This window comes from Anser anser (assembly GCF_964211835.1).
Source record: "Anser anser genome assembly, chromosome: 11".
NCBI classification, from domain to species: domain Eukaryota; kingdom Metazoa; phylum Chordata; class Aves; order Anseriformes; family Anatidae; genus Anser; species Anser anser.
This window is the reverse complement of record NC_139732.1, coordinates 13660751-14782212: the sequence shown is the minus strand read 5'-3', so window position 1 is coordinate 14782212 and position 1121462 is coordinate 13660751. Positions and strand designations below refer to the sequence as shown.

Here is a 1121462-nt window from a genome sequence, read left to right as displayed (position 1 = left end):
GCTGATATTCCCAAACAAGATGAAGAGTTAGCAAACACGCTTAAGAAAAGAAAAACATTGCCCTTTAGTGAAGGACAAATAGCAGGAAAAGAAAACATGAGCAAGGCCTGGAAAAGGATGAAAACCTCCGTTCCTTGGGTCACCCAAAACTAGCCTAACCATACAAAGTTATAAAGGGAAAATCCTGTCAGCGATGGACTAATAGGTTTTTACAGCCTCTTTTCTCAGTTCTTGTATAATTCTGGGGAAACAAAAGGTCTCACAAGGCTCCTTTTCTTGCAGGAAATATCATGACAAGGTGGTTGTCAGTTAGAAGAGCTTTCATAGATTCTTTTTAACCTTACGACAGCACAGCTGTTTCACAAACACAGCCTTTCCACATTTACCTACAGAGACACATAGCATTTGTTTTGAGGAGCTCCCGTGGTGGTTCTAAAAAGCCATTTGTGAGCAAAGGAATTAAAACATTTTTGAAACATCCAGCAAACATTATTTTGATTAATCTTTTTGGGTTCCAACCAGAAGAGCAGTATGTTGAAGGAGAATCAAGAGGTGGTATTGCAGAATGCAACTGAAGGTCAAGGGGAGAGATGCTTGAGTGATTTAGGGAAAAAAGCTAGGTGATAAGAGATCTCAATTCCGTGTTTTAGCTTAGCCACTGCATCCTGTGCAGCCTTCAGCAGACTGAGTTTCCTATAAAATGGAAGACACAACGCCTAAATATATTTAAGATCATGAGAATGCTGCAGAGCATGGGAACACTGAAAACACTCTTTTCTTTGGGGAGTTAATTGCTTACACAGCGAAAGCACATTAAGTGTTCTCTCTGCTCCAAGTATCTCAAGTGCTATTTGAACAATTGTGAGGCATGTTTTCAGAACCATGTTGACAGTGTCACCGACCGCAGTTTCACAGGCATTCCAGGCTGCGTCTTGGGGCAGCAGGAAGCAGGCACTGCCAGCCACAGCCACGGTGCCCCTTTCGGCACCACGAGCCATACAGCGAGCTTCCCCCTTGCTCTAATGGCATGGAGCCAATACCAAGCCATACTGGGGGATTTTCTGGCATCCTCCTGGACGGGTGGGTGGGCTGGACAGACTTGGCAAGGGCTTGTGAGGTTTCTGCCAACATTTAACAAAGGAATCCTTTACACACATTCTTGCCTGATACGGCACCTTTTCAGTCTGCTCTGTAGCACTTTAAAGAAAAAAAAAAAGTCTACATTTGATATGTAAATAAAAGTATTGATCCAGTAAAAAGGTCATTGCATTCATCCAAGGCAAATCGCACTGCTTTCAGATAACTCTCTGAAAGTTTTTCCAAGTTCATGAGCTTTTCAAGAAAACCTTGCTATTTCACTGCATGGATGCATACCAAGAGTAGGAAAACGGGGAACCACATCAGTGATCAGCACTCAAGACACTACCATAATACCAAGCTAATAATCAGATCATTGTATTTATCAGAGAAGACTTCACATCCTGCTAAAACCAGACTAAATAGTGGAAACAATCAAGAAACAAGACAGGAGTAAACCTAACTATGCTATTCACAGCTGCTGTAATTAACACAGATCTGTGTTTTTACAGAATACTTAAGCCAGCTTGAACAGAATCAGGAATTCCTCATCAGAAACAATCTCTAGGGCTGTGGTGATATACTATATCCAACTGGTAATTTACATGTAAAAAACTGTCAAAAGATCATCTTAAATATTATCACTGATCAGACTGAACAAAGTGCCTTATCTCAACTTCCATCTCAGCTATTCAAACAACTTTTAATAAACTTCAGCCTTCAATAAACAGCCTTTAATAAACTTCTTGTGTGTTCATTTCATTAAATGCATTTAAATTCCGTTTTCAAGATTAAAGTGTGCAACTCTGTTGCAACTGAATACATCAGCTTAAAACCAGATTTTTAACAGTTGCATTTGTGTAGTTTTAACAAACAAGGTATTTTAACGCTGATACATAAAATTTGTAGATTTGAATGGTGTGTATTGTGAGGAAAATTTAGTTAAAAGCGTGAAAGGAATTCAAATCCTAACAGGGAAGTTACATCTGTGCAAGTACCTGAAAAGAGCAGAGAGGTTCTTTAAGAAAATGCTCCAGTATTTCCACATGACCTACCAAGGGGAAGGAGCACTGGTACGCTGCCAAATTCCAAGAGAGCTGAGCGGTGATTAAGAGTTTAACTCTGGCATCAAGAGAAGAGCATTCTTCCTTGAATTTCTCAATGTAAAAATTCTGAAGCTCTCTCAACTGTTCAGTTAAAAAAAAAAAAAGCTTAAAAAAATCTAATAAAGAACTTTCTTTAGAAAAATGTCGGTTAGGTTTAAGTGCCTTAGTTTGGCACATTCTCTGTTTTCACGGACAATGTGGCGTGAACACATTGATTCTGTAGCCATTGGCAGCATGGGAAGCAGGCAAATAATTTTGCTGAGTCAAAGTTAGGAATTAATGCAACACACAACAAGAATAAGGTGCAAGTTCTGAGATGGCCTTTTAAAAGAAGGACAACTGGATGCAACAGTGGGGAGTCATGTAGTCAGTCATCTCTAACTGTAGGGGATGACTACTGCTGAACAGCACGAGGATTCCTACTATAGCACATCCAAGCAGCACTGCGCAAGCTCCCAGGCTAAGACCACTCAGCAGAAAGTGACCCCAGGAGCAATAACGAGAACCAAATTCCTTAGCTAGCCTTACAGCCCCTGCATGTTTGTTCGTGTTTCGTGGCTCTAAGTCACCACAGGACCTGTCCCAGGGAGCTGCATGGGGTTGGCTTCACCTCTCTTAAGGGGAAAGGTGAAAATGTTGCTCCTGGAATTTCACCACCATCAGTAAACAGAATTTCTCCTTCAAAAACGAATAACACAATTAAGGCACTACTGGCAATAAAAATGAGAGACTTACTTTGCAGACTGATGAATATCATCTCATATGCCATGAACAATGAGCCATTCACAGAGTACCCCTCTTTTTCTCCAGGATTAGAGATTGACATGTCCTTCTACAGTGTCTGTCTACTGGTCCTGTTTTTCTCCCCTGTCTTTATCACTGATGAAGCTGTCACTGACTCTTTTCAATTCCAAAAGCTTTTGTGGAGTTGAGCAACCTGCAAGTGCCAGAGAGGGGTTACCTTGCAGCCACATCTGGGATGAAGGGCAGCAGACATTCTACATGAGAGGTGAAATTAATTTATGTAAAAAAACAGAAGCAAAGCCTCATATTCTTAAGAAAAGTGCCAGTGGACTTTTAATGGTGCTGGGAACCAGCCAAGGCTGTGGGTTACATTTCTTTTGAAAAAATCCAGTATAATGAAGCACACTGAAAAATATGCAGAGAGACTAACAGTAATGTTTATTTTATTCATGGCACTACATTTATTCAGAGAAGGGAAAAAAAAAAAAAAAGCCCTGAACTGAGAAAAAAAAAGGGTAGTCTTCTTCCAATAATACTATAAAAACACACAAGCCTAGAACAGAAGGTCAGAAAACAGTAGTTCCTTCTGACTGCGTGGGCATGGTTGTGCTGCCCCCGTGATATCTAGTATTTTTACAGCAAGAGATGAAGCATGTAGGATACAGCAGGCCTTTGGATGGAAAGAGCTCATTTTTATTTTTTGAGGAGGTGGGAAGCTGAAGGGGAGGAAGAAAAATTGTATAAACCATGTTTTATAAGCAAAGTTTTAAAGGTCCCTTAGCAGATTTAAAAAAAAAAGATGAAGTACACTCACTACATTCTTTCTTTCCATGGATGAAATGGGCCAGCGAAAACAACTGACCTCAACTGTTTTAATACTGTTTGCTGTTACGTAACCCAACCACGCCGCCTCCTCCGCCTCTGGTGGAGAATTGCAAATGTTTAAAAAGTTCATTTTTGGTTTTCCTTCCAAATTGTTTTACCTGCAGTTACTGCTTACACCAGCTAACATGACAACAGTTCAAAGTATGTGTGTATATATATTTGTTGTTGTAGGTGTTTGTTTTTTTTTAAACAGTACTCAATTCCTACTCACAACAAAATTTTATATTCAGCAACTTTGACTCTTTCCTTGCAGGGAAAAGAGCTTCTTTCTTTCTTTAGTTATATGGGTCTTCTACATACAAGGGAAAAGTTTAATAAAAAAAACAGGAAAAATAATTTTAAGTCTTCCATCACTGGCTATAAACTCAAGACAGGCATATGGCCCCAAATCTCCCAAGCTGTATGAAGCGGAACTAATAAATCCTGATTCCCTGCAGACTTAAGTCTTCTCTTCCTACCTTCCCCACCTCACCCCTCCCACTGAGCCCAATGACCCACCACCCTCCCGAGGGTCCCCTTTCACACACAGTAGGCTTAGCTCCTATTTATGTCCCCAAACTACTGCTTAAATAATAAAAAAAAAAAAAACAAGTGCTGTGTCAGGTTCCATGTGTGCAGCGACAGATTTTTTTTTTGGCCTGTCTGCCTATCAACTAGTCAAACTTACAATCCTAAGCAGAGGAAATCTTTGGATCTATCGTCTCCACCAAGCCACACAATTTTCACACAATTGGCATTATCTCAGTTTTCTCTGAGTTCTTTCTTGAGTGTTACTGAAGTTGGATTTAAGTTGTTTTTAAGGAGGGGGTAGAAAAGGCCAGAGCATGAAGGCAAAAGCAGAGGAAACTGTGGTAAAAATACTTTAAATATGACAGCATTCCCCTAATAGTTGTGCTCTACTTCTGTTCAGCTAAAAGGCAACTTGGGGAGATTTTGACAGGCTAAATTTGAAATATTTCAGATCCTGCCACTTTCACTGGCAACTTCCCAGCCCAACAAAATAGTATTGCAAGGTATTGCTTAATTTAAAAATCAAAATATCCCAATACAGCTAGTTAAACAGTTGCTAATTATAGCTGCCTTCTGGCAATCCAGTATTTTTCTGGGTCATGTGTGCTTCTCCCAGGAAAATACACCCATGTGTAACAACTCAGGCTTATAACATACACAAGTTCCAGTATTAATTCAGTAACTAATTCTCTTACATGTATCAAAGACTAATTATCACTTGTTTCTTTCCAAATCAGCCCATTACAAAAGGACCTAAAATTATTATCAAAAGGTATTGTCAGCTGACAGCTGTCAAATATTTGGTATTCGAGTCACACAGTGAGATTACAGCACCAACAAGAAACGCCCGTATCACTCCTCACTGACCTCCACACCCTAAGCTAGGTAAATCCAGTTCTGGGTTTGGCCAGCAGTACCAAGGGCTCACCCTGGCTTCTTACCTTTGTTTTAGATTTTAGAGATTTTCTGTGCAGTGACAGCTCCTTAATAAAATGGAAGTTTTTCCTACTTATCCCTCTCTGCACACAGGCATGTGTGCTGTCATCTGCATGACAGGCTCAGTCTTTCAGAGCAACTGAAGATTTGTAACACCTTCACTTTCTAATACTCTCCAAAGCACAGTCAGTCATGAAGCAATCCTTCATGGGTAATCACTTGATTCCTCTGGAAAAGAGAGGTTTTAAATCACTGAGTACTATCAAGTCACTATCCAGGTAAAACAGCTTTCATTAACCAGCCACAGCAAGCAATATTTATCTCCACCTCTATCCTACCCCTGAAGACATGACCAATAGGTTATTTTAAACTTGAGTGCAACATCCCAGCCTGCTTTACGACCAAAATCTGTGGTCAGTCCTGTGTTTAGATACAGACTTTAATTACAGGGACTCAGCCTAGGCATACATTACCCTCCCATAACACATGCCCACCATTCCTATTTGCTGTTGGACAATGTTGTGACTTCACCCCCTTGCAGGACAGTCAAACGGCTGGTGTCGGACCAAAAACTTGGCTGGGCAGAAAATGGCAGCATAAGGCAAGACAAAAATTGCAGCCAGTCCCCTGGGGCAACCCATGTCAGAGATTTAGAATTGCATGTTTCCTTGTCTTGAGAGCTACAACACTTTACTGACCATTCTTGCAAAGGTTCATGCAAGACTATTCCCAGCACCTTTTAGTTGCAATCACCTCTCTGGCATAGTTTGAAGGATTTATATTTATTTTTTAAGAGTTTGGCAAGTCTGAGACAAGGATACCATTTTTACATGATCATAAAGCTACACTGAGTGCTACCTACAAACAAGTACCAACAGTTTAAGTGAAAATTCACAGTGAAAAAAAAATTCCTCTTTTTGAAGGTAGCTTGTGCTTATTCAGTCAGCTTGTGCAACCTAATTCAGCTCTCTTGTGCATGACCAGATGCACACTGTTTTCTTTTAGGGCTGGACATCGCTATTACAGCTTTTGTTCTGAAAGAAAGGAACCAGAGTGTCTTAATTAAGACAACTCAAAAATAGAAAGAAAAAAGTTTAATCCATAAGAAAATTCTTAGAACTGCATGAAACTGCTTTTGTTTGGGAAAATTTCACCAATTTGTTCTTTGCAAGATACCTGGCCTACACAATTTGCCACAGAAGAATTAAGGGAACAGGGCAAGCAAAGGACAGAGCATCTTAAAATGGCACATGAAGCAGCATTACCTACAGGCACTGATCTCAAGTCTGCCACCGTTTGGATTTGGAACATTTCATCTACAGAAAACCTTAGTGAAGTATAATTATAATCAATTCTTAAGGAGAGGGGAGTCAAAGATCTTTTTCTTCAAATAAAAAGTTACAACTAACAATGTTGATTCTGCCACATAGAAAGTCTGCAAACAAAGGCAATACAGAAAATTGCTTCCCTCATTTAGAACATTCTCTTCAGACCTCTTTCAGGTACATAATTGTTAGTGTGGTTTAAATATAACCCCACCACTAACCCCAAGTCTGTAACTATGAATACCAGAACACAAACCAAAGCATCAACATAACCATTTCAGAGGGCAACAGTACCACTTATCAGCCTATACTGACAACTCAAATTTTTTACATCAGTCATTTCTAAACAATGTTCTATGCTCAGCACTATGCTCTTCGATGCACTGCTGTATTTGGCAAAAGAAACACCTAATGTGCTAATAAAACTACCTACTGCTTCTTTTAAGACAGATTAAAGCAGAATTAGATGTCCTATACTTAAGGACCCACATGATTCTGAAGCATTGTAGCACCACATTACCTCTTGAAAAGCATTTAATTTGAGAAAATTAAACTTTTTTGGGTGGTGAGGAGTGGTTAAGTATTTTAATTCCAAGTGTTATAAAGGCATTGATGTACCTATGCAAGTCAGTGCTTGCTTCAGCCCACTTTTCCAGAGAAAAGAAAGCATACTAGACCAGATTCTGCCCTCACCTACACTACTGCAACTCCCATTACATGGAATGGCTGTTTGTAAACCACAATAACATTTGACTGCAGAAATCTCAGATATTTCTGAAATCAGAGCCATGTGGTGTCCCAAAGCATTTGTTCAGACTGTTGACTTTCTTAATTATTTGTGTTTACGTTATCTTCTCCATAAAATCTGAGTGGATCAGAGAAGAAATAATTCATTATTATCAAGGCTGTACCAGAACTGGCTGGAAGTTTTACATCAATGCTTCTTTGAAGGGGAAACCGAATTCCACGCAAAGTGTGTTTTTGTAATTAAACTGCCTCTATCTTCTGAATATACTATTTGTTTTAATTAAAAATACTGAGTAACAAGCAAGTTCTGCTTTTGGTACTAAATAGTAAGTTAAGACGTTTCATGTAGTTCTACAGCACTGATCCAGGCAACTAGAATTTTTTAGGTTGTAACATTCTCATCATCTATAGTCCTTCCCTTGTATGTATTTGAACTACAAAGACTAAAGAAATGTTGATTTTATTCTAACAAAAGGTTCTTACTTCAGAACAATATACCCTGACAAAATCCTGCCACGGCTGAAAAGCCAGAAGGGTTAACACCACCATCTGGAAGAGCAGAGTCAGTGAAAGATTCATCTTGTAAAAGCAGCTTATACCCTCCAGCAAAACGTTTTTCACACCAAAATAAAAACCATGTTATCCCATTTTTCTGTTTTAAATTTGGAGGGATTTTCTTAAAAAAAAAAAAAAAAAGGTACAGATGAACAACAGCAAATTACACATAACAGTTACAAGGGTGTTCTTTCATTTCTAGAAAATATTCATTTAGTTCCCCCACCAAATACATTTCTCATCATACATTCAAAGAATAATTTCTAAATCTTACCTTGAATGCTGTACATTTTAAAAGGACTTAATTATTTACTGTACACATTGATGAACTCATTTAAACATGAAGCATTATGGTAATTCTACAGTTAAAATCATTTCATGGCCCTATAAGGAAGGATTCACTTGTACAGAAACTATGTATTTTAAAAACTTAGTTGATTTCTATTTCAGAAGCAAGATGACTCAGGAAACATTAATGAACTAGAAACTCACTCTGTGCCAGGGAATATATAGGCATCCAGTTAAAGTAACAAAGAAGTAAACAAGAAGAATCCCAGTTAAATCAATCTTCTCTTTCTTTAATTAGTAGGACAAACTCATTACACCAACCGAAGAGAGAAAACTTAGTTTTGCTATTAGCAGTGAAGACGTTTGCACTATTCAATCAACTTACTCGTTAAGTTTCTGATAGCCTGAATTTTAATCCTTCAAATTTAGGGCCGATGCTCTGCTTGGGTATGGTATTGCAACAAATATATTAGACAGTATACATCTTAACCTGGGAAAACATACAACTATTTCTCTAGTCTCACAAAATAGATTACTTGTACCAAAACCAGTTCTGCAGACGTAACCGTTTATGTGTAAGCTATTAGCTAGTCTGCCTCTCTCTACAAACCTAGCTAGACTAACTTGGCTTTACTTGCACAAGGTGAGCAAACCTCTAAACTCTAGAAAGGAGTCGCATTAGCAAAGGCTGCTACAAGACCTCCCAAGGAGGAAGCTGTAACTACAGTTACTTTCCATCCTGAACACAACCATACAAGCCAACTTATTTCTCCTCTTCACAGAAACAGCTCTAGAGAGGTGATCTTAAAAACAAAAAAATCACAGCATAAAGCAGTCTGGATTCGTGTTTATTGAAGCCAGTAATTAAAGACGTCCTTATTTTGCCAGCACTAGAAAGCAAGATTCCACATGACTGCATACTGCACCTGGTTAAAGCCATACAACTGGACTAAGGTTTGTTTCATACATTTGCAGTCCTAATTGTAAGGTGGAAAAAAAAATCCAACAAAAAAAACCACAAAACCCTTAGTATACAGGACAGTGAACTTTCATTTACAGCATGTATATTGTTAAGTTCATGATGTACAGAGCAGTCACTTTCAACGTAGTTAAATTAAATAAAATACGAAATTCTGTTCAGTTTAAACAGTTTTTTTTTTTAAAAGCCAATAAAAAAAAGTGCAAACTTAAAATCAAGCAGCATAACCACAGCATTTTTATGGAGGGCCAATCTTTAAACTTTTATATTTGCTTCAAGTTGAATGATTTCATCTTTTGTTTTCTTAGTTTAAACATGAACAGTAGATGCAGTCACTATAATGCATATAAATATAGTCATATAATAGTTTAAACAGTCTACCATACAAGTGTATCCGCAAATAAAATGAAGTTCCACTTGAAAATGTAAAGGCTGTTTGCAATTTGGCCTTTGGTTCCAATGCTTGAAGACACCAGAAGAACAACTGTGCAGCTCACCAAAGTTGACAGACTTTGGCAACCACAGGATGCTACATAACTCTTTCAGTAAACTAGGAGCATTCACTTGCAATCAGAAACTGGAAATCTGTTTCTGTTTTGTCAGAAGCATCTTTCTGCAAGGCTGATAGGTTAACATACATTATCAGTTTTGATTAATTTAAATATATTTAACATTTTTTATAAAACCAGAAAGTACTTCAATTGTAAGTTTTAGCCATATTGCTAGAGAAAGTGCTTACCAGGTTAGATGACAAAAATACAGTTTCGGACTGAGGTTTTCAAACTCTATCCCATTACAATCACACACTTTTCCAATTTTCCTGCCATGCCTTTGATGTTTTAGTTTCTAATCTCAGTTCTCAGTGTCAGAAGGACAGTGTAATTACTTCTGGTGTGGTAACTTGCAACTGGCACCCATTACACCAGGAAGTATATCCACATAGCCCACCAGCCATCCACATTCTTAGTCTGTTACCTAGACAATTGTATAACTTCAGGTCATACCTTTTATTTAAAAAAAAAAAAGTAAAAAAAAAGTAAAAAAATATTTTCAACAAAAAACTGGCACAAATAACATGCTTATGTTAATGGTTGTCAAAGAGGCAAGTAAATACTCTTAGCTTCCTAGATAATGCTTAGACAGAGTTACAAGAACAGCCTCTTGATATAACAGGATTTGAAGTTAACATCCAGTACTGTGTTAGTGGTCAAACTAATTCTGTATATTTAAGTAACAGTATATATTAGGGAAGTTATATCCAGACATCAGATTTAGTACAACAAGTTCATATCAATAAAAAGTAAACTCTGCATAATTCAAATTGTGGTTTTTCCCTTCAACATTAAGAGCACAGAATATGCTTGGTATTTTTAATTTATGGTAGTGTGTACATGTAAAACAAGCATACCGTATATAAAATCAAAGTGCCATTTCAGTAACCATAGCAGTTTTGTTTGTTTTTATAGAATGATGGTTTTTTGTGACCATGGACAGAGCTCCGTTACAGCAACGGGGACAACCACAACCCATCTTTCCAAATGAAATGCTACATTAAAAAAAATACAAAACAAGTTATCAACTATGTTCATCATCTACACATTCACGCTTTTTAGGTTACCTTCAGATTTGGAGTTGGCTGCACCTGCAGCAGATGTGGTTGGAACAAGGGCCTTGAAAGCTTTTTTAACAACTTCCATAGGTCTAAGGCAGGAATCAATTTCAGCTTCGTAGCTAATATTTAGTTACAAAAAGTAAGAAAAAAAATACTGAGTGTTCTGTAGCACATTTCATTTTGGGAAAATGGTAAGTCACCCACCATTCTTCATAGGCTAGCCTCTTGGCATAAAAAAAGGCAGAAGCTATCAGAAAACAGGACTTAAAATTAAATACAAATTGCCAAACTACCGATTTTAAAATAAAACCAAACAGTGACTGTTTGTACTACAGTGCACAATAAGTTCAAGCACCTTCTAAAGACACGCTGTGCCAGGCACTTGGATCTAAACAAGTTATAGTTTCTCCCTTTGTCAGCTACACCAGCAAGGGCATCCACACTTAGACTTTTTTTTTTTTAAACTAAAACAAGACTTATAACAAGAATAAATTCCCATGATGCTTAGTGTTTGGCCTGGAATTCTCCAATGTAAAGTAGTCTTTTTAAAGCAGTGATTATTTACCCTATGTGAAACACAGGATTTAACAACATTGCTCCTCTCCAGTCAATCCAACATTCTAGTTTCTTACTGACCCAAATCTGTTTCCCCTTTTAGGGCTCCATTCCCTGCCTAGGCTTCTTTCACCTAATTAATTTTCTGTTACACCACCACCACCTTTCCAAGTATTTAATGCATTTGCAAACATATGAGTAGCCAATTCCAGTAACTCTGAAAGATTTCATTTCTCTTTCTTGCCTTGTGTGCAGTCAGTAGTATTATTTTAGTAAGAATTCTGCATTTTACTTCTCTGTGCTCTTCACAACAGGAAATGCAGCTGCACCTGCTTACCTCAAAAACCAAAAGAATTGCCCTATATAAACTCTAAATGGTTATCTTATACTGAGGGATTTTATATGCAAACTTCCTGAATGTGCACTTTTTACTGGGACAAGGCAATGACATAGTAAGCTCATTTCCCCTGCCCCAAGAAAACTGATAGCATCTGCCATAGCAGAAAATTCCTGGTCTTATCAGATCAATATACATAGTTATTTGGTCATTTACATATGCATCTTTAAGCGCTATCAAGCTTCATTCTCTGTTGGAGGAGAGTTTGTTGTTACCATAGAGTCTGGCTTGCGAGTCATCCTATCCAATTCCTCTTGAACATTTGTCAAAACTGTTTTTTGTCCTAAAAAGAAAAAAAGGCAAGGTTAAAGCAATCTCATTTCAATGAAATATTCTTACTGATGAGTACAACTATTGATAAACTCATTTTTCAATGTCAATATATTATTTAATTGCTTGTTATTTCCCTACCTACCCAAGAACAGAGCCTGACTAAATGCCATGCAGTAGCTAGATAAAAACTGATATACTAAGATTTGATTCACTTTAAGGAGACAACATGCTGAATTATACAAAAACATGAAGCATCAAAATATTTGTGACATACTTTAGAGCAACTGACATTTTAAAAACAACCACATATAGACTTTTCTATAAAAATCAACTGTATACAATTCTATTATTAGTACACACTGCAAGGAGTTTATTTCAACCCAGATTTTAACCACAAGCTCTCTGAGGTATGTAGGACACCTGCTACAAAAATCACATTTGTTTGGTCATACTTGCTGTGTTTCAGTATTAAACAACTCTTTTATGTCTGCAGACAATGTTTGCCTTAAAAAGGGGAACATGAATTGCATATTCATTTAATATCTCAGAGCCATCATTTCAAAGGACTTCTTCAATTGAAACCAGACACACTGAAGTATTTCATGGAACAACGTTTCTTACATTTTTATATTAGACTCAAAGCTTTTTAACAATTCTCCAACTGAACTACAGTTTAAATTCCCTCATTCTGAAAATTATAAACCCACAGACAAATTAATCACTAAAATTGGAACATTATATTCTAATGCTCAAAGCATACAAGCATTTAAGATTAAAAATCTATATTTTTAGACAAAAAGTAGATTATATAACTATGTACAGCTTCCTTACATAGCCAAAGAATTTAACAAGCATCTGTTTTCTAGTTCAAATGTGTGTGAAATATTAGGTGGATTTTTTCCAGGGTACATGCTGAAAACATTAGGAAGGCAAGATTTGACTGTTAAGAGATTTAAGCGTTTTTTCCAAAGTACAAAGACATAACTAAGTTAAAAGGCTACCTTTAATCACTGTAAAGGTTTTAGATTTAAATACTAATCCTAAGCCACGGTATTCTTAATAGCATCTATTCAAAGCATTAGTAAATAAACAAAATTAATAAATTAGTAAATTAACTATAACATATTTATAATTTATAATACAAAAAACTTTCTTTGTAGACTAAGAGCACCTTGAATCAGGAAAAAAAACAAAACCCTCTCAGACAAAAGTAGGTTTAAACATAAACTGTGGCATTTTTATGCCAAATGAACCGAATTCTTAATTTTCCAAAATAATACCAAGCAGCTGTGTCCTGCAACTACCTCATATTAGACATGTAAACCATAGCTAAGCTATTCAGTGACATGTAGGTTCACATACTCCCCTTTACCGCCACCAGAAGTGGTCACTTTTCAAAGGAGAAGAAATATACAGTTGTGATTAAGAAAATGAAAATTTACTCTCCATTATAAATTAAATTGATATTTGCTCTCGCTTTCCCTACAAGAGTATTGTCCAAGATGGTAGTGGCCTTAGTCAATTAGATCTGTGCTATACAATTGTATGCATTTTCCTTTCCAGAGTGGAGTGAGATCTAAGAACCCTAGTTCTTCATCTTTTGCACAGAAGGGTAAATGCAACCTTAGAATGTGGAAGTACCTCCTTGTATATACAAATAAAGTAACTTTTTATACCAACAAGTCCATGAGGAAAAAAAAATCCAGCACAGTACCTATCATGTGAAGCTTTTTGAGTTATCAAGGTTTACACATGGAAACAGACACTCCAGCAACATAAAAGCATACTGGACACGTGAAGTTGCACAGCATGGAAACAGACATGACACAGCATTTGAGAGTTCTCTCATGTAAGAGTTGAGATTTCATAAACCAATCAGTTAGGCTGACCAGTACGTTGAAATCCATAACGTCTCCCTCAACCTACAGTAATCTCAAAATTCCAACCACAAGATACTCATAGCTGTGGGAGAAACGAATGGTTTCCTTCAAGCAAAATATTTTCAGCAGCAACCTTCTGAAATTTTAGAGCTCTTTAAAGAGTTTAGGTTAGGCACTTAAAATCTCCACAAAGATCATTTCAGTACATTTATTCACATAGAAGAGGCTGCCGTAAATAAGACTTCCTAATCCCACAATTCATATCCTCCTCAACTCCTCCACAAAAGAGCAAGTAATCTTATCACCAGCACCGGGTGCCTTATAAACTCAATGAGAGCTTTTCAGATACAAAGGAGTGCTTACCTTCTCAGTACTGCTTAATTATATCATAGTTGAATATAAGATGTGAGAACATCAGCTGACAAGGACCAGGCATATTCTCTTGTGAGTTAAAGTCGATTGTTCTGTTCAGAAAGTCAGGGGACGAGTGCAAGCTGCCAGCTTGATACAGCCAAGAAAAGCCAACCGCAATCTTGAGATCATTCAGATGTACTTTCAGCAAAGAAAGAGAGGTGCTGCAGCAGGCACTACAATGAAATTTATCTGCAGTGCTGCATAAAATTCTAACCACTCATGTTGGAGAAAAATAAGCCAATGATGGCAATTAATGAAGAAGAAACCAGCAGAGAAAAGAGATCAACTTTTAACAGAAGGCTAGAGGATAAGTTGTCTAATTTAGTCTAACAAAACAAAAAAGTTAAGAACTGATATGACTGCTCTCTCTAGATGTCTCAGGAGAGGAATAATCTATTTAAATTAGAAGTTAATGCTGGCAAGAGAAAACTACACATAGCCATTAGTCATCTTTGAAAACTCTTGAAACACACAGGGTGTTCTAGAAGACTGCAAGATGAGAGCCCATTACAGACTAGTTAGTTTTTACTCTAGTATTTTTCCAGAAACTGCAATGACGTTTTAGATGCTTACAAACAGCCTAGCAGCACAACAATAACATGGATCTGTTACCAACAAGCTGTGTCAAGCCAATCAAGATTTCTTTCTATCATAGGATAACAGCTCCTGTGGAAAAGGGAGAATAGTTGATACCATCTCACACAATCTTCATGTAAATGAACTAGAAAAAAGAAGTCTTGATATTTCATAAAAAATGAACTACAAATCCATAAAATAACCCACTAATTACCCATATTACTACTCACTATTTTTAAACAGCAATCTACCCTGTCCAACTGTTGAATTTATCAGATATGCTGGCAAGCGTGCTCAAAGACTCTACAAAAAACTCCGAATGACAGGACTGGAGGTAAAAACTTATTTAGATAAATTGTCAAAGCTGTGTATAATAACAGAACGCAAAATAATGATGAAGCAAAAAATAGTGCCTTTGGAAATACTAAGGTCATTTGATACAGACTATCAAACATCTGATTAGGAGGCAGAAATCATATTAAACTTGCTGTATTGTTGTAACAAATCCTGATTATTATCATACAGACAAAAAATCCTAGCATCACACTGAGATGTCTAAACAGGAGCACAACATCTAAGACCGATTAAGTTACCCCTACTTAGGGCTGACAAAGCCTTGTCTGAAGCACTGTATTCATCTCTGAGCACCGAAAGAAACAGATCTTCTGAGTAGGCAGTCCACAGAACAGTAAGACTTATCAGTGCCATAGATATGCCCTATGAGGAAAGGCTGACAGAAGTCTATTTTTGTGGTCCAGACAGAGTCACAGGACAAATATTAACAGTTTTTAAATATTCAGAAGACTGCTGCAAAGAAAGATGGGATACACTGATCTCTGTCTCCCTTGAACAAGACAAACAGTGCTGAGATAAAGAGATACTGACTATAAGACAAAAAAAAATAAGAACTGGAATAGACTTTCTGGATAGATGACATTACATCTATTATTTCTAAGTTTGTTTCTTTTCTTTTTAATCACCAGTCAGGAACTTCGTAACTGATTCTGCTTTAAGAAAAGAACATGGATGAAATAACCCCTAACCATTATGTCTAACTGTTTTTATAGAAGTAGGATTAATTTGACAGTGCAGTAATTAAGAACATGATGCTGCTCTGGATGAAGCGGGAGGTACCTTTCAGTGTTTAAATGAGAGGGCTCTCTAGCTTCAGGCAGAATGTAATTAATGTATTTGTAACGTAGATAAAATTATATTAAGTAAATAAAGTGAGAATATAACACAAAAATATTTTATCATTACTTTTTTAGTAAACAAATTTAATAAGATTTATTTAGGAGATTTAGAAAATTCATTATAAATGGAGGGAAAAAAAAACACAATAGACTTACCGTAAGTCAAATTCTAGCCATTTTTTGAGCTTTCAGTGTATGAAATGTCATGTAAAGCTCTTCCCAATTAAAAAAAAAATCCTTTTCTTCTCCATGGATAGTTTCAGGACCTCTTAATAGTTACATCCTCACTGTCTGGCATAAATTTTCTTTTTAAATTTCACATAATTTCACAAGTCTGGGATCTGAAGTAGAATATCTACCAATAACTTAGTACTGAAATAATTCTGGAAATAAGCTCCTGAATATAAGTGGTGATGGGAATGCCAATACTGAAAAGAAACAGCTAAGTAATCAACAAAGAAGTGAATTTCTAACATTGGGTGGAACAACCATACACTTTAGAGCACTTAATTTTCTACATAGTGTTCTGATGGTTTCTCTTATTTCCACCTAAAATAGTGTAATTGCTCTTCAGTAAATATGTCATAGAGTACAATCACACGCACAACAAATCCACTAAATCAGTTATCAGTTGTGTTGGATCACAATAAAATACTAGATAATTAACAACAGAATAACCTCAAGCTGCCACAACAAACAATTTGTTTAAACTTGAACTCTGGAGAGATTTCAGTAATTTGACTGGAAACTACAAGCTGAACCCAATATAACACATTTCTTTCAAGTAGCAGTTAAGTGTCAGGAAGGCAAGGAATTCTTATGTAAAATATTAGCATCTTTTGAATACAATCAAGAATCAGATGTCATTTCTATCCCAGCAGTACAATTTCACTCAGAGTACTGAATTATAGCAAGTTTAACAGAAGCCATGAGTCATGGAGTTGCAGTAATCTAATCCTTTAAGAGACTGCACATTTTGGCATCGTATCATCTGTCAAGCTCTGCCACTTAACTGAACAGCTTAAAAGATAGACACATTTAGACCAATGAGGACCAAATAAAGTACTAAAAATACAGAAACAGCCTGCAGTAAGAGATCCGATACCTGATTTCTTTGCTGTACTTTGCACTCCTCCAGCACCAGGACTTCCAGGAGAGCCAGTCTTTTTGCTCAAGAGACTGTTAAAGAAACTTGCCAAAACACCTTCACTTGCAGCATTATCTAAACAAAAAAAAAACAAACATAAACATGACAGAATAGTTAATGCTGGTTAATGATAGAACTTACTTTTCCATATACATGTAACACCCTTACCAATCAAGGAAATAAACCTCAGATACAGGAAAGTCTCTCCCTTGCTCAGTTTTAGGACACTAGTCCTTCTGCTTTCTTTGGCCAAGTCAGAGATGACTGAAAACACATTACTGCTCTTCTGGGATGGAGGGACACAAAATGTTAAGTTAAACATTTGTATGCATTTGCTTCTTCTAAATGTAGAAAGCCAAGAAACAAAGTATAAAACATCTAGGTGCAACTTAAAGATTTGCAAGTCCATTTAAAAATAAACTGCACAGAAATTTTAGAGCAGTCTTTCATGCTGCACTGATTTTCATAAACCAGAACTTAGTTACAGAGCAATGCCATGATCTGGAAATGGATGAGTAAGTTATCCATTGTAAGTGAACTGTGGTACTAAAGTGCATTCAAAACAAATTTTTGTCCTACCTACTTCCTTAATGCAGAGAAAAAAACATTCAATAATGCAGAACTCTATCTTATGAGGAAAGGAACCAGTCAACAATGGGGAATTCCCATCTTAGTGCTGAAGGAGGGGAAGGGGTTCAATTTCCAAGTTATTTCAGGTACTAGAGAAAATAACATTCTGGAGAGGATTTAGTAGAAGAACGGGTCTCATTGTGCATTCCAGAATAAAGTATGTGACGTATAAACCTCTGTGGAGTTTAAAGCAGTCTCCACTAATAGTCCAACTGATTCATACAATAAATGTATTTAGGCAATGTAAACAATTAATGTATTTCAACTCTGTCCCACTGCTTGATAATAACAAAACTCTACTTCAAGTTACATGAACGACAAAGAATAAAACCAAAAAAAACTGAATCTATGCTGTAAATTCATTCTTGTTATTAAATTGACACTATACCATTAGTAAATAAATTCCAAAGTCCTTCTGCAAAAGAGGAGTGTTTCTTCTAAGGGAAACAACACATGAAAAAAAAGTAAAATGCTTATTCATACTTTTAATATTTGGATCTGGCTTCTTAACTGACGTTATTGGTGAGGCACTGGGTACATTGGCGGGTCCAGCTCTGCCTTGAGTTCTTGGGGATCCTGCAGGCCCTCTTGCAGGAGATTCCTTAAAAAATTCCAAATCACTTAATTAAACAGACTAGTTATATCAAGTAAATGCAACATTGTGTACAAATTACTTTTTTAACCTTTGTATTGGCACTTAGTGTGCCAATGGAGAAAAAAATGTATAAATATCAACACAGGCTATTTTGGTCATGTGCCTCCACTAAGAGAAAGAATCAGCGTAGGAAATTTTCAGTTCAAAAATCATCAGATATTTTTACGTTTCCACAGTGAGTTAGAATGAAGTAATTTTTAAGCAACATCATAAAATATCGACATATATTTTTGATTTTTCCACTGTTTGGAAAGATTATGTATCTGTAATTACGTGTTACATTTATAAAATGAGCTTCTGCATGTTAGAATCATTCCCTTTTCCCTAGAAAGGAACAAAACACCTCCTACTCTTCTCTTGGATCTACTTACTGATGCTCTTGTAGGCGTTGCTGGCTGTTTGGCAAGGAATGACTGCAAAAACAACATATTAAGAATTTTAATTATTTTCCAGAAACTACAGAGGAATAAAATACTGTGAAGCTGACTAACCCTTGATTTATTTCATCATTCACTTTTCTGATACTTACAGACTTCCTCTTTGATATTTATATACTTCCAAACTTTACTACTAGAGGAAATACCACTAGTTATAAAGAAAAAACATGCCTCAGTCCTTTTTCTTACACAGCCATTTCAGAACTACAAGCCAGAACCATAGACACTCAAGTCTGCAAACTCTATGATATTTATAATCAACTATATAGAAAACTGTTGTTAGGGTGTGGTTTTCTTGTTGTTGTTTTTTTTTTGTTTGTTTGTTTGTTTTTGAAAAATAGAGCAGTTGTTATAAACATAAGAAAATAAGATACAGCATGGACAAATTTGACTCCTTAAAGTCTTTCAAGCCCCCAACTCTAAGAAAACTGCAATGCTAAGATGTTTTTCAAGTATTTGTATTTTACAGATCAACCTATATATGTTGTGAAATTTCAAATCATTTTCTTACTCTTCTCCTTTGGATTATAAATGATTTCTGCTCTGATCATCCTTAAAGTTTGCCAAGACGAGTGTTTATATTTTCTAATTGTATGCATAAAATGATTATTTCACAATCACATTCAAATGTGAGAAACTGAGAAGCTGTTGTCTCGTAAAGTAAACAAGGAATGGAAAACTGAAGGCATCAATGGAGAACTTCAAGTAAAATCTTATTAGTAAGGATTTTTTTTCCTTTTTATTTTTTTTAAATCTTCCATTTTTACCTGTTGCTTCATAAGAAATACTTGTTCGTCTTCTGCTGCCAGCTCTTTATCATGGACTAACTGTTGAGAAAAATATTTCTCTTATTAGAAACAGAAACTGGAATTACTGTAACATTTTCTGGCTTGACGATCAATAGCAAAGAAAGATAAGCAAATGTTTAACACTATTCCTTAAAATATTTGTAACTCCCTTCACACATAAGAGTAGTAGCACTGAAGAGGCTGCAATTGAAAAAGTATTTTAAGTGAATGCAGTAGACTAGCATGGAAGTCAGCCTGTGGGAATTCTCCTCAGAAGGTGAGCACTTGGTAAGTACCCATATTTATCTTTACAAATTTATTTTTTAATCTCATTAGCATTTCTTCAAATACTTGGTATTATGTTATCCATAAGGCCCCAGATTCAATCCCTCAGCTCCCAAAAGCATTACACAGACCTTATCAATTTTAATGATTGATGCAATCACAAGTTCCTACAGGTGTCATGAGTTACAATCAGCTTTCATATAAAGCTTCAATTATCTTCTCCCTTTTCCAAACACTGCCACTTGAGCTAGAAACTTTAGGTAGGAACGCTGTAAAATAAACTTTACAATGCAGACCAGAATACAATTTAATTTACAATTTTCCTTATTATCCATTTTACACAAACTGCTCCTATGTGACCATTCTAACAAAATTAACAATACAGGGAATTTACATGGATTACTTTCTGCTCTTGCCCTACATGAAGAATTGTCATTAATAATGTAATGCTAGTGATATGCTTTCTTCTTTTACAAGGTTTGCCTCTACATGATAGCCTCAATTACATGTCTGTATGTGTAAACTGCTGAAGCCTTAAAACAGTATTCTGTTTTCAAAAAGCATTTTTGCACAGCACATCCAGAAAGGTTCATGTGAAATGGATATTTTTGGACTGCCTTTGATTCACTAGAGTGAATGACTTCAGTGTTTGCTTGCAGTATCTTAAGCTAGTGGAAAATGAAAGCCTGATGTTTTACACATTTGGATAAAGAAAAAAATTAGATTTAGAGTTTTTCAACATTGTACTGTTTGCCTGAATGGCTGTTAATAACTTATTTGTCAGGGGACAGTGGAGGGAAAAGTTCAACCTTTCCTACCTTTCTTACAGGAGGTTTTACAATGAAGTCTTCATATGCATCTTCTGGTTTCACTGTTGTGAAGTTTTCATGTAGAATTGCAATTTTCTTTTCATTGTCCCAACCAGCAGGTCTATAAAAAGAATTGAAGGAAAACTTTGCCTTTTGAGCCACAGAAAGTATGTCTACAGAGACCAATCGTTTACTGCCTGCTACCTGAACAAGGCAGTCTTAGCCAAGGTCAACCCTAATTCTCAGCTGAATTCTCAAGTAATATGCACTACACTTACTTAATCCAGGGCTTCAGAATACTCACATAAAATGATTTTGAACATTACAAACCATTCAGGTTTGTTTATTTTTCTTTTCAGAACCAGCCTGTATACTCCACATATTTTTTATCCAAAGTAACAAAATCAAAAGCTGGTGCATGTAAAAGATACTTCTGATTTGCTGGAAGTACAATAGGTATGTGCTGAAGTCCCTCAAAAGACTTAGTCAGTCACTTCAGTTTAAAACAAGACTAAGAATAAATAATGAAAAGAGGTATTTAGAAGTATATCACATACATGAAAAATGGCTAAAACCAGCAACCCCTAAAAACTCATTTATTTCTTTGAATATTATTTTCAAAGGCTAGTTTTGCAAGGTGGACCTGCTGCTCATCAGAAAAATAAGAAAACAAAGATACTCGTTTAAAGTACCTAAGTTAAATTTAGCATAGCATTTCACATTCAATTTCCAGCCTAAAAACATAACACACCAAAGTAATTGATGCAGATCCTTCATCTATGTGTAGAGTTCAATATGACCAATATGCTTTCAGATTGTTTTTTTACAATGGACTTACATAAAAACTGCATCCTTTTCTACCACTAAGGCAGGTGTGGTAAACTGAAAACCGTATGTTTTATGTACAATGTACTTATACAACAGATCAAGGTTCTTTTCCTCCTTAACCGATGTATAAATCAAGGCAGCTCCATCTGATTACTTATTTAAGGAAAAACATGTAAGATACAGGTTTCAAATGACATTAGTACTTTTAAAACAGAGGCCTAATGGTCACGTATCTACTAGAGCTATATTTGAGAAGTAATTAAATGCAAAAGCTATAGCCATTTAGCATTTGGGGAAACGAAGGGGGGACATACACAGAAGTTACCTACTCTCCCAGGCTCTTAAAAACTACAAGTTCTGAAGGAAAACCAACAAGCAACAACAGAAGGAAAAAACACACACACAAAAAAAAAGAAAACCCCAACCCCACCCAAAAAAAGAAAAAAAACCTTACAAAACGTAAGACAAATCTTACATAAAAGAAGAAAAGCTCAAAATCCCATCCATGATTTCAAAACTGTAATTTTATACACCTTCAAGCATTTCTAAGACAACAAATGCTACTTAACAAATAACTAAATACCAAGCTATTCTGAAGTGCAATTTCTCAGATTGATTTTATGCGCAATTAAACACTAGAACATTATTTTTTTGCTCCCAGATTTCAGTAAATCTCTTTACAGTAAAGGATACACTGTAAGCAGAATCGACGAATGTGTGACTGAATGAAGTCAAAGTGTTCTTCTCTGTAATCATGTTCCTTCTCTAGTACACTCACTGCATCACACTGGAAGAAAGGGATAAAAAAAATCCATTTAATTCCAGCACATCTCTACATTTTCCTTAATATTTCATAAACATTTACACTAATCCTTTTGTTCTAAAATGCCAACAATAAAACAAATTATAAAGTAATTATCATACAACTAAATAAGGTTATTACCCTTCTGCAAAATTAAAAATAGACACTGACATCAGAAACTTACTTTTAAAAGAAATCTAGAATTAATTCAGCATGTCTGTATAAAGCAGACGCTCTAAAGGTCGAGTAATTAAACTTCTCCACAGTGGCAAACAGAACTAGAAACTTACTTTTGTACAAACTACCAGCACAGGAATACCGAGGTTGTGAGTCAGCACATTTTCTCCAAGCGGTAAAGAAACATTTTCATCCTCTTGGCCAGAAGGGCCTCTTCTCTGCGGTGATCCTTGGTAGCCTTCTTCAGGTTCTACATACTCTTGAAACTCCTTTATAACTATAAAGATAGAGATACTTGTGAGACAAAACAAAGGAACTAGTTCTTTAAAAAAAAAAAAAAAACAGAATTAATATGACCTAAAATAATTTTATCTATTCCTAACTAGAAATCTCTACAAAATGCAAGCTCAAGCCTGGTTGCCCCTTCGAACACAGCTCTCTTCCCCCAGAACTTACAACAAGGTAAATCAAACGCAATTTGGGGCCATTACAAATCAGCAAAACTAGCTGCAAGAGCTATGGTATACACAAATGCACATTCCTCAGTTCGATGCATTTCATCATAGTTGAGTTCCCAAAGAAAATGTAAATTTAGCTTAGCAACCTAACCTATACTCACTGCAATTTGCATCTGGTCTTGCAAGAAGAAAGCATGATGAAAATGTAAACGGGCACAGAAAACACCAAGCTGAAACAGCCACTTGTACTGTACTAACCTTAGAAACTACTACTCGGTTTACGTTTCTGTTACAGGAGTCAAATGCTAGAAATATAAAATATACGCTGCATAAATACATACTCAGTGACTTGTAAATGCTATCTGAAAAGACATTCTGCAAAACTACCACGGAGTCCAGAGAAAATCAGATGTGTTCTCTGTTTCCATTTCGTGGATGAATGTTCCAGTAATAGCAAATACTATTAAACACTGAAGTGACTAAGAAATAGTATTATCACCATTTTGGAGGCACACTGGGACCCGCACATTCCTTTATCAAAGCTGGGCTACAACTTACTCCCCAAATGTCCGTTTTGAGGATAAAAGCCAGAGCCCAAGCAAACCTGCCCCGGCACAGTGCATCCTGAAGGTGCTGCCTCGCACCCCAGCCGCACCTGAAGCTGCCTCCTGCCTCAGCCGTGGGGAGCATGCAGCACAGGGGCACACAAAGCTCCATGACTTGCTCCTGTGAAGGCACCTTTATTGCACAGAGTGTCACCAGAGCTATGGTGAGAGCAGACTGCATGTAAAGTGAGGAAAACTCTTGGTAAGAGCTCCGAATCTCCGGCACATTCACAAAGAGACTGTTGTTCGGTACATGCAGCCACGTGACAGGGCCATCCGATACATCTGAGGTTTGGGAACCGGTACAGCCTCAGAAGTTTGTAATGCAGAGCCTGCAGTATGAGGTCATCGCACCTTTTCAAAATAAGGAACATTTCTGCAACAGAACGGGATGTGGAAGGAAACACAAAGCAGAAAAAACAATTCTGTTCAAAGCTGTACAACCTACAGTTTTCATCAGAAACATCAAATTGTGTCATCATTGTGGGAAGCAAAAGAACTCAAGTCCAGAGCAAAGCTTAAAAAAAAACTTTGAATATGGACCTCTACTTCAACCATCAATTCAGTACCTCCCAGGAACCAACTAAAAAAAAAAAACACAACAAAACCAAACACTGAATGCAATTACTTTTAAAGCTGGGGAGGCAGTGCCTTCTGGTGGAGAAGAAACCACAATGCTTTTAAAGAGATGTTTTCCTCTAGCATTGGCTCACACTCAGCAACTGGAAATGTAAACTCCCATGTATATGCTGCACATTAAATGTGCTCATTGACCATCACAGAAAGCTGGTTAATTCCAAAGCACTTCAGGAGAAAAGGATAAAAAAGTTTTCATTTCATTACTCAACCAAGCAGATTGCTCCTAGCTAAGGTAAGAAAACAAACAAACAAAAACTACTGAAAACAAGTCTATTTCAGCAGTTCACAGAGTACCATTTATGTTCCCTGCAATCATTCAGACAAACCTCATTGCCTTCATCAGATGTGAGAGAATATTTGGCAATACTGGTCTCAATTTACTACTGCTTTATAATCAGACAATATTAGCTTGCTTAACTTTGGTCACAACAAAGGAGAAAAACAAATGTTTACAAAGCTATTTAGTCATATAAAACCCCTCAAGTTTGGGAAGGAAAAGCCTCCCCTGAAAACTACGGCTGATCCCGTGATACAGGCAATCACTCAGGACACCAGCAGCACCCCTGACGCTGAGGCTCTCGGCTCTTCCCTCGCAGCCCAACACCACCATCACCATCGCAGAGCTGCAACCAGCAAGGCTGTGCCTCTCTCTCCCTGCAGAACCACGCACGAGGGAACAAAACCGCTCCGTGGAGGCGACTGCTGCTGTGCTGGCAGCAAGGCAGCGGGCTGGCATTCATCCCTCACCGGCAGCTGGAATGGCTACGGAATACACGCCCAGCTCCACTTAGCGAGGGCATCTGCTGAGCAAGGAAGTACAGCTGAGAGCAGGAAAAAGCAGTACTGGAAAGCTCGAACTGCTGGATCTTGCTTCTGTGCTCAACTACTTCAAGTGGCTCACATGCCAGCTAGCGACAGGCTCTTGAACAACTTTTCAAGACTCTGATTCAATCCCAAGTCCCATTCAACATTTAGCCTGGTTAAAGCCAAGTAAACCTGCATCACAAGTGCTACCAGACTACCTCTCAGCAACGATTTCTAGGAGAAATACAAGATAATTTCTCCTACAGCGTATCTGCCTCACAGACATTTAATACTTTTTCTCCTTACCTCCCATTACCGTTACTTCCTCACTTGATCTCCACTCCAAGACTTTTAACGGACCTGAAGTTCATCATGCACCCAAACAGATCAAATAAACCCTTTGTTCCTCCCTTCTTTAAAGTAAGCTATAAATATTTTCTCCTTCACATACTCCACGTTAGCTTTAGCTTAACAACTCCTTCAGCTGTATTTAAGACACAAAAAAGGCACAAAAGACTAATTCAGCCTGAGCAGGGGACACTATTTAACTCTCAGATAAACATTATTGTGTTTCAAGCCTTTGGCTTTGAATACAAGTATCTTGAATAATGTAACAGCCTTTTTACAAGCATATTTCATTTCTGCACTTCCTAATTTTTGTCAGTTGTTTTTCTGCTGGGCTGACGTAAGTACGGAAGCAAAACACAGACCTTCCCTTAAATAATGTAATGTATTGTTTAAGCAGTGATTTATCAGAATTAGAATATGACTTAAGTTAGAACATTGGAATTGACATAGTTTAAATCCACACTAGCAAAGCTTTTAGCAAGGCATTTCCGCAGAGCAGCTCAGTGATAGGAGCGCATGCAGACAAGTTCTTTGTACACTTAAAATAATTCAGAAAGAAACAATTTCTTTCAAGGCAGCCTGTTACTTCCGTATAGGTGTGGTGTCTCCCATTCTGGATGCTCTTTAACACAAGGAAGGGCTTCCCATGAACCAGATGGAGGCCAGCGTCATCCACCCAGCAAAGCCAGGAGTCAGTATCACGAGATACTGAACACTTATCACAAGATACTGACTCGTGCAAACACAAGACAAAAGGCTGGGTGGAGAAAGGCCACAAAAACCTTGAAAGTAAAGACAAGCAGTCCAAAGTTCAACTCCATCAGGAATGGTGAGCTAACAGAAGGTTTTCTGGAAGCCGGTAATAACATCCTAGTGATGGAGAAAGAACCTAGCAACACTTCACATGGATACTTGAAAATGTTTCCCTGCAGTCAACAAGAACTACTGATCACTTCAGCTGAGGAGTGCAGCAACTAGTGGGAGTGCTGAAAACATGCAGCTTGGGCTACATGCCCAGTTTAAGTCTAGAATCGAGCATAAGAACATACGGTCATATAAGCTGAAATCAAGAAACACATACGTGCCTTCATGTAATGTTATGCTGCACTGGGGCTTCACTGGCACGAATTTAACACATCTCTTCACTCTGCACCCTGTCCCAGTGTTTTGATTGCCTGCTTTACAGCTGTGCTTCATCATCCCTTTTTTTTCCATATTGGGCTATTGCTACACAGCGAATTCTCCACTTTGTAAGTGTCAGCATATCTCAGAAAGCACAGGCAGGAGAATTTTAGTAAGGAAAACTTTGCTGACATAGACTTTTTTGAGGACTATAGTCACAAAGCGTTCTTCAGGCACGTGTGCATTATATTCTCAAGGCAGCTATGCTAATATGGCCACAACTAAAACACGGATTTCTTGGGCACAATTTGCTGTTAAAAGAATTACAAGTTATGGTGGCCAAAGTTCTGAGCACACATCTGGCCTTTAAGTTCTGCAAGAAGTTAAAAGACATGCACTAGAGATAATACAACTGTCCTGCACAGTGACTACGAAAAGAAGCATGAGGGAATTTTGGGAGAGAAGACATTTAGGCGGCCCCTGTTCTACCTGCACGATATTGGACTGAAGTTCACCGCTCAGCCATACGATGGCAGCAGAGCCCTACAAGTGTGTAAAACCAATCCCAAAATTTCCTTTTCCCTCAACTCTATTAAAGAGCATGAGAAACTAGTAATTTCTAAGGTCCTTCCAGTTAGAAATCTCCAAGACAGCACTACTGGAATGCCTTCGGAGATCTCCAAACACGGTACCAAAGCTTTGCCACAACTCTAACTGGCTCCTCCACATGGGGCATTCGTAGCAAAGGCTGAAAACATTTTTTCTCTTCAAAATTCAATTTGAAATGCACAAAGAACTCCAGACTTCCAGACTTATTTTGATTTCCATACAGTTTCATGTGATTCTTAAAAATGCAAATCAGGTTAGCTGCTGTATTTGAGACCAGAATTGCCTTTCTCCCATTCCCCCCAAAATAATGCTTTTTCCCTTCAAAAAAAAAATTTTGTTTTGTTTTTAAATATAGCCTGATGATCAAACCCCAGATGGTTTCAATCGTTAAGTATATACTTTAAGTAGTATGCTGCAGGCAGAACCCTTTTGGGAAAGCAGTATTTAACATTCGGAAAGGAGATGAGCTATACAAATACATCTGAATGCCCACATGCCAAACAGATTACACCGCTCCCTAAAGTGAATCTAAGGAAGCCACTAGACAGTATTTGCAAGGTTTAAACACTGCAGTGCAGCCAGGAACCAACCCTGAAGGAAAAAAAAAAAAAGTAACAAGCACCCGTAACCAGTCTGAATGTATAATTGAGTTGAAAAAGGCACATGTTGCTAAGGACTTTCCACTGAAGGAATTTACTTTGGAGTAATTCAGTATGGATACAGAAAAAAGAACTCCCTAAAAACTCTCAACACTATTTTAGAAAAGAAAAGAAGCTGCAAAAAATAATACTGCAGCAGCAACTGCTTGCTAGTGCCAAATTCTTTCCTGCCACAGATATGCCAGGAAAGAAGCCTAATTTATACAACATTCCTAGTGTCACAGGGTAGGAAAGGCAAGAGTGAGATGTACCAGGATCATGGTCTGAGGCCCATGAAAAGCAAGGGCAACAAGACCTACCGGAAGACAAGTACAGTAGGGAATGAGACCTGGCTGGGATACCATAGTAAAGCAAACCATCCACTTTGCTATTGAACTCTGTCACTACTTTTAAGATTGTGATTCTATATAGCTAGCTTAAGAAATGGCCTTTTAAAAATTGAATCATCAAAATCTCATTTTTGCAAGGAATATAGAAAATTAATCCACCTGAATTTTTGTTAGCACAGCAAAATCATTAGAGTTCTTTTAATGCCTAACAGTCTATTCAAATTTGAGTTGTCATTGCAATTCTTACCCAGCTCACTCTCGAAACGATAATTTGAAGAAATTTATCATTACAAAAGAAAGCGGCAGAAGCTAGTTTAAAAAAAAATGAAAGAGGGGCAAGAATGTAGGGATGCACAAACACTTACACTTCTGTTCCATGTCTCTCATCTCCTCAGGAGGAATTTTCAGCTTATCAATATGTTCTTGCAAGACACTGGCCCACTTCTGTAAAGACTCCATAACAGTCCACGGTCTAGACATATCTGCGACAAAGACCACTATGGTGTCTTGCAGGGATTCTGCAGAAACAGCAAACTTCAATAGCCCTTTATGGTATAAGTCTCCATCCAGAATCCAAACGTTACAGCGGGTATGATCTGAAAAGAAAAGGCACAGTTGAAGCTCAATTGATGCCAACTTGTTGCTTTGCTAGTCTGTAAGCAAACAGGAGTGTGCATCAGTGTTAACTCAAAGACCAGAGCCCAGCTAGCAGCAGATCTTGATGGTTTACCTTTTAACACAGGTGCATATATAAATGCCCAAATTAGTTGGCAGATGCTTCCATTTAAGAGGACTTTTCTTGGATCAGAATCTTTTTAACTTTTGTAACTTCTGTTCTTTGGCTTTTCTTATTGACAGATGACACAACAGTTTCTAGATACTGCACAGCACTCCTCAATTTAAACAGGGATATTACAAGTAAATCAAGGATACACATATCACAAATGTAACTCCAAGTTCCAAAGGGAGTTACAGTATAGCTGAGCTCAGCTGGAAAGCCCTAAGGGTCCCTCAGACACTGTTTTAACATACTGAAGACATCTTACAACAGAAATAAGCTGCAAACAAGATACAAGCAATAAGCAGCTTTGGTTTCTAGCACAGGCGTAGGAGGAGCCGAACACGGGATAAACATAAAGCCTACCAAACTTTAAAGCTGTGCTATATGCTCCTAATTCACAATGACTTAACATTGCCCTCTACTTACAGCCTCTTTGTAGAATTAGTACTAGACCAAAGATTTGTTTTTTAGTTTTTGTGTTTCTCCCCACAGCATTTTGATAGTGACTGAAGAGTTTTTGTTGAAATGCAAGGGGAAATAATCAGCTGGAACAGACAGCTGGCATGAGAATTTTTGACCCAAACATGAACTTTGGCAATAAAAGAAAAAAATGAAAATGGAGCATCATCTAGGAACGATGTTTCAGGCACTCTGGATAAACAATTCTACTCAAATTAAAAAAAAACATGGATTATATTATCCTCAGAAGCCTTCTCCTCCAAAAAAAAAAAAAAACCCTCCCTTTGTTTCTATCCACTAGGCTCATCCTATTATCTCTTCCAAAATACTCTCCATTCTCTTACAGTTGTCCAGAGAGAACCACAGGTCTCCACAAGTATTACAGATGAGAGGTGAATTATGAAATATTATGCACTAGATCAGCAAACCCATCACTGAAGACTACAGATTTTCAAAATTGCTGCAGGGCCTGCAGGGTTGTTTTTTTCCTCCAATTTGCTGCCCCCTGTATTTCCCTGTCATGTGCTCCAAACCTCTCAACCTCACACAATACATCCAGTCTCTGTGGCTGTCCTAACTTAAGAATCATGTCACAACATAAGAACCCATCAGGATCAAAAACACTGTCTCTAGAAAAAGGCAAAAACTTGGCTAAAGAGATTGGAAGGAGAAACAAGCACAGAAATACACATACAACCCTTGCTAACAAGGTCTTCAACAACATTACTGAGCAGCCCAGATTACATCAAGATGCTGTACGTGGGCAATCTTCCTTTAGCATCTCTGTTATGCTCCTACTTAAGTACTGCTAGAGTATCCTAAGTTATTCAAACATCAGTCATCACCAAATAGGCCAAAAATATGTTTTTAACTTAAATATCTAACTTCCAATTGTGCACTTCAATGCTACTGTTTGCAGTAAACAGTTAAAATCATTACTGTGTACTTAAGAAATACACCATGCAGCAATTATTTTCCCCTTCCTCCTCCTCCCCCCCAATGCAGCAGACCACCTCACTGATACCAGCAAGGATTCTCACATCACTGGATGCACGAACTGAAAGCTGTTGGAAGGCTTCTAAAGACTGAAGGAAAGTCTGGCAAAAGTTTGGAAAAGAAGGAGGGAAGCTAGAACACAATGTGAGCACAAACACAACAGTACATTAACCATCTCTGCAGGACTCTTATCCCTGCACCTTTTTGTGCATTCCCAGAAGCAAAAATCTACCAGTGGACAACAAGTCCTTGGGCTTTCCATGAGCTACAGGTTATTAATAGACATTTGATAGCACAGTGCCTTCTTGGAGCAAATATGCTAAGTTTTAAAGAACTAACTTAAGTCTATCTACAACCTATGAAAATTTACAACTCTCGATATCACTGTCATAGCTTCTCCTGTTGTGTGAGTCACAGGGAAGACTTTCACATCTTAGTAAGCAACAAAAATTAACAAACCCCTTAATTCACTGATTTTAAGTCACTTTTTTAAGCCAGATTCTAAAGGTTACAAAGGTTTTGTTTACTAAACACCTCTGTCCAATTTAAGGGTTTAATTTCTACTTAACATCTGGAATAGAATGGAACTAGAACACACAGCAGAATTACCGCTCAGATGAAATCCATCTGCCAGGGTGACTGCAAGCCTAAAGCCTAACACTCACAGTACACAATGGTTCTTTTTTGATTGTCTGTTAAAGATAGCTTCATAGGAAAATGAAAGGTTTCCTCCTTTCTTACAAGGAAAGGCAACCATCAGGCATGGATTGGCATTTACATTTGCTATGAATATTAAACACTTAAAAATACAGTACTGCTTGTTCACAATTTGGCAAGGACTTCACGGCAAATTCAACTTTGTCAGCACCGCGTCAAGCTCCCAATTAGTCATCCGATGCAAATGTTAACTGGACCTTTCGTAACGCTTGTGACATGAGATACCGAAACAGAGTAAACAATTATCAGATCCTGTTGGAATAACAGGTGTTGCTAACTAAAGACTATTAAAATAGCTGCCAAGATTACATTTTAAATCCTGTCAATACCTTATCCCTTGAGCCCTGAGAAGCGTTTTTCATCTCTGATGAATTTTGCTGTAGATGGTTGATTCTGTGAACTGCAACTACATCTTCTGTATTTATTCAAAACGTAACGGTGGTAATTAAGTATCATATCCCTTATCCAAGCCATAAAGAGAAGCAAAATGGTGAAAAAATCATTTTCAAGAGAATGACTTTAAAGATGATGACAAAAAAAAAAGTCTCCCATTAGAAACCAGTGTACCATCAGCACTTGGCTCACTCCGGAACAACCAGTTCAACTGGAACGTGTGCATGGTGTGACTGAGGCCAGTCCAAACCTGAGGCAAAGAAACAAGACTACTTGATTTTCTTACAAGGAGGAGCGCCACAACAGAATGGCTGTACCTCACCTGCACGTTTGGTACAGCCAGAGCCAACTGTATTACATTTGTAATCTGAGGCAGTCCAACTCAAAAACCTCCACGGTGTTTATAATCGCCTGCTAGCTGATACCTCACTGCTACCAAACAAGCCACCTCAACGGTTCGTATAGTTTGCCGCACTCTCCTGCTGCACATCCTCACTTTAACTCTGACTCTAAGACACTCTGAAAGCTACTCTAGAAAAACATATCCTGTAAGAAAAGTGCTCTAAGTGCTTTCATCCAGATGAACTAAGGTGTCATGTATGTAGAAGCCATACTCTCCAAAGATATTGTACCTGAGGCTAATGATCTAGGAGAATCCTCTCTCTCTCAGGATTGCTTGTCAGGCGTCCCCGAGCCTCGTCTTGAACAAATGCCTTAGCCTAGGCACAACTGGGGATAGTACCCTAAGGAGAAGATTTTTCAGGCAGAGATTCAGTAGTGGACTTATTCTAAGTTATCCTGAGACCTAGGGACCAAAGTAGTGCACGTTACATTGAACGACTAACATCTGGCAGAAACAGAACTGAACCAGCTAATTACCGAGGTAGTGGTGACATGCATCTTGGCATCCAAGCTAGCTGTGAGGCACTGCCAAGAAACAGGCAGTGACGGTGAAAACAAGAAGTCAGTGGACACCTGTATCAGGCACAGACGTCCTTAAAAAAAAAAGCATTTTTTATAAATTTAACTTTCATTAAATTTGTTTAACTTTTCTTAGTGGAAAAGACAAAAAGGAAACTCAGTTATGCACCCTGTGTGACCCAGCATGAAGTAGTAACTCTGCGACTCTACTTTAAGTGTAGGACGAAGGAGGAGCCAGATTCAAATATCCCTTAATGAGGGAGACAGGAAAGGGAGGGGGAGAGGTAAAAATACGAAGCAACACAGAAGATTTCCCTTAAGACTTCCAAAGGGAGGTAGATAACTTGGCACTATGTCCAAACTATTTTCCCTGGAAAGAATAAACTCTTCTGAAATGAAGAGAAAAAAGGTAAAAAGCAAAGAAGTCTTCCCGCATCTGGGAAAGAAGCTGACAAGATCTTGACTCCACTATTCCACTAGTTTCATCTGCCAGGGTTGGCTTGACACCCATGGAAATCCTCATGGTTTGCTGGTCTCAAAGAGAATGGGGTATAATAAAAAGCAGATACCCTCAAAAATGGGTATATGATAGTAAGCTCCTGAATACCTATCTTCAATTTTTTATGACTTCCAAGAACTGTGGAACAGTTATATAGGCTTTGTTCCCACATCTGTGTCTGACTACACACACCTAAAGCATGTAACAAGTTTAAAGAACAAAACCAAGTGTGTCCTAGAGAAGTCAGCGTTAACTCTGCCTGCCAGGAGGTCCTGACCTACTTTGCTATTTATTTTGCTTGCTGATGACACCAATGAGACAAAAAGGAAAGAGGCAGATATTATTAGATCCTAACACAACCATTAAAGGGATGCGCAAAGACCTGAATTCTGCAGCTGAGTCTGATAAACTAAAAGGTCTCATTTTTTCCTGCTACTGGTGCCAGAGTTCTTATGACAAGCTTCACGTAATCACATCAAATACTTATCACTTACAGATACTCACAGACAGACCCAAAAGAGTTCCAGAGTGGAGACATACTTGAGGTTAAATAGCACCAGTAAGAATAGCACACCTGGCAATCGCCTGCTTGCAATACCATCTCCTTTGAAGCTGCAAGAAGCTTGATGCCACAAGCTATCGTAACACCCCTAACGGTAGGCTTTTCACCCTGAACTATTTACGCAGTACTAAAGAAAATTATACACAGGGAGAAAGCACTTAAAATAAGAACCTCAAAAAGTGAAGAACAGCCTCAACACTGAAAATTACACCACAAAAGATTTTTAGGAACTGCAAGATCAGGTGGCCACTGAAGATACAGGCAATGTGCTCATGTACTAATGGTGCCTAACTTAGTATCTGAAGACAGTTTATTACCACAGGAGCACAGGACCAATCTCCATAACAACCAGACACATATGGTACTTAATCACTTATGCAGTACATTTCCATTTCCAAAATACCATTCTAGGATCTACCCAGTTCATCTTTCTTCAGGAAAGATGGATGAAACACCATCATTGCTTTCCTCTTCAGCACTGGAAAATCAGAAGGTCACAAGTTGGAAGACCATCATTCCCAGTTTTGGGGGAAGGAAACTATCATGAAGAGATCCAGCATTTTGCCCAAAATGAGATAGGCAGAGGAAGATTCAGGAGTGAGGATAATTAGCCCACTCTTCATTTCTTCCTGTCTCTAACCTAATATCCTAACAGTATTCTCATTGTTAGACCTGCTTGTATCTTGCCTCCCACCTACTAGAAAAGACCTATCATTAACAGTAACAAAAAGAAATACAAGGGACAAAGAAACAAGCTCCATTCTGAGAAAATAAAATCCTAATTCTATTCTTCATTCAATTCTAACAAAATGACGCAGTTACAATTAACCGAAATGCCACTCATTGTCCCTTCAAGAAAACAACAAAAAAAAAACCACCAAAATTCTGACGATGTATCACTTTTTTCCTATAACTATAAAGCAGTTGTATGAAATGACAATGTATCTCCTAGTAAGCCAACATCAGGAAATGCATCCACCCTAAAAGTAGATGGATCCTGAGCTATATCAATAGCTCAAGTGTACTTTCGCCTCTTGCATAGGGGAAGTGTGAAACAGACAAAAAGGAGAAACTAGTCCAAACATAAAATGCATTTCACTTAAGAAAGTGATATAGTTTATAAAACATAGTCAATAATGCTGGAACTAGGTACTTGGGCGTAACCCAAAATACACTGATGAAACCAGAACTATAAAAAAGCAAGTCAGCTATTATTGTAAAAAAGATTACATACAAAATAAACTTACCATCCCTGTCTTCATCGTGAATATTTAGATATAAGTATTCCAGTCCTCTTCCTTTTTTGCCGTGCTCCGCTCCCTGTATTTTAGCCATAAGCGTGGTTTTACCAGAACCATCATCACCTGCCAGTAAGTTTGTACAGAAAAAGAAAAAAAAAGTTTCAGAATTAACTTTGTAGAAAAGACTTTCAAAACACACTTAAGAAATCACAAGTGTTCTTGTGCATTTTTGGACCACACTTACTATACTCTTTTAAGCGTTCTAGCAGAATCCAACAGCTTATACCACAACAATAAGAAAGAAGCACTTCATTGTTCATTATTACATTTCATTTATTTAAATATATCTTATAAAACTAACAGGATAAACCAGAAAGAAAATAAATCCACCAGCCTGAAGACAAGAATGCCATAGATCACATTACATAAGCTAATTTTAACAAAATGATACGTCAATTTGTTCGCATCATTGTTTTCGACGTGCTTTGCTTCTACCAAAAAAAGAAAATCCTCATGCTTGCATGTGCTACTTACCAAAAACAAGAATATTTTTGCCTGAGGGCAATTTAGATCTCGACCGGGTAGAAACTTCACTCAATATCGAAGACCTAGAAAAAGAGCATCGTCCTCGTTAAGCTGACAGGCACACACTGCACACAGGCACCAGCACGCACCGCTCGTCTGACAGCGCTGATGAGCTCAGCAGATCTACGCGGACCAATCCAGTCACATTCATTCTATTTACAAACTAGGCTTGTTACAGGTAAAGATTTGAGTTCATTTTAATAAAAAGCCTCCCCAGAAGCGTGCCACCTTTTTGAGGAAAGCTTTTATAGCACCTAGAGCACGGGCACTGAAGCCTCCTGAAGCTGCTCTCCCGCAGAAGAGCTCACGTTACTGCTCAGCATTACTTCCCAGCTGATGACTAACTCTTCCCACAATCCATTACTGCATTTCACACGCATTTCTTTTTCTTTTTAAACAGATAACTGACTGAAAAGCAACACATCGAATCCCCCAGGCCCCATCCCGCAACCCGCCGTGCGCCACGACCCAACCCCCGGCTCTGCCCCCATCCCCGCCGGCCCTGTTCCCCCACCGGGCCGGGAAGCTCCTGTCAGCGGGCTGCGGGCTTCGCTCCGCCACGGCCGGGGCTCGGGGCTCCGCCACAGCCGAGGCTCGGGGCTCCCGCCCGCCGCAGGAGGGCCGGGGCGGCGCCGCGGGGCAGGGGACCCCGCCGTGACAGGCACGGGACGCCCGGCTGGCGGGGCACGAAGGACGCGCGCGTGCCCCCCTCCCTCGGCCGGGGGCTTACCACAGGTTCTGCCCTTCCTCCTCCTCGCTGGGCAGCTCGGCGCCGCCGGGCCCGTCCGGCCCCAGCAGCTTCTTCTCCACCAGCACGGGCGCCATCTTGCGAGCCGCAGCCACAAAGAGTGACCTCAGCCGGGCGCGCCGAGGACCCCGCTCCTCCCTCTCGCCGGCCCGCCCGCCGCTGCTGCCGCCACCGCCCGGTGCCGCCGCCGCCGCCGCCGCCCCCCGCTCCCGGCTGCGCCCTGCCCGGCCCGGCGCTGCCCCACGCGGCCGCGCAACCGCCCGCAGCCGCGGCCGCGACGCGATCAGGCGGCGCCCGGGCAGCCCCGGCAGCGCCTCCGCCCTGGGCGGTGCCTCCCGCGGCGGGGGGCGGCCTTCGGCAGCGCCCTCTGGTGCCGGAGGGTGAGGGGAGACGGGGCCGGGATTAGGGAAGGGGACGGGGCCGGGATGAAAGGGGACGGGGCCAGAGCCCTGCCCGGGCTCTCGGTGACTTCCCGGGGTGCGGGGTTAGTGTGTGCAGTGTGAATAGTCAAGCGATAGATGTAGTCAGAGGGCTGGAATAAAGCTCGAAGATTTCCACCCACCTTCGTGCATCCCTCCGATAAATTTTGTTCTTCTACTCGTGTTACAAAACAATTCCCACTTTTTTTTTTTTTTGCAAACATGCTTTCCCTCACGATTGGGCGGTGACCATCAGGCACTTGCACTTTTCAAAGCACGAGGTAGCATAAGAAGTCTAAAAGTGACATGAATGGTTCTTATGCAACTATATTACTAATAACCATTTCGCGTGCATTTCAAAGCAGTTTATACAAGAAAATACAGTTACCAAGAGTGTTCGGTCAATCACTGTCAGACAGAGATGAATCGACTTGCACAAATTCACACAACACGTCTCTACTCGCTTCCAGTCATGACTCTTCCTTTCTGGATTTTACAAGAACGATTTAATGATGCCTATTTCAGCAATTTTCATTACGAGAGAATTAACGCGGCAGAGGAGATTGTGGGGATTTCAGCCTTGGAGATTTTCAGCACTTGACAAGGCACAGAGCACCCAGACTAACTTTGAAATTAGGCCTGCTCTAAGGAAGTTGGATTACTGACTCCAGAGGTCATTCACAGTCTAAATTATTACCTATAATTAGGTATATTGTCAATATTGTGATACTCTGATTACATCTGTTACTAAAGATGTATGTCTTACATATTTTCTCCACTTCAAATATATTTAGGCCAGAATAATATGGATTACTAATATACATTCAGATACTACACAAAATAGAAGCTTGCCTGGACTAGCTTTTGAGTCCTTGGAAAAATACTTTGTGGAGCGCGTAACAGACCAAAATCTCCCTGACGTACACACCACTCCTTGGTATTACTTTTGGCTCAGGTTCTGCAAATATGTAGGCCAATATTTAATTACACCACTTGGAATAGCTCCATTCATAAACATTTATAGGATTGGGCCTTTACAAAGATATGCCTTAAGGCATCTTTTATAGGTTCTTTAATATTTTAATAATATATATTTTAAAAAGTGCAACAGCTGAAAAACATTAAAAAACTATTTATTATATCATCAGCATCAGCATCGGTGCAAGTCCTTCAGTTTCAGGTTATCTTGCATGCTTTTAAGCATTTAAGCTACATCATAGTAAAAGCCTACTGCAAATAAGATGAAATAAGATAACCAAAGTTTTTCCATAATAAATTAACTAATTAGAACAGAAATACTAAGGTTATCACTGAAAAATCAAGTTATTAAGGCTTTCACTAAAGCTTTTTATAACCATTGTATATTTAGCAGAAACAGTGGTTTCACAGATTCACAGATTCACAGATTTTTCTAGGTTGGAAGAGACCTCAAGATCATCGAGTCCAACCTCCGACCTAACACTAAGTACTCCACTAAACCATATCCCCAAGCTCTACATCTAAACGTCTTTTAAAGACCTCCAGGGATGGTGACTCCACCACCTCCCTGGGCAGCCCGTTCCAATGCTTAATAACCCTTTCGGTAAAGAAGTACTTCCTAACATCCAACCTAAAACTCCCCTGTCGCAACTTTAGCCCATTCCCCCTCGTCCTGTCACCAGGCATGTGGGAGAATAGACCAACCCCCACCTCTCTACAGCCTCCTTTCAGGTAACTGTAGAGAGCGATGAGGTCGCCCCTGAGCCTCCTCTTCTCCAGGCTGAACAAGCCCAGCTCCCTCAGCCGCTCCTCGTAAGACTTGTTCTCCAGACCCCTCACCAGCTTGGTCGCCCTTCTCTGGACTCGCTCGAGCACGTCCATGTCCTTCCTGTAGCGAGGGGCCCAAAACTGAACACAGTACTCGAGGTGCGGCCTCACCAGAGCCGAGTACAGGGGCACAATCACTTCCCTCGACCTGCTGGCCACACTGCTTCTTATACAGGCCAGGATGCCGTTGGTTCTGCTCATGCACTTATATAATATACAAAAAAATGTTCCACCGTGAATAGAAATCAAATTAATCAGTAGCTACACTCTATTTAGTTCACCACTTAAGTATTTTACATAGGTCCATGAATGTCATCCAAGAAATACTGCAGTTGAACCACACACTATCTTCTGTCTAGAAGTTCTGACAAGCTCTACATTTCAATTTATGTGAACCTATGTAAGATTTGCCTAGCGTATTCAGCAGTGCTCAAACATATATTTGGTGCTTTCTCTCATAGACATATCCTGCTTTACTCAAAATTATTTGCAAGTAAGAATTTAACAAAATTATAAAGCTTGTTCTACCAGTCCTCTCTCTCTGAAAGCATACAACCTTCTGTTCAGAAATACCTCTAGTATGTTGATTTTCTTGAACGTTTCCTATGACTTGTATGTTCAAAATTAATAGTTATTAGCATTTATATTGTGAATGTTTTGATATCATTAGAAAGATCTTTATGATCTTTGCAATCACTTAAACATTTCTGCTAACTATAAGATTCTCCTAATTGTTGACCTGACTGCATAACTTAGAATAATAAACACCTCTTCTAGATGTCTGACAATCTATTCTATTTTTCTACACATACTGCACACCAAGTGCATAACAAAGTATCTTAGTTGCTGATTTCACCGATTAAAAAGGGAAAAAATAGTCAGAACATTAACACTTAGCAATTTCTGGCATAAAATATTCATGAAAATATTCAATAAATCAATTCAAAATATTCAATAAACCTTTTCTTGCAAATGGGATAAAATACATCGTAAAAAGATTCAAAGCAAATTAATTGTTACAAAATCAAAAGTTTAAGAATGTTAAGTTCTTTTTAAAAAAAGTAACTTATTGGTAAAGACTATTTTAGTAGCTGTTTTAGCATATATTTTTTTTAATAATTACATTTAAGTGCAATTTGCAAAGCATAACAATTTCTGTAAATGAATGTTAGCAGTGAAAAACATGAGTTCAAACCAATCTAAATTCTCAAAAGGCTTGTATCATTGTGGTAATACCTCCCTGTTAATAAAGCTGTTCTTCAACTTTCCGCATCAAAATCGAAAATATTCTTGAAAGATGTTATTGATGACTTTTGCTTTTTTCCTGCCTCTATAAGATAGTATATACAAAAAACGTCATGACTGATGTTGACACAGAACACTACACAATTTTAGAAAAAATTTCAGTAGAAAAATGGTTGCCACTAAACAGTCCCACATTTACCCAGAATACAGCAAAAAATGCTATCTGATCCATCCATTAACAGCATCTCTAAATTACATTGCAGACCATTAGAATCCTTAGCAGGCAAAACATTGAAATGATGCAAAGACCAACCCCACAGGTTGCAAATTCTAACATCCTATATGTTTGGGTTTTTTTGAGAGTCAAATCAGGGTGAAAAGATTAAAAATGACCTGGTAGTATATATGATTAGTAGAAAACTAAACTTTAGTTACTTGCACCTGCAACTTGTAGTATTTGCTGGAAAGATCAACATTTGTCCGTCCTTTCTGAAATGGATAGGACCACAAAATCAAATTCCAGTGATGACCCATTTCTTTTACTCCAGTTAAAAGATAACTAATTTCTTCATCTGTGAAATCTTTTCGGATTCTTCTTTTCTTGTTTAAAGTTCTCATGTTTATATCCAGGGAGCCTCTCTCATTGTTCTGCAAGTATTTATTTTGATGTAATTAAAAAATATGTAAATTTACACAGTATTTCACATTCAGAAGCAATGCATTATTACTAGTGATGCAACCTTAACTAGTTCTGAAGAAACAATCACTTTGTCATGATAATGATGGTTCTTCAATATATTATGTTCAGCCATTTCTTCAGTCACCCACTTAATGAAATACAGTATTTTTCTATGACATTGACACATTTATTTCTGTTGTGTCTACCTAACTTCCACCCTCGGTATCTGTTTTCTAGTCGAAACAGCTATGCCTTTAGTTTTCTACTATTTCTATACTGTAGAAATTTTCATAAGTACAAGAAAAAAGTATACCTCCATATCCACTAACTTGAAAGGGCTAACAGTAGAAAAATGCTTAACTTCTTTCAGGGACAAATCACTATGAAGTAGAATCAGCAGAGGAGGATATGTTTTTATTATGGTTCACTTTGTTACTGGTTCAAAAGAAAATATGCAATTCACACTAATGTCACATTTATAAATATGTGAGCGTATGAGTAGGCTTCGCATAACTAACCTCATCTTTGTCAAGTGAATATATACAATTTTCTTTTAACTGTTGACATTCCTGGCTGTGCTTTTCTTTCACATATTGTCTCTTCAAGTTAGCATCCTGTTTTTTTTGGAAAGCTATAAAATTGTGAACAAGGCCACCTCTTAGTTACTCTGAACTAACTGAGCTCTACTGTAAAACTGAATGTAGTGTTGTAAAAGAACATTTATTGTAATGAACATGAATACATAAATGTTGCTGTATTAGTAATATCTAATTTTCATTAGATCTTTTTCCAGTCGTTGTCATTAACGTGTCAGGATTATTTAGGTACTGGAAGCAACTCGCAAATAATAGGATTTAACCCAAAATAAACCTCAATAATACTATGACTGAAGGTACAAGAATGACTATTTAAATTCTCAGCTATTTGTCTCTAGTAGCAAGCATGGATGCCTTTTTCAATGCCCTGAGCTAAGGGTAAAAATTGATCTTTAAGTTACTCTTGTTACAGTATTAATTTTCTGGTAACACTCACACTTTTCATATGTTGGTAGCAAGTTATATTCTTCAGGTAACTGAGTATTTTTATCATGTTCATCTCTATGGGAAGTATCAGATTTGTTTTTTCTAATCGGAGTCAAAAGAATACCTAAAAAAAAATAAAAAATAAAAAAATAAAAGATTTTGTCTTTTTCTTGAAAGAAAAAAAAAACACACAAAACACAGGTAACATTTTAGGAACTAAAATTTGTGACAAGACCATCTTTTGAGCCATACTACCATCTGAAAGACTGAAAAATCCAGTTAAGTTCAGAAAATATTTACTTGCTAAAGGTAATATATTAGTGTAATGAGTTATTGAGATGAAATAATCAGCTTTTCTTTTTAATAAAAGTTTTTAAACTTCCATGGCTATCATAGCCAAATTAGTTTCTGAATATGATTTTTATATATATATATATATACACACACATACACACACGCATCTACTAGCCGTTACCAGAAATTAATTATATAATGATGTAAACAAGGTTTTTGGAAATAGCACACTAAAAATAAATTCCTGACTGGTGGGCTGATTTTTCAGAATAGAATTTTTTTTTTTAAAGTAGTATTAATGTTCAAGAATTTAAGTACTGATTTTGAGAGCTTCTTCAGCCTGCTTTAAAATTCTTTGTCAGTCCTAAGTAACGGTATGGGTCACTAGTTGATGAATGTATTATTTTGACTGCAGTCGGAGCTCTGCAGGATGTACCCAAAATCACCACATTGTGAAGAAAATTCCTTGTGAATTATGCAAAAAATAGATATATTTGCGGAGTGAAGAAAAGAGTTCAAATTATAACCAACTTTTTCAATATACCATAGAATAAAATATTTTAAAAGATGCATATTCCACTATTTACAAATGGACAGTTGTGCATTATAGACATTACCATTTTTTTTAGGGGCAACTGATGCTTTTGTAAGCACAGGGTTCTGAAATTGTACTGCGGAGGCTGATAGAGCTAATATTCACTTTCCCATCTCAATTTGTCAGTAATGTCTTACTCAACAACTCAGTATACAGGGCAGGTAAACCTGTAATTTAATTTTCTGATAGGTTACTTCCAGACACTTGCTCTAGTATCGTTGTGTATTTCAAGTTTACTTTTAGCTATTTAGCGCTCAGAAACCCAAAAGTCCTTAGCAGAACTCCAAGAATGAACAGAAACAGAAATAGGATAACACAGCTATAGTGCTGAATCTAGGTGCAGCTGAATGATGCTGAATCTAGGGACAAGCAGCTGCACTGTGATCTGATCCTGACTACGCCTCTACATTTTTAAAATTAAGGCCACAAAACTGAAAAATAGCAGATGGCATGGAAGTAACCCTAGCAGGCCTCAATGCAAGTGCCGGATAACTTAATTGTAAAGTAGTATGTGTAACAATTTTATGACTATAAATTATGCGTTCTCTGACAGATTGTTGACAGAATCCACATACAATTTCATAATTCTTTATCCACAGGCTCTCATGGTGAAACCCTACAATAAGATTACTCAGACAATAAGCGCTTTTTGCATTAATTTCCAAACTAAGGCCTTACTTTGGAAATTATCCATTGTGCTCTTAAAAGTTGATGTTTCTGTATGCGATTTTCCTTTCTTTATCGGGGTCAGCAGTATTTCTAAAAAGTATAAGATAGAGACCATTAAAAGTGCCAGCAGACAATAACTGTTTAATTACTTTTAAAAATTGCCTCTGTTAAACCAGAAATATAAAAGATGCTTTTAAATAAGATGAATGCTCTTCTTATTGATCAATAATTGTAAGCCTCTTTTCATCCATGAGCATGTAATATAGGAATGAAACAAGCTTGTTGTAAAGTTCATCCATTCACACTTATTGCAACTTTATATATTCCCTTCTATTAATATTTGACTAACTGTGGCAAACAGGAGAGTTTTTGTCAAAGATTCAACACCACTGACAAGAAGCACACCAGATCCTCCAAAAAAGTGGCTGGTTTCAATCTCACTTAGTACAAATCATTGATAAATCATATAAAGTGAGTAGGATATCAGAATAAAAATTTGTTAAAACAAGTTACTAAACAGTTACTAAAAAAATAAAAATAAAATAAATTACTCTCGTAAGCTGCATATCTACTGTTATTAGAAACAGGCAACTTCTTAAGTTCCTTTTTATATCTTTCTTCAGCTTCCAGAATGACTTTGTGATGATAGCATAGGTATGGACAACTTCGCAGCATCTTGCTAAAAGTTTTACTATTGAATGACAGACCTGCTGTTGTACAACCTGGAAAAAAAACAGGGCATTATAGAAACAGTAAGCATAACTGCTATAGCAACCATCATAAAACCCATCATGTTGCTGTGATCTACAATTTAACCTCCATTTTTCATATACATATGTTAAAAGAGGTTATTTATTTCTGTATCTTCATGAAAATACTTATTTCTTGTTTTGTGCTTGCTCTCTAAATTTGTTTTCAATGTGACCTATGGAACCAAATTATAATGCACTTCAACTCTAGAATTACTAAATTAGGCGCAGATCCTCTACAGAAGTAAAAATATTGCTGGGATGGGAAGAAAGGGCCCCTGTTCCCTTTGCACTGAAAGAACGATTTCTGCAGGAGCTAAAACATAAAACATGTCTTTGCTTTACTTTGAAACTTTGTGTTGTGACAGCTATCTGCATTAACCTGAATAACTGATAAGCCTAACTTATGTATGAATTCACTCACAGGAAGCCTTCTGATTTGTTTCTGAGGTCATAACCTATGCTAATATATGGTTTAGTAACTCTTAAGTGTTCTCACTGTTAGTTACGGCAGCTGAAACTGAACTTCTGTGAAAAATTTGAAGGGCACAGGTACATCTCTGCAATATTCTAGCCTAAGATAAAGCACTGCTGAAACTCAGGTTGAAACTACTTGAACAACTTGATTTCATATGCCCACATGATATTTGATGGTGGACTATGGATCCATTTTAAAAAGAGCATACAGATTCCACTTATAAATGCTGAGTAGCAGAGGCATTTTCATAACCTACTGATGGACTGTGTTCAGGAAGGAAAATATGGAGGAACTGTGGGATGCAGTCATGGATTGCTGTGAAAGCCTCTCTGTATTTAAGAGCAGTAAGGCAGAGAAAACAGAAGGGCTTCATAAGAGTTAGGAAGCTTAACAAGGTGAATACATAAGGGATTTGAGCAGGGCTTCATTTTTTTTCCCTCTGAGTAGGCAAAGACCAGCTCTTAAGTATTTCTGTAACTACTGAGCATTCTTTTAAGCTGTTGTACATTGTTTCTTAGTAAAACCACCTTTAGTAAAGATCCACAGATCAAGATCAGAATATGTAAGGTTTATGTCAAAATTTCTTTTATTTTAGGAGCAGAGAAAGGAAGGGAAGCAGTTAAGGATTAGAGAACAGGTAATCCAACATAAGTGTTAAGATTTCTGTAATGTCAGATTCACTTACTGATTTGGTGGCTCTTCAATGCTTCTTTTATGAATTTAGGAAAAAAAGACCTAAGATATTTACCTAAACACCTTAAATCTGTCATTTTAAGGGATGCAGTTGTAGTCAAGGTACTTTTTTCTTCCTTGGTTATCTCTGAGGAGAATGAATGGTGGTCTAAATAAGGAAGAAAAAAAATGCTAGGAAGAAAACGCAAGCTATCATTTGCTAGGGGAATCGTGCATCAGCATACCTATATTCAATTCTATTTTCAATTTATAGATTAGGAAAGTTGAATTCACGTAACAGCAGAAAATCCAAATGAAATTTCCTGAAGTTAAACGGAGAGTATTTGTTTATGTAAATCCAGAATTATGTATAATTCAATGCTTAGTTTTTATTTACTTTCCTAATGAAGCGTATCACTTCAACTTGAACACAGCAAAATAACCCTTTAAACTTACATGGCTTAAATAAGTTCTGTGAACATGATCTTTATTTAGAATCAGATACTCAAAGTGCGATGTACTGGAATACTACTTGTTTTACATTTAAATAATTATTTGTGAAAAACAGCTTTGTCCCTTGTAAAGCTACCATACTGGCAAACACTAAACTAATGAGTGATTTTGTAAATTAATTGGAGACTAAATTATGAGCAAAAATTTGATTGACCATATTCCAATTCTGAAATAAATACACATATAAAGAAAATCAAGGCAAACCTGAAGAACTCTTATTCTACCACCAGCCACACACACTCAAAATGTAGGAACATCTTCAGGCAAAAGTCAGTCTCACAGGTAGGTTCTATCCCCACACTTAAAAGTACAGTACAAAACCAGCAGCCTTGCACATGTTCTATTTAAGGGCTTCAATTGTTCAATATGGATTGCATTCAGACTTAATTTAAAACATTTATCTGTAAGACATTCAGTTGAATAGTTTAAAAAAAGCTAAAAAAAATCTTAAAAAAGAACATTCTAGATAAGGTTGTATATAATATAAAATTCCAGAATTATTCAGTTAAAGAATATTACAAATAATGTATTTTGTCATCTAACTTAAACATGATAAAAAAGTAGTGATAAAAGTGAATAAAACTAATTAAAATAATTAAGAACAAAATTATCTAAAACAGGAATATGATTAGCTATTTGTACCTGATGTGCACGCCTGTTTCATATTTCTAACAGTCTTTGCTGGTTGTTTAAATAAGCCTTTCCTGGAAAGATTAACAATGTGAACAAATTTTATATCAAGTTTCAAAACATACATTTAACTGTAAATTAATACACACATTCCAAAATACAGAACAAAAAACACATTAAATATATAAAAGATAAAATTCTAAAAAAAAATATGGTATTTATCCCAAGTTCCTGAGCTAGTAGTATCCAGCATGACACTATCATCTTAGAAATTTGTTTACCAAATATGTGTGATTAGCATTCCTTGCAGTGCTATGCAGCATGTTTGTTCCAGCATTTGGAACACAGTACTTTCCTGGCATTCGCTGCTTTCCAGAATCATTTCCAATTCCAGTTTATATCACAGCTACTCAGTACACATTAAACTTCCAAAGAAGTGTTCAGAATACTGTAACTTTTACCAGGTGTGGCAATTGCTCTAAAAGGTAATTTGTCATCTTCTCTTCTTACACTGAGTATCTTTTATGCAACCAACACATTCCTATGATACCATGATCGTGCATTTTTCAGCATCATTAACTACCTTTGAGTGCTGCAGAAGCAAGGAGCCTAATCCATGGTCGTGCTCAGGTAACTCCTGTTTTTACACATACACACATGCAAGGAGAGTGCTTTTTTCACAAAATGTATTTATCGATAATTTTGTGCTTCAAATGTCAGAACAACAAACAAAAAAAAGCTAGAATTTAGAAGTAGAATTTAACTGAAAATACCATGGAAAATATGCTAGGCCCTTGATAATTTCTGTGCTAGCTGCAAAGTCACAATATAATACATACTAGCAAGCTGTATAGGACCACGGTCCAGCCAGCCACATAAAGGAAGCACAACAAAAATGTGGAACAAAAAAAAAAATCATAGTTTTGTTCATATTCCCACTGCCTGCCTCAGAGGATATTTCTATGTAAATGCAAGACAATGGAATCTACACTTATTCTTGCAGGTTGCCTATAATTCACTTTTTGTTTATCAGTAAGAAAGATAACCATAGGAAGCAAAAGAGGAAAATAAGCATTTGTGTGAGACAGGTGCATAAAGCAAGAGAAGAGTAAATGACTGTATTTTTCTTCCCATGTAGTGAAGGAACTGAATATAAGAGAAGAGAAACACGGCCAAAAGCTTTTTTCTTTCCTTCTTCATAGGAACTACAATTTGAATTCTTGCAGAGCAGTTCTATAACTGCTGTTTTTCTTTTAAGTGCACATTACATAAATATTTAGGGTTCAGTTTCATCCAAGCCAATGGGTCAAATCCTAATCTTCTAAATCAGTGTGAATTTGAAGGCAGAAGACTATGAATGCTTTCTCATCACTATGTTCAAGACCGAGAACATGGCTTGTCACAGGCTCTCTGTACGAATCACCAGAAGCCTACCATTAAGAGAGAAAAATATATAAACAGTGACACTGTAGTGTCTATAACATTTGGTACAAATACATAGCTAGTAACCAATAACTGAAAAGGCTGACATTCAATTCAGAAGTTACTAATGAAAAACAACTTACTATCTCTGCTTAGATGCAAGATACTTACTGTACTTGAAGAACAGACTGCCTTTTTTCACAACCTTTCTTTTCACTTGACTTACGATGACTTTGAAGTACACTGTCTGTCTGCACTTCATAAACTGGCCGTGGAATATCATTCTGTTCACTTTTTCTAGTAGAAGTGTTTACTGGAATCATAGCATTCACTGTTTCATTTTTCAGGGGAGAATTCACAGCTAGAGCAAGAACCGGACCATCCAAATTAGACGTTAATCGTGGATAACGTATTTCTTTATGTGTTCTTTCTACATATGTTTCTGGATCACTAGAATTCACTTTGGGGTATTTTGATGCTTCAACACTGTTTTCTGAAAGTCTGTCAACAAATACTCCTCCTTGCATTCTTTCCTGTATTGAAAAATATTAGTTATTAACTATATGAGCTCTTAAAAAACACAAAAACAACTAAGTAAATCTAATAAGAAGATGAACTAGGATAGATCAATCTAATCCCTGAACGAATTGAAAACTGACAAAACAGCAAGGCTATCAAAGGTGTCAAAGGGGTAGTTATTAAGTGATAGTTCAGACTGAAGCAATGGCTGTGCTACTAATACAGAACACTTGGTAAATTTTAATTAACTGAAGATCCAGACAAATAACACAACATTTGCTATTCCACATCCAGAGATACCCTCCAGTTATATAGCACAAGCAAAATAATGTAATAACAAAACTGTATTTCAGTTTACGTTCACATGTGTGCATTAGCTATCCTGTCATAGCTGTACAGTCATGGATATTCTGTGCTTGTGAACATTAAACTATAAATTTAAGCAATTGGCAATTAAAATAAAATCCAACTCTTGTTTTTCCAACCTAAATGATCTCAACTTTGTAGAAAATCTATTCTTCTAATAAACTAAAACGCTTCATTAAGTTCAGATGCCCTCTTTTTCTGACTGCACTCAATACTTCTAACTTTGTTTGATATATAATAATGGCAAAAAATGCAGGTTGTAGTTTCTCATACATCCCATATCCTCCCTACTTTTCTAGCTCACACTGAAATTATCTTAAGGGTTTACACCCTATTGCTCCCTAGACTCTGAGAAGATATGCTTAGTTTTACCCTACTTTGGTAAACATGCCAACCTCATCATGTTCTTTTTCAATCAATTTTATTCTGTGTAAAATTTCTTTTGCTTTCTTCCAGTAGTCTTGTAGACTTCTTTCTCTGATTTGCATGTCTGCTTCCAACTCATCTGCATTCTTCTCATTTAATGAACTCTCATTGATTTTCAGGGACAATTGTTCAGCTTTATAAAACATAAAGTTAATATTCCAAATTTTAATCACTGAATACTTTAATATTTATTATATTTTAGTATTCTGAGGGAGTGACCCCCCGTAATTAATAATGCAAAATATAACATCCTGCTAATCTAAATTTATACATACACGTTCATACACTTCAAAGATAAACTGCAATTACAAGAAGCAAGTTCAGCATTTCCATTAAGTAATCACTGAGCTTACAACTACAGCTGTTACAACCTGTTTATAAAATTATGTTTTGTTCTAAGAAATCACTTTATTCAGGACAGCTCCTTCACCAGTATGGCTTTTAAAAATAAAACACCTCTGTATCAGTGGAGGCTGAAAAGTACCATATTCCCTCAGTTGTACACTTAAACAAAACTCTCAGATACACTTTTAGTGCAAAAATCTAGATACATGCTTTTTACTGATAAGCATTGCATAATACCTTCAGTGCTATAGGACCTGAAGGACAAGGTGTCTTTCTGCTTCATGGGTAGTACTACGCAATTAAAAAACATTAAACAGGATGCTTCAAAATATACCCTACTTTAAAATTAAAGTTCACAATTTTTAATATGGTAAAATAGTAGCCATGGTGATTACAGGCCTGATTATCCATTGGTTTAGTCTCTAAATGTACAGTGGTACATACCCATGAACAGAGTACTAACAGGGTATGGGATTATAATATTTTGTATATTGTTTATAGACTGAAAGGGTTTTATGAACTGGACCTAGATATATAGGTTACACAAATGCTTTATTGCAACACCATTGAAGTTTTTACTTTTTTTCTGCCTTCACTGCAGAAAATAATCATCTTTGAGTACACAGAATTACAAAGCTGCTACAGTTAAAAATCAGTTAGAAAGTCAAGAAAACTTAAATATGGAACTCATCTCTCATTTTAAAAGCAGGAACAGTAAGCTTACTCATTTGTTTGCAGTTTTGCAGCACAAAAGTAGCAGCTTTGTTTAGTTCCTCATCTTGAGACTCAGTTAGTACCTGAATCATAAGTGGAAGACCATTGTTCTTAAGCAGTTCATATTGATTTTCTTCTAAAATAGAAAGTTGTAAAAGAAAATAAGTTATTTGTAACCTCATACACACTTAATCTGAAGTAATTTTAGAAGCTTTAATACCAGTAACTTCTAGGGAAATTCTGGAAAAAAAAAAAAACACAAAAAAACACCATTATTATGGATTCAAGTATGCTGTAATGACCCTACTAACCAGGCTGCAGCAGAAGTGCTCTAGATCACACAGGATGATTTGACCATAGTTCAAATCTATTGCAAGAAACCTGAGGAAGGACCAAGCCAAACTACACGAGTCAAAAATGTAAGCACTGCTCAGCATCAACTAAAACAGCAGCCTAAAATTTTATTGTGATCTCATTTGCAGTCTATATTCATAAAATTGACAACTTGATAAAAATAGTTTTGTCATCTAAATTTAACAAAAGCAAAGGAACCCACAAAAAAAGAAATTATTCTGTCAGTGTTGATGTTTTAAGATAAACTTTTTTTTTCTGTAGGTTTAATCATGTTTCTTTTCAAAAGATATTTTCCATTATGTTTGTTTCAATTATTTATGAAAAAGAGGCTTTTCAAACATCAAATTTATGACCTGCTGAGCTAACTACTGAACTTTATATTGATGGATAACCCATCATAATTTTTGAACATAATCCCTTTTTCACTTGTTGCTGAACACATGAAAAGCGTGCCCGTCTACCATAAAGTGTCTACTAAAAGGTATGCCTTTCTTTTGTTTTCCTGTGCTACCATAAAATACCATAGTAAGTACTATACTTTCAACAGATACTCTTGTGCACGCCCTGAGGAGCCTGGCAAAAACATTTCAGGGTTACTTACCTCTTAAGTTACTCTAAAAACATTACCATTGTACAGCTTTTTAAAATACTAATAGATATGTAAACAGTGTACAGCAGCTGTATCTATTCAAGGGCCATTAAAACAGAGCTCAAAAAAATTTATTTGGTATGTATGTATTTTAGTAGTTTTCAGGACTGGATGAATTTTACCCTGTGATACCTAAAAATAAGCTCTGAATTCTTGCCTAATGGTCTACTTTTCTAAAGATCTGAAAGATACTACGTGTTAACAGGTCTTACAGTTTAGAGATCGAGTATATAGCAAACTTCTTTTTCCTGCATATTAAGTTACACTACTTAAAAGAACATTCCCTCGCGTTTCAAAATCTTGATCAAATGTCAATATTGAAGTAATGTATGAGAATTTAGCTAAAAAAACAAGGTAGAAAGAAAAAAAAATTCTTACCACAAACCTCAGTACAATGTCCAATTGTTAGAATAATACTAATTTTTTCTCCTGTATCCAAAGTGTCATTAGACAGCAGGTTCAGTAGCTCTGACACAGTGTGATACTTCGCCAAAGCACCACCCATGGCAGCTATTATGTTAAAAACAAGTTGAAGAAAAATGAACTAGACAATAAGTATACAGACACCATTCAAGTCTGAAATTATTATTTATTTATTTTTTAAGAGAACTCTCTATAGAAACTGGGGACTCTAAAAAAAGCCTTGGGACTGCGCAAACTCTCGTTTCTCATTTTTCATTTCAACACTTCAAATGGCCACACCTCTACTGGTGTAGTAATTCTACCCATGCCATTCCCCATATCCAACATGGCCTTTTCCCCCAAATTGTACTCTAGAGTTGTGGTAGACCTGACAAAAAAGGACTTTGCAATGTGCAAGTTGTGCAGACCTCTGCTGAGTTTTCTCACATCTTTCATCAGTTCCAGAACAGATTAAAAGAGTAGAGTAAGCTTTGAATCAGGGTATCTGCCATAACAAGAGCTAGGAATGTTCCTGGTAAAGAGGGCAAACTCTTCCTGAAACTGGGAACAGCACTGCTAGTGCACGCATACTCCTAAAGCTTACAAAGCTTATTAGCCTGCAGGACAAGCCTACAGAAGCACAACTCCAACTCCAGAATCCAGACTTACTGCCATGCCTAGTTCTCAGCTTTACTTACAGAAAAATAGCACCGGTAACTTACTTTTAAATTTTAGTATGGTTTAAATTTCACTAAGTTTATTTTAGTAACAATAGCAAAGTAATCCACCTCAGATTAACTGAATCATTCAAAATACAAGTTTGAATCTTAAAGATTTTGCAATACAAACTGGATCTGTGTGTGTATATATATGTATACGTACATACATACATATATATATATATATATATACACATATGTAAACTAATGGCCTTTTAGCATCCATTCCTAACACTTTTCCACCAAAACCAGACTTTAAAAAAATGCATTTTAGAATTATCAGAAATAAGTGGCAGTGGTCTTTTCACTCACAGTCATTAGCAATGCAGGCATCCAGAGTCTTTGTTACTACTACTGCAAGTTTTGTGCTGGAGTGACTCATACAGGAATCATGCATCAACTTGATGAGAACTTTAGCTAAGGTATCCAGTCCTCCAACAGAAACAAAGTATTTCTGCACAGTGGCTTAGTAAGAGAAAAAAAAAGTTTTAAAATTGTTTTAGCATTTTTTACACTCACCACAATTTATCTATGCACATATTAATCACTTCACTTCCATCCATACAAAGAAACTGAATTTGGATATATACCAATCTTGAGAAATTGTTGTAATTGTTTTTTTAAGATAGTTACAGGAAAAATATGGATCTAACACATGCATATAAATGTTTTCAGAAATGTAGTAATGAAATATTTTCAAACTATTTCTAATCAAAAAAGCTCCCAAACAGTTTTTACCAACCTCAGTAATTACAGCCAATGAGGCTGTTTGTGTTCATAAGCACAAACCAGGGGAATGGAGATAGTCAAATCTAATTTTCAGTGTAAAAGTTGCAAAAACAGTAAATGTAGTGATTGACAAAAAGAAGAAATCAAACATTTAAGTATAAAATGAAACTTACAAAAGAAAACTGTTTAAAGCTTCAGCTGTACTTACAGTTATTTGCAACTGTGAGGCCAACAAATGAACAAATAGGACGAACTATCTCAGGCTCTGTGCAACTTTCTAGCCATTCTTTTGCATATGGAAAAACTGCACAGCAGATGCTTTGATTATCTTCTGGGAACATAAAAACAAATAACCCCAAGTCCAAACATAATTTGGCAAAGCATCACACTGAAATTTCAGTTGAACAATAAACATGAACAGAACTTATCACTTTGGAGAAACACTTTAAACATTTTTCACAGCAACACTTACCGTTCTGAGGATTGTTAACACAGGCACAGAGAGTACTGCAGACTGAAGACCATAGTTGATAGCACTGATAAGTATTTTCATCTGACAGATTCATCTCAGATGTGGAAAGAGTTGTTCTGTTCAGGAAAAACAAAGGAAACAGGTCCTAAATACTATCATTTTTCTGTTTGAACTGCAATTGTTTGTTACCTGAATAACTGTAGCAGAAGACCAATGCAGCCTGTTTCTCTGACGTAAGTTTGCCCATATTCTAAAAGAGAAGACATACCAGACTCAGAAGACACATGCAACTTGAAACAAAATCCTGATGCCAAGTTTAATTTATATATTTCCATTGTATTTCCATTTCCTAAGCAGATATGCACCCCCCCCTCCCCCCCCCCCCCCAGAAAATCACAGAAAAACATTGGCAAAAGTGTTTTATTTTTCTCTATGTCTAACTTTTTCAGAAGACTTGTCAGAAACTTCTGGTTTGCATATTATGTTGTTAGAATGAAAATACTTTCTGCTACTTAAGAAAATCCCAGTAAGCAATTACTTACTCATATTTACTTCACTTGCAGTGAAGACCTTAGAGGTCTTTTTCCACCCTAAGTGATTCTATACTTCAGTTTCACTGACATGCTATGATTCATCTTTTTAAGTTAACCTCACAAAAGCATTACTTATTGAGTGTTCCAAATTTCCGTAACGTAGATTGGCAAACAGAAAAAAGGAAACCGTAAGTAAAAAATTGGTGTTATAACACAGAAGAAAGCACTTACTGTTATTTGAAACCAGGACTAAGATGACATAAACAGACATTCTTTTCAAGTTCACACCAGAATCCTTATTAATTAAAAATAAAATGAGGTCCTCAAACAATGCAGAAGTACATAAAGATTGTTGACAGTAAACTGAAACCAGAAAATAAAAACCATTAAGTCCTAAAGCAAGCCTTTTAAAAAAAAAAAAAAAAACTTAAATTAGTTTGATAACATAGTAAACAAAGGCTTAGTTTTATCTAAGAAATTGTGAGGGCCTATAAAGGGACTTAGGGCTGATTTTTGATGGGAAAAATAATGGAGAAAAAAATGGAGAAAAAGAAAAGCAAAGGTATAATATGACCATGAGTAACTCAGAAATATACATAATAGTATTTATTACCATTACTCTCTATTATAATTCCTAACGTAAATAAAGCTGCTTCCTTTACTATGCAATGGACACTTGACTTTGCAAGATCATTTATAAACCTCAAACCACCAATTTCTCGAAAATATTCACTTGCTTCACCTACAACAAACAGAAAGCAAAGAATAAAAATTAAAATTTTGCTCTTGTTTCTGTGTAAAATGAAAATCTTAAGATTTTATACCCTGTCAAATCTTATGTCTTTTAGCTAACTCATTTTCTCCCCGCATTGACAGCTTCTTAACACACATTGTGAACACAAATGGTTATGTTTTTTTGAAGGGAAAATGATTCTTACTGTTTTGTTGACAAATTGAATAAATAGTGATCAAAGCCTCTTTCTGAGATAAAGGGCAGTCCATCTGGTATTTAAGGCATTCAAGCAGTAAGTTCAGATCTGTTTTCATATCTAAGAGTAAACAAAAAAAAGCTTCACATGAAGTGTTATCTTTTCTTTATATAAATTCATTTAGCATTACATTAAATCAGCTCTAAAATGTACCATGGATATGTATTTTAAAGAAAAAAAGCAAGTAGAGCTACACCACTTTCATCCATCTATAAATAACAAAAGTACTTAACCCAAAGTTAACTATTTGAGCATGATTTGCTTCACTAAAGTAACAGTCCCATGTTACTATTTCTGGCTTTTAATTATTGTTAGTATATGTTATAAATGTCAATAATATTTAGCAATTTATATCACACTTACTAAGTTCTCCAATTGCAAATTATATTACATCTATTTAACAAATAATATAGAACTATGAACGTCTGAGTGAATTAGGAACAGAATCCAGTGGAGGATTAGGCTAAATGCCAAAGCTTGCAATATGGCATTTATTTAAACAAGACTGAATCACTTACCTCAACCGTTAGCATCTTGAACCAGGTCATTATGTCAGGAAGTTAATACAAAGCATTTGGGGGTGCACCTACGTACAATCTTAAGTAGATAAATGACTATAGAAATCTGTTTTTTGTATTTTGATGTAATAAAAAGACTTACTAGATAATTATTTCCTAACTTGGCAAGAATAAATATCGTATTTTTCAAATACTTTAGGTTTTGTGTTTCTTAAAGAAATTAAATAGAAAAAATGTAAATATTAGCAGAAAAAGGTGAATATGTGGTGGCATTGTTTACTGTTTGAATAAGGCAAGAATCCAAAAATTTGTCAAAAAGGAAAAAGAACATTTCCCTAATAGTTCACCCTCCTACAACTGACTTATCGCAATCTACTAAAACTTTGTAAAATAGATTCAAATAAATGACAAATATTTTCAGGTATCTTACCACACAGTGTTTTCTGCAAGTTTTGATTTTCCATTTTAGGTTGTACCCCTGTTCTTGTTCTACAATGGCAAGGAAAAAGCATTTGCTTTTTGTTTAGATCAGCAGTTTCCATAACATATGGAATACAAGTTAAATATTTTTTCTGAAATTACACCCTTTAACAGCTTTCAAGTTTTACATTGTTACCTGACACACAAACAATTTAATATAGCCTTGCATGGTGAAGGTTTCCTTTGGAAGTACCCTGTTTTATAGTGATGCTACTTATAGTTACGTTATGTCAGCAACTTTGAAAGTTAACATTTTACAAAAATAAAGTGATTCCATGCTGCCATTGTGGGTCACCACAAAAAGTACCTGGCATTAAAATATATCTAGCTCTGTCATGGATCACAATAAATGTCCTCAAATTTCACTTACAAGAGGCTACCAACTTCATCATCAGCCAACAAGGGGCAGCACAATAACCAGATAATGATAAATAAGCAAGTTTCTGACATCCAGTATAAAACAATCCACCTCCTACCACTGCTTTGTGAGCCAACCACTAAGCCATAATTATATTGCTTTATCAGTAATGATCAAAACCAAAGACAAGAATGCACAGGAACCAAGACACTGATTATTTATTAAACCAAGACTTTATTTTAATTAACTAAAGAAATTTTAAATAGAACATGTAAATCAGAAAAAGCCACAGCATTGATTCTACATAAACCTAGCATACTAGCATTTCCAATTTATGTGAACAGCAGAGTGAAATTCAGGCTTGGAAGCAAAAAGATGGTTAAGGCGTGTTGGCAGTCCTTGGCTGTTTATGCCAGGCCACAACCCTATGGTGTATTAGGATGAACTGAAATCTACCCTCAAATCCACTGTCTGCCCAAGTGCTCAAATACACCATATCCCATTTCACTTCCCTTATCCATGCTCCAAGTCCCAAATGTGATGAAAGGTCAATGCAAGTGTCACAGTAACCTATTTAAATATCTCAAGAATGACTTAGCTCCAGGTAGAAACTTTAAATCAGTAATAAAATCAGCTTAATAATGGATTAGTTATCCTTCCCAAAGTAGAGCAAAGGCTCTAAGAAATATCAGTGTCATCTTAGTGAAAACAGCCAGCCCCGCTTTCCAATTACAGTTACCAACCGTCCCCACTCCTGCCCCACTTCCATCAGTTTAAAATGCTCCATATATATCCTTACAGTAGCGGGTTTTGAGAGGGATAGGGTAAAAAGGCTTCAGTTTCCCTTACCATTTTCAGAAATGATAATACATATGCATTTCTCTGTCTTGCAAATCTAGTCTTGCCACAACAGCAGAAAGTTCACAAGTCTTCCTCACCTCTTTTTTCCCCTACTGACACCACCCTGCTAGCCCAGAGCAGCCATATGCACTCCCTGCAAATTCTTTAACAAAAGAAAAGCTACAAACATGAGCTTGCTTTGGAGCAAATTTCATTTCAGTAAAGTTGGATTAAATACACATTTATACAATTAGTCTTTCACATAAGTAGCATAGATTTTAAAACCCTATAGAAAGGCATTTTTAACCTTAATTGGATCTTTGAGACATACTGAAGGTAGAGAAAACAGCATTTATAAACCAGCCTACATTAACATGCAAATAGTTCGATTCTGCTGTTGCATCATGGAGCAAAACTGCAAAGATAAATAACAGTTTGCTGCAGCAGATTTTTGGTAAACATTGCAAATAAAGGAAAACAGAATAACCCAGTAACGATCCTTTCAAACCTAAAAAAAAAAAAAAAAAATCTAAAAAAAGCCCTGATGTACTCATCTGCTTGCTCAGCAGCATCAGAGCACCTGATGCATGGCAGGACCATGATAGGAGTTTAGCGGAGTGCTGGGCCTTGGCTGCTGGATGTGGGCCCTGCAGGCACACCGGGGTGACACCAGCCAGCCTCAGGCCTGCTCTGCCTTTTAAAAACCCCATGGTCAAATCCTGTCTGGGTCATTGGTGTCCTGTGACAATCAGAACTCAAGCCAGCAAAGGACGCACCCACAAACTTCTGAGAAACACGCTGTCCAGCGTGCCATAACAGGCCTCTGATGTCTTCCAGAGCTGTTTGGGAATTCACCCCATTCCTCTTCCCTCTCAAATAAGTCATGTATGATTCATTAGGTTCATTACCAGAGTTCGACTCTGAAGCAGCAGTCATAACAAGTGCTCCAGATGATCCCGAACATAAAAAGTGGAGACTACAAAAAGGATACGGGATTAAAACAAACGAGATTAAACCGCAGAAGCATTCTTCTGCCGGCTGGAGGGCGGGAGGGCTGTCAGGAGGTGGGGAAGAAGGGCAGGGGTTCTTTCGCTACCTGCTGACCGGCGGCACCAAGCCCTGTCAGCCACGAAGGCGGCCCCGCCGCCCCGCCCGGCCGCCACGCCGCGGCCTGAGGAGAGCGAGGAGCGGCCGCCCTCAGGCTCAGCGCGGGCCCTTCCCGCCCAAGGGCGCGTGCAGCTCGCCACAGGCCCCGGGGCAGCACCGGCAGATGGCGTTCACAGCCGCCGCGAGCCGGACAGCCCCTCTTAACCCTCTCCGAGCACCACCCGAACCTTAGCGTGGTTCTAGGCTAAGGAGAGGGGAAGAGGAGTTTGCACTGCGACTCCCTTTCCATACTCAGCATTTGGGAAATTACAACTACACCATGAAATGCATGCGGTTAATTGTTACCTGACATTTGCCAGACACAAAGTGGCGGGGAGAAACCATCTTATGCTAGATAAATAAAGCTGAAAGAAACCAAGTCTTTCCTGAGCGTAATCTTTTCCCGTGACATCCTCAGACTGGCTCAGTGAAGTGCACTACAGCTTTGCCTAGGTCTCCCCTCAGTTACATCCACCTTCAACCTTTTGCAACTCATCCCCCTCAACCTTATTAGCAGCTTTAATGAAAAAAAATTATCTCTGGTGCAAACCAGGTAAGCCAATTTGTAAATACCACTTAATATGCAAAGAGCTTTTTTTCTTACGAAGGAAGCAGAAAGTTCTAGATTTTAAAAAAAGGTGAATTGGGAATGATTTTATTCATCCTTAGTGGGGGAAACAAACAAACATACAAAAAAAACAGATAAAATCATTACAAACAAAAGAACTTTAATTTTGCAGGTAATACAGAACAGTCCAGTCAGTGGCAAACCACCACAGTATTTACAGAACACAGCAGCACAGCCTGGTGGCAACAAATGCGAGATGGTTATTCTACAGCTGGAAAGTTGCTGAAGTCTGTGACATTCCACTGTAAATGTAGGTGTTATTAAAAATTACGAATTGTCCTGTAATGACTTTAATGACCTCCTGAGCAGCAGCTCCTATAAAATAAGGTAATATAGTTAGCAAGTGATACTTTAAATCCAGTAAAAAGCATGTTCTTTATCTAGAACTGTACACACTGGGATTGCTAGGGAAGTGCTCGCTGCAACTCCTAGTAAAAAAAAAAAACAAAGTCTTTCAATACTTCCAAATATAGAAGAGGCTCTGAAAGCTGTTACTTCAAAAGCCTCAAATCTAGCTTTAGATACACTTTACTATATATAATTTCTCTGTGCACATATCTACACACAATTAAAATGTAAAAGGTCAAGATGAATTATATTTAACCATTAGTTAACCTAAAATTAACATGGTACACATTTTCTTTTAAAATAATGTAATACATTCAATATTATTGTAAATATTCCCTTTTAAAATTACTATAGGTGTTCTTCTATATAAGCCTCTTTCAAACTTTTTTTTTTTTAAACACAATCTACTGGGATTATTTAAGTTTACTTGGTTTCTTTTACTGACTTTAAACCCTTGCTAGGAGCCACAACTGGAGAATTTTGTTACGTCTTAGACAACAGTCTACAATTACAGTCTTTGCTCTGACAATACCAAGTCATTAAAACAGCAAGATTCTGACTCAAGCAGGTACAACTGCAAGTTGCTTTGTTAGTTATGGAAATACAATAGCATTCTTACCTCCCATGAAGGCAGCAATAGCATGTGGCTCAGCAGCTCCATAGCGACAACTAGACAGCAAAGTAACAGTTAGTATTTCCAGGTCAGTTTTACAAAGTGACTCTTATGATATTTTACTTACAATTCATGAACATAGTCATCTTTCACCACTACAGACAATCCATGTTCTTGTAAGAAACTTGTAAGGCATGATTTCAGTTTTCCAATATCATCTTCTACCTGATAATTGTAGACACCTGGAAAATAAATCAAACTGTTTCATCATGTAGCTTTAACACCACATTCAAAATTAACTATTTTTCTTCTGAAAAAAAAAATTCTAAGCAGATTAATATATTAGACTAATAGCAATAGATAATATTTAATAATTCTGTTGATCCTACTCATGATAATGACGAATTGCAGCATAGTTGAATTAACTCATAATCCATGCAACGCGTTTCAGTGGTATCAATCTAAATCTCCCCCCAAATAATCTTTTTAATTTTTGCATTGTTGAAGTTGCATTAATAAGTAAACAAAAACACAACAAATGTTATATATGGAGTTTGTAACTAGTATTGTAATAACTATTGAATTTTCATACCTCTTATGATGACAACTGATATTAACATACCTGGATATCTACCATGCTGCTTATAAAATCTATCAACAGCCCGTAGCATCAAGTACAGCACTACTTCACTGTCTGGGTTATCCATATTGGAAACTGAAAATAGAGAAGAAGTGGTTAGCAGGTACAGATTAAAGGGAAAAATAAAGTGTTTGTATTACTTGAAATCAAGTATTTCCCCGTGTACTTAAACTGTAAAATCCTTAGATTTTTTTCTGTTGTTAAGAAAGTTTGCCACCGAGAATGTAAATGACTGACCTACCAGATAGTTGATTTTGATTCCAGAGTGCATGACAAAACTGTTTTATATGTTTGATATAATTTCTGTTCAGTGAAGATACTCACGTTTCAACTCTGACAGCTGCTATGTTAAATGGGATATTCGTTAGCTGTAATTTTGGGCTTTGAAATGCATGCTTCATACATTTAATTATGACTAATTATAAAACAGGTCTTAAATCCCTTAAGACAGTTTAGTAGTCTTCCTAAAAATTAACTACCTAAGTCTCAAAAGGTACTATCAGCTAATTCAAGGAGCTTTTACCGAAGTTATCAATATTCCCAAATGTATACATATACAAACTATATATATTTCATTTATAAATGCGTATACATTTTGTCCAAAACATGTAGAGAACTTGTATGAGCTTCATTTAAACAAATTGTGATGATAAAAAGTAATTCCAGCTTTTTTTTTTTTTTTTTTAATTTATGCAGGTTCAAAAAAAAAAGTGTTAAGTAACTAGTTTTCCCTTTATTCACATACAGAAAACCTAAACTGAGAGAGGCCAAGATAATTATTATCAAATCTTTGGTCAGGTGAAAACACCTTTCCAGTTCTGTCAGAAATAACAGGGGTACAAAAAAGAGAAGTTTAAAGAAAGACAATATTTTATGTATGTGCTACCAAAAAAAATGGAAAAAATTAAATATGCATTACTCTGTAACTTCATTTTTGAACTTTCAAAAATCAAAATGAAATCAACATCCTACAGTTAACAAAAACATAATTCTAACTGATGCCAAATTATAAAACTGCACGTGTGTATATTTAACATGCAATTCTTTCTGATCACAAAACCATTCAAGTTGAAAACACAGTTAAAGTACACGCCATAAAGGAGTACTTACTTATTTCATCCTTGTTAAAAGTGTTTAAACCATACTCTTCAGACAGAGATCTACATCTCACTACTCGAAGAAAAGCTGCGTTGCTGCCTAAGCAGAAAATGCAGAAAGACGAGCATTACTGACTTGAACGCATCATCAATTACTAAATCTATAAATCTTATCTCTGATCTGTAAAACATTGTTAAACAATACAATGATGAGTTTGTCTTGAATCTGTTTCTTCTTGTAGCTCAGTGATAACATCTATTAGACTACATTTAGGTCTATATATTTGCAGAAATACTTTGTGCTTATTTGCTTCCACATTCTAAGCATAACTGTTGTGTTATCTAACAGCTACGTGTAACAGCTCACAGCGCGTGCATCTCTTTTACAGCAATTCATCAATTACAGCCATCAGCTTCTGCTGTAAATGAACACAGATTCTCTATCTTCCACCATATCTACCGCTATCTCACGTATTCTCATTTAATATTTTAACTACAGCCATGAGCAAATAAAGGTTCTCCTCCACTATCACGGCAATGAACCAACCCAATGTGCACCTACAACCTGGCACTCAAAACAAATTAGTAACTTGTAAGAGATGCTTAAAAATTCCAGCAAGTGATATGTAAATACAGCATATTCTTGGCCATGTGCTTACAGGAAAGCTTTCCAGTTGTGAGAATTACTCAGGCTGCTCCATAGACACATGAATATATCCATAACACATAACCTAACTGCCATAAGCAGTACTATTCCCTGAATCATTGTTTTACCTTTTCAGACTACAAGAAGTGTACAGAACCTACACTCTGAAGTCTGCATCGCAGAATGTACAACAGTGATTAGGTAATAATTACAGGAAGTAGAGGCTAGGCAATAATTACAGAGAGTAGAGGCTATCTACTACCTGTTGTTTGGACCTGAAAAAAATATTCCATCTTTTTCTAAAGCCAACCTTTACAGACTCACTTTTGAAAAATGCTGAGCGTGTTCTCTACGCTTAGGATGATGAATGCAACGGCTAAGCGCATGGCTGAAAAGTTCAACTACTGAGCTAACAATTAATAGCTACATTATCATTCGTAAGTTTTTTGTTTGTTTGTTTAATATTTCATCATCTGCAAAACACTGCAATAGAATCCAAGCATACTCACAAAGTAATTTCAATTCTCTCTCTGAAATTGACTCAGGTGCCTAAAACAGAAAATACACTGGTTCCAGTACAATACAATGGGCAGACAATTCATGTTTTCAGGTGTACTAATACATTCATTGTGATATTAACTACTCGTTCTTGTAAAAAGGGCTATCTTAAAATTGTAAATAATATAGCTCTTTACATATTTTGCTTTTATTTTATATGACCAAATCAAAAGTGATAAATAAAACAGACCACAAATATTAAATCTCATTAGAACTTAAGGGAATGAGATAATTAAGCTCTCTTTTCATATCCATCTCTTGACTTACTTCTTTACAGAATGTCAGGAAAAAGTATTTCTGCCCTGTCAGAAGCGGCCTACATTTGTAATTACCTTGCCTAGGGACTGTAACAATTTAGCAGCATGGTTACCCACAGCAGCAATATCCTTCTTTGCCTTTTCACGGTACCTGTCAATAATAAAATATTCTTAATTACAGCATAGAATTATCATCTTAGACTTCTCTGTGAAGACCATTTCCTCCTGTTTTATATTATAAGATACATGCACCATGAATGAAAGCAAGCTATCTGAAGATCATGAACGCACTTATATTCCTGTATGACTACTCAGCAGGACTGAGCTGTTCACTAAATAAATGGCTTACAAGCTACATGCATAAATATTCTAGAAACCAGTTCGTATAAAAAAAACACTATTACAAACAGTTGGAAGAAAATTAAGTAAAGTATGAGAACAGCAGCTATGCATCCTTTATTGGGCATGAAGTATTTTAAGAGTTTCTGAAGATACAGTACAATGTAATAAAGTCTTCTTGGCCCAATAATTTACGTAATATCCATGATGCACAGGAATCTTAAGTTTATGGTGAGGATACATGCCTTCAAAGATGGCCTTCCTAAAATCTTGATCCATGCTGATGCTGCTTAGTATTTATAGTTAATATTCAATCACCAAGTCATTGCCCTTGCTTATCTACTGAGTGATGCCTTCAAGTGAGATTTATCAGAATTACATATTTAGAATTAATTATCTAGGAAACAGTTATCTAGGAAATTAGAATTTCTGTAACCAGGCTGACAATCATATTGAGGAAAAAAAGAGGCTGTGTTTAATCAGTGATCTACTTTAAGCAAATGTTCCGAACTGCAGTAGCTAGACTATGGGATCCACTGTCTGTAGGAACATCTTTATTAGATTTGAAATGAAGAAAAGTGATCTGTTACTACCTAGCATCAGGAAACTGGCACATATGAAAGAGTCGGGCCCTGGTTCCATACAGCAGATAACATTTGCTACAGACAGGAGCAGGTAGGCCCAGTCTGCAGGGCTTCCCCTGCAGCTCTTCATCCCCCCTTTTTTTTTTTTGAACACAGGTCTGAAATCATCAACCTTTAGTATCATTAGTTGCTTTTATAGAAACAATGGATACTTACACATTTTGCAACCTGATAAATTTATTGGAGTCTGCTATCATATCAGGAATAGTACCCCGGACAGGTAAGCTTCCTTGCCCCTCATTTGCCACAAATTCCTTCAGAGCTCGAACCAAAACCCAGAAGGAGGGTGACTGCAAATGAACAACAAAGTTATGTACACCATGGTATTTGTAATGCTTTTCCTACAAATTAACTCTTACCTTTAATTACTCATTACCTGCTCTGTGAGATCTGTGCAGCAATCATCATTAAAAATTGCTTCAATACATCTTGGAATCTATGAAAAAAATAAATTGGGTTTATACCCCATTTACTTGACTTAACTTCTTGAATTACATCAGTACACTGTAGATCCAACCCAAGTGATCTCAGAGTTTTGTACTAACATATTGCTTGAACCTCTGGCAGTCAGTGCTCCTCAGACGCATTCAAAAAAATCACTGCATGAGAACAAGACACCTACTTCTTCTGATCAAGATCATTACAAACAATTTTTCTATATTTATATCTTCTACGTGGAAGAGTTTAAAAACAAAGAGTGGTCGCACTGTCAGCACAAGGTATTAACAGTTGCAGCTGCCCATCCTACCTAGGAGAGGCAGAGCAGCCAAAAAGAATTAGAAAGTGAAGAGGAGGCTGCAAAAGTGAGAGTGACTCCGTAACTGCTGCAGTTCGGAGTCTGGCACAAATCGAAATAAATCAGTAATATCCTGGAAAGTGGACTACAGTAGCTCAGATGCCAGCACAAAATTTTACCTGCTGCCTTCTTGGTAGGCTTGAATGTCCAAACAAGTATCAGCAGAGTTGAAATAAAAATGGAATGTAACCTATGAAGATTGACAGAATGTGATTTGACTCCACGTAGCTTTTGCAGCTTATCATGGATGACAGATTAAGGTAAATTTTAAACCATGAGTTACTACTGCAGGATTAGATACAGTCAACAATGAAAACCTCACTTCTAATATTTTTAGGCTTGATAAGTTTACAAAAGGAATATCATATAACTTCTCCAAGAGGAAAGTACTGGATTTCCTGAGTCAGAAGTCTTTTGCAGCCCAATTTCTATACACAATAAATGCTGTAGTGAGCAGCTTCAATATAGCATAACTTCAAGCACTCTCTTCCTCCTAGCAATGTATTTAAATCGGACATCATCCACACTCATGACTACTAATTTTGTGTAATTATACCAGGCCACCTACTGGATTTTCCTCCACAAATTAAAGTGTAAAAGTTTAAGACAGCAATACACTGCTAATGAACTCTAGTTGCTGACTCATTCTATCCTTAAATTAAAGTCATCATGAAGGAAGCGGAGCTTCCTTGCATGAACAAGCAAAATTAGGAGTTTTCATAAGCTACAGTGCCACCTAGTCTAGGTCTATTTTATTGCACTTAATTTCAATTTTCAGGTTGTACCAATGCCATTTTACCTAAATATTGATGTTGCAACAGAATTCATCCTAAAAAATTCTAACAAAATAAGGTGTTTGAAATTTCTTTAAGCATATCATATAAATGTTTACCTTTGTAGTACTTAATGCTGAGTTCACATTTTTTATAGCTTCTTCAAAGTTTTCCTCATCTTCTGGGATCCCATTTTCATTCTTCAAGATACCTTATTGAAGGAAAAAAAAAACAAAAACACACACACCACAATTCCCTGAATTACGTCTCATCATTTAGGTCTTACCAACAGAACAGATTGGTTTTGGATCTATCTGTGGCATAATGACACATCAACAAAAAATGGATTATCACCCAAATATACTGATAAAACTAAAAAGCAATTTAACTCTCCTTCCCACACCCAATCTTTCTATGTGTGTGTGTGCGTGTGAGCCACTTATGCTAAGGTGCCCCATTATGCTTTTGAACTCATACAGCAATTCCAATCAGGAAAAGGACTCCACTAAAAACTTCACCAAAGCTAATCACTACTTTTCAAGCAGATCAGTTCCCTAACATAAACTAGGGATGAAAATGACAGAACCACTCTTAGAAGCAGCTTGCACACAGGTCATCTTTAAATGATAATATTCCAAAACTATAATGTTTTAATTATACAACCATTTAAGACAATATATTTCTAGATCTCAAAAAAGTCTCAATTTTAGCAGCCGCAAGAGGTATTAAATTTAAAAATCTGAATAAATGAAGTCTGTTCACAGACTACACTATATTCAGTAGCCTACATGATCTCTCTCTTGACTAGTCATTTAGGACTGCAACAACTACCAACAATTTGGTGGGCCAACTGACCAACTAAATACTTCCAGTTAGTAAGTCAACATCAAAAGCCACTCACTTCCCTCTTTATCACATTTTCAATGTTGATAATTAGCATTTTCAACAGAATTTTCTCAATGCCTCTCCTCCCATTCAAATGAAAACATACTGTATCTTAAACAGTGAACAGTACAGAACACCGTCAAGATGCATTTACAAGCAAATTAGGGTTCTTAAGATCCATCTGTATGAAGTTATCATGTAGCAGAAGAATCACACTGTATATGTCAGCAGATTTTTTTTAACTTAACCCTGAGAGAAATTCTGATTATTTTTCAAATATTGCCTTATATATTTCTGCCAGTATAAAAAAAAAAAAAAAGACTCATAGGAGGTATTACCTTGCCGAATCAGTTGTCTGAAGGCTTCTTTTTCTTTGTAACTCTTAGGCAACTGATCACTTTTCTAAATTTAAAAACACAAAAAGAGCTTGTCTTAAAAATATCTACTAAACTCATGGTGTTCATACTGCTAAACTTTAGGAGTCTGTTAAGGTTCACATACATTCATTTGTATTTCACTTAGTAATATTTTTATGCTTCCATCTTGTTTTGTTTTGTACATATTGCCAAACTAATAATCTGGTTTAGAAAAGACAACTCTGTAATAGTAGTAATAACAACAAACTGATTACTTATCGTGTTTTGCAACATACCTCGTTGAACCATTTTGTTAGATACTTGGCTACAATCACAATCCATGGAGTGTGGCTATGGTCCTGTAATTGAAAAGGAGAGAAATTGTTGTCAAGTTTAGAAGAGATAAAAACAGGAAACGAATTAAGAACTTATTTTCATTATAAACTTGTAACATCCTTTCTACTACTTTGCAACACTGGACATGTTCTGGATTTTGATTCTGAAATAACATCCTCTAAATTCTAAAAAACAAATTGTTATTCCTCTACTTTAAGACAAGTGTAGATGAGCCAAGTTCTCCCATATTTTTCTGAAGCAGAACTTAACATCATGTACAAATATCCACAACGCAAAGCTCTGCAGCAGTAAAGCAGTAATTGATCATAAGAAGGGGAGGAGGGGGGCAGAGGAGAAATCAATCTAAAGACAAATTGTCTTTCAGTATTCTTAAGACCTTCCCCTTGCTTAAGATTGAAATACAGACTGTAATATCTGGGCCAAAAGCAGTACCTCGTGACTGATTCTCCTGTTGCCTCTGCTCAGATGAGATGAATCGCCAAAAAAGTCATCTGCAAAGAGGCGTTTTCATAGAATCCGTTTTGTGTCTGCACCTGTCTTAGAGACCATACTGTAAACCACATACCAACCTTTTTGTCCATATGATCCAAGTCATAAGACTGAATGTGTTCGCTCAGTTCTGGAAATGGCTTGTCCAGTCTCAGATCTTCCAATGCATTGTCAGGATGAGACTCAACAACTGCAAAAGAAGTTACACGATGCATTTCAGTTTTATGCCCAGCCCTCAAAACACAGCTATATACAAAACATAGTGCATCACCTGCTTGTTTCACTGTTAGATTCTCAAAGTGTTTCATGTAGGCTAAGTTTAATGTCAGAAGAAAACCTCCAATACTATCTGTTGCAGTCCATAGTTTCTATGCATTTTTCAAAGAATGCTGGTGAGGAACTGCAAACCGTAGAAGACTTAGAAGATACTAAATACCTCACAAAATAAAGTTGAAATAAGTGACATTACATTTAGAAGCTTTACACTTTTTAGAAAAATCTTGATCTCAAAAAAAAACATAAATCTAACCTGGATGTTCTTTGATGATGACTCTCATGTAACCAACCAGTCCATACGTCCTACAGACCAGCAGAGGAACATTAGAATTCCAGAGAAGTTCAGCTAAACGTAGCAACGTACTGTAAGGAAAAACGTGGGTTTTTTTTTTTTTCAGATATATAAGAGAACAATAGCCGCAAAGTTAACTCTTGTACAAGTTATTTGTATAAGAAGTTTTCTACGAAAGTATTCCACTATCATTATTATGATTTTAAGCACATATGATCAAACTTCTGACGGAGAGTAATTTTACACATTAATTTAACATAGACTGGTCATATGTTTATCCATTGTCTTTCTTGTATTTAACTCTGTTGTCCCAATACTCTGAATGTTAATTAAGTAGAAAATTTTTCAGTGAGATGTGAAAGAAGAAAACAAGTTAGATATGTTTATTGCACAGAGACAAACGTAACTTCTGGTAGAGGCAATTCAAATCAGAGGTTTTTAAATAGCACTTAAGAAATGCTCTTAATTCCCAAATGCGTGCATGCAAAGATCGCTTTACTAAGAAACAAGTTGGTTCTTAATTCCTATTGCTTTTATGTAAGCAGGCAGGGGGTGGGAAGGGAATGAGTTAAGTATGAACAGCTACTTCCTTGCAAAAGCAAGATAAAACAATTCATCTATCCAGCAACCTCTTTCCCCTGTGGAGGAAGCTTGTCTACAGTAACAGAAGCATGCTCTTCTCCCCCAAGCATTTTGATGCTATGAGAACTGTCATTTTTCAGTTGTACTTTTTATTGGAAGGCAGCATGAGAGACCACAGGTTTTTTTAACACAGATGTTTTTTTTAATTCAAGAACATCAGGTCTTATTGAAGTTTACCTATGCATTATTATTACGTAGGTAAAACAGAGCGAATGATATGATAAACAACAAAATGTAAATGATAAAATACATTTGCAAAAATCCAAAGGTATCACAGACCCTGCTATCTGTTAGGTTTTACATAATAGGAATAACTGTTATAGCAACTTTGGAGCAGAAACAATTTCCACTACGTAAGAGTACTTGACACAAACAGGAGAAAGCACCTAAAAGTCAGTCATGGATCTGAACGAGATTTGCAACTACACATCAACATATAGAAAGGTCAATTGAAAAATACAGTCATTTATTATAACTCTCCTTCACAATGGAAGAGTTTTGTTTTGCCTGTTTTTTCCTGCAGGAACATACCTGCAGTTGACACCTGCTTTTACCACTGAATGAAGACAAAAGAAACAATTTGAAGTGACTCTTTACCTTTCTGGTAGTTGTGTTGCAACCACTAAGTTAAACCGATTGAAAAAGGAAGGGTCATTGTCTAGAAGTTTTTCTGGACTCTGAACAGTAGAGAAAAGTATTTCAGGAAACATGACAAAAATTTCTGATAACAAAGTCTTTTCAACACTGAATGTAAAATGTTCAGTGAAAGCTACAGTATTATAATGAAATTACAAAATAATGCTTAAAATTGACTTTTATCAAATAAATTAAGATCTTCTTCTTCAAAAGTCATTTTATCATGAAGCTATTTACACTGCATTGCTACAAACACAACACGTGGTTATCATTTCACAGTCTTCACAATGTAAAGTAAAGGAAAAAAAAAATCTATAAAATACTTTAAGACAGACCTCTTCCACAAAGTTTCCAGAAACATCGTTATTCAATTCCTGCAAAAGCTCAGTGGCGCTCTGGGCGCGACTCTGTTTTGGAACAATAAAGCTGTTATTTAACTTCTTGAAACTCAGTTTATATTGTATATCAGTACTACATATGCTAAATGGTAAACAGACTTCTTCATAAGCTAAGATATTCCATGCCCTGTTTGCAAAAGAAAAAATAAATCCCATAACAGCAGACAATTGTTTAAGACTATTTTTAGTAATGCTTTCAAAACAAAAGTTATGTGATGGCTATTTATTAATTTCCAGGTTCATTCGAGAACTTTTAGGAGTTACTCGTGCTTTTTGTATTCTTCTGTCCCTGTGATTCCTCCTTGCCCCCTGCTCCTTCACCCCTCTGTTCTGAGCCTTACTCCAACAACTGCTATTCTCTTCCACTTTACACTTCCGACGATATTCTTAACCAGATCCTGTCATTTTTTTCATTCAGTCTTTACAGAACTGAGCTTTTCTTCTCACTTACGATGAATGGAACATTAATCTCTTAATTAAAGAATATAGGGATTTTAACCTATACATATGTTTTGGGCATTAATTACAACACTACGTTTGAGTACTTACTCAATACATTCATTCTTTCAATATACCTAAAATGACATTTATTATATCCTTACCTGACCAATATGGCTTTTTTGTAGAAAAAAACTGAAAAGAAAAAAAAACATTTTATTTTGAAAAAAACAACATGAAGCTACCTTCCGTAGTGCAGACTATGTTGTTGACTCTCATATTTAAAAAAAACAAACTTCCCCTTTAAATCTGCTTTCCTCCTCCCTGCTTTGTTATATTCTCCTCATGATCAGTTTGTTAAGGAAAAATTTCACTGCCTAAGCCACCAATCTGAAAAATAAGACAAGCCAAACTCCTCTAGAAGCCAGGATCATACTACAGATTCATTTTCACTGGGCTCATTAAAGAGCCATTAGTACTCATTTCTTCGTGTAACAGAATATCCTTACCCCACATTTAACCCGGCAAGTAGACAGATATTTTGGGGTATGTACCCAAACTGTAAGAGAAAGTTATCTAAGATTATTACAGATCAAAAGTAATTTGTTAATCTGTAATAAGTTTCTTATCCTATCCCAAGCTGCACACCGTTCAAAGCTATGGAAGCTAAGGAAATATCAGTCATAGTTTCACAACGGTAAACTAATAAAAAATAACATTTTGTCACCACAACTGTTATGCCACTAAGGAAAATAACTTTAACCATGCTGAAATGCAAGCAAATCTTACTCATGTCTCAAGGACAGCAAACAAGTTATACTGAGCAGACCACTGCCTTTATAAACTGGACATATGAAGCAAATAGATCTGTAAGGTACAATAACAGCAGCTAAAGAAAAAAAAGTAAAACTCAGCTAACATCAAACTGCTGATCACATATGCTGTATACATCACAAACATCAAAGAAAAAGAAGACTTGGAGCAAAATATAGAGGTTTAGCATTATGAAGAATTTTATGTAACTTTAAAAGCATGGAGACGAAACTACTTATGGAATTCTGCTAGTTCTCAATTTGTTTAAGAAGCCAGTAACAAACCTACTTATTTCCAACATCTTCTCCAGAGACCCGATTTCCATCCACAATCGTAAATGAACCAATACCTTGGAGGAAAAAAAAAATACTGTGAATAACTAGGCATTATGAACTTATTATCAGCTATACTACAACACAAATATAGAACTGACATTTACTTACCTGGTAGCACCAAGTTTTTGAGTATTTCAGTTCCTGTGGCCGTTGCATTTATCACACAAACATGGGCAGACTCTAAAGCTTCTTGTCCATGATCACCCCACAATCTATATTGGGATAAAAAACAGAAGCACTCTGTGTTTAATTTTCCATAGTAAAGTGTTTATATAAAAAAGAAAAAAGAATTGAACGATCACAAGCAGAGGCTAGCATACTATTTTCCATTTGCCGTTGAGAAGGGCCAACTAGCATTAAGTAAAATAAACTTTCTTTCAGAAAACTTACTGTGACAGACCTCAAAGTGTCTAAAGAACAAATGTAATTTATTGCTGATTCATTTTCTCTGTCCTTACACTCTGCACCAGACAAATGTGCACACCTTTTCCTATTGCAACATACTTAGCTTTTAAAAAACAGGATGGGTCAAAACACTCCTTAAGCAAAGTTTGTCCTTGGGAGAAAAAAACTAAAACTGAACGCTTTTTCCTAAGTTTCACAATAAATGATGTATTTAATGAATGCTTTTTTTGTAAGTTTCACTATAAATGAGGTAATGCTATGATCTGAGAAGGTGCAAGGCACAGAAATGTACAGGCAGCTTGGCGAACAGCCTGGAGGAGTTGCTTGGTTAGGCAATGCACTTAAAACATCAATAATCCTCAGGCTGAAACCGAGGCTCCTGTGTCCTGACTCGCAACCCCCCCGACCTCACAGGGGCTGGGATTTTACTCTCTTCACATGCAGAAGACTTCCTGAAGACAGAGATGAAGGCATTAAAACCTCTATGAGATTTCCAGACGCGTGCAAGGCAAAGGGAATTACACCCACCCAGGCTCGCCACGCCCCAGGACGGGGCTGGTTCCAGCCCCAGCCGCCCTTTCCCCAGCCCACTCGCTTCCTCTCTGCCTGCTCCCCGGGGCCGGGACGAAGGCTCCCTCGGCAGCACGGCGGCGGGACAGCCACCCGTCTCGAACCCCGAGCCCCGCCTCAGCCCGCTGCCCTCCGCGGGCACATCCCCGACGGCCGCCCCTCGCCTGCCGAGGGGCCGCGGCCGCTCTAACGGGGCCGCCGGAGCGGCTGCAGGCCGCTGCGAGAAGCGGGGCGAGGCAGGGCCGAGGCCGAGCCCCGCGGAGGCCGTGCGGGCGCGGCGCTACCTGAGCTGCCGGTCGTATCGCTGCTCCTTCAGGCTGGCCCGGCCCGGCTGCGCCATGGCGGCCCGCTACCGCGATGCGCAGGCGCGGCCGGGCGGCGGGAGGCGGCCCGTGGAGGCGGTGGCGGGGCGGGGGTGAGGGGAGGCCTCGGCGGGCCCGGGTGTGGGCTGGAGTCGTCCCTGCACGTCCCGGCGTGCTGGCGCCGAAGCCCGCAGGCGAAAGCGCTCCGATGGGCACGGGGGGTCTGCCTCGTCCGGCCGGAGGCTGAGGAGAGGCGCCCTCCGCTCCTCAACTGAAAAGAAAATGTATTCTGACAGGAAAAGCCGGAGTCAGCTGTGTCCGTGTACTTCTGTCACGGAAGTCTTTCCATATAGGATCAGTACAGATCATACCAAAAAGACAAAATTTATCATCTTTAAGCGTTTCAAACCAACACTTGTCAGTAAATTCCAACAAGAGAGGCCCCCGAATGTGTGCACTTTTCCAGTATCGGTTACTTCACAGAAGCTGTTACATTACACTTACCCTGCTGCTCTTTAGTACCTTTAGTACTATTTATCCACGGGAACAAAATATACAACAGTGCAATTACAACCTAGGGTTATATACTTTGCCGATGACATTGTGATGCACTCCAGTGCTTCCTCTTTTATTTTTTTTTTCCCATGTACAGCATGTCCTATAAAGTACACTTTTTCTCAGGCTTTGTGTTTGTTCTGTCACAGTAAATCCTTCTTTCTGTTGAAGTCTCAGTGACTTGGAATATTTAGTAGGGCTCGTTCTGTTCTTGCTAACTGCTACAATCATATGGTTTCAAAAGTTCAAGCCATAAATTACAAGAATTACTCTTTCAGACTCAGTTCAAAAATGTAGTCCCTTGTTCTGGAGTTCTGCGATAAAGCAGCCTTAAAAGTTAGGGACCAGTCCCAGCAAAAAATGACAGGTGAAGGCTGGGAAACTCCTAGGGACCAGGTACCCAGTTCCTCTTTTTCTGCGCCACTTTGCCTGTCATTCCAAAGGAAAACCTTCTTTGCTCTTGGCCCTCTTTTAACTGTTCTTTTCCATGTTTTAGTCAAGCTCTTGTGTTTGCAAGTAAACATTTGAGAATATAAAATTTGAAATTTATATTGTCAATCAAAAACTGTAGGCAGTCACTTTTTTTTTTTTTTAAATAAAGTACTAAAAAGTGAAAAAAATCTGGAATGAGTCTGTTTTTTGATGTTTGATGTTGCACTACCCGCTCGTGTTTATATTTACATTTAAAGTATTTTTGTGCAGTTTTTGGATTCATTATAAATGACTTTAATTCTTACATAAAGAACAGATATCACCTTATTATAACTCCGATTTGGAAACTGGCAGCATTAGTAATGGCAATGTAAGAAGAGAGATGAGCTGTCTGGATAAACTAGATACCCTCAAGAACCTGAGGTGTAGACAAGCCTGGGGGTGATGAATGTTTTAACACTTCATCTGCTCCTGTCTTCTGTACTCCAAAGGCTCTAGGGTGAGCAGCTTGTATCCAAACTGATTGTATTTCTGTCTTATTTTGTTAATAGGCAACGGCACATCTGACGCATTCGTATGTATTAAATAAAGAAGGCACACAGCAAGTTGTCCAAATGTGTGTTGCTGTCATTGGAGGTAGCCAATATCAACAGTCATCAGGATTACAGAATGATCTGGTATACGTATATGCAACAGTGTTGCTCTGGCTTTAAGGAAAACTTAATTTTTGCCTCAAAAAGAAAAAAAAAAAACAATGGGGGAGGACATCAAATACTGTGTATATACTTAACTATATATTTGATATAGCTATAATTCATAGGTAAATTTTTATTCAGGCTGATTTTATCTTTCAGGCACTGTCACTCCTCTTTTTCACCATTCTTTAACTATTAAAACCTCCATTATGTGGAGTCCACTTCCTGTCATGCTGCCAGCATGTTTCCTCTATTCTTGTCATTCCCCCTTTGAAATACACATATTTAGCCATCTATGTGGTTTTGAATGGAAAGAGATGAAGGGGAAGTGTTGAACGGTATCAAACACACGTAGCCATTTGGCCACTTCATTGGCACTGTGCCCTGAGAGCAAGGTCTGAGCTGCAGTTTTTAAGCTTCTCTTGAAAACAGTCACTGGGCATTTTCTGTCTTGAATGCAGTTTTCCCCAAACTTCTTCTATGCTTTGTTAAGATGAGATATTCATCTTCCCTTTCCTTTCATTGGAAAGTTGATTTTTTGTTTGTTTCTTCATTTTTTCCCATCATCTAGGACAGCTTTCCGGACTATTTGCATCTGACTGACCCTGCCCACATCTGGTCACTGTGTTTGCCTACAGACACACCACAGAGCCACACCAGAATAAGAAGGGGAAGCACCACACCTCCTCACAGCCAACCTGTTCTACAGAGCAGCAGTGTTTTAAGCCAGTGCCACTGCAGCAGGACCTGCATGTCTGGATTTAGGCACACGGACACACAGGCAGGGTCAGGGCCTGGTGTGAGTGTCAGGTCTGCTCAGCAACCTCAGCAGATCACACTAGACAGAAGTATATTGAGAAATGGATCTGAGTAAGCCATTGTAAAACTGCTCTGTGGACACCTTTACAGCAGGTTACATCCCTTGTTGAGTGATTTAGCTTGCATCAATAAATCTTAAAGGTTTTAAAACTGACTCTCGTGGAAAGGTCCTGAAAAAGGAAATGAATTCTTACAAGGCTGTACAACAATAGAAAAGTTACTTAAAATGCTTTCATTGATTTTTTTCTTCCATTTTCTTGATTGCATAATAGAAGGATCTTTATCTCCGTATGCTACTGCCTTTAAGAAAATCAATATGTTTTACAAAATGTAGCATTTACAGATGGTGTTCCCTTAGATCTAATAAAATTACTACCAAGGAGACATGTTTCTTGCCACAAAGATGTCCTAAGAGCTTTTAAAATGCAGATTTGATATCTCATTGTAGCTTCTCCATGGGTTTAGCTGGACGCAGGCAACAACTGGTGTATAGGACATCACTGAGGCTTCTCAGATAGGCTCCTATATCTAGAGTCTGCCATGTTCTGTTCCCTAATGTAAATCTGCTTTTATTTTCGCCTTTTAAAAAGTTTCTTTACAGTTAACAAGAAAACAAAATCATATTGATTATTGATCATAGTAATTGGTGTGATCCTACCTTGTTTAAAGGTAGCACAAGTCACTTTTTCTGAGATGAGAATGCTCTCCATCTCATCTAAGCACTGCATCTGAAGTTTCAGTTACAAATCAGCTGGTAATATCAGTCTTTCTTGCAGCTAGAGAGAGTGAGAAAAGAGAGGCAGTAACCAGGTGTTTCTCCCTGCAGAACACGCAAGAGAGACGGGCAGTTCCCATTACAGTCTGCACATTACTGTGCCCTTGTGCTCAGAGCAGGTTGTGGCTATTGCTTCCCTGTGCAGAATGAGAAAGCATTACTACTTTTCCCTAAATTTGATTTTCATGTGCAAAAATTTAGCTAGTTGTCACCTGGACGATCTTGTTTCCTCTCTAGGTCCTGAGACTCCAGTTACTTAAATTTTAAGCTTTCCTTTTCCTATGCTGTGTTAGCAAATAGAGTGAGCAGGGCAGGGCAGAGCCCAGCAGCAGCAGCAGCAAACTTCAGAGCAGCAGGAACTCGGATGCTTTCCCCGTCCTGCAGGAGCTGCTTTGGTTGCTCTGTATCTTTAAGGGGCTGACCCTATCCCACGGTGAGCCATTATAAAGGCAGGTAAGCAGCAATACTCCGATCAAAGAGCTGAGAGCAAAGCAGGGTACAGCTGCCCTATAATGACTGGCCACCACAGTTGGGGATATGGGCAGGATGACGGTAGGTTATAGCGTTTCCATGCTGCATCTCTCTGTCTTCCCCCATTCATTTTCTTTCTAGAACTGTTGCCTGAGCCTTGCAGAGCTGCCTGCATTTCTATGCCTGTAAGAATCAAGTAGATACAGCAGCTAAATAATTACTTTATTGATAAAGAGCACACAGAAAGTGGTGCCAAAAGATGCATCAACTTATACCTGCTGCCTTTTGTTGTTGTAATCATTGCTCCTAAATTGAGAGAAGCAGTGTTGAGTGTTTGTTCGCTCAGGCTGCATATATTACAGATGGGTCCCTTTCCAAAAAGCTGCTATAAAAATGAACTATTTGTCTCTCCAAAAGCAATTCTTTTAAGTAAAGCAGATTTATTAGAGCAGTAGGAGTTCTTCTGATACTGTGCAGCTGCTGAAATGTGATATCTAGACTTCCAAATAAATGAATAAAAGGAGGTATATATATCATATATTTCTGGAACATCAGTAAATTGTACAGATCAGTATCAGAGACCTCTTACTGAACAAATCGTGCTTTCTGATTTGACAGTCTTTAATTTAGCCATCTTCCTTCACTTCCCACCTCCAAGACTGTGTCAGTGAGAGGATGTGTGAAACTACTGAAAGATCCCTACAACAATGTTTTATACCACCTGTACCCTTTGCAGAGAATGATGGATGAATGACTGATGTTGTCCAATAAGACAGCCTTTTGCATAACCTTCAGGAGCCTGTCTCTTCGTCTCTTTTGACAACAGTTATTTCACAGGTGCTGTCAACACAAAAGCAGCTTCACTTGAATGCTAAGTGAAGCTGGTTACTGCTCCTAGATGGTATTGTTTGCACATCTAGGTAATATTAATAAAACTATGTACGTTAACACAAAGCTTGTAAGAAACAAATGATACTGCCTAATCTTGTGTAACAGCATTTAAACCCCAAATCTGATTTACAGCCAGACCGAGAAAATACACTATTTTGTAAGATTAAATCTTCAGAAAATGCCACAGATAAGAGGATAATGTGCTTTAAAAATAATAGTAATAACATGTGAAACTGTGTGAGAATGCTACCATTAAAAATGTGCTATTTGGCAATCTCAAAGTGAAATTGTTACTGTTTAGATGTCTGACCATGAGCAGTAGAAGAATTGAATTGCTTCTTGCACTACCAAAGTAGAAAAAGAAATGATAAGAATAAGAAATTCTGATACATATAAGGCTTTGTTATCTCAAATGGCATGAGTGTTCCAGATCTGGCAGTAGAGAGCAATGTTATTAAATAGATCTTTAACCCTACTCTATTGGCTTCAGGAAGTCTAGAAATGTTAATTATCACACTGTACTTTTCTTTCAGGACAGAAAGATAACATAATGGGCATGAGTGAGGAATGAAGCTGCTTCAAAGGTTTACTGCAGTCCTAAAATGGTTTTAAAAATAACTGCACAGTCAGTAGCTAAGAGATTGAGTCATCTGCATCTCATTTGAATCAGCATAGCTTTTACATTATATTTCCTAGGAAGAATTAAATGCTGTTTCTTTGAGGGAGTGTGTGTGCATGCAAGTGTGCTTACACCTGCACATACCTTGGAAGGACTTCAGGTACCCTTAAGATGTAACTACCAGCTCCCGAGAAAACTAGGGGCACAAGTAAATGGAGATACAGCAGTCTGTTGATGTGCTGTGGCTTCCCCAATATGTTTTGTACATGATACTTCAGTCCCCCATCTAGTTGCACTGTGCTAATAAAAACACAAAGCTTGGAATATAAAATGAACTTGTCAGATGCCAAACTTTCAAGTCACTCCTGCTAAGTGAGTCTTACATCAAGCCTCATGAAATCCTGTAACAATTTTGTGCATTGCAGAAAGAAAATAATGGTGCTTTCCTTTCTTTGATTTTGAAGGGCCTTCCGAGTGGCACAGATCTTATCCTATTGCCCGAGGGAACCGTCAGTCACCTATTGATATAGTTTCTGCAAAAGCAGTCTATGACCCTAATCTGATGCCGCTTACTATCTCCTATGAATCCTGCACGTCTCTCAACATCTCCAACAATGGCCACTCAGTTATGGTTGAGTTTGAAGATTCTGATAACAAGACAGGTGAGGCTACAACATGGCCAACTACCTTGGAATAACATTTTGTGTCTTAGGGAAACAATTAAGTGTATCCTGAATAGCATATTTTATACAACGTGTAACTTCAGTTCAGAACAAGGTATGCAACCAAAGCCCTTTGAATTTTGTGTATGAATGAACGTGAGCCTTACATTTCTTGTCTTCACTTGAGTCTCTCAAGCAATGTTTCATATCACAGAGCTGAATAGTTTCTGCATTAGGAAAAGCACTTGTATCAGGAAACTCAGAAGCCTGTTTGTAGTGGTTCCTTTTAAATGGGGATTGTCAGTTTTCTGGAGAGCTAGCATGCAGAGTAGGCACAAACACTTCTCAATGCCCTGCTTCTCTGATCATCCAAATCAGAAATACTAGCTTTGGCTGACTCACCCCCCAGTTTTACATCCACAGGGGCAGGGAAGGGAAGAGGATTATCAGAGATCAGGTCTTACAGAATAGTCATCATAATTGTAGCACACGAGACCTATTTTTATATTGACCAGTCACTCTTATCTTGCATTTTATTCTGTCCTCATGGCAGTACAGCTTCTTCAGAAATGATCAAGTCTTTAGCTCATTCTGAATTAGTGCAACATCCACAAATCGCTACCATCTGCAATTACTTGGCGGAAAACTTAAATGCTCTATATGATTACTTCTATTAATTCTACTTCTATGGTAGACCTTGCTTTTACATCGGGGGGGGAGAGGTGAGGAAGGACGGATGGTGGTAAATACAGCATCAAAATGCAGATGAAGTAGCTGATAAGTGGAGAGGAGTGCATTTAAAAATACTCCAAACGATTTTAAGCATGACAATTTATTTCATCTTCCATTTGGTTGTATTCATTGATCCCAGTTAAAGAGGATATCCTAGGTACTCAAAACCAGTTACTTTCTCTGAAGTGGTTTGTCTGACCTGGTAACCCTTTGAAATAGGGCCTGGGGGTTAAAATTCCTGCCACTTGATTATTAATTTCCTCATCTTGAAAGAAACTAAAGAGCTGCCCAAATTATTGGTCAGGTTTTCAGGTAAAACTTCTAAATTTTGAAGTTCATTTTCTGAAACTTTTTGCATAGAAATCCATTAAGTATGTAATCCTGAAACTAACTTATATCTGGAAATATTATCTTAGCTCGCTAACTAGTTTCATGCAATTCTAAGCTCAACTCTATCAGTGCAACAGTGAACTTCATCCAGCTCTAGAAGTTTAGGACCATTATGCATCACTCTGCAGACAGAGAAACTCAGAGCTCATGCACGAATGAAGGCACCTGCACTTTCTATGCTATGCATGTGTGATGTTTCAATAACACTTACAAGGAAGAAGATTGCTAGGAGCATAAACACGGTTTTGAGGGTTTGAGCTGTGTTGAAATAGATCTAGTGACTCACAGCTTTGCATAAAGGGTACAACAGAATTCTGACTAATCCATCATAGCTAGATTTCTTAAAATATTGGGACAGGTGATGCATTCTCTTAAGTTCAGCAAAGCATACTAGAAAATACTTAATATTAACTAATACTAACAACACTTTGGCAAGGGCAGTGTCCTGCATAAAGGTCAGCTAGAGCTATGTACATGTGAGGGCATGCACGATGCTACAACTTTAAATTTTTGAATAAAAATGTTACAGATTACACTGAGAACAAGTGCCTTACGGATTCTAGATGCACTTCAATTGCACTTATTCTAAGACTTTGATCAGGCTTTTATGTCTGCTGAGCACAACTTAATTGGTTTAGTGCCATATAAACATACAAGAGAGCTACAGATACTGTTGTTAGAGTATTTTCTATAGTTGGTCTTAAACATTCATCTGTTCTTAAGTGTTATTTCTAAATGATGTATGAAGTTTCTCTGTATCACTTTCCCATCTTTATGAGGTGATTTGAGATTCTGAATGGTGTTGTGTAAAGTACAAGCTATTATATTACCTCTTTTATGGGATCAGGTATTTAAAGGAAGCAGAACATAGAGATCTTCCACTGGAAAGAATTCTTATAGAGGAAATACTTAGCTAAATTGTCTACCTGATGCTCAAGGTATTTACCTTTTGCACAGAATCCCAAGTAGTGTTGTCAAAAATATTTTAGGTATTCAACTTCGGTTTTGTGTTCAACAGGAAAGGCCTAACCATAACAAACCTATTAAACCTTTATGTGTTAAATATTTTCTTTCAAAAGTTAAGTTAGAGAATTCTGCATAAGTAGCTGCTTGATATTTTTCAAATTTACTTTTACATGAGTTTGGGTGTTTTCCATTAACAAATCTAACCCTTATAACTATCTGGATGCGGTGTCTTTTTTATACTGGAAACTGAGATGCACAGGATTAGAAAATAACAGCCAACAGTTCTTAAGTTTTACTATCAGGGAGCTAAAAAGCAAGAATGCTTTACTTTTATTTCTTTCTACCTAGTGATCAGCGGTGGTCCCTTTGAAAATCCCTTTCGGCTAAAGCAGTTCCACTTCCACTGGGGGGCAAAGCACAGCCAGGGATCAGAGCATACGATTGATGGCAAACCTTTTCCCTGTGAGGTAAATGTTTTTATGGATGAGATGAATTCATGCAAATGACTTTGTAGTGGTGTCTGGATGTTCCTTAGGATTCTAATGGTTCTATGTGACTAAATCGGGTGGGCTTTAATGAGAATTTTATTTTTCACATGAGTTTATCTGATCTATTGTTCATCTGTTGATTGCCCTGTATTTGGAGAGCACACCTCCCCCCGCTGCAGCCCTTTCTCCAAGATTCTCTGCCCAGGGTCAACAGCACACGGTTGGCTCCACAGCTCAGCTGTTTTGCTCACGCAGCACTACTTGCGCCTCTAAAAGCCCTCTGTGTGGTTTAGCGTGCTGCACGCAATCGATCCCATCCTTTCACTTGTGCAGATGGGAAGGATGTACTGGCCAACATGATGTTGAGAAGGAACATATAGCTCTACTACCTGCAGGGAGAACCTAGACTACAGCTGAGGATCACAACCTGTGAAATGACCATGCTGTTGCCACCTATGAAGTTTAGAAATGAATTAATTTGGAGGCTCCTGAGAATTTTCTGCAAAGCTGGGACAAGGCTCAGGCCTTTCTCACAACAATCTCTTGCAAATCTTGCAGCAGGGTAACATCCTGGAGTCTCCCAGTGAGCAGTGGGGCACAGCCTTTTCATGGGCTAAAGGCCCATATCAGGGAAGTTAAGCCACAGAATCATCTGTTAATGCCTGAGTTGCTTCAAATTGAGGATAATAAAGATTTAATTTAGTGTCTGTCTATGCTTATGTCCAGATCCAGAAGATTGGACTTGCTCATATTCCCAAAGATGCCTTTGGAGTCTATACTCCATTATGAACAAGCATTACTGTCCATTAAGTATGACTCAACCTATGTTCAACCTATGTTGACAGCTTCTATAACTGATTTGTTTAATTCTTATTTGTTGTTGCCTTTAAAGCTCCACTTAGTTCACTGGAATGCCAGAAAATATGCAACATTTGGAGAAGCAGCAGCAGCTCCAGATGGCTTGGCAGTAGTTGGTGTTTTCTTGGAGGTAAGAATCACAAAAATAGCATGTTTACATGATGAAAAGCATTATGCTGTCAAATGTTTGAGAATCATGCTATGTATTTAAGAGGTGCTCAGGGAAAACAGATGACTTACTGGAAGCAGTAACTCATAGCACATTGCTGTTAAACCTTCCTTAGTAGGAATGTTGAGATTGAGATAAGAAAGCTATGCTACCTATTCAAAGCATAATTATAGTCATTCTTATTTAACCTGTCTATTCCATTACTATTTTAGATTGGAAAAGAACATGCCAATATGAACAGACTCACTGATGCTTTGTACATGGTAAAATTTAAAGTAAGTTGAAGATATTTAAATTCTCTTATTTCTGGGACATCCCCCAGGGAAAAAAAGTTATATACATCTTTGAGAAAAAGAAAAATGCAAAATCAACCACTACAAATCCTCTCATCAGAATATCATTGCAGTTTTATTCTTCCTGTCCAACCCCTCTGTTCTCTTACCCTCCAAACTTTGGTATATTTGCCTATTGTTAGCAGGTGCCTCCCTAGGCTATGCTGACCTCAGTGGTCATTCAGAGGTTTTGCTTTTCCTGAGGTACTTGAAATCAAAAGCTCTGTGACCCTTCAGGCTCATCAAAATAAATCATGAATCCTAGCCTGAACAAGTTGAAGCTGTTTGTCCAAATTATTTCTGCTGCAAAGCTCTGAGGGGACAACTTTCATGGGGTCCTAAGCTAGTCTATAGTCAGTGTTACGTGAAGGTGGTCTTTTTAGCAGATGTGTCCAAGATCTTAGAAGTTTGCTGAAGGACGACTAATTACACCATCACAAATATATATATTTTTTTTAGATTTATATGGGCTTAATGCACTCTGTAAGATGCATAAGTTCTAATATGCAAAAAAAAAAAACACTATCTAATACTTGAGTTGGCATTTTTCTTTTTCCTTTGTATATGCTTGTGAAAGATAGGAAACAAAGGCAGTTACACAGCAATATGTAGGTTGTAGATACATTAAGTGATATTTAGATATTCAATAAGTGATTCCCTCAACTTACAGGAAGGTGTTATTCCTCAGTTGCAGCGATAGGTCTGTGGGTTTGTCACCAGGGATAAGCTGCTCAGTCTGTTCCTTATGAGCAGCTTTACAGACTGTTGGACAGTGCTTTGTGGGTGACTCCATACCTCTCAGATACTTCTGAATACAACTGCAGGCTGAAAAAATCTTTCCCTGGACTGTGGCAGTCAAGGCAATTGCTACCTTAGGCACAGCACCTCTTTCTACTGATCTTTCAGTTGATCCAGCTTGCTCTACTTTTAGATTTGGACGCTTGTTTCTTAAAGCTGTTACTTGTCGCAGCAGGCAATGATTGTTTTAGGAGTTTTCCCCAGGTTGATATTTTTTACTGAAACAGATGGATAGCATAGAAAATAGCCAGTAAAAAGACAGGGAAATTCTTCATGATATTTTCTGTAGCTCACTGAACATTAACATAGGAAGTATATTTTGTGTATATTTTTGGATATTTTATCAGAAGATCTGAACTTTGGTAGAGGCCATGCGGCAAGAATATACTTCCTGCACTATTTTTAGACGTTTGTCACAAAGAGCTGAACTTTGGTAAAGGCCATGGGGCAAAAATGCCAAGTCCAATCAGCCAACACCAGAGGTCACACTTGATATGCAACAGTATGTAATATTTTTCCTGGTTCTTTCTTCATGCTACTTTTAGATAACAGTAGTTATGAGGCAGCCAAACCATTACAGACTCTTCTTTTCCTGTTCTCCATTCTTTAGTGTTGCTCTACTGTTTTGTTTGCTTCAAAAAGACGTCTTTAATTTGCAGTTAAAAGTTAAAAAAAAATATATATATATCAAATATCAATTGTCTTTCAGGGGACAAAAGCACAATTTAGAAGCTTCAACCCCAAATGTCTCCTGCCTTTGAGTCTAGATTATTGGACGTACCTTGGATCTTTGACAACACCACCCCTTAATGAAAGTGTAACGTGGATAGTGCTGAAAGAACCCATCAGTATTTCTGAGAAACAGGTAAACTTCTAATACTCTCCCAAATCTTTTAATAATTCAACACTGGATAACCAGGCAATGGCTGTTTTGCTTTGCAGTGGGGCCAATTTAAAATAGCATTAGCCTGTGAATAATAATCCTGTTCAATAATCAGGGTTCCTAGTTTTTCTATTAATACTACCTAGGATCTTTGCTTGAACCTATTCTATCAATAGACCTCAATGAATTCTTTCCTTTGGTCCTTTTTCAAGAACATTAATATCAATTGCCTTTTTACGCTGTAAATTATCTCACATGAATTTACAGCTGGAGAAATTCCGCATGCTCCTCTTCACCAGTGAGGAAGACCAGAGGATTCAAATGGTGAATAACTTTCGCCCCCCACAGCCACTTAAGGGGAGAGTAGTTCGAGCTTCCTTCAATGCCTGAAGAAAACTGACAATGGCCCTGAAATATCCAAGAGCTTCCACATGAGAGACAATCTGGTTTTTGACCACTCATGAAGCGTGCAAGATAGCCATTTCCCTGAACATGCTGTACTTGGAGGGGGACAACAATTTTCTGATTTTATAATTTATTTAAATCTCACTCTTTTTAACTTAGTCTTTCATCTTTTTAACTAGAACTGTTTTTGGTATAAGGGATAGTGAAGTAATTGGGAATGCTGTCCAGGACTTGAAACTAAAAATCAATATGAGAAATTGTGTTGCACTATTAGTGCTGATGCACACATCTTCTGATTGTTTGATTTGATACAAGATGAAACAACAGTCAAGAAATTTGTATAAACTGGACTTAAATTTTTTTTAGACCTTTCTTGTTAGTATTTGAGCTCCCTTTAAAAGATTGTCACTATATTTTAGCTGCCTGACACAAAGTGCACAAGTAGTACAGAAGTTGGTCTTCATTCACCTCAAGTAGGCACTGATGGGAACACTACTATTTGAAAATATATACATTTTCAAGTTACTGTTCTAAGATGCTATCTTATTTAAAACACAATACGTCATGCAAATGCTCTGTTTAAAAACAGGCTACGTTATTGCACCGTATTGTTAGACATTAATTCTTTTAGCCCATACAGAACACGTAATTATAGTGGCCTCATTAGTTCTGTTGAAAACATCCATAGAAATTCAGGTATGTATCTCCTGGCTATCTCAATTGTTCAAATTCTACCTCAGGTGATTTGCTTTGCAATATGACCTCCTTCGGTGTCTGCCCTACAGAATGTAGATGGTTTATTTTACTCAAGAACTAATGTGGGTAGACCTTGACTGCACTGAATGTACATTGCTGCACAAATCATCCCCTAGTTATGGCCCTCTTCAGGGATATTCCCTGCAAATGTGAGGATTCATCAGTCACGGATACTTTTACCTCCTCAAAATAGTGACTTTGGACAAGTCGTGCTTTAATATTGCTGCTACTGCAGCATAGTGACAAAATCCTTCAGACCTCTGTGTCTAGTGGTAAATACAGTGAGGTTACCTATAACTATCCTCATGCTATTTTCAGTTATTTAATTATGGGCTTCAGATGTTTTATTTAATCTGTATACTTCAGACACAAGTTGTTGATTATCAGTTTTCATCTTAAATGAAGAATTTGCTCAAAGCTGTATACCTTAAAGGAAAGCAAGGGGAGGAAAGGTGAGGAGAACACCACCTACCATGGGCTATTTTCTCCTTTTCTGAAAAGGGAGAAAGATACTGTGTGTGAAGCACAGTACAAGGAATGGAAGGCCAGAATTCTAGATGTAACTCTTCTACAGCTTTTCTGGTACGCCAACCTAAAATGTTCTGTTCCTTTGTTTCGTCATATGTAAAATGAGAGTTACACTGTATGACTGGCCTACCTCACAGGGATGTTGTGAGGGCTAACTCAGCACTGTTTTGAATTTGAGACTCTTACACAGACTATACTAGAGGAAATAATAAAATAAAAAAGAAACATAAAAATGCAATGTTTTTAACTTTATAAATGTAGCTTTGCTAGTAATGCAAACTGGTATTGCAAAAAAAAATAAATCTATTTATGTATCTTAATTCATTTGTTAAATTAAATAAATGACACTTAAATACGCATCTCTTCCTCTATTTTGAACAGGTCTGTTTTCCTACATATTGCAGTGTTTTTTCTCAGACCTTGTTTAACAGAGAAACATTGATACCTTCAACTGATGTATCTGTTTCAGATTGAGGAATGATCTGATTGCTCACCTTCAGGTTTCATAGGAATCCTGACCATGCAGTAGTAGAATAATGTGAACACACATAAGTCATCCCTTGAGTTTCAGGGTGTTTTTTTTTGCAAGTTCTAAGAAGTCTATCTATTTTGAAAAACTATTTTTGGTCTGTGCCACAATTCTTCCCTTCCTCTGGAACTAATGGTTTCTATTGCTGTTTATTCTATTGGCTAAGAATTGTTGATGTTTACTGCATCTTTAATGACTGTCAGAGTTGCGTTTTTGTTACTATGAATCTTATTTCCCTCTTACGGTTATAAATAATATGAAACACCTTTCAAAATATAAAAGGTCTTCCAGTAGAGCCTTACAAATTTGATAGCCCCATTGTTTTATGGGGGCTAAATTAAAAGCCTAATTGAAATTTAACCAGTATCACTTATCACATAAAGATTAAACTATCTAAGTACTGCTGCATTTGTACATGCTTTGACAGAGTAGGTTGCAGATAAATATTTTCAGCTTTTTTTTTTTAGTTTTAAGCATATAAGACTTCTCAAAAAGTGTTAACGGGGCTTATATACCAAAACTTTATTCATCTTCTCCCAATTACAACCACTTGGGTCCAATAAAAGAAGCTTACTTATCTACAGAATGTGTCCGTGCTGTGACCTTGAACACAGTATACTTAAGCTTCTTTAAGGGTGGTTTACTTGGGAACAGCAGAAGGGTAATATTTAGCTCACAAGGTTATTGTGAAAGCTTAGCTATTGTAAAGAGCTTTAAATGGTGAATCCCACAAGGTGTTCAGTTTCTGGGAGATGCTTATTACACCCTGCTTTAGAAATTTTATTTATAGCTTTTCTCAGTCGTTAGATTGTAAACCATATACTTTTTTTTACTACAGTGAGACAAAACACATTGATAATACAAAAGCTTTTGTAATAACTTCTTCCTTACAGCATAAAGGAAGCAAAAATAATAAAATTATTCCCCACCAAAGACTAAAAATTACTAGTCCAGGATGTTTTTAAGAGGTACGACCAAATGTTTGACTGATAATTCATTTTAATTTAGCAAAGTTTTCCTAGTAACTATGTTCTGCAGTACAAGGGACCATTTTAATTGGTATTTTATATACAAATTCTTAACTTGTTAATATATTGATTGAAATATAGTTAATGAGAACTTTACAGCAAGAATTCTTTTATTCCTTTTACTGATGTTATGTTTCTATCTATGAGATGAGGAAAATGAAATCCAGAGACTGTGTACTAATATTTATAATGTGCTATGAGACCCTCAGAGGATAGTAACTATGACAGTACAAACTGCTATTATTTAATAATTCCAGTTTTGTTCTGAGCTAAGTTTTGGTGCCTGTATCTCCAGATGGGACCATTAATTTACAGATGCGGTGCATTTTGTATGACCATAGGAATCAAGCCACTACTACCAGTTTGCTTGTCTGACTGAACTCCTAACTGTATTCTAGTTAGTGTCTCTAGCACGCATGTACCCCTTAAAGGCTATTCATAGGGCTGAATCACTTTGCTATGCACCAGTACTTTTTGAGGATTATCAGGAACATCATTTTCTCTGCTTTCGTTTTACTTTCTGACACACCTTCTTCTAAACTTTACTCAGCAAAGTTCCTCCATCACAGACATTCAAATTCTAGAACGTGTGCTACCTTTGTCTATTGCCAGCTTCATTGAAAGAAAACTACCACCTGAATTTAACTACTCCAGAAAGACTTGATTGGCTTAACTTGTAATATGATCATAGTTGTCATGACTGAAAGAATACAAGGCCTTTCTTTTAGGACAGTGACAGAAATTGAACAGCTGTAAAAGTTAGACTAAAAATGCCATCTAGTGGCTGCCTGTTCCCATTCCTTACCATTTCTTACACTTAAAATGCTTAAAACAATTTTTAAGGCTACTTGGTCGAAATACAACACATGAGAGAAAATGTAACTTTGATAACAAATAATTATTTTTTAAAGGTATAGGTGATTATAACTGAAATCCCTGTGCTGGCTTGAAGGATATGCAGTCCTTGAAACCTCGTTATCAGATTAAAAAAATCAATCTTACAAAAGAATCATAGTAGATCAGTTACGTCAGTCACAATTTTTGTTTCACTTGTAGACTAGAGATATTGTCTGCTTGGTAAACTACACACTCCATTACATTTAACTCTTTGACTTTAATAGTTCCAGTTAAGGTTCAGCTTAGCTTTTTACTACCCTTTGCAAACAGGAGGATATTTAGGCAGCTTCAGTGATATAGTTGATGTGATCTAGCAGTGATTTATTATGATGTTTCATGATGAGTGTAAATGAACCTAAATATAAGCATCAGTGGAAAAGCATTGCAAGGTACATTGTCATAAGACAGTGTTTTTGATGGTGTTCAGAGGCCAGAAAAATAGAAAAGTGACCATTTCAGGAAAAATCAACAAACAGATATGCCAAAAAAAAAAAAAAAAGATGTTACCTTGTATCTCAGATCAGCTGTTTTCTTCTCTAAATTCCTTCTGCAAGCAAAGATGATCATTTAGTACAGACACTAAATATCAGCAGCACATTGCTCTATGCTGTCTGTAATGCTGAGAGTCTCAATTTTTTTCTTGCTACCCCAAGGAAAGTATGGTATATTGATGAAACCTGACTGATTTTACCAGAACTATTCCTAATTTGCATGGCTGTAAGGCAGAGAATATTTATGTCTCTGATGTTCTCTCAATAATACTACTTGCATTACCTTCAAATTTTAGCAAAAAAATCTTACTGCAGGTTGTGAACAGTGTCATAGTAATGGAAACCATCATTTCACTTCACATTAATATAGTGAGTTTTCTAAATGTTGGCACTTCAAACTAAGCCTGGAGACTTTCCTGCACTTGTAACTTATCCTCAGGAAATGTAAACTCACATTTAGAGTGGTACAGAAACTTAACTGAACGTTTATTTCAGTATAAGAGTGATTTTCAGTTTAACTTCAACCAGTTTGTAAGTAACATCGTGTAAAATGATGTATGTGGAGTTAAGATCCAGTCACAGTAAATACATATGCCTTTGTACTGATTGAATCACTTTAACTTAAATTGGATCATCAGTTTAAACTCTGCAAGTTCGTGTATAGGCGCACTGCTTAGTCTCTGTTGTAACAGCAGGGGTTAAGTGAAGTTGGAGAGTTGAAATGACATTTTTCCTACAGTTCTTCATTGTGTTTACCTCTGTTCATTGACATTTCTTGCAGCTTGTTTGCTTTCCTAGCATTTAAGTATTTGTTTTAGATTACATAAGAAGATCAAAGACCGGATTTTATTTGTAACCAAACTAGGAGGAAAATGCAATTGCTTTAAAAGACCTTGAGGAAACTTATTTTTCCCAGTCTCATTCATGATTTTTTGCTTGTAAGAGACCTCTCCATCTAAGGTGCTAATTTACCTCTTGTGAAAGTTCAAAGTAGCATATACAGCAAATGAAATGTTTGTCACTATTCACAGGGCAAAACACACGTAGCAAGTAGCTGGCATCTTTAAAGGCTGTGAGCAGTAACAAATCCAACTGTTTGGTACTCGTTTCCTTTCAAAAAGCCAGTTAGGTATACTGGTGTGCTTTTTATGAAAAGGCAAGTTCTGACTATCTGTATTCTCCCAGCCGGACCAGAGAGTCAAGCCATTCACAGGACCTATCTTCCTTTGCATGATGGGCATTCCCAGGTTCCCAAAGGGCTTCTATCTACGGCTATTTTCTAATTCAAGCACTAGACTAAGCCTTTCCCCTCATTTCAAGAAAACCTCAAGTAGACTTCTTCCTCTTTGGATTCAAATTGTGTTTGTTACTAGTCTGCTTTCCAGAAAAGTATTAGTTATTTGTTAGAAATATTAATCTGATGTTTAACTTGTTTTCCGAGGAAAATCACACTTACTTGATTGATACGATTGATTGATTGATATGATTCCATTCTTCATGTGTCCCCATAACAAGCTATCTTTACAAAACACCAGGAGTCCCACACTTTTCATGAATTTCAATTGGTTAGTGGAAATTCATACATATTAGCACCTGCTGTGAAGGGAGTGGTAATTAATGGTCATCTGTTTGTAGCTCCCGGAATTGGAAAATATATATATTGTACCAAACTAGCCAGAGCCAGTTAGTTGCCCAAACAAACACGCAGAATAAGGAAAAGGAATTTTCCATGGGAATAAAGGAAAACCCAAGTAGTACAGTATCAGTGTAAGGCAAGTCAGATAGAAAGTTTAAGTTTCACTAGCCAGTTACAGAATTAGACTCCTTTGATAAAAGGGCATGAAAAATTAGGAACAAATGTGCTTCCACCTCCTAAATACATTCTGGGCTTGTTTCTTGACTTCAGCTAAAAACCTTATGCGAAACTATCAGAGCTATACCAAGTATACTTTCATATGTCATTTCTGAGTGATGCATATGAACAGCCTCTTTTTCCTCCTAAGATTTCTGGTTCTTCTACACAGTGTTGGATTTTCAGAGAGAAAGGGTGATACAGTATGTTGTGGAAACATTACCTGAACTCTAGCCAACTCGAGTTCTCTCAGCAACTTAGATATTCTGAGAGTTGAGATGGTTGCTGCTCTTTTCAAAGCAGAACAATGAGTGCCAAAACCCCTGAGCAAGGTTTAAGATTGGTTGAAAACTACCTCCCACCCCCTCCCAAGATGTCAGTTCTTCACATCAGTTTTGAAGACATCTGCCTCTAGTTCTGTGTGTGAAAATCCTCATTGTGCAAATAGTCTCTGTTACCACTGAATAATTCAGGTAGCTTTACTTGAGTTACTCCAGGTATATAAGACTGTGCATCTTTCATTATACTTCATCAATTTTTTGGTGCAAATATTTACAAGTTAAGACTGCTGAAATATGTCTGCTTTGCAAAGGCGGCACCAAACCAATTACTTTTGTCACTTTAAAAGATTTTGGGAAACGATGAAGTAGAACAAATATAACTGCTTCTGTGATGGTGTCAGCATCTTCATTCAGTATATTATAATTATATTATGCTTGGCTTAGAAACTTGATATAGCTAGGATTATGAATAGTAATAGTAATTTTTGCCTTAACATTAATTTCATTTTAAGTATATGGTGATCTTAAGGAATAAAAGATCACAAAACAGTAAACCAAACCCTATTTGAAGTCCTTAGATACAATAGAAGGCATGCAATATAAGTAGAAATAAGATAATTTATTAATATTTTGATATCTCCTGAAGAGCTTACCAAAATACATCACCCCTTCCATCAGTCTTAGAACACTAATTCTCCAGTACGCATCCAGAAAGTGATAACATAACTCCAAAAAATTGCTAAGATGCACCATGAGAGAAGAGGGAAGCTGTGGCTTTCCCATCTTTTGTACCCCATATCCAGAAACATACAGCCTAAGAATACACTTTCAGGAGTCACTCATCCAAATTAAGTGAGGGCCAATGCCAGAAGCAGCAGTACCCCTCTTCAGCCCGCATTTTTCCCCTTTTCCAATGTTTGATTTAATGATCCTATTACCACAGAGGAACCTGTATCACAACATCCCTCCCAACAAATTATGATGTTGTCAGATCTGATGACAGCCTCACTTCCCGTAATCTCACATGGTAGCTAAAGCTGACCCAACAGGTGGGTTCTGGGAGAGACTGGGAGTAGAGCTCTAAGCAGCATCCAGTAATTATATCAAATTCAGTGTCTCTCATAGTCTTGCACTTCGTTCATACAAACATACACGTTGGCTGAACTAACTTAGGCAATGTACTCCTGTCTCAAATACCTGGCACGATTTATCTGCTTAGAAATTCCTGTGTGTAACTTTAGGTCAGGAGTAAAAATGTCACGTGCCTCAGTAGCCTGACTGCAACCTGTTTCACGCAATGGGATTTCTGAGACTGACCTTTTAGGCTCAAATAACCATTTCACATTATCTGAAACCTGCTGAAACTGGGATTGACTTTAATGGGAGTTGGATCAAGGCCTAAACACGCAGCATGGAAATGAGCACAAAAATGTATTTGCAAAGAGAAAACAGAGTTGCTGCCCACACAAGTAAAAAGATAAAATTATACCTTGAAAAAAACTAAATATAGCATTTGTTACAATTTAACCTACCATTGCACCTTAATACAATGTTTCTGGAATTGCATTCATTCGCTTATAAGAACTCTGTCCTGGCACAGGACATTTGATACTGAACTTTTGCTCACCTATAAACAATGAAGTCAAAATGAAAGCTTAATTTTATCTAAAGAAACTTGAGTTATAATTTTTTTCAATGTGAATTAGCAAGGTAGAGCACCATGGCAACCATCCACTGTTGCCACAGGAATTCACCATAGTAATTAGATATTCCTGAGGGCAAAAATACTGCAAGCCTGAGCAATACCATTTCTTTCCCCAAATCATATCAGAGAGTAGCATTTCTACTTTTTAACTTTAATTATGTATCGCTCTGTTTCATCAGCATAACTAAACACACCAAAGCAGAATCTGAATCTCAGTTGAACTTAATATCTAGTCCTGTCAAGTAATGACACTGAAAACTTTTAAATTTCTTATATGCTTTCATACAGTATTCCTTCTTGTACTTGGCTTATGTGGAACAAAAGCAATACCTGCAGGATTGTTAATAGTCTCACCTTAATTTACATGTTTTCTAAACCACTTCAGCTTATGCATATGAGTTTATGAAATGACTGCATGAATATGTGAGCAGTAATAGCTTTCAGCTGAAGAGAAGCATTTAAACATGCCTTGAGCAGAAGAAAGAGCAGTCAAGTTGGTTTTCAGGCTGACAAATGAGGTTTTATCACTGTTGTAAATGGTACAAAAACTGAAAAAACTGGTAGATCAGAAGACTGCCAAGGAGCTTCTGCTGGTGCACCCATTTAGGATAACTGTTTCCACATATGCTAGAATAATGCTCCTTTTTTTTTTTCTCTAAGGTGACCTTCCTTTTTTTTTTCTTGGCTTGGTCTTCCAGTTGACATGAAACTATGTTTCACTTTTTACATTTAGAACAACAACAACAACAACAAACGGAAACAAATAAACATTCAGACTCACAAAGATGATCACACATCTGTCCACTACAGATAATCTGGGAACACACTTATCTCATGTAGGATACCTGCAACACATTATGTAAATGAAAAATGCCTCAGTACAAGAAGCCAGTAAAATCAAAAGTGAACTATCATCCTATCAAAGCCTCACGTGAGCCTCTGTTTCTGCAGAATCACTACTCCAGGTTGAGGCAAGGTCTACTCGCTATCCAGTATGTAATAACCAATAACTACTTATTAACCACCATGCACTTTGGGCCCATTCCTTGTCTCATTACTAAATGACTCAACAGAAATTTTAACTAAGACAGACACTGGAAACTAGAAAGCAGGCGGCGAAAAGGAGGATCCAGCTGTCTGAACCTCTAATAGTTGTTGCTCTTAGCTTACAGGGCCTACCATTTTCAAAGGGGCTTTGTCATTTGAAGCCTTATCATGTGGCAGCCCCAGCACCAAAAGATGTATAATTTTATTTATGTTTAAAAAGAACAAAGGAGAGTTCCTGCAAAGAGTAACCTTTGTTGAAGTTTACTACTGGATTCTTTATAAATGGATAATGGATTCTTTTTAAATGGAGAATTTATTTTACTAATCTAAAGCAGGAAGAGGGCGGGGACTGCTGCCGACCGCGCGGGCGGCTCAGGGGACGGGACACGGAGACGGGAGGTGACGGGAGGTGAGGGGACACGGCACGGCCCCCACGGGTCAGGTCAGGCCAGGCTGCGCCGGGCACGGGGGGAGCCTTCTCCTCCCCGCCAGCAACACCAGAGCTGGCACCGCTCGGCGGAGGCGGCGCTGATGGAACATGGCGGGGGGGCGGGAGCCCCACACCGCCACCGCCCGGCCCGCCCCGCCATGTCCTGACAGGAACCCGCGGCCCCGCCCCGCTGCGGCCGTTCCTCGGGGCGGCTCCGGCGGGGGCGGCGCGGGTTGGGCGGCGGGGCCGTCGCTCAGCGCCCGGCACTTGAGCGGCGCCGGAGAGCCCGGAACCTGCCGGGCGCGTGGCGGCGGCTGTGGCCGGGACCGGGCCGGACGGGACCGCACCGGTAAGGGATGGGGTCGGAGGCACCGCTTCGGCCGCCTCCGGGTGAGCCGCGGGGGCTCCGGTGGGCCTGGAGGAAGTGCTGCTTCTGGCACTGCGCCGCTCGAGGCGGGTGGGAGCGGCTCCTACTTCATGGGCTGCAGCCCGGCGCCTTAATTAGCACCGCCCGGCATCCTAATTAGCACCGCCATCGCTTTCTAACGCGGGCGGTGGCTGGGGCGGGCGCTGGGGCTGTGGGTGCTGGTCCAGGGGTCCAGCAGTGTGCTCAGGACCCCGTCGGTGTTACCCGGCCCCAGGCAGAGAGATATCTGTATGGCACTGGGGGGATCTGCTGCTGGGGAAGGGACGGAAAAATCCAGCGGTGTGCAGCCAGCCGCTGTGAGCAGGGTCAGTCAGTTTAACATGCTATTCCTGTAAGGTTTTTCGATCAAGAACAGGAAAGTTGTCAGGTTTCGGACTGTACCTGGCTCAGAAGGGTGGGACGGGAGAGAAGCAGCAGAGTGGGGAATGGCCTGGACAAGGCTGACAAATAAGGTTTGTCTGGTGCTGCTGCTGTTCTTTGGTTCCTCATGGCTTTTTTCTGGTGGTGTTCTCTGTGCAGCACAACAATAGGTGGTGATGGGAGAGGTCCTTGTCCCAGGAGACCACAGGCAAGCGCCAAGCCATGAACTGGCACTGGCTTTGCCATCTGCTCTCCTGATAGCAGCAGTGAAATTAGGCGGTGTCCTTGCCTGTCCTCGCAGGTTTCCCGGCGTCAAAGTGGTGGGTTCCTTGGTGGAACGGCCTGTCTGCTCTCTTCTCTTGTGGGGCAGGGGTGGTATGCTTTGCTTTTGTTTCCCAGATAGAATTTTAGTCGAGTCCTTGGGTTGGAGCAGTAGGCCTTCTGATTACAGTAGCTCAAGTTTGTTTTTAGCTTCTGCTGATTTCTTGGAACATTTTTATTTATGCAACTGGCTGGATGGCCTTCTTGCTGTTTCACAAAGTGCACTGCTTAAAACAAACAAAAAACAGTATTGCAGTAGTACATAGATAGCATCGTTGGACTGGGACCTGGAGTACCTTGTGTTGAAGGCAATGTGCAAGTGGTTCAGAGCTCTGAGAAAACTATATTGTTCAAACAGGCTGCCAGTGTAATCTTCTGGGAGTAATTGTACTTGTGGTGCTACAATACAGTTAGCTTTTAAGTCCTTGGGGCAAAGCTCTGTTGTGAATTAAGCACCTAGTTGTACTTAGTAGACTGCCTCTCACAGCTTGAATACCTTATTTAAAGGAGGAAGCAATAAGATGGACCTTCCCCATGGCAGCTGAAGAACCTCATCTGTTCAAGTGCCCAAGGTTTCAGTGCTCTTCACAGCTGCTTATTTTAACTGCACTCCAAATGAACATGCCTAACTGTAAACCTGTAAAAGTCATCAATGCAGCTGTGGTATAACTTTCCCTTTGTCCAAGTGCACATTGCCTTGATAAATCCATTAATTGACCAGTAGTCCAGTCTGACTTCAGCTGTGTAGAAATCCTACCGGTGTTAAGACCTGGCAGGTACAAAAAAAGAATCAAGCTTATAAGCTGGAACAGAATTGGAAAGGTAAGCTAGCTTGCTCTAGATGTGAAGCTCCTGGCAATTTATATAAAATGTTAATCTGTCTGCTACATCTTTCAGTTCTGTGGGATTTGAGTACTTACACTCTTGGCTCTGATATTTAGAAGAAACATTTTGCTATTTAGAATGAATTTGGAGTAAAGCTGTACTCTAGCAGACATCTTAAAAGTTGTCCATTAATTGCCATGTAGATCCAACAAGTCTGAGATACTTGCCTTCTGTGTCTTGTTAGACAAGGCTTTCCACTGAACAGTGTAAGTTTCTTGTAACGTTGGAATTACGTCTTAACCATGCCATAATAACAAAAAAGCATGCTTCGTAAATAAAAATTAGCTTTTCTGATGGGTTAGTTGGTAAGAGGAGTCATATCCTAAGTTAAACTCACCAAGGTTGTCATTAAGTAATGGAAATTGTATCATTTCTAAGATGGCTCTGTCCGTAGCAGTCTTTTCTGCAAAAAAGTTCTGAATGTTTCTGTGACCTCTAGACTTTCTTTGTATTGCCGTATGGAAAGGTTCTTGTGAACCTTGTCTTACACCTTTCCAATTTTTATATTCCAGACTATAAGGACTTTCTGCTGGACTGAAGGAAGTTGTTCAATTTGTGGAGTGACATATGATGTCAAGAACTGTATCATCCTGGATCTTAAGCTCGGCAAGAAACAGCATTGTTTTACAACGAAAAGGACGTTTGTACTCCATATGCATCCCAAATAGACAGAAAATAAAATGGAAGCTTATTTTCTCCAAAACACTTCTCTACCCTGCTGCAAGCTGCAGCTTAGACAATATCTTCTCCTTAAAAAAAGCATTCAGACACACCTCCACCGAAGAAGAACAATTCTCTTTCCAGTTGTCTCCATCACAAATCAATGATATTCTCAGAGCAGGTGAGTTATCCCATAAAATATTGGATTTGAATTGTAAAAACACGAATTCTGTGTTGAGATTTGAAAGTAACCAGCTGGCATCCAATACCCCTATTGAAGACCGCAGAAGTGCAGCCACTTGCTTGCAGACCAGAGGCATGATGTTTGGTGTCTTTGATGGTCATGCAGGTTCTGCGTGCGCTCAGGCAGTAAGTGAGAGACTCCTTCATTATATAGCAGTTTCTCTCATGTCTCGGCAAGCACTGGAAGAGATCGAGCTTGCTGTGGAGTGCATGAAACCAGTTATGCCTATTCTGCAGTTGCACAAGCATCCAAATGATGTGGAGTACCGAGAGATAACTTCACAGTACTTTGAGAATCTCCGGGTTTACTGGCAACACTTACTGGACCTAGACATTGAGCCAGGATTTAGTTTAGAAGAAGCCATGATAAGTGCATTCAAAAGGTTAGACTCGGACATATCACTGGAAGTTCAGGCTCCCCAGGAAAATGAGTTGATGAGAAATATTGCCCTTCAAGTAGCTTTTTCTGGTGCAACAGCATGTGTAGCTCACGTTGATGGTGTTCATTTACATGTTGCGAATGCCGGTGATTGCAGAGCAATTTTAGGGGTTTGTGAAGAAGATGGAACATGGTCTCCTCTTCCTCTAACACGAGACCACAATGCCTTTGATGAATTTGAAATTAGAAGACTAAAGAGAGAACATCCAAGATCTGAGGAGAAAACTCTATTTGTGAATGACAGACTACTGGGGATTCTCATGCCCTCCAGAGCTTTTGGAGATGTGCAATTAAAATGGAGTAAAGAACTGCAACACAGTGTTCTTGAGAATAGCTGTGATGCTGAGGCTTTAAATATTTATCAGTATGTTCCTCCAAACTACCATACACCCCCTTACCTAACTGCGGAGCCTGAAGTCACATACCACAAATTAAGAGGCAAGGATAAGTTTCTCATTATTGCTTCAGATGGATTATGGGAGATGCTCAGTAATGAACAAGTTGTAAAACTAGTTGCTGGACACCTTACAGAGCTTAATGAGCAGAAACCACAACTGGCTTTTGAGAAACCAGTTAATTTGGGTTATATGCACAACTTGTTACTTCAGAGGAAAAACCGAGGCATTGCCTCGCTTGACAAGAACATAGCTACTCATTTAATAAGGCATGCAATTGGAGATAATGAATATGGCGAGGTGGACCAAGAGAAACTTGCTGCAATGTTGACACTGCCTGAAGACCTTGCAAGAATGTACAGAGATGATATCACAGTTACTGTGGTGTATTTTAATTCAGAAACAATTGAAAATTATTACAGAAACAATGAATAGATACTTGCACTGCTGCTGTTCTATACTGCTAGTTGACTTTGATACTGAGACCATCACTGTCTTTCTTTGATAGCCAAGCTGTTACCAGTGTTATGGTCTGGAAGTTCCTAATCCTTTTTTGTTACTGACTAGTCTTGAAAATAACCTCTCTAGAAGTGAATTTGGTGAAAGTTCCCTGGCTTTTCAGTGTGTACACACTGAAGAAAAACGTTTTGATGAAAGTTCATTGCAATGCAACTGAACTAAAGATTGCTGACTAAGTTCTGATTCCATGGGAACCACTGGTAAAACTTTCCCAATGAACAAATGAGACACATTTCAATGAGACTGGTAAAACTTCATAGGGAGATGGATAATACCTGTAGCTGCATGGAGTGTAGGAAAGCTCTGCTGTTGTGGAAAATGAGTAGCATCCTATTGAAGCACTGTAATTGAATTAAATAAACAAATCTTTATTTGATGTAGCAGTGTCCGATATTTGCCTTGTGTACATTAAGCTTAATTTTAAAGACTGCACTAAAGAAAATGGTTCAGACAGCCCTGGAACTATTGGACATTGTTTTCTGTATAGATTTTTAAGATAAGAAACAAAGCCACCTTTTCTTTGGCAATTATTGAAGTGTGAATGCATATCCTGTTAATTGTGTGTGGATTTGTATGACAACTTCAAACTTGAGCACATCAGGGACTTCATGGTCCCCTGCCTGGGAATTAATAGTGCTAGATATGAGCATTTATGCATCTACTTGCTTAAAGAATAAATCATTTTCTTAAGTATTGATGTATGAAGTGTTGTATATCAAATCCACCAACTGTAATTCAAATGAAGTTTGACAGATCCACAAGTTCAGAAGTACATCTAAAGGTAAATACAGCAAAACACGCAGCACCTTTCTCTTCAGATTTGACTTAGAAATAAAAGTACTGGTGTTTTGCTAAAATACATTTAATCTTCTTGTCTTTGGACAGGAGCTTGTTGTTATAGCTGCAGTTATTTTCTCTAATGAATGTATGTTCTAAGCTCTGAATGTATTCTTTTGTGTATTTTATAACTATTTTCTTTTATACTGTTTTCAAGGGTGATTATCTAAAGCTTGCAAATTAGCTGTATTTTCTTAAATTTCACATATGGTGTTCTCTGGTGGCTCTTTTCCTTGTTTATGCTCAGCTGTAATTGTTGCCAGCAAAAATGCTTTCTGGGAATACAGGAGTGTTTACTGCTGTTGCTACTAAGAAAGAACCTGTGTGGGTGTGTCACAGCAGATATAAATAAAATCCCTTTTTTTCCCTCTGTTTCACTTAAAATAAAAGTATTATCCTTCTGCACTTCAGCAGATGAAAAACGACTTCAATTTTCATCTTAAACTTTTAAGCAAATGAGGTCTTGGCCATAAACTGGCAGCAGTTGTGGATTTGGGACTTTTATATACTTTTCCTCCGCATAAAAATTCTCTATGCTTTTCCAGGCATCTAATTAATTTGTTTTAAAGACTCTTTAAGTAGTTTTTTGTTTCCTATTAAATATTTGTGCTTTTCACTATACAGGATTTATCTGCAATTCAGTATTACAACGTCAATCACTAAATGCGTTCTTATATAAAACCTTTACTCCAGAATAACAACTTAGTTTTTTTTTCTTTGAGTACATATTGGAATATATGCAGCAATTCACCTTGGAGGCAGGTAGTTCTATTTTTTGGATGAAATGAGTATCGTTTGATATCAGCAAACCAGGGTTGGTTTGAGAAATCTGAGACTTAGATCTCGGTGCAGAAAGGCTTTAGGTATGTGCGAGGTGTTAAAGAGGATGCTGAAATTCTCGTCACTTGGTCCAGCAATTTAAAGTATACCCACCTCCCCGAGGCAGGTACTGTGGAGAAAAATTTCACATGCCAGAATAAAAGAAAAAAAAGAAAATTTCATATGCCAGAAAAAGGCAAACAATGAAGGCAACTGGTTGAAGAGAAAAGTGCTGTTATGTAGCATTCCTGAACCCCTTTGTCTTTAAGTGGGTTATTTCCATTCGCTCTTACAATACCTTACATGCTTCACTGTTTCAGTTTTAGAATAAGGCAGTAAAAGAATGCATTTTTAAACTACCTCTTAATAGAGAAGTTATTTCACAGTGTGACTAGAGGAACAAGGGGGCTAGACCACGCTAGAGCTGATATCAAATGATGCAATTTTAATTAAGATGACTTAGAAAGCTTGTGCTGTAGAGCAAACCTGTGAATGCAGAAGTACAGCAAACCATCTAGTATATAGTCATTAAAAAAATAGTTTTCTAATTCAAGTAGAGCCCAGTGGTAAAATCTTTGTTGTCTTTGGAAAGAGTCATTGTACCACTGTTATCTAAGTCTTACTCCTAGATATGTGCTTACATGTAGGTTGTTGTAATTGCAACTGCAAATTGATAATGATTGTTTTAGGGAACCCATTTGACAGTAAGAAGGGTACTACTTCTAATTTCATGCTAGTTTTGCTCACTTTAACATGCAACACTATAATTATCCTGCAGTGGAGAAGGATAACATTAAACTAGTTAGTTTAAAATGGTCCCTGGAATTTGTTGCAGGCCAAAGACAAAAACCTGTCACCACTTATGGTGAAGAAAATAATGATTCTGTCAGTTTGAGTTAGATCACGCACCTAACCAACAATGTTTAAATGAGTGAACTTAATGTGTTAATCTGCTTATGCAAGCACACTGATGGGAAGGCTCGATACCACATCTAGATGCAAGTCCTACAATACCAAGATGTATGTTCTGATAAACATCTCCGTAGGCAATTTATTTGCGTTAGGTCATATCAGTTCTGTTTGGAGTTTTTTTTCTCTAACAGTCTGAAGAAACAATAGTCAAAAACACACTCACCCAAATCACTGTTTTCTTTTTTAAATAAAAATATTTATATCATGTTTCAAGTTTAGAAAGTGATTTTTATTAAAAGGATGGAAGACAATGTTTCAGTTACTTTATCAGAATCTAGCATATCAGAAAATACGCTAGATTCTAGTTCAGATAGAGTAAATATTCAAGCTCAGATAAAAATAGTTTGAGTAGGCTTTGCTAGTTTGCTTAGAAGCTTGTACCTCAGCAGTTTTCCCCCAGTGGAAATAATTATTAATACATAAAAATAAGGACACCTTGATACTACTGAGGTGCACTAAACTGCGGTCAGCAGAGGGAGCAGGTGTTCACTGGCCAAAATATCCAATTTGTGCTTTAGTAAAATTGGAAATACACATAAAAATGTTAAATTTGGTGAGCTCACATGCACAGTATTTGCCTGCAGTTTAAAAATCATTTGAACATTTGCCTGCAGTGTATGATGTAAATTGTCTTAAACATATGCAAAAAGGACTACAAACACTGATAAAATCCTTGAATTACAATGGACCAGTAGCACGGCAAGTGTTCAAGTATTCAGTCTTTGAGGTTTAACTTTGTTTCCATTAATTCCAATTGGTTTTCCTTTCTTGAGGGTGAAGAGAAATTAAGGGACAATTTTTTCCTCCCTCGCCCTTCTGTCCCCTCCCCACCTCCAAAAAAAAAGATGTGTAAACTTTGCAGAATATTTTTTGAGTATTTTAGTCAAACAGAGTCTCTGTTTAGAGCTTTAATTGTACTAAGAAGAACTGAAAATAGAACTGGGCACATCTTGTGGTTTTCTCAGCTATCAGTTGGTCACACTGCTGTCATAAACCATTTTCTATGTTCCCTTCATTACTGTGGTCTAATGCTGCAGCAGAGAAAGCAGAAAAGTAAGACTCCAAGGCATGTGTTTCTCTAAAGGTTACAAATCATGGTTTGACATGAATAGGAAATAGGTTTTTCCTCTATCTGCTGCTGAGAAGTCAACCTCCAAAGAAGTATAATTGTCACATAAAACACTTGAAATTTTACTAAATCGTTGTCTCTATCCTGGAGAACCAATTCAAACTGCTACTGTCAGATCTCTCTAGGTATGTCAGGTGAGAGAGTTTTATTTCTTACTGCATTAGTTAATTGCTCTTCAGTGATGTTATGGCCCGTTGGCCCATGCTACAGTTTCATGCTAACAAGCGTCTGGGCATCTGCTCAGGTCTGTTGATGGTGCAGACTCAGAATGCTTTGGCTGAGGCTCTTCAAGGACTTGAAGGGAAAAGATGTATGGGACCAAAGCAATTGTAGAAAGGATGCAGAATTATGCCTTCTATTCAGATTAAAGAAACAAACTTAACTGGGCACTTCTAATTTCTTAGGAGTAAAAAAAAAAAACACAGCATTTTTTGTCTTCTGGTGAGCTTTTCTTAATTAGAAACAATACAGGGAGAGAAATGTAAATGAGCAATGCTTAAAAAGGTACTGGAACCACAGGCAGCAGATAAGTGGGTCATAAAGCATGCTCTGATAATCCCATTTATGTTTATGTAGCTTCGGTGTGAGACTTTTACAACTTGCCTGGGTTAATTCAGTGCTTCTGAAAAAGATTACACAGTCTTGGAGTTAGAAGTCTTTATATGACAAGATGAACAGTGATCAGGTAGGATTTTCCATGCCCCCCCTGCTGAAAGTGGAGCCAATTGTATAGGGGCTTGCTCTAGAGTGAGTTGTTTAGTTCAGACTCTGACTTCATACTTCTCTCGCACCAGCCAAAAGATGCTAGCTGTTGAAATAGTTCTTTCTGGTTGTAGGCTATTGAATGCACATTAGGAACCAGTGGCTTACTGTCAGCTGAGGAGGAGGTGGAAGCTCCAACAACGGAGCCTTTGATAGGGTTTATTTTTTTTCAGTGTGCTTTGCTTTACGCACTCTGAAATGGCCTTTATTGCTGTGGGGTGGTTCTCACATCAAGACTTCATGCTCTGCAGTTCTGAGGTGTTTTTTGTTCACTAAAAGGATTTCAATTTCAGTGCTTTACTGAATAAATCTTCGATTTCATACCTGTAGAACCGAGGTTGGCCAGAAGATGTCAGCTGAGTTTTGTAGAAGGAGAGCTATGTTGTTATAACCACTTTAATCTCTGTTCAATATTAGATATGCATTCGTTATGCATGAATTTCAGGTGCTGTTGAAAAACAAAAAGAAAAAAAAAACACCGCCCAAACTGGAGAATCTAAGCAAGAGTTTGATTAACTTCAATTCTTTGCCAAAACTACGTTTTAATGGCCTGCCTAACCTAGGTGATTAAGCTTGGTAGAAGACAATTCCCTTGTCCTGACATTGGTAAATAGAAGAACATGAAAACAAAGTCCCTTTCCTAAAGTCTTCAATTGCACAAGAAAGAAAAGATGCTTCCTAAGATGAGGAAATCTTTGCTCAACAATTATCCATCTGTCTGGCTCCCACTGTCATGCAGCTCAGAAGCTGCAGATGGCCACAGCTGCCCCATGGCTACACTATGCTTTAGGTGAAGTTGTTAGGTTTCAGACGGATGTCTAGTCTGGAAATTATAGTGAAATTAGGAACTTGCTGCTGTGACGAGATGGAGATCTACTGTTCACTCTTGGTGTTCACAGAGATGTTTTGAGCTCTTGGTTCAAACTCAGTGTCAGCTGGTATTCTGGAATAAAATGAAGGCTTGAGAAATAAATGTGTTTGTTTTGTTCAGTATTATCTGCAAGTCTTTCCTCTGGAAAGAATTCTTTCTGTGCTGGATGCTGCTGTAACTATCAAAGCTTGCATCTCTTACGTAGTCTTGCTGTTGCTCTTTCCATTCCCCAACCCTTGTTTTCTTCTCTTCCCATTACTCCATGGTGGCTTGTTTTCTGTTTCTTGTTCTGAGCAAATACTTCAAGAAAAAAGGGGCAACACCGCTTTGTCTTAGACCAATATAATACGGGTGATGTGGCTTTGTTCAACAGATAGCAGGTGAGGGAATTCTAAGACATGCTTTCAGCCTGGTGCATGCTGAAGTGATCCTGCAAGCAGTTAAAAAAATGGCTTTTGGCTGCTGTTACAGTAACGCAGAATAGTCCAGCAAATATCAAAGATCTGAAATGCTATGTGATACAGATAATTGCTTTGTCCTCTGTGTCATCAAAGATGAAAGGAGATACTGTCCTTGTAGGCCAGCTTTGCCTTCTGTTTAATCCCAAAGGTCATCCTGAGATACGTTTGAGCCTCTAACTGCTTACCATGGAAGCAGAATAATTCAGACAATACTGGCAACTCAGCTGGAAGATTAAACTGATGGGCGGAATTGGGGCAGAATAAGGCTGTTATATTTGGGTTAGAGTTGATACTCCACGGACTGGCTCTACACCTGGACTTGGGTCAGGTTCTGATCTCTAAGCCATTTGATGTATTTGCTAATCAGACCTTTGATATGCTCTATTAAAAGTGAAATTAGTCATTTGACTAGATATCCAGAGAAACTAGGTCATGATTAATACCTGCCAGGGTCGGGGCTCATGTTGCACCTTCTTAATTTAAAAAAAATAAAATGGAGTTAACTCTGCTGTTTGGCAAGCATATGTTAAGCTCATAAAAGCTATGCATCCATTCCTAATTCTGACGTTGCCATGCATTAAGGAAACGTGCTGTTCAACAGTGGGGGTTTTTTTGGTGTTATATCACACGTGAGTTCCTAAGGCACGTATATAGGACCTTTCATTTGCACAGTTGTTTTTATGAATAAGTGACAATTGCTATTTTTGTATAACTGTGATACTAGTAGAGAGTAAATTCCCTAAAGACCCTGATCTGTTTTTTAAAAAAAAGTACTGCTGAAAAAGTTATTTATTTTTATTGTGACTGTTTAAAGTAAGCCCTGTGTCTTTGTAATCTTTGCCTACAGTAGAATAGATTGTACTAGTCAACTCTGGAAGTTTCTTTGGTGACATTACACTAAAGAGAGTGGAAGACCCTCTGTAAAAACTGCACAAACAATGCCACATCACTGTCCTTTTCCAACTGTGTTACAAAAAGAAAAAGGGGGTTCAATTACATTTTAACTTCAACTCCTGTGTGCTTTTTCCAATCACCTGACACAAAAGTAGGTGTCTTCAATTATCTGCATTTCCTTTACTGGAGTGCTAGACTGCTAGTTAATTTTTTAAATGGTGGTGGTTGCCTTTTTTTTTTTTTTCATTCAGGCTTTTAGAGCCATTCTAGCATTGTTTTCAGTGAATGCTAGTAATAAATATTTCTACATTATTCACCTGCCAACTCATCTTTTATTCATCCTGCTGATGAAAACAATCTTCCGTGAAACTTCTGTTGCTGAAGAGTTCCAGAACTTCCACACTACAGATGTAGTAGATCCTTTTCAGCTTAGTGGAAGAATTTTCTATTATTTTGTTACATATTTTTAAAGAAGTTAAGAATTGTAAAGTTCTGATGTTTAATTAAAGCAACAGAAAGCAACCCCCTACATGTATCAGCAAGTGAACCTGCTTTTTATTTGCTTTATTTCAAGATGCCAAATGTTGTACTGAAAGTCACATGGCTGCCCTTACATTTTGTTAAAACCTCAGTGGTGTGGATTGACACAGCTGTACCTGAAGTCCTTAGTCCTCAAACACTGGTACATTTACAATCTGGCAGTGGTACCACACACCTGGGAGAATGGTTGCTTGTAGGGTTTTTTGATTTGGGATCTTGAAAACTGTGAGCTGAAAATAAAGTAATTGGCAATGTGTGTTGGTGGGGAAAAAGGAAACATCCACAACCCTAACTCTATTCTTTCCGTGGGGGGGGGGTAAGAGTGTGCTTATGTATGAACTGGGAGAGATATCATTGAATGACATCCAGCTAAATGATACTTCTTTTTTCCTAGTTGAGTGGAAATCGCTATTTTATGCAAACTATTGATAGCATGATCTCAGCTTAATTGCTGCTACCTCTTTATTAAAAACTAGCAAATGACTTAGCTGCAACTAAACACTTCCCTGAAGTTGTATGTTGTAACTAAGTCTAGGAAAAACTGTAAACTGTCGCAGGAATTTACCTATCTAGATGAAAATGTAACAGAATGACTAAATACACTAGAAAGAGGTTGTATTATTTGCTAGACCAACTGATTTATGCAGTTTCATTTATTATATATGTGGACCATCATTTGGTCTACATATCAAAAGCAAAAACTGCCTGTGACCCAGTATCACAGACAATGAGTACAAGGATCTTGCTTCTTTAAATATATTTTTGTAATATGAAATTGTGATTTTTATATTCCGTGAAGAGAAAGAAGTGAGGTATGAATGTGTGTTAATTTAAACTTCTATGTTTATCCTAAGAGGTTTTCTCTGCTTCGTGACTAGATAAAACCTTAACTCCTTCAAGAGCTTTCCCATGAACTCAGAGGCATCACTGCCTGTTTTTAACACATTTTTCTTATACACATGTCAAAGTCTGATTCTGATTTTGAAGATGGCGTTGAATTAAAACATGGCAGTGGTGTGGGAATTGCCTCTGAAGTTGGGTATCTTGGAGGCACTGGTCGACAGGATCTTTATCCTCTAACCTGTGCCAGTGGATTAAACTGGTAGAGTAGAAAATGAGCTAATGGCCACCTCTTAAATATATATATATACATATATATATATATTTGATTCCCTGGTGTGGAGTAAAAAATACAATGTTGTGCTCTTCCTTGATCACATGGAAATTCACTGCCATAACATTCTGGGATATAGCCCAGAGCCAATTGACCTCTCCTTGAAAAACCTGGAAGGGGCAAGAATGTGAACTCCTGAATGCATACATCCTATTTGCAAAGGAGATGCAGTTTTAGATGTGCAATACCCATGACTCTGGGGATTATAGATTTATATTCTTATGGCCATGTAGGAGTATTTTAGCTATTAGCCGATAGGGTATATTTTTGTTTATCACTAGGCAGTTTTTGAACTTTTTTTTAGCAGTAATGGTTTAGATCAATAATCTATTAATAGCCTATTCAAGCCGAAAGTTTCTATTCATCCTCACTCTCCAAACAAGCTATTTCTATTGTTCATTATTATGCACCACTTCCATTTCAATTCTGAACTCATAAATCATAAATGAACTTGAAGTATTCATTTCCCTCTTTCAGCACCACCTTTATCTAATATTTGCTGACATTGTTCATTATAACTTATTTTTGAGCACAGTCAGACCTTGTTTTCTGAACAGATGAATTCATTGTTGGAAAGGATTCTATAAATAGAATTTAGGGGCCACCAAAATGAGAAATTCTAGCTCATTTGTATCTCAGCTGGAACAATCTCATCTGATGCACAGAAGTTTCGAGCTGATGAAATGAAAGCGAATGACAAAATTGGTTCTAAACTGTTATATTATGAATGCACTATTTTTACATTATTGTTAAAGATAATAGAAACTATCTGGCAAAAAAATTCAAGGCAGCATATGTTAGAAGAAGAGAAAGGAGGAAAAACTAGGTTAACATTATAGAAAAAATATGTATATCGTGGGATAAACTAATGATTTCTGGTACCTTCTGGTATTCTGAGCTATCTTCTTCAGGTGAGGCTTGCATAAAATCAAAATCCTGTTACAAAATAGGTCTGCCCTATCTTCCCCATATAAAAGAGGCAAAGATGTCTCCTCTATCAACACTTGGTGCTGAAATAGTGAAGCAAATTCATGAAGATGTGATTCTATTTCAGTATCTCAAGTATGATCAGTAATGGAAAACACATGAATCCTCTGAACTATCTAGTCTCATGGAAGTCTAAAGGCTTACTGCATCAGACCAGAAATATTTCTTCTGGGAATAATGTGGAAAACTATGTGAAAAACTATGCACAAGTTCTGGTTTGAATATGTCTGGCACACAATGCCTTCCAGAAGGTGAAACTCTGGTGCTGGGGCATGCATGAAGACTTTGTCCTAACTCTTCCCAGTACTGGATGGCTTCAAACATGGCTGGATACCAAACTAAGTCAGTTAGGATATTATTTCATAATAATAAAACTAACTAATGTCTTTACTTCCTCCTTCCTTACTGATGAACAAAGTATACTGTTCAGGGGGAAGACGGTATAATCGAGACACTGTAAGTAACTGAAGAGGAACTTCTGACTATTTTTCTAGGATATGTGTATTTGCTATTTGACATTATCTCAATGACATTATCTGACTGTTTTCTACTGTTCACTTAGGACATATTCACTTCAGCTGTTTTACTGCATACTGAAACCAGATGAGTCCATCCATTGACTCTGGAATTAAGGATTTACATGTGAAACTCATTTCATTATTTTCTTTACAACATACATTTTAAATGATTGTGCTTAAATAAGGGGCCTGTGAATATGAAAGAAGTAAGACATGCAGGTATGGGATGGGGGCTTTGAGTGGCAGTGGAACTTTCGTATAGCTTTGGTAAATAAAGTCAGAGAAAACCAGCTACTAGGAAACATTTGTGTCTGTCATAGAAGTGTGCAGCTTGGAGTCCCTTGTCATGGCTGTTCTCCTGTACACACAATGCAGAAAAAAAAGTATATATACTGTCAATACCTAAAAAGGAATAAAGGGTAGAAAGGGAAACTGGTGAGGAAGTGAGAAAATTTGCTGAGATCAGGTAACCTTCAGAGCAGATAAAACCTAGGAATCCTGAGAGCGTGCAAGCCACTGGGTTACGTGTGCCATCAACTGCTGCTAGTTCACAGCTATTAACTTAAACTCTGTTGCATGGAACAGACAGGCCTTATTAAAGTCCTCTTTCCTCTGAGTGCGGAATAATGAAATGCCTTCGATATAAGTTATTTTCTTGTTCATAACCAGAAATGCAAAATTAATCTAGTTATACCAAGAATGTGATCTTTTGAGAAGACCATTTAAAGAGATATTTTTAACTTAGAAACGTTCTATTAACTACAAATCTACTCTTGCAATAAAGTGACACCTAACATTTGTATTTGAAAGATTAATGAGACTTTGCTATGTTTATAGTACTGCATTTAAAAAAGAAGCAATGATAATGGCAAGAGATGGTGGTAAATTTTCAGAAACAGGTTTTTCATGTCATTCAGGTGATCACTGGACTTACAGAAAGAACTGTAAATGTTTTTATAGCCTCCTTTGCAGAAATATAAGAAGGACATAAGAAGTATCCAAAATTACAGTTAGGTTTTGTGTTTGTGACAGAAAAACTGCCTTTTCTTATGCAGTGCAAATTTTATTTTTAGAGAATTGTGCAGTATTGTCAGTCTTGGTACTCACAGCCTGCATGTCTGATAGGATTTAATGGCATATGGGGCTCTCTCTCATCAGCAATTTAAATACATGACCAATCTCAGCTTAGAGCATGCAGTACAATGTAGAGATACCTGAGCTAAGTCCAGAGCTAGACAGTAGTAAGTCAGCACTTTGCAGTACTAATTAGCCCTACTGAGAGAGGAACATCTGCTTGACTAGTCAACTCCAGCTGGACCATGTCTAGAATCTGTAAGTAAGTACATCCCATTCTCTGCCAAGTTGTAGATAGGTGTTATTTCTTTGGAGCAACTACCTATAGGGTAGTATTGCTGTCATGGATAGGACTATAAGATGAAGTAGTGGTCTGGATGGAAGCCAGTTCTTAGACACGAAGGCAAGGCTAACACTTAACTCATGTTGTTTAAAGTCTCTGCGAGTCATTCCACATAACTGATGTATCATTGTAAGAAGCCTTTTTATTTTCCAGCATGCAAGAACAGGTAATATAAAGAAAAAAGAAAAAAACACCTGGGAAGTCATGTTCTTACTCTGTTTAACTTAATCCAAATGAAAAGAATGACCGCGTTAATCCTGTCTTTTTTTCTTGTGTTTGTCATTTCAATTGGTAATACATGTAACTTCTAAGTGATGTCCATCTTTTCTCTGGATTTTTTGACACATATTTTAACAATCATTCAAGTAAGCATTTTTTAATTGTTTGTGAAGCTCAGAGGACTCAGATTGTTGCAAAAACCTGCATGCACTCATGCTTACAATCAGCTTACTTGCTGTCTATACAGTATTCAAACTGAAAACACAAACTGAATTTTTGAAATCCATTTCTATTTTAGATTAAATTATTGATCTTAACTACACTAGGAGTAGTGTAAGCTAGGACTAAGGAAAAGAAAGCAACAGAAAACCACGTGCTGACCTGAAAAATAAATTTGCCATACTGATTTAAAAATTACTGAATTATTTCTCGCAGGCTAGTCTTTTTCCTTTGGTCTCCGCTGATTTGTAAACCTTATATTCCTTCTTGCAAAGGATGAGGTAATTTACATCTTATAAAATGTTTATGAAAGCATGAAGTTAAAAATAATTTATTATCTACTTTATTTTTAGGCATACACACCAAATATTTTGCTGAGACTCCTCTGTATGTGAGGGTAAGAACGTATTTGATACAGTAGGAACAAAACAATCAAAACCTACAAAATATTAGCAAGCCATACTAAATCAGTCTTATTCAATAGAAAAGTTCTAATAGTATATATTGGCTTCTTATGTTACCAGACTAAATATAATAACACATATCCTTAAAACACATATACTTTGCTCACGGTCTCTGTCTCTAATTGAAGTTGCCAATGACTGTATCATCATTGAATAGTTCTATGTATAGATGTTGACCTGCCATATTAGTCAGCAGCAGCCAATATTACAATCTGACTCATACCACATTTAATTGGATACTGATGGATGAGTGAATTGTTTCGGATAAAATAAGAAAATGCTTACAAGTGTCATTGTGTTAAATAGGCTCCTTTGCTTTGTGAAAATATCTTTTTAAAATGTATGACTTTGTATATTCAAAGTCAGAGCACAGTAGTTTCCCAATGTACCATAAAAAGGACTGTGTCCGTAGGAGTTAGCTGATACCGTGCTGTACTGGATTTCAAATCCATACCAAAACAATTTTGGTGCACAGCAGACATACCCAAGCTAGGTCAGTGAATCCAAACTCCACTTCTTTATTAACCATCTCTGGTCATGACATTGTTAATATATACAAGCTAGGGAGCGGATTTTAAGAAGCTGTGGCATTTCATAGTCTTAAATCTTTCAAAGACGATGATTCACAACCTTTATTCATTAATGGGCATCTGATTCATTGCTGGTTATAGTGGAAATAGATTTTTATATTGCAGTATAATTGTTCATACTGCTTTATAAAGACTAGGTAATTATTTCTATTATTGATGCCTATTTGGAGGATTTATAGCTTGTCTGTAAAACCTATAACCTGCCAAGCTACAGCATAGAACAATCTCTATCCGAAAGTAACTTAAAGTGGTCATTTTTAATTTATGAAAAGGTTGTTCTTTTTTTTTTTTTTAAAGTTTCAAAGCATTTACGACCTTTTCAGTAGAGTATAAAACTCTAATTTTCATAAAAATGAAAAATGAAAGAATTCTATGTTGGTTTGGCTAAACTGAAATGTTTCATAGTCACACATTTCATAGTCTTACAGTCACATTTCAGTTTTCTAGGGTAAAATTTGGAACATTTGGAGGTAATCATCAAAATACTACATGGAAATAAACCCTGCAATTCATTTTCTTTCTCTGGGATGGGATGAAAAACCTTAATTTTCTATGTAATTTTCTATGTAAGGCAATTCTGAACTTCCATCAGCTCTTTTTAAAGTTAAATGGCTTATCCAAGAACAGTTTAAATGAAATAGAGTATGATTTAAGAATGAAGGGCTACATATTTTGATATATTAAATGATTTTCATGCATTTCTACCAGCAAAACTATAGGAAAATTTTCTATCATTCGAATATGGTTTTCTGCCTCTCTACAAGTTAAAGCCAGGTGTTTACAGACTCCTTCATTTTGTCATTGTTGACTGTGAATGGCAAGGAATCTATTTTCCCAGTGTTTAAAGTTTTAATCCCAGTAAGCTTTATTCTTCTTTATTCTTCTTGCTGTACCCTGCCTTTTCTCAAAGCCAAGGACTGTGGTACCTGTGGCCTCAGAGATGTGGGTCTCTCGGTGTATGAGACAGATCATCAGCAATTACCTGACATGTTTGGATTAATTTTTTTCTCCAAATATAGGTGGGAAATAGAATAGTTAGAATAAATATAAAAAGGAGCCATTTCAATTGTGCATAGAATTTCTAGGCTCTTTGGTTAATCAAAGACTGAAAAGACAATAGTGAAAACAGTTTCACTGCCTAGGAATATAGGCATCTTTCCAGACTTCTGTTTTAGGAAACTAACAGGTTGTGTTGCTGATGCCTCACAACTCAGACCATTTGGGCAAGAGAACCTGTTTGAAATATGATGCTGAGCATTGTCTGCTTTATGGTAAAAATATCACAGCTCTTCCCAAAAAGAGGCAATGAATTTACTGTTGAAAGCTGGAGGTGAGAGGAGCAGAGGTACTGTATTCAGAGATGCTTGTTTTTAAGAAAAGGTAGAAATGTTCTGGTTTTGCATCCTTTGTCATGAGTAGTTAGGGCTTCACCTGCAGGACCTCTCTTGATTTTTAACAAGTGAAAACAAGCAAGGAGCCTTAATGAGGACTTCTACCAAAACTGTTTCTGGTGCATCTATTTTTTCAGTACAGATTCTTAAGACTTTTATAGTTCTGATTATGGAAATACTTTAAACCAGGTAAGCTTACTGTGATTCTAACCTTTAGCCTGTGCATTTAGAAATTTGCTAATCTGTATTGTGTTCACATCTGCTGAGAAGTCTGTTTATGTCGGTTTCTGGAGAGTTCTTCCTCTGTGAGCTAAGAAAAGGTGAATACACGTGACTCTGTCAGTCTGGAGAAATCCCCCAGCTCTGACTGGCAGCTGGTGCACGTATTACAGAGATGACTAGAACTATTCAGTTCTCAGTAAACCTCCTACTGAATACTTATCTGCCTCTTGGTTGCCAAATGTTAATTACACAAATGTCTGTCTCTCTGTCAAGTGTATACGTTGGGACTGTGGAGCATTTGACTCAATGTTAGATGTGTACTTTATCAGTCATCTGGCCTGCTGTCAGCAGAGTTCTCATTTCCACCTAGCACATCAAACTGGGGATAGGAAAAGCCTCCCTAAAGATAATGTGCTTGACAGTTTGCATGGGATGTACTCAAACAATGATGCTCACCTTTTACACCAAGTATTTTAAAAAACCTTGGAAATAAACCGACAACAGCTAACTGGTAAATCTGTAAAAAAACAGTCTAACATTGCCCTGTGGACTCTACAATTGATAGTTATTTTCATTCTTTCCCTTTAAAGTCTAAACTATAAGGGGATTTCAGACATTAATTATGAGTTGTCTGTAGCTTGTATAAATGTATTCACATTTTTTGGAGTTTCCTGGGGTCTATTCCAAATGAAGAGAATTCTGAATCACCCACCTCTACCCAGCAACCTGCTGTACATTGTTCCAAGCATTCTCATTTTCTTTGTCTCAGTCTGCATAGCATAATCATAAACCTTCTGTATTTAAATAGCGTTCTGTATAAATAGCGTTCCCAGTTAAAAACAGACAACCAAGCCAGTAGAAAAAGAAAAGAATCAAGGTTTTGACCTCTTGTTGAGGATTAATCTGGAGGAATTCTTATTTCATTGGGGTCACTGAATTCACACTAGCGTAATGTAGTCAGAAACTTAGCTTGGGTATTTATAATGTATCAGAAAGTTCTCCACAGTAGGTTATAACTATCATTCTTTAAAGTGAGTATGTAAACTGATAGGTCAATAGTAAGATGAGCAGCAGTCTGAACCAGAGTTTGTTTACAAAGTAATTACTGCACATTAATGGTATGAATTTAAGTCTGCTAGCTATTTTGCAGTAGCTCTGTGTTCTCTTAGAACAGATCTTTAATGAGAAATGGTGCACTATGGAACACAATGTCATTTGCTAAACAATACATACAGCCAGCTACAGCATGGCACAGAATCAGGGTGAACCAAAGACAGCAGACAGTTACTGGGGTGCAATGCTGTTCCTTAGCTGAAAAACTGGTGGTGGGTCCTTTTTTATAGTGTTGTGCTGTGACTGACTGCTTCATTTTGATTCTGATCACAGCTCCCTAAAGGAGATCTGCACCATCTCTCTCTTTAAGGGGAAGGCACGTCCTCATCTTGGAGTGTCTTTGTGCACGTAGACTAATATTTTTGAAGTGTTTGCACACAGGAGGTAGTGGAAAACAGATAATATATATTTCCTTACCCAGGGAGACAAACCTGTTAGTCACTCCTCAGAAAAGATTTGTTCTGTCCGCAAGAGTATAGCAAATGAAGTTTCTTCCATTGTAATTTTCTAACTTTCATATTTTATAGAATTAATAAAAATTAGAGGAATCTGGCATATGACAATGCAGCTCCCCTCTGATCATGATGGTATTTCTCTTAAGCTTTAATACTTAGCAGTATTTCAATATTTTTGCTGACTAGCATCACCACTGAACATCACTGCTGAGTTTCTAAGGTAAAAGAAGGGAACTTTCTCCCAAACTCTCTTTTGCTACAAAAGAGCTCATTGTTTTACTACATATTTTTCTGTTGCCCATATTCAGGTTGACAATGTATGTTATGACTCTTTATTTATTTTAGTTGAGTCTGTTTTCTGTTTTTTACCCAAATAAAGCACCTCCCAACAGACACAGTGAAAGATGATACATACTTTTCCATGGGTTGTTTCCTGTCATCAGACATGATTGTAGAAGCCTGAAAAAGGTAAAGAAGAAATCTCCTAAAGCCTAAGGCTATACACACACACACATATATATCGTATATCAGCTTTAGAAATAAAACATTTTTTCACCTAAGTTACCCCATAGTGGTAGTAAGTTTTTGATACTTTTGTTTTCTTTTATTTTACTGTTGTTTTTTTTTTGTTTTGTTTTGTTTTTACTGTTGAGAGGAACAGCTTTCTGTAGGAGCTTATTGTCTTTCTTTGAGTGTTTGAAATGATAAAATGCTAAAAGGAGAGGAAGATTATACACAGAGGGAGAGGAACAAATTACTAGTTGGATTAACATGCATGAATAAATTCATAAGACATTATGCCTTAAGGGGAAAGTCTAAAGGACTGAATTTTAACTTTAACCAGTGGATATTAACATTAATGAACAGCTAAAATAAATAAGTATACGAAACTCTGTGTTCAGCTGTAGTGATTGTTGCCCAGGCTTTGAATCTAATATGGTCAGGTATTCAATTTCTTTCAAATTACTTTCAATTACTTTCAAAGTAATTGTGAAATTAATTGCATTCAATAATCTTAAAACATATACCTTAAGTATACCCTACTAAAACAGGACAACATGGAATCTTCCTACTTCCAGCCTTAAGTAGCCTTAATGCACTGGTATTTAGGGCCATATTTATTTACAGAATAAATAGGGTCCTGTCACAGACTACATGTGAAATTCCCTTTTAAAATTATTTCATATATTGGTAGAAGTGTCCATAATACTATTTTTCCCCCTTGTAGTTTTATTACATTGATTGATTGTTAATTCATGTTGATCAGAAGGGAACATGAGCAAGAAACTTCTATGAAAAAAAAATACTAAACTGAGAGCTGAGGATCTGTTCCAGTTTTTCTAATGATCAGTCATGGATTTCTTTTTCCTGTACTTTCTTACTTTCCCACCATTTGCCTGTCATGATGAATGTGTAAGGACTGGTGTCTTTGTTCTATGTCTGTATAGTGGCAAGTTCAAGAACTACAGACTTTCTGAAATGCAGGCATTAATGAAAAATAAACCATACCAGTAACTAGCATTACAGATACCAAGTTTGAAGGCAAGCTGAAAAAAAAATTGCAATCCCATAGAACTGAAGTAGCATTGAAATTAGACCATATAAAACCAACTATTTCTGCCACAATTTCAATAAGTATTTGTTGAAATCATCAAGTTAGGCAATCATCAGCTTTAGCTCAGAAAGGAGCTACTGTAACTCTATTTGCTGATGTGGGTCTTTGCCAGCTGGGTTTATGGCCTCTGACCTTGGAGATTTTCAAGCCTCTCTGGGTAATCTGTCACTGTGCTTAACCACTTATTATGAAGAATATTTTCCTATGCCTCTCTCTTGTTGCAACTCGTGACTATGACTCTTTGTGCTTTTGTGGCGTCCCTTTGAGAACAGTCCATTGCTGTCCTTTCTATTAGCACCTAAAGGTTGCAGAAGACAACACATACATTCTGTGTTGGCCTTCCTTTCTCCAGGCAAAGCAAACCCTAAACCCTCAGCCTCTTCTCACATATTGTATGTTCACACTCCCTACCATCTCTGTAGTTCTCCACTGGATTCTTTAGACTGGAGAGAGCTGGGAGAACCCCAAACTGGACACTGTTCCAGATGTGGTCTCCCACATGGCCTGTTCTCTCTTCTAAAGCTGTGCTTCCTGAATGCCTACTTGTTCCACCTCCTGGTAGTATGTTTTCTTAGGTAAAAGAGGATTTGATAGTCAGGGATACTATTTAGCTGGCTACAGATGACACTATCATCATGAAAATGGCCAACCTTGTTGAAAAAAATCTTACCAATGATATTAAGCTATACAAGGATTAGAACATTAAATTACCTCCCAGATTCTGTACTGACTGTGGTAAACTAGCTCCAATCTGGTAAACATTTTTTAAGCTACAGAACATTAAGTAGTAATACATATTTCCTTGAGATTTGGCTCTGACTACAAGAGTAAACATCAGAAACATAATTCACTACAACATTGATAACAATGACTGAATCAGGTGCTGCTGCCACAATTTTACTGGTGTGTTATCCAGCTGTATTGAACTGACATGGGGCAAAAAAACAAGAGCTCTGCCTATGCAGTAGCTTTTACTGTTGTTCATAGCTGGTAGAGTTGTATTAGAAGGAAAATATGCTTTAAAAAAAGGGGGGTTGGATATGGACATCTTCCATCTGCACTACTGAATAAACAGTGATTTTCTATCAGACAGTGGGTGAATTTGGCATCTGCCATTAGTACCACATTCTCTTATTAAAATAAATAAATAAATAACACATCTCCAGGTCATTAAATGAAGAAATACATCCAAGTCATCCCATGGTTATCTTTCACTTCTAGTTAATTCAATTCAAAATTATTCTCTTCAGTTACATTAAACATCAAACCATCAGACTTTTAGAACCGCTTGAAGTGACAAATCCTTAATATCCCAGCAACAATGTGGAAAACCTCATGCAATAGCAGTCTCCATTTTCTAGGGCAGCCGTTTCTCTAGTGAGTACAAATATCCAGTAGAATAAACATATTTCCCTATCTTTAACAAAAGCCATGAGCACGCTGACAGAACCTGAGCTGTGTGCAAAACTGGTCATGTAGGCTAAAGATCATGAAAGTTTCTCTGAGCCCCTGTGCCAAAAATAGCAGACGTTTGTATCTGAAATCAAAGAGTTGCTATAAAAAGATAACTCTAAGCCTGTGGAATATCCATGTCATTAGTCAGGAGGGTTTATTTTTGGCATGAGCGTTGACAATGCCACTTACAATCAAGGCAGACAGAAAGTTACTGAACCGTGAGCTCCAGGAGCAATGTTGCACAAAGAGCACTGTGACTCTCACGTGAGGAAAGCCAGGGTACGTTACCATCTGGGAGATTTGTGTCTTGGAGGAGAAATGATAATTATATAACACAGAACTGTATCGTTCTTGCTGAAGTCTTCCAAGCTCTGCATTTCCCAGAACAACTCAAAGGCAACTCATGTGGTGACCCTTTCTGTAGGCCAGAAGGGCAAGACGTTGTGTTGCTTATCAGCCAGCAGTGGTTGTTTAAGTGTCAGAAGACATGTTCATTATCCAAAAGCAGAGTCTGAAGACTCTCTGCTATCACAGCCTTTTCTGACCCCCATACTCGAACTCTGGTACAGTTGGGGAGTTTTGATAATTGAAGTAGAAATCCGTGCTTCAAAATAAAGTTAGTATCTGTCCACTTTTCTAGTGCTCTAGTCCTCAAATATAGTACCACTATATCTGAGGGGTTTGCAATCTTACCTTTAAGAACCCCTGCAAGTATTTTCAGGCAGCAAAGCAAGGCATAAACAAGCTAATTACTTGTTCAAGGTCACAGAAAAAAATCTCTGTTGGAACAGAATGCAGGTTTCCTGAGTGCAGCTGGCCTCTGCAGTACTGTCATCTTCTGACAAAGGGTATCCTTTGGTAGAAGATGTTTATTCTGACAAATAGGCTGAGTCAATTTATTTTGCTGGACTTCTGGAGTGGGGCTGTATCCAAATGCCATCTTCTGGCCAGGACTCGCTGCAAATGGCAAGATGCCATACCGGAGTGTTGGGGGAGAAGACAAAACACTGAGAGCAGAGTACAAGCTGGCAGCTTAGCCAGCTGTTCTTCCTGAGCACTGCTGCACGCTGTAAAGTGCATGCTGCCTAACGGTACATGTCTGGGCAGAAAAAGACTGCTGGTGACTCTTAGTCACTAATTTGGACAGGTGTAGTACAAGGTGGAAGCTAAGCATTACTCCTTTTTCCTATTAATTCAAACTAAAGAATTATCCAGCTTCAAATTCCAACTTTTTGCTGAGGCTGAGTTGGGTAGGTCTCCATGTGCAGGAAATAGGCAAAGAAAGGACTGATGATATTATGGCAAGTATTCTGTATTGTGTATTACCTGTATAAATTTTGCTTTCAGGATATGTAATTCAATATATTTGCTAAGTTTCATAACTTAGTTTTACGTACATTCTCATATTCTCAGAGGGACTGGAGTTCCCTCATTCATTTAAGATCATACCCTGAGGCTATATTCAGCTTTTGCAGATGGTAATAACTAACTCTGTTCCTGCTTTTCTGTTTTTTTTCCTCTTAGTAAGTTATTTAAAAAAAGATTCTTCCCTAAAATAAGACTTTCCTTGCTCACCCTTCTTTTCTGATCCTCAAGAGTACAGCAGACCACGTCTTTTTCCACTGCGGCATGTCTTATTTAATACATCTGTTCAGGATATATAGTTCAGTCCACCTTGGCAGCAGAATTTGGAGTCTGCTACCATATAGACTGTCTGGGAGATCTGCAACAACAGCCAATGGTTGCAAGAGTTCTATCTCACTGTTTCTGGCAACATTCTCACTGTGCACAAACACTTTCTACAGGACAGAGACTTTGAAAAAATAGTCAGAAAAATTAAAAGAAACAAAGTAGGGAGGGGCTTCCCTCTTTCCCACAGATTATTAGAGGTAGGCACAGCACTCTGACTAAGTCCTCCTTTCTTTCTGTAGGATTCTATTTCCATTTAGAGTTGCAATTCTATGGCTTATGCGTCTTTTGGTTACAGAAAATTCTTTTCCAAAATGGAAATTATTTGCATCTAATCCTTGCGTATATTACTCTGTGTTTGTCTCTAGCCTTGAAGTTATCATCTTTAAAATTACACAAAAACTTCAATTTTCTTCTTAAAGGAATGATTAATCAGACTAAAATAAATCTCAGTGGTATGAATACAGCCTGCTTCTTTTTCGTTTGTAGTAGTGTAAACATGAAGCAACTCCACTGAAGTTAGTGAATTAAATACATTCAAAATCAGATTATTTAAAGCAAAACCAGAGTTTTAATGCAGCTGACAACAAATCATCTTTTACAGGTTGATACTATGAATTTCTTTCTGCACAAACACTGAAAAACTGAAATAAATCTAGAGACAATACCAATGATTTGCCCCTGAATTCTTGTAAAATGAAATCCCTGCCAAGTTTCCAGGGAATGTGTTTGATAAGGACTGGGCATCCTTGTGACCTTACTAAATACTCTCCTAGTGTGGGAATATATCTTACACACTGTGCCCAGTAAGAATAGTAACATTGCTAACTTTGTAACAGATAGCTAAAAACAGACTACTTCACACCTTGCGTAAATTATTCCAGTATCTCATGGATGATGTGAGAAAACCAACATGTGAGACTGGAGGTTTGATTCTAAAATGAAAGGGTATGAGAAGAGAGAGCTCAAATGATGACTCTTGGGTAATTAAAACTGTCTAATCTGGCTCCTTTCTGACTCTAAAGTTACGCATGCAGGTTTACATTGCAACTCAGCCCATTAATGATGAATAATTGGATAGGTAACAGAGAAGCTCACGTCACCTTCTTTCCATGGTTCGTTGATGGAGAAATAGTGCTCCAGAGATTAAAATTTGAGTGACAAGAAAAGTATAGGTGATACTACTACACAAAAATTCCATTAAAATGCCCTTTACAAAAAAATTGCCCTTTACAAAAAAGTCACATTACAATGGAGCCTGGAAATACCTCCCTTTCTTCCCTCCACTCTCTCTGCTTATTTTATATTTTTAATAGCCTGAAACACCGCATAATCTTATAGACAGGTGGGGAGGTGTCAGTGCTTTGTTAACAATGGCAAGTGTTATTTTGTTAAGAAACATGTTAATCCCCCAGTTTCTAATTCAAGCACAAAAGGTGGCTCTGAGGGTAAAATCTGTAATTTTAGTTGTATAAACTCTACTTTGTAGCAAATCTAAGACACCTCATAAAAGCTTAGAGTTAAGCCCAGGTATTTTGGTAAGTTAACGTACTATTGAAGATAACTTTGTAGACTATCTCTTTAGGTGTTTTTTACTGTTAGACTACAGGGTTTACTTCATAACAAGGCCTGGCAATTGTGTGGTAAACTAAAAAAATATTGAAAGAGTAAAATTTGTTCTTGGCTTGATTAGATAGCCGACAAATCTAATCTGGCTAGCAGAGTTCAGAATGAATCTGCCCTCTGAGGTAGACTAGGACATCCAAACAATACATCCATTTTTAAAAATTAGTCAAGATTGTGAAGGCTGACAGATTGCAATGGCAAGAAAATGGTTGTTGTAGTTTATCTTTGAATAGTCTTGACTGAAAGCTGTGTCTGTACTGATTTTTCAGTGAAAACCTGTTATGACTCACATAATAGACTTTGTAATACAAGTAGGAATCTTCTTTGTTTTCGACAAAACTCAGCCAAATTTTCATAATGTCTGTTACTGAGTCTGATTCTCAGGAATTTCTGCCTCACATTTTAGGAGAGGTACATCATTTGAAAATTCAGAATAAGCTTTGTCATTTGGCCTACTTGAATACACGTAAACAAGTACAAGTTTACATGACAAAAGAGTTGGGGAAAAGAAATGGCAGGAAACACTTTCTAGATGTAGGTGTTTGCAGTGTATTTGCCCAGAAAAACAAGAGGTATGTTCAGTGATATGCTTGTTTTTGTTTTTGTATTTGCACAATTCTCCTGTTGTATTGCTTTTCTTAAGGGTTTGGAAATTCTTATGTGTCACTGCAATTGTTTAAGTCCCAGCTGAAAGAGCTCTATTATTTAGTATTCTCAACACAAACATTTAAAAAACTCCTTATGTTTGTATCACAAAACAAGTAAACTTACACTGAAAGTTCCTATCCCATGGCTGAATGGATAGCAAGATACTGTACTTTGTCACAACTGTATTTTGAAAGGAAATTGACATGAATGAAAATGCTAGGATTGCAATATACTTGTCCTAAGTCATTCACATTCTATAATGTACCTTCTAGAATACATACTCTCTCAAACAACAGAAAAATCCTACTTTTAATATAGTAAACTATTTATCTTGTCTTTTTTATACAATTAGTATTTTTATATATATGCAATTTATTAAAATGATTTAGCAAATAAATTAAAATGAACTGTAACTACTCTTCATTACCTTACGGCATATCTTTGTATTAATTTAATCTGTTCTGTAGATATAAGTGCATGATGCTTTTTCTGCTACCAATGGGATTTTTTAATATTGTTTGATATGCTCCATGCTATGCAGATGTAATTTTGAACTAGAGTCTGCAGTGTTCTGGGAATCCTTGCATAATCTGGAATGTGCCATAAATAGAACATGCACTAGATGGAAGGAAAGCGTGACTTATTTTGTAACTATATGCTTGCCACAGATCCAACATCCACCCAAAGTCAAATTGTTCTTGTCAGGGTTGCCAAGAAGTCAGTTAGGCAGAAAAAGCTCTTGTAATGTGCAAGGTGACTTTTCACACTAAAGGAAGTGAAGGAGGAATGGGGTTTCCCTTCTGCTGAGTAACTGGTTTCAGTCCTTTTACTGGGTTGTTTATATTTTCAGTTTGAGGTACTCTCCCATAGTGAGATCAGACTGATTGTTCAAGAAGACCTGTGAGACAGTGTTCTGAGTTATGGTTGCTGTTGAATTCCTACTGGTATCAGCAGCTCTAGCACTGAAAAGAGCTGAACCTTTGCCATCAGGTAACGAGGACATAATCAATGAGCAACTGTACCTTCGTCCTATTTCTGTGTGCCATTCAGTCATTGATTTGACAGAAGAGGTCTGCCACAGGATGGAGCCGCATGGAGAACACTATATACCTCTTAGCCACCAGTTCCCAACAGAAGCAAGTGCAACTCCCACCAAAGAGAGCTCTTTTCCTCTCTCGTCTCCTCATACCAGTCTTGCCAGATGTGCTCGCAAGAGTAGGGAGAGGAAGCAACAGCAATACAAAACCTGTATCTGGGTCTAGATTTCTGTCTGACTGGTTGCCTGTTTATACAAGCTTTTTATTTTTACATGCTATTGTCTGAAGGGCATCTTGGAGGAGAAAGGTGGCTCTTTTTTACTTTCTCAGATCTGTGATCTCATCTTCACGTCTTTACATCTTCCATAGGTCTGTTCTTCTGAATCTTCTAGATTCCCTATGAAAAACCTGCTTTTATTGTCACTAGGGAAAACTCTGAAATACAAGTTTGTTTTATGTCTTTTTACTCACGCTGTCTGTGAAAGCTGGCTCCTTCTTCTCAGCCTCTTCTGTGAATGCTCCTTAGCCAGGTCATCAAATAATTGCAACATCTTCATTCCCAATAAGCTGAAATGAAAATAAATAAATCAATCTTTCTTATCTAGCATCCCCAAACGTCCAATGTATCAAAAGAACTAATCTTAAACATTGCTATAGCATAAATAAGATTGGAGGACTACAGTAAGATGGACAAACACAAACTCATTAGCATATCCTGGCTTTCTGAAGGTGTCACTGAAATGACTCAGTTTTGAAACTGAGGAAAAAGTAGGTCTTTTGGAGTTTCTGTCATCTTTGCTCAATGAGGTACAGTGTTACTTTGCAACTAAAACATTACTGCAGAGCAGCCCCCCTTGATGGCTTAAGAAGTTATGGTGTGATTACCACAGCAGAGGGAATCTTTTTTAGTTTGAAATTTATGTAGCAGTCCTGTGTACCCCTTTTCTTTTCTGCCAGGAAAATTTTGAGCGGCTGCACTGCTTAACTGTTTCTATTTTGAATCGGCCTCTTGAGTTTACTGGCAGTTGGTATTACTGAAAGCAGACCTCATCCTACTGCACCCTACCCTTGGGTGCATCTGGGCACAAGTCCAACTCAAACGGGAATATAAACCTCTGCAAAACTGTACAGGTGTGAGCTAGACTACAATGACATTCTGGAACAAGGTCACAAGATATGTGTAAACTCCAAAAATATACTTGGTTTATTTGGAAACAGTTTCCAGACACATGGCTGCAATTGGGAGGAAATTTGTTATTTTTTTAACAGCTCACTGTTGTTTTGATCACATGCAAAGAGGATCAGCTGCCAATTACCAATGAGTCCTGTAAAAATCTGGCCTCTGGAAAGGAGAGCTTGTACGTAAATCACAGTTCTAAGCAACTAGGAAAGAATCATTCAGCTAAAGGAGATGTAAAAATTTGTGTCCTAAGTGATTATAATTTACAATGTTTATAAATAAATCACAGAAATACTTCACTAACGTGAAGGTTTGGAAGCCCCAGGAAACATTTTTAGAGCCATTATTAGCTCTGACCAAATGTACTGAGACCTTCAGACTGAACTGGCAGCCTTCTTCTTCACACCCAGTCTATTCAAATCAGAAAATCCTACTTATGTTGTGTTATCTCAATTTGTGTAGACATGAAGTTACCATAGAACATACCGTCCTACAAAATATGTTATTGGAACCTTTTATTATTCCTTTCTTAATAATTCTAGTTAATTTCTGGCATTTGCATGAAATAAAATCAGATGGCTACTCTTTAGTCTCAGAAACTTTTCTTATTTTTGCTTTTAGTAGGTGACTAGAAGGATTACTTTGGTTACTACTCATTGGTAAAATGCTTTGAATCTGAACCAAAGTAACAAGGAAGAAAATGTGAGGTGTATTAAAATAGAATTTGGGGATCCAGCTGAGCTTAGAACAGAAAAAGTATCCAAACTGCTGAAGGTCTAACATTTTCAGTTCCCTTGCCTTTTGTGAAACCTTATCTATGGGGCACAGCACTTCACACAGCTGGACCTCTCCAGTGTATTTTCTTGGATGAGCTCATGCTCCTTGAGGAGTCCCACAGCCTTTTTGTGAGGTAGGAAAATATTCTTCATGGTACGAAACCAGCAGGCTGAAGAACTAAGGAAGGAAATTCACTGGTTGTTTGCTGAATATATCTAACAGTAAACCTCAGCTGCTTTGACTTCCATTCTACCCACAAGATAAACTTGAAATGATTGAGAAGGCTCGTGAAAGCCCTTGGCATAATGCATTGAAGCACATAAGGAAAAAATGATTTCCTGTGAGGCTGAAGAGGAAGATATGTGACATTAATGTGTGGTTTGGGTCATCCAGGGATTAGTAAAAACATGCCATAAGGCTGTTAAGCACTAACAATTAAATCTGTTGTAGTTTATGAAAATAAGTTACTGGGTAGTACACTTGCTAAATGTAAGAATCATTTTTGAGGAGTTCAGTAAAAATAGTAAACAACAGGCACTTGCTTTTTGAGACCTTCAACAAGACTCACTAGTGTCAGGCACTCCCTCAAAGAAATTCAGTTTTTGTATCTAAACACACATTTTTAGGGACTTTTTCATCTATTTCCCACCAATGTCCAGGAAAGGAAAGAAGGTGAAAAACAGAACCTAAGCTGGATCCAGAAGCTATTCACCAGTCCTTTCCACAGTGCACACTTAATTTTTACCTTCCATCTGTCTTATGTCAGTGCCTCTGGAAAACCTACAGACAGCAGAAACATCTTACACTCTGGAGGTCACTGTCTCTGGAATTTGTTAGACAAGATGGTAAAAATGCTCTCTTTGAGGACAGTGGCTTCAATCTGGATATTCTCAGCCAAGGAAAGAAATGAGCCTATCGATCCTGTTCCTGATTTGATTTATGAGAGAAGGAGGAATCAGTGGTATTCCTAGAAGAACTCTACTGAACTCAGAGGAATTATTATCGCAGTAGGTCTGGTCCATTGAGAATATATTCTCCATAATCAAATACACAATAAATAAATAAATATAATGGTGAGTAGTACTCACCTTGCCTGCTTCCTGTGCTCTCTGCCCACACCCATCCTTTTTTCTTCACCAAAACCTTACTTGTTACTTGTTTTTTGTTACTTGTTTTCAGTTTACTCAGAGCTCCAGGCTAAAGCAGAATCTTTCTTTCTTACATGCACAGGCAACTTATGCTTACAGGCTACTGGCAGAAATATTGCTAGCTTCTAAAATGCAGTCCCAGACTTATTCTGCGAAAGGACTTTCTCTCTCTTGAAAATGCATTTCTTTAAGGCTGACAGTCATTTTCTTTATAGCTTAGTTTCTTAAGAAAATGAAACTTACAGTATCATATTGTTAGTAATAACAGAGTCCTATCTCCCTGAAGATGTTTTATACCCACGGACAATTTTAGCCAAATTTTACAGAAATGTGGAAGTCTCATTCATAATTAAGTTTCAATAAAACTGAAGGCTGTTCAGAGGAGAAAATCTGCATTAGTGCCATCACTGAGAGAAGCAGATGTACAATTAGACTGCCACACACTGTTTAGCAGAGGCCAACTTGCCAATCTATACACAAGGGCTGTCTGAGGATGTTTCAGAACACATGAAGAGAAAAACTGTGCTAATTTGATGGTGTAGGTGAGCATTTGTGGAGATAAAGAATACAAATTGACAAAGGCAGGCCTCTCATTTTTTCAAGCGCTCACGGAAGAACTTGTCTTCCAGCAGAACAGTCTTCAGCAGCTTAGAGATATGCAAAGATGCTGGAATTCTTCCAAAGTGTTATGCTTTGACCCTGAGCAATAAGCAAATTTGGTTAAGGAATAAAATGAAAAGCTGCTTTTGGCAATCTGACCCAGAAGTTTATTCTTAGTAATTTAGGTTTTACTTCAGCAAGGTATGTAGGCATTTCCTGAAGTATATACTAGCAATAAACAAATGTTTTAGTACCTTGCTGAATTATATATCCAAATATCATATAAAGGCACATGGAATATTCTTCACTACAGAATAAGCAATCTCCTTAATTACTATAATCTTGATTTGAGTAGTTTTACAATAACAAATTGTAATATTTTAAGATATGTTATAAATTGTAAATGTTTTTAAATATTTTTAGATATTTTTAAGTTCTTGGTGGAAAACCTGAAGTCTTTATAAAGCTATATAAGGCTCTATTCCCAGCAGAAGCCAATACCTTGGCTTGACTTACAGTATTGGAAGCATGATTCCCAAAATAACATATGACTGACAACAGGCTGGTATCTAACTAGAACATATTCTTTTCCATTTTATCAAGGATATTATTTCTCAAAGAAGGTCAGTCAATTGTGACCGTAAGAGAGATTTCCTGCATGAAGCAGCAATGGGCACTAAAGAGTCATTAGTGCTAAAAGGTATCAGGATTACTGAAGCTAAGTCTCTCTTTTTAATGTTCTTATACTCAGCTTTGTAATTTTTCACCACATTTATTGTACATTGAGTTTTTAGCAATGGTGACAGCAGATTGTCTGTGTCCTCCTCCACAGCTCTGGCTGTGTTCAGACTGCAGTTCACTCAGGTTGTATATTCTTAACCTAGCAATATATGTATTTATATATTGGCAAAATATGTACTTGTAATATACTTATACAGCTTGGTCTTTGTGTCTGTTTTAACTCTACAATATATTTATTCCATATATCTTCCATAACTGCTCTACTGAGTTTATGTTTACTTTCTTGCATTAAAAGTAATTTATGTTTTGGAAAATCAATATATTGGATAAATCTTATCCATTATCCTAAAAATTAGATAAAGATCATTACTGAAATATAATACATTTTAAATGAAGCCATTAGGAAAATAATTTGTCTTTGATAGAACACTAAGTGTTAAGGAGTAGGTGAAACTTAGCTTGTAACAGCACTCAAAACAGAGGCAAAAACTGTCGGGAGGTTGGAAATGGGTTTCAATGTTTTGTGTGAAAGCTTGGAGACAATGCTCATTCACCACGGTAGATCTATGCTACACTTTCCAGGGTGGCTGAACACCGCCATCAAGCCCAAACGCACTGCTCACACCACCAATCGGCCTCCAGCATGACTGTTAGGCACCCGCTGAATCACACAGGGATGCTGTTTATTCGAGTGTGCCCAACAGCCTCACAAGGCCAGCAGGCTGCCTGTGTGCCCGGGCTGGCTATCCCTGGGCTGGCTGCCAGCCTGGCCCCGCAGCGGCGCACAGCAATGGGCACTGCAGGCAGCTGCTGCTCGGGAACTGCACCAGACTCAGCGCTGCCCTGCAGCAGCTGTCTCGGAGCTGCGAAGTCAGAACCTCTAAGAGTGAGCACTCAGGGATACATATACACATGTAGGAGTATCTTAACGAAAAAAATGATGCAGGTACAAATGGGATTATTGTTACTCCAAAACTGAAAGTTATTAGCAGCTTGAGACAAATGATTCTAAAAAATCGTAGAAAACTGTTCTAAAAAACCTCAGCTGATTATCAGGTTCATCCCTCAGTCACACAGCTAAATAACTACTATGCTTTTTCTCAAAAGTGTCCTTAAAGACTTCCAGTGCTGGAGACTAAAGTTTTCTTAGGTCAACAATTCTGGAGCTTCGTTATTCCTATCACTGGGAAGCTTTTCTAATGTCCAACCTGAACCTTCTTTGCTACTATTCAGGCCTTTACTTCTTTTCCTGTCCATCCTGGGCAGGATTTCACTGCTTTGCCAGTTTTCAATGCTTTAAGCAATACAATCCCGCTCTGTTCATTCTGCACAGAAATTAAAAGGTCCCTTACACAGTCCTCCTCTGGATTGTCTTACTCTCAGCTACAGCTTTCTTGAGGAGCATCCCCCAAAACTGGGGTCTAAAATGTATTCCAGCCAAAGTTGTACCATTGCAAAGTAGAATGAAACTTGCCTCCCATTTACCTTCTAGACTATACTTTCATGTAAACCTCAGCATGCCATCTTCCACTTTTCGTGACTACGTGACGGTGTTGACTCAGGTCCAGCTTCTGAGCCACCAAGACTGCCAGATTCAGCATTAGTGCTGCCTTATCGCACATCCACATCTTATTCCACATCTAGTATTTTTCTAGCCCTAGTTTTGCTTGGAAGAGTATAGCACTTGACCTACTGAACTGCATTTTTTTTCAGACTGTTATTCCTATTTATCCTATGCACTTGCAGTCTCTCCCCAGCTTACTAGCAGCTGCAGATTTAGTAAGAACAGCCTAAGTCACTGCTGAGAACAGTGAGCAGCACTTGTCTGGGACACACTGCTGCAGAATCTAGTTTGACAGGCATTCTTCCACTAAGAATCACTGAAGATCACAACCTCAATACTGTTTCCAAACAGTCCTGCACCCACCCTACAGCAGTTTCCACTAGAAGAACACTTCCTTCCGTGTACGTTGTTTAAGACAACGGCCAGAGCTTTATTGGAACTGAGACAGGTGACTCTTAGTGCTTCTTCTCCGCTCAGTGGGCCTGTCACCTTTCACAGAAGAAAATTGCATTGTCTTGACAGAATTTGTTCTCAATTCATCTACAATGCTTGTGATATCTTTGGGTTCTCCTATGTGCTTATATAACATTTACTTGAAAGTACCTCAGTATTTTTCCAGGAATTTAAGAGGTGTGACTTACAATTCTTCAAGCTGCTATTTCGCTTTTTCTTCATATAGGAGCTATGTTTCTTTTCTTTTTCTTTTTTTCACTTGGTATTCGTGTTTGCCAATTTGCAAACCACTATGAACAATGGGATTTCTTCAGCTGCTTCTGTAATATCCTAGGATGACAAAGCTCATCAGGTCCGGCTGATGTGAAAACTATAATCTCTGTATTTCCTCTTCTAGGTTAAGATCTTATCCCTCCATCACTGGTAATAATTATGCTAGGCAGATGCTATTGCAACTGATCTTTTCAAGAAGGGTCATGAAAAAAGCTAGTAAACACTTCTGTCTTTTCCAGAACTACCATTTGTTGATCTCTTCCAAGCAAAGGACATAGATTTTCCTTAGATTTTCTTTTACAAGCCGTGTGTGGGTGTACTGCCGCATACCAGGCCTGATATAAAGAACAGATCTTATTCCAGGAGATTCTGCTCTGGAAAATGTTGTGGTTTTTTTTCAGTCAGTTTGGCTGCTATTGTTCAGATTACTTACAATTCAGATATACAAAGCGTTTCCTTTTCTCCCCTTTTTCCTACAGAGCCTGAAGCAATAACATTTTGAAAATCTCTTTGGTCCATCCTAACAAAAAACTTGGTCTTGAATTGGGAACATCTGTAAATAGGTACAATTTATAACATTTCTAAAAGTGGCTTTACTTCAAAAGCTAAATATACTCAATTGTATGGTTATCAGGTTACAGAAAAACATAATTTTTCTGAGAAACTAAGAAAGCAGAAATTAGGAGATTATCTTTAGATATATTGTGAACTTAATCACAGAATCACTCACAAGAACACAGATGCTCAAGAGTCACGTGGAGGATGGAAACATGCTCATCACTAGGCTAACAGCATCTTTAATTGCTGCCCTTACTTACAAACAAAATTGCATCGGCGGAGAGGATTACAGTGTAGTTCAGTTTATAGTGTGAACAAATACTGATCATATTTTCGCTATTTTAACAAGATGAGCTCCTATCTATACCACAAACTACAATTATGTTCTAGCTGGGACAGGGGATGACTGACGTGGAACTTCAGCCCTTGACTTTTATATATATGTAGCACTGTGGGCTTAGTACATGAGAAATCCATGAAACACAGGCTAGCTTGGATAGGAGATAGGATCTGGGGTTTTCATTTTCCTTTAGAGACTCCAAGTTGAGCAGTGCGAGTAGAGACCGGGGCGAAAGCATAGCCAGTGCTGAGCCAGATGCCCTGTCATACAGAGCAAATTGCAGCCCCCTTCTACCTGACATTTGCCAGCCAGTGGAGAAGAAATGGTGGGGTTCTACCACAACCTGCGGCACTGCTTATGTCTGCTGTCTTACCCAGCTCCTTATGAAGCCTCATGCAAATATGGTAGCAAGTTATCAAATGATATCATCTTAACAGATATTCCACAAAAGCTTGAACCAGTGTGGAATTATGACCAGCCTTCAAGGACAGGTTCAGTAGGAGATCTATGCCTAAAGTTTAGACATTTGATCTCAGGAGTAGACTTCACAATCTAGTGCTATAGAAGAATTTGGAAGAGAATAAGGAGTCTAAAGAGCCTAAAAAGTCATACACTGAGCAGGAAGCTGTGTGCTGTTTTTTAAGGAAGTGGCTGAGACCAGCTGGATCTCACAGTCTGCTTTGCAAGTAATTTCTGATTCCTCTTCCAAATAATACCACTTCTGTCCATTCACTCACTAAACAGAGCAGAGCTCCCTTTTTTATCTTCAGAGGTGTCTTGAGGAAATATATTGGTGGCACCCCCTTTTATGGTATGAAAATGTGTGTTACTCATCTCTCTTGCTTAAAATATGCGTGAATGAAAGAGCTTAAGACTGATTTCCATATTCTCTGTGCTACAGAGTTGTTCTATCTTTATGCCACTATCAGAGAAACAGGGAAAATCACAACTGAAAATGTCAGGCATCTCCAGAGTTACAGGTTAAAAAAATCACTTCAAAATCTCTGTTTTGGTGCTGGCTTTCGAATTACGCCCAGGTTTTATTTTAGGTACCAAAGGACCAGATTCTCAGAGATTTATCTTCTTACAACCCATATGACTTCAGTAAGTTCCAAGATATTCTGATTTAGGCGAGCAAAGTCTGATTCGCTTTGGCCCTTAGTCTCTAGCAAAGCTCTCTCCTTCACTGGCAAGGTAGGGACAGAAATACGTGTTTTGCCTTTCCCGTTTTATTGCCTTCTACAATTTTGTTCAGTTACAGGAGTTACATGTTCCTCAGTTATATGAGAACACCCTGCGCCGGGAACTTGACTGTTTCAATGTACCCTGGCTTAGCCTAGGTTACTTGTTCCTTTCCGAGTTGTTTATGTGCTGTTCCCTTGTCTTTGCTGTTGGGCAAATGCTAAAAATAAGAATTTGCTTATCTAATTTGTATGGATCTTCACAGTGTATGCGATTTCACTGTCTCCCTTCCCCTCGAGCAGTGGACAGATTTTCCAGACCTTATGACTATGGACTATGTTTTCATTGCAGTTATAAGTCAGAGGATTTTTCCTTTCAATACTGACTTGTCAAATGAAGACATCCAAAAATTTTCCATAGGGAATTGTTAGAGATTACAGTTTCTGTTTGCTCTGATTGGGCTCTGGACCTGCTAACTCTGATCTGATTATATTTATTTCCAGTCCTGGAAATGGAATTAGCACCTTGTATATTTGTCTTCCAGAAAACAAACAAACAAAACAACAACAACAACACTAATATCTGTGAACTGATTTTTTGTTTTTCTTTAGAATAGATGAGGAAGTTGTATTTGGTGTTAGATTAATAGATTATTCGCTTATATGACAGGAGAAGAATCAGGGTAAGCTTCCCTTTGTTGCCAGTCCCTGTGCAAAAAAGCTTTGCTAGGGATGCCATCTCAACTAAAGATCAGGTTATTCTGCCTCCAGTCCTGTCCTGTCACTGCCTGTTCTACCAAAACAGTTCAAGATAAGTTCCTGTTTGTCAACCACAACATTTTTTGTGGCAAATTTTGTTTCTGGAAAAAGGATCTGCAGTACAGAGGTCACCAAATGGGCTTTTTCTGATGTGGTTTGAATTTAATCAGAATAGGCACATATTTCAATTAGCTCTATCATGAATCAATAGAAAGTTTTAAAATGTAACCTCCGGATGGCAGTTTGAGACACCAGCTGGTTGTTCAAAGTTATGCAGACACAGTTCTTTCTGTACCCTTGCACATACCCCAAATATGCAGACAGTTTAATTCCTGTTTTAAAAGGTCTAACACAAAATATTTTCACAGCAGGAAGCATGATAGTCAATGCTAGTGTTTATCACACTGAGGATAGGTCTTAGAACATTTCAGCTGCATATCTTCTCTTACTAACTGAGATCAGTAAAAAAAAAAAAAGAGTTAGATACCCTTTAAAATCTTACTTTAGCTACAGTAAGGAAGATTAAAAATGCACTCTCTCTTCTTTCTGCATGCAACGTCCTTTTTTGAGTTGTACAGAGCAAATGATACTGAAAAGCAACAGAGCAGTAACTAAGCTGTGACAGTTTGAAACCTCTGTGTATCCCCGCTCCGGCTGTAGAATTGTTTTATTGCTGAGCTGATCAGCATGTGTGGAGTCAGCCCATATCCTATGAAACTGTATAAGTGAGGACCAGTTAATTTTGGTGGCTCTAATGCATGTAGAAGCATCCTAGGATACTGATGTCCAGGAAAATTAGTCCAGTAAGCAGAGCAATTGACAAAGGATTTGTGAGTAACCAAAGGTCCCTAGAAACACAGCAAAGCAGAAGGAAGAAAGTGATTGTTGGCACTGCTGGCATTCAAGGGCCACAGGCCTGCAATGGTCAGGGATGACTGAAACAGGAAGCTTTGCGAGGGCCAAAGAAGAGAAAGGAACTGCTTGTGAATGTAGTAAAAACAGCTTGAGGACCAGTCAAAGAAAAAAGATATGGCCTACAATAGAGAAAGAAGTAAACTCTGATGTGGTGCAACACCATGTGTGTGTAAACTGTAATCAGTGCAGAGGGAAGATAAGATAGGATCCTGGAAGACCCTAACCTAAGTGTAAAGAGCATGCAAAAAGCAGTGCTGATGTGGGTAACCTGGGCTTTTTTTAGAACTATATTGTTAAGTAACTTAACAAGCACTGTGTGGACCTGTTTACTTTCATGATAATGTCCCCTTATGGTTGGAATTTTGCTTCTAAAGGAGCAGAACAGGCACTGCATTTGAATAATAAAGGTTTTTTCAGCAAATGCACTAGAGGTGTCATCTCCCCTCCCCCGACACACATCTGGAACCTAACCTAGACCAAAACCAGTTTAAGAGCATAGGAGCTTAACATACAGGGACTCAGTTTAGCACCCAGGTTAGTGATCAGCTGGCAAAACCTTTGGTCTATCCGTGAGTATATCTTTAGCCAGATTCTGACCCCAGTTGCATCAGAATGAATACAAATCAATTTCCAAATCAATTTCCAAGACTCTGACTGGATCTGTCCAGTAAAGTCATTGTCTCTGAAATCAGAATTCGGTCCTTGCTCTGCAATCTCAGTTTTATTCTAGGATAGGTCAAATTCCTTGAGGGAATAATGAATCATCTAAGACATCTGGCAAATCTCTCTGATTGTGTGATACAGTGGTAAAATAGGTCAGCATAGTTTAGGGTTGCTTTAGAATCTACAAGATAGGAGACAGGAGTCTTTAATACCGGGGACTGACTTCGAGGGACAATGAGATCAGTTATACAGGGAAGAAGATGTAAAGAGATATGAGAGCTCTAAAAAAGAAACTGAAAAAGATTTTTAGTCTGCAAAACTAGACAAGAATAAATGTATTAAATAATTTTAAGTAATTCAATAAAGTATTGGCTGCTACTTACAAGGCAGTACAATTTCAGCAAAATAAACACTTAGCATAGTACACAACACATTGACCACTACCGTACACACTTCTGGACACATTAATATGTTAAAATGTAGGAATAACCAAAAAAAAAAAAAAAAGAAGCAAAGGAAAGATTTTTTTAAGATGAAAACTAAGAATCATGTCCTGATAGTAAGCAAGCAGTTACAGCTTGTAGTATTTAAAGTAATATAAATGAAACACCGTTCTTAACAAGAGACTTTTTCTGAAGATAGATAATGAAATTCTGGTCCCAGCAAAATTAGTGGGAACTTTTGAGGCCATCTGAAGTTATCCACACCTTGCAAGAATAATTTCTGAAAGTACATATGTCTAAAGGATGTGTACAGCCTATTCACATGGCTCACCCAGCAATTCTTAAAAATCTGTTTAATGAAGAAGTACAAGAAAAATCACAAGTAGCTGGAATTAGGTCAAGGCCTACAACAGGATATTTAATTTGGCATCCAGGAAGGGGCCTGGATTTATCATTTGTTGTTAATCTAGGCACTCTGCTTGTCCTCATTTATCTTCCCTTTGGAGCTACTGAGAAGAGCTTCAGAAATACATTTCAGCACATTGTGAAAACAGTCTATGCTCACAGCTAGTAATGAAGAAATAATGTAATTAATTGCTGTTATGTAATGGCACTTGGCAAATGAACGTGGACCGCTACAGAGTAAATAAAAGCTAGTTCTATTTCTGGAATACCGGTTAGAAACATCTTGACCAAAGACCTGGAGCGTGTAAACATTTGATTTTTTAATTCTTTTTTTTTTTTTTTTTTTTTTTACACAGAAAACATTGACATCAATGGCTGTTGGTTAAAGGTGTTGTAAGGAGAACTCTAGAGATTGAGAGCTTCTGTATCGCTGCTGAGTACAGACAGCGCAGCCTGTACACTGTACTCAGCTGCCTCTGTCATAGTCCTGCAGCTCCTTAGATCCTGTCATCTCTGCTAAGCTGACAAGGGCATTCTGTTAATTCCACCAGCTCCTGGGGACGAAGTGATGTGGTCTGAAATGAGGCCACCCGAAGAGCTGCATAGGAAATCACAAAGTACAAAAGGACTTCAAGCTACTTTCCACTGAGACGCATTCCCAGCCAGAGCCATGAAGTTTGTGTGGGGATGTTAAAAATCATCTTTTTAAGTTAATAACCTGGGATATTTTATTGCAGGAATTTTAACCACACCTACCATCTCTAGGTCTTTAAGGACCTTGCAAGGAAAACTTCATGAACAACCGCATACAGATCCATGCTAGAGCATTTCCTGTGAGAACCCTCATGCCTGTGAAGGCATGGTGTGTTGGCAGAAAAGCTTTACTATCTTTGTTTGGTAAAGAAGCCTGCTCAGGCAGTGCTCATTTTGAGTGGAGATGTGGGTGGGATGAAATCAGGACGGCTGCCAGGCTACCCTGTGACTCAGACGAGGAACTCCCATCGATGTGTGGGGAATTCAGTACCAACAGCTAGAAAAGCTGAGACACAAACGGTGGGCGACTTAACTGGCTTCTGTCACACACTCTGAGGATCCGATCCTGTATGAATCAGACTCTGTATCAGTAAAGCCCCTGCTTGTTATCATCCCTATCTTTGTCCTAAAATCTAAAGCAAAATTAATCTTTTTATTTTTGTAAATGGGTCAACAAAACAGTATCTCTCCATCCTAATGACTAAGAGATTCGAGTAACCTCTTTGCCTCAATTGGAGAAATTTTAGAGTAGATTAAATTATTTGTTGCTATTACAACACAGCTGCATCAAAAAGTAAATATACAGGGGTATTTTGAGGGGATGGCTGTTTTAATTACAGCTCATAAAACATTTTCAACATACTAACTCAAAATTTTTTCTTCTGCCCACTTACATTGATTTTTAAATTTCCTTCCCATTTCAGCTTAAACTGCTGTTCATAAAATACAGTGGGTGAGTTGGGGCTTTTGCTGATTACATTTTGAAGTTTACTCAGTTCTGAACCTTCATGTTTTAACCAGTAATTGTTTCTCTCCTGTTAATACTACTGTGAACAGAAGAACTGCTGAATTGATAAGAAAAGCAACTGGATACATCCTATTTTACTCTGTAGGTCTACTACCTAGTGATTTGATGTTTGACTGTTTGCTTTTGACCACTTAAAATTTAATTGCTGGTATTTCCTTCTGTTCAGAACTATTATATTGGAGCTGCTCATCAGAAATCTCACAGAATAGCTTATAGAATTTTAATACCTGAGTATTAAGTGGCATCGCAGTTCAGCTGCAGTGCTACTGGAAGTCCTCCCAGGCCTGGCACCACTGAGGGGACGGCCACAGGTTTCATCACCTGTGTCCAGAACGAGGGGCTGAAGGACTCACCGGGACACTGGGCCACATCCACATAGCCCCTGGGGATGGGGGGAATGGATTGCTGAATCCTCTTCGTGCTTGTGGTGAAGCGGAGATCGCCACAGCAGCAACCGATACTTGCCCGCTGCCCTCCCGTGAGGCGCAACCGCCATTTTCCCCTGCACATCCCGCTCTGGGGCTCTTGGCGCCAAAACTTGCGGCCGCCCTCAGTCACACCAGGTGGCCATTTTGTCCCCAACAGCCGGCCCTGGGGCAGCCGGCACTGGGGCAGCCGGTGCCTGTGGCCACCGCTGGAGAGGTGGCTGTCAGTGACTTAACGGCCCCGAGTGGCCTCATCTGGGAGCTATACCCGCCCTCTACCATTGGTATTCATTTAAGCGCTAGCCGTGGACCACCAGCTCCCCCCTGAGCTGTGAGGTGGCAGCGGGGGTCTCTAGTTCAGCTGTGTACTGCCCCCTGTACCGTTCCTTTAAGCCCTCACCTGCGGGCTGATTTTTTTCCTTGCCCTCGGGTCTCTCTACTAGCTGTGGATCCATCTAGTGAGGAGACTTCTCCCCCGGCCCGAAGCTGTGGGGAAGCTGTGGGGCTGCTCTGCCCCCTCAGGCCGGGCGCACCGTCAGCCCGGCCGGGCCAGGCACCCATCGCACCGTGCCCCTCCAGAGCATCAGGTATGCCGAGGCAGTAGTTTGATGTGTAACTTTGATACCCAGATATGAAAATCCCATTTTGCTCAAGGCTGGTTCCTGCTATTCTCGCAATTTTTCCTTTTCAAGGAGGCTATTTACTGTAGTGATCTTGTGGTGCACTAATGCTGCCTTCATGAAACAGTTTCTGCAAATGGAGAGAATGAAAGGGCAAGATTTGAACTTATCTGACCCGTGGTAGTCACCTTGCCTTCATTTTTCTGCAGTTCTCTGCCCTTTTTGTCGATGCCAGGGAGCCTTAGCCAGCAGGGGAGAGTATCTCACAGTTACCTTTTCAAAAACTTCCTGATTTAGCTTTTTAAAAAATGTATGCTCTACTTGTACTTGGCTGAAGGACAAGGTGAAGAAAAGGAATAAGGGAAGTTTTTCATCCTTGGGTTTTCTAGCACATATTTCTGTGAGGTTGCTCCCTTTATTACAAAGAGCAAGCCTACTTATGCTGTTTGACCAGCTAGTTTTAAACATAGACACAAGTTGATAACTTTAAACTCATATAGGCTCTCTCTTGGTCTTTGAGAGCTTGTTCAAAATCAGAATGCATTAGTGAATAAAGTTTTCAGTTCTTGTATTAGTGGTGTTGAAAGTTGTATATAAATATTTGACAGCACAAAATGTTGAGGCCTTTTTTTTTTCATTCAGTTGTAATGCAGGTGACATGCACAAGTATAAGTGATTTATCTTATGGACTGCTTCCACGGGCAGTTCTTGTGTCTGCATGTGTCAGTACTTTACTTTCACAGTGTAATTGCTTAGCTAGCAGACAGGAGAAGGAAGCCTCTGTCTGTGTTTGAGGTACAGAAGTCACTAGCTGCAGACACAACTACTAGAAGCATGTGATTTACTGAGCTTGGTGTTAATCTTTATTCAAGCTGACCTACAAGAGATACAATTTAAAAGAAAATGACAGACTTTGAACGAGTCAAATCTTTGGTGCATAAGAATCAATTGCAGAACATTTAATTTGTTGAAGTCCTGAAGTCCTGGGGTGGTTGCAAATGGCTTAATGTTACTGATTTTCCTGGGAAAGACTGTTTCAGTGACCATACTAATTCTGCCCTTCCTTTGGTGTTTTACATACGGTGCTTATGGAATTACTCTTGTTTCAAGGCTTTTTGAGCATTCACCGTAGTAGTGTGTGCTTCTCAGGGCTTCTTCAGATGGATTTCAAACCATAAAGCTCAGCAGCTGGAACAAAGGAAAGGACGCTTTTAGTTGCTAAATGTGAAATTAATCCTTTGCCTGCAGATGTGTTTCAAAATGTTTAAGAAAACTCATGGTGATTTCCTTTATTCTGCTGAGGATGTGCTATTTTTGAAAATGTGTTGGGAGGGGTCAGTCTTTCTTACTATGCTATTTCCATTTGTCCAAGGTATTTTATTGACTTTGCTGTTATAATTAACTGTATTCTTGATGCTATTTCTGAACATTTCTGTTACTCTTTTTACCTCTACTTTGGTTACTAAGTATGGGATTTTTACTATTCTTTTTATCTCAGAATTCCTGAGCTCTAATCCTATGTGCTATATTGGCTCAGTGCAGACAGAGCTACTGACTTGCTCTTCATCCTTGCTCTCGAGAAGTGTTTCACCTTCGAACACCTGCTAGTTGTCACCACCTGTGGATAGCAGTGAAGAGTCCTTTGGAACAAACTATGGCTATCTAACATCACTCAAGCATTTATTTGTAGCATTATTTCAAGATGGATCAGTTCCCCGATCTCTTTCATCATGCGTTTGGCACATCAGCTTTGCTGGCAGAGTAGAAGGATCAATAGGGAGACAGCTGAGAATAGGAACAGTTTAAGTTGGCAGTATTTCTAAGACAATAGCATGAAAAACCCAATTAGGGTGTATGGATGCCCTATATAGATGCTGGAAACAGTTGGCTTGATTGGTAAGGCAAATAGGAATAGATGGTAAGCTGTCAAAAGGCAGGATGTTTTATTAACAGAGTTAAAAGGCCTCAGGAAAAATTGCAAGTTGATGTTGGAGAATATTCTTTAGTGATCTCTTTACATGCAGCCCTGTTACATTCTTTCCAGGCTGTTGGGCTCACTGGACCTTTGATCTGACCCAATACAGCTGTTATTTTTTTCCCACTTACAGCTTTTGTAGGTGGGTTGTTAGGGTAGCAAGAGGGGATGTTAAAACCATAAAAATCACTATGAAATTTGGACACAAAATGCATTTACTTGAGATGTATGAAATCTGTAGCTTACAGGGAAATAATGACATTTAACTAAGTGTTAGAGTGCATTTGTATATGTAGAGGAGGTAAGTGGATTGGATAGCAATGTGATCTAATTGCTATATTTCTTCAATTAAAAGTCAATATGGATATACATCTCTTCAGGGTGATCATGCATTTTAGTGACTGGAATATGCAGTTGCAGTGATGCTTCCGGAGGTGGAAGGAACGGTATTTTGAAAATGTGGAACAAGTTTTGAAGAGGCTTTCCAGGGGAACATTTTGCCTTTTGAAACTTAACTTCAAAAGATTTTTCTGGTTTCCCCTAATGGCTAACAAGAATCAGAATATTTAAATTTATAGCACTTAAAATTGCTGCCTTTAACTTGCACTATATACCAAGGTGTGAATGTTATCTCTGCTCTATGCAAACAGGAAGACTGTTGCCCAGGACTAAACATCTTTTCAGCAACTTTTTTACAAAGTTGCTAAGTAGCTATATTTTTGCTAAGTAGCAATATTTTTATATTAGTTTCATATCCAAAAGCCTCAAATGAAATTGTAGACTTGTTGGGTTCCCAACCACATACACACACAAAAAAGGAGTCTTTGATCTAAATATGTGACAATCTAAAAGATTTGAATGACCTAGCTCTTCCTTTAGCCTCAGTAGTGAAATATCTGTCAATGGAGTTGAGAATGCATTTTTCAATTGCTGCGTTATACTTGGGTGCAATTCTGAGGTTAATTAGTCACGTCTTCATGAGGTGGGAGCTTGAGTATTTTTTCCATACGAAATGGAAGTGTGTATCCATGTGTATACCTAGCAGTATATTGTAACTCCCAAAATCAGGTACTAATTGGTAATTAGTGGTTTACTGAGCAGATTACACTAACATAAAAATTTGTCAAAGTGCATACATTTGTATATCAATTGAAGAGGGAAAAAATCAAACCAAGATGGTGATTACAAACATCTGTCTTTCTGTTCCAGAGCAAACATTTGTCTTATTTAAGGTGTTGCACCATTTTGGGGATGGAAAAAAGTTTAAAAATACATTCATGTTTACATTCCTTGTACACTAGTGACTCTATTCTCATTTTTGGTTCGTTTATTTAATCATTCATTGCTCATTTCAAAGCTGCTTTTGGACTGGAAACTTGTCTCATTTGGCCCCTTTTTAGCTGGTGTTATTTCTGGATCTATGTATTACACATTTCCACTCTGAAAGCAAAAATTGTATGAGAGATTGAGAGGACTTGTCAAAATCATCAGCTTGTCACTATAACCAACTGACATTTGAACTGTCAGGTTTTATGTTTTAACAAATGCAGTTTCAGCTCCTTTAACTGCTTGCTGCTTGAACGTTAAGGTAATTCTGGCAGAATATACTTTCTGAACAGCTAAAAATAGCAAGTTCGTCTTAATGGCTTCAAAAGAATGCTGATATCCTGGAGACATAGTGGGTAAAGTAGTTCAGGCAACTCTTACATTTGAAGAAACAACACCTGACTGCCCAAAGCAAGTTTCATAGGACTAATCAGTGTCCTTTACTTAAATCTAGAGCTGTGAAAACAATTATCATTAGATAACTTTTAATTCATCGTTGAAGACCTGTGGTACAATCTTTTGTACCTTGTGTAGAAACAATCTTGTTTTAGAGAGGATAAAGACACAGCTTCTCTTACCTATCATTCAGTCTTAGTTTGGATCTTCCATGATCAGTTAGAAGTTGTTCATTGCTTGTTTAATACAGGCTATACAATTTCATAATCAATGGAATTTTTACTGTGAATGGAATAATAAATACACTATCCTTGCAGAAGTCCTTGCAAGACTGCAAGGAACAGTGGACCTGGATAACTCCTGAGGATACTTCTGAAACCAACATTCCATATTCTTAGTTTCTATATAAATAAATTATATTCTCCAAAGGGCTCCATCTAAAATGTGCTGAACTAAGGAGATAAGAAACTTGGTTTATTCATAAGCATTACCAGTGTAACGAGACGAATACTTGTTAGAGAAAGGGCATCAGTAAAGATCTGTTGGAGAAAATTTTCTTCAACTGCATCAAAACTGGTAAGTGTATTAGTGATAATTTTGCTGGAAAATACTGAGTTTTTCTGGCACAATGAAGCTAGTCAGACTGCTTTCCTGACATCTAGCATGTTCTGAATCCTGTGCCAGGTATAAGTTGCTGATGTGTTCTGCATTCTCATGAATAATATTTGAAAACTTTAGCATCTCTAAGTGTTCATTAGTTGTAATCATTATTTTCTTGGCTCATGTAATCATTACTTTCTTGGCTTAAAATTCCTGAATTATAGAGAACTAACTTTGAGTTTGTCTTTGGAAATGTGTGTGTTCCAATAACACCTTTATGCACTGAAGTGAATATAACAGTTCTGCTGGTCCATCCATTCACAAGCACTTGGTAAAATAAGCTATCTCATCATTTTGCTCTGGACTGTAACAGTATCAATCATTCATTAATCTTCACAAGATTTATTTGCTTCCAAGAAGGCCAATTGAACAAAAGTAATTAGCATAAGGAAATATTCTGGGGGGATAAGATGGGGGAAAGATTTTAAGATTAAAAGATCTCTTAAAAAATTTTAACTAGAATAACTTGTACCTGTTCTTACTCTTTCCATCTTTGTTTTAAAATTATGGAAGTAAAGAGGAAGCTGAACTTGAAACAGATTATCAGCAGTGAAATGTTGTTAGTGGTAAAATAGAGGACGAATGTTTTCTAATAGAAAAATAAGCCCACATTTGGGTTACAGTTACATACCTGTAGTCCCAATGCTACCAAAAATGATGCAGAAATCACTGAACTTTTTTTCAGTTCTCCCAGCTTTGTGTATGCATTGTCCTTCCTTAGTGCACAGGGAAATAGTCACTGTCACCAAGAAGAAACTGAAGCAGTACATCCTTCAAAGGTAGGGGAGCCTCTCATGGACAAAAACACTAAATCGAAGAGCACAAGATCAAACTGCCTCATCTGGAAGCGCCTTGTTTGAAAAACTGGAGATTCAGTTCAGTTCTGCAATGAGACCCAGGCCAACAGTCAGCTACACAGAGCTGTAGCTCTTTACAGAAGCCGGTCCCACTTGAGGAAGTCGTAATAATAGTGTTGATTAATATTGACCAGAACTTCCTTGTTCTTTTGTTGGCATCACTTAATGTGCAGCAAGGTAGCTATTTACATCACCTTCGTCAGTTCTTGGAATAGAACAGAAGAAAATGAGTGGAAGTGTTTCCAAATATTTGCAGAGTATGAAATCCTGATCTGGCAGCAAAACTTAGCTTTGCTTCCTTTGCATCTTAAATCCATGAGAGGTATAACCGGTGTGACTGAAGAGCTGAGTATTTATGACTGGAGATGAGTCGTGCTGTAAAGGACTGGTGAGGCCAGATCAAGTTGCATCCTAGTGGAGGAGAAGGGAAGCAGCAGCCATAGGACTGCTGCACCAGGTGATGTGGGTGTGTGTCCCCTTTCTAGGGGGACATGATCTCTTCAGTGTTACAGCAGACCTTTACTAACAAGCTAGGAGTTGGTTTTATCTTCAACTTAAACTTCATGGATTATTTTTGCCCATGTTTCTTCACTCAACCTTGTTCCTAGATAAATGTGTGGATGGATATAAAGAATGTCAGCTGTGAAAACACCTAAGTATTTCGCTGTTCTCCCCTACCTCTTTGGAGATAAAGCAAAAATAAGAAAAAAAACTTGTATTTTTAGCTATGACCAGCCATGTGACAAAGAAATAGCTGGTAAGGTTGCTTTAAAATAGTAAGGAACTTCTTCAGCAATAACAACTTTCCATCCCCACTTAGCACAGTCAGCTGTATAAACTAACATTTTTGAAGAAAGAGCTTGGATTAGGCTCAAGCCTATACTTAGCAGCCAAGTCTCAGGTCTGAGAATGAAGGTTTAACCCTTATATGGGATACTACTAGATACTGGTAGAAGTAGGTAAACAGTTGGAAACAATGAGATGGTGAATTGTTTGTTCTTACATTGTCTGCAACTGTCAGCACTTATAAAAAATTACTGTCATTCAAAATAGTTTGGCAAATGTTTCATAGGAGGGAAAAATAGGTCTGTTAAACTCATCAGAACCCACAGAGAAAAGATTAATCTATCCAGTAACTTACGCTTAAAAATAGTTGTTCAGACCCAGTTGATAAGACAAACTTAATAAAAATAAAAATAAAAAAATTTAAAATATAGTTGAAGCCTTCAAGCCTCTACACAGCTGATAATGGCTTCTAACATGAAGCTGTGATTATTACTCAGGCTTACTGTTATAAGGTCCTTAAGTCACCATGCATGGGCCCCATGAACAGCAGTAGCAATTCCTGAGTTGGTCTGGTGTGCATATTGATATAATGCATAGTTTTATTGCTCATGAGGATGAGATCAGTGTCTTGCCTGAAGTCTTGCAAGGCTATATTTTGACAGCAGTTGGATTTCTGTTGTGAAACTGTGGCCTGAGTGTGGAAGAGTCTTTCCTTTTGTATTCTTCTTCCCACATAGTTTTAGTGGACTTCCAGCACTGTAAGTATGCTAGAATTGTTCTTTCAAGTATATTCTCCTTAAAACGTCACCTGTGTTAGCTAGTCAATTACTGCTGCATTTCATTACTTAGTTTCAGTGCTGTCTTTTAGAAAAAAGTTGGAGGATATTGATCTGATTTTATGCAACTGAGACACAGTAAAATAGCAGAGTACAATTATTAAATGCTTCCATTTATCATTCAAGTGTTCACACTTAAGATGTTCCACTTAATGACCCTTAAAATAGCCACTTTAAATGATTCCCTTTCAAACAAATGAGAAATACATGCAAGTGAATCATTAACAATTTTTATAACAAACATCAAACATTACAAGGGACATTGAACTGAAGCATACACTGAATCATGTGCTCTTAAAAATAAGTGCTTACTGACCTTAGAAGATATAATTGGGCTTTTGAAACATCTTAGGGATTCAGCCAAAACAAACTGCTGTGCATTAGCTATTGGAAAAAAAAAATCATTCAACTGGCAGATCATGTATTAGGCTATCACGCAACTTTATCTGTTTCCAGTTCACACAGAATCTAGGAACAGGATCAGGACCTTAATGCAGATGAAATCAGAAGAAATGAAAATTCATGAGAAATACTGTCACTAAATGTAGTCGATCCTTATTGCAAGTCAGGCCCTCAGTAAGTACAGAGCTTTCTGGCAATGTTTTGCATTTGCTGTCTTTTTTTCCCGCTGATCTCTTCAACCTATACTGCCAGATCATGCCATAACTCTGCTGTGGGAGATCGGTACCTGACTAACTTCATGTTCAGGTTTGTCAGTAACAGTTGACATCATCTGATGTACAGGCCCGCTTAATTCAGAGACATACCCCCTGAAGGCACATCTCACGGGGATGTAACTTGTATTTAGGAGCTGCAAACTGAAGAAGGAAGCTTAAATTGTGCAAGTAAAACCTACATGTGCTGCCTTGGGTAGACTAATTGCTTGGCCATGCTTACTTACTTCCTGTTATAACAGCTGTTTAGTACACTGGCCTAATTTTCAAGGAGGCACTAAAATCTGATATTTTACAGAAAGCGCTGTTCATCATACACACAGTTTGGCTTGTTGCAAGCACAGGGGTAGGATTTCAAGGGAAGCTTCATTCTGGCTTTTTATGTACTCAGAGTAAAGGCACCAGACTCTGCATAGTACAAGGTAGGGGCTTAATGTGAACTAAAGGGTACTGGTTTTGTTGTTTTGCAGCTAATAAGTGGAAGTAACACTTATTTGAAGAGGAAAGCTACACCCTTCTCCAATGGGAATTCTGCACCCATGAGTATGAAAATGGAATTGGCTTCGTGGATGTCACAGTGGAGCCTTTTGATTTGAGCCCCTCATGATGTTGAGGATCATCAAGGAGAGCTGACTCCATGGCTGGACCCTTTTTTGTGAACAGCTTCAGATGTGGAGAATCCAGACACGATAAAGCAATATTCTGGAGATGGGAAAGCAGAATGTGGAAATAACATTTTAGATGGGCAATACTCAAAATCTGCACCATGTACTTATAGCAAAATAGTATCCTGTTCTTTGGCCTCAAATTAATTTGAACTTATCCGTCAGCCCTTCCTAATTTTGTAGTTTGATCTTAACTTCAGTAGAAGTAGATATAAGGTCTTAACCAAGGACAATCAAAAAGGAAGCTCTGCTCAGATGCCAGCTGGCTAACAGCAAAGCAGGTCACTTTCCTCTCAGCTCTGGGTGGAAATAATTCTCTTCAGATGTGCTGCAGCAGTAACAGTCCTTGGCCTTTCTGTGCTGATGAGTAAAGGCCTGAAGAAACTTGACTGCAATATTTAAGTGGCTCTTCTAGGGCACTGACAATAGCAGAGAAACATGCTGGCAATCTGTTCTTGATCCTAGTTTAAGATGCATGTCTTCCTCAATAGCAGGTACAACAACTTAACCCTTCAAGGCCACAGAGATTAATATACAGTATAAATTTGATGGCTGTTTTCTTCAGAGTCATGATATGAAAGCTCAGGACTGTTGTGGTACAGATCAGATGAGCCTCTCCATGCTCTTCTTACAACTCCTCTTTCGCTTTTTAATGTTATTTGCTCAGTATTGTTACTGTTACTTCCTTCACTTACAAGTCTACTAGGCTCCAAGACAGCAGGTGCCTCTTCACCAATGTGGATTATGTTATTTCCTGCTTTTCCTTCCTGTGTTCTCTGCATTAGCCCTTAAATAAATTTCACTAAGTCTGTCAAACAAGATTTAGTATTTATGTAGACTCATTTCTTAACAGTTCATATTTCTTCCTAGTTTTGTGATCTCATCTCTTGTTTGGTTTTCTAGCATCCAGCCATCAACTGAAAGCAGGCTCACTTCATTTCTCCTTCTCTGCCTCTTTACTTTTCTTCTACAGCCCCTCTCTGAAAATGAATACCACTGTTACTAAGCCTTGTCTTTATGCTAGCAATTTCTTCCAAATGTGCAGTGGGACATCTTCCTACCCAGTAATCACCGTGTTTCAGTCTATAGTATAGAAAAAAGTTTTAGGAAACTGCTTACAGGACTCTTAAGCACATAAATGACACAAGCAGCTTTAATGTTTAAAATGTGGTATTTAGTTAAAATATAGTACCTGAAAAGGTAATTAAAATGATGTACAGTGGTTGGAACTGTTGGGAAATCGAGTGTACTTTATTCAAATTAGAGGCACAGGAACAAAAATATTGTCTGGACACCCTTTCTCTTTACAGCTATTTCCTGCATTACAGATAAGACAAACAAGGACAAGAAAATAATTTACTGTCTATATCCTGCTGAAGCTGCAGGTAATTTAACAAATGCAAAGGTGACTGCTCAGCAGCAAAACGGACATGCTTTTTGCCTGTGGCACAAGGCAAAAGATAGTTTTCATGTATATGCTGTCAGGTTAACAAAACTGGTTTTCTTAAATGTATTTTGGCATGGGGAATGGTTTGGAGTAAGGTAGTAAAAATAGCATCAGTGAGAATGCATGGACCAACCTCTTTGGGTGTTCCTCTTGTAATCCTGTTTCTTCACAGAATTCTTTCCCCAAGATGCTATCTACTTGAGGTAGCAGGAAAACAGAGTTGCCTAAAATTCTTGTAGTGATTTGACCTTCAAGAAGCAAAATCTCTCCATGTGTTCCTGCTGAGCTTCCAAAAATGCTGGAAAGCAAGCTTTGCTTATAAGTGTTTGTATTTGAAGGTGTCCTTAAAAAAACAATATGAAGCATGTGGGGTGTTCTACAGTGATAAAAACAAAAATGAGCTTAAAGCATAAGCATATTAGTGTGTATTAAAAGCATTATCTGTGTAATGGAGATAACGAAAAGCGATTGCTTTCTTATTGCCTGCTGTGTGTATGCAGTGGATCTGAGAGGGGGTTTCACTATCTGAGGATAACAGGAAAAGTATATGCTCTGGGTTCCAGCTGGGGGCTTCCGTGGCTAGATCAGCAGGCAGACTTCTAAGAGAACATACAGAAAAGACTGGTATCGACAGGATGAAGTATATGTTTGTGCAAGAATTTTCAATGGTCTGACAGCTTGAAAGCATATCCTCTCTTCCAGCTTTAGGAGAAAATAATGTGCTTTTGAGAGGTGGGTCATCCACACCACGTTAATCTGCTGTGTAACTGAACATGTCAGAATGAAAAGCACTGCTCTAAGTTCCAGCAAGGTGCTGTATAGTCTAAGACAGTAACTCCCAAATGCACTTGTTTTACTTGTAATTATCTAAGGAAAAATCCTTATACCCCATTTGGTCTGCAACCAATTATAAGAAGCAGGAAGCTTCTTCATGTAGAACTGATCCATCTTGAAGCCAAGACAAAAGCTCCCACTAGCATGGCATTATCAAGGGCAGGAACCAGGTTAGCTCCCATTAAAATCAATCAAACTTTAAAAAATAAAAATAAAAAAAATCTCATGCTAACTTTGTTTGTGAAACTCTATCTTGGTCAAGTGGCATAGTTTATGGTCATAAACAGATGTACAGAAAAATGGGCAGGAAAACAAACTGGGTCTATAGAACATGTCTAGAAAAAGTTTCAGGTCTGAAACCAGTGGGTGTTATGTGAAGTCTTCCAACAAAAAACAGTTGGATGCTGGAAGACCCTTCACTGCTGGAAGACAAGTCATGTCATTCTGTCTTAGAAGACCTCAGTAATGATAGGAAGCAGTGTTGCGTATTTTTTTTATGTGAACTGTGTAGCATCTTCGTTCCTGAAGGCCCTGAGAAACAAGATCCAACTTTGTAAGCTGTGCCTTGAGGAGAGGCCTAGATGTGACCGGGAGATGACCATGTGTGAACCGTTCCAGCTTATGTTAAACAGTTTTATACGATTTTGGAGTTTCATATTGAAAAAACATTAGTCCTTTTCCTTGTAAGGGGGTCAGTGTAGACTTCCTAGAGACAGATTTTCAACTATTCTCTAATGATTTAAAACTGTGGATTGTGCTTGCACGGAAAATACTGTAGTAGTCTTTTACAGAATATCCAGTTTGCAAGAATGCATGCTTATTTGCATACACAAATGTCTCACTTATAAGCATAGATTTAGAAGCAGCAGCTGAAAATGAAGTCTCCGCTGTCTTACTACAACATTGTTTTAAAAACCTTACAATATCTATATGACTCATGTCTTAGATGATATCATGTGATGTCTGGAAAATAGATTTTGAGGCAGAAGCAATATAATGGCGCTTTGCATTGATTCACATTTATTTAAAGAAGTATGCATAATATTAGCCTCCCACAAAAAAAACTTCATGAAATCAGAGTAGAAATAAAGGCAAAGGAAGCATGATAAAAGGGCTACAATCAGCATGTATCAGTTTAACCGGATGAACTCATGTTAATATTTCTCAAATGACAAATAAAAATTATATGGTTATGAAATCCCTTCCAAAGCTAATGGACAAAAACATATGGCAACCAAAGCCACAAACTCATCTTATTGACAATGTGAAGAAATGGAGGGAATAGTGTTGGTTACCTTCAAATCTTTCAAGTAATCTTTCAAGCAAACAGTTATATGATAAAAGTAATAGAAGCTGGTATGTATTAGGCCCTTGCATACAACTTGGTCTCCAGCCCCAAAACTGCAAGCACTGCTGCAGACAGGCTGGGAATGCCTCCCTCTGGCACCAGTGAACCTGGAGCTAAGATATTAGAACCCAATTGTAGAAGCTATTGAGTTTCTTTTCTGAGAGGCTAGGCAACTTCCGGTCCTGAGTTTGAAGTTGTTCAGAATTGGGCTTTGGGAATGCTTGCTACTATTTATGTTGAAGAATGAGTCATCCTATTTGCTTATTACTGTAATTGTCTATAAAGAAAAGTGATTACGGTCCTCTAGTTGACCTTACCTGCCTAAATACGTTCCATAATTTAGTGGTGTTGCTGGCTGAAGGCAATTTGGGTGCCGGTTTATCTGCTGCAGCCAGCTCACTACAGCCTTGTGTGACACAAATGAATGTTTAAGTTGCAGCACTTGCTTTCACATATAGTTCTTTCATCGATGATGACAAGAGTAAATTCCCCATCTACTGTCCCAGCTACATGTGATTCACACAGGCTGAAAAAGAACCATTCCTGTCCAAGTTCCTTGGAGGGTTTTTTAGGTAAATTGGTTGGTGGCGTCACTAAGTATGACTCACTGGGGGAAGCAGCTTCTGGCACAAAAAGTGCTTGGTGTCTGTGCTGCAGTGCTTGAATTAACAGCTCTGGTCATTAGCAATAGCCTGCTATCTTTTACAATTAAATTGCTTCCTAATGTCTGCTCATTTCAAAATAGTTTTTGAGGAAGAAAAGTCATAATGAAGGTTTAATGCTTGTGACAGTCAGTCTAAACTGGGTTATCTGTTTGCCAGCCACCTTGACACATACAAAATTGTGACGTTTTTTGAGTCTAGCTGTTTCAGCAAGGCTGCCATGTATGCATTTTGAAAGAGGGATGATATTAAGGCAATGAGACTAGCAACAGCTAATCACCTTTTAAGGTGCATTAATATTCTAATTTATTCTGACATCTAGGAATGCTTTCTCTTTAATTTACTTATGGAACTGCTAACTTTGTTTTTAAAACAAAGACTGCAGAAGACTTCAGTATCAAAGAAAAGGATTAATTCTATTACCCTGCTGTAAAGTGCAGGTTATGATCAGTTCTTGGGGGTGTGATCAGCAATAGGATTTTGCTGGAGTAAACCATCACATCATGGGTTTCCAATAATCCTTGCAGCTCTCAACCAGTCACTCCCACAGGTCTGAGTGTGCAGGTGATCTGCCTTGCAATAGTGAATGACTTACAAAGAAATAACTATTGAAAGCATATTTTGTGTTAGGCAAGAGGGAACTACCAGTTTTGACCAGTCTAAATACAAGAATTTCAAGCTAGAAATCTCTATCTTCATGTTGTCTTAAAAGCTACCAGGACAGTATGATTCACACATGTGCTCTTTTAAATAGCTTACAAGGACAAGCGTGGAGCCAGAGATTACCTAGTACAGACAGAGCAAGTATGTTTTCTGCCTGTCTGTCCATCATTTAATCTTGCACATACTCATTTGCCAGTGTGCAATTTATATCCATGTGTTACCTCGGAATTTGGTGTGCTGTCTGCTCTGCTGGCTCTAAGAAGGGAGGATGGGAAGATGCTATGATCTATTACAAACCCACATTCTGTTCTTATCTTGAGCAGTGACTTGCACAGTGTGACTGCCTTGTCCCAGCTCTCCGAGACTCCAGGTGTCCATAGTGCTTGTCAATGGCAAATCGTGCCATCAGCTGGCTTCTGAAATGCATTTAATATTTTCATTGAAAAATAAAGGATATAGCACTCAGCTTTTCATCTCTACTGTCATTTACAAGTGCACAGTGGGCAAAGCCAACTTTAATTCCTCTTTAAGAAAATGAGCAGGTGAAGAAAAGGCTGTGAGTCATACTGGGCTGCTTTAAAGACAGCACTAATAGTGGAGTGAAAGCATACATTGAGTATAGTTGAAAAATGACTCAAGCTGGCTTTCTCCTCAGTGAAATGCAATGGTTTTATTGGCAGGAATGAAGGCCTATGAATCAGCTGAGGCTGACGTGCTAAGAAAGTAGTGAAAAAGCCATAGAAAGGGATCTGGCTGTTAGGGCTTTCTGATGTTTTCCATTTGTAAGATGTGTTTTTCAGCTGCTTACAATATTTGCCTTAGTCTTAAGAAAATATTCTATCTGTGTAGCTAATTTCTTGTTTTTGTTTTAATTTTTTCAGGTACAAACATAGACAATGATTGGTTTGTTTAAGCAAAAGGTAACTGTGATGTCTTTGAAGTACTCCGATACCTCTGTACTTTGGAGCACAAACATAATGGAACAGGTGCTAGGGAGCATTGGAAGAGGACTCTGTGTACTGTGGGGGCAGAATAATGTTTTTGGCCACTATTTGTTTGATATTTTCAAATATCCTAGCTTTTGAATTAGTTAATTTGCACTGTGTGTATTATGATGCTGAAAGCTGGATGCATGCTTTAAATCTTTTATCTGCCAACGATTGAATTGCAGTAACACTTCAGGTTTTGGATTTGTTTTTTGTTCCTCTGGGGAATGACTAAAGGGTTACAACAGCGTCATCGTAGCAGATAGCTGTGCTGTGGGGGAGGAATGCCACCTCTTATCTGAAACTTAGGTGTCCAGGATATCTGAAATGGTAGAAAAGAGTAAATCAGTGCCTTAGGCAGTAGGAAGTCAAATTAGAAGCTGAAGTAGAGCTGTAGTAACCAGTATGGGAAAAGATGCGTCAGTGCTAACAAACCTTATTATGAGACAGAGAGGCACTTGTGGATCTTCCAGAAGTTACCATAGTAGGTTGCAGACCTGCTAAAACATACAGGAAAAGATGTACTATCAGCACTGGCAGAAAATAAAAATCTAGGTTTTCTTGGAGGCTCCTTTATATGGTATTCCCCTGTATTCCGTCCTATTAACCAGTGGCTATTTCCTTTTAATAGGATTACATTTAATCTATGCTCTTGTGTTAATGTTTGGTTACACATGACCAAGGCAAATAGAAAATAATTGGAATTGTAGACTGTTTTGAAAGAAATTATGCATTAGCTCATTAATGCATGCATGCTTTCTGGCAAGGTGCCAAAGCATATATAATTTATTTATTGCCTCCATTTCAAACAAAATTCCAGACTCATGCATTTACAGCCTGGGCAATATTTTCCTTCTTCCCCTGGATGTTCCTTAAATGCAATGTCCATTTTAGGCCCTGAGTAAAAAGAAATGCCAATCTGCTATGCTGTCACAATGGAGGTTTTTAAGGCTGACCACGGATGACTTGAGCATTGTCAAAGCATCTGCATCTTTTCTCATAATCTCCCCTGAGGTGGTAGCGTTAAGATACTGCTATATACAGGCCTTTCTCATGTGTTAATTCGACAACCTCTTCAGCATCACTAAGGAAACACTCTACATCTCCTTTTGAACAAAATTCTCTTGATTAGCGCTTTTTATAGATCTTGGCTATATTATATTTATTTGGACAGTGAAACATGTAAATGTGGATATAATTAAGAGTAAGTAATGCATGAATGATACCAGCTACAAAAAGTTGCCCAAAGGGTGTATATTTGTACCAAATACAGGAGAAGATGGAATGAGGGCCAGAAAAATCTGTTTCAGCTCAGGGTTTCTTAAACAGTAGCTGAGCAGGGTGCACTTATTCTAGTTACAGTAACAAAATAACATAAATGATGATCCTTGAATTTTTTCACATCAGAATAGATCCCACAGAAGCAGTGGCTAGCCTAGGGGAAATTCTGTGCTGCTCCCCCTCCCTGCCCCATTTCTTTTCCCATTTCTTGCCTTGGAACCTGCTGTATCAGATTGTATTTTTAATCTATTGTTACAGTGCTTTAACTTTCATAGAGTTTATGGAATACATGTATAGTTTTGACTCGGAATGTTTATGAACAACTAATGTAAAGCTAACAAATTTCAGTCAGCACCCACTTCAGTTTTAAGATGTGGTTGCCAATAAACTTGCGTCAAAAGTGATGTCAGTTGTCAGCTTTCTCATTTGATTTTCTAAGAGAAGAATTTGAGGATCCACATAAATTTTTGACTTAGGCTATACCCAGAACTAAATATTTTCCTTTGATTGAATTTGATGTTCTATCATTAAATTTCTCAGAAATAGATCTAACTAAGATCTATTGAGATTTCTGGTTTCTCGGCCAAATCCTGCCTTAAATCCATCTGGATACCAGCCTATTTCTTAGTGCCTTTTCTTTTGCCTCCTGATGTTTGTTTTTCTTATAAGTAAGTCTTTCTGTGTCCTGTACTGTTACTTGTAACAAGAATCAGTATTGTATCTTGTACATTAGCTGTCAGATACACTAGACTGTTTTGTAAGGCTCTCCTGTTACATTTTTAGCAGTGCTGTTCAAGATGTCCATTGTGGGCCAGCAAGCATAGCACAGCGATATATGTGCAAGACTTCACCATGGGTAGAGATCTCCTTTTTCCCCTATTTGGCCAGGGCGCAGTTCTCAGTGCATTCTGCGTAGTGTGAGCATAGTTTTCTCCTGCTAAGAATGTAATTTATTCTGTAAATAGTAATTTGAGGCTGGAAAGGTTTTGGTACGTGTCCTCTATATAATGAAGATATGACAAAATCTTTAAAAGGAAGATACATTTTCACCACAGAATATCTCCAAGAAGTCAAAACATTGGGATTTGTATGTTTCACTGTTTCCAGAGAAAAAGAATCTGAGTTACTAGGTGAGTTTAGTAAATAGGTGTCCTCAATTTTCAGGAGGGGAAAACTGAAGCAGAGTGCAGTTGCAGAGAAGAACTAAGACTGCAGTCTGCTTTTTTTTTTTTTTGCTCGGGCTACTTGTTCTTTGTTCCTGGATGTAGTTTATGCTTCCAGTAATTCATTTATTTTTTCATTTTTTTGATAATTAATTGTATTTAAATACTAAAATTTTCAAATTAAACACCTTCCCTCCCTCCATCGTGTCTGCATCCACCCTAGATATGTAATCCTTCAGAGGAGAAAAATAGGAAATCAAATGAATGTGTATTTTCACCCTTAAGCAAAACCTGGACCACAAGTGGGGGATTTGGACCAGAAATAGCAAGGACAATGTCTCTGAATACATCACTTTGGTGGACACTTAAATGTCCAACTGTATTGGAGGCAGTAATTTACTTTCAGACATGCCTGGTTTGTGTCAAGACAACACACAAGCCACAGCAAATTTGTAGAGCCAGAGTAGAATTATTAGTAACTTTGGCTTATCAAACACTAAAACAAAGTCAGCATTTATCTTGGGTTTAAAGTGAGGTTACAATAAGGTAATCATCAGTCTTTAAGGGCTAATCTATAAATGCAGATCAAATAAACACATCCATGTACTAAATCAGTACCCTGTGCTGATTTAGTATCTGCTTAGTATCTGCAGGCTCTCCAGAGTGGTTATATTTGTGATTACCTATCATCGTTTCTGGCTTTGTCTCTGTGGAAAATAAATTTATGAAGGAGTATAGAACAAGTAATTGTTTCCTTTCCTATCTGGTCTAGCTGTAGCTCTAATAGCTGTTATTTAAGCACTTGTGTTTTCTGTGTGCATCTGACTTGTAAACTGATTTATCTCTCTGGTCTTGTGAGATAATGGTGATGGGTATGGAGACACCAGAAGAACAGGCAGTGTGCTGCTGGGGGTCCTTTGACAGGCAGTGGGAGGACTCGGGCCATCCTGCTTTGCCTGGACCAACTTGTTGCCTTTGGTCCAGAGAGACAGGATTTTTTGGAACTTCTGGAGGCAGGATGAGCTGAATGCATCTCCCCTACTGAAAATTTTTGCAGAGGTGTGACTGATTGATCATGAAGTCAACTGTCTCTTTATTTTAGTAAGTTAAGTATTTGCCTCTCAAACTCTGCACTTCAGAAATATGAGCCAAGCTCATTGAAACCAGAGTAGCTAAGCACAGTGTGAGACCAAAGCAGAGAGCAGGGTCAAATTAGTTTATTTTGGGAGAGGGATATGGGTTTGTTCTTTGGAGTCTGGGATCTAACTAGCCAAACTGTATTCAAGAATCTGCCTAATTCAAAGCCAGCATTTTCTAGGTCACAGTTACAGTTGCATTACTTCTTTTTGAGCTTAGCCTTGTCCTTTTGTTTCCAAGTTTTCAGAGCCTGGCAACACATCTCCCACTGACAGTGTTAAGCCCCTTCAGATTCAATGTGTGTAAACTTACAAAGTGTGAAAATACAGTCTGCTAGTGTGCTCTCAACCATTGTGTTCTCTTGGTGCTTTTGTAGCCAGTGAGCTGAGCGCTGCTGCTTCCTGCTATCCAGATATGTTCATCATGTGAAAGGGAGAGAGCCCCTAAGTGAAGATGGCAGCCAGGAATGGCATCTGTATTCCATCTGAATGGAGTGACTAAAGCCTGGAAAGCCTCACGAAATACAGGTAACCCCCCCATTATTAGTCTTCTCAGAGTACAGACTCCTGAGAAAGCAAAACCATCAAAGTTGGGACTATTTTTTCTACAAGGTTTTTGGAGTTCAACTTGTGTCCCTCAAATATAATTTTACTATGTTCCTCTTGTTTCAGTATGGAGTATCTCTAGGGATCTTTGCGACGTAATAAGTTGTATTTGAGGACAAAGTCTTTCAGAAGGTTATATCAAACTCCTTATTTTTGTAATCTGAAAAATTGGATAAAAAATCTATTTGAACTTTTCACATTAAAAACAAATAATTTCAAGGCCTGATTCTGGATTAAAGTCTTCCGTTTTTGGATAGTTTGTATTAAAATTGGTATTTCTGGATAATGGCCAGCCTTATCTAAATCTGTATGAACTGACATATTGACTGAGAACTCAGGAGTACCTAGTTTGGAATATTGTGTTTTACCTTATGCCATTTTTGTCAAGAGCTAAAACGGCCTTGTAAGTGGCATGCAATGACTAAGAGCCTAATGTTTTGCTGACCTTATGAAAAGGATATTGTCACTTACATGGGTGTCTGCTTAAGAGTATTAGCACTTCCATTGATAACACTGAAAACCCCAAGTTTTACACTTTTATTGACGTCAGGAGAAAGGTAAGACTGGTTTACAAAGAAGTAAACCAATAAGGATGTACTGCATTATGCAATTACTAAAATATAATCTTTTTTCTTCATTGCCTTTATTTATTAGTGACTCATAGTCCTAGGACAAAATTCAATGCTTTAACAACTTCTATTGTTGTCTCTTAAACCTGAAGAAAAATGGATCCTGTATAGTTCATTTTACAGCCTGACTAAGCAGGTTTACTGCCAGGACAGGGAAGAGGTTAACCAAAGGGGGGTGCAAGACCAGATCTTGACAGCCCCATCCTTCTCCTAAGGGAGATAACTAGAAATAATTAGTGTTATTTTTACAAGGGCAATAACTTACTTGTTTACTTTTCCTGTAATGTCACTTGCCACCTAAATTACAGCCAAATTGCTTGATTAAAGTCAAGAGAAACTGAACACTCATTTCCAGGAGCATAAGGCTATATGTCAGGAAGGAAAAAAATTAATTCCAACTTTTAAAAAATGTTTGTCTCTCTTTCTCCTCTGTAGCTTTATATTGCATAGTGGTAAGCTTTTCCAAACAAAAAGAAGGAAATGCCTGTTTTTATGAAGTTAGCTGGAAACTAGGTTACAGTGAAATGAGTTTTCTTTAATTTTAATACTGTTTTGGCTCCATGGAAGAAATGGTAATGGTTGGCCACTAGACAACAGTAGATAAGGAATAGTAGATAGGAATATTGTTAATGCTGTTAATAAATAGCCTGCACTGGAGCTTTATCAATTTCTTATGCATCAGTATAGTAATAATCTATTCTATTAGTGTCTGATTTACCATTCCAGTAACTCTGCTTTAGTAGGGTAAGTTGTATGGAGCAGGGGTCTCTTGTCCTGTTGTACCTTTGCAGAGTACTAATATAATGTCCAGTCTGAGGAATAGAATCCTATGTGTTATGTTGCAAATAACTATTACTGTACTGGCACTGTGATAGAGGAGGGAAATACACGAGTAAATGAATTGCAGAAGAATTGATAAGGAAGGATTTGAGCAGAGTTTTCAGTTGCTTTTAGTCTGTGGTAATCTGCTATCCATTCACCCTCTTTATTGTTTTTTATAGGTCTTAATCTTAGAAAACTACAGGGAAAAGAATATAAAAAGTACTTTTTAGAATTTGCTTCTTGGATGTTCTTCATGAGATGTTAGATATAGTATATGTTTTCTAAATGCAGGACAGGTAGAAAAAATTCTTGGGCTTTAACTTCATAGCTGAAAATGAATGGGTCTTTATTGTAAAGTAATTTTGAGCTAAATAAGAGGTAAAAAAAAAATAGGTGAGTTCAACAGAGATATACCTAATACAGTGCCTTCCAGGTGAGGGCATAATGGTGACTTTTCACTAAGTCTAAAGTACCTTTTCATCACTGTTTTTGTCTCAGACTGGCTTGCGTATGTTGCCCTACAGTCAGGAAAAATAAAGTAATGAAAGCAAGGTTCAGAACTGTCATTAAGACATTTTCACAAACCCTGGTTACATTAGACATTCAGGAGAAAAGACTCAGATTTATGGGTCAGACTCAGAACTGGATTGCTTCTAAATAATTCGTATTAGATCTTACATTATAAAAAGATAAGAGTGCTCAATAAGATTAGTCCATAGACTGGTAAATATCTGGGAATATAATTTTGAGTTTGCCAGATTCCATTATATTAAGGCAATTCATACTAATGCCATTTACATTGTCATATGGTACCACAACAGAGGAAACCATAGCAAGAGCAAACTCTGAACAGAGATGAATGAATAAAAATGTAATTAAAAATAATGCTGAAGTTCCTATTCATCTTCCTTACATTTGTTGTTAGAAATAGTATTTTTATTTCTACAATATGTATTTGGAGCTTCCTGTGTTCTAGTATATATTAGTAGAATTAGCCTCATGTCTGAAGTCAAACCAGAAATAGTAATGTTTTTAGAGAAATACAGAATTACATTACAAAAATTAATAGTTACTCTATAGTTTCTTATGGAAATTACTATCTAGCCCAGTGGTTTTAATTTAGGTTAAATTTAGAATTTTAAATTTGAAGGTTTAAAATTGAACGTTAAAGTGATCAGTTTCTTCTAAAACTCTTGACCCACTGTGAATGATACTAACTAAAAATGGATGGCTTTGCAACCCCTAGTATAACTTAGAAGTTTTTATGTATCAACTGTTTCTGGGGGGATTCCACCTTCATTTGTAAATAGCTACTGGCTAAATGAAAGTCGTGACTTCAGTTTGTCATAGCCTCTTAATCAAAAACATTTTTAACTGATTGGTTCACAAGCTTCCAATGATTTCTTCCCTGGCTAAAATCATGTAGTACCTTGGCAGACAGATACTTACAGTACTGGTTTGTGGTTCATTTAGACTTCAGAAGATTTCATCTTCAGAAAAGTGAATCAACTTGAATATTACAGCTTATCTGTGGTAGTCGTAGTTGTTAGGTACCTACTTGTTTACATTCAGGACAAGTGGTCTATTCCACTTTGAAAAAGATTAGAAAAATCAGTAGCTCTTACTGTGCTTCTGGTTTCTATCTTGGAATGTTACTTTCAGCTATAGTAGCAGTGAAGAGATCGGTACAATCTACTGTAATTGTTATATTGTTTATATACAGTACCTAATACATTTTTCTCCAGTTTTTAGTTTAGAATTAGTGAATTTAATATTATTTTAGGAGCATTATTGTAACATCTAGAAAGCTTAAGTAGCCAAAGCCCTGTACTGCTGTGAACTTCATAAATATATACAGTATCCATGTCTTAGTAATCCTAGAAAAACAAGTTAGGATAAATTAACCATGTGAATTCAAGAAAAAAAAGCAGAGTAGGGAGAGGAGGAAGAGAACACGTGTTTTTGCATAGGACTCATGTTCTGTACCTGAAATTAACAAATCCGCTGTGCAATACATCCACCTCTCCTCACAGTATTTATGGAAGTGTGATTAGATTTCAAAACAGTGAGCTAATCTTTATGACAAAGTATCAGACTAGAATTAGCCTGATTCTGCTCCTAGTGAAGTTAGTGAAAATTTTATCACTGAGTGTAGTGGGAACAAAGTTATGTCTACCCTTAACCTTTGTCATAGCTGTCTACATATGGAAGTGATTATGCTACAGAGTAACTAAACATTATTTGATACTCCAGGGTGCAATTCTCTAAGATGTCAGCACTCCTTTGACAGCTAGCTATTAGAGTAAAGTTTCCAAGTCTGGTGTGTTAATCTGTCCCCTCTGAGATCAAGCATTCCACCTTCTATAATAATGACAACATCTTAACGGGCCAGATAGTTATCAAGGATTCTTGGAATCACTTCTGTTTTGTGCTGTTTATCTCACTCTTAAGCCCTCACATGGTATTTTAAAAAACAAATATCGAGCTTGCAAGAAAAAGGTGTCCATCTTATTGAAGCTGGGCTCAGTTCATCAAAGCATTTTGCTATCCTAAGCAAGTCACATCCTCAAAAATAATTTTGTGGTAAGGAAAGAAGACCTTGTCAAATGTGGAAAAATGGAAAATGGGGAAGATAGCTCTGACATGCTATAAAAGCTTATGGAGCCACTTGGTATTTTGAAGAGTTCCTACAGGTGTGTAGACACACCAAGTTAGTATGTCCAATGCTTGTGTTATTACAAATCCTTTGATATCTGGTACTTTGATTATGACTTCACCCATTGCTTTATAACTATATTTTATCCTGGAGGTAGGGTAGAAATTTGACTTGATTAAAACAGATGTTTTAAAAAGAAAGCAGTGCTTTCTCTCTGGCACAATTTGTGTGTGAATGTGTCTGTGTGCATGTGGTATTTAGAATAACGTTATTAGCTGTGAGCTTTCATTCTGTTTTTTACCATCTTGGGTTGGTTAGCCATTCTGTGACTGAGTGACAGTGAACAAACTATACAAATAGGTTCCTGACTGTTGTTCAAATGTAGCTTCATGCAGGAGCAGGTAAGTGTTCATGCATACCTACATAGATGGCTCTCACACATCAAAGCAGCAAAAATGTGTTGCTAGCCAATATATATTTATTCCAATAAAAGCTTGAAGGCACAAAACTATGCGTATGAGTATCTGCATTCAATCACACATGCACAGATCAGGCCTATGTACAATCATTAACAGGTAAGACACCTACCCATGCATTGGCCAAAAGAGGTGTTATCTCAACTCATGAAAATATTGACTTGTTATTTATAACTGATAAGTACCTTTATTTGTGATGCCATGTTTTTCCTTGTTTGAGTATTAAACTACGTGGGTCTAGGCTTTCTTCACGTGTAAAACGATGGAAGAAAAGAGTATGGTTGTAATGGTAACCACTTAGTGTGTAATACTACTGACGGTCTCTGCAACTATAGAATGCTGTAGAGCCACTGATCTATTATCATAAGCAAAGTGCTGTTGTCAGGGGCAGGAATTTAGTAACAATAGAGTCAAGGTCGCCTTTGTGAGAAGGTTAGAGAGTTGTTTATATCAACAACATTTATGAAAACATAACAAGAGCTGCTGAGACCTGGCAACAAAACACAAGTGAGCTTCCAAGGCTTCTTGGCAAAGTAAATATTTGATGTAGAAGTAGAAATTCTTTAACAGGACACTGTTCTGCCTGCCATGGGGTCTGTGATCTTATTTGACAAGAGATAATCTCCTTTAAGCATTCAAGATCTGATGACAAGGGAAGTCAGGATAATCATTTAAGTGATCTGTCTGATAAGTGGGGTTCTACAGCAGTCTTTAAAATGATCTGTATTGTGAAGCAATGCTTCACAGCACTGGCCTACAATCCAGAATCCTGCAATGTTATCAGTCCAGTTTTTTTGCCAATATGAAATGAAAACTATTTGATACCTGAGGCTTCTGCTTCAGAATCCCAAAAATAGCTTTAGAAGCAATTCAAGTAATCCAGTATTTAATACCTTTTAGTGTCTTTTTCACAGCTGAACCCAAAGCTTTTTCTTAAAGGTTTTGTTACTTCAAGAATGATCATGCCTCTCCAAGATAAGAATCTATGAATCTTTCAAATGCGCCTGCAAGTACTATGCAAAAAACTTTAATTCTCACTGAAGTAAGGATTGCACAGCTGAGTTCTAAGTAAATTATTGCCCTTGCTCACAGCTAGGGTTGACTCATAATTTTACAGCCCAGGTTATTGCGTAAGAACAGTTTTCATGTTCAGCTGTATTTTCCGTGAGTGCTACCTGATAAAACTCCTGGGTGAATACTGGCAAGTTGTAATTCTCATCTGTCACTGTTATCAGGCATGTAAGTGGGTCACTGTACAGTGGTCCATCACTGTTCCTGGCAAAAAAATGAATCTCATGCTGCTACAATTCAAATTAATGAAAAGAAATAATGTGGTAAGGGTTCATTTATACACACATTAAAATTTGGCGTTAATATTCTTCATATAAAAACTACCATCATCTGCAGTGCAGGTGTAGCAATCAACTCCTTTTTAAGACTAAAAAAAGAAATTAATGTTGTGTAGGACTCAACAGGACTAGGATTGTCAAAGTTCTGTGGGCTGCACAGTCTATTTGTAGCTTGTTACTTAATTGTTTTCAATACCTTCTTATTGATTATACACTGCTTAGTATTTTATCAGAACTAATAAACACAAGGAGGGGGAAATCTGTCAGTGGACTGCTACTGAGTCAAACTTCCTCCTTTTCTCCTTCTGACTGCCCTCAGCTAGAGTGACTGATAAAAAAATGAACTCATCTACTACTCTATGCTGCATGTGGACTGTGCTGGTAGATTCTCCAAACTTTTGAACTGCCAGCAACTTTTGAACTGCCAGCCTGTCTAGTTTGGAAATGCAACATCTCCAAAATGCACTAAGTCTTCAGTTTTATCCAAAATCTGAGAATTTCTTCCATGAGCTGGACTACAAAGACAGCTAAAATTACTTTATAAACTTCTCTGACAAGTATTGATCATCTTTCAAAGGACTGATTTTAAATAGGATCTTATTTCTATAGAGATCTTCAAACTAGACTTTACTGTGTGCACTATTCTTAGCTTTATATATTCCAGACAGAAACCTAAAGCCTCAATGTAAAATGTGTATCACTGACAAAGTAGACTTCAGAATCCCAGATGGCAGCTTGCAGGCTTTCCTGATATATGGAAGTCCCAGGGCTCTTACTATAAATATCTAAGACCATATGTTCCTACATCACTGAAACATCAGCAAACTGTTCCATCTGCTTCAAAAACTGGGACAGTCACATCATAGTAAGGACATCTTAAAAAATCCAAGGCAAGTAGTGCAGACAATAAAAACCTGTACTGTAAGTCTACCCAGCTTAGTATTGCTTAGTATTCTTTATTAATAATGCCTGTTATGGGCGGGTGGATTGTGGGCTCAATTTCATGAGGGCGTGAAAGGGTATTTAAAGCACAGTTTTACTTAGTATCAGTGCTGCTGCTAGGCCTTCCTTGCTGTAGGTGTGTCCAAACTGCTTCTGTACTCACTGTTATTACTGAGGGCCCTGGGCAGCATCTTCGACCCATAATCTTTCTGTTCTGGGCCAGAGGCTTGGGTTTTCATTCAGACTGTTTTCAGGTAAATTACTATTCTTTGGTATTTGGGGGGAACTTAGGACTAATCACATAGTTTTACTATCATGAGATCATGAGATTTGGTCCCACGGGAACAACTCAGGAAGAGGTATATAGAGGAATGTAGTACTGATATAAAAATCTAAACAGTAAATGCTTCAGGTCGTATGAGAATTGAAGTCTGGTTTAGTCTTAACAGAGAATTTACTTTTTGTTGAGGGTCATATTTTCTTAATCCAGTACAGTCTTTCTGACTTGTGTAGGACTGCGTTTATGCTACTGATATCAGGAGCTTATTCCTCAAGGGATGATTTAACAGATGAGGCACTGAACAGAGTATGATTCCTAATGTTAGTCACAGGCTGCTTGTATGAATTTGAGCACATCCCTTTATCTAGTGTATGTCTTCCACTTAAGAGGCAATAGTATTTTTCCAGTGCCTGGAAATGCTGAAGACACTATCCATTAAGAGTGGCAAGGCGTCATGCAAGGGCATAAATCTTAGTGTTGTGAAACAAAGTGATTAGCAGGCAAAAGATTCTGTTTCTCTAGCATTATCTTTAAGAATCCTATTTTCCACAAATGTAAAACTTTATTAACATGTTAACAAAATCTGTGTACTCAAATACACTAGCTGAAAAATACAGTAGCTAAAATACAATACTAGCTCAAATACACTAGCTGAAAAAGCCATACTGTAAGTTCAGACTGATTGTTTGCTATATTTACACTTACCTCTGCCTGACTTTTTCTATCTTCACTTCTGCATAAATGTTTCTGGTTGGATCAGCTGAAGAAAGGCCCTTGGGGGAGCGCCCCTTCACAGAGTAATGGACCCCTCTGCTTTGCCGCTCAACCTGGAATCATGGGTGAAACATTAATGTGAATAAAAAGATTCCCAGTTTCAAAGAAAATATGAAAAGTAATAAAATGGTTCAGTCTTAAGGACAAAGGGTCACTGAAATACTATTAAATTTCTGCTGGCAGCCACAGAAGATTAACACTGAGAATGAGTAGGCATAAAAATGGAACTGCCCTGTAGAAATCATCTACTTGGAGAACTATCCAAGCACTTAGAGTGGAGAGCATGAAGTTTTTGTGCTATCATACATCTCCTTACTGGAGCGTGAATGGAAGTTTTTCCGCTGGTGGGCAGAGCCAAGACTTTTTCTTACCAAAAGAATTTAATCCTATTTAACAATTATTTTTAGAAAGACAACAGGCCTCAGGATGCAATGGGAGAAGACAACGTCGCTTTTGGATCTAGTTGCAATATGTGTCTGCTTTTAAAGCAGCTGTGGTTGAAGACCATGCTTTGCCTTAAGAGGCTTTTTAATTTATATTATCAAAAAAGTTGAGATATGGTCTGCTAGTTGATTCCCAGACACCTTCTACAAGAAATGCTGGGTTGGAGTTTCAGTTCTGCGAGTCTCATTCTGTGTCAGTAGGCAGACTATTGATGACTCTAGAGAAAAGCAGTTTCTATCAAGTTTGACTGAATTTATGGAAGAACATGTAAATACGCAGCGATCACCAACCTCTGCCTCATTTATTGTAAATTATGCTTGCCTCCTGCAATGTTGCAGCCCTTGCATAAGTAATTTTCTCCATCTGTTTTGAGATCCTTTGAATATATAGTTATATTATTCAGACTACTGATGAGGTATTGCAAGCCTCCACAATTCCATAAACAGCAGCGTTTTATATCAAATTCAAAAGGGTAAAAATGGAATTGAAATAATGAATTTCTAGGATTTTAGGACATTTTCTTGTTGAACTGTTTAACTTCTCTATCACAAGCTAAAGCAAAATCAAATCAGTGAAAGCTTTGCCTGACATCCTTTGGCAGACTGAAAGTTAACTCATTTTGAGTTTGATTTAAATAAGAAATTGGATTGCCAGAGCTAAAAATATTTCTGCAATACTGTACTGTCAAAAAGCAATAAACACTTATGCCAGATAGTCTAAGGAAGAATGGACAGCAAGCTCTGAGAATATTATAACTGATTTTTGCTGTAACCATGGAAATGTAGCTACAAACACTTGTGTTTAGACTGTACAGTCCTCATGATATACAGCTTGTCAGTTGTTTTTACAAGACAAACCCTTTCGACTCCGTGGGTGCAGAACAGTTCCTAACAAGGAGAAAGTGGAAGGTGACTGTTACAAATGGGATGTGTGCGGTGCTTCATCACTTCTCAAAATAACAAGGCAAAGCCATTATGGAGACCTCATTCTAATTTAAACATCCGTGTGTTTATTCTAGCATTAATGTGTTTCTTGGGTGACTTTGTTTAGATTTTGTGCCTCTTAACCCATATGACTGTATTCACAAAGTATGTGGATAGTCATGTGATTTGGTTCCCTCACTCTCTCTGCTATGAGGAAAGGACTGTGCAATCTGTAATCCATGTTTAAAATAAGATTGTTATTTTAAGCAACCTTTTCCTACCCCATCTTCAGATGCCTGAGGGATTCCCTTTAGCGTTCCAATAAACAGGACAACAGCAGACTTTACTGTGCATTAAGCCGCCCTGTGTTTCTCTTACTCCTCAAACAATACAAGCTGAGCAATTAGAATTGGAGTAAGAAGCTGGGAAACTGCAGCACTGATTTCAGGTACTCCTGAAAATGTAGGGGTAAAAACTTAAAAGCATGCTGTGGAGATTCTCCTTTCAGGGAGAAAAAAACAAGACCATTAGTCCAAAATACAAGCATGTAAATGATCTCAAATACCTTCATGGAAATGGAATATTTTCATCAGTTGTCACTTGAAGGTCATATAGCCATCACAGTATCACAGATTTCTAGGTTGGAAGAGACCTCAAGATCATCGAGTCCAACCTTCGACCTAACACTAAGTACTCCACTAAACCATATCGCTAAGCTCTACATCTAAACGTCTTTTAAAGACCTCCAGGGATGGTGACTCCACCACCTCCCTGGGCAGCCCGTTCCAATGCTTAATAACCCTTTCGGTAAAGAAGTACTTGCTAACATCCAACCCAAAACTCCCCTGTCGCAACTTTCGCCCATTCCCCCTCGTCCTGTCACCAGGCACGTAGGAGAACAGACCAACCCCCACCTCTTTACAGCCTCCTTTAAGGTAACTGTAGAGAGCGATAAGGTCGCCCCTGAGCCTCCTCTTCTCCAGGCTGAACAAGCCCAGCTCCCTCAGCCGCTCCTCGTAAGACTTGTTCTCCAGACCCCTCACCAGCTTGGTCGCCCTTCTCTGGACTCGCTCGAGCACGTCCATGTCCTTCCTGTAGCGAGGGGCCCAAAACTGAACACAGTACTCGAGGTGCGGCCTCACCAGAGCCGAGTACAGGGGCACAATCACTTCCCTAGACCTGCTGGCCACACTGCTTCTTATACAGGCCAGGATGCTGTTGGCCTTCTTGGCCACCTGGGCACACTGCTGGCTCATATTCAGCCAACTATCAACCAATATTCCCAGGTCCTTCTCGGCCAGGCAGCTTTCCAGCCACTCATCTCCCAGCCTGTAGCTCTGCTTGGGGTTGTTGCGCCCCAGGTGCAGGACCCGGCACTTGGCCTTGTTGAACTTCATACAGTTGACCTCAGCCCATCGCTCCAGCCTATCCAGATCCTCCTGCAGAGCCTTCCTGCCCTCGAGCAGATCGACACACGCACTTAGCTTGGTGTCATCTGCAAACTTACTGAGGGTGCCATGATCCATTACCTGGTCTAAAACAGAAAACAAAGCCTGGCCTATGGCCATATGCATTTCCATTTTATTTTCCAACATGCAGCACGCAGCAAATCTGCTTCTTCATAATGAACCTATGCAGACTGCAGCATTTCTGCAAATGGACAATAGGAGGCCAGATTTAATGGGATTATTCATATACCTATTAATCACAGGTTTGTAGGATCAAAGCCTGTGTTCCTAATCCAAATTAATTATCCAGAGTAGATTTAAGATTACAGGAGAATCTCATCTCTGCTGAGTTGAATGATCTGAGTTGAATGATTTTCAAAATCAAGATTTCTTGACTTACCTTGGAAATAATTTGAGGCTAACTTGCATTCAGTAGTTCTGGAAGGAAAATGGCACCTGGAGCTACCTGGCTGTTTTCCACCATTGCAATTTCCACTGTTGCTAAGGCACAATATCCTAGAGACAGATTCCCCGGTCTTTGACTTGCACAATTAGATGATAATTGCTGACCTGGGATGTGTCTGGCACGGAGCTGCCTACAAATAAGAGAAACTTATTGAAGATATAATTCTTTTGCAAAAGCATGACAGCTGGTCTAGGGATGTGAAATTAAGCTCCCCTCTTTGTTAATTGCTGCTAAATAATTAGAGCAGCTACCTTGCTACAGGGAGATCTGTGTTCTTGATTTTGTGTATTTTCTATTTATACTAATGGTTCAATTCAGTTTCATTACTGCCAGTGATAGCAAGGTGGCTAACACAATAGCTCTGCTGATCCTGCTAGAAGGAAAGAGTACTAAGAAGCTGAAGTACTGCTGGGACAGTCCTGTACCGTACTTCCATGATACTTGTCTTTTAGAGTCTTGTAATGACTGTACTAAATGCTTGCTGCTGATAGTCCTGAGCTCCTGGCTGACAAATATTCACTTTAAGGTGAGTGCAGCAGCTGCTGCTGGAAGGGAACCATTGCCCGGAAAAGATCTTCAAGCAGCCCTGAATAAGTAGTGCCAAGAGAGGAGAGCTGCTTTGCTGGGGGACAGATGACAGTAGGCAAATAAGAACCACTTAAATATTATACTGGTTTTGTTCCTGATAATGCTGTGACCTGTGTTCAGGATCACTCACCTGAGGTGACGTTTCTTCTTATGACAATATGACTGTGCAGCATATGAAGTGAGATGCTCTTTTGTGCCATTGCAGGTCGTTGTGGGGAAGAGCTTTCAAAAGTTGGATTTAGGAAAGCCAGTCTTTGCATTTCCAATGGGGTGCTATTCAGAAAAGCTAACATACCTACATCAGCTCCTATATCCTCAAGCACCAAGCATCCTTAGCTGACTGGCATGCTAATGTGTTGTGTTGCTAACTTTAAGGCTGCGTAGAGATGATGTCAAGCTGACTCACGATGACAGTGTTTCCTTGGTGAGGACAGTCTCAAACCCCCAAGAACTCCAGCAGTTTGTCACTGAATTGCAGGCCTAACTCAGCCATGTAGCAGACCTCAGCCTGCACATCACTCTACCTGGCTTCTCTGTGATCAGATGGCAGCTGTTCCCAAACCACTGCATATAGACCTATCCTCTAATTCCAAGGCTTAGCTGGGTTACTTCCCTGCTTCCTCCGTACAACTAATCTCATTGACTGGAATTGCAGCAGTGTCAGGAGTGGGAAGGATTGTAGAGCTTAAGCTTGCATTAAGGGAGTCTGGTTGGGAGGATGCAGATTTATCTTTGAGTGTTCTTCCCTCCTACAGTTCTATTGAGGTGGTGATGCAGCTTTCTGTACCCATCCTGCAGTGACTAATACCTGAAAGTCATAGAAATTGCTTTGAATTCTTGAATGAAGGAAGATGTGTTCTTTTGATACGAAAAGGGAGGCAGAGGATGTTTTTGCTTTTATATCCGAGGCTGAGATTTATATCAGGTTGCCGTGTCAGTACAAAAATAATAGCAACCAGGAGGGGGAAGGTGGGAAAGCCTGATATTTTTCAATCTGTTTACCAAAAACAGTTATATGGGTAATGCTTCACCATTGATCTGTTCATGGAACAAAGGAAATCGGATGAATGACAACTGTACTTCAGATATTTAGGGAGCGATATTAGCCTAGAAGGCTTGAAAAAAATCTGATTGCACCCGAACCTTCATTTTGGGGGTTTATTGCTTAATTTGACATGCATAGTTAGTGATAGCTTAGTTAAAATAGTTTCCATATAACCTAAGAAATGAGCTGTGCAGATTGAGCACTGTTACTGTTGCTCTGACCTCAGCCTTTTTTTAAACATAGACAAGGACTTTAACTAATGGCCACTGACTATTTTTCCAGGGGAAAAACGCTTACTACTATCTCAGCCTGGGGTGTGCTTTTAAGTACAATTTCCATTATGGTGGCCAGATTTACATGGCATTTGGAAATGTTGGAATAAAAGTAAAAAATACATTGAGGAGCAGTTTACAGACTTAAGGTTTTCATTTTGTAATTAAGTGTTTTCTGTTACTGCACAAACAATACGGAGAAGTGATCAGGAATGCACTTTGGTGTGCATTTGTAACATAATGCAATGGCATACATTGAAGCAAAGCAGCGTCGCCTGCTTTGGCTTCTTAAAATGGGACAGTTCTTACCCTTCCCATTTCATTCCTTTATTGCTTTTGAGTTGCCATGCTCTATCATTGTATATCCAGGAAACTCTTCTCTGTATAGAATATTATTTGCAAAATATCTAATGCAAGAGAATCTACTGCAGAGCCAGGCCATTGAAGATTTAGTCAAGACATTGTTCAGTTGATACAGTGTGTGATTAAAAACTTAGGCTAGATTATGTTTTGGGGGAGCAGCTATTTAGCCTTTGTAGTTTGTCTTTTGCAACGTTATTCTTTCTTTCTTTCTTTTTTTTTTTTTTTGTATTTTTAATGAAGGTATTTTTTTCAGAGTCTTTTGCTTCCTTTCCTTTCCCCCATTTTCCTGCTGATTCAAAATAATAAGCACAGCTTGTGCCATAATTCAAGTTATGGGTTTTAAAAAAAATTAAGATGACTTATTTAATTCCCTGTCCATTTTTGATTTCTTTCAGTGGCAGTTTCCTAAGTTTTCTGTGTTGTGTTAGCATAGACTTGGTCTTTCGAGAATCTGTCATACAGTACACAGTGACTCCAGGCACACAAAATGAACTTCAAGAAGACCTTTCACTACACTACAAAAAACTTAATCCATCCTGTCGTTATTGGTGATGCGTCACGTGGGTGTACACAAAGCATCAGGCAATGTTTTTTGAGGATAACAGTTTGCAAGTTCTCAGCTCTGTAATCTGCAGATTCTGAAAACAAGTGTTATAAAATGAAACTTTGCATATTGAATTTTATTGAAAGAAGTGAAGATAGAAGTCATCAGGAGTGAAGACTCAATATCATCTGGTGGTAGGTGCATTGGGATACAATCTGGTAGAAAGCTTTCTGCCTAAAGTTGCAGAAAATCTCAACATTGCTGAAATCTTTGAGATGCCGCTCAGAGTGAGTAATGGCAAGGTATTACACTTAATCAGCAAATTAATTTGGGTAACTTAATCAGAACTCAAAGCCTGATGGGAAAACCTTCCATCAGATATTGTTAGAGGGCCATTTGTCTTATAAAAACAAGGAGTTCTGTGTTGATATAGCTCTTGTTTCTCTATTATGCAAGATTTTGGTTATTCGGAGTTTTATCACGGGAGTGGTGTAGGGTGTTCAGGACTTTCTTGTGGTAGCAGCACCTAGGCAACTAATCCATAGCTTTAACAGAGATGGTACATCCTTCAGCATTTCAAAAAATTAGTTCACATGCCCGCTTGAGAACGTGCACTCAAAATAGGTAACTGGTGTGTTTCCTAAGCCTTAAGGTCTTAATTATTCAAATACTCCAAGATAAAACCCAACAGAAAACAAGGCAGAACTACACAGCAGTATTTTACCTTCTGCAGATAAAGAAGCACACTGTCACTGAATATATCTAGAACATGCTCTGAAGGTTGGCTTGTACTCTGTATGATGTGAGGATTTTATACTGGAACATGGTATTTAGTTCAGAAGGGTCATCTAGCCAGTGGGTAGGAGGAAGAAGGATAATCTGGGTTTAAAGAGAGGAAACGGTATTTGGTACTGAAATTTATCTAAAAGACCGTGGAGTTCAACATGACAAATGCTTTTTATAGACAGATTTATCTTCCTAGTGAACACGTGTCTATCTTGAAAACATTTAATGTCCTATTTACAGACACTTCATGAGAGTTTTTTCAGGTAAAGAAGAAACGGTAGTGTATACTGTCTCATCGTTACTTTGTTCAGTCTGGTTCTATATTCACTGCCTGTCCAGTAACTTCTTTTCTTGAAGTTATGGCCCGTAAGTTTTTAAGTCTCAGGGCTGCCTTAGGTACCTACTGTAAATGAGACAAAGTAGTAATTGCAGTTTTATAGTACCTTTTCTCTGAGGCAATCAAAAGTCTTGCTGAGTTTATCAGCCCTGTTTCATAGGCTTGAAGTTGCCAGCTCTTATAACATTTATTGTTTTTCTTACTAACCCGTTTGCTGGCAGTTTTGAATAGGCTAGCAGTGGAATAACATATTTTGGTTGCACAGAAAAGCTTGCAAGTGACCTGAGGCTTTAGTCAGAGTGTTTTCCACTTTTTACAGCTTAAACCATTCAGTTCAGCAGCTGCAGTTGTTTCTTCCAGACTGCAAGCATCATGCTGTAGGTCTCTGATCTGGAAACATAGAGGCAAGGCACAGACAGCTCCTTGCTGGTTTTGTTCTTAAGTGTCAGAAAAAAGACCTACCTGGGGCTGAAGATATTCCTAGGGTGTACGCTATGCTTGTATGTGCAATGTGCAGGGGGGGTGGATGTCAGCAGGAAGAACACGTGCTGAGTGAGTCTTCTGGTACCTCCTGCACATGGCTCAGTATGTTAGCTGAACCTACTGGTGACAGGCTTGCCAAATTACACAACTGAAAAAAAATACATCTTGTACAAATGAAGAAAATGTAGGGCTTGGATGTTGATGCATCTCATCTTAATTCATTTGTACCACTACAGATGGGGTGTGATACTACCTGTTGGTTTAACAGTGTTTCCTTTAGCTTTGCATTGAGACCAGTTATGGCCCACAAAGCGCAGCAACAGATCAAACATGAGTTGAGGCCTAGGCCTTTCACTAGATGTTTACTTAGGGGCTGGCAATATTTCTAAAATATTCTTCTTGTAACAGCTGGTGTGAATGAAACCCTATTTTCTTGTTTTTCAAACAGAAGTGTGAGGTAGACAGTGAACGGATATAGTGCTTAAAGGGACAATGGCCTTGATGATTTAACTCAGTGAATTTCCCTGATGTGAACAATGTTCGTTCTTTTTCAATATTTTAATAGTTTTGCTTAATCTTTCAAAATAAAACATACTTTGAAGTAAGTGGTCCCTCCAGGTTTTATTTTAGCAAGTGCGTTAAACAGCTAACAAACAGCTTCTGTATTCTACACTGCAGGTAGATGGCTTTATGGTCCAAACAGCCTAACTCTGCTCTGGTTTGTATGCCAGTTCGGGGATTTTCTAAATGTAGTGGATAATTTGTTTGGTAGTATATGTAATCCAGTAGCATTCGCTAAATGCTAATTGAATAGTGTTATCAGGATCATCTGATTTGACATGCAGGGGGAGTCCTGAAGGACCTGCTAATTACCTGGTCTAAAACATTGCCTCTTCTGAGCAAGATAAAGTAGAGGTCCAGCAATGTCTGCTGGGATCATTCTGAGGAGTCTGTCTAACTCAATACAAGGCAATTTCATTAATATAAAAGTAGAAACAGGGCATTCAAGCGTTAATGTTTGGAGCAGTAATAGTATTGAGAAAATAGCACTGAGAAAGCACCATTATGTTAAATGTCAGTAATCTAGCACTATGGTCTGTAGCACTACATTTCTCCACTTATTTTCCTTTGCTCTCAAGAGTTTTTGTTATAAATTGGAGCAAATGACAAGTACCCATTAAAACTCATTTAGCTCTCACACTATGAATTCTGCTGCTGCTATGGTGTGAAGTAACTTTTGCCTCTTACAAACATGGAAATGCACAGAAAACCCTCTGTAACACCTACAATGCAAAGAGTATTGCTGTTAAAAGCCACCTTCTGAGAGTGACGCAAAGCGGCATGACCTGTGCAAGCCAAATGAATCTATTGAGGAAATGATGACGTTGAAAGTAACTAAGTATTTCAGATGGAGCAAAACTTCTCCAGATTAATCAAGGATCTTATTCTCTGGCTTATCTCATTTTCTTCAGTATAAGAAGCCAGAGTTCAATGGAGTTACTCATGATTTATAGCAATGTGAGAAGAAAAGAGTACCCAATAGGTCATATTCTTTGCTGACTTTTGCCTTGCATCATGACTGGCTGACATCTGTGCTAGCATTAAAATATTTCCTGTTTCATTTAGGAGCTTTTTATACTGTTTGTACTCCCCATGTAGGGGAGAGGAAAATTAATTGTGGTCTAAATTAAATCACTTTGGGGTGCATTTAGATATGACTAAGACGACTTCTAAAAATATGTTAAAGTGTTATAAAAGTATATTATGAAAGAACATTTCAATATGTTTGCAGGTAATGGTCAACTGTAGATTGAATGTGCCTTTACATGATCACCTCAAGAAAATTGCATGTTATATTGTCTGTCACCAGTCTGGTCTTTTGTGTCCATACTGTGCTATATAAAGTGGTCTAAAGCCACTTCTCCTTTCTGATCCACACACATTCTCCTGCATTGTAGAACCAGTTGAAGAGTAAAATATGGTGGGGGTTGCACCTAATTTAGCACCTCTTCGATGTTAATACTCATGAGCAGCTGTAGAACTAATTTAGTAGACTTTTTGCTGTGAAGCTGGGCAAATATTTTTAACTTTATTCATAATGTTCCCCAAAGCTAAGTGGCATGCCCTTTGCATACCATTTAAAGCATTAGAGCTTGTATGCTGAAACAGTGATCAGAAAGCATTTCTTCAGATACCTTAAGAAGTCCTAGTTAAGAAATTTCAGAACAATTCCTTCTGTTGCAAAACTGAGAATTGTCAAGAGTTTGGCCCTTATTTTCTGTTCCATGACATCTTAATGCTTACCTGAAGATAAGTCACTTTCTATTCTTGACCTTTAAGATTAAATCTTCAGCAAATATTCATCCAATTTTTCTGACAGCACAGTAATTTTACCATAGACTTAAAAATATACAAGCAGCTTAAAACAATGGTTTGACAAGGTTAAAGGAAGGTCCTGAAATCACCCCTACTTTTGTATTAAAATACTGTCTCCTTCTGACTTTGGTTAGGCAATAACATTTGCTGTTCAAAAATATGTCCAGAAGTTTATCTATAGAACTAATGATAGAACAGTCCATGTTTCTAAAATAGTCTCCTTTTAGCCTGCTTATCTCTTTCCTGACATTTCTTACTGAGCATCAGTGAGCAGGCAGCTTTGTACTGACATCTGAAAGCTACTCTACAGCAGCAGCGTGCAAAAGGCTATGGAACAAGCAGTCACATGGTTTCTATATTTTCTCTCTTTGTTTACTGTGCTCATAATGCCAAATGGCAAATTAAAAGAATGCCTGAATCCCAAAGAGTAAGGCATGTTATTTCTCCTTTCCACATGTATGGTTGTGATTATCTTTGTGGAGGGAAGGCATTTTATGCTTGTTCTTTAGATAGTCGGTTCTTGTCTTCTGGGGGAGCTAATTTCTGAAATGTTTAGTATAAACACTCTAACTTGCATAAATTGGATTATTTTTAGGAAATGTTTGGTTAAGTTTACAAAGATTAACACGTGATTTGTAAAGCCTTTGACTGTAGGAGACAAAGGAATATAGAATTTTTGGGGAGGTTGATCATAGCTTCTTCTGTTTGGTAAGAATTTCAGAGAAGACAATCTTAGCCAACACTGGCATGTGGTCATTTTCATCTTCCATTGCTGCTATGGTTATGGCTTTTAATTCTGGATACTCACCTTTAACTTTTGCAATTACCTATTTTTAAAATGTTTTATAGCACACTTGATGTCACTGGAGCTGTAGGAAAATCTCTATTAATTGTTACTAATAAAGAGTATATGATGTTTAGATTTTCAATTTAAAATGCAGGAGAAAGAAATAAACTGAGGTGTAGAGGTTAACTCCCTCTGACCCTCCTATTCTTATATGTTATGTAAAGGGGTTCAGGAAATAAAGGTACCTGTGAATTCCTCACGATGACACAGGCAAACCCCTGTGTTTTCCTTTCAAATTTGGTAGCTGTGATTAGCCAGCATGTGGGAGCATGGAAGGACAGAAGACAAGGTATAGGTCATATGTGGCTTAAAACTTACAGAAATGTCCTACTTGCCCACAAAATGAGAGTAATTTATATTTTAATTTTCAATTTTTGGTAGGATGATACCAATTGATAATATAAGCTTAGCCTTCAGTGAATAGTTAATTTATCTTTGCTTCTCGAAGTAGCAAATAATGCTAATTATTTTTCCCAGACATTCACTTGTCAACACCTGCTCAAGTAGTCCCTGTAAGATCAAGGCTGCTTAGTCTTTCCAGTCACTGATCTCTGAGTACTTAAGCTCTGAGATGACAAGCAAGCACATTACAAACAGAGAAGAAAAGGGGTGCGTAGATTTCTATTTTGAAAGACTTGGACGAGGTGAACATTAGTTGTAAGAACTTTACAGCTGTTTTTTAAGCAATATAGACTTAATGATTTAACCTATATTCGATAGCTAGAATATATGCAGAAATAAATGCATCTGGAAGTTCTTTTACAAAGATTAATTGGCATCAAAATGCCATTTAATTTGTTGCTTAATGGACACTTTGAAAAGTTACTCAGAAAATATTACTGGAACTCTTTTAAGCAACTTTTCCACATGCGTTTCATGCCCATTTCAGTGCACAGAACTTGACTCTGCACATGCTCTTGGGCAACTGTATACTCTAAACAGATTTTTAGCACACCAAAAACATTTTTAAATTCCTTTGCAAATATTTGAAATATTACTCTGAAAAGTTGTACAGTTGTACTTGGACCATGTTACATGCTCAAGAATTCAGAAAGCATCAGGTGAGGAATAGGATTCTGAGATTGAAATTAAAGTTCCAGTGCTGGTTGCACAAGCCTGGGAACTGTTTTCAAAGATATTAACATTATCAGTATTGACTCTAAGGGTCTAGCTGGTGATGCGAAGCACGGCAGCAATAAAATGGCAGTGTTCTGTTCAAAGTCAATTTAAGTACAGACTAATGAGTTGCTGAAGCACCTATTAAATGGCAGATGGTGCTTATGACTGAGAAGGAGAATAACTGACTGTATTTGTTCCTGTAACAGAAGACAGTTACTGAAGTCAAACAGGTTGTTAGGAATTGTAGCTGTAGCGTTGCCATTTCCTAGTATGGATGGAAACGGGATACGAAGAGACCTACATAACCTGCACAAATAGCACCAGAGGTTTCATTAGTGTGATGTACAATACAGGCCTCCTTTGCATTGTGCCTTTATCTGTGTGCACCAGACACCTCAGTGGAGTTGTCTGATTGAAGTGTTTGATACTCAGTCTGCATAAAAATTTAAAAAGGTGAGAGAAGTAAAGAGTTGGGCTCCGTATATTTCAGTCTGATCTCACAGCAATGTAAGTTTGATTAAATATGGTAACTCTCAATTTAGGCCATGAGTCACCCACTTTCTTAAGTAGGTATCCAGTTTTAAGCACGTGAATAAGAAAACTACTTAGGAGGATGATGGCTCATAGTCAAGCATGCCTTTAGAAACTTAGCTTAACTGGGTGTTTCAACATTGTGAACTGAGATCATATCCAAAAAATTATCTTAAGTATCTCAATGCCAAGTAACAGAATAACCTATTTTTTATTGAAAGGGACATTCCATATTTAGAATGGAAGGTAGCTCGGATCACAATCTTGTGCTTAAAACTAAAAGCTTATTTTGTTTTAAAACTAAAAATTTGTTTCCTTATGTTAATACTAATTCTATAAATATTTTGAAACTTAATGTTTTTTAGCCTGTCAGTGAACAGGGACCATATCTAGTATTTTTCTTGTCAGGGGCTTTTATTGTCTGACTCTACTTGGTACATGGGGTCCTACAGCATACAATTTATGGATTCCTAACATAGGTGCCACGAGTTATTAGAACCAATTAGAAGTTATTAGAAGCACTTCACCTATTTTCAGGCATGGCAAAGGAAAAGATCAGTAGCCGGAGTAAGTGTTTTAGACATTCTGAAATGCAATGGAAGAAATAACATAGCTTAGGAAACTTACTCAATTTTAATCTTCTGATTTGCCTAGAAATAACTTTCTTCAAAATTATCAGAGTAAGATACAATTAATATGATAAAAGGTGATTTAAATGTGTAATTGCTTATGTGAAATAATAAATGACCGAGGGATATGCAACACCTAGGCAAGAAAGACTCTATCTGTATTCCCCTAGTACCAGAAAAGACTTTCAGCCTTATGAGAAGTTCTGCAGCAGAATTTAAAGGAAATATGGTCACCATTGATACTCCTGGAGGGGGAGGAGGGGAGGACACAACACTTTTTAAAACAAACAATCAAAAAAAAAAAACACAACTACATTATAAAATGGTTTAGAAAGGGACAACCCTTACGGATGACCTGTTTTTTAGGTTAGAGGTATAGCTATAGATTGTATTACTGAATACCACTTAGAGTATATAAAACTGCTTGTCACCTCACATAATACTATCATATACTGTTTTACTCAGCTGGTAATAGGCATCCTACTGTACCAGGCTAATTTAGTTCAGGAAAGTATTGCTTCACACAGCCTTGACATGTTTCAGTAGTAAGTATGCTCACAATTTTATTTTCCAGCCCTTAAGTCAAGAGAAGGGGTAAAGGAGAGACTTCTTTTGAAAAGGCTTAACTCTAACCTGCCGTGGTGTCTAAATTCTTTTATTTACAGTTTAAAAAATCCTTGTTGCTTTTTAAGACTTGGAGTTTTAATTACAGAACCCATGTTAACGTTTTAAAGCAGTCAAACCTTCAGTAGTCTTAAACACTGGTATCTGGGGTACTTAGAAGGAATTTCAGCTAACACGTTCTTTAAATAGGAGAATGAGCTTGCTAATGCTCTTGGTGCTATTGCAAATAGTTATTGTAACATTTCAGACATATAATGATGATAGTTATCATCCATAAACTGATCATAGTTCTGTAGGCACAAGGAAGATAACTGAAGTCTGATATTTAAGTATTCCCATGAAAGATAAAGATTTCCAGGTGAAATAGTTAATTTATACTAGAAAAGTGGAAGTAATACTTTTTCTTTATTTTTGATAATTGCTACAAATACTATTTTTGAAGAGATCAAGATGATGATTAGAGGTGGAAATGCTTATTTTTACTGAAAGGTGAATGATAAAATAATGATATATGGAAAAATAATTTCTGAAGCCAGCTATGCCTGCTGTCTAGCTCAGTGTCAGAGAATTGGCTTAATTGCATCCCTGTTATGAACTAAATTAAAACAATTGACTAAACTTAATTGACGGTTCACATGACATAAGACAATGAAATCCAACAGCAGGTGAATAAACATGATTTCTCCTGTCTGTATGCAGGAACTAGACACTATTTTAATCTATCAGTCTTATCCTGAAGTATTTAAAATATACTATTCTGAGGAAAAATATTGGATTATCCAAAAAGAAGAGTAATACAGGAATGGACCACCAACACCAAAATGAGACATCAGAGCAGTGGCTCTGCTAATACATACTTGCATGTTTCTGTGAATTTTATCCCAGGAGCATCAAACACGTCTCAATGTCAGTCTATCAGGATAGGAACACAATTAAAGTTGCCTTTATTAAGGTGATCCATCTGTTTCAGTTCGGAGTTATTCTTTATACACATCAGCTTGTACAGAAAGGCTCTAATCATAAAACATTTAGAATTGTGCTAGATAGAAATGTTGGGAAATTCTGTCGCGGATCTTCGAAATGTTCTCAGATCCGATGGTCCCTCTCCCGTGAGGGTTATCGTGGTCTGGTCTGAACTGCACCTCCCCCAGTGGCTTGAGCTGTGTGAGCTGCGTCCACTCACTGGCAGAGGTGGGGTGGAGAGTGACTTGGAGAAGGTCAGCTCTCCAAAACCCCGCCATTTGTTTATTTCTTAAATTTGAGCTGTTCCTTTGAACTTCATAATGCTCTTCAGCAACAAAACCACATAATTAGGCCCTTCAGTGCATAAATGCTCCTGTGGCAGGAGCATTTTGCATCGTTTACAGGACTGGCCTCTGCTCTATTTTTAATCAAATAAAATGAAAGAATTTTCCTCAGTTTTGTTGTTGTTAATTGCCTTCCAGACATAGAAGCATAGTTTTGTATTTAGTCATTCAAATATTCAAGATGTTGGAAACAAAAATAATCAGGAAATCTTTACTGGGTTCACTTAATTTCTGTCTGAATGCATCCATCTGTCAAAACATTCTTGTGTAAAATGTAACAAGTTTTTTCATTTCTTTCTGTGCATAAATTGCTTTTTATTTACAAAAATCCACTTTAAAAGTTTTGAAATATTTCCTTCTATGTGCTTCTTCAAGTTATAATATCTTTAATGACAAAGGAGATACAAATCTTGGCTATGGTCAGATCTACAGGAAAACTCCTAATGGATTCACCAGGGTTACCATTTAACCCATTGTATTTGCTACCAGGGCTGGACAAGAAACCATTTTTCACCACATCATTATTGGAGGTATTCTTTTTTCTTATTCCCAGCCTTAGGACAAACCCCCAAAACGCTGTTTCCACTAGGAAACATGGGGAGATGCAGAGGGATTAAAAAGGAATCTCATAAAGTGATTATGGAAGCTATCCATGTTGGAAGATATACTTGTTTATCTAAATTGAAATGTCTCTGAATTAAGAAGGACAAATGGAAAACATAAAACATCCATGTTTCATCTGTGTTCCACCCATCCAAGTAGTGGGCATTTAAAAATGTTTTGCTTCTGGGGCCTAAAAATTCCTGAGACAAAATTTGGTCTCTTCTCCTGTATTGCAAGCATGTAGGAATGGTACCTGATGTTTCAGGGAAAAAAGAAATAAGAAAAAGCATATATGAGCACTGAGAAGACCTCTGATAAGGTGGAGTTACGTTGTATCAAATCTATCTGTTCAGCTTTTTTAATAACATCTAAGACACCAAGAAAAAGCTTTTTTTTTTGTTTTTTGTTTTTAGAAAAAGGGGGACAGCTTATCACTGTAGCCCAAGCTTGATGTAGGGAAAGTACATAGTGCTGTGCTGCAAATTTATAGAGTCTCATATGGATCTAATAGGGATACTTTACACAGCTACTGCAGTCTTAAACTTTATCACAATTTCATGAGCCAAGATTCAAGGTTATATGATTTTTAAGAAATATATTTTATTTGAGCTTTTGGATTTTATATACTTTACATTTTTAGCTTCTTCCCCTACCTCCAAAGCTTGACTTGTTCTTTTTTAGTGGAAGTGAGGTTCCAACATAACCATTCCCATTCCAAAGGGAGAACGTTAAGCAAAAGTCCTTTGATAAAATTGCATGATTGAGAATTAGAGTAGTGTGGTAGAATTGTATTCTCTTCTTTGGAAAGCTGATTTTTAGTTCCAGGCTGTTCTGTAAAGACTTCTCTGTCCATGTGACAATTTAGTTTATTATTTTAGTGATTTCTTGTCATCTTTAACTGATGAACTGTGAGTGCTAGGAACATTCCAAAACAACAGGGTTTAATTTATTAGTGATTAATGTAATCCCTCTTTCTTGTTCCAGTAGTGTACACCTGATCTATCTTATTTTTTTTTTCTTTTGATCTTTAAGTAAAATAAATCATGCTGGAAGAATTGTTTGGCTTTGCTTTTGATCTGTCCAGAGAACTATCCTATGCTTGTTCGTCTTTTTTGCCATGATGTGACTGTGTTGCATGGAAATTGCCCTTCAATTATTTCATTTTCAGAATGTCTGATTCTGCAAACATAATATACATTTCCATGAGATGACAGACACTCATACAATGCCAAATTCTATTTTTGTTTTCCCAGTAGTATAGCTAGAATACAATTCCAAACAAATAGTCTTTTAAATATTTATTCTATCTTATTTATCCAGTGTGCTCTGCTGACATAAAGCATGCGTTAGTGTTTCCAAAAACAGGGCCTAAATCCGCTGACTCTCCAGAAAAGAGCAGGATTTATCCTGTGATCTCAATAACATTATTTGCACAAGTAGTACTCAGTTGAATCCAGCATTATAGGGGTGTGTATGTTTAGCAATGGAGGTGCTCTGCCTTCTCTGCCATACTGATAGGGATGTGAGTAAGTAGTATGAGGAGTTCCAGCTGTTTTTTTCTGTTTATCCTTGTGTAAATTTCTAAGGGTAAGAGAAACACAAGTATTAAAATACATTTATTGTTTTTCATCCATTATTTACCAAGTGACCTTAATAAGCCATTTTCAATGTCATATAAAATGTTTTACAGATTTGAATGGTTTTGGCAGCTTTTCTCACACAGATACAGTTGAATTCAAGGATTTGTACAGATAACTGCCTAAACTGCATCACTTTTGGTTAACCAACTTCAGCAGGGGTTTATTCCCTGAAACGGGTGGGATTTCTCTGGATTATGTTAGTGCCAGTTGGAGTTTTAATTAAACCTCTGTCCTGCTGTTGGGAAAGAAAGCTTTACAATCAGTGAATTAAAAATAGCCTTTTCTTGGAGGGGGAGGAGAGGAAGGGAGGAGGTGATGTCTTGCGATGTAGGAAGTTTCCCACTGAGCATTGCATGGAAGAGCAAACTTGTGCTTGGGCAGCTTAGAGACCTTTTACTTGGCGGTCTTCAAGCACAATTCCTTGCTGAAGTCAGCAATCCCCATGCTGCAATTTATTCTTGAAGCTGCTCAGAGACAAGCCTTGTTTTACTTCTGTTTCCCTGCCCTTTCTTTGCTTCATCCCTCAAGCCTCTGCATTTACGTATGTTGTTGTGGCTTATAGGGTTTGTGAAGCGCAGGTGATCCGGAAGTCCATGCTGCATCTGGACCTGCAGTTCTTTTCTGGCATGTTTATCCCATCCATCCCCCAGCTGCGGTTTCAGCAGGGACTGAAGGGAGGTCAGAGGCGATTTGCTCCGTAAACACTGCAGCCCACCCCCCGGAACAGAAAAAACAAGTTGCATATAGATGTCATTTGAACCCTTCCCCTTTTGCTTAGTCCTTTGTGTGATTTATGTAAATGCCAATGTAGAATCAGTCTCTGTATAATATACAAAGTAAAAAATCTTTTAAAAAAATAATAAAAAAAGATTAAAACAAGATTGGTTTTATAGATATAATTATATCTTTGATACTTGCCACTAAATATACCCTTTCCAGCTTAAAATAAGCGTAGTATGCCTGAGTGCTTCAAAAACTCTTAAAAATGAGCCTACAAAATACTGACATTTAGTATTGAGGAGAATATTAAAAATCTTTGTCCAGTCAAGAAAGACCTGAGGTCAACACCCAGAATGCTAATTTGCCTTTACAATATTCCAAGCATACAAACTGCAGTCAAAATTTGTCTGTGGTTTGTTCTTTTAGGCTTGACATCTGCTCTGCATCATATTCCCAAAATCAAAACTGTGTTAGCACATGTTTAAGCACAGTCTTTCAACAAGAAATTAAAAAGCCGAGGACCGTGTGAAATTCTTATCGCTACAGGGCTCGCTTCAAAGGCTGGAGACCTCCTTGCCCATAGTAATGGGAGGGACAGGTGAGAGAGAGCAGCGTGAGCTTAAGGGGGTCACAGTCCAAGCCAGCAGGAGAGAAGGAGAAATTCAAGCAACTCCCAATTTCTGTGATTAAAACTAAATTGCTCCTTACCTCCATCTTGCTCTTGAAGAGCAGAACATTACTTTGGGGATGAAATAATAAAGCCATGCTGGCTAATTACCTTATAATTAAAAGTGAACCAATTACTAAGTCAGGACCTCTAGTAGTTAACTAAGAATTTAATTTACAACTCATCTAATGAAGGCTGAGTGTAAAATTCATTACAAAGCTCTTAACACTTTTTATTTCTGAGGATGATTTTAGAATATAAGATGTGCTGTTTTCTAGAACTCTTGAAACCTATCTAAAAAGATTTGCACATCCAGCTAATGAAATCTATAGGCTGATAGAAAGTACATGGCACATTTGCACCCTGCATCTCTGTTTTTGAGGACTTGGCTGTTCAACGTTTTGCTCTGATATTTGACTAGCTCTGCTTTTGAATAAAAGTTGTGCAGACATGCACAGATATGTTAGCTCTCTGGTATCTTGTCAAAATAGAAGGTGAATAAGAGAGAGATGTGCAGGAGGCATTATTCACTTGTGCAGTGCTGTCTATTGCTTTATTTTCATGCTTATTTCACTTCTATGCTGTAACTGAAATTTTTAGTACTATCTTTTGAATTACTGTGTAAGAGAAAGAAATAAAACTAGTTCTGTAGGTAATGGTTGCATATAGGTGCACTAGTTGGATATTTATCATATGAACTCAGTGTCTGTACTTGTGTTTCAAGTAAAAGCTTATACTGGTAACAGTTTAAAAAAAAAAAAAAAAGAATAGAATGAAAACAGCCTGATCTTGTAGTTTCTGTTTTATCTACTTGTTTGCAGTGTGTTACAGACTGTGACTTAAGATCTGCTGCAGAGTATCAAGATAAACACAGAAAATACTATTGAAAAAGGCTAATGAGTTCTTTGTGTTTATAACCAATTTTTCATTTTTTTAACTTGACCTACCCACAATGCTGTGGACTGTGTGTTGTAAACCCTGCATAGAAATGTTAATTTGTTGAATAAAATGTTTTTCATTGTGTTTTTCATGGTGTTTTTTAAGTCCTTGGGAACTTTTCCATTGCTCATAATTTTCACCTACCTTGCTTTCTTTGAAATCTCATGTGTCAGACTTTTAAAAATATTTTCCATATGGGACCATGTAGGAAGAATACAAATCCAAGAGCTCTAGGGATAGTCAAAGGGCAGAAGACCATACATGACTATGCTCTATAGCCTCAGAGATTTCCATAAAAAAAAATTACTATAGGGTAAAAATGAGAGGCGGCTGTCATACTGAGTAAGTTTTTTTTTTTTTTTTTTTTTTCCCATGAATAGATTAGCTAAAAATCTTCCATTCCCCTTTGCCTTGCAAATGCAACAGTACCCCTGACATTCAAGGAGAGAGTAATTTAATTTGCTATGCTGTCTTAATCAGGGACTTATGTGCAGCAAAATCTGACATTTTTATCTAGACTGTATTATGTAAAGCAGTGAGCTGGGGGACCAGGTTCATGTTACGACTGTTGACAGCTGATGTTTTTCAGTAAGTCATGCAGCAGCAGAAGTTCCCAGTGTACTGCTGAGCCACTGCTGCAAGGGTGACAATGTGTAACAGTGGAGGTCAGAAAGATAAAATTCAAGTTGACATGAAATGTGTGTGACAAAGGAGCTCTACAAACAAGGTACCTGTAACTGAAAAATCTGTGAGAAAGTTTTTCAGCACCTGGCCCATGTCCAAAAGGAGTTATGGTCTTTTAGTTGAAGAAGGTTGGTGGGTGAACACTCCTCCAGAAATTCCAAGGGAAGGCCTGGAATGAATGGGGGCAGATGCAAGTTGGCATGGCTTTAAAATGTACTGTATATTGTAGTTCAGTTAAGATGTATTTCTGTGGTATTAGGCTTTTTGAGTCCTTGATCTGCAAGAGAATAGGGCATGATCCCCTGCAGGTACTTTCACAGTGTCAAATGCATTAAATTGTTGCTGCCCAAATAGTTGACATAACAAGATAGCTGCAATTAGAAATACAAAGATTGTTTTTGTCGAGCAGCCCAAAATCAGGAAATGTTGTTGACTTTATAGTGAGTTCAGCAAGCTTTGTAGCCAGCCAAGAAACGTGCAGAAAGTGAAGCTGTGTCAGCATTAGTTATGTCCAACACTATTTACAGCTTTTCTAGACCATCAGTTCACCTAGAAAAGTACAGGAACCCGGGCCAGAGCCCAGAAGTTATGTGCTCGTTGTGACCTAGCCAACATCATTAACATGGCTATATTTCCTACTACGTGGAGCTCCTGAAAGCTCTTTGTTAAGCATAATGCATTACAACAATCCATTTTAGGGGTGAAAAGATTATGATTCTTCTGCCAAGGCATCTAGCGAACTGAGAACTGTCATTCCCAAAGCAAGGGTCACAACCTTCAGTGGCACTGCAAGCCTAACAAGTGTAATTATTTATGCTACCGCAAAGAGGCTGATGAAAGTGGAACTCACTGCCAGAAAGCTTTTTACAGGTTCTCTATTCTGGTCTGAGTAGGAGCAACTTTTAATTCTATGCTGGCTCTCCAAATCCTGTCCTTTCTCTAGACCTTGTTTTGGGCCTTGGAAAAACTTATTTTAGGAGGATGAGAAAACTGGTGTTATCAGATGTATTCTATTGATCTCAGTCTCTGAACTTGCTAAATTTTTGTTCAGATTAATATCATCTTCAGCTCCTGTGACAAATGTGGTAGGTAATTAAAAAAAAAAAAAAACTCGGTAGACTCCTAATTGGTTTCCAGTGATTCATTCAGATAGCACCTTTTTAAATAGAAAAAGAAAAGGAAAAAAAAAAAGAGAGAACAAGAGAAAGGGGGGTCTTTAGAACATACACTGCCCATTTTACCCCTTTGCCAGAACATTTTCATGATACATAATTATTATTAATATCAAGATAATTGCTGATGAAGGACTTGGTGTTGAAGTAAATTCTTTGGCCTGCTTCCTACCTTCTAGTACTGGAATCCTGAGTACAATTTTAAGTTAAACAATGCTGTTCCCCATTGGATTTTGAACAGTGCATTACAGAAGTCTTATGTGAAGGTAAATGATGGGTACTTCATTTATTTGTTTAAATCTTTTGCTTCTCTATTCAATATCCATGTCATAGAGCACAAAGGCAGTTGACATAATTTACAAATTCAAATTTTAGACATGAATAACTTAAGCAGTATTGGTCTAATTAAGTATTCATTAGACATGAATAACTTAAGCAGGAATAACTTAAGCAGGTGTTTCTTCATTTAAAGAGGGAGTCAAATTGTCCATTGGAATGCTAGAGTTCATATGTATAAATTAAATGGCAGTCCTGGAGTGCACGAACATCACCTTGCACTGCATATGCAGATTTTGAGAGGTCTCTGTGATGTACATGCAATTAATCTGTACATTGTCCCCAAACAAAATTAAGAGAACGAAAGCAAAATTCAGCATAAGTACTATCGCACTTTTTTTAAACTACCTCTTAGCAATCTTTTATCAAACACTGAATTCTTAATCACTGTCAGCTCATTATGCTTTCCTCTTCAGTAAAGAACAGTCATGTTATGCAATGTTACTATGTAGATCCTGGCCTGTTTTTGCAGCCCTATTTTGAGAAAATACATCTGAGTAAAACTACATTTTTGGTGATGCTAACTCTTCCCCCGGCAGTTAACATTTCATCTATATTTATAGGACTTGACTTTACGCTTTGCATTTTTGGCAGATGGAGGAATGATTTTCTTCACATTTTTCATACCATGAAGAATTTACAGGATCTAGTTTAGCAATAGCAAGCAGAGGAGTCTTTGATTTGTTTACCTAACATATGTGTTGCGCATAAATGGCGATGTCCTTCCACTGTAGAGGATGATAATTAGAGCTGTTCCAAATGGACTCATGCCAACACAAAATCCACCACCACAATTAGCAGTAACAGGAACTTCAACTGGCAGTGGCAGTGAAGGCAATAAAGATTAAATGACGGTGTGAACTGTCCTTATGAATTAAAACTGATGTATATTGGCAAAAAAAATAAGAAAACTGACACCACTGTAACCCATAGCACTCTGCTCCGGTAATAATGAGAGAAAATAATGTTGCCTGGGGCTACTGGTATATTTCATATGACATAGATTCACCACCATCAGTGGCAAGAATCTGAGTATCCTTTCCAATAAAACTTGTCAAATTACAAAAACCTATAGGTGACCTTCAAATGCTTGAAGGTACAAATAACCTTTTGAAGAATGTTGATTTTTGGAGGCACTTGACAGATAGATGTCTGTTACTGTTGCATATGTACTTTCAAAATATATGCTTGGAAATTCTACTAAATAACATCCAAGAAATTAATATTTTTCTGGATAGAAAGTCTTCCAGGAGCTACAAAATCTCTGCAAAATAGCATTCATGGTAATACTTCTGTGGCATAGAATATGATACTGGTCTAGAGAAGGTTACTATCAAAGCTTCAGTAACAATGAACCCTGTCCCTGTTGATAAATGATGGCTGAATTATGTTAATTATTGTGAAAACGAATGAAAAAATAAGTATGAATACTTGAATACGTGTTTTATTATACAATATTAACCAGCAGAACACAGTATAGATGAGTCTAAGCTTCTTTTGAGGGATTCACAGTTTATTGTCTCACAGTGACCCATATGACATACTTGTAAAACAAATTATTTTCCACAGTTTATGTTAACGACTATCAATGAAGTAGAACACCTCAGGAATATTTTTTTATTCTTTAGAGTTGTCCTAACCTAATCTTCTGAATTCACAAACACAGTAGAATGTCTGATTTGTAGGTCAGAGTATGCGAAAAAGTACAGCTGTTAACCATGACCTTGAAGAGGTCATGCAGCCACGTTGCGGCATTGAGAAAAACACATCCTTGTAACACTTCGCACTTTGTGAAAAGCCTTATCTTAAACTCTGGGTTTGCATCACATTCCTTGTATTTATCATGGGCAGAATTAAATCTTGCTGGTCAATCAAATGTCAGTCCTCTCCCAGTCATTCTGAAAGCACAGGACAACCAAAAGCAAAAGCTTTGCAAGCACACAGGGAGCCACGTCTAGTTTTGTTGGTAACTTTAATATAAGCATAAATAGGTATGTGCCAGATTTATGCACATGAATTTAGACACTTTTGCTTTATGGTTTTCAGGACTATGGTAATTTCTTAGCTGTTGACACTTAAAAACTTCGATGTAAATAGACATCTACTGTCATGCTCTTGACATGGTTAGACATTCCAGGAATGGTTTGCCATAATAGTTTGCCAGGAAGCAAAGCTGGTGACAAAAGGCAAATCCAATGGAAATGTATTATCAGGTAAGTGTAAGTTTTGGCAGCAGGACAGAGTTACTCACTTTAGACCTCACTCAGGACAAAAAATAAACACCTTTCTTCATAAGAAAACCTATGTGACCTGTTAGCAGCAACATATGCTAAACTTAACAGCTGCACCAGCAACAGAGTAGGAGACAGTAATTCTGCAGATCCAAAGCAGAGATATACAAACCAGATATTGTTTCCCACGGTACGAACTGTTCCCTGATGAGTGCCCAAAGACCGGGCTAACCTCATGGAGAGTTGTTTGTTCAAGCTCAGGGAAGCACTGTAAGGTGTAACCACTGATGCACTTTTTCTGCTGTATGGGAAAGGTCAGCTATAAAATCACATACAGATCTCCAAAGCAGTGAGAACAATCTCTCTAAATAACTGGACTCAGCCCTGGGCAGAAAAAGCCAGAATGTATAGTTCAGATAATTTATGGAAGAATTTAAAAATAACGTATCCTATGTAGAGGAACTACTAAAGCATATGCAGCCAGCCCAAATTATTTACTGAGGCATGACTGCTTTTTAAATTAATGAGTAGCAAAAAGGTAAAAAAAATCATGGAAACACATTAATTATAACATGATAAAATGAACACAAAAACAGTAATAACACTGAAGGCCACAACACACCATAGCTGGAGCCTGTAACTCTTTCAAACAGCCTTGCCATGCTGGTTTGAACGTCTTCAAGCCATTGAAAGTTATTTACAGGCTTGTGAGTAGACAAGAAAATTATACTTCTCCCAGAAAGGAAAAACAAAACAAAACCTACAAACAGTCACTACCACCACCACCAACAGAAAAAACACATTTGTTCAGTGGCTGTCACACAGAGAAAATATAAGAAGTTGAACACTACGGGTTTCAATTAATCAGTGTGGAAACACATCTATCTAACTATAGGCATTATTTAGAGGTCTGTTTCTGCTGGAGCTGACAAGAGAAGCAGGTTGAAGATGAACAGTAACATTAAGGTACTCCTTCCTGATATGAGCTGCTGTGGTAAGGTATTAATGAAAGCAGGATTTACTTAAAGAAACAGTCTACTGAAGAACTGGACACAAAGTATGCCCGATTCATCTCATTCCAGAACTGTCGTGTATAACTCAGTTGAAGTCCGTACATAATGTTCTGTACAGTTGAAAGAAGGTCAATATAAAAATATTGCTCTCAGTCTTTATCCAAACTATCAGAAAAGCACAGTTTATTATAACAGTAAATAATACTTTATTATAAAATCTGCATGTAAACAAGTAACAAATTAATTGAATAACATTTAATGGAAGTGCAAATTAACTTCATAAAATGACATCTGTTCTGTATTTAACTATATATATAAATTTTACTCCCATTCTAATGTGGTTCTACTCCCCCCACCCCATATTTAAGTTTAAAAAGATTTATCTTTGCTTGCTTTATACTAAAAAGAGTGTACGAGCCTGCGTACAAATTTAAGTTTTGCTCTGCAAACAAGACAAGTCTATGGTGATACTTATCATCATCTTTTCTTATATTTGCATCTCTGTTATCCACAGGACAAGAGGATATATAATATATGTACATAATGAAAGTGTGGGCATGTCAAGCCACTTATTTAAAGTTAGTTCATTTACTTTTACGCATTGAAACTTTAGCCATTTATCAATGAAGTAGACATTGTAACGTAAGTTCTGGACTTGCTTGTGCACCTTAAGGCATTAACGAGAGTCTCAATGATAACTCATTCTTGTTATCACCATGAGGATCATCCATACACTTCAACAGTCAAATGCTTGTTCACCTCCCGTGTGCAACATCCGTCCTCGCTGATAGCTTCTAAAGCACAGATAAGTCATGGCAAGACTTTGATTTTGCTTTGAAAGCCATCTTCTTATTGTTCTTTGCCACAATTCTCCCAAGGAATCGCTTGGCCTTTTTGCCTATGCTTTCTCTTCTTTTTGTGTTGGCCATTCTTCTAGCATTGTCTTCTTTACTGTCTTTGCGAAGTCTAATTTGCCGAACAATACCTTCAAACAGATCCTTGACGTTATGATGAAGAGCAGCTGAGGTCTCAATGAACTTGCAGTCAAACACAACAGCACAGGCCCGTCCCTCTGGATGGAAAGAGAAAAAGAGAGATGAGTGGAGACTGACATTTTCTCTTTAATACATAGTGGCAAGAAAAAAGAAAAGGTTTGACTTAATTAAAGTGCCTTCAACATCACAAAAGAACTTTGTTACATAGTAGGAAGAGTGTATATTTGCACTCATTGTTTTGCTGTAGTGTGGTCAAAAGTCTCACATGACCAGTGGTACTGAATATAAGACAATAGTAATCCTATAGGCAGACCAGCCCAGTATCATTTAAGGTCTAAAGCTGATATAAGAGAGGTACTTGGATGCATGCTTGCTGTCTAATAGGAAAGATAGTGAGGTACAGAAACTAGTTCCTATTTCTTCTGGAAGTTGTTGAGCAATTGTGCACCTCAGCCTTGCTATAGGAAGTGAGTTTTCCATACCAGCTACAGTTGAAGCTGGCAGTCCAAAAGGTCATTAAACAGATTACATTGGAGGTCATGAAGCTGTAGACCACTGGATTTGATTAGGACTGCCTTCAGAATAGGTGATGCTCTGTTTCCAGTGTTCCAGAGGTAAGCATGCAGCTCTGGAACATTGCTGCAGTGCAAGTTTCCATGTACACCTTGTGGTGAATAATGGGAAAGGTTTAAACCTGAGCAAAATAATGACACCTCTAGGATGGGTGAACCATGCACTGCCACAAGCCTGAAAAGAATTATAATCTCCTGATCGACTCCAGTCAGTTCCCTGTACAAGCATCTAACACAGGAATCATGCCATAACCAGGCAGCAATAATACATTCATCATCATCTGTACTCTAGTTATGGAAATGCACCCTGGAACTAACTGAGAAAGTTCTCACTGGCCTCAGCTGTGGAACACATACAAGAAGACTTTGTGTGAGCCTGGTCCTTCCATCCTTCTAGCTCACCACAAATGTGATGGAATCTCTTCCAGGAAAAAAAAAAAAAGGAAGAAAAAAAAGATTGTACAGTTGCTGTGGGATCACCATTTTCATAGACTGCCTGGGTTCTGATGTGACACTCCTGTCCCTTAAAAAACCATAGCTCAGGGTATCAAACCTCGAGACTAGCAAGTGGTGCTGCATGCTTAACATCCAGCTAAACCCTACACACAGCAATGTGCTAAAGCTGAAGCATTGTCTCTTGCGGTGCAGTTCAGCACATAGCTCTATGCACAGCCACAGATCTTCCCCCACTGCCATCTCCACTGCTGTTCGTGGTACAGAGCCCCCCCTCAGTGTGAACCAGCTGGCTAGATTTCTCTGGGGTGCCTCCAATCACATTTTTCTCCATCAAACCTGAACCAATTCTATTGATCATGATCCTCTGCTACTAATTTAGACAGTACTGTATAAATGAACAGTAACTCTTACCATCAACTGAGACTTCCCGGGACCTGACCAGGTCACTCTTATTGCCCACGAGAATAATAGGAATGTCTTCCGTTTGCCTTGCTCTTCTTAGCTGGATCCTTAGTTCAGAGGCCTTTTCAAAACTAACTTTGTCAGTCACTGAGTATACGATAATATAGGCATCTCCCATTTTCATACAGTGGTTCTGAAGCCATTGGCTGTCATCCTAAAACAAAGGATAAGAAACAGATTTATTCCATTGAAAAAGCTATTCAACACTGTCTAACTAATTATTTAAGTACTGTAAACATCTTAAAGATATTCTTCTTAGCTTTGTAATAAAGAGGCAGCAAAAGTAAGCAACCTCCCAGAAGGTTTCTTAAGATTTTCTCATTTAAAATATATTACAGAACAAAATCATCGTGTTTCCAGAAATTGTATCGGGTCTGCACTGCTCAGATTGTTAATCTCTCGTTTTGCACGAATTTCCTGGGCTGCTAATGTAAGCTGCTGCTTACTGCAAGCATTAAGGGATTCGCTGTCTGAGCCTATGCAGGTTTTTTAATTGCCTGTCTAGCTACAACAAATTGATTGCAAGAGAGAATAAAGCAGCATGCACTCTGATTTTGTAACGCCGCTTTGTAGGAACGTTACGGTGTGATCACAAACAGCCAGACACCTGGACACGGCCGTTTTGGACAGAAGCCCCGCGCAGCCCGCAAGGAAAAGGCACGTTCAGTCGCTCCGTACCTGCTCCCAGATATCGAACACGACCAGAGACGCTTCTTCCCCGTCGACCACAATCGATCTGTCGTACGTGTTGCCTGGGGAGGGAAAAACAGCGTTAGGGAAAAACAGCGTTGGGGAAACGGGCGGCGAGCGGCCGCTCCCCGGGCACCCCGCGCCCCCAGCCCCGGCCCCGGGGGGGCCCCGCGCCCTCACCGGCCTCCTCCGCCTCCGCGCAGTCCTCGACGCCGCCGAAGATGCGGGCCAGGCTGGTCTTGCCGACGCCGTGCTCGCCCAGCAGGATCACCTTATAGAGCCGCCCGTCCGAGTCGCTGCCCGAGGAGATGACGGAGTCGGAGGAGTCGGACGCCCAGCTCTCCCGGTGCGCCTCGCCGGGGCTGTACGAGGTGCAGCGCACCAGGCCGGAGAGCTCGTCGTGCGGCAGGGCGGCCCGCAGGTCCCGCTCGTCCACCGGCATGCTGCGCCGGTGCAGGTGCTGGTGCGCCGCGAAGGGCATGCTGCCGCGCCGCTTCTCCAGCGAGCGGAGCTTGGCGCCGCGGTTCAGGGTCATGGGGGCGCCGGGTTGCTGAGAGGAGCCGCCCCGCTCGTCCCTCGACGTGCTCCCGAGGGAGAGAGAGGAGAGCCGGGCTTCCCCGCCGCCACAGCCCGCTGCCGGCGCTGCCGCCGCCTCGCCGCTATTTATGGCCCGGCCCGGCCCGGCCCCGCCGTGACGCGCGGCTCCCTCACAGCACGCCCGGGGGCTGCCTCACCCGCCCACGGCGGCTCCGCGCCGCTCGGCTCGGCACGGCTCGGCACGGCTCGGCACGGAGCCCCAGCGGAGCTGGAGCGGTGCGGAGGCGGCTGGGGGTGGGAGATGCCGGCCCTGGAGGGCCGCGCTGTGAGGGGGGGGCAGGTGTGCCCCGGGTGTCGTGTCCCCCCCGCCCCCCTCGACTCCCCATTTCTGAGGCTGCACCGCGTGGGATGGGTTCAGTGGGTGATGTTGGGGGGGGCAGATGATCTTGGAGGTCTTTTCCAACCGTAATCAGGCTGCGAGCCTATGAAATTGCAAACGGGGCTGGCCGTGAGCCCTGCCAGGCGGCTTTCCTCAGCTCCTCACGCTCCGTGGCATCGCCCGGGAGCGGTTCTGCTGCCTACAGCAGCCTTGGGAAACATATCTGCAAATTGGCAGTGTTTGCACGGCATCCTGCTGGCGTTACTTAACGCTCAGGAGCGGGGATGGGAAGAGCGCCCCTTCTAGATGCAGTACAAACCTCGCTGCACGCTGCTAACGGTTGCAGAGGGCAACACAAAACACAAAGGTCAAATTCTTCCCTTCATTTCACCTGAGCAGCGAAGTGAGACAGTGAAAGTTTTATCTCTTAAGTGGCACAGTCATTACCGTGTGATCAAGTGAAGAAACGACTAACCAGATAACTATACTTGTGTCCCGAATGGCTCACCCCAGCATCACGCATACCGGTTATTATTTACCTAGCAACCCAAACATGTTAGACATTTCACAGCCAAAATAACCCTGGCTCCTGCTCCCAAAAGATTACAGCCTGGTCACTGTGGGGAAATCCCCGTGACCTTGTGCAGGGACTACTGTCATCAAATTGGTGAGTTTAAGGGTTTGTAAATCAGCTGCTGCAATAAGGCTAAAGAAGGCAAGAAATAAGGAGTTGGTGGAGATTAAGATGTAGACACAGGGAATAAGGTAAAGGAAAGAAAGGAACCTGTGGGGTTGGGCTGTGCAGTTGCGCAGCCAACAAAATACAGCGCAATGGCTCAGAAGCATCTTTTTCTTATAACATGTTAAATTTCTGAGGCTAATTAACTGCGACAAAGATAAATATGGAAAATACTGTAAAGAGGCTGACCACAGGGAATGGATTTTTTTTTTCCTATGAATTCAAGTGAATATTTAATTTTCAGAAGCTAATGCTGCAGTCCATGTTCTGGGGTGGGTTTGGCCCCTCTGCCCTGATAACTGCAGTTTGAAGTGTCCGTGTGGCAGTTAAAGATCACCAAGTGCTCGCAGCGAGTTCTCTCTGCCTGTCTCACAAAGCAGGAACCAAAATAGCTGTGTCAGTTTAGATAGCCAGAGCTTGGTGGTTAAGAGAACTGAGTGCTGCAGTTAAATGAATAGAATTATAGAGCTTTGGTTAACATTTTAAATCATATTTGAACAAGTTATGAATTTGAAACACACCGTGGTTACTTAATTTGGATAAACTGGAATCTACCAAACCATCTCGATTAGTCTATATTTATGTACAGTCAAGTGGGTAAACATACTTTCAGATTTTTTTTTTCTTCAGTTAACTTTATAAATTTGAATGTTTCTGCCTAAAATCCTCACCCAAAAATACTCTGTTTGATTTTATGATTTATTTGGACCTGTCTTTCCTGGTGACTTTACTGTGTGTCACAGTCAAATTTTAGAAGATGAAATATAAAGTGGGGGTATTTTTCATTCTTTACTGTGTGGAAGAAGGGAAATCTGGGAGGCATCAGAACTGAAGATACTGTGCTGCTTTTATGCCACATGTAGCATTACTGATTGAAACCAAACTAAAAATGGGATTTTCAGTGACAGGACTTTAAAAATGCCATTTTTTTTATTCCAGGTCTTTTGCTGATGAACATTGTGAATATTTTAATGATGTAAATGCAAGATAGAGCCTTCATGAGCCAAAAAATAACAAGAAAGGCATATATAAAAATGCTAAACACAGACTTCAAGAGAACAGCTTTTCAGTAGGAAAAGAGGCTGAAAATAATAATAATAATAAAAAAAATAGAAATCATACAGGACTGTGTGGCAAACACTTGTTTTGTGCCAGCACCCAGGTACAACTTATGAATCATTGCTTACAGAATACCAGCAGGGTTACAGGATACTACTCAGGATCTGGCACTGGGTTCTCTGTGAGTTGTCCTTTAGCAGAAAGTGAGATGGCCTTGGATTAGGTCCCTGGGGCTTCACTTGTTCCTAGAGGGAGGGCCACGAGTTGTTCGGAGAAGTGCTGTGCCAAGGCAGTGAGGTCTGTTCTCATCTGCCGCAGGATCTGTGCCTGGAACCAGAGAGGGGGGAGATCACAGGGGTCACGTAGCTGGTTTATCGCCCTTGATCTTCATAGATCCAGCTATTTTGTGAAGTTGGGAAGAATTAACAGATAGTTCAGGTTAATCACTTAAGCATATAATGTGCTTCTTCATATACCACGTAATTCTGTTTGTTATTATTACCATATATTCATGTATACATTACTGTGGCACATAATGGTTTCAGTGGGATGCATGAGACCACACAGGCCTGAAATGCTGCTCTTAGTTTCTCTGAAGGGTTTTCAGACCCTGTTCTATCTCAGCTGCCCTCTATTTCCACTTCTACTTGATTGTGCTTCTAATATATATTAACTGTAATTTATTTCTATGTAAAAGAAATTTTAATGTCTTGTTTTTCTACTGTTATTTTGCATCATTCTAGCTGCTACTGGTCTAAGATTTGTTTTAATTAAATGAGTGCTTCTGTCACATATAGTACTTGGTATTTTTAGTAAGCCTAATTTACTGTTCTTTATGTATTGAAATGGAAACAGGAAATTTTATAATTTCTTTCCATTTTACGTACAGCCAGACCTGGAGTCTATCAATGCTGAAGGTAAAAGTCCACTTCAGCCAGCATGGTAGATTGGAAATGCACTGAATCGGGGTTATCAGTGTAGCAGTAGTACCACCTGTGGTTCTTGAGTTCCAGGTGGCTCCTGAGCAGTTCAGGCGACTGTTCCCTGCAGCAGCTATGTCATATAACCAGCAGCAGAGCTGCAGTCATGGGCCTCTGTCTATCCAGATCCTCATGAGGGGAGGGAATAAGGCTTAATGAAAGTAACAAGCAAATCCTGCTGAGGCCAGAAACACTTGGTCCCAGGTACCCAGGTCAACTACATCCTAATAGTCAGGGTGTTCTGGGATCCTGGAGGAACCACTGGAACCTCCCATTTATGAATCAATCCTAAAGCTTCACTTTTGCTTGGCTACCCAGCATCTGTGGTGTGTGTCCTGCAGTTCTCATGGAAGAATTTAATCTGGCACTCACAAGGAAAGGAACATTGATGTCCTATATTATAGGGAACTGAGCACAAAGCTCTCTAAAAATGGATATCATTTTGTTTCTTTTGGTTTCATTTCATCCTCGTATGATTTTCATTTTCCTTATTTCAATTGCCTTTCACTTAAAGTACCTTTTTTTTGTATTTTACTGTTGTAGCATGTCCTGTTTCTTTTTTTCTTTTGTTATCTCCTTCTTCTTCTTTTTCTCCTTTTTATCCCATTCAGTTTTTCTCTAGCTTTTGAGAAGTGGCAATGTTCACTTTTAATGCACTCTATTGGCCTCAGTACTTTTCATCGTATGGAAAATGTAAAACATGCAGTCTGATCCCGTTGTTCCAGTTATTTATTACTGGGGTAATAAAGCTTGTGCTTGGAGTTTCTTTTTGCTATATTAGATGCAGAGTGCATTTCACGGTCTAAATGACTAAGCACGTATAACCTAACACCCAGCTCCCCTCGCCTTTGAGTGTTCAGATGGAAAAGCAGAATTTGGGGTTAGAATTAACTGTATGTGATTCTGTCTCATCAGTGTTTGTTCAAGGTCGGATGTCATATTTTAAATAGCATTTATACTTTTTACATCAAATGAATGTTACCACTGAATTCCAGTTTTTGTTGTAGTTACTGTCTTACATTGGAATTTTTTCACTTTTGGTTAGGAATAATAGAAATATTACGAACAGCCCAAAGACTGGATTAGCGGTGTGAGGTTTGGAAGAAAACATTGTTCTCAGCTTGGCTCTACATTGGAAGTCATGCATTCCTCCTCTTCTTACTTTTCAGCTCATCTGCACTGCCTCAAGTCTAATTAATCAGCCATTATGTGGGTGAAGTTATTTCTACAAAAACTGTGCAGAATCCACAAAGGTCTGTTCTTGCCAAGTTACATGAAGCATTACTCCTGCAGAAGCCTGAGTCTGGCTACCTCCCAAATACCTGGACTAAAAAAGAAATAGCAGTGTTATTTATTATTATTTTAATTACAGAACTGACAGACTAAGGCCAGTGGGAGAAGAGACAGAAGCAGCAGTAGGAAATGTGTTTTGGTTTGTTTGTTTGTCTGTTTGTTTGTTTTTAATTCAAGCAAGATAGAAACAGTTGCAGGAAAAATGAACAAAACACTTTTTCCTTACCCTACATTTTTTAGTATAGTGAAAATATGGTCTCAAGCCCTCCTCTCCACAGTCCGGTGATTTTACATATACTAGTGTGCACTGAACATGTACAGACTAACCAGTTCAGCTTTAGGACTGTATGCACATATGCATTAGACCTTTTCATGTGTAGCATATGGTGTATCACATTATCTTACAACTATTATATAGTGGTATAAAAGTAGTCCACAGTTTGAACTGTACAAATGACTAGCAGTGGTGAAGCATTAGTTCCTCTGTCTGAAATTCCAATGAATGTCACATCCATGCTGAACACGCATTTGGATGTTCCCAAGGCAGGGCAGCACACCTCTTTGGCCAAGGAGCCATGCTTGTTCTCATAATTACTCTTGCATTTAACACAGCTGATATTTTTGACAGAGTAGCGATAGCCATGAATTGGGGCTGCAACAATGAGATGTGAGAAATATGAGCTTTGGAGTCAATAGAAATTGACATAGTGTAGAAAGCTCGCTTACTTTGTCAAGGGGGAATTGCAAACTGAAACCTAGTTAAACAGTTATATCTACAAAATTAATCATAAGTTGGTTCCTTTCACAGTAACTGTTTCCTCTCAGCTCTAGACCAGAAATTCTGAAGCTCACTGATAGGCACTGCAAAATAATATGGTACCATTTGCATTTTTCAGGTATAGCATAGAATAGGTAAATTTTAAATCTGTTGCTTGCAACATAAAGCAAATGCCTCTTTCTGAAACTCTTGTAAAAGAGTGCAAAAAATAACTTGGGATAAGAATAATTGGAAATGTGCTTCATCTTCCTGCTACTCTGAATTTCTCACTGCTTTGAGTAATCTCAAAAGCTTCCAGTACTTGATAAACCTCATGGCCAGCTGGGCCAAGTGAATCACTCCTCTGAAAAAAAAGAAGTTGCACAAGTGGCATATCTAGTTTCATTTTTGCCTGTGCGGTTCCATAGCTTCTTTTTGACAGAGTGCACCACACTATTAGTTAACTATCGTGTTACTATGTACTGGGGAGGATCATTCTGTCTGAATCTTAACTTCAAATTTGCACTGATTTTTAGTTTCTTGTATTCGGTTTTATTTCTTACCAATACCATAACCACTTGTGCTATACCATGCTACAGCTACAAGAGTCAGAATTTGGATACCACCTTAGTTTCCCCAGTCACTAGTGAACGCACTCAATAGCACGTAGTATATCTGATCAGCTGTTTGCTCCTATTGAATTTCAAGTTTGGAGTAAAATCAGAACATGACCTAAGATATTTCCATAATTATTTTATTTTATCACCCCCAATTCCTCTTTTTCAGTATTAAATTTGTCATGGCCAATGTGTGTGTGTGACACACATCGTCCATCCATGAGTGGAATGCTAAATATCCTGTTACAATTCCTGTGGGATGTGTACTCCTTCGTGTGGATTTCAGAGGCCCCTTACAAGACATGTCTAGAAGTCTGATACCATGAAAAAGCTTCTGAATTTACACATTGCAATAGACAGTTGGTTTAAAGAGTGGGCAAAGTAAATGGCTGGCTGGCTGTCCTGCTGAGAAGTACATAGTGGTAAGGAAGCAAATTGCAATGTAAGATTTATTGTTTACCAGCAGTAGCTCTTGGCAAGAGGAATGAATCTATTTACAATAACAAATTAAGGGAGTTGTACTGGGTCAGACTCAATTTACATTCAGTTTCCAGCAGCTGTCAGTAGCGGATATCTAAAGAAGAACAGACAATAAGAACATGATAAACACAGCTAAAACTCCCCCTGTACTCCTGCCAGGCTAAAACTATTCCTTTTGTTCAGAGGCCCTTGATGTATTTTTTCTACATACTTTTCTAATTGCCTTTTAATTCATGTAGGTTTTTGATACCCTGTAACACCCTCAGTTACTGTATAGTGAGGCAGAAAAAATGTTTTCCCTCATCTTCATACATGTGGTGATTTTATAGCTTCCTTCAGAAATTTTATCTCAGCGGAAGAACCTTGTGTATTCAGTCACTCATTGCATGAAAACAATCCCTACTTGCTCTTCTCTGTATATTTTCTATTTCTAATACATTTTTTAGAAGTTATGGGACAAGAAACATGGGTTATTCAAATTGCAGGTGAACGAGGACTTTTGAAGTGTTGAGAGATGCTTTCTGCTTTGTTTTTTAGTCCTGAGAACTCTGTCAACCACTTACTCTTTGTCAACTGAGCAGTGAGTAACATTTTCACGGGCCTACTGCAATTCTCTTTTATTGAGGAACTAATATTTAATAGTCAGGAAACTGGATAGAAAACAGACTAAAGCTACTCTTGGCAACCTGCAGAGCCCATTTCTTCCATATGTCTGCAGAGCATGGTCTTCCGGAGTTGCCTGTTAGCAGGCATCTTCCACTTAGTAATGCAGAAACGTTGCAAAAAGTTGCAGAAGGAAAAACATAGCTGTAAGGGAAAACTTCTCTGCAGCAAGAGATTACAGTGAGGGTGCCAGGAGCACAGCAGATTGCAGCAGTGATGAGGCAGTGGTTATGTTTCAACACATTACAGAGATATCAAAGGAAAGAAGATTTGGAAAGAAGGGGACTGAAAATCTGGATTATATCTAAGTAATAAATAATCACAGTTAAATAGTTGTGTTACAGATGCTTCCATGAATATGGCAGGTGAACAAGGAAAAGTCTCCTTGCAATGGAAACCCAAAACTAGGAGAAGACCTGTGGTTCTCTGAGGAAATAAACAACATGCTTGCAGTGCTAAGAGGCACATAGATCTGTCACTGAGGAAAGGCAGGGGTAAGGCAGAAGCACAATTTATAATGTTAGTGACAGTATAAAGAATAAAACTTTAACTGTGCCGCCCTCTTCTGTGTTTTAGATACGGGAAAAGGACGGGGATTTTTAAATCTATCTTTTCTTACACAGAGAACTTTAGTTTTGTGTCCAAATGTGCATTTACAATGCTTAGAATAGCTGCATCTTTTATAAGGCTCCTGGTAGTGACTGATGGTGACGGAATTGAAACATTGCTGTCCTTTTTCTTTAGGTGATGAAGTCTGATCTTGTTTCCCATGTAGGGAAAACTCTATTCCCCTTTCATTTCAAGAAATAAAAAAGCTTGAAGCCAAGACAAAAACTGACACTCACGGGGGAGACTTACAGATTTGAATTAGAAAGGCTGTACACTTCTTTATAACCCAGTGCAGAATTTATGGTTGTCTTCTTCCGTGGTGAGTGATGTCATGGAATCATTCATGTAAGATATGTAGGCATTTGGGCGTGAGAGATGTTAGCAACTGTTCCAGGAGAAACCCAGAATTTGTCTGGTTGGAATGTGCTGAGTTTGGCAAATTCCACATTTGCGTAACAACAGTAATAGGCATCTCTGCTTCTTGAAAATGTCTCATGTCCTGCTTTGCCTCTGCTGCTATTTATGATATTATGATGAAGACCTCCAAAATTCTTATTGTAGAGATATAATGGAATTGTATAGATTTCATTATTTTCACTTTAACTTATCAAAATTCTTTCTGATTTTGTTCTTGAAAAAGAATGTAATAATAATGATATGATTCATTATCTACCAGTTTCTCTCCAAAAAGTATAAGATGATCAAGATCCAGGCTCATGATAAACTACAAACAAGCACAAATGTAGACTGAGATAACAGAATGATACAAAATGTGTACTCTATATAAAGAGGATTATAGGACACTACAGACATGAAAAACATTATTTTATAAAGGAAATGACACATCCCAAATGTAGACCTTAATTTTAAAGCTAGCACAAACCAGAGTAAAATGAATCAAAACTTCAGTGATAGAACTCTGTCCTAAATCTAAAACTGCAGAATCTTGTCTTTCATCAAGAATATTCTACACCCAAACCAGTTGAAGTGAAGCAGATAAGATTTTTTTTTCCCATTCATCTTATTACTCACAGAATCAATACTTCGGTACCACATCTAGTGAATACCATGTCATCAAATCTTTGGAGAGGCAGCGGTATGCTGAGCTGCTGATCACATGGGGGAAGTGCCAGGGAGTTATTGCTCATGCTCTCAATCTCTGCATGTCTCATGCTTGGGGGCAGAGCTCCCTGTCAGAGATTTCTTTGACAGGCATATTACAATGTAAATCTTGGGGCCTTAGGCATTTAAAATTGTCTTTCTTAATTTTCCAAATCATCAAAGCTACCTATATTCGAAGAAGGACTCAGTAATCAACACATTCTCTGGTGGTAATGAAATTCAGCAAATTCTTTGCCTTTCATGGCATTTTTCCTGGTTTACAGTTTTGGAAATGAGATCAGAATCAGGCCTTGACAGTCTTTCCCTTTCTCTACACTTACTCACAGCAATAATTAACATTAACCAGGCAAACACTTCCTTGTCATCAGAGTCTTACGTCAAAAGCATTGGGTCTGTGATTTCACTGCCTGCTCATGCACCCAGGGCTGTGAGGGAGAAATGCTCTTTATTCAGCAGTTAATGTCAAAAAGAATATGATGAATACAGTAAATTGCATTTCTTCAAAGGCTCTTTCTTTTCACACTCACTCTGCCCTCTGCATAATCCTTTCATAATCTCTACCAAAGAAAGGGCTATATATTTGCATTACTCCTCTGCTCGAGCACATCAGCACCACCAGAATCATTCAGATGAATCTACAGCCTTCTAAGGTAACAGCAGCACGTAGCTAGGCAACAAAAAAAGAATATAGTATTTTTTCAGGAAGGAGGGCTTTTCTAGATGATCTCATACAGATGCAGTGCTTTTTGCCTTATAAGAAGAAAACTGTTCATTGGAGAAATGAGTCTGTTATCCTGTCATCGTCAAGTCATATCGATATATAGGCTTCCCTTGATGAGCGCTGAAAGAAAATAACAAGGCATCATATAATGTACTTATTTATTTCTCTGTATTTATTACATATTTGTAATTTGATTTACAAAAGCTGAAAGCCACAAATGATTTTATGGCAGATTTCATTAACCATCATCCTAATTAAAACGGAATGCTTCAATAATTACCAAGTCAGCTGAAATAAATTGTATCTCAGTTCAGCGCAAATTGTGTCAGCGTTGAAGAAGAGATTTTGTAAGTGGAAAAGGCATTCTGTTATATGTACAGTCCATCACTGTATGTAGTGATGGAGTGCTTGTGAGTGGTGCACACTGATTTTATGAATCTGAACAGATTCAGCTGAGTCAAAACCAAAAAATTGATCTGGGCTAACGGGTACAGCACAGGCACCGGATGCCTTTGTACCCCAGGCAGAGAAGCAGGCTGAGTAGCTCCCCATCTGACAGGTACAGTCTGGCTCACAGAGGACTTAGGAGGTGCCAAGACAGTTTCTGCTGTGTTGTGGCAGCAGGAACTCAGGTTCTGGATAAAGACATTTGCCCCTGTTTCGCAGTGGGGTTTGTGCTGGTAGGGTCTCAGGACAGCCACTGACCCATGTGAAATCGTAGCACCATCTACTGGGGTAAGGCTAACCTGAGCATCATCGCAATCCACGATCACATCTGATGTGGCAAGTGGACATCACTTTCAGCTATCCCGTTTCCAATTTCTACATCACACTAATTTCACAATTTGTCTGTACTGTAATTTTATTTACTTGCAGAGCTGTCAAATCTTGTTTTACAGTCTGAGTGCAGCAGTGCAGCCTGCATGGCTGGGACAGGTCATACAAAGCAGTGTCACGAGACCCAACAAGTGCCAGGAAAACATTCTCCATGGAGCAGGGAGGTCCCTCTCAAATTGTCCATGTTTGTGAAAGAACATGATCTGTACATTGCAGTTTTTGTGGCACATATTTTTTCTGGTACAGGCCTCAATGTAGCTGATCAGAGAGACATTACATCACAGTCTTGGCAGCTTTCATGTATGCATTTCCTCTCTTTGGCATGTTATTTTATTTGTATATTCCAGAGCCTGTTCTGTGGGATCATTTCCATTCTCCCCAGCTGGACTGAGCCACAATTCATACTATGTTGTCTCTTTCATCTTGTCATTCTTTGTGGTGTAACAGGGATTGCCCAGTTAGGCATGCAAGCCAAAAAAGACACAACTTACTTGCAGCCAGTGAAAGACTCAAACAACTTTTAAGAGGATAAAGACTGGATGTCAGGAGAAGGCATGCCATCTTCATAATGTTCATAACAAAGTTTCTGCAGTTTTAAAGATTAGTAAAGTATGTTGCAAGTATTAAACTAGTGTGATATATTAGCAGGTGTGTATACAATCTGCATCTAAACCGTAGTGTTTATTTATTGAGGAAAAAAAAAAGGAAAATTATTAATTGTATGACCTGTTAACTGCTTGAGTACATCTGTGGAGCTAAATGTTTAGACTGTAGATGAACTGAAATGTGTACATGCAAATGGCAATGGCATATGCATTTGAAATAAAGCTTTTGAGACTGAGGTTAAAGCTAATAAAACGTTTACTTCTTGTTTGCAAAATAAAATGAACTCTCCATTTTTTTGCTAGGGATGGTCCAATATTCTTCTTGCCAACAAAAATAAATATATGACAAGACTTCATCAGTTATACGCTAAAAATATAATCCAGAGTATAACCTCAATTAAAGCTGTCAGTTTGCAGGATCAGACCCAGAATGGTGAGTTTGAAGGGAAAGGGAAGACGTTTTTTAAATAACAGGTCCTATTTTAAGCTCCTAGTCAATTTTTGTCAATAGTAATAATCATTAATAAACTAGAATTTGACAGGCTTTTTTCATTATTGACTTATGTCTTCCAAAAAAACAAAAATGTCCAAAATGTATTGCTATGAAAACAAGTCAGTACAAATTTGTACAGAAACAATTTGTGTGACTCATTCCTAATCATTACCTTCTGTCCACCTCAAAAATAATTGTGTACTTAAAAAAGTTGGCTGCAATGTTAGTAAAACTGTTTATTTTCAGATTTTTGGTAGTAAAACTAGTTTTGTTCTATTAAAACAGGGGAAAATTGAATATGTTGGCATTTACTGGTTTTCCCTGCAAGCGTTTCAGATGATGTGGATGATTTATTTGTCAGAGTGACAAAAACAAATATTGCTACTTAGGTACCTTCACAATCCTTAGACAGGGCATGTGCCAACTCTTCCATTAGCAAAAGTTAGAGAAATAAAGCTGCCAGGCATCCTGGGGTTAAGCAAATTGCTGACAATGTACTGAGGTTATTTTGGTCAGAGACATGTGTGACACATCAGATGGGAACCCAGATGAAACTAATTTGGGTAGATCAGGAAAAAAATTGCTATGATAAACCATCATCCCAAAGCTACATGAAAATAATGGAGAGAACCATATCCAGATGAGAGAGTTTGGCAGTCTTGGAAGACTTGTTGCTTGGGTCTTCCTGCTTGGCCCAGTGTGGGCACAGCTGCCGTCCACGCTCTCTTTGGCCGCAGTAGTTATGGTTTTGGCAAAGTGTGCATCTCCCTTTGTCAAAGTAAAGCATTAGTTTTACAAAGATACTTGTCCTCTTGCTCCTCTTTTCTCTGGCTGCTGTTTGTGAGGAAGGGGCTTGGATTTATCTACAGTGGGACAGCAAAGGCTTTCCTGTTACCTGCTGCAGTATGAGGGCACTTGGGATGGGCTGTGTAACAGCCCTGCAAGAGAGGATAGAGGGAACAGAAATCCAGGGTGAAGCTCATAGCTTGTTTCACATTGCTGTATCACCCTTCCTGACATTACCACCACACAGGGCACAGAAGGGTGGGAGATGCCTAGCATGAAGTCATGGAAGCTAACTCAGTTCCCCTCCAAGTGGGAGGTCACAGCCCCTAGCAAGCAGCTCTAGAAACTCATGGATCTATCTCCATGTTGCCGCAGCCTGAGGCTGGGGACATTCCCAGATATGGGTAGCACAGTGAGGTGTTGTACGGCCCTGCCATTTTCTTATCTTTCTCTTTTCCTCCCAAAGCTACAGGGCAGCAGCTGCTCCCGATTCCCATGTTACATTTATTCCACAGACATGATGGAAATTATCTTCTGCCCTGTTCTCTCCCTCCAACCCTGTGCATGGAGCTGAGCTTAAGGCAGGAGCCAGGGACTATTAACTTGTAAAGAGCATATCTTTGGCATCTGAATCTTGTGTGTGCCGCAGTAAGATGCTGAAAAGCACCAAAACGGATGAGACAACTGGCAAATTACTCAGTGATCCTGATGAGTGTGTGGAATGAAGCTGGGACAGCAGGGCTTCCAACCATCCAAACAACCAGGATGTTTTTACCACTGCAGATAGGGCTGTTCCTTTCAACCACAAAGTAAAGTTAAATAATGGAGATAACCTGCCACAGGATGCAAAAGTTCTTTATAGGTAAGACATGAAGTAAGAAGTACATGAACAGATAATAAAAAGTACACAAGAAAGTTATAGAACTTGGCAGCATATATATTCTGCAACTACTGAAGTGCACTGAACAAAATGAGGGCTCTTTGCTACTTGTATGTTTGGTAAAAATGTTTCGTATTTTCAGTATCTCATGCAAGGAAAAAAGGTTTTATATGCTTTCTGTTAAATGTTGCTGGCAAATGGTTGTGAGGCACACCAGCAGACTTAGATACACAGGTAATAGCCTCAATTTCCTGTTTTTTTCTCTTTGTTGATACTTTCCATAGTAACATTTGAAAGATTTTGCTATAAACATTACTTTTGTTTAAGGAAAAAAGTTGAGTCTGCCACTAGTTCAGTCTGTATTTATGCCAAACTGCATTTCATAAGGGAGAGAAAAGTGGTATAGTTATCTGCTTGACAGGCTACAGGGAAATGTTTTTAACAGCTATTAAAAAGAAAAAATTGTAAAACATGTAGTTTAAAATTCAGTGCTCCAGGGGAGATTCTTATCAAAGCACTTTATTGATGTAAACACATCAATCTTGAGCATGACTGGAAGACCAAAATAACATTTTATTTTTTTAACTAACTGTTCCCAGTGTGTAGTACACATTGCTCCATGCAAGGAACAGGGGAAATATTGTCCACTTAAGTGCAAAGTTCTTCCTGTCACTTCTATGGACAGTTCAGTTGCATCTCTGGATACAAAGCTGCTGAAATGCTTTCTAGCTGCTCATAATGAAACTGGGGGATGAAGAGTCTTCAGATGTTTCAGATCACTGGTACCAGACAGCAGTGACAGTATGAGAGCAGCTAGAAAGTCTTGTTTCCTCTCAGGGAGCAGGATTGTGCATGCAGGCCCGAGTACGTGCAGACTGGCAGAGCCCAAGATGCACGAACTGTGTCGGTCTGCTGGCTCAAACACATGGCAGGTTACTCTAGTGCACAACAGAGCCAGCGGCCCTAGGGAGCTCTTGTCACAGTGTTTGCAGATTGAGAGTAACATGTGCCATTCAGCCACTCCTGGAGGACTCTGCCTACAGCCTAGGAATGTGAAACATGTCTGCTTCTGGCATTTTTCCTGGATTTGAATGAGGCTGTTTGTATTCAACACAGCTGCTCTAAAGGGTCATATTTTCTGATGGAATGTGTCTCATTACAAAGCATTCCAGAGACTAAATTTAGGGATAGGGTTTTTTTTGGGGGGTGGGAGGAAAAGAAGTCTGAAAATAAATACTTGTAACAGATTAATGCTTTGTCTCCCACTTACTCTCCATACAGCAGGAGCCAGCTAATGATCATTAAAACCAGGGAATGGAAGATTTTTGCTGAAACTGGCAGTGTATTATCATTCAGCAAGAATTCAAGCTGAGGGAGCCCCCTACAGGAAGAGCTGTGATCTCAAGCAAAGGAACTGGTTTGTCCTTTCTGTTGTTGCTATCATCTCATAAATGTAACATCCACATCATTTAAAGAAACATGCCAGATCCAAAGTTATGGACCTCTCCATTCTTAAGTAGCAGATATCAGACTTTTTCTTTGATACTACACGGTAGAGTCCCTTTACTGAAAAGTCACCCCCCAACTATGCACTATAAACAACCACATACCATTGCTTCTCTGAAAAGGTAAGCGGTGAAAAGTACACCCCTAGGGTTAGTTACTGTGTATAACGTGACTTGTGAGGCAAGTGCTAACATCCCAGTAAATTATTTAATATTATTATTATGTAGTGGTGAAGGCTAAGCAACAGAGATTCAATAAAACATAATTTACTGATTCCTTCTGTTTGATGTGCAGGTTGAAGCAATCTGTATGCAGCTTACTCGTCCTTCTATTCCCCTCTCCCCCCATAATGTTCCATTTCTGTCCTCCCCAAAATCTGGGAGGGCAACATTCATTTTCTGTTAAAAACAAACAAAACAAACAAAAATAAACAAAACCACAAACAATCAAAAAACACAAACAGATCAAACAAGCATATTGCCTGTGTGTTGCCTGCATGCATTGCCATGGTTGAAGTTTTCATTTGTGGTGCAAAGGCTGGCAGCATCAGGACTAATCATTTCAGTGATTTGGCAAGAGAGGTGGACAGGAAAGAATATTAACAGCTGGGTCATTCTGCTACTTTCCCATTATTAATACCACATAAATATTGTCTTTATTTACAGTTTCATTCAAATGTCCAAGGAAGTGCTGATCATTCAAAGGATGCTAAGCCAAATGATCAGATTAAAGCTGCTGCAGAGCTGGCCTTCTGTAGAAGCCCTGTGCAAACTGGGTGAGTCACTTCTAAAACTGGAAGATATGGATTTATTTCTATTATATTTTGCTGTCTGACTTTCTCCCTTGTACTTGAATCACCACTGCTTCAGTTTTGTCAGCTGCTCAACACAGACTAGCCTGGTCTACCAGGCTTTGGTTTACATAATGTTCATAAGGTTTACCCTTTTTAAAATAGCATCCGAGATCCTCCAAGAGAAAATACTGAAATGTAAAGCATTACCACCACACATCTACTTTTTAAAAAAGAAGTATACTAGTTGCTCTTTAGATAATTGATGATGATGAAGATACTGAATAATTGATATGTAGTATTGCATGTTTGCACCAAAATACAGGATTGTTAAAGGCTGTTATATTTCCCCATGGACCAGGTTGGAAACAACTCTTGCAAAAGTTTTAATTAATAATGGAATTCTATCTTAATGAATTTCTATATTGTCAGTTTCTACCAAAAGACAACAGTTTAGTAAGCACCATGTCTCCTAGAACAGAAAGGGAAGCATAGGCTAGGTATTAATGCTAAACCTGAATATGTTTAAAGCAAAGCTTCTGATTTAGCTGGAACGTTACCAGGAAAGACTTTCAGCATTGAATAGCTGGACTGTCTGTACTGAAAAATATGAATGACTCCCTCCTGTCAGGTGTAAGGGAGTGACAGGTGAAGAAAACCAAATCAAACCAAACCCAAAACAAAAATTCAAAGATACTTGGTACTCATAGATAACGGTATTTGCCATAAGTAATGAATAAGAAAAAGTAAATTACATTTTAAACCGATCTAGAGCCCTTCCTGGTTGGCTAGTCCAGGATGAGATAATAAAAACACAAGCAGATGATTTAGAATCCTTTACATTTATTGCTACAGATGTTTTACAACTTTGCATAAATGAACTTGTTAAAATCCTGACGTATGAAGCAAAAATTATATTATCAGTCCAAAACAACCATATGAGTATAAAAATTTTTAACTGCTATTTAGCTTGGTGGACTTGTGAAATCCAGTATGCAAAATCTGTTCCTAAAATGAAGTTTAATTATCTTCGGATAGTGAGAAACCTGTTAAAAACAGGTTTAAACCTTTTTAAAGTAAGTCCAGAAAAAAAAATCCTACCAGTGCAATAACTAATAAACTTGAAAACCCAATTTTCATTATGTTTTTGTAGCTGCCTACAAGCTAATTTCCCCCATACTATTTTTTGTAGAAATAATGAAACATTTATTTGAGAAAATCCAAGTGATTTTATTTTGCTCATAGATACATGTATGGTGAAATACTAGCATCACCACTTATATACAAAATCCGTTTAACACAGCAGAATATACCGGTGATTTCCTGATCAGGCAATTATGATCGGGCAGACAGACACTGATTCACCACTTCCAGTAAATGAGAGTTTTCCAAAGCAGCTGCTACACGTTCTTTATCAGCAAGCTGTTTATTAACTGTGCAGAAAAAAATACCCCCAAAAAACTGGTCAAAACATTGGTATAGAATGTCTTTTTAGAAGCATTTTACATTGCAACATAATCGCACCGTTGCTATGGTAACTCAGACTACTAATTCTGTAGATGCTAAGTGCACCACACAGTTGTGGTCTCAAGTCAAAGCTACCATATTACCACAAGTTAAACTAGCAAGTTATTTATGATTCATCAGCAGAGAGCTGTACATGTATAGGTTCAACAGGAGAAGAAATTTACCCCTGCCTTGCCCCTTTCTGAGCCCTCCAAGCAAATCAATAATAACGTGTGAGCACAAGTTGTCCAATGAGATGTTTAAAGTAAAGTAAAAAACATTTCTAAATTTCATTATTACACATGCCTGTTCTGTAACATCCCCCAGAAGGGGCTTGGTGCATGTAAAGTCCCAGATACCGAACAATTGCTCTGCAGGTGGAAAAATGTATTTTCTCTCTAATTTTCAAGATTAGTAAAAAAAAAAACAACCACACAAGAGAACACTAAAAAGCTTACCAGCATGCTCAGAGGCATGTGTTCCTGGTGTTATATGAACATCCATCTTAAAAAGCATGAAGAAAGAAAAAGGTGTCCAGTTAACAAAACATTGGAAGTTCAAAGTAAAACTATTTAATGAAGAAAATACAGCAATAACAAGACAAAACAAAAAAGACATTCTTGCCAATGCCAGATACTCTACACTGCAGCATAAAACCAGGCCTAAAATCAAGAAGCCTCAAGATCTCCCGTGCCATGCTGTAGAGGCCAGCAGGTACCTTCCCATCATAACCCCACTCACCTGTGACATGGCCATCACAGAACTGGAACTCTGCACCCATTTTTCAGTTTAGTTCCTTCCCCAATTCCTAGAGTGTTTCCCTCCCCCACCATATACAAAAGAAAAAAGCTCCGGTTATTTTATGCTGTAAGTTAGCTAGCTGGTTTTTAAACACCATTCCTCCCTTGTGCTTTCAGAGTGATTTCATTACTCACCTTAAATCTCTCAGGCAGAGATCTGATCAATTTTACTTTGATGGACAGGCCGATTAACGTCGCCATGCTGCAGTGGGGAATCGTGGGGGTGAACTCCACTGCCACGGTGCTCTCGGCATCGTTCACCTGTTGGAAAGCAAGCAAATAATTCCTGTGTGCAAAGCTCACTGCCTTCACCCCAGCTAGCTGGAGGCACGTTGTGTGCAACACAGCTTGAAGCTGTGCTTTGCTGCTTGGGGGTTCTTCACTGCTTTAAAGACTGCTAATGCAGTAGTTAGCTAATAATAAACCTCTTCTCATGGCACAAAACCAAACAACCAAACATCCTCACACAAACAAACAACCAGAAACAAAGCAAAAGAGAACAAGAAACCTCACTTTAACTCGAACTTGCTCAACAACATTCAGCTCCTCCAGGGTGAGGGGGTGCTCGGGATCATTGATGGAGCGGATGAGATGTGTCAGGTTAAGGAAAGGGCACTGTCCTGTGTCCTGTCCTTGATCCTGATCCTGATCCTGATCCTGCCCTGCCCTGTCCCCCTGTCCTGTACCCTGCCCTGCCCCGGCCCGGCCTGGCCTGGCCCAGCCCTCCCGTCAGGATATCGAAGATCTCCCGGTCGTCGATAGAGTCGGGCAGCTCGTCGTCCTCCTCCCTCGCCGTCACGGGCCGCTCCCCGGAGCGGCGGTAGATGAGGGGGTTGGCGTTCTCCAGCGGCGCCCCGCCGGCCGGGCCCACCATGGCTGGAGGCGGCGGAAGGAGCCCGGCCGCCCTTCGCCGCCGCACCGGGCGGGCGGAGCCGCGCTGAAGGAGCGGGGCGGCCCCGCTGCCTGTGCGGCAGCGTCCTCGTGTGGGCAAGCGGCGTGCTGCCGTGCACAGCCCTCGTAACGGGGTTACCGCGCTGTGATCCCGCGGTAGTACATCGTCTGCTTCAGACTTTCTGCTGTATGTCTGATTTCTCCTCACAAAAAAAAAGGTGATGTGTAGGTTTTTGTTGTTGTTGCTCAGGTGACACCTTGCTGCCTGCATCAAGTCGTAGTTATCGGTAGTAAAACACCTCAGGCTGCTGGAGGTGGCTTCCCCGATGACTAGCAGAAATAAAAGCTTGGATCCCGTGTTACTGATAAAAATATTTGTGCAATAGATGCTGGCATAGGTGTCGTAACTTCTTTGGCAGCCATTTGACACCTGTCACTAACAGGCTGTGAGGCTGAATACCAGGAACTTTTCAGTTACCACCAGTGTCTGTACAGCACATTTTATTCTGACAGCTCAACTAGCTGATTAGCTAGAGTGTCAGGTTTAGAAAGCACGCACTTTTCTCTCTGTGTCGGTATTGTTGCTGTTGTAGACAGTTCTTTCAATTCAGAATACTATAATAAAAGTGAATATTGACTTTTTTTTTCTCTTTTCCTTTGTGCTCATTTGTTCTTTAGCAGATTTAATCAATGTAAATCACTATAAATTAAATAGCAATGTATTTAATTGCTAATACATCTGATACTACATTTGTTGACTGAAAAAGGAGAGGAAAATGGTAAGAAAATGCTGGTCCAGATGGCTGATGTGAGTAAGAGTTGTTAATTTGGGACGCACTCAGAGTTCATTTAAGCTGATTGAATCCCACTGCCTGCTTTTGTCTTTTGAGTCGGTCATTTTTACAGTGAAAGGTCATACAAGGAAGTTTTCTAGCCCATTCTTTGGAGGTTTTCGTGATCCAATACAGTATGTGGACTTCTCATTTTGGGCATCTGCATTAGACCAGGTAAGTGTTAACTTTGTATTCCATATAAAAATTGAGTGACTGAATTTGAACCAAAAGGTGATAAGAGGATAACTCATTTATATCAGATAATAGTGCTAACTCTGATTTACACTGTGAATTCATTTTCTGAGAGTTATTTCAGTATTTAGTCATTGAGATGAAGACAAGGGATGGAAATCTGGGTTTTAAATTAAAAGATATGTTGTGTTAGCAGAAGCTTGGGAAAATGGGATTTTATGTGTCAGAAAGCCGTTCACCTGGAAGGAGTCTCATTTTCCCTTCTTCAATATAGACCTCACCTCCTACTTATATCTTTTCATTTTCAGATTGATCTGGAACAAAAATAACTGCAACAGAAAGAATTTTCCAGAAAGACTTGAGGGAAGTATTAAAAATAAGAGGCAAGGTATGTTCTATGATGCATGTTTGCACAGTTCCGAGTGAAATCTGTGAGAAATTTTCACACATCTCCACCACTAGCACAACACAGAGACTTAGGAACTATATAAGAAATGGCATGTAGCTCTGAATTCTCTTGCACTGTAATTTTCGGATCATTTATGATCAGGATCGGGTAACAATTAGGTAAGTTACACTAAGGGATTGTATTTACATTTCGTATCAATTACAGCTCTGAAAGTGCTTAATGCAGTGTATGTTTGGAAGGGAATTTAGCTGCACTCCCTACCAAGAGGGCAGTCCTTGGGGACCTTTGTACTAATACCTTCCGTGTAAAAACAGGAAAAATATCTGGAATGCAAGTAGAGGAAAAAATGTCTCCTCAAAGCCAGATTTCTTTGTTTTATACCTTGGTTTGTAGTATAACATTTATCACTTGTGGAATAGAAGGTGAGATACAAAATCTTTTGTAACTGCTGTTGGGGAAGCAACTGCATTAACAAGTTACAGGGTAGTAGTTTTCAAAGGCAGTACATCTCTCATACTTGTGTTAGCAATCTGCAAAAGTATCCTAATAATCTCAATGCAAAAGTGACTGTTTTTGCAGGAGGAAACCATTTCTGAGATAGTTTTATGAAAACAATAAAAGGCCTTGTTTCTTAAATGGTAGAAATCAGAACATTTCTGAATTACCTGAACTATTTTGAAAATCTTTTGTTGGATGGTGAATAGAAGACGTTAATGATTTTGACAGTTACTGCTTCCTCTGAAATTGTTTTTAAGATTTATAATGTTGTACAGTGAATAAACTGTCCTACCTAGCTCCAGTTGTCATAAGCGGAGCCAGTTACGGAAATGTTTGGCAAGGGGTGTCTGTCATTGCACAAAACTTGAACAAAATTGAATAAGCTGAAATATTCTAAATAAAGGAGCTGGTAAAAAAACGCTTCACTGAAAAATCTGATAGTTATGAAGGTGCAACTTAATTATTTTTCTTATGTGTAATCTAGGACAGAATGGTGCTGAACCAGAAGTGACTATTGCGCATGGACGGCTCAGAGGAAAACAAGCAAACGTGAAGGGGACAGATAGACTTGTAAACGTTTTCCTTGGGATTCCTTTTGCAAAAGCACCAGTTGGATCCTTGAGGTTTTCCCCACCTGAACCACCTGAACCCTGGAATGATCTTAGAGATGCAACTTCCTACCCACCACTGTGAGAGCCATTCAGTTTGTTTATATATAAGACTTGCTCATGTTTGTCAGCGTTGTGTTTATTAGCGTACAAATATCTGATTTTAAGTAAGGCACTTGGATTGACTGGTAGTGAAATACTTTGTAAGACCTGTGGGACTAGGAAGTATAAAGAATACCTGGTAAATTCCTTTATTTGGAAATCCAGTTTTCTTATTATACTATTCTGAATTAATTAATCTTTTAAAGTAAAAGTACAGAGCTATGTTTTTTACAGTTGACACCTCTAACTGTATATAAATAACACAAAGTTGAAGCACCATGTGGAAATTCAGTCTGATAAAGAAAATGTGTTTTGTTTATCATTGTTACATCATTGGTATTGCAGTTTTATTACTAATAGTCACACTTTCTTTCTTTTGTAAAGATGTCCTCAAGATCTGGCCATGTTGAAAAAAGCTGAAAAAAATTATCAAGAAAAACACATTCCATTCCAAACTTCTGAGGACTGTTTGTATCTAAATGTTTACAGCCCTGCTGGTTCAGACAAGAAGGACAAATTACCTGTACGTAAACCTATTGTGCAAACTTGTGTTGTACAAAGTTTGCATCTAATCATGGCTCCTAAATTGCTTAATTGCTTTTGAAAATATTATTCTCCATTAGTAAGAATAATATTATACAAAATTCACAGTCCACCAACTTAAAATTCGGTTCCCATTGACCTTCAGAGGTTAGAAGTTCCTAATTCTTTGATGTTGTCTCCCCCTTTCAAATGAAATCTGCCAAGCAATTTATAAAAGTATGTCTTACCCTTTTCTCTCGAAGGTAATGGTATGGATCCATGGAGGCAATTTTGTATTTGGTGGTGCTTCTAGGTATGATGGTTCTGCACTATCAGCCTATGAGAATGTCGTGGTAGTAATAATTCAGTACAGACTTGGACTGCTTGGATTCTTCTGGTAAGATGACCTGATCCACTTTTTACTAAACACTTTCTATCTTGTGTAAAGCATGGATAATTTTGTTTTCTAAATTGACTGAACTTGTACACCAGCTTCCCAGTGGTACAGTGGTTTAAGTGTATGCAGTTAACTGAAATCCGGACATGAGGTCATTAAGAATGTAGTTCTTAAATTCCATTTGCATTGCCATTTGAATACAGCCTACTACCAAATCATAGTTGGGCTTATTTGTTTCTCCATAGGGTTTTCCATTTTGCCATTAACTCTGTCCATCGGTGCATAAAACGAAAAATCATATAATGTAAAGGCCAGGTATCCATCTGTGCATGGATGAACAATAGAGGTCAGTAAATAAGTGGTCTTACATCTGACTATGAAGGGCTTTAGATCAGTAAATACAGATCTCTCCTTGGCCAAATAGGGCACTTCGCACAAACTGTAAATTGTTAGGGTTAATATGGTCTGGTATTAGAAGAACTATTACTTTTCCTGAGAAGTTAGCTTATACTGCTTTTCTTTCAGTACTGGTGATGAACATGCTCGTGGGAACTGGGCTCTTTTGGATCAAGTAGCAGCTCTTCATTGGATCCAAGAAAATATTGAACAATTTGGTGGAGATCCAGGATCTGTCACACTCTTTGGTGTATCTGCAGGATCTTGCTCTGTTTATGCACATGTAAGCATGCAATAGATATACTAAAAAGTAAAGTCTTAAAAAAAATTTTCAGTAGTAAACTCAACTGGTGTAACATTTAATGCTTATTCCAGTTTTTGAAAATAAAATTAGTAGCACATTGCTCTAAGTCTTGACACTTTTTCTGTAAGCATATAAAAGTGTTTATTTCCCCACTGAACGCAGCAATCTAGTTGGGCAAGAAGTCATGGGATAAGGACCATTATGTAGTATAAATACTTTCTGTTCTTCCCTTTTTTGGCAGATTATGTCTCCTTTGTCTAAGGGTCTCTTTCATAAAGCAATATCAGAGAGTGGAATTCTAATCCCCCCTAATAAAAATATACTTCTTTCAGCAGATCTTAAGGTAAGCTCATTTTTGCATTTTAAAGTCGTTGTAACATAAAATATTTCTTATATCCGATTCTTTCCTTAAAAGAAAAAGAGGAAAATCTGATTGCATATTGTGCAAAAAAGTTGATTTAAATTTATTTTCAAGGCATATCTATAGATACATAGTTTAGCACTAAGTAAGTTTTTAATTCAAACAGTCCATTTATTTTCAATCTTACCATGGTCATTTGGTGTTAGAAATAGATTGTATGGTTATGTGATTATAATGTCTGTGGGTAGATTTAAGTATTTTCAATTACACACATGCCCAGCTAGGCATTTACCCATTTTCATGCATACTGTCACTTATACAGTGACTGTGGAATTTATTATGGGAAGTTTAGTTAGAATCTAGAAGAGGTACTCGATTTTTATTCAGCTATGGTCTTTTATGGAGGGCTTTTACTTCAAATAAAGACCATCAAAACAACAATAAAAAAGCCTTGAAATTAAATTCCTCTGTAAAAGTATCTTTGTATTTCTCTTCCTGAACCAGTAGTCAGTAATAATGTCAAAATCACAAGCTGATTCTCTGAATTTTCTTATTTGATTTATGTCACAACTTAGTATTATCTCAACAGCAAGGTTTGTTATAGAACAATGAATGGAAATATAGCAAGAAAGAGTACACAGGAATGGTTTGACTTCATGATCTAATTGTAGTATTTCTAGGAAAATAAAGTGCTTCAAGATCTATCAATCTCACCTAAACTAGGCTTTATTTAAAGCTGCTAATAGTACTGAGTATAATAATTTTCTGCATATAAATTCCTCAAAGACTACCTCATAGCTAACAGTTCTTGTCTTTGTTAATAACTTTCAGAAAATTGCAAGTATATTTAAGTGTGAGACTAGTAGTTCACTTTCACTCATAAACTGCTTGAGGAATCAAGAAGCAATGGATATTATCTCTAACAGTACGGTAGGTAAAATTTTACTTACAGATTTTTTTAATGGCACACTTGTGGTTCATCTTCTGAATGGAGTTAATAATTGGCCTGTTCCAAAGTTTATTTTTCTGAATTTTTGTTAAAGTACACCCTATATATTCAAATAATTTCACAGAGTATTTTTTCAGAATTTTTAATGAAGCACCTGTAAAGTTGTGAGCAAGACTTGAGCACACATTTCAATGCTAGTTGGAAACAGAACAGGATCAGGAAATGGTTAAATTGCTCCTTAACATGCCAAAACCAGGCTAGCATTTCATACTCTTCTGCAAAACTCTAAATGTATGTTACAGTGGCTGTATATACCTAGATTTCTGAAAGTTCTTTTTTGCATTTGGAACATTAAATGTGGATGTTTTATTATGTGTTTTGAAGGAAACAGGAAAATACTATTGACAAGTAATTTGATATTTTTTTTCTGCTCATTCAGGAAATCAAGCTTCTACCCTTAGTTTTGGATGGAGTATTCCTTCATAAGTCGCCTGAAGAGATATTGACTGGAAAGGAGTTTCATACGGTCCCACTGATGATAGGAGTCACCAACAATGAATTTGGCTGGAACATTAGATCTGTAATTTAATGTCTATTCTTCATTTTTTGGAATGTTTGTATTAACAGATGCAGGCAAGTCTGAGAAGAGTAGGTGAGGTGTTCGCTGGTAGGATACCTTTTATGTATGCATTGTTGAAAATATATACAAGGTCAATTTTGCTTGAGTTATGATTCTGTGGTGACCCAGAACCAGCTGGTCACAAAACAGTGAGATGGGCTCCATCCTGCTAGCTGAACTATATGAACATCCTTGGATCTTCAATATTATACACTATTTTCTCTTCCTAAAATCATCCAGGCAGAGGAAGGAAAAATAATGCAGCAGTCAAGAGTTTATTCTTCATAGAAAAATAAAAAGAATTATTTCCCCCACAACAAACACACAATATAAAAGATTGATACACAGGACATTTAAAATGCTACAGTGATCACTGTAAGCAGCTTACCCTTTATGTCCTGAACTCTGATGACTGCTGGTTATTTCATTGCCCCTGTGTTCCTTGTTATCATGTAGAAAGACCAATTGGCTGAAAATCTCAGATGGGAACAGAGGATGGGGTTAACGTGGGTGTCCATCCTACTCTCAGTGCATAAATTCTTTTGCACACAAATTCCATGGGTGACTCCAAGAGAGCAGTTGCTATACAGTGCAGCAAATCGCAGGGGGTGGATTTGTGAATTTTCTTTATAATATGATGCTTCAAAAATCAACACCAGCAGTTAGAATAAAGTGGAGTAAAGTTGTTTCAATATTGAAAACTTTGGAGAAGTTGAATGGCTGCCATAACATTATTTTTTTCTGTGCAGACGTCACCAATACCAGGTTTGAAGGAAGTGAAAGATAAAAAATCAATCACTTCAACATTAGAGCTTCTACTACCAATGATGGTAAGAATTGTTGTACTAATCCAAATTAAGATGTAAAACCTCTTTTTAATGCATATACCAGATTTGTGAAATTTAGTATTCTCTAATTTCCTGGTTGAGCCGTATTTTACTAGGGCTCGAGGTAACATTATGCTTTGAGGAGAGTCCCAGCAAAGCTGACAGGACTGCAGTGTATGGAGCTAATCAGAAATAGGATTGAGTCAGACCTAGTTTTTGGGAAATACGCTTTTTCTTCTAGACCTCAGAACCAACGTTTTTACGTTATGTATTTGTTTGTAGGATTATGGTAATAGTACCCCTAATCCCACAGTAGTTGATGTCTAATTGCCTAGCAGATGGGTTTCAGGTCAGGATTTTTCAATAAATTAAATGTAGCTTTTAAAATAGTTTTCAAAAATACTTTGCACTCCTTGCTTTGAAATGTATCATTCAAGCAGTTAAATTGTAACACTAACAACTTAAGCTATGTTTAGAGATCCTGTTGGTCTTGCTCTGCAGTCTAATAGAATCATAGGATCATTTATTCAGTTTTGGGCCCCTCTCTACAAGAAGGTCACACGTCAAGGTGCTGGAGCATGTCCAGAGAAGGGCAACAAAGCTGGTTAAGGGTCTAGAGAACAAGTATTATGAGGAGTAGCTGTGGGAGCTGGGTTTGATTAGCTTAGAGAAAAGGAAGCTCAGGGGAGACCTTATCGCACTCCATAATTACCTGTGGAGTAAAGGTAAAGGAGGCTATGGTGAGGTGGGGATCATTCTCTTCTCCCAAGCACTAAATGATAAGGACCTTAAGTTGTGCCAGGGGAGTTTTAGTTTGGATATTTGAAAAAAATTCTTAACTGAAAGGGTTGTGAAGTATTGGAACAGGCCGCCCAGGGAACTAGTTGAGTCACCATCCCTAGAGGTCTTCAAAATTGTGTAGATGCAGTGCTTAGTGACATGGTTTAACAGTGGACTTGGCAGTGCTAGGTTAAAGGTTGGACCAGAATAGTCAACACAGCTTTCAAGGACACAACTTGCTTTTGTAATTCCTCTCTCTTATCTTCTGAAGAAAAGAGATGCCAAAGGCATTATCAATATGGAGGAAATTCCAAGCTTCTGGAGCTTCATGGTTTCCTACAGAGTTTTAACCCATATAAATCTGTTGTAAACTTGACCTGAGGTTTGTTGTGTTGTTTTGTTTTGTTTCACAGGAAGTCTAAACAGGTTTTATTTGCCATCATACTTTCCCATCAATGTGGGTACTACCCTGCATTTTTGTGCCTTTGCAGAATCTCTGAAGTTTAAAAGATGACATTTTTAGATTGATATTTTTTCTGGTTGCTTCTTGTTCCACCTTTTTCTCTTAGGATTTACCAGCAGAGTTATTGCCTATGATAATGGATGAGTATCTGGGAAACACAGATGATCCTGCTGAGCTACGGGACCAATTTCTCGACTTGCTGGGGGATGTAGGATTTGTCGTGCCATCCATTAAAGCACTGAATTATCACAAGGGTGAGCTAGTGAATTCTAGCTAGTGGGCAGTCTCAAAATAGTACATTCAAACCTCTTTCTGCATGCTAGATGAAGCAATATCAAGAAAATCCTGTCGTGTAGGCAGCCCTTCTTGAAATTCCCACAGGGAACTTTGAGAGTGAAGAGTGATTTAGGTGTGCAGGACCATGGCAAGCAAGTGACACCTTTACCTTTGTACTAGTGTCTTGGACTTGTGTTCATACTCACAATATATTGAGAGCAGAGCATGATAACACAGGTACATGGTTTCTAAGTGAAGTACACAAGCTTAAAAAATAATTTAAAATAATAAAAAATAAAGGAACCAGGACTGTCTTTTGGCCCAATGCTACATGGGAAATCAGCAGCTCTGTAGTCGAGATTTTAGGGTATTTAAGTGTAGACAAGCCATTCCAAAATATCCAGAACTGGAAAATAATTGGATTTTACTTTGTTTTCTATAGGTATTCCTGGGATGATTTTTCATTTTCTTAATGCTGTACATTCTTCATTTTGAATTAAAAGTAAAAATACATGTTTGAGTGTAATGTTACATTTAGAAATGTGCCGGGTCACCTATAAAGCTTTGGGCGTACTGAAAGGAATATTTTAAGCAGCCGATGTGAGATATAATTTATGCACCTCTCCTCTAATACTCTAAGTGTTACATATTCTAGAGTCTGGAGCTCCTACATACTTCTTTGAATATCAGCATCGGCCCACTGCATACTGGGATATTAAACCAGAGTATGTGAAAGCTGATCATGGAGATGAAGTTGGCTTTGTCTTTGGAGGACCGTATCTGGCAGGTGATATAGGCCTACGCGGTAAGGAATGGAACATCATTGTTCATTTCTAAATTACCCACATAATACTGACATTATTTGGCATTGCTACTTCCATTTCAATCAGACTAAAGTGCACATATTAGTAGTGAGACCAAAGTATAACCCTTTTTCCTGTTTGATTTTGCTTAATGTTAGTTTACTGTCTTCACCATTCTTTATCACATACAGACTGTTTTTTCTGGACCACAAGAAGTTATGTATGCTGTAAACAATTTAGCAAATAATGATGTTTTCTAGCAAATTTTCTGTCATTATACTGGCACTGTTTGTGAATTTGCCAAATAGTTTTGGTTGAAAAACAAATCAAGGGTAAAATCAGTTAAGATGGCAGGGAATTAGCAAGGTACTCACGAAATTTCCCATGAAATCCGACTGCCTGTCAGGGCCCAGAGAATGGGGTATGATCTATTTGCAGAGTGTTCCAGCTTGTGTTGATCAGAGCGAGGCTGAGACTCCAGTGTTTCACTTCCACATGAAAATATAATAGTTAGGTTAAAGACTATTTTCTACCATGACTCATTAACATTTAATCATTTTATCCAACATGGAACTGGTCTGTTGAGGAAGGATTAAGGGTGTACTCCCAAAATTACATGTGCTTGAGCAATCTGGGCATTCTTATAGGAAATGTGGACTCTGGTTCCTTCAGGAAGAATCCCATGTTGCCACAGGCCAAATGAATGTGCTAATCACTAAACAGTTGAATAAAAAATGCCATCTCCTCAGGAATGTTACAAATCCAGCACTTTCCTTTAATTTCATATGTCTAAAGCAATAATATTCAGAATGGAGTCTTTTCTTTCTCATGATACAGATTTTCTTATTCTGAAAAAGAAACACAAAAATATTTTATGTGAATTCACCATTTATTTTTCTGCTTTTATTTTTTTCCATTTTCACGGTAGTTCATAGTCTTTTTCAAAGTCCACATAAATGAAAGCATTTCCTTTTACTCCACTGAACTTTGGAGCAACCCAGCTATGTTGTAAAAAGTATTCATTAATCTGTTACTAGAGCTTTTTGATTTTGCTTGTATTTTGTGTCTGTTTATTACTTATGAGTTCTTATACTAGAGAAAACTATACACTTCTTTTTCTATTTGCCCAACTTTACTGAAAGCATTAAAATATCAAATATTTTTCATGATATGTTGAGTTGTATTTAACATTAAACACAGTAACTAAACTTGCTTTCACAGAATTGATAGGAGAGGACATATGAGTAAGTACTTTTAGATTAATATTCTTAAAATATCGAGATGTGGAATGACATCCTTTTGGATTAGAATGAAGAAACCTTGCCTAGTCACAGTCTAAATAACAGATGAAATTTCAGTCCCACTACACTAGGATGAGATCTATGAAACTAAACCACGTGGCCCATTTCTTGAGTTGTAATGGGACTTGGAAGAGATGGATTTATTCTTTTTTTCCAGTTATGCTTCTGGTTTCCTGGAAGGGTACAGACAAATTGCTCTGTTTCCTTGTATCTAAACTCCCCTATTTGTAGAATAAGGGTAATAATGCTGACCTCATTCATAAAAAGTGCTGAAATCTCCTAATGATTGCTGGATTACTAATACATTTCAGGTGTGGTGCTTTTGATGTAACCAGGAAATTTTGTCAAGACCAACATATTCACAGACTGAAATGCTGCTTGTGTAGCAACACGGTTTTGATTTTTGCCTCCTATAATAATTGTTTTACATTTTGTTTCTCAGATGAAGCTACAGAGGAAGAAAAAAACCTTAGCAAAACGCTAATGAAGTACTGGGCTAACTTTGCTCGAAACGGGTGAGAATGAGATTCATGACAGATAATATTACAAAAGTAATTTAGCTACTTTGTACTGACTCCCTAGTGAATCAGTTGTGTTGTTCTTTCATTCTTAATTGCTGTGATTGAATTCCCCAGTGGACTGGAGAGGTTATTCACTCTTTCTTTCTTATCATTTACAGAGATCCTAATGGGGAAGGTTTGGTTGAATGGCCATCTTATAACCTAAACGAAGAATACTTGCAGATAAACCTAAAACAAAAGAAAGCCAGAAAGTTGAAGGAAAAGAAGGTAGACTTCTGGAAAAAGATGATGTTTGAACAGACAAATAACAAAAGAATGGAAAACAGGAAGGTTAATTCAGAGTTATAATTTATAGTTTAAACATACATAATAGGCATACTATTAGGATAGCAAAAGAAATTACTTCAAATATTTTTGAGGATAAGATAATGTGTCCATTCCTTTCACGTTATCTTCACAGTTGTCATATTTATGATTATTCACTGTAATAATTCCAATGGGCCTATTTCCACTTTGTGATCCTTTAATTTTTCCTGGGTTCATGTCCACAACAGAAGCCTCACTTATTAAATGTAGTTACCAGATTTCCCTGCTGCTTAGGTTTTCCTATCGCTTTGCCATGATTGAAGAGGGAATGTAGCAGCAACTTGTTTTAATAAAGTTAAATCAGTAAAGACCAGATTTGGAAGTAAAACTGTCTTTGTTACATCAAGTGTATCAGTGGTGTTACAAAAGTTTTGGTCTGATTCACATACACAAACATCCTCTGTGAAGAAAAAATGAAACTAAATAAGTACTCCTCTATAAATCGGTTTTACAACTGAGATAGTTTGTTTCTGACTGTTGTGATACATAGTCTGTTACAGTAGTGCAGTGCTGGAATTAAGACTCCTCTCAAATGTTAGAAAAGAGAAAAATAATCTCTACTACCTCCATTATTTTCCTTCTAAATTTAGCAATAACTACTTTAGAAGGATCAGCTGTGGTAATATAAAGTGTAAGCTTTCTGTCTTTTCCTTGGTTCTTTACATTGTGCACCAGGCTGTTCTCTGTGCCTCCAGTCAGTTCCAGGTTCTCTGCACAGGTCACAGGCCTTCATTACTAGCACTGGAGAGAGATTCATTTACCATAATTATTCCAGTGCTCTTACCAGCTGATATGCTCATGGACTGCCAAGAACAAGTCTTAACACATCATTTCAGTGCAAAGATCTTCTATGCCATGTCATGTTGCTTCCTATGTCTGACCCCTAGGCTGCTCCAGATATCCCAGCCATATTCCTGACCATACTGCTACCTCCCAGCAGCATTATGCAGCACAGTAGATCCTACAGGGATGTCCACATATTTGCCCACCCCACCCCACCCTTTCTTTAATCTGTATCTCTGGAATAATTTAAGATCATTCCCAGCTAGTCTAGTCATGTCTTACAGTAACTACCTGGACATCCCTTCTTTCTGAATGACTTTATTGGAATAAATAGGGTGGGGTTTCCTATGTCGTTCTGCCCACGTTCTGTTGCCAGTCAGAATTCAGGAGATCAGGTTAGACTGTTAGCATAACTGCTGTTTTGGTAAGTGAGAATTCCTGGTAAGAATCTGTCCATTGTCCTTTGTTTTAGCTAAAGTGTTTTGTGAAGGGAATATAATCTCAAAGTAGTCTTGAAAGATTTTAATTGTACACGTAGTTCCCCTGAGGGACTGTACCTTTCCCTTTAAAAGGAGACAAACAGGCAGCATTGTATGTATATGTACAGAATATATGCTTGTGTTGTACGTTGCATGCAGACATGTGCAGTGGAACTGACTTTTTACATACAGGCACAGCACTAAAATAACTTGCACTGGAAAATGTGAAGAGATTTTATTCCAATCTGCTTAGGGGTGAGTGCTCTGAAAATCTGTCCCACCCCAGAAATATTCTGGTGAGAGATTACCATGTGCTAAAGAGAAAGTGTTACAGCTGTAAAAGCTCTAGCTTCATAGACTGTAGCTCTAAGTTTTACATGCTCCAGCTTCATTTAGTCTTCATCGGGGATGAGTTTTAAAAAAATAAAAATAAACTGACCATTTTAAATGCATGTTTAAACATTTGTACCCTACATACTTGAAGCAAAATGTATTTCTGAGCTCTTTTTTTTTTTTTTTTTTTTTTTTTAATTGTGGGCCTATAAATGTGGTATTTGTCTCTATTTTTCTGTTATTGAAATCAAGACAGGTAGCAATGCATTAATGTATAAAGAGGCAAATGTCATCATATGGCAGGATTTTTCTGGCTTGGTCCCTGACTTGTGCGTTGCTCACTGATTGAGGGTAAGCTGCAAAATGTTCTTTCTTAAAATTAAATGCAAAGCAGTCTTCAAAAATTCCACTTGCCAGGTACATAGCACTGTCTCCAGATTCCCAAATTTAGTAGTCTATATCACTAGAGTAAGGATTTCCGCATTTGCAGAGGTATGTCCTGTTTGTAGATCCATACAAAGGTCTGTAGCCAAGGTGGTAAAGATCTAAAATTCCATTTGTTTATTTTGTCATGTAAATCAGGTCATCACAGTTCACAGATAGCATTTTGCACTGGTAGTAATTTCCGGATGGCTGCTACCTTTGGCCTTCAAGTTGTGTATCTCTGGGACCATGGATGGGATATGAGCTGAGACAGTTTGCAGAATGGGTACTTGAGCAAGGAAGAGTAGAACAATGAAAGATTGAAGAGTAAATCTTGGAAAATAGAATCGTAAATGAAGGGTGAAAATAAAGGGAAAGCAAATTGTAAAGGGCAGACTTTTAGAAAACCAGAAAGAGCAGGAGATAGAAAATAAATTATTTATGGAAATTCATAAGGTTTGTTTCAGCAAAAGGAGAGAGCAATGAGCAGATTGCACTGTGTTTGGCTTTGTAGCAATGGACTCCTCCTGTAGTTTGTGGGTTACAAGTAGTTGAGGCATGCATGCTCTTCAGGATGGAAGGCAAGTGTTGCAAGCAGGGATTCTTGTAGCTTCACCTTGCACTGAAACAGTTTACCCATGCTAGGAACCAAAGCAGTCCAAGGACATTCTGAGAGAACTTACAACAGTATTCAACCAGGCAAACAGGAGAGCAGAGTTTACTACTACAAAGTACTCCTGCTCTTTGCTTCCAGGAAACCTTTATCACACAAATAAGGTAGGAGGTAGTTTATGCTAAAGTCCATTACTTGCAGTCCAGGTGTCTGTTTCCATTCATTGCCTTTAACAGTGCATATGTGGATCAATACAGTACGGACTTTACATTCATAACAGTACAGACTAATGCCAGCCCAGTTTTCATGGCATGAACTTTACTCTTGAGAAACAATACAGGAAAAAAAGGCTCTCAAAGGACATTTATAAAACTGTAAAAATTCTACAATGAAGTTACAGTCCACATTATTTACTTAGAAGCTCAAATGTGTTATCCCATTTGCCAGTGTATACTTGCACTAACCCTACATTCCGAAACAGCTGATAAGCCATCTGGCATTGGCATTAACAGTGTAGCGGCTGCATCACAGAGCTGCTGTAGTACAGAGGGCAAAAGTCTTCTGATAACGGAGTAAATGCTTAGGATAATTAGTATGCATTGAATATACACATCTGAAACAAGCTGCCAATAGTTTGCACCCTGAGCAGTCCAGTTTAAAGTTGCCTGGATTTACCTACATGAGCTGTGAATCACACCTGTCCAGACCAACTTAGATACTAGAGTAAAGCATCTCTTCAGAGTGCCTGAACACAGCCTGAGCACACAGGACCACTACACGCTTAACATACGTGCTCAACTAATGTAATGACTGTGGGTCTTAGGACACACGTAGCTGAAACAAAGGTACGGGCACTAAGATAATGTTTAGAAATGCTGTCTCAGACAACTGAGAATTATGATGCCATAGAATTACAAAATAGGCTTTCTGGAACAAGAGCTACTGACTCTTGCCAAAAAAAAAAAAAAAAAGCAAAGCAAGGAAACATAGAACAAACACAACCACCTAGTTACATAGTAGATAATCTCTTTTACTGATAGTTTCTTTTATTTCTATTCATCTATGTCTTGCCTTTTTTTCATATCACGCCTGGGTGACAGGCATGAGTTCACATGGAAGTCTCCAAACGCTCCTGATTTCTTCATAGGGATTAAATGTGTGGTTACTACCCAAATCCTTTAGTATTGCTCCCATGGTACAATAGTTGAGAAAGCCTCTCTTTAGTATTACAAAACTCTTTTATTTTGAGATAAAAGACAAACATTCCTGAATGCACAGGACTGAGTGGTAGGTGGAGAATCCACCTTGCAGGAAAAGCTGAGATTTTTCCAGTATTGGTTTTGTCAAAAAATATCCCTTTGTGAGATGAAAAATCTTCCAATTTTTACTTCAGCAAAGGCACTTTTTTCAGGATTATTGTTTTGGATTTTGGTCTTTGTGGATATGCTGTGTGTTACATATATTGAAATGAAGCAATTACATACTAAAATGAAGTAAATGTAATAAGATTATAGGGTAGTTTTCCTGGTTTCTTCAGCGTGTAGTGGGAGATTAAGTCCTAATTTTTCAAAGATGGTAGTGTTATTGTAGCAGGAAGAATCTCCTGATGTTATGAGGACTATTTACAATGTTTTTTAAAGCAAATAGTTGAGGCCTGATATTCCATGAATAAGATTTATAAGAAGCCGTGGGCAGCTAGTATGAAACTTGTGGAGACATTCTTCATATAGGTCTCGCTGTTCCCATATACAGACAAGCTGCTGTGCACTCCCCTTGAAGGGAGTGGCTTACAGTCAGGGCAGTTGCTCAGGCTGGCCACAGTTGGTTTGGTTTCACAGCTTGAGAAATGCTTTAACTAATCAGTGTTTGTCTTGCGTAACAGTTATACTTCACAGAGTATTAAAGGCAATACACTGAGGAGGTAAATGTGTGACTAGCATGCAAAATGGCAACTGAAAAGAACATGCTGCTGTCCTTAATTCTCACTGCTGGGATTACAGCACTTGTAGCTACTGGTAAGCTTCAGAAATGTTTTTCACTGTTCCCTTCTGGGAGGAGACTACCTATGGGAATCTCAGCCTTATCTGAGGACCTGGGCGCTCAAACTTGCTGCACAGAAATTAGGTCTGAATAGCAAATAGTTCTTCATTTCTTCTTTGTAATCTATTTTCAGGCATTTGTCTTTGTTGTTGTTGTTTTTACAACTAGTAAAATTAAGTTCCTCTTGCAAAATTTTGTCTGCTGAGTCAGAAAAGACCAAAATGTGCCATGTTTTTAATTAGATACTGAGAATTTTCACAGTGATATTAAAATAAATCTTACCTAAATATTTACACCATTTGTATATGCCAGACTGTTTTTAGGTATATTAGAAGTTTTTTTCTTTTGTCTGTATCTACTATCGAGAGTCCCAAATATATATTGTGCATTCACAGATCCATATATTAAAAAGGAAATGCCTTTTCTTAATGAGAGTAGTCTATTGAACTTTTAACAACTTGGATCAAATGGATTATGATCTATACACAATTACTAATGTGTGTGCATAGTAAGAAAATATATATGATATACCTGAGGGAGATTATACATACAAACACAGTCAGAATGAAGGCTGAAATGATGTCATCCATACTGATAGAGTTTGTTGAAGCCTTATGTTTGAAAATAAGTTGTTTAGGCAAAAAAAAAAAAAGTATATATTTAGGTAGCTAAATTTCTTAGAAATTTTTCAATTACTAACCAACAGGCCACTCAATTATCTGAATTTTGTGTACACATCCCCCAGGACAAAAAGCAGAACAACCAGAAGTGGTGACCAACTATGGGAGTGTCCGAGGGTACCAAGTCAAAGTAAATGCAGCTGAGAGGAGTGTAAATGTCTTTCTGGGACTTCCTTTTGCTAAGCCTCCTGTTGGACCATTAAGGTTTTCTGAACCCCAGCCACCTGAGCCATGGAAGGGTGTCAGAGATGCTGCTTCCTACCCACCGATGTAAGACGATGAGAAAAACATTTGTCTTTGTCATGATTTTATATTACACGCAGTTCAAGGACACTGATAAGCAAGATGGTCAAAATCCACAAAGATAAATTTCTTGGTGTCATCTCACTACCACCTGCAATTGTTACAATGAATGCATTTCTAAAGATATCTTTATAAGCTGCTCTTTTTATTAAAAAGTGCTGTCTAATGGGCATCAGCAATGAACTAATATGGATCATCACTCGATCAATTATGTTTTATTTTGGGAGCATTTGGCCATTACATAACAATGTTTATAAACTGTGTAACTTTGGAGCAGAACCAGAAAGAAGCTGAAGAAATGCTGGAATAAAATACTGGAAGAAAAGAATGTCCAATGAATCACACGCTTAATAGAACATCTAAGAAACAGACCAGTTCTAGACTATATTATAAATATCTTATTCCACTTGTACTAGCGCCCTTCTTGGAGTGACTCAAGCCTGATATCTATAATTGCAATACAAAAAAACTATTGCAGATGTAAAATAATTACTTTGCATTTTCATTTAAGTAATTTATAGCCATATCCATTTGCAGGTATATTTCTGTAATATTTCGAAACATGCAAAATTATATCTGCCTGTCACTATGTACTGCTGTAGACCGTGACTCCTTTTTACAGAGCTTACTAACACCAAGTCAATGGAAGAAAATATATTAACGGTGAAAAAACATTTTATGTTTTCTGTTTCCAGCAATCTAGAAATGTACTAGAGATAGGTTTCTGATTCGTACTTGAAGTACATAAAAGCTACGCTTTGTACCACTGAGGTTTTAGTTATTTCTGTTGGTTTTTTTTATTTTATTCAGGTGTCTACAGGACAAAGTAAGAGGACAGTATTTTTCAGATGCTATTACTAATAGAAAAGAAAAAGTTCGTCTCCAAATGTCTGAAGATTGCTTATATCTGAATGTATACACACCTGTTTCTACAGAAGAACATGAGAAGTTGCCTGTAAGCAAAATCATTGTAAAACCTCTAGCAAACTTTATTGCTTCTGTGACTTGATGGAACAAACTGAGCCTGAACTTGAAACTTCTAAAAGCTTCCTAAGGATTATAATAATTTTACAGCAGATCTACAACCTGTACTATATGGAGACTTACAGGTGCAGTTCTCTAATGATGATCCAGTTACACACTTTCCACCACTAAATATTTAATTGAGCTTTAGTAGATACAAAAAAAAAATAATCCTATTTTACAAGTAAAATCTTAGTGACACTTTACATCAGTAATGTTTGATTTCCTCAAAAAAAAAAAAAAAAAAAAAACTGTGAAAAGTCACGGGGCACTGGTTTAATTTAAGTATTTAATGAAATCAATGTCTGTTATAAGGCTGCTACCCTCCATTTCGAAAGACTTCTACTGTCTGTGAAATTTAATCTGAAAGACTCGGGAGTGAAAGCACAAAATACTATATTTAGTTTATATCACTGGAGCTCTTACCTGTGCTGAATTGTTTCTGCTTTTTCCTTTCCAGGTCTTTGTATGGATCCATGGAGGTGGATTAGTTTTTGGAGCAGCTTCGTCATACGATGGTTCAGCATTAGCAGCCTTTGACAATGTGGTAGTTGTAACAATTCAGTACAGATTAGGTATTGCTGGATATTTTAGGTAAGATATTCTATCCCAGTTTTTGCTAAGTGATTTCCAAAATTATATGTGCAAATCCTTTGTGACAAGACATGTAGAATACTTGCTTATGCAAATAAATTATATGTATCTTAATTACACATGCAAGTTGGGAACAATTTACAAGTCCCAAATCTGCTTCAAAATCTGGTCTTGCCTGATACTCTAATCTCAGCCATTTCTTTTTTAGTTATGTAGAGAGGCTATTTTGCAGCTGATTTCTTATACTTCGGATTGTATTTATCTCTACCTTTTTTCTTACATCGAGCATTTAAACATATTCTTTCTTTCTAGCACTGGTGATAAGCATGCTCGTGGTAACTGGGGGTATTTGGATCAAGTAGCAGCTCTCCAGTGGATTCAGGAAAATATCATACATTTTAGAGGAGATCCAGGATCTGTCACCATTGTTGGAGAATCTGCAGGAGGAGTCAGTGTTTCTGCTCTTGTAAGTTCACAACAGTCATGAATTTTAATTAATTAAGGAGAAAAAAAAACTGTCCACATTCTTTCTTAGTACCTTAATGAAAAATCAGTGAGAGAAAAAGGTAGGGCTTTATAGTAAACCACGCATCACCTTGGTCTATAATACAATGTGATATCAGTGCAGCTTCTGATTGTTGAAAAGGTTCTTTTCATACACTAATCTTGTAGTTTAGACCCAAGATGTTATTCATCATCTCCTAATTTGAATTCTGGGGTTTTTGGCTTTTGCAAAATTTACCCTTTTGAGAAAAGTTCTCTGAGAGGAAGCCCTGTTGCCCATTTCCTGTATGCTACAACAGGCACTTGTGCAAAGTAACCCAGGTGAATAGTCATGATATGTGTACTAGACTGGCATTTTATGACTCAGTGATGATGCAAAATTTTTACATCAACACTGAGCATATTGATTAAGAGATTCTTCTGTTCCAGTCTCTCACAATTTGCTACAGATCACACAGACAGCCTGGGGTTCAGTGATGAATGCACTTCAGCAGTAATTCGTTTGCTAACCTCGCACGTTCTGTCTAATAGTTGTTTATTCCCTTTCTGCAGCACAGCCAGACTATCCTTGACATAGTTATCTGTTCCATATCTGGCTTGCAGTGTAGTTCCATGAAGTCTTGGAAGCAAGGTGCCATGGAAGTTGAAGAGGCAGGCATGAACTCCTTATCCCTGATATTACTGCCAAAGACTTTTGCATAGCTGAATTATGGTCAGAGTCTACAGAATAACAATCCTATGACATTTGTTTTCAAAATATTTTAAAAGGCATTTCCTGATAATGAAATTCTAAGTCAGTGGTCAGAATGTAATTCTTGTAATTCTTGTAATGCTTGTTCTTGCTTTTTTTCAGGTCTTATCTCCTCTGGCAAAGGGCTTGTTCCATAAGGCCATTTCAGAGAGTGGTACTGCAGTCAGGATTTTGTTCACTGACCAGCCTGAGGAGCAAGCACAGGTGGGTATCTTGTGGTTTTTTTTTGCATGTGTGTGTGTGTGTGTTTTTGTGTTTTTTTTTTTTTTTTCTGATATTTTTGCATACCTTAAATGGTTTATTCTAAAAAGCGGCACTAGACCTTTTTCTTGTGAAACTGCAATCACAGTCACTAGAGATAGTATTTCTGTGTGCAGATAATACATACTTAATGAATATCTGCTTTCAAAATATGCAAATATCCACAGATATCTGAGTGAAAGCAGAAGACTGAGGAAGCAGAGAGAGAAGGCAGGGAACAAGTACGAAATGTAAAGAAATACTGTAACATGTTATGTCTTTAGAAAAAGTTGAGCTGTAATTTTTGACTGGAAAATGGCACCAGATTCTGACTACTGTTGTCTTTCCGTCCTGTTTGATGCCTGTTGTGCTCAAAGAAACAAGACTTTATTCAATTTGGTTATAATTAAAAAGAAGAGCTCACTTCAACCCATTTTTTTCACCTGCAAGAAAAAGATCTCCGGAAACCTCTTTTTGATAATCTGGGTTGTATTAGAGGCAATATTGTGATGAACTCTGTCTCTCTAATGACAGCTGAGAAATAATGTTACCCCAAAAAACTATACATCATTAAGAAAGGTGTAGCATGCTCTTTGTTATCATCTACATGTCTGTATTCTGAATATGGATCACTTGAGCTCCTTTATGCTCATGCCTTCTCAGCCCAGCATGATATTTACCAGAACAATTACCTTGGTCTGGTACTGTATGAAAATGTTTTGAAGAGTATGTTTTGTCTTTCTGCTCAGCCCACAACATGAAGGGTTATGAGAGCTCCCTATTCTCTGCATCTGCAGCTGAAACGTACCTGGCTTTGCTTGTCCTTTCTGAGAAATGTAGACTGCCACACACTGGACTCTCAGATTCAGTAACACAGAAGAGCCTTCTGTGGGAAGCATACGGATAATTAGTAAATTAAAACATGATTGTTCTTTTTATTAATTGCAGGGAATTGCTGCTGCAGCTGGCTGTGAAAAATCCAGTTCAGCTGCATTGGTTGAGTGCTTAAGAGAAAAAACTGAGGCAGAGTTAGAACAGATAACTCTAAAAATGGTAGGTGAAATTATACTACTTGCATTCAAATGACATTTCAAATTTTGTCATAACAGAGTATGCTGTATGTGTATTGTAATATTAGGAGAACTTCAGTTTAATGTAACATCTGACTCTTTCTTCACCTTTTCAGGATATGACAACATTGCAGCTATGCTATACCTCATCAGAAAAATGTGAACAGGTTACTTCCCTTTAATTCTACATGGGCTTTGAGCTACATGTGTTTGCTGTCATGCTCTACCAAGGGAAGGAAAAGAGCGTATTGAAACGTAAAATTTTCCTGGAGAATTTGAACATTAATTGATATCATATATTATGTCCTACTCAACATTTCTTGTCACTATACTGGCTTCCCTGTTCATTTGCAGTTTCAACATAGAAGTTAGTTCTTCCCTCACTGCTCCACACGTTCATACTGGGATTGAACTACCTAAGAAGAAGTGTAAATTGGATATCACCTATACTTCATGGATATTCAAAATATAATGCTAATCTTCACAATTTTTCTGTCTGGTGCAGAAAATCTGATGAGGAAAATTAAGAGAGAGCTTGAATACTATTACTTCGTATATTTTCACTTGGCACTTAATTTCTTTTGCTTTGCATGTATAGTAAAAATATGAAGATGTTTTCTAGAAGAAAAAAAAATAATGTACTCTTGAAGCTTTCTTTTGTTTGTTTGTTTGTTTTTCTCCAGCCTCCCATGTTCATCAGTGCATCTCTGGACGGCGTATTTTTTCCTAAGAGTCCCAGGCAATTACTATCTGAAAAAGTGATCAGTGCAGTCCCATATATAATAGGAGTAAATAACTGTGAATTTGGATGGGTGCTTCCTACAGTAAGAGACACATAATGGTTTTATTCATATATAATTTTGCTAATATAAGATTTCCTAATAAATACATAGCTTCTTTGTCATGCAGATGATGAAATTTCCTGAATTTACAGAAGGTCTGGAGAAAGATGTTGCACGTCAAGTGTTACAGAGCACATTAGCATTATCATTTAAGGTAAGAGACCATTTCCAGAATAACTCAGTGCTCCTTCTTCACTGGGCTGGTTCTATATTCATACTGCTGGAGGGATATATTTAAAAGTAGACTGTTCTTTTTGACAGCTTCCTAACTTGGGACAATAATTCCCAAACAGACAGCCCAGATGGTGTATTCCTGTTGCTGCTAGTGATTGATAAACACAGAAAATGTTCTAAATTTCCATTCTAAATGCCCTGTCTTTTTTAAAAGGAGTTCTGTGGAAATCCAAGAGTAATGCAGTTAGCTAAGCATAGGTCTCTTGTGACGTTCTGGATACCCTGGGTTATCTAAGCTACGTATAGTACTGGCAGGTATGACTCAAGACCTGTAGAACATACGGGCCTTTCTGAAGCAGCAGATGGAGACTAGAAAGGAGACCCTGAGATGTTTAAAATGGCACTGAGACCTACATTTAGGCACTTGAGGTTTTCCTTCCCTGTAATTTGCAAAGTACTCAGTTTTCTGCTTTGTTTGAGCTCTCCTGAAGCTACTAAACATAGAAAATTGCAGATTAGTATGTAAGAATTAAGAACTTGATAAACATAGCCAGTACTTGTAATAGGTCATTCAGAGCCACGGATATGTATCATGAACTTGGAAAGGCAGAGCACAGGCTTGTTCTGAAAGGGAGTAAATGATGGCCATCTGCAGCAATAAATGAATTTTATGAAATCCTGCCGGATTTCTTTTCTCTTAAGAGAGTTATTTCCACAGAAGGGAGAACAGACTACCATTATCTATCAGCATCACTGACTAATATTTATCCAAAGATGTTTGAGGGCATCCTTTGTGATCTTGCAAGCCTCTTTCCCCTAAGAACATCTATACCTGGTAATGGTGTAACTCCCAACTCTGAACTTGGAGATGCACTCTGGCATAGTTGGGAATTTTCTCTGAAAGAAGGTAATGTTTGGGGTTTAGCCATAGACATGCAGGTAGCGTGCTCAGTTAATGCTGTTACTCCTTTTAATATTCATTGTCATTATAAAAAGTATCTTTATTATTTATTTCAGGGTGCTACTTCTGACGTTGTTGATCTAGTATACAATGAATACATAGAGGCTGCAGAGAACCGTGCTCAGGTGCGAGATGGCCTTCTTGATTCAATAGCAGATCCTTTGTTCGTTTTTTCAGCCATTGAAGTGGCTAGACACCACAGAGGTGAGTCTCTAATTCAGCATCGATTAGAAGAAATATAGAATTATGTCCTTGGGTGTGTATGTGGACAGTGTGTATCACACTTCATTATCAAAAGAACTGATAGTGTTTTCATTTTATCAAAATAGCTTGTGATGAAAATTTATCATCTTTGATGACAGGCATTTTCAACACTAGCTCTCTTCTCTTTAATTTTATTTTCTACTAGATGCTGGCAACCCAGTCTACTTTTATGAATTCCAGCATCGACCAAGCTCAGCTGCAGGTGTTGTACCGGAGTTTGTAAAAGCAGATCATGCAGCTGAGATTGCCTTTGTCTTTGGAAAGCCATTCTTAGCTGGTGATGTATCCATGCTTGCTAAATCTTTTTAAAACATCATTGTTATTAATTGTACTTACCTGAGGGCTTTCAGAATAGAATATCTTTTAGAAATATTGGAATCAAAATAAGCATTTTCTGTCTTCAGTAGTAGTTACTTATCATGAAATCATTCATCTGCTGTTCTGTCCTAGATCTCTGCTCATGTAAAACTCCCACAGCCCAGAGTAACGAGTAAAATCATAGAATGGTTTGAGTTGGAAGGGACCCTTAAAGATCCTCTAGTCCAACCTCCTCACCCCCTGCTACAGAACTGATTACACTCTATTGGAATAGATTTAACTGATTTTTTTTATTTTTTTTTAATGTTGCTATTTCATCTCTCACTTGCAGGGAATGCTACAGAAGAAGAAGAAAAACTTAGCAGAACTGTTATGAAATATTGGACTAACTTTGCTAGAAATGGGTGAGAATCATAATGCTAATTACAGCTCAAGTTTTGTCTGTGCTGCCTGAAACATAATGGCAATACTTGTATGGTAGTTCCTATACATTTGGCAGAATTTAAGATAAGTATTGAAGCAAATAATTTCTGTTCTTAACAACTGCAAGAAAAAAAAACTTCTAAATTAGCCTGCAAACCAAACAAAATAAAATTAAATAAAAATCCAAGAGCGGTGGAGGTTTAGGTCCCAAAGTAATGGGAATTATTAATGTTGGCTATTCCAATGATGAGCATGTTGATAAAAACATCCAACTATTCTGGTACTAGAATTACATAATCCGAGCTCCTGTTAGTTTACTGAAATGATCTCAGCCTGAGAAGTCAGAGCACAAATGAGAGGCAACTGGAAAGCTAACTTCTCATTATGTTGTTTCCAGAAATCCCAATGGAGAAGGCTTGGTACATTGGCCTCAATATGATCTGGATGAAAGATACCTGGAAATAGACCTAACACAAAAGGCAGCGAAGAAATTGAAAGAACGTAAAATCAAGTTTTGGATGCAGCTTACAGAACAAATAATGAGTGACAGAAGAAGAAAACACACAGATTTATAAGAGTTGCAGAGGATACAGCTTCCTTTTAAAACCTGAAGTAAAGTCAAACATTAGTTTGTCAGAATGCAGAGTTTAATAATCACTTTCTAACTCACTAGTATGTAATCTGTTGTCATGATCACAGTGAAACGAGAGATTCAAGGGAAATGTAGAATGGTTGTGGGACTAAAAATCACTATTTAATAAATCACTATTTAATGAAGCAAGCAGGGAAAAAAAACCTGCAATCTTGCAGACTGAGCCAATGCTATCTACTCGGTGGATATCAAAACTGAATAATACTCCTGTGAGAAGGGGGAATGTAGGGGGAAAATTGGCAAATATATCGAAATCCATAATAAATTATGTATTCAGAATATGTCTTAAGGGTCAGAATATGTTGTATGTTCATTCCACTCTTCTTTCAGAAGAGTCTTTAGCTGTCATTCATACAGCCTCTTTCCACTTTCTTTATATGGAAATAGCTCGTAAGGAGCAGAGCATCCATCAGAAAACAGCTGTATGAAAAAAAACAGCTGAGTGTATGGGCTTGGCATCTCACAAAGGAAGACAAAATCTCTACCTGCTTTCCTGTTTTGTAAATTGTTATTAATAAATGTTATTTTTGATTTTTTGGAACTTCGATTTCTTTCACCTAACTTATATAGGCTAGTTCAAAAATGGTATTGTGAAAGCCACTAGGAAGTCTAAACAAAGAATTTTTCTGAAAGTGCAGACTGGGAACTGTGAGGGCTCTTTCTTCCCAGGTGCAGTCAGGACAGGGTGGGACTGATGGGTTTGGCCTTGGGATACCTCCCTCTCCAGTCTGCACCGCCTGAGGCCTGCCTAGCTGCATGGCTGGCTGTCTTGTGCACAAAGTGCTGTATGCAATAGAGGGACAGGCTGGGAACACGACAGAGACTTCTCTAATTTTTGCAATTTTGTCATTTCTCAGCTGTCCAGGGAGTGAGATGGCAGCCTAAGCTACTCCGTGCAGCAAGGTGGCCTTTGGTTTCAGGCTGCCCAAATCTGAATTTGGTACTTTGCTTAGGAGGCAAAGCTGCAGAGCGTGGATGGTCTGCACACAGACACCAACCGCTGAGTTCAGGGTACAAATGTACATGTCATATGGTAAAGCAGCAGCTTGCATAATTATAAGGGTTTTCCTATCCATTTGCATGAGGTCTGTTGGCAGCAGTGCTGCCCATAGCTACGCAGCTTCTGTGTGAGAACAGGCTGGTTACCTGGATCCTACTGCCCCAAAGCAAGGGAAGAATAAAGGGCAGGTGAAGCCCTTTAAAAGTGAGCATGTGAAGTAGCAGAGCAGAGCTAACTGGTCTGGCACTGAAGTGGATGAAGATCACTCACCCAAAAGGTTGCGCTGCACAGCATTGATTTCAGGAAAGGGTTGGTTAGGGGTGGTTACAAGGTTTCTTAGGATTAACTTGTAATAACACAAACCATTTCTGTAGAGATTACCTAGTTGTGACAGTTGTGGCCTTTGCTGATACATAAAATATATAAAGGATTAGTTACACCAGCCTAAACCTGGCACTTGAGTACCAGTACCAGTACCTTTTCTTTGAATTACTTTTTTATTCAGCTGAAACAAGGCCTTATCTGATTTTAAAAAATTGTTTTCTTTTGCCACGATCATTACAGCATCTTGGTTACCAGGGCAGTAAGCTTCACAGCAGTCTTGCACACATGCCTATGTCCTTATCTGGACTAAGATTAACATAAATCTTCCTGTTTCTTTCCCCACAGATTTAACTCCACATTATAAATAAATCAGTGCTTGGGATATGGAAGCAGTACCAGAACCCAGAAACAGGTAGGGAATACATAATAGGTGTGTTTTAAAAAATTCTGATTTAAAGTAGTCAAGGTATTTAAAAACTTTAAAAACCTGAAGTAAATTATGTTGCTAATGTCTGCTTATAATTGAGTAAAAAAAAATTATATTGCAGATTTGTTTATGATTGAGTAAAAGTGTCTGTGTAACTTCAAAATGTTGTAATTGCTTGATATTACCTCAGGTAATTTTAGCTCATGTAATGTCTTTACCTGAAGAAGGATTTCCTTTATACTGAAACAAATGGCCTGTTTGGATGTGGGTGTAAAGAAGTGCATGTAATCTAGACAGATAGTACACGACTGGCTGTTCTTCAACACTACTGTGTATATGCTGTGGTTATGTGCCACTCAAAAAGCCACAAACGAGCCCTGTTTTTTACTTAAAGTCCCCCAGCCTGGATTTTCCAGCTTTCGTTGCCGGACCCGATCCTGGGGGCTGCAGGGGCGGTGTGACTTTCTGCCCTTCACCCCTCCTGCCGAGGGCTCACCGCGCTCTGAGCGGAGCTGGGCGCCCGCCGACAGGACCCCCTACCAAGACCCCACCTCAGCGGCGGGGCCGCGTCGTGAGATGGCGGCCGCAGGCAGCGCGCGCCCCCTCCCGTCCCGTCCCGCCGGGCCCGCGCATGCGTGTGGGAGCTCCCCTCGGCGCGGGGCTGCGTTGCGGTGCCATGGCGGAGGGGAGGCGTCCGGTGCTGCTGGGGCTCCGCGACGCCCCCATGGCCGGGCCGTGCCGGGAGGCCCCGGCCTGGGCCACCAACAAGCTGGGCGGCTCCGCGGTACGGCCGGGGAGGGAGGGGAGCGGGGAGGGAGGGCTCTGCCCCGAGCCGGGGCTGTGGGGCGGCACGGCCGCGGCTCGGTGGAGCCCCCGCGGGCGTCCTCCAGCGGTGCGCGTGGTGTTGGCTTGCAGGACGCGCTGCCCGCCCTGCGCCCGGCCGAGCCCCGCTGCGGGGCGTGCGGCGCGGCCCTGGCGCACCTGGTGCAGGTGTACTGCCCGCTGCGGGGCCTGCCCTGCCACCGCCTCGCCAACGTCTTCGCCTGCCCCGGCACGGGCTGCTGGGGGCAGCCCCGCAGGTGAGGAGGGAGCGGGATGCGCTGTGCTGGCGGCTCGGATACCCCCCCGGTCAGCAGCTCTGCTGCTTCAACGCCCTTGTCTTGTTTTCTTTCCATGTGGCACGCTGAAGCTGGAAGGTGCTGCGCTCCCAGTGCTTGCAGACTCGGGAAAAGGAGGCACGAGGTTGCAGTCTAAAGCAGGTACAGCCAGCAAGCCGCTTTCTTGGTGTCTGCCCGCGTGAAGTACAGCGTTAAGGAGGATTTCAAATAAAAAAGTGGTTAAGCCGGGTGAGCTTCACATCTATGTGTACTAGTTTAAGCAGCCATAGCTGCCCTGTAGAAATTGTGCCACGTGTTGGTTTTGAGTCACATGGAGAAGTCATCACAGTCACAGGTACAGCGAGCGCTACATGCTGCGTACTACAAGATCAATTTCTTACTTGTGATTTATGTTAGAGTAGCTTTAAAGTGGAGGTTGCAATCCAATTATATGGTTAAAATTGATATTTAATATCATAATGACTGAATCTACCTACACACAGTTTTTCAACTGTACTTTAAAGGACTGTGCTGCTTTAGGTTTAGCTCTTTAAGATGCTGTCTTTATTTTCTAATTTAAATTGATATTTTTTTTTTTTAAATAACAACTTTAGTTTATCTGACTCAAGTGTTGTTAAAGTATTTCCGGGATGTTTTTCCTGTGAATCTAAACTTTGCATATTGGCTTAGGGAGATTGAAAGGGGAGGCTGGCTTTCAAACTAATGCTGATAGGAAGCATGCTTATTCAGCTGGTGTGTTTGCAATATAATATTTTGGTATGTGGTAAATGAGTTTATATTCTGATAAAAATAGTGCAGATATTTATTGTTATTATATTCATCTGTATCTGCTCTTTGAGCTTGCTGTGGTGCAGTAGCTGGTTCAGTTAAATATCTCCAAACCAGCTACTGTCAGTCGTGCCAACAGCCTAGATATGGCAATGCAAGCCCATGTGAAACACGAACTAATTCTTGCCCCATTTCTCCAGTTTGAGATTATTTTTTTTGCCATAAGTGTGCTGCTGTGAGAAGCACATATGGTGGTACCTGGTATTCTGAGGGTAACGGGCAAAAAAATACTAAGCATTAGGTTAAGGTTTTACTTCTCTTATCCATTACAGTAGTAAAACTGTATTTAAAGTGTATTAGGTAGCTCTTGAAAATGTTTTTCTTCTTTTTTTTCTTCCCCCTACCCAGAAACAAGAACCTAACTTTTCTGCGAAGGACTGGTGTGACGAGGCAGATGACTGGGGAGTCTGTGATGGAGCAGAATCTCCTGTGTGTGCCCTTCAGCTGCTTGGCTTAAATGAAGTGGCAAGCAGCTCCTTGTCCAGAGAAGCAGAGTGTGCATCCCAGTTCCAACAGCTTTGCCTGTCTGAAGCTACAGATGTGTCAGGTTCCCTGGATATGGATCTTCCGGTCAGGGAGGATATGGTAACAGCCACTTCAGCTCCTGTGTTCCGTCCCTATTACATTAGTGTTGTGGATGAGGAAGACTATGCTGGTTTCCTTGATACAGATCATGCAGATGAGCTATGGAAGGAGTATCAGCAGAGAGAGGGTGTTGATTTGGAACATTTGATGTCAGAAAGGTGCGCGCAGGTTTGAATTTCATGCTGAAAGCAAAAGCTAAAGCTTTTCTTATTCCAGTTGCATTTTTAAGAGCTTAGCTACTCGAGAATTTTCACTAGAGACTGGGATGATGGTATCAGATGGACTCCTGGAGTTTTTGATAAAGAAGTTGTTTGAAAAACAATTTTTGGATGTAGCTGCTGAAAATATTTTCAATTTTAACTTAATATCCAGACCATTTCTTTTTCAATTGTATTAATGTCTACAGTGACTTTCCCTGAATTGTGAACCATGCTGAATTTTTTGATAACTACAGCTACTGTCAATTGCAGAATATGCATAGAATGGTTTTTAGTTGTCGTGTTCTGTTGATTTTTTTTTTAATGTTGATGGAATCATAGAACTTGGATTATGCTTAAATTACACTTCTTTTAAATTTATAATTAAGAAAACAAGACAACTGCTGAGCAGTTACTAAAGGAATTATTTTTTTAGGTTTAAATGGGTATCTAGTAGAATTGAATTAGATGTAGTGGTCTGAAACATTTAGTAAGAGATGCCAAAGAACTAGAAGTAGGATGTTCAGCTGCAAGCTGAAACAGTAACCACCTCTTAATTTAATATGTATATTTTTTAGTCTATTTATTTTAATGTGAATGTATAGTAACCACTGCTTATTTGAAGCATGCATATTGTACTGCATTGAAATTTTTGTTTCATTTCTTGTTCTCATAGTTTTGCAGCTGAAGGTGATAAAGAAAAATATGAGAAGAGTGAAGTCAAAAGTGGGGACCACACATTCCATAAATTTATGAAAAAAATAGCTGTCTGTCATGAACAGATTTTAAGGTACGTTGATCACCTGGTTGTAACAGGAAGATACAGAGCATAGATATGGACTGTTAGTAAATCAACATAAATTATTTGACTGGAAATATTTATTTTTCTTAATTGAAAAATTTGCTGAGAGTGCTGTTACCGTGCCTGAGTGATAAGACTTCAGTCCCTGGTTGGACTTTCAGGACAAAGTATTAAGTGGATGAGAGGCAAAGCAGAATCAGAGCCCCAGATCCGTCTATAGGAGACCTTCTTCAACGTAAGACCTGATGAGAGCAGACCCACGCTGTCTTTAAAGACTTACTGAAATCCAGGTGTAGAGGTTTTCAAGAGATAGTTTTGAGGTGGAAGTGTAATGCGCAGTGGTGTGCTGTGATACACTTCCAAGGCGCTCTCCTCTTCTAAAGTTTTCTAATCTTACTGTTACTGCTTATGTCTCAGTCTTTGAGATGTTACTGAAGTAAGAAATTATTCATTTTAAAGCCTGAGTTCATTTGCAGCTTATGATTACCCCTCGTGACTGCGTAGACTTCACTTCCTGTAAATATGTTACTTTCATAGAAAAAAGCAGATTAAGCCTCAGAAAAACTTCTTTCCAAAAAGAGGAATTAATTGTGAATGAGAGTATATCAGAGTTCAAATAAACTTATTTGTAGTACGAGATAATACCAATAACTTTCATGGATCATACAAAGTATTAGTCTTTAACAACTTTATTCTAGAGAGTCTGCTGCAACCCATCTGGTCGAGCTGTCTCAGTTTAGTGACACGACCTTTGTTTATCAGGTTTCCAGAACCAGGTGGAACTAACTGGTACCTTTTTGATGAGGAGGTAAAGTCTGAAGGGCTGGTTATGCACATGAGAAATAGTAGAAACTTCCATTAATTAACTGTCAAAGACTATACAGAAAAATTACTGATAGAGAGTGCAAGGAACGTTTTCAGACAACTTTTTTCCACTGGATCTATCATTTTGCAGTATTATGCTCTTTGAATTTTCCATTTTTCCAAAACATTGCATCCAGTGACCCCTGTGAGTATCACTAGTTACAGTCTTTATGCAGCCCTCCCTTGTCCCTTCAAGAGCATTGTGAATATACGCAATAGGTGCCTGACACAAATGTTCAAACCCCATTTTTCCTGGGCTGCCGGATCCCTGTTGAGCTCTAGTTTGTTTAATTGAGTCAGGTACGGTATATTTTGGAGGTGTCAATTTAAAGCATTTGTCTCCTTTAAATCCAGCTCTTTTGTGAAGACTTTCCAGGTGTTGACGTTCGAAAGTCCAACTTTGCCATCTTTAATTTTTGTTGAATGACTCATCTGAAACTTAAGCAATGATTCTGGCTCCTAACAATGTTTGTGTGTTTTCCTATGAAATCTAGATTAAAAAAATAAATGTTTTTTCCTTTCTTCTCTTAAGATACTCCTGGGGTGGTCAGCCTTTATTCATAACTTGTCCTCCAGCCAACTTTAATGAAGATATTCCAGCCTGCAGTAATTGCGGAAGCAAAAGAATATTTGAATTTCAACTTATGCCAGCACTGGTCAGCATGCTGCAGAGCGATTCAGGTTATTGGCTTTTGACTTAGCTAAATGAATATCTCGGAAACAGTCACCTTGTTGGTAAAGTTCAGTGAACTGTAATTTGGATTGTTTCTTGCTAGCTATAGGCACTGACAAGCCTAACTACAGTGGTCATAGAATTATAAAGGTTACATACGGGTAGGTATATGCATATGGATTATACAGGTAATGTTTCCATTATAGGTTCCGTTAAGCAAATGATGTAACTGGTTTATAGGGATTCACGGATTTCAGCTTCATTTGCTCCCTAGTGAATTGTCATAACAACAATATAGATAATTCCATGACTTTGGGAGTAATTATTACCTTTTAAATGAGGCCTTGGAAAATAATAAATATTGTCAAATTGCAGACATGTAAGAAGCTCTTTGAAAATTCTCAGTCAGCTTGCTTTAAAATCTTTTAAATTAAAAAATGACGTCTGTAGGAGACTGAATATGAAAAAATACTTTTTGAATTGGAAGATTGAACTGCAGTAATAAGCAATAGCCGCTGTCTAATTTTTCTAATACATGACATCCCTTTATTGTTTTGTTTTTAGATCTGTCAGTGGAATTTGGGACTGTTATAGTTTATACATGTGAGGAAAGCTGTTGGCCAGCCAATCATCAAACCCCTCTTGAAGAATTTCTTTTTGTACAAGAAGACCCTGATCAGAAACTATTTAAATAAATTGTTTATTTGCAGAGATGGGAAGTCTGTTTTATTCTTTTTTTTTTCTGCAGTTGAAAGTACGTAATTATACAACAGAGTTTTCCTCAAATGTGGTGAAAAATGAAATTGATTTGATGTCATGGTGCTTATTTCGTGGAATAACCTACAAGTTAAGGTGCCTCTAAAATGCAGCCACAGAAAACTTGCTTACTTTGTTTACATGTGCAAACAGGAATGTAGAAGTTGTTTCAGGATTCTAGTTACACTTTTAAACATGGAAACTTTTAAACACAGGAAGAATGTAAAGGAGAAAGGTCGCCTAACTGCACTCTGTTGTTATACTTTGCATTGATCAGTCTAATGGGATCCAGTTCTTAGAAACTACCAGCAATGAGAAGCTTAATCTAAGTATTTAAAAAAACAAATCTGCTTTATTTGTATTGATGACAGATTAGAAACTCAGTGAGTGGGCAGTGGCTGAGAGGGCCTTCCTGTAGCTACAGTTGTCGTGTGAGGAAGCTTTCCTGTGTGTTTTTCTATTGAAGGATGTTACATTTGCAGAGCTAGATGAGCTCTGACAGTTACTTGGGATGGAGAAAGTGAAAGCTTTTGTTAGCACTTCTGTTCTTGTGGGTACAGAATGGTACAGCACCTGCTGTGTTACTGCAGCATAGTGCTTGCAAGCTGATCACACTGCTTTAGTTAACAGTCTAAATTCTTCTGTGAACTCCCTGTTGGTTTAAGCTAAATTGCAGTATTTTAATTGACTTAATGGAGGAGTAATTTAAGTAAGTGTCCTTAAAGCTTTTTGTACAGGCTGAATGCCACAGCATAAATTAATCTACTGAAGTTTTAAGAAAAACTTAAGTAAGAGGGGGAGGGAGTTACAATAATGAAATGTTTTTGCAAAACTGCATTTCTAGAGATGACTTGTGGCTTACCATGTCAGCGTTCAGAGGCGAGTCGGTTAGCTTAGGTTAAAAACTGCTACACTATAGTTCTAGAGAGTGCCTGAGCTCCGCGGGGGTGCCAGGCATGCCCTTGTCCCTCCGTGGCAGGTGGCCGAGAGCGCTGGGGGAGCTGCCCCGACACGAGCTTTGCCCCCCTCCCGGGGCTGCCCCGAGCGGCGGGAGCGGGTCTCGAACCCGCGGCTCCCCGCCCGGCCCCGCCCGAGCTGCGGCGCCCGCTGCCGCCCGTGGGGGCGGGCCGGGGCCCTCCCGCCGCCGGGGGGCGCTGCGGGGCCGGGCGGGCGGCGCTCTGGTGCGCGCCGGGCTCGCTGTGCGGAGTGCGGCCCGGCTGAGGAGAGCCGCGCCGAGCCCCGCCGCGCCGAGCCCCGCCGAGCCCGCCCGCCGCCGCCGTTCCCCCGCCGCCATGTCCGCGCCGGTGTCCGGCCCGCTGGGCCGCGAGCTGGCCGAGGCCGTGGCCCAGGCGCGGCTCTTGGTGGTGGGAGCCGGGGGCATCGGCTGCGAGCTGCTCAAGGACCTGGTGCTCACCGGCTTCGGCAACATCGACGTGGTGCGGGCCGGGGGGGTGGTGAGGGGCGGGGGGCGCGGGGCCGCCGTGTGGCGCGAGGGGCGTGAGGGGGGGCCGGGCCCCGCCGCATTCTCGGCGTGCGTTCGAACTGCCGCGGCCCGCCAACGCCGCCGGGGGCCGGGCCCGGCACAAAGGGCCGCGGCCTGCGGGCGCCCCCTTGCCCCCCGCGGGCAGCCCCCGGGCTGGGGCTCGGCTCTCCGCTCGGCTCTCCTCAGCGCGGCCCCTGCTGGTGCCGGGGGTAACGGCCTGGCGGCGGCGAGCGGCGCGGGGGGGGGCTGCGTTTTGGGGAGCCGGCCGTAAAGCTGTCAGCCCCGCGAACCCGCCGGGAGAGCCGCCCGCGGGCTGCTGCTGCTTTCGCTTTTGCTTCCCGATGGTAATCTGTGGGGGCAGGAAGGGCAGAACCGAGGGGATGGCAATGAAATGACCTGCTTTCCAGCCCCTTACTGCGTTCTTACGGTAACCCTGAAAAGCGTTTTCATACTTCGTGTTAAGAAGTCAAGGGAGGACAAACTGAGCACAAGCCTGTTTGGTCGAATACGTTTTTACTTTTCAGTGCTTTGCCATGAGCCGCTTCAGTGGCAGGTTGTAAGAAGTTTGTTTCTGCGTTAAGACTTGTTGAGCAGAGCTCATTAGAAACAGCTTTTCTCTAAAACTGTATCAGCAGGAGTCCGGTTACAGGTTTGCACTGCTATTCATATAACTCAGGTCTCGCCACCAAAATATTTTTTTAAAGATTTGTATGATGTGCTAAAGTGTAATTCCTCACTGTCCCTTTGATTTGAATCTGCCAGCGAGAGCCTATCAAATTTTAACGTTATATGAGTGAACTAAACTTACGAAGGAAAGCAGAAGCCTGCAATTCCTGCAGTTGTTTTTTTCCTCCTTACTTACCCACCTTACTGTGTCATTTGTGTGCTCCTGCAGTCCATTGAAATAGAGTTTAGTATCTCCTGATTTTCCAGTTAGTCATTAAGCATAAATCTCATTGGGGCATGCTTATTGTTTCCCTTATTTTAGTTTGATTTTTTTGGATTGTCTTTCAAGTCTGACTTGGTTGGATTCCATTAACTTAAGTATATGTTGGATCAGGGCCATCTTAATTTAAAAATATTACTGGCAGTGTTTTATGCAAGAGAGTAACGTTTTGATAACATGGAGTGGATGGGCAAAAGACAAGGTGAGAGCAAAAATAGAATCGTTGTGCAAAGAGGAATATTGATATCAGTAGAAGAAATTGTTTTTGTCAGCATTCGTGATATTGCTGGGAGTTTTGCTTGATTATTACAGACCAATAAACTCTAAAACTGTGAAAATGTTTTATTTTTTGTAGGTAAACTGAAAGTTTTTTTTAACAAAACATTAATACTAAAACAAATACAATTTTGAACACCAGAAACATGTAACTTTATTAAGTACGCTTTGTTGAAACGCAATATCCTTCTTCTCGTGAATCAAGAACATTAAGAATTAAATTAGTCAAAAGCCAAGTCTAAATTAAGAACACAATTATGTATTCCTCTGAACTTCTGAGGTATATTCCTTCTAACTTACAGAAATGGGAATTACAAAAGTGTAAAGTTGTTTTAATGCAAGAACTGTCAAATTCTGATCATTCTTAGCTAAATCATAGTTTTGGTTGTTGTCTGGTGGTCTCAAGTATTGTCTTGGAGAAGAACTTCCTTTGCTTTTTTGGTCTTGGCAGTACTGTTCAAGGTCAGTTTTCAGCTGTAGCTTAAGTCATTTGTTATCATCTCCAGTTAAAGCGCTAAATAAAGGCTTTCTGGGGAGTGGATGTTTTAACAGAATTATGCACTTAATCAGTTTCACTTCAAGTTCTCAGACTTCATGGCTTTGGACTGTGCAAGCATTCTGACTGTGCCTTACAAGAAAGGAAAGGTGGTAGAAGTGTGTTTTCAGGCAAATATTGTTTTAGTTAGGAGATGCAAGACCATAGCAGTTGGTGATGAGGATACTATAGGTAATAAACACCCTGTACCTCATAATGCATTTTTGAAAGAGTTTGTATTTTTGATGAGTTTATATGAATGAGTTTGCTCATTACCCGCAGGTTCTTTTGTGTATTTTTTAAAATAAAACTATTTGGCTATTGCAGCTTAGTACATTAATTTTTAATTCTTAAATTAAAAATACTTCCTTCAGACGACAGTAAGTTTAATCTTGGTACCTGGATCTTGCATGCAATGAGAAGTGTGTGCATACCTTTTCTCATTACTCGAGTTTGGTTCCTAAAATGAAAAGCTGATGAGAAGCCCCTCAGCAGGTCGTGCTTACACCTCCCGCTGCATGCTCTGGCTCTCTGTACGCCACAGAGCTGAAGGTGCCGCGGTGCTGAGGGTGTCGGCATTGCCAAGGGAGCTGGGGGAAACGCTGCTGAGGCTCAGGAGTTGTCTCCCTCCCCCCTGCTATTTAAAAATGTTAGGGGCATGAGAAGACTAGCGTGAGTATAAAGGAAAAATAGTGGCAACAAAGAAATGAATAAATCTTAATTCTTGTGGTGGGGAGCAAAGACATTTGCAATTAGGATGTTCACGTGAGTATATTAATGAATAGAAACATGGCTCTTAGGGGAATTAAGGTCATGGCATACTTTCAGGTTGTACTTCATGAATTGTGTATGTTTTTTAAACATCTTGATTGCATGACTGGATTTTTTTTTTTTTAAGTGAACTTCATAATTTTTTAATATGCACTTAAGCAGTGGGTTCTGGTGTCCAATCGTAAAAGCTTGCCCCGCGGTGTATGAATTAGATGACAGTGCAGCTCTCAGTTTACTCTTTCAGTTGCTCAAAGCCATGTTCAAACATAAAGGAGAAGTGCTAATTAGTGTGCTGGGTAGCCTTTCCTGGACCTTGGGGAAGCACGGTGCAGAGCTCTGTTCAGGGTGACTAGTCCCGTGTGGGGCCTGACCAAATCCCTCAGTATTTCCTGAGTGTGTACGCTGTGCTCCTGATGAATTCTCACTGCAGTCTTCATCCAACAGTAAACAGGAGAGTCAGTTATTGACTTTCTATTAAATATTCTGCCTACGTATCTCAAAATTTTATGTGCAGTATACTAAGGACTCTTTCTGAAGAAAGTTTGTTGTCATTAAGCTCTTAATTTTTGAGATGATTCCATTGTTAATAATTATTTAAAATGAATGGATTCCTGAAAATGAATAAGGGACCATTGTGCCTTTACAGTTGCTGTAGTGCAGATGTAATAACTGTATGCAGGTCTGAAAAAGACCCAATGCATAAACTTTACAGATCCTATCACATTTGCTTCAAAATCTATTATTAATTTTGTTCCTTTTATTTCTGTAAAAGTGAAATGGTTGCCTTTTCTGTGTTTATAGATTGATTTGGATACTATTGATGTCAGCAATCTCAACAGGCAGTTTTTGTTTCAAAAGAAACATGTTGGAAGATCGAAATCACAGGTGAGGAAAAAGTCAAGGCTCAAGTCTTACTTATTCAGTATTATTTTTATTGACATTGTTAGAAACGTCACAATTTTGTTTATGCTGTTAAGAGTAAGTGTTAGTTGGTTGCTCGTGGCTGTCTATAACATTGCATTTAAAAGTATTAAAATCTGTTAGGTAGTCAATTTACTCGATACTCAACAGGTATTGAGTCTCTTTAGAAAGATGTAAGAAATAATAAGTGTTGTTTTTGTTTTGTTTTGTTTTTATTTCTAGGTTGCCAAGGAAAGCGTGTTACAGTTTTCTCCAGAAGCTAATATTATAGCTTACCATGATAGCATCATGAAGTATGTTTGTTTTTTAAGCTCTAATTACGTCTTGATTTTCAAGTACTGTTATTTAAATGCTTTAGGATACTTTACAAAGCTTCTGCAATGAGAAGAAATAGCTGTAAATAAGAGGCTACCATGCACCTGAGTAGGAGGAGTGTGAATTTTGCATGAGTTTTCTTAAGCTCTGATATTTGTAGTTGTTTGCTTATATGTAATTTGCACATTATTAGCAACATTTACTACATAAATTTCTACACTGTAAGGATGCCCTAATGAGCAATAATTAGATGAAAACAAATGTGAATGTTGAGTCCATGATTTAAAAAAACAAGGTTCTTTGTATGTATATAGATAACCAAGTAATATTTATATCGCTCATATGATATTATTATGCCCTGAACTGTTAGAATCTAGTCTTTGTGTTCCATAACAGATTAGTAAAGTACAAGATCATGTAGGTTTTCAGTAGCCATATTTCCCACATTTAAATGCATATTTGTCCTTTTTTAAGGAAAAAAAAAGTCATGTTCTGTAATATTAAGGTTTCAGCTCTGATACTGCTGTTAGCCACTGAAGCGTTGGCTCATTGCATCCTTCTCCTGAAACTGTAAAACAATTAATCCTATTTCCTTGCTACTCTGTCATCTTTGCCACTGCCTTCTTTAAGTCAGAAAAATGCAGTGTCGGGGTACTAAAGTGTCAAGATTTTAAACTCTCTCATCTTGGCTCCTAAGGGTATGGAGGCACAATCAAAACCAATTGAATTATGATATAATTCAATTATATATAAAATATAACTATAATGAATTATTAACAGTCTGATGAGCTGTGGAAATTACAGTATGTTCATTTTACCCTCAGCTGATGGTGTTTAAGGTCAGTGATCAGAGCTCAGCCAATTTACTCATTAGGTCAGAGCAGCATAAACACTTTTTCCATTGTCTTCCTGTTCCATTGGTCATAGTAATAATAATTGGAAAAGTTTCCTTCCAGTGGCATGAAATTCATGCATTTACGCAGCTTTAAAATGGGCAGAAGACAAAGGGGGTAGTTAAAGGCTAGCAGTAAATTTATAGTACGTATAATTTATAGTGCTTTTTCCATATATGTAGTTTCTGTTGTGGTGTAATAACCAACAACTTTGATATGCCGTATTGTTTTTCTTTTCTGTAGCCCTGACTATAACGTAGAGTTCTTCCGCCAGTTTACGTTGGTTATGAATGCTCTGGATAACAGAGGTGAAGTTTTCACTATGATTTTATATTGGAGATAAGAATACTGTTGCTTGTTCCCAGGAACAGAACTTTAACGTGTTAAAGTGTACTTAACGTGTAACGTGTACTATAAGTACTTAAGCAATGTCAGTTAAATAACAAGCATCCTCTTAAGCCAGCTGTAGTTTGACTAATATTTTTGTTCTTCACTAGAAACTTGAAAGTATAGTAAGTGCTTTTACAGGTGCTTTGTAAGTAAACATTGGCTGCTGTGTCACTGCTTTATGGGAACTGATGTGCGTTGTGTATACATATATAACTTTGTTCAGTTGTTTGCTGTGTTTAATAGTGTCAATATATTTTGTTTTAATTGGAAAATTGGCTTTGTGAAAAAGGCGTAGTGCTCTTTATAGCAAAATAAGGCAGATTCAGGGTCAGTGTGTGCATAGGAGGCTAGTCTGTGTTTGGTGAAGTCAAACTTTTTTCTAATTATTCAAATTTTTCTTTACAACCTCTTGCTTTGCAGCTGCCCGCAACCATGTGAACAGGATGTGTCTGGCTGCTGATGTTCCTCTGATAGAGAGTGGCACTGCAGGCTACCTTGGACAAGTAACAGTTATTAAGAAGGTTAGGTTCTGTGTTACTCTTGTCACTAAGTTTAAATCATTGGCTATTTTAGACAACAGGGTGTTGGGCGTTCTGAGATAAAGTTACAGTTCATCTGATAATAGCATATACTATCAGTAGCCTTTGCAGCGTGACAAGTAAATATTTCACTTTTCACCAGGGAGTGACAGAATGTTATGAATGTCATCCTAAACCAACTCAGAAGACTTTTCCAGGCTGCACAATCCGAAATACGCCATCGGAACCTATCCATTGCATTGTGTGGGCCAAGTATTTGTTTAAGTAAGTTGTCTTTTTGTTATTTTTTTTAAATAGTTGCTGTGACTCACTCTCTTTCTGTAGGTTTCTAAACCTACAGATTAAGAAATAAAAAAGACACACTTCATTTGAAAATTAACGTGGATTATAGTGAAAATCTCCAGTTCTTTGGCTTTTTTTTTTTTTTATATATACAAATATAGCACATCAGTTAGTACTGAGCTGTTCTGATCTCACATAAAATCTGGCAGAAAAGTTTGTCAGAGCAGTGTAGCCTGAGGATGCTTTATCCTTGGCTTTTGTATGGAAGTTACATTTTTCAGCATAACAGTTGTATTAACAGAGAGAAAGGTTGCAGGGATCATGGAAATAGATGAACTATTGAATGAGTCAAATAGATGTTTTACTGTATTAATTTTTATATTGGACTTCTTGTATTGTCAGTGTTCAGTCTGCATGTGACAAATTACAACAATTGAAAAAGCAATGTATGAAGTGGCAGTGTGATAGCAAGAATTCTAAAGTGGATATATGTCAGATAACAAATATTTGAGTCGTTAAACAGACATGATGAAAATCTAGTGTCTTATTGTTGTTTTATATTATAATATAGCCAGTTGTTTGGAGAAGAGGATGCTGATCAAGAAGTCTCTCCTGACAGAGCTGATCCTGAAGCTGCCTGTAAGTGTGATATAAACTGGTAACTTACCCTGTTACTAAAATGTTTTATGTCACAGATTGACTTGCTGCTGTCCATTTCGTAAAGTTACATTTCAACCCCACATTCTTCTAGGAGGATTCCACTTACAGTGCCCATGGACAATATGAATTTTGGTTGTGTTTACGGCACAGATATTTGTGTACACCATGCATACTTTAGTTTCCTCATACTACCATTTATTAAAAGTTTGAAGCAGGCTCAAGGTGTTTTTTTTTTTTAGTTAACTCAATGCACTGTGTATACCAGAGGTCTTTGTGTGGCCAGTGTGCAAAAAAAAGCCTTCTCTGAATGCCAGTGTTTTAGTAGTCAGCAGTCAGAACTGTAGCCCTTGTGGGCAGCCTAAAACATTAATGAAGTGATTACTTCAGCTGTCGTCAAAACCTTTTAATACAATCTAAGATAGGTCACTGTCGTGCACTAGCTCTCTTCAGAGACAGTGTGGGTAGAGCAGCTGTGAGGAGCACAGTCATTACGCTTGGTAATCATGAAATGCCAGTTAATACATCCAGGTGTGTGATAAATGATTTAGATGAATACGCTTATATATATTCAGAGATTCCTGTTCCCGCTGGAGCAAGCTGTCTTCTCCATGTGCACACAGAAGTGAAAAGTGAATTTGATGTGAAAATTAGGTATTACTGATCTTCACAGAGCAGCATTTTTTTCGGTATATTTGGATTTGATGGAGTAATTCCTTCCCTGCAGCTGGGAGGCTTGCCTTCTGAACCAAGGACTGAAAACTGAGTGATATTTGTAGTCACTCTGCATTCTCCACTCCTAGCTGAGGGATTGCCAAATTGGGAAACAGAGAGATCATGTTTGAACTCCTCTAGCTTGAAACACTTCCACATTTATCTGCATAGGAATTATGCCCATTGTGAGTGATGTTTTTGTAGCTATTCTTTATTTTTGCATGGACAGTAACTGTAGTTACTGTAAAGTTGAATAAACATCTTTGCGGCTTCTCCTTTTGGATCCTTTTGAGTGGTGGACTTGGGAGAGGGAGCTCAGATCTGCCTGGGATTCTTCAGATTTTCTGTTTATCGGATAGCATTCACCTAACAGGTTGTTCCTACATGAAGTCCTGAATGAATAGCTAACTCTTAAGATAGTGACATATAAACTCACTTTAATCAACAACTGCTGGAATACTTGAAGGTAGCAGACGTAATGCTGCTTACTTGAAGAAGGATATCAGGGCAATTAGAGGAAGGGTTAAGCTGTAGTGAGCATATTAGCGAGAGGCTTCGTATCTGTAGCGAGCAAATTGTCAGTTGCTATAATGCTGATTACAAACATAGAATCATTTAGGTTGGAAGAGACCTCTAAGATCATCAAGTACAACCGTTAACCTAGCCTGGAAAGCTGCATCAGTTGTGGTGGGTACAAAGCTGAGAGAGGCTGGGGCCTTCTGCCAGGAGGATACCATCACTCCCTGGTCAAACTGGCAAAGCTTGGGAGGCATTGGCAAACCTGTGGACAAGTGTATCTGGTTTACTCTATTTTGAATCTGCAGGGGGCACTCTTTTATGAGGAACCTAAAGGAGCGTAGATGTTATGGGCAAAAAAGGATGAGATCCTGAAGTGGATAAACTACGTAAATGGTACAGATAAGTCTTGATTAGAGGAATCTCTCAGACTGGGGATAGAACCAGTGCTGTTCAGCGTACACGATAAAGTAAACTCACTCAGAATAATAAAGATGATGGCTAAACATTAAAAGTAGCAGACAGCTTCACAATACAGAACGACTAGGCAATGAAATACTAAGTAGTTTTTGGTGCAGATTAATATGAAGTGATGTACTGGAGAAGGGCAGAACATTCACAAATTTACATATAAAATTATGGTCTCTGAGTTGATTTCCTCATTCAGTCAAGATTTTAATAGTTGTCTGAAAACATCAGCCTGCTGCTTAATAGTAATCAAAATAGCAATTGCTGGATGTGACTGGGAAAGAAACAGACTGAATAGCATCTGCATGGATGGAATTTTTCTGTATAGGGCTGGCCAGAGGTAGGAACTGATGCTGTCTTCAAGCTCTAACCAGATTAAGACTTCTCAGCCAGTAACAGAGACTGCTAAAAGAGGATGGTTAGAGATTTATGAAATCACAAAATAATGTGGAGAAAATTAAGAGGAAACAATATTCATTTTTTCCACCAATGAAGAATTAAGTGGCAATAAGTGAGGCTAGTGGACTGTAGTTGTAGAAACAAACAGGAGCAGTTGCACTATGTCTAATCTAGCTCTTATTGGGAACAGTAAAGCCATTTTATAGACCCTGAATAATTTTGGTTATTGACTAAGGGAAATGTTTGGATGTGGTTTTCTTTTTTCTTTCTTCCTTTTTTTTTTTTTAAAATAATTTATTTTGATAATACTTCATTAATAGGGGAGCCAGCAGAAGCAGAAGCCAGAGCACGAGCATCCAATGAAGATGGTGAGATTAAACGTGTTTCAACTAAGGAGTGGGCTAAATCAACTGGATACGATCCAGTTAAGCTTTTTACTAAGGTATTTTTTTTACCCCCAATAAATGTCTTTATTTGAAGTGTATGAGGTGCTTTAAAGTCAAGTCAAAACCCAGTTTGAACACATAATACTAGCCATCGGTCATACAACTATGCTATGACTTCCACCAATTTTGCTGTTGTGTTGGTCTTGTTGTTTTATGGCATTCCATCTGTGTCTGTATGGACAACTTCAACAGCTTGTCCATATTGTATGGGGGAAAAAATCATTCAAATTACTTTTAATGTGAGAAGGTAAACTGTTGAATTCTGTAGGCGTTTTAGTAGGCATAAACAGAACCAGTTTGAGGACCAGAAAGCAATCATTCATGCTATGTATATAATCAGAGGCTGGTATAACAAAATACAAACTGTTCTAGGAGTTTTCTTTCTAAATAGTTTCTAAAAGGGATAATTAGCGGAAACTAGTATAGAATGTCATGTTGATAGGTAGTAATAATTTTCCTTGGAAAATAAGTTGGCATGTAGGTAAGAGTATCTTGGGGAGAGTATGTGAATTGCTGTAGAGATGGCTTCAGTAGGCACATGGAGCCACTGTTTGGACTGCTGTTTCTTTATTTTACGCCCCCCCTCCCTGAATTAATGAGAACTGTCTGTTTTCTGCAGTAAATGTTAGGAGACAGGGAATAATAAGTTTTTCAAATCTGTGTTGTTTCTTTTTCCTGTGGGGTTGAAAATATAAAATATATGATTTTATATATTCGGTTAAATATTTTCAAGGAGAAAAGCAAAAACTGAAATCTAATGCTGATTTTTCAGTGTCAAAGGAGGTATAAAAATAAAATACCTTTTTTTACCTCTTACATTTTATTTTTTTAACGTTTTCTAGCTTTTCAAAGATGACATTAGATATTTGCTGACCATGGATAAGCTGTGGAGGAAAAGAAAGCCTCCAGTGCCTCTGGACTGGGCTGAAGTACAAAATCAAGGTAATTGTTCCTCCTCATGGTGTCTATTTGTAAGTCACACCTCCTGTTTCTTAATGCATCACGGTGACATACATTTTCTCCCTGTCACAGTTGAGTACTGATACTTAACATATTGCTTCTGTATGACTCCTGGAGATTTTTAGTTTTTCACAATATAGAATATATTTTTTTTCTAAAAACTGTTTTGGAATTATTTCAGATACTTGGTATCAGTCATAGAAAATTTGCATTTCACAAAATTAAATACCAGAGACCTTATCTCTCATGCACTGATGAATTTATCTCTAAAAGTTGATTTCTGGTGAAAATTTACATTTGCTATAACTTGTGCACATCTATTGATATGGTATAATATAGCTATTAGTTACAGTAGAAAATGTGGATTTTTTTTAAAATCTTGGCGCAACTGTAGTTTAAGAACACTGTTCTTCACTTAGAAAATAATTATTTTTTCTGAATTAGCAAATCATTAGCTCTTTGGGAGAACTTCAGTGGAATTTCTAAATATTCCTCATCTTACTATTTTTTTTTCCTTTTCTTGAAGAGAAAAACATATCTGACCAACAAAATGAGTCCTCCTCGGTTTTGAAAGATCAGCAGGTTCTCGATGTCAAGAGTTATGCACACTTATTTTCAAAGAGTGTTGAAACCCTGAGACTTCACCTGGCTGAGAAAGGCGATGGAGCAGAGCTTATATGGGATAAGGTTAGTTTACCAAATTTGTAAGAAACAGTTATATTCTACATACATACAACAAATATTGGACTACCTAAGTTTTACTCAAGAATAGTTCTACTAAGAACAAAAATGGCTGACACATCACTGAAAGTACTTTCCATAAATAAACTCCATAAGTAAGCGTATACATACTTTATATGTTTTATATTCCATTGAGTGTCAGGATTAAGTATTGTGATGTAAAATAACAATTCACGAACTTTAAAAAGCACACAAACTCAGTTGTAGTTGCAATATTTTCATTTTGACAATATTTTAATAATGCCAGTTCGTTTTTCCTTTGCTCTAGCTACCTCTAAAACTTGCTCTGACATAGTCGTTTGTTGCTAGAGTTCTGCTGAGTTGGAAGTCATTAGTGCTGAGTAAGTGTGCAGTGTATTACAAGTTTTGCTGGAGAAAAACGAAGCAAATCAAGTCTCCCTTAGTACCAGAGACCGTGATCTTCCTGTAGTCAGTTGTCACTGGCATAAGGAAAAAGCAGTGTGTAAATACAGGGTGTTGACAAAATAGTAAAATGATATTACAACAGTTATTAAAAACAAAACAAAACAAAAAAACACTTTCTTAAAAAAGTTTTTGAAACTAAGCATAAAGCCTTGTAAGGTTTTGTATCTAGACATTATTTTGAACATACAAGGCATTTTATCAATAATAATACACTAAATTAATAATAATATACTAAACTACAATACTAAATACAATTTTTAAATGCGTGTTTAAAGTATTACTGCTCTGTCTAAACATACCATTTGAAAGAGGAAGTACATAAACTTTGAACTGGAATATTGTATGGACCTTTTAAAAAAAATATCTGTTTTTAAGGTAGTAATTTTTTGTACCATGTGTTGCAAACTTTTCCCAGTGTGTAATTTGATTTTTAAATACTTTTTATGTTAACTTCTTGTCAGGATGACCCTTCTGCAATGGATTTTGTCACTTCTGCTGCCAACCTCAGGATGCATGTTTTCAGTATGAATATGAAGAGCAAATTTGATATTAAGTGTAAGAATAAAATATAACATTGTTTTTCTTTAAATAATAATCTCAATTTGTAGTTTTCATTTGCTGTTAAAAATCTGCATACTCTTGCTTATTTTGCAGCAATGGCAGGAAATATTATCCCAGCTATAGCTACTACTAATGCAGTAATAGCTGGTCTGATAGTGCTGGAGGGTTTGAAGATTTTATCAGGAAAAATAGATCAGTGTAGAACGGTAAGTGGGAATATGATACTTTTACTTTCTTATTACTCATTATTTATTCAAGTTATGTTTAACCTGCTTTTACTAGTGTGTAGTTTGACTGTCACTCGTTGCTACTTAAGTACATTCTGAATGTGCTAGGAACCTTCAGCTATGATAGAAAGAAAAGTAGAAGTCTCAAGGATCATTAAGTTCCTTCTGATTTCATGAAAATTGGCTGCTTGATAGGAGAGACAACCAGACTGACATCACTTGAAACATGTCTGTCTGATGTTACAGATCTGTTTGGCAGTAGGTGGTCAGTCAGCACAAGTGTAATTGTGGACTAGCTGTAATACTCACTTTCTCCTGTTCACCGGGCGTGTCAAAGAGGATTAGAGAACAGGACAACCTATGAGACTAAGAGAACAAATCCATAAGAAAACAGGTTTTATGAGTGCTGTTACTTACAGAATAACTTGTTTCATTCTTGTCTGTCTTCAAGATTTTCCTGAACAAGCAGCCAAATCCCAAAAAGAAGCTATTGGTTCCTTGTGCTTTGGATCCACCAAATCCTAACTGTTATGTATGTGCAAGTAAGCCAGAAGTGACTGTGAAACTTAATGTACACAAAGTTACTGTGTTAACACTCCAGGACAAGGTAAAACTTTAAATCTTAGCTACAGCTTTTGTTTTGATACTTATGTTGTACAGTATTGAAATTAGGTTTTTGTTCCATATATGTTGACTGAATGTTACCTGTTAACATTTGCTCTGCTCTGCATTTCTCTCAGCTACAAGAAAAGCTAGATTAGCCAGTATGCTTCTTGTTTATATGTGTTCGTATATGTGAAAGAATGTTTGTATTTTGTATTTTTTTGGTCTTTTAAAGCCTACTCATAACTAACAGCGAAAAAAATATATTTAAGGTGAATAGTTCAGTAGCTACGTTACAGTAACAACTGATTTGTAATTGTCATTTTATGAGATAAGTATTTAAAAAAAAGTTTCAGCCTATCATCTGACCCTGCAAAGGTGAGACCGCAGATGTCATAGACATTCTTTTTGTGACTAGATCTTAAGGTTTCAGACAGCAAAAATATGATAATTTTTTTTAATGGGAATGAAAAAATAAAGTATCAGCTTTAGCAGATGCCTGAACATGGGTCAAGATAGGAAAATCAGCATAATTCAAGGTTATTTATTTAATAAGTATTATAAAGTCAGATATAGATTAAATAATTGTATTCATCCTTTCAGATAGTGAAAGAAAAATTTGCTATGGTAGCACCAGATGTACAAATAGATGATGGAAAAGGAACTATCCTTATCTCTTCGGAAGAAGGAGAAACAGAAGGTATGCGTATTGACGCTTTTTAGATATGAGTAGTGCTCATTTCTTAACGTGAAAGAAAATCTTTATATAAATAGCTCTATACACCACAGTATTTCACTGTTTTTCTAGCAAATAACCACAGAAAATTATCAGACTTTGGAATTCGAAATGGCACTCGACTACAAGCAGATGATTTCCTCCAGGATTATACACTGTTAATCAACGTGCTTCACAGGTAAGGAGTCTGAAAAAAATATTTTTGTGTATATATGTAGAAAGGTTCCATAGGGAATTTCCAATTAAGAATTTTAAATTAGCAAATACAGTTAAAAGATCAGGTTGCTAAAATGTAGTGGTTAAAGAGGAATTTTTTAATGAATCGATAGTTATTTTATTACAATAGTAATTGCTAAGAGTTTATCCGAATAATGCGGTCATTAGGCAACATCAAAATACAGTGCAAAGCTAGATTTACTTGTGGGGTAGCTAACAAGTGAGATACTGCTGTTGAAAAACAAACAACCTGCTGGAGTGGTAGATCATCTGCCAGACTACCTGTGTTCAGGTATGGCAATGCAAAGAGAAGTCAATAATTGGTGTATTTATTTAACTTTATAAGTAATATCAATGTTATATACAGGAAATTAACACCTTGCAATTTCAGTGAGCATAGAAATGTGAAATTGGGGAAGAAAAGTAAGCTTAGGTAATATTTTTTTTTCCTAAGCATTTGAAGGCATGACACTGGGTGGAATAGTGTTTGTGAATAGACAAAGCACAAATTATAAAGGGCTGAACACCTTTTCCTTTTTTAAAAAACGCATTTTTCTTTTTCCTAATTGCAGGGTGCTCTAGTAATTTGAATGACATATTTTGTTTGTGAAAAAAGACATGTTTTTATTTTCACCTGGTTGTTTATAAAGCATATGGATTTTTCTGCAGCGAAGACCTAGAAAAAGACGTAGAATTTGAAGTTGTTGGTGACACCCCTGAAAATGTTGGCCCTAAACCATCAGAACCAACATCTAAGAACATTACCAATGGTAGTGATGATGGAGCGCAACCCTCAACATCAACAGGTAAGTCACAATAAACAATCTTAAATAAAATAATATTTCAGTAGAACGGTTTAATTAAAATACTTCACTTTTATGACTAACTTGACTAACATGAAAAGAAAGACATAAGTTGCCTCTGTGTATACGTATAATAGTAAATGGTAAAAAAAAAAAAAAAAAGATTGCAAAGATTGTTACAAAGATTTTTGGTACATACACCTTGAAATGATACTATTTAACTTGCAGGTACCTGGGGGGTGGTCAGCTTAATTACACTATTTGCATAGTGATTTAAATAGTCACTTTAAAAAGTTAGACCCATTCTATGTGATGGTCACCCTATTGCTTGACAGAAAAGAATCAACCAAATTCGTTGCTTTCTCCGTACAGAGTAAAAGTTACTTTGTGGATGTCTTTGATCATGTTTTATTTTGTTATTTTAAGAAGACACCTTTATTAATCTGCTTACAAAACAAATGTTTTTTGCCTCTTGAGCAAGAGATGGCAAAAAGACAAATAAACATACAAAAACAGTAGGCTATTTGCTACCCAGGAGGAAGTACCATCATTTTCTTAATATAGGCTGTTCTTTTGAATATACCCAAAATAGCTTAACTCAAATACAGGATATTTAAGCGGTGAAAGCTAATGTACTGGAAACATGGTACTGTTTTATTGTTGTGACAGATAAAGTTAAATATCTGTAATTCTGTCTTGAGTTTTTGGATGATGTTCATTTGCTTGTCATATGGTCCTATTTAAGATACATATAGAAGTATGTAGTCATTTCCACTTGCCTCTTACTTGTTTCAGGAGAGATTAAATGTGCTTACTGTGTTTTTAAGGGTTCTTTTCTCAAGGACTCCTGCAGGTAGCATGCAACTCTTCTATTCTGTACATGCAAAAAAAAGATGTGCTAATGCATTAGCGTTAGCTGATGTAAGAATTCCCCAAAAATATGGGAATACTTCAGAGTTACTGCAATGTTTTCCATACCTCTAATGAAAAGGAAATGACCATGTGAAAAGCGTGTTTTAGACTGTTTTCAGAGAAATTGAAAATATTATTGCAATTAAATAAGAAAGTATGGATAAAGAATGCTTGAAGATATATTTGTTGTCTTAGAGGTATCTTGTATGCAGTTTGGTTTGAGGGTAGATGATCCTTACAGTACCCATTGGAATTAAAAACATGTATTTTGCAGCTCCAGATCAAGATGATTTGTTGATTATCGATTCTGAAGATGAAGGCCATTCAAGCAATGTTGATGATATGGAAGATAAAAGCCGCAAGAGAAAACTAGAAGACAAAGAGTGCATCAGTACAAAGAGAGTGCGTATGGAGCAGACAGAGGAGCAAGATGAAATTATAGCGTTAGACTGAACATGCAAATGCCCCTTGACAAAATGATTGAGATAATGTAATGCAGTAACAGCATATTATTTTGGGATGTGAAAAATGTCCAGAACTAGACTAATTCTAAGGCTTTCGTTCCAAGGGAATACCAAACCACTGGCTTGAATAATTTGTCGTCTGTTTCTCTTGATGATAAAGCTGTCATCTCAATAGACTCTTTTAGAAGTTTTTCCATATTGAATTCCATATATTAAATGTAGTAGAAACATAGTTTATAAATACTTGCAGATAAGTATTTGCTTAAACAGTCATGAAAAAACCATGTTATTTTTGTGTAAATACCTTTTAGGTATAATTCAATAGGACAAAAATTGTACTCCGTTTTAGTAGAGGGTCATCATTCGATGCCCAGATTTAAGTAACTAAATTTTTTATTTTTGCTTGAAGAAAGGTATTTTTAGTCCAGTCCTAAACATCTTTCACATCCTGAACAAGGAGAAAATTCACTAAAACAAATTAGTGCCATGTTTTAACAGTGTTCTTAAACTTCAACTGGCACTATGTACATTACTGTAAAACTGTTAATTTACTCCAATTTTTCAGCTCGTACTGCCTGGTATGTCAATGTAAGAAGCAAATTTTTTGTGTATTGTTACAGTTTCAGGTTATTTATATTTGATGTTTTGTAAACTCAGATACTACTACTATACTGTACATCTGATGGACCAAATAAATGACATCTGAAATACTTGCTATATTTGCTTGCACAGTCCGAGTTTATGCTGATTTATGGGATTTTACAATGTATAGCCTTCAAAATTACTGTACTATTTTCATTTTTCTAAACATAACCTAGTAGTACAGAACTTAAGCTTCACTTGTTTGAGGTGAAAGGGGAATTTTTTTAATAAAACTTTTGTGAATGTTTTTTTTCTTGGACAATCAATTATTGGCCTCTTCAGTTGGAACATTTGCACCACCACACACATGCTTTCAGCACCTCATGCCTTCAAAAAGAGAAAAGCACTGGTCTTTTGAATGTTACATTTTGTGCTTAGGGCAAAAGTGTAATGTTTAGGAACAGTATCTCAAAGCCTACTGCATTTATTTAATTACTTTGGTAGCTCTCAATACTATCAGTGTTGATTCTTAGAATGCATTAATCTGTCATTTCTGTCACTGCACTGAAATTACGTTTCAACTTTGTGTTAATGAACAGGAACTGCTTCCATTCATAATTAAGTAGTCAGTGATAGCCTCACAGAGTCGAGAAATTAAGCAGACAAGATTTATTCTGGTGCAGTTTGCAAACTGGACAAATTTTAAACAATGTTAATCATATAGAAAGAGAATGTAAAAAACAAAACCAGCACCTTTTCTAAGTTTTGGTTCCTGCATCTGATTCCATCTAGTAAAAGGCCAGGTTTTCATCAGTGTTAGATTGTCAATGTGATACAAAACTATGACTCTATAATACAATTAATGTTTTATCTCTTTTTTTAGGTAGTAATAGTCGTATGCAATGGCTTGTTTGGAGACACAATACTCTACTATGAAACTAAATCTTTTTGAGTTAGTTGCTTCTTGGCCAGCATCAGTGAAGACTGAGAGGTAAAGATGTAAATAAGAGGAGTTAGAGAAACAATTTTCAACATTGTAATGGGAAGATTTTATAGTTCTCACTGTAAACAAAGCATTAGAATTTAATGTCTGATGACATTTTACAATAATTAAGGCTGACATTTTCACTTTAAGCTCTACTAAAAATAAAAAAAATGGTTTATTAAATAAGTTGTCAGATGACTTGTTATGTGTGTAGTAGGATGAGATTCTCATTATGACACGGCAAAGCTCTATCTAAGCTACTGGCACGTATAATATGTCTAAGAATGTGATCTCATCTCACTACCCGAGAAATTTCCTTGCTTCCACAGATCTGTATACAGTACTTTAGCTTTCAAACTCTTTTTGATTAATTTAACAGCAAAAGCTGTAATACTGGTAACTATCACATTAGTTTGACTCGAGTTTGACTCGACTTAGAAGTTGAGTGTTATATGATCTGAAATGAAGCAGATTTCTACAATAACGTATGAGACCAACAGATGTGGGGTTGAAAAAGAGAAAGGTGTGAGGAGTTTTATTCAGTCTCACTGGCTTGTATTCCTTAAGTTACTAGTGTTACAGCATAATTTGACAATATTCAGATAATTAAAGTATTTGGGATGCTTGTATATTGGATGGGGGGTACCATTGCAGGACAGTGGTTAGGTTAAATTTTGGAGAACCACAGAGAATTTTAAAATAGGCATCATCATTTGGCTTGCAGCATGAAAGGTAGTATAGAATTTAGCTATATAAGCAATTACATGTTGATATGTTTAAGATATGTGATTGTACTGCTTTTGTCTGGGTAGTATGTAGTTATGTGGAAAAAAAATAGAGATGTTCATGCTTTCCTGGCCTATAGACCCTGGTAGCTGGCAAGCAGATTGATGTGCCATTTCAGGTTGTGACCTTTACAACAAAGACCTCTTGCTAGCCATTTATTAGATCCCAGAAGATAAGATAGGCCTGCATTGAGTTAGTATATACGACTAATATTGTATGCTTCAAGCTTTATCTCCACTGTCCCAAAGCTCTAAGTTTGAATTAGAAAACTAAACACACACTGAATTAAGGAAAATAAATCCCCCACCCTGTTCTGTTTCTTTCCCTTTAAATAGAGATGTTTTATTTATTCTCTTTGCAGCTGTAAGGACAAGTCCTCCATTGTGTGCATCTAAAATATTGAACTTAGAAGAAAGCAGAAATTAGGATGAAAGTAATACAACAAATCTTAAACAAGTCAGTCATCTATTTGCTGCTTGCCTGAGATTATTTCTGAGTTAGCATCTTAAAAAGATTACAGAGAGTACATACCTACAGGTAAAGAGATTGGGAGGAGGCAACTTAACGATGTGATCTGGAGGCCCTGATTCTTCTATAAGGGAGGTATGGGATCAAGTAAATAAATGTTCTCCTAGATATAGCCTGATAATTGTTTATATTAGCAGTAGGAAATTACTGTTTTAGATACCTGTCATTATCTCTCTCATCAGCATACAGCTTCATTCACATGAGAAAGATGAGAAATTTTCAGTATGATTTCCTAAAGAAAAGAAACTTAAGGAATTCCCCCACCAGTCCTCTCCAACAAAATATGAAGCTACTTGCAAACGGTAAGCAACTACATCAGTGATCTCAAAGCTACCGCAATTGTACAAGTAAGTGGCTCTTGACATAGAGACCCACAAAAGTGCTTCTGTGGTAACACTTAGCCTTTAGGTGCAGCACTTACACCTGCTGTATTTTGTCCATCTAAGTAGTGATTGGAGTTAGCAGGAGTGTGCTGGGAAGAAAGAGGGCAGCTGAGATACCTAACTAGAAGCCTGGGAAGCTGCCAGGAGTATTATCAAGGGGACAGGGAGAAGGCTGTATGTAGGTGGACCTGGAAGAGAATTAAAGGTGTTGTAGAGGAGTGCCAGAGATAGAAGAACACTTACAAGTCTGTTGAGGAATGTAGGCAAATATGATGGGAAGAACCTGAAGGTAGTGCGTGTAATGGCTTAGGGCTCGGGTAAGTTCTGGAGACTGTTGCAGAGGTTGAGCTCTACAGGCCAAAGGGGGGTGACAGTACTGCAATATTATTGGGGATTTGGAGAAAAGGTTACAAGCTGGAGAATGCAAAGAATGCAGAATACAGACCTGTATGAGACCAGCCATCATTAGTTCCATTGGTTATGGAACAGCCCCTTACTTCTTGCAAATATGTTTATTATTTTCAGTTAACAAGTGTTACAGCTATCATTCTGTACTGTCTTATACAGAAAATACCATGCACAGTAAATGTAATTGGTATTCTCAACAAACATACATCCCCTTTCTTCTCACCATAGCTGGAGTGCCTTGTATTGTCAGGTCAGGAGGTCAATGCTCATAGCCTTCTGTGTTTCTTGGCGTGGTATAAAAAGGCACATACAGTTAGTCTGGTATTTTTCGCCAGCACAGAACAGAGGGACACGTATAGCAGTCTGCCCTTCGTGCAGTGTTTCTGTTTCTTTACTAAATGCGTTAATGCAGTCTGGTTTTGTTTTGTGGGTTTTTTTTTTTTCCCCTGGATAATGGTTTGCAATATTGTCGTCAGGACTTTGTTTTTAGCACAAAATAAATTTTAGGTCTGTGAAGTCTCTGTTTTTCATATTTTCAAGTCTGAAACAAGAATCTACATAACTAAGAACTCCTTAAACATATTAAGTGCGTGCACTGTTAACTGTACTGGCCAACTAAATTATGTATTTATGCATATGTAATAGCTGCTATTAAGCTAATAGATTGTGTTTGAATATACAGTGATTGTGTCTTCTGATTGCAAGGGAAGTATGACTAAGGCTGTGTGCAGTCTCCCAGCTATGAGCGAATAAGCTGCTGTGGCCAGGAATGCCAAAAGCAGAAATAAGTAAGAGAAGTGGAAGATGAAGCTATAAAAGAAATAAGATACATAAATGGTGTATTAGTCTTAAGTGCTTAGACATATGTTGTCTGTCTAACATAGCATGTTCACAAAGTGGCTGTTGTGACTGGAATTTTACAGGGTCTGTCCCAAGTCATATTTGTGCAGCATGGTGAATAGCTGCATTTGCAATGAATACGAAGAATGTAAAAAATGTTAAATAGTGTTTTATTGCAGATTTAGAATGAGAAATGACCCGTAAGCCTGCAGAGTAGTGTTAGTGAAAAATATTTTAAATAGTTGTGTCTAGCAGTCAAAGGTAGCCATTCAAATACACTGTGTTCTGCCTACCAGAAGATGGTGCCCTAAAACACATTCAGTAATTCCAGTTTTCAAAAACTGTGATCTGCGAATGAGTATTTAAAAAAAAAAGAAAAAGTTAAGGTACAGTGACAGTCCTAAAAATAAAACAATGGAGTCTTTTTGATGTTCTCATTCATATCCTGACATAGCGTATTAATAGTTGCCTGGGCTACTGCTTCTAGTCAGGTGGCTAGTCTAGCTTTAAATTATTTTGGAGAGCCTGAATAACCTTAATTAACATTATTTGCAATCAATTCACCCAAATATTAATGTACATTAACATCCAAACTTCATATTCCAACAAGCTTGCTTATACTTAAAGATATCACAATACAAATTAACATATAAGACCCAAACAAAACAAAGAAATATAAAACACAACGACAACTTCAAAGAAAACAAAATCTTCAGTCCCTTCTCTCAAAATAAATACATTACTCAATGTAATTTTTGTATGAGCTTCACAAGTATTTCTTTTTAATCAGGCTCAGAACAGAAAAAAGGAAAAGAATAATCATTACGTACTTCACCAAGAAACCAATACAATTTCAAAACTTGAGACAGAACAGTAACCTCTGTAAGTCTTCCTCACATTGTGGATTTCAGAGTATGATTTCATTGTTTTCTCGCTATGGGAGAGAAGGAGGGAATTTGCAAAAAGTCAGGTAGCACCCAAATCAACATGCAAATCTGCATAGCAGCTTCAAATTGTTAAATTGATGAGTCAGACAACAAACTCCTTCCTACATTGTCACAGTAAAGACATGTTATAAGATATGCTGCAACAGTGGGATTTTTTCTGTTGTCTTCAATAGGCCCAAGGTTTTACCAGTGAATTCTTGTATCTACAGATTCTCTGCTTTGTTGGTAATAAACTGTTTGCAACTCAGGGAGACATAATCCCCAGCAGACCATTAATTTTCCCTGCCTGTTGGTTTGGCCAGCATTTCTTGAAGGCACTGGCAATTAGAAGAAACAGAAGTGTACTGCCTGTGAGGCCCAGCCGGATGATATTCACAGATCAATAACTCCGCCTGGCTTTTTTGCTCCCTTTAAGTCTTAAACAAAGGAGTTTATTTAACAGAAGCAGCTGGCTTTCCTTAATACCTGTTTTGCTGATATAACTTAAAATCAGACACAAGGATTACCACAACAAATTAAGAAATGGAGTTCGTCTTTTATAATACTCTGTGATAGCTCATGTTGTTAGTTGCACAAGTCTTTTTGCAATATACATACTTACATCTGGTTGTAAATAGTAAGCAAATTTATTTTAAACAAATTGGGGAGAAAAACATGTCAGGACTGTCAAGCTGTAATTGCCTAGTACTTTGGTTTTTCTTTTATATAATAGTAAGGAGAATGATGGGGGTACTTATTATAGCGACAGCAGTTTAAACTCTACACTTCTTGTTTGCACAACTCAGCACATATGGTCCTCTATGAGAAATGCAGCAGTGCTATAGTGTGTTATGTACCACTGCAAACATATTTATTTCACCCATGTGGGCTACATCTGTGGCTATAGTGTGGATAAATGTTATGTTCATTATGTGTATGACAGGAGTACGATTTACTGGAGAAGAGCGGGTCTGTCGTATAGCCCCTGCTGTAGGGCTGAGACAGGAACACTGTGCAGGAATACTCTGGCCCAGGGCTGCAACAGACTTGACTGGGCCTTGCTTTGAGGATTTACTTTTTGAGCATAAGCTTTCAACAGTAAACATAAGTGATTTTCATCGTTTGATCCAAATTGCTTACTAAAAAGGGCTATTTCCGTAGATTCCCCAGACTCTCTCAGTCCCCAGTATGTTTTTCCCATGAGTTCATACTAAAGAAACCACGTGCTTTAACTACTTACATACCGAGAGGCTTACTGTAAGAACTTGCAACCTGCTGGCAGCAGCAGCATCAGACTGTGCTGAAGGCAGAATGAGGGCTGATTTGTGGCTCAGAAGACAGAGCTATGGGAGGACAACAAGCTCCTCCACTTGAGCTTATGCTTCTGACTTCACACAGCATCAGCTCTGCAGTTCCCACTGTTTGGCTCCTAAAAACAGCTGCTCAGAATCCTTCCTTGTGCAAGCACACAGGCAGAGCCCCTCAGGATATGCTCTCCACACCCTGTTTGATTAATAATAGAGTTACCTACCGTTAAGAAGTTAAAAAAAAAAAAAAAAGAAATACAATAAATTAGCTTTTCTGTAGGTGCTCTGATGGCCTAGGTTCCCAGGTTGTCCATGAGCCTCTCCTAGATTCACAAGAAGACAACCTAATAAAAACTGTCAGTGAGTAATCCACAGCCAGTCAGAGGAGAGATCATCCTAGCGAAGGCCCCAGGAACCAGAAACGGAGGAGCTCAGCACCCGCATGCTTGAAGGCAGCAGCCTGTGAGATGCCCACTGCCCGTAGTGCACTTTGTGCAGGAGTCCCTGGCTCAGCACTCAAGTTAACTGGGATTTCTGTGCGTGCTGCAGAAGGAGCCTCAGCTTCACCAGAAAGCACAAGGCTTGAGTGGAGCAGGGAATTGAAATGCTGCTGTGATCCAGGTCAGCGCCATGGCACCTTCGCAGGGAGGCTTCTGCTGCCATCGCCCAGGGCCTGCGCTGCGTGTTGTTTGGAACCGCGGCGGTACGCGCCAGGATGTGCTACAGCAAGAGGTGCTTTCAGCGGTCGCGCACCTGCAGACCAGAGGTGAGATACTACTTCTGGGAAGTAACCTCTGGAAGCATGTGGTGATACCAGCAGAAAGTGTAATGAGACCGCTGGAGATGTGAAAACGTAGCAGAAAAGTGGTTGACTCCCAAGATGGGTTGCTGATGTACACATACGTTCACATCAACAGTGAACAGCCTCTTCCATGTCTAACAGGTTTGCTTTTCAGGGCTGGTTTTGCACATTTAGATGGTTTGCTAGATTTCTTTTTTTTTTTTTTTTTAATGTTTTTTGCACACACAAACACATTGCCAATCAATTGCCCTCCACAGCTGGGGACATTTTCAAGTACACAGTTGCTTTTAATGTTTAATTAGGTATGATAACAGGATAAAATGTTCTTGGCAGGTACAGAGCACCTGCAGCACAAACTTGCAACATATTTCTCTCATTGCATTGACACTGCTCAGGTACCTATTGCTCGGGCTTCGTCAGTGTTTCTGAGATCAACACTGATGCTCATCAGGGAGTTGTACTTATAAAAAAATTAACTGTAGGCTACAGTTTCACATCGGAGGTCTCAGCTCAGTAGACTGGTGGTGTTTTCTGACAGACTGCTGTGTGTATACAAACGTAAATACCAAGCAGCACCGTGTTTGTTACGGGATCAACAGATAAAGCTTTCGCAAAATTACACAAACAGCAGCAAGCTTTTTTCAAGCTTATGTCAATTCGCAGATTGCTTTGGGCCACGGCGCGTTCATCGCGTCCCGGTATTGCTTTTATTTATTTATTTATTTAAAAACGAAGCCAATAAGTACAAGTAGCCCTCAGGTGCCGGGGCTCCGGCACAGGTGGGAGCCGCTCGCAGCGGCCGCGCCTCAGCCCCTGCCCGCGGGGGGCGCGCCCCGGCCGAAAGTTCCAGTCAGGGCCGAGAGCGGGAAACGGGGCCGCGGCCGCCCCCGCCCGGCACCGGGACCCCCCCTCAGGGCCGGGGACTCCCCTGAGCCCCCGGCCGAGCCCCGTGGCGGTGACAGCCCCGGGCAGCGGCGCTCGGGAGTGGGCCGCGCTGAGGGGAAGCCGCCGGCCCCGCCGCCGCGGCCGCCCTCTCCCCGCCTGATTCGGTGCAAATCATTGTTTGGCTCCGGCATTAACTACATTCCAGCGGGACGCAGCGCCCAGTCTCCTTCCTCGCATTCCTGCCCCACACAAAGGAGTCCCTGCCTCGCCGCGCCCCGCGCCCCGCCGGCCGCCCCGCGAAGCCCCTCACGGACCGGCCGCCGCCTTCGCCCCCGCCCGGGGGTGCGGGCAGGAGCCGCGGCCCCGCCGCGGGGCGGCCGGCCGGGGGCGGCGGGGGCAGGGAGCCGCCGAGCGCAAATTCCTCCGCGCAGCGCGCCATTGACTGGACCCAGCAACTTATTTAAGGCTGGAAAGTGACACAGGGGCTCCTCGCCTCTGCTCGCCGCCCGCCGCTGGGCAGCCCGGCCGCGCCGAGCCGTGCAGAGCCGGGATGCCGCCGAGGTGATCGCCGCCCAGCCTGCTCGCAGCCCGGGCCGCCCGCCGGGGAAGGAGCTGCGTCCCGCCGGCTGTGTCCTGTCGAGGGGCTTTCTTTTGGGGGCGGGTTTTTATTTTTTTACTTTATTTATTTTTTAATCTTTTCCTCCTCTGGACTGCGCCTTCGCGGAGACTTTCGCCGGGCTCCGGCCGAGCATGGAGAAGTACGAGGAGGACATGGCACTGAAGGCCACCAAGCTCCTGGAAGATCTGTCCCTCTACGAGCCTTGCCCGGAGGCACCGTACGGCCGGGGCGGCCGCCGGGACCCGCCGCTCCCCCCGGACCTGGAGGAGACCAAGCGGGTGCTGGCCGCCCACATGCCGGCGGAGCAGCGGGGCCGCAAGATGAACGGCACCGCCGCGCCGCCGCCGCCCGCCGAAGCCTTCCCCTTCCCCGCCGCCCCCTGCGGCAAAGCCTACCCGCCCGCCGCCCCGCTCCGCGCCGCCAACGGCCGCGCCGAGCCGCCGCCGCCGGCCGCCGGGCCGCCGTGCTGCGAGGAGGGGCTGTGCACCCGCTCCGAGGTGGCGCTGCCCTGCTACAGCGGCTTCCCCGACAAGGGCAAGCGCTACTCGGCCGAGGGCTACCGCTACGCCGCCGGCAGCGCCTACGACGGCGGCTACGTGGCCAAGGGCGGCGGGAGGGCGGCCGGGGGCCCCGACGGCAAGTACGGAGCCGCCAGCCCCCGGGCCAGCCTGGCTCCCGCCGCAGCCGCCGCCTCGCCGGGCCCCGGCGCCGAGCACGGCAAGTTCTCCAGCCCCCGCTCCAGCCTGGGCGGCGCGGGGTGCTCGCTGCCCTACGAGAAGTTCTCAAGCCCCCGCTCCAGCCTGGTGGTGCCCGGGCAGGACAAGTACGGCAGCCCCCGCGGCAGCCTGGTGCAGTACGACGGCGCGGCGCTGAGCCCCCGCTCCAGCTACGCCAGCACGGCCAGCGACACCAGCAAGCACTCCAGCCCCCGCGCCAGCCTCACCAGCTACGACGGCGGCGGTGGCGGCGGCAGCAAGCCCAGCAGCAACCGCACCAGCGGCATCAGCATGGGCTACGACCAGCGCCACGCCAGCCCCCGCTCCAGCACTGCCAGCCAGTACTCGTGCCCCACCAGCCCCCGCTCCAGCTACTCGGACTCCAGGTACGGCCCGCCGGGCGGCGCCGAGCTGGACGGGGCCGCTGCCGCCGGCCTGGCCGTGGCCAGCCCCCGCTCCAGCCTCTGCGGGCCCCCCGAGGGCCGCGGCGTGCAGGGCGCTGCCGTGGTCAGCCCCCGCTCCAGCATCTCCAGCCAGAGCTCGCGGAGCTCCCGCGGCTCCATGAGCGCCTACCCCGAGCTGCAGCTGCCCTCGCCCCGCTCCTCGCTGCTGGGGCCCGGCCTGCAGGAGGACTGCGTGGTGCCCGAGCTGCCCGATGGCTACCACAAGATCCATGCCCAGTCCCCGCCGCGCCACGACCAGCAGCACCCGGCTGGCGGTGGCGGCCCCGACGCCGCGTCCCCCTACGCCTACAGCCCCACCAAAGGCTCGGCCTCGGCTCCCAAATTCAAGCTCCCCTACCAGGTGACGCCGAGCCGGGAGAGCGGCCCCAGCCAGGCGGAGAGGAGGCTGGAGGCGCTGACGCTGGAGCTGGAGAAGGAGCTGGAGATGCACATGAAGAAGGAGTACTTCGGTGAGTGACCCGCTCGGGGAGGCAGGGTGTGGGGCCTGGAGGGGGCGAGCGGCTAGAAGGTGATGGTGTGCGGGGCCTGCCTGGAGCTGGGTGATTTTAGCTCTGGGGAAGGTGAGGGTGTGATGCCCAGAACTGCTCTGGGCCAGTTACCCACTGAAGCCTCCGGTCATTGCAAGAGAAAGCTGGCTCACCACAGATACTGTCTTTCTAACTGGTGTCAGAAGCGTTTGCAGTTTGCCTCGTACCTGGTGTTTTATCTTCTATTTCTTGTACAGTTTGCTAGGCTTTGTGACTCTTCCCCTTCCAGGTGCAGATAGGAGACTTGTCTGAAGTGTTACAGAAGCTGTTGGGGTTCACACTGATTTGCTCGTTTGCCTTCATCGATAAAGTTCAGCCTCCTGAGGCTGTGGTATTTGTGATCATACTTTCAGGCCATCTACAACGTTTAAGTTGTTAAAGACAATGAGCCTGGCTGGTGAAGCAGTTTTAGTGCCTCATTCAGTTATGTTGTCCTAGTTCAGAGTGCTTGTGGCATCCCAGCATTGTTTCCACCCTGTGAGGCCTTGCAGGTCCGTGCTGCGCACGAGTCTGGTAGGGGTTGGTGTCATCCCTGGCACGTGAGGGGAGGTCAGGGGAGAGCAGACTTGTCTGTCCTTGGTGAGGTGGTGTCAGCTTTTTGGTAGTCATCCGGGTATCTTCAGTGCTTCTTTATAGAACAAAAGCAACTTCTTGAAACACGTGAACATGCTTTGTAATCGTGTCAAAGTTCCTGTGTCTTTTATTTTGTACTGGGTGATAAAGGCCAAAATGCCTTTGAAAGATAATCCTGGAGCGTACAAATACTGCCCCGTTCCTCTGGGGACGGGATGAGCCAGGCGATGGCTGGGTAGGGCAGCTGGACCTGGGCAGCCCTTGGGAGCAGCTTGAACTGGGGCTGTGGGCTCTGTGGGGGGGAACTCCTGTCAGAGAAGGGAGAACAAGGCCTGGGGAGATGGGGGGCTCGGGGTCATGAGGAGCTCAGTCAGCACCCAGCAGTGGCCCTGTGTGGGAACTGCTGAGTCCACGGCCTCTGAGGGGATGGGTACCTCAGCCTTTGTGTGCTGGCTGGGCACTGGTAGTGTGATCCCCGACTGACACAAGTGTTGTTCGAGATGGAGACGCATGTTACCTCAGCCTGTGATTTAAACGCTAAAGTTTGAGGCTGCTTTTGGTGTAGCATGGGTGTGCTCTGTGCGCGAGGGAGGAGTTATACGGCTTTGTGTGCTTGTAGTGAGACAGACCTGGACGGATCGCTTGAGGTAGCTGAGCGAGTGGTGCCCTGTCCTACTAGGAAAGCCTTTCTGTGAAGTGCGGCGGTATTGTTTTTACAAGCTCTTGTGCCTGGACAAAGGAGGCTGAATACAGTGCCAGCTTACTGCGGCAGCCTCGCTGTGCTTCCATCCATCCTGTGCAGGGCTGAAGAAGAAAGCTGATGGTGGGCCACTGCACCTGGTGTGGGGCTTCAGGTGCTGGCGGGCCCATCACCGGCTGGGGTCAATAACGGGTCACTCATGAGTACGTGCAGAAGCCGCATAGGGGCAGAGGGGGATTAATTAACGTGCTAACACCAAGAAATGTTACCTTCAAAATATCAGTGGTGTGCAGTGAGAGACAGAACTAAAAGGCATTTTGAGTAAGAAACATACCCTACAGCTGTCCTGACCCTCTGAGAGGCTTTTCCAGTGGCTAGGGAAGCTGGGTGTGATCAGGGGCTCCAGGAGCAGCCTCAGGAATCTGTGGTGTGGGTGGGTTTTTCTTATTTATAAGGACTTACCTGTTGTGAGTGTCACTACTTGCATGTATATTCTCTAGCAACATGTTGCAGCATGCCCTAAGCCTCGGCAGATGTGTCCTGTGTCGGATCGGCAGTAAGCTTGTGCCTTTATGTCTGGTAACATACGTACCAGCTGCCCCGTAGGTATTTGTTATAGCAGCAGTCACTGCCACAACTTGCACCTTAGAAGTAGATGAAATCCAGAAAACTGGGGTGCTGTAAGAGAAGAGGGCTGACTTGTCTAAGTCGTCAAGGTTTTAGTAAATCCTGGTGGGCTCGATCCTGCATTTCTGGTTCAGATCACCCATAGAAGTGAATGCTGAGCTTTGGCTGAGTGAGCATGTAGGGGTTTGGTCTGGTACAACTGCAGGCAGATGGGACAGAGACAAGGAGAAAGCCCAGCATGAGGAGAAGTCTGCTTATTGACAGGTACAGGAGCAGGTTATTTAGGTTGACTTTTCTGGGAAGTTCGTAATGTTAGTAAAAAGAAGTGAGCAGAAATGCATTCATTTCTAGCATCACACATACTCGTGTCTGACACACTCTGAAAGCAATTGCAGTGCCCCGTGATGCCCATGGAGAACAGAAATGTTAAGCCCATAGTCAACAGAGCAGATGGTTTAATACTCCTTAATTAGATGAGCTCAATTGCCTGGTGAATAAATGTTCAAGTGGTGACGCTGATGTAATTTTACTGTGTTCTCTGCATCCCCCTGCCCCCAAGGAAAGAATACAGCGGTTCTTACTTTGTCCATTCAAAGTGAGGGCTATTCCACACGGTGCTGTCTGCAGACCACTGTGTTCTGTCTTCCATCCAAATACAACTTCCAAAATTTGGACAGTGAGTTATTTTGTATCTGAGGTCAAGTGACTAACCAGTCCTGCTTGGAGGAGGAATAACTGTACCCTGCATTCGTTCTGTTTGTGGGTCAGCCTGGGTGTTCCCCTAACCATGCTTGTGCTGGCAGTCCTGGCTGCTCTCCCAAACATCACTGCTCCATTTCAGAAGGAGCCCGTAGTCTGGGGAAGATAAATACAAGATGAAGCTGCTGTTGCTGTCATTGCTTTTGCCCTTTCCTCTTCCGGAATGAGATGGGCAGGGTGGCACTTCTGGATCAGGTGTCTGCCCCAAGTCAGAACACAGAAGCTTTAGTAGAAGGACGCAGAGAGAAGGGTCAAGAACCAGTGTCCTTTAGTAACACTGCCCAGACACAGCACCCCTGTTGGGCTGGCTTTGCCCTTGGGGACCTGCTGAAGTGTCCTGTGATCAGGGCATGTACAGCATCTGAGCATTGGAGAGGCTCTGGGGGAACTGGATGGTGTGTCCTGGCAGATCTCGGGGCTTGCAGCTGGCTCTGAGCAGTGCTGTGCTGGGAGCTTTGCTGCCTCACCTTCTCCATCCTACTCTTTCTTCCAGCAGGCTTCAGTGCATTTGTAGAGAGAAGGAAAGCTTCATTACACGATTGGTTTAGTCTGACCAAAAGCAGCAATGCTGCAAAAAGTGCCTTGCGCCTGCCCTGCTCCCAGTTGCACAGCTGAGAAGTAGCACCCTGCCACTTCCAACTGCTCCCACCAGCATGTTGCAGCCACATGTGCTCACTGAGCTTGGAGAAAAGAACGCCTGCAAAAAAGGAAGGAGATAGGAAGGGTTGTTTTGGGCTGGATCCGTGAGCTGCTCCGGATTCACCGCGTGAAGGGATGAATGAGATGGCTGGGGCTGACCCAAGGGTGCAGACAAAGGGCACAGGGAGGCTGAGGCTGTTCCTTTGGCAGCAGTCTGCCCTTGGTAGAACTGTGAGCTTTCGTGCTCGTGTTGCAGGGGAAGCAGGTACAGCTGCCTCTCCCCAAACTGCTTCATCCTAAACCCTCGGAGACCTCTGTCCGTCCCCTCTCAAGGTACTGACGGTTCAGTAAGCGTGCTCAGTTTACCGGCAGATGCTGAGAACAGAAGCAATAAAAAAGTAATTTCACTCAATTCCATAACTGTTCTCAGATGGGCTTTGTATGCAATGAGGTAAACTGCCAAAGCTGTGTTTTGGGGATGTTTAAAATTGAATGTGCATTCTGAGGTGTCAACAGGACGTTCGTGGGTGTTGGGACGTCAGCAGCTCAGGCGCTGGCTTAAATTCTATTTACTTTGCAGAAACCTTCAGGCTGATGGCTAGGTGTTGAAAAAGAAAGTTTAAGGCAAAAACTGAATTTTGGCATACCCATCCAAGTCAGAGCAATCCTTTTGGGACTGACTGTAAACCTGTGACTTGTCATCTGCTGGGCAGGGAAATGTCACCCTGTCACGCTGATTGGGATGTTGTTTTCAGACAAGGTCTCTGTCCTGTGGCTCTGCTGGTGTTGTCAGAAATGGAAGGAGGGCCAACAGAGGGGCACAGGCAGCAGACGTGTGTTCCTGGCAGCCCCTGCTGTGCTGCAGCCATCGCCTAATGAGGGCTGTCTGCTTATCTTGGTCAGGGTGGTGGGATCCCATGCAAGAATTGATTTAGTAATTGTCTCACCATCTTGGACTAAAAACAAGATGAAAAAGTACAGTGAAACTATGTAGGTGCGGGGAGAGTGAGTTGTCTTCTGTCTGTGCAGTCTAGAGAGAAGAGCGGTGTTGGCACCTCTGTGCAGTGCCCTTTGTGAAGGTGCCCTTCCCAATCTCTGCTACACATCAGGTGCTTCCCACCCCCTCGCTGCCACCTCACCCCTTGTATTTCCTATCTGATAGGCAGAATGCAGCAAGTTCATGCCCTGCTGGAGGGGAGAGATGTTTCACTGGGGAAGGTGAAAGAAGAGCTGCAGTGAGAGATGCTGAGGTACCTATAAATTAGTAGCATCCTGGAGACTCAAAGCTGCCAGGAGTCCCCTTCCTGTCACTAGTCCTGCACCAAGACATCAGGCAGTACAGTTTTATGTACTGAATGTCTGTATCATGGGTAGCAATAACCCTGTGTGGCAGGTTGAGTGTCTATAACTTGCACAGAAGCATGCATAATGAGCTGGGACAATGCTTCTTTACCTTCAGTAGCAGAAAACTTGACTCTGAATGGGGGGGTTGTTTGACTGTTTTTTGCTTGTTTTTGTTGGTTGTGCTTTTAATCTTTGGTTTAGTCGGTGTTAGCGATGCACTGGGTGCAGGGGATGATGGTGACTTGCAAGAATTGCCATGTCTTCCATTAGGGCTGCCACAGGTAAGTTCTCTGTTAGAGAGGTTTGGATGTACCATGCAGAATTGGTGCAGGTGTATACGCTGCCATGGTGTGGTAGGTCCTGGTTTAATGGTCACCCTTCCCTGTCACTGTATGCTTTAGGAAATGTGTGTGTTGGTGTACCTCTCTGGACATCGCAGCTGGTTGGTTTTGAGCCACAGGGCGATACACACAGTTTTCTGGATCTGAAGTAAAGGAGGTTGTTTAGATTTGAAATGTATGCAAAGAAACTTCTCACATGTTGCAAAGAGTCGATAGCCTTGCAGAAAGGAGATAGGATATAGAAAGGTAAGAGCTGAGTGGAGCCCATGTTGCAGTTTGCTTTGGTTTGGAGCCTGCTGCCTTGCTGGTGACTGTAGAGCCTTGGGGCTGCTGTGCAAAGCAGTCAGCAAGTTGTTAGATCTGCCTGGTTTCAGGGCTCTGTCACAAGCTCTGATGTTCCTGTTGCATTCCTCAGTGAAGAGGCACTCAAATTTCCAGAAGTAACAACAGGCTTTTAACACCCTTGTCATCCCGTGTTCTGTTCTGCCCCCCAAAATGGTCAGGTGTGCCTTCTTAGAGGGGTTAAGGAAACATCCTAAGCAGGATTCCAAGTCAAAATAATCCTGTCTGGTACAGGCAGTTGTTTACTTAGCCTCTGTACCTGACCCTCTACAAAGAATTGTATGTGTGGGCGTCCTGGTTTGGTGTCAAATCATGCACTGGAGATTTGTACACCGTGATGGGTGAATTAGGAGTGGCCACAGAATCCATTAAATTGTATTTTGGAGAATAGGAAAATGACCCTAATTTGGAGTAATGGGTAGCTGTCAAAGTAGCTGTAGTAAGGTGAAGCTGATGCTTTTAAATGTAAAAGTGATACAACCAGAGAGAAATCTTCCACTGAAGAGGTAATTCTGAAGTGGGTGTTGAGGATGTGCGTTGTGTTTGCGTCCTCCTGTTGCTGGCTTGGTGGCAGCAGCAGAGATACCAGTCTGTTATCTTTGGCATCCTTTCTGCATCGTTAATATCCACGGTTAATGAACTAGGACATAAATGTCTCTGTTGTAGCCATGTTGGATGTTTAGAAGGCCTTCAAAGCAAGTGAATTTTCCAAATACTCAAATGATTAAAACCAAAAAGCCTGGCAAAGTCATTTTCAGATGTTTAAAAGGGTGGTTCAGCAATGGAAAGAAAATAAATCAGCAGCACTAATCCAGAAAGTTTTGTTTTACTAAAACCAAAAAATATCTGTAAAAATGAAGGGGACTTTGCCTCCTGCCTATCACAGCTGCCACGGGGCAGTGCTTTGTGGTGTCCTGGCAGAGTTGTGGTCTGGGGTTTACCTTGGCAGGGCGCAGAGCCCTGCAGCACTGGGGGCATCTCCTTTGTTTTGGACCAAGCTGAGGCACTCGCAGAGGGTGCGATCCGCGGTGTCCTTCGGTGCTGTCAGGGGAGGGCTGGCTGCCAGCCAGGCACTGGGGCGGTTGGTCTTACCGGGGTGAAGGTGCTGGCATCCTGTGGGACCCTGTTCCACACGTCCCCCCGTGCTGCTGGTTGGAGAGGGGGTGCAGCCGCTCCTGCAGTGCCTCAAAGTACGCGTTTTGTCTTGCAGCGTGCCAAGGTGGAGCACTTCTGCTGTCAGCATCAGCTGTGTCCAAAATCGCTTCTTAATTTGTGGCTGGAGAAACTGGGCGTCGCTCAGAGCACAATGTGGTGCTTGATTTATGCCCACCCCGGACAAAGTGCCTCTTCTCTGGCAGGGGTGGGAATGTATGATGTAAAGCAAAACTGAAGCAGCAAAAAAGAAGGACATACAGGAATGCGCATGGTGTCAGCAAGCTTTATTATGAGCTTAAAGAGGCTCATATTGGAGGGCTGTGTTCAACAGCCTGCAAGGTTTGAGTCTTGACACGACAGTGGTACGTGGGGCTGGGATGTGGCACAGCTCAGAGATTCTTCCAGGGTGTGATGGCTCCCAAGGCTGGCAGTAGGATTCCTGTTGGCTTATTTGGGAGCAGGACCAGCCTTTAGTTCTTAAAATTAGCAGCAGTGCTGCTAATCATTCAATAAACATCTGGTTTGGGTTGGATTTTTATGTGATTTTTCACTTTGCTTGTGTGGATCTCATCTCTCGATGTGGATTTTGTCCCACTTGCTACATCAGAGTGGATATTTCTGGTCTGGTGTGTGTTATCTCTTTCTATTAACCTCACCGTGTTTGTTTTAACTTCCTATCAGTGTGGCCTTGTTGCTGCGCAGTGAGACAGAGGAGCACAGCAGAACGGCCAAGCGTGTCGTGTATCTCTTCCAGCTGGAGAGTTTCACATCATCTGAAACTTCATTCCTCGCTTCTTGGAGCGGTTTTACTAAATCTCTAATGTCATGTTTATGTATTCCAGCAAACTTTTAAGAAAAGGCCTATGACTCATTAAGGGGAAAAAAAAAGCACAACAGCACAGCAGAGCCCAAACACTCATTTAATGCTCAGCTGAGAACTACTGTGCATATAAAACATGTAGGGGCTTTCAATGCGAGGCTCAAATGGGGCAAGGATTTGTTGCTAGTGACACCTATTTCCAAATTTGAGACCCTGGAAGAGTTCCCCTGAGCAGGTTTTGCACAAAAGCTTTAGATGGTTGTGTTTAAAGCGTTGTGTAGGTTGGGTTGCAGTGGTGCACGTGCTCTGACAAGTGCAGGTTAGCTGTTGTCTTGCTTGGTGTGGTTGTGAGCCCTGGCCCTCTCTACCCTGAGAAGGGGGCAAACAGTGGCAGCTATTGCGTGGCTTGGAAGAAGGGGTCTGGTTGCACAGGAGCCCGAGCCTCTTCTACAACAACCACATCAGCTCCAAGTCCTGGGGGAGGAGGGGGGCGAGGCACTGTGTGACCGTTCTGCTTGGTTATTTACGTGCACGGCTTAGGGCATTTCTGTGCACACGATGTGCACGCTGTACCCAGCAGTGACAGAGCTCCTCGGGCTCCTCTGAGGAGAAAGTTGTTGCTTCGCGCACAGCAAAAGCAGAGGTAATTCCCCAGTCCCAGACCTGGAGAGGTCACCCAGAGCTATAACTTTATAAGAAAAGCAAATTTGGGGTGAACGTGGCTTCCAGCACTGACTTGAGAAATTGGTACTGAAGATAAGCAAACTCCAGGGATGGGGAGTCAAATGATTTTGAAGAGGGATATGACCTGGTAGGGATAACAACACAAATACCCATGGTTGTGTCTGGGGGAGATGATTAGTTCTAATGCCTTTAACTGCAGACAGCAACACTCAGAAGCATCTGTTTGTTGTGAGGGTTAGTACGCACATTTGCAGATACTGGGAGAAGTGCAGGGAAGGTAGTGTTCAACTGTGAAGAATATTAATACCACGTATTGTCACAAAATAGCTAGGGAATGGATGCAGTGAGCAATGACAAGGCATTTAACAGGTGACTGAAGGTCAGGCCTGGGTTTACACCATTGCTTTTCTAAGAATTTGGCCAAACAAGATGTGTTTCGGTTCAGAACGTATTTATAGTTTTAGTGAAAAGCAGACAGCTATTGTGGAAGAACTGCTGGGGATTCTCAGATGGTTTCCTGGCCATCCAAACATTTGTTTAATTGGTGAACAGTTTCACTTACAACACCGCAGAACTTCTGGAAAGTGAAAACAAGATGTTTTCTCCCTTTTAATGTGGCCACTTGAAAAAATTAAAAAAATTCAAAGTTAAAATGAAGAGAAAAGAGAAGCCATTCCTAAATTCGGTTTGACAGTTGTGCAGATTTAGATGCTTTAGCATTGCTCCGGCTCGCTTGGATCATATTTCTTGTGGTCCACGGAGACCCTGTGGCCTCTCCCAGGCATGGGAAATACCATTGCATTCTGGCGGTCATTGCATAAACCTTTCTCCTGTGCGGCGGCCTTGTCCCAAAGCACATGCTTTGCACAGAGCTGGGTTCCCACGAGTAAAGCTCCAGGACTAGCAGATCACTGGTTCTGCTGCAGTGTCCCCTCAAATGTTACCTCTGTGCCGGAGGTCCCAGTCTGGAGGGCTTCAAAGAGCCCTCGGGTAAGGCCAGTTCTGAGTGCAGGTCCCTGGTGGGGTCAGCATGGCCTGGTGTTGGACTTGAAACACGGAGCCAGGCGACTGTTTGTGGATGTCCCAAATTAAACTCTAATTTGAGGTTAATTTTTGAGTGCAGAATCTGTGCGTGGCCTTTGCAAAACTTAGTACATGTACAGGGTGTGATTGGTGGGAAACCTTTATTAAAAAGGGGTTTTGTTGGGGAGAAGTGTGATTTTTTTTTTTTTAATTTTAACTGTAATCTAGTGCTGACCTGACTGAATTGAGGCAGCGGACAGGTCTCTGCTCCTGTGGCCTGATCCCGTTTCCCTGGCATCGTGCATGTGCCGTTACCTTCAGTATTGTTAGAGCAGGATCTTTGTTTTCTGGTGTGTTTGTTCCTGGTGTGAAATTCCTGCTCAAATTCATTTGTTTTGGCCAGATGTTGAATGATTGGAAAATAATCTGGGGGGGAATGGTTCTGAGCAGGGGGATAGTGAATAGACTTTGTCACTCACCCGTGGTTTCCTCAGCTCAAAGGAGGCGTGCTAAGCCAGCCGTGTGCTGCTGCCCTGCCCGTTCTGTCATGGACATGAAACGCAGCAGCGTTAGATCCACAGTCCCCGTGGACTGTCTCACCTGTCACTCTTTCCACCTCTCCAGGGTTAAATTAATTCAAAGAGAGTGTTATTTGTTATGTTTAAAAATAATGAAAAAGGCAGCAAAAAGTATTGGAGCCCAACATCAGCTGAGACTTACAAAACTGCTGATTATACTGGGAAGCAGAAAGAGCTGGAAGTGGTAGAATCCTGGGTCTCAGCGTTTCTCTCCGTGCTGTGGCAGTTGCTATGTTATTAACCTTCAGCATCCCAATATTCAGGGACAGTTGGGGGGAAACACCTAAGTCCTCAGAGGCAAAGGAGAAGTTTTAATGAATGGCTAATGCTGCTGCAGCTCTTCTTTTGCCAAGCAGTTATGTGAAAATTCTCTGTAATTGGTGGATTGCCCATTTTTAATCAAAGCCATGTTTCCCAGATCTAAACACTCAATAGAAAACAGAGCTGTGCAACAATCAAGTGTATTGGAGTCCAGATTTTGAGCTGGTTTGAGAAATAAGCATGTAATTTTCTGAAGTGTAGGTCAGTAGCTGGTATTCTTAGAAAGTGTGTTGGCTTGGTTTACCTGTTCCTGGCCAGAGCAGGGCCGAGCCTCTGTGGTGCAGCTCTGTAAGTCGGCACTGGTTCACATCGTGATGCATTTGCTCCAATGAAAAAACACTGGGTCAGTGCAGACCTTAGTGACTTAACTTTGAAAAAAACGTGAGACGCGATTTTTCCCTAGTGCTGTTGCACAACAAGGGCAAACCCCCACGGACAGGGTAAGATGGTGCTGCTGAGCTGCACGTGGGGGCTAGGATGTGGAGAGCGAGTCCTGCTAGCTGGTAAGAGTGGGGGCTCTGAGCATCCTCTTGCTCTGCTGTCCCTGTTTGCCCTCTGTCAGCTGCTGCGGTGGTTTTGTGTGGCCTTTTGTCGCACGGTTTCTCAGAGGTGCTTATTTAGAGTATTGTTGAGCAAATACTTGGAGCTGGGTAACTTTGTCCTAATGGGGCAAGGACAACATCATAGTGCTAGCAGAATGTCACACCTAGTGTTTTTGGGTGTTTTTATTATGCCCAGCCATCCCCTTTTTTTTTTTAATCCTTTACCAGCATCTTTTTTTTGGCAGTCAATCTACGAAACATTTGGAGGTTTTGCAGTTGTACTTGAGGGGAGTTGTAGTTTGGCTGTGGACAGGTTAGTGTTAGATAGGAATTTCTTGTAAGCAGTGCTAAATGTGAAGTCTGAAATAACACCGGAACGCTATGAAAAGGTGAAAAATTAAACATTAAATGGAAAAATAGATTTCTCATTTCACTGGAGAGGTTGCACAGAGCAGCCATGGGCATGGCTGATGGTGTATGGACATGTGAGACGCACTGGTCTCTGGTTTGCAGATGGTCATGTAGAGCCACCTGATGCTGCTTGAGCTGCAAATGAACTGCTAGGGCTCCAGGTACTAGTGCCCTTTTTTCCTTTGGTTGCATTTTTTGCAGCAAAATAGTGGTCCTGCTCACTGATGCTTAGTTTTTCCTGATGTTTTGGAGGCTATCAGGTGTGGATTCAAATACTGTTTCACAAACAATTTGAGAGAAGCTTCTTGCTTTGTGTGGCCTGGAAGGAGACTCTCCAAGTGTTATTTTTGTACGTGAGCTTAGGGGGAGAGCATTCCTGTGCTAGGCCTGCAAGAGTGGCAGAAGGCTTCCTGGCACCAGCACAAGCGATGTCTTCAACACGGGTCACTGCTCTGTTGAGAGGAGAAAAATCAAATCCATGGCAAGTTTGGTGCTCGTTGGGGCTTGGAGTTGCGTGTGACTGCTGCACAGGGCAGGTACAAAGCAAGGTTTGCCCCTTGCTGCGGTTTCTGGCAGGGTGGTGACACGATAATTCACTGACCAAGTCCTACATAGCCCTGCAGCTTCAGAGAGCCACTGTGCTGGGGGCTGGAAGGACTCAGGAGTGCCAGATGGTGCTGTGGTGGTAGTGTTTTGAAACAAAAAGCAACAACCAAAACATACATAAAACACCCACTACCTCCCTGACCTCTTAGGTATAGGAGAAAAGAGAAGAGGTAGTTTGGGTTTGGCTGGAACAGCCTTACACGGGGTATAAGAGCGAACAGACATTACTTTTTTGGGAAAACATTTCCTCAGCCTGTGCTCCACACCTGGGAGGGATTCAGGCTGGTGAAGAACCAGCCCAGAAAGAGGTGATCCCCAGAGGCTAATTTGCATTTGCTCACAAAGAAAATACTTTGAAGATACTCCAAGTGCAGACTTGCAAGGCTGCTTCCTGGGGTGCCAAGCGCGTGAGGCTCTGCCTTTCCCTGCTGCTGCTGCTCTCGCCTCGCAGGGGCTCTGCCCGCCTGCCTGCTGGGGCTGACACCGGTGGGGAAGGAGCACCTTGGGCCCATCTGGCTGCTGTGGTGGCCTCACCCTGCCTGGCCACTCTGCCTCGCTTGGGTCCGATTTATTTCCATAGCTTGTGAAAGAGAAGGGGGGAAAAAAAACCTAGCTCCTGAGCTTAGGCCAAGTCTTGGAGTCCTTCACGAGCAGAGCTTCCTTTGAAATTGCTGGGTGTTTGGCTTGGTAAAGGACTGGCAGAATTGGGAAGCCTAGAGGTACATTATTGTGGGGTCAGAGAAAGGGTGCATCACGAGGTCTGGGGGGAAGCAGGGTTTCTTTCAGTTTTTGGACAAAGTACGCCATGAATAATGAGTGTTTTGGCTTAGAGGCTTTTCATTTCCAACTAGGTCAGTCCGCACAGTGCCCGTGCAGGGAATTTTGAGCCCTGCTCTGCAGGTGGGGAGATGAGCTGAGAAGCTGCTGAAGGCCATTGCCGTGGGTCAGGGCAGAGCAGGGAAGTCGCGGGCCCGGCTGCCCTGCTCCCCTGCAGTGCTGTGTGTCACCCCGGGGGCTTCCAGCCTGTGCAGCTGGGTGAGAACGTGCACCAGCTGATCCTGATGGTCATGGTACTTCCCTACTCTCTTCTGATCCTTTCTGTGGAAGCTGACCCTACCTTGACTTCTGTCCTTTCTGAACCTGCAAAAAGGCTTGTACGGGCCAAAGGCTGTGGCTTCTGCAAGGAGGTAGCTGCTCTGGTCCTTCAAGGTTGCTGTGAATTTTGCTGTGGTATTTGGAAACCAGAGGAAAAAGCGTGCAGAATTGGGGCTGGGGGAAAGCTTTTCAGAGGGGGAGTCACTCTGGGAGTACCCACTGTGACTGAGCAGCTCACAGGCGTGTGCATTTGGGGAACTTTTAAATTGGTGTTCTTAGCCAATAGTTATTACAAACTGTCACAAGCATGACTGTTTCATACCGAATAGTCCCATGTTTGGTTTCTATCCTGCAGCTCAGCACCAGGCACTGAATTCTATGCCTGTGGGGGGAGGGAGACGAGGCTTTTCTGTGATGGCTGGAGTGTAGATCTGAACAGAGAACAGTCCACATACTTAATTCTAAACAGGAATGATGTTTCAAGTTTTTTTTCTTCTTGAAGGGTTCCTGGATCAGGTCACTTAGAAATAATAGCAAATAGTGCTCTGGGCAATATTGTACTGGGAAAGAAGTTGCTAGAGAAATCATTGGTTGAGAGACACCCAGTATTTCAGGTCTTTCTGTTAGTAGATGCTTGGGTATTAATTATGTTTCAGCAAGTAAAGGATTGAGTTTTAAAACTAGCGCTGTAGAGGAACATAGTTTTTTTTTTTTTTTAAACTTTTGGGGGGGAGTAAGGTGTAAGTTGCTCAGCTAACTCCTGTGTCACACTGTATATCTTTGTAATGTGTCAGTTGGTGTAAGGAAACATAGGGATCGAAGCTATCAGATGAAAATCAATTGGGAACAACAGCCAGTTGTACTGATTGCTTAGTTTTTCTTGCTTGGTTTGAGGAGACATCTCTCGTCTTGGCTATTGTGGACAATAACTACAGGAGATATTTTGTGTATGATACTAGACTGAAACAGAATCTGTTTAATGGAGGTTGAACAATGATTTCTTCTATACATTGGACAAAAACTCATCTCCCAAAATAATAAAATCTTTCTCTCAAAAGCACCAGTAGGAGAAGCAGGGAACATGTAGGCACCAGCTTAGTAATGACTGTACTTTGCTCTTAACCTTACAAAGACAGCCCAGTAGAGAGACTCTTCATTGATTTAGAAAAAGCTACCCTTATTTCCAGGGATATAATCACAGAAGAGGCTGGATTCATCTGGAAACAAAGGCTCTAGTAATCAATAAGAAAACAAAACCAAATACACTAATTCTTTTAGCTAGTATTCAAACGAAGTTTTGTGCATTTTTTTTTAAGGGGACATTTACAAATTTATTTCTTAGTGGATACAGTGAAAGGAAAGGTTCCGAAAGGACTTAGCTGAAGTTAAGGGAATGGTTGCATTAGTTTGTGCTGCAGTGTTTAGCAAGTGACAACGAGCATCGCAACTGAGAGATTTGCACGCTGGTCCTGAATGACTGGCTTGGTCTCAGCCAGTCTCGGCAGCAGTGGTTATAGTGCCCACTTCTTAGGCGGACCCTTCTGAAACTTAAAAGACTGCCAGCAATTACTATGTTGATCATAATCAGCTGTGAATTATCTTTTATTCTTCTTGTCACGATTCGAATGTGAACCACTGCTCTAATAGCAGGGAAGTGCTTGGCACTGGTGGGGTTTCCACCTGCTCTGTAACGATGAACAGACAGCTCAGCTGTGGTTACCACTCTCTATTGCTCCTCTGTGCTTTGCTGAGTATGTTAATTAAAACCAGATAGGAAACTTTTTCACAGGTTCCAATTTTTAGTGATTTCACCTGCTGTTGAAAATTTTATCAAGACATAACACTGAAGGGATGATGTAAAGAGGAATGAATGTTCCTTTTAGCTGCTATGAATAGAGCCTTCTCATATCAGTTAAGCGGTGACTTTTATTATTTTAATTATGAGAGGATTACACATTTGTTACTTTTTAGCTCATCCTCTAAGACATAATTAACTAACATTTCACCACTTTGTATAACCTTTCAAAACAGAGGGGAGGTTTGACTGATAAATTATGTAAGTTCACATTTATTTGGAGATTTTTTACTGAAACTAACAAAGTGGAAAATTGCCTTTCTAGCCCTTCAGTCTTTTCTGTCTGCTCATTCTTTCCCTGGTTTTGCATTTTTTGCTTCCTCTAAATAGTTTTAATGAATAATTATCTGAGAGGTGTTTACTCCACTCTGTTTTAGTAGTGTTTCTGTAAGTGTTGCTACAAATGAAGCCACAGCTCCTTTCCTATCTGGTGGCCATGGGTGGAGCTGATGTACTGCTCACTAAATGGGAGCTGTCTGGGCAGTGGGGTGCTGTGCTGAGTGTCGGGACTGGGAGAGAAGGCTCACACCTTGCTCGCTACTTTGACTTGATTCTGCCTGACATCCCGCTTCATGAGAAACGGAGTCCTCATTCTAAAATTTGGCTTAAGAAAGAGGATGTAGGGTAAGTGTGGAGGGAGCACCTGGTGCTAGTTTTGGAGCAGGCCTGCTGTGATGTGCGGTTGGGTCCCCAGCACTGAGGGCTGGCTGGCAGCTGCCCACACCTGCTTTGTGAAGACAGTGCTCACTAGGCACCAGCTTACCAGTGCTCTGCACAGGGATCCTTTCTAAAGGTAATTCCTCTCATCCCTCAAGCAAATAGACTTCGACATCAGCCATCTCTGTGCCAAGCTGCTGTTGCAGGACACGTGTTCTTTAACAGAAGCAGCTTAGCACTTCGGTAAGTAGTTGCAGGTTTCTCTGTAGACATGGTGGGCCGGGCTGTGGCTGCAGGTGCAGTGGGCAGGTGGTGAAAAGAGCAGGTTATGCCAAAACCACATTGTAGTTAGAGTTTCACGTCCTTTCTAAGACAACACGGTCAGCGGTTTTTACTTCTTTTCCTCTGTGCCCAGTTTTTGCAGAGGAGCCCAGGCATTTCTGCCACCAGTCTGTCCATGCGAACATAAAAGTTGGGTGGTGGCAAAACCAAGCGAGGCTCTAGGCCTGCAGTCTTCTAAGTCTGGATGATGGTTTGTCACTTGTTGGGAGATGGTACAGAACAGATGGTGAACACAGACCAAAGTGTGCACAGAATTTACTTGAATGCTATAACCATGTCCATTTCCCTGCTCTTTTCATCTGGGAAAACTGTCTCTGTTCGTCTTCCCCCATTTTCTGTCCTTTTATATCCACTTTGCTCCTATTTTGCATCAAGATGAGTGAGACAGTGAAGCAGGCGAAGAGCGATGTTACTGAGTGTGATATTTGTGCATTCCTGGATCATTTAGCAGCACTAAACTGGACATAGATTGTGTGTGTTCACATTTCTGTTGAATTAGCCAGACAGACCACGTACCCTGGAGTTCATGCCAGCTGCTGGAGAGCAGACTGTTACCTGATCCAGAACAGGCAATACCTGATCCAGCAAAAAGTCAAAGCAGTCCAGACAGTTGATACCTGACCTAGCAGAAATCATGCCAATACAAAGTTAACCATCAGTACTTTACATTGTGTAGCTTCTTTTTTATGTGGTACTGAGCTGTAAAGCTGATTTTATTCCATCACTGGAGAATGGCCTCATCTACTGCACCGACACTGCCTGTTTCAGGGGAAAGGCTGCTATTGAGTGAAGTGAGATTTTCTCACTCCTAAGGGTCTAAACAGTGCTGTCTGGCTTTGGAGAGCAAGTCACAGAAGATGGAAATGAGCTCAGGTCTAGCATGGTTATGCAAAGCTCAGAATTGTCCTCTGGTAAGAATCATTGAAACCAGGAGACGGACACAAAAAGTTAAACAATGCTGTTTGTATGCCTTTGGTCTGTGCTGGAGAGCAGCCGAATGTGTGGGACTGGCCAGGTTTGCAGAAGACTCACTCATCTTGCAGTGGATGTTGGCGGTATGTTCATTTTCTGATATTTTTTTCTTTTCCAGTTGGATCCATAGGAAGGAAATGAGCCTGTATATATAGCATTTAGTGTTACTGTTTCCCAGGGGATAGGGAGGTGAAGAAAGCAAAATTAGAATATCCTGTTTACATGTTGCCAGTGCTGTATTTGACCAGCTGTCTTCAGGGTTTTTGTCTTGCTAGATCAGGGCAGGCTTTTTTCTTATGGTCTGCGAGTCTTCCTGTCCTGCTGGAAGAGGAGCTCCACTGTTTGCACTAGCGTTGAGCTCCTCCCTGGGCCTTACTGCCCGGTGAAGGACTAGGCTTTCACTGTAGCCAGGGCAGGGAAAATGGGGCTTGCCAGAATAGTTATTTTAGAATTAAAACATTTCATGAGCTGGAGGTGTGAGAAGCCTACAGCAAATGACTTTCTGAAATTGCTATCCTTGGATGCCCTTACAGGAAGGTATGTTCCACCCTCCCCACCATGTTTCGAAAGCATCCTTGAGTCACTTCACTTGCAATGACTTAAACCTCCAACCAGTTTGTGTTTAAGGTCACTGAGGTTTTTAGGTGATTTCCAGCTTACCTTGAGTGAATAGTTCTGTCTCTTTAAACACTGTTGTATAATATTTACCTATGTGCATGCTTTTTATTTAAGAAAACCTGTTTATAGTGTTTATAGAAATGATAACCTCCATGTTGGAAGGGGACACCAATGACTGTGGCACCTTAGCGGGGTAGGTGGTACAGGTACGGGGCTGATGTCAGTGCATAATGCTGGGGTAGTGCTCATGGAAGGAGCTGTTGAATTTATAACCCAATGTGGTTATATAATGTCATGCCTTTTCCAGAATGTCATGCTCATTCTGGAAATAGACCATTATCTAAGAAAATAGAAAAGTGCACCTGGAAACTTTTTGACTAGTCTCCCTATTTAATCATGAACCCATTTTAAATGTGTCAAGGAAGGCAGCTGTAATATATGACCTTTTTCTGCCATATATTAGTGATGACTCATACAGGCGATGTCAGGAGAATGCAATGAAATGTCTCTCCAGCTTGACCTGCGTGCAGCTGATGTTTCTAGGTCTGACATGCTGGGTAATTCAGCGGTTTTGGGCTGCACTGCTGGTGCTTTCCGTGTCACTGTTACTTGGCTGTATGGATTCTTTGGAGCTCAAGTATTTAATTGATTATCTCTCCAGCGTTGTCTCAGAAGGCTTAACTGTCTTTTCTTTGAAAACTGCATAGGTGTCAGTGGCTCCCCTTTCCTGTATAAAGGAGCCAAGACTGGGAAGCTAAATGACTTGCTGAACACCCTCAGCACTCTCGTGAATCACCTTCCCAACAAGAAATGTGCTCAGGAGCACCAGGGAGCTTTGGGTGTTGCTTTGGATCTTTTGGATTAGATCTTTCTGGGCTGAAACCAAGGTCTTCAGGAGCAAAAGTCATTTCTGCTGTATGGGTGACTTCTATGCCTCTCTGTCAGGTTTACCTGGCAGCCACTGGATGCGGTGGTGTGTCCTTCCCTGCCAGCAGTCATACAAGCTCAGGTTTTTGCTGGCCTCAGCCTGTTTTCATCTGATCGCTGCTACCACTGTGCTGGAAATTGCCACTCCTCAAGCGGTCTGAATTGTATGTTCACGCTTCACTATGTGTCAGGTGAAAAAAGCCAAGGTAAGCATTTTAAGCTGAAAGGCCTTGTTGACCTGGGCCCTTTGGGGTGAAATTGGATGGCTGGGAGCAGACCCAGCCAGCTCTGCTGGTGGATCTGAAGGGACGGTAATGCCTTGTCACGGGGTGTTGGCGAACAGCTGGAGGTAGGTGTGGCACGGCACCCACATAAACCCTGTAAATGTAGCTGTGATAGGATGCGTGTCCAGTGAGGTGTTCGGCAGTGGAGGGTGAGTAGGATGTGGAAGGGGGTTTTATAGACATACTTTGCCTGAAAGAGTTGGTCATTCCCAGTGGTGCTCTGCTTTGCTCGCAGCTGTATGTCTCCTTGCTTTGATAATCCCAGTAATAACAAGGTGCTTTTAGAAGCAGGTTTGTTTTTTTTTTCTCCCAGTAATGCAGTTGAAATTATTTGCAAGTCCCCTTGTGCTTCTAGCTGTGGTTGTCAACTTGGGCATGAAGCTTGAGCAGTCAGCTGAGTTCTGAATCAGACATCGCAACCCAAAGCGGCACAGATCATAATGCAGCCCACAAGCACTATTTGGTCTTCCAGTTCGTTGCCTCAGTAGCAAAAGATCCTTCTATAAATGCCAAGTGAGAAGTATAAATTATCCTGGAACTGCCATGCACTAAATCAAGAAGCAGAGAAATGAATGAATATTTGTAAACCAAGTGTCAGTGTAAGTAAAACACTGTGGAGAACAATAGCCCTGTGATATGCCTTGTGCCGTCACGAGGCTCCATGGCAGAGTTAGATATTCGCACAAAAGAAAGTTATGCAGAGGCACGCCGGCTGTGGCCAAGGCAGGATGAACTCTGTGCAGATAGTGTCAGTAATTTCATGGTTCAGAGCAGTAATTTCACATACTGTATGAAGCAATAAGCATTTGCTGTACTAGCTTCAGGCTTTCACTGCGTGATTGGGTGGATCTACTTTAACAGTAACAAAAGCCTTCCAGTTTCCAGCAGCTGCTAATCAGAGCTGATACTGGCTCCCATGACATTACCCGCTCTGCGATGCTGACCTGGAGCTGCCGGGGTTTAATTCACCAGCACAGAGATTTGCTGAGTTTATAGCTGCTAAAATACAGAGTCGGGGGAGGGTGGTGCCAGAGTCATTTCTACAGCCTTCTGTCTTTTCAAACTCGCACCCGTCACCTCACCCTACGTCTGAAACCTTGGAAAGTTTCCAGCCAAACAGAACAGCCGATGTATTTAAGCAGGCTGGAATAGGCAGATGCCAAGCCCTGCTGACCTGCTGGCAGCACAGATTCCTTCAGGCAGGTAAAGCTTGGCTCCAGTGTCCTGATCAGCAGTGCTGTGCCTGGAACTGGTCCCAGCAACTCCTTTCCTGACTTTGACCTCTCCCACCAGCTTTGTTCTGTGCAAGCCACGGCCTTGTTAAGTAACAGGCAGAGTGAAGGTATTTTTTCCAGGAGCTGAAACTTGAACATAGTTTGCTTCTACAAAACTTTTCAGTGAATGTGAGCTTCGTCGCATTTTAACTGGACAGAAATTCATGTCTAATTTCCATTTTCTGAGTAAGTTCTCTGCACCAAACCTGTAAATTGAGTAAGGCCTCCTGCAGTATGAGGGCACGGAAGTGATAGAGACCTTGTCAAGTTGGTGTGTAGGTATCTTGAGCCTGAGTAGTTTACTGATGACATTTTTATGATCTTTCTGTGAGGAGGAAAACTAGGTTGGGGGCGATGTCAAAAAAAAGTTTAATAATGACAGCAAGGAGCTTTCTGCTCTTGTCTTGATTAAGCTGGGACTTGTATTAGGTGGTGTTGTGGCCCGTTTCCCCCCCTAGTTTAACTTGCTCCAGCCCCGTGTGTGGGTATCTGCAAACCAAGGCTGTGCTGCTGGCCAGGGCTGGGTCCCTCCCGGCCACGAGGTGTTGGGGCTCCAGCTGTGGACAGGCTGTGCCTGGGGAGGGAGTTCAAAAAGTTTACCTGAGCGTTTCCCACTTGTCTCAGTCTGTCACTTTCAACTTTAAATCAAGTTGTGATCTCTTTTGATCTTCCCTGGGGGGAAAGCTTCCCCGGGTAAGGTAGCTTACCCAGATGGTGCCTCCCTCATACCTATCCCAAAAAGGCTAAGCCCAATTCTTCATGCAATTATGTTGCTGCTGAGTGTGTCCAGAGTATATTTTTGAACTTGCATGTGTCAGATTTCATGTTGGGTAATCAAACCTTGAAAAATTTGCCGGGCTAGGTGACAAATTCAAGCCCTTCAGTGAGAGCTCCTGGTGGTGGCAAGGGCTGGGGTGCAGAGGGTTCCCAGCTCCTCCCTGCCTGCTGCGAAGAGCCTCTGCCCATGTCCTGTATAGGTGCCTTGTTTTTTCTATCAGACTCTGACTGGGGGATGACGTGTGCATTGGAACATCCCTCCTCCTGTGTTTGTTGGAAGGAAGGGAGCATTTTTCTCTGCTGAAGTCACCTCACGGCATCCGGAGCTGCTGCAACCCAGGATGTCTGCACAGTAGCCACCGTCAGCTCAGGCAGGTAGTGCTGCAGCACAGCATGGCTGGCCAGCTTAAGGCACCTTTGATGCTTCCATATTTACCCAGCTTCTTAGCAGAATATTTATTAAAGGTAGTAACAACATCCTGTGTAAAACCTGCCCAGGTGTGAGAGGCTGCAGGAACGCCTCCAGTGGTCTGTGGCTCACGGACGGCTAGCACAGCCCCTCCGCAGTCCTGCTTTCACAGTTGGCTGCAGTTCAGTTTCTTTGTTCTTCCTGATTGATGGCTGTAGGTTTTCATTCCCCACATCTTGAGTAAGCCAAAATTATAGAAAATTTGTTGTGGATGTTTGTAGAGATAGTCTTTCCCTGTGAGAATAGAGAAAATGGGACTTTGCAGCAGCCCGAGGGTAAATTTCACCCACCGTCTTCCCAGCCCTGCAGCATGAACGGAACTGCAGAGGCAGGGAGGGATTCATCTGTGCCATGTGTTAGTTGTTAATTTTAGCTTTACCATAACTCTTGACGACAGGGCATGGTTGTTTCCTACTGTAGGCAGCATGTAGCACTTATCCTGGAGATACGGTATGGCTGTAAGGCAGTAAAGCTGCAGCTCATCCCTGAGCTGTGGCGTGCTGTCAGGGAATGCGATAGCCAGATTCTCCCTCTGGCTCATGCAACTGCTGCTTGCTGAAGTCGAGAGGGGCCATATGGTACCATTTTTCTTGTAGTTGTGCTAAACCATTGACTCAGGTTAAGTGAGGATGGAATTAGGTGCGGGTTGAGTTCCACATGTGCATGAGGACAAAGCCTGGCCAAAAGGTTATTATACATCTCCCATTACATGTAGGACATCTCACCTCTTGGCTACTGCCTTTTTCCTAAAACTAGGTGAAATCTTTATGAGGTACCAGTCTGCAACCTGTACTGAATGCTCAAAAGGACACTGCAAAGGCTTGTCAGGAGAAAGATCATCCCTGAACTTGATGTCTAGGTCTCAAACTGAGCTTAGAACATGTAGGCTACTGCAAGGAACTCTTACACCTATGTTACAGCAGGCTTACTGCATAGCTCTAATGTTTTCTCTAGGTTGCTGCTGGACCCTTTGCCCATTATACTGTGTCATGTTATGGTCTCTCAGGTCTTGGAGCAAAATCATTGACTGCAACAGAAAATACATGTCTAGGCTAGTTAAAATTTTTGTCTTACTTTCTTGTGGTGCTTTTATCAGGATTTGCTAATGTGTGCGCTAGCCAGAGAGCATTGCTGTTCTGGTGGCTCTGTTGCTGTATGGTACAGTCAAGGTCAATGGAGTGGGCTGGTTACAGGTGTGGGGAGTGCAGGCAACATGCTGCAGCTAACTCTAGTAGGGACTGTCAGGGAGCTCCTTCTCTTTCTAGCGTTGCTTTTTTTTTTTATTGATGAACTTTTGCTGAGGTCCACAGTGCTTGTATGTTTAGTATTTTTTTTTCTCTCCAATTTTAGTTAAATACTGTGTAAGGATAGAAACGTCAGCTAAAGAAGGCTGCAATGTTTTGTTCCAGCTGAGCAAACCTTTGTGCAGAATTCATGTATATGAAAGATCTTGTAACGTCTTTTCCCAGCTGAAGAGAGAGACCAGCTCTGTAGGAGAGTAGACCTGGGTGAAAATGCAGCAGTTGGTGTGCTAAGGATCTGGAGGTGCCGTTGGCTGCTTAGAGTCGAGGCGGTGCGAGGGGTAAGGAGTTGCACGAAGGCTGAAACACTTGATGTGAAGTCACGTAAAGTGAGGTGTCAGAAATAAGACGTGCTTGCTCTGTAACAGAACATTCTTCACAGGCAGTTTAACAAGCTTTGGAAATAAATCTGGAAAAAAAAGTGATGTAGCTGTTATGTCAAGGCTTTCACAAGCTTGCAATGTGCGGTCTGGGCTGTGACTGGTGGAAAACCAGACCTGAACAGCCGTGCAATCAGTGCTTTTCCTAGGCAGTTATGAGCTCACTGTATGCTCACAGCACAGCTGCGTATATATTTTCCAAAATACACTTTTGGAATTATACATGTGCCTTCTTAGTATGCTAATGGTCTCTGTGGTCATTTATTCCTGGAGCTAATGACTGGTCTTTTAGAGAAAATGAGTTAACAAACTGACAGCTGCTCTTAACGAACCACTTGCTGCAAAGGCCAATGTAAGTTTAACATTCACAATAAATCCTTTTGCTTCTGACGGTTCAGTGGAGCAATGGCAAAGAAATTAGGTAATAACTTCATTTATCAGAGGCTTATGGCTGCAGTAGATTAGTGCGCGAGAACTCATAGAGATGTAAGAATTACAGACTGGATTTCTGCTATCCTCGGAGTAAAATTAAGTGTAAATAGGAAAAGGTAGGTTTCTGTGTAACCTCCCAGCCAGGCAAGCAATAGCCATCTGTCTTAGGTAAACATTTGGTGTGAAGAGATGGGCAAGAAAGGTGCAGACAGCTGGGGAGCTCTGAAAGAGCTCCCTTCTGGCTCCATTACCAAGAGTAGACAAATATTGTATCATGACCTTATGCTGAAATTGCTCATTTCAGAAGTGAAGGCCGTCTTCTCTGCTCTCTCTCTCCTCTCTCTGAGGCCAGGAGGGACCACAGTTGTGTCAGGGCTTGTAGCACGTGAGGAGACACAGTAGGTTTGTGGGTTGCTCTGGCTGTTTGGTTTGGTTGTAGTGCTGGTGCTGGGATGTGTTTTCTGATCGGTGTCCCCAGTAATCAATAGCCATCTTTCATCAGCAGTTAACCATTAACTCATTGCAAATAGCAGACCTTTTTCATAACCTTTGGCTACAAATAAGTAGACATAACAGCCTTGGATAAGGCAACAAATATGCTGAAATTTCCATGTCCTGTGTCAGAGCTGAGCTTGTCTAAGGACCAGAATATTTTCCCAACACTTTGTTTGCAGTGAACTGATGGATATAGCTGACAGCTGGTTCAGGGTTACAGGCTTAGCTTGGGACATTGATACCTGACAATATTAACTTTAATTAACTTCGGGCTTTTTTTTTTTGCTATTTAAGTTTCTACCAGCTCATAATATATTAATGTTATATAAATATTTATATCTTCTGTGCGTGTATGTGAATGCATGTGCATGTAAAATGTTCACAGCACAGCAGGGGAAAATTCTGGGTGATTAAAGCCTGATTTTTTTTTTAGTTCTTGATTGGCTAGACTTTCAAGTGTATTAGTGCATGCGTCTGTAGAAAGAGGGCCTCAAACAGCACATGAGCACAACAGTTTCATTCAAAAGTTGTGAGAGGCAGAAAACACTTTTTTTCTACTGTATTTCCAAAATCACACCTTTGTTTTGAGATGTACTGTACAGCAACAGTAGAGACCAATGGGCATCTCTGATAAACTTAGTGCTCCTGAGTATGTGGAAGGATGCAGATTCTCCAGCATTTCATTTCCTCTTTGTAGTGAATGCCCTGTGTGGGACTAAGAGCTGAATTTGCCAGCACTGTGTTGGCTCTTTGTACTTTGATCTCCTGCAGACTGAGAGGCATCCCCAGCTTCACCAAGAGCAAGCTCAAGCAGTGAAGGTGAATTCTGACCCCACTGCAAAACTGCCACATGGACTTCTTGCCCTTAGGAAGGCAGATGCCTTGCTCTTCTGTTTTGTAAGCTCCCAGGTTATGTTTGAGGTTGCTTATTACTACTCATGGAAAATTAATTATTAAATCCAATGGACAAAGACCCATCTCCCTGCGCTGCATGGCTTCCACCGTGGGCCAGCACTGCTGATGTATCGTGTTTCTGGAGAGGGTCAAAGAGAAGAAATGTTTTCATTTTGGGCCTAATTTTTGTTTCATTAGTGATTACTGAACGTAATATGGTGGAGCACTTAGTTATGAAGGTCTCACTAGATTAGTTCTTCAGCAAATTTAGTTATTTACAGAGGCCATGCAGATCTTCTGTTCTGTTTGTGATTTCACCTGTCTTTCTGGGATTTCTGTGTTTAGCCAGCCTCAGTCTCTATGTGTTGAATCACTAGCAGAGGCTCTGCCCCCCCCTCTACTTCCCCCTTTTATTTTGGGTTAATTTCAATGCATCTATTTCACACAAGCTGCCTGCTGCTGACTTGAGTGAGTACTTGAATCTATTGATGTAGAGGAGCTCATTGATTTGAGGGTATTGTGAGTGCCATGAATCAATGGCCCAGAGCTGGTTTTAGGAGCTGCAGAGAATTCTAACGTTCATTCTGTTTCTTCTTTGTAGGTATCTGTATAAAATGTGGAAAAGGTGTGTATGGAGCGAGCCAGGCTTGCCAAGCGATGGGTAACCTCTATCATACCAACTGCTTCACGTGCTGCTCTTGTGGTAAGTCAGACTTACTGTAGCCTTATTAAGTGGCTTCCTTTTGTAATACATATTCCTGTAGCAACCAGTGTGCAAGGTGAGACCTCATCTTGCTTGTTTCCTGAGGCAAAATTCCCATGCAAGAGTCCAGCTTCAAGAGTTATTTTTTATTTACCATCTGTAAGTGTTCAATGTTTTTTTTCTTAAGTGACAGGCCAAAAAAGTAGTATTTGGTTGTTTTAAGGGCTGCATTTACAAAACGGCTTCAACCTGGCTTTTATAAGCACTACATACTTTAAATCACTTGTTTATGAAACTGTAATGCATATTTATTACTTTTACAGAAAAACAGTAAAATTTGTGCAGCCAAACCCATTTTCCCTCACTTTCTATTTGGAAATTCAGCTCCAGTCAAACACATATTTGTAACTTCTGTGTGTATGTGTGTATGTAGCTCAAAAATTGTTTTCTTATGTTTGAATGTGATAAAAACAAATAGTAATTGTGAGTTGAAACCCCTTGAGCTATTACAGTGTTTTGATTTTTCAGAGGAAAGCTGTGTGGGTAAATCACTGTCTCCATGCTACTCAGAACCTTTTCAGGTTCCTTTTTTTTCATTTGAATGTAAGAGTGATGCACTCTGTGATTTGAGGAAGTCATGGCTTTGCCAGGGAAAACAGGGCTTGGAAAATACAGGACAGCACTTTCAGAAGTGCTTCCTTTTAGTTGGGCATTAAAGTGAAGTTGGAAATTTTCTCAGTGTCTTTGAAAGTGCCGAGCACTCTCAGACTCCCCACCAAGTTCAAGGGAAGTATGAGAACACATTTTCAGGAGTCAGGTAACTTTCCTTGATATAGCCACACATTTGCTTAGGTTGTTAATATCTGCCTGGATATTGAAGATCTTGTTGTGATAAATATACGTAGCAAAAGATTTACCATGAGCAGAATGTGCTGAGTGTGAATTGTTTATAAAAAGGATTAATTAAGGATTAGAAAAAGAGTAAAAGATTATTGGCATAGAACTAAGTAAGTTTATAATGAAAAGAAGCATTGTGAAGTTCACTTCTGAAAGGAGAAGTCTTGTCTTTTCTCCTGAGATTTGTACAGATAAGTAAATATTTGTTTAAAGAAACCTACAACCTGAACGTAGAGTTCAGTGACCTTTATAAATCGCTCTGGACCATTACCAGGTTCTAGAATAAACTTGTCTCAGAGCTTCAGGGATCACTCATGACTTTGTTCAAGCCTGACACTGAATGAGTAGCTATTTTGTTGGCTCCCAGAGTAAACGAAGTGCTTCAGCATCCTGCTTAGCAAAGGATTACAAAATACGATATCGGATAATATCTATCCGCTCATCGCCAACATTAACCTAGCCTAATTGCATGGGTGAGTTCCAGCTTCCTCTGTGGGGCAGACTCTTTTTAAAAGTAGCCAGGATGTGTGTTTGTTGCCACAGGGGCCTGTACACAAGTGTCACATTCTTCCCCAGAAGAATATATAAGGGCTGGGGAATGTATTTTAACAGCAAAACACAATCCCAACTTAACTATCTGAAAGTACATCGAGCTTTTGTGACCATCCGGGCGAGCTGTGTGTGGCCAGTATACATCTAACAGAGGGCGACTTGAGACGTGCCCTTTCAGAGCGTAACTCTGCCTCACCCCACCGTGCTGGTGGAATTCTGTGATTCACACCACTTTCTGTGAGTCAGTCACACACATGCATGAGGAAACAGTGCTCCAGGTTGTCTCTGGGCTTCTCGCTGTGCTGTTCATGGGCTGGAGAGCACAGCTATTATCTGCCAGGAGGTTTTGCAAGCAAGAAGTGCTTGGATTTCCTTCTGTCTGCAACCTCCGATACAAACCTGATGAAAGGGGAGCGTGTGGGGCCTTTCTTATGTTAAGCACTGGAAGGTATCTAAGCTGTTAATATAGCAGCAGCAGGTGAAATACTTGATCAAAACTTATGGTCGACTGTGAGTCAAAAGCAGAGTTTTTCCTTTCAGCTCCGCTCCTGAATAGTATCAAAGTGAGCACAGCCAGAGCGGGGATGTTGCATTAACTTCTGGGACAGTGCAGCTGGTAGATCCAGACCTTGGGAATGAGGCATGCAGGTCACATTTGTGGGAGCTGCATCCTGGAATGTGCTGCTGAGAAGGCTTTACTGGACATCTCATATGAGCAACTGAACATGAGCTTCTCACAGTACTGGAGTTTATGAACGAGGGGTTCATTTTACCTTGAATGTGAGACCCAGCTGAGGGTTCTCTGCTCGAGTTTTGATGCTGGCTTTCAAAAAGATGAGGAAGAACTGGAGAGGATCTGATAGGAGGAGTTACGCAGGTGATAAAAGCCTGGAGAAAAGATAATCATGAGAGCCCAGTGTATTTTGAGTATTAGAAATAATAAAGGGGGAGGAACTTGGCTCGAACTGGTAATCAGCTTTTACCAGGAAACAGCATTAGAAAGTGGTTTCATGCATACTAGAGGCAAATGCAAGACAGACTTCTTCTGGAAGCTGAAACTACACAATTCAAATAGGGAATCAAAGAGACATTTTGTATAAGGAGGATGATTAATTGCTGGAACAAAACAGCAAGATAAGTGACGGATTGTGTGTTCTTCGGTGCTTTCAAATTAAGACCAAATGTCCTTTGGAAAGTGTCTTAAGTTGAGCCAAGCTTTTGGATTCAATACACAGGTAACTGAGTGATAATTGATAATTAATGACCTTTGTTAGGCAGGAAGTCACATCCCACAGGCTAATGTTCCTCCTGGCCATTACGGTCTATGCCTTTGACGGGAGAGTAGAGGAGTACATTAGTGGTTGCCTAAGACAGTTTCTGTGCAGATTCTTATTTATACTTGGAAATCTGAGATAAAGATTACACACTTGCCTTTTTTCCATTTCTTTCTAAATAAGAAGTGATCCAAACTACCCTATAGCAGGTACCTTGGAATATAGCAGACCTAGAAACCAGTAACCAAAGAAGAAAAATTCTGTACCTGAAGACATTTGATTTAGATAAAAGCCCAATATTTAACCAACAACAATGAAGTATATTTTGCACTCCTGGGAAAAGCTGTGGTTTGGAGACCACTCAGACTGAAATGTGATGATGAGTAGGAGAGCCTCCAAAGGCCTCAGTTCAGTGCTCAGCAGTGAGTGTTTTCAGCTCAGCAAGACAAGTGCTGTTAGGCAGATAAATGGGAAGAGACCATGAGAACAAAACTCTGGCAGAGTCAGATTCCTTTATTAGGTATCTCTTTAAGTTTAACTTTGGTTTCAGTGCTAAAGATGATCTACCAAGGTACTGTGGTTGAAAAGGGCAGCGTGTGGCAGAATGGGCCATCCTGTGCCTTCCAAGGGGAGCACAGGGCTTTCCCCAGTGCTGCCCTTTTTGATGCCTGTCAATGTGTCACACAATTCCTGGAGAGAATGGGATCATTTGCTGGGACCAAATAGTTAAATGTAGATCACTATCCTCAGATAGTTTTCCTACAGAAAACAACTGAAGTTTGTTAGGATGCTTTTTAAATGTAGATTCAAATCTTCTTTTAGCTCTAACACTAGTGAAACCTCTTTTTGGGCCTTGATTCAGCAAAATGCTTAAATGTGCTTGAATAAGTTACATTACTCATATGTAAGCATGCTTTGCTGAATCTTAAATAAGAGATGAATTTAGGCAACACTATACGTTGTCCCTTCCGTTAAGTGTAAAACTTTAGTTTTGGCAGGAGTTCAGTTGCAAATTCTACTTAGGGTAGACAAGAGCTGAAAAATGTCTGAAAAGCTCATCATCTAATTCCTCTTGGTAGTATTTCAGAGCATGACAGGATTTCTTGAAGGATAATTAAAATAATGCCAGGTCACGTGCATGCCCTCAGTGAGGGTGGTTGGTTGGAGGAATTAATAGGATCTGTTTGCTGCTTGTTACAGAAAATAACTTACCGGGCACCTCTAGGTTTCAGGGGGCACAGCAATGCTCAAATCGTAGTGCCACCCACAGCACATCTTTTCAGGCTGAATATTTTAATCCAGTGGCAATGATTGTAGATACTGCAGTAAAGATAAATTTCTGTGCTGAGGAGGTACCAGTTTGATATTTGTTACTTTCATGTGGTACTTGCAGAGCTAAGGGTTGGAAGTCTCAGGCTCAAAAAGCTGAGATGTATTTTACCGTGAAAAACAGGGACACATTCTGTTCTTGAAGTCAAATGTTTGAGCATGCCATTCGTCTTTAATTTGCACTTTTGCCACTGGTTTTAAGGCACAGGAAATCACTGCAAGATCAATCAGAAGCCTAAAGCAAACTGTATAATCCCGAAGGTATGCGGCTTATTTCTTACCTAGTAGGTATTGATTAGACTGGAAAACTCATGGGGGTTTTTTGCAGCAGTTTCATTTTAAGGGACAGCTCGTGGAGGTATCACAGTTCAGCTGATTACCGACAGTGCTGCTGCTGCATCAGCATTAGCCTTTGTCCAGACTTCCCCAACCTCATTGCTACAAGCTCTAAGAGAAGGGTTACGGTGAAGGATGACAGCACACTCATTTTAAAAGGTCCAAGTGGGACGACTGTAGCAGTAGGTATTGTTGCCCTGAAGGTACGAAGCACAGTTGTGAACTAGCCCATGCTCTCCAGCTGGTGTGAAAGAGGAGTCAGTTCGTGGCTGTAGATGCAACCTTTCTTTACACTTGTATTACATCTTGGAGACGACAGCTGCCTTCTTGCTGAAGCCACTGATTGCTTCTGTATGTAAATGTGTATTAATAGAAGGTTGATTATGTCCCTGCTTGTACTGAGAAGTTCCTTGTGACACTGGAAATGTTCTTTTGCGTATTTGCTGCCCCTGGTTGACCCTTTGTTTGCTTTTGGCAGTGGTAAGGCACAAAACATCTTAAGGTAGCTGAGTTTAAAAAAAAACAAACACAAACCAAACAAAAATAAAACAGCAAACTTCCCAGTGGAAGGTTTGTCTTGGTTTTCAATCCATATTTGTTCTGTCCCTCACAGCCTATTTATAAGTCTAGTGTGAGTCACTGCATGCAGATTGCACTATTGCCAATACTTGATTCAGAATTTTAAATTAAATTATCTGTGAATGCAATGTTCATGTAGAATAAAACAAAATTCAGCGTCAAATCTGTTACCTGTATTGTTCATCTACTGATGGGTTGGTAGTCACAGTGGTACAAATGTGTGTGTTGTTGGCTTTTAACTCTTCAGTGCCTCGTGGCCAAATCTTAGGTGACTGAGTCGTAGCGTCAGTATCTGTTCATCTGCCTACCGCTGTTTCATGCAGCTCTTCTGGGCAGTGAGAAAACACTGAGGACGTGTAAGGCGGAGGAGCTAATGAGTATTGCTTCAAGGGGTACATTGCTGTGCAGTGAAAGTCTACTGGGTAGCTAATGTCCTCGCACACTTCTCTCTGCAGTTTTCTAACCACATACTGTCAGACCAGAGCAGACTGGAATTTTGGGATTTTTGGTCTGTAATCCTGCCAGAGCCATTGGCTAATACCTGGTGCTTAGGGGAAGACAAGCTGGCGGGTGATTCAGTGCTGTGCATGTGGGAACATTCCTCCCCGACCCCCGTGGCCTGGAGCGTGAGAGCTGGATGCCCTGAACTTGCATAACTGCAATTGTTACTCATCCCCGACTCAGACCCCGTGTTCAGATTGAATTTACGGCCACCTGAATGTTTGGTGATTTCCAAGCCATAACTGGAGCTGGCAGGAGCTCCTGATGCTCTGTGTGTGAGGCGGTTATTTTGAGGAATGATTCACTGAGAAAGCTAAACACTTGGGAGAGGTGTGAGTTCAGTTAAGAAAAAGGACCGAAGGGTTTGTGAAGCACTAGTCTTTCAGGGGCTGTATATGCAGCTACGACTGCAGTTTGTGTAGCTGTGTAACTGAGACAACTCGCAGCGTTGCTCCAGGAGTGCAGAATTCTGCCTGAGTCATTCTGCGTCTTTGGGATAAGTTACAGCCTGCACTTAGCCCCGTGCTTTCAGTTCTAACACCTATCAAGATGGATAGTGAAAAGTTATTTCAGGTATGTCTGTAGCTGCGGTCCCAGACGTTCCCATTAATGCAAAACTCACCAAAAGGGAGGTGCTCACTTTTTTTAAAAAAAAAAAAAAAAAAAAAAGGGCAGTCAGGTCATAGAGATGACAGCCAGCTTCAGACATTTGGGTTTACTTTGCGCAAGACTCTGAACCATGAATGAGTCTTAGCAAAGGAATGTAATCTTGTCTCCTGGTAGTTAACAGTCAGGCTTGGATACCAGCCCCTGTAGGAGCCCAAGTACCTTTGGGTACCGACTGGTAGGAAAATATTTCCTTTATCTTAACCCTTGTTAATCTGGTAGTACTCCAAGCTTTAGAGACGTGAGAAAGGATGGGGAATGGGTTATCAGAAATGTGTGAGATGGAACTGGTGGAGGAAACTCTCCTCTGTGTAGAATGTAGTTAGCTGTGGGTACAGTTTTTTTGTTTGTTTTTGTAGTTTGCACTGTTCCCTATTGCTTTCTGCCTCAGCTAAGCCTTGGTCTGACACAGCACTGATGTAAGTGCTTGCCTTTCAGATAAATGGACCGGTCCCTTGACTGCGTCCCTTCTACAGATGATAGATGCTCTGTCATGAAGGGTTTTCCTTTTTGTGACAACTTTACATCAAGTTAGTTCAAATGCAAGGTGGGACCTGTTTTTTAAGGGCAGCTCATCTGACCAGCCTAGTCCTGTGCCCTTGCTTTCAGGGGGACGCCTCAGATGCTCAAAGATAAACACATGCGCTTACAGTTATCTTAACCCAGAGTATCGCTTGCCTGAGTAGCTAGCCAACAGAGAAATGGAAAACATTTCAGTCCTTCATTTCTGATTACAAGAGGGCATTGCGATGAATAGTTGGCCACTGGTTTGTCTGTCTCCTTGTTTCCTTGAAAGGTATTAATTGCATTCTGCTATTAATTATTCTAGCATTAAATCCATGGCATTTGATGGTTATTTTAATTGGTGGGGGTTGCCTGGCAACTGATGATGGAAACTTTTCTCTGCATTGCTTGACTGACCATAGATGTATTCCTCCTGAAATATTTTTGTATTAATAATGTGGAACCAATCACAGACAGTGCCTGTGATCCTTTCGGGGTTTGGAAAATATGTAAAACACAAAAACTATACACTAAGAAGGCTTCTGCCTCTGTTTTTTATTTGTAAGAGCTATGGTAAATACTAGAGGGAACCTAATCACTTATGTAATTTTGTTTGGAATGCCACCTATTGTTTCACATAACAGGATTTGCAAAAATTACCGTTTCCTTATCAACATCTATTATCTGCAGCTCTTGATTGTCTTAGAAGCCCACATCTCTGCTGTTTTTGCCATCTTTCCATTCTGCTCTTCTCTTTCTTGCCTTTCCCTCTGCCCATTTAAAATGTTTTCTTGGAAAACATCTCAATTTCTCCAAGAGAACAGATTCCCTTGTGCTGCTGGGTTCATCTCTCAAAGGAGAAGAAATCCAGATAATCCAGAACAGAGCACAGGGAAATCACTGACATTATCAACAGATGTTTCTGCTTCCTATTTCCAGGTTCTGAAACTTCTGAGTATTACTTAAAACCAAAGGGAAAAACAGAGAGGAAAAAAAGTGGAAAAAAGAAAACAAATGAAAGGAGATGAGGAGTTTGCTTCATTTAACTTTGATCTAGGTTTTTGCTAGATGTTGTTCTTACGTGTTTTGCAAAAGGCTAGTGAATACTTTAGTATTCAGAGCAGTCACTTATCTGAAAGCCAGACCCTAGAAGGCTATAGCCTGCTGAAAGAACTTCTAATTTAGTGTCATCATCACTCCTTAAACAATAAACGAACTCTACGTCCACATGTACCAGTTAATCAGTTTTGTCCTTCATCACCTCAGCACTCAGTAAATCAGTTCTTCCTCCCACAACTGATAGTTTTTTCCAGTGCCTATCCCAGTAAATGTGTGCCTCATGTGCAAACCTGTCTGTGTACACAAACATGTCCACGTTCATGTGGTTGACCTCCCCTCTAAATGTGTGTCCCTTGCATATTCTCTTCTTATTTGGCTCAATCTCTCGTTCCTCTGTCCCTGTCCTTTGGATGCTTGGAGCTCACTATTCCTGCTCTGGGCTGACTTGAGGTGTGCTTTTTGGGTCAGCATTAACCTTTTCCTGGTGTCTTGGAAGAATTAGACTTCAGTTTTTCTCGCGTGCACTTTCTGTGAGGGGGAAGCCACCTTTCTGTCTCCCTTGGTTAGTTCTTCCTTCGCTCTGTCTATGTTTGCTCTAGCATGCACCTACCCTACAACTGAAGAATTCAGACTATTATTTCCGGGCATCTTTTGTTCTTCATTTCAAATGAGCATAATAAATTTCTTTAGTAAAGACCTTAATTTAACTGCTTGTCAGTACATCTTTATCCAGAAATTTGTCAGCTTTCCCCCTTGTTCTTTGCACTGTTTGAAATTTCACTGTACCCCGATGACTTTCCACTTTGCCTAGTGTTATGTGTATTTTACGCTTTTCCTGGATTCCTGTGTTCCCAGGGTCTAAAGACTCCAGACTGCTGGCAGCCCATCATATCCCTTAACAAGGAAGCAAGATTATGATCACTTTGCAGCCATGGAAGCTTCACTACGTCCTCTCTCACCAACAGAGCTGCTCTTCCAAGCTGCCCCTGTACTTTTTCAACTAAATCATATTCTATTCTTAGTCATGTTGCCTGTTTTCTGTCTCTAGTCTTGGACTTCTTGCTGTCCCTTTTTCTGGTGATACTCCACACTGTGGTGGCAGGATGTCGGGCCACATGCACGCCTCTCACCTTTGCCTTGCGAGTCCTGCCAAAGTAGGACAGGATCTGTCAGTAAAATGTTTCATGAAGCTCTTGCTGATGGAGGCATCATGAAGTGGAAGCATGTTTTTGCTACTGCTGTTGTCCTTGTCCCCATGTGCTCTCTAACAAAGTGTGTGTGTGTACCTCATCCGTGTCTCCTATCCAGGCTAGGTTACCAACTAATCCTTAGGAGTTCTTGTTTACCACTTCATTCAAGGGAGACACATCTATGTGGCCTGAAAAGTCATTGGCGTTTAACAGCAGAAAGCAGCTGGGGCTTTATCTTACGAAATAATTTTACAGATCGAAGGTTTTCACTGCTGCTTTCCACCTTTAAAAATGCTTTTACTACTTATGAGTCCAGGAACTATGCTTCCCAGAATCTCCATACGTACAAAACAAAATAAAAGGTTTTGTTGGTATAGTTTGTCTTCACATTTATGAAATAAACAGCAGCAGACCTGGTGTTTCTGTCCCTGGACATGCGAGGACAGGGAAGACTTCAGCATTCTGTCTTTCAAGCTTCCTTCTCTGGCTGAGGATGTGAGCAAAAGACAGAGGCATTTTAGCTGAAAGCATTAACATGTTCGTCACAAAGGAGTAAATCCACCCTGTGAGTTGGAGGATGGGATTTTGCTCCACTCTACCACAGCCTTGTTGTCATCTTGGGCAGATCACTTAACCTGTCTCACTTTTCCTATGTGGCTAATTCTTTCTGCCTATCTCACAGGAGTGATACTGGGCTGATTTCCTTAATATTTTGAAGAGAATTTGAGATCCTGAGTTAGAAGCATCAGTTCAGTGACAAGTTATGTAAATTCTGAAATAATTATATCACAAATAGATGCATTTGTGGGAGGAACCACTTATAGTATCTGGCATCCAAGCCATACAGCTGTTGCAGTGTGCTACTGAAAATAATTACTTTCTCAAATAATGCGTATTTAAAGTTTGTGAAAGAATATTTTGAGGATTATATGTCATTAAATACATGGACTAATGCAAGATTTAAAAAAGACTATTTTCCGAGCACTGTTCCCCAGAGCCCTTAGTGCATGGGTTCCCATTCCCCTGTCCAAGCCCGACATTGTGTTTTTAATTTAAGTATCCAAGGAATGCTGTTTCCAGTATTCGGAAGACTCTCTGAATCGGATGTGAGACACAAATGCACCAGAGAAGCTTATCAGAGAAACGGGCTTGGCGCAAAGCCTACATAAACAACCATAAATTTTTTCTCATTTAACTGACGGGACTCGGGAGGATTGGCTGATTATAGCTCCAGTGGGCTGTCCTTGGGCACCAAGGAAAGTGCTTCGGTGACCCCTGGTATTTGACATGAGCCAAATGTTTTGCTTGCTTATAAACTTACGGTTATAAAACAACCAGCTTGGTTCTGGTAAATTGACTTCTATAGGTCACTTTCCAGAGTTATTTATCAGTGGTGGATGCCATCTCCCATCCTTAGACTTCTCAGGAAACTTTAGCTCGGTTATAACCCAGGTAGGGTTTCCTCTCTGCTTCTCTCACTCCAAACACAGAGCAGGAGAAAAACGTGGTATGTTTGATCTTACCCAGAAAGCATTTTTTCCCATTCCAATAAATATCTCATTTCCTGAAAATCCTGCCTTTGAGCAGAACTTCTACTGGGACTTTTTAGATTTATCATCATTCGTGGCCATATCCAGTTCTGGTTACTGCCGAAGTACCTTTGCCTTTGTGGGGAGTAGCATTAGCTCTTAGCAGAGCATCAGGAGTCTTCTCCACTCACACTGACAGTGCTCCCTAGGTGAGCCTGTTCCTGTGTAAAAAGCAAGTAATTTTAATTATGAATGCAATGCCAGAAATAGCAAGGAATTAATTTATGGTTTTCATGAGAAACTCCTGTTTTACTAGAGTGAAGCTTCTCCGTGGGTGCCTTGTGTTGAACTCGCACAAAAATAAGAAATCTCCATGCTTGCAAACTCAATCGCCCAGTGCTGAATTAGGTGCAACAACTCCTTTCCAAAAACAAACCTGAAGCAGAACCCCACCACGGCCCTCCCTCATGGCCAATGTCCAGTCTGCACTCAGTGCTCCTCCATTTATAGGATTATTGACTGTATTTGGCAGTTCGCAGGACCAGTATCTGATTGAGCACAGTCAGTGTGCTTTGGCAGCCAGCAGACAATGTGATACGCTGCGCTATCAGCGCGCCTCTGCGAGCTGGTGCTGGGCTGCTGAGGGTGAAGCAGTCTGGCTGGGGCCAGCACCCCCTAATAAATGCTCTGTGCAAGTACCTGGTACTTGGCTCTCCTCTTCTTCCCGCGGCTGTTTAGTGCTCAGGGAACAGGTCTGTGGCCCTGGGCCAGAGTAATTGCTACTGTCGTTTGGGGCCGTGGAGGCTCAGGTGCTTCAGCATTTCGCCCGTGACATTGCTGTTTTTGGGTGACAGAACGACAGCCCTCCGAGCTGAAACGGCAAAGTCTGCTGCCACGTCCCGCAGAGCAGAGTAACAGGTGAAGGTGTAGCTCAGCACGTTTGCATTTAACTTTTAATTTGTGTGATGGAACTAAAGAGATGTGGAAGCTTACCAGAAGTAGTAAGCATTGTTTATGCTTGCAAAGGAATTTCTGCTGAGCCGTTTTGCAAGTACTCCTGTTGCCTCATGCAATCTGGGAGGAGGGCGTAGGAGAGGCTGCTGATGGAGTCATGGCCTCTGAGATGCATTCAAACCGTATGGTAAGCTTGGTTGGTTGTGAGGTTACTGGGGCCTTGTGAAATCATTTCCAGAGTCCCCTGAGAGCGCTCACTGCCTCGTGGCATTAGCAGCAGGCTCATGAGAACAGGTTTCATGTCTCACAAATGTTCTCTTCCCTCTTCCTGTTCATTGCATGGAGTGATGGTGGCGTGGAGGCATCTGAGCTGGGCACTCTGCAAGGGCTCGCCCTGCTGCCTTGTGCACCATCCTGCTACATCTGCACGAGCTCCCTTTATTGATGCACCAAAAAAAATACTTATTCCTTCCCCTTCTGTTCCGGGCCCCAACCAACCACATCCTTACCTCCCTATCTCTTCTGATTGCTGCTTCCCCCATGACTCAGCTGGCTGGTACCTAGCCCTGCCCTCCTCTGCTTCTTCCTCCATCCCTCGCCTGCAGCCCGGCCGTGTTCGGGAAGAGGCTCCCGGCTGCCCCGGCACCCTGCCTGCCTCCTGCAGTGCTCCCTGCTCTGGTTCCCTCCTGAGGCTTGCTTCTCTCTCCCTTTCCCCCCACACAAGCCCCCAGGCTGATTTTTCTTGCCTAAAACTATCAAGCCTCGACTCTGTTTGCCGCAGTCCTGTGAATTTGCACTGTTTGGAATAATAACGATAGAAGCGAATGATGAGCTAGGCAAGAAATAGGCAAAGAAACTGAGGAAAGATACTTTTAGAGTTTTTCCTGTAAGAAGAAATAAAATCACCAGTTACCGCTGGTGTCTGCCAGCGCAGCTGGCTGGCTTGGTGTAGGTGACTCAGTGCTTGCCTGCGTGCAGAATACAGCTGCTGACAGGAGGTCTGCCAGCTCTTTAATTGTACCTGAGCAAAGGCATTTGATTAATACCGATTTAAAACCATGGATGGATTTAGCAATCGGTTTTGATTACTGTCTGCTGTGTGTAAATGGTTGTCTATCGGTGCATTTGAAATCGCAAGTATGGCATGTTCCTAACATTGGGTGGGATGCAGCCATAGGACCTCAGTTACCTTGCTGGCTGCCTGGATACACTGCCCTGTCGTTTTTCCAACTGCGGTCCCTGCAAAACTCTTCCTGGAAATAATGCAAATAGCTTAGAGTGAGTCAGTGGATTCCTGACGTTAGGAACCACAGCAGTGTAAATTCAGGCCTATGGAAACAATTTGCTGGATCAGTATTAACAACCCAGTGTTTTCCAGAGCAGTAGGGTGCATGCATCCCGGGGGATGTGCTAAATGATCTACTGGGTTGCAAGAAGAAAACCTTAGAATTTCATAGCCTTTTTATATAATTTATGAACAAGTATATGTACGTTAGGGGTGCATGCTCAAAAAATTCTTAATGATAGGGCAGCACGATCTAAGAAGTTTGGAGACTGCTGCTCTAGATGAATACACAGCCAGTAGGACTTCTTTTGCCGTTTCTGCAAGTTATTCAACAAAGGAGAGTTTATACACTTGGAGAAATGAGGTTGGAAGCTGTCTACTTAAACCTTTAAGAAGGCACGTAGATGAGAGCCAGACATTGTGTTTTCTAAGCCTTGATTTTGAAAAAAGAAAAGATGTCTTTTACCTTTTTAAAATTCTAGTAGCAAATCATCCCTGTTGTTTTTCAGGCAGTGGTGTATGGGGCTGGCTCAAATAAAGTGGCCAGTGGCTAATATCTCAGAAGTACTGTGGCGTTTACATGATGATGGTGAAGATAATTCAGTGTTGGACAGGGAGAGAGTACAGCTTAGATGCAGGCATACAGAACTGGCACATTAACACCTTGGGGTAAATGATGTGCAGAGGGGAAAGTTGCCATTTATCAGTGAAATTCAACAGCTGGTTCTGTACGGGAATAAGGAATAACTTGGTGCTTATAGCAACCAGCGCATTTGTGGTTTGCTCCATAGCTGCCTTTCCACCCAAAGTCTTCCAGCCCAAGGTTTGGGCTAGTGAATGGGACATGAGAAAACAAAACCAGGGAAAATCAAAAGAGGGAATAACTAAGTTTGATATAAACATGGATGAAGGCAGAGGTTTTCATCGTCTTAGTCACCACTGGCTGTAGTGGCAAGCTGATGTCTCATGCTGGGTAGGGAAGCGGGGAAGGAAGTGGATTTAGTGGAAAATTGATTGCATCTACTTGGGCTCTTTCCAGCTGAATCCTGAGTTAAGTACATTCATCCTGAACTAATCGTTGGGGAGAATTGGCTGAAACCTCACATACTTCTTAAAAGGAAATCTAAGCATTAAAGGAACAATATCTTTATTGTACCTGAGTTCCAGAAGAAGCAAGTGTGTTATCAGGAGTCCTGCCTATTCAGCGCTCTGTCTTGAAATCTGCTTGTGCTTTTAGTTTTAATGTGACCTTGTGCAGGAAACTGGGGTCAGGCTGCCACAAAATATCAAGGACAGGCCGTTTGGGAGGGCAGTTTTCTGATTATATTTTGAATTGGCTGGGCAAGCCCCTCTTCATGTCAGTAATTCAGTACAATTATAGTTTTCAATTGTATGTTATCAACAGCAAAGTATACTAGAGTGTCACCAAAACACATCTAAGATGCTGCAAGGTTTGCCTGAAGTTATGCAGAATAAATCTGGAGTGACATTATTAACATCAGTGTAATCATTCGCTAGTGTGAACAAGGGAAGAGTTGTCTCTCTGTCCAGTTCTTTCAAACTTCCTGCTAAGTAATCTAAACCCAAAGACTGTGCTTCAGGGCTGGCAGAACATTTTAATGCTTTGTCATCCTGAGAGTATTTAGATTTTTCCCCACTGTCCAGTACTAACCTGTCTAAGACTTCTTAGCAGTTTTGGTGCTCACACAGAATGTATGTAGTTCCCCTTTTACAGATGATGAACTTTCATTATCACATGAAGAAAAGAATTTAAGCTGTTGCTCAAGATTCCATCTCTAGGTACTGCCAATCTCAACAATCTCATGTTATTGCAGAGATTTATCTTGGAATGAGAATGTGAGCGTTCTGAGCTTCATTTCACAAACGCATGGGTGCCATTGGTGTTGGATGTGACTCAAGCACTACCAGCGTGTTTAGGTCCAGCAGCAGCACCCTTTGATGCTACTCACAGCGTGGTGCTGACGCATACGATGCTACTGGGAGGAAGAAAGTAAACTGTTCCTGTGCAAATCCATTCTTGTTTCTCTGAGACAACTCAGAAGATAGTTTAGGGAAATTGCTCATCTCCCTTGAGGCACTGTTGCACGTTGCAACAGGATTGGGCTGTGTCCATTCCTTGTGTTCAGCATACTTTTATGCATAAACTGGTAGGAGAGAAGGTGATGCTGCATCTCGCTTGGTGCAGGGGTGATATTTGTCCATCTGACTCGTTTCATTGTACCAGCTCTTGATCACGTTTCCAAACATCATCTTCAGAGCCAGGCTAAGCTATGATTTTTAGTTGAGGCTGAACTGGAAAGAAAAAGAGAATAAGGACTTGCAAGAAGGAATTGGTGGCAATGGTGAGGGGTCTGCAGTGCCCTCATTCACCTAACTTTTGGTAGTTGTCAGGTCTCTGGTAGATTCCTGCTCTGAATGTCCAGATAGCAGAAGGGATTAAATGACTTTTTTTTTTTTCTCCTTTCCCTCCGTTTAGTTTTACTGGAATACAGTGGCTTCTTCTTTTGGCTGTATTCCCGTAGAAATTAATTCTGGTGTGGAGTACAGCAGTTCACTCTTCATGAAGACAGTTCCTGAACTTGAGGCCATGCAGAACTTGGTGGCTTAGTCACACCTCCCGCAGGGAGCTCGTGCGCAGCGAGAAGTTTCTGAGTCAGGGACCATCAGTTCCACGTATGTGTCCACTTCTGTGTTGTACAATGAGGGCCTTAGTGTGGAGTTTCAAAAGGCTACTAGATAAAAATACCAGCTGTGTCTGTGGGCCTGCACCTTGTCCATTGCTGGGTGCAGGTCAAGACTGAAGTTTCAGGGTTTGATTTACAATGCTGCTCTCTGGTCTGGTGGCTGTAGAGGCTGCCCCATTCTGCAGGAAGCACCAGAAGCTGAGATCAGCGGAGGTTTAAAACAAACAAAAGGGAACACTTCATACAATGCATAATGAAATTGTGGAACTCACTGCCATAGGGACAGTGGAGGCCAGGAGTATAAATGAGCTCATAGAGGAATTAGACAAATTAAAGAAGGATTGGTCCAGCGAGGCTATTAAACATAATAGTTCTGATGCAACCCACGGTGCAGGAAGGCCTTAAGTGCTGGTAGCTGGAAGCTGAGAGGTTATTCTTGGGAACGCATCAGCCGGTGCGAGCCCTCCTTCTAAGGCTCTTTCCCATTTAGCTTCCACTCTTGGCCAGAGTTGGAGACAGGATGCTGTGCTGGAGAGATCCTTGCTGCTGCCATTGCGGTGGTTCTTAGTGGAGCTTAAATAAAACCACCCACCACGTTCCGTGGGTAACGGCTAGCTGGGCTGCTTCGGAAGGTTGCATCCTGCAAAGCTGGGAAGACTTGGCCTGGAACAGACTGGGGTTTGGTGATGGATGTATTTTGCCTTAGAATGGGCTGACACTGGGACCCCTGGGATAGCGTGATAAGACAAGTACTCTTTTAAGTCCCGGCTCACAGGCAGCAGCTGGAAAAGTTGAATTCATTGTTGATAACAAGCTGGGTCTGTGATGGAGCCACGAAAGCTTCCCACAGTGGAAGCTACCTTGGGGGCAGAGCTATGCCCCTTTCCCTTCCAGCTTGTTGGGTGGTGGGAAGGCCTCCAGTGGCTTTTACCCAGTGATCTGTGTCATTTTTCAATTGTTTATGATGTTACTTGCATTTGTGAACCCAGCCCTAAAAAATAATCCTAATTCATGTACATTTGGAGCTTTATTTTACATTTCTCTGTTACTGTGTCTGCTTGCTAGCTTATAAAGAAATATATTTTAATGTATCAGTTAATACATATAGGCCAAAAATAGCTATTAGATCACTGCAGGCTGTTGCACTTCTGTTTTTAAATACATGCTTGGCTTACATTTTTACCAGCTCCTTTTTAAAAGTAAGTTCATCTGTCAGAGCTCCATGGAAATAATTTATGCCTTAACCCTGGAATTGATGGGTGGTATGGGATAGAATAAATACATAAGTGGGGAAAGAAAGGAAACATCTGCCAAATTTTAACTTCTGCAAATTATATGGAAGCTTGAAAGTATCTATGAAGTTTATAATATGGTCTGCACAGGAACGCTTTGCCCAAATACCAGAGGTCAGAGATCCTCTAGTCCCTGCAGCATTAAGTAACCTTTTGGTTAAATAACCTGACAGGAGAGGAGGAGGACAGAGAAAGGAAGAGAGAATTCCACAGTAGAGTAAACATGGCACAGAGATTGTGGATACCCTGCCAAGAAAGGTGGAGTTTTCCAGCAAGGTAACAAAAGATGTTAGCTATCTATCTACATAGTCAGGCTGGAGACTGACAGTTGGTGTCACACAGCTAGGTTGGGCAGAAACATACCTCCACATCCTCTCCACCCAGTCCTGGGCCTGCTGACTTTGGTGTTGATGAATGCTGCACAGTGGTCAGAGCAAGACACGTTACCAACCTATGAGCACAAATGCAAGGCTTCTTGGCAGCAACAGGGTGCTTTCTGGATAGAAGGATGTTCTCTTCAGCATGCTAGCTGACATGAGGCAAAATCCGAGAGAAGGTAATAAAGTTTTTCATTTTGACATCATGGCAGGTTAAGGTAAACTGCAGAAGAGAGTCTAGAGTTTACCTTGAGCTACAAACATGTCAAAATGATAAAGTGCCTTGTTTTCATCTGGGTTTTACCACATGTGAGCTAGCACATAGCAAAGACAGGAGTTCTTTCTGCTGAAGATAGTACCTTGGGACAGGTCTGCAGCTTGTATAAATTGTGATGAACTCAGTGATGCTGTGACGGTTTACACCACCTGCAAAGACAGCTTAGCATAGCTGTCTGCGGCAGGCAGCGCAGAGCCTGGTTAGCAGCGCAAAAAAGAATTGGTCCTTGTTTTGTTCAAGGGGGTACTTCTGTGAGTGCCCAGACAAGAGCTGGGCAAGAGGAGCCAGGAGGAAAAACTGCTAACTGCCATCTGCCTTTTCAGGACAGACCAACCTGAGACAGATGGAAAAGGATGCTACTTTGCAGTCACAGCTAATTTGCACCAAGAGGTAATTTTTTAGCATACAAATAAGAGTTGGTATAGGAATTTAGGCTATGGAGGGATTTTCAGTTAAGATTTTTAAAGATGTTTTAAATACATTATTTTAAATTATCACACAAATTTTTATACTTGCCCTGGACCCATACTTTTAAAAAGTAAGTCTCCTAATCTCTTAAAACTGTTAATTCATATATTACTATTTCTGCCTACCTGATGATAATATTTGATTAGAATTTGTTCACAGACTCTGAATACTCTTTCCTGAAAGAATCTATGTAAAGGGAGAAAACAATACACATCCTGTACTCCACCTTCATAGGCCTCTAGCATACGATGCCACCTTTTGTTTGCAAGAGTTTAAATTTCAAATAAAATCCCAGCATTCTTTTGAAAAAAAGGAAAGGGCCTCTCCCCTGCTTAGATTGTCAAATCCCAGACTAGCCCGGAATTGAATAGGCCAAGTCAGTGACCTCAGTCAGAAAGAATGTTGGTTATTTACGTAGGGCTTCTGCTATTTTAGCAGCAAACCTTTTCTTCTGAAAGGACAATGTATACTGTTTTGTGTTTATGGCCAAGTAAAAAGCTTGTACATTTGAGATTTGCATCGTAATAGCCTCGTAACTCAATCTACAGCATCCTCAAAAATAACAGTGCAAGACTCTGTTTTGTCTTAGCCAGTGCAGGTCTTTAAAGGCTTTACAAATGTTCTCTGAAAAACCGTCCTAAAGATTCAGCTGCTTATATGTTTGCTTTAGTGTTTTCTTTTTCCCTGGAGTTTTGGTGTTTTTTTTTTTGAAAACTGAATTTACACGTGGTTTCTTTATTAGCTATCAGGCCAGCTCAAAATATTTTGATGCATCTCAAGCTAAGCTGTGCCTGCAGCTTGAAACCAGAAAAATGCGTGAATGTATGTGTGTGTATAATTCACACACCAAGCATTTTTCCTGAAATAATGGAAGATCTTTACAAGTATTCTGGCCTGGTGGATGAGCCTGCAATTCCAAATGGTTTTTAAAGTGTGCCTTTCTCAATAGATCGTAACCATGAGGAGCTATTGTGTGAGTAAAGCACACATTTAGGATCCAATCCTGCATTCCTTAAAGTCAATGGGAGTCTGAGCGTGAAAGGAATGCAGGATTGGGTCCTGAAACGGGGGACCAAAATTGTGTGCCAGATTGCTTTGAAAAGAAGAATACAGCACATCCACAGTAGCCACTTTTTAGTGTTTCAGATTTCAAACGGCTGCAGTCTGTGAAAAGTGGCTTCTGCCAACACGCAGTATCTTCTATTCAAAGGAATTTGGCATTGATTTTTTTTTTCTGTCTTAAAAACCCTGAAAGCCCTAGAAATTCACCCCTCCTTTCACAAAGCCCGAGCAACTGAGCATTGTGAGGAGGGGACCGGGCGGGGGGGGATGGAAATTTCACCCACCCCAGTTGCAGGGCGTGGAGTTGGAGCGCAGCTCTGCGCCGTGGCTCCTTCTCCAGTACAAAGAGGTTCTGCCCCGCGGCTGCACCCCGCTACTGGGGCCGCGGGTCCAGCTCGGGGCTCTGCAGACCCAGCTCTTCTTACTTGTGGAGAGGTTGTGCTCACGTTGCTCGGTGGCTTTGTGCGAGTCCCCTGTAGGAGATGGAGAAGAAAAATGTAATTAACAGTTATTCAGGAGCTAAAGCAGCCTTGGTACTCCCCATTTTCTAGTGGGTGGAGTAGCAGAAACCCCAAGGAAAGAAAATCCCTGTGCAGATCTCCCTCATAAACCAGAGGGAGGGGTGGAGAACTGCAGGCCCAAACTCAAATGTGAGTCAAGGAGAAACAGTAACAAATAAATAAAAAGTATTGGAAGCTTTTGTTTTCTTCTGGCACATCTTTAATTCCTGGACAGATGAGTCTCCTCTACTTAGTGAAAGAAAATACTTCTCCTGGATGAAATCCAGCATCGGTTTTATCCTGTGATAACTGGTAGAGGATGTAACAGAAATGGGTTGTTGGTTTTTAATATTTTCAAGGTTTTATTCCATGTTTGTAAAACTTGGTATTTCTCTTGAAGTGTCAGCTTCTGATTTTATTTTTAGCTTCTGCTTTTCAGACATACAAGTGTTCTGGCCTCAGGGTTTACAGAGAACAGATCAGATGCTGGATATTGCATTCGCCTTTCACCGTTTGGGTTCTCTTGGTCCTTGCTTCTCAGTCGCTAAAATGCATACCTAAATTTTTAACCTGGCATTTTTGAAATCCGAATCTGTCTGAAGCTATCAGAAGGCAAACTCAGTGGCTGTGTATTTTCAGAGAGTGCACACATGCTCTTCAGAGAGCGGCTGGCACCTTGCATGGCAAGAAAAGCTGCAGCATCTGCACCCGAAAGTTCAGTGTAATGCTAGGGACGGGGGTCCCCATTGTGGCACCCTGTGCTATCGTGATGGTGTCTGCAGCACCTAGCACAGATCTCTTGGCACCGATTGCCCTGGCACAGGGTTCGTGATAGGACCCACAGGTGACGAATCTCTTGTAGTGGCAGCTCTGGCTGCAGGACAGCAGGCAAGCAAACACAACTGCTGCTCAGCCTCAGCTACCTGTGACTAGTCTGGTTTCACTCAAATGGGGCCCTGGCGTAATATGTGGGAACTTCCCTTGTCTCTTAAGGAGTTGTGAAATATTTGAGCAAATGTTGTGTATTAATCCTTCCTCTATATTTACATTTCGCTTCGTCTGAATGCTTTGAGAGGCTTGCTTAGGATGCTAACATAAGACAATAATGATGGTGATGTCCCATCAGTTGCTGCAGAGATGGCATCTGAAGCTGTTAACAAGCAATTAGGTCCATGTTTAACATCGCTAAATAAAACAGATACGCACAATCCGTTGGTCGGTCAGGCATGAAGAGCCAGGGGCTGACGTGCTCAGAAAGCCGCATGAGTTGTGGACCAGAACTTTGAGAGTGTGGAAATCCTCACCAAGGTTCCTGGGAGCAGCGCTGGGCTGTGCCAGGGTCTTGAGCACGTCCTCAGTGCCGCTGCTGTGCCTGCAGCTGGTGGAGAGGTGCCGCAGCAGTGCAGCACCCGCCTGGTCTTGCACCTTGCTGCCTGCGCGGGGCCAGGGGGGGGCCGTGCCCCCATGGGAGAAGCAGCGGCAGAGGCGAGGTCTGTGCTCGTGTGTGGTCAGACCTACCCAGGCATGTCTGCAGCAAACAGGAATAGCAGGTACTCAAATAATATTCTGTGGCGATAGCTTTGGCTGTTCAGGCTTTTAATTAGCTCTGCTTTAACGAAGGAAGTTTTCTTATCTCTAGCAGCAATACAGCCGACCTCTTCGATTGCGCTCTGTACCGGGAGGTTTTAATTACATTTTCTGAGTAAAATACAGGCCTCTTGTTCCATACAGCTGTAACATGAGAAATAAAAAGGATATTATTAGTCATCTTGCGCTTTGTTCCCCCCGCCTAATGCTGAAACCTTCCAGCATGAAGTTACAAGAGGCACATGTATCTAAAATACCCCAGCGGAGCTCCCGATGGCAAGGAAGCATGCCGGTGTGTTTTTTCAGCACGCTGGTAGTCTCAGGGACGCGCCGGGCGTTATCTGGAAGGCGAGGCTGAGACTGCTGCAGCATTCCCATTATGTCAGAGGGGAGCTGTTTGTTTTTAAGTAGCGTCAGCCACTGAGACAATGCAGACTTCTCACATGAACTTGCTTACACTACAATACTAGCAAATCATGATTATTACCCAACAGTTGCATGTTTTTAATCATCAAAGTACTTAAAATATTATAATAATGCTTGGCACTTTTCAACTTCAAAGCATGCTGCAAACAGTAATTAGGTCTAATAACCATGCTGTGACAGTGAGACGTGGCTATCTCCTGTTCTACAAAGGAGAGGGGGGGTCGGCCCCTGATTTGGTTGCATCATCCCGTGTGAGGCTGGAGATCTACCACTGAAGGCTGAGACTTGATATACTCACCTCCCCGTAGGCAAATCCCCCACTGCTAGCAGCGGCCAGAAGGGCTTTGAAGATGCTTTCAGCGCTGCTGGGGAAGGAGCAGGACATTTTCAGCACTTGGAGCTTCTCCTTGAGACTGTAAAACCCGGTCTGATTCACATTTTGTTCCGTGAGGGCCTGGAGCAGCTTTTGAAACTGTTGGAAAAAGTTTTACCCCATCTTGGCTTCCTGGCTGGTGTGTTTTCACCACCCAGCAAAGTGTTGTGGAGACTGGAGAGAATAGTTGTGGACAACATGTGTCAACTGTGGGTCGTTTTTCCTTTTGCAAGCCCCATCTTTCAGTTGAGTCCCTTGCTAAAGCAACAGTTCTCCTGATCCTTCCTTTTAGATGCAGCACACAGGACATAAAAATTGTGCAGGAAGTAATTATTAGGCACACTTAAATGCCAGAAACTTACAAACTGGTTAAATGTGAAAATATATGTTAAAGATCTAGAGCTTTTTCTGATTTTATATTTTAAAAGAAAATTCCAAAAAGAGTGCTTTCTTTTGCATGTTTGTTGTCCTGGTTGCAAACACTGATTGTGATCATTCCTTGGAACAGAGTAATTTCCGGCTTACTTTTTACTGAGTACTAGAGTGTCTACCTGAAATGTCTCCTCCTTCACTGGGAAGGTCTCTGCCTGATATGATGGACCCTTGTTATCCTGGAGCACTCTACCTCATCAACAAGTTAGTCGGTGGGCAGGTGTTGTCACTTTGAGTGCATAAGGTTTGTTTTCTACAGTAAGCGAGGCTAAAGAGCACTCAGGGAAAAAAGGGCTTCCCTGTAACAGCTGATGTTTGATGTCTGTGCCTGGGCTGCAGGCTGGGCGGTGTTCTGCCCCTGTCTTTGGACCTGTGTGGTCCCCCTGCACGGTCCTGGCCGAACTGCTGCTGCTCCGGTCGGGTCTGAAACTGAGCCTCTTCCCTGCTGCTGCCAAAAACTGGTCTGACAGGGCGGATGTGCCAAGGTGGGTATCCAGCTAAAAGAGGAAAGAAGCACAGTGCTTGTGAAACCCCATACTTGTGAACCCTCTGCTAGGCTGCTTATTAAAAGTGCTCATTATTATTATAATGAGCTATCTGCAAGTTGCTTCAAGTTTTGTTAGAAACTCTGACTTTTGTTTCACTATTATGAAAGCAAATAGTAACCCGGACTTGGCTGTGCTCAGTCATTCCAAGGAAAACCAAGCAGCAGGTTCTCTGTACCAGTGGGCAGGATGTCTTTGCCTTGTCTAGCTGGCCAGGCACTTGACTCAGTTGGCTAAAGCAATGCGAGTTTTTTGAAAAAACTTGAAATCTTTGCTTGATTGACAATAATAGGCTACAGCTCCATGGAACAGACTAGTGCTGCACAGGCCCGGAGTAACTCCAGTGCCTCAAGAAGTGAAGCTGTGTTGCCTGGCTGATGGAGCTCAGGCAGCTGCCCCAGCCTACCAGGCCCTGCACCCACTGGTACACAGCTTCATGTCTGACTGTGTGCAACGCTGTCATTCAGCAGATGCTTCTGGAGGGCAAAAGGAACGTGTGTTTTTGCCTTTATTTGTAAGACGCAGTATGTAGAAGCCAAAATAGTGAAGACCATGCTGTTTGTGTGATAACTTGCTGCTTCTTGTTTGAGATAATTATTGCGCTATCCCTGAATGAAATTCCTCTAAGGTAACAGGCCTGTCAATCATATTAATTATTGCTAATAATAGTAATTATCATGTGAGTAAGCGACTCGCTTTCTTTATGAGTTTAGGCAAGTCAGTTCCCTAATAGGCAGCTTGTTTTTTTCAGCTGGAAAATGGTATTTTTTCTCACTTCAGAAAGGTGCTGCTCTGTGAGCGTATAAAACAGACTTTTTTACCACATCAGCTGTATGGAAAGGGAGGTTGGGTGTCTGTGTTTGGCAGGTTGGAGGATTTGCTGCGCCGTGTGTAATCAGTGAGCAGTGGCCCACAAGTTGTGCAGTGGCTGACAAAGGGACTCGCAGCTTTGCTGTGCTTGGGTGAGGTGAGGTTGTTTCATGTCACCCAGCAATCAGCTGCCAAACACGTTTGATAGCACAGGCATTGCTGAGAGCCAGTCCAAAACATCCTTTTTGGTGTGTTTGCATTGGGTCCTAGGCTTCCTACTCCTTCCTGGTCAGGGAAGCCTCGGACCATTGACTTCTGCCAGAGTGCTGTGCTAACAAAATAGAAGGACCTGGTCCTTCTGCAACCTGAATGCTGCCGGGGTCTGCACACTGAGACCTAAAGCAGGACACACGGGTTCTCGTTAACTTTCTGCCGTGCCTCAGGAGATGCTGATGCCTGCCCTTACTGAGGGCATTCCTTTCCTGCAGAGATCCTTCCAGCAACAGAGTTCACAATTTGTCCCTAATTATCTCTGCTGCCTCTAACCATAATGGGTGTGTGGTGAGGATGATGGCCAGAGCTTCACCACCTGAAGCAAATGCCCTGGCCCTGCACCTGTGCAGGCAGTGTGTGTGGGCACGGCAAGGTGCTGCCTCAGCACATCAAAGCCCAGGCTGCGGCCTGGGAGCGGCCGCTTCACTTCCACCATCTGACGGCAGGCCCTGTGTCCGGGCCAGGACTGGCAGAGCCAAGATGGCCTTTAAAAAGCTGTTCTGACCTCTTGCCTTTTCTTCCTTCCCTTACTTTTACGTTAGTTTATTGTTAGCACCTTCATTTCTATTTGGGTAAAGGCATCAGGGCAGCAGTTCTTGTTTTCTTTTCTGGCAGCAGATTCCTTCCCTGGCCAGGTGTGCCCTTGCCTGGTTCCGGGCCTGCTGGGCCTCCACACCCCCACAGGGATGTGACTGCCCAGCAGCTGGCACGAGCACTGCTCAGAGGCATGGTGAGAGACAACGACACCACCACACAAACCGGTGGCATTGAGGAGACCTGAGAGACTCTTGGTGGGCCTTGGGCATTTGTACTGCCCTGCTGGTGCTGGCACCTGAGGTAAAGGCTGGTGGTGGTGCTGGTGGTGCACCTGGGTTTAACTTCGAGCAGGTCCTCACAGGGACTGACTAGCGCTTGAAGGTCACCTGAAGCATATTTATAGTTTTGTACAGGGCCCTTCTCAGCGCCGTGAGCTGGGAGATGTGGCAGTCAAGTGGGAAATGGCTTCTCCAGCATCTGCATAGGGAGGGTGTAAAGATACTATGTCCTTGACAACTGCAGTTAGATATTAAGAAAAGAAGCCTGTGCTTTCAGTGAGAAAGACCAAGAGCAAGCTAGGAAGGGCAGTGACAAAGCTTTCAAGGGACAGGTTTAAGAACAGCTGGATAAGCAGCAGGGGAGATCTAGAGGTGGTTGCTCCTGTGCCAGCCTAGGGAGGCCCCACGGTCCCCTGAGGGCTGTCCTGGCCCAGTGTTGTGTTTCTGTGACATATGGCATGGACCAGTTTTACCTCAGCGCCTCAGAGCAGATTGACAGTCTGAGTGCATTGCCTACGCCACTGGGCTCCTGGTCCCCACCAGAGCTACCAGGCAGCTGGAAAGACAAATAAGAGTTGACTCCACCTACCAGCAGTATGGAGACAGCAGCCTGTGAGATCGACAGCCCAAGAATGTGCACACAAAAGAAGCATTTCCCTCTGCCACGACAGTAAAACCGCCAGACGACCACATGCAGCATGTGATTTCCCAAAAGCATCAGCCCAGATCCCAACTTTTTTGTGCCACACACTGTTTCCCAGGATCGGATCGCAGTGGCAACGTGTAAAAGGCACTTTTAAACACTGAAAATTAATCATATTTTCCTCAACATTGTTTATGGAAACCGTGGAGAGCACTTCTGCCCCTCTGTGCTTGGCCAATTGGCTCAGCTTGCTGGCCCTGAGAGTTGAACCCTCCACAAATAGGCGGTGTTTACGGTGCAGCTACTCTGTTTTGGAGAAGTCCAAGCTTGTTCTGTGAAATAAAAGCTTCAGCAGTGACCTGGGACAGGTTGTCTGTTGACCTATAAGTACAGTCTTTTGCCCTTTTCATTGCTCTGTATCCCTGGCAGTGTTGTTGGTGTGCACTGCCATCAGCAGCTGGTATGCAGCCCACAGTATGCACCATGCCATCTGCTTGCCAAGGCTGCAAATGGCTCACAAGAGCACCCAAATATTTGGGAGCTTTGGTCACTGGCACCCTGACACAGAGTAGAAATAAGGTGAGTCAGTGGTTTCCATCCTCGCTCACTGGTTTTACATTGATAAAATCTCATTGCCTTCAACGTAGCAGCTTTGGCGTAAGGCAGGGATCTGATCTGTCATATCTGAAATCTGGTTGGGTTCAGTGATTTCTGGGTTCCTTTTTTAAATCCTTTTTTGTTGGGACTCTCTGGAGTCTGTTGTGTATTTCTTAACTCTAAAGGGAGCCATCAGTTTGTGATGATCACAAGCATTGTCAGTAGAGTTCAGCCAGCTTTAACGCAATAGCAAATGTTCAAACTCAAAAATGAAAACTCTTGTTTTCAGTGTGATTTTCTGTCCTCTCCATCATATATGCCTCGTATTGCTTTAATATCACAGGAAGCTCTGGGTGTGGCTGTTGTGACGGTGATTAATGTATTAATATTTTTAAAGGTGACAGGCACATCCATATGCTGTATTCCATGTTTGTGGTCCTTTAGAGACAAGTACGTCACTGATGTTGATTCCAATGGATCTATGCTAGGTGTGATTTCACTTGCTAAGAAGATTGTTGCAATTTACAAATGAGCCTTTCATCCAGAATAATCTTCATTGGTTTTAGATTTCAAAATTTCCAGGAATTGAAATGATCTGGGTTCCATCATTTTTGCTTACAAGTAATGTTTAGTTGATTAGGAATTTGCGAATGCAGGATGGAGACTGGAGCCTAATCCTCATCCATTTATTTGGATGGACGTTGCAGGGAGGAGAGAAGCCAAGGAACTGGCCATGCTAACACGTGCAGCAGGGTGTACTTTTTGTTTGGCATCCTGAACAACTGGGTTTCAGAGCAGAGTACAGAAAACTGACGGCACACTGTTTTAACAGGGAGAAGACTACGAGGAAAAGCATTCTACAATGTCAATGGCAAGGTGTACTGTGAAGAAGACTTCCTAGTAAGTAAGACTTTTGGCATTTTTTTCATTATTTTTTTTAGACCAAATTGTTCTTTTATATTGGGTTGTTTGCTTTGAGACATGGTTTACTCTTCTGGGGCATCCTTCTGCCAGTGCTGAAATTAGGGTAGCATTTACCACTAACTCCATGAAGACAGAATCAGACCCATAGTTTGAAGTGGTGGCTATGAAACCAAGTACATAAGTATATAACTGTCCGTAAGCCATCACAAAGTGTAAATTATGAGAATACACAGCGGAGCTGCTCAAGCTTGGGACTTGAATTGCAGCCACAAAGGCTCTCCTGCCAAGCTCAAAGTCAAACATCTGGGGAATACCAGTCACAACAAGAGGGGAGACGTTTTTGACTGGAGCACGTCATCGCTGTGTACAATGTTGCTTTGTTGCAGGCGCAGTTTTAATCACTGCTCTGCTAGGAGTGATGTGGAGCTGCATTGTGATTAGCTAAAAACTGTTAGCCACGGAGGAGCAACTAATTTTCTCTCCATGCGCCCAGAGCTTTTATAAATGGTGTACTTTAATAGAGACTGAGTCATGAAAAGAAAAATGGAGCTTGTTGCTGAGCTGTGTTGTTCCAAAAATAAAATATTTGTGCAATTACGGGTGAGGATTGTGCAGTATACAGAGAATGATTTGATAAGTGGCAGACCATTTATAATTAAGAATAAGGGGACAGCATGGCTGGGAATTGAACTGATATATTTTAGCTTATAGGATGATGAATTGGAGAAGCAGTATGTTGAATTTACAGCACCTTTATTTATTGAAATACCATTCATTTAGAAGCATTGGTCTTCCAGAACAACTTTCCATTTCTAATGAAAATATGGCCATCCTTTTTGCAAAGGAATTACTCAAAGTATATCCCACAACAAAAATGTTACTGGCAGTTTAGCGTACGCAAATGCATTTCTCATCAATGCAATCCATAAAAATAATGGAAATTCCTAAAATATAAGCCGTATTTGCCTTCATATGTTATACCTTTACTCTCAGCCTACCACGGCTGGAGGCTGCTGAGAAGAGCAAATTGTATTTTGTGCAGAAACGTTTTGTGTTATAATTGAAACGTGTTGCTGTTTTGTTTGCTTTTAGGAGAGAAAATTATTTTTTCTTCCATGCTATTTTCAGCTTTCTTTCCCCCATTTCTGCAGAAGTGTAGGGAGAGGGAGAAAAAGTGGAGTGTATGATAGAGGGGCTCAAAGCTTTGAGATTTTTGTTTTTTACTGTGTTGGAATGTACTTTGACCATGCCCAAAACCTTTCATCCAGGTTGAATGACGTGATTGTTGTTATTGTTACTTCAGCCTAAACATGACAAAAATCTAAAAATCTACATCTTTTTGGAGAACATTCAGCTGGGGGGGGGGGGGGGGGGACACAAAGGGGATGGGTGGAACTGTTTAATTCTTAGACATGCTGCAGTAGGCTTCTGAAGGGAGACGCAGTGATTTTCTCAAGAAAACTGAGGTTAAGGATCTGGTAAGAATATATTTTCTGCAAGTAAAGGAACAGTTGAGACATTCCAGGCATCGATTTTTAAGCCCAAGCCTCCTATGGGTGCATCTTAGCAGGTTCCTGCTGGCACAGGGAGATGAGAGAGAAGCAGACCAAGGGAGTGCAGCAAAAGGCAGTAAAAGAAATTAAATTCTCATGTTATCCCTGCCAGTGTTAAACTCGCTGCTTCTCAAAAAGTGATTTCATTCTCTTTTAGCTTCCTTTGAGCAGACCTCATAGCAAGAATACCAAGAATTGCCTCGTTTCTCTAATAATATCAAACAACTTTGCCTACTTTAGAGTCCTGAGGACTGAAAAAGCTCAAAGTGTAGCAGTCAAAGGAAAAGTCCGCAGAGTAGCATTTAAAAGGAAATAATATTAACTGCTTCTTGCCCCCAGGTTTTGTTCCTAGCCACTACAAGATCGCAGTTCTGTCTAAAAAAGAGGTGTTTTCCATCCAAAGCAGGTAGCCAAATGCTTCTTCCTGTGTAACTGAGAATTTAAATCTTCATTGTAACTCCAAATCTTACTGCAGCTTTATATACTGTGCAGTTCTTTTTTTTTTTTTGATAGTACACTAGTAGGATGTTAGAGAAGTCAAAGATGGGGGTAGGAGTTTGTGTAAAATTTTTTTCCTTTTGGATGTATTAGGCTAATCTTGCACTGTGGCCTCTGACCGCTGCCACGCGCGCTTTGCAGGCCAAAAAGAGCACACAGAAGCAAGCAGAACTATGGGCGCTGCCATGCATTACAACAGTCTCTGGAGCCCTGGCTCCACAGGTCCCTCACAAAGACCTGTCTCGTCTTTCCTGCAAGCCTCCGTCCTGTCCTATAGCAGCTGCATGTATATAGAGCCTATATACATGCTCCTGTGTGCCCGGAGCAGGCAGCATGGGGCAGTGCTGTCCGTCCCCCTGCTACTGCTGTGTCTCATCGGTTTGCTCCAGGTGCTTCCTCACCACCCCCCCGGCAGCACTGGGGATGTCCCGCAGGCCAGGCCGGGCACAGGGAAGAAGCAGCACCCCGCTTTGGCCCTGCAGTAAGTTGGGCAGGAACAGTGACAAGGCAAGAAAGCTGAACTGGTTCTTGCTGTGAAACAGTCAATGGAGATACTTTTTAGGGAAGAATGGATATTATTTATGGGTTTCTACTTATTGGAACTTTTAGAAAAGTTTAAATTTTTGCCATATGTATCAGTATTTTACTTCTAGAGTGCTGCTGTTCTCTGTGTCAGAACAACTCCTGTAGAAGGAGTCTCCAGAACTGCACCTTGTAGCTCACAGAAGATACCTGGTACTTTAACTCTCAGATCAGCTCTTTCTATCAAAGGTGACACATTGAATTCATTGCAGTATTATTCATGGTCCTTGAAGGCAAGACCTCCAGAAATGCTGTTATCCGATCCTTGTTAAATGTTCGGCACCTGTTGTAAGAGCAGAGGTCACCCTCCTTGGCTAAACTGTCTGTTTCAAGGTTTAGCACAGTGCTGGTGCCACCCACTCAAGGTGTGTCCCTTCCACCCTAGAAGCAGTTGCATTTCAGTGGTGAAATGGCTCGCATTTTTTAGGAGAGCTCAGTTGTCACTTAAAGCACAGTGAGCGCCAGAGAGCTTTGTCTACCAAGTTGTTTCAAAAAAAATCATCTGTGAAAGTGCGACATGAGGAGCTGCTAGTGTTAAGCATTCCAAATCTGACCCTTTCTTTGAAAAGTGCTTTTAATTTCTGGAAAAGGTGTTATAGAAATGTAGATGTTATCATTCATTATGAGCAATTTCCACTGTGGAGCCATAAAGCAATCCAAAGCACAGATACACCCATCAAAACCTCTGGCAATAGCCGCAAGGTACATTCTTCTAACAAATAGTTTTCCCACATGTTTGCTCTTACTGAGGGCACAGATTATCTTTCTCTGAATCAGGCAGTTTATTTTGCTCATTCTTTCCAGGGAAGAAATGCTAGAGGTTTTTAGGCACACTCGTGGAGTTGCAGATGGAGAAGAGATGCCACATGGAATTGCTGTGGTCGTCCTTCTGAGAACGGTGCCAGCCTTCCTGTGTGCAGGGCTCCGAATCGATGCGCTAGGGATGGAAAACCCCCACTAGAGCGGAGGGCGTGGCATCACTCTGCCACCTTCACTTGTTGTCAGCCTCCTGGTTCCCCCCGATTAGCTGCAAATTCTGTCACTGCTTAAATCCAAACCATATTGGCTAAATGTGATCAACGAATCAGACTTAAAAAAAATAAAAAATAATAAAAAATAAATAAATCACAGATATTCCACTTCCGCCTAAGCGTGGTGTAGATATTGCCTAACCTGTGCAATTTCCAGTAGAAGCACTTGGGTAGTGATACTGTGTTACTGGACAGTAAAAAGAGCAGTAAAAAGAAGAAAACAAAATAAAAAACTTTTCCCTGGTTTGCTTTAGCTCCAGGGAAGATGCAGTCACTCTTCTTCATGCCACCTTAAGGTAGCAAATCCAGCAATACCCAGCTCTTTTCTCAGCCCTGTTAGGACAGTGATTTCATGAAAGGAAATAAAACAAATGACAGTTTAATCCTTCCCTGAAAGCTTTTAGGACACAGATGGCTAACTAGCCATAACAAGGACACTGTTCCTGGTGAAGTGAACAAAAAATAAATGCCTTACTGTATAATAAATAATCCCAGTCAGATGTTCTTGTTCCATTTCGTTGATAAATTGCTACCTAATCAAGGGTGAAGGAAAAATAGCTCAATAATTTTAATTTGTCTTTCCTGTTCAATGCTCAAATATCATGTAAAGAAATTTAAAAGAAATTACTGTTTTTCTTGGCAAAAAAGACTTTAAAAATGTCACTAAAGCAGCCTGAATCTTAGATCTATTATTGCCTTTCTTTTTCTTTTTTCTTTTTTTTTTTTTAACTTTTTGATAGGCTTTTCCTTTTTCTCTTGAGGTAATGAACATTATTGAGTGGGGGTCCAGCAGAGGTTAAGAAATTAGAGAATTTCTCTCCAGGGAGGAGATGAGAGGGAAAATGAACCTTGTGACAGATGTTAGTTACGTTGCTTAATGCACTACTGGAAGACACTCCGATGCTATGGAAATAGCCTATTACAGACACCACAAGCTGCAGTGCATAGCATTAAGGTCATCTAAAACTTCTCCTTTCAAGATTATCTCTTTCTCTAACAACTTTGCCAAATTTAATCTTTTAGGCTGAATATCTCCATGCCAGGATTGTGCCTCTGGCCAGCTTTGCTGTCATTTATTGTCGAAAGTTTCATCTAAACCTGTTCATCCATTTCAGTAAGACTAGGGGAAGATTCGTCACTTTGCCCATAAATCCTCAAAGCGAAAGGCTCTAAAAATGTAATTTCGCACACGCCAACCATAAAGAGAGACTTAGGATGTTGCAAGCCTCCAGGAGGCCTTGGGGTGTCAGCTTTCTGCCCTTCCTACCCGCTAGTGCGGCCAGCCCTCACTATGGTTGTTGTGTGCCTCCTGCCCTGGCTCCCTTCCAGAAGAGGCAAGGGCTGAGGCTGTGGCAGAAGGGAGGGCAGGGCAAGCAGCCCGCGGGCAGCGGGGGAAATGGAGCGGGATGCTAATGGAGGACTAGCTGGGCAGTGGGTGTTTGGGAGCAGGATTTGCACCTTCACCTCCTGAAGCACCAAATACAATGAGACCCTGACCCTAATTTGGGCTGCTGGCATACAGGGCTACAATGTAAATATTAATAACGAGACTATTCTTCTCAGTTTGTGCACATGCTGTTTTCCAAGCTTGGCAGTGTGGGAAATGGCCGCCCCACTCGCTGGGGCCCTAGGAAGATAGTTTTTATTTAGAGTGATGGAAGCTGGTGTCAGCTGGAGTCAGGGGTTTGATTTTCCATCTCAGCGAGTATAAATGTTTGGAGATCCCCTTGGGAGGTGAGCACTGGGACTAGTACATTAGCCAGAGAGCCCATCACTGCTAAGTGAGACTCTCTCAGAAAAAATTGACTCCAGTTGAAAAGGTAAATGATTAAAGTTGCAGCTTATGTCCATTTCATATCTAAGGGGAATCATAAAGCAAACATAGTTCTAGATAATTGTGAGGATGTTGCATTTCAGAGACTCGCTATTAAAATGCATTCTCCAGTCAAAGAACAGACAGACACATTTGTTTATTGATGTGTTTAACAGAATAATGGAATGAAAGCTTGGACAAGGATTTGCTGCAATAGTCCTGGTAGACAGAAGCGTGTGGAAGTCTGTGAGCAGTTTCAAGGCACTGACCCTCTGGGTTAGGACAGGAGGTGCCTTCAAGTTCCAGAACGCTGATAGCATTAATCAGACATGGACAGATCCACAGCACATGCAGTGAAAGGCATCATGAATGCTGGGCTTTGCTGTGCTCCCAAACACTATCCCTGAAAACAAAGGCAAACAGATTATAGCATGTTCTGTAATCCGTGCAAGAGGGAGTGAGGTTCAAGTTGTTACTTGTGTGTGTCTTGCTTCATCCCCTCCCTGCCAAAAAAAATAATGAATACTGCTTTTCCTTATTTTTTCTTGACAGTTCATAGTATACCAGTGGTCCAGGTTTTGTTTTATAAACAGATTTGGCAGCAGTGATGATTAATTGGTGTATTCTGAATTGAAGTGTTGCATCAAACCTACAGATGGGCTTTAAGTACAAATTTCACAATATTTAGGGGATAGCCAGATACTTATTGGCTTGTGCAGTTTAGACTTAATTATCTCAATCACCCAGAGGAGCGTGTAGAGCTGGCAGTCTGGATTCACCTCTCATTGTACCATACCGTACTGCTGTATATCCCACATCAAGAGGTTACGAGGCCACTGAAGCTGGTGGCAGAACTCCCGTAGACTTCAGGAGGAGCTGGATTTTCCCCCAAGAATTCATCCCAGAGGACAAGTTTTTAAAGCTAAAGCCATGTTAAAATGTTGGCACCAAGGCTGAGAAACATAAGGCTGAATTCTGCAAACATTGCATTGCATGGCATGGCAGACTGTAGGCTGCTAATATAGGAAAATTGGTGTTTTGAAACAGGACACCAACTGGAGTCTGGAAAAATCTCAGGTTTGTAAAAGAGCAATACACAGGCAGGACCTAGACCCACATGGTAATATAGATAAACATAATGTAATGAATGTCAATGTGTAGGATCTGTATTTGCTAAGAGGATGCTCAGTGTTTCCTGAATTGGGTTATGGATTGTTGAGTGGGTCACGGGAATCACTCTCTGAGCCATGACAAAATAGACAAGGAAGACAAAGATTATTTATTTATTTATTTTCTGAGACTTACCACTATGGACTAGGTCTTGCAGGTATCCCGTACTTCACATTTGCTAGTGGCATGTTGTGAAAAGTGCGTTACGAAGTCCAGTCAATTTCATGTCAGAGAGTCACTCCACTACTTCCTCTTGAGATGCTGATCCAAAAAGTCAGATTATCCCTTTTTTTCTTAATATTCCATTGAAAAATAAATTACAGTAACTGAAGCACACTTAAAAAGGAACTAGAGCTCTTTTTAATTATGTGGAACTCCTGCCAAACACTTGTAAGCAGGCAGCATTAATTTTTTTCTATGGGAGCATTAGAAAAAAAAAAAACGTGAGAAAGTGGTGTGTTTCCACTTCTGTAGTAAATGCTGGTATTAGTTGCTGTATGTTTTGAATTGAAATCTTTCAACAACTGTTTAGAATAAAATGCAGACTTTTTTCAGGAGGATGTGTTCTAGACAGTTTCTTTCACAGTGTGCATAATAGATGGTAGCATTGACAATAAATAAGCCATAGCAAGAGAGTATAAGTGCTACGCAATTGAAGGCACTGTACAATGTGAATTGAGTTCATAGATTTTTGCGCTGTATGATACAGTGCTGAGTTAAATTTGTTGCTTCAGGTTTCTCTCTTGTTCATTGTCACTGCAAAGCTTCCACAGGATATTGTCTAAGGAAGATCTAGCTAAGAAAATCATTATTTTACTCATAATTAATCAAGTATCCTTGGCAAGTGCTCACCTAGGGATCTCTGTAGGCTCCCCATGAAGTAGATGGCTGTTCCCTTCTCAGAGGCGATGAAATGCCTGACTGCTAAGGCAAAGTTAGTTACCAGCTAAATTCCTGAGTTTTGGCAGTGTTTTGTGCATGGCCCAACAAACTCTGAGAGAACACAAAGTCCCTCTCTGCTCTGTCCATGTCCTTCAAACTTAACTAAGTGGAAACACAGAAGCATGAAGATATGCTGCTGTGTTAGTGTTTCCTTACTGGCACCAAGACAGAACAAAGCAACAGGAAGATATACGAAAGGGTTTCAGGCGAGATGAAGGGTAAAGTTCTGGACCATTCTGCTTTAGTTTAATCTCTGCCACCTGCTCTGAAGCTCCTGTATCTCTGAGCCTGTGAAGGCCCCATTTTGTTCAGTTTAGTTTAATGGTTGCATTTAGATGTGTGGGTAAAACAACAACAAAAACCCATCTGCATGAAACCAAATTTGATATTCTCTCCCTCTTTTAATGTGACCCTATGAATTTCTTGCATTGTTTTGTCCCATGTACTAAGGGTCCCATGCAGAGAGCAAACAATAAAGCAGCGAGAAGACAGATGCTCTGCTAATGGGAAACCAAGGAGAAGAGAGTCTGTGAGGGATTACAGGCAGCCTGGGGTTGGAATACATTATTAGCATAGCACCCAATTCAGAAATTAGTTTTCAGAATTAAATGCCTGCAGCATTTTGGCAAAAACTCCTGATCATCCCTCTCAAAAGCCCTTAAAGCATGAAAGGGTAAGAATCTCAATTCTAGGCTGAGCAGTCACATTCAGCAACTTTGCAGCGCTGTAACAGTTTTTACAGCTTCATACCATTGGCAGCAATTGCCACACCTACTGAAATGTAACCCACTTGATCTGTTTGCACAAACCTTTAGCAGGTTTTGAACATCCCCATCAAAGAAGAAACTGGGCCTGAATGAGATTCCAGGGTCTGTTTCCAGGAGGAAGGTTTTGTTTTGCTGAGTGCCTAACAGCAGGGAAGTGCATCAGCCTTTCCTTGGGCATGGTTAGGCATGTGAAGGAGGAGCAGCGACATGTCTTTTCAAAGATCTGACATTGCCTAAGGTAGAAACTTTAGGTCCTGAAGCCTTTTTCAGGCATGCTATTTTTTTTAATGTTTTTGCTTTTGAAAATTGTGATGAGAACATCACGCTGTGAAAGACCCTTGGTAGACAACCAAGATTCAGTTGAAGGATTCACGGCAGACAGGAAAAATGTTTTCTTACAGTACTCGGTGGGATTATCCTCCATGCATAATTGTTCATTATATACTCAAAATTCATTGTTAAATTCTTTTGGACATATTGCACATTAGACAGAAGAGTTCATAGACCCCAAGATTATTACAGAAGGACACTAACAGTCCAAGTATTTGGGACAGAAGGGGACTTGTTTTCCTCTTACACTGGAACAAAGACTCTTGGACAGAATCATTAGGCGTTTTTAGCCTGTTTGGTAATCAAAGTATAGTAGATGGCAAACAAAATAGAAGTTCATCCAGCCAATTCTTCTACTTTATTTTTTACTCTTCTGTTTTGACGTAATTGACATATTTTCAAGGTTTATTTAGTTTTCTGAGTCTTATTTTATATGAATATCATTGGGGTGCTTTATTTTGAAGTCTTGATTCTTGCACACAGACTGAGATTTTATTATCCTGAAAGAGAATTCAAGGACAAGGTAAATATGGGAAAAAACAGTTGGGACCAAACTGAGGAATCAGGAAAAATAATATACCAGCTCTTCCATGGTAATGTTTTCTTTGCATTTTGATAACTAGCATCTTATTTCTAATTCACAGAAAAGACAGTAAAGGCTAATGCTTCATTTTGAGCTTTGAATTTCAGAGCTGTTGTTTTATAGCAACTTCTTTCAATGTTTTTGTGTATGCCTAATGAACATCTATAATGAATGTTTGGGAAAGTTCAAAAATATGCTTATTTGTCCTGGGTACGTACTGTCTGTAGCTTTTTGAACATGCCAGTCTAGTTTTGAGCTTGGTCTGTATTTATGTCATCTTACTGGTCTGCCAAAAATTCCTTTTTTTTTTTTTTTTTAAATGGCACATTTGAAAACGTTATAAAGTAAGCCTAGTTCTCCTTCCATCTGGAATGAAATTGTATGTATAAAATACCACGTGTACAGGAACCATATCTGTGATATGGCCTCCCCGTTAGGATCTTGCGTATCAGCTCATATTATTTCACTGTTTCACCTCAATCTGCTTTTCACGTCTCCAGATTGTGAAGAAGGGCTGGTATGCCCAAAATTTCTTTTTCCCCCTCCAGCTATGTCAGTAATGAAAGAAACTACAAGTCTGTACAGCCTAACTCCTCTTCTCATGCAGTTAAGTAGTTCACAAGTTCTGGGGGACCAGTGCTTCTTCCACAGAGCCACACTGGGAACCCACCATCAGGGAGGCTCTTGGGTGTGCTGGGATGACAATGAAGCCATTCTGCCTTGTCTACTGTCTGGAGCAAGTCACAACTTCTGTCTTGTTGCACACACAAGGCTTGTGAAGCTTAATAGTAATCGAGAGTTTCAAAGACAGAGGTTAACAATTTTAATTAGTATAAAATAAGTATAAAATAAGTAAAATAAGTATAAAATAAAGACTTTGCAAGCTTGCTTCTAAAATTGAAAGCACAACAGCTATGTGTGAATTCTCAAAGTTTCTAAAGAAGTTTTCAGGTGAGATACAAAAATGTAGAGAAAATGTTTTATTCTTTACCTTTGAACAGCACTGTCCACAGTACAACTGCCATATAGAAAAATGATGCTGCTGGGATCCTAGACTATTTTTCATTTCCAGTCCAAGAAAATTTAAAGCACAAGCAGAGCCTAATCCAAACCCCAGCTTTCAGTGAATCAGGAGGTTTCCGGTTTGTCTGGGATCAATACTGTGATCAGAAAAGAGAACAGTGTAGTGGTGAAGGACAGTGAAAGATTTTATCACTGCTAGTAGACTTATTGCCATTTTGCAAAGTCTTAATTGGGTAATCCAGTTCTGGATGTGTTTGACAAATAACAATTCTCTTGTTAAAAACAAATCATGGTTTTAATATAATAGGGTTAGTCATATAAAGAGTGATTTTGTGTCAGCAAAACCTTTCTTTCTGACAAACAGTGTAATTTATGACAATCTAGTTAGCAATAAATGACATTAATCTGACCACTAAGCCATTCTGTTCCTGGGGAATAACGTTCCCTCTTAATCAATAGCTGGGTAAATGCTCCTTTGCATTCCTTATCAAATGACAGCCAGATGGTACTGGTAAATTCATTCCAGCAGGATTTTAGAATTAGCTGGGTTTGTATTATTGTTAATCCTCTGCTGTCTGCGCTGCCAGGACCTACCCACCTGTTTCCAGTAACCCTCGAGTTCACAACCTTAGGAAATAGTCTAGCCAGATGGTTACTCAGATACAGTGCAGCCAAGAAGCATCCCAAGTAGTGAGGCCTTTTTTCTACCTCAGTAAAAAGAAAAAAGCAAGTATTTGGATACAGAAACTACTACCTGAAATCAGGGAGGTGAACTCAGCCATTTCTCCATGTCCAGAATTGCACACCAGTTTCATTACTCAATTCAGAATGGTATCTTCCAGAAGTAGCCAGCTACGACTGCCACCCCTGGATATGTTCCTCAACACTCTGGTCTCTTTGCTGAAGTTTCAAAGTTTCTTAAGATTGTATGAGCTGTGTTCCTTAGCGCATAGTAAATACAGAGCTGTGACAGCTACTGTAGCATCATTTACTGACTTTCAGGGCCCATCAAAGTGTCTGCAAGACCTTTTTCTTCATAATTGCTGTGTTGCATAGCAACAATAATTTTGCCTCCAAACTCTTGATGTGAAATAACATGTAATCCCCTCACACCAATAAAAAGGAAAACATATGGCAGTGCTAGGCTGTGAACCACTGGCTTTTGAAGTGAGGGGACAGTTAATCCCCACGAAATCAAGGGGGAATGTAGCAAGCCATAGGCTCTGTTAGGCTGAGCCTCTGAGGATGCATTAGGTGCTCTGAGTTAATTAACCTGAGCTCTGTCAGAAGAGTCCAGTTTGCCCTCATCCTCCCAGTCCCCATCTTTTATCTTACGTGACTACATTGTGTTTCAGGCGAGCTTACAAAGCTAATTGCTGAAATAAACATAGCAGAGCAACACCATACAAGTGCCTGGGCACCCCTTTACTCTGGCAGGAAGGAGTACACATGCTGCACTTCACTTCTACGGATGAGGGTAAAGTTCAGCCGCTGTAAATACCAGTTTCAAAATTACATGGCTGGAGTTCATCAAGCAAATGTCTCTTGCCTGTAGGGTAGTTGTTGGGTAGGTCAGTCACCTGGCCTGATAACCTTGATATTATTTGTACGTGTCTAAACATAGGGTTAAAGAAACTTTGGCATCTGAAACAGGACCTGCTGTAGGGGCTCAAGTACAAAGTTGAGATCAAAAATGTGCAGGGAGGGAATGTAGAGCTGTGGTCCCAAGTGGACAAAGTACTTCCCTGCGGCCATGCCCCAGGCACTGCACCCAAGAGGGCTCTGCTGCCAGGCTGCCCAGCCTGTCCTTTTCCCACTGCTTGCAGCTGGGCTTCTTATCGTCTGTCTGAGGTACCCTACCATAGCCTGCGTTGCGCAGGGAACACAAGCTCCTATATCTGGACTTTTAAAATTGTCTCATTGATAAAAAACTTGGTATCCACAGGTAGCTAAATAGTCCTTGGGCCTGTCTCCATCTTTCCAGGCTGCATGTAGTACTGAGTGAAATGTAGGTCCCAAAACTGAGGTCAGTAAGCATCCGGTCACTAGTTTGAGCAGGAGTCAGGAGGTCAGTCCTGCATTTTTTACTTCTCCAATTATTTACTTTACCCCACTAGCAACAACAAAAAGAGTGACTAGAAGCTATTTCCAGCATGCCAAATGGATGCAAGCTCCCTGAACAGGCTTCAAAACTAAAAATCATATTTTTAAATGATCTTGTTATGTTGCAAACCTCAATATTTACAGCAGATCAGAAGGCCAAGCTGGTACTTGAGCACACTGCAAGAGCAGAACAAAGTCTTCTGAATCAGTCTTCCAAACCTATCGTGTAGTTTGCTGTCAAACACAGCACAAGCTGGCAAACAGTGTGGTGTTCATTTAAAAGGTATTTCTGCAGCTAGAAGAGTGGTTACTAATAATCCTGTTTTTTCTGTCATTTTAACAGTATTCAGGTTTTCAGCAAACAGCAGACAAGTGCTTTGTTTGTGGACACCTCATAATGGAGATGGTAAGAGACCTAAGCTTCTAACTGTGGGATATCTTTTTGATGTATTTTGGATAGTGCTCTGTGAGACGTGCTTTTTCCCTTGTCAGACTATCGTTGTCTCCATTATTGTAAAGGTAATTTTTCAAATTGAGGCAGTATCATAAATATATTCATGCTGTATTACTCTAAAGTACAGAAAGTTGGGCTTTTCTTATAACTGAGATCATGGGATCCTGTTGTTCTGCCACATGCCATCTAAAAAAAATAATAATAATACTAAAGGGAGAAAATAGACCACAGCTTTTGTATGAGAACATGGTAAAGGAAAACAGGTGTTGTGCTCTGTAAGACAGTAGAACAGTAAGAGGATGGAGTCTGGTCTAGGGAAGAGAGGAACGTTATCAGTAGTCCTGAGGTTTGTTGCCAGCTCTGTGACTTGCTTTATTTACCTTCTGCCACTTGCTCCATGTCTGTTAAAATCCATTATTGCTACTGTGATGTGCAGGGAGCCAGCAGTCAGAGTTACTTTTATAATTAAAAATCAAAGAGCCATGGGTTGGGCCAGATACTGTTGGCTTCATTTCACTGGGAGAAAGTAGGATGAATTTTGTCTGTTCTTCCTAAGCAAAAATTCCCAAACAAATGAAATTGCTTGCACATTGAAGAAGTGCAGATCGTGTCTATGTCAGTGTTCTCCTCTTGCTTTAAAATGTATGTGAACATTAGTGTGCCTAATAGAAGTAGCTATTACATTGCAACACGGAGGTGCAGTAGGAGCTGGAATGGAGACTTCACTAATGAGGATTCTGGCTCATATCCTGGCACCACTGGTTGGACAAGGATATTGTTCGTTTTAGCCCAAGAGCAAATTTCTAGAGTTGTGTCGTGTGGGGAGGGGGAGGGGGATCCCAACGTGCATGCTTTGAGCTGGCCCTTAATTGCAGAACACCAGGCAAGAGTCCATAATATCTAGTTGGTGGAGCTCAGTAGCTGAAAGTTTGGCAGGTGCTCATCTGCTTTTCTCCCATCAGCAAGTATGCTCCAACAAAAGGAAACAGCTCTGGGAGCTCCAGGAATTAAGCAGTCTTATTTGGCTAATTGCTCTGTGTTCCTCCCCAGGAGTGCACAGACACAAACATGCCTGCACAGTCGTATTACTGGTGTGCAGCTGAGGAACCGTGCTGCAGCCCCACAGGTTTGGGTGCAAGCCTGAAGCTGTTCAAGGCTGAAAGTGCAGTCGAATTAGGGATTGTTCTGTGCAAAGGGTGGCTGCACAACCATGGCAGGCTAACAGTGCGTGTTTTGTAGCTGCTTGGATAGCAACACACGCACAGAGACAAGTTGTGTCTGGGTAAGAACAGGCTTGCAAATCAGAGTCTGATGCCAGTCATTGAACAGCGAGCTATAGAGATTTGTTAGAAGGGGGAAAAGGTGAAATTAAATTGACTTCACACATTTTTCCTATGCTCCTCACCTTATTTCATGTTGATTTGAACTTTATCTGTACGAACACCTACATGGCCGTGAGAGCTTGGTCAGTGGAGATTTTCCATCTCCAGCTTATTAATAGCTCCAAGCTGCGTGTTCTTGCTAGCAGAAACTTTCCGAGATTACCTTTCAAAGGTGATTCTAATACCTGAAATGTATGCAATTGGTGCTGTAAGGTGGTGAGAGATGCCTGAAGATGATATTGTGTCTAACCCTTTCCAGAGCCCTGTTCATGGGCTTGGTGCGCCCGCCTTGGTGTCACATTATGTACAAGGACACCGTAAGGAAGGGATTTTTCTGTAGCAGTGTAGAGGAGACTCTGCATAAACCTGTCCTTAAAGCCTTTAAAATGCAGCAGGGAAGGACAGCATGGCAGAAGCCAGGGCAGTTTTGATTACCCATCGATACAGATGGAATTTTAACTGAAACTGATGGGCCCCAATGACAAATAGCCAGTCGGTAACTGTGGTGGATCAGGAGCATTAATAAAGAGCCTATCTATTTATTTGCTTTATTGTTTTAGTTTGTAGATTTGAATAATGACTGGTTTGGACTCTTTCTGTCACAGCCTGTTACATTTTGTGAATTAACTCTGTATCTCACTGACTTGTATCTGCAACAGATTTTTCCAAGAAGTAGTCACTGAAACCATTTTTAATTTCTGTTGGGCAATATTGGCTCTGCAGAGCTAAAAGTGATGGGACTTAGCCTGATTTTCATAGTTCTCTGTCATTATTGGGAGCCTAATAGAAACCCACAGAAATAAGCAAGCTCATTGTTTTAAATGGCCCCTTGCTGACAGATCTCCAGAGTGGTAATTTCATTCTGAAGTGTGTTTCTTACTGTCATTTTTAAGAGTCGGACATAGCAGTGTATGGGGGGATCTCATGTAATCATGCATCCACTTATTTTGCTGTTTTGCCTCTTAAGATCTTGCAGGCCCTTGGAAAGTCATACCATCCTGGCTGCTTCCGCTGTGTGGTATGTAACGAGTGTTTGGATGGAGTCCCCTTCACTGTAGATGTGGAAAACAATATTTACTGTGTCAAAGACTACCATACGTAAGTAAACAAATCGATTGTATGCTTGGAAAAATTATACTAGTTAAATTATTGGTATAGTTAGAAGCATTGCAGTAGATAAGAAGGGTTATTTCTGTCTGCTGTGATGTCCCTCGGTGCTCTTCTCACATCTTGCATTTGTAAAATGTTTTAAAGTTTTAAATGTCACTTTGTGGGCCCAGTGTGACATTCAGGGGCTAGATGAAGTTGAAAATCAAGTTATGTCAGAGGATGTATTTCTCTAGTGGCTGCTTCTCTACTTCTTTCAGGATTTCCAATGCTAATTAGACAAGGCTAATTGTGCAATGATGTTAGGTTTTGCTGGCTTTAATAAGACTAGATTCTGGTAGTGCGTCACTGGAGAGTGTAAGTTGCGTTAACCTAGACTGGACAGTAGACATGTAATTAGCAGCTAGTGTTAGAGTGATTTTAGCCTCACCTGACAAAAAGTTTTGTGGTTAACTGATTGCTTTTGGACTCCCTTCTGCTCTGCACTTTAAACTCAGCCCTACTGGTTTAACTGATTGCGTTGTGAGGACGGAGCAGATGTTGGCCCAGTAACTGTCCTAAAACGCACCTGTGGATAAAACCAGTTGATGTATTTGGTTTAAGTAGGTCCTAGCCAAGATCAGCCCCTTTCCCATTTAGCACATCAGTTGGTGACATTCCTCAGGTCATGAGGTGCTCTGCACAATTTGAATGACTTTAAGAGTAAAGAGAGCTGAGAGAAAGAGTGTATAGGGGAGTACGGCTGGGCTGACTATGCCTAGAGGTCAGGAAGACCTAAGCAATAAAGCTGGGGTAGATCTGCCTTTGTAAACCTCCTTTTCGCTAAATATTACCAAAAAAAATTAGAGATGCTTCCAAACCTGGATTTACATTTTGCTACTGAGAAGGCTTGGTTAGAATAGCTCTCTTGGTTCTACTTTTTGGAGAAGCTTTGCATGTGATTTGAACAATTTCTTCTTGCACCCTAGGGTTTTCGCACCAAAATGCGCATCCTGTAACCAGCCGATTCTACCAGCACAGGTATGTGTTAACATGCACAGACTCTTTAGAGAAAACAGCTGTTGGCATATGAACACTTTGCAAAAACACATTAGATGCTTTTCCTCCCTCTTCCAGAGCCTGTAGTATGTCAGATACTAAATTAAATACAGTTCAGCAGTAATGTCACTCCCAAACATTCCCAGAGGTTGTAATAGTCATAGTACTTATGCAGCGTAGTACTTTGTATCTTTAGGGTGCTTTCCAGGTCTTGATTATGCTGTTATAAATCTTGTTTAATTGAAAGCCCTGACCAGGGCTCCAAGAACAACCCACGAAGTAAAGCCCTGTTTATTTTCAGAATCTCCCATTAGCTCAAATAGCAATTTTCCTTGTCTGCTACGTTTGTATTCTTGATGGAATGTGTGAAGATGCCCGAGCTTGAAAAGACTTCTGAGGGGTTACCCTGACCCTGTGAAAAGGCCACACAGCCTGTCATCCTCGGGTGGCACTGCAATAAGACTGCTTGAATGGGTGGAAAAGCTGGTAGAAAGGATGGCTAAAAGGAAAGCCAGATGAATGACTGCTGCTTGCAACCTCAGTCCATTGTGGCAGTGTTGTTAATACAGTAAGACTTGTACGTTAAGACAGTCCTTTCCTGCCTGCTGCAGTGATGTTTGTCTAGGCCCCTCTGAGTTCCCATTGCTCAGGTCACTGACGAGCTCATTCACAAGCAAGAGCCTCAGCATCTCACTCATCTTCTTGGCATGTTTATAGAGCCAGAGCTTGCCTCCTGTAAGCTGCTGTGCTCTAGTAAAGCCTATGGCTAGAGCCTCTCAGCATGCCCACCTCTACCACTCTGCATGTTATTTTCCATTTGTAATTATTTCTGTTAAATGGCCGGGTCTCGCATAATTTAAAACCTTATAAAGGCTGAGCCAGAACCACCTGCCTCACTGGTGGGGTGTAAGGAGAAAAGCCCTATGGAAATTTCACTTGGTTTTGTGTCATACAAAATTATTTATATTTTATATATGTTATATTTATATATAGATACAAAAATAAATGAAAAGAAAAAGCAGTCCTACTGCTGACTCATCTGATGGTTAGTGGGATAGACTCCATGTTCTTTCCCATGGAGGTTTCATAGGTTAGTTCAAGACTAGCAGTGCAGGTGCTAACTTGCCCACAGCTTCTCTCAGACGTAGTCTACGTCATATCTGATGCTCTGACCACACCTGCAGCTGGAAACAATGCAGGGCAGCAAATTGAATGAGTTCTGTCTTCAGAGGCATTGGAGTGGCTCAGGGAAAGTCTGTGAGGTTAGCAGAAGGGTATGGGCTGCTCAGCAGGGCCTGGGGCTCAGCCAGGTATTACACAACTCCACTACATCCACCCTCATGCTGAGGTTTTGGCCTCTGCACGTAATTACCTGCTGGACTAGTATGTAAATCTCCATGGGGTACACAGTGACACATGTGTGTGCAAAATATCTGTGTACCATCTGGTTTGAGGGGAATACAAGTCCTGGAAAAATCAGGCCAGGATGTCCATAGGGAAGAGTGACCCAATCAGTAAGTCATGGTGTTTGGCTGGTCAAATCCTGGGTGCCCTTGGAAAATGATTTGATCGCAAGAGAAATTTGTCCCTTGAGCGTGAAGTTTTGGCTACACTTCCTAAAGGATCTCTACAGCTTAGCTCTGTCAGACATCCATGCTGCTGCTAAACTGCAAAACAGTGGTGCAGTGCTGTGCCTAGTGGGGCAAAACCCTCAGCATGCTCTGCTCTGCATAAGGAGAGGAGATCCTTCTGGGAAGCAGCTTTCCAAAGCCATAGGTTGGGCACTGAAAGAAGATAGAGAAAACACCACTTAAAACCCATTCGTACCTTCTCTGTGCTTCCCCAACAGGGCTCCGAGGAGACGATTCGAGTCGTGTCAATGGACAAAGACTACCATGTGGAGTGCTATCACTGCGAGGTAAGCGTCAATGCGTGCCTCTGCCCGGCTCCCCCACGGCAAGGCTTTGCTAATAGCGAGCATCCTCCTGATAGGTGCGTGACTCGCACCCCAGGGTGCATTTGCTGGTTCCTGCGCGCCTGGGCAGGCAGGGCTCTGCCCCATAGCTGCTGAAAGGAGTCAGAGGAAAGAGTGTGAGATGGGCTGCCAGTCCGGCTGCCATCTCCAGTAGCACCAGATTAGTTCCTTTTTTTCCCTCAGTATATTAATTTCAAAGGCTGGGTTTAATTTTAGTGGAATTTTCTCTGTACTTGTAGATGAGGAAAGAACAAAGAGTTGGTTCTCTTTTTTGCCTGATCTTTTTGGATACAGTGTGCATGGCTGTGGTCTGAGGGGACTTGAATCCACATTGCCTTTGCAGGGAAAGACCATTACCCTATGCTGGGAAGGGGTTCTGAGTTTTTCCATGCTGGATGAACAGTGATTTTTTTTACTATAAAAGAGACAGGGGTACCAGTGACTTTCTATTTCTTTTTGTGCAGCACATTTAAACATTTGGGGGGGCAGATCAGGTTCTGGGACTAGTGACCTTACTTCACGGGGAGGAAAGCTGAGTTCAGTCCTAGCTCTGCATCCAAGAGCATAAGGAAGGAGACAAACCCTTTAATTTGGGATCAGCCCAAAACTTCCCTTTTGCAGTAGGTATGGCTATCTGATAAATACATTCTATTATTCATGCAGGTGGTAATTGTGATAGCATCCAGCATGGCCTGTCATAAGCAGCAGAAGCAAAAAATGTAGCCATGCTGTCTTCTGTGTACTCCTGCACAGAAAGGTTTTATAGAGAGATTTCCAACTGAGGGAGAAAATAACAAAATTCAGTGCTTCTCGAAATGTACATGAACCTAAACCTGAGGAGAAGCCCATCCTCTTAGTTATCTCCTTCCAGCAGAGGTAGCTGACACTCCAGAGAAACTGGCACAGGAAATTTCAGCATTTTGGAAAGATGTATTTCCCTCCTCCTCCTCTCCTCCTCTATTGCTTTGTGCAGGCTTCACCTAAGATGACAGCTCCCTCCACTTCTCTCCCAGCCTATTGATGTTATATTAGAAAGTCCCAATAGGGGTTTATTTTCAGTTCTGTTTCATTATTCATTTTCCCATTCTCTTTCCAGTTTGAGGGAAATCAAGCTGCCTCCACATCTGCCCAGAATGGCAGAGTGCATTTATGTACAGAAATCAGGGGGTTAGCCATGTGTTAACAGGGGCAGGTTACTGCCTAACATCCTCAAATTAGGCTCAAACTGTACACACTGGGTTACTGCTGTCTCCAAATATTGTTAGTTCAGTTAGTACCAGTATTTTGAGGGATTCATATGGATGCTTTGCAAAGGCCGAATTTCTATGAAATGCTATTTAAGTTGTCATCACCACCTGTTGGTCACACGAAGTCACTAGTCAGTTCAGAAACTTTTCTGCTTTTCCATGTCATCTCTTCCTTATGCAACAGCTTAAAATCTGCTGTGAAGTTCAAGCCAGCTTGCAGATCAATAGCTGCTCATTCTAGAACTGAAAACCACTGAGAAAGTGGACTTTCTTGTTGCAGAAAAAGGAATCCAGTTTTGGACAGGGAAAAGGTACCCTACAGATATTCCAAATGCTTTTAACGTATCTGAAATTTTTAAATTATAAAGAGGAACTGAATTTTAAATCTTAATATAACAGACTATAAAGTTAGTATGTAGCATACATTCACACATGGAAAATAGAAATTGGCAGAAGCTTTGATTAAAGCCTCCCTAAACTAACATTTCAGTTTGAAAAGTTTTAAAGTAAGCTTTAATTCTTATTTCAGCATTATAAAAACTGAAGATTTTAACATTAGCTATGAAAGCTGAAAAATCATACTTTGAGTCCAATTAAAAACTTTGCATTGGTTTCCAGTACTAAAATGACCTATATGCCCAGTTTGATCACATTTTTTCTTCTGTTAGGTGTTCAGTTACATATTCAAAATCTCTGATTTGTCAGAATTGGTCACAGTAACAATTTTTAAGTACTTACAACTCTTGAAACATCAAATCCAAGCACAAAACTACTATAACTTTCAAATGTTCTCAAGATTGCAATGATAACTGAGCACCAGGATTATCTCTATTGCAGTGTACACAATTGTCAGCAGGCGGGATCATTGTTTACTCTGTTTTTTTTATTTCTGTTCCTCCACTGTTGGTCACTTATGTCATCCCTGTAGTTATGTGCCAGTCCCAGAGATACTAACATCTCTCCACCAAAAATACAGACCATTGGCCTTGAAATCTCTCTCTAATTCAAATTAGATTAAAAAAAAAAAAAAAGTTCAGTCCTGATTTGTAAGTAAAATATGCCTCATCTCCCCTCCTGGCCCTACTCCTCTTTCTCATTCTCTACTTATACTCCCCTATTTCCTGCTCACTGCCTTGTTGTAGAATCAGCTCCTTTTCTTTTCTAACCTGTTCCACGTTGTGCGTGTATCAGGGTTAGTCCTTGGCCTGGTTTTATCTGATTTGCTTCAACATTTAATAGATGAAGATCAGTGGGAAACAGGAAAAAAAATGCGACAACTGGGCTTGGTACTTCTAGAGATTGTCCTAGTAGATTTCAGTGATGGCATTTTGTTTAATACAAGATAGTCAGGGTCTGTCTATCACAAACTCTTGAGATTGCTGCTTCTGGAGGCATGGGAGGGAGCTCTCACAGTTATGCAAGTCCGATCAACACTGATACGAGATGACCTACCTGAATCACTCACTAACCTGGGATTTAAATTTTTCTTCTAGGATTGTGGCTTGCAGCTCAATGATGAGGAAGGCCATCGTTGTTACCCATTAGAAGGCCACTTGCTCTGTCATGGCTGTCATATCAGGCGCCTTAATATTAAATTGCCATCACATCCACCTCCAAGCTATCCAATGCACGTCACAGAACTCTGAAAGACATTTCCATTACTAGTAAGCCGTTTGAAAGAGAAGACAGAAATCTTAAATGACTTTCCTGTTCCTTTAAAAATGATATCCCTGTAATAACCATCTAAACCAACTATTTATTTTTTAAATCAGAGGTGAGGGGTTCTTTCTGATCTTGTACATATGTGTTCTTTTATCTAGACATTTTCACTGAGACACCGTCTACTTGAACAAATAATGCACCACTAAGTTGTAACTGTAAGTGGCAGCATTTCTAAAAACAGTGGTATAAAGGGCTGTTCTGCACTCCCTACTCACTTTTCTTCAGTGGAGGTTTCGCCAGAGTAAGGAGTGCAGAATTAATTTCCAGAAGTTAGCACCTTATCATATTGCAGCAGGCATGATAAGAACAATGCTAGCATTTTAGCTAGTTTCATCGAATTCTGGTCTTAGAGAATACAGTCTCACAGTTTTAAAAACTTAAATTCCCAGAAGTAGTGCATAGGAAGCAAACAAACATTTTTAGCAATGGCAATTTTCAGCAGGGGTTAAGTAATGGCATTCTGTGAAGAAGCACCAGGCCAACTCTCCATTCTACATGGTTTCACAGTCATCCAAAGACTATTTTGCTTGTTAAAGAAATATGTCAAGCATCTCATGAAAAACACATTACAGGCAAACATATCTAAAAGATTGGTACATGCAGGTTCATAACAATTGAAGGAAGTTATAGACCTCTGTAATTGCTTGTTGTGTACAAGTGTAGCCAAGTTTCAAAATGCATTCATACCAACTTGACGATTTGGCACTTACTAAACAATCTTTTAAACCTGTTTTTGTTTAATAGGGTTAGCAGCCCCTTTCTATGCAAAGGTACACTTGCCTTCATGCTACTTGTTTTATACAAGAATTTGTTACCAACTGCTTTATGATTGTGTGTTGAGATGTTAGTAAAAAGGTGGGGGAGGGACAGTGGTTTTTGTATTATCTTTTCAGCTTTGTGTTCTTTTCTAGATATACTTTTGAACTGATTATGGTGATTATGTTCATGGGAAAACAAAGTACAGTTTAGCAGAAATAATAATTTAGACACAGACAATTGAAACATTGGTATTTTATAACAAGTATTAGGTGTACATAGAATGTACACACTTTCATGTTTTGCATAAGCTTTTACAGTAACCTCAGAGCTCTGGGGAAATATATGTCTTCCATATAGGAAGTTAGATGAATCTTTTTTATGGTTTGTTTTCTACCATGTGTTGATGATTTACATGCAAATCACACATCTGTATGTTTAAAAAATTCCTTGCATTCTCATGAGAATTGATCCAGCCTTCCTGAATTTATATTTTAAATAAATCCATCATTGCTGTCTTTGTATCCAAAATTACAATAAAATAATTTTTTTCTGCTCCAGAGGAAGTGGAAATACCAGACCAGATTCTCCGCATGTGTAAATTGGGACATTTCCATGCCAGTTTTCAACACATCGAGAATCTGACCAATCCGTTCAGAAATGGTCACGTTAAATTCAGCATGCAGACTGATGAAATGACTTATTTGGTAACACCATTGCAGTTTAGTTTCTTATGCTCCATTGATTTTTTGAAAGCCATTTGTGGTGCTCTTGAGAAGTACAAAGGGCATCCAATGGACACTAATTCCTAAGTGGAATAATTAACTCCTTTAACAGAACTTTTTGATAGTCTGGAATTTCCTTGGGGGGGTGGGGGAGAGCAAGGAGGCAGGAAAAATTCCTGTGAACTATTTTTTTCTGTTAGTAAGGAACAAAAGGTATGTTTTCTGAACTTCTGCCAAACTTCCATTGGCCTAGATGAACCTGTTCTATTGAATGCTCCTTGGCAAGTCAGATGCTCCTTTAAAAAGTAATTTTCTTATTAATATATAAGTTTAAAATTAACATATTTAATGTGAGAACTGTGTTTTGAATGGAATTACAATGCAACTAGTACCCTATTTCTACAGTTTGACCTAAGAGGCCTGCCCTCCAAAGAGTGGGCACTGGCTGCATGCACACTTTCTCTGCATTTGCAAGCATTACCTGTTTGTCCATAGTCACCAAACCGGCCTCAGATGGAAACAGAAGTACATTTGCCTCTTGCCCAAACGGCAAATTCTAGAAAAGGAAAAAAAAAAAAAAATTGTCTTAAATTAGATTGTATGACTAGGTCAGTTCCATTAAGGTTACTACAAACAATATGAAATGGAACCTATCAGACCTTCACAATAAACTTTTAGCCTGAGCTGTAATGTAATACTTTTCCATTTAAAGATGCTGTTTTAGCCCACATCTAGCTCTGAGGTACTTGTATTTACTTGTCTTTGTGATATATATTAAAGAATCCAAGTTAAGAAAACAATCATTATAATACACAGAGAAGGTTTGGGTCTGTTCCTGTGAGCAAGCCATCCCGTAACAGTACTTACTGTACTGAACCATGCTTTGCTCTATCATCATAAAAGCAAAACCTTAAAAATCACAGTGGCCAGAGGAGGAGGTGACACTGGCATTTAAGCCCAGTCTTCTGCCAGGACCTTCCTTAGCACTTTGCCTCCAGTCAGGGGCAAGGTTAGGTTTCCAGTTCAACATTACTTTTCAAGGGTCAGCACACTATCTAACATGTACATACAATACCTTTTCTTCTTTTTTGAAAACGATCATACTTTAGAACAGAATAATACTTAATTTCACATTAATTTGTCAGTCTTGTAGTTCTACTCAGTTCCAATGTGTTAAGTATCATCACAGTAAATACTGAAAGTTACTGTTTCAATATAGAATAAGTAATATGTTTAAAAACCAGAAAGCAGCAGTTGTTGTTCTAGCAGTTTCTACAGACAGGTGCATTTTGTTTTTGGCTAATGAAGTACAGCTTTGCTTTTCCAGCATTAAGTATAAAAGCTGGAGGTTGAATTAAATTTGCCAGTTTTTCAATCAAAGAACAGAAAAAAATAAAAGCAAATCTAAACCAATAGTGTGCTGCAATCTGTAGTGCTAGTGACAGTTTCTTCACATTTTACATCCTGTCTGGGGAATTATGTAAATGAGAAAGCTTATTTTAATTATTTTCTTAAGGAGTATGCTTATATTAAATCAGTTCAACACAGATGTAAACTTTCTGGAGTTCATTTTATGATGTGATTGTTCATCAGAAGCCTTTTCTGCATTCTGTACTGTCAGAATATTTCCATAAAGTTAAAACAGTAACAACTTGATCTCATTTGCATCAGGAGTACACCTTTCCATTTTGGTAAGGCAGTCTTGCAAAGTCCCTACAACACAACACTGTCCTAGGCAATTCAGAGTTCCTCATGCACTGGAGGACATGATCCAAAGAAAGGACCAAAATAATAATTGGAAAACAAAACAAAAGAATGCACTCAGATAATTGAGCTTTCAAAAAGGGGTTGTTTGGGTTTCTTTTCACTTGTGTGTGTGTGTGTGTGTGTGTATATATTTTGTAAGGTGGAGCTTCAGAAGGAAAACACAGTTAGAGGAGCTCTTTAAGACCAGAAATTCCAGAGTAGTTAAGTAAACCAAAGCTCTAAAGGAGACAAAAGCTGCTTTCTTGTGTTTCAAGAAAAGTTTAAAAGTTTATGATTCATCCTGTAACTAATGCCGTAACTAGAGTGTATAATTTGACTTAAATTAAGTTTCATTTGAGAAATATTTTCATTTTCTTTAAAAGAATATAGTTTTCTTCCAAGAACTTGGACCAACGTTGATTTTTATTTTGTTAGGAAATATATAAATTCCCTGTTTGTATATCATGTAACTAGTTTACATGCTGAAAATATACATTAGTTTAACTATTTTTGTATATATCCTTGTAAAACCTTCCAATGTGCTTCTGTCTTTTAGTCTTTAGAATTACTTGTGGTTTTGTGTTTCAGTGTTTGATTCCCTTGATTGTTGAAGAAAAAAATTGGGAAATGTAGATTTATTTATCTAAAGAAGAAGCTACTTGCTATCATCCTAAGTTATTTAATATTAAAGTCAGAAGTTTCATTTAACCTTAGATGCTATAATCTGCTTTTTTCAATAAAGACATTTTGTAGTTATCTTTGATTTTGTAGTTTATTACATTTAAATATTTTTTTTAATCTAGGTGGGCTCTAACACCATTTTCAGGAGACCCTTGTATTGCCTACAAAAATGCCTAACTGATATTAATTGATTGCAGCTGCAGTCATGAAGGATTTTGGTCCTCCAGTGCAAGTGTTACTAATTAAGGTCTAAAATATGCCCACAGCTAATGTTTTGCAGCTGCACTTAGAAAAGAATTTAGCCACTCTGGCAATTTTTAATTAAGCTTTAACCAGTCTGGCTAGTTCACATGTAGGCCAGTCAGCATGGAAGAGCACTTCCCTTTTCAAGATTCCTATTATTTCTTGGAGCATTCCAGAAGAGTAGTATTATCCTGGGCTATGAACCTGCACAGCATTAAGCACTAGGACCCTGGTTTCAGCGAGTTCTCTCAAGTTTCTTGCTAAGTCACAGTAACAATGAATCCACGGCCAACTTTCTGACAGGATCAAAAAGATTTTTTTTTTTTTTTTTTTAATATATTTTACCTTTTTGGAGCTCTCTGCCTGTTTCTTGCCTCCAGCTTCACAGCACAGATGGTCACATTTACCATGTACACAGTGGTCCTGTGAGAGCAGCTACATCTGTCAGGCAAAAGGATAGGCAGCACTGGTATCTTGTCTCCAACTATGGCCAGAAGTGGATGCCTGGGAAAGAGTTTAAGTTTTTTCCTGTTTTCTGCATACTTCTATTTAGTGGGTATCTTTTCAGTTAAGCTACTCAGTCTTCCACCCCTGTGGATGCTCTTTCCCCCAGTGACTCAAGCCAAATATTTGCAAGCAGCTACTTCAAGTGCAATGCCACCCCCTCCTCAAAGGAGGCCTGCCTACAGCTCAGCCACGCTGGCTTTTGTGAAGTACAAGTGACTTCATATTTGGAAGTGAAGCTTACTGGTGGGTTTCACACAATGACTATTTTGGCAATTTTTTTCTTTTGCATAGTCAGAATGAGAAGTTACAAACACCGCAATTGTTTTAAGGAACACAGTCTGTGCTTTGAAACAGATGTACTACACCTCTATAAGGCCTTCAAATACAAGCTATTTTCTCACAACTTTAGGAAATTCATTCAAAATGAGCAATTCATGCCCTCCTTGAAGAAAAAAAAAGCACAGAGACTGTCCAGCTCATAAAGTGTTTTAACAGTACATCATCACGTGGGTGACACAAATGTAGTCAATAAAATCTAGGACATATTCTTAATGCAGCAAGTATTTATGCCAGCCCATAACCAGCCTGGCTGAAAAGAAAAGCATAGTTAAAAATACTAACTGCCCCTTGCGGGCCTCCTTGCAGGAAATACATGCTGGAAAATGAATATACATTCACTCCAGGAAGAGTATGAGTCAGGACCCAGCTCCCAGAGGGAAGCACCACAGAACTCTGCAGTGGCATGTCTCCCTGGCGTGGCATCTGAGCCACAGGGCAATGTGTAACTGAAAACTTGCATGATGCGTGGCAGCTCATCTGCTGGTGTGCAGATTATTCAGGAGGGCTTTGCTAGCCCTGCATTTCACCTTAACAGCCATCCCTGCAGGGGACGGTCTGCAGCTTTCAATTTGCAGCTAAAAAGGCAAAGAAGGTTTTGCCAAGTCTCCCAAAACTCTGAACCAAAGATGCTGGCTACTGCTGGGGACCATGAGGAATACATGAGCTAGACTGGTGAGTCCTCAGCACAGCTCCCTGTTACTCTTTTAGTCCCCCTAATGCATAGGCCGAGGAATGAGTGAGGTTGGGACAAGACTCCAAGTGCAACACCGCATTCCTTCCACAAGGCCCAAAAGCAGAGCTTAAAAAAAAAAAAGGGCTTATATATGTGTAATACCTTAAATGTTCCCTTGGGTGTGGCATTGAGGAAGCTGGAATTGCAGGCTCATTCCCACTGCTACAGCATTTCCTAAGTGGCCCAGTCTGACAGGTACCAGTGAAGTCAGCTGCTCACATTTAGTGTTGCAGGTTTCTTTTCAAGACACCAGCTGGCTGGATCACGGCTGCCCATACCTTTACCTTCACACCAGCTAAGAAGAGCAAAAAGATGGCAGAGGTTAGCAAACCAAGAAAGATGAGGAACCAGGGCTGTGCTAAAAGTGATGCGAACAAATTTGGATCTAATATAAGCACTGCAGTTTGCACACATTTTTGGCTGGCATGTCTTCTTGCAAAGGCAACGTCTGTGGGGGTGCGTGTTTGGGTTTTTTTGCTATAACATTCTCATTTCAATCACCAATTTGTTTACATTAAACATGGCAACAGATGATACCTTCACTTACGAAATGCATTTAAAAGCAAATGACAGTATTCTGCAATTACAGCTAATTTCCCATCCAGAAGTTTGGACCTTGTTACTCTGAACACAGTTTAGGGTGGCAGCAATCTGCAGGCTTCTTGCTGCTCAACTTGCAGCCTTACTGAAACGTGCTGAATTTCACTGTCAGACAGCCTCATGCTTGGGAACCACCTATACTTCCTCCTTCAAAGTTTCTTATCTATTCAAAAATATCTGGAAAAAGTCAGCAAGAACTGCTGGATGTTGAGCAGGATACATCAGTCTTTTCTGGGTGTCCAAACTAGACATGGAAATGTCACCCATTAAGCAGACAGCATTTGTTTCTGGAAGAAATTGCAGGCTATTCCTCAATGACCATCCCTGGACGCATCAGCACCAGAGAGCTGAACTGCATATTTTTAAAGCTATGGAGTTAACCACAATTTTTTTGGTAAAACTCCAGAAGACCAGAAATATTCTCCTCTTGTTTAAAATTAAGATTCTACCTGAGTGCTTACCCTCTCTTTACTTAACACTGAGACAGCAAAAATAATTTTTTTAAGTTGCCATATTATTTTTTTAAGAGCACATAATAAGAACTGGCACATTCTGCTGTACCCGCTTTTCTCTTGTGCTGTCAGTTTCTGTCCCATCAGAAGAAAATACTCAACCTCAGCTAGCATACATCGCTGCATTCACACACACAGCATAGGAGAAGTACAAGCTGAAAACTGTATAAGAGCTAAGAAACCACATGGAAAGCCGTTCAGCCAGAAATGATAAAATAAGTGTCTATCTAGAAATACATTTAAGACCAAACTCAAAGGTTTGTGCCATGGATGAAAAGAATTTGCAAAAACCCACGTTTGTAGGAACACATCTGGGGAAGTCATCACCTCAGAGAAAAAGTACTGCATTGGTTAGTGATGATTCAAGTGGTTAACTGGACTATCAAAAAAAATCTTCAAAAAATTAGCACATTAAACTATTGCAGGAACATTAAAGCTAATTAATCAGTTAATTACTGGCTGCTCTGGTGAAAATGAACTCCTCAGTGCTTCCAGGTACAGCAAGGGAACAGTGACACACACAGCTCCCAGCTGGTACAAGTGGATGTGGCTCTGATAAAAGCAAGGAGCTCTGCTGGTTCATGCCAAATGAGTGTCTCATGTCCCCCAGAAGACAGGGCATTAGTGTAGATTAATACAAAAAAAATATTTCCTGTGTCCTTTTCCACCTAAAACCTGCAGCTGAAAGCTTCAGGCGTTAAATGCAGAAATAAAGGAAGTAATAAAGCAGAAATCAATTTTGCTCTGCGAAGGTCAGCTGTTGCATGACTCTGGTCTCACCTTAGCGCCTTTACCTGAAGTCTGCAACGTTCACACACTATGTATAAGGATGGATGCAGCAAAGGAATAGGGAAGAAAAAAACCAGTGTGTATGGCTGGTTTCAACAATGGGGAGAGAGCAACAAGAATTACCTGTGATACCTGCAAGGCATGCGTTTAACTGCACTTACCTCTACAAGTGGACACAGATCCTGGGGAAAAAAAAAAAATCCACTAAGCTTCTATAATAGCATGAGGTAGAAAAGGGCACTGGTGTCCTGCAGCAAGAAATGCTGACGGTCTTCCAAAACAATGACAGTGGCAGCACTCCTCCATGCCTGGCTATGCAAGGTTGCTCAACTGGGAGTATTTCCTTTTTCTCACTTCTCCCTACACCTGAAAAAGAACAGGAAAAAAGAAAAAAAAAAGAGGAAAAAAAAAGAGACATCAAAGCTTTGTGCATCATTCACTTCTCCATTTCTCAACAGTGCATTTACCAAAAAGGGAAAAGAGGAAGGTGGCGCCCTGCTGTAGACAGGGCTCTGGCATTTGCCAACAGTCACTGTCACATGTGGATCCTTTTTATCAAAACAGCAAGTCTCAGTTCAAGAAACAGTATGCTAACTTTAGATACATCCTATTGTTTCTAGCAATGTCATATCATTTCAAATAGATCCCTTGCTGTCTAGATTCCCAGTATATAAAAGCTATACCTGCTATATCTTTGGCTCCTTCTTGTTCTGTCACACCAGATACCACACTTAATGGTCAAAGTGACAGACTCTCAGCTGTAGTAAGAGCCGCCTTCAGTTGGTTATAAATATTATATGTATATATATATATATTTTTAATAGAGAATAATATATATATATGTGTATATATATATATATATATATATATATGTAACCTTTTTAAAAACAAACAAACAAACAACAAACACATACTTTTCCTGCAATCAGCTGGTAGCCTCTCTCTTATCCACAGCACATTTTCCAAGCTCTGGATCAAAAACATACTCTAAAAAATATAAAAAAGCTAGAAAATCTGTTTTAACAATGAATATGCTTACTGCCAGGTAATATGCAATTGGCCAATTATTTTCCAGAAGCACTGTCAGAATGGGAAAAAATTAACAAGAATGTCTAAATGGAAGAGCTCATTAATACCCCTGAAACAAAGTGAAAGTCCTTAAACAATGTACAACTGCATCTTCCTAACTGAATCAAAAAGAAGGAAGCTGGAGGAAAACAAAAGTTTCTTTTAAATGTTTCTCATTTTATCCCGTAAGACAGCAAAAAATGTGCTAAATCTGTGCTAAAATGTGCTAAATCTGTCTGGCAACTGCCAGACAATGCTTTGATAAAGCATGCTAGATTTCATGATGTAACCTTCGGTTACCTTCGGTAACCTTCAAACCTTCGGTTTGAATTTTTTTATTTTTTGTTAATCATAACATCCTCAGAGCTGAAATCATTTCACTGATAAGCTAGAAGATAATATGAAGATGCACATACCGCACTGCAATGAGCAATTTCCATATGATCTTTCCCAAATGTCTTGTGGCTCTGTTTGTATCCCAGGTCTAAGGATCTCCCACAGCTAGAATTCACTTGCAGGCTGAGCAGCACCATCAGGGAACATGAAGCAGGAGTACCCAAGACTGCTGCTTCATTTGAGTTAGCGCTTCAGCTGCAGCCTTGCATATGAACACGTAGCCTGAAAGAAAAGCAGATGTGTAGAGAGGGTGCTGCAGGGTCTCTGCAATGCTTCCATATTAAACACAAGTGAAGAAGAGGTGAGCAGGACTATAAGTAACATACCAGGTGCTGTCCCTATTTGCAGAGGAAAAGCAAAGCAAGCCATTAAGCTCTTGCTGCACCAGCAAGAGCAGCCTCTTAATGCTTCATCCAACATCTCTGTGGTGCTATCACTGCACACAGTCCTTGGTAGCTGCCCATTGAAGTATCAAAGGTTTCGTTTGTTCTAGTAGCACCTCCCACCACCAATATCCCCAAACCCATATTCATGAGCTTACTGCTTATACTACATGCTATATGCAACATACATACAAAACATGAATCCACATACAGAGGTGTAACTAGGATGAAGGTCTGTAATGTGGAAATACCTTATTTTAGACTGAAATAGGCCACCATGAGATTCAGTGGCAAAGAGTTACAGAATATTTTAAAAGTATCCCAACATCATTGTTTGGAGGCAGGTGATAACAACTCTTGCACGTACATAAGTACATTTCCTCACGCTTTGTTATCTGGCAGCATACATTTTTCTTACTCCCTCTCCAGCTGAAGTTTACTAAATATCCCATGTTACCAGTGGGGAAATTCTCCCCATCCAAGTTGCAGATATGCGCTCAAGAACAGGCAGCGGAGGAGGCAGGAATGACACAGGGGCTCTGCCAGGCTACAGCAGACAGCAAGGACCAAACTCCTGCGCTGCTTCTGGAGACTGCTTTCAGGGATACCACTGTGCAGCCTGCTGCAACAAAACACAGCCTCAAGAGCACAGCAAGAGACACCCTTCTGTGTGTCCTGGGTTTGGGTCACAGGTGAAAATAAAGTTGCAGTCAGTTGAGCTAAAAATCAAAGACAGAAGTTGGGAGAGCCAGAGGTGTCCCAGCCAGTGGCACAGTTTGAGGAGCAGATGGCCACTGCTTGGCCTCCCACATGGTGCCAAGTGCACTGACTTTGAAGGACATGGGAATGGCACCAGAGGATGTTTTTCCAGTGGAAATATCAAAGTTATTTCAAAACAGATACCCCTGTGGAGCATACTCTGTCCTTCCCAGAGCCTCCCTCTGCAGGCAGCAGAGCCAGCTACCCAGCCACCACTGGAAATGGGAGAGCTGCATATCCTGTCTCTCCTTCTCCTTTTCTAACATGGCTGTCTGGAGCCACAGGCTGGCACAAAGCCTTATCAAATCCACCACATTGTATAACAGCACCTCTGCCACGTTTCTAGCCTAACAAATTCTGAAGGAAATCAGTAATTAATATCTCAGAGGCAGTGGAAGACACCCTCTTCCCATGCCTGCTGCTGTGCGTCTCCGTGAACTCCACTAAACTCCAGTGCAGCGAGTCCAGGTTTAGCTGTGCAACTCTTTTTTTTTATTATTATTTTTTTTAATAGAAGCTTCTGGAAGTCGCTAAAAATAAAATTGTTTGGGTTTTCAGACCTAATCCAAACACATTTTTGTTGTCTTTCAAGATGGCACTTCCCCCTTGTCCCTACTTGACAACAGACTTTTCAGTCATTAAGAATGCTCTGCATGCACAGAAATATCTTGGGCTATTTTTCCCATAATCAAAAGAAAACAAATCCCAGAGCAGCCCTGGCAGGCCGCTTCCGGCCAGCTCTGCTGCCCCCCCAGAGACCCATCATGCTGCTGCTGACTTCAGAGGGCAAACAAGAAAGTTTGCTTTCAGTATAAAATTAGACACTAAAATGAACTGACTTTTTTTCTTCCCAAAAACCAAACTCTTGCCCAACTACTTTTCCATTAAACATATTCCAAGGCAGTAATTTAGATGTGTATGAGTGGCTTGGATTGTATCAGCCAGCATTTATGTTCACTCCCCACTCCCCTCCTGCTGTCAGTACAATTTTGATGTATTCCTGGCCAACGCTAGAGGTTCACACCACATTGCAGTCACTCTGAAGCTGCTGTGATAGAGCTCAAACCCCACTGTCAGCTACCAGGATGCCCTCTGCTATTGCCTGCTTGTTTTCACATGCTTTGTCCAACAAGGCCCCTCGATTATAAAGAATTGGCATTTTGAAGAAACTGCAAAGTCACCTACTTCATTATCCTCCTTTAAGACCCTACCTAACACCCTCACCTGCTGTGATGTCTGCATGAGCTCTGCCGATCAGGCTTGGTAGTGCTTGGTGGCTACCACCTGTACCCATTATTCCACCTAAAATCACAACAGTCAACTTCTGAGGGCAAAAAGCTTTTTTGTTTGTTTAAAAAAAAAAAAATGATTACACATTTGCAACCCTACAAGTTTACAAGTAAACACCACCAAATTCTTCACTACTGCCAAAATCTCCTTGACCTCACGTAATGGCACTTTTGCTACAGGAAGTACTTCTCTACTAATGTCTGACACTGAAATGTAAACATCTATCAAAGCCACCCCTAGCCGCAGTAGTGTACCTGCAGGAGATTTACACTGTTAAGTATAAATTATAGAAATTTACAAGCAGTTCACAATAACTTACCCAACTAGTTGTTTGCATTCCCTGCCCAGCAGAGATAACATGGGTTAGCAAATTGCTGGCCACTACCTGGAAGTGTTGCTAAAAACTTCTGAAACAACAAAAGTAAGCATGAAACAAGGCTGCAAAGCAGTACCACTTAAACATTTATGCAGAGTTATGCAGAGTTAGAAAAAACATCTGGGAGTCTAAACCAACACTTTGCTACCCATGTACAGCACCTAGCACAATGGAGACCAGGCGCAGCTAGGCCTTACAACAACAACACCTTCTCCAAGCTTGGTCCACCAGCAAGTCCTTCAACAAGGCCTAGAGCAGCTCTGCAACAAACTTGAGGATCACCAGAAGTCAGGGACCTACTGAAATCATAGGTGCAGAGGCCACGGGGAGCTCCAAAGGGTCTCCAAGCAGCATGAGCATTTGGAAAGCTCAGGACCAGACATTTTACTTATATTTTACTTACACACACTTACTCACTCCTTCCATGGTCAAATCCAAACCTCTAAACAAAAAGCAGCAGCAACACCAGCCAACCACAGCAATCCCAGCCCAGCCCCTGGACTGGAGCAGCTTCTGCGATAGGCTCCATACTTACCTTGACTCCACAGAGATGAAGGTTTCTGCAGCCAGCGATCGATCAGTTCATAAAAACAAAATGTCCTCATTCTTTGATTTTCTAACATCAAAGAAAAGACACCCACACAACCTTATTGAAGGTGAGTGAAAAAGCAGGGGTTTATCCTTTTGTCCATTCCCCAGCTTACTAAATATTTGTGTACAGGATGCTGCAGAACTCCATACAGCCACCTAGTGCTGAAAAAAATACCATGTCCCCACTTCTGTGACTGTTCTCTGCAGTCCCATAAATATTTGGGACTAAGCATCCGGAACAAAAGCCAAGTCTCTGCAAAAGTCAAGACTGCATACTTCCACTTATGGGCAGCAGCAAGTCTGAGAACAAAACAGCCGATGAACTGCGCACACAGGAAATGCATTTTTATCTTAATGAATTGAGATTAAGAAGGACATCCTACGAAAGATGTGGCTAGTGATCATGGATTCACCAATGGTCATTATTTGTGGCACCTCTCCTCTATGCTGCTGGCCTATGCTGAGTAGCAAGTAAATCTGTGTATTTTAAGGGTACCTGAGCTGCCCACCCCACTGCAGGTCCTCAGACCTCCTGCTCTCCAGCCACATTGCTCTCTTCTCTTCCTAACAGGGAGCCTCCAAGATTTGCTTCAGTCAAATCCTTCCTACTCCTTGCCATAACACGACCAAGTGCCTGTCCTCATATCTAATCATGGCTATAAAATACCTGGGATGTGCTTCCTCCACATCAGTTGCTCCTATGCTCACATGGCCTTGGCCTTCTCCCATGTGCTGGCGCATTGTGCAGCCATGCAATGGAGCAGATCAGGGAATTTATTTGGGTTAGCACTAAACTAGCAAAAAAAAAAAAAAAAAAAGAAAAAAAAAGGTTGCATTAAGCCAGATCAATTACCTGATCCTGCTCACCACATAGGGGCTCAGATGCCTGTGCCAGCAGGAGAGCGGGGATAGCACTGGTGCAAGCTGGTGGCCTGATGCATTCAGCAAATGACAGCCCAAGACATCACCTCTGCCTCACCCCGGCCAGAAACAGCAAATGGGAGTCTAAAATACGCCCCGTAACACTTCCGTTGGGGCATAACCCTAGTTAAAAACAAGTTAGTTACTTAACACTTTTCTTTAAAACCATTATTTTTCTGCAGCTTTCAGACTGGCTGCCCAGAAGGTTGCAGTTAACCACTTTCAGGCAGTGCCCAGTTTGGATGTCAGTATGGAATATCCTTATTTATTGTTTTTTTTTTTTTCCTCCTTAGAATTAAAAAATATTTTGCCATGCAGCTAGCTAACCAGGTCTTGGATTTTATTGCTTGTTCTCTTGCTTATAAGGGAAACTTGAAACAAATTAAAATTATTCTGGCCTCGAACTAAAGGTCAGCGTTGTGGGGAAAGATGACTTGTTTGGAATTCAGTCAGGAAGTTTAATACAAATAATCCAGCTTGAAGTTCTGTGAGAACAAGTCCCAGCCAAAAAAAAAAAAAGTGCTGATAGAACTAATTTAAGTACTAAATCTCTCCTTTCCAAGCATTTTTTCCACTGATAAACCCAGAGGCTTTTAAAGCTGCCATGGGAATAACTATTTAGCTGAGGTGTGAAGGAGATACTATTCGTACCTTCTGAGATAAAGCTGGGCCTTTGTCAGAAGACTTGAACAGGAACGAGCAAAGGAAGGGATAAAGGTATTGCTGTAAGTTGCCATGCAGATGGACCATGCTGTACAGAGACTCCATTACCTGTTACAAAACATCAGTCTGCAACCTTTTTTCAGCCCAGTGTTCATGCCACTAAAAAGGGAGAGCAGCTGATACAATCCAACTGTTGACTTGCAAATAAACAACTAACTTGTTATTAAAGAAATGTCATGCAGGTGTACAGATGCCTTCTGTATTTATAGAGAAATATTTCCTTCTCTGAGACTACATCCCAAATTACATTTGGAAGTGTTCACAACACAGAGAAAGCAGAGAAAGTCTTTAAGATATTCTATTCCCACTAGAAACAGATAATAAAAAACAGATATGCGAAATAGTGAAAAAGAGTAGATGCTCCACCTTCACATCACTGCCAGCTTTGAAAGGATGTCTTCACAAAGAATGGGAGAGAAAGCATTTGGATTTTTTAGGGTGTGTGCATGTATGTAAATACATAAGCACTTGTATTTTTTTAATAAAGCCTACAAGGACACAACTGATTCGGAAATACCTTCCATAACACTGGGAATAAGAATATGAATTCTTGATTCCTCACGGGTTTATACCCGTGAGCTTGCTCTGACTGAAGCCAGAGGGACTATAAAAGCTTCTGCATCCAAAGATTTAAACCCAGACTTAACCACTCTGTGTTTTTCTGGCTGACCAAAAGCCTTCACCAAGAAACAAAAAAAATCTTTCAACCCTATGTTGTTGTTACAAAGCATTCATTTCCACCAGCAACTGGCTACTCACATCAAACAAATTGTACTTGGGACTAAACAAGGATCAAGACCAAACAGCTTGAAATGTTTTCATAACAGTCAAATAATACAGCAAGTTCAGAGTGCCACGGTCCAGGATGAAATTGTCCTGTAGTAAGACAGGACCATGCATTGACCAAAAAGCCTATATAGGTCTTAAAAGAATGTTAGTGCATTTCCAGAGCTGCTGAACTAGAATAATAATTAATCTCTTTGAAAATCTGTAAGCAAGCTTTAAATTCAGCTTCCGTACCTGAATCTAACAGGACAACTAGTCAAATACTACTACTGAAAAAAATAATAATAATAAAATCACTCTTTACATTTGATGGACAAATATTTTGATAATTTTGCAGGGAAATTTGTTGTGGCCTGTCTTTCACCATGAAACATACACTTTGTGGATGTTGGAGCAGTGTTATTACCACAATTCAACAGTCTTTCAAAAGAGGTTCCTGCTGTGTTACCTGCACATTCTACATTCTATTTCAACCCTTCCTGTACGATTGCAACTCACTGCTGCCCTCTTTACTCCAATATCAGTTCCAGTGCCTGATAAAAACAGCACCAGGAGACATCTTCCCACTCAGCGATTCAGATTGTTATTTAAGTATTTGTCCTCTCTTCACAACAAAAATAACCTGGAGAAAGTTATATGCTTCGTTCAGAGAAAAAAAAAAAAAAGTCCCAGTAATTCGGGGTGGGGGGGGGGGTAAGAAAAAACAAGAAGCACAACTGACTCACCAAGTGTTCACTTCCAACAAATAACAAGATGTTTTGCCACCCAAGATGTTATAACCAGACCTTAAAACATGGCTGTTTAAATTTGCCTCTAATGAAACATCAACAAAAGTATCTATAGCCTCTCTCCTTCTGCATGTCTCTGCGAGGCAGGTGCAGATTTCAGGAAGGTTCACAAAACAGACTCAGATGTGACCAATTTGTAAATTCCCAGGCAACTATCTGGAGAAAGGTTACTGCTGCCAAAAATGTGCACTTTGGAACGTTGTGGAATGTTTTCTGTGTTTACAGTAATGGTTTCACTTCATTCGGTCCTCATGATAAAGGATCAGACGCATTTCAGAGAAATATTAAGCACTACGGTGCTTAAGTGACAGTGTTGGTGTCAGTGCTCTCGCTCCAGCTGGTTAACAGATAGAGGCACCCGCAAGTGTTCTCCCAAAGGAACTGCAGCATTTTCCTGATGCATTTTAGAGGTTATTTCAGGGAGGAAAAGCACAATTTTCCATTTCCCAAATAAAGTTACATAATAAAGCATAGCCACCAACAAGCCAGCTCTGCCTTGAATAGAAGAGAGAGTTTATAAACGTCTTTTGGAAGGTAAGCTCTCCTGAACTACGTTCATGGAAAATTTTACTACAAACCACATTTCAGGTCATGCTTTCCTGGTGTTCATATACATTTAAAGCATAATCCACCAGGAGGTGAATAAACTTGTCTGGGCGAGGAACCTAACCAACTGCTGGAAGGGTGAGTACCTCCCTCTGAGCGACCAGCTCTTAGCAGGAAAGGGATACAAGAAGAGTTGCTTATCCCCCCTCTAGTTTCAGTTCAGACAAAATCCAACAGATTTTTTTTTTTCCCCCTACAGTATAGAAGGAAGAAATAACTACCTCATCAATTGCCTCATATCCTCAGATTCCTCCCTAAATTTTACAGCTTGGTTCTGAACCAAAAGCTTAAATAAAACCGTAACAAAGGAATTGGTATAACATAGCCGATAACATAGCACGAGAACACACACATTTCTTGAACGACTCCTGCATCACAGTGTCAGGGGGGAGGAATATTCCTTTCAGTGAATAAAACTAAATTTTTGGTCAAAGAACAAGCCCAAACATTGATTTCTTTCAATCAGTACAGATTTATTCTCTGATGACTGTGTAAAGCATCAGCTTCATACTAGCAATACAGAAATATTAATTTAATTCATGGTTAACTTACTCTTTGCCAGATAACTTTCTTGGGATGCCTTTTTTTCCAGTTTGTCTTGTTTCTCAAACCAGCAAAAATGAAAGGATTCACATGTGTCATTTTTAATGCTGAACATTAAAGACAAATGTTCCTTTTGGCCAAAACCAAGGAAGTTCCTACAACTCTGCTCTTCACTGGTAATAGAGTCAGACAGTCCATTACTTATTCTGTTTCATGATTTAGTCTACACAAAGTACTGAAAAATAAGAAACAGCAATGCTAACCCAAAAAGTAAGTTTCGTCCCAAACCTCTGTTTATATGTGCAATGCCAGCAAAGCCCTTTGGCATGACTGTTGCATAGCAGCCACCCAAATTTTGTACTCTAAAGGGAGATAAGCTTTTCCAACATACCTGTCAAGCTTCAGCCAAATTTACAAAAAAGAATACCTACATTTCTGCTTGTATTATACATTTGCATGTGTATAATACCCACGAGACAAAGAAAAGTGTTATCAGAGGTATCTTAAATGTCACCTTATTGCTCAAAGACAACAAAATAGATGTCATGAACAACCAGAACAAATACCATTTCTGAGCACCAAAGCCTGACACTCATCCTATGAGCAGCAGAAGTTGGAAAAGTGATGGTATTCAGAAGAAGCAGATGACCAGGAGATTTTCAGGCTCGTACTGGCCCACCAAGCAATGGTGGCAAACCAGACATCCCTCTGCCTTAGCGTCTGCTATTTATAAGCTGTTATATCAAAAAGCCAGTCCCACAACGGAGTACTACTATGAGAAACAAGCAGAGGCATGAATTAATGCATTAACACTTCGAAATTCCCTTTATGTTTGTCAGACTCTCCTAATTCACCGAACGAGGGTGAAGCTCCCTGTACAAACAGCAGCTCTGCGCAGCACTGTCTCCCTCCCGTTACTGCTGCCTCCTGTTAAAGAACAACGTGACAGCAGTGACACAGAACAGCTGCCCCCAGAAAGTTTACTCTCGTGGGCCTGCCAGCGCCTACCATCTGCAGCTCCCTGCACAATGTCACATCTACCTTTCATGCCGCTCAGGGCTTTTAAAAGTCTCCAGAGCAGCAGTGGTGGCATGCAAGGGGGAAACAGTAAACCTTCTACCTCCAGATTACTTTAGCAGTTTTGAGGGAATTTTTTTTGCCATCTTGGAGGACTAAAATAGGTCAGAAGGCCTGTTTTTCCAAATTATTTACAAAGTCTTTTCATGGTTATGAGTGATTCATATGGCTCCTGAGGAGTAAAAAATAAATAAATTAAAACCCAAAGCCCAAGAAACACTCTCCTCTCCGTGTTCATTTTTTGCTATACCCTCAAGCTCTGGAATGGAGGGAAAAGGAATTCAAGTGTATACATAAAGGTCTATATAGCTACAGCATAAGTATATGAAAATGTAACCCACAAGAATACTGGCTGCATGCTCAAGAAGCCGGTAGCATACAAAAAGATTTCATTTGCAGAGCTGGACTCTAGACAGATGAGGTTTTAAGAGCTTCAAGAATTTGTGCTCAGGTGCACGCCTACTTTTTTTCCTAAATATTTTGTCATGCATTTTGCCACACACACTCAAGCCAAAGCAAGCAGCCTCATGCTGGCCAGAAATACATCTCTGCAAAAGAGAGACGGGCCAGCATGAGCTGTGGCAGACACCCAACACGAAGGAAGCTTGCTTGCACCTCTCCTAGTACATCTGACCACCCTCAGGAGGACCTAAGCCCTGCAACTGTGCCCGTGACAGTGACATGGCACACAGGGGCCAGGTGGGAGCCACTGCTGCTTGCACACCTGACTATTCCCGAAGTTCCCTGCCAACAACTGTCATTATCTGCTCATTTACAGGGATCCCCCCGCCATAATCCTTCTCTTCCCTTCAGCCATTTGCATGTTGCCTCCCTGTAGGCAGCCGCTAGCCTCCCCAGCACCATCACTAGTAACAAACTTCATTTCCATCCCGGAGAGCATCTCTATCCATACACAAACCTTTGCTGACCTGAACTGTGAATTTGCCACTCGCTCTCTTTCCTTGTAGGGCAGTGATAAGATAACATTTACACTGTATTACAAATACACTGTATTCACCTGTATTTGTAAGTGGAAAAATCTTTTTAAAGCAGAAGCATAGCAGTTAATTTCAACTACATGAATAGCTTCTTGGAGAAGCTACACCTTTACATTTCCCACTGTAAAACCCAAAGATTTACTGGAATCCAGGCAGCATTAATGCTATTGTGTCTGCAGACTAACCAGGTAACATGAAAGGCATTCCCCTCATGAACAAAGCAAAACAGATGCAACTTAGGCAGCGTGATCTGCTCTCGTTAGGGATGCGAGTGGATACGTATCCCTCCAACCAAGGCACCTCAATTAAAGCTGTGCTTTCTGACCTTCGCAGTAACTGCGTGCAGATCTTCTGAAGTCCTTGCTAATGTGCATGGAGCTCAGTGTAAAGCCTATAAAGGTCCTTTAAACTACTGTCTTCACCTGTAGCTTCAGAGCAATTAATAGTTTCTGCACATGAACTTCCAAGGTACCTCCAGACTGACCAGCTCATGTGAGGTGGGATGGGCAACAATATGCATCAGAATGGATGGAAGAATGAATCTTAACCTACTAAGTTGTGGTACGGCCACTGGCCCTAGGCCACAGACTTGTTTAAAGACTATCCAGATAATTCAGGAAAGTAATGGTGCTATCATCAGCAGAGAATTGAATCTCTCAGGTACAGCATCACTTGTAATTAAACTAGCATTCATCGTAAGGAGCTGAATAGGCAAATGGTTTACGAACATGATCACACAGTTACACTGGGAAAGACAACATATGGACCATATTTACACACAACCCAAAAAGCACTGCAGCTCCACAAGGAAACATATAGAAATCAGATAAGTAATAGCAACTCATAGGAATGAAGCTAAGCATTATATGAAGAGAAATAAAAGCTCTTTCTCTTAGGGGACCTCTCATACTGTTGCAGGACATTTTACCAAGGCTTGCACACATACCGAAAAGACTTCTGCACAATTCGATAATGGCTACATACAACCAGACACCAAACCTCAGAGCTGGAGAGAGTCAACAGATTGACAAAAGGACTGAGAGCTGCATTCTGAAACCTGAGCCTCTCTCTAATTGCGCAAAACAAGTTTCCAAAGCTGAGATTTCTAAAATGAGTACGGCTCAAAGCACACAGAGACATTTGTTTCCAAGTCTTTCTGTGGATACCATGGATGTCTAGCCTTCTAACATACTTTAAAGTTTTGAAGGGAGACAGTGCCATACAGCAGAGCGGGTTCCCAACAGATGAACAGATAGCTCATTTGTGCAACTCTGCCTGAAGTGAGGGTGCAAGTACAGCACTTAACGCTTCTGCTCCTGCCTTCTCTCACTGTCTTTCTTTGAGCAACTTGCTTACTCCTAAGTAACCTATCCACAGAGCTGAAATAGCAGTATCTATCTGCCAGTAGTATCACAAGAAATAATTTGTTGACATCTGTGTGCTGTTCTGACTGTGGTGATGGACACTAGAGAAACATTTAGAAACAGATGTCTGTGGAGAGGTAAAAAAAAAAAAAACCACACCTGTGAATGTGTAAACATATAATATTTAGTACTTTTATAAATCCAACTCTGTATAGCAGAGACCTTCTAGTTAGTAAACATAAATAAGAGATGGTTTCTGAACAAATTGAACTACAACACAAAGTCTGTGTGATTTTTCCTTACAGAATTCAAACACAAGGTCTATACTTTCCACAACAGTACCAAAGCAACGCTTGTGAGACAACCAAGAGGACATTTTGTCCTGGACATCTCTTCCTGAAAACACACCTCTTAAAAGAAGAAAGTCAGTCGAGGTGACATAAGGACTGTACTTTAGCAAGCTTCAAAGTTTCTGTGAAGATTAACCAGAGTCAAGATCTCCTTTCCCATTAGCAGAGACCCTCAAATAGTGTATGTGGGAATCACACAGGTGATAGTTAAGGAGGAGGGATTTCTGGTATGTCAACAAAATGTGAATGTTATTAGGAAATGGTAGAAGTGAGACTCACAGGAAGTTTCTGTACACAGCAAAGCCTTGATCCGTATTTCAACAGGAGTGGTGGCTTTAGGCACCACCATACTCCTGCTGCTCCATTCCTAAATATCGGGATTCAAAGAGCAGTGTCTCGCTAAAGTCAAATGACAATACCATTACCTGCAACCTGTCCCTTCACTACCAGCAAAAAGTAATGTGCCACCCCACTTACATCCTTAATCAAGACTTCAAAACTGGCTGGGTAATAAGTGCATTTACTCTAACTTACAAGTAAGGTACAACTTAAGACTACTAGAAGTGATTTATCTCAGTGAACCAAGAAATAAGGAAATAATAAGGGAGGGCCTGGGGCAAACACTTCTGGGCTGCTTATCTGGGACAGTTTTTAGCTACAATTAGTCGTTGGTACATTTTTGTTATCCTTCCACTCCACTGTTTTCTTCAATTAAGGACAGCTGACAACGTCTTTCACGGCATAGTTGAGACAAACCACAATTTTTTCTTCTGTACAAAATTTGTTGCTATTATTTAACATCTATTTTCCTTATTGTCTGTCTTGCATTAATTCTTGTCCCTTCCATAGCTTCAGGTTCAGTCTATTGGAAAACGGTCAGCACAATAATCCCTATCTCACTCATTTCCCAGCAAAGAGGAAAAACATTTCTTCCTTGAAGTTTCCAGTGGCGGTTACTGGAAGAATTACATGGCTTGCAGGAAAGAAGTACACTTGCACACAAGGAGAAGAACAACCAAGACTGCTCCAGCCAGAGGTTCCCAAAGAGCAGGTGAGCAGCATTTACTCCTACTGAGATCACTCTCAAAACTCTCAAAGCCATCTCCGGACCTAACGATCAGTTCGACTCAACCCTAACCAGAATAAATCAAGGACAGAAAGCCTCTTCTGTGTCAACTACAAAGGTCTTTATCTTGTATTTTTTCTTTTTCTCTGATGCCACACAGCACATGGAACGGAAGTCCTACAGAGTACAGATATTCTGGCACAAATGCTCTCCGCAAACAGGAATGGCCACCAAAATGCACAAAGAGTAGATGCTGGGGACTTCACTGAGAGGTAAGATCCACATGTTCAAATCTCATCTTGCCAAACTTCAGCGACCTGGAGCAAAAACCTCTGCTTTGACTCAGACATAGTAGGTACTTGGTTTCTCATATCCCAAGTGCAAGCAATCTTTTTTCTGCCAGTGCTTCTTCCCCTATCTCATTTGTCCCAGGCATGTTCTGGCACAGTGATACACTTCAATTAGATTTTGTTCAGCCAAGAAATGCCTGACAATCTCTAATCTTAGCATTTATCTTCTCTCCTTATTCCCTGTGGTTGTCCTGTGTGAAAAGTTATTGTCTTGAAAACAAAAGCACAGAGCAGAATATTTATGACACTTAAGAGACTAGCAAATTCATGAGCTGCTGAACATGGGGAATCACTAGATAAAATCCACAATGCACAAAGCAAATCCACAAAACGCACAAGCTTTGCTTGTGCAAAAATCTTAGTTTTAATGCTGGGAAGAGCCTTTTACCATGGAACTCATCATGAACTAATGGTAACCTCTGAACCAGTGCACCAGGTATATTCCCTGCACAAAGGGACACTACCAGACACAGACTCACTGTGCCTTCAACACTGTTGATGCTTTTTTATCCGTGCAAATAAGTACATTGTGTTAAAAAAAAAAAAATCTCTCCATATTTTCCTAAAATGTACTTTCTTATGAGCAAATTATTACCTTGCATAAAAACCAGGTGAAACTTTAAGTCTTTTATCCAGCTTTCATGTTTACGTGACCTTTTTCAGGTATTGATATACCTGAGCTGAAACACTGAGATCACCAAAATTCATGTAGTAGAAAAAGAATAATACTACATTTGGTAAACAGAGAAACATAACAAGTGGTTACATTTACTGCAGAAGAGTTTGGATATAAGTCTCCCAAACAGCAAAACATGAAAACACCTTGCATTCAAAGTACAGCTGTTTTGCTTTTCAGTAAGAAATAGACTTTTAAAGCTAAAATCCCGTTAAACATGTAGGGAAAGGTTTGGCAAGACAGATTGTTTTCCATCATTAGATGAAATTTTGAAAGCTGTTTCCTAGCAGAACATTTCATTGCACATGTTTTGGACACTTTCATCTGACTTTCAAGTCAACTGAGATCACTGCTTACACCTCTTATGGTTAAAAGAGAAACAGCAGATTTCTGAACATAAAAATAGCTCTCCTTTCCAGAACAAAACCAGAGTTTCAGAGGGAAAAAGTGCTAAATTAATTCACAAGAGTGGATTTTTTTTTCCCCAAAGAAATAAATCCTTCCTATAGTTACACTTGCACAGTGGTTTAATTAAATATCAAAAATCTCCTTTAAATAAATAAATAAAAATAATAGCTTCTAGAACATTAAAAAGCCCACTCTCCGTGTTTAAGTATCCTGTGGGAAGACTTGCAATACCCACTACCTAAGTTAATTTCTACAAACCCACAGGTAGGACTTTACTGTCCTTGAATGCATGCAGTGCACCATATTCTCTTCCCTAGGGACATACTGATTACTGATGCTTCGCAAAAAGAAGAGGACGCAGCACGTTTACACTGCAACATACTTTCATACATCAGTGCATTTCTTGCCCAGCATTACGTTATTTGGGACGATTCCACAGAGAAAGCCAGTGTGTCCCTTAGAAGTTCATTGACTCCCACCACAAAACACATCTCATCTTGGAGATGAATCCTGTCTCTGAGAGGAAGTGAGTGGCCACAGACTGCTTTGTTGGGTTGGAAATCAACAGCAGAGCAGGTAACTCTAATGAAGGGCTCTATCTAACTCCCATTAGAAACAACTACAACAACAACAACCACTTAAGCACACTGTGTTTGTATTACCTCAAGGCATGAGAGAAATAAGCTAGTCTTCCAGGGGTAGGAGCCCTCACGTGCAAGGGCGAAAGCAGCAGCTACTTCCTCATTGACATCCAGGACACTACACGGGATCTCCACCTGTCCTGGGGGTGACTTTAACCACAAAACCCACCTGAGTAACTCCTAAGTAACAAATATGCTCAGAGCTTTCAGCAAAGCATTACAGAATCCTTGAAATATATTCCCGGCTCAGTGCAAAAAGAATACATTCATCTTCCAAAAAAAAAGTTGAACGAGTTTATCAGAAACTTCCCTAGGATCACAGATAATGATCTCAAGTTCAAAACTGAAATTTCCCTGGATCTACTGTATTTTCTAATAGTTATGCCCTATTCTGAAATTAGAAAGAAAAGGTGACAGAAACAAAGCTGGTCCAGAGAAAGCAAAGACGGAGAAAAATTTCCCAGTAATTCATTCCTTTCACATCTTAGTGTATTTTTACCAGCTTTTCTAGTACAGGTTTTAAAGGTTTTTGGTTCAGATCACAGGACATGCAAAGTCTGCACTCTCTAAGCAAGAGCTGCATTCAAGTTACCAGGGCACTTCAGACAGTGACATTTCTTCCTGTTTTGCAGAACGGGCTGTTCAAGCTCTTCCCTTGGAAGAAAATACCTAGGGAACAGTATCACTAGTAGTTGGAAAACACGGATACTTCTTAAGACTTCAAGCAACACATCAACAATAGATAATACTTCACACAGAGGAATAATTCACAGGTTTTCTGCCAGATGCAGCTGTACTGGATATTACCAAACTGCACAGGGAGATTCAGCTGAATTGTGAAGGGCCGTGAAGTTAGGGCTAAAACTCTAGAGGAAACGCATGATGCTTCAAGGTGCCTCCAGCCAGTGGATGTTATGTGGTGAGCAAAGTGGGATGCTTTGCCCAGAACTTGGATGAGATGAGGAAAGTAAAGAAGAAAAACTGGAGACAATGATGCTCTGTGTGATACTGGGGAATCATCACTGTGAGCGTAGATGGCACTGTGTCACAGCCTGCCTTTTCTCAAAGGACAGCACTTGGGCCAGTTTTTAAAGACCAAGTAACTGGAGCTTTCTTCAACTAAAGACCCTCTTCATCCAGAAAATTAAGTACAAAAAGTCTTACAGTTCTCTCTAGAGATCAGTTCTAGAAGTGCAGCCCAAACCATCCATCTCTGGAGAAGCACCACAAGCTTATTCCTATTTTTATAGGTCTTTTTCTATGAGATGTTACAAGGGCTACATGCTGCCAAATCAGTGGAGGAGGAGGCGCCCTGTTCCTGGGCTACATGACTCAGGCTGCTGAGAACGGCACACCACACCCCGTGCTCTTCTGGCTGTGAAACACATCTACTCAGATGGGAAGAGTGTTTCAGTGACACCTCATTCTGCTGGCAGGCTGCACATGGAATTAACAACAACAACAAAAGGAGTGGGACATTTCTCAGTGGTTTACAAAACAAACAGGGAAAAAAAAAACAACACAGAGAAATCTATGACTAATATGATACAGTGAAAGAAAGAAATCACACAAACATCTCTGTTTCCATGACAAGGCTTATATATAGCAAAATGGTAAACAGAAAGAGCTGTTGTGTTCAAAGTGGATCACACTGACAGTGGAAAGACAGCTTTAGTTTACAGTATTCTGATATAAATAAAACCTGTTTCTAGCCATATTGATGCATTATTGATAATCTGCAGTTAATGTTCATCTCTGTCTATATCTCCAGGATGCTAGTTCAAACAGAGAAGTGTATGATGTCTGATATTCACCTTTATAATAACTGAAGGTGATGCAGGGGGTTGAATTCTGACAGCTTTCACTATGAAGGTCACTTGAAGGAGCTGGGAGTGAAACATCAGAGCACTCATAGCCTCCTTGTCCTCCAGATGTGCTTTTCCAGGTATCAAGCCTAACAACCACCAGAAAGCAGATTTTAAGGCAACTGTTCATACACTAGGGTTCATGACACCAGGTATGGTCGTACAGTCACAGACGGCTTCTTTGAGCCTAACAGAAATCCAGTTAAAGCTGGTATTTTTGCAAGTAGTTGTGCTCATGCTAAACTACAGCTCAAAGAGTAGAATTGCAGTCAGAAGTTTGGGAGTTTCTCAGGAAAACAATAATGGCATCATTCCCATTTGGCACTAGATGTGACTTCAGCATTCAGAATTGAAAATGTGTCAAATGAAACAAACACTCACTCGATACCTACCAAAAGCATACAGGTATTAGTCAGTACATCCTAATGCATTGAAAAATACTCCAAACATAAACCATAACCATTAAAAAAAATGAGAGAAAGAGAGAGAAAGTTGATTAAAGTATTTGCTATCAGTGATCCACCCAACTTTATGAAAAAAAGAAAGATAACCGTATCTGTAAGCTATTTGTAGACATCAAAGATTTATCAGCAAAGCAATATGATAGTTTCCATGATTCATAGCTATCTTGTTAGATTTGTTGAGAGGGCATGGTGGGCGAGAAGATAAAGACAAAAGAGATTGTTATTTTTCAGCTTTAGTCAGATGGTAGCAGACTATTTCAAACAGTAATGAAGAAAATGAGACTTACACACACCTTGCAATATTTATGAACAGCTGGGCCCAGATACGTTTCCTTATGCAAACTGTTGAGTATGTAAATCAGCACTCACACAAACAGATCTCCATGTGCACAGCCATTTCCCCATGAAAGTTGCTTATTTCTTAAGCCAAACCTACTTCTATTCAAATCTATAGTACAATTTCTTCTGACTTGAGACGAAGCAGGAATAGAGATCTGACCTCTGCAATAAACATTCTCAAGGTTGTTTGCTTTATTTTAAGTCAGACCTACGTATGAGACTGTCCATCAGCTTGAAGATCCTTCAGCAATTGGAATAGATTTATGGGATGCCACTTCTATGATCTTTCCTCAACACATGTTCAGAAAAGCTTTCACAAGTGGTTATTCCCTCTAGATTGTACTCAGACTTACATTTCTGGTGCACCCAAAGGCCCTAGAAGCTTTGCCTACAGATTGAGAAAACAGAGTCCTTTGCATTTGGGATGCATTCACATTTTATTCCAGATCTTTTTATCATAAGAAACATCAGATATTATAATTTTTATAAAGAGTTTGACAGAACTCTGGTGTGTCAAACATACTGAAGCCCAAAACCCTAAAATCTATTAATCACAGCTAGCTTTGCTTAAGCTCTGTACACTGATACCAATTGTTTCTTTAGTTCTTCATTTCTTTTCATACAGAATATTTTTTCTTTAGTTTTTCCACCTACCAACATGGTTTTATTGGTGGCTAAAAGGCATCCAGGAAAAGTGATCTGTAAAACACAACAATGCAGTATGTTTCCCATGGCTACTCAAGTTATTAAAAGGTTAGTTCAAGTCTACAGGCAGTGAAATCATACCACCATTATCATCGCCTTGTGGGAGCAATAATTCTGGGTGGTCTGTAACACTACAACTCCTGGCCTCCTAGATAGTATGATGATATTGTCAAGAAGAGTCTATCTAGGAGTGTAACTAGGCTGAGGCTTTTTGACCTCATAGATAAATAGGTTTTGTTGAAAGCCGTTCTATTATTTTTCAGATTAGCTTAGACTTGCATTTGCTTCATTCTCTGTCGAGGGGGTAGGGAGAGAGAAGAGCCTTGAGATATCCAATAAATGTTTATCCAGCTGCAGTAGCTTGATTCTTAAAGTATAACTGTCAACATCTCCACTCCCTCATGCAAATCTAAATTTGTAAACAATCCTAATAATTCCTCCTCACTGTTGTTCGTTTTAGTTTTACATTCCTGACTGAACAGCTACAGTACTTGAAGCAAGGAAAGCAAAGCTAGCGAATCCAGTACTGTCTGTGGCGGAAAAAAATGTTGTACTAAAACCAGGGGCTCCCAGAACAGACTGTTCAATGCTAATTTTAAATCTTAAAAAATAGTGCCAGTTTGACATCAGTGGGCTATTTTTTCATATTTTTTAAATAATAAAGAGCAACTGTGTTGCCTTTTTTTCAGATGTTTGACTCAACTCCCATTCCCCTGTGTAAATGGCCTCAGAACATTTACGATTTTTAAGCTATGTAAGCAGAATTCCACTTTGCATGCATTTTCTTACCACCATACTTCATAAAACAAAATGTCTTTATCTAATTTGTCCATAGTTTGTTTTTGCCTAGATACACCATCCCGGCACAGAAAGTCAGTCAGTCTACTTAGGAAGGAGATCCACTAAGTTTTGTGTATCATGAACAAGTGGAATGTTACATTTTTTCCCCCTTTTTCATTAATAATTAAATAATAATAATAATGGAAGACATGGTACACCATCACTGAAGACATTTTATTCCAGGCACAGTGAAGAGCACTTTCCAGCACTTATGTAGCTTCAGCAACGGCCTGATCTTGCAAGTATTTATACACTGGCTTAACGGGGAATAGCTGTGATCGAATTAATGAGCCTAACAAACATCCAAGACTAGTCTCGCACATAAACATTTGTAGCACTAGGGACTAATAGCCTCAAAATTATAGAGACAATTCTATTTAAATATAATGTTTTAGAGATCTTTTTAAGATGTTAAAACAAATAATTCTCTGAGCAGCGAAATAAAGCGTTATTTCTCACAGTTTATATCTCACGATTGAAGTCCTTAGAGCATTCTGTAACGAACACAGCTCTTCCCTCAGAAAAAGTCTAAGTCCCTTTCCACTTTTTCTGCAGGTATTTTCGGATCACTTTAAGACGATAGGACCTTTGATATCTCTTTCTCTCTCAAATTTGGTTAGAAGTTGGCCCAAAAATTCAGAGGCTATAAGGGGACTTGTAAAGCAATGGCATAGACCCTGTTTCTAGCATGATCTCTTCAGAAAAAGACTGAAGACAACAAAGAAGTCTAAAACAAAACCTGCTATACCTTATTGAACCCACAGTTGTAAAAGACATGTCTAGTTTGTATATATTGATTTGGCAGGTTATATGCTAAAAAGAATGCCTTAACAGAAGGAGCTGGCCCAAACTTAACTCTGTACTTCCTATTTACAGTTTTGGTTCTCAGCTTTGACACAGCCTTTATATTGCTTTCTAAATGCAAAGGTTTAACTACACATTTCCTCACCCTCAGTCGGCTTACCAGCAACTGAAATGAGTGCCACACAGAACACCAAAACTTTGGTATTTCTCTGTATTTCATGTGAAGTCTGCTTTCAAACATGTTCCTGCTGGTAGGGGGAAACCTGAAATATAGATTCCTGTCCTTATTTTCTCTATTACTTCCTTCTCTCTTCTAAGACGTGCTAATGAGGCATTTTTTTAGAGGATTTCTCCTCCCCCCCCCCCCCCCCTTTATCATAGCCAAGAGCTTTCCACACTTCTCTGGAGAAAACATTTTGGTCAGTTGGCTGACAAGCAGTCACCTAATGCTATCTCTAGAGCCTTGAAGGTCCTAAGCTTTCAGGTGGTTTCGAGTACCTCTTTCCATCACATATTCAATAAAATCTTAAGGCCCTGGGTTGTTCAACAGGCTGATATTCGCACAATCTTAATGGTAAATACCATATTCACAAAGATACCAGAACTAGCACATGTTGCTACTGATGGTCAAGTCTCTTCATTGCTTTGGAAAAGACTAAGGACATTCCTTGGACATTGAAACTCAGTCTGGATTCTCTAGATTCTGAGAGGCAAGGAATTAGAAATAAGTGTCCTGGGAAGCAGAGAAGAGGTACTATATCCTGCTCCTGGACTCAGTAAGTCATCCTTCAGCAACATTAGTGATGGAACGTGATATGAAAAAGATTCACCTCAACCTACCAGGTAACATTACTCATGTCTGCATGACCCTAACAAGGACAGCACGCATGGCTGAAAGTCAGCTTGGTACACAGATGTTGCCCTTGTGATCTGACCCCCTTTCTATTTGCAGCGGGAAGCCCCACAGAGCAGCTGCTGAAAGGCTCCACAAGAGAGGATGATATTACAGGGTTACAACTTCTCCAATTCCAGGCCTTTCAGAAAAGAATCTGAAGCCGATCCATTTTCCCAGTGATAGGTTCCTCAAATTTGGACCATTCATTCTGCCAAGTAACATTTTAACTTCCATTTCTTGTCCCTGAATTTCCTTATTTTCAATACAAACACAGAGAAGAATTGAAATGAGTTCCACTGCATGAAGCTTTCATATGTTTGTCCTTTCACTTCTTCGTACTTCATTGATCAGCCTTAGTTTTCTGTCAATATTTGTCACTAACAATCTGGCAAAACTCACTTGTAAAAATGACTTAAATAGTGTGCCATAAGACCTCGTCAATAATGCTTACAACACAGGCTTTGGTCACGCTTTGTAAATGCAGAATAGCACATACAGCTTTATAAGAAGGCATTAGAACGGCAGAGTCTTGAAATGCAGATTAAGCACATGATCATTTTGAGACCCTCTCTATGAAGCTTTGGGTGCTGTCACTGCAGCTCGTCCCCCATATCTCCTTGAGCAGCAATATCTTCAAAGAATTCCATCAAGGCAGCAAGCCGTGACCTCCATTTCCTGACTCTGTGTCAGCCCGCTGTAATCAAGCTGAGCTTTTCTGAGTAGTCTTCCATTTGATCTCTGAAAAAAAATGATTTATAGGACTTTCCCTCTAACGGATGTCAATCTCAGAGTGCCGGTGCATATGGGTGCTTTCCCAGTTGGAGAAAGGTTGTTGCACCAGCACGTGTGAGGCTGCAGGGAGCTTCTCTGAACTCAACAGCCTCGGCAAAATATTTCCCAAAGCTACTCCATTTCCCTCCTCACGAACCTTCCTGCTCTTGAGCAGGGGTGAATATTGCCCGTATACTGAGAGGGAGGAAGGACTCGGCCCCTGCCTCAAGTTACTTGGAGCAAGTGCCTGGCGCAGAGCAGGGTTAATGAAATGAGAGGGGAACAGCAGCAAGCTAATAAATCTCTATGAGCTTGAATGTGTGTCCTGGTCTGTATCCCATTAGTGACTGCTTATTTAAAAAAATAAATAAAACTAACATATCTAAGTGACACCTGGACACCAGCCAGTTCTCATTTTCTACCTCTAAAGCCCAATTCCTTAGTCAAGCAAATACTCATATACAAGAGAAATCCAAAATAAGAGCCATAGATCTTTGGAAAAACTAATCCCGGTTTCCAAAAAATAATTCTTACAAGGCAGGTGCTTCTTTTAAAAGCATCTTTATTATGCTTATTGTTGAAGCTGCATGAAATCTAAGTTTTTATTTTTTTTAAAAGAAAATCTTGATGTCTGTTTTCAGTATGAAACAAAATAAAGACCTAACATTCCTATAAATGGTAAGTTCTGGGTGAAACTTGGAGATTTCAGTGTTGCATTAGGATTTTGTTATAGTGCTAAATGTCACTAGTACAGCATAACTCATATTACTTTACAGCATTTACAATAATTTTTTTTAATTATTATTATTATTTATTTATTTTTTAGGTACTGAGGTTAGACATTGTTATTTTGTGAAATACTCCTGTAGTTTGGGAACTTGGATAATTTCTATGAAAAATGTAAACGTTAACTCTTGTAGACTTGGTAATAACTTTGATTTGTTTGCTTTTGTACTCATTTTGATTTAAAATAATTATGAAGTCTGGTGCATTAGGGCAGAATCTGATATGACAACACTAAGCATTTTTCTTAAAAAGCAGCGTAAAAGAAAGGTCAATAACAGATTGAGGTGTTTTGAACAATAATTAGGGTTTCTAAAGTTATATTCTACAGAAGGAAAAGCTTATTTAATTTCCTAGACAATTTTGCTAATATATAAGCTTATTAATAGATGAAAATTTAAGAAATGATTACAGATTTCAAAATGCTTTATTTTTTTCTAGTTAGATAAGTCAGATAAATCCCATATGCAGAGTAAATTTGTAGTGTCAGAGATGGACAAATGTTTCTGAAGATCAGTGAGAATGCTCAATGTGGGCATAGCTGAGTTCCCAACCTTCAAATTCTGATTATTTTTGAAAGCTTTTAAAGCAACTGAATTGACCTTCCTCACTGCATCATTCAGACACCATATTAGAGCCATGCACTACTTTCATCTTTCCTAACAGCCATTGAACACAGAACACATCACATCATTCTACTTCAGAGACAGATCTAGCCTTAGCTTATGCAGCTGTGTGTGATAATGCAATTAAAAGCCCAACACCTTCTGCAGTAAACGAAGAACCAGTAGGGCTAATGTCAGCTCCAGTTGCCTCTGACCCCTCAGACAACCAGACAACCCACTGGGGGTGAATTCAAGTTACTCCAGAGCAAGGATCGAAATACTCCGATCCACAGCGAGGGCACCAACCTACCCCTGCCTCCCATTTCTGTCCCAGGAGGGTATAATGTATGAGCTCCAGCTCACTTGAAAGCTTGCCAGGCAGTAGTTGTTGAGCCTGATCAAGGAACACAGCACATCACAGGGCAACAGGCAAACTGGAACATCTATTTATTGAAGTAAGCCATAGAACAGAGGAGATTTTGTTCACTTGCTTTATGTGAAGTGTCAAATTGGCCTCAAGACTGAGCTATTTAAAAACAAACAGTCCACTGGATTTCAACTAGTAATTCTAGAGGAGATTCAGACAGAGGGATGAAGACCATTTAGGTGCGATTAGCTCTTTTCCCCTCTGCTGCTCTGTCTATGGAGAATTAAGCAAGGGGAACAGAGGGATGAAGAGGAAAGGACGAGTCAGGGTACAGTACCACTGCAGATTTTTTATGTAAGTTCTCACCAAACAACTCCACCGCAATGCTCTTGTTATACTAAAAGTCTGTACTTGCCACAAACCAAAGAAAAGCTGCATGGCTATGTTTGCCCCTTGAAAAAAAAAAAAGGATTGCTTCTTTTGCCCTACAAAGTTTTGCCCTTATACCTTCCCTTGCCTTTATTTTCATTATAATCTTTGTCTTCCTGCAATGTCTGAGATTTCTTTTTAAGCTTTCAATTACTCCCCAATATCCATTGTCCCAACTCTCTACACTTCTCCTGTTTTACATGCAATCCATGTCCTGCAAGCATGTGAGGAGGCCAAATACCAGGCATCTTGGCACAAGCTAGTACTTTACACCTATTCACAAAGAGAAAACATTCCTCTTTTCTTAAGGAAGAAGAAAAAATAAAAAGGGGGAGCATAGCTCCACTGAGTACTCATAGCAAAGGGATGAAGTAATGTTTACACTCAGCCCAAAATATGTCTAGTCCTTTAATAACGACCCGTCAAAGCCGAAAATTAAGAGCGATAAGGTGAATCCACTATTATTAATTATTATGCATACTACAGTAATTTCCTGAGGTCCTGCGAGTGTCTCCATCACATTAGCTGCTTTACATCCACAAAACCAGGGGGACTTTGCTCCAGGGCTCTCCGAGCTTGCCAGGACTGCAACAATTCCAGGGCTTCCTCCGGAGCAAGTTGCAGCCAGAGCTACTCGCAGACCCTGCAGGCCAGTAGCCCCTCAGCAGTGACTCCCAGCAGCTGAGTCCCTCCAGATTTCCACAGCCAAGTCACAGCCTGGCGCTGGAGGGAACCTCACCCAGGCCCCATGACCACAGGCAGGAGTGCAGTACAGCAGCACCCGAGTCTCTGAAAGTCCTCCGAGCTTAGTCCCAGCCCCAAACCCCCAGAGCTGCCAGGGGAAGAGCAGAGGAGACAACAGAGAGAACAGGGGCAACCTTTGGGAAAGGGTCTCCAGCAGGGAAGGTCGGATGGGCAACAGTGGCTGCAAGCCAGCCGGGAGGGGGCGATGCCAAACAGAGCAAGAGCAGTGTTTATTTCAGGTAAGGCTCAAGTATTAAAAGAAGTTGGGAGCCTCTACATGTGACTGTAGCTGTTGGGTGCAAATATCCTCCTTCAGCCACTGACTCAAATGCCATGCCCCGTAGGTGAGCAGAGCAACACAGGTCCCCCACAGCTGCCACTGCTCCAGACAGCGGGCAGTCATCCGGCACGAGGAGGATGGGGAGCTCAGCACGAGCACCAAGCAGAAGTGGGGGGCTGTTCTGCCAGGCCTCAGTCTGGCATACAATGTAGAATTTTTAATTCCTCTTTCCTACTCAGCAAAATAAGCTAATGTGAGCAACAACCCAGAATCACAGCAGAGGAAGATCTTTGACCCAAAGTGTGAGTTTATTTACTGTCACTGTACCCTTTTATTTCAGACTTGCTTCTTAGAACCAGTTACCTGCCATCAATTCACGAGCTGTATTTAGGGGATGGTAAGCACTATGCCATTCCTCAAGATGTAACTGATTATTTTTGGACTTATACCAAATTCATCTTACTATCTTAACATTTTAATCGTGCTGATTCAAATCAGATGCTTAGCACACACAAGCCTGGTTGATGCCACAAGATGTAAACCACAGGCAGACCAGTACAGGCCACTATCAGAGAGAGCTCTGTGCTGCCCTGCTCTCTTCCCACAGGCACTGGTAGTGTTAGCTCATTGACGTGCACAGCTGTCTGAGGATGATGTGCTCCAGGCGTGATGGAAAGCAATCTATTTCTTAGTTAGGAAACCTGCAGTAGTAATACCTACCAGAGCCTATTTGTTGTTTTTTTTTTTTTTTTTTTTTTCCAGTTCTGAACTTTCAAGCCACTTCCAGTCAACAAAAAGAACATATCATGTACTCTTCCTGTCTAAGAGAAGGTAGATCCAGCCTCTTGTCTGAAGAATTCATAGTATAATCATCGCTTACATAACTCATTTTTATTTTCTAACATCACCAAAATGCACAATGGTTACTATTTTGAGATGAAGCACCATCCATGAACACAGAACAATACACTTTCTATTGATCATTAAAAAAAAAAAGAAGTAATAACCCATCAGGATAATGCATCTTCATATATTTCCACAAGTCCATCCTCCCAGGAAAACTTGTCTATTCTCATGGACACTTTGGCTGATAGCAAGGTATTCTCAACAAAGCCAAAAAGCACCCAGGATCCATTGGCTGTTGTCAAAAGGTGCCCAGATTACTGTTGCCCTGCTGGGGCAGCAAGAGCTGTGCCCAGGGAGAAACCTGGAGTTAAGGGCAAAGCAAGGCAAGCAGGGACCTCAGCAGCAAGCAACACAGTCCCACAGCCCCTGAGCAAGCAGAGCAGGTCCAGTGGCATTAACTGGGGTCAGCCACAGCCCCACACTCACCAGACAAGTTCTCAATGACGGGGCAGGTCCAAGGTAAAGTCTGGAAGGCAAGGTCAGGGTCATCAGAACACACAGCCAAGGACTGGCACGTGCATGGTATAGCTCAGACTAGGATCTGAGCTTAAATACAGCTCCTGAACAAAGGGAGAAAGCCCCCAGCAATGCTTCTCACAGGTTTTTCCACAGCATCCTGATGTGAGGTTACACAGCTGCGCTCCATCAGAGCTGGAACTGATCACAGCCAGGGGATGGACAAGAGGTTGCAGCCCCTGTTGCCTTGCTCAGCACCTGACACCCACCTCCGGGAGCAGAGCAGCAAGCTCACAGCCATGCAGCCTTCCTGTCACCTCTATAGCTGGGCTTCTCAAACAACTTTTTTCTGTATTGCATAGACTTTCAATATGAAAATGTATTATGCAGGACAGCTAGTTTTTTTTGTTTTGTTTTGTTTTTTCCCCACATACCTATTGGCTCATTTTTTGAAAGCAGACTGACTGGTGCAACAAATATAAATGTGAGTTTACCAATTACACTGAAGGATTCTTAACCCTATGCTTTAAGTTAGGTATATGTTTATGTGATGGCACATTTGTCAAAGCAAGAATTAGGCCATTCATGCATATTGTGGGGAAATACAAATGGGATTAGCTAGTCCCATTTATAAAAACAAAGACAGCATTAAAGTATAAAGATGGAAGGCATAACCTTAAGATCAGTGGGATTAAAACAATAAACAAACACCCCCCCCCCCCCCCCCCCCAAATCTAACACCCATGTTTACAATTCAAATGCATTTTGCTGTATACTAGCCATTCACAAGGGCCTATGCTCCACAAACACATTGCAGTATTTGAGAAAACTTCCAGTTACACACTTGATTTCTGGAAAACAAACAAACAAATCAAAACAAACCAAAAACCAGCATCACAACCATAATCTCAAACATCTATCAGCAGAAAAACAGCAAGGAGAACAAGCCAGAATTTTATTGTTGGGTCAGGCTAACTCAGCAAAGAAAGGTGTCTCCTCCCCCAAGCAGACACGTGCACAGCTGCAAATGAGCAAGGCAATACTCAGGTGATGCAAAACAGCAAAAACAAGGGCACAGAGGCAGGCCTGGTGCCTCCATTTGCCCTTGGCAGCAAACTGAAATTTGAAACATGCTACTTGGAAGAGATTTCTGCTTACTCTTATTTTCTAGGATTGAAGGAGGTTTTTTGTTCAAAGAACATGGACTTTGTTCAAACCTGACATTTCTGCAAAGCTGTATATTGTTGTAGTCTTGAAAAGAAATAGTTTAAAAGGTTAAAAGAAGAAATTCCTCATCAACTGGGATTTATTATGTGTTGTTTCTTTTTAAATATTTATTGTGTGAATAAACAGATAGTCTTGTGATAGACTCGTGGCTATGAGAAGTGAATAATTAATATAAATAATGCAAGTAACTGTATACAAAGCATACTGCTCCATGACAGAGATCAGTGCTGAATATTCAGACATATCTGTAGACCCATTTCAAATTATGTTCTCCTTTAAGTTTTTGTACCACTGCTCCCACCTCTAACAGCTCTGTATCATCAAACTGGAAGTGAGTTGGGCACACTGAAGTAGTGAATTTAATGTCTATAGTAGATGTGTCACAGTCACAACAGCTGACAGTTAAAAAACTCTCCTCACTAAGCCCTTCCTCAGGATAAAATGGGGATCCTTAAACTCCCCTATCACCATGCCTCACAGAACTTTTTTGCAAGCAATGAAGAGGATGGGGAGAATGGCACAAGAGGCCGTGCTGGTCCTTCTCTGCCTGAACCCACCTCTCAAAGTCACGTTTCTTCCTCCTGTTTGAATGAATACATCTTGGCCAGGGGTTGCTCTTTTCCAAATAATTCACATTGGCCTCAGTCATTGCCCTGCTGGTAATGAGTGACATTTTATATCGTTTAACCAAAGTCTCGATTTTAGTAAGTTTTGGCTCTTTTGATTATGCATGTGAATTAGAGAGCCTACCAAGATTTTAGGGACAAAATGTAGTGAATTCCCTAAGACAATTTCAACGCACTTCAAGCACTGGTAATGTAAGTTTTCTCTCAAACTAAACTTTGATAATTGCAGCTAGCCAGATAAGGATCAGACAAAGTCTTACTGCTGTTTCTGCCCTGTGAGGTATCAGGCTCTATGGAGGTTTGGAACTGCCATTGTTTAAGCACAGCAATCCCAAAATGTCAAAGCAAGCAATCATGAAATACCTCCCCCCAAAACAAGACCCATTTCTAGCAGTTTTCCTGTATAGAGGCAATGATGAACAAAATGTCTTAGAATACATGCAGCTTACCTTGATTAAAAGACATACTGCTTGTTTGTTTTAAAATCAATCTATCCTGTATTGGTTTACAAGCAAAACAATCTGTATCAGCAAGTGTTTTTATTACTAAAGCTGTGTCTGCAGTCTGGCTTTTGCTTGCATAGAGACTTCCTCGAGAGAACAACAAAAGCCTTCAACAATCACCATTGAGGGAGGGAGAACACAAATAGTTGCATATTATAGAAATGTGCATTCTTTAATCATACAATTCAATATACAAAGCAGACCGGATTTTAAAATGCTACAGAATTGTACAGGCCAAAAATAGAAAGCTAAATTAGTCACACCTGAAATTCTTTATGTTGGTATATAGTCACCTTTCAACTGATGAGCATTTACCATCAACATCTGCTGTGTCAAGAGCAGGCAGACTGAAAAAACAGATCAATATAAGCTTCACACTAGCCCTAAGGTGAAGACTTACAAGAACAAAAATTTACTATCTAATCTTTGCCATTTCACTCTTCAGAAAGATTTCTAATGTGAGCAAGGTGGCATGATGTACTTATTACTGCACATTGTACTTGAAAGAGCATTTATCATCTGGGGAAGGAGCATTTTTGTTTGTTTAAATAGAAGCATTTCACTTCTGTAAAGCATTTTCTGAAAAATAAGGAATATGTGAATTCTAATAAAAAGCTTTGGTCCAAGGAATATAGTAAAGATGGTCTTATAAAAATAAAGGTATATCGAGTTCATAAATAACAATCTGCTTCTTCTAAAAGTTAGTTCTGTAGCAAGGCTGGATGTCCTTTCTCATTTTCCTCAAATCTATGTCTTTGTGTGTGTGGCGAAAAGAAACTAATTGGAAAAAAAAAAAAAGAAAAATACATTAATAACATAGCCAAACGCATATTGACATTGTAATTAGGGAAAAATATAAAAAGAGCTGTTACCCAACATAATGCTTTTTTTCTTCCTTCCAAAAGAGTAAATCAAAATAATTTTTGGAAGAACTTGGCCTAGTGCTTCCAGGTGCTGCATATACAAATACAGTTTAAAAAAAAAAATCCATAGGTCCCTGCCAGATATTGAGTATATGTCAACAGATGGTTTTGATGAAGCCAGACCCAGTCTCTACACACTCCACGTACACACTCAGGACCAGCCCAGCGCCTAACAGTTTTTTTATCCTCAAAGTATAAAAGATGTTTGATGCTCTTTTTGTACACAAGGAAAAGAACAGGTAAATAAGATGTTCAAAGCCACAGGGGAAGCGACCCAATGTTCCAGCTGTCACTACTGGCCCACTTTCCCACATAGGAACACCTCAGCATCATCATGACCACAGTTTATTACAGCTACCTTATTTGTCACTGCTAACCTTGCAGGGCATGATATCTAACCACTCAGCATGAATTAACCATTCCATTAAAGTTGCAGGTCCATCACTCACTCATATAAGAGCACCCATCTTGATATATATGCTCTGCTGTAAATTTCCTTTAGTAAAGACCACCTTGCTCTCCTGGTACAGCACTAACAGGAGCAGAGCCCCCAGGCATCCTCAGAGGAGAAATACTGTAAAGTGAGGTTTGCAGAGTGACTCTCATCAAGCAAGCCAAAGCTTCTGCTGGGCTTCTACTCAGCAATCCATGAAAGCTCATTTGTGGTAGACAACAAGACAGGCTCGACTTAAACATGAATGTGCACTTTATACCTATCACAAGGAGTAAGCGTATTGTTGTTACTGTTTGCTCAAGCCCTTTTGAAGATGCAGTCTGTTTATGCTTTCTACGGAAAGATAAGTTTCTTTAGAGCTCCCTCTGTTGTGAAATAGAAGAAAAATAAATTTTAATTCTGAGAGCAATTAACCCAAGGGATGATTGCTTATATATACACTGGAGAAAGGCAAGATAAAAAAATAATGTAAAAGCAAGAGTTAAATTAAATCATCTCAGGAGTTATTAACCACAAGTGAATATGTAATTTTTGTGTTGAGAAAGAGAGAGAGAGAGAGATGTGAAGCTAAGCTTTGGGGGGGGGGGGGGGTGTTTGGTTTTTAATTTTAAGCTTGGAAATCTTAGCAGAGAAGTCCGAAAAAAACACTTCAGCAGCTATTCAAACTACCCTCTTTCCATAGTTAAACAAAAGCAAGCAAGCAAACAAACAAAAAAAACAATACTTTCCATCACCTTTTCTCAGTGGCAGACTGATCATACTGGGATAAGCTCACTTCTGGTATTCCATTAATTTCTGTGGGGTCACAGTAGGAATGAATATGAGCCAGTGTATGACCAGGATGGCTAATTCAGATGCACATTTTGAGTGAAATGTTAACAAAGTCCTGTGAACACTACAAATATGAGTAATGAGGACATTGAAGCAGACAAAAGCATACACCAAACCAGAATAGCATGACAAAACCTGAGTGGTGGTAGTAACTGACGTGACATTTTAAAATAATGACAAGACACTCAGTTCCATACTAAAGGCAACAGAACATAGGTATCACCTGGAACGCGTAAGTAGCTAGAACTTATCTAGCAGTAGAGCATAAAAAATCTACTCGATTGGAAATGGTTTACTGTGTTATATACACTGGTGTATATAACATTTTTAAGTCTAGAAGAAAAAAATCATTTTATGTGGATTTATGCAGTACATGGAGATTGACCATTTTGCTCATTCAAGCCTGCTTTATGTGGCAGTATGTTTAAGTTTTCCAGTCATGTAAGGAAACCCAGTTCAACGGTGCTCAGCTCTTCTCCTTCTGCTTGTTATGCAGGCTCATGCACCACAGTCACATGTACCCCATCCAAAACACTGTCTTTCACCCATTTTCTTGCCAGAAAAAAAGAAGACCAGGAGTATCACCACCTTTCCTATAAGTGGGACAAGGGACAGACACGCTTCCATTTTACAGTTGCTAAATTAAAAGCTACTAATTCATATCTATTCCCAGAAGAGAAAGGAAACACTTTCTTCAACCAACAGCTTTCTAGGCTGGCCAAGGTCTGGCAACAGTTCTTACCCCGTTCTGGTATCCCCAGAGTAATGCAAGAGTATTTTTAACAGGGAAATAATTAGCACAGCAGAGTGCACAGTGAAAATACGCATTCAGGTGCACCATGGTTTTAATCAGGAATCTAAAGACATTACATAGCAAGAGTCACTCCTCCAAACCACACGCCCCCCCCCCGCCCCTGCCCCCCCCCCGAATCAAGTTATAGAGCCATGCATGTTTGCAAGGGTGTAAACAAGCCAGCTAAATCTTTACTCCAAAAGCAGTTCATGCATCAGTTTCCACCAATGCAGTGAAATTGTGAGGCTGCTGCATCACTGTGGGTGATGTATTTCAACGCACCTCTGTAAATTCAGGTGAGAGAAAGACACGGGAAATGAGGTGAATGCAAACATTGCAGAGAGAGTTGAGATTTTTTTTTCTTTTGCCTTGGAAGAGACACAAATAGCTGAAGGCTGGAGGTCACTTAAGCCCCCCAGCAAGTCTTTGTAATAATGGACAGCAGTCTCCAGGTCTGCAGGTGATAAGCTATCATTTTTTTCAGAAATATTCCATATACCTCCTGCTGAGCTTTTCTGGTATTCAAGGCACAAATCAATATTTGGTGTTTTCACTGCACTTGAGGTGCTATTATTCTTTGTATTTGAAAACAGAGTAACTGTTCAGATGTTTGTAAAGGTAGCTAGGGCAGTTTCAGAAGGAACAAGAAGCAGAAAAAAAATATTAAGTAAAAAATAAATCTTCAATCTCAAGTGGTTCCAAAAGTTTTATACCAAATCAAAGAAACAATATTTCTTGGGCAACACACACAGCAATTGTCAAAAGGCCACAACTGGAAGCCACTGTTACTTTTACTGAACTTTTTTCTAATAATTGCAATACTCAATTGAAGCAAGAACAAAGACTATAAATAAGTATGTGTGCCTTCAGACAGCATTATCAGAATAGTGCTTTTATAAATCAAAAAAACAAAACAAAAACACAAGTATTAGGCTTATATACATGCCACATTACAGCTAGTGGACTTTGGGAAATCCTATCACTTTTGAATGAATGAAGACTAAGCCATGTGCTTGAGGTGTGTTTGGGTGGAGTAGAGAAGGCAGAAGATCAATCATATTTACCCACGAGATCAGAACTCAAAATAATTGCCAGTTCTAGAGGACTTTTTCTCTTAAAAACAAACAAACAAAAACAGTTGATATCTTGATCACCTACTTTCTAAAATACCTATGTTGCCTGAAGAGGTTTCAATTTACAAAACTTAATTTTATCTATATTTGTTGTGTTGTGTTTTTTTTGCCTCTCTTCAGCCACTCAGCCCTGAGCTGCATCATTCCAGAATAAGAAGCTGACAATGGAGATCAGCCATTTATTTGGATAACAATCTCTTGTTATTTAAAGGAAACATAACCAAACCTCGCTCCTCTGAACATACCAGGTATTAATAAAAACAAACACCTGCTTACCTGACAAATCTCAAGTCTACCTTTCTGGTAAGGCTTGTGGCTCAAGAAATCCTGCCTCTCTGCTTCTGCTTTTCCTGTACTTCCTACCTTGTCTTCCCCTGTGGTGCACTCACGCACACAGCTGCACCTTGTCAGTCCCCCACACCTGTTCCCAGAGAAATTCTCCAACAACCTGTAGCAAGACTTCGGCTCAACTTGTTGCCTTCACATCTCCGTGGCTTTCTGCTGTGGCTGTAGGAAAGGCTTTTCATTTATTTTCTGCTGCTATGAAAAGAAAGCATTTACCCTACCTACCAGCATTAACGAGGCCTATGGTTGCTTGTATATCAAAGAGCTGTAGCTGCTATAGTCATAAGGATACAAGGATGGAGGGTTAAACTAGCTGCAGATAAATGGAATCCACGAAGTGCCTGTTAGGCTAATTGCACTCATCACTATTCCCAAGCAGCACTTCAGAAATACAACAACCTTCCAGCCTGCTCAAGGCTCTTTGTTACCATATTCCAAGCTACATTTTATTATCTTGCTAGTGGCAAAAGCACCCGCATTTTCATTAATATAGTCAAAAGCCACTCTGTTGACAAATAATACCAGAAAACAAGACAGGCAAGGGGTTCTGCCCATCCCAGACCAGTCATCAAACGATGCTATACCACCTGGCTTTCTGCAGACAAAAGTGACACCAAAAATGCTTCTGTTTCAAGTGTGCAGTCACTAAAGCCACAACGCTATCACCTTGGCAATCAGCAGCCACCACTCAGCCTCACAGTGTGACATGGCATTTATTCTCTTGAGGTCTCTTGTGCATTGAAGGCAATCAGTGAGCAGAAGTACAGCACAGTATTGCTTACTCCGCATTCATCAGTCCTCAGCTCTTCCCTGGGCATCGAGAAGATTTGTATTCTCATCGACATGGTAATTATACACAGAAAAGACAGGCTGAGTGACCTGGCTGGGGAAAAACACTTTGCCTGTCTGTTAAAGACCTCAAATACCACCTATGCCAAAGGTACACAACAGCTCATTACAAGTGCTGGGAGATCAGTTGTGAAACAGTGGATTTGAGCAATCCTAAGCACCTAACAGAAGAGGTTGCATCTTACCAGGCCAAGGCAGGCACAGCGCTTGTGCTAGACTGGTTTTCTTGGCCTTACCCCATTTGTGAGGCCTGGAAACAGGTCAGCCTTACAGAGAGTAAGTCTTCCTCCCCTTCTACTGTTTGGATGATAAATAGAGCCTAAGCCCTTCCTGCACGAAGCAACAGTTTTGGTTGTGCAGCTGGTAATGAACTGGAAGATTTTCAGAAGGGTGAAATGCAAACAGAGGAACTGGCTTTCAGCAACTATGCAGCTGCAGCAGTGACAGCAACTGCCACTAACTTGACTGGAGGTTAGCTTATATTTTTCCCTCTGATATATAATTTGACCTTTTAGGAAAAGGAAAAATGGATGCCTTTTTCCTGAAGTAGCAAACCTCAGGTATAGCCAAGGCATTCATGCTGTTTATGGTATTAAATATCTTTAATGCACAGGGTTAGGCACAATCAGGAAAACTTTTCATTCAAATCAGATTGTTAAGGAATATGACTGTAATTGTTTTATCTTCTTGCATAGTGTAGTGCAGAGTTGACTTTCCAGATAATCTGGGAATGTCACTTAACAAGTTCCATATTAATGCTAGTATCTAAGAGCATGATGAAGTTCTTAGTCACTTCAGATCTCTTCCAGGGGGACATGGCAGTTTGCAGCTTTTGATCTTTTACATAAGATTAGTAGTTTTAAGTTCGTTATAGGGTGTGTTTTGCAAGCTGCAGTTTGTAGAAGCATACAGAGTGGTGTTGTGAAGATCATTCTGGACTTTCCAGATATAACTACAACATGATAGCAGTAAGCAAGACTTAATGATTGATTCCTTCTAATCTTACAGTTCTACCTGCATGAGCAGAACAGAATTGTGATGTTCACTGTGATAGCACGTCCTCCAGAGATTTTGAGCAAGCTGCCTAATTTCTGCCCTATGTTTCTGCATCCAGTCAGGTCAGGAGGAAATGGAGCTCTCTTACTTCACAACAGAGCCGGATCAGCCAACACTAGTAAAGCTCCTAGGATGGTACATGTTGGGTAATGAAGATACAGGCAAAGAATTTGAATCTCATAAAGGGAGTTTCCTTTGTGAGAAACACAAAGAAATCCTGTTTTGACTAGTTAATTGAGTAAACATTCCATCCAGCCCTAAAATATGCTTGCTATGCTTTTTCTGATTTTTTTTTTTAGTGGGGAGTGGGAATGTATCACCCCTTAGCATGTTCAAGTCTCCACCAGTCTGAAGAGCAACTGTCAGTTCCAGCACCCTGGGGCTCACCTGCTGCTCCCCCATTCCTGTTGGGTTGGATTTCTTTAAGCAGTTGACACATAATTTGTGTTGGTTGTAGCAAATCCTTTCAGGCACTAGGAAAGGGAAGACTTTTTATTCACCACCAGATCGGCTGTGCTGCCCATTCCCCTAGCCAGGCCTCCCCCCGACTGTTTTCTGTTAGTGTCGTTTATCACACGTCGTCAGCCCTGCCTTCACTCGCCTGCCTCTCCCAGAAATTCTGGCTCAGAGCACGTTTCCACCGGGTGCTGCTTCATCTGTGCCAGACTGCCCTTCTGCCCTGCTCTATTCGAAATCCAAGTCTCTCCCATCACTGTCATCGCCTCAGAAATCTTCCCTCATCTCCCTGATGCTCTGACTTCTCCCCCTCTCTTTGCTGCGCTTTTGCATTACACACGTGCCCCCCCATCCGTTCCCCAGTCTGGCCCCCAGCCTGCATCCCCGGCCCCCCTCCCCACTGCACGGCATCCCAATAGAAATGCCAGGCCTGGGCCGCATGGCCAGGGTCTCTCTGTTTTCTGTACTGTACACTTGACATGTTTGCAGCCTGATGCAAAGCTCATTCAGCCAGCAGAAAGAGTTCCTTCGACTTTAATGGATTTCAAATGAAGACTTCAGACTATGCCTCCACAGCAGCACAGAAATAACGACGGTGTTGTATAGAGATACCAAGCCAGCTTTAAACTAATTAGGTTGGATCCCAATAACCATCTAATCATAGAAACAGGGAGCTCAATACTGGGTAATTTACCCTAATGAGACTGTAGGCTTGTCAAAGGAGAAAGCCTGTGTTTGCTTTAGTCCAGTTCCAATTTAACATCATAAGGCCACTGCCTTTTAAGAAACAACTAGTACTTTTAAAAATCAAACCAGCACATCGATATAATCTCTCCTTTTGTAGTAATGCAGCTGTACAGAGTAAATGTCTAAAATACTGAATATTTTGCTGTCAATTTTCTCCTCTCTCTTCTGCCCTTTAACACACTAAATGTTGCCTATAACTACAAAAACAACATTGTACAAAAAGACAGGAAACGAAGGGTACAACAGAATGTGATTTATCTATCAGCTTATTAGGGGAAAAAAAAGCAATAAATCCTTCAGTCCCCAGTACACACAGAAGCAGCTATATCTTCCTTGTAAAGAATGTAAATGTTGGTGAGCATTATTTTATCCTTTCAAAATGCACAAGTGGTATACAGGACTCTCCAGCCAGAAGAACAAGTTTTCCCTTGAAGGCCAGAGATAATAATACCCGCAATCTTCAGTCACAGGAAAACATGCTAAATTCCATACAAAAAGAAAAGCACGTTGAATGGACAAATTCTATATTTCAGTATGTACTCCAAATTCCAGTTATGCAAAACCTGCAGCATAGAAAATAACATTTGGAAGTGAAGCCTAACTTATTGTTGCATATCATTTTCTGATTTTTTCCCATTTGGAGTTTAAGAAAAGATTGATTCTGCTTTAAGTCCATGCACAAACATCATTGTCATGTTCATTCTGCCACAATTGTCCAAAACAAGTACCCACATTTCTGAAAGGAGACACCTGACTTCTTGTAGTGCTTTACATTCAGCAGCCACCACTTAAGTCAAAGGTATCTCTGTACTCTTGAAAACCAGCCAACATAAGCAGTAACCTAAATATGGATTTGCGGGTCTAACTTTGAGTTTCCCACTTTGAAAGGCATGATTTGCAAAGTACTCTTGAAATCGAATACCGTATGTTCATCACACATGCCTCAATTCCTGAAAGCAAAGCAGAAGGTGGCGGTGCAGCATTAGAGGAAAGCCTATGAGCATCTTCTGTAAGATTCTGTCAGGCCTGTGAAGATTAGCAGCTATGCCTGCAAAAATCAGATCTTTTCTGAAATAACAGGGTATGGGCAAAGGCATACACACATAGCAGTGTGCTGACAGAAGCTGGAGAGCTTTCGACTTGGGTACCTCAAACAGGACAATGCAAAACCCTTTGGTGCCTTCCCAAAATTGCTTCCTTTTGTGTAGTCAAGGGAAAGCTCTAAACAGAATATTTTTCATAAGTATTCAGAAGAGAAAGTTCAGCCTCTAGCTAGGCTGTAAGTTCCTTCTCATCCCCAAAACACAGAGGAGCTTGTAAGCAACTGCTGGTGTAAGTGTCATCCTTTGGAGTTGCCCCCAGTTCTCTAGGCTGGACCTACAACAGGTTTCTGGTGGTTTTGGAGCTCCTGTTAGGCTACAGCTTCTCCAATAGGTGAGAACAAACACAGGAAAAGTAGAATGGATGGTGCATTGAAGAAATTCCTGCTAAAACAGTGGTCGTAGGACTCCAAGTCCTGTCGTGTCCCATGTCCTCAGCAAACCCTGCACAGTTTTTACGTGCTGGCACAATCAAGGCAGTGAGGCTTGCCCAAACAGCAGAGGCCAAATTCAGAGCTGCTTAGCCTTGTCCCCCTCACATCTCCTCAGAGGGGTTTGTGGTAGACTTTTTGATCAGAATGCATCTAATGCTAATACCAGGCGTGGTGTTCATACAATGAAATGTCCTATTCATTTGTAGGATATGCACCATTTACTCCAATATTTCCAGTCTCCCTAAGCAAGTATTCTCTACTATAACTTTGTTTCTACTGTGTTTGGGATATTCTTGTATTCTGTGTCTTTTCTGGTGCAAATAACAGATATGAGAGATCTAAAGTCTTAAAAGATATAGGTAGGAGTTGTCACAGTTACTTTTTAACTATAAAAAACTCAAATGTTTCATAAGTCTTTTTTCCATTTTCAAATAGTAGAGTTTTATTTACAATTTTCTGGAGAAAACTGTTAAAATGTTTCAGCAAGCTTAACCTAGAGACTGAAATCCTATGTTTTGTCAAAGCTCTATATTTTACAAAATTGAGACTTGCATTTAAATTTCAAATCCCACAGTGCACTTATGTATTTTTAAAATACAGAAATATCTGCCAAAATGTAAGATAAAATATTTTTCTATAAACCTGAATCATCCTTCAAAGCTTTAATAAAGTTAATCATTATCTATCTTCATAATTAACATATTAGTTGGTGTGCCTCATTTCACCTAACGTTAATGTTTTACTTTTGAGGGAGAAGTGTAAGAATGCCAAAATATGTAACTGATTTGCTAACTATTGGGATTTTTCCAGTCACAGAAACATGAGGTATTAAAGATCAGTTTCAATTTGCAGATAATTACATCAAATACAGCTAATAAGAGAGGTAAATAAATGCAGATAAGGAAAAAAGTGTATATAATAGTGATTTAAAAAAAAGATAAAAGGAAATAGATTGCCAGTGGAGAGATTAGCTGTATTATTCCTAGAGTTAAAACATAGTCAGTTGGCTGGTGGACAAGGCAAAGTATTTTACAGATCTGACAAATCGTGACCAATGTACTTCCAACTCTGAGCGAATCCCAGCAAATACAGTCCTTGACCATGCCACTGATTTGCCCAGTCAAACCATTACGGACACAAAGAAATACATTTAATCTAGTGGGCTCCACACCAACCAAAAGTTCCATCTTTGTGGGTGAGATTGCAGGATCAACAACAAGAAAACAAAGCTTTAGTGTTGCTAATGTCAGTGTTCTTTTTGTAATGACAGGCTTAGTAAAAATTAAGTTACATACCATAACTTAATAAATACAATTGGGAAGGGCATGAATTCCATGCATTTAACAGTTTGCTTCTACAAAAATAAAAAAGCTGCTTCAAAACAAGGAATATGAGTCATCTCTGTTGCCAACACTGAAATGGTAACATCTATTGCCCTTGTAAAGCCCGCATTTATACACCAGTGGCATTACAGCACTGTTTGTAGTGTAGAGTTAATACTGGGGCTTAAAGGTACTTTGAAATATATTGACACTTGAAGGGAGATAAACACCTGATTGAGAGAGAAAAGACAAGAGGATGAAAGCAGCGAGTGCACAGCATGCCTCCAGAATGAATTCAAACTGTGGGGAAAAAATAAAATACAGCCAATCCTCCTGAAAGGTATTCATGTAGTGGGTCTCCCCCACCTATGGCTTGAAATTTTGCTCATTACCTCACATTCTAACAGCCTCTATGTACTTATAACCTTAAATTTGGTATGACACAGCGCTCTTTGGCTGCTTTACGGCTGAATTATCAGCATGGCAGAAGTGCAAGAGCACTGCCTCCCTGCTGCCTCTTCTGTGGTGGCCCAGGTGGCACCTGCAGAGAGGAGCAGGCGCAGCTGCAATCCCTTCTCCAGCTATCCTGCCTACATCCAAAGCTCAAATTAACACCTGGGCTCCTACTGGAAAGCAGAGCTGTCCAGTGCCTCTCATGGCCATCCCACACTTTCCTGACATTGCTAACATTGGACAAAAAAAAAAAAAAAAAAAAGCTGACTCCTTACTACCCCAGTAAAAGTTGCCAGTGTTTGGAACTAAGATGCTTCTGTTCTCTTCTATCTTGAATACTACAGATTAAACTGCTGAAAGATTAATATGGAATGCAATCCTGAATCCATGAGCAAAACATGGAACAGATGGCACAGAATACAACACTGAAATTTAATACTTCTGAGTTGAAACCTAAATTTTATTTACATTTTCATATATTCATACTCAACTCCAAAATCAGAGTTCTTTCATGTAGATTTTCCCAACCACATTTATCAGAATGTTATGAAATTCTGTAAAATCAGTTCCAGAATTTTTACTTTTTACCCCAAACCAAGTTGGGGTTGCAACTTCTTCAGGGGCAGACTGTCATAGTTTTGCCCTTCTGCACCTGTTATCATACTGCCTACTAGCTTGCTTCATAGATTCTCCAACGAAAAATAAGATGAAACAGATCTGTATTTGAGCAGGTAGTGGGCACCCCAACTTTTTTCAGGAAGGAATAATATTACTAAATTAATCTTTGAATGCTGAAAGACCCAAAGTTTGACCTTGGTGCTATGAAACATTTTGCCTTTAGAAAAGGTAGTCCTGCTGAAAAGATATAGAAACATAGCTGATTTCTAGAGTCAGGATTCAATGTAGTTTTTCTTAAGCTGCTTTCTCCAAACTCTAGCTCAGATAATCATATTCTTTCCTCCCAGATTCCCTTTTCAGTTTGGATTAGTTTCTAGCCCAGCACTGTTTCAGTCCTAGACAACATGGTATGCTGTTAAACAAACGCTTCATCATACAGGTTGCTGTACTTCAGTTAATATTAAATGCCTCTCAGCTTTTTTTTCCCACAAACCACTGTGGGTGGCAAATTCACCTGCAAATCAAAGCTGATAACAACACTTTCTCATACCCCAGTCATTCCTTCTTATGTCATTTGGGACAAAGATTATTACTTACAATGATGAAGATTTTTAAAAGCAAGATGCTAGCAGGTGCTGAAGTTGGTGATTGTAGAGTGAATGCTTTACAATTTCAGAAGCCACCAAAAAACTTACCTAGAGACATTACAGACATACCACTAGGTGAGGCACATCTACACAAAGCTTTAGGGCACTGCTGCAAACTACATGGTAAAACTTAAACTTTACTAAGTCCTGATTTCCTTGAAAACTCTATAGATTCTCAGATCTGATGTTTCTCATTAATTAGTGTTCAAAATTTCCCTCCAGCAGAAGGGAATGAGGAAGGCTCCAGCGAGCAGGAGGGAGCCTCCCACTGCTGGAACAGGATTTAAGATTCAGCATTACCACCTAGTGGACAGACTGCTCCTCCTGCATTTCTACTCCAGCCCTCTAAACTCCCTCCACACGCGACATTCTAACGTTTCCCTTTGTTGATGTACTAATCAACTTGTAAACTGCTGGATCTGGATCTTGATCATAATTATTTGTTCTTAATATGCTACCACTGAAGGCCCACACCCAGTGAACCACAAAAACACCCATTAATGCTTCAAGCACGAGTCTGGATAAATTAAACCTCCTAAAATTATTCAGTCTCAGCTTGACATTCTCTGTCATTTTCCAACCGTTTTAATGCTTTCTACTTTGTATGAAAAAACTTAGCATTTCACAACTCTGAAAAATCCTGATCTTCATATTATAAACATATTAAGGATACCATTAACATGCTTTGGTTCAAAAAAAAAAAAAGTGCGCTCTGTTAAATTTAAAACCACATGAAAACTAAAGAGAAGCAAAGAGTCCAAAGTAAAGCATCTGAGACTAGACTGCAAAGTTATTTAGGTACCAGACTCCTGCTGATTTAGGAACCAACATACCTTGTAGACTAAAGCTGATTTACGATTCCCTCAGGGAATTCTGTGTTTCATCACTGAATTTTCTGTTACCATAACACTTGGTCAACATCCTCATTCCCCCGCTTTGCACCTCTGTCTGAATGGTTAATCTTCATTCTGCAAAGTCCATTAAAGGACTCTCTTTTACTCCTTTTCCCTTCGTACTGTTTGACTGCCTCACGTACCTTGAATTTCTGCTACATTCCAGTCCTATCAGACTCTTGCAATACCTGTAGGTTAATGGCCTTATATGTAATAAAAGATTACACAAATTTAACTAAATCAATTTATAACTCCAGATTTGCCTATTTAGGACATGGCCTATTTTTCTTGCACTTCTGTAATTCAGGAACATCTGTCCAGCTGGTCCCATTAGTATCTTCACAACTTCAGCAGAATTTAGACGTGTCTGCCCACTACTCAGATAGCTAACCACCCCATTTTTCTGCTACCCAATCAGTACACATTTTTCCAGCCAGCATCTACCTTTCTCCAGTGATGGTATGTTTTATTGTAGAACAGTGGCTCCATGAAACATCTCAAGTTTAGGCACAAACTCAGTGTTTTGACTGGGCGGATAAATCTCAGAATGACCTACCACTTCTAAATCTGAATGCTTAGAGAAGCATGTTAGTGCATATTTTCCATCTAAAGCCACGTCTAGCATGGGACTCAACAGAGGCTAAGTTGTTACAGAGGTAGATGCCTCTAGGAGATGTGCCATTACAATGACCACACAGAAGCACTTTGAGCATTCGAGGAGCATTCACTTCTGTTTTCCCCTTCTGAACACTGCATATATCTGATTTAGAAGTCATTTTAATTAGAGCCCACTGGACATGAAAAATAGCAGACTGGCAACCCAGGAGGCTCCACAGAATGTGATCAAATAAAGAAAATGGGACTATGTTCCAAATCAAATCAGGTTGTCTTCTTCCCATATGCCATTCTCAGCTGTTGGCTTAATAGCACTGCATGCCCAAGGTCAGCTCTACTGAAAATGAATCCTGACTGCATCATAAAATTGGCTCCAAAACAGCAGCCCTTCATACAATCTGCCATGCTGCTTTTAATCAGGAACCCTAGATAATGCATGTGTACAAGCAGCAAACAACAGTACAGTATGTGAAGTTTTGGCTTAGAGCCATGTGCACCAGGAAAGAGAAGCTCTGTTCAGCAGCAGCACAGTGAAAAGGAACTTTTTTCCTCACTTGTGCATATTAGTTTCACCCAGTACTAACATGCCTTTGAGGCTCACCAGCTTTCCTCACTTTCCTAAACGTGAGCTAACCTCTTCCTTCGTTTTTCTTTGCCTCATTAATTTTAGGCATCTTCATTTTACTGAATACTTTCGTTTGGTTTTGTAGAGTGATCACTCAGTTACATTAACTGACTGCAAGACAAAAATAACAAAATGCAATAAAAATACATTTCTCTAAATCTTTTCATAAAATGTGATAATTACCTGTATTGTAGTAACAAGCAAGGCGCTGAGCACAGCTTTTTCTGCTAGGGCCATAACAAAACCCACAATTTCAATTTAACATGACTGGATAAAAAAAGACACTTTATTTGATGTGGTGTAAGCAATAATTATCTAATCACTGGAGTGCCATACTCTGCATTAGGACAGCAAAAAACCCTGGTGCAAAAAGAGGAACTGTGCATGTCCTTGTGTAGAACAGAAAGCTAATGCTATTAGCCCTCGTGTTTGCAGAACAAAACAAGCATTTTTTGTTTGGGCCCAATCCTGCACGTTTACCTTCAAACGTCCTTTTGGGCAGAGGAGGTTTCCTGCTAATGGAGAAAAAGTCACACAAGCCTCTCAAAAATTTGTTCCCTTCACCTGTGAAGACACATGGGCAGATCAAGCTCTGTGCAACTGTAAAATCACCCACCATATAGGGGGAAAAAAAAAAAGGCTTGTTTTCTTGGAACTGTCTTCAAGCACTCAAATTAGCTCCTAGCTACATCATGCAGAAGGGTGATTTCTTATTAGAAAATAATCATATTTTGTGTAGCTGCTTACTTCTGATACGCATATGCCAGGATGCCAAAGATTACCATGCATCCACCACAACCTAAATGCTGAAGATCACAAGGAGGCCAGTGAGCAGAGTGTCCATTCTGGTTAGAAGCGTCACTTTATTCTCTCAGGGATCTAAACTCTATCCAATTACCAGCTCTGTATCAATAAAAACTGCATCCAAACTAAAGGAGATCTATTAATTTCATTGTCCTGCTTTAATTATGGTGGTACAACCTGTGAGCACACAAGGCCTTAGCATACATAAAGAAAACATATCCTCAGAGGGACAGTGCGGTAAGATTTAATTCCCTTAAAGTCAGTGAAAAGACACTGGGGATAACTGAGGCCCAGTACCTCTGATAATGAGTACTCCTGTAGCCAAAACCCTTTGCAGACCAATTAATTACCTCCATACCCTGCTGATGCATTCCAAATTTTATTTTTATTTAAAAATCAAAGCTAAATAACTAGAAAAATCATGTGGCTGAGCCAAACTGTGACTTTATGGGTTTTAATTTTTGAGATTAAAGCAAAGTACAAAGACACACCCAGTCAGCAAAGTCTGGAGACAATAAGATGTAAAGCAATCCTCCTTCTGACCTCACATTAACACAGAAATCACCCTACAGCATGCAAGTGTCAGCCAACAACGGCACCTACTTATTTCCTGTCAGCTTGTCCCTTTGATCTAACCTGATCCTTCTTCACTTTATTAAAAACGTTCTAATCTTTTGTCTTTGATCTCCCTGTAGGATTCTTCAAAGAGCTCCAAATTAGCAAACATGCAAACAACAAAAAAATGTACTCTGTATCTGTATCTGCTTGAAACAATGATGTGGGGAGCTGTTTCCTTCCTCAACACACAAGTTTAACTAGGGGCAACATTTTAAAGCCAAAAGATGCCATAGTTATCTGTTGTTTATTGGCGTTAGGGTGGATGACAGAGTCCAAGCTTTTTTTTTTTTTTGCCCCCCCTTTTTTTTTTTAACTGGGGGGTGGTTTGCTCTGAAGGTGTAACAAGGCAGCCCAGCAGGGGTAGCAAAAAAGCCATGTGCATACTTCATTCAGCATGCCAGATGAAAGGATTATGTCACATTCAAGAGCAACAAAGAGCTCTGTTTAAGTTTGTACCAGGCTGGAACTGTGGGGCAGCCGTTAAAGACCACCAAGGTTTTAAATAAAATCGGACACTTTTAAGTTTCCTCTAGCTTTCCTTGCGGTAAATCCACCCAATATGAAGGGAATGTCGGTATCTCCCAGGAGGAAGATCTCTGAGGGTTTAAAGAGGAAAGAAAGTTTGATGTACTTATATATATACGTGTGTGTGTGTGTGTGTATACACAACTCCCACCAGTAAGTATATATATGTATATATATATATATATATACACACACACACACTGATGTATACTTTTTTTAGTAAAGGTATCCCCAAGTTTGAGGACATCACCATATTTATTTTGTTCCAGCAAACATTGCTTCTCTACCACAGTCGAACAGCTAGTATCATTCCTCTCCTGTAACTTTAATTTTGTCCCAAAGGTACACATTCCAAATAAAATTGGTGCTTTTTATCATTAAATACTGCTTACCTCTGAAGAGATCTATGAAACCAAGTTAGATCGTACAGACTGCGTTTTAGGTTCCTCACATGTGTCTGCCTCAGCATGGAGGCTTGCTTTTAACTCTCACTCTACAGAGAAGCATATCTGTAGCCAGGCTGAAACAGTCCAAAATTGTTGCAAAATACATGTCTCGAGAATTGCTTCCTGACTGCAGTTAATAATCCAACAACCAGATCAATGTCTGTTTACGTCAATGTGACATTTTCACTTGTATCTGACCGCCTAGTTTTGAACAGTGAGATAAGAGGCCTTCTCAGTAAAATCTCAATCCCATGCAAATAGAATTAAAGAGTATTATTAAGCTGGTATACATGCATATTGGCCAGCAGTACTCCACCATTATACCACGCTCCACACTTTAACATTGGAATGGATGAAGACTCCATACCTTTCCCTTTTTCTGCTTGTCATTCTGAAATCTACTACTATTAGGGGTAGCAGCTATATAACCTGTGAACTGAACATGGCTTAGACCATAGATCATCATAACTCTTCCAACTCCAAATGGTATGTGTTAGAAGGCTAGTGAAGATCAGAACTGATATAGTTATTGATGGAGAGTTGTGGAGAACTCCAGTGAGCCTCCATATGATGCCTTGTACTGTCTCTTCTAATACTGCTTTCTTAAGTAGTTCAGGAACCACTGCTGCTAGACCACAGATCATCCAGCCACGGAGCCATGCCAAAAGCCCTTTAGTTTTATTTAGTTTTATTTTTTTTTATTTATATTTTTTTAAATATCTATTTATTTATTATATATTATATATTATATATTATATATTATATATTATATATTATATATTATATATTAATATATATTTATTTAATATATATTTTTTAATATATTTTTGATTTTAATATATATAATGGATTTGGGAAATAAAGCAAATGTTAAAAAGACCTATCAGATAATTTATCAGAGAAAAAAGCAAAGCTGCGTAGAAATTTGTCTGTAAAATTAAAACGGTGTTATGGCTACAAATGCATTTCTTGAGAAGACTGGAGAGACAGTCCTAAAGTGCAAGCTACCTAAGTTAATGTCACTGAATACAATTTAAAAATAAGTCAGACTAATCATAAATGTCTTTATGAAAAGTTATCCTATTGATTTAAGCTCCTACTCCTACTGAAAACCAGATTGTGAAACTTTAATGCTCTAGACTTCATAACTCTGTTGTATGTTGAACGTATCTACTTAGCAATGTTCTCTCCAAAATCCATTTCCTTTCAAGAAAAAATAGCAGCAGGAATTGCTACAGCAGAATACTTCTAGGAATATGCAAATTGAAGCACTTTCATTGTCATGTTCTTCCAGGCAATATGAACAAATGAGGAAAAAAAAATTCTTTTTATTTGACTAATCTATATAGAATCATGGCTCACCTGCTGAAGCATGACACTCCAGATCTGCAAGTGCTTTTTGTTCTTGCAGAACAGCAATGGATTCAGTTTGGGTTTTCAGTGCAGCCTGGGAAATTTTGCTCAATCTTACCTTTCTTCAAGCAGTTCAAGCTCAAACCGTTATGATCATTAAGCCTGCAGGAACTCTGAATTTAGTGCTGGATAGTTTGGAAATTAGAACAACCCAACAGATCAGATAATTGCAAATTGGGCCAAAGGGGATCACTTATCAATTATAATAAAATTTTCTTTAAACAAAAGTGCAGGTATCTTTGCTGTAATCATAGCTTACAGGCTGTCTTTTTAGACCAAATTATAATGCAAACATTCTTCGTTTACTCTGGTTATCAGGTTATCACACAGCCTATAACAAGTGCACATCCAGTAGGAATACAAGGTGAAATTCACATCATTTTCTTTAAAAATATTAAATTATCTTAAGTAATTTTCTTCTCAAGAACTCTTTAAATACATTCACAGATCAATTTTTACTGTGAATGTTATTATTATGTAATCAATGTACCATGTTTAACACTTACAGTGCTATTTTACATACATATATCATTGACTTACCTGCCTACACTGACGCACTCCCATACTGTGTTTTCCTGAGGCCTTCAAGAGAAATGCGTCTTGTGGCTAACACACTGGGCTGAGGATCAGAAGATCTTGTTCCAGCTCAAAGGACTGATGAGTGTCTGCTTAGTTTAGGCATATAACTTCCTTTCTAGATAACTGTCAAAAAATATATACAACAAAATGTTCTCTTTTCCTCACATTTTCTGTCTCACTGGAATTCTATGTTCTCCAGAAGAAAAACTATTTCTGTGTTTCTTGGCCCATCTAGTAGCTTTTATTTTCTCCTGCAGCATAAATAATGATAATACTGTCTCATCAGGACACTCAGCCACGTCCCTTAGTTTCCCAGTCAGAACTGACGAGATTAGGCCTTTTCATTATGAGAGCACTATTCATGAAGAACTCTTGGGGTTTTGTTCACCTACCTAGCTTGGTATTGCACAAAATTTAAACTGATTCACTAGAGCTCTAGTAGCAGAAACAGCGTCCAAAACTTCTCATGTCTTTTTTCCTTCAACAGGAGGCATATCATGGCTGGAAAGGACCAACAGTGTTGGGTCAGTGCAGGTGCCCAGCATGGCCACCATCCCACCTCCAGCAGTGGTGGTAAGGACACACATGGGGAAAAATGAAGAGGGGGCAAGCCTATGGTCCCTTTCTTGGCTCTTACTCTTCAGCTCTTGTCACTAAATGTGAAGTCCTGAACCATGTGTGGTTTATATGCATTTAATAATCCTCAAATTACCTTTTCAAACAGTGATCTGCCCAGTCACTCCTCCTGCTTTTTTTAAACTTCAGCATCCTCCAGATACTGTCAGGAAACTCCGCAAGTCTACTATACAGTCAAAAAAAAAAAAAAAAGCTTTTTTCTGTGAATCCGCCTCCTGCCTGCCACATATGAAGTCTCCCAACTTCTGGGGATCGTGCCCCCTTCTCTTGTTATTTTTGTCTGACCCTGCTCCCACCCAGCCCTCAAGCCATTCCCCTCATGGCTCACATTCAGGCTGGCGCCTGCCTCCCTCAGCTCCTGGTCCCTTCAGCCAGGGATGCAGCGCAGCAATGCTTACCAGTTACCTCGGCAGTGTTGGTTTTAGCACCTGCCATTTCTTGTGGAAGAGGGGCTTCAAGCTAAGCATTTGGGTATTTAAAAGGAAAACATTCAGTGAGCAGACTGCCTAACGGACTTGTATACACATGGGGTTTGCCAGGCAGCCAGTCACCTTCACGGCCATCTAATCTCCGAAACGCAGCCAGTCTGTTCTCTTGCGTTTATTTGTACCTGTGACCATGCCCTCTCACCCTGCCGCGGGGAGAATCGCCATCAAAGCTGCGTCACCGCCTTTGTCCTGCAGTTGGCTGTGGATATCAGGGATTTTGTGAGGCAGCAGTCATTTTCACACTCCACCAACTCTGATTATCAGGTAATAATTCTGGTATCCAGCTTGATTCACCGGCAAGTCACAGCTGAGAACTCCTCCAGAGCGGCATTTTACTCGGTCAGTAATTTCACCACCAGCCAGCGAATAACAGCGCCGCGAAAGGGGTAGAGCCCGCCCAGCCGGGCCCTCCGAGCTCGCCATTTCCTCACAGGAGCGCCCGCCGCCAGGTGGCACCACGGGCCCGCCTTGCACCCGCCCCCCCCCCCCCCCCCCTTTTCTGCAAATGTAGGGGAATTACGACTACAATTTGAGCTCAGTCATGTCTACTACCCCAGAGCCTTTGGTGGTGTTCTTTCTGCAGCCATCTTCACATACTCCCACAATAAATAGCTCTTCCACAAGTCTGAAGTGACCACTGCTGGAGTATTATTTTATTACACACAAACAGTACCACAGTCTGTCCGCTGTTCTGCTTTGTGTTATGAGGTAAAATTTCTGGGGTTGGAAGTCTAAAGGAGTAATACAGACAAAACCATGAGCCCCCCCCAGGACAGCCCTGGGAACATGCAGAATGCCACTTTACACTTACCTCTAAACAAAGTTTTAGAAGCTCAGATACAGGAACTCTTACATAGCTAAAGAACAGTTTTAAAAGCTCTTGTGAAAATATTTCAACTCCCTCTGGTGGGCTATTTGTGACAGTGTTTTGAGGAGAAAATGCTTTATTAAAGTGATCAGGAACATAGCATCACTGCACTTATACACAGCCTGAATTTAAGTTCAAATCCAAGCAGACACTGTTAACCCAATGAAGGAATTGTTGGTGTGTCACATCAGCAATAACAAGGCTGCTGATGGTGCCAATTCATTGATTGGCAGCAAACATGCACAGTAAGAGTTGCGTGCTCAGACTTTCTTGTCACAGTACAACTTGTCATTGTATGAGAATAAGTTATTCTTATTTTTCCTTTCAAGGCTTGTGTCTTACCTTTATTAAAGGTGGTTGGAACAACAGCCACAGCATGCTAATCTAGGGGGTAAGAGTTGTAGAGAATTAAAGGATATTTAACTCACTCACAAGTAGTCACATTTTTCTCTAGTCAGATTTCTGTTAGAACATTGATGCAGATTTAAGACTGAAATAGATCTAACACTGAAATAAACCATCACTGGAAGGTACCAAAAATACACTGCTGCAAATAATGCCAATCTTCAGCTTTACGTAGCTTCCCAAACTTTCAGGAGTTCAATACATCACTGTCACTGTAGGAACATCCTTCCTTTTTGAACAGCTGTCTGTGCAGAGCTTTCATAGCTTCTGGAGGAAATCAATACAGACCTACCAACAGTAGTAAACTTTCCATAATAGCATTGAAACATCTGCATCTTGCTCAAACACATTAACATAAAACCTGAACAATTTATAGCCATAGATTACTCGATTCTTTGAACATACTTCTAGCTTACAGCAGACCCAGTCCAAGGCAATGACATGCCCAACAAGTTGGTGCACTTGACTTTAGAGAACCTTACACAGAGTAAGTAAAATGTTACTGGGTCTGTGCTTTAAAGATACAGAAAAATGAAAAAGTTTTACTCATCCATCATATCTTTTATTTCCTAATATCATGTGATCATCTTTAAGGAAGTTGACGGATAAGAAGTGAGGAACATACCAGCTGCACTTTACAGATCAACAACCACAAAAATAGAAAGCAACTATACAATCTCTGGGTTTCAAAACTAGTTTTCATTGGTAACACTTGACGCAACAAGATTAACTGCAACAAGTGAAGAAGCTACATTGGTAAAGTGCTATTTTTCTTAAGAGTGGCTAAAAAAGCACAACTACAACAGACTTGAGTATTCGGTCATTAGATTGTCGATGTCCTCAGAATCTTTCACTTCAGGCTCTGTGTTTTTTGATGAAATTGATGAGCCCATTTGTTGAGCTATCATGAGATGTCACTGGAGCATCTGACTCCAATTCAGGCTCAATTTTCTTGGCAAGTTGTTTTCCAAGCTCAACTCTGCATTTAAAAAAGTAGAACAAAAAAATAGTATTAGTACTAACTTAAGGTATGTTAAGAACAGGTGCCAGTAAAAAGTAACATGACGGTGAACATTATGGCTGACCAAATTATTTATTGTACTGCCATTCACAAACAACTGGGATTCTCACAAGTACAACTGCCTAGCTGAACAGACAGGTCAAATTACACAAGATATCTAAAGAGAAAAAGCTTTGTTTTGTATAGTCTTTCTGCACTGCAACTCCCTTTCAGTACTCATTTATGTTATGCAGTCTGCTGCACAGCAGAAGGCATTCAGCTTGCTCCTGTTCACCATTAAATACAGTATAAATCAAAACACTGACTTGCAGCACCAAGATGATGAATAAAAACAGCTGAGCTGTGGGACTGAAAGCTTTCTTCAGCACTACAGAGGGCTATCCAGACAAGAACCACCAAAAGATATTCCAACAGCTGCAAGAAACTAAACTGGTTCTACAGCATATTCTGCTTGCCCTCCCCACATTCCATATTTAGTTTTTGATTCCATTCTAGATTTTCATGTGCTACAGAAAGAGCCGTATTTGTATCCCACCCTTATTTCAGATTTTATAGCAGATAGTTACAGCTTTTATTAGACAGTCTTCCATTTTCAGTTTCTACTTCACTGTTTTAGAGTAAAAAAAACTGCTGTGGTAACATAGCTCTAAGAATACATTCAGAAGATCCATCATTCAGTTTTTATGAAGGGAGCTTAGTGTAAATTACTATTCTAGGCCTTCACAGCAAACATGCTCTTTGAAATAACCCCTGCTGTGGCACAGGCAGGTTTCACCTGGAAAAAAATGTTATTTTGTGGTACACTTACACAAAGATTTGGGAAAAGGATATGTTCTACAGTTAATATTACTACAGATTAAAGATAACATTTAATTATCTCCTGATGAAGTCTTCTATTTTTAAAGAAGCCAAAGTAACAGACTCCTTATTAAGCAGCTGCTTTCCACATTGAGCTCTACCACAAGCATAGGCAGAGGTGCAGCCTGCATTAGACTAGGGACTCCTATGCAGAATTATTGGCAGATGCCTTCATGTAGCTCCAGCACAAGAAAACTTAAAAGGTGGTCAGTCTTAACCAGCAGGTACCACTCAAGCTGCCTACCACACGTTTCTACAGATAATGCCTTTTTTCCCCCCTATTACAAGGAGAATTTTCCCCTTCTACTTGTCAAAGCATGCATTCAGCCTGCTTGACTATGTTCTCATTATTACAGTGTTGAGCCTGCTCAACTATCTTTTCTGCATTCAGTTAGTTGTTTATTATACCTAAAAAGCAAAGGTCCCCTAAGTGGAGTTGTATGTAGGGACATCATGCATGACTGAACAAGGATACATAGTTGTTTACTCTCAGAAAAGCTGGTTTCTAATTAAAACTATCCCATAATCATTTAATTATTCCACTATTTTTCATTGTCTTCTCTAAGTCATGACACATTAAGGAAAACCGCAGTTGGTAAGTACACCAGAAACAGATCAAGGAGACTTACCCCCACTGGTCATAGCTGTTAATATCCCAGACAACTCCCTGAACAAATATCTTGTGTTCATACATGGCTAAAACAGGAAAATAAAATCTTTATCAATAAGCTTTATCATAAAGCCTTAGTAAGCATTCACAGTTGAAAGATCTTTTACCTACCGATGATTGCTCCCAAAGTGAATGGGTTGAGTTTTGTAAACATGATGGAGTTGGTTGGGCGATTGCCTTCAAAGACCTTTGAAAAACAAGAGGTACATTGTAATATAGCATATTATAACAAGTTTCTGATGCAAGTTGCACATTTTTCTGACAGCCCACATTGGATTATTTGTATTAGCAGCAAAAATGTAATCCTTAAAGCTTTAAAGGCTAACAGTTTCAGCCATATAATTGTTATTTCCATATTCTGTATTATTTCCGTAGCTTATTACAAACAACGGCAAAACTATCTCCAAGCACTGCTACTCCCACCATGGCTATGGAAAGCTGTTAAACAAAGTCAGGGCAGTGAACAGACAACTCTTCCTGAAATGCCGCAAAAACCTTCCAGTCATTATACTTAATGGTAGTGCCGTTTACAGACTGCTCCACTATACTTGGCAAGGTAGAGCCTTTAATAAATATCACTTTCACTGTTGTCAAGACAGTAGCACTTAATAGCCACCGGAGGGCACTGCTGCCATTAACAAGTGCCATCAAGCAGCATACCAAGGCAGCACCCTCACAACAGCAATACCACTAATCACATGAAAACCGGCTAGTTACAGAGCCTGGTTACCTTGTGGGGAAGAAGCTTCTCCAGAGCATCCCCACTCAGTCCTGCTGCTTGCAGTTCCTTACGAGCTTCATCAGCAGTCTTTCCTTTCATCAAGGCCTCAGTCTGAGCAAGGAAGTTGGCCAAAAGGATCTAGCAGGTAGCAAACACAAACAACTATTTCATTAGCTCAATATGAAACACTCAGTGCCTGAAAGCAGACAGAAGTCTTATTTTTAGCACTGAATATGGCAATAAGTTATGCTATACTTGTGTATAATGCCTGCTATTGCTTTTTACCTTGGAGTGCTGAGACACTTGATTACTACTTAATAGTGCATGCATCCAAAAACATCCAGGAATGCTCTGAGAAATCCTGCCCATTAGAACTGACAGCAAACCTAGTAAGATCAAAGGAGCTGGGGTTTCATGTCCCTTTCACCCAGCATCTATTCCACACCATATCATTAACGTAGAATGCCAGCTGTTTTTCCACCAAGAATAGTCAAAGTTGGACAATATGTACTCTGTCAAAGTTCTCACAATACACCACATAGCAATCCCTACCAATACAGCAGAAGTTTAGTTTCCTATTCCTTGCCTAATATTAACATGCAAGTTGATGGGTGGTTTTATCCTACCAGTTATACTGAAGATAAACATTTATGCTATCTACAAACCATAAAATGGTCTCTTGCACTATCATTTTTTAAAGACCATACTTGTCTGACAGAAGAAAATTGCTGGTACACAATTCAATACCTTCAGTGACAAGAAAATATGGGTGTCCTGATAAAGAACTCGTTACCTTGTGATGCAAACCGTTTCTGACTGGATGCTGAGTCTGGACTGGGATCAGAAAGTCACAGGGAATCATGCGAGTCCCTGCAAGAAGAGTCAAGTTAATAGCCTTACAACATTAAAGTTTAAAAAACTAATTCTTGTCCCACTTTGAGTTATTGGAAGACTTAGCCACTTTAACAATTTTAAAAGTTTTATATAAACTATGGGAAGTGACTATACAGTTCAGTTTCAATTCTAGTTGATGCTCCGTATTGTAGAGGTGAGACCTGCATCTGTAGCTTTCTAAAGCCACTAATTAAGGACACTACAGTCATGTCACACTAGCCTAGACAAGAGCCCAGCCTCTAAATCAGTGTCAACTCTGCACTCCTGCAGCTTTATGGTCAGAATTTAATTCCAAAACAAAAGAAAGATAAAGTCCTAGTTTACCTTGATGAATGAGCTGGTAAAAAGCATGCTGCCCATTGGTGCCAGGCTCTCCCCACACAATAGGACCCGTACTGTAGTCCACACGAGAACCTTTCTTGGTAATGTACTTGCCATTAGACTCCATGTCACCCTAAAAGGGAATAGTAGTTAGTTTTCTTGCAGAACCATGTACTATCAGTACAAAGTTCCATATATACTTCAACTATAGTAAGTGCTGCTTTTTTTTTTTTTTACAGAAATTACATAAATACGAGGGTTACAGCTGCTTAATTTATGGACACAAACTTAACTGAGATCTGAAGGAATAAGAAACACAGGGAATACGAAACAAATCTCTAAATTAATCAAAGAATACAATAGCAATCTTGGCACCATTCTTTCTGTCCTTGATTACATGAATTTACATGATTACAATTTTAACCTGAAAACATATTCAGGTTCTAGATCCAGGACAAAGGCACACTTACATCCTTGCTTCTTGAAACCTTCTACTCTGGTTGAACCTTACCTGCTGGAAGTAGGCAGCAAAGCGGTGCATGTATTGGTCATAGGGCAGAAGTGCATGGGTTTCACATCCGAAGCAGTTTATATACCAGACCCCCAGCATTGCCAACAAAACAGGCACGTTCTTCTCCAGTGGAGCCGTATGGAAGTGCTTATCCTTTTTAACAAATGAAAAAAATAACACTTCTCAAAATAATTGTCATCCCTCCCAAATCCTAAGTTTTTTAAAAAAAAAAAAAACTTATTTTAACCTAGAGAGCTCCCCAAGACAGTCATTTTAGAAGCACTGAGAGGGCATCGGGAGATGAACTTTAGAAACCAGTCTGCTTTCATTTATCTTATTAACTTATGCAAATCTGAAATAGGCATCCCACACTCACCATCCAGTGGGCTCCAGCAAGCAGACTCTCAAAGTTGTCAAAACCTAACAATGAAAAAAGTCAATTTACATTTACTATTATAACTTAAACTTGCTTTTTCTGGTAGTTGAATTTTCCTTTATGCAGAAAGGCTCCCAACCACTAATGAGTTTAAAGTTGTACTTTGACATCTCCCAAAGTTTAAATCCCATAGGACAGATATTAGTTATGATTAAAGCTTGGACTGCAGAGCAAGCCCAATTTCACGGAACATACTTCAAAACCTTCGCCTAAACTCCCCATTCAGGCAAAATGAGCAACTGGAAGGAAAACAAAGACATTAAAACCAGAATCTGTGTTATTAAAGGCTAAGCAATTTTCTTACTTATTAGCCACAGTGGGAAAAGCTTCCCCAAAAATCAGGGCAAGGCTACTAAAGCAGGAATTTCTGCATTGGTCTGAGGATAAACTGTAATAAGGTTGTTTTGAAAGGTTCTTCTCCCTTCCCTGTTCTCCTGGAAAATTCACCTGATTTTGTTTGCTCTTTAAGTAGGGGATTTAACCATCATTTATTTTCACTGATTATTTTAACTGATGCCATCTTTTCTCACAAAACCATAAATCCTGATTGTTGTACAGAAAAACAGAAGATTACAGTGAAGTGTCTGGCAATCAAAGCAGAAGCTCTACCTATGGTCAGAAGCCAGCTCTGGTAGATGAAGGACCTAAGGACAAGCAGTACAGATAGCCAACAAAATCTAACAGCAGAGATGAACAGTTTACTGCAGACAAAACAGTAAGTGCCTGACTGAAATTTATTTTGCTGTTCAAATTGTTTTTTCCACACAACAACTCCTATTCATATCATTCCAAGAACACAACCAATGCTTTTCTTCTTATGTCAGTATAAGGGAATTCTAGCTTTTATTTGGAAAATATGTAACTTTATGTTTTGAGACTAACTATTGGAAAGGACTGGTGAGAGAACAAATGCAAGGCTGCTGAACAGCATATTCACCAAGAAACAGTTCTCAGAGCTCTTTCACATCCACTGTGTGCTCTCCACATGCATTTGAGACCTGCATCAGGAGATGCCTATGGTGCCCCTGTAGCAGTACAGATAAGTGAGGATCTATTTAGAGAGTCTTTATCTTTGTTCCACAATCAACTACAAATAGAAAGAGCATTCATATATCATCAGGCTTCATAATCTAAGAGAATAAGTACTGGTGCTTATGATGTGATGGGAGAAGGGATTGCTTTTATGCTAAAAAACTCATGCAGAATTGGAGACAAGATTTGACACACTGAAGTTTATGTAGTTACATGAACTAGATACTCTTAAGAAGTTTAAGCAGGTCAGTTGCAAAAATCTAGTTTTCAGGACTGATGTGACTTTACATAAGCCATGCACTTTTGGCTATGCAAGCAAATAGCTGTAATTTGACTACTTGTACCTAGATGAGTAACTTTGTAAACTACGTTTATAGTACTGAAGCTTTGACATTTCTATCACATTTGAATTTAGCAGAAGCTCAGAGAAGAGGTTGGGTAAAACAATATTTGTCCCAAATCTGATCCACAATCCAGTATTGTTAAAATATTCCAAAGATATACTCCCAAAACAGGTTCTTAATATATCACAGGAATACATACCAATATGCAGGGCAATGGAGAGACCAATGGCTGACCACAGAGAATAGCGACCACCAACCCACTGAAAAAAGAGATGAATTTAGACAGTAGAAGCATAAAGGTTTTAAATTGAAGCTTATCCAAACCATTAGGAAATAGCAGCATGTGTTTAGACTATTTTCAGCAAAAAAGATTCTTTTTGGCAATAATTCACTACAAATCATATGGCATGGCCAAGGGGACCTGTACCTTACAGTAGACCCAACAAATCCTTAAGTATGCATTTCTTTAAGGATTTAAAGTTTCCCAACTGGTCTAGAGCCTATGATTTATATAACATCTGTTGAAATAGCTCTCTTGATAATGACTGCAGTTCATTCTCAAATACTAGATTCACAGTTTGTGTTAACTGCTTTCCTAGTCCTGATCTGTAGGAGAGGCTTGAGTCAGCGAGATTATGACATTATATAGGAAAAGGTAATGCTCTAGTTAAGTTCTAAATAGTAGCTTTAAAGTGTAGTTTGTCAGGCAAAGTCAATGACACAGAAACCAGCCTGTTTCTGATTTTAAGTAGATAAGCAGAAAGGCCAAGGCTAAATGCACTGTACTTAAAATATGCATCTGCTATAAAACATCAAGTTAGACTGCTGTTTCTGATGTTTGACCTTTACAGACGTAGATTATATACAGTAGACCCCAACAGTCAAATGTCACAGCTTATAATAACTACTTACATAGAGGAATCAGCTAAGACTTCTATCTCCTATTACCCAACAGATGATTAGTCAGCCAAGAATACAGAAGGCTCTTCTTCAGACCTTCATCTACAGCAGGATTTGAATTGAGTGGCCAAGATACATGACTGCTTTACTTGCTTGGCATGCTCAGTTTACTTTTAGGCATAATTTTTCAAATGTTTCAGTACTGAGAATACAGCTACTATTTTTTTTAGTTTTGTTTTGGTTAGTTTTCAATCAGTTTGCTGACATCTAATTAACACTTGAAATAAATTCTAATGGTTAGCATCTACTGCACATTAGATATTTACTTACATCCCAAAATTCAAACATGTTCTCAGGGTCAATTCCAAAGTCTTTAACTTTAGGCTAGAATAAAAAAAAGCATGGAAGAGAAGACAAACATTCTTAAAAACCTTGATGTCTAACAAATAAAAAGCACTAGTTTTACGCCTATTGAATAGGCAATTGCCCAATTACACCTTCTATTTTAAAAATACATAGCATCCATCAGAAAATACATTGTACTTTTATTTCCAAATATCACTGTTGCCATTCAGCAGTCTTGAATTCAATTACATAACACTCGTTCTATCAGTGGCAGTATAGTTAGGAGTTGGACTGATACTGTTTACATTCAACATGCCCAGATTACTACAAGGGAGCTTCACACCAGATTACCCAGCAGCCTCAATTGTTGCTGGGTCTTTTATTGCTGGGCCCTTTTGAATTGCTGCAGCTCCCCCCTGCCCCCTCCACCCCTTTTTTGAGTGAAATACCACATCAGGGTACTTTACGCTCATCATATACAAAAGATTATTTCACATAAACTACTTGTATCACTTCAGCACTTATCTTAGGATTTTGAGTAATATTTATTTATAGAATAATTGCATTCACACACACTTAAACAGTAATGGGTACCCTTCATTAATAACAGGATAGGTATTACGAGCACAACATCCTGATTTCAGATTTATAAGGCTCCAGCAGAAAACACACATCTATAATGGTGCTTTGGAAGCATTCCATTTATTTTCTGTAGAACATATATGCATCCTTTCAGTAGGAAAGCTAAGTATTAGTATACAAATAATGGCATCTTAAAGGCTTCCTTACAGGACTATACAATAAGACCATCTTAAAAGTACATAGAAAATCTAAGTAAAATTCTTATACTTACACCATTGGTAGACAAGGCAACAAAGTGCTTGGCCACAGCTGAAGGCTTAATAAAATGAAAAGCGTTAGATCTGTAATGCTAGTTGTTTTTATTTCTTGTTATAAAACTGATTTGCTATCATTTACTTTTGAACAAAATATTGTTGACTATCATTAGTTATTTTCATGTTTATCAACTTGAAATCATCTTAATCACATATAGCATAAGATAACGCTCTGACAATATTTTCATGAAGGCCTCCCTCTGGAGGTAGTCAATACTTGGAGCAGCACTCAGTTTCCTTAAGAGTACATTACCACTTTGGTTCATCACTAATACCACTTTTGGGCAGATGGAGTGTGTTGTACAAGTGCTGCCCTCCCTGCTAGAGTTGGAAGATCAGGACAACTGCAACCACTGAAATCTAAAGCTACAGATTTAGACTTGGGTCTTTCGGTAAGTGTTTGTGCAAGGATGAGTTGTCTTTAACTAATATAATGGGAGACTTCAAAGCCCTGCTCTCAAACTAAGTACAGCTACCCTGACTGGAACTTGTTAAAGACTACATTAACTACCTGAGCAGGCAGTATTGCCTTTCTTATAAGTTAGAAATTTAAGGGAATAAGCCAAAAACAAGGCTTCTATTCATAGCACAACCATCTGCTACAGAATTATTTTACTGTTTCAACCATAACTTCATTTCTAGTTTTGAAAGATTTTCCAAGAATTGAAAGGTAATGACATGTAGACACCATATTCTTGGATTTCAGTGTCAGTGGTTCCACCAAACCATTAGCCAGCTCTAAGGTAGATGCAACTATCTATTACTTTAGAGGCAGGATTTGAGGGAAAACCATCCACAACCACCATCTATAATGGAAAACTTGTTTTGTTACTTTGTTCAGACATACCAGCCTGTCACTAACCATGATGCACTTAAATGTTGTGCACAGCATTTGCTATGCTACACAGCTTATGCTTGGGCAGCTATTGGCCCCAATCCAAAGCATGCTTAAAATGACTGGGGAGAAACTGCACAATGACAATCTGTTGCATTCTGTTATGTAATGTAAGTACATTAGACTTACATCATTAGCAGCATGTAGGAACCACTCTTTGGCCGTTTCTGCATTGGTGATCGTTTCTTGGGTGGTGAAAGTCTGTGCATCAGAAAATGGAGAAGTATATAAGACATTGTACTTAAAACTGAAACAAGTTCAGGCTGCTAAAACATTTTTTCCAGATAACCAGATCACAGTAATTCTAGAGGTTCATAAGAAAGCTGCTACCAAATTTCAGCAAAAAAGCAAGCTTATCAATCCACATCAGCAATTTGCTGGAATTGGAATAGTTATTCCTTATTTCTTTCCCTCCTCCAAACTGTTACACAAACCTTGACACTAAAGTTTTCTCCTGTACTTTCACTAAATATGAAGTTATATCACTCAATTAGAAAGTAGCTAATTGAGCTTCACAACAAGACAACCCAGCTGGATTGTCCTCTTGTTCTTTTATTCCTTCTTTTCCATGCAAAAACACTAATTTTTGCTAAGACACTGCCATAACTATTTTGCTGATTAGAGAAATATTTTCCTGTTTCATGAAGTGTACAAAGAAGTTCAGTCATGCAGTTCTGCAAAGATCTACCACCATTCTGATTTACTCAGCCATCAAAATTTTGCTTTAAGGGGGAACACTACATTCAACCTACTCTCACCCATCTCCAGAAGTATTTCATTATGAAACAAGCCTGTTAGGGAAAACAAAAAATGCCATTCATCTTCTTCCAAATAAATCCAATTATCTAACTACAGCTTGGCAAATAGAAACTGAAGTGTTACTCTTTCAATCTGGCAGTCTTTTGAGCCTTTGAACCATGATGCTTGAACTCAATTATTCAAAAATGACCATTAGTGTTACTTTGTGAGGCTTACTTATTCCATAAGTTGCTCAGCTACAGTATTGCCAAAATAAAATAATGAGCACCACAGTAGAGCATGGTCAGCATTACACACATGTTCATTTATTGCAGATTCTGTCTTCAACAGTAAAAAGGTCCTACTGTGCTTTACAAACGAAGGCAATCCACATTATGTAATGATGAATTCTGTCTTCAGTCTCCTCTGATAAGGCAGAAGCCAGTATGTTCTAGTCAGCATACCTCAGAGGAATCTGGCAACTAGCAATTAAGTTTATGAAGTTATTAAGTAAGCTTGCTAACAAGGTGAGATTTACAAAGGTAGCTATTAAGTCCATATTCAGAAATAAAGTGCTGTCTTAAACTACCAGCAGCCTGTCTTCACCTATTTATAAGTAAAGAAGCTTAGTATTTACAGTGCTATGGGAACTCAGCATTTGAGTTACAGAAAGCTTTTGCTACTACCCTGAAACAGAATGAAGATTCCTAAACTACACTGATGTGAAACATTAATGCAAAAAAACTCTATTGACAACACTGTACTTCATTAGCAATATAAAAAGACCACAATTAAAAATAAGGAATGAGATGAAATCTTGAATTTCTAAGAAATAGAAGAAATGGGATCATACATTCCACCCACAAAGTATAGTAACAAAATTTGGGAATAGTTTAAATTTGTGTTGGCTAAGAAACACCCAAAACATCAAATTGGTCTTGTGTATTACTTGTCAAGAATGAGTCATTTTCAGTGCTTGACTTCTGGATCCTTAAACATTTCAGTAGCAATATACGCTTTTATCGCAAGTTTAGGATTAATCAAAATAGTTATTTTTTTTTTTTAGAAATAGTGCATGCTACAAGTCCTTAATCTAGAACTTCCTGTGGACAGATGTCTTGACTGAATCCTTAACCATTTGAAGTATGTCACACCAGTGACCTTATTAGACATACCTTTGATGCAATGATGAAGAGCGTAGTGTCCGGTTTAAGCTCAGCCAGGGTTTTGGCTATATGAGTACCATCAATGTTAGACACAAACCAAACACGTGGGCCTCCCTTGGAATATGGTTTCAAGGCTTCAGTTACCATCAGAGGCCCCTGGAGAAAACCAAGTTCGGTTTTATCTTCATTGCAGGCATGTATACACAAAGATGTAAAATGTACAGAAGGTAGGTGCTTACCAAGTCAGAGCCACCAATCCCAATATTGACCACATCAGTAATGGTCTTTCCAGTGTAGCCCTTCCATTCACCACCACGGACTCTCTGGCAGGAAAAGAAACCAAGTGTTTTATACTATGTATATGCTCAAGTTAACAAATCTAACCCTGGAAGTATGATGCATTTGCAAGCACTACTGCAGAGGATCTTCAAAGAAAACTCAAAAACTTTTAGACTTTAAAGCCAATACTCAAAACTACCTTGCTGGGTAGACATTTCATTAACGCTTACTTCTGTAAGTGTTAGAAGTTTAACACATGTATTTAAAACAAACTGCAAAAATCAACCTAGCCTTCTTACATGTGGACTACTACAGCATTTACCTGCATTACCTAGCATTTACAGCATTGAACATAGAGACAACAGAAGTCAAGCTAGACATGAAAGAGCCTTAGGCATTGAATTATTTGCACAAGACATTTAAACAGATGCCTACATTAAATATGTACAGAACCAATAAACATTAGTGATATTTGAAGATTACTGTATTTAACTAGGAACAAAAAGCTTTGTGTTGCTGAAACAGTAGAATCATAAATGAATCTGACCTAAAGACAGAGGATCTTTAAAAAACTACTTAAGCAGACCACAACCAAATTAGAAGTGAGCTGGGAGCTTCTTCCCTCTCTCCTTCTGATTTTAAAAGAATTTTAAGAGGCAGTTTCTACTTAAGAGTCAAATAGTAAGAAAGATGTTAAGAAGAAATAAAGCAATATTTGAATGGGGTACTTCATGTTTTACAAGACTTCAAACTTCTGAAATAAATACTACTAAAGGAGTAAGATCTAGAGAGCCCATTAAAGAAAAGCCCACCTGCAAACTGACATGCAAGAAAGTCATGCTTAAAACAGCTCTAATTCCATGCTTGAGCCAGTACTGTTATAAACCTAATCCAACAAGTGCAGAATAGCTTGTGTGAACCAGTCTATAATCGGTACTTAACAACATGCCTGTAAGAGAACCTGGTTGACTATAATACAAACATAAAAGGTTATGGTGATATATTATACCTGGCAGAAGTGTTTCATTTTGTCCAACACTTTGTTTACTTCTGGAACAACATCTTTCCCATCCACAAGTATTGGCACATTGGAACGATTTCTCAGAGCGATATGAAGCACAGCTCGGTTCTAAAACAAGAGGAAGAAAGAAGGAAAAAAATGAATTATTTCTTACTCATACTTCACCCAGAAAGTAGTACAGTCTTAAAAGTTGTTAATAATCCTTCAGATTAACTGGAACTGCTTTCAACTGCTGTCTGCTGTTAAACAAAAATATTTTCTAAGTTGTGGTAGACAGTAAAGACTGCCCCCATAATGAGTGGTCAGATATATGCGACCTTGTACACTGTCTTTGCACCATATTAGCCTACAAGTTCTAACTCATCAAGACAAACACCTGGCAATATCATGCTTGGGTGAACTATAAATAATTTCCACCTAAGAACAAACTGAGCAGTCAATGCCTGCAGCACCAAACACAGACAAGTCTTAAATATTTAAGACATGGCTAAAAAATGATCTGATGTAGAACAAGAATAGTAGACAAGTCAGTTCTTGCTATTAAGCAGCTTCCTTTTGTCTTACTGTTCTACATTTATTCTATAACACTGTTTGACAGCATTCTGTTTAACATCTCATGGCCATTTCATACTGTCCACATGCTCCAGAGCCCATTCAACTTCATTTGCTATCTCACATTAACAGAAAATGAATTAATCCAAATCTAATTCCAGGTCTTCTTACTGTAAATGAGAAACAGCCTGATAATGAAAATAGTCATCATGCAGGTAACCGCTAAACAAAGTCGCCATATTGAGACAGTATTGAAGTTGGGAGCTAGCAGCAGATGCCAAACACACCAGACAGTTTAATATTGTGTTCAAGTGCTATCAGGGAAAAATACATTCTTCTAAGACAACTTGAGCCATTATATTTGATCTCAGGTAAAAAATGAAGAATAACTCCATAATATACGGTCAGAGATAGGCTAACATTGTAATAATCTGTTACATGGGGCTATTGGAAAGCAATATCTGAGAACCAGAACCAGGCAGATGTTAAACTTACCCACGTTTCCCCCGCTCCCTTTTTTCTTCCACTGTCTAAAACTCTAACTGTGTATTGAAGGCATTAATATAAAAGGAAGAGAAATGATTCTCCAGTGAAGCTTTCTGGTTTAGTCTGTGAATTTCTACAAACATGCAGTATTTACAAGCAATACAACATTCAGCCACTGAGTGATTTTTAAGTAAACTGCTTGTGCAAGAATTAAATCAGTTAACCAAGTCAGAGCAAATATTGATTTCTGCAAATTTACCTCAAATGGACTTAAATATTTAAGGTAGATCAGTAAATCATGTTACACTGATTTTCCAGTTTTCAACCTACTTTTAATTTAAAAAATAAGGTGCAACTGGTTCCTCTGTATTAAATCTGTGAAGATTTAACTATCATTACAACCCTCAGATCTACAGAGAGGAATATACTCAGTCTTACCAAAATGCATGGCTAGTTTTTCAAGATGGCTTATAGTCTCTACTACTAGAAGTACCCAAAGATAAGTAGCATCAACAATCCAAAGCAGGAAGTCTTACACAACCCTTGCTAACACATTACATGCAGATTACTAAGCTTTATGAACACTCATTAAGAAAAAGCTTCTAAGGCATACCTGGAATGAAATACTCTTCTCTATGCCCTTTGCAAGACCTAACTCATCTTCCTCTCTACGAAAGTGAAGAGCAAGGAAAAAATACACCACCAACTTATCTAAAAACAATTTTTGTTGGAGGGAAGACTGAAAAGCTTTGTTCACATTAAGCTCTTAGAGTTTCTCATGTAAGTAACAAAACAAAAGTTAAAACCACTTTCAGCATTTCAGAGTAGCAATTTGAGTGAGTTCAAGACTTCCCTTACAGAGATGCACAAACATCCATAATATAAGCACAACTGAAAGGTAAGAACTATAGACAGAAATAGCCTTACCTCAGTGAAGTTGATCTTCTCTCCACTGAACATTCGCTCTCTGGCACTTTCCACACCCCTTGACTTTGCCTGAGAAATGTAAAAATAGATTTCTCTTAAAAATAGTAAGTCAACATGTACTACAAAGGTCCAGCTACACTAAGGAGAGTAAGCATTTAGCACAAGAGAGCAAAACAGAAGTTAGATGAAAAACACACCATATACTAGTTTTAAAGCGTACAAAAGTTAATGCTTTTTTTATAGGAAGTATTTTTATTCCCTTATATAATGCTACATGGTAACATGTACTAAAAGATCAAGATGTAGTGAGTAGTCTTAATTACTCAGTTTCATCTTGACAGACTGCTACGGGATTAATTTCTTTGTAACAGCTTAGTTGTTTTTTTTTTAAACAGAATAGCAGCAGAAGTAGTTCACTTCAGCTATTTTTGGAAGCTTTTTAAAAAAATCTATCCAGTCTTAGCCTTTGGCTGAACCAATAGTTAAGGAAGGGTTGTAATTATGGACACCACGCTAAATTGAAGTTAATGACACAAGCTTCTTAAAATGCATTCAACTGCAAATGAATCTCAAAACTAAGACTACATGACACGAAAGAATGTATTTCCATTTGAGGTCTAGAAAATATCAGCTTCTCTTACAACTTGATATTCATCTCTTATTTTACTGCAAACCCCAGTAACAGTCCCATATGGCAGCTGGTTTGTTACAGACAAGTCTTGACAGACAAATCAGAGAGCTCAAGAGAGATCTGGGAATTGGAAATGGTTCTGCTCCTTGTGGCCAAAGGAAAATGCAATACTTTCAACAATGCCTTACTAGGCTTAAAACCATGTGACCTTGAACTTCGATCATCTCTTGAATTCAGAGCTAAATGTGTATAAACAATGATAGAATGAGTTACAGTTGAAAGTTAACTTCTAGAACACTGAATTAATAAAACAAAGTTTTCTTTAGTTACCAGTTCCACCAGCATTTTCATTACTTCTTCTGTAACAAGGTTCTTCGAATAATCCAGCAAGATATCCCCATGATCAGTATTCAGAGTCAAGCTGTCAAAACAAGTCACTTAATTACACCTTCTTAAAGAGTTTTAAGCAAGACAATGACAACTCTACAAGTAGTGATTAGAAACCTAGTTAGGCTAAGTTAATATAGATGACCTGAGGGACTAATTGGCCCCCACAAATTTTATAAAACGATTTACTAGGTAGTATACCATTTTAACTCTAGACTACGGTTTTCAACAAGCTCAATTGTAGTGTTCATTTTCTGCTTGTGAAAGTCTAAATACAATTAAGTATATTTAATGCACAGCCACACAATCACGTTCCACTTTCAACTGAGCCACTAGCAGTCTCTAGCAACTAGTTTTTTCCTAATACATCATAGGTACCAAGCTTATCACCATCTTTTGCAGCTAAGAAAACTATACTGTCTTCCTACAGTTCATTTTAACAAACTTAGATATGTTTTTTATACGGCAGCCTAAACAAAACTGATTTACAAGTCTATACAACTGCATGTACAGAAATACTGTCAAGTAAGATGCAGAATTACTTCCTATTTGTGCACTGCATAGTCTCACTTTGCTTACTGACTCAGAGCTCTGCAAATGATTTTGCTAATCCTTCCCAGAGAACTATAGCCTAACATTTAAAAGACAGACTTTAGGTTTAGAACTGAGGTAAACCATGAAAATAGTCTATTAGAAATCAAGTAAGTCCTGTTGTATTTACTAGCCTTGTATCAAAACGTTAATTTCTACAGTTGCTTTTTTGTCTTATACAGAAGTTTTCCATCCATTTCTCCTTTGCACTAATTAACAACCTAATGTACACATTTACTTTAAATTCAAGAGTCAGTCCTGTAAGTCATTCAGTAGACTTGATGAAGTCTGCTGTACAGTGTCTTTCTTTTTTTAAATGAGTTACTGTCATGTTTGCTCCACATGCTCAAGCCACAGGAAATTGCATGCATCTAAATTCAGTGTTTCCGTGTTGCTCATTATCTGCCCTGCCTCTAGTTTCTCAATATTTGGCAACAAATATCACTTCTTTTTTACTGCAAAGATATACTATGGACTTGGCAGGGACAAAACATAGTATTGTTGCTATCCTAAACAGATATAGCATGACAGAGCATGCAAGATTGGAAGAATGGGACTGAACTTGCAATAACAGTAATGACCAGCAAGGTCTAGACATTTAGGTGGTTTCATTTTTTTTTTTTTAAAAAAAGAATTCAAGACCAGAAAATTGGTCTTAAAACACAGAAGCAACTAAATAAGGAAAGACAGGTATCTTCAAGCACAGGCTTAAGAGAACATTTATCAAAAAATAAGGCAAGCAAGGAAAAACAGTATTAATACTATTTATCAACCTTTTCTTCAGGAGGGTGCAAGAAGTAATCCTGAAACGCCAACCGTCTAGTGTAAGAACACCTGGAACATAACTAGCTAAGCTAAAGACTTACCTCTCACCTGCCAAATTTGCTCTTCATTGATACAGTACAAAAAAGGAACAAATCCTTCACGTCTTTCTATTTAAAGTTAGATGTGGTATGTTTACAGACTGATCTCAGGTTTGAGCACATTTCACTAAGGGCACTACAAGACCATTAGTGTACTAATGATTCTTCAGCGCTACAGTTTAATCGTAGGAAGACAGTCTTAGTGTTCTTCATGAAGATAAAATACTTAAAGTCTTTTGTTTACCTGTCATATGCTTTATTTCTCCAATTTCTTTCTTTTTTTTTTTTTAACTTATATAAATAACCAACCTCGCTAGACTTAGAAATACCCTTTGAAGTTCTGGCTGGATTCAAGTCACCACTGAGTTGAAGAAACTGCAGGAAGATGGTATCGCAAAGACACCATGAGAAAAAAAGAGCAATGGCTAACAGTGAATACAAGACATCTGATTTCCCAGTTCCCACACTGGAGGTACAACACAAGCACAGAGCCTCATCTCATCCTGAACCCTTATACGAGGAGTTCCACCCCTTCTTTAAACAGATGCACAGAAACGTGCAGCTCAATTGCATTCTGCTACACTACCCATTCTGCAATGCGGCATCTAGCAGTAGCGCTACCCAGGTGGAACGGAGGACTTGTCACGTAAGCCACATCCACACTTAAGTGATGTAGCCTTCCACTGTGAAGTGAAAGGCCCACTGTTCCTACCAGACCATATATTCAGGCAGCAGAGAAAAATCAAAAACATACTGTACATAGTTGACCCTGCTCCAAACCAGAAGAAGGGGCTATGCAAGTTTTCATCAATGGAGGCAAGACCGGAGGAAAGTCTTCTATCCATACTCAGTAAGACACAGCCAGTGAGCATAAGGTTCTTATAGTAAGATTTAAAAGATACTTAGTCTCTGAGATCAAGTATTCAGATTAAAAACTGATTCTAAAATTTCTATGGCACAAGTGTCATGAAGCACTATTACTGAAGTATATTTTTTTTCCCCTTAGAAGATAATCAATGATTTTATGATTATACCCAATGGATCTGAAGCATCTTCATACAGATGATTTTCACATGAGGGAAGAGGTGCAAATTAAGCAGAGAACCTTGTGGCCAAACCTCTGGGACTGGCTTTCAACAGATGTTAACTACAAGCCAGAGCCACAGGATGGTGGTAAAGTGGTAATCACTGAGAAGTACACAAGCTGACTTATCAAACTAAACCTGGCTGTCAGTTTTGTATATTTGGGTATGACAGAATTTGTTGGGTAGTCAATAATGCTGGTTTATCAGGAAACAGGACCAAAATCATGAAGAGATGTCATTAATACAGATTAATGAATCAAACATCTCAACTGTTTCCTGTCCTTACAGTTTGCACAAAAAAACGTTAAGCAGCTACTTGAAGTGAATACCCTCAGTACAGAGCATTTCACAAGAAAAATACAAATCAGATAGACACATTCTGAGAGACATACTTATAACTTCCAGCACGGAGAAAACATGCCACACATGAGTATATATGCTTGAAACATGAGTTGCCAAATACCTTATCCTCAATTAATGGTGCACAGCAACAGTCAGTGTAACTCCCTTAGTCTATTACATATTCACAAGAAATTAAATACAGACTATTTGAAATTGAGCTCACATTTTACAGTTAAAGTAGCTTGCATAATAAAGTGACAGCCACTAAGACTAATATTCAGTGCTATTCCCAACAGTAGCACTTGCTCAAGCCATTCAGTCTTGTACGAAGCAGCTCAGTTATACCTTTGGATTTACTCAGTCTGCTTCAGCTTTCCTTTGTTACAAGGATGTTAACAAATTCAGTCTTTTGAAATGCACTGGAGATAAGGAAGCATGCGACCAGGACCTTTTTTTCTGCTAAAGAGACAAGAGATTGAGCTTACAGATATTAATACAGTTTTAGCAGTTAAAGGTTCTATTAGGAGAGCCAGATGAAGTTAATGCTCCAAAAACCTAGCATACCTTTCACATCAATGCAGAATGACACTAACTGTTGTATGCTGGTATGCAGAACTTCATATGTGATGTTGCATTACAATTCAGGTAGTATCAAATGAGCTCAAGAGGAGAAAAGTCACTTTACCAGTGAAAATTTTTGACACACGCAACAAGTAAGATGGCTCTTTCTTGAAGAAGTTGGCTGTGTGTATATTGCCCAGGCTCGCTTTAAAAATCAAATCAGTGATGTACCTACGCACTAATGGACTTCCCAGATCGCTGGTGGAGGCCAGCAGTATAACCACATGTGACTTCTCGGCAATCTCCTGAACACAGGAGACAGCAGCCCCGTTTTATGGGACGAGAACATTGCACGTTATCACGCTGCTTCCACGTCTTACTTCCTTCTCTAGGAAAAAGCCTTTGCAACGTGTCTGCTGTAGTACGTGTAGCAGGGGAGGATTAAACGCCCACACCACTCCGGGGCAGGGGCCGACAGGTAGGGGCACAGGGGCGGCCGGGGGCGATGCTCGGCGCTGCTCTTATCGCGGGGACAGGCATCTTATCGCGGGGACAGGCATCTTCTCATGACTAAGCAGGCGGCAGGCCCCAGAATGCCGCTGCGCCGCCGCAGCCCGGCGCTGTGCCGCCCGGCACGTCTCAGCCGCAAGGAGGAGTCAAGGACGAGCACACGCGGGGCAGCCGTGCCCAGGGCTGCCGGGGGGGCTCCCCCCTGCCCGGGGGGGGTGTCGCTGCTCGCCCTCCTGCCCGCCCTGCACCGCCGGGAGGCCCCGGTCGCTGGGGCTCGGCCTCGGCTGCCTTCCCCGGGGCGCCCGAGGCGAGGAGAGCGGCGGCAGCCGTGTGAGGGTGTATGGGGGTGCCTCCTGCCGGCGGGCCCTCTGCCAGCCCCGAGGCTCCCCAGTCTCACCTGAACTTCTGGAAACGCTCCTTGTCGCCCTCGAAGAGCTGCCGCAGGACGAGCTTGGAGGCGTTCGCCTTGTGCCACTCGAGCAGCTTCTTGAAATGGGGGTCGGCAGACAGCGCCATATTAGCGGCCAGGCAGAGCTGAAGCGGCTCACGCTAGGTCACGGAAGCGGGCAGGGCGAGCGGGGATGGGGCGGCCGCCCCCGGTTTTATAGCAGCGAAGCTCGGCCTCCTGCCCGCGGCTCCGCCCCGGCACCAGCCTCCTTCCCTTCGGCGGGATGAGCTTCCTCACGGCCGGGAGAGGCGCTTACAGAGGGGTGGCAGCGTGTGGGGGCCGCGGGTACCCCTGTTATGAGCCCCCCCAAGATGCTGCGCAACGCGGTTCCCCCGCCCCGGGGCACCTGCGTGAGGCAGCGGGGGCCGGTGGGATCGGTGTCGGTGTGTTGGGAAGGGACCGGGTTAGAAAAGATCCGGCTTCCCTGCTGCCGCTGCCGAGGGCCGTTTCTAGCCCGGTCCCCCCAGCCCTACTGGGGGCCACGGCGGCGCTGCTCACACCGGGGGCTCGGCGCCAGCCCCGAAACCGGCCTTGGGCATGGAAATTTCCGAGGAGCTGAGCGCAGCATCTCCAATGCTGGGTGCTGGGGCTTTGGCTCCGGCAGCCTTAGGTTCCCCCAGGCCCTTACATAAGGAGCTCGGCGGCTGGGGCCTGGGTGCCCGCCTGGCTCTGGGGCGCGGCCGCAGCCTCCTCAAGGCAGGCCGGGGCAGGCGGGCGAGCAGCTGCTCGGTTCTTCAAGGAAAAAAAACGGGCTGTTCTGGGCACAGAGCAAACGTTGCTGAAACAGGGGCGTATGTCGGCTTCTGGGGATTATGCGCTTGAGGCTTAGGTGAATAAATCCCAGTGAAGTCATATTTTAAGCACCTAAGCCCCTCCATGGATCTGGGCCTAAATCAGTCACAGAACGTGAATTTGACTCAGATCACTAAAATCACAGCCCAAGCCCTAAGCAATAGAATCTACATCTTTTTCCTTACTGAAAATCCCCAAACGTTCTTAATTGAACCTAATTATGTTACCAAATGTATACCTCAGTGACAATAAACTGTATAACAAAGGTCCTTCCTTACCTCACAGCACACTTGCTTGTTTCTAAGGTTTGTTTGTTTTCAAACTTAACTGTTTAACAAGCCAAAGGATTTTTTTTTCTTCAGCATAATAAATCTTAAACACTTTATAAGTTTTTACTTCTTTTGCATTTTTGGTGGCCACTCTCATCCCTGCCTGTCACAGGTTTGGGCAACATCTCCAAGGCAACACAGGTTCTTTCATGCTGCCTAACCATCTATCAGTGACTGTGGTTCCCTGCATGCTTTCATGTAAGGATGGAAAAAGAAAAGACAGGTAACATCTGGACTATGAAGGTGATTCCACAAAGGAGCACACAAGTGCCCAGTAATCCTTCAGACGCCACTTCAGTCATCATGCACACTACCACGTTAACTTTATAAATTTTCCTCCCTTTTCAAGGTCTTTAGGATAATAATCCTAAATAATCTTCAATAATACTAGACTCCCATTCATAGGCTATAACCCAGGATGTAAAGTTCTTTGGCCTAACAAATATCTCCTATTTGTCATGGAGAGAGAATAAATACCCTTTTAAAAGTGTTAGCTTTACTGATAGAGTTTCATAGTCAGTCATGAAATATTCCTGACTCACCTGTACGATTTTTCTTAAATCAGGGCTAATGGGATTTCATTATAGTAGTCTCACTGCATCCCCACCAAATCCAGTGATCCCTGACACACATACATTTTCCTCAGTTTCTATCCTGCTGTCAACAGTGGTTACCCCACTATAATTGTACTCAGAGCAATCTTCATGCCTTTTTTTACTGATTAGTCTCAAAGTGAAGGTCTGCCATTTGTACAAATTTACATTCATTTCTCTTGCAGGCCTTCCCATCTATCCTGTTGTTTTCTTAAACACAGGTGACATCTCAATTTTGCTTCTACTTTTCTTCTTTTATTATTTACCCTTTGGCAATTCCCCTATCCTACCTTTCACTGTAAAACTGTTACATATAACAGTTATATATATATATATGACATATATATACACATAAGTTGCAATCCTCTTCTTGAAATTCAGAATTTAATTGCATCTTGATATTTGACCTGCTAAAATGTCTCCCTCTGATTCCTTTACTAATTTTTCACTCATTACTGTGCTTCTCTTTTTTTCTCACCTCACTGTTCCACCTCCTTTGCAACCTACCCAACCACAGCACAGCTCTGTAGCTTCCTACTGCTCTGATCAGGTAACAATCTTGAATCATGTTATTGTTCTTTTCCTTTTCATATGAAATTTGAGTCCTATGTCCTTACACAGCACAACTGCCCAACTGTACCTCCGTCCATGATTCAACACAGCTCTATTCAATTTTGTTTCCCCTTCCCTGTCTTTTTTATTATGCTTCTTGCATAATTTGAATTGTCTCCAAATCCTTGAGATCTTAAATCTTCAAGGTCTGCAAGTTCACCTGACCCAAACCCAAAGTCAGAAGGATTTTGTTTGCTTCACATCCCAAATCTGCAAGCATTCTCCTCATGCTTAATTTTATCTGTGCAAGAATGTATAGGCTCAGGTAATCAATAAGGCCATACTAATTCTGTTTCATAGTATGGACCACAACATCACTGTCTTGCTGCCAATTCCACTCTCTAAAATGCTTATTTTGTTACTTGTAAGTACTGTGTATGCTGTTCACATACTGTAAATTCCATTTGCATTCTTTTGTAATACTTTATTCTAAGATTTTGAAATGTTTTCTCTCATTTCATTAACCTTAAACTTTTTAAATTATCTGCCATTTATACTTTCTTGCACATCCTTCTCTGCTGCCAGTACCTTCTTACTTCCTATCATCTTTTGCTAGGCTACAGGGTATACAATCCTTAGAAAGTTCTAGAGTTCAAACTACTCCTGCAGCAGACTATGCAAATTTTATGACATATAAAAGAGATATCCAGGTCAAGGTCCTAATTTTAATCTCTCAAGTCTACAGGATAAGGTTTGTAGCTGTTCCAGGAGTTGCTTCTCTCCCTAAGCTGTGCAACAGCTGACCACTACAGGGACAGTGAGGCCTTGTCTACATTGAAAAGATCAATTGATTTCATTGTAGGGAGTAGGAGGATTTGGACCTGGGAGGTTCAGCAGCTGAGACAGCTGTTTCTTTGACAGCTGCTAGCTGTCATACCAATTTCCCCTATGATTAATTTTAAGGCAGCTCTAATGTAGATGGAAGCCATGATGCAGAACAAAGACAAAACCTTAGACTAATGGAAGACAGATAGTGTGAACACGGTGATGCTTCGTCTTTTGCAAAGTATCCAGCTGAAACACATTCCCATTCCAGAAAGGCCAAAGGCTATCATAGCGAGGGATGACACCCTTCGGGGTTGAGAAAGGGCATTTTAGTAAAGGATATTTTGTAATTGATGGAGATCAATTTTCTGACCTATAGGGTACAATGGTGGATTTACCATTTTACAAATGCCAGCCTCCATTAAGAACAGCTGCACAATGACCTACTTATAAAAAAGACAAGTGAAAATTCCATTTTGCAAGACAGCTGCATAGAAATTAATATTTCCAAATGAATGTGTAGAGCCTAAATACTACTGCCTCAGGCACTTATGCCAGAAAGGTTAAGTGGCACATTTAATAGATAATCTCTATGATTAATTTATCAGAAAGAACCAAGTGGCTAATTTCCCCTAATTGAAATTTTCCAGCATGATAGAAATTTTTCAGATATAAATCCACTTCCAGCTAAATCCATCGTACTAACTCACTTTATTAAATGAAAGCAAACAAAACTACAATCTTGAATCCAGCTTTTGTTTTCTACTAAGGAAACAAAATATTTCCACAGTGGCAGAGAAAGTAGTAGATTCTTCTGAGGACTGACTGATAATAAGACATAAGATTTTCAAATCAAGACATCAGCAAAGAAGTTCATGCTGAGATTGGAGCAGGTTTCAGGGAAAAAAAAGGACATACCAATCTGAGGTCAGGACTGACTGTGCCAATGTGCTAACTCTGAAATATTTGAGCTGATCATCTATATCTACATTTTTAAGTACTTGTACTAACTTTAAGTGCCCTGAATTTTTAAGTATGGGAAGCTTTGCAGGGAGAGGTAATCTTTTTAGCTCAGACTGTGGTAATCAGATGCAACTCTTTTTCATGTTTGGCACAGAAAGAGCTAACTTCATGCTAAGGACAGACAGGAAGCAATTGCTCTAAGTTTAACATTGCTAGGTTAACCAGTCAAACATTTTGAGAGATAAAAGGGTACCAGCATCTGTGACAATGGAGGAAACTGGCAGAGTGAGAAATAATACAGGTCTTAGAACAGAGAAGTGCAGTTACACATTTCCTTTGGGCCATGAGGCAGTACACGTGTGGAAAGTTTCCATGTATTGTAAAATCAATGTCTCTATTATAACCATATGTATATATATATATATTTTTTTTCTGCTCTGTCACTTTTATTTATCTTGTCTTTTCAGAATACTTTTTAAGTCCTTCTTGATGCTCAGGACTATGATCACAGGTGGTGATTACTTTGTTTAAAACTCCTGCTGCTAACTCTTTCTGCTTTATTGCTTGGCTATGCAAATTAACTCTAGCGTGCAGTAAGTGGTTGTAGTAAATGTACCCTTCATATAACCTTTATAAGGAATTTCGGTTCATTAGATAACACACACAGTTTTGGAATGTGCATGTTTAGGAAACATATTGATGGCTCTTGTGCAGAGCTGTCAGATCTTGAATCCACTGTGCAGGTGCTTGGCACTTCTGAAACCCAGCTTGACATTGCTAAAAGAGTGAACCTTTGTGGTTTTCTGAGGATTTCCTAATGAGTCACTGGGACTAACTCACATTCCTAATTCCACATCCTGCACCATATCTTCTGTATTAAAAAGCGATGCCATTGATTAGATTCATGATATGCAAGTACTTCTTGGCTAGAAAGTGAAACTGTATTTTTAATATTCTTTAAGTCTGTCTTAGGTTTTACAGGCTTTAAAACTCACGCTGAGAAATTTTGCAAGTTGCTCTCCCTTCTCGTCCCCCTCAGAGGGGCTGGGGCATGTGTGCAGAATTCTTTGCTATTCCAGCTACAGTCCTGCCTGGTCTTCACCAGCTATGCCCCAGCGAGTAACTTCAGACATGGAAGAGGGACTGAAAAGCTGGGCCGGCTGCAGCCCCCTGTCACCCCAGGCAGTTCCCCGGCAATGCAGCAGGACAGGGCAAATGCCCTGCGAGGGAAACACAGCCAGTCGGAAGAAGAAAACAGTAATAACGTACAGCAGCTCTGCGTGGCAGTCATCGTCCAAGGTTCTGCAGAAGTTCCGCAGCTTTCCTAACCAGCTACCAACAGATGGCAGTACTGCACTGGTTATTCGGCATCTGAATACAGTTTGGTATTTGAATACATCTCATGTGGGCCAAAACCCCAGTAACATGGGCGTCCTAAGAACATAAATTGTATTATGCTGGGAAAAATCTTCCAGTGGTGTTAGAGGCATGGTCTGTAACAGAAGTCTTTTCTAAAAGTTTCTTATTGTTACAAATAGCCTTTCATCTACCAGAAAGGGAGCCAGAATATAAATGAGCATTAAGCCACCACATTTTAATTTATTGGCATTTTAAATGAGGTGACAGCAATAGAGGTGAAAACACAGGTAGGAAGTGGGCTTGTTTTCTCAGAAATACAAAAATGGTTAAAATGAGAGCTTCTTTTATACTAGGAATGGTAATATTTTGAAGAAAAATGAGTTTTGTTCACAAAGAAGCAGGGCCTACTGTGTGTTAAAATGGATTGCTGATAATAACCACAGCTTCTTTGGTTAGGTCCACTGTTTCATCACCCCTATATGTTAATGGACTATATTACAGGTAGTAATTTGGTAAAATAATATTAAGACAGAAGAGGTTCCATTCTGAAAGAGAATAAGCAGCTGTATAGTAAGAACATACATGTTAGTGTGTACACATACATCCATATATATATACATGCATGCATACACACAAATAGTATTAAACATGCTCTCTCTTATTAAAAGTTGACACTGCACTAAAGATTTGGAGAACAGTGAATGTCATATAAAGAGTATGGTAAGAAGGAAAATTAGAAACTAGTAGGGTTTTCCTTTTGTCTAGCAATTTGCTTATTCTATTTATTATTTATTTATTTATTTATTTATTTATTGCTATTTATAATAATTATAATTATAGAATATTTATTTTAAAATTATTTTTGTTTAATTTTGGTTAAATTATTTTATTATTTACAGAGAACTTCAAAAGGCCTAATTAGACACCATCACATGGGTAGTCTGATGGCAAGCAAAACTCATCGTTGATAACTACAAAGTATTATGCTATGGGAGGGAAGAAGGTAAGTTATTTATGTGATTCACAGCTTTCTAAAATATTGTATCAGCTTAGAAAACAGACTGAGGCCACGTTTAGCTGTGGCTGACATCCTGCTTTGGGTGCGACTGAAGTTGTTCATATACTCTCCTGCTACTGTTTCTGACCTTTCTGGGCTAACCTAGTGGAAGATCCAAGGAGATGAACACCACGTAAGTAGTAAACATCTCTGTAAACACCTAATAGGGAACACATATGGGAAAGAATCCCAGTCTCATCCTTTCTGAAGAGCTTAACCTTTCCATGCTTCAGTTATCAACTCACAAAATGACTGTAATGCTAACACTGTACATGAATGGTAACTAGTTAATTAACATTTCTTAAAGTCCTGAAACCCCAGATTAATAGTGCTCTGGAGTATAAAGACATAATATTATTTCATCGAGCATTTGTCATTTAAAAAGCCCTATGCCTAAAGCTTTAATCAAACTCTGTTAAGATGAGAGTAATTTTCATTCTTGTCACATTTGGATCTTTTGTCTCTACTACGATGCATGGACAGTTCAACTACATATTTCTTTTGAGAGGAGCACAGGCACTACTATTTACACGACCAGGGATACCAGACCCTATAGTAGAATCCTACATTTGAGAGAGGTGTACAGTTGTTTTAAGAGTTATTTTTAGAAGGTATGTTTCCTGAATTTATAAACTGTGATCCCGTATTACTTCTATTTGCACAGAAAAATTTCTTCTCTTCAGTTAACTATAGTCTTGCTCAAGCTACCAAGTCATAGTGTCTCTAGAATCGCTAAGACTATTATTTTTAGTTATATAAAGCAATTACTGGTTACCAAATTTACACCTTTTTTGGTAGCAAAGGAATACATTAATCTTTGACACAATTCTTCTATAGGCATTTGGATTTTAACAAGGCAGGAAAATAATTTATAATCTTCCATCATGTTACATCAAATACTACAGAAAGCAAGGGTATTATTTTGAATAATGAGCGAAGGATGAATACTATTTAGTAATGTCCACTGCTATATAAATCAGAGCTTTTTATGGTGGTCAAGAACACTTATTTGGACAATACAGCATCACTTCAGATGTGCATGTCTGACTTGAGGCTAAAATTTCATAGTCAGTTCGCATTCGTGCCATAAACATTAATATAGGAACAAAACTGAAAATGCCAAGATGCCAATGGCAATAAAATCAGGCCCCATGCAGTGGCGTTTTCAAGCTGCAGATGACACTATGGAGCATCAGACTGCTTACTGGGACACCAGTTTAGTGTCCATACAGAAATCCTCCTCTTTTCCAAAAGGTAACACAATCTTCTGCCAAAAAGATAACACACATTTCAACAACAACAGAAGTTTGTTATTCAGGCCTTTTCATCTTGGGCCAGCACACAGCATCAAGAACATCACTGCATGTACAACGCAGGCAACAGCAAGGTCTGAGGCAGTGGGTGTGGTGGGACTGCTCCTTTCAGAAGCAGACAAAAATTTCTGCTGGATCAGAAAGACTGCATAACGATGGCCTCCAATAAAACAGGTTCCAGTGACTACACAGAAGTAGCTCTGAGAGCCTGTATTCTTATGGTTTATTCCGGGAAGCTAACTTTATGCAGAAGGCTTTTCCTGCTTTTTTATGTAATCAATACTGACGGGTAAATTCCTTCTGAAGTACTTTTAGACATTAAATACAAATTTCACCCAGTCTCTTGCAATTCATTGTTTCTTTCCCTTTACCAGTAAAGAAGCTGAAATAAGATTTTTACCCTGAAAGTGACTGGAAGAACAGCAATGGTGCCTGCTCTGATTTTTGTATTACATTCAGTTTAAAATTTCTGTAAAGATCTATTTATTTACTAGTTGTCAGCCTTGCCCACTTACTATAAAAGGTTATTATGGCTGACTTGAATATGAAAATGAAAAGAAATTCAGGAAGCACAATTAATAATTCTGCTAATGATGCAATGACCAGGAAGCTTACTCTTTCATAACTGCATTAGTGGTGTCACGCTAATGAGACTAGGTAGTAGAAAAAAACTAAGGAGATTTTTTTCTCATGTGGAAGGATGGTGAATTAAATTAAATACATAAAATAACTGCGTGATAAATTATGTATATTTTGTCTATATTTTTGTCTATATTCATAGTAAAAGCACTTGCCTAGTTCAGACAGGAAATCATTGCGAAAGCCTGGCTTGAGGGGCTGTGATCGCCATCTTTGTCTCCTGTTTTTATAATGTGAGCCAATCAGTTAAGTAAAATATCGTTCCACTGAAAACAACGGGAAATTCATTCTGATGGTAGTGAAATTATGTTGGCTCCCATAACTTTTTCAGGTAATTGTTATATTTATGATATGTTATATTTGCATTAATTACATATTATTATAATTATGTGTAATTATACTTATATACATTTTACATAGTGTACTTATTTTGCACATATACTATAGAGAGGAAATGTCTTAAGACGAAGTATGTGGAGAAAATGCTACTTACTGCCAGGTAAAAAATACTTTTCACAACGGAAATGGTTTAATACAGTCATTTAAGGTACTTAGGCTTCTAGCAAAATACATTTTCTACAGTCACGAGGTCTGATCTCAGTCCCATTAAGTTTAACACAAAGATCGCTCATCTTAAAAGCAACAGAACCACTCTCTTGGAATATTTCTTTCAAATAGGCTTACTACTCTTAACTGTTCACTGTTGCTGCACTGAATAGCATACACATCTGAGGATTAAGGCTTTTGCACTATCAAACAGGAGGTAGCTTTCAGTTACACTATCTCGGTTATGTGCATATTAATTCAAAGTTCTAGCGAATTCCCTGTGTATGATTTTTAGATTGCCAAGAGAGTCCCTAATGGGAAGCGCAGACAACTTTAAAGTACCATTCACATGTAGTAATTCTTGGCAGCTGACCCACTAAAGCAGAGTTTTGAGACTTGTGCTTTGCACTATCATTTCTGCTACTAGTTTCCTTCCTCCTCTCTCAGTGGGACTCCTGTCGGGAATGTAACAGACATCACTGGAGTAACCAGTGATGTGCCAGCCTGCGTCTGCTACAAAGCGGCCTAAAAATAAAACCCAATTGGACAATGCCATTTGGTATACAGCAGCAAACGTTCCAGTAATGTAAACCAGACTGTCAGCAAAGATAAATGATTGTTCAGCTGCATGCCAAACAAATCTCAGGATCTTTAAAAAAAAAAAAAGAAAAAAGAAACTATTCTTTGATATTCACTTATAAGCTTAATCTCTCAAGATTTATTATCATTGCAATTCAATGAATTATCACATCAGTGAAATCATAACGAGCATCTCATGAAAATTTTGTTTAAAATGACTAATATTAATATTTTAATAAATTAGCCCATCTTGCAGCTTGTTTCAGTTCAAGGAAGTTCTCTGGTAATGTAGATTTTGTTTTACAAAATGCCTACCCATCAAGTGACATTTTTTCCTGTGCATATCAGAAGAGCTCAACTGTTTTGCCAGCATCTCTCTTTAAAATCTTGGTTCTGTAGACTGACTTTTTCAAAACCAATCTACAGGCTGATGTTGTTCTTTCTACTGATTCCATTTGAAATACCTATTTGTGTTTTTTCCCTGTGTGTATATGAGATTCCTTGAATTTAAAATGCTATGGTCACACGGAGTGCACAAGTAACTGATGCAAATATTTTCAGGCTCTTCAATTACAGATACAACTCTGTACCTCATCTTTCAAGCTACTTTACAATTTTGCAGAGGAAAACTCAAAAAGAAATCACATCCCTATTGAATAAGATTCTAAGGATATTTACAGTTCGTAATTCTTTATTCATAATTCTTTGGCCTTGAAACAAATGCCAACATTCATGTTATTGTAAAACGGGAGTAGAATTAAATGCCTAATGGAATCACATTAACTGCAGGTCTCAGGCCTTTAAAGAGATCGATAAATGGATCTCACAGCAAGATCAGTTCCATGATTCTTAAAATCATTAATTAAAAACATGACAAAGGCTAACGCGCTTTAGACATCTTCTGTTATTGCTACTATGTTTATGCCCAGAAACCCCAAAATTACAAGTATACCATTGTGCAGCTGGAGAAATGAGCTTTACAAAGATTTCTGTTTATGTATTTTCAGAAAAATGATTACACACTCTAAAAAACACAGGGTATAAAACCACTACAGATTGAACTTCGTTCTTATTATGTACTATGCTGTTTTGTCAGTCCTGCATGTACAAAATCCATGAGAGAACATCACAAAGTATTACGAGTTTGATTTTCTTAGGAAACCACCATTCCTAAAATTTGGAGACTAAAAACCATCAGCTGCATGCAACTTGCAATCAGAAGTCCAAAATTAGCAACTCTGAAGTCTGTCAATATGTAATTTGCTCCATATGAGGAGAAAAACAGAAAAACTCCTGTCAGGGACAAATTCATTTAATCCCCAAATCCTACTCTTCTGAAACCATCACTGGGGTCACCCTGTGTACACAGCCAAGAGTTTGCTTGTTGGCACAGTGGTTAGTCAAGTTCACGTGTTTGTGGGCAATTATTCCAGGAAATAGCAAATCATATTACCTCAACAACTATACAGATTATTTGTTCTCTAAAAGAAATACTCAATAGAATGGGGGGAAAGGGAGGTAAATGTACACACTGTACATTTTAATTTAAGAACCCAGTAACAGAAATTTTTAATTACTTTTATGCTTATTATCTAATACAGTCTCTACAACAGGACAGAATTGTCTCCAAAGGCATAGAGAAAATAACACATTTAGATCTACATTGCTTCCCCAACTCATAATGCTGTTTACAAGCCCCGATGCCATTGCAGTTTATTTACCACCTTCTTCTATTTTTAGCATTGGTATGGTGAAAAACAAATTACAACTCTCTGTATTTTTATCACATCAATCTTTATAAAAGCATGTAATTTATTTATTTCTTGCAGTATCTGTGGTGACAACTGAAGCTAGACAAATCAGTGTGTGTATTTATTCATGTACGTATGCATTTCATGCTATGTTTTAATGGTGTCTTTGAGCTGGACAAAAACTAATTACAGCTAACATTAGTGAAATATAAAAAATGATAGGCTTATCGTTCTGATATCCTTATTTCATATCGAGACAGCATGTATTTACCTTACTTAGAGAAAGCTAAGCATAAGCTATTTTGTTGTGATAAATACACGACAGGTTCCCCCACTAATTAGTTTTACTTCCTATATGGCTGTGCGGTACAATCTCTTTTCTTCTCCTTTAAAGCTAAACTGAATATCTGTCAACTACATCACCATGCAGTATTCTCCGTATCCTATTATTTCCTTCTTGTCTTCCAACTCCTGGAATTACAAAGGTCCTTGAGATGTATATAGTGTTGACAGTTAATACCAGTATCAAAGTCTAGTTTTGAAAGATCTATATAATAGCAGTTCACCACTCTCACTCCTGGAATTCCAAAAGAAAACTAACATATGCAAAATCCAACAACAGAAAACAACTGATGTATAGTATGTGCATGGCCTACACATCATTTTACTACTCCGCTATCTTTCAATAACCATTGTTTTGAAGTTATGTGCCTAAAAGTATACGAAGTACATGTATTTGGGTTATAGCATCTTGATTTGTCAGTGTGAAATTCACAAAAAGTGCACCTGTAGGTACTGTTTATCTGCTGCTTTGAATTATTCAGCAGTGCTCACACGAGGCTGAAATGTTTCTTCCCCTCAAACCTCAGCAGGCAGTTGCTGCCACAGGGCTGTTGTCTAATGGTCCCTCATGCCAACACGTATGACTTAAACAAGAGTTGCATACGTGCAGTTCCTGTGAAACTGAGGTTTTGTTTCCTGCCTCTTAGACCAGCAACAACTGTGATCTGACAGTCTAGCTTTTTAGTTGGTATGGTAGCTTTACATGGTAGCTTTTTACATCATCTTTTACAATACTGCAATTGATGAGATGTCATGCAAAGAGTGGAGAACCACAGCTAAAGTTACACGCAATTTATACTAATGACAGATGAATCAGGACCTTTGGAGCCAAATCACAGGAGAGAGGTTTGTACATGCCTCTTGACGTAGAAGTTGCGATAGGGGATGCAGAGAGCACCTTTAAATAGACCACTCAGACATAAAGGGCATCGATCTGCCTTAGATGCCCTGGTGCCTTTGAAGATGATGAAAGATCTAAAGTACTGAGGGATGCCAGAGAAATAACTTCTGGTAGCCCTTAAACTTCAAGCATATGAATACCCAAACAAGATGTTTCTTGGCTGTGAAAAAGACAGCAGTAGACTGAACCATAAACACTGTGAGACCTGCTCCTGGGTGCCTGGCATGTGTCCAGCAGCGCAGGATATTTGCATCTAATAACAAAGCCAGCTGTGCGCCCTTTTGGCTAAGAAAGTTTAAAAAACAAACATAAGTAAAAAACCACTGGGAGCTGCATTGCCCACTTCATCTTAAGTGATAAGCAGAGTGAACTCTTCAAGCCTGATGTCAAATTTACCAAGGAGAACCAGATCCAGGTGGTGGACCACAATGAAAACAAACCAAATACACTCTTGGCTGCTGTTACAGAGAAAGTGTGAAAGTGCTAGAAGGTGACTAAATAAATCAAGAACCTGAAACCTGCCACGGAGGTCAGCTACGCTGGCTCTCCTCTTGGAGCCAGAGGAAAGTGGTACTGAGCCAACCAAGCATTGCTAACTCACCGGCCTCGTGGAATGCAGACAAGACTGGGTTGCCAAGTTTTAGTACATAAGTCCCACTCTCCTCTGTCAACATTTTCTCAAGCACAGGACAGACAGGTGGCCAAAGACTACCTCATAGGTATCTCACGTTTCATGATGTCACCAGGAGACCTGGACTGCTCTGGACAGGACACCTGAAAGAGGTTCTGTATTGAGGGGTTTATCAATAATTGCTTACAAAGAAAGCTTTGATAGTCTCGTATTTCATTGTTCCTGAGAAATGCCTTCCTGTAAGTGGATTACCTACAGCACAATCCCATGCAGGGCCTTTGGGTATTTCTGTCATTAATGAAGAAACTCTAGGGAAAAGACTAATCCATTCAAGTGTCGTGCCTGCATCAGAACACAGCTTTTATCAACTACAGGTTTCCGTGTGTTAGCAAGTAATTTAACAAAGTTTTGACCATGAGATATTAGCTTACAAGTTTCTTTGTTATTTTTCTGTTCAACCTACTTTCATAATTCCATGTTCTACATTACGAAATTACTCCTTATTTGGCAGTTTTCCACAACACAACGTAATCTGTATAGGCAAAAGGTGGCAGCAGTACCACTAAGGCAGCTGAAATTAAGTTGCCTTTGTTACAGTACCCTGACAGACACTAAGGCAATGTGCTAACTAAAGCTTTCAGTCCCCTCTGCTGCAGGAACTACCATATGGAAATTCTTCAACACTACCATTTAGGCTTCCTTCCAGACCACTTCAAACATTTATAAATATTTATAAACATATATAAAACATTTCGCGTATTTATATAAAAATAATTTTAAATAAATCATCCAAGATTCACCATTCATCTGGTAATATGCTTCATATAGACCATTAAAATAAGAATTATATCCAATGTAAGACATTTTCTAAAAAAGTCAAGTTCTGTTATCTGAGACATACATAACACCTTACTAAAATCAGTTACACAAGGACAAGAAAAGAAAACATCATTTGGCAGCTAGTCACTGATTTCAAACATTTAATAGAAGGGATTCTATTTTTCTATACATGTTTATAAATGTCCCTCCAGAATTCATTCTAAATTTTGTTTTACTCCTTCTTAAATTGTGTTTAGACTCGATTACATTAGGAACCCTAAATACCCTATTAATAAATTGGGCCAGTCACACAGAATTACATTTTATTCCTGCTCATAATCTTACAATAGAATATACTTAGATACCATATTAATTTCTAGGTAAAAAAGACAGTCTAATTCTCATCACACATTTACAGCATATCTGTTTTCCAACAGTCTTCTAAGATCTAGTATTATAAAATGTTGTCAACAACAGTTCTTTGTACCTCACAGTCTCTCAACATCTCCATACTTGCGGCATACTTTGCAAAGTTCTGAGCCAACTGCTAATGGCTAACCAATAATGAATTCATAATCATTTGATACTCATCAGAATAAATTTATTTAAAATACAAAAACTTCTACGGTATTTAGATGGTCGTGCAAACTATTTTACCACAGCTGGTTGAGAAGTACATTTTTGTGGTTTTGCAAGCTGACTCCTTTTTGTGAAAGTTTTCAAGAAAACAAGCAAAATGAGATCCCAGACATCTGAATCATCAGACTTCAAAAAAATTATACATGTTTAAGTAGTTGACTTCCTGAAGCAAAAATGTGAAATGCCAATGACTATTTTGTGCATGTAGTTGGGAGTGTTCCATTCCTGTACCCATCTAGCTTATTGCAACAGACAAAGAATTTATCTCAGGGTCTAGTCCTCCATTTCAGCACAACTAGAAGACAGTTTTTTAAGCAGAATAGCAACTTAAAAACAAACACATCTTCTCCTTCATCTCAGGATTAGGGACAGTGACCTTAAAAATATCTGAAATTCTTCCAGTGCCTGTAAACAAAAAGGGACTGCCGGCCCTCATGATCATGTGCCACTTACAAAACATTCTTACTTGTTGGCTACTTTTTGGAAAGGTTATTTGCTATCAATCAAGTGACAAGTTCTGCTTATAATAATGGTGATGACATCAGACCTGCAGAAGAGAAGATTAGTATGGGGTGTCTAAATATATAAACTAGAAGGTCATGGGATATGTCCAACGTCAATTGAAGTCAATGGCTTCCATTCAGTTCAATCAGAACTTGACTGATACATGTAAAATAAGAGATTCTTTTGTATATATATTTATTTTCCCTGTAGCCAGTGTCATTGGCTTGCAGCCTAGGATTTTTTAAGGTGACCTGGATCTTTTATTTGTCTGAGAAGAAAAGGTGATTGTCCCTATTTTTATTTTTAGGTAGCCATATATAGTCAGTCATGTTCACTCTTTCCAAAGTGGGACTTGCCCTGTGGAAGTAACAGGCGAGAATTTTTCCAGACGACAGCCTGGGGGCTCTAACCAGGATTCCTTTTGCCATTTGGTAGTGTTTACAAAGAAGCTGGGCAAGGGGCCAATTCTCATTTTAAGCCTCAGGTTGGACACAATGGTTGGTCAATGTACTGAGGAGTATAAAGCATAGGTCAGCAGCTTTCCTGTTAGGCAGCAAATAACTAAATTTCATTTGTCTGAAATAGGATTTTAGTTGTCCAGGGCTGCAGGACAAAAGGACTGTTCTCACCCTGACAGCTGGAATGGATGATTTGTGAAATGTATTTTTAGAAGTCTTATTTGCCTACGTGTATGCCTGCATTGTCAAACATTCAGACAGCAAGAGCAAGTCGGGCTCTGAGCTGCGAGAACTGTAACACTGTACAAACTATAATGTATCTAGGTCTAAAACTACATTTTCATTACTTCTCATCCTACAATTGCAAATATACAGTCCAAATATTGATGCAACACCATTGCTGTTCTTCCTGTACTTCGATGTACAATCACAACTTTCACAGTAGTTAGTAACCACAAAGGGAAAATCACTGTTGACACAATAGAACATTAGTGATCAAGCCTGCTTTCCAAAATCACCCTGGTTTTCCCCACATTTCCTTTTCCTATACATATCTCTATCTGATTAACAGAAACAACAATCCATGTAAATTAACTTCTACCCTCAACAAGACAACCCACTCCTGAGGGATTCTATTACTAACATTCATCCTCCTAATCTTATCCCACACCTTGCTGATACGCATATCCTTATTAACATTTGCACACTAGCTATTGTGCCAGTGCTGCTTTTTTTCTGAGCTAATGATTTCTTCCTCTACAGCCCCTGAGATCAGGTTGCACTCATAATACATTTCAAAGCTGGTTTCCTCTCTCACTAAATAGCATTGTTACGTTTTTTGTTTATGCAGTGCACCGGTTTCCTTCCCTTCCTATTCAATGAAGGTCTTGGAAAGCACATATTTTGTATATATATATGTAACATTGATAGGAAAATCACAAATATAATTGAATACATCTATTGTGTGCAGATCTACATAGGACTTTACTAAATAGTTAATCATACTATCATCTTTCAAAACAATTAGAATTCAGAGAATCAAAAATTAGAATATTCAGTATAAATATAGCATAACAAGCATTTAGGAAAACAAATTAATCATCATGTCACACTACGTATTTGTTAGTCCTTAGGAGTTTCCTCTTTCTTTTGCATTAGTTATGTACTTCTACTGAATTGAATGTTTTCATACTCTATTCATATGAAGAAGTGTGAACTTTGTATTTATTTCTCAGTCTGCATTAAATTCCTACCATCTGGTTAAGAAATATTAGCTTTAAGGCTAGGATTCTTATCAGTCTTCTGTGCATTTATGCTCTTAATCTATAAACTTCATCTGTAATAATTTTCAAATGAAATGTCTGACCTTTAGAGATGGTTAAGTGTTAAAAGTTGCTATATACCACCGTAAAAAAGATAATAACATGTAAATAAATCCTGTGAATTAAAATAAAAAATATGCTTATTAAAAAATTGTTTCAACACCACTGACAAAATCAAATTCTGTGCAGAGCCACTGAATACAATTAATTCACTAGGGTAACAAAATACAGAGCAGATTTGGACACCTACTGCTAGTATAAAAGAACATTTGAGCATTGTATTGAACCGTAAGGTCTGCAGAATAAATTTCTGCTTGTGAATACAGTATGTTTTCGTCAGCACAGCTTGTATAGTTTGGGGATCTGTTTGTCAAACTGTATCTATAGCACTATTTAGAAAACAGGACTGGTGGATAGCCATCACCTAGTACAGTATTTTTATTCCAATATTTGGAATATTTTGTATTCCATCATTTGCCAGCTATTCATCAGGGCAGGAGACTGTTGTGATCCTGTGAGCACCGTATTACAATCTTTACATGACCAAGAACTACAAGGTACATGGCTTCGATATCAGAAGGGAAAGAAAATTCCCAGAATATAGATGGGAAACGTCAATAGCTCAACAGGGATTACAGATTTCTTTTTGGACACGCCTGGACTGGACATGCAAGAAAAGTCCAGAACGAGTGGTAATGTTTGCCTCAATAACTCCTGCTGGTTTCCTTTTTCCTACAAGAGTCTCCAAGGCTGCTCTGTGCTGGCTACGTGGTGCAACCTCAGCGCAAGAGCAACACTTGAGCTCCTGGAGAGCTGCTTGCAGCTAAAAGGCTCCAGAACGGCCACTTTGCTTCTCAAGGATAGGAAATACAGGTATACCTAAAAACACGCGTGCTTGTCTGTGTCTTTCCCTTCTTTCTTTTAATAAACAAAACCAAACAAAAAACAGGAGGTATTTTGGGTCTTTCTTTGGATTATTTTTAAGGTGCAGCCACAGATTCCGGCCTAGGAGGAAGGAAAATACATTGCAGTATTTTTTCTCTTTCCCTTCCTTTTCAGTTATTTATACTTTGTTCCAATCAAAAACTTGTTCAAACCCCATCTGAGTCTTTATCTTTTTTTTTTCGTTTTTTCAAATCAATGTTCACCTACCATTTAGCTAGTTAAAAGCAGAAAAAAAAGGTACCTTTTCCAGCCCCTTATTGCACTCCCAGAATAAAAAGAATGCTCCAGCACCCGTCTCTGTTGAAGGAGCCAACAATATGACAGCCTTCTGTTGCCTTGCTTGCTTTCCAAGTATTTCCCAGGTATCTCTTAATTTGAGGACTAAATTTACCAGGAAGAGACAAGCTTAGTAGACATACAAGAATCAGGAAAGTTCGGGGGCAACACATTGATGAGAAGCCCAGTCTGCCAGTAACCATCTGTTACAGAAAAGGAAACAAAGCCACAGATTGCTCCTAGGCCGCTTCCCACAGACACTATTTGAGGACTATTCCTAGCTTGTGGATAGAAGGTGTCCAATAAATTGTCAATTTTACTTCTTCCCACAGAGTTTTCTGATTAGCAGCACAAAAACTGGTAGAAATTATTTATTTTCACTTTATTAATATCATATTCTAGTGTTTTGTTGCCTTTTTTTTTAATATAGAGCCAGATGATCAGAGGCTCAGTCCTGTAAACAAAGTTTTTGCTTCTTTATATTCCAAGAACTTTTAACTATTTTCTATTATATATGACGTTATTTTCTAACTTCTACCAACTATTTCTGTATGTACTTCTGTATGAACTTCTTGTTCCATTTCAAATGTAAGGTTCTAAATAAACCTTAGAAATAAACAGTAACCACCTTCTTCTAAGAAAGACAGGATTAACAGGATTTTTCTTTGGAAGTAGGATTTGAAAATACATTGAATTGCACAACAAACCCTTCCGTATACAGTCTTCATTAAGAGTGAGGAATAATAATAAACTGGTTCAAATTCACACAGCAAAGCCATCACGTACCAGGCCTGTTTTGGTTGGGGCAATTTGTAAGGCTGGCAGCACCATGATAATTATGCCCAAGGGGACCAATTTCAGATAACTTTGTGAGCATTTTACCCAATCCCCAAATAAACGTTTAACAATGGTGGTGAACCCCATAGTTTCCCTAGCTAGTGACTTTAAACAGAAGAAGAATACAGTACTTTGCAGTTGCTGCTGGCGATCTCTGTCACTGATCATTCCCGCGTGGAAGGACACACTGCACCTGACCATGAAACGACAGGACGAGAAACCTCGTTATTTGAGGTTAATATAAAATATGGACTGATTTTTATTATTTCTCCTCTCCCCTCGTCCTCCGCTCTGAAATAACGGCCTGCCCGTCCCTCACCCTCCCCATTTGCCCCCCAGCAGCCGGGCCGGGTCCCCTCACACGACAGGAGGCAGCCGGGGCCTTCGCCACACCTCGGGTGAGCTCGATGTATGTGTGTTTGCCTGGAAGGACATAGGGCGAGCTCCTCAGCACCCCCATGCCGGGACAAGGCCCCACACCTCCCCGCTCACCCCCCCTCAGCTCCCTGAGGCGCCGCGCCCCCCCCCCACGCCCTGAGCCGCCCGCCCCGCTCCCGCCTTCCCCTTCCCGCTGTCAGTCGCGGCTCTGCCCGCCCCCGGCCGGTCCCTGCCCGCCTCCTTCCCTCCCCCGGCGCCCGGCGGAGGAGCCGCCGTTTCCGGAGTACACAGAGCGGCGCTGGCCGGGCGGCGGCGGCGGCTGTCGCGGGCAGGTGAGTGAGTGAGCGCCGCCGCCATGCCCCCGCTCCCCGCCGCCCTGCCTCAGCCCGCCCGCGGCTCCGCAGCCTGCCGGGCCCTGGCGGTGCGAGGCACCGGGCTGGCGTGGCCGGCGTTACCGCCGCTCTCCTTCGCTCTCCCGGGTGCCGAAGCGGGCAGCGGGCGTTCTGGGGCCGGGAGGAGCCCCCCGGCGGCTCGGCGTGGAGGGCGGCGGTGCCCCGAGGCGCGGCCCGGGGGCTGTCGCCGCGCACCCTCGGCAGCGCCGGCCCGGCCCTGTTGTGGCGGCGGCAGGCTCGGCACGGCTCGGCACGGCTCGACACGGGGCGGTGGCGAGGCTGCGGCCGCGTCCCCTTCTCCCCTTCCCTCCGCCGTGACCCGAGTGCGGGCAGCCCGGCGGGGCCTGCTCCTTGCGGGCGTTCCTGCGCCCCTTGGTGGCGAGCTGTGGCCGCCCGCCGCTCCCTCCGGCCTGCTCCGGCCCCGCAGCGAGCGACAGAGACCCTGCGGCGGGGGCCTCGCCTCAGGGCGGCGCGGCTCTACCCGGCCGCCTCCCCGCCTCAGGGCCCGGCCGGGCTCCGGGGGCTGCCCCCGGGAGGTGCCCCCCGGAGGGGCCTGGCGCTGGGTTCCCCCAAACCCCCGGCCCGCAGCGGTGTCTCCGTGCTGCCGCCCGCGCTCGGCTTTCACCTGACGCTCGCTTCCAGTGCTATTTAGTGTTATTTTTAGTCCCTTGTGTCCATATTGCGGGCTGAAGAGGGAAACTCTCGTTTTGGGGCATAGCTGAAAACTTTGCTAATATACCTTTGCTTCGCCCTGCTTGAGATGGGGCCTGCGCGGGGTTTTATCACTGAGTGACGAGGAGCAGGTATAAATTTGTCAGGTGGAGGGATGTTACCTCAGTAATTTGAAAGATTTTGAGAGCTCTCCTTTGTTTTTGTTTCAGGTGGAATTACAAGCCTAGTTGCAGGTACAAGTCAGCCATTATTATTAGTTTTCCAGAGGAACAGATGTCTGGGTGTCATGGTGAAGAGGGTGGCATACATCAGCCCTCCATAGTGGTGATAAGTGCCCGGCTCCTCACAGCTGGTCAGTCTGGGGCTTTGGAGGCACTTGTAGCTGGCAAAAGGTGTGGGTTTGGTTTCCAAAATGGCACTGGGCCTTGTAATAGCCAGCGTGGCCATTGGATAATCTTAAATCCAGAGGCCGGGGAAAAGGTCAGCGTTGGTTTTAAGGCCGTTGTTGCTTGTATGCTCAGCCCGACACCATCTTGGGGTGGTGTTGAGGAGCTGTTGCTGTTTTCTGTGGGTGATGGACGGCTGAAGCTCCTGCAATCCGCTCCCATTCCCTCACCTCTCTGAGGTATGTGGCATGTGTCGCAGGGCTCCGGCCACATGAAGGTTTTGGTATGCAGCTCATGGGATCAGGAGTGCTGGCCGATCATGGCGTGCACTCAGGTGCTATTTGTGTATCATGTACATCAACGTGATTCTGCACTTGGCTGGTGCCTTTTCCTGGGCAGTGTTTCTACAGAAGACCCTTATTCTGGAGAGAATTGCTATTCTTCCAAATTTAGGACTTGTGCAAGGTTTTTGCTTCTTTTTCTTTCCCTCCTAGAAGGAAGGCCTTTCTCTTTTAACTATTACAGTTGTGAAGAAGATGTGTTTCGGGTCAACATACACATTTCTGCTGCTTCATGTCACCTTTGAGGTGTGAGGAACTGGGCTGGAAGCAACGCGGAGCTGCTCCTTCATGTGCGTCTTGTGGTGTTGCTTCTTAGGTCAGCGTAAGGCATAAATCCTTCTGTTAGCGTTTTTCATTCTGAATCAGGAGTTACTCAGAGGTGTTAGGAAACTAGAAATACTGCATACAGGGAATATTTTTGAGACAAAAGTCTCCTCTGAGACTTTGAAATGTGGTTAACAATTGATCCTTCATACAAAACAGTATGAAAATAATCTGCTGAAAATCTTTAAAAGAATAGTCTGAGTTTCTTCCATCTCTTAGGCATCAACTTGTATTTGATCACTTGAATCTTTTTTTTTCTGTGTTTTTTCTTCTGCCTCCAAACTGAGAGTGCTTTTTCCCCCACTTCTTCCCACAATGTATTATTTTTCATGACCTCCTCTTCCCCTGCATACAAATGACTGCCAGGCTTTTTTTGCAGGAAAACAATTGTATTTTTACTGTCCTGTGAGGTATAAGTAAGCTTCCTTTTGTATCCTGTATTGAGTGTAGTTTTAAGTGCTGCTACTTGCCTCTCATTACTCAAAACAGGGTTGTGTGAAGAGAAATTGTGCTGCTGCTTTTGTTTATATAGTAGTGTTGTAATAGGAAAAGACTTGTTCTTGGTACAGTGAATGCTGGTACACCAGAGATCCTGCTAATGATAGTGATTAATAGGTGCTGCTCAAAATAGCTATCACTGTTGATATGACTAATTGTACCGTATGAAAAGAACTCCTTTATTCCCAATAATCTCAAGGTGTTTCTACAGTTCTAGGGAAATGCCTGATCTGTGCAGACGGATAAATGCCCAGTGAAATGCAGAACTTAGAGTGAAATGTGGCAATTCTTCAACAGCTTGCTGCTGTGCTGCAAAAACACTTGGGGCTGAAAATGAAGAATATCGTCTTGTGGTTACTGTAGGTAGATAGAGTATTATTACTGGAATTGGATGCTGGCCAGAACAACACCCTACATGTTACGAACAATGCCAGGGTATTGTTAGTAGCTATAGAAAGGGTTTTATATCATACATGAAAGATGACATTTCCAGCAGCATGGGTAACCTCATCACAAAAACAGTGTGCTGAAGCTGGTTCACAGGGCAGCTGATTCTGCTAGGCTCGACAAAATCTACGTTATAATTACACCAGTCCTCCTAGAGCTTGGTGATATCTCTCAATTAGTGTTTTTTGACCTTCATTGGCCTTTGGGTAACAACAGTTTATTAATAACATGCTGCAGGCAATCTTGTGCTCTCCAGGCAAGATTGTATTCTGGGATGTTTAAATTTTGTACATCTTGTGGCTGAAAGCAACTCGAAGCTTATTTGAGGACCACAGAAGGTGCTGTCTCTCGGTATCTGCAGAATCTGAAGCTCTGCTTGGTAGGATGAAAAAATGTTTTGAAAGCTAAGTGGAATTTGTTAAAGATGTGTTCCAAACTCACCGAGATGCTAGTATTAATGTTTTGTCGTGCCTTTTTGGCTTTGTGTGGGTTTCTTGTCTTCTGTTGTTGTTGTACTTAAAGGATTATTTTATAGTAGGAGGGATTTAGTCCCTTCTGCCCCCAAAGAAACTATTAAGTTGTGGGAGAGGGGAGCATGAGGCATTAATATTACTAATACTACTTTGCAGTTTAATTGCTGAGTTTGTCTGATATGATCCCAGTCTTCTGGTGTTCTGTGAATATATCATTTTGGTCAAATCCTTGAATTTTGCCAAAAACATGACATTGGTGAGATGTTTCACTAATGTTACAAGACAAGAATTATTTTGGGAACTTTGGTGGTCTTGAAATACCAGTCTTGCCTTAGTCAGCTGTAATTGGTGAAGATTAGTATATTGTTTTCTTAAAAATAAATTTGGGGAGCTTACTCTGCATGGTTCTATTAAGCTCATCAACTTTGCACGAGGCAAACTGACTTCCAGTGACCTGAGTTAGAGCAGCCTTAGACTAAGAGGGGAAGAGTGGGTGTGAGGGGGAACAGCAGAGCAGAGATTCTAGAAATGCAGGTTTAGCTTGGAAGAATGAAAGAAAAGGGCTGGAAAGGGGAACGCACAGTATTCCAGGTGGTGGTGAGGGAATGTTGAGGTGGCTGTGAGTAAAGATCAGTAGGGTGTGCATGAGGTGGGAGTAGCTGGGGCTGGTGGAGCATGTTTGGGAGTCATTTTAGCAAGTCAGACATTCTTCTGTCTGTGGTATTACCTGCTGTTGGTGGTCCATTGGCTTCAGGCTAATGATAACATACAAGAGCTTATCGGCGCAAGCACCTATTACAAATTTTATTAAAACAATGAAAGTTTTAAGTAGGATATTCCAGGCCTTTCCTTTGAAGAACCATTTTCACAAAGGAAATAAATACTCTCCCTTTGAAGGAAAGCCATTATAAGAGAACATGATAACACTAGTAAATATTTTTTTTGTACTTCTAAAATATAAAACAACTTCTTGCTGTAAAGTGGCTGCCCCCCATTTTTTAAATTAAAAGTTATCTTGTATGTTTTTTCTGGTAGGGTTACATCAGAGAAAGTAATTCCTTAGGAAACATCTTTAAAATACCTCCTTAAATTGCGACTACTTTCCAATTATGGTTTTCAATAAAATTCTCTCCTTGGGATGACTGAACATATTTTCTGTTTTAGGCTAGCTCTCTTTTCATTGTCTTGCAACACGACTGTATTCCTTCTTTGTGGTCTTCGGTTTCTTGCTTTTCTATTAGTTTTCTACTTTTTCAAGTGGTTAGGCTTTTTTAGTAAATATGACTCTTTAATGTTCTATCTAGTCGTCTTTCAGTGGGGTACTTGTCAGAAGTTAATATTTATTGGTAGGCATTTCTGTACAATAGCATTGCAAAAGACAGATTTTTTTGGAAAATTTCAACAGGAAAATTCCTTTACTGCCCTGTCAGCCACCTCATCTCAGGCTTGGATATTGTATTTTTGTTCTTTCCTGACTTACGCGTTGGCTAGGAAGTTAGAGGGGAACATGTTAACTGATTGTTTAATAACAGTATTGAAGGTGTGATTCTTGTTTAGTTGTGCACTCAAAGCTGACATTTAAATGGAGTCGTCTGATTACAGAAAATTCCTCATAGGCTTCCGTGCGACATATGCCGGTGCAATCTGGGGATGGAACAAAAGTCCTGAACGTCAACAATTTCTGAATGTTAGGGGAAGTTGGTTTCCCTTAGAAATAATAATATTTAACTTTGACCCTTTAATGCTTTATTCAGACGTGCTATGTTTTGGGAACTTTTTAAAGCACCGTATGGAGTGTGTTGTAGAGGAGAGTGTGGGAGAAGAGCAGAAAGATGGGAATGTTATGGACCCCTTGCTTCGCCATAGCCATCCCTAGTGTGATTCATGCTTTTGTTACTGTGGGAGAGTAATCTAGCAAAGAAATTTATCTTTAATTCTTTCAGAACACACTGGTTTTAGTTACTCAAGTACGTTACTTCACTGTGATAACTTCGTATGTTTGCAAGTTTCTGGATAGTATTAGGGATTCCTCAGGATATACTGGGGTGAAATTACGCCCTTTCAAGTATGTCCGCATGCTCTGTCTGATACCAAGATATTCGAAGCAATGTTCTAGGTATTTTCCCTGTTTATGAAAGCTGAACTTCCTGCTCTTCTGTACAGATTATAGAACTTGGCTGATTATGCTTTAGAAGAACAGTTTGAGTTCAAGCACAAGAGTTTCCCTAGAGAAAGATAAAGCACCTGAATGTCTACAGCTTACATTCCAGAAAAATCTGGAGATCTTTGAAGTGTTTCTTCCAAAGAGTGTAAGTACAAGGTAATACTTTAAAATGTTCCTTAAAAATACTTGAAGCTGTTAATCTCATCCTGAAGATGCTAGAAATTCTTCTTGCGTAGCCCAGTCATATTACAGAAATGCTGAAAAACAATGAAAGCTGTAGTGACCAGGAGGGACAGACACAAAAACAACCCCTGTTGTTGTCGAAAGACTTTCGTTGTCTCTGCATCCTCAAAACTTGTGAAGAAGACTGAAGATCACAGGGAAAATATCACTGTGGGTAAATGTAATTCTATGCCAAAAGAATCAAGGAACGTGATCTTTCTGTTAAGTATTTCAAAATTTTTCTCAGAATGCTATTTGCAAGTCTTGCACCAGATAGTATTTTGTAGAAGGAGGAAGAGTACAAGGAGGAAGAGACTAGCTAAAAATTTCATTCTTCCAGTTCTATAAACTGTATTTTTCTGCGTGCATCTTGTCAGGTAACTTCAATGTAGAATGGTTTCATCACCTCCAAATGCTCAGATGAAACCATGTATGTCACATGAACGTAAAAACAAATGCAGCTTTTTGTCTTTCACTGGAAGCACTTGCGATTAGTGTAAAAAAAATAAAAAATAAAAAAATGGAAGGATTTTGAGACAGGAATATATTGATAAGGATTTTGAGACAGGAATATATTGATTTATTTGGAGTGAAGCATAGCAGTATTGCCTACTGTTGAGTGGTCTGCAGTTCTTTGTCCAAGCAGGAGTTAAGGCCAGATAGTATAGAACGGCGTTAACTAAACCTGTGCAAATACGTTGTACAGAATCCAGCTTCATCAGTGCATGTTTTGTAGCTCTGGAAAAACTGTATTTAGCCTCTTACCAAGGATATAGTTAGGTATTTATGTTCATTTGGCTGAACGACACAGTTTGCAAATATTTGCATAACAAGGTAATAAGTTCTACGCTTTTTCCAATGTGAAATGACCATTTACAAGCAGATGATGTAGCTGAGAGCTTTAATGTGGTGCCAAAAATAGATCTAAAGCTAAATACATGTGTCATTTAGAAAAGCTTAAAACTTTAATTAATTTGATCAAGACCAAACAATTAAGAAAATGTATAGTGATAAGAATTTTACTTTCCTGAGCCCAGTTCTGAGCAGTGTAAATGAAATGATCGAGCCTGCCAGGTTGCTGCTGTTGTTGGCAGGAAAGCAGAGGTTTGCGTAGATACTCGTACATTCTTCACCTACAGAGAGCAAACTGACGTACTTTGCTAACTCACAGTGGAATACAAATAAACTGTGCTGGGCAGCAACTGGTATAGATACACAAGTTGTGATACAAGCCAAGTTAAAATTTTGGTAGTATTATAACCTGTACTTCTGTTTTAGCTACTTTTGAAGACAAGCTGCTGAAGTTCTTATATAGAAGAGCAGGGCTACATTAAAAATAAAATTTCCTGAAATAATGCAAATAAAAGCAGACTTTTATTTCTATGGCTTCTCTTTCTTAAGAGACTTCCATGCTAATAAAAATTGCATGAGGTGCTGGGAGGAAATGCCAGTTATTAGGACGAAATGCTGGAAAAAGAACACATTATTGGGAATGTGCTTGGTTCTGTATTAAACTGTAGAAAGAGTCCTTGCCTAGAGAGCTTCCAATTTTTCTGTATGTCTTGTGTTGCTTTCCGGAAGAGAGAAAACCTTTTCTCTTTAGCAATCCCATTAGATCTTATAATAAACCTTTTTTCTCTAAATGTTGCAACAAACTACAGGACAACAGATTGTGATGTCAAATTCACTTCAAGACCAAAGAGAAATGAGTATTGTAAAGTTTGAAACAAATTATTGCAAAATAAGCTAAGCAGTTATCAAACTTTATATAAAATTGTGATGATTTGACCATGAATTTAATATGGGTTTGTTCAAGTTCTTCTTAGCAAGTGCATTCTGCAGTCATCAACTCTAATTTAAAATACATTTATCTTTCATATAATATTTGGTCTTAAGACTTGGGTCATGGGACAGAATGTGAGGTAGTTTGGCAGTCTTCAGTCAAGTGCACTTCTTGGTTTATCCACGTGGAAACATGGTGCAGCTGACCTGTGCTATTTTGAAATTAATCCGATGCTTGCTTTTGTGGTTAGAAAAGATTCTGCTCTGGTTAAGAGAAATCTATTGCTCTGCAGATGTTGCTGGACGTGAGATCTTTTGAAAACCACTAATGATACATGTTTTGTTTTTATATAGGAATGTTACATTTTTGTGGTGATGGATTGGTATGATAGAGTAAATCTGTAGTTGACGCACAAGACTAAGTGAGATGTTTTGGGGAAAAGTGCATTTTCTTCCTTTGAAGACACATCAGGAAGCATCTTTTCTTTTTCCATTTTAGTTTCTGGAACTAAGTTATTGTGACGTTTCATTAGAATTGTCTGATGGTCAGGCAAATGAAGAACAAACTGATTTGCCCCTTAATTGTGTTTCCCCTGAATGTATGCTGAAAGACTCGAGCAACTCTTCTACTCTTACCTTCTCTTGCCTTCTCTCACTGTATCACAGTGACCCTGGTTTTAGTTGAGGGCTGCAGAGATCTCTTTCGAATCAGGTGCTGTCTTTCAAGCATCAGGAGATGTTCTTGTCACTGAATCTCTAATGCTTTTTAGGTTTCTGCTAATCAGATGTTAGTCACTACTTTAAAACCTTTCACGGTGTCTTTGATTCGGAATGCTTTTCAGAAGAGCATGCTTTAAACAGACATGCCTTTGGACTGAACACTTGGTGTGTGGATGGGCTTGCAGGCACCAGAGTTGAGGGTTGAATAGCTACTCTGGTTATAAAGTACAATGTAGTAAGTTTAATTGGTTCTTAAACACCTGCACAGAGATTATTACCTATCCAATGTATTGAATTTTTTTTGATAATTTAGAGTGTTTTTAAACTCAATTTCTCAAGTCAGTTTCTAAGGGAGTGTCTGTAATTAGCACATTGCTGTTGGTCTCTCTAGAATCACCTGTCCTTACCCTCTTATTTGTTGTTTTGTGTTTTAAAGTGCGTTTCCCCATCCCTTGCACTTTGTAGAATTACTGATGGAAAATGTCTGCCTGGGCTGCCTTCCCTTGTGTTTCATATCTTTTGCTCTGTGTTCCACTTGAAAGGTCTTAGTGTCCCTCAACTTTTTGTGCATTATGATATTTACAGAAACCTACTGTTAATATGACTGATAAAATTTTACTTGACATTAAGTTGTGTTTTTTTCTGAGATATTGACAATTCTTATTGACAATTTTTTAAGCTTGCAGTTCAGCAAGTAGATGCTCTTCTCTGTCTGATGTAGTGTGTTTCTTCCTGAAGCAGAAGAAAATTATCTATTTCAGTTAGTCACTTTCTGCTTAAAAGTTGAATTTGTGTTTTGTTCTCGGATTTTTAGCACAGATGAAGCAGTTTCTTTTTCAAAACATTTTTGTTGCTTCAGGGAAGGAATACATTCTCTTCTTTGCATATGCTATTTGATATATTCTGTTTGGGAGCACAAGTTGCTTGTCTCTACCATGTTGGTTGTTTTTCATTGCACGTTAAATTCTCTATCAGGAAAAGCAAGGGTAAGTGTAGCTTAAGAAATATTCTTCACTACCTAATTGTGGTCCCTTCCCTTTTAACTTAAGATTTTGTAAGTGATACAGTCCTCAGCATGACAAGCACAGACAGGAAGGTATGCTGTATTTTGATCCAGTTATACAGTGTGTTAAAGAGTAACGTGAATGTGGGGCATCTTGTGTGCTTTACCTTTGCTAAATGTATTTCTCTACAAGGAATCCTAAGTGAGCCAAGTTAAGCTGGCAGGATTTGCAACAGTGGACTTAGAGTGAATATTGTGCAACTAGGTATGTGTGAATACTGGTTATAATGCTAGGTGAAAAAACCTGGTTGTGCCTTAAAGCACTGTTTACTTAGTGAATTTCCTATCCCCAGCGTAGCTGTCTCTAAAGGTTTGTGTTGTTAGGGAGTGGCATTTTCTTCTTTTCCTTTTGCATCACACCGTTGACTTAAGACCTGTAATTCACTGCCTTCGTTTACCTTACACTGTCGTAGGCAGATCTCATTCTGCCCAAAAGACAGCATTCTGAGAATGTCTTGCCCAAAATAGGGACAAAAGTCTACATAAGTGGAGTCTATACGTTTCAACTTCAGAGGCAAAGAAATGCCAACAGAATAATCTGAAAGATATGAAAAACAGTCGATGGAAGCATTTTCTGTTCCAGACAGAGAACAATATGTTGGCTGTAAGGGGAGATACAAATGCATTTTGTAAATGGCTGTGCTGTTTAAAATGATGGTATGCATATAAGAACTCAAGCAACAGAATGCCTTGCTAATAGCATTTGAGACACCGTAAATAGTTTAAGCTAATTTTGATCATCATATTCATACACTGTAAAGAAAACCATCAGTTTTACTGCCGAGCCCGCAATCAATTCTTTTTCTAATGCTGCTGAATCCAGTCACTATACTTTTCTCTTGGTGATTTTTTTCATTTTGTAGTTATTATTCCCATTTTCCATTTTAATTCCCATTGAAAATGCTCCTGTTTGTATGCATTGCACAGTGTGGATTGGAATGCTAGCTGAAGGAGGCAGAGAGAAGTCTGCCGCGTTGAAAATGTGAAAGATTCCTGTTGTTCTAAACTCGGTTTGGCTTAAACTCCCTTGCTGCACAGAAATACGAATGGTAGTTGAAGGTAAAATGCCTTGATGTATAAAATACTACTTTGAAGCTAGTCCCAGTTCTGACTTCAGTGTAGAGTATTCCTAATAAAATAGTTGATAAAGGCAAAAAGTGGTACAGTCTGCCCCAGTCACATAATGTTACTGGACACTTTGAAGAAAGGTCATTTTCCTTATTTTTAAAATGGAAATCATGAGAAAATGATTATTTTTTTTTTGAAATTCAGTTCTCTTAGTAAAAGAGCACATAGCTGGTATGTGCCTATTACGTGATGTATTGTTAGGTGTAAGCAGGATGTATTTGTTGTGAATAAAACCAAATATTAATACCTTGATGAGTTGTAAGAATGCCTTTCTAATACTGTGGTTTTTAAACCTTCAAGTAGGAAAAAGAAATTAAAAATAGGACCAATACTGTTGACTTATGAGCAAAAATAAGATTTTTAGTGTTTAAAATTGACAGGTAACTACAGCCTTTATAATATAATATACAGGGAAAAGCAGAGTTTCTTAGGAAAAGATGGAAAAAATAAATCTAGCATGCTTGCATTTGTTTATCATAGTGTTCTCTGGGAGATTGCTACAGATATATGTTGTAAGCTTATGCAGAGTATAGAATTGTAATTGCCTGATAGAGTAACTCTAGAAATAGAGCAAGATCCTTACAGAGAGTCTTGGAAGGAAGGCATATCAGTAGCGGTAGTAACACAACTTTGATTTGTTTTTCTCTATATGATGCTTTGGAGACAGGAATGGATAGAAATCCTTCCCACGGAAATGTGTTAGCTGTTTTGTTTGATTGTGAGGAGCAATTTGCACTTTCTTCTACTGTCAATAACTGGAGCAGGCTACACACAAGTTCGGTTTTCTGTCAGTTTGCAAAAAGGAGAAAAATGTGGAAGATATATTATCTGTAAATGGAGAACATAGTTAAGAAAAATGGAGAAAACATGAGCCTTACTTAGTTGTTAGCTCTACCAGCTTCTTTCCAAACAACTAATTGTTCTGTGGGGGACTATTACTGCACTGTTTATCTTAAAGCAAATATAAGGTGAACTTTTTACCCAAGTAATAATTCCACTCGTCTTCTCCTGGGACATGTGTGGAAGGAGTCGTTATTTTTATTTTTATCTCTTAACTCTGTTGCAGGTTAGACAGAAAGGAGAGGTCCGTTAGCAATGGAAGAACTTGGGCAGAAGTGACTACGCTAGCAGACCGTGTTTGCCTTTTTTCTTCTGCCCAAAGCCCATCTCCCTGTGTTAGGAAAGAGAAGGTAAAGTATTTGAACATGTTAAACAAAAAATATATTAAGGGGTAGGGGAAAGAAAGCAGGGTATGTACAAGGCTAGATTTAGGAACTGTAAGAATTGTATGGGTTGTAGTTGGAAATAATTTCCCATTTCTCACAGAGTGGACACCATCTAAATATTCAAGAATTCACTGATTTTTAGCTACCAAATTAAATTTGTCGAGAAAAAGTTGGAAGGGAAATACTTTAATGAACTGTTTGGCCCAGTCTCGATTACTGAATAATAGAGGAATGCTTACCTTTTGGAATAGGCAGAAGTCACGAGCTTACTTAGACTTTGCTTAGCCTGTTGGCTCTACTTTTTAACAGCTTTTCTTCGTTTTGCTGATATATAAATAGAACGCTTTGTAAAAGAACCGCAGTGCCTCAAAGCAACCTTCTTCAGGGTTTAGAGCTGATCTACGAGCATCTCAGTATACATTTCTGAGAGCAAGGTAGAGGACACCTGTGTCCCGTGCTTCCTGAAAGCACCACGATGAGTTTGCGTGGTGTGGGAGATGGGAGCTGCTGGGGTGCATAATGTTGATCATGGACTGGTAATGGGATGATGAGTGTGTCCAAAGTCAGCCTGGCTGAGCTGTATGTAGCTACTGTGTGAATGTTCCACTGCGGTTGGAAGAACTTGAAAATAAAGAATATGTCTTAGATGAGATCCATGTTGAAATACAAAATACCTGGCTGTGGTTCCTGAGTGGTGTCTAGCTTCTTGCAGGAAGGTGGGTTTCGAGCAGGTTGCAGGCTCACCTGGCGGGGAAGCTCTGTGTACACTGAGTCAGATGTGTTGTGAAAATGTTTGATTCACAGTTTTTGGTAGGTAGAATGCTTTATGACAAAGAATACTCTTACATGACTAAAACCACCTATGCTATGTTCCTGAAACTTTAAGACAGGTGGGGGTAGAAACAGTTATAAAAAAGTAAAGGCTTTCTTAATATTAGACTCAAGGAGGATTTTGGAATTATTTCTTTAATTCTTATTACTGAAAGCAGAGACTGCAGGGAAACCATTTATAAAATATTTACATCTGACAAGCAAATTATATTAGTACTTTAATTTTGTATTTTATGGAGACCACAGTAATAAAACATTTAATGAATTTAATATTTTGAAACAGTTATTTGGATTGTTGGGCAGTCATAGTGTGATACTCTTTTTCCATTTGAATAACAGTATCCTTTTTGAAAACATACTGGCAAATAGTTTCCTAGTGGTATGATAAATTTTTGTGGCCATCATTCATTGACATGAGAATTTCAGTGAGTTTTTTTGAGATGTTTTTAGCCCTCATTTTAGGATGGGGGGGGGGAGAGGAGAAGCTTTCAAACATCGAACCTTAAGACTCAGTGAAATTACTGTCAGAAATATCTTCTTAAAACGTTTTTTGGTAAGGGAAGGGCAGACTTGACTTGTAACATCATCAACATATATGAGAATTTCTTTATTTTTAGTACAGATAGTATTTTTGTTTTTCTCCAGTTGCCACCTAGGAATGAATTTCACTTTTGGGCTGCTTCGGATTGTACTGGTCCTGTTGGCATGCTAACTTCATGGTATAAACTGATCTGATAAGTATATTTATGAGATGACTCTGACTTAAATATTTTATATTTATTGTTTTCCAGTCAGTTTCAAAATCCAGCTCTGCTGCCCTAAGAGATTCTTGCACTTGTTTTTCTCTAGTCTAATTTACGTTCACTTATCTGCTTTTATTCTTAATTGCTAGGGGCTGTCTTCCCACTTGCACAGTTCAGTTTCTGTGGAACTACCAATAAATTCAAATGATGCCCTGCTGAGAATAGGATGGAGGCTGAAGGAGGAGTGGGAGAGAGAAAGTAGAACATACTAATGGCATTTATTAGAACTGCCTGTGCAGACTAATGCAAAATAAACTGTATTTATTGTAAAACATGCTGATAGAATATATAAGTTTAACAAAGCATGTTGTAGCGCTTCATGTCTTAGTCCAAAGATTGTTCCTTCTTTCCTAATTTTGCTTGTGCAGCCAAGTTGTCCCAACAACTGATTATGTCCAAAATATAATTCAGAAAAAAATTTTTGAACTTCTAATGACAATTTGTTTGTTCTTATAATTCTAGGCTGACTAATCTTCTGATTAAACAAAGGAAAATAAGGCCAATATAGTTAGTCTTGTTTTGAAAGGCTATCTATTGGTTTGGTGTAAGCATTATCAATATTTTGATATATGGTGCATTGGAATTTACTATTTCTTTTTTTTTCTTCCACTTTGACTGTGCGTAAGCAAAGATAATCACTAGTGCCTAGTGACCAAAGCTGTCCTTCACTGCAGAGTAAGCACAGCCAACTGAGCAGTGATAGGCATTCCCGCTGCTTTCCGAGACGTGTTTTCTAGGACTGAAACAGATTATTTTGGGGTAGGTGGAAGAGTGTTAGCATGTGGCTGATGAAAATGCAGACACGTACTTGTAACTGTGCAGCTCTGTTGAGGGCCTGACTGTGTCAGACTGCAACCTCCGGGTTTGGGATGCCTCCTGGAAACTTTTTTTTGGCACTTTGGAGACAGAAAAATATTTTGTCATTCTTCGGGGAGTTGTTCTGTATCAAAGTGCTTCTGTAGGAGAATTTGTACATGGCGGGATGTTTCACCCTAGCAACTGTTAAATTAAATATTGATAAAAGTATGAAAGGGAGTTATGAATAGTGCTAACTAATTAGAAGTACAAATTTAGACCCCAATCATTGTGGTCTGGATAGACATTTGATCCAGTAGGCTATTTTGATTTTAATACATCTTGTGTAGGAAATGTTGCAGAATCAATGGTAAGCTCTATATTTTGTTGTTGTCCAAAAAAAAAAGACAGGTTTAAGCAAAACCCATCTAATAAGTAGATGGTGTTAGATGAGAAGACTTCCTTTGTAATAAAACCCCGCAGTTTTTAAGACTTCAGCTTAATGTTTGCAAATATTCTCTAAGTCGCTCTAATTGCTCTAAGTTTATGCTTCACTTTGCAGACTGCCCTGAAATGCATTTCTGTTGTATTTTAAGGTCTTTATCTAAACCTTCCAACAAATAAAGCTGTTTCATTGCAGTGTAGTTCTGGCAGCAGCATTGAAAACTTCTTTTTCAGAGGAGGCATTTAAACCTATAATACAAAAATAGTGTGTGTTTCTAATTCTAATGCCCTTAAGTGATGTAAAATTGTCCTCGACCAGAAGCATATGGTTGTAGGTTCTGACATAGTCTGTGCGTTATCATGGCTATAGGAAACAGTCTGCAACGCGGAGGATATTTAATTTAAAAAATTGGGATAAGGGTCGTGAATTGTATGCTAGAAATAGAAAATAAGATTAGAGGTTATGTTTCAGGCATGGAGCCGTCTCTGGGGGGGGAGCAGAACAAGGTTACTTCAAGGTTTGGAGCCTGCTTGGGGGATGGGGAGAAGGCAGGAAATCCAGCAGGGCTAAAAAGGGTGCCTGGGAGAGTTGTTGTAATAGATTACGTAAAACTTGCCACGTATCTCCTGGGCGCTTGGTGCTGTGCCTGGTGATTTTCTCCTTACCATCGCTTGCTCCTGCTCCATCAGGCACGGGCAGCATGTGGTGCCACTGGGGTGGTTCTGCCTGGGCCGTCTGCATGCCCTCTGCACAAACAGCCCCAGTGGCGAAGAGGTTGCTTTTTCTAAACATAATACTTGGGAAACGTGTTTGAAAGGGGTCTGGCTGGAGCAGTAATAGATGCACCAGCTCGTATTGAAACACTGCTTGAATGTGTTTGGCATCTTTGCCATGTGTTATGGCTGGCAGAGCATTGCTGTGTCGCAATTTCTGCAGCAGAAAGCCCTTTGCCAACGTAAGCTACTGGGAAGGAGTGTTAGTTGGCTAAAATCACCGAAATGTGTAAGCCTAGTTTCATGTTTGATAATTATTTTTAAATATAGTTGGCGCAGCAGTAGATAGGTAAAATTTTAAATGTTTCTTTCTAGTCTTCATTTGTGAACAAAAATCAGCTCTGTTACTGAATATTGAAATCCAGCGGCGGATGTGCTTGGTTAGTGAAGTCAGGATCTTCTACTGCTGCGTGTGTGGGATATGTTTGACTGGTGGTACTAGGCGCTTCAGAGGGAACAGGACACGTCAGTTTTCAGAAGGATCTAATAAAGTTTAAGTGTTCAGGTTTGCTTATGGATGTTTCTCTGGTTTCTCGTCAATAGATCACATTAATTTGTTGTATGGGTTAAAACACTACATGTATTTCTCTTCCAAGATGTATTACAGCAGCATAAATCTCCCATTGTACCCTCTGCCGGGAGAGATTTCTTGCACAACTCAGTGCAGAAATTTTGGCACATAATAACCCGGTGACAAATTATGCAGATGGATGGGAGCTTAGCTGTTTGTATAAAACTGTCAGTACTTCTACTTTCAGGACATGCTAAGCTGGTCCGACTGTGCTTTATATATTGTAAATTAGGTCAGATAATTATTTAACAATTGATAACTTAATTTGGAGGGTTGTTTGGGGAGTAATTTTAACCCAAGAACAATGGATTTTTTTAAAGAGAAAATGGCATTGCATCAAATCACATCAGAATTTCTCTGAACATCAGTTTGTCTGTTGTATGCCTTTCCCTGCCATACGCTTGATGTAGTAGCTTAAAGCTGGAAGCCGGCAGAGCCGTGTGCGCTGCTGAGACGTGCCGGTGGAATTTCATGTATGCATTTGTTAGCAAATTGCTGTTGTGTTAAGTTATTTATGTTCCTTAGTAGCGTCTACACTAAGTTTAGAAAGTGAGATTTATTTCCAAATGTGCAAATTTAGTTTCCAAATGTGTAAATTTATTTTTGTTGATAGAAGTAAATAAACTTCATCGTTGAGTGTAAACCGTTTTAAAGAAGCAGGAGAACAGTAGTCTGCTAAAATATTAACATATTTGGCTTTTTTTTAATACAAAGAAAGTAGATGTAATCAAGCTAGTCTTCCTGGGAACATAAATGCAAAACCCAAACATCTAAGTGTCTAAGAAACCAGAAATTTCTCACAGCTGTATCAGTGTAAGGAGGGGATGGAGACCCAAGACTACACTAACAGTCCTCAGCCTTCAGGCTGCAGCTTTCTGATTTTTAAGTTGACCTGTGGCCTATTTTGACATTTACACTGTGTGGATAAAAGGCAACAAATTATTCCATGAACTGAAATAGGAAGCAGGTTTACTGAAGCAGCTAATAGATGGCACCAGATGCTGCAGTCTGAAAAGATTTAAGCTGTTGCCATTGTAATAAAAATGGGGTGGTACCTGCTGGAACCACAGGCTTGCTTAAGAAGGGCAGGAGGAGAATCCTTTTGTCTCTGGTGCTTAACTTCTGTTTGAACCAGTGTTAATAAGACTTGCAGGAGATTGAGCAACTCAGGGAACGTTTTTTTTAAGTTGTCTGCTGTAAAGCAGGCAGAACTAGCTAAGTGCTAAGCCAAGATGTAGCTGTATTTTTCCCGTTTGGTTTCTATTAGAGATTTAAAAACTGGAGGGTGCTCCTGCAGTTCATCTTGTAACTAATTGTGTTTTGTCCCCAACTATGCAGGATGAGTTAGTGCTATTTTAAGTCTCATCTATATTTAATTAAGACTTATAAATTCTGGTCTTAATGAGAAGGAGAAGGCTGTGCTGAAGACATATAACCACTTTTTTGAAGAAAGGTTATGAAGTATGCATGCTGCCATTTTGAGTTTTCTAATCTTTATGATCTCAAATTACTTGTCACCACTGTTCCTTCATGAGTTACAGAAATTACTTCTACATAATTTAATGTATAAAAATGTAGATTCTTAGAAGCAAATCATTCTGACAGCTTCCAAAAGTCTCCTGTTATAAAGATCCAGTTCAAGAATGATTTTAGAATTAAAGCTGAAACTATTAAGCTACTACGTGATTTACAGTATTATTATTTGATGCATTTGGAGTATTATGTACTATGTACACACTGATGTTTGGTTTTGTTTTAGGAAAGAGGCTGCTATGCGCACTGGATTGCTCTGGTTTATTCATATCCTGTGACAGTGAATCAGATATTGCTGTCTATATACAGACTGAATTGCCAGCCAACTTCGGGCCCAAATATGGTAAACATAATTATGTTCATTTGCTATAAAAATACATTCTCCTTAGTTTAACATTTTCATGATTACAGTTTTCTGATAATTCCATAATTTTCAACATGAGAGGGATCTGAAAGGCCTAATCATCATGTCCCTCTCTTCAGTGTAGACTGTAGTTTGTTTTCCTGGGCAAAACTCCAGCTGTTCACTGATGAATCTGCTGCTACTCAAATACAGTAAGCCTATAAAGCATTTGGAAAGTCAGAGCACAGGAGCTGTGGTACAGAGACATGAATCTCTCTTAGTTACATGGCAAAAATGCTCATGGTTGCAACTGTCATGAGACAGTAAGTGTATGTGCTGATGTCAGTGTTTCTGATATGATGTACTCCTGTTTTCTATTTTTGGAGATGCAATTCATATTTCAGAATGCTTAATGACTTTCAAGTAGGAAATTTCAATGAATGAGTTGTGTGAGGAGGAAGGCAAACATTAAAATAGATAAAGCCTCTAATGTGTGCTGAAGAGAACAAATATGAGTAAATGTTGGGTTAGACTTAAGTATCAGTCACAAGGAAATAGTATGGTAATATACTTATTAATATGAAAAAGTGAAGTTTGCATGTGGAAGCACTTGCTCATATTAGCCATTTCATTTGTTAAGTGGGTGAGGATCAGTATGTTTAATGCAACTAAGAAAACACATTTGCAGTTTTTTTTCTTGATGTAGTCTAGCATCAAGAGAATGATGTAGTTATATTCTGTAGCAAGCATTGAGAATTTAGAAGCAGCATAATAATTTGGGAAAGGAAAGATGGTTGGTGTTGAGTTACTCCAAATGTTTTGAAAGGTTTCATCATGCTTGCTTCAAACAGGCAGAGAAAAAAAATCAGCTATCTTAAAAGCTTCACAGGATTTTCTGTACAGAATCTGCCTTATACTTCCAGTACTCAAAAATGTGTTGCTCATAGAAGAGCTTTAAAAGTATAGACGTTTTATAATTTTCATTGCCTTGAAACATTGCTTTTTGTCTAACAATACTAAAATCATACTGTACTCTGACTGGGTTTTCTTTTTAAAGTTGCATAGCATCAAAAACTCAGTTAAAACAGCCTTGAAATTTGGTTTAGGATTATTTATTTCAATGAAGAAAATGTGTTTGCTGCTAAGTGTGAGTACTGTGGCATTTATGTTGTATAGTATCTGTTTTGGCTGGAAGCCTTGTCTAAAAATTAACAGAAGTATTTTCTGATTGCTAAATCAGTTGTTTCAGAGCAGTTGTAAGTAGGATTTCATTGTGATATGATGCTTTTGATAATCACTAGGTTGTAGCGAGTAGGAAGGTCAAAAATGGCCACATTGATTCAGACGTCAGAATGGATCTAATTCAGCCTTGTTTAACCCCCATGGTGGTTATAAATGGATACTTAGGGAAAGGCAAGAACAGGGTAAACTTGTGGCCTATACCCATTTAAAACTGTCTTCAGTGATTTGCTGCATCTAGGGTTCCCTGAGCCAGTAACAGTTGGTTTGTTACTAAGCCAGAGGAAAGAAAGAAGGATCCAGAAACCAGAACGGCATGTTAAATTTGAAGTGTGGGTAAAATGTGAATTTATAGGGTTATAACTGTTTTCCAGCTTTCCCAACACACACACACACTCCTTTGCTTATAGCTTGTAATGTAAGACTTAATCTTTTGACTGTTATATTCAGCATCAGGCTGACATTTTAGCAAAAACAGTTGTAACACTGAGATCAGGCTAGAGCCTGTCACTTTCTGTGTGAGGCTAGGAATGTTTTTCCCACGTACAAGTTGATAAATTTATCCGTAGTCAAACTCATCTCTTATTTTAGTCCCTCGCTCCTGTAAAGTTATGCCATTCTTTGTGTATATATTTAGTAGTGTATGTAGTATGTCATGCTTAAACACTGTAGTATTTGACTTGGGCTCTTACTTCCACTTGTCTTTTCAAGTCTTGTTTAAGATATAACTTGTTGGGGGCAATGAAAACTTCCCGAGAGGAATCTGATTTTGAAAGAAGAGTCATGGAAGGTAGCATTTATAGAGTGCCTTTCCATTATTTCTGTAAGCGCTTTGCCAAAGGGTGGGAGTCATTGCTATTTTTATGGGTGCATAATCTTTTTATGAAGTATTTGGAACCATGATCAAATCATTTTAAAACGGCAGAAATAAAGCTCTACACTGAGCTCTCTTCAATCGCTTGATCTATGCTGCTGACTCAGCAGTAGCTAAGCTTTTCAAAGCAATTTCCAAAAAAAAAAATTGTTAGGGATTTCAGAGATAGGCAAGGAAAAAATTTAGTTGAAATTTGTAGCATACATTTAACAACGTGTACTAAAAGCTTCTCTTCCCATTTGATGATACTGAAAAATACATCTGGCATTTGTTTATACAGGAAAACTGTAATTCATGATTTAACAAGGTACTTGAGTATGTGAGAGATACCGCTGACTTTACTGCAACTAATCATATGCTCTAGTCCATTGCTGAATTGAGCCCAAAGATTAAACTGCTTCCAGGTTTAAAAAGTCTATGATGCGACTGCAGGATTGTGCGTGTGTTTTCACTGTTCTTTGTCGTGTTTCCTCCTCCAAGTTAAAGCTGGCCTTCTGCAGAAGCATGGGAAACCTTGATTTTGTACTTACCAGAGAACTAAAAACCAATTACATTCCGTTTTCCTAACACTTGTTTGTACTGTTACATTTTGACTAAGAAATACATAAATGGCTTCTGCTGCACTTCAGAAAGGCTTTAAGTGTGTCTCCAAGAGTATGATGTGCTGGGTGGGTTTAGGAGGAAACACATTTGCAGAGGGTAGGGGCAGGTTATCTGAAATGGCCATAACTGGACCAGGATGCACAGGCCTTGCCAACTAATATTGCTGTTCACATGTTCTTTAACTGAATGAAATTTTCTCAAGTTCGGCCCTTTCTTCCTGCCTTCCCTTCAGCGGGAAGGGAAGTCTATGGCTGAAATATGTCACGTATGGGAATAGATGTTAACTTATTCTCAGATTTGTCTAGAAATTGTCTGCTTTCCTTCTCTTCCTTGAAACTACAGCCTTCGGTACTTCACTCTGTTTTGAAGAAGAGCGTATTTTTTCAGGTGACAGGTTGCAAGTGGCTTGCTTTCAGAGAGAGCAGGTTTCTCTTCCCAAGCACTCCTGTAGGTAGTAGCAAGAACTTTGTAGACAGTACATTCTGAGAGGCAGAGCTCTTTTTTATTTTTTTTATGGAAAGCTTATGATGTTTATGCTTGCTTTTACTGTGGTCCCATGAATCTTTCTTTTGTTTTTGTCTTAGCATGTTTATAAAGTTCAGCAAGAGCACAAATGCTTGTGGCAGATGTGCACCCTTTTGGGAGATGAGAGAAATGGGTTTTGAGTCTCCGGTGGTAATCACATTGGACGTGAATTTCTCATGCTTTGTGTAAATGCTTTGTTAATGTCCATTCTTGATATGGTAGCTTATCTTCTTTCCTTCTCTTCTGCATGAGCAGTTGTCTTTAAAAAGAGAACTGGTCCTGTTTTCAAAACAGATAAGGTAAGCGTCTATTGCCAAGGGAGGATTGAAACAGTGATCCTGATCTGACACAGGCGTCTATTTTTGACATTCAGTGAGGCACTGAAGTCTGAAAGAAGGTTTGGTTTAACACATTCCTTTCACCAGATTTTCCTTTTGCTGTCATATCTTACTGCTGAGATTGGAATTAGTGCCGTTCTGTGGTAAGTGTTTTACTTGAAACAAAATGTAAGAAGCTGCCTGACACAGTGTAGGCTCTGCCCTGGAAAAATCCAGTCAGTGCACTGACAACTCTGAATTTGGTTTAGAGATACCACCTTGCAGATATATTTCAAAGGGAGTGTAGCTATATGCCTCAGGACTATGGATCCTTTTCTGGAGGATTGTTGGAAGCGAGGTGGTGTGGTGCTGAGCAGTCAAGACTTTCAGTCCTTACCTAGCTCTGAAAACTTGTTATTCTTCAGCTTTCTCCAGATCTCTTTGTTTCTGAGTGATTTTCATTACAAAGTCTTTGGTGATTTGTTTCTTTAGGTGCAGGGGATGGGGCTGTATTTGTCTCTGCTTGTGATTTAGGACATGTAGCATACTTGTGCTTCTAGAGGATTTTTCAGTACAAGGGCAAAACCCACAAATTGGCACCAATAAGCTAATAGACTTGTTTTAAGGAGGGTCATCTTGAGAAGGAAGAAAGGCCTAGACAAAATGTGTTAAATTAGTTGAGACTTGCCTATAAATATTAGTTGGATACTTCATTGATGTAATTTGTCTTTGATGAACTAATAAAGTGAAGTTGATGGAGCCTCCCAGTTAGATTTAATAAATCCTCATGCTTCTATTTGTAATTGCTTCACCACTAAATTAGAAAATTAGTTTCTGTATTAATAAATTGGTCTGTGTAGATTTATATAAAACTAAGCAGAATGCTCAGTTACAGCCTGGTTAAACTGAGGCAAACTACTTAATCCCTGTGGAGTGTGTCCTGTGAGTTACGGACCCCAACTAGTGTAGGGGGAGAGTGGGCCAGAGCATCTGGTGAGCTGGTTTTAGGAAGGGTAGACCTTGCAAAGAGGATGTTTCCAACAGGAGCTTTATGGGTTCACTAAGGATTGGCATGCCTACTCTTGTTGTTTTTGTTTTTTTTCCTCTCCAACTGTTCTGGGCAAACAGCCAAGAAGGAATCCCAACAAGCAATGTGAGCTAACAGAAGTGAGATGATATTGGCTTAATAGTCTATCGATGTCTCTCTTCCCTGTTCTCCTCAAATAGGAGACTTAAAAATTCAAGAGGTGCCACAGCAGTCTACCCCATTAAAAAGGCTGTCAGCCTTGAAAAGAGGGGTTGGTTTTCCTTTCTGGCTTTGTAGCCTAAATACAGGCACCTGACTGAAAGCAGGGGGCTTTGGTGGCGTGGGTTGCCTGCAGCTAGGCTGAGCTACCAGCACGGGCATCCTCTTCCTGCTGGGGGGCGATGGGCTTCTCTGGTGCCTGTGGCCTGGCAGCTGCCTGGAGCGAGACCCTGAGAAACTGTGAGCCCTGTTTGCCCTGATGGTGAAGATGATGCTTGTCAACCCTTGTAAAAGCATTTGCATGCTTTCAGTATTTATGATGTGTTGGTAAGAAATCACAGGTGCAGGATAAGTGGGTTGATGTCAGACAGATTAATGGGTATTTTCCACCAGTCGGCATTATTTGGAGATTGCTATTCTTGTTTAATTTTCTGAACATAGTTTTAGCTCTTAAATTATTCTGAAAAGTTTCAAAAAACAAACCAGAACAAAAACAACCCACAAAGAACACTTCTATGAATTTCTTCCAGAAGTATAAGCTATGCTATTAATCAAGTCCTGGCTAGTCCTGATAAAGCTGATACCTTCTCTGTCTTCCCAAAACACACTGTGCTGTGTTTCCTCAACATCCTCAAAAGATGATTTTTGAGGGGTATTTCTGTCATTGGTGCGAGCCAGTATAAAATCACGCCCCCTTCTTTTGTTGGTTTTTGGAGATCCTGCGGTAATCAGAATGTGTTAGCTCTGATCAAAACTGCATCTAAACCCGATTAGCTTCTCTCTTACTAAGAAAGTGTAGAAGTTGTTATTGCTTGATTTAAAAAAAAAAAAGGCCTCAGAGAAAAAAAAAACAACAAAACAATAACAACAAAACCACCAAAACCACATTTCCTCAGCCAAGAAAGTGAAATAGTTGTTTGAAATCTTGAGCAACTGTAAATGACTTTGTGAAAAAAGCTGCATTCCTACCAGGAAGGTTAGATTAAAATGTATTTAATGTGAGACCTATTTTTGTCACCTTTTATATAAAACTAGTATATGAGAAGTAGCTTCTTGTTGTGGTAACTTGTTACTATGTTTATCAGGTTCCACAAGCTAATTCTATGTTTTTTGTATTGCAGATTTGTTATTGCTATGTTTATATAAGCTTTCTTCAAAAACCATATAATTTAGAATTTTCCAGCAATATGTAGACTTTTGTTTTTAACTTATGTCTTCAATTGCATGACAATCCCTGTAATGTAGCTTAATTCTATGCTGTTTCTTTTGATGGATGGATCAAATGTTATACAGTTGTTGAGAAACTTCTGTATATTCTCATTGTTATTGATACGGCAACTTAAATAGTAATAGATGTAGCATATTAATTGAGAGTGGAGATGTTCTAGTTGAAGGCAGAATTGAATTTCTCAGCTTATGAAATTTGTTAATGAATTCTATTATTACTTGTTTTTCTCTGGCATGTGGATTTCAATTTCTAGTGGTTTTAAGTGGATCTGTTTTGTAGATGCTAAACATACTCTGTTGCTGTGGACGTAATCCGTCTTTAGTTTGGGATAGTTTAAAATGAATCAACTCCCAGTTAAAATGGGTAAGCCTTCTATACCAATATATAACTTCTAACTGTACATGAACAACACTTTGGCCTTGGTTACATAAAGGAAGGCATACAACTTCCTGATTTGTGGTATGCTAACTTTTTGAGACTTCTGTACTTGATTTCTGAATATCTGTGTTTTCTGCAAAATGAAACACAAACTTCACAGTTACATTTTGGACAGATAACATGCTACTCTTGTATTGCCAGAATGAAATCCTTTGAATTTTTTTCTGATACAGCATGGTCTGGATTGACGCAAAGTTCAAACTGTTAAAATGTGGAGTCCCCACTCTTAGTCCATGAGCCAAGAGCAGCGGTGGAGCTGCAGCACTGGGGAGGGAGGGGGGAGCGTGGGAACGGTCTTCTCTTCACTTTTTCAGGAAAAGATACAAAAGGAAGTGTGTTTACTTTATACATAGCATGTTGGAGTCTCATTATAGAATGTGTACTACTTGTAGTGTTACCCGCATGCCTAGTGGCTGGAATTATCAAGACCTGTCACTTCTCTCTTTAAAGAAACGTGTATCTTCTTAGATGCTAAGGACATAAGCTGTCCGCTGTAAGCTTTTGTGTTGGTTTTATTACAAGTGAATTTTGAAGGCTATGAGATGTTGAAGAGTTGAATGTGTTCTTAAAGATTTGCCTGTGAAAGTGTCTGTTAGTAAAACAGTGATCAATCGTCTTTGCTCATGGCTGTAGGAAATGTGAAAACACCATTTTTTCTATTCATTTCACTTACGTTTTTAGAGTGTAGCAGGTTTTTGTATGAGTTAAATATTGGACTGTTACCAATTCAGTACCTTAGTTTGATCCCGAAAGGTTCAATACGAAGAATCAAAGCATAGTGCATCTCTAATGCCTAATTCAGTGCTGTATAGCTCAAACTCCTCAATTAGTTTTTTCTACTTTTGGCATTAATTAACACTTAGATGTTTCACGACCATTTCTTAACTTCTTCTGCACTGTGAAATTCATGTCTACTTAGGGAAAATAATCACCAATTTACTTACATAATGCATATAGATTAACTCTTTTGTTCTGTCTACGTTTTTATGTAATCAAGAAAATGATTTTTCTACTGTAAGGCACTGAAGCTTTTAAAGTAAGAATCCATTTTAATGGGTTTACTACACTTAAATGCACTCAGTGTGAATATTGAGAGAAGTGTAAAGTTAATTATTAGGAAATAAAGTAATCATCTTAAAGTACTTTAATAAGGGATGTTGAAATGCATATGGGAATGTCTGCTGTGTTTTATCTGTTTGTCATGTTTTAAAAAGTGGGAATGTGGAAGAATATTTGCTCTAGATCTCAGAAGCAGAACCATCTGCAGCAGCGACTTCCTGAAAAACTCGTGTCTGTTGTTTTAGTGGGTGTGAGACTATCCCACTCCCTTCATGTTGTTCTGTCCTGCTGCGTCTTGCCTGCTTTTTTCTGAGGTTGTGTTTCATACGTCTGTCAAAACACATTATATGAACGAATTGATAGTTTTTTTCTACCAGTCTGAAGAAATTTTGACTGAAGATACAATCTTTATTCCCCAGCTGTTTTGACAACATTAGAACAGGTTTTATATCTTAAATGTAATGGCAAAAGAAATATAATGTTATTGAATTAAAGGGTTCCTTCCTATTAAATCTAGATTATTCTTTGAAGTACTCGGGCGGGGGGGGGGTTACTATTTGATACTAACATTGTAAAATGTAATTGATGCAGTAAGAAGAAGAATGTCCTTGTTTGATGAAATCAACTTACATAAATCAACTTACATGCATGTGCAGGGAGAAGGAAAGAGTGGCTTACAGTGACTGATGCCTAGGAATGGATAGAAACAAGTTGTCTCTCTCTACATTATACGTCCCTTCTGATAGTGTCTTGACACGGTAAATCAGAGGGCTGTTTTTTTTGTTGTTGTTGTTTGTGGGTAACTGTGATCATTGTATAGATACAACTTTTACTTGTATAGGTGGTCCTGAGATGCCAGACCCTGTCCAGTTAGGAGCTATGTTTGGCTGAGAGCAAGGACTTAAAGATCTTCGTGCCTTTTTTCAGAAGTTCCAGCTCTGGCCTTGAACGTCACCTGCTGCAAACTGACCCTTTCTCGCTGCTCAGGCTCTCTTCACCTCCCTATGAATGCCTTCCAGAAAGTGCTCTTGGCTGTCCAGCTGCGCCTCAGTTTGCCAGTAGGAGTAGGGCGGTACTAGTGGCTGTATTTCCTCCCTACTTTTGTGTCTGGTGGGATTGCTGTTCGGGCCAACCTGTTAGGCAGTTCTGTCTTGTATAAGATCTTGCCACTATGATAGATACATGTCATTGCTTTGAAACAGGGTCTCAGTTAGGATATAGACAGGTTTTTCTGCTGTTGTACTAAAAAAAAAAAAAGCTGTATGTTGATTTAGTAAATTACTAGAAAGAATGGGGAGTCTCATATTTCTGCAATGAATTAAGGTATGTGAAAAAAAGGTTTCATTGACTTAATTTTTGAATTATTTGGAAAGGATAAGGTTAGAAAATGTGATTAACTCCTCCTAAGGTCTGCATTAATAGACTCTTCTGTTCTTAACTGTGTAAGGGTTGCAGTGGGGATTAACTGCTACTCAAGCTTGAGTCTAGGATGGGAGAATTAATAAGAAAACACTCAGGGGTGTTGAGTTCAGTGGCGTGACGATACCAGTTTGTAACTGCCTTTTGAACAGCCCGTACAACTCTCCCTTCCTTTCGATCTTATGTGTCATCGACAATGTATGCCTAGAGAAGTATACCGGGACGCTGCAGGAATTAAAATCTTAGAACTGCTCATTGTTCCATAACATTCTAAACTTTTTTTTCTTCCTTCACAGGAAATGACCTAGAGGCCTTACAAATACATTAGTGCATTTTTGTTCTGAGTCTACAATTGAGGGCAAACGCAGTCTGGAAGCACCACTTCTTAATGTTACAACGGAAACAACTACCTCAACAAACAAGGAAAGGGGAAGAAGGCTTGCAATAATAAACACTCTAATTTTTAGTAGCTTATACTTGCAAGGTCTTCTGTAAACAGAGTCCAGATTTTTTTCCCTCCAGTATTAAGAAGAGACACTACAAGTAAACTGATTTGGCAGACTGGATCTGTCAAGACATTTGAAGATATTTGATCTGCTGACATAAGGATTTGCTTTTTTAAGGAAGAAGCCTCTGCACTGCTTTTATAATCGCTGTTGATCGGTGGTTTGCTCCACTTTTCCCGATATTACTAATTGGAAAAATGTATTAAAGCATTGCTTCTCGAAACATTATTTACGTTGACAAAAATAACTTTTATAAACTTAACAGCAAGTGACAATAATACGCTCATGAAGAAACTGTAGGCGATAACTTCTCTGCTCCAGTGTTGCTTTTCTGTGTGCAGAGTGGAATACCGAACGAGACAGAGCATTATTAAGATACTTCGGCTTGCTTTCTGAGTACAGTTTATAACTGCAGCAGGGCTGCACTGAACACTGAAAATACTAAGTCAGCAAATCTGCTGCCTTTCTCACTGCTGATACAGATTATACAGACACTTGCCTTTTTTGAAATGCCTTTTGTGAAACCGATGTACACAGTCCTCCACTGTTACTGTACATAACTGTATATTTGGGGAAGGAGTTTGACAAGTGATTGTTAATTCAAGAGATCTTCGGACAAGCACTCACTTATGTATTGCTGTAGTGCACAAGAAAGCAAAATGGACTATAAGCGGCGCTTTTTGCTTGGCGGGTCCAAGCAAAAAGTGCAGCAACACCAGCAGTATCAAATGCCTGAGCTAGGCAGGACCCTGAGCGCACCGCTGGCATCTACAACCCCAGCATCCCCTTTGGTCTCCTCAGCTGCTGCGGGCAGCTGCAACCACCCTGTATCCCATACTACTCCGATTGCAGACATCCAGCAGGGAATCTCCAAATATCTGGATGCACTCAACGTGTTTTGCCGTACGAGCACTTTCCTTACAGACCTTTTCAGCAGTGTATTTAGGAACTCTCACTATTCTAAGGCAGCTATGCAACTGAAAGACGTGCAGGAACATGTCATGGAAGCAGCGAGTCGACTCACAGCAGCAATAAAACCAGAAATAGCAAAAATGCTGATGGAACTGAGTGCAGGCGCTGCGAACTTTAAAGATCAAAAAGAATTCAGCCTACAAGACATTGAGGTAAGCTACCTTGGGGGATTCTGTTTTGCATGCGGATTTATATCATTCCTTGTTAATTGGACTTTTACTTAAAATCAGTGCTACGCTGAAACTTCTTTCTGCCTTGCTTTTGTATTTGTGGGCAACACTGATAAAAGGAGAAGCGTTTTCATTTTTGTTCTCAAAATTATTACGTGACTTCCAGTGGTCAGTTTCAAACTACGTTGAATGAGATGTTTAGTGGGTATTTCTGTGTAAGGACTTGTACTACATTTAAAGACTTTATGAAATAAGATTAATTAAATTGTACTATCTACCTAATTATAAATGGTATTTTCTGTATGATTTAAACTTACGAAAGAGGTTACTGGATTTCTAGTTGTACTTGGGAAAACATGTCTAGTGTAGAACAAAGAACAAATAAAAAAAAATAAAATAATTAAAGCAAGGCAAACAAACCCAGCACCGCACTGCCCCAAACTAACAAGCCTAAGTAAGTAAATGAAAGTTTTAAACCTTTGTTTGATTTTAGGTAGTCCTGTGTGGAGCCAGAAGTTGGGCTCAATGATCCTTGCGGGTCCCTTCCAGCTCCGGATATGCTGTGATTTCCTGTTCTATGTTAGCTAATTTCTAATAATACTGGGCTATCGTATTCTAAATTAAACTATATTTTCCTTAGTGTTATCCATTCTGGGTGGAAATCTAAACACTTAAGAGAGGGATGTAGCCATCAGTGCTTGCGTAAAACTGCGTATCAATTGACAAATGATCCAAATTAGTGTAAAACAACACTTTATCACTCTTCAGACTATTTGTTTACTTTGTGAGCTGTTAAGCTTAAAAAGAAAATACCATGTGAACATGAAATATTTGTGCTGTAAAAATATGCCACAACTTTGCTTTAATTTCCATATGCTGGCAGCAGGTGCCCAGCAGTCAAAATTCTGAGATTTTGAAGTTTAGGATAGCATCTACAACTGCAATCCTGTCTGGCTGTATATTTTCCTGTAGTAGACTTCTTAATTATGTAAGGCATAATGCTAAATGTTTTCATGTATGAATCCCTGCTGTTTTAAGTAGTTCTTCAGATTTTGATGTATTTCTTGATTTCATAGCAGCCTTTGCAAAGTTCTTCCTACAGAATTCTTTCCTGAGAAGAAAACTTGTTCCTGAGTTCCTATTTTTGGTTTAGATTTCATCCTTACAAAGTTACCTGAATGTTATACTCACACGCTTATCAAGCGTGATCTTCTCTCTGTAGCTGTACAACTTATGGATGAAGTAGTTAAGCAGAATGCTATTTGTACTACATAATTGTAGTGAGAAGTATGATCAACGTTTTTTCATGTTGTATACCTAGTACACAAAGAATTAAGATTGCTATAGATTTTATAGTGTATATATTTGCTATAGGTATCTTCTCTAGATCTTTGTTCTTGAAAACCGTCTAATAGCATCGCTGTTTCTCTAGGGTTGCAGGAAAAATGTCTATTAATTAAAAAACAGTGTGGGTTCATGTGATTAAAGACAGTCACAATATCTGTGATGATGTTTGCTCCTGAGCTCTGTGTGTACCTGCAGTGCTCTCTTCACCAGGTGCCTCTATCTATGGTAGGAACAAATGCAAAGAGAATGCAGGCAAAACAGCTTGGCTTCTTGGTTTCTTTTTAAGTGTACCTTGTGGTAATAAGTCACTTGTCTCTGTACTGTTCTTGCATCTTTATTAATGAAAGCTGTATCTTGCACATACTTTTATAAAAAGTGTGCAGAATTTATGGGAACTTTTGGACAATGAGATGAGTATTACATTCTACTTTTGCTTAAGAACCAGCAGAAATTGTTTGAAACTGACTCTCATGGTAGTCTTAGAAGTCATGCAGGGATTGTAGTGTAGATGACAACCTGACTGGATCAGTGTAACCCAGGAAGCAGTTACCAGTTGCTCACTGTCAAAATTGACCTTGCTACAGGTCAGGATAGAGAGTATCTTTAAGTTTGTAGGTGATCACAAAGTACACGGGGCGAGTGTGCTGCAAGATTTACTGAACTGAAAATGAACTAGGTTGTTCAGTTTAAGATTTCCAGTTGGGGTGAAATTTACAGGGGAAAACTAAATGTTATAGAATTTAAATAGAAATTATCCTCACAGTTGGTGTGGGCAATGCCCATGGGCAGGAGTGTTGCAGAACAATCCTAGGGCTTATGACAGTCCTGTGCTGAATAGAAGTCACTATTGTGCTGTTGCAAAGCATAAATCATCATTGGTGCTATTGCAAAGAGACAGTTGTCACGTGATTAACATAACTATAACCTGCATGAAGCATGAAATTAGTATTAAACTCTTCACTTTGACTATTGTGGCCTTAAATACAACGCTGCATCCAGGCACTACTGCTGTTACACTAAATGTAGTGAGCAACTGAAAGAGACATCAGAGGAGAGTAGCAGGAGTAATCAGGCATGCAGAAAATAGGACTTCAGAGGACAAACTAGAAGGACTGACTCTACGGAAGGAAAGACTGAGAAGGAAAACCAGAAGCCTGCAGGTATGTGAGAAGCAGCCAGAAAGACGTGGCAACGTTCTGTCCTTCATGTCCACGTAAGACTGAGCAAGAAGTAATGAAATTAAATTTCAGAAGAGAACATTCATATAGGATGTTGTGGAAATACTTTGTAATGTCAGAGAAGCACTGAAGTGGATTGCTACGAGGGGTAGGGAGCCTCCATCATGGAGACCTTACAGAACAGGTTATACCTGTGTCTAGCAGATCTGACTCAGTGAAATTACCCCTTGCTTGGGACAGTAGGATGAACTTTGGGGATCCTCTCCTAATCTGCTTTTCTATGATTTGAATACTGAACTATTTGTGCGAAAACTTTAACAAAAACTTTAACAAATTCTTTTTTCCCCTGATCTCTGAAATGTTAACATCTTCATAAAACTAGAAGCAGGATTAAAAAACTTCTGAATCTGCATAATGGAAGCAGAGAAAGTGTAATGCTTGCATATGACTTCACCAGGGTTCACTAACCAGGGAAGAAGAGTGTGAGAGGCAGGATAATTTTTCATTGGACTGGGCGGGGAATATAATAATATCTGAAGTTCCCCTTCCAGCACCTCTACTAGGTGACACTCAGTGTCTTGAGTGGCAGCTCAGCAGTATCCTCTGAAGATGCTCAGGATCCTCTTATTTGGGCAAGGGTGTTAAGTTGCTCCCGTCTCCTAGTACTGCAAATGCAGAGGTACAACTTCCACTGGAATCTAGTTTATCTTGCAGGTAACTCTTTGTTAGCGAGCAGGATTGTCTTCTCTTAGAGGTGTTTTGGTTGTATGAGATCACTCTTCCGAACTGCAGGGCATTGCTACGTAGTAAAAAATGAGTAATATTCTGCTCACTTCCAGTAATATGTGGGAAAGGTGGTTATCTTGTAATCTGGTACACCAGTTTGAGTAATGGCTCATTGTTAACTTAATTATGTTGCTATTTTAATCTGGTTTCTTCGGTGGGTAGGCAGGTTGTGCACAGGGCTTGTTGTCAGCAAAGCCTTAAAGAGCCATGATAAGGGAAATGAGGGTGGTAGGAAACCATTGGATAATTGTGTTGTGATGTTTTTGTTGTTGTTTGGGGAAAAAAATAAAAACAAAAATGTAACCTACCACTGCATCCCCATCTGGTGCTTTGGTTTGTATGTAACCAGTTTGATTAAACTCATCATGTGCTTCAGAGACGAAGTCTGACACACTTCCCCAAAAGTCTTACTGCTTTCAACTGCCTAACTATGATGCCAGATTCCTTTTAGGTAAGGTCATTCCTAGATAGATCGTTGTCCTACCTGGTAAAGGGTTAGGAAAGTTAAGATGCTAAAGGTGTATTTCTTGGGATAGAAAGTTTGCAAGCCAGAAAACATCATAGTACATGCAATGGAAATGATTCTAAGAAATAGTTTAAGAAAATACCACCATCAAGAGAAACCTACTGTTTGACAACTGCAACAGTTTCAGTTTGTCCTTGATTATTAAAAGGTCTCTAGTTTTAAGTTCCTATTATGGTCTAAAGCAGGAGAATTGAACACTTCTGCATGGCAAAGTAAGGAAAAATAAACTTGAAATAGATGGTGGTATTTCTAATTGTGAAAATACCACATCCATATGCTAATGTTGTTCTGCAGATATTGCAACAGAGATCTAGAGTATTCCTTTACACGCTTTGGTAACCGCTGGCTGACCTCGGCTGTATTTGTTAAACTGGTGGTGGTCGTACTTCTTTTCCACTGTGAAGACAGAGATTGAGCTCTTTGGAAGAAAATCCTCAAGAAGTGAATTTTGAAGCAAAGCGAGTTTGTCATCTGGAGTGAGCAAAAATATTCAACCGATTGAATTTTATTTAAGCAGTTAAAACCACTCTTACCCTTTTCTGAGGATGACTGAAATAGATTATTTTTCAAACAAAATAGAAGTTCAGTAAAGCAGATGTTCCTATTTGTCTTTACTGTTTAACATTATAAATTACATTAGGAATGTTGTGTGGTGCCACTTAAAAACTAAATCACTTGTTTATTCTGAGCATTATTCCCAGGCAGGAGAAACTTCAACCTCTGTACCTTAAATATTCTTTGAAACTTAATCAGCTTGACATTCCTAATGAGTCCTGGTTTCTTCTTCCTTCCCCTGAGAACTGCATTCTTCAAACTCAGAAATATTCAGATTGCCAGTCTTTTCCTGCAGTTTTCTTATAAACCTCTCTAATTTTGTAGTCAGGAAAGTTGGAGTTTTATTCACTTTATCATTCACTGAGTGTTTTTTTAATAGTGCAAACTGCACTTTCAGGGGTCAGTCAAAGTACCAAAAATGTTTAATTTTATGCCTTGTACAAAGAAAGGAAGTGATTGAACCAGAATGGAATGTCAAAAGGAGACCGGATGCAATGGAAAAAAGAATTGCCACCACAGAGTCTTTTAAAGTAGATAGCTAATGCATATAACTGTTTATGTGACTACAGCATCTTGCCAGTAAGATCATTGTCTGAATATTTTTATTCCAGAAGAATGTAGCTGAAAATAAGCCAGATGACTTACTTGCTCCAAGGCACAATGGCTTTGTACATTATCTGTGTATTTTATGAATTATTCCTAAAATGGAATGCAAGTCTAGTCTCTTAATAAATGAAAGCCAAATATACATTTTAAACCACTTTGTGTGACAAACTCCATAAAAGAAACAAAACGTTTTTGAATAGCATTTAAATCCTTTCTATGGCAACTTGGAAAATACTTGCTTCTCTCCTGCGTCCTAGTTGTGCTTTGTCGTAAGCTTTTGTCCACTCAGGAAGGAGTGGCCTTGCAAGCAGGCAAAGCACTTGTGTTCGTGCTGCCTTGTCCTTCAGGTGGCCCTTTCACATGGTTGTACTCCACCAGTCCTTTCACACACAGTGGCTGCGCCATAATGCTCAGTTTTGGGGATCTTTTTGTTTTGCTTGTAGTAACTGAGGCATATGTCTGTCTCTGGTCATAATTCTCAGGAGCAGCATTAGCATGAGAGAGGGAGATAGAATGGGACGGACATGCATGGGGTGCGGAGGACACTACTGTGGGTATCCAGGATATGGAGCTGACTCTGGCACCCAGAAGATTTGGGGTGCTGTTGGTGCCACCCTCAGCCTCTTCTGCTATGGGGACAGACCAGCAGCTCCTCCTGTGCTTGCTCTTCCCTACTCTTCCTCATGCTTTCCAGATGAGTGGTATTACGTGACCCATTTTGTTGAAATATTCTGACGAGAAGATTTGTGCCAGTGTTAGCAGTTCCTGTCAAACAATGCAAGTGACAGAGCTGCAATTTTGTGCGGGTTTTCTGCAGTGACTGTTATATTCTAAAAGTGGTACTACGGTGCCTCTCTATATTATGTGGCAAAAGGTTTTTCATGCTTATTACTGATTGTCGCTCTGTTTGGAAGATAAACTTCTGGATTAAACTTCTAATTTTGTGATCGTGTCTTAAAATAGCTGACTTTTTTAGCACAAATTCAGCTAGGTCTGTGTGCAAACGGGTTTTGCTGTTGACTCGTGATAATATGCTACTTTTTTATCGTTTCATGTGCTTGATATTGCGAAGTAACTTAAAGCTTTTCATTCTTCAAATAATCTTACCTTGATCTCAGAAGAAAAGACGACACGAGGCTTGCATCAACCATGTCACTCTGATCTCCCCTTAAATCACAAACTGGTCCTCACTGTAAATGCTTCACTAAATGGTTAAATGTCATGTGTCACTTTAGGTCTAATTCATTATTATATTTTTAATTTAAAAAAGATCTGAGTTTACTTAGTGGCTTACATAAGCATTGAACAAAAAGGAAGAACTACTTCTATAAAATCTGTTTGCTTGAAATTGGTTTGTTTTTTTTTTCCTCCTACAGGTGCTTGGGCGATGTTTCTTGACAGTGATGCAGGTCCACTTTCAGTTCCTGTCACAAGCTTTGCAGAAGGTCCAGCCGGTGGCACACTCTTGCTTTGCTGAAACTGTAGGCCAGGAAAGAAAGAGCGTTAGTGGGGCCGGAGCCTCAAATTTAAGCCCCACAAATGAGCTGGAAGATGCAATAAGATCATGGAGAGGAGCAGCAGAGGTATGGAGGACTTGCTTTATACTTGGTGAAACCAAAATCCAAGCCTGGGTGTCCTAATAAGGGAAGAAAAAAATCTTTGATTTTAAAGAAATGCTACGTTTGAAGGAGGGAACGCGGTGCAATTAGTTTCAGATGCTAAAGTCTGTTTTACCTATATGGTGTTTATACTCTCTCTGCTCTGTAAAAAGTTTTTATTCGTGATCGATTGTGTATATAAGGAGTGCACAAACAGTGGGAACAGCTGTTTGTTATTAGAAAGGAATTAACAGTGTTCAAATGTAGTTGAGTGGAAAGTCTTTGCAGATGCAGAGTAAAATTTTAGATGAAAAGTAACTTAGATAACATCTATACCTCTTAAATTGTGAGCATGAACTCAATTTTGTATTTTAAATTTTTTTGCTATCTTTTAACATCTGTCGTCTTCATGCTGAAGGAGAGTTATCTGTTAGGCTTGATGTTGTTTGATTCCATTTGGAATGTTAATCATATTACTTAAATACACCACTCTCTCAACTTGGGTTTTAGCTAACAGTTGCCATCTGTGGAATCCTTACTTTTCCTGCCAAAAAAAAAAGGACAGGGAAAAATAGTTTTATGAGCTTTTCTGCTTTCCCTGTACACTATTGAAGTCTACAGACTGACAGATCAAAATAGCTTCAGACATTGAGCACATGGTTTCTTTAAATTTAAGTAACCTAGAGCATTGTGCTTTTGAAGTCTCATTTGGCAACGTGCATGGGCATGTTAATAATCTTGACTGGAAATCTTGTCAGGGTTCCCATTTATCAACTAACATCTGCAAGGTGTATGAAAGCAAACAAATTTCCCTTAGAACTCTGAATGTAGATGAATTATTGGTAATTTCTACTGCAGCATAGATTTCTTTCATTGGACGAAATAAGGATTTGGGAATGCTTTAGGTATATTACGTAGAATCTTAACAGTACTAATCCTGGTATAATTTTACGTCTTTTCCATAAGAACAGTCTACTTCAGCTATTTCTGTTAATATCACCTATATTTCAAAATGGAGTTGAATACAACTAATTGAATCCTGTATTAAACATCCATACATGGGGAAGAGGCAGGTTTGTGTGGGGTTTTAGGATAGTAAAGTAAAAAGTTCTTAAATAACTCTGTAAATAAATAATCTTTCTCTCCTCTGTCCTGAAGATAGACCAATTTGTCATATCGATTTCATCTTGATAGAAGGGAGACAAGAAATACTGAACTCTTTCTGAATTTTTACATTGGAGAGTAGAAGGCAATCCGTTATTTCCGTATAAAACCAGCCTGTTTGGCAGTAGACTATGTACTATACCAGAATAATGTTTATGATAGTTTTTGTGTAGCTCAAAATTACTTTTCCTTTTTAAGAATTTCACTTGGAAAAAGGTGTAACTTTGTACGTGTTGTAGAAGTAATCAATGCGTCTGTTCATTGGCTGCAGTAGCAAAAATTTCCAATTTGGGCATCATGTTTTAGAGCAAGACTCCTTAGACTGAAAAATCAAGTGTCTGAGGTCTTAAATGTGGTTGGGAATAGGTTTTTATTTGTTTTACTTTGCTCAGTAGTGTACTATTTTAATTGTCCTGTTACAAAGAGATATTTGGCTTTTCACATTTTTCATTTTTTAAAATCATATTACATAAAGCTGCTGTGCCCTTGCTGTGCTCCGTTGATTTTAGTCTTGTGTGGTTCTTCTCGAATTGCACTGCAGTAACCACCCTTAATTTTATAAAGCATACCTTAATGTACATAAGTCTCTACTCAGCAAACCATGTTCATCATGTTGCCTGTGTAACCGGGATCCTTAGTGAAGAAAAGGAATTGAAATAGAGCAACCATTGCTGACTGGAGTTGCTAGCCAGCACCTATATGCCATACAAATTATGTGAGTTAAGTACTTTCAAAGTAACAGTAGAAATTGAATCAGTTATAATACATAATCAGCTCCAGATCCTTTCCACCAGCTGCTTCTTCTCATCTCCTTTGTAATGCTTCAAACTTTGTGTTTTTTTTTTGTTGTTGTTTCTTTGTTTTCTAATAGTGATCTAGTTTATTGTTGAACCTCTTTACCCAATATTTTTTTCCATACGTTACAGGCGACATCTCGATTGCGAGAAAGAGGCTGTGATGGATGTTTGGCAGGAATTGAAGTTCAACAACTTTTCTGCTCACAGAGTGTGGCAATCCCTGAACATCAGCTCAAAGAGCTAAACATGAAAATTGATAGTGCTTTGCAGGTGAGTTTTTAAAGTCTGTTGCTTTTATGTGTGTCTAGTACAGTCAGTGGATCAATGAATGAAATAGGGAAGGAATATACTACTGCAGAAATATGGACCACAGGCAGCCATGAGGTATCTGAGAATTACCAGTATTCAGGTCTTATATGATAAACGCATATGTGCTGTACAGGTTTACTCACTTAACAATTTCTACATGTGTATCCAGGTACAATGACTACCAGCTTCTTTGCTGATGTGGCTGTTCCATTTCAACTTTTTCTTTAATTTCAGGCTTACAAAGTGGCTTTGGAGAGCCTAGGCCATTGTGAATATGCAATGAAAGCTGGCTTCCACTTGAACCCAAAAGCTATTGAAGCAAGTCTTCAGGTATGATCTGCTAAACCTGTTCTCTTTCATCCCTCCTCACCTTGAAAATAACTGTTTAAAAAAAAAAAAATTGACAGCAAGGTTTTTTTTATGTCTTAATTTCCTTCTAATTGATCTATTCTTTTATACTTCAGGGCTGTTGCAGTGAAGCTGAAGCCCAGCAAACAGGAAGGAGACAGACTCCACCGCAGCCAATTCAGTGTGAACTGCCCACTGTACCTGTTCAGATAGGATCACATTTTCTGAAAGGGATATCCTTTAATGAGTCTGCAGCAGAAAACCTGAAACTGAAAACGGTAATAGCCCTGCATCCAACCATAGTAGTTAAAAATAAAAATCAGTAGAACTCCTTAAAACTCAGAGAACAACTGCGGTAGAAGTTCAGTGCCAGACTTGTACTTAAAAGTGCATATTTTTAGTCTGACTTCCTGTGGAAACAAGATGTGATAACATTGTAGGTCCATGCCTTTCTCTGATAACGTTTTAACCACCTGGGCAAATTCAGTTCAATCTAAGAGAAACACAAAAGTCTAGGAGGTAATGAAGCTTCTATGAACACTGAAAATAGGTGGTTAGGTATCAAAATCTGCAGAGCAAAGTGAGCCCTTACACATGCCCCAAGCAGGTGATGTAATTCAGAGCTTTTATCTTCTTAGGTTCCAGAATCAGACAGGTCCATGCCATTCTAGTGCTGAGGGGCGTGCTTTAAAAGGAACTTGATTACAAAATGCTTTTTCATTTCTTCTTACAAACTTTAAGCAATCTTTCGAAATATATTTAAAATGTATTTTTAGAAGTTGTGGAAAAGTTGATCAAATTTTCAATATAAAGAAAAGGTAGCCATTTGGAAGTAATTTGGGCAATTTTAATCAGCATTTTCACCCTTTCAGATAAGGCTAGTTCCCTGCTCCTGAAAGAGTAGAAACAACCCACAGCTTAAAATGTTTTTCTGTTGTCTTTGCAGTGCTTTTTTGTAGTTTTCATTAAACTGTTTTGCAAGAGCATAAGCTAAATAGTGTTTATCGTGTTGGAGTGTTTCAAATAGAGACTGTCTCCCATATATTTATTCTGCAGTTGAGCTCGTACAGTTTCACGGGACTGTTTAGAGGTAACAGACATTGTAGTTGGTTGAAAAGCTTTTGAAGATGTGTAGAACCAATGGTAAATACATATGGAGGCATTGGTGTTAACATTCCTGGAACATGTGCTTGGTATGACAAAATTCTTGTTTTTTTCAGCACACAATGCTGCAGTTAATTAAAGAAGCTGGATGCCATAATGGACTTACACCACGAGATGACTCTCCTGTTACTGAAGTACTAAATCAGGTTTGTCCTTCGACTTGGCGAGGAGCCTGCAAAACTGCTGTACAATTGTTATTTGGCCAAGCTGGACTGGTAAGTAACTATAGATAGGCTTAACAACAAAAAAAGAAGATTATTTAAATATCCTGAAGAAAAACTAGATATTTTAAAGTGTTTGGAAATTTATTTCCTATGTCTTCCTCTTTCTCAGTTTTTAACGTGGCAGCTGATTTAAGTTATGAACAAGATGTATCCTCATGGAATACAAGTTCTTCATAGATATTATTTGTAGTTGATAGGAACAAGGGAACATACTGTGTACTTCATATTCTTCATGGATAAGAGGGAACATAAATTTAAGTTCAATAGATAGATTTGAAAATCTTTCTATTTCGCTATAGATGACCATGTTAATACCGCCCCTTCTCTTAGCTCAGCTTTGAAAACTGCCATTTTTCCATTTCCTCTCTGTTTTTGAATGGAAGCAGGCTTCCTGCTCAACAGAAGCCAGGAAGTCCTCTGCACCAAGTAATACTACCTGACACCTCCAACACAAGACATAGCTATTAAATGATTTTCTGTAGATGTGTTCTTTACAAACAGAAAAACGCATAGATTTTAGAGTATCTAAGTACTGCTAAAAAATACATGCTTGAAATGCATTCTGATGACAAAATGTATTTGTACTTCAGTAACTAATTACTGCAATCTCTTCTTTTAATGAAGTGTTCACTCGTAACAAATACATTTTTTTGAACTATGAGTTCTCATTTATCTGGGCAAATAAAATGGGGGCAAGAGTGCAGTAGGATAGGAAGGATATGCATGCATAGAGATACACCGTAACCTATGATAATTTCTATCAAGAATTCTAATTAAATTTGATTTATTAATTTAATCAATTTATTAATTGATTAAACCATACATTTTTGGTATTGTTAATACATTCTCCAATAACAATGAATGTCAGATATTTTTGTTTCAATATTCTTTTCATATTAGGTATTAGATATCCACTTCATGTTAAATATGCCAGAGAAGTAGGTTCAAATCACAGTCGAATTCAACTGACTTGTCATATAAACAAGGGACAGACCATCAGTATCATAACAACGTACCTGCCATCAGTCCTTACTTCACTCTGATATGGTGATTTGAGGATAGGAAATGGTAGTGAATTAAGCACTTTTAGGAAGGCATAAGATGTGGTATCTTTGCAGGGATGGAGAGCAGGTGTGGAATAGTAGGATTGATCAAATTTCTATACAATTGAAAATGCGTGTTAAATATTAATAAATGCAAATCAACTAGAAAAAGGGCCATGGTTAAGTGAGATTGTCTTCAGCTGTCATAGTTCAGGGTGGGTAGGATGCAGAGAGCAGCAGGGTGTGGGAAATGAGGCCAAGAAAGAAACTGTTTCTCAGTAGCCCTGTGGGAGTGTGCTGTAATTCCTGACTTCTTGGCTCCTGAACATCTAGATGAGGAATGCCTTGGAGGATGCTGCAACCCCCCACCACTTCCTTTTCAGTGAAACAAAGGTGTAGGGATTTCATTCTTGCCCTGATGAGTGGCCTGATGAGAATGGTCCCTTTTGGGGAGTGGCCTGAGGCACATTTTGACTCAGGAGACTTAAAATCTGGTGTCCCCTAGTCTAGACATAACTAGTTAGACCTGCTGGTAATTAAAGTGCTGATATCCTTCAGGTTTATCATAACGTAGGGAGAGTTGTCAGCGTAAAACTTACTTAGACATTCTCCCAGATGATAATGCTGGTGTAAGGAATATTACCTGAGTAGAAGCAAGAATGTCTCCAAAGGTTTTGCCTGAATCTCTGGTTCTGAAAATAGCAGGTTTTTATCTTCAAAGACACGGTAATGAGCTATATGCTTAGCAAAATACTTGCAAGCCTTTTCTCTTGATTCATTCTCACTTTTGATTTGTTACAATTTGAAAGGGTGTGAGAGTTGAGTTCTTCTTTGTAATGTGTATGCCATAATTTTTTTATAAGATTAATTATGCTTGTATGTAATCTCATGCAATGATGAGAAACTGTAATTTATTTCTTTAAAGCATTCTTTGGGTGGAGATGAGGGAGGAAACACCTGTAAAACGAGAACAATAGATGTCTGATGCACAGGAAGCTATCCTCTAAGCACCCACCAGGCAGGGAGTGACAAATGTGTTTATTTTAAGTTTATTTTGTGTACAACTCAGATAAATGAATTGTGAGACAATATTATGCGGGCTCTTGACCCTGAAAAAAAAGCACAAGACCATAAGCACTATGGTGCATCACTTCCAGGAACTGATCTAGATCTGCACAGATCACAATTTTGCTTTTTGACTTAAGGGTCTCAGATGCAGACAGTTATTTTCTTGGAAGCTGGGGGGACAAGAAAAAGTACTGTGTAGTCTTATCTCTCCTTAAACTGATTATATTTAGCAATATAGCTAAATCTATACCAAATTAAATAAAATTAACATGGTATAAACATGAAGGAAAAAAGTAATGTGGTTGCACTGTTATTGAGAGGTACTTTCATGAACGGATGATAGCATGGTGCCTCGTATAACTGTGCTTAGACACGTTTTTACAAGTTGGAATAAACTTGAGCAAGCGTTTAGAGACAACTGGAGGAAGACGAAGTCCCTATGTTAAAATACTGAAATGATGGGAAGAAATTGTTTAATTATCATTGGATTATTTTGTTAATGTAGGAGAGACAAGAAAATCTCAGCACTATTTATATTTCACATTTCATAACTAGTAAAAGACAATGAGATAGAAGTAGAACCAGTGTAGGATGATTGCAAAAAAGCCAGTAATGCCCCTTGAGGCTTTTTTTACAGAAGGACTTTTTGCCATTTCAAGGATAAATGGTACAGCTAATCTGCTAGTCACTGGAGCAAGAACTGCTGAGTGCTGCCAAAAAGCTGCTGGTTCAGCATGACCAAAATAGGAAATTATGGAAATGATCAAAAAGGCCAGCCCATGCAGACTGGACAACAACAGAAAGCAGAAACCAAATATGGAACTTACTATCACTGGTACTGAAGTTTAAATGAAGCTGAAGTGAATCCATTCCTTCTCAGTTTCCATAAAAAGAGTTTCATGACAGCAGATTAATTTGCAAGACTTTTATCTTCCATATAAATTCATGATGTCTTACAGAAAGCTGAGAATTCAACAAATTGAACAGTCACTTCTCTTCACTACTATTAATTCCCTGTTATAAATAGTTCCGTTAAGTAGAGAAATGTTGGTATAAAACTTTGTAACCACGAGTGTGTGTGGGGTGTATGTTTATTAAAAATTACAAGCTATGAGAAGAGTTTCTGACTAAATACTATTAGTCTGTATCATATTGTGCACTGCAGTTAGGTTATTTATAATATTTTAATAGGTGTTTGAGCGCTATTAAGGTAGCAGTTGTGCCAGACTTCTCAAATATAAGGGCTGTTACACAAAGCCATTGATAACTACCAGCTGCTACATAAAGCAGTTGGTAAGTAGTTGGTAAGTACATGTTTGATACGTAACTATAGTATGTAATTGAGAAGAATTAAGTCATTGAAATATATGCTAACATATCAAACTGATCATTTGGTATGCTTTCCTTCCCCCCACCCCCAAGATATTAAAATAGAAATCAACTTATAATGATTTTGTGACTTGATTTGTTTTTATATGGTTCTTTTCGCACCTGTAACATGGCAGGGAGGTGAGACGATTTCATCTGTACTGCAGGGGTGATAAAGTAGAACAAATTCTGAAAATCGTTTCCCTTTTCTCTTTATTTGCTAGGTGGTTGTGGACACAGCACAGATTGAAAATAAAGAAGCCTATGCTCCTCAGATAAGTTTAGAAGGATCCAGAATTGTGGTGCAAGTTCCATCAACTTGGTAAATAAAAATACTGTATTGCAGATCATACTAGTAGGTATGGCTGTTGAAGTATATAGGAAGAAATACAATGCAGTACAAATAGATAAGGGAATACTATAATCTTCCTTAAATTCCTTTGCCTTGTACTGATTGAATACCACTACTGCTCAAAGATTGACCAACAGCTGTACTTAATGTACTTAACAGTCTTTGTACTGGTGCTCCCTCTGTTGGAGGCAAGGCTGGTGCACTGCAACATTCCTCTGAAGAGAAGAATGTAAAAGCTGGATGATGAAAGAGAAAGTTAAATATAAACCCAGAAATATTCCTGTTATGCTCCTCCCTGGCAGGTCTCCACAGCTGTTACCACAGGAAGGTCGGGCATCAGATGAGACTAAGACAAGAGCTTTGGCCCTCTTAACTGAGCTGTTCTTTAAGTGCTGTTGTGAACCGCAGAACTCTGTGTTTTGAGATAACTCCTTCCCTAGTGGCTTAATTAACTGCCTAGGAAAGCGTATTAGAACTAATCCTCATTCTCAGTCGAGGACTTCTCTTTTGAAACAATAATTTGGATTTAGAACACTTCCTGTCTTTCTTCAGTGTACTCAGTGTTACGAATTTTGGTGCAACACAAGTCATTCATGTGAATCCTTAGTGAGATAGCCTGTCACTAATGGTACCACTGGCATGTCCAGAAGTACAAGTCAGCCCATAGTCTGTTTATCCAAATTCATCTTTAATTCCTCTGCTGAGTAGAAACTGGCACTTCTGTTCTCTTTATATAAAGTGCTCTATTGTGAAAGACCTAAAAAACTGCAGAGTGTTCTGAGCCAGGGTTTGTGTGCTCTGGAAGAGCTCCGCCTACTGACACACAGCAAGAGCGCCTGTTTTCTCTGCTGGAGGGCTCGTTAAATACTTGACAAATGTGCCAATATGTAGATTTAAGTTATTCTGATTTCACCTCGGTTCTGTGCCATTAATGAAAAACTTTCAGTATTTCTGGATATTCACAGCTCAGTACTATGTTCTACAGACTAGTGGATATGCTGAATCATTTTTCACTCTGTCAGGCTGGGTGTTTCTTAGCATTGAACTCCTAGATTGCACTCAAGATGTAAATGTCATGCACTAGCATTTTTGTCAGGTTTGTTGAGTGCTCTTGCTACTTTCTTAAAAATGGGCTTTTGTGTATTTATTTCTTACCTCTGGGCTTGAATTATGCCTGCTCAGCTAAAGAGATAATCTTGATTTTTAAAACGAGCTTAAAATTGGATTAGCTGTATATTCAACAATTAAAAAGAGAAACCGGGACTGTAGGTGCCATCCTTAGGAACCCTTGGGTGTTCATGCATTATACTGCCGTACTAGTTGTACCTTTATAGGAGCAGCAGTAGTGTATAAATTAGCCTTTTATTATCTGACTAGTATGGTAAAATTGTTTATGTGAAATTCAAAGCTTTGATTTTTAAAAGTTAATCTTGATGATTACAGGTGTTTAAAGGAAGATCCAGCAACAATGTCTTTGCTACAGAGGAGTCTGGATCCAGAGAAGACTTTGGGTCTAGTAGACGTGCTCTATACTGCTGTGTTTGACATACACAGGTGGAAGGAGGGAAGGTACATCTCCTCTTGAGCCTCGTACTTTACTTTTCCCAGTCTAAACAAAGCCATCATCATTGAAAAAGCTGTACTGTAGAATTCGGATAGCACTAGTTCATCAGAAAGGGTAATCAGTAGTCAAACTTCCATGCAAGGAACTGGGACTCTATAGAAGTACCTTGTACCTATTTAGCATACAGAGAATTTTTTTTAAACAGCAGCTTATCCATGTGTACAAAAGTATTTGTTTCTCTTGCGTTAATATATATATATATATATATTTTAAATAAATACCTCCATTTAGGTTTTGAAGCACAATTAACATTCCTTAAGGAAAGGAGAGTAATAAATGCTATTGCAAATGTTAGTAATATTTCAAATTGTTGCCACAGGAAGAAGCTGATGAATTTAGCAATCTGAGAGAGACCTTTGCTTTTATTTCTTCCACTTTCTATTACCCAAACGCATGTTTTTCTCCAAAATACAAACTCAGTTAAATTTCTTTCGACATCCAATGGGATGTTAGGATAAATGAAGTTTATTAGGTGGTTTGATAAATGTTTTTGTTGATGCAGGGAGCAAGCTTTGCCTTGTATTCAGATCCAGTTACAGCGTGAAATCTCAGATTTCGGGAATCAAGTTGACATGCCATCTGGAAATGGAAGCAAATCTTCAGGTGGTCTACAGAAGACGTTCTCAAAACTGACTTCACGGTTTACAAAAAAAACTTCCTGCACCAGTACAAGTAACAGTGGAAGTTATTCAATTCCCAATACACCTTCTAAAAATATCTTCGTAAGTTCCAACTCAGAGGAGAAGACTAAAATGCCCACTAACATAGATGCACGGTTACAAAGCATTTTGAACATTGGTAACTTTCCTAGGACCACAGATTCATTGCAGTCAATTCAGAGCACAAATAATCAAATAGTGAATGGGTTTCTAGTTGAAAGACGGGACAACTTCTTCAAACCAGATGAAGGAAAGGATGACAAAGGTATGAATTTACCAACTGACCAAGAAATGCAGGATGTTATAGATTTTTTGTCTGGTTTTAACATGGGCAAATCCCAGCAAGCTTCTCCGATGGTGAAAAGAAGGAACTCTGTTGCCTCCTCTACAGGAACAGAACAAAAATCAGGAACAGTACAACAGCAGCCGCAGTCTCTCTCTCACACACCACTGCATCCTTCTCAGCAAGGCTTGTCACAGCAACAGCAGTCACAAAAGCAGCAGCAGCAGCAAATGCAGTATTACCAACATTTGCTTCAACCTATCGGACCACAGCAACGTGCACCTACCAAATGGCTGACTAATTCTTCACAGCAGCCAGCCCAAGCTGTTGGAGCTGGATTGTCTCATATGAACCAATGGAACAATCCTGGTTTTTCAGATTTAAGCTCTGATTTATACAGTTTGGGTCTTGTGAGCAGCTATATGGACAATATGATGTCAGAGATGTTAGGACAGAAACCACAAGGACCTAGAAACAATACGTGGCCAAATCGTGACCAAACTGATGGAGTGTTTGGGATGCTGGGAGAAATTCTGCCTTTTGACCCTGCAGGTGTGTGTCTTTTCGTTATTACTTTTTATAAGGATCCTTTTACAAAGAAAAGAGTACTGTTAAATATTGCTAGCAATAATTATTTCCTGGTGCTATTTACCAGATGCTAAGGTGCTTAAAATGACAAGTTCTGACCTTTCCTATATGGATCACATCAAAGTGTTGAAACAGTTACTTACAGATAATGTTCTTCCTATTGTTATTTTTGAAGTCATTTAAAAGCATTGTTAACTTCCGAATGTATTTTGCCCCCCCCCAAATTATTTTTCCTGCTCTTTACCAGTCTTGAACTCCAGAGATACACTTGGATTGCATCTTTTCCATACCCCTGCATTTCAACTTCATTACTATGCAGTTTCATAGAAATCATATTGGTTTCTGCTCTCCAGCTGTTACTGCAGTGAAAAGCTCTGATGTTGAAGGATTAGAGACTAAAGAGCAAGTACCATGTGGTTTGCCATATGTATTTAAACCACCAATAAATTGTAAATTTATGGGGATTATTGTCAAAGAGGAAGTGAGATAACATTTTATATCCATAAGCAAGTAGCCTGAAGGCTATGAAATTGATCGTAGAGTCTGCATCGAAGAGGAGATTAATGAATTGTTCTCATACTACTAAGATCAACAGGCCAATCTATTCTCTCATAAATATAATTTCTGTTGGCATGGAACATAGCTACAGGAACTTTGTAGTATGCATTTATTAAAAGTGCCTGGAGGGAGGCAGCACTAGAACTAACAGAAAAACCTTTCATCAAACCACAAATCCTTTTCCTGCTGTCATCTGTGTCTATGTGTGATTAAAAAAATAATTCCAATCAAATAGATTAGAAAGATAACCTCTCTTCATATAACATGCCAGGTTAAGCTGTGATGTAGGAGTTTTCAATCTAAGCTCTAGCTAGAAAGCTTGAAAAAGCATACACAAAAAAACCCTTTCACTTTCAAACTTTCTTAGGACTTCTGTCTTGTGAAACAAATAGATATACTCGATAAATATTTTTTAGAGTATGAAAAAGATGACTCTTCAGATGAAAATCTGCTAATGAAGAATTGAGAAAATTGATGGTTTTTCATGGTCAAAGACTTAAGGACCTACTAAAAATGTATTGTGCCATACTTTTATAATCTCTAAGAACTTAATGCTTTATTAGTCGAAGGAAAGTTGATACATCCGTGTTTTTTAAATTATTTTCACAGGTGAACCTATCTCATAAAAAGCTGTTTATCTGATATGTTTTTACAGAGGTAAAAATCAACACAAGTTGCTATTTTTGAATATAAGAGTAATTTAACACCTAATGCTATCCACAGAAAAAAGATCTGCATGCCCTTCAGAACCAATCCTTAGATCTGAGGATGTCTAGCTTCAAATCTCAGCTTAAATTGACGTATAAGTATTTCTCAAAGAAAACAACTATTACTGGGAACGTTTTGTTTCTGTACAGATGTCAGGTAGCTCTGTCCTATGCTTATATGATAAAGAATGTGTAGAAACAAAGTTATCTTTGTTATAGTTTTAATTTGTATGCAATAAAACATTGCAGAGCTCTTTTCTAAATGTGCTAAGTGAAAATGAAGAAGCTTTTCTTCAAATGCTGAACTGAACGTAGGGAAGCAATCGCATGAAAGATATCTTGATTTCTGTTTTCCAAGCTGTGCACACTTGGACGTTCTTCGCTCTTTAAAACTGAGACAAGCAAGCCAGCAGCTGTGTGCTTCGTGTTGTGACTATTACGCATGTAGTCGAGAAATTTTCCGTAAATTCAGTCCAACTGTAAAGCCTTGGAAATTCAATTACACTGTCTCCTGAGAGTATTTTTTTAATACATACATTATTTGTTTTGATTTATTGGACATTTAAAACACTTTTGGATTAAGGCTTTTGCTTCATCTGCCCAAGGTGGTGTATACTGCTTATTAGATAGTTGGGAAGTGTAAAGAATTTTAAGACTTGAAGTTTTTTTATTATTATTTTAAGGATTACTGCTTTTTTTGGTAAATATCAACCTTATTCTGAAATACGTTGTAGTCCAGGATGAGGATGTTTTCAAAATGGTTATGTAGTCTTTGTAGGAAGTAGCTTCTGGTCTGTATGTTCTAATGAGATCAATCTGACCTTCTGATTTCTTGAGAAGCAAGCAGAATCACAGCATAGCTGGAAATCATGTTGCGATCCCAAATCAACTGTACTAATTCAAATGTTTTTTTCTCTGAGATTGGATAAACGTACAGTTTTTAATTCTGTCCGTGTCTGCTGATTGGATATTGGACTGTTCAGTGTATGGACATGATCTTAGTCGCAAATACTCCTCCCTGGAGAGAAGGCAAGGGGCAGGTGTATTTCCACCCAAGAATTATTATCTACCATGTACGATGGTACTTCTCTACTTTTACTAAAACATATCCTGTTAGTGTTCCTCACTGCTCCATTAAGAGGCATCGATTGTCTAGCACTTACTATCAGTGAGGGAGCTTATTTTCTGTTGGGGGATGGTCAAGTCTAGAGGATTAAATGAACGGGGTAAGTGCAGTAGAAATAGCTGAATGTCAGCAACTGACTTCTTGATTTGTTTTATTCAGTTGGGTCTGATCCAGAATTTGCCCGCTATGTTGCTGGGGTCAACCAGGCTATGCAACAAAAAAGGCAAGCACAGCATGTTCGTCGTCCAAGCAACACGCGTAGCAACTGGCCTCTTCCTGATGATCCTCACAAAACCTGGCCCTTTCCTGAGTATTTCACAGAAAGGTAAGAGATTGGACAGGCTGCTTTTTTTTTTCTTCTACATCTTTAAAAACTGCACTTCATTATGGCAAGAGTGAGAAATTGGAGCCCTTCCTGTGTTGATACTGAAGCCCTGACATTTGTTTGTGTTCTTCAGAGTAGAATGGGTACTGAGTTTGACTCAAACAGAGGAAATAAGGGCTTTATAACAGATTCATTCAAAACGTTCCTATTTCAGTATTTTGAAAACCTTTAAGTTGTAGTTTCGATGAGGAGTGATGCAATGAAAGTTGCAGCACCTGACTGAATTCAGCTTTCCAGATTTTATCCATAACATTACAGCAGGTATGTTAGTAGTACTTAATCTCTGCCAAGTCATAACAATTTATTACAAAGCACGTGTTTCAAGAACCTCTGTCCATGTGTCCATATCATTATAGCTGTGAGCCTAAGGCTAGCTTAAAACCAGTAGAGCAAGTATGTATTCTAGCTCAGTTTTGCAGTGGAAGAGCTGAGAGCTTAGTGATTGCAAAACTAGTAATCATTTGTTTTCCTTTCCTGACCAGAAGAGACTGTGACAACTTTATATGATTTTAGTAGAATATATAAAGTGACTGTAACAGATAAAGCAGTGATGTGATCATTCAGAAGCAAATACGTGGAAGTATTTATGTTCCGCGTTTTACAAAATATTGCAATTTCTTTGTGCTCTGTCATCTGTCACAGAGATTCAGCATAGCTAACTAGGGCATACAGTCTGGACCAGGCACCGTAAGTACAAAGACTAATACAACTTTTTGTCTTACAGTGATGTGACAAACAGCTGGTCTGGTACTCAAGGAGACTCGGCCAGCTCAAGTGATGAGACCTCTTCCGCCAATGGAGACAGCTTGTTCTCCATGTTCTCAGGGCCAGACCTTGTTGCTGCTGTTAAGCAGAGAAGGTTAGCAAAATGAACAGAAATACACATCACTTTGTACAATTTGTGTGTTTTGATAATTTGAGTAGCCACACAAAGGATTTAACTCCTGCCAATTAGATGAAGTCATATGAATGTCAGTGTGCGTAGTACACTGTTGATCTGGATCAGTGTATAGTATGTCTGCTCTTAATGCTAGGAATTCAGACTGAGTTGTTAGCAGCTAAATCTTTATATAAATAAGCATCTGTGCAAATAGCTGGTTGTTGGCTGAAACTCCGTATCTGACACTTTCCCTTTCAGTAATGAATTTCTTGCTGCAACAGCTTGTACTTTTACCTGTACTGAGGAAAAACATGCAAAATGATGAAATATCAGTACATATTCTGGGCTGTCAACTATGACAGACTGAAACTACAGAATGGTGTATGGTGGTAGCAGATTAATGCAGGTGACTCATTAAGGGGAAAAAAAAAGTAAATGTCACTCTTTTTTTGGGGCAGAAAACACAGTAGTGGCGAGCAGGAACCTAGTACGCTACCATCACCACCTCTTCTTTCTGCAGCAGATGACCGTAATCAGGTAAGCAGAAAACGGCTTTGCTTAGTCATTTTTCCTACATGTGTGTTTTGGGGTGATTTTCACTAGGAAAACAACTAGAATAGCATCTATACCTCCAGATTGCACCTCAGCTAAAACCCAATTCATTCCCACTCAAGTAGTATTAGATTTTTTTCTATCAGTCGCCAAATTTAAAATTGCAAGTGATTTAATGTTTCCCTTGTAGCAAAAATTATCACGATAGAGAAAACAAGGTTTCACATTAAGTGAAGAGGTAGCACAGGCAACTTAAATTGTCTGTGCAGAGAAAAGTATCACCAGTATCACTTGTCTTACTAGAAATTTTGATTTATGGCACTACTATAGGTAAAGCCTAGTGCTTGAAGTAATTAAAGGTTTTTCAAGAGGCAAGTAAATGAGTGAGTAGTTATATACATGCATCAGTTCTATTTTTAAAGATTAATCTTCTGAAATGTTGTAGAGAGGAAATAAGTTACGTTAAGTATTGTCTCAAAAGCATTTTGGTCAAACAAAAACAACAACAAAACTAATTCTGTTTTTTTTTTTCAGGATAATAAAACCAAAACCTGGCCTCCAAAGGCACCCTGGCAGCATGCGTCCTCTGTCACGAATACACTACCCAGTCAGAGTGCGTCTTTGTATCCCATGAGCAGCCCTGTCAGCCAGTGGAGCGACACGATGCAGATCCTCCAGTCACCTGTGTGGGCAGCAGCCAACGACTGCGCCCCAGCAACAGGAATTTCCTCTAGCTTTGCCTATGCGCAGCAACAGCAATCGCAACAACAGGCTTCCCAGCACAAACAGATGAATAAGGGCTTTAAATCTTTTCCAGTAAAGCACGAACGCAGACCATCTTACCTGCATCAGTACTAATTGCTTTTCATATTGGAAAATGCAGCACAGGGCCAAACAGTCATAAACTACATATCCTTTGTTTCACAACTGTGTATTGGCTAGATCCTGTTTATCTCATTAAATATGGAATTGAGGGGGCTTGGGGGCCGGGGTTGGGGGGAGCATCTACTAACTCTTGAATCTTATTTGCAGTGCTGAGCAATATGGCCAATATGTTTGTTTGATGTACATGGAACAGCCCAGAACTGTGATTTAGAAATGCTTTTAAAAATGTGTATATTGCCTTTACTTTCAAAAGCTTTTTTTAAAAAACTGCTGATGGACTACCATACAAGAAACACTGTATTTTATAGCTATTTTTCATATAGATTTATAGTTAAACATCTTACTGAAACACATTGAATATATTGAAGCAAATATATAGTGGTCACTTTGCTCAACACTGTGTTTAAATTTATAATGGACAAGCTGTAAAGCCTTTGTATTCTCCATAAATGGCCTTTGGGCAACTTTTTTTTTTAAATGAAGTATAACAGCAGCTTTTCATGTGCCACACAAGTGAGTTCATTATGAAACTGTTGCAGAAACAGTTGCGAAATTGAGTTTTGTGGTAGTTTCCTTACTCTAAGTATAGATCAACCGAACCACTCAAATTTGTGTCACAAATGTAATCTGAGCTGCTTAAAGTAGATGGCATCTGTGTGGATAATGTGACACTGGTTTTCAAATAAATAGATAACTTGTTACTGTTTCATTTGGCCAAAGGCTTTATCCACACAGTGCTCCTTAAATGTGTGAAACTATAGCCTAAAAGACTACTTGCATATATTTAAAGTCTTATTTCAGATGCTACAGTTAATTAAAAAAAATAATAATTAAAAAAATAAAAAATTGTGAGCTGGCTCAGAAGATATTAGAACTGAAATGTGGGGTAGCAGTTAGCTAAAAAAACATTATTTTTTTTAAAACGATAAAGTAATTATTTGCAGTCAATATGTGCCATTAAGTGAACCTGTGGAATTGGGAATAATCTTCCAACCAAAGTGGATCTGGGAGTGACTGGTGCTTAAAAAGTGAAGAACAATGGTAAATATATGTATAGCTATCCCACTGTATATTAACTGAGATTACAGAAGATTCTTTATATAGTTAGAGCTTATTTAAATTTTCATATTTCATCTTTGAAAGAGTCTAAAAACCACAATATTTTCTGGTATAAGAGTTTTGACAGTATTAATCTTATTTTTGTATTTTTCTTAAGTCATATCATTCTAATATGTTAACTACTAGTAAAATGGGTTATTAGTTCTAACTACATAATTTTTCAATGAAGAGAAAGCACATTTGTTTTTGTTTTTACAAACTAAGTACATCTATATCTAAAGATACCAAAAAATAAATACATTATATATATATAAATAGGTATACACAACACTAAAACTATTAAACATGTGGGTATTTAAGACCCATCCACCTTTTTGTTTGTATGGTGACGGGCTATATTTGCAGGCCCAGATTGTTACCTTTTTGTGCTGTTTGAGGATGCCAATGTTGCCTGTATTTATGATATTGTCACCATGTTTTCTGAAACTTCATACTTACCATGTTTACAAAGATTTGTTTGCTGTACATAGACTTTTTACAGTAATGTGCTTTGCACAATCAGTGTGGCTTGTCTGTAAATTGTTAATGGTCTGTACTACTATAATTTTGAAAACCTTCTGCTGAAAATGTTAGTGGTTATTTAACTTGATGAATGGTTTTGAGTTTACTAAATCTTGTCATTTAGATCTAATATTAAATCCTAAATTTGGTTGTACTTACTGGTTATTCATACTAAGACCAAAATGGAAGTTACTGAAAACACTTAATTTTGAACTTTCCTAACAAGTGCCAAAAATTACTGCTCTAGTTTTTGCAGCTGATTCATACATACAAATGCTGGCAGGTTTCTGGACCTACATAAGTGAATTGAGGAAACAAAGTTTGTCTGCATTTTGATCACGTAGGTGCTACTATGTCCTTTGCTTCCCATTGTTCTGAACACTGGTAACTTTAAGAATTGTTGCACTTGGCAAATGAGTCTTGCCATTAAATTTCACACTGCCAAGTGCAAGGGTTTGGTGCTTAGTTAACTTACCCTTATTGCAGTGCTTCTTGTGAATAGCTAATGCTTCTGAACTGGAACTGTACATTTTGTATTTTAAAGCTTCTGTAAAAGTAAACTATTTGCTTTATTAAAGATATACATTTAATAGGTCATACCCGTTTAAAATATGCACCTTACTGAAAATAAGCAGCACCTTAAACTGTAACTTCGGTTTGTAAACAAAGATCTTACCTTCATTAACATGGGATTATTTAACAGTTTGAAAATTGTCAACTGCCTACTTACTCATCATATAAAACTGAACTTTATGCACTGTACAATCTGAAGCATCTTTAAAGCTATTCTTTCACATAGACTGCACTGAAGCGCGTGATTCAGAAAAGGCCTTAGCATTGTCTTTGAACTAGTGCAGAGAAACACTGCTCAAACTTGAAGTTGCTTGTTTCTGGCAAGGTAAATATTTTTGGTGGTAGTGAGTGAAAAGTTACCTTTTTTTTTTAATTGGGGGAAGGGGTATATTTAATTTATGCTAATTGTGCCACTGAAATGCATATTCAGGTGTAAAAGTAAGCTGTGCTCTTGCTGAAGGTAAGTGCTGACAAACAGCCAAGACACACATGAATCCATTTTGACTGTGCAAAAATTTACTTGTTTATGGAGTCTGTAATACAGAACATTTCAAGCAAGAATGAAAAGTCCTGATGCAAGTGGAGCTAATGCCAATCTCACTGAAATGGAGGTTACAGTTCTCCCTTCTGCTGAACTGCCTTATGTTATGCAACAGCCCCATCTTTCCTACAAAAGTTCGAGTTCCTATTTCACTAAAACTTTGTTAATCTGTCATTAATCCAGAGTACACTGCTTTACAAAGAACTTATTTTTGTTTAAGCATAATTTTCATGATAAAAGACAACAAAACAGTCTATTGCTTACATACGTGGTAGCATCCACCATTGTCATCTTGGAGGTAGACAGAAATTACCTACCTAAAAGCTTGCCCTACTGTTACACAGCCTGAGTCATGAAGCAGTCTCTTCCTCACTGAGTACACAAGTCTTTCAAGAGCAGCACTGGTGGTGCTGTCCTGACAATCATGCTCCTCTCAGAAATATACTACAATTACGTTTTTCCTAGAGAAAAAAAAGTGACAATTACCTCCCTGAAGCTCTACTTATACTAATAGAAGAAACAGCTATTCTAGTATTACATAAAGAACCTCCAATCACATTTTTGACATAAAAGTATGACTCTTTACCAGCCTTTCAGGACTACGCCTTCTCAGCTCTCAAGGGGGATCTACACACGTGTTTCTACAGATTCTCAAAACCATCACTGCATGTGCGCCGGTACACGCCGTCAGTCTACAGCCTTCTGCGTGCTGGGGGGCGTTGCGTCAGCAATGGTCGCTAAATAAATGAGGTTTCTGTGCAGGATGTGCTGGTACCTGTGAGAGAAGGAGACGCGTTACGTGGGAAGGACCTGACTGCCTGTTCGCGAGTGAGTCACCCGAGCTTTAATGAGCACTTTTATGATTTGGCCAACACTGAGGGAGGGAAATACCCCCCAACAACCCCCCCCCCCCAACAACGGGACTCAGGGTTGCCCGCCCCTCAGCCCCCCGCCCCGTCCCCACTCACTGCACGCAGTCGGTCGCCCGGCCCTTGCTCTGGTACTCCACGATGCAGCGCACCAGCTGGTCGTTCTCCTCCAGCAGCTGGGGCACACACACACACACACACAGCGCCGTCAGCACCCGCTCGGCACCGGCCCCCCCTCCCCGAGCCCCCCCGCGGCCTCCCCCCCTCACCCGCTGCAGCGTCTCCTGGTTCACCTCCGCCTTCCCGCGCAGCCGCTCGGGCACGAACGCCACCGACATGGCGCCGCCACCGCCCCGCGCAGCGCCTGACGGGACGCCGCCGCCCCGCCTTCCCCTTGCCCCGCCCCCCCCCGGTGCCTCCGCCCCAAGTAAAGCCCCGCAGCCTGGTGTAATTGAACAGTTTATTCTGGTTTAAAATTTAAAAAAAAAAAAAAAAAAAAAGGGAAACGAAACCAAAACAACATCCCCGGCCCCCCCCCCCCTCTGCCGCGCACGGTACACGCCCGGCACGCCACGCTACGGGGGAGCGCTGCCTTCACACCAGCCCCGCAGAGCACGAGCGCTGTTAACATGCAGAAACGTTACTAAACAAGGTTATCTAACTCCTAGTGACCTTAATAAGGAACCAATTACAAAATACTTCCTTGTAGTGCTATACAAAAGTTATAAAATTAAGATTCTATCAACCACTTTTAAATATTCCAATTTTTCCAACAGTGCAGTTTTCCACATCTTTATCACCACTGAGTACTTTGAAGATAAAGTAATAAAAAAAAATCATCAAATTAGATCAAAATGTTTTAATCTTTGGATCCCTTTATTCCTGTGGCCTTCATATACATATACAGACACAAATGACCAGGTCTCTATTTCAGCATATCAAAAAGTTGTAACTAGTCATTCAAAATTGGCAAAAAGTCCATACTATGTCATTTGCGGATTCACGGTCTTAGAACCAGGTTTTTATTGTCTCCAAGCTATGGTCTATCAAAATGCAAACAACTCCAAACACTAAGAATTATTTAAATTGCTTATGTCTACAGGTATTACATCAAAGTTAACATTTCAAGAACTGACAAATGGAGACATACTTTTTGTCCCAGGCGTGCCAAGAGAATTGCTTTAACTCATGTGCCCGGTCCATTATTTAAAAAAAAAAAAGTTAATATTTATCACTAAGTAAAATTAATTGCAAATTGACATATGATTTTTTTTGTCCTTATTCGAAAATATCTCCTTAATTTGGTCAAATCCTGTGATATGCCAGAAGCTACAAAATCAATTTCTTGCAAGAAAAGTGAAGAGTGTATCCAGTTTTATGCAATGGAAGAACATTTTCAAATCTTCATTATACTCCAAATATAAAATCAAACACTTAAGCCTGAAAAGCTGCTAAAGAAAAAAAAAAAGACAACTAATTCAGTGTTCTTCAGCATATCAACTTCTGCAATAACACAGTATGTTTGCCGACTTAAAAATGTTTATTCTTTAAAAAATTAGTTGCTTTTTATACAGCTATACAAAGTTTGTAATGTTTCTTTGGCAATGGGATATAATGGAATTTTACAACTATATAAAAAGTTTCCTTTGCCTAAGAAACAGTATTTACTGTGTGTACATATCTGACTGACAAAGCAAGTTTTCTACTGTCCAGCACCCTAGTTGATAAAGTACAACTATCTCAAAAGGGATATTACAGGATTTCCAAAAAACAACCTTCAGTGGATCAAAACACTCACAGTATCGACGGCCTTCTGCATACAATTGTCCTTACAACTTGAAGCAATTATCAAATACAGTTTAGTAATAAGAAAAATCCTTTCAGTGATGAAAAAATACTTAAACTCCATCGAAGTACTGCTTTATAATTAACTATACATAAGAAATTACTTATCCTTCTGTCTCAAATATATTTAATGCTCACTGTTTTCAAAGATGGCCATTTTTCAAAAAGTAACTGCATTACACCCCTTTGAAATTAAATAGTTAAATCCCAGTGCTGGTGACAAGTATACAGCAAATTAACTTCATTCTTTGCAGAGATTGAAACTAATTCTCTGGATGAAGATCTAGACGTTCACGCAGTTTCAGCTTTCCTGTAGACTATGCAGCAACTTTGTTGTCTTTCTAGAGGGAACAACAGTAGAATGTTACAATTAATTTTGCAATAACAAAAACAACAGATGAATTTGGGTAACAGCACTGGGAGAAGATGAACTGTGATGGCTACTACTCATGTTTCAAAATCAGAAAGGAGACCTCTGTAACTATTAGCATCTGGTCAAAGCACCCTCAGTCTAGCACACACTGAAGCAGCTACTCACTGACTAGAAGTATGGCACAAATCCTCGGTCTTTACACCACCTTCTACTTAACTGGAAAGATGTGAACCTTTTTCATTCATTAATTCCAAGCTTTGATCTTTAACTCCTCATCTCAATCCATGCTCAGCTACCAAAAGTATCTTTAAATTACAGGACTAATTCTTGCAATTTAACATAGGAATAACTGAGGGACAGTCAGAAACCTTTGTTATGAAAAAAGACTTTTTTAATATATTTTTTAAAATTAACTGTTCAACCAGAAAGCCAGGATTTTGCACTGAGAAATTCTAGCTACTCACAAGGTAAGCTGCCAGAAAAAGTTCTTCTGAGTCAGAATGTAAGAGGCTACACTTAATTGCATCAGTTTCATTAATTACATTTGTTACTGATTCTGAACAGTATAGTTTGTCCTTTCAAGTTTAAGATAATGTCAAAAAAATGGCTTGCACTGAAATAGAGATTTCATTTTTTTTTTTTTTAAGTTTTGCAAGCAACTCAGTTCTCCTGATTTATATAATCTGTCTGATCAATTAGTGTTGAAAAAAAAGGCAGAGTTTTAGTTAGTTTCTAAGAAAAAGGAAGTGCACCTAAGATACCACTAGCACAGAATACATTGCTTTGCTAGCTGAGGGTGGTATCTAATTCTGTCCTTTTCCTCTGAATGGCTGGCAGGAACAGGAGTTAAGAATAGGACATCTCGATAGCTTTGCAAAAGCAACAAACTGCCTGAGTACACTGTAAAAGGAAGGTTATGCCTTTTAGCTGCCGTAGCTCTTGCCGAACAAACTACTATTTCTACGTTTGCACCATGATGAAAGCATGTTTGTGTCTCAGGTTACTTCAGTTAACAGGCTTACATGGTGGTTTGTGCATAATGCTTAAAGAAATTTTACGCCTCATTCATATTCAACTAAAATGAAAGTAGTAATTTTAATCTTTTAAAAACCACCTTCTCTATGGGATGGGCAGGGATCTTCTCTTTCTGTTTTTATGCTTTATCTCCCACAGTTCCTTTTTACTACATGAGTAGCTGAAAAAAGTCAATTGTGCCTTAGCTTTCCCAACAGCTGTTTAACTATAGCTTGACGTAACTACAAAGAATGTATAACAAGCTTACACAACTCAAGTATTTTTTGACCTGCCTTTTGCAAAAGGTCATCTCTACACTTCAATTACTATATTTTAGTGGCTATACAGGATATTAGAAGTATATAAGCTTTGTGCCAAGTCACAATGAAGTCAAAGAAGTTCCTTGCACACTGTAAGCCAGTTAAATTTCTCCCTCTCAGCCTTCATGTTTTCCACACTGATTAGAAAAATGCTTGCAATTCTTACTTCAAATACTTGTATTGGATCTGTAAGACCTTTTACATTTTTCTTCAAATCCAGCTACAGAACAAATATTTAGGGCACCTGAAGAAAGGTAACTTTAAGTTTTGGTTGCTGCTGATTGTAAAGCAACGCTAGGTAACAAAAATTAACAGACTTTCAATTAAATACTGCAAAATACTATCCCAGAACTTCTAGTCCAACATCGAAACTAAAAGCAGAAGTTTTACCACCAGTTTCCAGAGCACCTGAACAGGTCATAATAAGATTAAATATATTTTACCCTATATTCAAAGTCAGCAAACTCCCTGCCTCCACGACCTCCTCTGAATCCACCACGAAATCCACGGGGGGCAGTGAAGCCACCTCTTCCACCTCCTCGCCCTCTTCCACCACGGAAACCAATCCCCCCTCTGCCTCGGAACCCTCCACGGCCACGATTGGGGCGCAGCGGTATTCCAAAGGTCTCTGCATTCAATCTTCTCTCCTCAGCCCAGGTTGGTCGCCGCTCCCTGCCACACACAAAGGAACAAGGATTGATTTGTTTAGCTGTTCAAAAAACTTTCAGAAGGAAGATTGCCTGACGTTGTTAGAATTGCCAGAAAGACAATGAAACGAAAAAATGATGCATTATCACACTGTAAATTTCCAAATTATGCCTTCTGTAAGTATCTACATGTGTGTCACGAATCATTTAACTCAGCAAAAAGGGAGATGTTACAATATTGGTTATAAACTGATAATACTTTAAGTTTCCTACAGAGAAGGACAAAGTCTGTATTGTCTGCACACAGCAAAATATAATAAAATAAGTAAGAGCTGTCTGCAATTTAAAACAGCAGACAGAAAGTAAGAGTTTGTAGTTACATGTATTTATCTTATCTAGCTGTCACTAAAACAAAACAAAAAACACCCCCCACACTCTTTAATCCAAACTAGGTTAGCAATCCACATCATCTTGCCTAATAAAAAGGCAACAGCAAAGATAAGCTTTTATTTTCCTGTAACGCTATCTTCCCATTTAAACAATCCTACTGGCCAAGATAGTTATGTAATCTGCTTAGAAACCATTAACAAATCACAGTCAACATTGATTTAACTAAGGTGCTAATTCTGTAACAAAACAAAAAAATAACGTCAACAGATCTGGAAAGGAGATTATACAGTACGTACACTCAAGTTCTAGAAGCATGACTCTAAAACAGTGGTTAAAAATGTCTTGCTATTAATGTATTGCATTTGCATACAGGAAAAGAAAAGCTTTCAAATTCCCGTTTTATTTTGTCCGTTGCATGTGGATTTAACCTCTACTAACTTTTGATTCAAAGTTCATCGTAATGAGTAGCACCTACACTACCTTATGACACAGGCATGCATTAAGTAGACTAACAAGCTTCCTCTTACAGGCCATACCTATTGTCATCACAAGAGATGTTATCAAAGAAGGATTTGGTTTTGTCATAGTAGCAGTTGGGTCCAAGTGGATCTTCCTCATCTGCATTCCCTTCGCTATTTTGGGTGTCGACACCTGAGTCACCTTTGTCTTCTCCATTTATGGGCTTCTCTGGTTTCTCCAGTTTGTCTTCTGGAAAATTAAACAGAAGCCTTCCAGACCAACAGACTAACCAAAATAGCAATGTTAACTTATTCCAAGACACACACACACACACACACTCTTATAATACTGAGTGTTCAGAAATATGAAAAGCCCTTGTAAATAGAATGTGCAAGTCAATCTGACACACAAGTTAGGATGTTTCACTGCTGCTGTCTGTAGGTTTAATATCCTCTATATTCTTTGTGGATTAAAAAACCAACACAGAACAAAGTTTCAGTAGACTGGATTTAATAGTTACCTATTTTATAGCCTCCTATCTACCTCTTTTCCATACTTAAAAGCCTCACTCAGTCACTCCTCCTACAAAAGCCAGTCCATGCTTTTTGCTCGCATTCATTACCCTTCTCCGTTGTCTTCTGACTCTGCTGTCTCTTTTTGAGGCAGATGGCATTCAAGATATGCCATGAATTGACTTTATATTCCTTTCCTAATAATGCTTGAAGTTCCAACTACAGTTTTGATTGGCACTGAAAAAAGCTGATGGTTCCACAGAACAACCTGTTATGATCCTGAAGTCTCATTCCTAAATGCTTGCATCTCAAAGCTCATGATGTCATGCGTGAACTTCAGATATTCCCCTCAGCCCTTTCACAACTCACACACTACCACTCACTCGGTCTCATGAGGTGTTTCCACTCACTCGGTCTCATGAGGTGTTTCTGTAATTCTCTATGATTAGATTTCCCTTTCTTATTATTCTGAAAAAAATAGTATCAACAGCAAACTCATGATCTCTATGCCAACTCATTATCTAAAACTGATCCAGAAGAAGCAAGCACCAGAGAACAAATCCTATGGGATTCTATGGGTGATTTTTCTCTACGCTGAAGTTTGACCATTAATTGCTACCTTTTAGCCAATCATTTACCCAAACAGGGAACTCCTTATTTTTTCCTGTAACTATTTTGTTCAAAAAAATAGTAGCAGCCATGTAACCAACAGGAAGGTGGTCACTAGAGAATGAGGTAATTAAAACACAAGCCTGTCAGAAAATAAAACAAGGTCTAAGCTGCTAGCGCTTCTAACTACTCCTGTGTTACTTTGGAAAAGGGTAAAAGCAAAGAAATGCCAGAAACCTTTAGAAATTGAAGCCCTCATGCATTCTCCAGCAAAGTTCTGATCCTAAACTCATGCTTTTATTATTGTTTTTGATCTATTAATAACTGGAAATATAGATTTTCCTTTACTGCATCTTCTCCAGAACTCAAGAGTACATTAACACTACCAGGACTTCTGCTTAAGTAATCTGCATTTTTAACTGACAGACTTGTTTAAGCATGCCATATATTTGCCAGTTAAAATTCTTTCAAAATCCAAACTAAAATATTAATCCAAATACTTAATGAATTAAGTAGATGATCATAGTTTACTTTTCAATTGCTCTTTTTTCCCATGACCACAAACAAGATTTAGCAGGTTATATCTCTTAAAAGCTGGTTTTCCAAAGCAGCATTAAAACTTTAAACAGCAAGACATGCCTATTTTACCATGCTTAAATCTAAAGCAAGAATTGGTTTACCTTTTAGTTTAAGTTTACTATGAAATTCTCTATCAATTTCCTCCTTGTTGAATTGTGCATTTGCACTTTCGAAGTCGAAATCCTTCTCAAACTTCATTGGACCATCCCTCCTAATACCAAATCTTCCTCGGCCCCCTCGGTGACCTCCACGGCCTCTCCGTGCTGAAGGAGCCCCTGGAACTAAAAAAGGGAGGTTCTAGAATTAGAAAAAAGCAAAACTAACACCACCATCACACACAAAAAAAACAAACTCCTGGGATAAAAGCATGGGACTTCATGCACCCTGCACTATTGTCGTTAAAAGTCCTGTTGGAGCAGCTTATAACTTGTAAACTCACTTACAGTGAGTATGGCAATGACACAGAAAGCAGAATACACTTAGGTAGTAAAAGACTTCCTAGAAGTCATTAAAAGCTTTCTGAAGAGATAAAATGCCAACATCTTTCCAGTCAACTATTTTTGTAGCAAGTTACATGCTATTATGTGTATTCATGGATTTATAAACATAACAGCATGAAATAACACTTTTTAATTTTTATTCAAATCACTTAATATAAAACAACCACAAGATATTTTTTCTTCGATGTTGACTTTTTGTAGTTGTATCTACTCTGATCCAATGCAAAGTTGTTGTTACCCACTACAAACAACTCCGTGAAAACTTTCTAAATACTTAAGTTCTATATTACTATATTCTGGACTGCAAGATTTCTGGACTAAGATTTCCGAACACTAAAAACAAAGTCTTCGTACTTCTCAAAATATACATAATGCTGTAGTTTTTCGTAGTCTTTTAAAAAAATTAGTCATTGAAGTCTGAAACTAGAATGATAGCTATTTCTCAAAACAAGATTTACCAATTTGTCGTTTGCTTTCATTTCTGAGTTCATTTTCTGATCTTGAAACCTTGTGTGCTTCAGCTAAAGTTGGAAATAAAAAGATGATTTGTTTATCTAATTAGGTATTTTCTACCATACTTATGTATACAACTATATAGTTCAGATTTTCAAAAAATCTAGACCTATGAATTTAAAATGAGTTAAAATTTTAGTGAAAAAAAGAAATAATGTTTGACTTTAAAAAAAAAGTATATAAAATCCAGGTCTCTGCTGGCCAGTCCACTACTAATGGACAACAGGAAAAATCGTATGTGTTAACCTTAAAAAGAGCATTTCAGCTGTGTACAGTAGAAAAGAACCCACACGACAATTATCAAAAGCTACCTCGTCTGTGCTCTTGATTCTCTAGTGATTTTTGGCTAGCTGACACCATAGGTCTGGCTGGTACGGGACTCCTCCTCCCAACTGGTGCTGGAGCAGGTAAGTGGGCTGAAGCTGTTTGTACAGCTTGTTCCATGGTGGGGCTCCTTCTCAAATGATCCATCTGAGGGCTCGAACGACCTAAAATAAATAAAAAAACCACAGTTATTTCTCACACACGAATTCGAGTTATTGGTCTCAACCAATCTAGACTGACAGGTTTATCTGCCTTACCAGTCAAGACAGCTGTGTCCAAAGAAGAAATAAATATTTCTGCACCCTCAGATCCACTAATCCAGAATGAAGGATATTTAGCAATTCCCCTTCCCCCAGTCTAAAAGAAAAAAATGGGTAGGACAATTAATCCCTACCAACACACATCCGTGATGTGCATTTAGCTGTGGAATGAAATTCTTTGGTTGATTGGAGGGATAAATACTCTTTCTGCTTCCCTGGAAAGCCAAGTGGAAAGCGACTGCTCCCAAAAGCAGAGATATTGTTATGACACTGAAATTTCATTTCATCTAGCACAATGTTGTATGTTCACTACAAGATTATGAACAGTGATGGCTAGTGCCAGGCATAATGTAGATGAAGGAGCTGTGAAAGCTTCCCCACAAAGTGCTCTTCATACATTTTAATTTGCAGTGTGAGTGATTGGGGCCAGAAGCATGTTTAGAATGGAAACATCCAATCTGACCAGGCAAATTTATGACACAATACAGATAGATCTGTTGAGAAATCAGTGTGGTAAGACTCAACTCTAGAGAGCTAAAGGAAAAGAATAAGTATCCCATAAAAAGTAAACAAAACCAAACCAAAAGAACACCACATGTATGATCTAAAAGGCAAACATTTTGAAAAGCAAATACACACAAAGAAACTTGTTGATGCCCCACTGGAAATTTTGTGGCAGAATGTTTGCTCATCTGGAGCATATCTCCTATTAAATCCAAAAATCATACAGGTTTTAATTTCATCTACAGGAAACCAAGCTACACTTTCAAGAGGGGAAAAAGTAAACGCTCAGCATAATTAATTCAAAAAACTAATCTGTGTTCGGTAATCCACTCAACTATTCCTTGAAAGCAGTCCTTATTGGTTCACAAACTTCAACTAGAATTTAAGAAAAGGTTTGCTACAAGCAAAGTGTTTTGCCTTTTAACATGACTGCAGAAACTTGAAAAAAAGCATCAGGACTATATGTTTGCACACACTTTTAGTCACAGCAATGAAAACTGGAAGAGCAGGAAATAATGCCTTTTGGATTTTAAGGAGTAATCATAGCACATTTTCATGACAAGTGAGGGTGAAGTTGCTTTACATTTAGTTTCTTTCCTCTTTGCCACTCAAAAAAACATCCAGAATTATCCTCATTGCTGCTTCTCTCTTTCTGCAGTATTACAGAAGAAACCGTGCAGTTTCTATTACTGTTAAGCTGATTTAACTCTCAATGTCACTATCTTTACAGGCATTCAGGTGTGCTGTCAATATTATTTATGTAAATACAAATTAATAAAAAAACACTTTCAGGAATAAATATGTAAAAATTGCAGGCTAAAGGACTTTACGATTCAATAAGCATGAACTGTCTTGAGCTGTCATGCTATCAATAAAACTAGGTATCAGATTTCCGTATGTACCTATTTGCTAAAATTATTCAATTGAATCAAATCTTACTCCTCAATAGAGATGTTTTGAAAATAATGCGTTGCTAACATAGCTACCTATACAGCATGCCTAGATGTAGGAAAATACATTTAAAGAGCAAACACTCCGTTTTTTGTTCTCGTAATACTGAATGTTTTTATGACAGAATTGAGCTGTTTGGTCAACATTTCTGGCAACAACCTAAATTGCAGGGGTTGAGGAAATGACTAGTCAAAAGCTAAAACTGGAAAACAAATAATAGTCAAAATGATTTACCTTGAGACATCTGTGTTTTTAGTGACCTTGCATCTGTTGTAAATGCAGAACCAACTGCAGTGCTTTGGGACATGTTAGCACTGGCTGAAGAGTCTGTTCCAAAAGACGTTAAAGAACCTCCTGCTTTGAAAGAAATAACACAGTCGTAAAAGCTGTTTTAGACTTTTCTCTATTTTTAAAAACTAAACGATTAGTGAAACCATATTATGCAGTCATTCTGGAATACACAGAACATCTGCTCCCCAACGCTAATTAAGTTTAACGTACATATTCTTAACAAGTTGGTAGAACTGTATCATCTAGCTGCTTTTTATTAAACAAATAAGGAAACACAGCTAACTTCAATATCACAAGGGCTAACATAGCACGGTCATGATAGCATCTTACAGAATAACGCACAAATGCTATTTAGATGTATTTCAACTTGCTATCTTTCAAACAAAAATATGACTGTCAACTTTTATTTATTGGTACCAAGTTATAGCCAGTTCTTCAGCCTTCCTTTCACATGACTAGCGTTTTCACTAAAAACAGTACCATTGTCAACATAACAGTTACACAAATCCAAGTTTGTGATAAAACAAAAGGTGGAATACAAAAAAGACATCTGAAACTTCACAGGAGCACCTCTGCTCTCTCATCTCACTCTCAAAGATGAAGGCTTTCACCCTCAGGATTACTGCAAGCTATTAGCTGCATTTCACTAAACAAACATTTCACAAAATAAACATACTAAAGAGTGCTAAAGATCAGTTTATCTTAAATACAAATGAAGGTTCTGATTATCCTAGGAAAACACATTTTTATTATCACAGAAGATTAAAAAAGAAGTAAATTTTGAAGACTTAAGACCAAAATTTATAAAGCCCAGAATTTTTAATATTTTAACTACTTTCAAAATTTTCAGCCATCACTGGAAGTGACGCCAGTCAAGTAATACCCATTGTGTTACCATATTCTATTACAGCTGCACTTGTACCAGTGCAACACACACTAGTTGCTAAACTGCCATAGCATGTAAGGCCTCAACTTTCTTTCCTGGCCCCAAAATTCTCATCTTAAAACAGTGATGCATCTACTTCGCCTCTACGCAGTGAATGAAAACAAGAGAAGCTTCATGCCCATTTTGTTTCTTTGTACAGTCATACCTGTGGGTTTGTTTTTGTTCTTTACTGCTGGGAATATAAACTGAGTTCTCTTTTTACTTCAGAAACTTTAAGGGAGAAATGAAACTTGGTCGGTGAGCCTTGGAGAGTATCTACTATTAAATCTACAGTAGAAAGGAGCAACACATGCAACTCACAAATACCTAAAGCAATGGATTTTGTGCCAAGCTAACATCTCATGAATAGTTAGAGGGCTGTCCTGGCACATGGACCACTGAATAATCTAAGTCGTTGGTGAAGGAACACGCTACCTTGGTCAGCCTAGGAAACCAGATATCCACAGCACAGCTATGAGGCTTTTCTAGAGTTGCTGCCTCTATCACTTATGAAATAGAAAGAATATAAGATGATTATAATGAATTTATATATGTAACATAACAAATGAATACATGAACCTTTTCCCACTCATCTCTTTGAGGGCGTTTAGTTCTCAATCATATGAATGTTTTGATTTGAGGTGCAAAGGGCATGAAAAACCCACTATTCCTCAGCTGAACTGTGGGACTGATACAGACTGAAGACTTTGGATCTGCCATTAGGCAGAAACATCGATGGACTTACAAACACTCATCGCTGTCTACATACACACATGGAACTTCACTTGCAGGAAAACACAAAATAATAAAAATGAACATACCAACTCCAACAGCGCCAAACTGCTGTCCCACTAGCGGGCTTGGACTAAACTGACTGTACGCAGGCATTCTGCCAAAAGGACCATAGGACCCCACAGACTGGAATGAAGATGTAGTTGAAGATCCTAGTGAAGACTAAAGACAAAACCACAATAAGTAGGAAACAGCTCTGCAAGGCAAGAAAGGCAGAAACTATTCATTAAGATTCACCCTAACACCACAACTATGGCTAGTACATACAAAGGAACCCTTAACATTCAAGAGCTTGTTTTAACATCAAGACTTCAACCATTTCAGTGCAGAAGCAAAGACAACAAAAACAGTGAATTATGCAGATTATTCTGAATGAAAAAACAATCAATAGCTGAAAACATTTTCACAACTACATATACAGTTTAGAAAGTGCCTTCCAATGCTACAAACCTGTGAAAACAGTACCCTAAAATTTGCAATCTTCTCTGGAACCTCAGATACTGAACTTTGCTTTTGTCAAACACCTGTATAAGGTTTTGTCGGCAAACCTGGAAAATGTCACATCTTTTCCCTAAAGTTTCAAAAACCACATGACCAATGCAAGGCCCTGGCATACTGAAGGAAAGTGAGCTTATTACTACTGCTGGGATTAGCAGTAACACAGTTCGACAGATCTCAAAGAACACAGACAGAAACAGTTGCATCAGATTCAGAAAGAGACCTTAGAGGATTACAAGTATATGCCTCAAAAAAATTCTCAAGATTTTTACCTTATGCAATAGCTAAACGTTAGAAATGCATAAACTTTTGTGTCCAGTGCACTGTACTAGAGTTAGATTTCAACATTGATTTTCAGTTAAAGATAGGATTCAAAAGAGGGAAAAAAAAAATGTCTTTCCATAGTCCTTTACACTGGATTGTGAACTTCAAAGCAATGAAGGTTTTAATTTTTAGACACTCGCAGTTAAAGAGCACTTTAAGCTGCTAGGTTATATTTTATATGTTTATTGCTTAAGATACGTTTTGACTTACCTGAACAATAGCAGGGTCCTGTGGCAAAGAACACTGAGGCTTTGGTGGTTCACAGACAGTTAGGTCTTTAATGTCACTACCACGGAATATAATATACTCAAAGACTTCATCGCGAGGCGGTATAGGTCTATCAGTTGGTCTATCTTCTGTACCAAAGGAACGAACTGCAGACGTGGGAAGGGGAAAAATAAAAAGAACAAAACACCCCTCATTTAACAAAAAGGTTTCCAATATGCTGTAAAGACCAACAGTTCTATATAGAAAGAATAAAATGTTGTTGAGCAAAACAGTCTAACAGACAGTATATTCTTTACCATTATCAACTGCTCAGACAGAAACAAGTAATTTCATCTTACAAATCTCAGTTAAAATTCACGTGGAAAGATGCCTTTTCTGTTCTTTACTAAGACATGACTTGCACTGCCAGTCACAGGTTGAATATTCCGATTGTTTTGTGAGGATGAAGGGAAGCACCTTTTTTTTTTTTTTATGTTAACACTCACTGGAGATTAGTTATACTTTCAGGAATGCCAAGTAGCAACAAAGGTTGCTAAGTCCTACAAATCAAGGGCTACATGACTTTACATACTTCATATTATGTGTTTGCAAGTGAGGAAAAAGCTTATGCTAATACTACTAGAAATTAAGATATTAAAGATGACCCAAAGCAAAGTATTTCTTAATAGATTCAAGAATCTGAATCAAGATTTAAATTGAAAATTAGGATCTCTGTAATATGTGTAGAGAGTTTTCACTAAGCAGAATGTATTTTGCTCATTAGTGTAAGTTTCATACGATTTACATCAAATTAAGTAAACTCACTGGGGCAGAATTATCTTCCTAAGCATGCCCACATAGTATGCAACATACATTAAATTTATTTTTATGTACTTAGTTGAATTCCAACAATTTTCAGATTGCATAATGATGGTTATTATGCTTTTCCCTTTCCCCTATGTATAATCACTACATCACTTGCATACATGGATAGGATCACTTTACTTTCACTACACTCTCCAAGGCCTCTCCTCATCTTAAGATTGCCAACCCTTGCTGAATATAAAATGGAACAATAAAAAAAACGTGTCTACAAGAGATCGAGTTTTGTAATCAAAAGTTAAACAATGAATTGAAAGAAATGGATAATACAATGTTAATACCATTCTTCTGAACATCAGCTTGTGTCAGCTTCGACAATCCCTCACAACTGTCTTTGCTTCACCATTTTAAGAAATTTTTATTTGCACTCTAAGATAGAGGTTATGCTGAGAAAACATCTGTATTTTGATTGAATGCATCAACAATCTGGAGACATCACTAGGCACTTATTTACAGTCATAAAATCTCCAGTCAAGAAAAACAGAGCTTCCTGTAGAGTTGTACAAAGTGATACTGAGTCATTGCTCAGGCTATATCATCTTCCATCACTGTTTTTCTTCCCAGTGATGGGGAGAAATCTGTTCATGTTCTTGCCCAGGCACATGAACATGAACAGAACTTGTCAGTCAACTATTACAAATCTTTTTTGAGAAGCATAACTGAGGGTTATAGAGATCATTCCACACTAGAACGAAAAATAAAACTAAGTGGTTACAAATATTTATTTCACACTTATATCATCTACTAAGTTGAATGTAATCAACTTCTGTTTCTGTGCATCTAAAAGTCTGCTCTGAACGCTACTATAGAGAGTGTTTAAGAGCTGTCAAAAGGCAAAACTTTGTTAAAAAGTGTCTTCTCTCTCTACAAAAAAAAGACCAAGTTATCTGAAGGTAAAGAATTTGTAGAAATTAATTCAAAAGTAACGCAGAACAAATTAACAATATCAGTTAGTTGTGTGCTTTACTGCACACAGTTCATTCTGCTGCTTTTTATTCATTAGACCCTTCAACTTCAGTCCTGACCAAAGATACAGCTTCAGTTTCTGGCCATCCTATATACCCTATTAATTAGTTAAGTAGTTAATTAATTTGGCTCTTCATTACATCATTTGACCTGCTGTCTTGGCAAGTATAACAGAAGTCGATTTTCCATTGGTTCTCTGTTCCACACTGAGATGGTTGGTCTAGTAGCCATTTTGCCTACAAAGGTGCACAAAAATGACCAGGCTGTGATCAGTAAGTTACTAAGTATTTCTACTTTCTAGCAAAAGGGAAGGAACTAACAGCAGTAACACCGCAGAAATGGGTAGAAAACTAGAGAACACATTTAATCTTTATATAGAAAAACTCATCTGATCAATTATGGAAGAAGTCTGCTTTGAAAGTGCTTCTCTTGTATATCAGAGCTACGCTGTGTGCCTAAGTATATTAACATTAATACCAACAACACAAGACACCCGGCAATTACCTTTCTCCATTCTAAACTAACAAAGAAAAAACGAACGACTTAACTTCCGCCCACTAACAAGTTATGAGAGGTAAAGGTATTCTATCGTATGTCAACAAGGACTTGTCTTTCTTCATGTCATAACGTAAACTTCAAAAGTAATTCCAACACCAAAAATTAGAATTCATCTGTAACAGATTCAATTGTCTATACAACTAGACCAAGACACAGTTATCATCATCTATGGTTTTGCAACAAAACACATCAAGAGCTGCTACTAAAAGTTTGGGCTTCTTTTTTCCTCCACCTCTTCCCTGCCCCAAATCAAAACAGTTTTAGCGCAACTTGTTTCAAAATACAAAAACCATGTTGCCCAATGAAGATTGCATACCCCTTCCCAACAGAAATAAGCTCCTCCAACATGGTGTTCAACCTTTCTCTCTCACCCAAAAAGCAATGAGAGTAAACACCCAGAGTCTGGTTTCTCTTTGGAAGAAAGGAATGATATGGGCTACTCAATGTTTTTGCAGTATCTATCCCAATTAGGTCCTTCATATACTGGTATAACAGTTTTCTGTTACTTTTAATAACTTGCAAAGGGATAGCTGTCTTTATAGTTTCTTCTTTCCTAGACTGGATTAGGATTTAACATAATCTGAACTAATTAGAGCAAAGATCTTAATATTAAAGGTGATCGATACAGTAGAATATTCGAAAGAAATAGCTTTTACCATAATTTTGCATAATCAGAAATACTAAGATACAGAGTATCAAAAAGATAAGGTACTGGAGCAGCAGCAGTCTTAGAGCTCTATCCAGCTCGCTCTCTTGGGCTATTTCCTCAGACTACTTCCTTCCTCCAGAACAAGGTGCAGTAGTTCATATATAGCAAAATACTGAGGAGCGAGAGGAAATGAAAATAAGCACATGTAAAATAACATAATCTTATAACATTTACAAGGACTATGGTAAACCCATTCAATCTTACCTTGCCAATTAAAAGTCGTTGCTTTTTTTTTTTTTTTAAGTAAGCTAAACTGGTTTATTGACTTGCAGACAAAAACCTATCACCATAATATTAAAAGCAAACTTATTTTGACCAGCCTCAATGTTACAACTACATACTATATTTTAATACCTATTACTATATTATAATACTACGGTATCCAAGGAAACCATTGTAGCTTTCCCTATCAGTTAACAAAAGCAATCACCTGTTGGATGACAAAAATACTGTTAATCAGAAGTCACACTTTATATTCTACTAGCAAAAGAGGATTCTGTTCCCCTTTAATGTGCATTATTGCAAATATGCAGTTCAGTCAGTCTCTGCACACGGCTCCAAGACAGTCTCACCAGCCTTACTTTGGATGTATCACGTAGATGCAGAAAGCAGTCCTTCCCCACTCTTAAGACACCCACGAGATGTTTGGTGACAAAACTGAGGCCACCTCTACCAGAGCACTTCACTGTATCTCTCTCCAACACCTCACAACCCTTTCCCTACACACCACTGAGGTAACAGTACTAACATGACGGACACGCACCTTCAGAAACAGTAACTCAGTCTACATGTCCTTACTTACAGGAGTGTTGTGTTAACAGGGAGATAAGGTATGACAAAAGCAGACAGGAGTGGGCTTTGACAAGAGGAACCATTCCGCTGTGACACACTATGCACAGGGCTGGTTTGGCACACCTGCCATAAACCTCAAGATGTTGGGGGAGCATGCAACTTAACAGAGCCTGAAAAACAACTTCATACCAATTTAATAAAACTACCCCTTCCCTTTTCTGCACCCACCCTTGCACTATAGGGAATACTCAGATCTTCGCACAAATTTAACTTGCTTCTGTCTTCATTTCTGACTCTTTCACACAATTAATATTGTGTAAAAGGCTAAAAGAAAGGGAAGTTTTCTCTTGCATGCATCATTAGATGATGGAAAACACAGGTGGCTGAAAATGCCAGAATTTTAACTACTTATTAAGTTCATGAATGCAGCTTCATTAATAGCTATTAATTATAACGGTCCAAATGCAACTCCAACCATGAATCCCCAACAGCTGATTAAGTGAAACCTGGTATGTTATATCAGAGAGACTCTCTCATTTTCTTACGCTTACATCCCTAAGGATTCCCTACTGTTGGCAGGAAACAAAGCCTCTTCTGAACCAATATGATTGTTCTTACAGGGCCTACCTACATTAAAAATCCCTCTCCCTAAGTCTGTGCCTTGAAATAGAAAGCCATTATGTATTGCAAGGCTGAAAGATCACAACTACTTTTTAGTGCTGCAACATGCAAGATCGACCACGACCTGCCATGACTATTCTACAGCTCCTCCTAGGTAGGACAGCAAGCACCACAGCAAGGAAGCTTTTATGCCTTCTGTCTGTGGCTTGCAAACAGTCTATTCTGAAACTGGCTGGACTCAATGACCGTTTAAACAAAAACAAGAAAAAGTGGAACTGGAGGCACATTCCAAACTAATTTAATTTGAAACTTGAGAATACAAGTGGGTGGTTTTTGTTTCCAATCACTAGCTCTGAGAAGGTGGAAATCCAAAGAAAACATAAGCACCGAATAACATACAAAACCATCAAAAAATTGGCTAACTTGCTTAGTATTTGGAATTCAGTGTCATCTAGACAGCAGTTTTTATTTAAATAACGATTTATTTAAATGCACGATTTATGAAAGGATCCATTGCCTTCTATCATCAGCCTTATGTTATACTCGATACTTCAACAGTTGCTATCTGCCTCTAATTCACAAGGCCACAACTTTCACTAGTGAAAGGATCACAGCTTTGTAAATAAAATTCTGGCTAGAGAACTAGAAGAGACTGCCCCTCAGTAACTGAAGGCTACAATCTGTATTCTCTTATCAACCCAAAAATCATACTTCTGCCCAAACCACAAAAGATTTAAGATAGATTACATTCCACACGCACACCCTCCATCAGTTTAACCTCAGACTTCAGCTTAGCCCACTTAAGCCCAACTGTCAGACAAATCTGTAGCTATTCAAGAACAGATTCTATCCCTGCTTTTGCACTTCATGTCAAAAACAATTTCTTCTATTTCAGTTAGGAAAAAACAACAGTAAACTGTCATGCACTCAACTCAGGTAACAGTCACACAAAGCCAATTACAGAGTGGAACAAACTGGAAGCAACTTTTTTTTTTCCGGGCAGAAAAAGTTTTATCTGTGGTAAAGACCCCAGTAAATAGTTTTGGTTTGACTTCTCATCTTACCACAGAAACAGATAAATATTACCCAACTGACATATTTACACCTACAGACACTTTAGATGGAAGATGCATTTTTCTTCTTTTACAAACAGACCTAGCCGTAGTTAACCACACTTGTCACCTTATATATACATGCTATTATACCACACGCATATGACCTAAGCCTTCACTTATTCAGAAGCTTGAATACTCTGTACAGTTGAACATTTTGTTCACGAGCACAGTGAGTTGTTTCGCAGTCTAACATGGTTGTTATCAGCTTCCAGATTAATCTTGAGATTTTTAGTTCCCAGTGGCCTAGAAATACTGGTTTATTCTCTTCTGAATCATGGCACTGTCATTACAAAACACACATTCTTCAGCTAACTCAGCCAAGTTCTATTAAACCAAATTTAATGGTTTAGATTTACATTTCTGATGAGAGCTATGAGAAGAGAGTAGATTAGATTTGTAACTGTAGTTTGATCCATCTTAACTACACTTTGGCAGATGTGCCATGACATGACTTAATCACTCTCGAGAACTCATGCAAGATCAGCTTGGTCAGCACTAAATCTGTCTAATTTAAGGTAAGACAAGCTCCTCAAGGATGGGATTCTAAGTGCTTTTGTACAAACCTTAACAATCATAATACTAAACTGGTATTTCTAAACTTTTTTTTTTTTTAAATCATAGTGCTCATTGTCTTCTCATGTTAGAAAAAAAAAAGCTACTTGTCCTTTTAAAACAGATAATTCAATTCCAGCAAGGTAATTCAACCTGAAGGCAACTTTAGAAATAAGTAAGATCACATCATGAAAGCTAAATGGCCTGTAAATGAACTACGCAAGCCAACCAAACCCACTGTAAGGTGTTTCAAAGCATACATGTAAGAATTCACAAGACAAAGCAATGTATTTCTTAAATAATAATTGTCCATATACTTGGTGGTGGGAGCGGCCTTAAAGTGACATGGCACACAAACAAAAATTACCGCAGACGCCAATGAGTGATGAAAGGAAACTGCTACGATATAAACTCCACAGACCAACTACATATATACACCAATCATATAAAGAAATCTATAGACTGTCATTTCCCTAAAATGCTAAGCATACCCTATGAAATGGGAACAGAGGCTTGGAATATTCTCAAGTCTCACAAATTTAGTTTACACAAAGAGCAATTTTCGGATGAACTCTCTGCTTTTATATATGCATTTAGCTTATTTAGTCACACTTCAAAGTCAAGAATTGAAAATTAAAATACCACCAGGTTTTGCAGAATAAAGAAAAGATTAAAAAGATATTAAAAACTCTTATTTTTTGACCTGAATATTGTACCTTGACTGAGATGGCTAACACACTTGTGTTGAGAGTGCATTATCACACGCAAGGAATGGTGAAGTCCTTCATGTGGCCATTTTTAAACTTTCCTTTCCCCCACTCCCCAGTCTCTGACATTCTCACTTCGTAAGCACATCTTCCTAACTTTCTGACACACACACATACGCACTTTGGCTTATATATTCTCAAGCCCGTGTCTGCACAGAATTTTGAGTGCCATATAGCTCACGATGAGCTTCTGAAATGAAGAGCTCACGATCAGCCTCTTTGTTGACAACCTAGCACCCACAGTATCTCCTGCAGACCTCAGCTGCCTCCTACTGCAGGATGCAAAAGAGTTCAGCGGTACGCGGCTCTAGACCCTTGATATCCGGAATCCTTACGATGCAAAGAAGTCCTTCTGCCTGCCCCACTTCCTACTTTCCTTTCCTAACTCAGAAGCAGTCCCACCACTGAGCTCTGCGTACTTTTCTTCCACCCGCGCCTCCTTTAGCAGCCCCTCCTTCCCCCGTCCTGACCCGGGTACCGCTCCCAGCTCCTGTTTACGAGGCTCCCTTCGCGGCCCCTCCGGCCGCAGCCGGGATGGGTGATCCCCGGGGCGGCGGCAGCAGGGGATGCGCCGCTCTCTGCGCAGCTCCCCGGCCCCTCGCTCGCTTCCACCCCCGCTCCCCAGGGCGGCGGGCAGAAGGACGTGCCTGCGGCCCAAACCGCTCAGCTCCGAGAAGCCCCCACCGAGAACTCCCGGCCTGCCCTCGGCACCCGGAGCCTCCCCGTCGCCACAACGGCCCCGGACAGCTCCGCCGCGGTTTCAGGTTCTCGCTCCGCCGCCGCCCGCCCCGCTCCGCTCCCGAGGCGCGGCTGGGCCTCCAGGCCCCGGGCCTCGGCTCCGCCAGCTCCTCACCCTTGGCGAGCGCCACAGTGGAGTTTTCGGTGTCGATGGTGTAGAGGATCCCCTCATAGCGGATCTCGGCCTTGGAGATGAGGCTGATCTTGCTGCCGATGTAGGGCGTCCCCCCGCTCATGGTGCTGCCTCCTCGGTCAGGGACCCCCCCACTCCTTCCCTGCCGAGCGCAAACAACTAAGCGAGCCCGACTCGAAACCGCAGCAGGCGCTCTCCTCCTCCCGCTTCGAGGCCGACCTCCCGCCGATCCCCCAGCGCCGGCTCCCCCCGCGCAGACTCCCTCAGCACAGCCCGCTCCCGCAGCGCCCTGAAGCTCCCAACATGGCGGCCGCCTTCATCTTCCCTCAGCGTCGCCCCCCCTGCGCCCCGGCCGCGAAATGGATGCCGGGAGCGGCGGCGGTCTCGCGAGAAGTGCGGGGGCGGGGAGAGGAGGGGCGGAGGTCGGCTTTTAGGGCGCCCGCGAATTTACCTCAGGAGCTATGAGGCGTTGTTTGGAGCTTTCTCATCGCGTTATGGGGCGCAGGGGCGCTTGGTGCCTTTCTACGGGGTTATGGGGTGCAGGACTAGTTGGGCTCGGCCTCATCGCTCTTTTTTCTGGGGCTGTGTAGGTGCTTGGGCTCCCCTTCCCCTAGCCTGGGAGCAGCGGGGGCGGTGTGCTAGTCAGGCGGGTGGTTTGGGTAGGTTTAGGTGGGTTTGTTCAGTCATACAGAGAGCCGCACAAGTCTAAATGACAGTAACTAGTCAGCTCCCGTTTCAAGGGGAATTCCTTTTGCTCAGGTGGTGGTGTTGATAGTCAGATCTTAGTAAGTGATGTGATTGTTGATGAAACCATGACTTTTGTGTGGAATTACTCCTGGAAAAAAATATCTTTTTAGTACAGGCAAACACAAAAAGAAATTGTGATTTTGAGATTGCAGTTTGCTTTTACACCTTATGCAAAAATCATGAATGAAGCTTCATATTGGAGACATAGCATGTTAAAACATGATATTGCCTTAGGGCTCCTTTTTCAGATTTGCAAGCTAGGAAATTACATGCAATAAAAACTAACATCTGAAAAGGGTACTTAATAGACTTTGTTACAGCAACTGAACGCTAATATGTTGTAAAAGTTCAGCAAGTAGTTTGTTCAAGATACAACTTTGAAACGCAAGAGCAAGCCAGATTTTTCTGGAAGAGCTTGGGTGTTATTAAACAGGAGCCATGCTAGACTTCTGGAAGTTTCATGCTCATGTAAAACTGTTGGAAAAATCATGGAGGGTTTTAGTGCCCAGGGGGTATTACAGCCATGTTTCTAGGATGTGGTGGGCTATTGAAAGAAACTGGATGTGCACGGCCATATCAAGTCCATGGGAGACAACTGTTGAAAATCAGAATCTGTAACAGCTCAGAGTAAAGCTACTGTTAAGACAAATAAGGAAATATACCTTGCCTAAGTGATACTTAGGATTCAGGATTGGCTTTTACTTTACTTAAAAATCCAATAGCTTTTTTCCAGAGGAATTAGAGAATTTTGTTAACCAGCGATGTATAAATGTATTGTGGTATGTTACCACAATATGGTTGTTTCTGTACTTGACTTGAAAGGCCATTAAAATTTTTTCAGACTGATGACTGAACAGCAATTTAACGAGTTTTGTGGTAGATTTTCTTCTACAGGCAATTTTAAAATAAGATTGGAAGTTATTTTTCTAATAGACATATTTCTAACAAAAAAAATCAGGAAAAGTTTTTGTTTGAAGAGGTCATATGAGATGGTCACAGTGGTTGCTTTGAAAATATTATTCTAGACATTTTAGCTCCTAAAAATGAAAAAGGAAGAGCAACAAATTTATTCAGAAATGTCTTCTGTACTTTTCTGTGATAAAAAGTGTGTGACTGTTTGAGAAAGATTTTTATGATAAAACAATGAATACAGAAGTTCACAGAAATCCTGAACTTCACAACTCTCATTCCATACAAAAAAGTGCAAGCCAAAAGCCAGTTTCAGCAACAAATTTATATACAATATTATGTCGATTTTTGACTTGAAAGGAGTCTAATGTGTATAAGTATGTTTTATTAAATAAAATATTCTATTATACTTCCTTCTGTGTGTTTATATATTAAAAAAATGGTTGAATTAAGAAGAGGTGAGTGGGAAGAAAGAGGAATTCATGTTTTACAGATTACCCACCCACAAATGTACTTTAACATTGTAATTAAAAGCAGGTCATTTTTGAAGTTTTGAAAGCTGTAGTATAAATCATGACTTGCCATTTTCTCCTTCTGGTGACGATTACTTTTTGTCTTCTAAAATTGCATAGCAATAAAGCTTTCCTTTAGGGTGTTTTTTTAATGGAGACACAAGTTTAATGGCAAAGTGTGTTAGAAAAATGTATGATAAAAACATTTTTCACAGTCGGGACTAGATGCAGAATCGTGTGTCTAACTCTCCATTCTTTCATAAAAACTGTGGAGATAGCAGTATGCAAAGTCCAGGTCAGGGCCTAGTAAGTGAAGGAAGCATGGCATATTTTCTGATTAAAAAATAAATTCGTAAAATATGGGGGGGGTCTTTAAATGGGGGACAAAGTAATGTTGGATAGACTTTGATATTTACAAACCCAAATTAATATTCTTTATTTTTGTGCAATAGCAAACCAAGCGATTATCTAGTTTGTTTGAATCAAATTCCCAGGTAGAAACGTTTGTTAGAATTCACTTTTAGCATTCTATAAAAGTAATGCTCATTTGCTAAGCAAATTTTTGATATGTACATCTCCTAAGTACGCTTCTGTACTGTTTTTCACATGTACTACTGTGCTTTCACATTCACTTACTGCACAATCTCCCATTTATACATCCTGACTACCCCTTCATGCCTTCATTCTTTTACTGGCCACTTTAAGAAATATGCACTAGTTTAATGTGATTTTTAACGTTTAAACTTACCTAATTAAGCTAGCATAACCTTGTTTGGATATGTTTAATGCATTTTAGAAGTGGTTTATTTCATCACAAACCTGTTCCTAAAGTAAAAAAAAAAAAACAAAATAAAAACACATGCAATCAGTAAAAACTGCCCTGAATAAAAATATGTAAACTGCATTGAGAGCCAATGAATGGTAACAAACAAGTCACTAACAGTTTAGTCTTGTGACTCAAGCCAAGTCATACTATGTATGATTTAACAGATTGAGCCTGGGAATGGAAAACAGTTGTGTGCAGGGGTGTGCTGTGAGCTCTTCACTCTTCTATTAGTGCATTGTGCAACTGAAGGTAGGTCATTCACCAACGCACATTCTTCAGTTTTGTGGAAAATGAAAAAATAAAGAATAAGTCACTATTCTAGGCCACAGAGTAGCAGCTCAAATACATCCAAGTTTGACATCCATGCTTTTGAAGGCTAGCAGATACTAGAATCTAAGCTGTTTTCTGCTGGCAGCTCCAAAAATACCTGGTTTCTATCAATTGTGTGCAAGAACAGCTTAAATGAACTGGGGCAGCGATTGCTCACACTAGCAAAATCATTTATTCTGAAGGTCCCATCAGAGCAGCTGCCCTGTCATTTGCCAAAGAAATTATGGGTTAAGGCCACTTTTCTTTTTACATGGCATTTCTAAATGCATGAGGCAAGCACTGATGGGAAAAGAGTGTTTAGAAGAGCAATGGCAAAGATGTTAGTAACAGAATAAACTACCTCAAATGTTCAGCGGGGATACTGAGGGAATGCTGTGGCAAGGCGGCTGCTGTGATGACGCAGAGAAGTTGGTTTTGGTTCACAGGTCTTCTGTTAAGTGTCCACATTAGGAATGGTATTACTGTAACCATTCCAGTTGAGGTAAAACAGTAGTTTGGACATAAGCGTCTAAACCTAAAGCAGATGCAGCAGTGCAGAGGAGTGCAGGCATTCTGCCCGTATCTTAGCATTTCAAACAGCCCCGGTAGCACTTGAAGTTGTCTTATTTGAAGAAGTCAGCGTACGAGGCAGCTAAGCCACTCACAGACTGCACGCGGGCTCTCAGTTCTCCCTAGGCATGAAGAAAATTCTGTGCTGGCTGGAACTACTTTCTCAGGGTATTACAGCAGCCCTGCTAACAAAGGTAACACGACTGCGTGACACTGCAGAGGGCGAGCTCAGGACCCCGTGCCCCAGCAGCCTCTCAGCACCACAGCACCTGCCCAGGGACGCTTCCCGCGGCCGCCGCTCCCTCACACAGCCCCGCCAAACCCACACACACCCCGCCTAGACCGGGCGAGCCGCCAGAGGCCGCGGGGGAGCTGCGGATCTCACCGAGCGTCCCCAGACTCCGAAGGGCCGCGGAGGGGCCGGGCCGGGCCGGCCGGGACCCCGCAGCCTCCTGTCAGCCCGCGGGGGCCCCACGCCCCCTCCCCGACGGCGGGGGTGGGCGGCCCCTCCCAGCGTGCCCCGCGCGCGGCAGAGGCCGGGCGCGCCTGCGTGCTGCGCCGCCGGCTCCCAGCTCAGCGCAAGATGGCGGCGGGCGCCTCGGACCCCCTGGAAGAGATGCTGCTCTTCTCCGAGGAGGTGGACGAGAAGGCGGTCAGCGACCTGGTGGGCTCCTTGGAATCGCAGCTGGCCGGCGGTCGGGGCTCCGCCGAGGCGCCCCAGCCCAGGACCTCCGCCCCGTCCCAGCAGCAGCAGCCGCAGCAGCAGCAGGGGAGCCTAGCGGGGGGCAGCAGCCCCGTCCGGCAGCAGCAAGGGCACCCCGCTCCTACCCCGGCCCCGGCGGCAGAGGAGGCGGCGGGGCGCCCCGGAGCCGCGGAGAGCCGAGCCCCTGCCCAGGGGCCGCTCCCGTCCCCGTCCCCCCCGGCGGCAGCGGCGGTGTCGGCGGCGGCGGCGGCGGCAGGGCGGGGAGTGAGTGTAAACAGTAGTAGTGTGCAGCAATCACATGGAGCCGCTCTCCTCAGCAGCAGCAGCAGCCCCGCCGCCCCTGCCCCGCCGCAGCCCGCCGGCCCCCCTGCCCAGCCTGTCACCACCACCACCAACAACCACCCCCATGCGGCTGCCCGGGACGCGGCCAGCCCCGGCCCCGGCGGCAGCCCGCCCGCCGCCGACTGCCCGCCGCCGCTGCGAGCCGAGGCCGCGGGGGGGAGCGGGGCGGGGGGCGGCGGGCGGCAGGGAGCCGAGGAGGAGGAGGAGAGCGAGGAGAGCAGCGCTGCTGCCGCCTCCTCAGCGCCCTCGCTGCTCCCCGGCGAGGCGGCGCCCAACGGGGAAGGCGCCGGGGGCCGGCCGGCGGCGGTGCCCCCAGTCAGCAACCATCAGAGCCGCGGCAGCGCCGACGCCGCCCCGGCGCAGCCCAAGCCCTCACACGGCCCGCTCCCCGCACTAAACGCACTCGGCAACTCCGCCAGCCCCGCTCCCGCCGCCGGCGCTGCCACCCCGCCGGGACAAGGCTCGGTCGCCAACTGCGCCCCGCCGCCCTCCGCCGCGGTGGCGCCCGGCGGCGGTCCCAAGCCCGCGGGCGTCACCAAGGCGGGCGCTGCGCTCCCCGCCGCCCCCCAGGCCCTGTCGCCCAGGCCGGCGCTGGGCGCTGCCCCGAGGATCGTGGCCCCCCAGCTGATCGTCAGGCCGCCGCAGCAGACCACCATCCAGCTGCCGCCGGGCTTCACGATACCGCCGGGTAAGTGGCAGGGCGGCGGCGGGCTCGTGGCTCTTTGCTGACCCGTTTTCTTGGCCGAGGTTTTTCAAAGGTGCCGTTTTCCCGCTGCTCGGGGTGCCGGGAACAAAAGAAGAGACTCCTGTTCGAAGGCAAGTTCTACCCAAGCGGCTGTCCTTAAGGAGGATGTAATTGGTGTGGGATGTACTGCTCCTATCGCAAGTAGTTGTGGCTGCTGTTGGGTGAGTTACTCCTTTTCTTGTGTTAGGGAGAGGGTGACAGGCACGGTAAGTTATTTAGTAATGCTGTAGTAAACAGCTGTGCACCACAAAAGTCTGGAATGTATTAACTAGGAGTAATTTTATGTCTATGTTCTGTGAGAAAACTTCTCTATTTTCAAGGAGTGTCTTCACATGTGAACCAGGTGACCATACACAGGCTAAATTATCTAGTCTAAAACTTTTCATTTCAGCATGTGATTGTGTCATTCCTTGCTGTGTATGGGCAGTCTTTACATCACTGGATTTTCTTTCTAACTCTGAAGTAACGCTTACGTTCTGTTTATTCACCTTTTAGTTTCTTAATTTTCTTTACTGAAAATGTAACTTCAGCAGGTTGCTAACAAACCAACACAGCATCTCTTCAGCGTGGTGATTCCTTCTTGACTACGTTTTGCTTCATGCGGAATTTTGAAGGGTCTCAGTCTGTGCTCCTCTACTTAGATTTTCACATTGCATAAAGTTGGCAAGTTTATTACATCTTAATTTAGATGGATTAACATTTAAAGTAATTTTTTGGGGCTATTGATATCAACAGTGTGATAATACCTGGAGATGTCAATATCTGAAATAACAATTCCTTCCCTACATTTCTTAAAATAGTTGATATTTGTTAACCAAGGTAAATAAGCAAAAATGTGATAGCGTAGAAGCTTGCTTTCAAGTAGACTTTTAGTAGCAGTTTATTTGACCACAGTTTATGAAACTCCAGCTCCAAATTCTAATGCTCCAACTAGATAAAGCTCGGTGGTTTCATGGAGACCTAACTTAAAACAGATAAGAGCTTAGTTTAAAAAAAAAAAAGTGATATTATTGCTCTTCAGATTGTATTAGGGGCTTTAGTCTTTGATTTGCCATTGTTAATCTGAGATTTCCCATTGTTAATACCTAAGATAATGTATATCGTAACTTTGCATACCGTTTATAAAGTTTATTGCTTGAAAACTTTCTTCTGCTACTTGATTTTTAAACGGAAGAGGAAAACAGCCCTTGAAAGCAATATTGTCAAAGATTTAAAAAATGTTCTGGAAACAATAGTGTGGAAAGTTACTTGAATTTGATTTTATTATCAGATAGTTTGAAATCTGTTAAAAGTGTTGCAATTAATTTGTCTATTCCATTAATTTTTTTATTCAGATGGAATTTTACAAAGTTGAAAAGTAATTAACAAAACACCTGTGAATCAACATGATGCAAACAATATGTATTTTTTAAATGCATGGTAGGCATAATCCAGTGAAGATTTTTATATAAGGTTCACAACATACTCGAAGATGTGGTATCTGTTGGCCAGTTGGGGCAATGTATTAATATTTGTGTATCCAGATGCTTTAAACATGGTGTATATCAAATACGTCATCTGCTTATGGATTTTTTTTACAAAGATAACCCCTGAGGTTTTGTGCTTGAAGGGCTAATGGGCCTAGAAAGTTACTTTTGTAAGATTTTTTAATTATTATTATTCTAAACTCTTCTTTTAAAAATTACTCTTTGGGTTTTGAAAGAGAGTTATGATCATGTCTTGTGGATGTGATCCTTGCCGTAGCTCTGTAGGGCTTTTACTTTAAAGCTTGACTTCTACAACTCCGGTTCATAGTGGCAGAAATTTGTCTTCTGTTGGTGATTTTAATAGTGAAGGTTGGCTGGGAGCATCTAAAACTTGGTGAGTGAGGACTTTTATTGATGCTGCAGTTCACTCACATGTTCATTATAGAATTATGTCCTGAGCTTTTTATTTTACCTGGGAAGCTAATCCTGAGAAGTGAGAATATGCTTGTACCTTCTTTATTGGCTCTTGAAAAGTTTAAAAAAAAAAAAAAAGTATGAATATGAAGAAATTTGCATGTAGAGATAAGCTGCAGAAACAGTCTACCATCTCTGTTACCAACAGACTAAAAGTGGTTTCCTAGATCCTTATTTTTTATAGATCCATTCCTCTTTGATACTATGTTGTATCCTACTTACATCTAGGTTAAATCATTAGAACGTATTCTGGGACTAACTCGGAAATTCTTTTTAAATTATCTGGCTGGAGAATGGCTTTTTAGTTCTCACTGAGCTGGAGGAAGCGCATTGCATGATTTGCAGTGATCTTGCATAAGTGTGAAGGTCCAGATGATCTAGGGGCCAATGTAGCCATTGTGTCCCCTTTTCTGACCTGCTGATTATGGAAATTTTGGGAAAGTAGCACTAAGGCCAAGACTGGATGGCACTGACTGTGTATTGCGTAGAAGACGTCTATTTCTGAAATGCGTTACCAGAAAATAACCTAAAAGTATTCCTGTTTACATCCAGAAAGTGTTGGAAAACACTTGTTTGTCAAAGTAATCTGTTCATTTAAAAAAATTCCTTTGATGGTTTCCTAAAATACCTGTGCTTTGATTGTTTTCTGCTGAAGACTAATTATGTTGGTTCTCTGGGTATAACAATATTTTTTCTTGATATCTAAGCCATATGTAGTGCCTCCCAGTACAGTGATGGTGGATGCCAAGTGAATTCATGTGTTGATGCTCAAATGTTAACTAAATCTCAAATGTCGTATACTCAGTGTGTATGGCCTAATGTTTGCATGCACGCATTTCCTTAAAACAGTTGTTTTAGTAAAGGTCTCATGTAGTTGTCCCTGATATATTTAAACTGAATTCAGTTCTCAGCTACGGACTGTTGTTATAGTTTACTTTTAATGAATATTTCTTTCTAATTTTATTCTCCTGACCATAGCTACACCTCTGAAAGTTGCTTCATGCCTATACGCTCAAGTTACCATTTTTATTTTGTCACTGGTACCATAACTACAGTAGTTTGAATTTCAAACTGAATTGGGTAGTTTTTGTCTGCTATTGGAGGCTCCTTTTCTTCTTTGAAATAAGACCTCATGTTACACTAGAGTAAAAAAACAAAACAAACAAAAAAAATACAGGGTAACGAAAAATGTACAGTGCTGTACGTTGTTTTTATTCTGTGTTCCTTAGTTAGATGCTTCTTTGTAATTCTTCATGTTTTTCTTTATTCTGTATTTACTTTTACTTTATTTTCATTAGGTATGGTCTTGGTGCGCACGGATGCTGGACAACTTGTAATGGTGCCTCAGCAGGCTCTAGCACAGGCTCAAATGCAGGCTCAAGTACAAACGCAGGGACAGGGTCCTACCAGCATTTCACCTAGACTTTCAGTGCCCACAAGTGGCCCAGTTTTTCGCCTGTCAACAGCTCAGGTATGTCTGGCTTGATTTCACTTTGTTTTTGTGCATTGTGTTCTCTTCTGTTTTGTACATTATTAGTTCTTGGATTTTTACAAATGTTCTCCCCCCAACACACACTTCTTCTTGGTATTGAAAATAGAAAATACTTATTCAAATGCAGTTTATTTTCTGGGGCTTGCGATTTTTTTTTTTCTTCGAAGAATCTACTTTATAGGTTTTCTCAAGAGCCTGATCAGACTGAGTTCATTGGGGGTTAGAAGGCTCGCTCTTAGACGGAGTTTAGTTTGGAATTTATACAGCCAGTTTAGTAAATGACTCTTGTGTCCTCTGAATCAGAATTGTTGTGATATCTCAGCATGGTGAATGGATGCACTCAATAGCTAGATTTCACTAGAAATTAGAAAAGAAAAAACAAAGCACATTCAGTACAAGAATTTACAATAGTTAACTTTTGTAGTATGCTTCATTTAAAACAAAGGTTTGATTCACCTCTGGGTGTGATCAGTCTACACTTCAAATTTTGTCTGAGTTTTGACTAAATTTCTTTTTTTAATGTGAATTAACAGGGTAAATTACCTTGTAAACTGCTTTGGTTTAAAATTCTGTAGGGATGCAGTTCAGCTTCATGCAATTTAGGGCTAGTGCTGAACTATCCTACTCAAATGTAGAGGCAAACATCTTTGGATGTATAGGACAGCTATGCCATGATAATAATAATAGACAGAGTTAAATGTAGTTTTGCCAGTAGTTTTTTATTTGTAGAAGTGCTAAATAAACCTGAATGAAATGAGATGAAGAACATGCCTTTAGAATTTTTGAATAGCTTTTGTAGCTTGCTTGAAATTACCTGATTGTGTATTTCCCCATGTTTAGTATTTGGTTGCTGTCCCCTTGTATGCTTTGTGCATTACACCATATTTATAGTCTAAAAGATTGTGCAAGTAAAACCTGAAAGCAATGACAACTTTATCAGAAGAGAAGGAAGCCAAAATATAATTGGAGAATTGAAAATGAATTAATAACATGAGGTAATCTAAAGCACAGAGTAGCCATCTAGAATGTAAGTTTTAATCATGAATGTAACTAGGAAGATTGTAGCTCAGTGGAATGTATCTGAGGAAGAGCCTAAAGAAAACCCTGGAGGCACTTGAAGAACTTAATGCTCTCAGGGAACAGGTAAGTGCAGTATTGGATGGGATACGTAAAAGAACTCTTAGAAGAAAAAGCAGCTGGTTAATATTTAAATTTGGGATATCTGGAAGGATAGTAAACCTGGAAAAATCCTTCAAATATAAATGTATGTCAAATACAAAGGTAAGCCTACGCTAATTTCCAGATTTTCTAACTAGCTCGCCAGCAACAAAAATCCAGGCAAGTTTCCCTGTTTAGTCTGTGTGTCTGTCATTGGTTTCATTGGTTGCTTTTTTTTTTCTGTAAATACATCACTTCTATGCTATTAACTACAATAAAAAAAATAGCACATAGCACATGTTCTAGCAACAGATCCCCAAATGAGAGTATAGCATAAACGCATAACAAATCATGGGGTGGGGCTGTACCAAGAATATGACCTCAGTCTGTTAAAATAAGTTAGCTTTAATTGGTTTTGTTTCATACTGTTAGTTTTCATATAACTTTGGTTGCTGTGTCCAGCATTCAGAATTAAAATTCAGAGTGGAAACATTCATAGCAAACTAAATATTAACAAATTATCTGTAGTTTGAAAACATTTGAGGAGCACATCTTTATTGAACCTAGGATCTTAGGACAAAAAAATGTAGATAGACTGCTTGGCGACGTGTTCTGTTTTTAGAAAATTGGAATTTCTATCCCAAAGTCAGCTTTAAGATGTGTACGCAACAGGTGTCGGTAATTGATCATGTTGGCCTTAGGCAGGTGTTCTCAATTTATATGAAGCAGTTAAAATTGTGGAAAGAGCATAATCTGACTTACTGGATCTTTATAGAAATTAATCTCTGAGGATACTGCACATTCATGTGGTTATAGAGGTGCTCAAAATCTGAAGGAGCTTCTTCTAGTAGTAGAGTGATGTTGTTGTTTTTCTGCAGGATTCTGACCAGCTGGATACCCCACTGCACAGCATTATAAATATTTCTTTAAACTTGTTGATGTTAATAAACTGCTTGAGAATAGAGGTAACCAGCAAGGCCTTATGAATGGTAAATGTCTTACAGGATGCAATATTTTGAAAATTTTAGGGTGGCAGGATTGGAATAATGGTATTGCAGCTACTCAGGATTCATCTGCTTTGAGAGATATTTGTGGTAGCTGCCCAAACTGCACTGCATCATTTCTTTATTTGTTGTTATTAAGATAAGAAGTGTTCAATAACGTCCCTTGAAAACATACATTGAACTTCATGACTCTGCATGTAGTGTGTACTCTTCTTTAATTTTTACAGTGGTTATGTTTTGAATACATTTGAACTTAAAATGTAATTTAGAAATAATTGTTGAAAACATTTTAAAGCCACATTGTAAAAGTTTAATTTTTAAAGGTTTTACCATATCAAAACTAGATATTAGACTTTCATTTGGTTAGGTGGAAGGTTTATAACCAGAGGCTATTCGTTAGTTTTCTGGAAGAAAACTCTAGTGATAAGTATTATGCTAAGTTTTTGGAAGTGTCAGTTATTTCAGGGGTCATTATGATTAGCCAAGAAAAAGGGACCAAGTTCTAAAATACAGAGATTTGTATGTATTGAAAAATAATTCTTCCAGTGAGCTGATAATTAAACTGTTTTCCCCTTCAGAATCAAATTCTGATGTGTCAGAAAGCTAAATTCTGTCAATTAAAAGTTTCAGTAGAAATTTTGGAAGTGTGAAAAATACTGTCTTATGGTTTTATGTCTAAAAGGTATAGTAGTCAGGAGTCCTAGTCTGAACTGACCCAAGCAGAGAAAAACTGTGTCCTACTAGCTCATGACAGGCAATATAAACATTCACTGCTTGAGTCCTGAGGTATTTCGGAAGATTGACAAAGATTGCAGGCTATGTAGTTTTAACTCTAAAACATCAAATATGTATCTTTCCGTTATGTTAATGGAATGATTATTTTACACATAGAGCTCATAAAATTTATTACTATGCATTTTATCAGTTATTTTAAAATAACATGATTTGGATTAAAGTGCAGGGTGCTTTACGTATGTAGAAATTAGTGATGTACTTTATCACTGGGTTTGTGTTTTACTCCAAGAAAACTATAAAGCTTTGTCTGTGGTAGCACAGACTTTCTACACGGATGGGAAATTTGCAGTCTGCCTTGAGCATTCTAGAAGATCATATCATACTGCAAAGAATACATGAGAATACCACCTTCATATGTGTTATGATTGCCTTTCTTCCATGTTGTCCTAATTTCTGGCCAGTGTCAATTATCACAAGTTACTCAGCTAAGTAATTGTTTTCAGTGTTGTACTGTGATTGCAGTGTCAAACACAAAAGTTCAGAAATATTAAGATATGTAACTTCAGATGTTTATAGTATAAGCATCTAAGAAGTTAAACATCTAAGGTATGAAGATATAAAAGATGTTTATAGGAAACATTGGTTTGAATTACCAGTGCATATTTTTAATTGGAAATTTCGTTTCTACATGTTTATTTTAGCTTCCTTTTATTTTTTGATAAAAATTATTTTCATATGAATATTAAAATTTCATTAACTTTGGCAAAATTTTACCTGCTATAGGATCTTAGTTAAGACAGGATTTTTAGGGAACAAGCTATAATTTGATGGAACTTCAGCTACTCTTAGAAAAAATTTGTTCTGGACTCTTCTAAGAGCAGGTCAGATAAGCACAGGTTTACTTGAATTACTACGTTCTTCAGAGATGATCAGATTTAGAGACTTTTGGAATTACTTATTATTTAGATTGTATTAAATTTTTGCCTCCATATCTTGTTTTGGAGCCTGTACTTGTGAAATTATGAAAAATAGGTAGGTGCTGCCATCTAGTTTTTCTTTGGTGAGTTTCTTTTGTTTATCTAAATTTTTAATTTGTACAGTTTGTCTTTTCATGCTTTTGATATAGAGTTTGTTTAATGGTTTCAGTATTGTAATACCCAGTTAGTTTTATATTCATAACCAAAAAGAAAAAAAAAGTTCCTTATTATAAATGATTTTCAATTGAAATTATTTGTCAGTGATTAGAACATTAAGGTGCTGCTGGACAGCAGGAAAATATAAATGAGTAGCATACAGAAAAGACCAAAGTTATATTAATCCTGGCCTAAAATGTTTTACTCTGGAGTATGTGTTAATGAAACTTGCAAATCAGGTGAAATAATTTTTATTTGCTTCTGAGGTTGCTTATTGTATTATTTATCTGAAATAAATTCAGTCTTAGAGTTTGTTAATGTTTTTGTTTCAGGTTTGATTAAAAATGTGTTTTCCAGTAATAAGTTGCTTTGTGTAATGTTAGCAGTCAGAAAAGGTGTTGTAAAGTTGTATGTTTGGTAGTTCAGTCCGAATATTAAGGCATATAAATGGACTACTTAACAATTCTTGTGCTACAAATAAGATTACCGGTCATTTGAATTTTCTTTCCATTGCATAAATAGTACAATGAACCAATATTTATTTATTTATTGCTAAGAAAATGATAGTTCTAGCTTTATTTTTTCTTTAATTAGGCATTATTCTAACTTCCTGCTCTTCAGAATTTCAGGTTCAAGATATAAATTTTACTGATTTGTTTTCTGTATTTTGACATTCACTTTAGAGAGTTTTGCCTTAACATATGTTCTATTAATTGAGAAAAAATGGAGATTGTATTTGTGAAAAGTGCTGAATCACCTGCTCTGGATATGGCTATATTTTTTTTGCTATGGAGCATGCCTGATGCAGGCAACAGCAGCTTAGTCTTTACCATCAGGTGTGATGTTTAGAGCAGTTATAAACTTGTCTGATGTTTCAGAAGCTGTTCTTTCTAAAGCTGAGCCTTTCAAATCTGACATAGTTTTGATAATATGCTATGCCCGTGTTTGCATTTTTGTCATCTTCTAATCTTGATCTTTTTTCTTGTTTATTGATTTTTTTTTTACTGTTTTTCACATCCTTCCTGCTTTCCTGAAAAATGCTCGTTTTACGTTTCATAGAAATTTTAAGCAAATTGAGAAATCTTTGTTTTTGCCTTAGGTGTATTGCCATTATTATCAAATAAGCTATTCCATAGTATTTTTTTTGTATAGACAACTTGTTTCTCTTGTGCAGTATTCTGGAGAAGACATTTGTGTTAGCAGAGCAGGTAGATTGAACGGCCAGAAAAATTAAAAGGTGTGTGGTCTTGGCTGTGCTTTAACCACAAAACTGTTTTCCTTCCTTTCCCTTGTGGTGGGTGAATCTTTTCTGTATAAGTGGATAATAAGTTCTGCTTATAAATTCTACTATTTACATTTTCATTGTGTTAACATATCTTTTTAAAACTTAGAATATCATCCATAGAAAGCTCCCAAACATTAGTAAGGCTGTAAAATGCAGAATGGAAAGAATTAAATAATGCAAAGGTTAGGAAATGCTATAAAGAAGGATCGCAAACTAATGGTGGCTCTCATGTAGTGGCTTTATACTACAAGATCTCATACTATTCTTGTTCTTAAGTTCTACAATGTCTAGGTTCAACAGCCTTATGAAGAATTAAGTAATATTTTTTCTCCTCTATTCAGTGGGTTGCTTTAGGCTTATTTGCTGCATAGTATCTAAGCCGCTTTCTGAAGTGGGAATTAATTACCAAGCGTTTTTTTTTTGTTTTTTTTTTTTGCAAAGCTTATCCCTATAATAAGTCTCTCAACAATGCAGTCAAGGGGATTATTAGCTTCTTTTTATAAGTAGAAAATAGAGACATTAGGTGATCAGTTACAAATACTGTTTTTTTTGGTCTTCAGTTTGACTTCATTGTTTTCACTTGCAACTGTGACCAATCCTGGACAGAAAACCCACTTTTCAAGTTGTGCGCTCATACATACATGGCATAAGAGTATTCATTACAATAGATCATCTGTATTTGCATGCAGTAGAATATTTGTGCAGTAGTATGAGCACTATGCTGTTGAGGCAGGGGTGGAATTTAATTTTAGGGCCCAAATTCACCTACTTTTTAAGTGCTATATTCTTTGGTTTGCTGTCCCTCTCTCCATGCCCCAGTGCATACATTTTTATTTTCTTGTTTTTTCTTTTCCCTATAAATATATTCTAGCAGTGGTGTCAAGTGAGGCTTATGTCCTGTACACTCCTTCGTAACCTATCTTAGATCTGGAATATGATTCTAGAATACCCATCCTAGACTGAAAGAAGCAGGATTTCCACAGAAAAAGAAGTCCAGAGACTAAGTATTTAGCATGGTTTTGCATGTCCTGAATCTTCTTCCCCTGTTCTCATACTTGGTGAACCCAGAAGTGACATCTCAAATATGAGGAACACAGCAGCATCTCCCTGCCTTGGATTCTGATGCTTTGCCCCAGCAGTGCTGTGACATCTAAGAATTTTGGTAGTAATGAAGGTTCTGCGTGTGTTGACTGACTTGCTAGTCATTTGCTGCAGTGGTGTGCAAATGTTTTAAAAGCAGGAGTCCTTTGGCACAGTTTGGCTATACTTTTACCAGGGTAAAAAAAAATTAGATCTCTAACATACAAATTGCTTTGCATCCAAAGCTTGAGTGCATTTTCCAGATGAACCATAACCAAAAGAATTCAATCTGAGGCAGTCAGTAAGCATATAAAGCTTCTTCACAAACACTTTAGAAGTTCGACATAATTTTAAGTATGGGAAAAGAGAGTTTGGTTATGGGGAATGTTATGATGCTTTAATAATAGGTAGGACTACCAGGCATACCTATAAGAAAGGCTGTATAAATTTTTCTAAACAACCACATTTGATCTTTACTCTATGCTTCTGCCAGCATCTGCAATCCCACCTTCACTTTTTCTTTGTTATAACACTATCTTTTATTGTTTGAGGCATCAGGTCCTCGAGTGTCAGCATGGCTTGTTTTGTTTGTAAGGAATCTTTTGGACTGATGATTTAAAAAAAAAAAAAACCACAAACACCAAAAAGACACGTTTATTTCTGATTTTGCAAATCAATCTGATCTCAAAGGCTGAGTTGTGCTAACATTGAGTTTTGCATAGCACCTATTGGTGTGTTTTCTGTCTTCCTTTCATGGTTGGTAATGGCCAAGTTTATTGAGATTGATCGTGAAAAATATATTTAACATCAAAAGTAAGTTGTCTTGCTTTGTAGAGCAGAGATTTTGTTCCTTAGCAGAGTGGCACCTTGAGTGTTCATCAGTAGGTGGTACTGTGGTACAAAATACACCTAACTTGTGTCTAAGGATTGACTTACATCAGTGTACTAACCTGTGGCAGTTTAAGTTCTCTTGATTTTAAAAGCCTGACAATACACAATGCAACTGTGTAGTCCTGCCTTGGCAGTGGTAAATAATCCCCAGATATTTTGGTGTATTTATTCCGTATTCAGGTGACCTGCTTTTTCAAATGCAGCCTTGTATATTCCTTTTAATATAGTGGCACCTTGTTTGTGCTCAGCAGGTACAAAATGATTCACTCCTGTTTATGCTTTGAGCTTTGCCTTTCTACCCATGTGTCCAGAGCTTCTGGGGAGAAGGTCCAAATAGGAAAGTGAAGATGTAGTTACTTAAGGAGTGAATTTACAGTACACAGACTAATTCCACATTGGCTCCTTCTGTGAGTGATTATAGTGTGCACTGACTGCCTTTGTGGAAGGGACTTACTGCACCCTGAAACTGGAGTAATTTGCACTCTGCATGACTCGTGCCAACAGAATGAATTCTTGTGACATCTACCATCCAAGCTGCTCATAAGCTGGACCATTTTGAAAACTTTATTTCCACATTGACACCGTGCTGTGCCCTGCTTAGAGTATCTAAGCTCTTTGTGTGGACAGACCCAACTTAAGTCTGCATACAGAAGGCTGTCTTAAGTGCTCTCAAGTGTCTCTGTGGAGATTTGTAGTGGAATATGTACTGTATTCACTCATGTCCTGGTTTCCTGCCTGTTAAGTTCCAAGTAAAGTGGAAGAGCCCCTTAAACATTACTTTCTTATATCTGGGAAACATAAAAATAAGCAATGCATCTAATCAAATATAATACAACTACATTTGGAAAATAAATTCCTTTCTAAGCCTCGGTTAGTAATTTTGGAATTTAATCACTAACATACCAACCGTAGCTGTTGTTCTTTAAAGAATATCATAAAATCTTTTATACTGTTCCTGAAGGAGCTTGATACATTGGGTTACGATTTTTTTTCATGACATTGATCACTTTTGTTTACTTTTTGTTAGATTTCTCTTCATAGAAAATACAGCTGTTAGCTTCTGAACCATAGTTTTCTACTAGTTCTTGTTGATGTGTTTGTGTTGTGAATCTTTATAGTGTAAAGATTTTTAGTGTAGTCTTTTCTGGTAACTTGTAGTTGTCATTTGAAGATCATTTCCATGATACTTAACAAGAAACTAACCTCAAAAAATTCTTCTGTTTCTCATCTGCTCATTTCATCCTTACCTGTTAAACATTGGTGAGTTTTGGAATGACATTAGTAAACTGTTCCACTATTTTGTTTGTAGTTCTGTGTTAGTAAGGCGTGTTCTTCATGTAGAACTCATTAATAGATTTTATTGCCACTGTATATCAACAGCTTTTGTCACTAGTGACTTTTAAAACAGGGTGAATTTAGTCTTCATGTCTCACAGCTTGCTCCTGTGGTCTGTCACAGTGGAATACTTTGTATGGAAGGTGTTGCATACTTAGCTGGGTGTAATACACTGTTACGATACTGAAATTTTATATTTTATTTATATGCAGTTCTTTTTCTCAAGCATATTTCTGTGAAGAATTGTGGGCATTTGTTAGTTGAGACGAATTTTCTAGCTAGCAGCCTGAGCTATGTATGTATTTACAGATCTTTTGTGGAACTGAGTAGCTGCCTGATTGTAGGTTGCCTGGTTGTCTGCTTTCTTTGTACATCCTCAACTCTGGAAGCAGTTACTGACAAGAAGGAGGCTGACAGCACAGGCATGCTGTATTCTTAGGTCAGAAATACTGATTATAAGCAAATGAACAAGATGTACAGTATTCATATTTTTAAATGTAGGCATACATCAGGTACATATAGTTTCATTTGACCAGTGTTTAAAGGAAATTGAGGCTATTGGTCTTCTATACAATTGAGAAAAGAGGTGTGGTATTTAAAAACAGAAAAAGCATTTATAGTAGTTCTTCCAAAAAGAGAGACAATTCTGCCTATTCACAATGATGCTGTATATTGCCTCTAGGCTACCTCAGTACGGAAGACATCCCAACTCAAGATGAAAAAAAAAATAATCTTGAAATCTATCCAGACCAAAAAAAAAAAAAAAAGCTTTGTTCAGGTGTCAGGTAGATTTGTTTATTTATTTATTTTCCCCAAATACAAAAGATTATTATCCAGTAGAGTATGTTGCTGGCCTGATTGGTAGGGAATGCTTGGGGCTTTTAATACCTGCCTGGGCCTTAGTTCCTTCTGGAGATCTAATAAGTATACTGGATATTCTTTGAAGAAGTATTTTATGTAGGTTTAATAGTGTAAGAATTTAAAATAAGCTGTTCTTTATAAAAATACTAACTACAGTGACATATAACTTATAATTTTTCTTTATTCACATTTTGTTATTTGATGAGAAACAAGATTGGTTATGATCTCTTTAGACACATAGAAAATTTGTCTTTTCTAAACATTTATTTGAATGCAAACCTCAGTAAATGCCAGTTATAAGAGAATATAAGAATTGAGACCAATGGGGTCTGCAGTTTTAATAACAAGTGGATCCCTTTTGTCAGAATTGCTTTATTGTATGATGTATTAGTTAAATTACAGCTTTTCTGAAGACATTTTTTCCTCCTAAATCTCGTCAAATTAGTCCTTCTATATAATGGTGAGAAATCTATATACTAATCTCACCAGTTATGGTAAATTACAAAGACAATGCATATGTTTGCTGCTTAAAACAAATTTAGTGTTCTTGACTTGTAGAGTGTGCTACTGAGTGAAAGGCTGTAAGCCAGTTATTTTCCTTCAGCTGCCTTTAACATTCCAGTTGCTTTCTGATTACAGTGTGCATTCCAAGCTGACAATTCACAAAGAAATAGTGATTCTTCTTGCATTCACTATTATTAAAAAGCTTTGCAGCTCAAGTTACTAATGAGGGGAAAAAAATAAAATTCTTATTTTTCCCTTATTAGCAACCAACTTCTGTAGCCACATCTACTGTCCGCCTAGGACTTCCAGTGCAAGCCAAAGTTGTACAATCAACTGTGACACCTGTTAGCGCTACGTCTGCTGCAACTCTGCCAGGAGGCTCTATTCTTTCACATACCACAGTAAGTACTAAGAATATAAAAAGCAGAAGACTGGGGGGAAGTATGTTCATAGTTGTATGGTTTTCCTAATGTGAATTTTAATAAGAAATGTTACTATGTTTGCTTTTATCACAAACATAGAAGTGAATAATGAATGGATAGTCCATTTGTATTATGCAGGTGTTGAATGATAGCCTAGATTTTATTTTCTGTTGTTTTCTAGATAACAGACAAAAATGAGTAGTATAGTTTTAATATTTTTCATTAAAAACAACACAGTCAGCTGGGCTTGTAAGCATCGCTTCAGTGGTGGACATATTGGACTAGGTTTGTCCCCTGCCAAGAGCTGTAGTATCTCCTTCTGCGTGGTCACTAGTGCCACAGGATCCACAGTGTCACCCATCACAGTACAGGTACCTGGCTCAGCTTGTTCTGTGCCTGTGCCCAAGTCAGAGCAAAGCTCTGCAAGTAGGTTGGATCGGGAGGTCCTGATAGCTTCTGCTCAGCAAGTTGTGCTGCTTGGCTGAGCTCTCTAGTTTCTGCAGTCCCATTTGGCTTGTCTGTTTGAGACTTCTTGGCACTTGGAAGGGTAGCATATTTAGTCAAATCAAGTGTCAGAGCTGAACTGGATTGTGTATGTGTGTATGTGGTGCTCTTTTCAGCCTGAGGAGCTTTCTAGCCTTCTAGGCTGAGGAGTGTGAAGCAGGGTTTTTACATTTGGTCCAGCTACATCCAAGACAGTTTTGTTAACTAGGGCTTTGCACTGTGCAAAAGCATATGTACAGCTGCTGAACTCAAATTAGATTGGGAAGCTGTGTTGGTGTGTTAGTATAATCTGGATCTGAGCTGTAACTGGGGTATAGATAATTGTAAACCTGATGATATAACAACAGATCCTCAGCAATAGTCTTATTTATATCAAGGGACAAGATCGCAGAAAGTTGAGTTACAGATGTAACGTCAGCATGGTCACCTTAAAGGACCGGATAATAGCAACTCATTTTTAGTGGTATGTTTGTTTTTGTAATAAAAAGAACTTTAAATGAGGATGACTTCTATTCAGTATGGTTAAAGGGTATAAAGGGTAACAACATTATAATTCTAATTAGTAAAGTTAATGGTTTTATTTTGTTAGTAAAGGTGTATGTGAAAGAAACCATTTTTTGGTCAGGTTTTTTAAGAATTTTATGGTTGAGCATAATACTTTAGAGAATGATCTGTTTTTCAATATAAAATATTAATAGGTATCAATAGTTTCAACAAGTGCTCAAAATGTATTCAAGACCACAGTAGCAACTGGAACATCAGCATCTCAACAACCTGTAGTAATTACTGGTGGACAAACTCAAGCTTCAGCACAGACGCAGGGTCAGCCTCGGCTGCCACTTCCACCTCATACAACAGCACAAGTACCAGCACAGCCTCAAGTAATACCAAGCTCTCCTGTACCTGGAACTACAGTTGTATCACAGGTAAGTATTAAAATACTAGATACTTGATTTTATTAATATTTTATGAACTTCTCAGATCTATTCAGAAGTGGAACATTCATGCAAGCACACTCCCTGTGATGGAACAAATACTTTACAAAGAAGAAACCATTTCAACTAAATGGAATACAGATTCTGAAAGCAGAGAACACTTATGGCAGGATGGGGAAAAATTGACCACATATGTTTCAATAGTGAAAGACCTATTCCATTTCTGTAAACAGAACAATCGGGCCTTTAGCCTATGGACATCATTATTATAATATCGCTGGGCCTCAGAACTGTGGTTACACTGAAATGTTACATTTCTGGTTCTCAGACCAAATTACAGCACATAAAAATAATAGCTTGAAAAATTAGAGCTTCTTCTGTTATGCTGATGAAAAAACATTAGATATGATAATGTTTGAAAACTATTTCTAATTTGATTTTACTGCTGTAGCTGCTTTGTGCAAAAGCATATTAAATCAATAATTTAACAAATTAAGTAGCTTGTGGGACACTACATTGTATCTCAAAGGAGAATACATCAACAAATTGTTACATTAGTTCTCTTATTTATGGCTATTTCTATCAAATCAGACTGTAAGATATTAAATATATTTCTTTCATTGACTTTTGTTAGTCATTATGAGGTATGATGTTCAGTTACGTACAGAAGTGAAGAAAATGTCAGGTAACTAGCAGCGGTAGCAAAATAGCTGCAGAAGTATGTGAAATATCTCCTGCCTGAATTAGAACAATTTAATCATTTTCTCTATTTATAGTGATTAAAACATACAGCTATCATAATTGGAAGATAGCATGGATATGATTTTTTTCTTTTCTTTTTTTTTTTTTCTCCAGGAAATGCAAGAAAATGTGAAAAAATGCAAAAACTTTTTAGCTACTCTTATAAAACTTGCTTCTCATAATTCACCTTCTCCAGAAACATCCCGTAATGTGAAAGCTCTGGTTCAGGATTTGTTGGTAAATACCTCTCACGAATGACAGTTATCTTTAAACTTGTTATTTATATGTGCTGAAAACTATTGCTTTGATCTCAGCTTTTTTTTTCCCTATAGTGGTAGAGAAAGGAGTTGGGCTGCATCAAAATGCAAATATCCTGTTTGTTACATATTTTCAAAAAAACTGCTAATGTAGGTTTTCTCATAGTTTCTGAAAAGGGAAGTGCAACAAAGTATTTAGTGTGCATTCATCAAAAACATTCTTGTTTTGATGGATAATACTGTGGTCATGTTTTGAAAAATACAGTAAAATATGGGATTTTTACTTGAGGATACATTCAGTTTCTTTTCCTCCAAACCATGGTCTTTTCTGAAACAGCCTACATGCCCATATATACATTATAAATATATACATATATATGTGTGTGAGTACAGGAGTATATATGTAAGTCTATTTTTACGCGTGAGCTTGTTCTCATTATTATCTGGAAAAAACAACCAAACAACTGAACTGAATTATTGATGGTTTGTTCTTTTCCCTCCAAGGATGCAAAGATTGATCCAGAAGAATTTACAGGCCGCCTTCAATCAGAACTCAAATCATCGCCCCAGCCATATCTTGTACCTTTCCTTAAGGTAATGTGGATATTGTTTAGATTAGTTTATTCCAATGCAAATGTCAATAATTTAAGTTTTAAAATACACTTTTTAAGTGGAATTAGCTTCACCCATCTAAAGTGAGACTATTCAATTTTTACTTTGTGGTGCCAATTTCTCCTGAAGTCTGCACAACTTCAAAAATTGTACAGTAAAAATTGTACTTTACTGTTACAATGCATTTAATTATCTGTGGTCTGTCTTTGTAAAGTACAACACTCATGTAGAAGAGTTATGAGTTCTATAGAGTGCTTCAATTAATTAAATAGGCTTTTTCTATATTTATTGTAATTTATATGTGAATCACTTATAACTTCCAATGCATGTGTAATGGTGATTATGAAAAATGGAACCAGATAATGCTGTTGAAATAATTGATGAGCTGATTCTGCCTGTAATCTGGAACTCTCCTCATATAGAAGAGGGATTCCAAATGGATTTATTGATTGTTGGGTCCTAAAGTAGAAAATGTAGGGGTAAATTTAACTTCTGTTTTTTCTACTTTACCTAAAACAGTTTCCATATGCAAGATTATATGCATATATACAAAGCATGTTTAATTATGCCCCAACAAAACCACAACTATTGTTTTAAAAGCATTTTTCTTCTAGTCCAAGAATTCTCAGTTTAGGGCAAATTCCCTCTCTTTCTTCTCTCTGTTCAACTCTTCTTCAGAACTTTCTCCCTTCTGTTTTTTTTCAAGTTACCATTAACCCTTATTTGTGCTTATTCCTGCTCTTACTCTTCAGTCACTTTCAGCATGAGGATAAGTTTTAACTTGTTTCCTTTCTTTGAAGTCCTTTTTTTTTGGCAACAGACATTACTTTTTAAATAAGTACTAGAAGTTTAGAAAGACTGTAGCTTGAGTTAAACATTGTTACGTTCTACAGCTGCCTGGGGGGGAGCACTTCAAAAGAATTCTGCTACCACTTAAAAAGTAAAAAGTTTATTCAGAAGGTATGGTATACTCTTTTGGAACTATGTTTTTTGGTTGAACTGGTCTGAACATGAAGCATACAATAGTACACTTTTCTAATGCAGTCAGAATACATTAGATCAGTAATAATAAAGTAAACAACTATCGCTGTAGGGCATCAACAGTTAAATCATCTTATTCTAGGTACTGGAGGCATGCCAAGAGAAGCAAATTGGTGCAGCTGATTTCTTCTAGCAGGCAGTGGGCTTTTCCTACTGTTCTGTCTTATCTTCCCTTCCCTTTCTTTCCCTTTTCCAAATACCTAAGCTACAAGTTCTAGATAGTCTTGAGGAGGGGAGTGTTATATGTTTTACCATTACCGTGGAATTAAGGCATGTCAAGGTCTGCAGAGTTGCTAAATTCACATTGAAAGCTTACTAAAAATGGAAACTGAACTTGCGCCCTTATAAAATGTGTTCAGTATTGTTTCTTGTTGATGACTGGGCAGATTGTACAATTTAACAGAAAACTGCATTCTTTTAATTATGTTTACAGCAAATTTCAGAAGATTTTTTGTCAACCTGGTAAACCTGATATTTCATCAACTTTCTTCTGTTTTTAGAAAAGTCTACCTGCATTGAGACAATCTTTACTGAATAGTCAACATTCAGTTTTGCAAGGACAGCCGTCTCAGCAGTCACTTCAACAAACCAAGCTATCACAAGTTATACCTCAATCTGCCTCTGGAAGTATTTCCTCTGTTGTCACAACGCAGACAATAGGAATAAGGCAACCAAACAACATTTGCACAGTCTCTGTATCAAATACAGTGCAGCCTCCTCAGGTTAAGGTGGTACAGTCAAATCAGAGTTCTCAACTGGTAGGTACTATAGTATGAAAGAGAATTTCTTAACAGACTGAATAGCAGTTTTTAATGTGTTTTTTTTTTCAGCTTGTTTGGGAAATACTTTTTTTTTTGTATCATGTTCTGTACTGTGCAGTAGCACCTCATTTTATGGATCTTTACATACATTGTCAAACTTTGTGCCGAACCCTTAATTTAGATAACTTTATAAACATATCTTAAATTTTTAAGTAATACTCTGTATACTCTTGGCCTTTTTTCCAGAAATATGACTGTTGTGTGATCACAGTGGATTTTGAATTAATTACAGATGTAGAACAGAAAACTTTTCAAGACTTACAGGCAAGAGTAAAATTTTTAGTATGTTATTAGGTATGTTGCTTTGTTTAGATTAGTCTGCATTAAAATCAGCTACCTCATTTTTAACTCTCCTATACATAATTACAAAACTGTGTAGAACAGCTGGACTGTACCAGTATGTTTTGTTTAGAAACAGTGCCATATTTTATTTACTGAAACATGTCATTATTGTATATTGGAGTATTACATGGTTAGATTCATTAATTGCGGAGGCGTTACCAATAAGGCAACAGTACAGCCATTTAGTCACTGAGAGGGTGATGAATATATCCTGCTGGTGTGTGTGTGTGTACAGTTGTAATTAAAACTCATTTAGAATTTTTACCAAGGCATTAAGTTTATATAGGCATTAACATCCATCTAAGCAAAGATGTAAGAATTCTTTTGTCTGCAGTTTCTACGTATGTATGATTAAAGTACTTGACATTGGTTTCAAAATCAAACTGACAGGTTCCAGAAAGTGTATCAAATTGGTAAAAATGTATATTATCAAGATTCAGAGATGCACATATAACAATGTAACACCTTGCAGGGATCTATCCTTGTATGCTATACAAAGGAAATAGCTTTTAGGGTGTTCGGGGAGAGAATGTTTATTGTACTTTATTTTAAAATTAGCAGTACACAGTTCGAAAACATCTGAGCCTTGGGTCTTTTGAACCTTACGTTTTTTGGCTGTTAAATAATTAAATTACAGACGAAATAAATAGAATTTTACCAGCCTTTTGTGAACACAGTTTTAAGGTGTAAGAACATTTGACTTGTGTTTTTTTTTTTAGACACACAACTTTGCTGGTTGTAATACAAACGAGATGTGGATGTTTTGCACCTTAACTTGACTGCTTTTTGTTCAGCCATGTGAATTCTTTTCTGAAATGTGTTCTTCCCACCCCTTCTGGATTGTTTTATTATTTAGAAAAGTGTTTCTTAGACTTTTTGTGACTTTATGATTTGTCTATGTCTTATAAGACTGAAATTGGCAATGGCATTGGTTCTTCAAGGTAGGGGAGCAGGAACTGGTTGTAATTACAAGCAGTAGGTGTACAAATTTAGTCTCTGTCCTGGAGTAAGCAAATTTCTGACAGCAGCTAGCAGGTTTCTTACAGGTATTATCATTCATGGCCAGTATGTCTAGTCTGCTCTTGCGTCATAGTCCTAGGGCTAAGGTACTGCCAGGTAGCACTGCTTTTTCCAACATTTTGCAACCCACTCTAAACACTCCAGTGACTGCTAGGCAGGTTACACCCCCCCTCCCCCCCCCCCCCCCTTCAAGAAACACTGATGTTGAACAACGAAAACGTCATTAAGTCCATGAGGAGTCTCACTTATGCTTATAGTTTTTGTGGAATATTTTCTGAATGGGATAGATCCGAACTCATGTGAGACAGGTCTTTACATTCATGTGTGTGTGTTTAGTTTCTCTCTCCAACAATCTGATGCATACACAAAGCAAGCAATGATGATAGTAATGTGAGTGGAGACTAGTAATATGAAGAGTTGCTCTGTTATCTTATTCAACATACCTGTGCAATACGAAGGAACTGACAGCTGCTAAAAGAACACTGAGGAGATTGGTCTGATTGGCAAAGGAAGTTTTCTGTCTGCAAAGGCTGATAGTTCTAGGACTGGATTTTCATCTTACTGGGTACATGAGATGACCCGTTTTTTTTTTTCTAAAGGTAGCAAATGCAGAGCAAAACTATGCTTAATACTTCTAGAACATATTTTATAGAGAAGTGAATACACAAAAAATGAAATTTCATTGGCTTTATTGTAAAACTGGCTTTTTGTATTTGTTTTTAATTTATCAGTAACATACATGATTAATAGAACCAAACATTGCATTGACCAAGCACTTCTAAATGGCCCTCAGATTAGTTCTATACAGACAAAAGTAGCATCAGACAATAGGAGTCACTGCATAAAAAATCCTATGTACCACAACAGCAATTAGCTCACATGCCAAGCAGACAACCCAGCAGCATCTCCATGTCACTCTAGTAATTGTTTTTAAGTACTGACTTTTTTTTTGTGGTGACAGTGATCACACTCTTCATACTTTTTTTGTGCTCCCCAAAATCAAAGCACAGCAAAATGCTGCTGGCAGTCTTGCCCGGGACTTTTCCGGAAGAGGAGGATTACAGCTGGCTTGCCTAAGGGTGGCCAGCACTGATGGAGGAAACTGGCTGAGCTCCAGACTCTCCAAGCCTGAAGCTCACTGGAGAGAGTTCCAGCTGGCTATGCAAACTGTCCAGCTGCAGAAGGGCAAGCCTATTTTGGAATATAGATCTTTTCAAACCAGCCAGTCACAGTAGTCCAGTTTCTTTTTAAAAAAGTTAAAAATCAGTTAACTGTTCATTTTGTTTGACTTTTCTGTCAAAAGAGATTTTATAAAGGGGTCAGTGCTAGGAGATAGTTCACAACACGTTTGGAAAGACATGATATTAATTTTTGTCATTGCATATCTTGAGTCTTTCATAGCATCTCATCTTATAAAGTTTTGAATTTCATTAGTCAGAATGGTATTTTTAAAAAACATCGCCTTATGCAAATTCAGATCTTTTTTAAAGTCTGCCCTTCAACATTCAGTAGTGGTCACAGTACTCCCCTCTCTTAGCATGTTTGGAAAGCTCATTCAGAAGTTATTCTGATTTGTAATTGTAAGATTCTGCTGTTTTAAAACAAACAAATGAAAAACATTACATTACATTAAAGCAATTTTATTATTTCCAGAAAAACAGTATGAAGTGTATATGAGAAGGAGTTTAGCACGATTGAGATTTCTGAAGGTAAAGCAACATTGGCTTCACCGGTTGTTATTCCTAAATAACAAAGCATCCTTGATGTTCATTTGGGTAGAAATTAGCACAAGACAGAGCATATCTGTAGAACTCAGCAATGGGGTTAAGATGTGTGAGTTGTCTCTAGCCAGATTTGGCATACATACGGCGAACCCAGAACTCTGTAAGGTACTGAGATGCTAAGTTGTAGTCAGGTTTGTTTCCCATCATACACAAGTTTTACCCATAGAACAGAACATAGAGCTAGTTCATGTGGCTTGTGGCTGTTCTAATGTGGTGATCCATCACCCTGTTACAGTGAGGTTTCTTGCAACTTGGGAGTTCTCTGTGTGCTGTTCAGCATGCAATGAAGATTGCAGAAAGGAAACTTCATTAAACTCTAGTGTTAACAGAGATGCAAGAGGAGATTATTTATCTGTTTTGTAAAGTATACGTCCTGTTATAAAGCTATGTTATATAAGAGCTAGATAGTGCTATTAGTACTGGTTAACTACTACTAGCAGGGGAAATGTGGATGAATCTTGGGCTAATATTTCATTGATGAGACACTAATGAGATAAGCCAGCAATTGATTTCTGTAATTATTCTAAATGCAATGTTCAGAGTTTCTCTAAATTGTCATTCTTAGTGGGCAGGAGCTCTGTATACCCTTATATATGCAGACATTATCCATCTCATTCTAGGTGGTAGAGCAGACAAAATTTCTATGAATAACAAAGTTGGTTTTTATTTGTTAAAATTTTGAAGTTGTAAGTAGATTGTTGAGTAAAGGAGATTGATTTGCACTTTTTATATTGTGTTGACACTGCATCATAAGAAGAAAGTGCTCCTGGAGGTTGAAGCCACTTATTTAAATGATAAAGAAACAGTAAGAAATTTAAAGTGATTCATCTTAATTAAAACAAATTTAATTATCACAGAATCACCTAGGTTGGAAGAGACCTCCAAGATCACCTAGTCCACCTCTGACCTAACACTAACAAGTCCTCCACTAAACCATATCACTAAGCTCTAAATCTAAATGTCTTTTAAAAACCTCCAGGGATGGTGACTCAACCACTTCCCTCGGCAGCCCATTCCAATGCCTAACAACCCTTTCAGTAAAGAAGTTTTTCCTAATATCCAGCCTAAACCTCCCCGGCACAACTTTAGCTCATTCCCCCTCGTCCTGTCACCAGGCACGTAGGAGAACAGACCAACCCCCACTTCTCTACAGCCTCCTTTAAGGTACCTGTAGAGTGCGATAAGGTCACCCCTGAGCCTTCTCTTCTCCAGGCTGAACAACCCCAGCTTCCTCAGCCGCTCCTCATAAGACTTGTTCTCCAGACCCCTCACCAGCTTCGTTGCCCTTCTCTGGACTCTCTCGAGCACCTCAATGCATTTCTTGTAGTGAGGGGCCCAAAACTGAACGCAGTACTTGAGGTGCGGCCTCACCAGAGCTGAGTACAGGGGGACAATCACTTCTCTAGCCCTGCTGGCCACACTGTTTCTTATACCAGGATGCTGTTGGCCTTCTTGGCCACCTGAGCACACTGCTGGCTCATATTCAGCCGACTATCAACCAGTACTCCCAGGTCCTTCTCTGCCAGGCAGCCTTCCAACCACTCATCTCCCAGCCTGTAGTGCTGCTTTATGTAAAGTAGTATAAAGATTGTGCAGATCTAGTTGGAGGCTCCTAGAAAGTGAGATAGAACAATGGAATTTGCAAATAAAATAAAGGGACAGAACAAGAATCATGTTATATAGCAGTGTTCTGTGTTGGTCTTTTAAATCTCTAGTGGAAGAGTAGAAAATGGCTATTTGGATAAAAGGAGTAGTTTATGCTAATGAACTAACAGAGAGATCTAGTTGCTGGCTTGAAGTTTGGTCTGCAATGAAATTTAAATAAAAATGGATGCTGAGCAGTGGATATTTAGGATCCTTCAGTAGGAACAAAACCTATAGTTAGAAGATTACATGTGTGTTTCAAATACAGTTTAGTGAGTTTTTGTGTTATTTTTATGGGTTCTACTGTTGGAATTTCATGGGTTCATACCTTAATATAAGAAGGACACTGGCAATGCATGCTGTTTGGAAACCAGTAAAAAAATATGTCTGTTAGAGGACAAACCTAAAAGCAAAGGCTGAAAGAAAAGCTTTAGAGATACTAAATGCAAGTAATGTGGTCAAATACTGACTGAAGGAGAGTATCAAAAACATTTACAAATATTTTCAGGACTTAGGATAGACATAGTCTGTCAAATTAGATCTTTAGAACAGTCTAAGGGAGTATAAATATGAACAATGGGATAAAATTAAGCAAAGTAGGATTTCGTCTGGGTATAAGGCAAAATGTCCTTACAGTAGAACAGACTATTCGACGGTAATCAGTCTCCCAAAGGAAGCGATGAAAGAGCCATCACTGGAAACATTCAAAATTAGCCTAGATAAAGTACTGGGAAGGATCGTGTAGTGCACTGGGGAGCAAGTGGGTGCAGTGATCCAGTGGCTTGTATTTTTATTTACTTCATTGCTTCTTTGAAAGCATATACACAATGGAACAATATTGTTGCCGTATTAACGTTAAAATTTATATACTGCATTAAAAAGTAGAAAAAGGTTTTGTGTTTGGGAGGAAAACAGTAATTGCTTATGCAAATATTGAGACATTGGTGAAAAATTCTGTTACTGTTGCATCATGTTTAAATAATGGTAAATATGAACTTAGGTCCGTAAATGCATGAACATTGGAAGTTAATGCTGCCAGATTACATGATAGCTGAGGTTTGATATGACATTTATCTTCAGGATTGAGTAGACTGATAAATCACAAGTGGCATAGCCACAAGTGAGTTAGCAAGTGTTTACTCATGAGTGAAGATAAATGTCATATCAGACATTTGGCCATTCTGAATTCTGTACATTTACAAGTGGCGTATTTGTTTCTTCCTTCTACAGTACTTTTTTTTAATGGAGAGAGAAAATGCTCAGTATAAGACATATTTTGAAAATTTATTATTATGTTCCATTCTTTGCAAAAACATCTATTTCCTTTGCTGGTTTTATTGCTATATTTGTTATGCTTAAACTTCTGGATCAGATGCTTCTGTTGCAAATTATGTTTTATGTAAATCAAGTTAGGTTAATTTTCCAGCTCTTGTCAGGTAAGCGGAAACATACCACTGTGACCTTATGCATCTGTAAAGCAGCATCTAGATCAGGGAGACTTGCAAAATTCCTGTCCTTGAAGCCTTTAGCAGTAAGCTCTAATCTAATCGTCGTAAAGGTTCTTTTCTTTTAATGATTTGTAGGTAGTAGCGTTCATTTTTATTTAATATCTGCCATTTAGGAAGGAGAAAGGTAAAAGAAGTTACAGTCTTTCTGTTTCAACGCATTTTATGCGCCGAAATCTTTCTCAATCTGTTGATCATCTGTGTTTTTAATTATTGTCTTCTTGAGTATTGTGTTAATTATCTGTCTTTACATCTGTAATGTGTTCCTTGTCATGCAATAATACATATGGTAGAAGATTCACACCTGTCATGACCATCACTTTTTGGCTTAAGATTGGGACCAGAGAGCACTATAATTTTATTGTCGTATAGTTATTGAATCTAAGCTTTTTGAGAAGGTCTTTAAGAAAAATGGATGTTTCAGTTGTGACCATTTTAATATTCTACTTATCAGTAATATGTCCGTTAAATATCCTTTTTTCATCCACAAATCTGTTTGTTCTGCACAAACACCATCATGTACACAGCCCTTTTTTCAGATGTGAAATTTTTTTCAGATGTGAAAACTGAGAAATGGACAGAGTAGTAGTCTGAGCATTCAGGAAGTGAGAGAAGGAACTTGTTTGGAGGAGCAGACAAACGATGTATCAAAGCGAGCCTCATTAGTGCAGCAGAGTGGTGATGGTTAGGGGGGAGTAGGATGGTGAAATAAAAGGAGAATACTTATTGTGAGAAGTGTGCTTGTTATTTTGCAGAGAAATGTTATTTTATAGAAAAGAATGAAGTTAACTTCTACCATATTGACATTTGAGAAGAAGCAAGGCCATGACTTTCTTGCTTTAATACATTCCTTGAACGGTTTTGAAGTGCAGCAGCCACTGAGATGATTCTTCAACTTTTGACTGATAGATTGAAGAGGAATAGGTTGATCTATGACAGTACTTGCGCTGTCATGGCACTGTCTTAATTGTAGTTTTGTGTGGTAATTTTGCTATTTTCCAAGATTATTAACTCCAAGCAATAGCTAAATCACAATAAACCTTCTGTGTTTTCTGTGTCTTTGTTGTTACTGTTCTACTGTTATGCTTGCTGTCTTCAGTGGCGGTAATAATGAAAATGAATTCCGTTCTTTTTAGTGGAGATGGAATGATGAGTGGTTTTTGTAAACTGAAGACTGTTTTCGTCTTACCACTTTTCAGATTCAGCACTCTTAAAATATCATTAATATTATAATTTTGGCAGTAGGGGTAGAATATCTAGGTTGGAGAGGACTTTGGGAGGTGTCTAGTCTGACCTCCTGCTCACAGGAGGTCCAATTAGAGCATGTTGCCCAGGGCCTTAACCAGTCATGTTGTGAACATCAAGGTGAACTTCCACAGCTTCTCTGGGTAACCAGTTCCGGTGTTTGCTCACCGTTATAGTAAATTGTTTTTTCTTACATTAGGTGGAATTTCCCATATTCCAGCTTGTGTCTATTGCATTACATCCTTCCATTGTGTATCCAGAAAAGCCTGGATCTGTCTTCTCCACACCTTCCCTTTATATAAGTGCAGACAGCAATAAGAACTCTCCTGTTAAAGCTGAAATAATGTCTCTGATAACCTCAGTATACTAAAAACATCCACTTCTGTATTTTCTATATACATCTGGTTTAGGAAATCCTGAACGAATTGGTCATTCAAGATTGAGTATATGAATGAGTTACATTAAATGGGGGTACGCTCGTTATGCACATTTTTAGGCTGTCGGAAATGGAACATAATTTTGGTTAAGTTAATCATCTCCCAGACTGGCTTGCCAGTATCTTGTTCATTGCCTATATTTTCCAGGCCAAATTCAGGACAAAATAGAAATATTTGTGTTATGGGGAAAATAGGCAAGAGGATTAGAACAATTTGAATTAGTTTAATTGATGAAGAGTGTAGTTTGTTTATAAATCGTGATGTAGCGTAAGTTACCTCTGATTCATTAGTTTTTACTAGGTACTTTGTTTGGAAAGAAGGTTGCACATTCTGTTTCACAAACAAATTGCTAATACTTATTCCTTAATTGATTCCAGATTTGAAGATCACATCTGTGTTGAAATGTATCTTAAAACCATATAGAAAATGAAATCCGAGTTACTGTAAAATGTTGCTCTGAGTTCAGATGCGGTTGTTCCTTGTTGCTGGTCAGTTTCAGTATGGAATTTAAAATGCTGATTCTGATCTACACCCTTTGGAAAAGATTATTTCTCAGTCATTTCCTTCATTTTCAGCACTTATGTTGAGGTCCTAGTACAATGCTTGTTAAAGAACATTTTTTGAATGTATTTTGAATGTATTTAATAATAAAGAAAGCATTGTCATTATTTGTGTGATCTTAAAAGGTTAAATATTAGCCTATCTTTAATGGTGTTAATGACAGACTTTTTAGGGTATTCACATGAAAATATTAATCAGGTGAAACAATTTGATTCTGAACTCTAGAAGTTGCTTGCTGCTTAATGACAGAAGATTACTGTAGTACCAGATGGTGATTCTATCTGCAGGTCACACATAATTCCTTTTTGGTCTGACTTTTGGCCAGTTAAGGTATGTCTGCTTTTCTTCAATATTCTCTGAAGACTCATCCAATATATTACTGTGGAAGTGGCAACATTCTCCACTTCTGTATCAATAGCCCTTTTTTACTTTCGGGCTATTATGTCTCCTTACTAAAATACACTTGTACATGGAAACTGTTTTGTGTGCTTGAAAATGGAGTCAAATTCAACTTTTTCCCTCGTATCGTCTGTATGTTTTTCCTGTGGTACCTACTTAATTCTTTCCCTTCTGAGTGTTACTATTTACTCACTGCCTGTCTTGACTAAATAAATTTATATCCACTTGTTCCATTTCCGTGCTTAGTCCAAATACTCTGTTCTCCTTCAGTGTCTGTAGTTGAAGCTGAATCCTTAATCTTTTTTTCCCCCCTTCTCTTTCTGCGAGTAGCTATTGCTAATACTTTTCCATCTGCAGGTTTATTATGACCTCTCAACTTCTAATATTTTAGGTTGTACAAAATGCAATTTCCTAACTTCACAATATTCCTATTTGTTTTTTTCTCCAGACTATATTAAAGGTCTTGTTCCCTCGCTACTCTGTTCTTTTATTTGTAGTTTTCATCTTCAGACTGGGGAACCGAGGTTCCTGCTGATGGAACACTTTCCTATTTGTTCCTCAACTTCTTAATTCTCTACCTTTACATCTCATTTGAAAACAAAACAAAGTATATATTTCTCCTTTCCTTTTCTCCATAGCACACTTTGAAGTCAGAGATTTTGTCTTCATTGTTCAGCTAATTAATATGGTTTTAGATACTTTGTAAGAATAACAATGAGTAAAGGTGCAGTGTTTCCTGTTTGCTCCGTATGGTGGTGTATGGCATTGTGTATTGTCTTCTAGGAGGTAGTACTGAATGGTGTAAGACAGAGACTTGTAATTCAGCAATGGGACCATTATGCTATGGCACTAACATAGTTGTGACTGTGAAGAGCACATGACTTCTGAGGTTTTCTGACCTGAGTTGTGGTTGTAATCTTATTTACAGCTATTTGCCTGTGTTTTGTTTTCAAAGTTCATTTAAGGTTTTTTTTTTTTCCAGCTCTGCAGCATCCACATGTCTTACTCAATCTTCTGTTCTTTACATCTGTGCCTACCTTGTCCCTGATTTCATGAATGCACATTTTGCTATCGCTTAGGAATGACCCTTGGAGATTTTTCTTTTTGATTAAATTTATTTGTGAGTCAAATTCTAAGTTTCTGGCCCAGTTTCAGTTTTGGGTAAGGACCTCAGAATTTGTTTTAGTAGTAAGTGAAAACATGAGAATACCGAATTAACGTTTAAAAGACAAATACTGTACGATCACCACAAAACGTTGCATTCCTTCTTGTGTATTTCTGACCTTGGAACCCATAATATTTTGGAATTTACTTCTAGTATATACTTTCTTTAAAAAGCATAGGTTTATAGTGAGAGACCTAATGGTTGTAAGTATATATCACTCAAATTTTTGTAGCATTTTCTTCTACAAAAATGCTTTCTGAAAAAAATAATTCTGAAGACAGAGGTCTAAACTTTAATGTATACTGCACATCTTTGAAATATATTTTTGATGACGGTTGTGACATATGACATTTGTGTCAAATATCTGATTTTTTTTTTTTAAGTATAACAGCTAAATATGTATATACACACACACACAACCACATGCATTACATGAAAATGACTTTCGTCACTAGCTGGTTGTGCTTGTAGAGATCCATATGCTTATATTAGTAATTAGAGGTATTAGTGTATTTACGGTGTGTGTGTTTGTGTATAAAGAGTATAATATAAGTATACTTTTTTTTAATAATAGCAGATTATCCAGTCAACATCTGCTCAAACTGTGAAACGAAACCCTGCTTGCCAGACTACCCAGATTAGGATGCCAGTGGTAATAACTCAGACCATTAGACCACAAGGTATGGGTTTAAATGTTTTAGTGAGATTGTTACCTTTGTATGAATTTCATTGTAATTACAAACTAGTAGCATGGGAAAAACTTACAGTGCTGACATTAGCAGGCTTGACACTTACTTTTTTATTTCATACTGGCTGAGGAGTGCATGTTTTCACTATGCAGTTATGACATATTTCAGACTGACATAGTTAATTGTTTTGAAACTACATTACGACTAAACTCACATATGCTTAGTTCCTTATGAAGTTCTGAAAGAAGTCAGGAACTTGACTCTTGTATGCTCTAACTCTGGGCCAAGAAAGAAATTATTAATTTTTCCTGAAACAAAAAATACCTTAATGCTCACGAAGCAGAACATTATAGTCACTGTCTCTGCGGCTAGAGAAGTTGAGGTAGGAGTTTTAGAGAAATTTCTCAACCCACGTGTTTTTTTTCAGGCAGTGTGTTTACTCTGTGGTGAGGTCAGAGACTGATTGCAGCAACATGACATGCCAGGGGAGGAGGAGGTGTGGTATTATACACAACTTTCTTATGGGTTTGTGCACAGGTGGATTAATGTTTGATACATCCCACTTTTTAAGAGGATTTTTGAACCCTTCTTACTTTCTTAGTAAATATCCTTTTTGTTTCTTTCCGCCTGCTAGCCTTGGGGTTTGATTATGCGTGAGATCCTCTCTTTGGATGTGGGCACTGAGATGATTGAGGGTTTGTAATGGAATACAGAGTTTATCATCTTCAAGTATTGAGTTAAAGTAGTTTAAATGTACATGAAAGTATTGCTGCTTATTTTACTTTATTGCTTTGTTTTTTTCATTCTTGGGAAAAGAAAGCATCAAAAAAACAAAGATCACATTTAATAGCAGCTGGTATTCTACTTGTTCAGTTCTCTTCAGAGAATCCAAAGGCTGAATGGACATGGAGACCAAGCTGTCACTGTAAGCCTGTCGTAGGCTGTTTTTCCAGGTTAGAAAGAAATGCATTTACTTGTCATATAAGGTGTATTTGATAGCACTGACACTTATTTCCTGAGTTTATTTACAGGGAGAGTGTTCAGTGTCTTAGAGTATGAACTTTCACTTCTGACCAATGTCTGAGAGTGAAGGCAGTGATCGATTTCATTTCTGTGCTTGTTCAGTCTGCAGTTGTGAATGACAACAGTATGACAAGAATTTGCATGGTATTGGCACTTGTCTTTTGAACAGTCGATTCAGAACACTAATTTATTCATGATAGCCATTGATTGGCCTATGAAGTACTGGTAGTACTTAACTGGCAGTTTGGTTTAAGGAAGACAACAATTCATAAAGGCCAATTCATGCAAAGCCCTGCTTTCAGGTGAGCTTATTCCTATTGACAAGCTTTTTTAAGCTCACCACTACATTTATTTAATTATACCACCAAAACAGTCAGAATGGAAATCTAGAAAATGTCCCATTGTGAAAGCTATGAATCTTGCAGCCCATGTTTGGAGAAACGTCTGCTGTGTGTTTGCAGCTCTAAGTGCCTATGGCATACTGTCAGATACCAGTACATTTCAATCGTGATGCATTGTTAAAACTTTCTACTGTAAACACCAGTGTAATGGTGTTTTATACTGACCTCTCTATTTCTGTAGAAAGAGCTAAGATACTGGAATAGGACATGGTCTACATAGAAAATTACGGTAGTGCAATTCTGTGGAGTGTGACTTTTCAAAGATGGTTATACAAGAATTGAGCTGACTTCCACAAAATGCTGCATTTCGCTTCTCAAATTGGAGTGAATGTCCTAGTATAATGCTTCTTTACATTAGTATTAATGCATTCATGTGAACAAACTAGAATGCTTTAAAAACAGTAGTGTAGATAGTTGGCAGACTCTAAGAACTTTAATATTAATAAATAGTATCCACACCAGGGGAAATAGCTTTATAGTTATTTCAGGAAAAATTTACACTTCTTTATCAAAGCAGTTATTAGTATAATAAATCTGTGAATTGTTCCTGCATCTTGTGGATGGAGGAATAGAGCCATGGAGTAAAATAATTAGCTGGATTCATTGCAGCTATTTGACCTGTGCAGAACTAGGAACTTAAAAGCTCCTAAATTTGGGCTTATTTCTCTGGATCATGCTACTTGAAATTTGGAACAAGGACCCAGTGGTGAAAAACTCTGTATGTCATTACCAATCCCATGAAACACATAGGCCCACAGGTGATTACTAGTTTTCAAAATATGCCCTGCCTTGTAGTATAATTTGGTATTTTAGCCATATTTTTTGTCTAACTCCTTAATAATGCAGAATTTTGTTTTAAACCAGAAAACTTATTTGTCATCCCCGAGCTTATATTTACTTTCCCAGATCCATTTGAGCAGAATTATTATATTGGGTGAAAGAAAGTGAGACAATTTTTTAGTATCCTGTATAGACATATGGTTTTCCTGAGACAAAGAGGTTAACTATTCTTTTGCTATACTCTCTCCATATTTTTGGGGGTCAAAAGTTATCTGTGGAAAAGAAAACGTTGATATTGGCTGTTAAGGAATATAGTTTTAAATTCTGGAGGAGAGCCACTGCTTCCTTACTTGATACATTGCAATAATTTTTAAGGCTAATACACTTTTAATTTCCTAAATGCTAATTGTTGAAAGCAGAGATTTGCTGACTTTTAGTATTGTATTATTTCTTTCCTTCCAATTCACTTAGTCAAAAAAACCCTTTCAATTAGATGATCTGAAATAGATAAAATTGACTGGGCCATGAACTAATGCTATCTGTGACATCTCACAGACCTTGAATATTCCGATGACAAAATAGTTTTATTCCTCAGGCCTAGAGCCTAAATCCTGTTTTGCATTTGCTAATGTTGAGGGTCCACACAAAAATGCATTTATGCAGATTGAAGACCTAAACAAACACTCTTCAATTAGTTTTGCTTTGAGAGCATATGCTAAGGGTGATGAAGACTTCAAAATGAAAAAAGTAGTGTGCTCATGCAAAGCTCAGATTTTTTTGTTTCAGCAAAGAAGTGTTATTAAAAGGATTTGTTGAGATAGTTGTGGTTTAGGTTTTCATATCTCTGCTAAGGTTCATACCGTGCCATTTTTATGCAATAGATCCACAGATATGAAGGAAAACTTCTCACCTACTTCTCAGTCTCAAATACTTTGTCTTTTAACTCTCAATAAAATTAAATGATATACAAGAAAAAGGTGAGATCAAGTAGACATATGGTTTAATTACTTTCACATGCCAACATACGGGTGGGTTTAAAGGAAACTGACAAAATATAACCTAAGGAAGCAAGTCTTAAAATACTAAGCAGTAAAGGTGGACTAACTCCAAATTTTTCATTTGTCAGTGCTTTTTGAGTCAAATATTGATATAACGTTTTCTAATAATAATAATGCAGGTTTATGGATTTACCAATTAGTAACATAAACTTGTAATTATTTTTGATTATATTTTACAAATGTCAGAGAGGAATTAATATCCATTTATTAATGTAGTTTCACAAGGAGCTAAATGTCTACCACACTTTGGCTTGATTAGAAATTCCTCCCCCCGTTTTTTGATGTACATATAGACTTGTAAAATCTAGATATAGACATGAATTACTTTAAAAGAACATTTTCAAAAAAGGCAAAATAAAAGACAACCTTTATGAGGGGAGTTATGTCAAATTTTAAAATAGTATGTTGTCTTCTACATACATACAGTATTAAAACATTAAAGAATAGTTAAAATAATGTTTTGAACTCTGAAAATATATCTTTTTCACTGCAACAAAGAACAATGACTATAAGAAAATGTAAAAGCTATAGCAAATACCTCAGGTGACTGCGACTTAAAACATCTATATTAAGAACATTTGAAATCAGGTTCCTGTATGCTGTGCAGATTATAAAGAAAAGTGGTTTACTGATAATTGCAAATGCACAACCGTTTTGTATATTATAGCGAATTATGGTCAATGGTTTTCAGTTTTGGAGTCTTCACTATAATGTAACTATAGAACAAACTGTAATAATATATTTTTTTTAATCTAAAGTTGTTCTTCTTCAGCAGTGTAATTTTTAAAAAAATAACTACTTCCTTTGTTTGCAATTTACAGACAGTTAAATTTAGTTCCTGGACAGAAGGTTCTTTGATGTAAATTGTCTAAGACAGCTCATAATAACATCGCTTGGTGTTTTTCAGGCACAGTAGGGAAGGCACCAACAATACAAGCCAGCAAAAGTCCTGGGGGCTTTGGTGTTCAGGTCTCTGCAAATCAGAAAAACAAGCTGAATGACCCTGGAGGTGGTTCTTTCAGGTAAAAAAAATAATGCAGGGGGGTAGCTGGAGGGTGGGGGGGCATCTTAAATATAAAATATAAATCAGAATTGGCTTAACACCAGAGGGCAGTGTTTTACAATAATTCCTGGCTTTCTTACTGTTACTGTGATTGGATGACAATTTTCTTATTTAGATCTATTTAAAAAATAAAAAAATAAAGGGAGCGGGGGCCCCTGTCTTTAGGATTTTTCTTTAAATACACTTTGGAATGTTTCATAAAATCTTCACCTCTGTGGATTCCAAAACAAATTCTGGTAAATGGAATTACATATATGAAGTTAAAACAAACAAACAAACAAACAACAAAAAAAACACCCAACATCCTTGCTTTTATGTATCAGATTTTAACATTCACGTGGAACGTATCTTGCTGAGAAAATACTAAATGTGATGACAAGGTGTCCTTTTGATAGATAGCTGCTAAGCTGCAGCTATCCCCTCATCAGCATACAGAAAATACTATATGTTTCTGGTAGTGTGCGAAGAGAAGAGAAAGCGTTGCTTTACCTGTTCTTCATGTGCTTACTTATGTAGCGGAGATTGGGACATTCTATGAGTTTCTGTAGTGATCTGGTGCTGCAAGGTTTAATACAGTAGCATTGATGAATTGAGCTGCTGTTATCGGTTCTTTTGTACTGCAAATTTCTATTATCTTTTTTCCTGTATTTTGGATATATTTACTGTTTGTAGAGAAAAACAAATCTTACATGTGTTGCCTTTTTTTTCCCACTGGTGAAAGTACATTAAGCATCTGTGTAATGTTTGAGCATTTTTTCTTCCTTTCTGTTTCTTTGTTAAATGACAAAATATTCATAGATTTTTATTTTCTTCTCAAATTCTTACGTTGCTCTGATGTCATCAAACCAGTAGTTAATTGGTAGGCTTAGACTTTTGCAGATGAAATGAAAGAAATTTTGTAGTCCTTTGTGAAATATCTCTGCTTTGAGGCATGTCAGTATTGCAACTAATTGTGGTAGTACTTAGTATTAATCTAGAAGCAAAATCATTCAATTTTTTACTTTCTGATGCTTTTGCCTCCCACTGAGTATTTAAATGATTTAAAATGTCTGTTGGGTTCAATTGTACTGTCTTAATAAGTATTTTTTATGTTTGTAAGCAACATGAGCATTTATTCTTCGTTAGTATAGCTTTCAATTTTACATACACCAAAAGGGACAGCATTTTTTTTGACTGGATGTTGTAAACTGTGCCAGGATTGATTCTTGCATTCACTTAGTTTATACATAGAATATATTAGGTTAGTTGGAATTGTTAATTTTCCCTTGGGGAGAAGCAAATGCTCAAGGCACTGATTGATAAATCAATAAATCTTTAGTGAGTTTGGTAAATAAGCTGTCAAGGGTGTATGTCATTTTTCCTCTAGAGAACAAATTTTAGTCAGAATGAATGTGTTTGTTTCCTTGCATTGTTTTCTCCTTCAAAATAGTAAGACACAATGCTGCATTTAAATAAGTCCATAAAATTGCAAGGATTTATTAAACAGCAGCAAAGATCAAGCTTTTTCTTGATGTCTTAACAAAGAATTCAGTTGTTTGCATATTTGCATTTCAACCCCTAACCTCTCCTGAGGACAAATAGATGTCTGACTATTAAGCCTAAAGGCACAGAGCTGGAAATCTGTATTAATCCTCTGAATGCTGACTAGTTTTCCTCAACATTCCCAGCGTGTGTGAAGAATGTGTTTTTAGCCAGAAGGCAAACTGGCATCTAAAGCAAAGCAAGAATTTTGAAAAATAGTTGTGTTATGTATAAATTTATTTTGCCCTTAGTGTTTTATTATTGCATATTTGTTTCATTATTTTATATTCTACTTTCTTTAAAATAACTTACTCTAGCTTTTCACTCTTGTGAGCAAAGTGTTGGTCACTAGCAATGGAAATGTGAACATGGTCATTAGAAATGGAATTGCTATTTTTGAATTCCTTTAATCATACACATTCTTAAACTTACGGTATCTTTCTAGGGTGTAGGAAACAGAGGAAAGAATTGCATCAGAGAGGCAGCAATTCGGAATTTTACAAATTGCAGCTTAGCCCTCAGTGTCAGCATTAATTAATGAATTGTAAGACTACCTACATGAATTCACTGGATATTATGGTAGCTGTCCCATGACGTACAGTTTTCAACCCTGAGGCTTCTGCCTCTAAAGCTGTTATATTCCTGAAATTTTGTCAACTTTTTTTTTTGTATTGAAATTTTTTGTTGCTACATTTTTCAGTGGAAACTATGGAGTGTTCCATTTAGCTGACTTTTCTACTACATTAATGAATATAAATTTGAACTCCATTCTCTGTAATGTTTTTTCTTTTACAGTAGAGATCCACACTTCTATTTGTACCATAATATTAATGGTCCAGTTTAGAGGTTTCTGTAGTCGGGAGAGATGAAGCAGAAGGCCCCTTGAAATCTGAAAGGGGCCTGAATATTTCGCTACAACTGCTGTGCACATTGCCTGTCTCATTCAGTAACCTCAGAGCTCCTACTAATGTAATATACCACTGACAACAATGAAAACAGCAGACTCTTAAAGTAATTATTACCTACAGTTCAGACTGTGGACAATATAAAGGAAAACATCTGTTCCCCTGATACTAAGTTGAAATCATTTCAGTTGGAAAAGACCTTGGGAGGTCAACCGCTCCAACTTCTGAGTCAGAGCAGGTTTGGTTAGATCAGAGACTTGTCCAGTTCTGCATGTCTCCAAGGTCAGAGATAAATGTTTGTACTCCTGTATTATCCTACCACGTTCTAACTGAATTGAATAAGGCTCAATAGCATTGTATGCAAAATGGGGCAAGAAATGGGTAGAACTAGTCCATTAGTGTGTGTGATTCCGATAGTTTTCCATAGTGCACCTGCTAGGCAGGTGTTCCTTCCTAGAGAAGTCTACTTCTCTACTAGTAGAGTCTAATTGGTAATAACCAACTGTATGTTCAGTCTTCCTTTGCCTACCCAAAAGACATGCATTCTAAATCCATTGCCTGTTACTACATTTTTATTTTTTTAAATAAAAGTTTAATAGCATAATTCTGACAGAACGCCTCAAAATGCGTGATGATGTATCTAATAAATTGCAAAGCATTGTGTCCCCTTGGGAATGATAGAAAGCTAATGCAGGTGTTAAATGGATAGCTTCAAAGATTTCGTCTCTGAATGGCACCTTAAGATTTAAGTTTCTTTATTTTTCCGAATAAATATCTCAAGCTCTAAGATGAGCATGTATTTTTCCACATTTGTCAAAAAAAAAAAAAAAGAAAAAGTGCTGATTGCAAATGTTGTGTGTCATTCCTTTTTGCTTATCAGTGGTAAGATCCAACACAGACCTTGTGGGTGATCCCTACGACAAAACAGGATTAGGGAGAAATCTCAGAATTAAACCTTTGAAAGTCAGAGTAAGCACTATATTAATTGCACTATTTTAAAATGTAATACAGTAGCTGCTGTTGCTGTAATTTCAAGTGACTGCATCCAACATTTTAGCTGATCTCTGATCTTGTGATGCATGGAATTTGCAGACTTAGTGTCTTGCCACGTGTATAGGGACTTTCCTTAAGAACATGAAATTTCACTTTTGAGAGAGAGGGGAATCAATGGTGGTATGCTGTCTCAGTTGTCTTACATATTCTTGTAGCTTACTTGGGAGCAGCCCAGTATTGCAGATTGGGACATCTTGGGCTCGAATCTTTAAAGTGCATGAAAAGGAAAATAGTATGCAATCATGCAATTAAGATTTGTTTATAAGGAAAATGCTACCAGACTTTTGTAATGGCTTGTCTTAATTTAAACAAAATCTTTGAAGTAAGTTACAGACAACTGTGCAAGTGCTTCACTTTTTTTCCTGAACATTATTTTCAAGTAAGCGTTTTTTGTAGTTGCATGAGTGTTTTTAATCAAGAAGGAGAGAGGAGGAGTTAAAAGAAGTTGAATATAGGAATGAACTCTTAAACTATTTTAAAACGTAGCTTGCATTTGGAAACAGCTTGGAAAACCATGCTGCCTACTTAAAAGTAGCGTTCATATTGGGATATTAGATTTATCCAATAAGGCTCAGATTTTAATTCAGTAAGACAGAAATAACTAATATGAGCACAGTCATTTATGCCAGCAAATGTGAAATAGTTAAATACTGTGCTGGGATGAAAAGGGAAAGACATTAATCATCAATCTAGCCAACCACTGGATGGCATCTTTGTTCCACAGAATGACTTCTGAAGACTCACTCATCTAGAGTTAAAAGTTTACTTTTATAGGAAATTGTACGGCAAAAATGCCAGCCGTCTTGTATGTATAAATGTGTGTGTTTCAGTATCCAAAACCAAGCTCTCCTTTGTGTTCCTCAAAGTCAAGAAGGATACTGATAGAGATTTTGTTATCAGACTGGAAAATCTGTAGTCCCAACTAAGATTAAAACATTTCATATCTATTTTCCTTCTAATGTAAAAGAAAAATAGACGTACTCGGCAGTAGTAAATTGTTGATATAAGATGGCAGGAAATTATTCTTTCCAAGAGTTACAGTGATGGTCTTATAAATACATGCTATTGCACTGCTTTTGATAACTTCACCAAAATTCTATTTTGTGCCCAAAGGAAAAAAAAAAAAGTTTTGTTTCAGACAGTATTTTTATGTGCAACATGGCTGCAGATCTGTGCTCAAAATAAAATGAAAAATTAGAGTAGCTAAAATACTGAGCAGAAGGAAGGTAAAAGATTGATTGTATTTTCTCCATCTATTAACTAAAAGTACAGATAAAAAGTAACTTCCATTAAAATTTGTATTCTTTTCATTATACTCTGTACTGATAATTCATTTTAGCAGAGTTTCATAAGAACGAAATATTCTAAGAAGCAGAGTAGCTCATGGTGACTTTAGAAAGACGAGTACAATTATTTTTAAGTTCATGTGGCAAAATGCCATAGTTATTTTTATGAACGTGGAATAACAACTGTACTCTTTTAGCTCTGCATAATAGTACCTTTACAGGAGTTTACTAGGGGAAGAAATAAACATGATAATCAGTAAAAAGAAAAAGAATTCATGATTGAGATAGCAATGAGAAGGACTTCTATTTTTAGGCTATGAGATGTGGTTGCAGAAATCAATTAAATATGAACAAAGAATTGATAAAACTGCTCTGGATAGATGTTTATAAGGCTTCTCTTGAAACATGTTGATACCCTAAATAGACTGAAAAACTTTGAATTTTTCACTTTGTTCAAAGAATAATTTCAGAACAATCATGCAGAAGGACACTGATTTATTTCGAAAGTTATCATCTCTTTATATGAAACTTTATTTTGATCTCTTACCAAATTACTGATACTAACTGCTTTGAGTTCGTGCCCCTACTACAGTGCCTACCAAAAAGAAAAGGTAAAACTTGGGATTCTCAGGATAATCAAAGTTAAGAAAAAAAAAAGTTCAGTGAAAAATGAGATATTTCTTGCTATTACATGGCATAGCAGAAGTTTCAAGCAATTTTTGAGGTGTAAAAACTCTACAGAATAGCCTGATTTGGGAACAATACTTGATCCTCTTAACCAGCTGACCTTTTTGCTAATGATTACTCGGTGTTGTATACTGAATAAAGACTACTTTCTTCCTTATTAATTTCAGGAGAACGTTGATAGTTCTTATGTGCTTATGTGTGTTTATTTAGCAAACCTTACTGTTGTAATCACTGATTTCAAATTCTAAATGTTTTTCTTTTGCACTGCCCTTTGAGGTGAAACTTGTCTTGGGTTTTCAAATCTCATAAAGAACTTTGGGGGCTTATGTAGATTGTCCCAAAAGACTTGTCAGATGGCAAGTTTAGGGAGAAGTCAAGAATGCTATCTTGATTTTGTATGGATGAGTGCTGAAAGGAGATGAAAACACCTGAATAACCAGCTCCTGGAAACATGATCTGGAAATAGGGGAGAGTTAATATATTACTTATTGTTAGCCAGATTTATGTGCAATGCAGGGAGGATCTGGATTGTGGATTTCTAGATTTCTCTCCTTTCTTTTTTTCCTCACACCTTACTTGTAGCTTTGGTTTTTACGGTAGGCATTAAAGTTTTTGGAAGGTGAAAGTGAGTATTCTAGGGTGCATAGAAGGGCATATATGTCATATTTTTTAATAAATCTTTTAAATTAAGCTTTTACTAGTTTGTTTAATGCAGTAGTAGGAGTCTGAAGTTGGATGTACTTGGATCTTTTCCATATATATATTCTCAAAGGTTATGTAGTTGCTCCTAGAAAACACTGAAATACAGCGTTAGTGTCATACATATCTCCTAAACAGGTAGCGCTAAAAACAGATGGTTTGTTTCCACGGTTATAAGTCATACCTTATAGGGGTAGGAGATAACAGATGCTTGGGAGATAAAGGTATGATCTGTCTTCTGAAACTCAAATTTTTCAGTCAATGCTTCCTCAAGCAGTTAGGAAGGGTATTGCAGGGCAAACAGTGGCTTGGGAAATGCTGCCATCATCTTCTCAAATGCAGCTCATTTTTTCTAAAACTAGACGGCATGTTCAACTGATTTTTGTACGTTACCAGAGAAAATAGTAGTGTATAGTCAGATCATGATCGGAAACCAAGCTTACCTATATACTCATCAGGGTCAAAAATATCTTCACCAACCAGTGCTGAAAACGCTTTGGTGCGCATTTTGATAGGCACATGTGAAACAGTGCAAGATTCCAAATTCATGTTTTTGTTTTTAGTGTCTCTGTGTCCTATTTATTTATTTATTTATTTTTTTAATGTATTTTATCATTTCACTCCCAGGTTTCAGCATAAAGAGAATTTTTGATCGGTCATTGGTGGTGGTGATTATTGCTCTTAGTTTCCTGACCATTCTGGTATCATTGCTATCACTGACTTGCAGATGAAGAAAAGACACCTCTGTCACTCCTTCTGTTAGAGACAAATTGTCCTGCTTCTGAAGGCTTCCTAATATATTCAGAGAAATAGTTATTTCTGAATTGAGAATATTTTGTATGAGAATTGAGACCCTGGTGGTTGTGCCTCAAACTGGCCCAGACACCAGGCATGTTGCATTTTGGCGAAGCAGTTAACATATAAAATGTATATATCACATGCAGAATTATTTTTTACTTCTATTTTCATTATAGAGATGATGATGACATCAATGATGTTGCATCTATGGCCGGTGTTAATCTAAATGAAGAAAGTGCCCGAATTATGGCTACCAACTCTGACTTGGTTGGAACCCAGATACAGTCCTGTAAAGATGAACCCTTTCTTGCTGCTATACCTCTACACAAACGCATACTTGAAATGGGTGAGAAACGTCCGCTCCTTTTGATAGTGTTTCCTTTTGTGTTATGTGGTTCTAAGTAACAGAATATGCTTAGCACTTTAGATTGTTAAAAATTGTTCTTTATGCATTGTATTACATAAACTTGTATCCTTAAACTTTCAAGGTTTTTATGATAAAAGTAACTTGGCTACCCCAAACTTGAATTAAAAAAAAAAAAGTATACTGCTACTTTTATACTTCATGCTTTCCCCATGGTTTTTATATCCAAGGATCTCAAAACTCTTTGCAAACATTAATTATTTCTCACAATCCTCCTTCATGTTTTACACATGAGAAGATTGAAACAGAGGGGTAGAGTAAGTAGTTCAGGTCACAGAGGACACCTGTGAATAAGATTTAACATACTGCTGAAGTTATCTGTCAAGATTTTTTTCCCCATACAAACCAAATTCAGTTCCTAACACCTACATCTATTTAAGTTCATAGTGATATCTTAGAGCATTTTTTCAAAAAGATGTATTTATTTATCCTGACTAAAAGGTGTTTTTATTCACTCTGCCATTTGAAAACAGAAGTTAAAAACTTCAGTAGAAAAAATACGTTGTCAAAATTAGTGATGTTTTAAGATTAGTAAGTATGCCTAGAATATATTTCATATGACACACATGGTTAATATCCTATATATGTTCTAGTACCTAAATGTATCTTTTCATCACAATTTTTGGTAATATTTTAAGAATCATCAAAGTCTTAGGATGCAAAGCTCTAAGTGTTTGGGAGCATATATTTATTTTTTTCTTTTATAAACTCTTCTTATGTCAGTAGTTAAATTTATAAAAGCTTTTAGGGAATTAGTTGTCCTTACGATTTTAAAGATATTGTTACAAATCAGCATAGTTAGGTTTTTAAGATTTTAGCGTTTTAAGGATACTTCTGAAATGTTATTTGTGTTTATGTTCATTGAATTAATGAAAGCCTTTTTATATTGCAGTTGCAGGCAAGGTTCTTCATTGACTTACTGTCAAGCTTTGCTTTGTATTTTAATTAGGCGCCTTTTAAGTTGAAGCCATTCTAAGAAATGAATCATTTTATATGCTTTAGTTATCATGCTGAAATGATACGATGATGGCATTATGTGACGCAGTCTGGGCAAGCATGTGCAATGTTTTGTGAGATGGCTTATTGCCATCTGAGATGGGAAGGCAGAAAGGTTTTGATGAAATTTGGTTGAAAATGTGTTGTGAGCGATGCTCACATGATGGTTCATACAGGTGTAAGAAAACAAAAAGGAAACGGAGATGTAAAACTGTTAAAAAGAATGGGAAATCAGTAATGAATTTGCCATATAAGCCTTAATGAGCTGTCTGGGTGTAACAATTGCTGCACAACATGGAGCTGTAATTACAAGTGTAGGACTTACAGGAATCTGTACATACTTTAAGAGCCACAGAACCCATCACACTACTCATCACTGCCTTTTGGGGTTTGCTCCTCTGAGGAACAAATCCCTATGGCTCTTTTTGAAGCTTTATTGGCTTTGATAATTGAAATGAAACTTTCAAAGCTTTTAAAAGCAGCTGCAGGGATTTACTTCTCAAAAGCAGTGAATCCAAAAGAGCGGCCACTCCTAGTGATCTCCTGCAGCCACTTTTAGAGCTTTATTTTGGCTTTATATGAAACCTTTTATAGTTTTGAAAGTGGCTGTAGGGTTCACTAGTGGCTGCTATCTGGGATCTATGGCTCTTGAGGAGAGAATTCCTTCAGCTGATTTTTGAAGTTTTAGAAGTTTGGTTTTCACTGTGTGTGGCCAGATTTGTTGATTGCATGGGACCACACACAAATTTGCTAGTTGTGCTACTGGGCACTTAAAATAACGACATTGTAAGATCACGACAACTCAGTCTTACCATGTGTTGCTATGCCTAGACTCACCAGGACTAAGCAAAGGAGGCTGTGACCTTCTCAAGCACATTAGGTAAAGAAAGTATATGTGAGTCCTCATTCTTCCGTTTTTGTTATGCGTGTTGACAAACAAGATAAAATACATTACTTCTTCATTTTACCTGAATATAATTTAAACAGACCCTGTTTCCTACCTTTAAATCTATTCATATTTAATGATCACTTTAGTTTTAGGGCATGTTTTTAATGTTTTAGTAAAAGAGAGATTTGTGGTATGTACAGTATTAGGAAACTGCTCTTCTCTCCTTTCTCAAAAGCTAGGTCTTTCAAGTTTTCTGTAATATTAATCTCCTCCTCTCTTTTCTGAGTAACAGCTCTGTCGAGCAACTCAGTAGTGTTCCCCAAAGGCTGTTTCAGAGATTGTGCTTCCATTCACTAGAGTCAGAATATAAACTGCTAAAGTGAGAGCAGATGCTATTCAGTCTTTGGCAGTAACCACCAGCCAAATGCCTCAAAGTTATAGTGAAAGGTTTCTTAATATATTGTACGTTCTTATCTCTGCTGCTCAACTTGGCAGTGTTATCATCCAAAGTTTATTTTAAATCTAAATGAGTAATATTATTATTGATCCTTTTAAATGGAAGAAGTAACTGAAAGGTAATTGATGCAAAGATATTCATCCGCTTCCTTATCCAATTCTGTATCTAGTCATCTTTGGCTGGTAATCATTGCCATTTGTTCATGTAGGAAGACAGTGTTGCGACTGTTTCAAATTCTTCTTTGATGCAAAACCAAGAGTGGATATTTCTTAGTAGATAATGTATTTCTTTTGCTATTCCATACAGGATCATAAACTTTAAACCTTAATCTTTCTGTATGACAGCAGAATGAAACATATGCAAAGAGCTCTATGACTGCTGTTTCTCTTATTGGGAAGTCAAGAGGTGGAGATTGATGTTCTTCATGCACGCGCTGATGTGCATATAAATTTTTAAAACTTTTAGGCCTTTCACTTCATAAGTAAAAGGGTAATATTTCTTTAAAGGGCAAGATAAGCTGAAAAGTGCTGAAAAATCTGAGCTTTTTCATATGTTTTTCATGGGAAAGAAACAAGAAAAATAACTTTGTGCTTGTACTTGTTTCACTTCTATTCATTCATAAGTTTTTTGTTTTTTTTTGGGGGGGTTAAAATAGTGTATTGGTTTCATTAGGTTTTAGAAGCTAGTTTTACACATTCTGAGTTTCCACTGTTTACCAAAGGGGGCAACACCTTAGTCAATAAAACAGTATGGCATAGCAAGTTGTTTTAAGAGTGCAGCTTCAGTATGGTTTGTAACAGTGTTGTGAAGATAGAAACTCCTTGACTCGGGAATTACTTGAATTGCAGCATTGTTTCTGAGGCTCAGCAGATGAGAATTAGGCTAAACTGTATTTTATATTTAATATTAGTTAACATTAAACATTAACAGCACATAAGGATGTGATAAAAAGGTGACCCTATTCATATTGCCTTATAATTAAGACCTTGGAAGGGAACAGATATGAAAGAGAAAGGGGAAAAATATTATAAAATACGATAAACAAATAATAACTAGAATTGTGTATAAATAAGAGTTGCATACAGTGAGATGAACAAGAAACAAATTATTAGCCTAATATCTAAATAACTGTCATTAACCTTATTCTTTATCCAACTCTGGTGAAACTGTTCTGGAGATTTTGTAGCAGTGCATGTTTGACTGGTACTTTTTTTCCTCATTTACTATTGTTTTTAATGGGAAGATGAGTTTTTCGTAGCATAATACATTTTTTTTTTGCATACAGAAGCCCTGACAATTATCTTCAATTTCGTCTGTTGTTGATGTCACTCAGCATGGGATGAAATCTGCTTTTCTTATGCAGGTTACTTTTTAAATTTCCACTCAGGACAATGTTACGTCCTTTACTGAGAAGCCTTCTTTCTGAGAATTGGTGGTCTCTAAGACTCTGCTAGGTGTTTGAGAAACTTTGCTGTTGATTTTGTGGTCACCAGAGCATGGTATACTCACAAGCTGAGAGTCTGCAGCAGAATATTAATCCCCACAGCTTTGTTTCAATTCTGATTTCCTCTCCAATGAGATGATGGCATGTTGCTTTTCCATGGCTATCCCTAAAATGTCACAATAGGTGGAGAATCTTAATCATAAATGTCTTAAAGCAATAATAACATAACACAAGTTTGGCATATTGTATTCCCTGAGTGAGATTTTTTCTTTCTCTTTTTCACTTCACTTTCAATGTTCTTCACCCATTTTTTTAACTTCAATTTGTATTGTTATGGAGTTCTGGCTAAACAGAATAATTACAAATGTGACATTCTAAGAAATGTGGGACTGGTTTGGCCATATGGAATCCATTTTAACCGTCCATCTTTTATTTTCAAATTATTTTTACCTAAACGTGTGTGATAAAAATATATTGGAGCATAATTTATGGTATTTTTATTTCACAGTGATTCATAATTATTTTTACATCTGTGCTAGAAAATTGATTTTTCTATAGGTTGTTTTTGAGAAATACTGCATTTATATCTGTTATCTGGCATTGATATAAATTTCCTTTGAAAAAAGTCTATTATGTTGACTAAATAGCATACACCTCTGACATTACTTACCAGAAAATTAGTACTGGATTCTCTTGCTTCGTCCAGATAGATTTTTAGGCAAGACTACACATAGTCATGCAGGGGATTTATTACGAAACTTGAAAATGCACTAATCAATCCGAATGCTCTTAGATCAGAAGTTAGGAGGTCTACAGTCATTCATGAAATGGCTTCAGAGCAGCTCAGCTTTATAGATTTAAGTCACTGTCTCTATCAGTGTAACAGTTGTAAGGTTAAGCTGAACACAATTTATAGATTTACATTTTTGTTACTTTACATACAGGATATTTTTAATTGTCTAATGAAATATTGATCATTGATCTGCTTGATTCTTTCTTCGTTTAGTCACATTTGAATTGCATGTCTGCTGTAGAAATGCACGTTAAAACATAATGAAATAGCTTATCTGTGTTTCTGTATTCTGTAGTACAGTGAATCTACTATGTGGCATCACAGTGGCAGCGGAGTTGTATGCATATGTATACATTTTAAATAATTTGAATACTCTGGAGGGCATTTTATATTGCTAAACCACCTAAAAAGTGATTGGAATATCCTTCATGGAACCAGGCCAGTAGATTTCAGAGCCTCTGTTAAAAGCATTTGCTACTGGTTTAATAATAGAGGTGTTCTGTCATCTCTGTTTCATCTGTTTGTTTGTCAACAGTTGTATTCATGTTTGAATGAGATCACACTGTACTATTGATGATTGCTCTTTCACATACAGAGCAGTTCTAACATAAAAGTATACTTATTTCTTTGGTTGGTTTACTTTAGAGGGGTTTATAGCTGCTTAGAATACAGTTGTGGATTCTGAATTTCTGAGCCATCAGATTGCCTGCAAACATATTTTTGTTTTCACTGCACTTTTTGTTGATCTTAGTTGTTTTCATTATTGACTTTTAACTTGTTATCCTTGAGTTGATTTGTCTTCAAACTGAAATATTCCTTTTAATATCAATTTTTTCCAACAGCATCTTTCTGTCATGATGGCCTCCTTAAATATCTGTGGACATAACTCTTGTGTTTGGAGATAGTTCTAATGTGCAAATTAGCCTATAAAGTGCTTGTTCTCCTTTAGCATAGCATTTTGAAGTTGTACGTTATCCTAACAACATACTTAGTCCAATTGAACTGTACCTAGACTGGTGTTTTCTGTGATTCTAGATGCTGCTTCTCAGGGAAAAGAAAAGTTAGGTATTGTACAATTACAAATTGCAAGTTATTGGGTATGCCATTTATATTACCCTTCTATAGTTCCTATGAACTTAAGTATGTCACCTGCAGAGGCACAATTGTGAAGATGTATCTAAATTCTGACATCTGAAATAGTAACTTCCTTAGTGAGTGCAGAGGTTGTTTGTTGGTTGTTTATATTTCCTGCTAATACAACACAAGGAATTTGCTATAAATTTTAGATTAGGTGTGCACTGTTCTCATCCTCTTATCAATCCTCACATTTATGATCATCTAGCTTAGTATGTTGAGATTGGGAAAAGAGTTTATTGTATTTAATAGCAAATGCGTTGTTTTGTATTGCAATTCATTGATTGCTAATGTTATAATATAAGGCAATTAAATGTTGTTTACATTTATTTTTTCCTTTTCAAAAAAGGTGGGAATATGTTCCCATCTTAGTATCAGCAGCAGTGTTGCCAAATAAACATAACCAGTGAGTATTTCAGAAGATTGTTAAACTGTATTGTTGTTCTTTCTTTAATAGGTCCATGATTAGACTTCCTGTTTTACAAGATGTCCCAACATGTGTTGGAACGGTAACTTCAGTACCACCTGAGAGCTTGGAGTCTGCCTTTCTGTGAAAGGTAAGGCAGCTTCTGTTCAATATTTTTGTGTATTTCTAAGGTTTTCTTTTTATTACTCTTATTAGTTCTGCAATGCTACGGAATCTGAATTATGTTTTTAACATGATCACCTCTAAGTGTCAGAGCTGATGTTATTTCATCAAACAGTACTTTGTCAAAATAAATGAGTATATGTTCAAACTATGATTTATTATGAAGAAAATGAAGCTATTTCTTCAATCATAATTTTTAAAGGTTTTACTCTAACTGAACTGAGAGCGTGATTATACTGGTAGCTTCCACAAATACTGGAGAATTTAAATTTTATTTTCACCATAATATCTTGCTTTTGTTTTATGAATGTAGTGGAAAAGCCTTCTTGAAAGGTCTTGTTCTTTCTGGAAGTCAGTTCTGGCCATCAGGGCCTTCCAAAATAAGTTGCTCAGCCTCAGAATAAGTTTGTATCTGGGAACTGAATTACTTAAATTTCTTGGTCTCTCCAAAGGAGGGTTAAATTAGGATCACCATTACATAGAGATTCATTCTCTACCAGATTCATTCATAAGGTCTATCTTCTATCTAGAAACAGATTTCTAGTAATAAATATAGGATGTAGAATAAGAACAATAAAAAGAAAACCTTAGAGAACCATTCAATATTGCAATAAAGCTGACTTACATTATCCCTGTAGGCAAACTCCATGCTCTAGAGGTGGTACTAATGTCCCCAAAACTCAACACATGTTGGAACATCTTTGTGGAGGAGGAAGTCATTGATCAGTGAGCAGTATCTTCGAGGATCATTTAAGGGGGAAAAAGTAAAAGGTAATAGTTTCTAAAATATATTGAAATATTGTTCACTACGTTTATTTGGCAATCCTGCTGCTCATACTAAGGTTGCAATGTTTTTGTTTCTTAAATTATTGAGCTACCTCATAAACTTCACTTTAGTCTTTTTTCTCCTTTGAATTATCACTTCAAAATGTTAATGCTCTGTAGGTAAGAATGTAACTTTCTGTTTTAATACATTGCACTTGTTAGTCTCCAGGCTGGTGAGTCTACTGCATACAAAGTCCAGATTATAGTATAACTCACCAATTTGTCATGTTTATCAGTGGTTATAATATCAAGAGTGTTTGACTGTGGTTCAACTAGTTTTGTAGTGTCTAAAGCAAGTCAGAGACAAATGTTGCAAATTTTGAAATGGCACAAAGACATTTTACTGGTAACAAAGAGGTATTTGCTACAAGGAGGTAACTGTATCTCTGGATGTTGTGCTGGATGAAGTACCATCTGTTTTTGCACAGTAACATAAATATCTGATATAAACTATTGTAAAGCACAACTGTTTTGACAACATGGAATTACCATGTCTGATCTGGATTCATTTTGTAGTGGTGGATGATATGGTAATACACAGATTTAGTATTAATAAATGTGGCACAATGTCCTGATGTCACTTTTTCCTCTAATCCTGGACATAGACAGGCAGAGGTGCTGACATTTTCAAGTTCAGGTTATGGTCTTTGGTCTACCTTTCTGGTATCCTTTATAATTTCCTGTATTCTTTGTGCATATCCTTTCCAGGTGACATGCCCATCCTGCCTCCTTCAGGTGAGGCCTCATGTTGAACTAGTCTGCCTAATATCAGCGGACATCTCTAATACCTCTTCAGACATGTCATCTACAAGACTTTTATTGTGCCAGAGATTCTGTTTCTACAGGAAAAAAAAAAAAAGCCAAAATGTCTGTATTTTTACATAATTGCTTTAAAAGAACAGAAGCATATAGGCAAATTGTACGCGGTATCTATTTTAATCCTTACGTGGACGTGATTTAGAGTTTGTTCTGTTACTGTGAGGACCATATTACAGTATGCTAGCATCTATGCTTGTCCTCTCTGACATTCTTGCAGTGGTTTTTCCCTATCTCAGTCTCACCTAACATAGATGTATAATGGCACGCTTCTCTTACTTAAGCCTAAGATCCTGGAATGATTTAGTATCTTTTGATCTTGGGCTTAGACATGGGTAAGAAGCACACACTCCTAGCCTGTGTAAAAGCAGGTAGACAATAAGTCCCCAGCTAGCAACTTCTCTATTGTTTTTTCAGGGACTCTTATTGGTGTCAATGCCATATTAGTTCTTTCTCATCTGGTCCCCATGACAATCTCTTTTGATCTGACTCTGTTGTAAGTAACCCAACAAAAGTGCGTTGAGGCATGCACTATTATTTATAAAAGTAGTGAATGTATTTTCCAGTTCTCAGTCACTTTGTGTTTATTCTTGAATGTTCCTGAATGTCTTTGGACATACTTACTATTTTGTGTTGTGTTTATATTTTGAGAAAACTAAGACTGAAAAAAATATATATAACTGTAATCTGTATAGCCTGACTTGACTTGTTAAGACCTGCACTTACTTCAGTTCCCATCCCCTCCTCTTTTTCACTTGCCTAGCACTGTTCAGTCACAGCAGTACAGGTTATTGGGATCATAGGATAGGATCTGGATACAGATCCCAAGAAATCTTTGACCTTCAGCATAGGTCAAAGCTTTGGTAACTTCAGCATCTTCTCTTCTTTTGGGATGAAAATGATATGCACATGAAATTGCACAAAGGTAGTCTTAAAAAGGAATTATTAAAAGAGAAGGAATTAAACATTAAAATCAAGGATAATGTGTTTGCTTAGGACATTGAGATTTTGATTCATTCTGAAAAAAAAAGGCATGATACAGTTTGGTTACAGAACAAGTAAGGAAAAAAATGAATAGCGGTTGCTTCTCTTCCTTCAGAGTTTACATTCTCTTTCTGTCCTGTCTGATCAAGCTGTCAGGCTTCTTGTCTGTCTGAATACCAAGTAATCTCTTCTGCTTCTATATGCGCTGCTTACATGTTCATGCTTCCCTGATTTGTGGCAACTGCTTCCATTTTCCAAGGCTCTGCTTACCTGTGCATAATATTGTTTGGTGACTAGCTTGATTCCGTTAAAGACAAACCACTAAGGATAATAAAAAGACTCTCTAGGAATGATTAATAGCTGCCTTTCAGCTGTTTAATTATCTAGCTCAGAGACAGAATTTTGGAAACTGGATTGTCTGGTTATATATATTTTAGGTCAGACCTCTTCTCAAATTAGTTCTTTCTTTTTGCCAAAAAGTATGAATTATGTGTGGGTTCCCAGACTTAAAGTCTTACTGAGAATTCTTAAAGAAGTAAAGGCTTTATTTTTTTAAATTATGTTCCTCAAAAAATGCTAATCATATACTAGGGTTAAACAGTTTCTTAAGAAATTCTTTTTCCACTTCATGAATTTTTTGCCCTGCTCCAAATCCCAGTGACTTGCTCAAGAGCTTTGAATCCACACAGAAAATAGGATCAAACTTTTTGGCCTTGATTACATGTGGATTTTGCATCAGTACAGCTATTTCTCTGACTCTTTTGTGTTAAAATAATTGTGACCCCCTAGAAAGGAGCTATTTTTCAGTTTGGTCTCATTTACAAAAATTAGGGATATCAGATGAAATTAAGAGATGAAGTTCAAAACAAGCAAAGCAGTGTATGTTTTTGCCAGATGATTAGTTGTCAACTCTCTGTCTTAGGATGTTGCAGGTTCAAAAGATGACTTGAAAAATTAATCAGAAAAAAATCTGTCTTGAGGATGTAGAGAGTAAGACAGGATCTCTAGCTTAGAATGGTTCTGGACCTGTATATTTTTTCAGTTATAATTGGACACTTTTATATACTTCTAGCAGCATCTCCCACTACTGCTGTTGGAGAATGGATGCTGGACTATATTACCCAGTATAGCTTTTCTTAACTTTTTATACAATTACATAAATTCAAAATATTCATTTTAGTATAATTTTACTGAATAAGTTAAATCCACTGTAGTACCTGAAAAAAGCTTTATGCGCAATTTTGTACTATGCATTCTCCTGCAGAGACTGAGCCTTAGCTGAATCTTACTTGGCTAAAATAATTTGGTTAGCATTTACTTTGGAGGAAGCAGGAGGAGAAGAGTGTTAAAATTATTGTAATATTTATTTAGATTTTTTATCCATTAAGTTACATTAGAATTGTATAGCTGGCTGTGCTTTATTCTGCTGTGTCTAGCACTAAAAATGGCTGTGTATTTTGGGGATTTTCATCTGTAACATGGATTTATTCATGTATTTTTTAAAAGTAACTGGTATTTCACCAATTTCTAAATTTCACAAATTGCTTCCTGGGGAATCATCTCAAGGTGAGTAGTCCTGAAATATTAGACCTCAGCAAGTCTTGAGTTCTGAAGAAGACTGTACACTTTTATCCAGAAGTGAGCTCATGAGATAACATTCCTCCTCTCATAGGATAAAAATTCTATTGTAAACAAGCTTACTGAAGTAATTAATGTGGAGTCGTCCATTGTTTTGTAAATAACAATTGCAATAAAATGTAGTTCTTTTTACCAAAGTCAACTTACATGAAGGTGAACTAGAAGTATAGCGTTGAACAATATTGGGTACTGGTTTACAAAATTTTTCACATGCCAGTTGAGATAGTTCAGGGTTGCTTTGGAGCTGTGGTATATATCTTGGCCACCTGCCCTTCACAGAAGGGGTGCTGGTTTGTACCTGCTAGAGGGAATCGTTTACCAAAACTCAAAGCACTTGGCACTAATTCTCTCTAGTTTGGCAGGAAACACTCCCTAGCCTGTGGCTTCCCTAAACATACTCCAGGCTATAGGTTCGTCAGAGGCGCCTGCTCAAACTACTTTGGATTTGCTGTTTTTGTGGAGGAGGTTTCTCTTTTCCTCATCCTGTCTCCCAGCACCAGACAGGCTTAACAGTGCAGCAAATAAACTTTTATTAAATTATTTATTCATTTAGTTAGTAAGACTTACAGTGGAACTTTTAATTTAAAGGACTGAAAACAAAAAATCACAGCTAAATTCATGACACTGTTTCTTTTGCCTGGGATCACTAGGTTATCTTATACCTTTAGGAATCTCTAATCCCAGTCATCAGAGCTAGTGATTTGTTGTTTGCTACATCACTCCAGTTAACAAGCTTACCCTTCAGTCCTTCAGGTTTTAATACTTCAAGGTTGTCTGTGGCTCTGGCAGCCCCTCCAGCACGCCCCAAGCAGCCTCCTTAGTTTCTTCCTTTGTTGTGTTTCAACCCCAACTGTCTGGTTTAATGTTTAAGATCGAGTTTTCCCTTTGATAGCATTTGGAATTCAGTATAGATGGCTGAGGACACTGCTATGTGGAACATTGGTGTGGTGCTTAGGGACATGGTTTAGTGGGTAGACTTGGGCAGTGCTAGGTTAACGATGGACTCAATCTTAGAGGTCTTTTCCAGCCTAAGTGATTCTGTGTTCCCTGTTCTCAAGCCCTACCTGACTAGGTTGGTACGAGTAAGTTCAGTGATTGCCATTTTATGGCTCCTCAGGATGCTGGGGGTTCTTCGTGCATTATGGTTGTGTCTCCTTTGTGTTTAGTCAGCCTGGTAGTTAAATGTTGTTGCTCAGTGTAGAATGATTGATGTCATAGTATTAAACAAAGCACCTATTGCTTTCTGTCGATTTCATGACTTGCTTTTTGTAAAGACCACACATGGTGTGTCTTAGGGCATGCAAATATTGCTTGTGTTTTAGATGGGGAACTGCTCACCCTTTCTTCCCCATTTTTTTCAACTGTTAGCCTTCAGAAGTTTCTGTATAGTGTAAGCCTTGAACGGTGACATTGTACTTAATGATGTGTAATTTTACAGAGATGGAGGTGTTTTAAAATGTTTCACTGTTGACTCCTACAGCAGAACTATAAAATCATCACTTCCCCTTATGCTATTAAAACAGAGGAATGGAATTTATTAAAGAAGTTTATCATTTTAATGTTTTGGAAGTTTGCTGCAGATATTTAGGGGGTAGTTTTTCCAGTACCTGTTTTTTCCTGATGGGAAAGATCACAGAGGGATAGAGACCTGTAAAACTGTGGTGGTTCTGTTGGGATGAATGAGGAAGGGCGCTTGAGCCTATAATCCCAGGTGCGATCCAAGGCATAGTCAAGTACTTATGCTCAGGGGTTGGGGTACGTAGATATGACCAGATGGATCTTTGTTGCATTCTTTGAGATCTGATGCTGTTGAAGGAGGTTAAATAAAAGTTTAAACAAGTAAAGAGTATCCGTGATGCAAGGGGAAATACTTTTGTGGTTTGTTTCTGTCTTGCACAGCGCAGGCCAGCTGTCACAGCAGATGAGGCCTGGACCTAAGAAATCTGGTTGCAATTGCAGCTTGGGCCAACATTTAACACAAAGAATTTAAACTTTAAGAAGTTGCTCCTGGATTTAAATGATAGCAGTAAGTGCTTTCTGCAGTTCTGGCTGACCTGTGGTTAAGGGCAAATAGAGACTAATTATGCTCTCTCCCAGTGTTTGTGTTGAAGGACAAGACAAATTCAAGACCTAAATACATGCTGTTTAACTGTTTAAAACCAGTTCTTCAAGGTTTTTCTGTTTTAAGTGTAAACATAAAGAGGTTTTATACAGGCATACAATAATTTATCACATCAATAATCAGTCAGACCTAATGTTTTACAAATAATTTTTTTATCTTTGATCTCAATCCTGTCAGGACTCTTTAAGTATAAATTATTAAAGTAACTTTTTGATTCTTTGAAAGCCTATCTGCAAAGATACTATTTTTTTCCTGCTTCTCAAATAGGGCAGTACTCTCCTTATGATTTATTTCAGTTTGTTTGATCAATAAAATATAATTAAACTTCTAAAGCACAGCAAAGCCAGTACCTCCCAGATAGGTAAGCAGATATCACTCTTCAGAATTTTCACTTCTTGGGACCTGCAAGTTTTTGATGACAGGGTTTAGGTGCTTTTGTGTTTGTAAAAAAACAACCTTGTACTAGTGACATATATGCCAATACCAGAATAATATTGCTGAATGCTTATTCCCTCAAGGTTTTTGGAACTTATTTGCAAGTTCTAACTTTATAGAAACTACTGCAATATCTCAAACTTTTAAGTAGAATATAGTTTATTTGTAGCAAAAATATTCCAATACTTGCTTCATATGCTGTCTCATACACTGTAGAGCTTTATTAAATGCTGACTGAAGCATGGTTTACTACTAATTATCTCAAATGCGTAATTATGAAATAATATATAGGCAGACTTTATTGTGCTGTTCTATAAATGCTTGTCAGCTTAGAAATTTGTTCAATTTGGGGGTATTAATTTGTGATTCCTCATATTTTTCATATATGATAATGTGACTCAGCTTACTGCTTTAGTATTAATTGATACCTCAGAGGAGGGGTTGAGACTGAGTCCTGACATAAAGAATAGAAGTGTTCATGCTATCAGTCATCAATTCTTGATCTTGTACATTTCTGATACAGCAGAATTCTGTCAAGAATGTTTGAATGAAGAACATGACCTTAGTTATGCCTTTAAAAATATAAAAACTCAAATCCAAGTGAAAAGATTGGTTAAAATTACAGCTTGGAGCATTGCTTTGCTTCAGCTCCATTTTTGTTATCATCCTTGATGATGTTTTTTATCATAGCTCTAGGAAAAGTTCAGAATTACATTGCTAAAGTCATTTTAAAGATTTGAGGAGTATGCTTGTTGTTAAAAATGTTTAACAAATGTATTATTTAAAAGCATGCAACTTTTTTCAAACTATGCATTTCCTGATGTTTTAAGTGTGCAGCACTGTACTGCTTGAGAATGCAGAATTTGAGTTACAAAGCTCCAAGTTAAGATGATCACATTATTAACCTTAAAGCACATTAAGGAGAACAGACACAAAAGTGGGAAACAATTATTTTAATTTATTTTTGTTTATTTTTATTTCTTTATTTAAAAAAAAACATGACAGCAGTCTGTTGATAGAAATTCTTTTAGTTAATTCTTAGTTTAACCTTAATAGTTAATGCTTTTTTTTTAAATCTTAATTTTCTCTTTGGATTTTATGTGTCTGTATGAATGTAAGTATATATATTATGACTACTTTTGCGATGACCAGATAGTGCATCTAAGACCAGGATCTAGAATTCTGGGACCTAAAAAATATCTGTAGTCAAAGTCACTGTCAAGTGATGTGGTTAGAAAGATAACTTATTTATGAGGTTATTTGTGTTTTATGATATAATTAAATATCTATATGTAAAAAACTGCATATACACATTTCTTAAAACTGTAAATTATATTTCTTTTCCCCTATCATCATCAGTCTGGTTATTTCTTATTGTGATATTTTAATGGACTGCGCAAATGTTAATCTTGTGAAGGGAATAGAAAACTTTCTGAATTAAAATTGGGAAAAATAATTACACACACTAGGAAACTGTCTTGGGAATTTCCTATTTGAGATCAGCATTATTTTCCTTTGAAGGCAGACAGATTTCCACTATGCTTTGTATAAATGGGAGTGAATGAAGCTTAGGAGGAGATATGTGATGAAGGAAAAGATACTAAACCTTCAATATAGAAACGTATAAAAATTAACAGTTTCCAGCCCTTTGCTTGGAATCAGTTTCTGCTTCTTGCCATTTTGTGTGCTTTATGAGATGGTGTCTTATTGCTACTTTTGCTGCTTTAATTATAGTTGGCTTTAAGAATCTAGTGAAATAGCAGAAAGAAAGAAAAAAAATGTAAAAAAGAAGTCTCTTAACAATGTTATCAGAACTTCTCTTTGGTCAGAAAATCAGTAAGGCAGTATGCATGACCGTTTATGAGAGTATTTCTAGGCCAACCTTTCCAAGTATAGATGAAATTGTTGTTTCAGGAGCATATTGGTAATTTTCCCATCTTTGCTCCAAGTACAATCCAGGTATTTAAGTAGTGTGCCAAATCTTCATGTAGTATGCAGCATTGGAATGTACCCTGCTTCTGATGTCCTATGCTAACAGGACTTTGACTAATATAATTTAGAGCAGGGAAGACATGATACTTCCACACATGATAAATGTTTTGGATGACAAGTTGACTTTTAAATTTATCATTTCGTAGTCTGGTTTCTTGACACTAATTCATTTTTGGGGAAATTTGTGTTGTATTCTTTCTTCCTTAGCCTGCTTTCCAAAGAAAGCTATCCTTAAACGATGGAGCCGTCTATTTGCCTTCCTTCTCTCTCCCTGAAGATAATTTTTGAATCCATTGATAAATCAACAGCTAGATAGCCTTGTGTGTGTTCCAATTGAGGGGAAAATCAATTTTTTTTTCTTCTCTTTGCTCTTCTGACTGGTTGGCTGCCAGTCAGCACTCTTGTACAGACTTGCCTCAGGGTGGGCTGGCTGTGCCCAGCTGGCAAGCTGGACAGATCTGGGCTGGGAGACATGCCAGGGGGTGATCTTAGATGTATGAGGGAACTAAGGGTATTGTTGATAATAAGGGATAACAGGAATATGGGAGGAAATTGGACCTATTTCAGGGGGGGAACATGGATCATAGAATTATACAGGTTGGAAGAGAATTTGAGTGGTTATCTAGTGCAAGTTTTTGCTTATATCTAGGTCAATATGAAATTCAGACTAGGTTGTATAGGGCTTTGTCCAGCTGAGTCTTAGAAATGTGCAAGGTGGAAGATTCTACAGCTTCTGTGTACAAGGTGTTCCAATACTTAATGAGCAATTCTTTCCTATGGCTAGTCAGAACCTCTGCTGTTTCAGTTTATGAATTTATTTCTCATCCTTACTGCAGGCATCTCAATAAAGAGTTTGACTCCATCTTCTCCATTACTTTTCCCTTAAACTGAGATCCCTCAGGTTCTGCTCATATAAATCATATAGTCCAACCCTGTAACAATCTTGGTGACTTTTCCCTGGACACAGGTTTTCCAAATCTTTCTTGTACAGGGAGACCCAAAACTGACTGCAGTATTTGAGATGTGGGCTGAATGAAAAGGAATAGTCACTTCCCTTGATATACTGGCTACTATTGTTTTGCTGTTGGTACAACCCACTACACTGTCTTCATTGGTGCCAGGATGCATTACTGAATCATGGTTAGCTAGTTGCCCACCAGTTTTTCACATACTTCCATCAGCACTGCTACTCTCTCTGGCAGGCAGTCCCTAGCCTGAATCGTTGCAGCGAGTTAGTCCGTCCCAAGTGCAATGCTTTGCATTTGTCCTCTGTGAATTTCATGAAGTTCCTGTTGGCCTACTCATCAGGTCCTTCTAACTGGCAGCCCTTCCCTTGAATACACTGACAGCAACAGGCAGTGTGGTGTGACCTGCAGACTTTATGGAGATGCTCTGTCTCCCTCTCTGTGTCACTGAAAAAGATATTAAAAAGGATAAGTCCCAGGACGGAATCCTGAGAGACTCCATTCACGACCGGCCTTCAGGTAGCTTTCTAGATTTTTGAATATTGTTTTGAGGGATTTCAGGAGCAGAAAGTCTCACTGGTTTATTGCCAAGGCTGATGAAGAGGGTGTAGGACAAGAATCTTTGCGAAGCAGACATTTCAGGAAATGAGCCTTTGATTATAGATGAAGTTCTATAGGCAAAACAAACTGCGTAATGGTTGAGTTGACTTACAGCAGAAGTGCTGAAAATTAGGAAAATCTTTATCACAAAAAAAGCGCAAGATGGTGATAGGTCTTAATTATGAAAGCATTATTAATTAAATTCAAAGCATTACAAGTATGTTCATGTGTTCAGAGAAGTTGGGTAGCTGCAGTTAAACTGCTGAAATTCAAAGAATTATTTTAACAATTATTCATTCATACTCTTAACTAGAACACCTGGCAGAATTTTCCATCGCTAACCTCTTTTCTAGATACTATTTAATTAAATCTCCCTTTTTACTTGCACTTTATCTTTCAGACTCTTTTTTTTTTTCTCTTTTTTTGATTGATAGCTTTGCTTATGCGTTTGCATAATAAAATGGTGCATGCTCAAATAGTTCTGGATATCGCAAGCCTGACTTGCACAAATAGCTCCTACCAATATGAATAGTCCTACTGACTTCAAGGACTTAATTTGCATGAGTAACGGTTGCAGCATTGGGATCTTAATGCGTATGTCTGCTTTCCATTATATGTTCAGCTTTCAGCAACTTCAGTGGAGTTCCATCTCTATTACAGGGGACAAATTGGGCACCAAGAAAGATGTAATTTTCTTTAGCGATAAAGCAAAAATCAGTTAAAAAGCATATATACATATTGCTAAAATCCTTAAGGTATCATGTACAATATGAAGTCAGTGATGGCTTAAGTTAGTTTAAGAGATAACGACTTCAAAGAATCATTAAAAAAATTAATATCAGAAATACATGACACAGAGAATTCAGCTCTGGGAAGCGGGGGAGTGATGTACTGTAGTGATGTAATAAAATATACATTTAAATAGACACTGCAGATCAAAAAAAAAAATAAAAAAATAAAAAAAGGGAGTGATGGGGCAAGGGAGAGCTGCAGGAAACATAAGCTCTCAGGAGGCTTGGTGCAGGCCTGGCTGCAGTTGACCTGAATCCAGCAGGCTCCTGACGGGCGCCCCAGGGCCGCGGAGGCCTCAGCGCCCCCTGGCGGAGGAGCAGGGCCTGGCCTGGCGCTGACAGGAGCCCAAGGCGATGCCAGCTCCTCTCAGCTCACCTCGCTGACTTAAAACAAGTCTCTGCACGCGTAAGGCCGCTGCTCACTTACTTGTCTTCATTTTTTAGACGTGTGAGGGTTTCTTGCTCTTGAATTTGGCTGAAAAAAGATAGGAATGCGTCACAAAGCAAACACACATTTTGAGGCCTCTCACGGTTGCATTTGTTCGGGGATCTCCTCCCACAAATGAAGATGACTTTTCTAATGTGCCGTTCAGGGAACACTCCCCCAGATATCCTCAGACAAATTTCCTAGAGTGTTTCGCGTATACATGTCACAAATGAGTGTATTCACGAACAATTTTAAGATGTATGTTCATTTCAAGAACTAATTCTCTATGAGCAGAATATTTGCTCCTTCATGGTGAGTCAAATCCAACAATGAGTACAGAATGCATCTGCTGAATTTTTTGAATATAAAATACATGTGTGTTAACACATGGTTTTCTGTGCAGGAAACTGCTTGTCCCACTGGGACTACTTGTGTCTATGTCTTCAGAGGGCTATGGCTTATTGTAGTGCAGGTATTCATGTAGCTACAAATTTATATCTAATATGTACTAATTATTTTAAGGAGTTTTGGAATTCTTAAGTACAACCCATATTCATTCTTCTGTAGCTTAGGTGGTTTTGTTTTTGTATATTTCAGTGCATTAGATTGTAGAATGTTGTTTCTCATATAAACTCGGCACAAAGTTTCAACTGTCGAAATAACTACAAACATGTCGGTTATCAGTGTTTGGGGCACAACGGGTGCTTTAAAGAACTATGGTTAATATGACTATTTCCTCATATGCAATTAAAGAATAGTTTCTTTTTAATGAATTTTTATTATCAGTAGTATGTCAATAATGTAGGCTAAAGTATGCAACAGTATGCTTTGGGCCAGCAGCCTGATCTCCTTGACATTGAAATTAATCTGCACTAGTGTTTCTGAAAATAAAGGAATTGCTTTTTCTTGTGAACAGAGAACTCAAATTGCCTCATACTTTGTTAAACTTTGTTTTAATAAACTAGGATAAACTGCAGTGAACTTCTTAAATGCTTTCTAAGGGGTAAAAAAGCAACTCTGATTTCTCTTTCAAACTTTGAAGTGCAATCACACCTGTTTTTAAGGAGTAATGAATATATCACCAAAGCTGCATACACTGTCAAAGATTTTTTGTTGTTGTTGTACAGGAAAATAAAGTTTTAGTTTTTCTTTAGAGTTCCTTTTGTGAGGGGTAAGCTAATTTTCTTTTCTTTTGTTTTGTTTTGCTTTAGCTAAAAAATTAGGAATTACTGATGTGCCAGCTGAGGTGGTTACTTTTATTTCCCATGCAACACAAAACAGATTAAGAACAGTGATAGAAAAAGTAACGGTGATAACCCAGCACCGCATGGAATCATACAAAGTAAGTGTGCAAATAAAGCCATTGGATATTATATAATGATGCAATGTGGCACATTTTTTTTCTTCGCACACAGTAGGTGTTTTGTGTTCGTTTTCTTTGAGTTTCAATCACAGATTTGTCTACCTCAACAAATAGGAAGTGTTGTGATGATGACACTGCTTGACAAACATGTCTTTCTTCTCTATAATAGATTTTGTGTGTAAAATTATGTTTTCCTCCTGTGCAGAAGTGTCTAGCAGGTAACATCTGTTAAGCTGTTTCTGCTCACGGATAGTGACCGAGACTGTTGATTCTTGATGTCTTCTCTTTTGACCAAGATAACCATAGATTGGATCAAAATTGCTTCAATATATAGGAATCTATAGTAACTGTACATGTTTTTGGCTGTGAGAAATCCTAATACTTTGACATCAGGGTACACTTTAAAAGTTTTGGCCCAAAACATAGAAAGCTAAAGAATACAATGATAAGCCAGAAATAAAGCTGTTTTCAGATTGGAGGAAAAAGCTAATTTGTCTTAAACCAGCAAGTAAAGAATTCAGCTGTAAATTCTTCACTGAAATTAAACAAAGATAGTCTCCTTAAAAAGAACATTTCAAGATAAAATGATAATCTGATCCCATTATTAGTTATTTTATTCTTGGAGAAAATTGAAATAATTTAGTTATCTTAAACCAGACGGAAAATTTTAGTGAGAATCTGCAAACTAGCTTGAAGTTCAAATAAATCAAACACCTTTATCGATTAAAAGTTTCTTTTTTCTTTTTAAAATAAAAGTTTCTACTAGTTGTTAAACTGATAAAAAAAGCAAGATGGTAATTATCATAATTGTGTGTTGTGTCTAAGCTGTGCTTAGATTTCCTTATATATATCTATTTATATAATCTCTCTATAGAGAGAGTAGACTTTTTTGGTCAAACAGTTTTGGACTGAATCCTTGTCCACCTATTTCCCAAAGCTGGGTCACAGTTGGACTAATTATATAGGGCATTCACAAGAAAATTTATCTTGGGGGTCTGTGACAAGAATCAACCTTTCTGGGACAGAAAAATGGATTTAAAAGGTAAAGGCCACTGTGTCTGCTACCTAAATCTACAGCTTTTCTTGCAATTGATGGATATATTCTACTGTCTTTAACTAAAGGAAACAACTCTTTTGTTTCTTTCCAATATTCTTCACCTGCTTCAGTCGTATGAAATCCCTCCTTCCTTTTCCCTGGGATGGTGTCTTGAGGCAAAAACGCTTCAAGTAGTCTGTGTTAAATCAAAGGAAGAAAAAAAGTTATATTAATTAAATAATTGTATTTTAGCTGCAAAATTAACTTAGGCTGGCTTCATTCCCCTGAGCTTAAATTTTTTTTGTTGTTAATACTGTGGAAAGATTTTAATATGTAACACTTAAAGTCTTCTTTAGATGCATAGTCTTGATGAAAATGCATATTTTCCTAAAATATTATTCTTACTTTACAGGACGATGAGTGGTATGAACAAGCTACAGATGTCCGATCACAGCTAAAGTTTTTTGAACAGTTGGAGCGTTTAGAAAAGCAAAGGAAAGATGAACAAGAGAGGGAAATCTTGCTAAAGGCTGCCAAGGTATCTTTTTTCTTATATTTTTAAAACTATTTAACAATTCATAGTCTTCAAACAGTTATTTAATTTCTTGAAATCTGTTTCAGGAACGGATTTAATTTTTTATAACAGAAAGATACTGTTGTCGTGACACCACCCCCTTTAATTTACTAAGTCACGCTGTTTATCTATGATGACACCAGACCTAGCTAACTGGAATGCTTCTGCATTCTCAGGAAGATTACACCTCTGAATATGATGAGTTCTTGTTAGTACAGGAGACAATGGCTAACATTTTCAAAACAAAACTTGGTGAAAACATTTTCACAATTGCCTTTGAAATTTAATAGATACCAAGGTTTCTGTGCCATTTGAAAATCAGAGGCTACTATCTTGATATTTAATCACAATTCAGTAAATGATTATGGATTTTGGAGGCTTTTTAATTCCTGAGTTTCTAGAAATTTGTTTGAAACAGTTTTGTTCAGTTATTTATTTTAAATAGTAAGTGTCCCAGTATACATAAATTTGGTGTTCTACGCACCCATATATAGCTACATTATTTAATTGAACCATGTCTGTCTTCAGTTAACTATCAGTTCGTCTAGAGCTATTAATTTCTAACATGAACTCCAAAGTCTGAATTTTCATATGCACACAATACAACAAATAGAGGCGATACTGTTTCAAGACATATGTATAGATGAATTTCCTGTCCAAAACTGCAAATTTAATTACACTATACATATAGTATATCAAACGGCAAATAAGTTATCCCTTTATTTGAATTATTTGTCTGTTAATTTACATTTTCATTGAATTATTTATTTTACATTTTAAAGAGATTGTATGGTACAAGTCAATGCTCAGTAGTAACACTTAGTTTTGTAGTCCTTAGTTAAAAAACATTTCCCTGACTGGACAAAGCCATACATGGGCTGATCTGAGGCTGGGTTAGATGACTTCCTGTTCTCACTTCAAACTGAATCACCTCATGATGTCACGTTCTTTGGATTCTTGTTTTTGTCCTGAGTAATGTAAACTCCCGTGAAGTCAAGATTTAGGAAATAAATAACAAGTTTGATTCCTATAGATTATAGAAAGAACAAATTAAAGCATTATGCAAAAAAACATAAAGAGTCTTCTACTTGGCTTAAAGAAATCATCTTCTTGAAAATAATGAATATGTAAATCAGCATCGTAACCAGAAAGTGAGAGGAGACAGCTTGGCATAAAGACATGGCATACTAGAAAAAATATATGAAGGTCTTAAAAAAAAAAAAAAACACAAAACCCACAAAATAGCCATGGCAGAAAAATGCTGATCTATCAGCATTAATGGGTAGAAAGAGAAGTTGAATATATTGTGAAACTTCTGGAAGGTACTTATGCAAATGTTGTGATTTAAGTTTTAAATGCCAGTTTGTAATTGAACTTAGATTGATAGTGTCTTTCCTTTATGGAGCATTCAGCTGGCTCTCAGCCATTCTTTTTGGGTGGCTTGACAACCCATTACAAAAGTTAAGTAGCACATAGTTCGGCAAAACATGGTCAGGTTACACCTTTTTATTTTAAATAATATGTTCATGATTTCCTTAGAATCTAAGTTGCTGCACAAATGCAGGATCACCTGTACATTAACAGAGAGAACTCTTTGAGATATTATTCTGAATTCCTATGTACTAAATCCTTCACTGGGATTTTAGACTTTCTGGTCTTTTGTGATCTCAGTTGTCTAAGGAGATGGAAGACTGTGGAAAAGATGCAGTAATTGTAAAGAAACAGTTATTAAACAGAGGAAAAAAAAAATATAAATCTGCCCCAGCTGCTCTGATAACTAGTGATAAAGATAGGTAACCATTTCATGTCTGTTCGTGGCTAGCTGATTGATATTTGTGTCTGTGAAGAGGGTAATGATTAAACTGGCTGTGAAGACTGAAATACACCTTATGCAAAGATGTTTCACAGATCGTGGCACTGTTGTCACCTTGATAATGTTGCATCCTTAAAGGTTGGGATTTCAAGGTGAAATTTGTGTTTCTGTTTTTTTCTATAAATGCTTAAATCTAAAAATCATATATATATATATATATATAAACTACAGCTTCTTAATGTGCCATTTAGACAGTGATCTTTTATCCTGCACATGTTTTGACATGTTATTTTACAACAAGTTTATAAAGAAACTCAGCAGAATAATTTTAGAAGTTCCAAAATTACCTACTAGTGCTAGCCTTATTGTCTAGTATGGAACAGCATGCACAGGTTTAACTTGCTTAATGAAAGTTCTTTTTTAATTAAGTATTTACACTTTGAAGCCTTAATAGCAACCAAAGTCCAAGTATTCACAAAGAATAAGATAATGATGAAGGGAATATTTGGGGCACTGGAGTGCATAATCTAAAATAATCATCTTCATTAGGACCAAATGATGGAAAATGAAGGAACAGATTGAACTGAAGTGAGGAGTCTTCATGAATCTTTGGAAAGCTTTGATACCAATTTGGTAATTTTGCAGTAGAATTCAGTAAGGTGTAAGCATTCAGGAAGATATGTAAAGGATGGTTACAGAAAGTGTTGGTTTTGGATATTTTTGCTGGTGTTTTGGATTGTGTTTCTTTTTGGAGAGGAGATAAATATTTGATACTAGTGTTCTGATGGATCTGCTACCAGTTGTTACAGTAGGATATGAGTGTAGAATGTGTAAATAACACAATGGGGTAGATTTTGCTTCAGGAAATGTCTTGGGAAGAATGAAAGAGAAAATCAGATGGGGAGACCAGATAAAAACGAACTTAGGCTTCAAAAACATTTGAAAAAATTTTGTCATTCTGAGAAAAATTACTATCCAAATTAAAAATAATTGTGGAGCTGCAGGAGTATTTTTTAAGCAAAATAGCAGTATTATTTGTCTTGGTAAGTGAGCAAATACGACATCTTATGTACTATGCCTGGAAAGTAGTTGAGAAATAGAAACTTAATACCACAAGCTTAGAAAAATAATGACTGATGATCACTTTCCAGTGAGATATTTTGGAGGAAGACAAACTTGACAGGAAGATTCATAAGGTATACTGTGTAGTAGCAATGCACTGTATAGTTTATTTTTAATTTTAATTAATTTTTAGTTAAATAACTAAAAAACAAGACTATATGGTTTCAGGAGTTAGCATGATCTCATATCAGGGGTCTTTGCATCATGTCCCACAATGTATGTATACCAACATAGAATGTGTGGCCCAAAGCGTTTCTCTGATTTACTTTCTAGCGATACTTTTCTAATAAAAGTGTTTCAAGATACATTGATCACCAAACTGTGAGATCCACAGTTGTCATCTGCTAGGACAGCTCCTGTTTCAAACATTCAAATATGATGAGTTAAATACAGAAGCTGTACAGGGAGATACTACAACTGCTTTGATTATCATTACTTTGGGGTTATCTTCCTGATACATGAATAACAGGGTAAAGGAATAATGGCAGAAGGAGGGGCCATCGGGTGTGTGTGTATACATATACATATGCAAAGTGGACTTTCTTTAAAGAAAATATTTGGGAGGATCAACACTTTCCTTTTTTTTTTTTTTTTTTTTTTCCTAGTAAGAACCCACTAGCCTTTGTTTCCACATGTGTACAGAAGCAGAGGTCTTTTGACTCTGTCTTTGGTGGCTGGTATGGGAAATCAGAAAAAGAGCTAAGGAAAGTCTTAAGACAGCAGAAAGGTCAAAAGCCAGACTGAAATAACTTGAGGAGTTTACGTTTGACATGGTGTGTGTTGTGTAGACTTTCTAAAAACACACGGCACAGGTCTTGCTATAGTAAAAAATGCTTTCATAGCTATTCACCCTTGCTGCTTTCATAGCTATTTCCAAAATCTGGAAAATGTAGGTTGTGTGTCAAATAGAATGAGGTTCTGGTTCTGAGGTAGTCGTGCAAATATTTCTGGCAGCAGGAGGAATAGGAGTTCGTACTGGATTATTCTATTTTGATTTTATTTCTGAATTTGTATTTGGAGACAGATTCTTTATGTAAGACATGCAGCTTGGGGTTATCCTTGTTTTCAGAAAATCAAGAAATAATACTTCTATGATGTAATTTATAATAAAGCTGATAACATTAAAATTACTGTGTTAATTCATCTGCTCAAACTGGCTAAACGCCTGTTTATTATCAAATTTATTGTGATGATTTTCTAATATATACATTCTATTGGTGTATTATTTTGAGTGTTTTGTCTTAGTTACACAAGCCTGTCTAGTTTGAGGCTCTTGAAATTTAAGTACAGTTATCACAGGAATAAGATCTGCTTTGTGGCCTCTATTCTGTAAAAAATATAATTAAGTAAATGGATTTTCTCTTTTTGGTGTTGTTTGCAAAGTTTAGTAGTATTTATGGATGATACAGATTTTGATAGTGCTTTGGGTTGAAGCGCTTTTTTATTGGAGAGACATCATTGAAACTTGGCAATGCAGATTTCCTTGCACTGCACTGTCACGTGCACCTCCTTGTCATTACTTGAAGGGGCTATCTCTCTGAGCGCGAGATGAGTTCAGTCGTCATGCCAATTTAATCATTTCCTTCTCTTCTGAGAGTACAGTGGATGTAATGCAGCTTTTTGTGAGACGAAGCGCTCTCTGAACTGAAACTTGTAACTCACTTCTGATGAGAGGAGAGCAAAGAGTGAATTATTGTGTTGAGATAATTTACTCAATTTTTAAAAATGTTACTTCAATTTTAATGATTTAAAAATGAATCTTCTTTTAGACTTGTACTCTTGCATTCCACCTTGCTGTGGTCGTAGCTCTGAATAGGGTTTTACCCTCAGCTATGCTGCTTTTAACTCTCACTTTTTATTAACAAAGCTAATGTGAAAGCAAAGTGTTTCATGTTGCCAATTTAATTTCTTTAATTAAAAGTGAAAGTTATAAGCTGGTACAGCCGTGGGTGAAGTTCTAATGTCATCAATGGGGAAAAATAGGTTTAAAATTGAAACTGTTGGCACAGCAGTGCCTCTCCATAGTACAGCACCTGCAGTTGTGACTCTTAACTTTATTTAATGAAAAAAGATGAATTTGAAGCATTAAAGACTTCCAGTATATGTACTGGGAAGGGTGAGTAGAGCTGTGGGTGCCTTAACTAGGCGCAGGTGTTGCTAAATGCAGGCAACAAGCTCGTGTCTAGGAAGAGAAACCCTGAGAGCTTTTCAAACACGGGTTTAACAAGCTGAAGACTTCAAAATTATTCTAAATCTAACAGAAAACTTTTTGTTCTTGTTGTTACTGGGGAAGAAATGTAGCAATAATGCACCTTTGATTTTACAAATTACAACAAAATACTGAATAATGGTCCTAGTTCAACACATCAGAAGGTCTGTTAGTTTGCCCATCTGCATAGATGCACAGAGTATCCTCCAGTTTTAAAAATATTTGTTTTGCATGTATTACATTGAAGTTGTAAAGATATTCTTTTAAAAATAATTTTGATTTCTAATTGAAGTCCATTGTATGTAATACAAAATGCACTTCTTAAAACTACACTGCTACATGTGTAATTAGATGTCTGTTTTTGTGGCATTCTTCCTTAACACAAGCAATGAGAAAAACTGAGGTTTGGAACATTAGGGAATTTGGTATCATGTAAATGAAGCCCAATATTTCTAATGTGTTTTGAATACACACATTTAACATATGCTGCTTTTCATACTTTCAAAGTCTGCTATTTCCATAGAGCTAATGTGATCTATGCAGTTTTCAGATAAATAAGATAGCAAGTTCTCTAACACAAAGCACTTTCATTCTTAATCATTAAAATATCAGGCTGTCTGGTCTAATAAAAGTAGCTTGTGTTTAGGAGAAATGTTAACAAACCTGGTTTGGTGAATATGTTCTCAGTAGGAGACAGCATTTAATGTATTTAAAAGTATGTTATCTGGTTATGATCAGTCCTACGTTTCTCTAAAATTACTATGGGAAGCTGGCTTGCTTCTAAGGATGTTTATTCACCAACATGAAAATGTATTACATAAACCCAGCTTTCTTTATTTACAGATATAGACAAGAAAAATAGAGAGGGGGATGGAAGAGTTATGATGAACTCCTTGAAATTATGTGAGTAGGGAGTTCTGTGAGTGATGGGTGTTTCTGAAGCTTTAGAGGAAACGGGCATTGGTGCATTAAAGGATTTTGGAAAAACATGTTTGACAAAGCAAGTGAGATGCAGCATATTAACATTTGGAAGTTAGAGGCAAAGGAGAAAGGAAGACAAACTCAATAGAATGAGATGTCTTTGAAGAAAAAATTGAAACTCGAATGAAAAGAAAGGAACAACTAGCCAGTAGATCAATGAAACTCAAATATTAAAATATTTGGTGAATAAAAATGGTGAGATACAGGCAAGCACTACAAGAGCTGACTAACAGCAAATTTGTTCAAACTCTTCAAAGGAAGGAAAAGATGCTTATGTGTGGAATGGAGTGTAAAGAGAAGCCAGTGACATTTTTAAAGCTTATATAGGCACCTCTATTAAGTTTGACATTTTTGTTTGCTGTATTCGTTTTAATCTGTGTTACATCGGTATTGAAGAAGCCTTTTGTAAGTTAAATTAGATGATAAAATGAAGAATTAATAAAATTGTTATTGTTTATCCTTTTTCTTTTCCTAACACACTTTAGTCTTCGTATACTGATGATTTTATTTCTCTAGTTTACTGATTTCCAAACTGACATGACAGTCAGCAAGAAAGCATTTTATTCTCAAGTCTGTTGGAAAACTCTGTTAAAATTTATCTGAACACAAAAAGAAACAAACTGATAGCTAAAATTCCACTATTTTATTAGTGTGATCATTACACCAGTAATCACACTTAACACCTTTTAATCTGGGTTTATATATCTAGCATTACCTGGTATTTTAATTCATCATTAGTGATTAAATCCCTGTATTTAATGTCACTCAGTTGCTGATAGCCATTTTCACCCATGTAACAATTTCTATTAATTTGTTGTGAATGAGCTAGAGGTTTACACAGAATAGATCTGCTTTGCTTTTTTGACTGCTTTCAAAGTCTGCTTTCTCCAATTATCCTGAACTCCAGATCTACTTTTATTTGGTCAATTCCTGAAAAACAACCAACCAGCCAAAGAAAAAAAAATATTAAATATAAAAAAAATACTTTATTTTATTTTATTTTTTAATCTGTAGTACTTTATAGAGTTTTTCCCTTCACTTACTGAGTTCAGGAAATGTAGATGTTATTTTGTATCTCTTGCTTTGATTTTTCGCACAATGTCCCTAAATGCAACATAGATCTGGTATGTTTTCCAGGATTCTTTCTTGTAGAAACTTGGTAACAATATTAGAAGTCTCAGCTTGATTCTCCAAGGACTCCATGCTTTCTCCTTAAGCTGAAGTGCTTTTAACTTGTGCTTTGCATTTGGCAAATGATTCAGCTTCATACAGTAGTATGAATATACTTTGTATCTCTGTACTTCTTTCACTGCAAGATTTGGAAGGCAATAGAAGTTCGTTGTACTTTTAATAAATTTATCATCAAAAAACATGAAAGGGCTAAATATGATTTCCCATACAGCATACTGGAGAAACTGAGGCACACAATGATTGTACTGTCATCACAAAGTGACAGAGCAAGGACATAATTCAGCTTAGTTCTTAAATACTTACCAAAGTCCATCTCCTAGAGAAGCAACTCGTAGAACCCCCACGCACATACACACCTCAATAGTTAAAAACATAATCAAGTTCTTAGTAATTGCTCTATGGAATAGAGTCCCAGCTCTCTGGCATATCTACATAATTTCCTGAATATGTGTATTTTTGTTCTTTAAACAGTAGCTAGGTCAGATTAGCTGCATTTTCTTTTTGTCTGACCACAGCAGATAGAAGCAATCTCAGTCTACATACAGTTGGAGTTTCTTTCTTGGTTGGCACAACTTACATGAGAGTCTAATTCAGTCATTAGTTATCTACAGATTTTGGTTTCTCATTACTGTACTCCAAACGCTTTCCTGTCAAACCACCTCTTATGCTAACAGGCACAAAGTCACTAGTAGGTGGTGGTGTAAAATGAAGCTAATGTACGCAGTGGAAGAGTCTAGTGCATCTTCTAAAGATCCCTTGATTGTTTAATTTGGACGTGCTTCATTAGTGTGTTGTATGTGTGTGCTATATTAGATGAGAAAATAATCTCAGTTCAATAAATAAATAAAAGCGTAAAAAAAGGATAGAGAAGTCTGAGTTATTGTTGCTCTGTCTGCCAAGTCATAGCCTAGGTTCTCTCCAGGTAAGTCAACAATATCATATGTCCCTCTGCCCTTAAAACATACCTTGCTTTGGTTTTCTTCATGGATTTTTAACTTCTGAAAAGAATATGTTATGAAAAGTTCAAACAATGGGAAAAAGTAAGTCTATGTAAGTGTACAAATTAACACGCTTTCAAGTTTCAGGTCTGTCTTTAATCTAGAAAGAGGCAGAGAAAGGAGAGGTCATAGAAATATTATTGATTTAGGGACTGTGTAAATAATATTGCTTTAAATCTCCAAGAAATACTGAAATAAACAATTACATCTTTCAGGTATCTGGGACATCAGTTTTACATGGATGTCACAAGTTTTATTTTAGCTTCTTAGAACTTTCTTTGGAACTTTTTCTAAAAATTGAGAAAATGTGCAGTTAAAGTAGTATAATAATACATATATTATCTACCTCTGGAGTTTTGAACTTCATCAATTTGGGTATACTTAGTGAGCATAAATAAAAACTTGGTAGTTTTCACGTATGGTTGTAAAACAAATATGTATCAGCAGAAATGTACTATTATGGGTTGTTATTGCAGTTAAATGGTTATTCTTAACGCATTTTTGGAGCTGTTCCTGTTCCTGAAAGAAAATATAAAAGTTGCTATTTAGTATTATGTGTTCTGTTTAAAAACTGACAACGTTAATCAACTTTAATATTAGTAGTAGTACATGAATGAGTTGAACTTGCATGTATTTCTATTCTGTACTCAAAGCAAGCTCATACAGAATGTAATATCTTTATTTGTGAAGGTTTGCTGTCTGAGAGGGTGACTTTACAACTGTTTTCTGCATGTTCTGTACCAACAGATAAAAAAAAAAGCTGAGTTGTGAACTGTAAATTATTTTAAAATAATTGATTATGAGGGGTTTAAATTAAAAAGATCAGTAGTGGAAAGTGTGTCACTCTTGGAATTATGGAAACTTGGCAAAAACAGTATTAGTGCTTTTTTAAAAAATTAAAATCTGGAGTAGATCTTATTTACAACTGAATATTTAACAGTCTTTTTGGTGAGGCCTACAGGTTTGAAATTGCACTTCTATGAATTTAAGCAACCCATCTTTCACACGTTGTGTCTTGTTCCCCTTTCTTTGCTATTTTTTAACTTACTGCAACAGATGAGGGGTTCTTAAACCATCTGTTAACCTTTTTTCCCCATTTTTTTTTTAAACATGTAGAGTCGCTCAAGGCAAGAAGACCCAGAGCAAGCTAGACTGAAACAAAAAGCAAAGGAGGTAAGCAGAGCTAGAGATCATTACACTTGACATTTCAAGGCTTGAACATATTAATTTTTTATGCCTTGCTACTTGTATATCGTTAATAAAAATCTGACTAAAAACTTTTTAGGATGTATTTGTTGCTTTGCCTTTGATCTTAATGTTTGCAAACTAATACATTAATACATGTGAAGCCTAAGGAGATTTTATAAGAGAATATTTCCATACATTACATTTTCATTTCCATTTTAGGTAGCTGTAGCTTTTGTTGGGTTGTTGATGACAGCAGCATTAGATTTTGGTGGAAAATATATGCCTTTGTCTTTTTGTAAAATGTCACTTTCTCAGAAATGTGTTACTTAACAATTTTGTTCTGGCAACAGTCTTTCAGGTCAGGTAATTGTCAGTCATTTTCTCTATGGTGGGGTTAGGCTGTACTGTTTACTCATCAGTCTACATTAGAATAATCTAAAAGTTATCAAATAATTTCAGTTGAAGTTTTGATATGTTAGAGTAACATTTTGTGAAGTACTGAGTACTTTAATTTGCTGTAAATGAGAGTGGCTGTCCTTTGCTTAAGGCATCTTATAGCTTAGGATCAAGTTGTGACTTAAACCAATTAAAAAGACTAAAATATCTATCAGCTGAAAGTCATTCCTGTTTTAAAAAAATTAGCAGCAACATATACAGCAAACTCATGCTGCTTTTTTTCTTTAGCTAACTTATTTGGGTATATGCATTAGAAGGTAATAATGATACATTAGAAGGTAATATATACAGAAAAATGCATATAACAAGTTCTTTTCTATTGACCTGTTCTTCCTGTTTTGTTTCGCTTCTGGCAGTATTCTGTAGTTCCGTTAGCTACACAGATTTTATATATGTAGCAGACAAAAAATCCAAGTACATAGTTGAGTTTTATTTGTCTTTTTTCATTATGTGATTACATAGTAAGATTCGCTGAAATGAGTTCTTGTAAACTTTAGGCCATGCCTTAGTGTTTCCATTGTTGGCTTTGTCAAGTATTCAAATGAAGTAGAGTAATTTGGCAGGAAAAGACACAGCATTTTAATACTACTTTAGTACGTGGCCAGTATATGCAAATGAAGAGTCAGATTTGAAAATATGTGGAAATAATTGATGGCAGGCAAAACTTGAATTTGAGCTGAGAACTAAAAGTACCTTGCTGCTGGAAATGAAAGCAAGCTAGAAATAAGTGCATTTCTTGCTGCCACAGTATTTTTGTTCATTGTAATTCTTTTTTGGTCACTGGAAACTTGGAGAAGCAAAGGCAAATAACAGGACTAGAGAAACACATTTCCTAATAGTCAGAATGAAATAGTGGCTCTCTTTATAGCTGTGATGGAAGATTTGCACTCTAGCCAGGGCTATTGCTTTTGGTGTGACTGTGGGATTACCTCTCCCTGGTATGAAAATTTGGAATTTCCATATAAGCTGCATTTCTTACCCACTAGAGGGAGTGACACGGTGCTGACACGTGAATAAAAGCAAGTGTATGAAATTGTATTGTAAGTAATGGTAATAATGGTATTAATAAAGAGGTAGTGAACATTTTGGTGGTAACCTCCATTAAAAATGCTCGGATCAAACTGGTATGTGATTTTCAAGTAGTGGTGTTCCTGGATACAATAACGTGTTTGAGTAAGTGCAGAGTGAGTACTAGGTTTTCTGTTTTGAGTGCTGCACCCTATTCTTTTGTACATTAGCCCTGCCTTTTTTCCCACCCTTCTAATGAAAGTGTATAATTTGCTGGCACCTTGCCTCTCTCTGAAGTTGAATTTCATTCTACATATTTGAAACCATAAGAAATATAAGCATGTCTCTGTTTTTAGTAATTAGGGTTCTAAGTCTCTTTCTTCAGCTAATTTAGGGACTTTCACCTAAAATATTTAAATATATTTAATAAAAACATATTATTCTGCATTAACTTTTGCAAAGGGGAAGGGGAAGTGGGATTGACAAGACTTTAGTTTAATATTTTTTATATTTTTTCTGCTTTGGATAATGATTATATGCCTATCCCTTAGTTGCATTGATGAAATTAAAAAAAACAACAAACACACACAAAAAAATGGATTTTATAGTACAAATAGTTCATTAGAGGGTCTTTTGCATAGCTTTGTTATTTGAAATTAAAAGTTTTGAATCTACTTGTACAAAATTGTATAAATTTCAAAACTTCAATGCCAACTGGACTACTCTTAAATATGCATATGACCAATAACTGAGAGAGAAAATGGGTTTCTTCCAGGTTTTGAATGAGCAGATGAATATAATACTTTCAGCTTTGATAATAAGTTGAATTTGAAACTGTGTTTCTGTGATTTCCATGTCTCAAATATTGCCTGAAGACCCTTGCTGCTCAGGTATTCTTCTGGCCAGTGGTAAAGTGGCTCCTAGGTTGTGCTTTAAGAAGCATAAAGAGGACATGCAAAAAATCTACAACGTTTTTAGCTTGTGTTACATGTTCAGTGATACAATTGTCAGACAATTTTCTTATCAGCAAAGCAGCTGATAATTTCATTATTATGAAACATAATGTTATAGGCTTCATACTGTGCCTGCATTTGAACAGTGACACCACTGCATTCCTTCTACTAACAAAGCAGTCTTGAATAGTCCTCTCCAAAACTGTGAGATCAGTACTATGCCCTGGATCCCTGCCAGATAGAAATGGGTGAATATCTAAAACAAATGTGACCAATGTATGAAGTCTAAGAAAGATAATGTAGACTGTAATGGGAAGAAAACTGGTCCAAAGTGAGCTTCAAGATATTTACTGAAGACAAAAGTCATTGGGATGAAGTTAGTTTAGAAATGAGATTGGTAGAATGACGATTATTATATTTTTGTTCAGTAACTCTATCGTACTCCATTTATTAGCCAGACCTCAGACCACTCTGCATATTGTTTGAAACAAACTGCATAAATCAAGTTTAAATACTTACCAAAACAAACAGAAGGTCCATCTACGTATGGTCTTACTGCAGAAACTAGACATAACAGGCAGGTTTCATTCACACACAGACTTGCACTGTTTTAGTTAAGTCAGTACAAATCCACTCTTATTTCAGTTTGATTGACTTATTTTGCTTTAGCATTAGCCTGTTTCAAATGGACTTGAGTGAAAGCAGTAGGAGAATGTGCCTGTGGGGGTTTATGTTGCTTAAAACTCTCCATTTACTTTCACACTTTTAAATTGCTACAGCTTTCTATGGTTTTGTAGTGGACATTACATGATTTTAATGGTAAACCTATTTAACTAGTGAAATTATTTTCCACTAGGACTATTTCAGGGAACTATTTACATTGTTTTGTAACAAATTCTGAATCATTTAACTCTCAGTACAACTTGATATAAGAAATAACATCATTTGTGAATAGTGTCTATTTCATATTGCATGACTAAAGCTTTTAAAATCAGGTTTTAGAAAATACATTTTGATTTATGTTGTCTCTTGGAAGAATACTGTCACAAGTCACAAATATAAGTTAAAGAAAATGAGTTCCCTAATTTCCATTAAAAGGGTTCATTAAATAGGGCATAAAACAAGCCATATAACTGATAGCAGGAATAGATTAAGATTAGGAATAATTGAGTCAACACCTAGTAATTAATAATATAAATGACTTGAAAGAGAGATGGAGGAGGTAAGATCCTAAACGTCCTTTCTATCATGGATATTTTTCTACATATTCAGTGTCTGCTGGCTAAATATCTTTTAATTTAAAAGTGAAGTAGCTGAGTTTGTTGATCCTGAAAGATTAACTTGGTTAAAATCTTTGTGTCATCACCAACCAAGAGTATTGCATAATAATAAAAATTTAAAGCAGACACCATAAATGTCTGGGCATGTATCCAGGACCTAGATCAGTTCGGATAACTCTCAGATGAATCTATTCTCAGATGTTACTCGTTAACCATGCAAGTGAAATCTCAAACCTGTTGATATTCATAATAGAAGCCTTACTAATTTCATGGGAAGCCAGAAGACAGTCCATTTACATGCCTTTATCAGTGCAGGTAGCCCATCTTTCTACAGTTTGATGTAGTCCTTTAACAGTAGCATGTGTTTAAGCAGGTTGCTGCTGTGACTGTTACACTGGCGAGGAGCTTTGGAAGTACCCAGTTCTTGTATAAACTGACCAGGGTCTGTTTTTTTCCATACTCCCTGCATCATTGTGGAACCCATTCCACCTGGGTGCTGTCATCCCCCATATCTGCAATGTCTTCTGTAACTAGAACCTTGTTTATTTAAGTTTTAAATTTAGAAAAGTATTCTTTGCTGAGGTGTACACGCAAAAAATCTGGGCTGTTAAGAGAGAGAGTTCTGTAAGAAGCCATAGGATCCTTCTCTCACTTAAAAATGCTAATGAAATGTGTACATAATATGTAGATTTCATGATGTATATCTTACATAGTTCTAAAACTGCCTTTGAAATTGTAAACCCCACATAAGAACATAAATTTTCTTAGCAGATGTACTGAAACTCGAGTGTTATATATTTAATTATATTATGAAAACAATTTTATTCAGAATAACGTCTTGTCACAATATTAATATTTATCATCTCGATAGGAGTGGCTTCTTGTAAAATATTTAAATAATAGTCTACTGCAGTTATCCCTATTTTCAAAAGGCATTATTGAAATGAGAAGCAAATGAAAAGGATTTTGTTTGTTTTGGTAAGTTCATTTATTCACCTTTTTAGTGAAACTAACGTACTTATAGATTGTACCAGTAATCCAATATGTTTGGTGATGAGATATCTGAAGTCTTCTATTGTGTCATAACTGACATAAAAGTATTGATTCAGAAGCAACCATCTTCTCTTAAAAGGTTTCTTATAAAAATTCCACTGGGAAATGGAGCATTTGGACAGAAATAAGTTTGAATTAAACTTCCATTTAGCTCTGTAAACCATCTGAGGGTCAGTAGATGGAAGGAAGGAAAAACTATGAGTATTATAGCTGAAGTAATGAAATACTGCAACTGAAATACAGCAATATATAGGCAACAAAGAATCCTCAGAACTTGGTTGTTTCGTAAATGTTTTACTGCATCAGGTTACCAATGCTGTGGCCATGATGCAGAGGGAATGCCAGTGGTTTTGTCAATACATGCAGGAGGTTATCTAACAGACACTTTGTTTACACTTTCCCTTTTCCACAGTTCTATTGTTTGTACCCAGAAAAGTGCTTACGCTATTTTAGTACTGAGTCTGCACAACACTGCCATGGATTTGGCTTTAGAGTAGAAGATTCTCCTGAAGTTATGAAGTTGTTGCTGTGACTTTAAATGTTAATATTAAACTTGCATCTTAGAAAGAAGTGGTCTTGTCGTTATCAGTCAAAATACTTTCATGAAAATCCTGCTGCGTTATCAAGCTTACTGCTTTTATGTTAAAAGTATTTTTTCCTTTTGAGTAGAGATTACTTCAGATGTACAGATATATTATGATAACAGTCACAAATTTTGATAACTGGAGTTGATTATGAACTCCTGGGAAGGACAGGAGAGGAACAGTGTTATATTTGCATATGCAAATACTGCTCATGAAGAAACAAGATTTATCTACAACTAGTAACAAATTTATTGCACATGAAGCTCGATGTGCAGATCTTCAAAATTGGGTATTAGTTTAAAGATAGTGGGTATTGCCAAAAGAGTTTCCTGTGTTTCCAAGGATAATGTATTACCCCGACATGAATTCTGGAAGTATTTAAGAGCTTCATGCAACAGTAGTCTTACTGTTCAGCAGAACTATTTGCATATACTTTTATAAAATTGAAGTCCATGACACTTCCAACCTGTTTTCCTGTGGTTGGAGCAGAAGTGATGGCAGGTGTTTGGCTGACGATGAAGTGTGGTGTTACCTTTGGTGTACAGAGTTAGAAAACTGGGTAATGGACAAAAAAGATGCCATGGGATCAAAGGAATGGATGTAATGCTTTCCAGTTGAGTCAAATTGTTTTTATTCCTGCTTAAGTAAAATGTATATTAATTAGAGTTGAGTCAAGGGCTAGATTGGTCTTTTTTCTAACCCAAGCTTGACCCAAGATTACCTCATTAGTCTAGCAGAAATCTAAATTAAAACTGATCCTGTCCAGCACAGTAATTTCCTTCTACAAAATCATATTGTTGGATTTCCACAGTGATACCTGATTTTAGTCTACCTACAGGGCCTGACTCTTGTTTAGTTAACAAAAAAGCTCATTTTGTGTGACTGCTGTAACTGTTGCTTTTAACATTATAAAAGGCAAGTGTTCTTTTACTGATGTATGAGCTAAATGTATGGCCCTTCTTAACAAACTAACTCTATTTTTGTATCTGATACCTTTTGGTAATATAAGCCAAGAACACTATTTTTGTTTATCATGGTTATCTAGAAAACTCTTAGAACTTAATTTGACTCCATTGCTAGATTTACATACAAATTTGAGTGCATTGTGTGAGAAGGATCAGTAGTATCTATTGATTTGTTGTGCTACCACACAGACCTGTGTCAGACTTGTCTTTGTATCCTGGGTGTTTGTAAGCAAAGCAAAAGGAAGTGGAGAACGGGGACTGATACAAAACAAAATGTGACGGGTGAGAATGACAGCAGAAAGGAATGAGAAGTAAAGCGAATGTAGTCAAGCATTATTCATTGTTTAGCTGGTGTCCAGTGTCACGATAAAAGTGATCTTGGAAGAGGTATTTGAAAGATAGCAGCCTTCAGTTTAACACAGCAGCATTGTAATTTCGTTAGGTTTTGTATAACAAGTGTATCTGTACTGATGCAATCTGCTACTTGAACCATCAGCAGCTATGCAAGCAAATGAAATACAGTAATAGTCTTAGCTTTCTTATCGAAAGGTTCCCATGTGGCTCTCCAAGAATTTGAGGACATAGAACAAGTAACAGTCATATACATTTATAAAAGTTAGCTTTTCTTATCTAGATTTTTACTTGATTTACAAAATTTCAAGTGTGTACTCTAATTTCAGATAAAACTAGTGAGGAACATTTGAGACTCATTCCCAAATTAGAGTTTAACTTTGCTCTGAAACATACTTGGTTTGTGCTTGAATATTTCCCAAAGCACAATAGCTGTTCTAAATTCTGCTCTACCTAATGTATTTAACTTTTTAAAAAGCTGAAAAGAAGGCAGGGGAGGGGAAATCCATCTCTGTTGTTTACATCGTCTTCCAGATTGCATACAGGCGGATGGAGTCCTGCCTGCTAAGATTGTTGTAACAAGTAGTCTGTTATTATAAAGTAACAGGACTACTTAAATACAGATTTCCAGAACTTGGGTGTATAATGGGGCAAGCTTTCTGGAGCTGAAAGAGGCTTTTCTGAATCTCGTCAAAATACTCCAGGAATTTTCTCTTGCTCCAGTACGAACTTTCTGTTGTCAAATGAACACTGCAAAGGTAGCGTCTGACTTTTCCACTGCAGGAAGGTAACAGTAGAATTTTCAACACTTCAGATCTCCTGCAATTTTTTTTCTATGTCTGTAGAAAAAAAAATAGTAGTTTTGGATTTTTGAAGCACTGCTAAACAAGTGGGTGGCAACTAAGGAGGTGGCAATGCCCTTTTTCTAACCACTTTTATGTGCCCAGACAGAGAGCTTAGAGAAGAGATAAGGGAACAGTTTTCTTCTACCTTTCTGGAGCAAGGTTTGTGATAACGATGGTTTGGCTTTGCCTCTCCTTAGTATCAGCGATTGCATCCAGAGGTTCCACGAGAGGCAGTGAAGAACGTATTCAATGGTACTTCCTTTTCCAAAACATTTTTTATATTCTTTTTATGTATTTGAATATATATTTATGTAGATATACATCAGATCAGTTTCTTAAAGGAAGACATGAAGACTGAATTTCCAGTTCTCTTTCTGCCTCCGACCTACTATGGGTCTTCCTCAGGTATAAACAACAGCGTGCTTAATTTGTCACTCTGGCACAACTTTAAATAAATAAATAAAATCATTTGGAGCAAGATGTGAATGTGGAGAAATCATATAACTGTTTTATGTAAACACCACAGCAGATTTAATTCCCTGCTGATCTGGAAAAATAATAGCGCTTTAGACTTTAGAATATGATTGCCTATTTAATAAGCAGAGGGCAGCAAATGTCAGCTGCGTTTGGTTGTCAGAACCTGAAGAGGTTGCTGGGACAACAATATAAATTATGAGCTGTCTTGGTCCCTTAGTCAAGCCTGCCCTGTGATACTGAGGCTTGCAGGGAGAGGTCAAGGTGTACTTAGGCTTCAGCCTGCAGGGCAAGTTTTCCCCCATCCTCTGTATGCTCATTGGTTTCTTACTCCAAAATAAACGTGAATGAGGGCTTTAATTCTGCTGCTGAGCTAACATGTTTGTAAGCCCTGTTTGGCAGCCTCTGAGCGCCTGAGGCGGCACACAGCTGCCAGCTTTCATCTGCCCCCAGTTCCTCCAGGCGCTGCGAGTCACATGGTGCGACCTAAGGGGATGGAGACGCACCTACTAAATCTTCTGTTCCTCTGCCCACTCAGTCTGGGTACTGCACATTGCACCGGCAGCAGGCAGCTGGCCATCAGCAATCAGCTGCATACCTCCTGCTGACAAATCTTCAGTTGCTTTTCTGTGCGAGACCCACATACGGACATCTCCCCGTGGTCCCCACATCTACTCCCTGTTGTAGGCTGGAAGGGCATTTGCATGTTCTGTCCTTTTACAATGGAATGCATACACTTGGTAGCTTGTACTGCATTTCATGAAATCTGTGATCTGTTTCTAGCCTGTTAGTGTGAGATGAAAGAGTTTATAGAAGCAAAGTTAAAGTTGGAACTGTAATGGTAAAATTTTAAAAAGGGTAATTTAAAACTTCCTTGCCAGCACATTTCTGAGAGATGTGAAATATGTGTGAGTGATACTTTTGTGTATTTCCAAGTAATTTATAAGATACACAAGACATTAATTTTCACAGACTTCTTGAAGAATATTTTGTTTAGCAGGTTATGAAATTAAACACAAAGAAGTAATCTGATTCTTTAAGTCTGCTTGGTAAAGCCGTGCTATAATTTTCTTAAAAGGTTTGTCAGCATCTGTCAGTGTGTGCTAGGATGTGACAATGTATGTTTATGTATTTATATATGTATGTATGTACTGTTTAGTAATGTGAACATTAGCTTTTTTGTCACTGTCAGGTAGTTTGTTGTGGTAGTTTTGGCTATGGAACCTTCATACAGTTAACAGTAGGGTGAAAAGCAGCAGTTTTGACTTAGTAAATACTAAACATTTCTGTCCATAGCTGGATTATATAAGGATGTTTCTCTTCAATTGCGAGTCAAGTGGCTGGTCAGTAATACAAGTTGAGGTCGTGAAAGGTGGGTTAGCATCTATTTCCTAATTTTAGGTGTAGTCTTTTCATTAAAAAGATCTTTGTGTCAGCCTGTGAAAGTCTACCGACAGTTGCATCATCTCAGTTGAATAATGAGATACTGCTCAACATACCCTTACAACATATTTCCCTTCTTGTAATAGTATATTTAAAAAAAAAACGCATTGCTGCCACTCACAATGTAGACAGTATAGTTGTTTTTCTCTCACAGATGTGTTTACTAAAGATAGATATGATTATCTCTAAAATGTAGACATTTGAAAGGTGTTATGGCATTTTCTACTTTATTAGGCCGTTGAGTAAGGATTGGTAAGACCTTTGTTTTCATTTCATGTCAAATTGTTGCTGAGTTTGTGGCTAACTTCTAGTTTTTCTTGGAAATGGTTAGAAAGTTGTGAATGGGATTTTCTAGAATGGGAAAGTATGTTATATATTTGTACCTATGATTTTCTGTACACTGAGGTGTTATAGTTACGTTGAAGCTGATATCTCTATGTATTCTCTAGGACTGAAGTGAAGCAAATTGAAAAACAGTATGATGCAATTACAGTTCCTAGGTTTATTGACTCTGCACAGCCATGCAAAAACCTGCATTGGCAATTTGAAGTACAGAGTATGTTTCCTTACACTTCTGTGTCCTTTCCCTTTACAACTGGTAAATCTATTTTTATTCACAACAAAAACTTGAATTCTTGAAACAGAAGCAACAACATGTAGATTTCTGAAAATCTTTGTTAATCTTCTTTTTTGACATATCAGTCTTGTGATGATGTAAAAGGTTTTTCACCCTACATGGCCAAAGGTTGTATTCAAATGTCAAGCTGCATTAAAATCTAATTTCCCAAAAGGTAAGAATAAATCCTGGAAGAAGTGCTCATATCTGGCAAACATGTCAGACAAGGCAAATAGGCCTTAAGAAGGTATACAAATATGCAAAACAGGGAATTAGACAACATAAAAACTGAAATCAGGTGTACAGGAAGACAGTACAGAGGTAGAATGTATGTATTTGGGGCTATAACTAGGATGTGAAATTGTAATGGATGGTAGAACAAAATGCAATTGATAAGTGACTGCAGTATTGGAAAGAACAGCATTAGAGCTGAATTTGAGTAGCCTCCTAATGCAAAGGAAAGGAAAACAGCTTTGTGATGAAATTTGCAGATGCTTACATAGTTGAAGTTGAGAATATTAATAGATCCAGAGGAAAATTCACAACGTCTGTAAACAGTACACAAAATAATCCAGTACATGTAATTTCTTTTGTTAACAAGAGATTCTAACCCTTGGAGATCTGAAGAAAAATGGGTTGAGGGAGGATTGCATGGGGCAGCCATTCTCTCTGGCAAGCCAAATGGCCTGGGGGATCCAGCCCCAGAAAAGGGGCCCTCAGCCCCCCCACCTTCCTCATTCCTCCACGTGAGGTCATCTTCCAGGCTGCTCCCAGCACAGCTGCCTTTGGGCCACTCATGTTGGGCATCACAGAGGCTTGCTGAGGTCACAGTGGCCACTGCTGCCCCGCCTTTGCCCCGGGCCCTATAAAACAGGCCCCCCTCCAGCTGGCCCGCCACTTGGCTCAGCTACTCGGCCCTCTGAGAGCCAGCGTACGTGGCAGGAAGAAGGCTAGAGAAGGAGCAAGGCGAGCGGCAGCCCTCCTCGGTGTGAGGACAGTGAAACGGTCTGAGGAAGCACCGAGAAGGATGGCAGCTAACGAGAGGAAGATGTGTCATGGGCAGAGGGAAAGCACCTCCGGCACAAAAGACACCAGTGCCCGGGGGATGTCTGGTGCCCGGCCCACAGACACGTATCACCGATATCATTGGCACCGCAGTGATGTGGGGAACAGGCTGGCCCCTCAAACATGCAGCAATAGGCGGCCTGGGCCTAACCAGTGGTGCAGTGGTGGTGTGCAGCAAAGGTGGGAGCGTGAGGCAGACAGCTGTGGGGAGCAGAGGTGTGCCTATCGGCCAGAATACAGCATGGGACCCAGCCATGGCCGTAAAACAGACGGCAGCATGGAATCCATGCCTGGAAATGAACTGGACAGTGGCATGGGGCCTAAAAGTGGAACTGGAAGACCCCCTGGTTCGGCACCCTGGCCTGAAAATATTCCTGATGGAAGGCATCCCATGTGGGCAGTCCCAGGCAAGGACTGGCTTGTCCTCCTGCCTAACACCATGGAGCCCATGGAGGTGGGTCCACAAGAAGAGGTGGAGGAACCCATGGAAGTGGATCCACCTCGGCCACATCAGACCTGGGACTACCCCGGCAGGTCTTTGCTCTGTGAGAACACCAACAGCTTTGCAGCAGGGCCCTGCGAGCTCCCTACTCGTTGTCGCTCAGGCTCCATCCCAAGCATTAGCTTGGAGTCACCAAACACCCGGCAATAAAGAACTCTTGCCGATTCTCGGGGGTTGTGTGAGTGCTTCTCTCCCGTCCGCCAGCCCTTGTGCGAGAGGTGGCAGCCCTTCTGCACAGAGCCTCGAGGAAGAGCACAAGGGAGGACCCAGCTTCCTTCGGGCTGCTGCGTTGGGGTGACAGGAGGAGTCCCCAAGGGCCACCATGCGCCTTTAACATTTGTTAAAATAGACTGAGGGGTGAAAATAGTAGCTTGTAAGTGATTACAGGTGGCTAATTTCTTATATTAAGAGTGAGTTTCTATATCAAAGTAATTGGTAACAACAGCCATGGAGAAGGCGGAGGTACTCAGCAACTTCTTTGCCTCTGTCTGCACTGGTAGGCGGGCTTCCCAAGTCTTTCATTTCCCTGAACCCATAGATGGAGGCTGGGGGATCAAAGTCCCACCCACTGTAAGTGAGGAGCACATTTGAGACCACCTGATGAATCTAAACAGGTACATCAGGTACACAAGTCTGTAGGACCTGACGACATGAATCCCAGGGTCCTGAGGGAACTGGCTGATGGAGTTGCCAAGCCTCTCTCCATCATAGCCGAAAAGTCCTGGCAGTCAGGTGATGTCCATGGTGAGTGGAAAAATGGAAATGTCATGCCCCTACTCTTCAACAATTAAAACAAAGAATCGGACAAAGAGCACTACTCTTCAACAGTTAAAACAATTAAGACACATTCCTTCTTAGAAAGAGCAGTCAGGCATTGGGACAGGTTGCTCAGGGAAGTGGTGGAGTCACCGTCGTTGGGGGTGTTCAAGGAAAGTTTGGACGTGGTGCTTAGGGACATGATTTAGTGGGTGACATTGGTGGGGGGGGGAATGGTTGGACCAGATGATCTTGAAGGTCTTTTCCAACCTTAATTTTTCTATGATTCTATGAATGTTCACTTTATAAGAAACGTAATAAAAGTTCAATTGATGAGAATATTTTTATGAGAAATAGGATAATTTTGTCTATTTCTTTTCAAATCTTATTTTTAGTAGTAATTGTTTTCTTGATCCTGTTTAAATGTAAACACTTGGAGAAAATTCTAGAATTCTTTTTTCCGTCAGAAACTCATTTGGCCTTTCCAAATAGTGGTTTGCTGTTGTATTAATAATCTTGTTATTTTAACATTTCTGTGTCTTAAGAATTTAGCAAGAAAGTTGTGTCCTTTATTGTGTTATCTCTTCCCTAGTAGCAGAGAAGTAAATGATGAGATGGAAAAAGTGTCTGGTTAGTCCTGTTGATTTATAATTTTAGAAGAGACCATTTTTAGGACTATGTTTAAATTCTGGACAAGTTTTCATAAGGAGATCTTGGTCTTAAGGGAGCCCAGGGCTTTGTGGCTCTAGCTGACATCTGCCAGCTCTGGATAAGTGTGAGTGGCTCCCCAGTACGGGGTACCTGTAGAATATACAGGATATCTGCTGTGTCCAACTGGGACAGGTAGTAATTAAAAAGGTTACTGAATATGCAGTACTACTTCACTGTCTATGCTGCTGTTTAATTATTTTAATTAAAAACACTTTCAGCTTCCTGTTTTGAGGAAGACTAAATTCAGTGTTCAACAAAAGAATTTTGTATTAATAATGAGCTGTTGTTAGCAGTTGCTAGCTTTTCTTCCTTAAGCAATATGTTCAGGGAATCTATTGTTTACTAGTGTGTATCAGAAAACATAAATATGGGATGATTTTTTCCCTCTAAGAATATAAATTGCCACTGGAGTATCACTTTAAAATGTTTGCATCTGTTATACCTTTTTAATTATCTGAGGTGACAGCAAGATGAAGTGATAGAGACTTCCAGCTTGCATGGAAGACATCTAAAGAACATGAAGCTGTATTGGCTAACCCTATAAAATACTCTGACTTACTCTTAGGTTAAAAATTTATTTTAGGATACAGAAGTCAGACTGTGCTCTGGATTGTACTAGCGATGTTATCTCAGAGGAGAAAGGTAATATGAGGTCATGAGAAACTCTCTGGCAGGGTTCTCAGAGAACAGTTATTAATTTCAGTTTTGTCAAAGTTTAATCTCAGTCATTTATATAGACATAAAACATACTTCACTGGTGAGTTGAAGTTTTGCATGTGTTGTGTGCAGTCATGATGCTCAGCAGGAGGTGTGGGATTTCAGTAATATGATAGTGTTGTGCTCAGTGGGTTTTGATGTGTTGGATGTAGAGCAATTGTAATACATTTTAAAATATCTTGTAAATGGTTGCATTATCAAAATGCATGTTTCTTTAATTTGTCATATTAATTGATGATTCCATGATGATTAATATATATGATGGTGTCTGTGATCTGCTCAGCTGTACCAAAAGTAAATGAATGTGCATTTCACAGATATTCTCAGGTAATTTTATCTGAGGCATTAAAAATAATTCCTCAGTTAAAAATGCTCATCTATCCATCTGTCTCTATGGAGAGATTGTCTCTGGTTAGTACTGAAATTTGAAAAACAACCCCCTTAAATCTGATGTTCCAATGGAGGAGGAGATGTCTGGCTTAGCATTCTTGCCATCATTTGGAAATGCGGAGATCATGTGATAGACAGTGCTAAACAGCAGAATAACCTGTTTTGTCTGAGATTACTATTTTTGCCTTGTTTGCCTCTTAGTGCATTTTTGCCCCTGTCACTTTTAAAATGTCTGTTCTTAACATTTAAAATATTAGAAAATGAATTCTTCTCTATCACATTGCAGCAACACTGGAATAAGTCTACTGATATCAGTGACAGTATTCAAAACAGAATTCTTCCCTCTTGTATTAGATGTGATCTCATATCAAAACATCTCCTGTGGACAATTATGATTTGTTGTTGTTAGCTACATTTAACATTTTTTTTAAATGCAAAATATTTTTAATTATATATATAAAATAATCTGTCTTTATACATTTTGTTGAAAAATCAACTCAAAACATTGTGATTTTGGATTAGTTTGTAGTGTTGCATATTTAGCATACACTTCCAATCTCCTTACTTTGATTTTATTTAAGATTCAAAAAATGTAAAGTTTTTTAATGCACCAAATCTTTTGTCTTTTTGCAGTAGTTTCACATCTAATTACAGCTGGTTTTAATAATAAATTGTGAGCCTGAGTTCGTAATATATTTTATAAAACGGAGTCCTTTGCTGAGTTGGTTACTGAAACAATAAGCGTTTGTGACAGGTTGTTTGCTGAATACTTCCTCTGTGCATATGGCAGATCATAGTTCAGTTGTTAGCAGATTATCCATTGTGCCTTGATGTTAAAAGAGAATACTTTCCAGCCTGTGTTTAAAGCTGTTCTGCACTGTCCTAACAATGCTTATGTTGAGTAGGATCTAAGAGAAGTTAGTGGAAGTTCACATGTACTAAGGGAAAAAATTGAACACAACAGATAGATTGTAGTGATTTTAGCTTTCTGTTTATGATCTCTGATAATATTTGCTGTGAATTTTTTCCACTGAATTTAAAATTGCTTTGAAGCAGAAGTGAGTAAATCAGTTTTATACTAGAAAATCATTAAATATTCTTCAAATTTATAGCCCAAAGAGAACTTTTAAAGGCATTTAGAACCATTATTACTTCTGGGCAAGTATTTTAATCCCACACTTATAAAACTGCTCTGGTCAGAACAGTGAGGTTTTTTAGACATCAGTATTTTAAACAACAATTTTAGAATGTAAGGAAATTTTACTCAATTAGAAAAGGAAAGTCTGAAATACTTGTTTCCAAGATTGTGAGGAAGAGTAACATCTTATATGGGCATAGTCTATAGTTTTCCTTACTTATTTTACTGTGCCAGGGAATAAAGAGCAAAGAATATAGTGGAATTCTTCTGTCATGAATTATATTCTGCTGGTGGTGACACAGATCTTAGTTCTAATGTGTTGCAAGATCATTAAAATCATCTAATTCAAAGGTTCAATTGAAATAAATTGAAAATGAATTAAACCCCCAATGTGTTATTTTGGAGATTGGGAGAATATTTTTCAGAAAACCAGAAGGAAGAGAGAAAGATTGAAAAGTATTTTACCTAGAAAAGGTGAATGTAAGGAGCTACATTTTAGATAATCTCATTTTCTTTTTAATGCAAATTTGATTCTTTGATTATTATTTATTTATTTATCCTTCTATAAATGTTAACGATTCTTACGTATTGGGAATGTAGGCATTCTTATAATGTAAATAATAGTGCAACTATTGCATTAACTTCATCTGTTAGTGATAAAGGTTTTCAAGAAAAATTGACTTTGAATAAAATGAATTAATTAAGGTATTCTTAAAGTGCTAAGCTTAATGTAACTGCAATTCTTTAAAGCAGAAAAACAAGAGAGAAAACAAATAATGCCCCTTAAGCAGATGCTTTTTCATGTAGGATAGCTACTCTTTGATTTTGGAGAGGTGGTGTGACTTGCAGTTGGAAACCTTGATTTATTGTGTCGTTATTTATGTCTGCAATAAACGAGGTATAAGCATAAAACATGAAAAGGAAAATTAGGTATTACACTAGTTCTCTTACTTTTTGTATTTTATTTACATGAAATATACATTTTTTAATGGCATGTTGCTGTGTCTTTTGTTGACCATATCTGTAAGCCAGGTCTGTCTGCTTGTTTCCATTGGCTTGTCATGTTCACTAATTAGGGAACTGCTGCATGATTCACCTTGTTAATTAGAGGGACTTGCACACAAAGGCCCTTCGGGCAGTGCGAAAGAAGAGCCTAGCACTAGTGCCCTGAGAAAGCTGCAGCCTGTGAAGTAATTCTTCTCATCTACCTTCTATTTTTTATTTGAAATGAATAAATCATTGAGATTTTCCTTGTGGAGTGAGAATGCAAGAATTCACATCTTTGTAAGATGTAAATTATATGTGATCAATAGAAGGGGATGACTACTGTATTGTACTTACAAGATTCCCTAATTTACTACTTGTCAATGTATGAAAAATTGCTTGAAATATTTTGTCCCCACACTGGTATTTTGTTCCCTTGATCTGCAGGAGAAATGAGAAGTAGAGGTTTTGCTGCAGTTAAATCTAAAATAGAAAAGATGTAGATTATTTAAATTTCAAGCTTGTTTTGCATCCCCGGTGGAACTTCCATTTTGCAAGTGAACCCCCAGTACTACCCCCACAACTTTTCAGGGGAAAAAGAAGATGGGTGTCTGGCTATTTTTGTTCCTCACACTGCTCTGCCTCAAATCTCACTTTTGAACAGAGCAGCATACTTGCTATACTGTGTATTCTTTAGTTGAATATAGTTTCAGAATAAATTAAAATTGTTTTTGTCATGTCACTTAAACTTGATCAAACCACGATCCAGGCTGCAAAAAAAGGATATTGTGTTAAAAGTGCACAACTAGTCTCCATTCTGCCCATTTCCCATCTGTTTATGACACTTTGGAAATTAACTTCAATCACATTCTTTCTAACTATTTGATTAAAATTACTTATTACAGCGAAATGCTTTTCAGTAGATTGCTGCATTTGCCTCATTTCCTCAAATGAAACTGGCAGTTCAGAGACAGCTTTCCCATAAGAATGGTGTAGAGTACTTGTATCAAAATCTGGACATTTTCTTTTGTAATGATCTAGTTGCTAGAGCCTCTTACCAGAATTTCTGGTTAGCTATTCTTTCTGTTATTCTGAAGTTTTGTAGTAATGGGATACAGGCCGAGAAATTTTACAAAAAAACCAGAAATAATTTATTTTGAAGAATGGGGTAACCTTTGGCTGACTCACGTTTTTACGGTGTGACATACTGAAGTTGAGGTCTTCCTGTGTACCTCAGCCTTCGGTTTGCTCCATGGACAAACTAACCAAGAGCATACTTTCCCCATGTTTTTGGTGCTTTATGGAGAGTTTTTACTGTCCAAGTAGTTGTTGTATTACTCAGATATAATGAAAGATTATTTAAAGGATATTTTCCAAAATGTTTATTTCAGGAATAGTTAATCATCTAAAAAATAGAGCAATTGATATATGCCCTCATACAACCTTTAACTCTACAGTAAAACTCTACTAGATGGCCCAGCCTCTGGGAGTTAATGCATGCACTCCAGCTGCAAGTGTGGGGAGTTGATAGAAAGCCTGGTTGAGAGGTTCATCAGAGCCTTATATTTTCCAGTGCGTGATTTAAAGAAGGCAGATCATGTTTCATCACTTCCCTTAACTGAGTTACCCTATTATCCAAGTATACCCTACCCCATGCTTCTCTCACATCTCCCTAACAGAAATCACAGCTCAACAGGTTTGCTGGTCTCTTCAACTCCAGTCTGTAACTATGAACATGACCATCATTTATATAGATTTTCACTTTATTTTATATTCCATGATCTTCATTAAAGCATCAGTTTCGGAATCCTCCCATCGTGTCTCACTTCAGGGGCAAAGGACAACATTCTAGAAATCTCAGGGGGTAGTAGCCCCCATTTACATTAACACTAGGAGAAGATCTTAAATTTATTGTCAGTGTCCCAGGAGTGAAGATCTCTTGCTTGCACTTGGATTCAGGAACCTGCAAGTGAGTTGTTAAAGTTTCTGAATGTGGTATTCTTACCATTCCTTTTGTCTGCCCAGGCTGCACAAATATGTTTAGTTTCCTTTGAAAAACAGTTTGAGAACATTTATAATTGTCTTGTTGAGTTGATCCAAAATAAAATGAAGACCTATAACAAAAAAATAGAATAACAAATCTTAGGGAAATTCTTTCAGAACTTCTTCTGATCTTACTACAGCTGAGTACAGACGTCTCAAAAAGTTGCCAGCTCTAATAATGCTGTCTTCTGTCATTCATCTGTCCCTCAGAAGCCCTTTCCTCAAATGATCTGTGTTTGCATCAGCAAATCTACAAAGCAGACTGTGGGACCTAGCAAATATAAGGGCTTAAAATAGGGGTGTCTCCAGCTTAATATATAAGAGCCTGGGACTGGTGCTACTGGAGATAAGTTGTTCGAGGAATAGTTTAACCAAAACCAGACAAAACGTGCTGAAACTTCAACAACAGATTTTCAGGAATGAAAAATTGTAATGAATCGGGTTACTGAAAGGACACAAAGCACACTGCTGTAGAACTCTTTTAGAGGAATCTGAAAGACTATTATTCTAAATTTATTCTAAGTTTATTTAGAATATTTAAGGTTATTCAAAAAAACCCCAACACATTATTATGCATTCTGCTACTGCAAATATAGCTTAAGAAGTGCTTGGAGAGTTACAGAAATAAATGGTTTAAAGTTAAATTAGAATAGTGCATTGTATTTGGAAGACCAAAAAGTCAAACAACTAAGAATATATAAATTTAACAAGAAGTAGTTCATAAACATCTGTGAAGAGTGTTAGTTGATGAAAAGGACTAGTGGGATAAGGATCATTTCTTCAAAGTATTTAGGGAACAAAATAACATTGGAGACAAAAGAATTTCTTCATGCTTTTGATTTTTTATAAGCTATGAGTAAGCTGTTAAAAGATTTGCAAGAAAACTAAACCTACAAGTATGAATATATATAAAAATCAGTTCTGACATTACTTATTATTGGGCAATGAGGAGATAAAATTGTTTAACTGTTTATTATTTAAAAAATCATACTTAACTAGATAATGTACATGACTTGAGAAAATTACGATTAAGGCTTGTCTTCAGGGAAGAATAAAAAAGGCAGGATGCACCTGGCATTTTCTATATCAGAAGTTTAACACATTCTCTCAAAAGTAATGGGGCAAATGTTAATGGAAATTTTGAGCAAACTTCTAGAACATAACAAGATTAAAAGTAATAAACAAAATAGGTCTCTTGCAGGAAATACACCTGGTCAAAAGTACCCCAGTTAAGGTTCCAGAACTGTATTGGTATGCTCATTATTTTTAAGAAACATTCATCTTGGGGGCTGAAATGTTCCCAGCTTAGTCTTTGCCCAGGGTGATTTTTCGAACACAGTGCAATAATTTTCAACTGTTGTTAAGTGTGTGGGAAAGAGAAAAAGCATGCACGCACCCCTTTTTCAGTACAGAAAAACCTTCATCTCCTTCAAAGAGATGTGCAGCCATCACAGGTGTCGATTGGAGGTTTTACTGTCTGATGAGAGTACACTTGTGGAGAAGTAGCATCTATCTTTACATTGAAGAAAGTTAGGTATGGTTTAGCAAAGCTGTGAGTGTTTGAAAGTCTCACAGGACGTGTTCAGCGTATGCTTTGCTATTACATGTGTAAGCCTTCTCTGTGTTGCGTTACTGCAGAGCCACTTCGTAACTTTAGCTACTTTGGGCCAGTTTCTTATCAGAAAGGTGTTGTTGCTGTAGGAGTTCTGTTGACCTTTAGACACTTGGGTAATGCAGAGGAGAGGAGGGAACCTAGCGTGGGCATTCTGCAGGCATTAGCTGTTTTTCAAGACTCTCTCTCTGAGGTTAACTGGTTTACTGATCCTTCTTGATCATTGTCCGGGACTTGTTGAGGTTACTGCCAGCATTTTTAATGAGTTTCATTTTTTTAATTGCACCCTCTGTCATGGACGTCTTAGGACATGTATAATGGTTCCACATTTCAGGCTCTCCTCAGCAAAAAAGATGTTTTTCCAGGGGGTGCAATCACTGTCTGAGACTGATAGATATATGCTGCAGAACCATCAATTAAGGCAGGCTTTTCCCAGCATATGACCCTGTTATCAAGAATTAAACCATCCATCGCAAACGGAATTAGAAAGGATCTCCATTGATGCCTATTGGCTAGAAATCAATGCTTAAATCATTGTTTATATGATCCTCCTTTCATCAAACATTTCTGCCATTTAGTGCTCTCTGTTGCCAATTTCCTGCTCAGTGTTCAGTCCTGGCTGTCTTCATTCTTGATTGCGGTTTACAGTCTGTCAATATTTATAGTTTCTGTTGGGCTATTAGCCCCTTCTCTGTCCTCTTTTCTTCTTCTCAGGCTGTATTTCTGAACTATGCTGGGGATTGTAAGTAGCCATAGTGTAGTTCTTTGTAAGATGAGTTGGCTCTGTGACTGTAGAAACTTACTTTTACAACTCTGCTTCTATTCCCTTATCAAATCCTATATTGATGGTATTTAAACATACTTGACTACCTCCTCAAGCTCTTCCTTCCTCTTTATCTCCACAATCATCTGTCTCTCTCTGTCACCGGGTTATTTTCCTTCCAGGCCAAAAAACACCCCTGATTTCTACCTGAAATTAGAGAAACACCTCCTTCACCTTTCTGTCTCTCATGTGATGCCACTCTCTTCTTCCTTTTGTTTTTGAAGGTATTTATAGGTAGATATGAGTCATTAGCGGTCCGGTCATCCTGTTTCTGATCACACTGAAGGAAATCTCTCCTACTGCAGTCCTTAATGACCACAGCTCAGGCCCATATCCATCTACACCTCTGCTTTAAGGCAAGGGTAATTTCAATCTGCTCACTTTTTGTCCTCCATTTGGAGCACATTTTGCCTTCATTTCCAGATGCCTTTTGGTACTGGTTTTGAACAGCTCCTGTCTTTCTGATGTAGCCTGGTGTCTCATTTGAGGTTTGATACTCCTTTTCCTGTGGATTCAAGTGAGCAAGGGAGATTCACTGGAATGGTTGCATAGCTGATGTGAATGGATTTATTTCTCTTGGAATACTCACTTTTGTGTTCACTGAAGGAAATGACTCCTCTGATTCCAGTACAGATCACAGCCACAGCTAGGCCGTGTACTTTTCTGGGCTGGAGAGGTTGTTTGACCTCTACAGGTGCTTATACCAAGTATGAATTTATTTCATGATTGTCTTTCCAGACCAAATTGTTTCCTTGAACAAATTCACATAATTTATTTCTCTAGCCTTACCTTCCTTGAATTTCTTACTGTTTTAGTTGATCTTGTAGAAGAGTGGATTATTATAATACTAATTACAGCAATGAATGGAGGATTTAGGTCTTTAAGAAATCTTGAAAACGAATCCATACTAATCTTTGAAACAGGTGGTTTCTTCCGGTTGCATGGACTGCCACAACTGCTGGTGGAAGGAAAAATTTGAGAAGAAAAATATTGCTGAGCTTATACCAACACCATATATTTACTTATTAATATCTCACTGACTGTTCTCACAATGACTTGTAGTGCAGAAACAGCTTAAAGAAAATGCTTGGCTTCTGTTCCAAAATGATTTACAAAGCATGCTAAATGTGCTCTTGTTGTGTTTTGGAAGTTATTAAATCTAGATTTTTAAGCTTGAATGTTGATACTTGAGATAGACATATGGTTGTCTTCCTTGTAGCATATGGCTTGTGGCATTTCTTTTCTGAAATACCTAAATGTATCATAACAAATAATGGGCTAAGGAAAACAAACCAAAATTTTTAGAACCTCTGTTAGCTTCACTTTATTAAAGTAGTAAAATGGTGTTCTGTGTGTGGTTTTAATGTTACACGGACATACACAAGGAAGAAATTTTAATTGTGTGAAATAGTATTGGTATTTAATTCTTACACTGTGCTTCTCGTCAAAGGGATCTCTGTAAGTTCAAGTAATTAACTAATGAAATACTTCTCAGTAAGTAAGTGGTATGCTAAAAATAAATTTGGAGCAGATAAGAAGCAAAGAACAACATGTCATTTGTAAGCATCTTTCTTGTATAATATATTGGAATATTTGTGTTTTAGATAAATATTTTGACTTTCAAAAAAGTTAATTGTTGTTGATTAGTTCCAAGTGAAACACTGCTTCCTTTCCAGAGGGCAGAAATTTTAATATGCTATTGATATATCCATATTAATTGTGGATGAAGGGAAGTTAAAGAGTGATATTGCATCAGCAGTCCAGTATGAAAATGAGAGTGTGTGAATGCAGCTATTAAGCAGTTGCATCCAATATGAAAATGACAGTGTGTGTGAATGCAGCTATCAAGCAGTTGCATTTCTTGTTCATTGATGTAGTTAGATTAATTTCTGCTAAATCATGTTAATTAACAGGAAATTTATTTTATCAAGATGTAGAGTTATTAACAGGTGCTTCATTTGTTTAAATATCTAGAAATTATTTACTGGCTTAGTTAAGAGAGAAACTTTATTGTAACACCAGGCTGCTTTTTTACTTTTAAAATATCGCTGGTCATGTAAAGTAAGAAGCTTAGGTAGCTTTAGTTTCATAGGTACTTGTAGAATTAGTTTAAAATCACAAAAGCATTGAAGATGGCTACACTTAATTCACTTTATTTTTAGCACTGAAAATTCAGTAATGACTTTGGAACCGGGCAAAACTGATTGTAAAGTTATTCCAACTTGATGCAGAGAGCCCAGTTCCAGAACATACTGGGGAAAAGAGCTTCCACTGGTCAGGGTTATGCATTCGACATATGGTGGTACACAAGGCACATCTTAAACGTAAATCTCTGTTGACACCAAAGCAGAATGTTTAGTTCTATGTTAATTGCACAGCGCCCACAAAAATCCTTGGTTATTCCTAAACTTCTTTTGCAAGATACCTTCAATAACCGTATCAGGTTTTCTCACTGTTAAAAACAGCCTGTATCTTTCCTTGAATTCACTGAGAGACTGCTGTTGAGTCAGGTGTCAGCAGCCACGTTGTATAAACATCTCTATGACACGTATAGTGTCCCCTTCTTTTGAACTAAAGCCAAGACACTGTTTTTGGTTATTTCCCCAAATACAAAGACTAAAATTGGTGATATTTTTTTGATGTAGAGAAGGAAAGAGATTGGTAGAAGTAATCTGATGTAGGGTATGAAAACATAGGTGTATGTATGTGACTTGGAGATGGAAGCAAGAGAAAGTTGGGATGGGGGAATGAAGAAGCAAACAATGGTGGTAGGTGTGCTTCAAGATGTTAAATATCATCCAGAAATTGTGTCAAATGTCATGCTTGTAACTATCCATAAACTGCAAAGATGTTTTACTGTAAGCAAGTTGATAGTTAATAGTGAGTGTGCAAATATGTTCCCTTAAGCCAGCTGGAGTACACTAATTGCTGCAAGATTAATGTATTTTTTGATAATCAGGATCATAATTCTTTCAATTATTTTTAAATGTAATTTTATGATTCTCTGCCTTCAGATGAGCTTTTAAAAAAATCAGCAGTAATAACTAATTTTTAAGAGGTATGAAAATTTTTATAATACAGTATCAATCAAGTATTCCATCATTTCAGCCATAACTGTAATAAAACTTCAGGATACTATGATCTTACTGATAATGCATATGTGCTTTTGACATATTCGATATGTTTTGAGCAATTAAGGTTTATATAAGGAGGTTTATATTTTCTATTGAAGTACACCAAAGTGTGGATTGTAAAGCCAATATCAGAAACTGTATTGTGTTTTTATGTGGAGTTTTTATACCTGGCAGCATATTCCTTATTTGTGTTCAAGTAGTGCCTGTTAGTCACAATAGGGCTAGGTGATAAGTAAGGCACATAGTACAGGAGATCCGCGTCTGGAGAGCTTATCATCTTAACTGCTGGGTGAGGTGAGGTGAGAGGCACAGGGAAGTGAAGGGAGAGGTTTTGCCAGTACTCACACCGGGTGTCAGTAAAACAGCCCAGCTTCTTTGGCTCTGTGCTGAGCCAGGTTTCCTGTCATCTGGTAAATTAGTTAGTTGAAAATCCTGCGTGTTTATTTGGGCAAGTGCCGGGCCAACACATTTGTCATAGATTAGTATTTGATATCAAAACTATCTTTAGCTCTTCTCACTGAATAAAAAATAAAGGACAAAGAACCTGAGAAATAAACGAGTGCAAACCCTTCTGCACACTCTTAAATCTATTTCATGTTTTGGTAAAACAGCACCAGAAACTTTGCAGTTTTCTATGTGAGGGCGGAATATATCCCATTTTATGGAATTTAGAGAAATGGCATGTTTTGCTTTTAATGTAATGTATTACATTGGCATGTTTTGCTTTAATGTAATGCATTAAATGGCATGTTTTGCTTCACAATTTGCATGTGCAAAAATAAAACAAAAATTGTTCTTAGAACAGCCTTTCAGAGGCATTATGTGCATACATCACATGTTGAAACAATCAATGTATATTGCAGTACAGGTAGGACAATAGGCAAAGTATTAGCTTACTATTGGTTTGAATGTGTTGACTTTGGATAAGATACTCATATAATAACCTTTTTATTGTACCAGTTATCCATCAGACTATATTTCTGACCCGTACCACCCAGGAAACTAAAACTTCTCTGCTACAAAATTTCTTATTCTGTGAAGCCATCCACTTTACAACTTCGTCTGAGATCACTCTAAGCCAGTTGGCCCTAGCTTAAATATTCATCAGACTTCTGATAATTGTGATAACCCTTATAGGCTGGCAAGCATGGCAAATTAGCAGAAAGATGATTGATCTTTTTTTATATGCAGTTTTATCTTCAACCTTTCCTGGATATATGTTATACTATAGTAATAATTTCTTCTCTAAGGTATTTGCCAGTATCTGGATTTGCACATCTATTTACAGTTGCCTTGAAGCCTCATAATTACAATACAGCTGAAATGTCCATTTTCTTTCCCTGACTACAAATAGGGATCAATCGAATTTTAAATGACTGCTTACGGGCTAGCTTCCGATCATGACCTTTGTAAATGATTAGAGCTCACCACTGTTGCTATCTACCTTGAAAGGGTAAGCGGGCAGGTCTGTCTAACTGGCATTTAATCTGGAAGAGAGCCAAAGATATTGGAGCTAAAAACCTAATATGAGTTGGCAAAGAGAAGTATGTATAGACCTTTGCACTATTATTTAGATATTTTTCCACATTTCTTTTTTGTATTTAGGGAATTCTTTTATCCCGTAGATAAGTGAGATGCTTATTTGTATATAACTTTACATTTCAGTTCTGATAATAACTGAAGTTGTAAAAATATGTAGCATAAAAATGTGAAAGTGGGTTTTCAAACCCTAAATGTACTGAATTTGCTTTTTCTGAAGAACATGAAAATAATCCACTGGTAAATGAATAAAGCTGAAAAATGCATTAATTAAGAGTCATGAGGCAGACCTGCTTTTTCTACACAGAAGTGAATGGAGAAAAAATGCCATACAGTGTGCTTTTTTGCTTAAACCTCCTTTCCTTTTGACATTGGCAAGGTAGTTCAGGCCTCAGTTGTATATGCAGCTCACATTTAAGTAATGGCTGAGATTCTTCTATCTACATCTGTCAGATAAGTTTTATTTTAATGAAGAATTGTGCCTGTATCATGCAATGTCTTTATTATCAGTATTGAATTTCTTGAGGTAGTGTTCCGTGCATTTCTCTTGAGGTAGGATGTCCATGGGATTAGCTAACAAACACCTCCTCTGAATTTTTTGAATGGTTTTGCAAACCCAAAGTTTTGAACATAATAAGAATTATTACTAAGAACTAGGAATGTTTTTTATCTGATTAAAAACATGTACTGTTTACCTAATCAGGTATTTTTTGTGTAATATTAATTATCAGAATTTTTATTAAAGTAATATAGCTCATGTAACTATGTCTCTTATCATTTAGTCTATAAAAGAACTACACAATTAAAACGGGTATGCAATTTTACCTTTTCATCATGTGGTAGCTGGAGTATTTTATCTTATTTTTTGTAGCATGCTGCTCTGTTACATGATGCAAATGGCAGGTTGTTTCCTTAGCCTCACACTGATTGAATGTGTTGTTACCTAAATCCTAATCCTATAAAGCAGTTATAATTCAGTTTGAAGGGTTTTTGTTTCAGTATTACTTTCTGCTAATGTTCTGATAGAGGTCATATACATAAGTTTTGGGGTTTTTTTGAAAGCAAATATCAAGTCTAGTTAAAATATTCAACATAAATCTGAGATGAAAGGACGTGTGAGGTATTGCATTTTTTGAGGGTTTGAATTGGTATTTACATTCTTCCTATCAATTTTAAACTGGGGATATACAGTTAGCATATAGTACTTACTTACTGGCTAAGGCAGTTTTCAAGGATAAGAATGGAGATATATGGAAGTAGAAATCCTGTGAAAAGTCAAGAGAATTTCTGTAACTTTATTGCTCCACTACAAGGCTGTATGTTTGAGCTGCTAAAGTAGTATTTCTAGGACTATGATAGCACTGTTGGTGGTTGCTCATGTCGTGACTTTCAACTTGGGCTTTCAAGTGTGGGAATAACTCTGTTTGATATGACAACAGAATAAAATCTAAACAGATTTTTCTCCCTCTAATAGATGCAGCAACAAGAACTTGCACAAATGAGGCAGAGGGATGCTAATCTAACTGCGTTGGCGGCTATCGGTCCCCGGAAGAAACGGAAGCTTGATTCACCTGGACTGCTCACCATAGGAGGAGAGGTATGTGTTTATACACAGAATAAGAGAATTGGTTATTTCAAAAGCCAGTAGGAGTAACTGTTTTTTAAAAGTTAGTAGGACTAACTAGAGATGCAGCATACTGATATTTTCAGTGAACTGTGTAACTTGGAAAAGGAGATCTAAATTACTGGATTAGAATAACTATGAGTACAGTTTATCTTATTTGCCAGTTAAAATGACATCTTAGTTGTATTTTCAAGTGTTATCTTTCAATAGGTATTTAAAGAATATTTTAGAAGAAAAGCTAAACCTGAAGTATGTAGGTCTCTCCCTAAAAATGCTCAGTGTCTTTTTTTTTTTTCTAGTTTTCTTCTCTCTATAATCTAAAGGAAAATAGAAAAAAGAGCATGGCATGAAAGATATCTGGGAAAACATAACTGTAGTCTTGCTTACAGTTTGAACTGAGATCTTATATTAATACTAGTAACTGTGGTTCTGTGACAAATGCGTCAAAACGTTTTACAGAATGGCCCTGCAACTGCGAGGATGAGTTTGTAGTCGTGCTCAATTGTATGTAATTTTAACAAGAATACTGTGCTCTAGAAATAGAATCAGATTTATTAGCATGTCTTCCCTGTCATTTTAGAGGGAGAAATAGTTATACTACACAATGCAATGCAAAGTCCTCAAAAGCGGGATATATGTTAGCCAAGGTGGAGAACTGTAATAATGTGGTTGTGTTATGTTGGATAACTCTTACAGAGTACTGCATTGTACGGTACATATATAGTTGGGCTTCTTTTGTTTCTACTAAATATGCCTACACAATAGGAGCCGAAGTAATTCTTCCTATTATATGTCTGTTCTGAGGAAAATGCAAACATTTTGTTTTGAATAACTGGCGAACAGTTTTGGCTCAGACATTTGACTGTCTAAATGCCAGGCATTTCCAAAGGCCTTTTTGTTTCCCATTTTGGATAGCTTTTATCAGAGTTCTCTCCCTCTTTTCATGTGCTAAAATTAGTGCTAAGGAATTAGCTGAGCTAGTAATAGAAGTGAATCTTGTTTATGTTCTGATGTTGACCTATGACTTCAGATATGTAGGAAATATTCCTGTTTTCTGGTTAAGTTTGTGTTTCAGACTAAGAGAGCTTCTTGTGTTTTGTGTTGTCCTGTTACATTCTCTTCCTTTTGATCTCCTACCTGGTTTTCCATTCAATAAAGAATTATGTTCTCTTTGTAATGCACCTGTAAGAAATCCTGCAGCAATAGGGCAAGAGAAACTTTTATTAGAAGCTCAGTTGGTTAGAGATAGCATTCGCTTTCACACAAGATTCATTAAAAAAAAAAGCCTTCTGATAATACATGGATTTGTTCAGTATTTAACAAATATGAATTTCCCACTTGTCTGTACTTGACCGGAAAAACATTTTTTCTGAGTATCAGAACTTAATTTTTATTGTCTATTGCTCTGGTTTTAAAAAACGATCATTTTAAAAGCTTTTATTCTATGATGAACCAAATTGTGGTCACCTTTGTTGAAATATTTTATTCATTTATATATATATATATTTATAAATGAATGGTTTTATGGTGAACAGCTTCTGTCTCTCTCTACTTACTCTTCTGGTGCACAGCTTCAAGGCAAGATAAAGATCTGTGGCAAATTCCAAAGGCCATCAGAGAATTTTTTGCCTCCTTCTGTTGCTCCCCTAGCCCAAATTTAATTGAACTTCTCTGTTATTCAACTGGCAAATTATCCTTGAAGCTTCTTCTGATACATGGATTTCCTGGAGTCATGAATTCTGTGGTTCTGCCAGTTCAGACTGAATTGCTCCCTTCTCCTAGCTTCTAACCATGCTGGCCAACTCACACTAGTGTCTGGCTGCAAGCTGATTTCAAGGACTTGGAGACTGTATCTGGATTATTCTGTGTCTTTTCTGGGGTTAGAATTTAAAGCATTGTAGAAGCTATGTCATGCAAGTTGGCTGCTAGAACGCATACACACACATGCACGCACGTGCTCCCTTTCTGTTAATCTTCTGAGCTACTCATTAGGGCTGTGATGCAGAAATAAACAATAAAAACTCCTCAAAAAAATTTCAGTCTAAAAGGTACTGGAAATTTGTGCCTGATTTCTCTTCTTTGGACTTCTGAAGCTTTACACACAGCATAGAAAGCTATTGTAAGACTGTTCTGTCTTACAGATGTCCTCTTAACCCAATTTCCACCTTGAGATGTCTGACTTCCATAGTAGTCTGTGACCCTTCTCTAAGCAATTTCTAAGCTTCTGAAGTCCTGCTGGTTATAATCTCTGTTAGCAAGATCCAACTTGGCAAGAGGTTTCTTGGCCTCCCCCCCTGCCTTTTTTTTTTTGTCAAAAGCTCTGCAGTTCATATCAATCACGTTACTGGTCTCCTCATTAATGTCTTTTGACATATACGCCTGTTTTTGTTGCAGCTGGAACACTGCACATGTGCTGATCCAAAGAGATACCATTTACAAACCACCCCACCCCTCCATATTTCAGATGTTGCATTTTTTTTTCCTATTCTGAACTAACTCCTGTTTGATATTTTGCTTAGTCACATTGGACATTTTTTCAGTGAGAAGTCTTGGATTTCAATCCAGCTTCTTGGTTCAACAGAAATACTAGTTTACAATTTCTCTTTGGAAATTTGATCTTTTTAATAATACCCTTTTGATCTGAGCAGGAGGTCAAATTAGGGAGTAGTAATGATTATTTTGCTTAAGAGAAAAAGATGATGGAAAAGCTTGGTGTTTCTGTGATCAAGTACTGTTTGTTGTAAACACAGAAATGATTTTTATACAGCTTTTATAAATGTGAAAAAAAAAGTTGTGCTCATAATTGCAAGTATTTTTCTACCAGCACTTTGTTAAATAGTTTTCTCTAACCTTGTTCGCTGTCGTATACTTGGACAATTTTGGATCTCATTTGGACTATTTTCCATCTTTTCAGGTCATAGCTATTTTTATATATATATATATATATATTTTTATTATTTTTTCTAATGGCAGGATTAGTTTAAATTATCAAGACTAGGCACACGAGTTACCTCTTCTGTGCTAGTACAGCTGGTTTTTTTGGATTAGCTTTACTTGGGGAGATGGAACACTATCAGTATTGGGGTGAGGTTATTTTTCCATTATATGCGTTCTTTGATGAAGCCATATGAAAGATTGCTTTCCAAAAAATGGGAAAAAATATTTTAGAGAAAAGTGGATGAGGAAGGGTGAGGCGTCCTCAAATAGCACTGCCACCAGATATGTAACTAGTTTCAGACTGTGATTACACGGTAGCCTGAGCTAATCTGACTGTGATCTCTCTCCCAGTCCCTAGTAGTGCATTCCTACCACTTCCCATTCATTGGTTCTGGCTCTTGGTCTGTGCTAAACCATTTCCATTTGATAAATTGGCAGAAAGCTAACCTAACAACAACAAAAAGGGAATAGTTTCTGCTTAGCTTGCAGAAGTAGTTTGGCCTAGAGCCCACTGAGCACTGGAAAAGGAACCTACAACAAGGCAGAGGCAGCTAACTTGACATCACTTACTCCTCCTTTGCTTACTTTTTGCTGCCTTTCTTGTCTTGTATTTTAGATAGTCTGCTAGAATCAGCTTCCTCTGTAGCAGGCAGTAGTTCCATCCATAGTTCAGCCTGCTTATTATTATAATGCAGTTTAAATCAAGAGTGAAAGAGAAGGAGAAATGAGATACCTTTGGAAGAATTCAGCTTTTCTGTATTGCAAAGTATAAAATATTGCATTTGCAGAATCTTATACTTTCATTTAATGATACCAAGCAAAATTATCGGAAAATATCTTTAGATGTTACTGCTTTTTGCAATTTAATGCAGGGATGTCAGATGGTCAGATGTGATGGTATGGAGCAGTGGAAGGCAAAGGTAGGGCGGGGGATGACATATGCAGGAGAGGGAGGACAGCAACTGTTGAAGTTCTTTAGTTAGTATCGTTTAAGCACCTCCATTGTCAGAGTAAAAACAATCAATTTTGAGACATGTTTATTTACCTTCTGGATTTTGAATCTGTTCAGCTTAATTTTGGAAGCTTTTTTCTTGAATTGTAAGGCTTTTAATAATTAGTATTAAAATTTCTTTTCATTTCTGAAATAGTTTGATGTAATTGTAAGAGTTAAAGCTTTAAGAACAGAATTAACCATCACAAGGCTTGTAGCTTTACAACTTAAATATTTGAGTAGTGCTAAGGTGGCATTAATGCAAAATTTGCATATTTCAGGGTTCCTCATATTTGTCTACAGAATGAAAATGTGGAGGTTAAGTGCAAGTATTTTTATTGATTTATTTGTTTAACAATAATACTAATAACATAATTTGGCTTTTCATTAAGACCTATGGCTAGTATCCCAAAATACATAAAGTATATGTTTGAAATATCTGAGGGTATAATTTGTTTAAATATCAAGTGAAAGCCCTCTCCTGGTACTTGCTGGCACAGATGGTTTTTGAATACTGAGCTTCCAAAGGCAGCTTCAGGGCTAGTTCAGTGAATCACCGCTTACTGAAGACAGTCATTTTAGGGATAAGAAAAAACCCTCTCTCTCACATAGTGGAAGAGCAGAGCAGTCATCTTAAGAATATTCAGCAAAGTTTCCCGGAACTCCATCTTCCAAAAATTTGCAGGCCCATTTGTTGGACCAGTGTTCAAGGGAGAGTTGGTAATTTGTTTCTTTTCACAGCCAGCATATATTTGATCCATTATAAGAGGGAAGAGAATGTTCTTGCAGACCCGGAATATCCCCAAACAACTACAGTTAAAACAGTGATATTTTGTGTAGAGAAAAGCTAAGTTGTAAAGGACATTAGTGGTTGAAAATATACTTCAGATTCATTCAGTAGCCAATGTGGCTACTAAACTGATCATGAAATCTATTTCTGGCAGAAGGCACCACATTTTTTCTTCTTATTAAATTCATCTTTACAATGGTATAATTTAAGCATTTTAAAGCTGTTTTCATGTTAAGGTTTTGTATAAAATGTGTTTAAGATCCTGGTTTAAGACTTGGAAATCTCTGTTATACTAGAGACTTGAAAATGCATATAGAGATAAGTTACTTAATATTCCTCTCTCTCAGATCTTTACACTACTAGTAGTTGGAAAGAAGGATGAATTCATGTCTATTTGGAAGGCACTTGGGTACTATAACAAAATTCAAAAAAATACTTTTGACTCCAGTCTCTTTTCAGTCGTCCAGTACTGAATGTGATTAATTTGTTTGCACGTTACAACTGGCATTCTCACTTCATGCATGAGTTATCCATAGTCATTTCAGCAGCCCCTGCAATTATCCCTCAAAACCATTGTTAATTTCTTTTTTTGTCCAAAAGAAATCAGTTTATTAGGTATTTTTCTATTTGCAATGGTTCACGCATGATAAACAAGTACGACAGAGCTGTCTCTTGGAAAACAAGACCTTGTTTCCTTCCTTTCTTACCCTTTTGAACAAAAAGAGATATGCGGTCTGTCCTACCACAAGTCTTTGTTGCAGAAAGGTTGTACAGTGGGTTCTCTCTGAAGTGTCTACTCAATATTGTGTAGATACAGAAGTTCGTAAATCAGCCAATATAACTTTGAGGCATAACCGCTTCTGACAGATCTGAAAGAGAACCATTTTATAGTCTTTTATTTGGGGGAAAAACACCAATCGTTGGGATTGCTGTGCTCTGAGCAAATCTTTGGGCTATTCCCTCACCTTTTTGGAACTAAGGTAATTTTATGGCATCCACTTTCAAAGGTCTTTGGAATGACTTGTTCTACAACTCAAGTCTCAGCTTGGGCTTCATAGCTATATAGCTGGCTCTTGAAAAATTGCCTTTTAAGTGGTCAAGATATGTTTAAAAAGCAATTGAATCTAAAGATCCTTTACACTGGTTAAATTTGAGCTATATGAAAGCAGATGCAAAAGGTGTTACGGTCTGTTTTGAGTGTTTATGGTCCAAGAAGTTAAAGCTCTCTTCTCATGCTTTTAAGCCTGTGGACTAAAAGCAGAAGAGGAGAAATTTTTATGATTTATTATCTCATTGTCCTTTTAAGTACTCTTTGCTCCATGCATCACTGACATGATAGAATGCAGTGGTTATCTCAGTTCTGTTTCGGTGTAGGATGTCACTCTTGCAGATAGTTGTGATTTCCCTTTTAGGTATACCAAAATTATCAGATAAATATATGGGTTTGAATTTTCAGGTAGACAGAAGGAAATTAAGGAGTCTGTCCTTATCACTTATTTTATGGAATTACATGCATACTATGGAATTATATGCATACCTCCTAATGAATCTTTGAAAATCCTAAGGTCAGTTCAGCTATTGTGGCTTGTTTTGCTTATCGTTTTCAAAAATCAAAATGTGTAAATATTAAAATCATTCACAATAAATGTATTAATATGTATTTGAAAACCAAAGTCTTTTGAAAGACTTTACAGATATTTTCCTAATAATTGTACCTATTTCTCTCATTCTTAAATAAGTGAGTTTTCAATTTAAAAATGAGCTGCCCCAAAGATGAAGTACTGTGTTTCAGATGTAATTTCAAATTGTTTTAGTCCATCGGGAATATTTATATATATATATATATATATAAAACTGTGGTTTTATTTTGTAAAAAATAATTGTAAACATTAATTTAACACATTTCAGATTCAGCAATAAAAAGTAGAAAGACCTTAAATAGGATGGGCTATGCCAAGTTTACATTGTTGATGAATAATTCTAATTTGGAGTGAATGTATGGAACTACATTTCTGTGCCTGTTGCAAACAGGCAGAAATACAGACAGCGAGTCAGGAGGCAGTAGAACAATTTTGCATGGATCTCAGTTGACAGGAGGAAAAAAAGTCACTCGGCGATGCAAGAAAATAGAAAGTGGCTCTGTGCCAGCAAAAACATTCTTTTTTACTAGTAGAACAGGTTTGCATACTGTATGTATTCCTTTGATCTGTGGAACACAAAATATTCTGACAGAGGTTCAATGATGTTAATCATTTTTCCTTATTGGCCAAGACAAATTTGATTTTTACTTTATATGGAGATGGAAAGGGTAGTTGATCCCATCTGCGTAATGTTGATCTAACACACAGAAGGAGACCATTAGAGCATTTCTTTCTGTGCTTTTCAAAGGTTTCTTACTGGAGCCTTACATAGCGTTTTGTCTTTTAATTACAATCCTCCTTGGCTTAAAAAAAAGGAGGGGGGGAGGACAGCATTGCATGTTAAAAAGGAAAATAATTTTCAGTGTAGTAATTTTAAATACAACCTTTTTATTAACGGATACTTCATAAATATTGTCAGTGTGTGCAGCTTATTATGGGAAATGAGACCTTGGCAAAATGACTTTTGAGTAGTTAATAGTTCATCCATTGTTTGTCAGTGCCTATAGAGGTCTGTTGCTGTTACCTGTGGAAGAGAATTCTTTTTCTTCCTGCAAAAGGGAGCTACCTTGAGTATTTGTGGGGATGGAGGGTATGTGAGTGTGTTGTTGCTTTTTTAGGGTGTTATTTTGGTCTAGGAGTTGTGTTATTTATGTTTATTGTATTTTCAATCATCTTCTCCCTTCAGTATCTGAATACCAAGGAGAGAAATGCTAAAGTACATTTTGTGGCCGCTGTTTTTCTGACACTTGCAATTCTAGAATTTTTCTTTCTTCTGGCTAAGTACAATTGGTAAGTCTAAGAGAAAGAGAGTCTGAAAGGGCCTGGCTGAGGGATTGTCAAAATTGACTTGAGAAGGTAAGGCCCAAGGTGCAATGACATTATTTTAGATGTCACTGAAACTAGTTCTTAAAATCCGAGCAGAAAGTTTCCATGCTATAATTTTTCAATATATGCACGGTAAGATTTGGCATCTTACAATAACAGTGTTTCCCTTCTAACTCACCCTTCTCCAAAAGAGTCAGGTGAATCATCATATAGTTCTATTAACTTCTCCCTTCCATCCCATTTAATGCCAGATAAATTCTGTGGTGTTTTTGTTTGTTTGTTTGCTTAATTTATTTTTTTTTTATTTTTGGCTAAAAAAATCCATTTACTGCAGCTGAGGTTCTGAAAAAGCCTGAAGAAATTTATTGGGATGCCCATTCTTGGACTTTATCAGTCTGATTCTTTACAGGAGGTCAAGTCATACATTGGTCCTACAAAGAGTGACAGCTTAGGGTATCAGTATTTAACATTTTAGTTTCCTCTGAACCTTTAGGCAAACAGACTTGAACTTCAAGGGAATCCTGTTACTAGCTTCTGAGATAAACAGGTTGTGCAGAAGTACTGAACATAATTTTTGTTATTTCACCCAATATAAATTGTAGAACCAAACCATTGTCTGAGCCCCCCTTCCAAACACGAGTATCTGAAGTCTGCTTCAGTTCCTTCTGGGGTATTTCAGAGAATATCTCCTCACAGGGATAATGTGGTCTATCCGAGAGTCTCTCTTACGTTTCATAATAGAAGACATAGTGAAAACAGTTTGGAATAATCAGAGAAGATCCTCTTTGAAAAAGTAGTTATCTGTACAAGCTTTGTAAACTCTTGAAGAAACTCCTGAAGTGGATGTGGCCACCGTTGCACAGTATGCTTCAGGTGCAACAGGATTCTGTTGATAAGGAGAGTCTTCTTGAATTCAAAAAAAAAAAAAAAAAAAAAAGAGGGGGGGAACCTGGTAGATAAACTTTTCATTCAGAACTTGTCCTATCGTGTGTAGTAAAAACGATCCCCTCATCTTAAGTAGCTCTATTTGTGGGGGGGGGAAAGCTGTGTGTATGAAAGAGAAGGAAGACAGGCCTTTGTGGTTTCCTTTTACCACATATAAGTCTTCCAAGATTGCACTGTAAGGCTGAATGGTTTCTTTATCAGTTTGGGAGTATTTCATGTATGCATAGTATTTATGTGCATTTGTGTCCAAATTTTACAGTCAGGCCCCTACTACAGGTTTTGTAAGTGATGACATTGTGAAATGACATAATATCAGCAGTTTGTGGTGCAAGCAAATTTATTGTGATGAATTTGTTGTTTAATGAATGTGATGTGTTATTAGCCCCTATAACCTACTGTGTACTGTAAGAATATTTTGATCAAACACTGGTTTAATTTGGGAATTAGTGTGCACACAACTTCTACCTGTTGACTAGTCTGTTAGAATCCACATTCTTCTTTTAGAATTTGGCTTTCTAAAATTAGTCAGTGATAACATTGAAAAATTGAAATATCTGTGGCTCAAATATTTAAACTTCAAGATGAAAGTGACCTTTAATAAAAACTCCTCAAGTTTACATGGCTTGCACATCCTTTCTTTGTAAGAGAGAGAGCCAAATGGGTCCTGTCTGGCTACATTCACAAGAAGTTAAGCATCTGAGCTCCAAACCTGCAAAGACATGTGCACATGCTTAACTTTAAGCACAGTGGTTGGTTTGTTTGAAGTTAGTAACATGCCTCATGTAGAACATTAATTACTTGCAATAAGCTTTTGTTGGATCGCTGCGTATGTCAGTGTTCCTGTCAATCCTTTTGCGCTTCCTACTGCATGAACTCAGGTTCTGCTCATCTAGAAAGGATTCTGATTTAGAAAATGCTTTACTGCTGTTTTCTTTCCGTGGTAAAAACAGGGTTTTCTTTCAGGAAACAGGCATATTGCATGCTTTTGGAAAGCATGCATTATTTGACCACCAAAGTCTTTGGGACTCAGGGTGTGTTACTTGCAGGTTTAGGAGGTTTCCCAATGTGTCTTTAATATTACAGGCTGTATGTTGCTTTCAAAGAATTAATATCGTAAAAATATCTGACAGTGGGATCTTCGTCTTGGTGTTCCTTTTGTTACATAGTCTGTTCTAGTGAGTGACTAGGAAAAAAGGGGTTTTTGTTTTTGTTTTGCCTGGAGTCAAACAGGAGCATGCTGGTTAAAGGGATTCTGTGGGGGAGTTGGACTGGAGAGGGCCTGAGGGAACTCGGAGAGACATCTACCACCAGCAGCTTGTCTGTGCTAGCTAATTATAGCTAGGGTACTGTTTACTTTAGTGGTATACTCCTTATTTATTAGTTACTTAGTTACTGCTTGCCTTCAAGTTACAGGCTTGCAGCCAGTTGCTGCAGGGGAGGTGCAATAGGAAGGGAAGGGCATCATGCAGCACTGCAAATCACAGCTCCCTGACCTTGGCATATTTTTAAACTGTTTCTTCTTTCTTTTCTTTTTTTTCTTTTCCTTTTTTTCTTTTTTCTTTTTTTTTGTTTCAGTAGAGACAATGGGAGAGAGAATCAAAGTGAAAAGTAGGCAAGCTTAAAAATGGGAACAACTTAAAGATTTTTTTTTACAGGTTAGAGGGACTGTGATGATAAAATTATTGCATTTCCATGACTTATGAAGCTGTTTTGGTTTTCTTTTTTCCTTTACCTCCTGCTTTCAGAGCAAAATCCCACTTTTTTGGTTGATGTGAAGTTCCACTGATTTGAATAAAAATATGATTTTTTATACCTTTTTAAACTGGTACCACTTTGTGGGAATCTGACATTAGTTTCACTTGGGACTCTTACTAACACAGTTAAGGTAGTTTCATTTACCTTACTAACTAGTTAAGGTAGTTTCTTACCAGTGCTTTTCCAAGCAGAAGTGAATCAACACATACACATTGAACATTTTTACACACACATTTTGAGCTAACTAAAACTAAGTTAAACTATAATAAAGACTGTGTATGGAAACCGTAGGTCATTTAAGGGTCCAAGTCCTGTTGGCTGTTGAAACACTGGGAAGATGTTACCCTAATTCACCACCATTTTTGTCACGAGCTTTGAGCAGAACCTGTGGATTAGCTATGTGAAGGAGGCAGTGCAATAAGCTTATTTCTAGTGCTGGTTTTATTGTTGCTTTTGTTGTCCTGTTTGTAGTAATTTGGGTATGGTAACTATGTCAGCAATCCAAAGGACAAAGAACAGTAGCATTGTTTGGGGAGGCATTGGATTTTCTGCAATTCTGAGAAAGCAGAAGGTATAACCAGTGATTTCTGTGCTTTAGCACCATGGAGATAACATTGGCCCATGCTGCAATTATCAATAAAAGAGATTTCTCCAGTCTTTTTAAGCATGATAGTCTCTTGCAAAGCCTGTAGTAGAACAAAAGCTGAACCTCTGTATGATGGGCCAATTCCTGAACAATTCAGAGGAAGCTCTGTTAGGAGAATAAGCATATACTGTAAGATCCATGAAAAGGTAAAGTTTCTATCTCCAAAGGAGAAGGTAGGGAATAAAAGGAGTACAACAGGTTAAACAGCCTTGGCCAAAGAAGTGAGTACCCCTAGGCAGACCAGCATCTCTAATCAGTGGTAGTGGTACTAGCTCTGAGGGGAGGGAAATTCAGCTTGGTGCTCTCATGTAACATTAAAAAGGACAAGCAGTCTGTCAGGGGAAACAGTCATTGGCGTGGGATTTCTTCTCTTGATCAAAAAGACAGCAGCACTGCAGCCTGCTTTATCTATAAGGGAGGTGTCAGCAGAGGGCATTTTTTTCCCAGGCCATATCACTGGCCTATGATGTGGTTTTCCCAAGCCATAAAAGAAGTCACCTCCATTTCGCTCTTCAGCAAGGTTTTTTCATCCCTCTTTCTTCTGTTTTCATTTGTTTTCAATTTCATGCTAGTAAAATCAAATTTTTTAAGAAACATCTTACAAAGCAGAAGGGGAGCTAAATCTGATGGACCTGAAAAATATACCTGATACTTATCTCCAAAGCCAAAATTCATTCTGTCATCTCTATTAATTATTCTTTATGAATAACAACAACAACAACAAAATTACTTGAAGAAGTACTTTGAATCTGAATCTGCAATTAGTTAATTGTTAGTGTTGTGAAACGTTAATTCGGTTGATGAGCTTGCTTGTAACAGGACATGATCTGTGGGTTTTCTTGGTTAAAGGAAAGAAGAATTACAGAGGGTGATCTGATTCCATGCCAGATCATTTTCACGTTTGAGCATTTGTCTGTGTCCAAATCACTTAATGAATAATACTTTATCTTAGCAAACTCTTCTGGTAATGTAATGTGTGGAAAATTCTTAATGAAGCTCCAACTAAAACATCCAGAGTAAAGTAATAGGCTAGAGTCAACTCTGTTTATATTGACTCTGTCTCTATGTGGTCAATTGTATGTTCTGTATATGTTCTGCATTTCAGTTTGGCATCTGATCAGTTTGCAGCAATTAATGAAAATTAGGAAGGGGTAATGAGCATTTTAATGTTATTTTGGTTGACATTCTCTATATGTGTTAGAAAGATGACAACTTCTGAAGTGTCTTTAGAAATCTAAACCTATATCTGGATCTAGTTTGTGGCTCATTAGTTGGTCTTACAGTATTTGTTTTAACTATAATGACTAGTAAATCAGTTTGGCATATCGGGATTCCCTTTCTACAGTATCACATAATAAATTTTTTTAAAAATATGTGATTGATAATCCAACTCATTTTACCTATTTTGAGCAGTAGGTCCTGGTTGTTCTGAAGTCAGATATAGTTTTTACACCAGCTCTAAAGAGACACAAAGTTTTCTGGACTTCAGAATAATTTTAAGAGGTTATATATTGTATTTTAAATTATTTATTGTAATGGTGATCAAAAGCAATTACTTTTTAACATCATTATCTATATTTCTGTCCTTACTGTATAAGTACTACATACTGCTGCAATAAGTTTATTAAATTGTACTAAGTGAGCAGGTGGGAGAAAGCAAAGTCTTAAAAATGCTTCTCTGACTACAAGTTCTACAAAATTATATTTTTTTCTTATTTAAGTGATGAATTTCATTTCAATCTTCTAATTTTAACATAATTCTTTAACAAGGCGATATCTGAGTTATTTCATTTGACTGTATATTTGGAGTCATTGCTCTTGAATTTAAACATGTGGTCATTTAAACCTTAACAAAAATGACAGACTTTTAAAGGTTTTTGGTGGTATATTTATATCTACAGTAACCAGTTGGTATAGTGAATAGCTCTTTTTTGAAGTATTAAGATTTGTATTGCAATTTCTGATACAGTTTTCTCCCAGGAAAAAAAAAAAAAAAGCAACTCACTGATAGCTTTTTCTATCCTCTGTGTTCTCTCTCTCTCAAGACAAAGCTACCTGACTTAACATCTGGTTAGAATGAGCATCACGTAAAACAGACAAATCAAGCTGTGTCAGATTAATCCTCCTTAAGCGGCTTACACTCCAGTTGCATAGAAAGACACCATAACATGGAGAACTTGTTCAGAATTGACACCAAACTAGAGATTGCATATCAAAGAAAATGCTTTACCTACCTATTCTGAAGTCTACCCTTTAGTGTGAATTGTTCTTCTAGATCTGATAATAGAACACTTCTGGCTGACTGTACCGTATCATCTTGACATTTGGAATACAGATATATGAGAAGCATGTCATGTTAACAGAACACTACAACAGTCATACTTTGTCTCAATTGATGGGGGAATTGCAGCGTACAGAGTAATTCATGTTGACAGTAAGAACTTGCAGATAGGCAGCCTAAAATGGTAAAGTCATTATAGAAATTTATTTAACTGGTTGAATGGCTATAGCAGATTGGTTGAGCCAGCCAAATCAAAGAGAATCTGAAGGAGATATCTCCTCTACTGCAACTTTTAAGATTAATTTATGGCTGGCTTATAAATCTTCAGAATAGATACATTTTTATCTGTAAATACTTGTGCTAATATCAACGTTAATAGTTATCAATTAAAAATCATGTACATCTTTTCATATCTATTGTTTGGACATTTAGGTATTTTTTCATGTTAAAATTTTGATAAATAATGTTGAAAAGAAGGCAACTATATAAATGAAAATAAGCCCATTGAGTTTTTATTTGTATTTCATTCTCATATACAAGAGTGTTTTAGCAATTTGATTAATAATGGTTTTACATCTTGTTTTAATTAGTTCACAAAATGTTTTCCAATTGCTTGTTACTCTGTGTTATTAAAACCCTTCTTGGTGATAAAATCAGATCTTTTTCCACAGAAATTGAATAAAGATGAGATTTTAGATGGGGAGTTGGCTTAAGTGTTTAAACAATAGTATTTAGGAAAGACTCTATAATTTTTTTATTTTGCAAGCTGCTACTGCACTTTTTGCATTTGTACTCTAAGATTCTTTTGATGTGTATTAGCTGCAGCAATATTTTACCTAGTTAAAAGATGGATGTGGCAACCTGTGTCCATAACTAATGCAATGACATCCCTAGGTGAAGAACAGGGGGATGGTATTTTGTCACTGCATTTTGTTTACAGCTAGAGCCAGCTCCTGTTCCCAAAATGTGATAGTCTAAACTATCTTGCTCTAGTTTTTGTTCGTACAGGACAACAGTGACTTACAGTGAGAGAGGGAAGCCTGTTCACCTGGCAATATTTTTAATGCTTAATTATTTTTCTCTGAAGCACTTGATACCACAGTCAGCACTGTGCCTTTATAATTAAAGGCAATTGACAATGAGAGGGAGACCTGGGAATACCTCCAGTTCTTGATTTTAACCAAAACCTAACCAATCACCTACATTTATGTATTTTCTGAGAACTTAATTTCAACAAGTTTTAGTCATACCCTCTAGGATCTCCATAATACAATCCTGTAGGTACAGCAAATTCCTTAAATCGCCGTTAGCAGCAGAGCACACAGGCATGTTACAGACTTTAAGCACGAGAGACTTAAGTCTGTAGAGAGAAGTATGCTTTGAGTATCATCTGTATAAAAAAAAAAAAAAAAGAGATATCCCAAACTTTGCATTTAAAAATATTTCTCCAAAGTGTCTCTTTCAGTATAAATGCTGATGTGCATTGATATTAAATAAATCTATAGAGAACTCTCTGTATCCCAGTATGATGGGAATTCTTCCATTCTCAGTCTGGCTCTACTTCTGTCTGTGGCTTACTGTAGTTGACTTTATCTTAGTGCTCTTATCTTGTTCATTGCTATTCATAACCCATACTTGTGTGAAGATGGGCCTTTATTCATAAGAAATATTTGCCAAGTTCCTTGTTCCTTTATGTAAAGGAACAATAAATACTATTTGAACATATATACCTTTGATTTGTTTTCATTCTCAGTTTAATTATACAGCGTGTATTTTAGACACATAAGTCTGATTCTTGTCTTGTATTAATTTGCCTTTTCATGTTAATAAGCATGAGTAGAAAGCAAGCAAAAACAGCACTGCTTTCCAGTTATGGGGATGTTTCAGGCCATCCGTATGTTCTGCTGTTAGGTCTTTAGAAGAAGGTAATAGCCAGGTGACTCTCTATTTCTGGATAATTTAAACAAATCATTTCCAAAGATATAAAAGATTAAAGTTTGGCAGACCTCAGCTAGATGAGAAAAGAGGACTCTGCTGTCTGACTCCACTCCTGTCTTTCCCATTTATTCTCCAAACTCCTGCAACGTTTAGCTGGGGAAAAAAAGGGTGATTGCATAGTACAGCTAGGTTGTGGTGAGCAAGTGGAGAACATAAGATAGTTTTCAGTATCTTCTGCTAGCTTGGATAATTTCTGTCCACTAGGACTGAAATGTTCCAGATCTCTTCCTTTAGTAATATAACCAACTGCAGTTTAGGTGATTTATGGGATAGGTAATGGAGAAGTAATTGCTAAGAATTTCCAAAGCAAAGGAAAGGTGCATGAATCTGGGATTGATATTCTGATACACTACTGCACAGGTACTGTTTAAGGTTACAGCTTCTGATTGAAGTCTCTTTCCCCTTTGTATGAAAGCAGCATAATTAATCAGGCTGTAATGAATTCAGGTACTGCCAGTTTGTCACCTCAAGAGAAAAGTTACTACAGCAGGCTGAAATCTAATTGAAAATATGGTCATGATTAGTACTTAGTATTTAAAGAATTGTTTAACTGTGTAACAGTAGACAACTTTCGATGATGTTGGAAAATGTGTTGTATGGCTTCAAACATACCTCCAAAAATAAGTGCAACACAATTGAAAATTCTTATGCAAACGTAAGTATTATTTTACAATCAATTTTACAGATTGGAAAGGGAATATGTCATATCTAGATACAGAGTCTGCAGCTCTAAGTGTTATCTAATTTGTATATTTTACTTTATCTTTATTAACAGAAATCCCAGCTTGTTTCAGTGTAAATGTGGTCAGGTGCAATATACCTACTCGAAGTCAAGAATTGCCAAACAAAACAATATTTTGGCTCGAAGATTGTTTTTACTCTTAGTGATCTCTTATAAGCATATCTGAACAAAGGCAATGCTTTTGGTGCCATACACCTCCTAAATTAAGGCAAGTTTATGTCATTATTGTTGGTGCTGTTTTCAAATGTCAGTGCTATTGTCAGAGATCTGTAGTTCAGTAGAAAAATTCTGTGGGTGTTTTATGTCGTAAAAAAATAAATCAGGTTTTAGGCATTGCTTATTTGCATAAGTGATTTTTAAAATGCTTTCTACTTAAATTATTGGGGGAGATGATATTTTAGCAGTGAGTTTTCCAAGGCTTCAGAAAGACAATGAGAGTGCAAACTACTACACTGGTAGTGATTGTGTGTGACTCTTCTTACGGAGCTCACCACGGTGAAGTTCAGATGGTGGAATGGTTTGTACAAGTGCACTCACTTTAGACAAAATCAACTGGATTATTTTAAATAATGTAAATAGGTGGTATGGGTTAGACTGGCTGATATTGCCTGAAGTGAGTTAGGGAGCACTCATACGAACTACTCTGCTGGCAGATCTTCAGGATAATAACTTCAGCAGGGGGCAGTGAGGAGCAGCTGGGGGGCATAAAGCCTTTGATCAGCACAGCTGGATCCAAAGCTAACATCTGTCTATAGTCTTCGACTCAACACTTTTGTTAATACTGTGAGCTGTATTTGCATTTGTTAGATTATTTTGGTAACAGTACTTTTCTGTCTCTAGTGTTCCATTTCTTTCCATAATCCCCCCTCACAGCAAAATCAGTATTGGCAATTCAGAAGAAATAGAACAATTATCTTCTTCATGTAACCCTTTAACAATTATTAACTTTCCTATACTTTTCTAGCAACGGTTATATGTGTAAGTCTCAGTAAAGAGCAGCTGGGAAATTAAAATACAGGAATTACAGAAAGAAGCTGTTTAGTTTTGCTGCAGTTGCCATCAAAGAGTGCATATACGTACTTTCTCTCAGAACTAATGAGGAGCAGCACATGTGCCCATATACCCTGGATATTTCAGGTTCCTGCAATCTTGAAGCTCCTCTTCGCTTCTGCGGAAGTGAGTGGCTGATGGGAAGAGAGGAGGCTTGAATTTACAGGCCAGTGCACGCTTGACCATAACTGAGTTGATTGCAAACATCCTTGTAGTAATTTAGTGACAATTTAAAGAACACAGGGAGGAGAAACTAGAATAGAAAAGCAGTATTGTGGAGTAACAGTCTCAATATCTGTTAAGCTTCCCTGCATACACTTACATCTTTCTCTTTTCTTCTATGTTCTCTATGTGCTTCAGAGAAAGAAATCTTGTAAGCATTCACTTATGTTTGGCATGGAATAATAAAGCGGACAAGTGTCACATGAATGATTGTGACACTTGTACAAATATCTGTGAGCTCAAACAGGACAGGCAAATTATGTTTTGACCCATTAACTGTAGCTGTCTTAGAAGAAAAAAAAAGCCTCTTTATCTAAACACTTTAATTCAAGTACACAGTTTGGACTTAAAAATTTGGCAGGATCATACCTTCTAATATTAATATTTTATCTACATATTAAAAGCACGCTAAGATGCATCCTTCCATCCTCAGTTTACTGGAAAAAAATATAGCTTTGAGTAGATGACGGGGAGAAAATTCAAATTGAATGTTTTGATTCCCTTTCGTACAGATGCAGACCATTATTTTGTCATTCCTACTGCTTATCCATTAAACTGAAAAGAGAATGGAGAAGGCTTTGGGTACATCATTCTTTGCCATTATCAATTCTTTAAATTTCCTTTTAACTCCTCATTGTATTGTGTTAAGATTATAGGGTAGTGGCAAGAAATTTTCCACACTGCAGATGTGACATTGAAAATAATTTTTCTTATTTTATATCTTTGATGCTGAAAATCATTTTATTAGAAAGATTTTTTTTATTTTTATTTTTTTTAAATGGACTGTCTAAAAATTCTGCCATGTCTTAAAATAATTCAAATTTATCATTACTTCCTTTTTAGTACCAGTATGTAGTTACATTACTGTGTTGAAGTCAGATGCCGTGTGAACTTTTCTTGCCAGCTCCCAGTAGTCTTACTCTAGAAAGATCATTCAGTACTGGTGTGATGCTGTAGCTGAAGCTCCCCGTCTTTTGCCTTTGTTTCCTATCTTCTTCTTTACTTGTTACTTATCTTAGCTTTCCTTACCTGTTCTCCTCTTTCCTCAAACAAGGAAAAAAATGTAAATCAATGCTAATATTTTTTTAATGCAGGAGTAGATTTCCATGAATTCAGACTTCACTTGTGAAGCATTTTTCTGAAAATTGTATTAATGTTAATGAATTCTCTGTTACTTGGTTATGGTTATGTGGCTGATGATATGATAATATGGTCTCAAGAATTTAGGGCAAAGAATAAAAGTTTGAAGTATTCATGTACTCTTAATTTTAGCATTCAAATGGGTCCTAAAAATGTAGCCTTTTATTAATAAGAGAGTTTGGAACAATATTAGCATTCTGTAGTAAGTAGTAAACAGTTTGAATGTACGTTTGTGTAGATCTATTTAATATGAAAGAGGAAATTAGGTTGGATCTGCCTAGGTGTGAGATAAAAAGCCCATCTAAGTTAAAAGGCATAATAGGAGTAAAAAAGCAAGGCAGTTTTAGAATGAAATGAGAGTGAAGACTTGGCAGATTAGGTTTGCCTTAAGTCTATGATAGTTAAAATAACCCCGTTTAAAATTTTGAAACTGTAATTTACATACTCCTTTATTATTATTCAGATTAATACTAAAAGGGCAGAAGTCATCCAAGGAACTTACACATTAATTTTCTTCCCCTTTGCTACTCTGAGGATTTCTTTCAAAATATTTTTCTAGTATCTTGAATGTTGTTGTTGTTTTTTGTTTTGACAAGAAGTAACTTTTCATTCTGGCTGTCTATTAATGCTGCTGAGAAATAAAGATGCTTTTACAAAATGCTTTCAAGCACAAAAGGAGATGGTTTTCAAGAGATTATTTTACATATTTACATATTTTACCTTAAGCATTTTGTAGTCACTGCCTACTGGTGAATGTATCAGATTTTTACACACACTTTCAAAATGAACCAGTTTTGCTTCTAAGCCATTGCAAAGGGAGGAAATGAATTCTAACTTTTTTCACTTCATTTTCACATCCTCACATTTCCTTATTTCACATGGTTTAAAACAAAATGCCTCCAGCATTATTTTTCCTTTCTCAAGAGCAAAGTGAATGTGACTTTTCTAAGGGGGTCACAGGATGCCTCTGAGGCCTGTGGGTGTTACTGGACTGCTGCCTGCTTTCAGCTTAACTGAAGGGCTTGTCATAGTTTTCATCTCCTAAGAAATTAGCCCTAGGTGCTGGCCAGAAGCAGGAGAAGGCAGCATTATGAGTCCCACGCTGGTTATTTCCCACTGACATCAAATCCTGAGGTTTTTAAATTAATCCCACACAAAGACAGCCCTTCATTTTGGTGCCAGTTTGAAATTAGACTGCAATAATGACCTTTTAAAGATGTCTAGTTGTTAAGATAACCCCCTGTTGAAACTTGAAGGTAGCTGTTGCACCCTGTGTTGATAAGACGTTACTGACGCTTTAGCAGATTTTGTAAAGGTGGCTGGAAGTCATGGCTAGTGACTTGACCTATGCTGCCAAAAGGAATGAAACCGATAGCCAACCAAGCCTGCCTCGCCTTCTATCTCCCTGCATCCTGGTTCCAGAAGCAAACAAAGGGGCTTTATAAAGTTCCAGCGGGCAGATTAGTTACAAACTAGTAATAGAAGACTTGCACAAAAGGGGACTGGCTTTACCACCAGAAAAAGTTAATAGTCAGCTCCGAGTGTGAGTTAAAAGCATGCCTTTTAATGCTTTAATGCTGGCTGGCAACTGGAAAAGCTTGGAAAATGGTGCATTAACAGTAACTGCTAATATAAACAAGTAAAAGAGTGATTTACTATATGTTACCCTCAAGTGGTACATGCGAAGCGAAAACTGGCCCAGCAGAAAATGGGAAACACAGCACACATCTATGTAATATACAGGAGATTTTTGTCTATTGGTATAAATAGAAATCTGGTTTTGTCCAAAATTAAAATAACCCACCTAATTGTTCTGCCTTTTCACCCTAGGGTTTTGCATCATAAACCCATATGAATTTACCCTGTGCAAAATTGTCTTTCATTACCAGTAATAAATAGGTATGAAGCTGGAGATGATATCTCTTTGTAGTCAAAATAGGTGTATGTAAACAAAGATGAGGCACTGCGTACCTATGAAAAATGATTTTGGTAACTATTAAGTCTTAGCAATTGTTTTTATACATTTCAATTACGGAAAAAATATCATATTGTATTTCTGTAAAAATTATGTGTCATTTTTATGTGTAGAATTGACTATGCTCAATTTTTCAGTGTTTTTAAATTTTGTACTGCTTAAAGGCAGTTACAGTTGTATAGAATATAACTTTGCTGAGGCAAATTTGATTATGAATTTAACTATACATAATATATGAAAATTTCAGCTGTTTAACCAGCATCAGTAGCATGTTTTCCTTAAAAACTGTAGTAAGTCTTACAGACTGAGCACTTCTCAGCTGTTTGAATACTCTACCTTTGACTGTTTTCAGTTATTTTATTTTTATTCATCAAAAATAGAAAATATGCATTAAACATTTTATTATTTGATGGTGTAGCACACCATCTGCTGCCATAATACACAATATTACTTGTTTTGAGAAATGTACTGTGAAATCTTAGTTTGCATTTATAGATTGTGAAAACATACAATATACAGACATTTAAGCATTCCTTTTTTAACCCTTAGCATTGTTAGAGGTTTCAAGAGCCTTCTTTTCAGTATTTCCTAAATTAAATCATTATCAAAATGCAGACATTGGAAGAAGACTGTTGATATCCTGCATTTCTCTTCTGGGTATTAAAATAGTGGGATTATTTGCTTTATCAGTTTAGGGGGGTAGGAGAAAATTGAATCTTTCATTTTGTGATCATTTCTCTTCTTTAATATATTTCACCTAGTTTAGAAGTATGGATCAGAAACTCACAAGGAAAACTGATGCCCTTTCCTGCAGCTAAATTAACAGGAATCACGTGGAAAACAATCTGAGCCTTGTATGAAAAGGGGAGCCATTAAAATTAGCCCTAAGCTATGGACTGCACCCAATATCACTAGAACTGCACTCACTGCAGATGTGGAGGCTGGCTCTCAGGCAAACTGAGCTGTGTTGTATAGCTACAATTAAAATCAACTCCTCTGCCAAAAAATAAAAGGGAGGAGGGTAGAAGGAGAACATCAAAGACAGATTGAAATGTGTAGTTAGTAATAAGAGTGGTCTCCTCTTGAACCAAGCCCTGCAGCGATTCATGGCCCCCTTGTTAATGAGAAATTTTGACCTCTGGTTTGTAAGTTAAACTTGTAATCCCAGCTAATGAAGTAAATCAATCCCAACTTCAGTCTGTTGTTCCCATTTTTCTTTGCACAGTGTGTCTGGGAGTTAGTATCCAGGTCTACAAATACGATTTGGGGGAAAAAAATTGTTTGGCAGCTTTGTAACTTCTGTTTTGCAGATTCACTTAAATATGTCTAAAGCAGACAGATTATTTTAACTTGTCTGTGTGCTTGTCAAATGTCCTATTAGCCTGGGTGTTTTAGATTTGTTAAAATAATAGGCCCAAGTTACCATTTTGAAAGATGGGTTTGTAACTATCCCGAAATATTTGTTTCTTAAACAGATTTGCACTTTAGATATGTAGATCTGTTTGAAATTATTTGAGGAACCTTATTTTAATTCTTGCTATGTATTTAAAAGGATAATGATGATAGTTTTGTGTCAGAAAAAAAAAGGTTTCCTACTGCAATCTCAGCTCTGAAAAAGAATGCTAGCAATGAAAATGAATGCAAAGCTAAGATGCTAATTTTCATAATGGTGGATCATCCTTTGAAATACATACTTCTATGTCTTGTAAGCCATTGAGTGACAAAAAACCTAGCCACAAATCCAGCCCAAAAGCCCTGGTAAAGCCTCTGAGTTGATGTCATGTCACACCACATTATTAAAGAATCTGTAAGAGATCAGCAAATGGTATAAAAGGAGGTGAAGTCTTTGTGACAAAAATAAGGAGATGCCAGATTCATAATGTGGTCCCTTAAAAGAAAGCATCATCAGCTAGTGGAAGAAAAACAATTGCTTCTAGCTGCTTGCCTTTCCTTGTATTAGTAATTGGTATCACTGTGGACCCTTCTAAATGATACAAACCTTTTTTTGTTCTAATCTGTTTGTCTATAAAGAGAGTTTATACATCAGTTTATGTCTCTTTTGTGCTACGAACACTGTTTTACAGGGACAGAAGCTTTCTAACAAATATGTATTTTTCGAAATCAAGGGGTATGTAAGTTCCCCTCTAATTGTAGGTGACTTTCTGCATCTTTGCATGCATCCCAGTTCTCGCTGGCAGTTGTGGGCATGGAGTGGTGCAGAGCTGTGGCTTTTAAGTTTTTGGCCCTAATGTTAGTTTTTTGTAGCCATGTTCCTCTGATTTGATCGACAAACCATAGAGCATATCACTGTCTTTTGTAGATGTCATGCATTTAGATTTCTGTTGTGAAGAGTGAACAAATGGCCAAGCGTTGCTGTGCTTTATGCAGTTTTATTAGAGAAAAGAGAAAAATTGTTTTATGTAGGTGAAGTAGGAGGCTCCAGGGATTGATGTAGCTCAGTTGTTGTTTTTCTGTGATGACCACAGAGCTGTGTGGTTTTTTGGTTTTGGGTTTTTTTTGTTTGTTTTGTTTTGTTTACCTCAGTGACTGTGCCTGTTCTATTCTTTCTGCAAGTAGAAGCCTTATTATTTTATGCCTCTAAAAAAAAAAAAAAAAAAAAAAGATGACTTCTGATGGGATTTGAATACTTGCTGCCAGAAAGCTGTCGGTGATTTCCCCAGGGCAGACAGTTGTCGCAGGGCTCTGGGTGCACGCCGGAGGGGATGCACTCCCGCTGGGCCGGGACACAAAGGCTCCTGCAGAGCTCCAGTGCCCCAGTGAATGACCTGGCACCAGCAGGTGACACCTGGCCCTTGGCTGTGCTTGTAACTGGGGGAGAGTGGGGAGCACTGGGAAAGGTGAGATTCAACCAAGCTTGGAGGAAAGGCTTCTTTGTACCTTACTGAAGGCTGTCTTCGAGCAGAGCCTTGAAGTGATGGCTCTTGAATAAGCTTCTTTTAGCCTTTCTCAGAAAATAAAAGCGAGTGAAATGGCGGGTATGGAAAGAGAGGCTGGTGAATAGACCTGCAGAGGGCCAGCAAGTTGTGGAGCTGAGATGCAAGAGGCTGTCTCCCAAGGAAATGGAGGAAGAGCTTTTCTGTAGAGGAACCAAATACTGATGCAATCCAAATATAGAGATTATACCCCCTAATAAGTTTTAGCCTGGAATGTATATTTTTCCTAAGGATGAAATGTTGTGAAAATTTTTATTACTCAGTGTTTTTCTGTATCTAGCAGGACTCCATTTGGTTTAAAAGTAACATATTAAGGATTACATATGCTCCTCAAAGTATACATGAAGGGCTAGATTAAAATTGTATACAATTTTTGTAGGTGATAATACTGTGTATCATCAACTCTATCTGGGTTATTCTTTGAAGATTCTCATGACCCTTATAATGATTTGAAGCAGGGTGGTTTATACGGCTACACATCATTAGTACATCATAGGCAAGAGTTTATAATAACCTATTTTTTATCTCACTAAATTTAAAAGAAGCTTTGTTAATTTTGACAACAAGTGGAAAAACACAGCAGTGAATCTGTTCTCAAGTGATATACCTTAGTATATGGAGGATCCTGTTGCGAAGAACTTCGAAAATAATCATGGTTTATTAGCTACACAGTCTTTTCCCCTTTGTTTCTATTCATTTAATTTAAAGTGAAACAACTCAGCATGCAAAACTAAAATTAGCTGCAAAAAAAGGTGTAAGTGAATAAACAGGCAAATCCATTAGAGTCGATGGGTTATTGGATCCCTTGCCATTCCTCAGATGGCGGCCTATTAAAAGTGGTAATGTCTGCCTCCAGCATGGCCTTAAGGCAAGAAAGAAGGCCAAGACAGGCATATTTCACATGCATCAGACACAAGAATTAAATAGACCAATGTTCCCTAAAAGACTGAAGTACATCTCTTTCTGACGTTCATCTCGGGCAAAAATTCATTGATCTCAGTATGTCCCTTGGCAATTATAAAATATTAAATCCAAGTCACACTTTTCTAGTTGGCTTAATTTTTTCTCTATTCACAGCTTTCTATTTGATCAATTTTAACAAGTTAGGAATAACATCTAATAAAATAAAAACTGCAGAGTTAAAAAGTTTGTTCATTTGACATTCTTATATTTTCTGCATTTAGTCTTTAGACCTGCCTGTCATTTTATTGTATTTTAAATAAATTTGCACACTAAATAGATTAAAAGAATATATATTTATACATACACAAAAAAACCCTCAACTGTATCCTTTGAATTAGCAGTTTCTTTTTAAAGCCAGGTATTCATATACAGCCGTGGTATTTCAGTGAAATCTGTATTTTAAAGTTAAATCTGTGTAGTTAATCACCAGAGTTTTCACTAGTGTCAGACAGTAATTATTTCTGCTGCTTTTTCCCTTTATTATGTCAGACTGGAATACATAATGTTGTTGGAGTCTTACTTCCAAATTACTACTTACAGGAGCTTTTATTTTTGTTTTTTTTTCAATTTTAACCAAAATTTGGTTTTATTTCTTTTGTGTAAATACCAGTCAGATAGCAAAGTGAAAAATAACCTGTCAAAACCTGGATCTATTTTAACATAGATTTGGTGATTATAACATAAAATACAGCAGAAGGGATGTCTTTGCTGGTGGTCTTTGCTGATGAGAGAGGCCATAATTTGGGGGAAAATTCTTCCATCCAGGCAGTCTACCTGTTGTGTTAGCTTGTTCTATTCCTGCTTAGCATTCTCATTGGGTTGGCACACTTACAACCTTCCATTCCTTAAATAAGCTCATTTAGTGGCCAACAGCTATAAGCAATCTTGGCTGCAAAGATGTCAAGAAGAATGCTCAGAATCTTGGTTGGCTTTCAAAAAATGACAATTTTGATTATTTACTATCAGCAGAATTACCCCATGGAAAGGTGGGGAAGGCTAACCTGGAGGTCTTAAATTTTCAGAAAAGTTAAGTTTAGGATTTCGCTGTACATTTTGGAAACAAGTCCCTGTTGTCATGTTGCTACACGTTTATAAACCTCTTGCATTTATTTTAGTAAGAAAAGCTATTCTAAGTATTAATTAGAAAAAAAAAAAAAAAGAGTAACTGCTGGTGTAGTTACATTAACACCAATAGAGAAATCAACTTGTCCTCTGTGTACTTGGTTAAAAATACACACATGGACCAAAGAGACATTTATTTTTGTGCTTTCTCAGTGGAATTTTAAACCTGGAAAACATTTACGTTAACATTCAGTCTAGCACATGTAAGATCAGGCTTCCTATCAGTGTTCATAGTCCTTGGCACAGGTTTGGATTCACTTGCCAAGTGAGTTGTGGCTTCCTGGGTGGCTGCAGGAGCTGGACTAGCTCTCTCCGGCAGTTGCATTGGTTGCACTCAGATCCCTCTTTGTAAAATGAGGATATTTGTACAGCCTATCTTCCATTCTTTTCTTTTTCCTCTTTTTTTTTTTTATTCCTTTTGTTAGATTGCTAATTGTGCCTGTCCCCCTTGCTGTGTCTTTGTGCAGCATATATTGTAAGAGCTCATTTTCAGATGGGACTTAAAGGTGGATATAGTTACTAATTGACTGGTGTCCATCTATCCTGCCAGTGACCAGCAAAGAGGTGTGGATACAATGTGGTGGTGTTCAAGTACATGGGAAAACTGTACTGGTGACTCAGAATTCTACTAGCTGTAGCGATTTTTTTCCCCCTTTGTCATAGAAATTGTGAACCAGACATTTAAAAGGCACTTCAAGAGCAGTGTTACTGAGAAGCATATTGAGTCATGAAAAAATGCAGATATAATTTTCCCTTTTTAGAATATATTTTTTTATTCTGGAATAGCCACAGTTTGAAAAAGATCTACAATATAACCTAGATCAAAAGGTTTCTGTGCATGTCCCTCTGTCTCTCTCGATATATATGTATGCATATACATAAATATAATATTTTCTACCTGTGTATCTTGTTTGCTCTCAGTCCTTTAATATAGCATTGTAAACCATCTCAAACATGGCTAGTACGAATCTTAATGAAATTAGAAGTCGTGTTCCGTGTTTGCTGACCGTAAGTTGATGGGGTAAATTGGATCTTTTCAAGGTTCAGTATGCTACTTGTTAACGTATTCTCTGCAAGGGTGGTTTTGTTGAACAGCCAGCACACCTTTATGACCAGGCAAGATTTAATTTCCATTTCTTAGCTAATGGACCACACATAATATATAATTTTTTGAAAATCTGATTCTAATTGAACTTGTGTCTCAGTAAACATTAGTACACTGGATTCAAATGGTACTTTTGTTCAAAATTTCATTTATTGGGTCCCCACTGCCATCAACCATATACTCTTAATCTCCTGCTGTTTATCTCATCTGCCCTGAACATAACTCTTGCCTGTATGTCTTTGAATTTATAAATTGCATAACTAGGTTTTCTTTTGAAAACCACTTAAAATTCTGTATCTCAACAAAATGAGACAAAATAAGATCATTTTTAGCTAGCCCTATTTGTATGTTTCCACAACTTCGCATTATAGGAAAAACTGTCCTTCTCCAATTAGCAGTTTTATTTTATTCTGCAAAAAGAAATATAGCTGTTCTTAATTAAAAAAAAAAAAAAAAAGGCCATAATAGTTTAGTCAGTTTTCTGGATGTTTACATCTTCTTTCCCAGTTCTACATCACGATGTTCTCATACATTATGCTATGATGTTATGATACAAAAGCGAAATTAATAGCTGTAAAAAGTGACAACATTCTGCTGTAAGGATGTGCAGCATTGTTTATTAAAGTGATATTGTTTAAAGAACATTTTACAGAACTTCATTTTTCTTGAACTGCATACTAATTTTAAAGGTCAGTGTGGTTAGTTACCATAGTAGTGACCTAAAAATAACCTTTCTAGTGTACCTGTATATTTCTGATCTGTAGTGTTAGCATTCAGAAATGTTCTTTCCCTTAGAGTTTCAGCAGCTAAATAAGTTGCAACCCCTTCAGCTATACTCATAAAAATTTGCTTCCAGACAACATGGTCTGTTTATTGTGTAATAATCGAAATGGCACTAAATTGCAATGATTGCTGAACACTTAGGAATTGCATTAACCACTTAACTGCTAAACTATTTTCCATTTTCTTCCTCAATGTGAAGTATTATATTGATTTTCCTCTTAGTTAGAGCTGCTTACTCAACCTCTGAGATGAACAGAATATTTTAGTAGCCTCATACACTGTCATATTTTGAGTCAATCAGCAGTGACCTTGGCTAAGAATTTTCTAGAGATTTTTTAAAAAGCTATTAAGCAAAATAGCTTGCAGTGCATAGCCTTGAATCTTCACAGAAAATAGAGGGAAACACAAAACATCTCTAAGTGAGCTAAAAAAAAAATTATAAGGAGGAGTAAATCTTTCTCTTTCCCTCTGAGGTGGGTTGTTTCCTATTGCCTTTAAAACACTGCTGCTAAGACAAATTAGTTAATAGTTGTAAGGCCTTATCCAGGGCCTTAATCGTAGCCTATAATGTTGCGCTTGGCATGTAATTAAAAATCTAAATACAGTGATAGGGGAAGACGTTTGGTAGTACCATTGCTCTCTATGGGGATGATGATGATTTTTTTTTGTTTTGTTTTCTAACAAGTCTTTGTTAACTGAGGTAAAACACAAACATTTGGGAAATATCAAACTTAAAAGCTCCTTGATGATACATAGCTAAACCAGTTTTGTTATCAAATATTTTAGTTTAAAATCGATTTCCTTTTTCCTTTCCAAGATTTCTAGAGATAAATTCTGTCTCTATTTCTGAGAAAACTAGTTGGAAAAAGCAGAGGGGTTTTGGGTGTTTTTTTGTTGTTTGTTTTTTGTTTGTTTTCTCTTTCTTTTTCTTTCTTTCTTTCTTTCTTTCTTTCTTTCTTTCTTTCTTTCTTTAAGCAAAACCTTTCTGAAATCTTGCTGCAAAAAAAAGGGGGAAAAAGGCTGATACAGGTAAGGAAGAGTTAAACAGAAATTGAGCGGGGATGCTGGGGGGCAGCAGTGCTGCAGAACATAGCAGTGTTCGTGCGAAGGCAAGTCATTTCCCGAAACACTGCAGACACATGGCCTGAGGCAGTCTAAAACCTTTGGAGACCAAAATGGCTCGCAGGAGTTAGAAGTAATAAGGTGTTTTTCCCTTCTTTCTCCTTCACTGAAATTCTGTAAGGTTGCTATGCATTACCAAGGAACAATGCCACTATTTTTGTGTTTTATATGGGTATTAAGATCCATTACAATTTGACATTTTTAAGATTGGTTATCCTGTAGTTTGGTGTTAAATTGAAGTTGTTTGTTTTGAATTTAATTCTTTCATTTTTCAAAGGAAAAAAAGGCAGCACTGCTGTGCTGATAGCTTACTGAAGTATGCCAGGGTTTGATGTTTGAATTGAATGTTTGCTATCCCAAAATACAGGCAAAATTATCTTTAAAAGAACTCTAGATTTTTTATTTTTTATTTATAATCATTTTAATGTCTGAAAGATGCTTTCTGGTTAGCTTTTCACAATCATATTGTAGAAGATATTGTGCATATATCTTTAAGGCATAGCATTTCTGGGATTATTTTTAACACTATGTTACACATCCGAGATGTATTGTGCTTAATGCAACCTGCTTATGATTATTACAACCCTATATGTTTGCAGCAGCTAAATAAACTCCACATCAAATAAATTACTGCAGCAATGTTATTAGGCCAGCAGCAATGTTAAGGACATCTGTTAACTCTTTTTCAAATGCCCTGTCCTTACTCGTTTATTCTAAACATTTCTGTTGTTAATTACTACTTAAGTATGTGAAATCATCGTTCAAACGTAGCTGTGAAGACCTGCTTAGGAGGACTGAGGCAGGCTTGGGTCCCATTCTCAGCCTTACTCCAGATGCAACATTGAGAGGGGACCCGTAGCTTGTTGTTTTAAGTTGAACACTTAAAAGTCAGGTAAATTAGGACAGTTGACACGTATTTTTGTTACTGTTGTTCCAGCAACAGACATGGTGTACAGCATGGTCTGAGAAATTTCCCCCACTTAGGCCCTGAAAGTCTAACTTCTCGCTCTTAGTAAAGAAATTTGCAGCAAAATTTTCTCTGTCAAAATGCATTTTTCTCAAAGATAAAATGTTTAGTGAAAGTACACCTGTCTCCAAACCATATTTGTGAAGGAGGTTTTTCTGGTCCCGAGATGACATTTCTAGTGAGGCTGCGAGCCTGTTGCCCAGTGGCTGCGGCACCTGGGACATGAAGGCTGGATGGGGTCTTTGCCCCTGGGTTGGTGAGTCCCTCTGCCGCTCACTGATGTTATGATGCAGACTGAAATCTTCCAAAATGGAAATGGTCCCTGGTTTGGTTACCATTACATGGTAAAATGGTGCCTATTAAAACCCAACTCAGAGTTCTTTTAAAAATCTTTTCATCTGAAATCCATGTGAGACCGCAAGGTGTTTTGCTAGCTCGCACCAAGAGTGGCTTAGGTCACCATCTTTATTTGCAATTTAATGAATTGTAGATATTTGATCATGAAAACAAACAAATAGGGTGATGTTTTTCAGATGTTAGATGATGATACTTTAGTAGAACTCTTGTAAATTAAAAAACAAAAACAGAAGCAATTATAAAAGGATCCACAAAGAGCCTGTATAGACGGTGTCTAAAAGACTTCTGTTGGGAAGTTTGCCAGAATAGTGTGAATTTACATAGCTTTTCATCAACAGCGTATGAAAAATAGATGCAAAGTAAAGGAATACTCAATAAGTATGTTTCGCTTTTGTCATCTGAATATTGTCTGATTTTCAAATTACAGTCTTACATCTCAATGTGATTGAGGAAAACCTGTAGCATATACTTACAGCGTTGCCAATTCAAGCATTTTCTTTATTACTGGAATTCAGTTAATCACAAAGTGCGTGGCTTATTGCAGTGTGTGAGGCTGTGGAGGATCCCAGCTCTGATAGGAACCTCTAGTTAAATGATTCATCTGAGAGCAGACTGAGCGACCGAGGACAGGACGAACTGCTTGCAAGCGTTAAAGGTCCCGGCTGCAGCATGGCATCCCTTCCTTTGCCCTTCTTCTCGTTCTGGTGAGACCAAGGCGCTTAAGCAGAGCTTGAGCCCTTCACCACTGGTTGCAAAGCCCAGCTCTCGCCTGTGCTGCCGCCAGCCCTGGTGAATGCCTCTCCCCGAGTGAGATTCTCACACATGCTCTGTAGAGGCTGTCAGATAAGATCATGGCTTGGCCAACTTTTATTTATGGGCCAATGAATTATGCAGCTGGGGTAATTAGATGTTTTTGTTTTGTGAATCAGGATTATGCTCCTGGGGTGCCAACCTAGGAGAGCCTGCGAAACTGCATAATAAAAGTCATTTTTATGCAGAGGTGGAAATATTTGAATGCAAAAGAGAATGTGTGTGTGTGTGTAGGGAAGCTAATGTCCTCCTGCATTTGGAGAGGAAGAGTGAAGTGTAAACTCTAGCTGTTATCCATTAAAGCTTTTATTTCTCTTGCATTGTATAGGGAAGGAAGAGCCTGTTTTAGCATAAACTCCAAAAGAAAACATGTATTTCTCTTCTCCCCCAAGTACAGCTACAAAATACAGATGTTTTTGTGTAGTTGGAAAACACTTATGGAGTTATATTTGTGTATTCGGGGAGTCTGTGTATATGTATAGTTGCTGCATTCTATTTTGTTTAACAGAACCCTGATTACAACTAAAGTTTGATATACTTTAATCACATCATAGTTTCTATGGTGTCCTTCAATTGCATATTTTAGAAGACATTTGAGGTGGCAGACTAGTATGTATTTTTGACTATTCTAACCTACATGCCTTATGTTTGTGCCTCAAGATAACATTGAATAACATATTTAAACTACTCATGTGTGAAAAAGCAAAATTATATCTCATGAACTGATTTCTTCACACATTCAAAAAATCAAATTCCCGTTTTGTTCAGATACTAAACAAAAATCAGAAGGGAAACAATGTTTTTAGAAATGATGCTGTATTTCAAAATGGTGAAGATATGAATACCTTTAATGAAAATGTATGGTGCTCATTTTAAAAGTTAAATCATTTTACAAAGGTAGTCTTTTATAAATGTAGTTTTCATTATGAAGGCATTACAGTCTGGTTCAGTTGATAATGAGTCAGAGTTTACTGAGCTGTTATAATTTAATATTTCAAGTTGAAAATAGATATTGTAAAATAGTAATTGGTGATTACCATATTTGCTTCTTTCTTCAGTTTCATCACCAATAAGAACTAGTGCTGTCAAGTGCTGATGCTGTAATTTACATATAATAAAACTAGAGGTGTATATGTTCTTGTGGATATCATTAGTTTTTATTAAATATATATTTATGTTTTATATATGTATGTATGTAGTAGTTCTGTAGAGGTATGTATAAATCATTATACCAAGGCCATGGTCTTTCATGGATTTTAATTACCGTGTGGCTATTCTTTGAGTTTTTGTAAACAAGGCAGACTTTAAATTTAAAAGCAGTATGCCAGATGAGCTGTTCTGGCAGCCCTTAGAATTAAAGCTTAGGCTTTCAAATTCCTACATCTCAAAATAGAACTTGGTGACATGGGATGCAAGTCTTTAAAAACAAAACAAACAAACAAAATAACCTAGTAATAGTAAAAGTTTCAAGCATCCCTGCTCAATTTACAGAATCCGTCCTGTTTTCCTAACTTTGGAGAGAATTTACATTGATTTACCATTAGATTAACTTTTTATTTTTCAATATGATGCTGTTGTTCTTGTCTCTGTTTAATTTTTAAGGTGACTCAGTAGTGAGGTGGTAAGGTGTTATAGTAGTCTTGCTGTATGTGCAAAAACCAAATTAGAACTGCTCTACTGTATAGCATGACTTGGTTAGACAGCGGCTGAGTCAAGCAGTGTGGGGAACATTGCTAAAATATTAAAGTTTGTTCTTGGAAATTATTTAGTCCACTGTAGTTCCACTGAAAGTGATGCAGTGCTCAAAATAGGAGCATAACAAAAGCAAAGTACTTTGTAATGAGTATGTAATGAATGTGGCAGGATCTTGAGCAATGCTTTTCAGAGTAAAGGATGTTCTGGCTACTGATCTGTCTTATTAACTGGAAAAAAAAAAAAGTAATTTTGAAGGAATTGTTTAAGACCTTGACAAAATAATGTCACCTGGGGGAGCAGTGAAGATTTCTGAAAAGTAGCATATAATCTGGCCATTATTTTGCTGCAATTTAATTTTAAAAGGATAAATATAAGCCAAGATCTAAGAACAGTGGTAGTTAGCAGGAAAAGCTGATATAGGATTATCAAGGTTAGGGTTCAGACAGAACAGATGGTAAAATAGTTATAGCCTACTGTACCATATGTTATTGCTGCACACGTTCAGGTAGCATATTATATGCATTGTGAGGAAAGATCAATGGTCTTAACACAGGTTTTTAGAAAGACCAAAAAATAAGCTCCTAAAAAACTAATTTCATTATTTCAGGCCAGATTAACGAACTGTTACTGAATTCAGTATTCCAGAAAGGGATACGAGAAATTATGCATAACATGCAACTGTTTATGTTTTAATTCCCAAAAAGCTAAAATGAAGCTTGTGTTTCAGGAAGTCTATTTCAGGCTTGTTATACTTGAATTTCTGGGGTAAGTACTTAAAGGAAAAACAAATTTACAGCACATGAATTTAGATTATTAAAACAGGTTATGATTTGTTTTTTGTAACTTGTAATCAGGGGCCAGATTGTCAAAAGAGCGTGCAATCTTATTATGGTGCCAATGAAGTGATAAATTTCTTATCTGAAACAATTGCAGCTTCACTGTGGTAGAGCACTTTTGAAAATCTGACTCCTGATCTATAATTTCTGCTGTTATTATTCAGACACTTTTTAAAGAACCCATGAAATGAATGAAAAGAATACCATGAAAATGTGAAGGTGAAAGACAAGAAAGAGAAAAAAGGGTTAATCAAGTCAGAAGTACTGGGAGAAGAAGTGGAATGGTAGCAAAGAAGAAAAATGAAGGCAGAGAGTTGTGATTTGGAGTGGTGCTAAAGAGCCTCTGGGCTTGAGATTCATCTCGCATTTTATAATGCTCATGTTGTGTTGTATCATAATGCACTTGCTTCTACTAGAGCTAGCTTTTTCTCGTCTCTTATTGCCAATGGTAAAAATAGGCCAGTAGCATCATTCCATACTATTGAGCGCATTCTAAATTCCACACTGTTTTTTTTTACTTGCCTCTCTAATTAATTTAGTAATCCTCTTCAGTGTGTGTGCATGTGCACATTTGGGTATGTCTGCTCTGTTGCCCTCTTCCGTCATCTGTTTGAGTTCTCACATTGCTGATGATTGGTTGTGCCAGGTCCCTTCCAAAGACAGTGAATATATTACACTCCACTGCCTTTTGTTTAACTTCGCCAAAAAAAATCCCATCATGAATCTCTGTTTTTGGCTGGTACTTTTGGGAAAGATTCTTCTTCTGTAGTTGCAGCCCTCTTTTTTATATATTACTAATTTTTATTTTATTTTGGGAGTAATTAGATATGTGAGACATCAGTGTATATATTGATCATTGTCATTTTGGGGGACCTATGAGTAATATATAATATTATATAATTTTTTCAATTGAAGGCTAGGTTATGGTAGCTATGATATTTACTTGCTAATTCAGCTTTTCCTGTAGGTAGTCTGTGTGGTATCCAAACTTACCAGAACAGAAAAGATGAGAAGTTATCTCTAACTAAGATTAGAACTTTAACATCTGGAAACAATGTTTTTGTACATCACTGTCTCCTCCATGATTATCTGTAAGACTGAAGAGATTTTTCTTTAGATATTGATATTGGTATGGATTACTCAATCATTTTTTTTTTGTTACCGCAAGATGCAGTTGGTTAGAGGATGTTCTTGAAAGCTTTCATGTTGCATTTGTTCCCACTTTATAAAAAGAGGTGGATCTGGGATAATTGTGAGAGTGCAGGAGGGTTTACTTTTAAAAAGCAAGATTTTTTTTTAATGGCTTAGTTTGAAATTCAAGGCTTATTCTCTGTTGGTTGTGTTGAATAGAAGTTTAAAATGTTGGTTCTTTGCTTTGTGGTGAAATGGGTTGGAGGAGGATGAGGATTTTGGTATTCTTGAGGAAAAGGGGGAGATTACAGGTTTTTTTTTCAAATGCTAGGAAAGTTTAAACTGTCAGCATTGTGTTTATAAGTTAAACTGATCTGCCTTTTAGTCAAGGCTTGACTGTCTCATTTTGTCCTATAATGGAGAGAAAGAAAAAACCTGGATGGAAACTAAGAGGTTAGAGGAGCGTATCAAAGAGAAGTTGTAAAAAATTATGATGGAAGTATGTATGTTGAGGCAATTTGAAGATGGGCAGCAGATCGGATCGCAGTCTGGAGGGCAGACAGCAATGAAGAGCGGTGGAGGCACGCGGGTCACGAAGCGTTTCTGTTTTGAGTCCTGGAGAACTGATCCTGGCGTGAAGGAAAGAGAGAAGCAGGGGGCTTGGAAAGGGACTTGGGAAAGAGTATATCTTGATAAATAGCAAATTGTGACCATGACATGCGAGGGACTGCCTCAAAATGTAGAAGGAAAAACTACAGATCATGTTGAATGGGGGCCGCTGCTGTGAGCTTCCTGCTGTCTGTGGGAAGGAAAACACAGTTTCCTTTTTGGAGACATTTTTTCAAGAGCTATTTATGCTGGTATGACTTAAGGTTTTTTGGACTTGTTTTGAACAGAAAACCCCACTAACTTAAAAAGAATCAACAGAATTAATTGTAAGAAACAGAAACATTAAGAAATAAAGGAATGGGTAGCTAAATGATTCAGAGACTTCTCCCTGCTGAACTCCGTCATTTCTCCCTAATGTCTGAAATACATCAGGCCTTAATTATATTCCATGATATTTGCAGTAATAGAAAGAGTGTTAACCATCTTCCACATTTTATTTATAAACATTGATGTCTTATTTCCTTTACACTGGACTGTTTTCTGACAATGTGTTTATCCTGCAAGCTGAAGGTATTAGCATTTAAGGCTTAATTTTATTGCCGCTCAATTCTGAGATAACTGCACTGCCTGCTTGCTTTTGCTTTATTTAACGGATTGGGTATATGAATTAGGGCCATATACTGCCCTCAATCTACAGAGGAGCCTCTGGTAATTATAGGGAAAGGTTTACACCACTATTCTCAGATTGTAACTAATCTGCTAGCAAATTTTGCACTGAAAAAAAAAATTGTGCCAAGAGCTGGTAGATCCATGGCTATTTTTGCCCTTTGTTTGGCAGGTAGTGCAAAAAGTCACTTGATTGGCACTTGCACAATTGCTGGGAGTGCACAAGATGGCCCACAGTTGCAAACATAATTATTTTAAAGTCTGGGTTATACATCATAATTAGGCTTAAGAACTGAAAGTCAGTTGAGATGAATGAGGGCAATTCATGCTCTCAAGGGCTGAGAAAGTGATTTTGAGTTGAGATTTCACATTTGTAATTTTTTTTTCCACAAGCATTAAGATGTAGATACTTTTCTCTCTGTCTCCCTCTCTTCCTCCCAAGGGAGGACTGGCAATATATGAAACAGCGATATGATGTCTGTGTCTCACCTTAAATAGGTGAGATGTAGCTAGCACATGAGGTGGCCAAGGTGCACTTCTTAGTGCTAATTTTCTTCTTAATCAGAAACAGCTACGAATGAATCCAGACTCCCACAGTTAGCTGGTCCCCTACAGTTGTTCTGCTCAGCATGTCTCCCAGAACAGGCCAAAAAAGCAATCTTTACTGGCTAGCAATTATGTATATTTTAATTAGATATTTAAACAATTAGATTTTACAGCTATATGTGTCTAGAGATTGATGAATGTCAAGAATATTTTAATTATTTTAAGTTTCTGATTAAATGAAAGTCACAATCATACAGGTTAGAAAAGAAGGGGCCACCCACTATGTAAAACTGTGATAGTTTTGAACTAATATCAGGAATTACCACAAAAGAAAAATCAGATGGGAATCAAATATGATTCAAGGGAAATGTGAATCATGCAAGTTCAGCTGTAGGGCTTCTCCTAAAGTTAGTTTGACATTTCTCCTTTCCCAGTGAGAGGGAATACAGGCATGTACAGCATGGTTGAAGTACAGTAATATGGGCAAATCCCTTAAAAGGGGAAAAGAAAAAAAAAACAACACATGCTAATATTGAAAGATGAGAAGGGAAAAACACCACAATGCTTGAAAAATAACAATAAAAAAATTGGCAGGATTAGTATTTCAAAGGGAGCAGCACTTGATTAAACGTTTGGAAAGCATGGGAGGAGAAGCATTCCAAGCAAAATGAAAATATATGTGTATGATGGAAACAGGATAAATAGAATATTCAACTTATAATTACCACTGCAAGAATGCAGTCCAAACTGAGAGTTCTTAATCAGGTAAAATTGTCATTGCTTTTAAGTCCAAGTAAGGCAGTGAATTGTGGTAGGTATGAGATGTTTGTGGATAAAGATGTTGGCAAGATCTGTGGTTCCAACGAGGAGCAGGTCCATGAACAAAGTAAATGAAAAGACCTGGAGACTGCACCACCTGAGGAAATCGCGTGTTGCAAGAAGATAGAGGATACAAGACATGTTTTTATCACATACCAAGTGAGAAGTGAGGGATGCAAAAAGATCTTTGAAGGGTGAAAAGTCCTAGCAGAATGCAGACCCGTATCTCTGTGCAGGAAAAACTTGAGCTTCTCTTTCCCTCATTAATGCAGTGATTATGTAGAGATCTGCTTGGATAAGGTGTTTAAGAATTTGAAATTATTTGCAGTCTGGTTTCTTCCTGAGAATGACCTGTTGAGGACTGGGCAGTTGAGCAGTTGCCTCCCTTGAGCAGGTAAATGAAATAGCCCATATCTGCTTTACTCTTACTTGTGTTACTTCTTTCCAGTGGGGCAGACTTCTCTTCTTCCCAGGTTGTTTCTCACTGAAATGTTGCATAACTTGCTTTTTGCCCCTGTTCTCACTCAGTTTTTTGGGGGGGACATTCTCTCAGAAGAAGGAATAGGTGGTCAGGTTGGTAGTAGATGCTGAGTTCCTTCAGCTGGAACTTTTTGGTGTGATGCTGCTTTACAAAGCAGGTTTTCAATTATAATGGTACTTGCATATGTGACTTAGCTTAGCATAATAAAGGCAAAGAGCAGATATGTATAAAGCATTCTTTTTGTAATGGCAGTCCATTTAGTTGGGTTGAAATAACATCATGTAATTATAAACTAAAATGATCACATCTAAAGAAAAATTCTTCACTGTATCCATGTCTTAGTATGATTTACCTTCCTCTTACTATTTCTTAATATAAAAATTACTGCATGCTGTCTTTGAAATGTTGCAATTGTGTTGGTATTTGAAGTACTTGTAAATACTTGTGCAAATCAGTTTTTCTGATGTTTGTCTGCAGGGTGAGGTGTGTGTTTATGTGCCCAGGGGAAATGAGACGCATTTGCATCCAAGAGGGTGTAGCAAGCAAACGCGTGCCAAAACGGAGTCTGTAGGAACAGTTGCACTAAAATAGTATAGGATAGAAATGTTTGCAAATGAAAATAACTAGCTGCCTAAGAAATCATGGTATCTAATCCTCACTGTAAATGTTGCTGATCTGAAGGCCTAAATGATAGCTTTTGGTGATGAATCTTTCTAAAGATGTTTGTAATGCCACCATATTGTGCATATGAAGATGCACAGTCTTTCTGTGGATATAATTATGTTTCATACGGTATTGTTAATCTTTGGGATGCTGACGAACAGTTACTATTTACTTTTCTGTACTTCAGGGGAGTACTGATTTAAGGATGTTTCAGCTTTCATTTAAATCAGTGAAATCATTACTATTAGCCTCAGTAAGTGCTGAATTAAAGCCTAAGTTATGTGGGACAGCTAATCATACATAATATTATACCTGTTTTTCGTGTATAAAGTGCCTGTCAGCCAAAGATCTAATAGCACTTTATGCAAGCAATCATTATTGCTGCAGAATATCTCCAGAATATTTCTTATGATCCAAGACCTCTTAGCATAAGGCCAGACTAATGTATACCTTATTTTCCCGCTCCTCTTCAGTTCACTGAGGTTGGAGAGACAAAATTCCTTGTATTTTTTTACTCCATAGATTGCTTGGCTTTGAATTGTTCCTGTATGATTCCCACTTTCAGACTTTGGCTTGAAGTGCAAGTCTGCCACAAGGATGTGCCACGTAGCCTGAGAAGAAAACCAGCAGATCTTTTATCATTATTGCCTTGTCTCTCTGGGTCACAGAGAAGCAATAGCCGCAGTTCAAGACTATGTTCAAAGGAGAGATGTCAGGACTGAATTGTTTTCTGGTGAAGGAACGATGGATAAAATATTAAATTCAATCTTCTATTTGCCCTTATCTTTGTGTTTCCTGACGAGAATATCACAGTGTATTTCCATGGTTCTGTAATTCAATGCCTTTAAAAGCTGAAGGTGTACAGATTAGTGAAAAAAAAAAAAAAAGAAAGAAAAAAAAGATTTAATTGCTCAACAGTAGAAATCACTGTTATAAAAATCAGTAGATTTTGTTACATATGTTTTTGTTATGTGAAAGCAATTCTGTTTCAAACGAGGAACAGCACGCTTTTGAGAGTTAGTCAGTTTAACTTTCATATGCCTGCTGCTCTAACCATTGTAATTTAATGCACAAAGAGATTTTTACTTTCCGAGCAGTAAGGGAGTTTGTCCATGAAAATTTCGGACGAGATGTGCCTGTCTTTCTCAGTCCACTTTCTCAGTAGCCTTTAAACCTTCTGGGAAATACTGACCAAACCTGGTGCGTGTGGAGGGGGTGAAGTAGAAGAGGGAAAGAGGCAGTAAGGAGCTGAGACCAAGCCCATGAAAACCACCATGAGGACTGTTAGCTCAGGCACAGGGAAGACGAGACATGCTGGTATCGGCAGCAAGGAGAAGGCTGCAATATAAGCTCAACAAGTTTCGGGGTAGGTTTGACTTTGGGGCCACATGTGCCGGGTGGGTGATGAGCACAGGCTCGGTGGGTCTGCCACCCCAGGGGGTGATGCTCGCCCGGCTGGCTCATGAGGATGGGAGAAGAGCCGGGCGTGGGGTGGTCCTGAGGCCATTCCGAAGGGAGCTAAAACCCCGGGGGGCATCTGTGATATGTGGAGGGTGCTACAGTGGACTGAGGATATTTCTGGGAGAGATGAGAGGTGATGAACGTGATGTAGAGGAGCAGGTTTTGTTGTGGTAAGAAGTAGTACCAGAGAAATGCAATACATCTGGAAGAAATGAGGCTTCATTAGTTTCTCTGTTCGCAGGAGTATTTGTTTTAATTTCTAGAATGTATGTTTCTTTGGTAGACAGTTATGTATGTTTACCTAGGAATCTACCTACTCTTTTGTTGTTACTTTGTTTTGAACCAGAGCAGAATAAAAATTATTCTGCTTTTCCAGCAGCATGAGTTTTCTCACAGAAGATGATCATAAAAATAGCAAACAAGCTGAGATGAGTGGCCCAAATCTTGTGTCACATCTAACATACATTTGGAATTGCTTCAAAATGTGCACGCTGAACCAGTTATTACTTCAATTCTTCTTCTTAAGCCATAGTTTCAACCTAGGTAGCTTCCAACAATTGAATTAAGCTTGACAGTCCAACAATGTTATTTAAAATACTGTAAGTTGTATATACACACGTCAGCTAAGCGTATCTGAAGTGTATTAAAGCTCATTAAAGTTGATGGAGTCTGACTGTTTCAGTGGGTCTTGGATTACAGGTTAACAGAGAGCATGGCACCATGGCCTTTTTTTTTTTTCCCCCTTCAAATTCCTGCATTTAATTTGATTTTTGGTGAATTTCTCTTTCTGGCTGTGCCACGGCATGGTCCCTGCTGGCAGCGGGAGCTGTGTGTGTCTTCCCGGAAAGCCCCTTTGTATGGGTGCTGCACAGTGCAGAATAATTCGGTTGCTCTCTGCTGTCTTCCTTACTGTCCTGTGAGATTTGCAGCTACCAAGTTCAAGGCAGTCACCAGCCGCCTTAGTAGTACAAGAAAGAAAAATTGAAGCAGCAAGGGAAAAGAGACAGTGGGAAAAAGGAGAGGACAAGATGGAATGGGAAAAGAAGTTGCTGTAACTCATTTACGTAAGTCATTGCAAAATGAAGAGGCAGTAAGAGTCCATACATAAATTCTATATTTTTTTTTCTGGTCTCAAACATTTTAAATTTCCCTGAAGTTATAAATAGAAGTTCACTGATACCAAAACTGGTACTGATGTATATTTGAGTGGGTGTGATTTGGTAATAGCTTGGGTGTGGCAGGCAGGAAACAAAGGATGTAAACAATTTACAACCATTTATTTGTTTTTATTAGAGCTTTTATCTTTGTAACTCTTACTAGTTTCCATAGATACAAACAAGATCAGGCTTGTTTGTATTGATGAAAAGTCTGTCATGCTGATTTAAAAAAAAAAAAAAAGTTTTTTTCTTGAGTAAAACCTGTGTTTCTTCAATTCCACCATTACTGGCAATTAACTAGGCTTGTATTCATGTATATAATTAAAAAAAAAAAAGTGGCATTTAGTACTGTACTTAATGTAGCATTCCAAAGAATAATTTTGAGTACAATACAGTACCAAACAAATTGGTCTTTAATTTAAATTAGAGATCATATTGACAGTTACACGTTATTGTCCTGTCAATGTACAACTGTGCTTTTCTACTTTCTAAAAACATTCTTACAAATTTTTTCACCTTGTGAAAGAGAATTACAGGGTGTTATCAGGTAACTGAGTAGCTCACAAGCACATTTATGAATGTGCACAGCTTAATTTCGTGTTATGGTGTTGCATTAAGTGTATGCTCTTACCACCCAAAAGTTCAGTACCTCAAGTGATAAATGCAATGAATATGACTTACCTCATCTTAATTCCAGCTACTCTGTCCAATAAATATAAAGCAATTATTTGCTGTATAGGTACCTCAAGTATTAAATGATTTTATGTGAAGAAATATATATAAAAGTAGCTTTTCTATTAATATTTGGTTAAGCGTGTGCAGGATGGTTCTGGTCCAGTAAGCTACAGATAGTATTTTTGAAGAGTTTCTTGTCATGAGTTTAAGGTGGCCACATTGCTAAGTGTTTTTGTTATGTTCAGGAACTGCAGTCAGCATGGATGTGAAAGAACTATTACTTGGAGCAGGGGGAGAGATTCACCGTATCAGAGACAGAGAAGAAAAATATTTTTGAGTCAGCTTGTTCAAAATAAATATAGACATGGTAGTTCCTTGGAGAGTTGGAAATAATGGCAACAGCCCTGGCAAAACAAATGCATGGTAAGAGTGCAGACAAGAAGCAGCTTAAGGTAGGGTATTGTTTCAGACCTGTGGAAGATAAAGAGTATGAGTTTAAATGATGCTATTTCTTTTAGGAATGGAAAGCGTTTTGGCATAAGGGCTGAATAAATTCAGAGCACCACTAATAAATGGATTGTGCACTGGGGACGTGTCTGTCTTCAGCATGGATGAGCAACCCTTGGAGATGCAGCACATGCTTTTCCTATGAGCAGTGAGGCTAGGTGGTAAATCAATTAATCTATTAACAAAAGCTACTTTATACTGGAGAACAGAATCCCTAAGACCAAATGCTCATGGCGCTCGAAGGTTGTGGGCTTCTCCTCTTGCCTCTAAGCTTAGCCACATTCATTTTACTACGTTAAGCATTTTTTGTGGTTATAAGAGAATAGGATTTGCCCCACTACTGTAATTTAATAGCCAGATATAGGAGAAATAACTTGAGCAGTATAGTTCTGCAGGTGAGTCTGATTTTGCCAGTACACAGAGAGAAAAACAGTAGTGAAAACAGTGTTATGTCTTACTTGCAATATACCACGTTTGTTTCCCCTACAACCTTTCAGTACTAAAATTATGCTTAACTGTATTTTTAATGGCTAGAATCAAGATCCTAGAATAAGTATTCCCTGGACAAAGAAAGGTAAGTTAAGAGCAGCAGTAAGTAGACTTGAAATAGGTATTTTAAAAGTTTTGAAAACTGTGCCAGATGCTTTAGAGGTTTGAAAAATAATTTAAACCTTTTTATGGATTAAAACCTAATTTTGTAAGTCAGAACATTTTATTTCACCAGAAATCAATTGGAAGCACTGAAAACAATGGCCTTTTAAGGATGAAAAAAGGGTTGAATCTATCCATCTATCACATTTCTGTTCTAAACTCAACAAGACTGCACAGTTTATAAATTATGTCCTTTCAATTTCTAAATATTCGCATCATAGTGTGCTCTGGCCCTGATCAGTAACTAAGGAATGTAGTTTTTGAATGTTATCTCTATACAGAAGGCCAGAATGAAGTATTCATTGATTCAGTAGCTTTGGACCAATTTAAATAAAACAAAACAAAAGATTTAACATAGCACTAGAAAACAGTACACCGATGTTTGTCTTTATCATCTTAGATGTCTGAGTTTTCCTTGCAATTTTTCTATTTAATTTTCCAACCTCTCAGCTGAGTACTGTGTTCTCTAGCAAGATTGTTTAGTATCTCCTCACAGCAAGCCTTTTTTCTTCACTATGCCCAGAGGAGATAATGGGGGTCCCCATGGGACTGCTGAGGTTATTATGGCAGTAGCAACATACCGGTACACCACTCACCTCTTTCCAGTCCTAGACAGGATGTGGAATAGCATTGTGCACACATTTGATATACCAAAGATGCCTTTATCTACTGCAATTAGTTTTGTCCTAAAAAAGGCTCTTGAAATTGTAGTGGTCAATTACATCTATGGCTAACATGACTGTAGCAGGAGAATTAGCCAGATATATTTGTCCTGTGTTGTAAATAAACAAGGTCTAGTCTCATGTGCATGTTTTCACTTGTTTCTTTACTCTGGTTAACTTGCTGAGGCTCAGAAGAACAGAAAAAAAAAAAAAAGAGAGTCATGTAATACTTTCAGAATGAGGCTCGTAATACATTTAGGCGTTTAAAATAATCCAGCAGTTAGTAGTTGTAAACCTGAGAGTTGGAGGACTCTCCACTGTTGCAGGACTTTGAACTCTGCTGTGTTTTCTTTGTAGGGCCTCAGTATGTCTGGTGGAAGTCAGGCTGGCTTGGGGACTCCTTCATCAAGGCAGTATGCCCGACAGAAAATAACTCGCGTAAACCTCAGGGACTTCATCTTCTACATGGAACAGGAAAGAGAAACGAGCCATTCTCTCCTGCTCTATCGAGCTCTGCTTAAGTAAAGCCAAGAATTGTACTGATTTCTCCATACAGAAGCTCAACTTGCATTGAAAAGCTGTCATTTTAATGTGCCTTCTATTTTTTTCAGAAGTCAATGTTCCAGTAATTTTGTTTTGTAAAATTGTCAGACACATGCAATAAATTCCCTTTATGTAAAAAAAAAAAAAAAAAAAAAAAAAAAAAAAAAAGGAAAGAAAAAAGAAAGAAAAAATGTGCAAAAGGTTTTAAAATGTTAAATCCACAGATGTAACCAACTTCAAAGTCTTACTACATTTGGCCATTTTAGATGAGGCTAAAATAGATGGCATTGAAGTTACACAAATGGCAAGACTGCTGCAATGGCTTACATAAACCATCTCATACGAAGGAGGATTGGGTCAGGTTCACAGAATTGGGACCTAACCAGGGGATTAACCTTTTTGTTCACTTACGGTGCTGGTTTTCTTTTCCTTTTAGGTTTACTAGCACTGTTTCCAATGACTAACCATGGTGATACCTGATGTTATTTTAGATTAGTTCTAATTGCATTTTTTTGCACAGCTAAAAGAATAGCCAATGCACATTCTCACAAATTTTATATATTTAGGATTTTTGCTTTTACTGCACAGCTCTTTTCCTGAGCCATTTGCTGAACCAAATCCTAAGTGTATGAAATCTGTGCATTTGGGTCCCAGTGGAGTTACCTTGACTAGCTTCCAGTTGTTTTCTGAATCTATTCAACCTTTTGCACATTTGTAGCAGCTGGTTAGTAACATGAATCATTTTATTTTCTAAAATCTTAATTTATTTATTGCAGAGTATGGTTTAATGGTGGTTTTAAAGGAGAGTATTGTTCAGTAAAGGTTTTAGAGTATTCTATATGGATTTTTCAAGTCACTGTAAAGGAAGTTTCTGGGATCCAGTTCCACTTTTAGTAGCTGTCACGAGAGCAGAGGTGAGCCCTGCGAGCTTGGTGCCACTGGGCGGTCAGGGCAGCGCTGCAGGGACTGGTGATGCTTTGCCTTGGACGATTGGACCTGAGGACTCCAGTCCAGAGAGGCTCATGAACAAGTGCATGACTTTAAGCATATGGGTAGTTTTAAGTACTTAAAGGTGGGAGGAATGCTTTTTAAATGCTTTGCTGAATTGGAATTTAAGGGGCCCACACCAAAGCCAAGCAAAGTTAGTGTGAGTCTTTTAAATAGGTACAGATAGGAATGCTAAGCAAGAAGCTGGGCACAAGTTGTACTTCAAACCTTACAGTATTATCAGTAACCATGGAAGGGAGACATTTGCTTATTTATCTTTTCAATTTTTACTATGTTTTGCTTGCCACTTTTTTGAGGCAATATTTTTTTTTTTTGATGGGAAACCATAGCGAAAGCACAAATAGAACTATTTGTCCAATAGTTTTAAAAAACAAAAGTTTTAATTATTTTTTAAGGTTTATGAAAAGCAGAAGAAAATTTATACTGCTGCTATTTAGCCAAAAGATTATTCATAAGGTATTTAAGGCCAGGAAGTGTAAAATTATGTTTTAAATGTATTGATAATTTGTACATATTGTTTATAAAGGCCTTGTGTTTATTAGAATTACGTTATTTTGATGATTTCTGTACATACTCGTAAATACCCCCAATTTGTGTGAAAACATACTCCCTTATTTGTACTTATTTTGTAAAGAAATAAAACAGTTTACTAAAGTAACACATCGAGTGACATACAGTATTAATTTATCAAACATGAATTTCACATTGTCTTGTAGTTCTTAAGCACTGTTCAGAAACATTTTGCATTAAAATATTAACAGAAAACCCACAAAGAAATATTAAAACCAAATACTCCAATGTTTTGTTGTGCTGATTCTTATCCTTTGTCAAACATCTAATAAAATTGTCAACAAACCTTGATGCTATTAATACAGTGAATGAATGCACTCAACAGTTGCTTTTTCCAAAGCAATTAGTCCAATAAGCACAACATAACATTCTTTCACTTTTTTTCTGAGACTTGGGAGCCGAGTGGTGTAACAGGGTTGTACAAAAAGTGCTAGCAAAGACTAATGTTCTTCAAGCCACAGTTTCAGTGCTCAGAAAAAAAAAGAAAAAAAAAGGATCAGAACAATTTTGTTCCATCAAATTAGGTTAAAACCAGGCTATGTTTACTTTTTGGCCTTCATAATAAAAACATTTGCTGGCTGCACACCACAGTTTTATTGGAGTTTCTATGATATTTTAAAACCTGTTTTAGTGACACTGAGCAATGTTCTTAATTAAGTTATGTTGCTATGGTTTAAGGCCAGAAGTAGAAATTCAAATCAGTTTATGCTGATATTGCTGCATAAGAATACAGGGAAATAAGTAAAAAAGATATAAATGAAACTGTAATAAACTTTAAATAAGTGACCTGAAGTTACTAACTAAAAGAACATGTCCTAGCTTAACTTTCTTTTTTTTTAAAAAAGGCATATTTCTTCTAACAAAGTGATTGTTTCCACATGTCTTCCTTGCCTTAGTGCTATTTTGCAGTTAATGTTGTGATGTCATGGCTCAAACTTTCCATCTCAAGTTCACATTTAACTCGGTTGGCGCAGCCTGGAACTTTTCATGATGCCACCTTTGCGAACTGCTGTAAGTACTCGAGCTGCTTTATTGATCTATAAAAAAAAATACGGTAAACACCAAACTGAAGAAAAACAAACCAACCAACCAACCACAAATACTTCAAATGGCTTTCTACATGTATCTGAAAGCATCCTGCTTCCAAGCTTGTGAGAGAGCTGTCTGCCTGCAACTTCAATGGGAGCAGGATGTGCTCAGCACCCCACAGGTACTCAGTGTCCGGTCCAGCTTGCAGACAACCCGTGCTGACCTCAGGGAAGGCTTTGCCTGAGTAAGAATGGCAGAACTGAGCATTTTTAAACATAAATGTGACATGTTCACCTTTATCCCCTAGCTGAGAGGTAATGAATGGAAGAGGATACACAGACAAGAGTTCAGCCTCTGCTAGTACTAAGTATCCCTGGTCAGGAGTGCAGGACAAAAGTGTATATAGGCTAAAAACATGAAGCTGAACAGATTATTTAAGTTTTGAACTTAAAGTGAACTCAATCTATGAAAGTAATAAATAAAACACCCTTTTTTTCTTTTCTTTTTGTAAGACATGGCTACATGAAGCTGAACGGAGCAAAAGGCCAGAGGAGACGCAATCAAAACTTCTCACCTTTCAAACAACAGGGGAAATACAGTGAGTGTTCCACCCTACTTGCTTATTTTTGATCATTTACTTTACAGAAATGTTTATGGCATGAAGTACTGTATAAGAAATGTGCATACACAAATACATGACAATTATACGTTAAGTTCTTTACAATATTAAATGTATAATATACAATTCTACAGATATCTTACAAAGGTGAATGCTGTGCCATATATTCAAATATGGCAATGCCTAGGAACTTTAGAATGTCATACAAGTATAAAACCACAAAATAAAATAACTTTACAACTCTTTTGAAGTAGACAGATTTGCTCAACTGTTCTGCTAGGAGATCTCTGGTTTGGATAAGCAAGATGAAAAAACCTGCAGAGGTCTGATTTTCTATGGTCAGGTATCCAGCACTTTTCCAAAAATTAGACCTCTGCCTAGATTGTAACTTGGATATTTAGTACAGCTCATCGCTTTTGAAAATATTAGTCTTAAACTTGAATCTTTATTTTGTCTGATTGCAATCATTAGGTATTAAAGAATTGTTGACCATTTAATACTGTTATATATGGCTGTATTTACGCATCTAAAATGTTTAATTAAAATTCAGCATCTACAACAGTATTCTATAAATTAATGTGGGAGAAACTAAATAGTGATTAACACATGAATTAGTTATTGAGGACCCAATCATGCTAAACAGCAATAAACAGGATTTAGCAGAATGCTATTTATAACCTTGCACCTGCAAACATGGTGCTGTCTCCTGAGTTAGGAAGCCCTGTAAGTCAGAGAGTCGATACTGATTCATGAATGGAAGAGTAACCTCCTACAGACCATGGGCTTCTTTAAAAATACAATTAAACAGATAGAGGGCAGCTACAGAATCAGTATTTTAATAATAGTTTAAAATAATAGAGGAAAAACACTCTAAACAAAACGTGACCTGCTTTCATCAGACAGTGGAAGGAGAGGTTTTTAACATCTTTTTGCAAAAATTCCAGACCCATAAAGAATAGCTTGTCCAAAATTCTTAATGTTTCCTCCTAAATGTGGGCTTATAACATGGTTAGTAAATGAACAACAAGAGGTGGCAGAGCTTGCTTGGGAGAACCACGCTTCTTTGATGATGCAAAACTTATAGTTTCTGAGTCAAAACACGACTGGCTTTAAGAGAACTACAGCTCCACAATAGGTATGTGGCCCTTGTTTGATGGTAGATGGAGTTTTATTTTGTGCTTCCAGATCCCTACTTCTGCAAGTATTGCCGTAATTGGCCTCATCAATTTTTTGTTGCTTCTTTTGTTTGGTCTGTTCGTTTGTTTTTTTAATACTGAGCACCAGTTGACTACAAATTGGTCCTTTTCTGGTTCCGGATTCTGTCCACAGAGATACTTCAGTTGGAAATGTATAAAAATAAGCCATTTGCTAGCGTGAAGGAGTACAATCACAGAAGAGTTGTGTAATGTAATGTGTGGAGGTGTAAAGCACATCTGATATGAAGGAGGTGTGGCAGTCAGGGAAGATACTCAGTGCAGTTTTTAATGTACCATCTTCCTCTTGGAGGCCCCCACTTCCACGCATCACGTCAGGGTATCGTTGGAAAGGCTGTCGGAATCATTTCTCCTGCTGATAGATTCAAATCGCTTTAATTGGTCTTTCCACAGAAGTCCAATCTAGGGTCAGGGGTTTATGAAGCTTTGCCTTTTTCACCACCACAGCTGTTCAGCTCAAAGTACATTCCCACCAAACCTGGTATGCTGAGCATGCTCAGTATTTCAGCGTGAAAAACGGACAACTGGTTTTTCAAATGCATTTCATGGCTGGCTATGTGACAGGTAGTTTCAGAATACCACTAATTGGCAACATAAAGTCAAAATCTGTTTGCTAATACTGTTTTGCAAATCCTTTGTGTTTCACATAAGGGACTATTAAACACTTCTATGGTTACAAAGGAGTATGGGTAGGGTCTAGTCCAGGGGCTCCTGTTTTATTCTGATCGTTGGAGTAGGTTGTGGTCGTCTGTCTTCGCGACACAGGACGTATTCGCTGAACTGAGAGGAATCCACTCCACCACCACATGAAGCTGCCACGTTAAATCCCTTCTGAAATAATCTTTCGAGCACCTGTAATGTGGAAAAAAAATCAGATTAATATTTAGCAAGTGCTAGTGATAAAAGCTTTCAGGAGCACTGGATCTAAATGACGAATTTAGTCTTTCGACTCCTCATAGAATGAATATTATTCAGCTATAATTCTGTAACTTATTCTTAAATGACTACACTGTGATTAAAGTCTTGCTCTCAGCAAACCTCTGCAGAAAACAAAAATTAATCAAACAAATAAGCACTCTACAGAGCAGCTTCCTACATTATATAGTAAAATACTGGACTGCAGTTATATTGATGTTCTCTCTTACAGCTGATACAAATCAACATAAGGTTTAAGTCCTAATAAAAAGTGCCCATTGTTCATTAGTAATATGAACAGTCTTATAGAAAGGGGCAGAAAACATTTCTGTGTTCTTCCTTGGCAGATGAAAAGTCATTAGGAATCTGAGTGACACTTCCACCAGATCTTCGTGAAAATCTCAGCTGTGGTTTTCCCTTGCTGGAAGGGAGTGCTGCTTTCAGAAAAGCATGGCAAGGATAGGATGTGGAGCCAAGACATGGACAACAAGGAAACATTCTGGCCCAAGAAAGAGGTTAATTTGTATTGCCCAAATATATATTTTCTCTTTCTCCTTCTAAAGAAAAGTTGGTGCGATTTAGATTCATGAATTTAAGGAACCCAGAGGCAACTTTAATTTCTGAGACTGTCACACAGCACATTACCCCAGGATATACTGATCTTGGCAATATGACGGGGGCCTTGTTTTCACACGGGTGAGCATGTTGATAAACAGTTTCCCCAGCAGAGCAGGAAGCGCACAGACTCTTCTCAGCACTCGGTGAGACTGGATGCCAGATCCATCTTTGGCAGATCTGCAGTGTAAGATCTACTGGAGGAGATGCCATGCTCCCTCCCTTCCTCCCACTGGCAGCTCTCCTGAGCCCAGGGCAGTAGCACCGTGTCTCCAAAAATGACAGTCTCAGCACGACAGAAGACACTTATACGCCCTTTGGAGCTCGGGCAATTCTTGTGTATTACAGGAGGTAGGAGCATGGGCAAGGCTCTGCTGTGTTACATATGGCAGAGCTGAACCAGACGTACATTTTAAGATTGGCTGAATAACGGGAATCTTCACACCCACATGTGAAATCTCGATCTAATACTCCTCCAGACAAACCTTTCCCAGAGCCCATGGTGCTGTAGCACTGAGCCAAAATACCACATAGGCTAGTAACACTAATAATACTGCAGCATGTAACTGAAAAATCAGAACTATGTCTAAAATTTGATTGATTACGTGAACTGATCCAATATTTACTTTAGAGGCAGGAAAAGTGGTTCCTGTGTTTATCCCTACAGATAAATCTCATCAAGTGCATAACAGTCCCACCGCAGTACCACTTCCACTGCTCCATGCCATAGGGCCACTGCAATGCGATGTGAACCTGATGATTTATAAAATCTGATGAACCTAGTAATGACCTTCACATGAGAGTTTTCTGCCACCAACAACTGCAGGGACTAAGTTAAAAACTTGTTCACTCAACTTAGGTAAGTGTTTAAGCAGTATCCCCTAATTAAAGAGTAGAAAACTTGTATGCTTTCACAGGTTTCTACTACAGAAACAATTTGATTTCTTTTTTTGTTTTACCATGAGTGACACTGTGAAGCACTTTGCTCATGATACCTACTGCAGTAGTGCTTCAGTCTAAGTGTTTCAAGGCATGAGATGATTGCTACAGGGGGACTACAAATAGTGCCACGTGTTAAAGATTATCCTACCAGATGTCTGTCCACCCCTGCACAAAGACCCATGTGAGGCCAAGGTGCACCATTTCTTTTGACTGAGTGCTTGCTTTGCTTGCTCCAGAAGCACCAGTTTGGAGCCTTTATTAAAGGTAACTCATTTCAAAAGGACAACTCTATCCAAGGCACTATGGTAGTGCAATGCAAACCATGGCAGCATTTGCTGTTTCTAATCCAGGAGAGCACTCCTTTGAGGTCGTCTGTGTTAGCCATCCACATATTAATCAGTTTTGGGTTACTAGTGATAACATGTATCTAACTAAAAACTTGTATTTGCTACCCCGGCTCTTAAGGACAGGTAAAGGACAGGAAATGTACTAAGCCATGCAGAATCTGCTTAAATCAGCTTGCCCAAGGAGCTCTGCCTAGCCTTGGGACAAAGTGACTTACAGTCTCAGAAACTTGCACCAGCCAAATTATTACTGACTTTTGCCCTGAAAGTTGTAGAACTGAAAAGGCTAAAAAGCACACCAGTGTACAGAAAAAAAAAAAAAGAGGGGAAAAAAAAAAGAACCTGGAGTGATTAAGGGGGGGGGGGGGGGGGGTGGCTAAGATAATTAAAACCCAAAAAGCTTACAACTCTGTAATTTGTTTGGGCTGCACAAAGCCGTTAGGACAGAACTGGGGTGACACAGAGAGGCCACAATATTGTTTTACTTGTTCGTGCTAAAAAAGGCAGTAGTTCGACAGGGAAAAAGGAATAAAACATCATCAAGCTGTTTCACAGGCTGGCATGTGTTTTGACTTTGTGTATCCCTGTTCTTAGATCAGGTAAGATGAGGACAAGAGGTTGCCCAGCTACAGGAAAGGAGACTTCTTCCACTAGCTGGATAGAGAAACAGAAGATTGACAGGTAAAATTTCAGAGACATGACTTTAAAACCTTGCTAAAAACTTTTAAAAATCAATTTGGTTGTAAGACAAAACCAGCACTGGGGTGCCCTAGGCTTGCCTCAGTCCAAAGCTATGGAAGGCTGCATGTTTATAGGACTTTTCTTTCCTGGGCCAGCTCTCTGAAAACACACAGTCCAGGTAAACATTACACCCTTAGAGCACCGCACACAGAACAAAGCAATTCATTTTTGCTACCTATATGCTCGAAGGACTTGACTGCAGGCTATAATCTAGTGTTAAGAACCTTGGTATCATCAGTCCTCTGAGTGAGAAACAAAACTGGTCAAATCCTGTAAATAGTGCTGTGAATGTTTAAATATTGCAGAACTGTAAGTATAAGTTGAATGAGGTTGTGCTCAGTTCTATGGAGAAAGCCTCCTAAAGGCTGCTTTCCATATGCCCTAAGCAGTTGTTTGTATCCACCAATGCATGCATGAGACTAAACGGCATGTTGAACATGAACAGATTTAAATTCCATTTAGTGAATTTGGCCTTACGTGCATTACTTTTTCTGAAGGTAAGTGACAGACGGAGGGAAAACAGTAAGTGCCTGTAAATAAAATCAGAGCTACTTTCCTATAAATCTCCAAAGAGAATATGCCAAAAAGTAAATGAGTATCAGCTGTGATTCTCTTACGTATAGGGAGACATGCACGCTATATTAAATAGAGGATTTGTGCTAAGATTTAATACACTTTGTCTCCCAGTATTCTGAGCACATCAAGATACGGGCTCTGATTTTGTTGGAAGGTTTTCCAAACAGAAATATGATACTTGCGCTTACTGTATTTTATTTACATTTTACAGAATACTGAAGAATACAGTCTTATTTATGGAGACTCGGTGTTTAGCATATACAGACATCACAGAATTTTCTCTAACGTAAGCTCATGTATCTCACCACAACCTATTGTGAGGAGCTGAAAAAAGCCATTCTTAGTCTTAAGAAAACTCTATACCAGTATGTGATTGCAAATGAGCGTTAAATATAGAGCTGCTACGGTTTTTGGCTGCCACTACCTACTCACTGTTGATATTCTGTGTTTTGTATGTACAGTTCCTGACACAAAGCATTTAGCGAAAATCTTTTCCAAAGATCTGAAGAATTTATACATATTGTAGTTGTGCTACCAAATACATTTAAGCAGGGCGTAGGGGGACAAAAGTGATGCAGCTCAGTAAGCAGCGGGCAGACTTATAAGGCCAGTCTTTCAGATTCTTTGGAAATGATTCTGCTCTTCCAACCTCTACACCTTCTAACCTTTCTCCCTTAACTCTACATATTTACATCATTGTACTTCTAACTTTTGATTTAATATTAATAATTAATATTGCCAAAAAATTGTGGGAAGGTAACGGAGAGTGCCTATGTGCTGACCAGAGTCCATCACAGTCAGTGATAATTAGCTGTTAATCTCACTGGACTTTTGTCTCAGAAATGCATCATTTTCCACAAAGTGATTGAAAACACTTTCTATTAATTATATAGTAAAATGATGTAATTGAATTAATTATTTAGACTGTAGATTCTTTAGCACAGAAATGTTCTTTCACAACATGAACCTACTAAGAGACTCGTTGATTCTGACAAAATTTTGACTGAATTTGAAACATGTTCAAGCAGTAACAATTAGCATTCAGCTTTTACTACAAACACACGCTTCCTACCAGTATGCCACTTAATGGAGCCAAGCGCTAAGCCATTTGGGCATCCAGCTCTGTGAATAGCTGCTTGCAGTGCCGAGCCTGTCAGTGGCCAGCAAGGACTCTTATTGTTTCAGTTATTCTAATTTCTCAAATGCATCTAACCATATCACATGGACAGCGTGTGGCTGAAACACAAACATGCTTCCCTACCCACTCACCTTAGCTGAACTGCAGCTGCTCCCTTCTCCAGCACAGTGATGAATTCATCACTATTCCCACTGCCAGCGAATGGATCTGCCTCCGACCCACCTCCAGCCTTCTATTTTTGGGGCAGCCCACTCTAAACCTTGCCAAACGTGAAATTGCTAAGGATTTGCAAAATTAACCACAGGCATTGGACTGTTAAATTCAACCAAATAAAACACTTGGGAGTCTTGAACCAAAAATCACTTAGAAATGCTGGGTTTTAGAATGGTTTCAGATAAAAGCTTCTATTAACATATTGTGTTATCAGTGAATGTTGTCCCATGGCAGAAGGTGGCAGTGTCAATGCAGGTTGTTAAAACTACCCCACCCACCTTTACATATAGCTGCAACTGCAGGTCTCCCAAAAACGTTGTCAGCTGGCAGCTTGGGAGATGGAGGGAACCTCAGCTTGCTGTGTAATAACAATACTGGGAAAAAAACACTCTCAGTTCTTCCATTCCCCGGCTATGCCTCCCTCTGGAACCTGTCCAGCCAGCCTGTCTCATAGGCCAGCTCTTTTGTGGGTATTTGCCCGTAAGGAAGTTTATGAGGACCACTACAGCATTTCCCACAGCCCAGCTAGGACCTCTGTAGGTGACGGTGACTTTGAAAACACACCCCTTTAGGCTGATTTCACTTTCTGTAATTAAATTATTCTTTGTAGCATATTTTAAAGGCATACATGCAAAAACCAAGAGCTCTATGTTTTCCCATTAAGGCATACATAAACAGCATCATCAACACCATTCCTTCTCCTCAGCCCAAGGACAGCTACCACACCAAAGCTCTGGCCACAGTGGTGGTGATCCCTTGTAAAATGGCATTTCTTGCTCGTAAGGCTGCTGCCTAAACACCAGCCACATATTTATTTCCGCCACCATCCACCTATCTGTCCAGTTATCTTCTTTTGTTTCATATGTTTAATTTTAAACCTAATGTCAAAACTCTGACTATAAAATGAAATACATTTTGTTTAAAATACTCTGGGCAATTTTTATAGAACATCCTTTTGAAAAAAAAAAGTGCAGAGATCAATTTTTTTAAGTCCATCCCGCAGGCACCATCATTTAATTATGAGTGAGACATAAATTATGCATTTACACATTGTTGCATTTTCTATAAAATGGTGTGGAGATTTTTTTTTGTAGTTTTTGGAACTCTCTCTTTCTTCCTGGGGGCACTTTGGAGGGAAAAAAAACTGCTGCAGGCTATACATTGATGAAAAAATTAGCATTTATCAGTATAACACCATTATGAGACCAGCATGGCACTAACATACACAAAATCTAAATCTATTTTTCTGCTTAGACTTAGGAAAACCTGAAAGACTGTGATCTCACCAGGCAGAAAATGTCTCCTTGCAGTATAAGCACTAAAGGTAATTGGGCAGAAGCAAATAATTTGCATATAATTGAACAAGAAATAACATTAAGGAAAAAAAAAAAAACAACACCAGCATCTAGATGAGCCAGCACTGAAAGGCCATTACCTGCACTGAATTCAACCGGCAGTATCCGTTCAAAGGAAACCTAATAACGTGGGTAGGGTCTTGGTTCCAGCCTGCGTTTACGGAGTTGCACATGACGTCCCCGGTCTCAGGGAAGATCTCTTCTATTAAAGCTTTCTCCCCACTCAATGCAATTCTTTCCCCCAGATCTGGAGTCACTCTTACAACCAAGCAGTCACAAGGCTGGAAATGTTTCCTTTGTTCCTTCTCTTGTTTCCATCGTTCAAGTTCCTTAATCATTGGCTGCAGCTGGTAATACTTTGCTTCTTCATATAAAAGATTAAAGTCCTGGGAAAAAAAATAGAGAAACTAGAAATGCTTATAGTTCTCTTTTAAAAATGAGTATTGTTCCTGTTTGACCTACTTAGGCTTATGTATTGTCAGCAAGAGTGCAAAGGCAACAGGTATCCGTATACTTTGTCTTCGTCTAACACCTACACAGAAAACCACACTGTGTGTTACTGTTGAATTTATTCAAGCTGACCGTGAAGTTCCCATTGCACTGAATTATTCTTTCATTTATTATCCCACAAGCTCAGTGCCAGAAGGCTTTACTTTCGGATTAAGAAATCAAAATAACTGGTTACAATAAGCAAAGCCTGCTGATGTAAGAGAAGATGTCCTGAGCCCTAATCTTCACTTGGCCTCAGATATTCGCTTCTGATCTTACAACAGAATTTCTTGGGCTGTGCTGTCATCCCTCACATATGTGTTACAAGACGGAAATGTCAGTTCAGCTTCTCACTTCTCACCTGTCTTTGTCACATTTGAAATTCAGCTGCAGAAGCTCAGCTGCTCCCTATGTGATTATTCACGTTTTTAAAGCACACTTTGGAGCTCAGTAAATTATACTGATGCAGTGACCATCCCAGTGGCTGGGAGCTCAGCTGTGTACACCAACAACTTGAAAGAAAGTATTCTTTCCAGCCAGTTGTCAATAACCTAACTTGGGCCCTCGGGCAATTCAAATTCCCAGTTTGATCCAATTCCCAGTTAATTGACTGAGATCTCTCCTGCACGTGCTCATTAATAACTTTTCACCAGATTGCCAACAGATCTTCTCACCTCAGCTTAAATGCATGAGTACACACTGAGGAGCAGGGTGGCAGCAGCCCCCCAGACCCGAAGCAGCTGCAGCAGCGCCATCAGACTGAGCCAGAGAAGAACGAGGAGGGGAAGCACATGGGGCTGGTTTGCTTACACCAGCCCTACTGCCTCCTTCAGCTTCCTGAAGGGAAGAGGAGCAGCAGAGGCACAGCACTAGCTCCTCCGTGAAGACCTGCTGTTTGCTTCCTCTGGCTCTTCTGCCCACTCACAGATGGAAATATTGCATGGTTTGTACACTGTGTGACTTTTGGGAGCATGCTGTGGGTTAACACCTGGACATAAAGGCCAGTTCTCTACCACAGCATGAGAAGGAAATGAAAATTCATGAGTGAAATTACTGGAATCGCTTAGGATGGGAAGAAGGGAATGACAATAAGTTATCAGGAAATGGGCATCAAAATTACGTAAAAACTAACTGTAGCACTTCTCCAGAACTCATGGAAGAAAGAGAATCAAAAGCCATTGAATATATAGCACAAAGAGGTGCAACTTTTCATAGCGGCATGGAACTAACCTGTAAAATCTGCTGCTGCAGGATATTATTATTGAACCAAAACAGTTAGTTGTGTTCAAATTTGGCACCACAGACCCAGTGCCAGTAGTGGAGCGGTGCTCGTCCACCCCAGGGCTGCCTAGAGCCTGGAGACTTATTAATATTAACAATGACACTAGCGAGGTTATCACGTTACAAAAGGGACATCCGATCCTTTACATCTCTTTGATGTCTGTTAGGGCTGGGACAATACATACATCAGTAGTGGAGAAAAAAGGACTGGAGAAGGCACTGGGGTGATAAGAGCAAGTGTGAAAAAATGAGGGCAACAAACACACCCAAGAGAAGGAGCCAGAAGATGAAAAACAACAGGAAGATTAAAGAAGAAATCATATAGGAAGCATGCTGCACGTAAACTGGAGTTAGGACCTAGCCAGCCAAAGAGGTGTGGATACTGACTGCATTACCTGGTGTCAGGTAAGAGAGTGCCAGCCCCAAAGTCTCATCCCCTGTAATACCAGCCCAGGAGTCAGAGGAAGGTAATTTTGCCCCCCCAAATCAGCATGCTCTGTTGAACCATTACTGCTTTCTTGTCTCCACCTGTGCAGCTCCCTGCTCACTGGACATGGGATCAGTGGCTGAAATTCAAACCAAAAAAATGACCTCTGCCTTAACTTTCTGGATTCTTCATGCAGGACATGGAAACAACAGAGTCCCCCATATAGCTGTTCGTTGCAGAGGTGTTTGCAAGGGACCTGTCAGATGTTCACTGTGAATCTGCTGGTCCCACATACCTCTTTCCTGAGCAAAGGAAAGCACGCAATGCTAAGGAAAAATGTAACGTAGAGGTGAGCAGGAGCATTCAGTGCTCACAAGTCAGTGAAACTGTTTCAGTAGATCCTGAGAATCTAGTTCCAGAATCTTTTTGTTCATGGTCACTGTAAAATAACATTATTTGTAGGAGCAATGAGTGTGTGCTAAAAAAACTCAACAGTTAAACTTAGAAGAGGTGGTACAGCCATATGAAAAAACTCCTCAGGCAGGAGGATGCAAAGCTCACTACATTCATGAGTCTTTTTGACTGACTTCACTGGGCATTGGGCTAGGTTGTGGGATCCCAGATCACGGGAGTTCAGTGGTCCAGCAGCCGCCAGCCATAACAATAATGCCATAAAGCAAACACAATCAAGATTACACCATCTCTTCTTCCCCCACAGCTATCTACTAGCCCACCACATGAAACGCAACTCTTTAGTAACTCCTGCTAATCATCGTTTGTCCTACAATAAACAAGACAAATTCTGGTATCATTTTGCGGTAAGACGGCGACCACTTTTCAAATGAAACAGCTCTTCCCTGTCTGTCCCCAGAGTGATCCAGGTACCCTTCTGGTTCCTGTAACTGGAAATCTGGCATTTCTGCACTGAGCAGCTGGAGCACCACTAAGGAAATCGACAATGTATTTGCAAAACCAGGAAAGAAAGTATGAGTGGCTCAAAGTGTGGGGTCTAATTCTCTAAAAGCTCACGCTTGGGCAGAATAATGGACTCAACACGCTTATTAATACACTATCTTCTCATGCAGGTTTTATAAACCCTTCAGAGAACTGTGCAGCTGGACCAGAAGTGATGCTCAGCTCTGGACTGCCTACACAACATGCTCAGGATGCTCAGGTAACACTGACATGTATTTCCTTGCACCACAGATTTAAAAAAAAAAAATCATACCCAGATGACTTGCAAATGTTTAACATAAAATATCAAGTACAAGAATTTAACCACAAGGCACCCCTGCCAAGGAGGTGCCACAGGAGCTGCAAGAAAAAAATTTCCATGCTGCTGATTTGGATAAGTTACCAAAGGCAGATGCAGACACGAATCGTCTTAGACCTATCCAAAAAAGGCACATTTCACTGAAACAGGAACAGGAGTAGCTACAGGGTGTTAACTGCTTAGCACAGTGGCAAAGTGCACACAGTTTTGTTGAAACTTAGCCTCAGAGCAGCCTGGTACAGCTTCTGTCCCAGGCGTATGATGATGGATGCATACATCCTCTCTCTCATAGAGGCTCCAGCACCCCTGGACAGTACCCGTCATTAGCACAGTTTTGCCGAGCAGCCCGCAGCATCCCAGAACAGATTTTGTATGGTATCCAGGAGCTCCTCGTCCTGCAGGACAAGGTCTCCCATCCCCAAGTCCCTGCTAGCGGTGGTGTGGCTATTGTGAGCCCTCAGCAGCACCATGACCCTTCAGCTTCTCGTGGCTGTGGTAGGAGTTAGTGAGGGAGTTCTGTCCAGTGACCTGGAAAAGGGAGCTTATAGCCAGACACGGTCCATACAGCCTTTCTCCATCCTCAAACTCTGGACAGCATTTAGATCTCAGAAGAAAGATCAACAGATTGTTCAAACATGCAGCTTTTTGGCTTACACAAAATCATTTTCTGTGCATGATTTGGTAGAAAAACTTTTTTTCTGGAGGATTTCATGTTGGCTAAATTCAGCAGTCACCTCTGATAAGGGTCACATCTTCCTGGGGAGGAGACAGGAAGTGTGATTTCAAGGCAAGTTGTGCTATTTTGACATCAATGCCAGCGTGTCAGTAAAGATCTACTAATTACAAGCAGAGACAGCCAACAGAAACTGCAAAACCATATCTTGCATGAACCTGATGCTAAAGAGATTCTTTACTTCTGTACCTCATATTGACTCCTGAGCAGGCTGAAATAGCTCCTTCTACTCATTTTTCACTTGTTATTCTTTGTTTTCATGAAACTGTCATCCTGACTCAACATTTCTTTTATATTTTAGTGCTGAGAAGATCTGCCTTCTGAATATGAGAGCAAGTTGCTCACTTCTGCTATGACAACTGTGCTGTTTCCTAAGGTCAGTCTGAGAGCACTTAAACCTAGACGCAGGCATGCTAATTTTAAAACTGTATTAATAAAACAGAGTGCCAGCCTTGTGGTCCTGGTCCTACAGGTGACCTCTATGACCCATGTGAAACTCAAATGTCCTCTGCATTTTTGCTCTTCCCCTTCTTAAGATCAAATAATGATATACACATTGCCTACACCTACTTTTGTTGGAAGATCTCTAAGAAGAGAGCGAGTCTCAAATAAGTAGGTACAATGGGCGTGGTCCTGGTTTTGTGTGAAGGTATTTTGCCAGTAAAGGGGACAGATGGCGGTCATAAATGTTTTGGGTAAACACCTCTGATGGGGGGAATCAAGGCAGATATTTGGGCTGCACAGGAGGGTCAGCTCCTCTGCCAGAGACGCCCTAACCCTGCAGCACGGCAGACCCAGGGTGCTGGCTCCATGCTTTGCTTGAGGACATTTTTCACCCAGGGTGGAGTGGCCCCTGCATGGGGCTGAGCCCGTGTGGGAGGAGGGAGCTGTAGGCAGCTCCTGATCGCTCGCCATCGCCTCGCTCGGCACAAGCTGGCTGCAATGCAGAACCAAGCCAACAGCTCACGGTAATTTCTCAGCATACTTAAAGAGGCCTAAAATCCCCCAAGCCCACAAAAATTATATGAACTATCAGAATGTTGCTTTCAGCAGGGAGACCTGTCAGATACTGAACAGTTTCAAGTTCTGGCTTATTAGTAGTTGGAAGTGTAATTAATATTCACTGTAAACACACCAGTCAGACTTGATAATAGAGAATCACTAGCCTAGGAACACATACTCCACTTTCTCTGCATTTCAGTGTTAAGTTAGTCTGAAAACAACACTTAAATAGCAAATGCAGTAAGGCTGGTGTGGTACTAACATTCCAAACTTTCCAAAATAACCATCTGAGCAGCAATTCAAGTTGAAAAGCAACTTGGCTAAACCTTGAGGCTAATAAATTGCTTGATTAAATTAAGGGGTAAAAACTAATAAATATTCAAAACACTTGATAATGCTTTGTTTGACATAAAGAACATTTAATGCAAGTCTCACTGGAAAACCTGTCAGGTTTTATACCTTAAATAGAGTTTTGCATTTAGAAACACCAAGTGATTCCATTTGCTGCCTTTGATTATTGTCTTCTGTCACTTTAATCATGCTGGTAAAATTACACGATTTCTGTGAAGTCAAATCCGTTTACAATGCAGTTTTAATACAGCTTTGCAGCGCATTCTTCTATGCATTTTTATTTAGTTACTCCCTACCTAGCAATACTTTGCTTTGTTCTTGAGCCCTCCTTAGCCTGAGGTTTGCTCTAAAGCTCTCAGAGAGGAACCAAATAAAATACAGTTAACCCTATGCAAAGATATGGTCTGGAACAACGGACCGAGTATGGGCACAGCGCCGGCTCTCCCAAGTCTCTCCCAGCCCTGCCAGCGGCTCGCTGTGCAGACAAGTCCTTGGCATCCACTGACGCTCTCACCTTGAGGCTCTTACCAAATCCTGCTGGTTTCGTTTTACAGCACCTCTGAAATGTCCTCCTGGGTGCCAGTCGAGGCCATGATCTGCACAAACTACATCTCTTCTACACTCTCTTCTCAATCCTTCTTGTGCTACCAGATTATCCCAAACACTGCTGCTAAAGGATCTCTCTGGCATTTCATCTGTACCATTTCTCCATCCACCCTCTTTACTTGTTCCATCTTGCAACCCACAGGTCTTTAGCTTCACTCCTACCTGCGCGTTTGCTCTTGTTTCTCTTTTCTCGCATCCAGCCTTGCATGCTCTGCCTCTCGCCCTGCGTCACAGCACCCCGTGCGCTCCCAAGAGACCAGTGCCCGAGACAGCCCTTTTGGGCTGGGGCTTCAAAACTGCCTGTGAATGCCAAAACGTCTCCCCTGCCTCGGCATGAGATGTATGCTCCCACTGCGTAGTGCGTCTGCTCTACGTTAACTTCTAAATGCTGAGATGCCGGTGTCAAATCCAGCTGTGCTCGTGATTCAGGCAAAAATGGCTGAGAGCTGGTCTGCAGCAAGAGGATCAGCTGTACTCCAGAGCTAAAACCCCACAGCAACCATAAATTTGGAATGACTCAGTAAGGCCTGGCCAAATTACCTTGTCTACCAAGTCCAACGTGAGAAATAAAACCTTACTACCCAGCGCGAGAACGTTCCTTTCCAGTAATTCTCTGCATTCTCTAACTCTGAGCGGAACCCCATTAGCACTCAAACTTATTCATCATTTCATCCTGAAGTTAGCTCTTTTGTTGAATCTTGTCATCTAGTTTGGATAGTTTTGTCTTCTAATTTTCATACATAAGGATGACAATGTTGCAAGTTTTGTAAGTGCAAATCCAAATAAACAAGGCTAGGAGGAGAGGTTTTAAACAACCAGAATTTGCAAAGCAACCCAGCATCATGACTTTATAGAAAGCACATATTGCTCCTTAAAAATCCCTCAATAAATTCCATTTCCCACGAATATTTTGACATTCATAAATTCTGTAAAAGATTACTTGTTGAAATCAAAGTATCTGCATTGGTTGTATCTAACAGAAACCCTCATGGGTTTGTTTAAGGGTGTTTCTTTTTCATACCAACAAGAAAAAGACTTACACAATTTAATTCCTCTAAGTATCAAATTTAAAACATTTTTTTTAGATTCTGAACATTAAATCCTGGTAAGTGCCAGTTGCTGGTGTTGCTTCTTAATTGTTGTTATACCCTGATAAATAAGCTAAAAATGTGAGAAAATACAATTAGTTTAGAAAAACTGATTTAGCCGTAAGCTTCATCGTTTAACTTTTTATGGTATCCATGACAACCATTGGTCCATTTATTAAATAATAGCATCCCTAGTGTAATATACAAGTCCTAAAAATCCTAACAATAAACAGCAGCATTTAGTTAAGTATGTTTAGGTCAAGCACACAACCCAACCTGCTCCAAAATAAATGACAAAATGGGGGCGGGGGAGGGGGGGGAAATAGATGGCAGACTGTAGCTTTCCTTACCTTAAAGTCATCTGGGAGCAGTAGCTTAGATGTCCTTAGGAAGCTTAATATATATCTGAAAATTTCACCATCTCGATCAATGAAATAATGTTGCTTTAAACTGTCCAAGACAATAGGCTCAGTGCCATTAAACAGACGACTTATTCTGAAAAAAGAAAAGAAAAAAGAAATGGGCAAAAGAGACAAAATCTCATTACACCCTCAGGGCTTGAAAACATCCAGCCAATCTAGCTGCATCAATTCAATGTGCATAAAGTAATGCAGTATCTTAATTTGGTGACAAATGCAAACAAGGGCACCAAGACAGACGCCTTAAATGTGTGTGCATGCACATGCTCACACAGTGCCTGCCCGCGACTGCTCCTAGCACTAAGCTCGTCCTGCCCTGAATCAGGGCTGCAAATGAGTCTCAGCCCCAGCAAGGGAAGTGCCTACAAAGTTCTCACCCTGTGGCTGGCTGGATAATTTTGGAGAGAACATGTCTCACCAGGTACATTACACACCCGTTCAGCAGGTACCGTGAACGAGAACTGGATGGATACTCATAGATGGGCTCCTGGACATGAGCTTCTGCACCAGCTGTGCTGATATTTTGACCAAAGGCCATCCAAGCATTTCCATGTTGGAGGAGGGGGACTCCAGTGCGCTGCCATGAGCTGGATGGCCCCCTCAGTGCTGCATGTTTGGGCACAGCAGCAGCCAGCGGCCTATACAGCATTTGCAGCGCTGCCTGCAGGACCGCATCCCGCACCAGTGGCTGCGCATCAGTGTCTGGCAGGAACAGCAACGTGGCAACCCTTTCCTGAGCAAAGAAAAGGAAGTGAGACACATGAGAGCAGAGATCCAGCTGGGTAGGTGTAAGCAGGACCAAAACACCCCATCAGCTGCACCATGCCAGTTTTCTCCACATCCTGACAGTATGCTGCAGAAAGCAAGCTGGGCATTTGCCGGGCTGCACTTCCTCCCGCCTCTCCCTCCAAATGTCTGGCTTCTTTCAGAAGGCTTTGTCTTCCCATGAGAAATAACCCAGCTGAATATATGTTCTTGAAAGGAAAATCACAGGAGACAGACAGCAACGACCTATTAAGTAATTGAGTCCATCTCTCTGACAGTGCAGCATTGTTCCCAACTGCAGAGTGTCTCGTGTTTCAAAGTCGAGTCTTAAATAACCCTGCCAGTGAGGACTCCACCATTTCCCAGTGAGACTATTCCACAGCCCGCCAGATTTCACTGTCGAGCATCGTCCCTTAGACTCAGCTATGCAATCCCCCAGTATCCCTCGCTGCGACCAGGGCAGGGCTTTCCCCTGCTGTGGAAAACGAGCCCACCAACTCCCTGTCCAAGGCAACAGCCAGCACCGCTGGCGAGTTGAGCGGCACGGCCCTGGCTGCGCTCCTGCTTTCCAGCCCTGCAGCGAGGGGCATGGGCGAGAGGTGCAAGAGGGCCCCAGCGGGGCTGGGGATGGCGAGCCCCGGGCTACGAGCCGGAGGGGCCGCGCCAATGCTCGCAGCTGCTCCACGCTCGGCTTGCTTTGGGCTGGGGGGGTCTTGCAGCACAGGTGAGATTCGCTCTCCAGAGCTGCACTTTGGTCTATCTCCCAGCTTTTTTATGTAGTTGCAAATTTAATTCATGTGGCACTTATTTCTAAATGAATTTCTAAATGAAATGAGATATCGAGTAAAACTGAACTTAGCAATTCCCTGCTGAACTCAGCTAAAAACCCTTTTCCCCTTTTACGCAAGTTGTAGGTTTCACTGCCTGCTCTCCTGTCTGTGCTAGCATTCAGCTACTCTGAGTTACTTAAGAGAATAACCAAACAACCTAAACCCTAATTATAATACGTTTACTGTTTTTCTTCAACCTCTAGCTCTTCAACTGTATCAGAACAATCCAGCTCACACTGCAACACTTAATTTATATAATCACAAGGTTCAGCGAGCCTCCAGTAATTCATTATTTTCCTTTTTATTGTTTTTTGAGGTCTCTTTGCCTGAGACAACTAAATATATTGCTTGGTACAGCGTTACATTTTAGTCCAGGAACCAGACAGTTAATTTGTTTCCTTAGACATGCACACGAGCCTGTGTGCTGTTCTGGGTTAGCCTGAAAGCAGATAGAGCTACTTAACGTTCAGTACGGTAGGTGCATTTATTAAGTATTTGTGTGGCTACCAAAAGTTTTGAGAACTCATCTTTCCTACTTACTCCCTAAACAAGCTGGGCTGTGGCTCAAACCTCCTCCCTTTCACAGCCCTTTTTCTGTGAAGTCTGCAAACCAAAGCGATGGCTGCTGTTCAGCTCCTTGGTGCATATGAGGGAGGGAAGGTTTGCCAGCAAAGAAAGGACGCAGGGAAGACAGGATACAAAATTTTAATGGGCTGCTCTTTAATGTAGTGAAGCATTTTTTTTTTTTTGGTAATGAAAACAAAACATGAATTTTGAGGCCTTTGTGGAGTGCCCTGAGCTGTATTTCTTCACCAGCAAAATTACTGCTGGGGAAAGAAACTTGCAGAGTGTTGAAAGACTTAACTGCCACCCCAAAAACAGAGTGATGAATAGTTTAAGGATTTATTTGACATTTTAGGGGGCCGCTATGTTCCAAGAACAAGCTTCACTGCAGCATGTTGTAATGCTGCATGCAGAAAGTGCTCCTGCTTCTCCCTCCTCACCAGTACAAACTGTACCTGCAGTAAGTCTATCAGAAAATGCAACTGTGAGAGCACAAAGTGAACCCAAATGACAGCTTTGAGGAAATTTTTGCATGTTGGCTGTACCTGGGATGTGTAAAGCCATGGACATACAGTGACTGACAGCTCCGCAACCTGATGCGCTCAGCAGATGGGTCTCAGACTGCATAGCAGACAATGCCATGTGCACAGAAGTTTGGAAGGGAAATGTGTGCAGGCTGTCGGGACATCAGCAAGTGCAAGGGGATAGGAACGGCTTTGCACTGCGCAAACTTGATATTCCACCAGACATGAGGTGCCAGGCTGGCAGGAGGGCTCAGGCTCCCTCCAGCTCGTGGTGCAAGTTCCTGAGTTGTGGGGAGCGGCTCCAGCTCTCGGACTGGGCAATGGTCACCCCAAAATGGTTGCTTTTGTGAGCAGTTGTGGTGCCCGGTACTGGCAGACAAAGCGGGTAATGGCATTTTTCAGGAATTGCTGCTTGCTTATGGCATGTGGGAGTGGTGATTCCAGGGCTGTCTGTAAAGCAGTGGAAAGCAGAGGAAAACACAGACCAGACAAAAAGAGCTGCACTTAGATCCTACAGAGATGGGTGAGTCTCAGCAGTGACTGCTTCTGCAGTAGTCCCACCTTTTGGAAGAGACAATTCACTTCTTCATTTAAAAATGCTTTTAATATCTGTTTTCCCAGATTTAATTTCCAGAGAGCAGACCAAGCCAGGCTCAAGCAAAGCAGTCACAAAGCTTGCTTTCCCACTGCCTCCGCCTTCCTGGCCACATCTCACTGTGCTTCACGCTGTCCTCCCTGTGCGAGGCTCTTCCCAGCCATGACTTTCTCCTGAACCGCTCCCAGCCACTGCCCTACGCGTGCTGCCCACCCAGATGCTCGCAGGGCTCCAGCTCCCGGCCACCACGACTGCATGCCCCTGCAGAGCTGTGTTAGGAGGGGGCTGGCGCCCAGCCTCCCGCCCAACGGGTCTCCTGGTTCCTCCAGCCCAGCCGGCTGCTCTTCAGCCCTCTTCCCAACATCTAGAACACAACCTGTTGATCCTATTTCTACAATTTCTTTGTGCTTCTGTTGTTTCTGCTGAAGGCTTTTTTTGCATTTTTCAATAATGTTTAGCCAAAATGCCAGGGGGCAAGTTTCTAGCTTTATACCGATTTCACTATGATATTAAGATCTCCTTTTATTAGATTAAAAACAAACAGCACAGCCAGCCAACCCACAAGGACAAGAGCGCCAGTAAATTCTTTTCTGAGCTCCTTGGACAGGGAAGGAAGCTGTGTGCTGCGTTTAAGCATCTACAGACAACCACTGCTACCCACACACCCCGACAGCGCTCGCTACCATTTTCCATCTGGGGACCGTGCAGGCTCCAGGCTCCCTGCAGCGCTTGCCAAAAGGTGAGCATGGGACGGGAGGCTGAACACAGCACAGCGAATCCAGCCCTGCTGCAGTCCTCACCACACATGATCTCATCCAGAGACTTATCCAGCTCCATCTCGGAGCAGTCAGGGCTTTTTGCTCTCCAGAGCACTCTGTCTTCCCAAGATTCTTGCCAAGCAGCGGCAGTGGAGCCACACAAAGCACATCACGTGTCGGGAGGTTCAGGAGCACTTTGGGAGAGGTGAGGGGTTTTTTTGGGGGGTACTGCTTTCTCTTCCTGGTCCAGTTTAGCTCTTTTCTTGATAGCTCCCTTTTCGAACAGAAAACTGAAGTTCTTTCTTACTAAATCTGGTTCCAGGGGCCTTGAGAGGAGCACCAGGTACAGTGGGGCTTGGAGGAAAATCAGCAGTGTCGCTGTGCCAAGCACCCGCAGAGCCTCTGCTCCCGCACCCCGCTGCGGCCCCCTGCCACCCGGCCCGTGCTCCTACCAGCCAGCACAGCAACGGCGCGTGAGTGAAACCCTTTATCACAACATTGCACTAAAAGTATTAATTTAAGTAATTACATGATTAATATTTAACCATTCAGTGATATTTTTGTCATTCATAATTCAGTTGTTTGCATTTATTAAAAATTGATTCTGTAGACACTTTTTCTGCCCAATGTCAATTCAGCGGGGAGCGTGCATTTTAGAGAACTGTCATTAAATGTGGCTCTCTTCTAATTTCATGGGAGGAAAATTATGGGAGGAAAAAGGGAAAGGCCTGTAGGTGAGCCCCTCCAGCACGTGGGTCTATGCTCTGCTCAGTTCCCTCCTCCGTCCCTGCTGCTCCACGCCGACGCAGAGCAGGCTGACAGGAGCTCTGCAGCTCCTCTGCTCTGTGCACGAAGTCTGCCGGCCGCTGTGGAGCTGGAGGAGGAGGCGGTAGCTGTGGGAAATGCAGCAGAGAAGAGGAAGAGGGTTGTTTAGGGCTGGGACAGACCAAGGGGCCGAACCTTTGAGCACAACCTGAAACCGCTCCATGGGACATGCTAGCAGTGTCCCAGGTGTGCGAGAAGAGTCCCGCCACGGCTGCTGAGCAGAAAGGGCTGCTTCTCTCTTAAATATTTGTTCAAGGTGGGTACTATAGATACTGTTAGCTGCTTTGAGGAGAAAAAACATGCTGTGAACTGGAGCAGAGGTGCTCAAGAGATGGGAGCATATCATGCTGCATCTGATATGGCTACCTGGACAGCTACACGGTTGTTGTCACTGGTCCTGCCACAGGACAGCAGCTTCTGGGAAAGGAAAGCCAAAAGCAGGCAGGGCGACAGAGCCCTGCGCGATGCGGGGCTGGTGCCAGGAGGCAGGGCCCCGGCCTGGGACTGCTCAGTGCCACCCACACCAGCACCGCCTGGGGCTGGCAGGGATCTTTACAGCTGCATTTTTCACGTTTCCCATTATTTTTACTGTAAAACCGAGTTGTGTCAGACTCAGTCAAGGGTTTGTGCACAAGCTCCCAGCAGCGCAAAGCATAATGGAGAGAGCGCCCGCAGCCACTTTCCCAAGGGACGCAGCCTGTCTGGGCAGCGGGCAGGGGTGGCCGCAGGAGGGACAGGGACAGGGACAGCCTGGCCAAGCACCAAAGGGGTGTCTTGGGTCTTCTGCCCCGACGGTCGCTAGGAGGGAGGACACTAAAACTGTCTGCCAGGACACATGCTGCCCCGTGCCCGGCACAGCCAGGCACATGGCTAAAGGTTGCATCTGCCTGCAGAAGTTTTTCTGATCTGCCTCCGTTTAAAACTTCAGCCCCATACCACACTTTCACAACCTGCTGCCCAACCACTAATTTTAAGCCTTTTCTGATTATGGGAAAATAACGCTAAGGGGAGGCACCGTCTGAAGCAGGGGTCTCTGCACACAACCTGGCCACGTTACACTGCAGAAACACCGCGCAGGCTTTGCTGTTACGGCTCTGCAACGGTTTCTATTATAATCAAAGATAACATCTTGACCACCTCAGATTGCTCCAGGCACACACTTGGCTCAGAGGATGTTCGAGCCAGGGAGAATTTTGATTTAAGCATCTTTCAAATCTTTTATTTGTATAGTGACAGGAAAAAGTGTGTGTCATGGGAGAGTCCGAGTCTTAAACTGGGGGCATAAACTGCTGCTCTGCAAACTATGAACATCACGCAGCCACGCGTGGCCTGGGACCAGTCTGTGTGCCTGCAGACACAAAGGGGTGACCCCAAGGGCAGGGGAGATCCAGCACATTGGAGCCCAGGCCAGGCACAGGTTTCATGTCCCAGGTTTCAAGCCCGGGGACAGCACCCACGTTTCTCCAGGGCACCATCAGCCACCAGCACCCTGCAGGCACTGCCCAGCCCCATACACGCGCTGATCAGCTCTGGACCCTTCAATCCTGATGGCACAAGCCAGCGACCACAGATACACAAGTACAAAACTGATCTGTGAGAAACAAATGGGAACACTAAAAGCCTGTAACCCCCCCCCACATCTCTCCATTTTTAACACCACCGGTGTATCTAGTAGTACAGTCCTGTCTTGGCAGAGGGATGAATGAGGTAACTCACAAGGTAACAGGCTTATCCATCTCTAACTGCTGTAACCTTGCGTGCCTGCTTTCTAACGTTGGCCCTGGAATGCCATAGGAGTTTTCTGAGCCATGTGCTCACTTTGCAGTGCTTCTGAAGGATATTACACTCATTAACTATTAAGGACCTGAAGGAACTGCAGGATCTGTTACCTAGATTTAATACTTCATATTTTGCTTGAATAGATATTCAGGCTTGGATATCTATTTTTACAATAGATCAGAGCTAGTATCAACATGTATTTTTAAAAGTCAATAATCCAGAAAGAACATTATCATCTACCACCCTGAATCATTTTTACGAAGTTCTGGAAGACTTTTTTTTACACTATCATTAAAAATTAGCATGTAATAGATCTTGTAGTTAAAACAAAGGTACGGACAATTATATTTCAGTTCTCTGTTACTATCAATTCAAGTCCACGGAAGCAAGGTAATAACAGCCACTGAAGTATAAATTGCCTGTTATTTTTGAAATACCACAAAGTATCCATGGTAATAAGGTTGAGATCTTGTGGGTCTTTCACTTGTGTTTGTTGCTAACAGTCTATCTCCACACTTAAGACACTTTTGCAGGTGACTATTTGATATATAACCTCGTGGAAATATATACATATATATATATAGATTTTGATAAATTCAATTTTTGTTAAATTTGTAGACACTATTACCTAATATATAAATTAGCAGTTAAGACAGAAATAAGAAACGCTAATCCTGGTGCAGGGGCCAGTCTCTTTTCCTGTGTTAAGGAGCTCTCTTGCCATCAGGAGCCAGGTCGTGCATCAGCGGGGCTGAGCATCCTGTCAGGTCCTCAGGGAGAAGCAGGAGGGAGCAGTCACACAGTTATAGGGAACAGACCATCAGCTGAGGAAATCTGGGCTCCAATGTGCTTTCATTTCCGTGCTTTTCATTTCCATCAGGTTTACGACAGTATTAACCCTAAGCCCTTCACCTCGTTGGGAGGCTGGAATTAGGCTCACCAGCACTGGCCGCTCATCCCAAATTTATCAGCAGCGTATTTGTTCCCTGAGGGCCCGGTTCTGCCACCCGTCTCCCATAGAGTAAACAGTTCATGAGTAAAGCACTGCTTAGCCATGAGTAATGGTGGCAGAATCCAGCCCTAAGTCAGGCTAATGATTTTATTTTGCCTTATTAAACTAGCGTTTGTATATTTTAGTGTGTTATTTTAACAGCTATAAAAAGACTTTACTAAACAAACAGTTTCTAGTATGTTAATTGCTGTATTACGAATTCTTTCATTCCGTTCAGCGTATAACCACATTTATAAGCTGGATAAGTAGAGACACATACAGACAGAACAGCACTCATCCTACCTACACATCATAATTCTGCCACATTCATTTCAGTCATCAGTCATGAAATGCATTTGCTGTGCTTAACAAGAAAAAATGTAACTTTCAAATACAGGTACAATTTGCATTTTCCTGTAAAGCTTCCCTGCGTGCCACTGACATGGTTCCTCTGGTCCTGTTAATCTTTTGTAACAGAGAAGGTGAAAACCAGCCTTCCATTAAACGTACCATTTGCATTTGTTCCCTAAAGCCTCCGCCAGGCATTAGTCTGTTGGTCATACCCGGGCCAGAAGGCAACGTGCCGGCTTCCCAGCACCCGAGGGCTGCCTGGCTGGGGTCAGCTACGCCAGAGCACGGGCTGGATGAGGTCTCTGCAGCGACTGGAGCTCAACCTGTCCTCATTGCCCCCTGAATCCTTGGCTTAAAGCTCCATGGGACATGGGCAGACACCTCTAATTCAGGTATGTGCATCGTGTTGGTGCCACCAAAGCCAAAGCAGCAACAGCGGTGCCATCACTGGGTAAGAGGCCGGGGCTGTGGCCGGTGGTAACTGCTGAGCAGCCTGACGCAGGCAGCGCGGCTGCAATTACTGCACTTCAAGATGGGCCAGTTCTGCCGCCCCTAGTCCTAACAACGACTTGGGAGAGTGTGAAGGGCAGAGTTTGGCTGACTTGCACAATTTTAACAGAAGCAACCAAATCATATTACACTATAATACGAACCTTCAAAACACAAAACTCGTTACAGGTAAGAGCGAAATATTTTTCTTTCAATGAAATATGCCAAAGTTCAGCTAACTGCCCAGGAGCTCATACATTGGTAGGTAATACCTCTGTATCTGGGAATTCATTTCATTTTAAATTGTGGACTTGTATCTGAAATTAAACAAGCACATTAGCTAAGTTAAGCATGTTAGCTTGACTTCTAGTACTCTCACTTTTTCCAGTATGAAGTTCTGGTTACTCTTCCTCTTCTGTCTTCCAATTCATTCTAACTGAACTTATAACTAAATTGTTAGTGAAGATTAAAAATATTAATACAAGTTTTTATTGCTACATATAACCTGTGTGTATTGTACAATTGTTGCTGCTGCTCTTATTTGAACCCTGTGAGAGTTCTTGGCCTTTCATGGTTTCTTAGTAGAGAACTTACATTAATTTTAGCCATGAAAACCAATGCAGGAACAAAAATTCTTTAATTTCAAACAAACTCCCAAACAACCATCCTAATGCTCTCTAGTTTCCCAAAGGTCCCAATCCTGCAAGAACTGCATTTCAGTTCAAACCCTGTGGGAGTTGTGGGCACTCAACAGAATTAAGTTAATACCTGAGAAGATGCACAATTCAAATAAAACATTCCTGCCTATACAAGCCTTTTCTTGCTGTTCCTTTAAACATCCCTTCCCCTAAATCATGGTACTATAAAGGACAGGATGAAAAAAGGGCTGCAGCAAATATCAGACCTCTTCCTTCTTGCCTCACTGTAACTTCAAGTGGGAGCTAACACAGTATTTTTACTAAGATTTTCGAATCTGACTAGATCTGGACATTGCTGCCACTAACATCAACCCTCTACAACTGCGCATGCTGGGAGGTTGGCAAACATGCAGATACTAGTTTTATTTTAATATAAATGGGCTAACTCTTTGCTCATTGAAGTCAACAGAGAAACTCCCACTGGATCTCAGTGAAGGCAGAAAAATTTTCAAATGTAACTCCTTTACCTTCCAGGGTACAAGTCCGGCCCTCTGCATCCTTCGCATGTGTGGGTGCCGTGAAAACAGCACATTTAAGTCCACAGCAGGAGCAAGGGGGGCAAACACTTAAGGTCTGCACCACCTTTATAAAATGTAAATGGTGACAGCTAACGCACTTGCTTCGGTACCCACTGCTCATGCAAACTGCTAGAATATGTCATCCGCTCAAACCATATCCCTGCACTTCTGAGCCCAGGGATATGAAAGCTGAGAAACTTTTTTCTGTGATTCTTTTATTTATTTCCAGACCAGCAGGAACAAGTCACCAGACACAGGCTGCCAGGGACCCTACAGCACGTCACTGCCTGAGCTAAGCACGAACTCAAATCTGCCCATGGTGCACACGCCTGCCTCCGCTGTATCAGGATGCTCTCCACTGACACCAACGGGAATGATACCAGTGTCTGTAGGTATGGATAAATTAACTTTCTGCTTACAAGAAACTCTGGCAGTATGGCAACATTGGCAGTTGGTGGGCATGCCAATTTGCTAAACTGGTAAAGCTCTTCTCTCGCTGAGAATTATAATATGGAAAAAACAGCTTATCTTACATTCATCCTCTGTTTGGTTTTCCTGCAGCCCATCCTTTTGTCCACCAGTGAATAAGCTATGCTGATTTTGCACAGTCTCAGCATGTAGCACCGCTGCAATTACACTGCTGAACACCTTGTACAGCTCACACCACTGCTTGCTTTGGCACAGAGACACCGCGGGCAGTTACAGGCAGACCAAAGGACACAGCTGGCTGCAATTCTCTACAAGTGAGAGATGAAGTTGCACCCAGTTCTCTCTATCCGTATTTTTGTTGTCACACTTAAAATGATGACTGCATAGTGCTCCTGTTTATTTTTACATTTGATTAAGCTGTACTCAACATACTTTTCCTGGCTCACTTAAAGAAACTGAGCATGTCAAGACCGATCTGTGTTTTTGATTTGTGTTTTTTCAAAAAGTGTTTTTGAAGGGAAAACAACCAACAAAGCCTTATATCCACATCAAGTTAGAAGACTTGGGTAACAGTTTTTGCTGGTGAGCCTGAGCAGTTGGCAGGTGATAGGCAGAACCAGGGTGCAACTTCCAGTAGGCTTTTTGTTACTGCAGCAAGAAAAGAGCAGGGAAAGAGAAGCAGCTACATGCTGAGATGTCAGCTGCGAGAGCCCGGTTCTGCAGCCACGTTCCAGAAGAAAAGGGGAGCCCCTGACTTGGGGCTCCGGAGAGAGAACTGGCATGCCACAGGGAGACAGCAGTTGATACACCTGCTGCACAGAGGATACTATGGGCTTAAGCTTGGGAAAAACTTGAAATAAGGAAACCATTAACTGTAGGATTCTGATGAGATACTGAAAACTGAACCTGGCTTTTTTATGTGACTGAGAGAGATTCATTCTTAAATACAATACTATGGTCATGGGTTTGATTCTGGTCCCAGTGAAGTCAAGGCCAAAACATCCTTTGACTTAATTGAAAGCAGAAACCAGCCCCCGCTTTAACCCTCGCATCTGCAAGGAGAATATAACTGGATGTGAACAGAAGAGGAAATGTTTGGAGCTGGTTACAAATCCATGCTTTTTTTTTAATGATTAAAAATCCGTCATTGAATTTTTCTCTCATTCAACAGCACTGTTAAGTACTTCTGGCCCAAGTTCAGTTCTTGTTCCCTCCCAGACAACCCCAGCACAAGCAGAGGGCCCAGTTTCTCTCTATTGTCATCTACTGATTCCCAGGGAGTTCCACTAGCCGAGTTTGTCCATGAAATCATATGTAAGTTCTGCAATGGCAGAATTTAGGCAGTGGTCCCCTGGAAGGCATACCACGTTCCCCAAATGCCAAAGCTGCAGCCTCTGATGCAAATCATACCGGTACAAGTTGCTGGCATAACATCGTCAACGCAATATGACACCAATGTTAAAAGAGTCTCTGGTTTTCATTGTCTGCTTTCTTAAGAGAGAGATTTGCTGCTGCAAAAGCTTCTACCAGATCTAAACGGATTACCTGCAGCACTGGTAGCATCTGCTCTCCATTAGGACAGAGGCGTAACGGGAGCCTGCCCTTTGGACTGGGATTCCTTCAGCGTTTCAGCTTTACGGTGCAAATCTCAGTTTCCAATGCTTGCCAACTGATCCTTTCTGAGTCTGACCAAGAGTAACGCTGCAAATGCTGCATAATAGCTTCCCAGCATCCACGTGCAGGATTCCTTTCAGGTATTGCTTTATGTGGTCCTCAGCAGATAAAAAAGCATGAATTTTAGCCTTTGAACTCATACCATACTACAGTAGAGTGAAATCAACACAGTACACGTGAACACTGGAATACCTCTGCTTAGCCTATTTGTCCTGGTGCCCAACTCTGACAGGCAGGCAGGCGTCACAGTGATTGCATCAATAAGGAATGCAAGAAGTGCACACATGCTAACCTAAAAGCCATCCCGGCTGGCAGAGCTTCAAGTGAGAGCAAATTAGGTAAAAACAAAAAACAAATGCAAAATCTCCTAAAATGTTTACACATTATTTCTTTTTTAAGCACCAAAAGATTAAAATACATGCTAACAACAGCAAATGAGGGGAAAGAGTAAGTAATTTGGTGGTTAGAGCATGGAGATAAGAGTTTATAACTCTGGAGCTTAACTCCAGCTCTGCAGCTTCTCCCAGCTACAAAAAACATGTTAGTAGAGCCACCATCCTGGTGTAACCCTGTTTCTATCAATAGAGCTATACCGGGGATGAGAGTGACAATAGTTACCTGTTTCAATCACCAGATTATGCACTTAGTGTCACTATAGCACAACTGAACAAGCTGATGTGCTACAAGGACTAGGCGAATTCATCAATTTGTTATTTTCACCTAACAGAGAAACTTGGCAAAATCAACGTGGCTAGCAGCAGTTTGGGGTACAACCCATGTTAGCTACAGCCTGGTATGCTCCTCACCGTGTTACTATGGCGTGCTCGAGAGATCTAGCCTCCCTTATGCTCTCCTATAGGAATCCCGTGTTTGCATGCCTACATGTTTCTTCCATTTAAATATGCACTTTGTTCGTAAAGAATTCATTAACCCATGAATAGATTAATTCTGATTTCAATTATACAGGTACAAGTTTGGAGTAACTCCTTCAAAGCCAGGGGAGCCACCTCTTTGGGAAGGCTATCTGACCATAAAAGGTACATGCACCTACCCATAAGGGCAGGAATCTTTTTGTCCTCACTTGCCTGTTGATTTTACGCATTCAGATGTCTGTAAGAACAAGTACCGGGGATAGCCAACAGTATATAGCACCTCGCTATAATGCTCAGGGTCTTGTAATCCCTTTCCTCACATCCTATCAGCATACATCCCTGGTGTAATTCTGCAGAGCTCAACAGGGTTACACCAGGGATTATTTTGGCCAGGCTTCTTATAAGGGCAGTTTTCTAAAAGAACAGGACTGCCTTTGTTTTCCTTTATGCTTACAGTACAACTCTCATCAACTTTACTGGAAGAGACATTTGGCCCAACGTGCCAATATCCAAACCACCTCCATTTACTTCAGTGAACGTAGGAAAGGAATTAATAAGGTCCAATGTATTTTTAAATCTTAGATTTCATAAATGATCACAAGCATGTAGGTCACAATATATACACAGTACGACACCTACGACAACCACCAGTGGGATCATTAAAATAATTAAGTTAGGCCTAGAGACAAATTCATTTCATAACATGTTCCTTACAAAACAGAAGACACTCCTCGCTTCATAATCTAGGGAGTCTGTTTTAAAAACTTCCTAAGTAGTTCGTGAAATATCCCCCTAAGCAGACCAGGTCTACTTGCCATTGCAAGGTCTTTATAAATCAAAAGACATACACCAGCAATGTGTATTCAAAGACCAAATATGAAGAGGTAACACCTCTCCTGCTCCACTGGTACGGTAGTTAGCTGTGACCTCAGGACACGATTTCCAGCACAAAGCTACTGAATCCGCACCTTTACATAACTCTGTCCATGCAATGTGTGTGCTGAGTGCACAGTGTACAAAGAAGAAATCAATAAAGGGGATTCCCCTTTGTTTTAACTGTAAAGCTGCTACAGCTGTGAACCTGGGCACAGGTGCGGTATTTTGCACCATGTTCATCAGCAGGAAAACAGCCTCCACTAGCAGCACATGAAAGGAGGAGGCAGGTTGCTTCCATAGCATCCTATGGGAGCATTTTCTCAAAACATGCTGCTAATGCTGATGCTTTTCATGTTAGCGCCCTGAAAACGACTGCTGAAAAATACTTAAATTGTGCTGCTGGCATGAAAGTGCCCTGGCAGGTGAGAGGTGAGTGGTGAGCAAAAGAAGCAACGAAAAAAAATGACAAAGGACTTGACCAACTAACCTCAGAAACTGCTATAAATATAGAGCGTTAAACAAAAAAAATGTTGAATTCTTGGTCTCCCTCTCTGCTGGGCTCTCTTTGTGAGTTTCAGTAAACCAGACTAATTTTCAAACCATTGTAAACAGGAAGGGTAGGCATTACTAACAGGCTAAACTCAACTCAGTGACAGTCACGTTAACGGTGCAAAAGAACAAAGAGAAGAGCAGAAAATGAGACATCAGCTGAGTTTTGCACTGAAGGTACTGGAGACACTGTCCAGCAGTCCTGAACCTCTCTCAGAGGCTGTAAATGACATCCCTCTGGCTGCAGCCAGGCTGCACGGACTGTGCAGGGAACACCTCCTCTCTCTTCTTCCCTTTTGACCAGCTGAGCCAAACAAGCTAATATCTAGACAGGAATGTGCAATTTCCTCAACTTCAGTTTTTTTGAGCTGCCTGAGCCAGGCTTAGCAACACAGTCATTATTTTATTTTTGTTAAGTCAGATGAGTGTGATTTGATATCTTCTCCTCTCCGTTATTAGCTTGGTCTGCCCCTTCCTAGGTGCTGTAATACCCATTGATGCCTATACCTCCACACAACCCGGGCTGTAATATATATGTACATATACAGAGAAATAATAATTTCAGAAAGCGTTCATCAGAGACTAGCTATGTAATATTTCCTTGCATGTTTCATTAAATATTCCAAGTAAACATACAAATAATTCATTCATTGACAGGCCCCAGTCTCAGCACCCAATTACAGTAAGATTTGTGCTCCCGAAGGGTAAACTCTGCTTTCCTCTCCAGAGCCTGTGGGCAGTCCCCAGGCAGCAGCTGTGCTGGGCAAGGCAGCATTTATGAAGTCCAGTAAGGAGTAAACACCTTTATCACAGCAGACAGCTCAGCTCTGTTGTGGCTCCCTACATGCCAGTTAGTTAGAGATCCTGGAGAGATGGACACAGACAGGTCTGAAGAATCAGCTTCCATACAAATTCCTTCCCTCCCATCTCTTGCAGTCACTGGAGTGAAGGGTTACATTACAGGGCTTGTTCTCCTTTGCCACCAAAGCCACTCAACCTTGGGGAGCACGGGGAAACCTGGTTTGGGTGTACTTCCACGGGCTCTGCCCCATTTCTCAAGGCAGACCCTGAATCCAAGATTTTTTCACTCTAGTGAAAGTAGAGACAGGGTATCTAAAACCATCATTCCCAGCTGTAATTACATCTCTGTTTTCTTCCCACGCAGGCCACATCACGCTCCCCTCCTTTGGGACAGCTGATGGATGCCCTGGTGCTCCCAGACCTGGCACTGGTGTAACTGCTGCTGTAGAGGCTCCGGCCAGCCCAGCTTCGAGGAGGGAACGGCTTCTCACCTCCACCCACCATGCTCTGCCCCGTGTGCTGCCCAGGAGCTGCCCTGGGTGGCTCCTGGCAGCATCTCCTGCCTGCCTGTAACTCCCCCCCCACCCCAGAGCTTACTGAGCACTGCATGGACTTGGGTGACTGCAGCCCTGCAGCACCCTTACAAAACAGCAACGCTTCACTGTGCAAATGGTTCATTTTACAGTATTCAATTCAGAGTCTGGGAATGGGAGCTCTTTTCTTGATACAGCTCCCACTCAGGTAAGCACAGCACCCACAGGCTTAGATGCAGACTGTGGGGAGAGGGAGGATGGGAAGTGGAACGGCCCTTTTTAAGGAATTTCTTCATTAAGTGTTCTGCTGGTCAAAATTCCCTTGGAAACCGAGATTTGCCCCATCAACAGACAAGTAAGAAAAACTCCCAAGATTTATCTCTAAATTGCAGGTGGATGAAATTAAACAGAAAACGATTTTAATCTCCACGAAAATTCCTACAGTAACTCAGAAAAAGCTCTACGCGTAACCCAAGCCTCTGGATTTCTGCTCCTTCCCTTGCTCCCTTCTGCAGCGCACCCCTAAGCGCCTTGCAAAGCAGCAGAGCCGGGGGAGCCCCTGCCAGGCTCACCCCTCTGCAACACTGGCGTGCCCGCACCCAGGCTCTGCAGCTCTGAGCATCTGTAGCACGCAGGAAGAACACTTGCTCCTACCTCTTCAGGTGTTTTCCTTTAAAGTCTGTGTACGCTTTAAGTTCACAATATCCATTAAAATTAATGAGCTTTGCGCTGCAGCTCACATGCAGGTGTGTTTTGTAGAGCTTTGCCTGAATGTGGGCTGCGGGCGCCGACTCAAGAGACTCTTTGCCTTTTGGGTAATTCACAGCGCTTCTTAGCATGGTTCTTCCGGAGCCTGGTGTCACCCCACAACCGACCGACCTCCGTGGGAACAGCGCTGCTTAGCAAGGGTGCAGCGTGCCCATGTCCTTTGTGGCACTAAAAGAGCAGCACTGAGCAGGTCTGCATGGGATGAGTTACTGAAGAGGGACCACACGCCATACACGTGCCAGGTGGGTAAGCTGTGGTCAGCATGGCATGGAATTGGCACTGAGGGCTTTTGGAACACCTAAGTTAGCATCAATGCTAACGATGATACAGGGTGAAGGAGGGTGTGCTGGCCCAGGAGAGCTGGCATCAGTTCTGCTCCAACTGCGACCCTGCCCTCACATGTACTGTGGTTTATCAGTCACATTGTGGGCACCATCAGTCTCTAGCTATGAACAAATTTGGTCTTACCTTTCTGTCCAAGGTACAGGGCTCGTTTAAGAACTGATTTACACCCACCTGCCAGTATGTGGTGACAGAATTTGCTAATTGGCATTGTTTTCTTGTAATAACATCAAGAATCCACAGATGGGATGGAAAATTAGAAAATTAGTTGTGGTAACGGGGGCACTGGACTGATCCTATATGAGCAAAAAATGTGAGATGCTCTTATGTATGCTAAGTCTGGAGAATTACATACCCTGAACACATTTGAATTAAGAATTTCCCTGCTCCCTCTTGTGAAGAGCAGAACCTAGTAGGGAGTCCTTAGCATAAAGGACAAAGTGGAAAATCTGTCTTGCAGATCTCAGTAACGGAGGTGTTTGAGCTTATAAAGCCACTCTCTCTGGCTGTAGGGCGTCAGCAGTCCTGGTCTGGCAGGGAGGAGCGCATTTCCCTGGAAGTCAAGCCAGCCTGGTGTGGCTGCAGGGAACGAGGGAGAAGGAAAAGATCTGAGGTGTTAGTGCTGAGCTCCCCCATCCAGAGAGATCGAGGTGTTGGAGAAAAAGGTAGGGGGATTTAAAAAACGCAGACATTTACAGTGCAGTTACACTCAGAAGGATGAGCTAGGTAGAAGAGGTTGCCCAAGTGTGGTTTTATACAAGAATGACGGTTTGCTTTGACAAGAAAAAGTCAGAGAAGACACATGCTTTAGGGGACTCCCTTGTAAATCCCCCAAAATGTTCACGGGTTCAGAGGAAAACGAGGCAGGGATATGCCTGAAAAACTCTACTATGCCTCATAACAGCTATGGTCATGTCACTGGTTTCTGAAACAGTTAAAAAAAGCCTGTGCTGTTTTTCTTTGGAGGACAGAGCCTCCAGAGGAGTGAGTGATGAAGCCAGGGTGCCCCAAGAGCCGCGGTCAGGGCGTGTGCTGTTAGCACTGACTGCCTGCTTTGGGCCACAGAACTAAGAAGTTCTCTCCTAAAGAGGCAAGAAAATGGCCACAAGTATCAAGGAAAGGTGGGTGCTGTAGGTTAGCCAGGCAGAGAAGGGCTGAGAGCAGACAGGTCCCGACCACCTTGTGCTGCCCACCACTAGTGGGGAAGCTCCCACTGGGAAGCCCCTGCTTCAATTCCAGTTATCCCTGCTCGCCTCTGTAACATGGCTAACACTGCTGGAAGCGTGACCTTTTACAACTATGTTTTGAAGAAAAGAACATGCTTATCTTTAATAGAGGCTTATACAACAAATACTAATTAACCAAGAATGTAAGGTAAATATATTTACCTTTTATAGCTGAACAACTCACAAAGAGCTCACAGTAATTCTCTGAGATAAACGTTACACAGGGCGGTAAAAAGGACAAGCTTCTAATGAAAAAGATCTTGTTCTGCTTTCTAACAGAAATTCAAAATTGTATCAAAATTGTCAGTGAAATGGCAAAACATAGGCTTGCTGTGGTATAAGGGGATTTGGAACTTTTAATTGTTTTCCACTTAAAGTCAATGAGCAGTGTGTCACTGAACTCAGTGGGAGTAAGGCTGGATCATCTGGCAGCATCTTTGGGTACTCCTCTCTGCACATTAAGAGCTTGGACTTTTGGTGGGTTTTCTTGTGCCTTTTTTTTTTTTTTTTTTTTTTTAAGAACTGAGTCTCACTCCCTTGGATAAACACAATTTGCAACTCACTTTATAGATGTGCTAGAGCCTTTGCAGCCTTTACAGTCTGTCACATAAATCCATATTCAAGTGTCAATGTGTGAAGGGGCTGCTTTAGAGGTCCTGTGGGTGAAAACATGAATGGAATTTCTAGAGGAAATGCTCTCAAAGATGAGTAATTTGTCTGCTTAGCTAGTTACTTTAGAAATAAGATACTGATGGTATGAGTATTCAACAGTTTTTTTTCTTTGCACACCTGTAGCTCACAACTACCAGAGTTGGCAGTTTTGATGGGAGAACTTACTGAAAATAAACTATTGAAAGTAAGCCTCAAATCCACGTAAGAAGATGCCAGCTTTACTGTACCCCCCAAAAGCTTGTTAACTTTAATGGCAATTTCAGGTATACAAGGATAGCAGCCACAACTAGCTGTAGGAAGAGGGATTAATAGTACACTTCCGAGATCATTTTTGTCACTACCATCATTATGCTGTCACTGATCACAATTTCTTTTGTGTTTCTTGTTTTCCTTGCCTTTCACCCTCTCAAAGGCCAACTTGCTTATTTATATGGTGTTTCATTCAAAAAGCCAACTGTAAGAGTAATGTGTGAGCGTGACCAGTTTAGAAACCATCTTTGACAGTGGCTGTTTAACCCTCTTTCTTTGTCACACCAGTTGTGTGCTGCTCGAGTGTTCTCTTCTTTAGAGATTTTATGTAGCCCCATAAAAATTTACTGGAAAGAGGGTGTCTACCACCTTTAATGCCTAATCTGGCACCCTTTACTTATGCAAATTTAATCAGTGGACAAATTCTCTTCTCCCAGCAGCTGCACCAGCACTAACAACATCAAAGACTTTGACAAAGTTGCTCCGAAACAACTCTGGGATCACTGAAATGCAAAATTTGGCCTCCGACTTCACATCGCCAGCTACTCACTCACGTGAGTAAGATTCCCAGAATCAGGTCCTTTGTTTCCATGAATTAGAGCCAACCACATAACTTGGGAACAGTCAAGCAAAGCAAGCAAGTGGGCTGAGCACAGTCAATCCTAACAAATTACAATAAGAAATGTATCACGCTGCCTGCTGTCAGGTGTAATTTATGTCATACCAGAGGGGTGACTGTAGAGCAGGTATAGGCAGGAACTGGTCATACCTATACTTGCTCCTGCTGGGCCTGATCTGGCAAGCTGCTAAGAGCTCTTCCCTCCCACTGAAGTCAACGTGAACTGAGCTTATTCAGGACCTAACAGGATTGGGCCTCCTTTAAATACTACTGAAGGATAAACATGATTTAATGATTATTTTTCTATTTCCCTTTAGCATGTGACATCTGTGTATACATACCCTGATTTTATTTATACATGTGCTCATAATCTGTACGTGTCCTTAAACATACGTGCATTTTATATATTACAAGCTAAAAGACTGTTTGGGATTTCAGAGCACAGAGAAAGAAATAGAGATTGTAACACAAATAAGCAGGAAGATTATTCCCACAGCTTTCACTTTTAGTGAGTGCAAATTGTATTTTATGTGACACGAGCTAAGATTTAGCAAAGCATTTCAGCGTATGCTTACATCTTTTGCTGAAACAGAAGCTACAGATTTGTTTAATTTCTTAGATCTGAAGTTTACAAGCTCAGGCTCAAACCAAGAGTTTAATATGCTGTCCAAAATAATCCAGGAAGCTCTGCATGTGGATGAGTATGGCTATGCCTCTATATGTGGCCATGCATGTCGTCTGCGAGCATACGCTAATAGTGCTCTGGCATTACTTCCAGATGTCTCACCCAGAACAGCTATCTCCTTCCTCCTGCATCTGCAAGAGACCCGGTCGCCTCTGTCATCCCAACCACTGCAAAGACAGCCTGCGCCTCATGGAAGCAGCACACCAGGGCAGTGAGGTACCATCAGGAGCTCCTATCATCCCCACTGAAACAGCTGCAACTTCTGCTCTGCTCTAACTGGGAATGAGAGCAGCCAGGCTCACAGGGGGGTAACCGACCAAGTCTACCATGCACCGCTGCAGAAAGCCAAATGAAGAAGGAGAAAAAAACAAACAAAACAAGTAAGGTTTGCTTCTAAACTTCAGTTGTACCCTCCATCCATAATGTATGTAGCAATAACGTCCTATCGTTGCTGGCGAGGGTTTATCTTTTGCTATAGAAATGTATCTGGTTACTAGTTAATCTTTCTGATTCACAGGTCTAGTACTGTAAGCTCTTCCTCCAGTAAGAACTGAAGTTTGAGCAGGTAAAAAAGCATTCAAGCCTTATGAGGTAACACTGCAATACAAACATCATACAGTACACAACAAAACATCTGGCAGCACATGAGATCTGGTCACAGTTTTGTACTTTTAGCTTAAATAAAAGCACAAAACCTGAGGGAATACAATTTCGGTATTTAGCAAAAAGGGAAAAAAAAAGGTTTTAAACCAGTACCCTGTTCTCTCTGAATAAAATCTATGAATTTATGTATATTCTCCTAAAACTTACATAACTAAAGTTTTTATTAAGCAAGTCTGATATGGGCATATTTTAAAAATAGTGTCAGCAGTGATATTTTAAACTCTGGAAACAGATGTGCTGTTCCATCACAACTGCTGAATCTTCTCTGTATTTTTTATACTATGAAGCCTTTGTCTGCTTCTCTGTTATAAATCTCTCCCCACTGAACAGATTTCTTCTCTATGATCAAAGAAGTACCACACAAACATCATTAAACGGAATCTGTCCTGAAAAATTATATTGTTTTGGCCTAACCATAAAATATAGGTATTTTAATAATTGTTTCTTTTCCATAGACAATGTTAGCAGCTACGTCTCCTTGGCATGAGATCACAGCTGTGTGCTTTATGACATCAGAGGCATTTCAAGGTGTCTCCATAAATGTCATTTATTGCTTGGGAACCTGCCAAATCTGTGCCAAAAAAAAACTAGTTCTTTTAAAGGAGAAATCTTCAAATAAATCTATATTTTTATACTGGTTGTCTATACCAAAAAAAAAAAAAAATCTGTCCCTTTGTGGAAATACTGGCCATGAAGGTAGCAAAACCTCCAATACCTAAATCTGCTGGCCTGAACTCTGGTTTGCTTCTGAGTCCATAGTGCCTGCTTTAACCAGTCTGACAGGCACCCTGATACTGCACATTTACCTACAGCTTCTGATGGTTGCATACAAGGCTCTTAGCCTTCTGAAGAATGAACAGCCTGAATGACAAAAAGCTGAATCTCTTTATTGATCATAACTGTAAATCAAAATCAGGTGTGTCTTAACACACTATTCCAATTAAAATGTTTCAACCCTGAAAACAGTGATCCCTTCCATATCACCACTGCAGGCCTGATGCTGCCCAGCATGCCCCATCTGTCATAGTGCCCAGTACCCCACGAGACTGGGACCTGTGCAAGTAATAAAGAGACTGTCTCATAAATACCAATATTTTCATGTCACCTCTGTTCATAATTTGACATATCTGCAGTCCCCTCTGCAATAATGTTGGCCAGAATCGAATCCCTCTTGCCAGGCGCACCATTAACACGTTCAGCACTAATCAGCTGCCCTTAACCATGCAAACTCCATCTAATCTGTGGCTACAAGCACACAGAGGAGGTACACTGGCCACTTCCCACGGGACATGCCTGCTGCCACAGAGGCACCGAGCTACGCCTGAGTTTAGGATTTCTGCTGGCCGACAGAAGCATCCATCAGTCCCAGTGTAACCGAGCTGTTCTGTTCTCCCAAAAGAAGGAAAATAAAAAGGAAAAAGGATTTTTTTTCTACATCTGAAAGAAAGAAGTCACTGGGTATAATTGGAAATAATCCAGGACAGGCACACCAACAGGTGCTTCACACGTAGCGCTACAGTGCTGAAGACGTTGAAAGAGAAAATGAATAGGCTGTCTAAATAATACATAAATTGTACAGGCGTTTTTTTCTATACAACCCCAGTGAAGTTAATGTATAAATCGGAAACTGAATTATTCATAAGTGGTGAATATATAATAAATCGTATTTCACACTGCAATATTCCACACAGGTACATGCCTATTTCCATGCGATGAACAGAAAGAGGCAGAGAGCCTGAAAACACAGAGGTCTTACCTGGAGTCCGGGTACTTCGTCAGGGTAGCCAGGCTGCTGGTGTACATGTGTCCTCCTACATCGATGTGCACAGGAGCGTTCGACTTGGTGAGTTGAGCGGGGAGAGGAATTCCTTGAGCAGCCAGAGGAGAAACTGGGGACCGTGTTAGAGACAGACGGGACATGCTTCTTCCCTCCTGGAAAAGGAGGACAAAAAAGAACAGTTTCTCTTAAATGTAGCAGTGTGTTGCCTTTATTTCCAGTGTGATCACAGATCTAATCAGATCATTTTTGCATCTGCCTGATCACATATTCAGCTAACAAATTATTGCCACCACTGTAATTAAGTGTATTTGCATCATTTTCTTCAAAGTACCAGAGGGGAAGAGAAAGATGCTTATTAGCAATAAGAAATCAAGAAAAAAATTTTTCAAGGTGTCAGCCTCAAGGGGCATAAAACAAACTGCAAAATTCTAATTAAAGGTCGCAGGCTTATGTGTTAGATGTGAAATATCCCCTGACAAACGAATAACCAATTTGTGAATTGGGATTCAGGGGTTTTTGCAAGTTTGTCTCAGTAACGAGACACCTCTAAATTAGTGACTTCCTCAGTACCTAAGGCATTTAGTTTATACATGTAGTAAATTTCACATCAAACTAAGATCAATTTTGTGTTTTATTTTCAATAATTGCAAAATAAATGGATAATTTTTAGTTAAGCCTTAATATTAGATATAAAGAACTAATAAGCTTTCAAACTGAATGCAGTTAATACCTGGAAGCAGTGAAAACAGAAAGATATATAAACTGACCTGTGTTTTCATGACAAGAACCGTTAGAAATTACTACACAGTCTGGCACGTGAAATTACAAATTCAACAATCCACCTAATGCTTACTGCACTAAAAACATTTGAAAATGAGTGAAATTACTGAATCGAGTCCAAAATCTTCAGCTGATGTACTAAGCAAAAAATACTTAAACGTTTTAAAAATGAAAAGGACTACCAAAGCAAAAGAAAATTCCTCAGTTCTCTTCAGGAGGAAAAGCACAGCTTATTCTGCATGAAACATGTGTCTCAAAGCTAATTTCAGTTAAATCAGTATAGATAGCAAACATGTCAAAGAGCAAAAAACCTTCTGTAAAAGTTCATGAAAATGTCCATCCATTCTCCCCCTTATGGGTAAAGCAACATATGCAAAGCATTATAGCTGAAGACATTTCTGAATATAATCTAATTTTCTTGGTATTTTGTTTTGCAAGCATGCTACCAAACATCCAGACTCTTCCTTATATCTGACAAGCACTTTACATACAGCATTACAAAGTGAATTCCCGTTTCTCCCACGTTACTTTGACAATGTTTCTTAAAAATCTGAAGGTGGTCTCGCCTTTCTCTTAGCAGTAAGTATTTTGCACAAGGTGCCTGGCTACGCCACTCAACGAGCGTACAATTAGCAACATTCTTTGTAAAGCAAAAATAAAAATCTGAGCTATACAGAAAGGAACTGAAAAATCTTAACACATCTGGACAGCTTCATAAAGTCATCACAACATCCCCATTTACTGCATTTCATCTAGTTTAGCTCCTAAGGATTTCCTGAATCTACAGCGCAGCAATACATCACCCCATTGTGAATCCACATCCTTTTCTCTTCGGAGGCAGAATGGACATCTGCACTGAACGCGAAGCAAATACCAACTCTGTCCTAGGACTTGTGTGTCAGTCGATGTGAAATTGGGCATTAACATTTTTACTACAGCACCACCTTCAAGGAAAGTGATTGAATCCTTTCACGACTGAAGATGTTGCTTGCTCGTTTCCCACAAGAGCCTGTTGTGGGCAAGCTGTACTAAGTGCATCATACAGCATAAATAGGAGAACTAACTTTTAAAAACAACTTAGTATGCAAGTACCTGCAGTATTTTAGCGGTGTGTTTACTAATCTGTGGGTGCCTCATCTGTCTGCCAACACAAAGACTTTTTTTTCCTCTTACCAAAGAGCACTGCAAACTCATGTTCATTCTCTGCTCCTTCACTTAAATGAAGGGGTCAGGAGACACAGGCTGAATGTCAGCCCTGTCTTTGTTCAGACCCTAACTATTATCACTAATGATAAAGGTACAGACCTCGCGCGGTACAGAGCTGCCTTAGAAAGACATCTCACGCAGCTTCACAAAACAAGTGCCTAATTAGGACTCATCTGCACCCCTTGTTACAATTTCCAAATGAAATCAAAGGGCTTCCAGTCCTCTGTAAACGAGTCTTGTATTTAACCGTTTGTCTTGAAATACAGACTTCAGTTTTAAAATATGCAGAGATAGCTAAAGATCAAGTGATCTGAATCTATTTGTGCATATTTAAACACTGCTGCTATCTTAGGATTTTGTTTAATGTTAGTATACCAGTAAATTCCTTGATCTGTAAAGAGTCTGAGATTCTCAGTGAGGCCATACTCACACAGTAGATATTTAATTTATACTATTCACTGGAGGGACCTTTTGAACAATCCTCTGCTTTTGGCATCTCTCAGCTAGAGCATGTGTTGAAAAAAACACTTAATTATAGAAAATCACTGGAAAGCTAAAATAGTTCTCAAACTTTTATGGCTTTTCATACTTACTGAGGATGCTACTGGCTTTTGGGGGGAGGGGAGGAGAAGGGGAATTAAAAGATGGGCTTTTCCCCTTCTTGGAGAGGATTGGTATTAAAAAAAAGGAGCTCGCCGTGTTTATTAAAGTTGTGGAGCTCAGTCATTTTGTAGGAGCAAATTATCAAGGGCCATAATTGTTGAACACTGCATTAAGGACATTGAAAAGACTCGTAGTGCTCCAACAAAATAAACATCCCGTATTTCTTAAGGTACCATAACCCTACTAATGACTCCTTCCTCTTCTTAATGTAAAACGCAGATAAAATTCATCACACCGAGTAATGCACTTATTTTATGCACAAAGCGAAATCCTAAATGTATTTATCCAGTGAAAGTCTTTATGCACATATTTTCTAATACTGATGTGAAAATTAAAACCTTAAGGGTAAATATTGCAGAAACACTAACAAACTTCATTTATTAAACCATGTAAAATAATCCCTGCTCTTTAGTTGCCTACAACAGGATACAGCATCCCAACTAGTGGCACAGGCAATAACCCTGCTCTAATAAGTAACACAGGAACCTGCTGAAGGCAAAATCAATAGAGCCTGATTCCCAAATTATCTGAATATTTAGTTTTTCAAACATTACACACCAAGATCTTTCAGAGCCAGCTTATCTTTTTCTGCCTTTCTAAGCTAACTGCATAAGTACTGCTTGTAAAAACTATTTGCCCATGCAAAGTGAAATAATCACAATGCCATGCTCATTTACACACAAAATGATTTTGTGTCCCATTGTGCTCACAGTTGTTCAGCTCTCTAGGGGTGATTAAACTAGCTATGCTGCTACAGCTTGAGATGATTTCACTGAATCGTTTCTCCATGAAGTTGCTTCTTTGCTAAGCTGTTATTTTAACCATAAAAGGTAAACAGAAGGCAGTTGTAAGAGCTCCATTCAGCTCCGTGCCCAGGGCTATAACCCTAGGGCAGAGAATGCTGAAAGACTGCAGAATTTTCCAGGGTGTTGCCTTTCTTGCTCTAAAGCCTTCAGGAATACTGTTCATTTAATACACACTCTAGATGATACATTTCAGATCCTACTAAAAGAAAGACTTCAAAAGTGTAAGAACTTTTGGGCGGATGAAGCTTTCCCACCTCTGCACATAGCTTGGGGCCATGGTAACCAATACTGCTGTTGATGTTGGGAAAATACAGTAGAAATAAACTGCAGAGAGCAGAGCAGACAGATAGGGACAAGGGAGGTGAAAGGTTGCAAGAGAGAAGCAAGCAGCAGTCTGGAAGGGATAACAAGAAAAAAGGGGAAGGAATGAAAAAGGAGGCAGCTCCGAAGGAGGGACAAAGTTAAATCAAGGAGCAGGCACTTAAAAGACTACAGATGGGAAGCAAGGCTAATTAAGGATGTAAAGGCGCTTTGTTGCTAAAGTTTATTGTTGCCAGGATAAAAATTAATTGAAACTAATGCTGTTATTCACTCGGGCAGTTTAATTCCTTCGTGCGCGTTCGCGACGCCAGCCGAGGGCTGCAGGTTGAAGGCGCTGCCGCAGCCGGCTGGCTCCCACCGGCCGCCGGGGCTGCGGGGCCCCCAGGACCGAGGCGGGGAGCAGGGGGCCGGGGGGGCTCTCCCCGCCCTCCCCGCAGCCCCGATCTCGCCGGGACGGAGCCCGAGGCCGCCCCGGGGCTGCGGGAGGGGGCGCGGAGGCCCCGGGAGCGGGCGCGGAGCCGGGGCCCGGCTCCGGCGGAGAGGCCGGGGCGCAGAGCGGGCGATTACCTTTGTCTCCATAAACACGCACGGCGACCGCTCGGGTCTGCCTCCAGAGCCCCTCGGAGACAATTGTTTACGGCGAGGAGCGAGCCTAAAGACAAAGAAGGGATGGGGTTACTGGCCGCCTCCGCCCGCCGGGGCTCGGCGATTCAAAGTCCGCAAACATTCGCGCACACACCTCCGCGCCGGCACCGTGACACAGCGGGTCGTGCCCAAAACTTTTCCGGGGGGGGGGGGGGGCAGAGGAGAGGGGGGCTCCCTCTGGAGGTCTCCTCACCGAAAGGGAAAAAATAAAAGGGGGAGAAGAAGACGAGGCTTTCCGCTGCGTCCCCTGCCCACCCCCTCCCCGGCCCCGCGGAGACCTGCGGCCAGCACCGCGCCCGCCCGCGGGACTTGCGCCTCTGCCTGCCGCGGGCACCCCGTGCCCGAAGGGGAAATCCCCCCCCTCCAAAAAAAATAAAAAAAGCACAACATGGCGTCCTTTACTTATTCCCACATAACAAGAAAGGAGATGTCTTAGATGAACGCGAGGAAAAAAAAAAAAAAAAAAAACACGAATCCCCGCTCCTGTGCAAGCCCTGCGCAGCCAATGGTGGCGAGCATTAGCCCGGCTAACGCATTCATTTCGCAGAAGTGTGCCACATCGCATGCAGCAGCCCCGATGCAAACTATAGCCTAGAGTGGTTTGAAGTCTACCCCAGCCCGAGCCTTCCACTCTCACTGGCGCCAGAGTTTCATTCACAGCCCGCCCGCGGCTTCCAGGCGCAGCACTCCCCATTGTCGCCCGCCTTCCCTTTGTGCCCGGCCGCCGCCCCCGCGCAAACCCCGCGCAAGCCCCGCGCAGCGCTGTCCCCCCCCCGCCCCCCCCCCCTCCCCGTACCGTGCGAGGGCGCGGAGCGAACCGCGCCGCCTCCGCCGCCGCGCCGGGGCCGGGCCGGCTTCAGAGCCGCGGCCGGGGGGGCGGCAGCGCGGGCAGCCCGGGCCGCGGGGCTCCGCCGGCGGTGCCCATGTCGGAGCGGAGCAAAACAAAACATACACGCACGGACACACGGCCACGCAGCGCTAGCGAAGCGGGGAGGCTCGCGAACGGCTCCTGTAGCTTTAAAAAAAAAAAAAAAAAAGAAAAAAAAAACCGCCCCTCCGCTCGCTGCTCCTCGGGAGCCGAGTTAGTTGGGAGAAGAGGCAGTTTCCCAAAAAAAAAAAAAAAAAGGTGGGGGGGGGGGGAGAAGAGGGAGAGGAGGAGAGGCGCGGTGCAGCGCGATGCGCAGCGCAGGAACGCACGGCGCGCCCCGGCCCGGCCCGGGCACCGCGGGAGCGGCCGCCGCGTTGCTTACCTTGAGCGGAGATCTGCGAGCCCCCCCTCGGCTTTTTGGGCTCGCTTGGGTTTGTGTGTGGCTGGGTTTAGGTTGGCTTTTTCTTTTTTTTTTTCTTTTTTTTTTTTTTTTTTTGCTTTTATTACTGTCTTTGCCGCTCGGATCCTGCTGTGATTATTGTGATTTTTAAAGCTGCTCTCTCCTCGCTCGCTCTCCCCCTCTCCGTTTTTTTTTTTTTTTTTTTGCTGCTTCTTTCTATTTATTTTGTCTGTGCGCGGATGTGTGTGTGTGTGTGCGAGGGGGGGAAAAAGCCTTTAAATGAAACTGCCGAGGCTGTTATGAGAAGAAAGGCAATAATCCCGTCTCTAAATAACAGAGGGAAGGGAGAAGAGGAGGAAAAAAAGCGAATTCTTGCTCAGGGCTTTGCAAACGCCTGCAGGGCAGAGGATTAGGCTACAATTAGCTCAGCCCTTTGCTCTCGCCCTAGCTAATTTTGCGATGAAAATAGGATATTTTCCCCTCCTTTTGGTGAAGGTCCCCACATTTATTTCCCCCCGACCCCCCCAGTAAAATCAAACACAACCCCTTGACAACGGAATGGGGCCGGGAAGGCGGCGGGAGCCCCAACCCGAGCCCCTCGGCGCCGCCGCCGCCCGCGGAGCCCCTCGGGGCTTTGGGGGGGGAAGGGGGGGGGGACCGCGGAGCTCCGCGCAAATCCCGCGCAGCGCCGCGCAGCCGGCCCGGCGCTGCCCGGGGATAACGGTCCGGGGCCGGGGAGGCTCGGGCTCGGGCCGCCGTCACGTCCTTCAGCAGACTTACTGGAGAGAAGAAGGAGGAAAAAAAAGGGGGGGGCGAAAGGGGGGGAAAAAGCTGATTTTAATCATTGTCATTTGGTCTGATGTAATATTTCCCCAGGCGTTTTCGACTAGGCATAAATTTTCGGCTCCCAAATAAGTAACGCAGGGCACGTTTCTCACATCTCTCGGCTCCTCGGTTACAATTAGGGTAGCACCCACTCTGCACTTGTTGATAAACTAGATCAAGTTCAAAAATAAATAATAAAAAATAAAATATATCAAAAAAAATACGGCGGGCCCCCAGCCCCCAGCGCCGCCGGGGCGCAGACGGGGGGTCCGGGCGGCGGGGGGGCCACAATTATTGCCAGCCCTCGCTCCCCCCCGCCTGCCTCCCCCTCCCTTTCACCCTTTGCTAATGTCTCGCATTGTAAACGCCAAATTTCCTGTAGGCCATTAAAACCAAATGACGTCTATCGACATGCATTGTGCTATTGCGGAGCGCCCTGGCAGCCCGCCCCCGGCCAAAAGCGCCATTTCAATTAGAGCGCACGGCGCGATGGCGCGGGGCTCCGCGGGCGGCTCCGCGGGCGCGCAGCGCGCCCGGAGGGGAGGGGGGCGGGCAAGCGACACCTCCCCTTCCTAAAAAAATCATATATATATATATATATAATGTATATATATATTTTAAAAGCAAAGCCCGTCCGCCTTCAACTTTCAGCTCCGGCCGTGCCCGCGCCTTTCCGCGAGTCCCCGCGGGGCTGCGCTCTGCTAAGGCGGAGAAACGGGGGGGGGGGGGGGCTCCGCCGCGCTGCACCGCGGCCGCGGAAGGGGCGTCCCGTTGGCGGCGGGGCTGCAGCGCCTTCTAGCCGCCGAGCGCGGCCGCGCAGGGGGTTACGCAACGCTGCGCGGGGCCGCCCGGCTCGGGGCGGGGGCTGCGCGCCCCTCCGCGCCTCTCCGCGCCCCCCCCCGCGGGGCCCGGGGCCGCCCCGCCGCGGGGAGGGCAGGCGGGACCCCGCCGTGGGGAGCGGGGGTAAAGTTACCTTCCGTGGCAGGGATAAACAGAAAGTTTTCTCCTAAGGGTAGCTTGCTTTTTTTTTCTTTTTTTTTTTCTTTTTTTTTTTTTTTTCTTGAGTACAAACTACAGGAGAAGAGGGAAATTTTCTCATTAAAGTTACATCCCTGCAGTTAGTTCAATTACTTGATATATGCAGAAGATGTTGTAAATTTAAAGATTTAAATAGCTTACAAAGATGCCGGAGGCTCCATCAGTTAATTTCCTTAATTTATGGATTTTTAGCTGAGCTTCTGAAATGAAAAGGAGAATGAGAACTAGGTCAGCAGAGAGATTTGCATCCAGAACAGACTAAAATTTGTTTTCCTTGACCATCCCACCGGCCCAGGTGTGATCCTTCGCCGGGGTCACTGTCCTACCTCTGACCTGTGGGCTGCGACTCTCTGCGAGCGAGCGGCATGGGAGGCTGGATTTTATCCCGCAATAACCTCCGAGCACAAGCGTGCCCCCAGACAGCTGCCTCACCTCCTCACCAGACCAGGCTGCAGCCTAAGCAGCCTCATCTCCCAAATCTCCGCTCAACAAGTGGAGGACGGGGAGGACGAGATCCACTGAGGCTCAGTGACCTGGCACATGGCCCCGGCCATGCTCAGTGTTTCTGAAGGGGTGCAGGCAACTGTTTGGGAGGACTTGGCTACTACTTTCTTAGTTCCTCTGTGAACTACTGACTGCTAAATAAATAAATACGAGAAGCTTGAGCAGCAAGCAGAGCATCATAGAAATAGGATGCTTCTGCACTGAGGCGAAGCAAAGAGGAAAGAGAAGACCTAAAAATATTGCACTGAGCAAAAAGTAGAAATTGTTTCCTGACTCATCCTAACACATCTGCGACAGGTACCATTTAATTGTGCCGCACGGTAATGGGATGCGTGGCTAATAAAGATTTGTAGTGTTTGCTTGCAGACCAAAGCGAAGACTCAGTAGCACTTGGGATGAAAGAGGAACACGCGTGGTATGTAGCTTGTGCGGGATTGTTTTTACGGTATCTAGAAAAGAACAATGTACTTGGGAGCTTTGATTTTTTTCTTGCCTAGATTAATGCCAAGGGTAATAAAAGTACGCATTATAGCTCTATATGCACTCATTCTTTTCTTTCTTCTCACTCAAGTGTGCGAATGCCTTTCTGTTGTTGTATTTCAATATGTATGAATATATACATATGAATTAATACTTAAAAGATTGATACAAACTAAACAGTTTTAGGAAGCAACATTGCAATACGATTAGTATTGGCGTTCGTGATTTAACATTTCTGTTCCCACTAGATGAAGTTTCTAAGATTTGCAAGGTACATGTCAAGGACGGGTATATAAATGGATTTTTATTTATTCACAACTCCAAGACTAATTGCTTCTCTTTGCCTGAAGGCCAAGAGATTGGTTTTAATATGACACTTCAAAAGTATTCATAGAACTACAGAGATACTAAGTGTCATTGTTTAAGAGAGAAATCTCGCTATGCTACTTGTGACCCTGAAAATAAAATCTTCCACTTCATTTTGAATCCTAATGTTGTTTTCCAGAGTTTCACTTAGAGCTCAACTATTAAGAAGTGTACAAAGGAAAATATTAACTAGTGTGTAGCGAAAAAAGAAGAAATACTGTTAGAAGTGAACATACATAACTTATTTTCTCAACAACTCTATTATCCTCCTTATAAAGCAATACAAAATTTATAACAGAAGATTCCTGAGCTTGATTGTATGATATTATAATAAACAGTGCTAAGTTATAACATCATGGTGTTTTAAAACTTCTTGGCTAAATGCCCAGCATGTGTTTATTAAGATACTAAATACTTCAAAATAAATACTTTGGATTTTTTTCTTATCAGCGGTTCTTTGTATTCTGTGTAAATGCTTAAAAACTGAATTGGACAGAACCACTCTGTAATGTGTGGTTGTTCTTTTTTTATCTAATTATTACAACTTTTTCGATGAACAGATCAAAAATTTCCTGACGCTCTTAAGACACTGTGAAATAGAAGTCCATAAGGAATCCCATGTCATTTTTCTCCATTTTTTGGTGTTTTCCAAAAATATTGCCTTGTGTATTTTTTATTGAACAGAAGATGACAAGATCGTGAAAAGATGCAAATTTCAAGGAATAGAAATTTCCTTGATTTCAAAAAGACGTTACAAATACATTTCTAATTACATACAAAGTAAAGATCAGGTTTGAATTCTATTGGCTGTGTGAAAGAAGGTATCGTGAACTGAAAAATAACATCAACCTCTTCTACGCCATGATGTACGAATTAGTGTAACGATTTCCAGTCTGTATTGCTCTTGAAGGGCCTGGATGTAGTTATTTTGGTAGACCTCATCCTGTCTTAGTGCTTTTCCTTTTCCTTATGTGTCATAACTTGAGGTTTGAGCCTGACTTCAGGACTTCTCTTGTTACGTATCTGAACCTGAGGTTGATCCTGGCTTCCTGGTGGTGAGAGCGATGTTCCCACTAACTGCAAAAAGTGAAGGAAGAAATCCCCGGACTGCCTGGTCCTCTCTGAAACACTGCACGCCCCAGTAGGCATTTCAAATAAGACAGAAAGTCTATAATTTAATGGAATGTTTAAAGCAGGTAAGCAAGAATTAGTTTTTTTGTTCCGTTAAAAGAAAGGAATCTACATCTATATGTAGACTAATATTCTTCTCAATCACAGGTAAGACACGGCTGTATTCTAGATGGAGTTTTACTTGGGAGGCAAAGATTTGAGTAAGAAATTGGTGCTTCAAAAGTAGTTGCTGGACTCCAGTGTGCCTTCAGTCAGCAAAGCCTACATGACTTTGTTGCCTTCAGTGAGGATTCATGGATGTGACTGCCTTTAGTCTCGTTTCCTGGAGGGAGAAGACTGACCGCAGAAACACGGGGAGAAACACATCTGAGCGCAGAGCAGGCACTCCACGGGTCCTGTGACTAGCACCATCACCTCCCCCAGCGAAAATGAGATAGAAGCAGAGGTGTGGAAGGCTGATGTTACAAATGCGTTGAGCTGGTGGGAAAGGTTTGTTCTTGTGAGAAACCTGAAAATATTAAGCACCTTGAAATACCAACACTTGCCACAGTCGGTTGACATATAGCAAAGAAAAAAAAAAGGAAGAATTAAGGACATCTCCCAGTAGAAGCCAGCTGCAGTGCCAGTCATTCTGCAGTGGAAATTTGACCCAGGGTTTGCTAATTTAGACAAATTGTTTTGTAGGCAGATAAGGAGTTTCCTGGGAGCAGTAAGCATGACCATGCAGAGAACAAAATCTGATCATTAGGCACTCACCAAGTCTTGTCACTCTTTTCCCTTGAATGCTCTTCTATTCTTTTCAAGAAACGGATTGCTGCTGTGTGAATTTACAAACCATAACTTTATTGACTAAATACATACGGTCTGTTTTTAAGGCTATCCATTATCCAATGCCTAACTCATGACAAGAGTGTGATATCAGGAAATAATCTACACTGGACTGCCAAGATGAAATACCCTGTCAGGAAATACAGTATAGAAGAGGTTTGCCTGTCTCCTCTGCTTCTGACTGTTATAAGCCAAAAACAGTTCCGCAAATTAAATTTACTTAATGAAGATGTCCCATGTTAGCTCTCAGCATGGAATTTCTCAGTTTGTTGTTTTCTCTCACTCATGGTCTTAAACAGTTACAGTATCAAGGAATATTTTTAACCTGTTTAAGTAACTTCCATGGCATTAGTTTTTAGCTACTTATTAAATAAAGCTTATCCGTATTAAATACGTCATGGAGAGGAAAAAACTTTTTTATGGTTGAGTGTAATCCATTCATTGGTTTTTGGAGATGCACAGTACTCTGTAGCATGTCACAAATCTACATGGTGTCCCTGAGAGCTTGATTTTTGCATATGGATCGCTGACTTAGCTGAACGATGTATAAAATTCTGTGTAGCCAGGCAGCTCCCAACAGAATACACTTCTAAGGGAGGTTATATGCATAGCTTCTTCCAGCAAAGGTCTGGAATAAGTTACACTGCAAAAATACCACTTAACTGAATGCAGAGAATAAAGGAAAGAGCCATAATGCCCCTTTTGGATCATATCATGTTCTGTTTTTAGGACCTGTGGGCACATGCACATCTAGAATCATAGGTAAGGTGCTCTTATTTATGTAGCAGAATTTCAGCCCTCTTTTTCTTTGGCAAATAATAGACCGAGGGATCCGGATCTTGCAAGGCTGGGACAGAATCTGAGAGAGCAGTAGCTCAACAAAGCACAAGGACGACATAATAATGGAAGAAATCTGAGCAAATTCTTTCAGATACGGAGACTCCCTGTGATTCCAGAAAGGGACAGAGTAATCAAGGGAAGACCAGGGAAAGTCTGATGTCAGTAACAGGGAAGAAAATGTTCTTAAACACTGCAGTTTCAGACCCACTCTAAGTGAAAGGATGTACAAGCTGTTGTGACACCCAGACAGCAGTCTGAGTAGACGGATAAATTCTCTTGGGAGGCAAGGGAATGACTTCTTGGCCATTGAAACAGAACACGAACTTAACAGCACATGGAGAATGAATGAAGCACACTTTTGTGTTGCAAAATATCTAACAGAAAAAGCACAGCTGGGTGGAGGAAACTAAAAAAAATTAATTCAGGGTCATGAAATTCATCTGTTAGATGAAATGAATAGTGAATTGGAGTTTGTGGGGTTGAGAGTAACTTGCAAATTAGGACACACCTCAGAAAAACAACCAACCAACCAAACAAACAAAACTAATTCTCGATAACAGTCAATACAAAAAGGCAGCAGTAGCAGTGTTCTGGTTTAGGATTCCTACTGCTGCAACACAGAAAGACTTGGGGCTGACAGTGGGTTTTGAACGCCTTTTTTTTCAGGTCTGTCTACATTGTGATGCTGCTGCATCACAGCTCCAGTTTTCATCCCAGCGTCCTAACCCCGTGATGGTCGTCCCTGCCCACCTGCAAGGCGGGTGGGCTCAGCTGGAGCATTTCCACCACACACCGTGGGGGGAACATGCTCCTACCAAGAGGGTGATGCATGGCAGTGTTGTTCTTCCTGGCCCACTTAGACGCTGCTGGGGATGAGATTTTAGCTGCAGCCTGGATGTCTTTGTTTTAGCACAAAGAAGATGAGGGCTCTGAACCTGGACAGCTGAGCAGAGCCTATCCAAATCCCGTTATGCCAGAGACCCTTGGAAGGGAGGCAGTATGTCAGACATATGGTTGCAACATGCTGTGCTCCAGCCATCCTCAGCTAGCGTATGGTCTCCTGAGTACCATTGCCAGCTGGGCTCTAATTTACACTGGGCCTGAGAATCAGGGACCTTAACAGTCTCCCTGATGGTCTCTTCTACTTTGCTTCACTGATTTTAGATATGCAGATATTCAGAGCCTTTCATTCCTCCTGCCTGGCATCCTTTGAGGCAGACACAGGGGCATACACTTCTTTACTTGAAACCGTGCGTTTGGTTGAAAAAACAGAGACGAATATTCTGTGAGAGGAAAATTTCAGAATCCTGACCATAAATTCTTTAATATCAATGGTATCAGTTCAGATGTTGTGCAGATATGTGAAGTTAATAAAACAGATGTCTCCAAGAAGTCTGATATAGAAACAGCATTGCCAAGTAGTGGAAATCATACTTATCTGTTCTAACCAACATGTGCTGCAGCATCGTTTTTCATGGATCTGTGCTCTTAACTCTTTAAACATTGGATTAGTTCACATTTCTGTCATGGATTTCTTCTCAGAGAGAGAAGAAGAGAATACCTTTCTTCTTGCTGGAGTAAACTCTTTATATAAGAGGCACATTTCTCATCATGAATTACGTATTGAAGGAAATGGTGCACAGAGGAGAGAATAACCAAATTCTTTGCTAAACTCTTGTTTAACCTTTAGTTTAAGTGTTCTATTATAATAATACAGTTTTTTCCACCTTGTAGTCAAAGTTTTCGGTTGGAAAGGTTATTAAAAGAAGTTAATTTTGGATTGTAATATCCAGCTTTTATTTGCAATTAGCCTATGTGGGAATTTCAGAAGGAACCTGTAAACAGATTAGCTCAATACAGTTTGAAATAAAAATGATTTAATGATACTGGACCCAGCATATTGCCCTCCTCAAAGTAATTTATAGCAACAATTAATACGGTTATGTTTTTGGCCAGTTTTGGAATGCTATACTCATTCTGCTTTATGCAAAGGACTGTTACCTGTGTTTAATATGTTTGTGAAGTATTATTTAGTTAAGTATTTTGTTGTCAAGACATCCTCTTGGAAAAGAAGTGCAGGTAAATTTTCAGACATATGATTTTCCTTGCTGAATGAAGGTAATCGAGAAGCCCTAGCATCAAGCAGTGTCTCACATTAATCCCTTGTTTCTGAACACACTGCATTATCCATAACACAGGAGACCCACCTTGTTCAGAAATGAACCTCTTCCTGGAGTTTATTTTCTGCCCACCTCTTCTTCCTCACAAGATTCTTCCAAGTTGTGACTGACCAAGGAACTGCTGGTGAATGACTACCTGTCAGTGGAGCCACCAGAAACTGGTGGTTCAGCAGCAGAAAGATAAATTAACTGAACTGGTGGAAACAGTCAACAGGACCATCAAGCTGTCCAAGGCCATGAAATCCCACCTATGTAACTATGACCAAACAATCCCTTCTTTTTGCTGCTTTTCTACTCAATTCTTGCACCTTATTTCAGATGACTCCGGGAATTTGAATCAGCAAAGTGTTTTCCTATGTTTCTATGTGTGCCCAGCATACTGGCAACCTGTTTCTTACCTGGACTCCAGCACTCAGCGTGTGACCGCCGACAAGAGCCATGTCATCAGCTCCGGTGGGGTGGTTAAACGATGGGGGATAGTGTAAGGATTACACTTGGGTCTGCGCAAGGATCCCATACTGCTTCTGCATTCTCTGCCTTTAGGAGTTTCACTGTTCAGTCACAGGCCTGAAATTCAAATGCAGACTTTTTCCCCTGTGGGCCAGATATTTACTTGCTTTTCAAAAGCATCTACATTCATATTCCCAGAATGGCAGGGTGTTTCGACTGTGAAAAGGGCAGTTCTTCCAAGAGGATTAAAGGTTCTTCTTTCATGCGTCCAAGGAAGGAAAAAGCCTGATGGTAGCTGCTGTGGCGCTGAGGGGGGTGACAGGAATGGGGCTCTTCTTTCTCCTCACTCTGCATTTGTTGGGGCCGGTAGGAAATCTGGTTGGCTTTGGGAAAAAAAAGGACCAGAGGCCACTCTTACAGGGAGCTTCTTTGCAGTGTTGCTTCCTTGTCTCCCCTTTGGCTTGTCAGATGTGCTTTGCCCTTCATATCCTCAACTGAAGGCTGCCGCCTGCTCCTCAGCGCTGCCACGTTAGGCTAGCAAGTCCCCGTTTCTCTTGTTGTGCCACATGAAACTAAAAATACCAGCCCCACTGGAGTTACTGCTACATTAAAGATGTAAGTGAAATAAAAATCACTTTCAGAGCTTTTTATTTTTTATTTAATTTTTAATTAATCTTAATTAATTTGAATTTCGAAGCGATCTGAAAAATAGCTTTAAATGAGTGTATATATATATATATATATTTCGTTTTTCATTTCCAGTGCTGAGAGCATGAATAATGCAGGACAAACGTTGGCGCTCTCTGTCTGTAGGGCAGCAATCAGGACTTTGTGTGGATTAGGCAGGGGCAACCAAAGGGCTAAGAGGGCTGGGCGCTCCGCAGAGCTGTGCAGGAGAGTGAACCGGCCCTGGGACAGCCATGGGCTCCTTCTCTCCGTGGGGATGCCGGGCAGGACGGGGCCGGGACGCCGCGGTCGGGGCTGTGGGGATGGCGCCCTGGGCTTCCCTCCCGCTGCCCGCCTCAGCCCGGCGCCGCCGCCTCAACCCGGCGCTGCGGCCTTCCCGCCACCCGCCGTTGCCGTGGCAACCGGCGGCTGCTCCCGGGGGGCCGGCAGCAAAATGGCGCCCCCGAGGTTGGGGGGCCCGGGCCCGGGGGACGGGACCTAGCACGCCGAGGGGGTCCCGCTGTGGGGCCGGGCGGTGCCTTCCTCGGGGCTGGCTGACAGAGCGGGGCCCGGCCGCTGGGCGGAGGCAGGTGGGCGGGAGGGGGTTCCAGGCGTGCCGCTCGGTGGAGGGAAAGGCTGCCGGTGTCGGCAGGGGCTGGGAGCCGTGAGGGGCGTCTGGGGAGCTGCCCAGAGAGCGCGCTCCTCAGGGAGGCAGGAGGTGGTGGTGCTTCTAATTAACGCCCCTGTGGTAGGCTAATCCGCGTGAGGTGCTCTCAGGAGCACTGCGGCAACCAAGGTGTATTTTAGGGCTCAGTTAATTAAAAGTTACTTGTCAATCTGCCTAGGTCCTGGGTTGCACTGAGTGAAACTCCGCTGTTGTGGCTCCCTTTACCACAGGAAGAAGCACACTGTGTTTATGCAGTTACAGCACTGTTTTGGCTACCCTCCTGTAGAGGTAGGTAGCTCCTTAGCTTCTTCTCAGCTTCTCCCAGGAAGGTGAGCTTCTCAGCTCTCTTCAGTCGCTCCTCACAGGGCACCAAATGCTGGTTCTCCTCCTGCTGCCAGCTGGGCTGGTTGTGGTGGGGAGGGCTGGGCTGCTGCCAGCTTGTAGCCCTCGGGTGGAAGAGCCCCTTCCGAGACCCTTGGGAAGGGTGACAGTGCTGGCTTCTGCTGCAGGGCTCTCTCTCTGCCTGACTCTTATACATAAATATGTATAAAAGTATACACGTGTGTATATATGTACGTATTGCATGTTATTTTTGGAGCGAACTTGTGTTTTGAGATTGATAACAAGGGAGCAGGTCTCTCCTGACAAACTAAATTTAAAGGCAATAATCTAAGGTGGATTTGGTAGGTATGGTGACTGAATAAATCAAGCCATCTAGATATCCGTAAGCTCCAGAGTTTCACGCTGCATTGCAAAGCATGGCAAGCTTTTCTCAACTGTTGAGGTTTTTTTTTTTTTATTTTTTACCAAGGAATAGTGCGCCAACAGTGCTGACACTTGTCTTCCCAGAAATAGATGTTTAATCAAAGTGTTTGAATCTTGAAATCAGATTGCTGTTTCTTAAATTCTTTGTGGCCTATACAAAGTAACAGTGTAGCAAATTAAATGTTGTTTAATGAAGAGAAATACTATGTTCCTAGGATAGAAGATACACAGCATAGGGAATTACTACTCAATTCTAAGAAAATGTTGGAGTAAACTCCTTAAATAGGAAAATAAACGCTTAATATTTTGCTTTAATCAAAAAACGTTCCAACCACTACTCTCTCCTGAGGTTTTTGTGCCTCTCTTCTATAAATGCAAAAAAAAAAAAAAAAGTAGTTGGAGGCCATGGCTGAGAATCATTTTCCTAATGATACTCAGGAAAGCTTGCCAATCTGCAGGTGATGTTCAGAATTAAAGCAAGATCTCTGAGCATTTTGGAGGAAAAGGATTATTGAATCATGCAAGATTCATTTCTATTTTTCTGAGAACAGTATCTGTTTTAAAACAAACAAAAAAAACCACTAGAGTACTTCTATTTTATTTCACAAATGTTTATCATGAAGGTTCTCTCTGACTGTGGAAGTTAATTCTTTTTTTGTACTCTTAGTAGATGGCCAAAAATTCAGCGTAAGGGGCTTATTTTATCAAAACTCTTCTGTATGACAAAAGCACCAAAACTATCTTCATACCTTTAGTCTGTATGCTGCATAGAACAATTTTGTGAAAAAGGCTGATAATGCCAGACTACAGGATAGGGAAGTTTTGTGAAAATGCTAATGTTTTCAGGGACAACCACTTGCCTTTGCATGGCTTGCAAATGCCGATCCTCCTACAGATCTGATGATTGTTTTAACATGGCCAAAAGCAAGCAAGCAAACAAAAACCTGATGGCATTTCACAGTGGAGTTAGCAGAGAACAGCACTTGTGGTGTTCTAGGACTCCTATTTTTCATCTGCTCCCAGCTTGAAAAACATAATATTAGTTTAAGAGCATATACAGGACTGTGGTTAACTGTTTACTAGACAAATTGAGATGTCACAGGCTGCATAAAAGAGTATTTGATCCGTTGTGGAGCAATTAGGAAAGCAATAATTTCAGGACCAAAGCTTCCAGCTAGAACATAGGAAGCTTTTAATAGGAAGTAATGGGGTGGGGGATGAGAACTCGTACTTGTCTCTTTACAGGGGAGAATTACAGCATGCTTGCTGTACACATAACAGCACTTAACTATTTGGTTAGCATTGTTGTCGTGAACCCATGTCCTTATTGCAACTTAAAACACTTAATTGTAATTCCTCCCTTGATTACTTAATGGAGCTGTACTTCAGATTGGCTTTGGTCTTCCCTGCTCACATGGATATCTGGTGATCTAGTGGATATTTTTTTCCTCAAATTTAGAACCAAGTACTGGTCTCTGTTCACCTACAGTGAACTTGGCCATGCAATTTAATGTTTTCTTTGTACCTCATAGTTAGTTATGCTAATGGAATAATAACTTTGTGATATTTAACGTTTACAGTGTTAATAGGAAAACATAGTAGCTGTGGCTTTATTGTGTTGGAGGTTCTTAGTATGTTATTTATAGATCTAAAACCTACAAGATATGATATAAAAGCCTTCAATATGAAAAATGTTACATTTCTGAGCAGACAGTGAGAAAATTGCCTTTTAGAGGTCAAAACTCCCAATGCCTCTGGCAACATGGCCTTGATGTCATTTGACAGGGTGGAAACACAGCCCTTCATGGGAATAAACAGCCAATACCTGCATGATTCATTTTGTTAGGAGGGTTCTCCCATTGTTGCTAGGCAATATTTGCTAGGTGGAGTTTAAAAAAAAAAAGCCAACAACCAAAAAAAAAAAAACAACCCTAAGCCAACTGCTGTTTCCTTTCCTCAGATATAATACTTCCTGTAAGTTGCCTTACTGTTGGGGTTCATTTTGTTTGTTTGTTTTGATAAGGTGGTAATTTCTCCTTTCTGCAGAATTAACAGGAGAAGCAGTGACTGAATCCCTTTAGATGCCTTCCCCTGTGAGAGGCAGGGAAGGAAAGAGGTGGGAAAGAGTTGTCACCTGGTTAGCAGAAGGATTCCTTTTTATCTTCCTCCTTCTGTACCTTCTTAGAGCTGTCTGTATGGAAATGCTCAGCGGTTTTGTGATGTGCAATTCTTACAGAAGAAACATGGCAGAGACCAGCAGACATTCATTTGAAATGATTTTCATTCTCTGCATTCTGGAATGGACTTGAAAGCAGGTCTCAGAGGCAACTTGTATGTACCAGTTTGTCTTACATATTTATTTATGACAGACTTGAATCTTCAGGATGGTATTCTATCAAGTGACATACTCACTCAGTGTGATGTGTGTCTAAAAATAGGTCATTGTCAAAGGACAGGGAAGAAATTGTATAAATTCATCAAACTAAACCATTGCAGTCTAGTATGATAGCACAGTGAAGCTGAGGTAATTTTGTGTTTGAAATAAACTTTCTAAGGATTATTTTTCTAGAATAATATATTAGGACTATATTTATCAAAATAGGAGAAGGCTGGTTGCAGACCATAAGATGGCTAATGCTAGTGGGTTACTCCTGGCACAGCAGTTTGAAAATTGTTCTCAAAGTAAAACAAACCAGAGGTCATACCAGAAAATAACAGTATTGGACCAAACTTTACTCTCATGTTTAAAATACCCTTGAGTTCAAATAATTCATTTTTGATAGGTTAAATCATACCATAAAGCATTTATTTAATGTGGGATTTAGGTGTTTTGGCTCGAAAATAATGTTCCTTTTGTGTGCATTTGGCCAATGTAAATGGATTTTTCTCCCCTTTAGAGTAAGTAATGACATACTTGAAATATAAAACCACAAAGAAAGACCCTGTTTAAAAACATGACATCTGGGAAGGAATTCTTGTCCCCTTAAATAACCTGCTGATGTGTAACAATGTGCATTTTTGGACTCTAAGAGTTATTCAGATTTTTCTGGTTATGACGATGTAAGCACTACTATTTAAATAAGACCTGCAAACAGTTGCAGAAAGCAGCAGGCGTTCTGTTGCCTAACTGCCTTGTTTTTACTGCCAGTCAACTAGAGGGACTGATATTTATCCTCTGTAGAAGTGGTCAGTAAGGGCACAAATATATCTGTGTGTAAGGTTATGTGATAGGGTTTGAAGTTACCAGCTACAGGAGTAGGCAAGAAATAAAGGAGAAGTGTGACATCTGGTGGAAAGATAGTATCAGGAAGGAAAGATCTGTGAATGATAAACAGTCTTTCACGGGAGGGAGGGAGGGGGGCTTAAAAGTGGGTTGTGTGATGTGTGGAGGAGTAGGTATACTACTGCTAGAGATTGATGAGATCATCTCCAGTGCATAACCTCACCTACTCATATCCCAATTGTATGGGATTTTCCACTTAAGCACAAGTCCTATTGCCTTTGGATAGTACTGTTTTTTCCTGTATTTTTCTTCTATTTTAATGTTAGCATTTTATTTGCTAGGACAATATATTCTAAGAGCTGTGTATCACAACTGACAGTGACTTTTTCATGATCTGGGGACAAACTCCCATCTGCAAGTTTTTGCCTGCTCGCTCACAAATAACGCTTCTTGGGAACTGGCCAACTCTAGCAGGGAAACCATATAGTGATTATCTAAAGACAAACCTGGCATTTCAGCCTTCCAGTTCCAGCTGGGACAGTCCCAACAATGAGATGGGAGAGACCCAGCTGGGGTGGTTGACCTCTTCTTGGTCAGCCACACTGGGCATGTAACATCACCGTGAGCGAGTAACGTGCTCCGTCAGGTAACCCGATTGCTAGAGTCACAAGCTGGGGGATACTTGTGAACTGTGACGTTTTAGTACCATGATGAGTAAAATCCATTGTTTACTCCGAAGAGTGCACTGTTCTGCTGTGCTAGCAGAACTGCAGTGCATTAGTCAGTTCTTACTGATATTCTAAATGAGTTTGAGTGGAAGGAGGACTCGGGGAAAGAGGTTGCTGGTATGTCCTGTGCCATTTAGTTTAGTTCAGTGTTGAGCTGTTCTTCCCCAGTCTACCTCTTCCTCGTGAGAATGGCAATAATTACACTTCTCTGTGTGTTTGAAGTAGGTTGTGTAGGCACACTCATAGTTGTGAAACCACATCAATTAAAAGCAGTTAAACTCTGTTACTGTACTGTCATATGAAGACTGGATGTAGGCCCAGCTTCAGTCTCTTCGTGAGATGCTTGGTTTATGTTTGTTTTATCTTGGGGGGGGGGAGAGAACAAGGCTGTGTTTTCCCTCAGGGAACCTAGTTACATCAGTCAGTAGCTTTCAGAAGATTACTGGGGGGGTATGTAGGTAGAGGAATAGTCCTATTAAAAAGGAGCAGTTACTCTAGTTTAACTGTCTTGGAGACCTGAATGAGCAACACAAGGTTTAGTGAAGTTGAAGCCTGATTATTTTAAGAACTCTCTAGATCTAACCTAAAAATCAAATTGGAAGTTTTGAGGGGAGAGGAGGAGTAACGGAAGGGTTTCTTAAGAATCTATTGCAAGAATTTTTCTGATAGAACTAAAGTTAGTGAAAGTTGGATATGAAACTTGCTTATGGAACTATACCACTGGATGCCACTGTTGCTTCATGGAATGTCATACTAAAATAACATTGGCTCTGCTTATTTGAAAATAGCTGCTTTTCCTTTACTCTTCTTAGTTCTTTCTTTATTACTTGAATCTCTTTCATATCAAAGGAAAGGAGAAATCATGCCCCACATATTCTCTCCAGCAACATGGTGATACGGTTCCCGTATCTAGAAGTGACAGCTTGTCATAAGGAAGAAAAAGGAATGACAAAGTTTTCTTTTTTTCCCCCTTCCTTTTAAGGTAAAATCTTCTTGAAAAGAAGAAAGGTTCAGATGAAAGAGCAGCCAATTTTCCTTGCAACTAAATTCCTTCTCTCTGGCTCTGAATCTTGTATTAATCACACCTAGATTTGGACACTGAGACTTTATTCCCATTTTAATGTCATCCCAGAGAGCAGGGCAGAGGGTCATTCTTGCAAATACATGTTTATTTCCTTTCCAAAGTGTAGGGCATTTTGTACCTGAAAGTGTTTTTTGCTTGTTAGAATTTCTTTCTCTTTGGGGGAAGCAGAGAGGGTGAAAGTCATCAGGTAAATTTTTAATGGCTGTGTGTTTTCACTGTCTCACTGCTAATCAACTGATTAACAACTCTTGGTCTTTTCTCTAAGTCATACAGTGTTTCTTAATTTTTTTTGTTCTTTTTACTGAAACATACCCATACATTTTTAAAATGAAAAGCAATCAAAACCCAAAAATCTGAACCCCAGTTTTCAGGTTTATGTTTTTTTGTATCATGTGCACCTAATTCCTATGCTTTCCAATGGGAGAAGAAAAATATATGAGAAAACTGAGAGACTTAAGCTTTTTCTATTATCATGGTGGTATGTGCAGTGTACTAGCATGGCTTCTTCAGAGACGGGGACCACCTTCTGCTGTGTGCCTCCTTTATTGGGTAAGCCCTAAATGTTAGTGGTTCCATAAAGTGCTAGCCTAATTAATGACAGTAGAAATGGCGAGGAAAAGCAAACACAATGGGAACGATGTGTTGAGATGGCTCTGGAGGAAAAAGACAATAACCATGTAGCCCTGAGAAAGCACGTTTATTCTGTCTCTGCAAGCTGGGCGGGAGAAGGCAGACAGCAGGGCTTCAGCCCCGAGGCCTTGGCAGTGCCATGGAAACGGCACAGGAGCACCACATCCCTCCGGCGCTCCGGCCTCGTGGCTCTGCTGCGGATTTAGAGGCAGCAGCACCCACGCAACCTGTGTGGGGATGCAGGAGGGGGAAGGTTAGAACGCGTGTTTGTTCTGCTGCTTCACATCTGGCTTGTAAGGAAAATTAAGGGAGAGGGGAAGGAACAAGCAAATGTACTAAGTTTATTGTCAGAGATGGAATAGCAGCTGCAGCACAATCTACTCCACTGGATGTCTGACAGCCAAAATGGTTTAATTACGCCACTGCTCAGTGATAATTCTTTTCCCTCTGGAACCTGGGCTGAAGTTTTGCCTTGATTAGACTTCGTAATCTAAGTTTTCCAGTGGTCAGGACTGAATGCTGCTTTTTACGTTGTTGGAGGTACCGAAGGGAAGCCTGCCAGCAGAGCTGCTACTGCTGTTGATGCCACAAACTTGTAGCAGTGACCCAGATAACATTGAGACTGACACAGTAAGTTACAGTGTCAGGAGAAATAAATGTCTCCCACAGCCCCTCACTGAGCTCCAGCTGTGCTGCGGTACCTGCCCTTAAGCCCAATCTACCCAAGAAACTGACCCACTGCTGACAGTCTGGGGCTGGCTGGGCTTTGCTCAATTATGAACTAGTTGTATACCTACATTCAGAAAATGCACAGTGTTTATAGGTATTTGGAAATTAGGGTTATTTAGGGTGCTTATTAAAGTACCTCTGCAAAATGGTTGCCTGGGCTCTGCCATGCCTGTTAGGAATTCCTGGCAGTCGTCGAAATGTGACAGCTCTCTGGAGAGCAATTTTGTGCTCTGTCCCCTCATCCACCACCCTCTGCCCAGTTTTTCTCTGTCCTAGACCTGGGAGGGGGCTATTGTTCAAATCATGCTGATCAGAGAGTTTTAGGAGGGTCTCTTCTCTGTCCTGAAACCACAAGATCTCCTTTATATTACGCCATACAAAAAGAAGGTTCTCTCTGTTCTTATTGGCTTGCGCTAGGACTGGTTTCATTGCTGCAGAGTACCACGTGGTGATGCTGTGGCTTGATGTTGTGGGCTTGCCCAAACTATGAAATATGTGAGGCACTGCAAGATGGAAGAGGTGGATGTTTTCTGCTTCCAACTTGGGTATCTTTGGACAACATTCTAAGTAGAATATTGCTGTGAGAAAAATAACTAAATGAAGCTTGACTTTTACTCATGAAGGCCTGGGCTCTTACATTTAATGTGTAAACTGGTAAAAAGCGAGTAATATAGAATATTAAAGTACTCAAGCTTGCGTTATTGAGACATTGCTGGGGGGTTAGCAAGCTACCTAGCATATAGGGAAGCCAGAGAAGGATTAAAAACAAGTGTTTCACTTGTATGCCATGTAAGCTGTCTTCTGCCTCTTCGTTCCCAGGGTTTTTCAGCCCATGTCACTTCGAGAGTGACTGGATGCAGAAGGCTGCAGCTGAGCACTGCTCCCTGGCTTCCTCTTTACTTGTGTGTGTATGGAGAGATCAGGAATTCATGCTTATATGCTTCTGCAGTCTTGAGTTCCTTTTGAGTATTCCTTAAGTGTTGAAAATTCAGCCCCTAATACATCAAGAACTTTTTGAAGATTAAAAAATCATTGATTTGTAGCTGTGCTTATTCTTGTTTACTGGGAAGCTTAACAACTATCTATCTATAAACCACAGTGCCAGAAATGGCAAATAAACGTTCTATATCTCTTACAGGAAGCAATAGACAAAGAGCAAATGTGTTTTGGAGCAGAGGTTGCGAGTGTTTCTCCATGCCACAGGCATTGTCAGAGTTGTGCATATGGCTCTGTATGTGTGTTCATAGCCATAAATCCTTACAAAGCAGAAGCCAATTGGTTTTACCCCATGTAAGTCTCCACTTGCTTATTTATTTGAAAGCAGCAACTCATTCTTTTTTCTTTATTTGTAACCTTCACAACTTAATGTTTTTATAAATCTTAAAGGTGACATCTTCACAAGGTAGTTCGTCTCTCTGCAGGCCTTCCTTGTCTTTCATCCTGCTGCAGCGTGTTAAGAAAGTAAGTCAATGTGTTTGCAGCCCCCTCTTTTATTGGGGGTGGTCTTTGTAAACTTATCTGGCCTCTTAGGAGATGTTGCATCCTTTGGCTGGTGGTATATGAAAAGTAATTTTGTTCCAAATGCACTTAACTCTCTTTCAAGTGGTGCCTGATGTCTGCAGCTCTTCGCTACAAGTTTCTCCAAACTCTCAGACGAGATGTTTTTTTTCCAACAGCTCCTAGCTGATAAGCAGTTACTCCCCTGTGATAATCCTGCGGCCACTCATTTTGTTCCTTCAAGATTCTGTTCCTGTGTAGCTAACCTAGTCATTAGTCCAATTATTATTTAAGCTGATTGCGAATTGTGGTTTGGACTCCTTTTGCTTCTCTAGTGAGTAATTAGAGAAGGCATTTTTCCAATCAATCCGTACTGTTAATGGAAATGTTATCACTTGCAGAAGATACATTTGGACACTTGCAGATTCTTTTTTCTAAAGTGATTGAGTAGTTCAAGCTGAAGCTTGTAGCACACTCCTAGAAACTGTTGGCTTTGCAGTGCACTAGATGTGTAGGGATTTCGTGCTTGTGCTTGATAACATGAAAATATTCCCCAAAGATGTTTTTTATATCTTTCCTGTCCTCCATTGTCATGAATTCAAGTTCTTGCTGTTTCTGCTAGGGCGATATTTCAAGTGCATGAAATTATTGTTATTGTAAGATATTTTGGGACTTAAGTTCTTAGGTGAACGTAAGAGACCAAGGTGGCAGATAGTGGTGAGATTGCCATCATTAGGAAAAAGTATTCTGAAAGATAAAATAATCATAAGTATCTCTTCTAAAGCTGTGCAACCACGTATTCTTAGATGAAAAGAAACAGATTAAATCCTCGATTCAGTTAGTATGTGGACTTCCCTGAACATTCTGGGAGCTGGAGCAGAGTTAATAACAGAGGGTCAAAGAGAAGACTGGCTGGTTATTAATCTTAGTTTGCCTGTGGAATATAACTGAAGAGTGTTTTCTTTTTTCCTCCCCTGAACAACAATGCTATGAAACTGTAGGTTTTGCTCAAATCTAACTTAAAAGTAATTGAGGAGAAATAAGGGAAGTGGCAATATTGCATCTCAGTTTTTTTCTCGACAAGGAAACTTGGGAGGGGAGAAGACTTGCTGTGATTCAGATCAGCTGAATACTAAGACAGTAAAGATTTAGTGAGACTGCCAGTCTTTGTACAGGTCTGAAAGCATGTGTACAGGGGGAGTCTAGCTATATTATATTTGGAAAGTAGAAAGCATTAGAAAACAAATGAAAGCTGCATTATTATAACTTCATCCAAAGTATTTAATCATCTGAGATAAGAGAATGCAAAATGGCTAAGTGTTGCAATAAATATCTTCAGAACTGCAGATCTGTATAGAGAAGTACACATTCTGAATTGGTAAAAGAGTTGTATTAATTATATGGCATGCTACACTACACATGAACACCATTAAAAAGTCAGCCTTTATCTTAAAACACTTCCAGTTCCTACTGTCCTCATTATTAACATCCATATTCTGTATTAATGCTTCTGGCAAGAGGTAAAAGATATCCAGGGTGAAAAGAAATTAGTTTCATTTTTCAGTAATTATGGGGAAAACTCTGTTCGCTGGCTTTAGTCACCCTCTCAAGTTATTCTAATGCTGCTGGTTAAAAAGATCCTGATCTATGGTGTTTTGCTAATGATCAACAGTTTTAGAAATGACATATTCCAGCAGCACAGCCTCTATTATTGGGACACTTTTTCCCTCTTGGGCAGCTGCCAGATCTTTCAAAAACACGGAGAAAGCTTAAGGAGGATAAGATTTTTTTTAAACTTGCTACCGCTATTGCTTGAGATGCAGACTAATGTTTCTAGTTTTCAAATGAAAGGCTACCTCCTCCGAGACAGATATTTAAACTTAATCTGTCTGAGGGGAAAATACTGTTAGTATCACAACTAGGTAAAAGAAGTGCCACTATAGAGTATGACAAGAATTAAATGGAAACAACAGGACAGCACGCTAAGGTGGTAGCATATTACAATGTGGTGAACTCTATATGGATAAGAAAAATCTTAATTTGTCTGGTGTGTTTTCCTGTTTTTATTTCAGAAAGGTCTTTTGTTTCGTAAGGTTGAATGGCAGCTGAGTAAAAGGTTGCAGTAGGAGGATGGTAATGCATTTTGAGAGATGTGTCCTGGAGGACTGAGTAGGTACCTGCTAATGAAAAATAGGAAGGTGTGGTTTATTTTTCTTTTTCACTACTGAAAATTGGGCTTATGTTGCACTTGAAAAGATCAGTGGTCAAAATAGAGCTGACTACTAGATTGCTTCCTACTAGTGTAGCATGTTGTTGTTGCAGTAAACTTCTGGTATTTTGTCTCATATGAATGTTGATTTTTTTTTTTCAAGTTTTGAGAAGCTCTGACTTCCCAAGAATAAATGGCACTTCAAGTGACACGTTGAAATGGAAGCGAGCAGTAGCTCGGGTACTTGAATTGAATGACCATTTTCTTATTGTATTAAGTCCTTGCATATCTGAGTGATTTGTGTAAATAAGTGCATTGTTCAAGTGGCCTTGTGCCATCTGTAGCCATTTGCAGAATTTCTGATGTTTTGTAGTGGGTTAAGCCCAGTAAGCAGCTAAGCACCACACAGCCACTCATTCGCTCCCCATCACTGCAATGGGGAAAAGAATCAGAAAGGGTAAACCTGAGAAAGCTTGTGGATTGAGATAAAGACAGTTTAATAAATAAAGCAAAGCTGCTTGTGCAAGCAAAACACGGAATTCACTTGCTACATCTCATCAGGCAGATGTTTAGCTATTTCCTGAAAAGAAGGGCTTCATCATGTGTAATGGTTACTTGGAAAGACAAACACGATGACACTCAACATATGCCCCTCCTGCCCCGTTTTCCTCCTCTTTTCCCCAGCTCTTATTGCTGAGCATACCATATGGAATGGAGTATCTCTGTGGTCAGTTTGGGTCAGCTGTCCTGGTTGTCTTCTCTTACCGTCTTGTGTACCCCAGCCTACTTACTGGCAGGGCAGTGTGAGAAACAGGCAGCCTTGAGGCTGTGCAAGCACTGTTCAGCAGTGGCTAAAACATCCCATGTTATCATCACTACTTTGGGCCACAGTCCAAAGCACAGCACCCTGCAGGTTACTATGAAGAAAATTAGTTCTAACCTGGCCAAAACCAGTGCGTGCTTTCATTGACATTTATGCTTGAAATGCAATGTGGTGTAAAGAACCATTGTAAATGGTGGCGGGAGGAATGGATGGTGATACTTGCTTAGAATTGAATTCAGTCCGCAGAGAAACAAATAGTTTCTTGCTGGGATGGTTCTTGCCTTGATGCCCCTAGGTGGGTTTGCGGCTGTTGATCTCAGACAAACTTTATTGTGTTTTTTTATGTTGTGGGAACTAATCCAACTGCTTAATTTTTATTACACTTTCAATTGTACTTCAGATGACCTTGTCTGTGTAACTTTAATCTTTGAAGCAGTTCTGTAGTCTGTAATGGGGAGTAACTTAAGCTTCTTGTGCACTTTCAAATGAAGGCAGCATCACTTTTTTCTTTCTGAAAAACAGGCTATTAAAAAAAAAAGTGTTTTTTGTTTGTTTACTGGATAATAGCTTTATGAGGTGCCATAACTTAAATAATTTTGGTCAAGGAATTTAAGTAGATCTTAAAATCATATTTTTTTCCCCACCAAGGTATTTTATCTTTCCAAAATAGGAATATGGAGGTCTGCAGATATTAAAACTGCAGCAAGATGTCTTATATGGCTAGTTTATACCTTTCTGTCACCAGATCACCTACATAATTAAACGTCCTTATCCTTTGATGTTACAGGCAGGCATTGGGATGCAATAGAAATATATTGGGACAAGATACATAAGACTGCCTATAGAGCATCAGAATTGTTCTTCTACTGAGTATGAAATCTTGCCTATGGCAGTAAGCTATAGTGAATTCTTCAGAAGGGAATAAAAGGGGGAACCTTTCTCTAAGCAGGAAGTTAACTTTGCAGGCAGAGCTGGTATAGGTGGATTTCTACCTCTTCTCCATTTGGTGCTTTGATTTTCTTTCCCTTTGTCTGGTCTGTCTCTTACAACAGTATTAGTTATTCAGTCCTTGGGAGAAAATCAACAAAACCGGTGATGGTAAACTCCATAGCTGACCAAATGCTGTACACACTGGTGTTCCTGTTTTATGGTAAATACTGCAAGATTTCACGCTGCTATGGTATTGAATAGGGTAAAAGGTGCAGTGTCCTTTTTAAGCTAGTGCTTGCTGAAGAGCTTTCTTTGATCAAAGTTAGTGCTTGTTTCAAGGTATTTGATAAAAGCTTCTTTATATATTTTAAAAAGCTATGTACCAAGCTATTACATATTTTTAAAGTAGCAGCATCACTTTTTGTCATTGCCTGCATCCAGGTATCCATCTGTCTTACCAGGAAAAATAACTTCTGTAGCTGAGAGGAACACACAAAGCGGTGCTGCTGCAGGACCAGTCCTGGTGGAGCTGCCCAAAGGTGGGGTAGTGCGTTCTCCCTTTGGGTGGATCCCGTAATGCTTCTCCGAAGCAATTTCTTCCTTTGTGCAGGGGCCCTGCATAGCTCTCCCCCTCCTTTCGCCCTGTAACTGGCTTTCTGCTTGGGACGGGTTCTGCACCCTCTTAAGGGACCACTGAATGAGGGCATCTGTAGTGGGCCTGGATGCATTTTTGGCTACCTGACTTGAATGCAGGGGCTACAGGTGCAAGTTTCTACTTTTCCCTGCAAAGTAATCTTGTAAAGTGGTGTTTTGTGAGGGCATGTGATCTTAATGGATTGGGGGGAAATGATGTAGAAAATTTATTAAATGTCAATGAGGAGCAAAATTCCTTAGGTTTTTAATCTTTGAGTTCTCATTTGATTTAGTCAAAATCTTCCCCTATGTTAGTTACCAGTGAGACTTAACTCTGAAAATGTGAAGACTTGAGGGTCTATCTGATTCACAGGGGGAGCAGTATCAGCCTAATGGGACCCTGGTTGAAACTTTAATTACAAGAAGGCAGTAAAAAAGAAAGGCAGTTTAAAAAAAAAAATCCTCCTTATCAAATTGTGTTGCTAGTTTAGTCAGGCTAAAAATTCTACTTAATCTTAATGATTAGTAAGAGTTCTTCATTTCTGTGAGATTTATAGTGGTGTTAAATAAATTACAAATTATTGAGGCAGTATATTAAAGGAGATCTAATCAAGATATCCAGAATATTGTGACACATTTAAAATCCCATAATATTTAAAGAAAAAAAATTTGGAGGGGGTAAAGATACTTTATATACAATTAGTGGCAGTGTGATTAATAACCTTGGGCATAGATTTGATGTCTTCCTTTGGGAATTGAGTTTTTTCTCCTATATCTCTGGAACCAAATATGCCTTAATTACCAATCAAACACTCAATGAAGGCAGAACTGAAGTGCAGATGTATATACTTGAATTTGCATTAGCATTTCTTCCACAAACTTGGGTTTGTGAGGCTGAGTATCTTCACAGATGTTAATTGCACTCACAGAATGTGTGTCCATGTTATGAACACAGACTTTCAAAGCTGGCAGGCCTGTTTCAGGTCATATATTTATGACATGTTAAACCATGAAGACTCTCAGATGGCTGGAGCACCTCTCCTATGAAGATAGGCTGAGAGACTTGGGATTGTTCAGTCAGGAGAAGAGAAGGCTCCGGAGAGACCTTATAGTGGCCTTCCAGTACCTAGAGGAGGGCCCACAAGAAAGCCAGAGAAGGACCTTTTACAAGGCTGGGTAGTGATAGGACAGGGCGGGTAACACTTTAAGTTGAAAGAGAGTCGTTCTGGATTAGATATACAGAAGAAATTCTTCACTGTGATGCTGGTGAGGCACTGGAACAGGTTGCTCAGAGCAGCTGTGGGTTCCCCATCCCTGGCAGTGTTCAAGGCTAGGCTGGATGGGGCTTGGAGTAACATGGTCTGGTGGGAGGTGTCCATGCCTATGGCAGGGGGTAGGGATTACACAATTTTTAAAAGTCCCTTCCAAACCAAACCATTCTATGAAAGTCAGTTGGATTGGGAAGCCCAGGGATTTGGAAGGTGTTACTCCAGCTTGTTTTGCCAAACCAGATGGATTTGCAAGGAAACTTATTTCTGAGGCTGAAGCTATGGTTTCTTGGGAATGGGAGAAGGTGTTCAAAACAAGTCCTTATGGTAACTTTGGATATCAGTTTCTCATAGTTTATGTGAGCAGTGAGGGAGAAATAGCTTCTTGTGGAAAAGGGTAGAAAATGGATAAATGGCATATGCTATTTGGGACCTTTCTGGGCAATGTAGCTTTCTGGAAAATAACTAAAAATGCATCTTCCAAGGGAGGGGGCAAGGGTTCAACTAAACTGCACCAGTGTAACTGAACTCATTTGTCACTGAATTAAACTGTCACTACGAAGCCCTTTAAGTTAATTGGAGTGTCCAGATACCAATGAAAACCCATTCATTTGGAAATCAGTTTCATCAGAGATGCAACACTTGAGTATGTACCACCTTCAGTGTGAGCTGAATTTTGTCTTCAGTGTCTTGCTAGTCCAAAATGACAATGTTTTGTTATTGACTCTGCCGGCCTCTCCTGTGCAGTCAGAGCTATGTGCAGCCTGTTTAGCCTGACTGTAACAAGTTAACTGAACTTGCTGTCACTTTGGCATGGGTCAAAATATTTTTTTCTCACCATCTTCACAATTGCCTTACCCAGATACAGCTTTAGCAAGTTGTTTTTCTTTTCAACTTGGTTACTTCAGAGCAACTGGGTAATGGTGGTCCAGTTAGCATTGGGCAAAATGTGTAGATCAGTGTCATGATGCTATTTTGGAACTAGTAGTGCTGAAATAAAAACATGGAGTGTTTCTTTTTTTAAAAGAGTTTAATAGAATTTCGCTGGCCTTGTATTTTGTTTCTTTGTCCTTCCTGTAATCAAATCTCCAGAGTTTCAGGTTGTATATACCATCCCTTTCTCGTGGATTTTACTAAAATTGATTTTACAATTCATTCATTACAGTTCATTCTTGAATGCTTTTGAGCAGTGACTTTTGGTCAAATATGGCTAGGCTCTGTTTTTCATTCCAAATGGCTATTTTTGAATCTCCCTATGAAAGAGCTCCGAGGTAAATGCTTTTGTTAATGACCTGCTTTCTGGGCTCCACAGACTGTAATATGCACCTGATATTCGATTTTGGTGGAGTGATCTAATGAAGTTCTCAGGCTAATTTTATATGATAAAAATAAAATCCTTTTGTGCAGAGATAAACATGGATAAATTGTCAGATTGATAACCTGTCTCATGTCTGCTGCACTGCTTGAAATGGTCACTGTATGCATGATTTATAAAGACAGCATCACCTTGATGAGTATATGCAGTGTCACTTGGGCAAGATTCATGTCCGTATGGATTTCAGTGGAGGACTCTCATGTTAGGCTGTATAAATATTGTAGCCTCTTGCTGTATTTTCTGTTGTTCAGATTTCCTGTGCTGTGTTGACTGACTTTTGTTACTAAGTTTCTTTTTCTGATATAAATGGAGATATTACTGGAAAAAACAAAACAAAACAAAAATCCAGCTAAGACCCTTGCTGTTGCTAGAGATTAATTAAAAATAGGGCTTTGATTTCAATGAATGAAATTCCATGGAAAAACCCTAATGATCACATTGGTGTGAGGAATAGCTGAATATTTCTCAGCAGCAGATATGGGGAGATATGTGCAGAGCAGTTGTAGGAAAAAAGATCCAATATCAGTCAGATAACTTGAGTTAGACCTGATAAATAGTAGGCCAACTCTCCCAGTTACCTGCCCTAAGCATTAGTATGCTCAGTGACTACTACTGGGTGTACAAGTGTTGTTGTGAATGAAGACTGTAGAAACAGTTCAGCTGTTTGACCTTTTATAGAAACAGACAGCTAAAACCGTGCCCTATGGTCCTCAGTGTGTGCATCTATACCCAGGCTGGCATCACCTTCGTGTGACTTCTGTGGCTACATCGTGGTACCCAGAAATGGTTATGCTGACTGAATGTACACTTAAAACAATGATAAAATAACTTGTTCTTGTGATCCAAATGTACATTAGTCTATATCTCTGTATCTGAAGGTGAACTGTAGCCTGGAGCTTCCATTTGTTAGCAAAGGAGCCACCTCCACTAGTGTTTAATGGGTTGGGACAAGCTCTTATAATGCAGTCGCCTTAGGCCATTGCTTCCCATGCTGCTGCTCCCTCTGCTTGAACATAATCTTAACACCTTTTGCAGCTGGTGACATTACTTATATTTGGATATGTTGAGAGGAAATTTCCTGTATTAAGTGAAAATAAATCTGGACAGGAATCCTAGATAGGGAAAATAACTGTGGAAAAGTTGGATTGTGAAAGCCTCTTTCATTTTTCTTAAGTTGACAGCATAATCTTAAGCTCCAAGAAAAAATGATGACACTGCTAGTAAACATCACAGATAGTCTTATAAAGCAGAATGGGAAACATAAGGCCAGCAATATTGTAATAGAAGAATTCAAGTCTCACACGAGGTAGGTATGTAATGGAAAAATTGATTTCCGCTGCAGTTCTGTTCAATTGTCTTCAGCTTGTTTAAAAAAAAAAAAAAAAAGCTGGTGGCAAAAATGGTGCTGATTGTAGAACATGAAAGAACTTACTTATGCAGCTGGCTAAAACTCACCGTGGTGCAACCTGCCTGGAAAATGCCATTTAAAGACTTGCCCACGTGGAAGGTGTTGCATATCTATGCTTCTTTCTACATGTCAGTTAATTGTTTGTTGAGTTAGGTGTAGGCATGGGACTTCCAAAAGTGTTATTTTTAAACTAATTATTTAGAGTCCTTCATTAAACCAGATCAGAAAACACAATTTTAAAGGCTGAATGTTTCTATTAGACTAGTCATAAAGCAAACTTTTATTCTCTGGCATGAGTCACAATTAACTGTGTTAGTTGCTTCATAATACGTTATCCAAATAGCGTGGTTGCAATAAGCAAGGCTTAATCATGTCTGTCTTCCCGTTTGGTGTCAGTATGTTCTATGCTGTTTTGTCCTTACCACCCCAGCATATAACACTTCCACATACTTGAGGATTTAATTGGAAAGTGGAACTTGTGAGTGCCTGCCATTCTTAAAACTTTAAACATGCAGCTAGACACATGGTAGTTTCATTTTCGTCACCTTTATTTGAATGGATAGGTCTGAGAAATTTGGGCAAAAGCGACTTACCGGTGGCAGGTATCAATTGTCACGAGTGTAACTGTTGTAAAATGTGTCTCATACAGGACTCCAGCATATCGTGCTGGAAGTCATTAGAGGTGTCTGTTTATAGGCTTGTCTAGTAGGCACCATTGCTGAAAGCTAAGAAAACTGCTCACCCTTCTTAACCAGTAGCTGCCTTCTTGGGATGAAAAGTAATTACATGCATCTTGCCATATGAAGCCCAGGACACTTCCCAAGTCATTGTTCAAGTGTGTTCAGGTGCCTGCTGAGGCTTTGAAGTCACCACAAATAACGCCAACCTGAAAATAATCCCTTGAAGCAATATCAGCTCAAACAGGCTGTGCTGTGACTTGTCTCTCATGTTGTGCTCTGAAGGGAAAAAAAAAAAAAAACCTACTGCTTCATGCAGATGCTGCTGTTCTGGTGTCACTGGAATTAAAGCGAATAGATTAGGCTGCGATTTGCATGATTGTTTCTTTTCCAAGTGTTTGGTTGGACTGTGCCCAGCTACCTGTGTGATTTCTTGCTGGGAGGAAGAAAATGTCTGTCAATGCAGTGATTTCAAGTAACCAGTGCCTATAATAGCAATAATTAAACTTTTTATCCAGAATTCCAGATAATGTTGCACTACTTGAGCTGGCCTGACTTGTATTATTGCTCAAAGAAACAAAGATCAACTGTTTAATAGGCAATGAATGTTTGACATTCCCTGTAGTCATTTTATAGTTTATGTATGGAGGAGATATTTCGACTAATATATGTTTTCTTGCACCAAAGTTTTTCTTTTATTAGATACCTTTAGTATAATTTATTTGCACAGATTTTCCATGTCCTTTGTATGCATGTATGTAAATAGATGATTATGCATGGATCTATGTGATGTGTGCTCATGGTTCTATTGTCAGTAATGGCATTGCCCAAATGGGAGATAAAACTACAAAGAAATGAAGCATTAATGTACTGTGCAGTACAAGCAGCCTGTGCATTTGGACCTTTCTTATTCTCTGTGTCTGTCAAAAATGAGAGCATTTGAACTTTGAAAAAGTGGACTTTCTCTCTCTGTAAGTTATTCACCTCCCCCTACATACAGCTTGCCGTAAGCCCACAAATCATTTAAGTTTCTCTTTATCTGGGCTAACAAATGATTGTTTAAAATAAAATCTTGCCAAAACCTACATCTTCATTTGTCATTAAAAACTTTATTCCCCTCGGTGCCATTAGCTTCTGTTGCAGTAGTACAGGTTTTTAAGTGAAGTAGACTTGGGGGAATGAAAAAGCACTTGGGGGTAGAAAAAGCACCAGATCTTGATATAAGAAAGGCAATTTTGTGGGTATTTTTTTTCTCCACTTATACAGTGAGCACTTTGTGTGAATTTACCACCAAAGTCTTTCAGGTGTAAACATGACCTTGTGGCTCTACCCATTTGTGTGCATATGTAGACTAAGGTGAAAACCTGGGGTGAGGGAGGAGGAAGTAGGGGGAGAAAGTCAGGTCTCTATGAATCTAGCTGTAGTTTTAAGTTCTTTAATATTTCCCTCGGAAGTCTGTAAAACTAGCAGAGGGCTGAATGTAAATTCTTTCTAGCTTTGCTTAGGCCGCATCATGGAGATAAACTATGAGCCTGCATGTTCTCTTCTGCTGCAGTAGTGCTGGAGTAAGGGCAACTGTGGCTCTTCCCTCAGTGGAAGCTCACTCGCTGGCTTGAGCGAGTTTGGTGCTAGCCTGCAGGAGCAGTGCTAACGTGCTGTGCCCTGGTAGACCATCCTGCTTTGGTAGCTTATAAAATCAGACCCTGAAAAATAAACTGAGGGCTGAGATATTTATTATACCCCTTCCTTGTTTGGGTGCCTTTGTGCCTTCCTTACCTACAGGTATATAAATTATACTACTTGAATACCACAACTTCTTAGAGCGCCTAATATTAAATAAGGATGGCATAACTCAAATTCCCAGTGGTGTTCTTGACTATGCACAAAAAACCCTTCCACCACTAGCAAAATAGATGCTTTCCTCTGCACTAGAAGAGGTTAAAGTGCCTAATTTTCCCCCAAATATCCCTCAGTGTGATCTGACAGAACAGCCCAGGTGAGTAGCCTCCAGCCTATTTTGGGTTAACAAAAAATTACTTTGAAAAGGCTGTTCCCTGGTCATGTGAGCACATTGAGCATCTGAGTGGGTGGAAAGGAGGACAGGAGGCTAGCTGCAGCAGCAAGGCAGTGATGAGGAGCAGGAGGCAGAGACGAATGGTAACTGACTTTGTGGAACAGTGCAAGTTACCTTCCTAACACACACAGCCCTTCTCTGAGCAGAACAGGTTTGTACGAATGAAATTCTGATGTCAGTTATGTGAAGCATTTGTCAGCAAATTCTCAATACAAACAATTTTTGAACCATATTTTTGCCTACTAAAGTTTTACAAAGCAAAAATGACATGGGATATAAATACTTGTGATGCATGAAACTATTTGTATGAATAAAATTTTATTGATTTGGTCCTATAATTACAAAACTATCTGGAAACAACTGTTTCTTAGCTGTTCGTACACTTGTACGGTGCAGGTTTTGGTGGAATTCTGATCTTGGTTGCAAAATGTAAACTATAGAAGTAACCGAGGCATTCAAGTTTGGCATTACTGTAGAGTTTATGACTTGTTCTAATATGGCCTTCTAACTTAACTGTTGAAATAATTTATTTCAAGTGATTAAAGAACATGTAGACAAGGATACCATATACAGAGTTGGTGTGAAGACTTACAAAAGCAGTAGAAGGTCTGGTATTTGATTCTCACAGGAGACTTCTGCTAGATAAAAATGTCTCCTGTGAAGTATAGAAAACAAATAGCTGAACTACACTACCTGGAATATTTTCGGCTTGTGACATCAAATGTAATTGTTACTGAAATAGTATGAATTGTTTGCAGCGAAGAAAAGAATTATCTTGTTGGACAGGAAGTTGCATTTACTCCTGCTTGTTACTATAAAGGAAAGATGTGATACTCTTGGTGACTATAAAGATTAAACCAGAGATTTATGTTAATGCAAAGGATTAAAAGAATCTTAATAACATGCATAAAGATGCAAATGTTTTCCTGCATTTTATCTGCTTGCAGATGAATCTGCGGTAAGGGAAATACTGAAGGGGGGGAAACACATCCTCTCTCCCTGAATTGCAACATCTGGTTTAATACTGCACTCGCATGGTGACTGAGTATTAGTTGTCTTCACCAATGCTTTTGAATAGTGTGATACTTTCCTCATATTCATAAGTTAGGAGAAAATCGCTGTATGACCAACTTCAAATATGCCTGTTCGTTGTGTGGCTTCATGCTTTGCAGAATTTGATGAAAGATACATATTTCTTAGTGTATTTTTTTTCTTGCTACCTTGTAACTTTCAAAGACTTGCTTTTCTGAATAGTGAAGACCTTAAAATATTGGCTCCACTGTAGAGCTGTCACCTGCATTGAATTCAGTTTCAAACTGTCCTCCCAGTGCAAACACAAGCCACACCAGCATGGAAAATTATCTGCTTTATTTGGGAGCCCTGACGTATAGTATTACACATGTATATACATACACTTCACATGGAGAAATTATAGAAAAATGATTTGAAAAAGGAGGCATTTAAGGTGAAGGTGTAAACATCACTAACCATTTATGTTCTGAGTTTGTTTTCCTGCTCTTCAACCAATTCTTTACTAACAGGAGTGTATATAAACAGAAGCCACCTGGATTTGTTATGCAATTCAGCTGATATGATCATGGAAGTGTCCCAGCTCTCAAATCAATACAAATCTTCAAAAGGTTTTGAGTAGTTGAACATCAAATAATCCATATAGTAAAAGTCATAGCTCCGTTGTCTTTGAGAAGGAGAAAGCTGTGCAAAGTATTGTTGCGTAATTTTAGTGGTAGTTCTTTCTTCATTGGAGTGCCTATCTTTGAACTTAGGGAAAGTCAAATTTTGTGGAGCACCAATTAGGTGCAAGAAGAAGTTTGCATCCTCTTCCATACTTTCAAATTTCCCAACAAAGTCATAGTCGATTAAGCATGGGCTGCAAAGCCTATTGACGTGATCCCAGTGGATATCCATACCCACTGGCCTGTGTACATCCAGGAGATACTGAATGAACTCTTTAAATTTGACACCAGAGCCTGTCCTTAGTGCTTCTTTGGTGGCGTTGACACGATACCTGGAAATGATAGCTTTGCCAAAAACCGGGTGATAGTAATTGTTTGGATGTTCAAACTTGTCCCGAAATGCAGACACCAGCTTTTCAAAAGGTTCACGAATGAAAAGCATCTTTGTGTAAGTGTTGAGCCTGTGATAGATTCCTTTGCGATCAAACCCATCCAGCCTTTTTAAGTAGTTTCCATAGTGCACTGTGTTGTGCTGGATGTCCTTTGTGGAAGCAGCCAGCCCGTTGAGAACCATGAGCACCCGTTTCCAGTTAGAGCAGCCGGCTTTTGGTACTTCGCAGTACAGAACTCTGTATTTATCTTCTACAAATATTCTAGAAACGTGGTAAGGAGTGATTATTCTCCTATTATTACTCTTGTATTTAGAACAAGTTTCCCTCATTATTTGCTTTCTTTCGCTTTGTATCTGATAGAGACTTTTCCACTTGCTGTTACTCCTGTCCTCGGATTTAAGTGTGGGCAAGTTGAGAGTGGAGCTGTTCATGGAAATCAGGATTGGGCTCTTTTTAATTACGAATCTCCTCCTCCGTTTATGGAGCCTGATAGAATTAATTTCCTCACCTTGCTGTTGGTAGTCTTTCTCAAACGTTATGCTGCTTTGCCGTCTGTCTGTGCTCTGAAGCTTAGTGGGCACGTTTTCAGCTGGGTGTAATGAACCGCTCAGCTTTACCGTCACTATTCCATCTGCAGTATTTTTTCTTAATCTTCTATCCCGGTTATTGCTGGAAATGCAGTCCTGATGGAAAAATAGATGAAAGATGTTACTAAATGAGAAACTGTTTGTCACTATTAACAGCTTGTGCAACTTAATGTAGATCTATTCATACAGCTCGGAGTGCATTGCCGAGAGTCCTCGGTGCTGTGCTCACACGCTGGTTAGTGACTTTTCTTGTCTTGCCCTGTGCTTATGTTCAATCCAAAGGTTGAGATGAACCTGAGCTGGTAAAGTGCCGTTCAGATTTGGGTTTTACTATATTTTGTGTGGTGTCTGCACCTAGGTTTTGATAGATTTTTGTCTTAGATATGCTGTCTTAAATACTTCTTGTGGAAATTTCAGTATATTTTGAGGACTTATTTAATTATTCCAGACTGCCTGTTGTCTGTTTTAAAACAGACAGTAAATAAATAAACAGCCAATAAAACACACATCTGTTTTATTTGCTTTGTTCCCCCTCATCCCCCGCTCTTTCTTTAGGCTCTCTTTGCACCGAGGGCTGTTGTGCACAGAGTAAAGCCTTCCGGGGCTGATGGTAGGGAGGGAGGGTAATGGTGCATGTGGTGTGAGGATGTGCAGGGAACAAGAGTAGGAAGAAGGAAGCAAAAAGGACTGCAGTGAGAAGATGGAGGCTTTGTGGAGAGGCAGAGGACTTGGTGAAAACAGCATGGATAGGGAACCCAAAGGGAGACGAGTGAGATGAGTTTGGGACCAGAGCAATTAAGACTTGATGAGCAGCAAGGAGGAGTCAGAATGAAGCTGTGAGTGGGAGTAGGGGAGTGAAAGCAGTAAGCAATGTGGGTCTATGGTACGAGCTTTCAGGAACCTGGTCTCTTTCATCAGGCGGATCTCCCTGGTTAATACTATTTTTGGCACACAGCCCGCATATGTTCCATCACTTCCTGCTCCTCAAAGCAGCTGAACTAAATCCCTGTCTACAAGTCTGTGCCTCTGCGACTGAAGTTAGGTCCTGGACACTGTAACTCCTTGTCATCCCTGTTTTGAGGAGTCATCTGGGAGCTGAATGGCACATGAAACCCCAGGGAATATTTCAAAAGAGGATGCAGATATAGCTGTGGAATGTATATTGCTTATCTAAAACACTTAATGTTTATTTAGATGTCTTATAAATTGTAAACTTCAGATTTTTTCAGTCTACTTGCTCCATAATAGTGTGTAAGTGGCTTCAAAAATAAGATATTGGAGGAATTGTAAAGTGTACACATCAGTATTAAACAAAACTCACAGAGTACCATGCAAATTTTTGTAGCAGAACTTTGGCTTCTAAACTGTTTTGCTGGCTGTTCAGGTAGAGGTGGTGTGTGATGTGCTGGCTGGGAAACCAACTGACAATTTGTTACACGAGGCCCTATTCAGCTGTCAAGAGTGATTGTTCTACTCTGCTCTTATCTTCAGAGGTTGCTTTCAGTAGTCAAATGTGTATTAAGGTTTTTGTCTAGGTAAAACAGAAGGGGTGACACAGTATTTCTATCTGTTACCCTATGCATAGGGGCAGAAACTTGATCTTATTTACTCATGGTGTGGCGTGTATTTCAAGGTTATCAAATTCAGTCTTCCTAGATATTCACAGCACTGGTGATGATAACCTACACGTTTTGTGAAACACAAATGCCATGATTTGAAAGTCTTCTGTCAATGTAACTCTTCATCCAGAAGGTCAGGCTGGAGCTGTAGAGATGGAGCGGTCAGCCACTGACACTGATTTCACTAGCTGGCAGCTGTGTAGTTGTTCCTTAGCACACTTTGCACTTGGGCTTGAAATCGTGAGTGGCTGAGGTGGGCTCTCACTGCTGCTGTCAGTGTGCTAGCAGCCACTAGATGGAGGAATTTCACCAGGATTTTTCTTTAGCCTATTTTGAAGTGTCTCTCAAGACACTCTGCTCCGTGTGATTTCACACAATATTAATATGCAAAGTTTACAGTATCTGTTAGCAATATCCAGTCTAGGGAAAAAAACTAATAAAACTAAGGTTGTGTAGCTTATAAAATTCATGTTTTAAAAGGCAAATTTCTACTTCATGACAAAGCTTTGATGCATCATTCCATTTCAGTGCTTCATCTCTAGTCTAGTGGTGTTATCTGAGCCATCTCTATCCTTACTCTGTACTCGAATATGGATGCAATTTTCCTTATATACTTGTGGAAACTTACTTTTTTAGGTTGCTGGAATCCCATGTTATATTTTATCCCTAAAAAAAGAAAGAAATTACAGTCATTACTTAAAAATACAAACAATTTAAATTTTCTTGACTAATATCAGTGTGTATCATCTCAGTTACTAAAAGAAGAACAGAAATAAGTTATTGTTAGTACAATGATACAGACCAATGATGAATTGAAATTAATGTGTAGCTCATAGCAACAACGCTCCTTTGAAGGACTTTTTATAGATGTCAAAGCAATTGTGAAAGGTATTAAATGTCATTATTTTTTATTTTTCCCTTTTACAGATGGGGAAACTGAGATGGAAGAAAAGTGATTGCTTAACCTCAGCTAACAGAAGAACAAGAAACTCCGGATCACAGGTTAGAGCTCTGAATAAATGTTGTTCTTTGTGTACATTTTAAAATTTCCCAAACTTTGGACAGTACGACTTAATCATAATAATAGCTTGCATTGAGTACTATCCTTTGCTGTAAAACCAAAGCAATGCACTATGGAGTTATGTGTAAGTAAGGAAATGTTTGTAGAGTTTAGAGGAAAAACACACATTATATTTTGCCAAATCTTCTGGCTTCTACAGTTGAGCCTACTTGAAAATATAATGATAAAGATGCGAAAATCCTAGAAGGCAGCTCTAGGAGATGTGTATGATCTTTGCTGTTCCTAATCTCTGTTAAGTGTAATAATAGGAAACACTTCTTAATTATTTCAGGGCATTTCAACGTGGAACACTGCTAGCATTGTTGTCAGTTGCTTCAGTTTAATAAATCTGCATTACAAATCCACAACATTTTGACAAGGACAATTACAGTGCTTTGTAACACCTTCCACTGTAAGTGGAAACATCACTGGAATAGTTCAGTCCAGATTAATTTTCATGGTACTATGAAAAATTTTGTGAAGAACTAGGTATGCACAGTGTTTCAATTTTAGTTTATCGCAGTTAAAGTAGTTAGTCCAACTTACATGATTAATCATGTTTTTTATCAGAACTACAAACCGTTGTTAATAGTAGAGTCTGAGTCAGATTGCTAAGGCTATTTCTATGCTGTTAGAGCTCATCTAGCAGTGTTCATCACTCTTTTGGCTCATGCTTGAGCTTTAATTCCATTACAGCAATTTGTTAGCAATAAACTCAAGGTGGATGGGAGAATATTGCAATTCTGTGACTATTAAAAGCAAGGGGCATATTATTATTTTTACTTCACCAGAAGTAGGTTCCAGACATTTACTGGAGTCTTAAGCTGCCTTCTAGCTCCTTTGCACAAGCATTTAGCTGGAAAATAAAGTAAGGAGGTATATTCTAAGGAGAAACGGAGCTAGTCTATCGTGTTCTTGTCTGGGTTATAGAAGTTTAAAACTGGATGCCTTGCACTAGGCTTTACAGATGTTAATGAGCAAGTATGAGAGCTGTTTTTTCCTATGATTGTTTCTGTAGCGTTGTTTCATAAAGGTAGCTTGCTTTAGAGACATAGTTTGCACTCATACTCTGTGCTTTGAAAAATTAAAAATAAATGCTGGTAGGTTATGAGTAACTGTTTAAAAATGATTCTTTGCTTATTGGTGTTAACACATAATCAGAACAACAATTCATGTTCAATGTAAATGTTTGGTGAAGCACTTGCCAATCTCTTCAATGTTTTCTGAATTTGTGACTTCTAAGAGTTGGCTTCTTTTAGCTGTCTTTCTCATGATACAGTCTGTCACTTCAGATTTAAAGCTACACGGGGAAAAAACCCTCAAGTATGGAGAATTCAGGGAAATTATATTGCACAGATCTACTCTGCTAATCAAATCTAAACTTAACGTTACACTGCATCATTGCATTTTGGCAATAATATCTGAGAGCTGGTAAGATACATGGAGAGTAATTTCTCTTTGCCTTAAATAACCCACGGGTGTCTGTGTCCAGGTAAAGTTAGTGATCATTAACTGTTTGGTGCTGGACACGACAGTGACCAACATCTCACTATGCTCAGACAGAATAGTGAAGAGATGCAATCATTCTATCAATTGTACATCGTTTATGTCAGTTTTCATGGTGTTTTTTCTCTTCCCCTTGTGCAACCATGAATTTCCAGACCTGAGCTTGGCCTATGTTATACGACTGCTTTTGTTGTCTTCATGAAATATGAGCCTTATGCTTCATCCAGTCCTACCATATAGTCAGTCCCATTGTGAGTTTTTCTTTTTTTTTGAATGCTACTAGCAACACAATAAAAGGGCCTTCATCTTCCCTGTGTAATATTATATAGCTTTGCCTCTCTGCCTTCTCCTCTGTCTTTGTTTCAAGACCTAATTTTGGTTTGCCTCTGGTGTTTTCCTCTGTTCTGAGACTGCACTACTGCTGAAATATTTTTTTTAATAAAAATGATAACTTCAAGTCTGCATCTGACTCTTTCCCTTTAGTGGACTTTCGTGAGCAGTGTATACTTGTTTGCTTCATCCTAGCTGATTTGTGAAATACATATACTCTGGAAGGGCTGTTAATATCACTGCATGAACATCTGTGTCAAGTGTCCTATTCTCATGCACTTCAGTTTTATGTGCTTATTCAGAGAAGACAACACATACTTAACCACAGAATCAGTAGTGGATTAGTACTGAGAATTCTGATTAGCATGAAAAATCTTTAGTTTCAAAAGGATTTTCTCCAAAATATTGTCCAGATCATTTTAAAATTCCAAAAAGGAAAAAAGATGAACTGTTAGCTTGTGCTAGTATACATGAACTTAACATTTCTTATCCTAACTTATTCCATTGTCTAATTGTTTGCGTATTTTAATTAAATTACTCATTGAAGTGGAAAAATACAGTTGCTGCTTCTGTGAACTATTTGTTTTTACATATATTAAAACTACAGTGTTCATGCTTAGAATGCTTTTTAAACTAAAACTGTTAGAAAATGTTTTTATATTGAAATTGAGGCCTAATCAATAGAAAAAACTATATATGGTGTGTATCTGTTTTGTTTACTATGAGTGTTTCCTTTTTATGTGTAAAAAACATTGTTTTAAAGAAAAACCACAGAAACCAACAAAGCACCTTTAAAGTCCCAATCTAAGCTACATACGCAGTACCGCATTTTAATAGGGGGAAATTGATGAGGCAAGGTACTGAAGGCTTAGCAAAATGGTAGGACATCTTCAGCTGTGTATCAAGAAAGAAGTGAATCCATACAGTAAATCTATATAATCTAACATCTCTGAGTCCTCAGTAAAGCTGCAAGTATGCAGTGTCATTTCCCACAGATAAGTCAACTTTTACAGTGATGTTTTGGTTAACTGACGCAGTGCTGAGCCATTGTCATAGCTAGATGCTTAGTGACAGGACAGGCACCTCTGTTTTACAGAGAATTGCAAAGTCATGTGTTTCCAAGACACTGTAGTGTCTAACTTCAGCTCATGTCTAATGTTACACTGATTGTTGCAATGTTAAAGATGATGCAAACAAACCTTACTGTATTCTCTGTCAGTGGCAAGGTGCGTGCAGGGAGACATAGAGCCTCCTGATAGCTGACCAAAGAATGTATTTGTCACTCTTCAGGTGAAGGCAATCAAACCAGGTCTCCATAGCATCTTTACTCCTGTATCACCTTTCTGTATCTGGTGGCAGAATAATTATATACATGACAAGAATGATCCAATTTCTGTATGAATTGGAAGAGTGAATTACTGGGGAGCTTGCTTGGAACGCACCTTTTTCTTTGGGGGTGTGGAAGGGTTAAATGTTACTGTACCATAATTTTATTCTGACGGCCATTGCTAAGGTGTGTACCACTTAGTGATTTTTACTTCTACACGTTGTGATGTAGAGTTGTTACCATTCTAGCTTTTTACACAGAAGATGCAATTATTGACTTCTCTCCAGTGCCCAATGACATCTTTTTGTTAATGTTTACAGCACTCCCTTTTGTACTTTTCCTGCTCTGACTGTTCATGCTTCTGTTCCTCCCAATAACTTTTGTCCCTTTACCTTTCTTTCCCTATATAAAGAGTTGTCAGTGTCTGCTCTGCCTGTGATCCAGCCTTTTGGAGAGCATAACAAAAGGCGAAGCTTGTAATCATTACAAAACACAGAATGTCTGTGTTTGACTAACTCCATTTTAATTGATACTGCTTACTCATGTTCTATTGCTTTACTATTGTCCTTGCCAGCAAAGTCGATGGTGAAAAATCTTTTCTTACGGGGAAAAATTAGGTGGGATATTCCATGCTCTTCAGATGTACGCAAATTAACAGCAACATCTGACAAGATTGGATTTTGTCTAATAAAAGATAAACTGCATAAAGGTGTTATGGAAAATAAATCTGTTTCTTTTCTTAATGCATTAAATAAAAACTGTTCATTTGCTATGCATCCTGTTAAACCTTTTTCTGTTCTTATGCCTCTGATTCTGGTATGCAAAGTCAACCTCTCATTATTCTTAGTGGCAGAGAACCTGATCTTAAGTCCGTCTTACTGACTTAAAGAAGCTGCAAACTTCTTAAAATGTTTGGTGGTGATTTCCTTTGCTCAGGAAGGGATGGATAGAATGTTTCTCTGACCATTTCCCAGTCTCCAAAGGAGCCAGCCCTTGAGAGCTCTAAGCAGTTAAGTATAACTGGTGGAATAAAGAGCTTCTTTCTTGTTTGGGAAGGGATAAGAAGTTTGCCAAGCTACTAAGTTAATTTTTTACCTTTTTGTTTAATAAGCCTTCATTCATATGCAGGTTCCTTTGTAAATCAGAAAACTTGTTTTTCCCAAGTTCTTTGCTTTTTGATTCAAAACAAATCCCATTGTTGTCACGCATACTATTTTTAATAGCTGAAATGCAATCAATGTATTTTAGAAACTTTGAACTCTGACAAGTGACTTATTCTTAAGCAGTTGTGGCATAGTGGGATACATCAAAAATAAAAGAAACCATCTTCTCCCTCGTTTTCCACTTCCCTAAGTGCACAAACTGAGTTGTTTCATATTGATCTTGTGCTTCTTATTGATCAGAGTCAGATTCAGAGAGGTAGGCATTGAATCTAAGTAAAACAGTTGCTTCATATTTCTAAACCAGGCAAACTTGCAGTTTTTCCATCCCATAGGCAGCAGGCAACACGGTACCATGCTGCACTTGCATCATGGTTTATGTGTGGCAGTAGAAACCTGTGTGCATTTCAGTTGATTAAAGCACAATTACTCTGGCTTTTTGTGACTGAAATGCCTTTCCATCTTAATGATGTTAGGGAGTCTCAGGACAGAAGTACTGTATGTGGGGAAAGCAATGCAATTCTGAAGGGCATACCCTGCAAATAATTAAGTGTTAGGTTCATCCATCAGTTTGAACAAGAAAAAATTACAAATGGGCAAACCAAAGAAGAGATCAGTACACACATTAAATGACTTCTAATGTTTGTCACTTGAGGACTTTAATACTGTCAAGAAACTTGGTATTCCCAGCTCATTTGTGGTAGCAGTAACCTATCCTGTACATCAGAATCGAGCGAAACAGCGCAGTCATCGTTCTGAAGTGCAGTGCTTGCTGACTTGCGGCTTCTACCACCCTGTCATTGCTTCCCTCTTGATTTCCTGATTAGCTTGCTTCTAGCCAGTACTCTTGCCTCTTGACTTTTTTCTGACATGGGCCATCCTTTGTACACAGCATTCTATGCTTTTTTTTCCTAGTAAATGATTCTTGGAGTAAACGATCATTGCATGGGGCTGATACCCATCCCTTCTAAATGTGGCCACCATCTTCATAATGTTTTTATCTATACAGTGCTTTCCAGAGACCTGGACGAGATACCCAGCCTATCTGCCTGTTATTGTGCTTTCCTCTCATAAAGCTTTTTTACCGCTTGTCCAAGTTGCCCTTTGTCTGTTTTGCTGAATGTATTTTTGAATTAAGTACACTGGTAAGAAATCCTATGTCATTAAGTTTGTTTTCGTTGCTAGCTGAGTGGTTCTTGCTTGGTGTTTTTTTCCTTATTTTTTTTTTTGAAGCTATGCTGTTAGTCTTGTCCATAAGGTTATTCATTTGCATTCAGACTTTTAATGAGGCTTTCACCCACCTACTACTCCATTGCCGAGTTCATAAGTTGTTTGAGCAGAAGACTGTTATATTGCTCAAAAAGTTATCAGGATTTTCCAGTTCCGTCTTCCAGAAGAACAATAGAACATACATGTAAGCCCTTACCGAGAGACATACTACTGTTTTTTCATAATATTCTTATGTTCTAAAATGCCCTGTTTCCATCTCCTTGGCTACCAGCTATGTAACTTGCACTTGGTCTGTTTCTTGGATAGCTACTAAAGCAAAGGAAAATGCATAGTACCTTTACATTAATTTGAATGAATACAAGAAGCAGTTCCTTATAAACTTATTATGAGGAAGGTAATGCTACTTGTTTATTTTTTTGCTCTTTACATACAATTATTAGCAAGTGAAATTTTCTGACTTAATTTGTATTTGATAAGAATTTTACAAAGAAAGAAGGAAAGCCAAACCTGTGCTATTGCATTCCTTATTTTCCTATGGATTTATCCCTGGGAATATTGTTAATTATAATCAGTAGCTTTCAGGCATTGTCAGCAGTTAGTTGCTATATCTACTTAATACCTTTCAGTTATTCTCCATTCTCATTTTTAATACTTGCATAACAATAGCCTTCGTAGTATGACTGACAAGGACATTACGCTTTTTTCAGTTTTTTTAAAAAGTAAAAAACTAAGGTTTAAAATGCAGCAGTGTATTTACATGTAGTAGCCTGTAGAGACTGTTCAGGTAACTGCAGGAGTTTCGGTGAATCCCAGGCAAGCACTGTATGTAACTTGTGACTGTAGTGGAGAAAGGAGTGAGTTGATCAGAACAGCTCACATAGAACCCCACAAATGTTCCAAGAAATTGTGCAAAAGTTTCAGTGGCCTTCCTAGTGGAGGGAAGAAGGGAAGATGAGTACAATTCTGGACCGCTTTCATGTCACTATGGAGAGATGTCTCTTTGGGGGAGGGAGAGTGCAAATGGGAAGAAAAGGCTGCAGGCAAAACTTGAAAGGCAGATCTATGCAGACATGCCTCTGAGTGACTAAGCTCATTGATCTGATAGATTGACCATGGATCAAATACCACAGATGTGTGTCCAAATGCTGTACAGTGTTGTGTTGCGATCAATTAGCTGGAACTGATACTGTTTCTTTCTGCTTTTCTAATGCTTAATTACTGACAAGTCTTCCTGGTATGTGACCAATATGTACTATCAAAAAAGAAGGTTAACATCTGTGACTTAACTGCAAAGTATGGTGCAAGATGGGTGTTATTTGGGCAGACCTTGATTTGTGATGTGAGGAACAAGCAGATAATAGTTCCTGGGGAGCTGAGTATGAGGGGTTGAGGTCTTTGCCAGGACTTTTATTCCTGACTAATGTGCATCTGAAAAGTAGTAGCGTTGGTCACTTCTTATTGGCATTGAGTGGAGGAGTCCTACCACTTCTCATTGTGGAGGATTTCCTTTCCCTTGTGAAGGAGCTCACTTGCACTTAATCTCTGTACAGCCTTTTATAACTCATTGGTAGAAGAATGCTTGCATAAGAATTTGCTTGGATTAATTTTTGTACCAGTAAGAAAGAGGAAGAAATGGTGTTGTTCAGAAACAAAGTTCTGACAACTTCCAGTATCCGTGTAAAACATGGGAGTTCATATGTATTCATGACATGCTTCATGTGGCTAGTGTGAAGTTCATCTTCCAAAATGGTACGCTTTCTGCCTGCACAAGGGGTTGTAATCACCCTCCACCTAGACTGACTGTTCTACTGCAGGCACTGTGCTGAGGGGTTTCTTTAGCAGCATGTTTCACCAGAAGTGTGTTATGTGGCAGTAGCTCACTTTTACATGCTTGAAAATAATAACAGTGCATTTCCAAGAAATCAGAAATGCATGCTCTAAGGTACCTGTAAGAAGTGTACTTACAACAGAGGAGTGAGAACAGATTAGAGGCCTCTGGGTGGAATAGTTTTAATACAGTGAAGCCTCCAGATGCTCTAATGTTGTTTCAAGGAATTTAAGAAATTAAGGATGACCGAGCTGAAGCACAAATTAAGTGAACTGTTCTCAAGTCAAATTAATAAAGAAACAATCAACAATGCTGATGTGTCAAAGACCTTGGAGGATTTCAAGGTTATAGTGCCAGATAGCATAAAACTCCATCAAAACTCAGATGCAAAGAGTGGTGCCTATTCCTGACAAAACAATCCCAGCAGGTCTAAGAGGCAGTCAGATATTGTTATTGTCTCTGGGGGCCACTAGGCATATCAGCAGGCACTTCTCCATCAGTAAAGTGGCAGTTTGGTTTTCATGTTTTCTACTTGGCTATGTAAATGTCAATGAAAACTGGTAGTTAGACACCTGGGAAGCAGAACCTCACGTCTGGACAATTTGTCAAATGTCTCCTTACCTTAGTGTAAGGGACAGCGCTTGAGGACAGGAGGGATTTTTAAAGGACAAGAGTTTTCTAGATGTGGTGAATGGGATGGGATCCTGAGTATTAATTCTGCTGCCTGAGAAATCTCCAACTTATTAACCCTAGGCAACCCTAGACGAAGCAATTTATAGTTACTTGAGGAAAGGGTACTAAACGGGGAGACACTGAAAAGATTCAGACTTTCCCAGTAAGACTTGAAACAAACTCAGGATAGAAATGGGAAAAACACCCCACAAATGCTTGCTATCAGACAAGGAATGGTGAGTCTCTCAGTAGGTCTAAACTCTTTTGTGCTAGGCTATGGTAAATATGGGCATGTGCTGCTGAGGTTTTCTTAATGCTTCATGTGGCCTGCTTGAGTTTGACAGGTTCATGTGCTTACAGAACACGTGGCGTGAGCTTAATGGAGCATTGTATCCTATGACCCTCTGGACCCGTGTAAGCCAATTCAGCAAGAGTAGGGCTTAGAGGATGATCGCTCTGCCAACCACTGCTTACAACTCTTACCAATAGGAACTGGTTATCTCATGGTCCATCCATAGCTGGGCCTCCCTCCTGTGCGGATAGCTTTGGTGCCTCTTTCCCCACACACTTCCCAGCGTACCTCCACATCTCCATTTTGGCATCTCACGTGTGACTACAAACTCTTTGGATGGGATGCACAAGGAGCTGCTGCTAAAGGAGAAAAACTTTCCCTATCCACATGTTTTTTCCTGTTAGCTTCACTAGTCACTGCCTCTGCCAGGTCACTGCACTTGCCTTCCTCTCTCCAGCTGACAGAAATAAAAGGGAAGATGCAGCAGTGGTGTGGCAGTATACCCCCAGGTACATGGGTGAGAGAGAGCCTTCTGCGGGGACTGGCAATTGTTCTTTTTATCTCCACACCTGGGTGAGCAACATTTGTCTTTAAAAGGGGTCACAGCTACTATAGCAGGGAGAAAAAAAGGAAGGCATTCTCCATTTGGTCAATCTTCCCATCTCCTGTAGGTGCCATTTCTGCCTGTTCAGCCCGCTGCCTGGGCTGCAGGAACCAGGAGGGCTTTAATATACTTGCCTTTCTTTGGCAGTCTCTTAACCATCTGTCGTGCCTAATTTTTCTAGCATCTAGAATGGTACATTAGTCCAGGAAGGGGCCATATGAACTGAGAGGTGGATGGGGGGGGATAAAATATTTTTACTTCAGTGGCTGAGTTCCTACAGCTTTATTAATTATTGTTCAGAAATGGAATATTAAAAACAAAAAACAAAACTCTGAACTCCACTATCACAAGATACGCTGCTCTCATCAGAATTGGAAGTGTAAGTTTAAAAAATATTTGTTAGTGCTAGAGTAGTAATGCGTTATTAATTTTGTGGGTGACGGTAAACTGGTCTCCTAATCTTTTTACTCATGCTGTGTCTTCTCAGAGTACTTTCCCTTCCAAAACGGTTGGGAAGTTTGTGCTGCTCCACTGAATCCAAATCTTTTGGAAAATTACAATTTTCAAAAATCAAGTTTTTTCATGTTAAATTGTTAAAAAAAAAAAAAAAATTACTAAAATTGTCAGTTGCCTTTTAGTTTTAATGGGAATCTCACTTTAGGAAGACAAACATGCCTTAAAAATATTCAGAATCGAGTGTTGGTCATCTTTCTCATTTCTTTGTATCTCTTCCTCAAGAATAACTAAACCAGCAAGATGATTTATGGAAAAGAGCATTGCTGTTTCACACACTCACTGTTTTCCAACCTTTTCTCCTCCCTTAGAAAGGGACAGCATTTTCATAACTGTTGTGATGCCCTGTAGGGAAGCTTTAATTATCTAAAAAGCAAAGGTGTCAAAAACTATATAACATAGACTAAATCAGAACGAGATAATATTTTGAATCACCATTTACAATGAATTTAAATGTCTCTTTCTTGATGCAAATCTAGCTTTGCCTTAAACTAAGCCCTTTTAGCAGTAATTATCTTTATGCTTTTCATGCAATCTTAGATTCGCTTCTGTCTTTACCATTGTTCTAAACCTTCTTTTCAGCTGAAATGAGCTGAAAGTGGTACACCTCTTTTGGTTTCAGGTAACTTGAAGTTCTGCTCTACAGGACAAAGATTCCATTAACTTGGAGAAAATGTATCGCTTTGAATACCTTCACATAACTGCTTGCACATTTGGTTTGTTTGCACAAAATTCTTCAGAGTATATTCTTGAGACCTCTCATACTGATTTCAGAGGAACTTGTGGAAAAAATCATACCTTCACTGCAGTATTGATCTTCTAGAAGAATATGTGAAGAAATCATTAAAATCATCTCCCTTTATCTCTGAAATTTGAACCCATAGCTCAGTTTTTCTCATAAGCAAATGGGGCTTCAGCCTGTTTACATCACTTCCCTTTTCCCCCTTTCAGGAAGGTGGTAATTGCCCAACTGACAGCAAGTGCTGGAGGAAGCAATAGGAGTGATTTCCTTGGTGACTGTCAGACTCTTCAGACAGAGCTTTCAAACTACATTTCTAACAACAGAAATACACGGTGGGAAAGATAAGCAATGTGGTCTTTAGCAAGCTTGTTTCTTGCCAATATACTGAAATATTTTTCCATCTACCAGCCATTCCAGCTTCATGCTGGTGTGTTAGCTTGGGGAACTCACAAAGACTGAATGATTCATTGAATTCTTTATTTTTATGGAGAAGCAATATCAATTGAAAAGCTTAGAATCAGAACCTCTGATATAAGCTTTTTTTTTTTTTTTAAATGTTACTAGTCAGTATTTTGGCTTCGCAGCCTCTCTGGCCTAAAGTCACTGTGTACTAACCAATGTAGAAAATGAAAACAAAAGCTCCTTACAAAAGTTAATTTGTGTATATGTGAGCCACTTGCATGATTTTTAGGGTGGGTGTTTGTAACTTTATTTGGTTCTGTAGAATGCTTCAGACTAATGCAGATGGAGATATGTTCTGAGGTTATTAAATCATGAGGCTTTAACAGTTTTTAAAACACTAGATTCTGGTCATATTCTGAAAATCTGCATAGCCAAGGTTGTTTAAGCCTGCTTTGGTTACCTTTAGTAATATTTTCACCTTTGTAAGAGAACACAGGAGAACTTTGTATTATATTAAGGCTACAGAGATCTAAAACTAGCTGCTTTAGTTTCTCTCCTTAAAACATACTCCAAGTCTTCTAAAAAGAAATAGTCTGATTTATTGCTGTGCATCAGTTTTTCCTGCTGTCTCCTGCTTATTCTCAGGTTCTTCTCTATCTACACCCTAAAGGCATCACAATAACTAAAATGAATATATGCAAATGTCTCAAAGAAGTTCCTATTAGGATTTGTAATGTTTTGAATGTTTCCCACCTTCCCTTATTTGCATGTAGCTTTGTATAGAGAATAAATGTTAACCCAACTAGAAATCCTGATAGGGATTTCTCTTGTCTTCAAGACTATACAGGGGTTGAGAAACCCTAATTCTTTTGTTATTGAATTAGATAATTACTTAATACTAAAGTAATGCATAAACCCTGAGGCAAGCGAAAAAATCAGTTTTTTTCAGCTAGTTTTAATAATACTTACCTGTATTTAATGTTTCCTTTAATCCAAACAAACATTTAGGTATTTGACATGTAAAAAACTGCTACTAGTTCAAAACTACTTAATGAAAATTCCCTTTTTCTAAGGATAAATATTTTGTTGAAATAGAGGTAATAACAAACCTACTGTAGCCATTATTTTTATAAGAATAACGCTGATTTAATTCCAATTGAATTTTTTAAATTAAATAAAAATCTGTGTAGTGTCTAAGACTGTAAGTTACAGCACTAAGAACCTAAATCTTGCTAAACATAATCTAATAAGGGCAGAAAATGTTCTAGCTGACTTTCATCGTCCAAATTGAGGGATGGGTAAAGTACACTTCCTGCAAAGAGCATAATGTGGAAATCTGCAATTTTTCTTCTCTTTTTATAGCTGAAGCTGCTATTTTTAGCGTACATGAAAGCATTTATTTTTCTGGTATAATCATAAAAAGAATGTATTCTTGTAGAACTACATGCGACTCCTAACTGGGTTATGTGGTGAGGCTAAAAACTTGCCTGGCTTACGTGGCTTGCTTCCTGCAAGGCAGCCTGCCCAGTCCCGTTGTGCCCCGTCTCCCATCCGACCACAGTGAAGCTGCGTAGCAGCAGAAACGTGGGGATGGCAGGCTTGTAATGCCTCTGCTCCCGGGCCGTTATTTTTTCATTGATCTTTACAAGCCTATAACTCTTTTTAAAAGCATGTCATTAGATAGATATTGAAAGGAAAATGCTGATGATGGCTCTACAAAACCAATAAAGCTAGCTTTATTAGCTTTTATAAAAGCCTTTATTGCTCCTAGGGTCTTGGTCTCGGTAGTCCGTGAACCACATTCAGACACTTAAAGCCTGTCTCTCATAGGCATCTCCAAAGCCTTCGCCCCTGTGCTTAGTGTTCCACTCAGGTGAACGTACTGGGGTAGGTGCAACTTTCTTTTCTCCTCAGATCTTCTGTCTCATAAAGTCAAAATGCAAAACCTTCAACATATCTACCTGTTCTTAAGTACTGGTAACCAGCAGAAGAGGTAACTGGTGGCTCCTGGCAAAGGAACGAGTTCCTCTGTTTCCAGTGTAACAATAGCTTAGACAGTAAACATTAATTTTCATCAAGCACTTTGCTATAAATCTCAGTTTAGTATCTGTTTCAGATGTTCTAGATAAATCCTTAACCTTTAAGTTGTTCCCTCTTGTAATCCCGTATCGCTGATGAATCTTGGCAGTGATAAATGGCGCTGCTAGACCCTGCAGCTACTTGTGTTCGTGTGCTTCCCTATGTGTTTTCTTTAGAGGGAGGAGGAGGCTTGGAGAAAGCCAGTTTGAATACTAATGCGTATAAATGGCTTCCTTCTCTTCATTCTTTTCCTCTCCATCCCTGAACTCCGAGTGCGTCTGTGAAGTTACCCTCAAACAATAACCAAAAACCCAATGCCTTGTCTCAAGTAGGAGCTACCTGATGTTGTTGAGATCATCTGCAATGAATGTGCTGCTTTTTTGAAGTCAAGTAACATAGCCCATAGATTGAAAAAAGGGTGACACACCTCTCTGTAAGAAAACAGTACAGAAGTACTGATTACTAACAATGATTTTTAGAAATGAAAAGAGAACGTCAGCCCCTATGTAACATCACAATTCTGTAGCTAATGCTGCTATTAAACTGTCATGAAACAGCAGAGAACTGTTGAAACAAAACTGACGTTCAGAATGAATATTAGAACTCCTGAAATTTTCCAGATTTTGTCTGATATAAAAACTTTTATTTGGGGTAAGTGCAGATAAATTCAAAATCTGAATTTCATACGGAAAACAGGCCTGCTGTAGCGAGGATCTGCACCGATGAGAACTTCTGGCGTGAACAAGCAGAACCCAGCTGTTGCATTGTGCTCTTGTTATGCAGTGCTGATCAGTTAGAACTAAAGATGCTGTATGAAGCTGCCCAGCGTCAGACTACAGGGGATCCCAGCTGTAATGCCTTTGCTGACCCATAGCAGATCAGGACCTTTTTGGTAACGGTGTAGCACCAGTAAGCTTTGAAACAAATGGGGGAGTCATTCAAGAAAAAGGCTGCGGTATCACAGAACAGAAAATGGAGCCTGCTCTTTGATCTGACATAATACACGTCTACAGCTCCAGGCACATTTAAAAGAGCTGAGTGCATTCAGTACGTTCCAACACCTGGCATAGACCCTAAATTTTTGTGATACTACCAGCTCGATCTCGTTTCTGGTTATTGGTTCAAAGGGAATAATCTTTCTTAACAGCCTCTCAAGGGTACCACAAAACTTTATTAATATTAAGCAAGGAACTTGGAGATCCTCCACAATGATATGGATAGGATAATGCTTTAATAGTGTGGCTTTGTCACAGAAAAATAATTAATTCTGTCCTATTTCTTTGAATGACTGCAAAGATTTTGTGCTATTTGTTAATATATTTAGATCAGATGCTAAAGTGAAAGCCTAAACACCCTGTCATCTTCAGACACACTCAGGCAATTAGAGTGCAGCTTGTATTATTGTTTTATAATTCAAGCCTAGTGAAGTCGTAAATTAAGCTCATTAAATTTTCAATTGCATTAATAGGAAAATTCAACTTATTAAATTCTTTGGTAGGGCATAATAACAAAATATTGGAAATGCATCTTTTTCCTCTATTCTCATTAATCCTTGCTGGCCAGATAGCCTTGTCTACCCTTAATATGGGAAAAATAAAGTAATGGGAATATAAATTGAAGAAAACAGTATCTGTTACACAGAGTTTAACGTTAATCTTCCTTGTCACATTTTAAAGAGTTGTTTAACAAATTCTCATGACTGACAGCCTGCCCCACAAATAGCTGCAGGCATCTCAGCAGCAAGGTGCCAGCATCTTTGCATTCTGTGCCTGGCACTGCTTGTTTACAGCAGGCTATCAGATAGACTGGTAACACTATTCTTATTTGGCAATACATGACACAATTTGATGTAAGAGGTTGAGCAATTTAAAAGAGAAAATATTAAAAATCTCTTTCCAGCAATTGGATTTTGTAAGTGTATGTATTTAATGGAGCGTGCAACTATGAACCTGCTGTGAGCCAAGTCCGTACTGGTAGAAATGGTTTCGTATCCATTAGAATCGTAATGACTAGATTCACAGTTGTGGTGGGTTTCATTACATCAGTGAAACTTTTTTTTTATACTAGATAATGGTTCAAGTACAAATTATTTGAAAATTAATGTAGCTCCAGCCAGTTATACTGCAGCTGCTTTTGTCGTGCTGTGTTAGTATGCTCACGTTATAACAGTACAAGTACTACAGAAATTCTTCATTCATTTTGATAAGTGGTAGTGGTGTTCATGGTGTTTAATTTATTCACTGCTTATCTAGGTTATTAACAAATTCTAGTGGGACAGAGGGAGAAATGAGCATGAGGGAGCTTGAAATCCTTTGCATGTAGTGCTAAGTCACTCTAGACAAGTATGCACACAGAAAAATATTTGGCTAGATAATTTGAAGGCTTCATCCTAAGTGTAGACTAATAACCTTCCTCTTGCCTGCTACCATTAAAAAGGTAATTTTTGACTGAGAAAGCTGTTTTCTATCTCTAGTTTATACTTATGAAAACCATATCAATTAGCTGTTTCCTCAATTTTTTTGCTCAGTCTGGCCAAATGCCAGAATGCAAAAGATGTGTCTTCATTTCTTCAGGCAATTCTGTGGCACCTGTCTCTGAACTCTGTTCCCCCAGGTGCAGAGGTGTGTAACCCAGTGCTCAGTGAAGTCCCGTAAGCTCCTGTGGGTTTCTGGAATTGTAATTGGTGACCCATTTAAATCCCCCCATTGTTTCTCACAGCAGGACATTTGGTAAATGGATCTTTTGCCACACAAGTATGGGATATTTGCAGTATTATCTCTCCCTTTTCCTCTTGGAAGACTCTGGGAAGGGGAGTATTTTTATTCATGCTTTTATGAGGTGATTTTTCTCTCTTTTAGCTGCTGTCAATGTGTGTGCTGAAGTTGGTTGCCAGGAGAACAGGACCTAAAGACATGGCAAAGTAACTACTTTGCAATTAACTACTTGCTATTTTAAGGTTTAAACTTATTAAGCTAAAATGATGGTACTTTTGAGGCTGATTCATGATTTTTCATTGTTCAAGATAGGTAACATGAGATGCATTACCCTTTTTTCACTCTCTTCCCCTCTAGTCGTTTACTCCAGCAGGCTGGAGTCCATGCTAGTGCAAGCCATGCTGCCTTTACTCAGGGCTTCTGGTAAAACCAAAGTAGTGGTTCTAGGGAGGCTTCCGCGTCTTCCTCATCTCTTCCAAATTGTTGATACAGAGCTTAAAAACAAAGCCAAACAAAAAGGCAACCAATGGCCCCCACAGCCTGCTGTGTGTTGGAGTGTCTGGTTAGTTTTCCTTTCCTCGCGGGCCTGCCCAGGCACAGCAATGTGACTCCGGAACAGCACACTGCTTTCTTTGTGGACCAATGCAACTCTTTATTTGCACTGCCATTATTGCTGGTTACTTTGACTTCTCTGCTGAATTCAGCCTGAAAACTGCGTACAACTGTTCCCTTTTTCCTATTACCAAATGTTATTTGGTGGGGTTTCTTCTCACCTTGAAAGAGAGCCCCCTCAAGTCTTGAGAGTTAGGAACTTCAGCGTTTTCCTGGCCAAGCTTTGACAATAAGGCATTTATTTCCAGAGCTAAAGCTTGCCCTGGTTTCAAGACTGAAAAAGAAGCATAGCCAAATAATTAATATAATCACGGTAATGAAGATATTCACAGTAATGAAATATTTGTCTATGAATCTTCAGTAGATTTTTCCCCTCTTTCTGAAATGTGGATGATTACAAGTAAGTTTCTACATGCTGTCTGCTTGCAGAAGCACTGCCTTATCAGCCATGAAAAGACTTGGTTTAGTTTTCTTTTGAAAAAGTATAGCTCAGTCTCAGGCCAGTTGTTCTTTCCATTGGCAGTCTGCAGTTCCAGGTATGCAATTATCACTAATGCTCGTTGCACTTGGAGGTGGAGTAAAGAGCTGAAGTGCACCAAAGGCTGCATGGCTCATGCATGCAGGAGTAGGTTTTCATATAGAAATGTGGAATTTCTTGCAGAAATGTGCTCTACCTTTAAGATGTTTTTAATTATCCTAAATCAGGAATGTATTGAAAATGGTTTTATTTGGTTTGGTTTAAGCATTTATCTTTAAAGTATTCAGTTAAAATTGAACAATTTCATTACAACATTTGTGGTTCTGTGCAGTGGTTTTGTAAAGATTTTTTTTTTTTAGAGTAAGAGCCTGTGGGTTTTCAGTTTTTACCACTGTTAATCAAAATAAGTTTTAATCTACTTTTCCATGTATTTTTTAACAGCTCTACTACAATAAAACATGAAATAATTTCATTAACCTTGGCTTAGACTTGCACTAAGGATCTCCCTAATTGGGCAAGCGTAGCACAGATGTGAGGTCTACGATTACTGCAGCTATGCCAATCTCCTGGCAGTGTGTCATTTTTAATGTGACAGCTGTATTCCAGCAATCAAGGGTTACAGCTTCTGGCACCGTGAAGTTCTTATTATGCCGTTTCTGCTCTGCAGTAAAATAATTATTTCAAAGCAAGCTGCTTCCTTCTCATCCCTAACCTGAGATCAGAAGTCTTCCTGTTTATTGTTTTGTGCCTGTTCATCTAATCATTATCTGCAGCAGCTGGGTTCATGTTCAAAAGTTAGTGTTCTAAGACTGACCTAAGATATATCACTTGTTCTATTATATTTATATAAATAACATTTGTTACTTTTTAATATATAAAGCAAAATCACTTCCAGAGTACATTTGTCCTTCAAGTAAATGAACTGGAAATAGCTAAAAAATTATAGGATTTTTATACTTGCTTAATTATGTCATATACGTTTGATTTCTTTAAATTTGTCATTCTGCTAATCTGCAAACTGTTAAAATGTTCTTTCTATTAAAAAAAAAATCGCTTAAGGAATTTCAAACTAAAAAGCCACATAGGATCTGTTTTGAGAAATTGCTACAGCAGAAGCCTGAATCTATTTGACTCATTTCACTTGAGATACTTTAAAGAAGAATATTTTTGTTGTTTTTTATTCTGAAACTGTGAATTTCCTTTTAAAGTCTAACAGGCAAACAATGCATAAGTGAGCTGTTAAGAAATACTGTTTTATACAACAAAATATGTTCACATTTGCAGAGGTCAAAGTCTTTGGTCAAGCTACCTCTCTACGCTTCTTTACCCTTCCGAGTTCTGAGGTTGTCCTGGGCATCAGAGCAACTAAGGGAGCAAAGGTTTTTTTCCTAGCGTCATAGACCAAAAAAATGAGCTCAATTAAATGAGAAAGTAACAATAAAAAGCCTGAAGCAATCCTGAATTATAACTACGTGACCAAAAATAGATCCCAGAAAACCTGATTCTAATGACTGCAATGGTGATAGCAATTCCAATGGAAATTAGCAAAGCATCTTGTAAAGAGAATCACTTTTCATCAGTACCTTATTTTTAATAAAATCAGTGCTGAATTTTAATTTGTAATTCAGTTCCTTTAATGAATTCACCTCTTGTAACTGAGAAATCAATATCATTGGATGTATTGTTTTTTGCCTCTTTACTTTAAAGGTCATGTTCTAATTTGGCCAAGTACACAATTACTATTTTTCAGTAACATTAGAATAGATAAGACTTCTCTGTAGCCTTAAGAAAAGTATACTAACATGCTTTTGGGAACAAAATAGTTTTATACATTACTGATATGTGACAAAGCCAACACGAAATCTTTATTAATAATCCTATTAATGTTTCATCTAATGTGAAGGAAATGGTAAATAAATTGTGGCTTTAACCCACTGCTGAGCTTCCAATTACTATTTTTCTCCCTTTCTGCTTGCAATACATCATCTTTTTTTAATATGACTGAAATGTTCTAACAATCAAGGGTTAGGATCCTAACAGCATGAAGTCCTCATTACGTGATTTCAGCACTACAGCAAAATAATGATTGTGAAGCAAGCTGTTCTCCATGTAACACTTACAGAATAACTCATAAGACTACCCATTTACCAGCTTCTGGTTATGGATTCAATTACTTCATGCCTCAGGTTTGTGGATGTTAGAATCATGTCATGCATCTGTCTTGAGCTGTACCATAAAAAGCATTCAAAGTGAATAAATTACAGGTGAAGTTCCCCAGAAGCACTCTGAGGTTTTTTGCTTTCTCCCAAGCCACTCAAGGTCTTGTCTTCTAAAAGTTTAATGAAGGTTTCATAAACCATGAAAAAGCCCACTAGAATGTCATGACCTTCTTTCATTTTCTGATAACGCACAAAAATCTACATTTTTTATAATAGTGAGAAGAATGTTACACTTGAAAGATAGCATTTAAATATCTTCCAGTCCCAAGTACATGTTAAGCAGAACTCAAGAGGTAAATAAATGGTATTTCTAAAGGCTGCGCAGATGCCATAGAGATTGTATTTTTTCAAAACAATAGGACTTTCTATCAGATTAAGAGTTTGCCTCCTTCAGTATGCAGTATAAAACTGGCAAGGAGATGAAACTATAAATACTTAATTGTTTGAAAGGGACTCTAGGTACAGCCAGGCTACTATTTCTTATATTAGGTATCTAGCAGGGGAAAATCCAAGGCGCCTGCCTGTACTTCACCTGACCTACAGCCTCTTTTTTCTTCCTGTTACTATAGGATAAAATTAAGGCATGCATTATTGTAAAGCTGACAATGTTTTTTGAGAAAAGTCTGATCTTTTGAGAGGAAGGAATCGTGCCGTGCTGACCACATAAGAAATCCTGCAAATGGTGAACGGTTGTTGATCGGTGATCTAAAGTAATTACCAAGCTTGAAACTCAAACCCATGTAAACTGTATCACAGTTATACTTCAATTATTGATTGTGCTTTTATGAGAAACTTAGCATCAGCTATTGTTTGTTTGCTGTCTGGAGCCCTGGAGAATGCAGGAAGGTGCTTGCCTGAAAATGGAAATAATGAATCCACTTGCACCAGGGTCTTGTTCTTTTCCTCTTTTTTTCCCCCCTTCTTTCTGAGCTTTACTCTGTAGAATTTCATGGAGAAGAAGGTAGTAAGGCTACCGATACAATCGTAACTCTCATTAACACCCGGTAAACTCCTACATGTTGTAGGCATATTTGGTGCTCCCAGCTGACGCTTGCCTTGGAGTTCCACAGAACTGATCAGCTGTGCTGAGGCAACTACAGAGGCAAATATTGCTGTGATAGCGCGAGTGCTGTGAAGTAACCTGAGGAAAAATTAAGATTTTTTCTGATGTGATGAGACAGATTATGCACAGTAAATTCTTAACTATTTCTGGAATTTGGCAGACTGCAGCAGACTGCCAAATGTTTCCTCTTGTGTCAGGCAGGGAAGGCCTGATTCAGGACCACGCTTGTTGTATTCAGTCAGTGGAGTGCCAGGATCAGACCACATACACGGACTGCACTAAAAAGCCTTTTGCTCTGTAAAATTAGGCTTCTGTACCTCAGAAAATGATGGCTGTTTTCCCAGAGTGTAAAATGTATGGAGAATTTTGATACAAGTACATAGTTTTGACACTTTTGCTGCACATGGAATGTGTGGCCAGTGAGTATAAAGTGGGAAATACTAAAACAGCTGGGAGACTTCCAATCAATGTGCACGGCTCTCTTGCTTTTGGGGTATTTTACCTATTGACAAGAAAAGAACTTAAAGTTATGGCTTGCTTAGGTCCAGACAGCAAACTATAGATTAAAGGAGACCGGTGCTCAGGTGTTACACTTCGGGTGAGATGCTCAAGTGTGTGGTTTTAACCAAGTCACAATAGTGACATTTTTAGTGATGCTTTGGATTTTCTAACTGCTACATTTTTGTTGCTTTCCAAACCTTACTTTCCTGACCTTTGCTTGATACCCCTGACTTGCAGGGTGACTCAGAGAGCAAAAAGATGCAGTTTCACACATCATTAGTTTCTTATAACCTCGGTATTTCTCATCTCTTGATATCGTTCCTTTCAGTGCTTAGTTTGCATAAAAGGATCATAACTCTCCCTTCTCCTACTCCTCCAGAACTTACGGATGTTACAAACACTTCTGTATCCACATAGCTAACATCCATGCATCAGCTGCGTGCCTTGTGGCAGCATTAGTGAGGAATATAGTGATCATGTTATTTGACTGTGCTAACGTAATTAATGGCAGAACATGTGTGTGAGCTAATGGACAATCTACTTTTGGGTCAATGCCTGCAAAATCATTACCTTGCAGCGTTACGGACGTGTGCCAGCTCTCTTCCACAGAGGGAGTGTTTGGTATAAGATGAATACCCAGTGTGTTTAATACTAAGTACTTAATTCTGCAAGTACCACCGGTGTCCAGAAAAATATTTAGTGGATAACGCACATAGAGAAAAAAGAATAAAAAGGTTCTTAGTGTAAATGCTACAGAGTGGAAAGAATGACATGGAAATGGAAAAGATTCCTCTTGTGTATGAGGTAACTGGATTTATTCTTGCAATTAAGGAAATCAGGAGGTACCTGAGCTTGTCAGGACAAGAGTCACAGGAAGTTTTTATCATCATCTTTAACATTTCCCACAAGAAAAAGGTTTTAACATTATTTTTTTTCAGAGGTTTGCAGGGTACCACTGTTTTAGGCAAACGCAAGATAGGTGTTAAAGAGTGGATGTCTGCACTCTTTCTTCCTGCCAAGTCTTTCAATTGAATTCTAAGTGATTGCAGCCTCGGTGCAGGTTTGGGAAGCCCTGCAATGGCAGGAGGTAAGGCAACCCTTGAGCCAGTTGTTTCCCAAGCAAGAAGCTCAGCTGGTTTCCCTGATGGATGATGAAGCTGCAATGAGTGTCAGCTGCCTGTGGATGCCTGTGGGACCTTGCAACACGAGAGGCTGAGATGTGCCTAAAGCAGTTACTCCCCTTCAACCGTATTTTGCCTTACTAAAGATTTCCTTTGTCCCCCAGGTTATTTAAATTCCATTTTGAAAGAACTTTGTCGCTTTCCTATCATCCCTGCCTACATACTGTCTGTTTCTGGGAGCCGCATGCTCCAGGCTCAGCTGGAGCACCACAGATTTGGATCCTATCCTGAGGTGGCACTGGCAACAGTGGAAGTCGAGTTATTGCTCTGCAGCTTCTTTGCAACGTGGCTATTGTGCTGCACAGTGTGGCAGGTTTCTGTAGGAGACAGGTTAGCAGGAGTCTGCATCCTTGAGACTGGCTGGTGAGTTACCAGCTAACTCTGTTATCAAGCTGAGTTGCTTTTCAACTCGACTGTTAGGCCTCATGGGAAGTATGATGTGATGGACTGCCACGGCTTTTTTCAGTTCTGAGTGCTAAGGCCATTCTTTCCCATACTTTCTTTGTGGTAGCCTCTCACATCTGGAAAGTAAAAGGACAACCAATGGATCTACTGGATAGTCGTATAAATCAGCGCAGATTTTTAAAGAAAAGCCTCCACTTCAGTCATGGTCTTTAGTCTCTCTTCTGTATCCAAGTCAGCAATTTCCTGTATATTTTTAGTCATCCTTCAAAACAGTACAGAACAAGTATCACTGCTATAGAAACCTACAAGAGGATTTGGGGAAGGATAACATTCCCTTAAAACACAGGATAGGAATTAACTTAATTGCTCTTATACTTCATTGAGATCCTTTTCATTTCTTCCTCATTTACAGGAATATAATCACATAATACATGGTACAATACCTGTTTTGCTAAAGTCTCTTCACTTGCTTCATTGGGACTGGATTTTTATCTACAGTGCTTAAAATTGGCTCACACAGCTACACTTCTACAGATGTACCTAAATGTGAAGAATACTGATTATAAGAGAGATGCTTGGCCTCTGAGCTGAGAATTATAGGTCAAACTACATTGTGCACCTAACTAACATGTCAAAAAGAAACCAAATGTTCAAATAAATGGGCCATTTATTGCAACATGATCAAAAGGCAGAATTGTGAAGCCTAACTTTTACAAAAGCCCAGCTTGCTTTAATAGTTTTATATTTTCTAGAAAGAAACCTCAGGACTTCCATTCATAGACTTCACTAGAGGTTGGCTCTTTTATAATCTGTCTTATTCTTAAATAAGAATGGAATTTATTTGCTTTTGTGGATGCACCTAAATGGATGCATCCTGGAGTGACTTTGCTACAGATTCAGGTATCTGTCATATCCCTGAATTATATTCTCACTGTCCATGTTAACATACCATTACCATTGTTGTAGTGGGAAGCACGTTAAGTTTCACAGTGAATATTGCATTTTTGTCGTATATTGCCAGCTTTTAAACAATCTTTTTGCATCTTGTAAATATTTTCAGCAATTCTTCTTTAAAAAGATCTTGCATTTGGATGCTCATGAGGCTTTAAATCGCATAATGCTCTGAGTACTTTTCAGAGCTGTTTTAAATATGTAGAAACTGCTTTGCATCAATAAAGAACTCCAGTGAGTGTGTGGATACGCATCTTCTAACTGCAGTCTGTACACATACCTGCAGAGCAGAAAGACTGATCGAGACTCTTGAACTTTTGCCCTTGCATGTTTTGTTCTACAGCTGAACATGCTATTAAACTGGCCCAGGCATACCAGCAAACAAGATGTGATGAGACCTATTGAACACCGAATTTTCACAATGGAACAGCACAAATTTGTTTAACAAACACATCTCTCTAACTCTTAAACTCTGAATAACTCCGTGGCCTCTGCAGTAACACTTGGACCTATATAATGTGATTGATAAAATCAGGAATATTAGCTGGAATAAAATGCAACAGGAATGGCTCTACATGAATTCAGTCTTGACATTGGCTTTCCCAAATGCCCTGATAACAGAATGTGGTTAGCTGCATTTTAATGCCGTATGTGGATTCTGAGGGAGGCTGCTCTGTCGCGTATAAGCCACGGTAGAGTCGCTTTACTGGGCTTCATGTTAGCCACAGAAAGTGGTATCGTTAAATAGAAAGGGTGCCTAAGTTTTTACAAAATAGCTGTAGCCAAGTAATTCTTCCTGCGATGATTTGTTCAAAATGGTAAACAAAAAATGCATATTTTTGATTCTTCTTGTTATAATATAATGCTTTTAATTTTCTGTGTGATGTTCTGAATGGAAGCAGAAGGGCAGCCACTGTTGTGCTGCTTCAATGAAGCATTACAGGATTTTTCATTGTCACCATTCCGTTTCTGGCAATGTAGAAAGAAGTCCCAAAGACTTCCATATCACTGACTATGCAGTTTCACTGATTTTAATAGTGCTTTCTCTGCCACATGCGCCTGTAGGAAGCTGAAGCCATTTAAATGATTTGTCTTAGCCAACTGAACCTCCATTTGATGGTAATAACTTCTTGGTTACTACAGCCCTGTGCTGTAATCCAAGCAGTGACCTCGAGCTGAAAGGCTCCATATCCCATTGCCAGTCCCCGGCGTTAGCCGCTCTTGGCCCATTTTTCTTTTCCTCTGCAAGCAGCCGCTTCTGCCTCTGGAATTACCGACTGAAACGGCCACCCAGAAATCATTCTGTGGCCCATATTTCCGCTTGGGTTCAGTGATCAGGATCACAACAGAAGCGTGTGTCAAACTGAAAGGCTCTTTCTGCTATTCTTAAATGTTCCCTATGATATAAATGTTACAAAAGCACTATGTATTCCAATTAAACTTAAACAGCAGCTCTAGCAGGGAGCAACTGCTGCGCACTCACAGGATAAATCAGCTTTCCTACTGAGCTCTGCAGCATACTTGGAGAGTGGGGGGAGTATCTATTCCAGTAACCTCCATAAAAGCGTATTTATCTTCTTTCTGACTAGCTTGCTTAGTCCTCCTTATACAGTTCTTATTCCCCAAGGATAATGAATTCCTTTCCGTCCATGTAGGGTCACATGGAGTGTGACATATCCTTGTAATTTTCAAGAGCCTGAGACAGCAGTATCTCTTCTCCATCATCTTTTGCAGGCAGGCAGTAGAGCAAGCTCAGCTTATCAGTGTTGAGCTCTACTTTTGTAGATCCTCTGTGTGATGTTGGGCAAGTCATTCCCTCCTGTAAGTGGGAATACTGATAATTTTGGCTGTTTGCTTCAGGTGGATAAAGAAAAAAATCTTTGGGACAGAGTTGTGGTGTGTTTTTTTTTTGATCTGTTTAACCCATACCAATTACACCGAGTCTTGAACTGAATCCCAGCTGGGGAGGATTGTCATTGAGCAGAACCAAATCTGTCCTGTCACAGTTGTTGTTGTTGCTGTCTGATCCATAACTGAATGTGAACCATGGAATTGGTCCCATTAATGAGCAGAGAAGGATCCATTTTGTGTAGCTGATTTGAGTACGTAGTATACATACTCCCTCCCTACAAGATATAGATACCCCATCTACAGGAAGGATAGAGTTGCTCAAACGTGTGGAGAAGAGCAATGAAGCTGGTGAAGGAACTTACAAGGAGTGGCTGAGGGAAGTGGGGTTGTTTAATCTGGAGAAGAGGAGGCTGAGGGAAGACCTTATTGCTCTCTACAACTACCTGAAAGACGTTTGTGTTGCGAGGAGTGAGGTGGGTGTCTTTTTCTCGGGTGACAAGCAATAAAACACGAGGAAACGGTTTCAGGTTATGACAGGAAAGGTTTAAATTGGATGTTATGAAGAATTCCCTTACAAAGAGGGTGATCAAGCATTGGAACGAGTTGCCCAGGGAAATGGTGGAGTGCCCATCCCTGGAGGTATTTAAGAGATGAGTAGACATGGTACTAGGGGCCGGCGTTTAGTGATGGCACTTGGAAGGGCAGGTTGGTGGTTGGACTTGGTGCTCCTGAAGGTCTTTTCCAACCTAGATGACTCTATGATTCTATCTATACTCGGTATGTATTGTATAGTTTAACCTGTGTGTAGTAAATCTTGTCTACAAAGATACGCTGGCACTCCTTATAAAGAGGACAGGCCATATAAAAGGTCATGATTGGTGGTAGCTCTGTGAACCACATTTTAAGACAGAAGATGTTATTTATGCTTAGCAGAAAAATCCAGTGCTGCTGTTTCTCCTGTGGTGCATCAACAAAATGCGTTTTTCACTTGGCCAGCTAGAAATACATATCTTACCCTTGGTTATGTTTCTTTTTGCCTCTTGCTACTGTGCTGTGGGTAGGAATGACCTTAGCAAGGCATATTAAAAACTGATATTTGCTTGTGCAATGCTCTGACCGATAATACGGTCATAGCCAAAAGGCTCAGACAGCCAACTGTGCCCTTCTGTGGTCTCCAACCTGAACAAAAAGAGAACAGATTTAATTAAGGCTATTATTGAAGTAGCACTGCATAATGATTTACCCTGAGTGAGAGCCAAAGTACCATTTGTTGGAGATTAATATAACTTCGCATGTTTGAAAGGCCAGAGCTCTGTCTGTTAAATGTAATAACTGAAATTTTGTATCTGCAAGCCTAGTTGTTCCAGGGATAAAATGAAAACCAACTCTGTATTTACTCAGACTATTTCTGTTGTTTGAATCACTTTATGGATACATGAAAGAAAGTCTGATGAAATGAACTATAGATATAAAAAAGAGCAAGAGTAACACGCGTTTCAGTTTTTTATATTGTATAAAGGGAGTCTTGGGAGTTGAGCGTAACAAAAAATCTTTTTGCTTTTCTCCATTTTTGCCTACTTTTTTTTTTTTTGCTATTACATATGAAATTGAGATGAGGACAAAGAATGATATTAAAAACTAATTTTTCTGACTCAGAATAGGAAGGATTGTGAGGCAGCAGGGTGCACTGTGCATTGTAGAAAGTGGGTAGCAATCAGTAATAGTGAAATTTTAAAGGTACATCATTCTATTAAATACATCAGTGGGACAGTAATCTGGAGGACATGTATACAGCATTCCAACAGGAGGGAAAGTTCTGAAGTATCCATTAGCTAACATTAATTGCCAGATTATTTCTCCTGAAGCAGGTGAATATCATTAGAAAGCCAGCATTGTAATGAACTAAAGGAGGAATCTTCTAAAGTGCTACCAACTAACAGAGGAGCAATAATTCACTTTGGAAAATGGACATCTTCCAGTATATTTTTTTTCCAGAAACATTTATTAGCTTTAAAGATTATCACAATGACTGTACCTGAAGTAGTAATGACTCAAAAGAAAATTTATCTTTCCAAGAAACACAGGAAAATAAATGGTCATAAAGGCTTTCTAAAGTCTATTTAGAGGAAGAGTCAATATTACACAATTAAAAAGATTTTCATTTGATGTCATGTGATGAAGTAAGAAGCAGCATTATCTTTGAATTGTTAAGATGGTGTTTTGTACATCCCAAGGTGATTTCTGCTAACTACGTTTTTCTACAGGTTTCACATTCTCTTGATAGAATGGGACTTTTTTTTTTTAAAGATAGATTACATCTGCCTTAAACCAGGAGGAAAAGGTACCTGAAGATTTTGTAATTATCCAGTTATCCTTAATGTAGAATTAATTTATTGTTATGTAGCTGTGAGTCTCTGTTGTATCTTTTGGAATTAACAGGGAAAAGGGAACAAAGCCAACATGAAAGGAAAATCTGAAAGCAAACAAGCACAATATTATGATTAATGTTTAAAGGAGAACTGTTCGATAATGGTGTTCAGCTGATTATAAGCATGTCTAAGGAAGTCGTTTTTCTCTTTAGAGTATGCATCACCTTGGATTTATAATACAGTTTTTTATTTTTCACTGATGTCTTATTAAACAGTGCTCTTTTGAAAGGAAGAAATGCTTGAAAAAAATCTTTAAGAGCTGGTTTATTGAAATACATCTGAATACCTGTGAAAGATTTCTTTTAGAAACGCCCCAAATCCCAAGCTGCATTTTAGATTTATATTTCCAAAATAAACTCTTCCTGGTTTGACTGAGAAGCACATAGTCTCTGAAACCATCCGGTTCTGCCTTTGAGACATGCTGATATTCCACCTCGAACTGCTGTAAGGGTTTCCCTGCAGTGTTTCTGGGATTTGACACTGAGTCCTTCTGTTCCTGAAGTTGTCAGTAGTTGTTCTTCAGGTTGGCCATTTTAGGAGCCTCTGGGATGGAGTTGCAGATGCTTGTCATTAGTTTTGAAAGGTGTGGAGGCAGTTCTGTTGCTCTTCAGTGCACAGGCTGAGTATCTGGGGTTGTAGATTCCCTTATGTGGTCTTTTGTAGTAAGAGTTGTTGAGGACTAAACTTCCTCATGACTTAGGAAGCCAAGTGGAGGCGGGGAAGGGCAAGGCCTCAGCATCACAGGCTCCTGACCAGCTGCTGATCTCAGTGCCACGTATGTTGTGTGCCATGATCTCAGTCTGGTTTTGCTTCGGGTGTCTAGTCACAAATAACTAGAAGAGGTGCAAAAAGAAAAGCAAATATAAAAGGAATAGAAAAGACAGGTTGGAGGCCTGAAGTTGGCCCTACTTTGAGCAGGCAGTGGAGTTGGAGGCTTCCAGAGGGTACTTCTGACCTAAATTCATAGTGATTTTAAGAATAATTCAGGCAGCTGTGTTGAGAAGGAAGAAGAAGGAAGGCTTTTAATCTGGAGGTGAAGATGTGTCAGATGAGATAAATACAAGCTGTGTTGGGTAGGATGAAGGGAAGACAGGAGGAGCGAGGGGGAAATGAGGGAAGGGAAAGAGCACGTTGTCTAAGGGGATGCAAGAAGCCAGTGATGCCACGTGCCTAAATGAGAAGAAGGAAGGCCTGTTACAGCAATGAGTTTGTCTCATCTTCTCTGAGCATAAAAAGCAGGGTGGGGATTTCAGACGTGCACTATTAGTGCATGATGAAAAGCCACCACAGCAAACCCCCTGCAGATGCCACTGGCGGTCTGGGTAGAAGCCCTCATGCTGAGTAAATAGCCTCTAAGCATCGTCCAAACAGACCACTTAGTTACCTTTGCTATGTGACAGTGCTCTTGCTAATAAGGGACAATTCCTGGTAAATACTGTAAATGTCATTATGCAATTTTCTTGTTGGTTTTCATGGAACGTTATCATGGTTTTCATTGGAACATTATTCCAATCGGCCTGCCTATATTTTCTTAGCCAACATTTGAATGTCCTGATTGTTTTTCTTCAGACATAAGCATTTCAGCCTTTTGGAGAGGTAAGTTTTTGCAGAGAGCTTTGTTATAACTGTTTTAAAGTAAGTGACCTCTTTAGACACTGTTAGCTATTGATGTTATAACAGGAGTACTAGGATTTTCAGACCCAAGCAAAAGATGGGGGACAGACCCTAAAGACCTCAATGTCTATGAGGAAAGTTGGAGACAATGGAAACAATTTAAGACTGGAAACATTCATTATACTGCTTTTTGTTCCCAACTGAAAGAGAAATTTATCATAAACCTTGAGTGTTTCTAAAGCTTGAGTATTCTGTTGAAGGTTTATATTTTTCGTTGTCTTCTACCATAAAATCTCCAGAAATATTCTGTGAAATAGGAACGGTCAGCTTGCAAATATGGTGTCAGTCCAGTTTCATGGATAGCTATCTGTACAGCGGGAGGTCACAATGGAGTGCAATCAGAAAAGACATCCCAAGCTGTTATCCTGTTTCCTTTGAAGTATAATACATACTGCAGCTGTCAAAATTGCACAATGCATTCTCAGAGAGCAGATAAGATGGAATTAAAATGCTTCTGTTTTTGAGAATTAGAATAACTAACTGTAGTTGTTTGATCATAGGCTGTGTTTCTGGCTATCCATACTCTTATTGGATCCATTTATTAATAGGAGAAAGTAAACATTTTACAGGTCTAAGTATTATAAATTCTTCTCATTTGATACGATCAATTGATTGAATCTGTTGCCATTAGAAATTGAACTGTGCTGGATGTAAGAATGGGATAAAATGTCTTTTGTAAAAGTAACGACAGTAATTTTAATTCATCCAATTAGCACTTGATTTTCTCAGGTATTAGCACTCTTTTTACTACTCTTTTTTATTTTTATTTTATTTTTTTTATTTATTTATTTTATTTTATTTTATTTTATTTTATTTTTTTTATTAGCACTCTTTTTTTACTACTGATAATTTGAGTAATAAGTTGTTTTTACTAAATAAGAGGTGATAACTATTATAGTTTACCCTTCATTTAAACAAAAACTATATTCCCCCATGTTAGGAACAATTATAAGGACAAGGCTTGCAGAGTTCCAAAATTCAGTTGCCAAACCTGGGTGCTTTTCTTGTTTGAATGACAAAAGCTGAAGAGAGGGTTTCTTTCTTAGAGAATCTGGCATTTTTACAAAATTATTTACAGAATTATTTTTATTGGAGAAAAAAATCCATACTTTGTTTAAGACTAACGAGGATATTTTGGTGTCTACTGACTTTTCTCTGAAATGTTTCTGATAAAACAGGCACAGTTTTGTAAATCATTTCATTTTCAGTTGGCATTATTTTTCCAGTGCTTTAGTGAATAATGCGTACTGAAGTGTAGGTGGGATGATCTGTGCTAGAAGTTTGTATGGGCAGACTGCGTAGCTGTGGTGGTAATTGTGACTGAATAATTGATATAAAAAATTAATTGCTTCCTCTAGCTCTGCTGGCTGCAAATAGTGTGTTAAAGGCACCACATTCACACCTTGTTAAACTAAGAGGCCAGGTGATTTTGTTCTTTATCTTTTTCAAAAGTAAAATACAATGTGTACTTTAGTGTTTAACATTGCAATAAATTACAGTGTCAACAGCACAGCCTTATGATCTCAGCTCAGTTATGGGTCTACAAGGCATCGGTATTTAGCATTCAGTCCATTACTGACTTGCAGTGTTCAAATCTTTGCATTTTGTTGAATGGCTGAAGTCAGAATGCCATCAAAGTTATGGTAATGTTTGTGATTACTAAATGGTAACCTGAATTACTTTTCCTAGCTATAACACTGTGTGTTTTACCTATAAATTTAGTCTACTCTTGAGACTTCAGAGCAAATAAAAGGTTTTCTTAACCTTGCAGCAGATTGTATGCTTCTAATTACTATTCACAGTGCGAAATAGCTTTGTAAAAGATTCCTCTCCTAATGTCTTTCCTTGCCGATAGCCTTTGCCAAGACAACATAACTGCACATTGTCACATTTATAGGCTGGCTGCAGCTTACCTGCTCTGATTCTTGTTAGATTTATAGGCGCACCAACTTAGATATGAACTTCAGTTAGATGTCTTTCATTGAAATTAGTAAGAATATTAGTTTACAAATGATATTTAAGCCCCTACTGGATAGGACTGCACACAGGCAAATTTACTGTATAAAAACAAATTTTTTTGAAAGAATCAGAATCAGCAAGCCATTTAAGTTGTTAACTTCCATTGACCCTAGTTTTTTATTTTCTTGTCATTTGAAAGTTGTGGAATTATGTAGGGCTCTGGCTATACTATCTACAAACAAGCACATTTATGGTCAAAAGTCAAAAGCACATAGGACTGTGTAATCTCAGACAAAGAGGCAACTGCAGAAATACAAATAGGGATTAACAGGGTGTGTAAAAACTCCTTATGTTTTCTTTTTAAATTTAAAAGCTCTTCAGGTTTGACTATAAAACAGTATTTCTTCCCTTTCTTACTAAGTTACTGCTCCCAAGGAATTTTTCATAGTGCTTCGCCTAAGTCCTGTCTAATTACCCTATTTACCAGGGTTCTGGAATCTTTAATGTCTATTAACATGTAGTCACTGCAAGACAACCTTAGCATATTAGATGTCAAAAAAATTGCCTGCTATTAAATACCTATTACAAGGGTAAATGTCCTTTAATTAAAGCACAAAGGAAAAAGAGTTGGCTGGCATTTAGAAGAATATTCATAACAGGTTGGCACACTCCGGTTTTGGAGTCAAATAGAAGATGAAAAGAATTCTGTTTAACTTCAGGTCACAGCAGAGAGCCTATTACAAAGGGCTGTGTTTCTGAAGTGCACTGTCAAACTACTTATGCTTTCTATATGTGCAAAATTTGAAAGGTAGAATGGTCTACTGTATTTGTAGTTCCTCATTAATATACATTATCAGTGAAAAATGTTTTAGCTTAATTTACAGCTTTACTAATGAAAAATAGAATAACTGGCTTAGCCTTAGAAGGCTGCAAATATGACTTCTGAAGTAAGTGTTAAAATCTTACCAATTTAAACTTTTGAATCTCTTTTCAGGTTTTGTGCCAGTTTTTCCTTTTCTGACACTCAGGCTCTTGTCCCTGTAGTTAGTCTTGCAGAAATGTAGGGAATTTTAACGTGCTATGGGACACATAAGCTTCAGAGACCATTAAAAATGTTAGAATAGCAACTAGCAGTTGGATTTAGAGATTGTCTATTTTATATATATAGCTCTTTATATGACTTTGTGACTGAATCTTCAGACATCTTGGATCCTAAAATAACACAGAAAAGAACGTTAGCAGTGGGTTGGCTTTTCAGGGGCTTTGTCTGGAGATGGTTAAGCCTGGAAGAGGACAATGCATCATCTTGGACAGATTAAAGGTAGAGGGTGAAGAAAATAAAATTATGTATTTTTGAAATTAAGCCTGCTGGACAAGGGCATAATTGTCACCTAGTCTATTCTTTATCCTTCATGCTACTACTTTGTCATCTTGGGTTATATGTTGGGTGTGGATTTTGTGCTTTTACTTTGTCCCAAGTTGAATTCTGATCAAAACTGCATTATAAATAACTCCTCCTACTTATCTGCGTAGGAGTGAATACAGCAGCATCCTAACATCATTAGATGAACATCATTTGGATTTTAGGTGGAAAACAGAAATTTGAATGTTAGTGATGGAAATATTATAGTCTGGTTATCTAAGAATTGATGATACTGTGCAAATCTGCTCAGAGGTCTGAAATGACGTAATTTCAGCAGGATGAATTAGTTTTCAAAACTTTGAAAGTACATGAAAATGTATTTCATCATAAGATTTTGCAGCTCTGTGTATATTGCCAATGGATTTTTTTGTGTTTATGTAGGAATAATTTACCAGCATTTAAATGTGTAGGAGATAAAGAGAATTAAAATTTTGTTACGATACTTCCTTCGGCATTGTGATATGACCTACGTGTCCACTTTCAGTGCATGTTAGTCTTGTTCTGGCTTTAAAAAGAAAAAAACAACCCACAAATAACAACAGTGATACTAACAGAAAAACCCACGTTGTTTTTCTTTACCCTAGTTTGTCTGAGCCTTCCTCTTAAAATATATCCCTCACAACCATCCCCATTTCTCAAGCTTTGAAAAGAAGGTGGTTATGGTTTCCCAACCACACTCTGTGCAGTTTGAAAATAAAAAGATACTGCTGTCAAATGTTGAAAGAAATCCTCCCTTTTGAAAAGTAAAAGAAATTGTCTAGCTGGGATTAAACAAGGGCAGGAAGTGAAGCATTTGTTTTTTTTATGAAGTCTGGTGAGTTTTGATAATGAGTCCTCTAAAACATATGATTTTGAAGCTTTTCGAATTCCAGACAGATAAGAAATAATAGTTACATATTTCAGCTTCAAAGACAAAAGTAACCTTTTATCACCTAATTTAACAATCTTCTTAGTAAAATGTGTTAGAAGAATGTGGAATGTTATTTAAATAATAAAATAGCACCATCTTTGAATAGCAGAGTTTTTTTTTTAATTGCCATAATCAAAGTCCAAACACATTTCTCTTCTTGCTTTAAATAGATGCTCTTAATGACAGATTTTTCCTTAATGAGGAGGAGAACAAAGGGAACCTGTACATGTTGGTGTGACTTCAGTGTGACAAAAGTTCTGATTTTTGACAGCCCTCTGCTAGGAAAATATGAAACTGGAAGTGGTGTAATTAATGTGTAGGTATGAATTGCTAGTTTGCATTTTAAAATATAAACATTTTTACATTAGCATTTGAATATATATATTTTAAATAGGGAAAAATCACTGAAGTCTTGAGCTGTAGGTCACATTAATTCACACTTTTTGATAAATAATACAAAATATCTTAAAATTGGGCATTCTTGTCGACTGTACTAATGCTTTGTGAGTGATAAATAGTTTAGATTAATTACACATTTCATAGAGAATTTTTGGAGATTCATTCTTACTCCAGTATTAAAATCTGTGCTTTGAGAAAGGGAGACATCTAACAACTCGGTTAATAAAGAGCAGTTAGTGTTATTTAGATTCATGTGGTCAAGTTAACTGATGTGTACTAGTGCTCAATAGGAAAGGAGAAGGTAATCCCATACTTAATGGTGATTGAATTTTCTGCTCAAAAAATATGGTCCTTTGTAGAGATCTTTGTAGAGAGCATTGTAGGATTTAATAAAAGCAATGACTGATATTAACAACAAAGAAACAATTCAGATAAAATGTAAATTTTTTAGAAAGGATAGAAATTGGTGTTCAATATTGGATCTTGGAGCAGCTTCAGTGAGTCTCACTTGCCTGCTTGGAATCGTTTATGTTTTCAGATCTGATCATCTTCATGGCCCTCCTGGACTTGCTCCAACAGGTCCATGTCCTCCTTGTTTTGGGGGCCCCAGAGCTGAAGGCAGGGCTCCAGGTGTGGTCTCACAAGAGCAGAGCAGAGGGGGGCAATCCCCTCCCTCACCCTGCTGGCCACGCTGCTTTTGATGCAGCCCAGGACATGGTTGGCTTTCTGGGCTGCAAGCACATGTTGCCGGCTCGTGCTGAGATTCTCATCAGCCAACATCCCCAAGACCTTCTTCTCAGGGCTGCTCTCAGTCCAGCCTGGTTTGCACTTGGGATTGCCCCGAATCATGCAGGACCTTGCACTTGGCCTTGAACTTGGAGGTTTGCACAGGCCCAACTCTCAAGCAGGTGAATGTCCCTCTGGATGGAAGCCCTCCCTCCAGTGTGTTAGTCTAGGACTTGTACAGATGTGAGGAAAAGGCAAGCTCTCCCCTAAATTCACTGTAGTCTAAAAGTACAGGTGCTGGGTGAGACAAGGAAGGGCAGTGAGGCTGAGCTGGGAGTGAGGGGGCAGCCTCGGCTGCTCTGAGCAATGAATTTAGAAATGCCATGCCCAGGAGGAGCGGGCACGGGGCCCTGGTGCTTTGGCATAGGAGGGAATGTTTGCACTCTTATGAGCTTTTTGCTATTCTTTCGAGTTATTTTTACAGCCACAGATTGCTCCAAGTATAATTATAGTTTTTAAGCAATAATTATTGTGATCTCCTATTAAGGCTGATTGATACCAGTTTACTTGGAGAGCAAATAGCCATTGGTTATTGAACGGCAGCAATGTATTGGTTTTATTTACTTTTACTATACATAAAGCTCTGAAATGCAAAAACATATGGATAGAATCATGGCTGTTATTTGAAATGTAAATGAGGCAAGGGGCTAGGGAACATCTCCCTCCAGCCCTCCCCTCCAGTGGCATATGCTGGAAAGGTTACTGTGCAGGAGCAGTTTTGTAAGAATTTCCTCCCTTCTGCTCCCTTTTCTCTCAGCAGCATCTGGTGCAAGAAAACGAATTGCAATATGAAACTGGATTCATTATTAAAATGAGATTATAATTTCCACGTCATTCTCTGTCTTCTCCATGCCACCCCCCTTCCCGCTATTTGATAATAATCTAGTCTTGTAATGAAATTCATGAGGCCGCAACAACAAAGGAGCTCGTGGAAGAGAGCAGGAGCTTGTCAGATGGTATAGATTTGCATACTAATGAAGATTATGATGTTATTAATATTACAAAAACTTGGTAGTATCCAAATGCCACTGAAATGGGGAATGATAGATCATGATTAAACTCCAAAACCAAATTAAAGAATGTAGTTTACAATATAGCTACATCTTGCAACTCCTGAAAATAGCAGTAAACCTAGTTCTTGCAAACTGAATTGTTTTGATTTGTATGTCATTTCAAGAAGGTTAATAAATGTAGACTTGCAATATGTTTTATTGTCTGTACTATATTGGAAAAAAGTACTTGAAACTTCAATTTTCTTGCGAGCTGCAAGGGCTGATCACAAAAACAACAATGGGTAGGAATCCCTAGGACAGTGGTTCAGAAGAAGGCCATGCCTTTGACTTCCAGCTGTGAGGTTAAGACAGGATGCTCATTCTTTGCTGGGGTTTTATTCTTGTCTTTGCCATTGCCTTAACTTTGTACAGCCTTGTTATATTTTCTTTCACTTGTTTGTTCAGTAAAATAGGTTCATGAGTAAATGAGTTCACGAGTAAAATATGTTCATATGTACTGAGCTCAGGAAAAGAGAAACAAAGCAGAGTTAAAACTTGAGCAGCTCAGGTGCTAGGCTTTCTGTGTTCCACACCTTCTGAACAGGTAGAGGTCTTGGTTTGTTCCAAAAAAGAACACTTGGCATTTGCCAAGTCTCAAGTCTCATGTCAAATGGCAATTTGAGCAGCAATTTTCTGGGCTTGATTCCTTTGTCTTTCTGCTTTGCATGACAACGATGCCTGTGCAAACACAGACACGCTCTCAGCAGCATTATACGCGCTCAGAGAAAGGGGGCTGTGCTCTTATATCTATTCTGCATAAACAAAATGACTCTTAGAGTGCAGGGCAGTAGAGAATCTCACTATGCATGACTTTCAGTTAAATTGTGGAATAGGGAGGGAATGTGTCTTCTCTACCCTTATTATGTGCAGCCCTATGATTTTTCAAGACATTATCCACTGAAGTTTAGCACATGGAAAGTGTATGTTTGTAGGAAAGATGAGGAGGATCAGGTTTGCACAGCATTTGGCTGCTATGAGAGACATACTCTGTAGCTCCAACAACACAAGGAATTAACTCAGTGTAAGAGAAGCCTCTGTCAATCAACAGGAATGATGTGCACAAGCTGGAGTGTCTCATTCCGTGGGTGAGACTGAAGGTAGTGATGTGTTTGGGAAGACCTCAATGACTTAAGGGCAATGATAGACTTGAGCAAAATTTAGTGTTTGTCAGGGTATGTGAGCCTAAGAAAGCAATTTGTGCTTTTCTGTTGCTCTGTGTAATTTATCAGGATCATTTTGTCCAAGTTAAAGTAGTCCAGGCCTCAAATCTAAGCTGGGAATGATGCTTTGACAGTGAACCTCGGTGGGGACAGCCTGCACCCTGCGGTTTTGCTGCAGCGACGTGGACCCAGGAGTTCTGCAAAGCACAGGTGCTAAAAAGCCCAGTGCCACACCTTGGCTGTGCTAAAGGTTTGTGTGTATTTGTGAGGTTTTTAGGAAAAGGTGGGGTATGGGCAGCCGTTTTGTGCTCCTCTTTGCTGCTCAGCCTCTTGCAGAGCTGTGAGGTGTACCTGCAGGAGGCAGAAGGGGAGGTGGCAGGTGCTGACCATCGGGGAACTTCCTTGGGCTCTGTGCAGGGAGCTTGGAGGGGGCCGTTATGCAAATACTTTAGTAAAGACAGAGACAGATTCATGTTCAAATGTTTTTAAGAGCCCGTATTTATAAAATTTGCCATAGGCAGATACTTCTGTCACATTGAATTTTAAATAATGAAAAAGTTTCATGTGGTTCATGTTGGAAACAGCTTCATTCTTTTAGGGATTGTGAAATAAGTGTTTTCATAATATTGTCCTATGTTTAGTAGCCTTGGTAAGAACTGAAAGGTTTCCAGTATCCCTTTCCTTTCTGCCACTATAACAAAAGGTTTTCACTTCACTGTTAATGTGGATTAATAAATCTACATTAAATAAAACATGTAGAAAAGTGACAGTTCTGACAGCCTAAATTGTACTCATTTGTGCTGCCTTCTCTCAGAGGGATTAATGAGTGAGCAACTGTTCCATGTAGCTCTGCTTTATCTGATCAAAACCAGTTTAAATTTGAAAGAACTGATAGAGCATGGTAGCCTGGGAGGAAAAGACAGCTTGGTTAGCCACCCCCTCCAGCGCAGGAGTCTTCCCCAGTGGCTGTTGACGGGTGTCTGGTCCATCCATCACAGCCCACGAGATGGGTGACGGTACCTGTAGGATGATACCCAGCAGACGCTGGGATATGTCCTTCCTGATCAACACATGCAGTTAGGTGTTACACAGCTCTCCTAGCAGGGCTGCTGACAGACCAGCTCTGCTCTCCTTGGCTGTGAGGGACACATCACTAAACCTTCTTTGGTTGTTACTTTTCCTTCGGGCCTCGTTTTCATGCATCTTTGAGAACCCCCCGTGAGGTTGTCACAACCTGCATGTTCAGCTCCTGTGTCTCTGAGCACTGCTCTCATCTTCTTCCCTAACCCAGAGTTTACCGGGAAGCCAGATCGACCCGGTCCCAGCTGGTAGAGGTGGGGAGTTATTTCTTATAACCTAAGGCAGTCAGGCTGCTCGGTTGTGCTGCCCTTGGGCAGATGGTGCAGAAAGGCCGAGTTCACTTCTTGGGTTAAGGGGCAAAGACACAGCTTAGAGCACCAAGACTAGAAAGGTGAACTCTGGTGGCAAAGCGACCAATCTGTGTAAAAATGCCATTGCAAGTTTGAGACTGGTTCATAATTTGTACCTCTGTGTTAAACAGTGCTAATCACCTGATGTGAAGCAGAGGCAGAGAAATGTTTCAGGCTTCCCTTAGCAACCCTTGTTCTTCAAAGGTATTCATAAGATGATGCTTTGGGTTGCTAGATCTTGTGACTACCAGGTAGAAGCCACTGTACTTCCATTTCTGTATTGTATTGCTGAGGAAAACAACGGTAAATAGACGTTTAATACTAAAACTGTAGTTTCTCTGTTGTCTCCCTCAGCATTAATGCTGATCCAATGCCGACTTGCTAGTGTGTGTGTACGTGGCCTTTAAACAAAGCCCAGCAGCAGCCTGGTATTTAACAGCACAGTAAGTGTGTGACAGCATCATTTAGTGGAAGTCTTGGTAAAGCTAGATGCAAAAGAGCTCTCATCTTTTATTGTGTTCAATAAGGGCTATTTTAAACATTTTTTTCCAAGGAACTAGTGACTGCTTTGCAAAAGTTATAACTTATTATTTATGTCTTGTTTTCAGTGCAGTGCAGGGACTCTATTTAGTATGGGGGCTTGGAGTGCCTACCAAAGCAACACCAGTGTGTGCTGTTTCTGTGTTTCCGGGAGTCTGGTGCTGAGCCGTAACTTCTGGGCTGAAATGTTGGTTCGTTTTGTGCCTGTACAGTGCACTAATGCATTCAGATACTGAGGTTAATCTTAGACGTGGTGCAAGGAGCCCATTAACATCACTAGGACTCTGATGACACGGGGGGTGAAGCTTCCTTTTCTTCCTCGCTGTTCTTACCCCCTAGATCGCGTTAGTTATGAGAATATTGCTTTACGCAACAGAAACGAATTCATTAGCTGTGAGAGGACCAGTTTCTACAAAGCATAACTACTGGGGTCAGAAGCACTTCACTTTCTTTTTCCAAAAGGAAATGTCAGTACAGTGCAATCTAGAGTTCTCTTGAATTCGTGCGTGGCTTTAAATGAGTTCATAGCAGGACGCTGGGATAGCCTCCATTCACTGTTGTGCCAGCCCCCGCTGCCTTCCTTTCAGGGGGCAGAAGTCAGGGAGCAGACAGGGACTGTTACTCCATCCCTATCAAGCACCATCTCCTCTGAATGCATTTGCACCACTAACAATGAAGTTGGACTTTCCTTTGTGTCGGATTTTACGCAATTCAGAGACCATCAGTTCTTGTTTGACAGAGACAATGGGAAGAAAATTGGCTCCTGGAAATACCTGCTCATCCTTAATCTTAGTTGTAGTCTCCGACAGAGATACAACAGGCCAGGGCAACCTGACTGGACTTTGAAGTCTGTCCTGCTTTGAGCAGGAGGATGGACAGGAGACCTGCAGAGGCTGCTCACAGCCTCAATTGCTCTGCGCCTCGGTGATACCCTTGCTGTTTAGCAGGCCATCACGTTCATATTTTCTGCTGCTTAATGCTACATGTCACAGCTCCACACTAAAACACTTTACCTTCTTTTGGAAACATTAAGGTCTCAGTGGCACTTTCAATGACTCCCAAAAGAATTAAAACCAAATTTTATGAATTACATTTATTTTTGAGCAGAACTACTATACATGGCTGCGCTTAGTGATTTGGGGGGTGTTGGTGGGAACAGATGACTACAGGATAGTATTCCAAAGAAAAATGTGAGTTGAATCCTAGTACTTAGGAGGTGATTGCTGTGAGTCTTTGATTCCTTATTTATGATTTAAATTACCTGTCTGCTGTTTCCTTTCTGCAAGTAGTTTGCCTATAAGTGATGCCTAAAGCCATGTTCTGCAGAGCCTAAATTTTGCTATTTGAGGTTAAATTGATATTCCCTTCAGTTTAAAGGGAAAGCTCCAGGACACCAAACATCAATACTGTGACATTGCAGCTGCTGTTAAATGCATTGCACGTTTGGATCTTTTCCTGTGGCTTTCCCTTTGCTCAAATGCCTTTACAATTTCTGAATATTTTCCCATCACAACCATTTCCCACACTTTTTTTTCCTCTTTTAATGCCCTCTTTAAATATATATATATATATGTGTATATATATATATATATTTTCAAAGTGTTTTAAACACTTGGTATCATTACTGTGTGAAGTCTCTCTTCCTGAAACGATTACATTATTTCAGATCTACTTGTATATTAACAGCTTATCAGCATTTTACCCTGTGGTCTTCATGCCCTTCTTCACATAGTTCCTGACCCCTTTATCAGCACTCCTCCCCTATTTTGTTCACAATTTAATCTCTGTATCTTTGTGGCCTTTCATCTCTCTATGCTATGCATATTTCAGTCCAGATTCTTTTCTATCCAATTAACTTTGTTCTATTTCCTCTGTCATTTGGCGAAAGCTTCCCTGATGAAATAGTTCCCATAATAAAACTCCCTTTTCTGATGTTCAGGCTATTGCAGTCTATGGGTCGGATCACCCACAGAAGTCAGCGGTGTAACTTTTAACGGGAGCAGTGCTACAGCCTTTAGCCCCAGGTGAGGTACAGTGGTCCTCTTTTGTGCCAGGTTTCAAACAAGCTCCTCAGGGTAGCAGTGAACCACGTTAGGTATTTCCAGCGTGGTTAGAGATGAGAAATGAAGCAATGTACAAACAAGAACAATGTCTCTAGGCACAGTCCATGGCTGAATGCTGTAACCAGCTGTATCTAGACTGGAATCCCCTGGTGAGCATCTGCTCTTTGTAATGGGTCACCTGGAATTTCCTCTGGTCCTTTGCTTTTTCACAGCTTTTGGGAGGTTCAGAATGTGGGCCCGAGCTTTGCAAGATGAGTCTCTCTCTAATGCAGTTAAGCATCTTTCATAACGGATTCTTCAGTCTTCTCCTAGCAATTCAGAGAATGACTTTAGGGGTAGAATAAGAAACTGCAGAATCCAATATTTTAAAATACTTATTCAGGAGCAATTGCATGAGGATTTCTGTGAGAGAATCGTGTGCATTTCCTGTAAGTTCAAGGGAAAAGGGAAGTCAAGTTGTAACTATAGTCTTATCCCTAACCAGAGTCCCATTCCCACAGAAAACCCTGCAAGTTCACTGCTAGTGCTCTTAACATGAATTCCTTGCAACTGAATGTACTACATCTTGGTTAATTGCTGTTGTGGCCAGTAATCCATCCATTATTTGGATTGGGGTTAGGGCCTACTAGTTCGTGCTTTAGTGCTGACAGTCTTCCAGCACCTTCTGTAATTTTTCATGTTAATCTGGAGAGGACAGACAAGTTCTCCCATAATTTAACTACAAAGAGATCATAAAACAGATCCTGAAGAAAGATCTCCTGTGGTCTTCTAACGTCCTATACAGCTAAATCCTCCTTTTTAATCTTAAGTAAAATTGTCCCTTAATTGAAATATGCTAAGTTAAAACTGAGATTAGTGTTGTGTTCTAACTTGGTTAAAAAAAAAAAAAAATGTAGGCAAGTGTGAAAGCCCTGTTTCTGACTGTGATTTGTAAGAAGGTGCATTAAAAATCAAAACAGGACCTGATTTTTGTCTAGGGCCTGATCCTGATCTTTAGCCCTTGTCCACCTGAGAAATAACTTTTATCCATCTCCTGGTTAAGGCTGTGCAGTCTGGTGTGAGTGTAAGCAGAATAATTAGCAAAGTGGTATGTTTCCCTCTTTTAATATGCTAGACCCCTAAATAGACTCAAAGGAAATTAGGGAGTTACAGAAAAGAAATGACCATGTAGCATACTGTGGTCTGTACAGATCCATGTATTTTTAATTAACGTTAAACCCATTAATTAAGGTTGTGTTTCCTCTAAAAGGAAAAAAAAAAAAAAAAAAGAATAGCCCGTGATTTTGATCCTGTGTAGTAAGATATATTTGTGCCATCTGGATTATCAGATTTTATATCTGTATATTAGCAGTCAAAATGATGAATTAAATTTTAAGTGCTGAAACGATGCTGTGAAACATATGCCTTCATCTCCGAAAATCTGACAAGTATTTCCAGCCTTATTTCTTCAGTATGCGGAATTGAAGAAACTCAGTGAATGTCCACACCAACATAAATTGCATGGTAAATAACTGCGGAATCGGAGAAAGCTAATTCAGAGTACCTTATTCTGAATAAATTCTGCTGCAATAAAATTCTGCCTTCAAGTTTTTGTGAGCAAATTTGAACTGTCAGACTGACTTTTGTGCCAGTTTAACAGTTTCCATGTGTCATTTCTGTCTGTGACCTTTGACAATTTCCCTTGTCAATGAAATGAAACCCACCACTTCGTGGAACTGCAGCTCGTTTCTTGCCTGGCAGCCTCTGCTGGGATTATGGGCTTCCAGTGTCTCTGCATCTTCTCGATTTTCTGCCTGGGACATCTAAGAAATCTTGTCCCCAGTGTTCAAACTGCGAGTTTTTCTTCCTGCTGATTGTAGAAGATGTAGTATTGTGTCCCTCTCTCTGCGTGCCCTGTCATGAAATTATTTTATTTTTATTGATATGAGGAAACAGGGAAGGCTGTATAGCAGGTGACTCTGGAAGACATTTGTTTATTGCAGGCCTAATAAAATCACACCATTATGTGCCCTTTATTTCCTTATAACTTTTCCTTTTGTGACACTCCAAGGATTGAGTGCAGATGATTTGTGGTTGTGGCTCTAAGCGTGCATCAAGCTGTAGGTGCTCATAAGCCAATAACAGACCAAGACTGAAAATCTGTGCTTTCTAGTGACCGCTTGGGGATGGCAATTGTTCAGCTGATGTTCCGTTCTCGTTAGAACTTCCAATTCTAAATACTACAAGAATTTTTCTTAAAAGAAGTATTAAAGCCCAGCATTGTCAGTAGTAGAATTTCAGATCTTTTAAATGTGAGTCTGAAACACAATCTTAAGATAAATTTCATCCTTATTTACTTCTTGTTTCCAAGTCGGTTCTTGATCGCATACAAATGTGTTTAGATGTTGCCTTCTGGCAGTTCTTGGAATAATTTTTTTCATAGCAATTAGGAATGCACCATTTTCATTTTTTTTCTAAGAATAACTAGAAAGCAATTCAATCAAGGAATCTTTTGTGTGCATGTAAATGGCTTGCATGCATTCTGATTCTTGAAGTTCTGAGAAAATAAATGTTTGTGTGTCAGAGTAGGCAACGCAGGATTTTATTGTGATTATAATTTAATATAGTATTTAGCAACAGGACCATGACTGAAGGTTTAGTTCAATATTTGGACTGGCATACAACTGGAAACATAGGAAGAAATTTTCTAGGATATGCAGGCATACAGGTGAAAAGACTCGTTAAAATTTTCCTTATTTATTGGTAGAAGAGCAGACCAGTTAATGTAGCGTGTCTAGACTGTGTGTTTTCCACCTGCTTGTGGCAGTATGAGGCTTCCTTTGAATGAAACAACATAAAATGTTTGGGAATATTTAAAAACAAAACAAAACCAACATGATTTGTACAAGCATGATACACACTTTCTTAGTTTACAGAACAATGTACTTCAACACAGCACTGGGCAGACTTTCTTTGTACTGGGAATATTTTTCATAGTGCCTGTGATCCTATAGATATCCAAACTGTGATTAGATGCCTTTGCATTTCCTGAAAGCAGGTCTCTTCTGAAGCTGGCAGTGCACACTGAGCCAGAAACTCATTTGAAATCCTGACTTGACCAGTTCAGGTATGTGCTAAGGAATAATGAAATGATTTTTGTAAAGATGGATTGGTCTTCCTGAACTCTTGGGAATGATGCTCTTCAGTTCCTGGTAGGCTCCTGGCATTCAATTTTTAAAAGGCACATATAAAATTGTTCTTTGAAGTCAGTATCTAAATGAATCATCGTCCAAGTAATTTGTTCAGCTTGCATCTTTTTTGAAAGCAAAAGGAAAAAGGATGGTTTCTTTTCAGCTTGGACTAAACACAGTTTGTAATATTGCTATATTCTTACAGCTAGTAGGGAAAGGATATAATATTAAATGAGAAGGGTGTGATGGGCTATTTTGGAGCCAAAGGTGAGAGAGTGTCAGTCAATTGTGGCACAATACAAGGGATCAGACGAAAAAATTGAAACCTAAATACAAAAAGAATCCCTCCCCCCCCACTTCCCCTATGCCATGTACGCAAAAAACAATTAGATCAAAGCCCACTATAAGCATGAGCTTGATGAAATTTAAAGCTGGCATTACTGCCTATTTGGGTAATGAGGTGTCACCGGAGTGAGGATCACAAAATGTAACTACAAAAGAAAGAAGCCTGCCAGGCATTGTTAAACCTTTGCTTTGACTGCAGTCTGAAGATTCTCCTGAATCCTTTATGCAATAAAAATTTTAAACAATGTGATTAACCTTAACTATGTCGTTAACATAATACTGGATTTGAAGCGTGCTGTGCAATCTCAGCTGCACCCTCTCTGTTAATCTGGTATTTGTAATTGATTAGTGTATGTAATAGCAGGCAGAAAGATGCCCTTTAATCAACTGCATGCCACCTGTGCACGCGTACAGGCACGAGAGACTCCTGCTAGAGGAGCATTCACAACTTAAACGCACAAAGAAGTAGATGTGAATACAGATTCCAGTTGCTACCTGACACTAAAATTTAAGATCATGAAAATTTAGAAGTTTTGAACAGGTCACACTTCAAATGTAATGTATAATTTAAGCATCAATACTAGTACAATGTTAGACATAATCAAGATTGTAATTATCCATAGTGCTTAATCAAAAGGGCTATAAATTAATCATACTGAAGTTAATACGAACTTTTCTAGTGATTTGGTTTGAATCAGTATTGGATGCAAATAGCACTTTAATTTTACACCAACTTATTTAAATAATCAAAACACTCTTATTCCTACTTCCATTGAAGAAATGCCAGAGCCATTCTGGGTCAGCAAGAACCTCTCCTGCTTTATTTCATTCTGGATCCCTGCCTAAAGTTATGATGCATGGAATGCCTCAAAGCATTTCCTCGATTGCAGTTTTCCACAGCTGTTATCTGTTGCTTCAAATGAAATCTACTTATTTGCATTTCTTCTTCCACATGTTTATTCTGGCACTAGCAATACAATAAGCTCTGGGAAGATGCTAAAATACTCGTGTAGTACACACCACCACTTGAGAAATCTCAAAGAAGGGGATATTTTCCCACCTGCATGGTTGGAAAATGGACATAAAGATGTGCGTTTTACCTGAAATCGCTAATTCACAGCTATGCTCAGTCAGGGGTAAGCCTGCCAGTACTGTCCCCTGCTTCTGCAATATAACTCCTAGGCAATCACATTTGCATCTTATTTTATCCTTTTATTGCCCTAGATCAATCCAGTATCCAATATTCCTCAGATTTTTGAGAAACTCAGGTCTTATATCGTATATAGTCTATCCAGTATGCTGGTTCTTACTGCACTGAATTATTTCAGTAGTAATGTGTGTCAGGATTTGGTTGAAGGTTAAACTTTTTATTTTGCATGGTTTCTGCAGGAAGGTGACTTCACATAGCAGCATGATATTGCTAACTAAAGTGTTAGAAAAAGAGGTGAGGCTGTGAAAGGTGAGCAAAACTTGCAGTTCAGAGGCTTCCCCTCTGCAAAACAGATGATTGTTCTGAGGCTAACCGTTGGAAAAGTTCGCCCCATAGTTGCTACCATTCTACCTGCCAGTAAATACTATTCAAGCAAAATATTTATGATCTTTCTTTTTATTTTATCAGCCGAATTTTGGCATCTAGGAATTGAACTACATTTGAAAATACCCTTCATCATCTTTCACTGAGTGTTTGATTAAGTGATGACTGGTTTATCTGAAGTGTTGCCCTTCACATTAAGCCTTGTATGTCGGCATGATGAGCGCAACTTTAGTTGGCTAATGTTATTTTTCAGTTCGTCTTCAGCATATTTTTCTCTGAGATTGCCATGCATTTGCTTTTTTCTTCTCTTCTTGTTGTTCATAAAAGTGCATAATTCCCAACAGTGCCGCAGATTCATATAAAATTTGTAATCCTATGTACAAGTCAGAAAGTAATCCGATCCTCTGGTATCATAAGATTTGTTCTGTCAAGTAGATACTTATCCTTTCCCAAATAATAAGAGTTTTATAGAGTCTTAAATGACCCTCTGAAAGGTTTACTTAAGGTATTCATCTTTCCATGGACTGCAGATGATTAGTCCTTAAGGATATGGCTTCTTTTGTCTTACAGAAGATTTATGAATAACCTAATCACTTTTTCTTTGTCATCTCTTTTCGTTTCTCCTTTTGTTTATTTTTGTATTTTGGGGGAATTAAGTAATGAGAATGGGGATATTTTGTCTCCAGCCAAGTTTCTGACTTGTTCTGTGACCTCTATATCTGAGTGCCTGTTTGAAAATAAATAAGTTGGTGACAAGTCAGGCAGGGGAAGTAGTGGCAAAACCCAATTTACAGACACTTTTGTTTTTAATTTAAAGAATCACTTTGCTTCAGTGGCCACATTGATCCACTACCTTAATGTACGACAAAATAGAAGCAAACTTAATTATCTTGTTGCAGAATGTTTTAATATCTAGAAAATACAGTACTTCAAAGCAAACCTGTAAGGAGAAAATAAGAACCCCCCTATCTTAATGGTCTTTAAAGTATAGCTGGAAATAACTTAATTAACCACTTCAGTATGCTAATTGTGTTCATATATTTATTCTCAATAATGTCTTGACTGTTCTGAGCTATTTATAAACATTGCATTTATGTTTACATTTCCGTGAAGAATGTTCTTGTTGCCGTAGTTTATTTAATATTGATTGCACAAGATCCTTATTTTCTTGCAGTCTTCATCTGCTAGTTTACCAGCTGAATTAACAGGTTTAAATGTTTTTCTATTTCCACCCTTAGGTGTCCTTATGATTATTCAAAGCCACCTTGCACTTATCCCCATGTTCCTATTACACACAACCTACTAGAAAACCTGTCAGTATCAAGTATTAAAACCCTATCTGTTTTATCATGATGTACTTTCAAAGACGTGTAAAATTCAGTGTTAGTCCAACTACTGAAGAGTTTTATTCAATTAATGGGAAAGAAAGAAAAGGGGATATCTTTAAAGAACAGATGCATTCTTAGAGAAATTAAATCCTGTCGGGAATGCTTGGTGTTCCTTGGCGGTTTTGGTGTGTGGTACACTTGGGGAAGAAACATTCATTTAAAATTTTATTAAATAAATAGTGCATCTTAGCCTGTAGATGCTAGAAAAGAATAGTAGCAAATAAATATTAATGAACAAAGTCTGTCTAAACTGTCACTTCATGCTAATAACCTGGGAAGTGCAGAACTTGCACTGACAATTCAGTTGCAACAGCCAGGCCCTAGGTCTTGGTGTACAAGATGCTGGATTTCAGTCTCTGCTCGAGAGGCCACATTACCAGCACTGCTTTCAAGGTCTCTCTCTTATGATCATCTATTGAGAGGCCGACAATCAAAACTACAGAGTAGTAGTAAAATAGGGAAAAAAAATAAAAGGAGAAAAGGAAGCAAACTGCAAAAAGGAAATACAGAGGCTTTGACTTTTTTTTTTTTTTTACAAGAATGCATTAAAAGATAATCTTTAGCTCCCCTAGATTTGCTGAAAAATCTTAAAATGAAAATGCACTTAAAAGCTAAAGTTTTGGCTGCTAATTTTGACTGTGTGGCCTGATCTCTGGAAAGGTGTTAGGAGATGCTGTTTAGAAAATGGCTTCAGTGATCCCAATTTTCCCACAATTCTCAATGCTGAAACCTTTTGTTTTCTCTGAAGACACTGCAGATTCTTGTCGGAGCTAGCATGATTGTCCAATTAAAAGGCAATTTCTTGCTGTTAAATGTCTGTTGGTATCATTTTTTTCATTATAATTAGTCATTCACAATAGCAATCAGTTGATTTGAATTTATAGCAGTGGCGGCATCATGACTGTCTCCAAGACAAAGTTCCTGCTAATTTCTCTTCCAGAATGATAACTCATTACCTTTGAATTCTTTCCAAAGTAGCAGGATATATTGCAGTGGCTTTACTGCAGTATGCATAATACAACGAATGAGGAGCAACAGTTAATGAAATTTTTTGTAAGGTACATAACTATATGAAAATAAATGGTAGGGGTATTTTTAGGTATATAAACTAATTATTGTAATTTCACTTTCCCTATGCTATCTCTTTTTCCTAGCCAGGGTAATGATCTGTCTTATCACTAAAGTGCCTCTACTAAATCTTTTGAAATGTCAAAAGAGAACTAATATTTACATCAGAATAATAACTACAATTACTAACCCACTTTCCAATTCATTTGGAGTCAATTATTCTTTAGGACTAAGAGAAATGGAGCCTTACTGTAATACTGGAATGAGTTTAATTAATCCTTTTTCACATACAGCAGGCTGATAAATGAAATTCAGCCTGTAATTTAAGACCTTGGGGAAATAGTATGATATTACGGATGCTTTGAGTGATTGACAGTTTAATTTATTACAAAGAGCAGTGCTCTGTCTTACCTTGAAGTTCATTCCAGCTTTGCAATTAATGATTTCAGCTGGGGAGAAGATCAGTGTTGTAGGAAGACTTTCCAAAGAGTTTTTATGGATTTCTTGGTTCCGTCTATCAATTGCTGCACACTTGTAACCCTTTATTTTGTAAAAATGACTGCTAAAGAATGCAGTATGTAATATCAAAAGTGGTGTTGAAAATTTCATGGGAGCTCGAGAATATGATATATTTGTCTAGCAGAATTCCCCACAAGTTGGTATCATATTTTCATCAGGTAGGAGAAAGGGTAATTGGATTTAAATGTCAAGATGTTCCTTATGTAGGTTTGAAGTCACACATCTATTTTCTCAGCTACAGTTTTTACTTGTGATTATGAAAACAGCACCCACTTGTCACTGCAGATGACGGTATAGAATTCTCCAGGAGTGAGTTAAGTGCTGAACTATGACCTGCAAGTTTAATGCAAGAAGCAACACAACACCACTGGCACAGATGAAGAATAAATTATTCCATTGGGTTTGGTAGATAGTAGGTGAAATAGTGATTTTTACTGATAAATCACTCAGATAAAGGTAAGATAGATTAATACAGCAACAGATTTCTAATTTGGGAAAATGCAGATTGAAATGTCCAGGAGGTGAAGACAGGACAGAGGAAAAAGCTGGCAGATTTGTTTCCTATCCCCCCCACTTTTCTAGATACTGAGAGGCAAAAGAAATGAAATATTCTTAGGACTTACTCAGTTATTTCCCTAGTTTGGCACTTGTAGGTATGTTTGAAATAGTAACAAAAAGGGGTGTGTTTGTGTGTTAATAAATGACACAGAAATGTGCAGATGATTCACAATACTATTCCCTTGGCAGCAATTCTGTTCTAAGAGTTGGAACCTTACTGTTCCTCAGTAGTTACTGACTTCTGATTCCTGCCTCAAAAATAGCTTAAGCTGCACAGCTAACACTAATTCTCATTTAGTAAAATCTGGCAAATAAGAACTGCTGTCTTCTTTCAGTGCCTATATTGGATATGGGTGTCTGGCTAAGTTTTTGTTTTTGGTTCTTTCCTAAAATCTCTTTAAATTAGGGGAGAATTTTCTTTTCCATTTTGCAGAGGTACAAGAAGAACCCTGGTGAAGGCTGTGTTCTGGGGGTGTTGCATTAATGCTCCTCTGTGTCCTGTTCAGCTGTAACTGATCCCATGTGTAAAATGCTTCTTGTATTTTAAGTAAAAATGGTGTGATTTTGCTCATGCACCTGTGTGGTATTTGTGTTAGCAGTGCTAAATATACTTAGAATGGGCTTGGCTTACAAGAATTTTCTTCACAAGAACTGTTCTCTGTATGTTTGTTCTTCCCTTTCAGAGCTCAGATTTTATGAGGATGTTTATAATGCTTTAGCATATACACAGCTCATGGACACTGTTTGATACTGAGGTCACTTTTGTCCATCTCTGTCAGCCCATGCAGTCTGTTTTAGACATGCAGTATCTTTGCTTTCTCAGTTTTCTGCCTTTTTTTTTCACCCCCACTTTGGACTGCTATCTCAAAGACCAGCAGAACTGAAGGCTGCTTTACTAAGAGTACTTCAGTATGTCAGGCTGTTCCTTGGTCTAATGAGGAAAATGCTGAGCACTGGGGGAAGAATTAGAGGTCGGTGATTACCTGTTGGGTGACACTGGGAGAATCGGTAATGCAGAGGCAGGAGGCTGGAAGCCAGTGCCCTGGTGGAGGGAGGGCACACTGACTGTCTGAGGTGAGGCAGAAGCCTGACCAAGTGACAGAAAAAGAAGCCTTGACCACTAGAACTCATTACAGACCTAGTTTTGCTTTCTAAGTGATTTCTAGTTGCTTTCTACTTCTGCTTTATCTTATAAGCGATGAACATTGAGAAACCTGGTGGTGGTGGAGTTTGGAGACCTTGTTCCGAAGTAGCTGGCGTGCTACCCGTCGTAGTTTTGACAGCTCCCTGATGGTCAGTTAAACCTCCAGAAGTCTTGCATGGACCCTACTTGTCTGCTGGCAGAGGAGCTGGGCCTAAAGCCCACGTGTGGGCTAGAGACCTCCGCCTTTGTTCAGATGCCAGTGGCCAAACCCCATGGCACAGTGACAACAGACAGAAAGTAGAGGTTACTGACACAAAACAAGTCTGTTCTGTAGAGCTTGCTCACATTTATGGAAACATAATTCCTTATTGCTGTAGCTAAATAGTTTCTTTAGCTAAGTGCAGGCAAAACATTTGCTTTTTCCCAGGTTAGAAATGGCTCTTTCCTTAGCAGCTGCAGCGCTGGGTGATTTGTGCTAAGTTTTCCTTGCTGCCTCCACACTTGACAGAAAAGAAGGCAGGAAAACGTGAAGACTGTCTGGGGCCAGAGCTGATCTACAAGGCTCCTCATGGAGAGGAGTAGCGTGCGAGTTTTGACGTTTGACTGATCTTCAGTGCGGTGGGTGAGTGACAGTCTTCTGGAGAGCACTTCTCCCCAGCTTCCTCGTGCTCGCTCTCCAGGTGCTGTAATGTTGATGCTCCAGAGCTGTTCTGTCAAAGTCGAGTTTGACAGCCACAAATTTCTAAATGAATTCCAGTTTTTGAGTTACTTAATGAAAACAATTCAGAAGAGATACTGGGTTGGGAGCAAGCGATAGCGAATAGCCTCCTGTTGTTGAACTGTTTATGATAGTGCTGGTTTATGCGTTTACCATACCTGTGAGCATCCTTGATAATGATATGCATTTGGCATCACTAAAATTCAGTGGGTGGAAGGCAGTAATCAAATGATTACTACATGGCAGGGTAAGTGTGTGGCAATAATTTTTAGTAAAGACACAAGTGCAAATCCCCATTCCTGCAAACAGCTCTAAATGAGCTTTCTTTGCATCATAAGTGTGGCCTCCTTCAGACAATGCGTAATCAGTGAAGTAGATTTTAGTCATTTTTATCTAAGGATGAAAGACTACAATTTATTTTTATGTGGTTTTACCAGTATATGTGGATTATAGCAACTGACTTAAGGATGTGAATACATTGACTTCATTTTTTATTTTCCCATCACTGCATATCATCACTTTACAGTCCCATGTATATCATTACTCACGGGGCTGTTATTTAAAGGGTTTTTATACCTTCCCTTGCTGAATATCAAGATAAATTGTTGCCCATACATCTGATTTTGAATTCCTAGTTGAACAGGAGCTTCAGGATGTGTGCTTATTATTTGTTTTCTTGTTGTAGGCTTTCTTCTTTTTAATCTATGAATGCCAAGAAAATTAAACCTCTTCTTTTCTACCAGTTCGCACTGACTGACATACCTGGCAAGGCTCCTGTACATCACTGGATTGCTATAGCATATATCACATGTACTTAATCCAGTCCCTGAAGCCAGTTTTAAAATTCTACCAGTTATATGCAGCAATACAGACTCCTGTCATGCTGTGACACATCACTGGCCCTCTGTAGTTTGATGTTGGGCCACACAGTAAACACAATTGTTACAAAATCATCCTTTCCGTGGTAATCGGTTAAGAAGGAATATTAGGAGTATCCTCGAGTTTGAAGAACAACCAGCCATTTAAAATTGACTACAAACCATTAAATGCTCGTCCACTCATTAAAGGCATAAGGAAATCCTGTGGATTTTTCTTTTTTCAGGGCATTTCTTCCAGACAGAGCTAAGTACCTTATCTTAATGCTGCTGAGCAGGACAGGAAGAGAGAGATTGTGCAAGTGCTGTCTGGCACTGAGAGGAATGCTCCCACCTGCTGCAAGGGGAATATTCAGTAGAACAGGTCAGGAAAGTGAAGGTACATTTTAAAGTAGTTAGTGGCACGTTGGTTGTGTGATTAAACTACCTTGCCAATACCTCAGGAAAACAGAGGTTCCTATCCTACATGTTACTTTTCCTCTGTTGGAAATGCATAGTAAGACTCAAGGGTCATTCCGCAGCCATCACTCCGGAGAGCTGGGCACGATTGCAGGAGGCCTGCAGGTGCAGGCACACCAGCGCAGACTGTGCATAGAGAAGGAGGAAGCTGAAGGGATTGGTAGAATTAATCAGTAACTATTTTTAAAGCTGTGGGATTTTTTTTTTTCTCTTTTCCTTTTTTTCACAATACCTGAAATTTGCAAAAAGGGACTTACAAGGCCCAGGGAGGTGGTCTGGCAGGTCAACCCTCTTTGATACTGCCTTTGTTTCAAAATGTTTTATAAAGGGTCACATGGCAAGGCTGAGTCAAGCTGAAATCTACTACATATAAAAAACTTTTTGTACACTTACAAAGTTTAGGAACTGCAGCTCCATGAGAGGATGAAGTATACCTCTACAGTGCCTGACAGATGTCTGCCTAACCTGTGCCTATAAAGAATGACAGGGTTTCCATAACCTCACTTAGCCGCCTGCTCCATTGTAATTACCTTTTCATGTATAGAGTTTTTTTCCCAATCTAAATCCTTTTCACCTAAAATTAAGCCAATTATTTCTTGTCCTCTCCCCAGCAGACACAGAGAATAATTGATCAAACTCCCTCTTTGTAAGAGCATTTTACATTAAGATGATTCATCTCATGTCCTTTTCCAATCCTTTCTTTTCTAGATGGGGAGGGGTGGGGAGGGGGAGCCAAATCTTTTTCCTTCTTCTTTTATTTATTTATTTTCCCAAAGCAGTTAGCATTCTTACTAAGTTCCCTGAAACTCCCTGTTCTGATCTGCTTGCTCTGCTGGAATGTGCCTAGAAGCCAAGAAGGTAAAGATCTGGAGCCTGAAGAGAAGTTTAGGATGCCTGGTCCCAGGAATCAGTGACTAAAATAAGAATCCCTTAAGCATCTTGTAGCCACTGTTAAACATTTCCATAGCTAAACATAAAAATTCCTGAAATAGGATGCTCTTCACTTTTATTAGTGCTTTTCACAAAGATATCTTAGTGTGAGATTCTGGAGCTGATTCCTGTGGTTGAGAAGATGTAAAAGATACATACGTATCTATAAAAAATAACATCACTTTTGGGCCTGATATAACTTGTGTTTGGTGTCTGCTCACAAAACAATGTTTTGAAAAAAAAGGTTTTTGGTAAGAATTTGAATTTGCACCTGGATAAAAAAGAAAGAACAGAATGAGCACTGAGTTGGGAGCAGGAGCTAAGTCAATAGAGCTCAGTATACCAATAGCAAAATGCTGTATTTGTATTTCAGGTACCTGCTTTTAATTTTGAGTTTGGGGGTTGTTGTCTGAGTAATTTTATTGAATTTTGTGACTTCATGTTCTTGGCCATTGCACCCCTAACACTTCTGCTTTATTTAAAAGAGCATCAGACAATTTTCTCTAATTCACTTTATTATACAGGCACTGTCCTTAACCAGACACAGGCAAGGCAGCACATTTCTGTTACTGGTTTCTTCTGTGGATTACAAGATTGATTACTTCCCCGTTAATGTTAATGTATCAGGATATGATAGACAATATCCCTGGCAACACCTTAACCAGAAGAGGAATATAGCTTGCAGTGTCTAGCATACCAGAGCCTATTTATTCGTTGAGTTCATTTAAAATCTGGATCTGTGATCCTAAAGTGCAATGCAGTTATTTCCTTACCTCTAAATTAATGTAATTGAGGGGGTGGATTTATGGAGAGATGTAATTTTATCAGACAGAATTTTTGTTTGTTTTGATGGATGATTCTGAAAGCCATGGCACTCAGAATAAAGAAATTAAAACAATTTCTTGCTACATGTGAGGATCATTAGGATGCCTAATCTCTTATTTGGAAGCAGGATACACAGGGCTGGATGAAGCCACTCATTTCAGAGATTTAAGATGATAAAAGTTGAGACTGAATTTCTTTCTGAACTCTTTATGAAAATATTGTGGTTGACATCCTGCTGCCTTTAGCAACGGCAGAGTTACCAGTGTGAACTACAGGAACACTGAGATAACATAATACTAAGATTTCCTTATCAGGGATCTGTATATACCAATTACATAATATATTTTCAGTCAAGTCTGTCATCACCAACTAAATGTAAAGTTGAAGATAGGTTTGAATAAGGGAAGACATTTTCCTTTGTAAAATCCTGTCTATTATCAGGAGGTTTTGAAATATTTTCCTTCTTGCTTCAGAGCAAATCCCCTTCAGGGAGTGGACTTGCAGTTGCACGTGGCCAGGTTAGGGTGTTTTCCCATGTTGCCATTTTCACGTGAGCTGCTTTAGGACACATTTAGTGTCCTGGCAATTGTGAATTGAATTTTATTTGCTGAAAGGTTCCTTATTGAGGTTTACAGTGCAACTGGAGCAGGCTAAAAGCCTGCACAGTCAGCTGCAGTGACTGAGATGAAGAGCAGTAACTTATATAGCTTTTGTAATTCAATTGGACTTTAGTTGTCTATTTGTACACTTCTCTTCACAGGCAGTATATTTAAGAGCCTCTGGAATTTATGATGTATTCCAGTGGTGTATCACAAACTTTTGAAAAAGACTTATGTTAAAGCTATAACTTTTCTCAAAGTTGGTGTTATTTCTTTCCTACTAGCGAATCTGTGCCATTTTGATTGCTGCTATATCATCTAGGCCAGGGATGACTTGTACCCTAAGGCTCGTAAGAACTTGTGGTTGTTCTTGGAATGCACTGTAGTTCAGGATTCCTTTCATATTTATATGCTAATGTTTTAATCAGATGAATTCTCCCTCACTCACTTTACCTAATGAACAATAATCTTGTGTATGTGCTCCACATCTAGTGATATATTTAGAAGTTAGGTATAAATCTTCTTGGCAAATGAATTGCTTCTGCATGTGTGCCACATGATGTATCTCTCTTTCAGTATAACAAAATGTTTTGTTTAAACAGGAAAACAAATTCCCTAGCATCTTTTTTTCTATTTTAATGCATAGAGTTATGCACTTCAGCATGCTTATAATAATAATATATAGCTAGAATGCTGTATTATGAAGACTCTAAGTATGTAATGTAGTAGATCTATTGCATGAAAGTATACATAACAAAACTTCATTTGAAGCTTGAAATCAAGGAAGTCAGTTCCCATTCTGTTCAAGCACATACTCTTCTTGCATTCTTTTCCTTCTCTGTTTTGTCAGTAAAAGGTGTGTTTCTGGACACTGAACACAGGTTTTTCCACTCCAGAACTTTCTGCAATCAACAGAAGTCATTCACATAGGTGTAGAAGCACATGCATTGCAAATGGACTAAAATTAAGTCCCCTGTTTTTCATCCTGATCATTTTATATTTTTTTCTGTTAAATATTTCAGCTGAACAAAATAGCATACTAAAAGCATTGATTCTAACTCTTCAGGAAGAAAATCATTGCATCACATTATAAGTATCAGTACGTAGCACCAAGAGTAAATATCTAGTTCTTAATAAAGAGGCTTTTTGTAACAAGGATAGACTTTATCATGCCATCGATGTGTTTGTTAAAGAACAGGATATTCCCATGATTTTGCTTTAGGGTGTTTGTTAAATATGGCACAGGCTGAAGGAGAATATTCAGTGTATGTTCAACAGGTTCCTGCTGGGCTGAATGCCTTGTCAGAAAGAAATCTTCATCACATCATTAGGTTGGAATAGAGTCTGTAGTTGATTATTAAGTCATTGGAGAAGGGGGTATGTTAGAAATGGACGTAACATCATTTGCAGTAAACCCTTCAAATGTCATCTGCATGCATGAATATTTTATATTTCAGATATCTGATGGTGAGGGTATTAATGTTAAGATTAAAAGACTTGACCCTACAGCTGCCCCCAGCAGAACCCCTACAGATGCCAGAAGTGGTTCTGACATGAAGTTCTGCAGTGAAGTGCTTTGAAAATTATGCCAAAGATGGAAAGAGAAACAGGACAAAGAAACAACATAAAGGATTCTAAGAATAAAGTGAAGCAGCTGTGAGCAAAACAAAGACTGACACAAACCTGTAAAATGACCTTTACCCAGAGTAGTGTGGATGTGATCAGTAAATTCAAGAAAAGCTGAGGTGCTGTACAGTAGTTTAATGAGCTTCATGGAAAGGGCAAGCATGAAATTAGAGATAAATTCATTTGTTGTAATTTAGATATTTGTCATCTTGTTCAGGAAAGATGTTTTCAATTATTTCCAGCATAAGAGTTGAGATTAATCTGCAGGTTTAAAAATCAAATGCATGGAGCAGCTTGGAGCAGATGTAATATCTTTCGTATTCAGCTGCAACTGTGATGCTGGGGAGAGGGATGTAATGAATGAATGAATAGCCTCAGTGGAAGCTCAGGGTGTGTGAAGAAAGGAAAAAAAGTGAGATATATAGAGAAGATATTTTTAGAATTGTCAAAATGATGTCAAATGCAGTTATAAAGTAGTGTTTCTGCTTGAATAGATGAAGTTAAAACTGATTAATTCACATGGCATATTATAGACCTATTTATTTTAGCTTTTGCTCATCAAAAAGAATCTGTAAAGAGATTCTGATTCAGGTGAGAAAGACTAAAGAACAAGAAAATAATGCTTTAACATTTTTGATTTTCCCATTGAAGTCTTAACTCCCAAGAAATCCTAACTTTGTAACACTGGTGCAAAAAACACTAACTCATTATTGTACGCCTGCGGGCGTGCACAAGGTAGTTCCCAACCTGAAGACAGTTTCTTTTGATTGAGTGGAAGGTGTGTGTGACTGCATTGGTGCTAATGGAGAGAAGCTGCGTAAACATCTTTCTTGCCAAGCCACTTGCGATTAGCGCCCCGAGTAACAGGAATTTCAGATATGGGATTAGAGATTCCAGAGTAACTTTAAATTAGAAATGAAGTTAGCCAGGTTGGTGAGAGCACTGTTAACAGCAGCCACCTTGGAAATTATGGGCATCAAAATATTTTGCAGATTTTACGTATGAATAAGATTTTTTTTTAATGTACCTCCTGTAATTTTATGGGCAGTTACCAAGCCTGCCAGGTAGTTTATAAATCAAGCTAGAGTAAGAGATAAGCAGCTATTTGCTGATAGCGGGATGCCTACACAGAGAGTTTCTCCTTTTAGAAGACAGAAAACAATCAATGCAAGGATTGTAATGTGTGTGTGGAACTAATGAAAGAGAAGATAGCAGCAGATCCTGTTGAAAGGGATGATATCAGATGGCAGTTACTAATGATGTTCTTCAGAGATCAGTCCTGGCTTAAGCCTGCTCGCGGTATCGATTAATGATGTAAACTGCAAGGGGTGGACGGCCTGAGTGAAGTGCTGCAAGCACGGGGGACTGCAAAATCACCATGCAAAATTAATAGCACAAATTTGCTATTTGGGGCACCTTTAGTGGCCTAACAGAAGTTTATGTTACAAGTGTAAAGCTTTTGGAGGTGTTGGAGGAGGCAAAGGTCTGGTGGGCTGGAGATGGGTTCCTGCGTGTGCAGCGCTGGGCGCCCCGTAACAGCAACGAAGAACTACCAGAAGAGATGGCCTGACTGCCAAACGGGGCGATCGTGGGGTGGGGGGAAAAACTGTTTCAAGACAGAGCTTATGGAAAATACTACGTTACACAACAGAAGATTTCTGTCAGATCAGAAACCAGAGGCATGGATTCCGTGAATAGATATATGAAAGGGGCTTGAGGACAGACCAGATCACACTTAGTAGTAGTGTAAGTTATGTTAATACAGTACTTCAGAACTCCTGTTGATCATATACAGAGGTGGAAGATACTGGTTTTCCTTTGACTAGTAATTATTTTCTTCCCTGCTAAGTTGATAAAGTGTAGGAACATTTTAAGCCTCTCAGCTCTCTGCGTTCTCTCAACCAGGAGGGCATCCATAAACTCATCCCCTGAGACTGGAAACGCCACCAGATGTCTGTCCCAGGGCTGCACTCCTGCTCTGCGTTGCTGAGCTACCAGTACATTTCCTATTTGTTCAAGTGGTGCTCCACAGTTCTAAACTCTGTGTCAATCCTGTCCTTTTTATCTTCCAAAGCTCACCCTCTGCCAGAGTATTTGTTTCTTTCGTGCTTGTGTGTGCTGTGGCTAAGCTGTGATACTACTTGGGGTGTATGTAAGGATTTTTTGTTTCTCAACAGGGTATCAGAGCTGGAAAACCTCACATATTACAGCAAGATATTTCTTTTGTCTGTGTGATGGAAGGGCTATAATACTCATTTTCAAAGTCTGTTATGAGTCTACTTTATGCTAATTTGCCATTGAATTACTATGCCTTGAGCTAGAAGCTTTAGGAAGCACAGACTTCAGTATTAGATAAAAACCTATTCAGTCTACTTTGACATCAGCTCCCCATGCTGCACAATGTTCATTTATTTTTAAGCTACAATTTCCTCTGTATGTGTATTGGAGAACAATACTGCGAATGCACAAAGGAATGTCACAAGTGGGTAGTGATCAAAGTGGCCAACTACCACACCTTAAGGAAAAAATAAAGGCTTAATTTGAAAGGTGCTGAAGTTAAAATGACGGAATTGGGCACTGTAGTCTGAAATGCACCTGCATCTGTCATTCATTCTTTTTCTTTTCATGGGAACCTCAAGTAGCTGACAATTCTAATCAAAGATGAAAAGTTAATTTTATATTGTTACCTTAGATGCCTGTGGTACCCAGCAAGTCTCCGTAAATTGTGGCATTCTTGTTTGCTTTGCATAGTACTGAAAAAAATCATCTCAGAAAGTAGGTAGTACAGTGTCACATGGTTATTTATTATCATGTTATAAGAGTTTTCTGAAGTTAATATCTCATTATAGGAATATATTTCTCTTCTCTCCTTGTTTTTCACTGACGAACTATTAAAAACCATAATGGAATGGCAATTAGTACAACATGTCTGGATTTTCCTTGGCTAAAATTGCACTGATGCAGTGAAAAATATTCATCAGGTTCCCGCGGTGGCAGCTTGTGCTGTCCTCTGCCATTTTACTGCAGGGGCGTCTCATGTGTGAGTGCTGTTGACAGGGCTCACTCTGCTTGCAGGATCTGAGCAGTGTGAAGGACCTTGGCTGTTTCTGTGCCCTTTGCCAGTGACTATATGGGGTCCTGTCTCTGCTGCAAGGGAAGTGCTGGAAAAAATCACCCCTTTGCTCTTTGAAAGCTTGCCTTTCAAAAAATGCTGCCAAGAATAGTCCGGTGTTTTGATGATAGTAGCTTAGGTAACCTCACGGGTCTGTTCTTTCTTTAATTTCAAGACATCTTTGATATCGAGAAATTTCATTAATTGGTGTGATAGACCATGCCTTTTTCTTACTGGTCACCAGCTTCTGGCTGGCAAAACAAAGGCCACGCTTACAACTGGCAGTCCAGGCTTTGCCTGCTCACATGCAGTCTGCTAACAAGCCTGAAAATCTCCAAGCTTGTTCTATGGCAATAAAACCTCTCAAAAACCCAACGATTAACAGGAAGGTCTCTGGATTGTGAATACGAAACTTCAGAGGAAAAAAAAACTAAAAGTTAAGTGAAAACAAATCATTCTTTTAGCTTCACGTGCACCGTGACACCTCCAATATTTTGGTAGCTGTAGATGCACATAAATTTCTACAAGCAGAGGTCAGAGTATTAAAACACTGCAGTGTAACCTGCATCTTTGGTACCAGCTGAACTACTTCCAGAGCGTGTAGACCCCTGCAGCTGTTGAAAGGTTGATGAATACACAAGGTGAAAGGTGTGTGAAATAGTCAAAGTGAAATGAAATACAACAGTGAATTTTATTTTCCTGAATGCTGATGATTTTGGCAGTGGGTCCATTGCATGTATTTTACTAATGTGTTCAAATATATAGACTGAAAAATTGATCTGATAAAATGAGATACATTTTAGATTCCTTTCTCAAATGAGGCTTTTAAACCCTCATAAGGTATACACTTTCCAACACAACTAATTGGCCATTTGCTGAAATTGGAAAAAAAAAAAAAAAAAAAAAAGCCTTGGATTCTGATGTCTCAAATCTTTGGAAGAAAGTAAACAAATGTAATTCTGGATTCAATCTGGCTTCTTCACAAATAATGAGGATCCAGTGCCCTCATTTCAGAACAATATTCTGCTTGCTGAATAGTCCAACTGCGTTTAATGAGATGCCCACATCAGGTGCACTATGGACATTGTCATCTATTTCAAGGCTAGAAAGATGCACAGGAAGAAAAGAGAAATGAGGAATTCTGTTGTTTAATAATACCTATCTCCTGGGAAACTTCTGTTTGCACCCAGAATTGCTTGCTTGTCTCATCAGAAAATGAAATCCGTGAAGGCTAGTAAAGAGGCATGCCTCACAGCGTAGAGAGATATTTCTCAAGATGTTTTTTCTGGTAAAGTCCCAAGAGAAACGGACCATTTATAAACACATGTAAAAAGGAAAGTTTCATTACATTTCAGATTTTGGGAGTTCAGGTTGCTATCCAGAATGTTACAAACTGCATTTCTTGGGATTGCACAGCAGCCGCTACTGTCAACTTCGGAGCAATTTTTTTCAGCTGTTTTGGATTCATGAGTGTTCTAACAAGATATCATGGCCACCATAAGCCACTAGAAAACATCCAATTATCATTAGCACCCTATTAGCCACCAGAGACTCCAAATCTTACATTAGCTGTGCTGCTTGTGGAACTACTTTTTAATTGTTTTGGTTTTGATTTAAAGGACAGAATATAATTTGTATGTGCTGAATACATTCTGTCTAAAAACATAGGATAAGAATTCACAGAAATGTAATGGGCTAAAAATCTTTTACAACCTTAGCTGGTTATCATATTTTCTGACTCTTTGTGTTTTGTAGCCCGGTGCTTAAAATTTATGGATGCAATACTGTTACCTCCAGAAATGCCACTTTCTCTTGAGGAATCCAGGTGATCACACCTCTCTGCAGCAGACTTGGAACGTGGTATTTTCTTATGTTTTAAGGTTAAATATGATTGATAAGATCCCTTCCCTGCACAAACATGGAAGTGAGCTTTACAAGGGATCTGCGAGGGCTCATGTCACACTAAGCTATGGGTTAGAACTAGTTTCTATGCAGTTGTAGAAGTTGTTGGTGCTCGGTTCCTAACAGGCTTATCCCTGTTCATCTGCCTGTCTGCAAGCAGTTAGTGGCCAACACAGGATGCTTCTCATTTAGTAGCTGCATGCTTATTGTGGTTATTTTTTTTGTAGCCACAGGTGTGAACATATTTACTGGCTGCTGTCAGGAGGATTGTACACAGTATCTGTCTGTGTATAACTTCACTGAGAACATTTCCTAACATGATACTAATAAGCTACTGTTAGAGAGTTGATCATGAACATAACTTTTGTGTCAATGTTCTATCAGAACATGAACCTTTCGATGTAGGGCAGTCAGTGTAGGAGGGGATGCCATCATGTGAGCCATGATATTTTGATGACATCCGCAGGCAGGTATATATGACAGTCTATCCCTCTAGTGAAACAATACACAATTACACTGATTTATTTCAGATATAAATTGTAATATGTCTTTGAAAGCAACAGTCTCATAGCAAAGAGGAAAAAAGTTCTGTATCAGTGACAGGTGCCAAAAATTGTGATGTCAGCCTTAGGACTGCCTGACTTCAGGATCTTGCCTGGCTCATCTCTTTGTCTGGAAGTGAGCTTGGTACAGTAACAGACACTGCAAATTGAGGTTGTATGTGAGAGCTGTCATGCCAAGATCCAGGTCTACAACAAGAACACCTCGTGTCCGTCTTGGTATTTGGATAACTGCCACCAGTGTGACTTAGTTTTTTCCATGTTGATTGATAGAGTGGGAGCTGAATGCAGATAGCGTTCAGTTAGGTTCCTACCTTGTCCAAGATTTTCCAAGTGCTTTGAATTCCATAAACTACTTCAATGCACAAATGCAAGAAACTAGTAGTAACAGCGCTAATAGCTATTCTAACATTAGGGGCTTGATTTTAACGTTCACATGATCGTAACTGAAGAAAGCAAAAGTTTATGCCTCCCTAAGACTCATATGCAGTAGATAGATCTTGTTCAGATGATGTTTCAAATACCAGTGCGATGATAGGGTCTGTCAGACTTCATTAGGAAAGTGCACACAGTTTTTGATTAGACTCGGGAAATATGTGTGGAGTTATTAGAAGGGAGTTACTTTCTGTGTCAGCTCTTGAGTGTAAAGCCAAGTGACAGTCTAAAAGCATTCAAAGCAGCTTGTCCTTAATTCCATCTGCCACTAACAGCTTCTTCATTACAAGGAAAAGGAGGGAAAGAAATACAAAGAAAGCCTCAGATAATATACCTATATATTTGCAAGCTTGTTTTCTGCCATATATAATTGCAGTTATCAGTTTCAATTTATAATCCAGTAATTCACTTGGTGAATGTAATTCCTGTTTTGTTTGATAGGAACAGTAGGAATTCTGATTGACGACTTAGTCCAGTGTGTTTGGGCCTAATTTTAAAAGGACATTTTGAAGCTGAGTTCTTGTAATGTATTTTTCTTACATTTTCAGGTAGCTGCACACAATTTAACCAGGCCTATTTTGGTAAGAATTGTGTGAGAGAGGGATGGCACATGAAAAAACTCTAAAGACTGGATTACCCAGCTGTCTGATCAGATCACCACTTTGGAAATGCACAAAACTAAGCATTTTAGCCCACACTAAGAAAAATGTCTGGATAAACGCAGGTGTATTGGATGAAACAAGTGTAATAGAAAATAAAAACACCCAGTTATTTGTCTACAGGGCAATGTTCAACCAGAGGCTTTGGAATAATGCCTCTGTGCCAGCTGCACACACACTGCTTTTATGTAAGAACTCTTCTGAAGTAAAAAGGGTGATACCAGGTAAAGCTGCAAGAACATCGCTTGGAGCATGTCTTGTATTACTAAAACCTTGCTGGGTGCTGCAGGAGTACAGCACGCTGGTGGCTGGGCTGCCGTGCCACCTGCAAGGAACAGGCAGGGAGCATTGCCATGCCCCCACAGCGCTTCTGTGCAGCTCTCGTCATACATCTCTGCTCTGGCAGCTCGGGCGCTGTAGTCACGTACAAACAGAGTAGTTTGTCTGCGTGGCTCTGCTGCTGCTGGGCTTTGGCACAGGCAGCTTGTTGGAAGAGCTGAAAGGCCAGCTCCGATTTTACAAATTGCACAGGAATATTTGGTAAAGTTTAAAACAAACCACAGCCCCTCAGCTGAATTGAAGTTCCTTCATTTCAAATCCTCTCTGCATTCAAGTGTGGAGATTTCATCACATCCTGAGCTTGCAGCTCAAGGCACAACACTCTACTTATGCTGCTCAAATGATGTTGTAGCCATCAGTACCCAAAACTATACAACTGATTGCTTCAGTACTGCTCATATTTAATATACACCAGAAAGAGAGACAACAAAACAGTGTTCCATGTTGGTCATGGGCTCGCTATAACTCCCAGATGCCTCCCATCAGCCAACAAGATCTTTTACGAACTGTTTGCTCCAGAAAACAGGTGTTCTGTGCAACAGCAGCAAGATTTAATAGTGCAATTCCCATCTGTAGCAAGGAAGGGAACGTTTTTCTCTCCAGTTAATGATGGTTTTCCCAATTAGTAAGGGAAGGATAATGGTTTCAAATGAAACCTATCAATTTAATTGTTTCTCTATTTCATAATTTTTATTTTTTTCTAATAATGTTTGTAGCAGTCATGTGTCATACCTGAAACATAAGCTTCAGAAGTTTCAAGTAAAACTTTTTTTGTTCAGACAGTTTTCTTTTTCTGTAAGTGACCTGTGAGTATTTAAGAATCAAGAAACTAGTTGCAGAGCATACTGATGCTGGGACTTAGAAGAAAACTTTTAAGTGCTGCCTCTTGGGCAAACTGGACAGAACAAATCTGATTTACAGACTTGTGTTGGATTTACAAAAGCACTTAAGCAGTTTAAGAGCATAAGTACTATTGACTTGAAAGTCAATGAGATGTTTTTGAGAATCCAGTCCACAGTCAGTTAGTTTGTAACATGTAAATTCTTTTGCAGCAAAGGCCAGCAAAAAACGAGGTCACTGACTAAACATACCGAGTTATGTCCAAACCTTCAATTGGATCTTCTTGCCGTGAATCACTGGAAATCATGCCTTTAGCAATCGCATGGGGGACCAAGGTCTGTTTCAGCAGGATTAAAATCTTAGAAAAAAAAAATTAATCTAGATCACAAAAGTTTCAGTGCAGGAATGGAGAGTTAAGTAAAATTCTGTATTTTGTATTTATAGACAAGAGTCGCATTGCTGCTCTGCCTTTGAATATTTATGTGCTTGCTGTACTACTCCCAAAGACGTAAGTTACTCATAAATCTTTGAGGGTTTTTTTGGTGACTGCTCATTTTTTCTGTCTTGAGGTATTTTCATTAGGAAAGTAGGCTTTCTGCCTCTTTGGGGAAGAGAGAGGGGCAGATTGGAAAGTGTAAATACCTTCCTTTGGATTCAGAAAAAGAAAGCGCAATGAAAAGTGGTGGAGTAGTGGGCTGTCTTTTACTAGCAGAATTATGGAGCTGTTTTTTTTTCCAAGTAGATGCTTAGAGTCAGGACTAACAGAAATATATGCCTGGGCAATGAGAGTGTTAAAAGCAGGCTTCCCTGCCAATCTATTCCACCAGTGTCAAGGTTTATAGCTAGTTGATGACATTAGTTTTTACTCGTTTTAATGTTATACCAATGTGGAGAAAAAAAAAAAAAGATTTACTGTTCCTGGATGCTTAGATTTTTCTTGTCTTTAACTTTTATTGGAACCGTGGTTGTAATTATCAGTGTGTTTTCTCTTCCTGTGCTGCTTTTCTTTCCCTGCTATTGTGCTCAAAAAATGAAGAAAGGTGTCACAGCAAGAGAATTGCATCTGTGTTGGCATGCTTTGACAGCTTCTTTATTTCTGCCCACTAATTCTTATACATACACTGTAAACATAGATGTTTCAGTTTGTATTTTTGTTTCATAATATTATTTATTTATAACATAAAATAAAAATTAATGTGTCAAGTCTGTCTAGCATACTTCCAGACTACCTGGTGGCATTTCAGCTGAAGCAAGAGTAAACTCTGAGGAAGGCATTTTCCTTCTAGCCCGTTACAGCATGTCCAGAAGGGGCTAAAATTAAGGTTGGAATTGTGCATCTTAATTCTCTCTGACCTAAGAGGAATTGTGATTTTGTTCCCAGTCTAACAAAACCATCCAATCTTTGTAATCCTACCAACTCCCATTGTTCTTTTTCTAGTCCTGGAGTATTTTCTGCTCTTTGCTGAAATGATTGTCTGGAGGAGGTAATGAGTGCTGTGGTGCAGGAGGCTGTTCCCACATACAGTAATGATGACTCTTGTAGCAGTTACAGAGGCACATGGAGAACTGGATGTGCAGAGATGTGGGGAAATGCCTGCTCTCATCTCTAGGGCTCTCTAGCATCATGTAGCTGAGCAAATGCATCTGCTGGCTCTGGAAAGGTTAGCAGACCTATGAACATGGGTGCTCTGTTCTGTGGCTCAGTAATGCCAGACATGGCAAATGTATTGTATGTGTGTACAATTACATACACTTTATGTGTGCATATTTGTGCTCTAGCAATAATATTCAGTGGTGCTGGAAGAACAAAGGGGAACTCAAACCTAAGCGGTCAGTGACATTCTATATTGGCCCCCATAAATCTGTCGGCTCGGGTAAGGGTTTGGGGATGAAGACACATGGCTGGTTTTGAATCAGTGCCCATTTGTACCTTAATGCATTGGAGAGTTTGTTCAGGAACAGTTAGTTCATCCTTGTGAAAACATTAGCCTTCTGTTGCTGCCAAGGTCATTGTCTGCATAGGTTATCTGGTGCCCTGGGACACGTTTCCAAACCAGTGAAGTCCTTGGAAGGTTTGCCTCAGTGTCTGTCCTTTTCTCCGATATTGACATACAATAAATACCTGTTACTATTCTTACCACAAAGCAGATGCATTCTTTTGGGCAGCCCTTGAGCAGAGTTCAAAAGTGTTAAGACTGTTAGACTGAAATGACAGCAAACAGATTGCTCCAATTTTCTCTCTCCTAAATACGTTGCATCTGTTTGTGGTCTCTTCCCACAAAATGGTTAGCTGCTAGAATCAAGGTCACCGAGAAGGTGTGAACTTTGGTTTCCCCCAAGTGCTTGGTCTATAGAAGAGGTTATTACACCTCCCTTATACCCCATCTCAAAGGTTGAGAGTCCTGCTATTACTACAGGTAGCCAGGGTTCACTGGTCAGAGAGGACTGGTTGTCGAAGTGCTGCTTGAGTTGGGTTCAGTCTTCATGGTGCATGAAGACTACGTGAGTAAGTTTGGCAGGCGGCTTAGGACTGTCTCAGGAGAGCGTGCGGTATATCTGTACTACATCTGCCCTACCTGCAGCCTAACTGCTGCTGGCAAGTACGCACTGGGGAGATGTTCAAGCTGCTTATGACCTGGAAGCTGAATGTCTTCAGCCTTTGCAGTTCAAATACTTTTCCATTCAACCCGAGCCCAGGCCAGTCTCCTAGAGCCGTAATTGAGCCTTAATTAGAAAGCGTAAAATTAGTACGTGAGAATTCTTTTAATTGGGACACCACAGTGGACCTATTATCTCCCTTAAAGGGAGAGTAATTTATTCTGCAGAGCTTTGAACGTGGCACATTCACATGTGGTAGATAGAATACATGGGCAGTTGGTAAGTCTAAAAAGGGAAAATACAATATCAATTAAAACAAAATCATAAAATATTAATTGCATTTCAGTTTTTAGGAGGGTTATTTTTTAGTCTTTTTAGGATAGCTTATTTGATAGAAGACAAGAACTGGACATTTCATGCCTAATCAACACCTGTTAAAATGCCACTTTACTTCTCAAAACTGACCGAATGTCACCATTAGGTGGAATATTTGATAATGCTGTCACGCTCAAGCAGCAGCTATTGTCAGTAAGTATCATGAAACAGAATTGCTTTCCTTGAGGAAAACCCAATTAAGAGAATTCTGAATAACAGCAAGCAGTCTGCTACATTCCTAATGCTATTGATTATGCAACAGATTCCTTTGACTACTGTAGGAGCTTAAGTCAGACGAAATCCTGTTATGAAGATAGCTTCATTTTTCATGTATGTGAGCATAAATGAAAAACAAAATCATGATTATTTATTTTGAATTCTTTGAAACATCATAACTAATTATTCAGACAGTGGATTTGTATTCTACAAATGAAAACCTATATAATGCAAGCTGAAATACGAGGAATTTAACATTCTAATATCTATCAGTAATGAGAGCAATGAAATACATGTGTACAGATGAATGCCATGATGCTTCTTATGGTAGCTGAACATGGAAATAAGATTTATGTTTACATGTGAATTTTGACACATTGGTATGTCTAAAGGTTTGAAATGGTGATCTATGCTGTAACTGAGTAACAGAAAGAATCAGTTGCACACCACCTTTTAACAACTTATTTCCTGACCTTCACTGAGGAAAACCCCAAGTTTTCCTCCAGTGGCTTGTTATGGAAAGAAAAGAGTTTATTGTGGGTGGAAAATTGACCTTTTGTTCTGAATTTAAAACACATTTCCATCTCCTGCAAAATTCTCAGTCTTATTACTAAAATCAACATTATCTGTCAACAATACAAAGGGTGAATGTGATTAACCACCCACTCACTTGGAACAAGTGGTATCTTGATTCATTTAATTTAGAACATCTAAAGCTGTCAATGACTTGCCATCTGCTAAGGGTACCTGCTGTAGTCTGAAATGCCCTTTTAGCGATATGCTCTTTCAGTTATATAAGAGATACCAGGTTTTTCATCTGTATTTTGAGAACATTTGTGTAGTTTCTACTTAGATAAAAACTGAGCAACGGAAATTGCTTCAGAAGGTGTAAATTAATTGCTCCCCAAATCAAATCTGTAAGGCCTCTCCTGTAATTTGTGTCAATACTGTAGTAAAAAGAAATCACACAGCTTCAATAATTAACTGTATATGTCCAAATGAAGATGTTTCATTATGCAAATATTTATGAAACACATGTATCCCAGCTGCTTTGTCGTTATTTCACAAAATATGTCAGAATGGGCCCAGTGGCACATGGTGGTCCGTGGAACCCAGGCTGAGCTGCAGGTTTGTGGGATCACCTCCCAGAGCAACATTGTCTTCTCCTCTACTTTCCATCCCTAATGAATCTGATTAAAAGATGGAATTCTGAATTAAATATATTGATTTCTACTTCAACTTCTATTTGATACTGTTTTGCTAACAAAGCATCATCGTTCCAACTGTGACACGGTTTTGACAGAGCAGAAGAGACTTGAGCTGGTCACCTTCCCTCACCTCTGGAGTGGCTGGTTTGAATAAACAGGTGAGGCATGTTTCATGGCATAGGACGATGTTGTAGTTTTTTTCAGCTGCATCTTTTATGCAGATGAATGCAGAGTATCAGTTCCCAGTTTTATCAGCCTGGCGCCTCTCATGACCATTGTAATGAAAGCCTTTGTGCTTGCCTTAGCCTACTATCTGCCCTAATTTGCATTCTGCTTGAAAATAAAAGCAAGCCTTTTATAAAAGCAGTCAGAATTGGTGAAATCAGTGCCAGTAATGCAAGAAAAAAAATGAAAACTGATCCCAGAGTTGAATGCTCTTTGTAATGAACTGTGGAAGAAAAGGAAAAATACAATTCTCTTAAATGGGAAATACAATGCCATTAACAATAAAATGAGGTAGCAGTGGCTAATGATTTCTATCACGTCTATAGCTTGGCACCACATGCTGCAGATATACAAAGGCTGGCATCAAAACTCCCTAAAAATCTATCAGAAGTCTTTCCTGTAGCTTCAATATGCTTTGGAGTAGAAAGAGGTTTTTTTTGGTAGGTATACAGCCACTCAGTTTTGTTTTCATTTTTAAATACCCCAGAATCTCTCATCTTGTGGTGTTACAAATCTTGACAGGTTTAAAATTCTGCTTTGTAAACATAACTAGTGCAGATTTAAGCATTTTTCAGAGTCATTTTCAAAACCTGGCCTGTGCGTGACCATGTAGTATCTTGAGAAAGATGCAAAAATGTTTTGGAAATACAACAGAAAATACACATGGAGCGCTTTCAAAATTAGCTCAGCCTTTCAGGAGGGCAGTGGAAAAGACTCACATCTATGGGCCTTTGACACATACACGGGCACACACCCTTTCATAGAAGCATGTTGTGTGCCTTTAGACTAAATACCAATAAATTAACATTGTCAGTATGGAAAGTGCAGTTTTGGTTGTTTCACATCTACCTTTAATTCTGTGTCAAGGGTCAGGAGCTATGCTTGTCCTCTGCTTCCTCTGCTTTTTTGAGTTATATAGCCTTAAGGAAAGCAGACATTGGTGTTTGCACGTGGCTCAGTAGAGACAGGCATTTGGGCTTGGTTCAGAGGGATGGCATACTTAGAACAGCGGTCGGTTTTGTACTGGTCTTGTAGCTTCTGGTATTTTTCCCAAAGATTGCTCTCTTTCCAGCTTTCTTGTGGCTCCTCAGCGTTTTCTTGTACTATGAAGTACGTGTGGCCAGCTCTGAGCACACTCCTTGGCTGAAGAACAAGAATTCATTTAATTTTCCCGTGGCCCAGTTCCCCAGTAAAAAATGAGAGCAAATTTGGCTCCTTGGTCCCACCTGGGAGAGCAGGGGAATCACAGGAACTTCTCCTGGGGAGCACCATGGGGTGCACCCAACTGAATATTTCTTTTTTTCTCTTTTTTTTTTTACTCCTGTCTGTTCGTAGAAAAAAAAATAAATTAAAATTCATCATTTTGATATCAGTTTCTAAAATCATTCCATAAATAGAAACATTTATCCTTATCCTATCACTAAAAATACCTGCCTAGGAGATTTGGAATCAGTCAAATGATTTGTATTACAGGTGCATTTTATCACTTCCAGTGTAGGGAAGAAAAGTGATTTCCATTTCTTTTTAGAGCACAGTGAGCCAATTTGCTCTGAGGTTGATCTATAGGCTAAATTGTGGGGAGTCGCGCTGCAGACTTTGTTTTGATGGGAAGTGCATGTGGGGAGTTAATGCTGAGCTGAGAGCTCAGGTTCCTTCTTCTCTCGTGCTGTCAGTGCCGCATCTGACACTTTTTATTTAATCAGTTCACAGTGTCTCCCTGCACCATTTTTCTTGCTTATCAGCTCATTAGGAATGACTTAATTGCCATCTCCTCTCCAAGGCCCTCACAAGACCAGTACCTCAGCCACGTGATGTGCGTGGCGGTGTGGTTGGGTACTGGGCAGCTGAGTTTGGACACTTGGCAGTAGGGCATAAGATCTTTAACATCAAATCAGGCTTTTCAATGCTAAAAGCTAGCTTTGCTTTTAAAATATTTTTCTTTGAAAAACACTGTTTTCATTTCTGAAAGGAGCCTGCATGCCGGGTCTCTGCTGTAGTGCCTGCATTTTTCACCCTGGGAGCAGTGGGGTACAAGGCGCTGCTAAATGAGCGCACTGTAGACCCCTCCTTTCCACAGGTACCTTCACAGCACTTTCTTCTGGCTCCCGCTGTCTGAAATTGCTCTCTTTCTGTAACTAGTGCCTTCCAGAGACTGTTTTCATTTTGGTTGGGTATGTTTGCTGACCATGTCAATTTTTGTTTAAAATGGGCCATATGTGCTGTGTGCAAGGCAACCGCTTTGCTTATAGGTCTTCAGTGAAAGCAACAATGTCAAGGTTAGTAAGGCTTATCATCTGGCCCTCTTGAAAAAATAACAATGAAAAAAATGAAAACCTCAGAGAATTCCATTGTTAACTTTTTTTTTTTCCTCCCTTCAAATAAATTAAGCTACACACTTATTTGCAGTAGAGAGAAAAAGGATAGGCTAGAGGGAAAAAAGAAAATACTTGTCAAGGGCATGGAATTCATTAACAAAAAAAAATATATGCGAGGTGGGAGCAGGGTAACATGATAATACACAACTGAGGAAAAATAACTTTGTTTCTGAGCATCCAAGAAATCCCTAAACCATAAGAAGAAAAAGAATGCTTTTTTAATAAGACAGTAGCAGAGCACCCAAGATGACCAAGTGATAGAAGAAATAATCTTTTTTTTTTTTTGAATGTTATGAACATAGACTTGTAAATGTTCCGTGAGCAGTAGAGGGTAATCCATATTTCCATATTTCCAAAGTAGGTTCCTGCAATTCTTGTGTTTCTGCTCCCATTTAATTTATTATGTGGGAATCTTTCACATATAACTTGGTAATGTAAATATGAATAACACAAGGTACATATTTTGCATAGTAAATAATAACAGGAGCCAGAAATGTTCTCTGTGCATCTGTTCCAAAATGTTATAATTCAGTACATGAACCTTTTAATCCAGTTTCAATAAATTGCTTACGAGCCCCTTGAAAGCTGGTCCAATTTAATAATATTGGATGACAAGAACTTTCATAAAAATTAACTCCATTATCTTTCCTCATTAGCAAAAGCACATCAGACATAAAGAATCCTACAGTTGCTCTGTAACAATACTATATATTTGTTTTTTAATTAAGACATTTAAAAATGAGTTCCTTTTGAAAGTTCACTGGTGATGGTTATTGACATTTAGGCCAGTTTTGTTATATTCCTCTAGAAGTGGGCTAACTTACTAACCTTATGAGGGTCCTTAACTTTGTTCAGGGATTTGTGATTTAACTAATTGCTGGTTTATTTGGGACATTTCAGACTCATAGCAAGCTCTTTCACAATCTGGATTTTCTAAATGATAGTTTTACTGTAGACACAGAGTCTATCTTCATAATCCTTTTTTTCTTCCCTTCTTTCCACCAAGGTGCACCAGTGCTACCAATGGAGGAAAAAACAATATTATCTTAGTTTAAAATGTATTGAATGATTAATTTACCAGAACAGCTACACTTAGAGAATTCTCTCTGTCAGGAAATAAGGATTGTATTTTCACAGGAGAGTGAAACAATTAGGTGCCTGAACTTGTAAATTCACATGCCCTTGGAATTTTGACCCTTAGTCTTGGAAGATGAATTTTCTTTGGAGGTTATTTGTCTGAACTCCCTTTTAGCAGCTCTTCTCCATCCTTTTCTTTAGGCCCACTTTTACTAATTCTCATGTCGTATCACTATGATATCATATAACTGAGCATTATTTTGTCCAATATCACACAAAAAAAATTTTTCTTGTGTAATATGTAAGTCAAATTTCTCTTTTCTCTAAACTTTTTTATTTCCCTTTCCTTTCTCCTTTTGCTGCTATTGGGGTCTTGCTTTGCCAGAGGCTCCACGTGAAGGTGCCAAAATGAAAGAATGAAACCCGTCAGGAGTTTCCAGTGGGGAGCAATCAGTCTGAGAGAATGGAGACTATCACATCAACATCCACCTCATAATAATACTGCTTTCGGTACCATCAAGCTTAACTCTTCAGGGAGGTGGAATCCTTTGTTATTTTAGTTAAAAACTCACTTCTATTTATGAAATCTGCTTCCCCAACCCCGAAGAAAATGGCAGCGTTCCCATCAGGCAAAACTGCAGCCCAGCAGATCTTTGTCTCTGTTGTATGTGGTCTCCCAACCTATTCACTACTATTGAGTTATTTATAAATACATCTCTTCAAATAAAAATTTGTATAAATAAATAAATATATATATATGTATATATATAATTTTCATCTATAAGATTATAAATAGATCTTGCACTTTCAGGACTCTCCTCATTTCATCTCCTTTTATTTCTAACCACTACTAGTCCGGCCTTTACTGACTGTTTATAGCATCCTTTTACATTCGTATTGAGTACTTTTGCAGTTGACCCAACAGAGATAAATAGCACCCTATAGGGATCCAAGCAGCTATGAATTTTCATGACCCTTTCATATGTATACGATTGAGAAGGAGTTGCCTTTCCAAAGAGAAACTGTGATTCAATTCCTGAAACCAAGTCAGAAGAACCCACTTTTAAAACTGATTTTAAGCCAAAGAATGTGTCAATAAAAAAAAGGAATAAAATTAGTGGACCTTGCTCTGCTGTACTGGAATTAACTCTTTCCTTTCTGATAGAGTAGAAGGTGGGAAATAAGGATGTACAAGCATAATGCTGATTACATTTTACTGACAGACAAGGTGCTTGTAAGGATTTAATGGAATATCTTAAGGCATCATGTTCTGTCAGATTGAGTTACAAATCGTTCTCTTGAATGGATTTTTAAATCTGATACCTTAAAAGGGAATTCAAGTTGCTGATAAATAGAAATGACATGCTGTGCGTAAAACTTTAAAATAATTAAAAAAAAAAGAAAGTGATGTATAGAAAGCTGAATACACACATCTAAGTGAATTTCAGGACTTTTTTTTTTCTTCCTCCAGGAAAAAGAGACTGCAATTTTTACCATAGTCTTAAAAGATAGGTGCAGACAGGACTCAGCCTTTGTCTTTTTGCAGGAATAGGCTATCATTAATACCATCCATGACAAGATTCATCACCATCAGCTGTCCAGCCAGGTAGAAGCAGCAGCAGTCATTCTTTCTGAGAACAGCTCCTACAGTTAGGGGACACATAAGATATCCTCTGTTTCCTTTTGTACTGGTTGCAAATAATTTATTTATTTGGAATTAAGACAGACCTTGAGCTGGCTTTATCACTTATTTATAGCTACTGTTACGAGGAAAATGAAAGGCCTATTACTTGTGCTCGATGTGGTCTTCACTCTTTCATTGTGTTTCAAGGTGAGCTTGACCATGCTCTTGAACTGTTACAATTCTATTGTAAAGGTTGTGTTTGGGACAACATTTGGCATACTCAAATATTGTGACGTATCATCTTGTAAGATGCTGGGAGAATGTAGTGAATAGAAATCCTAGGAATACACTTAGGTCTCATTGCCTAATAGGCATTACTAAAGGAAGTATTTCCAATGGGATAAATCAAACACCTCCTCTACCTAAAAATAAAGCTTTCTTCTTTCTCTTGTACTGGGTTCTGAAAAGTGAGGATCAGATAATCTGTGTAGCTCAGCAGACTTGCCTATCTGTTTTCTGTAGAGGTTGCTCAGCTACAACGATGATGGCAATCGAAGAGTAGGGATATGAGAAAATAGAGAACAATACCAAACACTCCTTGTATTTGTATATTTTTGTACCACTTTAAGAGCCAATTACAACTGAAGTGCACTTGAAACAAATGGATTCAAAATAGGATTAAATCATTTCTAATTAATGTGTTACTTTAACATATATCTGCTTAAGATACTGGGTGTTTCTTGTTTATTGGGAAAAAGGCAAGTAATGCAGGAAGGGGTTTCAGGAGGAAGAGTTTCAGTGGGACATGCATGCAGAATTCATTTGCTGCTCTGGCATTTGCTTCATGCTCAGCTATCCCACAGAGTTCAGTGGAATTTGGGGAACTTTACTGTGAATCTGAAATCAGGAAATGAAAAGAATGATCAAAGTGTATGTTGAAGCCTAGGAGGTGTGAATTGCTGTAGGAAAATTCGGGCTAGTTACTTGAGCTCAAATATAATGGATTACACTGTGATTTCACATACAGAAACTAATACTCAAAAGCAGAATCTGAAACCAGGGCCCTTCAACAGAAGAGCTTGCCTAAAATACTGAACCTTTAGCAAGCTCTGTGGACTTAACTGGAACATTCAGTTGTGAACAGCTTGGGAAATCAGTTCAATTTGAAAACATGAATAGGATTAAGGTACATAACTTTCCTGTCTCTAAGATGGGAGGTTATGACACTCAAAAGAGTGTTATGACACTAAGCACTATTCCTGCTTATGTATATGAATCCTGTTTTATGATAAATGTATTTCCCTTATGGCATGTTTCCTGTGTGATTTCTGGAAACAGTTCTATTTTTAGGTATGTTACTTGAAATGTTATACTGATGGCACATCTGAGCATTGCTAAAAACCCCTCAAAGTGCTTTAATAAGAATGTTTTTGAAGCATTTTTTCCAGCTTAGTGGCAGCTAGAAATATCTAAAATAAGCTATTAAGAAGCTAGTCACACTTCTTAAAAATTGATACTAAGCTGTTCATAACACATTTGAACAAAATAGCATTTTTTATTTGTTCATTATAGAATGTGCCTTAAGGAGAATGGATTTTATTGCAGTAAACTGCAATAGTTATGCATAGAATAAATACATGACAAAACGAGGAAATGGAAGAACCTTAAGGACCTGTACACCACAGAGTGTGAACCACTGTTTGTATAATGACTAGTTGTCCACATGAAAATCTGAGTAGGAATGTGTACTTACAAATGTTTTGACTGTGTAGTACTTTTAAGAAAGAAGTGGAAGTACTGGAGTACATGAAAATGAATATTTTGACATGCATTTCATAGTTATCTTTTACAGTTGTCTTCCAATTCCTTCCTCACTGATGCTTGTGTTATCAGTAGTAATGCAGACCTGACTGCTCAGTCCTGACATGCTACTGAACACAAGGAGCATGTCTGTGAAGGGTGGATATACAAAGCAAGATGAAGCAGCTTTTTCTGCATGTATCAGTGTCATTGTGGTGATGATATGACACTGTTGTGTGCTGCAAGTACTGTGAAGTTTTTCAAACTGAAATTCAGTATATCAAGGTGCTTTACTGAATTGAACAGCAGATGCTGCTGCCCCAATAGTTTTTCCAGCGGACAATAACCTGTGTATGTTCACGTGCTCTTCTGTTTCTCTGGGCTGGCTGGCCTCTTGCACTGCCTCTTTCTCCAGCCTCAAGCCCAGAATTTCTTCCAGTCTTGCCCTTGTGAAAGCAGATGATTGCTCAGCCTACCCGTACTCATCACATACATCTCCTCATCTTCTGACATTATGGACGTTTAGTAATCGTGACTTACTGTTTGCTTATGCATGGGCATAGGGTTATAACACACAGGCTTTAAAAATGCCCCCCTAAATTTTATATCTTAGCCAGCACAGGAGTATTAAGATTAAGTTGGCCACGTTAATCCTGTGAACTGTAGAAACCTACTAACAGTAGGGAAGGACTTACTGCAGCAGTGCTCCCTGTGACACATTTGAACAAGACAACGTTGGTGACTGTGATCCTGAAGGCATTCTCAGAAAGTGGACAGTGCTGTGCAGACTGCCCAAAGAACGAAGTTATTAGCTCATCTGTACAAGGTAAGAAACAGCACACAAGGCACTGCTTGCTCTGTATGAGAATCCTAATTATTACCCTATTTGTTACCCTATTCCTTGCCATGCAATGGAGTGACCAAATGTAAAGCCCCAGGCAGTGTTGCTTTGCTTATTGCCCCAGGCTCTGAAGGTCTAGAGACCCTAGAAGGTCTAGACCCCTAACCTCTGAAGGTTTAGATCTCATTACAGGCAGGCACCAAAGCCTAGCAAGTCTTTCAAAGGCCTATAATGTGGAAAGTCCTCTTTTAATTGAGGCCATCGGCAAGTGGTAGGACTTCCCTTCATTTGTCTTCCCAGGCTTGGAGGTTATGTTTTGCTCTGACAGAGCATTTACTGCGATATTTGGTTCCTTTCAATTGCAGCATCAGTTTAGACCCCGAGCAGGTAGTGACAGCCGCTTGCACTGTGCTGCATCTTGCCGGACACGGTGCAGCAACCATCCTGCTGTTTCTCTGCTCTAATAAATGAAGAACCTGTGGGTAAATTACAGCTTGTGGTGCATGATCACGGACATTGGATGTGGCTGCACCACAGTTGTCTTAGCAACAGCCACATCCCACAAGCTCTACAAAACAGCTTCTTAACTCACAAGCGTATAAAGAGATATTGATGCTTTGTATCCACGTGGAGAAATACATGCACATTGTATTAAGTGTTGTCCTCCACATTAGAAATAATTTATAGGAAAAGCCTGTGATAACTATGCATTTTCTGTTTTACATGACTGACTTGCATTCTTTCGTGCACTATGGGACACTGTAATTGAGAGGACATGCACACAGTAAATGTGCAAAAAGCAAAATGCCTTCGTATTGTTCTGTCTGAACAAGGACGTTCTCTGTACATAGGAAAAAAACACCTTGTCAGAAACCTGATGAAGTACAATGGGGAGTTTCAGAAGATTTTCAGTTATGATTGGCTTCATCTGTAGACAGTTTTTATGAAGGAAAGACTCCCCTAACTGTTGCTGGCTTGAATCAGAGCTGTGTGTTTAAAATAAGCTTCTAGGTTCTGTTTCCTGTGAGTGAGACCCATTGAAATGAAATAATTGATTTAAGCACCAAAACTTGATTATTCAACTCTTTTTCTAATGAATGTTTTTAAATACATGATTGTTTGAGGCAGGCAGTATGAATTGGGCTTGGGGGCTGTGTAACTCTCTCTGATACAGCATTATGATAGAGCAATGTCTGTTTGCTGTGCTTTTATTCTGTGCTGAAAGGAAAGTGATTACCATGATTGGATAATTTTCAAAGATTTTACTGGGGATTATTAGTTTTAGTGCTCTAATAAACATATAATTAAACAATGCCTCTATTATTGGATCCTAGTCTGCTCTGTACACAGTGGATTTACAGCATGTCAGTAAATATTGAAACTGTGATGTGGTAATTAAGATTTACATAAACCTTCTCGGGGAAGTGGACGAGATTTTGCAGTGTGAATCTGCTGAAGAGTTGCAGTGGTGGGAAAATATCTCGATGTGAGAAGGGAACATGGGCTAGTTCAGGCCTTTGTCCAGACTATCTAGCTGGGGGTAAGATTTCAGCCTTAAATATAGCACAGTCTGCACTTCGAGGAAGTGGAAGTCCTTCCTGAAATCTAGGACAGTGCTCACGGACATAAGCCAAGGCAAATGAACATCTAATCTACAATCTAGGAGATAACCTTGAAGCAGGAGAACCTACTTGGGAGCTCTCTTCCTGTACTGCAGTTACAGCTCTGTGCGGTTCGACATGCCCTGAATTCCCAAATGCATCTCACCAAAAGGCTTGAGCTGAGATGTTTGAACCTGGCGTTTGATTAAAAGCACAGTATTCTTCATTAGAACCAATGAGACATTTTCAAGAAAAAAAGACACTAAAAGATATTAAATAGTCAAACTGCAATTTAGATACCATATTTCGTGAATGTTTTGTGAAACTTGGTCACAAAAAATGCAGCTCTTGACAGACTTAGTATGCCCAGGTCAGTTCATGTAAATACTGCTCAGCCTTGAGCAGTGCTCGCACTCAGAGTTTTCTTAGCTGGGGAACACAGCTAAGCAGTACACTGAGCACACGTGCAGCGCCATTCCAGTTAGAGTGGGCATGGCATAAGTTGCTTCTGAAAACATTGGAAAAGTGGTCTCAGCAATACAAAATCCTAGACAAAGAGAATCTTTATCACCTTATCATTTATGGTAGGTTGTAGTGGTGGGTACATGTTGAGCCTACACCAGGAATGGCTGAACTCTAACATGCTCTGAGGTGAGTAGGATTCAAAGATGACACGTTTGTTCCCACAGTGGACAACCTTAACAAGGTTGAAGGATGCTGACTAAAGATAGAATTAGGATAGAAAGAAGCTTTTGGTTACATGTTTCCAGCCATAACACGGACTGCAAGCAGCGGCACAGCGCATGTACTCACCAAACCAGATAGAGCAATCGATGCAATCTTTCTCTGCTAGCGGTGCTATGCACATTCCGTACTTCTTTTTTTTAAACTTAGTTTTTGTGGAGAAAAGACTTATACAGGTGCACTCTGCGTCTGTTTGTGTTTTCCTGTCTCTAGTAACTTTTGAACCCAGTGGCCAGTTCCAAGTCAATGGAACAAAAGAGGTCTCGGCTATAATTACATTATTACCAGCTTCATGGAAATGGGTGACTGAGTAAAAAAGCTCTATAAATGCCCACTTTAAGGGAATGTGGTAGGGTGAGCTCCCAGGCTGGATACTGTGCAAGAATTTGCAAGACAAAGACAGAATAAATGCCCCAGCTGTTGGCAGAGCTTCAGCCTGGGTTCACTTCTTCAGTCAACTGTGACAGACAAATCTGGAGGAAACCAGGGTTTCATTAATCCTGGTGCTTGCACTTGTACAGCCTTATGCAACCTGCTCCTTATACAACCACAGTTATCTCAGGCCAGACTGGATGGCCCCCTACTGAGAGCATGTGATAGAATCACCTGTTCTCTATTCTAGGGAGTGATACTGCTTTAATTATCATATTATCTTTGTTTTATTTTTATTATTTTTATTTTTATAAGAGAGAATCACTAAGGTTCTTTGAATTTACTTATAACCAAACAATATCCAGAAGGATATCATTCCCAGTATACAAATTCTTGGCTATGTTGACTCATTGATTTCTTGGTGGTGTTCAGGTGAGTGAGCTGATAAGTATGTCAGGTTTTCCAGAATCAAAGATCTAAAATTAGATTTTGAATTGATGCCTGCTAATTACTGCGTACATTTTAGTAATTTTCCTTTGGTTAGTAGATAGGTATGCTCTTGTTTCTGAAGTCTGCCTCTTGCTGATGGCCTGTTCATTATCGAACATGTGAAAGAGAAATGAGACTGGTGGGAGGAAAATGAGAGTTAGAGTAAATATTAAGGAAAATTAGACACCACTTACATTCATGTAATTGTCATTTCTGAATTGTGCTGCAATAACATCTACCCAACTAACTAGGCTTTTTCCTAAGGTAATTTGCATTCCCCCTCAGACATTAATATCAGCATTATAAGATAATTTAACTCTTATTTTTGTCAAATTAAGATGCTTTAAAAAATATTTTATAGGTTGTTCTTTGCAAAGCCCATAGAACAGATTATGTAATTATTATGTTGTGCTAAAAGTGTGAGTTTTATACTAATTATATGACAGATTCAGTCCCTGGAATTTTTCCATAGCTCATTCTATAATACTGCTCTCCTGGGAGCTGAATGATTTGGCACCTGATTGCACTAATTACTGTTGAACTTTAGAACCTTTAATGCAGAGAAAATTCAAATATTTAACATGCACTGGTATTTGCAGGGTGAGAAGATGGAATTTACACAAAAATATGATATCCAATTTCTTTCTGCAACAGTGCCAATAACTTGGAGTTAACTCTTAGTAACATTTAGTATAGTAGCAAATGTAAAAAGTTGTCTGTATAATGTCATGATTATCAACAATAATACCTTGGCCCTATGTGAGATTTTCTGCTCACGTTCATCTTTTGTGCGGCTTTATATGGGAGGGAAAGAAGAAGCAATCAACTAATGAATGAGTTTATAAATATCCAATACATGTGCTGACCTATTTAAAGGATTGCAAAAAGTGATATTATTGTGATGTCTAAATATAGGCAAAAGTTTCTGTCCTTATCAATAGTACATTTATTTTCTATTCTGTAGTTTCTAACAAGAATGAAAGAAAAGCCTCTGCCATTTAACAGCATGCAAAAGTATGTACAACTTTGAACTTACTAATCAGTGTGGTATTTTCAAGCGTACAGCATTTATGTAGAAAACATTTTAGATGTCTTTGTACTAAGTCATTTTGTATTCAGCTGCCATCTGCTATTACACATTTACCTTTTGATGTGTGGCTGGGAAGTGTTATTTTGCTTTATGAGCGTCATCTGTGAGAGTATCCTGTTAAGTGACTGAAGCGGACACTTGCTATCAGAAAAAGAGCCGAAGAGGAATTCGAGTTCTTCGATCAGAAGCATAGAGAATGATGTCTCCATGTATCTGATTTGTAACTGGTGTTTAAGTGAAGTTTCTCAGCCCCATTTTAGTTATTCTTCCCAACGCATCACTGAAATTGCTTTTTTACTCTCCCTTCCAAGTGTTACTTAGTGGTCCAGATCCCTTAATTCTCACTGAAAACAGTCTAAATACTTTTGTCTATTGTGAGTACATCTTTGAATATTAATTGTCTCCCTAGCACACATAAATGCCACTTTCCATGTATTTTGAGTTCTTTGTGAAGGCTTCAAGTATGTTACCAGGGATGATTTGTATCTTAATGGATTCTGGTTTAATCATCTGGATTAGCTATCTGCAGGAGGCGCGAATACTGTGCTTTTTTCCAAACTTTACTTCTGTTTGTACTTGTCATTGCCCTTGTCTCATTAAATCACTGGAATGGTCCTAGATCATATCTGTGCACTGCATGAATAATTTCAATCGGTCATCATTTTCTGACAAAGCAGCCTGTGTAATTTGTGAAGATTTGCCTGCCACATAAACCCCAAACTGTCTCTTCCCAGAATTGCTAGCATCAGATCTACCTCTTGGAAAAAACCATGAAAACTTGATTTTTTTTCCTCATAAAAAATCATTTGGTATTTATACTAGCATCATTGCTTCAAAAATATCTACCAGCTTGAAGCGAAGTCAGGTATTCAGCTAATTTAGCATGTGTAAAAGCTGATCCCTTCTAGTGATCCAGGTCTTTCAGATGACCACTTCGTTGAAAAGTTTGCTGATAGCTAGAAAAGCAGAGAGTGGGCTCCTAAGTCAGCTCATTGCTACCATTCTGCAGTGTCTTTGCAATGGTTACGTGACCGTTGCTTGACCAGCCCAATGTTGTCTGCTGGCACTGTGGGGTTGCTGGGAGTGGTTAACCTTGCAGAACCTCGGTTCCCTCCTACCAAGTGGGGATGATGGCTCATGGAGGTGGAGGTTGTGAGGAACTCTCTCCATGTGCTGCAGTGATGAGGACCAGGTAAGAAGAGCACTTCTTTCAGCCAAGATTCAAGAAAATTATTGTCTTGTATCTATATGTGAAGATGTGTATCCCAGTTACGATGCCTTCTGCCTCCCTGAACAAGCAATGGTGGCAAGCACAATTAAAACTGGGTGCTGGGTGCCATCAGCTTAACACTCACATACCTGAGGGAAAACCTCCCACAGGCCTTGTGCAGGTAACACACAGGGCTGGACAGCATTTAGGTTCTGAGTACAGCAAAATAAGATCTAATATTGAAGAAAAGTCTTTTACCCAGACGTGCTGAATAAGTCTTTATCGCAACATTCCAAATACATTTAAGTAATTGCTAATGCAGCGTAGATGCTGCTGACATGAAGTGTAGATTCTGGAATAAATCTCCAAAAGTCAACAAAAAATTGATGAGATTTAATGAATGAGCTGTGCCAGCCACATACTGTAACACTGTTTGCCTACTGTGCATATATAGATCTATCCTAATCACTTCTTCACCAAAAATATTCTTAACTATGCTCTTCCCACATTACAAATAAGAGTATGCATTCATAGAAAAACTACAGAAATCAGGCATGAAAAGTCCTTCAGCTGCCAAGGACAAATTTATTTTTAAAGAAACTCTGTAAGAATATTTGTGCTGCTTCAAAACAGACAAAGAATTAGCCGAGCAGCTAATCAAACAGTGCTCTGTGCGCTGGGGCACCCAGTGCAAATGCACCCAGCCGTGCTCTGGTGAACATTTCGGGTGAGCCAGGTGCTGGAGTCCGATGGGGAGCCATGAGGCACTCACACTTTCACTTCTGTTACTGCCACTGCTCTTTTTACCGTCGCTTAATCTTGAATTTCTGCAGGACTTCTTTTCCTAGCACTAATGATCTGGAGAAAAAGTACATCTTAGGTAATTTTTATGAATCTAGGGTTCAAATTTGGCATTTAAGCATGTTAACTTCATATTACGGCCTTTCTGCTGTCTCCCTCCTGACAAACCCAAGGGTCTGCCCGTGGTTGCACATGCACTTGATGTTCTGTCACATTGCTCTTCTTTGACTTCCCCAAGCTAGGCTAATTAGATGGCTCTGAAGAATGTGGGGAGTATTTTGGCTTTTGAAAATGTTCTCCTTTTCAGGCTGCTTTCCAACCTTTTCTCCCCTGCTTAATGACCCATTCAAAAAACTTCCAATGAAATTCTTAGTCTAGATTTACATAAGATCATTAGAGTATTTCAACTCCTTTACTTTAAAATATTCATGGCAGTCTCACATTGATGGCTTCACAGAACCAATTTCAGGCAAAACTCCCGTCAGCTTCACTGAATAAGGACGGCAGGGTAGAGCTCTAATTGTCAAAAGCTCAAAGCTTCAGCTTTGGTAGCTGTATTCCGTGTCAAGTACCAATTCAGCTCTTCATTGTGCGTCCTGCGCTCTGTGGAGTTGGGGAAAGGCAGGTGAGATGCTTTTTATTGTCCCCAATCTTTGAAAGCAAATTGCAAGAACTTGCTGACTAAAATCTCAACCCATGAAGGCTTTTCTGTATATCATGTGTGCATAAAACTTCACTGGATTTGCAGCTTTAGAAGTAAAGCCTGTGCATCATTATATTAAAAATTCTGTGCAGATTTATAGCTTACTGGTCTATTATAATATTTGCTCTGGACAGTTTTAGAATAGCAAGAGATTCTGTCTTATGAAAGGGTGGCTTTATTTGTCCACATAAATTGTAGGAAATTTTTATATATGAGGTGCCTCTTAGCTTAAGCAGGGAAGTTCTTTGCAGCCTCTCCAAACAGTTTCTAGGAGAAGCAGCAGTGGGGACATCATCTCAGTTCGCAGACAGGCAGGGAGGGGGCCAAGCTCCAGGCCCAGGGTTGGAAAGCTCACTCGAGGGTCACAGCAGCAGAGCAGGAAAAGAAGAATGTGAATTCTTGCTTTTGCCAAAAAAACGTTGCGTTGACCTACTGTGCTGTACGTTAACAGTGACTGCAGCAGCAGCCTGTAGGAGTAAGAATGCTATGGGCATCCCTGTGGTATAGTGCTGACAACGCTGGCCCTCGTTCTTGAGGCATATGCCAGCAGAGCGGAGTACAGTGCCTCCAATTCCCTCCTTATACTTTTACCACTTCCAGTGTTTGTGCCCAGTGACTCCAGATCCAGAAATATTTTGCTCAGTGTTGTACAATAATCCCTACTCCACCATCCCTAGCTTAATGAACAGCCCAAGATGCAAAGCAAAGTCTCTAGAGGACACTATGATGCAAAATGTTCCCCCGTCTTAAAAATTTATTACCAAAGCAACTGTGCTTGGATATTTTTTAAAATGGAAATAAATAATTTAAGACTTTAAAATATATGAATGTAACTTTAAATTAATTGTTTTTGTGCGTGTACGTGTGCACATTGCTTGGCAAATAAAAATGCCTCTGGGGTTTTGCTTTGTTTGTTTTGCTGTCGTTCCCCTTTCCCTTGCCTTTTTTTTTCTCCTCATAGAAGCAATTTTTAAAAACACTTTTAATAATGTTTCCATAAAACTGAAGCATGCCCTTTGTCCTCCCTCCAAACCCATGCATTTATGCATTTCAAAGCAGACATTCATTGTTAGCTCTGCCAAGCAGGGACCAAGGGCAGATAGGAGAGAGATCTCAGTGACCACCTGAGACAGAGGGAAGGATGTTAAATGAGGGCAAACACATCCACCCCTGCTGACTGTGGCCCTCGCTGTCTCCTGGGGTGACAGTGGAGCCCCTGTGCAGGCTGTGCTGGTGGCAGCTGGAAGTAGGAGAGGGCAGGTAGCTGCTGCGTTGGGCAGGGACGGGACATAGCCAAAATGATTTGCGAGAGCTGCATTTATGAATGAGCAGCTGGCTGCAGAATAGGCAGATTTGGAAATTGGTACAATTTTATTTCTGTACAGTGTTTGCAGATTTTTCTAGGGAAATGAACTGCGTATGTTGCACTATTTGATGAAAGGTGTTTTAATGTCAGTGTTAAAAGGTGATACGTTAAGAGGAGATCAGTCAGTCAGAAAGTCGGCTGCTTAAGTCTCTTTCTGTCTGTTTTTCTAATGATGTGTATATTCAGACCTAACTTGCATACCAAGATCCAGTAAAAGTGACTGCATGTTGTATTTCTGGTTACTAATGACAGTCTAAGTTGGAGTATCATTTAGTGACTCCTTCCCAAGCTCACTCATAAAGAACCACCTGAAAAAGTAAGTGATACTGTCTACTGCTAGAGAAATTACCTGCTGAATTGTTAGTCCTGTAAGAAGTAAATGTTTTTTCCTCATTGTAGTGTGTTATATCCGGTTCTGGCCAGTTCCATAAGCTTTGTTGCCCAGGTTTTTATTTTTTTTTTTCTTTTTTTTTTTTAGTCAGAATATTTAGGCTCTGAGGGAACATCTGGTGGTTATATAGTGGGTTGAGGAAAGACCTTATGTCTGATATGGATCTGCCGCTTAGATGTGGCTCTTCAAGCTTCCATGCCTAAGTCATCACTTCATTGACTTCTAAATATGCTTCTTTCTAATTCATCCACTACAGCTGTTTCCTATTTGGGGAAATAACTAAATATCGGTTGAGTCACAAAGCACATGGCTGACTGGGATGGGCAAAATTGAGACTGAAGCTCTTGTTGTGTTTAACTTGGTACAAGGACAGGATCTTAGGTCTTCTATAACCAAAGCGAATGTCACACCTGGCAAGCCACAGAGTCTTCTGGTCCCTCTCTCCTCCTAAAATTGTCATTTGGGGTAGAACAAAAAGATTTTTCTCAGTGTTTTTCTGTCAGAAGTGAAAATAAGTTTACCTGCTCCAGTTCTAGCTCCTGCATTCAGAGAAATTCAAAAAACTTGGCTTTAAACTTTTATCTTCCCTGAAAGTATGAGGAAGGCTAGCTTTACATCTTAATTTGCTTCACAGATCATTAAGGATTTAGGTGTTTTAATGTTTAGTGTACTTCTGTTTCTGTGCTCGGTGACGTGACGGTGAGCCCTGGCAGGAGTGGGCTGGCGCTGAGGCCTGTCAGGGCAGGGTCTGGGCCTGGTGGGCTGGAGGCCACAGAGGGGCCGACTGGCAGCACGGGGTGGTGCGGACGTGGAGCGCACAGCTCGATTTTGGTGTGGTCCTTGGAAAGCTTGAGTATAATTCTATCTGTGGTTCCTCTAAACAACTTGCTTTTCTGTGTGAATGAAGAGCAGCAGGATAGAGCTACGGTTTTATACTTCTGATAAATTGCTCGAACTGTTCTTCCTCTTTTTGGATTAAACGGTGAGACTGCAACGAATTGAGCTGCCCTGCAAGAGAGCCCCGTACTGAGAGGTATCTGTTCCGTTTTATCCCTGCTATGTACAGACATGGGTATTTTAATATGACCTTAAACTTATTTTTCTATTTGCCTGGTATTTGGACTCATTCCTCATCATGGTTTTGAGGACATCATTCAGGAACCTCCATATTTTGCAACTCACAACAATTTTTGGAAACCAAGTAGAAAATGTAGGTTATGAAACTGCTCAAATTGTGGTCACCACCAAGGATTTTATTGATTTGCCTATATTTGACAGTGATCGTGGCTCTGCTCCTACAGTTAATTAAAGGTAACGATTAGGGCCTTAGAAATTAGTTCTAGTCAGTTATGAAGTGCTCTTATTTAACTGCATATTCTTGATAGTATCTGATGAAAAAGGTTATTGGATCAGTTCAGCGCAAGGGTCACAAGAAATGAAAATGTAGAAGAGGTATTTCTGATGCTATCTGAATATATTCTGGCATTTCTATGAAAGCCAAAATGAGTTTATCTATAGATCACTAGGTAGGAAATGACAAACTGTCAATCACATGACTTGATTAATGCTGGGACAATGTTCTTCTGTTGCTTTTCACGCAAGGTCTGACATGTCATTGATTTATTTAGCATCTTGATATTAGCAAATACTTAAGTTGTCTAAAATGCAAACACAGAATACAAAGGTTTGTGTAGAGGACTGGCAAACATTCTTGGCCAGCACAGCATGCCTCAATGACATTTCACATCTGAAATGAAACCATATGGTAGGACTTTTTTTTTTGTGTGTGTGGTTTTTTTAATAAATCTTTCAGAACAAATATTTTCCAGTATCCAATCAGAAGGAAGATTAGCTTGTAAAGCTAGTGACCTTGTACAATGTTCCCTTCACTCTTCACAACCGATTCTTTTATCAAACCGCTTTCAAAGATTGTGATACAAAGATTGATGTATTGATGACACATATTTGGCATTATTCAGTAATTTATGCATTTTAACTTTAGAAGTTACAACTATTTACAGCACTTAAACAGTGAGCTATTAGAAGAGAAACATCCGTCTGGGAGCATAGCGGGGAAAACAAAATGATGTATTTAAAATATTATTTAATATGAATTAATTCTAAGCCAAGTGTGACAAACGACAAATGCCAACATTTCATCCTCTTGTAGCACTGACTTGTAGACTATAATCACATCTGTTGTATTAGTATTTCTAATAACTATGCTTGTGATAAATGATCACATCAAATTTTAATAGTTTTCTTAATGTTCACAAAAATGATTGCATAATGAGGTTACCTTGTCTTAAATTTACTATGCAAAAAATGTTGCATGTAGTATACTGACAGAAGTCGGCTTCCTACCAGAAGAACAACTTCCACAACAACTACTTTGCAACAGAGTAGTGAAATACTAAGCAGGGGAAACAAAGCTTCCCAGAAAAATCTCCATTCTGAAAGAGATAGGGACTGTCCTCCGTTCTGAAAGAGATAGGGACTGTAAGCATGATGTATTCCAGTGCGTGTCAGAGGTGGTAGCCCATTTATAAGTTTTCACTACAAGTCATTTTACATAGTATATGTCAAAAGCAAAGTAAAAACCATAACACAACCAAATCAGGAGAATAAGAATAAAAATCAAGATTCCTTATCTGTATACTCAAATTACTGCCTCTTACCATGTCAGAAGCATTTTTGCTTTACAGGTACTGTTTCTACAATTAACGTTTCCAGTTTCATTTAATGAAATCATACCTAAAATATACTACAAGGCCATAGTATCTGCAAGAATTTATTTGAACCTATTAAGTCATTTCACATATCTTTAACATTAGCAAAAGTAGCAAGAGGTTCTTTCCCTACAAAGCCGGGCTTTACCCGCACTGAGCACAGAGGTAGGGATTGCACAAAATACATCAAAGCATACTGGTGGCTTAAGAGATGTCACTGTCACCAAATGCTGTCCAGTCTCACTTTCATGTTCATTTTACTTCTGAATGATATGGGATTCATCTTTTTCTGTATGTAGTTTGATTTTTCTGTAATGTACAAAATTTACAACCATATTCCCCAAGTCTTTCAAATTTATTTTTTTGGGGGCAATTTAAGCCCTTGTCAGAGAGGCTATGATAATCCGAAAAAAGGCCCATTTTGAGTCTTATAACCAGGCTGATGTCTAGGGTGAGTACTTACTTATCTAGCACATTTCCCTATCTACCAGGGCATGCCACCTCAGAGGATTTTGTATTACCCTCAGTGCAGAGAAAATGAACAAGGATAACCGTGCTTACTCTTTGGACCAGATTCTGATCTCAGTTACAACAGTTGGTATCTGCTTACGTACACTGGCCTAAAAGAGATCGCAATCTGGAGGCTTTGTAATATTAGGAAAAACTGAATTATCCAGTAATTTGGATCCTGCTACCTTTGTCGCAAGGAATCTATACAAATGGTGCGTATAGCCTAGCATTTCAGTTGTGTGTTATTTAGGAGCTTTTGTAATGCCATAACAAAGTATAAGAGCAAAGATCAATAGCTGATGCTTGAACTGAGATGTGCCTGCTTTGTAATCCTGAACACTTGCTTCTGTATGGTTTTATATGCAGAAAAGTCAATGAAACTAGCACTTGGGTAGAAAAAGAAATGCTCAGGTAGAAAGAAAAAGAGATCATTCTGGGTTTCCTGGGCTTCTGGAGCATGCTGTAAAATGCTGTGAAAGAGTCAATGTTACACCTTTCTGTTGTAGCTCAAATATAAAAATACCGCATAAAAGATAGGATTGTACTTATGACATAGAGTCTGCAAACATATACCTAGTTCAAGAAATTAAAATGGTATGAAACCTGTATTAAAGAAAGACTACTTTAGCGGCTACGTTAATGCAAAGAGGCATCCTGCAATGAACAAAGGACCACACAGCAGGATATTTATGGTAGCAAATACCAGTTTGTGCCTATTAGCTGCTGTGTAGAGGCTCGTGGATAGTATCAGGCATGCCATTTCCATGGGCTGTGGGTTTGCCATTCATCCTTTGTTCAGAGACACTGAAATGCATTGCATTAAATCTGTGCCTTGGCAATTGAGCAAATTAAGCAGGCGTGTCATTTATCAAGCTGCTGATTAAATCCATTCTGCTCTAATACATTAAGGGACAAAAGACCCCTCAGTCTTACTTTAAATTTTGATTTGCGTGTGTGTGCATGCACATACAAATTGCAGAGCATGGCTTTCACATATGTGTATATAATATGTTGTAGGAAATTGCATAGCCCAGTGGAAAGTTTGTTTATTTCTCTGAGGCCCCACTCATCTCTTAAGGACCTATTTTGGCTTTCCAAACCACTGAACTGTTCTAACTAACCAACCATATTTAAACTGACATGGCAGATGTGAAAATTTCTTCCTTTTTGCAGCCCCAAACACAGCTCAGATCTGCGGAAGTAACTTCTTTATGCGTTTTAGAAACTCCGAAAAACCACCAATGCTTAGCATATGGCAGGTTAGCAACTGGGGTATCTTCTGGGTGATCCCTTTGACTTGCCCACATAGAGCCTGGTAGAAGACAGGCTCTGGCCAATCTTGCTGTTTCAGCTCAGCTCCAAACTGGTATATGGAGGGCCAAGACAGCAGGCCTCTCAGCAGCCCAGCACATCAGCAAGCAGCCTGGTTGAAATCTTCAGTGGCTTACTGGTGTGTGCATCCCTGTGGCAGGGCTTGCCGTGGAGGAGAGCAGCATCCTGTTGCTTCCATCTGAAGAAGTGCAGTGATGCCAGAAGTCCCGGAATCAAACTCTGCCGCATTACCTGTCAGCCAGCTTCATATTTAAAATTTCACGTCTTGCCTGTCGAGCAACTTGCTGAAGTCCCAGGGACAGTGACCATTCACGTGGTGAGCCCCCATCCCGAGCTCCCACTGCAGGAGGGAGCAGGGAGCTGCCTTGCACTGCCAGGTTCCCTGCAGCGTCTGGGCTGGGAGATCTACAGGTGAGCTAATTATTTTGGTGACAGTTGGGAGTGCCGGCACTCTGCCAGGTGGCACCGGCTCTGTTTTCTTTGGGAAGAGATGTGAAATGATTGATCAGCACTGAAAGCATTTGCATATGCTGCAGAATTGCTCGTTACTTAGTTCCATATCTCACATTTTTGGGAGTGCAGTCCTCTTAATTGATCTACCTCATGCTTGTTTATACATGAAGCCAGAGTACGCAAACAAAATACTTAATACTTCTGCTATGGCATCCTCCACAGATGGCTGAGGGAGGTTTGTGGTGCGCAAGCATTAGGACTAAAATCAAGAAAACATGCTATCAGCAGCGTAGTCAGTCATTCAAGAAGGATTTTATATAATTCACTATCTTGTTAGTTGTCTGATCTTCTGAGTTTTTTTCAGTGCCCTAAGCTTGAGCTGACCTCAGGTCTTCAACTTGGAAATGCAAGGAAATTGGCTGTGGTGGGAGCAAAGGGTTATATGAGAGCAAAAGGCAAATCTCTCTAACACCAGCACTATCCCTTTACCAGCAACAGTGCCATTTGCTCAACAAAATATATAGTGACTACTGGTTAAAAAAAAAAACACTTTCCAAAATTGCCCTTTCCCCTTCCTCAGCTCATTTTTGAAAACTGATGGATCATTTATTTTGAAATACTAACAAATAAATAATCAATTCAAGTAGACATTCCTAGCATGGAAAACTTTAAAGAATGAGCTCCAAGTTTAGCAGCTGAAGTACAGGATCTTACAGGTCACTGCTGGTAACTGCACACGTTCACATTGCATGGTTCACATCTCCAGTTATTCCTCAGTTTCAAGGAGGACCAGGTGCCAAAAACTGTCTTCATGCAAAGTCATCTGGTTATCAGAAGTAATCTGGTTCAAGATGGAGAATTTGTGGACCTGGTTGCATTATCTACCCATATGATTCAAGAAAATTTGTCTCTGTGTAATCAGAAAGTAATTTAAAAAGAAAAGAGAAAAGGAAGAAAAGATAGCTTTGTGCTAGTAGTATAAAACTTGGATTACAGGGTTCTTCATACCGTTTTCACTTTTCCCACAGATTTTCTGTATAAAATGACCAAACGACTGAGTATTGCTTCCTTCATTGGTAACATGGGGACACTCACAATGTTTGGATGCTCTACTCGTATTTGCAAAGCACTTTGAGACTTTCAGATTGAAAGTGCTGTTAGCACATAGTACTGGTATTAATTATTAAATCATAATTGGGCTCTGTGGATGTCTCACAGCTGGCACCTGCAAACCCAGAGATTTTGGATGAGCAGTCCCTCAAATGAAGCTTGTTGGACTGAACAGGAAGTTTGAAAGTTGATTATTTGGCAAGGGTGAGCTTCGGAGATGCATTCATGGAATGAGAACAGATTTTGGCCCAGTGGATTTAGAGTGAAACTTTCAAACGTTTCTGGAGGTTTGGGATATCACTATGTAACTGAGGTAAATGCACATGGATTCCCTCAGTGTACCCCCAAACCATTCTGATGTGAGAGACAGTTTTCTTTGTGTTAGTACAGTTCTGCCCCGAGCTAAGCCGCTCTAACAGGTATGTTTGTAACCATCCATGAAGAATGAAGATGAATTTTTACAATCTGCGTTCCTTTGAAACTAAATGATCTTAGATTCATAAAGCATTTTTGAAAAGCTGCCTTTTTTTTTTTTTTAATTTCTGGTGGATAAGTATTAACGTTATTCCACTCTCAAGAATGGGAACATGTGTATCAATATGTGGGGAAATCTGTGTTTGAACATTGTGTTGTTCTTGTATTAGGTAATGGTGTCTAGGAATTTGGATAAGGAATAAAATTATGCCACATAAATATATTTTAAAAGGCAGGTTTAATTTTGCATGTATAAGAATATATTTCGGTGTTTCATATGGCTTATGAGTTCTAATGCAATTGTTCAAAAAACACCCACTGTCTTTTACAACTTTAATTTTTGTTTCCAGCTACATATTGCAGTAAACGAGAGTAATTGATGAGTTCCACTGGGTACCCTGTGCCTTAGGTTCTTCCTGTGCAAGCTGGAGAGAAATATTTACTTCACACATATTGCAGAAGCTTAATTCATTTATATTTGGAGGGTGCTTTCAGCTTTTCAGCTAGAAAGGCAAATATTCATATTTCAAACTCATATTGAGGAACGTGCACGTTTAAAAATCTTTTTTCTCTGTAATGTGTGATCTGTTGAAACCACTTTTCTCCTAAGCAGACTGACAGAAGCTAATGCATCTGCGCTATGGCAGCTCATCAGTGGGAGCTAAAGCTGATCTGTAACTCTTATGGTGAGAACCAACATTGTGCATCTGTAGCACAGTAAGGATATTGAATAAATACTTTGTAGAGAGATATGAAATGGTAACCGTTGCCTCTTAAAGTCAGCAGTAGTTTGTATTGCTAGCAATATTTTGCAGTTCAGTTTGGGGAAAGTACTAATGGACAGAAAGCTGAACATAATTGTGAAAGGAGCTTTCATGCAGATTTCTCCCCCCCCCTTTTTTTATTCTTTTTGAAACTGCCCCCTGAGCAACTTTCTGACACCAGAGCTTTCTAACATCTTTAAATGTTGCTGACTGAGAAAACAAACAACACTGTCACATTTGGAAAGTCAAAGCAGAAAAGTGTCTCATTTGTAGAGCGATTCATTTCGATTTTCATCTTGCTGCTGTCACTGAGGATACATGAACAACAGCAGTTGGTATTATCAGGAGACCTAAGCAGACCTGTTTCGTTGGCTGACTTGACAGCTGTTCCGTGAAAGAGATTCATGCTCACAAAATCAAAAAAGTATGAAGACCAGATTTTCTTTTTAACCCTTTTTTGGCTCACTGTGCCTTTTATTAAAAAAAAAAAAAAGAAAAAAAAAAGAGAAGGGTCAGGTTGTTGTGGAAAACAATGGAAGAATTTACACACACGCACATATCATGTGTCCTGTGTAGCACTCCCCTTTTTGTAGTGTCTCTGGCCTGGTGTAGATCAGCACAGCAGTCACTTGGGAAAGTGAAAGCAGGAGTCTCTTTTCCCTGTTACCACAATAAGCACGCAGTGAGGAAGAGGTTTACGTTGTTCTCCTCACTGCATCAGTCTATATGTTGACCCCTTGATGCCAATGTTATTTATGCAGAAGAGTTCATCTCGCTGTTCTTTTGGCAATGGGAACTTTAATATCCGCCTGTCTGATAGGAGCAGTAGCGAACGCACTGCACTACAATGCATTGGTGGCACCATTTCATTTAGCTCCTGCTGCAAAACTCTGCAAGTTTATCATACGTTACTGTGAGGCGTTGTTGCTGTGAATTGTTATACTCAATGGGAAATAAAAGGCTGTGGAAATGAATCTCCATAAGAAAGTCAAAACTGATACAAAACTGTGCTCCATCACATGCGCATACGCCTCACCAATTACCCCAGAAGGATGACAGACTTCAGTGAGTATTTAGTTAAGTCTCTGGAGTTTGGTTCCGACTGCACTGAAGATAAAACGTAAAAAACTGTAGTTTGTGAATGAAACTAGGGCAGTTCCTTCCAGTTAGCGTGGCCAGTGCTCCTGTGTATCTCTAGAAGGGCTTTGAAAGACACTCTCCCTGTACTTGGAGGCTGTGGGACCCTCAGTGCTGCCTGACACCAGTGGGTAAGCCGTCTGCTTTTGGTCTACAGTCTCTTCATGGTGGTTACGATTAGTCGTTTTATATGAACCACCAGTTATCTGGGACTGGTGTCTTCAATTGTCTCTATGCAAATCTAGTTTAAACAAGATACTGTGTTAAGGCTGTGACGTTTAAGTTTAGAAAAACTCTTTGGGGTCACGTGCAGAGGCTTTGTTGGCTCTCTGATTTTCATGCATTGCGATATGGGTTAACTATGGCATTTGACTTCGCAGTCAGATATGAAAACTAACATGAGTGTACTTTTTCTACCACCATGAATGGGAGCACAGGCCGTGCAGTGCACGGATGAGCTCCATCTGTCTAGCATAGGAAAGCACAGAACAACTTTACGTGTTCAGTGCTACCACTAATAGCCATGGACAGGGCCACCTTTGCTAGCAAATGCTGCTTCCATTAGTACATGTTTACAGAACAAGTATATTAAATATGTATTAAACACTTTTCCGGACAATACATTGCATGTACATATGCTTGTAGGGAGGCGCAGATGATGCTTGCTTGAAATGATGCTCATCACTCATGAATTCATTGCTCCTGAGCCATTGAGGCTATGTTAAATACTGCCTCTTTTTCACAGGACATTTTCTGTGTATTGTATAGCTATCCCCAAACTGCATTCAAACAGAAGAGCTCGAGCTGGTTATGTATGTCCAATACAGGACATGGCTATGTCGTATGTCCGCTGCTATTGGAAGAAAAGAGAGGAAAGAAATGACCAAGGGCTCTTCTTTCAAATGGGGCTCTGATGTTTTCTCGCCAGCTCAGATATTGCATCTGAAGAGGGTTTTATTTGCAACAGTGGAACCTATTTTTGCAACCAGCTGAAGGCCACAACCAGGAGTATTTTTTCTGTAGATGAATACAAGCACAAGGCCTTGTCTTTTAGTGTTGATTACCAAACAAGCACACCATGCGAGTAGCTGCCTCTCATTACAAGCCTTGTCCTGAAAAGTGTTGCTGAGCACCTGAAACCTTTTGTTTATTAGGTTGTTTAGAACATGCAGTGGCTTTAAGCAGTGAATGGATGTGTTTGGATGTAGAGTGTCATCTTATTATCTTATTGCCAGTGTGAGACCTGGCAATGAGGTTGAAATGCGAGATGCAGAAAGGGAGGGAGGCCAACCTGCTGCTTGCTTTCAGAAACCACCCTTCTCAGAGGAAGCCTGAGTTTAGCTTGCCAGAGCTGCTGCTACGTACAGAAGTCATTCTTGTAACTTTTTTGAGCATGTAAGCAGTCCAGTTGCTTTCAATGAAAATAATTGCCCACTTCAAGCTTAGCACGTGAGGAAGTACTTCATTGATTCAGGGTGGCAGTCAGCCATTATCAACTTCAATTACCAAGCGCTGTTCTTTTTTATACAAGTTTAAGCACTCATCCCAGAATATTCAGCCCAAAGGCTCTTGGGACAGTCTACTTGTTGATACCTTAACTGACCAATTCCCCTAACAAGTTTTTCACAACCTGGGTATTTCAGCAGAGGGAGAGGAACTTCTGGCTTTACTTGCACCACAGAACATTCTTAGTTTGTGAGAAGTGTGATCTTTTTTATATTTTAAACATGATTGTTTTGCCTTTAAACAGAAATTTGTTGGCAGGACCATTGGTTCTAAGTTCTCTGTAAAGAGGATGTACATCCCTACACCCCACCCAGATCCAAGCCCAAGAATTGGTGCAGGCCTTGGCTTACATGTTTGGTACAATGAGTTGACTGCCTTACTGAGATTTTAATGTTTGGTAGCACTGGAGTCTCAACATTTTAAATAAGGCTGTCTCTTCTAATTCCTTTTTCACGAATGAATTATGATTTAATTAATTATGTGAATTTTATCCCATTTCCTCTTAAAAGGAGTCCTGCTGAGATTTTAACATGTGGTTACTGTGAAGTCTAGGTGTTTTAAATAAAGCCATCCTTTCCAACTCCTTACTTTTTTCATGAATAAATTATGAACCAATTATGTTTTTAATATCCTTCCTGAAAACTAGTGTGCTGTCAATTGTGTAAATACCTTCTCATATGCTTATTCTATTCTGAATAGATAGTTTGGTGCTGAGCCTCAGAATTTTTGTAACCTATTATAAAATTATAGAATGGTTATAGAATTATTATTCAGAAATTGTATGGGTGGGGGTCTCTCTTTCCTTGAGAATACGACCAGAACAGTAAGAGCTTTCATATTATTTGATTATTTGCATCATATGAATTAAGATTTTAAATATTTTCTTTACCTCTTTTTTTAGTATTTGTTATATCACATATTGGCTACAAACATAAGACATTTATCTTTTTTTCCCCTAAAATGAATACATGCCTAAAATTTTAGACATCATATACCATGTGAGTTGGTGAACATGAATATGTATCTATAAGCATGGAGTGAAGAAAAAAAAAGGCTGCAAAATAAACTGCAGAAATGGAATAAACAGCACTTCATTAGCATTTCTGTAAAATGCTAACCTTTAACCTCTACCTAACTTCTCCTGTGTATAACAACCTCTGTAACACACAACAGCTGTAGGATCCACCACTTTCCTACAGCGAAAGAAAGCTCTTCTGCGAAACATTTGAATTAGAAAGTGTTTTCTCATCCCTTGGCCTTTAGTGCTGTTTAAACTCAATCGATGTAAATATGTGCAATAGTCTCTGATTTAGCGGTGATGCAGATCTGCTCTCTATGAAGCAGAGAGTAACTGGTGTAAATATTTCTTGTTTTGCTCCCCTAGCACTTGGTTGTCATCAGGGAGAGCAATCAACTGGCAGTGACCTGCTGCCTAAGGAATGACATTCCTACCGTATTTCTTTTGATTGTTTTTTCAGAATGAAATGTTTTGACAGCAGAGTCTGTATGAGCAGGGATGCAACAGTAGGAGGGAAGGTAAAGTGTGGATGTAGTAGCAATAGCAGTATCCCCAAAGCCTTCATGTGATGTTGGGCTCGTGGACAGGTACACTCAGCCTGGATGTTTTGGAGGAGAGGATGAGCAAGGAAAGGGAGTTGTGCACAAGTGCTGTTTTTGAGTGGGAAGTGTTTGCTCTTGGTATTTCAATTTCTATAAAGTTTTGTCTTCTCAGGGATGGCAACTGCTGAACAGCAGTACTGGGCAGAAATTATATGTAGGCAAAATAGTTATCCAACAACAATCTTTTATTTTAGTCTTTGAAGGTGAACATGAGAATTTGCCTTCTGTGTTCTCAGAAAGTTGGAATCTTCTCTTTTTTGCAGAGCGTGGCATGAGTGTAATGCAGTTAGATGGGGAGGGCAAGCCAGCTAAACAAATCAAGCCATAATTTCAGAAGGGTTGGTTCCTGAAGGTGAAGCCTGGGAGTCTGAGAGCCTGCAATGCACTTCCAGTGACATTGTTATTTCCCTTGTTTTCTGAGAGACTGCCTAGTAAATTCAAAAGCTGTAACATTAATTCTTGCTGATGGTTTCAACTACACGTATTCTCACTTTCTGTATTGAATAGAAGGGGGGAAATAATAAAATAAATTTATCCCTTAATACCTACATGCAGAAGTTCTGCTTTCAAGTGGTAGAAAAATTAGGTAGTTAACCTGATGGCAGGGGGAGTGTACGCAGCTAACACATTATAAGGTTTGTTGAGCCCATTACTTTGTCAAGGAAAAGGAGTAAAGTCTTCAGTTGGGGACCACTGATCTTTTGAGCATATAGAATTTGACATAAACCCATTTGCAGACTGATATTCTAATACTTCGGGTCCTATAGAAAGCCTGTGTATTTTCAAAAAGTAGAAACAAAGCAATAAACTCTGCTAGCCACTTATTTACTAAATGTGAGTCTTCCCTGCATACACAGAAGATTGATATTTGTTAATTGCTATAAATCTGTGTCCTTCAACTAATGCTAATAATTGAAGTGCATACTGAAGAGATGAGAATATCCTCTATTAGCTCAAACTGAAATTAAATAAACGAAGTCACAACATACTCTGTGCTTTGTTATAATGAGTCTCCACTCTAGGTGTTTATCTGCTGAAATGCAAGTTACCGTTAAAACTTGTAGGATAACAGGGCAATAAATAGAGAGCAGGTGGGAAAAGACATCCTGCGTCTGATGATTACATGTGTTACAGTAGCAGTTCAGAGATTACTTTAATAATAGACAAGGCTGCAGCCTGCTGAGCAGATGTATGACGATACGTCCTTGACCATGCACAGAACATGCCTAAGCATCTCGCTGCGGTGCTGAGCTTCACACAAGGACAGTTGGCTGCTAAAAATAACTGAAGGGATAACAAACTAAAATATTAATATGTTATGGGATGTGATGATGCCATGCACGCTGAACAGCACTGCCATGCAAATGATGAATTTCCAGAAGGAGAAGAGAGAATTAATTCTCATATTGCCACCTTGAAATGGCTTAAATATGCACAGAAGCTATTTTCAGTGACCAGACAATTGCATCCTGTATGGCTTTCTGAATACGAACTGACAGGCTGCTAGAGGAAAGTGCAATGCAATCATTTTTGGGCTTGAGCCAGGCATATCAATCGAATCGTGGCTCCTCCATAGCAGCTCAGCGAAAGAAATGCAGAATGGACATGTCATTTTATATTGAACAGAAGGCTAAGAGTTTAATGACTGTTCTGGGACCTCAGGCTAGACTTCCATCAACATAGTTAGCCACTGTTGTTTTCAAAGGAGCCATGAAGTAAACACTAAAGCAGTGAGAATTGACTGTGTCCCTCGGCCAGCAGGATGCCCATGCGTGCTGCTTGTTAAATACAGCAGATTTCTTTCTTTTATGTCACTTGTGACATTTGTGAAAATTAGAGTTCCTAGTTAAATTAACTTCAGGTGTTTAGAGGGTCTCCTACTGTTGCCAGTAGTTCTCCTACATTATTGGTACTTGCATCTTCTATCCAAGCTTTGAAGTCAGAGGGACATTGCTGCGATGTGATACAAAGTGTGAGGGAGCTCTTCCTTTGGCCTTGAGCACACGTACCAGAGAGCGTTTGAGCTTGGCTAGTACTTCGGATAGCTTTTGTGCAAGAAATTGGTCAATACTGTAATCGGTGTTGCATTTGGAATTGCTCATTGACCAAGAGCTCTGGGTAACAAGGACTGCACTTCTGAAATGAAAAAGCTACCATCTGAAGATGGCTCTGAACTGTGCCAGGCACTTTCCTTTTAGGCAGACACAGAGGTATTAACTTAGAGCAAGAACAAATAAAACCTACAAACAGGATTATTTTCATCCTTTTATATCTATATGTATATAGAGAGCGATACAGATGTATATTTAGTTGACAAATTAGCTATCCTTGAGCTAATTTCCTGTATGATAGCAATGATTCCTCTTCTAAGTAGATTTTACACTTTCTTTAACCAAATAACAAGCAGTACAAATGCTGAACATGAACAGCTCTACTGTTTTATTACTCTTTCACCATGAATGCGATGCTGTCTGCAAAAGAATACCTTGTGTAGAAGACTTAATTAACCAAAGAAATCAAGCAGGTAACTAGATCCTTTGCTTCTGGCAAGGACTGCTTTGATGGATTTTCAGTAACTGAAGATCTGATCCTATTTTCTGTAATATGTCAGCTACATTGGAAGATGTAGTTAAAATTTATGTTCAAATGGGAATTCCACTAAACAGTAGCCCAAAATTTGTTTGATTGAATGAGAGAGTGGGGATGAACATGTATGAGGGAGGAGGTTGTTGCAGTGCTGTGTGCCTCACCAGGTGGGCAGGGATCTTGCATTTCTTAATGAAAATTGAATCTATTTGTTGCTTTCCATGATGTTCCCTCCCAGTTAAAGGCAATTAATTGCTGTTCGAGATGAGCTTCAGCAGTTCTAGACCTGAGTTTGCACTCAGGTCTATGCTGCTAGGGGTTTTCAGACTCTCCTTTTGTGTATGTTGCTGATTTCTGAGGATTAACCATATGTATACCATATGCAGCCTGTACTTAAAGCTCTGAGCTCTAAGTGAATGCCATCTTCCATCTGATCTACCCAGCTGTGGTTAGGTGGATGTGGTGCCATCCAGTTGCAGCATATGCATTTGAATTAGTCTGCTCCAGATAAAGGTGTGTTTTTTTCTGTGATTTTTTTTTTTGCTATTTAATTGTACAACAAATATGATTATTTGCTGTCTTTTTCACCGATAGCTTTTTTGCAAAACTGGAAGATATGAAAATCCTGAAACGTATTTCCCTTGGATCATTTAACAACTCAGGGCTTGATCCTCTAAGCTGCAGGTAGTGAAAAAGCACAGCTAAGCCACTGGTAGGATTAAGGAGCACACTGTGTTTATCTCAAAGACCGGTAGGAGGACGGTGACTTAAAAGTCTGGCTCGTTGCTGAAATCTGGAGGGGACTGCTGCTGCCTCAGAGCCTGTGAGCCGCAAGGCTGGTGCCGGAGGGACGCAGTTTCACCACGTTCCTGCTGGTGTCCTTGTAGGCGGCTCTTGTAACAGGCTCAGCTCCCCCCTTTCCCTGAAGTCTGGTCCTTCTTTGCTCCTTGACAAACCAAGTTTGCAGGCAGTAGAAGGGGAATCCCCAGTCTTGAAGAGCCAGTCCAGTCTGTGCATCCTTCCTGTGCCTCTGCTGGGCCACTGGCAAGGAGCTCTTGCTCAGGTCCTGAGCAAATTGTGCTCCACATACAGCTCGAGTTAGCCTTGGAGGGAGGAGGTTGTAATTAATATGTATATATATATGTGTGTGTTACTAGTTGCCATATTTAAAAATTATTTTTAAAATCTGTTTAAAAAATGAGGTGGTTTTATTTTTTCCCCCCAATCCCTTGCTCCTGCAGTCAGGTGATTTTGTAATTCTTTTTCTTTTTCTTTTTTTTTTTTTTTTGTTCTTATGAAAAAAGTGTTCAGCCCTCACATTAGCAGAAAAATATTAGAGATGGCTACAGAAAAAAACACCTCTATTATGTTAAGATTAACCAAATAAATATAAGAGAATTAAAAATCATGTAAATTGATCCTGTGAGTTCCAACAGCCTTCAACATGTTAATGCTGTAGGTTCTTTATATCTTCAGCTGGCATTTTTAAATGAAAACACTGAATTAAAAAGACCTTTAGAAGAGGGGAGGCTGAAATATACACCAATACCACAAGAGAGAGAGAAAGTAATTTTGTAATGAGGGAGGAAGGGAAAGTGCAGGCATTGTTTCTTTGTTTCAGTTTCTTTTTCTCACAGTCCTCAGTGTTTACACAGGGATGCTTTTCTGTCCTTGTTGTATTGCTCCATAGTATATTAAGTATGAAGCAAATATTCACATTGTGTCATTGATGTCCATGGGAGCAGGCACATGATTAAGGCTTAGCATGTATGAATGCATTTGCAAATCAATGCTTCAGGCAAAGTCTTTCCAAAAAGATCCCTGCAATCTGGTACTAGACAGTCGTAGATGCGCTCTGGATGAAACACTTTAGAAGGTATGGAAATGGATTTGAAACCATATGAAATACTCTTCATGGATTCCCCAGAGTAAAATCTTTGTTAGATGAGAAAATGCACGAGGCTGACAGGCAAATAACCTAGGAGGCAGCTCCTTGTGGGCTGATGCTTTAGGGGGGACGCTGGAATCTTTCTTTCATCTAGAGCACGCGCAGGGGATCTGCTCCCAGCAGGTACTGGCAGCTCCCAGCCCCGGCTGCTTTGGGCAAAGGGTTAAGAAAAATGTCGTGACAGCAACAGAGCATGTGTCAGAAACTTCACAGCTCTTTCATGAATAAAATTGAGTGCTGCTCAAAATAGATGGTACTCTTGGGTATCAGTGCACCGTAGTTTTCATGCACATTTAGTCTGGCCATCTTTCATTAAAACCTAGCGCTTAACTGAGTTTGCTGAATGCATCTGGTCAGGCTATGGTCTGCTTGGAAATGGATAAGCCCTCGACAGGATGAGAAATCACGTGCAGAGGGGCCAGGTTAGATCATCTGAGAGAGAGAGTAGACTAAATTAAGTGCTAATGTGCAGCATTGTGATTCCACTACACTGTAAGTCACAGTTAGACTAAATGTATTTGCTGTGATTTCCTTTTTATTTCTTTTCAACTTCAACTATACAGATACTGCAAACTTAAAGGGACTTGGGACAAAGGCTGAATGATATTGTAGAATAGCTGTTTTCAACCCAGAAATGCCTTCATGGAATTTTAAAGGAGTGAGAATCCCAGGTGGGGAGAACCCAAGCTTCATAAAGGCAATGGCTTTTGGGTCCTTTCCAGCCAGGCATACCTTCCATTGACTTCGTTAAATCCTGGGAAGCAGCAAAAATGTCTGTTCGTTAAATAAAACCTGTAAAGTAACGTCTGAAAATTCAAGGCCATTTTGTGAAAATAAAAAAATTCATTATGTGAGCCTTATTTTTGATGACATTAACACCCATCTATATTTTCTATCAATTTGCAGAGGAATTTGCCAGGGTATAAATTACAGTGGAAAAGCGTGAACAAGAATCAGGCTCCATGATATCAAACAAACTAAACTTGATAGCTGTGTTAACTGATACGGTTTTGTTCCACTTGAACACCTCCTTGCTCTCCTTCATTTTAGTCAGAAGACCACACTCAAGAGGGCACAGGTAGAGAGCAAATTATGCATCCTGAGAGAGGTTTTCTTGCTTGCCTCTCCTCCAAAGGCATTTCTCATTCTTGAGGAAATAAATACTATTTCCCATACATTTTAATTTCATGGATATTCAGAAGAAGCACTTACATTACCAACTGTAACGTAAGGAATGAATAAGACATGATGCACTGCCCTATCACTCATGCAGTTCCATAAAATCAAGAGAAGTGGCAATAATAATAAAAAATCAATTTTGATTAAAACAAAATAGCTCTACCCTGGCTGATGTAATCGCAAGCTTTGGGAACTGGAGAGTTGATAAAGCCCAAGATTTCTAAGATTAGTCTGTTTCTTAAAACTGATTTCAGGTGTTTCCAATGAATAAATTAATGTATTTGCAAGCAAATATTCTATTATAATAATGTACCAAAAATATAAATATATAGGGTAACTAGCATTAAAATAACTGGAAGCATATTTTCAGTGCCACATTAATGCTTTTAAAAGCATGTATACAGTGTGATATGTACTGTCTTGGCTGCCATTTTCATTTTTTGATGCTTTTTATATCAGAATGATACCACTGTGTGATTTGGGAGGCACAAAAGAACATACAGCTTCATTTCCGAACAGAGTAATCCTTGTACTCACTGCAGTGTTTTATCTTGAAAGCCTCTGGGAAGTAAGCGTGTTGCCAGATAATACGTAGTAGACACTGTCGCATTTTAAGATGCTGCCGTCCTTTACCCATTTGTTTTTGTTTGATTGCATCAGGCAAAATCAGTAATCTGAGCTCAAAGCACCTTTAGTGGTGGCTTACATAAAGGCAAGTTTGAACTAGCCCCTGGGCATGGCTGGGCTGAGTCCAGCCTGGCATTGTCTGAACTTGGTCGTGTGATTGTTTTACAGCCAGCAACTGTGCTGGTTCCAAGAGTTAGCCCTGGTGAGCAAGGATAGATGGATACGTACAGGAGGGTGAGGCACCTGGAGAACTGATTTGGTCCTGTTATAACCCAGGAAAAAAAAAAAAAAAGTATTTTTATTCATAACGGCTGTTTAAACTACTGAAAATGAAAATTCCCGTGATTTTTTTTGATCGGCCACATTGTGGGAATGGTGATCTCTGGTAGAGAGACAGAAACATTTAGATCATTAGGATTAGCTTCCTAAACTGAACTTCAGCCTTGGCCTCAGATATGTTCTTGCACAATACATTATTTTCCCCAAAGTGCATTAAGAATATTTGGGCACTAACAAGCGACCGCAGTGTTAGAAGGTAGAAGCAAAGATTTATTTATTTGTTTATTAACTGTACTAGGCTATGTGTATGCTTCCCCTCGAGTTTCCCAAGCACATGGGGATGTAAACTTGCCTCTGCGGTCATTTGTTTGGTCAGAGGTCTTTAGAGTTTTTAAACAAATCAGGTTGTGAATGTCCGCGTCTATAAGCAACCTTGCTTTATCAGCATACAGTTTTACTGGAGTCCTTAGTAGCATAGCGCATATGATTTCACAGTACTGTATGCTGTGTTCAGAAATTAAGTTTGCTAAATAAGAATTAGTATAATTAAAATGGAATTTTCCTAGAATTATTGCTGTGAACCATTTACTGGGATTCAGAGAAATCTGAAGCTAACCATACCACGCATGCTGCTACCCCGTCTGGTGCCTCACGGAACAATCCCACAGGGTTCCGTCCAAGATACTCCTGGTAAAGTCATCCAGAAACATGAATCTGTAATCATGAGAAGCAGTTTAATCCAAGTTCATAAATGTCAGATCTTCCAAATTAATGTGCATACTGTGGCTTGCACACATTCCCATATGCTTAACTCGTGTGTGCCAGTACCAGAAGGGAATACATCCTGCGTACTCCTGTACCTAATGGGTGCCCTTTCATGCAGACTTGCAAATACTGACATGTGGCACAGAGGTACAGGATGACATTTTGCGTGTTTAAATTAGCTTCATGCATTTTCAAAAATGTGCTCAGAGAAGGGATAGTATCTAAAAAAATGAAATAAAGAGAGTTCCTGTCCATGAATTGTGATTTTGAATTAAAAAAGGGACATATTGTAAAATCTTTTCTGTATGCAAAGTCTTACTGATGCTTGGCTGTGTCATGCGGCCAGACTCCAGCATACCTCCTCATGTTAAGCAGAGGGGAGTTCTGCTTACAAACTGGCACGGGAAAGCTCATAATTATAAATACATGACTAGAGGCTATGAATTTACAACCAGCCTGACTAAAGTTGGACTCCTAAATCCATAATCATTCATCTAAATAAGTATTCTGGTTTTAAAAAGTGCAGTTGAGTTCAGTGGGGATTGTTCAGGAGTGGAAGTGTTCCAAAAAGAAATGTATTTATATGTGAAACTCTTGTGTTTGCATGCAAAAAAAATACATGTTTTTTCTTTTTGGGGTTTTGTTGGAGGTTTCAGTGGAAAAAAAAAAAGAAACAAAACTTGAGGGACAAAATCTGGTGTTTCTTTGTGGAAATGCAGTTACCTTAGGAATAAAAAGGTTTTGTTTGTCTAGAAATATCTTTAACCCATTTTGTTCAACAGTTTAGGCACTCAAATTATTTAAGGATTCAAGAATAAGTTTAGGGAACAAAACTGATACTTCAGTGTGCCTGAGGATCCTGTATAGTTTAGCAGACAGTAAACATTGCTTACTGAATATTTACCCTCTGGTCTTCTGCTAATAACAGCCAAAGTGATTCAAGCGAGTATATTTATACAAAATAATTAAATTGCAGATCTTCACAGAGAACTTTTGCATAGTTTTACTATTAATTTGACAAATGTAATCCCTAAGAATGAGGCTTATCACTGCCATAGCAATAGAATTTTTGGGGTGTTGCTAAGCTGCATTGTAATTACAGGTTTTGGATATAAATTGCTCTTGTGTGTGAGAGGAGGGAGGTAATGGCTCATGAAAATGCATTAACCTTTCACACCAGGGCGCTACACGATGCATAGTTGGCTCAGTCCAAAGATTCACCTCAATTTCCATAGAGGAGGAGAAAATTGTGAAATCAATAAAATCATTATAGGTTTAGCTAATCTTTTTTAAAGACATGCTTGCAAGCAATGTGCATTACTAACACAATGAGATGGGTCCATGCTTACGGGCTTCGCTGCCACTCAGATTCCCAGACATGAATATAACCGCACAAACCCTGTGGTCTGCAAAGTGTCTGACAAGTGTTTACATGTTAACATTCATTAGAAGGCTCGGTCAAGCAACTCATGCTTGATTAATTGATTATCCCAGGGTGACAGTTCATTTTTTGAAATAGCTGCCAACCTGAGCAGGAGCAGGACAGTCAGTCAGACCAACGACAAAAGACATTGATGGACAAACACTAGACTTATCGAATAGCTGCTAGAGTGACAGACTGGCATCTACCGAATTTAATCAATGCCTCAAAGACATGGCAACGCTATAAAGACTGTTTATTTCTTTTGTGTGTATTTATGAATTGTTAATGCAGTCGATACATATTAGCTTTATTTGTTGTTTGGTTAAAATGCAATCTGAATTTTCCGAGTTAAGAGTTGCCTTGATATGAGTTTTTGTACAGTGAAATTTATGAGTCCTTACAGATTTATAAGGTTTTATTGATGGGTAGAAAGCCAAGCATAATTCTTGACTTTGTTTATTCCAGCATTACAGAATTATTAAGAGTTGACATTGCAGTACTTATTGAATAAATTCATTTCCTTGGCAGTGGGTGCATTTCGAATTTTCGTGAGTTAAGCCTGAAAAAGTGGATGCATCAGCACAAGCTAGTAAATAGCAACTGCAAGAGGATTTCAAGCTAGACCAATGCAAGGAAGAAGCTCTAGCAGAGCAAATTATCCACAGACAGTAAATGTGTTGGAACAGATCATCCCTTACCTAATGGTACTGAAGTCCATTGAATTACCCAAGAGACGAGTTTGGCCCAATATTAATTTGCAGCAGATGTTTGACTAGCTAATTATTTGAAAGAGCTTGAGTGTATTGCGATATAATTACCTGATATTGCAGCTTACTGCTTTCAGAGCTTGTTTTTGTCTTATTCTTGCAACAGAAACAATAATGCAAAAGTCATGGTGTAAGTTTTCTGAATGATTGGTTTTATTCCTGAGTATAAAGCAACAAGGATCGCAAATCATTAAATGATGGCATCTTACAAGTGAAGTCAGGAATTGACCGATTTGCAACCTACACCATGAGCAGACACTGTTTTAAGCTCTGATCAGACAAATATTCAGATAGCCTCTCTTCTCACATCACCCCCCTCCATCCTTCTCCCTCCTCAGTACCCCCTTTCCTTGCACGTTATATGAATAGAGTGATGGGGCGGGACCACACTGGCCCAGCAGAAGTGCTTCTTTCCTCCTTCTGGATCCCTCGCTACTGGTATGCCCAGGGAAGCTGCTGTAGCTCACTTCCTTCTTGACAGCCCTGCCTAAAGATTTGAGATTGTTCTCCTAAAGTCAGTAGGAGATACTGCTAAATTCAGTTGCAGTTTCCCCTGAATTCCAAAGTTTCTTGCACTGCTTGCAGAGTTTAGAAGCAAACAGGCTTTAGGAAAGTCTCCCCTACACATCCCACTTTTTGCACCACCATGTTGCATGTTTCTGTTCTGTTTGAATCCACCAGTTTCTGGTCCTTGTTCTTCCTGAAATTCAAACCATGCAGCCACTATCTAGGCATGACCACGATGCTGCAAACATTCAAATGAACAGGGAGAGGCATCACAGCCATGCCCTGAGCAGCTCTGGCATGGTGTGCCTGCTGAGTTACAAGATTGTTCAGGAGCCACAGAAGAAGAATTTCATGCAGAGAAATGAAAAAGATTGGGCTGCTTTGCCAAAGTGAAAAGAACTTTTAAAGAAATGTGAACGCTCCTGTGTTAGGGCATAGGCTGTCTTTTACTAATGAGAATGTTGGAGAAACCTTACTTTGATAGTACTTTATTCTGTGGCAGACTACCTTGCATCTTCCTCTAAATCGTATCATACCTCCCATTGCTAAAGACAGGATACTGCACTGGGAAGATGGGCTGCTGATCTAAGCCACCATGGCAATTCCTGTGCTCCTATTAACAGAGGCTGCTGTCATTTCAGTGACAATTAGCAGGCAAATCCTATTACAGGATCACCTAATCCTCAACTCCTGTGCACGCTATTCACTGTGATAGGTGTTTAATTATAAAGCTTCTGCAAGCTACAATACTTTGTGCAAAAATTTCAGAAAATACAGAAATGTGTTAGAAGACTTCACTTAAAAATGACAAGTTAGACACATGCTACTTCAGAATTATTACTCCAACCCTTTTAATTGGAATAACTACTTTTCTGTTCTGTTCAGAGAGGCTTTTTACAACTTGTGGTATTGTAGGAAAGCCAGCGAGGTCTGAGGTGTCACTAGCAATTTTCCTCTCTGCTGCATTTTTAACTTATTTACAAAGGTACAAAGCAAGAAAAAGATACTCTGAGAGAGCCCACCAGGTACATTATCCACTCAGTGGTTTGATCCTTTTAAACTTGTTCATTAGGTGTACCAAAGAGAGAGAAACAGGGAACAAGTGAATGCTAGAGAACCTGGCTTGCAGGCTGTAATGCACTCAGCCATTAAGCAGCCTGTCAGCGTGCTAAAACAACCCTTCTCTGGGTATTGCAGCTTGGCACACGCTAAAGAGTGTGGCAATTACTCAGCAATGAGGAAATCCATTTTTTATATAACAGAACTGTCAATACTGCCTTGGGATTTCTTCTTTGGTTGGTTTTTCTTTTTTTTTTTTTTTTTTTTTCCCTGATAGAAAAAGGGCTAACTCCAAGAAATACGAAATCTAACCAAAGTCAGGTGAGTTAAGGGCAACCTGCACTCTTTATTTATTTATTTATTTATTTATTTATCTATTTTAGTTAGAGCATAGGACATGAAGGATGGTGCTATGTATTAGGAGAATCTCTCCCATTCTATCATAAGCTATCTTTGGACACATGTAGTTTTCTTAATAAATCTTGGACTTTGTCCCCTGTACAGCTTAAGTAGCTCTTCTTTATGTGATTTGCTTTCTACTCTTCAGTATTTGAAGTTTCTTTTGCTAAGTATTTAGCACCTCACAATCCACATACAAACCTTGACCATGCAAACAGAATTTGGCCTGAGAAGCTGCATCGTAGTATAAATTAGTGTAATGCTGCTTTGGACACTCACTATCAGTGCATTTTAAAATCATTTCTCTTTCTCTTTTACAGAGCTAGGATGACCACTCTGAATCTCTGTTACTAAGATATACATGCTGTTTCCAATCTTTTATTGTACTTGTTCTCTGGGTTCATTTGTGAGTTGGGGGCTGAGAACCCTGAAGGTGTGCTGTCTTGAGCTGATGCTCCTTCCAGTTATCACAGTTAAATCTAAATTACAACAATTAAAACAAACTACAATCCTTCAAAAATTGTTTTTTCCTATTTTTTTTTAGCAGCTCACATTACTCTCATTTTCCCCCATTCTTCTCCAAAACAGTGGATACATTTTCTCTGTAGCTCTTTCAATTACAAGTATCAATAGTATGATTCTTTGTCATTCTTTGTATTTTGTTATCCCAAGACTCTAAATCTGTTCCTTTTCTCTTCTGTGTTATCTTTAACATCTTCATAACAAAAGTGCTGCAAAAGTTATTGGAGAAAGATCAGTCTGTCTGACAACATCATTCTTTGCAGCTTGGTAGGTTTTGAATAGAGGCTACCGGCTCTGTTATGTGAAGTAGCGTTCTCTTTAACAAAGGAGGATAAGCATCAGAAGCATCTAGGGAAAACCTCTGATTCAAAGCGCTGCATTGTGAATATGAATTTAAACCAGTAATAAGAAAAAAACAGAGTATCTCCTTTAGTAAGCTGAGTTCTACTCTATTGAAAAAGAGGGGCTGAAGGAACTGATAAATACCTGGGACAGAGTGCAAAGCAAGTCAATGAAAATGTTCCTGGTGACTTCAATGGTCTTTGAATCAGGTTTTCTGAGGCCATTTTTCTAAGCACTTATGTACATGAATCCTCACATGCATTAAGAGCTAGCATAATTGTTGGGGAAATTATCCATTCATACACATAAATACCTAAAGCAATCCTAGAAAGATCTGTGCGCCCAATGCACCAAAAGGCCAGAGGTGGTGAGAATGATGGACCGCTGCTGCTTTTGGGTGTTAAAGTGGGAAGGCTGTAACCTGCCTGCAGGAGTGCTAGGTACTGTCCCTGCCCAGTCACACTTGCTCCCAAAAGGGCTTGTACTTTCACCTGGGCAGAAAGATAGCAGATGGACCTGACTGCAGCTTAAAGCATGAGGTTGCTGTCAGGGATAGCAGAGGCTGTGTATGTTATTTCTGGGTCTTTTTTTTCAGGGAAGTTGAGTTTTAAACCAAACCAGGCATTCTGAAGCCTTAGATATTTCCCCAGGTATATCCTTACCTTTTTGTCGTTCCAGAAATCTAAATAAACGTTAATAAAAGAGATCCAGATTTACATTTAAGATTTACATTTGCAAGAAGGGTTAAATGTGGTTGCCACCAACAGCTGGAGTGTATCTAACAGAGAGTATATCTCTGTATCTGGCTCTGCTTGCTCCCAGCATGATGGACAAGCAGTAAGGGTAACTATAGGGAGGGGAAGAGATGAGCTACATGAAAAGTTGTCCTCAAAAGTTCCACAGATATAAATAAAACAAATATGGTGTGGCTTCTGAAGAAATTGAGTGTTGTTTTTTTTCTTTTTTCCTTGAAGCTGTGCGAGGCTGCAAAAAGGTCCATTAATTGCACATTCATTTACTGCTGATGTGGGTCCTGCACTGGCCCAGTGAGATAATGCAAGTTTTTAGCTGTGTCTGGTGTGGGCACCCCTAATCGTACACACCCAGGAAAGACTGTTTTTTACTTCACTCTCCTTTTGGAGAGATCATCTCTGTTTTGTAAATCAAACGGAATACATAGCTTTAGGTGCATTTCTGGCAATCATACCCTTAAAGCAGTAGCTTCTATCTTCATTCAGTCTGTGAGCCTCTAAAACTATTCTGTGGAGATACGGGCCTCTTTATATTGAGGTCTGTTAAGAGTAAGCTTACTTTTCTTGAAATTTTTTGGACCTTTTCATTACCTTAAAAGCAATCCATGGACTTCAGGGTCCACAGGTCATACTGACTTATTGACAGCTGCTGCACTGAAGTGTGTTGTGGAGGGGCACAAACATAGGGATTCCAGAGCTGTACTCACAGGCTGGCTCCATGGTGCCTCTGAGCATCCAGCATCTGGGCTGGTTTGGTGGAGGTAAAGTTGACATATGTACCTGTGAGTGAGCTGTACCAGACTGTTTATGGATTGCCTCTAGAATAACATTTTGCTGGGGAAAAATCCCTATATTGCATCATCAAACTAGGTGTACAATATTATTAGCTACAATCGTTGAATTTTAAGTGGAAAGTTAAATTCCCTGAGATCTGTACCAACTGCATGGTAAGGTTTTGTTGTGGGTAACAATATCTGTCGTGCCTCTGAATAACATATATGGTGCATCATTTTGTTTGCCACGTCCAGCAAAAAAGAATCTGTTGTAATTTTCAATTTTACTGCCATCAAATAATCTTTCCAAGTGCTAATTTCCTTGTAATGCATTCTCCCTTAATTTTGAATAGGCCAATGCAAACAGCATGTAATTTGTAGTTTTGCTTTCTTTTTTGAAGCACCTGAGGTAGGCTTTCTTCATAATTACTGTGTTTTAAAATTGATATCTAATTTACTACCCATATTATTCTAATCACAGAAACAACTCTCAGTTTGCATACTGTATAATCACACTTTCACATTATTCAAAACCAGTTTTTATCTGGTGAACTTCTGATAATTTTTTTCTTCAGTTTCAGACAGTTACTTAATTGTCTTGTTAACATGGATCATTTGATTTTATATCAGATTAAACTGCGGCCTCAATGGTTCATTTTTGCAATATGCTCTGCTGACAGAAAGGTACAGAGAATTTGAATGGATATATATCTTATTAAATGCAGATTTCATTAGCATATTATGTCAATATTCTTTTCAGTTCAATAAATTTGTGTGGTACTTAAAAAACTATTAACTTCTCTATAAAGCTTTGGATAAACATTGTGAAGTTGTATTTTGGAATTCATTACTTCTTGTATATGTGTTTTTGTATGTATTAGTTTTTGTTTATATATTTGCATATGCTTTTATATGAAGGTTTATTGCTTCTGGCTTTGGAAAATAGCCTCCTGTGGGCAGGTGCTTGCTCAGGCATGGTGCAGCAGGTGGTCGGTGTTCCTACATGACAGCTGATGGTCATTGGACTTGGGGGTGGTCTTTTTTGCTGTACATGTTTTATGAAAAGCAGGCTTTCTTTGGCGGCAATTATTTTCTTTAGGACTAGAATGCTTGAGGAAGGGATTATATCTTTACCTTCATACTATTCTCTAACTAAAAATAAGCCCTATTTTTTATATCCCTCACTTTATATCAGGTAGGTCGTCAAAATACCCACTCATTTCACTTGGTTCATGGAAAGCAGAGGAGAGAGCTCTGTGCAGCAAGAGAGCAAGTTATATTCAATGCCATGTTAAAAGAGAGTGATGGTTTGCTTTGTAAATATGAGGTTTCCTTTGACATGCCACTTGAGTAGACTGTGTCAACATTTTGAATTGGTAGCTAAACTAAAAAATAAATACACCTTTCTTTCCTGCTGCAATATTACTTATCTTTTGGTGTGGATCATTTTGTTGAATCCATAAAATTTCATTTTGTTTTGGGATGTGCTCCGTGGATACTGTTCACTTAAAATAATGGAAAGGTAAATAACAGAAAAGCGAATTTTCAAAAAAGAGATTTATGAACCTGTGAGACAGAGATTGCTATAAACTTTTGTACGTATTTTATTTATGGTTTTCTTTGCTGTAGTAGATATTCAATAGAACTGATGGAATATCCATTGACTAATTTACTTTTAATCATAAATTTTCTAGTGAAGAGACTATTCAAATTTCTTTAGAATATTTCATATTTTTCAATTCTTTTTTTCATTTACAGTTTTATTTAAGGACAGTAAACGCACTTCAGGAAACATTCTCTAATAGTCACTTAAAACTCTTTTTTTCTTTTTGCATAATCTTGCCAGCAAACTGCCTACAACATATGAAGAAGGGAAACCACAGCAGGGCAAGCAAATCCCCTAACTGAGCTCACTCACAGAACTCTCCAGAACACGGGTGGGCCTTGCCACATTTGTCTGGGCTGCATGCAGCTCCTGGGCCATCACGAAAGGGGAGTTGTGGAGCTACCTGACGCATTTCCAGGGCTTTCCTTAACCTAGATCTCCACAGGCTCATTTTCACTATGTCAGAAGTATCCGTTGAAACTGAAAGCACTGTGGTCGTAGTGACAAGACCAAGCACGCAGGGCCTGCGGCCGTGGGGAGCCCGGGGTGGCAACACCTGGTGAGTGACCAGCAGGCCGGCTGCAGCCTGCGAGAGCCCTGGCCAGGGTGGGCCGAGCATGACAGGGGGGCACTGCCTCGGGACATGGGTTAGAAAGCAGCCCTAATACTGGTCGACGAGCTTGAGTAGTATTTGTTTTAAACTGTGATCTGTTGGGACGAACCAGTGACAAGAGCTATTTGGCATTGACACTCTGCAGTCATAACACGGCCTAGCTGGGTAACAGGCGAACTCCCAAATGCTTTCGTAGGCTTTGAGCATCCATTTAAAAACAAACAAAAAAAATGAAATGTCTTAAGTTCAGGAAATGCAAAGACTTAAAACTAGAAAACTCCCCCCCCCCCCCCCCCCCCCCCAGTATAAATAATCTACAAGGTAGATTTGATTTAAAGAAACATTGTGCATTGCCTTCCCCACCTCTGGGAGCCCTGCTGGTATCAGCTGCCTCGTCAGCTTGCATTTGACACTGACACCACAGTGCCCACTGTGAGGACAGAGAGACTTCCAGTCTGCTTTTATTACTGCTTCTACACGAAGGGGAAAATAACCCTATCGTCTTTAGGATCCAATTTTGCGCAGAGAATTGTGCAATTATTAAACCTGTGGCAGAGAAAACGAACTAGCTAAATCAATCCGGTATCTTCAGTGAGCTCATTAGGCACTACCTAGGCCTGCTGGTAAGGGAAAGGGGATATTTTAGCTCTGTAAGTTTAAATAGCATGGAGAGATAACAAAACTGGAAAACGTAGCATACAACTCTTCCCATGTACTTCGCAGGGGCGTTTTCTGCCTGCCCTGGCCCCCCCAGCAGCTCCCAGCTGTGAGGTGCAGCCTCCAAGCCTGTGGCTGCCCTCACCTCACCACATAGAGTGTGCTGGCTGCTGTAAAATACTGTGGTGATACAGTGGTGATTAGCCGTGCTAAATGTTGTTTCCACAACTGGAGCTCAACTGCTTTCTGCCCCTGCTATTCATCTGTCTGCGGGACTCCGATTTTTGTCTGTGGCAGCAGCCCTACCAGGAGCCAATGGGCATTCCTATCCTCTGCCTGTTTAGCAGTGAGTTTGCTTTGGCTGCGAAACCTGTATTTATTAGTCAATAACAATTTTCTCCTCCTTATGATAGAGGAATGCTGTCAGAGAAATGACTTGTGGACTGTGGCCTTCTGTGTCTGAACAAGCCCTCTAGGCCCCCCGCTGCTGCATTCCCATTTCCCCTGCATATTCTGTAGCTGAGCTGTGACTGTGTAGAAGATGGGCACAGCAAACCAAATACAGCTGTGCATTCGTGAGATCCTTGTGAATTTACTTCCAAAGAACATTTCAGCTTGTTAGATAAAAGAAATAAAGAGACAGGTTCATGCTACTAGGCTAAGAAAATGTGATCGTTATATGCAACTGATGTAATGTGTGCTTCGGATTTCATTTTCCCAAGGTAAGCCTCTAACTCTGAGCACCTTCTCCACTGAGACAGATGTTAAATATTTTGCTACTATCAAGACCAGTGTCACCATGCTTGCTTCCAATTGCTCTAAATAACTGTGAGAAAATGGTTTGTCGTAGCAATTAGAGAGGTTCTCATAGTAAATAAGGTTTCTCTTGGAATATTAACTATCTGCCCTTCACTTGGATGTTTTTACGAAGTCAGTGGTAAAAGGACAGAAACTCTGGATACCAAGAAGATTAACGTATTCAGAATTCTTGAAATGCTGCATCAGCAGTTCTTTGTGAAACATCTTTCATTATAATCATTACTATCTGTTTGTGGTGGCATGAAGGGCTGCGATCAAAGCGGTCTGAATGCTAAAAATGCATATAAAGACATGCACCCCTCTGAACTCAGCAGGAGCCAGAGTTTGACTCACACTCCCTAATTTGAGGAATTAGAAATCTAATTAACATTAAATTGCAACAAAAATATACAAAGACCAAGAGACAGTAGGATGCCTCCACTGTGTAAGGCAGCTACAGGGCTGGAAGCAGCCATTTTGGATGAGGAGAGGTGAAGGATGGCAGTGTGCAGTCTGCCATGTCCCTGAGAGGGAGACTGCAGCCTGCTCAGTCTTGTTCGAGGCTGTATTGTGTGAGACATTTAAAAGTCAGGGTTGTATCCCCCCCCTCAAATTTAAGTAAATAAGCAAAAATATACAGCGAAGCCAGTGCTGCAGCAGTTTCTCTTCAAATCCCTGAAGTAAACAGGCCAGGCTTTGGCTCGGAGGTGCTGAGATGGCAGCTTTGTGTGGTGAGAGCACCTCTGCTGATTTGCTCAGAATCCTTCGGAGCAAAAAGGAGAATCTTCTGCACGCTTGGAACAGACGGTGGTGATGGCACAGCCAAGACTAATGTGAAGGGTAAATCAAGTTCAATTCAGCCTTTGAAGTTGAAGGGGAAAAAGAGTAAAATTAACTCTTCAGTGCTGCAGGTCTCTGATTTCTAATCTGTGATTTCATGGAGGAAGGCAATTGTGCCACTGAGCTCCTTTCAGGAACTGCCCTTGGCTTATTAGCTTGCTTTATGTGTTGTCCAGTTTCTGGGGGGGAAAAGGCTGCGTGTATGTGGGTGGTATTATTTTAGAAGACGTCTTAGTTAATTATTGTCTACTAAAACATCACCTAGGAGATATTCCTTCTCTGTCATGCAGCTTGATATTTCATGCAGTTAAAGGTAGCTCTTCCATAGTTCATTAAATTATGTTGTGGTGAACTTATCTCCACTGGGTCTCAATTAAGAAATGAAGCCAGTGCCTTTAGAGGAAAAGGCAGAGAACAATCAGAATATACTGACTATATAATTTGATCTCTGGAAACAATCAAGGGGAAAAATATGGTTGGCAAATGCGTAGACAGTAGGAAGGTGTTGGTTCTTACAGATTTGTATATGGAGCTATAATATAATAAGATCATTATTGTACATGAGGAATATTTAGTGCTTTTAAAACTTTAAGAAATAAGTTTGTTAGCTACTGTAAATTTACTGTAGCAAATATTCTTTTTCCTTACCACTTTCTCTGTCTCCATTTTAGTACCCCTGGGAACTTCAGACACACTGATTCTGAAGCCATTGTATATTAACATTAATTCTAAAACTGCAGTAAATTTTCTGCTATGTTCTAATTTAATTAAACATTTTGGTTTTAATAATATTTTTATTTTCCTTTTTTGAGGTGTTAATCAAGCAGAACTCATTTCTCTGGATGTTTTTCTACAAAAAAACAAACTCATAAAGTTCTCTTCATTAAATAATTGCAAATGTAAAGAACAGTAAAGGCAGTTATCTCAGCTTTTCTTTCTCAGACCCCCTTCCCTACCAGTGTGTTCTGTGCACATTTTATTTTTTGTTTCCCTCCCATTTATGTGCTCTTCTTTGCTAACAGTAGAAGGCTGTTATAATGGCTTGCTAAGGTCTGTTCATTTTATTTTCCTCCTACAAAATATAAATCATCCCAAGAAACATTCTGAGGTATTTACTAAAGTGCAGATATTGGTGAAATAGGTCAATGAAGCAGGTAGTGCCATGGCTGGTTTAACGTGCAGCACTGATCACATCATCAATATATATGTGTTAAACAATTCCTGACTTTGTACATTCTCAAGGAACTTAATTCCCTACAATAGCTTGAGAATGAGCAGCTCATAGATGCAGAATAATTGGAATTTTAATTAGGTGGTGACTTAAGGATGCCTTCTGTTTCGAAGGCAATAACATCTCCTGAGCTAAATGAATGGAGGGGCAGGTTTCAATTTAGCAGCTTATAAAAAAATCTGTTGATTGGTTTCGAATATTAATCTTAGCTGTTCATAGTATTTGTCTGTGCCCATGTTAAGTGAACTTAGTGGCTGAGGTACCCATGTTTGTTCAGGGCATGTGAATCCCATCCCTGCTCAAGTACTTACTGAGCAGAGTATCCAGGGTAAGTTTAAAACAATTACAGCAAACAAAATGAAAGTCAAAATAGGCACAGAATTGCTTTGCTCTGATAAGCACTGTACAAAAGTAGTGGTATCTACCTGCAATTATATACATTTACTTTTGTGACTATTTGAATATACACCTTTTCATTTGTTTACAGCTGAGTAGTGAGATGAATTTGTTTTCTTGTATGAGATAAGCATCATCATGTTTTTCCTAGCAGCTGCATGCACAATTAGTAGGACCCAATTAAAGTTGCATTCAGTTCGCACAGAGCGACGGTGATTGCTGTCTATAATTTCTCCTGTGGTTTGACTTATGGGCATTAAGCTCTGCAGAACTTTATTAACAAATAAAGTTGAGTCAAACAAGTCAAGAAAAAAAAAAAGATGGAAAACAGTATGTATGATCTCGTCCCTTGTGCACTACCTGCAGCTTGAATAAAGGAGCCTCTTCCACTCCCTCACCAGCCACTTTGCAAGCTGCCAGTTTCCTCTGCTTAGGTTTGTAGGGTCTCTTCTCCTGGCCACAAGAATAAGTATGTGTGTCTGCTCTGCTTCCGTGTAAGTGAGACTGCAAGTCAGCTACTGACTACAACAGGTACAAGGCATCCAAAGATTCCTGTGAATTTAATCCTAAAATAATTCTAAAGCTAAATATACCTTTGTCCCCAGCAATATTTGTGCCATCATTATATAAAGCCTAGCACTAGGCTTTATATTGGCATATCATGATGCTAAGTGGAAAGAGAAAGGTAAAGAATTAGAAGGTAAAAGGAGCAGGACATTAGAGTGATTTCATTCACAACCTGTTGTTTTTTTTCTCCTCATGAGGCTGTTCAGTTCCCACTGCTCCCTTAAGGAACCTGATGTCCATTGATGTCCCTCCAGCCTGTGCACCGCTCATTGTGTACGCGCAGGCACACCCGGTAGGACAGAATCTTTTGCTTTCATAGTTTAGGAATACCCAAAGTCTGTAAACACCGATCTCTTGGCTAATGTGCTACAAAGAGCAAAATATCAGATATCCAGTCCCTACAAAGAGTTTTATGATAAAATGTGTGGTTTTCAACTAAAAAGCAGGAACAGAAGCCCCAAAGGTCTCAGTTTTCTGTAGGTATGAACAGCCATTGGATAGTGAATCTGAAAAAAGAGGAAAAGAGCATGTCTGAATTGCCTTAATGTGTGGAAGTGGCAACAGAGTAAGGGCCTGGCTGGAGCGTTTTTCCACTTAATCATCACACAGGTCTTCTGAAGTGGCTAAGAGCGAAAAGGGGCAAAGATGGGACTTAATTCTACAAGATGCAGAATATCTCACTCTCGGACAGCAAAGCACTTCAGACATCTGAGGACACTGAACAGTCGAGCCACTTGGTTGATACTGAAGTGCTTTTCTGCATTGATGCTATGAGCTAGCATCACGTATGATAGGGCCTATACAGAATTAGATACAATCATTTAATCACCCTTCATATGTCAAGTGGTGACAGATCCAAAACCAATCACTTCCTTTCAAAAGTAAGTAGATTATTAATTCAGAGAACATGATAATGATGTCTACAAGAAGTTGTTCTTGTGTAGGACCTATACAAGATCAATTATTTGGCTTTTTATGCTCACTTGACTGGTGCTAAAGTAATAGGTAACTGACAGTTTTGATGCTGATACGCAAAGAAAGCCATAATAGAGGAAAAAGCCACCTTTAATTTCAAGCTCCACTAGAATTGTGAAAGGAAAATTAATGTTTACTAAATGAAAAAGGATGATATTGCTGGAGAGAGGAGGTTTTGTTTAAGCTTTTAGAGGAACATTAATGACTTTGAGAAATGGAAACATCCATTATAAAACATTTTTAAAATGGCATAAAATTTAGAAAATCCAGAAAGTATTTTAAATTTACCTAATCTCCTCAAAGTGGTATCAGGTTTTGAAAATCAAGCAAACTGACTGATAGCTGACATATGGAAGGAAGTTTTCTAGCACTGATACATTTTCCACGAAAAATCTCATATAGTCTCATATCCGAATAAATGTTTTGAGGTGACATGAAGGTCTGTTGATCAACTTTTGCACATTTCTGTAATGGCCCTGCAAATTTCTAGGGGAATCGCAGAAGCGTACAGCCTTGCTCCCCAGGAATGTACTTTCATAAAGCTGCCATTCTTAGAGTCCTCTGACATATCCCAGTGCTGCAGAGTTTTGCCTGTGATATGTTGCCAAGCACCATAAACGATTGCAGCTCTGAGATGGCAGGTCACTTTTTATTTTGCCAGACACAACAAAGAAGTGTCAACCTCTGACAGTTTTTAAAAGTAGGCTTTAAAAGAAATATCAAACCTTTTTTTAACCAGTCAGTATCTGAGAATAAATGCTTGCAGAAAAAGAGAGGATAGGGAAATTTGTGGAAGTGGAAACAGCACTATGTTATGAGTCTGATTTAGCACTGCATCACTCTGGTTTTATGCTGATAAATACATTTGGGATTAGGTGACAGGGACTTTATGCCATCAAATAAATGGGCAGTGGATCTGAGTTCAGGCATCTGATGTGTGTGCACCACTGCAGTGGGATTATAACTGCTGCCAGTCTTGCACTGGTTTGGGGGATAATCTCACAGTTGATAGCTTTGGTCTTGCATTTTTGTTGTAGGATCCTGCAGCCCTTAAGGTACATTGAGTCCCCTGCAGAGACCCCCTTTATAACAGGGAATGGAGGCATTTAGCAGGTGACTTGACTGATTTAACAGAATAAAGCCCAGTGTCTGAGCAGTAGGGCAGGACAGGAATGAGCAGCAGAAGGTTTGCACAGGAACACAAGTGCTCAGCCTCTGGTGAAGCACTGGCTGATGGCTGACAGGAAATCCTGGTCCTGCAAATGCTGACCTGTGACATTACAGCTGAAGAGCTGTATTTGCTTTAATGGACTTCTGGATAGCAATGCAGTGAGTTTTCAGCTGTTAAGTTGTGTTAACATAAACTGTTAAAAAAAAAAAAAGCAATGTGCTCAATACCAAGTCACAAACAAATGCTCTGTTTTTCATAAGACTGCCAAGGAGATGGCATAGTTATGAAAGCAAGGAAAAGTGGTGTAGGAGATGATCTCTGTACATTACATGTGGTAAAACAGGCAATACGTGATTGTTTTCAGCAATAAACTCCATTTCTCTTGAACAGTACTCCACTGGCAGCATGGTACAAGGTATCCTTTGTAACCATCGGGACAGCATTTGATTCCCCTATAGTAGTAGATTGATGAAGCCATTGCCAGCATTTCTTCCCAATTTTCTAAATAACGAGATTCACAGTCAGTCTAAAACACAACCATTTCAAGCAACAGAAAAGGCAGTATCAGTTTCATAAGACCACATTTCCCTCTTAAGTGCCTTGCCTCTGCAGACATGGAGATGGATCTTTTTCTTTTACTCCTGATGACTGCAGACCATTGGGAACTGGTCTGCTCACAGGCAAATTCTTTGTCAGGGGGAGATGAGCTAAGGAAGGCTCAGAGGATGGGACTGCAGAGGTTCATCTGCTCTTGAGTCGGTGGAAACTAGCCTTACACAAGTAGCAGAGCGGTGCTTCTGCTTGAAAAGTGCATTGCAGAGTTCACTTGCCTCCTGTACCAGATTCTTTTCTTCTTGATTTCTGCCAGTGCTGTTAGTCGAGAAGCAGAGTAAATGGCTCCCAGTTTATAAAGAGAAGTAAGTTGTAAATTGAAGGAAAATTACTTCTGAAATTATGTATCGACACCAGTTCATTTTCAGTTGTGTTTATAGAAAAGTTTCCAGTACAACAAACAAGCATTACATTGTGCACTAGGAAAGTATTATGGAAATGTACCGCTAACATGGAGATGTGCATAGGCCTGTAATTTGTTAGTAGCAAGGTGTGTGTGCTCTGAATAAGTAATTAAGAAAGAGAAAATTTCATTACACCTATAATATTGATATTTGCTCTAAGGCTACCACGAGATACAGTAAGACTTGTGCACTGTGGCTCCCCTGTGCCGTCAGGTTTGCTACAGCATTTGTGTGCCAGCCCTTCTGGCTGTCATCTCTCCTTTCTCCCCCTCCATCCCAACACACCCTTAGTAAAGCAGAAAGTAGAGAAGACAACAGCATTATGTTAGGAATTGGTACATGAAGGAGGGAAAGAGAGCAATTGCTGCAGAATCTCAGTCAGATGAGTTTCAGGCCTGGTTATATTCCTACTTGACTTTCAAATGCTGATACTGTCAGAGTGTAAAGCTATTTCCATTCTACTCTCGGTTTCCACCCTATTGGAGCTTTTACAACATGCATCCTTTGAGATGTATTTTCCACCTTTTACCAGCTTCCACAAGACTGTGGGTCCACATTTATTTACCTTAAAAGTTTTAATGGAAAACTTAGAGGTTTTTGAATTCAGTAACCATATGGCTAAAACAACAAAAAGCACAATAATTGTTCCCCATAGACTTATTCACCATATAGACAGTAATTTGCTACATGAGTATAGGTGTACAGAAATATTAATGCTCCTCCTGTTTTTTTTTTTTAATTTGGCTACATTTTTTATTAGAAAAATATATATCATTTTAGAATATCCCTTCTTTAAAATATTTATCTTTAGAATATCCCTTAAGACTACATGGTCTTAAGTACAGCAATAGGTACGGTATCCCTGGTGCAAATGGGAAGCAGTGGTTCTGGTATTCATGACTATATGTGGCCACTTGGTATTCCTGACCACAGTCCTGTTTCCAGCCCATGGAGTAGCGCTTCTGCAGCTCAGAAGTTTCTGCAGGTGTTTTTTGAAACCCACCATGGAGCTGTTCGGGTGGGCTGAGCATCCTCTGGGCTCTTCTCTCGCTTACTGACACTGTTTGTCCAAGTTACTCTCTCTCATACCGCCCAAATGCAGCTCTCACAAATCCAAGTTTTCCATGGTGTTGGTGATCTCATACACTGCACTGACCTTGACCAAGGCTATGAAGGTGCTCGTTAGTCCTGTCAACTCTTCCACTGTAAATCCCAAGAGAGAAGGAGCAGGCCACTATGCCAAAGAAGGCTCTTGCTAACCACAGGGCCTGGACAAGCCCCAGGCTGGAAGCGGTTCCAGGACAAACACAGCAGTAGAGTGGCTGCACCTTTAGTTACTTTAAAGTGACTTTAGTTACTGTAAAGTTTTGGTATCTTTAATATCCTACCACAAATAGGAGATACATCTATGCAGGGATTACTAGCATCAGAAAGGGGATGTATGTATTAAAGTTTGCTTGTGTACCAAGTACTCAACTTACCCCAAACAATTTTTTTTACAATCTCTGTTAAGAACAAAGTTTTATATAAATATACAGGGAGAATTGTTAGGAGAGCATTGCATTTCTGTACAATGTATGACTGTCTCTTATTCGTACTGCTTCTTAACCCACTCCCCTGCTTTATCCTGCATTCTCCATGGTAATAGCACCCTCCATAGAAGCCCAGAAAATGTCTGTTGTAAGTGAAGTTATTGTCTCTTTAATGACCCCAGGAATATCTGCTGCATTTAATGTATTGGCTTGGGAAATCTGTTTTGCCCACCCTAAATGGCTGTCTGTCATAAATATATCTGCTCAGAGTGATGTGCATTATATAAATAAAACTGTACAGACAGAATGCTTGTCAATCAGCAAGAAAGGCTCTACACCCACTATCCAGGGCACATATACTTTGTAAGCAGTGGTTTCCAACAGATAAATGTAATCAAGGTTTATATGTTCACAGAAGCCAACAGGATGGGATTGTTTCACTCGAAAGATCAGAAGAAAATTGTAACTAATGTTGTGGAAAATTACTTTGATATTGCTTTCTCAGTACAGCATCACAATTAGGTAGCAATGTGAAGCACAGGGAAAGAATAAATGAATAGTAACAAATCAACACAAACAGCTACTGTCAGGAGTACTTTGCTCAGTGAAAGTAATGTAAGCATTACTTAAAGTTTTATGACTGTGGATCTTATACTGGTTTAAGTAGTACATCAAGGTCTCACCATCATGCTTGCTTGGACTAAAACAATCAAGGGCAATTTCCAGAACAGACAGATAAAACTAAAGTACCAAAGTATTTTTATTAATCTTGTTTCATAAGTTGTACCATCTTAAATTAAAGATGACTGAATGTAGTAACAGTGAAAAATGCCCTTTTGAACAACGCAAAACTCTCCTATGGTGCTTTTCAGTGGAAAATAAGCATTATTGACTTTTCTACAGCTTTCCTGATGAGATTCCAGCGCCTGCAAATGCACTTTGCTACGTAGAAACTACATGGGCAATGCAAAACCAAAGGCTAATCCAATAAAACTCTGCCATGCAGAATCTGTTGTCCTAAGTAGCTTAATGACACATGCATTTGTTCAATTCTATTGAGGGAGCAATCAGACAAGCAAATTATAGCAATATCCAGTCTCCATTAGAAACAGACCCCTCTGAGGAGAAGCACTGAAAAGCGGAAGGGAAGCATCCTTTTCGGCACACCAAAAATGTCTCTTGTGACTGACAGATTTTCACAGGAGGCTGTCTAGCGATAAAATATGTCTACTCTCTTTTTAATGAAATGAATGGCTATTTTTTCCTGTGCCCTTTAAGCTGCCTAATATCTTTTAGTGATAACTGGCATCATTTTCAGAAGCAGTGGAGGTGAGGAGTTTCTGAGTCCACTGGGAGCTGAAAGCACTTAACACACATGAAAATCAGCCAAACAGAAATAAGAGTAATTGTATTGAGCACCTTTTACTCCAGGGTACAGTCTGCTTCCTATTAACATAAATTGTAATTGAATGTGAGAATCAAGCAATTGATTACACACCTTTGGCAGTAACAGCATTGTTGGGATGTTCATTTTTTAGCTATGCAGAACCCTACCGCCAGCAGCAGAACACATCACGGGGTGAGTTTCCCTCATGGGAATGCAGCAGGGAGGGATAAGGGGAAGGCCTTGCTTCAAAGTTGCTTTTATTTAAATGTGCTTGGCTGTCCCATTCAACAGTTAGATCCTTCTCAAATATCACCTCACAGTATATTACTATCAGCAGTCTGTTCAAGAGGTTTGTGACTGAGAGGACAGAGGTAATACAGGTAAAGATGAGGGACCAGCAATGAAAAAACAGAGATTGCACTGTTTTTGAGGTACCACTAGAAATACCTTCTCTTTCAGGAGCAAAGATTAATTTTTTCAATGCAAAGTTACACATTTAATGATGCATTAAACTCCTGCCTGTATTTGCTGTCCACATATCTTTCCCCTCACTCCCAGTCCACTGGCAATTTCAGATGACTCTGAGATGGACAGGAGTCTCAAAGACAGAAACTTTTCCCACCTTTAATGCAAGCTGGTGGCTGGGCAGAGGGAAGAAACCCAAGCTAGTGACCCTGCTGAGGAAGAGGACGTACCCCAAGCTCAGGAATTACCAGTTCCGCTTGGCTCTCATGCTTTCTGTCTTGCTGTATGCTCAGACACAAGGATGTTGGAAGTGTTGGGGGAGGAGAATTAGGTGACCAAGGGAAGGGAAACTTCAGAGATTGCAAGAAGTTAAAAGTAACCAGAAAGGAGGTGATGGGAGAGAAAGGGAAGAGGATAAAAGTCTTTAGGAAAAGCAGTGAAGCCTGTTCTCAGAACAGAATAGCTTTTGTGCAGAAACATGATTTAAGTCCTAGGAACTGTCTGATCAGGAGTGCTACTGCATCTTAAAAAAGGGATTTGACCCACCATCACACATAAATCCAGCTGGGGCAATTGAAGCATCGCCTGCCTCTACCAGAGGTTTCCAGCCCAGCAGGCTAACATGAGCTTTAAGGTAATAACCTTTTAAAGGAGAAAAGGGGAAACAATCCTTTCCCTGTCACTAAATCCTTTGGAGTTTGGGCCCCTGCAGTTACTGGAGGTGATCTGTTGATGGCCTGATTCCTTAGGATCTAAATCCTGTACATTAGGGCACAACCACAGCATATTGAGTATGTGGCTAATAACAATTTGAAGGTGGGTTTGTTCTCAGTGTAAAACCAAACCACATTTACTAGATGGGAAGGCAGGCCCTGGACAGTGCATGCCTCAACAGTAGAGGTGCCTCAGTGATTTTTCTCTCACATGCATTTTGTGCAATCACAGATGCACCAGTGAACTTGTATGGTAAATTTAGGAGGTATAATTTCTGTTTGTTTTTTTTTTTTCTTTCTTTATTTTGTGTTACTGTACAGACTTAATTGTAGTATTGATTCCAAATTAATATGCACAGGGTTGAACATAGCCAGTACTGTCAGTTTTAATCTGTAAGCTCTTTTGCATCTAAGTACACAAAAACAAATTAAAAAAGCACTGAAGTGACTACTTAGTTCTCTGCTTTCCATGGCACACTGATGATTCATTATATCTACAGTTTCAGCTGAGTGCCTGCTTTCAAAATCGGTGTGCAGTTGGACTAAATAATGAAAATATTAAAGTATAGATTGTTCAGTGACATGGAAATAAGGAATTAACAAACCTGGACACAGAAATTAGCACTTAATGTAATGATTTAAGAGTTCTCTGTGTTAGGGTTTAGCTACTTCGAAGATGTTACTAATATTTTATCTTTAAAATATACACAATCACATTGACTGTGCAATGAAGACATCAATTAAATAGACTTTTTATAAAGTATGCAGTTAGTCAAAGGAGAATTTCAGTGCATATATGAGCAAACACAATGACCAAACCTCTGAGCATAAGGGTATTATTATGAGCTGAAGTAACCGCACTGACATTTGTCTAGGCTCTAAACCAGCCTTCATTACAACCTTAGTCAAAGAGAAAGCGACTGTAAGTAAATCAAGAGAAGCCTTGTGCATTTTCACACTTCTTGTATGCCCCTTGTTTAAAAGGAAACCACTGTTCCAGTCCAGCTTTCCAGCTCTCACATTAATGTGTTCTTTTTGCTGTTTAAAGTTAGTAACCTGAGAAGATGGCATGCTTATGAATGAAACTATGAGATGTTTAATGGAAGTTATGCACATTAAAGAAATACATCCTCAAATATTTTAAGTTTCTTGCGTTACTTGTTTTATGCATCTTTTACTTTGCATCTCTATGACACACTGAATACTATATACAGGGGAAGGTGGATTCAGAGGCATGTATTTGTAGGAGTTGAACTTTGGACAAAATTTCTCAGTTCCAGATTTACAGTGGTATAACTGGCAGCAGAAGTGGGTCTCAACTTTAGCAGACAATTAACTCCATCCAGCTGGACCCAATATACCTTGGCAACAATTCCTGCATAATCAGTCAGTTGTTTCTTGGAACTGCTTTATTTGCAAACTCTTTTTTTTTTTTTAAACAACAACAACAAAACCAAAGTGGTAATTAATCTCAGAATAGCTTTTATTTAAAAAAAATACATACCTGTGTTCAGGCAACCTCTGTGAAATATGTAAAATGTGTTAAGGACATAAGTATAAAATGTTGAACATGAAAGAGCTAGTGAATCAAGCAGAAATAGGAAGGCTAACCTGGTGTCTGCTGATGAACTATTTCTTCTGGATCCTGCAGGTGAATGAAGACAATGAGTCCAGCTGCTCCAAACAGCAAGATGAAGGAGAACATACATGTCAGCCTCATAATTATTGTTCTCAGATCAATCCAGTTTTGACCCAGGAAAAGAACTGCACGCGATCTCCAGGGCGCTCTTCAATCATAGTTTCATCCTCTCATCTGGGAAGTCTGGCATAATATTGCCTACAAAAGGTAAAACACAAACCCCTAAAACTTAACACATGCAACATGTATTTGTTTGAGGTAGATTAGTTGATTTAAGTCCTTGTTTAGACCAAGTAACTGATTTCTCTAGTATTTCTTTGGTAAAGTTAAATGCAGTCATCCAGTCAGTTTCTGCCCCATTAGTTTGTCTTTAACTATATGTCACCATTTTAACATGTTGAAAATGCGATGTAGAATATAATTAAAAAAGTGTAACTTGGGAAAAATGGTCATGCCATGGCTGTAATTTAAAGAGAAAACCCTCGTAATAGTTCTCTTGCTTCGAGTGAATCACGTGTCACTTTTTATTTTCCACTGATGATATGAAAACCATAAAGTGAGATAATATGGCGAAAAAGACCACACGAGCACCCCGTTGCATGTCAAACATGGGAAGAATGAGGAACCTGCTTCAGCCTTAAGGAAAATAGCTGAACTAGAGTGGTGCACCTCACACACATCAGTACGCAGCCTGTTGAAAAAGCTCTGTGGGCATATTGATTTCTAAGGGAAATGCTGGTCACAGTGCTTGGGCCACCTTTCACTGGCTTACACAAAGCATTAGCAAGCAGAGCGCAGGGAGCAAGCTGGCTATCTGCAAGAGCACTGGACACTGGAGCTGCTGCCTCTCCTCCCTAGGGAACTCTGAGCAGATTTCTGGGCTCAGTTCTGCAATTCTCACTGCTGGCTTTTACACTTGCAGTTACGTGCCATCCCAGGGAAACAGCAGCAGCACTAGTCCCAGATGGGCACCGTGTATGTGATTCTAAATCCCTGACTGAGCACAGTCCTAAGGCAAATATTTCACTTTAAGCACACAAATAGTCCCACTGGAACCAATGTCCATTCTGGTAAGACACTAAGAAGTGAATAAATGAAAGAACAGGAACCATAGAGAAAAACCATTAGCAGTGCCACATGGCTTTAATAATTAAAAGAAATGCTTTTCCACACAAGTTTGCTGCGCCTGCATTTTTTGGTAACATATAGGAAGGTCCATTAGAGCACAGGCATTGGAACTTGTTCCTGATAAACATAGCCAGATTTCTTATCAGCAAATTATTTAACACAAGGACCCAGGTTGGAAACCAGCAACAGATCGCAAGAGTGGCCATCACTTCACTGTTACTGTATTTCTAATCGGAAATGTGAGCTGGTGAGAAAGTTTATGAAAATGGTCTTTATTTACAAAAGAGGTCTTGGATACAAAGAGACAGTGTTACATGAGTTTGCAGGATGAAAGATGATGATTCAAAGTAATTATTCCAGGAAAAGTCTTTAAAGATTTCTTGATATTCCTTGAATATTCGGTGTTAGAGGCAACTTGATTGCTTTTCACAGTTTCCATGGCTGGTTTTCAATTCTCCACAGGGTATTGGTTTTCTAAATTTCTAAAATGCACCAAAGAAGAACACCATTTGTGCAGTCCCAATGAAGTAATTTCTGTGACTCTGACTGATAAGGTTATTTAGTGGCAACTATATTTATTCCATGTGTAAAGCAGCCAGAGGTAAGCTCCAGGCCAGGAACATTCGTGGATGCTTGTACCTTAAATGAAGGCTAAGCACTAAGTTATTTTTATACATAGGCAAGTGCAGCTTTACTGTCTGTTAAAAATTATGGCAGACATTAACTGAGTATTTTTATTATTTTTTCCCTTAAACCTTTCTCATCCTTTTAAAAGTAAAAACAAAAGAAAATTATGTTAAGCAAAGCTGAATCTGTATGGGTCCTTGTGTGATTCCGTCTCTGTGTTGTGTGCATGTCTATGGATGGATGGCGTTTTTTTGCACATACATTCATTTTATATATATATATATGTTTCCAGGATCAAGTACTGACTCTAAAGCCCCAGTGGAGCCAGATTAGGGAAGGAGGATTAGCCTTCAGAGCAGTTGTGTTACAGTTCCAACCACTGTTTCTGTAAGCAAGCAATTAGGGAACATGAACAACTCTGCATTGAGTTTACTACAGAATGTGTTCATGCTAAATAGCCAGTAGTTAGAATAAATGCGTATTTAGGACCACATCCATCTGTGGCAAGGCTGGTACAACACCAAAATCAGACCATCATTTTGTAAAACTGTACAGTCAGACCTTTCTAAGAATGATATTTAGTTCCCTAATATAAATATTTCCCATTTTCTAACCTACTTATGCTGTCTGCATGCCCGTGGGGAGGAGAATGCTACTACCCCAGTATCACAGGAAAGAAACGAGGTAAATTTCTTGCCTGAGATTATACAGGAAGGCTGTGATAGAGTGAGAATTGAAGGGTCTCCCAGCCCTGAGCTGGAGTCGGCAGCGCTGCCTTTCTCTGCTGGGAATGCCCAGGCAGCTGGTGGGGGAGAGCTGGCAAGAAATGCATGATCATAATTTGAGAGAGAGCAGCTTAAAAAATCCATTCCCAAATAACAAGGTTTTTGTATTTGCTTAATGCTGAGTTTTAAGGTCGTTTTTTGAATGAATTATACCCTTGAGCAAATGTGGGTTTCGCAAACAATTATTATTAGCTTAAAATGCTAAACCATTTTCCCTTTTTGATTTGTTGAAATGTTTTTGTTTGAAGTAAAGGCAGCATCAAGAAAGAAGGTCCCTAGCCAGTTTTTAATTACTGCGAGAAATGCTAGAGTAGCCATTTTTAACAGTTACAATGTTTACATTATTCCATATCCTATAGCACATCTGTGCTGAGGATCACATAGTCTTTTAGGTTAGACACTGTAGTGTCTCAGAGACACCTCACAATGCAGCAGTAATGAAGGCTAGATGAAAGCATATATTGACAGAAGAAAAGACCACATGTGATTACATAACTCCAAAGCAAGACTACTGTTATTCCCTGTTCACAAATCTTTGCAAGGACTGAATGTAGAGGGAGTCCAAAAAGGAAGATGAAAGAGAGCCTCCTTCCCCTCAACAAAATTAATACCTCTCAACAAAACACAAACTTCAGAGATTTTTAAATTATGGGACTAGACTTTTCCCATCTCTATTCTCCTGTAATTATTTTTTCAATCAGTTGACTTTAATTAACGTGTCCTAGGAGAGCAAACCTGCTGAATGGGAACTACTGTTTTATAGATGCTGAGTGTGTGCTTCCCAAGCCCTGCCAGGCTGGGCGGTGAGCTGCAGGAGCAGAGAAACTCTGAAAACAGTTGGCACCGACTAATACATATGAATGAAGTATCCTCATTAAGAAACATTTGAAAATATTGTTTGTAGTTAAACTGCATCATTTAAAAGATGGATTAGATTAAAAGAAAAAAAAAAGTCGTGAAAAATCTTAGTGGAGCATCAGCTAACAGTTTCTTCAGGCAATGCTTCCTCAGGCATACGAGGCAGAGGCATGCTGCATGTGGCAGCTCAGGACTGGCATGCACAGAACCCCGTCGTCCAGGAGGCACAATTTTGTGCGAATCCATAGCCTTCAATTTCTACTTTGGATTTGTAGTCACATACTTTAACTGTGCTCCTCGCAATGGGCAATAAGATGTTTTTATAATTCTGATTAGTATTACTGGGAGTGCAAGAAGATAAGGTTGCAAGCAGCTTCCAATCAAAACTCCATTTTCAGCTGCCCTGAACTCACAAAACAGATGGAGAGCAGTTCACCAAGATGTGCCATAATGAATTGAAACATCTAACTTTTAATTTATTCTTCCTTTATACATTTCTGCAGTGGATAAAACTCCTAGGTATCAATATGTGTTTTTCTAAGCCTTCCCATTACAATGGTATGTGAATGTTCTGCCCTTGAAAGCAGCAGAACTATGTGTATATGCAGATAATAATTAGCACTCAGGTAGCACTTTCCAGTTCAAAGACATTCATTAATCACCGCAGCACTCCTAAGAATTGTGAGGTGAAGAAGTATTAGCATTGGGTAGGAGAAGAGGTGCTGCATCATTAAAGCAAACCTTTTCAGGAAAAAAGCTTTATAGTTTTAGGTAAAATTCATACAAATTTGTTTGTGGAAAATAGTTGAATATTTTAGCAAAATTTTCAGACATCATAGCTTTTATTTGCAAACATAGAAGCAGGACTAATTCCCTTCTGCTCCCAGGCAGGCAGTGCTGAAAGCCTGTTAGAAAGACACTGCAAACCAATGTGATGGGAGAGAGAGTTTGCATTAGCTGTTTAGTCGGAGCTGTGTTACTGCATAGTGCCTACTGCCGAGCCCGTCTGAACAGGAGTTACCTGCAGCTCCTCATGGAAAGGTCTGGCTCATAAAAGGAGGGCCTCAGCCTTCTGACAAAGCAATTTTTGTATAGATGAAAGTTAAGCTGAACTTTTTAATTTAAATTTTCTGAGAAGAGTGACACAGAAAGCAGTGCTTTGGAAGTCTGCTGTTTTTGCAGTTGCCCTCTGGAAGCCTGATGGGTGAACATTTTTATCATGAGCAATTTGACATTATGATAATGGTCAGTCCACGAAAGGCACAGAGAAACAGTTTTCTGCCAATGTCCCTGTTGTTTAATTCCTCATATGAGATGTGTTAGCCAGGCTGCACTTAGGATTGTGTCTGATAGCACACAGCTGTTTGTTCATTCATGAGTTCTGTGGACGTTACACTCTCTTCCTTGTCTGCCAACAAGTCTGTGTGAAGAATGACATTGGTAAGGTAATAATCTAGGGGCATGATTTACTTCCTTAGGTAGAAATGCAGGGGATTGCCTTTGGTCCATCTAGAAGAGGATCTTTCCCTAATAGGGGCCACAAGTTGATGCTTAGAAGTACAAAAACCTTTCAGGGCAAAGAGGTATGGATAACTTGCTCCCAAGAAAAGGTCTGTTGATCATTAGTGGAGGTCACCTTCTTATTTGCATACTGTATCTTAGACTGGCTGTCCTAGGAAAACATGATAGGGCATGAACCATTCACAGCACTACAAATGTTTTAAATTTTAACATTTAAAAAATGTTTAAAAAGTGTTTCAAGACCTCAGTTACTCAGTGAGAACAGGCAGAATTAGCCTGAAGATGGAAGAAATTAAGCAAAGACAAGAACAGAAGAGGCTGTTTTCCAATGTGGCACCAGGGGAAAGACCAAGGTGGGACAGAGACCCTGTAAGGTTCCTGCCCACTGCAGGAGACCTGCCTACTCTCCCTTCTGGGGCTCTGCTCTGAGCTGCTGACACAGCTCCAAGTCAATCAAGGAAAGCAAACTAATGCCAACCACAAGTTTACATTGCCATAGACATCAGCAAGTCAACAAACTACCCAAGTTGTTTGCAAACATCTACTGATTGCTAAATTGGACAATTACAAATCACCTATGAATCAATGTAAATGTCCAGTTCACACGTACACAATAAGCATCATTTCTCGTGCTGTGCAGGCTGCAACAACCAGTTCCTTTAGCTGATAACAGGCTGCTGGTTTAGAGCAGAGTCAAAGCCTGCCGTGTATTCAAAGGAGAGAGAGAGATGTTTATAAAGGCAGAAATATTTTTATAAAACAATCTTTACCAAATAGAAATAAAAACTAGATGTTAAATTTCAGCATTCCTCCAGCTGATCTGAGGAGGTTTAACTGAGAGCTGTTGGCAGCTGTGATGGGTTTTTGTCTTCTGCTGTACTCTGTTTTGTGTGTTCTGAAAGGGGGCCGTAATGGAGCACTCACTTCATGTGTTATTAAGCTAATTTTAGTTAGATTGTGTAATGTAGTTATAGGCTGGGATAGTGACAGGGGGCAATTAGATGAATGGAAAATATCAAAATACTATTACTACAAGAATATTAGAAAAAGATTTGCTATTACTAGAGAAATGATCATTTCTAGATGCATTAGCTGTGTTCCTATCAGCTGTGTGAACAACTGCTGCTTCTCGGATCTGAAGCTGAGCCAAGGATGCATTTCCTTATGCAAAGCACTTACAGAGACAAAAGGCCTTCAAGCACTGGGCACTAAGTTTCCCTGTCACTCAAGCATCCACTCTCTGCTTTACTGCTGACTCCAAGATCAGGCTTGTCATGACATTTGCAGAACAAAAATAAAAATAATAATAATAAAAGGATATAGAAACATTATTCATATTCATATAGGTAAAACTAACTTTTTATAGCAGTTTTACAAATGCAGGCATGGTACTTGAGGCGTAGATATTAAAAGTCATATTATTCTGTAGCTGTCAGCACTTCTTCTTGGAAATGGGAAATGCAAATGAATCCCAAGTATTATGCCCCAAATCCTCTAACTTTTTCAGCACAGAAAAAAATAAGGAACTATTAATTCTGTGACTGCTTCCATTCACCAAACATTCATCTTTTGGTGCTGGATTTTCTGTCACTGTTGGTGCTGATGTACCAACAGAACAAACACTTCGATTTGCCCCGAGACTGGGAAAAGACAAAATTGTTCCCGGCTGATATTTCAAATCAAAACATTTTAGTTTTGCTTGGTGTGCTTCAACTTTGTATGTAATTATGTTCTTCTTTGTGTAATAACAAAAAGCAAATATTTTGAAGAAGGATGAAATAAGAAATTTTAAGTTTAATTTCTTTAAAATGGCCCTGGCGAGTTCTTGGGAATCAGAACTGAAGTACTTTAGCAGAGAGAAGTGCCTCAGCCTTCCCACCTCTGTGCCATACCAGCCTCTCTCCAAAGCCTGATGGTGAGCCCTCACCCATGTAGCTCTGCTTGGCACAGTCTGAGCAGCTGGCCAGTGGTGCCAGATGCACAGACCAATTTAGCAGTTTGAATTTAAAGAAGAGAAAGCATAACTCGCCTCGTGTGATTTCATGCAGCATTACTTTAAGCTTTCAGTTTTCCTAAGAACCACTTGCAGAGGCAGGAATTGGCACTCGGGTGGATCAGACCTACTGACCTGCCCGATGAGCTGGCACCTCTTCTTCTCCACAGCTTCATTAGTGTCTCCTGTGTCCCAGCCCTCCTGAAAGCACACACTGAGCTGCCCACCTAAGTTATACCCACCCTGCACACACCATCAGTGTTGTAGGAAATCAGGCAGAACTTACTGCCTTTTAACAGCTCTATTCCCCAGTCTCTGATGTCATTACGCGTCTCGGCTTTCAGCATCTCCTCCAATTATGCAAAATGGGGATTTCTTGATATGAAGAGAATCCTGAAAATTGCAGGGTCCTGTTTTGCTCACATACACATGAACCCGTATTCTGCGAAAAGAGGGAAAAATTGGGTTCAGCAGGATTTCTCTTCTTTGGGTAGAAAATTGCTTTGTCAGGTATCAGTGGGTCCAGTTCTATTCTGTTGTGTCTGCCAGTTTTGTCCTTTCGATGTGTGCACCACTAGAAGGTATGCTAGCCCACATAACATGCTAAAACCTGAATTTTTCATAACTGCAAAAAGCTATGAAATTGTTTTATGTGGCTGAAGTCAGAGCAATAGCGCACGACCCCTTTTTCCCATTCGGAACCCCCTGGCAAAGCTGCTCCTCTCATCTCCATCACACGTACAATTGAAGACCAAAGACCAAAAGGGACAGCACTCAGTAAACAACCAAAATAATCCTTTCAAAGTCGAGAAGATTTCATTCCTATCTTTCTGGGTGCAAATCGTAGCAGGAGTCATGTGTTACTAATCCCTTCAGTACTGCAGTAGGTCTGTAGCAAGCTAATACACACACCTCTCCGAGGTCCTTGAGGGGTTATAATGCTATTCCTAAGCTAAAATATAATCTCCAAAGCAGTTTGAATTGGAAATGAAAAAACTCTTCTTTACTTTGTTTCAAATTAACATCTCACAGGAATTGTACGCTGGCAGTGCAAATAGTGAGTGTAAATAACGAATTTGTCTGGCTTTCTTCTGCGCTGGTATGGAAAGGACACGATGCTGCAGATCCCCGCAGCCAGGCCCCCAGCCCTGCCAGCAAGGTTTGTAGGGCTGTTGTCCCTCCCAAAGTGCTTCATTACAGAAAACTCCACCGAATGCAATGAACTCTGTTCTGAAAGGTGGACAGAGGAAAGGTGCCCAGTCTTTCAGATACCCACTTGGTTCTAGGTAGAGCTCAGTCAGAATGCTTCCCTCTCCCACTACTTGCCACTTCTATTTAAAGCAACTATTACATTTTTCAAAGTTTTTTTCAGATGATTGCACAATTATATGACAGTGATGGTTGTACCTCCCTGAAATACCCTTCTTCAGTTGTCCTGAAGGTGTTTCATTTGTCTCTTGTATAGGGTTCCTGGCTACTCTGAATAAAAACACCTTCTCCCAGAAGATCTGGAGCAACTGGAGTGAGCTGTACTTCCAGAGGTAGGTCACCAAACAAGTGACTGCCTAGCCAGATTCTCTCCTTTATGTCTGTATGAAGCAAATGTACATTGGAGTTTGCTTTTATAAATTATTTTTTCTGTTCAGTTTTAAATGTGTTAAGGTTGGAAAGAGGACAGAGTTTAAAGAGTTTTTGAGCTTTTTTATATGTGTATATATGGACACATAAAGATTATGTTCCTAACCATTGGGTAAAAGTTCTATTCACGTGCCAAACGGCTCTACATCATGAGATTTTAAATAGTTTTTACAACAAGGATTATGAGTGGTTTCATGTATATGTGTGGGGCCCTGTCCTCCAACATTATAGCTTAACTCTGTGCCATGTGCAATGTGGTTCATGTAACGTAGTGGGGAGGTTCGTGATTCACAAATGCTATTTTCTTTTCCTAAAACTATATGGAGAGTCTTTGTCTGGGAGTCATAACCAAGCAAAAGAAAACCTGAGGAAAACTGTCAAATGGTCCCTGTAAGCTAGGAATTAAAAACCTTTGTCACATGTGAGGGTGGTTTTAATTCTGCACTTGAGGAAACAACAGGCAATAAAAATTCTGCAAAAGCAGAAAGAAAACTACCTCTTAGCTCACACTGTGTCTATTTCATTGTGATGCTACTATGGTTACTTCAGGAAGACGAAAATAGCCCTCATAACCTTGAAACGGAACATTTTGCTGTGGCAGTTGAGTGGGTTCCTTTATTGACTCAAGCAATTTTCGTAACTGTGTACATCTGATTGTTTTCACCTAATACTAGCTCTCTTAATCCTCCTAGCCACGATGACTAATTTGTTTCTTATTGAAATTTTACAAATGCTTTCTCCCTAATGAGAGATCACCATCTGTTGAGTCAAGGTACTTTTTCACTTGGACTATGTCAGTATATCAGAGATAAGTTATTTCCTGTTGTTCTTGATTTGAAATGCAGCAGCTAATTGAAAGGAGATGCTCTGTAAGTAGGTTTATTTGGAAAACAATGTTTTTTCCTTCTCTAAAATGCTTGTTACATTTTCTTTCCAGCTGAAAATTTTCTCCTAGGATACATAGTAAAGCAAACTGAAATAAATATTTGCATTTTATTTTGAAGTGCAAATTTCTAAATGAAACGGAATAGAATTTTTGTTTGGAATTCAATTGTCATGTTATGGCAGTGTATAAAGGGAAGCTGCTCTGACTGCTGGAGGATTATTTGGCGTGGGTGTACACAGACATAACTGTTACATGAGACAATCTGCATGGGCTGAGAGGTCTGAAACAGGGATTGAACCCCCCCAGCTTCCATGCCATGTGTGCCTAAAGGGAAAAAAAAAAGCCCTGCTGCCAGCTGAGAGATCTCCTAGGCATATATTAGGGAATTAAAATATCTGGGGGCTTAGTCGTCGCTTAAAGAGGAGTGAATTGTTGTGGTGTAATGACAGGTGAGGTAAAATACAAGTGAAAGCCGGTGTGTAATAAGGATTTGCAAAGAGTCAAGAGCTCGGATGTGTTTAGCAGGTTCTTGGGGGATGCAAGCCAAGTGTCTGGGGTAGATAGTGCCTGCTCAAAGGCAGCATGAAGGTATGTTTATCAGTATTGCATAGGAGCATTTATGTAGGGTGGTGAGCGTTTTCCCTAGCCTTGCACTGCTTGGCTTCTGCAAGTTTTGCATTTTGCCAAGGTCAGCTCTGGGCAAGGTGTTCAATACCACCCGCAGCTTTAGCACAGCCGTGCTCTGAGAGATGGGAGTGTGTAGATGCTAACAGAGAGAGCGAGGAGACAGACATGGTCTGTGCTCAGAAATGTGGCTGTTTCATTATGTGCTGCATACAGTAACTGGAGGACTGTGTGAGAAAAGAGGTGCATCCTCTTTTTTTCTTTTAATTCCCTTTCTTCCCCTTCTGGCAACATGTAGATCCCATCAGCTCTTTCCAGATTGTCATTCACATGGAAACTGGGAAGACCCTTGGACCACAGAAGAGGGATAAGTATTTTCAAAACCAGGAAGGTCTCAGAACCTGGTGCCCTTTTTAGTCTTCCCAGCCAAAGGAGACATGCACACAGGTGTCTGGGGAGGTGTGAGCTGCTGGTTCCTCATGGGGTGTGATTGCATCCCCCTCCTCCCAACCACCTGCTACGGAGCCGGAGAGATGCATGAGACATGTCCATCCCCAGCTCTGTGGCCCCATGGACCCTTCTCCCAGCAGTACCCCCAAAAAAAAAACAAACAACAAAGTATGAGCAAGAGATTTATAAGTTGGACTCTTCCAGTGATGTGGTTCATCAAACTGCCCCAGGAGCCCCCAGCCTCTCCTGGCTGAGTGGCAGTGCAGGGGTGTAGAGGGCAGCAAGGCACTGCAGGGGGACAGCACACAAATGCATCTGCACTTGGGGGGGCTGCTGCTGTGTTCCCACCACCTTGTCTCCTGCCATGCCAGGAAGGGCTCCTGGAAGCACAAGCTCCTGGGTAGAAAGGGAGAGGCGCCCAAACCATCCTGGGCCGTAATGTGTGATGAGGAGCTACTGAGCACCTTGGCACAGGTGCAGCTCTCACCTTGTGTCGGTTCAGCACAAGGCTGTCTGGCAAAGGACCACAGGTCCCCATTTACGCAGGGGAGCAGAGACCAGCATGATGGTCACTGTACAAGCAGCTGGGACACCAACATGGGATCCACAGTGCTTCCCTATCTGTATGCTACTGTGCTCCACAAATTCAGGCACTCCAAATTTCAGAGTCAGAGGAAACACGTGGATTTTAGAGCAACTACTCAGCCTTTTAAACAGAAGAGGATTTTCAATAGCGAGCTGTAATGAGAATCCTGAGTAGGCATGAACTCTCTTTAAAATCGGTTCTGTGATGGTAGTAGAGTGAGAGAATATTACTATTTGGTTTGCTGTTATTCAATTATTTTTAAGCACCTTTTGTCAGATTTGTAATAAGAACAGATAAGGCAACTAGCTGCTAGGCATACTTTGGTGCTGTAAATATCGGAGATCATTAAATGTCACTGGGAAAGTTCCCGTTGTTACATTGATACTCCATAGGAATGGATATACTTTATCGACTGGGTGCATTTCACATCAGACGTGGTTTGTAACTCCATCTGCATTCAGTGAGGGGAAGGTAGACAGAGCCTCAAAACTCCTGTCCCTTCCCCCCTCTTTTTGCTATAATATAGAAAGGCATAATGATGCCTGCTCTAGACAGTGGAACTATTTGTCAAAAGTATTTGTGACACCAAGGAAAAAAATGTCTTCTGGTATTTCCCTCCACAGCACCAATGCTTTGGCTGTGCGATTGAGATCCTTACGAGTGTGTTAGGGCTGGTGAATGAGGTTCAGCTAAATAAACAGCAAAGATAATATAAAATGGGGTTCTTTGCCTGTGTGGTATGTTTGCCCTGTATCAGGCAGGGTTACTGTAGTGCCGGGGCCAGCCTTGGCATCTGCATGCTGTGTCTCCTCTGGGTTGACACCGACCAAGAGTTCTGCCTGGGGGCTGTGGGCTGTTACTGCAGGCAGCAATATCTGCTTTCTTTACTGAAATGGAGGGATTTGCATCCAAAGAACCTGACTGATGCTCAGAGAAATGGATGTTAGTTTTCTGATGCCATTAACATTTAATGGTTCTGTTAGAGATACCAGAAGAATTAGGTTTTAACTGTAGATCTTGTGGTAATGTCAAAAAGTAAAGGAAGGCTGAGACTAAATAGGTGCAGAGATCGCTGGCCTGACTAAGACTTGGTAAGACTAATTTAGAGAGATTCTGCGCACACCAAAGCATCAGTCTTTGTCCTGACACCAGTAATACACAACTAAGTAATTCTTGTTTTCTTGCTGGTTTGTTCTTACAGTTCCCATTAATGTAATATTTCTGCGCCTCACAGTCTTCATTCAGTGTTTCATTCAGTTTCTCCAACACTGGTCTGAAGGAAAGAAGTAATTGCATTTATTTTTATTTTATTATTCCACATAAGGGTGCATTTTTGCACAGGGAGGAGTTACATGATTTGCATGAGATCATTTAGGCTATTTCTTACAAACGTGATAGCTGATGCTGGTTTTCTTATGCCACAGATAAAGGCTGTAATCATGAATTCGTTAGCGATAGATAAAATTAAACTAATATTTTACACATTTTTTCCTGAAGACTTGTTCAAGTTTTTGTCTTTTAAACACAAAGCCCATATGGAATAAAATGTGTATCTGAGGGGTATTTCCTGCTAGTAATATTACTAGAGTAGCATCATATATAATCTTAATTCCATGAAGCTTGAAGAAACTTGTATTAAAAAAAAGAAAAAAAAAAGAAGAAGAATTAAAAAGAAATGCTATTGTAATGCAAAAGGTGACCTGTGAAAAGTCAAGGCTCGAGTCAAGGGACTAGGGGTGCTGCCATATGCTGTAGGTCTTGTTCCACACCTGCAGCCTGCTGAGCACTGCAGCTTTCATAGCAATTAAGGGAGGTCTAATTCTTCTCCGTTCTGCACAGTGTTTGGCAGACTGCTTAGCTTTGGATTTCATTGGTTGCATCATTGTAATATCCCTTTCAGACTTCAGTTTTCTGATGATAGCACATCACTAAATGGTTTTCTTGCTCAGTCATACCCCGCTTTACTGGGGTTGCTTGGGGAAACTGCACAGTGTGCAGCCCTACAGCTCTGCGTCTGGAGCTCCTGGGGCTGTGCGAGTATATTGTCCTACGTGCTCAGTTTGATTAAAAAATTAAAAACCTGCATTTTCAGATCTAAGGTTTCATTAAGCTTTCATTAAACTTAGGTGGCAGCAGCCAGTGGTTACAAACAGAAGTTCCCAGCAGATAGTTCCAGAGAGGCTGAGCTTCTCTGGTTTGCCCACAGCGGGAGTTATCCCCAGGATAAACTAGATCAACTATGCTTAACCTGTGATAAAAGATGCTTAGCAAATCTGTCCACAGAAATAGCCAACAACCGAGGTTCAATGGTCTCCTAGGACTTTTAAGGAAATAACCATTTTAATAATAATTTCTGCTTTTATCACCCTGCAATTATTTCATGATGAAGAAGCCTGGTGGTGGCTTAGCCAGGAGCGCTGAGGCGCACGCGGAGCCAAGCAGACTTCAGGCTGCCCACAGTGGGCTGACGACAAGTCTGCCATTCAGATCAGGACGATAAAGAGATAAGGTTTAACTCCTGCTTCCATCAAGCTGTTTTGATATTGATGTCCACACATCTAGAAAGCAAACTCCAACCTAGCTACTGACAGCTTCTTAAATCTTTCACAAAAATTCCCTACCAAACCACAAGGCTGTACATTTACAAACTGATTATGCTCCCCTACCCCCAACTCCGGTGCTGGCAAAATCCTCCAAAGCTTAATTCTGACTATTTGCATTTCCTGAGCCATCCATGAGTGCTCCATGGTTTCGCTTCATACACTTTCAAGAAGCCTGTCACAGGCACGGTGTTCTCCAGTGAAGCAGATGGGAACATTTACATTTGGTGCTCAGAGGTTCTGCTTTACGCCCGTTCTTGGGAATTAACCTTGCCTAATCTCTGTGAGCACTTTTCACTGTGAGCCATCCCACCACTGAAAGAAACCGCTAAGCTCACATTGTGTAAATATTTGTATTAAGCTATCCAAATTTAAAATCAAGACCTTAAAAATAAAATAGTTACTGACCTTTCAGCTCATTTATAATTAAAACCAGTTCTAATGTTGTGCATATAAATAATAGATAGCTGTTTTCACAGATCAATGCCTTCTCCTGCTTTATAAGAAACATTTTTAAGTAAAATTATTGTGCTTTTAAGTTTAATAGGAAAATTTGATGTGTTAGCAACTATGGGTTGATCTCTGTACATTTTTCAATTGTAAATTGCACTTTAAAAATGCAAACAATTATTAATATTGATTTGGACTAAAACAATATTGAATTTCAATATATTTCTGGCTCTTTTATGAATTACCCTGCGCAGCCAGTGTGATTATGATGAAAGAGTATTTGCACGCTCAATTTCTTTTCAACAAGAAACCTTGAAGAGTGCTAGTTGTGTTCAGGCTGATAATGATAAACCCATACATTCAAGGAAAATAAGACTACCTCAAAATCTCAACTGAAGCATAGTGAATGAATATTTCATCCTATCTGTGCACTTCTTCTATCATGCTAGCTAACTTTGGTTATGAGCAAATATTGAGAATTTGTTAGAATACAGCTCCGTGCCTGAGCCCTCAGTTTTGGCTGTGCATCACATGCAGTTATAAAATGATGTAAATCCATCATTGCAATTTCCTGCGACTAAGTAAAGAGACGAATATATTCATGGCCTCCACTGCTGTAGCACGCCAATTTATTTAAGTGCCATTAAAACCATGTTTCTATTCTGCGGCTGGAACAAACATTTCCTGGCTCTGCTGGCCGAGGTTTTGAGCTTTTCCTGAGACCTCAACTATAATCTAAAGGCTGTTTGCTAATTGCTTTCGGCGGCATCCCAGAATCTCCCTGGAGGCCTGATCTCGGGGACAGCCCTTCCCCACGCGCTGCCGCGGCCGGCAAGGTCGCTCCAGCTGAGTGCCCTCATTACGGGCCTGGAGGAGTGGGTGGCGCAGTGTCCTGCCGCGAGCAGAGGTGCGCGGGCAGAGCTGTCTGGAAAACAGAAAGCCTTGCCTCCAGGGAAACAAGATGTGTATTGAATCAGGACAAAATGTCAGAGTGAAATTTTTTGTAGAAATGGATTTTCAGAAAGAATTTAATTTATTGGGACCTCAAGTGGAGTTTTCATTGTGCTTTGCTGCTCTCTACGTGGATGCTATGCAGAAAACTGCTGAGAGTTTCCAGGCCCATGGAGGGCTCTGATTCTTCCTCTTCACCCTCTTCCCCTTACCTCACATGTCAGGAGGGCGCAGACTGGGGCTCAACTTCAGCAGCTCCCTAGGAAGCAGCTGCAAAATTCACTTTTTGCCAGAAGTGGAATTGCGAAGCATTTCTCAGTGCAGGCAGCAGCCGGATGAGCCATCATTTTTATCCTCCCAGTGAAAAATATGTTTTTCCAAACTTTCTATTTCCACACAGAAAGCTTCAGATCTGTGAAAAGGGCATTTTCTCACTGAAAATCCTTCTGCTAGAGAATTCCCCAACCAGCTCTTTTTCTGGAATTTACTCCCACATAGACTGAAAATAACCCAAACTTGGTGACTTTCCAGTCATGTTACAAAAGCTAATGTTTTGCTAGAGTCTCTGGTGACAGCTGAGGTGTGCTGCTTCTGCTAAGAAAGGGGTAGGTAGTCAGCCAGCAAGTGTCTGCAGGGCTGGTCTGAGTGCTGCTGGGCCTTAATTCAATTGTGTGTAATGAATGATTAATAACATTTATGCACTTAACCTTGAATAGGGTTGTAATTATCTTGATTATAAAATAAAATCCAGAAAGCATTTATGGCATTTGCTATTTTTAAACCTTGTTGTTTTGGAGAGCATGATTCAAGAATTTTGAACACTTGAAATCAGTACAGTAGAGAAATGAAATGAAGCATGCTGTTCCTTTATGGTACCTGGCATAGGTGCTCTCTAGTATGATTTCACCCTTCTGTGAGTAGAGTAGTGGGTATGTAACAGCAAATGCCTTGTGTTCCTTCATTTCATGGGTAATCTTGTTTCACAGTTTTATGCTCATATTCCCATAAAATTGTAGTCACCTCTCTCTCTTTTTTTCACACTGGAATAGCATTGTGGCTTTGATTAGAGCCAGTCAATTTTCTTTGCCAAAATGGCTTCTTAACAAAATGGTCCCTTTCAGAAAACCTAATCTCTGGTCAGAATTTTGTGATGTAAAAGGTGTGTTCCCTGGAACAGCTTTCTGCGTCCCGTATTGCCAATACTAATACTGTGGATATCACTATAATTTTACAATATATACATGTTGCACGATCCATAGTACATTGATAAAAAATCCTCTGGTGGACTCCAGTCTCCAGGGAAAAAAAAATGAAGCTGTATCAGTTTGATGTGGTACACAAGTCACGGTGCCTCTCAACAGACAAAAGTTGAGTTTTTAAGAAGGAAGGAAACTGTTCCTGTTAATTTTTCCTCAGGTTAATCCAGGTCCTCCCTAGTCACTACATTCTCTTTGGCTAGATGAACTTTGGATACACCACAGATGTTGTACCTTCCAATCCCAACAGCTGCAGCTCAAAGCTAATTCTGCGTTGCCTGAGAACAGGCATAATCTCGTGGCTACTGAGGATCCCCCACGGGGTGTTTTTATTGAGCAAGAGAAAGCATGCTAGCTGTCAGGTGATGGGGTCTATTACACTATAAGGAGGTACTCCTAATAACTCTCCATCCTGGCTTTACTAAGTTGTATTTCTCAAGAAATTCCTTTCATTGTCCTGGTTTTAGATAAGGAATTTTAGCATTCTCTGTCCTCACTCTGGTTCGTGTCACCCAGGGGATGTTTCCTGACACCCTAAGCTTGTCCCAAAATTCTTGCTCAAGTTCACTGCAAGCAAGTTGTGGCTCCTTAGTACCTTTCTCTCCAGACAGATGCCTGCTCATCCTAGCAAGAGGGAAATATCCCTAGCCCATATCTATCTGTTAGTAATTATTGTATGTTCTGCGGCTTCATCAGATGACAACTCATGGTTTACAGTGTGACTCCAGTGGAGAAAAATCACTGTCGGATTTGAGGAAAATATACTTCTTTGAGTCAAATCAGGCTGCGCATTATTTCTATCCCACTTGCTATTAGCAGTGCGTGGGCTGATCACTAGTAGTAAGCTGTGGTTAGAACAGAACCGAAGCTTTGCTGCTCTGGGTGTTACATGTTGCTCTAAAAGTTTAATCTAACGAACTAGAGAAGCCATTAGAGGAACCCCTGTAGTTCCCGATAGCAATGTTTCAGCTCTGCAGCCCTCTTCAGGGCTAGCAATGACTGGAGTTTACGTACATTCACCATGGTGAAAATTACACTTTAGCCCATACACTAACTTGCTGTGTGGACCACAGTGTTACATCCCCAAAATACTGTGGTATAACTGTGGGTTAAGTGCACCATTTATTCTGGACTTTCCCAGTTTTCAAACAGCCCACTCCATTATTTTTTTATTATTTATAATTTTCTGTTATATGTCTTTACAGATAAATCTCCCATCCCTTTTCAGTAGCACCATGACTATTATTAAATGTTGCATTGCAACACAGAGAGGGTCTGAGACCCTTTCAAGCCCTGAGCTCTGGTTTAAACATGCTTCCAGCACACAATATGTGAAGAAAGCACTACAGATTCTTTCCCACATATGTATACAGTAGCTGCTCTAATATCATAATTTTGTGCAAAATATTACTAGAGATCAGTAAAACATAATGAATTGGGAGCATCAGGAGTAACATATGTAAACTGTGCATCTGATGGTTAATGGTTATGATGTATTTGTGTTTTAGAGACCTACTGAAACATAAAAAATGCTATTTTGGTTTGCACTATTAATGGTAGCTTCCTTGTTGCCTCCATTTATCTTTTTCTCCTTCTTGCTTCACCCTTTTTTTCCTAGTCTGCCGATGTATAATGAGCAGCTTCCTGTTAAAGTATTTTAATGTCAAAGACATTCAAGTGATAACCCAGGGGAGCTGGGGGAAACGCAGACAAACAGTAACCGTAGGCAGAGAACAGGGACTGTGTGGTGGAGGAATTTTCAAGCTGAGTGTATGTGGGCAATTTCTAAACTGTTCCGAAAAGTATCTAAGAATACCAGCCTTGTTGTCATAGACTTATTTATCTGTTTAGGGATTCAAAAAGCCCAAGCTGAAGACCTGTTGGAGGTGGTGAAATGCATGAGCCGTGTCAGCACTATCACCTGGCCTCGCTCTTGCAGCTCTTCTCAGTTCAGTTACAGGAAAAGGTGAAGTTGGGCAAACAGATCCCTTCCTGTTACATGGCTCTTGTACTATTTACTTGGCCAAGTGTTTACCACTGACCAAAGCACTGATTCCTAATGATCATCAGTATCTCTTCACACTAAAAAAACACACTACAAAAATGAAATCATCTTAGTAGGGAAGAAATACACAATACTACAAATGAGGTTCTGAAGCACAGAGTGGAAGCAGAGCATGATCCTTTCTGAGCAGGTGGGCTGTTACTTTGGCGAGATGTCTTAGAGTAACTGGTGACTGCACCTTGAACAATTAGCAACTGTTTTTCTACTGCGTTGTGCTGCTGACTGTGGATTTGCTGCCCTTCAAGATGTTATGACTAATACATAAAGGGCTGCTCCAGACACTCAACTTTTCACTAGCAAGAGACTTAAAAAAAAAAAAAAAAAGGAAAAGAAAAAAAGCCATAAATTTGTCTCTGGCTGTCGGTCTCTAGGCATGTAACCTTTACTGTATATGCCATGCTGGCATTCGTTGTCTCGTCTGCACTGTGTATATCAGCCTCACTTCCTTGCTGTGTGCATTGCAGTCTCTTAAATCCTTCTGCATTTACTCTTCCTCCTCCTCTCCCGTAACTACAAAGCTAAACGGGAACAGGATCTCTTGCAAAAAGAATCCAAAAGGGTCTAGGCAATATTTTGTGCTGAATTTCTCTCCTTGGACCTTTATATATCATTGGTGTATCCTTCAAGACACCTTTGGGGTTTTGAAACCAATTTTCCATCATCATTAGTGAGAAACTTCATGCTTCCTTTCATTAATGTTTGGTAGAGGAATGAGAAGAAGTGCTGTATACGCACACTCTTTTTAACTTGATGCCATATGCAAATAATTAAACAAGGCACAAAAGCAATGGTTAAAAATTCTGCAAAACTTCCTCATTAAACTAAGCAATTATCTGCAAGAAGAGAGAGATCTGAACCCTCTCCCTCCATATCCATGAAAAAATCTTCACATCTTGCAGATGTTTCATTTTTGCCCAGGAGAAGAATCACATTTAATTACTGTCAGGAGTGAGGACAACATGGTGGGTGCATAGATGGTGACATTCAGTTTGTGTCTGTCAGTGAGGTGGCTGTGACTTTGCATGTGATCTGTTTGGATATTGTATGCAAGATCACACCTCTATGCAAAATTGGTGGCAATGTTAATTGAGTTCCCGTGATGTCATGTGCTGCTGTGCAAAAAAATGATTCATGGAACTCTAGGGCCATGATTTCCTCATTAGTGGCTGTACAACTCAAGCAGTTCATACCTCCAGCCCTCTCGTCCTGCCTGCTGCATTACATTGGCATAATGTCCGTGAGCTGGGTTGTGAAGTGAACTGAGCAAACTGATTCAGCTGAGAAATAGTCCATCAAAAAAGAATGGCACTGAAGGAAAGTCATGTTTGTGGAGACAAGTGTATTTTCAAAGCACAAAATCAGAGTAAAACCCTGCGTGTTCTAGTCCTGCAGTACAGTTTATCTATTTAGTCACCTGCACGGTCCCTGTCACTTTAATAGCCAAGATTTTCACAATCTGCAGTTGTGAAAACAATGTTGTTGTTCCCATTTTACAAATGAGAACCCAAGGCAGAGAAAGCTAAAGAACTCACTTAGAGAAGTGGGAAATCTGGGGACAAGGAGAGGTTGAGTTTGGATTTTCTACAGCTCAGGTTAATATTCCAGCTACTGAATCATCCTCCTTTTCTTTAGTTACTGGAGAATAATGAAAAAGGTAAAATGTTTATTTTTTATATAAGAGGAAATTGAATATGCAAATCTGAATACGAGAATAGAATTTTTTAAGCTTACAGGCAGAAGTTGTGTAAATCTGCCAAGAACTTCAGTTAAGCAACTGTTTCACAGTAGATAGGATGTAGGTTAGTGGTTTCAACAAATACACAGATAATTAACTGAAACTTCCTTTGTTCTAGCTGACAACATAAAAGCAATGCACGAAACAGGAAAAAATCACTTGGGAGCGGTGTGGCATCTTTCAAGGTTTCCAGTGTGAGACACACAGGATTACATTTGTGAGGTTTTCAAGTGCTAATGAAGGGGTGTCAGGGTGGCAACACAAACCCCAATGTATTTGCTGAACAGGCACAACATGAGGAGTAGCCCAAATCTCCTTTTTCCAGACACCAGCGAACAGTTGTGAAGGGAAGACCACACACATTGTCTTCTCCTTCATTGGTGGTACAGCCTGCTGCAGCGAGCAGGTCCTGGGCTGCTACCCGCGCTGTGGCACAGGAAGCAGTTTGTGTGCAATATATAGCCAGGATGTCACTGCTGTCCCCGTGGAGTGCCCTTGCAGGTCTAAATGTGTGCAGAGAGGACCTGTTCAACAAGGACCATAAGACGAAGGGAGTTAACTGGCTGGCAAGCTCCTCTTTTCCTCACTCCCTCCAACAGCTGATAACAGATGAGCAAGGCACCCTATTAGTTTATTGCAATAGCGAATCCTGTGGTTAGTGGGATGTGAATTGGGGTGGCATCTACCAGAAAGTAGGGAGCACCCTCACCAGCTTCTCCCTCTGTCTCCTTGCACCATATTGCTTTATTAGTAAAGTTAATTTTATTTAGCTTTTGTAATGGCAAAGACAAAAGCTTTGTTTCTATAACAAAAAGTTTTACAACCAAGCAAGTAGTGAGCGAGTTCACCGGTCAGGGCTGTGAGGTGCTCAGCAACTTTTTTAGATTAGTTCCTGATAGGTGTTTTATGAAGAGCAAGGTTAGCACTTCAGGATAAATGCAATTCTGAAGTTTCTGGGAGGAGCTGTAAAGTGTGTCTAACAGGCAGCAACAACAATCAGACACCAGCACTGGCAAAAGAACTTGCTGAGGTGTTTGTTGCTGCAGCCTTGTTTGCCAAATAAGTTGTCTGTAAACTCTGCCATCATTAAAATTCTCCGCAGTGATAACAGTACTTTCCCTGGAACATTTTGTTGAAGCTTGCAAATGGAATTATCTACTCTGACTGCTCTTTTGAGCAGTGTAAATCTTCAACAACAGTCCTAAGTAAACCTGTGATATACAGTACATGGAACACCTAGTTTTATAAATATCTCTGCAAAGGAACGCTAGAGGTAGGAAGAATAAATTACAAGCAAGAAAATGGCATTTTAAAATGTACTCTAACCCTGTTTGCTCCCTGTCTCTCTCTGCACCGTTTCACATTAACTTAGCTCTAGCCTATGGAAAGGCAAAGGTCACAACTTTTATTTACATAACAAAGTTCCTAAATAACAAGCATTAACGGAGTAAACCTTTGCAGGGAAAAAAAAAAGATATGAACAAGAAATAATAATTTAGCCTCTGTGGCCAGAAAAATATCAGCATTGAGGAATAATATGCCACTTTAGCAGAAATACATAAACACTATCACCTGCATGCACAAGAAACCCCAGAAACACCAATGTCCCTGCTGGGGAAAGAATATCTCATTTCAGTGGAGGGACAGCAAATTACTCTTTGTTGCCTTGGAAGTGCTCAGCCAGTGGCACCTCACGCCATGTGCAGGACAACTGTGTTTCTGCTTCAGGCTGTGACTGCTCCTCAGAAATTTGAAACAATTTCCACAAACTTGGGTGTCATCCCAGGCATGAAGTACTTCTTAATCCAGTCCTAACTACTATGGTACGTAAATGTCCAAAGCTGACTTTAGTGCCCAGAAAGGGAAGGAGATGGTCAGCACTGGCCTTTTGAGCACCCTCTGTGATCTCATGTTTTACAGCCCTGCCACGTCAGTGAAGTTCAGGCTGTTTAGAGACGACCAAAATGCTCTGCCACACCCCACTGCGGTGATTCAAAAGAGTCTGCTCCACCTTACAGCACGTATAGGAACAAGGAACTGCTCCTCCTCGCCCATTCCACCCCAGCCCATCTCATTCTTGCACTGCTCATTTTGGTCAGTTTCTGAATGAATGAATCTGGTCGGGCAAAAGACACTATAAAGTTCATATGGGATAGCGATGGTCCAGGTGTCTTATTGCAGAGCAGCTAACTAATCTAACAGATCTTATCCAGCAGAAACAGTTGCATTACACTGTCCAAAGGAGATTAATAACTGTAACCCAGTACAGAGGTTACAGTGCTGCTGTACCCAGTTAGCTATGCTATGCTACGCTATCGTACCTTTAAATAATGCAGAGCAGGAATGATAAATCCAGTCGTGTTAGGGAGCTTGTATCATTTTCTACCTATCTGGAAGATGACTTTTGTCACCCGTGCAATATAACTGATGCAGCTGCTACGACTGCCACATGCACACCTGGCAGGGGAAAGCTCAGGTTTTTAGGTCTTGGCCATGGTGAAGGATGACTGGGAAGAAATACAGAATTCATTTTCAGGATCACCTTCTACTCACAGCAAATGAGAAGTACATATGGATGTTTTCATTTTTCACACTATACTGCTGTCCCGTGGGGCTCAGGTTTTATAACTAGTGTCAATGCAACAGTCAGTTGGTATTCATTACACCCGAACTAGAGCAAGGAGTTTCTGAAGACCTGAAGGAAAACATATTTGGTTTCTCATGCTCAAGAGAAACTTTGGAAAAATCCCAAGCATGGAAAGAAGATGGGATATGAGTTTTTTGACTTTCAATGAGCCATATCTGCACATACATATTTCCTGTGTTACCATATTTTAGAAGGACTTTTGAGACTGATGAGATGTGACCAACCCCCCATGGTTTCCCAGAGATGCAGTGAAGCTCTGCTTCTCTTTCATAATTCAGGACTGTGGCAATAATACTTGCATTATACACTCAGTTAAATTACCCTTCATATGGGCAATGCTCCAGCCTGCTCCTGGGGGTACCAGGATGCTGAAAACGCTGTCTGTGAGAGAACAAGTGAAACAGATTCTGGGTCCACTCAGTCCTTACAAGCCCCAGCTGGTAGCTATAACTCTCATCAAAAGTATTCAAAGCCTTTGCAAGGAGCCTGGCATTGCTTTCTTGTCTTTGTTGTGGCCTTTCTGTGGCTAGTACCTCTTACTTACTTCTGAGGTGCTCAGAGAAAGATAGTAGCCCAGGGGCCAGGAAGGGGTCATATCTGGCACTCGTGAGGTGCACTGCAGAAGGGCCAGCTCAGCCCAGGGGAGATGGGAAGGGCAAGTGTAGGGCTGCTGGCTGGAGGGTGTGTGATGCAGGAGTATTTTTATGGAGAAGGGGCAGCTGGGGACAAGGTGGAAGCGTGGAGGAAGAAGGCTAGGATTGCAAAAAGGAAACTGAGTCCCAGTCTGAAGCATAGTTTTGGGATCATAAAGCCAGTGAGGGAAGAAACAAAGAGATAAGTGGGACTTCTGAAATGGAAGAGGCTCCAGTGGTGTGAAGACAAAGGGAGAGAAAGCTGTGGAATTTGTATCCTCACCATGTCCTACAGGTAAATCATACTCTATCTCTTTTTTTCCTCTCCACTGTGCATAGTGAGTGATATGGCAATCTCTGCGCCCTGCCTGCATAGCTCCTGAATTCTCTGTGTTGCCAGAATATTGCTGTACGGTGCCTCAAAGGTGCCTCCCTTCCTGTGAGGGATGATGTGATCTCTGCTAGCATGCACAGTGCTCTCTTTGGTTCAGAAAATGTTTTGGAATCTTTGGGGTTGAAAGGTGCAACACTGATGTATTATTATCTGCTGAAAGGATATACCCAAGAAAGAATCGATAGCATCACCTCAGCGCATTGCTCCTCACGCAGGAGGCTCTTGGATCCTGCCCAGTGTTTGTAAAGCATGTGTAAATTAATGAACATATTCATTATTAATAATGACACAAACATGTGAAAGTCTTTTAGATGAATACTTCAAAGAGTACTAAGCCTACTACTAGAATGAAGTCTAAGCTTCAGCTGCAAAATGCAGTAGAAAATTGTGGCTGAAAGGAACACGTGTTTAAAATTAATGTTTTCAGAGTGGTGAACTAAAATATAATTCCCACGCATACAGAAGACATATAGACTGGCTTTAAGTAGCGCAACACCCTGAAATACCTATACAAGTAACCTTGTTTGGGATCAGCAGGGCTTATTCTATTTATTAAATCAATAACTGTAAAGCCTGTGAACCATTTTAGTTATCAGCTGTTTCCAAATGAATATCCCAAGCATTTCTAATCACAACCATCTGATTTCCATTATTTTGACGTCCTTCTTCTTTGGCTGGATCAATAATGTCTGATGTAATAATTTATCAACATATACTGGGAAAATTATTGATTCTACTTGTGCACGTTAGATGGGAGAAAAATATGTCAGGCTCTCCCTTTAGTCTAAATGCCTTTCTGGATTTAAATTAAGCTGCATTCAGTGTTTGTATGAAGGATATTAGCGCTGTATGTAAAACAAATCACTGTAGCTGAAATGGATGTTTTACTTGTCCCAGTTCCCCTGATGCCTTTATGGCACCCATCGCTGCAGTATCTGTTTTTCATACTCTAATTGCCTTGTGAAATCTCTCGTTCCCCCTCTGCCTCCCAGCCCTGTGCGTTACACAGCAAACTGCAGCGCTGCCTGACACTTTTCATCTTGCCTCTTGGGGAGGCTGAACTTAAGGCCAACTGGAGATTTTATTTAGTTGAGTTGCAGTATATACATAGAAAGCTTGCATATAAATCCTGGATGTTCACAGAATGATCAAAAGCGTATGTGTCTAATGTGGTAGGATTACTATTTGGTCATGATGATTTTTTTGGGTGTGGGGTTTATTGGTGAAAGTATTTGAAAGAAGACGATGAAGAAAAGCTGCATGTTGTGTAGGTTACAATACATTAGACTAACAGTACTGTGCCTGAGAACTCTGAATTGCAATTAATCTACGAAAATCAAAGGCATGGAAACCTGGCTAGGTTTATTTCTTAGCAGCTCCATACTAATAGTACCTTGGAGGGAGGAAAATCAGAATACTAAACAAAATAAAAAAGTCAAAGTGCTGAGTCATTAAGTGGAAGAAGGAACCCATCCTCCTCCAGCTATAAGTTGTCATCAAATTACTTACCTATGTATATGTTGTAATAGCTAACTGTAGTTCCTTTTCCATATCCTATTGTTTCAGGAGGAGATGAAGCGACTTAAAAATTGCAAATGTTTTTCCCCTTAGATGCAAGAGCATAAATCACTAGTAATACTGAGCGCTCTGCCTCATATTGATTCTTTCGTGAACTAAGCCAGATGGGTTCAGATATGAGCATGATCTAATATTCCCCTTAGCTTGATTTATAGATTTCTTTGTGCATTACCTGACCATAAATGAGTCTTGCATTATTTCTTGTGTGCCTGTCAAATTAAAGAAAAATATTCTTGTTGACCTTTAAACCTGGGAGGAAAAAAAAAGTCGGAGACATTTTACTGCATGTATTACAGTGATCTTAGTGCTTACGTGCCAATTAGGAGTGTGTGATTATGAAAGGGGGCTAGTAATTTGTGTTGTGTTTAATGATTTCATTTTCTTGTAAAGCACGCAATAGATATACAGACAGTAGCATAAGCTACATTGCAGATAATCCTGGAAGAGAGTAAAAGAGAACAATTTGGCACAAGTCATTCCTTAATTTACAAAAACGAGCACTGATTGCAAGAACAGAAATGTTTTTCTGGTAGAAAATAATGTTCTTTAAAATGCAGGCACAGCAAGCAGAAATGCAGAATGACTGCCACATAAGGTGTTACCATTAAGGGCAATGAACATCACGAGTTTGCTGACCCTAGAGACCTCTTCTGTGAACAAAATGAGTTTAATATGTATGGAAAATAACAAGCAATGCATCATGAACCTATCATTAGGGCCCAACTCTGAGCTTGGGACTTGCAACCAAAGTCTGGTGGGATGCACTTAAGTTTTGTCTGCAGTTCATGCATAAGCTTCTTGCTCAGGGACTGATTTCAAAACAACAACACAGGACCTCCTCCCACCGCTCTCAAGAGTGTTTATACAGCCTAATGAGCCTCTGCATTTATCTGTAATTAATGCTCAGAGCTATCAAATCTACCCATTAAAAAAAATAAAAATCAATTTTTGCTATTCTTCAATTTCAGACCAGGTGAAGTACAGCAAACTGCTCTGAAACTGTTCAGCAGACCAGATGCCTGTCAAATATCTGTTCAGGTTGTATCTCTATTCTGTCTCTCTATCAGGAGATGACATTTTCAGCAAGAGCACAATTTTACCTTCTGTCTTCCAAGAAAACAATTTATTTTTAAATTTTCTTGGTCTTTTCATGCTCTGTGGGTATGCAGCAAAACCTGGCTGGTAGCCCTGGTCTAGGCTCTTCTAAGAACAGGCAGACCTGTTTGTGTTCTTAGCTCTCTCTTCTGGAAACTTCTCCATGTGTCCATACAAATATAAAAATCCCTTTTTAGATTTTCTCCAGCTCAGGTACGTTCAGACCAGCTAACCTCTTCCTAAAACTGAAAACAGGGGTTGGAGAACACTAATGCTCCCTTCCAGTCCCTTGTTAAGGTCATTGAACTGATGAGTACCCCCTGCCCAGCCTGCAGTCTTTGTTATTTTATTCGTAAATACTCTGTTGTGGCAAGAAAGCTTTTTTAAGGCTTCCAGTTGGCCAAAGGCTAAAGTGTATCCAGTGTTTTACATCTGTCCAGGGATGCACCTAAACAGGATATCTGTTTTGGGGACCAGAGTATTCATGAGAGAAGGTCCTAAGTACAGATTTTCTTTGATTTGAACACATTATTTGAATTTGAGTGGCTGGCCACATTTGTTTTTTTATTACAGTGAGCTTCTAGTCCGTGAGACTGGGGTTCTGTGGTGCTAAAGACACTTTTATTATATATGAGACTTCAAGTGATAGTCTTTGCCCTGAGGAGCTCACAATAAAAATAAGCAGACAGATAGAGAGATAAAAGACATGATTCAGCATCAGATGTAATTTGCTGTATGAAGCTGATCCAATTGTATTCAAAGGATTTATTTTACAGATGAAGAAACTTAGGCGCAATGAAATTAAATGACTTGCAGAAAATACCACGAAAGTCTATGGAAAAGTAGGAACTAAAACTCTGATTGCCCCTAACTCCCAGGACAGCCCTTCCCTTCAAAGCAGAGGGAACTATTTATACCTTATGTGAACACAACTACACATGCTGTACATCCTAATCTGGAGAAATTATACAGCTCTACGTAGTTGTGCCATGCAGCAGATTTTTTATTCCTCTACTGAGCATCAATCTGGCACTATCTCTTGTTTCTTCTGCGAGCAGTTTTACTCAGAGATACTCTTTTGACTTCTAGCATAAATGGTGCTTTAAGGAGAGCTCTTTGTTGCATAAAGACATGGAAAATACATCTCAATTCCCTATTCTGGTCAGTATATTTATATGAAAAGTATTGTGGCAGTAAATCAAAATGCAGTGATTGCCATTCGCCTTCCCATGGTGATTTATAATTGTGGATTTACATCTGGCTAAAAGACACTGTTCAGACTGTCTGGCTTGCATGGTAATAACAGCAAGCTCTCCTCTATTTCCTTTCAGTATGGCAATGGAGACTGAGAGCCCCTTCACTTTAAACAATTCAACGAACACATAAAATGCGAGTTAAAACCTTTCGGAAAATACGAAAATAATAAAGCACGATCAGTGAAACCCTAAATCATAATGACAATGTGATCCAGTGTCAGTAGAGACACTCCCTGACTACCATGGAGTTTAAGCAAAGCATTCCTCTCTATGGTGAATAAAAAGAGGGAAGAGGCAGGGAAATAATATTCAAGAATTTCTTAATAGAATTGAGGGGCTAACAGCAGAAGAAAACTATTCACCCTCCGGTACTACAGAGTTTTGCTTCACAGAAAAAAAAAATAGGATACCATAAGATCATGACATCTTGTTCCCTTTAACAACATTTCTGTCTGAGCAGTATAAACATCCACAAGTCACCTTCACATTTATGAACCATAAATGTAATTATCTTTGGTTTCCTTTGTTAAACCTGCTCAGAAGTTGTTGGTTTTTTTTCTTCAGTTGCCTAGGAAAAGCAGCTACACGAGGCTGAGAGCTGGTAGCTTGCTGTTGGTAAGGGTTGGACTTGTATTCTCGTTTGAGAAGTAAAACAACAGATTGCCTGTAAGATATTTACCATATAATGAAGAGGATCATAAAAACAGACTGTTTGGAGGAGTTTTGTGCTGGCATCAGGAGTTCAGCTCTTGTCCTTTCCTAAGCTCCGCAGTGAACAGCCCGTGAACCTGCTCGAGGCAGTCCTTGGGTTTGCACTGAAAGGAAATGCTGTAACCCATGCGTTTCCCCTGAGCTCTCCTGGCTTTAACACTCACAGAGCCGTATGGGCAGGATGTGGGTGTTAGGAATTCATTGTAGACCTGAAATGTCTGACAAAGACTAAAGATGAGGAACAAAAGACAAAATTAGCCTCTAAGTTTGCCCAGATACTCAACCCCCTAGCCATCCAAGCCACGTATCTTTGCAGTTCCTGACATCCTCCAAGGGGAACACGCTGTGCTCTGCAGATCAGCTGTGCGCAGAAGAGAAATGCCACTAAATTGCTGGGCACACCATACTGCCCCTTATAGGGCAGCGCAGAGATGAATTAAGCTGGGCTTTTTGGTAGTATCCATCATGACAGTCAAAGCATTAAATCCTTCTCCTTGTCCAGCACTTTATTCCATTATAGAAACAAAGGCAGTAGTGACAGAGAAAATCACTTGTGCCATCTAGTTTATCCTTTGCTTGGAAGAAAGATTGTTTCTTGTGTTTGTTGTCTTTACAGATGATACCTCACCCCAAATTGCCACCTGACCTAAAGTCTGACAGAGAAATGGAATATTACCCAGACAAAGCACACCAGGATTCCTGGCTTATTGTTTGTGTTGCAGCAGAGAATGAGATCAGGGTACGGTCTGCCAGATGAAAAGCGGGCAGGATTGTAAACCCTTCTGCTCAGGGGAGACTGTGAGGAAAGGAATAGGAGGAAGTGGAGCATCGTGTGTCTGCGAGCTGTGCTTTCCTAGGGGGGTGGTAATCTGCGGAGGTTGTTGTGAGTCACAGGAAAAGGAATAAATACTGCAGTGGTCTTGGCTGGATCCTGAAGGATCTTCTGGATTTTCTCCCCTGAACCAGGGGATTCTCTGGGAAAGGACTTTCTTCCCTAACTTTTTTTTCCTATGGGACTCAAGAAAGAAGTCACAATACAATATTGATCTCTGTTTCTCTCTGTAGTTGTAAAGAAGGGCAGAGAGGAGGAGAGAAAGGGGCAGAGGGTTATGTCCCGCAGGGCTCTGCACAGCAGCTGGAAGATGCAGTTGCTCCTTCGCACCAGACCCTCCAGGACATCACTTTGCAATGTTAGCAATGGCTTTTCATGGCTTCACATGTGCTTTTATGCCACAGGTTACAATTTAATTTCAAGCAGGTGTTTGCTTTTGCAACATTCAAGATGACTAGAACAACACCTAGGGCAGTAAAAACAAAACAAACAAAAAACCACAAGGCTTTGTCATGCTTTCACTGATGCAAGGCCCAGGCTATGGGAGACTCAGTAAGACACGCTGCCACAGGAAGTGCTGCAAGTCACCAAAATTATGTTCCATCCCCAAGTTTGTGCCTGTATTCATCATCTGCATATGCCTTCCCTGCTCCTCTGGCCTCCTAGGTCTCTTTGAAAGCAGCCTTTTGTGGCTGGGCAGCCTCCTGTGCTCCATTGCACCAGTTCCTTGGGGCAGGGATAGCAGCTCTCTGTTCAGCTCGTCTGGCTCCTTCTCACTCCTGCCTTCAAGTCCTCAGCTCTCGCTCTCAAGCTTGCACCTTTCCCTTGCATGCCTTTTTTTTCCCCCGCTTTGTCTCTCTGGACAGTCCCACCCCTCTTTTCTTGCCTTTCGTAGTCACACCTTGTGCTGTCTTTGCCAGACATCAGTTTGTATGTTTTGAAGTCTGTGGTGTCTGGAAGGGGATACGGGGCTGACTCTGCCAGCACCATCCATTAGTAGGGGATCAGGAAAAGCAGAACTAATTGATCGGTGCCTCATCATGGGGGGCTCCTCGCACTCTCCCTGCCCGCTCTCCCACCCGGCTGTCGGTGCGGCAGAGCCCAGCTTGGTGAGCATGAAGCCCAGCCAGCTGCTGGGAGCAGGGCACGCTGCCCGCCTGGCCCCCGGGCCTGCTCCTGCCGCCAGGGGAAGCCAGCCCCGTCCTCTGCTGCAGGGTGACCAAGACCTTCGTGTTCCTTGTGCATGGAGAAAGGGGCTGGGCTGGCTAATCAGTTAACCGATAACTTGAGAAAACGGTGATATTTAGGGTGAAGACAGGGATAAGAGGTTCTTGCTCTTAGGGACAGACAGGAAATAGTGCTTTCCAAGAGAGTTTATTTTGCTGATGTTTCATCACAGGATTTATCTTCCCTCTCTTAACACTGTCAGTATACAGGGACAAAAAGCAGAGGCATATTGGTACGCTGTTGTATTTAGAACAGCCACAGAAAATTAGGATCCAAATCAAATCCAAGGTATTACGTGATTACATGGCAGGCTTTCGTAGTTGGAGATCTTCTGTGCCACGTTCAGCCCCTGACAGAGCTCTCACAAGCAACGTGAGTGATGAGCTCCTATTTAGGAACTGACAAATTTGTGTGGATCAATGATTATTAAAAAGAAAATGTCATTAAAGAGGACAGTTCAGTGCAGTATCATCCAGGAGTTGTCAATGCGTCTGCTGGGAAAATTAAAATAAAGTCATCTTACAATGCATATTTCAAACATTTAGAATTTAATAATTAACTAACAGACAGAAGCAGCAGTCAATTTCCAGAGTGCATTTTGGCCTCCATTAAAAACACAGATTATCTGAGAGGCAGGAGATTATAGCTTCTTAGAATTCCTACTTAAACCTTACTGAAATCTTTCATTTACAACATTTTTGTAAACTATTTTTTTAAATGAGGGTGACAATTCACTAAATATCTTACGAATTACTCTAAGCTTAAAAATTCTTTTTGATCATTAAAAAAAAAGTTTATCAGAAATTATTTTAAATTCTGAAGACTTCTGTTTCAGTGAGTAAAGTGAAAAACTCATTTGGTTTTGGGACACACCTGAAGCAATTCTTCCCCCCACTAGTTTTGGATCAACCACGGAGCAGAGCAATGAATTATTCAGGTAGTTCGATTCTCACATGAACGAGCCCTGCAGATGTTAGTCCATTTCATATTGTTGTATGAAGTCAGCCGTGGCTCTGATGGGGCGGGTGAAGTGGTAGTAAAATTGGTTGTACTGCTAAGAGTAAATATTTGTATAGTGTGATGATGGAAGATCTTTTGGAAAGCTTGACGTGTCCTAAACGTTGGTAGTCATTGCTGCCATTGCTACTCATTGCTGTTAGTAGTTATTAGAGGTTTTTTTCCCAATAAACTTAGAACTAAGAATTAGTTATTTTAAATGTTATTATTAATAAAAGTATTTATTTCCTCATAAATTTTCAGAACTAAGACCCTAGATGCAATCTAACAGAAGCCCAGGATGGAAAGTCAGCTTTGTTTCAAACAACAGAGAGTTAAGTAAAAAGAGAGGGCTGATAGAGTGATGGAGAAGTACAGGGGAGAGCTGGAGAGCACTGGTTAGCATGATAGATTATTCTGTCCTACAGGGGACATCATTACTGTCAGGTTCCACGCAGCCATCAGAGTGAACGGGAGATGTGCAGAAATCTAATCTGGGCACATGCACAAAGGGACCCATGCTACAATTTAGAAGGTTTTTTCTATCTTCCAGTACTTTGATTTTCTTAGAAATCTTACTGTGGCCTAACTTCACAAATTTATGTTCAGACTTCTCCCTTCCTCATCCTTCCTCTTTGTCTGGGGAAGCTGTAACTCTTTCCCCATACAAAGCTCTCATTCCCAGCTCTGGTCTCCTTTCCCACAATGTGATACAACCTTTTCCTGAGGCTTTTTGCTTTGTATGTTTCTCGTTGCTAGATCTGTTATGAATGTTTGGAGGAGGAAAAAAAAAAAGGCAGTAAGGTGAAGAGAGAGAGTCCCACTTCATGAACCACAGCAGCCTGCTGAGCAGTGGGGTTTGCTGGGCACTGCATGGGGCAGGCGGGCCCAGCCCCGAGCTGGGTGGGCTCAGCTCGAGGGGTCACAAGGGCGGATCTGGCAGTGCCACCAGACCAGAGGGCAGATCAAAAACCTCAAGACGAAGCGTTTCTCCTTTCCCAAAACTAAATTTCCTTCCCAAGAATTTTGTATTCCATGACAAGTTTTAAAAGTAAGGATTTAAATCTTAAATGAAATTAAATTAGAGTTTTCCATAAGTCAGAAACTCTTATTTCAGCAATAAAACTGAGAGAGCCATGCTAAATGGAGAAAACTGAATGGTTTGGGCTGGGTAGCTAACTTTACTTTCCAGCATGGCAGAGAGGGAGGCCCTTGCAGTAGGCACAGGCACAGGCCCACGGATAGCTCTTCCTCCCAGGTGAGCAGCTCACCTACGCAGAAGGCTGCACCTAACTCTTGCAAGGTTTTTGCCTCAAACAGAAGTTGACCCTAGGAGTTTTTGCTGTCAGATACGTTCTTTAGCCTTGCTTTCTTCTGTTTATACCTTGGCAGCAGAATCGAGAGTTATTCAGTATATTTTCATTTGCCAAATTAAATTTGGAGAGAAGAGAGAGATTTCATAAAATAAACCAATATAAACAAAAACAGTGCCTCTGGGTAAGATGATATAGATAACTGGGGGAACTGCATGTAAATCCATATAAGTAATGGCTGTGCAAAGCCATGATGCTGTGTATTTCTAGTTACCAACCTTCAAAAGAAGATGATGAAAACAAAGGAGGGCAATGATACATGGATTAGAGAGTATAGCATGTGAAGAGGCTGAGAAAGCTAAATTCAGAGTCTAGTGAAAGAGAAGGCTCAAGGGGAACATGATCACAGTCTATAAATACCTTCAAGGTAACAATAGGAACGAAGGGAGGGAATTATTCACAGTCTGAGAAAATTGTAGGCCAGGGAGCAATGGCCTGAAGCTAAGAAAGAAAAAGTTTAGGTGAGATATTAGGGGGGAAAAAGAAGCCCTGACAAAAGAAAGCGACAGGGCAGTTTAATAGCTGGACAGGGAGAATGTCCAGCGTAGCATAGCTGCCAGCTTTGTGCAACAGCTAGATGGCATATCACTGGGAGGAAAAAAATAAAAAAAAATAAGAGGTGGAGGCTTTAATCACATGCACAAGAGCCAGATCAGATCGCAGGAGTGCCTCTTGGTTGTGCGGTCTCTGCTCCACTAATGCCACGTAGCACTAGGTGGAATTCCAAGGCAGAGACGTCTCTGAGCTAGAGCTGCTGCTTCCTCTGCTGTGCTCACCTGTGTGTGTTGTTATCTGTCCTGGGCACGTGGATATCCTCACATCCAGGTGTGGATGAACCCAGGTCGTGCCCCCTTCCGGAGGTCTGCTTTCTGTCCTGCCAGCAGCGATGTCAGGAGAACAGCAGGCAGAAGGAGCAGCTGTTAGTAAGGCAAGGCCAGCAACGAGGCTGCCGATGTGAAGGGCTATCAGAGGAGGTCTCCAAGTCACATAGGGATGAGTAGCTAGAGGTTTGCTTTCTGAAGAGAAGGTCTTTCCTGGAAGGAAGGAGCAGGCAGGGCCCTGTCAACTGCAGTTGTGGGTCCCCACCGTGCCAGCGCTCCTCGCTACTTCTTTGCCCTAGAAATGTTGAGGGGATGGGGTTGGCCAGGTCTGAGACAGGCTGTTACTTCTCCAGCACATAGAGAAAGGTGTTTCTCATGTGTGCTGCACCTTTAATGCTGGTACAGAAGCAGCAGTGTAGCAGCAGCACTGGATCCAAAACAATTTTGTACAGTTTTAAGAGTTTAATTTTAGATTTGTTCTTAGTGAAACCAAAAAGCCTGATGAGTCTACACTGATGTCCTCCAGTGGAGGATCACCACTTTTAAGACTAATCCAGGCAGCTGATGAGTGTTTTGCCAGTGGTATCTTAGTGACAAGCATCTTGCAGAGGGAGCTTCTTGGTTTCATTGGTTTCTTGTTTACAAAGAACTACTTAATGTAATGATTCTCTCACGTCTTCACAACAGATAGTAGAAAAAACATTTCTAAAAGGATCTATGTAAAGTAAGGGGTAGGGCTGCATTACAGAGGAGATCCCTTCACGGTAATGCCAATCACTAAAAATATCAGGTATAATACTTTGAAGACCAGAAACAGTGACAAGTTCTGCTTTTCTTTGGTTTTAAAGCTAATTCTGTATCGCTTGCTGTGCTGAAAAATCACTGATAATTACTGGTGAAGTAACAAATCTAAAAGACTTGTAAAATAATTTTAGAAGTCCCTCTTTTTCAAAGTATTCTCTGTCCTAAGGAACCTAGATAGGAAGGTACAAGCATTTCCAGAAGGTATGTCCTTGAAAAATCTGGAACGAATAAAGGCACAAAAAAGCAGCCTGTGTCTGTTAGACCTTTCCCAAAGTTGCTTTCATTGAATAACTTGGCTATAACAACCTGCAGTTAGGTACATAAGCTCAAACAATCGTATTTCTAAATAGCTGTGTAACTGAAGGGAAGTGCAGTCATTCTAAAGACATATCTCTCTTACAGTCTATAATGAATGTAATCTTCAAGGGGCAATAACTCCTCTCAATTACACAATTTTTCTGTTAAAAATGTCATGTTACAATCTTAGGTTATCAGCTCCTCTGGCCATGAACGCGCGTTTGTCAGTAAAGCATCCTAGACACCCACAGTGTACTATAAATGAGTACTAATGTTAAAACTTTAAAAAAACACCTCTCATGTTAATATAATCTGTCAAGTTATTTTTCCCATGTAAATACAAAGGGCACAACAGCTATTTGGAGATCTCCAATTATAGCCATTTTCTGGCTGTGTCCACAGAAAATGCCTTTGGCTAACGTAATTTAAACCTCTTCTGCAAATGCGTTTTCATGCTTGGAAGTTAGCTAATAACTTCTGCCACTTAACAACACCGCTCGGTGACGTGCTTGCAGCGGCAGAAGGGGACGTGAGCCCTGGCGCTGCTACCTGCTGCCCACCCGCCTGCACGCTGCAGCGCGGCTCCCAGCTGGGCACAGCTGCCGGCAGCTGCCCGTGCTGTGATGAGCAGGACGAGGCAGCAGGGCTCAGAGCTGCATTTTTACAGCGAGTGCAGGAGGCCGGGTGAACTCCAGCGATCTGCCCGGAGTTAGGTCCCAAGGTCACAGCCCACATCAGGAAGGAGAACCAGAAATCACAAAGCGCTGGGCTGCAGCCAAGCCCCTGGGAAGCTTGCATTTAGCATATCATTCTTTGAGCAGCAGGGTGAAGCCTTAGCTCCCTTTCAGAGAGAATTTGAATGGGGTTTGTTATAGGATCGCCAGCCGACTTTCCGTGATGACTCTGAGGCAGATTGTGATTGCATGGGGGAGGGGGAGCCCAAAATGATGATGATGAGGAGGATGATACAGCCCTATCAAATATTTATGAAAACCAGATGGATTTCTATGCTAGCAACGTGCAGATGTTATAAGAGACTTCAGATAAACTCTTGACATTAACCGAAATTCAGACTTCTCTCGATGTAATCCAGAGGCTAAATGAGCTGCCTCTGGTATCCTGAATTAAAAACGCTGCGCTGAAGGTTAACGGTGACGTAGTTAGAACAACACAATGCCGTTAAGTGCAGTGATGTCTTGGCTGTAGATGGTACTTCCAGACTGCCATCAGTGCTGGAGACCCACGTATAAGGTGCAGGGTTAGAAGAACTTGACAAGCTGCAAGCTCTTAGGGCAGTGGCTCCCATTACGCTACGGGGACAAGTGGTACTGAACGCTGTGGTGCTGGGCTGGGTCCTCCACGGGTGGCAGTGTAAACAGAACAACACGGCCTGTGTATGCCAAAGCACTAAAAAATCTTTTTTTTGAGGAACAGGTGAAATAATTATTTTAAAGATGGGAAAGTTACTTTAGATTTAAGATGTTGAAAAAAAAATCCCTCTAAGTGTTCTGTATCATAACCATAAAACCTCTGCGTCTAGCTGTTGCACCACTAACTCCAAGACCTGTGTTTCAAGATGTGAAATGATATTGTCGTCAGTCCCTGGGGGAGAAGGGGCAGCTGGAAAGCATTTTCCCCCTCATCTGTGAGGGAAAAGCACCGACATCAAGTGCTGGAGGAGCTGCCCTGGCTGCGATGGCACCGCACTGGGTGATAGCAAGCAGTGGAGACGTGAGAGCTTGGGCAGGGCTGAGTAAAGGCAGGAGAGAGTAATCCCTGAGTGGGCAGCAGCTTCCTCAATTTGATCTCTGTAGCTCAGAAGTCGATGAGAACCATCCTACTAGGGAATTGCAACTGGTTCTTTCAAGGACCGTCCCAGGACTTTGTGAACAGGGGACACACAGTTAGCAAGAAAGGCTAGCCGTGTGCTGTGGCTGATCTAAGTAGCTGTTGTGAAGAAAAGCCAGAAAAGTAACAAACTAGCTTTTGTAGATGGAAAGTGGTGAAAGTGGTGTTGTGTGTAGGTTTTTTGCCTTTTTTTTTTTTTCTTTAGAAGCAAGTGTGATGAAGTATACCCTTGGGGAAAGCTGGAATAAAGAATAGAAGCCTTTGTAAAACACTGTAGAGATGGCAGGGAACAAACTCTCCCTACAACTGGCAGATGTTGAAGTCTGTGTCGGATGGAGTAAGCCCTGCAGTGGGAGACACATAAATGAAATAGTATTTGGTCATGCTCTGTCACCCCCATCCCAGTCCTTTGATAACCTCCAAATGAACAGGTTTCAGTCACTGCAGATTAGGACAGGACTATCACTTCTCTTACAGGAGAAACCAAGCAAATACATTTCTGCCATGAGAAACAAGGGCTGCCTTCTGTAAGCACTTGTTTCTCTGAGTCTTTGGCATCTGCTAAAATGAAGAAAATAACTACTATTCTGAGCTACACCACGAAGAGGAGGTTCATAGCATCTGCCCCTATATGTGCCCACAGATTCATATCTTTTATTGACCATGATGATACTTTTACACTTTCTTCCTTTATCTCACAGCTCTTTTCACAAATGAATTTTGTAATTCCTGAGAAACGAGATGTCCAAACCTTTGGAAACTGAAGATCTGTAGGATTTTTTGGTGTTCTTTTTTTTTGGCTTTGTTTTTTTGCCGAATGAAAGAGCAATGTTTTTATTCCTTCTTATGCACTAGTCCAACTTCCGATGCAGCTTTCAAATTTCTGAAATTATTTTACTGATTCAGCTCAGACTGATTTATATGCTTTAAGCAGATCAGGCAGGTCATGCAAAAAAACTTTTAACGTCTATTAAATAATTATTTATGTTACGTCTTCCATTAAAGAACTTAAAAGCAACAAAAATTAATTGATCTTTGAGTTAAGTAGTGTACTCATTTCAGGATATAAAATCGAAGGCATATTAAATCAAATATTCAAATGTGGCTGCCTAAACTTAGTCATCCATATATGCGCATTACTAGTTGACTGCTGCTTTGGTTCTCCAAACTCAGAAGGGACGAGTTTTGCATTTGAGAGTCACACTGAGCAGAAAGAGTTACCAACATTTCTCGAACCATTTCTGTGAGGGTTTTAATGGAATTAAAAGGGACCCCAATTTAAATACCAGCTTCTCTTGCATCTTTGGCTCAAATTAGCAATTATTTAAAAACAAAGCAACTCTTATTTAGCTCCCAGCTATACCTGGATGTCAGATCACAAGGCATTCGAGTTCAAATGCCACTCTGAAAGTTTATGTAACTGATCCTGCAGCCTTTCCCAATGCAAATAGTTACTGCTAGCTCAATGAGTGTCGTTTACTTAAATTAACTGACTTTCAGGAGGTTGCTTCTTGTAGAGATGGGGGATGTAAGATCAGCCCCTAGGAGATTTCATCATGGCCTTGCTGCCCATCGGCAGCACTGAGTGCAGCATCCGGCCGCACTGGCCGCTGCGTGTCTTAAGCCTGGGCACAGCCTCCGGTCCCTTCTCCAGGGTAAGGACGCGCAGCTGCCGGGGAGCGAGGCTCTGTTCTGATTAAGAGTGAAAGACCATCTATGCATGCTGTGATATACATTTCAAATTAAGTATTTTAAGGGAGGTGCGATAATTGTCAGGTCTGCATATTTAATGGACCTTGAGCTATAAACATGCTCAGAAAAGTGCCTAGTTAATATCAGTTTGACAGTGAATTGGCACAGTGCTGAGCTCCGATGCATCAAATTAGCATCGATCCGCAAAATGTTACTGAAAGGCTTCTTAAATCTGCCAAGTTTTAAAAATCAATCCCAGAGAAGAGGGCTTCTCCCCAACCCCTGCCTTTTTTAAAGTCCTTTCTAATTCCCTACCAGCAGTCCAAGGGCATTCCTTTAGAAATGCCTTAGAAATGTTAATTCTTTTCAAACTTTGTCTTCCCATCCTCGTTCAATAGCGATCGATTCCTCTTAGGTTGTTTCTTCTGTTTTAAATCCTCTCTCTGGGTCAGGAGGAGCGGGGCTGTGACCATGCGGTGCCCATCCAAGGTGCAGACGGGCTCCGTGCAGCCAGCGCACATTCGCTACTCTGGGACGCAGATGCTCTGCTGCCTCCAGTGGATGGATAACAAGGTCCACGTGGGATCTGAAGGAACTGGCACTGCCCCATTACATTCCTCCATGGCTTTGGTCCTGGCAACTTCAACAGCTTCCCCTCTCCCTGTGTGATATTAATACAGCTGGGCTCAGCAGACCTGGCCACGCTGGAACGCCCTCAATAAACACAGGAAAGCTGGCACACTCTTCTCTCTCAAGCATCGGTGACTCTGCTGCAGTTCCAGCTTCGCCTGCCAGGGACGGGGTTTGTTAACCTCCTGGCGGCCTGCAAAGCCACCCTGCTCCGGGCTGTCCGGCCGGACAGACAGAGGAGGGATGTCTGGGAAGGGGAAGAGTTTGACAGAGGCTTAGGCAGCCAGAGGAAGGATCCTCCAGGGCAGCCTCATCCCGGTTGGTATTAGCTCACTTTGCTTGCATTTTGCTCTATGGATTTTCAATAACTATGATAGAAGAGCGTACATTGAAAGAAAAGAATTAAGATACAATGGTGACATTTTTCTCCACAATTTTTTATCTTAGTCTAAGCAGGGATACAAATGGTAGGGTGAGGTTTCAGTACTTAATAACAAAGCTTTCCTTGAAAATGCCCTGTAACAGCTATTGAAATGTTTTGCCAGCAAAAGTCACATCGCAGCACCTGCAAGGCTTGTGACATTCATCTTTATTCCCTGAAATAAGGGGAAATGGGTGGATTTCAGAAGAAAACCACTGAACGGGCTGTTGCCTGCGATGAGGGATGCGTGCTGTGGCACAGTCACCACGGGATGGCACAGGCCAGCACCAAACGGCTCCAAAAGCAGCGCTGCCAGACCTGGAAGGTTGTCCCCAGATGGCAGCCAGTGTGCTGCAGCAGTGTCCCTGCTTGTTCCAACCTCTCAGCCATCCTCCTGCCATGTTGCTCACCCTTGGGGTCATGGCACGAAGACCAGGCCCTGCCATCCCATGGCTTGCTCTCATCATGGCACATGCCCTGCGGCTGGAGCCACGGTAGTGGCACTGGGACTGCAGATTGTGCCTGCGAAGCCTCTCCCAGCACAGTGACTGCTGTGGTTGTGCCCTCGTCCAGAAACTCCCAGAGATGTCTGGGGAACTCGTTTGGGGTTGTCCTCACCACATCCCGCTCACAACCAGGAGCAGACGGAGGCTGAAGGTGTCGCTCCTGTGGCTCAGCTGAGGTCGGGGAGGAGTGTTGGCTGCTGTGAGATGACTAAGGCTCACATGCTCTTTACTTCTATCTGTTAGAGCTCTTAATCACTTTGTGCTGTTTCATCCTATAACAGGAATTCACTTCAAGCTGTGAAATTCACCATTTTTGCCATGACTAATTTGTGAAATCTGCCACCTTCCTTCATGGTTTGCTTTGTACCCTAGTTAGGCATCGTCTGTCTGATTAGGGAAATCTGTGGTTTGTTTCTTGCAATCGAGCCAATACAGTTTTATTCCCCTCCTTTCGCCTCCTTGCACTCAACTGTGATTTCACTGTCACTTTTGTCCTTCCATGCACCAGGAAGGAGCAGCGTGGAAGCCATCTTTGCTGGGATCTGCACATGGCAAGTCCTGGCTTTCCTCTTCCACATAAAGCGTGGGCTGGGCTCGATCTTGCATCAGTTGGAACAAACCCGAAGCTCTACCCCTGGCTTTGGTTAAAGCCGCTTACGTCTATTATGTTTACAATCTTACGACATCTCTCCCTGCCTGGTTACTGCAATATTTTGGAAATCATCTCCCACCTGCCTTGCTAGTGCCTTGTTTCACGATATAGTCATCTGTTACTCTTTATATTGAACATTGCTGGCATTACTAAATGCTATAAATACACCCAGTATACTATAAAAATACACAAGCACCTGACTGGTGTTGCCTACAAGAAATACTATTAATCTTTCATTTTTCACATGCTCTGGGCAAGATCCAGGGGGTGCTCGAGGATCATCTCAGAACAGAATTGGGTCTTAAATTCTCATTGATTGGTTAATGTCTAAAAATATTTTCCCACACTCTTAATGTCTTAATTGTTCTTCGAAGAAGTGGACAGTCCATCCATCCTTTAACCTGTAATTTACACCCTCTTATGTACCCAGTGAAATATTATTTTAGTATTTCTGTCACTGAAATACAGTGATAAATTGTCTTGGTTTAAGATCAGCAGGAACAGTATAATGGATGTGCAGGAGAGCTTATTGACTTGCTCTTGCCAAAATGGAGTCCTGCCATGAAGTTCAGAGGGATCACAAGCTGCCCGGGGTACTACTCATGCTTCGAATAGTCCTTTTTAATGGTAAAGCATATGGGTTGTGGTATGCGGAGTTTGAGGAGGTAATGATAGGAAAGCAAAAGAACACCTTCCCTCCTAGCTCAACTCATTTTCACCACAGCTTTCCTTTCCATCTCTCCTTTCCCTTAGTCTGCTTTTTTCCCCACCAGTTTCACACACTCTGAGTTAATCATCTCCCTATCTGAAATGCAATCATGTAAATAAGATCAGCAGCACCATTTCTATTAACAGATAGATAAATGGAAAAATCTCTGAGAATCCCTGGTTGTAATTAACCCTTCAGCAGAAACCCAGAGGAGGAGGTTCAGGAATATCCCATGTGCACGTTCATTACTTCCATCCAGCTATCAGAAAATCTGGGGGCCTGATGCTGCTTTGGCTCTTGTGGTTCATAGCATCTCTTTGACTGACTCCGACAGCAGGATTGATGCCTGGTGCTCAGCACCCCATGCTCATCTCTACATCCACTGCATTCAGCATGGGACTTTTGCAACCCCGCTAGCCCAAGCTATTCACTTACCCTCATTGTGGACTAATCAGATGGCAATAAAAGCTTTTACTGTGCCATCCTGTTTGTGATCAGCAGAAACATAAAAAGCATGTTAGCAAATTGATTTTTGGCATTAATTGTGAGCAAAGAGCATTATACTGAGTACAGATACTTTTTTTTTTCCAGCAGAAAAATTCTATTTTAGTATTTTGAAGTGATTCTGGAAGATGCTGAGATAAGCCCAACGGACACACTTTTCAAATACCACAAGGCAAAGAGTAGTTACTGAATCTCTTCAGTCTTATTAGCTTACATAAACATAAAAATTTGAATAATGTTTAAAAAGCTAAATTCTCCAGATAATCCGTAATCAGTAAATGTTCATTACTGAGGTGCAGCCAATGTGCATGAGATTTCCCAGGTGACGTTTTGGTAAGTTACCAGATGCAAAAGGCTCAGCAAAGCCCTGCTCTGCGGGGCCTGGACAGAAACTTCTGCAGGTTCCTGCGGTGGCCGGGCAGCAGCCGGGACCTCCCCAGCCCTGCTCAGCCACCACCAGAGAAAATTGGAATTCACCATCCCGTTATACAGCTCTGGTGATTGATAAATAAATCATCCCCACGCGATGATTGATGTCTCCATATAAATAATTAAGTCCTGACCTTACGTTATGACACTTGCTAAATTTTGGTGCTTGGAACTAATGGAAAATATCCTTGGCGCCAGATAAATAAAGGTGGGGTGAGATTCAGGGCCGGGGGGGGGGGGGGGGGGGGTGGGTGGGAGGGAGAAGCCAGATCTTTGTTTACATTCTTTTTGTTCTGTTTGACTCCATCAGCTAATTGATGATGATGATTAATCTCTGTTGCTGTCTGCACTATGGATTTCATTCCTATCGGTGATTGCTGTTGAAACTTTGCTCCACTGGAACCAGCCTGTGATTACATTTCCAGCAGCCACAGTTTCACAGAGCTCCTCCAAATTGTTGGATAGCCTGGCCCGGGCACTTTGCACCTATTTTTGTTTGTGATTTATTTTGCTTGGTAGCAGAGCCCCAACAGCCCGGGTGTCGCTGCCATTCTGCTGAACCAGGCTAGATAGCAGGTGTCAGTGAAAGTTTAATTTGGAAGCTCATGAATTCAAAAGAAGAGCTTAGTGGTTATCCCACACAGAGAGCTTCTGTGGCCTGCTCCTGGAAAAGAGAAAATCCCAGGGACATGAAAGGAATTGATGAGACGCCAGACATCTGACAAAATGAAATCTCAGGATAAAGTAGGGATAGCTCTCTCATCAGCTGGTGAGCATCATTAATAAACAAAATGGATTAGCGACTATATTTCTGATTTTCACTTAGGAGACTGTTCAGGTTTGCCATTCAGCCCCTCTGGTTCTGTATGTACAGCCTATTCTCCGAAGAGCTGCAACTTTTAAATCTCGCAGTAAACCACAAGCATCTCGGGGTAAGCATCTAACATAAAAAAGCATCTCTGTGTTTTGGAAGCACGTTAATCTGCACGCAAGGCAAGTCAGCTCTAGACAGAAAGCGACACTGGAACACAACCGAACGGGGCTTTCCTAACCCCTCCAAAACCTTACAAGAAAACACAACCGACCCGGTATTGCTTTGTCCCCGCCGTACCCGCCCTGCCCGGCCCCACCGCTCGCCGGGGCTGGGCTCGCCGCCCGCTCCCTGCCTGCGGCTCCGAGCTCCCACCGGCAGCAAGGAGCCCGGGGCGGGCAGGGGACCGCCCGCAGCCCTCCTCCCCGACCCCACCTGCGGACCTGGCGAGGCGCAGCGGTCCCCCTGCTGCAGGCGCACGAGCCGAAGTCCGGGCGAGCAGCGCTCCCGACCCGGCGAGACGCCGGCGCCTACAAACTCTACTTTGCCTCGCAGCCCCTCGGTGCCAGCGCGCAGCCGGAGCCCCGGGGGCGGGCGGCTCCGCGCAGCCCGCACCCCAACTTGCGGCCGCCCCGCACCGCCACCTGCCCTGCCCGGCGCCGCCCCGCAGCCACCGGGGGCTGAGGGGAGCTGGGGGCGTGGGGGGATCCCAGCGCGGCCCCGCCGCAAGTTTGGGCACTTTTCCCCAAGTGCCCCGGAGGGGCCGCCCCGCGCACCACTGACCTGCTCCGCGCAGCCTCCGCGCTGCTCTGCGCGGCTCGGCGGGGCGGGAGGAGGGCGCGGTGCGGGACGGCCCCCCCGGGGCTCCGGCAGCCGCCGCCCCCGCCCCGCCTCCGCCGCCCCCGGCCCCGCTGCGCACCTGCGGCCGCCCCTCGGCTCCTCAGCCCTGGCTGCGGGCGGAGCCGTGCCGCTGCCGCCGCCGCTCCGCAAGTTTGCGGCGTTCCGGGGCTGCCGTGCCTCCCCCGGCACCGCGCGGCCGCTGCAGGGAGGAGGAGGAGGCGGCGGCGAGCAGGGGCGCGGGCGGCTCCCGGTGGAAAGTTGCCGGCCGGGGGCTGGTCCCGAGCTGGGAGCCGGGGACTCCCCTCCCCGGGCTGCATTGGGGTCGGGAGGCTCCGCTCTGCCGCGCTGTAGGCGCGGGCCGCCTGCCAGCCATCTCCTCCGCCGGGCTGCGGGTGGCAGCGCGGCTGGAAATGCGCCTGTTGTCGGAGCCGCCGGGAAGGTGGGCTGCCCCCCGGCACAGGCCCCGGGGGAGCGGCGGGGGCTGGGGCAGAGCTGCCGGCCGGTGTCCGCCAACAAAGGACCCGAGCGGATGCGCGGTGGCGGGGGCCAAGGTTCCTTGTCTGGGAGCGGGGATGTGAACTGGGTAGGGACTGCGCCGAAGGTGCCTCTTGCACTCTCTGCTGGCTATTTTCCATCTTAAAACACCGAGACGCTTTCTCCTGCACGAGTGTGCAGCGGCGTAAACCGTCTAACGGCAGGACCAGGGTAAGGAAGTAATCCCCAAGGAGAGCCCCGGGCGTGCCTTGCTCTGGCTAGGTGTCACCAAGTGGCCCCGGGTGACCTCAGGCAAGGCCAGAGCAGAAGGCACCCCGCCAGGCCCCCAGTGACCTGGGCACGGCATTGGGACTGGCTGGCTCGCAGAGTCACCTCCGTTGCTCCATCCAGCACACCCACCAGCCATCCCCGATGAAACACTGCACATGGATGTGCACGTCCCGACGGACCTGTCCCCAACCCTCTGAACGGTTCCAGGTGTGCCGTATAAATCAGCTATGGCATTCATCCTTTGTCTAGATTAGCAGGAATACATTACGCTTAGTCTGCTCCTGGCAATCAATTATTCCAACTAAGTAGGTGGTATTTATTAAAGTATTGATTAGGGACCCCATCCTGTAGGCTTTGTGCTTTGCTGAGGAATGGGACATTTGGCTGTGAGTTTTGAGATCAGACATTATGTAATTCTAGTGTAATAGACAAATAAAGCACACGTAGTACAGCTTTCTGGGGGAGATGCTTTCGTGCCACTTGGAGTTCAGAGGCGGAATAACACACGTTCCTTACACGAAAACCTTTCCTTGCGCTCCTGCTGTCACGTTCCTTGTGATGCAGGGCGCATAGGTTGTAACAGCAAAAATAAGTCTAACTGGGTGAGCGCACTGAGTTGCACACTAAATTTAAAGCATCCCCTGGTGTCTGTTGCCATGGCAGGTGACCTGGGAGAAGGCGGCACTCTGAGGACCAGCTCCGTGTCACATCACGCCGGGAAGCTCTCCTCCTGCATCAGCGGAGGCCGCTCTCGTGAGCAGGATGGGACGCTGCGTGCCTGGTTCAGGTCGTGCTGTGAGAAGGGCGACACCAGAGTGACCTTGAAACAGAGCCCGAGCGACAGGCCTGGCACTCGCCGTGGTGGCAGGGCGTGCTCTGCCCCTCGCCCCGAAGGATTCACACTTAGATTTCCTTCACTTTTGTCTCCCTTACTTGCAAAACATTCTTGGAAATTTGCTAATAAGGTATCTTAAAGCAGTGATTTCTGGGGTTTATTTTTGTATTTGAGAGGATTGATTTTTTTTCCTCTTTGTCTCTAATGGAACAGAAGGCAACATGAATCCCTTTTGTTTACTTCTTTGTTTCTGCCCTGACTGCCTAATAACACGAGCAGATACGTGCATGGCTCTGGATGTAGTCTGGTTTTAGTCAGTGGCTATTACAAAGTTAGGAGGAAGAGCACAAATCAAAAAGCCTTGGTTTGAGAGGAGAGAATGAAATAAGCGGGGGAAAAAAGATTAAAAATGTTTAGGTGTTTTGTTTAAGAAAAGGGTGTACTTGTTAAATGCATAGGCTACAACAATAAGAGCTTTTCATTCAGGTATTTACAGAAAATGAGGCTTCTTATTTGTTTTTGAGATTAAAACAAGTTAAAGCTAATGCAGTATTTACTGAAGGAAATAATTTCTGTTATTAGTTGTCCTGACTCATGCGCTTGGTGTGTAAAGAAACATCCCCGCATATGATGTTGGTGTTGTGGTTGTGCTCTAGTGATACTGGTAGCATGCTTGTAGTCAGGATTGTTGGCTACCTTGTATTATGAATCGTCACATAGAATCCTATGTATAATCCCACTTATTTTAAAATTGGAAGGAATCGTTAACCTTTGTTTAGTCATAAGCAAATGCAACTTCTATTTTCAGAATTCTTGCTGTGGAAGGATGTAGGGAAGAGTGAAATTAATTGTAAAGATGATTTTGGTGGTGTTTAGATGCATGTGAAATATTTCTGGTGGAAAAAAAATATTTATCTCAATGATTTGGAGCCTGATACTTATAGCAGTACTGTCTGAATGCTTTAGAAAAAGAGTATTTCCCCCATCCTGCCAATTATTTGCAAAAAGTCATAGGTTTTTTTAATATTATATATCATAGGAAAGTTCATCTTATATTGAGTCTTTATTCCTCTCTCAGAAAATAGCACAGAGAAAAATGAAGAGAACATATGGTGTCTTCTATCAGTCAGTCATCATTACTGCTTCTTCACACTATGTCATCACCCCACAAATAGCAAATGAGTGTGAATTTCTCCCTGCTGAAAGAGAAAGGAGAAAACTGGTTAGTGCAGCCAAGTAAAAAAAAAAAAAATTAATAAATTTTACAATAACCATCAACTGGAAGATTGTATAAAATATTAACGACAATGTGAATGCAGAGGAAAAAAACCCTAAACTGTCAAACAATAGTATCAAACCTGCAAATGTTGAGCTGGAGCAGAACTCATGAATTTCTCTTGATTTGATAACCAAGCTTGAAATATTGATGGGACACAGTCTCTCTTGCCCATTCTTTATGAATGATTCTGTGCTATTTGAGGTGCTCAAATAGACAGTACTCAAATAAGAACTGCAAGGAATGTAATGTAATAGTTTGTCTCTGGGGCATCCATAAAATCCTGAATTTCCTTTTTAAGCAGACATCTAGGAAAAATATAATTTTATTTAATTCCCCGATGTTCCTATTACACTTCTAGTGTAAAGGTTGCAATTCAAATCCTTATCTGCAAAGCCTCGCTGCCATTCTTAAAGCCTCTTTCAAAGAAATATATGACAAAGCAGCTTTGGAAATAGCTGCCATAGGAACTTAATAAACCCCAACTGGAAACATCCATCCCAGCTTTGGAAAGGATATTTCAGAATCAACCTCCTCTAGAAGCAGTTGAGGATTATGGAAACAAACAAACAAACAAAACACCCATATACAGCTGGGAGAATGGGACGGTGCCAGCTGGGGTTTGTGGAAGAGGGAAAAGCGTAATGGTAAGTAATGCTAGGGATACAAGACAGCGGGATTAACTTTCGGTCCCTGAGAATAAAAGTGATTTTTCTGGGAGTCAGTCAAAAATAAGAAAATACAAAATATTTCCTTAGGTGTGTAGTACCTGAAAGACAGGAGTGGCAAGGTTTGTATGGCGAGGCAGTATCCTTATCAGACTAAGCAATATCAATTGGACTAGCGGTTGGGTACACAAAGAGTTCTTTGGGGACAAAATAAAAATCTCTGCAAGAAATCTGGAAACCTCAACAGGCAGAGTTGGAAGACATGCATGAGATCATATGGTTCATTCTTTGATAGCAGCAGCAAATTGTCCCCTAGAGACAGAGGACATCAGATAGTTCATGAAATATAGCCAAAAGGCCCAGAAGGAACAAGATGGTTTAGACAAGGAAGCCTGAGGTGCATTTGGTTTAGTCTAAGTGAAAGTAGCCAGACCCACCAGATCAAAATCCCCAAATCTTCCTCATAACTACTCCTCAGAAGCTCCATCGACAACCAGGCGTCAGAGCATTTGTTCAGTAGGTACGTAGCAGGCTGGTGCTGAGAGGGGTTGTTTCAGCAGGACGCACACAGGTATGTCGGGACGCTCCCCGTGACAGCATATAAAGGCAGAAGGATCTCAAGTATTTGTCTGCTCCTGTGCTGTCCATCCCCGAAGAACGGTGATTGAGGTGAAGTAATTTCCTGTGGCCCATTGAGGGACTGGGCTGAGGGGTTGGTTCTGGAGGATAATGTCGCCCTCCAAGCCATAATTTGTTGTGAGCGACGTTCTAACTGTTATAACTTTGGGTCTCCACTATATTTATTCCAGTCCCATCCAGTTCTGGCACTTGGAGCTTGGGGCTCCTTAGGAATGACTTGTCTGTCCTGGATGTATTTGCTTTGTCATTTCCAGAGATAGTGAAAGTCAGGGACAGAATTTGTATGCACCTCCTTATCGTCTGTGTTTGGGCAAGAAATTGAACCCTGTTCTATCCGTATGGTGATGGACTTCGCTGTGCAAGCAGCCGGGATGACCCTGAGCATATTTTTTCAAGTGGATGAGTGGAATGAATCATACTGGAAAGATAAATCGAAGAAAAACATGCTTAATGCTGGCCGGCAAAAGTGATCCTCTGTGCCTAGTGGGATCCCTCTGTCACTGAGGAAAAGCCACCACTCTTCCATAGGTGACATGGACACGTTCCTTTTTAGGATGCAAGGGACGGGGGCAGATCTCTTGATACCTGGATTCAGCCTCTGGACTTTATGTGCTCTGTAGGGCTGTGGGGTGACTCAGCAGGGAGGGAACAGTGCAGGCGTGTAAGTCTGCTCCTGAAGTACTCATCTGAGAACCAGCCAAAGCAAAATAATTAGAGTGTAATAAGTAATGGTTTTCCTAGCCTCAAGTTAAGCTTTGCTCCTGCATCCCTTACCATAGACCTCTCTCTCTTCAGCCTGCCTTGCCTCCTGTTCCTACGCTTAGGGAAACCCCTCAGCCCCCGGCAGCGTGTCCCCATGCCATGCTTCCCATGCTCCTGCACCAGAAACACAAGTGCCTCTGCCCAGATTTCCCTAGCACCTCTTCTCTTGTCCTTTGTGGCCTCTTTCTTTTCTCTCTCATGCTACTATTGCTGCTTCTATTTTTTATTTTATTTTTTTACATATAATGTAAAGAATTGATTTTCCGTGTGGTTCATGCAGGGGGTTGCATCTGAAAGAAGCCAATATTTTTTGTTCTTCCTTCTACCATTCTTTTGCATCTGTCATGCTGTTTTCAATAAACAATTAAAATAAGTACAAGTATTGCAGCCAACCGGGATTTCACCTCGTCTGCTTGCTTGAATGTCTGTGGTGTGAAATGGGAATGTCTTGCTTTGGAGCTGTTACACGATGCACGGTTTCATTCTGTGACACTGCTCATGGTTTCTCCTGTACTTGCACCAGCTAAAAGAGGAGGAAAGCGGGGGGTAAAGGAGAAGCCATAGATTTAGTTCAGGTTTTGCATCCCCTCATTGGCTGGGTTTTGTTTGCAAACCCAAGGGTGCTTGAGATTCAGGTCACTTCTCTCAATCCCCCTGCAGTGGTAGGCGTGTGTGTGAATGCATCAGAGAGGAGAGATAAATGACTCACGTTATGATCTATCTTTATTTCAAATAGTGCTCAGCAAAAGCGAGAGGGTGGCTTTTGTGTTGCAAAATCTTGTTGATTTATTTTCGGAGCCAGGCGTGGTTTGGGTAGAGGCACTCACCGTGCCTTAGCACCCAGAGGGTGAGGGCAGCACACACCTGCGATTTTACTTTTGCCAACTTTTCCGTGGAAAGCTAGTGGATCAATTTAGGGGAAAAAAAAAGTAAACTGTCTTTGGTCTGTAGTTTTTTTTTCCTGATTCTTCCCTCTCAGTTTTCATTTCTTAACAGGCATTGTCATCTTGTCTTGTTATAGGTAATAGAATCTGAAGGGTAAGAAGGCAAAAATCCCGACTATTGACATATGTGATTCAAACTAGCTCTTATTTCCTTTGTAAATGGGGGATTGTGGAATACTGTAGCAGATGTCTTGTCAACTGGGGAAAGTCTGCTGTTGTCCTTTAAAATCAGCTGCTGCCTAGGTGCACTGGCTTTCTTTAGAGCTAAAGCAGGGATGTTTCCAGAATCAGGCTTGCGATCTTTCCTGAATTTTGAATCACAAAAGCATCTCCAAGGTCACTTTCTGGAATACCTTTGGATTTTCATCACTTTTGGCCATCTGGTCTAGATGAGCAAGGTGATATCGATGAACTCCTTTGTGAACAACTATCCATATGACGAAGGGAAGAATGCCTTTAAATGTTGTGAAAAGGGGAGGCAGAAGCTCAGGGTTGAATCGGGATTTCAGTTTTATTTTCATCTGAGCAATGTAACCTTTCAAATTCACAAAGCATTGTCAGTTCTTATAATCCTTTATTAGGCTGCTTGGTTTTGATTTCTGTTTGTATTTTAACTATTTAGGGAAAAACAGCTTTTGGCATTCTTTAGTCCAAACACTGTCAACTGTGTTATTATAGGAATAAGGTAATAAGGTGAGTAAGAATTACTTATGTGAGCAAGATTTAATTTACCATGCAATTAGAAAACAACAACAACAAAAAGGAATATCTATATATTTTAATTCAAGCATTCTGTCCGTTCTGGAAATAAAGGAAGAGAGAACACAAGCTGCTGCATTTGTGTGATTGCACTAAAATAGCAGCTTGCGTTTACATTTTAACTTTCTATTATGAGGCTGCTGGCTGTATAGTTGGAAGCACACATTTAGGATGTGGTAAATACCTGTTTTTGTGGGCCCTGTGACGGTGACCCAAACAGCCAACACATAAACACATATCCCTTTGATACGAGTGCCAGCTTTTGGGGTGAAGACTTATGACACTGGGGATTTTGTTTTGACTTTGTAAGTGCCAGAAAATAAGAATATTCAGAAATACGAGATGCAAATAAGTTTTGCTCTGGCTCTCTGAGATCGATGCTCCTTGTACAGTGAAAGTAGTTGGCGACTCTTAATGTGACCCTGTTAATTCCACTCTGCATTGAATTTTTCCTTTATATCATCCAGGGCCAGATTCTGCCCTCACGTTTGTTTTGGATAGTTTCTTAGTATGCCAAATGTCTCATTAGTCTCCAAATGCGCTATGGTGAAGCACGAAGCAATGTTTTATAGCAGGGCAGACTTGAAGCACCAACTGCAATGCAAATGCTCTCAGTCTTTTATCTAATTCATTCGCACTGGTCCCTAATAAAGGTGATCCCCTGCATGGCTTCCCCAAATACTGGCAGTGAAAACACAGCTGAGTACTAGAGATGCAAATGACCTTTGTATTTTAATAATTCATATTCTAGTTATGAAGCTGTACCCGAGGCCTGGAGGAGCTCCCCTCCTCCCGTTCCTTCCCCATAGTTTTTTGGAGAAACTGAATGAAGATCTGAGTCTAGGCTGTCAGCTGGCAAATCAAGCTGTTTCCTAATCAGCACAGCACTCAATTATTTGACCTTTTGCACCTTAAAGAAGCAGTGATACAGATCACTGATAGGAATTCAGTGATAATATGTCAACCCGTTTTTCATTAAGCTTGCCAGCTCTCATTGTAACCTCTCCTCTGCTGCTGTCAGAATACAGTAAACTTTGCTTGATCCCACAGGGTTCGTGAGGTTTATTTCATTACAGAGTGTATCTCCTAATGGAAACTAGGTAATAGTAATAGGAAGAACTAGCAAACAGGAGATTTTGTGTCAAAAGAGAATTCAATTTTAATTAATCTTTTCAGAGTAATTCAATTGAGTCTTCAGAAGCAACCAATTTCTGCTTTTCCCCACAGTTTCCTGCACTGATTCTGTGTATTTTAAATCTGCAGCTCAGTATTCTGGGAGTACATCTACATAGCAAGGAAGAGTTACATGTCAGACCACATCTTTGGAGATTTGCTTGTATACAAGGATTGGATCTTTTCATATTAGCAGGACTACTACATTGTGGTGGCAGAAGGAAGATCTTAGTGGTTTTTCCTTATCTCCTTCTCCCTCTCTCCCTCACACAATGTGTGTGTACATGTATATCTATGAGTATGCATATATATATATGAGTAAATTATACGTTCTTTAGCTTTGTATTGGGAAGAAGACTTTCCTCTTCTGACATTTAATATAAATGTGAGAGAGACGTTTTATTGTTGCTTTCTCTGCATCCATTTAGCAGTGCACGAAAGAATTATGTGTCAGCATGTAAGAGTGCGGTATATGTGTGTTTAGTCTCTGTCTATATCTACAGCCTACTGAGCCTGATGTAATAATTCATGCAGGGGTGACAGCCAGTTTAGAAATGATCCTCCTGAAAATGGAAAGAAAATACACAGAATATATAAACTGGTAGTGTTATCTCATTTTAGTTAGTTGTTCTCCACCCTCCTAACCATGGCTTTCTACATTTTTATTCTGGTCATCTTTTGGGCTGAAAAAATGATCTCTTGGAGTCATTCTGATTTTCCTGACATTGCTTGAAATTAAAGCACTTTTATTTCACAGACAATATTGTATTGTTTATGATGGGAATGCATGTCACCATGATGTGCTCTGCCTCCTCCCAGCCAGTGGGGTTCTTTCCTAAAGGATCGTGGGTGGAAGGTAGGTCAGGATTCACTTGCTTGAGGTGTAAAAGGCACAAAATCATGTAATCTCAGAGTAGTAGCTATTCATTGACACCCCCTTTGTGCACATATACCTAAGGGACTGCCATGAAAGCGAGGGGCTGATCAGCCAAGCGTGTGCAGGACAGCACAATCTGCTCGGGGGGAAACACGTGGCTCTGAGCAGGGAGCAGAGAACGTACCGTGCTCTCTCTCCCGCTCTCGTTCTTAGTGCAGCCTGTAACGGGCAATAAATTAACGTATTTGTTTTAACCTTAGGCAAGGAAGAGTGACATATATTGCTTATCTGGCAACACGGGGTGTCCGTATCATCTTTGACAGATGGGGAACATGCAAGCAAACAGAGACACCTTTGCAGAGTAGGAGCCCGATGAAAGGCGAGCAGTGCATCTCTGAAAGTGAGGGGAGCCTCGTGTTCTGGAGTTGGGCATTCAGTGCCCAATTTATTTTCCATTTAATTTTCACTTTAGTTTTAGTTAAAACTATTTTGATAACAGGATGCTTCTGGATTTGGGAGTTTAGCACAGGGAGGGGAGAACACTAAGGTTATGTCTTGCTGACTCTGTAAGTATTTATAATCTTGGTTTTGTTGTACAGTACAACTTGAATTTGGATGCAGTGCTTCCCTTCAATGCAGTAAGTAATACATCTAGCTGGAAAGCTTCAGTGGGATGGGGCAGGGCTAAAAAAGAGAAGCAAAGAGATGAAGGGAAGAGGGAAAAGAGAAAAATGGATCGATAGAAAAATGGAAAAAAATAGTAAAAGGGATAAGAGTAGTGAGTATGAATGAAGCAATCGGGTGTATGTTAGAAAAAAGAAGGGAAAACACAAAGTGACTTGAGGATAGCAAGGAATCTCATCCTTCCAATAAATTAGAGTCTCCAGGAGCCAAAACAAGAAATGGAGCAAGACTGTTGCCTTATGCCTGATCAATGGAAAGAGCTAGAACAAAAGCCTAGAAGTAGAAGTGAAGGGAAAAAAAAGGGGGAGTGCTTCTGAAGATACATGCAACTGGTAACAGGAGGGAGGTGGAGCTGCTTTATACTGGGATGCAGAGATGCTGGTAGACCTGTCACTGGGGATTGTGATGGATAGAAATGCATGAACCTACCATGAGAACTCCCAGTTTGCTGAGAAATATTAAAAGAACTGTATTTGTATAGGACTATATATGAAAGAACTGTATTGCATTTATGGCTATTTATATAGGGGCTATTTATATATATGTATATATGGGCTATTTATTTGACATGCTGTAGAAATTTGCTTTTCATTAAGTGAAGAGAGAAAGTGAATCTGAGATAATAGTCTAATTTATAAAACAAAGCATCTTTTCTTTGGCATGCTTAATGAAGGAATCGTGCTCAAGCAGGGAAGGCAGCAGAAGGCAGCTGGAGCAAGCATCCGAGTGTGCCAGCCCCCGTGCCCAGCACAGGGTAACATTGGCTACTGGATCAGCAAATAGGCCTGGCAGCTACTGGCCTTTCTTCTGAGGCACTTCTGAAATCTCCTGTCTCACAGCTTGTGCCTACAGGAGTGGCTTTACCACCATGTGTTTTCCAAGAAGCACCTCGTACCGCTGCCCAGTACTGAGTTAGGTTTAGCGCTGTCTACACTGACAATATTTGTCGTCAGATAAATCCTCACCTTCTGCCTTCATATTTTTGTAAATTTACCTGCAGAGCAGGTTATAGGCAGGTGGGGCTGGGGATTGCATGGGGGAGTGAGAGGGGTGTGCTGAGGGGCCGTGGTAGAGAGCAAGGGTCTGGAGTCATCACCTTTGTCTGGACAAAGAGCTGTGTCTCTTGGAAAGCAAAACAGATCAATGAGGGCGAGGATCATGTACTCAGCTGCTTTAATTCTTGTGGGAATATTGGGACTGAGAAAAACTGGAGTAGAAGTATAAAAACTCAGAAAAGTAGGTGGATGGTTCTTGACAAGTGTGCTTAGAAAATAGGATAGGCAGTAAAGAACCCAAAGGAAAAATCCAGCTGTTCAGACCTCTCTATGCCAGGCTGCAAATACAAACCCTTTTTTCTTGAATGGAAATGAAGGAGTATTAGAAAAATCTGTTTAGATTTTATGCTGTTGTTATGGTATGGCTGGCATTTCATTGGCTACCTGCTAAGTAGCAATGTCTAGTTACAGCATACTTTTTATTTCCTTCTTTTTTTTTTTTTTTCATTTGTGTGTGTGTAATTTAAGCCATTCAAAGATCTAGAAGTGACAATTAAGGTAATAATTAAGAGAAATAATAATTAAAACATTTAAAAAGAATAGGAGCTGTGCAGTCCATGCACTCTGTGCTGGCAATAAGTGAGGTGGTGATGGTTCAGGCACTAGTATCACTGAAAGCTATCACCATGCCAACCTCGTCAGCCATTTTGCTGTAGAGCTCTTCCAAAAGTGACAGTGGGAAATAGGAGCATTTTTTTTTAACGTGTTTGGGTTTTGTTTGTTTATTTGTTACTTTTGCTAGTCTCCAGAAGAGCAGCAGTTACGTACTCAAGCAGTCCAGGACAGAAGCCTAGCCAGGCAGCGCCCATCACCACCGCGTCTTTAGCACTGGGAGCAGAAGGTGGGCCTTGCTCCTCTGGGTCCCGTGCACAAGGCACAGCAGGGGTGTGGTGGTGGCACGGGGCCTTGGGGCCCTGCTGCACGAGCAGCACACCGTGTCCTCACCCCCACCCTCACTATTGTCACTGTGGCCAGCAGCGCTGCATGAGGGCCAGCTCGGGCTCAGCCACCAGGGAGCAGCTCCCCCACTGGAACAAGGAGAGCCAAAGCTCCTGTTGTAAAAGCAAACAAGGAAAGAAAGCGGTATGAACTCAGACCTACATGATCTTGTATTTTGGAAAGTCCAAAGGGATTGTAAAGCTGCTGAGAAAAAGGTTCAGTCCGGCTTTGTGTCTTTTCACTGTGCAAGTGGCCTTCAAAGGACGTTTCAAATGGAAATGTCTTTGCTGCTACTTGGTAATTGCTGTACCTTACCCCACACGGCATTCATATCTGTGCAGTGTTTTACTGAAAATTTGGCAAAACACAGTTTTTTGGCTGACATAATGCAGCCCCACATGTGTTGTGTAGGGGAACTGTGGCTCTGGGAGGGGATGCAGGGCCAGGAGCTTGGTGCTGGCTGGATCCCTGAGGCAACTGCTCCCAGTCTCCGGTGTGGGGGCTGGCATAGGGAGCCAGCTGCTGTTGTCTGCTTGACATGGGAAATAACCAAACCCAGTCCACCCAGTAAGTTACCGGCTCATTTTGAGTCTGGAGAGAAAACACAGCCTTCTGAGCTGCTGCCGCATGCAGGGGGCGGAGAGGGGCACGCTGGAAGATGGGTTGTAGCTGCTGTTAATGGTGCGATTTGCCTGCCAGCCGAGGGGGTTATTAAAAGCTTCCGTGTTTTATGTTTTCTCTGCCCATATCTGTATTTTACTAAAATGTGACATGTGAAATGTAGATTAGGATAGATCAAAACCAGCCAGTTCTGGGAGCGTTGACTTAGATGTGGATGCCTGAATTTTTTCAAGCTTTAGGATACCTTCCTGAACAAAGGAAAGCTGCCCAGCCAGCAGAGAAAGTTAAACACAAGGGAGAAATAATTTCTTTGTTCATCTGCTGCCAAATGACAGACACTTAACAAAGCGTGCATCTAAACAAACATCTTCACTATTTTTCCAGCCATTTATTAGAGCTGTCGCTCTCAAGACTGGTTATGTTCGGAAGGACAGGTACGCCAAATTCCTTGGTAAAAAACACAGGGACTTTGGGGTTTGAAATTATTCATTTTATCTCTCTCTGTGCCCTGCTGTGTCCCCTTCTCACCCCGCAGCCTGCCCCTTTTCCCTGCCTGTGCGTGTACCCTCATCTCCCCATCCCCACATTCCCAGCCAGGCAGGGGGAGCAGCACCTCCCCCCCTACACTGCGTGCCAGCGGCTCTGCGTATGAACAGGTAGATAAAGAGCCTGGTTGGAAAGGATACACACACCACAATGGTCAGCAATACCGAAGGTACACCATAAATTGACTGTCTTAGATAAAAGTAGCTGCAGCATGTTCAGATGGCTGCATCCTGTGCTGAGTGGGACCCAGCAAACCAGAATTAACTGCTCTGAAGTTAGCAGATGCTCAAGATCTGCATCGGCATAGTCACAGCTGGAACTGGGCTAAGAGGCCTGAAGCGAGGGCGTACAGCTCCTGTTGGGCTGAGTGCAGCTGGAGCAGCCCGGGAGCACCGGGGCTGGGGCGCCGTTTCACTCCTCCGTAGTTTTTAATAACTCTGGCTTTTAGCACTTCCACTTATTATTGCAGTGGCTGACAGGGGACCTACAGGAAAATCCAGCTTTATTGAAACTGAAAAGGTCAGTTTTGTTGAGCGTTTCCATGGTGAAAATAATAAATTAAATATATTCAGACTTTTCAGGCTATCCAGATCTGTGAGTGGGGCTGACCAAGATTTTCCTGCGAGCTATTTGAATAGTATCTTGTTGCACAGCTTTTATGACTGAGGTGGGGTTTTCTTCAGTCAGAAATAAGATCTTTTTCTTTGTTAAGCCAGATTCTTCAGCCGCTGCAGTGCTGTCAACGGGAAAACCACAACAAGGAAGGCAGCAGGGAAGGCAGCCTTTCCATGTAACCATTTCTGTTTCACTGCTAAGGCCGGGATTTGCTTCCCCTTTCGTTCTGCATGCAGACTCCCATTGCCTGACCTGGTAATAGGTGTTTTGAGTAAATATTCCTTCATTTGCCTCTGGCAAATGCCACTCAGACTCGTCCATCTCCTGCTGGTGTCAGTGAGGTCTTTGCTTTGTGTTTGCTGAGGGTTGGATTAGTCCATAATGGAGTGTGTTTTATTAGGACTCAGGCTGATGCTGCTTGATTCCTGAGGTAAGCTTTCTCTCATTTCTTGAGCATTGGGTGGTGTTTGCAGCTGCTGTGAACTCAGTAAGGACAGATATGGGCACTGTTCTCTAGGGCACTGGACCTTGAAGCTGCCCTCCTTCTGTCTGCAGCACAAGCCAGCAGAGAATTACTGCCCCAGCAAATGCATGCTGGAGCCAGAGAGACTGTGCCCGTGCCTCCTTGCATGAATTCTGGCACGGAGCAGCTAGCTCATTTCTTGTTCGGTGTTTGTAATAGAGGCCCAGTCCTGATCTATGAATTTTCAAATAATTTCTCATCAGTATCACGTACTTTCTATATTTCTTTTCCTCTCTGCTTGTTACTGAAGTGCCATAGGCATGAAAGTGAGGTCTTCCCTTTTTAAGAGTTCATCCTTTCCTACCACTCACTGCTAATTAGTTCTTTCTTCCCGTAATTTTAATAAAACTCTCTCAGTCCCAGGGATGGTGGTATCTACTACTGGGTTCCTCAGCTCCTGCGGCATACAGCACTAGTGCTGTGGGAGCCTTTTTGCATAATCACATAAAAGGGTGTCCTATAACCTCCCCAGCAGTTGTGTTGATGTCGGAATATGTGTGAATTATTTAAAAGGTGTAGAAGGGAGATCTCACTGCAAAGGGGAACCTCTGCTCCACAGTTAGGTGGCAGTCCCTATCCCTGCATCTGATGGCCGTACAGTCAGGGCTGCAACGTGCTGATCCTGCTTGTATTTTGGCAAATGCTGTCCTTACTGGCCTTGCAGGTGAGCTACAGACCTGCTCCCCTTCCAGCCCAGGCTGGCACAGGCTGAGCTCGGCCCCAGTTTGTGCAGCAGGACCCTGAGGATGCAGTTGTCGTGTTAATTCAACACCGGCCTGGGTTTTATGATCTTGGATCTGTGCCCTTCACTGCCTCCTACCCCAGACTACTTTTTATCACGTCGTCTTCTGCTCACGTTGCTGCTCACCCCTGCACGACCTTTTTGCCACTTCTCTCAGAATCACAAGAAGCCGGGAATGGCTGAGTCTCCTATTTTACTTGCAAGACACAACTGTATGTAAATTGAGGGAATTAACTTTGGTTGTTGTTTTTTTCTTTCTTTCTCTCTCTTTTTTTTTTCCCCCACAGTAGACTGCAGTATGTATAATATCGTAATCCTTGTATAATATCCTCACAGTTTTTATAGCTCCCAGTTTTCCTATATCCTTATACCTGGCAGTTTCTGCATGCGATACCATCCACCATATGGCAGCATGGAGCTGGCAGGAGGCTTTGCAGTGCGCCTTGCCTCACCTGCCTTTCCATCCTCCACCAGATCTGGTGGTTCATCCAGAGAACTCACTGGTGAGTTTTTCCCACGTTGCACATGCATTAAATACTCATAGCTTTTAGCTGTTATCGCTGACTTCAGAGGCATTCTTCAGCCTGGACAGCTCAGACCTGTTTCATTTGGCATTCATTGCAGCATGAATTGAAGACTGAGGAACTGGAAAACAAGTAGATTGCAGACTTTTCTTATCCACTACCACGTTGAGTTTAGACTCACCCTGTGCTGTATATACATGTACTTGCTTACTCACTCATGGTGGTTTGGTTGTTTACTTCTCAGCACCGACAGTTTTTCTATTAAAATCTGCAGAAGTTTTATTTTTAAAAACAGATAAGCACCCGCAAGTTGGTATATGTGGCTTGGTATACATGGCTTTGTTCTTTTCCATTTCCCAGTGACACAAGTTTAAACGTAGCCAGCAAACTCAGAATAGAAAAGACCAAACATTTTTGTGATCAAAACGAAGACCCAGCAGTCGCTGTTTTAGTCTCAGTTTCTCAGGGAATATGGTGAACTCTGCAGAATTATTCATTTACTACACAAATGAAATAAAACAGGTCCTTGCCCCTTTCTCCCACAGCATAAATCCAATCCACTGTAACATAATATTACTGTGATGTATAGTATTGTAGGAAGCGGTTACGGAGATGGAAAGAAAGAAGAAATGCCCAAGAATGTTACTACCAATCATTATGTACTTTACAGCTGAACTGAAGGACCTACTTTTACTCAGTAAGTTTACATGCTCATACAAAAGACAACACAGGCCAATACAGAGATGAAAGGAGAGGAATTATCCCTACTGCAAGGGTAAAGAAATGAGGAACAGGGACTGTGATGAAGCTGCTCAGATGATGTGAGGAATCCATGGCAGAGCTGGAGCTCAGTGCAGAGTCCCACTGCAGAAGCATCTTATCTGGAAGATCTTCCTTCCTCTTATTAATAATAATGTTTCAAATAAGATTTTATGTACGTTTAAATTTAATAACTCACCCTTCAGGAAGAGCTCAGTCCTGCTAGGTACTACATCCAATTTGGGTTGGCTTAGATCTGTCAGGAACTGAGGATGCTCCTCTTTTCCTGAATCAAGCCCTTAGTGAAGCTGATGCTATTGACAGATTACCATTTACAGCTCTTTATTGCTTACTGTAGGTTTATTGCAACCTCCTTCCTTGCTTAGTTCTCCTTCCCTCACTCAGAGCAAACATAATGTACAGCCCATGTAAATATAAAACATTAAGCAATTACTGGGTTATTTCAAATGCAGTGCTAATAGTACATCATTTCTGAAAACCACAGCTTCAAATGTAGGGCATGCTGTACCAGTCATCTCATACGATGCTCACTGGAAAGTGAGCTCAGCCATTACCGTTCTATCACTGAATTATTACTCACTCACCCCAGGAAACAAAGGGGAGTCCCTGAGGTTAATGTGGTTAGTAAAGCAATTTGAGGAAGCTGAGCTCATATCTGCTTACACAGTGTACTGAAGATATTTAAACAGCAGACTTCAATCTCCTGCTCTTTTCTGTCAACTCTTACATCACTGTCTTTCTTTTGTAATGACTGCAAGTGTTCTGCTGAAATAAGAAATGGTGAATTTGAGGATTTGCTATGTTCAGAGTCCCTAAGGCAAATTGCCTGGCACCAGCTTTAAGAGACGAGACGTGGGTTCCTTGCTGAAAATGAAGACCCTCGGATTTGTTTGGCTTTTGTGCCCCAAATCCTCCTCAGTCCTGTCCTGCTCAGCCCTGGGTGAGTCCTGGAAGAGACCTGGGTGCTACCAACGGGGAAGAATGGCAGGGGTGCTGCCAGGGTCTGCGTCTTGGGTTCTCTGTGTCTGGGCAAACGGGAAGGAAATGTTCCTGCCCTCCTTAGGACAGGAATATTGCCCCAGCCGTGTTGGTAGAGAGGGTCCTCAGTGGAAGGCGGGCCCTTAGTGCCGTCAGTCTTTGATGCAAAGAACCTCTCCAGAATGTTCTTTCAGGCAATAGCATCCCCACATCTCTGTCGCTGGCCCCATGAGCTGACGTGGAAATGATGGGGCATTGAAGGAAGATGCGACGTCAACCTGCATCTGGTTAGTGCTGGGACAGAGCCACCTCTGAGAGGCAGGGAGGTGCAGTGCTTTGGCCTTGCTCCCTCTGCAATACATGCAGCATATCTGAGGGTGTTAAATTTTTTAATAAGTGCCAAAGGCACATTGGTAGGGCAGACTCAGAGAAGTTTGTGCTGCCTGTGTTATGCCGGTTTGGTGGGTAAACAGCAGAATGAATCTCTGGAGCTGTCAATCCAGTGCCTCCACCAGCACTGAAGTCCCTGAAAAAGATGCTTTTAAAGAAAGCTACAGATGCATTTTGCTTCGTTGGAATAGAGAGATGAAAAAAGTTAGGATGTGCTCAAAAATCCTACTTGCTGCTATTTATAGGCTTCTTCACTCCCCCAAATAATCCGTCTTCTGAATTTCATTTGGCGAAACATTAAAATCCCCGCGTTGTGGGATCTCGCTGTGCAGCAGGCTCGGTGTGACTCACAGACAACACCACACTGACCTCTGCAAATTTCTGTGCCCTGCACTAATTATTTCTGGTTTAATAGATCTTGTTTTGAATGGAAATGTCATCGTTTCCAGGCAGAGGCAGGTCCTCCGTGGGCCGCGAAGGCTGGGGCTGTGCTGTGGGCCCTGGGCCTGGCCTTTGCGGGAAGGCCCGTCCGGCACCATGCGCCCCAGCTGCGGATGGCAGCTCTGCTTTTTTCTTCAGCTGTGATAAATGAGTTTTTACTGATGGATTTTTGGCTGGCCTTTTCCAGACACTTGGCTCACAGCTCAGCTAGTTGTCATAGCAGTAATGGGACTGCCCATGATCCCGATAAGGGGTCGGCTGGCTGACGGATTATCTTGCCCTTTTGCTTTTTTTGCTTCGTGAAAAATGCACTTCTTATGTTTTCTTGAAAATAAGTGATCTGTGATTCCAATTTGGGATGCTTGGTATTTGGATGCTTATATGGGAAGGGTTGGTGTGCTAGAACGAGATGCAAATGACGGGACTGGGGTGTGATTTCAGTCTTTGAACCTCGTTAAATTTGGAGTGTTAGAGGGTACCTCTGGTTCAGTGTCCGTATTTAATTTGTGCATGTGTAGGAATAAGCAGTGCTCACTTATCTCTGCATCATTTACCAATTACATAAACGGCATCTATAATTATGTTTCATTTATTTAGGTTTTCTCTTGTGGGATTTCCTTGAGGACAGAGACTGAGACAGAATTAAAAGTATATGGCTAGGTTAGCAGCAAGGCGTTATCCCAGTCTGGCTGTGGCTGGATGTGATTTCCATTTGATTTCAGTGTGTGAGGGCAGTAGCTGCAGTCTAATTCTTTATGGACATGATAAAAGTCTTCTAAGCTGAACATTAATTGACAGGCGGTTTGGGTGGCCCCAGTAATAATCTGTAGCAGGGCTGAGGCTTGTTTGTTTGTGGGGAAATAACTGAACCTGGGACATGGTGAGGAAGTCTCCACAAGCTGTGCTTGTAATGCACTTGTCTTGTGAACGGACAAATGTTTCCAGTGTCAAGCTTGCGCTTTTGTTAAATTCAGAATTTCAATGCATTTAAGAAGCACTGATCAATAGTTCTTCACATCTTTCTCTCTTTCTGATGTACAGAATTTGCTGATCATGGATGAGAGGCGCAGCTGTGAGTAACAGGCCTGCAATTCAGTCCTCTGGGAGATGCTGGCCTGGTTTGGTAAAATGAGTATTTTTTGGAAGAAAAAAAATTTCTGATAGAAACCTTAAGAAGCTGCAAAAATAAATGTTTTCAGATCAGAACTGGAGAAAATTTAAATGTTTTCAGTTTTACCATAAAAAGGTGGACTTCTTTCAGGAGGAGGAAAACCCCCCACATTTCTGCCATCTCTTGTTCTGTAACTCACCCCTCAAACATCCCCCACAGAAATTCCCCAAGGCATTCATAAAAGAAAATTAGATGGAAAAATTCCAAGCAACCTTGTTATTTACAAAGAGAATTTTTATCAGCTCTCAGTTTGCAGAAGAAAATCTCATTCCTCCAGAAGAAGCAACCTAGACATAACTCTTTTAATGAATTTCAACCACGAGCATCACTTTGTGATTTATTGGTCAAACTCTAGTCAAGACTCAGATATTGATAGTACTGCAAACAGAGGCGAGATTGGCAGATAACTTTTCTCACATTTTGCAGAAGAAATGACAAATCCTTAGAATTTATTATCCTTAAATAACTTGCCATAGTCCAAGGCTACCCTCTGCACTTAGCCAAAGCTCATGGTGACTTAGAATAATTTCACTGAGTTCACAATTTAATCTGAGAGCTGGGACTGAGCCATGTACCAGTGTACGAATATTAAGCATCCCACAAAGCTTTTTGAGACTTTGAGCAAGTTTTATTTGGCATTTTGTGTATAGTAGAGATATCCGGACTAACAGCTTGCTAGGAGGGTCTTGAATTTGTGTTTCCAAAACCCCAGGGACTGCCGCAGTCATGAGATAAGTTGCTGTTTGCTTTCTCCCAGTATCTCTTATGTCAGAGATATTTGGATTTGCTCCCCTCTGAAAGTGGCAGAACCACTGGTCTACCCTGACAGGCTCTTGGGGCCACTAAATAGTTAATTATGCAGTCAATAGCACAAATGGAGAAAAAAGGCACTGCTGGGAGTTCTCCCAGCCAGGAGAGCCTGGGCACCTCCCTGTGGCATCACCATCCAAATGCTGATAGGAGTCAGCATGGACTTCTCTGCCTTGTCCAGAAATGCCTGGCACCAAGATGCTACTCAGCAAATATGTCAATGAAATAGATAAATTCTCACTTTTGGGGAAGGTGGGGGGAAGTTGATTAATTGATGTTTTCTGACAAAACGTATTTTGCCAGAAAATCCCTGCCCAGTTCTAATTAGAATGCTGTATCTGGCCTGCTTGTTTTAGGCTTATAACTCTGTTTGGAGATCAGATGGTGAATTTTTACCACTGAGAGCAATTTCCTAAAAATCTGTTTAGTATTCTGGCAGTTTGCAAGATGGGAAAAAAAATCTAAAAAATGCTTAGGGGCAAATTTTCTGCTTGGTGCACAGGGAGTTGTAACGCAATAATTGCAGCTGGGTGGGTAACTCACTGCACTGGAAATTTACTCCATAATATCTTGAGATTATAAGGCAAGGTGGTTTTCTACGTAAACTTTAGTTTCTTTGCCTCTTTGGATATCAACTTTGCAACTAAGAGGAAGTTGGCAAAATTTTAATGCAAAGAGAGGGGGAACGTGCACTATTGCTTAATCAAAAGCGGCTGAAATAGCTAAGGTAGATTTCTGCTGGTTGGCAACGTTACCATTTCTTAAAATTCATGTGGTAATTGAATCTAATGTTTGTGCTGGAAGCTGAATGCATTTCAAATGTGAATTAGACCTATGTAATGTAGAACAGCAGTGCATAATTAAGGTGTTTCATAAGTGAGATTTAGATTTGCATTATGCGCTGATTCTCAAGACATCTACAATCTTCTTCGCAAAATGAACCCAATACCCTTAGAGTACAGGTACCATTTCATCATGCACAATATTTTCATCCAGGAATTATGAAAATGAATGAGATGTTAAAAAAAATTGTGGACCAGATTTTCCCTTTTGTGCAAGCTGTATTAAGAACCTTTGCAAGTATTTGGGATGGAGGAGAAGTGGGGAAGACAGGACTTCAGTGTGGAGGTTTATGAAGGGGCAGTGGCTTGTTTTGAGGTGAGCCACCTGATTATCTCTGGTCTAGTGCTTAACAGGACATTGGGATCTGAACTTCTCCATGAACCACAAGATCTTTTCAGAGCATACCTAATACTTCTTAATTTCAGATAGCTTTGATTCCCTGAGCAAGGGGAAGATCTGTTCTAGGTGATCAAGCTAAATCTAATGCAGATGAAATCCATGATCCATACAAGCTGGAGATCTGAGGAGTCTCAGCATGTACTGCTTGCATCTCCTGACCCTTTCCAATTGAGCTGAATTGCTTGCTGATGGGGCACTGCTGAAACCATCTACATGGCTGCTTGATTTTCTGCTTGTTTCGCACTGGGTAGGTGTCTTGGTGAACATAAAAACACTCTGAAGGCATTAGAACTTTCTCTAATGAGTAGTCATGGACCCCAGGAATCAGGTCCATGGATCTGAGAGGTGAAACAGCAAAGTTTGATATACAAAGCAATGTTGAGAACAAATGCGACTTCTGTGCTACCAAGATTAGGAGGAATTAAATTCTGGCTCTGTCTCCAGAATGCTCTTAATTAGAGATGACTGGAAGATCTGATATACTTTAGAGGTTTTGACAGTGACTGAGACATGGATAACTTGGTGTGAGAGTTTTTGTTAACTTTAACTTCCAGATTGTTCTTGGCAGTGCTAGTAAGCATATTGAATAAGGCATTAATTTTAGTTTTAAATGTTCTCAGATTTCCATAATCTTTTATTTTTAAGTTCCTTCTGTTCAACATATATTACTAAGAGCATAGGAGATGTATTAATTTTAAAATTTCCCTAACCGTTAGGATATTTCTTAAACCATCCTAATCTGCCAACGGAAATGCAAACACAAATAATTCCCCAGTATTACACTCAAAATGTAAGGAAGACACAAAGAACCCAATTAGCCTTTCTCTATCACCATCAAATTGACACGGGAGGGATGAAGATCATGCTAAAAAAATCATGATTTAAAATGATTGTGTAAGTTGGAGAAGTTCTTCCTAACCAGCACTCACAGAATACAATGCCAGTGTCAAAATCCTCTCTTTGTGCAGAGAATTTTGAAAGAACAGGGAAGCAGAACAAAATGTTACTGAGAGAGTTCTGTAAAATACATGTTTCACTTCATAAGGGCTGCTGCAAGAATATTCTTCTGATTTTGACCTCTGTGAGTTTAACATTGCAATGCCGTGGCTGGAGCTTTGGATTCAGCTGGAGACAAAAACCTAAAAATAAACCTAATTTGTTCTAAGACAGAAATTTGAGGCCCGTGTAACTCTAACGTGCAATTACAGGTGTGCTCAGGTTCACTCAGCTGGTTCCTATAGAGAATCAGTTGATAACACTTGCAGTGTTAATTTAAAGCTGGTAGCAGAAGCTGCCAAAAGACAAATCAGGCAGGTTTCCTGCAGCTTTATATTGCTCCAGAATCCTTCTTCCAAATGAGTAGTTTTCTCCTACTGCTAATTCATTAATGTTACAGTACCGCGCATTGCTGTTGGAATAAGATGTGGGATTTTTTCAGGGTGATTATTACCATTATGGCTATAAGCAGAAAAAAGCAACATGCTTGCAAATCAGATTTTCACAGGGTTTTTGCTATGAGTTTGATGCATTGTGGTCATGTCTAGGTGGTTGGGTGCAGCTCCTGACTGGTGATAGTCCGAGCAGGCTGGTGCGGCCGAGGTTGCGCTTGCTGGACCTAGACATAGGTCACAATGACTGCAGTAACATGCCCATGTGCTTTTGCCAAATAGACAGGGTTCTCCTAAGTTCTTCACCTTCGCGGTGCTTTTCAGGAGTCTGGGGTTTTGGGATGCTGATGGAGGGTTCCCTGCCACTGTCTGTGCTTTGGGAAGCTGTCTGCCATAGGCTGTGGAATAGGCTCTCTGCAGCTGGCAGAAAAGCTCTGGGCTGAGCAGCAATCCCAAAGATGCGGAGCTAAACAGTAAGAGGTCAGTGTGAACTGAATAGTTCTCCAGCAAGGGGGCATTTTAAGTGCAATTGCACAAGCTTGTCTGATCCTAAAATTTGATTAAGAACAAATAAAATTATATTGCTGGGCAGTCAGAGACTTCTCTGAGACCACTTTAAGTCCTTGCCTGGGGCAGTCAATGAATATTCAATGTGATGACCTCTCTGATAATACTGCAATCACCTGAACATACCAATCATGACTTTTCTTTAATCATTAAAGTAGGTTGTTTTCCATTATTGTTCCCTTTGATTGATTGGCGTACCTTGAACTCAACTCCTTAGTAAACCTTCCCTGATCATCGTATGCTGATCTTGGCAATGCCTTCCTTATCCCATGATTGATTATTTGAAGTCTGAGGTAGTCGTGTGAGTACCTGCTAAACCAGTTCCAGATTATCTGGGTGGTTTTGGCTTTTCTTCTTCTAAAAACTGTCATCTTCACACTGTCTATTAACCAGCTCTATCTTCATGTGGGGCCAGGCTTTCTGGGGTCCTAGCGGAGACAGATAACCCTCAGGGCATCGGGATACTCCCGAATGTCCCCTCTGGGGGAGTTCCCACCTCTGCCCACCTGGGCACAGGGATTGGCTCCTGCTGGGGCAGAAAGCACACTATAGGCACATGCAAATTTGTCTGCAGCCCTGATTGGAGACAAATTGAGTGGTGGGCTTATTGTGTCCCTTCCTGCAAGCCCCCATCTTCTGTCATGGGTTGTGAGTTGTCAGCAGGCTGAGGGCAGCTCCTCCCCGTGGGGCAGCAGCAGTACCTGCTGCTGGGGGCTGAGGCTCGTGCCTGCGGTGGCTGGCAGCGAGCAGCGCAGTCACGGTGCCGGCAGGCTTCCCAGATATCATCCTGGCTTATCACATGGCCACACGTACCCATCTGGGAGGGAGGGAATCGGAGAGAAATGGGATGGCTGAGGCACCTCAGGAAGCCATTGTTCCCGTAACTGCAGTTCCTCACAGGGTCTCGTTAACCCGTTCTTAAAGCCCCCCGGCCTGGTGTCTCCTCCCCAAGGGAGCTTCAGTGTTTCTTCAATACTTCAATGTTCAGAGGATTACAGCATTTTTTTCTGATGTCTAACATGAATCGTTCTCGCCGCCATTAAAACCAGCTGCTTCCTATTTGGACAACTGTGGACAAAGAAAGCATTTGATTCCTTGTGGCTTTGCAGGAGAATGTTAGGCTACACAAAAGTGCTCATTCACGGGGGCCATGTAGGCCCACTTCCTGGGCTTCGACCTTTCTCGCTGTTCTCCTTCAGACGCGTATCAGTTGGTCCAGGTCTCTCCTGAGGGGCAGTGCCCCAAACTGGCTTCATTTTTCCAACAAAAGCCTTGTCAGTGCTGGGAAGAATGGAAGGGCTGCTCTGCACACCTTGCAGACCATCCTTTATGCATGCATGTTTGTCTCTTTCAAAATTGTGGCATTCTTGATTCACACTCAGTGTAATTTACTGTAATTGCTAGATCCTTTTCTAAAGAACTTCCAACTAATCAATTTTTCTCCATCCTGTATTTGTGCAGTTGATTATTTTTGTATGCTCTAATTGAAATGCACCCTATTGTCTGTGCTAGGCCTCCAGCTTGTCAGGACCATTTGTAATTCTGATCCTATCCTTGCACACATTTGCAGTCCCTTCTGGCTGGGGGTCATTTGCAAATGTACTGAGAATATATTCTTTCTCCCAGGTCACTAATGTGGCATTGAACAAAACTGGCTCAGGACAAATCCGCAAGGAATCCCTTTGTTTTGTGCATCCTTCCACTCTGACAGTAAACAATCAATAACTCCTCCCCGGCTGTAGTCACCTTGTCTTTCTTGCATTCACTTACAGGAGTTTCATCTACATTGTGTATCCATAACGTGTATACAATAGCGTGTGAAACAGTGTCAGAGACTAGGTGAAGTATGACAGTTGCTCTTCTCCCTTATCCACAAGGTCTATTACCTTGTTGCAGAATTAAATTATATTGTTTTGACATTATTTTTATTTGACAAATTCATCTGTGGTGCTGTTCATCTCCTTCATGTCTTCTGTGGGCTTACAAATCACTTGTTTGTTTGTTCCAGGATTCTTGGCTGTCCTTTTATTCTCCAGCTCTGCCTTCTTCCCCTATGTTAAACACAGGCACTGTTGTTCTCCAATTGTCCTGTGCCTCCTCCGAGGCTTCTCGAAGGTGAACTCCTTCCCAGGGACTCCTAATGATGTCCCTGACTGGTTCAGCCTAATAACCGACAGGATCTATGTCTCAGAAACTAATTGGCCAAAGCAATCAGAAAGATCTAACTTACCAAAGTACCCTTGAAAGTTTTTTATTTTTCTCTTCCCTTAATGTAGATGGTGATAGAAACTTCCATCAGAAGTTTTAATTGTTAGTTTTCTACACTGAGTTGACCTTTTGATGGAGATTATTGCTGAAAAGAAAGCCTTGAAATCATCAGCATTCACCTCTGCTGAGCCACAGAATGACACTCCCACTGGTTTTCATCTTAATATTCAGTTACACTCACAGTGTCTTAGCTGCACCGTTTTGTGATATCTCTTCACTGATTTTGCTCAGCCTACTTTGCAGTTTATTAATGTCTGCCCCAATAGGGTCAGGCGCTTTGTAAAACCACGTCACCCCGGGAGCAAAGAGAGAATATCCTGCAGGGTGGTGAACCAGAGGTCTGCTAAGGACAGCCCTTCTGCTCGTCCAGAGTTGCTCAGCGATCAAACAGAAATAGGTATGTCTTAAAGCCACTTCCATCCCTTGTTCTGGGTCCATGCTAAGTCAGTATAGACTAATGAGGTGATCTGGCCCTCATTTTACCATTTAGGAGGCGGAAGGCAACTGGTAAATATCACAGACAATCCCTGTCTTCATGCGTAGCTGCTCTATTGCATTTCTGTCTTACACGGCTGTATACAGTGGAGCCAAAGGACAGCAGCTGGGAGGAAATTGCAGACAATGAAAGTCCTCTGGCCCAAGCGCTCATTGTGATGTATGAAAGAATTGTGTTAATTTATATGAAGTGCCTTTTGCTAAGGCTGCTTCTGCTTGAATTTGATTTTGAAAAGAAAAAAATTATTCTCCCTTCTTACTGCAGACTTCATAATGCCTTTTGTATTCTGTGGTCAGGTCACTCAGTACCTGAAGCATCCCACTGCTTCCTTGCTGCAGATAAAACAGTGCCTTTTGTTTCCCCTTGCCCAGGCCTGACCCCTCCATTTACCTTGCCATCCACTACTTTCTGGTGTCTTAATTTTAGTGGGCTCAGCAGGCACGTGAGAAAGACTTTGAGGAGGATTTAAAGGAGACAGTCTTGTGGGTACTGACATTCTCCTCCTGGTTTCAGCCTGGGGCCTCTGACAACAGTAGCAGGGTCCTCTCTCCAGTGCCCTACTTCAGCCTGATTCATCTTCCTTTCAGCACGTAGTGAGAGCCCTCTCACCCTCTGCATGGCGAAGTTACATTCCCCCAGAGGGCCCGGTCCACAGCCTCCCCGAGTGTGAGCCAGCCTCAGAATTACAGCCAATTCCCATCAGAGCTGGTCTGTTTATATCCCAAGACTGCCACGATCCTTTGGCCCTTGACGGGTAATAGGCACAAAGTGAGAAGTAATGGAGGGATTTTCATTTGCACCACTTTTCTTACATGAATCAAAAAGTCCTCAGGCCTCGGCAGCTGCTCTGGCATCGCCGTGCCCGCACTGGGCAGCTTACACGGGACACGTTCATCATAGAAGTCTGGTGATATCCATCACGTGTCAGCCCTCCTCTTTATGGGATAACCCAAGGGTCAGCGTCAGGCCAGCGGTGCCCCCTGATGTATGTGCTGCCGTGAGCAGTGAGGCTGAACAAGGGGGCGGCCTCCTGGGGGGGCTGCCTGCAGCCGCTGCCTCCTTGGTAGGAGTGTGGTGGGGCTTGTAGCTGGGCACGAGCCTTCCCTGGGGGACAATATCATCTCCTCTCTTTAGGAAATACTGTCTTTTTCCTCTAGACTTCCCAGCTCTTTTAACCAGGATCCATCCCCGGATCTTGACTTCTGTTTTACCACCTCTTTTCCATCACTCAGTACGCAAGCTGGAAAAAACCTAACAACCCTTCACAACTAATAAAGCATGACTACTCTCACCCTGTGCTTTTCTCCCTGTACCTCTGCTATATCTTTCTTTACTTATAACCCCTCCACCTCATTTTCTGTCTTATTACTCCTCTCATACTTGTCACTCACCCATTTTAAGACTTTTCTGTACCTGATAGATCTGGTAAATGAGAATTGGATTCCTAGTAATTAGATAAAGTTCTGACTCCTGTGTGAAGACAGGGTTAGAAAGGTCAATACCAGCTAGTTCTGAAGAAAACTAGCAGGAGCTAATGTATAAATCAGAATTTGAAGTCAAATTTCTTCCTATTTACTGTTTCAAGAAATGAAAGAACATAGAAAGTTTAAATTGCATTAAAAGACAACAGTTTTCAAACTAGTATTTTTTAACATTAGGAGTGCACGGAACTTGCTACTCTTGTATTGAAAATAGTGATGTTCATGGGAAAAGGAGTGAGGTATTTATGTATATGGCTAAAGAGAATTCATATCATTTGGGAAGATCTAATAAATAGAAGACATTTGTAAGATGTATATTTAAGATATATTTATAAGTGTGAGTGTGTGTACTTGGAAATAAAATCCTTGGCTTCAGACCATAAAGCAACCACTGATGGGAGAGAGTTTTGTTCTAAAATGTGTAGCTGTGTGTGTAGTCCTGTGAAGCACTCGGTGCTGGGTGCCACCAGAGACTGTGCATGGGACAACACGAACCACGAGTCCCTGTTCAGGTGCCTGTGGCGCCAGGTCGAGCATCTCTTAGCTGTTGACACCGCAGGGTGTTTTAGGCAGCCTGGTTACATGTGCTGGGTGGCTTGTGTTCAGGATAGTAAAAGTAGCATCTCTGTATTTCAAAAAAAAAATCCAGGGATCTCTAAATGGGAACAAACAGCCAGGTGGGTTTTTGCTTTTATAAAACTTTCTGTGTTAAATACACAGAATAAGGCTCGGAAGGAGTTTATGCTTTGTGTTCCCAGCACATGCCACAGAGCAGTTCTGTCTGGGAGAGCTGGTACCTGGAAGATGCTTCACTGAACACGCACCTTGAAAGATCTCTCTGCCCCCAGATATGTGGACATGTATACAAATATACATGTACACATTTTCCTGAGAAGCATTTTCTCCTATTGCTTAGTTTAAATATTGCACATCAATATTTTTGTCACTATTTTGTTCTTCATTAGCTCTTTAAAGCTGATATTAACTAGTAAATTAGATCCAAAACCAGCCATAAAAGCTGTCACTGACTGACACAGAAGAGCTTGGTATTTGATTGGAAATAACCACAACTATTGCAGCTATAGCATTGGCAATAGAGTAATAAAACTAAGCACATCTCTCGAGGGCTCTACATACTGAATGATCTAAGCCTTGTAAATCTTCTGTCATGCAGCAAAATACCAGTATAACTCATTTACAATAGACAAGCTAAGGTAGAGCGTGAGTCAGTCTCCAAGAGTCAAAGCAAACCCTCAGCAGCTGAGGAAAACAGCTACTGGTGAGTGTGTGTTTAAGCTGCACCGCACCAATATCCATGTGCGTGGTGCTGTATAAGGACAGAGCAAATTGAGAGGCTTCATCCGAGGCGTGTGAGTGTGGGATGAGGCAGAGCGGGAGGTGTGTGAAGTTATGGGGAGGAAGTGTTGGTCAGCAGGGTCACTGCCCCACAGCCTGCGCTTCGTCAGCGCTGCAGCAGCATGGGCAGCCCGTAGTAAAATCGAGCCTCTGACCACACATGGAGACGTCTGCATCAATAATGGTAGAGGATTAGATATTGTTACAACTCGTTGATGGATAGCTACAGCAAATAAGGGGCAGATAAGATGCTGTGATAAGAAGACAAATAGGTTACACAAGATACACTAGAAAGAAAACAAGTTGGATAGTTTTATAAATCACACCAGAGCTATGTGATACAAAACTTCGGTCTTTGCCAGAGAGGCTAATGGGGAGGTACGGGCAGCACCCCAGATCAGGAGAGCAGGACAAAGGTAAATGAGAGAAGCTGCGTATCAGGAGAGCCATGTGAATTCCCGGACGTTATCATTCTGTCAGCTCTCATTTAGACCTGGCACTTTAGGCAGACCTGGATTCACATCTATCCTTCCACTTTCATCAATGACTTCAGCTTACAGAGCAGCAAAGCTGTTCACAAAGGACTCAGGGTTCCTGAAAAACTCCTGGTGATGTTAGTGGCCCGGGGAGCAGACCCTGCATCTTGCTTCCCTTTGCTGTCAAAGTGCAGTGTACTTCTTCATCCCTCCGCACCTGGGATCACACCTCACGCGCTCAGGAGTAGCAGTGTCAGGGCTTCCATCCCCTACCAGGCACGAGGGTGATTTGCACAGCTCCATCCATAAGGCAGTAGAGTAGAAATCTGGGTAGGATCCTATTTTGCAGAGATGTGGGGGCAGCTGAGCCATGAGCCATGTGGGGGTGTTGTCAGGATTTCTGAAAGTCCCTCTGGAGCTGGTGTGTTTCATCCTTTTTTATAATCTTCTTGAGCTAAATGACACATTGATAAACTGTCTAGGATAAATAGCATTTTCCAGACATTACCAGACAGTGGGGACTTTTTCAATGATCCTTTGTCACCGTTTAAGATCAAAAAGGTTTGTAACTACCGAAATGGGAGGAAGAAAAAGCTTCTTGCTATTGCAGTGTTTAAGTATCCCATTGTTTAGTTAACATGTTTTGACAGATGTGGTTTCAAGATGCATAGAAGTTTTAAAAAAATACCTATATAAACCTCATCGGTCGAGGATTGGAATTTAGATTTACTTCTTACTGAATGGTGCTATTGTGTTATACCATGCAGCTAGTGAAAATGCATAGCCATAATAGTGCCTGGATTTAAACCACTATATACCAGGTGGACTTGCACAGAGTGATCAGAATACTAAGTGTCACCCGTGGTTTACAGTGAGACTGAGAGATTATTTGTTTTAGGAAGAAAGATGAGTAGGCCTGCTATGAGAGCGTGAACAACGTCTGATTGGGGGACACATGGTATACGGGCCCAACATATTTCATTATGATTAAGCAATCTCAAACGCTAAAAGTTGGATTGCTTATTCCAGTTACGCTGTTGCTCCCTGTGTGTCATGGCAAGTTAATCTGCGCCTCTGGCTCAGCAGTAGCTGGGGGATACATTTTGGCATTTGGAGTATGTTTTATCATTTGTTCCCCTTCTTGGATTTCTTTATTTGAAGTAGGGTCTATGTGTGAGAACAGTCAGTGTGAGCTTTGATCCACGTCAGGGTTTGACCCGATGTCACTGTAATCTCTGCCATGCAGAACAGAAAGCTTTAAAAAGTGTGGCACAATCTTCACCAATTTTGAGCTGGGCTTTGATAAGGTTTGCACTGCTGTTTGATTTGCAGCATCCTGTAAGCTTCTGCTTGTGGTGTCTGCTGTGCTAGGGCTTCAGAGGTAAATCCCTGGGGACCTTACCTGCTACTGAAGTTCCAGCTTTTGATCTGATCCTCACCTTGCTCGCTGCAGAGGAAAGGTGACATTGCCAGCATGTCATGCAAGCATGTCACTTAGGTAGGAATTCATTATTTTGAGCCTTTCACAAGCAGCACAGACTTCCTCGCACACGACGAACAGAAGCAGTAACAGTACTGCTAAACAACAATATTTGTAAAATGGCAGGTTTTGGTTTCCCAGCACATCCCTCCTTGTTGGCCAGCAGTGCTCTCTGGAAGGTTGACCAGCCTTGGCTGTGGTTGTGTACTGCTGGTACATGCTTTTGGCAGAAAACCGTACTGGGAAAAGCAGGCACAACTACCAGTTTGGATGTAGTTACACTTGCTTACATTGCACCGGGTTTGATCCTCAATGCTGCGGTAGCATTCAGGTTTCTGCTGCTTTGCTGTGTCTGCTGTGCTCTCTGGTCACCCACATGCAGGGACAATGCTGCAGCCACTTGGTGCTTTTGGTAGTCTTGTTAGTTAGGGTTTTGTAAGGGGGTTGCTTTTTTCCCCCAGATATATCTAAGGAACTAGTAGCATGATGCTCAGCTTTAGTGAGCCAACAGCAAAGGAACTGAGCGCAACAAGAGCAGCAGGAAAAATACAGCAGAAATGTCAGGGATTAAACAACAGGCATCGTCTCATCTTACCAGCAAAGCTTTTACTGAAATGTCTTAATGGAAAGAATTGTAAGGATTCTGATTTTACACAGAGTAACATTAAAAATAAACACAAAGCGTTAAGCATCCTAGCATTTCAATCACTGGAGTACCTCAGGCTCTGGCATTATGTAATTACACCTTCTCTTGTTCCCAAGACTGTACTGGGGTGATTTGGGTATTCCTGGGGTAAAAGGGGAATGGTCCTGGTGGATGGCGTCAGGGTGGCTGTAGGTGTTGTGAGATCTCTCCCAGCCGCTAAGGACGAGGTGCTCGGTGCTGGTGTTTGTAACCAGGAAGGCCGAGGTGTCCCAGGGCTCTGATTCCTGTGCTGCTGGCCCTCTGTGATTCACAGTGAAGTAGGATGATGTGAGCAAGAAAAGAAAAAGGAAAAAACATCCAGTGTCTGTAAACGTTTTTGAAAAATTGATCCAAAAAAGTGTTCAATGAGTATATTCACTAGTCATTTATGCAGCTGTATAGTCTGAAAAGAAAGATGGGAAGGAGGAAGGTGAATCATTTTACACCTTATTCCAAATAAATCAAACAAGCCTTTGTATCAGTCATTCATCAAATATGAATCAAGCAACTTTCTGTCCTCTGTGGCCCTGTGTCAGAGAATTACACCTAATTTGTGTTAGCTTGGCTCGCCGGTGCATCTTGTCTGGACCTTGAAATTATGTAGGCCAAATTATTAAGCTGTTCAGATTCTTCAGGAATTTCTTTGCTCATTTTGGATATGTATGCTAGACATCCAAACAGATGGATGTCATTGCTGGTTTTATTCCTGAATGGTTTAGTTTAACCTTACGCCCTTGGCAGGTCCTTCATAGTAAACTGCTGAAAAATAATTTCTGTGAATATCTTCCCATTGTTTCCATTTACTGTGGCTGATGCCTTGAAGATTTCTGTTCCTTTACCTCCTTGTTACCCGATTTGATTTAGTTATTAGCTTGTAAATGTCCCTGAGAACTTAAAAAATCTTGTCCAGGTGGATTGATGGCTCATTATTAATAGAAATAGCTTTTCAGAACTCATTTTATGTTTTGCTGGTATGTTCTGCCCTGTTCTTAAGAGTTCATGTCTACTCTAATTTGAGAAAAGACTTTGATTCTTAATTTTGTACCCAAATACGGGAGTGCTAACTGACAGCATCTCTTTGCTTTCCTTTCCATTTTAATATACACAGTGTTTAAAGCGAAACCATGCAAAATCACTCATTGGCTCCTTAATTATTAAATTTGGTGGAAGCTTTGCCAAATGAGGATGGACAGTTTTGGCTGGTTACCAGTTTTGGTGCTGCAGGAGTACTGGAAGACCACGCTCCTTATCTCCAGTGCCTCAGACAAGCGTGAGACTGAGGTGTTGGGGAGCGTCAGGGAGCAGAAGTGGCAAAGGGGCTGCAGGATATGGAAAGGGAAGACGTACAGATTTGGGAAGGAAGACTGGAGTACAGAAGTAGAAAAATAACTGAACAAGTAGAAAAATCTGTGTAATACCCTGTACCCGTGGTATCATTTTCAGAGGCAGCTTCTTATTTCACTTGACTTAGACCCATGTACATGTAATATTTGATGACTTAGGCAGAAATAAGTCTATTTTAAAACTAATCTTTGCATTACACATTGAATCCATTATAGATTCTCTTCTGCTTTAATGAAAACCTGGGTGAATGACTTAAACAAAAACAACTTACATCATGAATTTGATTGAGGCAGTTGCTTGAAAATTAGCATAATATGTTGCAGTAAATATTGCCTCAATCAAATAAATAGTAATACTCAGTAGAACTATTCAAAGAACTCAGTATGAGTAAAAGAGACATAAATGTATTCTGCATTCTGTGGCATTTTTCTGTGCCTTTTTAAGGGACAATATTTCTGCAGCACTTAAAAACCTCTTTCTGTATTGTGATGCAGTCTCTGACACATGAGTAAGTCCCACTTAAGCATCATACTCAGATCAAGAATTTATGGCTTGTGTTTAAAAAAAAAAAAAGAAGAAAAAAAAAGTGGTCATTCTATGGAAGATATGTGGAGCTAAGATATAAATCGAGTCCTCCATGACTCAGACAACTTCATGGAAGTACAAGCCTCCATGTATTGTATCCTCTGAAGGAACTATCCAAAGGATGCATCACAGCAGTTCTTGTGGTTGTTGCATGTATAGGAACAGAAAAATAGGGCATAATCCTATCCTTATGCAGTTTTTTTTCATTCCAAACTACTGCTCTTTCACATTGCAGCCCTCTCCTACCAAAGAGAATGATTGTCAAGCAGATTGAAATAATTGGGTCAGGACTGTGATTACAGTGAAGTTCTGCTTTGCTAGTTAAGCTAGTGTTTTAACCCCCAAAATTCAAGAATTTTGGACTCATAACTGAAATAAATAAACAGAATAAGAATGGCAAGCATAGTAAACCTGGACCCACTCTATGATTCATTTTTATATTTTATTTTCTTTCCCGAGGTTCACTGGGCTGTACAAATGTTGCCTTGTTGTCATTACTGCAGCCAATACGTTTTTCCTGCTCGGTAAGAGAGCAAGCCTTCTCACTCACTTTGAGCATGCTGTTCTCACAGGTAAAACTATTATTTATTTATAGGACAAATAGGAAAGGTACTTAAAGGAGTTCAAGTATGTAGAATGAGATGGCAAGGTTTTCTTTTGCATCACAGATGGAAGTGATTTGCTGTCATCCCTCATTTGGAAGATTCTCCTTGCTGTGGATGTCCTAACCCACCATCCCCATGCAGCGAATCCAGGTCCGTGTGTGCTGCATTGTCATGGGCACCCCTGCTTACCCATGAACTCTGCTCCAGCAGAGCCTAAACAATCACACACAGACTGAGAAGAATTCTCTTTTCATCACAAGAGTCGAATTTGTGCTCACGCTGTGTCTCTGCAGAAGCTTGTTTGCTCAAACACAGCAATATGGAGTCAAATGTCAAAAGAGCTGCAGCTTTCAAGTCAGGAGTGAAAGGATGTGTTTTTGCAGAGGAGTCTCTTGCAGTAGCCTTGGTCAATGAAGGAAATTAAGGACCCCCGGGCAATTTCAGGATTTGGTCCTGCCTCTCGACTGCTCCAGCATTCATGATAGTGGCCAAAAAATAGCTGAGTGACTGTCTACCAGCTGGCTGCCAGCTACTCTCCTTCTCCTCGGAGAAGTAGAAGCAGCAGATTGGAAGTAAATCAATACAAAATGGAGGAGGATTCAAGCTTCCTGCCCCCAGCTCCACCTACTCTATAGATGTTTCCCAGCCTGTGGCCTATAGATTCCCAATTTTTGGTGGAAAACACAGGCTGATCTTGAAATGTGATAATTCAGAGGGAGGAAGGAGAGACTACCAGATGGCTCTGCTTTGCACCTACTTCAGTTTGCAGGATAACACTTCTTTATTTGCCATAAATTTATCATTCTCCCCCATCTTTGTAGCATGGAATGAAGTTAAACTTTTGGCCTCTTGGCCCCATCTTTCCACAGAACTAACAAAACGATGCAGTAACATTGAAGGGAGAATGAACAGAGTTTGTCTTTTCTGTATGCATATGTGCAAAAGAGGAGAGAAAATGGGGGTGGGGGTGTTGTGCAAGAAGGAAAGAAGCTCATAAAGAATATAAGTAGCAGATCTGGAAACACCCCCTCACTACCCACAGCAAGCATCTCATTCCTCTGAGAGTCTGCCTGGAGGTGTCTTAAATCCATGAGAAACAAGAAGGAACTATTTCTTCTTATGATCATCATCCAAGGCGGAATTATAGCCAGAATTCACGAACTTTTTGAGGTATATTGTTTACTAAAATACAAATTTAAATGACACTTTCTTTCCTAATTTTCTTTGCTCTCTTCCTCCTATTGCAGTGTAAAACCATGAAGCAATTCCACTGGGGCATGGTGGGCCACTAATCTTCATGCAGAGAGACAGCAGGATGTGCTGTGCTTTCAGATCTGTGCTTCATCGTCCTCCTCTGTCCTCCTTATGGCATCTCTTCAGAGATTCCATGGAGAAAATTGTAACCATGTTGTTATTTGCTTTCCACATAGCTATTAGGCATGGGATAATGTCGTATTGTACGATTATTTTGTTGTTGTTGTTATACCATACTCATCTCAAGGACTAAACAGTAATAAGACTTTAAGTACCCATTTCATGCCCTAGTACAAGCTTCCTGGTTTATGGAAATGTTAATTTTCTTGTATGATAATCTGCACAAATACAGTATGTGTAGCAGAATGGGAGTTAGAAATTTGTAGTTAGGAGCTCTAATTTTGCCAAGTTCAAGAAAGAATTCAGCACAGAAAATATGTCAATGGTAGGCTTTTAGACCATGTGTCACTTTTGCATAGAAGCTCAGTTTATGCATGCAATTTACATATTCTGATAAAATTCTCAAGCAGGCTTTTAAAATTATAGTCCTAAAATTTGAAGTGCTGTTTCAGCATTTCCAAGTTCAAATCTAGGTTTGTGCCTGCACTAACTTATTTAGCAGGATGGTGAGGATCTATCACCAGCATACAGAGAAACCAGCTTTCTAAAACAGCTTTGGTCCCCAGCATTGCGTGTGAGTTCTGAGCAGAAGCCTTTTGTGTCACTGGCAGAAAGAGGAGTTCGGCTCCAGGGAAATCTGCAGCCCAGTCATCAGCTCAGACGCCATCCTGCTGCAGCCCAGAGAGGATTAGTGGTCCTACAGCCCCCTGGAATTGCCTCAGTTGTACCTCAAAGCAGTCATCTCCAAACCCCACAGGTCCTTTTTAATGAATTGTATGAACAATTAACTATGCTTAATATTTTGGATGTGATCTACATCTTTTGATAAATAAATCAAAATCTATCCATTGGTTTTACATTCTAAAATCTATGCAGTTTTTCAGTGTAATTTTATTTTCAATGACTTCCTAATGAGAAGGCTGCCATAACAACTTGCCCTGTAATACAACATAAGTGCACATAATTCAATATTTGCTATTGTTTCAGATACAGATGTCTCAAACATGCTTCTTTGTTCAGAGATATCCAACCTTAGGATTGGGTATAATGGCATTTACTGTAAACTTGCAAGCAGATTAATGTCTGCTCAGGAATGTATCTAAGCATTGTTTTGCAAGCAACTCTATGTGCAGAATTTTTGTTTTCTCAAGAGAGAAATGTGCAAACATGCAGTCTAGGTAAGAATAATTAAACCCTTTATGTCTGTTTCTATTTTAAAAGTTCTTCAGTGCTATTGCAGTGGCTACAAGGGCAAAGCTGCTTTTGCTACAGAACATATCTAAATGGAAATAGAGATAGTTACAAGTATGGGTACTGTGCTGCAGATGGTCTGGTCAGAATAATAGCTTTAATATGAGAATGCGTGCTTTCTCAACAGCTCCTGCTTTATTTTTGGTACCTGACAAGGACTCTAGGCATTAAGAATAAATTCCTTTTTCTATCCAAAAACACTATTCAAATGAAAATTGCAACTTAGGCACAACAGCTATGATTTAAAATAATCTGAGCCAATTCTAAGAGGAGAATCTGTCCTTAATAAAACATTGATCGTAGTCTTATTTGTCACCCCTAATGCGGTGTTTCTTACAAAGCAAGAACTGTCTCCAGAAGGTCTGGTTTAGGCAATAAAGCAGGATGAGAAGGTTCCCTATTTTCCAGACTGAGTTTTGTGGGGGAAAATTGTATTAAGCCTACATTCAAACGGAAACTCAGCAGGAAGAAAGCAATGAAAATAAGCATCATTTTCAATCAGCTAAGACTTTTATAACTTTTTAATTTATTTTATTTTATTTTTAATGAGACTTGGTGGTAAATCTGCTAGGACTGAGAATTTGCAGTTTTCATAAAAAAAAAACAGGCTCTATTTTTTTTAATTCAATCTCTAAAGTGCTTTCAGTCCCTGGAGTGAGTTGAGACTGTTCATTGTAAGCAGGAGGTCTTTTGATTGCTATTTTTATCGTTCGGAGCAGGATGTCATGACAATCAGCATGATAGGTGGGCTCAGCACTGGGAGGATGATGACTTCCCTGAGCGGTTGTGGTGCCGGTCGTGTGCATCGAATGGCTGATAGCTTCCTGTTCCTTCCAGGCTATGGTATTGAGCTCTCTCTTCTGGTCAGTGCCTCACAAAGCCACAGCTACAGGATCTTGGAAGTAAACAAGGCAATGACATCTGCACACTGTGCACTCCTTGCCTCTCCATTTGCTCTCGCAGAGAAGTGCCCGGTGTCAGTGTAAGGCCCGGTGGTCTGAACACCCTTACGTCGCCAGGAGGTTTTCCGATTCACCTTAACATAGGTGTGTCACCTTGGTGCTCAGAGAATGACACAAGAAAAAATCACTGCCAGCTGAGATGCAGCTGAAATATTTGTGCCAGATCAGAGTGATTTTGGGACATTTAGGCAGGGTTTTTGGACAGATTGGCTCAACATGGGCCCCATTTACTTACTGGCAGGACAGGCTGGGCTCAGAGCAGGAGGCGTGGTCTCCCTTGACATCTCACGTTGTCCACAGGAAAATGACATCCACTTGAATTTTCTTCTTGTGAAGCGGTGTTGGCCAGAAGGCAAGGGATTGCTTCACCCCAAAACGAGTTTGAGCTCATCCCTCCCACCTTCCAGACGTTTGTCTAGGGTCTCATTGTAAGCTGGTATTTTCTGGATAGCTTTGTCTCAGCAGGTTCCACATTTGTCCATTTGTGAACAAATAAATGCCGTGCTTGAGTTCAAGCTTCCAAAGCTTGTCTGTGGGAGAAAAGCTACTCTTTCTTGCACACAAACACTTGGTTTGTGCTCTGGCACCACAGAGCGGGCAGGCTCTGTGGACCCCTCCACCAGTTTGTCAGTAGAACTCCCTGTTTCAGAGGATGCTATCGAGTAGCATAAACCTCCCATTGTTTGCACAACACCCTGGGTCAGTAGGGTTTTGGAAATCACATAGCATTTTTGTGAAAAACATATCAACATTTAATACTTCTTAATCATCTCTGTAAGTGAACAAAAGGACAGCATTTTGTAGATAAAAGTCTGGTGAATGGCATCTCTTTCTTGTTGGCTGCGAGAACAGATTTAACATTGCCTTTCATTAAGCTTTCACAGCACAGGTCTGTCACAGTAATGCCCAGTCATACTATGACCAAGATCGATTGTTCCAGGACTACAAGGTAGGAGCTGTTGCAAATACTTTGATCATTTCACTTCTCCACAGCATATACACAGCTTTTACGAAGGCTTTAGAAAATCCAGTATAAATAGTTTTAATCAAAGGAACATGGGTGAGAAAGTCAACCATGGTTATATATATGTGTGGGTGAGAACAGAAGTTTTGCACCTGGTATGGGAAGGCTTGTGCATTCGTATCACCCAGCCCATCTGTTTATCAATATTATGATCACTCGAGAAAAGCTCTGCATTTTAAAACCCTTAGTTTTGATTTTCATAGTTTTGTCAGCAATTTATATATGATTGGCAGAACTTTGGATATAAAAGCCTCCTTCAAGCACAGAAACATTAGGCTCAATCATGAGATTTTATAGCTACTGCATCTGGATCCATTTCACTTTGCTGCCGAATGCTGAAACGCTGAGGATTCCCACTTGCAACTTGCTCTGCTACCACGGTGTCTAAAAATAACTTACATAAAGAGCTATACCGTTTTTGGATACTTTGCTATACATTTTGTGTTAACCTGTCTCCACATATGGTCTTCCTGAGGAGCACAAATACTGCCAGATGTACAGTCGTGAATCCTGTATTTGCAAGACGGGTGCAAACAGCTGAATTAGCACCACTCAGTGCGTGAGCTGTGCTACCTGCTCCCGTGCACTCCTGGGGGGGAGTCGTACATGGTAGCCATAACTCCCTGGGTGGAATATCCTGATTTAGTCTTGACTCTTCCAAGTGATAGCAGAGGTTTGACACTGTGTGTCTGAGAGCACCCTTAATTATATTACTCTTCCTCTGCTCGCTACTGGTATAATGAAAATATTTTTTCATTTCAATGATTGAAGTCTATGTGACATCTAACCAGTGACTCAGACAATAAAACCGCTGGTCCTTTTATCTTTCCATTATTCCTTAAGCAATCTGATTCTGTATTTTTCATTTCATATGTACATTGGCTGAAAACCTTAACAATATTACAACTGTAAGTTTTATCTATTTTGTGAGGTAGATTGTTCTAGTGCCTTTCCAAATAATAGCTATTTCTCCTTCAGGTTCTTTGCTTGAAGACTTTAAAAGTCTTCATATATCTGCAATTACCATCTGTTAATCCAACAGTGTAATCAATCTAACACCTCCATTGTATTAGATTTTTTTTTGATGTTTTTTCTAATTTAATCTCATCTGAAAAATTTGAAATGTAGCTTTCAACTCCATCAGTCATGTCATTTGTATATATGATAGTACAGTGGAAAGATTGAGTTCAAAAGTTCAGGCACATAACTTTTTTCTAAGTTCTTGTTGGGTTACAGGTTATTTATCCTTTCTGTTTAGGCTTTCTCTTTAAAACCCTGTGAGTTACATTCGATGCCTTGAAATTCTGTCCTACCCTTTTTTTTTTTTTTTTTTTTTTTTTTGTAAAAAAGCTTGGTTTTTTAGCCATAGTTTTTGGTGGTTTGTGTGTTTGATTATTATTTTTGTTGTTGTTTGTTTTGTTTTTCTCCAGAAAAATAACACAGGTTCAATTCTCAGAAATGTAATCTCTTATTTGGGAATAATGTGACATACCACATCATTATTTCTTCCTAGGGATGGTGTCTGGTTGCTTCCAAACTGATCTTCAGTATGGTTTGACTTCTTGCTTTAGAGAGGACTGAGCCATTTGGGACTGGGAGAAGGTCTCACAGGTGGGTCTGGAGTGGATTGGAACCATCTCAACCATAGACACAACCCTGTGGAGCACAACTGATACTGATTTTACTACCGAGCTGATAAAAAAATAGCCACATTTTAAAGCACAGAGTCTGAAAATTTTTGTGATTACAGCTTCTGAAATCCACAGCAACATTAGCATTAAAATTGTCATAAATATATTTCAAGACATCTTGGAAACAAGAAATTCCAGTACATAGGTCAACCAAAGACTTGGGTCAGTTGGAATCTTTCCGTAAACTTCTCTCAGTTTTGGATCAAGTCTTGGAAAAGGTGGATAGAAGTAACTGAGGTCTCTGGTCATTATGGTCACCAGGCCTATTTGGGTAACAAGCCAGGACAGAACAAAGCAAGGCAAAATTGTCTATCTTCTTCTCCCTCCAATGTTGTGTAGATAGGTAGATGTATTTGTTTTAAAGTATTTCTGTAGTGTTCAGAGCACGTGGTATTCTTATATCCTGCCATTCTGTCACCAGAATATTCACCTTCAGGTCTGTGAACCTAAAAATGTTCAAATGGAGATTTTTATAATTATTAGATTTTTTGAAGAATTTAACATAATTAAATGGTGTCTGTTGTCTATCTTTTACTTTAGTTTCTTCATCTGAAATCAAGTTTCTTTTTCTAAGGCCAGCTCGCTGCTGCCCATAGAGAGTCTACACGTGCTTGGGAGGAAACGTCTGTTCACACGTTTGGATCAATACTGTGTTTCCCTGGACATCCCTGAGCCCCTTTCATCTGCAGGTACTGCAGCAGTCTCACACCGGGTGCTTGACTGGAGGCCTGTGGATGCTTACACATTGCTTGTTACTTCTTCCCAGCTTTGTAAAGAAAGACCAATTGGTCAGATTAAAGTTTGGCTAAGATCACATAACTTCAGCCAGAAAAGCGATGATATTCATGTTCCACTTCCTGGGAGCAGCTGGGAATGCCTGTTTGAACAGAAAATACTGTCTGTGCAAAAGCCACCTCCTGCATGGGCTGGCTGGGAGCTATTGAAGCTATCAAATGCCTGCAGCAAGAGGGGAGGAGGGAGGAGGAGAGGCATGCTGCCGGCTTTTGGCTGACCAGCTGGCATAAGAGCTGCCTTGTTTGCGGGAGAGGTCTGGGGAAAAGGAAGGGTGGAAAAGAGACCCCTAAGCTGCTGAGAAACTGAGACTATGTTTGATAGGGTACACATTAAAGGCTATGTCTCTACATTCCCTCTGGTTTTGTTGAAGTCACTGGAACCTCTCAAGGACCCAGCTGGCTGCCTAGGCACAACTGATTGCAGAATTGAACCCAGATAACTGTATCTGAAATTATCTTTAAAACGGTTAAAACATTTTTTGAATGTCGATCATGTGAGGAGAAATCTGTTATCTTTATCAAATCTATTCTTTGTATGATCCTGTGCTCAGAAGAGTCCTTGTTATACTTTTCTTTGTACTGTTCATACCATCGAGGTAACTTATCATTGTTGCACAAGAAAAAGAAACATATCAAATGAAAAAAATCAGTTTTATAGTTGGCAAATGCCTGTATTTTGTCTTTGTATGATATGTTGTCATTCATCATCTAACCTTGGGGAAATCATGGGCACTCTAACAATGTAAGAGGCCAATAAAAAAGAAAATGATTTCAGTAAAATTGTAGCTGGGGATATGTAAAAGAGAAAAGCCCCTGGGTAATAAAAATTACCCATGCATAATGTCTGTGAATGTATCAAGCAGGCGTGCTGTAAACAATGTGCTGCATCAACTCAGCTACAGGATGTCCCTGTCACCAGGCTTGGGCTTTCAGTGGTGAAGGGAGAAGAAGAGGAGAGTCAGGAGAAGAAGAGGTCAAGCCCAAAGCAAAGGACTAAGAAGCCACGTACTTGGTAAGTGCTCATGTGTCTTTACCTATCTCTTTTGCTTCTTTGTTAGAGCTGTCTCCTTTGATCTTGCCTTTCTCATTATTGCCTCTGCTACAGAATTTGGGCTCAGTTCCAAGGTCGAGGTCTGCTCCTGCTGAACATCTCCCATATCTTTCCCTTGTTAGTCAGGCTGTCTCATTAGAGTCTGGCAGGCTTGCAGGGTGCCTGTAGCAATGGTATTTCTCACTCTTTCTTCGGTGTACTACTGTGACTGCTTTCCAATTGATATTTGGATAATATTTTCTACTGTCATCCCCTTTGGGTTTGGTTGGCATAGCTTTAGGAGGCTTCTTAATGTCCAGATCTTTAGCCTTCACTGTACTTATTTGAAGACCTAGCCCTGATCCATGCCTTAGTAATGACCCATGGTCCTGAATACTTTGAACGAGGCAGTCTTTTACAAGAAACTGCTTTTATCAGCAAGTCCTGTTCTCACAGACTGCTGTCTCAGCAGTGCTGCTTGTGGTGGAGGTTTAAAGTGTACTAGATGTTTTCATTTTATATTTTACATTTTTGTTTATTGCACTTTTTAAATGTGCTGACTCTCACACTAGTGAGAAGAATAAATCTAGGAATAAATCTGATATTAGGGTTAGGTCAATAGGTTAGTTAAGTGGGACTGTGTCCTTCCTCATAGCCAGAAGTTACCATACAATGAGCATTTGACTGCCTTGGGCAATTAATTGCCTATCCTGCTTGTCTGACCAGCTCCTAACAAGCAAAAGTGACATGTATAAAACAAGTCATTGTTGATACAAAATTATTACAAATAAAGGGTGTTTTTTTTTCCTGCCAGCTACTCCCAGTGATGTGGGAAATGTCCCTGACCTTTGACTCTAAAGTTAAGAAAGTCTTCCAGAAGCAGTCAGTCAGAGCTCTCATAGCACATAAAGTTCTCTGCAGATAAACAAGTCCAGACATAATCCCTCCTTCTCTTCTGCTGCACATTACCCCAGTGACTCTTTATTAATAGGAGTCTCCTTCTTTTCCATGTGACATTTTCCATTTGCAGTGACATAAAGGATGCACAGTGAGGGCTGGACCCCTCCCCACAGCCACTGCGTTTTTTGGCTCACTGCCTCCCTGTTGTCCACCACTGCAGATTTAAGATCCTTGTCTCCATCTCTGTAGACTGTCACAGCTCTTATTGTGAGCTACTGTGAGTTTTCTCTGTGAATCAAACTGTTGCTGAATCAAGTCCTTTGTATCTCCTTATTCTGGTTTTAAAAGGGTTTTACTAATCCTGTCGGCACAAATGTTCAAGCCAAAAAGCTGGGTAAATGAATCCATGATGAGCTTGGTGCTGCTGTAGCTGACTTCCTCTGGTACAAAGCTAGGTGGTTTCAAATTAGCTGGGGTGTCAATACGTTCCACCGCAGTCATTTCTGCGCCTGAAGCAGAGACGTGCCCAAAGAGTCTAAATTAGTAACAACTTCACTGATTTTATTCCAGCTGCACCAGCTGTTTGTTTATGTAGATAGCCAAACAGCAAACACCCACAGAGCTGTTAGCTCTGCAAATCTTCAGTAAGTATTTCCTAAACTACTGCTGACAAATTTCTGACGAGACCTTACTCTCTGCAAAATCTATTGGGTGTTGTCAAAGCAGCATTAGTCAGCCTGTCATCGGGCAGGCGTTGCGGGTGTGACTCAGGGATTTGCATTGCCATAGTCAGTGCGGAACCGCCGCGCTGGGAAAACCTCCCACAGGGCCTGAGCCTCGCTGAGGTGGGGGGCCCTGCTGAAGTGCCCAGAGCTGTGATTTCAGAAAGAGGCCTGAGCCCGGAGAAGTTTCTCCTTCTCTCTCCCCGCCCCCCCCCCCCCCCCCCCCCGCCTTTTTATTTTATTTTTTAATCTGGAAACAAGTGAAACTCACCTCTTTTCAGTCTTGGGACAGCAGCAAATGCTATTGCTTTTCTGCCCCTGCTCAACAGAACGCAAAGGGGCAGAGCGGTGGGAAGAAAGGGCTGCCGCACAGTTAAGGCGTGCAAATAGTAACAAGTAAAACAACACATAAAATCAGGTCCTAAATTAAAACAGCTGTGGCACATTTAGTGGTGGAGCTTTTCTGGTTTACACGTGCTTTATACGCCCTGGTCCTCTGTAAGCCCCCAGGTAGTTCCACTGGACGGGGAGCTGGCTAGGGGGAGCGCAGGCCGCACGCGGGGTGAGGCCTACACTTCGCTCACTGCTCCTTGGCATCTCCCCCGGTTCTGAAACTCAGTAAGAACCCATGTTATTTTCTGAAGCCAAATTCTTTATCTCTGACCCTAGTGTGATGCCAGCCTGGACTACAGGAGTCATTGCTGTCAACAGTAATGGTAGCAAAAAAATTACCACATCTTCTGAAAATGAAAACAAAACAAAAAAAAATCACCTCTCCTGCCAGCGTAAAAAGCAAGGACACCAGGCAACAGTTCAAACAGAGCCCCCGCATACAAACAAACAAAGATGCCTGTCAGGGCTTAAGGGGAAAAAAATGGCACAGCTGTAGCACCACATTAGCGAAATTGTATGAGCCTTTTTATTTTCAAGGATGCAGACAGATGCCACCTGAAATATAGGATGCTTGGAAGTACCACACACACATACACACATGCACACAATTAAACCACACACGTTCTTTGAGCTTCCTTTCTGACTCTCCTTAGCACAGATTGCTTTAACAGTGCAAATGCTGATACAAACCAAGTGAAACTGTTCTCACAGTAGCTTAAACTTGTACAGAACTAAAGGATAGTTTAGCAAAACAGAGTTTTTGAGACAGCAAATAACCTTCTCTGAGAAATTACTGTTATGTTTGTGACTGTAAAGTTAAAACCAGACAATTATACCTGAAATTAGAGGCTAGCCAGCAAAGGAAGGTGACTGTGGTTATTATGTTTGATGCCCAAGTTGAATCTCATTGAGCCTAATTTTCATGCAGATATTTGGAAATATTTGTGCCCAGAAGTCGTGCAGGGAGGTTGCCAGCGAGAGCAGCAGCTGTGCCCAGAACCCAGCAGGTCCGCTTTCCGGGAAGGAAGGCTGTGTCTCTGAAATAAACCCAGTCTTGCACTCTGATCAAACTGATGCTCTTTGAAAAATGTCTCTAAATATGACCTGTTTTTAAAATAAATGCTAGTCAGTTGATTCATTAAAAGGCGAAGAGACATATCACATCCTCAGTACAGATAGGAGGCTGCTTTGTACATTTGGCACAGCTTCCACTGCCGGGAAGAAAGGCTATATTTTGTCTTTTGCAATTGTCTAAAATACCATTTTTTACAGTTCAAAAGATAATTGAATTCTCTGATTCATGTTTTTTATCTTCTCTGTCCTCTAGCATATTCTTGCCCAATCTCCTCCATTCCCACCTCAGCTGCCATGTTAGAGCTTTCTCATGGGAATGGGCTTTGGATAACGGGGAACGTAATTGGGCTGACCAAACTGAAACATTGCTGTAGTCACAGGGCATAAAATATGATTAGATAATCCGATAGGCCAATTGCTTAGCACTTTATTTTTAAATTGAATCCAAGAGCCAGCTGGGTTGAATTTTCAGTCCAATGAAGAGGAGATTAGATGAGCCATTTCTATGAATAGGAAGTCGTAGATCTCATCTTCTGTGGTTGGTGCTGAAGACGAGCCCTTGTTTTCACTTTGGGGCAGGAGCACCGGTGACTTTTGGCCAGAAACAGCTGCACGAAGGAGTTTGTGCGCTGTGGCAGACGTGTCCCCAGCAGCACTGCTGTCCGTCTGCTGTTGCAGCCCCACTGTTGCTGCATGATGGAACAGTGTAAAACGGGCAGAGCTGAAGAAAGGGCTGTTTCAGTCATTAGAGGGCAGTATCAGAAGAAGCAGGTCTTTCTTTTCTAGCAAGGAGGGTAGGGCTGATTCATGTAGAAAAAGGAAATATCATCCGTGCAAAGCCTGGATGAACGTATTCACTCATTCAGATTAGCTGCCTCTCTTCACAGTCGGCTCTAATTTGTGCAAGAGAAAGCAATTTCTTCATCATCAACAAATGTAAATCTTGATAAACCAGTAGCTTAAAATTTTAATGCAAGACCTCAGAGTGGAAAATACTTTCCATATAAACAATAAATAATTAAAGAGGATTTTCTGACAAAAATGTGGAAAATCTGACTTGAAATCAGTGTGAAGATATGAATCATAATGTACAAAAGCCTGAAGGCATTAATCTTTTGAGAAAATATTTACAAAAGCATCTTATAAGCTTGTTTGGGGATTTGTTGTGCACTAGGTGGAGAGTATATTATGCAGACTAATTAAAGAAAAATTAAAATTAGTAAACGTTCTGTATTATGACTGTACAATATATTGCTAGGGTTCAGGTAAATTTGTGGTAGCAAAAGGAACTTGTGTGGGAAATGATACTTTCTCATTGTACAATTGGTCAGATGCTCACAAATGCAGGCTAGAGCAATTTTTCTGTCACATGGTGCTTTAACTTCATCAGTTTCTTCCTCCACTAATACTGCAAGAGGTGGTGCAAAGCCCCTCTGCCTGCCACTAGTGCCACTTTGGGTTTGCCATTCACAATTTAGCCAATTTACCACTTCTCTGCAGAAAAGGCTGTGCATTTGAAAATGACAAATGCTGAGGGAATAAATCATGAGGAATGTGAAATAACTTTTTTTCCCTCAGTTGTTTCCACAATAACATTTGTAATGTTGTTAGGGTAACAGCTGCATTAATACTACATTCATGTCTCAAAAACAGTTTTGTAAAATGTCACTACATCCCTTTCTGTAAAATATATACTTACTTAGAATAAACAGAAACGTCCATACTAATTAGCAACAATTAAAAAAAAAAAATTACAGGATAGTGGCTTACCTCTTACACCTGGCAATTGACCATTACTGACCTGCGCTGACATCATGCAGCACGTTTTTATGTAGGATAAGGGAACACAGCTTAGGAAAACAAAGGAGACAGCTCAGGAAACATGGATCTGTGCACCTTGCAAAGGGCACAGAGATGAGTGTAATCTATGTGTCCATGGCTATGGGTTAGCAAAAAAGCCAATATGTGAACAGACTGAAAATCGTTGAGAAGTCTCCTTTTATTGAAGCAAAACAATATGTGGCAATACACAAAAACTGATTCTTCAAAGCTGTCAGAGATTTGGAGGAACATTACAGAGATCATCACATTGGCCACCAATTCCTACGAAAACAAACAAAAAACAACAATAAACAACTGAGCCCCCCACTGAAAAGAACTCTTCCAAGCATTTTTGCTAGAGCTGTTGTAATACATGTTTTATGAGAGAAGGGTTCCTGTGGCAGCAACTTACAAATACAGTGGACAAAATGATTTAAGTGGAACATTGACAGTCTATACTAAGGAGCTGCCAAAAAAAAAAATCCCTACCCAAAAATAAAATTATAAAAATTTATAAAAAGCAGTTAACAGACTGAGAAGTTACCTTAGAGTCTCCAAACCTTGATGGGTGCATTTTGATCATAGTAGATTTTCTTACAATGAAGTGAAAGTCAATGGTGAGAGTAATGAGGCAGTATAATGCTTTACCTTTCTTGTCTTTTATAATAATTTAGTTCAAGCAGGCTTTGGGAAAATCACACTTTTATTTCAAGATCCCCAAAAAAATCAATACAGTAGTATACATTTAGTGCTTGAGGGAAAATCTACTCAACATTGTTTCATGATGAAAATGCCAAAGGCAGATGCTTTTCTTCAGTCTGTTACTTTGAAGGGACAAAGATTCAGTTACCCTTTTCATACAGGGTAACTGAAGCTATGAATGCACACATTGACACTGCTGAGACAATAAGGTGAACTCTAAGATTTATTCTGCCTGGACAGCAGAATAAAAACTTAAAATACACAGGAATGAAGAACAATTCACAGAAAAATGAAAAATCCTGGTACCAATTTATCAGTGCTGGTTTCAGAGTGGCAGATGCAGGAGTGCAGAGTGTGCAGAAGAAAGAGAGGAGCAGCGTGGAGTGCAAACTGCTCAGGAGCTGGGAGGAGACGCACAGCTGAGTCTCAGAGGTGAGGGAGAGGAAATTTTCCTAGTGATCCTTGGGGACTCTGCAGCTTTATGTAATTCAGAAAGATGCTGCCTGGACTCAGAGCAGAGCAGCTGTTCCTCCCCCATCACCTATGCAAGGAGACGATGGACCAGGGCATGCTCATGTTCAACTCTTTTTTTGCTTTGCTTTGTCTCATTCCGCAGATCTGAATTGTCCCTATTTAAGAAGTACATTGTTCTACTCAGTGTTTGAATAACAGTTGAAGAGAGAACCCCCACCATGCCTTTGATATGACTACCAGGCAGATTTACCTCAAAAATCTGGCCAGTGCTAAATCCAACTACATGTTCCAGTGTTGGAGCTCTTGTACACCCAAACTGCTACAATGGCAATTTTGAAGACACCAAAAATGCAAAATCAGGCCTTCAACTTGAGAGAGGATGATCTTTACCATGGAGGTAAATGCTATTGGGAGGTAAGTGTCAGTAATGGCTGAATCTTGTTATAGAGGGAAATGCTCTAAACTAGTCTCTAAGATATTAAGGTTGCACTATCTCAGTTGCAGAGTCGAATGCAGTGCAAAGAGAAAATCAGAATCACCTGTGTGTGCAATAAAGCTGGTTGTGCCTTCAGTTTGGCTGCCAGTATAATTTCTGTGGTTGGGATTTCAACTGGCTACCTGTATAGCCATCTTGCAAATGAGTTTAATTTGCATATATTGCAGGAATTTCACTCATTCAAGTCCTGAGACACAAGAACAGGATGTCTTAGGTAATAAACAACATAAAGTAGTGGTTTTTTGTTACTTTGTTTTTGTTTTTTCCCTATGGAATGAAGAAATAGAGTCTTAGTTTCTTCTGAGATTTAATACAACGCAGGTAACTCTTCTAACTCTCATCAATTGTTTTTGGAAAGAGGTTAAAATGACAAGGGTAAGAGATGAGGAAATTAAAATAAACTGGAGTAAGAGACCCAGAAAACCTGTTTTAGAGAACAGATACTACAAGACAGGAGACCTTTTCTCTAAGGAGGGCAAGAATGTCAGAAGCCATTAATAACAGTATTTGGAAGAGTATACCGAAGATTTTTTTTCTCTATACTTGTGACAGGAAAAGAAAGAAAGGCAAAGTGAGCTTCCCTGCCTCCTCCCACTAACTCTGCTCAAGTCTAAGCAGAAAGCATCATCACTAGGGACTCAAAGTACTGCAATATTTTACTCCAGTTTACATTAAAAAACGTTTTCATTCTTTGAGTTAACAGGAGGAAGTCCCATGCAACTCAACAGCTTATCAATAAGAATGTCTAAAGAGGGTATTGGTCTGTTAATCTGGGCCCCCAAAAAGTATTTTTCTATTGTCAAATGAGCAGTCCAGGGAAGAAATTTCAGATTCTTGAATTATATATTTTGTAGCAAATGTGACCCTTGGGTAAAAAAATATAAAGAGCTTGAGGATGACTAGGTGACTTCCAGTTTTCTTAATATGCATGCTCCTCTCCAGACTTTCTGAAATCAGTCTTTCCCTTTGATTGCCCTGCAGCTTTCACACACCACTTCAGAACCAGCTGTGGAGCAGTTGCAGTTTTCTCCCCAAATTTGACCATCAAAAAGGCATTTAATTATGCACATTTCTTAATAATACTGCACAATTTTGTTATAACAAACATTAACTTCATCTGCAACCTTCATACTTCTTGACTTTTGTCAGCCTCTTCTTGCCGATAACTAGTGGTAGGACTAGAGGGAATGGCCTCAAGTTGCAGTTGTGTCTGAAAATGCTGAGGTAGTTTTGTAAGCGTCACCTCATGTATTATTTTCTTTTATAAGAAGCACCAGTTAAAACAATCAGTTTCCAGAGGTAAAAGCTGGAAATAGGACCTTTTAAAGGGATTGCTTGCTTTCACAAATGAGTTTACAGTTGCTCAAAAAATTAATTTATCATGCCATGGTGCTCTAATCCCTGCATGAGATGCTTTCTGCTTGCTTTTAGGAAGTGTTTTGAAGGTGTTTTGACTTGGATTTGAGGTGTTTAACAACAATCATCAGCATGGTCCACTGCAGCCAATACCAGTCCTTTGGTATTTGGTACACTGAGCTGACTTTTGCTTCTATCCACACCGATTTCTTCAGAACCTGAGTTGGTTTGTTCTTGCTTCAACAAGGAACCAACAATTCATGTGCTAGAGCCAATGCTAGGGCTGATACATGGTCAATAACTGCCGTGCACAGCAAAAGAAAATACTCAGAAGCATAAACTACTGGATAAAGAACGAGAGAGAAGAGTTCTGCTGTGCGACCTGAATACTTTCCATAGCTGGACTGTGCCTCAGTAAAATAGTGATAAGTACTAGTCTGAGCTGGCAGCTTCTCTTGCATACCGCTGCCCTTCACTCTGTGCAAGGAGAAACACAATTTTGAGTTATCGCTCTACTGCTGATGAGCAATGCCTTTTCACTATAGGTCTGACATTGATATCAGAAGAAAGTATTGTGATACAGCAAAGTATTTGGGTAAAGCACTTTGGAAGGACTGTTTCCACGCCAAGTGCTTCGCAAAGAGACAGAAGAGCAGAGCCTGACTAGGCAGCCGTGCTGCTGCAGAGCCAGGCTGGTGTTGGAGAAGTGCTGCTAATCTTTGTGAACATTGGGCATGATTTGGTCAATAATACATTCAGCATTGCAATACTACCTTGGCATCCACAGATACGGATCCATTTTATAGATGCACAGTGAAATGGCAGGGAAGGAGGTGATAGTGATGGATTTCTTCCCGTGCAGAGACATAGTCCAGCACAGATCCAAGTGCTGCTGCTATATGGGGTCCTGCTCAGATGAGCAGGTACTCAGGGCCATGTCCACTGCCAGTGCTGGGACTCACTCCAACCAATAGCTGTACCTAAGCAAAATAGGTTTGGGACTAACTCTACACAGATAATAAATGAAACTTCTCACCTATTTTGACACTGAATATGAAAAATATGTAAAATAGTATGTGAGTGTCTTTTTCTATTAATATGAAAAAAATGAAACAGCTAATTTGAAGAAAAGTAAACGAATCACACTGTGTTAAGGGATTCAGGAATGTCACAGTTCTTCACGTGATCACTAGTCAGCAATTGTTTATTATAGAATCACAGAATCGTTAAGGTTGGAAAAGACCTTCAAGATCATCCGGTCCAACCATCACCCTACTACCAATGCGTACTGGGTCTGGCTGGGATGGAGTCAACTTTCCCTGCAGCAGCCCATACACCACCGAACCATGTCCCTAAGCACCACGTCCAACCTTTCCTTGAACACCCCCAGTGACAGTGATGCCACCACCTGCTGGGCAACCCGTCCCAATGCCTGACTGCTCTTTCTGAGAAGAAATGTCTCCTCATTTCTAACCTAGACTTCCCCTGCCACAACTTGAGGCCATTCCCTCTAGTCCTATTGCTAGTTATGTGTGAGAAGAGGCCGACCCTCAGCTCCCCACAGCTGACTTGTAGGTAGCTGCAGAGAGCAATGAGGTCTCCCCTGAGCCTCCTCTTCTCCAGACCAAACACCCCCAGTTCCCTCAGCCGCTCCTCACAGGACTTGTGCTCCAGGCAGCAGCACCCTGAGACTAGAGAGGACCGTACCACCTGCATTTTTTTATTTTTTTAATATTTATTTTTCCAGTTTCTGTCACTCCGCAACGCCTCGCTCCCCTTCACGCTCCCTCCGACCCCTTCCCTCCCGGCTCCCGGCTCCCCGTTCCCCGCCCCTGCGCCGAGCAGCCCGCCCGGCCTGCGGCCCGGCCCCGCCGCCACGTGACGGGCGGAGGGCGGCGAGGCAACATGGCCGCGGCGGGGTAAGCTCCGCTCCGCTCCGCGGCCGCGGTACCGGCGCCAAGCCTCGGCCGCCCGCCCGCACCCCCTGTGGTGGCCCGGCCCTGCCGGGGCGAGGGCGGCGGGGAGGAGCCGCGGGGGGGCCCTGGGGGTCGGGGGTGGCGGCGGGATGATGGTGGAGATGGCGGCGGCGGCTCCGGGCGGCTCGCGGTGCAGCCTGTCGCCTGTCGCGACAGCCCTGGGTGACAGCAGCCCGTGTGTTGCGGCAGAGCCGTCGGGGGTGCCGCGGGTCGCGGCGGTGCCCGGTCCTTGCTGGCTGCACTCACAGAGCCTCCCTGCCCCGTCTGTTGGGAGGTGATGCAGGCGGGCAGGCACAGGCTGGTAGCACAAGGGCTCGATTCTTTTTTTTTACGGCCGAACTCTGCCGTTTTTCCAGTGCTTTGAGAGTTTGTGACAGGTCCTAGCGCTGACATTCCTTGCCAGGTCCAGCTGATAGCGAAGCTACGCCACAAGTGAAGGAGCGGATAGGACATGGGACGGGACAGCGACTTAAAACTGCTGAGGTAGTTACAAGAAGTGCTTAGCTGGCAGTGAGGGACACGTCCAGTTTGTGCCATAAAGGCAGCAGTTGCTTTCACTGTTTCCCTTGCATAGCATAGTTGCTAGTGCTGCTGTTAGTGTAGGCCTCTTGATGTGCTGTGGAAACAGCATCAAAAATTGGCTAGAACTCAAGCTGATGGTGATGATTCTGTCTGTTGCTCAAAACAAATAAATAAGGCCCAGCTAACAGATAACTTCTGGAAGAATAGTTTCAGAGTTTCTTAGCTTTATTAAAATCTGGATCCTGTCTTCATGGCCTTGGTAGAACAGATGTGACAGACCAGAAATTTTCTTCTGAAAACCAGAGGTGCTCAAAAACAGACATAAAATGGAATTCCTGGTTGTTACATCAAAACAAAACCAAACATTAGATGGATCATACCATAACAAAGTATCTCTCTGAAAATATAAAAATTCTGAAATAAACCTTGAAAATGGACATTTCCAAGCGCAAGAAAAATATCCTTTAAAGAAACAGATGCAGTTTAATGTTCTTAGGTACACTTTACTTTGAGTATGGTAAAATAAAAGAGCTCTTGTGTGGGCTTAGGCCTAAATGATCATAAAAATTGTATGTGACAGGCAGCAGGGAAACTGCCAGCTGCTGTGGGAGGCCTTTCCAGACTGAGTAATGGCCGAGTTCTGGTACCAGGGTAGTAAAATGAGGAAGCTGAACTTCAAGTGTCCTCTCCTGGTCTTGCAAGTAGCCATTTCTAACACTGACTATTGCTTATTTGCGGAAGTTTGCATAGGTTCAAAGATGTATGTGCCACAAAGCAGTGCTTACTTTAAATACTCTTCATTACAAATTATCATATATATAGTTCTGTGTTACAGTTCTGAGTTGAGTTTGTGGCTGTAGACTCCAGGCTCCCTGTGCTAATGGAAGAATCAGACCTCGAAGGAGCAGCCAGGGTATCGGAGCTAGCCAAGTTCTGGTATTTTTATGTCTTGTGTGATGTAAAGTAGGTGAGTGATCAGAGATCACAGACCAAAACTGAATGCTTCCAGTTCCTTCTTGAGAAGGAACTTTGTGATAGTATTGTTAGGTGGCGAATTCACAGAGAGCTTTGTGTTGATCCAATTGTGTGTGTATTTCCAGGACTGATACACGTTAGGCAGTCATATACGTGCACCCACTCAATTTACTGTATGTGACATTGCAGTGAATTATATTTGAAACTGAAGTGCTAAATAATTATCATGGCTATACTGCATAGACACAGCATTTTGAAATGGCTGGACTGGAAGAAATAGAGAAAAAAAGAATAGGCTGGTAGTAACCTACTTACCTGTTGTGTATGGCTTGCCAATAGAGCAATGGTCACAACCGAGGGTGGTTACACAGCCAGTCCCGTGTTTGAAGACATTTACTGTGATCTTGACTAGTGAGAGAGTTCTCTTTCCAAATCACTGCTGGCAATAGAAAAGCAGGTATGTAGCTGTGCTCTTTTTCTTTAGACTTAAACACCTGTGTAGGTGCTAGTGTCTGACAAAACTCTCTGCATAAATTGTGGAAAGCTGGTGCTAGGGCCACGCGTACAGAATGAGTCAACCTCTGCAGGCAGAGCAAAGCAGCACACCTTTGGGTGTCTTACTGTGGTGTTATTCCACCCCTGTTTAGTGAGGTTGCCATTGGTTTGGTGTCCAAGTGGATGCAGGAAGGAAGACTTGGAGGAAGCAAACGTCTTAGTCTGTTCTTCCCTGAAAGCCACATGCTTTTCTCTACAGATTCTCACTTGTGAAAGTAGACCTGTTGCCTGGCAAGTCTGTACAATCCAAGGCTTTAATTCACATATGAGCAGAGAACCCCAGCTGCTAAGCAGTATTTGCAAGGATGTTCAGCCCAGCCCTCCTGTGTCCTTCAAACCTTGCTGTGGGATCTGACACATGCAGCAATTGTGATTGTTACTGCAACCTTAAGATAGAGACCAAGGCCGTGCCTGTGACAAAACTGTGCAAATCTAAAACAACTGTATACAATCAAATGATTAACGTTGTGGCATCAAACTTAAGCAGGGAGAGTAGGATCTGGTATATACATACAAGGAAAACTCCCTTTTTTGCCATGGGGTTAGCTAAAATGTGCAGAAGAGCGATAATTTTACATCGTAAAGCATTTCAGCCTGAGTGTTAAGATCACACTAAAAGATAGTTTTGAAGTGGTTCAGGGAGACTACGAGTAAGAATTCCTGCCTGACATTATTTCTCCTTTAGTCTCATTTTGGTTGTTGAAGGTTTTAAGTGCAGTAAAAGCATTAACAGTAAACTTATCACAGATGAAAATGCGTGTGTGTAGCAGTGTCGTATCAGCTCTGGGTTGTAGGCGTACGCCTAGCGGAGGAGGGAGGTCAGAGCCTGTTTTTTTTCCAGAGCAAAAAAACCTGTGAAGACAGTAAAATTACAGTGGAAGTGTCTTTTGTTCTGTCTTCTGAAGCAAAACATAAAAAAGATTGTGCTATAACCTCCGCCCTTTTTTTGGTTTTATTTTATTATTAGCAGATAAAAAGATCTGAGAGTAACCTATGGCATAAGGGTATCAGATTATGTTCTCTCATTCCTTTTATATTTGCAGTAAGGTGAGCATCTGATTTCCAGTCCCCTGCATGGAGATACTCCAGGGGATGAGCTTGCTTGGATAACAGTTTTCAACATCTTCTGCAGTGCCAAGTTGCTGAGCCACCGCTTTGCACCTGAAAAGTCTTGCCCTTAATTTGTTTAAGGTGTACTATTTGATTTTAAATTTTCAGTAGTTTTTGCTAGGATTGTTTGAACTCGCTTCATTCTTCCGAGAGGCCAGGGTATTCCAAAATGAAAGCTTATGCTGTGCTTCCATGCTATGCTAATGTGCCTCAATAGGTAGTCTGCAGCCCTTGTAATTATCGCCTGCCATGTTGCTGGGTTATCAGGTGTGTGGGGGAAGTAATAAAAATAAATACATTTGGGTTTTGTGCACCATCAGCTGAACTCCTAGGCAGACAGTTTGAAAATTGGATTAGTAAGAGCAATCTTTCACCTTCTAAAATTACTTACACTGTTATATAAAGTAGTTATAAACAAGTAAAATAAAATATTTTATTAGCTCTTTTATGCTGTGTCTGCAGTATGAAATTATAAGGTTTACATTTCTGATGCTGATAAAGCCTTTCAGGAGATTATTTCATGCAGCTATAAATCAAAGGTTACTTTTCAGATTGCCTCTGAAAACTATATAGTAATTAAGGTATGGAGCTCTGCATCTCTAAGGTTAAGTCCGGTCTGTCATTTTAGCACACTAACAGTTTAATTGTAGCTTTCTATCATCTCATCCAGAAGCATTATCTGATAAAAAAACGACTGTCCAGCCATTCAGAAGAATGTCTTCAATAAACTGAGAGAAGCAGAGATGGAGGAGCAAATTGGACTTAAAGCATAGGTTTTATTGATAAAATAGTGTTCATCTGTAACACTGAAGCTTCAAAGTACAACTCTGTTATGTTAAACATGAAGGAAGGGAAAAAAAAAAGGGAATACTCTTAGATTTTCTCCTTGTCCAATTAAAAAAAACATCCTGCACCAAGCCCTAGGCTGCTCCTATAGTTAAGCTACAAAATGTGCAAGTGTGGACCTATAACAAACGTGAATGAATCAGTAATATATTTTTGTAGTATTTTAAACACCTTAGTTACTTAATAAACCTTTTATTTTAAAAACAAGCTGTTTACCTTTAAACTACGTTCTCCAGACAGCCTCTGTTGAGTACAATCTTAGAGGAACTTCGTAGGCTCTGGGCCCAGGTTGTGCTGCCAGAGCGAGGTAGTGCTGTACGGCAGGAGGTCGCTGATACCTGGGGCATGCTCCCATTGGACGTATGTATGAGCTCACTCGCTCACTGAAGCTGCTTCTGTGCGTGCAAGAGTAAACGTATGTACAGATACAGCACATTCACAGATACTGCGCGAGCGTGGGGAACTCACCCCATGCCTGCTGACTGCTATCTTCTCTCTGAGGTCCCTGTGTCAGCTACTCCAGCGCTTGCTTCCCAGAGGGCCTTGATGAAGTTTTGCCAGACAGTGTAGCCTTTCACTTCAGTTTTCAGTAATGCAGAACTCACTTTCTTCCCTCGTTTTGCCTTTATTCAGCAGAATTAGGCTGTCACTGCTGTCTGCGTCTACTTTTCATGTTACTTTACATAAAGGTAATGTGATATGCTGTGGGCCATAGCTCCAGCCAGTTGTATCTGCTGTTGCCATCTTTTTCCTTTGGTACTAGTGTGAGCAATGTCTAATTGTAGCCAGAGAGCACTGGTTGTATGCAGCATCTCTTCCCCTGGAGTGATAAGTGTCTTGTTTGTTGAGTTGCATTAAACTTACTTTTTTCTACTAAAGTAACAAGCACTGTGTGTCTGAATTGTGCCACCCACTGTCTGTCTTCCATTAACTGCCAATTAAAAAAAATCTCTTCTAGACCTTCTTTTTGGCTGGGGAATGAGACCCTGAAAGTGCCTGTAGCACTCTTTGCCTTGAATAGAAGACGGCTGTGTGATCGCCTGAGACAGAATAAGGATGTCCAGAAGAACTCAATTGTTCTGCTGCAGGGTGGAGAAGAAACCCAGAGATATTGCACTGATACTGGTATCGTGTTTCGCCAGGTAAGGGTTGAATCAGAGCTTCAAATCAAATTAAGTAACCGCCTCTAACTGCATGAATTTTTAAACCATTTTTAATTATTCTTCCTTTATCTCAGATGTGTCTGTTGCTTTGCTTCACTGAAATAAATTGATTTCTTTGTTACATCATTGCCTCTTCAGCTCTGGTTACTCTTATTCTATCAGTGCTTTCCTGTGTGGGCTCATGTGGCTTAAAGGGCCTAAACCAGTTCTTACCAATTGTTTAACAACAACATTTAACAAAATGAACATCATCATTTAACATAATATTAAAGGCAGCAACTGAATATGTCATATTTTTTTCAGTCTTGATTGTCACCAAAAAAAAAACCTTCTTTCTGTAATGAAACATGTTACAATGACCTAAACCAAATTAATTCATAGAAAAGTGTATTTAAAGTATATTCACTGTTTATAGATAGTGTATTCCACATACCAGGATGTATCTCAGAATTTACAATGTCTTCTCAGATTAGACACTTCCTTAAATACTCACATGTTCTCCTGTCACAGAGAGGACTTAATGACTTGTTAATGTCATGATGAACACATTATTAGTACAAATTCATTTTGTTTTATGAATTTAATTGAGCAGTTTTACATTTTGAAGAAACAAAACCAATAAATTCCTGTCTAGATAGTGTGCATCTTGATGTAGTTATTGGTCTGCGTTTAGAGATGAATGTTTCAGGGTATCAGAGTGAATGCCTGTCCTTACCAATATTCATCTTTGTATTTTTTGGTATTTTGTTGTTTGCATGTTTGTTTTTAAAATAACTCTTGGCTAAGAGCTGTTGAAGCTTCCTTTTTCTCTCTGGGAGACCGAGTCTTCACTTCAGGACCAACCCAGTGAATCTGCACTCTACTTTTGCCTTGTCTCATGTGACATGATTATTTCTTCCTGATACTACATTCCCTAATTCTAGACTGGAAGAATGTGTATTATTATGCTGAGTTGACTGTTTTTTATTTCTTATAGTAGCTTATTATCTCTGGTTATTTCCAGTTGCCAGCAGAAGAATTTATTAAAACCTAACACTAATCAGTCTGAAAAGCTTTAAACCTAAACCACTTCCTTTACTTCCCGAAACAAAATAGATCTCTTTCAGTATGTAGTGTAGTGTATTTTTAGAGTTGGTAGAAATGAGGGTTTACTTTTAAGAATATATTTTGTCTTAACCTAGGAATCTTACTTTCACTGGACTTTTGGAGTAACTGAAGCAGGCTGCTTTGGAGCAGTAGATGTTGATACTGGAAGATCCATGATTTTTGTTCCACAACTCCCTGAAAGTTATGCAGTTTGGATGGGAAAGTAAGACATATCTTTTAACTGTGTTAAGATGTATCTGGGTATTTAATGCAATTGTCTGAAAAGCTGAAATATTACCTGATTTTAATCAGATGCCTCCAAATCATTTGGTGTGAACTGTAGTGATATGTCTATGCAGTGATGCAAAATGTGATCAGTTGGTATTGATCAGGTGACATCAAATGATCCACCACCATTCTGGAGAGAATACGTGTCCAATTGAAACCTATGAATCTCCTGGTATCCATGAAAGGAAGCTGAACAATAAAGAAAAGTAGAAATCTTCTGTTAAATCAGAACAAGCTATTTAGTAGACTTTTTCAAGCTGCTTTACCAGGTTGCAGCCTTCTCAGCTAATGAGACTTTTTGAGTGGGAAGAGGTAGTTTAGCCTTTGATACTTTATTTTTTTTAAAAGAACCATCTGACTGGGGAATGTGATTTTAATTCTGTTCTGTGAGTATGCTATGAACATCTCTTTTTCTATCCACATAGGTAGTAAATATTGCTCAGTGCTATAGTAGTGAAGGGATTAATTTATTTATGTGCACGTTTCCTTTCTCAATCTTAATAGTATTTATACTGTTCAACAAGCTGTAAATTTTTTTTGGTGTCCACATGGTCTCAGAATATTGGATTACTTCTAATTTAATATTTTAAGCCCAGGTTGCTTAGTTTCTAATTGAAGCTATCACTTATATTTTAATGCTAATTTTGGGAAAAGGAAAACAATTGCAACCAATCCCATATGCTGAACTGTTAGACCATATGGTAGGGCATGGCTGCTGCCTTCTCAGAGCGTTTATATGAATATCACTCCCTTAGACCTGTCTTGGAACTTAAATTGTTTATGATCACTTTAAAATGCAAATACTGCTCTCTGAAATACTTCAGCTGAGTGCTGCACCTGTATGGGAGGGTAGCTGCTGTTTAACTCCCATATGTCCTGTAAACTCTGTTCCCTAGTGGAGGTTGTTCGCGTTTACAGACAAAGCTTTTCCTCCTCCTAGGTTCTTTTCTGCTAGTTCAAATCATCTGTTTCATACCCATGCAGATCATACCTAATCTGGAAAGTCTTTATAATATTACTGAAATTCCACTGTGTCATTTTATATTTTTAAACAAAATGGTGTTGTTTATATATGGTAGCCTTTTTGATTTGTTGTGCAACACTCATTATTGGTTCATTTACAGAATTACAGGTCTGGGTAAAAATGGTTTATTGCCATTGTGTCTTTTCTTGTGGAATATAATGAAGCAATTGCCTTTATTGCAGTGTCTTTGTTTTCTAAATTCTCCTCCTTACCCTTCCTGCATCCCTCTGTTTGGATCTTGTTTTCTTTTCTGTCAGCCCTGGCCATGTACTTCTCCTGCTTGTCAGAAGGATAGAGGAATAACTCATTTGTGAGGCAGCAGCAGTTCTGCTTCATAAGTTAGTTGGCGGGGGGTACTGCACACAGCTAGGGATTGTGTTCCTTCCCAAAAGAGTCAATTTTAAGTCAAAAGTAGCACTGAAAGAAAAACAATTTGCTTTCCATCCTCTGTTTACCTACTATAGTTTGCCTTGGAAGTGCATTTTTCTGTGCATGTGGAAGGTATGATCTGCCCATCAAAGAAACGTTCGTTTGACATTGATGAAGCACAGATCTATGCAATCCCTTGTATGATATTTGCAAGGTTGGTATTTTAGTGAGGTCTATAGCTGGTCTTCTAGTTCATAGTACAGCATGAGGTTGATTTGTCTGCTATTTATATTGCCCTCTATTTAAGACAGATGTGGGAATCTGCTACTTGAGTTAGTCAGAAATATGCAGATTCTGTTAAAATAAGTGCAGAAGGCTCTTTTCTCCTACTGTATTACTAAAAGTCCTGTGTAATGTTCCGGCGTGCTTCCACTTTTGAAGGACGTACCTTTGGGCTCCATCAAAGACATCACTTAGGTAATATGGCAGTCAGAAAGGTTAACCTTTTTGCCATTAAATAGTGCAAAAGTGGGACTACTTTGCTTCTTTCAAATTGCAGTGTTAGGTTGGCCAAAACTAGTGAAGTGCCAGTGAGAGCATTTGGTTGGAGATGAATAGGCTATTAGTTTACAACAGAGACCACGAACACTAGAATTATTTTTAACTTGCCAGTTGCACTTGCTTCTGTAAGTAAGGGGTGATTTTGCATGCTGATGAGAGTAGGAGCTCTTACCAGCTCACCTGATGGTGAACACAGAGAAGAGGACTGCACCATCCTGGGCTGCTATCTGCCAGTATCCTGTAGTACCGGTGGTGATGGGAACTAGCACTTGTTTGGGAATGTTACTCGTCTTGTAGGACTTCTGTCCGTATGTGTATGCTCTAAAAATTTGTAAATAGCTGTAGGGCTATTTTTAGAAGTCCTTCAAGCTAAAAATAACCTCTGCAGATTTAAAAGGGAGGAGAGATTTAACTAAACTCACAATTTAGACAATGAATGTTCTCAAAAAAAAAAAAAAAAAGGCAGCTCCTTAAAAAAAAAAACAGGGAATTGCAGAATTGTTATGAGGATATTTGTTTGACTGGTGGTCCTACTTCCATGTTGAGAAGGAACAACACTCAGTCTGTTTTTAAATTTTCTCCAGCCAACAACTAAAAGAACCATTTTGCACATTTGATTTTTTTTTAACTCTACCCACTACCCCTCCAGTTATTTGTAAGGCAGAAACAAAGACTTTCATGAGATGGCTCAGAGGATAAGCTTTTGCTCTTCTGAATTTTTTTTTTCTATTCTTACTTTTGGAGGAAGAGTTTAAGAAATGAATGTGATAATAGAAAATTGTAAAGGCTTCAGAAGCGTAACTGTGTTATGAATGCCCCTCTTTTCCTGCACAGTCTCACCTAGTCAAGTTTGTGGTGCAAAGCTGTTAGCAATTGTTTTTATTCCTAGGAAGCATTAAGCTGGTATGACTGTATGTCTTGCACAGAGACTTCAATTTCACTAATTATTGCTGCACCTGCCATTTACCTCCTTAATTATAAATGACAGAACTAGTCAGTGTGCTGATTAAAGATATTTTATAAAGTAAAACATACTGTACAGCAGCTGCTTTATGTGGAGTGGATGCCAAAATAACTTAATTGCCTTGCCCCATAAAGAATGTTTTTAATGGAAAACAAAAATATTTAACACTTTCATTCTCTAACTTTAGAAATACATATTAAATGAGCAATATTTATAAGCAGTTTCCTTTGTTTTCTTTCAAGCCCTGATGGCTAATTGGTAAGTGTAACAACATTAACGTTGCATCTGATGTAAGTAATATTTTCCCATGAAGCTGATTGGAAGCTATCTGTATTGGTGAAGTATAACCTTGGTGTGGCACTTTGGAGCTACAGTAAAGCACAATGAAATGCCTTACAAATGTGAAGATTTCTCAGTGACCTAATGAGGAAGCTTCTCAAATATTGTCAACATTTTCAAAGTAGATTATAACTAAAAACAAACCTTGGTTTTGGTGATTAAACTTGTCAGATTTCAGCAAAGCTATCAAATTGTACTGCCCTTTGAAAATGGTGCAAAATTATGTATATACTTTTTCCCAAGAATTTATGTAAAAAAAGTTTTAAGGCTCCATGTGTCAGTTTTTTCCTATAGACTATATGTGGTCATGAAAATTAGAAGCTTAGATGCAAAGAAGTCACTTTCTCTTTCTCCTTTATGAGGATAGGTGAATTTTTGTGGCATTTGTATTTTGAATAACTGAGCGTTAAGTTTATGTACAGCATGGTATGCTTATCCAGCTGCGTCATGGCAGCTGAGGCTGGTGCATTGATTGGCCCAAGGTTTGGCTTCAAGAAAGCAAGGTCTGTACTAAGCCCACTCTCAGCAAGCTGAGATTTGAGACAACCCCTGACAGGTAGAGGGGTGTATGTGGGTGCTGTAGGGGACAAACTGTAAATCACCTTAATCATTCTTGACGCAGATTTTGCAGGAATGAAGGACACTCTCTAGAAGTTTTAATGATGCTGTACTTGTAGGCCCCTTTCTCTGTAAGGTGCTCTGGAGCTGTGTATCCAGGTAATATACTCTTAGGAGGGTCTTAATTTTACCTTCTGAACTATCTGGCATGTCATCCCCTGATACTTTGTCTGGCAGTTTTTCCTTTAAGGTAAAATATACTTGATGTTTTCCTTTGCCATGTGTATCAGTTCAGTCCTTTCCCAACATTTATCCTGTTCCCTTACCCACTGAATTTTTATTTTGTTGTTCAAAAAAATAATAAAATTTGTTTTTTAATCACTTTAGGTCATCTTATTACTGTTTTGTACCAACTAGCAATTGCAATTTATCTGCAAAGTTTGTTACCACCTGCAAATACCATCTGTGGATCTCATGAACATATTCAGTCCTGCTTCTGCTTCTGAATACCATCAGAACTAATTTCAGTCTTTGCAGTATCCCACTAATCAAGACTTGCAGTCTGTTGCTGTTTATCACTTTAACTTCTGAGAACATCGGTCTAAATTGATACAGCACTTCTCAGTGTGGTAGCTGGAGGGTTTCCCAGCCCTTGAAAAGCTCATCTTTTTATTTATTTTTTATTTTCTGCTTTAGGTCTTTCAAGTCCAGGTCACATCATAGTGTTCATGCCCAAGCCAATTTGAGTTGATTTTGGAGAGTAAGATTCTTCAGAGAGATATCTATCAAATATTTTACTATTATTCTGGTAGTACATCTGTTGCTTTACCCTTCATTCAGTCCTTTTGAAACTCTGTCCAGTAAAGCTCGTTGCTTTTGATTGACGAGAATGATTTGTGTAATTCCCCATGCTGCTTCTTTTCCAAGATTCTGTTTCTCTCCATGGTATGGTGATTCCTGTTTCTTGTTTTCTATTCATTTATTATGGTATTACTCTGTGGATAAAAAAAATACTTCTGTAGACTAATTACTGTCTGAATTGTGCTTGCCACTTCACTGATGATTATTTTTCTCTAAATAGTGCTGCTCTAGTGCTCTGACTTCTCAAATTATCACTTTAGTTGTCTCAGTGTTGCAGTTGCCCACAAGCTTCGTTAATCCAGGACAAATGTGTACTGTTCCTATCATGTTTACTTCAGTGATTATTTGTATAAATCTTTGCTTTTTAGATGCTTAACTTTCTTTGTGTTTCTTGCTGACAACATTAAAAAAAAAATAAGTCATATCAGTCCATTGATTTGCAGTCACACCAGCATGCACCTTTGACTGGATGCACAATTTGGCAACTCAGGCAGTGTTGAAGTGCTTTTTTGTCCTCTGCTCTTTTTCATTTAGGTGTGTTGAGAAATAGAATGGACCCGAAGTAAATCTGCTTAATAATGCTGCACCAGAGTTTTTAGATGTGGCTTTAAACCACAGCATGAGGAAAGTTAAATCTTGCCTGTGCACGTTTCATGCCTGTGGTAAGAGGGGAAATGTTGGTAACCCACACCAGGCATTTCTTATTTTATACTTTATTTAATGCGCTAGCAGGAGTATTGAGTTCAGTGGTATAAATTCCTGATAACATTTTGAAATATCAGAGAATCCAAGTTTTCTTTGATCAGGCATGCCATCTGTTTTTCCTCCAAGGATTCAGATGCTGCTGGTAGGAAAGCAAGCTGCAGCAAAAGCAATGCCTGTGGGGATTTTCCAGCAGTGCTCCAACAAGGCTCTGCACCTCCGCTCTGTCTTCTGCTGCGCAGCTGCCTGGTTGGAGTGCAAAGCTCTTTGCTTCTCGTGGGCCAGGATTCGAGGAGGCACTGCAGGATGCAAAAAACCCTCAAGTGAAGTATCTACAGCGCGGCCTCTGTTCTTGCACTTGTAAAATTGCGTTCTCAGCTGTTGCTGTTAACTGTTTTCTTTAGGTTTTGTGTTTGCTAGGACCTTTGCTGTGTCTGCCCCAGCACACTCGCTTTCAGTGTTTGAGGCAGGACTCTGGAAGAGTATTGTCTGCATTGTGCTATGTCAGGAGAAACGTACAAAGGGGAAAAAAACAAGTGTTTTGTAAAGTAGGGTAGGGAAAAGTGTAATGAATATTAATGCATCTTAAGAGCTAAATGTGGGTGAAAAACAGACAGGCTGTGTTATACTTGCTGTGTACCCCTTTGCCTGTGTACGTGCTGGAGCTCTTCTCCTCGACCCTGCTCCTAGGAGATGCCAGGTGCTTTTTTGTCTTAGGGTGGTGTGATGCAGTGGATCGGAGACTGTTTGCATGGATAGGTTCTTTGTGTCCTATGAGTTGTTTTGGCAAATTCCTTTAATTTCTCTGTGGTTTTCCTTCCTTTACAAGTTAGAGGAGAGGAATATTGTCACCCTCTTAGAGCTGTTCAGGTCATTTAACACTGCTGTAAACATAGGTACTGCTTCCTTTCATGCTGTTACCAATTAATATGGGAGCTATGGGGCATGCTGCACACGTTTCGGACCTTGCTGTAATGCTTCTAGGTGTGGGACATAAAATACTGCTGCTTTTCCTTCCAAAATAGGTGTGCTTCCAAAGTGAAAGCAGAACATCTGCTATTGACAGATGCAATGTGTAACTTTCTAAGTTAAGAAGCATGAATTTCCACTGGTGTATAACACAAAGTGGAACACTGTTACTATATAGTGACCTCGAAATTATACTTACCCTCTTAACCAGTGTAATTGTGTCCTTTGTTGCAAGGAGAGATTTCTTATGAGCATTTGTCAACAGTATTATGCCATGGGAAATCATTTTGGGATTTCAGTATATAAAAATTTCCTTTGTTACAGCTTTTTCTGTGCCTAGTACAGAGTCCTTCTCCAAGCCAAAGAATTTTATTTGCAGAAAGAAATAAAGCAAAGGTTACCACCTTGCAAGTTTTCTGTGATTTTGTTTTTTCGGGTAGCTCTTGATAATATCTTTTAAATATCAAATCAAGATGCTGCCTCTTGAGATAGAATTTATAGAAAGCTTAAAGGTCTTTTCTTTGGGGAATGCATGTGATGGGAACAGCTGAGCAGGAGCCGTGAGACAGCCTATAAAATAGACGAGTTTGTTGAGAGTTTGGCCTTTATTAGGAAGAACTGTGAGAGTCTCCTCAACAATTTATTTCTGATTTCTTAAATCCAGCAGTCTGTATGTTGCTCGTAGTTTTCCTGCTTCTGCCTAAGCTGTTTGTGACCTTGGGAAGTCAATATCTAACACCCAGTGTCCTGCATCCAGTATCATGCATGTGGACTCTGCTGTTTTGTTGTTCTCCAGCATGGGACCTCAGTTGCAGCCCTGCAACTTTTTTCAGTCAGATCAGCCTGAGTCTCGATCTTCAGTTCAATTTCTGTTAAATTCTGATATATTTTTTTTATATCCATCTGCTGTATTTTTTATATCCATATTTTTCTGTGCTATATCAAAAGGAACAAGGAAAAGAAGTTTACATGTACGCAGGCACTTCTGTCCTTCGAAGGATAAACAGAAATCTAGAGACATGTGGAAAGGGACTAGCATTAAGGTTGTCAGAATACATGCTGGAGACTGCCTGTGATACCAGCGAGCCCATTAATGCTGTTTCTTGTTAAACCTAACTGGATGCCTTTTAATCTTCCTGTTAGATAGTGAAATTCCTTTTGGATATATAGGTGATTGTATTTTTTTTGACAAAGTCAGGAACATCTGCTGGTATCTTGTAAAGCCTCCTGTGTTGCTCTTTCTAGCAGTTCTCAACACCCCCTTGTTTGGTTAATGTTTTGCCATCTGTTAACGTGATGATATTGTAATGAGGAGGGAGTTTATTGGTGAAATTCTGACAGTATTAAAACATTGCTTTGGTATCCCTTTTCCTCCTTCACCTCTGCTTTGCTGATGCATTGTATTTATCTGGGTTTATTATTGCCTAGGTTCTTACCCTTTGTATGCAGTCCCACTGAAATTTTTACTTTGCTTTAAGCTCTTTCTAGTAAGGCCTGAGGAATGGGTTGTTTACTGGGTGGAACTTCAGTTGCTGAAAGCTCTGCTTCTCCATCCAATTTACTCCTTGTGCATATGTTTCCTCTCATAGGAGGAAAAATGCCATGCAACTCATGCGGTGGCTTTATAGTTGTGAATTTGTGCGTGCTCCAATGCCTTGTAAAGGCACAATGTGCAGGCTTATGTATGTGTGAGCTTTGCTTAGTAGAGACTATTTGCTTAAGAAGTGAGTTTGCCGTGAGGTGGCGGATTATGTCCTTTACGCTGAATGTGAAACTTAAGGTAAAATGGAGTAAGCAATATTGTTGTGTCCCTAGAAAACCAAAAGCATTGACTGTAGAGTTTGCTAGTTTTAGCTTTTCTTTCTCACTGCCTTAACAATCTTCCCGTTCTGATTTTGTGGTATGAGCTTTGAGAGTTTTTCCGTGCAGTTGTGGCAATAGTATTTGGAGGACTTTTTAAGAGAGCACTGCGCCTTGAACACTGTTGTGTAGAAACCCTTTTGCTTTAATCATTAACAATGTCTTTGATATTTGCCTATTACACTTTTGCTTCAGCTATGGTAATTCTTTTAATTACTGGTTATAGGAATGTCACTTTCTGGTAACATCCAGAGGCAGTGAGTCTTAAAGACTTGCTTGTACTAAGCAGTGGATGAGGCACGTGGATCTGTGTTTGAATTGCAGCAGGTAGTCTTTAGAAGGGCATGTCTTGCTTTGTGTCAGTACGTACTTTCTTCTTCTCTAAGATGCTAACAGATCCTCAAAATGGTTGCTGACTTTGATGCAGAGGTAGAACTGATTTTTATAATGTGTAAATAAGCATAACAACTACAATGCATTGAAGCGTACCGATGGTTCTCACGTTTCTGCCTGTTTGGACAAGCTGATGATGGGAACTTAGCTAATGGGGAGCTCTGGATGAGGGGACAAGCTTAGGGCAATGAGTTAGAATGACATGGAAGAAAGCAAAACTGGCAGCTGTAATTCAGACCACTGCTAGTAAATGGAAAGGTGCAACTGCCGTTTCTTCAGTGTTACTGATGTAACTGTTCAATAAAGTATTTTCATTCTGTGTTTGAGGAAAATGAAAAATATGTGAAGCATTACAAAGTGATGGTGATGAACTTTTTTCTCCTCCGGTGATAAACCTGCAGAAAGTTGAATTGCTCCTAAAGATAATGTTTTTATCTAGATATTTTAAAAGATCTGACCAAAGGGCTCTCCCACCTGCTGTAGCAATTCAAGTATGGAACAGAGAGTAGATCCTGTTCGCAAAATCTAATAGCAGGATATGTAACAATATCAGATGCCTGAAAATCAAACGTGTGCCTGTTCTGATCTCTCCTGGCTTTTATAATCTGTGAATTGCTTGCAGACATGTTAGGAAATATAAGGTATGTGAAAATAGCAGTGGTGTTAAAACAGCCCTGTGATGGGCCCTTGCAATTCCGTGGACTTTTTATAAGTCTAAATGTCCGGTAGTAGACTAATGCAGGACTGGCTGATGCAGCAAACTGTGTGGCTTGTTTTTGTTTGTTTGTTTGTTTGTTTTTCTATTTATTTTATTAACAGGACTGCAGAAAGCTAGATCTTTTTGCTTAATCTGTGTTGTGGGCACTTGCCCTGCTAAAGGTGCTCTGGTCATTTCTGAGGTGTTTACCTGTATTTACATATATGTTTGTGTGTGTATCCGTAATCCTTTAGTAACAAAATAAGCATTCAGGGTGAAGTTAGCCTTACATATCATGCCAATATAACCAATCCAAGTACGCATCATAGATGAACAGTGGTCTTTTTTGTGCTCATGGGTGTTTGTTTTTTTTAAAGTATATGCTTTGCCTGTACTTACAGATTTTTTTGACTCTGGTGCAGTCTCAGACATTGGATCTGTATCTCCCTACCCCATTGTTGCTCTCAATGTTGAGGCTACATAGAATGAAATAAATCGGCTCTTTGTGTCAACCTGTCCTGGTTGCTCTACCTGAGTAGGATATTCAGACATAACCAGATTCCCAAGGAATTGGTTTTTATGCTATAAATTTATGTTTACTGCCACATAATATAAAAGAAGACAAAAAAACAGTACTTGGAGATGAGAATAAGTGTTATATACTAATTGTTATGGAATAAATCTAATATTTTTAGCCAGAAAAAAAAGAAGTGGATAATTACAAGCAAATATTCCTTTGCACCCCAATCTATAGAATTTTATTTAAGGTTTCCTTATCTATACTTTCTGCCAAGCTGCTTTTATAGCTGGCAATTTATTATAGGGTGGCCTATTTGACAAAGTGATAATTAAATAACTCCTAGCGTTAAAAATTTGAAAAAAAAATATTTTTTTTTTCTTCCACTGTGAATTTAGTTGAACCAAATGGAAAAGATTAGAATAAACTTGAAGGTTATGTTAGGCTATTAAACTGAGTGCAGTTCCTGCTTCCTAGTTTGTAATGCTTCTCTCACTTAGTCTTTTGCTGGTGGTTTTTGTTTGATCAATGTCTAAGAGAAATGGGGTATTACTTCAATGTCTGACTTAATGCTTCACACTGTATGTTTATAGTGAAAATATTGCTCCTCCTCCTCCTCTTCTTTTTCATGTTGCTCCCTCAGTAGAAATTTTATATATCGAAGTTGTCACTTGTGATCAAAAAGTGAATCTTTGCTATTTGGCCCCTTAATAAAGCTTCAGCTTTTAAAATTAAAAAGCACATCAGAATTTGAATATTTTATTTAAAATGTAGGATATCCTTAGCATTTCTCAATTGCTTCAGAGCAAGAAACCAAGTAGGTGAGGTAGAATGAGGAAGAGGGAGGAGGTAGGAAGCACCAGCAGACTGTAAGCACGTTTGGTGTTTAACCCAAGACAACTCAAGCTTTTTTGCTGGACTAGAAAGTGCGATGAGTTCTAAGTGGTGAGCTAGAAACAGTCTCTTCTTGTAGGGAACCTTTGGTGACAGAAGGAGAATGTAGTACTGTAAATAAGTAGAAGTCTTGGACTCCAGCCTAATCTTTCTGACTGCCGTTATCTGTGAGATGCCAGATTTTTGGCAGGCCTCTTGGGTGACGGGGTGCTTGGGCTTGATGGGGTTCCAGAAATTTGGAGTTGCTTATTTCCATGAGGAGATAAAATGACAACTTCTACTGTTCCAGAGGCCCACTACTGACATTTCCAATGAACACTAGTATTTGCTAGGCTGAATTATAAAACTATAGGGAATGGAGATTGAGGGCTTCTTCTGAGGGCTCAAGTGCATTGTTCTCCGTAGGTTTCTGCTCATTTATGCTCACAGTGAATCTAAAAGTTTTTATACAGTTCTTTCCCCCAAAGCCTGTGAAAACTAGGCTGTAGCTTCTGTTCACATCTGCTTACAGAAGTTAATTTTTTTGGATAGGTAAGGAAATACATGATTCAATAATATTTGGGATCATGTCTTCCACTTGGGTAATTCTTCTAATTAATTTATGACTTGCTGTGGGGTTTTCTGCTTGCAGTCTCTGTGGTGATTAATCAGAATTTTGAAACTGGCAGCCCATAGCAGTGTTACAAAAGACAAAGCCAAACCTAAAAATTGTAACAAATTAACTTATTCTACCTGCCTGAAAGTCATTTATAGAGAGAAGTACTCCTAATCTCTATAGAGCGTCAAATGTACTGGAAATGATCAGAACTGAATATAACCTTTGGTTTCCATGAGGCCAGTGAGCGTTCTGTGCAAGGTATAATTCCTTGTGACGGGGATGGTCGGTGCTTGACTTTAATGTGTTCTGCATTTAAATTGTGTAAAAATGAATCCTGAACCCTGTCACTGCTGAGAAACTGCACTGGTTCTCTCTTGCAGTAGCTGATGACGGTGCATGAGGACCTTTCATAGCTTGCCACCAAAATGTGAGCTCTGGTGTTGGTGCCAGCGGTAGCTCAGCGTGAGGTTACACTGGTACAAATTGCCTCTGAATACAGCATGCCTGGATGTGGTTGTAGCTGTGTATAGGAAAAATATGGGTTTGGGGATCTAAAATGTGCGGGAAGAGATGGTGAGATGTCACAGTGGTGGGACAGAAAGTACGTTGGATGAACTGGAGAGAGAATGGAAGAGATTGGAGGGAATATAGAAAGGTCTTAGTGAGGATCGTATTTGCTTTCCTTTCTCTCTGAGCTTTTGTTTTGCCCTCTTTGCTGCTTTTCTACAGATGATAGTACAGAATTTTTCTGCTTTAATGCAGACTTCCATGTGCATGTTTTCCTTCTGCCTGTTTTGCAAAGGGTGGGTCTGTACAGAAAGCTTCCCAGTAATCCACGGGGAGAGGTGGCTTCTATACCGAAGCATTGTGGCTCCCATGAGATGGGTAGGGGATGGTATTTTGTGGGAAGTGTATGTGAATTTATTTTACCAGTCAGAGGTGCTAATGAATGACAAAAAGATGTGAAGCAGAACCTTGAATACTTCGGAGAGGAGCTGAGGTCTCTCTGTACTTTGTGCTAAAAGTTTGCTGGCTTTCTGTGCAAGGCGGCCAGAACAGGACCTGAAGGAGGGACATGTCTGGGAAGCTCGGTAGCTTGTCAATGGGTGTGATGGAGTCAAAAGTGTCTGAAGGATGACCTGGTTTAATAAACAGAAGCTTAGAACAGAGTGGGAAGCTGCTGGTTTTTTTTTCTGTCCAAGTACAGAAAAAAATCCTCAGCCTTGAAAGGACGAGGAGCTACTTGTGTTCCTCAGATGAATGAGAGTGTTCGTAAGGGGAGGTGCTGGATGAATTACAGCTGGAATGGAATCGATAATGGTTTAAAATTAACCGTAACGAAAGAATTAATTTAGCAGCACTTTGCTGTAGACCATGCAAGTATATGAATTTACAAACCAAGAAAAGGACTTTAAAAACAGTTTGTGGAAAGACGGAAGTTTTCTTACTGGCATGTTGGAAAGTGAGACCTACTCTTACTTAAATGGCATTAAATGAAGTTAATAAAATCCAGCACATCTGTGGGCTTACTTTTAAGAAATGTTTAATTTACAAGAAAGAGTTACCGCATCCAAACAATACAGCTAATTGTAAATAGTGCTTTGGAGGTGTTTCTGTAAAGGCTAAAGCATACCGTAAATCGCCACTGGCTGTAAATTAACTGGTTTTACAGTGGGGATCCTTCCGAAACCAGAGGAATTAGTTGAAACTGTAAAAGAGAACAAAAATGGAAAATGCTAAATCTGTTCGTGATGTTTCTGTGGAATATTAAAGTACTTTAATGTGTGAGGAATGAAGGAGGGGGGGAAAAAAGAGATACCTACACTGTAAGCAGAGTATGCAGAAGTTGGAGGTAAGGGAACTGTAAAGAACAGGGTACAGAAAGATAAGAAGATAGAGTGATTTTTTTAATTATATGGAAAATTAACTAGGGAGGGAAGATAAATTATAATTCCTTTGAAATTTCAAGCAGTGATGGGAAGAGTCCGCAAAAGAAGCATTGCAAATGAGAACTTACAATGAAATGTTTGTGTTACTTTTGAATAATTACTTCACATACAATTAGATTTAAAAAAAAAAAATCTGCAATTTGCTGCTTTGGAGCCTGCTTTCTTCATGAGAATACTAAAAACATTTCCATGTCATTGTTTGTTGTCTGGGCCCAATATAATTTGGACCATAAAGGGATGTAAAATGAAGAACTAGTGCACAAGATTGAAAGGATGTCTGAAATCGGAGATGCAGCCAGCTGACAGCGCGGGCAGCTATGCCACATGTCTTTGTCACTGAGCACCTCCTAAAAACGTTGGGCTCTTGGTCCCACCGATCTGCAAGTTAGATTTTTTTTTTCCGTTTCTGGCCTAATTTACTCTCTTCTTCGTTGGACTTGGGCTGCTGTGGTGTAATGTTTAAACAACTGAAGTGTCTGTCCTGTTGCGCCTCTTGCCCCCCTGCTTTCTTGCAGGAGGCATAACTCACAGAGCTCCCAGCTCCCCTTCTGTTGTCCATGTTTTTCCTCCTGTTTTCATTCCTTTGAGGAAGGGTGTAGGGTGGGTGTGGTTTTTTTGTTGTTTTTTTTTTTGTGTGTTTTTTTAAAATTTATTTTACATTTTCAGAAGTCCTGATTATTTTTGTTTCAATATCGGGGGGAGAGAGAGATTGGAATTGTGGAATTGGAGAGTAAAATCTTGTGAGTGAAGGACTGAGCCATCGCACAGCCACTGTGTGCCACCAGGGCCGCGGGGAAGTACAGGGGTGCTCGGCCACGCCAGCATCTGCAGCGATAGACGGGAAGCAGATCTTTCACGTCACTCCTGCACTATTTTTCCTTTGCCCAGCTGGGGCAGAAGAAGGCAGAAGTGATTTCATTTTGGACATGGACCATAAAGTCGCACACCCTGTTAGGTTAGAGGAGTGAAACTGTGGGGTCCTGAGGAATAAAGGCTGCAGAACACAGCCCAACAGTCCTCGGGCTGCTTCGTGCTGTGCCAGGGGGCTTACAGCAGGGAAGAGGGTCCTGCAGTGAGTGAGCACCAGAGCAGAAAACGAGTATCTTGTTCATTCTTCAAATATAACACAGGGCAGAGTGGTCTGGTGCTGTTTCAATGCCCTTCCGCCATCTGGTGAGTTGGAAATTGTACACAAATGGCAAAGTTCTTTTAAAAAAACCTGTCTTGTGTAGAGTGAATGGGAAAAATAAAACTTTAGTTCAGGAGGAGACCATGAAATCTAAGTATTCGGCCTGGACTGGATTGAAGCACAATGATTTTGTGGCCGTGGCAACTGTTCTGTGTAATCTACTATTTTGAGAAATTGAATCAAGGTTAGGATTACTAAAACATTCCTTGTATCTGCTTTTTTACTGTGATAGTAGATAATGTAATTTCTTTGTCTGTAGCCTTAAACTATTAAATGTAGCAGTAAAGCTGAATCCAAATGTTTCTTTCTCCTGTTTTCCAAAGGATTCACCCCCCTGAATACTTCAAGAAAAAATATGCTGTGGATGAAGTCCACTACGTGAATGAGGTGAGTTGTCTCTGTGTATGAATATTTTTCTGTGAATACAAAATGGACATGTGGCAGTGATTTTGCTCCTTATAAAGCACTTGTAATTTTTTTTTAAATTAAAGAAAAGAAAAGAAAAGCTGCTACTTTGAGCTGAACACTAAAGTCTTAATCCAAAGACCATCTCATAAACAAGTCTGGGGCATCGTGAGACCTGTCAGTCTATATCTTTATCCAACAGAAACATGTTGCTAAATACATTTCTTTTTTTCAATGCCTTGGAGATTTGAGGAGATTGCTGTCAGGGAGATTGCATGTTTTAACTCCGACTGAGAGCCTGCACTTACTTTATGCATACAAAGAGCTGTGAGGAATAGCTGCCTGCCTGCTTTACTCTTAGTTCGTGTTGAATCACTCTAATATTAGAATAAGCAACCATTTCCCTATTTTTAAATGTGTGACTTTCTTAGTCAGGTTTCTCATTTGGTTTTTGAGCAGATGTTTATATACTTATGCACCTGGCCAGTCATCTTTTTTTTTTTTTTGGTAGGAAGGCTCAGCAGGATGAGGGCAATATTCCTGCCAAGCTCTGTGGTTGATTTTCATGGAGAGCAGCTTGAAAAGGAAGATTCTGATATTCCTGTCCCTGCAGAACACTAACTATGACTCACAAGACCCAAAACTTTGCTGTAATCAGCTGTGAGGATGTTTCATTTCATTTTCATAATGAGTCTAATTATGAAATGAAGTTTGATCCTGTATTTCAGTAGCTGGGGTAGAGGAAGCTGTGCAGAGGTTGCTTTTTGACGTGAGTTAGAATCACACAGAGTGCAGACACTCCTCTGTCAGGCAGAGAAAATTGCAAGTGGAAAATGTATGTTTTATTTAAAAAATAAAAATCACGTTTATTTTGGGTTACTTTAGTTACTTTGGCTAGCTTTCTACCAATAAATGACTTTATTACAGTTCTGTTCTTACTGTTTAGAAACCTCATTGATGAGGAAAAGAGCTGATTAGGTGGAGCACTACATTTTCCCAAAATAAAGGCCATGTTCCACCTGAACTACTTGGATTGAAGTTTGGAGCAGCTGAAGCCTGCAGTTAAGCTGTTTAGCTTTCAAAGGTTCTGTCTATAACTTTTGCCTGGTTTGCCAAGGAAGTGGTTTTCCACCATCAGGATACTAGGGGCATTTTGCACAGGATGGTTTTATGTCAACAAATGACCCATCTGTGTAAGCATGTAATCCTCATTTTTCATTAAAAAAAAATAAAATTTGGAAATGGTATTTTTATACCTCACTGCCATATGCTTTATTTTATTAATATTATTACTATGCTATTAAGCTATTTTAAAGTTTGTAGAACAGTGCCGCATGGAATTATGTTGTCTGTTCATTGCCTCAAGAAATGTTTAGTTCAGTGCCCATGTTTCTGCAGCAGCTCTTGAAGCCCAGTCGTTATTCGTGTATTGAAAGGGCACCATCAACTTAAGCACTAAATATTTTGTGATCTACTGACTCTTGTTGCAAGTGTCATGTAAGAGTAAAATATCTGAAAGGTATGAGACGAACAATTTTGTCTTTCCAAGTTGTTTAGTCTATATACAGTAAATTTTGATGAAATAGGTATCATTGTGATTATGAGGAAGAAAAAGAAATAATAATAATCTAAAACTTCTTTTTAGATATCCAATGTCTTGGCTTCGAAGAAACCTTCTGTGCTCCTTACTTTGGTGAGTGATACTATTCTGAAGAGTAACTACCAATTTCCTTCAAAAAGGAGATCAGTTCATTAAATACCTCTATACACTGTCATTCTCTCCCTATCTTTCCCTTCCCATCCTTGCCAAATTTGAGGCCATCTGTATTAATGTATTCTTCTGGCTCCTCCATGACCTCAGGATTTCTAACCTCTGGGTTTCTAGTCTATATTCTCAAAAGCTTTACCTGTGTTCTGGCAAAACATGACAAGCCTATCTAATGTTGACCGTGCTATTCTCCAGCCTATGTAGAATGCCTTCAAACTCCATTCTTCTCTAATGCTGCTCAAGCTACGTCATGAGCATATCTGGACTTTTCTTTGGGAACCCCATAAGGATTCATGGAATTCTTATTCTGCATATACTGGGTTGATAAGAATAACTTCTGCAAGGAGGGTGTGATGGAATGCCTGCCAAGTATTTAGAAAGGGGCTTGCTCTGGAAGTGGGATGAACGAGTGGAGGTAAAGCCTGCAAGCTGCTTCTTCCCCGTCACCTCATCCCCAGCTTTTTTCCCCTGATGTGTTTGGTAAACCTCTCTCGCTGTTACAAGTATCTGATTTGTTGTCTTCAGTCTATATAAGAAATGATTTGCGGACTCTGAGCTTTCCCTTACAGCAAATGCAGTGGCAGCTCCCGGATTTCTTGTTTTCCCATGATAGTTGCCAGACAGGTCTTACAAAAAATCCCTCCTTAGGCAGACGTACAGTATGAGATCTGAGCTTTTTATCCATTAAGAAGATGTCCTAAATACAGTCTTTCTTCCACACAATGTATTAAAAGGATGAACCTATAGTTTTATTTCATGTACTTTCAGAGAAATGAGAGTGAAAGGGAGTATTTGTCCATCTTGCATTCCTTATTGTGCATTTCTGCGCATCAAGTTGTTGATTAGTTGTCTCTCTGTGAGCATCCCATTGTAGCTGGGAATTTTCACAGATTTCTTGCTGAGAGAATGGAGCTGTGATGCTTTCACATTCCTCCCACTGCCACAATGAAATTCATAGAGAACGGCAGAGCTCTTCTCCTAACGTTGGCTGAAGGGAGACTTGGTCCTCTCCTGTGGTCTCATTCTAAATAAAGAACTGTAATGCTGCTCCACAGGGTTTCCCATATGCATGTCAGAAGTGTTCGTCTGCTGTGAAGCAGCCAAAATCCTCATGCTTATGCTACTTGCTTGAATGGAAAGCTGTAGGGAAGCGGCATGCAGATTTAAATAGTAAGCATTGCCAAGGCAGTATGGAATAATTTATTTTTAAATGAAATTACTTTAGAAGAAATGTTGCCTGTTTGTTATTCCCTTGTTCTTTATTATCGTATAGGTCTCTTAGCTCCTTTCAAGGCTTAAGGGAATTCGAAATCCAAGCCTGCCGTTTTCCTAAGCAGCATATCCTAACCTGAGTTCCGTGCTGGTCTCCTTTGAAACAAATGATGTCTTAAATTGGTTTACATTTGAACAAACTGTTTTTTTTTTTGGTTGTTTTTTCTTTTCCTTTTTGTAATAGTGATTCAAGGAAATGTATAAGTTTTCCTAAAGACTTAGTGCAGTTATGTTCTCTCCATGATTTAAATTTTAAATACTTGTGTTTGGCTCAGAATCATGGTCCTTTTAATCTTTTTCCCTCCCAAGCGCGGTGTTAATACTGATAGCGGAAGTATCTCCAAAGAAGCTTCATTCGAGGGAATCAGCCAGTAAGTGACACAGCTTTTTATGTATTAATTGTTTCATGGTTACATTGAATTCATCTTTATTTCACATTTAAATGATTCTTTTCCTGATAACATAATGTTGAATGGTAAATCAAATATATTGATACTTCTTTGGAAATAAAACTTTTGACATGTTTCTACTGATTTCAAATGGGGGGTGGGGGTTGGAAAGCTTTTGCATCAAAGATCATTTGATGTTTTTTGTGTTTGTTTTAAGCAGATAAAACCAAACAGACCCACCCCTAATTTCTGTTTCCATTTTTAGGGATAGAATATTTGATTTTCAGATTTTAGAAAAATTTATTTTTAAGAGTATCTTCTTTCTTTTATTGACTTCCTTGTACAGTGTTAAGTCAGGTATTAGGAATTCTGGCATGCACATTTTTCTGAAAAGATACAGCATTACATGTCCAAAATAAAAGATCACCTTTCTGCCTAGAAATGACCTTTTACTGTCCCCTTATATTGTATTTTTATGGAGTTTGGCTACTAGTAGAGTGAAAATGTCCTACATGAAGTATTTTGAAAAGGCAGTTAATAAAAATACATCAGAGACTGCTTTTGGAAGTGAAGATGATGACCTCAATTTTGAATTAAATGCAAATTTTTTTTTGATATCCTAAAATGAGATCATTTTTCATTTTATCTCAGATGTATGGCAGAAAAGAAACAAAACTTCCCATTAAAAAGCCTGTTAAAATAAACACTTGTGCTGAGATGTTGTGTAGGTGGCCTCTTTTGTGATCCTCGACTCCCAGTCACCCTGCTGTATTTTTCCTCCATTCACCTCTGTCCACAGCATATTAACTCTGAAGTGATAATTACAGTGCACAGAATTTACTACAATTCTGGGCAATCATTTGTATAGTCAGATAGCACGTGTTCTCCTGGGACAGTCTTTTCTCCATGTCATGTGAACTGAAGTCTGGAATCTGATCCCATAATTACTTTGTTCTCTCTTCCACAACCTAAATAGAAACTTAATGAATGTCAGGATTATTGGGGACCCTGCTGGCATTTAGACATCTTTTGCTGGCCAATATAAAGTATATAATACCAATAAAGTATAACTATTCTGAAATATAACTATTTCAGAACATAATCAAACCATTTTGAGTGAATATTTGGTGTCCTTTCTGTTGCTTTTACCAAGGAGATACTCGGTTACCTTATGCTCTGCAGGTACAGATGGACTCCAAAATCTGTGCAGAGAGATGCCTTCAGTTTTATCTGAGACACCTCCACATGAAAAATAAGCAGTTACTAACTCCAGCCGTAATTCTTTATGGGAACCATGTACAAAGGTCCATTTGAAGTATCAAAATTCCTTTTTCCTTCTGAATTTCACTGAGACACTAGAGTGTAATTAGTAACACATTCTATTACTAGTCAACATTAATGTAGGAAGCCACTCCATTTGACACTTGACTTGAGATTTTGATAGCGTGTGCTCTGAAACACTTCAATGGATTAATGGTATTTTCTCTCTGGCTTCCCAGTTTGTGGTAAACATGCTCTTTGTTTGCTCCAATTAGAGTACTTCATTCTTTAGGGGAGCTTTCTGGCAGTTTAGCAGATAACTCTTTTGAGACCTGGGATGTGCTCTCCCTCTCCACCCCTAGGCACCGAACTGTTCATTTTGATGCCTTTGACAGATCTGGTTAGTGTCTTTCCCTCTCCTCCCATACTGCAAGTATGGGAGAGCACTCATTGATTTTGTTGTTGAATATGCTGGAGATCTACTCCATCTCACCTCTTCTGACAGATACGGTGCCCTCAAACCACTTGTCACTCGAGCCTTTCCTTGATCTCCCTAACTCCTACTCCTGTCGTCTCGGGGGGCTGTCAGTTCACAGCGTGCTTAGCTTCTGTGCCTGCAGTGCACATCAGGGAGATTGAACGCTGCAAACTGAGGGTGTGCACGAGGGGTGAACTTCCTTCTAAAGTCTGCTCTCAGATTTTTGTAACTGTATATAAATCAACCAGTTTTGCATTTCTTTTTGACAGACCTAAACCAATTTCAGCATTGCTGCTTTTCAGTTTCTCCTCCTTTCTTATATCACATTTCCTTTACTGAAACTCGTGTATTTCAAATGTATTGATTTGTTCTAAGAGGAGTAAAACTGTTGAGCTTGTACCAAATAACATGTTCTTTCACATCATGCTCCCTCGTGCCTACCAGCAAGGGCACATTTTCCCCTCCCACTGTCCTTTGCTTGGTGAGCCTCTGGTTCAGCTATGGTGTTGTATTTTATTCCTTTGTTCTTGTTTGTTTGTTTCCGTTTTCTGGCTACCTGCTGAAGATGTATTTGCTTGCTAGGGCTCTTTTGTGTTTCTCCTAGACCCATTTGTCTTATTTCTCCTAGACTGACTATGCTCCAGTGGTATGCAGTGGTTTTTTTTTTTGTTTGTTTGTTTTTTGCTATGGATAATTGTGTAAGTAATGTATCACTTCCTAAAAAGCAGAATCTTGCTCTCCATGCAGGCTGTTCATCTGGTCCTGTCAGAGGCTACTTCTTTCTTGCCCTAACGATGTCGCTTCCCTGCGTTACTTTTTCAACCTTTTGAACTTCTTCTGGAACAAAATTATCTAAATTACTAGATTAATTTTTGCAGTGTAATAAATAGTCACTTGGAGCAAAGTGACTACTGTGGTCACGGGTTATTTCTATGCTCACCCTGACGATCACCCCTAAGTTATTTTTGTCCTGCTAGCAATGATCAAACTTGATTCTATGCAAATAAGAGAGCCCATAATAGTGAATTATATCAGAGCTTCTATTATTTTACATTATAGCTCTCTCTTCTGTAGCAAAGTATGCCTTATATTTAAGAGCTTTTATTTAATTATTTTTTTATGAAAAGGGGGTAGGGCTGGTATGTTGCTGCAGTCTGTAAAAATGGAGATTTATTGTACTTGGAAAACCGTCCTGCTCAGCAGTAGATAGTACTGTGGTTCAGCGGAGGCAGAAGTGTGGGACAGTGACTTAACACCTGGACCATCTGATAAAGTCCTTGCTGTTAACTCCCCTGAAGTCAGCTCTGTACGCAACTGTTACGAATCCTACCAAAATTACTTTCCCTCACTTACTCCAGATAGTGTAAGTGTAGAAGGCAGATTTCTAAAGCAGTTCTAATGTATTATTTTCTAGAAAAATGTACTTCTGTCTGCCAGTAAAGGCTAGCTCCTTTTTTATTTTCTTCTAATTCATGGAACCATTTTTCAGACTGAAAAAACATGCAGGAATTTTTAAAATCTAATCACGTGGCTGTTATGTAACACTTGTAAAAATGTTCTGAGGTGTGTCTTACCATATAGAAAATAGATTTTGAACTTGTATGCCTAAACGGTAATATGCCACATACCCCAAAATACTGTTAACAAAGCTTTACTCACCATGTTAGGGGCTTTTCTTTATCCTCAGAATCTATTGATGTAAATGATAGACAGTTCAAGCAATTATACTTAATGTTTAATGTTTTTCAATTAATTCATTTGTCTCAAAACTGTACCTGTTGGGTATGATGAAGACTAGCTGACTGCTTGGCCAAGGCTAGTTCACTATTGCTGTGAGCAAAGTCAATCATTAGAGGAAAGATTCTCCATATTGAAGAAGAGTAGGAATTTCCAATATGTTATAATAACACATCAGAATAATGTGTTTTTAATTTTTTGTCACCATATATACTTTCTAAACTGACAAAAAAAGACTCATACAGTCACTTTTATACAGGAGGCATTGATTTCTAATCTTTTTTTTAAACTAATGAAATTGTCTTGCATGTTAAAGGACAAGTGAGTATGAAATCAATTTAAACATGCCATTCAATGTAATATTTATTACTTCTATGTTGATTAAATGGGAATATTGACACATTACAGATTGCAACAGTAGCAAATGTCATTTTTTCTTCCTCAAGACCACATCTCTCATCATCAAGTATTGTCAATTTGCAAATTGCAGTAAAATGTAGAATTGGATTGCTCTACATGATCCTCTTAGCACTAGGGCACCGTGGTTTTTAAAAGTAAATTGATTATTGTCTAGCAGGATCTAAACTTCCGAGTAGAATAAGGTAGGATTATTTTATATAGAATTTTGTGCACAAACGACATGAATTAATCACTATTTGTGCACTCCTGTTAATGATGACATGCTCTTCCCCTTGAGCATACCATTTAATTAGTAATTTCTGGAATGTGGCTTCTTTGGTTGCCTTGTTCCTAATGAAAACAAAGCATAATTTGAGTAATTAGCTTTAGATGTTTAGCAATCATAAACAGGTGGTCTTGTGGCCACTTAAAGAGGACTTGTGGTTATCACAAACTAAGCAGAATTGAGATGGTTCAGTCCTTAATTGTTGGCTTCTTTGAAAAAGCTACATACAATAGATCAGATTCTCTTCTAAATGTGAATTCATGCCCTGTCCTGCAGATCTAAGATGGTGTTTTATATTTGACAATATGTCAAAGTTTCTTGTTCAGGTGAGAGAGAGAACTGCAGTTCTTTTCATGACCTCCTGCATCCTTTCCAACACCCCCCCCCCCCCCCGCACCCCTTTGTTTTAATCCTGTTGCCTTTCTTTGTGTTCAGTTAGCTTTCCAAATTGACACCAACCAGTTTTTAAGGAGCTGCTGCATGGTAGGTGGTCCCAGCCAGCAAGTAAAACTTGCATTTCTGGCAGCATAAAAATGGTTCAAGAAGAACCTTTAGGGTTTGGAAAGGCACAAACGGGTGACTTTGCTATCTAAGGATGCAGAAAGACCCTGGTACAATTAGAATTGACTTCTAAGTATTTTTTTAATTGGATTTGTGCTTTAGTTGATCCCTTTTTGAGGTATTATGAATAGCCAATAACCCGAAGTAGATTTATTTTTTCCTTCAAAATTGTGAGAAAATGAATTGTTGCCTTACAACATCCTTCTGAAGATCTGTTGGGAGCTTTGGAGCATTTTAATTCTCTTAAATGCCCTAATTGAAGAGCCAGCAGTCCTGAGTCAGACAAAAGTATCTTTGAGGGTTTTTTATGCTAACAATTTAAATGCTTAAGGAACGTTCTGCATCAAACAATGCTTGAAAATTCATTTGTGTTCCACTTAATTACTCAACTTCTTACTCCATTGGCCAGTGTAATGTTATTGTTTAGAGAGCCTTAAAATAGTTCCAAGAAGGCATGAATTGCTAATGCAGAAAATAAACAGGAAAAAAAAAAGTTTTGGAGGCAGAAGCTTTCACTTTGCCTCTTCTGTAGATGACAAAAGAAGAGGAGAGGTTATCTGTCTTTTCACAGTCTGTCTGAGCAAATCTGTTTATCATGTGCCATGTTTTGCACAAGCAAAAATTGGAATATGTAAAACAGAGGGTGAAATTAGCAATTTACTGTACTTAAATTCACTGAAGGGCTTTTGGGGAGTGAAGTTAAAATCACAGAACAGTTTTGATTGGAAAGGACCTCTGGAGGTTGATCTGGTCAAACCCGCACTCACAGCAGTGAATTGGTAACTTAAAATTTTACCTTTGTCAAAAGAAATTCTCCAAATATGTCCTGAACATGCTGTTACTCTGGTTTCTGCATGTTCTTAGAAGTATGCATCTGGTTTAGTCTTACGTATTTCAACATGAAATACTTGCACAGTGAAGATGAGTGTGTGCTTTCTTCTCAATGTGAGTTACTCTGATCAGTACTAAATTCAGATCTAATACTAGCCTTTGCAAGTTTTCACATCCTCAGAGAAGACACAGTTAAAAAAAAAAAACAAAAACTAGTAACTATGCCATCTCTGCCTTTGTTTGCGTAGTTGTTTTTTGATGTTTGTATTTTTTTGCTGTTTCTAGATTCAACGTGAACAACAAAATCCTTCATCCTGAAATTGCAGAATGGTGAGTGGTGTAAAATCTTTGTTTGAGTAGTTGAGCATGCTTATATTGTGAACCATTGCTTCGGAGATGTTCCCTAAGCAGAACCTCCTAGTTTACTATGTTTTAAGTTTAGGCAGGTTTCACGTCGTGGGCTGGAAATGAGGTACAAAAGTAAAAATATGGTTAGGTAACAGCACTGAGAAGTGAAGAATTTATGTAATGTTTCTTAAGCCTTGAGTCTGGATATAAATTTTCATAGAATGTGTTTGGAACTAAGTCACGTTTGTGTGAATGTGAATTTGTATGAATAAGAAAAGAACTGAGGATAATTCATATTCTAGCAATGAAAATCAAAGGCAGATGAAAACTATGTCCGAACAGGTAATATTTAATAAGGTGTTATTACTTCTCCAGGATCTATTTTAACAGCATTAATTTTGCTGAATTATTACTCATGTAACTATACTTGGTAATTTTAGGGGAATTTTACTACAGCTTATCTTGAATAGAAAAATTAGTGTGTGTGACTAAGTGTATTAGTAGCTTGCAGCTCTACTGCATTTTACCAGCTTTCCTCTTTTGGTCAGCGTTGTTGACTTTGTCCTCAGAATTGCTTCATAACTAGGGCTTTTTAGTTTTCCATTTAGGAAATTAACTGAAGACACAACGTAGAGGATTTTTGTAAATGAATTAGATTTTTATATAAGCGTTTTGAGTGTATTTATCTGGAAATGAGGAAGCAAATCATTGGTTAAGAGAGATAAGCTGAGAATCTTGAAATACAAACAGGAAAGTGTGCACTCTGGCTACCACTGCTCCTCCTTCTTGCATAATACTATAACCAAGTTCTCCAAGTGACCTGGCAAGCTGTTGGAGGAGTGGAGCTACATCTTTTTGTGCCCTGTTTCTTGCCTGCCTTCTTGTACTCTTGTTAGCAGAAAAGGGTGAGGGACAGGAAAGGGAACATGGAGGGGCCTGGTCTGATTCCCAAGCTTTGATCTATAGGTACAGGCACACTGCAGGGAGACAGAGAATTTGAGCTGCAAAGGGTTTTGGATTATGGCTACAAGCTTGTTCCCAAGTCAGCTTTCCAGGTACCATTCACCATACCAGGATGTCACCTGGTGGTAATGTCTCTGTGGTTTGGTGTAGAAGGGAGGGTTAAATCTTCTTCAGGAAGCTCAGGGATGGACACGGGTGAGGTCTGTGCCCTAAGGTGACCATAAGGACATAGCAGTAAGGCAATACAAAGGCAAAACTTCGAGATGTTTGTCTTGGTATGGAGAGAATCTCTTCTACGAGTAGTGAATGCTAGTCCAGAACTCTGATTGTGCCCTCGCTGTGGTCTTACGTGGGGAGAAATACTTGGAACACTCAGTATGTACCCTCTCTGCACTTGGATTTGAAGAAAATGGAATTTTAAGCAAAACCAAAGTTCATATTTGCATTCAAGAGTGTTTTGAAAAGGTTTTATCAAGTTTGGGGGCTTTTGTTTTAAGTTAAAGGTATGTTAAAGACCATGGTTAGGTTTTAAATATCTGGTGAAATCAATATGTGAATGACAGGCTGCATATATTAAAGCTTCCTAAATTAGAAATTTCCTTGGAATCTCAAGTTAATGCCCAAGAAGCTTTCTTTGGAAAACAATAACATGTTTAGAATTAAGAACATTTTTATTTTGGGAAGGTGAATTTTTGGTGGTTATTTGATATATTCGAGGGCAGGGTATGGCTTCATTTGAATCATATGCTTGCATTGATGCACACATTTCAAATTCAGCAGCTCTGGACTGTTCTGTTTTACGTGGTACTTGTCAGAAAAACTCCGTTATGTCAAAACTGCCAACGAAGTGAAATGGCTGAGCTTTCCGAACCAGCCAGGAAGAACTGTGAGCTGCAAAAGACATCTCTAGTATTCTCTTGTCTTCTAATAAAATGCAGAAAAAATGGTTCAATACTGACAAGGGGCAAAGTGTTTGTGGTTAAGGATCTGTTGCCTCCCTTTTTTACTCCATCCTTTTTCAAGATCTCTTTTTTTTTTTTTTTCTGACTTACTGTGCAACTTCAGGATAAACCAGAAAAGAATCTCACTTCAGACTGAGTTTTTTAAGTTCAGCAGAAGGGTGTTTTTACTTTTTTTTGGTATGAATTTAGACATTTAAACACTTTCATATTAAATTTTAGGGTTGTCTTTTAAATCTGTTGCTGAATATATACGGAAGTATTGATTCCATTGTTTTGAAAATAAAACAGCATCTGTGAGAAGACAAATTCCAAACTTGTCCAATTCTTCTCCCTACTAATGAGAAAGAAATTTTAATACATCAGCAGTTAGTGAAATGGACTTTTTATACTGTACGGTAACATTGTCTGTATACTATAACTGTGATGTCTTAAAGCTGAGCACAAGCTTTTTGTGTTATCAGAAGTTTTTTTTATTTATGTTGCAAACCTCTAATGTGTTTTTTGACTTGTCCAAGCATTTGGTATTTGTGCAGCTGTCTTCCAGAATGTTACCAGTAATGTTTCTCCTTTGCCCACTTGCATTACCATGTTGTTGGATTTTATACAACTTCAGTTAGCAAGTTTTTATGCTGAAGCTTGCAAAAGAGCATAAATATATCAACTGTGGCAGAAATTTGTATAAATGAAATGTGGAAAGGTAACAGCAAAAAAGAAAAAGGGTGAAGACAAGGCAGGAGTGCAGTCTGTTGTTTGGACAGCATCTATGCTTACTAGGTGGTTTGTAAGCGTAGTTTCCAGGACAAGAAGTGGAGGATGTACCCTGCTGTGTTCCATGTGTGTCATGGAAAGCAACCATTAACATTGCATGCACGTAGTAAAAACAGCAAAGCAAGATGACTGATGAACACCGAACTGATAACTAGCAACAATAACCAGCAACAAATACTTCTAAGGGCATATTCAGGAATGCTGAATGCACATGGAGAAACAAATCATAGAATCATAGAATATCCCGAGTTGGAAGGGACCCACAAGGATCATCAAGTCCAACTCGTGGCTCCACACAGATCTACCCAAAAACTCAGACCATGTGACTAAGTGCAGAGTCCAAGCGCTTCTTGAACTCTGACAGGCTTGGTGCTGTGACTGCGTCCCTGGGGAGCCTGTTCCAGTGCGCGACAACCCTCTCAGTGAAGAACCGCAGTTCCCGCTCTGGATATTTGGACATCTTTGAGGAAAGCACTGGTTTAGGAAAATGCAGTTGAGTTATGCAAGTTCCAGGCTCATAGATGCCTAGAATTTTGTGTGCTCTTGATTAGTGGGAAATAGATTGTGCATGAAAATTGGTGTCTAGCCCCGTAAAATGACCAAAGTCATTTCAGGACTGGAATGATACTTTCTTGTACTAACGCTTTTCTGTTGGATGACTGGCATGTGTGAAAAGATGACCTCATATGGCAAGTGCAAATAAAAGCCCAAAGTATATGTAGAAGAGGAAAGTGAGGAAGAAGTGTCTTTACACTACTAAAAAAAAATAAAAAAAAAGTGTAGGTTAATTCTGAGAGTGTTAAACTTGTGCTTCTATTTTGCCTTGATTTCATTGAGTGGTTTGCCTGTTGATTTAAGAACTGCATTACGTGCTGAATTTGTACATTTTTGCAATTGCATTAGCTGGAGCCTGGAAATGATTTGTTCCTGCTAAAATATTAATGAATGTATTCAGTGTGTAACTGGTCTAAAAGCTGTTCTTAGTAGAACATCAAAGTTCACGTTAGTACTCAGAGGTAGGGCTTTCTAGCATTATCTTGGAAGTGGGAGGGAAAAAAGTAAAGAAAACCCTGGATCGTTCATCACCCATGAAATCATACTGCGGTGCTAACAAAAAGTGCAGAACTGGCAACACTTCAAACCTGGCTTGGGTGAGTGCTACTTTTTATCACAGTCAGTCAGGAGGTGTTGAGATACCCTTCTGCTACCCAAATATTCTGGTGGGAGCTCCATCGACAGTACTGTTGGAGTCAGCATAGGAGCCCAGTGACGACTTCATAGGGGATCTGCTTGCAGATAAAGTTGATGTTGTTTCCTGCATGATTGTACACCTTCTGACTCCCCTACTAAGAGTTGGGTAGTGATTTTTGTTGGTCTCAGAATGACTAAATGTTTTCTGTAAAATGTTTCAGTGCTTGACCTTGGGCGATTGAAGGTGATGAATCCCATACAAATTTGAACTCTAAGGCTAAATATGAATTTGTATATGCAGAAAGATACCAGAGCAGTTGTGGTTTCAAATAAATACCTTGACCCTGAATGAAGCCTTATGATCAAGTCAAGTAAAATAGATTCTAATACTGTTTGCACTTGCAGCTAAGCAGTTACTAAGCTGTATTATTACCAGATCCCAATAAAGAGATGAGACATCTGAATTATGAAACAGCCTATTTTTCAAGCACTTGCAGAGCAGGAATATGTACTGTGTATTGAAAGTAATATAAAGGCACATCAAACAAATATTAAATTACCATGCTAGCACATGCAGTCTTCCAAAGAACAGGATTTAAAAAAAAAAAGAATCTGTAAGCCTTTGCTACCTCATTCTAACATGAATATATTTGAGCTACTATTCTTTGTCTCAGCTAAAAAGCAGAAGTTTGTTTCCTCATCCATGGTGAGGAGCTTATACTGTTCCAGTGTAATTTTTTCACCTTGGTGCACATTTTAAAACTTAGTACTTCTCATTGCACATAATGATCTTATTGTGTCATATTCCAGTTTAATAAGGTTGTCTAATAGGTTGTCTAATCCATTCCCCTCTGCTGTTTTCCTGTTTGTAAGAACATTATGATTGATCAACATTTAAAAAAAAAAAAAAAAAAAGGTATCTTTACTCTTGCCAGAAAAGTTGTTTTTGAATGGGAATGGCTGTGCCACATAGCAGTGCAGTCACTGTCTGTGGGAAATGCTCTTATCACACATCGGAGGCCCTGATGGCTCAGTAATCTGTTTCTGGACTCATTAAAAAACTACAGGAGCAGAAGTATAGTAAACAGTCTTCTATAGCAGTATAAGTAGAAGCAAGTTATAATAAAAAAAAGAGGTGTCTTGGTGACAGTTTCAAAATATAACAGTTATGGTACTTCATAGCTGCTCCACGCTCTGGAATGGAATTGGAAAATACAATTTAAATATTTTCACCAAATTCAATAGATGTAGTCCTGTTCTTTGTAAACTGCAAGTAAGTATTTCACGACTGCCTTAGAGACAGATGTGAGAAATATTAAATCTCTATGCATAGCAGTAGCAGAGTAGGCGATTTTCAGTAGAAGGTATGGAGCTGTCTCTGCTGCCCTGTTGGTATCACACAAAATAGCTGCTTTTATTTGAAATAGATGGTAAAAAGCAGTGCAAGTAGATAAGAGTTTAATGTTAATTTTTTTAGATGAGTTCAGAACTGAGTATCAAGGCTCATGTATATAGATGCGTGTTCAGCATCGCATAAGGCATGAAGAGCAGGGTGTTGGGTTTTCTGTTTTGTTTTCTGGAAACATTTGAAAAAGAGCGGGCTTTGTGGCTGCAGGTTCTGCCTCTGTGGTTTCTGAATTTCATGGTTTGGGTCTTTTTAAATACTAAACAGACATTGAATTTATTCCCTCCACTACCCCTTGAGGTACTGTAAGTAGGTGGGGGTTGGGATTGTGCTGAATAGAAATTCTGTAGCTCTGGAAATTTCATTATGTAAAGTAGTTTCAAATTGTGTTTAAAAAAGTAAATCAAGTATGCTAGTAGAAATGTTCCACTTGAAGTAGTGTTTGAGTGATGACAAATCCATTGCTTTTGTTCCAAATGTATTGTAGAACGAGTTGAAAAAATGTTGATTGGACCACTTGTTTATTCATATTGAAATAATACAGGGTGGTGTTTGGAATGCTATGACTTTCCTTTGTAAGATTGTTTTGCTAATGGTGAATCAACGCCAACAAAACCTCACTGTCATGAATGCTGTAATAGCTCTTCGCTCTTCAGGTGTACATGATCTAATTTTACTGTAGGTGATGAATATTATTTTCAGGTTATTTTGTATTCTTAAGCTGAAAAGTTGCAACCTAACCTGATATGTGTTCTACTTTTCTTTAAGTCGTGTGATTAAGACAGACATGGAATTGGAAGTTCTGCGCTACACCAATAAAATCTCCAGTGAAGCTCATAAAGAGGTAATAGATCCTTTACTGTTAATAATTTTTGCTCTTAGTGTAACAGTAGTACTCAGAAAATGTTCCCAGCAGCCCTGAATTGCTTAGTAATAAAATAATAGAAAGGCTGGATAGAAATAAGAGGGTAATATCCCTCCTATTACAGCCCAGTAATATACCTTGCATTGTCCTTGAACTCACCGGTGCATTTGCAATGTGTGAGAAATGAAGTGTGGTTTTGGTTAAGAGCTGGAGCCTCAGCAGAAGGTGACCTGCTTGCAGTCTATCTGTCCTGTATGCACAAATACCTGTATAGTGATGGAGAAAGAAGAGATCAGGATTATTTTTATTCTGGCCCATGTAAGTGTGTGCAGCTCTGAAAAGTTTCACTCCAGCAGTTTGCTCAGCCCTTATAAACTGAAGGAGTGTTTGCATGCACAGTGGAGGAGAGTGCAAGTTTCCTTAGAGTGCTCCTCAGAGCAATCCGCTCTGTATGTGCTCCCATGCCCCTATGCCCCCAGTACAGTGCTTCAGCATGCTGTTCTGTCAACGTAACAGCACGGCAAAAATAAAGCCAGGCTGAGCAAGGCTGCTCAGGTTGGACCTAACACACTATCAGTAGTCCTACTGCTCTACTGGTATTGATGGTATCACTGATCTGAGTATCCATCCTTCTCTGCATAGTGACGCAGAGATGCCATGAGTTCTGCACAACAACCACAGGGAGCTTAGGGAAAAGCAGCTGATGCGGTTACTGATTAAACAGTTGTCTTTGCCCTGGCTCCACAAACTTCTGAACTGTGAAGCATGAAAATATTTTAAGGAGAAATTGTAAAGTTGCAGTTTGAATAAGGTCACTTGCATTCATTCTCTGTGGTCCTTCATAATCCTTGAATAATCTCATCCCATCTGAGATAATTCCTTCCCTAAAGTAGCTGCCTAGAACTTCCATAATACAGAACCAGGCAAAGGAATAACACTGGTGCATGTTCTCAGCAAATCTGAGAGTAAAATTCAGACTTACGAGGTGTTAACAATGTTGACTCTAGTAGATTTCTATTGATTCAGATTAGAAAGTACAAAAGCAAATCTTCCTTTGTAGCATATTCCAGCTCAGTTTTGTTTTGCTGGTGTTTCATGTGCGTAAAACAAAAGGACTTGCTGCCAGGTTCACCAGAGCTTTCAGAATTAAGCTTTGGTATTTTGATGAGCTGCACTTCATTAGGATATATTTTGGCAATTAAACTTGTTTTATTGCTGGAGACTGTAGGTATTTATAAAGATTAAAATGGGTTTGATTTCTAATGTAGTTTTAAAATACATTTACTAATGTAAATTTATATGAAGTACAGATGAAGTATTTTTGCAATATAGGTTCCTCTGGAAATAGTCATGTCATAAATTTATAAATACGTGATTCCCTCTTGTTAAGAATGTCCCATGTTAATATGTATCTTACAGGTAATGAAGGCAGTAAAAGCTGGTATGAAAGAATATGAGCTGGAGAGGTAAGAGGTCTTTTAATAAGTGTGATAAGAAGGAAAAGCTGCGTTTGTAGCAGGGCTTGATGCAATAGCTGAAGCAAAGCAGTAGCATTGATTCATTAGAGACTGAGAGCTCATTTCTGTTTGAAGACTGTTCTAAGCATTATTTTATTATTTTGAGGTGGCACCTCATCAGTTTTAGAGATGTATTTGATGATGGTTGATTATGTTTTTGTCATGGTTTAGCATAGTATAATTTTCATCCTGGAGTTTTAGTAATTTACAGAAGCTTTAGGAAATAGCTGTTGTTATTGTTTGAAGGCATCCAATAAAATGGTGCTTATGGATAAACATTGCCCTTATGCTAGTTATGCTTAGAAGACTACAGTGTTAGTGTTTAAGAACCTTACAAAAGGCTGTATTCAATTACATTTTGCTTGCAATTACAAGTTGGTATTGCCTGTACAAAGAGCTCATCTCACAAATGTGGTGGATATTATTAGAGCTGTTAAGAAGTCAACAAGAGTACAGGATATTTCTCCGTGTTGAAGAAAATATGTTGTACAAGCATGTATAGGAGGGTTTGGCTGCTTGCAACTGATACGGTAAGTGATGTGTCTAGATACAGGGAAAACATTGCTTCCTCTTTTAAATCAATATTTACATTGGATCATCATCTTACAAAACATGGTTTTGATCACCGAGTCCACTTGTTTTTAGCTCACATACAGTATTCTTAATTCTCAAAGTATTATGTAATGGAGAATTAGAAAACGGTGATATCTCAAATGCTGTTGTTTCTTGACAATCATTTTTCAAATGTTAGCAATTTTCCTGTATTCCGTATGTTCTAATGGTACATTTAAATGGACTCTGTAGGCTCGTACTCGATAGACTGCTTCAAATTGCAGTTATAGATACTACCAGGCAACTGGGAAAAAATACATTGCATACATTCCCCCATTAACTTTATTAATGCTCCTTGTATTTGTGTTCATTTTACTTACTGCCCATGTTACACATGCTGATAGTGAAATTTTGGCTCTGGAAGTCAACGGTAATTTAAAAAAAATTCCACGGAGAAGAGTTTGCTCTCAAATGCTTTTAAATGTCAGGAGCCTGGCAGTTCGGTTTAAATGTCACACAACAAATATATATACTCTTCTCTAAGTCTATGAGGTATATTGCATTTTCACTCCAGGACTTCCATTCTTCTTTGTCTAGGTTCTTCAATACATGTGAATGTTTTGAAAAGATTATTTGTGCCTTTCAAAATAGAATAAAAAATAAAAATCAGGCAACTGTCTATTAAACCTACTTAAAATTGCCTTCTGTTCTTCCATATGCCTTGACAGGTTACACTTCTTGAAAGAGTTTGAGGTTATTTCACTAATGAAAGAGGTCTTGGCAGACTATCTATGCAGCGTCTGCCTTTGAGACTATAAATAGAATTTAAGTTTCTGTTGCTGCACGGAATTCATCCTTGCACCAGTTTCTGTTGCCTTATTGCTTAGGGAAGAAGAGTCCTAAAAATGCAAAATTGCAATTCCCACACCTTTCTGACAAAGAAGTGTGTGGCTGCAGTGTTTAAAAATAAATTCAGAATCAGTCTATGAAATCTGTGTTCTGTATACAGGTAAATCCATTTATGTAGTCTAAGTAGGAAATTTTCAAAGACCTAAAAATAGGTAACATCCAAAAATAGACAACTTCTGTTGAAACTGTAGATATTTTTTCATTTTTTTTCCTTGTCAACAGGCGTGTTAGTTTGCATTCAGCAGATTTGGCACATCTAGAATCTAGGGATGCAGAGAACTGAAATTTTTAGTTTGTATAGTTTTATCAAAAATATTCACACTTGTCTTTTAAGAGATCAATTAAAAGTTAGTGATGCTTTTCACTTTCCAATGTTTCTAGGGCTTCCACTCTTGTGAAAGCTTTCTGAATTGTGCAGCCTTCTTTCCCAGGTGTATTTGGAGTTCCCGCTGCTGTGAAATCATGGCATTTTGAAATGAATACAGATATCTCTTGAAACGTGGCCAATAAATCTCCCTTCATATTGCTTTATTTCATTCTCTGACATTCTGGAATATAGCACGTGTTTTTGAGTAGAAAGCTAGTCTGATCCTGTCTGCTAGGAAGAGTAGTGCGAGGGATCCCAAAAGCAATTAAAAATTTCTATTACTGCATTTAAAACCTAAGAGTTGCCTTTTCTTTTTTTGCTTGGGCAAGCAGCCTTCCTACAAAAAAAGTCACGTTACTTCTGCTGTACAGTATAGCAAAAACATCTTAAAACTCTAGGAATTTTATCTAAGAGTCAACAATGTGTAAAGCTAGTTTTATTTCTAGCTTTCTGAGAACTAATTGGTAGGAAATTGTGGAGAAATCTCTTGATTAACAATGTCTTTTATTTTGAGGGTTGAAAGCTAGCTACAAAAATGTGTTGAAAGTATTCTGTATGATTAAGGTCCACTGATAGATGATTTTGAACCAGTAATAAATTAATACTGAGGTATATAAAAAATGAATGTTATTTAACTACAATTCCAATCAGCCCTGACTTTTTTTTTGTTTGATGTTGTTTAACTTTAATATGTGGTCAGTTGACTTTAAGGAGACAGCCAAGCCAATTACCTACAAACAGTAATTCACAGCACATGTAATTGCACATAAAGCCATTTTGGTAGGTCAGATTCTGGATTTTCTCTGATGTAATTTGTGCTTATCTCATGTTTAATTAATTTTCTGTTTAATTAAAGGCTTTTAATTATGAAACTGCTCTTTAGTGAATATATTGTTAAAAATACAGCAAAATGATAAATCACTTTAGCTTGAGTTATGTAAAAAAATCTGCTTTCAGCTAAGTTTTAGTGTATATATGAGCAAAACTATGTATGTACACATATTTGTATATACATTTTTATGAACACATTTTGTATATGTATGTATGTACACATATTCAGTGAAAGTAACAGTTAAAACCTACCATTATCTGTTTCAGGGTGCTCCATGATGCTGGAGACACCTCCTCTAGATCAGTGTTTGCCAATTTTTAGAGTTGTGCCTTTCACCTGCTTATTATTGACCTCATCAAGTTTTGAATCCTCCGTGCATTTTCTCATTTGTTCCCTTTTTTGTTAGGTAGAACAATTTTAAGGTTGGGATGGTTACATGTAATTGTTGATTTGCTTGGAAAATGATACAGCAATGTACATTAGAGCAACAACAGTAGTAAGAGAAGAGTAATGTGCTATGCATATGGTATAGGATGCTTAGCTAGCCTGTGCATCGCCCCTTTTTGTGGTTGGTTACCCGGTTCTTAATAGCACTGAAGGCCCTGTGGTAGCAGTATGTGCACATTCCTGGATTCATTAGATTATAATGCCTTCTTCATTGTCTTGATGCTGGGCAGCACAAAGCCACCCTAAACGCTCCTTCCCTTGTCCGAGATCTGCCTGGGTTATTGAAGGATCTCTGAACCCTCTGCAGCTGCTGAACACAGGAACATCTTAGTGTTACCATGCAGATAACTGTGATTGCAGTACCTGCCATCCAAAAACTTGGATCCTGATCCTGCAGAGTGGGCTCTTAATGCAAATGAGAACTAGTGTAAAGGGCAGGTCGTGTGATTGGTGGTGTAACTGCAAGCTACTGGTGCTGAGAGAATTTGGGGGGGATTTCTTTATGTGGCTCTCTTCAAAGCAGCAACCCTGAATTACTTTGGTGATTCCATCAGTAAAAGCAGCAAAGAGAGAAGAATCTGACCATACCTGCTCAGAGGATGTGTGATCCTGCAGCTCTCAGGCACTGGTCTGGCACCACAAAAGCCTGCTTTTACAATCGACTTACCTAGGATTCACCAATTCATCTTGGTGTGACTGCTTTCCTCTGTAAGGTTTGCCTGCATTTTGTTGGTTTGTCTTCAGTGCTTAGCGCTAAGGCTGGTACAAGTGATGGAGGGCAATAATAAATGTTCCATTTGATCTCGCGGTGGCTGGTTACCACCAGTCCACTGGAGAAATTCCTGGGTGTAATACTGTGGTTGTCAGGTGGTGTTGTAGAGGGGGTGTTGGAGTTGATTCAGAGCATGCCAGCCCAGTCAGGAGTTTGTCCAATTGTACCCATGTCCCCTCTGTGCTGCCTGTAGCCCAGTGGATCTTTTAGGGCCATACAACTATGCAACTAATCGCAGTGATTTTGCAGTGGTTAATGGTACACTTTAACTCCACTGTGATATAACAGAGACAATCTAAAGAATAAAATGGCAAGAAGCGGAAAACCACTACGGTGTTTTTTCCTTCTTGGTTTACAATGCTTTCAGACTATTTTTACAATTCACCTCTCCTACCAGCTGAGAGTGATATGAATTCTTTATCCTTACTCTTTTTTTCTAAAGAAAGAATAAGGTCCCTGATTCCAAAGCAAGAGCTTAGACTGAGATGAGTTGCTGTCGTATCTGTCAATGTTAAATTTCACTATCTGTGGAAGTCTGAGAGTGCTCTCATGGATTATGGCTCTCATCTTTCATTTATCTCTCTCCGCTCTCCTCCAGTGGAACAAACTGAGAATAAAACATACATGTGATTTCGCTAGAAAATAGCCAGAATCATTTCATTTTCCATTGTGTATTTCCTTTTAGTGAAATGCTTATTATTTTAGCTAATCTGGATTTGCCACTTCCCATCTCCTGATAGATTTTGTTCTTTAAATGTCCTTGAGAAATTATTAATCTCACATTAATCTAGTATTAATCTCAAGCAGCCTGCCAATCTGCTTAGTTACTGAAAAATGATTTTTTTGCTATAAAAATAAATAAATTTTAAACAGTTGTTAGCATTGTGGAGCCTGAAAGTGGCTTGACTGCCTCGTTTCCCAAAGCTGCCTCACAATTAAAGGTGATGTTTGTTTTATTATAGATTGATATTATAGAATCTATATTTTAGATTGTTTTGAATGGTAAGGGAACCAAAACTAGGTTTTTTTTTTGATACAGAGAATGTTTTTTTTTCTGGATGTATATAGCTATTGCTTAAAGTACCTTTAAAAAATACATACTTGTCTGGGGGAATTACTTGGTTTACTATCAGAGCCACGAAGCGCACAGGAAACGCAAGTGTCTACAGCGTAGTGGAGCTCTGACAGCATGTGTCGGGTAGCTACTCCTGGCCTAGGTGAGTTAGCCATTGCATTTCAGGAGCCCAGTGCCCAGACAGGAGTCAGGTATAATACCTTCCTGGGAAGAGCAGCTGGATTCAGAGAGACACTTCCCTACAGTCTTTCCTCTCCTGTCTCCCTTTCCTCTGCAGGAGCACATAGCATGGATCTGCTAACTGGCTCTGTAGACAAGCTTAGCTCAGCTGCAGTATCCTGGCTTTTAGTTCCCATATTGCAGTTGCACTGGAAATTCAGCTCCAGACACTTTTCTTACTTCAGTATAAATTCACAGATTTTTCAGTTGTTCTGCTTGCTGCTTCTTAAGTTTTCAGGTCTTGACTTTGCAGGCAGTGAAATGTGTAAGAAAAGGGATGTGAACATTTTGTAAAGCATTAAACAAAGGTTTGGTTCTGACCCAGGCCAACCTCGAACCTTGGCTAAACTCAGCAGGATGAGCTGGGACGCATTGACAGGTACAGCTGGTCTGTTCATGTTTTAAATTAGGCAGACCCAGCCAAATTCCTAATCCATCTGAATTAAGGTTGTAAATAGTCTTAAACTACATCTGAATTTAAAAATTGGTTTAAAAAAAACTGAGCATTGCTTCTCTTCGGTGACACAGAGGCACAAATGCATGTGCACATGCTGCACTTGACTCAGCTGGTGAGGATTACCTGCTGAGCGTGGAAACCCTTCTGTCAGTACCTCAGCTGCTTTAGGAGAGGTTTGTCTTTGTGGTAAATCCACCTTGAAAGGGTCCAACTGCCCCAGCCCTGGCAAGCACATGCCCATTTCCAGATGTCCTGTTCTCCTCCTCTCCCCAGCTGATGGGAATATGCAGGGGGCAGAAACCCCCTGGGGAGGGAAGAGGGGAGGCAGTGGCACCTCCAAGGCTGGGTTCACCTGAAGTGCCGGGCCGTGGGGTGCTGGAGGAGTCGTGCACTGCTGGCAGGAAGCGCAGCAGTTGCAGTATGTTCACAATAGCCTCTCAGTGGTTTCCCTTTGCAGGAGGTCTCATGGAAAGCTCATACATTCACTCTTTCAGTAGAGGACAGCTTGGTTCACCTCCTGGACATCACTTTAATTAGCTCTTTGTGTAGAGGAGAGCTGTTTAATTGCACAGGTCTCTTCTGTGACTTGTGACTGAAGTTCCATGTAATTGGGTTTTATCTTCTAAGAAAAAATTGTGGAATTGGACCATGCGAGAACTTTAAAATAAAACCTTCTATCAGCCTGCAGATGACAAAGAACAATTACCATGCTGGTATTGGAAATTGGCTCCCTCCTTTCAGAAAGGGAGCAGTAGAAGGTTGTATGCAACGTGCATCCATACAGAACTAAGTTTGCTTGCATAGCAAGATATAACCCAATTTTAAATGCTCTATCATTGTATGTCCTTACAAGGTTGTTAATATCGTTTGTGCTGTGATAACTCAAAAGTAATTTTTAATATCTTTTTGAAAATCAAAAAATAGTCATAATTTTTATTTACATTTTCAGTCTGATTGAAAATTATAAGCAATATTAATTTCTGTGGGTGTTCTGTAGAAGGACTGTTAATTATTATTTATATTCGGGAAAGAACGCATTTTCTTTTCAAATTAGCAGTGGTTTCAGTTTTTACTGAGTCTAGCGTGGCATTGAGATAGTGAACTAATTAGCATTACTAATGACAAGCTCAGATCGCAGATATGTGACATGGAAGTCTTTGTAGAAGACAGCAGGCTGAACTGATTATTATTTGCTGTGGATTTTGTTCATGCTTGTTCAGACAAGTCGAAAGTAAAGCTTCTACCATATGTGAGGCTTTATCTGCTTTGTGAACTTTAATTCAATAATGTTTGCTAATTGCTGTGGAAGCGGAGAGATCAGAATTTTGTGTTTGTTTGCCCTCATCTTTTGATAACCAGTACTATCATGTAATTGTGCTCTGAGACTGGAAGCACTACAGCTCGAAGGGAATGTGTAAAATACCATGAATGCCCATTAATAACAGGATGTTGCACACTGACCTTCTCAGAATCAAAAGCATTTTAGACAGATCAAAAGAAAATGAGAAAGTTCTGTTCCTTGCTGCCAGCATATCCCCACATAAATTCTTCTCCAAATAGTTTCCTAGAGCATCCTCATCACCACTGTGTGCAAGTGCCGCATTCTAGCATGGTAAGCAGCATTGCTTGCATCCATCACAGTGTGGTGGGGTTTTTTTGTTGTTGTTATTTGCTTGTGGGTCCCCCCACAACTCTGTAGAGGAAGAATTGAACAGATCTGTGTCCTGTTTTCGCAGGTGATGGTTTTTTAGTGTAGCTATTATGAACAGTATTGAAAAAGAAGATCAAGGTTATAATTGCTATATTATACATGAAAGTCATTTTTTGTTTGGTTCTCTGTGCATCTGAGCTTGAATGTTTTCTTGCTCTCAACTGTTGTAATTTCTTTGACCTAGGCCTTTGTCAGAGGGCTTTGAGAGCTGTTCAGAGATGGTTGGCTTAGGTCACCCAGTGCTTATTAAGGTCTGAGATCCCTAACAGGAATTGAAAAATACATGTATGGGAAGTTAGTGAAGGCTGGACAGACAAAGCTGCTGGTGGTTGCCCATAGTGAGAGATGCAGCAGTACTGGAGTTTGCTTAGTGCTGAAGTCTTTGTGTCCAGGTGTGCTGCATTTCTGCTGCCCAGGCAGAGCTGATGACAGCCCGTGTAACTGAACTTGAGTTGTACAGGACACAACAGAGTTGAATTGCCAGGCAGAAGTGATGGAAAGTGGGCTCCAGGACTGGGGTGGAACCTGATGCATATTAGACAGTAGCGGCTAAGTAGAGGCTAGTTTTCTTCTAAAAGGAATATGCCCATGCTGAGAACTCCTCAAAATGCAACGTTATTTCTGGGTTGGTTAGACTTTGCTTTCACCAGCTTTTCCTGAGTACATGAAATTGAGCCTCTAGGCAGTTTTGGGAAGTGAGGGATATGAAAAGCTTTGCTGAAAACAGTCTGTCTTCTGGTTCATCTAGGGAAACCTGTGTTTAAAAGAACCAATGAGATGTGGTTTATTTGAAGTCTCTGTTATCATTTAAGTTAATCCTTTAGTGTGAGGTACAGTTGCCATCAATTCTCACTTGGTGCAATCCTCTTAGAATATTTCTCGTCCATCACGAGTTTGGTTGGATTTCTGAGATGTTTGTGTTCTTTAATGTGACAAATCAAATTTCTGCAAGTAAGAGATTCCTCTTCGAAACAACGTGAGCCCAGTGGTTTGAGCATTCATGTGTTGCAGTGCTGGGGAGGATGGTTGAAGTCTGTGTGTGTGGTTCAGGCCCGAGATTTGCTGAGCCTTGGAGTGAGCTTCTGGTAGGTGAGAGAGGAGTCACCTGGTTTTGATCAGAAATTCTGTTTCTGTGAGAAGGCGGATAGCATTACATGGCAGGAGACATTTAAGTGAGAGACCTGACCAGCACTGGTTCATCCTCTTTTGCAGGTCACAGAGCCTGCTGTATGTGAGACCTTCACAGGGCATCCGGGATTTATTTGGTCAGGAATTACTGGAATCTAAGAATGTGGATTAGCTTGGTTATTTGGTGCTGGTTGGGCAGGGAGGTCTCTTACTTGGAAGAATTCCTGCATGGGTCTTGTAACTTTCTGGTATTTTCTGGTACTTTTCACTTTGTGCTTAATTTTCATGTTGGTTCTTGCGCTGGGATCAGTGTAGTGATTTTATGACCTTGGAACTAGATTTGGCAGCTTTAGGAACACTGCTAAACTGCTGCTCTCTGGGACCTTAGTGCACTTCAGGATATATATTGAAAGTTAATCAGTTCTTATATTTCAGCCCATCAGTCTGCCGTTAACCTCTGCTTTATGCTGTTGGTGTTTGGTCTTTCTGCCCTTCTCTTCTCTTCAGCCAGCTCAGGTGCAGGGAGAAAAGCCTGAGCTCAGGTAAAAAGGAGCAGCGTTTGCAGAGCTGGTGTTTGTGTGTTGTTGAGGCCAGTGAACAGATCAGCGTGATGCTGCGAACAGGTTGCGTCTTGTTCGTGAATGGGCTTGGGAACAGGCAGGTTTGGTGACTGGCTTACAGAGCACCTGTGTAGTTGTTTGTGTCTCTCTCTGTTAAAAAAGAAGGGTCAAAATGTGCTCAGTCATTAGGAGGGAAGGTGTCAGTCATAGGTAGGCTTAGCAGTTGCAAAATGTGCCTGCATCTTCACCCAGTGAATGGAGTCCTGCTTCTTCAGATTGCATCCCCAGAAAAATTCTGACTTCTGCAGCTTCCTAAATCTGCTTCAGACATTGTCATCACAAATTGAGTGTTATAATCTTCTAGTATCCTCAAGGCAGTAGGTTTACATATCCCATGTGACAAATTACTGCATTATTCTCTAAGAATAGCTTGAGTATTCAAAAAAGTATTGAGGGCAAATAAAGCTCTATATTGGGACCCCAACCTACTTCTAATCTCAGCCCTTGCCATGCTTCTGCTTATATTGTGTTGTTGAACAGAAGCTCAAACTTCAAATATTCAATTTGAAACTGAAAGGAAGATTGTGAAGCATTGGTGATTACGTTGGCATTCTCTGCCACTGAATAGCACTTGTGTGTTATGTGCTATGTGGGTGGCTGTGTATTTGCTAAGAAGCATAACTGAAGATGAAAGTTTAATTATTTCTTCAAGGCAAATCCTCTCTCCCATGGACTTAAACTTGCATAAGAAAAATGAAAATTCATAAGGAGTGTAAAAATTGGCTAAAATTAAAAACCATTTATTTTTACCCTATTTATTCTTCTGAATAATAAAATTTCCCCATGGGTTTTTGAAACATATGTGGAATAATTACACTGTAGAAGTGGTACTTTAGTTCAGCTTCTAGAGCTAGGGCAAACATTGTGATTATGCTGCAAGCTTAAGTCTAGGTTTTATAGAAAATCTCATTCAAGGCTCCGTTGCCGTCAAGTGCAAAAAACTGTGACCCGTGGATTGGTCCCTGTGGGAGCAATTATTCTTTGCAGAGATTTTTTTCCAGCACTGAATATTATAAATGTCAGAAAAAAGTTTAACCCCCAGTACCTCTAAAAGAATGTTTCCATACCTGCTGGCAAGATTATAAATTTTTTGCTTGTATTTGCAAGCAATTTATGTCGAGGCCAGGATTTTTTTTTAAAAAAAAAGTCTTTATAAACAACTCAAAAGTAACAGTGCTATCTTTGAGTTATACTCTGCATGTCTCAGTGAAGACAAAATGGGCTGAAGCTGCCTGATGCTGCTTAATGCAGTGCTGCGCCTGAGACTCCCGTGATGGGATTCTTGCATGTTGGGTGCAGTGCGAAGTGATGATTAAAACCTCTTGCTACTGGTGGCAAAGGGGGGAGAATGTGGAGTGAGCATGGGGTTGCTTAGGAACGTGGGTTAGCATCTGATATTCAGTATGGATGAGTGAAGTGTTTTGTTTAACAAGAGGAATGTGTTCATCTTGCAGCCATTGGTCTGGAAGGCAATGGGTAGAATCGAGGGTAAAATCCCAGGAGACAATGCTTGTCTTCAGCAGAATCTGCTTCCTTTTGAAGAGACGCAGTGTGTGCATTTTACTTGCTTAATTCTGGCTTTCGTGTGTTTATTTAAATTTCATCCATCAAAATATGTGCGTTACTCCTAACACAGATTAAGATAATACATTTCTATTACTTAAAATAGCAGATCCAAACCCAGCACCTTTCCTGCCCCTGTCCCTGTTTTCTTATGTTATCTTCAGTGCTGGGCATGGTTTGGTCATTAACTGTGCTAAAGCTGTGGTGAAACGTATAGAGTTTGCATCATGTGTTCATGATCACATGATTCACATCATGTGTTCAACGGCTTTTGCAAAGTGAAAATAGTTGTGAGATGCTCAGAGGGATGTTACAGAACCTACCTGAACTTCAAGTTTGAAGTGAGCAGAAGGATCTTTCACTCACCATAATTACGGCAGTGAGGTGTAAGAGAAAAAAACGGTCCCAAACATTCCAGCCCTAGGACAGGAAGGGTCACCCTAATTTGTACTTGGAAATGAATAGGAAGTTGAGGTGTTTTGTTCAGAAACGTTAATGGTCACAGACTTACTTAAGGGGATGTGAACTGCTTTCTGCACCAGCTTAAGGTTCTGATCGGCCTCCAAAGGTAGCCCTGGAAGATCCCCTTTTTGCTTTTTGTGTGCAGGTGGTCTGCTGACATACTCAGGTTTGGTTCCATAGTCTCTTAGCCTGTCAAAAATTGAAAAGAGACTTGGATCCAGATGTTCAGTGAGATTTCTGATGATGCCACAAACAAAAAGCTGACTTGATTAATACCAGAACAGAGAGGTTAACTCTGTAACTTGTCGCTAACCTGTGTGTTCGTTCCTTCAGGATATGGGCTAGATCTTCTGCAGGCAGAGGAGATGATTCGGAGGCATTTTCCTGCTCCATCATTGAATTTGTTCTTAATCTGCCTTATGCTACGGTATATATAATGAAGTCATAATGGTTTTTATTCTTCCCATTCTATTTGGAGCACAGGGATTCAGGTGTCTATGACCAAAAATGTTAATTGTTTTGATAGGGTCTTCATCAGCTCTGCAATTAAGCCACACTGATAGCTGCTTCTTCTTTCCCTTTTCCCTTTTCCCTTTTCCCTTTTCCCTTTTCCCTTTTCCCTTTTCCCTTTTCCCTTTTCCCTTTTCCCTTTTCCCTTTTCCCTTTTCCCTTTTCCCTTTTCCCTTTTCCCTTTTCCCTTTTCCCTTTTCCCTTTTCCCTTTTCCCTTTTCCCTTTTCCCTTTTCCCTTTTCCCTTTTCCCTTTTCCCTTTTCCCTTTTCCCTTTTCCCTTTTCCCTTCGATGCAGCAAGGCTGTATCAAAGACTGCAGCTGAGAAGATGCTGTTCTCAACAGCAAAGTCCTTATCTGGGGAATGCTAGAGCTTGTGCAGCAGCAGGCTTGGGCACTGACATGGACCTGCTGTTTGTAGCTATATGCGCTCTCTGCACAAGGTCTCTCCTACCTGGCAGCAATGAAAACTTGGCTTTTAAAGTATTGGCTTTTCTCTAGAAAGAACCTGGGTGAAAGGCTGAGTACTGGTGCCTGCTGAAGGACTGGGAAAGAGAAGTGGCTTGTTTGAGCAGTGCCTGCCGGCAAAACTGGAAATAAAAGGGTTGAACTTCACTCAGTGGTATTTCAGAGACAAAAAAAAAAAAAAAAAAAAAAAAAAGAAAAGAAAACTTTCCATACCATCTTTCGTATCATGAAGAAATGCAAAAGTTGATAGGGATGAGCAGGAAGGATGTGTCTTTGTATGTATTTTTCCTTGCTTGGAGATAAAGTGGTAACATGAGTTTAAAATCTTTATTTCCTGAAACAAACAAACAAATAAACAAAACCATTACTTACTGTTTTAGATGGCACAGAGGCCAATCACAACTGTGCATATTAGTCTACACCAGCAGACCTTGCACTCCATTTTCTTGTGTGAGTTACTCTTAGCTGGTTTTACATATCTTGTTTTCTTTCTTACCTTTTTTTTTTTTCCTTCTTGAACAAGTATTTTGTGTCCATGGATCATTTATCTTGGCGGTTCTCTGTAGAACTGGAAGAAGTGGAAATTCATCTAGCTGCTGAAAAGGGATCTGGGAAAAAATAAGCATCAGCTGCCAGGATAGGTGGTGTGCTTGTAGACCTTGCCAGTGGCTTAGAGATCAAACAGCAGAGAAATAGCTTCATGGTAAGGGCCCAGGAAATTCTAAGTAGGTAATGAGTAGTGGCTTTCTTTTGATTTACACCATGGCTTTGCTATCAATCTATAAAGCTTTGAAGAGAAAAAAATAAACCTCCAAGGGAAAGGGAAGGGCCATACAATTAGTTGTTAGTCTGCTTACTTGTCTTCTCTAATTCCAAGTATGTGTGCTGAAAATGAGTGATAGTGTGCAAAATCTAAACTATTGGCCAATTCCTTTGTAGATTCAAGCTGAGATATGGTTCACATCATGCTGGTTCTTGGAGAAAATTCAGTTTCATCTTAACTATAGATTATGTGTAGACTGGTGTAGTTGGAAGAATTTGACAAGGGTTGTATCTGTGATGTTACTTTCAGCTCTTGTACATCAAATTCCTGCTCTGATCTCCTTTTCTTTCATCTCCACTATGTGTCTTTCATTAAAGAATTGGCCGGTGAAGTGGATGTGATAGCTTGCAGAACATTTTGAGAATCACATGCAAGAGTATTTTTTTTTCCCCAAGTAAATCAATACAGTTCAGAAAACTTAGGAGTATTGCACTGGAATTTGGATTTGGGAATGCAGTTTATAATTGTCAAGACAGTATTTGGTTGAGACTGCTTGGTCATTAATTTGTGTGAAGTTGACACTTGAGTTGAAAGACTAATAGCTACCTCAGGGCATTGCACAATTTTAAATCTAATCTGTTACAGAGTTTGGGTGTACTGTGACTGTGGATGTAGTTTGTCATTTTTATAGCTAGTGGGGCAATACTATTGTTTGGGGATCTGGAGATTTGCTATTCACATGCGCAGGCTTTTTTGTGCATTAGTAACAACTTGGACGTAATGAAGAGTGGATTTTTTCGATCTTAAAGTTTAAATGTGCTTTATGGCAGTTTTTTCCACTATTCAAAACAGTTTGTTTACTACTAAAATCCAGAGAACTTGTATTTTAATGATCTGAAAAATTGAGAGATTTGGTCAAAAGTATGGGTTTCATTCCTGTAGTGTGTACAGAGTGCTGTCAATGGCATTGTTGCTGTATTAACATGTACATAATTTCAGGGCTTTTAGTGCATGTGACAGACTTCTGATAAGAAACAGATGTGACTTTTGAATAGGATTTGTGGGGGATTTTTAAAAATGTGGCTACTAACTGCATGTATGATGTTCATTTCCAAAACTAGTAACTTGCAAACTCAGATAAGGTTTTCATTCATAGTAACAACCTAGCTAGTGTTATTTGCTTTTCATATTTCAAATTAATTATGATTTGTTAAAAAAAACAGCATTTCTCAGTTTTGTTTCTCAATATACATAGCAATATTAATTTTAATATAGAAGATAGTATAGGCATGAATGAATCTGTTTCCCCACTCCCAATACTAGAAAGCTACCGCTTCATTAGGAAGCTGTCTAATTTTTTTTGGTCTGTCAGCTATTAATGTTTCCACAGCGTGGTTCCTGCTTTGCTCTCTTATGATTTAGGCAGGCAATTGTCAGCAGACAATTCTTTGTTGTTGTGTTTGTTTTCAATGCTTACTTGCCTGCACCCGTTTGTTATTCTACCATCAAGAATACTTGAAACTTGGAGCATAAACTGTGAAATATTTGGTGCACTCTTTTACATGTTAATAGATGTATCAGATCCCCAAAGTGTAAATCAAATTACGTAGCCTATTACACTTTACATAGGAGAAATAAAATATGAAATATTTTACAATACAGAAACTGCATGCGAATCAAACTTTTTTGTTGTTCCTAAGGGATACAATTTTGACAATTTTATGAGGTTGAAATTTACTTGTAGGGTAAGTTGGCGCATGGTTTAGATGAAAGTAATATTCCTACAGTATACTGCTAATAAGAATACTTTTTTTAAAGCCACTGGTCTTACTGATTTGTACTGTTATAACAAAGCATCTGTTTAAACTCCCTAGAAGTGTGCCTCTCCACAATATACTTAGAATCCCTGCATGGTAATGCTGGTTTAAGGGTTTTTTTTTTGTGTTTTTTTTTTTTTGTTTTGTTTTTTTGTTTTTTTTTTAACAATGTAAGCTTTCAATCTATGCTGAGGAACATTTATATGTAATAACATAAAAAGAAAGCTTTTAAGAACTGAGGGAAAAAATGTATTTTTTTCAATACAGAATTGATCTTATGCAAAAGACTCGGCAAAAAATGTTGGCCTTGACACGCTCATGCTGTGAAAGAATGGTCTGATGTGACTGTCCAAAGAATTATTTTGAAAGGAATGAAGTTTTCTTGAACAAAAACTTCAAATTATTGTCTTGCAAGTCATTTGCTCTAAAAATGTTAAATCATATTGGATGCTGGACTGAATATATTTTGTTATATATTTTGTTTTAAATATATGCTATTGCAGGGAAAATTTAACATATAATGTTATTTCAAAATACATTTACTGTTATTTTTTAAAGAAATACTGTTATTTTTAAAAGGCCACTAGTTAGCCTCCAAAATGCATTTTTATCATTGGTGAAGTTATTGCAAATACAGATCATGCAAAGTCTGAAAGGTGTGATTGAATCAGGCTGTGTGGAGGAAAGAAGAATGAAGTTTGAATACTTTAGTCAGGTTTGATGTATATTTAAAATATTTGTATTTCAGTTTATGGAGTTTGTATATACATATGCACACACGCATGTACACGCACACTCTTTTTGCTTTACTGGAGCACAGTGTCTTAGGGGATTTAGCAGCCTCGGGACCTACAATTACAGGTATAAAATCAGTCTCTGTTAAAAGGCTGCTGGAGTGGGCAGTGTCCTGTGGGGTTATTAGTGGCTTCTGAAGGTCCTTGCAGTCCTAGTCGTACAGTTGCAGTTTTGAGAAGAGAACACAATAACTTTGCCAAAATTTTATCAAGAAGATCCACTGTTTCTTATTTATCTCCTGATCTACATGCAAGCTGGCAGAAAATTAAGAAAAATCTTAAACATCTGTATCTGCAGAGGTGAGAAGGAAAATCCCACTTTGTTTTGCCTTTTATGATCAGTTATTAAAGTTCAACTCTGCCTGCTCACTCTAGGAGTTATGTTGGTTTTTCCTCTCTGTTAGGGTGAAATTTTTGGACTTAGAGCAGTGTCTAACCAGCACCTTGGTCCTTCTCAGCTGAACATTGTCATCTAAGAGGAGGGAGGAGGCTTGTTTTCCTGGTAAAAGTCCATGTTTCTTCCACTACCCTCTAAAATGAACAAAAATCCCTTGAAGATGCTCTGCTTTGCACCTCTGGACTCCTCCCAGTATTATGGACAGGATTTACCTGTCTCACTGGATAGTGGATGAGGAGTATATTCTGTAATAAATTTTAGGATTATGGGGCAAAAGAGCATTGTAAGAATGTAGAATATCTGATATTCACAATTTTCCAGGGATTACTAGTTGCATTGAAAAGCACCTTGATTTCCTGATGCCTCAATTATTTTTAATGCTCCCCACAAGGTTTAGATAATCAGGCTGAATTGCTCCCTGTGAAGTTCAATTTGTTATGTGAAACACAGCAACATTGATTCCTGATAGTTTGTTTAAAGACAGGAAAAAGAAGTGCCAAAAGTGACATTATTAAGGTTGCTCTTGTTGTTTTAAACTGCATGTCAGTAACTAGGAGAAGGCAGGCCACAGCTGCTAAATGCACGCTGCTGCAGCAGTGAAGTAGAAGCCAGCACAGTGGAAATGGTGACATGGGTGTTTTAAAAGCATATCCCTGGATGTTGGCTGATTACATTATTTTTAGGTATATTGAGAATTAGATGAGATACTAAGAGGCCTTTGCCACAGTACATCACTCCTATCATAGGATTTGTTACATGCGTCTTTGTTCTGCCAAAAAATATTTGTTTGTCATACCTGACCTGGGATCACTGTTTGTTTTTTTTTCTTGTACCACAGTGGTTAGGGCCCCTGGAATGAGGAATACAAAACAGCACACCTCAGGTTTCAGAATAAGTGAATACAAATGGGAACAGTATATTGCAGGAAAATGCCTCGGCAGCATGCAAAGATTTAGTGGGGATTTGGTATGTTGTTCTCATCTGTTGTCTTAAAAATCTGGGCAATAAAAAAACAGTATCTATAATCACATTCAGAGGTCTTGATTTTCAGAGTGATTAGAGAAAGTGAATGCTGCTCTGAGTCAGAATGAACGATGAAGAAGAGACTTTGCTGAAAGATACAGAAGATCAGAGGTATTAGGGAAGATAGGTGCTTATAAGGCTACTAAACCTAGTAGCAAATACAAGAAAATACAAACATATTCTTTAGTGAACAAAGAATCCACAAAGGCTCTGCGTGAACTCTGTTACTGGAAAAGTTCAGTGGAGGGTAAATCAAGAAGATGTAAAAACAAAACCAGATTAAAACCAAAACCAGTTAACAGGGCTTTGGGGAAAGGAGAGTGGGGAATGGGAAGCTCAAGGATGACATTTTACTTCTGGCAGTGTGAGAAGTTGCTAAGATTTCATCAGGTTTGTAAGCAGTTACTTGTTTGCATGTTTGTTTATTCTTCTTTAGTCAAAGAACGTTCACAGAGAAGTAGTTTGGTAGTTGTAGATAACAAACTCAGGAGCTGTACGTGCCTGATTTCACAGATATGATTATATTCTCAATAAAAGTAGGTAGCTTGTAGAATATTGTATGCTTTATCTTCTTCCAACTAGGAAATAGTATGTGATTTATTTTTTTAGAGTGAAGTGGTATTCCCTATTTAAGGATTTATTGCACTTGAGAGTCCTTAGTAAATGAATTACTTTTTGGACTAAACATATGGCTTTCTCTGAGGCTAAGGAGTGTTGTTCTATGTGTGAGTGCATGAAAGCATCAGTATGTGCCAGCTTGGCAGTGCATTATAGCCTTATGAAGGCAATGCCCCTTATACATCCTGTGGTGTGAAAATATTTATTTAATACTATTAAAACAGATAATTTATTAATGGGGGTAGATGAACTTGTCCTGCACAGCTGTTACTAAATGGGAACAGAATAGAAAACCAGATTATAATAAATGCTCATCTAATAAATCAAGAAAGCTACCAGTTGAGACACTGCCAACCTGACCTGCTCGGGCTGGGATCAGCATATCCAGGGGCTAAGGCCTGGGCTAGAAGTTAAAAAAAAGTGTCTCTGTGCTGAACTCTGCCAGGAGATGCTAAAATGTCTCTTTTTGTTGTTTCTTTTCTCTGTGTAGCTGGAACAGAAGCTCTAATTCTCCATACAGTACCTAGAGCAGCAAATTGGTGGACTCAACTGGATATGTTGGTGCTCTGAGATAATACTCGAATGTGCTTCAGAAGCCACCCCTAAGACCTGCTTTCCTTTCAAATGCAATATACAGCTTCCACAGTTCTACTTTTTCAGTGTGTTAAGGTTGAATTCCAGTTTTCTGTTAAACTAATCAGGCTCGCTTTTCTTATAAGCTTTTGTTGTTGTTGGTCATTATGAGGTAAAACAAACAACAAAAACAGAATTCAACTCAGGAAATTTCTAATGAAAGGAGCAGTAGACTTGTTTTTAAATATTCTTAACACAGTGAATATAAGGAGAACAAAATGAAATATTTGGTAAATGAAGAAGTAGGAAGACTAACTAGTCTGGCTAGTCTCTAAATTACAGTTCACCCTAACATAGTAATTGCTGTAGGTACTGAAAGCAGCTGGAATAAACAGGTGAAACTCATTTTACCTCAAGGAGATGAGTATTTGTAAATGAACGTTGCAAGACTATGTAGAAAACTTAGTGAAGAGAAACACGGTAAAATGCATTCTATAAATAATAGTATGGGGGAAAAATATCACTTTTAAGCAGCTTTGTATGCCTTACTCTTGTTTTGACTAGCAAAGATTATGAAGATGCAAATTGAGTATTTGTATACTTGGAAAAGAACTTGTAGCAATTTGAGGAGCTTTTATTGCATTGATTATTTTGTAGGAAAGTAATTAAAATAGTTTCTGGAACTGCAATTTATTTAGATATTTATGTGTATTTTAACAAATGTGTCTTTTCAGTTGCAATTACTAGAAATCTAAACAGAGAAATTAAATGTTGTCTTACCACAGAGTCGTCCTAATTTTAAAATGTTATCCATAAGCTTCTCCATTCCCAGTTTTTCTAATGAAGATGGGTAGAAATAATTCAGTTGCTTGAAGAAATGGGAAGAACGTGTGCTTTCCCAAAGGCAGGTGTGGGCTGTTAGGGGCTGGTGGTTGCAAGTTCACCTGGTGCATGAGAAGCTGCGAGTGAAATGGACCCATCTGTTTTCATTGTCCAAGCTAACAGGAAAGGAAAAGTAAGGCTAGATAGCAAAAAATATATTGGATTTCTTTCAGCTTAAATTATCATGGTGCTGCTGCTAATGTAAGTAAGGACAGTGGTTTCAATTTTCAAGAGTCCTGTAGTCCTGCTTCTATAGTGCCTTTTCAGTAGAATTTAAACTTTAAAGGCCAGATTTTTAAGGGCAGCTCTATCCTATTGGATACGGTATGAATCAATGATTTAGTATTTTGGGAGTGGGGACTTACATTTCCAAGATACTTAGATGCTTTCTGAAATGACGTTGAATCTTCTAATCCAGTCTTGATTTAAAAGCCTGTCTAATAATCCCACGTTGAAGAAACCAGTGTCCAGCAGCATAGGTTCACCATGCAGGTCTTCTGTTTTTGCCTCCTGTCCTGAGCAGAATTCTGCATCTAGAAGAAAGTTGCATGAAGTTCTATATCTGTTGAAGTTCATAGTAGTAATTAACATAAATGCATGAAATGCTTGAGTAAAAGTGCTTTTCCCATTGCTTGCACAATGGGAAAAGAAAACAGGTTGTTGCCCCACAGCAGAATCGTGCTGGGGGTTGTTGCATCCAAGACCTCTGGTGCAACACAGAATAGATGACGCAGTCTTCTTGTGTGACCTATGGCATTGCTGTATATGGGTTCTTGAGTTCATGATGGCAGCTGTTCATGATCATGATTAGTCCTGTTTCAGCTTAGCTCAGTTGTACGGCTCCATAGAAACAGGTGTACATAAGCTATCTCCTTATGAACGCTATGGTGTTGCAAAATGCAAACCTGGAATTTCATAGAACAGCAAGGGAAACATAGCAAACGTTTTAATATGTTCAGAGCTTAAGAGTAAATGGCAATATTTCTGTGTTTGCTTGAGCACTTCTCCAATAGTTATTTGGGTTAAGTTTACTTGGGTTCGGAGACCTTTTTGGTTTTATATTGCTGTACATTGTATGGGGTTTAAATATGTTGTTGTTTAGAGCTAGATGGTGGCAAATGTGTAGAAATGTTGTGAAAGAAATATGAAATGAAAACAAAATATAAATTCTATCATGATTGCTACATGTTTTTGTTACACAAAAACAGGAGGTGATGCACAACATCTTAATTATAAAGTTTTGCTTTGGTTCTTAATATGAATGATATTATTGGTTCATGAAAACTGGGCTCTGCCTATGATGAAGCTGGGGTGTCTGCCTAGTTAAAAATTACCTCTTCTACTAGGCCATTTTTTGTACAGATGGCATAAAACTGAAGAACGATTTGACAGGACAAAGGTGAAGCAGAAAATGATATTTAAAAGCCAGGGCTACCTCTAGCAAAGCTTCTGTGTTTCCTCCTTTCCTGCAGTGATTTTCTGATTAGTACTATGTCAACAGTCTCCTTTACCTCACTCATTCGTGTAGACCTTTGCTCAAATACCCATGTTAAGTAATTCTAATTTATTATGATAAGCTATATGCACTTAGCAGTTCAGCAGAGTGCTAGTCACTTTGCTTTAGATCATCTCACATGTGATGCGGCCTAACCAATTCTGACAGCGGAGAGAGTTCAACTGCAAGGTAGAGTTTTAAAGTTATTTACAGTGCTGGAAGGCCTGTCTGCGTACAGTGTCCACTGATCGGGTCTAAATCTAGGGAGCTGTCTTCTGGTTCTGCCGCTTTCTCTAATGGCCATTAATAATAGCTGTTCTAGTCACCCTTCTGACTGAAAATCTATCTGGAGCTGTTACATCTCATGAGGCAGATCAAAATTGACATTTTTTTATTGATGTGACTGGTTTCTGCTGAATACTTGGGGACAAATAAAAGTAACTGAACTCAAAAAGAAGGGGAAAGGTCATTTGTTTGGTGGAATTACCAGCCAACTGACAGCTGTAGTTAAACAAGTAATCCTTTAAAAATACAATTTTACTTTGAAAAATGAAGAATTAAAATGAGCTTTTTAATTATCAATTGCTTTAATATATCACATTTATATTCTTGAATATAAAAATCATTTAATGATTCACTTTATTAAACGAATCCATGATGCAGACAAATCTCACTAAATACTAATACTACATTCACCAGGGAAGAAATAAGAGTCTTAAAAGTAGAAAAACTGCACATTTTAAAATCTACACATTTAGAATCATAGAATCATTAGGTTGGAAAAGACCTCTAAGATCATCAAGTCCAAGTTAATGTAGCACTGCCAAGTGTACCACTAAGCCATGTCCCTACGCACCACATCTACACGTCTTTTGAATACCTCCAGGGATGGTGACTCAGCCACTTCTCTGGTGTCTTAAGAAAATGAATGATCTTTGTTTGCTGTTGCTGTTTCCTAGCTATTTTAAAATCAATATATGTATGCAATATAGAAGATATTTATTATTTAATATATTAAATATTAATTTAACATTTAAATCTGATCATCCTGTTCTGATTTCCAGTTGGGGCAGGGGGAAGGTGAGCAACCATTAAGCGCAAAATGTGGCTATGGAAGATGCCCAGTTGAGTTCCTGATGAAGGAAGCTTATTTGACAACACCGGCAATACTGATACAAGTTCCAGTAGTGGAGGAGAAGTGTTTATTTCATTTGAGTTAATGTGATTTTATGGAGGACATCCTATTAAAGAACCCTGGATTTAATTTTTTTAATTAGATTACATTTAGTTGATAGTTAACTCCATGGCTGTAATATACTTAGCCTTCTGTAATGCATATGACTTACTATCACCCGACATTCTGATTAGTTGTATACAATATTAATAAGGTACACATCAAGTGGATTAAAAACTGGCTAACTGACAGAAGTAGTTGTCAGGAACAAGTCATTTTCTAATGCGTGGGCTTTTGCTTTTTTGCCCAACAAATAGGGTTACAGGGGAGTTGATTTTAAATCTGATGGTGTTTGAATGATCAGAGGTAATTTCTAGATCCCAGTAAATCATATAGATGTAGGCTATCAAAATTATGGGAAGGTTAAAGCTGTAAGATCTGTATCATTTGATCAGCTGAGCTTATTAATACAAAATGTTTTTAATTATAGACAAGAGAGAGGTCATAAGTTATAGAAGAAAGAATTTAGATGAAAGCTACAGAACACTGGACTTGTGATCTGGAAATAATTCAGAAATGAGAGCTTGCAAACAACTGAACATATCCTCTGTATAGTGAAATTCTCTCAAAGAGCTAATGAGATTTTTACATATGCATCAGAACAAAGGCTTTATTACCTCAGGGAATGAATCTAGTCCAAGGTAACTTTTTTGAATTCTCTCTATATACTACCTCTGTGTCTGATGTCTGTGTAAAAAGTAGTATTGTAATGTCAGCTCCATTTTGAAAAGGATGCAAAGTGAACAGTTTTTTCTTGAGAAATAAGAGTGCCTATACACGCAACTATGCAAGTATAGTCATTTGGTAAATGCTATAAAGTGCCTCCTTTAAAATCAATCCTTTAAAGAGTGTCTTGTGTTTACCTTCAGCAAGGTTTAAGTGATCTGAACAATGTACATGTACTGCTGGGGGCTACTTGTGCACCTAAACAAGAAGCCCCTACATGCTTGTTGGCTGTATGGTGAAGCTGGACAAATTCACAGAAAAGCTGTGGTAAGAAACAAGGGAAATGGTGAATTCTACCTGTTTAGGAAATCAGTGGAAAACCAGCTTATTTTGGCAAACACTTTCCTAAGTAAGGGCCTGTGGAAGTTAAGCGTAAGTTCAGAGAAACTCCAGTGCCCACGTGTGCTCGCTCCTCCTGTGAGGAGAACTCACAGCCGTGCTGTCTGCTTCTTGCCTCTTGCTCAATCTTCTGCTCGTGATTTGGGAAAGATGTGGTTGCTTCTCCTTGTTGGCGATCCCTGAGCTCTGTCTGTCCCTAGTCACCCTCTGCAGGCCTTGCTGGCATCCCATGGGTGCGTGGGATCGGGGTGCCCATACTGGCAAGATGGCTACGCTGTCGTGCTCAGCTCCCAGCTCTCCTGGGCCAGGCCTCACTGCTCCCTGCTGCACCTTCATCTTCAGCAACACGTCCCGCTCTTCTAATGTCCTCCCTGGTCTTGGCTCTGTCTGGCACTCAAGGTATGCACTAGATTGTTTTGCCTTGTGTTTGTGGAGACTGTTTTTGAATCTGATGGTAAGCGGGGCTGTTCCTGTAACCTGTATGTGGAGGTTTTGGCGCTGGTCTCATCTGATCCTATCAGCAAGGAATGGCAGATAAAACCTGTGTTTCTGTTTATATCTCATAAGCTTAGTGGAAAAGGGTTACCTCTCTCCAGAGGGAGGTAAAGAGTATAATATATTAGTAAAAGGATAATTGCCATCTGAATGAGGAAGGATTTAAAACGCTTTTTATATTCCTGTCAGAACCACTGCCCATAGCTGGTAGGCATTCAGGGCCGTCTGTTGGAGCTGCTCAAATCCCTGTTGCAGAGATTTGCAAGGCAAGAAATAAGCGTTGAGAATTTCTATAGATCAAACCATGGCTGCTTGGACATGACACTGCACTCTGGGGCGTGCTTTAAGGCAGTGTGACTATGTAGATTTTTTCCGCTGTCTTCAGGGCTGTGGTTGCTTGTTAGTTTTACACCATCAGGGAGCACAATAGACCTTGTGGGGCTAGTCTTGGAGTTGTTGTCCTGCACGTACTGCCTCCATGTTGCCCTGTTTTCCTGCTTGCCTTCATCTTTCTTCAGGGAGAAGGAGACGTGTTTGGTGGGTAATAAATCTTCTATAGGAGGAGAATAGATGATGCCATTTTGGTCCAAAAGCATGACTGTGCCTCCAAGCAGATACAGCCTTGTTGTGCAGTTTCACATCTTGACACAAGCAGTTTCAAGCCCAACATATATATGCAGCATGAGGACAAAACGTTTTCTTTTTTTTCGGACAGATCCAAAAATTGCACTGTTGGCCAAGTAGTGGAATTTGTTTTATTTACTGCTAGTGGAGGCTCTGCAATGCCAGGAGTGGAGTAACTGAAACATCCTCAGAGTTTTAGACATGCAGTAAAATGTTAACGCTTGTTTATAGTTGGTTGATGTCATCTTCCTAATCCGTATGGTTTTAATTCTTTTTGATAAAAGCAGTAGATCTGCAGAAACTGATGAGCAGTGAGCTGGGCAATTTTCTCTGTGTTGCTTATGAGCAGGTAAGTGGATTTGTCAAGCCTTGCATGACAGCTTAAATTGTTGAAAGTTCTGTTGAGGCTATAGTTTCTCTTGCTTTCACCTGAATGATGATTCCTACTTGGCAGTGTGGACCAAGGGAACCATGATCAGTATTATGGATTTGTGCTTCAGACTCAGTATGGAGGGAAGCAAGTGCTTCACAGCTCCTTTAGAATTACCTCTACTGAATGCATTCCATTTTATTCCCCATACCTGGTAACAGTAGTTGCTTTGAAAGTGGTATATAGGCCGAGAGTTCGCAGGAGCTGGAATTAGTTAACGTGGTTTTGAAACTATATTCTCATGAATTCAGCTTTGTAAAGTTCTCCCTGAATGAGCAGAAAAAGAGGTATGTTGGAGTTTCCAGGGGAGTTTGCAGGGGAACGTAGCCTCCTCTGTCCCTTGAAAAAGCTTTCTGTTTCTGTTCTACCAGACCAACTTGAATTTAGCTTCCTAGTCTGTTGGGACAGAAGGTTATTGGAGGCTCAACAGATTAATCTGGACACTTCTAGTCATATAATGTTAAAGTGTTGATACATGTTTTCTTTACTCTGAGTCTTTTTCAAAGACTTATAAGTCCTCTCTAGATTTTTATAACAGATACTTCATAGCCCCAAGAGTAGATCCTTGGAGTCATCTATCTCAGGCTTGGCTCTCAAAAGAGTAATTCCACTGGATTGAAGAGGCAAGTGTTTGAAATTCAGGAGACTATAAAATTGATTCTTCCATAAAGAAGTAATTTGTGGTAAATGGTGTAGTCCTCTGGGCAGCTATTCACTCACTTTATATGACCAGGACCCTTGAAACATGGACAGAAAGATTAGAGAAGGACATCTATGATCTGTCATTTATCTGCACAAGCCAGGAAAACTTTGGTTTTCTTTGACGACGTAGTATCTGAGAACAGACCCAACCAAACACGTCATCTTACTCTAGGATGCTGGGAGGCAGTGGGTTGCTGTTGATTTCTTGGTCTACAAAGGAAACTGCAATTTGAAGAAAAGTTCAGTAATACTCTGGAGTTAATTAGATGGAATACAGGTTTTCAATGTTTAGTTGCATTGTTTCTGCTAGTGAAGCAGCAAGGTGGTGTGCTACTCCAGAAAGTGTATGGGACAGCCAGGAGGTGTTTCAGGGTTCTGCGTTCTGGGAACTAAAACTAACTGGCATGAGTCTTGCAAAGTATCCTCTGCAGCAAATGAGAATCTTCTCCCTTTCTACGTTACCGGTGTGCTAGGCTTACCCAGAGTGAAAGCAGGTATGCAGCTGGCATTTGTGTGCTCTGTTCTTGCTTTAGTAGCAAGCCTTTTAGAGAAGGAAGTCAACACTTACTGTCCAGAACTGCATCTTCAAGCAATAGTGCTTACTATAGTTAGCATTTAAATACACCAGGAAACTAAATTGTAAATAAGACAAGGAGTTGCTTTCTGCTCTCCATATATCTATATCTATCATAATGTTATTTCTATTTCTGGTATTGGCCTTATTGCTGTCCTTCCTGAGCACTTCTCTAACAGCTAGAATATTTCTTCTAGAATATTTCTCATTTAATATGATTGTACATGCTGTCATTAAATATATATGTTCATGGCCACATACTGGGAGGCACTATAAGAAACAGTAAGAACAGCATCCTGGTTAGGACGACAGGTGATATGAAGTGTTGGAACAGCAATTGTATGCTATATGTAATAAAATTGAGAGTGTTTTTTCTTCAGGGTATGTCTATTGTAATCTTTTAAAAAGTAAGGAGTGTTTTTGATAAACCTTGGTAGAGCACATTGCCACAACAGCATTTATTCCTCACATCTGTTAAGTATGAATACTTAAATATTCAAAATGACCTTTCCAGGCATGTTCTTTTGAAGAGATAGTTATATATTCTTCACAGTAATCTGTTGTTTCTGTTATTTATTGGGATATAAATGTGCAGTGCATTTTTTAAAGAAGTAAAATGTAGTCCCTGCTGCCAAGAGTTTGATCTATAAACAGGAATAGACAAAAAGGAAATGAGAGGATACATATAAATCAAACTAAGCAGCACGTTAAGTCTTGTGCATTTTAATATCCTTACGTTCAATGACCTCATCATAGGTGCCTGTGATGTGAAAACATTGTACTATCAACATTTGTTAATGTAAAAACTTGAAGAAAACCCAACAATTTCATTAATTTACCCAAACAGTAGAAATCAGCTTATGAAAATTAAATTTAATATGTCTGAGCCAGTAAAAATAAACTAATGTGTATTTTTGGATTATTTGTAAAATACAATTTAATGGGTAAATTAACCAGGTTTCTTCTATAAGCTTATTAAGTTTCCTCATGCCAGATTCAGATCACTGAAAGCAGTGAAACCCTAAGGCTGAATTTACTCTGTGAAACTACTACTTGGAACATGCAGAGTTTAGAAACATATTTAATAGCTGTAATTTATTGAATGTTAGGTTGTCTCAGCAAAAAATACCTATTGTAATAACATGCAATTTTGAAGGCTGGATTACTACAGGATATTGAGTGTTCCTGACCAACTATCTGTACACTCCATTATTCAGAAGGAAATAATTTGTTCCGTATTTGCATTAAAAACTGAATTAGTCATAGCAAAGAACAGTTTAACTTCCATCATTTTCACATCTCAGCCTCCCATTAATGCAGACAAGAAGGAGCTGGCTGTCATGATCACATTGTGATATTTAGGGCAACGAAGCTGGTGAGGGGTATGGAGAACAAGTCTTACGAGGAGCGGCTGAGGGAGCTGGGGTTGTTTAGCCTCGAGAAGAGGAGGCTCAGGGGAGACCTCGTCGCTCTCTATAGGTACCTTAAAGGAGGCTGTAGAGAGGTGGGGGTTGGTCTGTTCTCCCACGTGCCTGGTGACAGGACGAGGGGGAATGGGCTAAAGTTGCGCCAGGGGAGGTTTAGGTTGGATGTTAGGAAGAACTTCTTTACTGAAAGGGTTGTTAGGCATTGGAATGGGCTGCCCAGGGAGGTGGTGGAGTCACCATCCCTGGAGGTCTTTAAAAGACGTTTAGATGTAGCCCTTAGTGATATGGTTTAGTGGAGGACTTGTTAGTGTTAGGGCAGAGGTTGGACTAGGTGATCTTGGAGGTCTCTTCCAACCTAGACGATTCTGTGATACCGCCCTTCCCTCCCAGATGGAGGAAAAGGGATACCCTAAGTAAATGAAGCTGGTGGCACCTGCAGTAATTAGAGCATCTCTTGGCTCATGTTGTTTCCTAAAACCAGAAGAGGAGAGAAGTAGGAAGATCTGTACGGATGTCACCTTATATTTTTTTCCTTATCTAGCAGGTTTTAAGTAGCCTTGTGTTTTGAGTTCACAAATCGTGAAGACATACAAGTTTAATAATAAGGATGAAGTATTTATCTTTATTATGGTCAGTTACGGCTAATCTCCTTTTAGAGTTTTAACAGGGATTTATAGGGATTCATTTGAGTTTTAGGATTGGAGATAATTAAGTAAGTACCTTTCTTCTGCAAAGAAGGAATGGAGAGAATTGGCTCAAAGCTAAAACAAGATTCCTGTACTAGTGCATATATTAAACTTCCCTTTATTTGGTTGTCACCCCAATAGGAATGATTAGTGGGTTGTAAAGAAAGAAAATGTATTGCATTACATCTATTAAAGCATGTTTTATATGTAACAGTAATTAAAATATAATTGAAATCATGAGTTCTTCTAATTATTGGCTTTACATAATGCATAGTTAAAGAGTGAGCATCTATAAATGTGTCCTTTTTACACATCCAGAAATGGTTTGCTGGCAGCATTTTAATTAAAGATGGATTAGTTAAAATGCAGTTTAATCATTCTGTCATCAAAGGATTTAGACCTCATTAATTAGCTGTTGATAAATAGGTTTAAACTACAAAAAATTAATTTGAAATATGCCAGTTGAGATCTAGAATTATTAGAGTTGGAAATGGAGCAATGAGACTAAGAAAATTTCATGCCATCTCTTTCTGTAATATTAGATTAAGTATGAAATTCAGACCACTGCAGAAGTTGGTTTTGCATTGTTACATTGTTATTGTTATAATGTGCATGGCTGCGCACGGACTTCAGAGTTGTTGAAGAAATGAAAAGGAGACCCTTCTTAATGATCATTGCTTTGCAGCATGGTAGTGGGGATCTGTTCTCCATTTATGTTTGGTGAAGGTTCAAAACTCATTTAAAATTCCCTTCTGCTGTACAAAGAGATCACACTGCTGTGTTAGCTACCTAAACACAATGGATGGGGAGTTTCAGACTTGCAGGCAGGAGGGGGAGTCAACATACAGAAAGTGGTGTTAGCACAGTGTAGAATAACAAGGTTTCCACCTTGTGCTCTACTACTGTGATCTCCCTTGATACCAATATTGAACCACCCAACCAAAGGGCTGTTGAAGACTGTCTGTTACACTTGCTGTCGCAGTGGATTCCAGAATTGTATACGTAGTCTGTTACCTCTATCAGCTGCAGGGACAATTACTTTAATCAATTTAATTTCATTATTTGCAATGGTCTAATCATAGGTGCAGCCTTGGTGATATCACAGTCCTGTACTACTTCTTCTGTGGTTACCTAATGGTAGTTCTTTGACTCACTAGAGCTCTAATGAAATCCTTTGTAATAATAACTTGTATTATCTCTGTAACAGTCCCATTGCAGACTTGCCAACTATGGAAGAGACCTGTGTAGTACAAAGTTGGAGCAGATTAAGCTGGTACAGGCTTTTTTTTTTTAAAAAAAAAAAAAAAGAAAGAAAAAAGAAGAAGAAAGAAAAGAAAGGCATGTACACCTTTACTTGCAAGTTTTTCAGAATTAATGTTTAAATTTGTGCAGGTTGGTACTATGAATACCGTAATCAGCTTAATTTCTATCAAACAGTAACTGTAAGGATTTCAATAGTTGTCATAATATTTGAATCTATGTCAGCCATTTTTTATGCAGACAAGTCTCTTCTGACAAATGACAGATGCATTTTCCAAGTAGAGTTGAAAGAGTTTTGTGAAAATAATAATTTGACAACCATATTGAAGACTTTCTTAAAATGCTTCTTGAATGTAATTTTCAAGACTGACTTATTGAAAGGTGTGTTTACAGCACACTCCGGCAGCTGTCCTGTCTTTAGGGTACCTGTTCAGTTGTCTTGCCATGCTTCTGGAAAATAAGTAGTTGAGTATGGCGTTAAACATTTACGTAACTAACGTTTTCATGTGAATGTTGGTAATGAAATGGGTTAGCAGAACTTCTGTGATAGTACATAATTTGATGAATTTCTGGAGTGGGGTGGAGAAATGTCACATCAGTGTGGAATTAGATGAAACACAAAGCAAGTAGAGGTAGGTATATGAATCTCTTAAAAACTACATTTTTAAAATGCTTGCCCTTTCGTCATATTAGAAAAAAAAAGTTGGATTTATACTCAAACAGAGCTGTTAGAAGAAACTCTTATCAATCTCTCTGGGGTGGCAAAAGGGAGATAGTTCACAGACGTTATTAAACTGCTGCTGTATCATAGCATCATGTTGTTTCTTTGCTTCCTGTCCAAAAATCTATTAATAAATTTTAGGTTTGCAAAGTGATGGGAGAAAGCTTGCTTCATATGGAATAGTTAGCTTTTGTAATAAAAGGATGGCTGTGAAATTTAAAAACAAAGAAAATGTCTGAGAGAGAGAATATAATTCCAGTTTTTCTAAAATCACCAACCTGTGTAGTTTCTTCAAAAAAGCTGAAGTATCAATTAATGTCATATAATTTCCTCAATTATTCTCTAAGTAAGACAGGTAATTTGTAATTCCCAATTATACAATTAAAATGCTAATTACCCCTCACCTAAACTCTCTGTTCTTGAACTGAGATTATCAATTACCTTCAATCATTGCAAATCATATATGACATTTGTGACAGTGCTGGGGTTTGTATTATTTATGGACTTCCTGTTTAATGTGTCTCTGGTTTCCAGGTAGCACTAATGGCTGGTGAAATGCCTCTGCCTTAGTGGGCTTCCTTTCCTGAAGGAATGCCATCCCTTCTGATCTGTGTCATTTTGTATGCCTAAAATATATCTGCATTTGGGGGTAATCTTGCCCTCTGTTCCTACAGAGTTCTGGCTTGTCATCCATTTCAGTAGAAAGAAGTAGCACATTTAGAAATACCAGCAAGAATTTTTGATTACCAAGGTGAGACCATTCAATTCTATGCTGCTTCTACACAGCTTTTCCTTATTTCATAATAGATGTTCTGCACTGTAGTTACATTAATATTCTACTAGTTCCATGTCATACCTGCTTACTAAAGTAACAGTTCTTCTGTCCCCGCTGAACTCATATAACATTTTTCTCTTCTAAGCACCTATTACTATCTCGAGTTTGCTGAAAATAAATAAAAATAACTTAGATGAAGAAAACATACAAAAAATGACAATGGAGTCTAGATGTTGGAATTCGGAACGATCAGCATTTTTCAAAAAAATTCACATTATTTCTACTTGTGCATGGTACAAATTAGGGCAATAGTAAATTGTAATGCTTCAAAGTGTAGCTGATTTCAGTACTTCTGGCTAATAATAAGCTTCAACAGCTCCACTCCATGGCAAAACAGCCCAGCCAACGATTTGAATTTCAAAAAAAAATCATCAGAAGTAGCATAAATAGTTAGGTTTTAGAAGTCAGTGCAGAGAAGTATTTTTTTTTCCTGTTGTTTATGGACAGTAAGTTCAATTCTAAGCAATTTCCAGTCATATAGACCACTTAGATAATAATATTGCCTTTGTAAAATCTTTAATGACGTTGTCTCTGAGATGTAGAAGAAACCTCAGAGTGCTAATTTTGCTTAGTCAGATGAAAGTCTTTAATCCGCCATTTGCTCGCAAATAGTAACCTGTATTTCTTCTTCACGTCCCTTCTTCATTCTCTCACAATGAAGTTCTGACTTTTTTGCGTTGAAACAACCTTGGACACGTTTTGCAATATTGCAGTGTTGTGTTGTGAACTCTATGCAATTAGGATTAGATAAGCTAAACCTTAAAGCATCTATTTGCCCATGGAAAATGAGTGACGTTACGAAAGTAGTATAACAAAGGGAAGTGCCATGTGTTTAAGAACCTTAACTGTGTCTAGTGTGGGACTAAACAAAGCATTGCTTACCTTGAGCACATACCCACTGATCAGCTGCTACCCCATATAATGGACACTTCCTCTTTCTGTGTGTGCAGTTAATTCTTCCAGCCTAGTTTGGTGCTAGGTAGAAATACTTCAGGTATCGTGAACAAATTGTTTCAAGTGTGGCTTAGCAATTGCATGTTATTTGGGCTTTACAGCTTCTTTGTATGAAGGTACTTATAAGTCTAAATGATCAAAAGAATTGCTGTCAGTCCTGGTGTAATTAGAACAGCTTCAGAAGTTTTGGCCTTTCATGAATTCTTTAAAAAAGCTTTGTTTTTTAGCCTGTCTCATGGCTATTCTTGATATTGACACTGTACAAAAGCATAAGGGCACAATATAGTTGTAATTCAAAAGTAATTCAGTTCACAGATAACTAATAGATATTCACCTGTGTCTTGCAACTGTACTCATATAAAAAAAATACAGAAAATCCTCCGAGTTCTGTACCAAATTCCCTTAAGCTGCTGTGGTTTCAATTCATAGTTCAAAACCACCTGCTTGCATTTCAAGGCAAGTCTCAAGGGCTATGTTGAAAGAATAATATTCTTGAAGTGTGTAAAGGTTTCTTTTTATTAGGAAGCAACTTTCTCAAAGGTTCGCTGAGGAAATTATTGTGGATCTGAAACATTCTCAAACCAGTGAGTGATCACTTGTGGAAAAAAAAAATATAAATAAATGTATTTTCAGTACAAACATCTTAATGAGGTACTGACCCAAGAGCGTCCTTGACTCTTCTGTGTATTGTATGCTTCACAAGGAAAGTTATGACAGCCGATCTCTCTGATAGTCTAAAAAAAAAAACCAACTAGTTTCTGAGCTACCAGTATCCAGCAGGTGTTCTTGAAGTGGCTCCAGTGTCTGGAAATAATGAGCAGGGTTATTTAGAGGTTTTGGTCATCTGTCATAGGAAATGTTTGAATGAAGAACTGTTCCTCTACTCCAAAGAGCTCACCTTGTTCTGCAGCACCTCTCTGTAGTTACCAGGGATGCATAGCTTGGGAAGCAGGAGCATCATGACATGCCACTGAGGCATGCATTGGGCAATTTGGGTGTTTTGTTGGATATTCTCACCACTTTCTGTTCCTTCTCTTTCTTTTTCTTCATACTTAATGCATTCCCTGCAATTACAGTTTTTACCTCTTTTGCAGCACACAGACCACATTACTTAATTGGATTTTTATTTAGAAGTTGAAGCTTCCTGATCTAGAATTATCTTGGTTTTGGAAGTGAATAGTTGAGAAGTATAAAACGTGGTGGTCTGAATATTTGTTGTGACTGAGAAGAGCCAACAACAAGAATGCAGATTAGACATTACTTATTTACTTCTTTGGGGAAATAAAAATCACACTTGGCGGAGTATATGTGAATATGTTTTATTTTAGTGATGAGGAATATCTGGAAATAAGAAGTGTGAGGGAAGTCGTTATAGATTGTTACTGTCCCTCCTGCCTTAAATGCCTTTGTTCCATGAATCTATTCAAGTTAGGAAAACTGTTAACATTAAACTTTTTTATTGGATTCAGTTTGCATTCCTGGCACAGGTCTGGTTGGAGCTGTCAGAACGCATTAGACAGCAGCAGAAACTGGACTGTAGATGATCTTACGACACAAGCATCATTGGTCAGAGTGGTTCGTGTAATTTGTCAGAAAGATTGTAGCAGATTTTACTTCAATGGCTTTTTAGGAGGATCGGTGAAAGTGATTTTTCAAGCATTTTGGAGGTTTGTTTGGATGTATGCAATATTCCTTAACATCTCAAAAATGCTTTTCTCTTACTTCTAATGATGATGAACCCATGTTGTCAAGACTTGGCAGAGCAGTGGGGATAAAATGAAAATGTACCTCAGCAAATTTGCAAGTGTTGGGGGGCAAGAGTGCTCATGTGAGATACACTTGAGTAAATGAGGGGTGGTTCGCTCTTCTTTAAATTAATGGGGAAAAAAAACCACAGACACACAGTTTTTTTGAAACTTTAAACTCCATTAAAAATACTGTCAATCAGTTAAAGATTATGGTATTTTTTTGTATCAAAACTGGGATGTACTCCTACATTTAAAAAGAAAAAGGGAAAAAATATTGTTTCAAAGCAATGAAAAGAACATGCCATGTCAAACAAATCGATGTGCGTTCAAAAGGTAACATCTGACATGCAAGTACACCAATGGCTGATCTGTATACATGAGTGAGATAGTATGTGTATGATAAGTAATATGTACAGCCTCGGGGGAAATACTGCATAAAACATGACAGAAAAGCTTTGAAACACATGAAAGAAGGAGAAAAGAAAGAGGTCCTTAACTCTTGTATCTGTGTTGGCTGCTTTAAAAACTCATGGCAAAGCATCCAGCACCAACATAAAACTGCCTAAACATACATGTATCCTCCAATCAGATAGACCAAGCAAAGTTCAAGGTGCAGTATTTGCAATATATGTGGAGCACCAGCTGAAAAGATATGCTATCCAACTGTTTCAGACTTTCACTTTTGTATTGGATTCTTTGATAAAGATTCTCATAGCATGTAGACAGTGAAATCCTGGTGTAATGAAGTTTAGCGGCAGGATCTGCACTGACTTCAGTGGAATGAGGATTTTAACTACAAAGTACTGGCAGCTTCTATAATTCTGCATCTGTGCTTCTTTTAGCTTTGAAAAGCCAACATTTACCATCAAAGGGATATGCGATCCTTCACTTATCTTGGACATGTTATACAAGGATGTTAGCTGTCTCTGATAGCACTGATGAATTTCTTGCCAGCTGCTTGAACATGTGTCTGATGAGTCATAGCCTGAAAAAGTAAATTCATGGCAGTGTGAGTAGTTTTACTACATGTAGCAGAAGACTCGTTACCTGGCAAAGTTACACTGTCTTCAGCTCAATCACATAAACAACTACAACTACTCACTCTTAAAAGAAAGTCCATAATGTTTGATGAAACAGGCAGGTTTACTTTTTTTAGAAATCGGAAATAAAGTTCAGGCAACAGCTGGATTATATGAAGCCTGTCTTAATTTATTTACTACTTTTTACTGCTAATTGGGAGTACTGCAAAAGGTGACTACTGTTACTCTACTGCACAGCTTCATATAAATTCCAGCCATGAATATGTGATCAGTTGTCATATGGAAAAATAAACACTCCTATCCCTGCATCAGAGATGATGGAAGGATGTTTACAACCTTCATTATTTCATTTTTAAAGCTCTTTAGAATGTTACTGAAAGTTGCTGTCTAGAGGAGATAGTTTATCCAATCATTTAGTGTGAAAGGTCTATAAATACGCTAAAAGTTACTTCCTAGAACATAACTATACATATATAACAGTATAATATGTTATTTTGCAAAATGTTTGTGCATAGTATCATGTTGTGTAGAATAAACTTTGTCTGCAAGTGTGCTAGGAAGGAGCAGACCTGTAACTTCACCTCCATATGACATGTCTGTTTGGTGAAGAACTGTCTGCACCACAGCAAATGATGATTTAGATGATACATTTCATTAGCCAAATTTATTTCTCTCTCTGCTATGCTCTCACTGTGTCAGAGTTTATTCTTAGGTCCTCTGTCATTTGACCTACTCTTTGCAGTTACTGGCTTCTGGGGCAATGAAAAATCAGTATTTCTGACTTGTAAAACCAAAACATTTTGAGCAGAAATCTTGTAAAATGCGTCTGCCTATACATATGCCCTTAAATGTAGACTTTTATTTTTCCATGTGTGATATATTTCTATGTTTTGTTTCGTTTCTCTTTAAATACTGTCATTTTATGTAATTCTAAAATCTGGTTTGGACTTACAAGCATATAATGTCTTTAATATCCTTCAAAGAACTTGAATTGTGTTCTGTGGATTGCTTCTGCAGAAGGACAAAATCACAACATCTCTGTTCTTTGAAAAGCACCATTATCACTCTGTGTTAATGAAATGATTTCAGTATTACAACAAATGAGTTTTTGAAATCCATTCAGTATTAAAGGGAATTGGATTGTAATTAGAGCATATTTCAAAAAGAATAAAAGAATCCATGATATGCTCTTAGCTCTTAAAGCACCTAATCCTATATTAATTGTGCTCTGGGCACATCTGCCCTTATGTGAAGGGGACTTTGACAGTAAGGATGAAAATATTTCAGTGCTTTTGAGGCCAAACAGCTCCTCCAACAGGATGTCATTGCAACAGGAGTAATGTTCAAGAGCATGCGGCTGCTCTGCTTCCCTTCTCCATCCCTCGTGTATTGCAGTGTTCTTTGTAGGTTGTCAGGGACTTCAGCTAATGTTATCTTGTGGAGTGGGATCTGTGTTGAATTTTTTTTTTTTCCCCTTGTTTGGTCAGGGGAAGATCACAGATTTGCACAACACAGCTGTACTGAAGCAAGACTTGTCCTCCCTGTTTTGTGGTAGTTTTGAACATATTGAATATATTATTAATTACTATCTTTCTTTCTTTGCAGCCTTTTCCAGCACTATTGCTATACTCGAGGTGGCATGCGCCATACTTCCTACACTTGCATCTGTGGCAGGTAAGTCGATGGTTTATACCGAGCTATTGCAGTGTTTATTGTCTGTTTCCCACTGGATATTTGTAAAATTGTTCCTTTTTGGCATCTGATGTGTTTGTGAGTGCCAACAGAGTGAGTCTTGAACTGTTTCCTCTGGAAAAGCAAAGGGAAGGTGGCAAGTGTTGTGTCTTAAAGAAATAACTCAGTTACAGATTCTGCTAGACTCAAGAGATTCCACAATGAGTGCTGTTGCTGCCAAGATTGCATTTATGCTCACATCTGTGCTGCAATTGGCTTTTTTATTAAACAGTGTTATGAAGAAGGGCTTTAGAGCTATTCTCTGTTGTTCACAAATACTTTCTTTGAAAAGTATTAGACCTTAAGTATTTCATACCGCTTTCGAACTTCTTTGAGAATGTTAGGGTGCACTAAAACTAAATTTCAGGGGTGAATTTTTGAAGTTTTTTATGCTCGCTCTCTCTTCTTGCTGAACAGCTGGTGTTGAAGCTGTTATATTTGAGAAAATAATATAAAAATTCTCCCTGCAATTGTAGAAATACACACTTTTAAGAATTTAAAAACATTTCAAAGAATTTCAAGAGATCAGTGTAGGGTATGTGTGAAGGACAGCTATTTACTGTATGCGGAGATTAATCTTATTTACTCACTGGAATAAATCTAGTCATACATATATATGACAGATGAGGCATACCTGTTGGTATATATGCTCCACTTGTGGATCTACTGCTATGCACAAGCATTTGCCTGAATTCACATGGGTTTATTGTAAAACATAATTTTTAAGATAACGACTATAATATTATATTGATTTGGGGGTAATGAGGACAATTAGCATCTCTGCTTCTTTCTGCTGTTTACTCAACTGGTTATTTGTAAATGCAGTTTTTCCAATTTATATGCAAAATTGCAGTATGAGCAGTTTTATGGCAAATTGTGCATCTAAATCGTTGGAAAAAGTTCCCTGTTTTAAGTACCATCATGTAACTTGAGAATTAACGTGACACTGCAGTGAGACTTCACCTCTATGGTATTGTTACAGGCTGAGATGGTAAAGCTAAGTTGTCTCTGTGTACGGTTTTCCACAGCCATAGGGGTTTCCCATTTACTTACAGCAAACCAGAACCTGGGCTGCAGGATCTGATCTGGGTGCAGAAGCTAGAAACAGGGATAATATAGCTAAACCTGTAGAAACCCTTTGCGACCTTGAAATGCCTTGAAATCCAAACAGTATCCTGATTTGCTGGGATATGGCGGGTTATTGTTATTTAGCTGGGAGATGGTGTTGTATCCTACCACTACTGTCAAAAGTGGAGATAGACTGGATTTAAAAACAAACAAACAAACAAAAAACAGTAAAAAGGCCTTTGTCAATAAATTGCTATATTCTGAATGATGCAGTAAGAATGAATAAAATTAACCATTTTAGGCTAGGACTTAATGAAATGAAAGTAGATCTATTTGATTAATTCAATTAGCATAATAATGGCAAAAGTAATAGGCATTTTTAATTACTATGAAAATGTCATTGTAAATACTACACTTAACTACATTTGAGATTAAAAATAGCTTTTGCAATTAGGGTTTTTGAATAGTTGTGTATTATTCTATTCATGCTGAGTTCTGTTGTTTTCCCAGCACTTAAAAGTGTGATATTTTGACAGGATCTTTCTTTTTAGGTACAGGCCTGATAATAATTTCCATAGAAGAGAATCATGTTTTTAATTAAAATATGTTTGCTATTCAGGTTTTAAGAAAGATGCTCACTAAACCAGAAAACAAGAGTAATCAATACTGTATTTCAGGCAGAAATCACTTGGTACGCTTTGAGTGCATGCATTTATTGCTGTCTTGGTCCAGTGTTTGCACTCTTCAGGAGACAGTTACTGAATAGTTGGTGTGACCAAGTACGCTTTATGTATTCACTTCTATATATTCACTCTCCAATCAGTTAAGAATAATAACACACGTGTTAGTGTTACTATTGGTCATCACCTAGCTAGGTTAGTCCTGCAGTTAGCAATGCTTTCTAACATTGTCAACTTGTAAGTGGTTTGAAGTGCAAACAGATGTCGTATAAGTGCAATTAAATAAGAATAGTAGTACTGGTAAATGTAATCGGATATATTTAATACTAATTTCCAAAGTGTTGACTTCATAGTAGTGTTTAAATGCTAATGAACTTTTCATTGCAGTGCCTTAGTGTACCAAATAGCCATTTTTAGAGAGGAAAAGAAAGGTTAAGTTACACGCATGGTGCATCCTGTGACCCTACAATGGATGGCACCCACTGGTGACAAGGCACCAACATCTGTGCAACCACCACTGAGGCTGTGATCAGCTGCTACCTGATGTTGTGCCATCTTAGGTGTAGGTTCAGATCTTCTAGATAGATGTCTCTAGGCAGATTACAGCTCTCACCAGGTGATACCAGTGATTACAAATAATGCAGTCCAATAAAACATGTTTCGCTGTCTGAGGATCATCATAAATAAAGCTTTTTGGATAAGGTTAGGGTACTTACTGAATATGTTTTTCCTTTTTCAATCCAACTTTAAAAAATTTAATCTCTTAAATGAAAAAGTGGAGAGAAGGCTGTTAATGCTTCCCACTAGATTGACTCTATTATTTAAAACCTGATGGAAATAGTTTGCTTGTTTAGTTCATGGTCTATTGGTTTTTCTTTAGATCTTAATGTAGAGCTAATAGCTGCACTTTTTCTTATGTTTGATACTCAATTTAATTCTGTTCTTAAAATATTGCTGACATTTTTCTTCTTTCTTTCTTCTGCTCCTTCGTTTTCAGAGCTTTCTGATTTAAAATGTATTTTGAGGCCTGTTTTTTCCTTCCCTAGCAATCTGAATCTCTTCCTCCCGTTTACATTCTCAGTGGTGTTAATTTGCAGCTTTTCTGCTGCTTCACGTAATTCTTTCTGCAACAAACATGTCTGGCACCAGTTAGATGCAAATTATTAAAGGAATAAAAATAGATATGTAGAAAACTCTTGTAGTATCTTTCAGTTGGGCTGCCTGAAGGCAGGCACTGACATCCCCACATGTGGTGGTTTTCGAAGGTGTGCTGGCCTCCAGGAAGGCAGCGGAGCTCCCCGTGGTCAGCACCTCCCCACAGCACCTCATTTGAAACCCCAGCTTTGGCACTCTGATACGAGGCCTTTCAACCGTTACTCCTTGGAAAGAAAAGAAATAGCTTTTACAGGAAGGCTTGTTGGCTTTGCCAGTGCTGGAGGGGGGGAAGGAGGGAGGTTGTTTTAATTGTTCTGAAGCCCCCTTGAAAGTCAGCCAACCGTTACAAGCAATTCCTGGTTAGCTGCAACATTTATCTTGTGGGTACACATCACTGCAGTGAAGTTTCTGTGGCCCTGCTCCTAAAGTGTCTTCCCTGCCTCCATCTTGAGGCGGAGGTAAAGGTGCTTCCCGTGAGGGAGGTCTGACGTGCACCTCCCGGCAGCAGCAGGCCGGAGGTGGCCACACGGGTGCAGTAACCCAGGCCAACCCTGCCTTTCTGAGGTGAGAGCTCCCGCCTGCTCTCCTATGGGGCTTCAGTTTGAGCCGGGGACCAGTCATGGAGTGCACGCTGTGGGTTTCTTTTGGGTGACAAACAACTGGGGAAGCTTTCGGGAGCAGCTCTCTTGTGCCCCAGTTGCTAACGGGCGTTCAGTCCGTGGGGCCTGCTTAGAGCCAGCCTGAAGTAAACAGATCTCTCACCCCGATTGCCTCAGACAAAAACAGTGAAATGCATATGGTGTGGGTATCTGGTCTTCCACACCAGCTGCTTCTCTCTGTGGTACAATCCCATTTATGCTACAGAGCCAAGATTTGCATGAAAGATAGGGAGTTTCCAATGCCAAGAAAGATTGTGCTGCTTAATGCTTAAGTAACGGCAGAGAAAAACAGATTTTCATGCATCTTCTGTAACAGTTGGTGCCGAACCTTACAGAAATATTTTGTAAACTAAAACCTTTACGTTAAACTGTGTAAAGGAAATCCCTCATCTTTGTATTTGGAATGCCAATTGTTGAAAACGTTCGTGCAGTGCTCATATTTGAATATATGACTTGTTTATGCAGCTGGTATGATATATAACACTGAGAGTGCCAGCATATGATGATAAGTAAACAAGTTATCTGCAAATATGTTAGCATGAAGTCATGCCCTTAAGCCTCATGATAATTTTTTTTTTAAGTTGATCGTAAATGCATGCATATGCTATCTGCTTCTATTCCTTTATCCCTATTTTTAGAAAGAGATAAAGAATAGTATATCTAGCTAAAATCCTGACAAGCTGCTGTGGAGCATGTGTGTGGATGCCACGTAGGGGAATGTTTTATTTTTGTGTTTTTCCTTAAAAACCAAGCATGTGGATTCACAAACAGTGGCACACATAGCACCAAGGTCATTCCAGTTGCTTCCAAGTGCTCCCTCCCTGCCTCCCCTGAATCATAGCTCTCCACCTGGGAAGCAGTTCCTCAGGCAGCACGTGATGCTGCATCCTCTTGTCAGTGCTGATGGACTACAGCAGAGGCAGGAGCTGTCTGTGCTGCTGTCAGCTGCCTGTGGAAGCAGAAGGCTATGGCTGGAAACCCAGTTCTTGCCATACATGTAGCCTGACACAGAAGGCCTTTCCGTGGATTACACTCTATTGTCCAGTTATAATTTTTTTTCGTGCAGAGCAAACTAAGTTTGAACGTGTCCTGGCATGGAAAGCTGCAATTGTGGCCAAAAGGAACTATTCCACAAATGCCCAGGAGACAGGAAATCTCAGAAGGAGGCTCACTTGTGTCTTCATCTTGTATGCAGGTTTTACGGGGCTGTTTTTAGTTATCTGCATGACAGAGTAGGTTCTCAGCTCAGGCAGCCAGGAAGCAAAAAGCAGCCAGCTACTAGCCAGTTGTAAAAATGTGCTTACGCCATTGGACTAACATTACAAAGCAAATCTGTCACAGCTTTAATTGTGTGTTTTTTTTTTAACTCTTGATTTAGCAACTTTAATTTTTCCCTTCAATGTTGTATAAGAAATACACTTCCTATCAGAAAATCATTCCTACGATTCTGAAATGTTGTCCCTCACTGCCTTAGTATGTACTGATTTCCTACTTGCTAAAAAATAGAGATAAAATGTTACTACTTTGAAATTATTGACATGATCCAGCCCTTTGGATTGAGAGCCTTTGGAAATTTAAGAAGGCATCTGCTTTCTCCTCCGTAATCCTTGCTTATGGAATTGTTATATTTGAATGAATTAATGGTCAGTTATATATCTAAATGATCACAAGTACTGTGAATGTATCTTGAAGGTAAGCTCTTTCTGGATACAGTGCATATTTACTGGGTTCGTAATTGCACGTATCGGAAGTCTAATATGAGATGTATGTCAGATGGCACACTGACGTCAGGTACATCAAGATTCACTGAAATTGAGCCTCTGATTTCTTCCACCTAAAATAGGAAGCTATTCTGCCATCATAACTGAAAGAATTAAATTTGAGCAGGATGACCAATACGGCTTTGATAAAGAGTGAGATAGACTGGCAAGTAATCTTGAGGGGTCAGAGTGGTGCCACAGCAACCCTGTTCCAACACATGTATTTTTGGATATGATATAATTTTTCTAGCTTTTTGAAGAGAGAGAACATCTGTCTGAGGAGAATAGTAAAAGGAAAATAGGTAGAGCCTGAGATCTTTACCTGTCTTTTAACTGACGTTTGCTAGACCTGGAGGAATAACAGTAGACAAGAGAGGGATGCCAAGACCAAATACAGGTCACTGAATGGATCACGGAGCTTTAGAAGTGCAGAACAAAGTCCATCTTTCTCTGGAGATGTTTTATTCCTGTGAATCAGCAGTTTAGTCTAAAGGGTTTTCAGGAATAAAAATCTTTTCTTTATAAGGTGATTTTAATAAGAGATGAAAATAGTGATGGGTTTTGTGCCAGATATTACTGCTGACATTACACATCACAAATGTTCCCCTAGCAGTGTGCAGTGAATTCATTCCAGCAGAGATCACGCATAGCCATGCCAGAGGTGAACTGGAACTGTTTACTTGGACAGCTGATTTTTTCCAGCCCCAATAACTCGTAAAGCATTTCAAACACTTCATATTTTTCTCCAGAGGAAACTTGTCTTTTATGCTTCAGAATATTTAACCTTAAGTAGGGAAATGTATCAATAATTAAAAAAAAAATCCAGAATGAAATAAATGGGTACAGGTTGAAAAATTACACTTACATAATTGCTTCCTTGACACTTTCATGGATGTGGGAAGTATTTATATGAACTGTGCCGAGTTCCTTCTGTGGAAAGGTCACATCTTGCAGCCAGAATAGCAAAACGCCTATTCTGTACCTATTTCAGCTGAGTGAGATGCAGAATATGTTATCTTAGCCAATGACTTGGCAGATTCTATGGCAGTATTCACAGACTGCAAAATTTCATGCTTAATATATCAAGTCACTGATGTCTACATGTTTACAATGCCACATTTACAATGTTCCTTCTCATGTTGTGTGTTTTAATGTTTCTTCTTGCATTAATTATGCTGAATTTTCTTTTTACCTATCAGTGGGGAGAACTCTTCTGTTCTACACTATGGGCACGCTGGAGCCCCAAATGATAAGACTATTGAAGATGGAGACTTGTGGTAAGTAAAGGATTAGAGCTTGTCTGATGTTTTTGTTACACTGCTGGCTTCGTTTCAATATATGTACTCTTGGACTTAATTAGTAAAATGATGGCTGCATAAGGAGAAAAGATCTAATCTTTAAAACAGCATGTAACTTTGCATGCCAGGCTATTCTGGTTTCTTCCAAAGGTCCTCTATATCTTTATCTCCAGTTTAAGGGGAATGGGATATTGTTTTCAAACTGCTCTGTTCCAAAGGCACTTTAGATTTTAGTTTAAGAATGGCTGTATTTTAAATAAGGGCACTTGCAAAAACTGAAATCTAATTTTGCTTTTGAAATTCAGATCCAAACCTCAGCTCTGATGGTTGGGGGTTGAGAGGGTGTTCACTACTTTTAAGAAAAATGGCATAAAATTGTAATATAGATTATATATTCCAAGTGCCTTCATGCACCCAGACACCCTAGCCTGAAAGTGGACTTTTTGAACATGAGAGGTGATCAAACTCAGCTCAGTTCAGGTTAGGTCAGGGTGCTTCTAGTCCTGTATTGTGCCAAAAAATTAAAAAAAAATAATCTGTAGAATTTAGCATTGCAAGAATATGATTGCAAATACCACACATTTCTCTCCACTTGTATTACATTCCACATGCTTTGTAGTATCGCTGCAGATAAAAGCAGTGTGAATAAAATCACCAAAGACGTTACTATAAATTTCAAGACAAACCTAATTGTGTGGTGTGTAGCATAGCAGAATATAGCTTTTATACTTCACCTCCAAGGACTTTGATCAAAAAGCCTGCATTTGTAAAAGGACAAAACTAGTTCTGGAGGAGTTAATCACAGATATTTAGTGGAGGATATGTATTAGATTACTTTTGTAGCATGTGCAAAGAGACTGCAGGTATGTATTTTCACAGTTGGATGTAAAGATGTGGAGGAAAGCAAATGAGTATTATCATAGGCTCAGAAGCTGTTGTGGGAAACAAATTGGTTCTCAAGGTTCTCAAAAGTTTTTTTAAAAAAGCTAGTACATCTACAGAGACTGCAGAGTGCATTTAATTACAGATATGTAATTTCTTTTTAATACTGTAAAAAATCTTTAAAAGCTTCTTGTACAATAATTTATGTATTATATTCATCTGTGGTGAATAGTTTACTAAACCAATCAAATACTAATGTTAATTTATTGCTGTATAATAGCTTTGACTTATTGATCACATTGTCTTTGGATAGGTAATATCCTATGAGGTTTCTTTTGAACAGGTAGGGCACACCAACATGGTTCTGTATTGACTGTGACATTTGATTACATTTGCAAAAAAAGACAGTGTGTAGCCTACAGGAAATCAAAGCTTATGTTGCTGAGACAAGATACACCACAATGTATTAAGATGTCCTGTACGTAAAATCAAGGCATTTAAACAGTGAGGGGTATAATATTGCTGGGAGAACTCACGGCTGACGTATATAAATAGAAGCTCTTGCAGGCAGCAGCTCCACATCGTAGCCATCTCAACAAGGAAAGCAAGGATTAACCCAGTTTGAAATACCTTCTTCCTGAAATGGTCCAGCCTCACGTCTTGATTAGATCAAGTTTGTCAGGTGTAGATTGGCTCTTAGCAAATAGGTGCTCAGATCAGCTTGACCTAACCCTTTCTTTCCTAGTGGAAGAACAGGATGACAAGGTTAGCCTGGTTGTGCTCACTGGGGTGCAAGATAAGCCTCCTGTTCACTGGCCAGTCTCCATCACTGTGTTGTGTTAACCATGCCTTGGTCTGGCTCTGTCTGAGCAGCTGCTGATGTCCCAAGTAGTTCGGGACCCAGCTCTTAGCAAGTGTATTGAGTAAGTTTTGTTCCTTTCCCACCAGCCCCTTGCAGGAGCCCTTTCTCTGAGTGCACAAGTGCCTGCTGGGGCTGCAGTCTCTGCCCATGCCTCTTGCCCTGTCTGATAGGCAGGTGGCAGCCAAACTGTGCTCCACGCACAATTTTATTAGCATTTTTCTCAAGTGCATGTGAAGAAGTAATAAAAAAAAATGTAATTGCATTTGTATGAAGACTATTTAAAAATATACTCATTTTCCGCAGTTTAAAGAAGCTGTGCTAACTTACTTCAGTAGAATACAAATTAGCACAAGGAACTTCCTGGGTGATTTTACTGTGTGCTTTTACAAATTTATAATTTGGGTGTAGGCGTGCCTATAGTGCATACAGAATAGGTTGTTAAAATGACAGCATGCTGATTTGCATGTATATGTTAAGAGTTCATGTGTTTGACTCTCAATTAAGCTTTTGAATAGCTACTGGGAGCCCTCTGTTGGATAGTTTTAGTCTCTTCCCTGAACATAAGGAAAAGCAACTTCACTTTTGGTGAAAAAGAAGTGTTTAAAGGGTTACTTCTGCTTCTGCCAGTAATTTGGGTATAAATCTAATGTAACAACTCCATAGAATAATGGAATAATAGAATCAGAAGATTGGGTACTCGGTGTGATTTTTATTAAATTATTCAGTAGAATTTCAAGTCTCTTTCTTGAAATGATTTACTTGATATGAAAAACATTCAAGAATTTTGCAGAAATGTGCAGCTTGGGTGTTTTATGTGCTAAGTAGTACAATGCAGTAGCTGTCAGTAAATACATCAACAGCACCTGAATATTAGAAAAAAATAGATTTGTAAGACTAGTGTTTTGCTTGTTTCAAACACTCGATTACATGCTTTGTTTGCTCTTCGAAGAATATTAGTTACAAGGATTTGCTGGTATCAACAAGAGATCATAGGCAAAAATACTTGGGGTATTGCAATTTTTTAAAAATTATTTTTAGACTGTTACTCAGACCTCTCATTAAAAAGTCACATCTAGAACACTGATTTTATGACTTTCATTTTTGATAATTAATCTACATGAAGTGGGTTTATTTCTGTAAGAAACTGGTATAGAATTAAATTGCCAATATTGCATAATAATCCACATTTTTATAGGTACAGTTTCTGTTCTAGATGACCTCAGTACAAGACGGGCTGTAAAGAGAACTTCTGGCACTTCTTTTCAATATGGACTGTTTTCCTAAGCAGGGCTGTTGTTTTCAGTCTATTAAATACTAAAAATGAAATAGCTAACACGAAGAATCACCATTGACATAGAAATCAGTATTTTAGGGTTTCAATATTCAATAGGCATGTGCAAAGCACTGAACTGATATTAAATGTAAATATTGCAATTATGGCAAGTCAGTGTTTTACATAAATAATTCATGTCGTATAACATCTATGTAGTGGACATGTAAATGAGTATGGTCAACATGATCTAAAACAAATACTTTTCCTAAGCAAGTGTCTATTATCTCCGTGGTCAGAGAGGTCCTGCAGATAAATTGCTAGGCTGAGCACCCTTGTGAATCACAGCACTGTGCACTCTGCCCGTTCGCTTGGTATTACATTTAAATAAACTCTTCTGCTCAAAATGTTAAAAATCACTATTACAGATGTATACAGTGCTGTCATATGGCCAGGCTAAGATACAAATACTGATTTTCTTATGTCATCTTAAACCTGTGACAGCTCAGATAGAAACCGAGCCCAAGATTGAGGTTTACTGCATTATCTCAAGGTATTGCATTATGCACTGCGTGCTAAGACGCCTGCTGTTTCTGTGGTGAGGCTGTGGCTATGTTTTGTAATTTGGAAAGTGGAGCCATAAGCAGTTCTAGCTTACAATCTCCTGTCCTGTTCACGAGAGACCTCCATCAGGGTCCGAGTCGGGAAGTAACCACAACCTATTTTCCAGTGATTTTTGGAGCCCCACCACCCCTACCAACCCAGTTTAGATAACAAAAGGTCTTTTAAAGTTTAGCGGGAAGATCTGACACCCTGCTATGCACAAATCAGGTGCAAATAAGCACCTAGGGTCCTGTCTGTCAAGTGGTGTACCTGGCGTTACTCCTGCTTCCTGGGCCAGTTTCTCACAAGCTCTCCTTTTGCAGCTATTCTGTGTTTGTTCAGTCTAGGGGAAGAGATTGGTTCAGTAGCTGGAGAGCCCTCACGGGACACGGAAGTCTCTGGTCTCAGCTCTCCTCAGATCAATCTCAGAGATCAGCTGGAAGTTAGGACTTGACCTGGGAAGTATCTTTCATGAAAAATTCAGTTGAAGCCACAGTGTTTCTGTGAAAAGCTTCGGTCTCAACAAATCAGCATCTTCTGAAAATCTACTTCCTTAAAAAAGAAGGAAACAAAGCCCATTGGGTCCTTCCTTCTGCCCTACCAGGGCTGCCGCGTGGAGCCACATCATAGCTGTGGGGAAAGGAGAAAACCAGACGTCGGCACAGGTGGGGTGCAGCTTGGGGAGTGTGGGGCCAGACAAACGTCTGTCCTCACCTTTGTGGTTCGGTGCTTCGTTGTAGGAACCCTCAGAGGTGCCAAACCTGAAATGTGTACGTTACCTTTTGATTTTGAGAAGGCATTTGGGAAAATGATAGTTTATTGCATTTACTTCGCTGCCTCGCGGTTCGTGCCACCTGCCTTTGTTGATTCCTGCCATTGCTGCAGTGCTGAAGGCACGTCAGGAGTTGATTGTTTTATTGCGATTGATCAGCAGGGCTCCTGCAACATTTGACAAATACAAAATGCTTCTATGATCTTAAAATAAAGATTGATCCTTCATGATGAGGCTCTCGCATAAATATCAGAAATGTGAGAAAATAAGCCTGACCCCAGATGTCACTGAAATAGATACGGCTATTACCTGAGATGGTTTTCTGCACGTGTCCTGAGTTGCAGGTCTTTGTCTTTCATGGCTTCTGACCAATTTCTCAGGGAAAATTCAGCACTTATTAAACCAACTTTTGTTGGCAAGTTTACTGACCTTTTAGCACTCGATGACCTTTTTTGGTGGTTAGTTGGTCCATTCTTCGAAAAATGCTGAATATAATTGTATATTCTGAAGCAATTGGCATGTTTAACACTTTGAAATACCCTCCTAAGTCAGGATCTTAAGGAAGATCTCCCTGCTGCCTGGCACAGTCCTGTCTGCGCAGGCCCTGGGCTGCGTCAGCTCCATGCACCTTGTGGACGGGCGCCGTGGCTGCGGGTCCCCAGTGGGCCCAGGGCCCAACGGGGATTGCCCAGAGGGTACTCCCCTACAGGGAGTCCCACTGTGTAATGTATTAAGAGGGCTTGGGTGAAATCATAAATAATGGGAGGACAGCATCTACTGCCCGTGAAGTGCAGCAGACCTGAGAGAGAGATACCATTAACCTTGTATTCACAGTGGGCCTATCTGTTTATAAACTAAACCTAACGTGAAAAGTTTTGGCAGAAACAGGTTCGATCATCAGATGATGTCATTCAATTTATTTGACTGTTTCTTTGAACACTCTCAGATTTAAGCTCACTGTAATGAAAGCATTGGAAAGAATAGGGTATCTTTGGTGGAGCAGGATATTTCCTGCTGCAAAGGTTCACGGCTATTTTGGCGACCCACCAGTGATGTCAGGAAAACAAATTTTACTTGGAAATAGTTTTATTGCATTTGGGTACCAGAATTTAAACACTAGAAAAGTTTTATTAGTGCCACAAAATCTGTTTTACATTCTGATACAGAAGTGCAATCGTAGCCTAATGCATCTACGTGAGATGTTCCAAATGTGTCTTGGCTGTATTGGCAGGTATTGTTATTTGCTTAGTCAAATAGTGGAGCTGGGCACATGGAAGGCAATCTAGCATTGCAAAAAGATTTTACCGGAATAATTTAACTCTGAGGAATACTTCTTTCCTTAGTATTCTAATGCCAGTTAAATAATAAAAGGGATAATATTGACACCAGGGGGCACTAAAATAAATGCTCTCTGGAAGGAATTAAGTATTGACCCATGGTTTGATGCTGGCAATGTCTTGATATTAGATACTTACCAGAGCAAAGGCTCGGCACCATCCAGGAGCATTGTCTCTGCATGTAATGTGTATTCCACTTACGTTGTGCTAAATTTGCGCTTGCTTCCTTCTGTTTGACACTTCTATGTGCCTTTTTATAAATATGTTAATATTTTCTGGTGCTCTCAGAAGATCCTGTTTTAACTTCTAGTGCTCCTTTTCTTGTCATTTCAGAAGCTTTGTTATAGGGAGCTTGACTGCATATATAAGTAGTTAAGACAGATTTTTCTGGGTGAAACAGGGAAGATACTAAGTTTTCAGGGGTCTTTATCATTTAATTACTCTAAAGATACGAAGGACCATTTTTAGATCTTCTGGAGTTGTCGATCACTCTGAGGTGTACAAAGAACATTGTGAAAGAAAGTTGCTTGTTACAAGAGCTGGTCAAATCCAGTTGTCCATGTTTATTCATAAAGACAAGGTCCTCTATTCACTAAAATATGTTACTTTTCTAATTTTACCTATTTTTGATCTGAAAGCATAGTATAGAGGTTTCTAGAATCAAAAGAGCTGTCATTTTCTATATAAGCTGTGTGCATACATCTTTTACATATGCACACAATATGCATACGCAGTATACATATTTCCTTGAAACTAGCAGTATATTTCCCTTAGTATTATCCAGTTTTGTTTGTAGAAAAATGCATTGTTCATTTTTCTGCAGGAATGAGTAAGCGTATAACATGAAAGAACTTTTTGTGAGTACTGGAGCTATCATATGTTTCAGGAAAATATCAAGAAGACTTTCAACTACTCAATTAAAAGACAGGTTAGCTTAAAGAAAAAGTATACTGCACACAGAGAAGTTTGTTGTGACTCTTTTCCAAGTGGAATTTACACTGTTTTACAAAGTTTTATGGTATTAATGCCAGCCTATAAACCAAACTGCATTTGTCCAGGTGGGGGCAATGTTGCATTAAAAAGCAGGAACTGACCAATATTTTTGCATCAGATAATAGAAGTCCTCCCTTTTCCACCCCCAAGTACTTCATTGTCTGCTATTAAAACAATTTATCCTACGGAACAAAATACTGTATTTATTACTTCTTGAAAGCACTGCTTTTAAGATCCCAGGATATTAATGTGTCAGATGTAAATGCTCATCTATTTTATGTAGGTGAGGCTAGTATTTTCATTTGCCCATGTACATTTTTTATGCATTTTGAAGTTTGGTACTATAATAATATGCAAAAATTATGGTTAGCTTTAACCTTTCAGTCTGCAGTTTTGAAACAACTTGTTGTTAGTTATGGTTTTGTTTCTAATAGTAATACAAAGTACATTGCTACTACTTACTGGTTGATTGCAAAATCAACTGGCTATCCATTTCTGAAATAATTCCTTTGGCTTGATTCCTCTGGTTTGAGTAGCATTTACTATTTTCATCAAGTGTAGGTATTTTTCTTCCTGTTGTGCCTATAGACTATATTAATTTTATGCTAATCTACAAAAATTGATTAGATTAAATATAGAGAAGTATATTTGCTAGAATTGGCAATAGTACTCCTCTAATTGATTGTGTGATCTGGATAATTCAGGGCTTTGGGGTTGCCTGCTGTTAGAGATGTATAAGCGTTTTAGCCAAAGCAGAGATCACTAAGTAATAATATGTTTGCTGTAACAAATTTTAGCTTTCCTTTAAATACCGTGTTATGGCCTGCTTCTTAATTTGATGGTCTTCATATGTTGTAGTGCATATGATATTTTTTAAATTATCACCTGCAAATGAGATTCATCTTTCATATTTTTAGATTAACATTCTCAACAGAGTCTCAAGAAACCTGAGGGCATGAAGTTGCTTTGGCTGCTGCTGGACTGATTTGGCTAGGGTTGCTTAAATAAAACAAGTTGGGTACAGTTCAGTATTTTTTTAATAGCTGTTGATTCAATATTGATCATTCACAAATGCCATTTAGTTTAATCCATCTTTTGTGGTGGTCTTTGTTAACACAGATGCATGTAAAGTATTTAAAATAATACTCCGACAGATATTGCTTATCTTGGATACATTTCAGTAGCAAAGTCTTTCTTACTGTTCTCGGTGTGGGGAACTCAATCATATAGGTCAAAATACAATTGTAGAGGGAGTCTTAAACTACTATATGGCTCCAAGTGAAGGTGCTGTTAATCTCCAGCACACCCTTGGTGTATCCCCCACAAACCAGGTGTAATTCTCAGGCCCTGCGTTCTGGGCAGTTTTGGGTCTCTTCCCTTGTGTCTGGTCAGGGAGCCCTTTGTTATTGCTGTGGTGGAGGCATGACTCTGAGCCAGGGCCTCACAAGGAGTCTTTCTGGTATAATACTGCTCCACTTTTAGGCTGAGCCAATTTAGGTCTTTAAAGAAAGAATATTTCTAATTTCAATTGTACATTGCCATATACTGTACTTTCAGCTTGAGGTGCTGCTAGGAAGAGTAGTGTTTTTGTTTTGTTGTTGTTTTTCTGAATAGAGAAAAAATGTTCTTACTGGCAAAACAGCAGACTCATCTAGGGATGGGCAGCATCAGCTTCCTTTTCTGAAGAACTAGTTGCTGCTTTCATTACTGCACGCTTGGCTTGAACATTTGGACCTTCTCTCCATGAAAGGACTAGGAACTCTTTTTTTGCCTTTGGTTGGCATCTTCTGTACAGCATTCTGAACCCCCTGTCTGATGGATTCCTTTTGAAAACTGATAATTTAGAGGTTCCTTGAGCAATCCCAAGAACAATTACAGGAAGTCAAAAAACAAACAAACAACAACAAAACACCACCTCCCCTCCCACCCCCCCCAAAAAAAAAAAAACAACTTACATGAACCTGTGCCATTGGTCACTGTCTCAGTTTTCACTGTGGAAAAAATTGGAAGCTTTAACCTTTTGCTTGCAGGACCATGTGTGTGTAAGCATGCATACATAAGAGAACTTGATAGTATTTACAGTGAAGATCAATGAGTAGAGGTCTGACACTTCACCTACTCCTGTAATCTCCAGTGGTTGTTTGCCCAGGTCAGAGTGTCCAAAAACGGCAGCTGAAAGCTAAGGCTCTTAAGTCCAAATGTAGCAGAAACATCAAACTTCTGCTGTTCAGCTTTACTAGGTATCTTCCACCCCTAGACATCTAGAGATTGACTGTATGAGTTAATTGCAAAATTTTGGTGACTTGAAAAAGTAGCTGCCTTGTTCCTATCCTATGCTGGTATCTCATACTCTGGTGAGGAGCTTATGAGGTTTGTTCTCTTCAGTGTGACTGGGAAGTGTGCAGCTGCCAGTACAGGTTTTTCCTTGCACGTTTCCTTCTCTTCCCTGCAGCCCTGACATCCTTTCTCCTTGTTTGAGCAAGTCAGCCAGATACTGCGCTCCCAGTATGGAGGCTCGTGGCAGCTGGCCAGTGTCACGTTTGCAGTCATCTCTGTTTTAGGTTGACTTTTCAGCAAAGAATTCTCTGCTAAAGAGAGTACTGTCACTTACTAAATATGCCAATTAAAAATGGATAATAGTTACAATAATGAAACCAGGAAAAACCATCCATTCAGCAAAAAGGCGATCCAGTTGTCAGAACTTTACCTGACAGTTTGCCTGATCTTTGGCATATTGCCTGCATGGGTCTAGCAGAGGTGTGAAGCGGGCAGTAGAGACACTGCACCTTCTGTGCCTTATAAAGCCTGGAGTGCTGCCTCACCCTTCTCCTAACCTGGCAATACTAGCTTTGGGTTCCCAATCCCTTTTTTGTATCTAATGCTTCTTTCTATATTGGGGACATCCAGCTGCTTACCAGAAACACTGGGAGATGGCTCTCAGGGGTGAATTTAGCCATGAAAAAGGTAATCAAAAGGGGGTTTTTTTTGGCTCTTTGCTCTGGCAAACATTTTTAAGGCGACATTGATGCAAATTGCGTGGGGGTGAAAGAGGGACGATCCTTGATCATGGAAATTGGCTTATTTAGTGCAGAAGCATAAGGCAGTTGTCTTCAGTTTCTTCCACAGACAAATATTGAAAGCAAGGAATTCCTTCTCAACCTGTTTCTGAAAAGAATCAGTACAGAAAATCTTACAATGTGGGTGTTTACTGAGCCAACTCCTACGTCCAGCTCATTCAGTGAATTCAGTGACATTTAGATTTCATATCCTCTGAGATAAATGGATCTGAAATTCTTCTGCTTGGCTCAAATTACTGAGTGAGATGACACTCCCACGTGGTGTTGTTGTTGGTTTAGGAAACCATTTTTTCTCTGCAATACAGATGGAGCAGCAGAGCAGAAGGGCGCACCTTCCACAGTGACCTCGGGGCATAACCATGGCACACCCACGTGCAGCTGCACATCTCTGCATCAAGCTGCTGCACCGCTTCTGTGAGCTGCTGTTTCTGTCTGTTGTAGTAGTGAGAGGAAGCCCTAGTCAGGGCACGAACACCCGGAGGAGGTTTTTTGTTTGATTGCTCTTTTTGTTGTTCTTTTTGATAACCCAAACTTGTGTATGTTCTTGCCACAGCCACTGAGGATCCTGAAGTTGGCATCAGGGGCATGCAGTCTCCTCTCCTTCAAAATTCAGTGAAGACAGATCTTTTTGTTTTAGCCTTTCCTTTTTGGAGCAAAGCTTAATTGCATATCATGTATCTCTCTGAGAGAAGGTTGAGACAAGCCTCCCGTTAGCTGTAGTAGTCTGGGAAAGCCTTTAGTGAGACAGTGCTACAAAAGGAACAAATATGGGGAACCCATGGAGAAGGTGGACATGAAGAGACAGTTGAGGACAAGTGAAAATATGAGCCATACATAAATCACAGCAAAATGTGTGTAACAAAGAATAGTTGCACTGGCATTTTGTGTCTCTAATTGCATTACCTATGTGGGCTCCAGGATCTTCTCTTGAACACGAGACTTGCACAAAAAGACTGATGTTTTCTTGTGACTATCCAGAACCCAATTTCCTACACACAAAATATTCTGTAACATTTTTCCAAGGTTGCTCTAAGCTGCAGGGGTGTTGCCAACAAAATGCTGGCCTTACAATCAACAAGCCAAGCCTGGCTTTGGGACAGAGCCAGTACAGGCTCTCTCTGTACCATGTCAGATGGAATCTGGACAGAGCAGAGCACCTCTTCCAAAAAAGCTTCCCGAGCATGGTAGGACTTTACCCTATTCTGTTCCAGCTCTGTACTGAGTTTTGTGATGTTATCTTACTCAGGGTTGTTTTTTTAAAGTTGGTAATACTTGGCTGGTCATGATACAAGTGGATGAAAAAGTGTGTGTCACTTAAACTCTCCGTTTTCTTACTTCTGCTATCATTTACTATAATTTATTCTTGTGGTTGGCTATTAAGCCACCCTATTTCCAAATCACCTGGCACATTTCCAAAGATGTATCTCATAAAAATACTAATACCTATTTCCCTCAAGCTTGAAATTGCCTTGAAGTGTTTAACCAAACAGTCAGATTTTGTTAGTGTTACTACTTCAAGTTACTACTTCAAGATTTAATTGCTGCATGAAGTCTAAAGCACAAAGCGTGCTCGCTGCGAACTCGGAGCAGTGTGTGATGAGTTCATACAGAATAAAATCTCCAGCTGGGGATAACTTGCTCTTATTGCGGTAAGAAGAGGAAAAGGTTGTGCGTACATTTGTTCCTGTTGTCCTGGAACAGGGCTGGCACCAGTTCATCTGCGTGGTGCTCATCAGCGTCTTGGTTGATAATGGCTCAGAACCCTAAAACCTCAGTAAACGTAGCTGAGTAAAGTGCATCAGTAGTCATAGCCGTGCACCTTTAACCCAAGGGATGAGGAGGGCATAGTACGACGCGGTGGTATCAGCTTTCTAATCACTGGTCCAGGAGCCTGCCTGGGGGAAGGGGAGGTTTTGTTCTGAGAGCAGGCAGCAGGGGCTCCGCGCACCCCGCTGCGCTGGGGGAGTCCCCGGGGGTCTCACTGCAGTGGTGGCTCTGCGGCATTAACCGAGGGAGATGAATTTGTTTTTGTAACTCTCCTGAGGAGACCCAATTCTGATGCACGCAGAGCATCTCTCTAGAGCAGCAAGGTGACGGTTTTACGGGTTAGGTTAAAGTAGCTGTAGGCTTCCCAAAAAATGCCTGTGAGAGCTTGTCGTTGGGTTGGATTGGTGGTTGGATCGCTAGTGATTCGTGCACATGGCTCAGATACCCCAAATAAAGTATTCCTTCCCATTGTGATATTGGCCATAATTTGCTTCATTGCCTGGCAGTTTCAAATTATTTGACAATAAAAATGTCAGCAAGCCTATAAAAGTTAAAAACATGCTTAGAAGAAGATGATGCTTTACTTTGGAAAAAAAAATGTATACAGTGACTTTATAAAGAAAAGAACCACAGTTTTCCAGTCTGAAGTGTTACACAGAGTGTTTTGTGATGCTTCACAATCAGAGGCTTGGAAAGCTGAAAGCAGTATCAAAACACCTATTATTTTTCTGGGCCTTAAAGCCAAAAACATAACTATAAATTTGCGTTCTGTGGTGCCAATGTTCTGTGAGGCTCATCTGTGTTGTTTCAGAGTGACTTCAAGGGGAACGTGCGGAGAGCTGTTGTGCATAGTGTCATGTAGCATTTACAGTACAGCAGTGACTTACAAGCCTGTATTCTCCTTAAAAGTCAACAGGACTTAAGCAGCCTTGAAATATTTTCTCCACTCTGCTGGCCTGGGTAGCCACAGCGGGGAGCAGAACCCAGGTCCCTGGGGCGAGGAGAAGCCACTGCTGGTGGCCCCAGGACCTCCCGGGACAAGCTGAAATGCTCCTGACAGAGGAGGCAGGATTGGCCGCTTCTTTCTCTCCTTGGTGCCTGTCAAGTTGCAGGGTTGTGGCATGGGATGCGTGTTCCTGCTTCTTCTCGACTTCGTACTGGTTTATGTACAAATTGATTTTAAGTTGTGGTGTCAGGCTTTTTGCCTGTGAGAGGAATTAGATGCAATTAGTCATTTTTGAAAGGTAATTCTAAAACAGATGCAGAAGGCACGTTTTTTATTGACCCTATTGGCTAACGTTGTATTAATGATACATAAGCAAGTAATTCTGTCAGTACAGTAACTGACAGGTTATCTGATTTTTGTAATACTTTGCATTGTTTAGTTCTATCTAAGTATTTTGCAATATGTTTGGGAGGAAAGATTACAAATATATATATATATAGAGAGAGAGAGAGAGAGAGAGAACTGAAGCCTCCCTTAGGAGATCTCTGCCCATGTTTAAAAGGAGGAATTTATAATATTATTTTCTGTGTCTCTTACATACAGTATAGCTTCTTACTAATTCTAGACAACAAATTGAAACGGTAACATGGAATTTTTAGTGTGTGCTCAGGTCTTCTGACTGTTTAGTATTCTTATATACGCTGCACTTTTCACCCTGAAATGAAGCCAGGTAGGTTTTCATTGCCTTTGCTCCCAACAAAGCAATGCAAAGCAAGATTAGCTCTTCTCTGTAAAGGTTTTGAAAGAAATTGAGCTATGCAATAAAAGACTTCATCAGGTTCAGCCTACATCAGTGAAGACTTTGACACATAGCGGCACGCCTCTCTCTGACCAGCAATAGTCCTTCTCTGGCCACCTTCCCATCTGAGGCTCCTCAGAAACCTGACGACCTCAGGCTCCTCATCTCTGGATGCATTTGAACCTGCAATTAACAATTGCAGCCTTCCTGCAAAAGGGAGAAGGGTTTTTCTGGGCTGAAATTTGTCTTCATTCTACCAAAAACTGTACTCACAAATTTTATAATAGACAACATATGTAGTCTGCTAGACATCTACCATTTGTATTTCCCTTTTAGATAAAATAATAATGTTTGGAGGTACTTAGTTCTGTTATTGCATATGTTAGCTGACATTAAACAGTCCTTAAAAGGTAAGCTGCAGATCAAGATGCCTATAAGGCCTATTTTCATTTGTGCAGTTAATTTGTTTACAGTGCTGCTATATTTGATAGTAGTCCAAATAGCATGTAGTAGCTGTTTCTCTACATGACCCTTGTAAGACTGCATCATCAGACAGTTAATTTTGAATGCACAATTGATGCACACTAAAATACATTATTAATGCCTCTCTTACTACCAAACAGTTACCATCTAATTCCAGATTAAAATAGTGTATTTTATCTAAGGAATGAGGATTTAAGTAACCTGCTTGTAGAAACTTTTTTCAGTTAGTCTACAGAAGAAGATAGTAGCTCACATGCATTTTATTAGACTTAAATGTGCTTCACCACTTATTTTGCCTGGCAAGCAAAGATATGAAACTGGGATCTTCTCAGGCTCCCATTATTTCCTCAGGATAGCTACAATATTTGGGCTATTTCCATGTCTTGGGAAACATTTTAACTAATGGATATGTTCCCAACTGAAGTTAAATGGAAGAGAATTCCCAGTAAGAGCCAAAACATCTCCCAGATGTACAGTTTGTTTTGGATGCTTTTTCACTGAAGCATACAGACTAGATGGTGTGTTATTGCTCTGTGGTGGAATTTGAAAGATCATCTTCCCTCATTGCTACTCTTGTCTGGAAGCCAAGAAACCTGAACAAATGGTGCTTCCTGGCTTGCAAGCCTTATTTTGGTGTACCATCAGCTTTGTAATAGCCTTTTTCCATTACTTAGTGCTCCAGTAACTCTAACAACGATTTAACAACCACCAAATGATGAATGGGGTTGAGAAAACACTGATAATTGTACAAAAGAAATCGCTGAAGTGTATTGCCTATGGTAAGTTCAAATTAACTGTTCTCCAGGTAAAATATAGAAGGCATGGTAACTTCCAGTAGACTTGCACCAGGGCTTTTAAAAGCTGCTGTTCACAACTTTACTGTGACCATGCTGCATTGACACTTACATTTGTAAATGGGACTGGGTTAGGCCACAAAACTGTAAATCCCATCAAGCACGGTGAAACTTCACTTGTGATATGGAAAGGGTTCGATTTGGGATAGGTTGAAAGATTCATAGCTATACTAAAAAATGTATATGGTTGGCCTGTTAGAGAGCCTAGCAGCTTCTTACGTGAGTCTTAGTTGCTGCAAGTAGTTTTCTGCATCCTTAGATTTTCTGTACGTATCATTCGTTATTTTTAGAAGCAAGTCTAACCATAAAATCAAAACTTAGACAGTGTTGATGGGGTTTCTGATTTTGAGGTTTGGCTAGGCTTGTTTACAATTGCTATGGTGGTGTCAAATCCTGCTTTTTCACCCCATGGGTCTGACATTTGCTGTCTACTGTGTATCTTTTTTCAATTAGCAACTTTCTGTTTCAAAATACTATATTTCCTATTGAAGTGAATATATAGAGCATTTGCATTAGCTCTTTGTGTACATGCATAACTTTGCAATTGTCCTTGTAACGTTCTCCTAGAGAGTTTGTTCCTGTAGCTTTAAACCTCGAGCAGTTCTGCATCTATAAAACATAGGCCTGATTCCTGAAGTTCCAGTCCTGCAAGTCACTCCGTAGGTGAACCTTGCCCAGTGTGGGGAGGCTGGGGATGACTTCAGCAGGGCTTGCACTAAGTACAAAGATTCATTCACAGAGGAAACTATAGGGTGGATTTTAAAATTTGAGTAAATATTCAATATTGAGTAAATATTGAGTATGTGTATGTCTGTGTATGCAATGAAGCAAGAAGAGTCTCGGTGCTACTAAAATACTATTTAGTTTTACCATGATTGCCTTCATTTAATTTTTGTCCGTTAATTTCAATAGCAGTTGCATTGGAAATGGTGCACATTTACAGCTGAGTGCTGTAGCACTTTTTGGGGTAGCTTATATTTATCCTTACCTCGTCATGTATGCTGGCTGGGAGCAGAGGTATGCAACACAGTTTTCCTCATTACTACTGTGATTAGGACTCAGTAACAGAGAGGGTGATGCAGTAAAGTGCCCTTCCTTCTGCTCGCGGTGTCCAACTGACCCTGCTGTGAAGCAGTAGCATGAGGAAGAAAACATCAAGGTTTTCAAATGCAGCAGAGGAAAAATACTATATTTCTTCATATGATGACAGTCACATACAGTTGTTTGAGCTGACTGTAGGAAGACAAATAAGCAGATTCCAACTGTGATTCATTACCTAAGAAATCGGGAGGTCACATACGTACTGTGTCAAGACCAAAGTCTTATATGTAAAATGTGCATTCTTGTAATCAATATATGATGAGCTGGGGGGTTATTTGCTTAAGTAATGTTTGGTCCAAATGGTTATTTGGTTATTTGCTAATTTTTGAGCCTGCTGAAACCAGTGCAGTGCCTTATCAGGTAGGCTCAAGAAGCATAGTATTGCAAATGTCTAACCAGGTTGTCACAAGGGCATAGAGACCGTCTTGCTGCTCTTGTAGATTGATTTCTGGCGACTGAGCAATTAGTAGGGAGTCATGGATACATATGTAGGATAAATATGATTCTTAAAAGGTAAAACATTTTTCCCCATAAAAGAAAGCACTTTATAGTATTTTTCTACCTCTGATGCAGAAGTTTACTGATTTTTTTTTTTCTGTTTGGATCTTCCCATAATGCTTGTTTCTTTAAGCCCTGTTAGGCACGGTTGTTGTAAAGGAAAGTTTATATTGTGAGCGGTGGCAGTCAACCTTTATTGGGGACATTTTATTTAAACTATCAGTGTGTTTTGACACACTTACATACAAAAGGCCATAATTTAATTAACATTTCTCAGTTAAGTTTTGAGGTTAGATTCTTTATGTGGTGCTGGCATTTCTCAGGAAAGAAAAAGAAGTCGTTTCTTCTGAGAAAAGGTCTTAGGAACTGAAACTGAAGACCTGGAAGTAGATTCCTCATGTGCTTTTTATCTTCCTTCATGTGTTCTTGTGGTGTTTCCATCCAGGACCAGAACAGCTGGTGAAGGTGTCCATTTAAGTTGTATGTAATATAGCAAATACCCTTCAGCCAGGAGAGAAGGCAAGAGACTGTTGTCTCATTTTACTTAAAAAGAGCATTGAAGTGGTGATTATGTGGCCAACTGTTAAAAGGCAGGTGGTTTTTAAGTGCAGATCAAGAGAAATACCTTCTGTTGCCTCGGAATTAAATTTTCATTTCTTTCTCCTTTGTTTCCTTTTTAGCCTGTTTGATATGGGAGGAGAGTATTACTGCTATGGTTCTGACATCACCTGCACCTTCCCTGCAAATGGAAAGTTCACTCCTGACCAGAAGGCTATCTACGAAGCGGTGCTGAAGTCATCACGTGCTGTAATGAAAGCAGTCAAGCCAGGTAAAAGATCAGTACATGTCAGCAGGAATTGACAAGCTTGATGGCAGCGTTCAGGCTGTCAAGACAATTATGTTTGGATGTCAGGAAGTGCTGGAAAGGAACGAGATGAGAAAACTCATTTCCGTAGTTAAACAGCTCTTAGTAGGTGAATGATACCCAACATTCTCCATATAATATTTAAAGAAATAACGCATAAGCAACTATTAATAGTATTTAGAAGGTATTTTAATCTCTCGCTTTTTTTTAATTCCTTAAATACTGTGGTGACAGTTGTTACTCTGGTGTTTACACTGGCAGATATCTTTTCAGGAAGCTTATGCCAAAGAATGAAGTAAGAGCTTGAGTGAACATGTGTCATGCTTCAGTTTGTTTCAAGCATTTTCTGTATTTTACATACAAACTCAATAGAAATCTTCTAATGAAGAGAGGATGGAGTGTGTACCTTTGGGAAGGACACTTAATTAGCCTTTAAAAGCTTTAGAAAGCACTGGCTATTGGATATTTCACTTACGCCTTTAAGTTGCAGGCAAGCTTGTTCAAGTGTACATATTCATAGTTGAAACAACTGCCTGGCTTCATGAAAATCTTATTTTTTTTTTTCCAATTCTGCTTTCGGGGAAGCAAATAAATGCTTTTAGAGCCAGCAGCTTCTGTGATCTTGAGTATTTCACTGGTGAAGGTACTTGAGCATTTCTCAGTATTACTAGCAGAATGTCTTTGAGGAAAATGTACTTAATGCACAAAGCACACTTGTCCATTACATTTACCACGTTAGCTTTCAGTCTTCAGACCCTGACTGCATGGGCTTTCTGGATTGCCAGTCAGAGCATACGTAATTCTCCTGTTTTACAAGCTGGCAGCAGCACTGTTCATTTGAGTAGCTTGTAATGGAGCAATAATACTTGAAGCTTAGCTGCAAACGGAGACCAGATATTTTGCCATTTTAATAGCAGTGTGCATATTCCATCATCTGCTGTTTCTCCCCTGAAGAATCCTGTTCCCATTCATCTTCACATTTTGCTCACATTTCCGTGTCACCTCTCGTGTGGTATTTATCAGTATTTTGCACTAATAAATTGTGGACTATCTTCAGAACTTAAGAGCTAATATGATTCTGTACTCAGAATGTTGTGGAGAATTCCTCAGTTAACTTATCAATTTATTTACAGTATCAGAAAATAAGGACATACTAAGCTTAATTCTGCAGATTGGTTGCAAGGATTATTTACTAGCATTGGGAGCTTGAGATTTATAGACAGTTTTCAAGAGAAATAATTCTTAATGTTGGGGAGAAGACTGAATGAAGAAGAATGTTGGGACAGGACTGAACTTTCTGTTCTCTCGCTGTGCTTTAGTTTTCTTGCCTGTTTAGAAGAATGGTGCAAATGCATTTATTCTGCTCATGAGGCTAGTAATCATGAATTTTCTGGCCACAAAAAGCAGATTAAATGCACATTCTGTGGACTGGTTCATTGATTTGGTTCATCTGGTACTACTGTGTGGTGAAATGCAACCTGTCCCTTTTGTATTGTGTTGAATTACAGTTCTGAATAGAGTCCTGCAATGTGCAAAAATATTCACCCTCTGGAAAAGTATGCTTTTTAGGTCCATATGACTTGTACACGTGTTCTTTTTGCAGGCTTTAACCCTTCTGTCCACTGGAGAGAGAAAAAAAAAAGCTTTAAAAAATATTTTCCTCCTATGAGGAGGAAACACCCTAAAGACCAAGACTCTTTACTACTGGAAATGATACAAAGCATTTAAGATAGGTAGCTGGCAGGAAAGTATTTACAGTGTCTGCAATGACTTTCCAGTGTGACAAACTGCTTGGGCTGTTGAGAAAGCCCCGAGCCCCCTGAAGGGGTGTATGCAAACTGGATGTGTTGCTACTGCTGTACAGGGAAAGCAGTTTCTGTGGGAGAGGCTGCAGCTTCCTTACCCTGGTTGAACAAACCTCACTTGTTAGCTCATTGACTAAAGCACCAGGATCAGTTCGGGGGGGGGGGGGGGGGCGGGTCTGTTACAGTCACAAAGGGGAGCAGCAAGGAGTGATGTGAATTCAGCTTTCAAGTATCTCTGCTCCCCATCTAACAGAAAGTAAATACTTTAGGTATCCTAATAAGGAGGCAAAGATGTTTGTGGGTTTAGAGGCAGTAAATGTAAAACCCAGCCCCATCATGTTTTAGTCAGATTTTCTGAATTATGGAGCCCTTGCTTATTTTGCTGTTATTTTTGTTTGTCTTCATTTTCCAGGGTTCCTAAGATCAAAAGAGGGAAAAAGACAGTCAAGTGACTTGGCTCACATGACAGTAACCATTAGTGTGGCAGGCTGAGTAAAAAGAAGTTACACAGCAAAGTCAGCAACTGTAAAAAATGTTATTTCTCTCCAGCTGCAGAACTGGGGCCTTAGTTGTGCCTTGTGGCAAAGGGTCACAGGGGACATCTAGTTGTTGTCTTCGGAAGGTTAATGATTCCCAGAGTCTTTCTTGTTGGAAGATAGGAAGCAAGTGCTATAGAGAGAGTCACTAACTAAATACTGTGTTACATAACTGTGGTTTTGGAAGGACACACATTTGCTAGCAACCTTAAACATCTTATATAGATGCGTATAGTTCAGGGGTTATTTGGTTTTCATGTGAACCTGATTGACTATCAAGTGAAGATGCTTTCTGAGAGATAGCAGACTTCCTACCATTTTTTTATACTTGTTGTATATAAACAGCAATCATAATTTCAAAAATACTTGAAAACATCACATTTTATTGTAGAAAAATATTAATCTAAGTCCTGTGTGTGGTCCAAAAATACAAGCAGCTGAAATTGTATCTATGGGTCTTCATACCTTTCAACTGAAAGAACAGAGTGCCTTTTGCAAGCCAGATAATGTATTCTGAAAGTTAAATGCTCTTTGTGGGATTATAGCCATGTTCAGTGCAGCCGTCACAATTCCTGCCACAAACCAAATCTATTTAGAATAAAAGGGGGGGAAGACATACTCGGTTCTATTGCATAAGCAGCAATTTTGAAACTACTGTACGTGGATCTCTTACAAGGGCAGCAGTGCTAAGTCTCTGAAGCGAAAGAGTCAAAAAGGCATGCTTGTGTGGCAGTGGGTAATTGTCTCTTTCCTACAAAGTCAGACTCGTGATCCAAAATGTCAGAGAGGAATGCAGAATTTCTGCTTAGGGGATATTCTTAATGCGTCAAGTCCATCTGGGTTAAATTTACTCTTCCACAGAACTGAAATACAGGGGCGGATGCGCAAAACACTGACACTTCCACTGCTTCAGTGGCTGAGGCATCATCTACTTGTTCCTCAGAACAGTGATTTCAGAAACAATTTGTCTTTACATAGATACTGTAAAGGATTTTAAATGGTGAAATTGTAAAGCCAAGTGTCTCAGAGTATTCCAGAAGTTAGTGCCTTGATTTGTCTAAGTTGGGTGTTGTTTTTCAATCTCATTGGATTTGCTAAATTGTTTGAGGCACACTAGGTGCACTCCTGGAGCACATTGTCCTGTGTGGTTTCATCTGAAAAGAATTCAGCTCAAGCCCTTCAAGACTCCACTGTGTAAGCCAAAATACAGTAAGTGGGGACTATCAAGAGGTTCCACATCCTAGGATGATAAAAACTGTAGTACCACTGCAGAGATACCCATTGTTTCCCCCATTGCTATCTTCATGCAATGCACGTAACAGAAAAAATTCAGCTAATGAGCAGCTATTCAGTAATTTATTTTAACCTTTTGTGCCATGCATGGCCCACAGTCTGTTTACTGTCTGCTGTTCAAAACCTGCTCTGAATCCAGAATTATTAACATCCTCACCAGCTTTTCCTCAGAGTGCTCATCATGTATGCACGTGTTTGACAGGCAGTTAGTTCGCTTGCACTTCATCTTAGTTATGTGGAAGTGTGCAGCAGTTCCCCTTCCATAGACAGCGGCAGACAGGCTAGAGAAGCTAGTGTAAAAGCTATTGACTCGTTTTGGATTCCAAGATTGAAACCTCACGTGAGATTTTTCCTTTAAGTGTTTACCATAATGCTCCTGCTCAAAACCCAGCTGTTTTGACCTCAGTTACAGCTGTGCCTAGCATTTCTGCAAGTCAGACTCCAGATTGTCAAGCCAAGCACTGAAAAAAAGAAGGAAAACAAGTATTGAACGTATGTAAAATAAATAAAAAAATAAAACACGTGTCTGGGGCAAGGATTGTGAATTCCCAGTGGCAACGTTGCCAAACCCTCAATCTGCCATTGAGAATAGGTATCTGAGTTTTTTTCTCATAAGCTGGCAATAACCTTTCCTCTCTGTCCATTCTACCAAATCCTGTCTCTTGTCTAGTTTTGTTTACCCCAGTTACATAGGTTAGATCCAATGTCAATGTAATAGCTTGATTAAATTAAAAAAAATCATTTGTCACAAGTTACACCTGAGAGAACAGTATTGTTTGCTCTTTGTCATTAATATAAATTTATGTGTAGAAATGTGTAAAATAATTAGCTTTGCTGCAAGTCCCTCTCTGAAACTTCTAGAAAATTTCTTGAAGAAATATGATGTAGCTTTGAAGTTAGCCCTACGTGGAGCCAGGGCTTGAACCAGATGCCTTCTGGCATCCCTCCTAACCTGAATCACTCCATGATTCTTAATACATTCTAAAATATGCAAAAGAAAATGTCAATCATCAGTGTCGATGAGAATCAGTGACTGTTCCCAACTCTTGCTCTTAATTGGGGAGGTAATATTTGCAAGTCAAACAAAGGATGGTGGCATGCTGCAGTTTGTGTGCATGAACCACATTCAGATGTAACCCAGCTTTGAGTATCGCTCTGTTCTCCAGTGGATACTTTACTGTTCGTTACACATATGGGTACAATGAGGTTTGGGAAGTTGCTGTGGAATAGCTTCTTCTTTATTCTGTAACAAATGGCTGTGTTTTTGTACTGTGCCCAGCCACTCAGGTGACTTCTGAAGGTTATTATTTGGAATATTATCTTGAGCTTTTAGAGAATATTGAGAATTGGAGTTCTGTAATTCTGAGTTGGTGAGGACTGTAGTGGTAGCATTAGTTACTCAAATACATTTAATCAGCTGCTGTGCCTAGAAGAAATAAAAAGGAAGCATGCTTATCTTCAAATCTTGCAATTGAAGATATTTTGGTTTAATGCATTAGAGAGTAAACAGTGTCTTTAAGATCGATGAGCTAAGTATTGGAGTAGTTGTGAACTTCCCATTTTTATCCCTTTGCAGTTGCACACTGGGATCACTGAACATTCCTCCCTTTTCTGTAATGGAAAGTCCCAGGAGAATGGGAAGGAAGGGAGCTTGTTGTGCTTAACATTCCTAGTACTCCTGCAAATCTTGCGTATGTTTAAAAAAAGAAAAAAGAAAAACTTTTACCAATATGTTATATGTGTTAGTGTTTTTGGGGAGAGAAGAGAGGGAGAATGAATTAAAACACCTCAATCAGTAAGTTCTATTGTCCTAAATTCCAGTTAAAAAAAGATTTCTTTGTCTAGCAAACTGTTCCCAGGGAAGAAATTGAGTAAGGCCAGGTTGGCAACCACTCAATTCCCTATCTCTACATTTATATGATTTAAAAAGCTTGTATATCCAAAGTCCCCATTGAACTCAAATTGCATTCAGACATTAGCAGGGCAGCTGGGAATCTTTGCTGATTGATGTTTGTTTGTTTCAATAAAATGAAAAATAAAAAATTGTTCCAAATATGCACAGAAGTTGTTGTTCACCAAGCCAGTTTATATGCAGTGTGAAAGCTTTCCTCCTCGGGACGCTGACATTGCTATAGGGTCTCCCCATAGGATGACCCCTATAGGGCCTATAGGATTTGTATCTCTGATTATTTTTTTTATCAAGTTGGAGCTCATGCTTGTATATGTTTATCCCCAAGTCCAGCATTTTACTATTCAAGGGAATGAGTATCATATTGTGTCTGGCTTTCAGGCTTTGCTTTTCTGATAAATGCTGTTGGGGAATGTCTTAAAAGGAATCTCCATCTCAGGACTAACATCTCTGATAAGATGCAGGTTTCTTCACACTAAGGCTGGAAGATCCCTTAGTAATCTTGCCTGTTTGTAACTTTCTCAGAACTCAAGTTTTACATAAGGGCTTGAAGACCTCATTTCTTTAAGTCTTTTCTTAAAGGATTAAAGATCAGCCGTTGCAGACTTCATTGCTTCAGGTACCAGGATTGCCACGTAATCTTTGGGCAAGAAAGTCCAGTCAAGTAACCACCAAAAAACATTTCAGGCAAAAAAAGGTAAAGCAACACTTAAATAAGATGTCCTTTTACTAATGAGAGTGTGCAATGTTGTGATAGCACCCTACTTTCAGGAGGGATTAGTTTAGAAGAAATCAGCTAACTGTGAAGAGAGAGGGTAAGAGTGATGGAGAGGTAGGGACAGTATGAACGGTACGAAGTTGAGACCTAGGAGAGACATTTGGGGCAAACAGCCAGGAGTGCAGGTCAGCAACTATCTGGCTTGGATTTTAGAAGTTGTCTGTAGCTGATGGTCCCTGCTGCAGCTGCCTCGCCAAGCTGAGTCTTGCATTTTGCAGTTGAGAATCAATTTTTTAAGATTTTTCTCTCAAGTTAGCAAGTTCTGCTCTGTCATTTCTTTGTTGTGTTCAGTAGGTTTAGAGCCAAACTGTGTAAGGTGCAATCCGATGCAGAGGAAGGCATTAAACCCTTCTGTGGGTCTAACTGAGGCCTTCCTTTAAAGACAAGAAAAAAAAAAAGATCCATGAGAATTCACTAGGAAGAAACTCATGGACTCCATGGTGTGCCACCTGCCATAGGCTCCCTTAAAATGAGGCTCAGCATGTTAGTATTTAGGATGCTGCTGCGGTCGTTCCTGGAGTCTGAGCGTTTAGCTGCTCCTCCTGGTTTCCCCTTGGTGGCATAGGAGCTAAGAAAGCCCTGTGTATTTGTAGGTGCAGGATGCTAAGCAAAGTTAATCCCTCTTGATCTGCTCCTGGGCAGCTGTATTATGCTGAGCTACTGTGTGAAACTGTGCCCACTTCTTATTCCTTTTCTAATGATTTCTTACATTTTTGCTCCTTGGCATAGCTTCTTAGACATGTTGTAGTAGAGAGGCCTTTATTAGCTGATTTCCCCAAATGCATCCCTCCAAGGAATGTTGTACGTTAGGACAAATCAAAGCAGCCTCTTTATTTTCCAGTGTTTTGCCTCCTTCCTGTTTGACTGCTGCTAAAGGACTCAAGCGGAGGGAATTGAGTCCCTAGGACTCAAACTAGGGAATTTAGAAGGTGAATGGTCTGTATTATTTTGTACAGCCAAATGTGAAAGCTTGGGTGGTATGTATTCTTGAAAGCTTTTTAATATGTAAATATTTGAGGCATGGCATTTTCAGAGTGACTGTCAGGAGGAGGTAGTGTTTAGTGAACACGTGTCGCTTTCATAAGTAACCTACTTTATACAGCAGAAGGAGCTGTGATTTGAGTTCAAAACACTAGTATGATTCCCTGTTCTGTCTTCTCCACTACTCTTTTTTAAAGACATTACTCAAATTTAGTTTGGGCAGGATAGTACTAGGACAAGGGATTAGAATAACCCAATTAATTAAAGAACTATTTAATTGGAAACTAATAGCTAGGGTATTTGACATAACAGATATTACTGGCAGTTGTTTCTGTTATTAAATTGAGCAGAGCTGTGCTTAGAAAAATCTGCAAATTAAAAATTGTGAATATACAGATCACTTCTTCAGCACTTTCGTCTATTTCAGTTCTGTAACTTCTTAAAAGCTCAGATTGATTTTTGTTTGCTACTATTTTGAATAGTGTTTTAGAGTAATTGTCACTGTATTCAACTAGGATTAAAATCTACTATCTCTAAAGAAAATAATTGAAACTGTTATTAATATTTATTCCTCCCAAATAAGGTTCTCATTCACATGCAGTGGGTGTTTTTTTGCATGCAAGTCATTTGATTTTTATTTTTTGTAGTCCAGAGTTGTACTTAGTAGAATACCATGTAGGCACACTTGTCTGTTTTGCTGTATAAAATCAGTAGCTAATTTTGATGAACTTTTAGAAAGAAATTGGGCTGTAAACTGGACCTCCTGACAATAGAACAACAGGGAAGGGTGTGGGAGCACAGTCTAGTTTATAGTTTGTATAATTTCAAAATGCCCATATGAATTATTCCCATTCAGATGGTCATATTTTAGGGAAAGTGCTGCTGATAATTATTAATGTGCTGTAATATCTGAAGCAAAAAAAATTATTCTCAGGCATAAAATATTAATAACAGAAGTTGAAGATTTCATACCAATTCTCCTGAAGAACAAATGCTTTCAGGGCATGTTATAACCAGTACTTGATATTTGAAAGTCCTACTGAATGACACTGCAGTATTTTTTTTCCCCTTGCAGCTAAGAATGTGTTATTGTGTTAAAGACAGATTGGAAAATAAATCTTGTCAATCTATGCTATAAAAAAATATTTGTAATCTGCTCTCTATCTTTTCTATTCAGTGGAGTTTGCTGTATTTTTCTAGCTAGCATTAAGGTTCATAAATAAGTTTACCTTTGACTACTGGCTTTCTGAGTTTGACCCAAAAAGGTAATGTAGCTTTCTGTGGTAAATTAATTCAGTTATTGTCAGTATAAATGCCTAAAGCATCAGTTGCCACCTAAGAAATAAAAGTTGAAGGAAGTAAAGGATGCACAAACAGTGCTGACAGTCAAGTAGCAATCCTTGATTCTTGCAAGATACTATTACATAAATATGGTGTCATTGCTTAGCAGAGAGCTCATTGTTAGACATGTAACCTACCCTTGCCCAGAATAGCATTAACCTACAGCAGGGGGTGAAAGAAAAAGGCTTTTTTTTTCTGTCAAATTCAGCAGATCCTCCAGTCCCTCTGTGCAAGCAACGATCTGTTGAAATGCAAGATTTCAGACTGCGAGTCTCACTGCAAACCACCTGGGAGCCGTTCTTTGCTGTTTGTGACTAATACACAGGAGCTGACCCATGCATACAGTGACCACTGCAACATTAGTAAGACAAAAATAACACTGAGTTATTTCCAAGTGTATAAAACCAAGCACTTCCAGACAGTTGGGCCCTTCTGCCCTGAAGTCACCCTGGTGTGCAGCTCTCTGACCAGTCCTGGGGGCAGTTTCTCCATGAGACAGGGGCCAACTTGCAGCTTTCCAGCTATGCTGTGCACATGGATTTTTCCACTACTTTCAGTGGTTCTTCAAAAATGCTACTTGTACAAAGCAAAGAGAAGTCTTAGAGCCTGCATTGGTGGCAGTTTTCTAGCCTCTCTCAAGTGAATAATGTTTTAAGACTGCTTAAAAAAATAAATCCTGTTGTCTTAATTTTGTAACAGGTACACGTTACAACTGTAACATTGTACAGTCCTGATTTTAGCAGTGGCTTTGGGGGAATAACCTGTTACATGGTCTGACATGCACTGATTTTCTTCCAGTGCAGGATTGAGGAAATGTACGTTACACGTTGTAATTTGAGTTGGAGTACAAAGTTCGTGAGTCTTTCGATCTTGACACTATATCAGCTGTAGCTGTCAGAGTGCAAACCTGCTAGACAGATTATTCTGTTTGCCCTGAATCTTATCTAAACAGAGTCTTTTCTAAGCTTCAAAGATTGATAAGTTTCCACACCACAATCACTCCCTCTGGGCACTTTCTGCCTTCCCCCAAGCCTTTTCCTCTTTTCAACATAAACCTATGTGGAAGAAGCATGCAGTGAAATTCGTAGTATCTGACAGTGCTGCTCAATCTGAATATTGCAGATTTCCAGACATGGAAAAAATCCTTCCACTTGCTCCACATCTGCGTCTGTTGAAATTGCTTTTCTTAAGATCTTGATGATCCCTGTGATGTGTTTTAAAGCATCATATGTAGACTTTATTGTGGGGAGGATGGGTTTTACCCCCTAAAACCGCTGTGATACTGATGCAGAAGAAATACCATGATACAACCCAGGAGTACAAGGCTATTCATTCAGCCTTTTGAAGGTGTGGTCGGTATTTTGGAGGTAGTGGGGCCGTCACTGTTTTCCTATAGCAGCTCCTGCTCCTGTCAGCCAGGTACATCTTACTGGGGGGTTGAGGGATGAGTTTTTTGTCTGATGCTGGCTGTGACTTGTACAGGCAATTATCTACACGTGGTATGAAGCTGAGAACAGCCTCACTGTTGTCCAGATGCTGTCAGTGCTTGAGTACAGACTTCTGGTTTCTTGCTCTTGGTTTCTATGCCCTGTGGCCCAGAGTTGCCTTACCTGGCTGGAAACCCAAGCAACTGTTTGCTCTCCGATCTAGTGTGCCAAAAGGAAAGCGTGAAAATCAGAAAGGCAACAAATTCTTCTCTAGCACCCAAGTGAAGAGGAAAGAAATAATCATTTCTATGATTTAAACAATGTTTTGGTTTGTTTTTTAAACTGGGTTTGATTAGAATTTTTAAGGACCTATTGTTTTGTCTGATATGGTTACTGCCTGTTGGCAGGTCTTAAGCTGTTCCAGTGGTTTGTTGGCTGGACAGGGATTGCATGTTGTGTCTGCATTTCAGTGGCACTGCCAGGGGACATCAGGCCTTTTGCCCTTGTCTGTGGACTCTCAGAAATACAATGTAGCTTAACCTTAGCACAATTTGGGGAGAAGTTCCTATAACCTTGCCATACTAATTTTTTTAGTAGGATTGTGACATCTGTGCTGGCAAAAAAAAAAAAAAAACCACCCTACAACAACAAAAAAAAACCCTGCTAAATCATTTGTGGTTTAATCATTGTCACATTACAACCACAAAGTGCCCTAAGTAGCGGCCAAAAAAATCCTGTTAGGCCTTTCCAGAGCACTTTCCGACCAAAGTAGCTAAATAGTACGCAGTAATTCCAAATTACTTTTGTATGCTGCTTCTGCTTTACGTTCTAGAATGGCTTCTAATAAAGCATCAGAAAATAATCCCTTGAATGAAAATAACAGTGAGGTAGCAGCAACTGAGGAACAGGTTGTGGTGTGATACAGCAACTCATTTTTAATTCTACTATTTAGAAAGTTATGCCATGTTCATTAAAAGATAGGTATGTTTTTAATTGCAATTTTCACTAGAAGCATTTCTTTTCTTTCTTTTGGAACAAAAGTCTTCCCCATCAGTAGAACGCTCAAAAAGCGTTCTACTTATGAGCCTTATGAGATCTTTCTGAGTCCTGAAAACATAGTGTTTTATCTGAAATTTGGTGGTTTTGCCAAACAGAAAATCAGAGAGGAAATACTTTCAGGGAAGTAAAACAATACACATTTTATCTTTCCCTTTTCTGACACAGCAATTATCTAAGACTATTGGGTAACATTCAGGTTGATGGGATCAAATTAGAAAAAAAAAAAGTGTAATGAACTTAATGTATGAAGTTTGCCATTTTTAAACACAGTACCTCACGCTTCTGTGAAGCTCTGTTACACAGTTAGTACAGTAATATAGTAGTAGGTACCTGCCTCTGAAAATTAATAGCCTTTATAGTTGATATATTTTTTAATTAATCTATGGTCTGTTACATTTCAGTATTGGACATATGCACCTCTGGTCATTGCTGTGTAGTTCACTTTATAACTCAAGGGATGTCAAATACTTAGGTTGCATGTGGTGCTTTTTGCCCTGGCCTCTTGCCCAAGCGTATGCTACATGGCAGGTAATGAATTGCAGCCTAACGAGCCTTGGTAACTGAGCTTTCCTGGGGAGCCAGCCGTTGGTTCAGTGACCTGTATTACCCAGTATCTCGTTTGGCAGAGAATTAAGAATGGAGCAGACACATCATCAGCAGATTTTCCTGAGTGCAGACTCATTTTGGTACAAGCTTTCAAAGTCCAAGGACCCTCCAATCTAGCTTTCTAAACCCCATCTGTCAGTAAGTATAATTGGTTTATAAAATGGCTTAAAGATGATAATGGAACAAACCTTTTTACACAAAAAACGTGTCTGCAACTATGATAATCTTCTCCAAAGCTTAAAAATAATAATCCTGAATAATAAATCAGTAAAATATCCTAGTGGGTGATTGGTGGTGTGAGGCTAATGCAGATTGGTGTTGCAATACCATCAGCTGTTGCGGTAACACATACAACTGATGTTAGATCCACTTGTGTGGAAGTTCTTTGTGGTTTTTAGTTGTTTTTTAACTTTTTCCATCTTGCTGCAAGAATGTTAATACAGTGTTTGACTTCTGCTGTTTCAGCTTGCAGCAGGTGATAGAGCTCTCTATGCTCTGAGCATGGTTAATCCAAAAAACTGATGAGAAGCGTACTGAAGAAATCCTGTCCATGGCCTTCCTAGCAAAGATAGCCATGATATTTATTTTTTCCTCCTTTCTGTGCTTCTCACAGTTATTGGAAGTTCAGTATTTACATAGGAAAATTAATTTTGTACTTCAGGTATATGTACTAGTTAACTTAAAATACAGTTAGGTACAGACATGCTATAGCCAGTCCCAGAGACAGGTTTGGATAGGCCATTGTATTGTAAAGATTCCAATTGCTAGGTAAATCTAACACTATTTTAAGTTTAAAATAAATCTGAAGAGTTGTATATTAAATCTGTGCATCATGTGAATATACTTTAAGCAAAAAAATGTACTAAGATCTTTATAGAATTAGGACAGCTTCCTTCCTTCAATAGACTCTCCAGTGCTTCTAAGAAGTTCCCGTATTACTGAAAAGCAGTTGTTTCTCTTAATGCTTTTGAGACTATAAAGGTAGTAGGAAATGTTTGAAGAAAAATCGATGTTCAGGTCCTCCTTGCCTGTCAAATCCCCTGTTTAAAAAGCGAGGGGGGGGGAGGGTCTGTTTGCACTTAATTATCAAAGTTTATTCCTAGCGTGATGGGAGTCAGTTCATAGCAAACAAGACAAGGATATCACCATTTTTTAACTGAAGTGCGGTAAGGTCACTCCACTTGGTTCACTATCTCTACTTAGCTCAAAAATGTCCTCACATTTTGTCTTAGAACACTAATAATAGCCTACATATGTATGACTGTTGTAGGTTAAGTGGTTTGGAGGAGAGTGGCCTAATAATGCAAAATCCCACCACGCTCAGAGTAATGATAGAATGAAACACAAAGCCAGGCAGTAAAACAGACAGTGTAGTGCATCTCAACTTTTTGTCTTTCACTAAGAAGCTTTGACCACCAATTTCTATTTACTTGCACAGTGGGATTAGCTGTAGTTAGCAGGGTGCCTCCGGCAGTCTGTTGTCCCTCTGGCCGTGCTGTCCCAGCGCTCTGTCCAGCTCCTGCAGCATGCGTCTCAGAGCCGGAGCTGCAGCGCTTCCCCCAGCTAGCAAAGCTGATGGCAGTGGCTAGAAGATAGACGTATCACTGCCCTTATTCCAACAGAGAGCCCGAAGCTGCAAGATTTCCATCCGGCTTCATAATTTATTTTGCAGTGCAGCTTTTTGTTGTCCTCAGTCTCTAATGAAAAGATAAGAGGGATGAAAACCAAAGCATGGAGAAGACAGAGCTCCAGGGGGAGGGGAAAAGGGCAAATACCCATGTGTTTTCTCTGTGAGGGCAAACAGAAAAAAGTAGAGGGGAGGGGATAAATGGGCTGTTTTGGATTTATTGGTCAGATATTCAGGATTTACAAACACGGTAGTCTTTCCAGTTAGGGAGTAATATCGTTGATCTGCTCTATTAAACTTCTGCAGAAAAATGGATATGTGTTCTTTGTGTTTTCTGTTTTTTTTTTTTTTTTAACTTTATGAACAGTTTAATCCTGTCTCTTTATTAGTTGCATCTCTTCCTGAGCTTGATAAAAGGTCTCTGTATCTCTTTAAGTGGAGTCCGTGGGTTTGGATTGAGACAAATAGCACCAGCACAGCTGTGGAGGGAAGCTTTATTGCGAGCAGCAGACACCTCATCTTCAGTTCTTCTCCCAGGCACCTCATTTCGTGTTTATGCAGAGCATCCGGGACACAGTTGTGCTTTGTCTTACAGCTGCAGAATTGTGACCTTTGTTTACATCAAAAGAGGATGGAGGCTTCAAATAGTTGACCGGGGTCAGATATGATACGTAGCTTTACAGCCGTGGAGACGAAAATAGAAGACTTATAGTAATACTCAGCTAAGAAATCATGGGAGAGTTCTCAAAAAAAAAGTCTGATTTCCCCCAGAAAGAATACTGAAAATTTTTAGAGCAATCTGAGTTTATCACCAAGAGTGGAAGCTGAACTGGGAGGTACATACAAAAATTCTGTATTCCTACAGCTACAGAATAAACAGGAAAACAGCCGTGGTTCAGTGATACTGCCAGTTTGGTATCAGTAACATCTGTGTGGTAGATTGTAGTGGTTTCAATTTGTCATATGGATTGGAATCTATTGTGAGATAGTTGTGAAATAACTTTGGGTGAATGTAAAGAAGTGAAAATTGCAGTACAGTCAATGTCCAAAAAAGATAACATTGAAATGCTTTTAAAATATAATTACATTGATCACAGCAAAGAACAGGTGGTTATAGCTATATTTATACTTACTGAAGGAAAAATCTAAATTTGTTTCTAAGGGGAAAGAAACACAAGACGGCACATTTTGAACTGGAAAACTGCACAAGTTTTGTGGACGAGCATCACTCACTTGAGCGTTGTTGGCTTTTGGGAGAAAACAGGATTTGTACAGTGTGCTGTGCGGCACACCTCGGCCTTGTGGTACTGCTTGGGAAGGTGCTTCTTCAGCTGCCTGCAGACAGCAGGCTGAAGAGGTGATAGCTCAGACATCTGAGGGAGAAAAGGAGCTGGCGTGTTAATTTGCATGCTGAACCAATTCTAGGCAGTGCTGGTGGGAGCTTTAAGGTACATTGCTGGTGGTGTGGACGGCATGCAGTATGCAGCCTTCAGTTTTTTTCTGACCTTAATATCAGAGCCGTGTAAGAGAACTGAATTTTATTGAAACCCTCCCATAGGTTCATTTTATTTCAGTTTTTGAAGCCTCAGTACTTTTAACAGTAAGTGCTAATGTAGTTTTGATATGACATTAAAGTTCACGAGACCCTAAAGCTGTGTGTTTAACTGGATTAAAGCAAATGGAATTTGATGGGGCTTTGGCCTTAAAAATTGCTGGGGTTTTATTTATTTAATCATGCCAAAATTGAACAAGGAAAATATTCTTTTACTGTACCTTAGCCCTAGTTGTCTTGACACTGCAATTGCTCTGTTGATGACTCAAAGCCATGGTGAACTAATTAAGACAGTACTGTGTTACTAACAAAAGAGCTGCTTTCTTCCTCCCTCCTCCCCCCCCAGCAGTTTGTCAAACAAAATTGTATCCTATACCAAAATAATAGAAATCTAATGCATCCTGGCACACTGTCTCTAGTCAACCAACAGTATTTTGTAATGCTGTGTTAGTATGTGTATTAGAGGACTTGTGTTTTATGCAGCCCATTAACACAAGGGAATCATTAATTTCTGGAGAGTGCCTTTGCCAAACGATGTGGGCTTTAAATCTTCCACGTACATAGAAAAGTACTGTCCATCTCAAATGCTGTAAATGGATATAATAATTATTGAAAATAATTGGTATGGTAATGTTTTATGCTGTGTTTTAAATAATTGCATTGTACAGTTCATATTCTTTTGAAAACCTCACTGATACTTATGCATCTGCATAGACATAGATGCAGCATCTTAATTTTTTTCATGTGGAGCTGAATTATAGGATGATGCTGTTCCTCTTGCTTGTAGTTTTCTGTGCTTTGCATGCATTTTAAGATAATTTTGTCTTGTTTAAAGTATTTTTGTGCTAATGTAGTTGCTCTTTCCACCTTTGTTTTTCATATAAACACGTGTTACATCTGCTTTTTGAAAGTTGTCTTTAAAAACTTCTAGCAATAGTTAATTCAGCTGCTTGTTTCTGCTCTCTAAGGGGTCGCCTGGCCTGACATGCACCGTCTGGCTGACAGAGTCCATCTGGAGGAGTTGACAAAAATTGGCATTCTGAAAGGCAATGTAGATGACATGGTGAAGGTTCATCTGGGTGCAATATTTATGCCACACGGACTTGGACATCTACTTGGAATCGATGTGCATGACGTTGGAGGCTACCCAGAGGTTAGTGTTAGTCCATTCTCAACAGCCTCGTAGATTAACCCCTCTGATTCGATCAGCATTTCTCCTAGCTAATGCGTGATTAGTCGGTTACATCTTCTCAGAGGTGGAACAGAGGTGCATTTAAGTGTATCCTTTTGATATTTTGTGTATCCTAGTGATATTTTATGCAGTTCACTTAAGGGGAATTTATTATTTCATTGAAATATATATTGCTTGTAGGGAGAACTCAACTGATGCTGCCCTCTGGGCATTCTTCATCTGCTCAATTTCTATATACATTGTGGTGTACCTCCTAGATTCACCACTGTAACATATGTCACTCAGGCATAGCTATGCCATGACAGAGAGCTACGTAGTGTACCTGAGCCACATGAAACCTGTAGTGAGAGGACTCACTTGCTCTGTTCCAGATGTGAGACAGCTGTGGGAACCCACTGTTGTGACTGGGCTAGTAAATCCTGATGGCTGTGGCATATGGAAACAAGCTGGTTTATATTCCTGTCTTGAACTTTAATCTCTACTGTCCACATGGGCATCGACGTAGATGTGTTGTCCTGGAACGGGAATAGAAGGGAAGTGTCCACAAAGTCTCCCAGTCTTTGCAAATGTGAAAGCATGATCTCTTGTATTTGAGTTTCTGCAGAAATCACAAAGTGATTACCTTTTCCCTTGAATTAACACAGTGGTTTGTGACTGCAGTCTGAAAGCAGAATAGGTAAAATTCTGTACCCAATGATAAGATGCTTGCAATGATACTGAAAAAAAATAAACCCTCTCTAAGGAAATTGAACTTAACATTTGAATACAAAAAGGAAGTTTACAGTAGCTTCAGAAAGATTTCAGAAGGATTTTCTGTGTTACATTTTGGTTACATGAGGCTGACTGTTTAAGGGTTTTCAATAATATATTATGTGAACAGATCAGTGGATTTCTTTCTTTCTTATGTAAGGTAGTTCTCCTACATGAACCAAAAAAAAAAAAAAGTTAAAACTTATTAGGTAAGGTTTAAGCATATTTAGAAGCTTTTTCGTGTTGGATGCATGGGCTGCATAACAGCTGCTCTTGCTGATTTTGCTTTTGCAGAGGGAAGAAACAGGATATAATATTTGAGGGTACTTGTTATTTTTAAACACTACAAGATAATTGTTGTTGACACACAGTACTGTGATGACAATGTATTGGCATCAGCTATTATACTTACATGTAATAAAAATGAAACAAAAATCAAAAGCAACCCTATGCTGATTTTAAGGTTTCTTCACTAGCTAATACAGACAGGATGGATGTTTCCCCTCCTCTCTCTCTCCCAAGTGCATTCTCTCTGTGTGTAAATGGAAGGCATTCAGCAAAGCACAGGGGATGTGGTGACTTGGGAGAATTCATGGACTTTGAAATCCAGGACCCCAGTGTTGCATGCCTCTGCTTAGATCGTTTTCGCTTACGTTGTGAATAACCTTGCTGGATTTGGTGCAGTTGCTGAAACTTGAGCATATGTTCAAGACTTGGTACGTTAGAGAGAACTAAATTTTAGGAAAAAGTGAGAAGAATTAAGAGAATGAAAAGTACCGTGTTGGCTTTTTATTTATATTTTTTTATATAATTTAAGAGACATTTTTTCTGAGAGCATTCTGATCCATCCAGAGTTCTGTAAGAGCAACCTCTTATAGATAAAACTAGATTTAGGGATTCAATTTTCATACAAGTTACACTCTCCACTTTTATATTGAAGGTCTGTAAAAAATACCAGAGCTCTATGCAGATAGAGAATTTTATACTTGCAGATGTTAAATTTGTTTGTGTAGACATGCAACTACATTCTTAAATTAAAAATATTTGCATGGCTAATTCCCTTTCAAAATCTGATCCTAAATAACAAATTTCCTGAATATGGGGGAAGCATATATGTGAACTCATGAACAAATAACTGAAGACCTGTCTTGGCATATAAATGTGCATGTTGATGGCTGTGTGGCATCAGCTTAGTTTGAAAAACAGTGAATTTGGGCTTCTGTAGAAGAGCAGCCCCTTTAAAGTCTCTCTGCAGCATTGATTCCACCTGTGTTAGACCTGTCACATCTCTTCTGACCCAGAGCATGAGATTCCTTGTATTGGGTCATTTGGCTAAGGTGAGGTACCTGAGCGTCAGAGCACCTGATGGTGGAAAACCCACATCAAAAGCCTGTCAGTGGCATGAACTGCGTTAGGTGCTTCTGGGCTTGAGCCTCTAATGGGAGGCACGGTTCCTGCCTGTGGCAGCAGGAAGCCATGGGGCTGCGGCTCCCGGGTGGTACTGGGAGGCTTCGGGGGATGAGGTTTTCCCCAAGCAAATCTAAACGTGAGCAACTGGACTCTTCTCGTGAGTCTGATACGTGTCCGTATTAAATAGGAGAAGGCTTTTTTATCTATGGCTTGTTGTTTCATGAGAAAATGTGTTTTGAAAGAATCAAGTGGACTGTGGAGTGATTTTTGGTGTGTTTTAAACATTTACTACCTAGCAGGATTTTCACAAGGAACTTTATAAAGCTATTTGTGTGTTTATTGTACGCTGAGCCTATGCCATGTATCATGCTCTTTTTTTCTAACTGGTTAAGAAGCAAGTTATTTTATTTTGGCTGAGGGAATTTCTGGGAGTATTACAAAGGATTTTTTAAAAATAAAAACTTTTTCCAAGTGGATATTATTCCATTATTTTTCCTCAAGTGTAAACAGTTACATTTGGAATAATACAATAAGCTTTAATTTCCTAATTTTTACCCGTCACAAAGTTTTGTGTGTTCCAAAAAAACTATTTCCAGACATTGTTAGCTTAGATTAGTTATTCATTAGTAGCCAAAGTTTTTTGGTTTGCTTTTTTTTTTTTTCAGAATTGGCAATAATAGGTTTTCATCTTTTCCAGTAAGCTGCTTTCACATGCAGCACTGAACAAGCACTTTCTTCCTCTTTGACAAACACTAAGAAGTTTGCACGTTTTCTGTAAAGGATACTCTTGAATATTAGAAAATATAACATTTCCCATCCTTTATTGCCGTAATAAAGAGTAATGAGTGTTGGCCAGCTATAAACGTGGCTTAGCTACTCTGTTTAGGACAAGATTTTTAAAAGAACATAACCACTGGTGTTCCCTTTTTAAGCACGCAAGTAAATGTCCTGATTTTCAGAAGTGCTCTGCAGTCAAGAGCTCCTTTGAGAATGCGGCCTCCCGTAGTGCACCACGTTATTCCTACTGGGGAAGCTGAGCGTTGAATACTACTTTGAAAATCTGTCTGCTTCTTTTAAGGGTCTAACTAAAACTTGAGCAGCTCTGAAAATCCAGCCCCAGTGGTACTAATCACTTCAGAAAATCTGGCCCTCAGTCAGAAAGAGCTAGCTTCAAAGGGTGAAAACTCCACTGGGCTTAGCTTCAGCTGTAAAATTTAATCATGGAGGTGGTTTTCCCACACTCTTTCATTTGTTTCTGGGTAAATTCGATATGGGATATAAATGAGGGTTTGTGCCTGTTGCAATTGAGAAAATGTGGTAGGTGATCCCAAATTTTCAGACCCTGAGGTAGATGGGGCTGAAGTTTTCATTTAAATCTAGGTTCTGTGTCTCTAGATGCTTAAGTTGATTCAATTTCATGTTATATTAATTGACTGTAAGGCTCTGAAGAATGCTAAGTACATTTGATGACTTTCTGTAATAATAAGCCAGTTAATTTAAGTTAGGTTAATAACTACTGTGATTTTAACATCTTGTGAATTAAGAGTTTCATTTTGTTTTGTCTTTTAAAATTACAAGATTTACCTTAGTTTAAAGTTTTAATTCAGTTCTCTATTCTCATCTGATCCTTTCATTGCTATTCTGCATCAGCAAATTAAGGTTAGCGGTTTGTTTTGATCCTGGAGTTATCCATGTCCTCCATGACTGTGCGTGCTTGGGGAACATCTCTGCTGTTCAGAGAGGTGTGCAGGCTCCGTCTGGCTCAAACAGAAAGCTTTCTGCCAGGTCCCAGATGACTGTCTGGGGATTTAGGTCGCCAAACATACTAGAGAATGCAGGAATAATCTTGGTCCCTTTCTTGTTCCGGCAAAAATTATTTTCTTTTTGTATCCTAGTTTATGCTGAAGCAGAAGATTTCATTTTTTGTGGTTAGCATTGCAAATGATGCATTAATGTTTTTTTCCTTTAAGAAGCAGAGGATGAGGTGAATTTACCAAGGAGCCTAAAGCTGTTATGTGGAGCCCCAGTGATGCAAATCGCTTCACTTGGTCATAACCTTGCAAAGCCTTGCTGCAGCTTTGTGTACCCAGGACCTGCAAACATGAAACGACCTGCAAACATGAAACAACCTGTATGGTAGGCACTTAAATGAGCAAGGAGAAAAAGGGCCTTTTACCAGTTTTAGCATTTTTTTTTCTTGTAGTCAGTTTTGTATGCCTTGAGAAAAGATACAAGAAATTTGCTTCTTATGCCTCATGGGGTCCCCTTGAATCACTTTCTTTTGATTTTTTGCATTCTTTTATAGCAATAGCAGAGCCGTGTGGTTGGGTGGGCCACTGAGCAGGCAGAGTGCAGGCAAAAACCAAACTGGTGAAGGCTTTCAATTCTGCAGCATTTCCATGCAGAATAGCACTGAAATCCAGAGTGCTTCTTGTCTGTGTTGGGTCAAACACCAGTAAAGTTCCCTGCGGCACTAAAGGTTCTTCTGTGGGATTTGAAACCCCTCCCAGAGTTAGGTTAATAGATCTTCTTACGCTAGCTGTCACATCTTTCACGTGCTCAGAAAAGTTGTGATCAGGTCCCAGCAGCCTTTCCCTGCAGGGACTGATGCTGGAGTGTAGGTGTTCTTGGAAACTTAGGACTTGGGCAAAGGCAGAACAGGAGGGAATGTCCAGGTGCTGTGTCAGTGCAGTGCCTGGTGCAGACCTTGGCCTGTCTCCCCCACAGGATTCCCCTCTTCCTCTGAGAAAGAAAGTGTTGTGGACTTGTTTTTTTTATTGCTTGGATTGGGTTTCATTAATTCTGGTATTTGTTTTTTTTTTTTTGAAGGAGATACTTGCTTATGTTTGTTTTACTTGTTAAAGTTTGTTGCAAAACACTTTGTGTGCTAAGAGAGCTTTTATCTGAATATTTGTTGTCCAAATCTTTCTGAAAGTTTAGCAGAGCCTAACAGAACTTGTGTTTTTGAGCAAGTCACTCTATGTGCAGCAGGAATCTAAAACCAAGATAACACAGTTCAGGCTTCAACTGTATGTAAAAGTAAGGTGTATAAAGTGTCATGGGATACACTTCAGGGGGGTTTTGCTATGCAATTTCCGTTAATATCCAAGTATTCCAAGTATCAAAAGATCCACAAAAGAAAAATGCCTTTCACTTAAGGCTATAACCTATGTATGTTTTGTTTATGTCACAAAAAGACACGTCTGTTACATTTTAAAACACTGCTTGTCCTGGGTCTCATCTTAAAGCAGTGTTGCTGTTGGCTTTTGAAACTTTTTATCCAAATTCTTACGAATTATCTATCTAAATAACCTATCTATCTAAATAGTATTTTCCTCATCTTCCAGATTTATGCTGTAGTTGTCAAGTTAGTGATTTTTACTATTTGCTCTATTACTCTCACTCCTAGGTTTTAAGAAAAAAAAAAAGACAATCTGTACATTGCATTGTTTCCGTTATGATAGCAATGGAGGTTGGTGACATCTGGGGATCAGGCAGTAAAAATGACAGGTGAAGTTCTGGACAGAACCACGTTAAAGCAATGGATCGAAATTCAGCTGTATCTGACTCCGCTGTTTCAGCTGATTCAGCTGTATCTGAGCCGGCAGAGTTACCTCCACTAAGTGACAGGTGATTCTTCCTCGCTCCCTGCAATAGCAGGAAACTTACCAGGCAGTTTAAACCTGATACCACAGTTAATACCTAGGAAAAGAACAAAAATGTTCCAAATAAAAATAGCCAGTTAATATCATTTGCCCTTCATTCCCCCAATATTAACTTTGAGCTGTGTCCCAGAAGCTCCAGCTAGTAATTAGATTCTCGTGCAGAAGTGGAAGCTTTGACTTGCAAATGCCACAAGTGGTACGTGATGCTTGGGGCATGTTCTCGGGTAACCTGCTGCTGATTTCAAAGGCACGACTAGCAGTACCTTCAGGTGACTATAGGCAGCTCAGGCTGCTGGGGAAAAGCGGGACAGACTGAATAAAGTAATCTTCATTAGCAGCACTCAGCTAGAGAAACAAGGGCTGAGAGGGAAGGGACCAGGAGACAAGTGAAATGGAATTCAGGCCTTTTATTTTACTAGCCACATAGGGCTCCATTCTTTTTACAATAAATGAGCTAATTAGATGTTGGGTATACACAGTGGGAGAATGGGGAAGAGGGAAAGAGCTGAGATTTCACTTCAGTGTTAATTTTGTATAATCTCAATACAGCGTTGGTATTCTGTTGAATTAAATATTTGTTTGAACTCAATTTGGTAAAATGGTTAGGACTTCACTGTATCGGATGTGGTCCAAATGGGACAGTCCTATTTGTCAGGCTCAGAGAAGTTCTGTGATGATTTAACTGGAAAAAAGCACCAGAAACTAGTTTTGTGTCGCTCAGTATTTGCTGTTATGAATAGCTTTGGTGATCTCTGCTGTGGCCGTGTTTTGCTGCTATTGCTGGCTTGAGAAAACTTGTGGGTGATGCCAACTAAGCCTTGCAGCCCTGGTTTCTGTGTTTGTGCATCGCCAGCTGGTATATTGGATCTGTAGGAGATGAGCAGCCAGGAGAGACATCACCTATGTGTTTTTCTTTTGACCTGATCTAAAGACAGACCCAAGATCAGTCTCACCCAAGGGGTCCAAGAGCTCTTTGTGCTTCCCATCATTGTGCCTGGTAGCTGGTGGCTGTGGGACAAGATCCATCCTGATGCGCATTGCAGTTCTTCCATAGAAGAAGCAACATGTACCACCATTAACCACTGAGCTGCTTAAAAGCAGGTAGCTATTCATCCTTACATTGAGGTATTCTGGGGATATTGCAACTTCTAGTCTTCCGTAACTACTTTCCTGAGCATTAGGCATATCTGCATACTTCCTAATTCCCTCCTTATTCCAAAAATAGATCTATATTTTATATTACTCTCCACTTAACTTAATTTGAACTTTTATTTTGCTTACATAGTAATGAAATCAGTTTACATAATAATTCTCTTGTTCCCTTGACAGTCCTTATTGCCTAGACATGCTGTTTTTTGTTACCTTACATGAACCATTAATTGGAATCTGATGTTCTTGGCAGGAGTACAGTCACAAATGACAGTGTCATACATCTGTGCTTACTGTGGGAGTGTCTCAATTTTAAAATGTGAGCAGAACCTCCAAATAAAATCAGTCTTAGAAAATGGTTTTGGATATAGTTTTTTGTTTCAGTATACAGGAAAATAAACAGTTCTTTGAAAAGTAATATTCCCAAAATATCACTAGGAGTCTCTTTTTGGATGCCTAGGTGTTAATATTTTCTAGATTATTCTCTATTCTTTTTTTTGTACCATCTTACGCTTTACAATTGTACGTACAGCACTGAGTGTGACAGGGTCCTGATCCATGGCCAGGCCTCCAGGATATAACAATAATAGAAACAGATATTCACAACTGCTGCGCCGGCATTCAGACTTTTACTCTTCATTTCATCTAACTCCAAAACAACATCGTGGTTATTGTTGAAAACAAGGCATTAGCTGTCTAGTTGCAAAATACGTGGAAGCTTCCTCCTTACACAGAAGGAAATCTGTTAACGGCAGAGGATTCATACCAGCGGAGCGAGGTTTCCCCAGCAGGCTTTGCTCCCAACAGGGTTTGATGTGATGATGGGACATGGCAGTGTCCTTCTTTCAGACCTCTCACCTTCCGTTTGGGGAGGGAGCTGTCTCAGTCGTTAGAAGAGTCCTCAGTTGTCCTGGTTCTGTAAACCACCAAAGCAGAGCTGGTGGACATGGTACCTACCGAGATAGTCACAAGTGCCTGATATGTCACTGGGGATGCTGAGGCCATAGCTTTATGTATGTTAATCCAGTGCTGCTCTCAAAAGAAGGAATTTTGTCATCCCCCACACATGATCATCTTCCCTGCCGTGCTCTTGCCCTTCCTCAGCACAACTTTTCCTTCAGCTTCACGTGAGACAGACTGGGTATGCATGGCCACATACAGGTGACAGCCAGAAACCCGCTTCTCCTCTTCCATTTCACGCATCTCTTAGTGAACACCTTGCCAGACTCTACTGAAGGGGCAGGTAGGGCTTCCCTGCCACATGCCCACCCACTGGTGTCCTGCTTTCTGTCCTTGATAAGCTGAGCAGTTACCCTTTCTCCAAAGGCCCATAAAAGATGCTTTCGTGGAAGAAATGCAGCTGCTGCCATTTACCCAGTGGCTTCAGTACCCACAAAATCCAAGGATATGAAGATGAAACCAGGAGCTAACACAATGTGGAGTTGCTAGGATTGAGGGAATATCAGAAAGCTTGCAAATTTCTTCTGCTTCTGTAGGAGCAGGACTGGGGGCTGCTCCCTTTGTTGGTGACTGTCCAGGGAGCTTCCACCTCCGAGGGCATCCACTTGTGTGTCCCTGGCTCTTGCTTGTTGGCTGTAAGCGTGTTGTTAGCTTCCTGGAGGGAATGCTAAAAGCAGAATCAGACTGCAGACTGTCCAGACAAATCATCTGAGTGTTGCTTTAGCACTTGTATGGAGAGACCTGAGGTGGGCATCCAGGCTCGATCATCACACCTGGTGTTAAATCTCCTTTGCTTTAAGAAAAGGCAAAAAATGCACACGCAATGCCAGCGCTGCCTTCAGAGGATGTTTGCCATTGTTTTTCTCACTGTGCATTCATCTTTCTAGCATCTGTCTTGGATTGACTGCCTTAGAAAAGGCATTTACAAACAGAATTGAAGGGAAGTACACTTAAAAGCCAAATATGGGTTGTTTGTTGTAAAGCAGCCGATAGATAGTTGGCAACACACCAAAAGGTCCAGACACTAATCTAATTGTTTACAGCTCATGGAAAGATTAATCCACAAGATTGGATGCCCTCATTTCCTTTACGCATTACAATGAATGTGTGAGATGCCAAACCCCATGGGGCAGCAACAAAAAAGAAAAATGGCTCCATTTCTGCACAGTTATTGTTTCAAGTTTAGAAATATATTGATTTTCTTTGATTTTTGATAAGAATTTAAATGCAAAGTGCTGTGCTTTAATATCAGACTATTTGTGTTTCCTGGCCTCAGTACATCAAAATCGTGCTTTCTGATTTTAATGTAACATGGAAAGCGTGGATTGAATGTTTGGAATGGAAGGTATCAATTATACAGTGAAAACGGTCAGAGTATGTTTGCTGCATCCCATTGGCCTGGCTTACAAGGGCACCAAGAGCTGCATATGTTCAGCATTTCTGAAAAATGGGCACATGCGGATGCCCAAGCTGGTTAGCTCTGAAAACCTTGGCTACTGTAAGATGTCATGCATTGGGACAGAATAGCTCTGCAAAGGAAAAAAAAGAAAACCCATTATTGCTTGGGTGACCGGTGAGAACAAAACAAACAGTGCTGAGTGGCTACTGCAGGTTCTGCTCCTGTGAGACAGGCTTTCTCTGAACTGAAAGTGGAGCTCAAGAGCAAACAGTGCTGTGGGGTTAGACACACTTTGAAGAGGGAGCGATTCAGTGAGATTAAAACATGGCTAATATGCAGGGTATGCCCCTGCCTACCCCCGGCTTCATGGCACTTCTTCCAGAGGCGTGGAAGAAATGCAGGAGTGCAGCCTTGCCAGGACGCGCAGCCCTGGCTGCCAGGAGCAGAGGGTAGCATCCCGGCAACGTGCTTCCCCTTCCAGAAGGGAATGTTTCATCCAACTGGTACCAGTTACAGTGCTGGTGCTTTTGAAAAGAGTCAGCCTGCTACCGACAGGAAAACTGTGATGACTTTGGCCATGAGAAGGCCTTGGGAAAGTGACCTGGAGACCAGATAAATAAAGCCTTTGTCTTGCAAACCCACTAACCTTTGACTGGCTAGTTTGGAAAAGTTTTCATGAGTGAAGTTCAACGTGTGTACATGTTTGTAAGCTGGCAGGCCTGTGATCTGTTTGCTGGTCATCACAATATTTGTTGATGAAATTTTGCTACAGTTGCAAAGAATTTTCAAAAAACTAGTGGGATCAAGATATATTTATTCAGATGTTGCAATACCTGGCACATTTGGGGGAAGAAAATTAATATCCTGAACTAGTCTTTGTAGTGTTTCTAATTCCTTGACTAAGCACGTCCTCATATATCATTTTACTTTACCAGCTTTTGAGAAGAAGAGAATATTTTGCTAGTCAGAACTTGTTTTGACATGGTGCTGACTGATATTATTAAAAACTATGTTGCCTGAAAGTCTGAATCTGACAAAAGTTTAGTTTTAAATGGGCTGCTTTTATGAGGTCATGTGTAGACTCATTGCTCATGAATCAAGATCATAAATGTATACGCTTAATAACATACAGTGAGAATAAACATTTGCATATCCTTGGAGAAATTGTTCTCTGTTGCATAGTTCGGCTATTTCAGCCATGATGTGGAGGGTGCATTTCAAGATTTTCATGTTGCTTAAGATATTATACATTTGAAGAGAAGGTACCGAAAGAAATAGTGCAAGAAATTATTTATTCTCCAGAAACAGTGCATCTCCCAAGGTAGAGTGTGACAGTACCGAGCACATCCTAAAGCCAGAACTTCTGCAGCCTAAAAAATAGTTTGGCTATTGAGTTGAAACCTGGTAATCACTGTGCCTGAAAGCTAAATGAGAGAATGATGAGAGAAAATTGTATAGCACAATTTCAGTCCTCTAATTCCCAATTATTTTACGTGTTTTGGATGTCTTATGGAATGGTCAGCATAGGATGGTCTTGATAAGAGGTTTGTCACAGATGGTGTTTCTGTCCATCAGAACTGGTGTTTTTTCCCCAGGGAGTGGACCGCATTGACCTGCCAGGGCTCCGAAGCCTGCGCACTGCCCGGAACCTGGAGCAGGGCATGGTGCTGACCATCGAACCAGGCATCTACTTCATCGACCACCTCTTGGACCAAGCTCTCCGCGATCCTGCGCAGTCCTGTTTCATCAACAATGATGTCCTGCAGCGTTTCAGGGGATTTGGTGGGGTGAGTAATTTTTGGCTGGATGGCTTTCTGAAACCCTTTTTCTGTTCCTTTCCTATATACTTGAGAAGTTTTAATGTCTTTTATGGGGGTCTGTTCCTGAAACAGTACCTCAGGACATTTTGCCCTGCAGACAAACTGGTCTTTTCTTGTTATTTTTAAATGTAGTTTTATACTTGTGATATCTAATTAACAAGAGACCTGTATTTTTCCATTGATTGAAATACCTTCTGTCAACACTGTACAGTTACGTGCCAGGTAGGAGTTCTGTCCAATCCAAGACGTGTATATGTTATGAAATAAGAGACTGAGATTCACATTCCAGAGTTACAGCAGCAGCAGTCGGGTGCTCCGTCCCCAGGCAGGAGAGTCTTACGCTGTTCAAGTCAGGCATTAGAGAAAAACAGCAATAATTACTCTTACTGCATTATTGCCAGAATGGCCTGAAACTGATTAATGTAAAACCTTCCCCTGTTTTCCTGAGGAATGGCCAATGGTTTTCATGAGCTCTCGTGCTTAAGGTATCACATTGCAGGGCTTATGTAGTAGCATGTGTGTAGAAAAGGTTGGCTGACTGAGGAGGTAGCAGTGGTCCGAATGATCGTTTCCACTCAGAGAGCTGCTGTGTAAATAGAAGGGCCTTGTTTCTCCATGCTCTCCAGGGCATTTCCCATTCAAAACCACCACCCTAGCAGAATGTGTAGCAGTTGCAGTGGCTTCCAGTAGGTTTTCATTTTAGCAGAGCGAGCATTTGAAGGGTGCCGCATTGTTCTCTGGGCTTCCGTATTCATGCACAGAGAAGATAAAGCAGGCAGCTGTAGTGCCCCATCCTTCTCTTGGCTTTTCTGCTAAGTCTCAACACAGCTAACAATCGCTGGCAACGGCGGTGATTTTCTGGTATGAGAAGTCACTCATTAGGAATTGTCTGTTGCTGCCATCAACTAATTTATCACTGTACGCCAGCCATGAGAGGGTAATTACTGTAACGCTCTTGGTCTGAGCTGGCTTTGAACCACCAACCCAGACCAAAAAGTTGTGTGCGCCATTACCAGCTGTGTGAGTCACTCGGGCTCCTGGGCAGCCGCCTCTGGAAGCTCGCTATCCGGTGTGAGCAATCTTATCAAGAGATGTGGGACTTTACCCTCTCTGCTATTTAATTCACTGCTGAGGTTTGAGACGTTACCTGTCTCTGTGTTGTTTCTTTATCAAGACTTGCCAGCCAGCCAGCTGAGATACAGATGAATGAAAGGCAGTTAACTCCGTGTTTTCTAATTTTGAACATGTTATATGTGGTACCATGCGCTGAAACATATTCTAAAGGAACACTGTAGTGCACTTATGTAGCTTAACACCGCAATGAAAACAGTTTTAACTATTTTCATTTTTCTTGCAAACACACTGTGGGAGGTTTTGGGCAGTTGAATTGATTCCTGGTGAGCTTTCTTTGGAAGCGTTCAGTGAAGCCCACATTTTTCCATGGTTTGCTGTGAATGCCCACTCCAGCTCTGCTGGCTTGAGGCATGCACATGGCTCACCTGCTGTGTGTGTTTGCATGCAACAGGAATGGCAGCACAGCATCTCTACCTTGGTATGACTTGCTGAATCAGTCACTTCTGTTCCAGAGATTCCAAATGAAGTCTAACTTTCTCCCCTGTTTTTTGCTTAGCTTCCTGTAATGATGACTTGTAAGGAGAGCTAGCCAACAAACTTTGCAAAAAGGGGGAGCTGCCCAAAAACGATTGAGCAAAAATCTAAATCTCCGATCCCCCTGTGAACAATACATTTTACTTAGAGAAAAAAAAATAATACACACACACCCTGAGCCAGATGTTGTCACTTGATTTTGTCCAGGAGAAGAATGGAAATAAAATCTCAGACAGAAATGCATCTGAATATTTCTGAATTCTGCACAAAAGCTGAACTGTAATGCAATCAAAATGCAATTTGTGTTGTTCAGAGTGCTTAGTTATCTGCATGCTGGTTCATTTTAGCTTTTCCAGAATGAATGAGTATTTGTCTCAAACGTATGTCAGAAAACTTTCTCTCTACATGATTTAAAGATCTTATGAAGCCCAGTGTTGTTACTGATGTGTAGTCATATGTAGTCATAGTAGTATGGGGATTAGTACTGATGGCAGTTCTAGCCAAGGAGCTCACTACAGTCATGTCCAATGTTTCTTTAAGTTTGAAAGAAAAATACGTACTGAAAAAGGAAATAACTAGCCTATTTTCCTCTACAGAGTTCAGCACTAATTAAAGTATTCTTAATTTGGTATGGTTTAATTCACTTCAAAAATGAACTTATATTAACCAAAGTAACACCACTGTAATTCTGAGTAAGATGATCTACACAGGGATTTGTGGAGTTTAATGAATTCACCTTGAATTCATGTCTTTTTTGGTTTTGGATAATTTTCTTGAATGTGACAAGTCTCTGCACTGAGAACAGAAGCCCTCTTGCTGTGCCAGAAACACTGTAGCCATTTACTGTAATTCATGCTGCCTAGTGTTAGCTGTAAGGAGATTATAAAAGCTTCAGAGCAAGGAAGAATGGAGAAAATGAGAGTTTTTCCTTCTGTAACTGTGAATATCTGCTGGTACCCACCGTCGGTGCTGGTGCAGCAGCACAACTGCACACATTCAGACCAGGTGCAAGGCAGCCCAGCCTTTCTGCCTACGTGTAACGCAAACACACCCGGGCTGTATGGCTGTAACTGCTGTTCGGAAACCTTGTAATTTGGCCCCTTCCCAAACAAGAGCTGTTCTTTATCAAATATGGATCCCTCTGGAGCGAGGCAAGAGGTTTTGCTGAGGGAGCTGCTTCTGAGAGCGCACGTTGCTCTGTCTGAAGCCCTAAACTCGTACTTGACAGACGTGAAGTCCAGTTTCGGGTCCACTACGAGCTTCCTCTGCCAATTTTGGGAAGTCACTCGGTCACATGTACTTTAGTTCTCAGTCTGTGAAATGAAGGCCCAGTTTACGGAGGTCATAAACGCTGTGGGGCAAGGGCTGCCGTCAGGCGGTGGCGCAGCACCTGTCCCAGGGCACCTCTGCTCTCCCCAGGCTCTGTGAGCGCTGCTCTGTTGCATAAACAGAGAGGTGCAAGTAGAGCACATAGAGGTATGTATACATGGTTGTATGTTTTGCTCAGGAAAAGCATTTGGTTCCTGAGAGAAGGGGAAATACCAACTCCAAATGCTGCCCTTTAGGGTTTGACATTTCCATTCTTCATAAGCTGATTTCTGATTCATGCAGTTCATATGATGTTTTCTCAAAGACGCAGTAAAACCATTCAGTCTTTTTTTGGCCTTAAGTATTCAGTCTCTGTTCAGGCTATATTTTTCCCTAAGATTTGTAGAACCAGCACTGCACTTAATATGTGAAAACTGTATGTAACTTAGAGAAAATGCTCCATCACAGCTAAACGATGAATATATTACTTCCTTTCATTTGCAGATTTTTCTCGCTTTAAAGTTAAATAGAGTTACAATACCTAGCTCTTGAAGATCTGCAAAAATTATTATATTTTTTGAAACAATAGGACTTCCCTATTCAGGAAGGAATGTTAAACCAGATAAAAAGCAGAAAATACTTCTCTGTTTTGCATCTCTGAAAAGATATTTAATTGCTTCTACCTTTAGCTCACAAAGCCATGCAGTTGTCTTTATCATTATTTCTATTTTGCATAAGGCTGAGCTCTGTTCCTGGGCTTGTGGCAAATGTGTGTTGTGGAATGAAGTAGCTTACTATGCAATAAACATTATAATACTCATCTGCTTTTTAACATTTCACATTATGCAACAGTAATAATGCTACTCAACATATTTTGGAAAAGTTTTCACAGAAAAGCAGTTGTCTTCATGAAAGATTATAGCTTTCTGTAAAGTTTTGAGAAGTGATAGTCGTAGGCAGCCCAAAATCAGTGACTAGTTGCTTACAAACCTTCTTTACCCTTTTCTCTTAAGTTGTCTAATTAATGTAATTAGGTTAAACTAAGAGCAGTTGCTATTAACCTGTATTTAGCTTATAGTTTATTGCTTCTTTTTGAGGCTTGATGAAGGGAATGTGTGCCTCAACCTTCTTTGTCCAGCCATATCAGTTGATCTAATAAAATGCATGGCCTCACCCTGCAAATCTCGATCCTCTTTTATGAAATCTTTATATGTAGACCTTTAAAATAAATTGTGCCTGACACGAGGACTTGCTTTTGAGTAAGAGAAGGGAGACTGGCAGCAGGGGATAAGAAAGAGTCCCTGCACAGCAGACTGTTAGCCTCTGAAGGAGACATCCTTGTGTTACCTCTTCATATAATGTTGGAACAGGAGAGTGCCAGATGTTTCCCCAGTCCTGCACCATACCCACCTCTCCCTAACTTTGACATAGGGGTGAACCTATTTTCTAATCAATCCTTGTATATCCCCATGAAGTATGGAAGCTGAACTCTGTGACAAGTTTGCATACAAGTTTGCTGTATTAAAATTATTGGTGAGTCGATGGCTCAGTCCCCTTGTCTACACGCATCTGCCTCTGCAGGAAACAAGCTATAAAAGCAGATGCATGGCTTCTTCAGTTGGCCAGAAACACGTGTGCTAATTTACTTTGTGTGGCAGCACATGTGGCACATGTCCTGTAATCCTTTCCCAGGCAGGTCTCCTGCTCTAGGATCTTGTAGTGATAGTATTGCTGATTTCCACAGCCATAAACAAATGCTCAATAGATTAAAAAAATGGAGACGTGTCACCAGTGGTCTTTTTTCATCACATCTGGGATCTGTCATCGTGCAGATCTGGACTATTTAATTGGCCAAAATTGTTTCTTGACTCTCAGAAGCCTTTTATATATATCATCATCCAAAAGAAATGAATGAGTGCTACAACCCCCTTCGCTTGGAAGATAACACAAGAGGCTCTGGGGAGCATGACTGTATTAGTTAGTCAGGACAAAGTGCGAGGCTGTATATATAGCTGACAGCAGCATGGTGTTTAACTCCTGTGCTGTCCTTGGCTGTGCCCGCACAGCCTTGCTTTGGGACAGGCTTAGGTTCATTGAATCAAGCCACATGATGGTCTGTTGATGGCGTTAGGCAGTTGTGCAATCAAATGTATCTAAATAGATCATGCCACTACCCATGATAAGAAAAAGGCGTTTTAGGATCCTGGCGTTCCTTTGCAGGAGTGCTTCCTGAAACATGCCATCTCATGCTGAAAAAGCAAAGTCCCTCCTGGGGTGTTTGCAGGGAGCCCCTGAGAGCCGCTGCTGCAGTGATGGCCCTGCACCTCCCTTTGCTGTTCCTTTAAGCCGCGTTTGATTCCAAACCACGTTGTAGCCCTGAAACGAGCAGCACTGCGGAACAAAGAGCCTGCAAACAGGGACAGCTCTAAGAGCAAGTTTCATAACAACTGTCCCCCACTGGGAAAGGCAGTCCCAAGTTAGTAAGCCTTGCCAGCCAGATCCAGCATCTTTTGTCCATTTGGACAGAAGACAAGACCAAGTGCCGGGCTCTCCTGGAGGGAAGGTTTTGCAGGTCCTCTGAAGCTGCTTCTTGCTGCTGCTGAGTTTAAGCTCATTGTGAAGCACTGATGATGTGAACAGAAAAGCAAATGCAAAAAAAAATTCCCCTCTTGAGAACCTGTGTTCTTCTGCACTTGTGTTCTTTTTAGGTAAAGGGATCGTATGCACCAAGAGTGGGAAGTATTTCTTCTCTGTTATGGCAAGTGCACACTTCAGGTTAGATTCATCAAGGCAGAGGGATGGTTGGATCCTGGAGAAGGAGCTGGAGCTTCCCTAGGAGTGCTAGATGAGGCGCTAGTGGAGCGGCACGTTCATGCCTCCAGCTGCATCCTGTTGACCCGCTGAGCAGCTGGTGGAGAGCAGCAGGAGACACAGGGCTGGCTCTGCTGCCTTACACAGCAATCCACAGCAGCCTCCTAACAATCCTCCTCCTATATGACCAGTTGCTGTGTGTGGCACTCCAAACTTGTGGGTCTCCCCTGTCCTCTTCTGTTTGGTAACTCCCAGTTTTCAGACATAGATGGCTCCAGCACCCCCCTGTGCTTTGCTTGTTCAGGGTCTTTTGCTTTCCACCTCTGCCAGAACCTCCTTTTCTGTAGTCCTAAGCCAGCCCCCATCTCTTCGTCCCTTTATCCTCTTACAGAATTGCCCATTTCCAGGCTCCAACCGTTCCAGACTTTACCTCTGCATCCATTGTTTGTCAGTCCTGTCTGGCCTCACTGTATCTCGCTTTCCATGGCTCCTTTCCTCACTCTAGCTCCATTTTCCAGCTCATTCCCCATCCTGATTTTCTCTTGAGGCATATATAGGATGCAGTATTGACAGATTGCCCCGTGTGCTCTTCCCCATGTTAGGCTGCCTTCATCTGCTCTGCTTTCAAGGCTGTCTGTCCTCTCAAGGAGTGCCCAAGTTCTGGTGAAAGCATGAGATGCTGAACTGGAAAATAAGATTTATTTTTCTTTTTTTGCTAATCTTACTTGCTAAGCAGATGAATTGTGACTGAAATGTCTCTGTAGCAGATTCATTGGTGACTTTTAGCTCAAAGAGGTGAAACTCTGTTCAGCTGGAGGTGCTTGGGAAGGGGCTGTCCCACAGGCAGTTCTAGCTGTGGCCAGCCTTGCCTCGGATGAGTTACTTTGGCGCTTATATTTTTACTTTCTGCATCAAAGCTGTGCCCAGAGCCATTTTCACTGGCGAAATGGGGTGTTTGGGCTTTTACCACATCACCAGACAGACCTACCGCACGGATTCTAGCACTTCTGCACACTGACTGGATATACCAGCAGGTTTCTGGCAGGGCCTGGAGCACCCAGCCCCAGCAACGTGCTGCTATCAGAGGCAGCAGGATGGATGCTGGGGGCTGAATCCTTGGCTTATTTTTCACTCAGCTGGCAAAATTTGAAGCAATGAATCAAGAAAACAACCCTGGTAAAATCTGTTGAAGTGCACAGACTTGTTCATTGTGTTGCTGATTTCCCCTTCTGCAGCCTGGTGTGGGCCTTTCAGACTCACCGAGTGGAGAGGGACTTGCAGCTTTCAAATTTACAGCTGTCCAAATCAAAAGTGTGAACTCAGTGGAGTTTGTTTATTTAATTCTGCTTTATAATACACTTAACTTGATACCAACTAAAAGAAATAATCTGGCAAAGACATCATTAAACAGTTTAATAAGGGCTGGATGACTCATTTTGTTTGAACAAATGGATTATTTTGCAATCAGAAGTACAAATGTTAACCAGCTTTATTTTTAGTTGAAAATGTCAAGAGGTCAGAAACAATTAAAGCAACTGTAAGGTGGGAGTCCCCAGAGTTTGTGTTCTCTTGGATTTACACCTTACTAAAATTGCTTTTATTGCAGCTTAGCGACTTAGTAACATTTTTCTGATAAGATAACGGGAAATGACTATGTAGGCATATTTACTGGTAAGGAGAGATTAGAGACAAACAGAAATGGTACATACTTTTCATTTTAACAGAACAAGAGCTGGAAAACTGAGAGGACCTGTTTTTTCCTTGCGTGATTTAAAGTGCAATCATTGTATTTTAAAAGGAATGTCTGACCTGCTTAGGATTTTCTCATCGGCTCCAAATTCAATGTTTTGAGTATCAGCTACAAGCTATTTGATGTCGCCGTTCCTCCTTTGAAAGTTGGTTGTATTTAGAGAGAAGGGAACGTGATTTTTAAGTGCAAAGTAGTTAACTGCAGCTCAGCAACAGAACTGCTTCAAGAACAAGTACTTCAGATGTTAGCAGGCACTGCTCTTCAACCTGTCCCTAGCGAGCTGTGCACTAGCAAGGTTGGAGGCTAATTCAGGGGGAAACGTACCTTTTTCTGCTCCTGATGTCAGAGGGTGGAGATTTATTGGCCCCATGTAATTACGCAGCATGAGCTCACTGAGGCAGCATCTCACTCAGCCTGTCCCTGGGGCATCCGAAGCAGCAGAGGCACCACCTGCGTCACCTGCAGACCCACCACAGGGGAGGGGAGCCTGTGTGGTGCCGGGGCGGGTGGCAGGAGCCCGCGGCCCAAGGGGGATGTGGTCCTACAGAGCTCTGTGCCACTGCGGTGCCGAGGGTAAATGGTGCTGCTTGCTTTATGTTTTGCCTCTGTTCTGTCAACAACTCAGACTGAAACGCTCCTTGTGTTCCCACTGCCATCGCTTCCTGATGTGCTTCTCGTCTCCAGCTGGAATACCTTGATAACTGCGTCTTCTCTGTAACAGGTCCGGATCGAAGATGACATTGCAGTGACAGCCAGTGGAATGGAGCTGCTAACGTGCGTCCCACGTACTGTTGAAGAAATAGAGGCTTTCATGGCAGAAGGCCAAAGCAGTGTCAAGTCATTTGACTCCTTGTCCAGCCAAAAGCAGTAAACTGGAGGGGGATACTTAATGTCTCATGCTAATCAGTCATCATTCTGATTTAATGCTGTGGCATATAAAATGCATCTAATTCTTAGTAGTGAGAGAAGCAGGCTGGCTATTAGCTGGAATGATTCATTAATTAAAAATGAAGGTAGAAGGCTTCAGCACTGGATATCCAGGTAAACCAAATGTTACTGCTTGCAGTCAGCAGTTTAAATGACAAGTGCCACCTGAATAAACCTGCTGCATAATCGGTGGGGCTTACACTTCTATCAGAGCTTAGCTCTGACATATCTTTCTTCCAATGAAATCTGAATTTTGATGATACAGACTCTTTAAAGTAACAAGTGGATTATATGAATGCTGTCAGCAGTTTTAACAATCTAAGTCATTTATTAAACTTCAGCACAAGTATTGCGAAAAAGAAAAAATCAGCTATTCTCAGTGGACACAATGACACGTATATTTTTCTTATGGATCTTATTTCAATGAAAATGGAGTAAACAGAATGAAATTTTTATTAAAATTCATCCATGGCATCATTTGTGTTCACAACTTTGTGTTAATTATGTTCTTCTGCTGCCATTTCCTCTTCTTTATCTGACCTTTCTACCAATTTGTGCTCTGGAAATTTCAACCCATCATTAGACAGATTTTTCTGCTCTGGATAATGGGTGTATTGATCCTTTACACACAGCTCAGGGCTTATGAGATTTGTCCATCTATTTGTTCCTTAAAAATGTAGATTGCTGTGGTGTTCATGAGCCTTAAAATTTGCAAGAAGGAAGTATCTTGGTTACAGGGATTGGGGTCATTTCAGCAGCATGTGCTCTGTGAAATGATAGAGTTCTTTTTAACTGTCCAGTGCTAGCAGGTTCAGAATTAAATAATGTAAATTTTATTTGGATAGACCACAAACATATTAATAATCATCATAAAATGATTTTCCATTCATGCAAGATTTAAATTACCCAGAGAATCCTTTCTTTACTGTAGGTAAAGCCTGCAGGAGAATAAATGCTCTTCTTGCATCATAAAATAGTCCTGGTTGTTCTAACTACATAAAAATAATCTTCCTTACTGAACACATCGTGCTTATGTTCATTGCTTATGAATATGTGAAAACTCCTGTTTAGTCTTCAGGCTCTTTTGCACAGTTGGACTACGAAGCAGCTTCAGAGCATTCTCTCCACCGTACCTGGGGCTCTGGAGTCACAGCAGCGTGTCAGAGTCCTTCCATGTCTTATCATTTGCCAAGGGAGGATTTTCTCCCTGTGAAGAGATCTCAATCATCTCTGCATCTCCTGTCCTGGAGATGGTACATGGGCAACAGCATCTGGGGGCCTGCAAGCTCCTGTCTTATATGGGGCATGCAATGCAGCATGGGCTTAGAGGGTGTCGAAAAGCACTGTGTTGCTGTTAGATCTGAAATAAGTTCTTTCAAAATTGTTAAATACATCACTCTTTCTGCTAATTGGGTTGATCAGAGTGACAAGGACCTGTTCTTCATTTCTAAATGCTTGTCTAAATGCATTGCCAAATAGGAAACTTCACGTGTTGGAGACTAAAGAATCACATTGTGAAATAATCCGGGGGACTTTATAGGCTCATTTTTTAGTAAAGTGACGTTAAACATATTTACATTTTTTCATAGGTTGTTTGGCCGTAGTCTGTAAGAGGTAAGTACAGGAGGTGTTGAGCGAGAAGGGGAAGGGATGAGGAGGGAAGGACGTGCGATCAGCAGCTTTACCTAAAATTGTGCTAACGCTTCCTTTTGAGGTGACTGGCAGGCTCATGACCTGAAATGCAGTACTCGTGCAAAAGTCTCAAGCTTTGCTTTGGTAAGAATAGATTTGGTTTGTGCAGATACAGAAGCACAGAAACCTGCTGGCAATGCTCCAGGCTCGTCTCCCCTTAAACCTCGGGAGGTTTTTTCAGTGCGAAACTGTGCTCACGGCCTCGGCCTGCTTCCCTCTGAGTCAAAGTACGTTTCTGCGGTGTGCTCTGAACACACCCAGGAGCTCGCTCACTGCTTTGGGCACTCTGAAACCTGCAGTTGCTTTGGTTCAATAGCAGTTACTATTTTAAAGTAACACTTCACAGATTATCCAAAAAAAAAAATAAAAAATCTTGGAATTGTTTCAACTAAGCTGTAACCCCAGTGTAGTTAATAGGCCTTTCCCTGCCTGTGATTAATCTTGGCAAATACTGGTCTCTGCTGCTGCAGAACAGGTCGAGCAATCTGGTGTTGTGCAGGAGGCAGAACTGGTTTTGCTTCGACATGTACCAGCGAACAGGAGCTTTGCGGGGAAGGCGCTCGCTCACATAACCGGCTGCTCTTTTGTTGTGCTCGCCCAGGACAGGGAAGCGTTGCAGTTGGCATGTGCACTGTCCTCCATTTTCCTTCCTAATCAGGCCCGTGAATTCAGTCACTAGAAATTTCACCCTTCCTTCCAGAACTCTGTTCTGTAATTATGATAATTTTTATCCACTTAAGCAAAAAGTGAATTGGAATTATATTTTTAAATTAGCATTGGGGAGGGGGGCGAGGGCAGGGAAGGAAGCCTTTAAAAAAATGCAAAATGTTATTTAATAAATTTTAAATGTATGGGGAGGGGAGAATGCAGGTCATGACAAATTTTCTTTTTGGCTACATTAGGATTTGTTAGGCTATTAGCTGTATTTTCCCAAATGCCTTTCCCCCCTGGTGCAGACTCAAGGAGAGTCGCACCAAAATAGCAGAGTGCATTGTGTTGAGCAAGTTGGCGTGTTTAAAAAGGTCCAAGTAGTGAGCTGATATATTTAAATTGCTTCAGCTGCCTGGGGTTGGAGGCGCTCTGGGTTTATCTGCCATGCAAATCATGCTGCTGCAGCGACACAGTATAATTAACGTGGTAGAGCCTCCTAGTGCTCATGGAAGTTAGAGTAGGGAAGTTCTCTTACTGGTACAGGAATAAGGTTTACAGGTGAAATGTAGAGTATTGTAGCACTTTTTCTTGTTGTGAGAGGTACTATGTTCTGTCACAGACTAACTGCTATTAAAAAAAATGTATCAAAAGGAAAAATATTAGTTTTTATAGGCCTATACTAAAATTTTCTTGTGTAGATATGTATTTATTCCAATTTTTCCTTAGGAAGAAAAGAGGTTCTTCCGAGTCACTTCACTGTGAGAGCTCTCCTGTGCCTTACTGGAGATGCTCAGCTGGATGGGGCTGAGGCTTTTTGCTGTCAGTGACAGGGAAAGCCTCACCTCTGCCTTTGATCCGCAGGGGGCTGAGATAGCTGTTGTGGCAGGAAAGGGCTTAAAATAACAGGCTCATGCCTCTCTTGCAACCAAGCTCACACTGTGAGTAGATTTAAAAAAAAAAAAAAAAAAAAAGTAAAATCTCTGGTCTGTGGCCTCCCATGTTGAAAGTGACATGCTGCACAGTCTGGATGCTTCCCTAGGCAACCACAGCAAGTGCATGGACTGCTAAGCCGGAAAAGTCATCATACAAACTAACAGCTTTTCGTAACTCGGTGGTTTTGTTTTAAAGAAGGAAGTGGAATTGGTGCTGTCAGGAGTACAAGGTGGTGAAGTGACCTACGCAAGCATCCTAGGTCTCCATCAAAAGTTTTATTCCTACTCCAGAGATTTAAGAAATCATTAATCTAGAGGTAGCCCATTTTCACCAAAATCAGAAAAACACAAGAGAGATTTGGAGCTCCTGGTTGGTTAGGTTATCTGGAGAGAAACCCACATTAACCTGTCAGACCAATGGCAGGATAACAGGATGATGCAGTCCCAACTCATAGAGCAAAGAGGAGACGAGCTCCTGCGTTTTGCACCAGAACTGCTACCCATCTAACAAACGGGGTGCAGTCAGGTCATTTTTATCCTTGTACAGTTGTTTTCCCTGCCCACAGCCGCCCAGCCTATCATAATCTTTTAATTGCAATACATGTTCAGGAAAGGTAGCTGTGAGTTTTGGTTGTTTTGTCTGGTTGGTTGGTTTTGGTGAAATTGGATATTTAGGCTAAAGTGTAATTAGTTTCTGGTTCTCTTTCCACTGAATAAAAACCTAAGTAGAGGACAGTAACAGAGACTGTTGCATGGATTTCTCAATGACAACAGCTGCTCAAGGTGGCCACCTCTGTATTTGAGCAAAAGAGAAAAGGGACAGGAAAAACAAGGCCAGCACTAGAGGCAAAATGTTTTTATTAGATTCTGATATTTCAACCCTACCTATTCAAGCTGCAGCTAGAACCAAAAAAACATATCTCTGTAAAAAGACTACCATAGTCCAAAACAATCCATAAAAGACTGCATCTAATTACCTTTGTATTAAAAATTTAAATTCTAAAAGAACTTTTAAAGGCTTTATTTTCTAACAGCATCCTCATAGAGATAATATCAAAGTTCTTTTCCTAAGTACAGATACAAGGCAAACAAGCATCCTACAAAATAATCTATGGAAAAAGGTAGTGTAGGAGAGAAATTAAGACAGTGTAGTAATCCACTAGCCAGACACACGGGTTAAATGTAACACAACCATACAGTCAATGAAATATTTAAAAATGAAAATAAATTAAGGTTACATCAAAGTTCCTGCTTTACTTTTGTTGTTTAAATCCTCAATATAGTACATACCACTGCATTATGGATCATGGCAAAGACTTATCACTAGCATTTAAAAAATTGCTATAGCAAAACTTTGATGGAAATAAAATAAGACTGAAGATACTCCTTCACACAACTCTATGATGGCTATAGAAATTCTGCTGAGTCAGGTACTCAAACTAGGGCCATTTATTTTTAAAATCACTTTCTATACGAACTTGGCTACAAATCTGAACGCCCATGAAAATGGAAATGAGTGTCGGCAAGCAGTGATCCATACATTCTGACTGTACAGATGCTACCTTAATCCTTTCATTGCTTAGCCAAGCTGTGCATTTTGTTCTCCCTGATACCTGCACCCCAGCAAGAATGCAGTTTTGCAGAGCAGAGGTTTTTAGTAGCATTTTGCCATTTTCTGAAAACCAAAATCTTGTTCTCTTAAGGCCCCAGAGTCACTGTGTGAGCAATGTTAACATGTGAACACAGGCTTAAAAGACTTCGTCAGTGTGCTGCTTTACCTCTTATACTTGCTTCAGACTATCATTTGCCTTTTGGAAGCCAACTGCCTGTACATATTATTATAGTATATTGCTGTTTTTCTAGAAAACATCAGTAAGCATCCTAGCTCACTAATACTACACCCTCCCCATTAAGTATAGCCAGATATGAAAGACCTAAGTGGTGCTTTATAGGACTTGCTCTACAGGTTTAAAGTAGTTGACAGGACAGCAAACTCTCTCCACGGCCTTTGCAGTTTGTAATACATAATGGAGAAAACAAAGGGCTTAAATACACTAAAAAGTATTTAAAAGACAATTAACCCAGTTACGATTTACTGATACTACAGTGAACCATCCCGATGGATTCCTCCCATTATGCAAAATATAAGAAGGTAAGTACACTTCCGTGAACATGTTATTTCCCTAATGCTAAGCTCCTTGTTGACTATGAACTTAGATCTGCATTTATTAGACAAATCTTCCAGAGGAGAAAAATATTTAACGCTTTTAAACAAATAGACTAAGCAGTTTCTGGTTTAATCGTATCAAATCTTCAGTGTTAAACCTAAAAAGATCTCCAAGAAATGACAGTTAAAAGAACACATCTTTTCCTCAGTTACTGCATGGGTGGCGCAGACAAGCTGTACCTCGAGAGTTCATTTCATGAGGTCGCGACGGTGCCTACTGTCCACTGTTCTCTGGGTTTGTTGTGGTGGTTTCAGTGCCAACAGGTTGCACATTGTCTGCAAGGTTGTGTGCGTGCTCAAGGAACAAGTCTTTCAGTACGCTCAGCTCCTTGGTTAGGAGCTTAATTTTTGCCTCCAAACGTTCATTTTCTTCTTTGAGCTGGGTGACCCTTTGCAGCGTGTCTTGTGCTTTCTGCTTGCTTTTTAACCGGCTCTTTTTCACTGCCATGTTGTTCCGCTCTCTGCGCTGACGATACTCATCACTGTTTCTATCCACAAAGGAATTTTTCTTTCCCTGTTTGCTTGGAGGCACGGCTTTGCCTCCACCACCAGGACTAACGGGAACCAGCTGGGGAACCTGCTGCAAACCACTGGTGTGTGCCTGGGTGTGAATCACGCTTACTCCGTTCGCATCTGTAGCGGTGTTCTGTTGGGATGTCTTGCTCATTTGGACAGGCTCTTCTTTGACACAACAGAATATATCAGGAGACTGAAAACTGTTTTCTAGAACGTGTTTCCAGCGGATCTTCACATGGATTAAGAGCAAGGTGAACCTAGTAGGAAAAAAAAATGCTGTTAAAGTTTTGCCGGGTTTAGCTACAGTCTTATACATCGCTGGCTTTAGCATAAGGTACTGATGGTACATCTGGCAGTAACACACCAAAACTATTCTGGAAGTGGAAAAGCTGCCAACTGCTGGGACATTTCAGAAGCCTCTCGAACATATTTGGATTGGAAGGGACTGTTACTGGGTCATCTAGTCAAGCTGTTTGCATTGTTCACTGGATTTACTCAGTTATTCCAAAGCCATCCCTGATGGATGGGTGTCTAGCCTAGCCTCGAAAATCTCCAGTTTCACAACCTCTGCCTTGGCAACTGGTTCCACCGTCTAACTTTTCCTCCAGTTATATAATTTTCTTAATTTTTAGACTGAATTTTTCCTTCTGCAGCTTAAACCTATTAACAGCCTGACTCTTGACCAACAGGAGTACTTGATCCTTGTCCTCTTCAGACCATCCCTCTGGGTACATGCACAGACACATTCATTGTTGGCCTGTCTTTTCTCTGGAGTGAGTGTGCTCAGGCTATCCACCTTTCCTTCAACATCTCACAGCATCTTCTAGTGCTTTTACCAGCTCTAGGACTGTTTTACTTGCTTCTTGAAGATGGTGTCCAAACTGATGATTGTCCCAAGGTCTCGCTAGAACTCAGTGGAAGAAAGTAACACATGGGAGAAGGTAGTGTGCTGTGATTGCTGTGACCGAGTGCCATGAAAGGAATCCCTACTAAGACAAGTACTGTAACAGTACTGCAATGAGCAGGTGGCACAGGAAAGCACAGTGAGGACAATGTGAGCATCGCTACACTTGAAAGCCAGGGGAGTGTTGCCACCCTTAGGGAGACGGGGGCCACAGCTGACATGCCTACAAAATACCTTCCTTGGCTGTAGCTCTCGCCCCAGTCACTGCCCACTCTTCTCTCCAGCAGGCAGCCCGGCCTGAAAAGCAGGACGCCCTCTCACCTGACTCATGTCCTCCCGCTGAGGTTCAGCCTGCTCCCGACCTGCTGGTGGTACAAGCAGGACTCCACTACAGCTGCTGCAGGGACATGGCCCTGTCAAGGCTAAAAGCTGCGCCCCTTCTCTTCCCATCTCACGGGGTGTGACCTCCTAAATGTCTGAGAGAAAAGTTGGGGAGAGAAGAGTGGAGGGGGCAATAGGGCCCTTCTAAGTTCCTGAAATCCCTGCCTGTGGCTCCAGTGAAAAGTACTTCCAAACTGCTCAAATGAGTATTTGATTTCTTGTTATATTAAACAAAAGCATCTAACTGGCATAAAACAATCCTACTCAGAGATCGTTTTGTGTTACAAAGGTGCAGCCCCACGCTCTGTCACAGGTGTACGTGCTAGCATACGACAGGTATTTGGCTACTTCCCTGCCTGCCGCTGGGAGGACCCCTGGGGATGAAAGCACCTGCGGCTGGTGGGGGCAGCGCAAGCTGCCCGGCATCCGCAGCGCCAAGCTCAGGGCTCATGGCTCTCCCGTCCTAGCAGCACTGCGTGACTGCAGCCCTGCGTCCGGCTGCCGAACACGGTGAGTGGCTGTAAACGAGCTGCGGTGTGTCACTCCTCGTCCTGCACTCAGGTTCGTCAGCTGCTTGCTGCTCTTGTTTGTTTGTTTTCCTCAGCAGCCCAAGTTGCCACTTTACCTTCTGCTAGGTTATCATTAACGAGGTTAAAACGTTACTGTCTAGATCAGTTCCAGTTTGCGTCTCATAATAGGAGGGAGCCAGAGCTAGATGCAGTTGCAGAGCGTGGTTCAGTAAAATGTACAGAAAAGCCTGTTAAGTTTGGCTTGGAAGCTATTTAACATTCTGTCATGACGAAGTCTTCTCACTTAGAACAAGTGAAGAAGGGAATACCTGCACCCCTCCTCAAGAAATCAGTTCATTTTCATATTTCAGGGCAGATGTCAGCTCTGACATCTGCACAGCTAAATCTACGTACATACATGCCTAACCTTTGTATTTATTATCTTCTGATTTCAGCTCTTAAAGCAATTTTTGCAAACCAGGTTTAAGCCTTAGATTCCGACCAACTAAGCAATGCAGATCAGTGGTTGAGCCGAACATACAGCTAACAAGATGTCACTGCGCACAAATAGCAGAATTGCAAGGCCACTTACAGTAGCTGCATGCATGATTGCCCAGATATTTTTAAAGTCAAGATGCAAGTGTATATTCTCTTCTGGCTTTGTCTCAGCTACATTTCTGAAAACAGGATTTCTGCAGCCCTCAAATAGTACAGAGCTCTGTTAGATCGCCTCCGATACCTGAACTTTTTTTTCCCCCGTTTTTTGGCATGTTTTCAAAGTCACACAGCATGGTCTCCTGTCCCCTCTCTTTCAACACAACAGTGCTTACTAACTTCATCTGGACAACCCAGTTTAGTAACACATGTCAGAAACATTTTCACCAACTGCTTTTTGTGCTTGTGGATACTGCAGAGGAAGGGGCAGCTCCTGCCCCAAAGATGAAGAACCAAAATGTCCCGTTTCTCAAGCTACTCTTCTAGCCCTGACTTACAGGGCACTTTGGAATAGATCTTCCTCAGTTCCTTCCTACCGCAGCTGATCCATTTTGTATCCAATAACTATTTCTTCAGTGAGACAAGCTCTAATTTGGCCTGACGATCAACAGAACACTTGCCTGGGAGATGTGACACCTGGACTCCTGTCCTGCTCCAACTAATATTTATGCAGAGCAAGTAGCACTGACTGTGCTGTATCACAGATAACCCTGGAGTCATAACAATTAAGGCTTGAAGCTAATCACCCCCCTGGTTATCTGGAGGCTGGACCCACATCACCAACTGTCAACTACTCAGTTGGGCAGCAAGAGGGAAGGAGACCCTGGTTGGCAGCGGGTTCTGCAGGGCATCATTCAGGGAATGCTGCCAGGATATTTACAGGCCGCAGGTAGGAGGCATGCAGAAGGGGCTCTGCAGAAGGCAGAGGTGAAGCACACAGTACCTGGGGAAGGCCAGGAGGCAGCTGGGGCCCAGGGCTCAGGTATCGTGCCACACAAACAGGTTGGCTCGCTGCAAACGGGTGATAGCTGTGACACAACAGGAGGCAGCTCCTTGGAGAGCTAGCTCGAGTTTCCCAGCATCTTGTTCCCATAAAGCAGCTCATCAGCCGCAGCTCGGTGCCAGCCCTAGGCTGGTTCCACCCAGCACATGTTAGTGTTTCCAGTGGCCAGTCAGAACTGCCTTGTTCTCTCCTTGGGCCACCAACTGGCCACCCAGGACACCGGCTGGCCACCCACTACAGCATAATAGCTGGTAGCTCAGGGGTGTCCTCGCAGGCAGCTACAGTCTGACAGCATTCCGCAGGGACCGCAGGCTCCCAAGCACATCAAGACCTTTATTATCTTTGCTTCCCCCCCCCAAAAAAATTTAAACTTCCAAATGTTTGCCTTGGCAGAAAAAAAAAAGTGTTTTAATTTGTTAATTAAATCAGTGTTGTTTTCTGTATTTTTTTACTTAGAAGCAAAAACTACAAAGCATTTCTTTCTGCTCCTTTTCCGAGATGTGACTCTGTAGATTCTGATCGTTAGTCAGGACAGCTTCACTGCACAAATTCACCCAGCTGCCTTGGCTGTCCAGTGCAGAATCAGCCCAAGCCTGAGCAGCAAGAGGTGGCCTCCCTTCTCTTTGACTTCAGTGCGAGTACCCCAGCAGGACCTGACTAAACCCAACTGCTGCTGCACAAGGAACGGCGTAAACCTCCGGGCAGTTGTTTGCTGAGCGCTGGGGGAGCCCCGTTCTGCAGGGCTTGCTGCACGCCGCGCTCACGGGGAGGTGTTTTGGACAAGGTGGCTTCCATCTGCCACCCGCTGCCAGAGCTGACAACGCTGCGCTCCCGTATTTTTCTCATAACCTCCAATTACTCCTTGTGAAGGGAAAACCCTTCCTCACACTGCAAAACATGCAGTCCGACATCTTTAAAAAAAAACAACACTGGGAACACCTAAATACGTATTTTAATTGCAGCCTGGCAGCGCTGATGACGCGAATCGCGATCCCAGGGGGCAGGAAGCAGAACTTCAAGGGGTCGGGGGGGCCGGCCTGGGGGCCACAGGGGCCCGCTGAGCCCCCCCGGCTCCCCCCGGCTGCCCCCAGACCCGGCGCGGTCCCTCCCGGAGCCCCCAGAAGTCCCGCAGCGCTCCCCCGGGGCGCTAAAGGCCCCTGTCGCGACGAGCCTCGTGCTGTCGCGACGTGCCGCAGCTCCGGGGCCCCGCCCGGGCGGCCGCTGCCCTCGGGGCGGCTCCGGGAGCCTCCGCCCGCACCTGGCCCGGGGAGGTGGGGAGGGGGGGCACCCCCGGGACACCCCAGGGGCCCGGCCGCCGCCTCTCCGCCGGGCCCGCAGCCCGGGGGCCGCCCGGCCGCGCTCCTCCCCCTCCTCCTCCTCCTCCTCCCCCGCGGCCGTGCGGGAGCGCCAAGCCGTGACTTCACCGGGGGGAGGAGAGGCGCGGGGCCGGGGCCGCCCGCCCGCCGATTGCATCATGCGCGCCGCTCCCCATGGCCGCCGCACCGCCACCGCCGCCACCCGCCGCGGCAACGGCAGCGGGCAGAGCCCGGCCCGGCCCCGCGCCCCGCGGCGGCGCCCCCCGCGCGGCCGGCCCTTACCTGCGGCGGCGGCGGCGGCGGCGGCGGCGGAGGGGAGGGGGGGGGGGGCGCGGCCGGGCCCGAGCCTCGTCGTTAAAGCGCCCAGCGCGGCCCGAGCGGCGATTGCGAAACCCGCCCCGCGCCCGCCCGCCCCCGAGCCCCCGCTCCAGCCAATCGGCGCCCGGCTGCCCGCCGGGGTGACGCAATGCCCGCCGCGATTGGCAGCCCCAGCGGCCAATCCGGCCCCTCCTCGGGTTTAAAGGGCGAGGCCGGCGGGCTGTGAGGGCGCTGCGGGGCGGCCCCACCTCGGCGCCCTGAGGCGCTGCGCGAGGCCCCGGCCCGGCCCGGCCCGCGGGCGCCATCTTCTCACCTCAGCCGCTGCGGGAGGCCCCGCGCGAGGCGGCGAGTGAGCTGAAATTACGGGGAATTTCGAAATTGCGTTGGCTACTCGTTTTTCCCCTTGTGAACACCTCAAAACAAATAAAAAAAACAACGACTAAAGGTTTAAAACAGGTTAGGAAACACCTGTGTGGTAGTTAAATGCCATAGGAACGTTGGGTGCAGTTGTGTTTTGTCATAAAATGCCTCACGTCTTGTGAAGGACGGTTTGGGCCCTTAATGCTATTCAGAGGCATCGGCTCACATCTCCTTAGCTCTGCCTGAACAAGATTGCAATAAAAAAATACATGTTTGCATCTAACCTGTAGATTCATAAAATGCATCTAATAGCTCTTTGAAGGGGAAACGTGTACCTCAACAAGGAGGTGTACGTGTTCGCAGTGGGCAGAGAGGGAGAGTTCCAGTCTCTCTGGGGCTCCAGTTTGGCATGTAGACCTACCTGGGGAAACTTTTTCTATGCAAAAGAAGTGAGAATAATCTGATTTGTGAACACAGTTGCAGAGCTTGGTAACGTAGATGTTTGTATTTGCCATTTTTATGGTTGTCTGATGTTGAGTGTTCTTGTTGTTGATGTTTTTATAAAGCCCTGTGGAAAATAAACCACATTTGCAGAAGAATTCTGAGGATTAGTCTGGGCAAACAGTTTTACTCAGCTCATTACCGTGAAGATACTGTTTCCTTGTCAGTCATCAAGTATTTGCTTTAATATCTCAAATGTTTTTCTGTTTCTCAGTTGAAACTGTTATGTTTTCTCTGGCAATGACTCATCCATCTGTAACTAGAGCAAAAATTCCAGGTAAGCATTAAACATTATCCTCTACTTAAAATAGTTAAGTAGGTGTATGCTCTTAGAGTGCTTTCCTAGGATTTTAGAGTACTTTATCATCATTTATTCATTAATCCTCATCAAAGAAAGACGAAGAAAATAAAATGTAGACAAACTCATTCTCATTCGGTCTGATTATTTTAAACATTAAAGCCCATACGTAATTCCATGCATATAAGGAGCTCCAATGCTTGGTTGGCATTGTATCCTATTACAGGAAAACCATCACATAGTGTACTTAAGTGTTTGCAAGATAATATTTTTCTTTCCCACAGTAAAAATGGATTATGGTGGAAGCAATTTAAAAAGTAATCACAAAATATATGGACTACTGCTCTTGAGGCATGGCATTGAAATACACACCTTTTCTGCTTACTGTCACATATGAGTTACACGAGGTGTGTCAGTATCTCTGGAGTCCGGTGTCATGAGCTAGCCTGTCCCTGCTGGGATGGAGTCCTTCTCGCTCTGATGCTGGATGTCTTCCTGTAGCAAGTCTGCCTATAAGACTACAGATAACATTGTAATAGCAGCTTATTTGCACATGCATAGTCCAGTCTTATGGTTCTTTAAAGACTCCAGTTCCTGAAAAAAAAAAAATTACAAAAATTTTCAGCATCTTCAAATAGTATATAGCAAATCACAATTCAAGGCAGAAAAACTATTGAGGAAACAGAAGCTATCTATGGGAGTCAGAGACAAAAGTTTTAGAGGGGAGAGGAACTTTGAGGGAAATATCCCTGTTTATTGGTTGTTCACTTAATGCTTACAAAAACATTTGAGAAGTTTTCTGTAGTAGAACTCAGTGTGAAAACTGTTATGTCTCTGAATCATTTTTATTGTCTGTTTACAGTGTTTATGGTTGTTACGTCTGTGTTCATGGGCAATTAATTCTTTGTCCTAAAATAGAAAAACATACAAACAGACTGGACTACAACCTACACTTTTTTTTTTTCCTTCTGCAAACGTTCAATTATTTGCCTGCATTTCCCTCATGGATAGCCTTTACTGGACTTTTTACTTCAGACTTGAACATTTCTGTTAAACATTTATCTTTCACACACGATTTAACTGTATAGTTTTTCCCTTTGGTGTAATATCATGTCTTTTGAATTCTTCTAGCTGAGAATTTAGTCATTTACTTTCTTGTGATTAGAAGAGAGGAAATTAAATATATATATATTTTACAAGTAGAAATAAATACCCTCCTTAGGTACTGTTTCAGGTTGTGATGTAAAGTGTGTTAGTGTGTTTGTAGGCAAATGCACTGAATGATACTAATGCTTTCTGACCTATTTATAGAGATTATCCAGAAGCTGAAGAGACAGATCTGTAATCCACCCCCAGCAGCCTGTTAGTGTTCCAGTTTTAATCTTTCAAAGAGTGCAAAGTCATGATAGAATAGTAAACAAATGGTTAGAAAGCAGCAGTAGCATTCTCTTCTTGTCTGTTTTGACACGAGGAAAAAAAAAGTTACTAACCTTCCTATTGTCAGTCTTGTTATAAAAGTTTTTCTTAGTAACTGCTACCCCTGTTCTGTTAAACTAGATTTGCTTGAAACTGGGCAGAAAAACTCTGTGGAATATCATCACATTCCTTATGATCACCAAGCAGATGACATTCATTTAGAAATATCCTAGCAATACAAAATTTGTAGTAGAGTTTTTTCCCTAATCTTATTATTGCAAAACTCTTCTCTTAATAACCCTTGTATTTTGGTGTTACAAGACTTATATTTTGCATTCAGGACTGACCTGCATCAAGATCAAAATCCTACTGTTAGAAATGTCTTTCAATTTGATTCGATAATTTAAATGGTAGAAACTTGTCTATTAATAGTTGGTTTGTCAGAGGTAGCCTTTTTGAATAGATGAAGAGAAAGGAGAGGAAACATTGCTTACTGGTGATCGCTATTTCAGGACTGCACTTCTAATTCTAGCACTGACTCACTACAGCCTTGGAAAGTTACAGAGCTTTTGTTCTAGCAAATACTAAGTAAAGAAAGGAGCCATTCTATTCAAATAGCAAACATCCATTTTATTGTAACGCTGCCTGGAGTTCATTTACAGGAAAAATTCAATGTTTTTGTTCTTTCTCTCTACGCAGCTAATAATTTTTGCAAGAAAGTATTTCCAGTTTCTAGTTCAGCATCTTCCAGTTCTACTTTCCTTATTTGCAATTATCAAAATATTAAAGCTACCCAAATATCTCGAATTACTTACACTGGTTTCTGAAAAGAGATCAACTCCGTTACATGTGCAGAGTAAAAGGAATGTTTCTCCAGTGGAGGAGGACATTAAAAAAAAAAAAAAAGCCAACAGCTGTTCTTTCTCCCACAACTTCAGTAGGCTATTGTGCGATAGCAAAATGAATCAGACTAACACAGAAATCTTACAACGTATTAGAGAAAACTAATGCATTAATGAGCTTTTTTTACTAGAAACCCAAACTGTTGCTATCATAGGTGCTACATACCATACTTTTCTCTCCACCTACTATTTTATTTTATTTTATTTTATTTTATTTTATTTTATTTTATTTTATTTTATTTTATTTTATTTTATTTTATTTTATTTTATTTTATTTTATTATTTTATTTTATTTTATTTTATTTTATTTTATTTTATTTTATTTTATTTTAAATTTTTTTATTATTTTATTTTTATTTTATTATTTTAGCATATATCCATATCATCCTCTGTCTTTAGAGTATTCCAGAGGACTTCTAAGAAGATGACCAAACTATTCTAACTATATCAAAGCGACTAGATATTGATTAGAGTTCAGTAGCCGCAAGTCCCTTCTAAGTCAGTGAAGCTGCTGGACTTACTATTTGTGACCTTGCATTCAAATATCTGGCTATGGAATTGGAAGCTTTCTTGTAGGTATTTGAGTTTGGGAAAAGCAAGCATGTCCCTGAAGAATGTCTGGTCTGTGGGGAAGCTCTAAGTTTGTAACGTTAGTGATAGGACCAGAGGGAGCAGCATAGAGCTGCGACAGGGGAGGGTCAGGTTAGACATTAGGAAAAGTTTCTTCACCGGGTGGGTGGTTGGGCACTGGCACGGGCTCCCCAGGACAGTGGTCACAGCACTGACCGTGCTGGAGTTGAAGAGGCATTTGGACAACGCTCTCAGACTATGGTTTGATTTTTAGGTGGCCTTTGTGGAGCCAGGAGTTGGACTTGATGGTCCTTGTATGACCCTTCCAACTCAGTATATTCTTTGATTTTATGATTACCCCAAAGAGTTCGAGTCTCTGGGAGAGGATCTAACAAAAAAAAGGAGTGCCACATTCTAGCAAGGATTGTACAGCTTTGCTAACCTATGTTTGAGCATTCTCTGGCTTTGCTCTGAAACCTAGTGCTGCAGTTAAAATTTGTGTAACCGTTGTTGTGAATATCACTGGGGCCTGGCTTGAGTTTTAGCTGAACTTCATTAACAATTGTGCTCAGCTTAATGCAAACTGCATTTTTTTCTGATATCTGTAGAATGCAACAGTGATTTTTAGACTGCCACTGATCAATATTGTTTTTTATTTTCATGTGCATGTAAAATGTTAGGCAGGGTGAAACTGTATAGCTAAATATGAGTAAAAACAAAGTAGATAAATGGATTGAAAGGAAAATATTGTGTATCATCTGTGTATATATAAAATCTTGTTCAAAAGAGACTTGTTAGAACTGAACAAGTCTGAGCGAGAATTAATGGCCCACACCTGGGAATAAGAGGTGAATTCTCAAGTATCCAGGTTTAGTAACTGCCACACCTGTCCTGTATTCCCAAAAGCATAAATGAGGTCTGCAAGGATTTAGATAGCTTAGCTTCTGAATGCACAGTGCCATGGCTCTTTTCCAAGGCATCATCAGTCACCGCATGAAAATCCCCACCCATAATTACTAGGGCATTATTTGTCATGGGGTATACTCTAATGAAGAACTTCACCTTATTCATATGATATCAAGAAGAGTTAATAGTTTGAGGGATGAATTTTACCCTGACTTCGAAATGGTTCTTCACAACAGAACCCTAGAGTACCCTTCCAGAAAAGCACTGAAATTGGAAAGGCATCTTCTGAAGTTTCATCTTCAGTCCCATGGTGTTGGGAGAAGAAGGAGCCAAACTTCTTTTTTATCAATGTCTTTATGATTCCCTGAGACCTATATATGGTCTCTGAAATACCATAAAAAGCACAATGAACAACTATGTGAAAAAAGAAGCCAAGAGCTTGTCACCTTGGGGGGAGGGGGGGTGTATGGTCCACCTGATTGTTTACCCTGTGTCACTTCTGTTCATACAAATGAAAAGAAAGTTAGTTATTTATGCCTGGATGATACAAAATATGCAGGAGGGACATTTGAGAAAGTGTACTGGCAATTACAGAATGTCTGTCATTGAGCTGCTGCTAATAATATCTAGGATAATTTTGTGCTAGATAATCAGTGATGGTGGTATTTTTGTCAGGCAGGTACAGTGTCTCTCTTCTCCCCAAGAGAAAGTAAAGGAAGTACTCGGTGCCATCATCCTTCCAGAAGGCTGATCATCCCAGTTTGGTGAGTTAACTCACAAAAAGGCCTTTTCTTTTCCTGCATCCTGAAATAGAAGCAAAAGTAACAGAAACAGTGGGGCACAGCTCTCTGCTCTTTGGCTCTGCATACTCTCTTAACATATTATAGACTTCCAGAGGAACAAAGCAATTACATTTACACATGCAGGCACCTGAACATCTCTGTCACAGCGAATTTACCAGATACAATCTAGCATTAGGTTTCTATTGAATATAAATGCTGCAGCCAAATTTGTTGGGGGGAAAAAAAAACCACTTTGGTAACATGTCCCAGGACAACAGTGTCACTGGAGAAGGGCTCATCTGATTTTCTCTCCTCTTGACAGTCAGTAGATCAGATTTCCCTCTTCCCTCTGATAGGCAGCAAAAGCTTTGTGTCCCTTCATCTCTAGTCTGCCCAGTGAGGTCATGTTTCTGTACCTCACCAGTCTTAAAAAAAAATCAGCAAATCTCTGTATAGGAAACTGTCCTTGATCTGATTTGTTGTGCCAGGGTTCTTCTGCACATTTTTTATGTTTTTTTGGTTTTTTTTTTGGTCAGAAGATTATCAGGAATTTTGCCTGAGGAAAGAATTCAGGATCAGTGATGTTACAATAAAGTTGATGTTGGTGAGTCATAGGGGAAGAGCCTGTCTGTGAAAATACGGAAACAAAAAAGAGTAATGTGCAAAGAAAAGTTGATGGAGGCACAGAACACTTCAAAACACTATGAACCATGTAGTGCAGATTCTCAGTGGTGCACATGCACTGGCAGTCAATATAAATGCCAATAGTCACTTGGCAGAAAATGAGACTTACTCTCCTAAAGCGTCCCTGAAGACTTTCTCCACATACCCAACATTTGCTGAACATACACATTGCAAAGAGGACTTTACCAAGGTGTACACAATCCTAGAAACCTTCAAAGCTCCGCAGTGAGTGTGGTAACAGTTACAATCATTTGCACAGGTTTTTGAGGCCCTCCTTCAGGGAGTACAGGTATTGCTTTGAAGTCACCTACCGTTCCAGTGGAAATGTGGTTTGGCAGTTGGAGAAAAGGACTTTGCTTACCAG

The 1121462-nt window shown here is 39.6% G+C and overlaps 23 protein-coding genes and 3 long non-coding RNA genes across 84 annotated transcripts; 13 read left to right on the top strand and 13 right to left on the bottom strand.

The window, feature by feature from the left end:
- Positions 1–9004: 9004 nt before the first annotated feature.
- DYNC1LI2 (dynein cytoplasmic 1 light intermediate chain 2) lies at positions 9005–36298 on the bottom strand. Its single transcript, XM_083794734.1, has 13 exons — positions 36068–36298; positions 35287–35360; positions 34759–34875; positions 28549–28779; positions 22724–22887; positions 22325–22418; positions 21642–21777; positions 20813–20924; positions 19689–19748; positions 18856–18897; positions 18313–18430; positions 17158–17274; positions 9005–11999 (listed from the first exon to the last, which is right to left on the bottom strand). Exons 1-13 carry the CDS (start codon positions 36160–36162, stop codon positions 11893–11895), a joined length of 1467 nt encoding a protein of 488 aa, XP_083650860.1. The 5' UTR covers positions 36163–36298; the 3' UTR covers positions 9005–11892.
- Positions 36299–38504: 2206 nt separating this feature from the next.
- TERB1 (telomere repeat binding bouquet formation protein 1) lies at positions 38505–58401 on the bottom strand. Of its 9 annotated transcripts, XM_083794711.1 has the most exons (21): positions 57600–58401; positions 55444–55502; positions 54445–54555; positions 54120–54248; positions 53738–53869; positions 53163–53223; positions 52974–53089; positions 52710–52832; positions 52085–52237; positions 51030–51161; positions 49659–49784; positions 48559–48722; positions 47450–47811; positions 45869–45930; positions 44790–44882; positions 43366–43536; positions 42824–42904; positions 41267–41380; positions 40753–40865; positions 39997–40203; positions 38505–39640 (listed from the first exon to the last, which is right to left on the bottom strand). In XM_083794711.1, the coding sequence occupies exons 2-21, from the start codon at positions 55475–55477 to the stop codon at positions 39611–39613; spliced, it is 2514 nt and encodes an 837-aa protein (XP_083650837.1). In that variant the 5' UTR covers positions 55478–55502; positions 57600–58401; the 3' UTR covers positions 38505–39610. The 9 variants fall into 9 exon arrangements, with proteins under 9 accessions (XP_083650837.1, XP_083650832.1, XP_083650830.1 ...); XM_083794706.1 differs by lacking the exons at positions 38505–39640; positions 40753–40865 and having other exon boundaries at positions 40066–40203; XM_083794704.1 differs by lacking the exons at positions 38505–39640; positions 39997–40203 and having other exon boundaries at positions 40695–41380; positions 52710–52829.
- Positions 58402–58545: 144 nt separating this feature from the next.
- On the bottom strand, positions 58546–72507 carry NAE1 (NEDD8 activating enzyme E1 subunit 1). The gene is made up of 20 exons (XM_083794717.1): positions 72353–72507; positions 71202–71305; positions 71047–71107; positions 70110–70140; positions 69445–69516; positions 69071–69150; positions 67793–67902; positions 67344–67453; positions 66714–66776; positions 66400–66463; positions 65296–65387; positions 63984–64043; positions 63764–63897; positions 62700–62775; positions 62319–62358; positions 61177–61263; positions 60049–60141; positions 59554–59668; positions 59433–59482; positions 58546–58780 (listed from the first exon to the last, which is right to left on the bottom strand). The coding sequence occupies exons 1-20, from the start codon at positions 72406–72408 to the stop codon at positions 58671–58673; spliced, it is 1608 nt and encodes a 535-aa protein (XP_083650843.1). The 5' UTR covers positions 72409–72507; the 3' UTR covers positions 58546–58670.
- Positions 72508–76054: 3547 nt separating this feature from the next.
- On the top strand, positions 76055–85819 carry CA7 (carbonic anhydrase 7). Its single transcript, XM_083794769.1, has 7 exons — positions 76055–76198; positions 78092–78289; positions 80726–80844; positions 81758–81853; positions 82105–82167; positions 83732–83887; positions 84173–85819. Exons 1-7 carry the CDS (start codon positions 76159–76161, stop codon positions 84293–84295), a joined length of 795 nt encoding a protein of 264 aa, XP_083650895.1. The 5' UTR covers positions 76055–76158; the 3' UTR covers positions 84296–85819.
- Positions 82175–136774, bottom strand: LOC310879851 (uncharacterized protein; the record flags this gene model as incomplete). 6 transcript variants are annotated; one of them, XR_014571167.1, is made up of 5 exons in its annotated part: positions 82175–83240; positions 88556–93222; positions 114573–114616; positions 122699–122794; positions 136614–136774. XR_014571167.1 is itself a non-coding variant. In XM_083794791.1 (5 exons), 5 exons carry the CDS (start codon positions 136666–136668, stop codon positions 103675–103677), a joined length of 408 nt encoding a protein of 135 aa, XP_083650917.1. In that variant the 3' UTR covers positions 96359–103674. The 6 variants fall into 6 exon arrangements, 5 of the variants coding, with proteins under 5 accessions (XP_083650917.1, XP_083650916.1, XP_083650920.1 ...); XM_083794791.1 differs by lacking the exons at positions 82175–83240; positions 88556–93222 and adding exons at positions 96359–103793; positions 136016–136109 and having other exon boundaries at positions 136614–136715; XM_083794790.1 differs by lacking the exons at positions 82175–83240; positions 88556–93222 and adding an exon at positions 96359–103793.
- On the top strand, positions 96415–98483 carry PDP2 (pyruvate dehydrogenase phosphatase catalytic subunit 2; the record flags this gene model as incomplete). The annotated part of the gene is made up of 1 exon (XM_083794718.1): positions 96415–98483. One exon carries the CDS (start codon positions 96415–96417, stop codon positions 98017–98019), a length of 1605 nt encoding a protein of 534 aa, XP_083650844.1. The 3' UTR covers positions 98020–98483.
- LOC310879860 lies at positions 126485–182854 on the top strand. The gene is made up of 3 exons (XR_014571187.1): positions 126485–126632; positions 154906–155056; positions 181000–182854. It is a non-coding gene; the product is annotated as an uncharacterized lncRNA (long non-coding RNA).
- Positions 182855–188354: 5500 nt separating this feature from the next.
- Positions 188355–192045, bottom strand: RRAD (RRAD, Ras related glycolysis inhibitor and calcium channel regulator). Its single transcript, XM_083794762.1, has 4 exons — positions 191555–192045; positions 191363–191436; positions 190634–190838; positions 188355–189271 (listed from the first exon to the last, which is right to left on the bottom strand). Exons 1-4 carry the CDS (start codon positions 191907–191909, stop codon positions 188994–188996), a joined length of 912 nt encoding a protein of 303 aa, XP_083650888.1. The 5' UTR covers positions 191910–192045; the 3' UTR covers positions 188355–188993.
- Positions 192046–208432: 16387 nt separating this feature from the next.
- On the bottom strand, positions 208433–210482 carry CIAO2B (cytosolic iron-sulfur assembly component 2B). Its single transcript, XM_083794779.1, has 5 exons — positions 210272–210482; positions 210047–210126; positions 209669–209794; positions 209192–209237; positions 208433–208660 (listed from the first exon to the last, which is right to left on the bottom strand). The coding sequence occupies exons 1-5, from the start codon at positions 210405–210407 to the stop codon at positions 208563–208565; spliced, it is 486 nt and encodes a 161-aa protein (XP_083650905.1). The 5' UTR covers positions 210408–210482; the 3' UTR covers positions 208433–208562.
- A 289-nt stretch (positions 210483–210771) lies between these two features.
- LOC310905348 (uncharacterized protein) lies at positions 210772–235962 on the top strand. The gene is made up of 29 exons (XM_083851519.1): positions 210772–211232; positions 211758–211837; positions 212841–213045; positions 213451–213589; positions 213852–213985; positions 214511–214664; positions 214927–215028; positions 215878–215976; positions 216435–216575; positions 217364–217444; positions 218791–218938; positions 219616–219765; positions 221507–221579; positions 221744–221926; positions 222542–222570; positions 226520–226597; positions 227368–227572; positions 228416–228560; positions 229089–229222; positions 229535–229688; positions 230580–230681; positions 231666–231770; positions 231904–231954; positions 232471–232611; positions 232697–232783; positions 233821–233968; positions 234174–234305; positions 234678–234750; positions 235167–235962. The coding sequence occupies exons 1-29, from the start codon at positions 211201–211203 to the stop codon at positions 235342–235344; spliced, it is 3483 nt and encodes a 1160-aa protein (XP_083707645.1). The 5' UTR covers positions 210772–211200; the 3' UTR covers positions 235345–235962.
- A 1836-nt stretch (positions 235963–237798) lies between these two features.
- Positions 237799–242952, top strand: PDCD2L (programmed cell death 2 like). Its single transcript, XM_083794765.1, has 7 exons — positions 237799–237956; positions 238088–238251; positions 238362–238431; positions 239467–239861; positions 240577–240690; positions 242099–242247; positions 242804–242952. The coding sequence occupies exons 1-7, from the start codon at positions 237804–237806 to the stop codon at positions 242932–242934; spliced, it is 1176 nt and encodes a 391-aa protein (XP_083650891.1). The 5' UTR covers positions 237799–237803; the 3' UTR covers positions 242935–242952.
- A 1191-nt stretch (positions 242953–244143) lies between these two features.
- Positions 244144–261103, top strand: UBA2 (ubiquitin like modifier activating enzyme 2). Of its 2 annotated transcripts, none has more exons than XM_083794701.1 (17): positions 244144–244431; positions 247808–247891; positions 248150–248220; positions 249379–249443; positions 249946–250046; positions 250207–250328; positions 250918–250985; positions 253421–253542; positions 254389–254488; positions 255033–255193; positions 256135–256228; positions 256328–256440; positions 256913–257068; positions 257668–257764; positions 257873–257978; positions 258686–258822; positions 260006–261103. In XM_083794701.1, the coding sequence occupies exons 1-17, from the start codon at positions 244288–244290 to the stop codon at positions 260182–260184; spliced, it is 1920 nt and encodes a 639-aa protein (XP_083650827.1). In that variant the 5' UTR covers positions 244144–244287; the 3' UTR covers positions 260185–261103. The 2 variants fall into 2 exon arrangements, with proteins under 2 accessions (XP_083650827.1, XP_083650828.1); XM_083794702.1 differs by lacking the exon at positions 244144–244431 and adding an exon at positions 244623–244905.
- Positions 261104–269228: 8125 nt separating this feature from the next.
- WTIP (WT1 interacting protein) lies at positions 269229–347957 on the top strand. Its single transcript, XM_083794712.1, has 8 exons — positions 269229–270875; positions 295792–295893; positions 322563–322630; positions 335393–335455; positions 337853–337983; positions 338961–339012; positions 340880–340948; positions 343746–347957. The coding sequence occupies exons 1-8, from the start codon at positions 269378–269380 to the stop codon at positions 343896–343898; spliced, it is 2136 nt and encodes a 711-aa protein (XP_083650838.1). The 5' UTR covers positions 269229–269377; the 3' UTR covers positions 343899–347957.
- On the bottom strand, positions 322637–401641 carry LOC310879855. Of its 3 annotated transcripts, XR_014571180.1 has the most exons (11): positions 401300–401641; positions 400015–400855; positions 353090–353291; positions 352520–352592; positions 351767–351971; positions 349807–349999; positions 348471–348629; positions 345937–346011; positions 343722–343894; positions 340858–341097; positions 322637–333083 (listed from the first exon to the last, which is right to left on the bottom strand). It is a non-coding gene; the product is annotated as an uncharacterized lncRNA (long non-coding RNA). The 3 variants fall into 3 exon arrangements; XR_014571181.1 differs by lacking the exons at positions 352520–352592; positions 400015–400855; XR_014571182.1 differs by lacking the exons at positions 322637–333083; positions 340858–341097; positions 343722–343894; positions 352520–352592 and having other exon boundaries at positions 344175–346011.
- Positions 401642–401803: 162 nt separating this feature from the next.
- Positions 401804–442353, bottom strand: GPI (glucose-6-phosphate isomerase). 2 transcript variants are annotated; one of them, XM_083794716.1, is made up of 19 exons: positions 442247–442353; positions 441985–442046; positions 418425–418515; positions 417464–417532; positions 415487–415606; positions 414438–414521; positions 414208–414354; positions 412424–412495; positions 411357–411401; positions 410489–410542; positions 409458–409518; positions 407823–407866; positions 407447–407599; positions 406939–407068; positions 406514–406590; positions 405730–405858; positions 405111–405186; positions 404959–405025; positions 401804–403429 (listed from the first exon to the last, which is right to left on the bottom strand). In XM_083794716.1, exons 3-19 carry the CDS (start codon positions 418443–418445, stop codon positions 403306–403308), a joined length of 1473 nt encoding a protein of 490 aa, XP_083650842.1. In that variant the 5' UTR covers positions 418446–418515; positions 441985–442046; positions 442247–442353; the 3' UTR covers positions 401804–403305. The 2 variants fall into 2 exon arrangements, with proteins under 2 accessions (XP_083650842.1, XP_083650841.1); XM_083794715.1 differs by lacking the exons at positions 441985–442046; positions 442247–442353 and adding an exon at positions 422831–423365.
- Positions 442354–442417: 64 nt separating this feature from the next.
- Positions 442418–495656, top strand: GARRE1 (granule associated Rac and RHOG effector 1). 8 transcript variants are annotated; one of them, XM_083794650.1, is made up of 16 exons: positions 442418–442563; positions 453910–454033; positions 460047–460163; positions 469408–470741; positions 477134–477340; positions 479446–479586; positions 479860–479955; positions 480090–480251; positions 481194–481352; positions 485065–485162; positions 486636–486761; positions 487319–488310; positions 490897–491062; positions 491847–491981; positions 492461–492539; positions 493089–495656. In XM_083794650.1, exons 4-16 carry the CDS (start codon positions 470247–470249, stop codon positions 493410–493412), a joined length of 3180 nt encoding a protein of 1059 aa, XP_083650776.1. In that variant the 5' UTR covers positions 442418–442563; positions 453910–454033; positions 460047–460163; positions 469408–470246; the 3' UTR covers positions 493413–495656. The 8 variants fall into 8 exon arrangements, with proteins under 8 accessions (XP_083650776.1, XP_083650781.1, XP_083650780.1 ...); XM_083794656.1 differs by lacking the exon at positions 460047–460163 and adding an exon at positions 443505–443528 and having other exon boundaries at positions 442517–442563; XM_083794651.1 differs by lacking the exon at positions 442418–442563 and adding an exon at positions 443547–448073.
- On the bottom strand, positions 487266–497441 carry SS18L2 (SS18 like 2). 2 transcript variants are annotated; one of them, XR_014571179.1, is made up of 4 exons: positions 497312–497441; positions 497142–497218; positions 496760–496948; positions 487266–487395 (listed from the first exon to the last, which is right to left on the bottom strand). XR_014571179.1 is itself a non-coding variant. In XM_083794799.1 (3 exons), the coding sequence occupies exons 1-3, from the start codon at positions 497378–497380 to the stop codon at positions 496861–496863; spliced, it is 234 nt and encodes a 77-aa protein (XP_083650925.1). In that variant the 5' UTR covers positions 497381–497440; the 3' UTR covers positions 496127–496860. The 2 variants fall into 2 exon arrangements, 1 of the variants encoding a protein (XP_083650925.1); XM_083794799.1 differs by lacking the exon at positions 487266–487395 and having other exon boundaries at positions 496127–496948; positions 497312–497440.
- A 47-nt stretch (positions 497442–497488) lies between these two features.
- LSM14A (LSM14A mRNA processing body assembly factor) lies at positions 497489–518072 on the bottom strand. 4 transcript variants are annotated; one of them, XM_083794726.1, is made up of 10 exons: positions 517695–518072; positions 509883–510046; positions 508880–509012; positions 507077–507199; positions 505115–505291; positions 504749–504811; positions 503892–504071; positions 502168–502339; positions 501038–501266; positions 497489–499228 (listed from the first exon to the last, which is right to left on the bottom strand). In XM_083794726.1, the coding sequence occupies exons 1-10, from the start codon at positions 517813–517815 to the stop codon at positions 499205–499207; spliced, it is 1386 nt and encodes a 461-aa protein (XP_083650852.1). In that variant the 5' UTR covers positions 517816–518072; the 3' UTR covers positions 497489–499204. The 4 variants fall into 4 exon arrangements, with proteins under 4 accessions (XP_083650852.1, XP_083650853.1, XP_083650854.1 ...); XM_083794727.1 differs by having other exon boundaries at positions 507077–507196; positions 517695–518066; XM_083794728.1 differs by lacking the exon at positions 504749–504811.
- Positions 518073–518236: 164 nt separating this feature from the next.
- On the top strand, positions 518237–667442 carry LOC310879800 (transcription initiation factor TFIID subunit 4-like). Of its 5 annotated transcripts, none has more exons than XM_083794647.1 (16): positions 518237–523318; positions 526614–526786; positions 537057–537194; positions 538418–538645; positions 539510–539632; positions 540157–540246; positions 541806–542063; positions 552806–552908; positions 557087–557201; positions 564368–564537; positions 572451–572477; positions 583724–583854; positions 585324–585449; positions 594916–594972; positions 621904–622026; positions 665591–667442. In XM_083794647.1, the coding sequence occupies exons 1-16, from the start codon at positions 522169–522171 to the stop codon at positions 665756–665758; spliced, it is 3180 nt and encodes a 1059-aa protein (XP_083650773.1). In that variant the 5' UTR covers positions 518237–522168; the 3' UTR covers positions 665759–667442. The 5 variants fall into 5 exon arrangements, 4 of the variants coding, with proteins under 4 accessions (XP_083650773.1, XP_083650772.1, XP_083650774.1 ...); XM_083794646.1 differs by having other exon boundaries at positions 552803–552908; XM_083794648.1 differs by lacking the exon at positions 572451–572477 and having other exon boundaries at positions 552803–552908.
- Positions 667443–669822: 2380 nt separating this feature from the next.
- KCTD15 (potassium channel tetramerization domain containing 15) lies at positions 669823–714312 on the bottom strand. Of its 5 annotated transcripts, none has more exons than XM_083794771.1 (6): positions 712821–714312; positions 711493–711577; positions 707126–707301; positions 684656–684800; positions 677136–677441; positions 669823–671068 (listed from the first exon to the last, which is right to left on the bottom strand). In XM_083794771.1, exons 2-6 carry the CDS (start codon positions 711502–711504, stop codon positions 670913–670915), a joined length of 795 nt encoding a protein of 264 aa, XP_083650897.1. In that variant the 5' UTR covers positions 711505–711577; positions 712821–714312; the 3' UTR covers positions 669823–670912. The 5 variants fall into 5 exon arrangements, with proteins under 5 accessions (XP_083650897.1, XP_083650896.1, XP_083650898.1 ...); XM_083794770.1 differs by lacking the exon at positions 712821–714312 and adding an exon at positions 712367–712657; XM_083794772.1 differs by lacking the exon at positions 712821–714312 and adding an exon at positions 712183–712307.
- LOC310879847 (uncharacterized protein) lies at positions 684809–707119 on the top strand. 3 transcript variants are annotated; one of them, XM_083794785.1, is made up of 4 exons: positions 684809–688741; positions 689083–689233; positions 694641–694803; positions 697481–707119. In XM_083794785.1, exons 1-4 carry the CDS (start codon positions 688506–688508, stop codon positions 697495–697497), a joined length of 567 nt encoding a protein of 188 aa, XP_083650911.1. In that variant the 5' UTR covers positions 684809–688505; the 3' UTR covers positions 697498–707119. The 3 variants fall into 3 exon arrangements, 2 of the variants coding, with proteins under 2 accessions (XP_083650911.1, XP_083650910.1); XM_083794784.1 differs by lacking the exon at positions 697481–707119 and having other exon boundaries at positions 684809–688965; positions 694641–696379; XR_014571158.1 differs by having other exon boundaries at positions 684810–689233; positions 692888–694803.
- Positions 714313–714470: 158 nt separating the features above from the next.
- LOC310879852 (uncharacterized protein) lies at positions 714471–931438 on the top strand. 15 transcript variants are annotated; one of them, XR_014571168.1, is made up of 6 exons: positions 722599–722736; positions 722992–723101; positions 748086–748160; positions 874596–874790; positions 882961–883036; positions 919870–931438. XR_014571168.1 is itself a non-coding variant. In XM_083794796.1 (5 exons), exons 2-5 carry the CDS (start codon positions 723063–723065, stop codon positions 839477–839479), a joined length of 399 nt encoding a protein of 132 aa, XP_083650922.1. In that variant the 5' UTR covers positions 714471–722095; positions 722992–723062; the 3' UTR covers positions 839480–861478. The 15 variants fall into 15 exon arrangements, 4 of the variants coding, with proteins under 4 accessions (XP_083650922.1, XP_083650921.1, XP_083650924.1 ...); XR_014571170.1 differs by lacking the exons at positions 874596–874790; positions 882961–883036; positions 919870–931438 and adding exons at positions 812521–812643; positions 812753–812816; positions 838125–838463; XR_014571172.1 differs by lacking the exons at positions 874596–874790; positions 882961–883036; positions 919870–931438 and adding exons at positions 812521–812643; positions 812753–812816; positions 813345–816756.
- Positions 743168–874691, bottom strand: CHST8 (carbohydrate sulfotransferase 8). 4 transcript variants are annotated; one of them, XM_083794731.1, is made up of 4 exons: positions 874556–874691; positions 790407–790596; positions 747787–747824; positions 743168–745635 (listed from the first exon to the last, which is right to left on the bottom strand). In XM_083794731.1, the coding sequence occupies exons 3-4, from the start codon at positions 747808–747810 to the stop codon at positions 744487–744489; spliced, it is 1173 nt and encodes a 390-aa protein (XP_083650857.1). In that variant the 5' UTR covers positions 747811–747824; positions 790407–790596; positions 874556–874691; the 3' UTR covers positions 743168–744486. The 4 variants fall into 4 exon arrangements, with proteins under 4 accessions (XP_083650857.1, XP_083650858.1, XP_083650859.1 ...); XM_083794732.1 differs by lacking the exon at positions 790407–790596 and adding an exon at positions 764391–764503 and having other exon boundaries at positions 874556–874629; XM_083794733.1 differs by lacking the exon at positions 790407–790596 and adding an exon at positions 770520–772846 and having other exon boundaries at positions 874556–874600.
- Positions 931439–969758: 38320 nt separating the features above from the next.
- On the top strand, positions 969759–1104209 carry PEPD (peptidase D). 3 transcript variants are annotated; one of them, XM_083794720.1, is made up of 15 exons: positions 969760–969914; positions 974938–975121; positions 976324–976451; positions 991284–991347; positions 993011–993058; positions 994715–994776; positions 1000632–1000676; positions 1006752–1006827; positions 1008268–1008314; positions 1044218–1044286; positions 1050865–1050942; positions 1067888–1068036; positions 1083955–1084139; positions 1095107–1095298; positions 1103530–1104209. In XM_083794720.1, exons 1-15 carry the CDS (start codon positions 969901–969903, stop codon positions 1103677–1103679), a joined length of 1491 nt encoding a protein of 496 aa, XP_083650846.1. In that variant the 5' UTR covers positions 969760–969900; the 3' UTR covers positions 1103680–1104209. The 3 variants fall into 3 exon arrangements, 2 of the variants coding, with proteins under 2 accessions (XP_083650846.1, XP_083650845.1); XM_083794719.1 differs by lacking the exon at positions 969760–969914 and adding an exon at positions 970306–970454; XR_014571120.1 differs by lacking the exon at positions 976324–976451 and having other exon boundaries at positions 969759–969914; positions 1095107–1095627; positions 1103206–1104209.
- LOC310879862 lies at positions 1028617–1041205 on the top strand. The gene is made up of 3 exons (XR_014571189.1): positions 1028617–1030692; positions 1032523–1032584; positions 1037262–1041205. It is a non-coding gene; the product is annotated as an uncharacterized lncRNA (long non-coding RNA).
- Positions 1104210–1107851: 3642 nt separating the features above from the next.
- CEBPG (CCAAT enhancer binding protein gamma) lies at positions 1107852–1114789 on the bottom strand. Of its 2 annotated transcripts, none has more exons than XM_083794763.1 (2): positions 1114644–1114789; positions 1107852–1110010 (listed from the first exon to the last, which is right to left on the bottom strand). In XM_083794763.1, exon 2 carries the CDS (start codon positions 1109902–1109904, stop codon positions 1109452–1109454), a length of 453 nt encoding a protein of 150 aa, XP_083650889.1. In that variant the 5' UTR covers positions 1109905–1110010; positions 1114644–1114789; the 3' UTR covers positions 1107852–1109451. The 2 variants fall into 2 exon arrangements, with proteins under 2 accessions (XP_083650889.1, XP_083650890.1); XM_083794764.1 differs by lacking the exon at positions 1114644–1114789 and adding an exon at positions 1112986–1114238.
- Positions 1114790–1121462: the final 6673 nt, after the last annotated feature.

Excerpts from the sequence above, each read along its gene's own strand:
- DYNC1LI2 (XM_083794734.1), bottom strand. The coding sequence starts at position 36,162 with ATGGCGCCCGTGCTGGTGGAGAAGAAGCTGCTGGGGCCGGACGGGCCC. Across the intron at positions 18,431-18,855 it reads CAACGCCTACAAGAGCATCA|GAATCTCCTGCAAGAGGGCC; the intron begins GTAAGTAGATCC and ends GAATTTTTTAAG. Across the intron at positions 12,000-17,157 it reads AAGTACAGCAAAGAAATCAG|GACAAAAAACAGTTTTGACA; the intron begins GTATCGGATCTC and ends TTTTCTTTTTAG.
- TERB1 (XM_083794711.1), bottom strand. The coding sequence starts at position 55,477 with ATGGAAAATCAAAACTTGCAGAAAACACTGTGTG. Across the intron at positions 54,556-55,443 it reads CTTGCAGAAAACACTGTGTG|ATATGAAAACAGATCTGAAC; the intron begins GTAAGATACCTG and ends GTTTACTCTTAG. Across the intron at positions 40,204-40,752 it reads ATTCACTTGACAAAGATGAG|AACAATGAGAGAGGCTCCCT; the intron begins GTTAGTTATGCG and ends AAATACTTGCAG.
- NAE1 (XM_083794717.1), bottom strand. The coding sequence starts at position 72,408 with ATGGCGCAGCCGGGCCGGGCCAGCCTGAAGGAGCAGCGATACGACCGG. Across the intron at positions 66,777-67,343 it reads TGGATCATATGGACAAAAAG|GACCATAGCCACACTCCATG; the intron begins GTTGGTATGTGG and ends TTTCAATTACAG. Across the intron at positions 62,359-62,699 it reads TGTTACAGTCCCTAGGCAAG|GCACCTGAGTCAATTTCAGA; the intron begins GTAATTACAAAT and ends TTTCTGTTTTAG.
- CA7 (XM_083794769.1), top strand. The coding sequence starts at position 76,159 with ATGACTGGCCACCACAGTTGGGGATATGGGCAGGATGACG. Across the intron at positions 76,199-78,091 it reads GGGATATGGGCAGGATGACG|GGCCTTCCGAGTGGCACAGA; the intron begins GTAGGTTATAGC and ends TTGATTTTGAAG. Across the intron at positions 80,845-81,757 it reads GCAAACCTTTTCCCTGTGAG|CTCCACTTAGTTCACTGGAA; the intron begins GTAAATGTTTTT and ends TTGCCTTTAAAG.
- RRAD (XM_083794762.1), bottom strand. The coding sequence starts at position 191,909 with ATGACCCTGAACCGCGGCGCCAAGCTCCGCTCGCTGGAGAAGCGGCGC. Across the intron at positions 190,839-191,362 it reads TGTTCGATATCTGGGAGCAG|GATGACAGCCAATGGCTTCA; the intron begins GTACGGAGCGAC and ends CCTTTGTTTTAG. Across the intron at positions 189,272-190,633 it reads CCGGGAAGTCTCAGTTGATG|AGGGACGGGCCTGTGCTGTT; the intron begins GTAAGAGTTACT and ends CTTTCCATCCAG.
- CIAO2B (XM_083794779.1), bottom strand. The coding sequence starts at position 210,407 with ATGGTGGGCCCGGCCGGCGGGGCGCCGCTGGAGAACGCCAACCCCCTC. Across the intron at positions 209,795-210,046 it reads TTGAGCAAGTTCGAGTTAAA|GTGAACGATGCCGAGAGCAC; the intron begins GTGAGGTTTCTT and ends GCTTTCCAACAG. Across the intron at positions 209,238-209,668 it reads CTCTGCCTGAGAGATTTAAG|ATGGATGTTCATATAACACC; the intron begins GTGAGTAATGAA and ends ATGCTTTTTAAG.
- LOC310905348 (XM_083851519.1), top strand. The coding sequence starts at position 211,201 with ATGGTAAGAAAATGCTGGTCCAGATGGCTGAT. Across the intron at positions 214,665-214,926 it reads CTTGCTCTGTTTATGCACAT|ATTATGTCTCCTTTGTCTAA; the intron begins GTAAGCATGCAA and ends CTTTTTTGGCAG. Across the intron at positions 227,573-228,415 it reads GCTGCTTCCTACCCACCGAT|GTGTCTACAGGACAAAGTAA; the intron begins GTAAGACGATGA and ends TATTTTATTCAG.
- PDCD2L (XM_083794765.1), top strand. The coding sequence starts at position 237,804 with ATGCGTGTGGGAGCTCCCCTCGGCGCGGGGCTGCGTTGCGGTGCCATG. Across the intron at positions 238,252-238,361 it reads TGCTGGGGGCAGCCCCGCAG|CTGGAAGGTGCTGCGCTCCC; the intron begins GTGAGGAGGGAG and ends GGCACGCTGAAG. Across the intron at positions 238,432-239,466 it reads GAGGTTGCAGTCTAAAGCAG|AAACAAGAACCTAACTTTTC; the intron begins GTACAGCCAGCA and ends CCCCCTACCCAG.
- UBA2 (XM_083794701.1), top strand. The coding sequence starts at position 244,288 with ATGTCCGCGCCGGTGTCCGGCCCGCTGGGCCGCGAGCTGGCCGAGGCC. Across the intron at positions 253,543-254,388 it reads CAGTTAAGCTTTTTACTAAG|CTTTTCAAAGATGACATTAG; the intron begins GTATTTTTTTTA and ends AACGTTTTCTAG. Across the intron at positions 257,069-257,667 it reads TGTTAACACTCCAGGACAAG|ATAGTGAAAGAAAAATTTGC; the intron begins GTAAAACTTTAA and ends TCATCCTTTCAG.
- WTIP (XM_083794712.1), top strand. The coding sequence starts at position 269,378 with ATGGAGAAGTACGAGGAGGACATGGCACTGAAGGCCACCAAGCTCCTG. Across the intron at positions 270,876-295,791 it reads CATGAAGAAGGAGTACTTCG|GTATCTGTATAAAATGTGGA; the intron begins GTGAGTGACCCG and ends TCTTCTTTGTAG. Across the intron at positions 322,631-335,392 it reads ACTGTGAAGAAGACTTCCTA|TATTCAGGTTTTCAGCAAAC; the intron begins GTAAGTAAGACT and ends TCATTTTAACAG.
- GPI (XM_083794715.1), bottom strand. The coding sequence starts at position 422,949 with ATGGCGCTGTCTGCCGACCCCCATTTCAAGAAGCTGCTCGAGTGGCAC. Across the intron at positions 418,516-422,830 it reads GAGCGTTTCCAGAAGTTCAG|CTTGACTCTGAATACTGATC; the intron begins GTGAGACTGGGG and ends TTGTTTTGACAG. Across the intron at positions 405,859-406,513 it reads GAAACGGTTTGCATCACAAG|ATCCTTTTGGCCAACTTCCT; the intron begins GTAACGAGTTCT and ends GCTACCTGCTAG.
- GARRE1 (XM_083794655.1), top strand. The coding sequence starts at position 470,247 with ATGTATTGCTGTAGTGCACAAGAAAGCAAAATGGACTATAAGCGGCGC. Across the intron at positions 485,163-486,635 it reads GTGCAAGTTCCATCAACTTG|GTGTTTAAAGGAAGATCCAG; the intron begins GTAAATAAAAAT and ends TGATGATTACAG. Across the intron at positions 491,982-492,460 it reads GCTGCTGTTAAGCAGAGAAG|AAAACACAGTAGTGGCGAGC; the intron begins GTTAGCAAAATG and ends TTTTTGGGGCAG.
- SS18L2 (XM_083794799.1), bottom strand. The coding sequence starts at position 497,380 with ATGTCGGTGGCGTTCGTGCCCGAGCGGCTGCGCGGGAAGGCGGAGGTG. Across the intron at positions 497,219-497,311 it reads ACCAGGAGACGCTGCAGCGG|CTGCTGGAGGAGAACGACCA; the intron begins GTGAGGGGGGGA and ends TGTGTGCCCCAG. Across the intron at positions 496,949-497,141 it reads CGGGCGACCGACTGCGTGCA|GTACCAGCACATCCTGCACA; the intron begins GTGAGTGGGGAC and ends CTTCTCTCACAG.
- LSM14A (XM_083794726.1), bottom strand. The coding sequence starts at position 517,815 with ATGAGCGGGGGGACGCCCTACATCGGCAGCAAGATCAGCCTCATCTCC. Across the intron at positions 502,340-503,891 it reads TAGTAAACTTAAACTAAAAG|AAGACAAACTGGAGAAACCA; the intron begins GTAAACCAATTC and ends TTAATTTTCCAG. Across the intron at positions 501,267-502,167 it reads ATCTCTTGTGATGACAATAG|GGAGCGGCGACCAACCTGGG; the intron begins GTATGGCCTGTA and ends TGTGTGTGGCAG.
- LOC310879800 (XM_083794646.1), top strand. The coding sequence starts at position 522,169 with ATGGCGGCGGGCGCCTCGGACCCCCTGGAAGAGATGCTGCTCTTCTCC. Across the intron at positions 538,646-539,509 it reads GAACTACAGTTGTATCACAG|GAAATGCAAGAAAATGTGAA; the intron begins GTAAGTATTAAA and ends TTTTTTCTCCAG. Across the intron at positions 540,247-541,805 it reads ATCTTGTACCTTTCCTTAAG|AAAAGTCTACCTGCATTGAG; the intron begins GTAATGTGGATA and ends TTCTGTTTTTAG.
- LOC310879847 (XM_083794784.1), top strand. The coding sequence starts at position 688,748 with ATGGGACGGGAGGCTGAACACAGCACAGCGAATCCAGCCCTGCTGCAG. Across the intron at positions 688,966-689,082 it reads TCAGGAGCACTTTGGGAGAG|GGGCCTTGAGAGGAGCACCA; the intron begins GTGAGGGGTTTT and ends ATCTGGTTCCAG. Across the intron at positions 689,234-694,640 it reads AGCCAGCACAGCAACGGCGC|ACCAGCAGGAACAAGTCACC; the intron begins GTGAGTGAAACC and ends ATTTATTTCCAG.
- KCTD15 (XM_083794771.1), bottom strand. Across the intron at positions 677,442-684,655 it reads TGCTCCCAGATGACTTTAAG|GACTTTAATCTTTTATATGA; the intron begins GTAAGGAAAGCT and ends TTTTTTTCCCAG. Across the intron at positions 671,069-677,135 it reads GCCGGTTGAATTCAGTGCAG|GTGCTCGAAAGATTATTTCA; the intron begins GTAATGGCCTTT and ends TCCACATTACAG.
- LOC310879852 (XM_083794796.1), top strand. The coding sequence starts at position 723,063 with ATGCAGTTACAGCACTGTTTTGGCTACCCTCCTGTAGAG. Across the intron at positions 723,102-748,085 it reads TTGGCTACCCTCCTGTAGAG|ATGGGGAAACTGAGATGGAA; the intron begins GTAGGTAGCTCC and ends TCCCTTTTACAG. Across the intron at positions 748,161-838,124 it reads CAAGAAACTCCGGATCACAG|GGCTTGCCGTGGAGGAGAGC; the intron begins GTTAGAGCTCTG and ends TCCCTGTGGCAG.
- CHST8 (XM_083794730.1), bottom strand. The coding sequence starts at position 874,664 with ATGAGGCTGACATGTATGTTCTCCTTCATCTTGCTGTTTGGAGCAGCT. Across the intron at positions 747,825-874,555 it reads AGTTCATCAGCAGACACCAG|GGATAAAATATAACATGGGA; the intron begins GTTAGCCTTCCT and ends TTCTTTTTTTAG. Across the intron at positions 745,636-747,786 it reads GATTCCAGCAACCTAAAAAA|GACTGCATTTCCAGCAATAA; the intron begins GTAAGTTTCCAC and ends TTTTTCCATCAG.
- PEPD (XM_083794719.1), top strand. The coding sequence starts at position 970,423 with ATGGGACGGGACAGCGACTTAAAACTGCTGAG. Across the intron at positions 975,122-976,323 it reads CTGGTATCGTGTTTCGCCAG|GAATCTTACTTTCACTGGAC; the intron begins GTAAGGGTTGAA and ends GTCTTAACCTAG. Across the intron at positions 994,777-1,000,631 it reads TCATTCGAGGGAATCAGCCA|ATTCAACGTGAACAACAAAA; the intron begins GTAAGTGACACA and ends TGCTGTTTCTAG.
- CEBPG (XM_083794763.1), bottom strand. The coding sequence starts at position 1,109,904 with ATGAGCAAGACATCCCAACAGAACACCGCTACAGATGCGAACGGAGTA.